Source organism: Uranotaenia lowii, chromosome 2 (assembly GCF_029784155.1).
Source record: "Uranotaenia lowii strain MFRU-FL chromosome 2, ASM2978415v1, whole genome shotgun sequence".
NCBI classification, from domain to species: Eukaryota; Metazoa; Arthropoda; class Insecta; order Diptera; family Culicidae; genus Uranotaenia; species Uranotaenia lowii.
In genome coordinates, this window is record NC_073692.1 from 265,889,117 (window position 1) to 266,962,048 (window position 1,072,932).

The following is a 1,072,932-nucleotide window of genomic DNA, read 5'->3' on the forward strand; positions in this document are numbered from 1 at the left end:
GTCCTGGCAAATGCCGCAAACGTGTATGAGGTCAAATTCATATTCCTGCCACATTTTGTTGACGTCAAAACGCAGATCATCTTCACTATCGTGCTTGGATGTGTGGTGATTCAATGCTGCATCTAATGAAACGAAACACAAGCTGCATTTGTTGCATGCAATCGAACAGTCTTCGTTTCGAGAAAATGTTTTGATTTTTGGTAAACACACGTTATAACCAGAACTATAGAATTGTTCATGCTTTTCGACATCCTCTGATTCCTCGAAATTATCTGGAGCTACTATTTCACAACTGGGCGAATCCTCGAAATGCTTTGCTAGTTCCTCAATAGATGGGTAAACACGCTTACAATTGCCACAACGGAAAAAATCCTCACGATCGAATATACGATCTATACTTTTTTCGTGAACTTCGTTGTGATCATGAAAAATCTTCAAGTTATCAGTAGTAAATTTACAATAAACGCAATCATATACAGGTTTTTTCTCCTCCGGAGATTGCTCCTCATCTGTGGCGCTTTGCGTTTTTTTTATAATTTCGTACGTTACGTACTCAATAGATTCCGAATCGAAATCTAGATTGTTTGAAACTGTTTCCAACTTCAAGTTTGGTTCTGGATCTCTGATTTCGATTATTTCATCTGAAAAAAATAAGTATGTCACCAAATAAAATAATTTGTATCATAATTTTTCACAAACCAGGACAATCCAAATCCTCTTCCAATGCCTCAAAATTTTTATCGTCATCTATTTGTTGCACTTGTGCCTCTTGTAATTCTTCTATCTCCTCAGATTCCTCGATAACATCTAAGTGATCATAGCTTTCATCGAACCCGAACGGATAGTCTTGTGCTAGACTTTCGACATCGGGAACCTTTGAACCTTCAAGTTTATAGTTGACATTTGTTTCTTCCTGATTTTTCAAGCTATCGATTTGGGTACTTTTGTTCTGGCTGTCTTTGTGCTGGAGGTTAACCTGTATTTCAGCAGACTTTTTAGTAGGTGAAACCTGAATCGATGCTTCATTAGTGATTGGTTTGGGAGCCTTCTCCAATTTGAGGAATCGGTAGAAATAGTGTTCATCGACCTCATTGATTATTATTTTCTCTGTTTGGGATGCACTTGAAGTCGTTTCCTTCCGCGGAACAACTATTTCATTGTTTGACGAAGTGTGAGATGGATCTTCAGATGGTTTTTCTACTCCGAAAATTTCGTAGAGCAAATTTTGGGAGTTATTAATCTTTTCTCGGAAGGAATAAAACTCCTTTATTTTGGATTTACAATCGAGACAGACATTCTTGGGAAAAACTTCTAATTTTGAAGGCTTTAAAATATAAACAATTAATAAATTTTACTCTTACTATAATGAATTGATTACCTACCTTAAAACCACTGACCGATTCCAATACTTTAGGAAACGGGACAATTTTGCCATCGAGAATTTCGTTGCAAAAGATGGGCTTGAGTTGGATTGGGGACAGTTGACTAAGACAGGATCGACACATTTCCTCCGCGTCCACTTGCAGTTCAAGTACGTCCGAATCTTTCATGTTTCCAATGCTTTGGATTTTTCGCTATCTTTTCAGCTTTTTCCGAGCCAAATCAGTGAAAAATTCACACACTTTGAATTTTTTTTTAATTTAGTGTTTATTTATAAACAAACAATATCAATATACACGCTCGAAATCTCGAAATGTATTAATTACACTGAACAAAATCGGACTATATAATTCAAGTGAGTGCGCAAAAATGAAAATCCAATACACGCGCGCTCCTTTATTTTAACTCAAAATTAAGTATAATCGAGGTTCAATTCGATTCTACACTCAGAATCAAAAACAACCCAAAATCGACTTTGCCAGGGCAGCAAAATCAAGTTCAGCTTGCTTTCTTAATTTTGGGGTGTTGTCGATGCACCAAAATCAAAGTTCGTAGCTCGAACTAACCACCCCAAAATAATTTCCCTTTGTTTTCTGAAAGGTCGTGTTTATTCCCCAACGAGACAGTCGTATCGAAAAAAAAGTTGGTAACTAGGTTTCAATATGATGTTCTCACGGTCCTCGTGCGTAATTTATTCTATTTTTCATCTTAGTTTTTCAGACGTTTTCAATCGAATGCAACCTCCTCCAGAGCAGACCAAAATGCTTTGTGCTTAAAAACCGTCTCCGGCGATGCAAAGGAAGAAAAATGGAACCATTGGGAAACCGGAAGAAGCGAATGGTGATCTGGGGCAAAAGCTGGATTTGCATTTTATTTCGCTGAAGACGGAAACTGCGGTAGACACTACGCTGGATGGTTCCAAGGTGGGTGTGCTGTTCAATCTGTGTCAATCTCCGAAAGATAGAAAAATAGAAATTTTCAAGACATGTTTCCTTCCTGATGTAATGATCTATTGAGAAACACGTCTTTACGTTTTCGATGATGGTTTATTACAGGACAACTTATGATACTAGACTAGTTGCTTTTATACCCTAGTCGTTGTTGTTTAGTATTTCCATAGCAACCACAACGTCTACACACTACCAAAAAAATCTGTAAAATCACATCATATATGATGTAAAGAAAAAGAAGCATCACATATGATGGAATATTCCGTGTGAGTTAAATATTACACGACTGTAAATTTGGCGAACGTGTAATATAAAAATGATGTAAACTTCAGCAGACGTGTAAAATTTCAAAGACGTGTAAAATTTAAGTCGCTCTGAAAATTCCGCCAAATGGAATGCTTCTTTTTAATTACATCATAAATGATGTAATTTTACAAATTTCTTTCGTTTTGCGCATTATTAAAAACAAGTTTAAATTTACCGTAAAATTTATTAAAATTGGTTTATTATAATTTTGTACCGAATATCGATCCACTAAGACACTCATGGCAAAAATTATCAACCAACAAATTTTTTTGCAAAAATAATGACATAAAAAACTGCATGACTATGAAGAACACTTAACTTTTACTCGTAAGTCACCGGGTCCTTGCTGATCCGGATTCCTTGACCGTAGCCTTCAACGTACATCTGCTACTGAGACGAATCTTACACTGGTCATCTGTCCTTGTTGCGGTTGCTGTGGTTCGAGTTGTCTCTGCAAAGACAAAAAAATCATATGATTTTGCTTTACCATTATGTATTTTATAACTTACCGGTCGTTGGATTGGATAGTTTCTGGCACCATGCCATACCAGGACGCATCTACACTGGCTGCGGGATTGAGCTGGCAACCACTGCGTTTTTGTTTTCCAATTCCGTCGTCCAGATCGATCGCATTCGCATCTGACGTGGATGTGTTTATCATGAACCATCGTAAGAAAGGTAGTATCACGACCACTCATCGATTACAATTCACTAACGAGTCCGGATTTTAGATGGGCTTAAATGTGTTGTAAATTTACATTTAATAAATGTTCTAAAAATATATTCTCAACAATTACCGCTGTTTGGGCCGCATCACGAAACGCCTGTTTTGCCTTTCTATCGGGGCGGCAAATTGTTCTCGATTTGCGCCGCGCGTTCGGTTTCTTGTTGTTCTTACGCTATGCTGCCTTGGATTCGTTATGCCTTTTAGCCTTCTTTTGACCATCTCCAGTGTCCAGTGTCGCAATCCTCGTACTAATTTAGAAAAAGGAAAAAAGAAATTCACAAATTACAACATACTACAAAAATTTAACAAAAATCGTTCCTTACTCACCTTTTTGGTTATTGCTGCTTTCCGTTCGTCTTGTTTACTCTTTTTCTTCCCGACTCCAGACGGAAAACATTCCGAAATACGGGCAAAATAAAAATACTGTTCCGTCAGGATTTTTCGATGTTTCTTCGCACCATTTCCGGACGACAATTTTCGAGGAACAAACCTTATTTCACGGGCTCACTGAGCAACGATTATTTGTAACATCTTCCGTACTATTGGTGTGGGCTTTTCGGATGCTCGTCAGAAGGACCGATTTTGTCAAAGTGCATCCCTATGTCCAAACCTTCGACGAAAGTCACTGTCTTAATACACAATTTTCACTTAAATTATTCTGGCTTGGAGCAAAGCTAGACTGTAACCGACCCGAACTTTTTTACGCTAGCGAACGAAAAAAAAGGAAACCTTGGAAACAAGCAAATTCCGCACCATCAAAACAACACGATAAAATTACTGAACGAAACCGGATTGTCAAAAGATCCGCAGTTTCCGTCTTTGTCACTCTGCACACAAATTTGAGGGAACGGGTGTTTTTTTTCTTTTAAAATCATATCAATTGAACTCCGATGAACATTATTAAAACGGTCGTTTTGCTTATTGAAACCATCGAATTTTCTTACTTTGAGAGCGCTTAGAAATTTTATTTCCAGTGATGTTTAGACTTCAACATTTGTTTGTTAAGAATTAAGAAAGAAAAAGAAGGATCATATATGATGAAATTTTCAGAGCGAATTAATCATTACACGTCTGTAAACTTCAACTGCCATGTAAAATTTGAAAGACATGTAAAATATTTAAGACGTGTAATATTCAATTCGCACTGAAAATGCCGTCATATGTGATGCTTCTTTTTATTTACATCATATGTGATGGAAATTCACATCAAATAATTACGTTCCGTGTCAAGTAATATTCATGTCATTAGAATTCAATGCTTTTAAGGATTCAACTTTTTTCAATCTGTAAATTCACATTGAATAATCGTGTTCAACGTCATGTAATATTAAAGGTTTCCAATTTCAGTGTTGTTAAGGATTCAGATTTTTTTTCTGTGTAGGATACTTATATACTACGTACATAGCAACTTGAGTTGCTATGCTTCTTATATACAAATAGCTGTAAATCGCTGACTGCTATGATTTCCAACACCCCCTCTCAGATATTTGAATCTATTAACCTTAAAGCTACAGCCAACGATTTTTAACTTCACTGGATAAACCGTCCGCATCTGGATGACTGTCGGATTACAGTCGCACCTCCTCTGAACACCTCATGTACTCCGTTTGGCTGGGCACCCAATTTTGAAACGACGTTTCTTTGACCGTTCAACAACTGTCCAAGTCTGATGATCCTGCAACGTCATTTGCTCGCCCTGGATCGCTTGCCGCCTTTCAACCTCGGTTGGATGACCATCGACATCGGTACAACGTTCAGGAACCTGTTTGGGATTAACAGCAGCAGAAAGAGCTCTATGTGGAAGAAAATCAGAAAACCAACCTGGTCTCCTGCACTCCCGACCACTAGACCTGGGAACTACCACGTTAGGTTCGTTCCTACCTTTTTGTGGTGGGAGTGCGGTTGCGCCTTCCTCGTTGCTGTCGTCTTCTTCAGCAGTGCTACTATCTCCGGATTCTCGACCATCTTCTTCAGTCTCTTCTTTTACGCTCTCATGTTCCCCCTCTCGCTCGGGAAATGGTGGTATTATCTCCGGAATAACCATTCTCTCGTCCGCACTTGGGGCCTTGCATACACGACTCATCCGCCAATAGAAGAGGTTGCCCTTCGCCTTAGCAACACCGATTGTGCCGCCGTCCTTCCTCAGAATTGCACGGTCAGGTTTGAACTCCACGTGCACACCCGCTTTTAGTAGTCTCGCCAACGACAGCACATTGTACTTGAGCTGCTTGACGCACAGCACATTGCCGAACGACAACTTGTACTGATTTCTCCCAACGGCCGACACGCCTTTCACGGTACCTTCCTTCGTTGCTATCAGCACCTCACCAACCTTTGCGCTGTCAATGTGAAGTGGCTCACGCACGCTGCGAATTTCGTTGAACAAGCATTCGTCACGGGCCATGTGGCAGCTCGCACCCGAATCGAGAACCCACTCGATTTCGTCTCGATTGCTGAACACCTTCGCACCAGAAACAAGTGCAAACTCCTTGTTGAATGAAGTTTTCCCCTGCGCTTCGTTCGCTCGGCTCGCCTCGGGACAAGCATGCTTCTTATGCCCGACCTTTCCACAATTGTAGCATTTTCCGGGAAAATTCGCTGACCTCTTACGTCCTTTTCCAGATTTGGCCGCAAACGCCACCTCGTCCGAACCGTTGAACGCACCCGGTCCGAATTCTCTTCCAGAACGCTTCCTCTCCTCTGCTAAAAGGCGTGCTTTTACGATATCAAGCCTTATTTGTTGATCTTCCAAATTTTCCATCGCCGTGGTTACGAGAAAAATGAGATTTTTGACCCCCTCCTCCCCCTCCGTGGACAAGCGTGGACATTTGGCAAACCCCTACCCCCCTCTCCGGATGTCCACGTGGACAGATTTGAAATAGTTTTTTTTAATACCTATGATTTGATCGTTAGAAAACACCACTTTTTGCATTTTTTTTATTGACATGGCTGATTTTGAAAAAACTTAATAATAGTTTACTGATATAAAATAATTTTAAAAATCTTAAATTTCTAATTTATCATATTTATCACTTGTAGCTACTAATTGTTCAAACTTAAACTGGAAAGCTTTGCAATTTTATGATTTTGATTTAAACATCTTAATATTTATTCACACGCAGCGAAAAGTAGTACCATTGAAATTAAAAATACACATCTTTGATTCAAAAACCTTGTGTACATTGAAACAAAATCCAATTTCCTTGATTTGAGTAAATTTTATATTGAACCGAACTATTTTTCGTTTAAAGCAAAGTTCCAAGTTTTAAAATCAAAACTTTAAATTTGAATTCAAAGAATTTATTTTTTGGCGCAGAATCAATGTAAAAATTCATTGATTTAGATGATTTGTTTTTTGAATCAAAGTATTTTTTCGTCAAATAGTCGACACAGCTTCTGTTTGGCGGAAAAGTTTTTGCAACAACCAGTCAGACCTATTTATTTCAGCGGAATCTTCCTGCCGGGCAACCCCAGACAGCACAGTGAGATCCGGCGTAGGAAAGTTTCGACAGCTATGAAAGGTCAAACGATAGTGGACTCCAAGGTAGGTCTTTCAAAATCAATTTAATTTTAAATAACAACATAACAATTTTTTTAGGGCAATCTTTCATCCAACCAATTTGAAGAGGTAACTGTACTGACTGTTCCAGTCCTCCGGCTAAGCGGTTGCAATCGGTTCCGATCCGGTCTAAGGAGACACGACGGCTGGCGCCGAAACCCTTTGGTCGAAACAACTGTCCACCAACAAATATCGTTCAGTAAGTACTATTTCCATGTTATGTATGTAAAAAAAAATTTTAATTGTTAGAATTCTTTAGCTTAATGTCGTTTTTTGTGAGCTTTTTAGCATTTTTGTCATAATTTGTATTATTATTCTACTCTTTATTTACAGATGAACCGGTTCAATAATTCAAACAAGGGAAGATCGATTATGTGAAGTGATGAAAGGTAGAACATCTACTTACAGAGAAAAAAAACTTACAGAGAAATAAAATATTTTAAAGCATAATTGATTTCTTTTTATTTCCAATAGGACGAAAATTAATAAGTAGTACTAGAATTTTTGGGAACAAAAAATAGAAATGAAGAACGATTTTTTTAAATTGAAATCCAAATGCCTTTGAATTAAAGGAAACTTACATAAAATCAAACGAAAAGGTTTTTGAATCGAAAGCATTTTGTTTTTTGGAACAAAGAAAAAGTTTTGATTCAAAGGAAAGCATTTCTTCGAAACAAAAGAAAATGCATTTGAATCAAAGGCATTTTTATTTGTCCCAAAATCAAAGGAAAAAATCCTTTGTTTTTGCGGCACTTTCCTTTGAAACTAATTTTTATTTTTCTGCGTGCACCTTTAGAAAATATTTTGAAAGTAAGTATGTCCACGTGGACATGACCCAAACCCCTACCCCCCTCTTCGTGGAAAAGCGTGGACATTTCCATACCCCCCTCCCCCCTCTAAGTTGTCCACGTGGTATGTGGACGGCCCCTGATGGCGACAAACACTAAGAGCAAACGCACCAATACGAGAGTATACGCGGTCCGATTTTGCTCATTTCAGCGAACCGATTTTGGTATACACACTCTTTCGCGCACCGGGTGGAAGCATATTATTTTTAAATTGTGCATTGCACTGAGAAAACTTTAACAGAAAATATTAAATTAAATTTACTGATCGAATAAATTTTCGGAGTCGATAGTTTTTTCGCTTCAATTTCGGTTATTATCATTTTTATTAATTATTAATTATTATTATGCATAGCGATTGTTGGAGGTTATTCGACGGGTTAACTGCTATCCGTTATGTGACGCCAAAGTCGACATGCTGGTTGAAGATGCCATACAGCAGCAACAGGGCCACGCAGTTTCGAGCGACCAGCAACCGGGTCAGGTTGCGGATGCAGCTAGAACTTAAGTGAATTCTGTGCAGTGTCAGCCGGAATCATCCGAAATTCAGCGGAACTTGCGCGAAATATGCCAGCTGCTGTGGAGTTCCACGATCAAACAGGAGGTTTTCCGCCGCCGGTCCAAGACTTTGGCTTCAGTGAGTCGGAACCGTTTTCCCTGGTGCAGCGCAGCGAGAAGGAGGATTGTATGCGTCATTGCCCCGGTTCAAACTTATCTGCTAAAGGTGCTGCTCATGGCCCCGGTCAGACAGTGAAGTTTTTTTTTCTATCTGCTGCCTATACTTTTCCAACCTGTACGGAGGGTAGAAAAAAATTTAAAAAAAATAAATTTTCGCTAAATAAACAGTTTTTTCACTTACCTGCATTGCTTACGTTGTTGTTACTCGATGCTGGTCAATTGCAAGTTCTGCACTGTTCAAAATTATGCTAATTCCGACGACCCACTCGGCTGCGAAGAACAAACCCTGGGCCACCGATTCCGAGGGCCTAAATTTTCACCTCTTTCGACCCAGCACAGAATACTTCCAAAATGGCTCTATATAATTTTCGACACATTTCCGATCCCCCCGCGAACAAAATTCCGTCCGCACGTTCGAACGAATCAAAAGAAAAGCCACAATTGCTTAATTAATCAACAAATTGTTTACCAAAATTACAAAATTTTAATAAACATCGTTTGTTGAACTTAGGTCGAATTCACAGTGAGCGCGGTGCGAAGTGCGAAGCGAATTTCCAATTCGCGCGAAAAACCGCTTCTCATTGAAACACGTTGGAAAAAACATCGACCGGCCACAGTGCAAGCGAATTTTCGTGCGAAGACCCGGCTGGATCGCGCGAATTCATCCTGTTCATCCGGACATACACTGAAAATATTCTCTCGGATATTTTTTATCGAATAATGATTTATCAATAAAATCTTTTTCAAAAGTTTATTTATAAATATTATATATTATTATATATTTTATTATTATTGCCGTTTCTGTGTTGGTAATGAAAAATGCACGGTTTTTTAGCGCGGATTTTCGAAACAAACGCGGTTTCAGTCTTTTTCTATCGAAACAAATTATAACTGGCAATAAACGACCGGTGGCATGAAAGCCCCGCAATATGTGTATAGGGTGAAGGGGCTGAACGGATAGAAGTTGGAATTTGCTATCTGACATCATCTTGAAATCCAATATGGCCCCTTCTACTCAACTTTAAAATGCTGGAAGTGACTGAAAAGCACATGAAACTCCCACAATATGGGTATTGGATGAAAGTATTCAATAAGTAGAAGTCGAATTTGGCTGTCCGACGCCATTTTGAAATACAAGATGGCGGTTTCCGCTTAATTCAAAATGCAATAAATAACTGAAAATCGTAAGGTCCATCCACAATATAAGAAATGAGTAAAAGGGATAAAAAAGTAGATGAAAAATTACTGACAAAAATTTAACAAAAATTTTGAGAGAACTGTAAAAAAGCACTGAAATGAATAAACAAAAATAAAACAAGTGTTATAAAACTAAAGTAATATTGACAAACATAAAACAAAACTGTGGGAAAATATGAATAACTCTTACTAAAATTAAAAAAAATATGACAAAAAAAATAGTGACAAATGACAAAACTTAGAATAAAACACGCCAAATGTGGTTAAATAATTAATCCAAAAATATGACAAATATTACAAAATTAGACAAAAATATGAGAAAAAAATCACAGAAATGGTAAAACTATAACAAATGAGAAAAAAAATTATGATAAAATTATAATCGAAATTTGACACTAAAATGACCTGACAGAACTAATATAAGGACCAATATTTGACAATAAATTTACAAAAATGACAAAATAATAACAACAAATTCACAATAAAATCACAAAAATCTGACAAAAAATAAGGCAAAATGGCTAGAATATGACAAAGTTCTGAAAAAAAAATATGACAAAAATTTGTCAAGAATAATGACAATAATCTAACAAAATTATGAAAAATGAGATAAAAACAAAATACTTTCAAATATATGTAAGAAAAATGACAAAATGATGACATATACGACATAAAAATCACAAAATTAAAAAAAAAAGACAAATCCGAACATATAATAATAATAATAATAATTTCTTAATGATGAATATGTAAAAAATATATCGCAAATACGACGAAAAAATGACACAATCTATACAAATCTATGGGCTTGTGATATGTGTAACTCAGTTGGCAAGTTAGTTCCCTCCTAAGCCAATGTCGAATATAATCGAACGAAAAAAGACAAAACTATAAAAAAAAACTTACAATCAAATGAACAAAAAATCTGACAGAACTATGACAAAAATATGACAAATGAAAACATGACAAAATTATGACAAACATTAAAATAAAATGACAAAAATATTACAGTACTATGACAACCTTTGTCAATTGTCATAGTTTTGTTATGTTTTATCATAGTTTTGTAACATTTTTTCATATTTTTGTTGCATATATTTTTATCACATTTGTAAGATTTTGGTCATAGTATTGCCAGATTTATGTTATTTTATTTCAAAATTTTGTCATACAGACCCCGCTTGATTTTGACAACATTCGATTTTGGCAACATCCGAGCAAAAACCGTTCGTTTTTGGCAACATCCAAAAAAGACGTTTTTTTTTGTCTTTTTTTTATTTTTTATTTTCATTTCAAATCAATAAAAATTAATGTAAAACGTAATATTATGATAGTTTTAAACAGTAAAAACATGAATTTTTCCATGATTTACTGCTTATAACTAATATAATTGAGTCAAATTGAAAAATTGTATGCTAATATAAGGTTTTACATCAATTTTGACTAATTTGAATTAAAAATAAAAAAGTGACAAAAAACCGTTCAATTTTGGCAACATTCGAATTTTGGCTACATAAAATTTTCGGGCGTGTTGCCAAAAACGAACGGGGTCTGTAATTGTAATTTTTGATTGGTTATTTTATTTGTCATATTTTTATTTCATTTTTCATATTTTCCATAATGTTGTCAAATATTTGTCAAAGTTTTTATTTCGAGTTTTGGCATTAGGCCGGAACAAATTTCAAATCCTTCTTTTGTCACTCGGAGTTGGAACATCGCGAGGGGGGGGGGGACAATAAAAAATAACGCAAAAAAACAAATAAATTAGAATAAACTGCACGAAAGCTTGTATGCAACCAAGTTGCATACAATATCTTTGCACAAAACTTAAGAAACAAGTAATTTTTTATCGAAAAATTCAATAAAACCAAGAATACAAAAGGTGAAATAACTTCCATCTTCCGAAATTCGTTTTTTTTCTTCTTGTTATCTTGTGGATTCTTGATTTTTTTTCTCGAAATTTTCATTAAATACTTGAAACTTTATTTATTTCCCCCTTCGGGTTTTTGGAAATCTCGAAGGGGGGGGGGGGGGGGGGGGTGACAAAAGAAGAAATTGATATTTGTTCCAGCCTTATTACCAATTTTTGTTATTATTTAGTCAATTTTTATTAATTTTTGACAGATTTTTTTTAAATTTGGTCATGGCTTTGCCATTTCAATGTCAAATTTATCATAGATTTGGTATATTTTTCTCATATTTTTGTAATATTTTTATCACCTTTGCCATTTTTTTATTAAAGTTTTGTCAGCGTCTCGTAATATTTGTTATTATAATATAGTATTTTTTTCAAAATTTTGTTATATTTATGTCATAGTTTTAGTAGATTTTTTTGCGATTTTCAGTCATTAAAATTATTTTAAAGTTGAGCGGAAGCCGCCGTATTGGATTTTAAGATGGCGTTTCATAGCGTCAGACTGCAAAATTCGACTGTTACTAATTGATTGAGTTTTTCGGAATTAATGCGGATTAGTTTTTTTTTGCGCGGTACGTATCCCTCGCTCACAGTTTTGTTAATTTGCAAAGATTTTTTCACGTGTGATTAATTTTTGCAACACCGAAGGTTTTTTTCAGTGTTGAACCGCTTCGCAATTCGCGTGCACTGTGGCCGGCCTTCAAAAACGAACTTGCGAAATTCATCCGGTGAATGAATATTTCGCTTCGCAGTTCGCTTCGCGCTCACTGTGTTCGTACCCTTAGCCTTAAATGGTAGATTTTTTTCAGTGCATGTTTGCTCTCACCCCTTTCTAGTGAGCAAATTTGGTGATTTTGTCGGTCCCGACGGCAACGGCCCTATTTTGCTCACCCACATACTAACCCCCGGTGCGGTTTAAAAGTGATCAAACGCGTGAGCATTTTCACTATACTCGCGATTGCTGCGGATGCCCTAACCGTTGCTGCCGATCGATTTGTGGAATGCACACTTGTGCCAATCGTCCGTGGAGGCGAAATCCTGCAATTGACGACCGAATCAGTAACCAAAACTTCACTATGCGTGGAAAACTCACTCCGAATTCGCAAAAACCACTCCGGAATAACAGTGAGCAAAAACGCGTCTACACTGGTCGAACGACTCAACTCGGAATGATTATTTTTCCTTCAAAATGGAATAAAAAACCTACTTTTTGAGTACAAAACATTTTTATATTTTCGTTTACATAGCTCCGAGACAGACCCATTTTAATGCGATGATCTATGCTTTAGTTAAGTTTGAAAAACTACTTTTAAGAAACTTTGAAATAATTTTCAAAACAAAACCTTTATAACTCTGCTTTGAAAACAAATAGAGTTTTAATGTTACAACAAAGTTTCATATTTTATCCTGTTCTGCAACTTTGTAGTATAAAATAATGCTCTATCTATTGAAACAAAAAAGTTGGAATATTCATTTTTTTTATAGTAGACTTTGACTAATTTTTCATGCTTTCAAATTATGGAGCATGTATAAAGCACAGAGAACAGACGTACAAGCTAGCCCACGAAACTTGTGTAAAAATCCCAACACCCTTTTTGAACTAATTTTTGTTTTTTGGCTACGATTACGCCTTTTCGAAAACTGGGCACTTAAAAGTTGATTTGTAACTCTTGAACGGCGCAATAGATGACACTGTTTGCAGTCAGTTTCAGAGTGCCTCCAGTAGGGTGGGTGTATACTAAGGAAAAGTAGGCAAGGGGTACTAAAAGTTTCTCATTGGTGGGGGGTGGAGACGGTGCGCTTTTTGACAGCGAATTGTTCGCCTACCATGCCTACGATTACGATTGCCTGTCACAAGGGTCACAAGATGGACGATTCCGTGCATTGGTATAAGAACACACCTAGCTTTACCCGCCTTGGTCAGTTTCTAACGTATTTTTTTGGTGATAGCATTTGAAATTTTACACACTTTTATGACGGTTTTTTGTTCGAGCTTGTACGTCTGTTTTCTGTGTTTAAAGGAGCAAATGTTCTGAAGACACTTAAGCGATAAGATAAGAGACAGAGGCGCTAGGAAAAAAGTTTCACTTTTAGCCATTTCGGGCCACTATGCAGCGTGGCGCGTGGACATAGATCAGTTTAAAAGTGTCGTACATGATTTGTTTTATGTTATCAATAATAGAGACACTATAATTTAATATAGCCTGGCAAAGAGAATGACGGAAGCCAATCGAACTGTCATTCGCGGGAGCCAATCGAGCAAACTTTCTAAATAGGGGCAGTTCACATACCGCGTGGACAACTTAGGGGAGGGGGGGGGTGTCCATGGAGAGGGGGGTAGGGGTTCGGGTCATGTCCACGCGGACATACTTACTTCCAAAATATTTTCTAAAAGTGAATAAATATTAAGATGTTTTAATAAAGCAAAATCTTAAAATTGCAAAGCTTTCCAGTTTAAGTTCAAACAACTAGTAGCCACTTAAAGGCAAGTGATAAATACGATCATTTTGAAATTTAAAAATTTTAAAATTATTTTACATACATCAGGAAATACCAATTCGTTTTTTTTTAAATCAGCCATTTCAATAACAAAAAGGCAAATAGTAGTGTTTTCTAACTGTCAAATTAAATTTAGAACAAAAAATACATTTTCAAATCTGTCCACGTGGACATCTGGGGAGGGAGCTTTGGCAAATGTCCACGCTTGTCCACGGAGGGGGAGGAGGGGGTCAAAAATCGCATTTTTCTGTCCACGCATAACTTTCACTATTTTTCACCTATAGATCATAAAATATTTTTCAAAAACGATTTCGAGTTCAATTAACAAATATAGCATTTAATTTACAAATCTAAAAAATTATTTTATAATTAGCAACTGGAGAGAGTTTATGAAGAGCTTAAACATTATCAGAGAATGCTCGATTGGCTCCGCGCGAATGACAGTTCGATTGGCTCCCGTCATTCTCTTTGCCAGACTATATGAAATTATAGTGTCTTAAATAAATAACGCCTTAACAAATGCGTTCAAATATTCCGCTTAGTTAGTTAGACATATTCAATATCGGTGGTATACATTTAGGGGCAACATAACATGCCGATTTGGACGATTTCCAGTTAATCAAATTTCTTGAAATTTGAAAAAAAAAATTAATTTCAAACCCGTTGGAGAGCACCCATTGATTACTTTAGAGAGGTATTTAGAAACATTGTTTGAGGGATTTTCCCTTAAACGTCCTCAAGTCGCGAGTAAATTCCCTCAATACCTAAACCGTAAAGATGAATGGAAACACCAAGTGACCTTTTGAGTAATTTTTATTGTCAATGATATAGTGAACATTATTTTTGCAGCTTTTCCGATTGTTTAGTAGATTACACCAACAATGTTTGTTACACTGACTGTCTTTAATTGTTGTGTATTCTCGCTTTCACGATGTGTGAAATTGATGAATCTCACGAAATCAAATAATAGATAGGCTTGTAACTGTATGATTAGGGTGCTGGCTTCCGGTAAAAAATAAAATTGCTGCTAACTACCCATTCTGGCTGGCTCAATTTTGTGACAGCAACGAGCAACGAGATACTAATTAAGATTCTCGAACAGGGCAACGAAGAATATCGTGCTTGTTTAATCTGAAGTGCAATGAATGGACTAACGACTGCGCTATAAAAGCTGTGGCATTTGTTTAACTTTAACTCATCATTCTAAAATGGCTCGAACTTTCGGTTTCGGTTTTGTGTTGTTGATGGTGACGCTAGTTTTAGTGGGAACCGTGTTAGCTGCCCCGAAGAAATCCGGCAGCAGAGTAAGAAAATTGTGTCTATTTAGTGGATGGAATGATTAATTATAATCGTTAAATCCTGGAAACAGAATCCTGGATAAAAAAATCGATTTGAACCACCCATTTAGAAATTGGATTTTCGTTCTGGATTTTATATACTATCAATTCAGTTTTAAGTTTTATAATTTCAATTCTATTAGCAGTTGTGAGAGTTAAAATCTATTATCTATATTATGGATTTTTTTTAAAGATAAAAAATGAGACTTGTGGAGTTTCATGAACTATTATATTCTTATTTTGCACCATAGGGAAAACGGAGTCCACAAATGCCGCCGATTCCACAGATTCCACCCGGCTTACCGAACCCTAGTGATCTTCCAATTCCTAGTCCAGCAATGAGAAGGGTAAGTGTTAATTTCTATATTAATTTTAATGGGTTTTTTATATTTTGTACTTTTTTGCTTTTCATTAACATGCCCTCTAGCCTAAAATTTCAACACATATCAAGCTTCCTTCTAAAGGCTCAAAAATGCCTGTCTATCCACCTTTCTTTCATATTCTATAATAATACAAATTCTCTCTAAAATTTTATTCCGCCGAACATGCCACCTTAACTTTCGAATAATTTGTACTTTTTTGTAGTTCGTAAGACATGCCACCTCCCATGTGGCCGCAGGATCCAATTCGATGCAACAGCAACAGCAACAGCATCCTCATGACTTACCAAATGGGCCTCCAACGCCGCCCACGCCGGGAATGTCAAACCAGGGTTAGGTTTAAGATTCCCGCAAGGTGCCTGCTAGCAAGTCAAGAATGATCAATCAATGGAGAGAAAACGTGTGTGGGCGTTATTGATAGACTTATTTGAATAGTGATCTAGTATCAGAATAAAATGCCAACAGTCAATCCAAATTCAACGCGTTTTTATTTATCGTGTCTTTTTTTCTCGAGACCTAATAAGTTTTGAGGTTCCATAAGAAAAACACAATTTGAATAATTGATGTACCCTTAATTATGCACTATAGTCTCCCAGAACATCTGACATATTCTATCCTGCCGTGAATACACTTCACTGCAGATTCTTGTGATTTTATTCATTCCTTAGAAAAATGAAAACGGTTTTGAAGAGAATGGCTGTAGTGTTAAACTTCCAGAAAAAATCGGTCGGAAATGAATCCAGCTTTGAAATTAATATATTTTTGCTACAGTTATAGCATCGAGATGAGTTTTGTAACGTGTGTTCATGTTAGAATTCAACGTAAAAAATCTGCATTCATCTGTACCAATTCTTCGCCAATAGAGGAGATAAGGGCAAAACGAGAACCCAAGGGAAAATTCCCAAAAATAATTTTTAATAGAAACACATTTTTAGTTCATGGAGTGTCTATCTTCAAACAGAAAAGTAATCTCCTCTTCAATCGCTCAACGAGCCTGAAGTGTGTATGGGATTTTGAGACATTTTGTTCGGGAGAAACATGAAAATCAAGGTTTTCATCAATAACTTTGGTTTCCTTCGACCGGTTTCTTTTGAAAACGAGCCCTAAATTATGACAAATATTTTATCCGAAGACTGCAAATCGATTCGAGTTAAAATAAAATAGTTATTGGGCTTCAAAAATGGGTTAACTATTTTAATTCATCACGGTTTATGCTGCCACGAAATGTTCGAACGCCCCGACTTATTAACAATGTCGTTTCGTTTTCAAAACAAATTGGCCGAAAGAAACCAAAATGATGGATGAAAAACTGGTTTTACTTGTTTTTCTAGAACAAAGTGCGTTGAGCGACCCCTTCATGTGATCCGATCTGGCCCAAATTTGGCATGAGATCTTGCACTAGGCCTAGGATCAATTTTAGCCGGCAGCCTGCATAACATTTTACAGGTTTTGTTTATTCCATCGGGGCTTATTGTGCATATAAACAAAAGTAGAAATACTATATCCTACAACGCCAAAAATAGTACATAAAGATATCGCTGACCATACTGACTGGACACTCAATTTCGTTTTTGAGGTGAGTGATCGAGTAAGGAACTCACAAATCAAGAGGCTGAGATCAGTTTTTATTCAATAGCTGTGCTGTAAACTTGTCTTTTATTGCTCCTAGAGAACATCACAGTTTCGGCGAATTGGAGAAATTTTTAGAGTCTTGTACGGCTATAAAATTCAGTGGAGAAGTGTAATCCTGGTTAAAAATTTATAACCAGTGTGATTTTATGCTGTGGTAAGAGGAATAAAGATTCAAAAACTTCATAGATTTGAGGAATTTAAGTTCAGCGAATTAAAAAGGAATTCGTCTTTCGTTTTAGGACAAAGGCGGATTGGCTTTTGTGCTTCTGATTCTGTGAAGATAAGTTTTTTTGCGGTTTTTTTCCGGTGAGAAGGTGAGGTGTTGAACAAAATTAGTGAGGACGCAAGTATAGGATCGCGCCAAAGATCAAGTGGCAGAGTATCCTCAGACAAGAACAGCTAGCTGGTAGTGCAGCTATCACGTATTAGTAGCTGGTTTGTGCTGGTTGCTAGCTTGCTAGTCGACTTGCGGGCTGGCTTGCTAGTTGTGGTTGGTTGCTGTTAATGGGGCTTGTCGGCAAACGTCTGCAAATATCGACCACTTGAAGTGAGTTTGAAGAGGTATTAAATGGAATTGAATTGAAGTGGATGTTTGTTTGGCTGGGAGAAAACATTCAGCAAATTTAATTTAATTCTGGATTGTGAAAATAATTTCAATCCTTTGCTTGGGAGAGATTGGTTAGATTTATTTTACTGCAACTGGAGAAAAAGCTTTAATGAATTTTCTGAAATTGATAAGGTGAACTCTATAGCTGAGAATACAATTCAGAAAATATGACACAAATTTAGTAGCGTTTTTAGTAAAGATTTTACTGAACCTATCATAGGGTTTGAAGGTGATTTAGTCGTAAAGAATAGTAGTCCTATTTTCAAAAAGGCTTACAATGTCCCTTTTCAATTGAAAGATAAAGTTTTGAAACATTTGGACAAACTTGAGAGAGAGAAGGTCATCACCCCAATTAAGACGGGCTGTCGTGTGTATTGTTCTCTTGATATGGAGGGTGCTTATACCCAGCTGTCGATTTCAGAAAGATCAAAGAAGTTCATGGTGAATAACACGATTAAGGGACTCTTTACGTACAATAGGCTACCACAGGGTTGTGCTTCTTCAGCAGACATTTTCCAACAAGTTATGGAACAAATTCTTTGTGGAATAGATGATGTTTTCGTCTACTTAGACGATGTGCTAATAGCAAGAAAGTCTAAAGAAGAATGTGAAAAGAAACTTCATGAAGTTTTGGAAAAAATTGTAAAAAGCTAATATGAAGGTGAACTAGGAAAGTGCCTAATACAAACTAAAAAAAATGCTAAAGTACCTGAAACAGTAACGGAGCTTAAAGCATTTTTAGGGCTCATAAATTTTTTTTGGAAGATTCCTTCCACATTTATCAGCAAATTTAAAAAGCTTCTACAAACTTTTACGTAAGGACGTAAAATACGTCTGGAGTGAAGAATGTAACATTGCATTTAATAATTGTAAAAATCTGTTAACTAAGGTTGACTTTTTGGAGTTTTATGATTCCAGAAGGCCACTGGTTGTCGTAGCTTATGCATGTTCAATGTACAGCGATGCCTTGTTTTACCTCATGCGAGAGTTTATTCGTGGGTATGAAAGTTTTTTAAGCTCCGTGACAGTTTTGGGAAAATCTTCGTGACAGTTTTCAATGCGTTGAATTTCGCATGACAGTACTACTTACTCCGTCCGACTGTAGCCGAGATTCGCTCGGGCCGAGTTAATTTCGAACGAACGTATTTTCCTTTTGCTTGAAGCTACTGCGGGTGGTGATCACCCCAATCACCCTCCCCTCCCCTTTTCGCCTAACCTGCACCGGCACCACACATCGCGTTACGCCTCGGTCGTATGTTGCTGCTCGGTGTGAATGTATGACTCGTTCGATCTATTCGAACCGAGCAGCAGCGCATACGATCGGGCATGGGTACGGTAGGGGCACGACAGTGACCCGTGACAGTCCTGCCCAAAACTGTCACGCCCTGCAACCGACAGTTGGATGAAATTATTTTCGAAACAGGAAGCATGCAGGGATGAAAACCGAACTGTCGGTTGGGTTTGCTACAGCTTAAAGCACAACATTTTCGGCAACGCATGCTTTGAGCCGTTTGTTCAGATACAGCCTGGGTTCTCGCACGTGTGCGATGTAGCCGAAGCGTTTCGATTCGTTACCGACGGTACAGCAGCGAACCGAGTGGTAAGGAAAACCGAGACAGTTTGTTTGGCAAGAAAAAAGCTGTCATAGCAAAGCTGTACTTTTCGGAAGCCTGGTCATGTCAGTGTGATCTGTGAAGATATTTTTCGGAGTGGAACACAAAATGGGGGAAATAAGTTCGTTTTTCTGTCAAAATGTCTTTCAACAACAAAAGGGTACATTTCGTAAAAATTTAAAAATGAAGAGTACGCCCACTTATTGATCGAAAAAGAGTACATAATTAAATTTTTCAAAATATCTCCTCACTAGCGGTCAAAATATTCTGTGTACGATTTGAACATCGGATTTTGTTTAATTTACCAGTGAGCAGCTTTTCTAGAAGTCAGGAATTAAGTTGGGCCTGTTTAAAAGTCAGGTAGACGAGCCAGTCAGAAAAAAAAAATCTTTTTTATCGTATCTATTATTGAAATTTTCGAATTGGGCTCACATTCATAACTTCATGGAGTCAATCATCTTAAATTTTATTCGGTCTAACAGCTGTTGACACGGCCAGAGCTACGTGAGCCATCTCCCAACTCTGTCGTAGGGGAATCAAAACAAACACGGTGATTGGAAAGGCAACGTTTGACAAGTGGCGGTTAAACGAGGCGACGAAAAGGTTTAGAATAGATAAGTGAAATTAAGACAGAAACGTGGTCAGTCAGTGAGCTCGATAAGCCAGTTATTTAAAAGGAATTAGATAGGGAATCCAGAAGTAGAAGGTTGTATACCGCAAAGTTGTGGTGATAAAATTGAGGTTACCTCAGATACTCAATCGGAATCGTTAGGACGATCAACACCTCATCTGAACCTATCGAAATAGGATCGTAAGTTAGAGCCGGATTAGAATTGTTTCCTAGTTTGTAAAAGCCCCTTTTTTATCTAGGTATGAGAGGTACCTATTCATTCGAGTGCAGGACATCAAGTGCTCAACCGACTAAGTGCACGATTGATTATTAAATCAAAAGTAAGTGGCCTCAAAAGTTTCACCTTAAACTACCTAACACCTTACTTTAAAACGATTAGGTCAATATCTATACCCGGAATTGATAAAGGGTAAAACAAAGAAAGGGGAAAAAGGTTCATCTAGTACCGAGATCAGGATCAGGAGTTATTGAAATACTAAAAATTTGTAAGTCCTTCATTATATATTTTTTAAGATCATATGTTTATAAAATGTTGAATATATTTCAGCTTGAGCTGTCTAAAACTGCTATAAGAAACAGTGTTTATAAAATAGATCCGAAGAGTTTACGTAACAAACTCAAGAAATTTTTATCGGATCAACCTCCAAAATGGAAGGTGCTAGTGGACAAGATTTCACCCTCACCCCTTGCGTGACTTGTGGTAGCGCCTCGACCCAAAACGAAGGTATGGTTTGCTGCAATGGATGCGAAGGATGGTTCCACTTTCGGTGTGTTGGGGTGACCGAATCTGTCAAGCGACAAAAGAAGTGGTTCTGCCCAGCTGAATTGTGCCAACAGATGTATTCTAAACTGTTGAGAAAACAGGAATCAGCATCGGCAGCCCGTAAAGCAGCGTCTGCGAAAAAGGTGGAAGGATCTGAAAAGTCCAATGTTGGATCCGAACAACAATCTAGTTCCTCCGACGAAGGTAAACGGAAGTCCCAGACGGAAGAACAGAAGGAGAGAACCAAAAAGCAGGAGGAAGATCGGATCCTAGAAATGGAACGGCAGGATTATGAAATTGCATTCAAGGCTCGGCAATACGCCATTGAGGCGGAACTCCGAGAAAGGGAACGTGAACTAGAAAGAAAAATGTTGGAAAAAGTTTTACTAGACAAAAAAACGGATGTTGAACGTTTACGGAAAATGCGCAGTTCCTTTCAAGAGCAAATGGATGCTGTCGATGAAGAACTCGCTCAATTAACGATCGAAGCTAAACAAACTACACCCACAAACCAACGGAGTAAGAAAACTTCTACGCCGTTGTCTAGAAATGACAGCCTGGCAACGATAAAATCGGTAATCTCACCACCTAGGAAGATTCACACTCATGAACCTGACACCACTAGTGAATCTGATAGTGGTGCCTCGGGTGAATTGTCGACAACCAGCGAGTCTGATGCCGAGAGTGACAACGTAGCTTCAACAAGTACATCACATCTTTGTAGACCAACCAGAGCTCAACTGACTGCGAGGAACGGTATCACCCGAAAACTTCCATGCTTCTCGGGAAAAGCTGAAGAATGGCCACTGTTCTTCAGTAGCTATACCTCTTCGACGGAAGCATGTGGATACAACAACGTTGAAAATCTTGTCAGGTTACAAGAAAGTCTAAGAGGAACAGCCCTGGAGAGCGTCCGCGGTCAACTTCTGTACCCTAAGTTGGTTCCAAAAATCATTAAAAAATTGCGGAAGTTGTACGGACGTCCTGAATTGCTGCTACATTGTTTCACGGATAAAGTACGGAAACTTCAACCTCCGAAAGCTGATAAGCTTTCTAGCTACATCCCCTTTGGCAATGCGGTCGAACAATTATGCAATCACCTAGAAGCGGCAGAATTACATGACCATATGAATAATCCAACGTTAATCCAGGACCTAGTCGGAAAACTGCCCGCCGGTGATTGTAACCGTTTGTTACTGCTTTTTATGTGACTCCGCCACAAAATCCTACCACTCCTGTACTCCGTTGAGAGTAATACCACAGTAGATCCAATTCCTCTTTCCTAAACGCCCTAATGCAGGCACTTTTCTCTGAGGGATATCCATGGGCGTCGGGTTTAGGCAGGGTACATGCCGGGGAAGTGTGATCACCCGGAGAGCGAACACACCCGCGTAAAAATTACATTCTCCTTCGTATGTGTGTCGGTCAAATGTAACGTAGATTTTTGCACATGCGGGGCTAGTTCTTTCTGCCTGTGACCGTTTCAGAGAACGGAAGTGCGCGTCATTAAAAGTTCGTAAAATTTGTGAAATTGTGGTGTAAATGTTTAAAAAGTTTTTTCCTATAATTACAGAAAAAAGTAGCCAAGTAAAACCGCAGCAAGGCTTACAGTGGCATACATTAGTTAAAAACCTAGTTAAAATCTTATAAGCTAAAAATTAAAAAAAATAGTACGGTTAGTAGAAGCTATGATGTAGTGTAAAAATGTTAAAACTTAATTAAATGTATATTACTTAAATAGATAAAAAGTGGTTGACAATACAAAAACCACATGCAGTGTAAAACCGCATTCGACGAAACACAACATTAAAAAGGTAAATTGTCTAAAAAGAAACAAACAAAAATGTAAACCACGTGTAAATTAAAAAACGTCACAGATATATGTTAAAACCCATTTGGCAGGTCCAAGAGGGCCTTTTTTGTGTTTCTATCCCATTTGCTTAACAGCACGGCGCAGCAGAAAAACTAAACGGGCAGAAAGGAGCGGTCGGAAAGCCAAAATCCGACTGACAAACACATCAGCACGTCCCCTCGTATGAGGCATAGTTCCTCAAGCCATAATCATCCAAACTACAACAACGTCCCCTCGTGGTGAATAACCAAACTACTGTGGTGACATCCTGCAGAGGATCGTGGGCTCTTCCGGGACGCCGGTAAAGAGCCTGTGATACCCTGGGCGGTGCTGAAACAACCAGCCGTCCAGCCCTGCTCCATAAAAATTCGACCAACATCAACCGTACGCTAAAGGGTTCAACGGAAGAAGAAACTTCAATCGGCCGGCCAAAATGTGCCTAAAGAACCGCAAGTATACCGTGTGACGTTATTGTGAAGAAACACAGTTAGGGAAACCAAGTTTATAAATAAACCCCCACAAATTATGTAAAACCCAACGTATGAGGATTTCTGTATTATAGGATAATTTTTGATTCCTTTACACCTTTTGCTCAGTAACGTTATTGGCTGAAAGCCCCCCAAAACTTCACTCTTGATTGGCCAGGTTGGGAATTGCTAGCTCCGCTTTATATTGATTTCATTAAAGATTGTGACCCGGTTGATAGCATGCGAAGTACCACCCGGTACGTCCCTGTCTAGCTTGGTTCCTTCTGGATATCCCTTCTGTGAGTTCCCCGGAGGAAAGTGTCTTGGGTTGAAAAGCATACGATCCTGAGTTCCATCATAATTTCTTTTCCCATGTTCCCCACCCACTGAGTGTAGCAGCTGTCAAGTTACATTCTGGCGCCCACATAAAAACTAGTTCAACCTTTTACATTGTCCATCCCCCGGAGAGGGAAGAAAATCAGTTCTGATTGTGCCAAAATCGTCCTCTGAACGATTCACTGGAGCATAATTTCCAAGGATTACAGATTTATGGTGTTAAAAGTTTATTTGAAGTTTATTATTACTAGTGCAAAATTTAGAAATTGTGTTTACAAATTTACAAATTATTTATATTGTTGAAAATTTATCCTTTATAGAGTTTATAAATTATATTTATATTTATTTTTTTTGTGTATTTTAGAACCTGAATAAAATTGGAAATGGATTCCGAAATTCAAAACATATATTCGAACTTTTTGGCTCATCATTTAGCACGAAATGAAATGGAATAGGAGTTAACTATTAGAGCAGTCCCATTCGCAGAAAAAGAATCCAGAGCTGCATTGCTAAGACGTCTGAAAGATCGTCTCAAGGTGGAACAAAATGAATCGAACCCTGATATCGATTATTCTCGGTGGGGAAAATCTGTTGACGAGGAAATCCAAATTATAGATTCGGAGGTGAAGAACATTGCAGATATTCTTGAGCACCGAGTGCATTTTGACGGTATTCGCGAAACCCTGAAAACGAGATTAGCACACTATTATGCCAGATGCACCCGAGCTCTGGAAGCTGCCGAGCTGGATCAAGATCTGAAAGATCTGGATCAGCTGCAGGCAATGACTATCAAATATTTTCAGTCCCACTTTTCTCCTATTGGCGTCTTGCAAAAAGTTCAATCGGAACTACTAGTTAACATAGCCAGATCGTTATCAAACCTTAATCTGTCGCAAATGCCGAATGCGAGCCCGTCGAAGAAACCTTCCGGTAGGAAAAATAAACCTGTGCTGTCGCGAAATAGTAATCGATCGGGAAGAAACGATGATATGCTAAGCAGCGAGAAATATAGCAGCGAAGAAGGCGCTGTAGCTCGAGATTTAATCGAACCGCGATTTCCGCCGCGAAAATTAAAATCGACCCAAATGTACCGCGCGCGAGTTTCAGATTCGGAAGAAGCCGAACGGTATGTGAGGCATATTCGTATCAAAAAGGGCAATCGGGGCCCATCGCGGGTCGAACGTTCGGACTCGGATGAAGATTGGGTGTTGCCATCGGACTCGGAATCTAGCGAGCCCACTCCTCGTCGTCGCGAACGCAGATCTCGTCATGATTCACATCCTCCGCGTAGGGGCCGCCCAGTTTCCGATTGGAACCTGTGGTATGACGGGAAAGACAATGGCCAAGGTTTAATGCGTTTTATCCGGGAAGTCGAGTTTACCGCGAATTCGGAAAACATGTCCCAACAAGAACTTTTTCGGTCAGCGATTAATCTCTTCCGTGGTCCAGCAAAGACCTGGTTCATGTCCGGTTTTGAGAATGAGGAATTCGCCTCATGGAAACAGCTAGTTCGCGAAATGAAGAACGAATTTTTATCGCCGGATCACGATCACGTGAGCGAGATGCGTGCGATTGCACGTAAGCAGGGCCCAAAGGAGAAATTTCAGAATTATTTGATCGAAATGCAGAAGATATTTAACGGGTTTACGAAATCGATTTCTGAGAAACGGAAATTTCAGATGATTTTTAGAAATATGCGTGCCGATTACCGCGGATATGCGATTGCGTCGAAGATAGAAAACCTTGCTGATTTGAAGACGTTCGGTCGACAGTTGGATGCCACGTTTTGGTACAAATTTCAAACTACTGAAGAAAATCCTCGCGTTCGTAGTCAGATAAACGAAATTAGGACCGGAACAAAACCGAAAACTCGGGACGGTATCGAAACGCCGAACCAAAAATCGCGGTACTTCTACGGAAGCTCGAAATCCGAACCCGGGAAAGAAACCCAGAAAAAGAAGCAACAGTATCAAGTCTCAGGAAAGTCTACCCTCGATCAATCTCGTAAGAAGAATCCTGCTCCTGATGGCCTCGAAATCTTACTATCTAATTATTCACCATTACCTGAAGGAAGATGCTACAACTGTAGACTTCCTGGTCACCACTTCAAGGAATGTAGCAAACCTGTTCATGTTTTTTGTCAAAACTGTGGGTTTATGAATTTTGAAACCAATAATTGCCCCTATTGCGAAAAAAACTTGCGACCAACTGCTTGAAAGGGCAAGTAGTTTCACAGAATCAAAATCCCTTTAAAAATTCCGATCAGACCGTAGATTTGGCCCAAATAGGGTACCAAGTCGTTAATCCATCCGATTATGTCAATCCCCATTCCCTCGAAGTCAACGAATTGTTACTTAACTTACAAAATGATGATCGTCCGTTTGCCAAAGTCAGTATTTACGATATTCCGCTTATTGGCCTCTTAGATAGTGGTGCTAATAAGAGCGTATTAGGTAAAGGAGCCGAGAATCTTATTAGAATGTGCAATCTAAAAATCCATCCCGTCGATCTAGATGTAGTTACGGCCAACGGTCAAATGTTAGAAGTTCTAGGTTACGTGAGCACGCCTGTGACTTTCAATGATGCGACAAAATTGATAGATTTGCTGGTTATCCCTTCCTTGAAACAAAAATTGGTCTTAGGATCCGATTTTTGGGTCAAGTTTGGGATTGTACCATCACTTGTTTCAATCTCTGTCGATGAAATTGATTGTTCACAGGACGTGTTCGCACTCTCACTCGACCAACAGAATCAACTGAACGAAGTCAAAGATTTGTTTAAAGTTGCCGTGGACGATAAGTTAGATGCCACCCCTCTGATCACCCATCGAATAGAATTGACCGAAGAAGCCAGAAAGAAACCTCCAGTACGCATAAACCCATTCCCCGTCTCACCAAAACGACAGGTCCAAATTAATGCTGAGTTGGACAGAATGTTAGAATGCGGAATTATAGAAAGAGCTTATAGTGAATGGTCGTTGAGATTAGTGCCCGTCGACAAAGCGGACGGAACTGTACGGCTTTGCATTGATGCCCGAAAGCTCAATGAACTGACCGTCAGAGACTCTTATCCACTCCCCCACGCCGACAGGATTCTCAGTCGTCTCGGTCCATCCAAGTACATATCCACTATCGACTTATCCAAGGCTTTCCTTCAAGTCCCCCTTCATCCTCGATCAAAAAAGTACACTGCCTTCTCAGTGTTAGGCCGAGGGTTCTTTCAGTTTCGAAGGATGCCTTACGGACTCGTAAACAGCCCGGCTACTTTAGCCCGGTTGATGGATCGCATACTTGGCGGAGGCGAGCTAGAACCTTTCGTGTTCGTTTACCTCGATGATATCATCGTGGTAAGCGACACATTCGAGGATCATCTAGCCCGTCTTCGTGAAGTTGCATCCAGACTAAGCATGGCGAATCTATCGATTAACATATCAAAATCAAAATTTTGTGTAGCTGAAGTAGGTTACTTGGGATATATCTTGAGTCAACAGGGACTACGACCCAACCCTGAACGTGTAGACTCCATAGTCAATTACGAGAGACCAACCTCACTCCGTGCCGTGAGAAGGTTCTTAGGGATGTGCAACTACTACCGAAGATTCATTGAGAACTTCAGTGCAGTTGTACAGCCCCTAACGGACCTTCTCAGAGGCAAGCCGAAAGCCGTTAAATGGAGCGACCTAGCTGAAGCAGCGTTTGTTAAAATAAAGGAGCTGTTGATCAGCACACCTATCTTAGCAAACCCTGACTTCAGCAGGCCTTTTTGCATTCACTGCGACGCAAGCGATCTCGCCATAGCTGGAGTGCTTACCCAGTTCCATGACGACGTTGAAAAACCCGTCGCTTACTTCTCGCAGAAGTTGGGAACAACCCAACAACGGTATTGTGCCACCGAGAAGGAAGCACTGGCGGTCCTCAAGTCAGTAGAAAAATTCCGTTGCTATGTGGAAGGTTCAAAATTTACTATTTATACTGACGCCTCAGCTCTTACATACATACTGCGAAGCAGCTGGCGAACCTCGTCCAGACTGTGCCGCTGGAGTATCGAGTTACAACGATACGATTTCGATATCAAACACCGACGTGGATCCGACAACATCGTGCCGGACGCGTTATCGCGAGCAGTTGAAGAGCTGAAGGTCTGCCCTGGTCAGTCAAACTGGTACCTCGCCACGGTAGCAAAAGTTAATCAAGATCCTGAAAATAATAAGGACTTAAGAGTTGAGAACGGTATCCTAAAGAAATTCTTGTCCTCCCACGAACCAAACACAGATTACCAATTCGCCTGGAAAGTTTGTGTACCACCAGATCTTCAAGAGCAAATTTTGATAGAAAATCACGACGACTCGTTGCATCTAGGTTTCGAAAAAACACTCGCGAAGATTAAAAAACTTTATTATTGGCCGAAAATGGCACGATACGTTCGATCCTACATCCAAAAATGCACGGTATGTAAAGAGTGCAAGCCCTCTAATCGATCGCAACACCCTCCGATGGGCAACCAAAGGATTGCCACGAAACCGTTCCAAATTATAGGACTAGACTTCATCCAATCACTCCCCAGGAGTAAACAAGGAAACTTGCACCTCTTGGTTGTGATGGATATTTTCTCAAAATTCTGCCTCTTATTCCCTGTTAAGAAAATTTCCACCTCACTCGTGTGTAAATTACTCGAGGAAAACTGGTTCAGGCGTTACTCCACACCAGAGTGCCTGATTTCCGATAACGCATCGACATTCCTGTCGAAGGATTTTAAAGCTTTCCTCGACCGGTTTAAAGTTCGTCATTGGACCAATTCGCGATACCATAGCCAATCTAATCCGGTAGAAAGGCTAAACCGGACAATAAACGCGTGCATCAGAACGTACGCGAGGTCTGATCAGACACGTTGGGATACGCGTGTATCCGAAATCGAGCATGCTTTGAACAGTACGCCTCACAGTGCCACAGGTTATTCCCCTTATAAAACCATATTCGGACACGAAATCGTCGATTCAGGAGAGGAACATCGTGTTGATAGGGATGTATGTGGAATTTCGGATATTGATAGGCAGACGCAACATCTCCACACAAACCAATTTATTCGCGACATCGTTTCTAAAAACATAAAGAAAAATTATGAAAAAAATGCAAAAACTTACAATCTGCGTTATAAAACTCCTGCTCCGGTTTATGATGTAGGCCAGAAGGTCTTCAAGAGGAATTTCCGTCAATCGTCAGCAATCGGCAAATATAATGCCAAACTCGGTCCGTGTTATCTCCCTTGTACGGTCCTGGCTAGGCTAGGAACCAGCTCGTACGAATTAGCAGACACCTCTGGAAAGTCGATTGGTGTCTTTTCTGCAGCAGACTTAAAACCAGGTACCTGAAAAGAAAAACAAAACAAAACAAAAAACACCAAAAGTTACCACTCTTGATTTGCAACGATACTTAAACTCACCTGTAATCGCGTTCTTTGTTATTTCCTTCCATCCCGGCCTCTGTGGGTTGTTGATGCGAAGAGCTGAAACGACAAAGAAACAACATTAATACCGTATTTGTTTTCTCCCCTCGATCAGTGGTCCACCGTACCCGACAAAAACAAACACAAACTGCCGCCAGTGTATTGCTACCTCACTCACTCACACGCTCTCTCGCAACACTGACAAAATTTTCGGGGCAACACCGCCCGATGGCAGTGCAACACCAGGTCAAAACTAGTGCAACACCGTCCGAATAAACTAACAGTTTGACAGCACCTAGTGGTGCACCAGTGCAACACTAGTGGATGCCTCGGCATAAACAAATACGGTATAAGACTCCTGGCTATAGTAGTGCAAACATTTTTCGGATGTGTTGCAGAACGTAGCAAAACAAAAAACCACCAAACAACTGAGCCTTACCTGAAGATTTTTGAAGTTTTCCACCATTTCCAGATATTTTTCCACCGCAGTTTTAGCAGGAACTGAAAAGAGATAGAAAAACGCAATTAATCAACTAAAATCTGCATTCATAGCGCTTAATGGGAACTTATTTTGTGAAAATTAGGACTTACCTTAAGGATCAACAGCCACCATCAGTTCGTTTACATCGAAAACCTTCAATATTGAAATTTTTCCTTCATTTCAACATTTCCACCTACTTGTTGTTATGATTATAGATTCTTCTTGTATTCTTCTTCGGAAATACATTCGATTTTGCAAGTGACGTTTCCCGTGAGTGACCGTCAAAAATATACACTGAGCTAAAAATCCCAGCTGTTTCTGTCACACGCTGACTTGAAAACACGCGAAGTGTGATTTAAAAAGAAAAAGTTCAAAGATTTAATCTTTATTTGGTTCAATCAAATTAAAAGATAGGTACGACGACGCATTCATCTCTCTCGAAACAAAATGAATGTATACACATTCATTTTGAAAAGGGACGATGGGGTAATGTAACCGTTTGTTACTGCTTTTTATGTGACTCCGCCACAAAATCCTACCACTCCTGTACTCCGTTGAGAGTAATACCACAGTAGATCCAATTCCTCTTTCCTAAACGCCCTAATGCAGGCACTTTTCTCTGAGGGATATCCATGGGCGTCGGGTTTAGGCAGGGTACATGCCGGGGAAGTGTGATCACCCGGAGAGCGAACACACCCGCGTAAAAATTACATTCTCCTTCGTATGTGTGTCGGTCAAATGTAACGTAGATTTTTGCACATGCGGGGCTAGTTCTTTCTGCCTGTGACCGTTTCAGAGAACGGAAGTGCGCGTCATTAAAAGTTCGTAAAATTTGTGAAATTGTGGTGTAAATGTTTAAAAAGTTTTTTCCTATAATTACAGAAAAAAGTAGCCAAGTAAAACCGCAGCAAGGCTTACAGTGGCATACATTAGTTAAAAACCTAGTTAAAATCTTATAAGCTAAAAATTAAAAAAAATAGTACGGTTAGTAGAAGCTATGATGTAGTGTAAAAATGTTAAAACTTAATTAAATGTATATTACTTAAATAGATAAAAAGTGGTTGACAATACAAAAACCACATGCAGTGTAAAACCGCATTCGACGAAACACAACATTAAAAAGGTAAATTGTCTAAAAAGAAACAAACAAAAATGTAAACCACGTGTAAATTAAAAAACGTCACAGATATATGTTAAAACCCATTTGGCAGGTCCAAGAGGGCCTTTTTTGTGTTTCTATCCCATTTGCTTAACAGCACGGCGCAGCAGAAAAACTAAACGGGCAGAAAGGAGCGGTCGGAAAGCCAAAATCCGACTGACAAACACATCAGCACGTCCCCTCGTATGAGGCATAGTTCCTCAAGCCATAATCATCCAAACTACAACAACGTCCCCTCGTGGTGAATAACCAAACTACTGTGGTGACATCCTGCAGAGGATCGTGGGCTCTTCCGGGACGCCGGTAAAGAGCCTGTGATACCCTGGGCGGTGCTGAAACAACCAGCCGTCCAGCCCTGCTCCATAAAAATTCGACCAACATCAACCGTACGCTAAAGGGTTCAACGGAAGAAGAAACTTCAATCGGCCGGCCAAAATGTGCCTAAAGAACCGCAAGTATACCGTGTGACGTTATTGTGAAGAAACACAGTTAGGGAAACCAAGTTTATAAATAAACCCCCACAAATTATGTAAAACCCAACGTATGAGGATTTCTGTATTATAGGATAATTTTTGATTCCTTTACACCTTTTGCTCAGTAACGTTATTGGCTGAAAACCCCCCAAAACTTCACTCTTGATTGGCCAGGTTGGGAATTGCTAGCTCCGCTTTATATTGATTTCATTAAAGATTGTGACCCGGTTGATAGCATGCGAAGTACCACCCGGTACGTCCCTGTCTAGCTTGGTTCCTTCTGGATATCCCTTCTGTGAGTTCCCCGGAGGAAAGTGTCTTGGGTTGAAAAGCATACGATCCTGAGTTCCATCATAATTTCTTTTCCCATGTTCCCCACCCACTGAGTGTAGCAGCTGTCAAGTTACATGATAAGCGAGAGTGGGTTCGATATAAGAAACGGAAGTCGAATGTTAACCTGCGCACACTAACCAAATTTCTTTCAAAAATCGTTGATGAAGCTTGTGAAGCCAACGTTGAAGTAGAAATCTCCGGAGAAACTAAAACCACCTCTAGATCTAAGGGGGACGAAAGGGGTTATCTATTCAATCACGATCACTTCGACAGCGAAAGACCAACAAGCCAGAGTTTTGGTTCACAAAAACCCTGTAAAGTATGCAACCGTACTGATCACAGACTACGCTTCTGTGAGGACTTTAAGAAGCTATCGGAAGTCGAACGATTCGAGATAGTAAATAAATGGAAGTTGTGCCATATTTGCTTAAATGACCATGGTCGATTACCCTGCCGGTTTAACAAAATTCGATGCGACGTTGGTCAATGCCGGGAACGACATCATTCACTACTCCATCCGTCAGGAGAGACTGTAGCACTGAATACTCATTTTCCAAAAGTCGCTAACATTATGTTCCGTATGGTCCCCGTAATACTGACATTTGGGAACAAATCAGTCGAAACAATTGCATTTTTGGACGAAGGTGCTTCAGTCGCTTTAATGGAAAAATCTCTTGCTGATAAATTATCCTTGAAAGGGGAAATGGAGCAGCTCACCATAAAATGGACAGCAGACATATCGCGGATAGAAAAAGAATCGATGCGAGCAAATGTGGAGGTATCTTCCACTTTAGATGGAGAAAAATGGTTACTACAAAATGTGCGAACCGTCACAGAGCTTCTTCTACCAGAACAGAACCTTGAAGTTGCAGATTTAATCAATCAATACAGCTTTTTGCGCGGGCTATCCGCGAAATCGTATGGAGGGAAACGCCCTGGTATTCTTATCGGTCTTAACAACCTCGATCTGATTGCCCCGATTGAAACTAAAGTTGGTAAAGCGGGTGAACCAATCGCAGTACGATCCAAGCTCGGATGGACAGTCTACGGGCCTGTCAAAGGTTACTCATCAGCCAAAGATGATGGTCATCTTCACGTTCATGTAGAACCGACAAACCAAGCACTTCATGATCTCCTTAAATTCCAATATACTTTAGAAGAATCTGTCTTCAAAAATCCCCGAGAATCGCTAGAAGACGAGAGGGCTCGGGAAATTCTCGAATCGACCACAGTTAGGATCGGCGAAAGATTTGAAACGGGCCTGATCTGGAAAACGGATGATCCACAGTTTCCTGACAGCTATTGGATGGCTTTGAGGCGACTGAGACAACTAGAATCTCGTTTCACTTCAAACCCGGAACTACATCTCAATGTCTGCAAGCAAATAGTAGATTATTTGCAAAAGGGTTATGCCCACGTTGCTACAGAAGATGAAATATCGAATACGGATCCCCATAAGGTTTGGTATTTACCTCTAAATGCAGTGTCTAGCAAAACTAAACCTGGTAAAATCCGACTAGTGTGGGATGCGGCCGCTAAGGTCCAAGGAGTATCACTAAATTCGCAACTCTTAAAGGGTCCTGACATGCTCGTATCTTTGCCGGCAGTCATTAACCGATTCCGCGAACGTCGAATAGCTTTCGGTGCAGACATTAAAGAAATGTATCACCAACTACAAATAAGAAACCAAGATAAACAGGCCCAACGATTCCTCTTTAGGAAACATCCCTCCGAACCGGTTCAGACTTATGTTATGGATGTCGCAACGTTTGGGGCAACCTGCTCCCCTTGCTCTGCCCAATACGTTAAAAATCTGAACGCCAACGAATTCGCCAAACGATATCCGGAAGCTGCATGTGCAATCATAGAAAACCACTATGTAGATGATTACTACGATAGTGTAGATTCATCCGACGAAGCCGTCGAACGAGTTGCACAAGTGCGCTATATCCACAGTAAAGGTGGGTTCGATATAAGGAATTGGGTCTCGAACTGTCAGGAGGTCCTCGATAGCATTGACGAAGTGAAAACAGACCAAAAGATCCACTTCAACCAGGACAAGCAAACAGAACATGAACGTGTATTGGGCATCATATGGAATCCTAAAGATGACGTCTTCTCATTTTCAACGGCTCATCGTCAAGACGTCCAAATGTATCTCACTGGAGAATCAAGACCGACGAAACGAATCGTAATGAGTTGCGTCATGGGATTTTTCGATCCATTGGGTCTGTTAACTCCTTTTACTGTACACGGGAAAATATTGATTCAGGACCTCTGGCGAACAGGATGCGAGTGGGACGAAAGTATAAATGATGAATCTTTCACAAAATGGAAACGATGGATTTCGCTCCTGCCTCTCGTAGAGCAAATCCAAATTAATAGATGTTACTTAGGAAATTTTCATTCAAAAAAGGTGGAATCAATTGAAATTCACGCCTTTTCGGACGCAAGCGAGCAGGCTTACGGGTGCGCTGTCTACTTTAGAGTTGCGACGTCTGATGGAGTCAAATGCTCTTTGGTGATGTCGCGAACTAAAGTCGCACCACTGAAACGAATTTCGATTCCTCGTCTGGAGCTCATGGCCGCCTTGCTAGGTGCTAAGTTAGTTAAAGTAGTTCGTCAAAATCATAGCCTAAAGGTTGAGCGCTGTATTTTCTGGACAGACTCTCAGACTGCGTTAAGCTGGATTCAGTCTGACCCTCATAAATACCAACAATTCGTTTCTTTTCGAATATCTGAGATACAAGAACTTACAAACATAGCCGATTGGCGCTGGATTGCAAGCAAACATAACATCGCAGACGTTTTGACGAAATGGGGAATGGGTCCCCCTTTAAATTCCAATAGTTCGTGGTTTAAAGGTCCCCAGTTTTTATACGAATCAGAATGTTCATGGCTTTCTGGAAATCAACAATCGCATAGTACACAAGAAGAAATGAAATCAGTGCTCGTGAATTTTCATGACGATATTACATGTAAATTCGCTATCAACGTGGAACAGTTTTCGAACTTAAGACGCTTATTACGTGTCATGGCAACTGTTTACAGGTTTATATGTAATCTACGGCGAAAACACGAACGGAAGCCCATATGGTGCACAAAGGCTGATAAGGAGCAAATCAAATTAATTCTTAAAGAACTTTCGACAGTTCTCCTTCCGATTCAACAGGAGGAGTTGCTGAAGGCGGAAACTTTTCTTTGGAAACATGTTCAGTTGGAAGCATTTCCCGACGAATCACACATCCTGTCTGAATTAAAAAATAGTAAAAACGACCACGCTAAACCCACAATTACCAAATCCAGTCTGCTTTATAAATTGACTCCTATTATGGACACCGATGGGATCATCCGTGTGGGTGGTCGCCTGGCATACGCAGAAGACATTCCTTTTGATAAACGCTTCCCGATTATTTTACCTAAAAAACATGCTGTTACAACTCTACTCATTCGAAGTTACCATGAGCGATATGGACACGCCAACCGAGAAACAGTGTTCAACGAGCTGCGGCAAAAGTTTTATATTCCGGGTATGCGCACGGCTATTCAAAATGTGACAAAAACATGTATGTGGTGCAAGGTGTATAGGTGTAACGCAGAAGTTCCCCAGATGGCTCCCCTTCCAATACAAAGGGTTACTCAACAGCTTGGTCCGTTTAGTGCAGTAGGAGTAGACTACTTAGGTCCACTAGAAGTGGCCATTGGAAGACGCAGAGAAAAACGATGGATCGCAGTTTTTACCTGTATGGCAATACGTGCCGTCCACTTAGAGCTAGTTTACAGTTTAACAACTGAATCCTGTCTCATGGCTCTGCGCAGGTTCATGTGTAAACAAGGAACTCCAACTGAATTTTTTTCAGATAACGGGACCAATTTCGTTGGGTCTTGGAATGAACTCCGTAAGAAAATTGCCTATGAATGTGCCGAAACCATCGTAGATTCTACAATCAAATGGAATTTTAACCCACCTGGCACCCCCCACATGGGTGGTATATGGGAGAGAATGGTGCGCTCTGTAAAGGAAGCATTAAAAGCCTTTGACGATGGGCGTAAACTCACGGACGAAATTTTAATAACTACATTAGCTGAGGCACAAGATATGATCAACATGCGTCCACTCACATACATGCCCCAAGGAGTGACAGAGGAGGAGGCACTTACCCCTAATCACTTTTTGCGCATCGTAAAAAGAGCCGACGGAAATCCCGTCGAGGAAACACAGCTTGCAGAGGCGCTCAGGAACATTTACAAACGTTCTCAATATTTGGCAGATAAAATGTGGCAGCGTTGGTACAAGGAATACCTGCCAACGATTAACCAGCGGACAAAATGGTACGAGGACCATCTACGAATCCGCAAAGGTGACCTAGTATGGGTCGTTAATAGTAAAGATCGGAAACAATGGGTGAGAGGTGTCGTCGAAGAACTATTTGAAGGACTTGACGGTCGCACTCGACAAGTCTTGGTACGAACAGCAAAGGGGATCAATCGCCGAGCGGTCGTGAACCTGGCCGTCTTTGAATTAGACATTGGAAGTAAGTCCGGTATTCCCGAGGCTCTACCGGAATTACAGGCGGGGGTGTTGACACGGCCAGAGCTACGTGAGCCATCTCCTAACTCTGTCGTAGGGGAATCAAAACAAACACGGTGATTGGAAAGGCAACGTTTGACAAGTGGCGGTTAAACGAGGCGACGAAAAGGTTTAGAATAGATAAGTGAAATTAAGACAGAAACGTGGTCAGTCAGTGAGCTCGATAAGCCAGTTATTTAAAAGGAATTAGATAGGGAATCCAGAAGTAGAAGGTTGTATACCGCAAAGTTGTGGTGATAAAATTGAGGTTACCTCAGATACTCAATCGGAATCGTTAGGACGATCAACACCTCATCTGAACCTATCGAAATAGGATCGTAAGTTAGAGCCGGATTAGAATTGTTTCCTAGTTTGTAAAAGCCCCTTTTTTATCTAGGTATGAGAGGTACCTATTCATTCGAGTGCAGGACATCAAGTGCTCAACCGACTAAGTGCACGATTGATTATTAAATCAAAAGTAAGTGGCCTCAAAAGTTTCACCTTAAACTACCTAACACCTTACTTTAAAACGATTAGGTCAATATCTATACCCGGAATTGATAAAGGGTAAAACAAAGAAAGGGGAAAAAGGTTCATCTAGTACCGAGATCAGGATCAGGAGTTATTGAAATACTAAAAATTTGTAAGTCCTTCATTATATTTTTTTTAAGATCATATGTTTATAAAATGTTGAATATATTTCAGCTTGAGCTGTCTAAAACTGCTATAAGAAACAGTGTTTATAAAATAGATCCGAAGAGTTTACGTAACAACAGCTATTCGGCCTAACTTGCAGACTGGCGTTAATATGTCATCGGCCTAGCTGCCATTCGGCCTGATTTCTATTCGGACTAATGACCATTCGGCTTTACGAACATTCAACCTATCGTCTAATGATTCTTCGGCCTAACATCCTTTCGGCTAACTTCCATCCGTCCAATCCATTCATCCATCCATTCATCATCTATCAAACAAAACACCAGAAACATAATGTATGAGCATGTGTTAATTCTTTGAATTCTACAAACAGACCTAGATTAATTTGTTATTGCTTTGTTTGATGAATCTACGCCTCGCCGTTTAGTGCAAAATACATCGATCATGAATGATAAATCAAAAACAAATCACCTCGACCAGGAATCGAACTCGAGTCTACTCCCCGGCAGAAAACGCCCATCTTGCCTTGATTAATGGTGCTTATACTGTCCTGGGGCGGGGAGGGGGTGGGTTCTCATTATGCCCCTACAGTGACTGGTTTTCAGCTTTCGGCAAAAAAATTTAAAATGCATTTTTAAACGTTTTTATCTTCTTTTTCAAGTTTCATCTAATTTGGGAATAGACTATTTAAGTGTCTGAACACGAAACAATGATGTGATTTACATATTATAGCTGTTCTCTATGGTTAAATAAGCGTTTTCCTTAAGGTGGCCATTATGCCCGTATCTCCCCTAAGAGCAAGTTCACTGGTGTTGGGAAAAAGTGGTAGAAATTTTGACACTTACGGCACATTTTGAAAGTTTTGCCATGCAAAAACATTTTCAAGATCTGTGTCTAGTTTTTTCACAACACGTGTTGTATTTTCGCATGCTGTGATGCAAAAATAGCAATATTTCTATCACATACGACTGAAATAGAAACAGTGTTGTAAAAAAATACAACGCCCCAAGATCTTGAAAACATTTTTGCACTTTTTCCCAACACCAGTGAACTTGCTCTAATGATGGAAAATTAAAGATTTCAAGAATTCATCGAGGGTCCCCGAAGAAATTGTTTTATTTCTATGCACCCGAATAAAGTTACAAGTCGAGAAACTTCCAATAATGTCAAGAGCAGATTAGACTTAAAAAGTGCAATTTCCAAGCATATTCTAGACTGTTATCAAAACAGTCTTGATGAAGGAAATTAACTAATGTCAATGGTAAATGCGTAAGCAAAAAAAAACCAGCAATCTGGGCAATCTGTACTAAGACTGTGATGGAAAAACCATTATCTGATTTTCTATTGCGATTCTACCTTAGGGTGTCCGTCAAACCTGACTTTCCCCTACATAGCCTTGCTCAGTTTGGAGAGTTACAAACTACGAATACAACGAAGTTTGGTTTTCAAAATGCAATAATGCTAAATAAAAAAAGACAAAAAAGATTGCAAATCAATGAATTTCTTTCCCAACAAAAAACTGTAGTCCCGTTTTCGATTTTCCATTGGTTTTTTATTTAAAACTATTTAACAGTATATACAATAGGCTTGACACTACTTTGCATGTTATTCAGATGTACTAACTTAAAATGGTAAATTATGATCATAATTGTAACAATCACCATAATGATAAGGGTAGTTGTAAAACTCAACATAACTCATCTGCCCTACGAGAGGTGTTTGTAATTGTTTTTTTTTGTTGTTGTATTATTTCAATGTGGCTGTTTGCTATATCATATGCTATTTCATTTAGTAAGCGATTTGAGTTTTTCCGTTTTTTTTTCTTATTCTTGCCTAATAGAAGCACGATTGCACGAAAATTACCGGCATGCTTTCCTGTATTTTTCACTGACTGCAAGGTTGAGTTTTTGTTTTTGTTTGTTTCTGCCTTTGGTTGCCCTTAGATACATCTGCAGTAGTAGTTGTCTTTATTGTGTTGTTGTTCTAGTCGAGAGTTTGCTTTCATTATGAAATGTAACGCATTCGTTCTACGGTTGTTTTCACTTTCTTTTTGAAAAATTTTCTACTTGAAACTAAGTTCCCTAACGTACTGTATAAAGTGAATATATAAATCATTGAATATGTTTTACCCATTCGACATTCGCTTTCCGAACATCTCCTAGCTTCGATATAATTTCGGTATAAAATTTTGTTACTTTTATCTTCGCTATAACATTCGTAAGAAATTGGTCATTTGATTATTTCTTCTGGTTTTCTTTCCGTTGTTTTTGCAGCCGAGACACTTTCCTTGTTTTTTTTTGCGTTTTTTTTAATATTTTTTTGTGTGGAGTGAGAATTGCCGTTCACTCTATCGGTCACTTGTTCGATTATGATAAATTCCTTACCTTATAAGAAGATTATCTTTACAATAATGGATTGAACTTTTTTCTTTGAGAGTATGTTTTTGGATTATATCTAGAAGTTTTTTGTTGTTTACCTAAATAAATGGAATAGACGATTTAAGGGGGGGTTAAGGGATGGGAAAGGACTTTTCCTATTAAATATCTCTAGAATAGAGGTTCTCAAAAATCGACTAACGGAAAACTGTTTCTAAAAACTAGTTCGTGACTCGGATTAACCTTCGTTTGCACGTTTTAGAATCATTTTGTATATCTTCATGGAATCAGTTATCGAAAAGTTTAAACAAGTTCTCAACATGGGTAATTTTGTATAACAAACGTTCGAACAGTATATTGGTTTTGCTAGGTAGTTGACATAATTCGTTTAGTTCAAGAGAGTAACGAGTTAGGGTTTAGTTTTGCACATTGGTTTAAAAGTATCAGCCACATCAGATTTGCTTATAATATTGAATATTTTTTGTCGTTTGTCCATTCAACATTTGTTTTGGATGTATAAATAAGTATTAAAACTTTGTGTATATGTGTGTTTTAAAATTTGAGAAATATTTAACGTACTGGCGAAAGTCACACTTTCTTCTCAATATATCGTTCAGAATCATTTTGAATTTACTGGTTTTTACTTTCTAGTTAAAAGGTTTAAGGCTACTTTATCGAATTTTTGTGTAACTCAACAGCACCTAAAATTACGATAATTTTAAGCTTCCGATTGATCTACCGAACCTATCCTTAGAACGAAATTCAACGTAACACATTATTCGATTTGGAACCCTCTTCTCTAGTTATTTTTTTAAATGTTCGATTTTTAATTTCGCCTTATGTAAGTTCTTAGAAGAGAAGGTTTTGATTTGAATTAATTGCCTAATCCTCGGAACGTTCCGATTCCATCAACTTGGTGCAGTTAACGATGCCGATTGAAGAAGGTATGCACTCTCTCGCTCTCGCTTAAGTCACTTACTAAGTTATCGTTGATATTCAATCATGGCTCCCGTTAGTAACACCTAAATGTTCAGTGAAACCATAACTGAAGCATGTTATATTTTGTTGGGTACCTCGTTTTTTTTCTCACGCTGGTATTTCGGTGCTAATCAGTAATGAGATTTTGGCAATTTGTCCGTTGAAGATTTTTGTTTTGTGTCTGATTGAACAGCTGCGGAATTTAAGTTGACGGTTAAGATCTGTGCAGTGTTTACTTTTCATTTTACTTTGTCTGGAGAAACTGTATTCCATTTTGTACCAGCTTACAATGTTTGGAATACGACTTTGATGTGATCTGCGCAAGTGATTTTTGCTTGAGTTCTTTATCGTGGCGTTTCGATTAGCTGCGGAAGCTGACTCTATGTATAGAAATCAGCATTTTTGTTTTCTATTCTTCGAAACATGTTTTGTGCACCTTACAATCTTAGAGAGACTTGCCTTATTTACTTCCTAATTTATAACTACCATTCATATGTTTTATAACTTAAACTAATCAATATCTCATCTTTTGTTTCAGGAACGACCTAGTTTTTCTTCTCCCGATTCGGCGCCCAGTGATTATGCAAATAACGGCATTATTTTTGATGAATTTCAAATCGACGAAATATTAATAACTACAAACGCTCTAAACAGAAAAAAAATAAATTTACATGAACTTTTGTCTTTATGCAAAGTTTTGCGTAGAATAAGCAATTTTCCCTTGATTTAACTTGATTTCAAATTTTCTATTTCAAACTTCAAGTTTAAAATTTACACTGCCTGTTTCCAGTTTTAATTTTTCAAATTTTCAAGTTTCAATTTTAAATTTTCAATTTTCAATTTTCAATCTACAATTTTCAATTTTCAATTTTCAATTTTCAATTTTCAATTTTCAATTTTCAATTTTCAATTTTCAATTTTCAATTTCAATTTTCAATTTTCAATTTTCAATTTCAATTTTCAATTTTCAATTTTCAATTTTCAATTTTCAATTTTCAATTTTCAATTTTCAATTTTCAATTTTCAATTTTCAATTTTCAATTTTCAATTTTCAATTTTCAATTTCAATTTTCAATTTTCAATTTTCAATTTTCAATTTTCAATTTCAATTTTCAATTTTCAATTTCAATTTTCAATTTTCAATTTTCAATTTTCAATTTTCAATTTTCAATTTTCAATTTTCAATTTTCAATTTTCAATTTTCAATTTTCAATTTTCAATTTTCAATTTTCAATTTTCAATTTCAATTTTCAATTTTCAATTTTCAATTTTCAATTTTCAATTTTCAATTTTCAATTTTCAATTTTCAATTTTCAATTTTCAATTTTCAATTTTCAATTTTCAATTTTCAATTTTAATTTTCAATTTTCAATTTTCAATTTTCAATTTTCAATTTTCAATTTTCAATTTTCAATTTTCAATTTTCAATTTTCAATTTTCAATTTTCAATTTTCAATTTTCAATTTTCAATTTCAATTTTCAATTTTCAATTTTCAATTTTCAATTTTCAATTTTCAATTTTCAATTTTCAATTTTCAATTTTCAATTTTCAATTTTCAATTTTCAATTTTCAATTTTCAATTTTCAATTTTCAATTTTCAATTTTCAATTTTCAATTTTCAATTTTCAATTTTCAATTTTCAATTTTCAATTTTCAATTTTCAATTTCAATTTTCAATTTTCAATTTTCAATTTTCAATTTTCAATTTTCAATTTTCAATTTTCAATTTTCAATTTTCAATTTTCAATTTTCAATTTTCAATTTTCAATTTTCAATTTTCAATTTTCAGTTTTCAATTTTTAATTTTCAATTTTCAATTTTCAATTTTCAATTTTCAATTTTCAATTTTTAATTTTCAACTTTCAATTTTCAATTTTCAATTTTCAATTTTCAATTTTCAATTTTCAATTTTCAATTTTCAATTTTCAATTTTCAATTTTCAATTTTCAATTTTCAATTTTCAATTTTCAATTTTCAATTTTCAATTTTCAATTTCAATTTTCAATTTTCAATTTTCAATTTTCAATTTTCAATTTTCAATTTTCAATTTTCAATTTTCAATTTTCAATTTTCAATTTTCAATTTTCAATTTTCAATTTTCAATTTTCAATTTTCAATTTTCAATTTTCAATTTTCAATTTTCAATTTTCAATTTTCAATTTTCAATTTTCAATTTTCAATTTTCAATTTTCAATTTTCAATTTTCAATTTTCAATTTTCAATTTTCAATTTTCAATTTTTCAATTTTCAATTTTCAATTTTCAATTTTCAATTTTCAATTTTCAATTTTCAATTTTCAATTTTCAATTTTCAATTTTCAATTTTCAATTTTCAATTTTCAATTTTCAATTTTCAATTTTCAATTTTCAATTTTCAATTTTCAATTTTCAATTTTCAATTTTCAATTTTCAATTTTCAATTTTCAATTTTCAATTTTCAATTTTCAATTTTCAATTTTCAATTTTCAATTTTCAATTTTCAATTTTCAATTTTCAATTTTCAATTTTCAATTTTCAATTTTCAATTTTCAATTTTCAATTTTCAATTTTCAATTTTCAATTTTCAATTTTCAATTTTCAATTTTCAATTTTCAATTTTCAATTTTCAATTTTCAATTTTCAATTTTCAATTTTCAATTTTCAATTTTCAATTTTCAATTTTCAATTTTCAATTTTCAATTTTCAATTTTCAATTTTCAATTTTCAATTTTCGATTTTCGATTTTCAATTTTCAATTTTCAATTTTCAATTTTCAATTTTCAATTTTCGGTTTTCAATTCAACGATGGTTAACTTATCTTAAGAATCAGAATTCAAAATCAAAATTATTAATCACAATTCAGAATCAAAATTCAAGATCAGAATTCAGAACCTGAATGTGTGCTTTGGATTCCTTTTTTTATTTCGTTTATCTTGGTCACTTTTATTTCTGATTTTGTGTGTGTTTTTTTTTAAATTTGGCTGAGTTTTATTTTTATTGTGATTTTTGACGTTTATATATTTTTTCGAATTTAGTTTTTTTTATCTCAACTAAATTATCGATTTTCCGTCAGCTGCATCATCACTCGAACGCATCGGGATTAGTTTCCTCAGTTACGTTATTTAAAGCAATTTTACCAAGACGTGTTTGTTCGTTTCTACTTCTCTTCTTCTTCAGCGCTTCTCGCTTCACTTACGCTATTTAAGTAGAACTGATAGATTCGACTCACTATCGAAAAAAAAATCTCATCCGACTTTCGTTCCTATACAAGGGTGATTTTGTTTAACTTTTTAGATTCCGTCTTTACACATGTTGGGAGAAGTTTTACTTTTTTTTTATTCGTTATATTTAATTACGGGTGCTTAGTGTTAAAGAAAAGTAAAAAGTAATTGCCAAATTTACATCAACTTATGAGAGTCAACACACAGGGCTGCCAAAAAAAAAAATGTTGTTACTTGCGGTGGAAACAAAAGTTGAGTACATGCTTTATGACAAGGATGTGAAAACTGTATTTTTTTTTGCTTTTCGTGAGTTAGGTTCTGATAATGATTACTTTTTTTAGGTTTAAGGTTATTTTTCTACTGTATAAGGGTTATGAGTCATTCGTTTTGAAGGTTTGAAATTGTTAACCGTAAGTTTGACGTAAGTTTGCCTATAGAAACTTGTTGTTTTGGTGCTACCGTTTTGTTTTATAATATATTCTTGTTTGTTTTGTCTCGTTTTTATGTAATATTTATTAGTAGCAGATGATGAAATCTTGTTTGGTCCGCTTTTTGTTTGTGCGGATTTTGACTCAAATTCGAACTTTGGAGCGCACTATCCTTTCCGTTTCCAGGGCAACTGGATTTCTCTAAGCCTACTCAGCTCGCACAGCCTACTATGAATTTCCAAGTTCGGGGTTTACTTTTTTTCCTATGCAGTATATTTTTTGTGGTGTGTGATGTGTTTTTGTTTGTCACAGATTCCGAAAAGCAGTGACACCGAGAATTTATGTCGTTATTGAAAAGGCAGAAACATCACCGCACATCAATCAGTTAATAAGTGAAGGAAGGTGTTGTTGATTTTTGTTTAGGTGGGTTTTTTTCGATTCAGGATACAATATCAAGGAAAAAGAAAACGTAATTTTGTTTGTTTACAAGGCACTTAAAAAGAGAATTCATATAAAATAAAAGATTCTTCTGTTTGAAGTCGGTTTGAAAGCGTATTTTGACAGTTACTTCCTAGTGGTCAGGATGCTCAAAAATTTCTCTAATGACATGTCCAATTCGATTGAATAAATAATAACCGCTTTTCCATGTTGATAAAATAATTAAAAAAAAACAAGAGCATATCTTTCAAAAATTAAAATTCGAACTGGTACTTAGAGAAAAATCCATTGATTATTGAAAAAAAAATCCAAAATGCTTCAGAGTTTCAATTTCTTATCAAATGATAAGAAAAATCACATTTTCTTATTAATTTTTAAACACTTGTCAAAATTTTCTTTCTGGGTGACCTTTTTCATAAAGTTATGAAAAACCTTATTTAGATTCTTGTGAAAAGAGGATTATGCATTTTCAGCACTTGAAGATTCGGGAATCTGTTGGCATATTTAGAATGCGAAGAAAGTGAAAGAAGATCGAAACACTATGCTGAAGGTTCATCTACGTAAGTATGCAAATATCAAAATACACTTCTAAATATCACAATGCGTGTGGTGTATCTTTTGGGCTAAACTATCTTCTATAACTGGTACTCCAGAACATCGCTCAATATCATTTGAAAATCTTATGTCTTTGGTTAGATCATTTGATTTTAAAAAAATCTTTTTTCGCTGAGCTATGAAACTTTTAAGAGATTGATTTTTTTACATTTGACAGGTGAGTTACCGTTTCCTTTTTCCATTATTTCGTTGATTTAGAAGATCTCCATAGAAGAGGATGCCTGTTATTACCCAAAGTTTGCAAAGAACATTGGGTTTCCAACATTCATGATGATCGTCAGTCTTGCACTAGTTAATAATGAATCCTGTCGCAGCGTAAGAATTTAAGAATCCTGGTTAGTCCGAATAAAATCTGAAAGGATTAGATATCTATAGATATATGTAAGCTACCTACACAGGAAACTAATTCAGAATTGATCTGTGTTAAGAATTCCGAGACTTGAAGTAAGAAATCCGAATTCTCAATCCTGAACTTATACACTCTTATATATTATGAATCTTGATTCTGAGTTCGAAATATCTGTTCTAGTTCTAAATTCTGATTCTGAATTCTGATTCTGAATTCTGATTCGGAATTCTGATTCTGAATTCTGATTCTGAATTCTGATTCTGAATTCTGATTCTGAATTCTGATTCTGAATTCTGATTCTGAATTCTGATTCTGAATTCTGATTCTGATTTCTGATTCTGAATTCTGATTCTGAATTCTGATTCTGAATTCTAATTCTGATTCTCAACTCTGATTCTGAATTTTGATTCTGAATTCTGATTCTCAACTCTGATTCTGAATTCTGCTTCTGAATTCTGATTCTGAATTCTGATTCTGAATTCTGATTCTGAATTCTGATTCTGAATTCTGATTCTGAATTCTGATTCTGAATTCTGATTCTGAATTCTGATTCTGAATTCTGATTCTGAATTCTGATTCTGAATTCTGATTCTGAATTCTGATTCTGAATTCTGATTCTGAATTCTGATTCTGAATTCTGATTCTGAATTCTGATTCTGAATTCTGATTCTGAATTCTGATTCTGAATTCTGATTCTGAATTCTGATTCTGAATTCTGATTCTGAATTCTGATTCTGAATTCTGATTCTGAATTCTGATTCTGAATTCTGATTCTGAATTCTGATTCTGAATTCTGATTCTGAATTTTGATTCTGAATTCTGATTCTGATTTCTGATTCTGAATTCCGATTCTGAATTCTGATTCTGAATTCTGATTCTGAATTCTGATTCTGAATTCTGAATTCTGATTCTGATTCTGAATTCTGATTCTGAATTCTGATGCTGAATTCTGATGCTGAATTCTAATTCTGAATTCTGATTCTAAATTCTGCTTCTGAATTCTGATTCTGAATGCTGATATTGAATTTTGATTCTGAGTTCTGATTCTGAAATCTGATTCTCAATTGTTATATTCAATTTAAATGATTCTGAATTCTGAATTTGAATTTTGATTTCGGATTCTGATTCTTAATTCTGGTTTTGATCTTTGACTTCGAGTTCGTAAATTCGGATGACTGAATTATGGGAACCGTAAATGGTGTTCTTTATTCTGAATTTCAACTCTGAGTTCCAGAATGTGAAATTTATTTTTTCCTTTGAATTCTGGAACCAAAAACTTTTGGGTATTTCACATCAAGAGGTATGCATCACAGAGAAGTGCTGTTGAAAATTAGCTTTCAGACATTTTGTCTTCGAAACAAAGATAGCAGTAGTTTAGAATGTTTTTGTTTTTATTATTTCGTATTGTTATCGCTGTCAGACTTAGGAAATTTCAATATTCTTATTGGTAAATCGAAAACAACCTGGTATTGTGTATTTATCGGTGAGTTTTCTGTGATGCAATATGATGTGTGATACCCTTAAGAATCCTGAGTGTGTAAAACAGTATTTAATGTTATGAGAATTAAAAATGCGGATCTCAAACTTTAAAGTAGGAATTCTTCAATTGACAATAATTTATGTTGGGCAATTTGATGCTAATGTGTCTTTTATGAACTTTTTGAAAGTATGTATGTTTTTTGTTGTTGTTGCTACAAATCAAACTATTGGAGCTACATTAGACAAAAAATCTGACTATTATTCATGTATGTTCAATCAAAGTCGACTACATGTTTATTGATTTTCTCCCACCGATCAGATAGTGTACGTTTTTGACGTTTAAATTTATTGTTAATTGAAAATTCGTCTTTGCTAGAAACTAAGCTAAAAGATTAAACCGAATAAATCTGAACTATAGATATTGTTCTAAGTATTTTGGTCATCTACAGGACTTAAATTTGAACTCGTAAACTAATTCGCGATATCACACGTGAAAATTTATGACGCATGCTAATTGAAAGAATTGATGCTTTTTATTCAGTTGTCTAGTATTCTATCGCTTTATCGGCATCTTATCTGGTTCGTGCTGATTTCCGTGTTGCTTTGATAGATTCTGACTATCGTTCAGACAGCTTGTCTGTTATTTCTTTTTCATTTCTCTGCTGATCGCCATGGTTTACCACACTGCGATTTGGTTTATTATCTGAATCTTTAACTTTTAAACGCTAACTGCTAGGTAGTCTTTTTCAACATGTCACACACTTACTGTGCTCCGGTGCTTAAACACTCGCATTCGTTTCCATTCGCTCGTCGTGTTCCTTTACGCGCGCATTGTGTGTTGTCTGGGGTGCTACTTGCAAACACTCTTGCATATCATGCTCACTGTTCGATCGCCTGTCTGCGATCTCCTATTCTATTGGGCTACGTGGGGCGCTATTAGAAATCTATTCACGGGGTCAACTCTGTTTGCGACGCATCTCCCATCGTTCTACATTACTCTAGGTTGTGATTGAGAGGTCATTCCTCTCGCATTTTTGGCGTCTTATTAGCCTTGCCAGTGGCTTGATTAGTTAGAGAGATAGAGAGACAGTTAGAGAAGGGATGAAGAAAGAGGGTAGGTGTGTCTTTATAGTAGGTAGTTACTGATGGTATGCTTTGTAGTAGGTATCGACGTTGCACTTGAAAACTAGAATCGCGTGGCCCGTTCTCGCTGTTTCGTGAATTTGCTACTACTAGACGTCGGTGTAGGAGTATTGTTAGAATTAGTGGTGGTGGAGTAGTTGTTGTTGTTATTGTTAGATATCGAAATGAGGGAGATAGAGCTGGTGGCGGGCTCGATTCAGCTATTTCCCCTGTACGTTGTCATTTGCGTGTCCCCGGTCGCAGACGATTGATTGCTCGCGGACAGGGACAGATTATTGACACCGAATGAGTTAGACAGCATTGACGAGGCCGTCGTTGCTGCCGGTGCCGGGATTAGCGTCTCAGGAACCAAGTGTGGCGTTCTACTGGAGATTGGCGGGAGAATGGGACTTGCGGGCCAGGGATAGGCCGGTGTCGACGACGATGGGACACTCCTAAAAGAAAAACTGGTTTACGAAAGATGATGAGAACTAAACACCGAACATCAACTCGGAAGCAGGCGGGAAGGTAGCGTACATTTTTTGTCTGTCTATACATTAGTAGTGGCGTATTTGGCTTATGATTCTATTATGGTAGGGATCATTTGGATCTTTTCGATCGGGTGTTGGTAGTAGAACTAGTAGTATAGTAGTAGCAGGTTGGTTGATTGGTTGGTCTTATTAAATGTTCACATTCAAAAATGTTTCAATAGTTGTGGTGGTTAGTATGCGGATGCAGCTTCTACGAGAACAGAAAATTATTGCGGCATGCTTCACGGTACCTGGAGTGCGGTAACATCAACGGCGACCCTAATGGTGGTGCCGGAGTTGGCAAACCGGACGACGAACCGGTTACTGCGGCATCCGGATGCAGAAAGTTCCTTCGTTGGTCCATGCGCTCCTGATGCTGAACGAGGCAGCGCGTCAGTGCTTCCGGAAGATTCTCGATTTGTGTCTAGAATGAAGTTTAACCTCCTAGATCTCCATCCCAACAAATCTTGTAACCCATTGCTACTTACCTGTAGAGCTTGCATTTTATCCTCTAGACTAGTAATTCGTTCCTCCAGGGTGTCCTGTCTTGTTGACATGTCCGAAACTATTTCGTACACGGTGTTTTGTGTCTGGTAAATGTAAAAATAAATCAAATTAAAAACTGTATTCAAATATTGTTATTCACTCGAGCTGACCTTCGCCATGTCCGTTATGGTGTTGGCGTTGTCCATTAGTTTGCGCTGATCCATTTTCACTTTTCGTAGTCTGGAATGAGGCGATTGAAATTTTTTAATATTAGAAGAGCTTTGAACCGGTAAACGGCGATATTGAAATGTTAAGAGAATGATTTAAAAAATTCTTTATATTTTCATAAAATAGTATCAGATTCAGGACAACGTTAATATGAATGAAGATCCTAACAATATGAATTGCTTTTCCATAGGTAAATATTTTTTGTTCCGATTAGAGTCGTTTTAACATTTTTATGTCATTCGCGACTTTTATCAATAATTCCGTTGGTGAAATGGTATTGGCGAACCTAGCAGGTGCAATTGTACAAGAGGTTTAGGCCGATGACATAGTAGAGTGCGATGCGATGCGAATTGGCGGGAAATTTACGGACGCAGCCTACGCGAACTCGTGCGGCGGAACAAATTGACATCTGCTTCGCCGCGTTGAGTATGTCAGGTTTAAGCGATTCACAACAATTTTCATCAAATGTGGTTCACCGCATTAAACCGCATTCGCCGCATCGCATCGCATCGTATTCACTATGTCCATCGGCCTTACTCTTGGGGCTAGAGTTCACAACCATTGAGCCACGGCATAAACTGTGCCGACAGAGCTTATTGGGCATAGCTGTATTATCCTTAAATATAAGAATATTAGAACTTTTTGCTTCATTGCTCCATAACATATCTATACGAGTTTGCTGTATGAATGTTTTTAAAGCAACACACACTCAGTCAACAATCTCGGGCCGAAGGGTGTTCGACCGAATAGGACATTCGGCTGAATGTTGTAAGAGCGAAGTTAATCGGAGAACGTTAACCATACAGCAATACGGATTTGACGTTTGAGTTTATTTATTTAATTATTTATTTTATTAAATCAACAGATCATATATTGATCACCAAATGATATTTAAAAATTAAGATACTAACTACAAATACAAATCTACACTGAACTTAGAAACACTAAGAATTCTTCTTCGGAATACAACCTTCGAAACGTCAAAAATCAAAATGCTCTGAGAAGCGGGTTAAAAGTCTTGATGACGCCAATTATTGCAGAGTTGGCCCCGTAATTGTTTAGTCTAACAGGAACGAAGAGCTGAAGATCCCGATTCCTCAAACCACGAGGTCGGACACTGAGTGGAAGAACTTCCAAAAGTGCGGGAGAGTCGATTCTTGATGAAAGCAGATCAGCGACGAAAGAAGCACGAGTGGCGGTCCTGCGGGCTTGCAGTGTGTCGATGTCGATCAGGCGGCAGCGGCTTTCGTAGCTGGGAAGTCGAAAAGGGTCTTGCCAGTTTAAGTGTCGAAGGGCATACCTCAGAAAACGTCGTTGGATGGCTTCGATGCGATCAGAACCGTTTTGATAATATGGGCACCAAACCGCAGAAGCATATCCGAGGATCGATCGAACTAGACTGCAGTAAAGACTCTTCAGGCAGTAGATGTCCTTAAAGTCCTTCGTCATGCGGAAAAGAAGACCCAGGCTTCTGGAAGCTTTGTCGACGATATAGTTGGTGTGATTCTTAAAATCCAGCCGCGCGTCGAGGATCACACCAAGATCTTTCACGTGTTGAGCTCGAGAGATTGCATCGTTTCCGAGGAAATAAACGGCTGAGAACGGGCGTCGTTTGCGGGAAAATGATATTACTACACATTTATTACGGTTTAAAGGTAGGCGATTTGGATCACACCAGGAGGCAAAGAGGTTAAACTGGTTCTGCAGGAAGTTCACATCTTCGGAGCCATTGATAGATTAGTACAGTTTCAAGTCGTCGGCATATGCCAATTTTGGTCCATCGAGGAGTTGCAGCACGTCATTGAAGTAGATTAGGAATACTAACGGCCCTAAATGACTTCCCTGAGGCACGCCTGATGAAGCTGAGAACTGCCTGGAAAAACAATTACCCGTACGAACTGTCAATTTACGTCCAGTAAGGTAACTGCGGAACCAGCCAATAAGAGATCCACAAAATCCTGAACGCGCGAGCTTTCCAATGGCAATATCATGGTTCACCTTGTCGAATGCGGCAGACAGATCGGTATAGATGGCATGAGTTTGGGATTTCTATGCAAATCTTTCATGCACATACGAGGTAAAGGTTAATAAGTTAGTTGTAGTTGAGCGTTGAGGCATAAATCCATGCTGGTCGTTGGAGAGGTTGTGCTTGCAGAACATGAAAATGGGATCTAAAACCACCAGTTCGAAAAGTTTGGCTATAGCACACAGAGCTGAAATTCCTCGGTAATTATTAACATCTTTCCTATCTCCCTTTTTATGAACCGGGAACATGTAAGCTTCTTTCCACAGTGAGGGGAAGGTGGCCTGGTCAAGCGAAGCTTGGAAGATGAGCCTGATAGGAGTCTGCAAAGAAGGCATAAAACGCTTCAGGAAGGTAGCTGGTATCCCATCCGGGCCCGTAGAGAAGGAGTTTTTGAGTTTAGTGGCTGTTTTAGAGATGGATGTGTCCTCGACTGTAATACCGTTTAAAGAAAAGCCCAGTGGTGAAACACTTCTGATGGCACAATTCAGTTGGTCGTCGGTTATTGAAGATGTATCAAAGATGCTCGAAAATTTATTGGCAAAGAGATCGCAGATTCCGGAGTCAGAGTTCGCCATGATGCCATCCAGGAACATGCAGGACGGTATTCCTGGTTCATTCCGCTGATTCTTAACGTGATTCCAGAAGGATTTAGGGCTAGACTTAAGATTTTGCTGAATTCGACTAAGATGGTTTAGATAGCTACGTTGACAGGCTTTTTTTATAGGCGGAGTTAAGTTTGCGATACTCTTCCTTGGTATGCGGAGATTTGTGCTTATTGAAATTTCGAAGGGCACGCCTTTTTGTCGCTTTTAGTTGTCGTAAAGCTGCTGTAGCCCATGGAGTCCGAGGATTGGCATTGGCGGTGCGTTTCGGCACATGACGGTCGATTACGTAGTTGAGGATGTGCGAGAAATTTTCGGCTGCAGCATTAGGGTTAGCTAGTTCGAGTTCAGATTCCCAGTCTATAGTGGCCAGTACGCGAGAAATGATATCGAAATCGGCGTTCTTATAGTCCAAGTAGAAGGGTGTGAGTTTATCAGCGGGGTTACACAATCTACAGATATTAAATTTAACCAGTAAAGCCGGGTGATGTGGGCCTACTTTAACTAACGGTGCAGGTGCTGATTCGATAGCTGGTAAACGGAACCCGTCATTGGCGAAGCAAAGTTCAAGCATCCGGCCGTTCTCGTTTACAACACTGTTGATCTGACGTAAGGTTGCTATACTCAAAGAGTCTAGAATAATGATAAAAAAAAGATAAGAATTTTCGTTCGTATAGATGTCTGACGTGAGCGCTACATGTTGCGGAGACATGCAAATGCAAATCGGGCTTTTCTGAAACGGGTTTTGATGTTTTTCTTGGTACCACCATCAGGCGTTATCTGGCTACCAAGATACTGGAAGCACTCTACTTTCTAGACCTATTGCCCAGCTATCATGAAACTGGAGGGATTTCCTGTGTTGATCTCCATTGACTTTAAGACCTGCTGCCTTAGAACTTTCGGTGAGGTCGTCGAGTTTGCTCTGCATAACATCCGGTTGTGTTTGGGCGAGCAAAACAATATAGTCTGCCAGGTCAAGGTCGTTCAGTTGCTCGATTGTTGAAGGAATCGACGGCAATCCTTGGTTCGGTGCACAGTCGATCGATCCAGTCAGAATCTCATCCATTACGATTAGAAAAAGTAGCGGTGATAAGATTCATCCCTGTCTCACTCCAGCAGTTACCGGGATTGGATCAGACAAAAAAAACGTGCAAAACATTGCACGAAAATGCTTCGTACTGTGCTTCGATGAGATAGACTAGTTTTTCTGGGACTCCTCGTCGCCTTAGAGTCGCCCATATGTTTTCATGGTTAAGTCGGTCGAATGTTTTTTTCGAAATCAACGAACACTAGCAGAAGAGAGTCCTGGAATTCGTTGATTTGTTCCAGTATGATTCGTAGCGTTGTGATGTGGTACACACATGATCGTCCGGAACGGAATCCAGTTTGTTGCCGTCGGAGTGTAGCGTTAATTTTCTCCTGGATCCTGTTAAGGATCACTTTGCAGAGTACTTTGAGGATTGTTCAGATCAACGTTATGCCTCACCAGTTACCGCACTCTGTCAGATATCCTTTCTTCGGAACCTTTACGAGGATACTCTGCATCCAGTCGGAATGTTGCATTGCAGTATCCCAGATGCCAGTGAAAAGACGGTGCAACATTTGTACTGACAAGGCAGGGTCGGCTTTCAGCAGGCTTTCAGCTTCCGTGTTGATCCCATTGATGCGACTTACTGTTGGTACTATTACTGACTCGGAAGTGTTCTTCGAAGTGCTCAGTCCATCGTTCGAGCAGATCTGTTCGATCGGTCAATAACTGACCTGCTCGGTATTTCAGCGGCTTTCTAGCATTAAACCTTGCACCACTAAGGCGGCGAGAAATGTTATAAAGTAATCGGATATTTCCATTGGCGGCGGCTCTTTCTCCTTCTTCGGCTAGGGAGTTTGTCCAGGCTCTCTTGTCTCTTCTACAAGCTCGTTCAGTTCCGCATATCGTAAGCAGGCCTTTGCTTTGGCTGACCCGGTACATGCCAGCTCAATTCCGACTTCCGCCTTTCTTCGATCATCGACCATCCTCCAAGTTTCATCCGACATCCATTCGATTCTTCTTCCACAAACTTTACCGAGAGTACAATGGCTCGTCGTGATAAAGGCATTCTTGATTTCACACCACTGTTCTTCGACTTTTTTTTCCGTCGGCAGTTCCGAGGCTGAAGATTCAAGCTGTTCAACGTATGCCCTTTTCACCTCTGGATTCTCCATGCGACTTTCTCTTCTCGCCGTTATACTCGCGCGACACTCAGTCGTATCTCACCAAGGACGAGGTGATGATGAGATGCAATGTCTGCGCTTAGTTTGTTGCGGACATCAAGAAGGATCCTCCTCCATTTTCGGCTGATGTAGAGGTCGAATGGTTTGGCAAGGAGCGGAGCCTGGATGCAGTTGATCACCGAGAGGATAACTACCCTGGTGCTACGCTGTGGCCAGCATGCGTGAACTTGCATCCAACTGCTGGAAGGAAGGAGATGCTCATTACAAGAGTTCATTCTGCGATATTGAGCTATGCTGCGGTTAACATGCAGCTGCTAATTTCCTATGGCTGCAAAAAGCTATTGGTGTTACGGAAGAGCTCGACAGTCGACGATGCTATTCAACATTCTCAATCTGCGAATTGAGGAGTGGTGTTGAAACTCACGATTAGACGATTTGGCTATTGACGTTCTTTGGTGGAACAATCAATCGCTAGTGTAGAGTGTAGTTTTGTAAGGACCTTACTGAGATATTAAATGAAAATTAACTCTGTTCCACCACTGAAATCTGCCAGGTTGTATGCCCAGATACGTCTGAAATTGGAAAAAGAGTTATATCGAAAGGGATACTCTTAAGAACTTGCAATTAGCAAGTGTGCCAGCTACCAGCTAAAGAAACCAACCAGCGGCGTAGAGACAGGCCAAGGTGGTACTGGAGATCGAGGGCGGGAAGGCGGGATCCAAGAGGGTTACTCTCGGATGCTATACATGCGCTAATGTGCCAGACATGCGTAAACACGCTTCGGAAAAAAATCGGCCAGGCTATAACGTGTCACACTGAGGTTAAAAGCGTGAGTTAGCTTGAGATGCTTTTTTTTTGGTTTCGATCTCAGTTCAGAGTCAAGGTATTGACTTTCGGAACACCTCAACTTTTCTCTACTCTAGCTTCCCAATAAAAGCTATAAAATATCTTATCTGGTAGATACTCGGCTCAATTGAAGGCAATTGTTCTTTTTAGTGATGATTTGTCTCGAGATTCATTTATTGGAAAATCGACATTAGCCTCCCAATGATCCAAGGCATATTATCTGTAAACATTTTTTCAAACGGGGAGCTGACAACAACATAAACGCATCAATTTGTCAAGAATGAAACATCTGTTCCGAGCGACAAAACGACCGATAAACTGCACTTTTCGTTTGCAATTATTCAGTTGCATACCTACGTACAAATATGTATGCCCAGCTCAATGGATCTCAGCATAGCAAATAAATGGCTATCATCACCATCATACGTATGTGCTCAATTCAGAGTGAAGTTATAAATCCAAAATGTAGACAATAAGCTTGGAGGATTGGTGATCTTTCAGTGGTTGAATTCTAGTCTCTAACAAGCAGTTGCTCCATGATAATAGGACCAGGTTTTGTGGGGTAGCACTTCTGGAATCTTGGGACTTGTCATAGAATTCCTTCCAGCCAGCTTATAGTTAGCCACATCCCAACTCCTAACAGCTCAGTCGATGGCACATCGTTATTTTGTGGTTTGGTGTCATGCAAAATTTAAAAGCAGGTTTTTCACAACACTTTGCTCGTTTATTCTGTTACGAATTTTGATCTCCTTAGGTTGCATCTATACTTTTTTTTTTTAAAGTTTAAGCTATTTAAATGTTCGTTACCAATTAAACAACTTAGTAAGAGAGAATGATTCAAATCTACTCTTCAAATAATTTAGTCATTCAGACGCTGGACTTCACTTTAAATAGTAAAAACAAGCTAAACAAACGTCATGCAGGTAATTTTATTTTATACATTCCAAAATCATAAATTTAATTTAAAATCACTCGAGCTGAGCCAGTCTAGCGAGACAGGTTGACGAAGCTCCATAAATCTCGGCAATTTAATGTGCTATAATTTACACCCGCTTTTTGATAGTTGAACTCGATGTTCGTATGTATGTCACCGTCAATGAGCGGTTGTGTGCACAGATTGATGAATTATTATGACCCGTTGTAATTTTATGAAATGTGGTTACGGGTTTGGCTTTTCACGTATCACTGCATCTGAACAGACGCAAATTACAGATGCATTGCATAGGTAAATACACTTCCGATAGGCAGTGCTTCAAATAAAAATAAATTTTCAATTGTTGGCTTTCAACGATTTAACTGTTATGGGTTATTTGTTTTTAAAGCACTTTTAATTTATTCAAATCATTGATAAATGAGAATTGGTAATCTTTGTCTGTAATAAAGCTAATCAAGGGCAGTTTGAAAAAGTTTATATAATAATTAAATTGAAATTATTTTTTAATGCTTCCAGAATATTTTTTTTTTCCTTTAAACCTTTTTTTCCTGATATATTTCGATTGCTAAAAAAACTTTAAACAGGTCTAAATGGTGTGTACATCAAGCAAAAAATACGATTTTCACCTTTTTTTTTAAATATATAGGTATAAACTGATTTTATCATTACTTTTGATGCTGTAATATCGTTGAATTACAAAATCAAACCCAGTATCTAGAGAAAAATAATCATACATAAAAACGAGTGATTTAAATACTCACGCGTAAATGGCTAGCAGGAACTTTCGTTGATGTGTTCGCACTCGGCCCGGATTGACGCGTTTCACTAGGCGGGTGTGCTTGTAGATGAGCCAGGTTTCCCGAAGAACGTTGGCAGCGGCATTTTTCAACTGGAAAACAGAGATAGAAAACATCGATTTAAAATATAACACATCTTTTTTTTTTTTCTTTAACTGAAAGTTTTTACTTCAAGTGATTATTCACTGTCTCAGACAGTGTTATTCTGCCTTTCCTAAGATTAGTATCTCTTCTATAAATAGTGGTTCTTCAATATAATTTAGAAAATTTTGCATTACTCTTACAATAAAAAAATCCTAACTACTACCATTTTTAACCGTTTTTGTTAAATAACCTCATAAATTCATTGAAATTTCATTTTTTATGTGAAGATCTTGTCTAAAACCGTCAATGAAATAAATTTTTCCAAAATGTTATTTTTGATCGATTGTTCGATCATTAACTCACAAAAATCTGCAATATTGAATGTCAGATGATCGATGCAAAAGTATGTCAGTATATTCTTATTTATAGAAATGGAGGCGTTTTCTTTGTAACACCATCACGTATGAATGGTCGGTCGGAATGAAGTGAAATTTGGTATCCGAGGGTTTTTCGGGCCAGAGATGGTTTGTATAATAGTTTCGAGATTATTACTTTTTATGGAAGGGGGCTTCATACAAAATCAACTAGAAACGCAACAAAACTCGAACAACTTGAAGACGATTTTTCATGAAAACTGATTCACGAGTACGAAGAAGGTTAAGAACTGTAAACATTTTCCAACGATTTATTAAATAATGGGTAAAACGAAGTTTACCGGGTCATCTAGTATCAGTATATAACAGTATGCAAAACAATATTTTAAGTCAGGGTGAGCAACCTTTTGAAGCAACGGGCCACTTTTAATTTGAAATTCTTTCGGCGCATTAAAATAAAATTTAGGTAATAATAGTTGGTAGAGCTTTACGTAATTTTTTCAACGACAAATTGACAACAAAACACTGTAAAAGGATCAGGCCCGTGCGAAGGACCCGTCCATTTGCTAGAAAATAAATTTTTAGCAGTCTAGTTTACAAATTTGAAATCATTTTTTCAGAAACAGCAGAAATACAGTGCGAATTAAATTTCGAATAAAACCAGAATTTAAAAGAAATCAAAACTCAATTGAAAAATAGATGTCAGACTTCCATCCATCGTTGAGAGTTTGTAGTTTGTAAAAGTTTGATAAAAGTGATTCTTTGAGTTTTCAATAAGAAACTGATAGAATTGTAAATATGGAATTCCCAGTTTTGTTAAATATTGAAAGCACGAAGCATATACTAATTTTTTTTACATTGCACATAAAAGCTTTGCTTTACAGCTGCTACTTCGAATCTTTTCCAGAACTTTGCATAAATTGTTTTAAAAAGATGATTGATTCAAGAAATATGATTAAAAATAATAAAAAAAACAGTCCTTCATTATTCATTTTTGAGAGCGATTTTTAAGCACTGAATATTTTGTCATCGTCTTTTGGCATATTGATTCTAAGGACAAAATGTAGAAATTATATTTTTCGTACAAATAATTCAGATTTATAGGATTCCAAGATGATTATCTTTTCCAAACATAAAAATTCAGGATGAGAAACCAAAGACAAACATATTATAAATAGTAACATTTTAAAAAAAGTCTGAAAAATTCGGTAAAACTAAAAAAAACGATTCTTTAAAATTTGGTAAACTTATTTGGAAATAAAATCTAAATATGAAAATGGAGCAGATTAGTTTTTAAACAATTCAGAAGAAACTTTTAAATAAATATATTTTGACATTTTAAAAACTTATTCAAAGAATTGATTACTCAAGAAAGCTGCATTTTGGAACCTACGATTTGAAAAAAATGGTAGGTAGATTTTAGCGTCCTGAACTCTAATCTTTTGTCAGATTTTGTCTGTCACTTCTAGTTTTGGAAAAATGATGTTTATGAGTTTTAAAATGAAGTTAAGTTGAATTTTGAGTGATATCAATTATTGATACTTGATGAACTTCTCTTCATAAGATCTTCATTAAATAAATCAAACTGAACCTTAATTTAGTTATTATACTTATTTAATTAGGGAATACTGTTACAGATTTTATTGCACTCAATAAATTTTTTAAATCCTGCAAAACGGTTTGATGTTTTCTTTAAAAGATTATCTAAAATTCAATCTAGTCAAACTCTTTTTTTAAAAATCGTAAAAACTCCCGTATTCTACAAAACGAAGGGAAGTAAACAAATAGTAATTATCTTTAAATTTTTCCACACAATAAGAAAGTTGATTGTTAGTGAAATACCTTTATTTTAAATTTTAAAGGTTTTGCCAAAAATTGCAGGAATTTTTCAAATGATTTACTTATTTTCAAAGGTTATTTTAAAACTAAAAGCTGATAGAAAAAAAACTTATTGAATATTTGAATTAAGGGCTCCCAAATTAATCATAATAAAAAAAGTTCTTGATTTCTTTGCATCTTGGAAAAATGTGAATTTTGTGGCTTTGTGTAATTTATCAAAACCCTTTTCAACGTGAATATTTAATTTTAGCAAAAATTTGTAACGACATAAACAATTTTTGAATAATCAACGATATTGGTAATAAAGTAATGGATGCTAGGTTTTAGATTTTATTTTTGCTTATTCTATTGATCATTGTGAGTATTCAACACCTGTCACATAGCTATAAATTTTTGATGTGTCAAATAATAATTGTTATTCGAATTTGAATTTTGAAGTTAAAATGATTGGTTACAAATTCTGAACTTATTTTTTTACACTTCTTGAAATAAGCCCATTCTTAAGGTTGGATTGTTGTGTGTCAAGATTTGAGTTTTAATACCAAAGGTTTATAAAATCGCAACTCTAAATTTACAATAGAAACATAAGTTTCAATTCATGAAGGTCATATAATGTCTTCCGCCGGAGGCGAGCCAATTTTCTGATATGTTTGTTTAAACTTATTTTTGAACACCTTTTGGGCTGAAAAAAATTCTGGATACTAAAGTAAATTCATTTTTTGACCTGAAAATTTTACTTGAAAAAATATCCATGGGGGGGGGGGTGTTAAACCCCTAAACCCCCCCCCCCCGTTCGCACGGCCTTGAAAAGAATAAATAAAACGAATCCATGTACTAGTATAAACTTTTTTTTTAATTGAAGGTGATTAAATCAGCCGAACTTTAATAGGTTCATCACTAAATCTTGATCATTATACAATAATTCAAATGTTATTATTTATCTGAAATATTTAGTGAATATTCCTTTTTTACAAAGAGGAAACGTCATTTACTTCCCTTTTGTTTATTTAAAACTAAAAATTGTGAAAGTCTGTCTATGGTTCATAAAAAGATTTGAACCATTTTCTGGGAAAAACCCTTTTTCTTTCGAACCAATGCGATGGTATTTTCCATCATCACTTCCCTTTAAAATTTTCATGGAGCTTAACCATAGCTATTTATTTCTGTGCGTATTTTCGAAAAGTTTTTCTACAATTTATTTAAATTTTGTCGTGAACCTCATTTTTGTTTCTATAAAGGCGTTTTTTTAATTTGAAGTTCCGTATGAAACTATTGCATTGAAATGTTGAGCAAGGTTTCAAAATTAAGAAAAAAGGTTACTTTGACGGACTTTTAACCAGATTTGTCAATGTTACAGTTTACATTTTCGATTCTAGAATTTTTTACAGATTTCATAAATTTTATTAATTTTATCGAGATACCTCTGGGCTAGGTTTTCTAAGGCTAAATCATGAAAATCTTATGACTTTGGTAATGCTTATTTTGAAATAAAAGGACTCAATTTGATCAGTGTTTGGTATGATTTGCTTTGAAATTTTTGAAAATAGCATCACACATAACACAATCATTCATTTTTTTATCAGTTCTAGTTTTGAAGATCACTTTAAAAAATTGGTAAAAAAAATAGTTATTCAATTTGATTACTTTTTTAACGAAACTGTAAAATACAAACACTTATATACTCAATGATCAACTTCCCATTTAACCATTAGTAATTTTGAATTCTGAGAAAAAAAGTTATGGAAGTTTTCTTTTTTTCCAAAGCTAAAAAATGGAAATTTTGAAGAAATTTTAAAGAAAAATTAAACTAAATTGAATCATTGATAGTTTTTAAACCGTTTGCCAAATCATTTCGCAGTCTTCAACAAAGTTGTTGTATGAATTAAAATATTCAATATCCAATATTCAATAACCTTCTTCAATGATGTCAGAAGAAGTTGTAATCTTATTTTTCATAAATCTATAAATTGTAGAATTTAATTTATTGGAAGCGTTGGAAGCGGTTTTGGCTGTGTGGTGGCGGCTTATAGAATACTACCACTGGGATACTGGTCCACGTCGTAAAAGGCGACTTATCCAGTACTTCCCATATGCGTTAGTCATTCTTCAAATGCGACTATCACATTGGGAGGGGGGAACCTTGGCTTGGTTTCAAGTCAAGTTTCTTCAGGGAGGATTCACCAATTGTGCTTATTGCTATTAATGCGCATGCACGAGTTGTATTCTCCTAAATTTTGTAAACACCCGCTTCAAGGTGGTTCTGTGCCTGCGGGCCCCAAAGTGGGGGTAGGAGGGTGTATAATAATCCTATCTTAAGCAGAACTTTGTTAAGGTCTGCACTATAGCCAGGCACTGGTGCAAAGGGCCGTATTTTTCCTGGCAACTCGTGGGATTCAGATTATACACACGATTTTAAAATTTTCATCCTGTATGGGATACCCCGCTTCATGCGTCGATATGAAGGTGCAGAGGTTCTTGTGTGTGATGGAAATATGTGTGGAATTCTTTGATAGAAATTCTTTCTATTAAGGTTGCACAGATAAATCTGCAGCACAAAAGAACCGCTACACTTAACTTATGTCGTTTAATCCTTAATGGAACTGCATCAATCGCCTTGGTCCAAGAACCCTATTTCCGAAATGGAACTTTTTACTTAGGGAATTTGCTCAAACCAAACTTTACTGTGTTCAGTGTAATTGGAATGACTAATGCCCGAATAATGCCTCGTGCATGTATATTGATAAACAATTCTTTAAATGCAACACTTATACCCAATCTAACAACAAGAGATATTTGCGTCGTTCAGGTTTCGCTGCCTGATAGAAAATACGTATACTGTTCAGCATACTCACCATATGAAAAATCATCCCCTACGGATGATTTAAAAAATGTCATTTCATTCTGTGAATCACAAAATATACCGCTTGTAATTGGCTGTGATGCCAATGCCCATCATTTTGTATGGGGTAGCTCAGATATCAATCTGAGAGGCTTAAATTTTATGGAATATTTAAGCAGCACTGATTTAGAAATTCTAAATGTAGGAAATAAACCAACTTTTGTTAGGTGTGACAGAGAAGAGGTGATTGACATCACACTTTGTTCTAGAACAATTTCTCAGGAAATTTCAAATTGGCATGTGCCTAACGAAGAATCGATTTCTGACCACAGGTTTATCTATTTTGAACACTCAGGTGAGTTTTTAGAAACAATTACATTCAGAAACCCAAGAACAACTGATTGGGACCTATATTTGGAGCATCTTGCTACTAAATTTCATGGATATACACCTGAAATTACTACTCCTTCTGAGTTGGATGAAGTGGTTGCAAAAACCACCGAAATTATTTTAAATTCTTATGAAGAAGCGTGTCCCTTACGAACGTTGAAATTCAACAAAAACAGTACACCATGGTGGAACTCAAATCTCAGTAAATTACGAAAAAACTGCAGACGCTCTTGGAACCGAAGGCGCACGGAAGGTTTTGATGCGTTCAAGTTGGCTCGCAGAGCTTACCGGAAAGCAACAAGAGCTGCCGAACGCTCAAGTTGGCATAGCTACTGCACAAACATTTCAGGCTTGCACGAAGCAAGTAGGTTAAATAAAGTCTTAGCCAAATCAAAAGATTATCAGGTTTCATACCTTAAAACCCTTAGTGGTGATTATACATCAAACGACGAAGAAACATTAAGTTGTCTATTCAATACTCACTTTCCAGGATGTGTTGATCAAGATTCATCGATAGAGCCTGAGTTCTTTTCTGGAAATCTAGATTCCTTGCATTTTGCTCGGAAAATAGTTACTACAGAATCGATCAAATGGGCAATCGATGGTTTTGCTCAATACAAATCTCCTGGAAGTGACGGTTTATTTCCAGTTTTGCTTCAAAAAGGTTTCGATCATTTCAAACACATATTAAGAAAAATAATGATAAGCAGTTTTGCTCATGGATATATTCCTAAACTTTGGCGGCAGATAGCCGTGAAATTTATCCCTAAAGGGGGACGATCATCATACAACGAAGGCAAAAGCTTTCGTCCTATTAGTCTAAGTTCATTTCTATTAAAAGCACTTGAACGTTTAATTGATCATCATATCAGGCAAGAATGCCTTGTCCAACATCCGCTTAATGCGACACAACATGCATACCAAACAGGAAAATCAACATTAACTCTTCTGCACAACGTAGTACATAATATTGAAAATAGTTTTTCACAGAAAGAATCATGTCTAGGAGCATTTCTAGACATAGAAGGAGCATTTGATAATGTCTCGTTTACATCAATAATGGATGCGGCACTACTTCATGAAGTGCCTAGTGTTATAACTAACTGGATTAGCGCAATGCTAAGTAACAGGAATCTTCATTCGTCTTTAAGACAGGCTTCAATAACAAAAGTTAGCACACGTGGTTGCCCACAGGGAGGTGTACTATCACCTCTTTTGTGGAACCTAGTTGCAGGCTTGTTGAGAAAACTCAATGACCGTGGAATACCAACCTATGGATTCGCAGATGATTATCTTGTGCTGGTAAGAGGTTTGTGCATAAGCACATTATTTGATATAATGCAACAAGCTCTGCGCTCTGTTGAACGATGGTGTTCTCATGTAGAACTGTCAGTAAATCCTCTAAAAACTAATATTGTATTATTTACTAAAAAACGTATCACCCGCGGGGTGCGCCCTCTGCTGTTTTATGGTTCCGAAATCACCGTGTCTAATCAAGTTAAATATTTGGGTGTCATTCTTGACTCCAAATTAAACTGGTCTGATCACATCGAATTCAGAATCAAAAAAGCATGCATGGCCTTCGGGCAATGCCGACGTGCAATCGGAAAAAACTGGGGACTCAAACCCAAACATATTAACTGGATTTACTCCACAATAGTAAGACCAATTCTGGCCTATGGGTGTCTAGTGTGGTGGCAGAAAGGAGAAGTTGCAACAGTTCGGACTAAACTAAATCACCTTCAAAGAATGTGTCTTTTGGGGATGTCCGGATCGTTCACTACAACTCCTACTGCAGCACTAGAGGCTCTGTTTTCTATCAAACCTCTACACTTGTTCCTAAAACAGGAAGCCTTCTCATGTGCTTTTCGTCTACAGGCAGTTGGTCTCTGGCTGTCAGGAAATATCGAAAGATCATCGAGTCATACAAATGTGTGGCCTGAATTAGTTAGATTAAACAAGTTTAATCTAGCGCCAAACGATTTAACACTCTCGAGTAGTTTTCCCTACATGGGGTTTAAAGTCAAATTTCCTTCTCCTCAAGAATGGTTATCAGGTTTCGTAGAGGACCAAATGTCCTCTCATATTGTATTCTATACTGACGGTTCATTATCAAACGGCCGTGCAGGTGCAGGAATTTACTGTCACGAGTTGAACATAGAATATGCTCAACCTCTAGGAAAATATTGTACAGTCTTTCAGGCTGAGCTATATGCTATTATGTATGGAGTGCAAATTGCACTTCAAAAGAAGATTATGTTCAGAACAATTTATTTCTGTTCAGATAGCCAAGCAGCTATCAAATCACTCAGTTCTTCCAGTTCTAGATCAAAACTGGTAATCGCATGCCGGAAAGCAATCGAAGAACTTGCTGAAGGCAATGGATTAAACCTTCTATGGGTACCCGGACATAAGGGAATTTTTGGAAACAAATGCGCCGACGAACTCGCTAGAGCTGGGTCGGAAAAGGAATTTTACGGACCAGAGCCGGCTGTCCCAATATCACCATGTTGGTTCAGAAACCAAATTCAAACTTGGTCCTTTAACCAGCATGAACGATACTGGGAAGAGTTGGACACTTGTCGTCAAACTAAATTATTTTTAGAAAAACCATCTCCAATCATATCGAGTTACTTATTAACTTTAAATAAATCTCATTGCAGCATCTTGATCAGAGCACTCTCCGGTCATTGTAAACTCAACTATCACATGCACAACATTCAGCGTGCTGAATCTCCAGTATGTGGTAGTTGTGAATCAGATGTGGAAGATCCCTTCCATCTTATATGTAACTGTCCCTCATTTGCCAGACTACGTTTTCGTACTCTGGGATCTTACGCTTTAAGCGAATCTGAGTTTAAGAAATTAAACTTAAAAAACATTCTATCATTCCTTACCGAATGTAGAAAAGAGCTTTAATGCTAATAATCCCTAGTGGAAAGGCTTTATGCCATCTTAAATAGATTGAATTTATTTCTTCCTTTTATAGGTTTTTCAGGTTTCTCAGGTAAATGATGAAATCTTGGATAAAAAAAAGGCTAGGCACAATTTTCCCGTATGTTTGGATAACGTGCCGCTATTAAGCCTACCCCCATTCTGATACCTGATACCTGAAGTTGTTGTATGAATTAAAATATTCAATATCCAATATTCAATAACCTTCTTCAATGATGTCAGAAGAAGTTGTAATCTTATTTTTCATAAAATCTATAAATTGTAGAATTCAATTTATTGAAAGCGTTGATACAAGAATATCTTGGCAATATTTGAGTTCATGATTGAATGAAGGGTAGTATGTAAATAGGTTGAAACCGAGCTTTTCGTTTTTATGTAGATTTATTTGTCAGTTATGAAAAATGTACGCAGTTTTAGCCGAATAGAGTAAAGTGGGGCAAGAGTACGCAGGAGGATAGAGTACGCACTAGGCTTTTACAGTAAACGACAACACTGAAACTAGCAACACTGTACCGGTTTGACAGGTCATCGAGTCAGCTGATCATACGTGTTTTTGTTTGTGGTTTGGTTCGCGCACGTCGGAGAAATGTGGTAAGTTTAAGTTTTTCCAATTTTTATGTAATTTTATGCGTATTTGGAAACATTATAACGCTTCGTGGAAATTCGCTAATCAAATCTGCATATGTGACAAAGGACACATAATTAATATAGATTAAATCTGTGGAACACTCATGCCAGGATATGATCGGAATATTTAGCACTTTTAGCTTTTTTCACAAATGGTCGTAGGGATCAAGAGTACGCAGATTTGGTGGGGCAAGAGTACGCGTTGTTTTCCTTCGTCTTTTTGATACCATTTGGAAAGCTAACCCAAAGAATAATCATGTTTTCAATAATCAGGACGTACAAATGGAAAATCAGCCGGAAGATTTGCTCTCCGGAGATGCTGGAAAACTCCAGGCAGCGGTTGAAGGACGGAGAATCGAAGCGCCGGATTGCTGAAAGCCTCGGGATTCTGGAATCAACATTGCGTAAACGCCTCAAGAAAGTAATCAACAGAAGATATTTTTGTATTGAATTGTGAATAACAATCATTTTTCTCGACCAGAGATTCGGTGCTGGATTATCAGTTTCATGAAGAAACATCGTTTGTCCTTGCGAACACCACAGCAGACAAGCCTTGCTCGAATGATGGGCTTCAACAGAGAGCAGGTTAACGTCTTTTTCAGAAACCTAGCTGAATTGATGACGAAGTACAATTTCTCGGCTAAGCGTATCATGAACATGGACGAGACACAGGCATGTCCTCTGTTTCAAATTGTGCGCCGAAGGTTGTCTCCAGTTCATCGAAAAAGGCGGTGGGCAAGGTTAGTTCAGCGGAAAGAGGTGAAATAACATTCCTCCAGAGGTGACGATTACATTCCTCCAGCCTTGATCTTCAAACGGAAGCGTGAGAAACCGGAACTGATGGACGGTGCTCCGAAAGATTCAATGATGATGGTGTCAGACAGCGGTAATATGAACGGTGAGCTATTTTTCGAATGGATTAAACATTTCCAAAAATTTGCCAAAGCATCGGTGGATAATCCAGTTCTGCTGATTCTGGATAACCACAGTTCTCATTTGAACCTGAAAGCAGTGTTTTTTTGTCGTGAAAACGGGATTCACATGCTTTCGATCCCCCTCCTCAAAGCAGCCATAAACTACAACCATTGGATCGCTGCTTCTTCAATGCTTTGAAGACTTCATTTTCGGATGAATGCAGCAATTGGTTGACCGCCCATCCAGGAAGAGTGATTACTGATTACACAATACCAAATAGCACGGCTATTCGGTTCTACATTAGGGTGTCCCAAAATTGCATTAGTTCTGGGAATCTGGGGGCTCACCCTCCAAATGGTAGATCAGGATGTGCCGAACAAACTTTTGTATGGAGCTGACTAAAAAAAATCATGTCTAGAGGTTCCGCAAGCGCGATCTTTAAAAAAAGTCCACTTTCAAAAGATTTGATTTTAAATAAATTCTGGGTCCAAAAATTTTCATAAAATTTATATATTTTATATTTTTTTAATTTTGTTTGAGTTAAAAACTACACGTAAAAAATACAAAATGAACCAAATTTGTATAAAAAGGTAAAACAAGCAAGCTATTTTCAAGAAAAAAAAAGTTTTTGGTCCAAAAATTTTGAATTCAACTGACCAAAATGTGTACCAAATGTAGAATATTTTTGATACCAATGCTATCAAAAGATGCGGATTTTTGTGCACTTAAACTTTGCTGAACAAAACATGTGGTTTGTATCAACGTGTGAACAGCTATTCATGATGTGATGCTTAACAAAAATAACAATTTAGGATATTTTTTATTTAATTTATCAAATTTGTCTTAATAAATACCTACTTTAAAATCAAAATACTTGCAAAAAAAGACTTTGATGGTTTAAAGGTGTCATCAGAAGGCCATATGCCAAATTTGAGCAGAATCGGACAACAGGAAGGGGTTGCACTGAATCTCAAGTGGGAAAGGGATTCTGAGACATAGTGTTCTAAAGAAGCATAAAAAACTGGTTTTTCATCATGCATTTTTGTCTTTACCAATCGATTGCTTGATTATAAAGGTTTTATTAAAATTTCAATTAAGACTAACATTTCACTTGAAGACTGCAACTCGATTGGACTTAAAACAAAAAAGTTATGGCTGTTCCAAGATTGTATTTTTGTGGCAAATTGTCGTTTAACACACAATGAGTACTTTTTACTCATTGAGTTTTACAGGACAATTTGTAACCAAAATACAATCTTTGAACAGCCATAACTTTTTTGTTTTAAGTCCAATCGAGTTGCAGTCTTCAGGTGAAATGTTAGTCTTAATTGAAATTTTAATAAAACCTTCATAATCAAGCAATCGATTGGTAAAGACAAAAATGTATGATGAAAAACCAGTTTTTTATGCTTCTTTAGAACACTATGTCTCAGAATCCCTTTCCCACTTGAGATTCAGTGCAACCCCTTCCTGTTGTCCGATTCTGCTCAAATTCGGCATATGGCCTTTTGATGACTCCTTTAAACCATCAAAGTCTTTTTTTGCAAGTATTTTGATTTTAAAGTAGGTATTTATTGGGACAAATTTGATAAATTAAATAAAAAATATCCTAAATTGTTATTTTTGTTAAGCATTACATCGTGAATAGCTGTTCACACGTTGATACAAACCACATGTTTTGTTCAGCAAAGTTTAAGTGCACAAAAATCCGCATCTTTTGATGGCATTGGTATCAAAAATATTCTACGCTTGGTACACATTTTGGTCAGTTGAATTCAAAACTTTTGAACCAAAAAATTTTTTTTCCTTGAAAATAGCTTGCTAGTTTTACATTTTGATAATAATTTGGTTCATTTTGTATTTTTTACGTGTAGTTTTTAACTCAAACAAAATTAAAAAAATATAAAATATATAAATTTTATGAAAATTTTTGGACCCAGAATTTATTTAAAATCAAATCTTTTGAAAGTGGACTTTTTTTAAAGATCGCGCTTGCGGAACCTCTAAACATGATTTTTTTTAGTCAGCTCCATACAAAAGTTTGTTCGGCACATCCTGATCTACCATTTGGAGGGTGAGCCCCCAGATTCCCAGAACTAATGCAATTTTGGGACACCCTATTCTACATACGAGAAATGTGACACAAAGAAAAATGCTGACAACGCTTTCGAGGTTTGCGGAATTGTACCGATGAACGCTGGAATATACACTGACAAGGATTTTGAACCAAGGACAAGGATTTCGAACTCTCTTTGAAGAAATACAATAAGTACACAACTAAGTGCTTAATCTTGCCCCACTTTACACTTAGGCTTACAGACTGAATGGACAACATAATATTAACATTTAACATCCAGTACCGAAATGGGAATAGAAACCATGCCTCAGTTGGTCCAAATTGCCGTGTCATCAAGCTAACTACACGGTCACCGAGACGTAATAGATTAATTTTACACAAAACTGATCACCGAAACTAGAAGTGATTGACAAAATCTGTGAAATGTTTTGAATTAGGGACGCCAAACTCTTACAAAATCAATTGAATCATAGGCACCAAAAACACTGTTCCGCTGTGTAATCGTTACAAACTTTTTGGTTTGAATAACAGAATCAAAGATATTGTTTTTTTTCAAGAAATCAGAATTTCGCTGAGTTTTGTCAATGAGAACACAACTTTCCTTAATTCTGTCATTAATCAAGAACAAAAACAATTCACTTTATCATACATTTTTAACTTGCTTGAAACTAAAAATAAAGATTCAATTTACTACTATAATACGTTTTTCGAATAAACTCAATAAAAAGCTGAAATCCTACAAAAAAGTCAACAATCTGGATGATTATGGGTCAAATGCAACTGCAAAAAAAAAAATGACGTGCATATCAAGTTATTGATTTCTTTTAGTTTAGTTGGGATATGTATTTCATTATAATCACCAATCTATCGTAGAAAAAAAATCATGAAATAAATTTAATTTGAGATAACCTTCGCGGGCCGCACGAACAAGTCTCGAGGGCCGCGGGTTGCTCACCCCTGTTTTAAGTTGATGTTATATAGTCCGAGATATTTGGATTTATATGTTAGAACTTTTATTCTTTATCAAAAATTTTATTTGTTGAGCATAATTCGATTATTGTTTTTACTCATTTTTTTTTAGATTTTATTTGCGGATTCAGTGCCCGATTTTGCGTTAGAAACAATGGCCAATCAGTGAAGTTTTGATTGTCTCTAAAAATTTTGTAAACTAGTGTTATTTTCTGAGCTTCCATTCTTGAAAACTCACCAACGTGTCCTCATGAAACCATTCTCAAAAAATAAAATAAAATAAATCCATGCCACACGTAAATTATCCATCCAACCCTTCCAGCACGTCAGGAAACGAACTTCGTTAGCAAAAGATATACGTGATCCCATAACCAATCCACACCTCTTTGAGGTTTGAGGTTTGCTCGGGATGAGGTTTTACTCCAGTGATTTTATGGCCGCAAACGCCATGCAAGGACGAGACGCACGAGAGCTTTTGCGGACCGATACTTCTGCACACAAAAATTAATTGGTTACGCTCCGTTAGATGCAAGTTTCAATTTAATCCTTTTTGCGGTTGATTGGTACAAATGAGCTCAACAATAATGTAGGGCGAACTCAACCACCATGATATGACTTTGGCCAGACCAAGGCTGCCGAAAAGTTTTCGAAATGGGTAGTTAGAAGCTGCCAGACGGACGGATTTGTTAGCTTTAGGTCTTATTTTGGACCATCGGAAAAAGGGTCGTGGCAGGTTTCCCAACTTTCTTTGATAGTTTGTGGGATCGACACTAAGTACCCTAACTGTTGCTGAACCAAAGCAAACAGAATGTAAACATTCTAGCTTCTAACTTTAGGTATCCGTCACCTATAAGAATTCGTGTTTTGAAGACAACATTTTCATTGATTACTCATATCGAACGAATTATTTATCGATCAAAATTGGTATCAGGCACGTTTTTTTTACGAATTTCAGAACACCCGAGCCTACTATTATCGGCTTTCACACAATCCAACAAGGTGTCAGATTTTACATCGGGGTGTAAAAAAAAGTGATTGCTGGTTGTAAACAAAATTTTCGATTCAAGTCCACAGTTAGTCCTGTAATCATCGGATGGAGGTATAGAATGTCCTGAGTGTTTACCATCCTAAATTTGTGTACCGGCTCATTCCCCACCCGTTCGTTTTTGGTAAGCCCAGTGATGAAAATCGGTTCTGAATGTGCAGACGGAAGTATTCAAGTGTGCTGATGCTTATGGTGAACGCCCCAGAGAACCAGTTTGATTGATTGTCATGCTTCACCCGGTTTGAGAGGGATGTATGCAGAAGTAGATCTAGGGATGAGATAGGTATGTACAATGTTTTTGAATCCTTTTAAAATGCCGAATTTTGCTGAATTCTGTTACATGGAAATTAAGCATTTCGAGGGGAGTACTCCTAAATCTTAGTTCATTTAGAAATGGGATACTTTCTTTTGCTGGTATCTGATTGTAGTGATCGGACATGCAAAATTTTAATAGCGTTGAATTGCCTGTAAAAAGTACTATCGTGCATAATTTGGGTGGGGTGGGGGGTGGGGGGAGGGGGGCTGTTTTAAAATTTTATTAAATCATGTTTTTATACGATTATTAATTATTAAATTCTTAACATTAACAGTTTTTTGTATTAAAACGTCCCTTTTAAAATACGTCCTTAAATCTTAAAATGTAAAGTTTAATTGATAAAATGAAGCTTTAAGTTACAAAATAAAGAAATTACTCTCATCAATGGTTGATATTTTTGGTAGATTTGACTTATTTGATTTGTGTAAAGAATATGTTTTTAACCTTCCAAAGCTGTTCGGGTCAATATGACCCGAAAACAGAAAAACAGTTTGAATTTGATAATATAAAATCAGAAGCCCCGAATGAGGTTAATCTCATTTCAAATTTATTATTCAGATTCAGAAGTTTAATTGATAAAATGAAGCCTTAAGTTGCAAAATAAAGAAATTACTCTCATCAATGGTTGATATTTTTGGTAGATTTGACTTATTTGATTTGTGTGAAGAATATGTTTTTAACCCTCCAAAGCTGTTCGGGTCAATATTCCCCGTTCCTGCGGCCATGTCTTTCGACATACATTTTTTAGAAGTAATTGAAGTTGAAAAAATGTTATTTGATGCGCCAGTTGATGGTATTCCTTAAGAATTAATTTGATCCGTGTATTTTTCATTTTTGTTTACATATTCATTTGGACTATATTTCGTATCGTTCAATAAATCGTAGGTACTGAAAAATTAATCCATCAAGCTGAGAAAATCAAATAAACTATCTTTACACTAAGTCGAGTTAGGGTCGGTTTTTAACTTTCCAGGTCCTGAGATCTAAAAACGTTTGGCTTTGGTTAAAAAATCTTCCGTTTTTTATGTCGATTTTCAAAGTTAGGTTTTTATGAGTGAATATTTACTTTTAAGTTTGTATGAGAAAACTAAAAGTTTTGTCCTGAAAACGAGTACGATTGTTCTTCCTATTCGGAACTTTGCAACTCATTATTAATTTATTCAATTTCTTTCAAATTATCAATTTATTTTCAAACATTCAAAAAAATTGTGCATAGTTCCATCTTTTTCACCAAAATATACCAAACCACCGCACAATGGGGAAAAAAGTGTACAAACCGCGAAGAAATTCAATATCTTTCGTGCTACATGACCCAAATCTATGGAAATATACTTTCCTTTTGTGAAAATTTCCGGAGAATCGATTGGACATAGTTTCAAACGCCGCACAAGCTTACGAACGGAGATATAGTGCCTTTTTAACCCCTAATTCCCCTATATTTTGTAAACATTCCAGAAAAACACTGATTCGAACCAGAGAATTTTGAACGAAAACAGACCTATCGTGTGTAATTTTTCCTGAGGAATCGAATGAAGGCTGTTCTGGCCTCCGCACGCTTCAGAAAATGGAGTTATGGCTGTTTTTACCCTCAATTCCCCTATATTTTTCAATTATTTCAGAAAAAAGCAAATTCGAACTTGAAAATTTGGAACCAAATGGGTTGTATTTTGTGTGATTTTTTCCGAGAAATCGAATGAATGCTGTTTGAGCCCCCGCACGCTTTGGAAAATGGAGTTATGGCTGTTTTACCCTAAATTCCCCTCAATTTTTCAAATTGTTAAGAAAAAGCATGTTCGGACTTGAAAATTTTGAATCTTTTGGAACTTATCTTGTGTAATTTTTTCCGAGGAATCCAATAAAGGCTGTTTGAGCCACCGCACGCTTCGGAAAATGAAGTTATGGCTGTTTTTACCCTCAATTCCCCTACATTTTTCAATAATTTAAGAAAAAAGCATGTTCGGACTTGAAAAATTTGAACCAAATGGAATGAATCCTATGTGATTTTTTCCGAGGAATCCAACGAAGCCTATTTGAGCCACCGCACGGATAAGGAACAGGAGTTATGGCTGTTTTACCCTCAATTGCCCAACATTTTTGAAATAGCTCAAAAAAAGCATGTTGAGACCAGATAATTATGAACCAAAAGTAAGGTATTTTGTGGAGTTTTTTCCGAGGAATCGAATGAAGGCTGTTTGAGCCGCCGCACGCTTCGGAAAATGAAGTTATGGCTGTTTTACCTTCAATTCCCCTACATTTTTCAAATTGTTAAGAAAACGCATGTTCGGACTTGAAAATTTGGAATCTTTTGGGACGTATCTTGTGTGATTTTTTCCGAGGAATTCAATGGAGCCTGTTTGAGCCCCCGCACGCTTTGGAAAATGGAGTTATGGCTGTTTTTACCCTCAATTCCCCTACAGTTTTCAATGGTTTCAGAAAAAATCATGTTCGGACTTGAACATTTTGAACCAAATGGGTTGTATCTTATGTAATTTTTTCCAAGGAATCCAACAAAACCTATTTGAGCCACCGCACGGATTGGACACAGAAGTTATGGCTGTTTTACCCTCAATTTCCCCACATTTTTCAAATAGCTCAGAAAAAGCACGTTCGGACTCGAAAATTTTGAACCAAATGGAACGTATCATGTGTGTTTTTTTCCGGGGAATGCAACGAAGCCTATTTGACACACCGCACACATCGGAAACAGGAGTTATGGCTGTTTTACCCTCAATTCCCTTTCATTTTTTCAAAAAGTTCAGAAAAATAATGATCGGACTTGAAAATTTTGAGCTAAATGAGACTTATCTTATGCAATTTTTTCCGAGGAATCCAATGGAGCCTGTTTGAGCCACCGCACGCTTTGAAATAGTGAGTTATGGCTGTTTTACCCTCAATTCCTCTACATTTTTCTGAAATCATTGAAAAATGTAGGGGAATCAAGGGTAAAAACAGCAATAACTCACTATTTCAAAGCGTGCAGTGGCTTAAACAGGCTTCATTGGATTCCTCGGAAAAAATTGCATAAGATAAGTCTCGTTTAGTTCAAAATTTTCAAGTCCGATCATGGTTTTTCTGAACTTTTTGAAAAAATGAAAGGGAATTGAGGGTAAAACAGCCATAACTCCTGTTTCCGATGTGTGCTGTGTGTCAAATAGGCTTCGTTGCATTCCCCGAAAAAAATCACACATGATACGTTCCATTTGGTTCAAAATTTTCTAGTCCGAACATGCTTTTTCTGAGCTATTTGAAAAATGTGGGGAAATTGAGGGTAAAACAGCCATAACTTCTGTTTCCAATCCGTGCGGTGGCTCAAATAGGTTTTGTTGGATTCCTTGGAAAAAATTACATAAGATACAACCCATTTGGTTCAAAATGTTCAAGTCCGAACATGATTTTTTCTGAAACCATTGAAAACTGTAGGGGAATTGAGGGTAAAAACAGCCATAACTCCATTTTCCAAAGCGTGCGGGGGCTCAAACAGGCTCCATTGGATTCCTCGGAAAAAATCACACAAGATACGTCCCAAAAGATTCCAAATTTTCAAGTCCGAACATGCGTTTTCTTAACAATTTGAAAAATGTAGGGGAATTGAAGGTAAAACAGCCATAACTTCATTTTCCGAAGCGTGCGGCGGCTCAAACAGCCTTCATTCGATTCCTCGGAAAAAACTCCACAAAATACCTTACTTTTGGTTCATAATTATCTGGTCTCAACATGCTTTTTTTGAGCTATTTCAAAAATGTTGGGCAATTGAGGGTAAAACAGCCATAACTCCTGTTCCTTATCCGTGCGGTGGCTCAAATAGGCTTCGTTGGATTCCTCGGAAAAAATCACATAGGATTCATTCCATTTGGTTCAAATTTTTCAAGTCCGAACATGCTTTTTTCTTAAATTATTGAAAAATGTAGGGGAATTGAGGGTAAAAACAGCCATAACTTCATTTTCCGAAGCGTGCGGTGGCTCAAACAGCCTTTATTGGATTCCTCGGAAAAAATTACACAAGATAAGTTCCAAAAGATTCAAAATTTTCAAGTCCGAACATGCTTTTTCTTAACAATTTGAAAAATTGAGGGGAATTTAGGGTAAAACAGCCATAACTCCATTTTCCAAAGCGTGCGGGGGCTCAAACAGCATTCATTCGATTTCTCGGAAAAAATCACACAAAATACAACCCATTTGGTTCCAAATTTTCAAGTTCGAATTTGCTTTTTTCTGAAATAATTGAAAAATATAGGGAAATTGAGGGTAAAAACAGCCATAACTCCATTTTCTGAAGCGTGCGGAGGCCAGAACAGCCTTCATTCGATTCCTCAGGAAAAATTACACACGATAGGTCTGTTTTCGTTCAAAATTCTCTGGTTCGAATCAGTGTTTTTCTGGAATGTTTACAAAATATAGGGGAATTAGGGGTTAAAAAGGCACTATATCTCCGTTCGTAAGCTTGTGCGGCGTTTGAAACTATGTCCAATCGATTCTCCGGAAATTTTCACAAAAGGAAAGTATATTTCCATAGATTTGGGTCATGTAGCACGAAAGATATTGAATTTCTTCGCGGTTTGTACACTTTTTTCCCCATTGTGCACCGGTAAAAATACTTCACCCAAATAAAATTTAATTTTTATAATTTTTTTCTATTTATTTGTTTATTAATATTATTTAAACAAATTTGAAATACTTCTTTTTCCAATCGTAGTTGGGCTTCAAATGGTGAGTCGACAATCTGGAAGGAAAGACAAACACAATTCTGGTCCTCACTCGCTCCTACCTCACGCCTCCACGAGTCATATGATCACAAATGACAGCCAGCTAAAAGTGTATACGCAGCTGGCGGCGAAGCCCGGGCAATGTTGTCAACCCGACAATAACCAAGTGGGGAGGTGCCCCAATCCTAAGGCACCGTGACGATAGGATGTATGGCTGGAGGGAATCTCAGTCGCTAACGGAACCTATGGGGCACCAGGGCGCACCCCACAGTATACAGCCCTTACTGTGTTAAAGCAGGGCACTGACACAGCGGACCGTTTCTTCCCTAGCTAATCGTGGGACTTAAAATGAACACAAATAAATCAAAAACCAATAATACGAGTGCCGACTGCTCGTCTCAGCCGGAAACCATGGATACGAACGAAAGTGAACTCGTAGAACAGCTCTCAAACGAGTCTTTCACAGGAGTGCCATCCATTTCCTCCTCCGCTTTAGATTCGCCCGCGGAAGGAGATGATGAGAGCAACGACGATGGGGTTAATGTCACCATCAAGGAGGTACAAACGCCGATCAAACCGAAAAACTTCGATACACGGCAACTAAGTGGTGCGGCGAAGAGACGGCTAAGAAAGCTCATCGCGAAAAACGTGCCATATGAAGAGGCAATGCGCCTAGTAACCACTGCGAAATCTACACCCCCTGCAAAAAGTGCAAAACGGGCTCGCAGTGGGGACAAGGATGGCTCATGTAGTGTGGAAAAGTCGAAGGCCAAAAGAGCTAAGGGGCCAATCGCCCAACAAAACGACAAGACCCTAAAGAGCAAAAACAAACACGGACACAAAACAACAAGTCAAATGGACGATCTCATGGGGCCAACCACCCAGTGAGATCGGGTGAAAACAAAAAAAGGCCGTCGTACAAAGAAATTACCAGTTCTGTTAGGGTAGGCATACTCGCTAAAAACTACCCGGTCACACAGTTGACGACGGAACAACTCAAAGTTATACAGCAGGCGATAAAAAAGGCAGTTCTTGGCCAAAGGCTCGAGACACTGAAGCCACAGCCACAGTAAATCCCAAGCCACAGTAAATCCCGTGCAAATCGCTTACCGGAAGGGACTAGTACGTTGAACTTGGGCCTTACCATGGAACAAGATCAACAAAAACCAGGCCCGAGTGGAAAGTGCGGTTCTAGAGATAACGATACCTCTAACAAACCTGCAAAAATTAAATTCAAAGCTGCCAAAACAGCTCCAACAACCCAAAGCACATGGAGTAAACCGATACGGGACAAACAAACATATGCAAATGGCAAAAAGCCGGTGTCTTGCCCCACTTCGTTGGGCAAAAAACCACAGAAATGAACACCTTAAAGTGTGTTCAGGCGAATCTTCACCATGCTGTAGGAGCCTCGAGTACACTACTGAGAAGATTCGTCTCCGAAAACCTGGACCTTGCCTTTATCCAGAACCTTGGGTTAACAAGGGTAAGGTACAAGGGCTCTATACCCCGAATGGTAAGATTCTCTACGACGAACGGAGCGCTCACCCAAGGGCTGCTCTACTAGTTAACAAAAGAATTAAATTTACTCCTTTTTCAGAATTTATCGACGGAGACATCACGGCTATACGGATAGAAGTACCAACACCGAAATGTAAGCACACGGTGAGTGTAGCTTCAGCGTACTTTCCCGGAGATAGCACCGATATACCCCCACCGATGGTAGTAGAATTGATGAGAAAATGCCGGGCACTTAACCAGCAGTTTCTCATATGCTGCGACGCTAACGCACATCACACGCTGTGGGGAAGTACAGATATTAACACTAGAGGTGAGTCCTTATTAGAGTTTCTTTCACAAAACAATATTGAAATTCAAAAGACATCAACATCAACAAGCAAACCTACGTTTATAACGACGAACAGACAAGAAGTCCTCGATTTAACCCTATGTACACCACTACTCCTGGGAAAAATAAAAAACTGGGAGGTATCGGATGAAGAATCACTGTCTGATCATAGACATATTACATTCGATATAGTGGGAGGGGAAATAATCAGGGACGTTTATAGAGACCCCAGGAACACCAACTGGAGTCTCTACATACACACACTTGAAGTTTGCAAACCTTTGTTGGATGTGAAAATACGAACAACAAAGCAGCTAGAGGAAGCTTCAAACTGTTTTACCAATAAAATCATATACGCTTTTGAAGCGAGCTGTCCACTGAAGGAACGTGTTTCTAATAGAAGAGTTCCCTGGTGGAACAGACAACTCGAAAAGTTAAGAAAAACAACAAGGAGACTTTTCAACAAAGCAAAAGCTGACTCAAACTGGGATGACTATCGTAAGTCCCTAACTGAGTACAACAAACACATTAGAAAAGCTAAAAGGAGTAGTTGGAGGCACATGTGTGAAAACGTTCAATCTACGCCAGAAGCTGCCAGGCTCCAGAAAGTTCTATCTAAAGAACACTCAAATGGACTAGGGCAATTGAAGAAAAACAACGGGGAGTTCACTACAGACCCGAAAGAAACCCTTCAATTACTACTGAGTACGCATTTCCCAGAATCCATCGGTTTAGAGATTAAGGACACTCCGGCTGAACAACCCAATCGGAATGTCAGACGTGATGAAGCTCTCCGCAAATCGCGCGCAATCTTTACACCGTCAATGGTTAACTGGGCAATAAGTACATTCGAGCCATTCAAAGCTGCTGGTGAAGATGGGATTATACCAATCCAAATACAGCAAGCAAAACAAATGGTAACACCTGCCTTGGTTGAGATGTTCGTAGCCAGTATGACACTTTGACATAAATCGCAGTATTTTAGCTCAAGTAAGCTGAACAATTTTCAGTTTGCTTACAAAAAAGGTATGTCAACGGTTATGGCCTTACACACTTTAACACAAAAACTAGGAAAGACTCTAGACGCAAAAGAAATATCACTCGCTTCTTTTCTAGACATTGAAGGGGCATTCGACAACGCATCTCACAGTTCAATCGAAACAGCTATGAAAAGACGAGGATGCCACTCGGCAATTGTTAACTGGACTAATAGCATGCTTATAAATAGAACCATCTATGCAAGTTTGGGAGGACTTTCAATCAAAGCCACTCCAACAAAGGGATGTCCCCAAGGTGGGGTTCTATCACCGTTGTTGTGGTCATTAATCGTGGACAACCTCCTAAACAAACTTGTATCTATGGGTTTCGAAGTTATTGGCTTTGCAGACGGCGTAGTAATAATAGTTCGGGGAAAATATGAGAATGTGTTGTCAAACAGAATGCAATCTGCACTTAACTACGCACTATTCTGGTGCAGGGAAGAGGGACTGAACATTAACCCTTCCAAAACTACTGTGATAGCATTCACTATGAGACGAAAAACTGCACTAAAACCACTAACATTAGACGGGGAAGTGCTAAACTTCGAATCACAGGTGAAATATTTAGGCATCATACTAGATTCAAAGCTATCATGGAATCCGCAGATAGAGCATGTAATAGCCAAGGCTACAATAGCTCTATGGGTTTGCCTCAAAGGAGTAGGGAAAAAATGGGGACTAAGGTCGAAAATTATCCATTGGATATTTACAGCTATAATAAGACCCAAAATCTCGTATGCTTCTTTAGTGTGGTGGACCAAAACTGTGCAAGCTACGGCCCGGAAGAAACTAGCGAAGCTTCAAAGAATAGCAACCCTAGCTATAACTGGCGCTATGCGAAGCACATCAAACGAGGCTCTGAATGCACTACTAAATAGCTAGCTAGGGAAGGATCTCAGGGCCTGTTAATTGGACCTGAACCTTTCTGCGGAGTATCGGGAGTGCCTTGAATATGGAACTCAAGAACTGGGAAAGCACCACTATTGTCTCCAATTGGAGAACAGCAGAGGGAGCAGCTCAGGCGAAAAGATTCATTGAACCAAGCGCACGACTCTCCAAAAACATGTTGAACCTAAATAAGCATGAGTTAAGTACTTACACAGGTCTCTTAACCGGACATTGTCCAACAAAACAACATCTCAAACGGATAAACATTATTCAAAATGATGACTGCCGGTTCTGCGGGCTCGAAAGAGAAACTGTAGAGCATCTTCTATGCAACTGCTGCGCCCTCCTAAATAGGAGAGAGCGTGTACTTGGGGCAAAGTTAATAAGCGCACAAGAAATATGGTTACATATCAGCCCTAAGAAGGTTATATCATACATCTTTGATATCATACCCGATTGGGATAAAATGCTTAGTCAGCAATCAACTGTTACTTCAACCCATAGTGCAGGTGAGCCTATTAACGCGGGGATTATAACCACAATAGATCAACTACTGGTCGCAGTGGGCTCTCCCCTACAAGGAAAAAAAATCGGAGTTGGAACATTGCAATGGGTTGAGATAATGAATAAAAATTCAAAAAACCAATAAATTGGAATAAATTACACGAAAGCTTGTATGCAACAAAATGATATACCATATAATATAACAAAACCTATAATTCAAGCATTTATCCATAAAAAAATCAATGAAATTTAAGATACAAAAGGTGATTAAACATCTTTCACAATTTGCTTTTCGCTCTTGTAATCTTTCGGATGATAAATTTGTAGAAATATTCATAAAGCACTTCCAATTTTACTTATTCCCTCCTTCGTGTTTTTTGGAAATTTTGGAGGGGGGCGGGGCACAAAAGAAGAAGTTGGTATTAATTTTTCGGCCTAATTAAATTAAACGAACACAAATTTTGACCATCTACTAGAATTCATTGCGTTTGAATAATAAACCGACAATACTATTTATTCAATCTTTCTGATCTCTGACGTCACTCGGAAGATCCAGTTTTGGGCAAAAATCATAACAAAAAAGGGGTAGGAATTGTTGAAAAAGCTCGGTGTCTCGTGATATAATTTTTGTTTTCCATCGGCAATTATTTAGTCTGATTTGTTGATTGTGTTAGTTATAATTTCGATTTTCATTTTGCTTTCCAAATTTTTGCATAGATTTTCAACTCTGAATCTTGGTGGTTGAAATTATTGTTTGATAATATAATTTGAATATTAGTGAATGTAAATTTTGTACAATCGATTCTATCGTAAATTTTTACCAAACGATTGTCTAAGATATTATTGCAAATATTAGAATATTTTTACATCCGATATCAATAATAAAAACAGCAAGACGTCGAACGCCTCTGGTCCAGTTTGGCATGATGACTACTTACCCTCTTGGTCAGCTGAGTGTCCATCATGAAGTTGTGCACATGTTTTTCCGCTCGTGTTAGCTCCAGCTTCCGGGAAACGACGGCCACCAGTAGGGCCGTACAGCCGGCACCCTGTATGTGGTCGACAGGACGATGCCGAAACCGATGGATTTGGAATTCGTCAAAGCAGCAGAGTAGAGGAAACCCCCGGTTGAAGGTTGTTGATTACACATCCGGGATTTTTTGTTGGCGACCGGATTGTTGCGGAAGCGGAAGTGTGGATTCCCCCACAGTAGACGGCAGTAGGTTGGTGACGATGGTTTCACGTTTTCGACACCGTAGAGATCGAGTTGATGTGTGGAATGGCAAGCGAAAGTAGCCAGCCGTCACATTCCAGGATGTCGGCCCAGGATTGTGTCCGTCGTTTGTTTTCGTTGTTGTATTGATGTGAAACGAGAAAGAAAAAAAGCAAAATATGGTGTGAATAACAAACTAGAGTTCGGCTCTCGAAAATTTACTTCATGTTTATGTTGAGCATATTTGTTTTTCTTTTGAATGGGCGTGTTTTTCTTTTGTTTTTTCTTCTATGTTGCATAGAATCAGGCGCTTATTTTTTGCTGGTGTTAGGCAAGAGGAGGTAAAAATTGTGATATCAATGTTTGCGAAAACTGCTGCAGTGCATAGTAAGGTTTAGTTTGATGTTACTGGTCTATAAAAGTTTGTGCTCATTCATGCCCGTTAAATTTCAACAATTTTTGGATTTCTGATTACTAACTGAAATAAATAATGATTATTTTCCGAAGTTTTCACTCAAGCACTTAAATATCAATGCATAATCGATCAGTTTGGATTTTACGAATCCCATGAGATCAATATAAATCTTCAAAGCAATGTCGAATGATTAAATGTTGAATGAGAAATTGTCTCATGAAAATTGATGCATATGAATGTTTTATGTTGCACTGCAAAAACACTGTAGAAAACATCAACTCATTGTTAATACAGTGGTTCCAGAGAGTAAATGAATCAACAATGAAGTTTGTTTGAAAGTGGTTAAGATTCAGATTACAAGTTTAGTTTAGATTTTCAAAGATGATTTTAAAGAATAAAGTACTTTTCTTTTTGTTCCGATAATTCTTCAAGTTTGTAAAAATAGTCAGACAGCCTGACAACAAATGATGGCTATTCATTTTTTAAAACTTTGTGTACTGTCTTAGCAGGGAAAAAATATGCAATTTTTTATTCAAACTAAAAAAATACAAAACAATCAGATCAAAAAATTTCAGATTTGAAAAGTGTAGTGAACTTTCTTTAAACTTCAAACCATGAATTATAGAGTTTTCTTCCGATTATTGAAAATACATCGTTTTGTGGCAACAAACGTCTTAAATCTGCTGTTTTATTCCCAAAGCCTCCTATGACAATGAAGAACTTATTTTTTCTCATATACTACTTTTTTTTCTCTTCTTCACTTCCTTTTATGGGCTAACAGTGCCAGCAAGTACCGATATGATTTATTGTTATCTTTTTCCTTCTTCAAACTCAAACACACTTGCAATCCACACACACTTGCTAGTACCTACCTACATTCTTTTCCTGCTTCATAATTCAAATTGTTTTGGATTAACTTTTTGCATTACGATCAAAACAAAATATTGTGATGGCCTGTATGTCGTGGTACATGAGTTAATTGGTTATTTTTATGCGTGAACAATTTTGGAAACTTTTAAGTTAGATTATAATTTTGCACTGTGGCTCCAGAGAGCGGTGAAATGGTGATTGTTTGCTTTTTGTTTGTCACTAACAATGACTTAGGGACATAAATTAAGTTTTAAGCAAGGCTGCTAAATATCAGTCAATATCGTTCCATCTGACCAACGTCTAGTAGTCAATGTTATCAAAAGAATATCAAAGTCGTCTACCAGTTGAATGACCTAGCTACAATGTCAGTCAGGCAGCAATGTCAATATTACGATCGACTTTCTATTTCATTTTCTGACTGAGTTGGGATGGATTTTACGTTAGAAGTTGCGCAACAGTTGAAAAAATGTTGTTTTAGGCTTTAAGTAGAAAAAAGTCACAGCAAGCATGTCGTTCATTCAACTTGGTCATGACATTGTGAGCTTATGTAGCTGACCAAAAATCAGTATTGCATGACATAGACATGCTAAGCAGTATCAAAGTCAGCTGACATTGCCTGTCTGACACTGATAATTTGCAGCTCTGGTTTTAAGTATTTAGTATAAAATTCAATTTTGTTGTATGTAAGCTTTTGTCCAATGAATTTTTTTTAATTAAATTTTAATATCCTCCTCTCATGGTATATCAGCTTTGAGCGACAAATACCTAATCGATTTAAAAAAATTTCCAGCCTAACAATCACCTCAGTGAGTAACGAAATATTAGTTTTTTTAAACAAGGTTCGTGTAAACCCCACGAGAAATGTACTTCAAAACGTCGTTGTTTGCTTGTACAAAAGTTGATTGTACATGGAAAGTGGTTCCAGAGAGTGATTCCTATTAACTTCTGAACTTTGAAAGTAAAAATACATAGAACAATTGTTTATTTTTGAAAGGTTATTCGTTAGAAAGCTGGAAATAAGTCTCTGAAGTCATGGATTTATGTTTTCAAATAGATAACAACTGATACAGAATTTTAAATTGTTCCTTTAAAATGTTTGAAGATCCCGAAAATTGCTGTTAACATTGTTGCCTTAGTTTAGGCATAAAAAAAAGTTTGGATTGTTATTTGCTATGCCCAGCCCATGCAAAGTGATCATTGTAACTTTGGAGGATTTATGTACATCAAATATTTTGAAATCACCATATGCCAAAAATGTTTTGAATATGTGGTTAAAATTGAGATCACAAATTAATTTTCTTCATAGGTTGACTATTTAGAGCACATAAATTAAATTAGGCTTTTCGATTTTAAAACTTCTATTTACATATGAATTTAAGGTGCTGCATTGTTAAATGAAAGTGGCTCCAGAGAGTGATTTCTTTTTTGACAAGGAATTCAACAGCAAGCTGCCATTCTTCCCAAATTTCTCCAGGAAGTTATGTTAATCTTTTAAAGAAGTGCTTTTTCCTGCATTTGAAAACTTTCGTCAACAAGCTTTTGTAAAACTTTGCTCAAATTTAATGAAATTGAAACGACTTTACCCAGTTGATGCTTTGATTTTTCTAAATTCTGCTGATTTATTCCTGAAGAAAGAAACTTGTTAGACACAAGACAAGACGTGATCAACATTTTGAATGCCTTTTTCATTTATTTATGCACTTTTCTCCAAGGTTACAAACACAAAGAAATGGATATAATCAGCTAAATTTTCATTCTAGTAAATAATTTGTCCATGTGCTTGTTTTAAAACACTTTCGATGCAAAGATACTGTGAACGTTCTAATACCAAATTAAGATCTATTTTACTGGCTAAACAATAGCTTATAATCAAAAATGTTCAAGAGATCGAACCATCAAAAGTTCTATGTAAAATCTCGTGTTAAGGTTACTTTGATTTATTAATATCAGTGGCTCTAGAGAGTAAATTTGATATTTTTTTTAAAGATGGTGTGATTAAAAAGGTCTAACTAACATCGTGTATTGAATTGCAATGAACATTAAAAAAGTTTAATTTCCATAATTTTGTTTCAAAAAGATATAAAGATATAATTGTTTTAGCGAATTTTTTGAAAATTGAAGTTCCGGGATTGTTCTAGAATAAAAAGTTCTCATTAATCTCGCATGCAATATGGTTATCATGGAGATAATTCATGAAACTATTGATTTAACTTTATCTGAATCGTTCGTTGGTTCATCATTTAACAAACGAACTGTTTTGAATTGCATTGAAAATCATTTAAAAAAGATGCACCTTCAGTGGCTCCAGACAGTTATTTATACATTTTTTTTTAAATCGAGGTTACAAATATATCTTTTGAAAATTATATCCACTTTTTCACAATGATTTTATAGTTTTATTAGAAAGAAATTTTTTTTAGAAAAAAAGGTGAATTTGGAAAATTCAAATGACTTTTTATTTCATCAATTACAGCATTTGTGCTAAAGACAGACAGATACATGGAGGATAGTAAAAATTATCCATTTTTTTAAAATAAATAGTAACAAATTAAAAAGAAGCTTGCATGCCATAAACTTGTGTAGAATCTACGTTAAACAAAATCGATAAAAAAATCGAGTGATTTTTGATCGTCAGTTTAAGTAACCTTGAATTTAAAAAGTGATTTTATTCTTATCTTCTACAGTTTGACTTTCGGTCTTTCAAATGTTTGAATTTAGGAAAGGTTTATCAATTTTTTCAATGAAATACCCTCAACTCTTTTTATTCTCGTCTTCGGGATTTCGGGAATATCGAAAGGGGGGGTTTATTTGATATATGTTTGTTCCGGCCAAATCATTTATAAATCAAATAAAAATTTTGAAAAAAAAAATTGTTAAGAAATTCCCAAAAAATTAGGAAAATTGAAAAATATTACTTGTTTTAAAATTCCGTACATTTTGCAAACCAGTGCATTTCAACCAAAAACAATTTTACCAGAGCCTCATAAACGTTTTGAAAATTGGATCAAGACCGTGCGAACGGGGCGGGGGGGGGGGGGGTTAGGGGTTTTACCCCCCCATGGAGATTTTTTCAATTCAAATTTTCAGTACAAAAAATGAATTTACCGGGAAATCAGTTGATCCCGAAAGGTGTTTAAAAATAATTGTTAACAAACATGTCAGAAAATTGGCTCGCCTCCGGCGGAATTTAGTCTTAAATCACTCTCTAGGCCTAAGACATTTCATTTTTCGACTGTATATGACGTTGACTAATCTAATCAATTGTATTTCGATTTGCGATTCAGTTATCCTTTTGTATTGAAACTCAAACTTGACACACAAAAACCTTAACTCGTGTTTGGAACGTATTTTTAATAAGAAGTGTAACTGAAATTCGAAACCAACCATTTGAACTTTGAAATTCATTTAAAGAATACAAATTCTAAGTATCACAAGTTGGTAACCATGTGACAGGTGTTGAATACTCACGATAGTCAACAGATTTAGTAAAATAAAAACAAAAACCTAGTATCGATGACTTTATAACACATGATTCTTGAAAAGGGTAAATCATCTCAAATTTTATGCTTGTATGAAATATTTCTCAAGAAACCAATTTCAGCCTCATTGTATTTCCTGTTTCTCATTCTTCTGAATCCATAACTCCATATTCAAATTAGTTTTTATGAATTACTCAAGGCCTCAAATTTCACATTTTTCCCAGGTGCAAGAAATTTAAAAGCTTTTTTTGATTGATTTGGGTTCCTTGAATCCAAATATGCAATTAGGTTTTTGTCAAACAGCTTTGGTTTTTGAAATCAACTTTGAAAATAATTAAAAATTAATTTTCAACATAATTAAAAATCTTTTAAGAAATTTCTTTTTTAACAAGAAATCTTCAAATCAATTATCAAGTTTCCCCAAGGTCGCAAGTTATTTTCGTATCGGCGGAAAAAGTTTTAGCAGTCTCCTACTTGTTCACTTAACTTCATTTATACTATTTATTAAATATTTACCACTTTTATCTAAAAACCTGGCAAAATCCGGGCATTTTATTTCAAAATTGTCGTCCGGGCAATATCCGAACAAACTTTGTGAAAACCTACTTATCAAAAATCAATAAAAAAACTTTTTAATTTTTTTTATCTTGATTAATCAGCAGATTTTGATTCTTATTTAAGGTTTTCAGAAAACCTTTCATAAGTTTATTTATGTAACTTGCTCAATTTTTTTTTTTCATAATTTTCACATAAATTTAATTATTTTAATGGCAAACCTTTTTTAATTTATCTTAAATAATTTTAAATGTTTCTCATTGTTTTTTAATTGTGAATTTTGTGTTCTGAAGAATAGAAAAACTTAGTTCTACCTTTTGAAACTTTGATAACTGGAAGAATTTGAATATACAAAATGATTTTATAACTGATTTTGACAACTGGAACTCTTGAAATAATATAGATATTTTTCTTTGTATCAAATTATATTTAATCATCAAGTAGGTAAATGTTTTGAATAAATTCTTTCAAATAAATGTTTTGTATAAATAAGTTAAAAATGATTTTTTTTCCTTAATCATGATTTTGCAATTCAAAGTTCAAAATAATACAAGGTAATTTTTAAATCATGCCTTGAGTTGAAAATGAAGAAAACGGAATGTTGATTAAGACGAATTATTATCGTTTTGATGAATAATTTCAAATCATGATTAAATTTTTACCTGCTCTGAAATTTATCTTCGAATTCGGATTTAGATTTATTTAAATCTGGGTGATTTTTTAAAATTGTATTTCTATGATTCTTTTGTCCGAAGCATTAAATTCTGGTTTTAAATCAAAATTTTAAATCGCATTCGTTTTCTGTGTTTTCGGAAAAATTGAAGTTAAATTTGAAAACTTGACTTCTTAGTATTTATTTTCAAGCAAATGTCTAGTTCACAATAAGGAACATCATTTTAAATACATTATTGATGACTTGCTTGAAAAAGGAATGATTCTTAACCTTGAAAATCTGGATTCTGAATTTTGAAACCCCACCCCCCCCCCCATGAGCGGGTCCTTCGCACGGGCCTGAATTGGATAACGTTTCAAACATAGTAGCAATTGATGAAAAACCCAAAATAATGGATTTCCTTAGATCTGTTATAAATTTACTAGAACAAATATGATCGAAGAAGACTAGAAATGTCAAACACAGCTTTGGTAATATTGATTGACAATTAACTGCTGATCCATCCTTTGCTAAACAACAGCTGAAAATCACGAAGCAGAATAATTTTCAAATCTGTGTTCAAATTGTTTACTTATCGCTAAGCTATTTTGGGTAAAACAACTAAAAAGTTCCCAAAGCCGAAAGTTTGCTTTCATTTGGCAATTAAATTAGCTGAATTTTTTATTTAAACTTTGTTCCTGATTTGGGCGAAACAATTTGTTCTAGTTTTTAGGTTTATCATTATTTTTTACATTACAGAATGGTCTCCTTCATTGAAATACTTGTTTGTGCTCAGCAAATTTATGTCTAATAAGTTGTTGTTCATATTTGTCAATATGAACTGTTATACAAACACGTAATATTCTTGCTTTGAAAAAAATTATCAACTTTGTTTACCGCTCAAAAATCAGTGCTGGCTCCAGAGAGTGATGAAATATTTTTAATTTGATTAACATTCGTATGACGAATTTTAGGGCAACACTTATGAGTAAGCCTATAAAAATCGAAATGAATAGCAGTCGTGGCTCCAGAGAGTGATTTAAGCAAAAATTCGAAGAAAAAAGTTTTTTTTCGAAAAAATTTGGCATTTTAAAAAACGTAGGATGTAGGATGTTGGTAAAATTTTATGTTTTTTGAAGAGATCTCAATGCATCTTCCCACTAAGCGTACATCTTTCAAGAAACCAAGATTCGATCTCATAACCTCTGGCTTAGAAGACTTGAACAATTTCTTCTAGGCCACGGTAATTGGCGTTAAGGGGGGGGTAGGGTCTAACACTTTCAAAAAATCGATTTTTTTATTTATTTATTTTCTTATTGTAAAACATTTCAAAAATGTTGTGTCAAATTTTCAAGTCAATTGAAGCAAAACTGAAGAAGTTATAGGCCTTTATCTCCTCCTATCTAATACTGCAAGAAAGCAAGAGCAGAAACTTCAAACGCGTTTTTCTCGAAAGCACATTTTTAAAGTCCGTGGACATCGTCATTTGAAAACTACTTATCCGATTCTTTTCAAATTTGGAACATATTTTCTACATATAAAATACCAGACCCCAACGTTTTTCTTTTTTGTTTTTTTTTACTTTGGGGAGATTTTACAGGTGAAAAATGGCGGATTTTTCCGTGAAAAATCGTAGTTTTTACTTCAAACAGCCACAAAAATTTCATAAAATTTTTTTTAAGTTAAATAAAAACGTTGGGGTCTAGAAAAACATCTATTAAAAATATTTTGCCCGGATTTTTTGATTTCAGATGATTCTGTGCTGAGATACAGTGTCCACCGCAAATCCTGTTTTCTAAAAGGCATCCTCGAAAGTGCTCCGTCACTGGCTCATTTTTCAATATTTTTCTACGAAAAAATTACTAAATGTTCTTTTAACAATGCTTTGTATAATGCAAAAAATTTGAATACATTTGTTTGAACGATAGCTCTAGAAAAAAATCGTGAAAATGTTGTTTTTTTATACCCGTTAGACCCTACCCCCCCCCTTAATTTATTTGTATTAAATATGTCACTCATTCCTCATATTACTTATTTAATTAAGTTTTGCTAATTGTATGCATAAATTCAATATTATTGACACCAAATCATTTATTTATGATTTAAAAAATATCCAGTACCTCCTATCTAAAACTTATTGCTGCCCAGTTGCCGGCAAGCATGACGAAAAACATCCACCACATTGTAAAACTTTTATTTAAATGACCTCCCGCTTCCAGAACGGAATCATACCGGTCAATGCAAACGAACCGGATGATATATGAAACATGGTTTGCCCTCCGATATTATTCAAAACCGGGTTTCGGTTTAAAACTGTGCTATTCCACTTGTTGTTTCAAGATAGCTTCGTAGGATCTGAGTACGTACATATTTGTTGAATCTGGTTTGTTGCACAGCTAAAAGCTTGGCTCGGCGGCGATTTGATTTGGAAAGGACCAAACTGGCACTGGCCACCCAGAATAGTGGCGAAGATTTATGATTTTACCGTTCGGTGGTTGCATTTTGGTGGCGTCCAATTGCAGGGTAAATGTTGAATTAGGTACCAACAAAAAATGGACGCTGTAATTGCCCACTCGGGAGTTTTTGGCTCCAGTACATCCATCACCAGTTGCAGGTGTAAAATTTACGAGCCACCGAATAAACTAGAGCAACGTGCCTAGTGTTCAGCTTTTTTGTCTAAATAGAGAAACTTTGCTTTTTTAATAAAATTATAATTTGAACATAAAGATAATAAAATTTATTTATTTATCATGGTATCTAATAAAAAATTCAGCAAAATTCAAATTAAAAAATCATCATTTATTTCTATCGTTTGAGAGGATTATTATTTACAATTTCCATGACATAGAGTTGATTTTTCTACTCAGCTCCCTCGACTCCAAATTCATTATATGTTCAGATATGTTAGCCTGTTTTGTAGCTTGACATGATAATTAAAACTCCTTAAACCCACCTTTCTGCCACACTGGGCCCAGGTTTTCGCCTAGTGCACAGAGGAACGACATACCTTTATGTACAGAACGAGCTACATTAGTGCCATCATCATTTCAGCACGAACGGTTGTTTGAAGAGAAATAATGTCACTTAATCTCGGCAGCTTTTGGCAAACTTGCTGGTCGATTGCTGCATATGAACTGGGGCTGAAACTGAGTTGGGCAATATTTCATCTCACAAATGGGTCATGTGAGCCAGACCATGGAGTTATGTATGTACATATTTAGTCCTTACATCAACAATGTCCTGTTTCAGGTTTCGATGAAGGGATGAAAGTTTACATGACTGCTTCCGAGTCGATAAGAAAATTGATTAAGACCGTGCTCCAGCAACTTTCCTCCATAGAATATCATTACAATTTTTTAATTTTCTTTTTTTCATTCTGATTTTGTAGTTTTTATTTAATATTAAAATCACAAAATGTTTGAATCATCCCAACAATAACTTCACGAGCAATAGTTCTACTTCGCTAAATGGTACAGAAGCTGCAGAAAACACGACAATAACCGTGCCCCATCAGTTCGTTCTGCAGAACGGCGTCAAGCATTGTCGGTAAAGTTTCTACCCTCAGTCTTCGCAGGCAGCTGTTGCCGAGATTGCAGTTGAGGACATTCATCTTTGCCATAGATCATCAAGATTCTTCACAACATAAATGGTGGAAATTTCTGTCCCATAAACAAGAGACACACATCATAAAATTAGAATTGTCTTAGCGCTTGTTCACCCATACTTGTAGTGAGCAAAATTTGCTGCAGATTTGTTGAATTCTTGCTGGGCTGTGAAAATCCGTATGTTGGAAACATAAAAACATATCAGAATAGACTGAGTCGATTTGAGGTCATTTTTGAATTTCTCAAACTCTGGGGTCTGAAAGGCTTCGTCTTGGTCCAAAACTCGTTCATGATTTTTAGCAGAATTTTTAAGTCACGTTAACATGAGTAAATTTGAACTGATAAATTTGTATGGGAAAGTTGAATATTTAATACTGAAAAATCAGCATCATTTTTGTTTCTTCTGTGGAATCGAGCCAGCTGATGGTTTTTGTGCAAATTTATAAATTTCCTAAGGGATATTTTCCGCTTAGCTGTTTAACCTTCCAAAACTGTACGCAAAATATCCGTTTTGGGGAAATTTGAGTTGAAGTTTGATTTCGTTCTCCTGGCTGTAAGTGTTAACCGATTTTGATGATATTATATTCATTGTGTAGGTAATTTATTCTTATTGTTCATCATTTCAAAATAAAGTCGATAGGTATTACCAGGTTATCAGAAACTGATTCAGAAAGTAAAAAGTCCGAAAAATCAATTTTATTTTCAAAATACTCATAACTTCTGATAGCTTTTCTGAATTTAAGTGTTTCATTAATGTTTGAAATCGTCAAGAGTCCATCTATCCGACAATATATAGGCATGTTGGGGATCAATGAAAGTTTTGACCGCTATCTCAGATCTTCCGGTAGAAAAAAATTTTACTTAAAAAAGACATCCAATTTTGGCTTTGCTTAGCTGAATTTCATTTCCCTATGAACCGATGTTCAAAACTCAAATTTTAATTTTTTGTCGTTAATTTGATCATTATTTTCATAGAACATACTTGGTCTGTCAAAATACCCTGTTCTTCAGTATATTGGAATGATGATAAAGTTGTTTGTCATATTGACCAGAACAGCTTTGGAGGGTTAAGAAGGGTATGTCTTTTCGCATTGATAAACAATAAATTCAATTGACATCACTGCTAGAAGCTCGCTAGTGCTCAGCAGTGATGTCAATTGAATTCATTATTTTTTAATACCAAAAGACACACTCGCATTCGAAATCACACGGTAAGGCTGAATGAATAATCTTTGGGAGGCAGTGTTGTCCAATTCTACCCTAAATAAGTCCGAAGGTTTCATGAAAAATACCAAATTATCCAGTTTTAGAAAAAAGAATCCTTTGATATTCGTTACTACGTTGAATATCTGTAAAACAAATGATCCGAAAATTTTAGAGATCTATCAGATCTGGAAAGTAAACAAAGGCCTATGACACGGTAATCCGTATATCGTATATCCGTAGTGGAACCTGTTGAAATGAGTAATTCAACGCAGGTTTCAGTGGTGGAATAGAGTTTTTTTTATTATAGAGACTTTGAGTAGGCTCACTAATTCGACTCTGTATGTGGAATAGAGTTATCTTTATTCATGTTTCGTCAGTCTAGCCATTACATAACTACACAAGTCATTAGCGATTGCTATCGTCGCACTCTCCACTTATCATATTCCCTAATCGGGGAAGTACTCATTTCTCAATGAGTACTTTGATACTCTTACCCAGAATATCTGGCAACACTGTTGTGCTACCACAAACCCAATTTGATTATTCCCGCCTAACCGTGTGATGATGTAAACATTTGTACTGCGTTTACCATCATCACCTGTCTTCAGCAATCATTGATCTATTGTTCTCGATTGCGAATTGAACATAGCAAAAGGAACCAAAACAAACAATGTTTTGGTTCTGCTCGTGGCAGCAGAAGTTTGCTGCTGTGCCGCTGTGCTGCTGCTGTTCCGGAGGAAACCGTAAGTTTCAACACAACCTTATCTCATTATTCCATTTAACCTAATAAATGAACTGTACTTTGAGAAGATTACAAAGGTTTTTGGTGGCAAAAGAAGCTATGATTAAATTGCTTTAAAATATTTCAAATTTTAGTAAACTGTTCAAGATATGTACATAGTGGATGCAGTGGAAAGAAATATTAGATTGTATTTTTTTTTTGTTTGGAAAATATGCATTTTTTTTAAATCTTGACCACAGTTTTTTTTAGAATACAGATCAAGCATATTGCATTCAAAATAAAAAATCGATCAATTTTCTATAAGAAAAATCTGAATTTTCAAGAAGTATTAAAACTCAGGAATCAAATCAGATCTCACATCCAATAAATCGTTGTTGAAATCCAGGATCAAAATCTAGCTCAGAAATACTTATTTGTATATTTTTTTTCAAAGAAAACATTTTCATTGAAGCATGCTTGGCATCGCTCCTCAGATTTGCCCGTTCAGAGTAAGAGCGTGTATTTTTTTCGCTGTGCTCTTCCCAAGCAGAGAATCTTTAAAAAATGCTCAGTTACCTCCAGAGCGACCAAGCGTCCACCCAAGTGTGGGCAAGAGATGCAAGCAAACTGATGAAGTGCGTTCTCTGTGCAGATTAATTCGTTCGCACTCGGGCGAAAGAGAAGCTTTACAGAAAACTCGGTTTGTCTTCATCGGTTGCGTCTGGATCGATGTTTGGAAGTGTGTCAGAATTTACAATGCAGAATATAAATCTAACGGAACTAAATGAATAACGCCAAAGGTAGTTAAGATAGAATGCTGGTGTTTTCGACAACATTGCTCTGTAAAATAAAGCGCATATTTTGATATGAAATATAAAGTTTAGAAGTCCACCAATAGCGAGATATAAATCATAACTTTCTTGTTTAGCATTTTAGAGCTTTAGTTTCTTCTACAAAGTTATTTATCTCAACAAAATACGCAACTTTGCTTAACATATCAAAGTTCTACAATCTTAACTCAAGGAGATACGGTTGAATTAAAACAAAAAATACTTGAAAAATGCTCTACAAAAAGTTATTGTTATTATCGCGCTATTTTTAAATCTCTCGCCTTTAAATTTTATATCAAAATATGCGAATTAACAACTTTGCCCAAAACACCTATCTTTTCATTCCTGATCGAGTTCCTCTAGATTGATGTTCTGCACCAGGACAAATGATTAGCTACGAAAGCTTTCTTCGGTCGAAAAATATCAAAAGCGTAGCGGTTAAGGAAGATAAATCCTAAATTTTACGATTTGTGAAAGTTTTGAAGTTTTATTATTAAAATTTGTCCCAGATCCCTGCGTAATGTTCACGGTTTGTTTAAAAGACAAAGATTTTTGGATAATTTTAGTAAATGTTACTTTTCGAATTGCTGCTTTTGTAAATTAATGCTTCCTACGTACGATATTAAAGTACATAAACCTAAGTATACAGCAATTTGCGGATGCCCGAATATTGTGAAAAAACCACTTGGATTTTGCCCAGTTTTATCCACATTATTTGGAAAATGAAACAAGAAAATCAAATTCAGTTTAAAATTGTTTGTCAGAAATTGAGTTTGTGAAAGTTTATTTCTTCAAAAATCAAACCAAAACTTTCCTTCGTATGCTTTAAACATAAATTTGACACTGCTGATGTGTTGCAACAAAAAAATGTAAGTCGTTTTCCTTCACTAGATGAATGTCTGGAATTTCCTCAGATTTGGCCGGATATTGCTCGGTTTATGGAATGAAGAATTTCAGATTATTTACCCGGTTTTCACCATGTTTTTCAAATAATTTGCCAGGAAGTGCCCGGCCCGGCTACGTACAGAAATAGTTCATACATAAATCTACATTGGATCTCTTCAACTGATGCACTGTTCCGCACTGCATAACGGCTTTTTTTTTGAAGAAAACATTCCTGCATTGAAATCTTTCCGGCTGGATACACTGAGCTACGCAGCAGCGTCGCTAGAGCACAATTTTCTAGCCAGCTCCTTCTCTTTTCTGTAGAGCGAGCGACGTCCACCCGACCGTCAGAGCAACCGCAATCGGGCGCACTCGGCAAAAAGATAAGTGAACGTTGATCGGCTGAGCAGTGCACTCGGAAACCGAAGTGATAAAAGTGTATTTCGTTCTCTGCTCTGTTCTGTTTGCGAGGTGTTGGACAAGCATGATTGATGACATGACATGACAATGATTGAAGCTAACAGTCTGGTTTATCACATCAGAAATGAAATTAGATATCTGGATCTTAATCCACTATCCACCGACCGTGGCCTATAGGACAGCCTAAGGGATAGTCTTCTGAACCAAAGGTCATGAAATCGAATCTCGATCACGGGATACATGGTACTCTTTTTGTAGGCTGGTGGTTTTAGCATTTGACAGATTCCACACCAAATCGACAAGAAGTTGGCATGACCCTCTCAGAATTCAATGAAACTTTGTCGGTATAAAGATCTTACTAAGTATTGCAACTTGGCATACTCAGTGTTCCTAAAGTTTATCCAGACTAAAATTTGAAAAGGGCCAAACTTATCAGTCAAAAATTTCTGAAACATTTTAAGCTCGAAATTTACAATCCCTACACAAATGTGGTTCATGAGAGAGTTTTGGAAAAATGATTGAATTTTACGAAAAAAATTGTTTTTTTTTTAAATCCTACATTAAGAAAAATGCATTTCAAAAACTAAAACTCAATTAAAAAAAAGCCATCTCAAAATTTAATGACCTCTGCTTCATCGACCTTTATTGAGCGTTTGACAAAGTCTCAATAAAAACGACCAGATGCTTTGAGTTCACATAAACATTTCATTTCCAATAATAAAATATTAACAATCTATCACCAATGCAAAAAACTGTTAGTTTTGAACTAAAACTATACACGTTACATAAAATATTTTATTTCAGTATGGACTTGAAAAAGTTTTTCTTAGAAAATCTTGTTTCCCTTTAATATGCGCAAAATTGAGTTTCAGTTTTTAAAATGCATTTTTCTCAGTGTAGGATTTTAAAATATTATTTGTCAATATTTTTTCTTTAAAATTCAATATTTTTTCTAAAACTCCCCCGTAGACCACATTTGTGTATTTAAAAAAAAATTGGCCTAAAAAGTTGCCCCTTTTCAAATGTTAGTCTTGGTCTTTATTGCAAAACTAAGTATGCCAAGTGTCTTAACTACGTGAGGACTAAACGCACACCAAGTTTCATTCAATTCTGAGAGGCTCATGCCAGAAACTGTGTCGAGTTTGCGCGAAATCCGTCATTTGTAAGATGCTAGAGATCATATCCTTGAAAGATGTACGCCTCAGTAGTAGGTAAATCTGATCTCTTGAAATAAACAGAAGATTTGGTTTGTTCGTTAAAAAAATTGAGAATTCATCAAATATATTCAATACGAATTCCAAAACTCGAAAAAACTAGATACAGACAGAGGTGCAAAGAGATCCCTTCATGTTACATGCATAAGGTTGCCATTTTTTCAGCACGTATCCGGGCCGACAGAAACCTGACAATGTTATATAAAAACCTGACAAAATCCGGGCATTTGATTTTTAACCCTTTAATGCATGACTTTTTTTAAATGAGAATATCCGCTATTGGTTCATTGAAATAATTACATTTTAATTAGAATAACACAACACAACAGGTTTGAAGTCGTTATTTTGAGTATTATAAAAGTTATGGCCCATCGAAGTTAAAAAAATAATTTTTGAAATTCTTAATTAATAACAATACGATTTTGCCATTTTCTACCAAACCTTGATCATTGGGTGCAGAAAAGTGTTTCTGATTGATTGAGATTAAAAAAATTGTTAGAACTTTCAAATCTGAAGAAATAACAACGATTTTCCAAAAACTACTTTTTAAAAAAAATAAATAAATTTGTTTTTTGCAATTTTTCCGCATACTTTGTTCGATATCTTACACATACATTAGAATATCGCAATAAAACTACCATGGACTGATTTCTTTTAATCTCTAAAATATTTTTTGTGAACACATCACTCAAAAATATCCACGTGTTTTCGAGAAATTTGGATTTTGATTAGTATTGTTTTAAAACAACACTATGCATTAAAGGGTTAAATTGACGACCAAAAATCCGGGCAATATCCGGGCAAGTTTTGTCAAAACCCAGAAATTACTCAATAAAAATCAAGATAAAAAACTAAATATGTTTTCATCAAAACTTATCGACAGATTTTTGATCGTATTTTAGGCTTCCAAAAAACTTTTCATAATTATTTTTGCAAAACTTCCAATAACAATTTGCCAAATAATGTTAAAAAATGTGGGAAAAATCCGGGCTTTTTTCACAAAATAAGGGCAACCGGGCCGGGCTGGACTGTTCCGAAATTTTGTATCAAATATCCGGGCATACCCGGATAAAACCAGATAATCTGGCAACCTTATACATGCAGCGCCGATTCTAACTGCCGGACGTCAGATACGAAAGAATCATTTTGATAAATGTCAAAATGATTCTTTTTCCCTTACGAACAGAACGTCGAACGTGTCTGCAAGTAAAAGTCTGCTGTGCGATAACATCCTTTGACTGCACGTTTCGAAAAATTCAAACGATTTTCCCAAGCTAGGGTCACTTGCAAGTCCGAAGATAAAATCACTTGAGCCGAACAGAAAGAATCATTTCCGAAGATTGCGACATTGCATGTTTCTGGCTTGCTGCGTGCAGCGATGCCATCCCAAGCAACCGAAAGTCACATATTTACATGAATGAAGGCATCGAAAGTTACATATTGGCTGACAAAGAGAATCAATTGCCCAATTCCCTTTAGTGAACTTTATGTACTCATTAATGAACTTGAAAGTTGCAAAAGTGATTAAAATGTACGTTGTATGTGACTTGTTTTGCCCAATTCCCATTAGTGAACTATATGTGCTCATTAACGAACTTGAAAGCTGCAAAAGTGATCTATACGTACGTTATACGGGACTTAAGTCACATAAAGGGCACAAAAGTGCCCAATACGGGATTTGGTAAGTCACATAAAGGGCACGAAAGTGCTCAAACGGGATTTGATAAGTCACAAAAAGAGCATTGATGTGCTTTCAAAATCAAATCATCTCTTCGAGTTTTAGTTTCAGTTAGAACAACATCTAGGCGTGGTCTCGTGGTAGCGTGTTCGATTCTCACCACGAAGGTCGGGGTTCGATCCCCAAGCCGGGTAAGTTTTTTTTCAATAAGTAGTTATGTACTTGAGTGACCATTCTGATGCGATATGTGTAGGAAATGTAGGAAAGAAGCAATTGTGCAATTTGTCCGGCGCGTGGCATCATGGCGGCACCGGTACAGAACACAGTAAATAATCAAAAGAAGGTGATATGAACCGAAGCCAACGGTTCAGTTGAGATAGAGAGAAATTTTTTTGCTCACTTTGCGATTTTTTGAAAGCTGAATTAAGAGGCCGCTGGAAGCTGAATAGAAGATCATTAAGGCTTTTTTGGAACTTGAAAGTATCAATAAGAACTTAAATTTTGAGCTGCATAGAGCGTACTTCATGTCAATGATGGGGCTGAGTAAGCGTTTTTGTACCTGTTTTATGGGACTTTTGGTTGCTTGGGATACCCTCAAACGGGGCATCATGCAACAGCGGGATTCGATGCAACATTTATATAACACTACATCGAATAAATTTTTAATTTAATGTATTGTAATAAAGTTATCTTTTAATGATAACAAAATGATTATGACATAATTTCTCGCATCTTAAGCTAGTTGTCTTAAGTTTTTTATTTTTAAGTAAAATTTGAAAAATCGAGCTATAAATGTACAAATTTTAACATTTTTTGATGCCGAAAAAAACTTTACCCAGTATGACGGATCGGCTTGATAAAATTACCTACAAACTTTTTACAGGTTTCCTCATATTATACCAACATTGTTGGTGTAAAAATATTTTTCGAAAAATCACCCAATTTTTTTAAATTAATATTTTTAATATTCAGTTAGTTGCCTGGGGTTAAATGCAACAAAATGCAAATCAAAGAAATACCTTGTAAATCTCGTTTCCAAGTGTTGGAATATGAATGTTTTGAATCACGCGTTTGTAAACATTTAAATTTCATTCATCCAAACATTTATTTTTATGATTTCAGCTTTTAGAATTTTTCGTAGTATTATTTTACCCCTAAATGTATGCAGCATACTTAATTTCAGAAAAAATGTGAAAATTTATTTTTACAGACCCCCCCCCCCCCCCTACTGCAATTGATGTTGTCATACGTAATGGTCTTTAAGAAATCACAAATATATTAAAAATTATGAATTTTCGTACGTGTTCATAAGATTTTTCATTAAAAACAAAGTTTGTTGCAAGTTACCACATTTTCTAAGAAGGGTGAAAATCGCATGTTTTTTTTAAATTAAAAATAACTGAAGAAACCAATAATTTTTTTAACTACGCCAATTTGATGTCCCAGCATCCTTAAAACTTTTGATGCATAAAGGATACGATTAACTGTGAACATAAGTTTTTTAGAAGCTATTGAAGTTGAAAATTGTTGCATGTTGCCCCAGTTGACGGTATGTACCGATTTTCGGGTACTTATATCAATTTTCGACCAAGAATCGGTAATTACCGAATACCGATGTTTGACAAAACATACAGATTTCATACCGATTTTTGGAGAATTTATTCAAAAAGAAGAATTTAAAAAATTGACTATAATTAATTTTTTTTTAATTTTTTCAATTCTTAAACATTTATATTGTTTAAGAATTGAAAAATTGGCAAGAAATTTAGCCAGCTAGCCTCAGTAACGTGGATAGCATCTTTGTCTTCTATGCCAACTGTCTTTTGATCGAATCTTTTTCATCAAAAAATATGGTATATTATAAATTATTGCAGTTTTGGACGTTAATAGATGACATCTTGAAGTTGTATGTTTATAACTGTTCCTAAGAGCAAGTTCACTCGTGTTGGGAAAAAGTGGTAGAAATTTTGACACTTCCAGCACATTTTGAAAATTTTACAATGCAAAAACATTCTCAAGATCTGCAGCCGTCAAGTTTTTTTTACAACACGTGTTCTATTTTCGCATGCTGTGATGATATAAAAGCAATATTTCTATCACATAAAGCTGAAATTGAAACAGTGCTGAACACATTTTTACATGGTAAAATTTAAAAATATGCTACAAGTGACAAAATTTCTACCACTTTTTCTCAAAACCAGTGGACTAGCTCTAATTCTACGATCGTTCCTCTATTATGTGTTGTGAGTAGGGTGGTCGGATTTACCGGTTTCTTTTAAATCCGGTATTTCGGTATTTGTAATTTATAAAACCGATAAAACCGGTAAAACCGGTATTTTTCAAAGCATATCGAATTCATGAAAAATTTTCGTCTAATTTCAGTAGTAATGGCATAAGATGCTCAGAATTTATAAAGCAAAAGATTTAACAACATTTTCAACAACAACGATTGAAAAATATGGTATTGTGTCTTTAAATTATCCGTTTGTCAGAAATCTATCAATAAAAAATCTAACTATAATACCTATTTATCATCGACATTTCGTTATTATAATTTTGCTGTGAGGTTACAGAAATTATAGAAGTTTCATATAATTTTCAACGAATTTGTGTTCTGTAATCTGTAATACAGTATTCAGATTTACGAGCAGACTTTACAAATTTAGTAAAAGTTTTAAATAGTCTTTCATGAAAATGATATACAAAATATATAGTTACGGTAGAACCCGACCAACGGTAAACCAATCAGCGATCACCTGCAGATCACCTGACGTGGAGACATGCCAGCCATCAGCAGCGCACCTGCGAGACTGCAAGCTCAGCAGTTAATCACCATAAAAGACCTTGCCGTCCACATGCTCGCTCTCTTGGACCTCGACCTTCATAGTGAAAACATCGTGTAGTGATTATTGTTAAGGTAAAAGTGTGTAAATGGACAAATAAAGCTTTTTAAAAAAAGCAAACCAGGACTCCATCCTGTAATTATATATTTTGATAAACCAAAAGATTTTCGGTTAAAAAAATAACTATATTTGATTAGGCAAAACATAAAACACTATGACAAAGTTTCTGGATGGCTCACAGAATTACAGATTTTTTTTGTCCAAAATACGAATGTTTTCCCCGCAACCTAGAACGTGATCGCATCCAGTTTTCCTTTCCAACATTAAAACGAACAAATAGGAATAAAAATCTGTTAAAAATCCAGTCAAAACTTAGCAATAAAATAGTGGTTTGGATCTGAACCATACGCTTTAATTATAATACTGTTGCAAATTTATAAAAAAAACTTTGTTACTTCTTTCTCTGGAAAAAGGAAATTCAGGAGTTCCATCAATTACCTGGAAAATATTGATAGATATATTTCTTACAAACATTTTAACACTGTTGACTCTTATTGAAGCATTTTATGTTTTAAAACAAAGATGGAATTTTCTAATCAGTTTTCAAGATTTTTGGTTTTACATTTTAAATTTGTGAAAGCCCGGCACCGCTTAGAACAATTTTGATAAACTTTTGCATTTTCGCATCTTTTGACCAAATTCCAGTTTTTCAATGAAAAATACAGTGATAATTGTGGAGCAATCTTAAATTTCTTGTAGCTGTATTTTTTCTCCAGTCATTGTACACTTGTACAATTTTTAAATGTTGTGGAGAGTTAGTTCGATAGCTGAACTGAAATGTGTAAAGTTTTATGAAAAAATATCATCTAAGAGAGTGATGGCAGCTTGTCAATGCTCTTTTGGACGCCACTATTAGCTTTAATTCAAAAAGTGACATCGATAAGTTTTAGCAATAGTTAAATCTCACATAAACATTGCAGTTCGGTTTATTGAGCTTGGATTTTGAAGCTGATTGAACAAAATTTGAGTATTTGTACTCATACATATTTGGTAGACAAAAATACATTTAGCTGTGTCAATTTCATTTCAATGCCAAAGAATTTTGAAAAATTCACCGGAAATACTGGTTTTTTACCGTCTCGATAGTCGGTATTTCCGGTATTGAAAAATGGACGGTTTTACCGGTTTTACCGGTTTCGGTAAAACCGGTTAGACCACCCTAGTTGTGAGCCTACTTGGTTGAATAGTTCTACTGAATCAAAGCAATCGAAAGATTCCCTTTAATTCAACCACGCTACGGGCGCGATAGATAGTATTCAGTATAAAGAATTGGTAGCATTAAGAACACAAAATGACAAAAGTGTTATTGTTCTAAAATAGCTGGACAATATTTCTGCTTATAAAGTTGAAGAAACTATTTTGTTAACCAATTTTTTAAAAGGCGTTTTCACATTTTTCATTTTTAATATTTGTATTTTAATTTTTTTCCTTTTGTGTATTGGTTTTATTTTGATTATTATCAAATTTTTTTAGCTCTCGTACTCTCTTGTTTTATTTTTGTTATCTCTGTTATTTTTAATTTTAGTCATTTTTGTAATTTTTGTCATTTTATACATTTTGTAATTTTTGTAATTTTTATAATTTTTGTAATTTTTGTAATTTTTGTAATTTTTGTAATTTTTGTAATTTTGGTAATTTTTGTAATTTTTGTATTTTTTGTAATTTTTGTAATTTTTGTAATTTTTGTAATTTTTGTAATTTTTGTAATTTTTGTAATTTTTGTCATTTTTGTAATTTTTGTCATTTTTGTAATTTTTGTAATTTTTGTAATTTTTGTAATTTTTGTAATTTTTATAATTTTTGTAATTTTTGTAATTTTTGTAATTTTTGTAATTTTTGTAATTTTTGTAATTTTTGTAATTTTTGTAATTTTTGTAATTTTTGTAATTTTTGTAATTTTTGTAATTTTTGTAATTTTTGTAATGTTTGTAATTTTTGTAATTTTTGTAATTTTTGTAATTTTTGTAATTTTTGTAATGTTTGTAATTTTTGTAATTTTTGTAATTTTTGTAATTTTTGTAATTTTTGTAATTTTTGTAATTTTTGTAATTTTTGTAATTTTTGTAATTTTTGTAATTTTTGTAATTTTTGTAATTTTTGTAATTTTTGTAATTTTTGTAATTTTTGTAATTTTTGTAATTTTTGTAATTTTTGTAATTTTTGTAATTTTTGTAATTTTTGTAATTTTTGTAATTTTTGTAATTTTTGTAATTTTTGTAATTTTTGTAATTTTTGTAATTTTTGTAATTTTTGTAATTTTTGTAATTTTTGTAATTTTTGTAATTTTTGTAATTTTTGTAATTTTTGTAATTTTTGTAATTTTTGTAATTTTGGTAATTTTTGTAATTTTTGTATTTTTTGTAATTTTTGTAATTTTTGTAATTTTTGTAATTTTTGTAATTTTTGTAATTTTTGTAATTTTTGTAATTTTTGTAATTTTTGTAATTTTTGTAATTTTTGTCATTTTTGTAATTTTTGTAATTTTTGTAATTTTTGTAATTTTTGTAATTTTTGTAATTTTTGTAATTTTTGTAATTTTTGTAATTTTTGTAATTTTTGTAATTTTTGTAATTTTTGTAATTTTTGTAATTTTTGTAATTTTTGTAATTTTTGTAATTTTTGTAATTTTTGTAATTTTTGTAATTTTTGTAATTTTTGTAATTTTTGTAATTTTTGTAATTTTTGTAATTTTTGTAATTTTTGTAATTTTTGTAATTTTTGTAATTTTTGTAATTTTTGTAATTTTTGTAATTTTTGTAATTTTAGTAATTTTTGTAATTTTTGTAATTTTTGTAATTTTTGTAATTTTTGTCATTTTTGTAATTTTTGTAATTTTTGTAATTTTTGTTATTCTTGTAATTTTTGTAATTTTTGTAATTTTTGTAATTTTTGTAATTTTTGTAATTTTTGTAATTTTTGTAATTTTTGTAATTTTTGTAATTTTTGTAATTTTTTTAATTTTTGTAATTTTGTCATATTTGTCATTTTTGTAATTTTTGTAATTTTTGCAATTTTTGCCATTTTTGTAATTTTTGTAATTTTTGTAATTTTTGTCAGTAATTTTTGTAATTTTTGTAACTTTTGTCATTTTTGTAATTTTTGTAATTTTTGTAATTTTTGTCATTTTTGCAATTTTTGTAATTTTTGTAATTTTTGTAATTTTTGTAATTTTTGTAATTTTTGTAATTTTTGTAATTTTTGTAATTTTTGTAATTTTTGTAATTTTTGTAATTTTTGTAATTTTTGTAATTTTTGTAATTTTTGTAATTTTTGTAATTTTTGTAATTTTTGTTATTTTTGTAATTTTTGTCATTTTTGTAATTTTTGTAATTTTTGTAATTTTTGTAATTTTTGTAATATTTGTAATTTTTGTCATATTTGTCATTTTTGTAATTTTTGTAATTTTTGCAATTTTTGCCATTTTTGTAATTTTTGTCATTTTTGTCAGTCATTTTTGTAATTTTTGTAATTTTTGTAATTTTTGTAATTTTTGTAATTTTTGTAATTTTTGTAATTTTTGTAATTTTTGTAATTTTTGTAATTTTTGTCATATTTGTCATTTTTGTCATTTTTTGTAATTTTTGCAATTTTTGCCATTTTTGTAATTTTTGTCATTTTTGTCAGTCATTTTTGTAATTTTTGTCATTTTTGTCATTTTTGTCATTTTTGTCATTTTTGTCATTTTTGTCATTTTTGTCATTTTTGTCATTTTTGTCATTTTTGTCATTTTTGTCATTTTTGTCATTTTTGTCATTTTTGTCATTTTTGTCATTTTTGTCATTTTTGTCATTTTTGTCATTTTTGTCATTTTTGTCATTTTTGTCATTTTTGTCATTTTTGTCATTTTTGTCATTTTTGTCATTTTTGTCATTTTTGTCATTTTTGTCATTTTTGTCATTTTTGTCATTTTTGTCATTTTTGTCATTTTTGTCATTTTTGTCATTTTTGTCATTTTTGTCATTTTTGTCATTTTTGTGGTAGGCGGTGACCCGATGGCATCGCACGTGTTTGTTTTTCGTTCCAGTGAAAATTATTAATTATTTCTTTATTTAAAAAGAAATTTTGTGGAAATCTATTTCAAAATGTTTTTAACGCGCAGACGGATGTGTGTACAATGATTAAAAATCGAAAGTTGCTCCTGAAAGCTTGTGGTGTTGTTTTTTTTATGCTGCATTAAATTTGCTTGGAGCGAATGTGTTGAATCCTGTTTATGCTGCTGGGCAAGAAAAATTAAAGAGTGGATCTTAAAGCCAGTTAAGCCTAGAATTGGTTTCCTATTAATTTTAGGATTTGCATTTTTAGTGATTGTGTTTTGTACGTCCAACAAATGAAATGCTTTTATTAAGTGAAGAAAGGTAGTCGTGATGATTCGGTTAAAAAGCTTGGGGCAGTGGTTATGTTTGGAAATGTTGTGGGAAGGTTAGTTTTCCGGGAAGTCCTTAACTAATAGTTCAAGGCGTGCTATGACAAAAACAATTTGTCGTTTCTGCTGGTGGGCCGCTGAAAATTGCTGAAGCCAATTAATGGCTAAATGATAAGTATCTTTTCATAATAGTTCAAATTTGAGTGATTTAAATATTTTTATATTAGTTTAATATTTAGTAGTATTTAAGGTATCTATAAAAACTTTAAAGATTAGTTTTGTTTTAAGTTAACTCAAGTTTTATTTCAATTTTGTTCTATTGCATATGAGCTAAAAGTGTACATCAACGTGGAAGTTCCACGGTGGAACTGAGAAAAGACTGAGCTAAATCTGGGGACTGAAGGAAATGTACAATTAGATACAACAAATTCTTTCTAAATGAAAAGTTATTATTTTGATTATAGAACATAAATGGTGACCCGTTGATCAATATTTATCTTCTATATGAAAGCTCACTTTATTTTCTTAAAGAAAGATTGCTATATTGATTGCTTAGAAAACCTTTCGAGTTCTAAACAGATCTCGAAAGGTTTATTTTGTACTTATTTTCTCTTTGTTCTTTTTTCTTTTCAAGAGCGAGCAAAGGCGCTTTATCCTTGGTCGATGACCAGAAATGATTGAACACAGAAATCCAAAACAGAAATTATAGCTTAGCAATTTCCAATCCTTTTATTTACTACACCAATTCTTCAAAATCTTCTATTCTAAGGTTTTGCGATTTCTGTGTACAAAATAAATCATTTCCAACCACTGAAGAATAGTCCCTGCGATTGGCGAAATCACTATAGGTACATTAAGCTTGGTTTCTTCATCAAGGAGCATTTTTCTTAGCATGCTTCCAACGATACTGCCCATTTGAAACGTATGGTACTGGTGGTCCACGTTTCTTCCTGTTCCTGTGTTCCGGATGTCTCTGCGTTCTCTGCTCCATGGTAGGCCCAACCACTTTGTGTTTTTAATTATTTTAATATTTTTATGTTAAAATGATCAAAAACATGAACTAAGGAAAGAAGAATAATAACACATTTTATTATTCTTTGGGACTCAGACATAAGTTCTGGCTATGGAAGTATGATTATGATTATTATGATTATGATTTGTCATTTTTGTCATTTTTGTCATTTTTGTCATTTTTGTCATTATTGTCATTTTTGTAATCTTTGTCATTTTTGTCATTTTTTGTAATCTTTGTCATTTTTGTCATTTATGTATTTTTTTGTAATTTTTGTTATATACATATGTCATTTTTTGTCATTTTTGTCATTTATGTATTTTTTGTAATTTTTGTCATTTTTGTTTTATATGTCATTTTTGTCATTTTTATAGATTTTGTTATTTTCGTCGGTTTTTGTCTTTTCGATATATTTTGTAATGTTCTTCTTTTTGTCTTTGTTGTCATTTTTTAAATTTTTTTAAAATTTTTATCATTTTTTATTTTTTTTTCTAGTTTTTTTGTCCTTAATAGATTTCTGAATATTCCTTGTGATATCAAAAAGATAACACTTATCAATGTTTAGATGTTGTATGAACATTCAGATGGGTTTTATAAGGTACGCATCAAGTCGTGAATCATTCAAAAAACGAATGGCATAAATAGAATAATCAACTCCGAAAAACAATCCAGGATCGCTGAAGGGTATCGTCTTCTTTCACTTTCACTGGGCAAAAAAAGCACGTGGAAAATGCTCGCCCGGAAGAAAATTCCAACGGATTCCTCTTTATTACTTGGCAGGAATGTGCAGTGCATTTGGTTTCAAGATTTATTGCCAGCACTACCCCAATATATGTCGCACTGTGTACGCTCCTTCGACGGTAGAGAATCCACATGCCAGCCGTAATGGAATACAACCAACGAGCTGGAAAACCCTACTCGGATATCCTGGCTATATCCAACACAAATAAATGGAGAGGAACACAGTCTCGTTGTCCCTTTTGCCCTGTGTCTCTTGGACCAGCGTTTTCTTTCGATTTGGCTTGGGAAAACTCATTTCCCAAGAAGCCCTCCTGGCAGCATGAATGAACGTGTGGATTGGGAGGAAACGCTTCGTTACGTCGTCGTCGAGCTCTCAAAGTTTTCACCTAATGCATTGGGATTTTTTCGCATCTATCTTTACTTGTACATGCTTGTGGAAAACCGGTAATCATTATTATCTAAAGGAAAGCTTAAAATCCTTACCTCTAAATTAAATTTATATGACAGAACAATCGGAGACGACTGGTAATAATTAAAATTAATGGTTGAGATTAACTAATAACTAGTGTTATCTTTTTGACAAGTTTCGATGATAATAAATTTTTATCGGATATAAAATGTTGAAATGGCTTCGTGCCGCAAGCCGAAATGTGCCGGGATAAGGACGGGGGTATCCTGACGGACAATCGTGAGGTGATCAAAAGGTGGAAGCAGCACTTTGATGAACACCTGAACGGCGCACATGCAGGAGATCAAGACGGTGGGGGAAGGTACATCGCCGGCGTAGCCAACGACGAAGAGGAGCCACTCCCAACGATGAGTGAAGTTAAGGAAGCCATTCGCCAGCTGAATAGAAACAAGTCGGCTGGGAAGGATGGCATCGCAGCCGAACTCATCAAAATGGGCCCGGACAGGTTGGCCGATTGCCTACACCGGTTGATAGTCCGGATCTGGGACATAGAACAGCTACCGGAGGAGTGGAAGGAGGGGGTAATATGCCCCATCTACAAGAAGGGCGACAAATTGGACTGTGAGAACTACCGAGCGATCACTGTCCTCAATGCCGCCTACAAAGTGTTGTCCCGAATCCTACTCCGCCGCCTAACGCCACAAGCAAACAGATTCGTGGGAAGTCATCAGGCCGGCTTCATGGAGGGACGGTCTACGACGGACCAGATATTCACATTACGGCAAATCCTCCAAAAATGCCGTGAACACCAAGTCCCTACGCATCATCTATTCATCGACTTCAAAGCCGCATACGACACGATCGACCGTAACGAGCTATGGAAAATCATGGACGAGAACGGCTTTTCCGGGAAGCTAATCAGACTGATCAAGGCGACGATGGATGGAACGCAGTGCTGTGTGCGGATTTCGGGTGAATTGTCGAGTTCATTCGAATCGCGCAGGGGGCTTCGACAAGGTGATGGTCTATCCTGCATGATGTTCAACGTGGCGCTAGAAGGTGTTATTCGACGAGTGGTGGGCGAAATGCGGGGCACGATTTTCAACAGATCCAGTCAACTTATCTGCTTTGCCGATGACATTGTTATAGTCGGCAGATCATCTGCGGCGGTGGAGGAGATCTACCGCAAACTGAAACGCGAAGCAGGAAGGATTGGGTTGATGATTAATACGTCCAAGACGAAGTACATGCTGGCCTGCGGATCCGAGACCGACCGAACCCGCTTGTCCAGTAATAACAAGGTCACGATCGACGGCGACGAGCTGGAGATAGTCGAAGACTTTGTCTATCTCGGCTCACTGGTGACCGCAGATAATGACACCAGCCGTGAGATCCGGAGGCGAATTATCAGCGGAAGTCGTGCCTACTATGGACTCCACAAGCAACTGCGGTCGAGAAGACTTAGCCCTCGCACGAAGTTTAACCTGTATACGACGCTTATTAGACCGGTTGTTCTCTACGGACACGAGACATGGATATTGCTCGAGGAGGACCTGCGTACACTCGGAGTATTCGAGCGACGAGTGTTAAGAACCATCTTTGGCGGCGTACAGGAGAACGGAGTGTGGAGGCGAAGGATGAACCACGAGCTCGCGCGACTCTACGGCGAACCCAGTATCCAGAAGGTGGTGAAAGCTGGCCGGATACGCTGGGCTGGACATGTTGCGAGAATGCCGGACGACTGTCCTGCAAAACAGGTGTTCGCTACGAATCCGGTAGGAACAAGACGAGCGGGGGCGCAACGAGCGAGGTGGTTAGACCAAGTGGAGCGTGATCTGGCGAACGTGGGGTGCCCGAGAAATTGGAGAACGGTTGCTATGAACCGAGTGAATTTTAGGAATTATGTTCGTCAAGTTATGTCGTGAGACGGAATACTATCTGCCCCAAAATGTTGAAATTGTCTTGAGGAAAAGACTTATGTAAAAGTTAAGAGCTCAAAATACTGTAGCTTTTAGTTTTTCAATCGCAATTAAAACTATGAAAGGCCGGTAGAACGATACCTTGTTTTTTTCAGTAAGGTTACTAGTTTTCTTGATATGATCGGATTTTTGACTTAGGGGTCGATTTTGAAGCAATGATGTAATCCCATCAGAACACTGTCCGTAAATTATATTTTTATGCTATTACGAACATGAATTTCAAAACTACAGATCGATCAAGACTGTTATGAAATTTATGGAAAGGATAAAGCTTAATTCATAGAATCAAAATAATATTCTATAATGATGCATTGAGTTTTTTTTTCCTGCAATTTCGAGGATGCTTTCAAAATTATTCATATGCTCGCAAACGCTCAAATTGACAGTAGAATGGAATTGGGAGTTGAGTTTTAACACCAAAAACCGGTCTGCATTAATTTGTTAAATGACAAAGCTATGGTTAAAATAAATTTGCATTTTTTTTATTTAAAAGTCGGGCTGTTTGGATAAAAATTATTGGAAAATGATCAAACTTAAGCTCAAGTTTTGATGAAGTTAGTCTGAAAAATATTTAAAATTAATAACCTCAAAGCAAGTAGGTAGAACTTATAAGCTTCCAAATCAGTTTACCAGATAAACAATAGATAAACAATATGTTGTTTGATAAGATATGCATGAAATGAAACTGCATGTTTTAGAAGACTTTTGGCCGCAACTCCATACTGCGGGGTGATCCTAAACTTTTGTTCGACAGCTAAAGTAGTATCCTAATAATTTTAAGTACATTGCAACTGTTGCGCTAAATTAAACAAATGTGTTGTGATAAATATGGAATAAAGATTCTGCAACTTAAATTTTGAAATTGGATCCACCCCACCATGAGATGATCGGGTTTGAATTTTAAGTGCAGTTTTTGGAAAAAGTTCCAACTTTAAGCTAAGTTTGAGTCATATAAAGTAAACATATACATTTTGTCAAATACATCCGAGGAAGGTTTTGCTCACGATCTTCCGAATGAGATCAAAAGATATGCTTTATTTTATTTATAAGATGAGATATGGCCCAAAAAATGTTTCATGCTTTTGAGAAGGTGATTCCAAACTTATGGCCGGCAGTGTATATCGTCTTTGTATCGTGCGCTCCTGTTTTAATAATTTTCGTGAAAGCGCAATAATATCGTACACAAATAGTATACCATACCCGAAATTTGCTGAGTCAGTTGACGAAAATGGAAGAAGTAGGGGGAAGAGTTACTAAATGCGCATATTGGGTAATATGCGCATACAGGCGATTGACGATATGGCTGGAGGTTCATCATATCTAATAAGTGCAGTTTGAGGGTAATACGCTTTAAACACATGGCATGAAAAAATTAAATTGTTATATACAGTCGAAAAATTTAAAAATTCAAACAAGATTTTTGTCAGTTTTGTTCTAATATATTGAACATTGATTATCGTGCGTACAACTTCTGTGAACAAAAATTTTAATGTTTTTCTTTCTTATTCATCTGGAAATCGGAAATTCAACAAATTAAAGCTTTTGGCAAAGTTGTAAATGATAAGATAAAGAAATAAGAGACAGGTTCTGAATGCCCATATCAAGGCAGGTTAAATGCCTATATCAAGAAAAATAGATTAGTCTTCTAAATATTTTACTTTTTCTCATTTAAACATAAAATCTACGCTCAAATCATGATCTTACAGCAAAAAAAAAAAGAACTTCATACTGATCCGACAAAAATACGATATGAACAAAATATGTCCATGAAATATGGCCATATGGCATACTTAACTATGTTTCATGCAAAAGAACTATTGATGTAAAAAATTTCACCTAAATGTCAGCCTTGACGCATGCTTAACATCCGTTTCTACTTTTTTCAATTAAATAATATCAAATTATTGCAAGTATTAATGAAATATAGCTAAACACATAAATATGCGCATTTAGCCCACCAGTTTCGGAAATCGACTATTTTGACTTCTTTTATTATAAAATTATTTTCACTAAAACTGTAAGAGTTTTTAACAGCAAAATTGCTCTAACGTAGGGATTCCGAGACATTGTGTTCTGAAGAAGCATGAACATCTGGTTTTCTATCAAAAAGTTTTTTCGTTACCTATCGATTGCTTAATGATTTTGGTTTTATTAAATTTTCGATTAAAACTAACATTTTTACCTGAAGACTGCAACTCGATTGGCCTTAAAACAAAAAAGTTATGGCTGTTCAAAGATTGTATGTATTTCTTGCATAACAATAATTTAATTTTATGAAAACAAACAGTCTCGAGCCTACAGGAAATTTTTTTAAACTTATTGTAATACACGGGAAAAAACCTCTTCGAATGTACAAGGAAATTTGAAAGTTGTTTTCCTGAGCTGTTTTTCTGTCCTGAAATTGTCCTGTAATTTCAGCTGTTGAAAATACAGGACGGAAGCGTCACGACCACAGGAGAAAAGATTAAGTGTGTACGAAACTTGTGTTATATATCCAACGAACGTTTTGAACAGATTTCTCGTCTTTGGCTGGGCCACCAGATGTCTCCAAACACACCAAAGAGAACTGTCTAAACCAAACTGAGAAAAAAACAAAACATTTGTCAGTTTTGAACAGGATTCATGAATTAAGATTAAATTTTCGGTGTAAATTTATGTCGAATTGTAACTAAACCATACCATTTGACGTAAAATTCCACACCATAAAGACACAAACTCTTAAAACGGTAAGTTTTCATACATATAAATTCTTAGTGAATAAGATGTAAATTTACATCATTGATGTAAATTTATGTCAAACTTGAGCATTGAGCATTGCCTTTCATCTTAAAGTTAATTGTTTCAAACTTGAAAAATAAATAGAGTTTTTTTTCAGCAAAATGATCGCAAAAATTTTTCGGCAATATATTTTTTTCTGTATTTCATATAAAGTCATGTAAAAAAAATAGCAACTTTCACTATACACACCAAAAATTCCTCAACAGGGCTTCACGATGGGGTAAAGTGTTCCGGAAAAAAAATATTTTAAATTTCCCAACCAACAATAAAATTTAAATTCAATGACGAACTTTGTATTCATATCTTGTTGAATTCCTCAGGCCTATGATAGGTTTCCACTCAGCATCAATTCTCCCATATTCCAGCAGTCGTCAACTAACAACACTTAGTTTAATCGTTTTTTTTTCAGAAAATAGTTCTCTACTAAATAACGAATGAAGTTTAGCGATTTCTAAAGAAAATGATTTCGCAAACAAAACATTGCCGCCAATTTTTACTCACTTTTATCTTTCACCATATATGTAATTGCACATAATTTGACATCATTCTAGAAATAAATTCAAATTGAGATCTAATTTTCACTTCCTCGACCTAAAGGGTGATACGGTCAAAATTTGGTCAAGGGAAACGCGTGTAAATCGGTGAAATCGTTTATTTAAAAAATCAAATTAAATTTCTTTTTCAAGTTTAATTAGTATAAAATTCAGGAAAAATATTCAGTTAGGTTTCCGCTTTTCCAAATCCGAATTGCCGGGCCTTACGCTTAACCCCTGCCTTTAGATTTTGTACAGTCACCTTGTCCACCTTCTTCGCCGCAGAAAGCCAGTTTGCCTTGAACTGCTGCTCGTCCTTAGCAGTTTTTTTTTGGTCTTCTTTAGGTTTCGCTTGACAATAGCCCAGTATTTCTCAATTGGGCGGAGCTCTGGCGTGTTGTGAGGGTTCTTGTCCTTAGGAACCACCTGCACGTTGTTGGGGACGTACAACTCCATGGCCATTTTACCGTAATGGCAAGATGCCATATCCGGCCAAAACAGTACGGAACAACCGTGTTTTTCAGGAAAGGCAGCAGACGTTTATTCAAACACTCTTTCACGTAAATTTCTTGGTTGACAGTCCCGGAAGCTATGAAAATGCTGCTTTTCGAGTCACAAGTACAGATGGCTTGCCAAACCAGATATTTATTTCTTCGCGAACTTTGACAGTTTCATGTGCTTGAAAATAACTGCTACCTCTCCCCTTCCTTTTGCCGTATAAAACTTCTGTCCCGGAAGCTGCTTGTAGTCGGCTTTGACGTAGGTTTCGTCGTCCATTACCACGCATTCAAACTTCGTCAGCATCATCGTGTACAGCCTCCGGGATCGCGCTTTGGCCGTCGTATTTTGTTTATCATCGCGATTTGGAGTCACTACCTTCTTGTTAGTCGATAGTCCGGCTCGTTTTTTTGGCCCGATGCACGGTTGTAGACGATACACCCAGCTTATTTGCGGCATCTCGGAGAGAGAGGTTAGGGTTTCGCTACCGACAACTCTTTTTGTCGTTTCAGCGGCTTCCTGTTTTCGATTTCCCCCCGATCCAGACTTCCTGGCTGTCGACAAACGTTCCCCAAACACTTTTATTACATTTGTAACGATTGATTTGCCAACTTTTAGCGATTTTGCCAGCTTTGCGTACGAGTAACTCGGATTTTCGCGATGCGCGAGCAAAATTTTGCTCCTCTTCCTTGGACGGCATTTTGACAACTGAAGATTGAATCCCAAAATCAAAGAAGGAGCAACACACACACACACACACACACACACACACACACACACACACACACACACACACACACACACACACACACACACACACACACACACACACACACACACACACACACACACACACACACACACACACACACACACACACACACACACACACACACACACACACACACACACACACACACACACACACACACACACACACACACACACACACACACACACACACACACACACACACACACACACACACACACACACACACACACACACACACACACACACACACACACACACACACACACACACACACACACACACACACACACACACACACACACACACACACACACACACACACACACACACACACACACACACACACACACACACACACACACACACACACACACACACACACACACACACACACACACACACACACACACACACACACACACACACACACACACACACACCTTCAAAATGAGGGGTGTTCAGGTTTTTTAAATGCAAAATTGAAAGAAATACGTCAAGTTGATATTGACCAAATTTTGACCGTATCACTCAATTTTTAGAACATTGCAATTTTTGCGCAAAATTAAAAAAAAATGTGTTGTGATAAATATGGAATAAAGATTCTGCAACTAATATTGATGAATTTTAAGTGCAGTTTTTGGAAAAAGTTCCAACTTTAAGCTAAGTTTGAGTCATATAAAGTAAACAGATACATTTTGTCAAATACATCCGAGGAAGGTTTTGCTCACGATCTTCCGAAGCGGTCTGAAATTCGATTCGGAAGTATGGAGAGGAAAGCAGCTTCGTGGACAAAAAAATCTGAGTGGAAACCGGGTCCGGGTGACCAAATTTTGGACCGGGAAGTAATGCGTAATGGAAGTCTTACGTCAGTAAGAAAACAGCCTTAGCTCAAGTTGTGGCTAAAAACGTGGACCTAACGTCCAAAATTGCATAATTTCTGGGAATCTTGGAGCTCAACCTTCAAATGGTAGATTAGGATGTGAAGAACAAACTTTTGTATGGGGCCGACTACAAAAAAAAATCATGTTTAGAGGTTCCGCAAGCGTCCACTTTCAAAAGATTTGATTTTAAATAAATTCGGAGTCCAAAACTTTTCACAAAATTTTTATATTTTATATTTTTTAAATTTTGTTTGGGTTAAATACTACACGTAAAAAAATAAAAATTAACCAAATTCGTATCGAAATTAAAAATAAATAAGCTATGTTAAAGAAATTTTTTTTTGGTCCAAAAAATTTGTATTTAACTGACCAAAATGTGTACCTATCGTAAAATATATTTAATACCAATACCAATGCTATTAAAAGATGCTGATTTTTGTGCACTTAAACTTTGCTGGACAAAGAATGTTGTTTGTATCATCGTGTGAGGAGCTATTCGGGGTTTAAACCTTAATAAAAAATCACAATTTTGGATATTTCTAATTTTCATTTCTCGAACTAATTTATAACTACGTGCATGAAATATAGATAGTAAAACGATGTAAAATTAGATCCTTTTTAATTTAGATCTAATAAAATTAAGTGTTTAAGGGTTTCGGACTCGTATAATTTTATACATTTTTTGGTGTGATTAATTATTTTGAAACAATTCAAACGATACTACTAATTACGGTCAAAATGCACCTCTCATAAGAACAATCTGAACGTTCAACCGCGTTTCTTCAGAATTTGATTTTCATATCTCCCGAAACACACTAAAATGTAAATTTCGTAGAGCACTTTCATAATTATTGATTTAAGAGAAAATTGTATAAATTGTATTGTGTGATGATAAATTTAAGTACTCGATGTATCATTTAGCTTTAAATTGTAATCTGTTGACGCAAAAAATGAGGGTTTTTACGCGCATATAAGACGGATTCAATCTTTTTCATATGGGTTTTTTCCCCTCCAATAAATAAATAAATAAATAAATAAATAAATAAATAAATAAATTTTTCATACCAAGTTATTTAAATTGGTTGAACGTGTTCCAAGAACGGTTAACTAAATCAGAATCTTATTGTAATGCTTAGAACATTAGAGTTATTCAGTAGTATCTTATACCTATAAACTATGAAAAATTTTGCTTATTTTGCGATAAAATACGTATGGGAGAGTGGGGAATCATGGGCCACTTTTTTTCGTTGTTCCATAACTTCTTTATTATAAAAGATAGAATAAAAATAGAAAATGGTATGGTTTTCTACATTTTCAAGGTATCATTAGGTTTTTTTTTTAAATTTTAATAAGTTATTTTCCCAGAATTCTGAATGTTTAAAAAAAAGCAATATTTTTTTGGATTTTGAAAAATGGTGGTGAATCGTGGGCCACTAAATCCAAATTGACGAAAAAACATGCAATATTTATGAGTTGACCCTAAACTGTGATTTCATTATTCATTTCGTGATTTTAAAGCAATTTCAGATTATGAAATAAAAAGAGAGATGTGTATGATCGAATTGATTCCAAAACCTGGCTCGCGAACGTTTTGGCAAAATTTCTTATATAGGATGGACAAAATATTTTTCATTACTCTTCATTTGGCATAAGAAAACTTAACATATAGTTATAACGTATTTAAAGTTCTGAATGTGTATAAAAACATAAAAATATAGGTGGTTCAAGATGTGTGGCCCACGATTCCCCACAAGCTATGATTTGCAAATTGGTTGCGTTTGTATGACTTATTGATGTTTCATCAAAAATTCCTTTTCCACGTGAAAGATCATCATAAAACTAAAATCATAAGCAAATGAGCATATTTTTTATATGAACTTTAGGGGCCCCATCGATGTAATTAGCGGTTTTTTTTTAATTATGAAAGTACATTTTTCTAACTTTTTTCAACTTGATAAATAAAAGAAACATATGATGCGTATTTAAGTCAACAACATATGGAAATATATGCTCACGCAAAGCGACGACGTTGACAGTTGGTTCGAGATTTTTATCTCAGCACACATCTGAGATATTAAAAGTGGCCCATGTTTCCCCATGGCCCACAATACTCCACTCTCCCCTACCTTAAACATGATTTTTTTTGGTTTGTTTTTGAAAATTTCGAATGTATGTAAGTAAAAATGTAATTTTAAAATCTTGAAATATCCAATTTTTCGAAGGCTCACAAACAAATACCTTCCTGATGAAATCAAAGCGTTTTGAAGCAAACAGGTTGATTTATGTGAGAGTTCAACTTTTTCTTTAGTAAATATATCTATAGTATTGGTGTAGATTTTGTTGTAGTTTGAGGTAAATTTTTGATATTTTCAAAGAGTAAGCCAGTCCAGGACAAAAGACTAGAGATCCTATCAAATGGTAAAGTATGAAGGAGAAAAAATAAAAGGGGAATAGTGCGAAGGCCTAGGGAATTGAATGAAGGCAAAACTTCATTTGCTTTTGAAGTTCAAATATTATTAGTAATGTTCAAAAATTTAGCCCCTTGATTTATGCAGTCTCATTGCCCATCTTTCGATTTGAATTGCTGCCTTAATACATTCAGGATCGCGATGTTGTTTTTTTTTACCGCGAAGAAATCTAGAGCCTCATCAATGTTACCCCAAAGCATCAAAATCTAAACAGAGACGAAATCGGTTTTTAAATCAAATTTAAAGCAGTCTAACAAATTTTTGCATCCATGTGTTACGTTCATAGGAGTCCAGTACTGATTTTAAAATATGAAACATGCCACATTACCCTTGACAGGAATATCGAAAAACATTGAAAAAAGTGATCAATCTTACCCCGGATTACGGTATTTGAAAGATTTTCTGTGTAGTACCAATGAATTCAAATGGAGACTAAAGTTTGATTTTTTCTAGTATAAATCAGTAAACTTTATAAAACGGTTTCCATAGTTGGTGATACTTACTTATTTCTGGTTCTGACTATTTCAAAATTATTTTTGGAGTATGCAGGAGCATGAATTTGCTAGTTGAACCTAAAGAGTATCAAACTAACACTCCTTCCTTTTTCCCCATTGACTACTAGGACGTGGCCGGCGCCGTTATTAATCATTTCAAAAACGGAGAGCATGAGTTTTGTACATTGAGAATGAACTGCTAATCCCAAGCACCATTCTTTTGGACTTTGTGCAAAATTGATGGCCTCGATTAATCACGGAGTAGCAACCATTGGCGACGTGGAACTTGTTCTGCTTAGCCACGCCAGCGATCATGGAATTCGAAATGCGCATTAATTGATAAAAGATAACAAAAAAAATCATCTTTTCTTTTGAAGTACGTAATTAAATAGCATTACCATCCCCTGAAACAATTAAATAGCATTTCGAGTTCAATGATTTAAGGTGGATATGAGTAGTCAAACAAGCTATAAATCAGTAAACTTTATAAAAGTTTTCCAAGAAAAAAGCGGGACATTTTAAGGAAACAGTGGGACATGTCCCGCTTTTGCGGGACGGTCGGCAACCCTAGGTTAAGTTGTTTGTCGAAATAAAAATATATGATCATGTTTGAAATTGAATGATTGTATTGAATCTCTTGATTGAATGTAACGAATTAATTGCGCAAGTTATTTCAGGAGCAAATGCTTCATTGCAAAAACAGTACCTGATAGGTTAGTATTTGTTTAACTAATTAACAATGATTATTCACCAAATCTGATAAATCTCCCTGAAACAATCGCCATAATGTGCGAAACAACCTTCAAGTTATCACATCACAGATGGTTCAATGAATGAAAAATGAACCAACTTATCGATAACATATGCCCAAAATGGAAGCTTACACAATTTTAATTTTCCGTTGAAATTTTGAAGCCTCAGTAACTTGAAGCTCGTGATTTTGATCAGCAGCCACCTAATTGGAAAACAAACCTAATTAGCGCCACTCGGGGGATCTAATTTGAAACGCACACATGTCATCAAACCGCTAAAGATTCAAAAGTCCTGAACCCTGAGGAAGGTAAGGTAAGCAAGCATGTGATTGAGTTAATTAGACGGAGCCCTAAAGATAACCGTTCGATTGATGTAAGGTTTGGATAACCATCTGCGAGACACGCAATCGAGACAATTGTCTGGATTCGCTCGGAGGAGTTTATGAAGAAAGTCAAGCGGCGGCAAAATTACAGTTCACAATTGTGCCAACTCGAGTTTAATTAACCATAACCACACACTTCAGACGGCTTCGTGAAAATGATGTCGCGGATTAACTTGCGACTTTTAACGTCTGTCAACGTCTGTTTTCTTCGAATTGTTGTGAAGGAAGTAGGTACGTGCTGATGTTGTTCGATACAACTGGAGGAAGGATGAGGGGTTTTCAAAGTAATGAAAGACGCTCCTTTTGTTTTTGTGCTTCCAATTGAATGAGTGATTAAGGCACGTGCTTTCAATGCCGAGCTTAACGAATTATCAGCATCTGGAAAACTGGATCAACGAATTATTTTCATATGAAATTTGAGCTTGCCTCTATTTTAAAAGATTTAAGAACTTCAGTCTTCAGTGTCTTAGATGAGTTTGAATTGAAAACCGCTCATACACGTTTCCAAGGCTCTCAATTGACAAAATTTGCGGGAAATGCATGTGGTAAGCGGTTTTCTGCGAAAACGTCTTCCAGTAAAGATGAAAACCAACCACCTTTTGCCAGACGACACGACGTCGGATGTGTGAATGAATGTGGGTAGGTGGGTATCGTCTACATATGTGTAGCACATAAGGAGTCGACAGATTTCGAAGGTTTATCCAAAACTCATATTCAACGATTCCACTGCTGCTGCTGAAGAAAATGCCTCAGCTTTTGGCGAACAGCAAAATTTTACGCACATAAATTTGTTAATGGGCCATCGTAAAAAGATTATAATCACATGTGAAGCCCTCTCATGGTTGGTGTAATCATAAAAAGGGTTTTATGCATCAGCGATAATAACCACGCTATTTTTGATGGGCCATTAGAATAGGGAAATCAATGAATATTTAAAGCTAACCCTGTTGGGAGGAGAGATTTATTCCGACTGATTTGCTGGAAATGATAATCTAGCAGGAAGTTGAAATATGTCTTATTCAGTTGATATCATAACGTCGAATGATTATGTGAACATGAAAAATAGAAGTTTTTTATTAATTGAATTTAACATTCAATTTCATAGATCAAGACTTTAATATTTCGATTTTAAATACTTTGTTCGAGTATAACATGAAAACGTAATTAAGTTTTGAAATGCCTGTGAATTTTTTCCATTAAAATTTATTTGACAGATCCTCTCCAGATAATCTGAATTTAAGTAGTTCTCAGTACTGTACGGTGTGGTTACTCAATATTAAAAAAAATATTACTGTTCTTTAAAAAATAATCGTAATTTCTACGATGTTTAACCTACTGCACACTGAGAAATTTCGATTAAAATAGGTAATCTCATGTAAACTTATGTAAAAATGTGAGGAATCGAATGGACTAAACGCGTTTATAGATTAGATTACTCTGAAAGTCTCATTTCACCTGTTTTCCCTACGTTTTTCATGAATAGCTAAACCAAATTGAATTTTAGATATATTTTAAGGCATAAATCGTTTTGCAAGTTCAACAAATTTGTTAAAAGAAATCATTTTTTTTTTTCAATTTCAGTAGTAATGTCAAAAACACTTGTACTGAAAATATCTTTCATTTTTTTTAAACTGTTGAAATTTACTTTATTAGATTATGCATCATCTTCAACAAAATATTATTTCTATATCGAATAAAGTATAAGAATCATATTTTTCTTAAACGTAGGTTTGTTAGTTAATCAGTTATTAATAATTGATTTTACTAAAAACTAAAACACTTTAAAACTCCATATCACCAAAACTAAATGTGATTGACCAAATTTGACGAAAAATCGAGTTCAGGACGCTAATATCTACCAAATGTATCAGTGAAACATAAGTACCAAAATGCTGTTCCCTTGAATTATCAATTAAATTCTGTAGATAAGTTTTTATAATAGTAAGACATGCATATCTTTTGAAAACAAAAAAAAATCCTTCTAAAGTGTTATAAAACTTATATTTTTCATCTTCATATTTTGTTCTAATTTTCGAATAAATTTACCGAATTTTATAACGTATGCATTAAAAAAAAGAACAAAATTTGCCGATTCCCTCACTGACAACATTTCTCATGCAGCATCAATCATGATTACCCATGGAGTGTTGAGAACAAATTTGACATCTCCATCAGTCAAAATCTTTCAGTTATGCAAAAACAGTGAAGCTACTCCGTTTTGAAACGTGCGCGTTCAAAGAACGGTAGTCCATCGCGTCGAACACGGATACCTTACCGCACTTGGTGGATGCCGAATACTTCAGATATCGGCGGCCATGGGCGACAAGAAGCCCCAATGGATGCTGAAGAGGAAGACCGAGAGAACCGGCCAAACAGTTAAAAAGTGTCTGCCGAAAATGAACAAAAATGCCAAAAAGAGGCAATCTCTTACACTGTACGGTGGTCCAGAAATGAAATTTAGCCGAAAACAATTATTTGCGTCTTTCCCATAAGTTTGATGCATTTGATATCTTAGACAAATTTCTACAACAACTAGAGGCGGTTATTTTGAATTAAATTGTATTAAAGTTTCTAACCCCCTCTCTCTTATAGTAAAGTGGGAGGGTAATAAATGTAGGTAATAAATAATCACATATTCTTGATTTATTACTCGATGAAAATTACCCTGAGCGTATTCTGGCAAATTTTGTTTCATGTTTTCTTACTTGTAAACTATAAATTATCCTAAAATTATCCTAAATTATTCTACATTTTCACAAACTTGATGAGAACTAGTTGTCAATTGATTGAATAAAGATGAATTGTATCGTATTTTCCGATTATTATGTACGGGAACGCTCCCCCCTTTAGAAGGGAGGGAATCAAAAATTCACTGGAACAATTGTTTACTCGAAAACTACTTTGTGTCGAATTTCACACTAATCGGTTAAGTAGTTTCTGAGTTCTTGAAGCACACAGTTACAAAAAATAGCTATTTTTCTAGAGATTTCATCTATTTTTACTAAACTTCAAACAACAATTAAACGCTTTAAACAAAACAAAAAACAGTTCTTGGCTTTCTTACAGAAAGGCATAGCGAACGGTCAGTCTATCATTAATTAAGGATCCAAGACCCCACTTTATATATACCATTATACCAATCGACTCAGCTCGACGAGTTACAAAGATGTCCATGGATTTGTATATTCCATTGAAATGTTCTTATCACCTTTTATCCTATTCTGGGTTTTACGATTTTGATGAATTTAGTTTCAATAAATTGTATTTTTTCCCTGTAGGTCATATCTTAAAAACAAAAAAAAACAAAATTGTTTAAAATTGTTCCATTCCATAGAACATATCATGCTTATGTTGGCTCCAAAAAAGGTAGCCATTTGCTCAGCAGCAGTAGCCAGCAATAGCTAAATTAATAACGGATGCGATCGAAAATTTGACAAAAAGTTCATCAGACAGCCGAGAATCGAACCCACGCCATCTATCATGAGAGTTTAGGAAGCTAACCCCTTGACCACTAGTGAGCGTCGAGATATGTGGCTCTCAAACTTAAACAGTTTGAAATATTTTGATAGTAAATGAACTCGTTGAATATCAGTTCGCTTATCCTCCAAAAACGTAGGGGATATAAGGGCATAACGAGCACCCAGGGCATAATGAGCACTCCTTTTTTCTACACAAGTACGTATTTTCTTAAACAAATTTTCATAAGAACTTGTTTCGTACTACCTATAGTATTAATTTTTCACCAAAAAAGAAATATCCTTTTCATATTTACAGAAATATTAAATAATAACCAGCTAGGTTCTCAAGTGACGAAAATATTATTATTTTTGAGCACCACCAAATAAGCTTTTATGACCTTTAAATCATCTTGATCTGAAATGTATGCACTGCAACATGATCTGCACATTGATTCTCAATTTTTAACATCATAAAATTTTTGATTTTTCACTTTAATCAATTTTAAAACGCGTTTTTACTTTAATTTGTTCACTAGAGGCGAACAGAGCACAATCAATGAAGGCATAATGAGCATTTTCTGCCGTATAATCTAGCAGCGAATTCAACTTGATGAAGTCAACTGAATAATAGAGCTACAGCTTGATTTGTTTCGTCTGTCGATTTGGCCTATTGGTAAGGTGTCGGAGGGGTAATCAGTAGGCTCGAGTTCGATTCCTGTTCGAGGGGATTTTTTTTGCACATACCATTCATGATTGATTGTACCATTATACGGCTAATAGCATCAAAGCATCATCCGTCAAACAAAACACCAGAAACATAATGTATGAGGATGTCCGCGAGTTCGAGCCCAAGAGCAAAACATCGAACACAGTTGTACCGGATAAGTTTTTCAATAACGGTCCGCCAACTGCACCGTTGATAAGTCGCGAATGCCATAAAGATGGTAAAACGACTATAATCGAAACAAAAAAAAAAAATAATGTATGAGCATGTGTTCATCCTTTGAATTCTATAAACAGACCTAGATTATTTTGTTATTGCTTTGTTTGATGAATCTACGCCTCACCGTTTAGTGCAATCATGATCATGAATGATAAATGTGAAAAAAAAATCCCCTCGACCAGGAATCGAACTCGGGCCTACTGATTACCTCTCCGACATCCAACCAATAAGCCAAATCGTCAGACGATACAAGTTAAGCTGTAGCTCTATTATTCAGTTGACTTCATCGAGTCAAATTCGCTGCTTGATTCCCCGGCAGAAAACGCTCATTATGCCTTCATGAATGGTGCTCATACTGCCTCGGGGGGTTTCTCATTATGCCTCTTCAGTGACTGGTTTTCAGCTTTCGGCAAAAATTTATAAAATGCATTTTTAAACGTTTTTATCTACTTTTTCAAGTTTCATCCAATTAGGCCATAGACTATTTGAGTGTCTGGACACGAACAATGATGTAATTCACATATTACAGCTGTTCTCTATGGTTAAATAAGCATTTTCCTTAAGGTGGCCATTATGCCCTCATCTCCCCTACTGGCTATCTATCTTTTTTTATATTGAGTTTAGTAATTTTTGCTTTCGATTTTCTTTAATCATAATCTTTTTTATAGATTAACCATATATAATTCAGAAATAAGTTATCCATCATTGTGTCATATGTTTCCAAAGATAATTTATACTCTGTAAGAAAGCCTCCAATCCACTAAACTTTAAATGCAGCTAAAAAAAAAAATTTTTTTCAACACAAATTGCCAACTTCAAAACAAAACAAATAATTGGTAATCCGCTTGGCACAAAAGATGCGTATGACGAATATTTAAAATCTTGCCGAACAAATATTTTTGATAAAATCACCCTGAAAAGATATAACGAGAAAACTGTTTTTTGTAGAAGCACCCTAACCTTATAAAAACAAATTGTCTTAAAACTTTTAAATTAACAGATATCTAGATGTTTTATTTCTTTGAGAAAGTTTCATGAATTATTGGGCTCTTTAATACTGTAGAATAACAAAATGACTGCCTTTAGTTGTTGTAAAAGTATGACTTTTTAAGATATCAAATGAATTAAACTTAAGGGAAAGACGCAAAAATTGTTTCCACTAAATTTAATTTTTGAACCGCTGTGCAGTGGGCTTGGAGCTGCAGGCAAAATTGGAGCGAGAGCGGCTGAATGAAATGGTCATTTTTTTGTGATAATTACTGACGAAAAATTGAATAATAAAATAAAGAAAAACTACAAAAGAGGCTTTTACGCTAAATTGTTGTCCTCCATTGCAAAAGTTTCGGTTAGATGAATTAATAGAGAAAACGAAAAAAATACGCTAAACCATGTCCACTAGAGTGCCCCAAATGACACGACATTAGAAAAAGTTATGTGCTGTTGGCTTAAATTGATCCTAGGCCTAAAACAAGGTCTCATGCCAAATTTGGGCCAGATCGGATCACGGGAAGGGGTCGCTCAACGAGCCTTAAGTTTGTACAGGATTTTGAGACATTTTGTTCGGGAGGAACATGAAAATCCAGTTTTTCATGAATAACTTTGGTCCCCTTCGGCCGATTTCTTTTGAAAACGAGTTTTCTTAATGCCTAAACTATGACAAACATTTCATCCGAAGACTGCATTTCGATTCGAGTTAAGATAAAAAAGTTATTAGACTTCAAAAATGGACTAACTTTTTCCAGGGTGATATTCATCACCAGTAAAGAGAGACAGTAGTGCTTCGAACATTTTGACGCAGCATTAACAGTGATGAATATCACCCTGAAAAAAGTTACCCCATTTTTGAAGTCCAATAACTTTTTTGTCATAAGTCTAATTGAAATGCAGTCTTCGGATGAAATATTTGTCATAGTTTAGGCTTTAAGAAAAATCGTTTTCAAAAGAAACCGGTCGAAGGGGACCAAAGCACAGAGAACAGACGTACAAGCTAGCCCACGGAACTTGTGTAAAAATTCCAACCTCCTTTTGAAACCAATTTTTGTTTTTTGGCTGGGACACCAGATGTCTCCAAACACACCAAAGAGAACTGTCAAAACAAAACTGAGAAAAAATAACAAAATTTGAATCAGTTTTAAACAGGTCGTATGAGCTACTTGCTACTAGCTGAGCATGTTTCAAGAAAATTGCTGTTGGAGCTTCATAACACATTCGTCATGTTGCATAAAAATGTATCCTAAAGTTTATTCGCTATTTTCTTCAAACTTACAAGAAGAACTAAATGTTGAACAATGGGATGCAAATGTGATACGTGAATGAAACCCGCTTTAGATGCCTAGAGTCATTACTGCTGGGTGAGAATGATCGTCAAGATTGCTCTTATTTGACTGGGCATAGCCGATGCCTCCTCTGACTTCGATAATCGGTCAAGAAATGCGAAAGCTTGATTCAAAAATTGTCAATTATTTGTGCCGCAGTAGTACTAAAATAAGAACACTCAGAAAAATAAAAATTAGTTTCAAAGGAAAGTGCCGCAAAAACAAAGGATTTTTTCCTTTGATTTTGGGACAAATAAAAATGCCTTTGATTCAAATGCATTTTCTTTTGTTTCGAAGAAATGCTTTCCTTTGAATCAAAACTTTTTCTTTGTTCCAAAAAACAAAATGCTTTCGATTCAAAAACCTTTTCGTTTGATTTTATGTAATTTTCCTTTAATTCAACGGCATTTGGATTTCAATTTTAAAAAAATCGTTCTTCAATTCTATTTTTTGTTCCCAAAAATTCTAGTACTACTTATTAATTTTCGTCCTATTGCAAATAAAAAGAAATCAATTATGCTTTAAAATATTTTATTTCTCTGTAAGTTTTTTTTCTCTGTAAGTAGATGTTCTACCTTTCACCACTTCACATAATCGATCTTCCCTTGTTTGAATTTTCCGGTTCATCTGTAAATAAAGAGTAGAACATAATACAAATTATGACAAAAATGCTAAAAAGCTTACAAAAAACGACATTAAACTAAATAATTCTAACAATTTAAAAAAAAATTACAAACATAACATGGAAATAGTACTTACTGAACGATATTTGTTGGTGGACAGTTGCTCTCGACCAAAGGGTTTCGGCGCCAGCCGTCGTGTCTCCTTAGACCGGATCGGAACCGATTGCAACCGCTTAGCCGGAGGACTCTAACAGTCAGTACAGTTACCTCTTCATATTGGTTGGACGAAAGATTGCCTTAAAAAAAATTGTTGTGTTGTTATTTAAAATTAAATTGATCTTGAAAGACGTCTCGGTGGTCGAGTGGTTAGCGTGGTAAGACGGTAATCGCTAGGTCCACTGATGGCATGGGTTCGATTCCCATCTCGGTACTGGATGTTAAATGTTAATCTTAAGTTGTCCACGTCATTATTCAGTCTGTAAAGCCTAAATCGGCTAAGACGGTGTATGTCTTTTAAAAGACCTACCTTGGAGTCCAATATCGTTTGCCCTTTCATAGCTGTCGAAACTTTCCTACGCCGGATCTCACCGTGCTGTCTGGGGTTGCCCGGCAGGAAGATTCCGCTGAAATAAATAGGTTTGACTGGTTGTTGGAAAAACTTTTCCGCCAAACAGAAGCTGTGTCGACTATTTGACGAAAAAATACTTTGATTCAAAAAAAAAATCATCTAAATCAATTAATTTTTACATTGATTCTGCGTCAAAAAATAAATTCTTTGAATTCAAATTTAATATTTTGATTTTAAAACTTGGAACTTTGCTTTAAACGAAAAATAGTTCGGTTCAATATAAAATTTACTCAAATCAAGGAAATTGGATTTTGTTTCAATGTACACAAGGTTTTTGAATCAAAGATGTGTATTTTTAATTTCAATGGTACTACTTTTCGCTGCGTGAAAGTAAAATTTTGCCAAGTTAAAAGTTTATATACGATTACGTCGTTTCGAAAAATGAGCACTTGAAAGTTGATTTGTAACTTTTGAACGGCGCAACAGATGGCACTGTTTCCAGTCAATTTTTAACGTATTTTTCTGCTGATAGCTTTTGAATTTTTACACACTTTTCTGAAGATTTTTTGTTCGAGCTTGTACGTCTGTTCTCTGTGACCAAAGTTATTCATGGAAAACTGGATTTTCATGTTCCTCCCGAACAAAATGTCTCAAAATCCCATACAACCTTTAGGCTCGTTGAGCGGCCCAATTTGGCATGAGACCTTGTTTTAGGCCTAGGATCAATTTAAGCCTGCAGCGCATAACATTCCACAAGCTTGAAATTTCCCATACAAATTTGGGGCAGTCTAATGTCCACACAAAAGTTTTAGGCCGTTATTTTGAATTTCACCGGAAAGTCACTTGAAGGGTATTGTATATTTTGTCAAATTGTCAAATTAACTCATACTATGACTTTCAATGGAAAGTATACAGAACTCTATTATCTGAATTTGTTGATTTTCAATCATCATCCGAATGAAGTCCATATTTTAATGCGTACTTTAGTACATCTTTTTTTTTTTATTTTCATATAAGTTTACCGAATTTGCACCTCTTTGACAACCAAAATTTGCGAGCTTATTTATGTTCATCCCATGTAAATTAGACTGAGTCGATTTGGGATCGTTAACTTCTCCAACCCTGGGGTCTTAAAAGGTTCGTTTGGGTTCAAAATTCATCCTTTATTTTTGCAGAATTTTAAAGTAACGTGAGTGAATTTTGGCTTTTAAGTTTGCACGGGAAAATTGGATATTCTGTGCTGAAAAAAAACTTCATTTTTGTTTTTTCTATGGAATTTTTGTGCTAATTTGTAAATTTGGAAAATTTTACGCTGAGCAACTTTGTCAAAGGTTGTAGCATCGTATCTTATCAGACAAAAAATTAATGAGCTGTTGATTAGGTGAATGTCTTTTGGCATTGAAAGCAATCAATTAAAACTGACATCACTGCTGGTGTCTAGAGAAGTATTGCTTGAAAAGAAGTCATGCAATCTCACTAGGTACTAGCAGTGATGTCAGTTGAATTGATTGGTTTTGAATGACAAAACTTAAAAGTCAAAATTTACTCTGTGAACGTTACTTAAAAATTATATGTATGTATGTTGGTTATCCACCTAGGGTGCACAGATTCACCACAGTTTAACCAAAGTATGGGCTCACATGCATTCTTAGAGTATAAGGTTCTACAAATCCCCAATGCAACGCGTACACCATAAGCGGACCTCATGGCTTCGTATGAACTGGTATGGAGTGAATATATTGTGTTTATGTAGGTTTATTTTTAGAAGAACTTGTCAATCATGTGGGCTAATTTACTAGGTAAACGTTACTTAAAAATTCTGCAAAAATTCAAGGATGAGTTTTACACAAAAAACAATGTTTTTTAATAATCCGAGGTTTGAGAAATTCAAAAATGACCCCCAATCGGCTCAGTATTATTTACATTTTTGTTAGTTCAAAAGCAGAAACCCGGAAAATAATCAACAATTCGGTATTTTTCGGTACGTTCTGCTTGTTCCGACCAAGTTTACCATGTCATTATAAATAGCGATAAAAAACGAAAGACCATTTTTGAAGCTTAATAACTTTCAAAGAGATCGAACTGGATTTTCCTGTTCTTCCCGAACAAAATATCTTAAAATTCCATACAAATTTCAGGCTCGTTGCGCGAGCTCTTCCCGTGCTCCGTCTGGCCCAAAGTTTTTAAAATCCAACAGTTCCATTGTAGTGGTCAGCCGCTAACGAAATCTTTGATGTTTGTATATTTCACTAGTTGAACTTTGTTATGTAAAACACTACAATTTTGCGTTCCTTCGGTCTGTATCGACTTATAACTAATATGACACTAAATAAGATTTCGAAATTGTCGAAACCGGCAGAAAAATGATGAAGTTATGCAACTTGTGCTAATATTCAAATCAATCATTTCCTAGTTTTCAAAAATATCGGAATCATGAAAACGATTTCATAGACTACCTCTATACCCCCAATCAGAATCTACTCCAATAAAGAACTTCCTTGGAGGTGGAACTATCGGTGCAGGATGTTATGCCGGACCGGCATAAACAAGCTTTCTATTAACTGGCATTACCGTTCCAGCGTAACCGCATTGCATATGTCTAAAAGAAACCAAATAAAACACATCTCAGATTCTCGGTCAATGCAGTTTTTTTAAGGTGGCAGAACGACTATGACAATGAACTTTCGTTTGCTTACTGACTCAGGTGGTGCTCTGGGTAAAATAAAGGACTGATAAGCCCGAATAAGATGTTGCAGTGAGCTCGATTCTCACTATTTTTTTATTTCGCTTGAATGTAGTGGAGCATAATTTTGCACGTAAGCTCGAGTCTTTATACCCGTAGTGCTTTTTCAATCATATGTTTTTTGGCACAGTACACTGTTCAGCGCATTTTCGGCACAGATATTTGCTAAACAGGAATTGGATTTTTGAAACCTCTTCTAAGGGTGTAATTCTGGTAAATGACTCAAAATTAGAAACCATATATTCGATATCATAATCCATCAATGCATATTCACCATTCTTCATATTGATCCGGTTCACTTACACGACAATATTAATAAATAGTGGAAGGATTATAAAAACGCTTTTACTAAATAGTTTTACCTGACAAATTTAGTACGATGAGTTCTCAAGATATAACGAATTTTTAATTATATTTCAATGTGCTTTCTTGATAGATTCCTCAAGGCCAATTTTTTACCAATAACTTGATAAGTTGTCATGCCGTTTGTAGTAAATTTTAAGCTTTATATCACGCTTTTCAATGAAACCGCAATTGACACCAGAAACCTTTTTTAAATGAGTTGAAGCAGTATTCAAATTTGAAATATGAGTTATAGGTAAATAGGACGGTTCAGTAAAAAACTGTAAAAATTTATAAATTAAAAAAACAGAATTGAGATAACTCGTCCCCTTCTTCTTCTTATTCAACTTCGTATACCTAAATACCCACTATCAACGAAAGGAAGTTATATAACATTCCTCCTGCATTTCTTATCAGCAGTTTGAAAATCTGCGTCTTCATCACTCACGCCCCTGATTTGTCGTCGTTTTTATTATACCTATCTACTCCTTCATTTTCGTCTATGAAATGCCCAATCAGACCCAATCGATCATCACATCGATTCGGGTTGACGAGTGTTGAGTTTTCGTTCCAGCAAATGTGCCACCATGACACACGATAAATCACATAATGTGTAGGGTTCAGTTGGTTCCTGTTCCGGACTAACTGCTTATGAGAAGGTTCACTGTATCTTTCATCCGTCTTCGCTCGGCACGGAAGCTGACGAAAGCTATATAAAAGGTCTCAAGTTTTCGTTCGCTTGGCAGCACATCAACGCCATCATGCCATAGACGAAGGCATCGGGCGCAAGGATGTGTAATACATCCTCGAAGGATTCAGTGGGATATCGCCAAAATGTGAACCCCAACCATCCGGGTTGTGACAATTCACATATAGAACATATGTTGGAGGAACCGTTTTTTTCCCGTGGGCTACATCTACTTTGGGTAGTATATCTGTAATCATCCGATAATGTTTGACACGCACCCAGAACTTTGGAAGGGTAGGCAACTTTCGCATGACTAGATAACTTTTAGTTCGGAAAGAGCTTACCCACTTTTATTGATGTACTATCTAGTGAGTGGTCAAACCACGATCCGCCTATACCATAGGTCGGCAACCTGCGGCTCGCGAGCCGCATGCGGCTCTTTTGATGTAAAGCTGCGGCTCTTTGATTCACTGCGCTAATATTAAATATATATATTTTTGAATTAAATATTTATAAAATCGTGCTGAACCGATAATTGAGTTTTGTGACCTGTTACACGTATTAACATAGGTCCAGAAGTGAATTTTGAATTTTATTCACTGTAGGAACAAGCGTAAAAAAACCAAATGGCAAAATAAAATTTTGAAGCCTAATTTTACTTTTTTTTCCTTTATAATAGGAATCAAGTCATTAATCCTCGACCAAATTTTGCTATTTTTTGCTTATCACTGTTTTTGAAGAATCAGCTGAGAGATAAAGATTTAATTTACCGATAACCAATGCGAAGAATAACTGTAGTTTTAAAGCAAAAAAAAAAAAAAATAAATGAATAAAATTATTTATTTTCAAAACTTGTGTTTATTTTTGAATCAATCGAACACCAAAGTTGTGCTGTACACCGAAAAATAAAAATTTATCATTTACAAAAAAGTAGTTCTTAGGCAGCCTCTGCGTAACCCTCATAAAATTTTATATTTTATGCACTTGCAATAACTTTTTTGCCCGCTATGAAAATTGATCAATTGAAATTTTCAAACCGTATAAGAATTCATCAACCATTTCGAGGAATAACCACAACTTTGACGCGTAACAACTTAACAACATAAAAATATTGGAAAAACCACCTCAATCCTATCTAATTAATTTGAATTCAAAGCGATAATTTTAATGTTTCTGAATATATTTAACTCATAAGCATTCCAGATTGCCCGGATTTAACCGGTCTTCCCAGATTTTCAAAGAAAAAATGGATATCGAAGAAAAAGGCCCTATTCATGTTCCAGGACTATTTACATACGAAATTTCAAATTTTTAACTCGTTCCAGCGAATGCTCATTTTGAAATTATTAATTAATTGTTATTAGGATTTTCGTGTGTTCATTTTTCAACTTTTATCTGGCCTTTTTATGGAGCATACGTAGATTTTGGCTGTATTTGCCCGGATATTATCTGGTTTTGAATTTAAAATTAAGAAACCCAATGCCAAAATCTGGAATGCTTTCTCAATTAACAACGGGTTAAAAAGTTAATAGATACCCGAAATTCAAATACAAAATAACAAAACTAAGAATTGAAAATTAAAAATTAAAGTTTGACAGCTTTTTGAACTTGTATCAGCATTGAGAATGAATGAAAACTTGAATTCTGAAAAGCTATTTGAACACTTAATCACAGGCTAAACACTTTTAATCATTAACAAAATTGACCTTTGTCTCTCGAAGCATTTTCTTTTATAATTAAATAATATTTTTTAAAGTAAAGTAAAGTGATGCCTGCAGCCAATATTTATCAAAAGCACAAAAATTTTCAATGAAGTTTCCGTAACGGATACCTTTTTTTTTTTTTTAAATTTCGATTAAGAGTTAATTGCCGTTGATTTGTTTTTATTATTTTTTGTTTTGAAACATTGAAAGAATCCTTGAACTGATTTTGTCAGGAAAAGTCACAATATTACAGATTTATACTGTTCGAACCACAAGTTTTTTTTCTATAATCTAAACTTTACCAAGCATTGCTGAATAATATACCTAAAATGTAAGAAAGAAAATGTAAGAAAACTATTTCGCTTTACTTTTTTTTAAGCTTTTCTTTGCCGAAGAAATTATAAATATTCTGCTTATGTAGTTATGTACAAATCTTTATCTTTACGTCATGCAAAGTATTCATATAAGCTTTATATGTATTTGAAATTTTCCAGTCTCGATATTTGCCAACGTATTAAAATTAATATAACATCAAACCATGTGAGCAGAGTTGATGATTCAGAAGAGAACCCATGTACTCAATTGAAATAAGAAACAGAAGAAAATTACAAGAGATTGAAAAAAGTGGTTTCAAATTATTTTCGTAAAAATAATGTTCATTGATTATTCACATATTTTGTTTTTTTTTAATTAAAAAAACCACCAATCTTTAATGTGGCTCTTTAAAACTCTGAAATTTTGAAAATTTGAAGTGTTTGGCTCTTCTGACCCAAAAGGTTGCCGACCACTGGCCTATACTGAACTGCAAATCCAGTAATCTGTCGAACCGATAGGAGTTGCAATTTTGGAAAAGGGAAAATGAATAGTACCTTAAGTAATTTAACAATTATTATGACAAAAAAACATGTTTTTTTGTTTCGGCCATAGTTATTTAAACATTTTCTCTCATACGCTACTTTCTTTTTTTAATGCAGTTGGCGGCCAGCCTTTAAATATCTGTACAGTGCAACAGTGTTTGAGATTTACTTTTGGGGCAAGAGCTGGATGGAGCCTAGTCCTCGAGTCATTACCAGAAGAGGTCGGTTCTCGAGTCGTTAGAGGAATTGTTTTGAGCAGAGATATTGCTGGTGGCTCGCCGTACCTTAGACTGCAATCCGTAAACGAGGATTTACCACCTGGGTAACCAATAAAAGAATTTCTTGGAACGTATTCGGACCGGGCAAATCTGACAATTTTTACCCAAAAACCTGGCAAAATTCGGGCATTTGATATCTTAATTGTCATTTGAAAAACAGATCCTCAATATCAATCTCAATATTTTTTTTGATAAACCGGACAAGCCCGAGTAAAACCGGGCAATCTGGAATGCTCACCTTAGCACCTTTTAAGGCTTAGTCTTAAGTTCTTTTAGGATCCGACGGCGACTTTGATCCAGCATATAAAAATCTATCGCCAATTTAGTGGTATTACGTCGAGGAATTCTCTCAGGTCGCATCTTGGTGATCTTCGACATAATAGGTGTCACCCCTGTAGCTTGACAATCCTCACAATATCGTTTTTTGGTACCGTAATCCGGGATAAGATTGGAATGTTTAATATTTTTAAAACCAGTACTGGACTCCTATGAACCTAAAACATGGTTGCAGAAATTTATCAGACTACTTTAAATTTGATTTAAACATCGATTTCGTGTCTGTTTAGAAATTGATGCTTTGATTAGTCTCTATTGATTAGTCTCTATTTTGACGGATTTAAATAGTTTTCTTGATCATGAAGGATACAAAACAAATTTCTGTGTTTCTTGGTTTAGATTTCTTGACTTACCAAAAAAAAAAATCGCGTACACAATGGCAATGATGCTGCATAAATTAAGGGGCTAAATTTTTTTTTGTATGAGCAAATCCACTGCGACCAATTTATTTGTATTATTGTGGAGTAACCCAATTTACTATTTGTCTGATTACGTCGTACTGTCATCATTAATTGAGATGTCAGTTGTAGACGAAATCAAGACATAATTCCAATTTGGGATGGTGTTTCTTATGAATCCCACCACCTTACTGGCCTTCATCTTCCAAATATCATCGGGCGTTAGGATTCGCTTGCCAAGAACTTTTAGTCGATGTGTCATAAGATATCCACAGTCACACATTAAGTGCTCTGCAGTTTCTACCTCAGGGACAATGCCCTGTTAAAAGGTCTGTAAATGTTTTCAGATCACTTTTGGACAGGCTCAAAAGGTCGCGAGTTTTCTTTGAATCGGGCTTTATGAATCTTTTTGATTGCCTAGCACCAATAGCTACAAGCCATTTGAATTTTATTTTTAAATTTTCCCAAGTTTTTAGTTCATTGTTAAGTGCACAAGTTGATACTCCATAGAAAGGTTCCGGCCCGGTCATTGGCCCTTCCGATCCTCTCCTAGCCTCCTGACCTGGAACCCAACAAAGGTTCACCTGATTTTGTATTGATAATTGATTTAAAGCATTAATACAATCCCATACTAGTTTTGAGCTGCACATTGGAGCTTTTAGAGCTTGTAACGCTGCTTGACTGTCTGAGAATATGCATATATTAGCGTGCCTATACATCCTCTTCAAACAAGTTTCCGCGCAAGAGTAAATTGCATGGACCTCTGTTTGGAAGACTGTTGGCCAACATCCCATTGGAATCGATATGTTAACCCCTGGGCCATAAATTCCGGCCCCAGCATTGTTATTCCATCAGTAAAAAAAGATACAGATCATATTCTAGTTGTAGGGCCACCCTCCTAAATTTTTTAACATTACTAATAAATTTTATGAAAGAATTTTATCGGCTATATTGGTGAAAATTTATATTCTTTGAGAAAGAATATTTAAGAATTGAAAGACTATAGACGGATAGAAGATTAGAATAAGGTGAAAGATGTTGAAAATGAGCGGAAGGGTAATTTTAATTTGAAAAACTTTTCATCATATTTCATCGTTTTGTTCCTCACGGGCCTGCTACCTTGCAGTGGTAGATACTTAATATTTAAGAATTGAAAAATTATATTCTCAAAGAATATAAAATTTCACCGATATAGCTGATAAAATAATTTCATTAAATAAATTTACGGTGATTAACTCTTCATTTAAAAAATTACTAGTAAAATTACTACCAATAACAAATGAAATTTTGCCTTCATTCTATTCCCCAGGGCCTCGCACTATTCCTCTTTTATTTTTTCATTCAAAATTTACCATTACATAGGGTTTCTAGCCTTTTGTCCTAGACTGGCTTACTCTTGGAAAATGTCCCTATTTTTTATATCTAAATTTTACCTCAAACTACAACAAAAACTACACCAAATCTATACATTTACTAAGGAAAACAGTTAAATTCTCACATGAATCAATCTGTTTGCTTCTTAACGCTTTATTTTCATCAGGAAGGGTGTTTGTTTGCGAACCTTAAAAAAATAATATTTGAAGATTTTGAAATTAAATTTTTACTTTCATTTGAAGTTTTCAAAATCAACCCCAGTTTTTCCCATTTTAAATTTCTACTTATAGGTTTTTAAACGTAGAAAAAAGTTTTGAGAAATTTTTACTTTAGACTTGGTTTTGATGATTATGTGGAAAAAAAAATCATGTTGATAAAAGTTACCCTGTTTTACGGTACTCCTGTCCTGATATCCAGTTATCTTCCATTTGCAAGGTGAAATGACAAAGTTTGCAACACGTTCATTGGACATTTCACGGAATACATATGTCTTTCTGCTGTTTCACAGCCTGCAACTAGGTAATCAAAAGCATGGTTTTCTTATTCACTTAGCGGGCCAGTTGAACCAATTTAAAAACAAAACAATAATGACAACATTGCAGAGCATATTTGATGCTTTTTAAAGATGTTGTGAAGTACATGGCAACCATGACATAGTGCTCTAAAAAAATAGTTTGCTAGCTCTACCGGGGTATATTTATAAAATTAATCATTTAAAAATATGAAAAAATATTCTGCAACTTACGAAACTGATCGTTAATTAAAAAAAAAATGCGACTCACGTTTCTCGATTGCTGGTCACTATTAGTCAACAACGATTTCTTCAAATCTACGTTTGCAACTGACGAACGATTCAATTTTCCCTCTCCATTAAGCCCTAGTTCAACCATTCGTCTTATGGTATTTGTAGGAACTGAAACGTGCCATTCGAAGTCTCGAAAGACGCTGAGCGAAGCTCATCGTTGTTGTTGTTGTTGTTGTTGTAGTGGGATAGTGGAAGTAAAATAAAAACTAGAATATCATTTCCCAGTGCTCTACGTGCTTCCCAAGGCGCTGATGGCGAGAAATTCGAAAATATTGAAACCGAGAATGTCGCGTTTTGACCTCAACCTTGGATGATTGGATACATGGTCAAAGAGAGCTTGTAAATTCTGGACCGAATTGATAGGAGCTGTTTATTTCGAAAGGGAAAACGATGGAAACAAAAACGTGTTTCGTCCTCTGGGCTCAGCAGCATCAGATGGTTCGGTTATTGGAAAACGGGTCTGAATTTCTCAAGAAAAAAACTAGTTAGTAATATTGGCAGAAATGAAAAAAAAAATAAGCGTTGTGGATTAAAGAATCTAACGATTCATCAAATTATAAACTATGAGCTACATTATTTGTAATAATAAAAGGTCTTCTTGATTCAACTATCATCGAGATCATAAATATGTACCAACGAAATTTAAAAGGAAAGAATAGGCAGTTTATGAGAAAACAAAAAGAGATCAGGGACAGAACACCGTTGAAATCTGCCCTCCTATGGAAATTTGTACGAATATTTCCTGGGATAAAAATAAAGCTGGATATAAAGTTTATCGGAAAATTGACCGTACAACAACGAGGGTTTGCAATAGAGAGAGAATTTTTGGCATTTGGAATGGTAATGAACAAAATTCCACAACTGCTTCACAAATTGCAACAATTTGCACATTTCCTCTCTCTTTGAGCACTGCTTTCTCTCATTTTAACTCAAACCTTCTCGTTTTCCCGCATAAATTGCTACAAATTACCACAATTTCAATCATTGGCTACAACAATTTGTGTGATCATTGACGTATATTTTTTCCTTCATCCCAGTCCCCGTACAACCATCGTTTTATAAATTTTATGTTATGTTAAGTGTTATTAAACCAAACAGATTAAACTCAATCAAGCACAAGACCGCTTTAGGTTAAATATAACTGAAACTTATAAAACTTGCTTCATTTAGAATTGGAACAAACTTTGGCTCTCATTGTGGCGCTCCTGGTAGACGGATTTGGAGGTTCTACGTATCGGGAATTTAGTGTAGAAAAAAAAATCTTGAGTTCAATGATAAATAACTGAAATACAGGCAATTGTTTTTGTTCCAATTCTGTCTGAAGCATGCATAAAGACGCTTGATTATTTAATAAGGTAAGTGAAAAGTTCAAAATGAATAAAAATTCACGTCCACCCCCTTAATGAAGCGTTACTGAAATGAGCGTGCTTCGATCTGTTCTGTGATGTAGTTCTGGGGATTTTTTTTATTATCAGACGGGTTTGCGCCGGAGGTCTTCAGATCTTCCATGAATTTGAAAATTTGATTCATTTTTAAGACTTGAAAACACATGTATTTTTTCAGATTTCCAACATTTTTATTTTTTGAGTTAGATTCGGTTATTTTTTTGTAAATACCATATTTTAAAGCTTCATTACTTTTTCAATAGAAATCATTGAATAGCACATCAAAACGAATTGAAATTTTATCAGTTTTCTATATAAAACTTGAAAAAAAAATTAAGTAATGGCCATTAACATGAAATATTGTAAATAAGCTTTAAATGGTGTCTGAAAGAATCGTTTACATCACCGAATATTCTGCTTTACATGGGTATTTTTTGCAAAATTTTCGGTGATGTATACGGTTCTTTTAGACACCATTTTAAGCTTATTTACAATTTTTCATGTTTAAGGTCATTACTTTTTTTTTAAATATTTTATTTAGAAATGATTTCCATTTAAAATTAACAGAGTTATGAAGCTTTGAAATATGGTTTAATTTATTTACAGAAAAATCTTATCGAATCTATCTCGAAAAGTAAAAATGTTAGAAATCTGACAATATACATGTGTTTTTAAGTCTTACAAATAAGACAAATTTTCAATTTTGGGGAAGATCCAAAGACCTCCGGCGCAAATTGTTAGCTAATAAAATAAATTCCCTTCTGTGTTATCTGGCTGGCGAATAGTGGATGATGTGCAACACGAGACCTCTTATTCACAACCACAACTCCTATATCAACCTCCCCGTGATACCGGTTGGGATGCGAGTAACCTAAGCGGAGATCGGGTACCCAACCCCGGTAGATGCTTTGATCGCATGCAGACTGAGAAGGTGGCCGCACGCGTCTGTTCTCCAGGAGTCCAAGATGGCAGCCCCTTCGCGGGATAGGGACATTAGGCTAACAACCTACTGCTCCCGATTTATTGAATTTTTACTGAAACTGGGACAAGATATAACCGAATTAGAACTTTGGGAACGACTTTTAGCATGAAAACACGGACTATAATTGGAATTTGAAATGTGTTGACCCTTGCCCAGCCAGGTAAGCTGGCTTAACTTGCTAGAGAAGCTAGCCGCCTCTAGTTAGATATATTGGGACGGAACGAAGTCCGTTGTCCTAACACTGGAGAACACAAGACACAGTCCGGGCAAGTACTGCTTTACTCTGGCATACGAGGAGAACATGCTACTCGGGAACGAGGAGTTGGTTTCCTGTTAAGCCTGCAGGCCCATGCGGCCCTCATAATATGGGAACCGATAAACGAAAGAATAGCCAGATTCAGAACACGTGTAAGAAACCTTAAAATAGTCCAGTGTTATGCGCCAACTGACGTTGCCGATTTGCTGGAGAGAGCATTTTGACAGTCAATTGAAGGCGTGGTTGAGAAAATTCCGAAAGGTGACATTCAAATCCACTCAGAGGCAACTTCAACGCAAAGATTGGCTCCGATAATCAGGACTTTGAGCGCATCATGAGGCGCATCATGGTCTTGGAGGGATAAGCGAAAACAAAGAGCTGTTTGTAGAATTTTGTGGCAACAAGATCATGGCGATTGGTTGATCGCTCTCCCCCATCGACCAGCACATAAGGTCATTTGGGTATCCCGAGATGGCCGAACAGAACAAACGAAGCACATACATTGTATCTGTCCATCACTTCGTCCTTGGCGAGATACGACTGAAAGTCGCGCGTGTCCAGCGGAGAATCCAGAGGTGAAAAGTGCATACTTTGAACAGTTTGAATCCCGAGCCTCGGAACATCTGACAAACGGAATTGTCAAAGAACAGTAGTGTAGAATCAAGAATGACTTTATCACGACGGGCCATAATACTCTCGGAAGAAGAAGTGAATGGATGTCGGATGAAACTTGGAGGATGGTCGATTATCGCAGAAAGGCGCAAGTCGGAATTGAGCAGGCCAAAAACAGCCGCGGGTCAGCCAAAGCAGGCGCCCGCTTATGATATGCGGAGCTGGAAAAGGCAGTTAAACGAGCTTGTGGACTTATTTTATTTTATTTGGTTGGATGCAGGTTATCCTCGTGAAGGTCCCGAAGAAAGGAGACCTGACCGTTTGCGGTAACTGGCGTGGCATAACTTTGATCTGTACAACTCTCAAAGTACTCTGCAAGGTGATCCTGAACAAGAACCAGGAGAAAATCGACGCTACACTCCGACGGCAACGAGCTGGATTCCGCTCCCCACGATCATGTGTGGACCACATCACAACGGTACGAATAATAATGGAACAAATCAACGAATTCCAGGACTCTCTTCTGTTGGTGTTTGTTGATTTTGAAAAAGCATTCGACCGACCATGAAAACATCTGGGCGGCTCTACTCTAAGGCGACTAGGAGTTCCAGAGAAACTAGTCCATCTCATCGAAGCACGTACGGGGCATTTTCGTGCAAGGTCCTGCACGATGGCTACGCATCGTAATGGATGAGATCTTGACTGGATCGATTGACTGTAGACCAAACCGAGGATTGCCGTGAAATCCTTCAACAATGCATCAGTTGAACGACCTTGACCTGGATGACGATATTGTTTTCCTCGCCTAAACACTAACGGATATGCAGAGCCAACTCGCCGACCTCACCGAAAGCTCCAAGGCAGCAGGTCTCAACATCAATGTCGGAAAGACCAAGTCGATGGAAATCGACACAGAGAATCGTTTCAATTTCGTGGTAGCTGGACAAAAGGTTGAGAAAGTGGAGTGCTTTCAGTAGAAAGACATCGGAACCCGGATCAGAAAAGGCCGTTTTGCGTTTGAGAGTGTCCGAAACATTTGGCGCTCACGCCAGATCTCTCCACGAACTAAAATCCGAATCTTCAACTCAAACGTCCAACCCGTATTGCTGTATGGGTGCGAAACTTGGTGCACATATGCGGTGATGACGCGAAAACTGCAAGTTTTTGTGAATTGCTGCCTGCGGAACATCATCCGCGCTTGGTGACCTAGCAGCTGGATCTCGAACGTGGAACTTCATCGCCGGTGTCATCAAAAGGTGCTAGAAATCGAGATTTGGGAACGTAAGTGGAGATGAATTGGGCACACGCTGCGAAAAGATGAGAACGAGATTTGCAGAGAGGCGCTTGAATGGAATCCAGGAGGAAATCGAAGAAGAGGCAACTACAGAAACTCGTGGCGGCGAAGCCTAGCCGCCGAAATACGAAGTGTCCACGAGAGTCTTGACTGGGAACGAGTGAAGACGCAGGCTCCGGATCGTCAACAGTGGAGGTCTTCTACCTAGGCATTATGCACCAAAGGATCGGCGCGGGAACATTAAGTAAGTAAGTAATATTTGGTGTGACAGTAGTCTTACCGTTGTGAATTAGATTGCTTTGAATCAGTAGAATTATTCAACCAAGTAGGCTCACCACAGGTGCTAGACTATTTAAAGGAAGATTGTAAGTTTGGTTTTTTTTCTCGAGCTTTTTGGTTTTTTTTAATTATAATTGTTGGAAGCCGAAAGTTATTCTTTCTTTCCTTAAAACCCTTAATATCTGTCAAAAGTTTGGTGAAATGTTAGCTGCATCCCACTTGCGCTTCCATCGCCTATTGATGTCATGATAGGAAGCTCACCCCCTCTTTTTCAAACATAGATGAATTTGATGAAATTAAATAATATCTGTTGATCCTAAAATCGAAACATATTGCTGTTTTTTTACTAAAATCGTTGCGAGCAAACGTCAAATTTCTGTTATCAGTTTTTGTTTAAAGACTTTTAATAATTTGTTCTATTTGTATGATGTTCGGCTAGGAATATATTCCTCCTGGTTTCTGTAGATATGCAGTGATATGAGAAAAGAAATATTCGTTTCGCCCTATTACACATGCAGTCCACACACTAACTGTCATCAGATATTGTCATCATATCTTTTGATGAAATGTTGTTTAATTTGTTCGGATACTACGGGTAAGCATAGCTTTTATGAACCACTATACGGTACTACTTTCTGCTAGATGAGTATATGGTATATCTGGTAATGCAAATAATCGAGATGAAAAGTAATAAGAAATGTTCAAGGACACAGCAATTCGGATGAAGGAAAACTGCATTCTTCCTAGGAAATTGTCCAATCAAAACGCTCATTCTCGTGGGGCAGTATGATGCAGATATGGTGATAGGAGATCGAGAAGAGCTGAGAAGATTTTTTTTAAATGATAGTTGTTTTAGCTAGATATCACTCACCATTATACCCGTACTGACTGCAATGCCTCGGCCGCAGTACGTATTCGGAACGATATCGCCGAAGCCAACGCTCAGAAAGGTTATCGCGATAAGCCACATGGCGTTCAAGAGATTGGCATGCTCTTCATCGTGAAACCTGCAGAACAAGATCGGTCACAACGCAAATTATGTGGATGACTGGCTGATAGGGGTTTATTTGGGCATCTATTCATGGTTTTTGCGGATTTTTTTTACTGAATGAAGGATCGCCTATTTGATTTTTTTTATCTGATAAAATGAAAAGGATAGAGTATTTCGATAAAAAGGATGTTCATTGCAGGTTACAGGTAGGACAAAGGATTTTTAACTGCGACTAGTATCGATGATACTGTATTTAATTATGTTTTTATTAGGTTTTTGTTCGACGTTTTATCGGTTTGCTTTAACTCGTAGTGGTTATGAGGAAGAGAGCTAACAAATAAGTTGTCACTTTCAGTTTAATCGCTAATAACGCTCATATTATGACTACTTATTGAGAACCAACCAACCATAGAATCGCTTTAGAGTAATAGCTTTCAGCATACAGAAACGGTTTCAAATAATACTTAATAATAACTTATAACTCGAAGTTGGCAGCAAAATTCTAAACTTTCAAATAAATGAGATAGTTGCTTTAACAGGTAATCATTTGATGGATTTGAAACCAAAACACTAATTGCAATGAAGTTATCAAAAATCAAACAAAAAAAAAAGTGTTAATATGTTGGAGAAATTTGTAAAGACAACGTTGACTGTAACATCAGAAAATTTAAAATGTCGATAAAAATAACATCATGGATAAAGTAAGGTGTTTTTGTGATTAATGGTTGCGAAAGAATTTGTGCATAGGAATTTGAATTTTGAATAATTTCACTCCGAAGTGAGAATACATGTCGATCTAAAAGTACATATCATTTTTAGTGATAAACGTAAAGGAGATTAAAAGAGACAAACGTGAAGAAATAAAGACGTAAGTATTACGTGTGTACTTGTGAGAGTGACAAAGTTCAACGGTTGCAGAAATTTAAAAGGTGTAAATCAAAAGAATATATCATCGTATCATATCCCAAACACGCACACTATTGCGTGACCAATCAATCAATCATTCGTGAGAGGGTGTTAGTAGAACAATTTGCTAGTTGTAGCTATGTATGTAGATTAGTGGACACGAACAAACATCGTGGCATCTATGTATAGGTAGATTGCCTGCAACGACGAACACAGCAGTGTGATTAATTTCACCTCCTGCAAGCAGCTTGACTTAAACCACCATCGATTGTGTTAGTAAACAGATATGCATACAGTTGTGAGTTTGGTCAAATTGCTATGAACACATTTGGTTTTGTTTTAAGTTTTATAAAGTACGCCAGTCGACACCATACACGTTACGGTTAGTCAAAGGTTAAACATGTTGATCAACACTTATTACTCGAGACAGCCTGTAAGATATTAGAGAATGTGGTCGTGTTGTTTGCTTGCGCGTAGTTTGTTGTGTTAGTGTTTTCCAGGTTAAGTAGTATGTAGTAGGTTCTGTTTTGTTGGTTGTTGTTGTTGTTGGCTATGTAGGTAGCTGTCTGTGGTGGGGCTGTCTGTGTTTTCGGTGGACTGATTCTTTGTACTTACCACCATTCCACAGGTTAGCGTAATCCCTCGGCCGCAGTAGGTATTCGGGACGATGTCGCCATAGCCGACACAGAGAAACGTAATCGCTGTTAGCCACATCGAGTTTAGCAAGTTTGCATGTTCTTCATCGTGGAATCTGTGCGTTCGAGTTTTTATGTGTGTGTGTTTTTTTAACATTATTTTATTTGTTCAATTCCATCAATTGCATTCCACGGTTGAATTCCATTTTAGAGGACAGGGTTTTCAAACATATGCACACACACATCGATAAATAGAGTCAGCGCACAGTTGTAGGTGTAGTTTTATTTGGATGCGTTGTTGTCGTTCAATGAAGGCATATATCAAGATGGCGGCATTAGTGGACAGCGGCGACGTCGACGGGGTTGGCGGTCGTATCGAGTTTTGTTTTGGTTTTGAGGTACGAGGTTTTAGGTTTGGTTTTTTTTAGGTTTGGTTTACAATAGATTTTATTTTTTTAGTTTTGTACAGTTTGTTTGCCCAGAAGAGAAGATGGTAATGGTGTTGTGTACACGATGTAAGAAAAAAGTGATATAAAACAACGAGCAATCCGTGTTAGAAAGATTGAAAAATATTCATTTGAAAATGGGTTAGAAAGGAATATAATACGCTGTTTTCCAAGTTGATCAAATGAACGGTGTTCAATGCAATTCCGAAATTTAAATTATGAATAATAATATGGATAACAGAGTTTTTAAAAAATAAGAAAAACTCGCATCATGTGCGAGTTATAGATTTAAATGCTTTTTTAAAACTCTTAACCGGATTAAAAATATTAATAAATATTTTGCTTCTCCTTTGCCACAAAAGCTTAACTCTAGGAAAGTCATGGTTGAATTAAATATTTGATTTTTTGACTAGTAAATTTGAGCTATATATACACCAACGAATCAGAATCTACTCCAATAATGAACATCCTTGGAGGTGGAATTATCGGTATAATATTCTATGCCGGATCGGCATTAACCAGCTTTCTAACAACTGGCATTGTCCTCCCAGCGCAATTGCATTGCATATGTCTGAAAGAAGCCAAATACAATATATCTCATATCCTATCACAAGACAAAGCAGGATGGAAACAATCAGCCAGCAAGGATATGGTCAAATGATCTGTATCTAAACCGGCAAAAGAAAAAATATTCTTTGTTTCCAATCGAATGCAAAAAAGCAGCAGCCAAGATTAGCTGTGCGTATGTATATAAACCGGCTGGTATTTGAAAATAGCTTTTATTTTCCCCTCCCATTCTCATCCCTTTCCCATAAAAAAACTAAGGAGGACGAATAAAAAATACAGGGCTAACGGCAGACGGGCAATGCAGTGCGTTTTTTTTTTTTGGTAATCGGCAATCGACAATGTAGGTACTTTCGTTTTCTAACTGGCACAGATATTGCACAGGTAAGATAAAAATTCCATAAAATGTTTTTCTTGTTTAGTTTGAATGTAGTAGTCATGCATCATTTTGCTTGGGAGCTTGAGTCTTTATGCCAGTAGTGCTTTTCCAATCATATCATCTTTGGTACACCATACTTTTCAGCGCATTTTCGGCACAGAGATTTGCTGAGTAGGCGTAGGATTTTTGCAACCTCTTCTATGGGTGTAGAAAGTTTAGGCTTCTCAGCCATATACTTGAAAAAAAAATAGAAACAGCACATTTTCTCAGTGTCCTACGTTTCGGCCATGATCTCTGCCATCATCATGTACATCTATACATTAAGTGCATAAAAATATTTTAGTTTTAAAATTCTTCAATTCGATTAACAGAGAGTGTACCGCTTTTTGTCAAATTGTGGTATCTTGGGTAATTCTATTGTTGCAACAACAAACCACTCTTAACTGTCTCAATCGAAACATTAACAAACGCATCGCTCACATACATTAACTCAAAAGACTAACAACACTCTAAAATCCATCTACAATTATAGTAAAACTACAGCAAACTACAATAAATAGACTCACAGCCGTAGAGATATATGTATAACTTTTAGGCAAATCCTGCATAAAGCTTTTTGTTTATCACTGGTGTACATTTGTCTCATTAGAGATTATGACTCTAAATTAAAGAGAGCACTCAGTATAGCTACTGTTGGAATGGGACGGTGCGAACAGTTGTAATAAAATCTGATAAATATTTGTACACGAAAATAAAAAGTTAACTGCCAAAATATCAATAAGGATTTCTTACGAACCAAATATCTCTCAAGTTTTGAGAAACTTAAAAAATCAAATCAATCAAATCTAAAGATAGAACTTTGCCTTTACAAAGAAAGGTTATAAATTGTATATTTTATGATTAATACTCAATTGAAAAACTAATATGATTTATTTGTCACCTATCCTTTAGAAAAGGTCAAATCGGACCAGCTTGATGAGTGATACCTACTTATAATTAGATAAAATTATAATTAGATAGACTTCTTTTACATAGTCGGTATCGCATTGGCCAAGAAAGATTGCGAGTTTAAATTCTACCTAATATAGTTGGTAATTTTTTCAACATTTTCCTAAAAATTAATTTTCAACAATTTAGCCTTTGCAAATATAACATTTCTTAAAAGATTCCGTTTTACATAAAAATGGGATTGAAGTCAAGAGAGAACTTTTACAGCAACTACCATTTTATTTTTGCTGCTAAAGACCCAAAACACGTTTTCCATGCATCAACTGAAATGTAATTCATATTCTGGAATGCATTATAAAAAAAACTTCAAAGCTATCACCTGAGAGTTTTTTTGTAATAAATCTGACTTATTGAAAAGACAGTTAATAATCACCACGTCTCACAAAAAATTACACAATTTTATAAAATAATGCAAAACCAACTCTAGATTAAATAAAAAGTTTTGTGATTTTCCCCAAAATAGCCTCATTTTTAATCAAAACTGCAGAAGGAAATGTAAATCCTGATGAAAATTTCGCATTATTGATCCGTTTGTGTCCTGAATAAGGAAAAAAATGTGTGCATACTTCTGGGCAAGGTGTGTATATACAGGAGGTGTTACCGAATATCGAATTCCCGATTCAGCCATTTTGGCTATTTAGGAGATGCTACTATGCGGAATTCATGAAGTTTGTTTACCAACAAACCACAGAAATGCTGAGCAAATAATCTTATGTTTGTAAACAAACTCATTGAGAGCCCCGCTCACTCCTCGCTTACTTACTGTGAAAGTCGGCGAACCTCGTGTATCAAAAAAACCTTGCTTGGGGGGTTTTAATCAGTCAAAACAGTAAAAGGAATAATCGAATAATCAAACAAACGGATTCATCATGTGAAATTTTCATAAGAGTGAAAATCTCATGATCTAGGGTTTTCAATTCTATCTGTCACTTTTGCTTACATAAGAGATCATCGGTAGTTTATTTTTTTTCCGATTGCCTTATCAAGTTTTTTTTTACAAAAAAGCGTTATTTTTTAACAACTATGGAATAAATTGGTACATATTATGTTGATATAAGTATAAGAAGAGCTTCGAAACTCGTTAAAAGAATAAGATCTATTTGGAGATTGTTTTCACAATTTTTTTGAAAATCTAAACTTATTTAGAGACGCAGAATTCATCTGTACATGTAGTTAGAAGATTACAGTATTTTTTGCGGTAAGTATCGGTATCTATACACATGATAATGTTGTTGGAACGTAATAAATCATCTCCTGGATATTGAAAAACCAAGAAAAATTAGGGCTTATTAAGAATTGCCCACTTGAAATATCAGATGAATTCGGACTCATTGGCATCCCTGCCTGCTCTCGAAAGCGCATCACTAATTAATGTCATTTCGACTCAAAAATATATATAAATAAAAATGGATTAGAGTAAAATATGAAAAATGTTTGAATTTACAGAAATTGCTTTGAATATATGTAGAAACTAGCCGATCCAGTGTGCTTTGCTACACTTTCCAAAAATAAATTAAATTTGTTGAAATAATTGAAATTCAGTTTTATTTCTTAGGCTGCATTTCGAACCAAATTTCATCATAATTTAGAAGCAAACAATTTAAAAAAAGAGCTTCAACTGGAGTTTAGAATTTAAGTACAAAGATGATTTAATAACATTTTCTTAAAATTGATCTCTAAATTTGTTTTTCAAGATCTGAAATTTTTACTCTGTTTTTATAAGCTTCATAGAGTTTGAAATGATGTCTTAATGAATGTTTTAAATGATTTGGACTTCCAGCCCTTTTCCCCGTCCAAATCTTTTTTAGTATCCAAATGACGTAACATTTCGTAACGTAACAAATTATGCCATAATGAATAAAGACTCTCTCTTTTGTCTTGAGAGTCCTTCCTTTTTAAGAGTTTTCAGGATTTACACTTATTTGTTCATTAACAATTGATTGAAAAGCAGATTTTCAAAAATTGAATTGATTAAAAAAAATCTGTACATGCTTTTTTACTTCAAGTCCAATCGTGTTGCAGTCTTCGGGTGAAATATTTGTCTTAACTTAGGCTTTAAGAAAATCAACCATAAAAAATAATCGGCTAGTGATGAAAAAAGTTATTAATGAAAAACCAGTATTTTTCGTTCCTCCCGGGCAAAATACCTTAAAATTTTATTCACATTTGAGACTCAAGCAACCCCTCCCTATGGTCAGATCTTCCTGAAATTTGATATGTGACCTTTTGGTAAGCTAATAATTTATTTTGACTTAAAGCGAGTGAGATTTATCATGTTTCATTCTTCCTATACTATGATAAGTGTACTGCGATTCGTTAAATTATTGAAAACTCCAAAAAACTGTTATGGTAAAGTAGCCATAACTTCTTCAATTTTCAACCGATTTTGATAAATAACCACTTGAAATCTTTGTTTTGAATTGACATTTAAGCGCAGAAGAAAATCAGATTTTTTAAATGTTACCATCGAGTCTAAACTTTCGCTGAAACAAAATTTTCTCTAAAAAAATGCATTTTTATAATTTTTTCTCTCATAAAGTCACTAATATCAACAATACTGTTGATCATACGCAAAAACAATGTTCAGATAATCGATAGATAATTTATTCACCTTCAATATGCAAAAAAGGGGATTCAAATTACTGTTATGCCGTCTGAGATATTTTGATCTAAGTACAAGAACATTTTTTATATTTCCAAAATTTCATATTTGGAGCATAACTCAAAAACGGTTCTATTGAGATTTTTTTGAATTTCATTTTCGGATTCAGCGCCTGATTTTACATTACATTCTTAACGCCCATGTGTCAGGAATTTCGTCAGTTTCACGTATGTGTTTTTGACATTCCGTAAATCGACTGTACTTGGTATCCAAGCAACATGCAAGCCGAAAGAAGTGCAGTTTTTCCAAATTCTGCACAGTTTTTTGGAAAATCCATTGTGATCTGAGTCTAGGCTAGCTAAACAGCTGAAATTGCCCATAAATATTGTATAGCGCGTTATCAAGCGATATAAATAAGCAAACAATGATGACAATTTGAAAGCCTCAAGCCAATAATCCGAGTGGAACTGTCGATAGGAAAGATGGTAAGATTTTGAAGACGATTAAGAGCATTCCAATCTGTCGGACCGTACTTTTGCCATACAATTCGAGGCTGCATATAGTACCGTGAGGAGAATACGACTCCGGGAAGGAATCAAGTCGTATCGAGCCAAATCGGACCATAAAAGAGATTATTGTGGCCAAAATCCGAGCTCGGGAGCTATACGACCAGGTGCTGACCAAAATCGAGAGTGTCTCCAAAAACGAATTTTGCCGTTCTTTCGATCCTACGACCATCCCGTAATGTTTAGGCCAGATTTGGCAAGTTGTGATCACAGCAAGGTCGTTCAAGAATGGTATGCAGAGAAAGAGGTTCAGTTTGATTCGAAAAACCTTAACCCACCCAACTGGCCCCAGTTCCGTCCTAATGAGAAATACTGCACAATCATGAAGTGGAGACTCAAGGCAAAGAGAAAGGTCTTCGAGAACATCAATCAAATGAAGACCTGGTGGAATAAGATAGCTAAAACGATAGACGAAAAAGGTGTACAGGAAAATTCGAGAATTCCTTTGAAACCGTGTTCTTGAAAATATGAAGAAAACGCTACATTTGTACAAAAAAATATCTTGAATTCAATAATAAATAACTGAAATATAGGTAATTGTTTTTGTTCCAATTCTATTTGAAGCAAGCTTATTGGATTTATTCGCGGTTCATACACTTTTCCAACCATTGTGCAACGTTATAAGATCATTAGTTGTTGATATTTTTTTCCGATTGCCTTTTCAAGTTTTTGATACAACCAATGTTGGTTTTATTTAACAACTGTTGAGTTAATTAGTACAAACTATGTTGAAGCAGAGCTTCGAAATTCCAAAGAAGAATTAGATCGAGATTGATTTCACAGAGTACCACAACAATTATCCGTCGTCTATTTTAACAATTTTTGTTGGTTGTGACTTATATTTCACCGTTTCGAAAAATTTATATGTAAATTTCAGAAATGTATGGGGCCTAACAAGTAAGTAAAATTTCTTAGTCTCAAGTATTTTGAAATATTAGTATGATTGTTTATATCTTATTTTCATGGAAACTTATTTAAAATTTCCATAAACTAATTATCATCATAAAAAATCATAAATTAGAAAACATGAATAAAACAAGTGAACTTCATGATGACTTTTTATTCGTCACGTCAAATCACATCATTTAAAACAAATTGTTTGTATTTACAAACTTACTGACACATTTTTGCATATACAGATGTGCTTTAAAGCATTTCAAACCTGGTTTGTTGTAGGTGTTACAAATGTTCTTGAGAAAAACGTAACCATTTTCCTGAACGATTCAAATTCCATCTTCCGAAACGATACACTTCCCTTTTACAATGGTGTAAAGGTATGAAAAAGGTACGCAAAAGATGAATACTCGATATCACATCCGATTGGATGCCTCTCTACTAAGCTCAATCACGGTGCCAATAATGTTAACGGCAATCGACCGGGCTCAATCTGTTGCTCTTACATATTTATGAATAACATTTTGTTGAAGGTTTTTGCTTTTCAATCGAACTGCCGGCAATCGCGTTTTCAAACAACATGATAAGGTTGGTGTAATGCTTTGTGGGTTGATGACAGTATGTAACAGAAACGGGAGTATTGGAAAAGTTTTATTTTAAATTTTGAATTTAGATGAAAATGTCAAGTATCTAATCTTATTAAAAACACAGATTCGTTAAAAGCATATAATCAATTTTAGGAAAAAAAAAACAAAACCTGTCAGGTATCATTTTAAATAATTTTATTTTTTTAGGTTTTCAAATAAAGGTATGGTTTTTTTTTAATTTTTTTTACGTTGGAATTGAAAATCACACTCTAAGAATGATGGTAACGAGTGTTACTTGTTCAAGAACCTCGTGTCATACTTTAAAGGAATTAATTTATTTTGTGATAATCATTATTGTTCTGTGGGTGTTTCACTGATAAGAAATGTTTCATTCGGGTTTTTTTTCTATATTTGATCATTTTAATCAAACAAATTCATCCAACAAAAATTTTGTGACTCAAAACAAAGAATGCGTTCATTTGATCAACTGTAGTGGAAGCCAGCGTTCACGAGATGTCATACAATGTTGAATCGAAAGATAAGTAAAAACGAACAATGAGATGATAAAATGGGAGGAACAAATTTAAAAACAAATATAGAAATGATAGAAAGATAGTGTGTGAGAGAGAGAAGGAGAGACAGAAAAAGAGAGCACTGTTGGTGGAATGAGGGGTGGTGATCGAGAAACAAATAGGGAAGAAACATTGAATCAAATGCATTTCCAAACATTCAAATGACTTAGCCTAGAACAGCGCAGAGAACATCCAGTTAGGGGAAGAAAACGTAGAAAAGTTATTGTACTGTTTATGTAGCATACCACAACGGATTGAAACTCAGAGTATTATTTTGTTTGTGATCCTTCGTTGGTGTGGATAGTTTTTTTTCTATGGTTAACATTGAACAAACTCTGTTATGTTTAGAACATGTAAAGTGTATTATGCAGCGTTTTAGGTGTGAAAATTTTGAGCCAACGAAGGAATTGGCCAATCAGTGAGCTCAAACGACATCCAACAGTCAGAGAAAGAAGTTTCGGAAGACTAGCAGAAGTCTATCTAGATTGTGTAGTTTTTAAGGGGAACAGAAACAGAACTTGTAAAACGTAAACTAGTCAACGACGACAAATCGAAAAACACATTAGGAAAGGTACAGTACAGTATCAGTATTGGAATATTAGGATTTTTGGTCCGTGGATCTATTGGGGAAATCGGATGGGAAACTATGGAACCCCAAAGTAGTGATTTAGTGAGCGGAGCGATACTTCGGAATAGTGGGTACAAAATCATCAAAAATAATAAGCATTAGCGGAATGTTTGTAGTGTTAGTATATGTTTTAATATGGCACACTCACACACGTATGGTAAAAAGGAGATGATGGATAAAAGAAAGCAAAAATGTATGACTTCAAATAACTATTTCAGAAATTTAGGATTATCTGTTACAAACCACTATATTGATGAAATGTAATCTTAGTGAAAAATTGCACAAATGATCGCATTCTTCATTATTTTTTCAATTGTGTTCTTGAAAACCTTTCTATCTTGGCACAACTTTGAACGAAATTTTAAAAGGATATCAAATGAAAAATTAACTACTCAGTTTTCTTTATATCATAGTTTAAAATAGCTTATCACACAGAAAAACATATTTTTGAGCTACGTATGAAAAATATGGTGAAGTGATTGATAAGATGACTAAAAAAAGTTATAAAAAAACTGATTTTTTATCTTTCAAAGCATGCAATTGATCATTTCAACAAACCTGAGAATTCAATAGTTTTGAATTTGACTAGGTATGTACTTTAATTTGGGTTTGATCAATCGATCGAATCGATTTTTCATAGCTAAGAAACTAGTTTTCTAGTAGTTGATTTTCAGTTACAAGCTATCGAAAATCGTTTCTTTTAAAAAATATTGAACCATGTGAAGCAATCCCAAAGTTATTGGTAAACAGAATGACGGTCTATAAGTTAAAAACATCCCTCGGAAAAATATGTATCTAAGTCCTATCCAAACAGCATGTTTTGCCGCCGACGATGTTCTGTTGTTTTTAGTTTTCGAGGGGATGCGATGTGACCTTCCTTCCTGAGCTTTTTGGGAGGATTGTTTACCAATAATGGCGCCACGAAAGGTGATGTTTACAGGTTGAAATACCCAAACAAGTTAACCCCGCAGTCGTTGATGTTATTCAATTTTGATGCCCTTCTTCGGGGTTAAATTGCTTCCCGAAACATTCCCACAACATGTATCCTCATTGTTTTGATGGTGGTTCGATGAATATTTTTAGGGATCTTCTTAGTCTGACAAACATGCTTACAACACATAAGATTAATAAAAATTGATTGCGAAACTGAATGATACTGAATGTCCGTTCCATCGTTTGAGATTATGGAAATAAAACATTACTTTTTATAACAACCTTTTCATGAATGTTTTCCAATGTCCTTAGAGGAAAGAACATCGAAAAGGTTGGTCAAGACTTCAAAGTTCAGTTAAAAATCGTGTTGAAAAGTAGATCTAATGTGATCATTTATCAGCGTTCATTTGAAAACATTCGGAAATAAAATTTGTAGAATGCCTTTGTAGGGTTTTGCAATTCCTGTATGGCGAAGTTCACATCTTAATTAGACTGGTTCGAATAATAGAAGAATAATCTTCTTTTGTCTCCCCCTTTTAATTTTTCCAAAAACGCAACAAGGAAAGTAAGTAATTAAAGTTTGTAAGCAATTGAATCATAACAATTATACACTAATTATATACAAATATTCTAATCAAATCTTATGATTGTTTTTTTGTACATTTTGTACCTGAAAATTATCAAATATTCAAGGTAATGGAAAATTTCAGAGAAACATGAGGGTCAAAGAAAAGGAAGAACATAAGCCGTAAATATCATGAATTTCTCGAAAAAGATACAACGGCTCACCGACAGGACTTGAACTTGAAATATTCGAATTTATAATTTTTTTGGGGCTTGGGATGCAGCCCTGTTGGCAAGTCAGTTGCCTTGCGAGTTCTAGCTCACCGGATAAGTCTATCAGTACCTAACTGTTCGCTAACTGCAACGTTGATATAAAGTCGCAAATGCCATGATGGCAAAACGACTATTTTCGAAACAAAAAATATATTTTTTTGGAATATTGTTTAAAGCTTTTTTCCCTGCTAGTGATTTTTAAAGTCGGAGTGAGAAAAGAAGGGTTTAAAATTTCCAGCCTTACTCCTAACAGATTTATTAGGTTTTCTCTTACAAAATCTTTGTGGAAATAGTTATTTTTTTTCAAAAAACTTCTTGGTTGGTAATTTTTTTTTTAAATTTGATTGACTGTTTTCTGATACAAATACTTTGCCTGATTTCTTTTGTTATTTTTAAAATTCATGAACAATTAAATCATAAACTCAATGAATGAAATTCATTATTTAACGACAACAGTGTAATCAAATTTATTCATTCGACCAGAAAAGTAGCAAATTTGACAAAAGATATGACTGATTAATATAGAGATAATTTGCGAAGGGTAGAAAGTTTTCAGTGATATTTTTAACTCTAGGAGTTTCAATTTCTAGAGAATTTGGTTTAATTAAATTGCAAAAAAATGTTTTTTAGGGGTTTTAATACCGGTAATACCGTAGTAAGTGTATAGCTTTTTTTGCAGAGGCTTCAAAAATATTTTCTTCTAGGTCCTCTAAGTAATTCAAGAAATTTCCAATGTTGCATCAAATTGTTTTAAAAGACGCCTCTAGGAAGCTTAGTGCAAAAACTGTTTTTAAAATTCCAAATTACAAAATACATAACAAAGTTAGGATTTTTCTTGTTCTTTTTCTTGGCATGTCAGCATCAACAAAACCCAAATATGTAAGCATCCTGGAAAACGAAAAACTTGCGTCCTTCATTTTTCTTTTCAACATTGTATCTGTTAAATATTGAATGCATTGCAGATGCAACTGCGACCAGGCCAACCATGTGATGAAAACCGCGAAAGATACGAAGTTACGGTCTTCGACAAAATTGTTCAAATAATTTATAAATTGGCACAAATCCATTAGCAGGCTCGGTTCCACATTAGGAACAAAACTGATGTTGATTTTTCAGTACAAAATATTCAATTTTCCTTCACAAATTTAAAAGTGCGAATTTACTCATGTAAACGTTATTTAAATTTTTTGAAAAAAGGACGTTTTGAACCAAAACAAAGCATTTTAGACCCCAGAGTTTGAGAAATTCAAAAATGACCCCAAATCGACCCAGTCCAATGGAGCGTGGAGTTCCCCGCCAAACGCTCCACAAGATTTTTTTTAAAAACATTTATGATTATACAGTTGGATATTAAAAGGTAAAATTAAAAAGAGAAAAAACGTTCTTTCTTCAGTTCTCACCGAAAACTACCGAAGATTGACGCAGATTCAAATTTGTTGTTCAATTGATACCATCTGGGCCTTTTTCCAGCTACGATAGCATTTCCTGAGGACTTCGGAAAATAAAGCTTCTCCGTGGGGATATTTTGACCACCGAATCCAAACAAAATCCTTCACAAAATTCCATTTCCAAGTTTTCTCAATTCTAGCTAGATTTTTCACGTTTCTTGTACCGTCAACTGGGGCAACATGCAACACTTTTCAACTTCAATGGCTTCTAAAATCTCAATGCTTACAGATAATACCTCTTGTACTTCAAAAGTTTTAAGGTTGATAGGACACCAAACTGACGTAGTCGGAAAAATTATTGGTTTTACCAATTATTTTTAAATTTACAAAAACACGCGATTTTCAGCCTACTATGAAAAAGAGGTAAGTTGCAACAAACTCTGTAATTAATGAAAAATCAGATGAAAACGTTTGAAAATTTATAGTTTTTGATACATTTGTGATGTCATAACGCATTATGCACCAATTGCAGTAGTTTTTGGTTTTGTTCGAATTAAATTTTCATTTTTTCTGTCAAAAATTTTTTTAAGAAAAAAGTGTTAATCTGCTGCATACATTTAGGGGTAAAGAATACTTCAAAATATTCTTTTAGCTTAAACCATGAAAATAATTCTTGGGATGGATGAAATTTTAATGTTAACAAACGCATAATGCAAAACAATCATATCTCAGCATATGGAAACGCGATTTATGAGATTCAGTTCTGATTTGCATTTTGTTGCATTTTGCCCCAGACAGCACACTGAATTTTTAAAATATTTATTCAAAAAATTTTTGTGATTGTCCGAAAAATATTTATATACCAACAGTATTGGTATAGAATAATGAAAGCAATATAAAGTTTGTGGGTAATATCATTAAGCCAATCCGTCATACTAGTTAAAGTTTTTTATGGCATCGAAAAATGTAAAAAATTGTACATCTATTGATAGATTTTTTAAATTTTTTATGAGAATCAAAAATTTTCAAAAACTCTTCCATGATGTTAAAAACTATGTCATCATCAATTTGTTACCATTCAATGATAACTTTATTACAGTATATTGATATAAAAATTGAATGAGTGTTGTGGTATATAAATGTTGCATCTAACCCTGCTTTTGCATGTTGCCCCGTTTGACGGTACATTCCCGACTCGTAAATTTCGCCTACACGGTTTCTTGGGAGAACTCTAAACACTTTAATTGTATTTGGTTGTTAAAAATTGTTATTATCTATTCAAATAGTATAAATTTTGCGGTGCCGAAAAAAAGCGTGATGGCAGTTTGGCATACTCCTACTTCCACTGTATTTATAGTACCTAAGTCCATGAAATTAAAATTGGATTTTTAGAAAATTTAATAAAATATGCTTTATCAACAACCATCTGGTAGCTTCAACTAGTGTCCGTAATTTGACACTTAACAAATTAGTATTCAAAACAATTTTTTTGACGAATTTAAGCAGTTCTATTAATGTATATTTGTCACAAGTTTGATGAAAAATCGCATTGCCACCGTAATTTATTCATAGGAACTGTTAATCAGAGAGAGAAAAAGGGTCGGGTAGAAAAATTCTTGCCCATATTGATAAAACATATTCTGGAAACAAGATAACAGAGGGAGTGAAAATAACTGAAAAAAAGGACAAACATCAAGACGAACCACAGTTTTTCAAAGTTATGTAGGGGAGATAAGAGTAAGCATCCCTCAACTCTACAGAAGTACGTATTTTCTTAAATAAATTTTCAAGAGGTGTTTCGTACTTATTTTAGTATTAATTTTTCAGCAAAAAAGCAGTCTTCTTTAACGCTTTAAAGAAATATTTAAAAAATTACCAACGTGATTCTCAAGTGACTAAACAATTATAATTTTTGGATCGATAAATAATCTTGATGTATAATGTACACACTGTTACATGATGTATTTAAACATTTTTCCAAAAATTTTACCTTCATTTAAGTTTTTTTTTCACTTTAATCAATTCTTAAATGCGTTTTTTACTTTAATTTGTTGAATCGAGGTGAATAGAGCACCATTAATCGGGGCACGATGAGCATTTTCTTCCGTAGAATGTAGCAGCAAATTCAATTCGATAAAGTCATCTCAACTATAGAGTTGTAGCAGCAAATTCAATTCGATAAAGTCATCTCAACTATAGAGCGACAGCTTGACTTATTTTATCTTACGATTTGGCCTAGTGGTAAAGTGTCGGAGAAGTTGCTCAGAGGACTCGAGTTCGTTTCCTGGTCGAGGCGAGTTTTTTTTTTCATTGGCCATTCATGATCGATTATTTTGTTTGCTAGTCGCGCCATTTACCAAACAAAGCACCAGAAAGAAAAATAATGGATGAGTGTATGTGAATTGTTTTCTACAACCGCACATAAACTATTGTGTTGATGCTTTGTTAGACGGATGCTGCGACTCACCGTAAGTGCAAAGTACACCGATCATGAATGGTAAATGAAAAACGCTCTGTCCAGGAATGGAAATCGAGCCCTTTGAATTGCCTCTCCGGCACCTTACCACTAGGCCAAATCGTCAGATGAATTCAGTCAAGCTGTAGCTCTATTATTGAGTTGGCTTCATCGAGTTGAATTCGCTGCTAGATTCTACGTCTGAAAACGCTCATCGTGCCCCCCGATTCATGGTGCTTATAAAGCCCCAGTGGTTTCTCAACTTGCCCCATAGAGTGATTGGTTTTCAGCTTTTGGCCTACGTTTTTAAAATCCACTTTTCAACTCTACTATCAACTTTTAACATTTGAGGATTTTTTATATTATTTGACGGATTGCGCTGGGGGTCTGCAGATCTTCCCAAAAATTTAAAATTTGTAGCTTTGAAATATGGTTTTATTTTATTCACAAAAATATCCAACTAAATCTAGCTCGAAAAATAAAAAAAGGTTACAAATTTGAAAAATACATGTGTTTTTAGGTCGTAGAAATAAACTAAATTTTCAATTTTTGGGAAGATTCAAAGACCCCCGGCGAAATTGTTTGATAGTAAAAAAATCTTCATTTCCAACCGGAAACATAATGACTTCTTAAGTGCCTGAATACGATCGAGTGATGCATCTTACTTATTCTAAGTGTTTTGTGAGCGTTTTCCACCTTAAGGTGACCATTATGCTCTTATGTCACCTATACGTCATGCAATTCGAGATAACATTCACCACATTAAAAAAAAAAATTTGGAAGGAACCTACGGTGTGAAAACGTTTGTTGTCCTTTATTTGAAACATAAAATGTACGCTTTTGTGCATTTTAATCAAAAGCTGCTCAACAACTTGTTCTTGTTGAAAAAAAAAAATGTTGCAACATGCAACATCTGTTGAAAAATTTGAGAGGTCTGTTTTTGTATAAATTAAAAAAAATATATATTCGGCCTATTCGGCCGAATACCTAGCTCAACTATTCGGTGAGCCGAATATTCAGCTTAACGGTTTTTTGGCGGTATTTGGCGCCGAATATTCGGCCGACCGAATATTTGGTAAATCTCTAGCCAAAACATTTTACTTGTCAGCACAAGTTGATGGAATGAGCAGAACCTTGGACGTGAAACTACATTAGAACTCAACAAGAAATCATTCAAAAGTCACTCCAATAAATCGCAATAGCAAATTGCACATTTAACTTTTGGACGTTTATGTGAAAGAACTCAACTCGCATAAAAGAGTGGAACAACATGACTTTGTTTTATTCCCCCCATATTAGTGTGGTACAACACTTTTAACTTCCAAATCCTTGAATGTGAAAAAAAAACCATCGAAGACTAATTCAAAAACTTGATTTTGTAACAACTTTATCCGAGGGAAAAATAAACAAAACATTACACGTTTGCGTCAGCCAGCTTTATCCCTCCAAAATCGGACGGACCAGCCCAATCTTTCAAAGTAATCATCGTTAAAACAACACTTTGTTGTTGAACAAAATAACTAAAATCGCACAACGTTTCCCGCCTGTTTCTTCTCGACAGTCACGGTTCGTATCAACTTTTAGACTATTTTTTTTTAAGTTTTTTTTATTCGGAGCCAATTCCTAACTCCATTGTTACGGTTCCGGATCCATCATCATCATCATCAACTTCATGGCCTTGCCAAGGAGGAAAAAAAAAGCGAAAACCAGCAGCAAATAACGCTAAGACCCAATTTTCGACTCGATAAACAGAAATTTTTGGGGGCAACTTTTCCACTTGGCTAAGGTTAAAGCTGCCCTGAAATTGTTTGGTCTGTAGTATAGGCTCGATCTGGAAAGGAAGGAAGAGGGTGGACGCTGCTCGTTGCGTTGATTTGGTTTGGTTCCTGATTTGGCTGCATGGATTTTGTTGCTGTTGGTGTTGGCTTTTCAGACGAGCGATGATGGTCAGCGTGCTAGTGAAGCGTGTTGAATGAATTATTTGAAATTTCAGCAGATTATTGGAATTCCTCCGTTCGGATAGAGATGGGGAGATTGTCTTATAGGTTAAACCATAAAAAAGTATCACGAGTCTTGTTGACGATAATTTATTGTTTAGAGCAACAAGTGTGCAGTGCACACTAGATCGCTCGCGCTGCAAGCTTTGTATGGAAATTTCAAATTCTTAAATTATGCTGCTAGAAATAGCAATAGAAAATTTGGAAGCGATCCATTCAGTCCTTAATTATATCGCAACGAATTTTAGTTTTGGATGGAAATTTGTATAGGAAAACAAAATTTTTCATTCAAAAATCGCCAGAGATGTATTAAAAGTTCCAAAAGATATAACACCGGATGCAAAATATTCCTTAATTTTTACAGTACAATTCATGTGAACAAAGCATTTTAGCGTTTTTGACTGCTTATTTAAAAGAATGAGTAGGATGAGAAAAAAAATCTCAAAAAACTGCCTTGCATAGCCAGGGAATTTATTGATTCATACAACCTTTGCAAAAACATTTCATGAAATTATTGAAAGTTCTAGCAAGCAAAATCTGCCATTTTAAATACTTTTCAATGGATTCAGATTTTTTTGTTTAGAAATGTTATAACTGAATAGTCATTACCAAAAATCAAAGACCAACTTTATTTCAAGCTTATTCAAATTTTCTGAATGATTTAATGTGCAAAATTTCTACTTCCATACAAATTTCCATACAAAATTAAAACGCGTTGTGACAACTCAGGAATCAACTAAATCATTTCAGACTTTACACTGATGCTTGGTGACCCAAAAGGCATCGAAATAACATATGGGAGCAAAAAGTAATTTTTTGCAGCAGTCATGTGCACACAGTGTAACTGAACATATTTCTAAACTAGATTTGAAGCTTTTTCAGGAACTTCTTCGGTACCTTTGAAGTTAAACATGTTGTTATACTTTATAAAGTTTTCAAAATTTATCTTTGACCAGTGACACAAAGCTGAAAATTTATTCTCTCAACGAGGATAGCCAACAAATCAGTTCGATACATTTCTAACGAGAGCCTCTCAGCGAAGTTTAAGTCAAACTCCGTTAATTCATAGGGGAGAGTGGGGTATCAAGGGCCACTTTTCTTCTTTGCTTCATAAATTTGTAATCATAAAAAATAAAATAAAAATGATAAAGTGCATGGTTTCTACGTTCCTAACGTATTATTTTGGCATTTTTTTTTTAATTATTTTCTCCGCTTCTGATTGTTTAAAAAAGTAATTTTTTATAGGATTTTTAAAAGTGGGGTAGGGTGGGAAAGCGAGTGCCACCAAATCCAAATTGACCAAATTACATGCAAAGTTTGCGAGTTGATCCAAAACTTACTTAACGTAAATGAATTTCCAAAAACGATCTTATTCCATTATCACAACATTCATAGTAAATTGGTAAAGTAATACTAACAAAAAAGGAGAATCACTTTGTTCATTTACAAAAATGTAATACTTTAAATATCTGCTTATGCATATTCTAAGAAGTTTGAAAGAAGTATTTACACCCTGAAAAGTAATTTTTTGAAAATACATTAATGTAACAGGAACATCAGCTAGAAAAACAAGTTAGCTTGAGGGAGATTTTAAAACATTTTTTACTTTACTATTCAACTTCCTATCATTGCCTCAACGATAGAAATAGTAGTTTACTTAGGAAACATCAAGGAGCATAGGAAGTGTGGGAAAATTCGACCGCATCATTCACCAAAATGGATCCTGATCTACAACCTCTCCCCTACTAACAAAACCCTTTCCTTGGATATTCGAATATAGATTCGCAGACGTATAGACGGTTTCCATGGTTGGTGATATTTACATATTTTTGTTTCTTTCTGAATTTAGGGACAGGGACATAAGGTTTTTGATTGAACCTAAAAAGTAACCTTCTAACATCCTTTCATGTTTCTCTCATTGACTACGGACCTGGCCAGCGTCATTATTGATCTTTTTTCAAAGAGAGAGCATGAGTTTTGTGCATTGTGAATGAAAATCCTCAGCACCATTCTGTTGGCCCTTACACAAAATTGATGGTCTCGATCAAATACGGAGTAGCAACTATTGGCGAGGTAGAACTTGTTCTGCTTAGCCACGCCAGCGATCATAGAATTCAAAATGCGTAAGTTGAACAAAGCCTGATTAACCTTTCTTTGCGGTTAAAAAAATGACAATAAGCCGGTTAGGGTCAAATAGACCCGGATTACGATTATGGCTGTATCTTCAAAACTACTGAAACGATTTCTATAAATTGTACCATTTTGAAATCGTCTATATGTTCACTATATATTTACGAAGAAAAAAATCATTATAATTTTTCAGGCATCTCAAAACTGAGCCGAAAGACAAAATAAACCTAAAAATGATGACGTTTTTGAACAAAGATCATGACCATCCTGGTTCGAAGAATGAAATTTCATTATGGCAACTGAATTGAGACTGCGATCATTTAAAGTAATAAAAGTTTTTGGTTTCTTATGTCATATGTCATGAATCGAAACATATGGAAAATTAAAAATCATTGATTTTTTTCTTCAAAACCATTGCATTTTTTTACTGAATAAATGGCTTAGATTTCTAAAATTGGGCCAATAAATTATTTCATCTATAGAAACATGAAAACTTATGGAAACTGACTAAATTTTATTTTATTTTCGTCATACTTTTATCACATTGAGAACCGCGAAAAACATACAAGGAGACATTTCAGTAATTCGCTGAGCCGTATTTCAACAGAAAATGGCTTAAATGTGCAGATATCAAATTCTTGCGTTGATTGAAATTCGTGTTTGATTTTTTTAAATTATTATCTAAAATAAAATTCACATTTCAGAATAGATATGCTCAGGGTAACAAAAAGCGTAAAGTAAAAGTCGATAATTTTGATTTCATTCGTCATTTTTGGTTGGAATGGAATGTAATTGAACAGAACGGCAATTGTTTTCATCGATATTCCTTGATTATCACAAAAAAATATGGTTGTACAATTATTGATTTTTTTTAATAAACTGTTGTATTGAACCAAGCACTTTTGTTGTTTTAATATAAGATCTTAATCTATTTAAATTTATATAGATCAAAAGTTATTCAATACGACTTCAACAAAACGAGTTATCTTTGATGCAAAACACCTATTTTGAAAATTGTTTGGTTTTAAAGTCGTTTTCTAAAGAGCATAAAAATCAAGCCTTAAATTTTTCAAGAATCATCTAATAGCAGACATTTGGACGATTCCTAAATGGTATATTTTATAAAACTCGTTGGTTTGATTTTAAAACGAAAACAATAGTCTAGGTCTATATGACCCAAACCAGCCATTTGTGCTTTTTTGGTGGGTGACTCTGGTAACCCTATTCAATAATCTAAAAATGAGAAATCGTAGAGCTTCCTATTTTAGAAAAAATCAGGAAATTTCATGTAACTAGCTTTAACCGTTCCTGAAATATCGCGTAGAATAAATACAGTTCGGGTCATATAAACCCTAACCGCAAAGGAAGGTTAAAAATGTTATTTGAAGTTACATTTTTTTTTAAATTTTTGATGAATATTTTCACAAATTTCAATTTCAATGATTGGTGGATATGAGCTATCAACTAAGCTGAGCTTATAAGCTATGAGACCTATGAAATGAGTTTGATCTTTTCACAATTTTCACGGGAGAGAATAAGGATACTTGATCCTTGGGGATACTTGATTTCTTTGCTATAGCTCGAAACCGGATTGTCTTACAAAGATCAATTGTACTAATAAATTAATAAAAATATTTATTCTATATGTCAATTGTTAGAGTGTATGTTATGTATGTTGTGGGTTCAGTTGATCCCTATAGTCCTAAAAGATATATTTTTTTCTGAATGGATCGTGAACATTGCTCAGTACGAAATTGATAACATTTGTCAAAAACAACTCCTAGTATTTATCCAGTAATGACTTTATGACGATGCGGCAACAGGGCCTGGTTCAAATTTAATTTTGCGACACAGAATCTCGGCTTTTGACTGCTTCTGTAGCATGTATTTTTTGCCGGATCATCTGTGTGATTGATCCTGTGTTGCCGATGCAAATCTGAGAAGTACCATAATTGTATGGTAAAAGAATTCAAAAAACTGTTTTTATCTAAGTACAAGAAAATTTCGCCTTAGAGTATGCAATGACAATTGGGAAGTAAAGGGTGATACGGTTAAAATTTGGTCAATATCAACTTGACGTATTTCTTTCAAGTTTGCATTTAAAAAACCTGAACACCCCTAGTTTTGAAGGTGTGTGTGTAGAATGCTGCTCCTATTTTGATTTTGGAATTCACTCTTCAGTTGTGAAAATGCCGTCCAAAAAAGAAGAGCAGCGTATCAAAATTTTGTGAAAATCCGATCTACTCGCACGCAAAGCTGGCAAAATCGCTAAAAGTTGCCAAATCAACCGTTACAAATGTAATTGAAGTGTTTGAGGAACGTTTGTCGGCAGCCAGGAAGTCTGGATCGCGGGGAACCTCTCTCTCCGAAATGCCGCAAATAAGCTGGTTGTATCGTCTACAATAGTGCATCGAGCCAAAAAACGAGCCGGACTATCGACTTACAGGAAGGTAGTGACTCCAAATCGCGATGATAAACAAAATACGATGGCCAAAGCGCGATCCCGGAGGCTGTACACGACGATGCTGACGAAGTTTGACTGCGTGGTAATGGACGACGAAACCTACGTCAACGCCGACTACAAGCAGCTTCCGGGACAGGAGTTTTATACGGCAAAAGTAAGGGGAAAGGTAGCAGATATTTTCAAGCACATGAAACTGTCAAAGTTCGCGAAGAAATATCTGTGGCTTGAAAAGCAGCATTTTCATAACTTCCGGGACTGTCAACCAAGAAATTTACGTGAAAGAGTGTTTGAATAAACGTCTGTTGCCTTTTCTGAAGAAACATGGTTGTTACGTACTGTTTTGGCCGGATTTGGCATCTTTCCATTACGGTAAAAAGGCCATGAAGTAGTACGCCGCCAACAACGTGCAGGTGTTTCCCAAGGACAAGAACCCTCCCAACACGCCAGAGCTCCTCCCAATTGAGAAATACTGGGCTATTGTCAAGCGGAACCTAAAGAAGACGAAAAAAACTGCTAAGGACGAGCAGCAGTTCAAGGCAAACTGGCTTTCTGTGGCGAAGAAGGTGGACAAGGTGGCTGTACAAAATCTGATGGCAGGGGTTAAGCGTAAGGCCCGGCAATTCGGATTTGGAAAAGCGGAAGCCTAACAGAATATTGTTCCTGAATTTTATACTAGTTAAACTTGAAAAAGAAATTTAATTTGATTTTTTAAATGAACGTTTTCACCGATTTACACGCGTTTTCCCTTGACCAAATTTTGATTGTATCACCCTTTAGATACACTTTAAGAATTTGTCTGACACTTAAAGACTGTGAAAGGAGAACCAATATGGCAAAAATAGTCAACAAGCTTTTTATCTTTGAATATTGCTTGTCACCTTGAATAAAGGATAAAATCTTCCACGAAAATGCTTCTATTTCATCAACGGGTTCATGCATCGTGCTAAATTTTGGAGCATATAAACTTTAAATTACACGCTGCCAGAAAATGCAAAAGACGGTGAGTTGCTAAGTTTATTCAAAAAGATATGGTATCAAGTATCTCCATTCTCCCCTACAGATCCGAAATTGCTCAATACCGTTGAATAAGGTATCTGGATTTATAGCTTCAATCAGGTGTTAGTCAGATATTTTATTTTGTGCCCAACGAACTTTTTAGTTAGTCAATATTTAGTTTTATTATTTTTTTCATAGCCGAAAAATGATCAAACTTCAACAAGTCCTTCATCAATCGCTTTGTCTTTGTTCATCTGTCCCCCATGATTGTGTACGTACACGTACATCACCAGATGCCCAGTGCAATCGCCAAAGAAATCAATTAGATTCGAGGTCATGAAGTTGGCTCGTGTGCGTTTACGTTCTCGGAATGTCTTGTTCTTGTTGTTACAGGGCACATACTATAAACCTATGTACATACAATTGTACACGAGCCAGCTTATCAATGTTCAGTCTTTCTGGCCGAAGTTCCTTTATTGGTCCCGAGAAGGTAGGTTTCAGAACCAAGCCATGACCAAGAATGACTGCTTCACATGCTAACATTAGTTTTTATGAACCGTAGTCGTCTCATCGTTATTGTGTGTTTTCTTGTGGGGTTGATTCTGTCTGAGCACCATCAACAAACCAACAATTGTTTTGGCTTTACCGGTCTTTTACGAGATCATGTTGGAATTGATTTTCTAGTTGACTAGGTATTGTAGGAATATTTACCGAAAAGGTGTTAACGAATATTTACAGCGCATGCATTGCAAAGAAGATGCTGTTAATAAATGTCGTTTGTTGAAACTGAAATAGTTTGTTCAATGTTGTTCATGTCGGTTTCCAGCTGAAGTTACGAAACTATCGTATTATTCATGAATGGCTGCTTAGCAATTGGACTATTTATATTGCAGTGAAAATATCTTTCCCAACAAGTCATTTGTCTTGCGGAAACTACACAAAACATCCGTTATATTAGATTCCACCAGTCAGCAGTTATAGTTTTTCTCCTCCGGGTGCAACTTAACTTCATCGATTCGTAAATTTTGATCAATATTCACAATAAAGCGCTTAACTTTCGTTCGACTCCCGCAGACAAAAGAATGCAAATACCGAGAAAAGTTGATCCTGTACTCGGCACAACAGCGCAGAACAGTGGGCTGTTTGTTTTGTTGTCTGTTCCTCCCCAAACAAGGACCAAGCAAAACACCTACAATGATATCGCCACCTACCCCCCAAGAGCTTACAGAACACCTTCATTTTCATTTCGATCCAGTCGGTGTGCTGTAAGAGGGGTTGGCTCAAATTCAATTTTTGCGACACACAATCTCGGCTTTTGACTTCTGCTTTAGGTTGTATTTTTAGCCGGAACATCTGCGATTGGTTCTGTGTTGCCAGTGTTAATCTGAGAAGTAACATTATTGTATGGTAAACTGTCACTAATAAAAGATAAGAAAAATCATTATTGTGTGTGACAGTTACAGATGAAAGCCTTCATAAAACATTTTCTATCACTCAAAACAAGGCCATGCGAATGAGGGCCCTGAAGATTTTTTTCAAATTAAATTGTCAGTTCAAGAAATGATTTTACCGTCGTAACGAGGAACTACTTGATCCCAAAAGGTGTTTGAAAATTGGTCGCCTAAGGGCGGTATTAAGACCTAAATCACTCTAGACCTAAGACATTTCATTCTACGACAATTTGGACGTTCAATAACTGAAACTTATTTATTTGTAATTGTCAATATCGATTTGCAATTTAATAAACCTTTTGTATTCAAATTCAAATCTTGACACACAAAAACCCAACCGCGTCTTTAGAATGGGTTTTCATTAAGAAGTTTAACTTAAGAAGTTACGAATATGAATCCAATCATTTAAGGTATTGACTACTCACGATAGTTAACACGTAAACAGTATTCGCCTACAAAACCTAGTATCCATTACATTCTTACCAATCATTTTATTTATCAAAAAAAGTATATATCTTTATAAATTTTCTGCAGATATAAGATACAGTGGTACCTCGACTTACAAGTGCCGAGGTACCATTGACACATTCCATGCGCTTGTGATAGTGATTTTTATCCGTTTTCGTATCAAAAAATCTTAAAATTGTCTATAATTTTGATAATTAAAACTACATAAAACCAACGGAAAAAAGGAAGAAAAAAGTTTTTTACACATGTTTTAGATGATTTTGAAAATCAGTTTTTTTGTTGAAAAAAGTGGTGTTTTTGACAACTTTTACAAAATCATTAATTTTAATATATGGATGATTTTTTTTTGGAAATATTTTTAGTATGTTCAGAAGCCAAAAAACACGGCTTCATTTTGTAGTAAAAAGAATTTGTTTATATCCAATGTAGTTGGTTTGAAAAGCGAACAAAAACAGTCGCAAATGAGTGGATTCACGTCACAAAAAAAGGGAAGTTTTTAATTTTACGTGAAAACTCTGACTTTTTTTTAAATAAAAAAATGAGATTTCCTTTGAAAATGATAAGACGATTCTAAAACTCTAAAACTTATAGAAATCGGTTGGAATCTAGCTGAGTTACAACAGCGCGAATGAGTGAATTCACGTCACAAATTTGATATTTTGTAAAATTTTACATGAAAAATGTGCTCTGAAAGCTGTTTTGACCCTCCAGATGGTCGGATTTTTACAAATCGAGCATTATTTAGTTGTTTTTTTTTTTAATATTAATTTTTTTTGTAATAAAAATATGAAGATTGAAAAAAAATATTTTTTTTTTGGTGAATCTTAAAATGAAGACAGTAGTAATTTTACGCATATGATCCCTCAATATGTTGCTATTCAAATGCCAATCAAAATAAGGAAAAAGTTAGGTGCAGATACTGAAAATTTATGATCATACAAGTCGGGACAACAAAATATCGTTTTTGAAAGTGTACATAAAATTTGAAGACTCCAAAGAATGGTTCAGTATAACCACAGTATAACTTTTTATTTCGTGACGTTAATTCAGTCAATTACCCTGTTCTGTTTGAACTGAGTGAATTCACGTCACAACTTCAAAGAAGCATAACTTCGTTCGTTGTTGTTCAATCGAGAAGCTACGTACATCAAACTATGGGTAGGGGGAAGTGTTCCTATATGCGCATATTGGGTAATATGCGCATACAGCTGATTGACGATATGGCTGGAGATTCATCATATCTAATTAGTGCAGTTTGAGGGTAATACGCTTTTAACACATGGCATAAAAAAATTAAATTATTATATAAAGTCTAAAAAATTTAAAAATTCAAACAAGATTTTTGTCAGTTTTGTTATAATATATTGAACTTTAATTATTGTGCATACAGATTCTGTGAACAAAAATTTTAGTGGTTTTTCTTTCTTATTCATCTGGAAATCGGAAATTCAACAAATCGAAGCTTTTGGCAAAGTTGTAAATGATAAGATATTGGAATAAGAGACAGGTTCTGAATGCCCATATCAAGGCAGGTTAAATGCCTATATCGAGAAAAATAGATTAGTCTAATAAATTTTTTACTTTCTATCATTTAAACATGAAATCTACGCTCAAATCACGATCTTACAGCGAAAAAAGAAGAACTTCCTACTGATTCGATAAAAATACAATATGGATAAAATATTACCCTGAAATATGGCCATATTGCATACTTAACTATGTTTCATGCAAAAGAACTAGTGATGTAAAAAATTTCACCAAAATTTCGGCCTTGACGTATGCTTAACATCCGTTTCTACCATTTTCAATTAAATAATATCAAAATATTGCAAGTGGTAACGAAATATAGCTAAAAACCTAAATATGCGCATTTAGCCCACCAGTTTCGGAAATTGGCTATTTTGACTTCTTTTATTATTAAATTATTTTCACAAAAACTGTAAGAGATTTTAACAGAAAAATTTCACTAACGTATATAAAACAGATGCCCGCTCATGTGCATATAGTTTTTAGACTCCTATCTTTTGGAGTATAGGAGAAAATGAGTGCTTTCCTTAATATGCGCATATAGCCTTCCTCTCCCCTAATTGTTTTCTTTATAACTTATTCCAAGACACCGATTTTCTATTTCCACAGAGGGAACAGGAAATCAAAGATGTATGTATTAAAGTCTGAAATGGTTAATTCTAGCGTGAATTCACGTCACAAAAGTAATCAATCACAACAAAAACAACTTAAATTTTTAAATGACCAAATTATATTCATTTTGAAGGAAATTCAATTTGCGACCGTTTGCTACAATTTTTTTCATTTTCAAGTAAATTGGTTGACTTCTAGAATGATAACAGTGCAGAAAAGTCCGGAAAAGCGATTTCACGTCACGGTGGAATGTGTCCATTGTATTTTTTAAGAAACAAATTTATCCTCAATTTCATTTTATGTATCTTGCTGAAATGCTCAAATCGTTATTCCGAAGTGTTTTGATAAATTACAGAAGGCCTCAAAAATCTCTTTTTCAGGAGTGCAGATTAATTTTGGTGCTCTTCTTCTAAACATGCTCTTAGTATTTTTTCAATAAGCTTTCATTTTTGAAAAATAAATTACTTCTGAAAATTAGTAAAAATCATTTTTAATTTCTGCACTTGCAAAACTTTTTTTTTTAGTTTTTCATATATATTTTAAAGCAAAAATTGTTTTTTAATCTTCTTCAGTGATGTCAACAATATTGGTAGTGATATCTTTTAAAATTTTCAAAAATTATCGAATTTATCAATTTAAGATCATTCATAATCATCAATTTTTTCATCATCAATCATTCATGATCTCATTACTTATTATTATTTTCATCAAATCAAATTAAATAAATAAATAAAAATATTTTTGTTACCTTAAAAAATTAACCTTTTAAACCTTTAATTTTGATAACTGATGAAATTCGAATATAGAAATTATTTTATCTCCGACTTTGATCACTGGCATTCTAGAATAAAACTAAATTATTTATTCTTTTTATCAAAAACTCAATCATAAGGAAATTCTTATAAGTTTAGATATTTTTTTCAAATTGTAATTAACTTTTTTTTAAATTTAAGATATAACAGTAATATTTTTTTCAACCGACCCTTCCATTTAAAATGAAGAAAAGAAATGTAAGTTAAAATTAGTAATAATTTACAAAAACTTTTAATTTGTTTTACAATTTTTTATCTTGGTTTATTTCTGACTCGATCTGAAATTCATCTTAGAATTTGGATTTTTTTTCTATTTCAATCTGGTGTTATATTTTATTTGTTCTATATGTGGGCATATTTATCTCTAAAGCTCTATATTCTGGTTTTATTAGAAATGTTAATTCGCGTTCATTTAATGGAGTGTCGGAAATATTGATTTCAAATTTATAATTAAGACTGCTTAAAATTTATTTTCAAGCAAATTTCTAGTTCAGAATAAGGAAAATAATTTTGAATAATTTATTAATAACTTACCGGAAAATGCATTAATTTGAAACTTTGACTTTGATTAGTTTTGAATCTTTTCAGTTATTTTATTTCGAGTTCGTGTGAAAGTCATGAGTAAGAAAATGGTATTTGAAATCAATATTCTTTTTGAAAAAAAAATATCGCTTCATTTAAATTTCGTATGGCTTTTGAAGATGTTTTTCTTCATTTTTATTGTAATAAACAAGGTTTTTCAACATTTATTACATACAAAGTTAATAAAAACGACTTTTGTTCTTAGAAACAGAAGAATTATTTCTGGAATCAACATGAAATTTTGTATTTTTATGGGTAACATATAAGGTTTCATGGTAAACCAGCCTGCGCAATCTGAAGAAACTACAGCTTATCGTTTTTCCACTCGTATGCACTTTCGGAAGACTATGAACATTTTGTTGTATTTTACTAACTTCTCACAAATTTTAAATTAAATCCATCATATCAAAATTGAGGCAGAATGCCCACAAGACCACGTGTTTTACGTTCAAATTTTGAATGCTGATAACTTTTTAGCAGTCTTCACGAAAACATGTACCGAGTTCAACTTGAGTGCGGAAATCCAGGCGCAAGTTTTCTCTGAACTTGCACACAAGCTTGTACTTGGGTTTAGCTCGAACCTAAACTCGAGCACATTTTTTGTACCCGAGTGCGCTCCCCGATGTTCGTACTCTGGTTCGTACCGAGTTTTGTACTCACAGTGGCTGGCTGAACTGAGATTGAATGTGTCTGCCTGTGTATGTCTGGGTGTTGAATGTGGTATGAATTATTTTCTTTAGTTAGTTTTTCTATCGTTTGTGCGTATGTAAATCAATTTTAATGCTGTTTTTTGAACATTTTTGGAATTATGTATGGGGTGGTAAAACCGATTCAAATATATATGGTTGGTTCTTAAAAATTGTTATGAAATTTTTTTGTCTGTTGGCGAAAAAAAAGAAGAAACAAATTTTACCGAAAATTTGTTTTTCTGGAACTAGGTTGTTTTTCAGAAAACCGGTGATTTGATAAAATGTTTGGAAATTGCCATTGCAACTCTCGCTCCGCAAATCTCATAAAACAATGTTTATATTTCTGAGGCATTAAAAAATGCAATCATAAAAAGGATAAATCATCGCATGGCGAGTAGAAAACATGTAAAATTTTGAAAAATTTGAATGAAATAAAATGAAAAAAATATCAAAATGACACAAATGGAAAAACGACCAAACAATCAATATCAAAAATAGCTAAATTGACAAAAAAAGATGAAAATTCAAAAATGGCAAAAATATCACAAATGGCATAAATAAGCAAAATATTAATTTTCCAAAGCTGTTAGCAAAACATCCGTTTCTGGGAAATTTGAGTTGCAGTTTGATGACGTTCCCCCGGCCGTAAATGTTATCCGATTTTTATAATATTATATTCATTGTGTAGATTATTTATTCAAGCTACTCAACATTTCAAAATTGAGGCGATATGTATTACAAGCTTTGAGAAAACTGGTTCAGAAAGAAAACATTAAAAAAATATATATTTTTAAAATACTCATAACTTGTGGCAGCTTTTCTGTATTTGAATGTTTAATTGATGTTTGGACTTGTCAAGAGTGTACATCTATCCGACGATGTTTAGATATGTTGGGATGCAATGAATGTTTTGACCGCCATTTAGTATCTTCCGCTTGAAAAGGTCTTACTTTAAAAAACGACATCCATTTTTGGCTTTGCTTGGCTGCATTTCATTTTTAATGAACCGATAAATTAAATTTTAGTTTTTTGTCGTTAATTTGATTATCATTTTGATAGAACATAGTTGGTCTTTAAATAATCCCAGTTTTTCAGTATATTGGCATGATGTTCATATTGACCCGAACAACTTTGGAGGGTTAAAAATGACATCAAATATTTTCACTATGAAACTGACAAAATAGGAAAATAAATAAAACTCATAATTATATAGAAGATTCGTTGGATGGATTTAATTGTGCTAACTTCCACTGGTAAGATGTTAGAAAATTGAAATACCTCATTTTATTGAATACCTACCAAATTGAGAATTACATATATTTTTTTTATTTGTTCTATAATTTATTTGTTTATGAACTTTACAGGCCCTTTTAATACAATTTTTATCAATTGGTTTTAAAGTTGTATTTCGCATCATTTATTTATTTTATTGATGTTTTACACAATTTCTTTATAGAAAAAATATGTACATCATACTCAAAAGCTCATAACAGGCCGTAATAGATAATTCGAGTGTTTGTAGACTGGATTAGTCGTACATGAAAAAATGTTTTTATCGTCCGTCTTTAAAACTTTGTTTAAGTTTTTAATCGTTTTATTAATAATTGATCATGATTCCATTTATTTTTAACTAATTCACATAAAAATGAAATCAATCATTTCAATGTGTTGATCAGTTATATGGAAGTTGAAATAAAATTATTGAAATAAACATCGAAACTATAAAAATTTTATAATCATTTTTCAAATTCATCATTTTAGCGTATGATTACCAGTAGGTGTTGATTTTTTTTTTGTAAATTTTTTATTTGAAACGGCAGGTGCTGACGATAATGATGAATTTAAGAACGAAAAAACGATAAAAATCGGATTTTATTTCATCGACAGAAATTTTATTGATGATTTTAGATTTGGATGGTAACATTATAAAATTGTTTGTTTGATACGGAACTCGAATGTTGATTTAAAAGTTTATAAAACAAAGATTTTAAGTGATTATTTATCATAATCGGTTGAAAATTGTAGAAGTTATGGCCAAGGTAGCCGAAATCACAGAATAATTTATAATTTCAGAGCATTTCGAGCATATTTTCGTCACAATGTTATAGAATACAGTATTCACAGATTTTTGAAATTTGGTATTTCTTTCCAAAAAAAAAAAAAAAATCAATCCATATTTACTTTGGGATTCTGATTCAAATTCATGAAAATGTTGTAAAGTTAACATTTTCGATATTTATTGTAAAAATAAGCATATAGGACATTTTTTCAGTGAAAATCGTATTAAAACATTACAAAATCGTATTCAAACATTACTTTACGATAATAATAATATTAGCATTTTCAAATGATTTAACAAACCACAGCGCAAATTAGAGTTACTAATCTTAGTATAGGAAGAATAAAACATGGTAAATCTAACCCGCTTCGAACTTAAATTCATCATTGGCTTACCAGAAGGTCGCTATTTTAACTAAGCAAAATCTAACCATCGGAAGGGGTTGAGATTGAGCCTCAAGCGTGAATGAGATTAAAAAATATTTTGCTCGGAAGATGCACAAAAAACAAATTTTTCATTAATAATTTTTTCCCCACTAGCCGATTGATTTTTTTAAATAATTTTCTCAAAGCCTAAATCAAGACAAATATTTTACCCGAAGACAGCATCATGATTGGAATTGAAACAAAAAAGTTACCTAAGAAAGATGGTCAAGCGCTTACACTTTCTGCATTATATTCCTTTTCCTTAATTCTGAACATGGATGCGCGCACACGGGTTCGCACCCGGGTTCGAACACGAGCTCGAACTTGTACCCTGCACTTTGAGTGCGGTGAGTTTAAATGGGTGCGTGTTGAACTTGCGCCTCGAAAGTTGTGTGCAAGTAAGTGCAAAAACTTGCGTGCACTTCGAACTCAAATTGTACCGTGAAGACTGCTTTTTAGAAAACGCGAATATCAAAACAAAATGCCATTTTCGTTGCTTACTTGTAGGCGTTTAGCAATAAGGATGTAGAAAAATGTATTTTGAAATGCGAAATTTTCGATAAGTTAAGAAATAATAGATGATTTTTTGCCAAAGTATGGTTGTTCTGCAAAAATACGATGAACATGTAACTAAACATTTGATGTTTCAATTATTACATTTCGTATAATCACTGTTCTTTTCTCACCACCCTTTCCATATGGTGCGTTCTGTCCTCTTGTTTTGGCGTTCTACCCCGCGGTTTGTTTTCTGGCTGTTTAAGTTTTTTACAAAAATATAATCAATATCGTGTTTTAATCACATTTTTTCTTCATGATAATAGCGTAATTCTGATCCATGAATAATCTTAAACTTTCAATTTGGTTCTTAGATGATTGGTATAGCTGTAAATAGCGATCATGCTTAACTGATGCGTCTTGTACAGTTTTCCCCTACGTGTTCTGTCTGATTCTCAATTTAACATACATCTTCGAAACGTTTGCTATTATTAATAGCTTTTTTACACTTCTAAATTTATAATTCCTTATTTCTTATCATTTCCTGTCATAGAACGTTTTGAATTTTCGTAGTTTCTTAGAACAATTTATGTCCTGACCTAAAAGTTTGGAATTGTCTGGAAGATATGTCAAAAGTCTGGAAGTCTGAAAAACTGAAAACATGTCTGGCAGGCAGAAGTTCAAAAAATCTGAAAGATCCAGACAAAATCTGGAAGGTTGACATCACTGATCCCAATCTATTATGACTGTCTGCGCTCTCTTAACTTCATGCAAAATGATGAGAAATTTTCTTTCGTCCGGGTTTGAGAACTTATCCTTAACGTTAAAAGAGACGATAAATTTGAATCGGAATGCACAACTTATCGAGTGCTAATATGAAGCGAGTAACAACAAAACATTCGATGTAATATGGGATCCATGCTTTAAAGAGCTGTAGCATAAAATAACATAATATATGATCATTGAACAATTTGAAAACAAAATTTGAACAAAAATTTAATTTTTGTTTGTTTGTTTGGCTCAAAAACTAAACTGTGGATTTTTAATGTTCAGTTTAGAAACTTATTTTGATTTAGAAAAGTATTCCCTAAGTATGGCTTTTCCCATCCAATGTTTTGTTCGTCTTTATTAGAGAGACTTTTAGCCTTTGGCTGGTTCGTTTCTACGTTCCAATGTTCTTTTCCTCACCTTATTTTTGTTCCAATCTCTGGCAAAGACAGCAAAACAAACCTTTCTTATTTGTAAATAATGCATTTATTGTTCTCGAATTGAGAACACCTTCGGAAAAGTTTCTAAGAGAATGTAAAGGAACCATATGAAATTTTGTGACAAATTTCAATTTGCATTGAAGTTCGGCATGGAACCAACAAGTTCATAGGAAGTTCTCCATGAAACCAAAAAGTTCGTAAGAAGTTCGTAACAAAGCACGATATGCCAAATTGATGTCTGGATTGTGTAAGGTACTTGGAATACACAAAAATGTTCTATGCTACTTGTTTGTTTCAAGCACTTAAGGAAAACGTTTTTCATTTAGCTTGAGTACCTTTTATTCAGCCAAATGTGAACTTGAAACGTACAAAATTAGGAAGCTTTGTGATTTCTGGTTACTTGGGATACTTCTTTAAAACCAAACGTCGTTCTTTTAAACAAAATTTGTGTTTTTATAATATCGTCAATCATTCAAAATATTTTTTTGGGAAGTTTCAAATTGATGCTGGTCCAGAAGTGCCATTAATTATGATTGTGAATCGCAAAAAAACTTCAGAAAATATCTTTAAATTTTTTTTCACAGGTTGGAGTGGAGCAAATGGCAGCACTGATTTTGATTGCCTCCAAACTAACCACAAACCCAGTAAAGCAGGGAGAAGGGTGTAGGGGAAAAAATCGGTTACATGTAAATTGAAAACTTTTTTTATCCTGTGGGCCTGCGTTATTGGTGTCTACTGATCTTTTTTTCGTTTTTCGTTTCATATCAAGAACAATACAGCGTTCTGGTATGTGGGACCTCAGTACCAGATATCTCGTTGAAAAAAAAAACAGACAATGGTTGCATTCCAATTTGATATGCAAATTATGGAATGAATTTGGATGTTGTTGATGTTGTTATTGTTTTTGCCGAATAAGTACCAGTAGGTTTTTTCGAGATTTCATAAGAATTGCTTTATTTATCAGCATGCTTTGTACGAATCTTTGTTAAGGCTTATATGAACCAGTTCAATTTAAACCTATATTCCTATATTCATGAATCAGTTGAACAATTTGTGTTTACTGACATAAGAAGCAAACATGTCGTGATAAGATTCAGAATAAGGCATCAACATTGTTGCAGCAACTTTGTTTAGAAACATCGAAAAAATTCCGGAATTATTGATAAACCGCGAATTCTTTAATGTCTAAAAAAAAGAACAACTAATTGACATCTTAGGGTTTGTGATAGTTTAGCTTTATCAGATGAACAATTGAGGCCCTCACAAACAGAGGAGGATAAGTGTCCAAATGATAGTTTTGCGAAAACGCGCTTTAAAGTTGTCAAAGTGCTCGATTTTTCTTTTTTTTTATTCGAGTAGTTTTTGTTCAATCCAAAAACCATTGATTTTTTTAAAATCTGTGTTTTACACCAGATGTTGATTGAGACAGTTAGAATCAATTTGTAAACTTAACTTAAAATGTATGATATTGGCACTTATCCCCCTCTGAATCTTTGGGCCTCAATCGTAATTAGACATTGCCTCTACCCTTGTTCAGAAGAACAATTCTACGTTGAATTTCGCCTTAAAAAAGAAATTAAATTCTGTGCTGCAAAGTTTTTCTGATATCTCCCTTTCTCTTCTAAACGACGGGGACAAAAATTCAAAACATGATAATCTCGTTTGATTCCAAAATTAAACACCGTCAATCTTGGCAGCGAAAGCTGTTACACAAAACATGTAAGCAGTCAGAGGGAACGAAAAAAATCCTAAAAACTCCTCTTCAACCCGACACGAGTGCGCGTAGTCCTAGAAAAAAAAAAACAAACTCCAAAGCGATGATTCGTTAATTCCGAATTCTAGTCTGTTTTTCACAATTATGTACAAATGAGAACAAGAAAGCGATTATTGTGGTGGTGGTCCTTTTTCTTGGGTCCAGGAAAAAAGGTCTGCTGAATAATAAGCGACAGCTGATGAGATGGAAGAGTGAGGACCGACCGAATTTCTGGCTGAGGAATCGTGAGAAAATCCTGAATTTAGGTAGGTACCACTGTCGGCTGGAAACCGGCAATTATTCAATGGCACTCCGCGAAATTTGTATTCATTTGCATAGTATTTTTTGTGTACTTGGATCTACAAATCATAAATGATGGTCAGTTCGTGGCACGATTTTTGCTGTGGAATGAAAGTGAATGAACCATTCCAGGAAAAGTGTACGGCTTATTGACTTTCTCCAATAGTCACAAGCTCAAAAAAAATTAATAATAGGTACCTATTTAAGTTTCAAATTTTTATCTGAAATGAAAATCAGAAATAAAAATTTGGACGCAGAACCCCAAATGTGAATTTGTGAATAATAAATCCATAATCGAACAAAAATATTCAAATATTTGAGTTACTAAATTTTAATAAACTATCGTATTGGTAAGATTTCAGTGTTTAAGATAAGGTTGACCCGGGCCGGACAAACCGGGCAATTTTATATAAATTCCTGACAAAATCCGGGCATTTGATTTCAACAGTGACCACCATAAATCCGGGCAATATCCGGGCAAATTATCCCAATACCCAGGAATTACTCAACAAAAATCAAGAAAAAAATATTATTTTTTCATCAAAATTCATCGACAGATTTTGAGTTGTATTTGGGCTTCCAAAAAGCCTTTCATGATTATTTTTATAGACTTGCTCAAAAAAAATCGTTTTGACGGCGTTCGTTGATTTTTTTTGGTTTGATTCGCCAAATAAAGTGAATAAATCTGGGCAAAATCTGGGAAACCGGGTCTAGCTGGACTGTTCCAAAATTTTGTATTAAATATACGGGCAAACCCGGCTAAAACCGTGCAACCTTAGTTTACCCGTAGGGGAGAATGAGGATACTTGATCCCTGAGGATACTTGATCTCGAAACAAAGATGTCTAACAAATATCAAATGTTCTAGAAAAATGTGCCGAATAGAGCAAAACAACAATGCTTTTATCTCAACCAATTTTAAAAATTTTATTTTTCTAGTTATTGAACTTTGTTTGAAATATTTAACGAAATGTGATTTGAAGATTTTTTTTCATCACCTTAAAATGTTTCTCACATGAAAAAATTGCGATAAATATATTTATTCCAATATATCAATCGTTAGAGGATAATATGAACGTCATAATGACATATTTTTAAAGCAATAGTAACTCTCATTTTTTTTTTATGGAGAAGTTTTCCAAAATGCATGTTATGGGTATAGTTGATCCCTAGAGTCAAAAAAGATATATTTTTCTTCTGAATGGATTGTGATCATTGGTAATCATGAAATTACTAATACGTGTTCAATAACTAATGTTTCTACACTAAATAATCTGTTAAAAAGAACTAAAAATACTATATTTATCTAAGAACTAGAAAATTGCGCCTTAAAGTATGCAATGACTCTAGGGTACCAGACAAACTTCTGGAATTCTTTTGTCTGACACTAACAAAGTGTGAAATGAGAACTAATATGGCAAAATTAGTCAATGGCCCCTTTATCTTCGAATTTTACCAGATTTTTGCTTAAGGTCAGGGTAATAATTAAGGAGTAAAGAGTAATGAATTAAGGAGTAAAGTCTCCTTTAGTAAAGGACCAAGTCTTTTGTAACTTAAAAAATATCACAATTTTTGTGGTCTCACTAATATGCTTCTAGTTCATCTACGAGTTTATGTGTCGTTCTAACTTTTGGAACAAATAAACCTGAAGTTACGTGCTATCAGAAAATGCAAAAGACGGCGAGTTGCCAAATTTTATCAAAAAGATATGATGGAAATAAGAAAAGGGAATCAAGTATCCCCATTCTCCCCTATAGCTAATTAGTAAAATTTGAACTGTTGTCATTTTGGAGTAACATTTGATTCTTAATTTTGAAATTTCAGAACTTGTGTGTTCTATCTATTTGTACATTCAAGGTCTAAATCAGATTATTAATGTTTCAATGCTTGCAGTTCATTTAAGAAATTGATTTTTGGCTAACTCTCATTCTCTCATCATATTTAAGTGGAATATACCAAGTCAAACGTAATCTGTGAAATTTTGTTTTATACTGAAATGATTTCAAAATAGAAAAATTCCGCTTTTCCATTTTGTTTATTAGAAAAGGTTCATTCTTAAGAGTTATAAGGATTCGAACATGTTTTTGATACTTTACAACTATTCATCTGTTAACGCTTAACTTAAAAAAACTTTTGCCTTTGCTTTTTGCTTCAAAAATAATAAATTAGGCGGCATCCATAAATTACGTAACGCAAAAAACGCACTTTTTTGACCCCCTCCCCCCCGTATGTCACAAATCGTAACATTTCGACGTACCCCCCTATGAAAATTACGTAACGCTGATAATAACCCCCCCCTCTTCTCATGTTTTTAAAAACGGAATTTTCGAATGTCAAAAAAAATTAAAACATAATTTTTATTAACAATCTTAGAAACGGAATTATAATCTATCCAAATCGCTTCTTAGTACTCATTGATGATAATTCTCTGGTAAAATAAATTGATTGTCTTTGATTACTAGTTGCTCTGTGCTTGTTAGCTGATGCTCTACCTTGTTAACTTTATTTTGTTCAAGGAGCATAACTTGTTACTCAAAATATACTCCACTTAGTTATAGTATATTTTTAAAATCAATTGAGAAAATATAGTAAAATTTTCGTGCTAAAGTTGAACTGAGTTCATGGGGATAAATATACCATATATTCGGTTTCCCAACGGTGTTATTCACCAATATTTAATACATATTTTAGGGAGTCAATCTCAGAATCTTTGAAAGGAAAAGGTTACAGACCAGTTTTAATCATGTTGAAACTTACAAATATTAAGTTATTTTGGTTTGCTTATCATTCTGTAAAAATTGCATGACATCAAAATGGTCCAATTAAATTGAAATTTTTAAGGAAAAAATCGTTACGTAACGCTGAGCATACCTCCCCCCCCCTCCCCTATGTCACAATTCGTAACGCTCGAGCTTACTCCCTCCCCCCCCCCCCCTAGGAGCGTTACGTAATTTATGGATACCCCCTTATATTAAATAATAATTATTATATTTTAACTTTTCAACACTCTAAAATAAGAAAAAGTAATCTCGGTCAATAAATATTTCAGAAAGTATCACGATGTTTTAGAACCATGTTGAACGGTTCTTTTTGTACATAAAGCACTAATTTATAGCAAGAATATTTAGATTCATTTATTAAATTATGGAAGGAAAAAACACAATCTCACATAAACTTAAGTATTTTCCATAAAAAGCTACGAACTGATTTTTTTTTCTAAACGGATAAACACTCGTTCTTTTTGATACAAGGGAAAACTGTCATATTCAGAAAAAATGTCGATTTTTTTAGAACTAGTTGAGTAAAAAGATGTTCTCCGATTTGAAGCGCCTAGGATCAAATTCAATCTTTTGAAATTTTGTCGGTGGGTCGCACACAAAATAATATTTATCAATAGTCAGAAAAACTTCACGTCATTTTTAAAACAACAATTTTTCAGAATTATTTAAAAAAAAAAATGCGGAAAGATTGCATTTTTTAATTCAAACAGTAAAATAATATCAGCCAGAATTGAATAGGTACATCACTAAATCTTGATAATTTTTGATTAATGAAAATTTTTAGCAAATATTTATTCTGTTTGATAAGGTTGCCAGAATTTTTTCAGCACGTATTCGGGCCGGACAAATCCGGGCTATTTTATACAAAACCGGACACAATTAGGGCATTTGATTTCAAAATTTACGATAAGAAGACCAGGCAATATCCGGAAAAATTCCGACAAAACCCAGAAATTATTTAACAAAACCAAGAAAAAAATAGAAAAAAAATTTGTTCATAAAAACTCATCGACAGTTTTTAAATAGTATTTTAGGCTTCCAAAAAACCTTTCATGATTATTTTCATAAAACTTGCTAAAACATTTGGTTTTGAAGGCATAAATAAAAAAAAATCACAACAAAATTTGTTTTTTTTTCGTTTGATTTGACAAATAAAGTAAATAAATCCGGGCGGAATCCGGGCATTTTTGAATGATTTGAATGACAGTTCGTCATTACTTCAATACAGAAGTCTAATGGAGCTAAATCACAACGATAACTCAAAGTGAGGAAAATATTTTTTGAAAATCACTGGTTTCACAGCATTGGATGTTTAACCGTTATTAAAATTCATAAACATAAATTCCTTTTTTCTGTGTGCAATTTACGATAAATTCATGCCAATTTTGTCCTCGACGATCCGATTTTTTTTTTATAAAAGAAGAACACTATTTTTTAATTTGAAGTTCCGTATAAGACGATTATACTGTAGCATGTTTAGCGAGGTTGTCAAAACCACAAAAAAAATCATAATATCACATACTCTTTTAGCAAATTTCGTCAAAATTACAGCTTTTATTCTTGATTCTAGCACAGAGATCTATTTTCTAAATTTTAAGACTGTATTCGATTAAAAAATAAAACATTTTAATTTGTGATTAACTTTTAACGGATGGATGAAAGTTTATGAAACTTTCAGTGATACTACAAAGTAATGTGCAATCTATTGAGTGATTTTAGAAATAGCGTCTCATGAATAAATTCATTGATCAAAATTTTTAGGCTGGATCGTGAAAAATCTTGAAAGGTCCCATTGAGAGACCCCAAAACTGCTGGAAATCAACTATGCGACCATAATTTATGTGATAAATCGTTCTAGAAGTTCCAGAGGATCTTAGGATGAGCTTTAATTTGAATAGAAGTGAGAATGATCAGTCCCATGAATCGATGGGAAGTGAGAGGTTGAATATAGCACAATCCGAACCTTTCAATTGAAGAAGTGGTAAAGTAGGTCAATTTTTCTGTCTGATTCGCACAATGACAAAACAAAATAGACCAAACATCGTGTCATTATGACAAAAACGCTGTCTACTGATAAAATAATCAAAAAACGATGGTGAAATGGTGCAAAATATTAGACCCGTTAGACAGGTTAAATTTTCAAAACATTTGTAAAGGAAATCGATACGAACTTTCTAGCAGGCACCTAGTGGATCTCCTATCAGAAATTTTTCACTGACAAGCTCCACCTGAATGAATTAACGGCCAAATACCAAGAAAAGCCTAAAAAATCAACCACTTTCCTTCAATAGCACTTTCAAAGATTTATCAAAGTTGAATCCATGTTTATGTTGGATCCGGAATCGTGCCATTATATGAAAACTGTGGAGGAGTGATACAACATCAATAATGCTGGTTGACTTGTCATCATAAGTTCGATAAAATAACAAAATTGAGTTATTTTGAAGATCGAGCTTCAGGAAAAGAATAACAAAAATAGCTTTGATTTAGAAAATACTAGTTCACAGTGTGCAATATAGATGGGGCATATGTTGCCTAAACATTTTAGCCAATGAATTAATTCATTGGACGCTATCTCAAAGTCCACTCAACAGATCGTCACAAAATTTTGCACATGTAAACATTAAATTACAAGGTAATATCACTGAAAATTTCATCAATTTTCATCCATCCGTTCAAAAGTTATTCACAAATTGAAAAGTGTTGCATTTTTTTTAACACAGCCCTCAATTGAGATACTACTGGGATAGGCTTTCATAAACTGATTTATGATAATCTTGTGACTTTCTTTAGTAATGTGGATTGCTTATTTGAAAGTAAAATCACTCTATTAATAATTTTTTTATGCTGACTCATGTCGATAGTAAATCTAAAATCGTTCACCCAGTCTTTATTATTTAACATTACTCGTTTCCGTCAATTAACAAGAACAAATAAATTTCACATGCCGATTGTTTTATTTGTTTTTTCATCATTTTTGTCTAGAAATAGCGTTCTTCCAAATTTGATGAAGTATTAAAGTTAAAGAAAGAAAAAAATAATAAGCATTTTTTTTCATACGACTTTATCTTTCCATAAAACGAAAAAAATAATGATCCCTTTAACGGAAGTTAATTTGCTCTTTGCTGTAGTGGCAGCCAGCCAAATCTAGCGAAAACTTAACTGGTCCTGTGTAAGGTCTTACGTAAGGAAAAAACATTTTTCAGGCACTCCTCCTTGTACATTTCGGAGTCCATGGTCTTGTTTTTCACAAAAAACCGGGGTTTTTCGTCCGCAGCTCCAAATATCTTGCCAGATCAAACACTTTTCTGCAAAGTTATTGGCAAAAACGAATTTGAAATTGATGGGGACATCACCCCGACCATTGGCTTTGTAAAATTTTTGGTCAGGAAGCCTCCCAAAATCAGATTTCGCTATTTTTGAACCAGACTACATCGGGTTTTTGACGTGGGTGTCCAAAATTAATTTTTGTTTTTGTCAGTGCGTTCAGATTTTGGATGATCCATGCTTTATCTACCTTTTTTGTAAAATAATCACGCTCAGAAAAATTTGTATTGATTTTTTCGCTTAAAAGCCAACTTACGCAGTGTCGGACTAAGGAGTGTATTCGAAAGAAAAAAATGCAACACTATGTTTTGTGAATATTTTTTGAATGCATGAATGGAAATTGATGAAATTTTATGTGTACGTGTACAAAATTTGGTGACAATCTGTCAATGTTTTTTTTTAAATACAATACACAATACTGAAGTTCATTGACAAATTTTTTTGGGCAATATCGAGAAAAATCCTTGAAAGCCCCAGTGGGAGACCCGAAAACAGCTGGATATCGACTATTCAACCAAAGTTTACAAAGAGTCCTTGAGGATCAAATAGTGAACCAAAATTTGAATAAAAGTGAAAATGATTGATTCCATAAAGTTAAGGAATGTGAGAGGTTTTTCAAGGTTTTTCATTTCCGGAAATATCAATAGAGGAAGTGATAGTAAAGATAAATTTTTTTGACTGGTTCGTCTAGTTGACTAACTTATATTCTACAAGATAGAAAGATGCCGACCGATAAAATAAACAAAATACGGTGGTCAAATCGTGCCCAAAATATTAGGACAGCAAAACGAACTTTTTTTGCGGTCACCTGGCAGGTTTCGAGCCAGCAACTTTTCGTTGACAAGTCTCGCCTGTTTTCCGGAGATAAACAAGGAAAAATATGTATTTCAAAAATTTAATATCTAGTAGTTGAGAAGACTAACGATCTGTGGAAACTGCATATCACTCAGTGTTTCATAACGATCGTGTCAATCGGATAAATATACAAAGAAAACTGCCTCCAAATGCGACTATTTTCCCTGAAAAGCATTTTAGTAGGTCCCAAAAAGTTTATACATTGCACAATGGGGAAAAAAGTGTACAAACCGCGAAGAAATTCAATATCTTTCGTGCTACATGACCCAAATCTATGAAAATATACTTTCCTTTTGTGAAAATTTCCGGAGAATCGAGTGGACATAGTTTCAAACGCCGCACAAGCTTACGAACGGAGATATAGTGGCTTTTTAACCCCTAATTCCCCTATATTTTGTAAACATTCCAGATAAACACTGATTCGAACCAAAGAATTTTGAACGAAAACAGATCTATCGTGTGTAATTTTTTCTGAGAAATCGAATGAAGGCTGTTTTGGCCACCGCACGCTTCAGAAAATGGAGTTATGGCTGTTTTTACAGTCAATTCCCCTATATTTTTCAATTATTTCAGAAAAAAAGCTTATTCGAACTTGAAAATTTTGAACGAAATAGGTTGTATCTTGTGTGATTTTTTCCGAGAAATCGAATGAATGCTGTTTGGGCCCCCGCACGCTTTGTAAAATGGAGTTATGGCTGTTTTACCCTCAATTCCCCTTAATTTTTCAAATTGTTAAGAAAATGCATGTTCGGACTTGAAAATTTTGAATCTTTTGGGACGTATCTTGTGTAACTTTTTCCGAGGAATCCAATAAAGGCGGTTTGAGCCACCGCACACTTCGGGAAATGGAGTTATGGCTGTTTTTACCCTCAATTCCCCTACATTTTTCAATGATTTAAGAAAAAAGCATGTTCGGATTTGAAAATTTTGAACCAAATGAAATGAATCCTATGTGATTTTTTCCGAGGAATCCAACGAAGCCTATTTGAGCCACCGCACGGATTAGGAACAGGAGTTATGGCTGTTTTACCCTCAATTGCCCAACATTTTTCAAATAGCTCAGAAAAAGCATGGTAAGACCAGATAATTTTGAACCAAAAGTAAAGTATTTTGTGAAGTTTTTTTCGAGGAATCGAATGAAGGCTGTTTGAGCCGCCGCACGCTTCGGAAAATGAAGTTATGGCTGTTTTACCTTCAATTCCCCTACATTTTTCAAATTGTTAAGAAAACGCTTGTTCGGACTTGAAAATTTTGAATCTTTCGGGACGTATCTTGTGTGATTTTTTCCGAGAAATCCAATAAAGGCTGTTTGAGCCACCGCACGCTTCGAAAAATGGAGTTATGGCTGTTTTTACCCTCAATTCCCCTACAGTTTGCAATGATTTAAGAAATAAGCATGTTCGGACTTGAAAATTTTGAACCAAATGGGTTGTATCTTATGTAATTTTTCCCAAGGAATCCATCGAAGCCTATTTGAGCCACCGCACGGATTAGAAACAAAAGTTATGGCTGTTTTGCCTTCAATTTCCCTACATTTTTCAAGTAGCTCATAAAAAGCATGTTCGGACTTGAAAGTTTTAAACCAAATGGAACGTATCATGTGTGATTTTTTTTGAGGAATGCAACGAAGCCGAAGAATTTTTATCTTAAAAACACAGGTTTTTTTTCAGCAACCGATCGGCATGCGATCAACAAGCCGGAGGTTTAAAGTACAACACGTAATAATTTTTACGTACAACAAGTAAAATGTACAACACAGAAGGGAAAAAGTGTGTGCCAAACATCGGTCAGACATTGGTCATTAATTTTTTTAAGTTGATCCATCAATTGACGTTTATTGACGTTCGCGGAATGACTTTTCCAATTCAAGATGATTAAAGCCTGGAAACACGTAAATTAGTAAACTTTGGAGGCTTTCTTTCAGCCAGATTGCTGATTAAAAATTTACCATGATGTTTTTTCAGCACGAAATGAGCAGTTGGGCAGAAAACGTAATTAAAAATAGTCTTGATTTGGAAAAAGGTGGTTCATAGCATGTACCGCACTTGTTGCCCAAAAATCAATCGCTGAAAATTTCATCAATTTGTATTCATGGATTGGAAAGCAATTCACAAAACAAAGTGTAGCATTTTTTCCGAATACACTTCTTGTATTCATTGGAAAGCTTATAAAATTTCCTTAATTTTGAATATAGTAAAAGTTGTTGCAAACTGTGATAACTAAACTTTTATAACTTTTTTTATTATTTGAAAGAATTACTTTCTCCACAATTTTCCAAAAATTAGCAAACTGTGATCACATTTAAGGGCATATAGTCTAAGATATCAATTTTCATTTATTTTCATGTCATCCAGAAGGATACATGATACCAAGGAATATTCAAATAGGGTAGTGCCAAGAGCCACATTTATTGTTTTTTTTTGTGACGTCACAAAAACGTTTATATCAAAAATTTATTCTAGAATGGCAGAAATTTTAAAGGAAAACACCTTTTCAAATGAAAATGAATTCCGATTTCATTTTGATTGTGTTGTAGAGCCTTCAATTTATTATGTTACGAAGGTTTTTTTTTGTCTCTTAAAGATTGCGCTATGTTTTTTCTTATTTTATTATGAAATGTAGAGTCATCTTTAAGCTAAAACATGCAAAAAGGTCTGGGTTGTTATTATTGAGTATTCAACTAATTGCCATGATATTTATCCAAGCGGTTCACCATATAAAGTTCTTATGTAGAACAATAACCATCGATAAACGTTTGTTAACTCAGTTTATCATTAAAAGATTGTGGTTTCGGTAGGAAAATTGTTTTTTGTTTACATTTTGTAATAAAGAGCTAAAACTGAACTGACTTGAACATTTTCATGGAATATTTTGAACTAATTATAAAGTTTTCCACCATTTTCTCGAGCTTCATTAGTCTATTTTATAGAAAAACTACTCGAAAATCTAACTTTTTTAGTACCGACCTTCAAGAAAAAGAATCCTTCTAGAATATAAAGCTTACACAGTGGAAAATTTCCAGTAGATTCTCTGAGTTATCTACGAAAAAGACAAGTTTCCTTGTAAATTTCAAGAATTTTCGTGATTGTGACGTCGAAGTCTGTATCAATACTAGAGCAGAGCTGCCTTGAAACTACCTTCTTTAAATATTGTTTGACATGAAACTAAAAAGAAGAAGAAGAAAAGATCACATTTAACTCTATCTAATGAAAGAGAATTATTAAATATTGTGTTTCAAATAAACTTTTTCTTTAACGCTTGAAAGATTTATTGTATCGCTGTAGTAATAGAGGGTTTCGAAATAGTGCTTTTTTAAAACAAAAATATTAAAAAACGTCGGTTTATCGAATCTTGGAAAACTCAAATTTGATGAAATTACGCAAAAAACTGAGATTAAAGCACTTGAAGAATTAAAAAAAAAAATAAATAAAAAATGTTTAGCTGATGCCCAACGATTTCCCACTGTGAGGTGAGCCGTTGATTATTTTTGACATTTTTTTCTTTGATTCCCTTGTTTCTCTTAAGTTTTCCCACCACTTTTAAAAATGTCATAGAACTAAACTTGATGCTATTGAATGAAGTGGTTGATTGGTTCTCGTTAGTATCTTCTAGTTTAATTTTAATTGTTTTGAAATTCATAAAAAATATAGCTTCCAAAATAGAAGCGTCCTATTCATTCAGAATAAAAGAAATAAAATTCCTCTGCAGACGGAAAAAAACGAATATAGCTAGCTCTCCTAGTTTGAAGTCATTCGCGAAAATTCCAGCCAAAAGCTAAGGGACTGCACGTATTTCGGTCAGTCAGTTCTTAGTTTGGCAGCAGTTTCGTCAGCTCCGGTGCCTGAATAAACGGAAATCCGAGCAAGGTTGGAACCCTTAATTAATTCGTTGACATTGTGCTGCTTTTCCTCCACGGGCAAAAGATTGGTGCAAATTAGATGGGTGGAAGGGATTGGGTCTTTAGATGGGCGAGAGGGGATAATAATACAGTCAAATAACACAGTCAAATAAAATTGAATGGAGGTGAAAACTGAAACGAAAATTTAAAGAGAAAATTGCGCTGACGACGGGTTCCGAAAGCAAATTCAAAATAGAGAAGCAAAACAAAAATGGCGACAACGTACAGTGAGGGGCAAAATAAAGTGTCCAAATTATTTTTTTTCAATTTCTTTTATTTTTCTGGTTAAAATTCAATGAAAACGCATCGTAATCATTTTTAAAATATTGTTTATTATGTTCTTTTCAATTTTTTTTAATGTTGCGCTGTTAAAAAAATAAAGTTTTTCTGATAGAAAAAAAAACAGTTAATATTCCAAAAAAAACAGGGGCAAAATAAAGTGTCCAGATCGGTACAGCTTCAAATTGATTCAAACTGAAGGCAAACAAGAACTATTTAATAATGGGTATGGCCTCCTTCGGCCTTCAACACCTCCTACAAGTGCTTCGGTATACTTTCAACAAGGTTGTGCAAGTGTTGTGGGTCGAGTTCCTCCCACGCATGCTCCATGGCATCAAAATAAGTATTTTTAATTTGTCACACCAGTCTTATCAATCACAGCATCGAGGATGGCCCACAGATTTTCGATGGGGTTCAGATCAGGACTTTGTGGGGGCCATTCAAGGGCTTTTATGCGGCAGGAACGGGAAAATGACTTCATCAGATTGGTCGTATGCTTCGGATCGTTATTCTGCTGTAAAACGAAGCGCTCTTCGAGGCCCGTCTTGATGAGGGATACCTCGAGGTTTTCCCGCAGGATATTGGAATATGACTCAGCTGTCATGATTCCGTCAATTTTTATCAAATTGCCCACCCCACCCCAAGAAAAGCACCCCCACACCATCACGTTACCTCCTCCGTGCTTGACTCTTCTTTGGATATGGTGATCTTGGAGCTCCTCACCCGACTTGCGCCACATATGATCCCGCTTCTTCCGGTTGAATAGCTCGAATTTGGATTCGTCGGCCCACAATTTCTGGTTCCATTCCGTTGTCCATCCGGAAACTGGTTGTTCGTGATGTGAAAAACGGTCAAACGCACCGGGAAGTGGTCAAGCACTACGAAATCAGCAAGACAGCGGTATCAAGAATCATGAAGAAGATGAAAACGTTCGGATCGGAGATGGATAACTCAGGAAGAGGACTGAAGCCCAAGTCAGATGCCAGAACGGACAAGAAAATCATTCTTGAAGTGAAGAAAAAAGCAATAATAACGATCCGGCAGATACAGGAAGAGCTCCAATTTTCGGTATTGCGTTGAACTGTCCGTCGCCGCATCCATGCAAAGGAGTACCATAGAAAGATCGCAGTAAGAAAGCCTTTCATCAGCCAAGTGAACAAGGCTAAGCGGCTCAAGTTCGTCAAGGAACACGCCGATAAACGGCTCGAGTACTGGAAAACATTGTTGTGGGCCGACGAATCCAAATTTGAGCTATTCAACCGGAAGAAGCGGGACCATATGTGGCGCAAGTCGGGTGAGGAGCTCCAAGATCGCCATATCCAAAGAAGAGTCAAGCACGGAGGAGGTAACGTGATGGTGTGGGGGTGCTTTTCTTGGGGTGGGGTGGGCAATTTGATAAAAATTGACGGAATCATGACAGCTGAGTCATATTCCAATATCCTGCGGGAAAACCTCGAGGTATCCCTCATCAAGACGGGCCTCGAAGAGCGCTTCGTTTTACAGCAGAATAACGATCCGAAGCATACGACCAATCTGATGAAGTCATTTTCCCGTTCCTGCCGCATAAAAGCCCTTGAATGGCCCCCACAAAGTCCTGATCTGAACCCCATCGAAAATCTGTGGGCCATCCTCGATGCTGTGATTGATAAGACTGGTGTGACAAATTAAAAATACTTATTTTGATGCCATGGAGCATGCGTGGGAGGAACTCGACCCACAACACTTGCACAACCTTGTTGAAAGTATACCGAAGCACTTGTAGGAGGTGTTGAAGGCCGAAGGAGGCCATACCCATTATTAAATAGTTCTTGTTTGCCTTCAGTTTGAATCAATTTGAAGCTGTACCGATCTGGACACTTTATTTTGCCCCTGTTTTTTTTGGAATATTAACTGTTTTTTTTTTCTATCAGAAAAACTTTATTTTTTTAACAGCGCAACATTAAAAAAAATTGAAAAGAACATAATAAACAATATTTTAAAAATGATTACGATGCGTTTTCGTTGAATTTTAACCAGAAAAATAAAAGAAATTGAAAAAAAATAATTTGGACACTTTATTTTGCCCCTCACTGTAAAACTATTCCAATTAACAAACAAATGGACACACGAGCAGCTTGCAAATGCAAAATGGATGCCGGAAGCTGGGTCTGCAAGTGGGTTGTGGAAGCAAATGAATTCAATTGACGGTCGGATTTTTTTTTGTCTTAGTTCGCGGTAGAGAAAATTAAATAACCATTCTCATGATACACCCAACCAGAGGGCAGATTCCGTTGAGTTCGATGTTGGAATGGTGGAAAAAGGGTGGAAAGTAAAAGAAAAATGATACTTTTTATTATAAAGTGAGGGTGGCATGCAAGCAAATACAAAAATGCAAAAAGCGAAAAAAGTGCAGTGCCAGTTCTATAATGACGAGCAATGTGAAGCAGCTGTACTTGAGAGGTTGCAATAAAATGCATCATGATAGGTAGGAACCTATCATGTGTAACAGTAAGGCAGACTTTGTGTGAGGTTGTGCAAGTTATGCATATGTCTGATAGATTTTAGTTGAATGGTTTCGTTTAGAAAGATTTATTTCTTTCTCTTCGGTTGAATTGAAAGGTGATGGACTGATCGATGGACTGAAGCAAACAGCTGGTGGAAGCATTTCAATGCATGAATTTTTCTCATATGAATTCATAAGGCAGTCATATTTTGGCAATTGCATCTTATCAGTAAAAACGAAGAAAAATATAGACAAGTGTTCTTATTTGAAAACTTTGGGCCGAAAGCTTCTAATAAAATTTTCTCAAAATGTGAACTACTGAATTCCCAATTCCTATCATTATTTGCTAACTGAGATTGCAAGGCTTGCAAGGCTTCCAAGCCATTCTGTCTTTTACCATCGGAAGGCTAAATTAACACAAGCAATCAGCAGCAACAGTCTTAAAAATCTGCGCTTCCTAAGCCAATTCCCTCTTTTTTCATCGGAAGGCAAAGTCAAAACAAACATTCAGCAGCAGTCTTGAAATCTGCGCTTCCTAAGCCAATTCCCTCTTTTATCAACGGAAGGCTAAATCAAAATACAATCAGAACAATGAAGAACGCTTCCGAATGCTTTGAGGTTTGAAACTATAATAAATAATATACATTATAAATATAAATAGTAAGTTTGTCAGTATACAGCATATAAATTTTCACAAAGGCAATTGTTACCTATTATTATCAAATCATGACCTCGGGAAACTGTTTAATCGAGAGATATCGAAAAATGCTTCCTTCCACATGATTATCTAATGATGCCCAAATAACTTCGGCTTCCGATCCGCGCGAATCCACTCAATTCCATCAATCAAATAAGCGAGCGGCCTCAAAAGGATGAAAGCCCATCGAAATGGCAATAAATATCCATGATTTTTTTCCCTATCAATCGAAAAGAAAACGCCTCCCTAAGTGCTTTTCGATTCGAATATGAAAAATATAGTGTCAGCGTATGTGAACTAAATCCTACCGGATGATTGTTTATTTTTGTCTGGTTCTTCAACGATACAAAAGGCGCGTATGGAAGTACTCTTCCGGAACTGTTTTTTTTGTATTTATTTAATGGACTTACTATATGTTTTCGGTTTAGGTAACCGAATTAACTATGTTCATAATGTGATTTTTTCATTATAACATAGGTTTTAACTGTTTTTTTTTCTCATTTGAAGTTCTGTATTTTGTCAATTTCACAATCCGTAGGGAAGTCCCTTGATGAAATAAAACAAACATACAAAAGTATAAGAAAACGGCAATCAATCAATCTCGTTCTTTCAATTCGCCATACATAAGAGCACTAGCAGCAAATTTACGACAAACATTGCTATCATCCCTCGAAGGAAATGAACGCAAATCCTATCTAAAATAGAGGCCCCGATAAGTGAACAGCTTCTTTCCGAATCCAGCGGAGTAGGTTTTCCGCTCGGTTGAAAGTGGCGGAAATTGGAATCCGGAAAAGTATTCGGAAGTTTTTCGTTATCTGTTTGGATTTGACATTGATAGTAGTAGGTACTTTTCTATGTTCTATGTTCTTAACAAAAAGTAAAATTTTGGAACTCCTTCTGGGTTGAAAAAAGTTGCGATCTTTTTGGAAAAATTTAGCAACTCATACCCTTTTATATTTTTTGGTAGCGTGTAACTTTAAGTTCCTATGCTCCTAAAATTAGAACGATACTTGAACCCGTAGATGAACAAGAAGCATTTTCGTGGGAGTGAAAAAATTGGGATACTTTTTTAAGTAGGGGAGAATGAGGATACTTGATCCCTGGGGATACTTGATTTCATAGCTATATCTCGAAACTAGAATGTCTTACAAAGATCAAATGTTCTAGAAAAATGTGCCAAAATGAGCAAAATAACAATGCTCGTGGTTTAAAAATTTTTCACAAAATAATTGTTTGAGTAATTGAACTTTGTTTGAAAAATTTCACAAAATGTAACTTGAAGATCTTTTTTCATCACTTTAAAATGTTCCTTACATGGGAAAATTATGAATAAAATATTTGTTCCAATGTATCAATCGTTCGAGCGTAAAATGAAGTTCATAATGCCATATTTTCAAAGCAATGGAAAACTCTCAACTTTTTTCAGAAAAAGTTTTCTAAAATGTTGATTATGGGTACAATTGATCCCCCTTCCAAACGGCAAATTCTTCTTCTGAATCGATCGTTATAATTGCTGATTACGAAATTACTAATATTTATCCAAAAACTAATATTTATCAAACAATTGTCTGAAGAAAAGAGCAAAAATAATTAATTTTCTCTTAATTATGAAAAATAGCGCGTTTAAGTATGCAATGTTAATAGCGTTGTGACAAAGTTATAGAATTTTCTTTTTATGTCTTCTATAAATTGTGAAATGAGAACAAACATGACCAAAATAGTCAATTAACATTCTATTTTGGGGTTTTGTTTGATTTTTATACAAGTAATAGGGCTTCCTGAATAAAAGATCAAGTCTCCTTCAATAGGGGATCAAGTCTCCCCTAACTTCAGAAAAATCGCAATATTTTTACTCCCACGAAAATGCTTCTAGATCATCAACGGGTTCAAGTATCGTTCTAATTTTTGGAGCATAGAAATTTGAAGTTACAAGCTGTAGGAAAATGTTAAAGACGGCGAGTTGTTAAATTTTTCCAGAAAGATATGGTGAAAATAAGAAAAGGGGAACAAGTATCTCCACTCTCCCCTAATGGGGACGTTTTCCTCTTTTTAAGGAGACTTTATCCTTTATTCAGGAAGCCTTAATCTTTGGAAAAAAAAATCAAACAAAAACCCTAAAGAGGATGTCAAGCTACTATTTTGGTCATGTTAGTTCTCATTTCACAATTTATAAGGGTCAAAAGAAGAAAATTTCATAATTTTTCTTAATCCTAGTTACATTGCATACTTAAAGGCGCGTTTTTTCTATAATGAAGAAAAAATCAATTTTTAGTCCTTTTTTCAGACAATTATTCAATAAATATTAGTAATTTCGTAATCAGTAATGATCACGATCCATTTAGAAGAAGAATATACTTTTTTGATGAACATTTTATAAAACTTTTTCTGAAAAGTTTTATAAGTTTCCATTGCATTGAAAATATGGCATTATGAAGTTCGTATTACACTCTAATGATTGATGTATTGGAATAAGTGTTTTTGTTATAATTTTTTCATGTTAAAAAACGTTTGAAAGTGATGAAAAAAGATCTTCAAGTCACATTTAGTGAATTTTTCCAAACAAAGTTCAATAACTCAAAAATTATTTTGTAAAAATTTATTTATTGTTATTTTTCTCCAATCCTAACATTTTTCTAGAACATTTGGTTTTTGTTAGACATTCTAGTTTCGAGATATAGGTAAGGAATCAAGTATCTCCAGGGATCAAGTATCCTCATTCTCCACTATTGATGAAATATTGTTTAAACAAACGAGTCATTTTCCATGGGGATGGCAACCTGGTTCTTCTTGTCAGCAAGAATCATATTCTTTTTTTTCTATCCACCGGGAGAGACGTTTATGGTGTTTTCTTCTCTAAAGTAGTAAAAAGTTGAGAGTTAAAAAAGTCAAAATTTCAACGAAAGAGGTACCAGAATGATTGTCGTGTTAGCGTGCAGTCAACCATACTTCTCAAAGATTTGACGTTTAGTTCGGATCCCTGACAGTCAAATGTCAGGTTTGTTTGGGGCCCACAAAATCGTAGGCCTTAAATATTGATGGTTGTCAAATCCAATGACAGAAGATAGAGGTGCCATTCCATATCAAATGTGCACAGCGAATTTGTTTTTCAAACTCCTAAGCTCGGCTTGTCAAGCGAAAGAAAGTGATTTTTTTTTCGTCTGCTTTTTAAATCCTCTTGAAAGAACTTTTGAATCGAATTTGCAGTTCAATGATGAAAACATCAAACAAATCTGTAATAAAAAAGTTTAACTCATTTAACCGGTGATACGATGTTTATTTAGTGTTTTCCGATATAAACTGCTGGTCAGACAAGAGGCTGTTCACTTCTGTTGCATAAATTAAGGCATTTACGGCACCTGTATTTTGCCTTCATTCATGTAATTTAAGAGAGCTGCATATATTATCCATAAATCTAGTGGTGTCCAGAAAAATTCTGATTTATTTCTTCCCGATGTCTTGATTTTGAAAAAATCACCTGACACTTCTGGCTACCTTTGACAGTTTTTTTTTTCAGGAAAAAAAAAAGAATTTTAAAACAACAATTAGTATAGTTGCCACAAGTACATACAGTTTTATCTAAAAAAGTACAATTTTTTACATTATTTACATTATAGTTGATAGAAGCTTCCGGATTTTCGAACACCTTGTAGATAGTTAATTATTTTGATTAGAAATATGTCTTTTGAAATTTTGAGAGCACGGAAATGATATCATCAGTCAAATATAATAAAAAACAGATTGTTATAAAATGTTTGCAACTGATGACCTTTTATGGTTCTTGATGCACATTTCGGTGCAGTTTGTTGACCATTTGTTCCAACGACAGTAAAGATTTTAATGTGACAACGTTGGCAGCGAGGAAGAAATTCTTGAGTTTGTTTTGATTAGGTCGCATGAACCAATATAAACAAAACTGAGTTATTTGCTGTAAACGATTGATAAGCATGTACTTTACCTTTGGTAAAAAATTGGTTTCATTTCATCATAAAATAATTTTTATACAATGATTTGAATTTAGGACGTATGTTGACTTTTTCATTTTTCAGTGCAATTTGGTTTTTGCGTGCCGTGTATTGGCCGGAATGCAAAAGGTCGCTAAAAACAATTCGTCAGGTTGGTTTTTACGACGTAATGCTTCTTCGCAAAATTTTCTTTGTCAAGTCATGAAAATTCGTGTAAATTTCAACGAAAACTGTGTCCGGGAGTGATCTTAGCTGTCCTGATAAAATAAATGACTTCAAAATTGTGTTGGGTGAGTACCATCAGCTTCACTTTTCACTGTGTGAATAGTGAGTATTATTTATTCATTACAGATGCAAACGAAATAATCATAACAGATAAGCGATGCTTTTTTACACTTCTTTAACAACCAGTAGCGCCAATGATAGTGGTCGGAATTGTTGTGGGTGGACTCCCAATGGCAAGTCCCACGATGCAATAATTACAAAAGCCATCGCTCAATGATTTCCACGTACTAATTGGCAGTGATTGAATCTTGCTGAGCATGAATTGATCAACCATCTCTCGCTCAACGCTTTACTCGGAAGCAAAGGTTGCTTTGAGGCAGCGAAAACGACAAAACCGATGATGCATACGCTCTCAACATGGCCCGCCTTCATGAAGCAATATACATTCGAGGCAGCGAATCAAAAAAACCAAACGAATGGCTCTCACTCATCTCCTGTTACATTCTTGAGGGAACCGAATTCAAAAGGCAGAGCAAACCCGAGTCTCCTCGTTTGTGCCTGGATCGAATGCGTGAGGTTTTTCTGCTATTGCTATTATTGCACAGCAACCGCACGCAGGCAGCTAGTTTTTTCATTTCTTTTTCTTCCCCCCTTTTTCAAAGTCAGCATAGACGGGGCATTGATTAATTTACATGTTTGTAACAGTGAATGATTTTGCATTCGTTTAGAATTTAGAAACAATTATTTTTTAATCTACCAAGCAGTGCATGAAAATATATTTCAGATGTTTTGAATTCACTTTGAAAATTCATTACCAAAAAATAACTTATCTTAATCCATTTAGGGACGCCCCGTAATGAATTGAAACGTTTAATTGTTGATAACTAAAAAATTCATTAAATTCAGAAATATTATAATTAGCTTTAAACGAGCAAATGTTGATCTTAGTAACGCACCTAGCATCACTGGTGAAGCCATTTGAGGTTATGGCTGCGGCCAATTTTTCGCCAATACTATCGTCCCTTTATACCCTTATAGAAATTTATTCAGTGTTGCCGAATACAACTAATATTTTGTTTTATTTTTAATGAAATTTCATTATTTTCTGCATATCCTTCATCCATTGGCTTGGAATAATATTTTATATGTTAAGCTTCACTTAAAGCATGGATCACCCAAAATCTGGACGCACTGTTTATTACACCATAGCGCTCCTAGTTGTCGGATCTGGAATTTTTTGACAGTACTTTGTTCGGAAATGTTTCCTCTATCAGTGCTGAAAATTTCATAATGGTTAGATTTGTTCCAAAAAAGTTACACGTGATGGAAGCCGCGAGACATAAATTAATTTCGGACACCCACGTCAAAAACGTGGTCGGGATCCAAAATCGCGAAATCTGTAAAAATTGTCAAATCGTCCGTGTGCAGCGTTCTCAAATGGTTACGTGACATGCGTACTATCGATAGGCAGGGTCATACCAAGCGTTAAAGTGGAACTAAGGATCGGAAACTGCATTTGAAGCAGTTGAGAACGATCAAGGTAAACCCAGGGCAGTCGGACTATGACATCGCCAAGAAATTTAATGTCGACAGGTGCACCGTCAGAAGGATTCGTCTGTGCGAAGGAAAACGATCTTATCGGGCAACCAAACCGGACATTGAAGAAGAATGTAGAAGCCAAAGAACGGGCCCGGAAGTTATACAACAAGGTTCTAACGAAGTACGACGGATGCATCCTCATGGATGACGAAACGTACGTGAAGATTGATTTTGGGAGGCTTCCTGGCCAACAATTTTACAAAGCCACTGGTTGGGGTTATGTCCCCGTCAAGTTCAAATTCGTTTTTGCCGATAAGTTTGCAAGAAAGTGTTTGATCTGGCAAGGTGTTTGCAGCTGCGGGCGAAAAACCCCGGTTTTTGTGAAAAACAAGACCATGGACTCCGAAATGTACAAGGAGGAGTGCCTGAAAAACGATTTTTTCCGTACATTAGATTTCACCAGGACCAGTAAAGTTTTGGTCAGATTTGGCAAGCTGCCACTACAGCAAAGAGGTACTACAGTGGTATCGAGACAACGAGGTGGATTTTGTCGAAAAGGACATGAACCAACCCAACTGCCCTCAATTTCACTCTATCGATAAATTTTGGGCAATTGTCAAGCAGAAGATGGAGAAGAATAGTAGGACGACTCGTTATGCAACAGAGATGAAAAGATTGTGGAACAAAATGGCCGCTGAGGCCAGCGAATAGGTTGTTCAAACTATGATGAGTGGTACTCGACGAAAAGTTCGAAATTTCATCAAAACAACATCGGAATTTTTTTTATTATTTTTCCTTTAAAGTGCAATAAAAATCCTACATTTTGAGTACAAAACATTTTTATTTTGTTTACATAGCTCCGAGATGGACCCTTTTTAATGCGTCCAGATTTTGGGTGATCCATGCTTTAGACTAAGCTTGCCAAATTACCCGGTTTAATCGAGTTTTCCCGGACTTTCAATGCAAAATGTGGGAAATGTGGGTTTGCCTGGAAATCATTGAAAAAACCCGAATTTTACCCGGATTAATTCATCTTTTCAAGCAAATCGAACAAAAATAAACAAATTGGTTGGTCATTTTTTTTTTATTTATGCGTTCAAAATGAAATTTTTTAAGCAAGTTGTAAACATCATCATGTTGAATTGATATCGAGCGAAATATTGAAAACTTCCGCTGGAAAAATAAAGTTGTGGTTATTTTTCTAGTATCTATCTTTCTGAATTTTTGTCTTGGCTACGAATGCTTGAGAAGAAAGCGAGTTGAATACGGAGCTCTGTATTCCTCTTTTTTGACTTTAATTTCTTTAATCATAACGATTTTCATTGATTTGTTTTACCCAGCATAGGCTCATAGCTCCAGATTTTGAATATTAACTCGAATCAGAAACTACAATGTGGCTCCTCTAACTAGGCAAACAGTTATATTATACACTTTGCAATTTCACTGTCGCCGAACGTTGAATGTGTTTAATCGTTTTTATGCTACATTACACTAATTAAGATGCAATCCTACATGAGCAGAGCCATGTTAGCCGAGGACACGATTCGCTCGTTGTATCAGTCCGAGTAGGACTCATATAAGCTTTCGCTTTTTGGTTTCGTTTGACTCTACGAATGTGTGTTGCGTTCCTTCCTACCTACAATTCGCGCGCACAAATGGCAAAGCGAAAGGATAGGACATCTGATTTAATGAAATTTTCAGTGGTTTGAAAATGCACCGGAGCAAGTGTCCTGTACGCTGTGGCACATTCACCAGTCCGGCCGCCATTGCATTTCTATGAAGTATGCAAATGAGACATTAGTGTTCAACATATGCGCACATTGTTGCCCGTCTATGGCTGGATGCAATTGTTTTATATTATTTTTCATATCGCACCGCCAGCAAGCAAGGAATGTCACTTTTCGTTATATTTTTGATAATTTCGTTATCATTACGGCTCGCGTTGTTACGAAAATGGAAATTGAATTCAGCTCAAATCCATGGAGTCAATTTCGTGGAAAAGTTATCGGTTGATTTTTTTTCCTTATGGTAAAAAAATATTTTACGGTTCGAAATCCAGTTGTGGTCTTTGGAGCCAAGGGGATGTATGAGTATCATCAAGATACTCAGCATAATATTTTCCCAAACAAATCGTATCAGTCGTCGATACGATATGTATCCCTGGGTGAGTAGGAATCAAATCGAGTTAACGGTTATTCCGGATGTACGTGATTGCATTTTACCTAATAAACTCGGTTTCATCTAATCACTTAAAACTTTCAAAAAAAAAATTATAAAATTCAATTAGGCGAAACTTCCTCTTGATGCATTTTCATTGGAACGTGAAGTAATTCCTGGGGTTAATTTTTCTATTCGTGTAGGGCCAATAGGCGTAACTGAGTTGACCTCAAAACCAAAACAAAAACGGCCGATCAATTGGGCGAAACTTGCAGGCGTAACTGGAATCGAAAACAAGAAAGGGCAAAACTCGACAATATCTGAAATTTAGTGAAAAAAGTATAAGTTCTCGATAACCAACGAACAATAAGTGAATATTATGACAATTTCTTGATTTTCTTGAGCAAAAAGTGGTCGATTTTTTAAATAGGCTTTGATTAGATGTTCCGAAATTTCAAACGCGATTTTCTCGTTTCGAGCTAACTGCTAGTTTCGCCCTTATGAAATGCTACGCTAGATCTCATCCTAAAAAAAGGGTGGACTAAATTGCGACAATTTCGGTCTCCTTGTACGACGAAAACGCTCCACCTTCTTAAAGGTTTTTTTTAAATAAACTAAATATAAAATATTTTTTTCTCGGCTGGCTTGAGACGTTAGTGGAAATCCAGTTCAATATAAGTTTGATAATAATTTTGCTAAAAAAATAACAAAAGAAATCGTGCAGTTTTAAAATGATGTATCGAAAGTTAATGGTGGCTATTCGATAGGCTGGTTGATTCTCTTTAGGATGTTCAATTTGTGCTAAGGACAAATCCATTAGTTTAACTAACTCACTTCGAGAAAAAAAAACCTTCGATCGAACGTTTGTCTAAGACATACAATTCACGAAATGTTGAATTATTTGATCGGAAGAAAAAGAAAATGATAAGTGTTCTCAAACCGAATGCATTCTAAGAATGAGCTATAGCAACCGTTATTGGATTAAATGCAACTATTTGCCTTTTTCGTGAACTCTAAGTTCCGCTGAAGATGCTCTACTCTGTCGCAATCTCAAAGTACATATCTAGGGTGGGGTATTGTTTCAAGAGGGGGAAAAGAGTGTGTTTTAAGGAGCTTTATTTTCTTCATTCTCAAAAACCATGAAATGATTCGCCGTCTGGCGCGCGGGCAATTCTGTAATGTGTGTGTTTGTTGGTGTCGGTGATGGTTGAAGAAAGATACGATCTGTGTGGGACAGTTAGTGAGTTGGCAAATAAAAAATAGAAAAAAAGAAGAGGGAAAAGACAACCAAACAAAACGACACTCAAAATAAAGGGAAGGAAGTTAGGGGCCCAAGAATGGGAAAATGATGACAAAAAGATGATGAGCGGAAGTGAAACTGCGATGGCGATGGCAGAGATGGTTCTCTCCTTTGCGGAGATGAGTCCCCGAGGAAGATAAAGTTGTTTAAGGGAGCTGAGCCGAAACAGTGGAGATAAAATCAAAGAGGACAATTATGTTTTATGATGCAACCAGAAAATTGCCATAATGGCACACTTGATAGTACTACTAGATAGGGATGGGCAAAATTCCGAGAAATTCGATGGGTTCTGAGACTATCGAAGCTAATCAGCAGTTTTAAATCAAACAAAATACATTTCAGAAAGTATACAAAATTTAAGAAAATTTTATCAAAAAAAAAAAATCGAAATGGTGTGAGCCGTTAAATAAAAAAAAATTATTGGTTTGTATGAATAAAAGTCACAAAAAACCTCTTCAAATTTCAGAAAATCTTTCGAAACATTGATGCAAAGATTGATAAACAAGGAAAAATAAAGGATAATTTTGGGGGCTGATTCTAAATATTCAATGAGTATTTTCTAGAAGATCTCGTATAGCTCGTATACTTAAGACTTGTAAATTGAACGGATTTTACACGGTTTCTGACACGGGGTTTTCGAAGTTAACACGGTTGTTTAACTGGACTTTTTAACTCGTAGAGAATTTCTGAAATATCGAGTTCTTGATTATGAACAGGCTCTACAAAAAGTCGAAATTTTCAATATTTTCTCCAAGAATATTGAAAGAGGGTAAAGTGCTTTACGAATAAAAGTCGAATATTGTGGTTCGAGGCCATATTGTAAACCTATATTCACTTTAGAAAACTGTAAATGACCGTAAGTTTACCAAAACTCTCAGAGTTTTGAATATTTTGTGTCTCATCTAACATTCTTACGGCTCATGTTTCATCACTTATGTATCACTTTTTCAGGTTTTACATTTCAATCTCATATTCGACGTCTCACGTCTTACGTCACACGTCTTATGTCTGACGTCTTACGTCTGACGTCTTTTGTCCGACGTCTTACGTCTTACTTTTTACGTCTGACGTCTCACATCTGATGTCTTACGTCTGACGTCTGACTTCTTAAGTCTGACGTCTGACGTCTTACGTCCGACGTCTTACGTTCGATGTCTTACGTCTTACATCTGACATCTTACATCTGTCGCTTTTCGTCTCACGTTTTACGTCTCACGTCTCACGTCTTACGTCTCACATCTTACGTCTTACTTCTTACTTCTTACGTCTTACGTCTTACGTCTTACGTTTTACGTCTTACGTCTTACGTCTTACGTCTTACGTCTTGCGTCTTACGTCTTGCTTCTCATATCTTACATCTACATGTTCCATGACGGATATTTTAAATCTTATGTTTCACCACTTACATTCAAAACGTTTTACATTACTTTCTCACGTCTTAGAGTTTTACGTTTTGCCTCTCGAATCTTGGCTGTTACGTCTTACATCTTACAGCGCATATCCCCTCATCTTCTCACCTCTTATCTTATGTTTAACGTCTCCCATCTAAAGTCTCATGCCTCATCTTTTCACATCTTACATTTTTATTTAACGCTTCGTGTCAGTGAAGGGCATAATCGTATTAAATGATTTTCTTAGAAAGTTTACAGTAAAGTTTTTTTTTGTGCGGTAATATGTACCGCGTAAAAAAAATCCGCGTAATAAAGCGTTAATTTCAGAAAACCACGTATGGAAAGCCGTTTAAGAACCGCGCAAAAAAAACACGTAAAAAACCTTACTGTAATCTGAAGATTCGCACCAGAAAAAACTATATGAGGTGCCATTAACTGAAGAATTCATAAATTTGATGAATATTTTGCCATTTTCTGCCCTTCTTTAGATAATATGTTTTCTTTTATAAACAACATTGAACACTTTTATCTATTGGAACCTTTTTTTTAAACTGCACAAAATTGTTTCTAACAAATCACGTGAATTACACTATTAGATATTGTTTTCTAACGCTATGATTTTAGAATGAAATACAACCTTTTCGCGCACAGCAAAGAAATAAAATTTCAAAGAGTCAACATGTGACTTCGAATTTTCGGATATTTAGGTACCAATTTTCCACAGGGAATACGTTTACTTTTATTAAGTTTCATCAATTTGTACCAAATTTTTATTACATTGGAATTCTCTGAAAAAAAAAACTGTCTCTTGTGAAGTTGTTTTCAACCAGCCGCAGTTTTCCAAAGACATGATGGCTTGTTTCAGAATGATCGGGGCAAAGGAAAACTTCGCAAAACTTGTTCTGGTCAAAATCGAAAATTTCCGTTTCTAACAAAATTAGATATATAACCTTCAACCTGCGCTTTGATATTGAGGTTTAGTATTGATTTTTTTTGTGAGTTTGAGTATTGATTCTATGGAATTTCATTCCAACTATCTTTGATATGTTAACTTACAAATCCGAAACAAAATTGAATTTTGAAAATTGGATTGAAAATCAATGGTTTGTTTCCTTAGCTGATTTATATTAGATCTTTCAACAAAAAATGATTTAAAGCTACATACAGAGTGGCAATAAAGTTCTCGTACTTTTAAAGAAATCTTCAATAACCCAGAAAAAATTTATAAACAATCAAATCGAATCACTCAAACACTAGTAAAATTGCTTGGAATCTTGAATATCAGATCAAATTGAAAAAAAATCATGAATAGTTTAAAACACTTCCCTCATACCTTCAAACATATATAAAATATGCAAAACTTAGCTCATTTAGAAATGGGACACTTTTTATAGCTGATAGCTTATTTCCTAGTTATCGGACATATTTACTCAATTTTTGTTGCCTGTAAAAAACTATCCGACCAATTTTTTTGAATTCTAGAACTCACGCGTTTTTTAGATACTTACGATGCAAGAGAAATAAAGAGAACATATTATGCACTGTTTTCTTCAAAATGCATCATTCCCAAATTGATAGCTGGCAAAACAGTTGATTATTGATAAAAATTCTGTGCATGAGTGCGTTGGAGTGAAGCACATGAGCAGCAACTACGGTTAAGGGACATCAAGGAAGTCAAGGCTTTGAATTTTTGACCGCTGAAATGACTTGCAATTTTTTCTCAGATAAGCTAAACGTGTTGCCTAGCTATGACTCATTAAAACCTAACCTCAAACAACACAATTTTGCTAGTTCAGAGCTTGTAAGCTGTATAGCCGGTACCGAGGCAATGAGACAGGTGATGGACGACAGAACTTATGAAAACCCCTATTTCCAACAAATTCCAGCAGCTGAATCCTACAAACTTCTGGTCGTGGCAATTTCCCTTGCAGATTGAAGCATGCTTCCGAAAATCAATCATTTTCACTGAGCCATGCTTGACTACATTCAGAGCCAAAAAATCAAAGCAGTCAAATTTTCCTTCTTCAACCAAATCATACAAACAATCATGCATGACAACGACGCTTCTGTATTTGAAACACTTTTGCGATACATGATGAGGTAAAAAAGGACGCAGACTATCAGCAACGAACGTCTCGATGCTGATTTCAAACCCCTAACGACTTTCAACCTTTAGGATCATAACTGATATCAAAGATATTATATTCTATCAAGATACCCGGCTGAATAGTTTTTCGAACAAGTAGTCTGAGACATCAACACGTTTGTTTACGGTGCTGCCACTCAACGAAAAAGTATTCAAGCTTTAAACTTGCATTCAAGCTTGCAAACGCATATCTTTTTCATTTGACCGATGAAACCACGTAAACATTAAAAATGAAACGTCATATGATCAACAAGATTTTTTTACGGAAACTCAATTTTCTTCTCACATTCTTCCGAATCCAGATTTGTATCAAAACTATATAAAATTCGCAATTACTGAGACTATTCAGATTTCAATTAATGAAGTACAATTAAGATTTGGATAATGGTAGTTTTTGTGGTTTTGGACTTGAAGGCCGCTTGAAAGGTCTGAACAAAAACAATTGAAATTGTTATGGTATAACAGCTGATTAAAATGGAATTTATGAATTATTGTACAGATTAAGAACAGGATAGGCATAAAATATCATTTATTTTCTTTTCTTAACAGGAAACTAAGAATCCAGCGCATCTTTCTCTCCCCGGACAAAGCATAATCTCTCGTGACTATGTGACTCGATGCTAATTTTATTCACTTAAACTCCTTGAATTCTGTTTTTCTCCTAACTAGCGTGGCCTGGCTTAGTACAGGTCGGTACTATTTTTTGCGATAATTTTTACGAATATCAAGGGTCTGCAACCAAATAGGGCGTTCGTATGCGCTTGTAAAGATTACAGGAACAGCAAGCAATACATTAAAACCGGACCACGCTGTTCTGGTGGCAGTAAGAAGACGACTTCGTGTGATACCTTCAAGTGTTACGACGATTTGTTGTAGAAGGTCAATTCACAATTTTGCTGATTTTCCGCTGAGAGTTTATCCTGGAAACGAAGATAGAGAATAATTATATGGTGCTTTTAAACCGATTTAAACCATCAGTCCTTCCATTATTATCCTCAGCAAATGATTCTAGGCTTTAGATTGATCTGCAATTTGGAGCGGTTTTCTTTCTAATCCACCTCACCTCTTCGAAAGTCGTCGCCATATCCAAAGTCAAGTCTTACTTCGTCAACTCTAATGCCGGCCAAAATCCTGCCATCGGGACAGAACCTTTTTTTCGAGACACTCGTAGCTGACACTGACGAATAACGGAAAAATCTCCTTCACCTTTTATAAACAAAAACATCGGCGCATACTATTTGCATTTTCGAATTTTAGGTTGAAGACTTTTTCGTCTATTATATTTTGGCGCTAGTGTTTTGTCCCTAAAATTTCTGAGAAGCCGATAGGATCTGCTGATATGTATCAGTTCTGAGCGATCTATGTAGGCTATCAGATTCTATATTATCAAGCGTGAGTTTTCAAAAGGACGTATGTAACATCAGACAAAATCTGAGAAAAAGGAGGGACAAAATTATGTTAATATAAATAAATGCTATTTAAAGCTGTTTGATCTAGAATCAAGTTTTATCATGGCAGCTGTAGGAAAAACAATAATGTTTTAATTATAGGTTTGAGCATATTGGATTTTTTGCTGTTTCCTAGTGAATTTGTTAAAAAAATATTTTACACCGTATTGTTGAGTTTTTTTTTCACATACGCCATAATGATTCGTCGTTGTGACAGTTTAATATTTACATACACCCTTTATGATTCGTCGCTTGGACAAATTGTTTTCATTAGACTAAGCCCACCAATGGTTGCTAAACCTCGATTCGAGTACATTCAGCAACATATCTATCAATCCATCATCGCACCAACAGTCGCTAACTTGATTCGAAAAATAGCATTCGAGCAGTAGGTTGTTACTGGATGCGTTTATGTAGCAACCCGGTAGCAACACAACCGTCATCGCTATGAGAAAATAAACAAACAAAAATACCAACCTGGATGGCTACAATGGGTGCGAAAATCAGTAAGTAGATAAAAAGGCAACCAATTAAACCATCTAAAATACCGACCGAAATAGGAACGCCCAGTGGGCTTGGTCTTATGCGTCAAATCAGATACGTCGGTTTTTTCACATCATTGCAGATGCGTCAGTTTTAAAATAATTAAATTTTTGGGGAAAACATTGGCAGTAAGTAAATTTTTACCTATTTTACAGAATAGGACAAGAAAAATATTATATTTTTCTAGGAATTTGATCGCCAAGTGGCACGCAAAAATGTAGATGTGGTGATCGAACAAAACAAGAAAGCAGTTAAAGCATAATAAACACTACTCAGCAGTCTTTCAAATACGCTCGAATCAATATAATGGTAGAAACATTCGTAAGAAACTCATCCGTTTGCATGCAGTCTCATCATACCACTGCAACCATATCAAACACGGGAAGCTTGTATTCTGCTCAATCTAAACGAAGTGGAACTCAGCTGAACCGATGTGGAAGTTTTCGAAATGTGCTGGTGGCGAAGATGAACAGTGGTAATCCATAAACCACGTAGACTAAATTTTGATCATTTATGACCTCTTTCCAAATTTCCGTAGACTTTCAACTGTATTTAAAGCGTATAATTTGAGCAGGCCTATTTAAAAGTCTGCGCAGTTTATGAATTACCTTTTAAGGAAAGCAGTTTTAATTGCATAAAAATCATGAAGTGTTTGCTTAGCAGTTTATTTATACGTTATAATAAACATATGGAACATTAAAACAAAAGAAGTGGTGTTCTCTGGAATTAAAACATTATCAGTAAACAGGTCAACCTTAAGGCGTTTCTTCTTCTGCTGCTTCTTCATCCATATCATCTTCGAAATCATCTTCTCTACCGGACTTGGCCTTACGTCCCCTTTTGGCAGGAACCAACTGTTTCAGAAATGTTTTATAATAATCCTTTTGGTATATATATGGAAGAAGACCCCGAAGGTCATTGAGTTTGGCGTCCGGTAAAGTCAGTGGCTCAGTGTTCAGCGGATGCAATGTTATGTCTTCAACATTAGTCGTTTGCTGCAAAACTTGAACAGTTTCAAAAAAGTCTTGCATCGGATCATACTTGTGAGAAATTGTTCCTCGAGCGTCAGTGCTGTATCTGAATACCATGATGTCTTTAAACCTTACCATTTCTCCTTTCGGTGTCTTTTTTGGAAACGCGTATCGGTCACAAAGAAGCTTGAAAGAAAGGAAGTGTTTTTGCTGCAGTTCAACTACCTTGAATGGTACAGAGCGCCTAATCGTAGGAATAAATATGGCCCAGTCATGTGGTATTTCTATGTCAACCGTTGTCCTTCGTTTCGCCCTTTCAATTGCCGCATGAACTGTGTCGACCTCCATATGAGAGTGCCCAGTTTTCATCAACTTGTGTTCAATAGTAAGCTTTCTCCCAATGGAGGCCTGCAAGTCAACGTAGTAGCAAAACATGCCTACAATTACTGTTTTGTTCAAATTTTGTCCGATACATCGATCACTGTAATATATGACATGTTCAACAGTTGAAGGCATGCTTTGCAAATCTTGTAGCAGACAAGATGCTATTTCCTGAGATCCTCTTCGTGCCTTCGTTTCGTCCCAAAGGAAGCATGCGGCGGAATGTGTTTTAAGATGCGATTGGAATACGGTTAAGTTATATGTGTATAACTGTCGGGCATAAAAAGCCTGGCCGCAAGTCAAATAAGGAGTAGGCAATTGTTTTTGCAAGTCGAAGGACGAAACGCGAACTGTTGCGTCCTCTTTGGCCCTCATTTTGTCCTTACTTTTCTCGTCATACACCGCCTTGGCAGATGCTAGATGAAGTTCGTGCTCCGCAGCCAGTACATTTTTCTCTTCATCCTTCGCCAGTTTAATCATAGTGCGGTACTTGTCACATACGCCGCAAGTATCCAACTTCGGTTTGCGAAAACCCAAATTCATGCCGTTAAATATCATCCTGTATGTACTGTAGTGCCCCGGAATCCAAGCATTCTCGGTTGAGCACTTATCTTGGTACATTTGGTACATTTTGGCAACATTCAAGTCACTCGAAAGATACCGTCGACTGGACTTATCTCGAGTACAATGACTCGAATATGCTGGGAAGCTCTTGATGTGATCTTCAATGAACTGTCGATGTTCATCGCTAATTCTTCGATGACAAGAGTTGAACTCGCGGCGATCATCTTCGGCGATACCGGCACCAGCGATCTTTTTCGATGCCAAAGTTCGGAGCTTACGATCGCTGAAATCGAAGGTACTCATGAACATTTTTTTGCATACTCGTACTGAACCGTCTACTCCTGGTAGCCGGTAGCAGCGGGAATACTGGCGACGAGAGTTGATGACCTGCACAAGGAAAAAAAATCGTTTAAAAAATTGACTTTCTAAAACTATTACCGTCATTACTTTAGGACGAGCAGTTCTTGCAACTTTAATGTGAGCAGACAAAAACTGGTTCTGGCCCGAGAGTTTCAGTCGTAGCAAATTGGCTAGCAGCTGCTTGCGGACGGAGTCTGAATATTTCTCTTGACATTTCAGCTTACAATTACAGGCCGACTTTATAGCTCTTGCTGGAACAACTGTTCCGTCGGATCGAGTGTAAGTGAGTCCCTTCTCCTTGAGATGCTTATTGCGTTTCCGAATATTGCCTTTCTTATCATGGACTTCGTGACATTCTATTTCCAGAGCTTCCGCACCGGAAACATTCAACGGACGCTTTCTGTCTTGTTTTTTATCAGTCGTTGATTCATCTAGAAGGAATCGTTAAGATAAACAATGTATTTTATGCTCAGTTACTCAAAAATGAACTTACCATCTATCAGATCGAAGATTGGTTGAGACGTAGAATTTTCAGTCAATTTTGTGATCTCACGTTTTCGCCGCAATGGCCGCTTCACTTCAGTCTCTGAATCATCCGAAGAATATTCCGAAGAGTCATCGGTTTGTTGATTCTGACATTCCTCAAAATATTCATATATGGTAAGCTCGTTCAAGAGAGTGGGGTCACCTTCGGCCTCATCGACATCATCTTCATGATGAACACCGTCTATGAAGTCTTCCATGCACTGATCAGCATCTTGAGGTGTTGATCCGTCTTCAAATTTAGGCGTGTCAATCAGCCTCGGCGACGGCCCTATAAAAATGTAGTTTTATTATAATTTGCCATGTTTAATGAAAAATAGACTACCTGGTGAAACTTTAACTCTTTTTGGAGGCGAACAACCAGCGATCGGTTCCAAAGTCTCTCGTGGCTCACATGCTTGGCTGACGTTTCCACGGAATGATTGCTCGGTTTGTTCAAATGACAATGATTGCGCATTCGAAGGTGATGAAACAATGATTGGAGCGGAAGTTCTACAATCTTGAAACGAATGTTCCACAGATTTCAAAACGCCCGCTTTTGTCTTCATCACTGGTGCTTGTTTTGATGAAAAATTTATTAAACCAAGCTCGTTTTGATCATCAAGTCGACTGATATTAATGGTTCGCAAGTCCATGGGTTCGACTGGTGAAATTGTTTTCTCGAGTGTTCGAGGAATAGCCAGATTTAGTGCTTCAGCAGTGGACTCAACGCTAGCATTCGCTCTTGTTGATAGATCAAGCGGATGCTCTTCAACGGCGGAAGCTGAAGAAAGGTCAAACGGATTGTCAAGCTCTACTCGTGGCCCCATTCGAGCTTGGATGGGAGTAGACATGTAACGTTCTGGTAAATGTCTTTCAAAAGAAGAGAATGAAACAGATGTTGCATTTCTTGAAACATTGAAACAACTCTCTGGAATGGAATAATACATAAATGTCACCTTGCTTTTCTTGACTTTAGCCCGTATCTTTCCTACGTCCGTTGAGCAAACGTTCAAGATCAAAAAAATCGTAACTCCATGGATTCTTAACCGATATTCTCCATTCATCCGTCAAAAGAACCGGAAATACTTTTTGTTTTATTACCTGAAACAAAAATTGCGATATGGTCCCGGAATTATTTCGGGGTATAGTGGGGTAGGTAGTGGACACTATGTGATTGCTTCCATAACCTGGCTTGCAACGAGTCATTGTTCTACCATTCTCAAGTCCTACCTACCCCCCCCCCCCCCTAAAGTGTCCACGTGGAATGTGGATAACCCCTTGCAGGTAATAAAACTAGAAGTATTTCCGGTTCTTTTGACGGCTAAATGAAGAATATATTTTTAATTCTTGAACGTTTGCTCAAGCGTTCAAACGTCCGTAGGAAAGATACGGGTAAACATGATGTCAAAAATACTAACCTGCTGGACGTAAATTGTTTTGAGCAATGGACCGATTCAAAACAGTTGACTGTGCACGTAGTTGTTGATAAGGCTGGAATTCATTCCGGTTTGTTTCGACTTCTTCAAAGCACCCTACGCTCGGAATCTGTGAAACAATTTCTGCAACATTTCCCGATACATTTTGCGAGAAAACTTGAAGCGGTGAGCCGTGCTGATTGGGAGCCGCGTCAAGAGCAGGGTCTGCATTCGTTTGCGTCACAATCGTTGGAATTTGCTGTGCCTCTTGTTGATGTGATAATTCAAGCTCTGTTGCTGCGTCTAGAAAAATCTCATAAGCTTTTTTTCGGTGGTATTATTACAAAAAACATACCGAGCAGCAGCTGGAATCCATCGAAATCCATTTTATCACGTTTTAGGTGTAATTAAACTATTTGTACGCGCAATATTCAATGTAAGTAAACACGACGTATCTGCCAGGCACTTTTTTACTATTTATTTTCTTCCATACGACGGTTTGCTGCGATCCTATCTGCTGTGTGTGCGATATTATTTGTTTTGACAGATGCGTCGTTTTACCAAAAAGAGGTGTAAAGAAGAATTTCGAAAACACTGAGAAAAGATGACATAGGTCGTTTGTATATTTTTTTAGCTAACGGCATATAATTTTTTTTTTTGTACAAACAGTTAATTCATACAGAAGAAAATAAAATTTACTATACCGTGCAAACAGTAACTCAATTTGTTTACTTTTGCGACATACGTCCTTTTGAAAACTCACGCTTGTTTTCGTTTTGCCTAGAAGGACAAAATCATGACTAGGTAACCGCAATGAACTGTCCAGCATGTGCTACAGCTTTTTTGAACATGTGGTCCTGGTATTTATTCAGATTTTTCCTTTTGAAACATTAATGATCGTCTATCAATAACGAGCATTATCAACAATGATGCGAGGAATCCTGTTGTTCTCTTCGTTTTGTGGGCAATCGCGTCATGATTGGAACGAAGATAAAATCAATCTGCACACAACAAGTTAAACTCGGAAAAAATCAGCCGAATGATTCTTTCCGAAGCGAGTCTACACACCGCTGGCGAGGATAGACGTTCGGGAATGATTGAGGGAGCGACGTTCAACATGTATCACCAAGTATGTCGATCACCGTCGATTAGCCACGTGACGAATAGCAACGGTAGCCTCCGGTGGGGCATGGTATATCTTCTTGTATCAAGTTAGTGTTGATTTTCGACATATATTCAATGGGTACTTTTACCACGTGCGTATCACAGCACTCGGAGGTAGCATCATTCTAGCTAGAAACCATTCCTGATTGCTTTTCTTGAGCGATTTTCCGACCACTGGATTGAAGTATGTATTTGTTGGTTGTTTTGAGGAAAATATAATGATTTACAAAGACTATGCTCCTGTGAAAAAAAATCAAAACAAAAACCTTGGTTTTTGCTGTTTTGAAAAGCTTAACAAATGTACTCTTCAACGTATAATTCGCAACGTACAATCTTAACTAACCGATTAAAGGGCTCTTCCTACACACACATACACAAGGTCTGTTACACATCAAAGGTTTTTATATGCAGAAAAAGCAAAACTTATCTAAAATGTTGTATTTTCCGGAAATGTATACGCATTTTCGCTTCAAAATAGTCAATTGGTATTTTTCAAATCATCTGCTTACAAGTGGGAATGATTATGTGGATATTTAATTGAAGATTGATCCGCAAAGAAGCAAAGCAAAAGTTAATAAACCCTGACCATTTATGAAGTGCATTTGAATAGTTCTCCCAGATACTTTGTAGGCAGATTCTGTTTTTTTTTATAGAGTTTTCAATCAGGAAGAGGAAGTCAAAAGCTCCCGTCGTGATATTTAGCAAGAAACTTTGGCACTATTTGTTTTGTTTACCTACACGGAAATTGGTGGAATCTATCACAGAATCATCATTTTTTTCAGCATACCTCATTCGAACCGGAAAACAAACTACAAACAAGTATATTAATATACTGGCTCCCTAAAAATGTGCTGTACAGCAGAAATTTTTCATTTGCATCCAAAAATTATTTCAAAAATTACTTTCTTCCTTCAAGCCGTATCCATTTACATGAAGCTGTCACTTTTGTTTGCTCAACGGCTTACTTATACCAATCCAACCTGTATACACATCCCAGGTGGCGATGGAAATACCGTGCTAAGTGTTAGTAAAAGTTTTTTTTTGTAAATATTGTAACCATGTCAATTAGTGACGTCAGTTGCATTTTCAAACAAACAACCATCATCGCTGTACCAGCGTAAACTAGAGAAAAATATCATTGCCAACTGCTGTTTACGATTCTCGCCTTGGATATATATAAACATCCTGGCAAGTGACGTAGGCTTTGTTTACCTTTTTACTTTTTAAATAACGAGTTCTGTAATAGTGTGCGTGTTTGTTCATCACCTTCTTTGAACCACATTGATACTAACCCAAGTAACACCGATTGTTTTGTAAGACTCTTGAAGACTCTTAGAGCTAGTTCACTGGTGTTGGGAAAAAGTGGTAGATGTTTTCACACTTGTAGCATATTTTGAAAATTTTACCATGTAAAAAGTTTTCAAGATCTTTGGGCGTTCTATTTTTTTTCTATTTCAACCGTATGTGATAGAAATATTGCCATTTTTGCATCACAGCAAAATAGAACACGTGTTGTATAAAAACTTGAATGCCGCAGATCTTGAAAATGTTTTTGCATGGTTAAATTGTGTCAAAATTTCTACCACGTTTTTTAGTAGCACAAAATTAAAAATCAAGTTTTGTTAGTTTCGAAACAGCTGAATCCACCAAATTGCCGTCAGTTTCTATCAAAATAGAAGTATTGGGCCAAAAGTAGCGAAAGTTGAAGGAGGAGGATGCAGCCACCTAAAATACAGGTTTGATAAGTGAAAAAAACTGACCAATAACAGGGCTGAAAACAATGGGATAATAAACTAGTAATATTTCTTACAAAAAACAATATTTTTTTTCATGAATTATAATGAAATTGCCTATATTTCCTTCATAGAAAGTATTCCGATTAATCGAATACACACATTTGTAACTGTCCCATTTCTTAATGAACTAAGCTTTAAAATATCTATTCAACGATGCTTGCTGCTGAAACTTCTTACATGGCATTTTTCACCAACGCTAAGATTTTCTGTGCCACTTTTCTACCACCATATGCTAAAGGATCAGTAGAAGAATTCTACAGCAAAAAAAAAACTGCAAAGTATTCCGGTTTTTTCATGAAGAAGTTCGAAACAGAGTCCCTGGAAGGACCTCTGTGCTGTTTTTTGTGTGTAACTTCAAGAGACCAATACTTCAAACCACTTAGCAACGGATCCTCCGTCACAAACTGAAGCTCTGCACAACGGAGCACTTTGATCCAGATGAATTCACAGGTTCAATAGGCCTCGAGTTTGACAAATTCCTCAAAATCGTCCATTATCATCTGTATAAAGCTGTTTTTTTCGCTTTTGGGGCTTAAGGGTCAAGATTACTCTCAGTTCTATAATTAAAAATACATTCCATGTAATCCATATTGTAAGAAAAACTCTCAGCTTAACGATGCGGCACCGGAGATTACCTTAAATTATAGGGTCTAGCTAAATCGCAGGAATGCATATTTTTGTTTGATGTTGTTAGGTGGTCCGATTTGATAATTTACTAAGCAGAGTTACGGATTTTAAGTATTTTAAAAAAGTACGGGAACTTTATTGTCACATGGTATATACAAAATCAGGATAATAAACCCTGTCAAAATAAGTTTTTTTTATAATATAGACATAGTGTAGAACAATGTAATCAACACTTAACTAAACATCAACTTTCCAAGCAAATGGCTTTTTTCATAAATAACATTTGAAATAAAGTTTCAGTGGATATTTTCATATTGAAAAGTATTTGCATAACATTTTTATGTATAGGTATCAAAAGAAATGAAAATCAAGTAACAAAAACCAAAAAAGAATGCATCGGAATTCCTGATTGTAATGCCCATCCCTATCCCTACCGAGAATAGCTTTAATCAGCTCAGATTAAAGTGAGTGTGGGTGGGTGTGTGTGTGGATGTCAAGTCGAAGTGATTTCTTGTGTTGTGACAGTAGAGACAGTGTTGGATACATGAACGAGCTAGCACAAAAATTTGAGAGTTTTTTTTCCTATACTTCAACCAATGGGGTTCGTTTTATTTTATTTTTTATACTTTCGGCCGGATTTCGATGGTTGCCTTCAAAATTTTCAACTAGTCTGGTGTTGCTCAGAAATAAAAACATGCGGTTGAACATGGACCTTTTCGGTGTCCGAACCAGATAGGATTGTTACTGTATTGACTAATCTCTCAATTTCAAGTGCATTCAGTTGCAAGCAGAGGAAAAAACTTAGATGATGGGGATGCTTCACAAGACAAGCAAAAGTTGTAGTAATATTTATTTTATTTTCCGAAGTGCAGGGTTCCGGGGTTGTCTATGGGAGCAAACTGAAGGGAATTTTCTCTAGGGGGAAATTCGGGAAGAACAAAAATCCAATGGATTAAAAAGGTTTTCTGTTGGAATGCCGAAGGGAGACAGACAATCATAAGGAAACTAAACATAACTGTTAAAACGTATATAGATTGAGCAAAATCACGGGATTACCATCAATGTACTAGAAAATCAGTTACTGTATGTTGGTTTACTAGAATAAGTATCTATGTGTGTAGTACAAGCGGATTGGTTAGATCGATGTAATAGTAATTACTGTTTTATTACGTACTGGGATTAAGATTATTAGACAGATTTGTATTGGTTCATTCGGTGAGGATTTGTTTTTACCATGGGAGTTTAGAGGGTTAACGGAAATGTATGATTGGGGCTGTTATATGTTGAAGGGCCATATATCGATTATATGAGAGTATACTTTTAGTTCATATCAAATGGTAAGGCAAAGAACGATATGACGAAAGAGCAGAATGACTATGAGCGGAACAGAAAATAGAACTTGATAGACAGATGAAATGAGGATAGGATAGAGAAAGAAAGAGTGAGAGTGAGATCACAGAATAAAAGATAATGATGTTTGAGAAGATAGGCAAGATAAGTTTTATATGCTGGAGGGTGACATTAAATGGTTGAACGAATCGAGATGAGCAAATCGGATAATTACCTTTCGCACTGCCGAAGCGTCCACGATGCTATTATCCATAATGAAACCATGAATACTAGTAGGACCGTTCCCGGACATATTGTCATTAGTGTTTTCAACACAAATCTGCCGATAAAAAGTAACGCAAATATCAGTTGCAATGTACTCGATGTATGTAATCAGTGGCTGGAGTGGCTTCATGTTGTGAGAGCTTACGGGTATTCGTGTTCGATAATCTTTTTTGAACGTTTCAATTTTTATAACAGGGTATACAATGTGAACATGTTCTCTCTATTTTTTACAACATGAAGGTAAAATTAAACAAAAAAAGGAAAAATCGTTACTTACCGCGTGTTAAAATTGATTCGATTCAATGCACCTATACTACGAGATGAGGCATCGGTAAATAGTTTCGAATGTAGCAGCATCACCCGGCATATCAGGTACAAACGAAGGAACATTGGCAAGGATAACGCAACGTCGTAGGGCACGAGCTCTGAGCCCATCGCTTTGTTCTTATTCGCTAGTTTGGTTGTCCATAGAAAATAATATTGACCTGGAATGGGATGCACCGCGCAGATGAGTAATTCTAAAGATATTTGGCTTATTCGCTGCCAGGTCATCGCTATCCGCCAGTCATCTGCACAATTATCTATCATAAAAAGCTGAAACAGAAGAGCAGAGTGATTTGAACAATTAGTAAATCAACTGTTGAGATGGTCAGTTTCTAGAATATTGGCGTTTACAAAACATTGGATATTGCCTTGAATAAGTACACCGCTGGTGTCTCTCTCGAATAAAAGTTTGAAAAAACATATATCTTCACTCAAAATTTGTGTTTCAGCAACTTCAGTATGCAGCTTAACCAATTTTTACCACAGTCATATTCTCCATACAACGAAAAGGCGACAGCATCAGCATCCTCTAGCCGACAAAATGGAAGCACTTATTCGAAAAATTCGTGTAACTCGTTTGTCGTGATAGCGTATATTTCGGACACGACTTAGTCAGGGATGCCAGTTTGAATAATTTTTTTATTCCTATTCCTGCACCAAAATTTTAGAAACTTCAATAAACAGAATAAGGTAAAAAATTGTAACCGTTTGTTACAAAACTCTTGTTGTTTTTAAATTGGTACATTGTAAAGTTTGAGTGAATGTTCATTTGTTTTAAAATATTGTTAGACGAAGGTTAAGTTAGGAACACAATTTGTTAACACACTAGACAACACAACATGAAGTGGGTTGAATGCAACCGGAAAATTCTGCCAATTGCAAATGGAAGGAGATTGCATGCAACTTCGTTGGCTGAGGAAAATGGCTGCGGCGTTAACGTCTTCATACTGGCGCGATTTTGCCAAGGCACAAAGGGGGTGATTTCAATTCAATTTGATCGCCAACGGTCATTAGTTAAACAGGCGTGAGTGTGATCAAACCGATATAGTGGAGCAAAGAAAGTGGTGAAAAAGTGTCACGGTGGCCATTTCGGACTACTTACAGGACACGAGCCTTATTCAGGTATGGTAAAGCCTGCCCTAGTATAAGTGGTCAATACTTACCTCCTGAATTTCCTTTCATAGGACCTTTTCCGTTTTTTTTAAAAACCCTTTCTCGCCACTCGAGCGGCAAGCCGTTTGAGTAGCCCCGATCACACTCTTCGGCCTAGTGGGCCCAGTAGCCCACTACGTCTAACCCGTAAAAGAGCGTCGAGATCCTCTGGTCTGCGGGCCATAAATTGCTAAGGAGGATTATCCCTCGGTGCACAAGTGCACAAATCCCATTCACCCACACTACACATTACAAAAATACACACTTTAAAATTGAAAAAGACCGGTTTTATTTTCCTTCAGTAGATTTCATTTTCTTTCAATAAATAATTCATTTCCTTAAAATACAGTTTTATAACTTTTATGAGACAAAACAAACGAGCCTTCCTTGTACCTTAAAACGCGTAGCCCCTCCAATTACCCTGTGGTTCGCCGACTCTGAGACTAAGTCAAAGAGTCTCGTGCCACTAACCTAGCACATTCCAAGTACTTATAAATAGCTTCATAAAGAGTTTCAAAATGTGCCATGTTTTGAAAATATTTGCCCACAAAATGTGTATCAGGGCAATTGTTTTCGATCAATTTATAAAGAGAATTGTCAACTACTAGGCATGTCCTTGGATAAAAAAACTGATCTAATATGCATAAATTTTTTTTCAAACAAACAGTTAAGAAAAATAATATTTATTTATTCTGTTGCTACATTAAACACAATATGTATCGCCACTTTTTCTTTGACAGATGGGTTATTTTAGTTGAACTAAAGTTTGTTAAACTTAATCAAAAAGCACATTGTGGGTTCACAAGGCCGTGCGAACACAAGGCCGGTTTAACCCCCGCCCCCCCCATGGAAATTTTTTCCAAGTAAAATTTTTTGTTCAACAAATGAATTTACCGTAGTAATGTGAAATTACTTGATCCCAAAAGGTGTTTAAAAATAAGTGTTAACAAACATGTCAAAAATTGGCTCGCCTCCGGCGGTATTTGTTCCTGAAATATTTGTAAATAAAGGTTTTTATCAACTTGTCCCAATACTGCACATAATTTTTACTTATGCGAAAACAGTTTTAGAAATTTTCCATTTTTTTTTCCAATTCTGAAAAATAATAGATTTTAATTTTAAGAGAATTTTAAATATTTTTTAAGCAAACATCAGACTGTTTGCATCAGTTTTTCAGATTTCAACAAATCTGATAAATGGAAAAAAAAAATCTTTTTTAAACTTGCATCATTAATGTCAGAAATACTTGTTTTAGCAAATTTTTAATAACTTTACAATTTAATTTTTTAGATCATTCATCATCATCATGACAAAATGTGACAAAAGATTCGAGTTCAGAACGTCAAAATGTACCAAATCAATAATGGTTAAAACATAGGCATCAAAATGCTGAATCTTTACTTACCATTTAAAATTCTATAAATAAGCTTTCACATTGTTAGACGTTTTTGTTGAAAAAAAATCTTTCAAGAATGTTTTTCATCTTCATGTTATATTTTAATTTGAAAAGTTATGTTCGTTTACTAAAAATATATATTGAAAATGAGCGAGAAGAATTTGATAACAAGCATTTTCATCGCATTCATTAATTTGTCTCTCATAGAACAAATTTTCATTTTCATTATCTTGAAATATTCTTACTAATGAACATAAATGTCACCGATAAGGCCGATAAAGTAAAATTAAATTCTATTTTTATTTTCAAATAAATGTTCCAAATAGTATGGTATTTTTTTTATTTATTAGTCGAACTAATAAAATATTTTTAAATATTTTTATTAAACTTTTGTTTGATTTTTAAGTTTGAATTTTTTGAGTTTTGAAAATTATTTTACAAAAAAAAACTTTGTTTGTTGCATTTGTCATTTCCAGGACCTAAAAGTTCAATTGACGACAAACAAAAATAAAACTTTATATTTCAATCTTTTGATGCGCTTGAAAATTTTCAAACGTTTCATCTTTGTATTATTTCTACTTTTCTTTTTTTTTTAATCTCTGGGAAGTTTGAAAATTGATTCGAAATAGCAACTTTAAAGCTTCATTTTCATACGCAATGATAACAATTCTTTATGTTTTGAATATTGACATCAAAACTTGGAATTTTTATTTTTATCAGCTTCGAGTTTGTTCATTGAAGAAGTCACCTATTTCCCAATCCGTATCTTATCCGTAATCCGTAATCCGTAATCTTATCTTCATTCATGTATTTTTAATAAATTCTCTCAAGTGCAAAATGGTTTTTTTTTTCACAATCGGAAATTCTTATTTATAATCATTTTGAATCATATTTCAAATTCAAAATATTACAGAATCAAGATAAGAAATGTAAATTGATATGATTAATAAATAACAGTTTTTATCTTTTTTTTAAAGCATGGTTATTTTCTGACCTGATCTGAAATTTAATTAAAAAATTCGGACTTTTTTTCAAATTGAGTGTTATATTTTATGTAGGTATTTTATAACGGTGCACTGATTTTTATGTCCGGAGCTTTAAATTTTTGTTTTGAACGAAATACTGACCTAATATTTCTAGTTAAGAATAATGGTCATCAATTTGAATAATTTATTATTATTGATTTAAAACTTTGATTCTGATTTAATTTGAATAGTATCAGTTAAATTTATTACTTGTCGAGTTTGTGTGATGGTCATGCGTAAGGAAAGGGCTTTAGAAATCAGTTTCCTACTTTAGTAGGCATTTTTGGTAAAGTTATTATTTCTAGCTAAATTTGAATTTCGAAACCCCCCCATGGACGGGTCCTTCGCACGGGCCTGGTGGTTCATAATATTTAATAATTTTAAAGGTATATGTTGATTAGAAATGTAAACAAAAAAAACTTATGAAGAAGAATTTTCTGTTGGTTAGAAATAAAATTCTGAAAAAAATATGCACTGATGCATGTTAATGTATCAAAGAATATTTGGATTTCCAATTAAGCTATTAATGGGTTTTTCGACGATTGTTTTCATTTTGTACTGTGTTTTTTTTTCTTTATACTCTTGAATTTTCAGAATTTTCAGAATTTTCAGAAATTTCAAATAAAAGTATGATGTTTGTAAGGCTATTTATCAAAGCTCTATCATACATAAAAAAGATAATACATAGCTTGTATCCAACATGGAGGGACAGTGGAAAAAATCTTTTTAATGTTCAGGTTTAAAACCTGGATTAGGTTTTAAAAATTCAATGCTTACAAATGATTCCCGAAAAAAAGACAATATGCTAACAATTTTAAATGAAGAGGCAAATTTGCATCATATTTTTTTAAAGGACGTTTTTGTTTTATAAAATTAAATAAAGGCGACTCCCAACTTACCTAAACATAAGTTCATCGATTACTATTGTTTGTGTCTTATATCAAATGAAATATGCTGAATGAATCTGTGCCATTTATAATTTTCGTGCTATCTTATGAAAATTCGAAATTCAAATATTTCTTTTATCATCGTACGTAAACATAAGTTAAAAGCAATGAAAATATATTCCGACGGCATCCTTGATCAACACTTTTTTAGATTGTCCAACAAAGGTGCCAGGTAGTTTTGTCAAAAAACAGGATTTGATTTATTTTTCTGGACATCACTAGATTCCATAAACATATCATAAACAGGTGATGTGGACGACTTAATATATGCAACAAAAGTGAGCATCTTCTTGGCTGGACCGCAGTTCATATCGAAAAACGCCATTTGAATACCATCTGGACCGAAAATTATCATCGATTAAATGGGTTCAATATTTTATTGCAGATTTGTTCGCTGTTCTCCTAAGTTGACTAGAAATTCGATCCAATTGAGTTTATTTTTTGGAAATCAAGTCAATTCAGGACATTTTAAAGACCATTTTTCAAAAATCCCGACAATTCGAGAGTTTATCAAAACGGTTAATGAAAATCAGGACAAATTCTGAAAAAAATCAGAACACCTGGCATCTCTGATCAAAGCTCCGTAAAAAAATATCATAGAGTAATACTTCCGTTTCATGGTGTATATCGGTGAACGCATTAAGAGGACTATGTCAATGGATGGAAAGCTTGTCAATGTAAATTTGGTTTCATTTTATGCCGAAATATCATGAAATCAACAGCATCGTTCTTCTGGAGTGAAACCTGATCTGTGGGTGTATTAAGTTGATGAGTGTCAAAAATACCTATGTAGCATTTGTAAGATAATGAAAATGGTTAATCTTACCTCGTACGAGGTGAAATTGGCCGGGGAAGGTTCCTATGATAGTTTGAGATCCCTCCCCCTTGCAGAAAGGGGGAGGGGGTCTTCCAAACAAAAGACAAATGTTCGCATAACTCGAGAACCGATCAAGCAAATGGTAACATATTTGGAATGGGAGGTTTTTGGGGAACAAGAAATATTTCTATGATTATTTGAGACATATTCCTCTTTCCACTGAGGAGATAAGAAAGGGGGACTCTCTTACAAATTTTTATGTAACTCGAAAACTTTTCAAACTAATGGAACCAAATTCGGCATGGGATGTTATACGGGTACAATAAATGATTCAAACCATATTTGGCACCTCTCCTTCTTCCAGTTTGGAAATAGGAAGAGAGAAGGGTGTTTCCATACAATTTTTTTTTATAATTGCAGAGCAAATCGAACAAATGGAACCAAATTTGACATGGGAGGGTATTTGGGTACGATAAATGTTTCCTTAAATCTCTCATGCACGCGGCCGTAAAATAATACCTGAGGCAATGGAATGAGAGCTTTAAAATTGAAATAAAAACTTTCGAAAAAAGCAAATTGAGGTAGAAAAAGTAACTTGTTTTTCATTTCAGATATACCGTCAACTGAGGCATAATGCAAAACTTTTCAACTTCAATGGCTTCTAAAACTACAAAGAAAAAAGGGTAAATTGCAACCAAATTGTTTTAAATGAAAAATCAAATGGAAAAGTTAAAAAAAAAAATAGTTTTTTTGTTTATTTGATACCAAATAATCTGACATATTTAGGTGTCTTAATGATCTACTTAATATTATTTGTACATTACATGACACTTTTCCTAATTTCTCAGTTGGTCAATTAAGTCAGATTCAATACGGCGTTTGAAAGTTGAAATGGAAACATTGAAGTCGAAGACAGCATAACAACGTAGAAAGCATATTTTTGCGGAACGGAGAGGGTCGTTACTGCCATATCACGTGTTTCTAGGTTCCAGGGAGAGCAAGTTTCTATTACGTAGGGTTCTTTCTGGAGCATAAATATTACAGCGAGATAATAGCCAGGAGCAGTCAATTTCGTTCCGAAGAATCTTTGCCACAAACAGCGATTGACCGATGGAACGACGATCCGACAGCGTATGAAGTCCAAGCAGAGCACAACGATGAGCGTATGGCGGTAGGTTTAAAGGATTCTCCCAAGGTAGTTCACGAAGAGCATAACGAACGAACCGACGTTGAATTGCTTCAAAACGCGCTGTCCATGAAGCTTCAAAAGGCCACCATACTAGGTTCGCAGATTCCAATGTTGATCGCACCAGGCAACAATACAGAGCTCGCAAGCAGAGTGGATCAGTGAATTCTTTACTCAAACGTATAATAAATCCAAGCATTCGGTTAGCTTTCTAGAGTACCACAGAGTAATGCAGCTTAAAAGTCATTTGACTGTCCATTAGACTAGTTCACTTTTCGGCATTTTTCGCTGATCACAACGCCACTTACAGGGTTTGATCCTAATTCATTTTCAAGAACTCTGGCCGAATTTGAGCTCATTTGAGTAAGTTTCCAGCGTGCGCTAGAAGTTTTATTGAAAAAAGTCCATTTTTCTGGAAAATTTTCGTAGATGTGTTCTAGCAAGCTGTTGTTAATATAAAATGATAATTTTATAGTGCTCGGTGATTGGTATGCCAAGCATTCGTATGGACCTGTTTTAGATAATTGACTAAATCAAACCGAAAAAATTTAAAAATTCATAAACTACCAACTTTTACAGAAAATTTACTTACAAGTTAAGAGCTTAAAATCAGTAGTAAATAGAAAAAAAATATTTTCGATATAAACTTTTCATAAAAAGATAGCCTTATTTATAACCTTTAATTTGATGTATAACACTTAATTATCGCAACAGTACAAGCAAAGATATTCAAACATTCACATCACATTCTTTGAATCATAATGTTAGCTCCATTCAAGTTTTAGCATCATGCAACCTGCAAAACGTGGCATCAAGAGGACTTGCTTACAACTTGATCAAAGCGCGCGCTTTTTTTTAACTCCTGGCCCCGTCATGGGGTACTTGATTGAATAAAATATCCTTTCTTGTGCACAAGTTGGTGTGGAGCAAACTTGAATGAAAAATATTTTATCAAATCAAATTTGTTGCATAGATAATTGAATAACTTTGCTAGCACTCTTGCGATCATTAAGTGTTATACATCAAATTAAAGGTTATAAATAAGGCTATCTTTTTATGAAAAGTTTATATCAAAAATATTTTTTTTCTATTTACTACTGATTTTAAGCTCTCAACTTGGAACTAAATTTTCTGTAAAAGTTGGTAGTTTATGAATTTTTAAATTTTTTCGGTTTGATTTAGTCAATTATCTAAAACAGGTCCATACGAATGCTTGTCATACCAATCACCGAGCACTATAAAATTACCATTTTATATTAACAACAGCTTGCTAGAACACATCTACGAAAATTTTCCAGAAAAATGGACTTTTTTCAATAAAACTTCTAGCGCACGCTGGAAACTTACTCAAATGAGCTCAAATTTGGCCAGAGTACTTGAAAATGAATGAGGATCAAACCTTGTAAGTGGCGTTGTGATCAGCGAAAGAAGCCGAAAAGTGAACTAGTCTACTGTCCATCAAAACGCCAAGATCCTTTATCTTCTCAACACGATGCAACTGCTCGCCCAGAATATCGTAATTATGAATGAATGGATTTTTTCTACGCCCAAACGTGATAATACAGCACTTCGTAACGCTCAAAACTAGTAAATTATTGGCGCACCAGTTTACAACTGTGTCCAAGAAGCGTTGTAATTCATAACACTCAGCTTTACTGTTTATGACTAAAAATATTTTTAAGTCGTCCGCGTACAGGAGAACTCCAAATCCAATGAGCAACAAGTTGATATCATTACAAAACAGCGTAAACAACAAAGGTCCCAAATTGCTGCCTTGGGGTACCCTAGACTTTGGAATGAAGTCAGAAGATTCGGCTGAACCAATTTTCACAGCCAATCGACGATCTCTTAGGTAGCTACTGATCCACGCACACAATCGTTCGGAAAATCCCAATCGATGCAATTTTTTCAGAAGAATATCGTGGTTTACAGAATCAAATGCCGCGGAAATGTCGGTATATATCGCGTCAATTTGTTTTCCGCCATCCATGTTTGATATGCAAAAGGATGTAAAAACCATCAGGTTTGAAGTTACAGAGCGTTTAGGAAAAAATCCATGCTGGTTCTCAGAGATTCAGTTCCGGCAAGCCGAAAACATGACATCGTTGACAATCCTCTCAAATACTTTCGAGCAGGCAGCTAGCGATGTGACACCACGGTAGTTAAGAACATCTTTTTGTCACCTTTTTTGTACACTGGGCTCATTAACGATTTTTTCCAGATGGTGGGAAATTTTTGCTGTTCTAGAAACTGAGTGAAAATGCTTGTCAGAGGTTTCACCAGTATAGAGCAACACTTTTTCAGTACGCACGCCGGTATGCCATCCTGTCCGGCTGTCGTGGAGTTTTTCAGATTTATTATTGCCTCTAACACCATTTCCTCGCTTACAGCAAAAACATCCAGATCCAGCACATCGATGGGTAATCGTGTTACTGCGGCGTTCAATTTTTGATATATTTGTGATGGAAAAATGCATAAAGCACCAATTGTAGTAATTTGTGGTTTTGTTTTAATAAAATTTCACATTTTTTGTCGAAAATGTTTTTAAATAAAAAGCGTAAGAGTGTTGCATAAATTTAGGGGTAAAAAATGCTACAAAAATTAACTAGATACATCATAAAACTAAATGTTTGGATGGATGAAATTTCTATTTGCATTTAGATGCATTTTAGCCCAGACTAGTAACTGAATTATAAAAATATTTATTCAAAAATGTAGTGATTGTCCGAAAATATTTTAACACCAACAGTGTTTGTACAGTACAATAAAAGCAATTTAAAGTTTGTAGATGACATCATTAAGCCAATCCGTCATACTGGGTAAAAAAATTTTCGGCATCGAAAAAGTAAAAATTTGTAAATTTATTGCACGATTTTTTGAATTCTCTTATCAAAAACTATCTTACGATGTTGGAAACTATGTGATCATAATTTTGTTATTATTACATGATAACTTAAATTAAATTTGAAAAAATGTTGTGGTATACAAATGTTGCATATAACCCTGCTGTTGCATGATGTCCCGTTTGACGGTATTTTTTTTTCGAAACGACATAAAGGAATTTGTTGATATCAAAGCTTTATCTGAAAAAGATAATAATATCTCGTTGAGATGGGTTTGTGAACTAATTTTGATTTTCTCTCCTGATCAGAAATGCTAAACGGTTGTTAATATCTTAATTATTATCTGATATCAATTTTAGATTTTTGGAATTTAAATTCATTTTTGTAGAATAGAGTTTGAGTACTTTTGATGATATACATATATGGAGAAGTAAATATTCAAAAAATTTATTCCTTTTTTTAGCAGTAGCTTCATTATATGTGCTTGAACCAACGCTTTTCTGACTGAGCGTCGCAATTAATATTTAAATTAAAAATTTAATTTACAAAAGTTTTTAAAATTTCATTTTTGAAGTTGAAAGAAAAAGCCTCAACAATTTTGTATGAGATTTAAAATTTAGATTTCCAAATTTATTTAAAAATCAGAGTTAAAATTTAAAATGTCATTTCAGAATACGGACTAATAACTCAATCCAAGAAATAATATCTTTAATTTCTATTGAGTTGTGAATTAAACAAATATTTACAGGTTTTAATTAATTTCAGTGTAGTTAAATGAATGTTTTTTCTGACGCCTTGCTTGAACTATTTTTATGCATAAATGTTGGTCTTCAATCTTTTGTTATTTTAAATGATGCCTGCATTTCAGTAAACTATCAAACCCTTTAGTAGTGGTTGCATATCAAATGAAAGTTATGAAAATTAAAGAAGAATAGAGTAGAAGATGAAAGGGCTCCAATTATCCTGATATGATAGACCAACAAAGCCGAAAAAGAAAGCACTGTAATTGGACTACGAAAATCCGCGCTTTAATCTTCCCATATATGTTTGTATGGATCAATTTTTATCTTCTTTAAATTGGCCTAGAAATGGTTTGTACGACTTTCAGGCTTATTTTTATCATCTTTAACACAATTTTTTTCAACTTTTTTCGTCTATGGTTTTCTTTAATTTCATGTGCTGTTCTTCTAATACAACATCGAAATTTATTCAATAAGAATTAACATAAAAAATTACCTCTGATAGGTAATCTGATAAAACAAATCATTCTGTTTTACGATTCAATTTCATTAATGTACCAATTTAAATTTGAAAAAAGATTGCAAATATAGACGTCCCTTCATACTACAAGCAAATTTCACCTACTTTCCAATGAACAGAAGTGCGTCTAGTGCAGATAGTGGAAGTTTTCCTTTCTAGAGCTTGACCAATGTCAACAAGCGAGCAAAATTTCTAATTTTATCTGCCCCATTGACTCATAATTTATTATCACCGACCATCAGAGGATCAATTATTTTTCTCCTTTGATGGTGGTCAACATTCTCCAGTCCGAGTTCATATTGGAAAGTTATAAATTATACTGCCATCAGACCAACGAAAAATAAAAAAATATGTTTGGCGTAGATATTGCTTCGTTTACACAAAGGTTGCAGAGATGGCTGAACGTTTAGGGGACGTCGTCGTCGTGCGAGAATTCCGGCAGTCAAATTAAGCTATCCTGAATAGCCATACCAAGCAGATGTTTGCTAGCTTCCAAAGTGCCTAATTGCTTGTTCGTATTTTACAACCCCCTGGAATAGAAAGCGAACGAAAAACAAGTCAGGATACGCAATAATCTGCTCCTTTTGAGAAACTTAATTAAACTGTCGAGGACAATATTATCGTACACTTTATTGAAGCCGGTCTTTCAAGTTTTCTTGGTGAAAGCTTACTCTATTCTTACTCTAGTTTCCAATATGCTAAGTCCTATAATAGGAGATGCAATTTTCGGAACCTGCGAGATCTGAGTTTTACTGCTTTTACTAAACCCAAATTTGCATTGATTGCAGTGCCCCCTTTGATTCTCAAATCTCGAATCTGTGCCTAGGATTAGTATGGTTTCGGACACCCTATTTTTAGGCGAGGTGGAAAAATCTGAATCGGAACCTGAAATTTTACCTGCTATTTATTTTCGGCTCTCTTCATTACCAACGCGGCTTTACGAAGTGAGACAGCTTTTGGTGTCATTGCTGGGAAAACTCATTAGGCCTTGGTAATAAAATCTAGTGACAATAGCTCAAGCTACAGCTATTCTGTGAAACAAATATTTTTTGTTTCAATTGTAACCCAAATGGGATTTATTGTTGTAGAAAATATTTAATGTCAGCCAATAAAAAAGCCTCAAAAATTCAATAGGCAAAGCTCAGCAACATCAAGTATTTAAACGATAACAAAACGATTGTTTTTTTTTAACATCTTGACGAAAATGATATAACGTTATTGCATATAATAGCTGTTTTAAGCTTTGATTGTTTCGTAAAGTTTCAAATTATCATTTGTTAGAATACAAATAAATAATTTCATTAGTTGTATAGAAACAAAATAGGTGCATGAAAACTGGAGTTGATTCAAGAAGTTTATCTAATACCCATTGTTTTGCAAACTCACAAAGTTACTTAAGAAGACTTACCTGAACTTCCAAGGCGTGGTAGGCTACAATGAGCCCGAGTAAAATCACAGTCGATACGGATATTAACGTTTTTAAAGCAGTTGAATAAAAAGATGCCTGCTGAGAAAGAAAAAAACAAGAATTAAATTCGATCGAATCAATTTGATGATATTTAACAGAACCATGAATGATGCTTGTGGTGAAATACATGAAAAAAGAAATCATAACAATTTATTCATTTTTTTTACTAGTTTTTCATAAATTCATTGAATTATTCATTAAATTATTTTATTGTCCATCAGAACACATCTGTCATATTGCGTAAAATCCGGATGCACAGATTGCGATCTTCGGGACTGATCATTATTAGTTATTTACTTGGTGTCAATTAGTCAGGTAACACTTTTTGCCTTCCGGAAATTGATTTTTTTGCATTATTTAAGGAGTATGCATTCAGTTAGCCCCAATAACCATAGACTTTTTACAATATTTAAGATCAAGGGTTGCACTCCGATGATTGGTTTGAACTTCGTGTGGATCCTAGAGTGGCTCCTTATACTTCTTAACCATTAGGTCCGAAAAAAAAATCAGAAAAAATCAACAGTTCATTAGCGCCACTTTCATATTTCAATGAAATCTACATGTAGGAGAACGAATTCTTTTCACATTCGATATACGCTACACTTCACCTACAACTCATATGAAAATAACGTGAATTCTGTTTGCTACGCGAGTTCAATTTGTTACCTGAAATTCGCGTAAATTAACCCTACTTTAAAGGTGGCAAAAATCTATGTACATTTTCACGTAGCGTTCATGTGAATAGTTTTTTTGAGTGTCAAATTCATAAAATCTTTATCGAATCCTTAACAATATTTTAACATTCGTTTCTAGAATATTTTGAATCTTTTGAAAGTCCTAATTTTTGTTCTAAGTCTATAGTTTATATTAACTATTACACTGTGCAGGATTCGAAGTTCAAAATTTTAAAATTGAAAGATCAATCTTTTTTATATTGATTTAGCCTAATTTTTGAATAATGTGTCAAATGGAAACATTACACAGGGGAACAGCATTTTTTATGCCTTTGTTTTAATAACTGATTTTGGAAGATTTTTTTTATCTATTATCTTCCACTCAATCAATTTTCCCTGGTTACTCAAGTTTCAGAGATCTGACGCTTCAAAGCAACACCGAATTAGGGCAATTTCCCAGGGCCGGGGGTCAAGGCACCGCCTCGAGGAGAAAAAAAAAATATAAGTTTTAATCCAAACCAGTATCAAAACTGTATTAAAGTTCAACATTTATGAAATTAAACTGTGAGGCCCCCCCTCCCCCTAAATTTTGATAAAATCAGGATTTGTAATCTAGCGTATGTAATACACATTCTATTGAAAAAAAAATCTCCATTGCTCGATGGTATAACTTATATTTTCAATAAAATTTTCCTCAGATGACTCCATATCATGCCAAAAAAACATACATAAATTTTCATAAGTTATAAAATATAAAGTGATAAAGCATACATCAGGAAGAACAATTCAATTCGATATTTCGCTATACAAGTGACATATGAGAACCTTAGAGCTACAGAACTATACGTGCATCAAAGCCAGGCGCGGTCCTATGGGGTGATCACCAACCCCCCCCCCCCCCCCCCCCCTCAAGCGGCAAAAACCGTTATAAAATACCCGAAAAAGCTCAAATGTCCATAAAAAGTTGGAACTTTTCTTAGTAGACGAGCTTTTTAATTTTCAAAATTTTCCACTCCGTGGGGTGATTATTCAACAAAAATTTTAATTTATCACTTGAAAGGCTGAATATTGGAAAAAGTCGGTCCACCAAACTCAAGCAGCTGTAACTTGCGATTCCCTGGACTGAATTATACCAAATAGCTTTTGTTGATGAGTAACTCAACAAAAGTGTGTTGTTGAGTGTTGATTTTGAATGTGCTTTGAATGAAATGTAGGGACAACTTTTTTAAAATTGTCACTAATTTTCCTCATATGCCTAAATTAACACGAGCCATTCGTAATAAATTTTATATTTGCTTCAAATTCAGAGCTTCTTAATTCTTGATTTTGTTTTGAATTTTAATGAAATGACAAATTTGAAAAAGTCATATGGGGGGTGAATATGGTTATAACACTGAAATACTTGAAATATTTGTTCTGTTGTCATTATACATTTATTGCCTCCAATATACAGTTTCTTTTTTATTTGCTCAGATTTAGAAGGAAACAATAAAAAAATCATTAAACTTCAAACGTACGGAATCATGTGATTTTCAATTTTCTTTATTTTTAGAAATTTCTACCATGTTTAATAGATTAACAGAGCTTGGTCGTTCTAAGAAGTAAAAAAATCTTTGGCTTTCAAGTGTTAAATTACTTTTATTGTAAGAAATTTAAATTTCAGTCAAATTATCCATCGGAGTGATCAGTTTTTCAGCAGGGGCTTAAGAAACGAATGACTTCAATTGACCATCCAACTTTCAAATATTTCTTTTTGTCTTTTAGTCACCAATATTTCACTAAACAAATTCAATCGTAATTAACAACAACTGTTGATGCCGCATTAAATTAATTTTTGATAAAGTTTTGAGCAGCGAAAAGCTTCCCATTTGTTTTTTTTGTATTTCAAAATATTTTTTAAATCGAAGGAAAATTATCAATTAAGAATCAGGAAAAATCATTCTAATAAAACTTCACTTAAAGAATAAAAAGCTAATACATATCTGAAATTTAAATTTATATTTTATTTTAAAATTTTTTTTTCTTTTGTTTACAGCTGGTTTATTGAGAATTTTTAAACTTTATAAGGTCATGTCAGATGTCAAATGCTAACCTCATTTTAAAATCTAAAGTAGTGTTATTTTCACTTGCGTTTACAAGGAATTCTAGATTTATTGCAAAATAAGAATTCAGGTTCTGAATCACTGTAGGGATTTTCTTTGGCGATTTTTTTCACCCTCAATTTTCCACCATTGAAGTATGAATTATAAACTAAAAATAAATGACCTATATTATGAAATTATAAAACAAAAATTTAAATTTCAGATCTGATTTTATTTAATTCTGTTTGAAATGTATCACATCAAACATTCATATTATGGATGACCATGAAAAAAATTCAAGTTCTGCCAAACAGAAATCGAATATAAAATATTCGTAAGAAAAGTTTAAATTTTAAAAAATCTTCTCAAGAGATTTCAGCAACAATAAATCGAAAAAAGAGATCGCATATTACGACTCACGTGCGTTCCCTATGAGTTTTAGAGCCAAAAAGAAACAAAAAAGTATTTATAAAAGCTGTTTCAATATGAAGGAATTGGGGTTGGCAATAGAGATTCAAATTCATCTCCAGAACCCAAAATCTGCATTCAAAACTTTAACACAAGGAAACAAAATCTATATTTTCCGAGGTGCATATCAGCTTTTGATTCCGGTATAAATTTTGAAAATACAAGGTTCATTGAAAAAATGTTTGCACTTTTTTTGCAAAAGTGTAAAATATCAAAAAGATTAAGAAAAAATAGGTTTAAACTCAAGGATCAATTTTCATGAAGACTGTGAGTAATTTACCATAAGAAAAAATAATAGAAGTAAATATCTTTCCCCATTTTGTAATACAAGATGATTATCTAGACGAAATATGTATTGTTTTTTTCGGTTATTTGATACTTTTTGGCATTCTTCCCTCTAATCTGTATCGTTGAATGAATAAAGGATAATGAAAAGATTTTGCATATTTTTCGTTGTTCATGTAGGTTAGATACTTCATCAATTATCATTGACCGATGTCACTCTTCTGCTAAGTTTTTAAATTAATAAATGCAGAAAATAAGAAGGGAGAGAAAAAAACTGACAATAAAATAGAGTTTGGGACGAAAAAATCTTCCAAAATCAGTTTGCCTCCGATTAATTTTTCCCTTGTGAATTAAAACTATTCCCTTATCATTCCACTTTTTTTCGGCAACTAGGCAATCTATCATGCTAAACAGTCAGAAGATCTTTTAGTGCTTTCAGCTTATCTACACAATAATATTGAAATTTTAAGTTAAAATTTAGCTTAAGGTTTGATATTCTGAATTTGAAAGCTTTCATAATTTTTTTTATAGTTCAAAGTTATTTAAAAATGAGGAGTTATGTGTAAACTGCTTTTGGTGGCCTCTTATACAATCTCACTTTGCATGTTTTCAACTGCATGTGTGTAGTTTTTTCGCTTTTCAATTTCGCACTGTTTAATTTAGTTTACCTTAAATGTTGGAAGTTCTACTAATAGCTTTTTGAAGTTATCGAAAACAAATCATTTCGAAAACACCATTTCTATATTATGAAAAAGGTTTTTTTTAGTTCTGTTTTTTTTTTCATGGGCACATACATCCCATCAATGGTAGAATCGACCACATTGGTCATCAATGATATCTCAAAAGTTAAAAATTGGTCAGTGAAATCGTATGGGATAAAACTCAAAACCTCAAATTTTATTATCTTATCAATTTTCTAATCCCCTATCAAAATTCCAATCGAAGCATTAAAATCACATGAGGAATTCCAAAAATATTATTATTTATTTACATAGTATTCCGTCTCACGACATAACTTGACGAACATAATTCCTAAAATTCACTCGGTTCATAGCAACCGTTCTCCAATTTCTCGGGCACCCCACGTTCGCCAGATCACGCTCCACTTGGTCTAACCACCTCGCTCGTTGCGCCCCCGCTCGTCTTGTTCCTACCGGATTCGTAGCGAACACCTGTTTTGCAGGACAGTCGTCCGGCATTCTCGCAACATGTCCAGCCCAGCGTATCCGGCCAGCTTTCACCACCTTCTGGATACTGGGTTCGCCGTAGAGTCGCGCGAGCTCGTGGTTCATCCTTCGCCTCCACACTCCGTTCTCCTGTACGCCGCCAAAGATGGTTCTTAACACTCGTCGCTCGAATACTCCGAGTGTACGCAGGTCCTCCTCGAGCAATATCCATGTCTCGTGCCCGTAGAGAACAACCGGTCTAATAAGCGTCATATATAGGTTACACTTCGTACGAGGGCAAAGTCTTCTCGACCGCAGTTGCTTGTGGAGTCCATAGTAGGCACGACTTCCACTGATAATTCGCCTCCGGATCTCACGGCTGGTGTCATTGTCTGCGGTCACCAGTGAGCCGAGATAGACAAAGTCTTCGACTATCTCCAGCTCGTCGCCGTCGATCATGACCTTGTTATTACTGGACAAGCGGGTTCGGTCGGTCTCGGATCCGCAGGCCAGCATGTACTTCGTCTTGGACGTATTAATCATCAACCCAATCCTTCCTGCTTCGCGTTTCAGTTTGCGGTAGATCTCCTCCACCGCCGCAGATGATCTGCCGACTATATCAATGTCATCGGCAAAGCAGATAAGTTGACTGGATCTGTTGAAAATCGTGCCCCGCATTTCGCCCACCGCTCGTCGAATAACACCTTCTAGCGCCACGTTGAACATCATGCAGGATAGACCATCACCTTGTCGAAGCCCCCTGCGCGATTCGAATGAACTCGACAATTCACCCGAAATCCGCACACAGCACTGCGTTCCATCCATCGTCGCCTTGATCAGTCTGATCAGCTTCCCGGAAAAGCCGTTCTCGTCCATGATTTTCCATAGCTCGTTACGGTCGATCGTGTCGTATGCGGCTTTGAAGTCGATGAATAGATGATGCGTAGGGACTTGGTGTTCACGGCATTTTTGGAAAAAATATAAAAATGGTTGACCTTTAAAGCCCCCAGCAGCGGTAAAGAGCACTTTGAAAGCCACTACTATTTTAGTCAATATATTCCTAACAGGCTAGTTGTATTTTTCAATCAAAATGTAGGCTTATAATTGTATCCAAATATCTCGTACCGGTAGCATGTGCTTTTAACAGTAGAAGGTACAAAAAACACCCGCCAAAATGTTCACTTTCAAATTTTTAATGCTCAGCAAGCTTCGATTTGCTATCCAGTACATGTGAGCTGTGGATGGTCGTTTCTTATAGCCAAAAAATGGGTGCCATGACTTTTGGTTCGTGGGAATAAAACCGTTGTTGTATGGACGACCCCCTTCAAAAGGGGTCATCCAAAAATCTAAAAACATTTTACATCATTCCTGATCCTAATGAGCACCCATGCCAAATTTCAGCTTTCTAGCTCTTAAGGCAGCTGAGCCTATTGAAGACAATCATACAAACGAACAAACGGAAAATACTTTTTATATATATAGATGAAAGCGCTAATATTTAGAAGCTCAGGAAAAAAATGAAGATACCTTAATTTTTTTTTCTACATTTTCATCTCTCAACAACGTGTGTATTATTTTCATTGAAAAAAATTACATTCATAACGAGAAAATGTTTAAAGAGCTCTTGCAGTGGCAATTTTAAAACACCAGATATACCTACAAATTAAAAAAAAATTATCAACATGTTTTCGCAGTGGATATTAAAGATTCGCTGGTTGTTAAAAAAAAAAGATGTCTGATTTGTGTAGAAGAATATTGAAATGAGTAAATAAAGAAACTTTGATAAAGTTTTCATTATTCATCTCTTGTTTCATACTTTTTGAATACATGTGGTTCAGTGAAATTCATGAGGAAAAGAGGAGCAGTGTGCAGCTTATATTGTAGACTAATTTGCAACTGACCATCTCCCCCCCCCCCCCTCGCAATCTCTCCCCGCTCCTTCTGCTCACTGAAATAATTGTTCTTCCACTAGATATTAACGTTCCTTTATATTGACTGATTTTTGAAAATTGAAAAATCCGCCCCCCCCCCCCCACAACCCCCCAAGAGTCAGCTCTAGGATCGCCCCTGATCAAAGCTATTTTGAAGAAAACGAACTTTAAAGCTATCTCGTTCCAACCTTCAAATTTTTGACAAAGCAATAATTTTAATGAGGCACTTATAACAAATCCTTTGACTTTGAAAGGAAAGTATTTTTTCACAAGGTACTATGTATTCACTTTTTTAAAATTCAAGTACGGAGCTGGGGGCATCCCATCTCACCCTATATACATTTGCCCTGAGCCTCCTGGCGGCTTAATGCCTAGCTTTAAAGATAATCATTTCTAAATTTTTTAAAAATTCAGCAAATAACATTATAAATATCTCTGACATCACTAAAGACTGTTTCTGAGCATTTCAGAATTAAGAGTTTTACTTTCAAATAATTTTATTCAATTGTAGCGCCTTTGACTTATTGTTTGAAAGCAAGTTATCCGTAGAATAACATTAAAGAATCCAAAAAAATCTTTTTCACATAGCAAATAAGTTTGTTTATGCATAGAATCTTGAAAAAATCATTCCATAAAATTATTGAGCACGCAAGCAAGCAAAATCCGCCATTTGAAAAAACTTTTAACTTGATTTAAGTTTTTCTTCTAAAATGATTATTTGATAAACTTTTTTCCAAGGTTAGTTTTTTTAAATAAAAAAATATTTGAAAATATTTAACCATCTTATCAAAAATGAAAACTTTGACTACAGCTGTCAAATGCAAAATTTCATTTGTAATTTGCTCAGTTACTAAATCACCAAACTCAGCGCACATTTCAAACATCCTTATCGTCATTTCAATAAACTAAAGAACTGGAATTTTTGGAGACCAAGTATGTTCTATGAAAATCATTATCATGTAATGGCAAAAACCTAAAATTAAAGTTTAGAAAATCGGTTCATTGAGAAATGAAATACAGCGAAACAAAGCCAAAACTGGATGTCTATTTTTAAAGTATTTTTTTTCTGCCGATAGATCCGATATAGTGGTCAAAACCTGGATCCTAACAAATAGATAGAAGTATTTTCGTCAGTTTAAAAAAGCAATAAAACACTTAAATACTGCAAAGATATCAGTACTTATGAATGTTCGGACTTTTTTCTTTTAAAATCTGTTTCTGATAACCTGGTTAGGCGGCATCCATTAATTTCGTAACGCAAAAAAATGGACTCTTTTGACCCCCTCCTCCTACCTACCTACCTAAGGGTCCAGCGCCGATTGACTGGCGCATAGGGCTGAGATAAAAGATCTCCATTGCTGGCGATCCGGAGCCAGCGTCTTCACTTGCTGCCAGCCAAGGTTCTCGTCAACTGTGCGGATTTCAGCGGCTAGACTTCGCCGCCACGAGCTTTTGGGCCTGCCTCTTCTTCGATGCCCATCTGGATTCCAGTCAAGCGCCTCTTTGCAAATCTCGTTTTCATCTCTTCGCAGCGTGTGCCCAATCCATCTCCACTTACGTTCCCGAATCTCGATTTCTAGCGCCTTTTGATGACACCGGCGATGAAGTTCAACGTTTGAGATCCAGTTGCCAGGCCACCAAGCGCGGATGATGTTCCGCAGGCAGCGATTCACAAAAACTTGCAGTTTTCGCGTCGTCACCGCATATGTGCACCAAGTCTCACACCCGTACAGCAATACGGATTTGACGTTTGAGTTGAAGATTCGGATCTTAGTTCGTAGAGAGATCTGGCGTGACCGCCAGATGTTTCGGAGACTCGCAAACGCAAATCGGGCTTTTCTTATCCGGGTTTCGATGTCCTTCTTGGTACCACCATCAGGCGTAATCTGGCTACCAAGATACTGGAAGCACTCCACTGTCTCAACCTGTTGTCCAGCTACCACGAAATTGGAACGATTTTCTGTATTGATTTCCATCGACTTGGTCTTTCCGACATTGATTTTGAGACCTGCTGCCTTGGAGCTTTCGGTGAGGTCGTCGAGTTTGCTCTGCATGTCTTGTTGTGTTTGAGCGAGCAAAACAATATCGTCTGCCAGGTCAAGGTCGTTCAGTTGCTCCATGGTTGAAGGATTCCACGGCAATCCTCGGTTTGGTCTACAGTCAATCGATCCAGTCAAGATCTCATCCATTACGATGAGAAAAAGCATCCTTGTCTCACTCCAGCAGTTACCGGGATTGGTTTGGACAAAACACCGTCGTGCAAGACCTTGTACGAAAATGCCTCGTACTGTTCTTTGATGAGATGGACTAGTTTCTCTCGGACCCCTCGTCGTCTAAGAGCAGCCCAGATGTTTTCGTGGTTCAGTCGGTCAAATGCTTTTTCGAAATCAACGAACACCAGCAGAAGAGAGTCCTGGAATTCGTTGATTTGTTCCAGTATTATTCGTAGCGTTGTGATGTGGTCCACACATGATCGTCCGGATCGGAATCCAGCTTGTTGCCGTCGGAGTGTAGCGTCGATTTTCTCCTGGATCCTGTTCAGGATCACTTTGCAGAGTACTTTAAGGGTTGTACAGATCAAAGTTATGCCACGCCAGTTACCGCACTCTGTTAGGTCTCCTTTCTTTGGGACCTTTACGAGGATACCCTGCATCCAGTCGGCCGGGAATGTTGCAGTATCCCAAATGTCAGCGAAAAGACGGTGCAACATTTGTGCTGACAAGGCAGGGTCGGCTTTGAGCATTTCAGCAGGAATGCAATCGATTCCAGGCGCTTTGTTGGATTTCATGTCCTTGATTGCCGCTTCTATTTCAGCCAGCGTGGGCGCTTCCGAGTTGACGCCATTAATGCGACTTACTGTGGGCGCCTCGAGCTGCGGGTTCTGTTGGCCATTGCTATTTGTAACTCGGAAAAGTTGATCAAAATGCTCAGTCCAACGCTTGAGCTGATCTGTTCGATCTGTCAGCAGCTGATCTGCTCGGTTTTTCAGCGGCATTCTTGCATTAGTCCTTGCACCACTAAGGCGGCGAGAAATATCATATAATAATCGGATATCTCCAATGGCGGCGGCTCTTTCTCCCTCTTCGGCTAGGGAGTTTGTCCAGGCTCTCTTGTCTCGTCTACAAGCTCGTTGGACACGCGCAACCCTCAGTCGTATCTCGCCAAGGACGAGGTGATGGTCGGATGCAATGTCTGCGCTTCGTTTGTTGCGGACATCAAGAAGGCTCCTTCTCCATTTTCGACTGATGCAGATGTGGTCAATTTGATTTTCTGTTCGGCCATCTCGGGATACCCAAGTGACCTTATGTGTTGGTCGATGGGTGAAGAGCGATCCACCGATCACCATGTTGTTGTTGCCACAAAATTCTACAAACAGCTCTCCGTTTTCGCTCATCTGTCCTAGACCATGGCGCCCCATGATGCGCTCAAAGTCCTGATTATCGGAGCCAATCTTTGCGTTGAAGTCGCCTAAGTGGATTTGTATGTCACCCTTCGGAATTCTCTCAACCACGCTGTTCAATTGACTGTAAAACTGCTCTTTCTCCTGCAAATCGGCAACGTCAGTTGGCGCATAACACTGGACCATTGTAAGGTTTCTAACCCGTGTTCTGAATCTGGCTACGATTATTCTTTCGTTTATCGGTTCCCATCTTATGAGGGCCGCATGGGCCTGCGGGCTTAACAGGAAACCAACTCCTCGTTCCCGAGTAGCATGTTCTCCTCGTATGCCAGAGTAAAGCAGTACTTGCCCGGACTGTGTCTTGTGTTCTCCAGTGTTAGGCCAACGGACTTCGCTCAGTCCCAATATCTCTAGCTTGAGGCGGCTAGCTTCTCTAGCAAGTTGAGCCAGCTTTCCTGGCTGGGCAAGGGTCAAAACATTCCAAGTTCCAATTCTAGTCCGTGTTTTCATGCTAAAAGTCGTTGCCAAAGTTTCAATTCGGTTATTTCTTCTCTCAGTTTCTGTAACAATACAAGGTATCAGGAGCAGTAGGTTGTTAGCCTAAAGTCCCTATCCCGCGATGGGGCTGCCATCTTGGACTTAGCTGGCGGGAGCCGCATTTCATAAATTCAGCCGCTTGCTGCAAGACAGACGCTGTTTGAGCCGCCCCTGACCTGGAGAACAGACGCTCGGTTGTTGTTGCACGCCGCCCCTGACCTGGGGAACAGACGCGTGCGGCCACCTTCTCAGTCTGCATGCGTCCAAAGCATCCACCGGGGTTGGGTACCCGATCTCCGCTTAGGTTACTCGCACCCCAGCCGGCACCGCGGGGAGGTAGAGATAGGAGTTGTGAATAAGAGGTGATATGACCACTATGGGGTCTCGTGTTGCACATTATCCACCGTTTACCAGCCAAATACCCTCACATGCCAAATATGGTTCAATTTGCTCGATCAGCTCTCCAGTTGTACTGAAAATTGTAAGGGAGACCTGTCCTCCCCCTTTTCATCCACCTTTTTGAAGGAGTGAGGAATACCAAATATTCATAGAAGCATTTCTCGTACCCAAATATCATTCCATGCCAAATTTGGTTCCATTTGTTGTTGTAGTTCTTGTGTTATGCAATAAAAATTTTATGGAACTTCCCTCCCTCTTTCCTTTCTCCCCGCTGGAAGAAGAAAGGGGTCTCAAACAATCATTAGAATATGTCACGTTCCCCAGTACCCGCCCATGCCTTAATAAGCTTAATTAGTTTTTGAGTTATGTAAAAAATTATAAAAGAGGCCCCTCCCCCCTTAATATCTCCCTACTGGAAAGAGGGACGGGTCTCAAATAATCATAGAAATATTTTTCGTATCCAAAAACCCTTCCATGCTAAATTTGGTTCCATTTGATTTATTACTTTTTGAGTAATGTAAAAAATTATGAAAGAGCCCCCCCCCCTTTCTACTGGAAAGAGGGAGGGGTCTCGAATAACCATTGAATTATTTTTCGTCTCAAAATACCTTCCCATGCCAAATTTGGTTCCAATATTTTGATTAGTTTTCGAGTTGTATGATAAATTGTAAGGTAGTTCTCCTCGTATGCCAGAGTAAAGCAGTACTTGCCCGGACTGTGTCTTGTGTTCTTCAGTGTTAGGCCAACGGACTTCGCTCAGTCCCAATATCTCTAGCTTGAGGCGGCTAGCTTCTCTAGCAAGTTGAGCCAGCTTTCCTGGCTGGGCAAGGGTCAAAACATTCCAAGTTCCAATTCTAGTCCGTGTTGTCATGCTAAAAGTCGTTGCCAAAGTTCCAATTCGGTTATTTCTTCTCTCAGTTTCTGTAACAATACAAGATATCAGGAGCAGTAGGTTGTTAGCCTAAAGTCCCTAAAGCCCCCTAAAGCCCCCCCTCCTCCCTTATGTCACAAATCGTAACGCTGCGACGTACCCCCCTATAAAATCAAGTTACGCTGATTGATACCCCCCCCCCCCCCACCCCTCTTCTCATATTTTTGAAATTTGATGTTGGAGGTTTGAAAACGAGTTTTAACATAATAGTTTGTTTTCAGCATTTTTCAAATTACATACAACAAAATAAACTGAGTTAATATCTGTCCAGATCGCTTGTTAGAACTTAAAAATGATAACTCTTTGTTAACAATTATTGATTGTCTTATTCCGAGTTTCTCTGAGCTTGTTGACTGATGATCTTCGTTTAATTAATTTTACTCAAGAAGTATTAAACTTTGCATCTTGGGGTTCTAATGAACGGTTTTCCAACGGTTATGTTATGGATATTCAACACAGATCACAAAAAATCCCTCAAAAAATCTTTATGAAAGGAAAAGATACAAACCAGAGGGATCTAAGTAAGCATCGATCGTTCAAAGATGTATTTGACAGTCGTTCCCAAAAATGTACTACATCATTGGCGATTTGCAGCTCGAAACGACGTTCAGAGGGTGCTACGATCAAAATGATGATGTTAGGGACTCAAGTGTCAAAACACGTAGTATTTTTTGAAAACATTGAAGAAAATTTACAAATTTCGGTGTTAAATGTGATATTATTAAGATAGAAATCAGTAAATCTGGTAAGAAAATGCGTATTACGTAACTATTCATAATTTTGAAATCCTCTTATGTGTTCGTATTTCGAAAATTTTAGTTTCCCGGAAAAGGTTCCTCTGCCGTTCAACAACAACTTTGCTGTCCACAATTCGAGGCTTCAAATAAACAGAACCCTGCCAGATAATATCAAAAGGAAATCTACTTGAGCGCGAACAAGCTGGGAAATTTAAAAAGAAATTTTGTAGAACAACTGGTCTTCAAAATCCAGCAGTTGACCCGCACAAACCTTACTACTCATGGATGAAACCTCGGTGCAATTTGAGCCTTATCAGATTCAATTAACGAAAGAGGTATTGCATGGACCCTCCGGCCAAACCAATTGAATCAACTGATTTCTCATCAGCTGACTGCTGTTTCCCAGGAGGATGCTGCTCAAATTTAAGTGAATTCTTGTCAATAACACATTACATTCTGTTTTTTGCTTGTTAGATAACGTGTTTGAAAGTATATCGATTAGGAAAAAAAGTTGCTAGAAGTAAATGAAGAAGATTTTAATCAATAAAGTTATTAGATATTCAGTCGACATCGATATAGAATTTTGATAAAGAAAACAATTCATCAATAACACACAAAGGGGTTAAATTTCAGTTTCCAAAAACGTTAGAATGATTTTTCAAAACATCCCATTTCTTTCAAATTAAGCTTTTACTATGCATGGATCCGATTTTCAACCTTTAAAAATAAATGTCGGTTAAGTCAAGCAATACTGTCCTTTCATTTTACTGTCTCGACTTTGTAAGTATGTACATGCCATCTTATGAGCAAACGAAGTTACGCCGTCCATTATGCCAGTCTTGCTTAAAATAGTTCCTAATTTTTTCAAATAAGATTTATCGATAAAAAAAATAGGAAACATTTATTACGCTTAACAAAAATCAATGGAACTAGTAAATTATAGATTTTCTTACATCATTCAACCTTTGGTATTGTCCGGGATGAAGTAGATTAAGCAAAAAGAATAATTTTGAAAACAACTTGTATTCACTGCCATGTTGAAAAACTGCTATCATCACCCTTTTGTTAGTTCCAATAGTGACAACCAGTTGGCGTTGCATAGGAAATAGCTTTGCTGCAAATCGCCAATAATGAAGATAAAAAAAAACTAAATGATAGTTTGAAGGAACGAGAGCTTTCGTTGAGGTTCAGTGAAAATTTTGAAGATTGGTTTACCTGTGGAACAAGCGTCAAAATGTAAAAGTTTCGAGTAAGATCAGTCTATTTTTTGTATTTTTTTTTTTTAGTTTTCAAATTAAACATTATCACTTCAAACCCGAATTCTATAGAATCATATGAAACGTTTGGCAAGGAACTCCACGCTTCATTCCCCTCTTGTTTCTATATCTTATGCGTTTTACGTCACACGGTTGGCCTGGCCGTAGTAGTATCTGCAATGCATGTTCTATGTATCAGATATCTACTATGTTGAAACGAAAAATGAGGAACGCAAGTTTATCATTTTCCAGGATGCCTACAAGTTTTGGCCATGTTGGTTTTAGAAGAAGATGAAGATGAAGAAAAGGAAAAAATACAAACCAGCTAGAATCATGTTAAATATTACAAATTTGGTTTGCACTTCCTGGAAAAATTTCATGACATCAAAATAGTTGAGATAAAAATGATTTTTTTTCGAAATAAAAAATCGTTACGTAACGATGAGCATACCTCCCCCCCTTCACCTATGTTACAATTCGTAACGCTCGAGATTACCCCCCCCCCCCCTATGAGCGTTACGTAATTTATGGATGCCCCCTTATACATATTGACTTAATTTTGAAATTTCAAGTTATTGGAATAAATTACCTACACAATGAATCTAATATTATGAAAATCGGTTAGTATTTACGGCCAGGGGAACACCAACAAACTGCAAGTTCAATTTCCCTGAAACGGATATTTTGTTAACAGCTTTGGAAATAAGACTTAATTTTCATTTCACAAATGATCGCTTGCAGAATCAATTGTCCCCTTATGGCAATTGGGCAGTAAGATTAGGATTTCAGATTTAGAATTCAAAACTAAAATAATTAAATAAAATTAAATTCATATACCATGGAAATACAGATACAGATGCAAAAGCATTCAAGAGTTTAATTAATATCTAAAATAAAATTTTATTCAGAACCACATTTTAGTTTCTCTTATAAAAATCATATTTTTTTTGTTTTTTTTTTGTTTTTTTGCTTTTTTTTTTTTAATTACATTTTCTTTATTTTAATAATTTACTAATTCAAATCAAAATTTAGATACAAATTACAAATGAAATTAAAATATAAAATTGTGAGTCAAAGTTGCAGTTAAAGCGGTTCTGCATAAACTGTGGTCGATCTTTCAGATGACCAGATTTTGCCAGGATTTGAAAAAAATTATGCCGATTTGTTCTTCCTTCATAAATGCGGGAAATTTTGCGATGCATACTCTAGGGGACTCCCCTTAACTTCTATTAAAGTGACACTATTCAAGATAATACTTTAGAGGGCCTCCTCGGCTGGTTTATTTTACTTTCTAGTAAAAGGATAGTTTTTGTGATGTTTTTATAAGACATTAAAGGATTTTCTTCAAATCATCAGTTTGTAAGGTTTATTTTGTACAGGCTTTTCATATTTTTCATATGCATTTTATAAATGTTTAATGCTGAACTAATCTACCTGGACTAAGAGAACTAATGCTACATTAGAAAAACCTCTGAACTTGTAGAAAAAAATCCGAACTTTGTTTACCTTCTTTAGTTGAAGAAAATCAAATTATTGTTGAATGAATGGTATCACATTATTCATCTTAGATGTTAAAATTTGTACGGAAATAAGTTAATGTCATCACGTGTTGTGCTTTTGTTGACTTAAGTTGAGTTTAAGGTAAATTCTTCGTACCCTCCCAAATAATATTAATGATATTCAAACTGTAACCGGTCTCCTTTTGCATCACTAACCTGAGTTTATTTTTACCAATTATGTGTACGAGCGCAGCTGTTCAAAGTTCGTATGACCCACATTTTGTACTCACAGTCAAAGAGTTCAAACAGATTGTGGGGTGGAAGAGGTCAGCCAGCACCGAGCTATCCCAACCCAACATATGTACGTACATATCCGTCGTCGTAGCTATCCAATTGCGGGCCTATTTTCCTGCATATTAACATAAAACTACAAACAAATGTTTTCATAATCCGCCCTCGCCGGTCTTCCAACGGAATAGTACCAACCTAGGCAAAAAGGATCAAGACCATATTTTCCGAAAAGACGGGCTAGTTCCCTACTCTCCCCGAAGCATGTCATCGGTTAGAAAAACACAGCATATGTTACTGTTAGCTGCTTCCGGTATCTGCAGGTTGAAGGAATGTAAATTGTATACGCAATAGTTTCGGTCGTTTTTCCAACAAATTTAAATTCTAGCTCCAGTCCCGTTATTTTTATCTTTTATTTGGAAAAATAAGCAATAGAAAGAAATATTTTAAAATCTTCGTCTACAACTTGAAGAATTTTTCGATGCAATGGGTTCGAAAAAAAGTAAGTAAAGTAAACTAACTCTTCTTATAACAACGAGCGAGACAAGCATATTCGACCCAGTGTAATGTCCACGGATAGACTACGGAACAGTACGGAAGAAGATCTTTCCAGGATACTCACCTTTTCCCGTATGTGAAACCAGATCTAGTTGGTCGTTTTTTTTACGGGTTTGTGGTTTTGAGGGAAATGGATTAGGGTGAACGTACCATGATTATTTAGTAAGGTTTGTTCTGTTAAACTAACCGCATTGTGAAAATCTTACCATAACCTGTTCGAATTTGTCTCGCTTTTATTTCAACTTTCGAATACAGGCACCATTTCAATTTATCCAAATAATTTGATGTTGTTTCGATCTCATTCGGTTCTTAACATTTTTATGTCATTTCGTAGTCATCACATATTTTGTTAATTCTGTTGGAGGCATTAAAAATTCCACCCGTTGCTACTGTGTTTGGATTTATTCATGTCGTAATGGCAATCTCAAATGTTTTATTCTTATAAAGCTTGCTTCATTTAGAATTGGAACAAAAACAATTTCCTGGAGTTAAGTTATTTATTAATGGATTCCAGATCTCAAATGTAGCATTTTATTTATACTTTTAAGAAAAAAATCGGATAAAATTATTTTTCACGGTTTCCGATGAATTCTCGAATTTTCCTGAAACACGGCTCATAAGACGACATTGTTTTAAGCTATCTTATTCCACCAGATCTTCATCTGATTGATGTCTTTGACAACCTTTCCCTTTGCCTTGAGTGTCTTCTTCATGATTGCCCAGTATTTCTCAATAAGGAAGAACTGGTGGCAGTTGGGTGGGTTAGGGTTTTTCGAAACACACTGGACCCCTTTCTTTGTATACCCTCTTGAACGTTTTTTTTTGTAATAACAGCTTGTCAAAACATCACAGGGTGATTTCGGGATCGATTGAACGGCGAAATTCATTAAATTTTCTTGCAAATTTGTCGGCAAGAACAAATTTAAATTTGGCTGGAATATCCCCCTGAGCCGTTGCAAAGTAAAATTGTTGACCTAGGATTTGCCCGAAGTCAGCCTTGACATAGGTTTCATCTTCCATCAGAAAAAAACCGTCAATCTTGGTCAGCACCTGATTAGCTTCCGAGCACGGATTTTGGCCACACTATTCGGTTTTATGGTCCGATTTGGCTGTTTTCTAGCTCGATACGACTTGATTGCTTCCCAGAGTCGAATTCTCCTTATAATTCTATGGTCAGCACCAAATTTTCTGTTTAAATCACGGTCCGACAGATTGGAATTCCTTCAATCGTCTTCACAGTTCCAATCTGACGATTGACTTGAGGCCTCCGAATCGTCATCAATGTTTTCTTATACCTACCGTTTGATGATGCGTCGTACGGTATTTCTAGGCAATTTCACGGAAAAATTGAGTTATTCATAAAATGTGTTGCAATTACACGTTCATTTTAACTAACCAGTTATTGTTCAAAATTTGTGTATTCCCAATCCAAATCTGAGTAGTTTTGGGTTGCCAGTAAGCAGATGTGAACTAAAACTAGTCTAAAGCTAAATCAGCTCTGTATAAAAAATAGCTGTTGTTGGAATTTAGTTATAAGGGATGTCGAAGCGGAAAAAGAAAAATTATTTTAACTTTTTGATCGCGGAGGAACATTTCAACAACCGAATCCGGTGACAACAGAAGCTAATTTGACTGAAAAAAGGAATTTCAAACGAAATTTCAAAAAAGGTAAAGTTGCTTGCATTATAAAGCTTTTATTTGGTGAGATTTTCCATACGTACAAAAATGTGAGTATAAGTAAAGAAAACAAGTTCCATAAAAGATAGGATAATGCATGGTATTACAAAATATATTTGAAACTTCCATGACATTTGGTCTATTATATGAAACCGAAATGCAGTTTGATCACAGTATGTTCCTTCACTTTCCAATCTTTTGAATTACATTTGATCCAACATCCTGATTCTGCTTTCAAAAAATTTATATTCATAAAGTTTTGATATTACCAACAGTAAAAATCCATCCTGCAAGCTTGAGGGAACAGGCTGTTTTATTCTGGTCAGCTTATTGGAACCTTTCTAAAAGGTATACTTAAAACCTTAAAACATAATCTTTGTTTTCAATCAGACAAACATTAAGATTCCTATATGAAAATGTTAAAAAAAATGAAATTCTACTTGAAAATAGAGCTGAAATACTTTCAATTAAGAAATAAGGGGACATCCATAAATTACGTAACGCTCCTAAGGGGGGGAGGGAGTTAGCTCGAGCGTTACGAATTGTGACATAGGGGAGGGGGGGAGGTATGCTCATCGTTACGTAACGATTTTTTCCTTAAAAATTTAAGTTAGTGTAATCGCAGCGATTTTGATGTCATGCAATTTTTGCAGAATGATAAACAAACCAAAATCAGCTTAAAATTTGTAGGCTTCAACATGATCGGAACTGGTTTGTCAGTTTTCCTCTTCTGAGATAGACTTCTTTAAATGTGTATTAAATATCCTTGAAATAACCGTTGGAAAACCGAATATTAGGAACATTTACTCCCAAGAACTCAATTAACCGGAAATTTACTATTTTTTTCTCAATTGATTTAAAAAATGAAATTTTGATTATTCCGACGTAAATTACTAAATGGAGTATATTTTGCATAACTAAGTTATGCTGCAGTAAACAAGCACAGAGCAACTCGTGACAATCAAATTATTTTATCAGATCAGAGAGGCATCATTAAGTCGGTACTAAGAAGCGATTTAGATAAATAATAATTCCGTTTTGAAGAACGTTAAAGTTTTATATTTTAAAATCTCTTTTTGATCTTTGAAAATCAGTATTCAAAAACATGAGAAGATAGGGGGGGGGAGTAATGATCAGCGTTACGTAATTTTCATAGGGGGGTACGTAGAATCGTTACGATTTGTGACATACGGGGGGGAGGGGGTCAAAAAAGTGCATATTTTGCGTTACGTAATTTATGGATGCCGCCTAAGGCTATGATCATTTAGTATCCGGGCACTTTGTATCGGTGATAGCTACGTTAATAGTGCTCGGATATGCGTTGTGTTGTGTTGGTTATAAAAAGGTCTATCTTGTCTATTTTTGGTAGATTTTTAAGTTAATGTGTGTTTGAGATATTTACGATGCAAAGTGACATAGTAAAAATAATTTTGCACAAATTTGCTCCTTTTACGCATTATGCGCCTCGAAAATTCTTCTTTGTTGACTTGAAAGCTCATGAAATGTTGATTTTTTCTATTTTTTTCGGACCAAATGGTTAAGAAGTAATAAGTGTCACTCTAGGATCCACACGAAGTTCAAACCAACCATCGGAGTGCAACTCTTGATCTTAACTATGGTAAAAAGTGTATGGTTATTGGGGATAACTGAATGCAGACTCCTTAAATAATGCAAAAAATCCATTTCCGGCAGGCAAAAAGTGTTGCCTGACTAGTAGACACCAAGTAAATAACTAATAATGATCAGTTCCAAATATCGCAATCTGTGCATCCGGTTTTTACGCAATATGACAAATGTGTTCTGATGGACAAAAAAAAATTATGTAAAAACCGGATTCAAGAGATCAAATTTTTCGAGATGCCAACTCATGAAAAGGTTCCAACCAGATTTCAATTGCTTTTCCCAGGTGAGTTTGTGTAAAATTTCATGATTTTGCAAAGGTTTTGCTTTTGTGGTTAAAAAAATAAATCAATACATGACTGAAAAAAGTGTGCAAAGTCAAAAAAAAGATTTTATGAAAAAGTTAGAGTATTTGTTGAAATCAGTGATAAATATTTTTTTTTATATTTTTACATTAAATTACACCTTCATATCCTCCATAGGAAGTTTTTCGATCAAATGAATAGTTTTTAAAATACACACGTTTGTAACTGCCCGGATTCTAAATGATCATAGCCTTATCATTTAATTTATAAATTTTCTAATTTTTAGAATAATTACTTTGTAACAGTTGTAACTGATTTGGAAACTATAACAAAAAAAAAAAAAAAACAATTATAACTCTTTTACAGATTCTTTTTTCCCTTTTGGCATTTGGGTTGGACAACATGACGTGAATCGGTACCTGTTGAAAGTTCCATGTTGAGCTATGATTGCACAGTGGTCCAGAAATGAAATTTAGCGGGAAACAATTATTTGCGCTCTTGCTTTAGGTTTAAGACATTTGGTGTCCAAGACAAAGTTATACAACATCACAAGGCGCTACTTTTGAATGAAACATTTTTAGGGTGGTTCATAAAACTCCTTAGATACGAAAATTATTTTTTTACTGTAAGAAGATAGTGCTGTATTATGTTCAGCTCAATTATGTAGAACAACATAATTGATGAAACTTTGTAGAAGACTTTGAATGTCTATCTATTAACGTTTAGGTTTTATGATGATTTTTCGTGTACAAGTTAGGGTGGTCCTACAAAAACAAGTTTTTTTGTTATAACTTTGTTGGGTATCAATTTATCAAAATCATGTGTTGGGCAAGTATTTAGCAAATCATTATGCGCATCTTTTGTAGCAAACAGATTTCTAATATCTGCTTTTGATTCGCAGTTATCATGAATTTTGTGTTCAAAAATAGCCGTTTTGTATGAGCCATAACTACAAATGGAGCAAACCCAAAAATTCAAACTTTAATTCGTTTGAAAGAACATGTTAAAATCTACATTATAACTATATAAATATATATATATATACTATATAGAAAACTGGAGAGGTGTTTTTTGTGTAAAGCTTTTTATTTACATTTGAACCCGACCAAAATTGCCATTTTTCATATAACAAAATATATCACTTTTGCTCTGCGACATGGAATTCTTCTTTGCTTTCGCATCCTTAGTCAATAATTCTAAATTTTTTACCACTACAAAAGCAGAGTTTCCTATTCATAACCTTTTGTAAAAGTTTGGAAATACTTACATAGCCAGAGGGGCACAAATGAAAAAAATAATGAGGATTCTTGATTATTAATGTAGAGAACCATAAACTGAAAACAATGAATTACTAACTACCCAACAAGAAAGTCTTGAATTGTATTTTTCTTAGAAGGAGTTATTATTCACTTATGTCCTTTCGACTGTGAAAGCTAGTTTGGTTTCTCCGGTGATCATTTTGATCAAACCCAAGTTAACCACACAGTTTTCAGTTCAAGAGTTTCGATTATTCGTGATGAACGTTCAAAGGAAAGTTATAGTCGTTCACTGGCTGAAGGGGTCTAGTGAAAAAGATGTGGTTGAAGTTCTATTAAAAATGGATCCGAAGCTTTCGAAATTTACATTGAAATAGAAATTGATTAATTAAATTAATTTGGTGGATCATACAGTGGAAAGGTTATTGAAATATTTACAATACGATTTTACATTTCCGGAAAAAATGCTTCAACTGATTTTCAAATGGGGAGCATATGGTAGCTCAAACCACAGCAGGTATAAATTCATTTTGAACGAACCTTTATCTTTTGATCTTCAAATTATTTCAATATAGATTTAATCAATCATTCATTGACAAAGATGATAAAGGAGACATGCGTGAATACAGCGATTCACACATTTTCGCGGTTTCTCTTGTTCCGTTACGTCTCGTAGATAAATCTAATGGGATACAAAACGTTATCTGGAGCAACCATTGCCCATCCTCAGTGAGTTTGTGCAGACCTATTAAGCTCATTTTTGCTAAGGAAAGTGCAGATCTAACAAGATTCGTTGGAAATGTTCATGAAGATCGCAGATCGTCTTTGTATTAGGGTGGTCTAACCGGTTTTACCGAAACCGGTAAAACCGGTAAAACCGTCCATTTTCTCAATACCGGAATACCGACTTTTGGGACGGTAAAAAACCGGTATTTCCGGTAAATTTTTCATCATCATTTGGCATTCCAAAATGGACACAGCTAAACGTTTTTCTACCAAATATTTATGAGTACAAATACTCAAATTTTGTTCAATCAGCTTCAAAATCCGAGCTCAATAAACCTTATTGCAAGGTTTATGTGAGATTTGATTATTGCTAAAACTTGTCGATGTAACTTTATGAATTAAAGTTTTTCATGAAACTTTACACATTTCAGATCAGCTATCGAACTCCACAACATTTAAAGACTGTATAAATTTACAATGACTGAAAAAAGATACAGCTACAAGAAATTTAAGTTTTCTTCACAAAAATCACTGAATTTTTCATTGAAAAGCTGGAATTTGATAAAAGTTGCAAAAATGATTTATCTATAAACAGGCCAACTTTATCAAAATCGTTCCAATCGGTTCCAGGCTCTCACAAAATTGAAATTTAAAATGAAAAATGTTGAAAACTGATTAGAAACTTCCTAGTTTGTTTCAAAACATAAAATGCTTCAGCAGAGTCAGCATTTGAACACATGTTTACATCAATTCTAACGTCAGTTCTAACGAAACTTTCAACAGAGTCAGCATTTAAACACATGTTAGACTGTTTGTATTATTTTTTTTGTCAATATTTTCAAGGTAATTGATGGAACTCTGTTGTTTTTATTTTTAACGCTGTTGAAGCATTTTCTTTTCCAGATAAAGCAGTAACAAAGTTGTAGTGATTATAGATAGCTAGTAAAGAGCTGTGGGATATATGATGCGATGAACAAGCCTAATAGCTGTCAGTGATGAATCCAGATGGATCTAATTTTATCAGACTAGTCTGTGAAAGATTTTAGCGTGTAATTTGAGAAAAAACGGTCATTCATTTAACGAATTTTCGGAGGAAAGTTGTGTGTCGGAGGAATTGTTGGTGGAATTAGTTAAGAACCATGAAGCTCAATTCCAAGCACGACAATGGCGCAGAAAGTAGGTTTTCTGATACGAAAAAAGAGAATTATTGTGAAGTGAATAAAAATATTGGTTGTAGTGCAAACTCAAGGTATTTGTGGAGTGTTTCCACTTCGAAACATCCAGTGATAGTAGTGTCATTACTAATAGTTCTTCTGCGATTGAGGTGAAAAAGTGGTTCTCTGATTTTGCTTCCCATAAGTGGTTTTTATTTATGAGTATTTTCTGATGAAAGACTCGGAAGTCTATTTTCCGATGAAAGACTCGGAAAACTGTATTGTCGATGAAAGACTCGACTACTCAATCGATTATCCGATGCAAGACTCGGATTGTTACCTATTTGATTTCTTTTATCGATGAAAGACTCGAAAACAATTGGAAATCACTAGCATAGTTCGATGAAAGACTCGAATTAAAAAAGATTATACAAGTTCACTTCGATGAAAGACTCGAATAAAAATAGACTGTACATTTCGATGAAAGACTCGAATATAAATAGACTGTTCATTTCGATGAAAGACTCGGAAAGAAATGGAATTCATTAGTAAAATTCGATGAAAGACTCGAAAAATAATAATGAAGAGTTTGAATCAAAAATTTTTAAATGCAGTTCAACAAAGATTGATTTAAAAAAATTCAATTTGAATGGTTATTTACTGTAGGTTAGAGCAAAAAAAGAAGATAAAAGAAGAAGATCTAATAATAACGATAAAAAAAACAAATAATATAAAGAGGAAATAAAGTGAAATGTGTGTTGTGAAGAGTACAAAATCACACTCCGAAACATCCAGTGATAGTAGTGTCATTACTAATAGTTCTTCTGCGATTGAGGTGAAAAAGTGGTTCTCTGATTTTGCTTCCCATAAGTGGTTTTTATTTATGAGTATTTTCTGATGAAAGACTTAGAAGTCTATTTTCCGATGAAAGACTCGGAAAACTGTATTGTCGATGAAAGACTCGACTACTCAATCGATTATCCGATGCAAGACTCGGATTGTTACCTATTTGATTTCTTTTATCGATGAAAGACTCGAAAACAATTGGAAATCACTAGCATAGTTCGATGAAAGACTCGAATTAAAAAAGATTATACAAGTTCACTTCGATGAAAGACTCGAATAAAAATAGACTGTACATTTCGATGAAAGACTCGAATATAAATAGACTGTTCATTTCGATGAAAGACTCGGAAAGAAATGGAATTCATTAGTAAAATTCGATGAAAGACTCGAAAAATAATAATGAAGAGTTTGAATCAAAAATTTTTAAATGCAGTTCAACAAAGATTGATTTAAAAAAATTCAATTTGAATGGTTATTTACTGTAGGTTAGAGCAAAAAAAGAAGATAAAAGAAGAAGATCTAATAATAACGATAAAAAAAACAAATAATATAAAGAGGAAATAAAGTGAAATGTGTGTTGTGAAGAGTACAAAATCACATAAAAGAGGCAAGGAAAGAGAGAAACGAGAGTTGTGAAATGTAAAAAAAAAACATAAGACAAAAGATTGAAAGTAATGGGAAAGGAAGCATTAGATCAGACAAAGGCGAAAAAACAAAAACAAGAAAAAGATAAAAAATAATACAAAACCATGTATTGTGGAACGGTTAAAGATTTATTCAGAATAATTAAATAAAAAAAGAATTAAAAAAAAGTAATTAATGTACAAAAAACACGTTAAAAAGCGAAAAAAAACAGAGAATAAAAGAAAACATCTAAGAGAAAAGAACAGCAAAAAAAAACAAGCGAGCATTTGAAACGAGTTGAGAGCAACAGAAAAAGAAAAGAAAATAGAAACAAAAAAAACGAAGAACAACAAGGAGTAGAGAAAAAAAATTAAAGAGACATGAAAGTGAGAAAAACGCCGACAAGTGAACAGACAGGAGAAAAATAGAAGTGAAGAAGAATGGAAAAACAACTAAATGGAAATAAAGCCCGATAAAATAGACAATGATTTAAAAATTCAAACAAAACAGACTAAAGAATTAATCAGTGAATACTGATGAAAATACTAGGAAGAAGAGAAAAGAATAGCAAAAAAAACAAGAGAGGGTGTGAAACGGGTTGAGTGCAAATAGAAAAAAAAATAGAATAGAGACATAAATAAACGGATATTAATAAGAAGAAGAGAAAACAAAAGTAAAGAGACAAGAGAATGAGAAGAAAAACAAAAGACTGAACAGTAAAAAAATAAAAAGTGAAAAAGAGTGAAAATAAAACTGAATGAAAAAAGATTCGACAAAAAAGGCAGAGAAAGAAAAACAAAGATAAATATAGAATATAGAGTGAGATGCGATAATAAACATAAAAAAAGAAAAGACGAGGGAGAAAAAAGGAAAGAAAACATAGCAGTGAAAAAAGCAGAAAAAAGAAACCAAAAAAAGTGAAAAGTATTAGTAAAAGACGAAGAGAAAATTTTGTATTAGAGAATTAAAAAAAAATTAAGCGGAAACAAATAAGGGAAATAGAAATGAACTCAAGGAGGGAGTTTTTAATATTGTTCAAAAGACAATAGAGGAAAATCAGAACAGACTAGTAAAGAACAGGAAAAATTAATAGAGGAAATATCAGAAATAAAGCGAATGATTCAGTGAATATAATTTAAGATCCCATCGATAAGGATCGGATAAAAATTATAGCTCCCCTATGTTTTTTTTGCCAGACTCGATACGGAAAATTTTTCTGTATAAGTTAAAAACCAAGAGTAGAGGCGGGTAGTAATGTAGTGATTATAGATAGCTAGTAAAGAGCTGTGGGATATATGATGCGATGAACAAGCCTAATAGCTGTCAGTGATGAATCCAGATGGATCTAATTTTATCAGACTAGTCTGTGAAAGATTTTAGCGTGTAATTTGAGAAAAAACGGTCATTCATTTAACGAATTTTCGGAGGAAAGTTGTGTGTCGGAGGAATTGTTGGTGGAATTAGTTAAGAACCATGAAGCTCAATTCCAAGCACGACAAAAGTTTTTATAAATTTGCAACAGTATTATAGCAACAAAAAGCGTATGGATCAGATCCAAACAACTAATTTTTTGAAGAATTTTGACTGGTTTTTCAAGAATTTTTATTTCGATTTGTTCGTTTTATTATTGGGAGCGCAAACTTAATGCGATCACGACCTAAGTTGCGGGGAGTGAATCAACCAAAAACTTTGTGACAGTGTTTTGAGTTTTGTTTATTTATTAGTTAAGTCGTTGTTTTGACGAAAAATCTTTTTGTATACCAATTTCATATCATTTTCATTAAAGGCTATATAAACTTTTTATAAATCTGTAAAATCTGTTCTTAAATATGAATACTGTTTTACAGAGTATTGGGATTGGGCCTGCTAAAAAGAATAAAGCCTGCTCTTTACTCTTACACAGATTTCCATAAGAATGACAGCTAATCGGAGTGAAATGGTAGTGAAGGCTATTTCTCTCTCTGTTTAACAAACGAGGAATCGTATACCGGGACTGCGAGCGCGCCCATCGCCCATAGGACAAAAATTCGTTGAAAAAAATATGAAACTTCTAGAATTTCTGCAACCTCACATCGAAATTATAATAACAAAATGAAGATGATAAATATTATGATTATTATGAGGATGATGATAGATTTATGACAAAGGAATAATTTAAAGGCACAATACCATTTTTTTTTATCGTTGCTGAAATCTTGCGTTGCTTTCTTTTAATGTTGCTGAATCTATTGCGTTATAAATTCTGAGCATTTTATGCCGTTACTACTGCAATTACATGAAAACTTTTCATGAATTCGATATACTTTGGAAAATACCGGTTTTACCGGTTTTATCGGTTTTATAAATTACAAATACCGAAATATCGGATTTGAAAAAAACCGGTTAATCCGACCACCCTACTTTGTATGGACAAACCCACTTGGAGAGTCAGGAAAACCAATATAGAAGTGAATGAACGGCGTCAAAGTCTTCGAAACATACTAAAAGAACAACTGAACTTATGTATTGATGAGCCTAGGGTCACCGGTGCGAATTCCAATACAGGAATTATTGCCAGGAAATTCTTCGAGGAACGGATTGAAGTTGCACAAATTACGGGACTAAATGTTCAGCTTTTGGAAAAGTTTTACCTACGTGATTTTAACCATTATCAACAGTAGCTCGTTTGAAGGGTATGCTGAAGAAACTCGGGTGCTTTATAACAATTTATATAGCTGGTATCCCGTTTCTCCAATCGTACACAAATTGTTAGTGCATGGAGCAGCAGTCATAAAACATCATATTTTACCCATAGGCATGTATTCGGAAGAAGCTGGTGAAACAAGAAACAGAAGTTTACGAAGATTTCGAGGAAACCACTCCAGAAAGTTCGATCGTGTGGTTAGTCTGGAGGATGTTTTTAAAAAACTCCTCCTGACATCAGATCCGTACTTCTCACTATCCAATAGAAAATGTATGAAATATTCAAAAATCAAACTTCTTGAATGCAGCCGTCATTTGATCAGTGACCCCTAAGGCGTTTTTTTAATAGTTTCATTATTGCTTGAATATAAGTGTTTTTTTTTGTTTTCTATGATTTTTTTTAATGATTTCTCAAATAAACTTTTTTTCCGTTATTCCGTTTCTGTTAACTATAATGATGATATAAATGTTACGATGTGTACGGTTATTCCTCACGAAGCCAAAAGTAGTCAAAAATAATATAGAAAGGTTATATGAAAAATGGCAATTTTGGTCGGGTTCAAATGTAAATAAAAAGCTTTAAACAAAAAACACCTCTCCAGTTTTTTGATATAATGTAGATTTTAACATGTTCTTTCAAACGAATTAAAGTTTGAATTTTTGGGTTTGCTCCATTTGAAGTTATGGCTCATACAAAACGGCCATTTTTGAACACAAAATTCATGATAACTGCGAATCAAAAGCAGATATTAGAAATCTGTTTGCTACAAAAGATGCGCATAATGATTTGCTAAATACTTGCCCAACACATGATTTTGATAAGTTGATACCCAACAAAGTTATAAACAAAAAACTTGTTTTTGTAAGACCACCCTAACTTGTACACGAAAAATCATCATAAAACCTAAATGTTAATAGATAGACATTCAAAGTCTTCTACAAAGTTTCATCAATTATGTTGTTCTACATAATTGCTCAACATAATACAGCACTATCTTCTTACAGTAAAAAAATAATTTTCGTATCTAAGGAGTTTTATGAACCACCCTAAAAATGTTTCATTCAAAAGTAGCGCCTTGTGATGTTGTACAACTTTGTCTTGGACACCAAATGTCTTAAACCTAAGGCAAGAGCGCAAATAATTGTTTCCCGCTAAATTTCATTTCTGGACCACTGTGGATTGGTTTTTAATTCCTACCGAAATAAAATTAACAAAAAATGAAAAATTGCTACGCAGAAGAAGAAATTGTTGTGTTTTTTTTTTGGAGAAATCTCATGAACTTTTACTTTTCTGAAGAAATCTTGAAAATGCATGGGCATCCCCATGTCAAAATATAGAGAATTGAGCAAGAAGAAGCAGAAGCAGAAGAAGAAATTGTTGTGTTTTTTTTGAAGAAATCTCATGAACTTTTACTTTTCTGAAGAAATCTTGAAAATGCATGGGCATCCCCATGTCAAAATATACAGAATTGAGCAACTGGGCGAAAGCTCGCAGATGAATAAAAGCTCTTTCGACATGCTCTGCATAGAACGCCCAAACTTGAAAGTGTGTGGAGACAGTTTTCTCGAAACTGTATCGAATTTTACACAGAATAGAGTAACTTTGGATACCGTGCAGACCGAAATGGATTTTCCAAATAACTGTGCACAATTTGATGACGTTGATGACGCAATGACGTATGAAGATTTATACTATGAAACACTTATATTTTTTGAAATCATTTGAACTTCAGCTGATTTACAATAGCGCAAGTAAGTGAATTCATGTCACAAAATTGCATTGATTGATTACTTGATTTAGTTCATTCTGAAGAAGTTCATTTTGTGTCCGATTGGAAATTTTGGAAATTTATAGTAACGTTGATAAATGCATACCCAGCAAACATTTAACATTATAGAATCGTATGATTCGTATGATTAATCGTAGATCGTATGAAAGTCGAAAAAACAGCATATACCTACCTAAGTGGAGGGAATATACATACCAATTTTCAACTTCTGGCTAAAGCGATAAGAGTATACGATTTCGACACCATATTCATACATGCTGAAAGAATGCAAGAGAGCACAAGTTTTTTTCTCTCAACGCATACGAACCGTGGCCAGCTACAATATTAGCTGTCTCTGTCACTGGGCAATTCTTGCAAATACAGCATCTGATTTTTAGCAATCTGGTTGCACTGCTGGTCGCAAAGAGAACAACAAAGCTGTTCTCTCTTTTGACCCACGCGGGAGAAAAAAAAGAACGAAATCGTCTTCAAATTCTGCAAACATGGCGGACTTTTTATCATATCCGATTTAAACCATTTAATCCGACTTCGAGTAACGATTTTTACGACATTTTACTTGCGTTAGTTGGAATTACGATTCGCAGTAACGTTTTTAATGACTTGAGTTATCATTTTTAATGCGATTTCATGTTTGCTGGGTATTTAAAACGTATGCCAAATGCTGAAGATCAGTTACTGTGTGATATAATAATTCTATCATTCTAGAAAAAAATGAATTTTTGAAGACATATTTTGGTGTAAATATTTCAATAGTAGTCGAGATAAGGGCATAATGGCCACCGTAAGAAGGACGCTTATTTAACTATAAAAAACAGCTATAACATGTGTGTTACATCATTGTTTCGTGTTTAAAAGGTGATGCGGTCAAAATTTGGCCAATATCAACTTGACGTATTTCTTTCAATTTTGCATTTAAAAAACTTGAACACCCCTCATTTTGAAGGTGTGTGTGTAGAATGTTGCTCCTATTTTGATTTTGGAATTCACTCTTCAGTTGTCAAAATGCCGTCCAAGGAAGAAAAGTAGAGTATCAAAATTTTGCTCGCGCATCGCGAAATTCCGAGCTACTCGCACGCAAAGCTGGCAACATCGCTAAAAGTTGGAAAATCAACCGTTACAAATGTAATAAAAGTGTTTGGGGAACGTTTGTCGACAGCCAGGAAGTCTGGATCGGGGGGAAAACGAAAACCGGAAGTCGCTAAGACGACAAAGATAGTTGCCGGTAGTTTCAAATAAGCTGGGTGTATCGTCTACAACCGTGCATCGAGCCAAAAAACGAGCCGGACTATCGACTTACAAGAAGGTAGGTAGTGACTCCAAATCGCGATGATAAACAAAATACGACGGCCAAAGCGCGATCCCGGAGGCTGTACACGACGATGCTGACGAAGTTTGACTGCGTGGTAATGGACGACGAAACCTACGTCAAAGCCGACTACAAGCAGCTTCCGGGACAGGAGTTTTATACGGCAAAAGGAAGGGGAAAGGTAGCAGATATTTTCAAGCACATGAAACTGTCAAAGTTCGCGAAGAAATATCTGGTTTGGCAAGCCATCGGTACCTGTGGCTTAAAAAGCAGCATTTTCATAGCTTCCGGGACTGTCAACCAAGAAATTTACGTGAAAGAGTGTTTGAATAAACGTCTGCTGCCGTTCCTGAAGAAACACGGTTGTTCCGAACTGTTTTGGCCGCATTTGGCATCTTGCCATTACGGTGAAAAGGCCATGGAGTTGTACGCCGCCAACAACGTGCAGGTGATTCCCAAGGACAAGAACCCTCCCAACACGCCATAGCTCCGCCCAATTGAGAAATACGGGGCTATTGTCAAGCTGAACCTAAAGAAGACCAAAAAACTGCTAAGGACAAGCAGCAGTTCAAGGCAAACTGGCTTTCTGCGGCGAAGAAGGTGGACAAGGTGGCTGTACAAAATCTGATGGCAGGGGTAAAGCGTCAGGCCCGACAATTAGGATTTGGAAAAACGGAAGCCTAACTGAATATTTTTCCTGAATTTTATAGGTACTAATTTAACTTGAAAAAGAAATTTAATTTGATTTTTTTCAAATAAACGCTTTCACCGATTTACACGCGTTTTCCCTTGACCAAATTTTGACCGTATCACCCTTTAAATAAATGTTTCTCGCTAAATTTCATTTCTGGACCACTTTGCAATGGTAGTCAAAAACATATCCTGTATAAGATTGTTATGCGAGTAGATTTAAAACCATATATTCTCGCATAACAGTCCAATAACAAATAAAATGGTGCTACGAGTTGCAATAAAATCTGCATCTCGGAAATCTCATATCCTACGATTTATTAAAACAATCCATCAAACGATTTTTGTTAAAGCTGTCAGTTGTGGACAAAGTTAAAAATTATTATCTAAAACAAAATAGCTAGTTTTCCCGCTTTTGAAAGCGAGTCGCACGACTAGCTTCATCTATTTAGCTATATATTTCACAGTCTTAAATTTCTACTTTAGAATTAATCTCTCCCCAATGCCATTCAAATATCATAGATAATCAATATTGTCCATCTGTACGTCATTCACGACTTTTTATCAACGCTTCAGTTGGCGGACAGTCATTGAAAAAAGTATCCGATACAACTGTGTTCGCCGTTTACTCTTTAGCTCGAACTCACCAACATCGGCTCAGGAAGCAACTAACTTGCCAACTGAGCTATATCACAAGTTCTGTATCAAGTCATCTGAGCAAGTTGTGAAATTTGAACGCTTGAAATGTAGTTGTACATCCGAAGAATCTTTTGAGTCATTCGCTCGTGTAAATTTCTATTCGTTTTCTAACTATTCAAGGAAATAAATATCCCGCACAACTAATACCGTGATAGCTAAGCTTTAATCTCTGGCCTACATCGAATCAACCATACTGAGGGAGGGCCAATCGGTTCAACTGAACTACTTGTTGGAGGTAAAACAAGCGAACCAACTCGCATTATTTCGTTAAACAGACCTCTGGGGCAGGAGCTTCAAAAGTGCCCTGTTGGCACTTTCTGTGCCCCCGCATGACTCGGGACTTGCACCTTCTAGTTATATACCCACACGATCTAGGATACTGTCATCGGCGAGGACAAGCCCCTATGGTTGTTAAAGTTTTACACAATACCTAGTCCTAACTGTATGGTGAGGTTGGGACACCTTTTTCCTTCATTCATGCTGACGAGAAATTCACATGCAACTTTTTCACCTTTGAAATGATGACGGTTACAATTATTTTTTATGACCGTTGGAGATTATTTTTTTGAATTTTTACTGCTGATATATAAGCTGATGGAACATGCTTCTGTCTGGTTTTTTTGTTAATTCAAGCTCTATTCTACTAATATATGTTGGAAACCTAACTTAACAATCAAATTTTATAAATTCCATTTAAAAAAAAAATAAAGATTGATTTTTGTTTGGTATATTCAATAGATACAAATTCCTTCCACTCCTTCTCTGATAATTTTTTTCTGCTTTTTAGGAAAAAAAAAACCAAAATTATGAACATTATGTAGGAACGAAAATTACGTTTCCAATCGGGTCGAGTATATTTCTTAAAGGCTCCAAAAGCAGACTCGAATATCTTGTTTTTCCCAAAGCTCTTCTGGTTGCCGGCTTTTATGAATGGTAACTGAAGCCGGATGTGAAAAGTTAAGTCAGCAAACGCGACATATGTACCGGGCTGAGAGTATCAATGTGTCGTCCGTTATCGTATGTTTGGCGCACTTCTGTTCGCTTTTCCTCCATCCTTCCCATTTTATTCATATCACTTTCCTTTTGGTTGAAACGAGGCCCATCTACCATGTGTAGGAATGTTGTGAACGACGCTGGTTGGGGAATACGACGTCGGCCTATAAAATGATGACGGCTGGCTGGCTGGCTGGTAGCAGATGATTTGAATATTTACCCGCGGTAATAAATTGACGGGAAGGGTACAGACTGTACACCATATTACACGGACCTATGGAGTTCCGCTTGTTGGTAAATTGAGGATGCCTTTTTTTCGGCTCAGTAGAAGAGGTTTTCTTAGACTGGTTCAATGAGTTTCTGGAAGTAGCATTTTAAAGTAATGTCCAACGTCTGATTGGGCTATGTTACTTTATTATTATTTGGTTGGCGAATGCTAGACAATGTGCAACGTGAGACCCTATACACCCAACCTTCGGGTAGTGGTCATATCACCTATTGTCTTACAACTCCGATTCTCTACCTCCCGTGATGCTAGGCTAGGTTGCGAGCAAGCTAAGCGGAAATCGGGTACCCAACCCCAGTGCCAGTGGAAGCTTTGGTCGCATGCAGACTGAGAGAGGGGGCTCGTCTGTTCTCCATGTCGGGGGCCGCGTACGGAGTGCAAAAACTTCCTGGTGGTGTTCGGGAGCCAAAACAGTAACATCTTGACGGTCCCCCTGCGAGATAGTGGGGTTAGCTACGGGCTTGCGAGCCCGTGACTATCAAACAACAAAAGCAACAAGTAACGAACTAGTGATTGGAAACTTGATACATGGAACTCCCGATTTCTAAATTTTATGGACAGTACCCACGTGTTCTCCAACGAATTGAAAAGCTGCAAATTCGACATTGTATCGCTGCAGGAAGTATTCTGGAAAGGTTCCACGGTACGAACGTACCAAGATAGTCATGCCATCTACCAGAGCTGCGACAACACACACGAGCTTGGAACAGTTTTTATAGTGATGGGAAAGATGCAAAAGCGCGTGATCTGGTGGTGGCCGATCAAACCACGAATGTGCCGGTTGAGGATCAACGTCAGCTTCTTCAACATCAGCAACGTACACAGCCTTCACCTAGGATTACCATGCCGACAAAGTGACAACAAAGACGATTTCTACGCGCAGCTGGAGCGTAAATACGACTGATACCCAAAACATGATATCAAGGTCATCATCGGGGACTTTAACGCTCAGGTCGTCTGAGGTTGCGTCAGACAACGCACAATCGCTCGAATCAGCGGTGCCGGTAGAGGGCGAGCTTGACGAAGCCCCTCTCGAGGACTGTTGGGATACCATCAAGACAGCAATCAACAGCGTTGCGGAGAACGTCATCGGGCATGTAGAACGAACACAGGGGAATGACTGGTTCGACAAGGAGTGTAGGAGGGTGATGAACGACGAGAAAGCTTCATCGAAACGTGGAAAATCACCAACAGCGGAAGAGGCAGCGAGTCCGAATTTTCCAAGAGAAAAAGCGACGCATAGAGGAGGAGAACCTTGAGGAGGTGGATAAGCTGCATCGTTCCCAGAAAACACGAAAGTTCTATCAGAAACTCAACGTTTTCTTCAAAGATATCGTGCCACAAAGCGAAATGTGCCGGGATGAAGACGGAGAAATCCTGACGGACAATCGTAAGGTGATCAAATGGTGGAAGCATCACTTCGAAGAACACCTGAACGGCGCACATGTCCAAGATAGTGGGGAAAGTAGGGGAAAGGTTTCCTAAATAGGCCTATCGGGTTAAATGACCCTACGGCTGTTTGATGAAATGGCTGACTAGACAGCTTATCTGACCAATGCATTTTGAGGGTGATATGCTTAGAACATAAGGCAAGAAATTTTTTTATGAATTTACAAACTCAAAAAAATTTAAAGAAATCATACAAGGTTTTGATACATTTTGATGTAATATTTCGACTCTGTTGTGGTATGAGCCTACTTGGTTGAATGATTCAACTGAATCAAAGCAATCGAAAGATTCCTTTTAATTCAACCACGGTACCGTTGTTGAATTAAAAGGAATATTTCGATTGCTTTGATTCAGTAATATTTCGACTTTTAAAAATTATACGTAGAGAAGCTTAAAAAAAAACTAGGATGGTTTTTGTTTCTTACTCAAATGAACTTAAGAAATTAAACATATTTCAGCTTTTGTGGAGGTTTAATAATGATTATATAGTGGAATAAGAGAGTGTTTTTAAATGCCCCCATCATGTTTGTAAAATGCCTCCATCCTAAAATAACAGGTTAAATAAAATAAATAAATGATTTTTATCATTGAACCTTCAAATTTAAGCTCTGAATAACATCTTAAGAGAGAATTGAAGATCTAAAAACAGATAAAGTTTTTCTCATGGATGAACTACCTCCACAATATGGCAACCCTAACTTTTGTTTCATTCCATAAAATTGTAATATACATAGATTTTTATAAAAATTTCAGCTTTGTCGTACGGAAATTATTATTTTCTAGCAGTTTCAATGAAATTATAGGGAAATATTGTCCAAAAAACAGAAATTTTGTACAAAACATAAATAGGCGCATTTAGCCCGCACAGTTTGAGGTTCGGCATTTTAGACAACACTTATGATAAAATCGTTTTCTTAGAAACAGAAGAAAATTTTAACATAAAAATTTCACCAATGTATAAAAACCAGATGCCTGCACACGTGTCTATAGTTTGTTTACAGATATTCGATGTGATATTTGATTAAATCAGTGTTCTGCTTAATAGGCGCATATAGCCCGCTCCTCCCCTACATCGCCGACCTAGCCAACGACTTAGGGGAGCGACTCCTTTCGATGAGTGAAGTTAAGAAGGTCATTTGCCAGCTGAATTGCAAAGAATCGGCTGGGAAGGATCACCTTTTCCGTATGCATTAGGAAAAAAACGACGATTGAACAAACATTAGTGATGCGACCGAGGTACCCAGTGTGGGTGCAGAGTTGTAAACAAAGCACGTAGATATTATTTTATTGATAAGTAGAGATGTACCGAATAGTGATATTCGGCGAACGGCCGAATTCGGTCGAATATTCTATTGAGTTTTTAATGAAAAAAAAAAACTTCAGCTATTATTTTATTCCCTTTATGTTTGTTAGTCGATTATTTTCAATCAGATGATAAAATCGAATGATATATTGTGAAATATTTTTTAAGTAGGGGTCTTTCAGATTTTCAAATTGTCACCAATAACTGAAAAGATATCAGATGACAAGTCGCCTATAGAGCGTTTATCCCTAAAGAGATTGCGTTCTTGTGAAATCAAAACATGTCGAAAAAGGTGCCAAGCTATTTGAATTTGCTTCTTTGATAGAATTAAATGAAGGTCGAATTTGAGCAAGATTTCTTCAAAATAGTTGTTGAAAGAAATATGATTTTTAGCTTAAAGTATACCATACTTTCAACCACACGGATCCGCACGGTCAGGCATTCAGGACGATTTTTGAAAAAAAAATATAAAAAAAGGCAAAATTTACGTTTATTTTGAAATTTTTGAAAAATTGTTGTTGAACATAAAACTTAGAAGATTTTAAAGAGAAATTTGAGTATTTTTATTTTATTTTTCGCAAATAATTTGACAAAATTCGGGAAGTTTGAAACAATATCTGGACATCCCAGCCAGAATTGCCTTATCTAAAATCTTTACTGGATTTATGGGCAAGCTTGAATATATCCATAAAATCTGGAATATACTACTGTATAATTAACATATAAAGCGAAACTTGTCAGCATTCTCCTGTACGATCTACAGTGAAAGATACGCGGATACACCTTAGATGTTTTGCTGAAACCATAAGTTTTTAATGATTTTGTAGCTTTTACAACATTTCTTTTGAATATTTTATAATTTTTCCTAAGTCATTTGAAAAATTTTACAAGTCTGTAGTAGATATTCGGCCTATTCGGCGTATTCGGCCGAATACTTAGCTCAACTATTCGGTGAGCCGAATATTCGGCTTAACGGTTTTTCGGCGGTATTCGGCGCCGAATATTCGGCCGACCGAATATTCGGTACATCTCTATTGATAAGTTATTTATCTTCTCTTTGGAAAAATCGATCAAAGAACAATCAATGAATTTAATCGTTTCTAGGGTATGCATAATAATGAACGTTTGTGTAAATGGTGTTCTGCGTATAAGCGCGTGACTGTGCGAGAATCGTTATGCCCTGACGCGAGCACAAGAATACATTATGGTCCTTATTACTTCCATAACTCTTGAAGGAGTGATTGGTTCATTTGTCTTTGGGTGAAAGTTGTAAAACTAATTCGAATAAAAAATGGTATTTTTTGTAGATTTTTTACTCCCGGTGCACATGCGTACGATAGGAGAAGAAGTCCCTATATGTGAGTGCAGTTGTATGAAAATTGTTAGTTTTTGACGTTAAAAAAGAAATTTATTGTTACTGTTTCTTTCATAATTCTTGAAGGAGTTTTATGGCCCACTTTGGTGTCTTCAAAAGAAAGTTGTGAAATTAATAGGACTATAAAATGAAATATGCTGAAACGAACATAATTTGAAATTTTGGAGAAAATCCGAAGACCCCCGGCGCAAATTGTCAGATAATAAAAGAAAATCCCCTAGTGTTGGAAAAATTATCCAGAAAACGAAATCGAGTGTCCAGTCAGTATGGTCAGTGCTAATAGTTTGTTATTTTGTTTTGTTTACATTGCACTTTCTTCTTGACAGTTCTCTCTGGTGTACTTGGAGATATTTGGTGGCTCAAACAAAAACATAAAATTGATTCAAAACGGTCGTCAAAAAAGTCGTTGGAACTTTACACACGTTTCAAGGCTTAGCTTGTACATCTGTTCACCTGTGGTATGATCACGTGAAGTATATGGTGTAGTGCAGGCATGTCAAACTCGTTTAAGTGTGCGGGCCGCATTAAAAATCATTCATTTCCAAAAATAATATTATTTCCTCTCGTAGCTAAAAAAAAAAATCTTTTTAATATTTTGTGGCAGGAAAGCCAGTGTACTTCTGTGTAGTAGGGAATTTTGTGATAATTTAAGACGGGGCTATGCAGGCCGCATTGACCAAGGCCGCGGACTGCATGCGGCCCGCGAAACCTGTAACCATTTGTTACAAAATTCTTGTTGTTTTTAATTTGGTACATTGTAAAGTTTGAGTGAATGTTTATTTGTTTTATTTCTTGTTAGGTTTAAATAAAATATTGTTAGACGTAGGTTAAGTTAGGAACATAATTTGTTAACACACTAGACAACACAACATGAAGTGGGTTGAATGCAACCGGAAAATTCTCCCAATTACAAATGGAGGATAATTGCATGCAACATCGTTGGGAAAGAAAATGGTTGAGGCGTTAACGCATTCGTACTGGCGCAATTTTGCCAGAATACAATGGGGTACTGGTGATTGAATTCGATTGCCAACGGTCACTTAGTAATCAGGCGTGAGTGTGATCAAATCGTCATAGTGGAGTAGAGAAAGTAGTGGAAAAGTGTCTCGGTGGCCATTTTGGAAATCCTGCGGGACACGAACCTTGTTCAGGTATAGTAAACCTACCCCAGTGGTCAATACTTACCATCAAATCTCCTTTCATAGGACCTTTTTCCGTTCGTTTAAAATCTTTCTCGCTGTTCGAGCGGCAATCCGTTCGAGCAGCCCCCGATCACACTCCTCGGCCTAGTGGGCCCAGTAGCCCACTACGTCTAACCCGTCAAAGATCATCGAGATCCTCTGGTCTGCGGGCCATAAATTGTTAAGGAGGATTTTCCCTCGGATCGGGGAAGACCCGATTCTAATTCCAAAGGAGGGCCCTTCTCGATTCTACCAATCAGGTTAGCCTGGGTAGGTCGATAGCGTCTAAGAAGGAAGCGCCTGTGTGAACCTCATCCCCCCACTCCACGTCAGAGTCAGTACAGTTTTTCCGAAGACTGACTCTGCAGCCACCATTTTGTTCGGCGGTTCGACCAACGCGTCACCGCTGATCGTTGTAAGCAGTACCTACCACAGAAACCAGCATCCTGCAAGCAGCAGCAGAGAAACAGCAGCGAGCGCTCGCCGGCCGACAGCAGCAGCAGAAAGATAAGTGGAAATTTTGCATTCCCCCACACATTACACTACACAATAATACACATTAAAAATCGAACAACTCTTTTATTTTCTTTCAATAAATAATTTATTCCGTTACAAAACAGTTTTATATATTTTGGTGAAACAAGACAAACGAGCCTTTGCTGTACCGTTGAACGCGTAGCCCCTCCAATTACCCTGTGGTTCGCCGACTCTGAGACTAAGTCAAAGAGTCTCGTGCCACTGAGCTAGCACATTCCTAGCACACGTTATTCTTGGTAGTTTCAACCATTAATAGTTTCATAATCAGTTTCAAACCCCAGTTTGACATGCCTGGTGTAGTGACTCCAAACACTTCTGAACGTTCACAATTTTAAAATTCACCAACGTAATGAAAACGCGACTACCATTAACATTACTCACTACATATGGAACTCACACTTGTACGGAATCTTACTTTAAAAAATCAAATTGAAGATGTTCAATCTAAATGTAATAAATATACTAAATTTCTTTTTTCTCTCATCAACAGGAAATCCAAACTGTGCCTGAGGAATAAGATGCTTATCTTCAGGCTTAAGTTTATATTATTGTGCTCTACAGGATACTCAAATAATTTATTGCTATAGCAAATTTAAATCAAATAAATCATGTTAAGAGTTTACTTAATCGAAGAGTTGAACTGATCATCATTGATCTGTAATAATTAAACTTGAATTTAACTAAAAAATAATCAGAATAGTAAGTTTTTGGTTTTTCTCTCTCTGAACCCACACTCAAATATGTCCAAGATACAAATTTATTTTAAGGGAGAAACAATGTAATGACGAATGATTATGGGGGGAGTAGGGTCTAACGGGTAAAAAAAATCACCATTTTCACGAATTTTTTTTAGAGCTATCGTTCAAACAAATGTATTCAATTTTTTGCATTTTACAAAGCATTGTTAAAAGAACATTTAGTAATTTTTTCGTATAAAAATATTGGAAAATGAGCCGGTGACGGAGCACTTTCCAGGATGCCTTTTAGAAAACAGGATTTGCGGTGGACACTGTATCTCAGCACAGAATCATCTGAAGTAAAAAAATCAGAGCAAAATATTTTTAATATATATTTTTCTGGACCCCAACGATTCAATTAAAAAATTTTTTTATGAAATTTTTGTGACTACGATTTTTACGAAAAAATCCGCCATTTTTTATCTGTAAAATCTGTAAAATCTGTAAAAAGTAAAAAAAAAAAACAAAAAAAGAAAATCGTTGGAGTTTGGTATTTTATATGTAGAAAATATGTTCCAAATTTGAATAGAATCAGTGAAGTAGTTTTCAAATGACGATGTCCATTTACTCTTAAAATGTGCTTTCGAGAAAAACACGTTTGAAGTTTCTGCTCTAGAATTCTTGCAGTATTAGATAAGAGGAGATAAAGGTCTATTATTTCTACAGTTTTGCTTCGAGTGAATTGAAAATTCGACACAACATTCTTGAAATGTTTTACAATAAGAAAATAAAAATAAATAAAAATCGATTTTTTGAAAGCGTTAAACCCTACTCCGCCCTTAAATTGCAACTTTCTTTCCTCAATTCAGAACAACATTCTGCTTTCGATAGAAATAATCATACAACTTTTTTACCAGTGTTTTTGAAATTTTTCAACAGTGTTGCCAGTTATTTTGACAGTTAACTTCTTCTCAATTTATAGTTTTTGGTCAAAATTTTCGATTAAAAATCATTTTCATTAAAATTTGTGAAATTTTAATTTATTATTGAAGATATTTTAATACATCTAATCAATTTTTTACCTGACTAGTGCAATGGTTAGGGGAGAGCACGGTGTACAATATAATAAGGTGATATCTTCCCGATAATGTCGTCATAACTATCCATCTAGTGACCTACGCGCGCAAAACTTTTTGCCTGGCACGCTATAGGCAGATAGTAATGACGTCACTAGTTTCCCAGACAACCAGAAGTCGTATTTTCTTTTACAGATTACATCGTATAGAATGTTATTTATACTCATTTTCGTATATCTGAACCTACAATGTGCGGTCCATGCATATTCTTTATCGTATTTAAAAGCATTGCATGATTTTATTACGACAAGAAGAGAGACTCGTATTTATGTACATATGAACTCGACCTTTGTGTACGACAATTCGCAAAAACTCCGTGAAACGACCGATATACGGTGATCAGCCGTGATTGAGAGATTTTGTCGTGCTATGCATAAAATAATTCGAAATAAAAAACGTATATAACTGCATTGATTCGTAATAATGTGCATGCAATCGTATACCTTTGCAAATTAATTCGCATGTCTGATTTTCGTAAAACGTATTTGCTGGCAATCGTAAAAGAATACAAACAAGTTCAAGAAAATCGTTTATGATAATGGGACATCGATGATTGGAATCGTATTAAAGGAGGCTTCAAAATGTTGGTCTATTTTTAGATCATCGATGACGTGTTCTACGATTTAAAGATTTAAGTTATAGAAATATACGATTTGCTTTTGGTTTAATGCCTTTGAAGCAAATCCCCTTGAATTTATATATTCCAGATAGCGTCGAGGAACCATCATGAGCTGCTGATCGAATCGTCAGGGGATCAAGTCCAGGCGCTAACAATAAATTAATGAACGTGGAAAAAATCAGCAATCAGGCAAATAATAAATGTGTACGATTTAAACTTGAATTTGACAGCAAAAAAACACATTTCTTTTAAACAATCTTATTTTTATTATTTTTTAAGAATGAATATTTTAAATATTTTTTTCCAACTGACGGAAAATGGGAGCCCTGCACTCAAGTCGCAAAAGACGACCAAATAAGTCGTCAAACTTTCCATATTGTTACGAAAAATGTCGTATATTACAACCTCAATCATCTATATGATGATGTGAATTGTCATAGTATATTCCAAATAGAATCAGGGTAGTCGTAAATGATGCGCATGACAAGTCGTGCAAATCGTAATTTAATACAATCCAAATCAAGAATATGTTTGCTAATGTACCTATATGGCCTCCAAAATGATACGTATATACTGGTTTTGCTACATTATATACGATATGTTTACACGTATATTTGCACGTATATTTGCGTTGCAAATTCGAAATACCCACCAAATGGTTGTCTGGGTTGCATTCAAAGAAGTTGTTTACTCGAGTTAGTAGCCTACCTTATATACTTATACTGTGGGGGAGAGTTTCCTCTTCAATATGACAAACTTTCAAGAACGCCGAATTAAATCGTTCTTAACAATTAAGGACCGAAATTCGGCACTCTATATGTCAGAAACCCTTGGATCCAATTTTATAAATTTTATATCTCTGAGTCAACGAAAATGTTGTATTCAAATTTTCTCGAATAAAATTTCATTAATAAATTTATAGCATTAGGATTTTGGTTTTTGGTCCGCAATGTGTAAAGACACTGTGAATGAAGATGATCTCTCGAAGACAGGTCCAAAATGCTTCAGGTATCAGGTATCAGAAAAGGGGTAGGTTTGATAGCGGCACGTTATCCAAACAAACGGGAAAATTGTGCCCAGCCATTTTTTTTTACAGATTTCATCATATACCTGAGAAACCTGAAAACCATAAAAGGATTAGAAAATAAATAAATATTTAGGGCATAAAGCCGATCCACGTAGGGATTTTGAAGCATTGCAGCTTATAACCACATATTATTATTATACATATTATACATATTATTAGTTTAAATTCTTAGAATTAGATACACTTATAACAGGATAGGCGAGAGTACATAAAAGCTTTCTAGCAAACGAAAAACAGGCATATATGAGCTAAAAAGAATCACACATTATTGATTCACAACTACAAAATTCAGGAGATTTGAGTTTACAATGATTGGAAAATGTTCTAACCAGGATGCTACCAGGAGGGCAAATAAACGATTTTATAATGGCAAAGTTGGCATTTAGCCTATCCACATAGGAAGCAATTAAGCTTTTTTTTTTAAATCATAATATTGAAAAAAAGGACCTTTTTTCTACTTTCTTTGTTAAATTCTGACATACATTAAAAAAATGAAGTCGGGCAAACGAGGGACATGTACACACTAAGTGGAAGGTAAATATAGGTACAATAGTACCTCTGAATCATAGCTTAACCATTCAGGAGATTCAGAGCACAAAGTTTTGATTTTATATATTTTTATTTAACTGACCAGTTTGCGCTGTGGTTAGACGACTACAATGAGTTTCTGTGACGCCAAATTTGAAATAAGCGATATTAACACTGCACGAAGCTGTAGCAGTGGTTTCCAGAACCAGGATTGACGTATGATACGAAATATCAGAGTGCGATATTAAAGGAGCTTTGACTCTTCTTAACACTATAACCATTCTAAAGCTTAGGGAACATGTGTCAATACAAGGGAAGTGACATATGTTAGGTGAAACAGATATGACTGTCGACATGCGATACAAGTTTTGATCAAAAATTGATGTAATAAGGAATATTGAAGCCTTTTGGCAACCTAAAAAAAAAAATTTTTTTTTTGAAATTTTTTTTTACGGAAACGATATTTGTACGGCCTCAATGATTGTATAACCATGACGCAATTTTAACAACTAAATATCTTTATATGAACGGACATTTACCTCCACAAAATTCTGTTACCAATCCAAAGATAAAAGGGACTGAATACTTGTCCATAATAAGGAAAATACACTAATTTTGCGCTTGACGTAACAGATATAATTGATGTAATTTAGATCATATTTTTCTATGATTTCAAATCAGTTAATATTAACAGATAGCCAAAAGCAATGGGACCGTAAGCGATGCGTTTGCGGTTCACATTTGAACAGTTGTGAAGATATTTTACTTAACGGAGTTACTAGGAGAGCAAAGAGATTAGTTAAATGAAAAATCATTAGATCATTAGTTAAATGAAAAATCAAATTCCAAATTGGTTAAATAAGAAAATATGGAAGAATACAGCTTGTGCAAATGCATGCACTACATATGCACTATTGGCATACCTAGATAAAATACGTACAAAGGTTAAAAAGTACTAGCAAGAATTTAAAACTGATTCAGATTCAAAAAATTTTCTTCCAATGTTTTGAACTTGAAAAACTTCTGAACTCTGCATGCAATAATTCACCTTGACCTATTTTCTCCCCCGCCCAGATACAGCCTCATTGAAATATGAGATAAACGTATCTGGAAAGTACTGGATAAGTCGCCTCGTACGACATGGACCAGTATTCCAGTGGCAGTATTCTTTAGGCCGCTGCCACGCAGCCATTTCATTAATAAATTTATAGCATTAGGATTTTGGTTTTTTATCCGCAATGTGTAAGACACTGTGAATGAAGATGATCTCTCGAAGACAGGTCCAAAATGCTTAGTTTTGGATAAACTAAATATTTAGTGCAGTGATGTAAATGGTCAAATTATTGTTTTGAATCAAATTTTTTAAATATTTATAATTAACTCCAGCATGTTATATTTAAGACAGCTGCCTGAACAAGTTTTATGAACCAGTCCAACAATCCGCACCTGTCCCATGTTGGCCACCACGAGTTCAACAGCTCAGAAGGAAATTTGTGATGAGTGGATTAACAGTCTCCCAACACGCATAGAACGGAATTGTTGTTCGGCAAAATAGACTGACTGAGCTGAACTGATCTGAGAGCTCTGAGCTGGTGCCGAGTTGTGGGTTGATGTTTTACCCTTTGCACCGGAAGTGAAATTCTCCGTGGACTACCGCAATCAGACCACAACAGCCGGGCAAATGGGATTAAATTATTGCGGCACAATTTGTGTTCGGTACTTCACCCACCGGGGGGCAGGTGAGAGATAAATTTGATGCGCAAAGAAGAGAAACGCCCAATTGGGAAAAAATTCTGAAAAACGGCTATTTTTTTTGTGTACAAGCTAGAATTATATCTTCAATTTTTAATTGACATTATTTATTTTGACAACAGCCAGTTGTTAAACATTTCTGACGAAAGATACATTTCTCTTTCGCTGTATTTGATAAATTTGCATATTGTTTATGTTAATCTCTTCGATTCTTGTTTTGCCGCAGGCAATTGATTTATACTAGATATATTTTTTGAACCGACATTGAATCCAGCTTTGTGGTAGTGCATCTCGCGAATGAAATATTTATGCATATTTTCAGCTCTACTGAATTTTTCCAACCATGAAATTAAATAAGAATAAAAACTAACGGAAACAGTAAATTTAAAACCACACAATAAAAGCGTTTGGTCGGATTTCATTAATTGATGTGCAGGACTGATTGGTTTTTTTTCGCTTCCAGATCGCCTACCATATAGTTTTATGGAATTGGGTGGTTATATCGAAAAAAAAAGACCGTTAATAAATTTCTTCTGAATCAAGAAAGGGTTGGGATAATTTATGGGGCCAGATTTATTTTGAAACGATTGTTTTAAACCGTGACAGTACATCAAGCGTACTGTCATTTCCTATGTTTCGGATTCATGTCATAGTCTTATGGAATTTTTTATGCAATCGATGTTTTGCAAAGTTATGACAACAAAAACTAAGATTTTAAACATTTATATTTTGTCAAGCATATGAGGAATTTGTCGAATGAAGGTCTGAAATATTATAATTTAAGGAGAATACATTTCAAGGTCCTCAACAGAATTTTAGTATAGACTACATGAATAATTTGATCAATTTTGAAAATTCAAATAATTTCAAGAATCTTTAAATATTTGAAAATTCTGACAATTTTGACAATTTTGACAATATTGACAATATTGACAATTTCGGCAATTTTGACAATTTTGTAAATTTAGCCAATTCTGACAATTTTGACAATTTTGACAATTTTGACAATTTTGACAATTTTGACAATTTTGACAATTTTGACAATTTTGACAATTTTGACAATTTTGACAATTTTGACAATTTTGACAATTTTGACAATTTTGACAATTTTGACAATTTTGACAATTTTGACAATTTTGACAATTTTGACAATTTTGACAATTTTGACAATTTTGACAATTTTGTCAATTTTGAAAATTTTGACAATTTTGACAATTTTGACAATTTTGACAATTTTGACAATTTTGACAATTTTGACAATTTTGACAATTTTGACAATTTTGACAATTTTGACAATTTTGACAATTTTGACAATTTTGACAATTTTGACAATTTTGACAATTTTGACAATTTTGACAATTTTGACAATTTTGACAATTTTGACAATTTTGACAATTTTGACAATTTTGACAATTTTGACAATTTTGACAATTTTGACAATTTTGACAATTTTGACAATTTTGACAATTTTGACAATTTTGACAATTTTGACAATTTTGACAATTTTGACAATTTTGACAATTTTGACAATTTTGACAATTTTGACAATTTTGACAATTTTGACAATTTTGACAATTTTGACAATTTTGACAATTTTGACAATTTTGACAATTTTGACAATTTAGACAATTTTGACAATTTTGACAATTTTGACAATTTTGACAATTTTGTCAATTTTGACAATTTTGACAATTTTGACAATTTTGACAATTTTGACAATTTTGGCAATTTTGACAATTTTGACAATTTTGACAATTTTGACAATTTTGGCAATTTTGACAATTTTGACAATTTTGACAATTCTGACAATTTTGACAATTTTGACAATTTTGACAATTTTGACAATTTTGACAATTTTGACAATTTTGACAATTTTGACAATTTTGACAATTTTGACAATTTTGACAATTTTGACAATTTTGACAATTTTGACAATTTTGACAATTTTGACAATTTTGACAATTTTGACAATTTTGACAATTTTGACAATTTTGACAATTTTGACAATTTTGACAATTTTGACAATTTTGACAATTTTGACAATTTTGACAATTTTGACAATTTTGACAATTTTGACAATTTTGACAATTTTGACAATTTTGACAATTTTGACAATTTTGACAATTTTGACAATTTTGACAATTTTGACAATTTTGACAATTTTGACAATTTTGACAATTTTGACAATTTTGACAATTTTGACAATTTTGACAATTTTGACAATTTTGACAATTTTGACAATTTTGACAATTTTGACAATTTTGACAATTTTGACAATTTTGACAATTTTGACAATTTTGACAATTTTGACAATTTTGACAATTTTGACAATTTTGACAATTTTGACAATTTTGTCAATTTTGACAATTTTCACAATTTTCAAAATTTTCACAATTTTCACAATTTTGACAATTTTGACAATTTTGACAATTTTGACAATTTTGACAATTTTGACAATTTTGACAATTTTGACAATTTTGACAATTTTGACAATTTTGACAGTTTTGACAATTTTGACAATTTTGACAATTTTTAAAATTTTAGTTTTTAGTTTCTCATAGATCTCAAATGATTTATTTTACAAGAAAAATGTGTCTATTCTAGTCAAGAATTGTTAGGGATTTAAGACATTTTATTATTGATGTGCAATATTATCTCCCTAGTGGTGTTAGCATAATAAACAAACATATGTCGTCGGCTGTCTGTTCAAATCCAACTGAGGCTAGTTTCGATCAAATTTAGAGGCCAAATTCCACCCCTTGTCCTTGAACTGCCCACAAAATGCGCTGATGCCTAACATATGGATTCAGAATGGTTCCGGTAAGCTTTTACTTCTCCAGAATAATGTATATGAAGCTCTGTTAGTAGTGATGCAGTAGCTTCCAGTGTTAATTTATTATATGCTGAATGGGGTGTTTTTGGTCGACCGACCGGCGCGATATTCCATTTTCGTTGTGTGTTGACCAACTATTTAGGACGACCGACAAACATTCCATCGGATCACTACCGGATCTAACGAACTGATGGGTTGGCATGGACATGGAAACAGACAAGCGCTAGACAGTCAGACACGGCACATCGTTCATCAATGTGTGTAGCTACTTTTGCTTCGAGGGAATTTCTCGAATCGGATCGAATCTTCTGCTCCTTCCTTCGCCCGACGTTTGGGACCAGTAAACAATGAATTGTTTAGTGCTTATTTCGGTCGTGATATTTCGGATGAAATTTGATGAATGCCAAAGTGTAGGTGGAGGTGGGATTCATTCTGAGATAAATTCATTTTTTTTGTTATTTACTCTACGTATGGTGTTGAGTGTTCACAGTTGCTTTCCTATTGCATTATTAATTTCGATAATTTAATAGAAATGCAAATCCTGATTCATGAGAAATGATATGATTATCGTAATATGATGGTGAGCTTATAAAGAATCTGATGTTTATGACAATGAGTGTTCATAGTTTATCAGCCTTTTCACATCACAAGTACTGGTACAGGGAAAAAATCCAACTTATTGACCAAAACAAATAGTTCACGGGCACCTAATTTTCCTCTTTTGGTCGAATTCTCATGACATAAACTAGTACAGAATCCCCTGAACTTGTCTCATATATATTTTTTTTTAGTTTTATGTGCGAATCGTCGAAAATGTAGCTACGTGTTAGCTGATTTTCATCAAAAAGCTTATCACAACGTGATGGAGCAAATATTGGCTCAAAATGCAAAGTGCCTCGCCCTTCAAATATAACTCTCTTGGGTTGGTTAGTTACATGTTGGTTACATGTTGTCGAGATTAAACAAATACAGGAAACCTATTTTGACTCTCTATAAAAATCTTCAGCATTCTTATGGAGAACGAAATTTCAACAATTGAGGAGCGTGCCGCGTACGGTGGAATCGCGAAACCGCTGAAGCTCATATAATTGGTTTAAGGTAAAAAAATTCCTAAACAAAAGGTGTGATTGACCATTATTGAATTACCTTTGCATTTGAGTTAAAAAAAATCTGTCCAGCTGATTTTGAATAACCGTTATTCTAATTTGTATTCGAACTTCTTGAACACCCTGTACATTAGACCGCTGCAAGCTTTGTATGGAAATTTCAAATTCTTAAATTTTTACACCTCCCATAACTTTTTTTGGTTATTTTTGTTGCTAGAAATAGCAATACATATTTTGGAAGCGATCCATCCAGTCCTGAATAAGCGCAACGAGTTTTAATTTTGTATGGAAATTTGTTTGGAATAACAAAATTGTTCATTCAAAAATCGCAAGAGATGTTCTGAAAGCTCCAAAAAATATAACTTTGGATGAAAAATGTTCCTTGATTCTTGCAGTACATTTCATGTTAACAAAGTACAAACCTAAATTGTACCCCAGAAAAGAAATTTTTTCATTTTGTTTTCAAATTTTTATTTTATCGTTTTTGACTGCTTATTTGAAAGCTATGAAACAGCAGGATGGAAAGAAATCTCAAAAAACTGCTTTCAACTTATTTGCAAGAGAATTTATTGATTTATATAGCCTTTGCAAAAATATTTCATGCAATTATTAACAACTCTAGCAAGCAAAGTCAGCCAATTTTGTATACTTTTCAATGGATTCAGATTTTTTTTATTTTGAAATGGTTATAACTGTTTTCATGAAATTCTTAGGGCTTGTGATATAGCTCAGTTAGCAAGTCTGTTGCCTCCTGAGCCGATGTCCGCGAGTTCAAGCCCAAGAGTAAACATCGAACACAGTTGTACCGGATAGTTTTTCAATAACGATCCGCCAACTGCAACGTTGATAAAGTCGCGAATGCCATAATGATGGTAAAACGACTATAATCGAAACAAAAAAATAATATAAATGAAATTCTTAGCTGCTTGTCATGCTAGCAAAAAATGAAGCTCAAGAATAGTCAAAACCAAAATTTAAAGACTAACTTCATTTCAAGCTTATTTGAATTTTCTGGATGATTTAATGTGCAAAATTTTTATCTTTCATACAAATTTCCATACAAAATTGAAACGCGTTGCGCTAACTCAGGAATCAACCAAATCATCTCAAATTTTACAGCGATGTTTAATGACTTTTTTTTAGAAAAAAGCTTGCTTTTCAAAAATTGTGATACAGATCTCTCGTTTTTTTTTTTCTTTTTCGCAAAGTTTGAATGTATGATGAATTAAGAGAAATTTGAGGAAACTCTATTTGTTTTTTAAATCAAAAAATTGACTTTTTTCAAAAAATGCATTTGGACCAGTTGGTTCCATTTTTGACAAAAACATTATCAATTGCTTTTTAAACATAAAAATATGCACTTTTTCAATTTTTTCCCAGACAAAATGTTATCCGCATTGTTTAATAATTTCACACATTTTTAAAATTTGTTTCACACATTAATTGCCAAAAATGGAAGCTGGCAAACTGGTGTGTGATTTTACACACTTTGCAGCTCCTTATTTTTTACATTATCTGAATTGACGGATAAAGAAAAAGTGTGTGGAATCAGCTAAGTTTAATAAGTTGTAATGTATTTTTTCCAGGTTCTGGATCTGGAAAAAAGCACTTCTTTTTTCCTCAAAAGTACGCATTTTCTTAAATAAATTTTCATGAAGAATAGTTTCGTACTTCCTATGGTGTTAATTTTCCACCAAAAAAGAAATCTCCTTATCATCTTCACAGAAATATTTAAACAAAAACATCTTGATTCTCAAGTGACGAAAACATTATAATTTTCAAGCCCCACGAAATAAGCTTTAATGATCTTTGAATCATCTTGATCTATAATGTACGCACTGCAACATGATATGCACATTGTTCCTCAATTTTCAACATAATTATGTATTTGATTTTTCACTCAAATCACTTTTAAAAAGCGTTTTTACTTTAATTTGTTGACTCGGGGCGAACAGAGCACAATTAATCGAGGCAAGATAAGCGTTTTCTGCCGTGGAATCTAGCAATGAATTCAACTTGATGTAGTCAATTGAATGATAGAGCTACAGCTTGGCTAGTTTCATCTTACATAAAAACACCAATTTTACCTTGTGTTAAAAGTTTTATTCGATCTAGAGTGTCAGTCCCAGGATTTCCCGGCCGGGAATTCCCGGGAATTTGAAAAATTCGGGAATTCCCAATTCCCGCCAATCATAGTTTAATTCCCGGGAATTCCCGACATGTATGAAATTTTTCTCTGGAAAAGCCTGACAGCCTCCGAAACCATTCATTTTGAAAATGTAGTCATACAAAACTCATTGACTCACATTCCATACCGTTTTCATAAAACGAAAACCCCCAACACTTCAAAAAATATCTGAAAAATCGCGCAGCTTGTAGGCAAATTGTGTTTTCTTGAAAGTAACTGGCTTTGAAAGCCAGAAGAATCTCAAAACTTAAAAATGAAGAAGACATCGTTTTTTTATATGAAGAGCAAATGTGAGAAGTGTTCAGAAAAAGGAAAAAAGGTTGGATTAATCGAACAAATAAAAAGATTTTTTATCAACCCCTAATTCCATGAATGAATTCTTCATTTCAAGTTATTTTATAATTCGTTTGACTGCTTATAATTTATCATTGTGGAGAACAGTTTGATTAAATTCCCATATTTCCTGGGATGCTAGGAATTCCCGGGGAACAGGCCATCAGATTTCACGATTCCCGGGAACGAGAAAATGGCCGGGAAATGGACACTCTAGTTCGAACTGAATTTCGCATTTTTTTTTTCTTTGAATAAAGCTGTTGTACAAATTCTTCTGTTGCTCGATTTTCTTAATTTTCTATGAATATCACATACTTTGGAGGTGCTGTAGTACTTTTGTGACTTTTGTACCATACAAACTGGAAAACTCGATTTTTTATTTTTCTTTCTTTTCATATTCTAAAAAAAAGTCGGATAAGGCTATATACTAAGGTTGCCAGAATTTTTTCCACTCCCATCCGGGCCTAGCAATTCCGGGCATTTTTTCAAAAAAACCTGGCAAAATCCGGGCATGGATTTAAATTTTTCAAATCCAAAAACCGGGCAAAAACCGGGCAAAATTTAGGTGTTATTATATATAAAAGCAAAGAAAAAATGCAAAAAAAATGAAATTAATATTTTATTAATGTAATTGCAGACTTACAAAAACATTTTGGAACACTTAAATATTTAAAGGTTTAATAAAGTAAATCAGCGAAATTATTTGAAACAACCGTTGAAAATATCCATACCGTAAATCGATTTTGCCGAAACTTACTCAAAAACTTTAAATTTTTTTTGGTTTCTTTGTGAAAATTGTGAAAAAATCCGGGCAATATCCGGACTTTTTTCACGATATCCGGGCAACCGGGCCGGACCGGACTTTCTCGAAATTTGGCATCAAATATCCGGGCAAACCCGGATAAAACCGGGCAATCTGGCAAGCTTACTATATACGGTCGTTAATATTGACGACAAATTGGCCTCAGTCATAACTCGAAAAAAGAATCGCTTTTGGCCTCTCCAGTTATTTTAGGCTGTAATCAGTATGATCGAAACACAAAAAAACAAAAGAAATCCATAAAAAATGTTCAATTTTACAATGCGCTCATTTTGTCAATTGAAAACAAAAAATGGTTATTTGTTTAAAATTTCCAAGCGTATAGCAATAAAACAGTTGATATTCCAAAACAAACAAAAGGGTTTTATATTATTACACGTAGGGGAGATGAGGGCATAACGAGCACCCAGGGCATAATGAGCACTCCTTTTTTCTGCATAAGTACGTATTTTCTTAAACAAATTTTCATAAGGACTTGTTTCGTACTACCCATAGTATTAATTTTTCACCAAAAATGAAATATCCTTCTCATCTTTACAGAAATAATAAATAATAACCAGCTAGGTTCTCAAGTGACGAAAATATTATAATTTTTGAGCACCACCAAATAAGCTTTTATGACCTTTAAATCATCTTGATCTGAAATGTAAGCACTGCAACATGATCTACACATTGTTTCTCAATTTTCAACATCATAAAACTTTTGATTTTTCACTTTAATCTCTTCAACTCAAACGTCAAATCCGTATTGCTGTACGGGTGCGAAACTTGGTGCACATATGCAGTGACGACGCGAAAACTGCAAGTATTTGTAAACCGCTTCCTGCGGAATATCATCCGCGCTTGGTGGCCTGGCAACTGGATCTCGAATGAGGAACTACATCGCCGGTGTCATCAAAGGGCGCTAGAAATCGAGATTCGGGAACGTAAGTGGAGATGGATTGGGCACACGCTGCGAAAAGATGAGAACGAGATTTGCAGAGAGGCGCTAGATTGGAATCCAGAAGGTCACTGAAGAAGAGGCAGGCCCAGAAACTCGTGGCGGCGAAGCCTAGCCGCTGAAATCCGAACTGTCGACGAGAATCTTGACTGGGACCAGGTGAAGACGCTGTTTCCGGATCGTCAACAGTGGAGGTCTTTTACCACGGCCCTATGCACCGGAGGATCGGCGCGGGATCATTAACTAACTAACTAACTTTAATCAATTTTAAAACGCTTTTTTACTTCAATTTGTTCACTCGAGGCGAACAGAGCACTATCAATGAAGGCATAATGAGCATTTTCTGCCGGGGAAGCTAGCAGCGAATTCAACTCGATGAAGTCAACTGAACAATAGAGCTACAGCTTGGCTTGTTTCGTCTGTCGATTTGGCCTATTTGTAAGGTGTCGGAGAGGTAATCAGTAGACTCGAGTTCGATTCCTATTCGAGGGGATATTTTTTGGATATACCATTCATGATTGATTTTTTTTATTGTTACATTATACGGCTAATAGCATCAAAGCATCATCCGTCAAACAAAACACCAGAAACATAATGTATGAGCATTCTTTGAATTCTTTGAATTCCACAATCAGACCTAGATTATTTTGTTATTGCTTTGTTTGATGAATCTATGCCTCATCGTTTAGTGCAATCATGATCATGAATGATAAATGAAAAAAAAAATCACCTCAACCTGGAATCGAACTCGAGCCTACTGATTACCTCTCCGACATCTTACCAATAGGCCCAATCGTCAGATGATACAAGTCAAACTGTAGCTCTATTGGTCAGTTGACTTCATCGAGTCGAATTTGCTGCTAGAATCCCCGGCAGAAAACGCTCATTATGCCTTCATTAATGGTGCTCATACTGCCTCGGGGGGTTTCTCATTATGCCTCTACAGTGAAGGCTTTCCAGCTTTCGGCAAAAATTTTTAAAATGCATTTTTAAACTTTTCTATCTACTTTTTCAAGTTTCATCCAATTAGGCAATAGACTATTTGAGTGTCTGAACACGAAACAATGATGTAATTCACATATTACAGCTGTTCTCTATGGTTAAATAAGCGTTTTCCTTAAGGTGGCCATTATGCCCCCATCTCCCCTAGGTACATTTTATAATTTAAACAAAACTATGCCTACTATAGACTACTCTAGTAACTGCGGTCGAACAAAGTGTAACCTTTACCTACACTTAGACCGCTGCAAAAAATTACCTTTGGCTCCCATATGTTTGTTCGTTGCCTTTTAGGTCACCAAGCAGCAGTATAAAATTAGAGAAGATTCGGTTGATTCCTGAGTTAACGCAACGCATTTCAATTTTGTAAGGAAGAAGAAATTTTTACACATTAAATCATCCAGAAAATTCAAAAATGCTTGAAATGAAGTTGATCTTTAATTTTGAGTTTTGACTATTCTCAAGCTTCATGTTTTTGCTAACATGACAAGCAGCTAAGCAATTTATGAAAAAGTTATAACCATTTCAAAATTAAGAATCTGAATCCATTAAAAGATATTTAAATTTGGCAGATTTTCTTTGCTAGAGCTTTTAATAATGTCATGAAATGTTTTTGCAAAGGTTATATAAATCAATAAATTCCCTGTCTATGCAAAGCAGTTTTTTGAGATTTTTAATTCTCATCCTACGGTTTCACAGCTTTAAAAAAAATCAAAAACGCTAAATTTAAAAAAAAAATGAACAAAACATTTTTGTATAACATCGAATATCTTTTCTGAGGCACAAGTTAAGTTTGTGCTTTGTTCACATGAACTGTTTGAGTTAAAAATATTTAGTTCGTACTATATGAATCGAGGGATATTTTTTATTCAAAGTTATATTTTTTGGATCTTTCAGTACATCGCTGGCGATATTTGAATGGAGTATTTTGTTTACCCATACAAATTTCCATACAAATTTAAAACTCGTTGCGCTAATTCAGAACTGGATGGATCGCTTTCAAAATTTGTATTGCTATTTCTGGCAGCAAAACGACCAAACACAGTTATGGGAAGTGTAAAACATAAGAACTTGAAATTTCCATACAAACCTTGCGGTGTACTGCACACAACGCTCATTAGACCGATTGTCCTCTACGAGAACGTGACGTGGATATTGCTCGAGGAGGACATGCGAACACTCGGAGTATTCGAGCTTAAAGTTTTGAAAATCTCTTTCTTAAATTTAACGTATAATCATGCGACATATTCTTTAGATACTTCTAAAATCATAAGAAATCAAAATATGAGAACCTAACTAGATATCGTTTTTGTACAAGGGAAAAATGCCGAAATGTGGTATGAAAAAGTGTCGTATAAAGGACTGAAACTTTTTGCTTAAGTGGTGTTCGTGTAGAACTTACTGGAAACATTGAAATTTGTGAAATGTTATACGCTGCAGGCTAAAATTGACCCTAGAGGTCGCACAAGGTCTCATGAAAAATTTGGGCTAAATTTCATAAGGTCCAGTATGCGAAATTTGTAATTCTGCCTGAACTAAGGCTATGATCATTTATTATCCGGGCACTTTATTTCGGTGATAGCTACGTTAATAGAGCTCGGATATGCAAAACTTTAGTAGCGTTGTGTTGGTTATGAAAAGGAATATCTTACCTATTTTTGATAGATTTTTAAGTTAATGTGTGTTTGAGATATTTAGGATGCAAAAACACACGGTAAAAATAATTTTGCACAAATTTGCTCCTTTTGCGCATTTTGCGCCTCGAAAATTCTTCATAGTTGACTTAAAAGCTCATGAATTGTTAAGAAGTGTAAGGAGCCACTCTAGGATCCACACGAAGTTCAAACCAACCATCGGAGTGCAACCCTTGATTTTAAATATGGTAAAAAGTCTATGGTGATTAGGGATAACTGAATGCAGACTTTTTAAATAATGCAAAAAAATTCATTTCCGGCGGTCAAAAAGTGTTGCCTGACTAGTAGACAGCAAGTAAATAAAACTAATAATGATCAGTTCCAAATATCGCAATCTGTGCATCCGGTTTTAACGCAATATGTCAGATGTGTTCTGATGGACAAAAAAATTTATGTTAAAACCGGATTTAAGAGATCAAATTCTTCGAGATGCCTACTCATGAAAATGTTTCAACCAGATTCCAATTGCTTTTTCCAGATGAGTTGATGTAAAATATCGTGATTTTGCAAAGGTTATGCTTCTGTGGTAAAAAAAATAAATCAATACATGACTGAAAAAAGTGTCAAATATAAAATTTTTTTTTTGAAAAAGATAGAGTATTTCTTGAAATAATTGGTAAATATTTTTTTTATATTTTTACATTAAATGTCATATTAACATCTTCATTTCCTTCATAGAAAGTTTTTCGATCAAATGAATAGTTTTTAAAATACACACGTTTGTAACTGCCCGGATTCTAAATGATCATAGTCTTACCATACTCTCCGAACCACAATGTTAATATTTCACAGAAATTAGAAAAATTAAAATACTTTCCAATCCGACGCATAAAAATGGTACATACAGTGAGCAAAACAAGAATAGTACCACTATGTGTTTTGCTTGTTAAAATATGAATGAAATTTTCTTCAACAATTTGTTTTGAATTATTCAACGGATAAATCAAGCGTAAGTTTTGGACATAGCAATTGGCGTTGAGGACAAAAAATGTGAAAAATTGTGATGTAATTCTTCACCAAACTACCTACTTTCTTCATTAAAATGACGTGAAATGATGGAACGAACATTCTGGGTTTTTTTGAGCCAGAAAAAACAGGTTGGAATTCAAAAAAATCTTTTAAAACCTTTGAAAACCTTTGGAATTCTAGAAAACTTCTTAAAATGCAGTTATCTGTTCAAATAGTTCGTAGAAGCATTATTATTCACTTTTACACTGTAAATTTTTAGAAATAATTTAGTTTTTGTTGATAAACACAAGTGGTATTATTCTCATATCGCACTTTTTTTTCATATTTTTGGTCCTCAGCGCCAATTGCTACGTCCAAAAAAAGTAAACTTATGTTTGTTTTATCCGTTAAACAATTCAAAACAAATTTTAGAAGAAAATTTTGGTGATTAAAAATCATTCATATTTTAACAAGTAAATCACATGGTGGTTGGAGATTTTTTTTTTTATATTACTGAAAATGTAGTTTTAAAGTTTTAAAATATCCGTTTTTTTTATCTAAGACTCACAAAAACACCTCTCCTCATTGAATGGTAGCGTTTAAAAGCAAATAGGGTGTACTATTTTAAAGTTAAACCATTTCCTTTGTTTAGTTATAGTTTTTGGATATTAAATATGGTCATTTTCTATGAGAAAGCTTGTAAAGAACAAATGGCTCAAAAGCCTATCAAATGGTTAAGTTTAAATAAAAAAGAAAAAAGGAACAGTGGGAGGACCTAGGGAATTACATGAAGGTAAAATTTCATTTGTTATTGAGGACAAAAAATATTTAAAATTTTTATAATTTTTGCCCCTAAATGTATGCAGCAACATTGTCCAATTTTTGAGTATATTTGTTTTTGAAAGAAAACGTTGAAAAGTTCAATTGAGTCCGAACAAGAAATTACTGTTATTGATGTTTTAAGCTTTCTGTGCTAATAATTTTGAAGATGTTGAGATACATTAAAACCCATAGTGGACTGGCTGGGCTCAGTTGGACACAAATATTGCGGAAACTGCCTCGAAGCATTTTTTTATTACTTTAAATTTGCAGTTTATGTATAGAAACACATTTTAATTGACCAACAGTTTAAAATAAATGATTCCTATTGATTTAAAACCCCTTACCTATTAATAATGGTCCAGAACGCATTATAAATTCAAACAAATTTAACTATCAACCAGATTTCAAACATTGTCAACACTCACACACTCGATTGACACCAAGCTATCATCACTATAATTGAATTATTCTGCCATCATGAGTGAGTGGCATAAATTGTATATGTAACTACTAAAAGCATCCATTTTTTTTGTCAACATTTAGCGGTGGACGAAAATTGAGCGTAAAATGATGTGCTTCGAGGGCAAACTGTGGCTGATAAAAAAAAACACACACACAATAACAACATGGTAACGATGTTATAAAATTTATGAAACTAATTAATTAAGCATCACCAACGCATGACTTGGTCGAGCTCAAAAATTGCGCCTCACCTCGCTTGCTCTCACTTCCGTTCGCATTTGTTCAGCTGTCGTCGGCTCTACTTATTGGTTGGTGAAAAATGTGGGCTCATTTATCTTTTCCCGGTCAGTTGTTGCGCTGCTCGTCGTCCTTGCCTTGGTCAACAACAGTTTGTATGTAACTACCTTTCCACCAGCATTACTTATGTACCGTCTACTAGCTATGGGAAGCATGCGAAAATTGTGAATTAAATGTCGGCGCAACGATGAAATGCTGTCAACAATATTTAGCAACGGCAAAGGACGACGCAACCCATGATATGAAAAAAAAACTTTGCTGAAAAAAAAAACGAAACGATTCATAGGGACAAAACAAGCGCGCTGACGAAAAAACTCAAGCACGTGTGAGTTTTTTTTTAGGTTTTCACCATTTTAGCGGTGGTTTTCAAGAGAGACGTGGTCTTCAACACTCGTTTGAGGACAAAGTTGTTCGAATATAAAAAATTAAATATTCTGCTCAACTAGGATAAAAGTTTGTGGTTTTCTATTTTACTAGTTTCCGTCTCAATTAAGCTTTCCACAACGTGGCGTTGAAAATTTTCCTGCAGCCTAACTTTCTGATTGTCGTTTTGGGTACCACACTGTCCACAATCTCGATTCAATCGTGGAACGAGAAGAAAATAATGTTTCCTTTTCCCAGGTGAGCATTTTGCTGCATTAAACCTGTATGGCGACCATCTGTTGCATATGTTTTGCTAGCTCGATTGTTCGATGGAATTATTCATGAGGTGGGTTGGCATACCTACTCAAATAACATTCTTAGAAAAATGATGGTGATGATGTTGATGATAATAATTTGAGTGAGTTGTTCCGTTGCGATTCGATTTTTTTCAGCACTTTATGAATATTTGAATTTTCTGCGATATGTGATTTGATAATGGAATAGGAATAAAATGGTTTAAATGATACTTATCTTATTAAGGCCCATGACAGTGTTCTCACCTGTAAAAATACATATTAGTAAAATGTTAGTTAGGATCAATTTTGTTTTATACATGGGAAAAGCCATTCCATTTTAAAGGTTCATTAAATTGTTTATAAAATTATAGATAGAACAAAAATGGAAAGATTGACAAAATTGGAAAAATTGACAAAATTGAAAAAATAGACAAACTTGACGAAAGTGACAAAATTAACAAAATTGACAAAATTGACAAAATTGACAAAATTGACAAAATTGACAAAATTGACAAAATTGACAAAATTGACAAAATTGACAAAATTGACAAAATTGACAAAATTGACAAAATTGACAAAATTGACAAAATTGACAAAATTGACAAAATTGACAAAATTGACGAAATTGACAAAATTGACAAAATTGACAAAATTGACAAAATTGACAAAATTGACAAAATTGACAAAATTGACAAAATTGACAAAATTGACAAAATTGACAAAATTGACAAAATTGACAAAATTGACAAAATTGACAAAATTGACAAAATTGACAAAATTGACAAAATTGACAAAATTGACAAAATTGACAAAATTGACAAAATTGACAAAATTGACAAAATTGACAAAATTGACAAAATTGACAAAATTGACAAAATTGACAAAATTGACAAAATTGACAAAATTGACAAAATTGACAAAATTGACAAAATTGACAAAATTGACAAAATTGACAAAATTGACAAAATTGACAAAATTGACAAAATTGACAAAATTGACAAAATTGACAAAATTGACAAAATGGACAAAATTGGCAAAATTGACAAAATTGACAAAATTGACAAAATTGACAAAATTGACAAAATTGACAAAATTGACAAAATTGTTAAAATTGTTAAAATTGTTAAAATTGTTAAAATTGACAAAATTGACAAAATTGACAAAATTGACAAAACTGATAAAATTGACAAAACTGACAAAATTGACAAAATTGACAAAATTGACAAAATTGACAAAATTGACAAAATTGATAAAATTGACAAAATTGACAAAATTGACAAAATTGACAAAATTGACAAAATTGACAAAATAGACAAAATTGACAAAATTGACAAAATTCACAAAATTGACAAAATTGACAAAATTGACAAAATTGACAAAATTGACAAAATTGACAAAATTGACAAAATTGGCAAAATTGACAAAATTGAAAAAATTGACAAAATTAACAAAATTGACAAAATTGACAAAATTGACAAAATTAACAGGAATGACAAAGTTGAAAAATTGACAAAATTGACAAAATTGACAAAATTGACAAAATTGACAAAATTGACAAAATTGAAAAAATTGACAAAATTGACAAAATTGACAAAACTGACAAAATTGACAAAATTGAAAAACAGTCTACAATGATGATATTGAACGCTTGCCAAACGCCTGTCAACCTTTCAGCCGTTTTTGAAACTTTGAACTACGAGCCATTTTTGAAGGTATCTTTTTATAATATGCTAGTTTTCGTGACTTACGATGGAATTTAAACTTTTTCAGGTTCACAAAGGCGTGTATTCCATTTTTATGTTCCTGATCAGCGCTCAACAATAATCCTCAAAACATTGGATCAATGGGAAATAACATGCGAGTTTTGAATCGATTAAAAATGTTGCCATTGATTACTTTGCGAGGTACTGCTGCTACAAAATGAAGTAAACTTTGCAATTGTTACATTTTCATATATTCAGATCAGTAACAACTGTGCGTTTAAAAATACATATCTTCTTCTCACTAAGTTACACACAATAAGCTTGTTATGCATCGTATGAATTAACAGTTTAAAATAACTTCAAAAATATATGATTCAAGCGACGGAGATTTTATTTGCATAAGAATTTTTGACCAAAACATTCTGAGCTGCATTTGTGTAAGCTCTTAGAGCGAGTTCCCTGGTTGAGATGAAGTTGGAAATTTCGAAGGTATACCCTAGTCAATTGCGTGTGCCTTTTGGCATTATATGTAGTTGGATATAGAAACTGTCTATCAGAGTTACTTAGCTCTATATTCCACTATAAAACTGATAAAAAGCAACTTTTGGCGAGTATTTCGGCTTTTATGGCTTTTTTTTCATTTAAAGTGAAATTACGGAGCCATCGGTAACATCGGAAGACACCCCTTATGAACCCCTTTCTTCCCTTTGATTACATATTTCTAACAGTTCAGTCGCCGCGTCTATCACGACCCCTTTTCGGCACAATCGGCACATTTAAACTTTGAAAAGTAAAAGGCTTGAGGCCTGGTTGTAAATAAAAAAAAAATGTACCTAGAGTGATTTTCATTTGAACTAGGGGAGATGAGGGCATAATGGCTATAATATGTGAATTTCATCATTGTTTCGTGTTCAGACATTCAAGTAGTCTATTGCCTAATTGGATGAAACTTGAAAAAGTAGATAAAAACGTATAAAAATGCATTTAAAAATTTTTGGCCGAAAGCTGAAAACCAGTCACTGTAGGGGCATAATGAGAACGATGGGCGTTTTCTGCCGGGGAATCTAGCAGCGAATTCGACTCGATGAAGTCAACTGGATAATAGAGCTACAGCTTGACTTGTTTTATCTGACTATTTGGCCTATTGGTAAGGTGTCGGAGAATTGGGGTAACTTGATCATTTTCTTTACATGATATCTTTTGGAAAAAATAGCTAGGAGAGATAAGGGCATAACGAGCACCCAGGGCATAATAAGCACTCCTTTTTTCTACCAAAGTACGTATTTTCTTAAACAAATTTTCATGTGGATTTGTTTCGTACTACTTATAGTATTAATTTTTCACCACAAAAGAAATATCCTTTTCATCTTTATAGAAATATTAAATAATAACCAGCTAGGTTCTCAAGTGACGAAAATATTATAATTTTTGAGCATCACCAAATAAGCTTTTATGACCTTTAAATCATCTTGGTCTAAAATGTACGCACTGCAACATGATTTTCACATTGTTTCTCAATTATCACCATCATAAAATTTTTTATTTTTCACTTTAATCAATTTTAAAACGCGTTTTTACTTAGATTTGTTGACCTGGGCGAAGAGAGCACAATTAATCAGGGCAAGATGAGCGTTTTCTACCGTATAATCTAGCAGCGAATTCGACTCGATGAAGTCAACTGAATAATAGAGCTACAGCTTGACTTGTTTTATCTGACGATTTGGCCTATTGGTAAGGTGTCGGAGAGGTAATCAGTAGACTCGAGTTCCATTCCTGTTCGAGGTGATTTTTTTTTCATTTATCATTCATGATCGATGTATTTTGCAGTAAACGGTGAGGCGTAGATTCATCAAACAAAGCAATAACAGAATAATCTAGGTCTAATTGTAGAATTCAAAGAATTACAACATACTCATACATTATGTTTCTGGTGTTTTGTTTGACGGATGATGCTACTAGCCATACAATCAAAAAAATCAATCATGAATAGTATGTGCAAAAAAATCCCCTCGAACAGGAATCGAACTCGAGTCTACTGATTACTTCTCCGACACCTTACCAAGAGGCCAAATCGACAGATGAAATAAGTCAAGCTGTAGCTCTATTATTCAGTGGACTTCATCGAGTCGAATTCACTGCTGGATTATACGGCAGAAAACGCTCATCTTGCCCTGATTAATTGTGCTCTCTTCGCCCAGGTCAACAAATCTGTATGTATGTATGTATGTTGGTTATCCACCATGGGTGCACGGATTCACCGCAGTTTTTGCCTAAGTATGATCTCACATGCATCTTTTAACTAAATATTTCGACAGTTCTTCAATGCAACGTGCACCATACCCGGACCCCATGGCTTCGTGTGAACTGTTATCGAGTGAATGTATTGCGTGTAGGTGTCAGTATATATTGGAAGAAAGAATCAATCAGATACACAGCCAGTTAAAAATTTACACCATTTTCAATGTTGTATATTTACCACAGGTATTCCGGCATCCGTGTATATACCTGGCCAGCTGGCACCTGACTGAACTTTCTTATTTATATAAAAGAAAATTAATTTATCGTTGTATAACATTTAACAGGAACAATCTCACCAAGTACTCGCTATCGATTCCAACTCCTCTCGCATGTTATCGCAAACACCCACAATCGTCGAACGCGAATTTAAACTTTTTCGCATTTCATCACTGATTTTCTTAAAAAAAAATGAACTATTCCTTTTCGCACTGCCCCATTCCCCACTTCAGAGAGCCTTTGAAGGGCAAACACAACTGATTTCATGTGCACATGAGAAACCCCACTTCCCTTCGCTAACTCCATTTAGATTTTTCGCTTTCAAATCCACGAAAATTCATTCACCAAAATCGAACTTTCAGCTTCTCCTTTCTTCTCTTTAACCCTCCCACTCGCGCACAATCACTTGAACCCATTCAAATGAAATAAAAGAGATGAACGATTTTTTAGAACATCGATCTCACAAACGGCCAGCGCTTGCTTTGCTCTTCGCCCAGGTCAACAAATCTAAGTAAAAACGCGTTTTAAAATTGATTAAAGTGAAAAATAAAAAATTTTATGATGGTGATAATTGAGAAACAATGTGAAAATCATGTTGCAGTGCGTACATTTTAGACCAAGATGATTTAAAGGTCATAAAAGCTTATTTGGTGGTGCTCAAAAATTATAATATTTTCGTCACTTGAGAACCTAGCTGGTTATTATTTAATATTTCTATAAAGATGAAAAGGATATTTCTTTTTTGGTGAAAAATTATTACTATAAGTAGTACGAAACAAATCCACATGAAAATTTGTTTAAGAAAATACGTACTTTGGTAGAAAAAAGGAGTGCTTATTATGCCCTGGGTGCTCGTTATGCCCTTATCTCTCCTAGCTATTTTTTCCAAAAGATATCATGTAAAGAAAATGATCAAGTTACCCCAATTCTCCCCTACATACGCAGATAATATATTTCCAAAATCATTTTCCTTTAAATGATTTCTATTTAAGTCTAAAATATTTTTATTTTTTATTGAGTTTTTGTTTTGAAAGGAAGTATCCCTTTGATTGCATATCTGGTAAAAGAAGTTAGAAGAACGTTTTAGACGTTTCAGTTGATGAAAAAATGTTGGCATTCCTAAGGTTGCTGTCGGTAAGATGCTCGGAAATTTTGTATTCCGTGGGATTTAGAGGAATGCTAAAGATTTAATTTTGATTTTAACGTCATTCATTTAGACATTCTCGCGATGAAAAGCGCCCGGCAAACAGTCCAGAACATCGCGAGAATGCAAGAATTGAAGGAAGATTTTTATTGTTCTTCTTTATCTTCCCTGTCGAACCGATAAAATGGAATAGAGCTTAAAATGAGAAATTCCTCCAAAGAGAGAGAAGTTGATTTTGACTCTGGTTACTCACCTTATTATATACACCAGCGCTACTTAACTCGTTTTCTATCACCATCACAATAATGCCGAACATGCCCATGACGAGGGCGTAATCACTGATCCGTTTCCGCTTCTCGAAGAGCGCTTTCCGCCGGCCAAGCCGATAGCCGACATTCGGTTTCTGCTTCTGACTGCCTCCGCCGGGACCTCCTGGAGCAGTGCCGGGACCTTTACAGACGCCGCCACCCAGGCCTCGCTCCTCCATGTACCTTGATGATAACATTCATTAATTTGGTTGGTATTGCGCCGAGGGAAATTTTTGGCTTCGAACACGAACACGAAGGACAACAGCTAGTTTTTTTTTGGTTTTTACGACAATAAGTTTAAAAGGGGAGGGGATATTTTGTCTTTTCTTTTTTTTTGGTTGGTAGTTGGTGGTTGGTGGTGGTTGGATTCGTGGAGTCGTTTCTGGAGCGCCTTGATTCAGATTAATAGCTTTTTGATCTGGTCAAAGTTCAATTAAAGGCTCGCCTCTAGGCGTTGGTCCACGAATTAAACCAAATCGCCTTCCGGTTTGGTCTTTCCGAAATCTTTGGGCGATTGGATCGAGGTCGGTTCAGCGTGCATGTTAGGCAGTTTGGTTTTGGTTCGGTTCTCGATTAAGTTTTTTTTTCGTTCGGGTTGGGATCACACACAAAACACACGGAAGGGGACGCACACACAGAGTGAGTGAGAGAAAGTTACAGAAGAAGAGAGAAAGAGTGTAACAACAGAGTCATGATGGGGGAACTAATTACCTGGGATACTCTGAGTGTACGCCCACGAGCGCGATTCCGGCTTCTTCTGTGCATGCAGCCGATACTGTTTCCCGATTTCCGGCGCACGGTGTTTTCATCGAACCGGGAATCGACAGTGTGGACACAGGCTTTCGGAGCTGAAATTGGAGAAGAAGAGAAAGAGGCGGGAAATAATCCCAGATTAGAATCATTGATCAAAGTTGCAACATTTTGGCGATAATAATCTTGATAAGCCAGCTTGTTCCAGTCGACGAGGCCGAGAAATGGCAGCAGAAAAGCAAAACAACTTGAGCGTTGAAACATCCTCACCCTAATTGATACTAGAGAAACCGACGGATTTCATTATTTCTTTTTTGCTCCCTTCGAAGGCCCTGTTGTGGGCGACCAAGTAAACATAATCGAATGGTACTTAAGATACCGTAAAGCCACCCCGAAGAAGCAACAAAAAAAAAGGCGGAAGGCAGTGCCAAGAAATAATCGGAAATACAAAATCCCCGGGAGATTATCGACGAACTCATTAATTTGTGGAGCGGTTTTTCCCTAAGCCCGTTATTAATTTTAGTTCCTCATGGTAGATTGATTTTTAGGAAATGGATTCCGGAAGATAATTTTTAGGTTAACTTTCGCAAATTGCCAATTCAGCCAAAATCGATTTGATGAAAGCTATCGATTTATTCGGTAAAGCGATAAGAATGTTTCTAAAATTTTTTCCATAAAAGGTTACTTAAAATGCCAAACCTCAGTGTTAAGAGTTAAACATATAAATAGCAGTTTAAGCCAATGAATATTGAATATTTGTAGATGGGCGGCAAAAAGCGCAACCCCAAGATTTTAGTAATTTTAGTAATTTAAGTAATTTTTGTAATTTTTGTAATTTCTGTATTTTTTGAAATTTCTGTAGTTTTTGTAATTTCTGTAATTTTTGTTATTTTTGTAATTTTTGTAATTTTTGTAATTTTTGTCATTTTTTTTTTTTTTGCATTTATTTAGGACCTTTTTTGGCATTCGGGTCCCTGATGTTTTAAAGTTACAAAGTAATGTTAAATTTTATCGTACAATTGGATTGATTTTAAATATTCTAACACTGTTGTTGCTCTTTCTTTGTCGTCTGCTAATGCCTCTCGAAGGTTACCCGGTACACCGTGACTGATCCGTTCCTCTTCCAATTGTGGGCACATTGCGATGATATGTTTCACGGTTAATACTTCGTTGCATCTGTGACATAATGGACGGTCAACTCTGTCCAGAAGGTACGAGTGTGTAAGTAATGTGTGTCCGATGCGTAAACGTGCTAGGATCACGTCATCTCGTCGATTCCCCAATAATGCAGCTTTGAATGGAAGCACAGTGTTTTTCACTTCGCGTAATTTATTGGTTAGGTTTGAATGCCACTGCATCTGCCATCGGTTAATGAACTGTGCCTTGATGATTTCCCGTGTTTCCTTGATGTCTATAATCTGGTTTTCATCCTCTGGCAGTTCCAAAGCCTTTTTTGTTTCAATGTCTGCTCTCTCATTTCCCGGAATCCCGATATGACTGGGGACCCAGAAAATAACTATTTCTGATCCCATCTCGATTGTAATTTTTGTAATTTTTATAATTTTTGTAATTTTTGTAATTTTTGTAATTTTTGTAATTTTTGTAATTTTTGTAATTTTTGAAATTTTTGTCATTTTTGTAATTTTTGTATTTTTTGTAACTTTTGTAATTTTTGTAATTTTTGCAATTTTTGTAATTTTTGTAATTTTTGTATTTTTTGTAATTTTTGTAATTTTTGTAATTTTTGTAATTTTTGTAATTTTTGTAATTTTTGTAATTTGTGTAATTTTTGTGATTTTTGTAATTTTTGTAATTTTTGTAATTTTTGTAATTTTTGTAATTTTTGTAATTTTTGTAATTTTTGTAATTTTTGTAATTTTTGTAATTTTTGTAATTTTTGTAATTTTTGTAATTTTTGTAACTTTTGTAATTTTTGTTATTTTTGTAATTTTTGTAATTTTTGTAATTTTTGTAATTTTTGTAATTTTTGTAATTTTTGTAATTTTTGTAATTTTTGTAATTTTTGTAATTTTTGTAATTTTTGTAATTTTTGCAATTTTTGTCAATTTTTGTAATTTTTGTCAATTTTTATATTTTTTGTCAATTTTGTAATTTCTGATATTTTTGTAATTTTTGTAATTTTTGTAATTTTTGTAATTTTTGTAATTTTTGTAATTTTTGTAATTTTTGTAATTTTTGTAATTTTTGTAATTTTTGTAATTTTTGTAATTTTTGTAATTTTTGTAATTTTTGTAATTTTTGTCAATTTTTGTAATTTTTGTCAATTTTTATATTTTTTGTCAATTTTGTAATTTCTGTTATTTTTGTAATATTTGTAATATTTGTATTTTTTGTAGTTTTGCCATTTTTTGCAATTTTTGTAATATTTGTAATATTTGAAATTTTTGTAATTTTTGTAATTTTTGTAGTTTTTGTAATTTTTGTAATTTTTGTAATTTTTGTAATTTTTGTAATTTTTGTAATTTTTGTAATTTTTGTAATTTTTGTAATTTTTGTAATTTTTGTAATTTTTGTAATTTTTGTAATTTTTGTAATTTTTGTAATTTTTGTAATTTTTGTTATTTTTATCATTTTTGTAATTTTTGTAATTTTTGTAATTTTTGTCATTTTTGTCATTTTTGTCATTTTTGTCATTTTTGTCATTTTTGTCATTTTTGTCATTTTTGTCATTTTTGTCATTTTTGTCATTTTTGTCATTTTTGTCATTTTTGTCATTTTTGTCATTTTTGTCATTTTTGTCATTTTTGTCATTTTTGTCATTTTTGTCATTTTTGTCATTTTTGTCATTTTTGTCATTTTTGTCATTTTTGTCATTTTTGACATTTTTGACATTTTTGACATTTTTGTCATTTTTGTCATTTTTGTCATTTTTGTCATTCTTGTCATTTTTGTCATTTTTGTAATTTTTGTAATTTTTGTCATTTTTGTCATTTTTGTCATTTTTGTAATTTTTGTAATTTTTGTAATTTTTGTAATTTTTGTCATTTTTGTCATTTTTGTCATTTTTGTCATTTTTGTCATTTTTGTCATTATTGTCATTTTTGTCATTTTTGTCATTTTTGTCATTTTTGTCATTTTTGTCATTTTTGTCATTTTTGTCATTTTTGACATTTTTGTCATTTTTGTCATTTTTGTCATTTTTGTCATTTATGCCATTTTTGTCATTTTTGTCATTTTTGTCATTTTTGTCATTTTTGTCATTTTTGTCATTTTTGTCATTTTTGTCATTTTTGTCATTTTTGTCATTTTTGTCATTTTTGTCATTTTTGTCATTTTTGTCATTTTTGTCATTTTTGTCATTTTTGTCATTTTTGTCATTTTTGTCAGTTTTGTCACTTTTTTTATTTTCTTTATTTAAAACTGTTTAAAAGCTGTACGATTTTGAATGCCCAAACTGAACTCAGAATGTTTTTTTTAAATCATTTGTAAGTTTATATTTGCTACCAATTTAAATGTGAAAAAAGACAGATCAACCAGATTTAAGTTTCATTTTCGCAAAATCATGGCATTCAGTAGATTTAGTTTTTGGTAACCTTATTTCATTCTTACAAATGATAGAGAATTTTATATTGATCATTTCATCAGAACATCTCAAGACTCCTAAATCAACAACTTTTTGTCAAAATTATATATCTGAAAATAGGACGGAAAATCAGTCAATGCGTGTTTTGGTATCTTTTCTTGAAAAAGAGAATGCTCAGTTTGGGACGTCATAATTTTTTCTCGCTACTCCTATCGCTTAGCCGTTTTTGGGTAAAGTTGTAGCCAGAAAATTTTCCAGCAAGCTTCATGCATTGGAATTTCATTTGCATCGCGTGAGAATAAAATATTTTAGATATCATGTAGATATTTTTTTTAAATATAATTTTAACAAGTTATCATTATATGTTGTCAAAATGATGATAACACAGTTTCTTATATCTTAAACTAGTTTTTGGAGGTTTTTCGGTTGTAATGGAAAATTCAAAAAAATATCTACAGATTAACAAATTTTAACATTTTTCGATGCCATCAAAAACTTTAACCAGTATGACTAATTGGTGTAATGACAGGATCTTATACTTTATATTGGTTTAATTTTTTTTTATCCAACACTGTTAGTTTTTAAAACACTTTTCGTACAACCTTCTAATATTTTAAAATTAATCTTTTTATAATTTGTTTTCCTGTTATGGGTAAGATTTGATCAAATGAAATTAAAACTTTTGATGCGTGTTAACATAAGTTCGTGAACATAAGTTTATTAGAAGCCATTGAAGTTTGAAAGCGTTGCATGATATTCCAGTTGACGGTATTATTGTTGGGGACCAATAACTTTAGATAGATAACAATTTCAAACCTAAGTGTAAATATAACAATTGCCGCTATATACTGCGAAAAACTAAACTCTTAAAAATTTCCCTCCGGTTTATCGTTTCTCCACGAGGCATTGCATTCAATTAGCACGGGCCGTTTCATTCATACAACAGATTCATTTTTTTTTCGTGCGCTGAAACCAAACACAAACGGAAGCGGAAATTTTGGATAATCCTGTGTAACTTTGACGCGGGTACACGAAACGCAAAAGGAAAAGCGTACAGTATCAAAAAATCGTTTCTACGACCCTGAGCTTTACGGATTTCATCCTGCAGCCCAACTACGACGAGATGGTCGGCCGGCAAAAGTCTGCCTAAACAGACATCCACATGGAATGAACAATTTATTCTTTCCCAGGCTTTGTTTTGGTTTTTTTTTCGAGCTGGGTGATTTTTTTTTGTTTGTTTCCTTGCCTGCGATGGATTTTTCATCCGCTTCGGAAAACTTTGAAACGTAACATGAAATCGGATCCTGGAAATTCGCTGCGGTTTCATTCAACGGACGCATCAATGCGTAAGAGGCAACCAGAGAAAAAAAATCAACTTTCTTTGCACAATTCAGCAGCAAACCACTAACATACCCACGAGAGAGATTTAGCAAATGCAGCCACAAGTCCGTTGTTGGAATGGTTAGGAAAGAGCAGAAATTCTAGCGCTTTATAATCCACACTGAAAGCTGTCTTAATCGGAAACAAAGCATTCAAAGTCACGAAATTACTCCAACTTGCGTCATCGGAAGACTAGTGATTCTCCAAAAGATAGGTTATCTTTTAATTTCTTTTTAAGTAGGGGAGTTGGCTGGCGATAGAAAAGTTGCGTCCTTATTTTTAATCACGGATTAACGATCATATTTTCGTCTAAATCGAATCATTGGAAGAATGACAAGTTTTTTTTAATGATCACTTTCCACCCTTATGAGATTTTATTCTGCGATCTTGAGAATTCTTATGAGAAGTACCGTCAAGCAGGCATCATGCAACAGCGGGATTGGATGTAATATTTGTATACCATAACCAATACCATTATTCCACTTTTATTCAAGTTGAATTTAATAAAGCTTTAACTGAATGAATACGAAATGATCAGAACATAGTTTTTAATAAATTAATCTTGTTTTTCAAAGTCTTAGATTCTCATAGAAAATATTAAAAATGAAGCAATAAATGAAGCAATTTTAACGTTTTTCAATTCCGTTATTACGGATTGGCTCAAGGATATCACCTACAAACTGTATATTGGTAAGTTTCTTATATACCAACACTGTTAGTGTAAAAATATTTTTTGGACTATCACAAATTTTTTTTTATTGATATTTTTATGTTATGTTAATTGGTTTGCATCACGTGTTTGTTAATATCAAAATAATTTAATTTTATATGTTCATTGACACGTGCGGCGAGATGAAACGCTAGGTAGAAGAATTTGTAAAGACATGAAGAATAGGCGGATAGGCAAGCATCAGATGAGCTTCGTAGGATAAAGTTTGGATAGGTGTTGAAACTGTAAGTCTAGAGCATTTTTTTATTGGAAAGCATGAAAGTGTGGTGGTACGCCTTTGCCGTACAACAGACTACTCTGTATAGGAAGCGTGATCGACTTTTGATCAACACATTCCTAAACACAGCAGGCCAGTTGGATTGTGTACTGTCAATACACAGTCTGGCAAATTTATCATCAACTAATATCAAAATATCATTCATCCAAACAATGTTTTATAATTTCGACAAGAAGAATTTTCTGTAGTATTTTTTACCCCTGAATGTTTGTAACCTGTGGAGCTGCACACATTTAGGTGTAAGCATTATTATCAAAATTATGCTAACTTAAAAACAAGAATTCAGACGGGTGAAATTATAATGTTAACAAACGCAAAAATGTGTTGTTACACAATTATATTTAACCATCTTTCACGGTTAGGGTCTACAGGGTCCGGCAATTGAACTCCTACATTACTTCAACAGTAATTATTTCGTTGCACTCGAATCAGTCTTGAACGATCCCTCGACGCTTTGTTTACATTAAGTCTTAGCTATCATTGGATGTAGGGGGAAGGTTTCCTAAATGGGCCTATCGGGTTAAATGCACTTATGGCCGTTTGACGAAATGGCTGACAAGACAACGTATCCAATCAATGAATTTCGAGGGTGATACGCTTTGAACATAAGGCAAAAAAGAATTTCATGAATAAACCAACTCAAAAAAATTAAAAAATTCATAAAAGATTTTGATATCTTTTGATGTAATATTTTGACTTTTAAAAATTATACGTAAAGAAGCCTAAAACAAAAAGTAGGGTGGTTTTTGCTTCTTATTCAAATGAACCTTAGAAGTAAAACAAATTTAAGCTTTTATGATGGTTTCATAAGGATGGGAAAGTGGAATAAAAGAGTGTTTTTGTTTGCCCCCATCATGTTTGTGAAAAGCCGCCCCTATAATAACAGGTTAAATAGAATATCATTTATCATTAAAACTTCAAATTTAAGCTCTTATTTACATCTTAAGAGCAAATCGAAGTTCTCAAAACAGATTTTATAAAATTTATCTTAGGAATGAAATTCCTCCATATTATGGCAACCTTAAATTTAGTTTATTATAAAATTAAATTATAATTAAATTATAAAAGACATAGATTTTTATAAAACTTCAGCTTTGTCGTAAGAAAGTTATCAGTTTCTAGCATTTCCAATAAAATTATACGAAAATATTGCCAAAAAAACAGCATTTTTACCTAAAACTTAAAAAGGCGCGTTTAGCCCGCACGTTTTGATGTTCGGCAATTTTGACAACAGTTATAATAAAATCAATTTCTCAAAAACGGAAGGAGATTTAATCATAAAAATTACTCCAATGTATAGAAAACAGATGTCTGCTCATGTGTATATAGTTTTTGTACACATATTCGATGTAATATTTGATTAAATCAGTATTCTTTTTAATAGGCGCATATAGCCCGCTCCTCCCCTAAGAGTTACTTTTGTAATCAGGTGTTACCCGAAAAAATGGATCTCGAACAGAAACGTAGCGCTGTAGATGCCTTGTTCCTAGCTGGCAAACGGCAGAAGGACATAGTTCTGAGCTGTCCGATATAAGTGTGTGCAGAAGTTTTGTATACCATACAGTTAAAAGATACCTGGAGACCGGAAGTGCCAAAAAACGGTATGGTGCGGGACGCCGATCTACTGTCTTAGTGCCACTGGCAGAGGATCTCAACATATCGGATCGAAGTCTCCGTCGGATCCTTAAAGATAAACTTCAGATCAAGCCCTACAAGATCCAAAAGGTTCAAGACCTTACGGTGAAGCAGAATCAAGAACGGGTAAAAAGCAGCGAAGGCGCTGCTGAAGAGGGCCGCGGAAGGGAGGTTGAAGAACATCGTGTTTACCGACGAGAAACTCTTCACTGTACAGCAGTTCGTGAATAAGCAGAACGACAGAGTTTGGTTGCCACACAGATCACGAAGCCGTGTCGACTTGCTGACGGCCACTTGGCGACAGAAACTTGCATCGGTGATGGTTTGGGCCGGAATCACCCGAGATGGCCGGACTCCGCTGGTTTTTGTTCCTGAAGGAGTGAAGATCAACCAAAATACATATCGAGAACTAGTTCTACAGAATGTCGTCGAACCGCGGGCACGTCGACATTTTGGTTCCAGGGATTGGGATTTGCAACAGGGCTCGGCACCGGCTTACAAAGCGAAGAAAGCGACTTTGGATTGGGCAACATTTTCCTGAGTTCATTTCGAGCTCCGAGTGGTCGACGAGTTCGCCGGACCTGAACCCTATGGACTTCGCTGTTTGGAGTATGTTGGAGGTCGAAGTCTGCTCTAAGAAACATGAAGGTGTGGAGGTCCTGAAGCGACATCTCGTGGTAGCGTGGGATAAAATACCACAAGAACACCAGCGGGTCTCATACGATGCGTTTCTCGACCGTCTGCGGCAAGTGGTTAAACTCAAGGGCGAACAAGTCGAACTTTACCAGTAAATTTTGGAAAAGTAATTTGTTTTCAAGAGAAATTGAACGAATTTGAAATAAATAGTTGTTGTTTCGATCAATTTATATGTTCATTTCAATGTAGCACTTCAATTGCCGGACTCTGTACATATATGACGCGAACTGTACCTTTTCAGAATGATATTTAAAGCATGAAATTTTTCTGATTTTTTTAAAAAATAAGATGCTCTACAGTCTCTCATTTTTCAAATTTTTAATAGGATTACCAGTAACATTCCTCAAAAAGCAAGCAATAGCAGGTTGGGTCCTATCATTTTTCAAGAAACCACGACTTTGGGTGTGAAGCAGCAGCATGATATTGACATTACTATTTTGGACACAAAATAATAACTACTGAACCAGTTTTCATCAATTTGTACAATATTGGAATCGTACATATGTCTGTTTAAAAAAATAGTTATGATTTTCATTGTCTTCCACAAGGTCAAAGGTTCCTTTTAATTGGGTATTTTCAACAAAGGTAACTAGTATTGCTGAAGTTATATGGAAAATAATCAATTGATATGATTTGCGATAATTGAGGATAGAGTGTCCATTTCTCGGCCTTTTTAGCATTCCCGGGAATCGGTAAATCTGACGATCCTTTTCTCGGGAATTCTCGGGATCCCGATAAAAATTGAAAATAAAGATTTAACACTCTAGTACATACGAAACCTTATCCATAATTTGTAACTTTTAGGTAGCAGTATTGTAAAACATTTCAAACTATTTTAATATCTCAAATATTCAATAAGCAATGATGAAACCCAGGACCCAAAAACTAAGTACTTAAACTGATAAAATTGCCTGGTTCTTCCGCCAAAAATTTGAATTAATTGAGAGAGATTTTTCACTATCATTAGAAGTTGGTTGGCTAGACTTCAGGTTGTTCATCAAATTTCGTAATTTTTCAGATATCCATCCTTTTGTTCCATGATATGTAATTTCTTTGCAGATAATTTTTCTACTTACTGTCAACAGTTGCGAAACAAAATTTCTTAATCTTAATTAGTCTTGCAAAATTGAAAATTAAGATTCTGTTCGTAGCGTTTCATCTTTGGAATTGTATGGTTTCATAGATTCTTTATCGTTTTACACTTTTACATTAAGTTTTCAAACAAAAATTATTTTTGATCAAATTCAATTGTCACTGGCAGCATTGCTCAGATTGTCAACAAGCAGCACCGTGGGTGACCATCTTTTTCTAGTTTGCATAATCATTTTGCTTTGATTGATTTTTTATGAAATCCGAACCTCCTGGATTTATAGGCAATCGATACTTTGCTAGATAGCTTGACTGTGATTCGTTAAACGTAAGTTGTCTTGATTGTTACTATACTGCCGCTACTTTCATAACAGTCCCATATGCAAAAACAAGCAAGCGAGAAAATCAGGTGTTTCTGTTTCGGAATATGTTTTCAAAATGTGACCACAATTTTCACCATAAACGAAAATCGTTTGATGGAATGAGTACTAGTTTGTCATAATAAATCGTAAGACCTGAAATTTTCGAAATTGGGCCATTGGTAAGGTCGTGAGCACCATTTCTATTCGTTATGGGACTGTTATGCGAGCATATTTAAGATCTTTTCAAATCTACTCGCATAACAGTCCCATACAGAATATGTTTTGCTAACCAAGCTACTATCTAAAACTTTAATATGATCATTTTTGAACTTCTAAATGCAGTTGTCAGAAAAAGGAACATACTTTTGGAAAAATATCGTGAATTTCACATTGTAAGTTGAATATTTTTGCGATTTTTGATTGCATCTGATAGTTTTTCACTCAGAAAGACATTCCATCCTTCTCACTGGCCTGCTTTTGAAAACTAGTGTGAATAATTCGATATCAAGTGTGTTGAATCTTTTTAAAATGATTCAAAGTAATAAACCAAAGACTATTTCTCCGAAAAAAAACATTGAAAATTAACTAAATTCGTGGTATTGCATATATGGGACTGTTATGCGGGTATATTTCATATGGGACAGCCACGAGTTGATATTTTTTCGAAATTTCTAAAACAAAATTTCTTTTTTTATTGTTTTATATTGAAGCCCTACGTTCAAAATGACGAACTGTCAGGTTAGATGGAAAATGACGAAAATTCATATGGGACTGTTTTGCGAGTAGGGGCAGTATAGATGTATGCTAATGAACGATTTTGAAACAGTGATACCGTTCCGATTCCTCTTGATTTTGGCAGCACTTGACAGAAATTCAGAGCATTGCTGACCGTAAGTTCATATTACTTTTTGACTGATAGTGAAATTCTATCTTAACAGTTCAATGTTTCAAGTTAAGTGATATCTTCATCCGGTCCGGATAGATCCGGAATCCAAAACGAGTACCTAGTTTAGCGTAGGCAACTTCTTCGCACTAAAATGTAAGTGTTATCGATTTCAAAAATGTAAACTTGTACTAAATCAAAACTGTATTTTAGCTTTGAAGCTGCGTAAATAAAATACTGCTCTCGAAATTAAGTGTCCGTGTCAGTCCCATTTGAAGTAACATTCAATGTTTTAACCATTTTTTAGAAAAAAAAAATCAAGTCTAAGTCATCAAGGTATCATTTTCTTTGCTCAATCTGATACGTTTTTTCAATTTAACATTTTTATTGACTTCGGGAATTCCCGGGATTTTTTAGAGTTTCCCGAGATTCGGGAATCCCCGATTTTTTTTTATTTCCCGCTAATTCCCGGTCTGCAAATCCAGGGTAGGAAACTTTGATTGAGGAGCTCATATTAAAACAATAAAAGTATTTTATTGCAGACCACAGCTGGTAAGCTGGTATGAAAGGCTCTTAACAAGTTTTATAACAGATAATTTCATAAGAATAATATAAATTGCAGTCTTCACGGTACAACTTGGGTGCGAAGTGCACGCAAGTTTTTGTACTTACTTGCACACAACTTTTGAGGTGCAAATTCAACACGCACCCATTTAAACTCACCGCACTCAAAGTGTAGGGTGCAAGTTCGAGCTCGTGCTCGAACTCGGGTGCGAACCCGTGTGCGCGCATCCATGTTCAGAATCCAGGATACGGAATCAAATGCAGAAAGTGTAAGCGCTTGAGCATCTGAGGTAACTTTTTTGTTTCAATTCCAATCGTGATGCTGTCTTCGGGTAAAATGTTTGTCTTGATTTAGGCTTTGAGAAAATTATTTAAAAAAAATCAATCGGCTATTGGATAAAAAAGTTATTAATGAAAAATCTCTTTTTCGTGCATCTCCCGAGAAAAATATTTCGTAATCCCATTCACGCTGGAGGCTCAATCGCAACCTCTTCCGATGGTCAGATTTTGCTTAATTAGGCTTGTGAACTTCTGGTAAGGCAATGTTTAATTTTAGCTTGGAACTGGTTAGATTTACCATGGTTTATTCTTCCTATGCTAATATTACTCACGTAAAGTAACCATAACCGGAAAAAACTGTTTGGGGGGCATCCATAAATTACGTAACGCTCCTAGGGGGGGAGGGAGTAAGCTCGAGCGTTACGAATTGTGACATAGGGGAGGGGGGAAGGTATGCTCATCGTTACGTAACGATTTTTTCCTTAAAAATTTCAGTTTACTTAATCGCAGCTATTTTGATGTCATGGCATTTTCGCAGAATGATAAACATACCAAAATTTGCTTAAAATTTGTAGGTTTCAACATGATTGAAACTGGTTTGTAACCTTTCCCCTTTAAAGATTTTGAATTAGACTCCGACAAATGCGGATTGAATATCCGTTAAGGGAGGGGTAGGGTCTAACACTTTCAAAAAATCGATTTTTTTATTTTTTTATTTTCTTATTGTAAAACATTTCAAGAATGTTGTGTCAAATTTTCAAGTCAATTGAATAAAAACTGTAGAAGTTCTAGGCCTTTATCTCCTCCTATCTAATACTGCAAGAAAGCAAGAGCAGAAACTTCAAACGCGTTTTTCTCGAAAGCACATTTTTAAAGTCCGTGGACATCGTCATTTGAAAACTACTTATCCGATTCTTTTCACATTTGGAACATATTTTCTACATATAAAATACCAGACCCCAACGTTTTTGTTTTTTGTTTTTTTTACTTTGGGGAGATTTTACAGGTGAAAAATGGAGGATTTTTTCGTGAAAAATCGTAGTTTTTACTTCAAACAGCCACAAAAATTTCAAAAAAAATATTTAAGTTAAATAAAAACGTTGGGGTCCAGAAAAACATCTATTAAAAATATTTTGCTCTAATTTTTTGACTTCAGATGATTCTGTGCTGAGATACAGTGTCCACCGCAAATCCTGTTTTCTAAAAGGCATCCTCGAAAGTGCTCCGTCAACGGCCCATTTTTCAATATTTTTCTACGAATAAATTACTTAATGTTCTTTTAACAATGCTTTGTATAATGCAAAAAATTTGAATACATTTGTTTGAACGATAGCTCTAGAAAAAAATCGTGAAAATGGTGTTTTTTTTATACCCGTTAGACCCTACCCCCCCCTTAAATAACCGGTGGAAAACCGAATATTTGGTTCAACCTTAAGACGGAAATTTTACTATTTCTATTTCAATTGAATTAAAAAATGCAATTTTGATTACTCCGACGAATAGTACTAAGTTGAGTATATTTAGCATAACAAGTTAAACTGCTTATGCCGACAAGTTATACTCCTTAAACAAACTAAAGTAAACAAGGTGGATCATCAGTGAACGAGCACAGAGCAACTCGGATTAAGACAATCAATTTATTTTATCAAAGAGTTATCATCAATGTTAGTACTCAAGCGATTTGGATAGATATAAATTCCGTTTTATAAAACGTTAAGAAAATATGTTAAATTTTTTTTTTTTGATCTTCGAAAATCTTCTTCTTCTTCTTCTTCTAACACCAACATGGCCAAAACTTGTATGCATCCTGGAAAATGAAAAACTTGCGTTTCACATTTTTCTTTTCAACATGGTATCTGATACATAGAACATGCATTGCAGATACCACTACGGCCAGGCCAACCATGTGATGAAAACGCAAAAGATACAGGAACAAGGGAGGGATGAAGCGTGGAGATCCCTGCCAAACGCTTCTTATGATTATGAAGGTTAGGTTATAAAGTGCAATGTTTGATGTATACAGTTAAAATAAGAAAAATAGGATAGATCTCACCCGAAACTTCCTAAGTTTGGCGCTTGTTCTCTATCAGTTTCTTGATTTCACATTCTACGGTCGTTATGTGCAGACGCTTGATGCTCTGATGACATAGTTCTTCGTCCTAGAAAGCTGATTTACAGAAATATAAACACCCCGCGAAAATATGTGAAAAGTGGAAATGTCTTCAATAAATAAAAATAACTCTTTCTAGAGAAATACCTTACGATTTGAACTGCAAACTTATTAAAATTTGGCACAAACTTAACAAGTTATCACTGTTTATTGAAAAAAAAAAGAAAAAAAAAAACATCAGAAAAGTATGGAAATAACAATTTGGATCTAGATACATCATCGACTTTCACATTAAAGTTCAATGTAATGAAATAAATATATACCTTCTTTTGACATCAGCATTCTTTTTTTTTTTTAATCTAAACATAGTTTTGAGCTTTAATCTTGTTAAAGTACCTGATGATTGAATGATTTAAGATCTCAAAGTTATAACCGAATTAACGCACTCAGTTTGCATTGCAATCCATCGCAAAATATCTTTCTCCAGATTATGAAAAATGAGCTATAAATTAAAAATACTTAGCTTCGGTTTTCTGCAAACAATTATTTTTTCCCGTGTAGATATTCCAGGAATAAAATCGTTGTAGAAAGCCTTTCAAAATTTCTCGAAATTGTCCAGTTGACCAGGGAAAACGCCAAACAAAGCCGAAAACTATGGACCTCCTTCAAACTCACACACATACACTTCCGGTTGTCCACTTAAAGAACTTTCTTGCACTTGTTTCTTGAGTAAAAACTATAAATTTATTTAAATTTCCAAATAGAAAATTTTCAGCTCTGAAAAAACGCGTCTGACAGTTTCAACCGACGCCTACTGTTCCTTCTTTTTTGATCTTCGAAAATCTGTATTTAAAAACATGAGAAGATGGGGGGGGGGGGGGGGGGGTAATTATCAGCGTTACGTAATTTTCGAAGGGGGGTACGTCGAAGCGTTACGATTTGTGACATACGGGGGGCAGGGGGTCAAAAAAGTGCATTCTTTGCGTTACGTAATTTATGGATGCCGCCTTGTTTAAAAAAAAAAAGTTCTATATTTCTCTGATTTGTATATGTTTTAATACGATTTTCACTGAAAAACATTTCGCATATGCTTATTTTTACAATATTACAATTACAGACCCCGTTCGTTTTTGGCAACACGCCCGTAAATTTTATGTTGCGAAAATCGAATGTTGCCAAAAACGAACGGTTTTTTTTGTCCCTTTTTTATTTTAAATTTTTATTTCAAATTAGTCAAAACTGATGTAAAACCTTAGATTAGCATGAAATTTTTCAATTTTGTTCAATTATAGGTATTAGTTATTAGAAGTAAAACATAAAAAAATCGTGTTTTTACAGTTTAAAACTATTATAAATAAGCCGAATTGAAAAATTTCATGCTAATATTACGTTTTATATTAATTTTGATTAATTTGAAATGAAAATAAAAAATAAAAAAGTGACATAAAACCGTCTTTTTTGGATGTTGCCAAAATCGAATGTTTCCAAAATCGAACGGGGTATCACTGTATCAATATACAATGTTAACTTTATAATATTTTCGTGAATTTGATTCAGAAATCCAAAGTAAGTATTGGTATGAAAATTTATTAGTTAGGTAAAGTATACAAAATTTCAAAAATCTGTGAATATTTTGTTCTATGACATAGAATCTGTGACGAAAATATGCTCAAAATTCTGTAAAATTATAAATAATTCTGTGATTTCTAAATTCAGTCTTTAAGAAAATTATTCATAAAAGCAACCGTCCAGTGAAGAAAAAAGTTATTAATGAAAAACCAGTATTTTTTGTTCCTCCTGAGCAAAATACCTCAAAATTCTATTCACGTTTGAGACTCAAGCAGCCCTCCCCATGGTCGAATCAATCTGAAATTTAGCATGTGGCCTTCTGGTATTCTAATACTTAACTTTGACTTGGAGAGAGTAAGATTTACCATGTTTTAATTATCCTATACTATGATAAGTACACCGTGGTTCGCCTAATTATTCAAAAATGCAATTCCTGTTATGGTAAAGTAACCATAAATTTTTCAATTTACAAGCGATTTTGATAAACAAGCACTTGAAATCTTTGTTATGAACTGATATTTAAGTACAAAACAAAATAGGATTTTTAACATAATACCATCGAGTGTGAAACTTAAGCTGAAACAAAATTTTCTCTTTAAAAATACGTTTTTTTTAATTTTTTTCTATCATAAAGTCACTAATACTCAAAAATAAAGTGTGCATGATCGATAGAAAATTTATTCACTTTTAATATGCAAATAAGAGAATTCGGATTCACGTCATGCATTAAGAGATATTTGAATTTCAGTGCAAGTACTTTTTAATTTGTAGGGAAATGAATCCAACTTAGATGAAATTTCAGGGACTAGATAAGAGAAAATCGATGTTGAAAAACATGCGAAAAAAATTCGCCTTGTATCCCGGTAGGACTTGAACCCACATCTTGCGCCTCTCCGGGGCCCATGTATTAACATTCTACTACAGGAGACCAACCTGGTGTATGAATATTATACTGGTTGAGTGTCGATGTCTATCGGAAAGAAGGGAATAGTTCTCCCATGTGATCATAATCATTTTTCTTGGTCTATTTCTATTCCCATCATTTCATCTTACGGTAGTTGGAATCAAGTTTGGACATTTTTAAGCACGGACAAGATTTGCATTGCCTTCTCATATCCTGTACGGGTTGTGATATGATATTTTTTCACTGATGCACAAGCAACACTTCCTTCAGCAAGGGTCCAAACCATTTTTAACAAGCGCCATCTAAATTATTTCGCAAAAAGCTCTTTCCGATGCTTAAAAAACAAATTTTGTCGAAATGGCGTCATCTGAAGACCAAATTTACAAATCTTCAACTACAAATAACTTAAAAACAATTAGAAGATTTTCCTCGATTTTGCACTATCCGCATTCACAAACACTTCATCTATCGATTTCACTTAAAATCTAGAATTCAAAATCTCTGGTAACTTAGTAAATTCACTTAAAATTTTCTTCGGAAAGGAGCTCGCCTACACAACAAAGCAGTGTTCCCGGCCATCCTCATCGCTGATTGTACCTATACCGGAAAAAGTATCATGACGACTAAGTTATTGTTTGTAGAGTGTTTAAATATTCAGACTGGTTTGGGCCGGAAATAATTTTAAATTCTTCTTTCCTGCCATTTTTTTTCTTAGAGAGTACATGTATCTTTATCAGCAAATATTTTTTGTTAAAATCAGTTGCATAATGAAAATCCGGTAGATGTTTTTAGTTTTTAACATGAAATTCAGATTTTTTATTTGATAAAACTAAATTTGCAAAAAAAATATTTCATTTATCTGATTATTTCTCATTTTTAGCTTAATTTCCTATACAAACTGACTTTGATTAAAAATAATTTAAAATTTAAAAATTGATATTACAATCCGAATCATAAGCCTACAATTTTCTGGCGATTTGAGATGCTCAGCGAAATTGTAACTTTTTTATCTTGATTTTTACACCACCGGCGATGTAGTTTGTCTCCGACTTTAAAATTGAAACCGATTAGAATCAATTTAAACAGTCTAAGTTTTGAGCATAATACAGGGCTAGTAGCGAGTCACTTTTTAGTGACTTGGTCACTTTTTTTGGGTCAGTCACTAAAAAGTCACTTTTTTCATCATTTGGTCACTAAAGTCACTATTTTCCGAAAAATTGTCACTTTTATCACCAAAAGTCACTTTTTTCTCCGAAAATAAACCAATGAAAGAGTAATTTGAATTGCGCGTGTTAATATTGACGGTAGTAACGGTTAATTACTTGATCAGCCAGTTAGAAATTTTTTTCGCCTCCGGCGGAATTTCGGCATGAATCACCCTTGGCTTGAGACATATCGATCTACAACATTATTTGACGTTCATGAATTGAAACTAACTTTGATTGTAGATTTTATTTTTTAGTTCAATCAACCTTTTGTATTGGAACCAGGCTTGAAAATTTTCATTCATTCATATGGACGGCGAAATTTATTTTGGATCACTATACCCAAGAAAATTTGATCAGTCATGGATCATGTCATGACAGAAATGTTCCTATCATGTGAATGAAAATTCCATTCATATTCACGTGAGGCAAATAAATGTCACGAATGAGAAGAGTGAGCAATGAATGAAATTTGGGAACCAAAAGGAATCTTTAAAAAAGGGGCAGCAAACACTTATCTCTATTTTAATTTTTTTAATGCTATTGCTAGTTAGCGATTGTCATAGCGCTGATGTGATGGATAGGCTGGCGCGAGTCTGGTAACCCAGGCGTATTGGGTTCGATTCCCGGTATCGGCAAGAAAAACTTTTGGGTTCGAATCCAATAAGTTGCCGACAGGTAAGATGTGTTTCATTGTATAAATAATTATATATTTCAGAGGGAATGCATCTGGGGTTAATCTGAAGAGACTATTGCAAGCGGCACGGGTAGCCGACCATTGTAGGTTTCTGAGGATTGGATGCCTTCCTTAGACGAACCATCGGACCGTGGAAGCCCTAGAAGAAATTCGAAGGCCAAGCCTCACAGCCGTAGGCAGAACCTTTCTACCGATGGGGAACCATACATACATACATACTATTGCTAGTTAGCGTTTGTCATACTACAGCATATTGTAAATGAGCTTGGCAAATGAAGCAGCCAAAAATTGCACTGGTGATCTATGTCATGACCAGTTTTAACCATCATGTCATGACCGAAATATTGTAGATCTCAATGATCAATGACAGAATGGAAAAATCTTTCTTTACCAAAATAATCATTCATAGCATGCTTTCATTTCGAAAAAATCCTAAACTAACGACATGTGAAGAAAAAAATGGGTCGCAATTTTTGGCTCATGACTATGACAGAATCCCGTCTCTGATTGGAACTCAAAACTTGATATACAAAAACCCTATCTCGTCTTTAGAATGGGTTTTTATTAAGAAGTGTAACTAAGTTTGAGATTAAAACGAACCATTTTTTTTAAATCTTTTATGTTATAACAAATGTTATGTTGATATGAAATATTCTTTAAAAAAACAATTTCATACTCAAATTTATTTCGTGTCTTTTGTTCTTCTAAATACTTAAAGAAAGGGTTTAAAAATTTACACAAGGCCACAAAATTTACATTTTTCTTAGGTACAATGAATTTAAACGGTAATTTCAACTAATTTGGGTTCTCCGAATCTAAATATGTATGCAATATTTCTATCAGCTTTTGTTATTGAAATGACTTTTGAAAATAATTAAAAATCTTTAGAGAAGTTTCTGCACTTTTTTTTTTTTTTTACAAAAACTCAAATCAAAATCATTGAATCATTTGATGAGCTTTAAATAGAATCAGGTTTTTTTACGATTTCTGCTGTGATGTCAAAAATACTTGTAATGACATTTTTCTATAGTCAGTTATCTATCAATGATAGATTTTACTAGTAATAAACTCTTTATCACCAAAACTAAATGTTTTCGGCCGAATTTGACAAAATTTCTGGTTTAGGACACTATTTACCAAATCAATAATTTAAAAAAAATCAGCACCAAAATGTTTATAGTGAAACATGTTTATTGAAAAAACTCTTCCTGAAATGATTTTAAAAACTAATCTTTTTTATTTCCATATTGTTTTTTCAATCTTCAAATAAATTTACCGAATTTTATTGTACATTTTTTTTTCAATTTTCTAATCAACTTGCCGAATTTTTTTTAATCATTTTAATCACCATCGAACATTGAATAAATTCTGTTCAAAATTTATTTCTTATTCAGTAATCGGTAATTCACATTTTAAATCGTGATTAAATATTTTTTGTTCAAATTAAAAAAAAAATACAGCGGAATTTCTCACTAAATTTCCAGTTGAAAATGAGGAAAAGAATGCCAAATTTAGATGAAAAAAATTAACAATTATTATCATTTTCCTAACATCTATTCATGGTAAGTTTTGTACATGATTGGACATTTATTTTAGAATTCAGATTTTTTTAATTTGAAATTTGCTAAGAAATTCTTTAGAAACTAATTTATTTCTTACTTTCTTGACTTATCGAAAACTTGAAACATTCATTGTAATATGTTTCCAAAATTTTGTTTATCAGTCTTTTTTTTAGTTTGTGTGTTGAACATGAGTGACAAACGGTGTAAGAAAACCTTTTCCTTTTCAATTTTTTATTTGTTGTATTGTTATTATTTTTATCTAAATTTGAATTTTGAAACCCAGAACCCCCCCAACCCCCCCCCCCCCCCCCCCACCGGACGGGTCCTTCGCACGGGCCTGATTTGGTCACATTTTTTGTAGTTCAAAGTTACTTTTTTCGTTCTACATAGTCACATTTTTCACATTTTTCGGTCCTCAAAGTCACTATTTGGTCACTTTTTTTCAAATTTTGGTCACTAAAGTCCCTACTTTTTCATTGTCTACCAGCCCTGATAATACTACAGCTTCATATTTTTAACAAATCTAAAACACTTGTGCAAACAATAATTTGTTTGCGGCTGTTGATGCTTAGTAAGTAATAACATCACAACATTCCCTCAACTATTTCAGAACCCAATTTTGTTATACTGGCTTCAACTGGTGTAACAACAATCACTCCTCATAAAACGATTGCCGTCTAACAAAATTCATGTCTGGCAGCTACAAAAAAAAACCAAATAAAAATACCACCATAGCAAAAGTGCCACTACTCTCGTAATAACTTTTACCATTTCCTTGGTAGTATTTTTTTTCAATTTGGATCTATATTCATAAAACCCTGCACTGAATAGCTCATTTGCATAAGCTTGCCAAAGGACAGACTATCTCTTGATGCTCGTAAGCTTCACATCCCCGCCAGGCCACGTGCTGTTCACTACTATCTGATGCCTGATGAACGAGATTTGCACCGTTTTCGTGAACCATAAATTGGAATTTTCCGCCTTTTGTGTAAGGGTGAATTGTTGAAGTTTTGGACCTTGCCCTTGCGTTGCACACAAGCTGCAAGTTCAACCTAGCTCAATTCACCTTACTTTCATTAAGAATGACGATGATAAGTTCCCTTAGTGCTTGAAGATTCGCTTGAGTTAATTTTTAATAAGCTCGAGTAACTATCTAGGATATCTGTAGATTATTCATAACTATAGAAAACTCGAACATTCAGGTATGCTAATGGGAAAGTAGAAATGTAAAGCTTCGCATTTCCTTCTATTAAAAATTGAAGAATGCAGCAATTTATGATTGGTTCTAATTTTAATTTTCGCCCATTTACATAACACGCAACGTAGCTTATGTACTTGTTTTCGCTGATAAGAACTCGGCTATCTGAAACCGCCAATTTTGCTTGTTATTGATTTGATTATCGGCATTACCGTTCAATATCATACATTTTCCTGCTGAAACATCCACAATAGCTAATTCAAATAAATCACCGTTTAAATAGTCACAAACTTCCTCCTTCCCCACTCGAAACAAGAGACTCCAAATTGAAGAGCAGCAAATTCCATAATTGGTGAGCTCAGCACAAAGAGACAGCGAACGAAAAAAAGTCCTACCAGTCATTTTGGGTCTCCTTTCTTTTCCTAAAGTCTTCCGAACCTGGCATGAAAGATAATCAAATTTTATGATAATTGAGAGCAGTTTTTTTCTGTGTGTCGAGGCGACAATCAGTGTTTCCTGGTTAACGTGTTGGGTGAATTTCGTCGTTGTCCCACGTTGTGTTGCTTATCTGAAGAAATGGGCCGAATCTATGCGCGGCCAATTTTGGGTTTTGCCGAGGAAGGTGTCAAAAATGTGCTGCGTTGCGTTGCTGGAACAACAGCGGAAGTGGCAATTTCCAATTATCGCTGTGGTGAGACTTACGTTTTGAGGCATGACCTTAAAGGTTTTTCAATTTCAGTTTGAGGGAATGGGTAATTTATTCACTTGGAAAAGAATATTTAATAATAGATTACCGCGAGGTTTATCGGATTTATGAAAGAAAAATTAGAAGAAATATTTACTAAAATGTTCTTTTATAACTAGGATAACCCACACTCATTTAATCAGCAAAATACAAAACAAATTATTCAACGGATAAACAAGATAAATCAAGATAAAACACCATAAAAAGATTAAACAAGCCAAACAGAACAACAAGGTGAAACATGAAAGAAAAAGATAAAACAATATAAAAATAGGTTACATTAATTTTCAAAGTGATGGAAAATTTCAAAGAAACCTCGGTTTTAAAGCAAAAATATATTCTTTCATCCCTTTCTCTTTTTCAATCCTATCACTTGTCTAGAAGGACGTGGCCGGCGCCGTTATTGATGTTTAAAGAGACAGCATCATTTTTGGGTAGAAGAAGGAATTCTTCATCGCCAACGGTTGCTACTCCGTGATTGACCTAGACTATCAGTTTTGTTCAGAGGTCAAAAGAATGGTGTATGGAATATTTTCATTCACAATACCCAAAACGGATGCTCTCTCTTGAAACATCAATAACGGCGCTGGCCACGTCCTAGTAGTCAATAGATAGATATGAAAGAAGAGAAAGGGATGGTAAAAATAATTTGTGCTTTAGGACCGAGGTCACCTCTGTAACCTAGCAAATAATTTTATTTGGGAATGGGGATAAAAGGATATGATCTGAAGACACTTTTGACAAGTGATATAATCTTTTAATGAATCCTAATTTCCTGTGCTCCTATTGTTTCCTTAAAGCTTGTTCAAAGTCCAGAAAAAATGCTATAATTTTATTTTATCTTTGATATATCTTTTTTCCAAATAAAGGTGTCACACGTCATTTTGCTCCGTCAAAGTGAGCAATTTCACAATATTCGCAACTGAAACCGCTCCTAACGAAACAAATTGAAAATTTAGATATCCAAAAGATTATCACACGTTGGATCTTAAATCATTAACGAAAAACTAATGCAAAAGAGTCAAAAAAAAAAACTTTTGTAGAATTTGCAATATAGTTCAATGTAATCTTAGAAGATAAATTACACTCATAATTTCGTTCCCTTTTTTTACTATTCATATTTTTGTGAAATATTCCCCAAGACTGAAATAACTAATTGAATTTGAAAATGCAAAAACGCGTAGAAACTCCCTAAATTGGAATGGAAAATAGCCTTCAAGATTGATCATCACGCATCCAATCCAAGACTATTGTTTATGTAAGTTATCTGGTTTTTGTTGATGATTCAGTAATTCATTTTACAAAAAGCCTTCTATCAAAATAACATTTAAGTAAAATTATTTGATAATAAATAAAAGAAAATATAATTTAGGGCAATTCATTTTACAAAAAGTCTTCTATCAAAATAACATTTAAGTTAAATTATTTAATAATAAATAAGAGAAAATATAATTTAGGGTAATTCATTTTACAAAAAGTCTTCTATCAAAATAACATTTAAGTAAAATTATTTAATAATAAATAAGAGAAAATATAATTTAGGGGTTATGAAGTGTTTTTGTTAATATGAAATTTATGAAAGGAAAACATTGCAATTTGGTATTTAGTTGAAAATGATTATCGACACATTTAGAATAAATTATAGAAAAACGATACCTATATAGATTTTTGCAATTTGTTTCACAATTGATAAGTATGTGTCCCTCATACAGTGAGCGAAATAAGAATAGCACCACTATGTGTTTTGCTTGTTGAAATATGAATGATTGAAATTTACGAAAATTTTCTTCCACAGTTTGTTCTGAATTGCTTAACGGATAAATCAAGCATAAGTTTACTTTTTTTGGACGTAGCAATTGGCGTTGAGGACCAAAAATGTGAAAAAAGGGTGCGAAATAAGAATAGAACCACTTGAGTTTTTCAACAAAAACATGATTATTTAAAAAAATTTACTGTGTAAAAGTGAATAATAATGCTTCTACGAATTATTTGAATAGATAACTGCATTTTAAGGAGTTTTCCAGAATTCCAAAGGTTTTCAAAGGTATTAAAATAAGGTTTTAAGAGATGCTCCTCTAGCGTTAAGGAATTTGATACTTGAGCTATAAAACTTTATCAAACTGCTTGCTTTCTTCATTAACATTCATAAATATGATGCACAATGATGAAACATAGATTTGAGGCTGAGTTTGAATCCAAAAAGCAGGTTGGAATTCAAAAATACTAATGTTTTTTAATAGTCAAACACTATTTCTCTAGTTTTAAGTCATAGATGGCAGCACTATCATGCCATTTAACCAAATTCATGACCATTTTCGAACATCCGGGATTAATTAGGGAGTGCTGGATGATTTTGGTCAAGAAATAAATACATGTACCGCATAAACGCTTTGGAAATTCTAAGATCACTAAATCAAAAAAAAAAAAAAATAGAATTGCATCCAGGTCACTAAAAGTGAATTCTTTGGACCGATTATCAGAATAAAGTTATACTTTGCGATGGAGCTTTATGGACCAGACGGCTAGCAGTATTATTAGTATGATTTGCAATTGAATCGGAAGTTGAGATGAGCAGAAATTTTGGCGGTTGTACATTTTTGTGCTGGTGATTCTTTTGCAAATCCGTAAAAGCTTTTTGCAGAGTGAATTTCCACAAAATTGTGATGGGAAAAAACCTCAAAATGATGGATATTGGCCTAAATAAACCCGGAAAATCAATATTGAGACTTAATTTGGTTTTAACTGCAAGACAGTGCTGCCATCTACGACTTGAAACTGGAAAAAGTGTGGTTTACTGAACAAAATCAAAAATTTTGATTTCCAACCTATTTTTTTCTGATTCAAAATTAATCGGGAATGTTCGTTTCATCATTTCACGTCATTTTAATGAAGAATGTAAGAATTTTGGTAAAGAATTACAGCTTAAATATCAAATTCCTTAACGCTAAAGGAGCATCTCTTAAATCCCTCTTTTAAAACCTTTGAAAACCTTTGGAGTTCTGGAAAACTCCTTAAAATGCAGTTATCTATTCAAATAATTCGTAGAAGCATTATTATTCACTTTTACACAGTAAATTTTTTTAAATAATCAAGTTTTTGTTGAAAAACTCAAGTGGTTCTATTCTTATTTCGCACCCTTTTTTCACATTTTTGGTCCTCAACGCCAATTGCTACGACCAAAAAAAGTAAACTTATGCTTAATTTATCCATTGAGTGATTCAGAACAAACTGTTGAAGAAAATTTTCGTAATTTTCAATCATTCATATTTTAACAAGCAAAACACATAGTGGTGCTATTCTTATTTCGCTCACTGTATAATCCTATTTGCCGCTGGTAGTGTTCGTTGGTTGTTTTACCAACACTTTCCAGTTTTGGGAAAATCAACCTCAAAAACGACCATGTTTGTCGACCGGCTGCCCGTTTTTTGTACCGAGAGTTTTTGAGGTTAATTGTCCTGTTCCATTTGTACACGCTCAGCAAGTATGGGTAAGAAATGTCAAAAACAACTCTATATTGAAATTTCTTACCCATACTTGCTTGATTATATCATTTTATATTTAAACTCAAGAGGAAAAAGTAATGGATAAATTGAAAACATAACACTTTCGCCATCTTTAATTCTCAATTTTATTATTTAATTAAAAAAAACACTGTCAAGACTGACAAGTGGCATCGGGTGAATGGTTCCAAATCGAATTCGGTTTCTGTGCTTCAGTTAGCCAACTTTTTTGAGACACGCTTCCGTTTCCCTCCTTCCTACGAGAAACAATTCCTGAAAAAACATTAACTAAATCTCTATACTGAGTGCTGGCTTACACAAACACAACAGGAAATCCAGAATTGACCGCTTCTCTTCCTCCGGAGAAATTCCGACCAGGACTTCAGTGGGCTCTCTTTACCGGTTCCGTCGCAATCGAAACAAATTTTTCGCGCGTTATTTCGAAAAAAAAAACAAAAAATCATCGACAACGCGATGGGTCGATTCACAATGACGTATGATTCCTTTTGTGGTGACAGTTCGCACGTCTTGTTTACAAAACTTTAAATTTCAACTGGCATCTATGTGCAGAAAAGCTTCCGACAGTTTTCTGGTATGCAAAATTTCATACATTTTAATTTAATGATTAATGGCATTTCGGTGAACTATACATTCTAATAGGAAGAATTTCAAATGAAAGTAATGAAAATTATAGACGGATAGATTAGATTAGGATGCATGAAAGGTGTTGAAAATGAGCCAAGAGCGTGATTAGAGAAAACTTCTTGCCGCACAAGACCATTTGTCCCACATCCAGGCGCGGTCCTATGGAGGGGGGTGATCGGGGTGATCACCCCCCCCCCAAACGGCAAAAAACCGTTACGAAATACTCGCAAACGCTGGATTTTGTATCAAAACTATAAACTTTTCATAGTAGGTGTACTTCCGAATTTTCAAATTTTTCCACTCCGTGGGGGTGTTTTTTCAATAAAAGAATTTATTATTCATTTAATAGCTTAAAACTGAAAAAAGTCGGTTCGCCAAACTAAAACAGCTGTAACTGAATTGCACCAAACTGGACCGAATTTCATCAAATAACTTTTGTTGAGGTACAGCGTTGAATTAGAATTTGCTGACCATATACGCTACCGGCCAAAAGTTTGGGATCAACCCCTCAAAAACAAAAAAAATTGTTTGATTATATTTCAGTCAACTGATGACATATTGCATTTCTTTTGAGCTCATTCTATGTTCGAAAATCAAAACCATTTTCGTATGTTTTGGCAAAATGTATATTTTAACTTAATATGACTTAAACTTAGCGTAAAGTTGGAAAATTTCCAAAAAATCGCACTTTATATTTCAACCCGATCAGTTCAGGGTAGGGTGGACCGAATTTAAAAATTCGAGTTGCATTTTAATCTTTTTTCATAAATGTCAAAATACATTTTTTTAAATTTTGTGCTAAAAAATTTGCATAGTGCTTTAAACAAATAAAATAGCTACTTAAGTTATCGATCAAAAGTTTGGGCTCACCTCCAATATGATGTATCGGAAAGTTTGGGATCATGTGAAACATGCAATTTAATTTCTTGCGTATCTCTGTCATCAAACAAGGTATCGCTTATCTGATAAGTTATATTTAATGCTCATGAGTTGTTTTCGCTTTTTGGATATTTAGTAAAAATGTTATTTCATACTATCTTCGTTAAAATTTTAGCCATAATTTGATTATTTTTTTTTGATAATGTCCACCGGTATATTCAATAAATACCTGCAAACTTGTTTCGATTCTTTTTAAAAGAAAAAAAGACTTGAGCCTTTAACTGTTAAAACCTTTGGGGCCGTCCAGATACCACGTTGACAGAAAAATGAGATTTTTACCCCCTTCTCCCTCTCTGTTCAAACGTGTGGACATTTGGTAATCCCCACCACCCTCCCCCAGTATTCACCTGGACAGATTCGATTTTTGTTGCCTACAACATTTTCATTTCTTGGTTTAATTTGTATTGCAATTTCCAATTTACAGAATACATCTCAATTAGAGATTCTTAAACGCCCATATTGTTCTCTGAATTGAAGATATCGTAACTGTCTAGACAATTTGAATTGAAAAGTAGCATTCAATTTTCAGAATATTTTTTTTAAAATAATTTCTTGTTCTGGAAAGTTTTTGAAAAAAATGAGATTTGATAGTATTCGCCTCGACGTAGCAAAAATGATCGATTTTGATTTATTGATATAAAACAGTTTTTCATAATTCAAACTATTTTCAGATATTTAGAACTTTAATCTACATACTTTTACGTTTGAAAAAAAAAATAAAAATTTTAGAGAAATAAATGGAAAATTGCCAAACACATCAAATTAAAAATGTGTTTTCTCTAAATAAGTTTCTATTTTTTAAAGTAAATCACTTATTTTTCTTCCCAAGGCTTATTTACTGTGATATTTTACGTCTTTCATCAGCTTTTATGCTTTTATACCCCTTTGGCTTGAAGCGCCTCTTTCAATTTGAGCCGTTATCACAATTAAACCATTTGAATAATGATCAATAGTTTTTATAAAAAAATCTATTATTTATTTTCAAACTTTCAAAATTAAGTTAATTAAGTAAGAAATGGTTACGATAAAATTTTTTTGAGACCACATTATGATTAAAATTATTAAAAAACATCAATTATGGGGATTTTATGGTAAAAAATAAATTACATTAAAAATGTGAAACTTTGATTATTGGTTGAAACATGATATCAGTTATGCTTCAAATTCTATACAAATCACGAAAAAAAGTGTTTTTCACCTGCTTTGATTAGTACTTTTGCTTTGCAATTCTATCATCACTTTAAAATATTACTCACAGTGGTATTTTTTTTGCAGAATATTCGGTGATGCAGACAGTACTTTTGAACACATTTAAAGCTTATTGAGAATTTTTCATGTTCAGAATATTCGTTTCCCCGAATACTTGAAAAGGGCCAATAGTTGGTATTCGGCCGTTCGCACTATTCGATACATCTCTAATGATATCTATTCAATTTTCGAAAAATACTGAAAACACTAATTCTAAAACTACAGGTAATGGACAAAATCTGAAATCGAGTTCAGAAATTAATTTCCAGAATCAATTTTTTAAACACAGGCTCCAAAAACTTACCTCTGTTTTAATTTTTACCAGATGATAAAACTATTCCGTAATTTCCGACTATTTTCTCGGGAACAAGACAATCGCTCAGGTTGAACATTTGAAAGACATTTTTTCTAATTTTTGACCAACAAGGCTGGATTTCAGGATTCACACCAATTATATCGCAGTTACTGTTTTTAGCTCATCTACACAATAATATTCAAAATTTGAAGTAGAAATCCAGCTTCATGATTTAGGTTAAAAAATCCACGCTGAATGTAAAAGTTTGGTTATTTCAATGGCAATTGATTATGGATTTTCACTGCAATTTTGAAATAGTTTTAACATTCAGAAATTGACTCTTTATGCAATATATTTTTATTTAATTCAATCATTATAGAAAAATTTTTAAAATATTGAGAACATGAAGAAAAAAATCGACTTTTCACTTTTTTCATAAATAATTCGTTACAAATTAGTTACTTTTTCTTTGGATTCAGTTCCAATAAAGCTCATAACATATCTACTAGACTTTTATAAGAGCTTGACACTCAAGAAAAAACAAATGAAAATGAAGTTTCAAAAGCTTCATACCTAAAAATATAATTTTGATTATCTTATTTTAGAATTAAATTTATATTTTTAAATTGAAGAGTTTTAATAAGAATTTATAATAATTCAATACTTTCGAATAACGATTCAGCAAAATATTTCATAAAAATAATGAAATATTCAGTTTTTAATTCATAGCAATTATTAAAAAACACTTTTTTCAAATAATTGTTTTGGAATCATTGCAAAATGAGAATCATTAAAATTTTTGGTGAGTGTCTTACCCGGATATGAAGATTCCCATTAAAATATTGTGGATTACTTGAAGATTTTTTTTTACAATTTCTTCCAAGACAATGTGTGTTTAATTTTCATTTGTGAAATGACATTTATATCGTTAAATTATTTAAAGATTTTTAAAGTTATAACTTTTTAACTGCAAAATGTTTAATTACGAAAATTATCTTTTTTTCAACACTTTTTTATGGTGAACATCTATGATTCGCAGATTGTTTTATAAAAAGATATCGAAATAAGTATAATGAGGAAATTTGTAAATAGTTTTCACTATTTTTCTTTAATTTCAAATTTTTCAAATTTCAAACCTACAAGTATACAAACCTACTAAATACAAGACTTATTTGCAACTGCAAACACCCCCCCCCCCTTCCTCCATGCACCACTATGTTTCTCAAAATTAACCTTTTTTCCGCCAGATATTTACGATCCTTCTTATTGACTGATTTTTGAAAATTTGGAAAATCACCCACCCCAAGAGCCAACTCTAGGACCGCCCCTGCCCACATCGTATTACTGTCTAGAAGAAGCAAAGTCGATAGGCTGACTTTGCATTGATCTATACAATGATACATGGATGGATCGAAGCACGTGTTTTTCGTACGTCCGATCGGGGTACGAAAAACACGTGCTTCGATCCATCCATGTATCATTGTATAGATCAATGCAAAGTCAGTCTATCGACTTTGCTTCTTCTAGACAGTAATACGATGTGGGACAAATGGTCTTGTGCGGCAAGAAGTTTTCTCAAATCACGCTCTTGGCTCATTTTCAACACCGTTCATGCTTCCTAATCTAATCTATCCGTCTATAATTTTCATTACTTTCATTTGAAATTCTTCCTATTAGAATGTATAGTTCATCGAAATGACATTAATCATTAAATTAAAATCATAAACCAGCGGTGATAAACTGTTAACACAAAATTTCATACAATAAGGTTATTTATGCATGTAATGTATGAATGAAATATTTTATTTCGTGCTGTTGCTGTCAAAAATAAAAATTCAGCTCATTTTTTTTTTATTCTCCAGAAAATGGTTTCATAAATAAATTAAAAATGAGAATCAAAACATAATAACACAGAAAAATAATAAATTATATGACTTATCTTGAAATCCGTAGCTTGAGTTTCCTACAGAAACGCCTCAGGTTGATCTCAAGGGCGTAGCACCAGACGTCTTCCTTTACCAATTTTTTTTTTCGAAACATAAATACACTTTCTAGACACTTTTTGATGCATCTTTACGTTTTACGATAGGAAACCTCCGCACACAGCAATTGAAATTAAATTCAATATTTAAAAATCCTTTTTTCAGCGAAAATAAAAAAAAAAACCACTTAAAATTTTAGAACTTCGCTCTTGCAGTGTTGCCACCCGAATCAGTAGTTAATCAAGCTAAACAAGCAAATGTTTACTATTTAATTATGGTTCTTTTGTTCATTACCTTCTGTTTTTTTCATTGGTAAACACCCACTGCCTGCTGCTGAGAGCACAGTAACTACACTTATGCAGATGTAGTTTTTCTATGTGTTTGTATATATTCACAATTATTATTCACAATCAATCATAAAAATAAAGTTGAATCAACTGTATTTATCACACATTCACATAGTACAATACACACATAGTACAATAGTACATTCACAAGTATCTAACAATCAATCTCAAAAATATATTTGAATTTACTAAAGTTGCCTATAGAATCAATAATACATTTGTGGTTGAATCAACTGGATATCTATGGTCTTTGAGTTATAGAAAATATGTTTTTGAATGTTCTTTCTTATTAGAAATACAAGCGGAAATGTATATGCACTGTTAAAAAAACAATTTGATGAGTAGGTTTACTGTTCAAAATTGACAGAAATGTGTGCCAAGACCTAGGCGAAACAGGAGTTGATCCGTTTCGCATGATAGATCAACATCAGCTACATTCTTACTACAGATTTTAAGAAACATTTCTGGGTATTCACTTTTTTAGGCATGGCTTTCCACAAAGCTTATAAGCATTGTGAAGTAGTAATATATACGGTTCATAATCTGTAACAACAAACAACTGGTTTAAATTCAATTTTCTAAGATGTGTGAGAGCTGTACCATGACAAATGTTTCAATATTCAACGGCGCCAGTCCACCAATTGTCATTTCGACCGTATTTTGACTTCTGTGTAGCATAAACTCAATACACTGTTGTTCCGGTTTTCGCAACAGGAACCAATCGGTCGCGTAGATTGTTCTCTCAATTTCTTTGTTCTGGAAAACGGAAAGTGTCTGAGCATTGGAAAATAGTTTTGTTTGCGTAAAATAATTACCTTAACTGTAAGAATTGTACCAAGGAGACAATAAATCAACAGTTGAAATGTTAGAGCAGGCACAAATACGAAGGCCGGAATATGGTTCACCATATGTAGAAGAAATAAAGCTGAACTTATACTTGCCACCGAAGCCAGCACTTGGACAAAACATGTGCTGATGTATCTGTCATCCAAATCGGTTTCGTATCTATAAAATAAAATAGCGCATCATTGAATATCACGATCAACCATCATTGTATTACTCGATCACATCCTGATGTAGCTGACAAATCTTTCGAACTTTTGCTCGAGCATCAGCATAGTTACAATCTGGTTTATTTAGCTCGTTACTCAACACGCTGAGTTCATATTTCAATGAATCTGCAAAACCATTCAGGCTGGCTACGAAAAGTATGAAAGCCGATTCAGCCGCAGATGTCCCTGCAACACCAACAAAAATGGCCAATCCCTGGCAGAAAAGTGTCACCAGATAACCGTAATGAGTTTCAGGATTCATACCGGGAATCATTACTTCAAACATCAAAACTCTCTCGTTGAAAGCAGCATAGTAGATGATCGGATACAAAATGTAAGTGGCTCCAGCAAAAAAATATGTAATGGTTAAAATTTTTGATGCAGCGTAAATTCTTTCCATCAATGTTAGAAAACAAGTGTTAAGTTCAGCGCAGTTTCGATTGTCGAAATGCAGTTCTCTAAGTTTATGGTACATTAGTTTGAAAAATTTCCTATTATAATAGGCATTGTAAAACTTGATACCACCCTAGAAAAAATACATGATAAAAAAAATTTTCCGACAACACTTATGTTATTGAACATTACCTGCCATGCAAGGCCAAAGATGATCATAACTTCGGCCATTTTGTAAATATCGGGAAAGTACATCACAAAACTGTAAACACAACTCAGCAGCGTCATTATAATTATTGAAAGCAATGTCACTGTCCGGTAGTTGTAGACATAGTCGTCGACCATCATGTCAACTCCACAAAAATCTGCCAACCATCGAATGTAATTTAGCGTGAAGTCATACATTTCGTATGCATTTTGGAACTTCGGGACAAATCGGTCGAGTTTCATCCTGATCTAGAAGTGCTGCTGAACAACGAAAGTACTGGATGCTACTGAACATTGTAGAAAGACGGGAGTTTGTATAGAATAAATATATAATATGAATTTTTAATACCGGATTAATTAAACGGCCTTAATTATGGATCTTATCATTTATTTATGGAGTTTTAAAGCAGCCATTTATCACCATTTCTCTAGGTGCGAATCGGTAATTAAATATTGAAGTGGCATTTTCCGTAGCAAAAAATTATAATCTAAATTAGGGATGAGCAACACGCGGCCCTCGAAACATTTCAACATATTTAGTTTGATTCTCGACTTTTTCGAACGATAGATCAATAGTTATCGTAAGATTCAATTCCATACTAAACCAAAAAAACTTGTATTTTGATGACATGTTCCAAAATTCAATTGATTCGTTTGATTCGTTTTTTTCTAGCATGTTAAGCATTAGCTGAGTTCTTTTAGCACAAACGAGATAAACGTAATATCTATGTCAAAAACGTTAATATTGGATTTATTTTTCATAGAGAATGCATTTTTCCCAATTTTTTAACTGCTACTTGCAAACTCAATATCTATGAAAATAAAAAAATCGCGAGGCAACAGATGCGTATAGCCATTTTTTAATTCCAGTGCACAGTGGCGCAGAAAATCAGTCTAGCTGCACGAAATTAATAGCACCCAGGGATGAAGAGATAGACATTTGATGTCTTCATCAAAATTGTTTACATGGAGCACACATTATGGTATAACAATTTTTGCCGAGGGGTCCATCGATAACGAGACAAAAATGCTAGCTTTTTTGTAATTCAAATAAGTGCTTTGATATCTTCGACAAAGTTGTTTAGCTGGTCAAAATACATAAACTTGTCCAATATGTCAAAGTCTTATTACATAACCCTCTGAAATTACAGCTAAAGTAAAAAAAATACCTTGAAAAATACAGTTTTTTTTCAATCTGACACGTTGTAGATTGGATAAAGTGGTTCCCTGTCTTCGAAACAAAGTTTTAAACTAGCCTAGATCTACAATTGTCTCATACATTATGATGGTTTTAGAAGTTGCGGAAGCTCTATAGAAAGTATTTATTGTGTTTTGTTGATCATTTTGGAAGGCTCGTCCATCAAAAAGTGCAAGTTTTCGCTACACCGCCTTTTTGTGATTATTTTCTATGATAAGCGGAATCTTTTGCATAAAAATTAACGGGGAATTAATCGGCCTTTCGGTGAAAAGCTATGTCCTTTTTATTGAGGACATCTTAAGGTTAGGAAATTTTATAGACGGATAGAAAGTTAGAAGAAATCAAAGATGGTGAAAATGAGTGGGTAGAATTTATTAGAAGCATTATAATCACATACCAAATTTTTGTTCGGCACGGGCCTACTACTACGAAGTGGAAGATACAGAGAGAGTTGCGTCAACCACTACACATTAGTAGGCCAAACGTGGTTCGCCCCTCAAGCGGAAACTTGCAGCGCGAACGAACATAAACGTGTTTTAACTGAATTGCATAAATCTATATATATAAATGAATTTCTGTCTGTCTATAGGCTCGGAAACTACTGAACCGATTTGCGTGAAACTTGGCAGGTGGGGGTATTGGAGGCAGGGGAAAGTTTCTTTTATGGTTTGAGACCCCTCCCTTTCTCATGAAGGGGGGGAGGGGCCTCCCAAGCAAAAGTCAATATTTTGAATAACTCGAGAACGCATCAAACAAATGGTATCAAATTTGGCATCGGGGGGTATTGGGAAACGAGGAATATTTCTATGAATATTAGGTACCCCTCTCTCCTCTCAATGGGGTGATAGGAATGGGGGAGGGGGGTTATCTTACAATTTTTCATATAACTCGAAAACTAATCATGATCTTGGAACCAAATTTGGCACAGGAAGGTATTATTATATAAAAAATATTTCAATGATTATTTGAGACTCCTCCCTCTTTCCAGTGAGGAGATATAAAGGGAGGATTGGGCTCTTTTAAAATTTTTTTACATAACTCCAAAACTAATCAAGCAAATGGAACCAAATTTGGCATTGGATACAAAAAATATTTCTATGATTATTGGAGACCCCACCCTCTTTCCAGTAGGGAGATATAAAGGGGGGAGGGGCCTTTTTTATATCTTTTTTATAACTCATAAACTAATAACCCGATCAGGAGAGCATATCAAAATAATAATTAAAACGTAGCTCACCAAGATATTAACATCTGATTCAGTTATAATTAAGTACTCAAACATTTCGATTTCAAGTTTCTCCAATCTGAATTATATCTTATTCTGATTGACAGATTTGAATGGGGTTGAGCTCATTTTCAATGATCAAGATTTTTTTCGGAATGTTCCAAAATAAAATGATTATATCTTATTTTGATATACGTACAACTTTTTCTGAAACACGGACATCGAAGTCAACGGCCCAAACCGTACGTTTATGAGTTTCGCTCAACAGATTCATAAAATTGAATCCAAGTTTTCGGAAACCAAAAATTGGGCATGGTTTTAGCAAATAATGTGGTTTATTGACATTCCACTAGAAAGTTTTCTCGAAGTACTCATATCTTGATAAGTTATAATTTTGATAGGTTTTGTTCTGCCCAATATCAAACTATGCTATCTGAACGAGATATAATCTTGTAAGGAGCATATCTAAAATTGATATAATTTAGCTATGATCGCATTGATTTTTTGATATAATTTTAGATATTTTAACATCCTACGAGTACTGAATAATAACTCATTTAGATAGGAAAAATATTAGTATCAAAATATCTCATCTTGATATAATTTAGTTTTTCCCTCCTGATCGGGAAAGCAAATTGATCCAAATTTGGCATGGGCGGGTATTTGGGAACGTGACATGTTTTCATGATTGTTTGAGACTTCTTCCTTCTTCCAGCAGGGAGGAAGGAAAGAGGGAGGGGAGTTTCATACAATTTTTACTGCATAACTCAAGAACTACAACAGCAAATGGAGCCAAATTTTGCATGGAAAGATATTTGAGCACGAGAAATGCTTCTATGAATATTTGGTATCCCTCACTTCTTCAAAGAGGTGGATGAAAAGGGGGAGGAGAGGTCTCCCTAACAATTTTCAGTATAACTGGAGAGTTGATCGAGGAAATTTAACCATATTTGGCATGTGAGGGTATTTGGATACGAGAAATGTTTCTATTATAAATTGAAACCCCACCTTTTTTCAGCGGAAAGATATTAAAGGGGTAAAGGTCATAGTTCAAAAAAAAATTTAAAAAATACCAAAAATCACAAAAAGTGACAAGAATGTAAAAAAAAGAACAAAAAGGTATAAACAAAAACACAAGTATGAACAAAATTTAAAAAAATTATAATACGTCGAAAACTGCAAAAATGATCGACAGTGCAAAAAATGAAGAAATGGACAAAAATTTTTCAAGTAGGTTTAGAAATGACCAAAAAATTTGAAAAATCAAGGAAGACTCAAATCACAAAACATTGGTAGCTATGCTGTTAAAATAAGGTCCTTTTATATTCGTCCCTGAAGTTATCTAAATAAAAACGTTGGGGTCCAGAAAAAACATCTATTAAAAATATTTTGGTCTGATTTTTTGAATACAGATGATTCTGTGCCGAGATACAGTGTCCAACGCAAATCCTGTTTTCTAAAAGGCATCCTCGAAAGTGCTCCGTCACCGGCTCATTTTTTAATATTTTTCTACGAAAAAATTTCTAAATGTTCATTTAACAATGCTTTGTATAATGCAAAAAAATTGAATACATTTGTTTGAACGATAGCTCATGAAAAAAAACCGTGAAAATGGTGTTTTTCTACCCGTTAGACCCTACCCCTCCCCCCCCCTTTAAGAACAGCTTGGAAACTTGACCATAGTTTTGTTAAACGGAAACCACATTTTATCCTATAAACTACCTTATTACACAAAAAATTTCCATTTGGATGCAATAAAGGTATACTTAGCTCTGATTTGTAGAATGATTCGAAGAAAGTATTAAGCATATTTTCTTCCATTTCCGGCACCGGCCCCAGTTATTTCAACAGCCAAAGCACATCGTCCACTAGAATTTCTTAAATGAACTGGGTTGTTAGACCTCAAAACACTAACAAAATTAGAACAAACGCGACGCAAACTCAAATTATCCAACTTCTGTACGAATTTTTGTCTCAAGAAACAATTCACAAGTAAAAAATACAATAATTTTTCAGGAATAAAAATCAACAGCAAAAATAACCACACGCGTCAGTTACGGTCGCCGCCTACTCGCACAGCGGGTCTGAACCGGATTCCTCGAGCAAATGAAACCAAATTTGGAACCAAAAAGTATTTGAGTACGAAAAATGCTTTTTCTATGCGAAACAATTCCTTTATTGCAGTAGGATGATAGAACTTTGAATATAGGAAGGGAAGAGTAAGCTTACATTTAACTTTTTTTTACAAAACCCGAGAAATGGACACAACTTAACATGGAAAATCTATTGGTATGATTCTATCACTATCTGACACACCATCCTCCTTTCAGTGAGTACCCGATCAGGAGGGAAAAACTAAATTATATCAAGATGAGATATTTTGATACTAATATTTTTCCTATCTAAATGAGTTATTATTCAGTACTCGTAGGATGTTAAAATATCTCAAATTATATTAAAAAATCTTTGCGATCATAGCTAAATTATATCAATTTTAGATATGCTCCTTACAAGATTATATCTCGTTCAGATAGCATAGTTTGATATAGGGCAGAACAAAACCTATCACAATTATAACTTATCAAGATATGAGTGCTTCGAGAAAACTTTCTAGTGGAATGTCAATAAACCACATTATTTGCTAAAACCATGCCCCATTTTTGGTTTCCCAAAAATTGGATTCAATTTTATGAATCTGTTGAGCGAAACTCATAAACGTACGGTTTGGGCCGTTGACTTCGATGTCCGTGTTTCAGAAAAACTTGTACGTATATCAAAATATGATATAATCATTTTATTTAAGGACTATCCGAAAAAAATCTTGATCATTGAAAATGAGCTCAAGTCTGTCAATCAGAATAAGATATAATTCAGATTGGAGACACTTAAAATCGAAAATTTGTAGTACTTTATTATAACTGAATCAGATGTAAATATCTTGGTGAGATACGTTTGAGTTATTATTTTGATATGCTCTCCTGATCGGGTAGGTACATAGGAGGAGGGAGGTGGGCCTAATACAATTTTGTTAGCATAAGTTCTCAATTTATGCTTACGAAGCCAACAAATGGAAACAAATATGGCACAGAAAGGTACTTGATTACGATTGTTATAGACCCTTATTCTTTACAGTGTAGAAAGGGGAAGAAAAGAGAAGGCTCCATATACATTTTGTTGTAAAGCTTAAAATCTTATCAAATAATGGAATTATATTTGATATAAGAGGATTTTTGGGCACGAAAAAAATGGGTAATAATCATACCCATTTTTTTCGTGCCCAAAAATCCTCTTATATCAAATATAATTCCTACATTCCTACAAATTCCTACAAATATAAGACCTACATTCAGCAGGGGGTAAAGGGAAGGACAGGGGGGCTCTCTTATTAGTTTTTTAGCATAAATCCATAACATATCAAGCTAAAACAGCCATATTTTATAAGTTAGATTGTTTCCGTACGATTAATTTCAGACCCTCCAGACAAATTAAAATTATCAGATCTTTATAACAAATTTATAAAGCAAGATTAAGAATATTATTTTAAGTTATCTTTGTGTTGCAATTCGAAACTCCAGCTGCTGCTTTGTTGACATTAAATTTTCATCCATCCAAACATTTGTCTTTATGATTTCAGTTTTAAAATTTACCCATACATTAAGCCTTTGAAACGTTGAATAAAAGTTATTCGAGTTTTTCAGAGGAAAAAAGGTTACAGTTTTTAAGTTTTTGCTGAAGATTTGGCTTGAATTGTGATGGAATGAACTTTAGTAATTGAAAGTTTTAGGGCTTAGGTTCTCATGATGCCCCTTATTTACCCTACATATATTCCTTTTTGATATTTCTTCATTCTACATTCCTTTTGAATGAAAACCTGGCAAAACGTTATTGACCATGAACCCGGTTTTATTTTCTCATTCCGTAAAAAAACGATGAATCAACTTAATGTTACATTCTATTATGACAAATCCATTCAACAACAATTCTGTCCTGGTGGTGCTTCCCCAAGCAGTAAGGATATTGGCAGGCTAGCAAAAGTCCCACAATTTTGGCGCCATTATCGAATCGTGTTTTGCTATTCGCCAATTTACCACCACCGATGGCATTCGTTTGCTTGCGAGAGCGTTTATTTATGAGGGCCATTAAGCGAGCATAATTCCGAAGGATAGTTTCTTTTTTTTTCTTCCGCTACCATTGATTGTCCTCGCCATACTAACGTTAACAAAGTGATTTGGCAACCGGCAAAACGTCACAGGTTAACTGATCTGAGTTTTGATTCGAATCGAAAAGTTTTTTTGGTTGAAATACAATTACAAACTAACGAATGCATATTCAAAAAATAAACAATTTATGTCCATTTATCTGTGATTGCACTGTGCGTGTGAATGTATGTAAATAAATCGAAAAACATTTCCATGGAATGGAACCGGGACCTACTTGTGGCACTTTCTACTACCCTTAAATTTATGCGCATAGAAGGCACAATGCAATTAGGCAAATTAAAGAAGATTAGCTGGGTTTAGGATGGCGAAGTGTAGAGGAAGAGACTGGGGAAGTATTTTACGTTTCTTTTCTGGCACCACATCTGATGTGAAATAGGTTTGTGATAAATGTTACTTGTAGCCCTTGTAGCGATGCTAGCCAATAGATCCCGTTGATTTGATGCATTCGATTTGGACCCGAAGCAATCCATTCATACAATGAGAAAACGGATGCGTCTCGAGTTCGTCTGAATGAAATTAATTATTAAAATCTATTAACACGGATTGATTCTTGTTAGTTTGTCTATAGCTGTTGGGAATATGGGGTGGTGGCGGGAGGGGGGGGGGGCTGGTTTCGGGGTTATCAACCTCCTCCCCCCAAGCGGGAAATCCCGTTAAAATTATACCAAAATACACGAACTTCATAAAAATTTAGAACTTTTCCTAGTTGGCATTCCCATGAATTTTCAAAATTTTCTACTCCGTGAAAGCGTTTCTCAAACAAAATTGCAATAATATTTTTCATTGAGGTGATCAATTTTCAATAGGCACTTCAGAAGAGTAGGCGACTTCTACTGGCAGCCTTACTTTCATACCTTTCTTTAAACATTGTAACTATTATTTAATGTTGAAACTCTTATTTTTTCGCAAAAAAAATCTAAGAAGTTTAGTTTCGATAACGTACAAATTTAGTTGGACGAATAACTTTATCGTTTAGTAAACAATTTTAACATTTTTCTCCAAAAATTTCATAGCTACATGGGCTTAATGACTTAATTTCAGTATCTACTTTTTCGGTTGAAACCATTTAACATATTTGTCATTTTTTATTCGAACCCCGCCTTAAGACGTGTTTTATATTTCTTTTTTTCAAGTTCCATTTAAGGTCCATTAAGTAACAAATCGAAAACAGACATGTTAATCATAGAAAGGCCACAATTTTTTTCAATTATTTTACCGTTGGCTGTGAAACATGATTTAATTAAAAAATTAAAAACTTTGAAATAAAGGGTATCAACTTGTTTTTTATTCCTTTTGATTACCTTTTAATAAATTTCATCAAAATCATTAAAACACACTTTTAATAGGAAATCCTGATTTTGACAGGAAGCATTATCAAGACAATTAAACTGGGTGGATAATTTCAATTAAAAAGATGCATTTAAATTTCAGAATCACACAAGCAGTTTAAAGATGTCTACAACAAAAGTCTTAGCTCACATTTTACACTAACTCTTCAATTGCTTTCCTCCTTTCATTTTCTTCTCTACCTAAGACCCATTCCACGGTGACGTTACAAATTTGTTTGAACAATGTTTCAGTAAAAAGTATAAGAAAGATAATCTAAATAGCGTACCAATTTAAATGGTATATCAAGTGATTCAGAAATTAAAGAACTACATTTTGATATTAAAAGTTTATTTCTCGAAAAAATAGTTAATGAAGTCGTTACGCGTACGCCACAACTTTTCCATTTCAGATTTTCTGGAAATTTCACATTTCCTATTTATGATTGAAAGTTATGTTTGTGAAATTACTTTTAAAAGAGTGTTTTTTATTTAAGAAAATTCAGAAAAATATGAACCGCCGAAATGCTGAGTGTTCACCTGGAATGGGTCCTAACTAGAATTATTCGATCTCCAAGATTGATTCAGATGGGCGGTCGTAAGATTGATTTACCTTAAAATCGAAGCTTGAGGATCGATCTCTAATAGATCGATCTTATCCATTTTTAACAAGAAAGAGAACATTTTTTCATAATAAGGATAAAAAAGAACACGAAGTTTCAAAGATGCGTTGAAATTCTATCTCTAGTTGAAATAAATGCATATAAACGCTTTAATTTAGATACCGTAATCCGTGGTAATATTGATCACTTTTTTCAATATTTTTCGATTATTTTTTCTGTTAAGGGGAATGTGGCATGTTTTATGTTTTTAAAACCAGTACTGACCTCCTTTGAACGCAAAACATGGTTGGAGAAATTTAACAGATTACATTAAATTTGATATAAAAATCGCTTTCGTCTCTGTTCAGAATTTGATGCTTTGGGGTGACATTGATCAGTCTCTATTCTGACGGTTTTAACGAGTATACTTGACCTTCATAATATTTACATATGCTAGTTTGTCAATTTTGAACCTTGATTTCGAACGTTTTATTTAAAAAAATTATAAACGAAAAAATTACTATGATGCTGCCTACATTTAGGGGCAAAATTTATAATAATTGATAAGTAGTTTGAGCTTCAAAATAAAAATGAAATTTTACCTTCACACATTCCCCTAGGCCCTACCACTATTTCCATTTTCATTATTTCTTCAAAGTTAACGATTTGATAAGGTTCTTTTCTTATTCATTTGTCCAATACGGGCCTACGCTTGGAAAATGTCCTAATTTTTTAAATATAGAAAAATTATCACTGAATGACTATAAAAATAGCACTATAACTATAAACATACAAAAAAAAAGTAGTTCTTTCACCTCCAACAACCCGTTTGCTTCTAAAAGCTTTTTGGTATCATCAGAAGAGCTGTTTTTTTTGCGAGCCTTTGAAAACATAGATATTTTAGGATTTTGAAACTACATTTTTAGTAACTGAAAAAAATTTCAATTACAAACCAAATTTTGCCTATTTGATACTTAATAAACTTTCAAACGTAGAAAACAATTTAAAAAAACTCATACTATAGACTGAGTTATTGACGATAATGTGGAAAAGTTTATTGTTGGTCAAATTTACCCCGGTGATCAAAGTTACCCCGTTTTACGGTACTCAATATATTGAAAAATTCCTAATAATGGTGTACCTTAAATATATTTTGAGCCAATCAAATTAAAGAATAAGTTGTTTATTTTTTTCAAAAGTTGCCTATAAGGTTTTATTTAGTTCTAAATATTTACGAGATCGAAGAAAAACCATCAATCCATAATCAAAATGAAAATATGGTAGCAAAATATTGATTTCAAAAGCGAGTGTGTGAATAAAAAAAAGGATAGAATTCTGATTTATGCATCATACCTCAGATTTTGAATTCATCATCAGTCAACATTTAAAAATTAATTATGAAACTTAAAAATGAGTAACGTCATAAATTTATATGAGTGTATTCGTTTTAAATTCAAATTTCTTAATGTCATCTGATAAACCTTATTTAAAACATCATATTTTTAATTTTGTTTCCGACTTCGGTTGAATTTTAAGATTCATACCAATCATCAATCCAAATCTTTCACACAATGATTATTTTATATTCAAAGTTATAATCCAGTTTCAGATTTCACAAAAAAAGTTTTATTATTGGAAAGAGAACAACTATTGTAGTGCATATGTTTCAATAACTGTTTCGAAAGATTTTAGCATCACGAAATATTCCGTCAGATTTTGTCAATTACCTCTAGTTTTGGTTGTATGGCTTGTATGATTCTAAAACTTAGCAGCTTTTACTGAATTGCAGTTCAATGAAATAAAAAACCTACATAAAAACAAGAAACCGATTAAAAATACATTTATTATCCTGAATTTTATGAAGGATCAAGATTTTGCCTAGATTTTCGAATTTCAGAGATTCAATGCTTTTATTAGAGGACAAATAATAATTTGAAAATTTTAAGAAAATTCAATTGAAAATGATATAATTACAGTAATTTTTCGATTTTATCACTGTTCAATTTTCCAATACTCGCTAAACTCACGCTCGATTTTGTTATGGTTATTGTTTCGATTTTATCACGTTGTTTTGGAAATCATTCAGAAATCATTTGCCATTTTCCCATTTTTGTTTAGAGTTTCGCCAAATTTACGGTTTTGCCATTATCACGGTGAATTAAGCGTGCTAAAATTGGAAAACTACTGTATTTTATTTCTGACATCACGAATGGGCGTTTTGAATTTTTTTTAATATTAATGTTTTCAATTTATTTAACATCTTTGCAGAAGACTGCAAAATGTTTTGTTTTCAACAAAATCTGAGATTTATTTTGGTTTAAAATTTTTTTGAATTTTGATCAAATTCCTGAATTTTCGTGGAAATGTAGAAAAAAATCAAAGAGAAAACTTATGTAACTTTTTATGAGAAGTCGAAATTATTCACTCATTTTATTTGCAGTCATCGAGAAAGTAGACCATTTTATCAAAACCTATATTTTCAATGTTTTTGTAGCATTTAACAGTTTTTTTCCAAAAAAAAATTTGGAATTGTCGGTCAGTTGGCTATTCATCCTGTTACTCTTTTTTAAAACGACTGAGGCAAAACTTGCAACGAAGAGTTGTTGGCTGAAAACCTGCCACGTGTCCGCTAAAAAGTTCGTTATGCTGTTCATTGCGAATTTTTACAAAATACATCCCCACTGACGGTCAAAATATTTTGAACCACCGTATTTTGATAATATTATTAAAGATGAGCCTTTCTTTTTTGAAAAAAATGATGTTCAGCTAGATGAACCAGTCAGACGAATTCATGTTTTTTTTATCACTTTCCCTATTGAATTCCGAAGATTTGATAAAACTTCTCACATTCCTTAACTTAATGGAATCAATCATATTCAATTTAATTCAAACTTTAGCTCACTGTTAATTCTTCAAGGAATTCTTAATAAACTAAACAATTTAATTTTGGTCGAATTGTTTATTTACAGCTGTTTTGGGTCTCCCACTGCGACTTTCCTGCATTTTTCTCGATCATTAACAAAACAAAGTGTTGAATTTTGTGTTCGAATACACTCGTTAATCCTTGCCTCAGTAAGTGTTTAAAGCTTTAAGGTGTTCAATAATGTTTGAAGAAAGTGATCAAAGTTACCTCAGTTTACGGTATCTGAAATTTTCAGCGTAATCGATGTAAAACTAAAATATTGTTGCTTTTGATGGTTTCCATAATTTAAAGCTGATTACGATATGTCATTTTAATATTTTTAAAGTGTATGCACAAGCAACCAAAAGTTCCATATCTACTTGAACGCGCGCCTCCAAAGCTCGAATTTCGCTGAACAAAGATTCTAGAGAGAATTGGTACCGAATTTTCTAAAGTTTTATTTATTTTATTTAAGTTTTATTAATGACACTTTACCATCTTCGAAATTTTCTCAAATGCGAGCATGAAAGTTACAAAAAGGGCCTCAAATTGCCATCTATGGACTTGAAGTTCCCAAAAGTTCCTTAAAAAGCCTTTTTTGTGACATGTCTATCGCACTTATTCAGTATAAAAGTTACAAAGTGGGTCTCAAATAGTCTTCCATGGACTTGAAGTTCCAAAAAGTTCCTTGAATAGCCTTTTTTGTGACATGTCAATCCCACCCATTCAGTATAAAAGTTACAAATTGGGTCTCACATAGCCTTCCATGGACTTGAAGTTCCAAAAAGTTCGTCAAAAAGCCTTTTTGTGACATGTCCGCCATTTCATGAATATGAAATGTGAACGAACATCACAAAAGGGCATATCATTAATGAATAATTTTTGTAGCTTGGAATATAAAATCAATATTGAAATATTGAAATGACCTCGTTGCAGCGTGTTTGGCTATCGTTTCAATAGTTCGCGATTTGAAACTGTGTAGCGCAACTGGCGTGCGTGCCGGCATATATTGAAAAAATTCAAAAACAAACAATTGAGTCAGATGAATTGTGGAGATGGGAGGAATAAAGATGGATGCCGACAAACCGGCACCACCAAGAGCTGATGGAGACTGAAGTAAGAGAGGAGAGGAGATTTTTTTTTTTTCGTTTTTGCTGATTAAATGATTACTTGTGAGCTGAACAGAAGGCCGTTCAAATATGTAATGGAACTTCAAAGTTTCAATAAGAACTTAAATTTTGGGCTGAATAAAACGAACTTCAGCTCATTGATTATGCTGATTAAGCTGAGATAGACCTGGGTGGTTTGTTTAGATTATGTTCAACTGCACAATTTAACCAACCAACCAATCGATTTTGATAAATTTTCCTGGTGAATGACCAAAAGGTTGAGCCATTAAACTGCATTCCCGCACACGATTGATATTTCAAAGAATCTTTCAAACACACAGCCATAACTCTTCCCATTCGATTGTCTGCTGGAGAATCGGAAATTAATGATGCCGATTTAAATTCAATTCCAGTATGCTGCTGGTTGTGATCATCCTGTGTTTGTGTTTGTAATGTGACCGGAAGACTTGGTCGGTTTGTTGAAACCGGAAGGACCGGCTCCGGTTTGAGATCCGAAGTTTTATCTTCTGACTCTAATCCCGTTTTCTTCATCGCTTTCGTGTGAATGGATTCGCTTTCAGAAGGCTCAAAAGAGCGGGGAAGATAGAATGATGGCCCAATCCCTTCTATATGGTTCGATAAAATGGATTTGGAAATTTTCAACTCAAATGTGTGGGAGGAAGCGGGCATCAAAAGGAGGGTAGAAAACAAACATAAAGAAAAAAGAACGATCTTCGAAATGCCTTCCATACAACTGCTTCATTCCTTAAACTTTTTTTTCTGGCCTGCCCTGGTGAACCATATTTGATGGGAAAGTTATTACAGAGGGAAGAAAAAAAGGTTCTTTATGAGCATGGATGCTCAAAAAGAGCGGTAGCTTTAAGAAATTTATGTCAAGCTCATATTCATGCTTTTTTAAGTAGATTGATTTCATGCTTATCTTTATTCAAATTACAATAATACTTTAAATTTTAAATATTTAATATTTTTATCACTGATCGAGTAAAGTGATCACGCTGTATTATGATGAGTTCTATATGTTCCTCCGGTAGAAAATTTGGTTCCAAAAGTCAACAAAAAGTTCCTTAGAAAATAAGCTCGATGGTTTTATTCTCCAGAGAAATTCCACAACTAGCCCAATTAGTAGAAACTTGAAATCTGTGCTTCACTTATAAACATATATCTATACCTCATCAATAACTACCGCATTGTTTACAAGTCCAAAGATGCCGTCCTTGTTCGAAAATCGTACAGATGCAATCCGTTTCCTAAAGCCGAAGCTGGAAGCAAACAAATCGTATCAGTTCTATCAAGTGAGTAGAAACCGACCAGGACAAAACAGCTGCTGCATCCTGAACATAATTTTTCTGTTTTCCCTTAGAACCAAGCATTTGGTATTGGGTGTGGACTCCTCGGTACCGGCTGATGAAAAAGTGGATTATTGGAAAGCAAATGGTATGAAATCTTACTTATCATTTACTTGGCATTCTTTTTTTTTTTTTTTTTTTTTTTGTTTCGATTATAGTCGTTTTACCATCTTTATGGCATTCGCGACTTTATCAACGTTACAGTTGGCGGATCGTTATTGAAAAACTTATCCGGTACAACTGTGTTCGAAGTTTGCTCTTGGGCTCGAACTCGTGGACATCGGCTCAGGAGACAACAGACTTGCCAACTGAGCTATATCACAAGCCCGTTTACTTGGCATTCGATATTGCCCTTGAGCACTTGAACTTGAAATCTTTTTCGTAGAAGACCTTGTGGTGCCGTAGTAATATCCTTGGAAAGTTATATGTACTTTTATTGTTCCATTAGTCAATTTATGGATTTTGAATATAACATTTTGAAATTTCTCCTCATTTGTACTGTGGACAGCTGCAGCTCTCTCAAATCAAGCATCCGGACGATTCGTTCGGAAATGCAACAAAGATTCGCGATGAGTGCCTCTGGTGAGTGCCACGATATAATCTGGTATAGTTGCTTGGATAGACTTCATCCCAAAGTTCAAATACTCTACTTAAGTAACAGGTAAACATTATCTATATGAAAAATCAGCACCAACACGAGAAAAGGGTCTATGTTCATTTATGACGTTTCGAGAAAAACGCGTTTGAAAATTTTGCAATCTTTTTTAAATCGCTAATTAAAATTCACGAGGAATCTCCCAAGTCTTTGTGGTCAAAACGGTGCGTTGGATCATTCTAAATAAGTTTTTATCGATACGACGGTTTTATCATGTAAAAATAGCTCGCAATTGTTTATAGACCCTAGCTGGAGTATGAAATTCGTCTAAATGTTTTATACACCCTTCGCTTTGTACTGTATGTCTCATATGTGTGAGTGAGATGGAGATAAAATTTCCCCTATTTTTTGACAAAGGCTTATGGTTCTCGCAATGGGAGTGAGTGAATAGCTTTCCGCATTCTTACCCTTTTAATGTTTTGCATCTAGACCGTTTGCTTTGTTGTGGAGTAAAGGGTGTATAAAACAATCTGTGTGAGGATAATGTCATTTTATGGCTCTAAATTTTATAGATCCTTTACTCAAACTGTTAAATAAATCTTACGAAAACTGGAAAACTAAAAACGGTTTTTGTGTTAAGTAGAGCTTATATTGGGCTATTTGAATCCACTGAAAACCGGTTTTGTTTACTTTGTCTTTTATACCCTTTTCACATGTTGCTGCTGAAATCTTCTAAAGAGTACAACTTTTCAAAATCTCGAGGAATCTGATTCAATGGAATTTCATATTCAAACCGATTCAGAAGTTATTTCGTTTAGCAAATTGGAACAATTGTAACCAAAAGACGATTATTTTTTAAATATGTGAAAGGTAGATAAGATTCAAGATCTGTTGAGTTAAAATTTCCAATTCCATTTCCATTTGAGTTAAAGTCAACCATTTGCTTTACAGTTATTCCTCTTATTAATTATTCTAATATATCTGGAGGCTTCAGCAAATCTTGAAAAAAAAAAACTTTTTGAAAAATACTAATTATTAGCAATTTTATTTATCAAAGCAAGGAAACTTTTGGGTTTTTGAGGAAATGATTTTACAATAAAAGTATGAAAGTAGCTCGAAACATCTAGTAGAAAAACGTTTTTAATTTGTAAAACTCGCCGAAAAACGTCGATAAAATTCAACAACAATAAAAGTGTTTAAAATACCTATTTTCCGAAAGCATGCGGGTTAAATGCGCATATTTATGTTTTGGGCAATATTCCAGTTCTATTTGAAATAATTTCGAAACATGATCTTCGTCATGCCCATTCTGGTAGTTTTACTAGCCAGGCCCAATTAAATTCTCGGAGCGTGAAAGAAAAGAGGGAGAATTCCAAGATTTTCAACGTGTGGCTAAACTGAGCAGGTTACTTGAGTAAGAGAGCCTCATCCGTTTTTGATGTGACGAGGCCTGCCAGAAAATACACCAGTCACTCGAATATGGGTCCTATAGCGACAAACGTGTTAAATGAATTGAAAATGGTGGAATCTGATGATAACCGAACGTCAAAGCTAAGATTTTGGCAAAATTTCTGATACCTAGCTTTTACTAAATATACTATTTAAGTTGTTTTGAAAGAGTTATGAATGCACTGTTAAAACTTTAATAGAACACTAACTTCGAAGTTTGCTCCAAGCTTTCTTTTGCACGTTTTAGAATAACACTTAGTGCTTGATTATAAAATCGCCATTAAACTTAGTGACTATTATCGATCAAGATGTCAAAACAGGACACGTTCAGGTTAGATTGTTGCACCGTCTTTTCGCTGACATTTGGGATACTGCAACATTCCCGGCCCGGACTGGATGCAGGGTATCCTCGTAAAGGTCCCGAAGAAAGGAGACCTGACAGAGTGCGGTAACTGCCGAGGCATAACGTTGATCTGTACAACCCTCAAAGTAGTCTGCAAAGTGATCCTGAACAGAATCCAGGAGAAAATCGACGCTACACTCCGACGGCAACAAGCTGGATTCCGATTCGGACGATCATGTGTTGACCACATCACAACGCTGGAACAAATAAACGAATTCCAGGACTCTCTTCTGCTGGTGTTCGTTGATTTCGAAAAAGCATTTGACCGACTTAACCATGAAAACATCTGGGCGGCTCTAAGGCGAAGAGGAGTACCAGAGAAACTAGTCCATCTCAACGAAGCACAATACGAGGCATTTTCGTGCAAGGTCTTGCACGACGGTGTCTTGTCCGATCCAATCCCGGTAACTGCTGGAGTGAGACAAGAATGTATCTTATCACCACTACTTTTTCTAATCGTAATGGATGAGATTCTGACTGGATCGATCGACTGTGCACCAAATCGAGGATTGCCGTGGAATCCTTCAACAATGGAGCAACTAAATGACCTTGACCTGGATGACGATATTGTTTTGCTCGCCCAAACACAACCGGACATGCAGAGCAAACTCGACGACCTCACCGAAAGTTCCAAGGCAGCAGGTCTCGAAGTCAATGTCGGAAAGACCAAGTCGATGGAGATCAACACAGGAAATTCCTCCAGTTTCATGGTAGCTGGGCAACAAGTTGAGAAAGTGGAGTGCTTCCAGTATCTTGGTAGCCAGATAACGCCTGATGGTAGTACCAGGAAAGACATCGAAACCCGGATCAGAAAGGCCCTTTTTGCATTTGTGAGTCTCCGAAACATCTGGCGGTCACGCCAGATCTCTTTACAAACAAAAATCAGAATCTTCAACTCAAACGTCAAATCCGTATTGCTGTACGGGTGCGAAATTTGGTGCAGATATGCGGAGACGACGCGAAAACTGCAAGTATTTGTAAACCGCTGCCTGCGGAATATCATCCGCGCTTGGTGGCCTGGCAACTGGATCTCGAATGAGGAACTACATCGCCGGTGTCATCAAAGGGCGCTAGAAATGGAGGTTCGGGAACGTAAGTGGAGATGGATTGGGCACACGCTGCGAAAAGATGAAAACGAGATTTGCAGGGACGCGCTAGACTGGAATCCAGAAGGACATCGAAGAAGAGGCAGACCCAGAAACTCGTGGCGGTGAAGTCTAGCCGCTGAAATCCGAGCTGTCGACGAGAATCTTGACAGGCACCAGGTGAAGACGCTGGCTCCGGATCGTCAACAGTGGAGGACTTTTACCACGGCCCTACGCACCAGAGGATCGGCGCGGGATCTTTAAGTAAGTAAGTAAGTTGTTGTCTTGCTGGAGGTTTGTTTGTTGTTTTATTTGGGATTTTAAGTCTCTTGGGTTTATTCATCCCATCTTATTGGAGGTTTCTGCGAACTTATTTTTATTGGTTTACGCTGGCTTGCAAAACAAATAGGTTTTCTCAACACGATCTTGGGGATCGGTGATTCGAGAGTGAGCTCTCAGGAGAGAACTCACTAGTTATCTAATCGCTTGGGGTGGCTATTGCTTTATAGCAACTAATTTATACCGTTCCACAACAGCGACTTCCGCTCAATTCGGAAATACTGTAAATGACTGGAAATCCAGAATGCCTAAAGCATAGATCATCGTAAATCTGTGGGCACTGTTTATTATACCATAGCGCTCCTGCTTATCTGGAATGTTTTGACAGTGTTTTGTTTTGTAATGTTTCCTCTATCAGTGCTGAAAATTTCAATACGATTCGTTTTGTTTCAAAAAAGTTACACGTGATCGAAGCCGCGAGACGAAAAAAATTTTGGACACCCACGTCAAAAACCCGACGAACAAGACCATGGACTCCAAGATGTACAAGGAGGAGTGCCTGAGAAAACGTATTCTTCTGTACATTAGATCACTGATTAGATCTCACAAAGAACCAATCAAGTTTTGGCCAGATTTGGCAAGCTGCCACTACAGCAAAGAAGTACTACAGTGGTAGATATCGGGACAACGAGGTAGATGTTGTTGAAAAGGACATCAACCCACTCAACTGCCCTTAATTCCGCCCTATCGAAAAATACTGGGCTATTGTCAAGCAGAAGATGAAGAAGAATAGTAGGACGATTCGGGATGCAACAGAGCTGAAGAAATGGTGGAACAAAATGGCCACTGAGGTCAACCACTGAGGGTGTTCAAACTATGATGAGTCGTATTCGACGAAATTTTCAAAATTTTATGAAAACCACGTCGGAATTATTTTTTTAAATTATTTTTCCTTTGAAATAAAAAACCTACATTTTGAGTATAAAACATTTTTATTTCGTTTACAGAGCTCCGAGATAGACCCGTTTTAATGCGTCCATATTTTGGATGATCCATGCTTTATAGGCACCAGCACTGATGTCAGTTAAATTGATTGTTTTTCAATGCCAAAAGGTTTTTTTAAAGGAATTTATCCACACAAACCCTTAAAGTAATATTTACTTATGTAAACTTTACATAAATCTACGACTCATTTTAATTACACCCCCAAAAATTGATAATATCTTTAAGTTACTTCGCTGTTCATTTTGTTGAACAAAAGTCCCGCCCTTGTTGGACAACTGAGGAAGTTTCAGTTTGAAGGTAATTTTGCTGTTGAGGACATATTGATCACTGAAAATTTTTAGACTTGAATTTAACATCGTACTTTACCTGGCTGAGTACTGCAATTTTGTAAACATACCTGCAACAAGAAGAAAAAAAAGCACATTAATTACACATTCATAACCGCAGTTTAAAATGAACAACAGAATTATTATTATTAATAATAGTTTGACTAAATTTACTCGAGTTTTCCACGATGTTGGCTTCTGTGCCATGTTTCTAAAGGCTTAAATCGTCTTTTTGGCTAATTTCGGTGTTTTTCGATAAAATTTACCTTTCCTTGGTTCAGCCGATAAATGACATAAGTAGTAAAGAGATAAGACCACAAATCCGGGAAATACAATTAGAGATTCCTCCGGATTTCGGGTTGTTGGGATAGGATCATTAAACCAATAAAAAGTTTTCTTCAAGGGTTACGACCAAAAAAACAAAACAAGTTAAAAGTTTGTAGGTGATATCATCAAGCCAATCTGTCTCACTGGGTTTTTTACGGCGTCGAAAATTGTTAAAATTTGTACATTTATTGATAAAGTTTTGAAATTTTGAATGAAAATGAAAAACTTTAAACTACTAGCTCAAGATGTGAAAAATTATGTCATCACTATTTGTATTCATTAAAAGATATCACGCTTACGTTGTATAAAATTAAAAATTATATCAGTGCTGTGGTATACAAATGTTGCATCTAACCTCGCTGTTTCATGATGCCCCGTTTGATTGTATGCTCTATCTATTTTGAATGAAATTTGATGTTGAAAATCAAAATTAACAAAAAATATTATAAATCAATATCGATCTTTTTTCAACACAGATGACGAACCACAACGTTACATCTTCAGATCCTTTATTAACAGTAACTGATAGGATCATCAATCAAATTGAGTGGGCGTTGGAGAGAACGATAATTGATTGACAAGCTCCAAGCTTGTCCTCGAGGAAAACTTTAGCCTTCTGGTTTTTCAAGCGATTAAACATCAATCAAACCATAATAAGGCGGTCAATCGGGTGTCCATCACATTTGGAGTTCATCATCTTGAGAAGGGTTGTTAATAAACCGCACGCTAATTGTCATAACATGAACTTGAAAAATGTTGCTGTTTGCTATGATACAAAATTCTTCCTCAGAATATCTAATCAATTATTGTTTTGTAGGAAAGACTGCCTTTCGAAAGAAAGCATTTCGAAAGATAATCATTTTCATTATTTTGATCTTTTTCGATTGATGTTTCTCGGTGATTTTCATGCTTTTCATTATTCAAACCACATAAACTTCTTCTCAATAGCCAGAACGATTTTCATGCGAACACGTCATTTCGGTCAATTTTTTTCAAAAAAAAAAAAACTTTTGACCAACTTTCGGCCGAACGCAACATCATCAGTACTTCCGGATAATCTTTCTCGAGAGTATGCGCCATCATAATTTCCACCCCCAAAATTGTTGAACTTCCTTGGCTTCTGTCAGTCACCGAAGGATAGAGCCGAAAAAAGAAAGCCGAAGAAGAAAATATAGAGATCAGACCACCAGTCCATTCCCAAACCGGATAACCAATAGCGACAAGTAGGTACAGGATACGTGGACCAGGCCTTGACTTGACCTGACGACATTGAAGCGATGAAAGTCAGTAAGTAGGTAGTGGTCGAGAAATGGGCACTGGGCCATGGCTCTTAATGAACTCATTAATTTTCGTCAGAATGAAAAATGACCGACAGTTTTTGGGACCAAACGGCACGTGAGCACGTTTCTTGTGGTTTTTTTTGGATGCGCTGGGACAGATGAGTGCGTTTGTTACAAGCGGTTCGCCAAGTGGGTGTGTGACTAGAACTAATCGAATCAAAATGTGACGGAAGAAAGGGTTGGTCTGTTTCTGTTCTCCTTAGTTGGTTTAGTAGGACAGACATCAATTTTTATGATTGGTTTTCTGTTACCACAATTTACTTGTCCTTGGAAAGTTGAAAATAATAATCATACAGCAAAATAAAAATACAATCATAACAAAACAATCCAAGAAGTTTACTAATTTCCCAAGAGTTTAAACGGTTTTGAAGAATTATTTGAGACTTAAATAAAGTTGTTATCTTATGTTTAGTTTATTATACTGTCTCTTTAGCTGTATATTTTAATTTTATTTTTTTCTATATGAAACTTTTATATTGTAAATCAATCATCCTTTTCTCATTTTGAAGCTTAACTTTTTTTTCTGAAGGTTGGTGGGCTGCATACATTCTCCTAAACATGCCTCGAAGATTTCACAAGTTTACACGTCTATCATACCCAGCATACCCAGCAAGAGATCGGCTGCAGAAATAGTGAAGAAGAAAAAAAAACACATTCTCAAACGACCAAACCCATATTAGAGTAATGCCGAGCCGCAAAAATCATCCATCATACTTAAGCCTTTTCTGTCGGTGGTGTTGGTCTGCATAAATGTGTGAAGCCAGTTTTTCCTCTTTCGATTTCTCGTGATCCCAAAAATATCACCGAAGGATACGATTGGATTTGGTCGAACGTTACCATTCAGTCGGTTTCCATTTTCTGACCCTTCCGAACAAAACGTGAGACCTCAATGATTTAGGGTGGTGCGAGCTGAGAAACATCTCTGCCCAAAATGTTGAATCTTTCGAAAACAATCGTCGAAGGAAAAATCACAATATCAATCGCATCTGATGTGTTATGGTTGAATACGTACACTCAGAAAAATACTATTATGTATGCCATAAGATTCTCTTATGAACTGGCGCCATAAGAAAAATTAATGAAATTTATAAGATTATCTTATGACTGAAATGAACTTTCTGGATGAACATCTTTTGAAAGAGGAAGTTTGGTTTTTCATAAGATAATCTTATGATTTTGTCAAAACATTTGGAATTTCATAAGATTGTTTTCAAAAAGCTGGAAATGTCATAAAAATTGATTTTTTTTTCCGAGACATTGATAATATGAGTCCCATTTCTTAAATTTCATCACTATTTATTAATCTTTTTTTCACAATAATGGCCACAGATGCAATTTTGTTCCGGTTGAATTGTCCAAAAAAACCAAGTAAAAAAAGATTATTTGTTCGCTATCCTCGTAATGGGACATGAAATTCTCCCACAGAATCAGCAGACACGTCAGTTGTTGGCGGATGTACGGCAAAACCTTGGGAAAATCCGCTACTGGTTCCGGTCTCTGGGCCTTTCGGTTTTGGTCAGCCAGTAAGCTAAAGTGCGGAAAAAACAAACAAAAATTCAAGGACTATGAATATTTCCAATTTTTTTTCTAAATTCACACAAATTATATAATTTGCTAAATAAACTTACCGTTGAGAAGATCAATGTCACGATTACTTTAAATGTATTATTTTTTCTTAATTGCTTCTGATGATAAACAATCTTGTGCGTTTTTCCTGCCGCTTAGAATGAATGTGCTCATTTTATTTTCACAAAGCTGTTTCTTCCGTTCTTCATAAGAACTTCTTATGAAAATGAAAGAAATTCATAAGACTCTTATGAAAAATTATTTTGGACACAAAACAGAGGTTCATAAGACGTATCTTATGAAATTCAGAATAGAATTTCTTCTGAGTGTACACTCAGAAAAATACTATTATGATTAAGATTCTCTTATGAAGTGGCGCCATAAGAAAAATCATTGAAATTCATAAGATTGTCTTATGACGCGAATGAATTTTGAAGATGAACGCCTATTGCAATGAGAGGTTGTTGCTTTTCATAAGAGGTTCTTATGAAAACAGTAAATCACTTTCTAATAAGAATAATTTTAGATATTTCATGCTGAAAACATTCCCTTTATTATTTGCCAAATTTGTTTGAAATCAAATCATTTATGGTCACCATCAGCAGTGCATCAACAGACGCTTCCATCAAAGTTTTTTTTTGCCGCATCCCAATCTTCGACCTTGTTAGATCAGATAGCTGAAAAGTAAACAAAAATGTATTTCAAATTACAAATATGTCGCTCACATCAGAAACAACAAATCGGACTTACCATTCCGGAAATGACAATAACATTTATCTTTGAAGTAAAACTAGTAACTATGAGCTGGCGATTGCTTCGTTCTGTTAGATGATGAAAAAACTGTTGAAATGAACGAATGTGTTCATTACTTTCACACAATGCCGTTTCTTCTATTTTTCATAAGAACATCGTATGAAAATTGAAAGAATTTCATAAGACTCTTATGAAAAATTATTTTACACTCTAAAAAGCGGTTCATAAGATGCATCTTATAAAAATTATAATAAGAATTTGCCTGAGTGTACGTCTCTTAAATTCAACAACAACAACAACATAGAGCTTGAATGCTTTTTATCGTTTATTTGAAAGGAACACTTGAAACATATCTGTGATATATTTTGAACAACAAGACAACTGGTTTGCGATGACGACTGCTTTGACATACTGGACTTCTAAATTCTGAACTATGTGCATTTGGGTGAGTATCAACTGTGGCTGCTCCTCATCGCTTAAGTAGGGAAGATAAGGGCATAATGGCCACCTTAAGGAAAACGCTTATTTAACCATAGAAAACAGCTAAAATATGTGAATTACATCATTGTTTCTTGTTTGAACACTAAAATAGTCTATATTCTAGTTGGTTGAAACTTGAATAACTAAATAAAATCGTTGAAAAATGTATTTTAAAATTTTTTACCAAAAGCTGAAAACCAGTCTCTGTAGGGGCATAACGAGAACCCCCTCCCCATGGGGCAGTATAAGCACCATTAATCGAGGCACGATGAGCATTTTCTGCCGGGGAATCTAGCAGCGAATTCAACTCGATGAAGTCAGGGGAGTCGTAGATTCATCAAAAATAGCAATAACAAAATAATCTAGGTTTGTAGAATACAAACAATTCACACACGCTCATACATTATGTTTCTGGTGCTTTGTTAATGGCGGATGATGCTACTAGCCGTAACAATAAAAAAAAATCGAGTATGAATTTTAAATGGAAAAAAATCCTCTCGAACAGATATCGCACTCTAGTCTTTTGATTACTTCTCCGACGCCTTACCAATAGGCCACATCGTCAGATGTAAACTAGTCAAGCTGTAGCTCTATAATTCAATTGACTACATCGAGTTGAACTCGCTGGTAGATTATACGGCAGAAAACGCTCATCGTGCCCCAATTTATTTTGCTCTGTTCGCCCCGAGTCAATAAATTAAAGTAAACACGCGTTTTAAAATTGTTTTAAGTGAAATATCCAAAAATTAATTATGGTGAAAATTAAGGAACGATGTGTATATCATGTTGCAGTGCGTATATTATAGATCAAGATGATTTAAAGATCATTAGAGCTTATTTCGTGGCGCTCAAAAGTAATAATATTTTCGTCACTTGAGAACCTATTCAAAGATTAACATATTTTAAAGCATTTTGTGAAAAAATAAGTAGAAATCTTAGTGGACCCCGTCTCTAGGAGGGTTTGGCATTAGAGGGTTAAAATTAGGATTTTCTGGATTTACTTTGGTGATATTTTTTTTTAACTTAGTTAAAAAAAAAACTTGTTGTCTTCTTATAAATCACTCTGTCTTAAACCCATAATTGAAATTTACTTGAATTTTTTACCAATTTTCAAATAATTGTTTACTTGCAGGATTTTTAGAATCTCTTTTGAGTAATGCAATTTGAGTGAAATTTGGTACACTTTCTAAATTTGATTGATGGATCAAATTTACTTAGAAGGTGGGCGCTGAAAACTTTCGGTTTTTGACAAGCTTTCTACAGTCAAGGGCCGGGTCACTCGTGTTGGGAAAAAGTGGTAGAATTTTTTACACTTGAGGCATATTTTGAAAACTTTACTATTAGGATTACCCGATCTTCAGGAAAAGATCGATCTTCAAGATCGAATCCCTAAAACGGTCATAGGATCAATCCATCTAAAAAATCGGGGCTGGAGGATCGATCTCTGATTGATCGATCATTTCCTGTGTTAGCAATGGAGAACTCCTTTGATTAACGTTCATTTTAAGTTCTCACGGTGTATTGAAATCTTCATACAAATACTTCACAAAAGCTAATCAATCTCCAATATCGAATTGATAAAGTTTGCCATAATTTTCCCCGCGAGTATCCGGGCCGTGCTATTTTATCAGAAAACCTGGCAAAGTCCGGGCATGTTATTTCACAATTCTTAACTCAAAATCCGAGGACAAATCCGGGCAGATTCATGTAAATACCAGATATTATTCAATAAAAATTCAAAAAAGAAATAAAAACTTATCAAAACCTATCAGCAGATATTTTGAATAATATTTTATTTAGGCTGCGTTTCTTGAGCGAAAAAAATAAAACAATAGAAAACTTCAATTTTTGTTTGGTTTTTAAAATAAGATGAATAGATCCGGACACAACCGAGTTTTTTTCGAAGAAATGTGCGCAACCGGACCAGACCGGATCATTTTCAAATTAGTTTAACCTAAATATTTGGGCAATAATCTAGCAAGCTTCGACTAGATGCTCAGCAGTTGGCACTGTTTGACATTAAATCGGAAATCTAGATTGGACTTAAATATCTATCTCGGTTCAATGAAAAAATGAATCCAAAAGATCGAAAGATCGAATCGAAAATAATTTTTCATGCTAAGGGGCCGTTCACTAATTACGTAAGCACATAGGGGGGTGGGGGGGTTTCACATTTGCTTACGATCTCTTACAAGGGGGGTAGAGGGGGTTTCCAAAAATCTTACGTAAGAAATGTTACATTGTTAATTCGTCTCAGCCATACGAAACCATCTTACTCAGGTTCAATGTTTTTCTTCTATTTATGGTATGGTTATGATATTATGTTATTTATCTTTAATGTTTTTGAAATAATAAAAAAATTGGTGGTTCTTCAAAATAAAAGTGAATCAATTCAAACCAACATGCCATTATTAAAAGATCTTCGCTTTTCATCATAACAATGTTTTTAATTGAGAAATTTATAGAAACAAAAAGAAAAGTGGCGCAATGTGACACGAATCCATGATATTTTGAAAATGACTTCATCAAGAAAAAATCTTAGAAAATCATTATGAGGCGCTTTAGATAATGAATTTCTATACAGTAATTTCAGTGATAGAAACTAACAACTCTAAATTTTACAAACGACTTACCAGAAAAAAAATCCTAAAACTTTTTTGCTTACCGCTGAAATGAGTCTAAGCTTTTAGGTTAATTAACGAAGTAACTGTCGTCAATAATTTTGCACCATTTTTAGTATTATAGAATGATTTCTTTTTGGATTTATATGATTTTGAGGTAAAAAACATAGCAGTTTTTTATGGTATTTTGTGCTAACCTGATCTTTCTCTCTTTTTTAATCGGAATTTAGATTTTATATTGTAGACTGTGAAAATTTATTGAAGATTTATGCTACCCCGAAAATGGTATGTCTTAAATAATGTTTCTAAAATCGTTTATGTCATTTCATCTGTGGTTTTGTATAAATTGTGCTTTTCAAATGCAATCATTAAGTTTAGGGATGAAAATCCCAGAAAAACAGTTATTAAGTTTACTTTAAAAGGGATTTGCTTTTAAGCATGGATGTCACATTTTTAATATTTTAAAGCTCTTTTTGAAAAAAAAAACGTATCAATTTCTCAAAAAAAAAAACGTAAGATCTTACTAGGGGGGAGGGGGGGTTTTGAAAAATCTTACTTTGTCTTACCAGGGGGGGAGGGAGGGTATAAGATTTGAAAAATCGAGCTTACGTAATTAGTGAACAGCCCCTAAAGAATCGATCCAAAATATCGAAAATCTGGTTGAAAAGATCGATCTTCTAAAGATCGATCCAGATCGACTTATCCTATTAACCATTCAAAAACGTTTTCAAGATTTTCGGCCATAAAGTTAAAAAAAAACGTGTTCTTTTTCATGCTGTGATGCAAAAATAGCTCGATTTCTATCACATACGGCTGAAATAGAAACAGTGTTGTAAAATAATTCAACGGTCAAAGATCTTGAAAACATTTTCGCATGGCAAAATTTTCCAGTGTCAAAATTTCTACCAGTTTTTCCCAACACGAGTGAACTTGCTCTGAGGGTACATATCGTAAACCTTTTAGAGCAAGGGTGCCCAAGAGTTTCATCGAAATAGCCTTGTTTTGAAACTGATGCATAGCAAAATTGAAAATTTCACATCGTGTGAAATTTCGCATCCGCCTGTTGGCTGTTTGCGTTCTTCGAAAGATAAAATATTTTCACACTTCCGTGGGTTTCAAACAGTCAAAAATTTTGTGGCCCGCGGCTAATGGTTTTTTTTACTATTAAATACCATTAAATTTATGCAATCATATGTTTTCTTCCAGAGAAATTTTCATGACGAAATACTTTATCTGCTGTCTGCTACCGGCTAATTTGTTGACAAGGCCATTATTAAAACGGAGACTTTAACTTCATTAAAAAAAGAAAACTTCATCATCTAGTTTCTCACTATTACAAATATGCTTCGAAATATGCTCTCACTTTTTAAACAAAATCTTAATAGTTTTGCTCTGTTATTGAAATATCTCTTTTTTTTTTTTGAATTGACAATACTTTTATTTATTTTGGTTGTTACAAAAGTGTGACAAAGCCATGAAAGCAAAATTTCCAACGGTTAACAAAATAAAGAATTTATTCAAAATTTTGTTGTTTTAGAAATTTTTGTGAAAATGTTGTTTTTTGTTGATTTAGGAATCAAGGTTGCCGAAATAACAGAAAAATCTGTATATTCACTGAATTTTGACCAAATATCATCTCAAAAATTATATGACAGAACACAGAATTTAAGAAATATTCATAGATTCCACAGATTTTTTAAATTTTGTTCGTTTTTTATGATTTTTATCTATACCTATATATAAAAAGCAATTTCTGTATGTTTGTTTGTTTGTTTGTTTGTTTGTTTGTCCTCTATAGACTCAGCCATCTTCAGAGCTAGAGGTCTGAAATTTGGCATGGATGCTCATTAGGACAAGGAAAGATGAAAAATGTTTTCATATTTTCGGATGACCCCTTCTGAAGGGGGTCGTCCATACAAGACAAATATTGTTTTCGCGATATTGACGACATTTTTCGTCGGATTGTGTTGAAAATTTGCACATGAGTGTTTTGAAAGACGAGTGATCGATTTCAGGTGTCGACTTTTGTTTAAGGGGTCGGCCAAAGGGGTCGTCCATATTAACTCTTTACTGTTAATGTGATATTGTCGTAATTATACATCGGATTCAAATGAAAATTGGTATACGATAGTTTTGAGGGACGGTCAATCGATTTCAGGTATTAAATTTAGTGTAAGAAGGCGGCAAAGGGGGTCGTCCATATAAACATTTCAATATGTTTACGATATTGTCGTTATTATACATTGGATTGGGATGAAAATTTGCACACGGTAGTTTTCAGGGACGGGCAATCGATTTCAGATGTCAAATGTTTCGCCAGGGGTCCACGAAAGGGGTTGTCCATATAAATTAATTTTTCACTGTTTTTAGCTATATTGACATTATTATGTAATAGATTGCTTTGAAAATTTGCACATGGGAGCTTTGAGGGACGGGCTATCGATTTCAGATATCAAAGATTGTGTCAGAGGCCACCAAAAGGGGTTCAACTTTTTGGCAATAATTGCGTTGATATGCAACGATCGAGTTGAAATTTATACACGGGAGGGTTTTGGACGGTCAATTGATCCCTGATTTCAAATTTAGTAGTAGACGACAGAAAAAGCGATCGACCAATATTTTTGCAATTATTACTTAACAATGAATTCGGAAGTGCATCTGGAAAATGCTTGGCAATTGACTTTCATACAAACAGTTTATGACATACAGTGAGGGGCAAAATAAAGTGTCCAAATTATTTTTTTTCTGTTTCTTTTATTTTTCTGGTTAAAATTCACCGAAAACACATCGTGATCATTTTTTAAATATTGTTTATTATGTTCTTTTCAATTTTTGTAAATGTTGCGCTGGTAAAAAAAGAAAGTTTTACTGATAGAAAAAAAACAATTAACATTCAAAAAAAAAAAAAATGGGCAAAATAAAGTGTCCAACTCAAAAATCAATATAATTTCGATAAGTTTCCATCGCGAGGCCCCTCGAATTTGTTTGTTTTGTGTATTTTGACATTTCATAAACAACTGGCTTTGCTCTGGAGTATTTAAACGGGTGTCTACATTCGAATAAGTTGTAAAATATGGAGAACGCATAAATTTCTGTTTCCATTCCGTTGTCTATCCGGAAACTGGTTGTTAGTGATGTGAATAACGGTCAAACGCACCGGGAAGTGGGCAAGCACTACGAAATCAGCAAGACAGCGGTATCAAAAATCATGAAAAAAAAAGAAAACGTTCGAATCGGAGATGGATCGCCCAGAAAAAAGACTGAAGCCCAAGACAGATGCCAGAACGGACAAGAAAATCATTTTTGAAGTGAAGAAAAACGCAATAATAAGGATCCGACAGATACAGGAAGAGCTCCAATTTTCGGTATTGCGTTGTACTGTCCGTCGCCGCATCCATGCAAAGGAGCACCTTAGCAAGATCACAGTGAGAAGGCATTTCATCAGCCAGGTGAACAAGGCTAAGCGGATCAAGTTCGTCAAGGAACACGTCGATATACGGCTCGAGTACTGGAAAACACTGTTGTGGGCCGACGAATCCAAATTCGTGCTATTCAACCAGAAGAAGCGTGATCATATTTGGCGCAAGTCGGGTGAGCAGCTCCAAGATCGCCATATCCAAGGAACAGTCAAGCACGGAGGAGGTAACGTGATGGCTTTTCTTGGGGTGGGGTGGGCAATTTGGTAAAAATTGACGGAATCATGACAGCTGAGTTATATTCCAATATTCTGCGGGAAAACCTCGAGGTATCCCTCATCAAGGCGGTCCTCGTAGAGCGCTTCGTTTTACAGCAGAATAACGATCCGAAGCATACGGCCAATTTGATGAAGTCATTTTCCCGTTCCTGCCGCATCTAACCCCTTGAATGGCCCCACAAAGTCCTGATTTGAACCCCATCGAAAATCTGTGGGCCATCCTCGATGCTCTGATTGATAAGACTGGTGTGACAAATTAAAAATACTTATTTTGATGCCATGGAGCATGCGTGGGAGGAACTCGACCCACAACACTTGCACAACCTTGTTGAAAGTATACCGAAGCACTTGCAGGAGGTGTTGAAGACCGAAGGAGGCCATACCCATTATTAAATCGTTCTTGTTTGCCTCCAGTTTGAATCAATTTGAAGTTGTACCGATCTGGACACTTTATTTTGCCCCTGTTTCTTTTTGGAATATTAACTGTTTTTTTTCTATTAGAAAAACTTTTTTTTTTTACCAGCGCAACAAAAATTGAAAAGAACATAATAAACAATATTTAAAAAATGATAACGATGTGTTTTCGTTGAATTTTAACCAGAAAAATAAAAGAAACAGAAAAAAAAATGATTTGGACACTTTATTTTGCCCCTCACTGTATTCCAAGTTGAAAGCGAAACGGAGTTCGTATGGGATCAGCTAGTTTTTACATAAATTTTAAGCTTAAAACTTTGTTTTGAGAAAAACATGATCATATTGATACCTACTGTTTATTGATTTTTCTCAGGAAAAACGTTAAAAAAACTCAATTTTTCATGACTTTTCAAAGAAATTTATGCTTATTTCATCACCGAAAACCATCAAAGAATATTTGGATAAATTCACAGAAAGTCAAAAATTTGTTTCCACCACAATACAGATTTTTTTTCCGGCAAATTTGTCAGGAACATGAAGATTTTGGATAATGGTTTTGTTAAACGGTTGGTTTTTTAAACTAACTAAATCTTTAATTTTGCATTGAGTTTTGGATTTATCATCGCGATTGTTTGTTCTTCGAAATTATCGACGTTTTTCGGTGAGATTTAATAATAATAAAACAGATTTACCAGTTGTCCATACGTTTCGAGCTACTCTGGCATTCGATCCTCCTCAGTGGACACTAAAATTATATTTTACATTTTAACATGAAAACAAGACAAAATACTGAATGATCCACGAACTATATACACTATCAAATATAAAATTATATTAATTAAAGACGAACGTTGAATTCATTTACATCACTGTTATTCTGGGGAGCTAGATGAATTTTGTTCAAGGGGTTAGCTCAAGGTTGCCAGAATTTTTTCAACGCGTATCCGAGCCTTACAAATCTGGGCTATTCTATATAAAAACCTGGCAAAATCCGGGCATTTGATTTCAAAATTGACGACCAAAATCTGGGAAATATCCATGCAAATTTTGTCAAATCTCATAAATTTATCAACAAAAATCCAGAAAAAAAGCTTGAAAATAATTTTTTCCATCAAAATTCATTGAGAGATTTTAAATCGTTTTAAAAAAAACCTTTCATGATTATTTTTTATAAAACGTGCTCAAAAATATCGTTTTGGAGGCATAAAAAAATTCCTAAAATTCTTTTGTTTTATTAGCTAAATACAGTGAATAGATCTGGGCAAAATCCGGGTAACCGGGCCAGGCCGGATTGTTTCCGAATTTTGTATTTAATATCCGGAAAAACCCGGACAAAACCGAGCAATAAAGCAACCTTAGGTTAGCTCCTTTCTCGATTTACATATCCCAGTACATACACATTTTGGCCCAAACTGATAGCGCAAACTTCCATTCTGCCAAAATTTGGACTGTAGTAAAGTCTTTCTAAAATCAGATTATCATTTTGTTCTGGAATCCTTTGGTGCTCACAGTAAATGTTTACCTTTTTTATAACTTACTCAATTTTTTTACTATTTTAATTTTTTTTATTTCACCATCCATAAAGAACTATGAGACATATTTTATCACGGAAAATCTAATTCCCATTAAGATTATGGTATGCAATATAAATCCATGAATTACATTATTCCTTGCTTTATAAACTCTAATGACCATTTTTATAAGCGTTTATCATTCTGAGCTTAGTCTGTAGAAACAAAGATAAATAGATTTATACACACAACTTTGAAATTCGTATAGGTATATGTATGTAGCTGTTCCACAAAATAATTGAAAAAAAGTAATTTTTGATTAAATTTTTAATGTTTCAAATATTCCAACGAAATAAAAATAACGGCGCCAGCGAACTGGAATATAAAAAAATTATTGTATACATTTTCACGTATTGTAAATCATATAGAGGTATTTTAACATTATTTAGATTGAAGCGTTAGTTTTTCCAAGCTCTTCCTAAATATGTCGACACAACAACAAACAAACACACAATCCTCAACAAATACCAAAATATAAACTTCCGTTGAAATCTAAATCAATGTTGTGGATACTAAACTATTACCGCCATCATTCGAACAGAATTCGTCAAGTCAAATCGGCACAAACCGCAATCTGTTCGATTGAAAACCTTTCCGCTTATTTTAATGACCGTTTTCATCTAGCAAATGAAACGATCATTGTTATTCACCAGCATCCAACATTAATTTAATTTCGTTCCCTGACAAGACGATCCTGTCAACAGTCCGGTATCATGTAATTCCACAATGGAAGTGAAGACGAATCTTCGTTTGTATTCCATCGGTGCGGTACGATTGTTCTCGAATGTTTCCGCATGTAATCACTCCATCCTCCCACGCTACACGGCTCAATGGCATCCGGTTGATACCTTCGGCGTTTGTCTTCTTTGCCCATCTGGCCCCATCCCTTTGGCCGGGAATAGTAATCATCTTGGCCAGATTTTTCCTCGGAGCAATTCCGAGCCATTCGTCGCTTCTGGAAGGCAACAACGCACAATCGGACCCCCCATTATCGGTAAGCAAAGAAGGGAAATTTATGCGATTCAATATCCTCGGCGCTACAATCGATTAGAAAGTGTGTGTTCTCGCTCCATTGTGATGGGAATTTATTATCAACGGCGAAGCGAAAACAGCGATTCCTATCGCCAAGATTGGATGTCTGACTGCGTCCTTCTGCCCTGCCTTGCTCAAATCCATGTTAAATATCTACACCGGAGTAATGCCGGATGGCGGAGAGGAAATCATTTCTTCAGAATAGACATTGAAGTTTCTTTTTCTGCTCATATCGAAAACACGAATCGGAACTGACGAGATAAGTGAGATTTTCGATGCTATTGTTTCGATAAGAACATAAAGGGTTCATATTTGATGAGAGGCAGAAAAATATTGAAATGGTTTTTTTTTCATCCGGGGAAATTACAATCATGTTTTGAATACAGATATTTTTATTTTATTTTTATTTTGAATACGGTTGCCGCAACTTGGCAAACAAAATGTGTCTTGTCAGTTCAGGTTTCGTTTGAATTAGTTTAGGTTAAAATGGCACAAAGGAGCTGATACATAGGTACCTACTTGAGATTTGAATGAGCTATGCTATAAAATATAGTTTTTGAGAAGTTTTATATTTGAATTATTGGATCACTCTAAATAGTTGGATCACCAAGCTTTGTCGAAAACATAGTTCTTGTGACTCTTAAAATCCGACTGTTGGTCGAGAGTAACAACTAGATCTTGGATATGCTACCTGCGACCCACGGGCCAAACTCTTTTTTTGTAAACTGAATCTGCTTTTCTGTGATAGGCTCTAAACAATTTTTTTTTTAAAGAAGAGATGTACTGAAATTAGGGCCGGCCCAATTCTGGCAGACGAATGCCACACAAAACCATTAAACCGAATTTTCAGTTCGCCGAATAGTTATAATCTCCTTTTCCAATTTTCATGGGATTCCAGGAATTCCCGGGAAAAGGATGATGAGATTACCTGATCCTCGGGAACTTAAAAATTGCCGGGAAATGGACACTTTATTGAGTTTCAAGTTATCTACAAAACAATTGTCTTTCATGACCTTTGGGTATGTGTTGTAAATTATTTGACAGAAAACCACTTAGCAAACGAATAGTACTTTCTAAAATTCATTTGAAAATAAAACTATCCCACAAAGAAGATTATCATTGTCCCGTGTAACCGAAACATCCATTTTATACATTTCATTCATTGGAGCGAAAAGAGCTTAAAACAACCTCGAAGAGTCAACGCGAAAAAGTTTCAGCTAGGAACTACACAAACCTAGTGTTTCAGAACACCGAGATCAGTGCGGGGCCTAAGAAGTTGCAGAAAGCCCATGTATTTTTTTTCGATTGGCAAAATCTGAAGTTCAATTTTAACGGTAATGAGCACCTCTCTCAACTCAATTTAAATGTTAACTAAATACTCCAAAAGTGCCTGTCGCTGTCTTGCCGTGTAATTTTTTTTTTTAATTTCTGTATCTGTTCGATTTTTGTACTCGTTGACCCAGTGTGCTTTGCTACACCTTCCAAAAACAAATTAAATTTGTTCAAATAATTCAAATTTAGTTTTATTTCTTAGGCAGCCTATCGAACCAAATTTCAACATAATTCAGAAGCCAACGCTTTAAAACGAGAGCTGCAACTGGAGTTTAGAATTTCAGTAAAAATATGATTTAATAGTATTTTTTTTAAATTGATCTCTAAATTTGTTTTTCAAGATCTGAAACTTTAACTCGGTTTTTATAAGCTTCATAGAATTTATAATGATGTCAAAATGTATGTTAATGATAAAAACTTCCAGCCCTTTCCCTCTTCCAATGCAAAAAGTGCTAACTACTTAAATCATTTTTAGTATTTAAAAGACGTAACGTTTCGCTTTATTTGTCTGATAAGTTTTCAATTTATGCCAAATATAATATGAATAAACACTTACCTCCTTCTTTCCGACTACACCCAGTAATAAGGGAGGGTCTCAAATTAATCGTACACTAACAACTTCTCTTCCTTTTGCTTGATAAGTTATCGATTTATGCTAACAAACTTGCATGGAAGCCCTTATTGGTTTATAAATTCTCAAGCTATACAACGTAATTTATATGGAACACCCTTGGCAATGTAGGTTTGTAACAATCATAGAAACATATCTCGTACCCAAATACCTTCCCATGTTAAACTTGCAGACATAACTCATTACAACTTGAAGTGATTCCAAACAGTCATGGTATGAAATCTGGCAACTTTTTACACTGCTAATTACTTTTTTTTGTTTTATTTACCAAAAAGTGCAAATTAAATTCTTATGGATAAGCTGTAACCCAATGAATCAAAGAAAAATAATGGTTTTTAAGGAGAAAAAATGTTTCAATTTTGTTATTCGACAGAATCACAACAATTTTCTCTTTTTTTGAGCTAAGGGTCCTTTTTAAGACTATTCAAGATTTTAACTTACTGATCTTATATGTTCATTAACAATTGATTGAAAAGAAGATTTAGTGGATCAAAAAAATCAGTTCATGCTTCGACGATGGTAAAAATTTCTAGTAAACATCACACAAAACCTTACCATATTTGAACTTCTAAGAGAAATATGTGGATCTTAAAAAGCAATAAATTTTCGATTGTTGCATAAACTAAATCAGTTCTCAACAAACTCTTGTTGAAAGTAAAATATGCAAAAATGTTTATTTGGAATTTGGTAATTAATTTTTAGGTTTTATTCGCATCAAATAAAAGTCATGGCACCCAATTTCCATTTTTTTTAATTCAAATCACCCAGAGTAGAAAGGCGTCAAAAGCAATCAAGCAATTACTGATGCTTTATGTTGGAAGTTTTGGCACCCATTTTCATAGCCAATGTTCTATTCACGTGGCACTAGTGAAATGGATACTTGGATGTGATGGTTCAGCTTCAGTATGCGGTGAAAAAAAACGCAAAAAGCCGGTAAGAAACACTTTCCAAAAATAGTCATTTTTGCTTCAGAATCAGGACAACATTTTTAAAGCTGGTTTTCCTAAAATTTGCCAAAAAATAAAAGAGCCCGATCTGACCATCCAGCTCGGTTGCCTGGATTTCGATAAAAAGCCCGTATTTTTCCTGGATTTATTGCAAAATCAATTATAAATCTTTTATTAGGTATTGTTTTTTTTTTAATTTTTGCGTATTGAGCAAGCAATTTTTGAGCAAGTTTTAGCATAATAATCATGAACGGTTTCTAGACGTTTAAAATACGATTCAAAATCTGCTGATGTGTTTTGATGAAAAAATGATTCAAGTGCTTTTTATTTTTATTCTTGTTTAGTAGTTCCTGAACCTAGCCCAAATTTGCTTGGTTTTGCCCGGATTTTGGATTGAAAATTTTGAAATAAAATGCCCGGATATTGGTAACTTTATAGATAAAATAGCCCGGATTTGCCTGGCCGGGATACGTGCGAGGAAAATTCTGATAAACTCAACTCACCCTGTAATTTGGTTTTGATAATTTTTGTCATTTATGAGAGCCATTTGAATAGTTGACGTTTCTCTCGCAAACCAACGAGCGTAGGATGAGTTCCTCACTTCTGAGTTGTTAATCATAACTACAGTAAATGAGGATAGAATAAATAAGGGATTGGTTGTTGATGTTCAGTGAAATGATGCCATGAGTTGAAGTCGAATTTCGTTGTCTTGAAATTCAAAATGATGGCTTTCGCTTTATTTTAAAATGTTCTAAAGTACCGTAAAACGGGGTAACATTGATCACCGGGGTAAATTTGATCATCATGAAATTTTTCCACATAATCATCAATAAATAAGTCTAAAGTTAAAAAATCTCCAATTATTTTCTACGTTTAAAAACGTACATGTTAAGTTTCAAATAAGAAAAACTTGGTTTGTTTTTGAAAATTTCAAATGTTAGTAAAAATGTTAATTCAAATATCTTTTTTCGAAGGCTCGCAAACAAACACCCTTTCTGATTTAATCAAAGCGTTTAGAAGCAGCAGGTTCATTTATGTGATAGTTCAATTTTTTTTCTTAGTTAATGTATAGTTTTGGTGTAGTTTTGTTGTATTTTGAGGTAAACTTTTGATATTTAAAAAATAGGAACGTTTTCCAAGAGTAAGCCAGTCTAGGACAAAAGGCTAGAAACCCTATCAAATGGTAAAGTTAGAAGGAAAATATAATAGGGGAATAGTGAGAGAGCCTAGAGAATTGAATGAAGGCAAAATTTCGTTCTTTTGTAGTTAAAATTTTATAAATAATGTCAAAAAAAATTGCCCCTGAATTTATGCAGCATCATGGTCCATTTTTGATTTTAATTGTTGTTCGGCCTCAACACACGAACTCCCGTAGTTTATCAATTACTAGCATTTGTAAATATTATGAAAGTGTTTTGTATCCTTTATGATAAAAAAACTCGTTTAAACCGTCAAAATAGAGACTAATCAATGTTACCCCAAAGCATCAAATCTTAAACAAAGACGAAGTCGATTTTTATATCAAATTTAAAGTAGTCCAATAAATTTCTGCAACCATGTTTTACGTTCATAGGATTCCAGAACTGGTTTTAAAAATATGAAACGTGGTACAAGGGGATTTAACAGAAAAAATTATCGAGAAATATTGAAAAAAATGATAAATCTTACCCCGTTTTACGGTACTTAAAATCGCATGAAACCCATACAATATGGCTATTAGATGAAAGAACTAAACCAGAAGAAGTCGAATTTCGCTATCTGACGCTATTTGAAATCCAATTTGCCAGCATCCGCTGAACTTAGAAATGCTGTAAATGACTGAAAATCGCATAAAACCCTCAAATTATGGGTATTGAGTGAAAGGACTAAATTAGTAGAAGTCGAATTTCTCTATATGGCGCTATCTTGAAATCTAAGTCATATTGAAGATTGTCGTTTTACCCAAGGCAAATAATATTCAACGAAATGACTGAAAAAAATATAAATTTAAAACACCTAAACAGATAAAAATGAAAAATTCCATTATAAAATTTTCTGTTTATTTATGGTATAACCGCAGACACCAGATACCCAGACTGACCACTGAAGGCTGATTTTGGCGCTTGTTCCGCAGCGCTATCTACGGGTTATCGTGAAACTAACGGCCACATACACAAACGGAAAAATCTTACACAAACATAACTTATTTTGTGTGCATATTGACGCTTGTTTGATGTTTGAGTTCATCAGTAAACTTTTAGGAGTTGCCATCATTTACGACTCAAACTAATGAAAAACGCATCAAGTCACCATCTACAACGAAAAATCGCTGTCAGATTTTTATTAACTTTTTTCTCGAATAAATCCTGAAACTTTCCTTTCGATGAAAAACTTTGTCACATTCGAGAAATGTCTGCTTTTCAAAATATCGAACGAATTCTGGATATTAAATGAGCCCTTTTACCGCTCACAGGACGAGGCAGTTTTTGAAACAATATTTGGACTCCGAGATGATGCATCTTGTAAACATTTTCCCGCAAATTTATAAAGTACAATTTAAAAAAAAAGTGCGTTGGTTGAAATATGATGAATATTGACAAACATTCTCAACCATTCGAGTCTGTTTAATGAAAACAGCTTAGCTTTTCCTGATCTGTTGTTCAGCTATTTTTCTTTTTAGTTAAATTTCGAACCATTTTTGAATATCGCATGTGTGTTTGGTTTTATCAATGGGTATAAAAAATGATCGTGAATTCGTCACATCATAATCAAAACATTAAATGAATTCACTCACACAGCCATACGATATTTGACATTCCATGCTACGACAAGAAAATAAAAATGATCATCGTTTGCATCAAGACAGTAATGTTCTTTTACCATTCAAAATTCGTTTTGGTGATGTGGAAAAGCATTGAATTCGATAAATAAGTTTAGTTACAGCGAAATTATTGCTATTTGCTGGGTAGCGGTTAAGGAACCTTATTCAAAATTATAATATTTTGAAGAATGGATTCATTTTGTAAACTAATTACTTTCGGTCTGCGGTTTTAACAAAACTTTGAATCAATTAAATGTTCCAAATTCAGTGGATATTTGCCCTTGTTTTACAACAGTTTTTTTTCAGAATTTAAGATTTTCAAGTTGACATTTCTCACGCACACTTGCTCTCGTGTGCGGATTTAGATGGGAAAAATAGTCAAAAAAAAATGTTCGCTTTTAAGTTAATTTTCCTCAAGTCCAGAATTATGCCAAAAAGGCCATGATTTTGACATTTCTCACGCACACTTGTTGGGTGTGTACAAATGAGCAGGAAAATAACCGGGCGACAAATACGGTCGTTTCTAAGATTATTTTTCCATAAATTTATATTTTTTAGTGAAACAATCAGTATTCTATCACGCACTTCCAGCGGCAAATAGAATTAGACAGCTTATCAATACATTCTTCACATTTATTATTCTGTTTTTTTATTTTATTTTTTTCTGAAATTGTCTAAACAAGTTCTAATCAATCCAACGGTAATGTCAATAAGTTATTTCACTCCTCAAATCTATCTATAGGTATGAGTCAAAAAACAGTTAAGAAAAATTGGAATTCAAGTTTTTCATGAAGTTATATTTAGTTGATTTTTTTGTCATAGTAAATTATAAATCAACCATTCAGATTAAGTCGAATAGTTCTGAATTCGATTAGTTATTTATTATGTACATTATAATTTTCATGCTGTCACTCTGCCGGATAAATTTCGAAATAAAACCTTATACTAAAAATTGCCTATCAACTAAGGACTGGTATAACCTAGCTGTAGTGAATAATGGATTAATATAATATTTTCGAAAAAAAAATTGAATATTTGAATGAACACTAGCGTTTGTATTTTTTCATCTAAATAAATCAACAATCATTGTTTGAACAACATTCATCTGAAAAAAAAAAAAGAGTAAACAATTTAACGTTGAAGACAAAAACCAAAATCAAAATATTTTAGATAGAATTCCAAATACTAATATGTGATTCAATCAAGGCAGTTCTCATTTGGCTTGTAAATTATCAAATGTATTTTTTTTTCTTGATGAAGCATAATGGTTTCACGATGCCCCGTCAGATGGCGTATGATTCTGGGTGATTTGTAGTTGTATGGGCTCAACCGCCACTGATCAGTCTGGGTATCTGGTGTCTGCGGTATAACACCAAGAGAAAGTCTTGTTTTCAACTCATTCGTATTAGACAACCAAAAATTGATTTACTTGGTTTATATTAAAAAATGATAGAAATGTATTGAGTAAGTTTGAGAATAAAACTAAGGAGTGTTTATTAGACTGCCCCAAATGACCCGACTTTTGAAAAAGTTATACGCTGCAGGCTAAAATTGATCCTGGGCCTAGTACAAGATCTCATGCCAAATTTGGGCCAGATCGGACCACGGGAAGGGGTCGCTCAACGAGCCTGAAGTTTGTATGGGATTTTGAGACATTTTGTTCGAGAGGAACATGAAAAACCAGTTTTTCGTCGATAACTTTTGTCTCCTTCGACCGATTTCTTTCAAAAACGGGTATTCTCAAAGCCTAAATTATGACAAATATTTCATCCCAAGGTTGCATTTCAATTAGAGTTAAGATAAAAAAGTTATTAAGCTTCAAAAATTGCCTAACTTTTTTAAGGGTGATATTCATCACTGTTTTAATGAGGCGACTAAATGTCCGACCAAAACACTCAATGTGAAATGCATGCCGTTTCGTCAAATAATGACCGAATTTAACCACTGTTATTGTGCTCGATTGCAATTTTTAATTTTTTCTAAAATTTGAGTTTGGATGATATACACTTGTTAGTTCGGAAAGAAGTAAGGGCGTAAAAATGCTTGACAATTTAAAAAAAATTGCATAACCACAGGGGCTTAGGAACATGATTGGACGATTTGTGATGCCAATAAAAAGATAAATTTTCGAAAAACAGGTCCATTTACAGTCTTTTCACGTTTTTCTATAATTATAGCTGTATTTAAAACTAAGTACATACATCATTTGGTTTAGAGTGTTTTTTATTACAAAAAATAATGAGGTTGACTCGTAAAGTTATTTCCTAGTAGGTTTTGAACTAAAAAAAAATATTATTTTTCAAAAACTTTTTTTTATTCATAGAATAACTAACAAATGCATTTTATGCACAACATTTCAGATCAAATTATTTTTCGATGTGCCTCAACTACTTTCAATAAATATTGCAGTTGTTCTTCATTTTTGGTTATTTTTCCACTAAATTCCGAAATCAATGCAACAACTCTTTCGGCACAGTCGTTCACTACGGTTACCATCTTTAAAATATCTCTGGATTTTACATAGTCTCGGTTTTGATTCCATTTTTTGGGATTTTCTTTTAAAAAGTCTTTTGATAAACCAGTGATTTAAAAAAAAAAAACTGTTCGTGTTCCTAGAAACGAAACTTGCAAGTTTAAAATCTTTGAGCAGATCAAAATTCTCGATTTTGACTTTGAGGCTTCGATCCTCATGTGTTACATTTTGTTAATTCGCTTCAACCATATCTTGTTTTTCTTCCAAGGAAACATTTTCGTTAAAAAAGCCAGAGCAACTAATATAATAAAAACGTGAGAAAAATGTAAAAGGACCTTTTTTCGAAAAAAATATCATTTTATTGGCACCATAAAGCGTTGGTCCATTTGTTTTTCGATCCAAAAAAATTGTTGGTGGTTGGGTCTGAGAGTAACAACCATTCTCAATAGATTTTTTGAGAAAAAAATGATCCTGAGTTGGGTAGATAAGATGAAACATAAACCCCGCCCAAAGGCGGAAATATGTACAATAGACTACCCCAAATTTGTATGAGAAATTCAAAACCTGTGAAATATTATGCGCTGCAGGCTAAAATTGATTCTAGTCCTAGTACAAGATCTCATGCCAAATTTGGGCCAGATCGGATCACGGGAAGGGGTCGCTCAACGAGCCTGACGTTTGTTTGGGATTTTGAGACATTTTGCTCGGAAGAAACGTGAAAAACCTGCTTTTCATCATTAACTTTGGTTCCCGTTGGCCGGTTCCTTTCAAAAACGGTTGTTCTTGAAGGATAGTATTCATCAATGTTAATGAATCGGGGCGATCGAACATATTGACGCTTCATTAACAGTATTGAATACCATTGTAAAAAAGTTAGCCCATTTTTGAAGCCTAATAACTTTTGAATCTTACCTCTTATCGAAATGCAGTCTTCGGATAAAATAATAGTCATAATTTAGGCTTTAAGAAAACCCGAAGAAAGAAATCGGCCGAAGGAAACCAAAGTTGTTGCTGAAAACTGGTTTTTTTTGGCATCATAAATCGTCCAGTCATGTTCCTAAGCCCCTGTGGTTATGCAATTTTTTTTAAATTGTCAAGCATTTTTCCGCCCTTACTTCTTTCCGAACTATCAAGTGAATATCATCCAAACTCAAATTTCAGAAAAAAACATTAAAAATTGCAATCGAGCACAACAACAATGGTTTAAATCGGTCATTATTTGACGAAACGGCATGCATTTCACATTGAGTGTTCTGGTCGGACATTTAGTCGCCTCATTAAAACAGTGATGAATATCACCCTTAAAAAAGTTAGGCAATTTTTGAAGCTTAATAACTTTTGTATCTTAACTCTAATTGAAATGCAACCTTGGGATGAAATATTTGTCATAATTTAGGCTTTGAGAATACCCGTTTTTGAAAGAAATCGGTCGAAGGAGACAAAAGTTATCGACGAAAAACTGGTTTTTCATGTTCCTCTCGAACAAAATGTCTCAAAATCCCATACAAACTTCAGGCTCGTTGAGCGACCCCTTCCCGTGATCCGATCTGTCCCAAATTTGGCATGAGATCTTGTACTAGGCCCAGGATCAATTTTGACCTGCAGCGTATAACATTTCACAGGTTTTAAATTTCCCATACAAATTTGGGGCAGTCTAGTGTTTATTTTATAAAACGGACACCTAGATGATACGAAAAAAAGTTGACGTTTAACGCAAATTTGATGAAACTGTTTTCATCGTGAATACAAGTTTGTTGACAAAGCACTGACATATTTTTTGTGAGAAAGCGACTGGATTTCGTAAAATGGGACGAATTGACAAAGAAACTCGTGTTTGAATAATTCAAAAGTACTGCTCAGATGGACTATCGTGTAGAAATATTGCAAACCTTGTGAAACGATTGAAGTCTGCGGTTTATCAAATCATCAGGAAGTTTGGAGAGCACCATACTCTCGAAGATTTGCCAAGATCCGAAACCAGAAGAGGCACAGTGAATCCACAAATCGAGAATAAATGTGTTAAGCTTTTGTTGTCACATGAACACAACTCTGTTCGAAGAATTGCCAAGAAACTTAAAATTTCCGTTGGAACCGTCCAAAACATAAAACAAAAGAACCAAATTAAGACCTACAGGAAGTTGAGACATCCTAAACGGAGCGCGGAACAGCACGAACGAGCGAAGCAGCAATGTCGGAGACTGGATACGATTTTGAAGAAGCAAAGTAACCGTTGCATTTTGATGGACGATGCAACTTATTGCAAACTGGACACAACCGCTCTTCCAGGGCCGCAATTTTTCAACACAATTATTGGTAAGGAGCTACCTTATGGTGAGCGATCCATTGAAATCGAAAAGTTTGGTTAAAAAGCTTGTTTGGAAAGCTATCTGCTCTTGCGGATAAAGAAGTTCGCCATATTTCACAACAGGTACCATCAATCGTGAAAATTATCGTAAGGAATGCATCGAAAAACGCATTGTTCCTCTTTATCGTCATCATACAAGCCCACCATTACATTATTCTGGCCTGACCTTGCTTCCGCACACTACGCTTCAGCTACTCTCAAACTACTGAAATCCTTCAAGATATGTTTTGTTGAGAAAGAGGACAGTCCGCCAAATTGTCCTGAGCTGTGTCCGGTAGAGCGTTACTGGGCCATCATCAAGCGCAATCTTCGGGAGGATGGTAGAGAAGCACATTCCATCGACGAGTTCAAGAAAATGTGGACAGAAGCCAGCCGAAAAGTCAAGCCGGAAACTGTAAAGAGGCTTATGAGGGGAGCACCAATTTTATCGTTTAAAACTTTTGGTTAAATTTCTCACTTTTTTCTTGTTTTGAAATGTTTTACAGAAAACTCTATGTAATTTGGTCAATAAATAAAAAAGATATCGTCAAAACAAAGTGTCCGTTTTATAAAATGAACACTCCTTATATAAACTTTGTGATTCCATGAGGATTTCATCAATGTAAAAATCCAACTTGAAAATAAGAAATCGTTAGATAATCTCCACTGCTTCCTTTAATGCTTAGATGCTTAAAAACTGAACGAAATTTCGGATATGAATAACGTTAACTTTGTAGATCTAATACACACAATTTGATCCAACACTTTGTAGCAGAGGTCAGCAACAGATATTTGATACAATAAGATCTTCGAACACAAAAAACTTGGAAAATCAAAATTTTAGTCTCGTGAAAAATAAATGAAATTTTTGAATTTCCTTTCTGATTTTGAATTCAAGATCACAATGTAAAAAATAAATTTCATAACCTTTTGATTTGTAGCTGCTGTGAGTAAAAATTCGAAGAATATATTTAATTTTCTTATTTTCTTGGTTCAGTGCTTAAGCATTCATTTCTTTATAAATACGTTGAAGATAAAATTGTAATAAAATGATGATCATAAAATCAGAGAAAATAATTTAATTATGTATCAAATGCCTAATAGATAAAGAAAAACAGAACGGAATTTAACAATATGCTCAAAAATTATAAAATAAACTGAATTGCAACATAAAAAATGGCGAAGTTTCAAACGATGAGAAGCGTTGTTTGGAAACACTGCAAACAGGGGTCTGCAAATTTGATATACAATGATGAACACATCTTACATAATTTATAAAATTTAATAATTTATAAAAAAATATTAAGAATAAACTAATAATAAAGAATAAAGAAGTGATGAGGAGGTTTTATGCCTTTGGGAGAAGTGGCTTGGAATTTGCTACACTTCCAAGGGGTTTTTCCCTGCTCACACAAAAAAAAAATTTGGCAAAAGAAGAAAATCAATTGATTAAAACTGCTTAAATGACGACTTATTTCAGCAAAACATTCTTTGGGCACTTATCTTGGGGTAAACAAAAATTGAAAGTATCAGTGTCTTGGATCCTCTGTTAATGAACATAATGGAAGAAAAATTTATTTTAAGTTTATCCCAGAAGATATTTGCTTTCAACTTTTGCTGGGAATCAATATTCTTCGAGAATGTTTGACCCTGGAGGTAGGCAATACCATCAACATTTCATCGAATATAATAGCCTGACCTTTATGAGTAAAATCGCTATAAAATAACGTAATATGCTAGAAGTATATTAGGTACAAAACTTCTTAAAACACTGGCTCAATTAACTCCATTTTACAAATCCAGTTCCATGAACATAGATAGTTAATTACCTTCTTTTTGCTTATCTACAAGTACATTATTTTTGCGAAATTCATAGACTCTACAAAGTTTGCCGGGTCAGCAAGTAATTTATACATTTTTTGTAAATGTTAAACGTTTGCACTTGCTCTAGTGTATCTTCTTAACTGAAAGTTGTTCCGAAAAATGCACATTACGGGCAATTGGTGTGATTTGTGTTTTCTTATTGAATAAAAACCGACTCTCATGCCAGCAGAATATTTTTAAAATAATTTCATTAGAATCGGTTGAGACATTTCGGAGGAGTAGTGCGACTAACACTGTTACACGACAATTCTATACAATAGATTTTTTTAAAACTATATTTGTTGTCAACTTCAACAAAAATATCAACAAATGCACAGCGAAAAAAAAAGACACTTTCATTTTCCTTCTACCGATAAACTTCATCGCCCTCCCATTTTGACCACAGGACACAACCGCCACAGGTTTTGCTCTCTTTCTATGTTTCCGGCTGGATGGCAAACCGCATGCCGGACCCATGTAGGGGGTCATTTTCAACCAACCAGCGCGAGGACGGACGTTGGCAAGATAACACATCGTTTTTCTTCCGCTTCGCTCCAATTATTGTACCTCCATACGGTTCTCAGCTGGTCATCTGGTGTGGTTTGGAGATCGTGTGAAAAATATTGGGCATAAAATAGTTATCCGTGAAGCGGTAGTCTGACACAGTAAATTTGTTTTTCTGTGTATGAAAAACTTACAGGATCTTTGAAGAAACTTAACAATTCTCCTAAAAAACTTATCAAAATTATTATTATTTCCACCAACTTCGATGTGATGACTTTCTAAGTCGGTCTGAATCACCGTGCAAAACCATCCATTCGGTTATCAGACAAATTTGTGTTTTTGGATAATGGTCACCCACTAGCGCGAGTGCTCGATTTTTTTTAGTAGTTTTGGTAGCACTTCCACCGTAAACGAAATTGCATAGAAGCAATCCCGTCTAGGATGAAACCATTTTTTCCTAATCATTTCACTTTGCTCTATTTTTTCGGTCATTTCCCGCAATCCAGCAGCGAACTTTGGCGAGCGCACGTTTTTGCAAGTGCGCCAAAGTTCGATCTCGATAAATTGCGAATAGCTTTTTCAAAGTCATAGGACAGAAGAAAAAAAACTGGAACTGGATGGTAAACGTGTCAAGTGGTTTTGGCATTTCGGAGCCACTTTTCCCATTCCCCAGAATCCAGCCAGACGACTGAGAAGAAGGAAAAAAGTTCAATCGGTTGAACCGCGAAATTGTTGACAGCTATCAGAGGGGTAGGAATTCGTATTTTTTGGAAGGGCACAGACAGGGAGACTAACTCGAAGCTCAGCAGAGCGATGAAGCGTTAAGAGCTAGAGGCTGGGAAAAAAGTCTGTACAATCGAGCGGAGAAAATATGTCACGTATCGCATTGAAAAATGGAAAATATGTTACTGTAGGTCATTATATGATAGGAATTGAACACTGTAAAATTGTCATTCAGTGCCCTTCTTGGGCCAGGATTTTTCCGGGCAAGTTATGTTTTCGGACCCCCGAATATTTTTATGTGAATGCCAACGGCGAACGGTTTACTTTTATGGATTTTTTTTGTGATGTGACAAGTCTGAATTTTGCTTAGGATTTTCATTGGTTTGTAACTGTACACTCTTCCAAACCATGTTATTGTTAGCACTAGTTTCAAGAAGAATTTTGAAATTTTTTGGTTTAAAACTGATATGAATCGTTAAAATGCATTTTTCATCATTGAATATCATTTAATTTTCAGGACCAATAAAGCGTACAAAAACGTTCCTAATATTAAAAAAAAATCAATTTACTACAGTATGTTTATATGTAAAAAATTGACAGACTCCTCTAGTGTGGAAAATCATTTGATAATTAACAATGTCAATGTCAAATAACAATGTCAAGGGTGTCCTCGATAAAATTGCCACACTATGATATTGCTCTAACTTTTTAACCGTTGGATAAAATTTAATGAAAGTTTGGGCGGATTCAGTTTATTCCGGTAAATTTGGATTTTGAAAAGACGTGCTTAAGTTTTGCAGCAGTTCTCAAACAGCTCAACTGAAATTTTATTATAATAATTAATAATAAAGGAAATTTTAGAGTATTCCATTCCTACTCACAAATATTTAGAAAAACCTTTCCTCCTTCAAATTTAGCTTTTATGTTTCTTAATTTTTCGACCTTTCGTTAGCGACTGCCTAAAGTTCGACCTAATATAATTGGTAAGTACATTCAGTTAACATTTCATTTCAGGTTTTCTTCAAGGTACTCACAACTCTGTTTTCTTTTACAGGTGACGATAATGTACAGTGTAACGATCCAGATTCAGCCAGCGATCTCAAATGACGAATACTACGGTTGAGAATCACTGAAGTAAGGTGGGATGAAGTACTTTACATGGGCACTTTCGAGAAGTATATTCCCGTTTAAAAGGATAAAACGCAATGAGGCCTATGCGGGTTGACCCGATTTACTTCTTCCCGTACCACCTGTATTGTAGCGTACAAAGAGATAAATTAGGATTCGTGACACTGTACTTTACCAATTTCACTAACCGTCGAACTTATATATTCTGACTGAACTTTTAACTTTGTGATAATCTTTGTAGATTTACTGGATTTGGTCGGTAACTTCTTCAACCGTAAGTCGCAAACTTTAACACATGTGGGTTGATAAGTTACTCTTCTTCTTCTCCCTAGTAAGATTACCTTGCTGATCAAGGCAGAGATTTGTCATCTGACATTTGACTGTGGGCCGCGGCAACACCCCCAACCCGTAACTCCGATAGGTCTTCGGCTTCATCGGTTTTACTTCCTTCGCCCAACTCCAACACAGCTAAATTCACCACACTACGCCGATTTACTCCGCTCGCTGTTCGGATCAACGCCTGTCGAGCTGTACCGTCCGGTCCTTCTAACACCTTGTCCACCACACCTCGAACCCATTGCTTCCGGTCTTTTCCATTGACAACGAAAACCAGATCATGTTTCTTTATGTTTCGAATTTCTTGAAACCACTTCGTGCGTCGATTTATCGTGGGGAGATATTCTTTAATCCATCGCTGCCACATCTTATCAGCTAAATATTGCGATCTCTTGAACATGCTCTTTAAAGCGTCCGCAAGTTCTGTTTCCGATTTGGGTTGAAAATCTTCTTTCTTTACCGTTTTCAGGAAATGATTTGGTGTCAAGGCTTCCTCGTAAGAGTCATCTTGAGGTTTATAAGTAAGCGGACGTAGATTTATCATCTCTTGTACCTCAGATAGAGTGGTCCATAAAATCTCATCTGTTAATTTCCTTCCGTCATTCAAAGCTTTCATCGATTCCTTAACCGACCTGACCATTCTTTCCCAGATACCCCCCATATGAGGGGTTCCCGGGGGATTAAAATGCCATTTTGTTTGAGAGGACACAAATGCTTCTGCACAGCTGTAATTTATCGTTTTACGTATTTCGTTCCAGGCTCCTGTGAAATTTGTGCCGTTGTCTGAAAAGAATTCTCCGGGAGAACCTTGTCGGCAGATAAATCTGCGTATGGCCATAAGGCACGACGGAGTTGACAGACTGTAAACTAGCTCTAAATGGATTGCCCTTACTGACAGACACGTGAAGACTGCAACCCATCTTTTCTCTGTACGACGCCCGACCGTTACTTCTAGTGGTCCCAGATAGTCCACGCCTACGGCTTGGAATGGTCCCAGCTGGGGCGTTACGCGCTGTGCTGGCAGTGGTGACATCAGCGGTGCTTGTGGGACACAACGGTTAACTTTGCACCACATACAATCTTTGGCTACGAGGCGTATTGCAGTGCGCAACCCGGGAATGCAAAATTTTTAGATTTCTTCATTGAAGATAGTCTCGCGATTAGCATGACCAAACCGTACATGATATTGGTGTAGAAGTCTAAGGGTTATAATATGGCGTCTAGGTAATATAATCGGGTACCGTTTATCAAAGGGCAGATATTCTGCTCTTTCTATGCGACCCTTTACGCGTAAGATTCCTTCTTTATCTAGTATAGGAGTAAGCTTGTACAAGGCACTGGATTTTGGTAAACGATTACTGTTAGCTTCCGAGACTTGCGATAAAAGGCGTAGCTCATCATAAAAACTATCACATTGAGCTTGTTTCCATAAAATACTCTCAGCTTTGGTTAATTCATCACTCTCAAGCGGACACAATATACAGTCAAACTTCTTCAGCAGCAATTTCTCTTGTAGTCCTTCGGCTTTAGAACAACGTATTGGTTCACCGTCCACCCTACGCTTTAAGTTGCAAACGTAACGGTAAACTGTCGCTGTGACTCGCAGGATGCGGTTCCAAGTAGAATATTTATGTACATCAAGTAACGAGTTTGACGAAATGTGCTCATGGTAGAATAAGAAACATGATTTGATTTCTTCGGCAATGTTGGTTGGTTGTTTTATTTGCTCTGGCCATTGGTTTTTAGGTTCGTACAAGAAGTCTGGCCCTCGGAACCATGGGCTGTTTGACACTAGCGGGGAACTAGGGCTCCACTTGGTGAGTATATCTGCAATGTTCTGCTTACTCGGCACCCACCGCCAGTCTGATACGTTCGTTAACTCTTGAATTTCTGCGATTCTGAATGAGACGAATTGTTGGTAATTCCGTGCTTCAGATGATATCCAGCTGAGAACCGTCCGAGAGTCAGTCCACAAGAAATAACGATCAGCTTTCAAGCTGTGGTTGTTCTGGACTATTTTCAGTATCTTGGCACCGCGTACTGCTGCCATTAGTTCTAGACGAGGGACGGATATGCGTTTTAAAGGTGCTACTTTCGCGTTGGACATGACCAAGGATACTTTAACACCACCAGTCCATATGACGCGGAAATAAACGGCACATCCGTAGGCATGTTCACTGGCGTCTGTAAATACATGTATTTCCAGGGATTTAATTTCGCTCGAACGTAGATGTCCGAGGTAACAACGATCAATGCGGAGTTTTTCGACTTGTGAAAGAACGCTGGTCCACCTTTTCCATTTGGCGAACGAATCGTCGTCCACCAGCTCATCCCACTCACACCCACTCCGCCAGAGATCCTGAATCAGGATTCTTCCGTGAACTGTAAAAGGGGAAAGTAGACCCAGAGGATCAAAAAAGCCCATGACGCAGCTTAAAACTATGCGCTTTGTGGGTCGCGAGTCACCGATTAAATAACACTGGACATTTTCACGGTGTGCAGTAGAAAACGAGAATACATCGTCGTGTGGATTCCATACAATTCCTAAAATGCGCTCATTTTCCGTCTCCTTATTCCGGTTGAAATGAATATTATGATCTGTGTCGGGTTCGCCTATTCCTTCTAGGACGATTTTTGAATTGGACACCCAGTTCCGAATATCGAAACCGCCCTTGCTGTGAATGAAACGCACTTCGGTAGCCAACTGGATCGCTTGTTCGGTAGTGTCGGTGCTATGATAGTAATCATCGACGTAATGATTTTGTATTATCGCCTTCGCTGCCTGTGGATATTTTGAAGCAAATTCGTTGGCGTTTCGATTTTTAACGAATTGTGCCGAACACGGAGAACATGCCGCACCGAATGTTGCCACGTCCATAACGTAGATCGTAGGTGGCTTAGATGAGTCTTTTCGGAACAAAAATCGCTGTGCCTGTTTATCCTCCGCTCTTATCCGAATCTGGTGGTACATTTCCCGTATGTCTGCCCCGAATGCTACTGGTCGCTCGCGAAATCGACTAATGACCATGGGCAAAGAAACTGTCATATCGGGTCCTTTCAGTAAATGGGAGTTCAACGAAATACCATTGACACTCGCGGCAGCATCCCAAACTAGACGTACTTTGCCAGGCTTTTTCGGGTTCAAAACCACGTTCAACGGTAAGTACCAGGTTTTATGAACACCTGTCGTCGATAGTTCTTCAGAGGTTGCAACATGTGCATAACCCTTTTTCACATATTCTTCTATTTGCGTGCAGACGTTGTCATACAACTTTGGAGTTTTCGTCAGTCGTTTTTCCAGCTGCTGCATACGACTAACGGCCATCCCGTAGCTTTCCGGAAACCATACGTCGCATTTGTTCCAAATCAATCCTGTTTCGAAGCGATCACCGATGCGCTTTGTCGTTCGTTCGAGAATCTCCCGAGCCCTCTGATTCTCCTTGGTTTCATTTTCCACTGTAACTGCGGATTCTTCTACGAGATACTGAAACTTGATTAAATCGTGGATCTCTTGATTAGACGGTTCTACGTGTATTCCCACGAATTCTGTAGGTGCTGTTGATGCCCGCGTATTTTTAACTGGCCCATATACCGACCAGCCTAATTTAGATCTTACGCCTATCGGATCTCCGATATCTCCTAGTTTGGTTTCCAGCGGTGCGATAACATCTATGTTGTTGAGACCAATTAGAATACCAGGCCGTGCTTCTTGATAAGACTGAACTGGTATTTCTTTTAAATATGGATACTGTTCTTTGAGGTCGTCGAAATCCAATTTTTGTATCGGTAAACGAAGTTGTGATACTGTTCTTACGCCTCGTAGAAGCCATTGTCTACCATCACTTCTTGAAGAGATATTAATATCGGCTTGCACGGAATCCTTTTCAACACGCGAAAAATTTGCCGTCCATTTGATTGTTAAATTATCTTTTACTCCAACTAAAGCAAGTTTCTTTGCAAGTGATTGTTCTATCAGCGTGGCAGATGCTCCTTCGTCGACGAAAGCCAGGGTATCCACGAATAATTTACCAAAATATAAACGCACCGGAATCACTCGGAACATAATATCGGACGACATCGGAAAGTGTGCATTCATGGCGACCGCGGATTGAAATGTTGGATGGAGTAGAGGGTGGTGGCGCTCGCGACACTCACCGATATCGCAGCGTATACGATGGAATCTACACGGGAGTCTGCCATGGTCATTAAGACAAATATGGCAGAGTTTCCATTTTTCAACGAATTCGAATCGTTGGTCTTCCGGCATGCTTTTAAACTCATCACAGAATCGAAGACGGTGGTCAGAGCGACCACAAACTTTACATGGTTTCTGTACTTTGATAGTTTCCTGATTTTCGGTAATGTGGCTGAATACTACGACTTTTTCTTTAATTTTCGCTTTCTGGGAGTCTGATGCAATGCTCACATCTACGTTAGTTTCGCAAATTTCTGTAACAATTTTAGAAAGAAATTTGGCGAAAGTACGGAGATTTACAATAGATTTTCTCTTCTTGTACCGTACCCATTCGCGCTGATTTGTAGCTGGAAGCTTGTTAAGAAGCTCTTGCATTAGCATTGGATTATTCAGGTGAGTAAGCAGTTCAGCAGCCTCTAAGTGATCGCAAAGTAGCTCTACCGCATTTCCGAAGGGGATATATGTTGCTAATCTTTCCGCTTTAGGTGAATCTAGTTTACGGACCTTCTCTACGTAATGTTGAAGCAGCAATTCAGGGCGACCATATAATTGTCGAAGCTTCGTCAGTATTTTCGAAACGCATTTTGGGAACAATAATAATCCACGGACACTCTCTAGAGCAGGTCCCTTGAGGCTCTCCTGCAATCGTACCAGGTTTTCTACATCGTTGTAGCCGCAGGCCTCAGTTGACGACGTGTAGCTACTTATGAAGAGTGGCCACTCTTCAGCCCTTCCTGAAAACAGTGGCAATCGGCGATTGATTCCATTCCGTGCCGTTAACTGTGCCTTCGACGGACCAGCACGTCGTGACCCCAACCCGTGCGAGGATATGGGGTTAGAACTGCAACACGAGGCTCTTGAGGAAGCTTGTTCCATGAACTCATCTCCGAAATCGGATTCAGAACTGGACGTCGCAGATTCAGATGAAACAGTTTCTCTTCCATCAGATCCCTTTTCCGACTCATCATCACGCTTATTTCCTGTTCGTGCCTTTTGCAAAGACCGTCGCAGCGGAGTTGATGTTTTGCCAGCGTGGCTTTCCGGTACGTTGTGCTTGGATCCCATGGTAAGTTCTGCCAGTTCTTTATCTACAGCATTCATTCGACTTTGATAGGACTCACGCATCTTTTTTAGTTGTTCCACTTGCGACTGTTTTTCTTGCAATGCCTTTTCCAGCAACTTTTGTTCCAACTGCATTTTTCGTTTCCTCAACTCTGCTTCAATTTCATATTCTCTTTCCATCAATTCCATTTCCAAATCCTGACGTTCGATAGCCAGCAGTCTTTCAGCTTCTTGCTTTTCCTTTTTGGTCAGATGATCTTCATCCTGAGTCTTCAACGTGTCGTCTCGGAACTCGTCTTGAGGACCATAACGTCGTTCGGAAGTAGCGCTGGATTTTTCAGATCCATCCGTTTTTTTAACAGCACCTTTTCGACCGGCTTCTTGTTTCTTCACGTACTTGGAGTACAATTGTTGACAAGCCTCCGCGGAACAGAACCATTTCTTTTGCTTCTTGACTTCGTCGGTCACTCCTGCACAGCGGTAGTGAAACCACCCAGAACAGCCATTGCACGCGACCATCCCTTCATCTTGCATCGAAGTTTGACCGCACTTTTCACAGGGTGTCATAGTAAATTCTTCTCTTCCACTATTAGCCATTTTTGAAGGATTATCCGTCGATCCGTAAATATTTTTGAGAATATTCCGGTAAATTTGGATTTTGAAAAGACGTGCTTAAGTTTTGCAGCAGTTCTCAAACAGCTCAACTGAAATTTTATTATAATAATTAATAATAAAGGAAATTTTAGAGTATTCCATTCCTACTCACAAATATTTAGTATAATCCTTTCCTCCTTCAAATTTAGCTTTTATGTTTCTTAATTTTTCGACCTTTCGTTAGCGACTGCCTAAAGTTCGACCTAATATAATTGGTAAGTACATTCAGTTAACATTTCATTTCAGGTTTTCTTCAAGGTACTCACAACTCTGTTTTCTTTTACAGGTGACGATAATGTACAGTGTAACGATCCAGATTCAGCCAGCGATCTCAAATGACGAATACTACGGTTGAGAATCACTGAAGTAAGGTGGGATGAAGTACTTTACATGGGCACTTTCGAGAAGTATATTCCCGTTTAAAAGGATAAAACGCAATGAGGCCTATGCGGGTTGACCCGATTTACTTCTTCCCGTACCACCTGTATTGTAGCGTACAAAGAGATAAATTAGGATTCGTGACACTGTACTTTACCAATTTCACTAACCGTCGAACTTATATATTCTGACTGAACTTTTAACTTTGTGATAATCTTTGTAGATTTACTGGATTTGGTCGGTAACTTCTTCAACCGTAAGTCGCAAACTTTAACACATGTGGGTTGATAAGTTACTCTTCTTCTTCTCCCTAGTAAGATTACCTTGCTGATCAAGGCAGAGATTTGTCATCTGACATTTGACTGTGGGCCGCGGCAACACAGTTCATAGTGCATTGTTTACATCCTACAAGTTTTAAAGTCCTGTGATCAAAACTCGCCAAAATGGAGTCGAAAGAACAGCTCTGGCGTGATAAAATCTTGCGCATTCATCACGAGAACAAGGATCTCTCGCATCGTTTCATTGCTACGTTGGGAATCACAACACCGAAAATAAGTAGTTGGGGCCTTCAACTGAAACTCGAACGTTTAAAGTACAAAAGGCCCCTAGTCGCGACGTGAAGCAGAACAAGTCCGCCAAAACCCGTGCTAGGAAGTTGTACCTCAAAATGCTGTCGAAAGTGGAATGCTGCATCATGGACGACGAATCATATGTGAAGGCTGACTTCAAACAGATCCCCGGCAACCTGTTTTCCATGGCCAAGGATAAGTTCAGCGTTCCGGAGCATGTCCACACTCAGAAGATGTCCATATTTGCGAATAAATTCCTGGATTGGCAAGCCAAGCACATGCGGGAAGCGGATTGCACCTTTCATGACCCAGGACACGATGAACGGACAAGGGTACATGAAACAGTGCCTCCAGAAGCGGCTGCTTCCTCTTCTGAATGCCTCCAACGTCTTCTGGTCGGATTTGGCCTCATGCCACTACTCCAAGGACGTGCTGAAGTGGAATGCGGACAATAAGGTCAATTTTGTGCTGAAAATGTTTAACCCTTCCAACACTCCGGAGCTCCGCCCTATCGAGAAGTACTGGGCGATTATGAGGCAGCACCTTCTTAAACGACCTAAGGTAGTGAAGACAGTCGAGAAACAAAAAACGGTTGATTCACAGGTTGTGCAGAATCTTAAGGCCGGGGTTAAGGCCAAGGTTCGGGCATTTGCGTATACGATTTCTCTGGCGATTTGAGTTTCCTCTCTGCCGATCAATGTTTACTGGGGGGTCGTTCGTTCTTTCCAAAAGAGCTGGTTCAAATAAGTAGCTCTTGGTTGCTCTCCCATCACTAAACAAGCAACATAAACTGAAGAGCAGAAAGCCGTTCGTTCGTTTTCTCGAACCAATAGAACCGTGGTGGGTGGTGGTTCAAAAAAAGTAAAAGGGCACGGCTCGAAAAAAAGCAGCGACTCGCCGGGATTTTTTTTTTGTTTAAACTAGGGGGAAGTGTTTCTATATGCGCATATTGGGTAATATTTCTAAAATTTAACCAAAATTTCTGCCTTGATGTGTGTTCAACATCCGTTTCTACCATTTTCAATTATCATATTAAAATATTGCAAATGTAAATGAAATATTGCTAAAAACATAAATATGCGCATTTAACCCACCGTTTTCGGAAATCGGCTATTTTGACTACTTTTATTATAAAATTATTTTCATAAAAAATGTAAGCGATTTCAACAGAAAAATTGATCTAACATATAGAAAACAGATGTCCGCTCATGTGCATATAGTTTTCAGATTCCTATCTATTGTAACATGGGAGAAAACGAGTCCTTTCCTTAATATGCGCATTTAGCCCACCTCTCCCCTACCATGAAGTATGGCCCCAACTATGTTTCATGCAAAAGAACTAGTGATAATTGAAATTGCGCAAAAATTTCAGCCTTGACATATGCTTAACATCCGTCTCTATAATTTCCGATTAAATGATATTAAAATATTGCAAGTGTAAATGAAATGAAGGTAAAAACATAAATATGCGCATTTAGCCCGCCGGTTTCGGAAATCGGCTATTTTGACTACTTTTATTATAAAATTATTTTCACAAAACCAGTAAGATATTTTAACTTAACAATTGCTCTAACCTATACAAAACAGAAGTCCGCCCATGTGCATATAGTTTTCGGGCTCCTATCTATTGGAATATTGGAGAAAATAAGTACTTTCCTTAATATACGCATATAGCCCGCCTCTCCCCTAATAGTCGTTCCGCATTCGGAGGCAACTGACTTTCCAACTGAGCTATATCATGAGTTTTGACATTAAATAAAGTGAAAAGCCAAAACTTGAATTAAAGTGAAACTTGAGAATCATCATATAATTGAAAAGCATACAAATTGAGTTTCAAACTAGGTTGGCATTTAAAAATTTTTGGTTTTAGAAAAAAAAAGTTTCAAACTTTTGAAATTCTTATTGGATTGAGACCCTGAATCATGATCCCGAATCTTGTATCTCGATTGCAATACCGGGATCTTATCCTGGTCCTGATCTCCGATCATGGATATTGATAATTCTGGTGACTACATCTTTATCCGGATCTCAAACCTGTATCCAGGACCCTGATCTTGTGTTACAATGTTTCATGTTTTTAAAAGGCGCATTTTTTTATTAATTTTTTTCCTGATCAATTCACCTATGAGTGGATAATTTTTATTTATTTTTTGAATTTATCATTTTATCACTATGATGTTTTCAAAAAAGTTGTAGATAATCATGAAACTATATGTCTATGAAATTTGCAAAATTGCCTTTTCTAATGTATATATTTTTGTTTCGGTATGTTAGCAAATTTCTGAGTTATTGAACAATAAAAACATACAATTTTGAAAAGAAATAACTCAAAAAATACCATTAAACTTCAAAATAGTGACTTGACACCTACAATAAAGTAGTGTCACCACTTCCGCATACATAGTTGGTCTCAAAACTCGCTTCGAAAAAAGTAAAACGAATTTTTCGTTTTTTGAGGTTGGTTTTTGAAAATTTTTATTTAAACATGTTGTTTCAGAAAATAGAGCCTTGACGTCTTCAACGAAGTTTTTTAATATATGATGATCGAAATTTTTTTTGAAGACAAATGGTGATACGGTCAAAATTTGGTCAATATCAATTAAACGTAATTCTTTCAATTTTGCATTTAAAACACCTGAACACCCCTCATTTTGAAGGTGTGTGTAGAATGTTGCTCCTATTTTGATTTTGGAATTCACTCTCCAGTTGTCAAAATGCCGTCCAAGGAAGAAGAGCAGCGTATCAAAATTTTGTTCGTGCATCGCGAATATTCTAGCTACTTGCACGCAAAGCTGGCAAAATCGCTAAAAGTTACCAAATCAACCGTTATAAATAGAATTAAAGTGTTTGGGGAACGTTTGTCGACAGCCAGGAAGTCTGGATCGGGGGGAAATCGAAAACCGGAAGCCGCTGAGACGACAAGAGACTTGCCGGTAGTTTCAAGCGAAAACCTAACCTCTCTCTCCGAGATGCCGCAAATAAGCTGGATGTATCGTCTACCACCGTGCATCGAGCCAAAAACCGAGCCGGACTATCGACTTACAAGAAGGTAGTGACTCCAAATCGCGATGATAAACAAAATACGACGGCCAAAGCGCGATCCCGGATGCTGTACACGACGATGCTGACGAAGTTTGGCTGCGTGATAATGGACGACGAAACCTACGTCAAAGCCGACTACAAGCAGCTTCCGGGACAGCTTGCCATTACGGTAAAAAGGCCATGGAGTGGTACGCCGCCAACAACGTGCAAGTGGTTCCCAAGGACGAGAACCCCCCCCCCCCCCCCAACACGCCAGAGCTCCGCCCAATTGAGAAATACTGGGCTATTGTCAAGCGGAACCTAAAGAAGAACAAAAAAAACTGCTAAGGACGAGCAGCAGTTCAAGGCAAACTGGCTTTCTGCGGCGAAGAAGGTGGACAAGGTGGCTGTACAAAATCAGATATCAGGTGTTAAGCGAAAGGCCCGGAAATTCGGATTTGAAAAGGCGGAAGCCTAACTGAATATTTTTCCTAAATTTTATACTAATTAAACTTGAAAAAGAAATTTAATTTAACTTTTTAAATAAACGATTTCACCGATTTACACGCGTTTTCCCTTGACCAAATTTTGACCGTATCACCCTTTAGTTATAAAACTGTTAATACAAAAAAAGAAAAAAATATCTCACTAATAGGTGAAATTTACTATTAAATATGCGCATTTTAAAATGATGAAACATTGTAGAACATACCATAAAGCTATTTTTACATTTCAGCCTTCAAAAAGCCCATGACCACGTTTTTCGAGTTTTGAACTACTGTGCCACGTGTCGGGAATGTTGTCAGCTTCACGTTTGTATTTTTGACATTCCGCAAATCGACTGTACTTTGCAAACAATCAGGTATCAGGTATCAGAAAAGGGGTAGGCTTGATAGCGGCACGTTATCCAAACAAACGGGAAAATTGTGCCTAGCCTTTTTTTTTACAGATTTCATCATATACCTGAGAAACCTGTAAACCATAAAGGGATTAGAAAATAAATAAATATTTAGGGCATAAAGCCGATCCACGTAGGAATTTTTGAAGCATTGAAGCTTATAACCACATTGGGTGAAAAATGACAGATTGTTATTTTAGTTTAAATTCTTAGAATGAGACACACTTATATCAGGATAGGCGAGAGTACATAAAAGCTTCTAGCAATCGAAAAACAGGCATATATGAGCTAAAAGAATCATACATTATTGATTCACAACTACAAAATTCAGGAGATTTGAGTTTACAATGATTAGAAAATGTTCTAATCAGGATGCTACAATGAGGGCAAATAAACGATTTTATAATGGCAAAATTGGCATTTAGCCTATCCACATAGGGATTTTTAAGCAGCTTTTTTTCAATCAAAATATTGGAAATAAGGACTTTTTTTTTAACTTCCTTTGTTAAATTCTGACACACATTAAAAAAAAATGAAGTCGGGCAAAAGAGGGACATGTACACACTAAGTGGAAGGTAAATATAGGTACAATAGTACCTCTGAATCATAACTTAACCATACAGGAGATTCAGAGCACAAAGTCTTGATTTTATATATTTTTATTTAACTGACCAGTTAGCGCTCTGGTTAGACGACTACAATGAGTTTCTGTGACGCCAAATTTGAAACAAGCGATACTAACACTGCACGAAGCTGTAGCAGTGGATTCCAGAACCAGGATTGGCGTATGATACGAAATATCAGAGTACGATATTAAAGGAGCTTTGACTCTTCTTAACACTATAACCATTCTAAAGCTAAGGGAACATGTGTAAGGTTGCCAGAATTTTTTCCACTCCCATCCGGGCCTAGCAATTCCGGGCATTTTTTTTTAAAAACCTGGCTAAATCCGGGCATGGATTTCAAATTTTCAAATCCAAAATCCGGGCAAAAACCGGGCAAAATTTAGGTGTTATTATATATAAAAGCAAAGAAAAAATGCAAAAAAATGAAATTAATATTTTATTTATGTAGGGGAGAGTGGGGTATCGTGGGCCATGGGGAAACGTGGGCCACTTTTAATATCTCAGCTGTGTGTTGAGATAAAAATCTCAAACCAACTGTCATCGTCGTCGCTTTGCGTGAGCATGTATTCCTATATGTTGTTGACTGAAATACGCATCATATGCTTCTTTTATTTCTCAAGTTAAAAAATGTTAGAAAAATTTAATAACATAATTAAAAAAACACCCGCTAACTTCATCGATGGGGAACCTAAAGTGCATAACAAAAATTTGCCCATACGCTTATGATCTTAGTTTTGTCATGGTCTTTCACGTGGAAAAGGATTTTTTGATGAAACATCAATAAGTCACACAAACGCAACCAATTTGCAAATCATAGCTTGTGGGGAATCGTGGGCCACACATCTTGAACCACCTATATTTTCATGTTTTTATACACATTCAGAACTTAAACTATCTGTAAAGTTTTCTTATGCCAAATGAAGAGTTATGAAAAATATTTTGTCCATCTTCTATGATAAATTTGGCCAAAACGTTCGCGAGCCACGTTTTGGAATCTATGCGATCATACACAGCTCTCTTTTTTATTTCATCATCTAAAATTGCTTTTAAATAACGGAATGAATTAGGATATCACAGTTTTGGGTCCACTCATAAACTTTGCATGTTATTTGGTCAATTTGGATTTGGTGGTCCACGATTCCCCACCATTTTTCAAAATCCAAAAAATATTGCTTTTTTTTAAACAGTCAGAATTTGGGAAAAATAAGATATTAAAAAATTTAAAAAAATACCTTATGATACCTTGAAAATGTAGAAAACCATTCCATTTTTTATTTTCATTTTATCTTTTATAATAAAGAAGTTATGGAACAACGAAAAAAAGTGGCCCGTGATTCCCCACTCTCCCATAATTGCAGACTTCCAAAAACTTTTTGGAACACTTAAATATTTAAAGGTTTATAAAAGTAAATTAGCGAAATTATTTGAAACAACCGATGAAAATTTCCATACCGTTAATCGATTTTTCTGAAAATGACTCAAAAACTTTGATTTTTTTTTTGGTTTCTTTGTGAAAATTGTGGAAAAATCCGGGCAATATCCGGACTTTTTTCACGATATCCGGGCAACCGGACCGGACCGGACTTTCTCGAAATTTTGCATCAAATATCCGGGCAAACCCGGATAAAACCGGGCAATCTGGCAAGCTTAAACATGTGTCAATACAAGAGAAGTGACATATATTAGGTGAAACAGATATGACTGTCGACATGAGATACAAGTTTTGATCAAAAACTTGATTTAATAGGGAATATTGAAGCCTTTTGGCAACCCTAAAAATATATATATATTTTTTTTTGATTTTTTTTTTCCACGGAAACGATATTTGTACGGCTTCAATGATTGAATAACCATGATGCAAATTTTTACAATTAAATATCTTTATATGAACGGACATTAACCTCCATACTGGTGTAATTTAGATCATATTCTTCTATGATTTCAAATCGGTTAATATTAACAGATAGCCAGAAGCAATGGGACCGTAAGCGATGCGTTTGCGATTCACATTTGAACACTTGTGAAGAGATTTTATTGAACGGAGTTACTAGGAGAGCAAAGAGATTTGTTAAATGAAAAATCATATTCCAAATTGGTAAAACGAGAAAATATGGAAGAATACAGCTTGTGCAAATGCATGTACTACATATGCACTATTGGCATACCCTTCTCGAGAGAAAATACGTACAAAGGTTAAAAAATACTAGCAAGAATTTAAAACTGATTCAGATTCAAAACATTTCCTTCCAATGTTTTGAACTTGAAAAACTTCTGAACTCTGCATGCAATAATTGACCTTGACCTATTTTCTCCCCCGCCCAGATACAGCCTCATTGATTTCCAATAGACAGAAATATGAGATAAACGTATCTGGGAAGTACTGGATAGGTCGCCTCGTACGACATGGACCAGTATCCCAGTGGCAGTATTCTTTAGGCCGCTGCCACACATGAACATGGCCGCTGCCATGACATTCCGCAAATCGACTGTACTTTGCAAACAATCAACATTTAAGCAGAAAGAAGGGAAAAAATTGTGCACAGTTATTTGGAAAATGCATTGTGGTCTGCATCTAGGCTAACTAAACAGTTGAAATTCTAGGCAATTTCCGCATGGCGCATTATCAAACGGTATAAGTTAACATTGATGACGATTCGGAAGCCTCAAGCCAACTGTCGGAGTAGAACTGTCGACCGGAAACCGCGAGATAAGATTTCGAAGACTATTAAGAGAACTCGATGCTGCCCATAGTACCGTGAGGAAAATTCGACTCCGGGAAGCAATCAAGTTGTATCGAGCAAGCAAACAGCCTAATCGGATCGTAAAACAGAATAGTGTGGCCAAAATCCGCGATCGGAAGCTATACAATAGGGTGTGGTGTGATGAAAAAAGTTATTGATAAAAAACCAGTATTTTTCGTTCCTTCCGGGCAAAATACCTCAAAATTTTATTCACGTTTGAGACTCAAGCAACCTCTCCCTATGGTCAGATCTTCCTAAAACTTGGCATGTGACCTTCTGGTAAGCTAATAAATAATTTTGACTTGGAGCGAGTGAGATTTATCATGTTTCATTCTTCCTATACTAATATAAGTGTACTGCGGTTCGTTAAATTATTAAAAACTACAAAAATTACTGTTATGATAAAGTAGCCATAACTTCGTCAATTTTCAACCGATTTTGATAAATAACCACTTGAAATATTTGTTTTAAATTGACATTCAAGAGCAAAAGAAAATCAGATTTTTTGAATGATACCATTGTGTCTAAAACTTTCGTTGAAACAAAATTTTCTCTAAAAAAATGTGTTTTTTATATTTTTTTCTCTCATAAAGTCATTAATACCAACAATACTGTTGGTCAAACGCAAAAACAGTGTTCAGATGATCGATAGAAAATTTATTCACCTTCAATTTGCAAAAGAGGGATTTGAAATTACTGTTGTGCCGTCCGAGATATTTTAATCTAAGTACAAGAACTTTTTTAATTTTTCAGAAATTTCATAATTGGAGCATAACTCAAAAACGGTTCTACTGAGATTTTTTTGAATTTCATTTTCTGATTCAGCGCCCGATTTTACATTAAAAATGTTGGTCAGTTAATCAAGTTCACGATTTTTTTTTAATTTTGTAAACTAGTGTTATTAATCATAGAAATTGCAAAACATTTTTGCTTTTTATATTTTTTCAATTTTATTGAGGTTACAGATTGTACGTTAAAAATATAAAAAATAATTTTGCATCACACATTTTAAATAACAGACATTTTCCTTAAAAGGAATTTTTTTCAAGAAATTTTATTTTAAACTGCCTTAAATGTGTACCCTGGGTTAATTTTTTTTACATTGATACCATCAAAAGATGCGGATTTTTGTGCTCTTTAAGTTTGCTAAACAAAGCCAATTGTTTGTTTCTATTCCCGGAGAGTTATACGTGATATACTGCTCAGCAAAACTGTGAAAAATAACAATTACGAATTAATTACATTGCCTTTTAGCGGTTCAAAAAGCACATGTATGCACTTCTCATCTGCGGACTCTCAGCCACAGATTCTCTTCTTATCAGGCTGTTCTTTGACCTTCAATACTATTGCTATGACCATTGGTTGAGAGGCTTTTGTTATCTTTCGATAAAATTTGCCGATAATAACATCCGAGAACCCGCTCTACATCCAGAAGCACACTATATCAGGATATACGCTTTCAGCTGGAATAAACCAACATCGTTTCTCTCTGTATTATTTTTTCTCGTTCTTTATTGGTTTTGAAGAAGAATACGTTAACACAATTCATTTAGAGCCTTGATCATTAGTGAAAACATCCGAATAGTTGTAGCTCTCCAATCTAATTATTACCTTCTGCCAAACTTGTCTGCGCACCACAACTGTAAGTCTTGATTTTTTAAATCTTTTAATATCTTATATTCATTAAATTTTAATTTAATGTAGGTATGAAATAAAATTTGAAGGCAATTTAAAGATACCACGAAAATGTAGAAGATTTTAATTTAAGTAGTTTTAATAATGATTCAAGATCCTTTAGAATTTTGCAATGGAATGTACGTAGTATGAATAATTTAGATAAATTTGATTGCATATTACAAACTATTGATCATTTTAATGTTTGTATCGATGTTATTGTTATTTGTGAAACTTGGCTTGGTAAAGATAACTGTTGTATTTACAACATTCCGGGATATACATCTATTTTCTCTTGCCGTGATCAACCATATGGAGGCCTAGCTATGTATATAAAAACAAATTTGAATTTTAAAACTACTGAAAATATAACTTTTGATGGCTTTCACCGAATAAGTGTCGAAATCTGTACAAGTGGTCAAGTAATTTGTGTTCATGGCGTATATAGACCCCCTGCATTTTCGTTTAACAAGTTTTGTGATCAAATTGAATCTCTTCTAACGTCTGTTGCTGATAATCACTCCTGCTTTATTGTAGGTGATTTAAACGTTCCTGTGAATCTGGTTAATTTGAATACCGTAGCAAAATATAGATCTATCTTAGAATCTTTTGGATACGCTTGTACAAACACATTTCCTACTAGGCCAACAACTCGGAATATTCTAGATCACGTAATATCGAAGCAAATTGACTTAGATCGATTGAAAAATGATACAATCTTTTCTGATGTTAGTGACCATCTACAAATACTCACGTCCTTCAATTTATTAGGTGATAAAAATGTAACAATTCTAAGAAAAGAGATAGTTGACTACGCTAAACTAAACAGCTTATTTGTGAATTATTTAAACAGTATTCAACTACCAGAAAGTGTTGATGAAGGCCTACAAGAAATCACATCAACTTACAATCGCTTTGTGAAAGTTTCTACTCGTACACTTAATAAAAGGGTAAAACTTAAAGGTAATTGCTGTCCGTGGATGACATTTGACCTGTGGACACTCATCAAAATAAAAGATAATTATTTAAAACGATCAAAAAAGCATCCTAATGATAACAATTTGAAAGAGATGTTAATTCATTTAAATAAAAAAGTGAGTGCAAAAAAACAAGAATGTAAAAGGCTCTATTACGAGCGCTTATTAAATAATTCTCCGCATTCTAAGCTCTGGAAAAACATAAATACGCTCTTAGGTAAATCTAAAACGACTTCCTCAATCAACCTTTCAGATGAAAGAGGTGTTATAACCAATAGTACACAGATTTGTGAGAAATTTAACAAACATTTTTCCACAATTGGAAAGAACCTGGCTAAAGAGATTCCAATAGACACTGAAAATGATCATTTGTCTCATATCGCACAGGTAGAAAATACAATCTTCTTACGACCCGCTAATGTAAACGAGGTTCGATTAGTTATTTTTTCACTTAAAAATAAAAAGGGTCATGGACCAGATGGCTTCCCTGTTAATGTCCTAAAAAACAACCATGAAACATTCTCGTACATACTCACACAATATTTTAACCAAATATTAGAGTCAGGAGTTTTCCCGAACTGTCTAAAAATTGCGAAAGTTATCCCTGTTTTTAAGGCTGGCGATTCGCTTGACGTCAATAACTATCGTCCTATCTCGACCTTAAGCGTTTTTAGTAAAGTGTTCGAGAAGCTTCTTGTTAATAGGATTGTAGACTTTCTAAATCAGAACAATATACTCTATAAACTGCAATATGGATTTAGATCAGGCTCGAGCACTCAAATTGCCATCTCAGAATTAGTGGAATCTATCATATGTAAAATAGAGTCAAAAAATGTTGTTGGGGCATTGTTTTTGGATCTCAAAAAAGCTTTCGACACTCTAAATCATGACATATTATTGTCCAAATTGCATAAATACGGGATAAGAGGAACAGCAAATAATATCCTTCGTAGCTACCTAGAAGATCGCAAGCAGTTTGTGGCTATTGAAAATACAAGAAGCGAATTAAGAAATATTGATATCGGTGTACCACAAGGGAGTAATATCGGGCCATTACTTTTCCTCTTATATGTAAATGATTTATGTAACCTTCAACTTAAAGGCACAGCACGTTTATTTGCCGATGATACAGCAATTTTTTATTCAGAAACTTCACCTGATATTATAATTCAGCACATTGAAGACGACCTAAAACTGCTTTCAAAATATTTCAATTCAAACCTACTTTCACTTAATTATACAAAAACCAAATACATGTTGTTTCGTTCTTCACATAAAAAACTGCCTCGTACTAATGACCCAGCTATGAATGGTAATACGATTGAGAGAGTTAGTTGTTTCAAATACTTAGGAATTTACTTAGATGAAACTCTTTCATGGAATCGTCAAATTGAACACCTGGAAAAAAAAATTACTCCTCTTTGCGGTGTTCTTTGGAAACTGAGAAATTTTGTTCCCCAACATGTTCTCTTTAAATTTTATTTTGCGTTTATTCACTCTCATTTGAACTACCTTGTTATGATATGGGGAAGAGCTTCTTTGTCTCACTTACAGAAACTTCAAACGCTCCAGAATAGATGCTTGAAAAACATCTTAAAACTCCCTTTGTTATTCCCTACCTTTCAGCTATACTCTTTAAGAACGCATAACGTTCTTCCAATATCTGAACTCTGTGATTTGCAAACTGTTATATATATCTATGATAATCTACACTCAACTGAAAATATTCAAAACCTCCATTTTACTACGGGGTTGCGAACTCATAACACTCGCCAGTCAGATTTCTTGCAACGAAGCCGATCCACAACATCATTAGGGCAAAAAAGAATTTCGTTTATTGGACCTACTAAATACAACACCTTACCAACTGATATTAAAAACATAACCAATCGTTCCATGTTCAAAACCAAAGTGATACAGCTTTTGAAAGAAAAATTGAACCATTAAAACAGTCGATCATCAACCAGTCTTTGTTTTGCTTACCTTTTGCATATTTGTGGCGTTAATTTCTAATATTATTATTCTTTAAAAAATTGTAGTTTGTATTTTTATCTTATTAAATTATTGAACATAACTTGATAAAATTAGTAAATATAATTAGTGTAATAGTAAATATAGTATAATGAATCTCTTCAAAGGAAATTATTTTCCATTGAGATTCATATTGTTGTCAATTTAGTTAAATAATACATTTCCTCGCACGACATTAAACAATTTTGTGTTCTCAGCATGATTAAAATTTGCTCGCGTTAACTTTTATTATTCATTGCTGCCAGACATGCTGAGAACAGTAGCGTCCATTACCAGGGGGCTCAATTGAGCCTTTTGGTGTGGGGGAGTGTGGTGGGCCGCTACATAAAAAAAAAAAAAAAAAAAAAAAAAAAAAAAGCTTTTTACTGGTTGACTGCACACAAATTTGGATCAGTCATGAGGCCTTTAAAATTTAATTCTGATTTAATTTGTGGTTTAGTCAGAAAAAAATTACCCAGAGATCGTTTAACAACAGTGTTTTATGTTCTGTGCTATTATAAATACAGCCGTGAGAATCACAATGTTTCGCTCACAAAACCATACAGCTTGCGACAGAGGAGGTATTGAAGATATGAAATCGAGTAGGTCTTCCACATCAGATTAAGCGAAACGTTAATATATGTACCTACGGATTACAAAAATCAAACAGCTTCAAAAAATTTATAAGAGACAGGATGCGAGATCATTATACATAATAAACTCAAATAAAATAAAAATGGAAAGTTTCTTTGACATCAGTTGCAGCTACATCGAATCCGTTTTGAGAAATGACGTGATCCGTGCTGATTTTTGGAACCAGCAATTACATCAGAAAATACCTTTGAGGTTTCCTGACAGTATTGACAATGATGCATAAACAATTTGTCAACGGTGTAACATGCAGGAAATCAATAAAATTGAGAAACCGTTTAGCTGCCCCTACATCGAGAGGATACCTTGTGATGAAAATCCCAGGTACGGAACTCGGTCTAACACAAAACTAAGACTCACAAAAGCCGTGTTTGAAAATATCGATAGCACTCAACTATCACACCGTGGAGCTGTTGGGGTCTTAGCAGCTGCTGCTGTTGCGTTTGATGTCAATCCGCGGCGATAAATTTAAGTAAGTCGTCAATCCAGAGAAAACGTAAAGCGGTAAACAATACTTGAAATTATTTCAAACTTTTCGTTAGATGTTACTTTCTTGATGTTTTTTTCTCAGGCTCGTTCAGAAATATCAGCAAGAATCAAGAACACTTTTCTTCTTCTTCTTTCTGGTTTCAGCAGGGGTCTGCTGAAGTTTTATGGACCGGTATCTCTGACCATATGTCCAAAGAACACTTTTCAAAATGAAAAGTCGTTAGTTGTTCACTTCGATTCAAAACAACTGCCTTAAAAAAGGCGAAAGCATGAAAAATTAGCTGTTGTCTTATCAGGAGTAGATTCAACTGAACAAATGATCGGATGTAAGTTTATAGGGAGCGGAACCGGAAAATCTATAGCCGAAGAAGTTCACCAGAATTTGGTCGACTGGGGTCTAGAAAAAGTAATTTGCCCAAATTGTTATGACACCACTAGCATCAACTCGGGCGAAAAAAATGGTGCAGCTCCTATTTTGGATCGACTGCTTGGAAGAAAATTGCTTGATTTGCCTTGCAGACACCATATTTATGAATAAGTTTTAATGGCAGCTTATACCACTAGTTTTCAAAACCAACAACAGCCCCAGATGATAACATATTTAAGTGTTTCAGATCCGGATCAGAATGGGATAAATTGGATAAGAATGATTATGCTGGATTCCGTGATGGTAATTAAACCATTTTATTTTAAATATAAATAACAATTTTTTTCTTTACAGGAACCATCGACAAAACTGAACGAGCTTCTCTGATAAAATATTGCAGAAATTCGTACGCGAAGACTATAACTATCCTTGATGTGTTTGATGGACGACCAGTTATTTTCCTTTAGGAGACCAGGTGCTCTACATCACGCAAGATGGATGGCAAAAGTTGTTTACGGCCTCAAAATATTTCTATTCAGGAAACAATTTAAAGTAGATGTTTTGAACCTAAAAAAGTTTGCTCAGTTCGTTGTGCGAGTGTATGTTAAAGGTTGGTATGAAGCTCCGCTAGCTACAAACGCAGCGTTAAATGATCTTAAATTTATCAATCATCTCAAAAGTTATGACAATAGAGAGATCAGCCAGAAAACTTCAATTAAGTTTGAAAGACATCTCTGGTATTTGTCAGAGCTCAACTTCTGTCTAGCATTCTTTGATGACCAAGTTGATGTTGCTTTGAAGCGGAAGATGATTAATAACCTTCGGAAAAATAGCAGCGGGGAAAATTTATTAAAGGTAAAGAAATTTTCTTACGCAAAAGGATTGGAACATTTCGTTACTAAAAATGTCTGTTGATTTTTTCAAAATTATGCAACTTGAGTGTAATTTCTTTTGGGAAGCAGATCCCATGCTTTGGGAGTCACGCAATGATTATTTAGTCGTTAAAAAAAGTGCCCAAGTTTAACTGTCATAAATGGTTTTAATTAAATAGTAGTTTTTATTAATCATTGAATCTTGAATAACTCTTCACACAATCAAAAAAAACTTTATTTTTTTCAGCCAACTTAAAGAGCACAAAAATTCGCATCTTCTTGTGGTGTTAATGTAAAAAAAATTAACCCAGGGTACACATTTAAGGCAGTTTGAAATAAAATTTTTCAAAAAAAAAAATTCTATTAGGAAAAATGTCTGTTATTTAAAATGTGTGATGCAAAATTATTTTTTTTTATTTTTAACGTATAGTTTGTAACCTCAATAAAATTAAAAAAATATAAAAAGCAAATATTTTTAGCAATTTCTATGATTTAAAATTTTTTCAAAAATAATTTTCCAAAAAGGGGACTTTTTCAAAAATCGCGCTTGCGGAATCTCTAAACAATTTTTTTTTTAGTTGCTCCCATACAAAAGTTTATTCTCCACACCCTAATGTATCACTTTTTGATTGAGCCCCCAAGTTTGCAAAAGATATGCAATTTTGACCAAGTTCGACGGTTGTGTTTCTGATGGACAATCCCCCTTATTCTGCGCCGCGCGTGAGGTGACGATAGTCGATTCGAGTCGGAGTCACGTGAGTCTTGTCACCTTATTCCAGAATCCGATGTGACAGAGCATATGATCTGTCACTCACGGTGACTACTAGATTAGGATAAGAACTCAAAAAGTTCATTCTTAAAGACGTTTCTCACCTAAATCGACTACTGGAATCAGGTGACTCGACTATCGTCACCTCACGCGCGGCGCAGAATAAGGGGGAATGAAACCTATGTCAAGGCTGACTTCTGGCAAATCCCAGGTCGCAAATTTTACTTGGCAACGGCTCGGGGGGAGTGTTTCAGCCAAATTTAAATTTGCTTTTTGCCGAAAAATTTGCACAAAAATTTATGATTTGGCGGAGCATTTGCAGCTGTAACCAAAAAACGAAAGTTTTCGTTACAAATAAGACAGTGACGTTGGAACTATACCAAAAAGAGTATCTCCAAAAACGAATTTTGCGTTCATTCGATCCCACGACCACCCCGTAATGTGTTGGCCAGATTGCGCAAGCTGTCATTACAGCATAGTCGTTCAAGAATAGTATGCAGAGAAAGGGGCCCAGTTTGTTCCGAAAAAAACCTTAACCCATCCAACTGCCCCCAGATCCGCTCTATCGAGAAATACTGGGCAATCATGAGAGGAGACTCAAGACAAAGGGAAAAATTGTCAAAGACATCAATCAGATGAAGACATGGTGGAATAAGATGAAACGATGAACTTAGAAGGTGTGCGCTGCTTAATGTGCCATGTGTAAGAAAGATCTTGAATTATATGATAATTAACTGAAATACAAGCAATTGTTTTTGTTCCAATTCTATCTGAAGCAAGCTTTATGTACTAGATTCTAGGATCAAGGTTGGAGGTAGTTATGAGTGCAATACCACTGATCACACTGTAGTATAATCCAAATTTTTCGTAATGTTCAATCAAGAGCTCTGTACAGTTTGTCTTCGGAGGGTTATAATAAACACCAATCATTAATTTAACAGATCCAACATTGAACTCAATTAGTAAAAACTCAGTTAATGAAGTTACACACAGACTCCACCACCATGGCGATTACAATCGTTACGTATAACGCTGAAACCATCGATAGCTATAAAAGAATCACTAATTGTGTCGTCCATCCAAGTTTCAGTCATACAAATGATATCTGTTTTACCGTTAATAAATATATGTTTAAGTTCCTCAAATTTACTCATCCGGCGAGCACATAAACTTTGCACGTTTATGTGACCCACATTCAATAGATTTGAATTCATAGCAGCATGTAATACAGCTCTTGCAATAATTGAGGAAGTACTGGAAGTAGGAACAGTGCTCATAGTTAATACAACGAAATTAGAATCAAAAAGAACCAACTAACTAAACTAACCTATTTAAGTTTCAAATTTAACTACAATAAAGAATCCAACTAACAAAAGTTACTTTCCTTTAACAACATTTCTAGCTAGCTGATTCGACCGATGATCACAATGGCAATGCAAAAGCAATACAAATTGACATTATAACAATATGTGCATATAGCTTTTTGTTTGTTTTTACCCAATATTAATAACAGCAGCCGGGGAATCACGATCTGACTTCGTTGTACCATGTCGTCTCGGCCAAGTTTAACAATATTGCGGTAAAAGTAATTCATCACCTCCAACCCATCCAGAAACGATCCGAGTAGCTGGAGCTCCGTAGTACCAGGGAACGTTTCACGTAGCAACGTGCGGTCCAAAACCTCGCGGGTTACGCAGTTCGAGTCAGTCACGGAATTCAGCAACAGCAGCAGCGCATGGATTGGATGATCGTGGCAGCAGCTTGAACAGCGTCGAGGGTAACTCATATCATCGTATTTACTTCTCATCGGGTATCGGCAAGTATTGCTTTGCGAGATCGTCGGCAATCGTGGAGGCCAGGAGAGAGAGAGTCGAGAGTGAGCGTCAGTTTGAGGAGGTTGAGTGAACTCAGCAATAGCAGCCGCACATGGTGTGAAGATGGAGTTTTAGTCTGCGCCCCAATCAGCAGTAATTTACGATGAGTCGACTCTATCTCTCTCTGCACATCATCGATTAGATCCTTCAGTTGAACAGCGGCGAATAATGTATGGCTCCCTCAGCAGGCAGGTCAGCGACCTCAACATCAGCGGCAACGGTTTGACTTCTAGGAAGGACAAGGATTCACGGGATAGCTCAGGAACGGAATCAAAGGATAGAGGGGAAGAAACAGATAATTAACAAGGATAGGTAAAAAAAGACTTTCAGGAGGGGTATGAGGAGTCAAAGGATTTGATGGATGGGAGTCAGGGGAAGTATTGGGAAGGAAGAGAATATTTTATTAGGAAAGGGTTTGATTACTAAGAACAAAAAGTTGTTCTAGACTTTGAATCGCGATCATGTTAGCTTGTCCGAGGAACTTTATTTGGATAACCCCATCTCGAGACGATATTTTTTCAATTCTCCCTTGCTTCTTCAGTTTAGTAGCTTCAGAACGAATGTTTCTTGCATTGAGGGAAAGATTCTCATTGATGAAAATCCGGTGATCCGAGTCAAAACCGATATTACGTAGTGCCAGCTGGCCAAAAGCAAAGTATCGGTTGAGGAATTGATTCGTTGCACTTTTTAAGGCAAACTCGCATAAGATGGGTGGCTTAGTTCCTGGAGTAATAGGTGTTCGTGATAAGCGTTTCAAGTGTAACCGTTCGTTACAAAATCTTTATGTTTTTTTTGTTGGTGCCGTTTAATTAATTGAGTGAACGTTCACATTGCTAAAAATTTGTTAGTTAGATTGTCAAAATTGTTATTAGTTTAGTTTGGGAATTGTAATTTTAATTAATCGTCAACACACCGAAAATTGTCAACACACTGTACACATAACATAAGTGGGACTTAGGAAAAATGTCGGAGTAAGGAAAAAGGTGTGGAACATGGGTGTGGGAACTATTCAACCCTGCTTCATCAATTCCCCATTTTTAATTTAAAAATTGGCGGTTTTCCCTGGCCAGATTCGGCCATTTGAATCTAGGCGGCGAGTGTGACAATACGTTAGAGTGGAGTTGTGAGTTCATTGTAGAAAGTTTGTTTGAAGGTGGAAATCTTTTGGAAGTAGCAGGCTGTCGAAGCTATCCAGGTATGACTTGCGAAAAGCAACAGTGATATGCTGCAAATTGCTGCGACGTGTACGCAATTTGGTAATTTTTTCTGTACGTCCACAGGACCTTTGGTTGTTTTTATAAAGTAAACTCACCCGTCACACTCCCACGGCCTAACGGACTTTGTTTCCGTTACGTCTAACCCGTAAAGGATCATCGACATCCTCTGGTCTGCGGGCCATAATCATTAAGGAGGATTCCCTCGGACCGAAAAAGGGTCCTAATTCTCAAGGAGGGCCTCTCTCGGCTTGACCAATCGGGCCAGCCCGGGTCAGTCGATTGCGTTTATGAGAGAAGCGCCTAGCAAAGCAGAACTCCACGCGACCAGGTCCGACCGTTACTACCGGACTGGTCATTCCCACCCATCGTTCCGGTGCATTGATTTCCGTCGGTGCACATCAGAGTGGCATAGGAGCTGACGAGCTCGCCATTTTGTACGAAGCAGAGTCATCGTAGTCGTCAGGAGCAGCGGTACGTACCAAGAAAAGTTTGCGCAAACACACCCCACACACATACACTTTACAATAAACACAGTTAAATAGAAATAGTTTTGGTCTTTTTTCATTTTCTTTAATAAAATCATAGTTTTCTTCAATAAATAGTTTTCAATTAAATGCAATAGCCCAACCTAGTAAGGTGAACATTCGAAAGTCCGCGACGTCCTCACAGTTACCCAGTAGCAGGCAGACCCTCAGACCCAGCTCGAGGGGTCACTTGTTCCTGAGATCGAAGTCGAGTAGAAGTAAAAATAAATCAAAGTAATATTTTGGCGCCCAACTATTAGTTCGCGAAAGGTAACTGGAGGGCACGTTTAGTATACAAAAAAATCTGAAGATTTTTCGCCGGGTGGAAGGAGAGTACACAATTAGAATTCTAATTGTGTAAAATCCAGACGCCAACGCTCACACTACAGACTGACACTTATGTTTGATTGATATTGAAGAAGGGATTTCATTCAAGTGCTTTCAGCTTTTGGGGTGGGAAATTGGCTTAAACTGCTACGAGAGTTGGACGTGTTTTGATAAGTAAGGACAATTTACAATTTTATGGTTTTCAAAGGTCCTGGATGTAAAATAAAAGACAGCCTGTAAAATAGTTTTATTCAAATTGATTGCTGGCAGAAGTTAATTTTTCAGTTTTTTTCAAAATTTTTATTCGTCATTGGTTTTTATTAAATTATCATTTGACAAGATCAGTAAAATGGAGTCGTTTTACCGGGAAATGAACGTAGATCACTTGTTCGACGACGAACTGGAGCATGAGTTGATGATTCGAGGAATTCCAATAGTCCACGGGGAATCTCGTGATGTAATGAAACGGAAATTAAGAAATATTTTAAAATTGCAACGTGAAAACAATGAATATTCAGTTACAAGTGTAGAAAATTCTGAGGAGGTTATTTCAGAATTTGAGATTGTTACGCAGAAAGTAGGAAAACTCAAAGAAATGTTAGAAAACAAAAGAATTAGGAAGGAAGTTCAACCGTTAGCTAGGACAAGATTGCTTCATTTGCATTTCCGGTTGCAGCGTCTGAGCGATAAAGTCGACGCGGAGGAAGTGTTGGATTGTATAGAAAGGTTGATGAAGGAGTATTTTCCACAAAAACATCAAACCAAATCATCGGAAAGGAATTTAGGTTTAGACATTAGTTCTGATGAGGAGATACAGGAGTCTGAGGAGGAAAGTAGAGCTGTAAACTCTGAGCCGGTAGACGTTCAGAGCAATCAACAGGATATCAGGAATTCGAATCCCATGATAGCAGGAATGGACGTAAAGCAGTTCATGGAGGGTTTGACGAAAATGGTTGAGGAAACAGTCACGCAGAAGCTCAAAGAATTTCAGCTGACAGCAAAAACTCAGAAGGATCAGTGGCAGGGAGAAACAGAGAAGGAAGATAGGAAGAAGGAACAGGAACTTCTAACACGTCGTAGAGAAAAGCAGCTTAAAGATGAAGAAGAGGAGAGCGAGCATTCAGAAGGAGAAATTAGAACCGGAAAAAGGCGACCACGATCAGTTGTAGAGTGGAAGTTCAGATACGATGGAAAGGACGAAGGACGTAGGTTGAACAAATTTATTGAGGAGGTGGAATTCATGGCAGAGGCAGAAGGGTTCAGTACCAGAGATCTGTATCGGGAAGCTTTTCATCTCTTTGGAGGAGACGCCCGTACTTGGTATATGAACGCCAAGAAAAACGGGGAATTCGAAGATTGGGCAGGTTTAATAGCGGAATTAAAACTAGAGTTCCAATCGCCGGATCTAGATTTTCACTACGAGCAGCAGGCCGTTTATCGCAAGCAAAGGAACAGGGAAAAATTTAACGAGTACTTCAACGCGATAAACGAGTATTTTCAGGCAATGTCGGTCCCTCTGTCTGAGCAGAGAATGTTCGATATTGTTTTCCGGAATATGCGGCCAGATCTTCGTAGCGTTTTGTTGGTGAAGGGGGTGAAAACACTCAAATCATTGAAAATCTGGGGGAGGAAATTAGATTCTGCTAATGGGAACCAGTTTCGGCAACGAGAGCTGGAGAACCAGCCGAGCAGAGCACAGGTGAACGAGATTTCGCAGGAAAGTCGCTCGTCTTACAAGCAGAACCAGAATCGGGGAAACGACAGAGCCAATTGGATACCGAATCATGTAAATCCGGAGGCACAGCGGAAACAGTGGAAGCAGCACCAGAGCCAGGTCGCCAGGGACGATCCTCAGGAAGGTAACAGCGCGGAATCGGTGCAGAGAAGGATTTCGTCGTATCGCGTTCCAGATAGCCTAACATGCTTCAACTGTAAGGGGAAGAATCATTTCTTCAAGGCATGTTTGGTTAAACCTGAAATCTTTTGCAAAGTTTGTGGATTCCATGATTTTCCCACCGAGAGATGCCCATATTGTGCAAAAAACGGAAGAAAGTCGGCGTAGGAGGGCGTCGTTCTTTCAAGCAGAATCCTCCACCTTCATCTTTTTTCAGTGAAGTCGCGCAGCTGGTTGTAGATGTCGAAGGAGATAATAGGCCTTTTGCTTTAGTTGACGTGATGGGAGTTAAAGTTAGAGGTTTGTTAGATAGCGGAGCCCAGGTTTCGGTTCTAGGTCTTGGAGCGCAGAAGTTGGTTAAGAAGCTGAGACTGAAGGTGTTCCAAACAGCAACTAAGCTTACGACTGCTGGGGGAAGGAATTTAGAAGTTCACGGTTACGTTAATTTGCTGATTACGTTTAATGGAGTTACCAGGTTGATTGTAGCGATTATTGCACCTCATCTGCAGCGGAAGTTGATATTAGGTATCAATTTTTGGAAGCAGTTCAACGTAGAAGTCAAGATAGGGGGTCGAATTCCGGAGCAGTTAGACACAGTTGGTGGAGCAGGAAAATTCGTGGAAAGCGTAGAATTTCAGCTGACGTCGACACAGAAGCAGCAAATCGAAGAAGTAAAGCGTGAATTTAAGGTTTTTGAGGAAGGACAGGAATTGGGAACCACGCCGTTGATGACCCACAAAATCGAGCTGAAGGAGGAATTTAAGGCCGCTGATCCTGTTAGACTCAACCCGTATCCATGGTCACCGGTCGTACAACAACACGTCAATAAGGAACTCGACAAGTGGATTCAGGCAGGTGTCGTGGAGAAATCCACCAGCGATTGGGCGATGCTGATTGTGCCGGTAGTTAAAACCAAACCAGACGAAGATGGGGAAGATCAAATCCAGGTGCGAATGTGTCTAGATGCGCGTAAACTCAACGAGAGGACTCGGAAGGATGCCTATCCGCTACCACATCAGGACCGGATTCTGGGAAGATTGGGTTCAGCGAAGTATTTGTCCACCATTGATCTGTCCAAAGCATTTTGGCAGATTCCGTTGCATCCTGACTCGCGTAAATATACTGCGTTCCGTGTTTTCGGTCGTGGTTTGTTCCAGTTCACTCGGGTCGTTATGGGAATGGTTAACAGCGCCGCAGCACTTGCAAATCTGATGGACCAAATCCTGGGATATGGCGAGTTAGAGCCGAACGTGTTTGCTTACTTAGACGATATCGTCATAGTAAGTGACACGTTCGAAGAACACTTGAGAAACCTCAGAGAGGTGGCTCATCGATTGAAGTCTGCGAATCTATCAATAAATTTAGAAAAATCTAAATTCTGCGTTCCAGAGCTCCCGTATCTTGGATTCATCTTGTCTGGAGAAGGTCTTCGTCCGAATCCTGAGCGTGTTGAGGCAATAGTGAACTACGAACGTCCCTCATCCGTCAGATCTCTAAGAAGGTTTTTGGGCATGGTTAATTATTACCGGCGTTTCGTGGAAAACTTTAGCGATTTAACAGGGCCATTAACAGATTTGCTCAAGGGAAAACCAAAAAGTATTAGGTGGACAGATGAGGCGGAAAACGCATTCCGGGCGCTGAAGGAAAGGTTGATAACTGCTCCAATTCTGGTTAGTCCGAATTTCAATTTGCCGTTCACAATTCAAACAGATGCGAGTGATAGTGCAATAGCGGGGATTCTTACTCAGGAAATCGAGGAAAAGGAGTGCGTCATTGCCTACTTTTCCAAAAAGCTGACCACAACTCAAAGGAAATGGAAAGCCGCCGAGAAGGAAGGTTTAGCTGCGTTGGAATCCATCGAGAAGTTTCGTCCTTACGTGGAAGGTCGTCGGTTCACCTTGATTACAGATTCGTCAGCGTTGTCTTTTATCCTAAACACCAAGTGGAAATCCTCGTCGAAACTTAGCAGGTGGGGAATGATTCTTCAGCAGTACGATATGGAGGTTCGTCACAGGAAGGGTCGGGACAACGTAGTGGCAGATGCGCTGTCGAGGTCCGTGGAGGTCGCCGCAGTAGATTCCACCGATGAATGGTACAACAGGCAATTCAAGAAGGCTCAGGAAGGGCACGAGAAAAGCGCTGATTTCAAACTTGAGGGACGAAAGCTGTACAAATTTGTGGCTTCTCGATCAGACGTTTTAGATTACCGGTTCGAGTGGAAGTTGTGCATTCCTACTGAGCAGAGAAAGAAAATCTTGGTAGAGGAGCATGAGGATGCGTTACATCCTGGTTTTGAGAAGTTACTTGCAAAACTAAAACTGAAATACTACTGGCCACGGATGTACATAGATGCTAAAAGGCATGTTAATAGTTGCAGGACATGCAAGCAATGTAAACCATCGACTACCGGAAATGCGCCGGAGATGGGGAACCAAAAGTTGACCAGTAGACCATTTCAGATTTTAGCTTTGGATTTTATTCAGAATCTTCCTCGCAGTAGAAGTGGTAAATCCCATTTATTGGTTCTATTAGACCTTTTCTCAAAATGGACCCTTCTAGTGCCAGTGAGGAAAATAGATGGCAAGGAAGTTTGCAGAATTGTTGAGGATTTGTGGATCAGGAAGTATGGAACACCGGAAATAATTATTAGCGATAATGCATCCACGTTTTTAGGAAAGGAGTTCCAGGGTTTGCTTAAACGTAAAGCAATTAAGCATTGGCCTAATTCGCGACATCACAGTCAGAATAATCCTGTAGAAAGGGTCAACAGGACGATCAATGCTTGTTTGCGCACATACATGCAGGATGATCAACGTGTTTGGGATTCGCGCGTACCGGAAGTCGAAGAGATGATCAACACCACGGTTCACTCGTCAACAAAAATGTCGCCCTTCAAAATTATCTTCGGTCATGAAGCCGTATCAAACGGAAATCAACACGGTTTGGACCATGGTGGAAATCTCTCGCTGGATGAACGGGCACTCCATATGAAGCGCATCCAGGAAAACGCGTTTGAGATTGTTCGTAAGAATTTAGGTGAGAGCTACGAAAGGGGTCGTAAAACATACAATCTTCGTCACAAGAAATTTGGACCTGAATATCGGGTAGGTCAAAAAGTGTTGAAGCGGAACTTTCGCTTATCCTCTGCAGTAGATCATTACAATTCTAAGTATGGTCCACTTTACATCCCGTGTAAGATAATTTCAAAGAAAGGCTCGAGTTCATATGAGCTTGAAGATGAAAATGGTAAGAAGATTGGTATTTTTTCAGCAGCTGATTTGCGGCCAGATGTCGAAGATGATTAAATATCAACATACCTAAAAAGTTTATAGCAGGTTATTAAATCGCATCAACATTAATACGCAACGTGATTACCTGATACGCGTGTGGTGAGTTCGTATCCGTTGATGTTTTGATAGTCGTCATCATCATCCAAAGTCCGTTGCATGAGAAATACATCCAAGAACAGAAGAAGCAGTCTTTCAGCAGTTCGTCGGTTGATCTTCGCCAAGGTGAATTGGATCCATAACATCGAACTGCGATGAGCTATTGTGTGCTGAGTAAGCATTTGGTTAGCGTAGAAGAACCAAAACAAACCGTTGATAAGCCAACCGGTTTGTGAGACATGTGCAGTCGTGCATGTCGATCGTTCACTTAGTAGTGAGAAGTGAGAAGTGAGACGTCACTATCACTATGCTTTAGGCCGCTGAGATGGTGGTTGTAGATGAGAGAACTAATCATCAAGCTGAAAGGAATCAGAGATAAGAGAGTTAGTTTTTTTTTTATAAGTAATATTAGGTAGAAAGCTTTAGGGGGCCCCAATAAAAGTAAGCTTTCATATAACAATGGCGAATTTTAGGTTTATTAAATGAACATGTGGTTTTTACTTACCGTTTTTTTTAATTTGAGTTTTAGATCACTAGGAGAAAGGACTTGTTTTTAGGATTTTTCCATGATTGGCCAAACTGATCACTTGGTCGAAACATGCTAAAAATGATAACTTTCATCAACTTAACATAATTAAGATACGTCTGTAAAATAAACTTTCCTCGTAATCATGAACTCTGCTACATTGCACTTCAGTCCGATTACACAGTAATGTAGAATAATACAAGTATGTCCGCGTTTCATGGTTATAGAAACTATTAAGATTTTATTAAATAAAACGACCGTAGTATGAAACTCGTCCACGCGCGATGATACCGGAGCAATCACTGAATAGTTTACTCGAACAATAATAAAGAGGAGCAAGATAACCGATTGGAATGGATTATCGGTTACCATAAAAAAATAAATTCACCTCGATGTGTTTAGAAACTCTGCATATTTAAGTTAGCGCACGTTTTATATTATGGCAAATTTTTAAATTCAAATTTGACCTTTAATTGTACGTCCTTTTACTTGTTGTGTAGATGTCCTTAATCGTTTGGCTAGTTTTAGTCGATAGGGGAGCAAAAGCTGATTTTGTAATTGGATGGATGAAATTTTGATACGTCAGTTAAATAATGAGGCTGTCTGGTTAACGTTAAAATAAATAATTAAACTAGTTTAATCATTTATTTTAGCCGGGGCGGTGCAAAGTGTAACCGTTCGTTACAAAATCTTTATGTTTTTTTTGTTGGTGCCGTTTAATTAATTGAGTGAACGTTCACATTGCTAAAAATTTGTTAGTTAGATTGTCAAAATTGTTATTAGTTTAGTTTGGGAATTGTAATTTTAATTAATCGTCAACACACCGAAAATTGTCAACACACTGTACACATAACATAAGTGGGACTTAGGAAAAATGTCGGAGTAAGGAAAAAGGTGTGGAACATGGGTGTGGGAACTATTCAACCCTGCTTCATCAATTCCCCATTTTTAATTTAAAAATTGGCGGTTTTCCCTGGCCAGATTCGGCCATTTGAATCTAGGCGGCGAGTGTGACAATACGTTAGAGTGGAGTTGTGAGTTCATTGTAGAAAGTTTGTTTGAAGGTGGAAATCTTTTGGAAGTAGCAGGCTGTCGAAGCTATCCAGGTATGACTTGCGAAAAGCAACAGTGATATGCTGCAAATTGCTGCGACGTGTACGCAATTTGGTAATTTTTTCTGTACGTCCACAGGACCTTTGGTTGTTTTTATAAAGTAAACTCACCCGTCACACTCCCACGGCCTAACGGACTTTGTTTCCGTTACGTCTAACCCGTAAAGGATCATCGACATCCTCTGGTCTGCGGGCCATAATCATTAAGGAGGATTCCCTCGGACCGAAAAAGGGTCCTAATTCTCAAGGAGGGCCTCTCTCGGCTTGACCAATCGGGCCAGCCCGGGTCAGTCGATTGCGTTTATGAGAGAAGCGCCTAGCAAAGCAGAACTCCACGCGACCAGGTCCGACCGTTACTACCGGACTGGTCATTCCCACCCATCGTTCCGGTGCATTGATTTCCGTCGGTGCACATCAGAGTGGCATAGGAGCTGACGAGCTCGCCATTTTGTACGAAGCAGAGTCATCGTAGTCGTCAGGAGCAGCGGTACGTACCAAGAAAAGTTTGCGCAAACACACCCCACACACATACACTTTACAATAAACACAGTTAAATAGAAATAGTTTTGGTCTTTTTTCATTTTCTTTAATAAAATCATAGTTTTCTTCAATAAATAGTTTTCAATTAAATGCAATAGCCCAACCTAGTAAGGTGAACATTCGAAAGTCCGCGACGTCCTCACAGTTACCCAGTAGCAGGCAGACCCTCAGACCCAGCTCGAGGGGTCACTTGTTCCTGAGATCGAAGTCGAGTAGAAGTAAAAATAAATCAAAGTAATACAAGTTAACAAGAGGATTGGCCTTGACACCTAACGTTGACGAGATACTTTGGAAAGTGTCTTCTAGATTTTCATTTTCGTCGTACGGAATGCCAGAAATAACGAGCTCTCGATCGGTTTTCATACGCTCAATAGCACAGGCCAACTCGTGACGAACACCGTTCAGATTACTATTAATAATCGCAATTTCGTAGTCGCAGCTAGATTTCAAAGTCGAAAATTGGGATTCCAGGGCATCAATACGGGATCCAAGTTCAGTCCGGCAGCCATCAATGCTATCTACGATGCTTTTGTGGGATAGCGAAATTTTAATCCACAAGTCGTTCAGGGATTGCACTTCAGTATCAGCATCAGGAAAACGCAGATCTTCACGAGACCGTTTATAGTTTGTTGAAACGGCACGGGTGTTCTTTGACATTTTGCTTTGTGCTTAATTATTCAGAAAGTGAAGAGCTATTCTTCTGAAGGGCAGATAAAAAATATCCACAATAGAATCACCAGTCGGATGTGATACTTGACTAAATCACTTTTTACGCGGTTGTCGCAAAAAAACTCGAGATGAATTAATATCGCACTATGTTGAAGAGTTTATCACGACGGCAATGCATTGGTTGTTACGATTTTATAGGTCGGAATACAGAGATACTTGTCGAATCAGCGTAGAGCACTTATTTAGTTCAGCTCACAACACATCCCTTCAGGAATATTTCCATAATGTCTGGTTTAATTTTCCAACCGGGCTACAACATCGATTAAAGCGCCAATGGTATCGACATTACTCGTTAATTTTTCGAGCTGACCAAAATCTAAATCGAGTGTCCCGTTAGTAAGGTCAGAAGTAATACTTCACATATTACATATTTTGACAGTAAAAATGTCATGCTTTTATAACGAAAAAAAGTTTAAAGACATATAAAAGAAATGAAATTATTTTCACGATTTTTGTGCAGCATAAAAGCAAAACACCACTCCGTCTGCTAGGGATAAAATTCCTTAGTTATATAATTATTTTACATTCAACCCAGCTTCCCGGCATGAGTGAAAATATTTTTACGACAAGCGGATCGCTGGCTGTTTAGTTTCTCGTCCATTTTTATTTTGCTTCGTCCGAACTCATCCAGCAACAGCATAGCTATTTCCACCATCATCAACGGTCCAGCAAGCTTGAAGTTCAGAAAAACAACCCCAGTTCGTCATGTCCTCGAATCGTTCGGATTCTTGGAGCGAAATGAGTGAGCTGCAGCTCACAGAGTTCGTTCAATAATAAAAGTGTTGAACTAGTTTGGTGAAGTGAAACTCGAGTGCCTCCTAACAGCTCGTCTAGCTTCTGGCATAGCGTGGTTCTCGTTTTTGAACCCTGATGGAGAAAATATGACGGTTTGTTGCAAGGGAGAAAAAAAAAGGAAAAACAAAACTGTCTGCAGCCCTACTTCAACGGACTTTTGCTTGGCTCGTTTCCGGAAACGTTGGAAAAATTAATGGACGGTTGTTGGTTGGACGACGATGTTCGTGTTAGGGGCGAAATTGCAAAGGTATTTCCCGAAATTTTGTGCACCTGTCTCGGAAGAAATAGTTCCGTGAGAAAGTTAAACATCGAAAGTTGAAATTGTTGATCACTTAGGGTGATGCTTTGAATTTAAACATGAATTCTAACATCAGTTTAGAATTAGATACAAATATTTAATTTGAATAGATAATTTGATTCGAGTACAATTTTTTTTTTAAATTCAGTTGGTGCATTTGACGATATCTTCTAAATTTTGAATCAATTGGTGTCAGTGAGTCACAAAATTTTATTCAGTCATATAATTTAGTGAAAAACTTTTGACTGAAGCAACATTGAGGTGTAATTTTCTTCTCTTTCCTGCAAATAGGAAACCATGAACTTGACAAAATTCAACTGTAATGCTCAGGCTAGCGCCGCACACAGGGGTAAATGCACCTAATAAGCGATCAAAATTATTTGCGGACGAACGGTAAACGGTAGACATTTGATGTCTACGCAACATTTTTATACTTTTAGATGATCTATCAAATTCTTGAAAGAAAAAAGTGATTTTTCCACCTGGAAGGGAGATAAAAAAATTATTTCTTGAAACAATTAGTTCAGAGACTTGATGTCTTCACAAAAGTTGTAGATCTTATTATTTTAAGCAACTTCGTTGAAAACACCATCTAGATTGCATGAAAAACATAAAAGTTACGAGCATTTTAAAAACAACGAGCATTTTAACAAGTTATTTTGAGTTTTTATTTAATATCTTTTTTAATATACGATTTACAAACTTGGTATATTTGAAAAATTTGTTCAAATTGTTGAAACACACAATTTTGTGGAACATGTCAACTACATATTTCAACTAAGAAAGGAGATATACTACAACATATCCAAAATAATGCCTTTTTTCAGTAAGTTATAACTTAAGAGTTCGGACGAGTTTGGATAGTTTTTTAAGTGGGTTTTGTAGGTCAAGTTATTGGCTTTCCATTGATATATAAATGGAAGTCTCTAAACTAATTGTTTCAAGAAACAATTTTTTTATCTCCCTTCCAGGTGGAAAATAACTTTTTTCTTTCAAGAATTTGATAGATCATCTAAAAATATAAAAATGTTGCGAAGACATCAAATGTCTACCGTTTACCGTTCGTCCGCAAATAATTTTGATCGCTCATTAGGTGCATTTACCCCTGTGTGCGCCGTGCTGATATTCTGGAAGCCGATAGCCTTCGACTGGTTTGGATTAGATTATTTATGGTGACTGAGACGTGGCAGTTCCGGAATTTGAAAGTTTTTTGGAAAATCCGCTCGCAAAATGCACCATACGAAAATTTCAGCTCATCTTGTCAACTTCAGAGTGTCATTCAACAAGCCTCAGGTTTGTAAAGGATTTTGGTATTTTTTTTATAGAAAAGGTTGCTCTTTTTTTTGTATGTACACTGTATTATTAGACTTAGTCGATTTAAGATCTTTTACGAGTTACTCAAACCCTTGGGTCTTGAAAGCTTCATTTTGGTTCAAAACAGATTCATGATTTTTTGCAGATTTTTAGATTTTTAGAACATTAGTATAATTTGACTTTTAAGTTTTTATGGGAAAATTGAATAATTTGTTCTGAAAAATAAACATCATTTTTGTTTCTTCTGTGGATGGGTTTTGTGTCAATTTATAATTTTTTTGAAAAAAAAAATACTCTGAATAACTTTGACCTAGGCCGTAACTTCGTAACTCATTAGGCAAAAAAGTTATTGGCCGTTGAACAGAAGTAGGGTTAGCTGCCCTACGTTGGACCCTTTAAGCAGTGGTTTATATAAACCGATGTTTTTTCTCATACACGGATGAGTGTTTTGTGGTTTATAGAAAACACTTTCGTAAGTCATGGTCTTATCTGCCAGTTTCATGAGAATTTTCATCCTTGGTTTTGCCGTTTTCGGTAGATTTACAAAGATATGAATGATCCAATTTTCCTAATTTGAACCTACTGTTCTTGTTTTGGTTCTGGACTTAAGACTACTGGACCTAGATCTTAAATGGCAGTGAAAAGTTAGATTTCTTGAAAAAACATCAAAAATCTAATTTAATATTTAATTTTAAATAAAAAACTCCATGAACTAATATTTGGGATTTTTAAATATTCAAATAAACCCCTTAATTTCTGTTATGAATATCTCAAACATTTTCCTCATTTGCACATTTCTCAGCAGCATAATAGTTAGAAGGTTTTTTCTCTTTACTTTTAGCTTAGTTACCTAAAGCTGACAACAATTTTGGAAATAGTCAATATTGGTTCTTAATTGTGCCCTTTTGAAAATTTGCACCTCAACTGATTGGTAAGTATTGAAAAAAATTATGTCAGGTCTAAATATGGAACAACATGTCCGAAAGTGTCCTATTATTGGACCCTTTACTTATTTTCCGGGTTTTCCAATAATTTTCTATTATTTTAGGAAAAATAGGTAGTGTAGTTCATATTCATCATAGCAATGGTATTTTTCGTCTAAAATTAGGCTTGGTCTGTTAAATAATGTGATTAATTCTTAATTTCTCTGATTTCTCGAAATGCTTCCCGCTAGTTGAGCTGTCTGTTTTACCCTAAGGGAGAAGGTACTTTTTTTTAAATGTTGTACATTTTATTAGAATTACTTTATATGGCGAATAGCGCTATGAAAGGATAAAGGAAGAATAAGAGTTCATTATTTGCAGAGGAGTGTCTTGAATCTATGCAAACGGAATGAGTGATTTCCGATTTTCGGCATACTTAAAAGTCCAAATTTATTCATGTAAACTTTACTTAATAAATGCGCAAAAAAAATCATGAATCAGTCAGTACCGAGTGTCTGATTATTCTCACTTCCTTCTTATCGGTCTGTGGTTATATAAGTGTCAGATTTCTTGAAAAAAAAAAGAAAATTGCGAGGCATTTTAAAGTTTATCAAAAACATTCAAACATTCTCTACAGTGTTGGTAGATTATTTTGGATTTATCTTCTAATTTTGTGCATTTTTCCGAAATGTAGTTATTATTATTCATTTTATGCAGTTCAGTTTTGAAAAGTGATTCAAAGGAATTTCCAAAAGAATATTAAAGGGAATTTTTCGAAATAGCATAAAATTGTACATGCATCTCGTTGCAAAACTCGATTATTTCAACACGCGACGTTATTATCCAACTGGACAAGCCTCTTTGGATAAATTTACGACTCGTACTGAAAAAATCTTTTTTTTGCAACTTGATGTATGAATAACTATTTGAAAGAATCTTAACACATTAAAGCTCAAGAGAGAAAGTATCGAGCTTTCAAGAATAACTATCAGTGAGAATTTTATGTAAAAAATAGTTCTGTTGAATTAAGTATAGGTTAGTCGTTTAAGTATCTTTTACCATTAGAGGCCCCTAAATACTAAGGTATCCCAAAATTACATGATGTCATGAGAATTTGGGTGCTCTCCATCCAAATGATAGATCAGGGTGTGGAGAATCTTTTTAAATTCAATTACATAAATCTATTTCGGAGGTTCTGATTCCATAATTCCCATAACCAAAATTGTATTTCTATTTTCGTATTTCGGATTCTGTATCCAGTTCAGGATTCTTGATTTCAGTTCAAATAATCAAAAGAAATAAGAAATGAAAAGCTGCTCCTGGTAAATTAATTTTTGCATTTCATATCAAATTTAAATCATGTTTTTCGATATCATATGCATTTTCCATATATTGATAACAGTTTTTCGAATATGAAAAAAAAATTTGTTTTAAATATATTCCAATTCGAAGTTCTTTCGTCAAATCCGTATTGCTGTACGGGTGTGAGACTTGGTGCACATATGCGGTGACGACGCGAAAACTGCAAGTTTTTGTGAATCGCTGCCTGCGGAACATCATCCGCGCTTGGTGGCCTGGCAACTGGATCTCAAACGTTGAACTTCATCGCCGGTGTCATCAAAAGGCGCTAGAAATCGAGATTCGAGAACGTAAGTGGAGATGGATTGGGCACACGCTGCGAAGAGATGAAAACGAGATTTGCAGAGAGGCGCTTGACTGGAATCCAGATGGGCATCGAAGAAGAGGCAGGCCCAAAAGCTCGTGGCGGCGAAGTCTAGCCGCTGAAATCCGCACAGTTGACGAGAACCTTGGCTGGCAGCAAGTGAAGACGCTGGCTCCGGATCGCCAGCAGTGGAGATCTTTTTTCTCAGCCCTATGCGCCGGTCAATCGGCGCTGGACCCTTAGGTAGGAAGTTCTTAAACTTAATTCTTACACAAAATTCAAACATTTAAAACATCGAAATGCCAAACCAAAAATTGAAAATTGATATTCAGATTCATCATTTGCAATTTGTATTGAAAGTATGTGAAAGTAAATTATTTAAATAGTGAATTTAGATAGAACCTGAACCTCAGAATTTAAATAATAGATTACCGAATGAAAGCTCTAAAACCATGACTCAAAAAATTGTTATCTGGAATTAAGATTCAGAAAACCTATTTTATTGTACATTTAAGAAATCGTATTGAAATTTGGATACAGATTCATAGCATTATTTTAAAATCTAGGTTCAGAATTCAAATTCAGAATGCAGATTCAGAATTATGAAAATGATTTAGCTGGTAAATAAATTTAACAAACAACATAAATAGTAGAGAAAGACAAGAGATAATGAAGATTGCTTGTCAATTCAATTTCCAGATTTCAAATTTTTGATCAAAACTTATTAGTATAAACAACTTTTTTGCTGAATGTCACAAAAAAAAAGAAAAAAAAAGTCACTCGTGAGTTTGGTTTCGTCGCGACAACACGTGTTGTTTATACGAAAAGTTCATTCACGTATATCGGGTGTTTTTCGGAGAAAAGTCTCATTCTGACATATCGGGGGTGTTTCCTAAATCGATCGCCTGTGTTTTACCGGAAAAGTGTGGTCAGTTATCGACAGGGACGCGCGTAAATTAGTACAATTGATTTGGTAAATTAGTGCGGAAAAAACGTTGCAATATAGACGCCATTGAGTCCCTTTTGTTGGGCAGTATAGTGTTAGTGAGAGATCGTCACTGATTAACCATTCCTACCTACTGAGTTGGGAGATAAGAGTTGACGAGACACTCAGAAGAGAGAGGATAGTGAGATCCAGCCAAACCTCCCGACATGGCGTCGGGGGGTTTTAACCCTCCCATCCCCATCCCCTACGGGGATCCTGGGGATCTTGGTTCTGGAACTGGTAGCAAAGTTGATGGAATCTACGCCGAATGGAGCTTTCCTGAATGGGGAGATCCCAGCGGCAACTATGGTCGAATACAAGTGCTGCGACTGGAAGGAGTGGGCAACGCTTTACCTAAGAAACCGTTCGAGATCCGGAAAGGTGTCGAGGCCTACCTCGGCGTACGTATCGAGAATTCCCGCCCTGACGCGAGAGGAGTATCCTATATGATAACATTGAGAAACCAACAGCAGGTCGAGAAGCTAAAGAAGATGACCGGACGGAACCACAATCAAAATCGCCGAACACCCCACGAGAAACCAGTGTAGATGCGTCGTGTATTGCCCTGAGTCAACTGAGTATACAACCGACGAATTGCTCAACGAACTCAACGAGCAAGGCGTCAAAAATCTTCGACGAATCGTCAGGAAAGAAGGATCTAAAGATGTACCTACCCCGACTGTAATCTTGACCATCGACGGAACTGTAGTTTCACAAAGCATTAACTTCGGGTGGATCAAGGTTCGTACCCGTCTCTACTATCCAACACCGATGTTATGCTACGGTTGTTTCGAATATGGCCACCCACGGAAGCGATGTACAGCCACAAATCTGGTCTGCGGTACATGTTGCGGAAACCACGCTAACACACCGGAGATACCATACCACGATAGGAAACGATTCTCGATTCTCTGAACTCCATGCCAAGTTCGATAAACTGCTGGTTGAGACTGGCAAGAAAGACAACCAGATTGAGATAATGCGAGTGAAAGCAGCTAAGCTTTATCGTCAAATCGAAGAACTATTCGAGATCGTGAAGAATAAAAACGAGCAGCTCGACAAAAAGAATGCCGAAATCGCAGCACTCAAGGCTGCACTGGCCGCCGCGAACACTCCTGACCGCAAAACCCAGCGCAACTGCTCCAGTCAGCACTTCGAATACAACTGGTACCATCCCGAAACAAAAATAGAAAAAACAAAAATGATGCATCGACGTCAAACCCCAGATCAAGATCACGATCTCCCAAGGGATCGACTCAACGGAACGGCAAGGACGGACGACAAAGCCGGGCCCGCTCCAGACCGAGCAAACGTGTTCTGAATGAAGTTTCTCCCAACCCAACCGACAAAAACCAAAAACTCCTGAATGACCATCCCTGCTACATATCTGATAGCGAGGAGAACACAAATTCACCGACCAGCGTCGTAGTCCAAAAGGCCATTTCATCAGATAGGTCGACCTACTTCGGCCTGCATGAGCTGGAAGATCTTCTGTAAACATCCATCGACATATCCTTTCTGATCGAAACGGCACAACAAAACAGCAAAATACATATCAATGACCTCCACAACTAACACCGTGGACAATTCCATACGATCAAACAGAGAAGACTACAATCATGCCAAATTTACCGACAATGACGAAAATAACAACACTTTCGTTGTTGGGAATGAAGAAACCGCCTCGGGTAGCCGGGGCCCTGCAGGTGCGGAAGTCTCTGGAGGACCGGAACTGGCAGACCAGCCCAGAAACCGGATGGCAAACAGCGAGACGGACAAGCGGGTCTTATCCCCGTATTCCTCGCAGGACAACGTGGGAATCATGATTCATAGCGAGACGGACAAGCGGGTTATTACCCCTTATTCCTCGTAGGACGACATGAGAAAGAAAAACCTGGACACAGCGTCGGGGTCGGGGCCCCTCTGGTGCGGAAGTCATGGATCCCCCGGGACCAGGGAATACCCCCCGGCTTCCGGTGGCAACTGCCGGCAACGAAAAATTCAAAGCTCCTTCTCGACGATCCGCTAGGATAGCGGAAAGAAATATCTCCTTTTCGGAAACAATACGAAACACCATACCAACGGAAGCCAGATCTAGCGCTCTAAAGTACGACTTGAGCCCAGTATACCAGAGAGCAATCCGAACCATATCTGGCCACTGGAACCCCAGGAATAGTTGTATGCGTTGAAGCAGGCGTACTCCCATTCAATCATTTTCAAACAAGAGCAATCTGTTACCGAACCATCGGGTTCCTGGACGAAACCGAACCGAACCGGTCGAACGAGGAGTGCTGCCTCCTAACTGAGGCTAACCGTCTCCTCATCGAAACTATCGGCCAGGTGCTCCCACCTGTGTCCGGGATCCACTGGTGCGGAGCTAGAGGCTGGAACTTACCGAAAACTAGAACAGATCTAACGATAAAAAACCAATTCAGAGTAGGTTCCAACCCAATAGCGATTCGGAAAACAGTCACTCCTTAGGACCAAATATAAAAACTACATTTGAATTTATTATAATACGGGTATTCTTCCCCACCACTTGGGAAAGCCCCTTCAGGGCCTCCCTCGTACTTTAAAATTATTACAAAGAGACGAACCAGCCCGAGGCTGAAAGTCTCTATAATAACGAAAAAAAAAATAAAAGAAAAAAAACAAAAAAAGTAGAATTTTAGTTAATTTTCTAAGTTTTATTTCATGCAAAAACCCCGAATTTCATTTTTCAAAAAATCATCCACATGATTATTATTATGGAATTGATTCTGTATGAAACATATTTGCTGTTAAAGAAACATTCACTTGATCTTCACCTAAAAAATCTGCACAAATTGTATATTTTCTCGGAGAATTGTTTAACACTATTAACACATTATGGTCATTCAATATATTTTAGAAAAAAATTAATTTATTTCCATCAAAGATTAAAATCTTTGAATTTGCAAAATAGTTTGGAAGATTGGGCCTGTTTGATTTGAGTATAGAAAAAGTATTTTAAGAAATGAAAAGCTTTCCTAAAAATCCTTATTTTATGCTCAATTCAATTATATTTTGTCTACCAGACTCTCAAACAAATTCAAAGATTTTAGCCATCGATATAAGCGCTCATCTTTTAGGTTTAGCACCAATGTTTTAAAATTGCGAATAAATATGAAAACTTTTAATGTTAAGTACTTAAAAATGAATAATGATACAATTACAATATAGTTTGTTTTATATTTTTTTGTGTTCGTGCATTGTAGGGCAAAAAAAACTCATAGATATTTAAAAGTCATTCACCAAAACCCAAGGTTCTTTCTACGGCCCTGATACCGTTACTATCATAAAAACAGTAAACAGTTAATATGGACGACCCCTTTTGCGGACCCCTAATCCAAACTTGAAACATCGATCCGACATTCGACGACATTCAATCCAATGTATAATAACGTCAATATCGACAAAACAGTGTTTGTGTTGTATGGGCGACCCCTTTTGTCGACCCCTGACCCCATATTCGATACTTGAAATCATATGCTCATCCTTCTAAACCTCCAAATACAAATTTTCATTTCAATCCAAGGCATTATAACGTCAATATAGTAAAAACACTGAGCAGTTCATATGGACGACCCCTTTGGCCGACCCCTGACACAAAATTCAATATCAAAAATCAATTGTCCGTCCCTTAAAACACCCATGTGCAAATTTTCATCTCAATCCGAAATAAAATAAAAGGTAATGTAATTGCATTTTTTTCTATAAATACTTTGAAAATGTTGCAATTTGTTGATGTCCCACATGGTTTTCCAGAGAATTTCACAGGAAAAGCGTCACAGAAAACCTTGAGAGAATGTCAGGTTGAAATTACAGAATTTGAGACATTTTTCTGTCAAAAATGCAGGTTTTTTGGCAATCTTAGCCAGAATACGTGTGGGAAAAAATTTGAAAACCTTGGTTTAAAATGAGTTATGTTGAAGAGAATCATTCAACAATGAATTTACGCGGAACGAGTATCATCAACTTAATAGAAAGTTTTCTTAGACGGCACTCCCAAAAGACGCTTCATATGCATATTTCGTGTATCACTCCCAAACGCACCAAATATGTCCGCATGGAGTATTTTTACGAACGAAATATTATCGTTTACTCACAAAATAGTTATCGCACCTATTCCCTAACGACGCATTTAACATTTTGTAGCCACGTTGTTCGTCAGGTTTTTGTGCATCGTTACCTTCTGGAAAGCATTCGGTCCTGATGGGGACCTTTTTTCGGAAGCCCCCCTAGCCATCGCCAAAGGTCCAACTGAAGCTGGTGAGTCATTTACGTTTAGCTGATTTTGTAGCTTTCACCTTTTTATGCGCTTCTAGCTAGCCCGACAGATTTCGACGGACGCTTCCAACATCCGGGGGAAACGATTGCACACAAAATGGAACGGAAAATCGGACGGCAGCTCGAAAAAAAAAATCAGAAAGAAAGCTACCTACCAATGTTGACTCGTGAGCACGAAAGCATTTTCACAAATACGACAGGCCATAAAAAGTGGTCTCGTGTGCGTTTGTGATGCGATGTTGTTGAAACGCCGTAACCCTGGAAGGGAATGAAGAAAGCAGAGCTTTCGACGACGAATGGCCGGAGGTTGGGCAACGCGTAGTTTACAATCCATAAAACCGTATTAAAGTGTCGTGTAGCGGATTTTTTCATGTTATTCGATCCGGCACTGCCAAGTGTCAAAATATTTGAAATCGCCACTCCACAGTTATCGGTGATCGTGCCGATGAGCTTAGTTTATCCGAACCGGTCGCACAGCCACAGAATGGGCGTATTTGGTCCGCAATGATTGGCACTAATTGGCAAATTTATGCTTTTATTGTACAATAACTGTCACCATGAAACTTTTACGAGCCATGAAGCACACTGATAAAATTGGTCCATTGATTACCAGGAACTACGACTATTGACAGCAAAAACTATGGGATTAATCAATATGTACTAGTTGAATACACAAATCACAAATCAAAGATGATTTTATCGACTAATGAAAAGTATTAACTCAAAACTCAAAATTCGTTTTTTTTATGAATTTTCCATCAATAATAATCATTTATATTTTTTACATATCCGTATGAGCGAATCTTGGCTTTTTGTAAATTAGTGTAACAAAGGTTTAAAAAACAACACTTCAAACCGATCAGCTAAGATTAAGAGAAATGTCGTTTTTCAAACCTTTGTAACACTAATTAACAAAAAGCCAAGGTTCTTGAACATTTTGAGGATGAGCCTCTGATAATAAAAATTTGTTTTACAAATGTTTTGAAGGACAATCTTGGTATGCTTTACAACGTTGTTCTTCAGCGCCCCACACAGGAGTGAATGCACCTAATAAGCGATCAAAATTATTTGCGGACAAACGATAAACGATAGACATCTGATGTCTTCACAACATTTTGATATTTTTTGATGATCTTTTGAATCCTTTAAAGAAAAAGTGAATTTTGCCACCTGGAAGGTTAAGAAAAAAATATTTCTTAAAATAATTAGTTTAGAGACTTTATGTTTTGATAAAAGTTGTAGATCTTGTTATTTTAAGAGACTTTGTTGAATACACCATCAAGATTGCATGAAAATCATAAAACTTACGAGAATTTAGAAAATAATAAAAGTAATTTTGAGTTTTTATTTAATATCTTTTTAGTAAACGATCTACAAACTTGGTATAGATATTTGAAAAAGTTGTTTAAATTGTTAAAACACACAATTTTGTGGAACATGTCAAATACATCTTTTAACTAAGAAAGGAGATATACAGCACCGTTCATAATTGTATAGAAATTGGAAGCAAGCGCACTGTCACTTCGACTTTGAACTTCCATAACTTTTTACTCTGATGATATTTTTTGATCAATTTTCTTGCGTTAGATAGATTAACTATCACACTATTCTACCACAAAATTCGAGCTTTCTGGAGTTTGTGTGGCATGAGATACAGTTATTCTACGAAAATCGGACTTTTTGGACTTTTCTCATTCAAACAGCAATATCTCTGAAACTACGCTACACTTTTTATTGAAATTTTGCAGGGTGATTGATGAAATATAAAGCTAGCATGTCTGAAGTTTTCGAAAAGTTCTATCGATGAGATCAAAAGTTACGCGAGGTGGAATATTTCAGGCATGAACATAGAAATGCAATTTCTATAGAATTTTGGACGATTCATGAAAACAATATCCTTTCCTACACCAATCAGACAAAAAATGTCTGGCAAAAGCAATGCAGAAAAGAAAAAATGGAATAAATGATTCATTTGTGTTTTGTAATCAGAATCCCGCGATATTGTTTTGATTTTTCGGTTGAAATAGATTTACTGTTTGTTAAACAGAGAAAATGATTTTCCTATGGAAACATTCGTCCAAAATTCTATAGAAATCACATTTCTAGATCCATGCCTGAAATATTGCACCTCGCGTAACTTTTGATCTCATCGATAGAACTTTTCGAAAACTTCAGACATGCTAGCTTTATATTTCATCAATCACCCTGCAAAATTTCAATAAAAAGTGTAGCGTAGTTTCAGAGATATTGCTGTTTGAATGAGAAAAGTCCAAAAAGTCCGATTTTCGCAGAATTACTGTATCTCATGCCACACAAACTCATGCCGAATTTTGTGGTAGAATAGTGTGATAGTTAATCTATCTAACGCAAGAAAATTGATCAAAAAATATCATCAGAGTAAAAAGTTATGGAAGTTCAAAGTCGAAGTGACAGTGCGCTTGCTTCCAATTTCTATATAATTATGAACGGTACTGTATGTACTTCAAAATATCCAAAATAATGCCTTTTTTCAGTAGGTTATAACCTTAAGAGTTCGGACCAGCTCGTATAATTTTTTGAGTGGGTTTTGTTGGTCAAGTTATTGGATTCTTATTGATGTATAAATTTAACATCAGTTTTGGATAGATTTTTGCAATTTTGCAATCAATAATGAGATTTTTTTTTCTCTAGAAACACTCAAAATTCGAAGAAAAAAACCCTCAATTTTTGCTGTTTTTAGGGGAAAAAGCTCATTATTGATTGCTAGTTTGCCAAAAATCTATCCAAAACAGATGTTAAATTTATATATCCTATGAAAATTTATAGTGTTTGACAGATTTTTGGTGTTATAAGCAAAGAGGCATAAAAGTACCACTCGAATTAGGCTAATTATCAGCTGGTATAAAATATAATAAAAAAAATACAATTTCGTAGATTCTCCAAAATAATGCCTATTTGACTAAAAGGCTTTTAAATTATAAAACTATTCTCAATAGGCCGAAGAAGCGATTCCATGTTTGAGAGTGGTTTTCCACTAGCACAAGTGAGATGCAGCTATTATTTCAACCCATATTAAGGGTTTTTCTCAAGTAGAGAATGAAAAGCTTTTCGTTTCCAAAATATATACAAAACACCTTTTTTGGAAAAAAATCTCATAAGCACACTTCATGTTTTTCTAATAAAACATCAAAAGTTATAGGTAAAAAAACATTATTTGTTACTAAAAATATTTAACCTGTGATCAGAAAAGATTAAAATATTCGGTTTGACATTGAGTCAGTAGGATTACCGTCAACTGGGACATCATGAAAACTTTTCAACTTCAATGGATTCTGAAAACTCAATCTCAACAGATAATCAATCCGCTTTTACATCAAAAGTTTAAAGGTTTATGGGGGATCAAATTGACGTAGTCAGAAAAATTATTGGTATCATAAGTTTTTTGAAATTAAAAACATGCGATTTTTACCCTTCGAAGATAAAGGCAATAAACTTTGTTTTTCATGAAAAATCAAATGAAAACGTTTGATAATGTATATTTTCTGATATTTTTGCGATTTCATAACGCCGAAAGCATGAATTTGCAGTAATTTTTGGTTTTGTTCAATTCAATTTTTACATTTCTTCTGTCCAGAATGTATTTAAATAAAAAAAAACATAAGGGTGTTGCAAAGAATTAGGGGTAAAAAAAAGGTGAATCTTTGATTTCCATTTTGAAGCATTTCAGCCCAGGCTGGTAACTGAATCATAAAAATATTTGTTTGAAAAAAAATTGATGATTGTCCCACATTGTCCGATAAATATGTTTACACCAACAGAGTTGTTATAGCATAATAAAAGCAATATGGAGTTTGTCATTAGGCCAATCTGCAATACAGGGTAAAGTTTTTATGTTATCGAAAAATTTAAAATTTGTACATATAATAGAGCATTATATGTACAAATTTTAAATTTTACGATTTTTAAATTTTCTATGAGAGTCAAAACTTTAAAACTTTAAAACTTTAAAACTTTAAAAAAACTATCTCATGCTAGCGAAACTATGCCATGATCAATTTGTTATCATTAAACGATGACTATAACATTATATAAAAATTAAAATTGAATATGTGTTGTGGTATAGAAATGTTGCATTTAACCTTGCTGTTGCATGATTCTCCGTTTGACGGTGAGTCTTATTTCCTTTTCGAAGTTGATAGGAGTTATTTGAGAAACATTAAATATCAAAGAAAGAAAAAAACATAAGCCTTAAATATAATAAATTTTTCAAAAACGATACAACGGCTCACCGGGCAGGGACTTGAACGCGCAATTTCCGCTTTAGTACAACGGCGCGTTAGCCACAGGCTACAGTATGCGTAGAGTAGGATGGGGTCAAAGTACGACCTTAGTGTTATCCTATTTTTAAAATTTTTGGCAGTTATTATCCCAAAAAATCAAGAACAGCGTCTGATCCCTTAAACTTTTTTCTCTTTTTTAAAAAATACGAAGATTATCGATACGATGTGGGGTAAAAGAACGGCCATTCAAAATTCCACTTTTTTTAATGATGTCAAGTGAAACATTATTTTATTTCAATCTTTGCTTCGAGCAATAGCATCTGCTTTCACTTCTGATACAAATCCTTTACATAGGGTGAGTGCTCCTACTTTGGACCTAGAGCCTACTTTAGTCCTAAAATGCTGAAAACTGTAAATAGTTCATTTTGCTGGCATAGAATAAAGATATTCCTATGCACACAATGAATTCTTATTCTTCCTGAATCCTACCATACCGCTTTTTGCCATTAAAAGTCTTTCTGATAAAATTTTCAACGTTTTTAAAAAATTACTTCCTCATCAGTGGTAAATCAGACAGCTCAGTTAGTGGGGCGCGTATTGAGAAATTAGAGTGTTTAAGAAAAAATCACGATTTTTTACTGTCCAAGCCAAAATTTAAGGGAAAATTACTTTCACTGTGAAGAATGTGAACCACACTTCCTATTTTTCCTAAAATTCATGAAATTCAATGGAAAACTCGGAAAATTTGCAAAGGGTCCAAATATAGGAAACATTCGACTTTGATGTTCCATGTTTAGACCTAACATCACAAGAGCCATGTATCAATGCTAACAATTCAACAAAGGTGCGAATTTATAATTGGGGCATAATTCAGAACCAATTTTGAATAGTTCTAAAAAAAATCCAGTTTTACGCAAATAAACTACAAGTTACTTAACAAGTTTCAGCTATTGTTCTGCTGATAGAGCTGACGGGGAATTAAAGTGTTTGTGATATTCATAACAGAAATATTAGTTTTTTTAATGTTAAAAAGCTGTAATACTTTTTTTTGATAATTATTGATTGAAGATTACTTTTTCAATGAATATGTTTTTTTTATTTTAGAAAATTCAAACTATTTTAAGGAATTTTAGTTCTAGGTCCAATGAAAGGAACCGGTCCAGTACCAAAATAGGAACAGTAGGTTCAAAGTTGGAAATTTTGATCATCTTTATCTATGCAAATCTTTCAATAACGGCGAAACCTATGTTGATAATTTTTATTAAAACTTGCAGATAATATCATGACCTTTAAATGACTTTCCTGAAGGATATAAATTTCCCTCTTATTTATGAGAAAAACATGATTATTTAAAAACCATCGCTTAAAAGGTCGAAAGTAGGGCAACTAACCCTACATGGGCGACCAACCTGCACGAATTCGGAGTTCCTTATAATAAAGGTGATTTTCCAATCGTTGCACAGCTAAGTACATGATTTTGGTTTTTAGGCTGTATGGTAGTCATTTTAGCCGAATGCACTCGATTATTTGGTTGATTGCACTTATACAGAATTGGTCAACAAGATCACAGAATTCAAGTGTTTGAAAAAAGTGACAAAAAAATAAAAAAAACTATTAAAAACAGCTTGTCTGTGCCCAATAGTTGCACAGGCAAATTTTATGTTGTGCCTTATGTTGTCCGATTCTTCCAATGGTTGCACATTTTAAAAACCTTCTTATGGCTCTGCCATCATGTGGTCAAAGAGGCTGACATTTGTTACGGAAGCTTATTATGAGAAATTCTAGTTCAAATGAAATCCAATTTGGAGACGGCCTCTTTTGAGGAGGGTCTTCCATATAAACCGTCCAATGCATGATAGGAATGATTTATTGAATCCTAATATAGATATATTTTCAAAAAGTTAACTGATTTAAATATTTTTTTCATGAAAGTGGGATTATTTGTAATGAATGTAACCTGTAGCATTTCATCCATCCTCGAAAACATTCATTTCACATTGAAATCTTTCCCAACAATATCCCAGCTGAAAAACTGTTTTAGTCAAATTAATTTTTTTTAATTCAATTAATTCTTTATTAGGCAGTTAACTTTTACAAGTTTTACGGGCCGAGGGTCAGTTATATAAATCAAATATGAGGGAGAGGGGTGACTGACGGTCAGGATTTGGGAGGGAAGAGGAATGAGGCTTTGTTTTTAAAAGATTTGCTGTCCGTGCGCGGGTCGATATTGTCCAGTTGTTACCAACTGTGTGTAGATTTTCATCTTGCACTTTTTCAACTGGCACGGAAGGGGTTGGCAGTGAAGTGATTCGCTTCCTAGGGGGGGAATCAGAATCAATCACGGGTGTTGTCATTTTTGCTGGTACGGTGAGGTGATCTCTCTTTGCGATTTGCTTAGCTGGTTGCTGCTGCTGCTGTTGATGGTTTTCTTCTTGGTCAAATTAAGTTTCACGACATCATGACTGTTTATTGTTCTGAATAATAAGGGCCAAATAAAGCTTCACCAAAATGTCTCCGATGGATTTGAATTTCTGAGAAAATTGCACATGATAAGTAATATTTCGGGTCTTCCAACCTTTGAATTTGAGTTTTTTGGGATATGTAGTAGTTTATAGCGTTTGGGCGTAGTTTATACAAATCTTTAAGATTTGAAGTCTCAAAATGTTTAAGATTTATAGTCTCGAAATCTCTAGATTCTTTGCATATAATTTTGAGTGAATGGTCGGGATAGAGGATTTCTAAAAAAATCTGATAAAAAGAAGACCCTCAATCATTATAATATGATATATGACCCTCATATCATATAATATATATATATATATATATATATATATATATATATATATATATATATATATATATATATATATATATATATATATATATATATATATATATATATATATATATATATATATATATATATATATATATATATATATATATATATATATATATATATATATATATATATATATATATATATATATATATATATATATATATATATATATATATATATATATATATATATTAATGGAAATAACCAAATTCAACTTTGAACTAAGGTTGAATTATTAAAAATCTACATGGGGTGCATAAGTTTCAAAATTCTGAGTGGACAGTTAGTTAGAGTAAAGAAATTACTAAAATTACTAGTCAAACGTGAATATCCGCTTATTCAGGGAAAAAAGTCATATTAAATAGACAATTTGAGTTTTTTTCAGTTTAATGTAATCAATGAACGTGTTCAATTTTTTATGGCAAATTGAATGGAAGAAAAAGATTTTGCATATGAAATGATCCAGGAAATTCACATAAGCTTGAAATGAAGTTTGTCTTTGATTAGTGATTTAACTTATTCTTAGGTTTCATGTTTTTCCAACATGAGTAGAAGCAAATAATTTCATGAAAATAGTCATTTCAAAATGAAAAATCGAAATCCATTGAAAAATATTGTGAAATTGCAAGCTTTGCTCTCTGGAGCTTTCAATAATTTCATGAAATGTTTTTGTGAAGGTTTTATTAATCAACTTTGCAAAGCAGTTCATTGAGCTTTTTTATTTGAGTCATACGGTAAACCAGCTTTCCAAAAAGCAGGTAAAAACACTAAAATTTAAAAATATATACTTAGAATTTTTTGTGTGATATCGAATATCATTTCTGGGGTACAAATTAGGTTTGGTTTTTGTTCAAAGGAAATGTATAGAAAAAAACAAAGAAATATTCCAAAAATCATACAATAAAGTTTTTCGAACTTTCATTACTTCTCTGGGGATTTTTGAATGAAAATTTTCATTTCCCGTACAAATTGCTTTCAAAAATTTGTGGTAGTTAAAAGCAACCAAACAAAGTTTTTGGAAGTAAAAAAATTTATAAATTTGAATTTTCCATACAAATCCTGTAGCGGACTTATGTACAACAATGGGGCAGGAAGAGATTGAGCGGACAAATTGTTGCACGATCCGATATTTTCTCTGGTTATGTATGGATCGTTATTTTTTTTCAAAATCATGGTGTTAAAATTGTCAAATAAACGTTTCTTAATGAAAACCGATACGGAAAATGTTTTGTTCTGGCCTAAAACCTTATTTGCCTAAAAGGAATCTTAATTAGCACAAAAACTGCGCGAAAAAACAAGAATAATTAAAACAGACGCTAGATGCATATTTTAGAGCACAAAATATCGTAAAAAGCCTAATTTCATCAGTAAACATTCCAATTAACATGTTCAGTATTATTTTCGGGAAAAAGTTGAAAACCAGCTGAAGTATTGACAATTTAAGTCATTCTGTGCAACAATGGGTACGCACGGATAAAAAACTCTACTAGTTGTTATCAAAATTCGTATGGTTGGCTCTTCCATATCACAGATTTTCGGTTGAATCCATAATTTTGCTTAATCAACATCAATTACTACGAACAAACTAGCGTTTATGTAAAGTTGTTTTGGCTGTAGGGGATTTCTCAACTGCTTATTGCTAAAATAGATCAACAGCTGGTAGATTTGGATATTTTTTCCTAATCTTCATTATAGAATCTGAGAGTTAGTTCTCAAATATCACAGATGCTTGACTAGACCTCGAATTTTTGTTCAACCAACATTGATTTCCAAAACGAACAAGTAAAACATATATTTATTTGGTTTAGGAATTCAAAAAAGTAAACGACAAAGGAGGTGTTGGAGTTTTTTTTCAGGAAAAGTTGACCGTCACCAAGTAGCGAAAAGGTAGGCCTACTAGGTAATTCCTTTTTAAAGTTGTTTTTTTGTAACATAATCTTACTTCGTTTTAGATACCTATGGGCAAAGAGCAGCAGCTCTTCTTCGGATTCCCGGACCAATAATATCGTGTAAGTTTTTGAATATTTACATTATTCTAACGGTCGGACTTTTAACGAAATCATTTTTTTTTTCTTTCAGGGCTATGGTGTTTTACTCCCCCCAGCAAGTCTCGGCAATGAGATCAACAAAATCGGATTTAATATGTGCGTGTTATGAAAATAAATAAATGTATTTTATTTGGAAAACGGAAATATCAATCGATTTTTCCTGCTTAAATTTATTCCCTACTAGGGTAGAAACACTAGTTATTGAACAGGTACCAGATATTGAACACTAGTAAAACATGTACCGATTAAAACAATAATATACAGTAGAAAAATGAATCAAAATTCGTTGCACCACTGTTGAAGCATTTTCTATCTCTGTTCAAATTTTTATCAAGAATCTCGGACTCTTAAAGCCACAATCCCCGAAACTTGAATATGTGTTTAAATTTTGGCTTGGTTTTTCGACTGGATGAAAAAAACAGTCTTTTTTTGATTGGGGGAAAAGTTGGATAAAAGACAAATAAACTTCTAAGATAATGATATGAGTGTTTTCAACTAAGTGTTTTTGAATGATTTCTGGAAGAGTAAAAGCCTTTATTATCCTTATTTTCTTAAAATTTAACAAATTAAAGTGTTCAATCATTGGATCACAGAAAACGCCAATGTTTCAATTATTAAACGTTCAATCTTGCAGTACTCTTTTCGTAAAGAAATGCATGTACCAGTTATTGAACAAACATCGGTTGGTGTTTGGAAATGTAAACAAACTGTTTCTTGGTTGTTAGCTCAACCAAAATCGCCCCTGCAAGGCATACTATCAAGCGAAATACCCCTAAATATATGCAATGATATTCAATGTTTACGTGTTCAATAATTAGAACATTGCCTGTTCAATATTTGAATCATTGTGTTTAATCATTGGGACAAAAGTAATTTTGAATAAAAAGGCTTAAATAATAATTTCCAAACATATTCCCGCGAAAAAAATATATCGATTCGAAGCTTAGAAATAAGCTTAAGCTACGCTATCAAAGTTTTATCAGAAAAACCTTTCGTTATTATTTATTGGCCTCAAATGTGTTGAATCCCAAAGATGGTGTTCAATATATAGTGCTCTTACCAAATATAGTAAAATCAATATACCTCACTCTTCAAAAAACAAGGCGACACATCAAGCACGCCATCCTATGGAGAAAGTTCTAACTACCATGTATAAACATCGACGATCTGAATTACTTCTGGCAGATTATTGACGTGTAGGTGGCGCTGTTGCTGCTAGAGGTGGTGATGGTGGTACGATCAGTGGCTTTAGTAAGAACTTTCGTCAGTAGGTGGTGCTGACATGCGTGTCCTTGATGAGATGTATGGAGAAGGCTGAGAGTGAGGTATATTTATTTTAATATATTTGCTCTTACCCTATACATATTTCAAATCTACAATTTTCTACATTCAGGAAAATAGCAATTACGGTTAAAACAGCCATCCTATTGCATTTGAAGTATCGTTAGAATAGCCATAGCCATGTTTGTGGCATCGGATATTTTGATGGTTGGCTTGATCGTATTTTCGGGTCAGAACCAAACAATCATATTTATGTTCAAGTAGACGCGTAATTTAACTGATATATCTATAGTTTTTTCTGCGTGCGGGGACAACGATTGGCAAATAAAAGTACATACATTATTTCTCAAGTTATGTAACCTTAACATATTGCTTGCGTTTCTACGCAAATTTATGGACTAATTCTATAAAACTCAGTGGTTCCTCTTGCCATAGAAAATCTGACCTCAGTAGACTTTTGATTACGTGGAAAATAACAGCGGGAGCATTAATCAAAAGCCATATTCACAGCATCAGTGCAAAAAGTGAATACCATTCATCAGAAAATTCGATTCCGGGTTCGAATAAGTAAGACGCAAGCCGTTCCAGAAAAAGAGGCCGGATTTCGTTCGCCTCTGTCCTGAATGGTTGCCCCGGTTGATCGAATGCGGTCGAGTTGAGCACAGAGCACAAAAAACAGTCACAGGTCAGGTGATAAAAAGTAATCCGATCAATTCCGAAAGACGGCTGAGGACGGTTGTTGTTTGGCTGGCCACCAAAGGATGCGCTCTCACTCCACTTCTTGTTATCTTACCAGTTAATACCCTTGAAGTTTGGCGTTAGAGGATGCTTTTCCTTTCTTGCTTTCTCCCAAGAAAATGGTGAACTTCAACTCTATTGGCCAGAAGGCAAAAACGTCGTCGTGCCTCTGAAGGTCATTGAATTTATTAAATTGGCCTCCTAGCAAAGGTGTGCCTTCGAATATTGATGAGCTTTTTCACGTTCGTGTCGTTTTCGGACTCTCTATGTAGCTCACAATCTAGCCATGAAAGCGCACAAAGCCGTTTATACGAAGGTGACGTTATTGAATTCTGATGGGAAATTATGAGCCGTGGGCCCGAGTTTGCTGACAGGGATATTAAATAAAAGTATGGAAGCTCATGATTGACACGTTCCAAGGAAAGCTATAACATTTTTCTAATGGTACCGGTACGACTGACTAAAAACATTTGATTCTTGATGTTTGAAAATCATATCTAGACGAAAACGCGAAACCAGTGACACAATATTGATTGATTGTTATGTGTACTAATATCCGGATGAAAAATGATGACCCGTCAAAATCTGTGGAAATTTCGCTACCAAACCATCGAAATAACGTTCCATGCACAACACATTGTCCTTAAAAATCATTAAAGACACGCCCTGTCATTTGGGGCCAATTATTCCGTTCAAATAAATTCATCAGTGTCATTCTGGCGTGCGCTTTTCCAATCGCAAATTCCAGAAACTGTCCCAAAAACCAGCATGGGATCTGGCAGACCATAAATCGCGCAGACCAAAAGAGAGCGCCAATAGCACGACCAAGCCAGAGCCCCAGAGCATAGCACACGAAAAATAAAGAAACCATAACGAATCTTATCGCGCGGGCACTTCTCTCGATTGGAAGCCATGAATTTTATGAAGGTTTTAGCTTCCATGAATTTATCACTCTATCACTTCTGTGGCTGACCTGCACGGAGAGATTTGATTTAAATTCTGGGAACTTATTCAAAGTAGTTCGATGCAATGTATAAGTCATGAGTATTCTTCACAGAATTTATTAATGTTACAAAAACCAACTATCCAAAAAATAATGTTAAAAGGTTTTTAAAAACTAGCTGATGCAGGTAAACTAACTAGCAATTTTATGAAGAGATTAACCACCGTAATTTTTGTTTGTTACTTTGATTTATCGGCCTAGCGGTGAAAAGTGATGTCCTTTTTAGTAGGGACATCTAAAGATTATGAAATTTTTTTTTTTTATATAGATGGATAGAAGGTTAGAAGAAATGAAAGATGGTGAAAATGAGCGGGTAGAATTTGTCTAGAAGCATTACCATCACATACCAAATTTTTGTTCCTCACGAGCCTACTACTATGAAGTGGTAGATACAGATAGAGTTGCATCTACCACCACACATTAGTAGGCTTAGCGTGGTCCGCCCCACAAGCGAGAACTTGTAGTGCGGACGAACAAAAAGATGGTATGTGATCGCTCAGATAAGCTCCCTTTAACTCAGAAACGCATCTATCGATGTTTAAGTCTTCTCAGTTTGTTATCTTCGCATTCGTTACATGCGGGGTTTGCATGCGAAACGGTACGGTCGATAGTCTGATAGTGACCAACCACCGATGCTATGATGTCGTGTTTTTTTTATTTCTTTTTGGCCAAAGTTATTTAATTTTATGAAGAGATTAACCACCGTAATTTTTGTTTGTTACTTTGATTTATCGGCCTAGCGGTGAAAAGTGATGTCCTTTTTAGTAGGGACATCTAAAGATTATGAAATTTTTTTTTTTTATATAGATGGATAGAAGGTTAGAAGAAATGAAAGATGGTGAAAATGAGCGGGTAGAATTTGTCTAGAAGCATTACCATCACATACCAAATTTTTGTTCCTCACGAGCCTACTACTATGAAGTGGTAGATACAGATAGAGTTGCATCTACCACCACACATTAGTAGGCTTAGCGTGGTCCGCCCCACAAGCGAGAACTTGTAGTGCGGACGAACATTTTCACCATCTTTCATTTCTTCTAACCTTCTATCCATCTATATATATATATATATAAAAAAAAAAAAAAAAAAAAAAAAAAAAAAAAAAAAAAAAAAAAAAAAAAAAAAAAAAAAAAAAAAAAAAAAAAAAAAAAAAAATTCATAATCTTTAGATGTCCCTACTAAAAAGGACATCACTTTTCACCGCTAGGCCGATAAATCAAAGTAACAAACAAAAATTACGGTGGTTAATCTCTTCATAAAATTAAATAACTTTGGCCAAAAAGAAATAAAAAAACACGACATCATAGCATCGGTGGTTGGTCACTATCAGACTATCGACCGTACCGTTTCGCATGCAAACCCCGCATGTAACGAATGCGAAGATAACAAACTGAGAAGACTTAAACATCGATAGATGCGTTTCTGAGTTAAAGGGAGCTTATCTGAGCGATCACATACCATCTTTTTGTTCGTCCGCACTACAAGTTCTCGCTTGTGGGGCGGACCACGCTAAGCCTACTAATGTGTGGTGGTAGATGCAACTCTATCTGTATCTACCACTTCATAGTAGTAGGCTCGTGAGGAACAAAAATTTGGTATGTGATGGTAATGCTTCTAGACAAATTCTACCCGCTCATTTTCACCATCTTTCCTTTCTTCTAACCTTCTATCCATCTATATAAAAAAAAAAATTTCATAATCTTTAGATGTCCCTACTAAAAAGGACATCACTTTTCACCGCTAGGCCGATAAATCAAAGTAACAAACAAAAATTACGGTGGTTAATCTCTTCATAAAATTAAATAACTTTGGCCAAAAAGAAATAAAAAAACACGACATCATAGCATCGGTGGTTGGTCACTATCAGACTATCGACCGTACCGTTTCGCATGCAAACCCCGCATGTAACGAATGCGAAGATAACAAACTGAGAAGACTTAAACATCGATAGATGCGTTTCTGAGTTAAAGGGAGCTTATCTGAGCGATCACATACCATCTTTTTGTTCGTCCGCACTACAAGTTCTCGCTTGTGGGGCGGACCACGCTAAGCCTACTAATGTGTGGTGGTAGATGCAACTCTATCTGTATCTACCACTTCATAGTAGTAGGCTCGTGAGGAACAAAAATTTGGTATGTGATGGTAATGCTTCTAGACAAATTCTACCCGCTCATTTTCACCATCTTTCATTTCTTCTAACCTTCTATCCATCTATATAAAAAAAAAAAATTTCATAATCTTTAGATGTCCCTACTAAAAAGGACATCACTTTTCACCGCTAGGCCGATAAATCAAAGTAACTAACTAGCAATGTTATGTTTACATGGGCAAAGTTTTTATGACGATCTGTCAAATGATTTTTGAGGTAGCGTTCCTTTATGACTTTCACGAATTGGCCCTTTTTGTTTATTGTATGTTTAGGATTGCAATTCAACAAACCTATTTTGTTTGAACTTAAATCTTGACACCACAAAAACCCTACATTAAGAATGGGTTGTTTTTTTTAACAAATATAACTGAATAAGTTCAAAATTTAAAACCAACCATTTTAACTTCAATTGTTTTTCATTATCTTCCTCAAGAAATTATGGACGATGTAGAACAAACAAATTGAAAATCGGTTATTTTGATGTGGATTTGTTGGTTATGTTGGTTGGTTATTAATGATTCATTTACTCAAAACTCAACTCAACTTTATTTTAAAACTTATAAATATCATATCACAAAAACAAGAGTCGATAGACAAAATCTTAGAAACGATTGGAGTTCAAAAAAAGTTTTTTTTTTTTTAAATAGACTTTTAAACGCTATTTCTTTTAGTAACCAATTAAATTTTTAAATATGTTTTAAAAATGGTGAGATGTTTCCATTGCAATTTTTTTTTATTAGGTAGTAGAAATTCACCTTTTTCATTAATTTTCCATGTTTTGTTTAAATTTTCTGATAAATTTAATCCTTTGTTATAGAAAGTTGTTTTTTTTGGAATGTTTCAAATAACTTTATCTTTATTTGAAAATCCTGATTTTTGGGTTTTGAAAAAATAATCTTCTTGCTAGCCTGTATAACGGAATTTTTGATAAGAAAAACATAGTTTCTAAATTTTGTCCTTTTTAGTTTTGTTTAGTTTATTTATCAAAATCGGCGTAAGAAAATTGTTTTTGCATAAACTGGGTTTCGGTCACCGTTCCTTTTATCTTCTCGATTTTCGGTTGATTTTTCTCGGTGATTTTGAAATAACTTCCATTTAGTTTACGTTTCGGTTTACTTTATTAAAAATTTTCAACCATCTTCAGAACTGTTTAAATAACGGAAAAAAAATATTAACTTATCAATTAAAAATTTTTAAAAAAAATATCTTCTTACACTAAAGCTATTATACGCCTGCTGGGGCAATCAAATTTTAATTTTCGCAGTCACTGTTGTTGCTGCTGCTGCCGCTAACTGTCGACGCTACTACTGTTTTCCGCCTGACTTCCGCGTCGTCTTTTTCTCGTAGCTTTTTCCACAGACCGTTGTAGACACTTGAGATACCTTTGGTATCCTGTTGGATGTTTACCGCTCGATTCTCTCGCATTTTGATGTGTAATTTTTCGGCTATCCGTCGGTGGGTCGTGTTGGTAATTCTCTCCAATATTCTCGTTTTAGAGAAACCAAAAACATGACCAGGACCGTTGTCTAAAGCGTGTTGCGCCAACCCCGTGGATTTTTGTTTTAGGCGTACGTTATTCTCGTGCTGCTTGATGCGTTTGAACAATGTTTGAGAAGTTTGTCCAATGTACTCGTTACCGCAAGAGCATGAGATGGCGTACACGACATTCGTTTGCTGCATTAACGGTATTGGGTCCTTGAGCTTCGTGAAGATGTTCGACTTAATTTTATCACACGGCTTGGGAGCAGCAACCAGATTGTATCTCCGCAAGATTTTGGCAACTTTTTCAGTCAAACGTGGTATGTATGGTAGTGATACGAAGCGACTGCCGTCCGGTTTATGTTCTTTGTTTTCCAAGGTGTTGAACATCAGATGTACTCTTTTTTGTATTATGTTGTCGACCATATTTTGCGGATAGTTGTTTTTCTTGAGAATCGACTTTACTGTTACTATGCTGTTTTTTCTGTTCTTAGCATCGGACAGTTTTAACGCACGATCAATAAGCGCAAATGCTGTATTGGATTTGTGCGTATATGGGCTTTCAGAAAAGAAATCTAAATAGCGCCCATCTGGTTGTTTAGGGAACCAAGACTTTTCAATCTTCTCCCCTGTTCTGTGCAAAGTCATATCAAGAAAGCGGATTTTCGCATCATTCTCCCTCTCGATGGTGAATTTCAGGCTCGTGTGTGCGGAGTTAAATGTATCGAAAATTGTGTCCACATCTTCTTCCCGTGCAACGATGAAGCAATCATCCACATAGCGCCTGTATATCGGGATGTGAACATTCTTCTTCTTTAGTTTTTCAATACATTCTTGTTCAAGTTGTTCCATTGCGATATTTGCGGCGACACAACTTATCGGTGAGCCCATCGGAACTCCATGGATCTGTTCGTAAACGTTCGTGTACGAAAAATGGCACAAACTAAAGAAATACACCGACATCCCGCTTGGCTCATTGGAACAAGCTCTTAGGGTTGTATTGGGTGCATCATTTTTCCAATACAGCTCTAAATTTTACGAACAGATCCATGGAGTTGCGATGGGCTCACCGATAAGTTGTGTCGCCGCAAATATCGCAATGGAACAACTTGAACAAGAATGTATTGAAAAACTAAAGAAGAAGAATGTTCACATCCCGATATACAGGCGCTATGTGGATGATTGCTTCATCGTTGCACGGGAAGAAGATGTGGACACAATTTTCGATACATTTAACTCCGCACACACGAGCCTGAAATTCACCATCGAGAGGGAGAATGATGCGAAAATCCGCTTTCTTGATATGACTTTGCACAGAACAGGGGAGAAGATTGAAAAGTCTTGGTTCCCTAAACAACCAGATGGGCGCTATTTAGATTTCTTTTCTGAAAGCCCATATACGCACAAATCCAATACAGCATTTGCGCTTATTGATCGTGCGTTAAAACTGTCCGATGCTAAGAACAGAAAAAACAGCATAGTAACAGTAAAGTCGATTCTCAAGAAAAACAACTATCCGCAAAATATGGTCGACAACATAATACAAAAAAGAGTACATCTGATGTTCAACACCTTGGAAAACAAAGAACATAAACCGGACGGCAGTCGCTTCGTATCACTACCATACATACCACGTTTGACTGAAAAAGTTGCCAAAATCTTGCGGAGATACAATCTGGTTGCTGCTCCCAAGCCGTGTGATAAAATTAAGTCGAACATCTTCACGAAGCTCAAGGACCCAATACCGTTAATGCAGCAAACGAATGTCGTGTACGCCATCTCATGCTCTTGCGGTAACGAGTACATTGGACAAACTTCTCAAACATTGTTCAAACGCATCAAGCAGCACGAGAATAACGTACGCCTAAAACAAAAATCCACGGGGTTGGCGCAACACGCTTTAGACAACGGTCCTGGTCATGTTTTTGGTTTCTCTAAAACGAGAATATTGGAGAGAATTACCAACACGACCCACCGACGGATAGCCGAAAAATTACACATCAAAATGCGAGAGAATCGAGCGGTAAACATCCAACAGGATACCAAAGGTATCTCAAGTGTCTACAACGGTCTGTGGAAAAAGCTACGAGAAAAATACGACGCGGAAGTCAGGCGGAAAACAGTAGTAGCGTCGACAGTTAGCGGCAGCAGCAGCAGCAACAACAGTGACTGCGAAAATTAAAATTTGATTGCCCCAGCAGGCGTATAATAGCTTTAGTGTAAGAAGATATTTTTTTTTTTAAATTTTTAATTGATAAGTTAATATTTTTTTTTCCGTTATTTAAACAGTTCTGAAGATGGTTGAAAATTTTTAATAAAGTAAACCGAAACGTAAACTAAATGGAAGTTATTTCAAAATCACCGAGAAAAATCAACCGAAAATCGAGAAGGAAAATTGTTTTTTTGTATGCCACAATCCCACAATAGCTTTAAAATATTGATGGAATGCACCATTTAATTTACAATGATTTGCTTCTCTATTTTCAAATATTCGTTGAATTTTTCTGATTGTTGTTTCATTTAACTAAATAGTATTAAACATTGCTTTTTGAATGCGCTAAAATTTAAAATATTTTTCGTTCAAGTTATAAGTGAATTCCAAAGGACTACACCTATTACTAAAAATATGCAATTATAATATGTGCTAGCATGATTGGGTATGACATAATTTCTCAGTCCCAGGTATAAAGTACATTTAGTATTGACGATTTTATGGAACATTACACATGATCTAACTTTGATAAAATTAAAAAAAGATTAACTTAGCAACTTATGTTGAAAATGAGTAACTAGATCTAAACGATTCAAGCTACAAACAAAACGGACGCATGAATTAAGTGCAATTCTCATTCTCATCTCAAAACGTAGGTAGAAGGAAAATGAATGTCTTAAAAGGTTTCAATTTGATATTCTGGTTAAGGAAACAATTTTTGAGCTTTAAATTCCTAAGTTTTCCGTAAATTTTACAACACTGATTCAAAACATGACTATCCCAATAAAATTTTTTGTTCATCACAACTCCTAAACTAGTTGCTTTTCCATTTGGAAGATCGTTTATATTTATCAGTGGTTTATATACATTGTGAACAATATTGGCCCTAAAACGGATCCTTGTGGCACTCCAGAATGTACGGCTAGAAATCTCGGCTATCACCTGTTCGATATCCATATTGATGTTCTGTTTTAGAATTGTTTGCATTTAAATATGTATTGATTCGTTTTTTTTTTTCATTATTCGTTCGAATACTTTTGATAGAGCACATAAGAAGTTCATCGGACGGAGATTTTAAGTTCGTTTTTTTACTTGAAAGGAATTATTTTTTTAAGTTTCCAAGTTTTTGGATATTGAGATGTTTCGATTATTTTGTTGAAATAAGTGATGAATGTTTTATAATAAGTGGCAGAATTTGCTTGATCATTTTTTTGGGTATTTCGTCTAGTCCTACGGCATTTGATGTTACTGCGTAAATAGCATTGATAATTTCATATTCTTGAATGTAGTTGAATTCAAACCCTGATGAATTTGCACGATAATGCTCATGAGATCCAACATGGTCTACATTAAAACTTTCATGAAACTTTTGATTGATTATCTAAATATATATAAATGAATTTCTGTCTGTCTGTCTATCTGTCTGTCTATTCCCTATAGACTCGGAAACTACTGAACCGATTTGCGTGAAACTTGGCAGGGTATTGTAGGCAGGGGAAGGTTCCTATTATGGTTTGAGACCCCTCCCTCTCTCATGAAGGGGGGAGGGGCCTCCCAAACAAAAGACATTTTTTTGCATAACTCACTCGAAAACCCATCAAGCAAATGGTATCAAATTTGGCATGGGGTGGTATTTGGAAACGAAGAATATTTCTATGAATATTAGGTACCCCTCTCTACTCCCAGTGGGGTGTTTGGAAGGGGGAGAGGGACTACCTTACAATTTTTCATATATCTCGAAAACTAATGAAGATATTGGAACCCAATTTGGCACGGGAAGGTATTTGGATACGAAAAATATTTCAATGATTATTTGAGACCCCTCCCTTTTCGCAGTATAAAGAGGGAGGGGGCCTCTTTCATATTTTTTTACATAACTCAAAAACTAATAAAGCAAGTGGAACCAAATTTGGTATGGGAGGGTATTTGGATACGGAAAATATTTCTATGATTATTTGAGACCCCTCCCTCTTTCCAGAAGGGAGATATAAGGGTAGGGGGGGGAAGGAGCTTCTTTTATAATTTTTTACATAACTCAAAAACTAATTAAGCAAATGGAACCTAACTTGGTATGGGCAGGTATTTGGGAACGTGACATGTTTTAATGACTGTTTGAGCCCCGTTCCTTCTTCCAGCGGGAAGAAAGGAAAGAGGGAGGGGAGTTTCATACAATTTTTACTGCATAATTCAAGAACTCCAACAGCTAATGGAACCAAATTTGGCATGGAACGATATTTGGGCACGAGAAATGCTTCTATGAATATTTGATATTCCTCACTTATTCAAAGAGGTGGATGAAAAGGGGGAAGAAAGGTCTCCCTTACAATTTTCAGTATAACTGGAGAGTTGATCAAGAAATTGAACCATATTTGACATGTGAGAGTATTTGGATACGAGAAATGTTTTTACTATAAATTTAAGCCCCACTTTTTTCAGCGGAAAGATATAAAGGGGGAAACGGGGGCTTCCATATAATTTTTGAGCATAACTCAAGAATTAATAGAGCAAATGAAACCAAATTTGGCATCAAAAAGTATTTGAGTACGAAAAATCTTTTTCTGTGTGAAACAATATCTTGCTTGCAGTAGCATGATAGAATTGGAAATATAGGAAGGGAAGAAGAGGCTTACATTCAACTTTATTTTTTACAAAATCCTAGAAATGGACAAATCTTAACATGGAAAATCATTTTGGTATGATTCTATGATTATCTGACACACCATCCTCCTTTCAGTGAGTAAGTACATAGGAGGAGGGAGGCTCAATACAATTTTTTTAGGCATAAGTTCTCAATTTATGCTAACGAAGCCAACAAATGGAAACAAATATGGCATGGAAAGGTACCTGGCTACGAGCTATGTTTCTACGATTGTTATAGACCCTTACGCTTTACAGTGAAGAGAGGGGAAGAAAGGTGGAGGCTCCATATACATTTTGTTGTGAAGCTTAAAAATTTATGAACTAATGGAACAATATTTTATATAAGAGGATTTTTGGGAACAAAATGGGTATGATTATTAAAGATCAAGACCTCCATTCAGCAGGGGGTGATGGGAAGAACAGGGGAGGCGGCTCTCTTATCAGATTTTTAGCATAAATTCAGAACATATCAAGCAAAACAGCCGTATTTTATAAGTTAGATTGTTTGCGTACGATTAATTTGAGACTCTCCAGACAGATTAAATTTATCAGATGTTTAGCACAAATTTATAGAGCAAGATTCAGAATATAAGTTTAAGTTATCTTTGTGTTGCAATTCGAGCTGCAGCTCTCCTTTTTAGCGGTTGCTTATCACTTATGTTATAATTTGATTTAAAATAATGCCAAGAAAACAATAAAAAATTTGAATAATTTTTGAAAATATCATTTGATTTTAAAAGGTGTAGCAAAGCACACCGGGTCAACTAGTATCTGTATAAAAATCATTTTCCGTACGGTTTTTACGCTTTATTAAGCAAATATTTTGAAGCTTATTCCAAAACTCTTTCGCTGTCACATCCTGACTGAATTCAGTATTATAGAAGTCGGGTTTAGCTTTCAAAATCTTCATGTTTGCTAGATTTCTAAGTTTTTTTTAAATAAGATTGATTTTCACTGGTTTGAGTTATTTTCCATTTAGCCTAAGTGCGTTCGCGGTCTACCAGTGCCAGTCTTTGCAAGGATCCAATAATCTAATAGTAACAACATAATATTCAGAGCTATCAATTTTAAGCGACAAAACCTGTCTTTGAAAATATAATATGTTTCACCTATTTTTTAAGAAATCATCTTTCTTGAATGGATCATACATTTTTATGTAATTTTTGAAAAGCTCGAAAATTGATTCAATGCAGTTGTAAAGCTTAATTTCAATGCGCAATGAGCAATGTTGGCTAAATTAGTAGGTACATGCTTCGTGCTTTCAATATTTACTACAAAACTGGGGATTCCTTATTTTTATTTCTATCAGTTCCTAACTGATCATTCAAGAAATCACCCATTCACCTGTTCATTGACTAGCGCTCATTACACGGAAACCATATGAACTTTGGTCGAAAAGTTGATTTCCAGCTGTTTTCGGGTTTCCAACTGAGATTTTGTTAACTAATTTCTGTATTGGACGATATCTCAAAAACGACTTTGCAGATTATCACCAAATTTTGCTCACAAATATTTATCATTGCTATGTGGCTTCGCTAAAAATATCATTAATTTTTATTTATGCATTCCATAGTTATTCACAAAATAAAGTGTTGCATTTGTGTTTTGAATAAACTCCTTAAGTCTCATTTACAGATTGAGAATATTCCGAAACTAAAAGAATTTCTATACCAATCAAATAAACCATTTTAGTGCGAAGTAAATAGAGCCCGTAAGTCATTTCACCAGTCTACCACTAGCATTTCGCCGAATCAGATAATTTGGGTAACCTTTTTTTAATTAACTTAAAAGCAACATAAAAAGCAATATCTTGGCGCTCAAAGTTTGATAGATTGATATAAAAAAATCCAGTTCGTGAAAATCAACCCATTTTTAATCAAGTGGAATCTTACGATTCTTATGTATCCATGTGATAAGGTGCTTTTTTTTAGAATTATTAATTCGTTCGAAATTTAATCTGTTCGTGGTATATGAAGTTGAATCAGATTTCTTATTTTGATTAGTTCAACGAAACTTAAGAATACCATTTCTAACGAATGATTATAATTTTAATGGCATGTGCGGCGGAATGAAAACTAGAAAGAATTTATTTTATAGAAATTTGAAAGAAAGGTGGATAGACAGGCATTAGTGCGCCAATAGGAGAAAGCTTGATAGGTGTTGAAATTTTAGACTAAAGGGCATGTTGATGAAAAGCTCCCATGAATTTCTCCCGCCTTTGCTCTACACTAGCTAGTTCTCGCATAAGGAAAGCTCTGTAGGCCCATGGGTTGCTACGTTTTTGCTCGTTTGAAGTGTGCGTAAAAACACGCTCTCAAACCACTGGGCTTGCTATACATGGGAATTCTCTTTCTGAGTTTCTCATGTATAGTTAGCTAGTGTAGAGCAAAGGCGGGAGAGATGTGCTCCATACGGTTTGTATAGCATTGCCAGGATGTGGGCGGGAGCAATTCATGGGATCTTTTCATCAACATGCCCTCTAGCCTAAAATTTCAACACCTATCAAGCTTTCTCCTATTGGCGCACTAATGCCTGTCTATCCACCTTTCTTTCAAATTTCTATAAAATAAATTCTCTCTAGTTTTCATTCCACCGCACATGCCATTAAAATTATAATCATACAAATTACGGCGATTAAAATCATATTACAAACATTTCTAACGAAATAGCTGATCAAAGAAAAAGCAAGCCTTTTATTTGTGTATTGGTGCAGTTTGGATATGATATGATATAACAATAAAATCAAATTCTGGTTTTTTTTTTAAATTGGTTGAAAAAAAGCAGATCATTTTGACTAAACGGAGAGTTGGCGGGACAGATGGAAACCCTATGTTATACCGAATTTCTGAAAGTGGCACACCACTTTTTTCCAACCACGAATTTAAAAAATACCAGTTGTTGACGCTATTGCTGTATGCAGGAAACTGAAGGAATATTTTGGATGTACATAACTTATCCCAATATTTTTTAAAAGCAGTAATTTGATACTTAAACCAACCAGCATTTTCAAATCGTAAGTTCTTAATAAATAAATGTTAAATGTATAACGCCTTAAGCTTCAAAAGAAAGCATTACCATCTTATAGTCTGATACCGTATCCAAATTCTAAAGTTTCGATATGATATTATATTATCTCAATTTCCAAAATCAAATCCCTTTCAATCAGGTTCAATAAAAACAAAACAGAGTCAAGTCGGGCCCAGAGTCAAATCGAAAATAGTTTACTGGGAACTTTTGGGAGTGGAATCGCCAACCCACTCAACCCCAGGAAATCCTTTCGCGAATCTAAAGCCATTACAATTCCCATTTTTCCGGTTGACTGAACACTTTGACTGGGGTTTCGCAAAAAAAATGAAGAAATAAGAAAAATGAGCGAACCGTTTGGGCGTTATTACTATCCCAATCGGAATTGGCCCTTTTTTTAAAGGAATGATACAGGAATTGAAAACGTACAATCTGAACCGGCGACCTTGGAGCTTTATGGGACATCATAAATCAAAACCCGGAGAACGAATTCTCCACTGATTATAAGGGTTACAGGAGAAGGAAGTGTTGACTGAAAAAATATAGCTGAACATGAACACAATTTTGAGATTCCGTTCTTTAACAATTTCCAGAAAAATGACAATGCATTGAATTTCTTAAGATATTTTTTAAAGTAGATAAGTCTTTTGAATTAAGTTTTAGGTGAGTGTACTTGTCGAAAAAAGTGTAATATCATTGGGAGGCATATTTAGGCTGTTCATGATATAACTTGGAATTATTCGATTGTATGAACGAACAGTAACCGAAACTTTCAAGAGAAAAAAATAACCGTATTGCCTAGTTGTCATCCGGCAGAAGGATTTCAGCAAAAACTCATGAATAAATGATTGCAATTTTCAAAAACTGTCAACTGTCTTTTTTGCTTGGCATTACTCAGCCCCGGCAGCCGGTTTTGGAGTAGAAACAGTCACAACAAACGCCGATCCGAGCATACAGACATTCTGTATGAATCCAAACATATGTATGTAGGATCCTTGCAGCCAGCAGCCGGGGGAGCCGGAAATGAAATTATGCACAAGTTTACGAATGTTGCCCATTTTTCCACTGTCCAATAAATGTTTCCCATCTGTGTGAGCGATCTGGCACTGAAGGGAAAACATTACACAATTCCGACTTTCTCATTGCAGCAGTGCGAAGCTGAACAATATCGGGCCAAAGTCGGAAATGTGTGTGTTTTGTGAAAATGGAGGGGGGATTTGGCGTTTCACGGTCAGGCTTATAGTAAATGAAAATTTAGAAAATGGTTTTTTTAATTAATCTAAAATCGAGTCCCGTAATGTGTAATGAGTAATGTGTAATTCTTATTTATTGTTCACGGTCTTCGACAACTTAAAATCATTCAGACTGATTTCTTAATCTATGCTTAAAACTATCTCTACTTATACTATAATGAGTATTGAGTAATGTGTTACCAAGTTTTCAATAGTATGGATTATTAGATTAACATATTTTGAAACATTCTGTGCAAAAAGTAAGTAAATGGTGTCCCACTCTATGAAATTGCTCTAACTTTTTAACCGTTGGGTAGACCTTAATAAAATTCGGGTGAATTTAGTTCATAGTGCATTTTTTATATCCTGTAACTTCTCAAGTCCTGTGTTAAAAACTTGCGGAAATGAAGTCGAAGAACAGCGCGTGCGTGATAAAACCTTGCGCATTCATCGCGAGAACAAGGATCTCTCGCATCGTTCCATCGCTAAAACGTTGGGAATTGCGAATTCCAAGGTGCCACCAGTGATTAAGCGGTTCGAGGAACGATTGACCACCGATCGGAAGCCCAGAAGGGAAGGAAAAAGTATTCCGTACAGCACTAAAAATCACACATGGTAAAAACATATGGTTAATCCCTGTAAAAATAAAGCGTACAAAAAAAAACAACCGCGTAGTTGGGGCCTTCAACCGAAACCCGAACGCCTCCGTTCGTTGCACCTAAGCCGAAGTTTTGTCCAGAAGGCCAATGCTATAGCTGGTCTTCGAACGTTCAAGGTACAAAGGGTCCTAATCACGAAGAGAAGCAGAACAAGTCCGCCAAAACTCGTGCCAGGAAGTTGTACCTCAACATACTAACGAAATTTGAATGCTGCATCATGGACGACGAAACATATGTAAAGGCCGACTTCAAACAGATCCACTTTATAGTTCCGTGAGTGAGAGCAGCCGGCTCCATCACAGGTGTCGTTTTAATCGAGAGTTTCTGTGTTATTTAAGTGATTTTAATTATTTGTTGATACTGCAAGTGGTTAATGGAACTTAGCACTATACGTGACAAAACAAGTTTGTGTGTTATGACTACAAGATATCCGAAAATATATGGATAAAAGTGAAATCATTAAACGTTCAGCGGCGCCATTGTGTCGAAACATCTTCCAAGCATCTTTCTATGGAATCTCACTCGAGTGAGAAATCAACGGTGGATTAGCGCACAACCTAATCATCGCTGACTGGGTTCACGCGGCATTGTGTCGAAATCCTTCTCCAAGCAACATGCTTAGGATCTCATGTCTAGTGAGAACGTTGGTCAGCGAGCTCCTAAAGAAAAAAAAATCTCTGGTAAGTAGAATTACATAAGTATCTTTCAAGGATGAGAACTGATGTTTGTGTGGAATGACATCTGATAGAGCCCATTTTCTCTGGTCGATTGAATATTGATTTGATACTGCAAATATTTAGAAATGTAATCCAAGTTTTGGTCAAATAACCAATGTGCATAAGTTCTTCTGGTTGCCTTTAATGACTTCAGCTTTTATAAAGATCCCGGTTCTGATTCAACAAAATGTGGATCAGGGTGTCTTAATCTAAGCACAATCATTTCGGTATCTTCAATAACTTATACTATACTTAGTTTAGTCCCTCCTGAAAAATCATAGTAGATAATGCGATACTCTGCAAGGGGTACTCTGCTCACCTATTATGGTATACTGTGGGTAACTCATCTTTTGGTGTGAGTTTTTATTGTTTCTCCTAAGGTAGTGCAATTGTTATATGAACAAATTATTTACTTTGTTCTCATACCAATCTGTTAGCTCTGCCTATTTCAATGTGACTACTGGATAGATAGCAGCTCTGAGGATACGGATAAAACCGAAAAAGTAAAAACCGCGTGTTTAAATAAAATGATCCAGCCGGCTTATGACGACTTTGAAGACTTTCTTCTTGAAAGTCCCCGCAGTGATGCTGGAAAACGTATGGCCGTTTCACCCAAGAACAATTTGGAGAAAAGACTGTGTCCAAGAAACTCGGATTTAAAATTAACTATTAAACGCCGTTGTGCAGATATTGACGATACGTACTTTGATCGTATCAACATGTTACTGGTGAAAATGCAGCAACCAATTCCTGATTCGGAACCTCAGCCAAGGTTTCTAAACTCAGGAATCCAATCAGGAAATGGTTGGTTTCATGCAGCGGATCAGCACAGCATGGATTGGCTTAAATCTTCGCTTGAAGCCATTAAAGCGAAAGGTGAGCCATCGGATTTCTGTGTAACGCCATACACACCAATTCAGCCACTACGTCGTGCCACAGCATTACTTCCTCCCATTCCATCATTGGAACGCGATGGATCGTCCACAATTCTGCGAATGATATCAAAACTCAACAGTGATATTGATACAAAATATTGGAAAGTGATTAAAATATTTCCTTGTGAAAATAAAAGACACAAGGTGGTTCTAGCTATCGATGAAGATTCTGTAGAGAAGATTCAAAGAAAGAAGAATCAAATATTTTATTCAATTTCCAGCTTATTTATTAAATTCTATCCTAAAAGAAATTTAAATATGCAATAAATAAAGCAATCCTTTCATGGCACTTAAATGTCAATTAAATAAAAGAAAATCTTTTTATTTATTCTGAAGAATCAAAACTCTTGTTTTTGTGACATGTAGTACAGTTAATGACCTTCCGCTTATTTGGTTTCCAGGTATGTGATGAAATAAAAAAAATGCGGCCAGGTACAATTTTCCCGTTTGCTTGGATAACGTGCCGCTTATGAGCCACCCCCTTTCTGATACCTGATACCTGGGGCCTTCAACCGAAACCCGAACGCCTCCGTTCGTTGGACCTAAGCCGAAGTTTTGTCCAGAAGGCCAATGCTATAGCTGGTCTTCGCACGTTCAAGGTATAGGCCCTAATCGCGACGAGAAGCAGAACAAGTCCGCCAAAACTCGTGCCAGGAAGTTGTACCTCAACATACTAACGAAATTTGAATGCTGCATCATGGACGACGAAACATATGTAAAGGCCGACTTCAAACAGATCCCCGGCAACCTGTTTTTCACGGCTAAGGATAAGTTCAGCGTTCCAAGGCATGAAAAGATTTTGAAGAATTTTGGAAAGCACTTTTATATCTTTTGACCGAATTTCAAGCGATCTCAAAATTTACCTTTTCATGGGAATATTGATTACATTTTTTCAGTCATTGTTCGTAAGTACAGTTTCCAAATTTTGCTAGGGAGCTGAACAAGAGGAAATCTATAGAAAAAATTTCACTCGAGTGAGAAATGGCAGTTTGTGAGAGTTAGTAGAGTAGAGTGTCCATCTCGGGAATTCTCGGGAATCTTAAAGTTTCGAGAATTTCCGAATCCCGGGAAATGAATGAAACATCCCGAGCTTACCTGGGATCAAAAATGGCTAATTAATCTTAAATTTACATTACCTAATTGGAAAAATGGGATGGATTCAGTAAAGATAATGGTTCTATCTTGATAAATGGCATCGACTTAAATACAGTTTTTTTTTCTAAAAATCATTAAAACACTGTATTGAAAAAAAAAAATTTTTTTTCGTCTTGAAATGTTGTTTTAACAGTGAAAAACGCCGAATTCTAATAATGGAATACGATAAAAACTAGAATGCTTTAATTTACACTTAGAACTTCCGTTTCGCGAACTGTGGACAATAGTAAAATCATTGGAAAATAAATGAAACTATTTGAAATAAAAGGGCAGTAGTCTTAAATTTCACGAGAATTGATTATAGACCTGAATTATAGCAAAGCAACTTCTTTAGGTAGTAGTGAAAAATCTTTCTTAATTTTTGCAGCATGAAGGAGTCAGTTTTGCCGTTTAAATCATTAATACTTACACTTCGTTTTTTTTCGGATTCATACTGTTCTCAATACAATGAATAACCAAAAATTCATTTTTTTTATAAATAGCGTAATAATGAACCATCATTATTTTAAACGTCTACAGCTGAGCTGATGGAAGAAATAAAAAAAAAATATCGGTGAAACTACATGTAGCTAAGAAATCTATTTTTGTTTAATAGTTTGAATGTTTTGAATATGTTTTAAAATGGGATATTTTTTGTGCTTTGCTAACCTTTCCATGGAAAAAGTTCGATAACATGATTGTAGTTATAATATACTTCCTTTTAAATTAAATTTCAATATTATTCAAAAGCAATCTATTTTTCATGGCAGCTTCCTTCTGAGCTTCCAGATAGTCTTGACTCTCCACATAACTTGAAGGTTTGAAGGTTAAAGGAGCAATCTTAAGAAAAAAAGAAGGAATCTTCAATTGTCAAAATTTACTAAAACTTATATTTATTTCGCTTGGGAAGCCCCCTTTCCCATTTAAGAATTTGGAGGAATTTGAAAGTAAATATTATTGAAACTATCCCGGTATTGAAAACGACCGAATTTCACGTTGATCGGTTCAGTTATTTCCTAAAATTATTTGAATTGTGTTCATTTTTTGTTCATTTTGTATTTAAGCTCCCCCCTTTTTGGATTTGGAGGGGTACTTTCATGTAGAAACCATTCCTGATCTTGAAAACGGCTGCACACCAAATTTCACGTCGATCGGTTCAGTCGTTTCCAGAAATTGTTCGAAATGTGTCATATTTTTATTAATTTTGAATGGGAGCCTCCCTTCCTCAAAGTCGGAGCAGTTTAAAAGTATTTTAGAAACTATCTCCACCCTCAAAGACTTTGAAATTGGGAAACTGGGTATTAAATGCGCAGAGCCGACAAGATGCGCCACCATCAGTATTTCACTAAACAAACATTTTTCAACATTTCTGATATACAATGCTAGTAAAGTGTCAAAAATAAAACCTAAAAAAAAAAATTTCTGAAATACCAGTCTGTTCTATCTATCTACACTATTGTGCATTCCTAAACATTTGTGGACCTTCTAAGTTTTCCATATTATGAAAATCACACGAAAAAGGAAAACAAAAATGTTTAGGAGTTTTTCTTGCAATTTTTCTACTTTTCTCGTACGGAATCACGACATTTAAGCAAAAAAAAATCACCTGTCATCTGTTCTTATGATGGACATTGGTCTTTATATTTATCACAAAACGAAAAATTTCCTTTTCAATTATTATTTCTGTTATTTGAACGATAAACGAAGAACGATAAAACATGTCGAGGCAGGGCAAAGCGCGCCATGTCCCTTTATCTATAAGCCTATTTCATAATTGTTTAAATTTGAAGGCAGTTTGCAACACAACACTTTTGAAGAAATTTCTATGTTGGATTGAAAAAGATAACTTGAATATCAACGGAAATATTTGAAATTCCTGAATTTCATATAGATTTATTTGACTAGTCACAAGAATGTCAGTATATCTGGCAGGACTGCGCGTAGCATTAGTTTTTCCATCTGTGAACAGAGATGCCAATGTGCCTGATTTTTTAGGATTAGTCTGATGATTTGAGGCTCAGCCTGACATCCTGATAATCCTTAGTTTTTCCTTGTTTTTTTTGAAAATTAGCCTGATACTACCTGATTTTTGTGAATGTGATAGGAAAAAGTGGTATTGAATTGCATAAGATGCCACTGAAAGAGGTCCTCACATTGACAGAGATTTCCGTTACTCTGATGTATCCTGTGGTGAAATTATGAATCCTGTTCGATTCGAGTTACCCGTTTCGAGTTGAACTCGAATCGGATTAGAATCAGTATTACGAATCTCGTTCGAGTTCTAAATTTTAACGTATTAGATTACGAGTAAATCGGGTATTAGATCATCGCAAAACGTTCCATTCGAATCGAGATCGGTAATGCCAAAGTTGGTCGAATCGAACGAAACTCGATTGTTTCGAGTTTCATAATCCCGCCCCTGATTTTTATTTCACATGTTCCTGAATTTTGGAAAAAAAATGTAGCCAATCCTGGTGAAAGCAGCCACCAGCCATTGACATGGGATTTTTGCACATAGTCGATTGCTTCGGGTTTGCCGCTACTTATCTCAACCTTCCAGATTTTGTTTGAATCTTCCAGATGTTTTGGACTTTCATCAGACATTTTTCTAGGTTTTCAGACTTCCAGACTGTTGACTTCGCAGATACTTCCAGATTTTAGAGTTTGGGGGTTAACAACCCTGTCTGTAAAGTAAAATAGAAGTATGTTATACCTGGCCAACCCTTTCGGAGGCAGAAAGCCTTTTTTTGGTGAAAAATAGTCCCTTGTTCAAAACTATTTTCGAATTTCCTGGATTACATTCTTCTTTTAGGTACAAGTTATAAAAGAACCTTCTTAACGTGTGCGTCTTACGTCCTACGACGTCTTACCAAAATGTGTGCACAAATAAGGTTTCGTTGAGTCTAGCCTAAGTTCATTAATTGATTCTAAAATAACGAGTGTTCAAGTCCGATCAGTGGACTGAAAGCTGGAGGAAGCACGCGAGATAGGAGTAGTCGTCAGCCATTAACTAAACAGCAGCCAATCCAGCGGTGGCTCCAGAGATTAAGCCAATCGAAGAGTCAAGAGTTCATCAAGATAAGCTACCGAATATAGAAAATTTAGAAGTTGGTCTATTGTGGCGATATGGCAACCAAGAATTGGCCTTCATACAGTTTTATATTCTCAGCAGGTTTCCAAAATTTATGCAAACGGCTGTCTCAAAATTATCAGCTGGCTGTCTTGGACAAAAGCAGTAGGGGAAAGACGGACACTTTTAGTATTTCGGAAATTACAATGTTTAAAAAAATATAATCATGATAATTTGTTTTCCTAAGTGTGTTAACACTTTCGAGACTCTTTGTTGATTTGCTGTAAATCAAAGTCTCATAACAGTACACAAAACAAACAAAAACTTCCAGGCTGCATCATTTGATGTAATTTTCTCTACTCAGAAAATAATCCCTAACTCGCAACATTTTCAGAAATTTAAGCGTTTTCAACGGTGGAATCTTTATTAAGCTTCGCATTGTCCATTTGGAGGAAAACCATCGAACTTTGGTTAACGAGATTGATCCACAAACGTCGCTAGGTCGGGTAAAACGGACCCATAAGTTTTTCCAGATTTCTCAAATTTTTCATCGGTTTGATCCCATACATGTTTCCAGTCGACCAAAAAGTACTCAGTATCTCAAACAGGCTAAAAACTGCTAAAAGTTAATCCCCGGTGAAAAAAGCGCCTACAAAATACGGAATTATGAAAACCACCCTACTTTGATACAGGAATTGGACCAGTTGCTTCCATTTAGGTTTAAATACATTCTCAAATGCTTAATTCACAAAAATATGAACTAGTACAGTATTTTTCCGGCAATATATCTAACTTTTCTACGCAGCTCTACGTTTTACTCAACGATTTTAAAATCCTGTAACGTGCAAGCATGTTTTAGATTGCTATAAAACAGTCTTGATGAAAGACATTTACTAATGCCAATGGAAAATGTGATAGTAAACATCCTCAACTGCCCATCTACCCGAAGGCGATGAAAAAACGAATATCTCATTTTCTATTGCGTTCTACCTTAGTTTTGCTAAGATGAGTAGGCGTGTGCTTGAACGGTGTAGTTTAGGAAAAATTGTGCTCCATAAAAATTTTCCTATAAGTTTAGTTTTGTGAGGAAATTTTAATTTTTATATCTATTTGGATAATTATTTAAACAATGTTAAGTGTCTGTCTAAGAATAAAGTAAAGAAGTGTTATTGGAATTTGACTGAGCGATGGGAAATTGTGGAATCCTGAAATGAACATTAGCAAAGCTGCCTCCGGTGAGATCAATCCAGTTTTCTTAATATTTTAACCTTACAAAATGTGTTGCGTTATCTGCGAGCATTTTTATTTGATAAAAAGAATTTTGACATTGTCCATATTTTATTTTGTTGGGCATTTTTTAAAGGTCCACCCGGTATCTTTCGGATGGAAAATAAAAGATTTTCTAGTTGAAAAAATCGAAATGATTTCTTGCTTTTGATTGTAGAATAAATCGATGAATGGACAATTCAAATGTTTATACGCATGTTTCGATGTACATTCTCTAGATGGTTATCAAATAAAATGTTCGTTTGAGATATTCTTGGAAGTCAATCAGTAGATGTGACACATAGGTTCCTTTTTTCAAAGATTGCTTAGATAAACACAAATTTCATAATAAATTGTTAATGAAGAAATATCTACAACTTGATGAATTCTTTCCATTATTATTTATTTCTTTCCTTGTAAATTCTATCGATCCTTTTTATTGATAACAAATTTGAAATATATTTACTCTTTTATTGGGGATGATAAAGGAGATGAGGTAAGATGTTAAAAATGTGTAAATTTGTATTAAATTGTACTCATATTTTCTTAATAGCTTAACTCTATTATTGGGGATTCGTGGGGGGATTGGACAGGGCATCAAACGATCGGAAAACTGATATACAATGGATTGTGGGTTCAAGCCAGCCGGAGTATCTCGACAAATATGGAATCATGTGTAAGGTACCGAGGTACATTTCCAGGATTTTTTATTTGTTTCGAACAGTTGGAAGGGAGTGAGATGAGTCAAACCTGTCCCAAGCCAGTGGTAACGGACCCCTTGGTTGTGCTGCAATTATTGTTGATGAGTTAAGCATGAACAATATTTGAATGTGCGATGGAGACTTCCCGTACCGACTCGGGTCGAAAGACTTATCAGCCACTGGTGGGTTCTCATACATACATACATACATACATACATACATACATACGTTCTACCTTAGTTTTGCTAATGGGCATTTTTTATAAATTTTTTTTTTTTTATTTTTTTAAATCATTGAATATAGAATTCGATGATTTGAAAATAAGTGAGAAGTGTTAACAGAAATAAAGAAGAAGCCGTTATAAATTAGCAACAGGTCACACAAGTCGCAACCAACTCAATGCACTGCATTTGCAATCTGCAAGATCACAACCACAACGAACAACTGTTTTTTAACGATTACTGTGGATTACATTTGGTTTTTTTTTATTTGATATGCGGTGAATTTTAATTCTTAATCACAAATCTCAAAAGCGATCCTTCCAATAAAACCCACCGTGTCCGAAAGCTCATTTTTCTTCCGACGAAAGGAATCCAGTTCCACCCACAATCATTTCACAAGGCAGCCAGCGCCTAACGATGCATGGCTGCACGGAAGGATTCCAGGCACCCAGGCACCCAGGCAGGATAGCTACAGACACTCTTTCTGATTCAAGGCATCCGTGCAGCTTAAATACATCTTATTTTTTTCGCATTTCATCGAAAATGTAGTTGGTACCTACTGTGCACTGTGGCAGAAGAAGATGCAATGAGTCTTGGGATATGGTGCTAGCTCTCTAAATTATGCTGCCAACCGGAAACGGATGACTCCGATGCGGGCGAGCCAGATCCTTGGCTGAGCTGAGAGTGTTGTTTAAACATTTCTGGGATCAGTACATACTATATTTTTGGGTTCGTGTGGGTTGGGTTATTTTGGCAAGGAAAACCCCTCGAAGACCGAAACAAGTCTGCAGGGAGAACAACTGAAAGCAGTAAATTTTATAAGATACCAATAAAGCAGGATTTGGATTGGAATCGATTAAAATCTGTTCAGGCTAAATTGGTAGTTCTTTGCAAGTGCCAATTTTTCCAATGACATCATTCACCCTCTCTTGCATTCAACTTTTCAATCACTTCAAATTGTCGCTTTTGACACAAATTGTACTGGGAATAGTTGAATAAAGGATCGAAATTAGGGATAATGGATAATTTTTTTTTACATAGGCATAGACAAGTTTTCTCTAATGGAATCTATTTATCATCTAATGACATAGTTAATTACATATCAAGTCAACTTTCAAGTTTCCTCATTAAAAATTTCAATTTCTACGAATATAAGTGTGGATGGTAGTCCGGAGTGCTAGATTTTAATCTTCCCGAATTTCCCCACCTTTAAGAACATAAAAAAACGAAAGCAAACGCCAAATATTCAGCTGGGAAGGTAGGGCTGTCATTTAGTAGTTCGTGCGAGTTTGTTTCGATCGCGTTTTTTTCATGTTTTGCCCAAATAGCTACATTGTCAGCGAATGGGAATAAAATCATCAGAAACAAAAACAAGAACAAAAAATGCGGGACACAATTATGTTGTCTTAATAGCAATGTCGCTCATAATATAATGATAACAACCGCTGTCACGAAATTCGCTCAGGTATTGCTCGCCGTTATTTGAGGATGACACCGCAACCTATTTTTTTTTATTTCCTTTCCACTCACTGAATGTAATGATAGTGTCAACGAAAGCAAGCAAAGGAAAAACACAATGAATGAAAACGGTTATTGCTTAATCAGACTCCGACCGGATGGCTTTTGATGATCCGTGCTTAGCACGATTAGCAGCGCGACTTTGGTGTGACATGCATGGATGATACTTGGTTTCTCTTTTTTCCCGACCCTTTAAAATGTTGAGACTCTTTGAGTGGTTTTAAAGTTTTCAGATCCCTTTGATTCTGATAAAAAAAAATTCAATGTAAAATTTTTTTCTTTATACATTACCGGAATAAGTTCGATGGACCAATGGAGAAAAGATTCTTACCTGAAAAGAGAAAAGAAAAGCATTAATGGAATGTTGTGTTGAAGATGTCTATCTGAAATCTACTAGTGAAGGAAGATGCGATTTTAAATCTTAGATGCTATGTGCTGGATTAGCATTTTTGTTCAAGCTAGCTATCAAGCATTCAATGCGTTAAAACATTCAACAACTACTCTTAAACATGCATTACAAACAATATTTTTAGCACTTTTTTGTATAACAGATTTATTTGAAATTCAAAATTCAGTTCACCATCCTGTATCCAATCTTCGAGTATATTTTCTCCTTCAAAAGATTCCAATCAAAAGACAAAATCTTTTCTTCAACAGATTGATCATTTATGGTTGACTTTGATACGGGATAATTTGTTGACCAGCATCATCAATCACTTTATAACGACGTGGTAAGCCTCTTTCTGACATGTCATAAACCCAGTGATTAACCCAGAGAGGGCTGCAGTAATCTACCTGTGGACAATTTTACAGCAGGCTGCCGGAAGCGCCCGAAATGATAGGCAAACAGATTATGTTCTCCAATAATGTTGACTATAACGATGGAGAAAAATCGAACATGGTTGCAATTTTTGTCCCCGAGTTGCTGCTTGTTTGGTCAGTTTCAGATTTGTGTTGTCTGTTTTCATATCCTCTCTCTGTCATCGCAGATTAAAGTGTGACACTGGAGCCAACAAATTTGCCGCAATCACGTAGAAAGATGCTGTTCGATGCTGTTTGTTGTTCAAATAAATATGTGGACATAATTTCTAGGTTCACTGCCAGGTCAAAGAGTGTAAATATTGAAATACATTGTTTTATTATTACTACCTTTACTTTTAAACTCAATATGAAAAAGCCTTTTTTTTTATATAGTCAGTAAAGTACTTCTACTGCTTTTAATAGAAAATATCGACAATATTTCAGCTCTATGTCACTATCAGGGGCGGTCCTAGAGCTGGCTCATGGGGGGGGGGGGGGGGAGGGGTGATTTTTCAAATTTTCAAAAATCAGTCAATAACGTAAATATATTGCGAAAAAAACGTTTAAATCAATTTTATTTCCGGTTAGTCTCTATGACTCACTATGGGCAACTCAAAACAAAATAGTGGCAAGAAAAAATGTTTATAGGTTTTTGAGTTTTATCGTATTACAGTAAGATAACGTAAGAGAATATTTGTTGTCAACAGTTTTCTTGGAAATTCCATCGAAACTTATGAAATGTTTTTTTTTTTCTTTTTTTAGAGACTTTTTAAACACTGAGTGCTCATTCGAGTCTTTTAAAATACTTAAAGCTAATTACATCTCAATATTCTTACTACTACAATTACAAAACTATAAACTGTAAAAAAGTTTTCATAATTTTTTAATCAAACCAAATGTTTTTTATAAAATTCAAAAATTTTCTTCTGCTTCTTCAGTATACGCCAAAATATCTCCTATTGTTGATCCAATTTCACATTCGTTCGTTTCTTGCTCGTAAATTTTGCAATCTATCAGAATATGTTTCACAGTTTTCCTTGTCCACAAACCTCACAATCTCCGCTAGTCTTGTCAATTAGGAAGTGATGAGTTTCTCATGTGTGCCCAATTTTTAATCGTCGCCATTTCTTCTCGTCTAGATTTGGTAAAGTATTTCCAGTGACTAGTCGTATTCCTTATCTCCCGTAATTTGTTTTGCGTTGTTCTAACCCATTCATCATTCCAAATTTCCTCTCTCTCAAGTTTTATTCGTACTGATGGTTGCTTTTTGCCCGTCAAAATTTTTAATAACTTGCGAGAAGTTAATGGTAAAAGAGTTATAAACATAAACATGCTTGGTGAACTAATCTGTGGTGGTAGATTCAACGATTCAACTCTATCTGTAGCTATCACTCCACAGAAGTTGAACAACGCCGAATAAAAAATTGCCATGTGATGAAAATGTTTCTAATAAAACTCAACTCGCTCATTTTCACCATCTTTCATTTCTTCAAACTTGCTATTCTTCACTTAAAAGGACATCTCTTTCACCTATAAGGCTGATGAACTTATTAACAAACATATTGAGGGATGAATCATTCTAAGTGGCCTGTCACATTCCACGTGGACAACTTAGAGGGAGGGGGATTTTGAAATGTATACGCATTTTTGTTGGGTCTTAGACATACCTTTATAAAAACCTATTATATCATCGTCGAGTTCTATCGATGTCCATTAGAGTGCCCCAAATGATCCGACTTTTGAAAAAGTTATACGCTGCAGGCTAAAATTGATCATTGGCCTAGTACAAGATCTCATGCCAAATTTGGGCCAGATCGGATCACGTTTAGGGGTCGCTCAACGAACCTGAAGTTTGAATGGGATTTTGAGACATTTTGTTCGAGAGAAACATGAAAAACCAGTTTTTCATCAATACCATCCTTAAAAAAGTTAGCCGATTTTTGAAGCCTAATAGCTTTCTTATCTTAACTCTAATTGAAATGCAGTCTTCGGATGAAATATTTTTCATAATTTAGGCTTTAAGAAAACCCGGTTTTGAAAGAAATCGGCCGACGGAAACCAAAGTTATTGATGAAAAACTGGTTTTTCATGTTTCTCCCGAACAAAATGTCTCAAAATCCCATACAAACTTCAGGCTCGTTGAGCGACCCCTAAACGTGATCCGATCTGGCCCAAATTTGGCATGAGATCTTGTACTAGGCCTAGGATCAATTTTAACCTGCAGCGCATAACATTTCACAGGTTTTGAATATCCCATACAAATTTGGGGCAGTCTAATGTTCATGTATTTGTGTGTAAATTTTTAAACTTTGCACAATTCAAATGATTTTATACTCAAACGAATGGATTTTCTTTTCTATCCAACCAATTCAAAAACGGAGAAAATACAAAATAGTTGAAACAAATATGTACATATGGCTCTTAAAAAAAGTAGCTAGTGGCGCCTCCAAGTAGCCGCACCAGCAATCATTTAATTAAAATTGCAGGTAATCGAATATATGAAAAAGAATCTGACTAGGGAATCGAACTCAATAGATTATTTAAGCACTTTGGTTATTGCAACTCATACTCGAATAAGTATGAGGCACGCCTTTCATTTACAAAAACCTATCCTAACAATAAATCTATTTAATAGTTTTGAGCCCACGAGTTTGTTATGTACTGCTACGAAAACTCCACTCAAACTGTCCCAACAGTACTATTGGTGTGGACTTATTCATTTCATCATACTCATACAGAATTAAGATTCAGAAATCAGATTCTGAATTTAGATTCAGAATTCAGATTCAGAGTTCAGATTTAGAATTCAGGTTCTTTTTTGCAAATTTATTTTTCGGCATATCGGTGAAATGCATATTCTTGAAGAAAGAATGTCAGAACTGAAAATTGATAAAGATGGATAGAGAAGTGAGGAGAAAATTTAACAGATGTTGAAAAAAGCGAAAGAGCATACATAACATACATCATACACCAACAAAAGTAGTGGGTCTATTCAATTGGGAAAATTTGTTGGAAAATTAATAAACATAATGTAGAAGAAAAAGATTTGTTTTTAGAAAGAAATTTTTTGAATAGAAACGTCTTACCATTTCCAAATATTAATTTTAAAATCTATCAGCATTTTATGTGCCTATGGTTTAATAACTGTGATTTGAAAGATTTTAGTTTCCTTAACTCGAAGCTTTTCTCAGATTTTGATTATCAAATTTAGTTTTGGTAATATATATTTATTGTTTTAAAAATTAATCAAATCTGAATGAAGTTAATCATTAATTATAACTAATAAATCAACAAAAAAAATTAAAAAAACTGATTTTGTATTTGTTTGATTTCTTCCATTTAATCAAACAATAATATTTTGCCAGACTTCAGTGGAAAAATTGATTACAAAAGTTGAAATCTACCTTTTTTAGAAATTCGAAAAAATATCATTTCTTGAGTTTTATTATATTAAACAAATTTGTTGGAGACTTATCATCGCTTTGATTTCTGTTTCATTAATATCCAAAAATCAATTTGGTTTAAAATTACTGTTAAAAATCGTTAATATTCTCGTATTTTACATAGTAGGCCAATGAAAACAAAGAGAATACTTCTATTTTCGAAGAAGTCAAAATGCTTAGTAAGCTTCTTAAAAATTTACTATTGTTTAAAGTTGTAAGGCCGAATGGATGCTAGAAGGTCGTTAGGCCGAATGCCAACTGGGCCGAATGGTTGTTAGGCTGAATGATCGTTGGGCCGAATTTCTGCTAGGCCTATTAGACATATTATCGCTTTTTTGGATGTAAGGCCGATCAGTATTTAGGCCGAATGGTCGATAGGCCGAATAGTCATCAGGCCGAATGGTCATCAGGCCGAATGAAGGCAAGGCCGGATGGACCATTTGGCTTTGAGACAATTCGGCCTATCGTCCACTCGGCCTTACGATCATTCGGTCTATTGAACATTCGACCTAATGACTATTCGGCCTTAGAACATTCTGCCTATCGTACATTCGTCCTAACAGCCATTTGGCCTAGTGACCATTCGGCATCATGACCATTCGGCCTAGCATGCATACAAGTGTAAAAGATTTCATTTTGACCCAGCAACCATTCATGACGATCATTCAGCATTATGACCATTCGGCCTAACGACCATTCGGCCTAACGACCATTCGCCCTTACGACCATTTGTCCCGATGACCATTCGGTCTAATTATTTTTCGGCCTAGCATCCATTCGGCCTTACGACATTTCGGCCTTACGACATTTCGGCCTTGCGACCATTCGGCGTTGCGACCATTCGGCCTTGCGACCATTCGGCCTACCGACTAATGGCCATTCGGCCTAATGACCATTCGGCCTTACGATGATTCGGCCTTACGACGATTCGGCCTTATGACGATTCGGCCTTACGACGATTCGGCCTTACGACGATTCGGCCTTACGACGATTCGGCCTTACGACGATTCGACCTTACGACCATTCGGCCTAGTTACCATTCAGCCTGATGACCATCCTTTCGGCCTTGCGTCCTTTCGGCCTAACAGCCTTCGGCAGAGTAGCCGTCGACCGAATAACCCATTCGGCCTAGTGGCCTATTCGGTCAGATATCCCATTCAGCCTAACGTCCATCGGCCGAATGACCTTCGGCCAAATGGCTTTCAGCCTTATGACTTTCAGCCGAATGACCCAGCCTCTTAAAAAACAAAATCTGATTGAAAAAAAAACATCAACTAATTGGGATTTTGGTTCAAAAAATTTAGCTCTAAAATTCTGTACACCTCGGAAAAGTGTTAATTTAGTGGCCTTGTGTTATTAAAATGTGGAATTGAATGTGGAATTGAACATTTACAAGGACAAAAAATACAAATCAAACACAAAGACTAAAATTTTTTTTGACGCATATTTTATATCAGCATAATATTTGTAATGGCATATTTTTTTATTTTTTATAATCAAAGTGATAAATAGTTAACTAATTAAAACTAGGTTATTTATTGCTAGTTCTGTTGAGTATCGTGAGTGGTAAGCATTTGTCACTTGGCTACTAGCTTGTTGATGTGTGAAATTAGTATTTGATGAATGTAATTTGATGTAAAAATGACTGGTTGTGGTTTTTGTTGTAGTTTAACATTTTTCAAGAGTAAGCCAGTCTAAGACAGAAGGCTAGAAACCCTATTACATGGTAAAGTTTGAAGGAAAAAATTAAAGGGGAATAGTGCGAGGTTCAAGGGAATTGTTTGAAGGCGTTTTTTTTGTAGATAAAATTTTATAAGAAATGTTAAAAAGTTTAGCCCTTTAATTTATGCAGCATCATTGTCCATCTTTCGGTTTTGATTGTTGTTCGGCCTTAACACATTAAGGACCGCGATGATGTTTTTTTTGGACCGCGAAGAAATCTAAACCAAGAAACACCCAAATTCAGTATTGAATATCTCAGAAATCACTGGACCAAAAGTTACAAATTTAGTATCTTTGATCCACCGAAAGTGTTGTGTTCAATTTTGTAGAGTTTAATCAAACATATTATAATCAACATTGGTAACTCTCAGCATGCTTCATATACTTCAGCAAGGACATGTATATCAGCACCACCTCCTGGAGAAAGTTCTTACTAGAAAGAAATTTCAAGCATTGAGGTACTGACGAAACTCTGAACATTCTTTCCATCAACCGTGGGTTCGCGTCTGAACTACAAAAGTTCCTGTTTGAACTTGCATTTCTATGACCACGCAGAAAATTTTGTTTATGTTTTATTTTCAACATAGGAATTTCAGCCTACTCCAACTTTTCTTCTTGTAGCAAAGTATGTTGCTATGGTTCTCAATTTGTGTTGTTTTCTGCCGAATGGAAAAAAGGTCCCGACTGACAGGGTATGCTAAAAAATCTACAATTTGAGATTCTAATGTCATTTGAATTGGAATAATCATTGATGAAAATTTCACTTTTTGGACAATACTGAATATTTCATAAAAGAAATCATAAGAAGGCAACAATTTACTAAGAAAATTGATCTTAAAATCTACTCTACAATATGATTAGAGATTTATTGATGCCCACATCATCATTGTTATTATTATTATCTGGAGCACGTTTGGTAAATGGAAATTAGAATTTCTCTCAAAATGAATAAATTGGTAAAGGAAAAAATTCTTCGTGTAGAATTTGCTCTTTTTAATACTTTCATTAAAGCACATCTGATTTAAAATCCAAAACATATTGAACCGATAAATCAAAATCATATTTTGAGTATGAAATTTGTTAACGAAGTCTACTTACTTATCATGAAAGATATTATGAAAAAAATAGTAGATATATTTGTGTTGTATTTAGTATAATTGTCAGATCGGGACTCAAAGTTTTCGTGATAATGAGCTAAATAGATTTCGCCAGAAGCTTCCGAAATTTAGTCTAAGGCAACTTACATAGGTCTACTCGATAGCATTTATTCATGTTCGTAAGAACTTTCCTCACATGGAGGCGCGTTTCATGTGTCCTTCAAGTTTCGGGGGAGTGAGGAATATTCCTACTATTATAATATTTGGTTTAATGATAGATTTCATATCGTTTGACTTAGCAATTGATTAACTAGCATTTATAAATATTATGAAGGTGTTTTGTATCCATTATGATCAATAAAACTCGTTAAAACCATCAAAATAGAGACTGATCAATGTTACCCCAAATCATCAAATTCTAAACAAAGACAAAATCGATTTTTAAATCAAATTCAAGGGCTTGTGATATAGCTCAGTTGGCAAGTCTGTTGTCTCCTGAGCCGATGTCCGCGAGTTCGAGCCCAAGAGTAAACATCGAACACAGTTGTACCGAATAGTTTTTCAATAACGATCCGCCAACTGTAACGTTAATAAAGTCGCGAATGCCATAAAGATGGTAAAACGACTATAATCGAAACAAAAAAAAATCAAATTCAAAGCAGTTTAATAAATTTCAGCAACCATGTTTTACGTTCAAAAGAGTCCAGCACTGGTTTTAAAAATATGAAACCTGCCACATTACCCGTAACAGAAAAAATAATTGAAAAATATTTTTGAAGAGTGATCAATCTTACCCTGGATTACGGTATTTACATTTTAACATAAACATTCGACAGAAACATTTAGATTTTTGATTCCTTTTTTGATTTGATCAAATTATTTGATTTTTGTTGATAAGAAGATGATAGCTTCCAAAGGTTTTCTTTTTCTTAAGACTCATGTTCAACACATTTTAGTCTGGCATTTAAATTGAGGAGCTTGATTTTTAAGATAATTATAAATTCTAATATTATATTACCGTCAAGTAAGTAACTGGTTCGGAAATAAAAAAAATTCATGGCTTCAAAGATAACCGTTTATAAGTTGCTGGAGATTAAGACTTCTTTCAAGAATTTGAATTTTGGTGACGCAGCCTATCGTTGAATGAGCACTTCCGCATCGACTGACTCCATCCATGATATTTGTCGTCCATTCCACATTCGTATGGAATCAAAGATGAATTCTTCTGACTTTGGCTAGTATTTGCCATGTGCTTGGTCTTCTGCAAAATTGCAAACTGATACATGGCATTTGTCCAGAGAATATTGCTGCTGAATGTTTGCCCCTGTCGGACAAAATGTGTGGACAACTAGAATTTAACCAGGACAGTTGAAAATGTGCAATTGATATGGAACAATGTGAAATTGACCGAAAAAGCTAAGACATTTCATGTACCGCAAGTGGTTATATACTTTTAATTAACATATTGTGAGGTTGCTTTAACATTAACAGTCATTTTCATCGAGTCATTTCAACATTCCACTTGGATTAGAATCTACTAATTTTAATTACATTCCTCAGTTGTGACGCTCTGTAAACAGCTGAACCAGTATGAATTTAATCACATTTCACTGTGCAAGTAGAAGAGGGAACGCGCCAACGGAAGATTTGACCATGTCGGAAGAAATTCCTTCCCCAAATGTTGTGTCATCATGTCAACAAGCTCTCGTAATTATTGTGAGTGGGATGTGTAGAATACATGTCGTGAAGTTTGGCGTTTCTACATTCTGCAAGAATAAAGTTTTCTCTTCCATTTTTTTCGTATAAGATCGAGTTACTTGAATAAAAATATATCTAACTGTGCTGAAACAAACTAATATCAACTGACATTTGTTTACCGTTCGAAGTGATTCAATTTAGATGGACATTCCGGATCTGATAGTAGTTTACTGCGGTAATAAATAATAAATCATATCGAAATGTCAAAATATCAGCATTCAATATTAAGCCGTTGCGTGTCAGCTTTGGCACTTCTTTAGCTACTATCATCATCATCAGCTCAGCTGCAGCTCTTCTGCCGCAACGAATTTCTGACGGTGCGGTGGTAAAAGTCGTGCCAAGCAATCGTTTCTAATTTTCACGCAACCGAATCATACGAATTGCTCACTTCCATATACCGAAAAAGGAGGATAGGAAGTGAGCGCAAAAAAAAATCAACCAAAATCGCGTGCTACCAGGCTAAAATATCAATTTAATTTAGAGTCCTATCCAAGAGTATCACATCCGATCAATCAACTCGGCCTTTCGTCGGCTCTTCCAGCTAATCGGCCGCACGTCCTTTCTAGAGAGCGCTTCTGCTAATGGTTTTTGTCAAATAAAAAGCTCTCGTACCAGGCAGGCAACGAAAAAAATCGCACTCCATCAGACGTGAAATCGCCAGGAAGACCAGGCGACTAGCCAATTTGGTCCGTCTATGACAACGTTTAACCATTTAGATATAACTACATCGATAGAAGAGGACCGATGTGAGACTTTTTCCCAGGGTTTCCAAAAATTTGACCAATAAGTGGTGATTGCTTTTGCACCAGGTGTACCTGTCAGTTGGTGCAGTTTGGGTGATTTAGTTTCGGCATGCACCCAAAATTGAAATGGAGTGTAGAATTTTGTACGTCATTTTTTACACATCATAAGTATTTTAAGCTGGCATTTGTTTTTCTTAATTTACACGGAAAATAATAAAAAGTAAAATTTACCGGGATAAAAAGGTGAATGCGTAAGAGATCCATTCATCCTCATAACGAGATAAAGTCTACCTAAATCGAGCAGACAAAAATGGTAGAATTCACTTAGAAAAAAGGTTAATCCAAAAAAGGTAATTCTACCTCTTTGAGGTATGGCTCGTAGTGAGGCAAAGTTGACCTGGATTCCGCTGAACAAAACGGTACGATTCACCACGAAATAAAGGTAATTACCCAAACAACCAAAAGTCAGATATTTACTTGAATGAAGTATTTGAAAGTTGCATATTGGCTGACAAAGAGAATCAACTGCCCAATTCCCTTGAGTGAACTTTATGTACTCATTAATGAACTTGAAAGTTGCAAAAGTGTATGTACGTTGTAAGTGACTAACACATAGAGAGCACAAAAGTGCTCAAAACGGGACTTATTTTGCCCAATTCTCATGTGTTGTAAGGGACTAAAGTCACACAAGAGCACAAAAATGCTCAAAACGGGATTCGTTAAGTCACAAAAAGTGCATAGAGGCGCTTTCAAAATCATATCGCCACTTCGAGTTTTAGTTTCAGTTAGAACAACATCTAAGCGTAGTCTTGTGGTAGCGCGTTCGATTCTCACCACGAAGGTCGGGGTTCGATCCCAAAGCCGGGCAAGTTTTTTTTCAATAAGTAACTCGGTACTTGTGTGACCATTCTGATGCGGTGTATGTAGAAAATGTAGGAAAGAAGCAAATGAGCAATTTGTCGAGTTCGGAATCCGGTGCGTGCTATTATAGCGACATGTACTGTAAATAGTAAATAATCCAGAAAAGGTGATATAAATCGATGCCGAGGGTGCAATTGAGATAGAGAGAGTTTTTTTTTTGCTCATTTAACGATTTTTTGGAAGCTGAGTAAAAAGGCCGCTGGAAGCTGGATAGAAGATCATTAAGACTTTATTTGGAACTTGAAAGTATCAATTAGAACTTAAATTTTGAGCTGCATAGAACGTTCTTCATATCAATGATGGGGCTGAGTAAGCTTTTTTAAACCTGTTTTATGGGACTTTTGGTTGCTTGTGTATTTTCCCAACCCGTTTATAGAGATTGATAGATAATTGTATAGATAATTGTTTTTTCATTAAGGAATAAGTTTTGTTTCGTGCACAATACGTAAAAATAGGAACAGAAAGGTAAATTTTAATCCCCCAGCTGGCCGGATGTGTCGAACGGAGTAAGTACGAAATGTGCTAATTGTAGGAGGATTGAGAGGCCATGGTGGCTTGGAAGGACACGGAAAAGGCAGCGTTCATGTTCGACAGTTCTCCGAGTCGGATCGTCGAAAGGAAGAACATTATTGAAACATAAATTCCCAAAACATAAATGAAATAGGTAATGAAAAATAAGATTAAAATCTTAAATGAATTTGTGTCTTTGTTTCATTTAATTTGGTGAATAACCATAACAGCGAAAAAAAACTCTTTAAAACAGTGAATGGGAAACCGGTAGAATGTACTTTTTTGCTCAGTAGGTCCAGAAAAGGTAAAATGTACCTCGAAAGAGGGGTTAAAAAAAACTACCCAGTTACTTGGTTAATTATACCTTTTTATTATTTTCCGTGGACCGTTTCGAGGTGAAACTCACCTCACAGTGAAGTAAAGACTACCTAAATCGAACTGGAAAAAGATACATTTCACCTTAAAAAAAGGTGAATCCTAAAAAAAGTAAATCTTATCTCGTTGCGAGGTCAAGTTCACCTGAATTGAGCAAAATAAAGAAGTACAATTCACCTAAAAAAACTAAATCCAAATAAGGTAAAACTTACCTCGTAGCAAGGTTTAGTTAATTTATTTTAAAACAATTTTAATTTGTTTTATGAATTCGTTCATTCATCTGACACTATTGACTAATGTTGCTCAAAAATGATTTTTTAACGTTTTTCATGTTAAATTCCATCAAAACTAGAGGCGATTGAAAAAAAAATTATAAAAAAAATTTAGAGTGAGAGTACTTTCAAGTTAAGTTTTCAAAGTTATTTCCTTGTATCATTTATTTATAAGCACTTGTTCGAATTAACTCTTGTTTATCTCAGTATCCAAAGAAAGCAGTCTTTCACTTTAAAAGGTAGTGATTATGCCATTGATTTGTTATGATAATCACAAGAATATGAAATGGGGATATCATTTTTCAACTAAGTGAACTGAAGATCATTTTAAATGTAGCACGAACTTCAATCTGGCCAAAAACTCTCGATAAAACTGTTTTTTCAATGAAAAATGTATTTCCTATAGATATTTTTGAAACAAATTTAAAAATATCTACAATACTGTTGATTTTACACTAAAGTGAAGTTCAGATGTTCGATTGTAAATTGATTTACCTTCAATTTGAAAAAAAAAATCAAATAAATGCCATTTACTTCGAAGTATTATGATTTATGTCCAAGCCCTTTTATTCTCTTAACAAATTTAATAATTGAAGCATGACTTGAAAAACTGTTCTACATTGATTTTTCATTAATTTGAATTTGTGATTCAACGGCCAATTTAACATAAGAAATTTGATGTTTTTGTTTTTTTAAACTAGTGTTACATAACAAAAAAAAACCAAGAAAATATTTGATGAAAGCCACTGTTTTATGCTTTCGCTTAAAACAATTTCTTGAATCCATTTTACTCTTAAGATTGTGACCCTTGGCCTTCGTCAAATATAGCTCAAATTTAACATATGGCCTTTTGATGATTCCCTTAAATTATCTTAGTTTTTTTTTGCAAGTTTTTGTTTATTTTCTAGTTGGTATCTGAAAGCTGCTGTTAATGTCTACATCATGACCAAGAAATATTTTTTAAATTTTTTTTAATGAAATGGTCACAAAAAGTTCAAAAAAGTGGTCTAAAAAACCTACTTTTCATTCGATTGCTAGTAAATACTGTTTGAGCGATGGTAGAGTTTAAAAAAAAATATGACTACAAACTTTATTAAAATTCTAACATTTTGCTGTCTTTAGATTTTTGATGCAACAAAAATTGAAATTACTGGAATTTTTCAAAGTTCACTACTTTGCGCAATTTTTTTACAAATTGAAATTTCATCTCTTTTTGTGGTCCACCGTCAGGTTGTACCCGGATTTTCAGTGCTTTCACTTTGTTTGGGCCAATCAAAAGTATATTCAGTGGAAAGCAAATTTAATCTACATTCTAGTGAAGTACAACAAATCACGCTGTGAGATTTCACAAAAATATGAAAATTATAAACGTAAAATTATTCCTGAATTTCTAGAACTACAAGCATCGCGTCCAGCAAAACGTGTTTGTTTGCTCTCCGAGTAGGTACGGTGGGTGGTGATTTGGGCAGAGAGCGAAGCCGACAGACGAAATAACGATGCGTGTCGTGCATTTCTTCTTTTTGTATTTTGAAGCTTCTGAAAAAAGTTACAAGCCTTCAAACTTGCAATGGTGTCAAAATGACACCCTAATGCGGATGAGGGTTAATGAATAAAATAAAAATATCCTGAACTTAAAAAAGTGATTTTTGATTAGGTCTAAATCGTAAAAGCTCTTCACACGATTATACAATCAATATACTTTGTTGTGCAAATTGCACAAAAATCTTCATCTTTTGATGGTAACTACATTAAAAAAATTTATAATAAGTATGGGAGAGGGAATCATGGGCCACTTTTTTTCGTTGTTCCATAACTTCTTTATTAGAAAAGATAAAATGAAAATAAAAAATGGTATGGTTTTCTACATTTTTAGGGTATCATAAGGTATTTTTTTTAAATTTTTTAATAAGTTATTTTCCTCAAATTCTGGCTGTTTGAAAAAAGCAATATTTTTTGGATTTTGAAAAATGGTGGGGAATCATGGGCCACCAAATCCAAATTGACCAAATAACATGCAAAGTTTAAAACTGTGATTTCCTAATTCATTTCGTCATTTAAAAGCAATTTCCAATGATGAAATAAAAAAGAGAGCTGTGTATTATCGCATAGATTCCAAAACCTGGCTCGCGAACGTTTTGGCGAAATTTCTTATATAGGATGGACAAAATATGTTTCTAAACTGTTCAATTGGCATAAGAAAACTTTAAAGATAGGTTGAACATATTTTAAGTCCTGAATGTGTATAAAAACATAAAAATATAGATGATTTAAGATGTGGGGTGTTTTTTTAGCTTGATAAATAAAAGAAGCATATGATGTGTATTTCAGTCAACAACATAAAGAAAAATATGCTCACACAAAGCGACGACGATGACAGTTGGTTTGAGATTTTTATCTCAACACACATCTGAGATATCAAAAGTGGCCCACGTTTCCCCATGGCCCACGATACCCCACTCTCCCCTACATATTTTAGTCAGTTGAATAATATTTAAGGACAAAATTTTTGTTTTTAAGAAAAGCTTGCTTATTTTATATTTGATACAAGATTGGATTTTTTTTTATTTGTTACGTGTAGTCTTATTTGGAATGTATTTGACGATTTTGAAAAAAATGTGTGCGTGTGTCTTAAACAATTAAAAAAAAGCACGGATGTGTTCAGATTAATGTGAAGTTTATTTATTTTAAGTTGAAATATTGAAAAAAAAAACGTATTTTTGTCGAGTACAAACGTATAACATTAAAAAATAAATTACGAATTTTCATCGTATTCGGACTTCTGGTAAACATTTTACCCCACGAGACCCTAATCTCATTCCTACTTAATCATTTAAATGGAAGTCTCAGCTATCCAACTAAACAAAAACATAGTTGCCACTTTTTGCCAATTCAAAAGTTATTCACGTTTAAGTGAAACATGTTTTTGAACAATTTTCTAACTTTTAGGATTGCTTTTGATAATGTTTTTGCTAGCAAAATATTAACTCAATCGAATTTGAAATAAAGCTAAATTATTTTTTTTCTAAATTTATTTTCTTCTTTATAATTTTTATAATGCTATTTCGGTTTTAAAAAGTTTTTTTTATCTACAGACAAGCAGATAAGATTCTTAAACATATAAACTTCTTATAACCATCTCAAATCCTTTTCGGTCAGATGCTTAGTATCTGTTAACTAACTTAACTTTTTATTCAACTTTTTTTTCTTTTATAAAATGTCTCTACAACATTCGTTCAAAAGCAAAAAAATCTTGATCTTCTAGTTTCACTCAAGCATAAGAAAAAAAAAATACACACTGAATGTTTAAAAATTATTAATAAAAAAATGCAACAATGTTGTATTGCTTCATATGATCCTGCTTATAAATATAAGGTATAAATATGAGTTTATGGCTTATTTATCTGAACTTATTTGTTTGGTTACTGAGCTCTGACATCATACACTTGTTTTTTTATTGGTTTGAAGAAAGTTTGGTTGATTTTTTCTGAAGTTTTTTTTCCGAGGTTTGGTTTAAAATGTTCCAGAGGAGAGACATTTTTGAAATGCTCAATGAGAACAGTCACAAGGCCTGGAATAAAAGAATAACCTACGTTCTGAAAAAAAACTTGAGAAATCTGTGATTACAGACTGTGAAAGAAAAAAAATCTGTGAGAAAAATAATAACAACAATGCTCCAAAATACAACAAAAAAGGAAGTGCTGTAACCGCACAGATCAAAGTTCTTCGAAATAACAGGTTATCTCATCCGCCATATTGGTTGCCAGATTCCTAGAATGATGACGTAGATGTTATAAAACTAGCAAGCATTGTACTGGATTTTTCAGTTTTTTCATAAAAATCTTTTTGCATGCCAGTAATTTGTATGCCACTGTCCCCAAATGCAAAAATTCGAATTCTTAGATTGATGAGCTTCTTAGAAAAATAGGATTTCGTTTGTGGTTCTGCTTTAAATGCGGATTTAAAATGGAAATATCTAAATTTTAATGGAATTTGTTATTATCGGTTACGATTTTCAAGCTCATTGTTAGCTTAGAATAATAAAAAATCGCAAGAAAACACATCTAACAATCCTAATGAATAATTTAATACACGAGTTTCAAGTTTGTTCATAGGCAAATGTTAAATTTAATAAACAATTTTTTCTCACATCTATTTTTATTTGAGTTTTGTAAAGATTCTTATCTTTTTATTCAATACGTTTCATACTGAAATCAATTTTTTTATCATGAATTTAAGTTCCATTACACAATAAATCTCCATGATCCGTTGTCCAATAAATAAATAAATAAATTAGTGTATCAATAATTTTTGAGTTTCTTTTCTTCGGAAGCTTCTTCTTCTGTAAGAAAATTGGACACTTGATTTAACTCGGTTTGCTTGCAGAATTCTCGAGTTATACATAAACTTTATTTTTAATTTTTATGGATGCATTGGTTTCTTAGATGGAATGAATTTTAAGCCATCATTATTAACGATCCTAATGTCAAATTTGGTTAAATTTGCTTGATTTGTTTCTTGTCAAGTCAAGTGTCAATTTTGAACCATTTCTATGGAATCTCCTCCTTCAGAAAAGAGATGGGTTTAAAACTTTAAAATAACATGCATTTCTTTCTGGACAAATTTGAATCCATTTGCATTATTTATTCAAGAGTTGTGCAGATATAAAGGTAACATTTGTATGGGAGAAACCCCCATTCTGGTGAGAGGAGAGATCTCAAAACATCGTTTAACTTCTAACGGTCTTAAAAACCCTTATATGTAAATTTTCACGCAGATCGACTGAGTACCTTCGAAGTTGATAAGGAAAATCAACTAAACAAAATTATCTAGATCGAATTTCACAACATCTAGATCAAAAAAGTTACATCAAATTAAAGATTTTAATCGGATGAACAACTTTTCAGAAGACTTCAAACCAGTAGAATTTGATTTGAAAAAGTTATGAGGTTTTGATAAGAATCTTTGGCCTTCCAACAGTCCGGATATAATCCCACGACTTTTTCATATTAGCGTACATACAAGTGAAGGCCTGTTGATCGTTTCACCCAAGTTTCGAATCTTTGAATGCTTCCATCTCTGAAGGGTGGGCTTCAATGTCAGAGGTTTATATTGCGAAGATATGCTTCCTATTTAGATCTCGCCTGGAGAGAGTAGTTGAAATCGAAAGTACACACAACGAGTGATTGTTTCTTAATATGGTTATCTACGTGTATTTTAAAAGTTTTTAAATCAAGTTAACATCAAGAAAAGTGATTTTGTATCATGATGACAGATTTTCGCATTTTTTATGGGTCATGCTGTTGAGATTTTTTTTTTGTTTGCCCCGTACACAAGTTTGTTCTCCACACCCAGTCTGTCATTTAGAGGTTGAGCCCCAGATTCCCAAACATTATGTAATTTCGGGACACCCTACTGCAGTTTCTTGGAACGTATACAAACGCATACGGTCGGTTTTCAAAATGACCAAATAAATAAATTCGGATTTTTGTGTTTGGACATATGGTCAGAGATACCGGTCCATAATACATCAGCAGACCCCTGCTGAAACCAGAAAAAAGAAGAAGAAGAAGAAGGATTTTTGTGTTCAATGTCAAACACAAGCAAAACAAAAATAGTCAATAACCTTGCATTTGGGTGTATGATCGCCAATTCGTTCAGCAGTTCGATTTTACACATTTCAAGCATCGATGAATGATTTTAATTAATTTTAAAGAGGATAATAAACAAACTTCGGTGAAACGAGACCTTCGATGATTGGCTTGCTTGAGGCGATCAAAATCAGAACCTTTGTATGTGTGCACGTGTTTATAGCTATTTCTTCGTTTGCCTTTTTTTTTCAAGTTTATTGGTTTTATTGCACAATTCGGGTTTTGGTCCCACTATTTTAAAATTGAATTGGGAATATAAATGGCAAACCTAATAAAAATCGTGTTACGAATATCGTTTTGATATTGTTTTTCAATGTTTATTAGAAACAGGAGTATGCAGTTCGACGCATATGACCAACATATATTTGTTAATTACTAGGGAATTTTAAGCTTATTTAAAGATTTTTAAACTATTTCTTGTCTACATTGCATTGGAGATGAACGCTTAAGAAACATCTGAAAGCTTGAACCTGATAGATGTTCGTCATAGGCGTCGTGTCGACTTGCATACTCGTAATTAAAAACGGGTTTTTTGGGGTTTGATTGTAACTGTGACTCCATGTGATTTTGATACATATTTTCGTCATGACTAATACTTCACTTGATTAATTATCACTTCAATTCCATCCTAGCTAATCTGCTTACTGCACCACTTTGTCATCAGTGCATTCAAGCGGAATCAGAACGAGAAGCCAAAATTAGTGAAAAGGCATTGACACTGAATCAATTACCTATCGCTGAAAGCATGATAAATTGAGAAAATAGGTGCCTCGTGTGACAATGAGCTTTTTGAGCTCTGCACATAGGAACAATCTTGTACTAAAAAAAACCCCTTTTGATCAGTTGAGTTGCCACCAAATTCCGCTCTCAATAAACTACGAACGAAGCGATAGACCTTAAAAATCGTCATTTAATCACTGCAATCAGGAAAATGAAATGACCGATGCCCAAAAGCACTTTCAGCACCGAAACGGCGCGATTCGTATTCGAAAACACAACGCCAAAAAGCAATAAATAATGCCAATCTTTGTTTCGATTTTGTTTTTCCTTTTATTTTCAATTTTATTTTGATTTATCACTCGGACGTTTCGATGCAGCGAACGGATTATTTTATTTGCTTTGAATCAATTATCGCCGAAAGCTAGGCTTTGTTTTGTTCCGCTCTCGGTGCTTTAGAATTAAAATAAATCCCATCTGATGGTGATTTGATGTTGATTAAACTGGATTTCAAGGTAGGTAATTTTTCAAAGTTGTTCATACGCTAGCATGTTGGAATTGATTTGAAGCAAGCAAAAAATGTGGAAATTTAACTTTGCAAACTCCTTGGTATTAAGGATGAAGATATAGCCAAGTTAGGTTGATGATTGTTAATAGACTTTCACAAGTACTCATATCTTGCACTACTTGTCAGTGCTATCACAAAGTTCATCGAATGTGAGCAAATTAATCAATAACGGGTTCGACATGTTGAGAATTTATCAAAATGACGAAAACAAGATCTTAAAATGACATTTTTTTCACACAAATGTACAGTATCACCCGACCCATGAAATGCGAAAATCTTTCGTCAAGGTCGAATAACACTTTTTTATGTGATTTACATGATTCGCCTGATCTACATGATTTGGAAACCTTTTTTCATTCATTCAAGTAGATACACATACATATTAAGAAACAATCCTACGTTGTGTCCACTTTTGTTCTCAACTAGGGGGAAGTGTTCATAAAAGCGCACATTGGGTAAAATACGCATATAGCCGATTGACGGAATGGCTGATAGACCAACATATACAATCAGCGCAGTTTGAGGGTAATCCGCTTTGGACACATGTGATGATTTTTTTTTATTGATTCAAAAACAGAAAAATTTGGGGTTTCTTTCTAATTCACCCGAAAATCAGAAATTCAACAAATTGAAGTTTTTTCAATGTTATAAATGAAAAGATTTTGGAATAAGAGACAGGTTTTGAATACCCATATCAGGCAGGCTAAATGCCTCTATTAGGATAAAAATAGATTTCCCTTGTAGTTTTTTTTTACTTTTTATCATTGGAACATTAAGTCTACGCTCTTATTACAATCTTATATTCAAAATACTACATAATCATTACAAAATACAAATGTTACATTCAATAGAATAAGTGATATCTAAACTCCCATATCAAATAGTCGAGAGGGTAAAATTCGAATTGCTTGGAGGCCAATGATCCTTCGTCCAAAACTTCATATTAAAGATGTACCGAATATTTACCTTTTAAACTATTCGGTCAAAAGAATATTCGGCCGAATAGGGGACATAAGGGCATAACGAGCACCCAGGGCATAAAAAGCACTCCTTTTTTCTACAAAAGTACGTGTTTTCTTAAACAAATTTTCATGAGGGTTTGTTTCGTACTACTTATAGTATTAATTTTTTACCAAAAAAGAAATATCCTTTTCATTTTTACAGAAATATTAAATAATAACCAGCTAGGTTCTCATGTGACGAAAATATTATAATTGTTGAGCACCACCAAATAAGATTTTATGACCTTTCAATCATCTTGATCCGAAAAGTACGCACTGCAACATGATTTACACATTGTTTCTCAATTTTCACCATCATGAAATTTTTGATTTTTCACTTTAATCCATTTTTAAACGCGTTTTTACTTAAATTTGTTGACCTGGGGCGGACAGCACTATCAATCAGGGCAAGATGAGCGTTTTCTGCCGTATAATCTAGCAGCGAATTCAACTCGATGAAGTCAACTGAATAATAGAGCTTCAGCTTGACTTTTTTCATCTGTCGATTCGGCCTATTGGTAAGGTGTCGGAGAGGTTATCAGTAGGCTCGAGTTCGATTCTTGTTCGAGGGAATTTTTTTTCACATACAATTCATGATTGATTTTTTCGATTGCTGAAGTATACGGCTAGTAGCATCATCCATCAAACAAAGCACCAGAAACATAATGTATGAGCATGTGTGAATTGTTTGAATTCTACAACAGACCTGGAATATTTTGTTATTGCTTTGTTTGATGGATCTACGCGTCACCGTTTAGTTCAAAATGCATCGATCATGAAAGGTAAATGAAAAAAATCACCTTGAACAGGAATCGAACTCGAGTCTACTGATTACCTCTCCGACACCTTACCAATAGGCCAAATCGACAGATGAAACAAGTAACAATTTTAGCTTTATTATGGTCAGCAAAATTTCGTTTGGACTATAGCATTAATCTTCATAAAAAGCTAAAGCGCATTCTATAACATCACCTGGACTCTAATAAAGCCATACCCTAGAAACGTCATCATGACATATCATTGTTGGTCATCAATGTTGGTCACCAAAGCTTTTAAAAAGCTATTAATAAACATGTTAAGAATTTTTGTTTTTTCGATTCTGTGAGTTCTCGAAGTTTTATTTTTATTTTTTCCAGCAACCATAATGGTTGATGAATGATGATTGCATTATTGAGATATGATCTGGTAAAATTAATAGCCAAAATATCAATGTTTTAACCATATTATGAGCCTCTTTTGTACTGCCAGTCAAGATTTTAGGTAAAATGTGTATGAAATAGTATCTTGAAATAAATGCGCCTCGTCAAATCTGATGGTCGATCATGATGAAATTGATGGAAAATAGTCCTGAAAAAATATTTTCAAATGCTTGCATTGTGAATCCATCAACATGGCGTCATTTTGTGCCCTTCGATTTTGCAACCAACATGGCGTGAGTCAATTCAAAGTTTTATTATGGTTTAATGATGACCCCAAAAAAAGCTACGATTTGACGTTTCTCTCGCAAGCCAACAAATTACACGCTTAGGATAAGTTCCTAATTTCTGAGTTGTTAATCCTTAGTACAGTAAATGAGGACAGACATTTTAAATAAAAACGGATTGGTTGTTAATCACCCGTTGAATAAATCATGAGTTGAAGTCAAATTTCGTTGTCTGATGCCATCTTGAAATCCAAGATGGCGGCTTCCACTGAACTTTAAAATGCTGTTAATCACTGAAAATCGCATGAAACTTCCACAATATGGGTATAAGTTGTAAAGGATCAACGAGTAGAATACAAATTTCGCTATCAGGCGTCATCTTGAAATCCAAGATTGCGGCTTCCACTGAACCATAAAATGATTGAAATCATCGAAAGTCAGTTGAAATTCCCACAATATGGTCATTGGGTAAAATGGCTTAATCAGTTCAAGTGGAATTTCTCTATCAGATCATCTTGAAATCCAAGATGGCGACTTTCGCTGAACCTTAAAATGCTGCAAATAGCTAAAAATAGCATGAAACCCCCACAATATGGGTATTGGCTAAAGGGCTAACCTAGAAGAAGTCAAATTTCGCTATCAGGTGCATCTCGAAATCCAAGATGGCGGCTTTCACTGAACTTTAAAATGCTGTTAAACACTGAAAATTGCATGAAACTCCCACAATATGGGCGTTGTGTGAAAGAACCAGACCCTGATTGTGTTTGGCAACCCGCTCGATCATTTTGTGTTGTCAAAACGAACGATTTTTTCCCAACTTTGTTTGTACTTAGTACTACATTTTTTATCATGTTTTTGATGCATTTAGCACTTTTCGTGTTTTGTCGATAGTTTTTTTTTTGCCATATTTGTTACTTATGTAATTGTATTATGTCTATCATGCTAATACGTTTAAATTGTATTGGTCCTATTATAACAAAAACTATAAAGTAATGTTGTTTCTGTTATTTGTTTGATTCAGGGACATGTGCCAAAATCGGATGTTGCCAAAATCGTATGTTGCCAAAAACGAACGGGGTCTGTATTGTGGTTATTTTGTGCGATTTTGAGTCACTTACAGCATTTCAGAGTAAAGCGAAAAGAGAAAATCGACTACTACTCGTTTAGCCATTTCTCACAATAGCAATATTGTTGGGGTTTCAAACGATTATAAGTCATATACAACATTTTAAAGTTCAGCGGAAACCGCCATCTTGAATTTGGATGGCGTCAAATTCGACTTTTACTGGTTCATCTCTTTCAACCAATACCCATATTGTAAGGGTTTGAGACGATTTTCAGTCATTTACAGTATTTGTTGAGTTGAGTGGTAGCCGCCATCTTGGAATTTAAGATGGCGACGGACAACGAAATTCGACTTCTTCTCGTTTATTACTTTCACCTAATAACAATATTGTGAAGGTTTCATGATATTTTTAGTTATTTACAACTTTGAAAATAAAAGCGGAAGCCGTCATCTTGTATTAATGATGGCGTCAAGCAACAAATTTTGTTCCTCCTATTTGAACCCTTTCACTCAATACTCATATTGTAGAGTTATTCATTCCTCTTCCGGTAATTCGATGTTTTCATAGATTTTTATAACTTTTATCATTTTAACTCAAAATCAACACACAGAACTTATCGAAAATGTGTAAAAATGGGAATTCCAATTCAAATATGTGCTATCTAATCAGTCCTGTTAGGAAATCTTGATCGAGAACTGTCACTAAGTTTTATGGCGGTTTAATAATCAGGCACTGAGTGCTATTATAGAACATGCAAAAGAAAGCTTGGAGCAAACTTCTAAGTTTGTGTTTTATTATAGTTTATACATAACATTCCAAACTCTTTCTAAATAACTAAAACAGTATGTTCAATGGAAGATTTATGAGCATTTTCAAAACTATCTGAAAACAGATGGTCGATTCAAGAATATAAGGATTTTGCATGACCATAATAAAACCGTCATAAAACAAGCTGCACAAAAAAGCCATAATAAAACCATAATAAAACATCGAAATGCTAGTTTGCTTGATCTGTGTTACTTGAGATATTATTCAGTTGACTTTATCGAGTTGAATTCGCTGCTAGATTCCCCGGCAGAAAAAGCTTATCGTGCCTCGATTAATGATGCTTATACTGCCCCAGGGGTTTCTCATTATGCCCCTACAGTGACTGGTTTTCAGCTTTCGGTAAAAAAATTTCAATGTAATTTTACGACTGGATTTATGCTTTTCTTTGTTTGTTGGCTTTTCAGTCTAATCTAAATAAAAATGAAACAATCCTGTTTACATTACGATCAACGTTTCGGCTTTAGGTCTGGGCCTTCTTCAAGGGAAATTATGTATCATACTGTACTGTACTAGGTGGTATCGTCTGTGCTTAAAAGTTTCTGGATGTGTTACCATCTTGATCGGTGATGAGAAATAGAATTTTTGAAAACTGCATGCACTTAAAAACTGATAATTCCTGAAAAACCTACTCTGTCCTTTTCTTTAGTAATGGCTAACTATTTGTTTGTTTACAATAGAAGTCAAAACAGGTGACAAGTAATTTTGAATTGCTTATTGGATATGGAATTAGAAGAAAGTCAAATTTGAGCAAGAATCTTCAAAAATAGCGATGATTTCTAACCTTGAACATACCATTCATTTTACCATTTTAGCATATAATAAACCCGAGCAAAATCCAGGAAGTTTTGAACAATATAAAGGCATCCTGGCCAGATTTGATTTAGCTCAAATTCTTAATTGGTTTTATAGTACAGCCTGGATGTATCCTGAAAATCTAGAATCAACGATAAACAAAGTATAGAACGTTCTACAGTGTTTAGATACGTGGATATTCATTAGATGTATTACTGAAACCATAAGTTTTTGATGATTATGTAGCTTTTAAAGCATTCTTTCAGATATTATTAGGCTGGAACAAATATCAATTTCTTCCTGTGTCACCCCCCCATCCCCCCTTCAAAATTTCCAAAAACCCGAGGGGGGAATAAATAAAGTGCTAAGTATTTCATGGAAATTTCGATAAAAAAATCAAGTATTCGAAAGATTACAAGACCAAAAAACAAATTTTCGAAGATGGAAGTTATTTTACTATGTGTGTTTTTGATTTTATTGAATTTTTCGATAAAAAATTCTTGATTTATAGGTTTTGTGCAATGATATAGTATGTTATTTTGTTGCATACAAGCTTTTGTGCAATGTTATTGTATAAATTTTGAAAATAAATATTTCATACAAGGCAATTGGGATTGAAGATTTTGGAATTTGTTTTTCTTAAATTTATTTGTTTTTTTTTCGTTTTTTTCTCATTTCCATTTTATATTACCTAGCACCTCTTGTTTGGTTGTCGCTTTCAATGATTCCTTAGTAGTTACTTGATATCCTATCGTTTTGGATGGTCTTAATCACGACTCGTAGCCAATTAAAGTATTTATTTTATTCAGAATTATTCAGTGTTCGGCACAAAAGCGCTAATCCGCTATTCGCTAGTTAGTCCGCTAACTTTTCGTTAGCGGATTAATTTTGCCGCTAAGTTTTGTGTGATCTAGCGAATTAAAAAGTTCCGCTATTTTTTGGTTCCGCTAATTGAAGATCGCTAACTCTCATTTATTTGTATCAACCTCCCGAATTATAAGTGGCAAAATAAACTTTTTGTCATTAATCAAGTTAAGGTGACATTGGGCATCAGTCTGATTGCTTAATTAGACTAGTTGGAGGATTGGATGCTCGAGTTAGAGAAAAGATGTAATTAGTGTCATTTCTCTCTCTTCTAGCACTTTTTTTTCGCAACAGAAAAAGATAACAATAAAAGGTACTAAACAATACAAAACTATTTTTAACATCCATTCATCAACATTTGTCTTCAAATGGTTAAGATATTTACTTTTCACAATACAATTTTTAAGAAATTTTACAGATCAGTTCATATAAAAATAAGATAACATAATCATTGTAGCATTCGTTTTCAGTTCAAATAAAATTGTATATATGTTTACGTTTGACAATGCTCCTACAAGTTTGAAAAAGGGGAGAACAGTTTAAAGATTTTAAATTATGAGAATGTAAAATAATTCAAAAAAACAACGAAAAGAAATGAATTGCACAAAAGATTGTTTGCAACGAAATTGCATACTATCTACTTTGCACAAAGCTGATAAATTGAGTAAATTTTTAACCTAAATTTAAATAAAAAAAGAGATATCTCCCATCTTTCTACATTCTGTTCTTTTGCTCTTGTAATTGTTCGAAAATTGGTTTTTTTTTTCAAAATAGTAGAACACAGAGTGTTGTTGAAATTCTCATCTTTGACAGTTTTTGTTTTGCTCATATAATTGTATGAAAATTCGATCAATTTATCAAATTTTAAATGAAATACTTGAAACATTATTTATTCCCCCTTAAGGAGTTTGAAAAATCGAGAATTTGATATTTGTTCCGGCCTTTATGTTGTTCAACAGTTAGCGATTAGCGCTTTAGCTTAAAGCGATAACTTTTTCGGCACATTTAGCGTATTTTATTAGCGATCGCTAACTTTGAATGAGTTAGCGATCTAATTAGCGACGCTATTTTTTCAGTTAGCGATGCCGAACACTGGAATTATTACATACAAACAACATTTCCAACTTCTTTAGCCGAATGGCATAGAATAAGGGATTTGAATCAGTTATTAAACACGCCCTTATCACTGAAAAAAAAAACACTTTTAGGTATTTTTTCTAGAAATTTGTTGAATATCATTCAAGCGTAAGATTTTAATTTTACATCTTACTGATTCAATTCGAAACTTGTTGATCGCGATTAATCGGATTAGCGGTTTTAGGACCAAACAGTATTCATCTATATTGAAAATTTTTAGGTATATATTTTGTTGTCATCATTTTTGGGTGAATTTAAATTTGTTGTGTTCGAATAATCTATTCAACAAAGGATTGCGTAGCTGCGTAGCTACAATTCCAAATTGATAGGAATTTTATTTAATTTATTCTAAACAGGATAAATAGGTATGGTTTCTTCAAACACTCTATAAAGCGAAAAAATAAAACAATCTTAATGCAAATATACTTTTCAGGTATTAATAACAATAAACTTCCGTTTCTCATTAAAAAAAAACCAATTGCAGTCTACTTCATGCAGCTAAAACTACTAACTCTAATTTCCGAAAACTAAATGATCAAGGCTAGCAATACGTAAATGCAGCAAAAATCTCTCTACTTATGGTTTTACGATACCTTCATTGACACTTCATGGTAGATGTATCGATTATGATGTCATGATTGGATTCCGAGTTGTGAGAGATTGATGATGATCGCGAATCACCACCCGATCTAATTCGGCTACTGTACTGTACAATGTATAAACATTTTCCAGGTCGAATAATTTACTGATGCTAATGTGTATCTCGAGTTTACTTCAACTAAATCACATCAAGGTTCTATATCCGTATTCACTGATCGTAGGAAATGTCTGAGTTCTAGCAAACTACCGATGAATTATAAAATTTAGACAATTTTCAGTAAATCTTAAAGTGCTAGTATTTATTTTGAAAAGAGACACCGATGAATGGGAGTTACATTACAATTACGAAAAAGTATTCTGATTTTGGAAAGCAGTCTATCATTTCGTCAGAGATTGTTGAAGTAAACTTACCTTGATGGTGGTTCGAGATCTGGTGTATAGAATTTGGGTGCCATATTTGGTGGCCATATTGGACTGATTGTGAGTCTGTGTTCTTTAGATTCTGTGATGATGTTGGCAGTGGTTGGATGGATATTTTTTTGTGGAGAAATGGTGAAGCACGGCTCGATTTTGTAGTTGATATAAATCAGCAAAGAAACACCGGAAGCGAGAAAAGCTTGAAATTGTTTAACTTTTGGGCAAAAACTTTCCTGGTTTCAAAACAAGCGAAAACTTAAACCCTAAATTGAAAATAAATAACTAATGCGCCAATCAGCGAGAAGGCAAGGAATGAGAAAAACTAAAGCTTCCAATTGAGTTTGGTTGAACTTAACGCTAGAAACACATGGCTAAAAGAAGCACTTGCAATTAAGGCATTTTTTTACAACTCATCGCACTTTCATTTTTCTTCCATTTTGTTCGAATGAATACCGTATAGAACTCGAAGATCCGATTTTTTCCCCTCTTTAGTTCGTGGTCAACACTTGGCAAGTGTTCTTGGGGGAAAAATAATCCTTCACGATATTTTGCACTAGGTTTTCTGCATCCTGTATTTGATTATACCCGCCAGTTGTTCAACAAGCTGGGATTGCACTGTAGGATGGTTGTTTGCCATTTCTGTTTTTTCTAGATATTTTTTTTTTCTAATTTATCCACTAGAAATCGCTTTGAGCAACACTTTTGATGTGTCTTTTTTGCTTCTTTTGCTGGATCACTTTAAATATCTGCATGGGTGAAGAATATTTGTTTCGATAAAACATCAGTAGCGGAGTGGAGAAAAATCGAATTGAGGTTAAGTTATCTTGCATAGTTCAGTACACATCATAACCTCAATTCGATTACGGTTCTCTTCTCGAGTGCTTTCTAGGTATTTGAAATACTAACAGTTGGTGTGATTTTCACTTTCTATTTTGAAGGTTCGACAAATTTTGCATACATTGATCACAACCATGCTCGAAAAAAAATCTTAACATAAAATCGGGAAAAACATAAAAAATGGCAGTGCTGGTGCTGCTTGTGATATTTGTGCATTTGGAGGAAAGATAAAAAAAAAAGAATAAGTAAAATGCTTTCAGCTCAATGTACAATGATGTAGTAAATTGATCATTATAAAAAAAATAAAACCAACTCTTTTACCAAAAAAGAAAAACAGTTTCATGTTTCATTCATAATCAGTTTAGTTTAACACGTTCTATAAAAAAGTTCGAGTATTCTACCCACTCAACCCAATATGTCTGCTAAAGTCAACAGTTATGAGGGACTGAATTTCAACCAGACAATTAAAAATTAACTGTAAAAATAAAGATGGAAGTCTAACACCTGAAGGTAATTAATCTTTCTTTCGTCAACTGAAAATTGTGGCTGTATCTGGGCTTGCCATGAACATTTAACAAAAATGCAAACTTTCAGGAAAGTTTGGCTGCCTGATTCTTGAGGAAATGAAGAAATTAGAGAATTTTCAAACCTTAAGGGTTGGAATTGAGCTGTCAACAATAATATGTTGAGTCAAGTTTGGGAAACTGAAGAAAAACTAACATCCCTGTTTAATTTTCCACATTCGAGCATTTTTACACTTTTTTTAACCAATGATTTTCAACGCTTAGAATTGAATGATTTTTTAATTATCAAACATTTAAATTTTAGCTTGTAAATTTAAATAAAGGTTTTAACCTTTTAATCAGATAAGCTTCATGAATGTAATGATGCAATGTTCAAATAATTCTTCAATCATGTGAAATTATATTGCCCTGGCATTTTACTTTACGGAATCTATTAGAAATTGTGGCACTTTTCAACATTCGATTACAGGTTTTTAAAGTGTTTTAAGTTACAAAAATGTTGACATGGAGAACCTAAATAAAAGTTTCTTTATTATTTTTGAGGATAAGTGGAAGCAAATTGAAATTTATAGTTTAGTTGTTGTGACGTTACATTCCCTCGTTTAAATATTTTTTTTTAGGTTCTCAGCATGATTAAATCTTGATCGCGATTTGTTATATTTCCCTTTTTGCTGCCAGACGTGCTGAGAAAAGTTAACGTCCATTACCAGGGGGCTCTAATGAGCTTCTTGGTGTGGGGGAGTGTGGTGGGCCGCTAAGAAATGACAGTGTCAAGTTCAGAGGTGATTAAAGGAGAACTAAACAAGGGTTACCATCCGTCCTGCTTTTTTGGAAAATGTCCCGCCGTCCCACTTTTTCCTCAAAATGTCCTGTTTTTTTAGTAAGAACACTTTTGTGGTAGACTCTACCTTCTCCGATTCTACCACTTCAAAAAGGTCCGTTTTTTATGAAAACGCTTCTTATTAAATTTATTGGTTAAACACAGAAAATAATTCTAATATGACGATTTTTTATGTGTTTTCATTCTCAAAATTTGCAGCATTTTTCAAAGTTTATTTAAACAAGATCACATAACTCGTTTAAGTCTTAGCATTCAAGTTTGCCAGAACATATACGGACCAGGCGAATCAAGACGATTTAATCCTAAAACCTGGCAAAATCCGGGCATCCGATTTCAAAATTTTCAACCCAAAATCCGGGCCATATCTGGGCAAATTTGGTCGAGACCACGAAATTATTCAATCAAAAATCAAAAAAATATATTTTTACACCAAAAAAATATATTTTAACATAAAAATACATTAGCAGATTTTAAATCGTGTTTGAGGCTTCCTAATAACTTTTTATGATTATTCAGGTTGAACTTGCTAAAAAAAATCGGTTTTGAACGCACAGATAAAAATTGTAATAACTCAATTGGAGTATTTTTGTTCAGTTTTGGAAATAATGTAAATAAATATGTGGCTTTTTACGACACACGGACAACCAGGCCGGACTGAACTTTTCCTAAATTTTTTGTCAAATATTCGGGCAAGGCCGGGTAAAACCGGGCAATTACAATCTGGTTCAGTTAAGCGTTCATTGAGCACGTTCTAGAGCTGTTTATATTTTTCAATTGAAGCAAATATGCTTTAAGTTGCTTCCAAATGATGATGGTTCCAGATGTTTCTCCGGAATCCTAGGATAGTCCCTTGAATGAAAGTTTAAAAAAGACAAATTTCAGAAAAAATAGAGCAGAACTATCGAGTGAAAAAAAAAAACAATTTTATATCAAACCTTGAATCAGTAGACGAGTTAAATTAAATAAACTTGGTAGATGATTAAAAACGACTGCTTGAAACGGAATGGAAGTTTTCTTGGGAATTAAATTTTTGAAACAAATTTCATCCATCCATAGTTTATAACTTTCTATGAACTGTCAAATACATAATACAAAAAGAAATACAATAAAAACATATGTATAGGATTGATCATACAAATAAGATTTAAAAGATTCTAAAATGTTTCGTTTTTTTTTTGGTATGTCCCCCTGTTTTACGTGAAATGTTTCGTTTTTTTTTTTCTAAAAGTATTTGGTAAACCTAAACTAAACCTTTATTTAATCTTGATTCAAGACTGAATATAAAAACTTATCTGTGTATGAAACTTCAAGAAGCTGCAATATTTCAGTAGGGGAGAGTGGGGATACTTGATCCCCTTTTCTTATTTTCACCATATCTTTTTGGAAAAATTTAGCAACTCGCCGTCTTTGACATTTTCTGACAGCTTGAAACTTCAAGTTTCTATGCTCCAAAAATTAGAACGATACTTGAACCCATTGATGAACTAGAAGCATTTTCGTGGGAGTAAAAAAAATGCGATTTTTCTGAAGTTAGGGGAGATTTGATCCCCTATTGAAGGAGACTAGATCTTTTATTCAGGAAGCCCTGATCCTTGTATAAAAATCAAACATAACCCCAAGATAGAATGTTAATTGACTATTTTGGTCATGTTTGTTCTCATTTTACAATTTATAGCAGACATAAGAAGAAAATTCTATAACTTTGTCTCAACGCTAATAACATTGCATACTTAAAGGCGCTATTTTTTATAATTAAGAGAAAATTAATTATTTTTGCTCTTTTCTTCAGACAATTGTTTGATAAATATTAGTTTTTGGATAAATTTTAAGTAATTTCGTAATCAGCAATCATAACGATCAATTCAGAAGAATAATATGCAGTTTGGAAGGGGGATCAATTGTACCCAACTCTAGGGGATCAATTGTACCCATAATCAACATTTTAGAAAACTTTTTCTGAAAAAAGTTGAGAGTTTTCCATTGCTTTGAAAATATGGCATTATGAAGTTCATTTTACGCTTGAACGATTGATACATCGGAACAAATATTTTTTTCATAATTTTCTCATGTAAAAAACATTATAAAATGATGAAAAAAGATCTTCAAGTTACATTTTGTGACATTTTTCAAACAAAGTTCAATTACTCAAACAATTATTTTGTTAAAAATTTTTAAACTACAAGCATTGTTATTTTGCTAATTTTGGCACATTTTTCTAGAACATTTGATCTTTGTAAGACATTCCAGTTTCGAGATATAGCTAAGGAATCAAGTATCCCCAGGGATCAAGTATCCTCATTCTCCCCTAAATTTAGTTTGCTTAGCAGGAAAAATAGAAGAAATCACAAAAAAAATTGTAATTAGAGTTTTTGAAAACATTGTCTCTACAGAATATATTTCTAGATTATTTATTTTAAGCAAAATAAACTGCCAATGTATTTGCTTTTTAAATTTGTATCTCTTTTATCTTAAAGTAGAAATGTTCGAAAATTGTGTTTGTTGAACTATCTCCTAAGTAGAAGTCCAATAACGTTGGATCATAAAACGTACATTATATTTTAGGAATTTTAAAACAATAAAATGGGGCTTAAGATATGATTTGGTTACTACGTGCTTAGTCAATTTTAAACTTTATCAACCATTTTGGACCATTTTAGAGTATAAAAGCATGAATATGATTTTTGGGAAGACACCCTGCAATGTTTTCGTGTTGTCCCTTTTTTACATTTTTTGCTTTTTTGCATACAGTTGCTGTTTTTTATTCAATCAAAAACATTATAAAGTTGAAAACATAGGTTAAATATTACGATATGAAGAATCCTTTGGAAAATTTAACTAGAAAATGATGGCTACAAACACAAAAAGGGTATAAGTGCAAAAGTTATCATTCTCTAGTTTATTTTGCCAAAGGATTCTTCATATCGTAATATTTAACCTATGTTTTCAACTTCATAATGTTCTTGATTGAAGTAAAACAGCAACTTCCCGAAAAAATGTGAAAAAGGAACAACACGAAAACTTTGCAGTGCGTCTTCATTCTTGAATGTTTAATTGATATTTCAGATCTATAAATTATGTCCTCTTAGAATAACAAAATTGTGAACACTTGACCAAAGTTCAAATTGCTAAGCTGTACAGGAACATTCATTAAAAAATGGAAGCAATACGACAAACTTATTTATTGTTTAGTCAAGTTTTTTTCAAATCAATTTTTTTTTATCGTTGTTTGAAAATGAAAGGTTTTTTTTAGATCTGTTTTCTACACAACTACAAAAAAATATTCTGAAATTTTTAATCCTATTCATGGTGTTACCAATTTAAGTGAATTTTGAGCCCTCTCCCATACACAAAAGCTAAGATATTATCTTCAGATAAAATCTTTTTTTAAATTTCAACAAGAAGTTTTTGTAGTAAAAAAAAATATTCAGAGGTGAGTGAAAGAAGTTTGAAAACCTCTGTTCTTAATTTCTAAGTTGAAATTTTTTCTCCATTTATAAAAAAAAACCCGTAAGTCGTCATGATAATATCATTCAGATGCTCTATTGATACAGTACAGATACAATTTACCGAATAATAGTTTAAGCATATTTTTTCATGGTTTTTGAGTTAAAATCAGTTCGATTAATGATACTTACTTTATTCAAAATTTACCTTTCTTACTACTTTCCTATTGAAACTTCCGGGATGCGCTTGATAATAATTCTGACATTCGTTAACTTCATGGAATCAGTCATCTCTCCACTTTTTTTTTCAATTTTTGCTAACTGTTAGATCCTCTAGAATAGGGTTAACAACTCTTTCAAGATTACATGTACTCTTTTCCGATCGACAAATGGGCGTACTCTTCTTTTTGTGAAATTTTACGAAACGTACTCTTTTTTTTTAAATGAGAGCTATTTAATCAGAAAAATTAACTTGTTTGTTTCAGTATTTGGGGTCTATTTACCACTTTTTTAAAAGAAATACAAAAGAACGACAACTTACAAAAATGTTCATTACCTTGCCCAAATATCCCGTATTTATGAAGGCATCTTCGAATCGTTATCAACAGTGAGCGCAAAAAGCGCCTTTGAGTATGCAATAAATTTCCGAACAGTTATCAAAGAGCACAAAAGCAATATACCTACTCAAATGCTTCGTAGCGCACAAATTTAACATAAACGCGCCTAAATTCTCATTTTGAAACCAAGTATCTATCGGGTTTGGTGTGGTTTGTCAGTATAACATCTAATAAAACTTTTGTTCCGAATAATCCAAATAGGAATATTCAGTCCCTAACCTTTCTCTTTTCATAAATTGGAAAAAAAATATGAGAAAATTTATAATGAAAATATACGTCATACCTAAGTTATCCAGAATATTTTCAGCAAATCCAGGCATTTCTACTTAAAAACTTAGCAAAATCCGGGCTTTGGATTTCTAAATTTTCAGTTAGAAAACCGAGTAATATCCAGACAAATCTGACCGAAATCCATGCTTTTCTCATGAAAATTCAAGAGAAAAAGTCAGTGGTATTCAGTTCAAATTTAACATTTCCAAAAAATGTTTGCCCGTGTATTTCGATGAGACAAGCTCAAAAAAACCATGCAATATGTAAAAATAGTTGTTATGGAATTTTGCTTAGATTTTGGATAAATTCGAGCATCCAAGCATCGATATCTGGAAAAACGGGCCGGACCGGGCTTTATCTTTTTTTCTTTGAAAAAGCAGGCAATCTGGAATGCATGATCTTACCTTTTACACCCATCAAATTGACAACATTTGAATGATTTTGAATAAATCAGTTTTATTTTGATTTTCCTATCGTTTAACTTAATCTTTTGGATTTTTTTTATCATTGTAATCTTTTTAGCTTTGCGGGGTATGATAACCCTACTCTAGGACGATCTTAACGATTTACCATATAAATTTTGTACGAATAGTTGAGTTCCAGCCGTTTTTGGGTCTCTCACTGGGACTTTCCAGGATTTTTCTCGATTTTGCCCAAAAATTTTCTATCTCAAAAACATTTTGACAAATTGTTACGAAATTTTGCACACGCAATCATTAAATTACTTATTAGCTCCCTTAAAATTTTTATCAATCTTATCAACTTCTAATAATCACAACTGGCAGTGATATTTTTAAGATTTTAAGTAGCATTCAGAACTATTTCTTTTTGAGATTCCTTCTATTCTTTCTTGGGGATATAAATCATGGCATTTTCTAGAAAAAAGATAAAATTAACTTCCATTATATCCTTCGAAAATGGTTAACAATTCTGAAATTCATTTTGGTAGCGTCACATATTTTTTGTCCATGTGTTTTTTTTACCTGAAAAAAAAAGGTTGGCAGCTAGGTGTACAAGTAACAACCATTATGACTTGATTTTTTTCCAAAAAAAAAATCATCCCTCCCATGTTAAATAGAGATTATAAGAGATAAAACATTAGGCTGTTCTAAAGCAGCAAATTGGCAAATTTGTTAAAACATGGACATTTCGTGTGTTGGAATATATCAGTTATTTATGGAATTGTTTAACAAAAATCATATACAAAATATAATAGCTATGAGTCAAGAAAAATGTTTAAAAAAATAGGAAAATTGGATAAAGTGTGTTACAACAATAACCGGAATAGTACTGAAAACTAGCTTCTGTGTTTATATATTTTTTGAAAAAAAAAAATAACAAAACTTGTTTGTATTTTTTATACTATATTTCTGTGAATATTTCACAAAAAAAGTTCATAGAGGTTATGAGAAATTTCAAGACCAGACTGTGGAGCTTCAAAATTAAGAAGAGACTAGTAGAGAGACATGTAATTCAGATTTTGGTTTCGAGAAACAAAGATTCCTGGAAATAAATTGCAAAGGCAATATTTTTTATGGATAATAAACGAGTAATGCAATGTGTTTAATGTACTTTAATTCATTTAAATATATCTATGAATTAATGAAAATGAATAACAACTCATTAGAATAAAATTATGATATCATATTCCTTAGGAAAGAATGAAGGATACTTGATTCCTTCCCTATACCTCGAAACAGGAATGTCTTACAAATATCAAATGTTCTATAAAAATGTGCCAAATAGAACAAAATAAGTTGAAATCTCAACAAATTTTAAAATTTTTAATTTTCGAGTTATTGAACATGGTTTGAAAAATTTAACAAAATGTAATTTGAAGATCTTTTTTAACACTTTTAAATGTTTCTCATATGAAAAATTGTAATAAAATATTTTTTTGAATATGTCAATCATTAGAGTATAATTTGAACTTTATAATGCCAAATTTTCAAAGCAATAGGAAAATCTCAATTTTTTTTAAGAAGAAGTTTTCCAAGATTGATGTTGTAAGTATAATTGATCCCGAGAGTCCAAAAAGATATATTTTTCTTCTGAATGAGTCGTGATCATTGGTTATCTTGAAATTTCTAATATCTGTCCAATAAATAATGTTTATCTAGTAATTATCTGATAAAAAGAACTAAAAATACTATATTTATCTAAGAACTAGAAAATTGTGCCTTAAAGTTTGCAATAACAAAGGCTAGTTAGTAGACAAACTTTTTGAATTCTCTTTGATACTTACAAACTGTGAATTGAGAACTAATATGAAAAAACATAGCCATCGGATCTTTACCATCGGATTTTACTAGATATTTGCCTAGGGCACCCTGAATAAAGGATCAAATCTCGTGTAACTTAAAAAATATCACAATTTTTTAAGTCTCACACAAATGCTTCTAGTTCATCTACGAGTTCATGTATCTTTCTAACTATCCTAACTTGAAATTACACGCTGTCCGAAAATTCAAAAGACGGCGAGTTGCTATTTTTTCCCAAAAAGATGCGATGCAAATAAGAAAAGTGGATCAAGAATCCTCATTTTCCCCTATATATTCAACAGAGGCGAAAACCACGGAAAACTATAGTCATATCATATGGGCATTTGATTCCAAAATTTTCAACCCAAATTATGGGCGATATCTGGTCAAATTTGAACAAAACCAAGTAATTTTGCAATAAAAATATTAAAAAAACTGTTTAATTAATGTTTTTTTTTTCATCGAAACACAAAAGCAGATTTAAATCGTATTTGAGGCCTCCAAAAATCTGTTCACACTTATTTTGGTATAACTTGCTCAAGGAAATTTGTTTTTGGATGCAAAAATAAAAAAATATAAAACCGGCCAATCTGACAAGCTAAGTTAAAACCTCAACTGAAAATGCTAAAAACAAACTCCAGACTTCATTTATGACAGATTAAGTTTCTCAGCCTGCATGTTTGCACACAAGCGTTCCGTATTTTTTTCTTTCCTTATTTATGTTAGCAAACATGTTTTCCGCCTCTACATTATATTTTCTTCTGAAGTTAATTCGAATTGTCTTCAGGAATCAAAGAAGAAATAGCTCATCTGAAATACTACTACTGGCGCTATGATAAATCCCAGCGAAAGGATTAGTCGAAACCAGAAACGGCAAGCAAAAAAAAGCCACATCCGAAACGAACTTTGCTACAACAAGAATTGTTTGTACTTGAAAGATGTGATGGGGGTGGAATGCCTGGAACTTGTTTCTGCTGTCTTTTGTCGAGTATGTGTTTTGTGTATAGTATGGATAGTAGGTACTTTTGCGATGGGTACAGAGTTTCCCGAAAACACGGAACCGGAAGACGATTTCAGGTTTACCGGGCCAAGAAATCCTCATCCTTCTAAGGATGATGAAATTGCTGGGAGGCGGAAACAGAGAGAGAGAGAAAAAAATCGGATTCGTTTTTATTGGCGAGGAAATTTATTCGAGAACGTTCGTGTGATGATTCGTAACTTTTGCAGAAGAAAGACGTCTCTCGCTATTGTTGGGGAAATTCCACATCAAACAAAGCGATGGCATTTCGAAATGGTACTCTGATTTGAAGGCTTTGGGTAAGGTTTTTCGGGGGAGAGCTCGATGTTTGTCCGTGATTGAAGTTGCAGCTCTTTTGGCTCCCGAACTTCTTTGTGCTTCTGCTGTGTATGAGTTATGTTGAAGTTCTTTCTTTTTTCGAGCCCTCCCAGACAGGGATATCAGAGACCGTTCCGAGAAATGCCACAGAGCTGTTGGTAACGGCTTGAATGATGGTGATATAAGATTAGGAGAGTGGCAAGGAAATAGTTCTCAATGGAGTATTTCGACTGTCCATCAGAGACTTATTGGGCTTTGGATTGGATTCGTTCCAATTCTGTCCTTTGTCGTTCAACCTTGACAGCTTGATTGAGTGCCGATCTCTGGCGATTGAGACTTTCAGTATTGCGGTTTCTTAGGGGAAAGGACATTTAGTCACATGATTAATTTCTGTATTGTTTTTTGTGTCATATTTGCTCAACTATAACATTGAGCTTAACAAATTTCGAAAGGATCTGTCGGTGATGCCTTCAAAAAACTCCCACCAAAAAGATGTTGTTTCAAACGGTCAGCAAACTGTACATTTTTAATGGTCCATCCAGGCAACGCTCAGTTCAGTCTCTGGCAACTTATCAACATGTTTACAACCCAGCCACCAATAATGTTCGCTTTTTAGTGTCCCGATAGCGGAATCTTTCGAAAGCACACCGGATTCGCGACGTTAGGTTCACTTTGGCGGTACATTTCAGGTCAGGTAAATACAGTCAACACAGGTACAATATGGTAAGTTTGTTTAGGATCGGTGTTGCTCAGTGTTATCGAAAATTTGCTCGTAATGGCAGATTGTGAGCGACCTTTTATGTTTAGGAAGGGAAAGTTGATGCTGTAAATTAAACCTTTGTTGAGACGTTAAACATGCAATCTCTGCAATCTTTCCTCCGAAGAAAAACATTAGTTACGAATGATATTCTAAAAAAATTTGGAAAATATTCCTGGTCATAAATAATTTAAACAGATACCATAGTAAGAATCAACCTTCATAAAAAAAATATTGAGCAAAATCAATTCAGATACCATAAAATGGACCGAAAAGGGATAAAAATAGGAAAATGTTTATGATACGAATCAAAGAAAAAAAAATACGAATAGTGTCCTTTTTCTTTCAAGAATAATAAGTTGATTGAATAATTGCGTAAACGCAAATAGCAATCCAGTTTACATTATCATTGTTGCAGGTTGCGGACAAACTTATGCGGTACAACTGTGTTCGATGTTTACTCTTGAGCTCGAACTTGAGGATATCGCCTCAGGAAGTAACTGATTTGCCCACTGAGCTACATATATCACTGTCGGAATTTTAGCATTCTTATGAATCTCAACTCAGATAAAAAGATCAATGACTGACACTGTTTCGCCTAGTTTTGTTGAAACAATAAACGTTGCCATAGAAATTAAATTTATTTTATATACCTTTAGTGTTCCACCGGAAGGCCAAATCACAACAAACAATCAGCAGCAGCAGCTTTAAATTTAGCGCTTCCTAAGTCGATTCCGTCTTTATCCACTGAAAAGCCAAATCAAAAGTAGCAGACTTTAAAATCTGGGCAAACAATCAGTAGCAGCAGCTTTAAAAATCAATGCTTCCTATGCCAATACGTCTTCTTAAACTGGAAGGCCAAATCACAACAAACAATCTGCAGCAACAAAAAATCGAATATTCTCCCCATCTCAATTCAACATTACAAACAATCAGCAGAAGCTGGCATAAAATCTGCCTTCTCCTAAGAAAATCCGTCTTTTACTTTCCAGTGGTCCAAATAAAAACAAACAATCATCTGCAGAAGCATTAAAAATCTGTGATTCATAAGCCATTTCTGTCTTTTTTCACCAGAACGCCTAATCAAAACAAACAATCAGCAGCAGCTATCTTTAAATTCAGCGCTTCCTAAGCCAATCCGTGTTTTAACACCGGGCGTTTCCTAAGCCAATTCCGTCCTTAGCCACTGGAAGGTCAAATCAAATAATCAGCAGCAGCAGCCTTAAAATTTGCACATCTTAAGCCAATTCCTTCTTTTCCAACCGGAAGGCCAAATAAAAACTAAAAAACCACAGCAATATCCTTAAAATCTGCGCTTCCTAAGCCAATTCCGTCTTTATCCACTGGAAGGCCAAATCAAAACAAACCATCAGCAGCAACAGTTTTAAAAATCTGCGCTTCTTTGGCCAATCAATCTTTTTCCACCAGAAGTTCAAATCAAAACAAACAATTCACAGCAATAGCCTTAAATTCTGCGATTCCTAAGCTGATCCATAATTCTCACTTGAAGGAAAAATCAAAACAAAAAATCAGCAGCAGCAGTCTTAAAAATCTGCGTTTCCTAAGTCAATTCCATCTTTTTCCACCGGGAGGCCCAATCAAAACAAACAATCCACAGAAACAGCCTTAAAATCTGCGCTTCCTAAACCAATTCATAACTTTCTACCGGAAGGAAAAATTAAAACAAACCATCACCAGTAGCAGTCTTAAAAATCTGTGCTTTCAGTCAATTTCGTTTTTTTTTTCACCGAAAGGCCAAATCAAGAAAACAATCTTCTTGTTCTTCCTTCTACTGCTGGACTGCCTGCTGTGGGAAGCAGTCTGCAGTCCAAGGGGTGTAAGGGCCAATGGCTAAGACTATAAGCCCCTATAGCAAACAAAGTGCAGCAAAAGTCTTAAAAATCTGCGCTTCCTAAGACAATTCCGTCTTTTTACACTGGAAGAGCTAAAAAACAATGAGAGCAGCAGCCTTAATATTTTGCGTTTTCGAATGTCTCCTTTTTATTTACCGGAGGAACAAAAAATCAAAGCAACAGCCTTAACAATCTTCTACAGCCCCTCCATCGTATTTACCGGAGCCGGAACCATTTCTAAACACCAGCCTTGCAAATCTGTGCTCATTTTACCAACTACGCCATAGTCGTGATTTTACGATTCTTAGAAATCTCAACTCAGACACGTCTATCACCCACAAGAATAGATCAATGACTGAATTTGTTTTGTTTGCCTAGTGTTGCCCAAATAACACACATTGTCATGGAAATTTATTTTATTTTATATATCTTCAGTTTGACTTAAATAAACTTTTATTTTACTCATCTCTACAGTCACCAGCACCTAAACTAAGCTTGCAGTTTTCCAGGTTGATACGGGTTTGCCCAGATATTTGGTACCGTAATCTAATTCGATTATTTTTCCTGTTGAGGGGAACATCGCATGTTTTATATTTTTAAAACCAGTACTGGACTCATATGAACGTAAAACATGTATGCAGAAATTTATTAGACTACTTAAAATTTGATTTAAAAATGTTTTTCACGTCTGTTTATAATTTGATGCTTAGGGGTAACAAATGATCATTCTCTATTGTGACGGTTTAAACGAATTTTCTTGATCATAAAGGATACAAAATACCTTCATTATATTAACATATGCTAGTTTATCAATGTAACCTTGGTTTTTAACGTTTTATTTTAAAAATATTTATAATCTAATAAAGAGCTATGGTACTGCCTACATTAAGAGGGCAAAAATAATGATAATAGCTAAATCCACAATCCACACATCTCCAATTCGGACTTACTCTTGGAAAATGTCCTTATTTTTTTAAATCAAAAATTTATCATTAAATAACCAAAACAATAGCACTATAACTGATCATATACAAATAAAAAAGTTGTTCTTTCACATTAAACAATCCGTTTTCTTCTTAATGCTTTTTGGTATCTTCAGGAGAGCTGATTTTCGCGATCCTTGGAAAAATAGATATTTTAAGATTTTTAAATAAGTTTTTTTCTAACAAAAAAAATGTCAAATACAAACCAAATTTTGCCTATTTGATACTCAATAAATAGGCTTTCAAACGTAGAAAACAGTTTTCAAAAATTCAAACTATAGACTGAGTTATTGATGATAATGTGGAAAAGTTTATTGTTGGTCAAATTTACCCATGTGATCAAAGTTACCCCGTTTTACGGTACACAATTTTGGAGAAGTCCGATACGGTCCAATTGATCGGATTTCGTTAAAAAAGCCTAGATTTTTCCCGGATTTATACAATTAATTTGGCAAATCAAACTTCAAAAGAAACACATTTTGTTGTGATTTTTTATTTATGCGTTCGAAGCAAATGTTTTCTAAACAAGACTTGTAAAAATAATCATAAAAGGTTTTCTGGAAGCCCAAACTACGATTAAAAATCTGAGGATAAATATTGATGAACAAAATAATTTTTTTTCAAGTTTTTTTCCCTGATTTTATTGAGTAATTGCTGAGTTTTGATCAAATTTGCAGGATTATTTCCCGGAGTTTTGGTAGACAATTTTGAAATCAAATGCCCGGGTTTTGCCAGAATTTTATATAAAATAGAGCGGATTTGTTCGGTACGGATACGTGCTGAAAACAATCTGGCAACCTTACCCAAAACCCTATGACAATTGTTGTTCAGGAACACTGCAAATAGTGAGGTGCAATGTTTGAAAATTCGGTACGAATACTTCTGACATGATTTTGGTGCAAATAGAATGGAAAAGATTTTATTTTGCTTCAAATGGTGACACATATTAACAAAACGTTCTTTAGAACTTTGATTTTGTGGTTGACCGGGACATTCACTTAAGAGTGTCTGGGATCCCCTCCGATCGTAGAAAATTATTCTAAGGTTAGGAAAATTTTATTTTACGTTGATTCCAGAAGATTATCCGTTTAAATTTTCACTGGAAATCTAAAAAAAATATTTTTCGGGGTATTTTTGCCCCTGGAGTTTGCCACCAACGTCTTCGAAAATAAGCCAGGCTGATGAAGATGGTCATTACTAAGGATTGAAAACAACAAAATATCTGCTAAGCTAACAAACAACGCCTTCATTAACTTTTAAAATAGTTGAAGCTTAAACCAGAGCATTTTTTAATGCTTTCTGTTCTTATGTATTACGAAATATAAAAAAGTTTTAAAAGTTTCTCGATAAGCATCTCACTCTAGGGATAAACAAATGATGATCAAATAATCAAAGTTAAAAATCCTTTCTTCTTATTTTTACTTTTTAACCCTCCAAAGCTGTTCGGGTCAATATGACCCGAAGCGCATATTTCAAACATCTTTATCATAATTCCAATATACTGAAGAACTGGAAATTTTAAAAGACTATGTATGTTCTATGAAAATAATGATCAAATTAACGACAATAAATTAAAATTTGAGTTTTGAAAATCGGTTCATTGGGAAATGAAATACAGCTAAGCAAAGACAAAATTGGATTTAGTTTTTTTAAAGTAAGATTTTTTTCTACCGAAAGATCGGATATAGCGGTCAAAACTTTCATTGGACTCCTACATATCTATACATTTTTGTAAAAATGGATTCTTGACAATTTCAAACATCAAAGAAACACTTAAATACAAGAAGGCTGTCAAAAGTTATGAGTATTTTAAAAATAAAATTGATTTTTCGGACTTTTTACATTCTGAACCAGTTTTTGATAACCTGTTAATACATATCGACTTTATTTTTAAAACTTGAGTAATAAGAATAAATTACCTTCACAATGAATATAATATTATCAATATCGGTTAACATTTACAGCCACAAGAACGAAATCAAACCTCAACTAAAATTTCCCCGAAACGGATATTTAGCGAACGGCTTTGGAAGGTTAAATAGATTTTTGCTAAGGTTAACAAAATACACTATCAAGAGCAAATTGTAGCTGAAAGAGCAGATTTTTCCACAAATGTTCCGAAAATAAAAACTTTCCCGACTCACCCAATTTCATGGTATTTTAAATGTAGATATGTATAGCTTAATAATAAATTTTTTTGACGATATTTTGACGACTATGCCGGAGTAAATAATATTAAAAAAAACTAAACGGATAAATGATAAAAAAAATAGAAGCTAATAAAATGAACGAATGGTTATTTTAATTTGAAAACTTTTCATCAGACATCAAATTTTTGTTCAAAACTGGTAAACTATTATGAATTCGAAGAGACAGAGTTAAATGTGATGAAAAGCTCCAATTTAATGTAACCTATCAATCATGTTGAACATCTCGAATCTTCTTCTAATTTCCTATCCGTCGAAATTCTTCAACTCTCAAAATATTTTTCCTCAATCAAATAATGATAAATAAAAATCAACGGTGATTATCTATGAACTAAAAAAAATAAATTTATTTATATATATAATTCTATTGATCACTTTATCACTTTATTATTTATTTTGCCATATTTTGAGCTTCATTTATCCATTTGATTTTTGTATTCACGCATTCAAAAACTTTTTGCTCGGGATCAAAGGTACCAGGTACCAGGATTAATAAGGATTTTTCCTGATTTTCGAGAGACCGACCTGATTTTTTAAAAACTCTCGCGTTGGCCTGATTTTTTAAAATGTGAAATGAAAATGTCCCGAATTGTCCTGGTTTTCATATAAAACATCTAAAATATAATCGAATTTTTAGTTTAACTTTGGGAAAATCAAATAAATCTGTAACAAAATAGTTAAACCCATTCAACAGATGGTAAGCTTCGCTTCAGATGATATTTAAATGATGTTTTTCGATATGAACTGCAGGCCAGGAAAGAAACTGCTTACTGCTATTACATAAATTAAGGCGTTAACGGCACCTGTTTTTCGCCTTTATTTATGCAATCTAAGAAGAGCTAATTGTGATCAAGGTTACAAAAATCACAGAAAAATCTGTAACTTCACAGAATTTGGAGAAAATTTTCATCACAGAATCTGTGTTACAGAACACAGAATTTCAAAATATTCACAGATTTCACAGAATTTTTGAATTCAGAATGGATTACCGTAAAACGGGGTAACATCGATCACCGGAGTAAATTTGACCAGCAATAAATTTTTCCACATTATCATCAATAACTCAGTCTATAGTTTATAAAGTGAGTATCAAATATGAAAAATTTGGTTGGTATTTGAAATTTTTTTTTCTGCTTTAAAAAATGTAATTACAAAATCTTAAAATATCTTTTTTTTCCAGGGATCGCCAACAATCAGTTCTTCTGATGATACCAAAAAGCATTTAGAAGCAAACGGGTTGTTGAATGTGATAGAACAACTTTTTTTCTTCGTATATGTACAGTTAAAGTGCTACTTTTACAGTCATTTAACGATAAATTTGTGATATTTAAAAAATAAGGACATTTTCATAGAGTAAGCCCATATTGCACCAATGGATAGGATCCCTATCAAATGGTTAACTTTGAAGAAAAAATGAAAATGGAAATAATGGGAGAGCCAAGGGGAATGTGTGAGGGTAAAATTTAATTTGTATTTTGAAGCTAATACTATTTGGCAATTGTTATAATTTTTGCCCCTCAATGTATGCAGCATAATTGTTATTTTTTCGATTATAAATGTTTTTGAAAGAAAACGATGAAAGTCAAGGGAAAATAGGTAAACTAGCATTTGTAAATATTATGAAAGTGTTTTGTATCCTTTATGATCAAGAAAACTCGTTAAAAACGTCCAAATTATTTTTTTTTTGTTTCGATTATAGTCGTTTTACCATCTTTATGGCATTCGCGACATTATCAACGTTGCAGTTAGCGGATCGTTATTGAAAAACTATCCGGTACAACTGTGTTCGATGTTTAGGGGAGAGTGGGGATACTTGATCCCCTTTTCTTATTTTCACCATATCTTTTTGGAAAAAATTAGCAAATCGCTGTCTTTGACATTTTCTGACAGCTTGTAACTTCAAGTGTCTATGCTCCAAAAATTAAAACGATACTTGAACCCGTTGATGAACTAGAAGCATTTTCGCGGGAGTAAAAAAATTGCGATTTTTCTGAAGTTAGGGGAGACTTGATCCCCTATTGAAGGAGACTTGATTTTTTATTCAGGAAGCCCTAATCCTTGTATAAAAATCAAACAAAACCCCAAGAAAGAATGTTAATTAATTATTTTGGTCATGTTTGTTCTCATTTCACAATGTATAGCAGACATAAGAAGAAAATTCTATAAGATTGTCTCAACGCTAATAATATTGCATACTTAAAGGCGCTTTTTTTATAACTAAGAAAAAATTAATTATTTTTGCTCTTTTCTTCAGACAATTGTTTAATAAATATTAGTTTTTCGATAAATATTAGTAATTTCGTAATCAGCAATCATAACGATCAATTCAGAAGAAGAATATGCCGTTTGGAAGGGGGATCAATTGTACCCAACTCTAGGGGATCAATTGTACCCATAATCAACATTTTAGAAAACTTTTTCTGATAAAAGTTGAGAGGTGGCTATTGCTTTGAAAATATGGCATTATGAAGTTCATTTTACGCTCGAACGATTGTTACATTGGAACAAATATTTTTTTCATAATTTTCCCATGTAAGGATCATTTTAAAGTGATGAAAAAAGATCTTCAAGTAACATTTTGAGAAATTTTTCAAATAAAGTTCAATTACTCAAACAATTATTTTGTTAAAAATTTTTAAACTACAAGCATTGTTATTTTGCTCTTTTTGGCACATTTTTCTAGAACATTTGATCTTTGTAAGACATTCCAGTTTCGAGATATAGCTGAGGAATCAAGTATCCCCAGGGATCAAGTATCCTCATTCTCCCCTACTCTTGGGCTCGAACTCGCGGACATTTTCTCAGGAGACAACAGACTTGCCAACTGAGCTATATCACAAGCCACAGCAAATTATGAACAGAGATAAAATAGTCTGATAAGTTTCTGCAACCATGTTTTACGTTCAAAGGAGTCCAGTACTGGTTTTAAAAATATGAATCATGCCACATTACACTTAACAGAAAAAAAAATAAAAATATTGAAAAAAGTGATCAATATTTCCCCCGATTAGGGTACCAAAATAAGTTTAGCCAATGTAAAATTTAGATTTCTTACTTTGAATTTGAAAAGTATCATGACATGGGTAATGTAAATTGATTATTCCCCACTAAATGTTAAAAAAAAATCCAATGTTTCATGAATTTTAAATGAAATAAAAGGAAATAGCATTACAGAAAACTATCACAGAATACTTGGATAAAATCACAGAATATAAGAATGTTTTTCCTCTATAACACAGAATTTTTTCGGCAACCTTGCTTGTGATTTCCATAGATCGAGTGGGGTCCTGAAAAATCCAAATTTGATCAACAGAAACATAAACAATGGAAACAAATAACTTGGCATAGCGGTGATGAAATGGTTCAGCTGAATAGTTCAACATCAGGCGTTTGAGTACGATGTCAGGGTGACCAACAGTGATGATATCAATTATATTTTTAGTTAGTTACCAGATATGAAAGTTCCGCAAATTAAAGCTTAACTAAACGCTTAATCATTACAAAATGTTTATTCGACTGTTCATCGACAATAATCATCAATTTATCATTACTCCGAATCGATAGATTTGAATTCTAAAAATAGATAAATCTTAATTTCGCTGGAACAATAAAAAGTGTTGCTGATTTTTTCAATTGTCTTCAGCTTTTGCACAATCTTGAAGCATTTAATTTTGTGATACCGATAAGCTAGAGGCCCTTTTATTTTGAGCAAGCTAATATTTAAACACATTTAAGGAGAAAAAACTAGATAATGTTAGAGCCAAGTGAAATGCTGAATTTGTTTAACCCTCCAAAGCTGTTCGAGTCAATATGACCCGAAGCGCACATTTCAAACATCTTTATCATCATTCCAATATACTGAAGAACTGGGAGTTTTGACAGACCAAGTATGTTCTTTGAATATAATGATCAAATTAACGACAAAAAATTAAAATTTGAGTTTTGAGAATCGGTTCATTGGGAAATGAAATACAGCTAAGCAAAGCCAAAATCGGATGTCGATTTTTCAAAGTGAGTTATCTTCTATCAGAAGATCTATACAACATATCTATACATTGTCGGGTAGATGGATTATCGACAATTTCAAACATAAATGAAACACTTAAATACAGAAATGCTGTCAGAAGTTATGAGTATTTTAAAAACAAAATTGATTTTTCGGACTTTTTGCTTTCTGACCCAGTTTCTGATAACCTATTACATATAGACTTAATTTTAAAATGTTGAGTAATAAGAATAAATTACCTACACAATGAATATAATATCATCCAAATCGGTAAACAGGAGCCAGGAGAACGAAATCAAACTACAACTCAAACTTCCCCTAAACGGATATTCAGCGAACGGCTTTGGAAGGCTAAAAAAGTTTTTAAAATGCTGTACAACATTGATAAGAATAAACTTATAAAGACTGGTGAAATGTTCACTTATGTACATCAAATTGCAGAGGTCAACTTTTGGTGTTAATGCTGACATATGTCAATTTTTTCGAATTCATTGAGTGAATTTGAACTACTGTGCAATGTTCAAAGTACAACACTGAAAACTAAAAAAAAAATATAGTTTCAAATAAATGAAATTAAAACAGACTTTGGATTCATGTACCAAAGTTTCTCCAGAATAAAAGAAAAGGCTGTTTTGAGCCTGAAGATTGCTGTATTTTGTTAGTGGTTCGTACATAATCAGTGACACAAAAGAACGGCTAAAAAGGCAATTCTGTTTCTGGTATAACATGAAAGCTCAAAAGAAGAATTCCGCAATCCAATCAAGCATCGCACCATAATGATCACATTGTACAAAAATGCTGCTCTATCAGAAATTTCAATCAAATCAATTCACAAGAGGAGAATAATACATATCGAATTAATTTTCTTAGTGTGATTAAAACGGTTCATCGAAAACTCAACTATATAAAACTAGCTGACCCGGTAAACTTCGTTTTACCTTCTAAAGTATAAATCGTAATAAATGTTTAATTTCATCTACACGTCCTTAACTGCATTGTGCTCGCCAATAGATTCTTATGGAAATCGTAACAAATAAAGTTTAATTTGTATTGGGACCCCCTATCATCAAAAGTGAGATCCTTGAAACTATTATACAAACCATCTCTGACCCAAAAAACCCTCGGATACCAAATTTCACTTCATTCCGACCGACCATTCATACGTGATGTTATCACAAAGAAAACGCCTCCATTTTTATATATAAGAAGATGTGAAGAAGAGATAACTTTGTATGGGGACCCCCCTTTCATAAAAAGTGAGATTCTTGAAACTATTATACAAACCATCTCTGACCCAAAAAACCCTCGGATACCAAATTTCACTTCATTCCGACCGACCATTCATACGTGATGTTATCACAAAGAATACGCCTCCATTTTTATATATAAGAAGATGAAAACTTGTCTTAATTTAGCAAAAACGAAATAGGTTTTTTTGGTTGAAACAAAAGAAATATTCCAATCTAACGTGAGGAAAATATGTTCAAAAAAATGTACCCCAATTTTCAACTGGGAGGAAACTTGCAAAAGATTTCAGAATCGCATTAAATTTTCAAACCATTCCAAGACACCAGCCAATTAAAGACAAACAACTCAATCTGGCGCCTTGTTAGATTGTTTCCGTTTTTCTTGTGTCTGACAAATTTAAGCGATTCAAACTTGGAAATCTCAGTCTCTAATCGTTAAGACAAATATTTCGATGGTTAAGATGGTTGTTCGGTGTTCACGCTTGTCTTAGAAGGAGTTCGCAAAATGGGTTCCAGGAATCCGGAAAACAAAAAAAAAAAGAGGTAAGATAACCTTCTTGCTGTGGAATCTTCTACTTCACGTTACTGAAGCATGGCAGATTTTCTCGTAATCGGAACAAATTTGCATAAACACGGGAAGCTGAGCCGAAAATGGTTCATGCTTTCGGTAAGAAGACAAAACTCGGCTGAATCCGACACTTGAAATTATGTTATCATAAAAGATAAAGCAGATTTCTTGAGGAAGGGCAGCACAGATGCAAGGATTCGCAAACTTACTGAATAATTTTTTTGAGGAGACCACAAATTGAAGAAACTTTAACAGCACTAATCTAAGCAGTTCCTAGTTCATTGAATGGCTCAAAATTTATGATACCATTACTCCGATCTTAACAAAAAAAAAATCTTATAGTTGAAATTTTATTTGAAATCTCTGCAAAACATGAATCCATCGCCCTTTTTTTGAAATTGTGAATGTGAAAAAGATATTGATGATAATATCAACCGGATTTGATTATTGGGAATTTCCCACTCCTCTATTTGGAGTATCATCATTCCCAATTCAAATTGAATACTGATTCTTTGGGCTTAATTCTTCATCTGGTGAATAATGATTTGATTCAAATCGTCTCAATTTCTTCAAAAAACCAGTAGACAATTTTGATTTGTAACTACAAATCCTTCCAGAAAGCCACAATCTGGATTGCATTATGTCGGTTTGTTGATCCCTTTTGCTCACCAATCACAAACCCGTGTTACGGCATAAGGCTTAGTTAACCTTACGAAACCAAAACAAAAAAAAAACACCTCGAATTGGACATCCTGTCACGAACTGCGTGGGCGAACGTTGCTGCTGAACTTGCCAAATCTTGGGACACGTTTGGGTCCGGATTCGGATTTGAAAAGCAAGTGGATTTCCCCTGTTTGACCCAACCGACTGATATGTGAACATTTAGGCGAAGGTCGTCCGAGATCAACAAAAAAAAAGGGTAACGCACGTTTGTTTTAATCGGTCCCCGGGGTTTAGCAGAACAAGAAACTGTTTTTAAGCCATTGCTCACTCTATTCGAATGTTACCAAGCTGAGTTTTCTATGAGATTGAAGGAAGATAACTAATCCTTGAACAAGTGATTTTAAGTTGTTTTTCTTAACAACCCGTATCCAAAACTCCGGAATTTTATTGCGTTGGAAATTTGTTTGCAATGATTTTCAAAATTAAAAGATGGAAATTATATTAATTCAATCATAAAAAAAAGTTTTCGAAAATCAACTAATATAGTTGAACTAATGTTGAATGTTCTTTTTTTCACTCTCTTGAGCCACCACTTCTATATGAAATGATGCATTTGAGTTGATGTTACCAAAAAAAAAAAACTTATGACAACCAGTTAGTTAATCAAACTTTCCGAGTAATTTGCTCCCGTAAACCACACGATGCATACCAGTTGACATGCACAAAAGTGGCAGCAGTAGCACACCATTTAGCAATTCATCGAATGTAATCTTCGACGTCCCATCAACTCATGAAAATTTAGATTGCTTCTCATCAGAAATTAACATACAACAATGATGTTCTCGGTGTTTCAGGCAAAGAGAGTGTCACTTCCGCCGAAAGGGTTTTCTAGTCTCAGCGCTCTTGTGTGATGCCAAAAAACAAGTTTCTGCAAAGAAGAAAAATCTTCCAAGGAAAGCAATCATCAGTATGCAAAAGTGCAAGTAACATCAACACCGAAATCATAGACGATATCTCTTCTTGGAAAATCTTTTCCGGCTTCGACGAGAAGAGCAAACCGTTTGCCGGAAGTGAGGATGCCGGTAAAAGCTCAACCGAACAGGCTGGCTAATCTTGATCGGTAGGCCGGTTGTTCGGGTAAGGTTAAGTTCTGAATTTTGGTGAAGAGATTTTCGATGTCACTTACACTCTACTTACAGGCACTGTAATGCTTTCCGGAGCCGGGCTTGGCCTGGCCTAGGTTCCGTTTAAGCTTTCGTGTATCGCCATCGGGAATATAAACAACGACTTGCTCATACCTTCCTTGGGCTTGTATTTGGCATAGTGAGAAAATGAACTGAACAATATTGGGTGATGGGTATTGAAGTAAAACTACTCCTAAAAATTGAAATTGGATTTAATGGTGTAATAAACGCATGTAATAAAAAAAAATCATTATGTCTAGGTATCACGTCAAAGTACGTAAAGTCACCAGGCTGGTATTACTTTTCAATGGATAAGTTAAGGCATCACTCACTGTATAATTAGAACCTAGCGCTTATTAGCTAAATCGCTCTAAGTTTCCGACCATCAATGAAAACAGCTGGATTATGTTTGAACTTTGAACAAAGAGATCTCTAATTCAAAGGGCTTATTGGAAATCAATAATCGAGAATAAAAGAAAATCAAGCAAAATGCAGTTCAAACATAATATTGATAAGCAAAATAGTGCTATAAAATAAAATGAATATAGATAGTTTACAGAATATTTTTCGGAAATTTATGTCCTACTCAGATTTGTCAGCCTACGATAAGATTAAGTTTTCAATTTAAAGTTTTAATTTCAAAAATTTAGCTCGAGTATTATGTAAAAGACAGAAGAACAGACATTTTAATAATAAAAAAAAACAAAATAAACTAGTTCGTATAACCATTTAATGGTTGACTTTGTTTTAATATTTATAACAGCTACTAAGGCAGTAAAATACTATCATTTTATTTCAAATTCGCCACTGAACAGGTTTGAAGCCGTTTTTGAGTTTGTTGCAGTTTGTAGCTGATTTATTCACAAGATTCGGATGGCACGGAGAAGCGCGTGTTGGTTTTAAACACTTTTATTATGTCTTCAAATTTCAAATAACTTTATTAGATATTCAACAATGAGCACATTGCCGCTGCTTTTGTCGTGACGTTACAATGAGACTCAGATATTAGCATGGTTCCAATTTTGCGTTAACAGAGTTCTTGAAAAGTTATCATTCGTCGGGTATGACATTTGAAAATGTGACTAATGATTTAATTTCATACAGTTTAGTAAACTTCAACGAAACTTTGATCATAAGATACTCAAAGATGTTTGTGATTGATTCAGACTTTAATATTTGATTGAGTTTCTTTGCCTGTAGAAATAATAGCAATTTAGAAAAGTAAATAAAGTTTTCAAATTATCTTTCAAATTTTTCTGATCCGAACGAAAACCTCAGTAAGAAAATAATCATGAGCCGATTTTATCCAATTCGTCAATTTAAACAAAAAAATGATTTTGTTCTGATTTCAGTACAAACTTGTGATCCGTTATCTGTCATAAATGAGGGAGACTTAAAAAACAAATAAAATTGGTCACTTGGTATCTGCTTCATCGAGAGCAGAATAAATATATTTACAAATAGTACCCTAAAGGCAATAAGGAAATAACGTTAAGATTTCCTATTCAAAATCTTAAATTAAAAAAATAAAAACATCAAATAACGATATAGGAGTTTAAGAGAAAAACTCAAAACCTGAAATAAGATTTTATTCACAACCAAAATTCAGTGTATCAAATTAATATCAGAATTTCAAATCGAGATTTAAGAAACAAACTAAAAAGTAAATTCATTTTCAAAATTAGGAATAAAAAGTTACAATCAGCCCAAAGCAAGAAATTAAAATTTTATTAATTCATAATCCATATGAGTATTTCGATTTCAATTCATAAAAATTGTCACGAAACACGTAAAAGTCGTTTTCATATAATGTGTTTAATATTTAAAAATGCAATGTGGATTATGATTTTGAATAAAGAATAAGATTTTCATCAGGTTTAATATAAAAATAAAAAACTATTGTGATTAAGTTATTTTAAATGTGACAAAAGTTTCATTTGAAATCATAAATTCAGAATGGAGATAGAATGTTCAAAACACAGAATCAGACCAATATTTTTTTAAATCAAATACGAAATAAAATCTATATGATACTTTAAACAAAGACCTCAAATTTTCACACAATGACACACAGTCATTCATTGAAATTTGCAATTCAACTATGAGAATGATTTATATATTAAGATATTGATATCTTCTTACATATATAAAAAATGAACGTTTGTCTGCCTGTCTGTCTGTTCTCTATAGACTTCAACTTAAAATTTGATATATGACCGTTAGGCGTGCAATTTCTCTAGCGAGAATCACCGAAGAGCTCGGTTTTCGATTCTCGGTAGAGATTCTCTGAAACGCTCCGCTGCAGAGATGCCAATGTGCCTGGTTTTTCAGGATTTGCCAGGTTTTCGAGGCTCAGCCTGACAACCTGTTAAGCCATTGAATTGGCCTGATTTTCAAAAATGTACCAATGCGGAAGTGAAAAAGTGGAAATGTAGCTGAATCAAATCAATCGAAACATTCCCTTGAATTTTCATTTAAAAAAGGGAATTAAAGGGAATCTTTCGATTGCTTTGATATAGTAGAATTATTCAACTAAGTAGGCTCACAACACATATTAGAGTGAAAATGAGGAGCGATGACAAAAAAAGGTTCCTATGCAAAAATTATATTATTTATGACACAATCTGATTATCATCAAATTTCCTCCACAAACATATTTTAATTGTGTTATGATTCATTATTTTGGTTGACAGGTTTTGTTATATTTGGGTGAGAAATTGTATTAAAAATCCTTTTTTTTGTAATATGGGGGTCAAAAAAATGTAACAGAGTTCGAACGATTTTTTACCGATTATGATCAAACCCACCTCCCACTCGCCCTTTATCCATAGGAATGAAAAGAGGGGATGAAGACTCTCACACAATTTTTCACATAGCTCGAGAGCTGATTAAGCAAATTTAGCAGGAGAGGGTATTTGAGTACGAGAAATATTCGTATGATGACTTGTTTTTTAGGACTGTTTGGGACGCCTCATTCTTTTTAGCGGGAAGATGATAAAGAAGTAGGGAGGGGTCCAATCCCTTTTTATTAGGATTTCTATACCTTATCAAGCAAAAGAAATAAAAAAAAATCATGAGAGGGTATTAGAAGGGTACGAAAAATATTTCTATGATAATTCGAGACCCATCCATGCGTCTCCATGAATCCATCCATCTCATATTTTTGAATTTTGATTCGTGAAGGTTAAAAACGAGTTTCAACATAAAAGTAATCAAGGAGTTTAACTTGTTATGCTAAATTTACTTCACTTAGTAATATTCGTCGGAACTATTACACTTTGCATGTTAAAATCCATAAAGTGGAATTGAGTTCTTGGGTGTCTAATATACGGTTGTCCAACGGTTGTTTCAATGATATTCAATACAAATCTTAAAAAGTCTCACTCAGAATCTTTAAAAAGATACAAACCAGAGGGATCTAAGCAAGCATCGATCGTTCGGAGACGTGTTTGAGAGACGTTCCCGAAAATGTTCTACATCATCATGAAGATAAGGAAAAATAATCTATACCACAGCTGGAAAGAACAAGAGCTTTTGTTGAGTTTCAGAGAAAATTGTGAAACGTTAACTGAGAAGAACTGCAAAAGATGAATGGTAGCAAACATTGGATTACTTGTGAAATGAGCGTCAAACTGTGAATTTCCGGGTAAGATCAATCCATTTTTTTTTAGTTTTTAACTTTGCAAATTGAACATTATCGCTTCAAACCTGGATTCTATAGAATCATATGAAGCGTTTGGCATGAAACTCCACGCTTCATTCCTCTCTCTTGTTTCTGTATCTTTTGCAATTTACGTCACAGGGTTGGCCTGGCCGTTGTAATATCTGCAATGCATGTTCTATGTATCAGATATCTACATATGTACAATGCTGAAAAGGAAAATGAGGAACGCAAGTTTATCGTTTTCCAGGATACCCAGGATACCCATCCAGGATAGTTGGTGTTTGAAGAAGAAGGAGAAGAAGAATAAGAAAAGGAAAAGATACAAACCAGCTAAAATCATCTTGAAGCTTGCAAATTTGGTTTGCATTCCCTGGAAAAATTACATGACGTCAAAATAGCTGAGATAAAAAGAATAATTTTCGAAAGAAATCCGTTACGTGACGATCAGCATACCTCCCCATCCCTTATGTCACAATGCGTAACGCTCGAACTTACTACTACTACTAGGAGCGTTGCGTAATAAATGAATCCTTCTTTATACAATTTCTCTTATAATCCTACAAGGCATACAAGGCATACATTTTTTTCTTTCGAATGGGGAGACGTGAGAAAAAGGGAGGCTTTTTATATCCTTTTTTGAAAATAAAACCAAATGATGCCTGTAGAGGCCATTTTGTTATGAAAAATGTATCAATGTTAAATCGAAACAAGCTCCAAATTGGACGAGGTTTAGCAGGGGAATCCCATACAAGTAAAACATTTATAAATTTGAGATTTTTAACGAAGATTGAACAAAAACAAATTTAATATTAAGGGTTTGAAAACACATATAAAATAATTCAAGAAAATTACAAATTTATCTTCTTAGTTTTGCAGTTCGGAGCTGAAGTGGCAGCTTATATTTCAAAGAAGAATTTTTAAGTTTGAATTTCACGTACTGATAAAAAGTTAAATAATTTTATAAGGTGTTGCAAAGAACTGTTGGTCAGCTAGTGTTGAATAAAATATATTTACTTCAGCAGAGGATTATTTCAAAAACTAATACCTCAGTTTCAACAGTTTCAAATTCTGTGTAAATCAGTTGGAAGCAGTTTTAATTCGAATTTCGAACCTTAGACTGACATTGGATTGGAAATTCTAGTTGTATAGAGAAAGTTGGTTTTGCCAATTGGCCCAATGTAAGCATCTTGAGTTGCTTTCTAATTAATTTTTTTAAATTGATTTTTGGAACACAGGTGTATACATAAATTTAGCATGATTCACACTCATACTTTTGCTAAATTAGCATTCCAAAATGCCTGTATTATTAATTTTAATTCCATTAAAGCTCGAGAAAACTCAAAATTTCAGATGGTTTTCAATGGTTTTCTTAGTATTTTTTTCTTTTATTTCAATAATAACAGGCATTTACCCGGATATTGCTCGGGTAAAATTATGGAAAGTGTATTAAATTTTTATGTTTATTTTGCAAGACGTTTGAATTTAATGAAAATGGGTGGTTTTCTTTAATCTGTAGCACTGCAGTTTTGTTTTCAAGAAACTGAAAATTATTGTTATTTATACAAACTTCGACAAAGCCATAAAAAAGTTTTCCCTGCTGCCGAAAAATCCGTAAGTTTATTTTAAAATTTGTCTTCAATTTTTTGCTTGATCTTTTTCCTTTTTTTTATGCCGCTGGATTCTGCTTTGCTATTTTAGTGTGAAGCTATTTTTTTTTATTTTTCGCTTGAACGGATTGCCGCTTGAACGGCAAGAAGTATTTTTAAACGAACGGAAAAAGCCTTACGAAAGGAGATTTGATGGTAAGTATTGTACACTGGAACTGGGCTAGGTTTACTATACTTGAACAAGGTTCGAGTCCCGCGATCTCCAAAACTAAAGTTCATTTTTGTTTGTTGGTTTATCAGTCATTTTAGATTGATTTGATTCAAAACTGAAAATTTTTAAAATTCCAAACGCATTCCTCCAATTCCAGAGGCGATGGACAAAATCCAATAAAAATTCGAATTTAAGACGTCGAATGCCTTTAAATTAAATTTATACAATTTCTTAGGCCCTCGAGCTATTCCCTTTTATTTTTTACTTCAAACTTTACCATTTCATAGGGTTTCTAGCCTTTTGAAGTAAGCCAGTCTAGGACTCTTGGAAAATGTCCCTATTTTTTAAATATCAAAAATTTACCTCAAAACACAACAAAAACTACACCAAAACTATACATTTACTTAGGAAAAAGTAAAACTCTCACATCAATCAACCTGTTTTCTTTCAAACGCTTCAGTTTCATCAGTAGGGGTGTTTGTTTGCAAGCCTTCGAAAAAACAGATATTTCAAGATTTCTAAATTACATTTTACTTGCATTTGACAATTTCAAAAACAAACCAAGTTTTTCCCAAATTTGAAATTCAACTTAAAGTTATCTAAACATTCAAAAAGTTATGAGCTATTTTAACTTTAGACATAGTTATTTGAGAAAATTTCAGCGAAAGCGTTTAAAAAGCGGACACAAAACAGTCACGCATGATTGAAATCACGTCACAACAATAGGAAACTTTTGAATTTTAAGATAAAACTTTGACATTTTTTAGCAAAAAAATCAGATCTTCTTTGAAATTGATTTAACGATTCTGAAAAATTACATTTAAAAGAAATCGGTTGGAACCCAGCTGAGTTACAACAGCGCGGATGAGTGAATTCATGTCACAAAATTTGATTTTTTTTATTTAAGAAGGGAAATATGCTCTGAATGCTGTTTTGACCATCCAGATGGTCGGATGTTTATAAATCAAATATGAATTAGTTGAATTTTGATTAAGTTCATTATTTCCGAATAATAAAAAAAATTGGAATAAAAAAATTTAAATTTTTTTGTGTGAAACTTCCAAAAAAAACTCTGGGAGAATCAGTAATAATTTTAACTTATGATTCCTAAATTAATTGCTATTCAAGTGCCAGCCAAATAAGGAAAAAGTTTGGAAAAGATACTGAAAACTTATTGTTGAAAACGAAGGTTTCAGTGGTGGAATAGAGTTATCTTTATTCATGTTTCATTACATAACCACACAATTCATTAGCGATTGCTATTGTCTCACTCTCCACTTATCATCTTCCCTAACCGGGAAAGTACTCATTTCTCAATGAGTACTTCGATACTCTTACCCAGAATTTCTGGCAACACTGTTGTGTTACCACGAACCTAATTTGAGTAGTCTAACTTAACCGTGTGATACTGTAAACATTTGTACCGCGTTTATCATCATCACCTGTCATCAGCAAACTTTAATCTATTGTTCTCGATTGCGAATTGGACAAAGCAAGAGGAACCAAAACAAACAATGTTTTGGTTCTGCTCGTGGCAGCAGAAGTTTTCTGCTGTGCCGGAGAAACCGTAAGTTTCAACATTTATGATTGTACAAATTGAAATAACAAAATATCACTTTTAAAGGTGTACAAAAAATTTGAAAGCTGGTTCAGAACATCTCGAAATTTCTTTCAAACTGAGTGAATTCACGTCACAACTTGAAAAAGGCATTAATTTGTTCTTTGTTGTTCAATTGTGAAGTTACGAACGTCAAATTGTGGGTAATTGTTTTTTATACAACTTATTTGAAGACACCGATATCCTATTTCTACAAAGAGAACAGGAAATCAAAGTGTCATGTACTGAAGTAAAAAAATGGTCAATTCTAGCTTGAATTCACGTTACAAAAGTAATCGATCACAACACAAATAATTTAATTTTTTTAAGGACCAAAAAATATTAATTTTGAAGGAAGTTAAATTTGCGACCGTTTGCTTTTTTCAATTTCAAGTAAATTGGTTGACTTCTAGAATGATAACAGTTCAGAAAAGATAGGAAAAGCGATTTAACATCACGGTGGAATGTGTCTTTTGTGACGGAAAACGTGTAAAATTTGGTTCATAAGGATAAAAGTTTACTGCATTTGATGGTTTTTTCACTACATTTTCAATTACGAAAAAAAATAGTTGAAAGTTTCCCATTTCTCTGAATAGGAATAAAAATGCATGTTTTTGAGTTAAATATTCAAAAATTCTGGAGAAACTAATAATTTTGCTGACTAGGTAGGTCAATGTGATGTCCCATAAAAGAATATTTTTTAAAAGCTGTTAAATTTAAAGAATGATGCCTGTAAACCTGTGCATTATAATTTAACATTATTTTAATTAAAGTATTGAACATTTTCCCAAATTGTCATTTGTTTACCGCTAAAAACTCACTATTCAAAACCGGGTGCTGATAGAGTCGTCTTAGCCGTTTTGCTCAAAGGGCCATCCCCTCATCTGTTCTTCCGTCCTCGTTTCTCGCCAGCATCTTCTATTTAGGGATAGTCAACCACTTTGTATCGAGGCGTTCCTATCTGCACCCAGAAAACTTCCTAGGAACCGCACATCTCGACACGCTGCTGCTGTACCCAGTGCTGCAAATTATCTTCAAGCACGAATGATACTGACTGTGATTTTCTATCAGTGTAAAAAGCTTCATCTGAAATGAACGGAATAGAAAAGTCAACAAATATAAAAGCTTCTGATCGGCTCGGTCATCCTCGTGCCTACAGAAAGCTGTGTGAGTGTGTCTATCAGTCAGTAGAAAGCTCACTCGTAAACCCGAACTAACTTGTTTCACTCGAAAGCTACGAAAGCGTCTTTCGCTTAGGCATTTCTGTCACTCACTGTTTTTGATCAGTGACTGCAGCTTAAGCATTCAATCAGTGTCAGCGAAAGTTGCTGATAATTTCAGTAAGCATTTGTTTTTGCCATTTTTGCAAATTATGAATTGGGATTCAAAAAGAAAACGCGAATTGAAAATCGCCGAGACTATACGTTTACTTGAAGGGGGACAAGAGGATGGAGGTGTATAAAAAAAATTGAATTTATGGTAATTAATTATGACAAAAATATGATAAAATGAGGTCAAAAAATGACAAAATTATTACACAATGTGATAAATATGTTGAAAACATGATAAAATTTTGACAAAAGTATTGACATATTTTTACCACGCTTGTCATAATTTTGTTATATTTGTCATATTTTTGTCAATTGCTTACGACATTTGTCATTTTTTTTTTGCCATGATTTTGTCTTTTTTGTCATATTTTTGTTAAAATATTGTCACATTTTAATCAGATTTGTCATATTTTCGACAAAGTTGTGTTAGTAAATATTTTTCCATTGTATTGTAAATTTCATTCCTATTTGTCAGATTTTTTTTTTGTCATAATTTTGTCATACTTTTACCACATTTGTCATGTTTTGTCATTTTATTGCCAACTTTTTGTCATAATTTTGTCCCCCACATACGTCTACACGCTCCCTCGCCAGCGTTCGTCTCGCCAACCCGAACACTCATTTCTAAACCTTCCCACCCACCACACCATTTGAAACAGACGTATTTTTTATCAGAATCCTTCAAAAATAGCGATCTCAGCAGTAATTCTGAAAATTGCGCATGTCTAGCGAGTCGAACAATCTTTGTCACCATTCAACTAAACTTAATGATAATAGAAGGAAGCTTTTTTCACTTTCAGCAATGTTCGCTTGAAACTGAAAATGAAGATTGGATAACCTCATGAACCTGCAAAGAGCCTGAATGTATACTAAGCACCGATGTTGCCGATTGGTGAATGAGTGTGCAGAGAGCTTTCAGGACTGAGCTTTCTGTTCATTCTCGTATGAATCTAGTTGGAATTGAACTGACCGATACACTGCAATAAAGTCAGCTGATAATTTCTCACTGACACTGAAAATTTGCAGCACTGGCTGTACCACCATAGAGGGTAGTAGTAGGATTGCCAGTCTACTATCTCTATCTTGATGAATGGTGATGCTGTTGCTAATGAGAAAGGCTTTTCGTTATTCTAAATAAAGGCTCTTCTGTACTTAGCGAATAAAGGTGTAGGCAGCAGCGCTTTCAGCCAAACAAGCAAAGCGAGCCTCCTCCATCGACGACTGCCTTAGGAATGGAGAGGACCTGAAAAGGTGCTTCGCTTGTTTAAGTTGGTTGGTTGTTGGAGACAATGGCAAACGCAAAATATACCTTGCAACTTCATAAAGCTCGTTTGTGAAAAGCTGAATCGATGTGGTGGCTGACGGTTCGCTCTAAGGAACGGCAAAGGCGGCAGTCACGGGTTGGCTCTGGGGTCAATCTTCCATAAGCCAGCCAACAACCAGAGCACCGGCACGAGGCTTAGTTTCTATGGATGGATAAGGAAGATCGTTCGGGGGTGTATTATCATTTGTATGTATGACAAATATTTAGTCTTCTGCCGGCATCAAGGTATGGATTCCCGAGAGCGAAGCTGTGACAAATTATGCTTATGGCTCACCAGTATCAAGTTAGAAGATTTTCTTTCCAAATGTTGTGCTTCAAAATTTACCTAAGCCAAACTAACTAGATGAAACTGCAATATATTAAAATTGATAGGTATATTCGAATAAAATACAAGTTGTCAATAAATTTTCATTTCCAAAGGATTTGTATCCATCCTCGATTCGGAACCGTTCTTGTCTTTCCGTTCGTTCCATATCGGCTGAAAAGGCTTGGTCTCCATTATTTCGCGCTCGAGACAGAAAGATGCGGGATGTCAAAATAGCGAACGCAAATGCCTAGCAAGCAAATTAATCATTTAGCAGAGCTCAAAAGTCAAACGAGATGATATTGTGATTCATGGATTTTCACCCGATAGGTTCATTAGCCTGCCCGTTTGCTTTTGATGGAAGTAGGAAAGTTGGGTTTGAAGTTGGTACAATGGAAAATGCCCAATCATTTGCTGGTGCTGTTACTGAAAGCTGGAGTTGTGGAAAAAGGTTTGAACAAAACTATTCAAAAATTGATTTACCTTCTTCGCATTTGTCAATTTTCATGTTTTGAAATAAGTGCAAAAACGATTGGTGCAGTTTTCTTTGATTTTTTTTCAAAATCGACATAAGAGATAACGACTGATAAATTTCCATAAAAACTTAATAATTCACTTTATTTAGATGTTCACTATCAAATTGATATTCTACATGGTTTTATTTCAAGAAAAATCTTAAAATTGCTACCTATAGTGAAAAATAATTTTAACTGAAATCAATCTTTTGTGTTTAGTAATTTTTGATAATAGCATCTTGTGTTCAAAATTCATTGATACAAAACGTTTCCACAACTGAAAACATTATAAAATATTTATTAAAAACAATAAAAATATTTTTTTTTCACTTTAATTTTTAGTTTTGCCAAATTTACGGTTTCGCCATATGCACGGTAAAATTTTTTTTGACTGTGATGAAATCGAAAAACTATAGTATTTTTAAGTCCGCAATGTGTTAAGAAAAGGCAAATCCAATCATTCAAGACAAACTTCATTTAAAGCTTACCGTCAAACGGGGCATCATGCAACAGCGGGGTTCGATGCAACATTTATATAACACTACATTGAATCAATTTTTAATTTAAAGTATTGTAATAAAGTTATCTTTTAATGATAACAAAATGATGATGGCATAATTTCTCGCATCTTAAGCTAGTTGCCTTAAGTTTTTTATTTTTATGTGAAATTTTAAAAATCGAGCAATAAATGTACAAATTTTAACATTTTTTGATGACGAAAAAAAATTTACCCAGTATGACGGATCGGCTTGATAAAATTACCTACAAACTTTTTACTGGTTTCCTCATGTTAAACCAACATTGTTGGTGTAAAAATATTTTTCGAACAATCACCCAATTTTTTTAAATGAACATTTTTAAAATACAGTTAGGTGTCTGGGGTTAAATGCAACAAAATGCAAATCAAAGAAATACCTTGTAAATCTCGTTTCCATGTGCTTGAATATGAATGTTTTGCATCACGCGTTTGTAAACATTTAAATTTCATTCATCCAAACATTTATTTTTATGATTTTAGGTTGTAGGTTTTTTCGTAGTATTATTTAACGCCTAAATGTATGCAGCATCCTAATTTTCAGAAAAAATGTGAAAATTCGTTTTTACAGACCCAAAAACTACTGCAATTGGTGTTGTCATGCGTAATGGTCTTTAAGGCATCGCAAATATATTTAAAACTATGAATTTTTTTTACGTGTTCATAAGATTTTTCATTAAAAACAAAGTTTGTTGCAAGTTACCCCATTTTCTAAGGAGTGTGAAAATCGCATGTTTTTAGAAAATTAAAAATAACTGAAGAAACCAATAATTTTTTTAACTACGCCAGTTTGATGCCCCAGCATCCTTAAAACTTTTGATGCATAAAGGATACGATTAACTGTGAACATAAGTTTTTTAGAAGCCATTGAAGTTGAAAATTGTTGCATGTTGCCCCAGTTGACGGTATTAGAAATTACTGGACGATTAAATATGAAAAAATTTCTTCTTCCATACAAAGATGAAACGCGTTGCGCTAAACCAGGAATAAAACCATCTCATATTTTACACTGATGCTTGGTGACACGGAAGGCATCAAGAAATATATGGGAGCAAAAAGTCAACTTTTGCAGTGGTTTAGTGCTGCATACATTTAGGGGTAAAATAATTCTTGCCCAAACCTTTAACACCAAAAATTCACAGGAGCCTATTTGACAAACGTATGATACGAAGAAATAATGTTTAAGTGTGAGAAAATGGGAGGAAGAGAAATTCACAAGGCGTAAAATTGCCTTTTTTGTCCCAGATAGGTATCTGCATCATGAAGACGTTTATTAAAAAAAAAATCAAAAGGAAAAATATTTAAGTCTATGCCATATATGTATATTGAACAATAATTTTTCCCGCTTCTAAGTCATTTTTTTCAATTTATGACGTGTTCATAGATCCACGGGCGGCGGTGATACCATAAATTCAGTGGAAAGGTTTTAATTTTTAACTGTTTATTTACCCGAGCTTTCTTCCTTTACTTACTCTTTTAAGTACACAGTTAACGAAAACCACTGAGTTCAGGAAATTATTTCACCATTTTCCTTACATAAGGAGTTCATTGCATGTCATGAATAATACCATAGTATTTCAGTAAATAGTAGCGGTAGCTTCGAGACCAATAAATAAAATCAAAACTTGCCTATTCACAAAAACAAGAGACCCAATACCAAAATTCAAACAAACAAATGTGGTTTAATCGACCCCGTGTGAATGCGGGAAAGAATACTGTGGCCAAACATCACAAATTCTGAAGAAGAATCTCACCTAAAGATCCAATGTAACAAACTGTAAATCAAATTTTGATGAAAGACTTAACGGATTCAAGAGTAACAATTTTTACTCATAACCTCGAAAAAATGTAAACTTTTTGATAGAAATTAAGTTCCGATTATCGAATTCCAATTACATTAGACAAAGCTTGCCAAATCGCTCAGATTTTACCCAAATTTTCGCACTTTATCTGCACAATTAAACTAACCGAAGTTTCAAACCTTATAACTGACAAAAAAAGTCTTGGAGATAAGTTCAACAGTTTTTCTCTTCAACTGGATCCGACCTTGTTAATAAAATACCTAATGAACCTGAGTTTGACGTTTTGTCCAATATAAACTATATAGGGAATTCAATCTTGCTCCAACCAACAGATGAAAATGAAGTTAATCTGATTATACTGAACCTCAATAACAAAAAAAGTTGTGGACCGGATTCCTTCCCAACAAGTTTTATAAAAAAGAACAACCTCATATTCTCATATTCTTGCAAAGTTATTCAACTCAATAATTGAAACAGGACGTTTTCCAGATTGCCTCAAAGTGACAAAAGCAACTCCAATTTATAAATCAGGTGATCCAGAAGATGTCAACAATTATCGTCCAATTTCTTCGCTGAGCGTCTTCAGCAAAGTGTTCGAGAAATTACTAGTAAACAGAATCATGAGTTTCCTCAGTAGAAATAATAGTTTATACAAAATGCAATACGGGTTTAGAGACCCGATCAGGATAGCATATCAAAATAATAATTCAAACGTATCTCACCAAGATATTTACATCTGATTCAGTTATAATTAAGTGCTCAAACATTTCGATTTCAAGTTTCTCCAATCTGAATTATATCTTATTCTGATTGACAGACTTGAATGGGGTTGAGCTCATTTTCAATGATCAAGATTTTTTCGGATTGTCCCAAAATAAAATGATTATATCTTATTTTGATATGCGTACAACTTTTTCTGAAACACGGACATCGCAGTCAACGGCCCAAACCGTACGTTTATGAGTTTCGCTCATCAGATTCATAAAATTGAATCCAAGTTTTGGGAAATCAAAAATGGGGCATGGTTTAAGCAAATAATGTGATTTATCGAAATTCAACTAGAAAATTTTCTCGAAGCACTCATATCTTGATAAGTTATAATTTTGATAGGTTTTGCTCTGCCCAATATCAAACTAGGCTATCTGAACGAGATATAATCTTGTAAGGAGCATATCTAAAATTGATGTAATTTAGCTATGATCGCATGGATTTTTTGATATAATTTGAGATATTTTAACATCCTACGAGTACTGAATAATAACTCATTTAGATAGGAAAAATATTAGTATCAAAATATCTCATCTTGATATAATTTAGTTTTTCCCTCCTGATCGGGGAAGGATCAAGCACTCTTATAACTATTTCTGAACTAGTTGACTCAATAATAACAGAAATTAATTCAAAAAAATTTGTCGGAGCTTTATTTCTTGACCCGAAAAAAGCTTTAGACACAATGAATCATGAAATTTTACTAGACAAATTGAACAAATACGGAATAAGGGGCAAAGCAAATGGCATAATTCGAAATTACTTGAACTACAGAAAACAATTTGTTGTGGTTGAAGGAATAGCTAGCGGATTGAGAAATATTAGTATAGGGGTTTCACAGGGCAGTAACATTGGTCCTTTACTTTTTCTTGTGTACATTAACGATATCTGTAATCTTCCCCTTCTTGGTACAGCACGGCTTTTTGCAGATGATACTGCTTTATTTTACACAGGAAAATCCCAAAATGTTAAAATGGAAAACCTGGAACATAATTTAAAATTGATATCTAAATTTTTCAATAGCAAGTAACTCTCTCTGAACTACGGAAAAACTAAATATATGTGATTTCATTCGTCCAGGAAAAAAATTCTCTACACAGGGATCCATATATGAATCAGTTTGCTATAGAAGAAGTGAAAACTTTCAAATACTTAGGTATTCATTTAGATTACGATAGTACCCTTTCTTGGAGTTGTCATATACAACTTTAGTAAAAGAGTTTCTCCCCTCTGTGGTGTACTCTTGAGATTGAAGAACTTTGTATTACAACATGTTCTGTTAAAATTCTATTATGCATTTATCCACTCTCTATTTCACTATCTTATAACAGTCTGGGGACGAGCATCTCAATCAAATTTGCACAAACTTCAAACTCTGCAAAATAGATGCTTAAAAATATTTACAATCTTCCTTTGCTGCATCCAACTAGACAGATTTCATTAAATCTTCCCTTTATCCGATCTTTGTGATTACAAAACTATATTGTTTGTATTTGATAACCTTTACTCATTCAAAACCTTCGTTTCACAACAGGAATAAGAACACATAACACTAGATACTTAAATCTTCTTCAACGCTGTCGATCCTTGACTTCCTTAGGACAGAAAAGGATTTCGTTTATTGTACCGACAAAATATAATTCCTTGCCCAATGAATTAAAAGAAATCAATTCTCGATCCATTTTCAAAGTCAAATTAAAAACATTTGAAGCTTTAAAGATAAAGTTCGTAAAACAAGTCGAACAAAGTAAGCCTTGAATATTTTTGTAGCATTGTAGAGTTAATTTTTGATAGTTTTTAGTCATAACTGCCAGACGTGCTGGAAACAGTAGCGTCCATTACCAGGGGGCTCAATAGAATACTGTACCTGAATTTCGCCAAAATTTCTTAAATGTACATTTTTGAAGCCCTCATGAATGAATCTTTTATTTAAATTCTGTAGTTCAGGTTTAATCTAAATTCACTTTTCAATTTATTTATTTGCAATCAGTATCAGAATAATGGATTGCATATTCCATAGCATAGCACCTTAAGCACCTATACCAACTTTTTATTGTCAACTTGTGCGTTAAAAATACACGTTTTTCTGTTTTTATTGGGGGTACACATTTATTCTAAAATTTTTGATAATTACAATTCACTTTTGAATGTATTATCAAAGGTATTACGACTCCTTCAAAATTATTCAACTAAGGAAACGTCATTGGAACCAAAATCTTTCTCCTATTTCAAATTGATCACCAAAAACAGAATATCTAACCAAATGCCCACCTAAATCTTTCATAGTGTTTTTGTAAAATCGTTTTCATTTCTCGCAAGTAAAGTGTACATTTTGAGTTACGTTATGGTACTTTAGACAATGTCAGTTCATTCTAACTAAACTAGTATTCTTTCTTTTAACATCAATAACAGCTCCGGCATCGTTCCACAGTGCGGTGACCAATGGACTTGAGTCAAAAATATTACTTTATCAAACATTAAATCCAACTTTACCAATCGATTGGAAAGAGATTGAAGTCTTATGAACGAACATGCTTTTGACATAATTTTGCTTCCTAAACGCATAATATTGGTTCAATGTTGATGCATCAAGAAAGCACGAAACATTTTTTTCGAAAACAATTTTTTTTAATGGGTGTTAACTGTTTACCTTTGACAAGTTTTGCAGCAAATTCAAATCCTTGATCTACAAATTGAAGATTTAAACTCAATGCGTGTCGTGAAGTATTTTTTTTAGCGAGAAATATTCGTTTTTGGCAGTCTTCCGAAAATCAATCAAAACAAACACTCAGGATGCGTTTCCTGTTGGAAACATTCAGATTGTATAATGGGATAGCGCCTCTCGCAACTGCTTCGCCTGGCTGGTATGCAATCTCGATCAGCGCTCCTATCAGCTATGCAAACCGAGTCGCATCATTCAGAATCATCGGTTTAGCAAACATCGCATATCGGAGATGAGTGAGATACAAACTGATCCATTCTGAATGTAGCTCACTCAGTATCTGCCTGAATTATATGAAATTCAAAATTATTTTTTGCAGGACGAGAAAAATCAAACAGTTGTGCGGGACACTAAATTCTCAGTAGTTTTAACGTGACGGACGACAGTTTAATAAGAGAACTTGTAAAATTTGTAAAACATGGCGAAAGTGAACATCTTTCCCTCACAAACACAACTTCAATTTGATTTTGATCATACTGATGTTAAAAAACGTTATAACAACAAATAAATTTATTAATTTGCTATATATCAAATCAAACAAAATACGCTAATGATCGGCTTCATGTATCACTCACTCACTGCCTGATCCATTCACTCCTGATCAAGACCAACAAGATTCGCCATATGCATTGCGCATTGGTGAGATTCCAATTTGATGATGGTGCTGCACTGTTTTGACAGCAAGCATCGTGCGAGGTGATCTGTATTTAAGCGATGAATTGAACGATCGAGGATCGGGTAGGTCCAGTAGCAATCAATAACGAAACCCGACCGCTGTACGTTCAGGTGCGAAGTGCAATCAGAAACATTCATTGAAAATGAGTGATATTCGGAACACTGGTTTTTGGTCCTTACATCTACCTCTGTATTTGCCATGAATTTTGTAAGTTTCATCAACAAATATTGCTCAACTTCAGCTAGTCAGAACAAATTTGCGTCACAAGACGTCACTACCATTTAATATTCAAATGCTGAGGAGCCCCTACTATGCATGCTGAATTGCGTTGTTTGCGCTAAAAGAGATATTTGCAATTTACCGAGGGTCATTTTTACGCCACAGGAATGAACGTTTTTCGAAAAAGAACCAACTGTAGTAAAACGAAAACCGAAATAAAGATAATTTTTCTTCTTGAACTAATCAGTATTATATTTAAAAAAAGATTTAATATAAAAAAAGAATTTTCAATATGGTTGTGAATTAAAAATCATATTAGAAAAGTTATATGATAGTTTTTTATTTGAATTTTGAAATATTTTGAGCTAAGATAAAGCATACATGGGCCAAATTCCGGGGAATTCTATGTACCCTTGAAAATGAAACTGTTATATTCAGTTATTTTGTGTTGTGATGTGTTACATTATCAGTAGCAAACATATTCGTTCATGAAAGCAAAAATTTGACAAATACAACGGATATTTCATAAGAAAGATTGAAAATCTTCAAAATTTGGAATTCGTGAGACATGATGGATTTTAATGGATTTTAGTGGTTAAAAATCAAAATTAAGCCAGTAGTTTTGGACTAAGCAAAAAAAAATTAAAGATCTTTTTAATTACCGTTTTCCCATGCATTTTGTATGGAGGTAAGGTTGACAGCCAAATGGGTCATGTCGAATTTTGCAAACCAAACATAAAATTTTGTAGATTGGCCCAAAAAATCAGGCTGTGCAAAATTTCAACTGAATCGGGCTTGCTTAAGGAGTGCCTCAATGTGACGGGTTTTAATCTAAATTAAAAAAATTTCAAATAAAGAATCTGAATCAAGTTTTAAATTTTAGATTTCCATTTCGAAGCTTTAAATGTTCAAATTTTGTGTAAAAAATAAGCATAAGAACTTCAAATTTGAATACAAAACAATTTTTTTTTCATATTCGGAAAACTATTATCGAAATATTGCAAATGCAAATGATCTCGAAATACGTCATTCAAATTTGATATGAAATGCAAAATTGAATTTGAACCAGGATTTCCAAGTCAGCTTTTTATTTCTAGATTCTTATGATTAATTATTCGAACTGAAAATCAAGAATCCTGAACTGGATACAGAATCCGAATTACGAAAATAGAAATATGAAATCAGAACCTCCGAAATGGGTTGGATTTGATGTAATATTTAATATTCAGACCTGAATTTTTTGAACAAATGAATTTTTTTTTTAAAAGTGTAGTAGAGTTTTGAACTTGGGATAGTTTTTTGAGATTTTGGCATTAGTTTTTAGTCTAGATTGTTATTCTTGATTAACTCGATTATAATAATTTGATTCAGAATTTAAAATTTTGAGAGTAGAGAAGAATACCTCGCGTGCTTTTTTGGATCCTCATGGGGGGGGGGGGGGGGGAGTTTTACCCCTAAATCCCCCACCCACCCGTTCCTACGGCTATGCTTGTTGTTAAAAATAACTAGATTACTTCTTTCTTGTTTAAGTTAATTTAATAAGTTTTCCTTGAAATGCAATCACCAGATGCCTTATTAGTTTTTTGAAATTACTTGAAAAAAAAAAAATTGCCAACTTCTTGGACTTAATTCCGAAAGTAAGCAACTTAAAAAAAACCCTTCTATTAAGGGGGGAGTAGGGTCTAACTCTTTCAAAAAATCGATTTTTTTATTTTCTTATTGTTAAACATTTCAATAATGTTGTGTCAAATTTTCAAGTCAATCGAAGCAAAACTGTAGAAATTATAGGCCTTTATCTCCTCTTATCTAATACTGCAAGAGAGAGAGAAAGAGAGAGATAGAGCAGAAACTTCAAACGCGTTTTTCTCGAAAGCACATTTTTAAAGTCCGTGGACATCGTCATTTGAAAACTACTTCCCCGATTCTTTTCAAATTTGGAACATATTTTCTACATATAAAATCCCAAACCCCAACGATTTTCTTTTTTTTTACTTTGGAGAGATTTTACAGATAAAAAATGGCGGAATTTTTTTGTGAAAAATCGTAGTTTTTACTTCAAACAGCCACAAAAATTCCAAAAAAAAATTTTTTTAGTTTAATAAAATCATGGGGAGTCCAGAAAAAACATCTATTAAAAATATTTAGCTCTGATTTTTTGACTTCAGGTGATTCTGTGCTGAGATACAGTGTCCACCGCAAATCATGTTTTCTAAAAGGCATCCTCGAAAATGCTCCATCACCGGTTCATTTTTCAATATTTTCCTATGAAAAAAAAAATACTAAATGGTCTTTTAAAAATGCTTTGTATAATGCAAAAAATTTAAATACATTTATTTGAATAAAAGCTCTAAAAAATCGTGAAAATTATGTTTTTTTTTACCCGTTAGACCCTACTCCCCCCTTAATGCAGAATAACTCAAAGCAGAATAATTATAAAAAATCTTTTTTTACTATTCCTTATGCATGCATTGTTCAAGCAAAAATATAATAGGAAAAATTTTGTCTCCACATTATTCACTTTTTTCTTGGCCTATAAATATTCCAATCTATCAAATAACTTATTTTACTCGTGTTGAACATTTTTACAATCAAAATTTTAAAATATTTACTACTTTCAGGCCACGTTTTCATGAAACTCATTATTCATGTATACGTATTGATGCGTTCATCTTTAAAATTTTATACGTAGCATACACACTTTTAATGATATTTTAGAGTTTCAAATTATCAGAATTTTTTTTAAAAAATGAAATGAACTTGTCTTTATACTCAGAGAAGTTTTAAAACACTAAATTTGATGATTTTTAAAATCATAATTTATGTACAATTGTTGCACTCATCAACAGAAGAAGTCCCTAGATGTAGACTTTTGATGTCTGTATAACAGTTGGAGGAGCTTTCAAATGAGATGTCAAATCTGGCAAACAATATGCTTCTCTTTTCACCATAGGTGAATTAAGGCTAGAAAGACAAAGGAAGAGAAAAGCTCAAACTGCTCGATTTTTCGACAGTTATAATGTGTGCAACATTTCATTTATGCACGCATCAATACGAAATTTTGTGAAAACGAGGCCTTAAATTCATAAATAAAAAATTATGTTTTGTAGTAATTTTGGCTATTTTCGATTTCGAGATTCGATCAAACAAGTAAGCTTTGAAATAACAGATAATTCCCTTGAGATAGACCATCATTGCAAAAGCTTAATTGTTTGATAGAATCCCGAGACCGAAAATAGCCAAAATTACTACAAAACATAAAAAAATTAAATGATAACCGATTTGTCTAAAAAACGCTCAAAACTAAAAAAAAGCATTTTCTGTGTTCTGAGTCCTAGACATTGAGATTCAAATTTTTTAGAAACAAAATTGAATAAGAACCTCTATAGTTGCAGACAATATATTAGTGTGCGAGACATCGGGACATTTTCAAAAAGCGACAATGTCATCAAATTGCAAAGTGATTTCAACTGTTTGGAAAATATAGCCAACGGAATGTTTTATAACGCTTCATAAAATTACACAAAAACATTTCAAATATTGCGGATTTATTGTTATTTTGTAAATTGTAGCATTCTCAAAAAATTAGAAATGAATATAAACTATTCAAAATAGTATCTCCTGTTGAAATATTTTACAAAATCCTTAATTGATAGCCTATCAAAAAAAGAAAAATTCTTTTCTTGGATGTGTAACAAAACACAAACGATTCCAGCTGTAGGTACAAGATTAGATGAGAAAGTCATGCTTTCAGGTTCAAGCATTTTACAATTTAAATATTCTCGATATAAAACCCCATTAAGCAGCTCTACTGCCATTATTATTGATTGCATGTTTTATGAAGTGAAATGTCGTAGGGGTTGTAAAGCTAACATCTTGGCAGATATTTTCCGTTCTTTGGTCGCACATTTCTCAAAATCTCGTCCATGACAACAGCACCGATTCAAGGATGGTGGTGCCTTTTCTTCTGTTTACGACTTTATCGATTGCCTGGCGGGCCATTAATCACATTATTCCTTCGGATGACAAGAACATTCCACTGTTGGCTGGTTTCTGGTGGCAATGGAGAATTTCTTTTTCGCTCGTATTTCTCATCTTTGCACTTGGTCTGCGAACATCTTAAAACCCCTTGGCTTGGATAGACAACGCGTCTTTTTTTTTTTGAATGCCCATAAAGAGGACATGCCAGTGCAAATCTTCCTCCCCGATGGAAGGTTAAAGTTTTCCATTCACAACAACGGACGTCGTGGTAGGTGAGGGTGAGAAAAACTCTTTCTGACTGACAGCGACTAACTGTCTTCTGTAGAGCTGATCCGTGGCAAGCAAATTAAACGTCTCCAATCCCAGCTCTGACTATCGTTGTGAAAAAAAGGTTGAAGCTTTTTTGTACCAAACGAAAGGTTTGCGTCAATTCCCTGATAACAACTTTCTGCGGCTATCGGGTGCTCATAAAACTCGATTGCATCAAAACAATTATGGGAAAAATCATGACAAATTTCACGATTTGAGCTTTAATTGACGGACGAAAGAGATATCCGGAATATGATGATCGAAAGTTTGACTTTACGATTCCGAGTTTGCCATTACTGGCTTACCAAACAATAGTAATAGCCATAAAAATGAACTGCAATTTCTTCACTTATGGCCACAATACACTTGAGGGGAGAAAAACATTCCCGGAAATACGAAACCAAACCAAACCGAACCGGAAATTCGAGGAAAGCATCACAGCAGAGCGCTCTGACACTTTATCCGTTGTTTTCCGGGATGCTTTCCTCCGCTAGAAGGATCGTACGACGACGACCATATCGTAAAACCCGATATAATATTAATAATCCGGTCGCCATGTCGCCGATCCAAGCTCGCGAATGGCAACAACATGACGGATGCTGGGGGAGATTTTATGACAACAACATCCTCCCGACCAGAGACGGTTTGGTTGGGAAACAAACAAGTTGCAGGGTTTGTAAGTTGAAAGTATTCAGTACGATATGCTCTAGAGGACATTAACATTGTTTTGAAGTTTTTTAATGTGATTTTGCTCTCTTTTATAAAAATAGCTTGTTTTTCGCAACTGCTACATTTTATCAATAAAATTAGTGAGAATTAAACTATAATGGTATAAAAAACTAAAATATTTTTCACTCTTTATGTAAATTCAAACAAAACAGATCAGATTACAACCACTGGATCTAAAAAATTTCAGTACGTGGAGTCCATTCTAGGAAGCGTACAAAAAACTGTCGACCGTAAATAAGCAACAATCACATAAAACAGGAAAATCGCTTATTCGCTCATATCGGAAATGGTTTTGATGCCTTAAGCTCCAACTAGTCGTAGCAAAAATGATGTTTTTTTTATAGGCACTTTTTGAACGAAACTTCATGCGATAGTTTATTGCATGCTGGTCGTTTTTATTCGGACAATTTTTTTTTGCTCATTTCAAACTTTCTGCGAATTCCTAAAATCATTATTTCTACATTGCTCCGGGGAATTTTAGTTTTCTAGACGATTTTAAGAATGAACCGATTATGATGATGTTTTGCTTTCGTGACGAACAATTTACTGCCAATTGGTGAACCTTATAAACAAGATTATTTGAGTTCTCGAAGTGCAGAGATTGACAATTAACCTAATTTAAGAAACCTCAAACAATAAAATAGTTCATCATGATTAAAGTTGGCAGAATTTTCCCACGCGTATCTAAATGCGTTATAAAATTCCCCAATGAACAATTTAGTTTTTTAAAGCACTCCAGCCCAACTACGGATTCAAGCTATAAAACCACGTTCGGTTATGTAAGAATCTATAAAACTAAGCAGTGAAATAGTTCTTCCGCATTTTCGGGCTGAGAATATCAAAATATTTGTATTGAATTTCAAAATTATGAACCCAAAATCTGGACAAAAATAATGTAAACCGAATCCGAAAAAAAGGTAAGAAATGTATGAGGAAAAATACCTTAAATTTTCTTTATTTTTAATGAGACATGTCAGTCAGGATATTCTGTACAGAACAGGTAAGATAAAGAAAAACATCGCCTCACTGTCATTACATACAAACATCTTGCATAATTATAATGATTATTTTTATGTTAAACATTTCAGAATTTTAATACCGGGTATAATTTTAACTTTTTTTTATATCATTATTACAGAAATATTTATCCGTTGGTTTATAAATTCTAAACCCTATTGCCTCCCCATTTTTGAAAATAACACAGCTATCTGACAGCTATCTGACAGCTATCTGTGAGTTATCGGACTTCGTGATGGAAAAAATAGATTCAAGGAATATTGTAGGTGGTCTTTTCCTTGACTTAAAAAAAAGCCTTCGACACATTCGATCACGAAATTTTATTGAAGAAACTAGAGTGTTATGGAGTAAGAGGTATTGCTAATACATTGATACGAAGCTATTTAACAAATAGAAAACAATTTGTTTGTTTAGGAGATGCAAGGAGCTCTCTCGAAAAATTGGAAGTCGGTGTTCCGCAGGGCAGCAATATAGGGCCTCTCCTTTTCTTACTGTACATAAATGATGTGAGTCGACTTCCCCTGCACGGCATACCACGCCTTTTTGCTGATGACACAGCCCTTTTTTATCCCGGCGTATGTCCAAACAACGTGGTTATGCATATGGAAGAAGATTTGAAAGTTTTGCATAAATACTTTTCCTCAAATCTTTTGACACTTAACCTTACTAAAATAAAGTACATGATTTTCCGCTCTTTTCGTAAAAAAATCGAGCAACATGATGATCCAAAACTCTCGGGTATTGCAATCGAAAGAGTAACGAACTTTAAATATTTGGGAATAATTCTTGATGAAACTTTATCATGGAGCAATCACATACATCATTTGCAAAAAAGGATATCATCTTATAGCGGAATTCTATGGAGGGTCAAAGCATTTGTTCCACGTCATGTCTTGCTCAAGTTTTATTTTGCCTTCATACACTCTCATCTTTATTACCTAATATCTATATGGGGAAGGGCATCATTGTCCCTTTTATCACGATTACAAACCTTACAGAACCGTTGTTTAAAAACTATTTTCAATCTCCCTTTGCTTTATTCAACCAATTTAATTTATTCCAACAGTTCACACAATATTTTACCACTCACTAAACTTTGTGACCTTCAAACTATTATCTATGTATTTGATAACTTGCATTCATTAAATAGAAATCAAAGTTTAAGGTTCACTCCAGGAATACGCATCCATAATACCCGACATTCTAATCATTTGATACGCAGCACGTCTTCCACTTCTCGTGGACAGCGACGAATTTCATTCATTGGACCAACAAAATTTAATAGTCTTCCCTCTGATATAAAAAACATAACATACAGGAACCATTTCAAGAACAAACTAATGCAATATTTCAAAGAAAATTTAATTTGATGTTCAGCCAACCACTTTTTTAGAGTTAATTAGATACCTTTTTGAAATTTTCTTAGCTGGATAAATAATTCATTTAATTTAATTTATTAATTTAATAGTTTTAATTAATCTTATCTTAAGCTCAATTTTTAATTTGTTTTTTGTTAGCTTGTACCTTTAATAATAGAAACGCATGTATCTCTTCAAAGGAAAATATCGTTCCACTGAGATTCATGTTGTAGTTCAGTTGTTGTATCGTTACATTCCCTCGTTTAAATAATTTTTTTAGGTTCTCAGCATGATTAAATCTTGATCGCGAGTTGTTTTATTTCCCTTTTGCTGCCAGACGTGCTGAGAACAGTTAGCGTCCATTACCAGGGGGCTCTAATGAGCTTCTTGGTGTGGGGGAGTGTGGTGGGCAGGCGGCGGCAACGCTATTCAAACCGTATGGAGCACATCTCTCAGATTTCCCCTTTTTTCCCCTCGTTTTGACAGATTTAAGCTTTTTTCCTCAGATTTAAGCTTTCGTCTCCTATGCTCTCAAGGCAAAAAAAGCTTAAATCTGAGGAAAAAAAGCTTATAAACGAGATTCACGACCACTTATTTAAAAGATGTTGGTCACACGATACATAGACAAATCGTGTAACGTTGCAGGGATCTGGTGGTGGGCCGCTAAGAAAAAAAATAAAAATAAAATAAAATAAAATAGAAAATAAAATAATTGCTTGAACTGGGCCAAACGACAGTTTTAATTTCCATTCCAATTTTTGTCTTAAACTTGAAATTCGTATTCAAACATTTTCAACTGATTTGACCAACATTTTTACATCTACTGAAGTAAATATCCTGAATTCAGCGTATCATTTTCCAAATAATCATTCTCAAATTATTATAAAAACGATCACTTAGTTGAGTTGCTAATATCATTGAGTGATCCTCACAACATGAATATTTCTATGTTTTTAAACTTATTATTTTCCTGATTAAATTCATTGAGATTTTGATGTCTTGTGTTGGTTCTTCAGTTACTGAACACAGCAAAAAAATTCTATAAGTACATATACGAAATCTAAAACACGGTTGATCTTTTTTTCCTGAGTATAATTACAAAAGGATATAATTTTAAACTTCTTTCGATGTGATTTTAGTCTTTTTTCCAAAATTGAATAAAAATAAACTGTTGCGATTAAATTTTACATTGCGTCATGCAAAAATCAACCACTCAATGCGATACAACGATACATGATACATCATTCAAAGACAAAACAAATACCTGAATATTTAACAAAAATATCAATATTTACGATAATAAATTTTAAAATTTACTTCCCTGTGTATTTTTACACGACGGCTTTTGTGATCCGATCTCGTGCATAGATTTCGATCTAAATTTAAACGCCTCAAAAATTACATCCTTTAGAATTTTACATCAAAATCGATGTTCCGTTTTCGTGCATCGTTTTCGACCTAAATTTACACTATTTTTTCTTGCTGTAAAGTTCAGTTTCATGATTTTTCTGAATTTCGAGAAGTCAGGATCTTTGTTTTAGGCACTAAACTCATTTTGAATCCTTTTCTGATTTTTTTTTCAATAATAACTGATTCTGTGTTTTTAAACATTTAATCTTTATTCTGAATATTTTTTTTTCTATAGATCATTTTTCCACATACACCCCTTCGGCTTTGGGGGCATCAAATGAAACTTTTGTCACATTTAGAATAACAATTTGATAACTTTTTTTTATGAGAAACATATTCATAAAAATCACATGAAAACGTGTTTTTTTTGCGTTTAAAAGATATTAAATACACATCTAGTGCAATTTTTGCTTTGGCTCTGATTGTAACTTTGAATCTCTTTTTTTAATTTAAATTTATATTTCGTTTGTCAAAAATTGATTTGAAATTATGATTGAAATTTGAGACACAGAATTGTGGTTCTGAATGTAACCTGATTTTAAGTTTTGAATTCTTGAACTCTTATTTCTGTTTCTCTATGAAATTAAATTTTATATGTTGTTCATTTTTTTTAATTTTGTATTCTTTGTTTCAAATCTTCATGATACTTCTTTATTAATATTAGGTAAATATTTCTCGATGAAGCACAAACCAGACGATCAATGATGAAATGAAAATATTTGAAAACATCAATCTGGTCATTTTTCTAAATCAATGAATTTTAGTTGGTGATAACGGTATTTAAAAAAAAAATGGGAATTACGCTTTCAAAAAGCATTAATAAGATGAGAATTACTTTCTTCAATAGAAAACTGTCGTTAAAAAATACCTTTTTATCTTTTTTTTGTTTCGATTATAGTCGTTTTAACATCTTTATGTCATTTGCGACTTATATCAACGATGCAGTTGGCGGAAAGTCGATAAAAAACTTATCCGGTAAAACTGTGATCGGTGTTTGAACTTGGGCTCGAACTCACGGACATCGACTCAGGAACTATATCACAAGTCCCATACCTTTACCATGAAAATGGTACAAAATAAACAATACAAAATATACAAAATAAACAATAGTTGTAACTGAAACCTTAAAAAACTTGTTTTCTAAAAATAACTTATACACTTTTAAATAACTTTTAAATAACTTTTTTTCCTGTTATAAAAGTGTATGGAAATTAAAATGGTAGCTTGAATGGGATTCTATAAATCTGATTTAGGCTAGATGATTTTTTTTAATCTTTCAAAGGAATCTTTTAATTTAAAACGGTCTAGAAGCCCGCTTGAAAATATTCTCAAAAGAACGTTACACATAGGTTACCTTATAAAGCTCTTCAGGTTCAAGGGATGTTAGCAGTGGAGCATTGAATTATTATCAAATGAAATTTTCAAATACTTTTTTAAAATTTTGTATAAAGTGTAACTTTATTTCACAACGCATTCACCTTCAATATAATGTAAATTTATAGATTGAAAAAGTTGAATCCTTAACAGTACTGAATTCTTATTAAAAGAATATTTTTTAAGACGGAACGTGATAATTTGATGTAAATTTTCATCACTTATGATGTAAATAAGAAGAAGCATAACATATTAATGAAATGAATGAAATGAAACAGCGAAACGGGATCCGAAATTCTCAAAATCGAACGCTGGATTTGGTTTTCGTGGATGAATCTAATCTGATCAGCCCCATCATCGAGGCTAGCAATGTCGTCGTACCTATAGACGTGTACCACCCTCCTTTGGAGTTCGAAATTACATTCCCGAGTCCTATCGCATTTGTTGAGGATTTCGATGCATCAGCTCGTGACTTTAATCGCGCGGATTTTGATGCTATGAACCGTGTTCTGTCTGAAGTCGACTGGTCCAATATCCAAAGTTGCTTTGACGTAGATGTAGCTGTTAATACATTTAACGCAATTCTGGATGACGCTTTCGATCAATCCGTACCCTTGATGCGACCTCCTCTTCGACCTCCTTGGACTAACGCTCACCTGAAACGATTGAAAAAGACACGTTCGAAATTGTGGCGGATGTTTTGTAACTCCAGATACCCATTTGCGAAAATCAACTTGAACGCTGCTACTAAACAATACCGAACATATAATCGATTGTGCTATCGCCGTTATGTGGAACGTACTCAAAGCGAGCTTTGTCGAAATCCAAAAAAGTTTTGGAAATTTGTAAACTCTAAACAAAAGGAATCCGGGCTTCCAGCTCTCCTCAAATTAAAAAATCGCATTGCCACGTCGCCCGCTGATAAATGTTGCCTTTTCGCGACGCATTTCGCCAGTGTCTTTTCAGTGGAATCGCCAACTGCCGATCAATTAAACGCCGCTGTAACACGATTACCCATCGATGTGTTGGATCTGGATCTTTTTGCTGTTCGCGAGGAAATGGTTTTAGAAGCTATCAATAATTTAAAGAACTCCACTTCAGCTGGTCAGGATGGAATACCGGCATGCGTATTGAAAAACTGTCGCACTTTGTTGGTAAAACCACTTACGCGCAATTTTCAATCAGTCTCTCCAACAGCAAAAATTTCCTACCATCTGGGAAAAATCGCTTATGAGCCCAGTACACAAAAAAAGTGACAAGCAAGATGTTCTTAACTACCGCGGAGTCACATCGCTAGCTGCCTGTTCGAAAGTATTTGAGAGGATCGTCAACGATGTCATGTTTTCAGCTTGCCGGAACTGGATCTCTGAGAATCAGCATGGATTTTTTTCTAAACGTTCGGTAACTTCAAACCTGATGGTTTTCACATCCTTCTGCATATCCAACATGGATGGCGGGAAACAAATCGACGCGATATATACCGATATTTCGGCGGCATTTGATTCTGTAAACCACGATATTCTCCTGAAAAAATTGCATCGACTTGGCTTTTCCGAACGATTGTGTGCATGGATCAGAAGCTACCTAACGGATCGTCGATTGGCTGTAAGAATTGGTTCTGTTGAATCCTCTGACTTTACTCCAAAGTCTGGGGTACCCCAAGGCAGCAATTTGGGTCCTTTATTGTTTACACTATTCTGTAACGACATTAATTTTTTGCTCACTGGATGTGGAGTTCTCCTATACGTGGACGACCTGAAAATATTTTTAGTCATAAACAACCAAGCTGATTGTTATGAATTGCAACGATTCTTGGACACAGTTGTGAACTGGTGCGCTAATAATTTACTTGTTTTGAGCGTTACGAAGTGCTGTATTATCACATTTGGGCGTATGAAAAATCCATTCATGCATCACTACAATATTCTGGGCGAGCAGTTGCATCGTGTTGACGAGATTAAGGATCTTGGCGTTTTATTGGACAACCGTATGACTTTTAAGCGTCACTATTCTGTGGTACTCGAGAAGGCAAATCGTATGCTGGGATTCATTATGCGTTTGAGCAAAGAATTCACTGATCCAATTTGCTTGCGAGCTTTGTATTGCTGTCTGGTGCGTTCAATATTGGAATCTGCGAACCTGATACGGTGGCCGTTTGAAGCTGCATGGACAGGGCGTTTTGAAGCAATTCAACGTCGGTTCGTTCGTTATGCTCTTCGTGAGCTACCTTATGAGAATCCATTAAATTTACCTCCATACGCACATCGATGTGCCCTGCTTGGACTTCATACGCTGTCGGACCGTCGTTCCATCGGTCAATCGATGTTCGTGGCAAAGATTCTTCGGAACGAAATTGACTGCTCCTGGATACTCTCTCGCTGCAATATTTATGCTCCAGAAAGAACCCTGCGCAATAGAAATTGGCTCTTTCTGGAACCAAGAAGCACGCGATATGGCAGCAATGACCCTCTCCGTTCCGCGAAATTATGCTTTTTACGTTATTTTAATGTCTTCGACTTCAATGTATCCATTTCAACTTTTAGACGCCGCATTGAATCTGACTTGAGTGACCAACTAAGAACTTAGGAATAGTATCATGTTATGTACAAATAATATTAAGTAGATCATTAAGACACCTACATGTGTCAGATGATTTTATATTAAATAAACAATAAACAATAAACAATATTATCAGTGCGAATTAAATTTATACGTTCTAAATATATTACATGTCTTTCAAATTTTACATGTCTTTTGAAGTTTACAGACGTTTAATATTCAACTCGCTCTGAAAATTTCATCATATGTGATGCTTTTTTTCGTTATATCATGTGTGATGTAATTTTACATTTTTTTTTTGGTTACACAAAGTTCTCAACAACACTGAATTAGCATTTTTTTATAGTTCACGGCATGGAATGTGATGAGGACATTGAATATAAGTTTAATCAATATTACAACACACTGAACGTGATAATGTCAAATAAAATTATCAACTCTCAAGAACAGGACCAGACAAATGTAAACAAAGTGTCATGTACACTGAAAGATTTTGTTTAAGCAATTTTCACGCGAGAAAAGTTCCCGGAGATCTACGAGAAGCAGGAATGCGATTCTGGGGAAGGCTCCACTTTACTCAACTTAGGATCTGGCACTTCGGGGAAGAAAATAAAGGTGTTTATGTCACTCCTAATAACGAGAAATGAGATAAAAAAAATCTATGTCACTAAATAAAATTAAATAGAATAATTCCAGATTAATTTTTTTTCATTAAAAGATGAGAAAATTTCATTATTGAATTATATTAATAAAAATTAAAACAAAACATATTCCAATTGAAAAGGTGTTGTTCCTTTATTCAGTGTTCTATTTATAATTTACATTATTTTTATTTTACACGTTACAAACCTTTACATCATGTTTATTTTAAGCAAACACGAATGCCACACGGATGGTAAAGTGTCGTAAATAAAATAAAATAAATAAATGTTTATTTTAAACATTGTAAAATTTTAATTGTGTGTAGTTTTTAACTATCACTGAAAATTCCGTCATATATGGTGCTTCTTTTAAGTTACATCACATGTGATGTGATTTTACAGATTTTTTCAGAGTGGCTCCAGAGAAATGACTCAGGAGCCACTTCTGCGTAAACCATAATAAACATCGGAAGTTCAAATTCGAATTAGATGTAGATATATTCCTATATCTGATTCGAATTTGAACTTCCGATATTTATGATGGTTCACGCAGAAGTGGCTGCTGAGACATTGCTCTGGAGCCACTTAGATTTGAGTTATGATTTGAAAATGTAAAGTAAAACTAAAAGGTAGTTTATATTCAAGGTCATTTTATAACGTTCGAAATCAATTCTCTAGCTGCATAGCCCTTTAGAAAGTATAACACAGGTCTGCAGAAAGTATTTTTTTTTTTTGAAGCCAGACTTGAGCTATTTTGGATGCAGAACATCACAACATAAAGTAAGGAAATCGGAAACATTTTTTCTTCTGTTACAACAATAACAATATTTTAACAACATTGAAATATCATCAGAATTTCTCATAATCTTTCTCATAAAGAAAATCCAACAAGTGCTGCAAACTGATTTGCAGTTTTTATTTGCTATTGTAAGCAATTTTAAGACATTGTTGACTAAAAAGCCGCTATGCTACTTTACTATTCCAGTAACGTCAATAAATCAGCGAAAACCTTTTTTTTTAAATATCCAAAGTATTGGTTGAAACTCTCTCCCTGCATATAAAACGTTGTTTTTTCCACAAATGGAAAATATAAAAAGTTAGTCAATTAGAAAACTATTACACCTAAGGTGATATTTTTTGAGAAAAAATCACACCACATTTCGTTTAAATTGTGCAAATTATTCTGTGGCTCCAGAGAGCACAACATGCGCCGACCGTCAAGTTACAAAGTATTGATCATAAAATTTGTTTTGAATCATTATAGTTTAATTTCGTTTTTCTTAAACTGTAAACTTTTGTTTTCTTATTGAATATTTAGCACACCATTTTAAAAAAAATATGCAAGATGAATTTGTTCTTCCTCCTGTGGTAAGCTTCCTGTTTCGAGATGATGAATATAAATTGAGTCTTTCCAAAATTATTTTCCTTCACATTTCTGCCTGTCGACGTTGTACCAACTTTGCAACCATTATTGAGTAACCAGTGCTCATGGCAAAGAAAAGTCGACGACCTGAGTGAGCAATGTGTTTTGCCTTCAATCTAACACCGTCGTCGGAGAAACAGGAGACGAAAAAAAACAGGATACCTCCATATTCTAGTCATTCACTTACCGGTGACAGTTTGAAAAATGGATTTTGGGGTGAGCAGTAATACCAAGCATGTGGGGCTTATTTTCCTTCCGAAAAACTTACATTCATCATTCCAACCGAGACGAGCGCATCAAACAGAAGGACAATTTTAGTAGAGAATATTTACATTTTGTGCTTTGAGCACTCTTTGAGTGTGTAGCAAGGGAAAAAATCTAACATTTACCAAAAAAACGTTTGCTCCGACTTTGTTGTCGTTTTACAGGTTATGCGAATCGTAGTACATAAAACATTAATATCAGAAAGTTATCTGACAGTTCATTTTACATTTTATCTGATTCCTTAAAGTGCTAGGAAAGTCTGTAAAACTCAACCGGGGCGTCTTTTCTTATCGAGCAAGGGCAGCAGCGGTTTGGTTTTCTTACGTCAATTCAAGTTGGAGCTTGCCCCAGCTTCGAATGAAATGATAAAAATTGATATCGTCAATAAATTTGACTGGCTGCTTGCTGCTAAGGACTTTGCCAAGCAAAGCTAAGGTTGCGGAAGGGCTCAAAGTTTTTTCCTGTTTTTGTGTCCTTAACAATCTTGGTTCATAAGTTTCTACCGCGCTGCTGTCTCGTCACATTAAAAGCACAAAACAGTTAGTCCCTTTTTTTGGGATTTTTTTCTCATGTTGTAAAACATTGAAACAAATTTGTGTACACGCTTTCGTTATGTTACGCCAACATTTTCAGCTCAAGAGAAGACTACGGCAGAGGAGGAAATATCTGTTCAAGTGATTTTTATATCTTGGCCCCCACATCCTGGTTTTTCTCACTTTCCCAGTGGTCTAGTTTTCAGGTGCTTGCTCATCAAAGATTAGCATGAATTTTGTGCAGCATCCTGTCTTACATCGGCGCCATAAACAAATGGAGATATATTTTGTTTGCTCAGTATTTTTGGGGCAAAAAGTAGTGGGTGAAAATTGAAAATGAAACTTTCCCCCCGACACGATGTGGGGAGAAAAGTTTTCCTGCTATCTTCTTAAGTACCGGAACAGTTTGTTTGTTATTTATTTACGGTTTTTATTCTTGGCTGAGTGTATCAAACTTGCTTTCGATGAAAGAAATTAGAAACCTATTACCAGAAAAGCTTTGCTATATTATTATTTCGTTTAACTGTTTTTAAAGTGATTAACATGACTTTTGTATTGTGAATGCAGGAGGGAGTCTAACCGGGATTATTCCGGAAATTGTTGGCAACAATTGCTGTCACCAGATTGTTTGAGGTAAAAGGATTTACCTAGCCGTTAAGTGAGAATGAGGATACTTGATTCCTTAGCTATATCTCGAATCTGGATTGTCCTACACAGATCAAATGTTCTAGAAAAATTTGCCTCATACAGCAAAATAACAAACTTGTTATCTCAATAATATTTAAAATATATATATATTTCGATTGCACTTTGTTTGATAAATATGATAAAATGTGACTTGAAGATCTTTTTTTAACACTTTAAAATGTTTCCCATACGAAAAAATATCATTAGAATATCAATTCCAATATTTCAATTTTTTTATATTAACTTATTAATGCTAGATTTTCAAAGCAATAGTAAACTGTCAACTTTTTTAAGACACAGTTTTCCAAAATTGAAGTTACGGTTTTCCTCGATCCCTCGTGTCTCAAAACATTTATTTTTCCTCTAAATGATTGTTGATCATAGCTTAACACGAATTTATTAATATATGGATATCCAATGACTAATATTAATCCAATAATTTCCTAATAAAAAGGACTCAAACGTGCGTTTCTGTAAAAATGAGGATAATGCGCCTGTGAGTATGCAATAATTTCAGGGTAATAGAACTTTTAGATTTAATTTTGTCTAACACTAACTAACAAACCGTGAAATGAAAACTAATAAGGCCAAAAAAGTCAATCACTTTTTTATCTTTAGAATTTGCATGATTTTTGCCAAAGCTTAGGGCACCCTGATTAAAGGATCAAGTCTCCTCTAACTTTTAAAATATCCCATTTTTTTTAGTCCCACAAAAACGCTTCTAGTTCATCTACGGGTTCATGTATCGATCTATTTTTTGCAGCATATAAACTTGAAATTACATGCTTTCAAAAAATGAAAAAGACGGCTATCTGCAATATTTTTTTAAAAAAGTATGATGAAAATAAGAAAACGGGATCTACTATCCCCATTTTCCCCTACTTAAAATGACGCTAATCACATTCTCCGGCACAGCTAGAAAATATGATCCTTAATTTCGTGCTTACGGTTTAATGTAACACATAACAGGAAACTAAACCATGATAATATCTGCATGGTTCAAAACAGTAAAAAAACTCATGGAGATCCACAGTTCTTTATAAAATTACAGTTTAGTAGTTCATACTTTTTATTTTTTGAGAATAAAAAAATACATTGAGAAAAAATTTTTATAATTGTAAATACAAACCGATACCATCCTTTGAAACATTCAACAGTAGACGCAAAACTGAAGTATTATGCATCGAATGCATTAAAAATTGAATCTTTTGTATTCATAAGAATAGAATCCTCATGTATCGGAAGTATTAAGGTAATTTTAATGAGAAAATTTTATTTAATTCCTTTCACCAAAAAATAGCATATTTCGTAAAATTTCACAAAAAAGAGAATACGCTCTTTTCGCAATCGAAAGTTTAAAAGAGTACGTATGGTATCCCTTAAGTAACGGATCTAGTTTTTAAAAGTGTTAACAGGTTAACATAAAAATATTTTCATTGTATTTTTTACATTTTTATCGGTCAAAAAGTTGAAAGCTGAATTTCTTGATGATGAAGCTTTTAATACGCAATTTCAGCTTTTAAAACGAAAAGATTCGTTTTCACCGCTTCATATGCAAAAAATGAAAATAAACACCTTGGTTTTGATAGAATATTTTGTGGCGTTTTGGTAGATATGTATCATGGAAAATAAGATTAAATAAAGCTTAGTTCTTTTAGAAATGGGACAGTTACGAATGCGTGTATCTCAAAAACCTTTCGTTTGATCTAAATACTTTCTATGAAGGAAATGAAGGTAATTTTATGATAATTCATGAAAAAATTTGAAAAAATTATTTATCGTTTTTTTGTAGGAATAAATTCTACTTTATCCTTGGTACCTCCCTTCGGCCAGCGCACACTTTTTTCAGTCATGATAATGATCAGTTTTTCAAACTTATACTTCGTCTTATATGTATTTTAAGTGGCTACATCCCCCTCCTTCAATTTCTGATACTTTTCGGACCAATACTTCTCTTTTAAAAGAAACTGAGGCCACTTTAGTGAATACAGCTGTTTCGAAATTAATAAACTTGATTATTTTTGAGCCACTTTTTGAGCGTTTTTAATGGAATTTCTGCTGGCAAATTCTGGCAAAAACGAAGTAAAACCTTGAGGAGATTGAACTTAAAGAATAATCAGTTAGGATAGATCGTAGGTTGCGAAGGGTACATAAAACATTACTCTTTTTAGGCTTTTAAAAAGAGTGAAAATCATAGTTTTCGTTTTGAAAATTGTTGTTTTTTTTTCCACAGGAGCAGAATTTTGGCAAATCAGCAATTTTATACAAAATAACCAGCTACTATATACCTTAATATGCTCGGAACCTTGCCACGAGCAGACGTGGCATAGGTCAAACGATGGAGTTTGGAGGATATTTCATAAGTTTTGTCGAAAATCAGAAATCATCTGTCCCATAGCCTCGGAACCAGATATACAGCTTACGAGCTCTGGAACTATCAACAACTTGTTGTTTGAGGTTAGGATTGAATGACTTATTAAGAAGCAACACTTTCAGCTTATCGGAGAAAATTTTTTTTGTAAATTTCAGCGATCTACCCTTAGTTTTTCGCTTGTGGAAAATTAAAATTGCTGGTACGAGACTTGACTTTCCTGATGACCCTTAGCCGAAGTTGCCGATCATATGCTTCACTCCAATGGTTGATTTGAACTTTGTGGACATTTTTGACAGTATTTCCACACTTTTCCACCACTTACACACAGTAGTTCTTTGAATAATCAACGGTTTTGTCGGCTATCAATTTGATAATGATGGATTTTGAATGAAACTGTGCAAAATTATTTTTTCCTTTTTCTCTTGCATCGTAAATATCTCAAAAACGCGTAAATTTTAAATTTTGAAAAAAATAGGTCGGATAGAACTTTTTACAGGCAACAAAATGCTGTCAAAATTTTGAATTTCCGATTACTAGTAAACGAGCTATTAGCAAATGAAAGTGTCCCATTTCTAAAAGAACTAAGCTTTAAGTACGTTGGGTGCAAAAAAACGACAAAATTAGGATAATTTTTAACAGTGCTGATGGAAATAATAAATCGGTTTGTTTATAACCAGTCTATCAACTTCTGATACGGTTAGAATTAGATTTTCCGGGAAAATGGTGAAGGAGAGATAGGGGGGAATTGATATCATTTTCTTTCTTTTAATATATAGTTTGGTAAAATTAAGCAACTAACTGTTATTTACAGTTTGTGAAAGAATGAAATACCACGCTTATATTAAACTAGCTGACCTGATGTGTTCTGCTACGCCTTCTTAGAATCAATAAATTGTGTAAAAATAATTTATTTACATTGTTTTTTTTTCGATATTTTTACAATGAGAGCTTTCTTGCCGTTCCTCCTCTGAAAGAAGGAGAGGTCTTGAAAAAAAAACTCTCTTGTAAAAAATGGTTCCTATCGCTTGAAAAGTTTTAAAAATTATGCGATTAGGCCTCCCCCATTCCCGGCTCTGCACTGTGTGCAATCTCTCCTTTAAAATAAATAGAAACATTTGTCGTACTTAAATACTTTTTCTTTCAAACTTGTTTCCATTTGTTGGAATCGAATCAGTGAAAGGAGGAAGAAGCCTTAAATAATCAGAGAAACAAAATTTTACTCAAATACCCTGTGCAATTAAATTTGAATAATAAATTCTCGAGTGATAAAAAAAAATTGTATGAAAATCTCCCTCCTACTTCCCCGAAAGAAAAAAAAAACATTACTCGTACTCACATGAACTTCCATGAAAAATTTGTTTCTTTTTTGTTTGATAAGTTCTTTAGTAACGCATAAAATTGTATGGGAAACTCCCTCCTACCTTCTCATCTCCCAGTGGAACATTCAGTTGCATGATTATTATCAAACGAAGCATTAAATTGTATGGAAGACCCCCTCTTCTCCTTTTTGTTTTCCCAATCGAAAAGGGTGGAGTCCCAAATAACCATAGAAACCTCTCTAGTACCCAAATAACCACCCATGTCATGTTTGGTTCCATTTGCTTGATTAGTTTTCGAATTTCGAAAAAAATTGTATGGGAGGCCCCTCCCAATTTTCTATCTCCGCATTCAAAGGAGGGAGAAGTCTCAAACCATCTGTGATATATTCTTCCTACTCATATACCCTTGCATGCCAAATTTGGTTCCGTTAGCTTGATTAGTTCTAAAATTGTGCGAAAATTTGTATGGGAACCCCCCCTCCCACGTCCTTTTTCCTTATTGAAAGGATGTAGGGATACCAAACCATTTAAGGTTGGTTCTCGACTTTTTCAAACATGCTTATTTTGTTTAAACGCGGCCCTCTCTTCAAGGAACCTTCCCCGGCCCTCAAAAACCCCTCCTGCCAAGTTTCACGCAAATCGGTTCAGTAGTTTTCGAGTCTATAGGGAACAGGCAGACAGACAGACAGACAGACAGACAAACAGACAGACAGAAATAAATTCTTATATATATACCTCCAGATGAAATTATGTATAACTTGAAGGCCGAAAAAAATGATATTTTCAAAGCTGAAGTAGACTTAATCTTTCAATAATCTTTTTAATGATAAGCAAAAATACAGTGACGAAAATAACCAACCCGAATCGGTGAATTGGCAGAGGTTGGAAACCTTCCAGCTTATTGAAACAAAAGTAGAAATGATATTGACAAAGTTAAAACAGCAGTTAGTTTGAAAAATTATGAAGAATGAAATCGTGATAATATTGTTTCGATTATTAAGTAGAGAATTTGATATTAGAAAGTGAGGGTCGGGGCATTATGCAACAGCAAGTTTGATTGGAACTTTTTTTTTAATTCAACACTTATTAAATTTTTATTTATATATGATGATGAGATATGTAGTTTCTCACATTGTGAGATAGTTTTTTTTTTAAGTTTTCGATGCTTTAAAAAACTTCACCCAGTATGACGGATTGGCTAAATGATATCACCTACAAACTTTATATTGCCATTATTAAATATCCCATACACAATGTAAAGGATGTAAAACTAAAGGGTGATAAGGTCAAAATTTGGTCAATATCAACTTGACGTATTTCTTTCAATTTTGCATTTAAAAAACCTGAACACCCCTCATTTTGAAGGTGTATGTGTGTGTGTAGAATGTTGCTCTTATTTTGATTTTGGAATTCACTCTTCACTTGTCAAAATGCCGTCCAAGGAAGAAGAGCAGCGTATCAAAATTTTGCTCGCGCATTACGAAAATCCGAGCTACTCGCACGCAAAGCTGGCAAAATCGCTAAAAGTTGCCAAATCAACCGTTACAAATGTAATTAAAGTGTTTGGGGAACGTTTGCCGATAGCCAGGAAGTCTGGATCGGGGGGAAATCGAAAACCAGAAACCGCTGAGACGACAAAGAGAGTTGCCGGTAGTTTCAAGCGAAACCCTAACCTCTCGCTCCGAGATGCCGCAAATAAGCTGGGTGTATCGTCTACAACCGTGAATCGAGCCAAAGAACGAGCCGAACTATCGACTTACAAGAAAGTAGTGACTCCAAATCGCGATGATAAACAAAATACGACGGCCAGAGCGCGATCCCGGAGGCTGTACGCGATGCTGACGAAGTTTGACTGCGTGGTAATGACGACGAAACCTACGTCAAAGCCGACTACAAGCAGCTTGCGGGACAGGAGTTTTATACGGCAAAAGGAAGGGGAAAGGTAGCAGATATTTTTAAGCACATGAAACTGTCAAAGTTCGCGGGAAATATCTGGTTTGGCAAGCCATCTGTACCTGTGGCTTGAAAAGCAGCATTTTCATAGCTTCCGGGACTGTCAACCAAGAAATTTACGTAAAAGAGTATTTGAATAAACGTCTGCTGCCTTTCCTGAAGAAACACGGTTGTTCCGTAGGGGAGAATGAGGATACTTGATTCCTTAGCTGTATCTCGAAACTGGAATGTCTTACAAAGATCAAATGTTCTTGAAAAATGTGCCAAAATGAGCAAAATAACAATGCTTGTAGTTTAAAAAATTTTAACAAAAAAATTGTTTGAGTAATTGAACTTTGTTTGAAAAATTTCACAAAATGTAACTTGAAGATCTTTTTTCATCACTTTAAAATGTTCCTTACATGGGAAAATTATGAAAAAATATTTGTTCCAATGTATCAATCGTTCGAGCGTAAAATGAACTTCATAATGCCATATTTTCAAAGCAATGGAAAACTCTCAACTTTTTTCAGAAAAAGTTTTCTAAAATATTGATTATGGGTACAATTGATCCCCTAGAGTTGGGTACAATTCATCCCCCTTCCAAACGGCATATTCTTCTTCTGAATTGATCGTTATGATTGCTGATTACGAAAAAACTAATATTTAACCAAAATCTAATATTTATCAATCAATTATCTGAAGAAAAGAGCAAAAATAATTAATTTTCTCTTAATTATAAAAAATAGCGCCTTTAAGTATGCAATGTTAATTAGCGTTGAGACAAAGTGATAGAATTTTCTTCTTATGTCTACTATAAATTGTGAAATGAGAACAAACATGACCAAAATAGTCAATTAACATTCTATCTTGGGGTTTTGTTTGATTTTTATACAAGGATTAGGGCTTCCTGAATAAAAGATCAAGTTTCCTTCAATAGGGGTGATTTCATTTCATTCTTCTAGTTCATCAACGGGTTCAAGTATCGATCTAATTTTTGAAGCATAGAAACGGGAAGTTTCAAGCTGTGAGAAAATGTTAAAGACGGCGAGTTGCTAAATTTTTCCAGAAATATATGGTGAAAATAAGAAAAGGGGATCAAGTATCCCCACTCTCCCCTACTGTTTTGGCCGGATTTGGCATCTTGCCATTACGGTAAAAAGGCCATGAAATGGTACACCACCAACAACATGCAGGTGGTTCAGGAACCATCCCAACACGCCAGAGCTCCGCTCAATTGAGAAATACAGGGCTATTGTCAAGCGGAACCTAAAGAAGACCAAAAAAAACTGCTAAGGACGAGCAGCAGTTCAAGGCAAACTGGCTTTCTGCGACGAAGAAGGTGGACAAGGTGGCTGTACAAAATCTGATGGCAGAGGTTAAGCGTAAGGCCCGGCAATTCGGATTTGGAAAATCGGAAGCCTAACTGAATATTTATGAGAATTTTATACTAATTAAACTTGAAAAAGAAATTTAATTTGATTTTTAAATAAACTATTTCACCGATTTACACGCGTTTTCCCTTGACCAAATTTTGACCGTATCACCCTTTATCATTCGAACAATCATCAAATTTTTTTAAATAAATATTTTTTAACCCAGTTACCAGTGCGGGCTAAAAGGCATCAAAATGCTTATCCATGATTCACCTTTTGAATCTCGTTTCCATATGCTGGAAAATGATTTTTTTGCATATCGCGTTTGATAAAGCTTAGTTCTTTTAGAAATGGGACAGTTACGAATGCGTGTACTTCAAAAACCTTTCGTTTGATCTAAAAACTTTTTATGAAGGAAAAGAAGGTAATCTTATGATAGTTCATGAAAAAATTTGAAAAAAATATTTATTGTTTTATTGTAAGAATAAATTCTACTTTATTCTTGGTACTTCCCATCGGCTAGCGCACACTTTTTTCAGTCATGATATTGATCAGTTTTTCAAACTAATACTTTGTCTAATCTGTATTTTAGGTGGCTACATGCTCTTCCTTCAATTTCCGCTACTTTTCAGACCAATCCTTCTCTTTTAATAGAAACTAAGGGCAATTAAGAGGATACAGATGTTTCGAAATTAACAAATTTGATTATTCTTGAGCCACTTTTTAAGCGTTTTTAATATAATTTCTGCAGGCAGAATCTGGCAATAATGAAGTAAAACCATCATGAGATTAAACTTAAAGTATAATCGGTTAGTATAGATCAGCGGTCGGGGAACCGGGGTAAATTACCCCAAATGGGGTAAAAGTGAAATTCTTGGGGGTAACAGAGATATTTTGTGAGTGAAAAGTGTATGTTTTCATTTTGCGATTTTATGAATTGGTTGATTTTATTTCGAAAGTAAAGAATTTAGCGACATATGCAGAAGTGAATATTTCCATCTGAGGCATTCAAATAACACGCTTTGAGAGCTCGCTCAGTGTTTACGGATGCAATACATATACAATCATTCATTCAAACCATTCCCTTTCATACGTATTCTTTCCGAAAAACACAATTCGTTGAACTGTGTCGGTGTATGGAGCGAACGGAGAACACTCACGTATGATGCATGGTTGCCATATGAACAGATTTTGTCTTAAAATTACAGATTTTTGAATTTTTTTTTCGGTACAGATGCTGTACGTACAGATTTCCAACTTTTATACAGATTGGTAAAGATTTTCATCATTCTCCATAAAGATGGTTAGCATTGAATTTGAAGGATGGTCAAACCGATAATATTTGATTTTAATAAGACAGAATTAATAGACGGTGTGAACAAGTATAGAATTTTCCTAATACAAAATGTTGAGAAATACAAATTTCGATATTGTTTGATAAATCATATGTGGTTTAAACACATATAATGGTTCAACATTCAGAATACACAAATGTTGTTTTACGTCCTCATAGAAAATAGCTCGTGGAATTGATGTCTATGATAAAGTGAATGAATACTTCAATGCACATAATTTAAAATGGGAAACTGTATTTCTGTATCTTTGGATTGAGCTCCAGTTATGCTAGGCCATATTGATTGTATTTCGGCTTTCGTAAAAAAAAAATAATCCTAATATTCAAGTAACTCAGTGTATGATCCATCGCCAGGCTCTTATGGTAAAATATTTAGAACCTACACTGGAAGCTGTCATGAATGATGTCATCAAAATTGTTAATTTTATCAAGGGACGTGCACTCAACCCGCGGCTATTTCGTGAACTATGTCAGTATGGAGAAGCTGAATATACGGACCTACTTTATTATACAGAAGTAAGGGGGCTCTCTCGCGGAAATGTACTAAATCGAATATGGACTCTCAAAAATGAAGTCGAAATTGTTATGATTGGTCAAAAAATATTCTTGCAGATAAGTTCAAAAACTCTTCCTTTGTTGCATATCTCGCTTATTTAACGGACATTTTTGAAAGTATAAATATATTGAACAAACAATTGCAAGGAAAAATATTGATATCATTTCAGCGGCAGAAATGATGTCGGCGTTTGTAAAGCTTAGTTCTTTTAGAAATGGGACACTTTCATTTGCTAATAGCTCAATTACTGGTTATCGGATATCCAAAATTTTGACAGCGTTTTGTTGCCTGTAAAAAGTAGGGGAGAGTGGGGTATCGTGGGCCATGGGGAAACGTGGGCCACTTTTAATAACTCAGATGTGTGTTGAGATAAAAATCTCAAACCAACTGTCATCGACGTCGCTTTGCGTGAGCATGTATTCATATATGTTGTTGACTGAAATACGCATCATATGCTTCTTTTATTTATCAAGCTAAAAAAAGGTAGAAAAATTTACTTACATAATTAAAAAAACATCCGCTAATTTCATCGATGAGGAACCTAAAGTGCATAACAAAAATATGCTCATACGCTTATGATCTTAGTTTTGTCATGATCTTTCACGTGGAAAAGGAATTTTTGATAAAACATCAATAAGTCAAACAAACGCAACCAATTTGCAAATCATAGCTTGTGGAGAATCGTGGGCCACACATCTTGAATCACCTATATTTTTATGTTTTTATACACATTCAGAACTCAAAATACGTTTTACCTATCTGTAAAGTTTTCGTATGCCAAATGAAGAGTTGTGAAAAATATTTTGTCCATCCCATATAAGAAATTTTGCCAAAACGTTCGCGAGCCAGGTTTCGGAATCCATGCGATCATACACAGCTCTCTTTTTTATTTCATCATCTGAAATTGCTTTTAAATAACAAAATGAATTAGGAAATCACAGTTTTGGGTCAATTCATAAACTTTGCATGTTATTTGGTCAATTTGGATTTGGTGGCCCACGATTCCCCACCATTTTTCAAAATCCAAAAAATATTGCTTTTTTTCAAACAGTCAGAATTTGGGAAAAATAACTTTTGAAAAAATTTACAAAAATACCTTATGATACCTTGAAAATGTAGAAAACCATACCATTTTTTATTTTCATTTTATCTTTTAAAATAAAGAAGTTATGGAACAACGAAAAAAAGTGGCCCATGATTCCCCACTCTCCCATACTATTCGACCTATTTTTTTCAAAATTTGAAACTTACGCGTTTTTTGAGATATGTACGATGCAAGAAAAAAGGGAAAAAATTATTTTGCACAGTTTCCTTTATAATAAGTCATTATCAAATTGTTAGCTGACAAAACCGTTGATTATTCAAAGAATTACTGAGTTTTTGTGGCCGATAAGTATGCAAACACTGTCAATAATGTCCACAAAGTTCAAATCAAGCATTGGAGTGAAGCACATGATCGGCAACTACGGTTGAGGGTCATTAGGGAAATCAAGTCTCATCCCAGCATTTTTAATTTTCAATAAGCGAAAAACTAAGGGTAGATTGCTGAAATGTCTTAAACAATTTTCTCCGTCAAGCTGAAAGTGTTGTCTAGTAATGACTCATTGAAACCCAACCTCAAACAACCATTTTTTGCTGGTTCAGGGCTCGTAAGCTGTAAAGCCGGTACCAAGGCTATGGGACAGATGATTTATGATGAACGACAAAACTTATGAAATACCCTATTTTAAACAAATTCCAGCGTTCGAATCCTATACCATATCTGCTCGTTGCAAGACCCCGAGTATATTAAAGTATGTATTTGCTGGTTATTTTGTATAAAATTATGATGATTTGCCAAAATTCTGCTCCTGCGAAAAAAACAAAAATTTTCAAAACGAAACTTTGGTTTTCGCTGTTTTTTAAGCCTAAGAAGAGTAATCTTGTATGTACTATCCACAACCTACGATTTATACTAACCGAATTCTCTTCAAATTCAATCTTATGATGGTTTTACTTCGTTATTGTATAATTTTGCAAGAAGAAATTCCATTAAAAACGTTCAAAAATGTGGTCCAAAATAATCAAATTTGTTCAATTCGAAACAACTGTATCCACTAAAATGCTTCCAGTTTCTTTTAAAAGAGAAGTATTAGACCGAAAAGTATCAGAAATTGAAGAAGGAAAGTTAAGCCACCTAAAATATAGATTTGACGAAGTATAAGTTGGAAAAACTAATCAATACCATGACTGAAAAAAGTGTGCGCCGGCCAATGGGAGATACCAAGAATAAAATAGATATTTCTCTAACAAAAACGGATTAATATTTTTTTTGAAATTTTTTCATGAAATATCATAACATAACTTTCATTTTCTCCATAGAAAGTATTTCGATCAAACGTTTGGTTTTTGAGATACACGCATTCGTAACTGTCCCATTTCTAAAAGAACTAAGCTTTAGAACAGAACAAGATAGCTTCTTTTTCAAGATTAGCATTGTTTTTGGAAGATGATGAAAATATTTCTATTGAAGACATCAAGGATACTGTCAGTTGGATTGCAGATCCTATTAATTGTGAAATTGCTACGCTACCAGAAGAACCTTCAGGTTTGTCTGGCAGAAGCAATTCTCGAACTTCGGTCTAATACGGAAGCACGCATTCTATTTGAGAACAAACCAAATCTGTCGACTTTTTGGATGTCAAAAGCTGCAAAGGCTTTCAAAATTCAACATGAAGAGGTGGTTAAAAAATTACTGCCCTTTGGAACAACATATTTGTGCGAACAAGGCTTTTCCACTCTAATTAACATAAAGACGAAGAACAGATATCGATTAAACGCCTAAGACTGTATTCAAATCGCCCTTACATAAAAAGATCCCAATTTTGAAGCAATTGTTTCGAACATGAAAAACATCATTTCTCCAAAACGTAGAAAATTGTTTTAATTTTTTTACCTTTTTTTAATAACATTTTTGATAATACAACCATTATTGTTATATTTATTACAATTATTATTAGAATGATATTTTTTTATTATTTGTTACAGTACCCTAAATGGTTAACCCTCAATTGATTTAAATTTGTTATATGTATGTCTTCTATTACTATTATCATCGTTATGTATTACAAGTTATTTTTTCTCAATAAACTTAATAAATGATGTTTGAATTAATTTTTTTTTATTGTTTTCTTTTCAAAATTATCATGACGGGTTATGAATAATATAGTATGAAGATACTGAAAAAAATCGATTTTGTTTTTTTTGCTCTTCGTTATGGGGTAATATCAACATAAATAAAAATGTTTTGAGGTAATGATTCAAAAAGTTCCCCGACCCCTGGTATAGATCGTAAGTTGCGAAGGGTACATAAAAGATTACTCTTTTTAGGCATTTAAAAATAGCGAAAAACCATAGGACTTATGAGTAGAAATGATCTGAAAAATTGAGTTCGTTTTCATCTTCTCTCCCGACGTGTCGTTGAATGATAGTCAAAATTAATTAACAATTAACTTGTTTGAAATACTGTTTATTCGCGTTTGTTTAAACAATTAATTGGTGTTTAGTTTAATAACATGCTGGTGTGTGGAAATGTGTGTGGAAGTGATTATATCCGGGCCCCGGGCACAGGGGGAAACCAAAGGCAATCGTTTGCCACCTTCTTTAGCTGTACCTACTAGAGTGTATTGGGATGTGCAGTGATTTGCGAACGAAAAATAGATTACAAATAACCGATAGTTTCATCTAAACAAGAGACTATCTGCTAAAGCCGGTTGATTAAATTGTGATAGTGTTTATTGAGAAAAATTGTTTTGGGAGGTGCCATATTCGGCGTTTATTTACCTACGTCGAAATGAGGTACGCAAAACATGTACGTACAAGAGGCGCGGATCATAGTAGGCGAGCGACGTCACTTTTGCAGAAGCAGAAACCGGGTGAGCCAGTTCCAATCATTCTCTCTCTTTTCTCTACTACCTCTTTCTCACTCATCATGATTCAATAATAAATGAACACCGTTCAAGTGGGTGGGGGATTTTCTTGCCAAAGACACATGAACCATTAGGGAATAATTCGTTTGAGTTTAAAGGCTTGCGATGGGAAACTCTACACGCTAGAAACTATTAAACCATTTATGTTTCAAAAATAACCATTTTTGACCTTGTCCCGGGAAATGCCATTTTATGAGTTCTCCATGAGAACTCATAAAATGACTTTTCGGGGAGAAGTAGAAATATGGTTATTTTTTAACTGTAAGAAAGATTACCGAAGAAATTGAAAAATGGTTATTTTTAAACCGTAAGAGCTGTTTTGTGCGATTTGTAAAATTGATTACAATTCTCGAAGGAATTTGGAAAAACGTCATTAGGATAATAATTTTATTTCTTGTACATAATACTTATAAACATAATACTTTTTAAGCAGCCGAATCAACTGGTAGCAAAAGTAAAATTCCCCCACGAGCGCTACCGGGATGGATGGATGGAAACGAGCTCTTGCGGGATGGCCAATACAATAATCACTAGTCTGCTATCCTTAACGGGGTGGGGGTGGAGGAGGCGGGTCTGGCGAATAATCTTTGACTCGCTGGTGATGTTTTTCATACATTCCGGCCCGTTCCAGCTCCTTCTGGATGGTGTGAAGCACAATTTCTTTTGTACTTCCATTGGCTGTGGCTGGTAACGATGGACCGGTGAGTGAGTCCTCGTCCTGTTGAATGTTGTTGGTGTATCTGCCGTGCCTAAACCGGCGTCATCCAATCGGTACCCTGAAATTTTTTTGTTTATGATATTGGGATCGACAAGTTATTAGAAGAAATAACTTACCTTTCTCCATCTCCTACAAATCCTAAGTTTCCACGACTTCCAGAACCGATTTTTCTGGAAACTGGATGCTGTTCCGCGGAAGAACAAATTTTGCTTAATGGGCGTCCGGCTGCAATTACCGCTTTCAAAATGGCGATATCAAATTATTCAACCATTTTCTGGTTTATACTCGAAAACTACTAAAATGGTTAAAATTCTTTCTAGAAAAAATGTTGAAAAATAACCATATTGGCGGTTTTGAAGTAAATATTATAAAATGGTTATTTAAAAACCGTAAATGGTTATAAAAAAATGAGCGTGTACAGTAATATGATTTTAATATCATGTCCGAGATTATGATTTTTTCTTAAGATTTTTGTTAATGTTATAGTTGCTCAGTCCGCAGTTTTTTTTCTTCTCTCTGTCGATGTTCGATACACAAAACATTAGGATGCATCACCCAATTTGCTTGTCTTTTGTCCTCTTAGATCAACTAATAACATTTCTTAGAAGAACCTGCTTCTAACCCCACTGAGTTGCGCTGTTCATTCTTACCGTCGTAGTTTTGTCAGGACGCGGGGAGGTGATTTGAGCAAGGGTTGGTGAATTTCACCACCACCACGTGCACCAGCAGATGTGTTAATGCAGTTTAAAACATGATTGGTACCCGGTAGTAGCATGTCGAAGGAGTGAAAGTTCATTTATTCCAAGCATAATTCCAAGCACAATGCAGCCGAAAAAGCCAAAAACTCATCGTGACTCAAGGGTAAAAATTTATGTACTTTACACACATTTTCGGCAAAATGGGCCGATTCACGATGACGTATTCTCCCTTTTGTGGTGACAGTTCGCATGTCCTGTTTACAAAATTTTACGAACGAGAAATGGGGTGCGGCGAAATTTTTCGTTTAGCTGCATGGTCAAAAAATTTTACTCAAAACTCAGTTTAAGGATAGCAAAAAACCAAGTTCCATTTTGTGAATTAAATTTAGCGCATTTTTTGGTTTCTGATGTTTATCTCCTTGGAAATGAACAGAAAGATGAAAATTCGTAAAAAATTGAGAAGGAGGCTTGTTTATTAAAATGTTTCAACATGTTTTTAAAACCCTTCTTCAACAAATTTGTTCTGGACCAACCCACTTTGAATTGAATATTCTGGGAAAGTGCGTCTACTTGAAACACAAAATCCAATCAAATGTCCAAATGTGGAAACTTCTAAAGAATTCGAATGTGCCGAATCGATTGTCCGGAAATTTCTTGTGTTATTTTGACCGGAAGCTGTAAAACAAATGCACATACTTATACGACAACACTATTCAGGGACAAAAGAACAAAATATGAAAAATTCTCCGGAAAACATTCCGAAAGAAAAGGCTTCACTATTATAAATTTGTACGATATGATATTATCGAGGAATAAAAATAACGTCAGTTAAACCACTAATCACACTGACATGAGACTTATAGTACTAAATTCCTCTCAGTTTTTGGCTAGAAGCCTCCTATTGTCGACATTGCGCGGCAGCAATTGGAGCATGAAAATTTTACTGGTATCGACATTTCCGTTAACTTCCGAGCAGCGCCAAAAATCGTAATCGAGTGTCCAGTCAGTGGTCAGTGGTTTAACTTTTAAGTTTAAGTTCATTTATTCCAGCTGGATTTCAGCTGGATTAACAAACAAAATGATTGGTTTTTCATTATTTGATACTTAAAACATCTAATTTTCTTTTTAATTTTATTTATCCCAAAATTGAGCTGAGAACTTTTGCTAAAAACGCGTGAATGAGAATTAAATGAGGACCAAATGTTTGCTTTGCTTCCTCAGCGCGTAGAATTGGAAAATAAGGAATCAAAACAGGAATCGCGAAATGTCAAAAACAGTGAGGCCAGGCAGTGCGTGAATCGACCTATACATTTTCATCGATCTTTTTACATAACTGCTATTTTTTCAGATCTTGAAAACTGTTCCGATCTTCTTTTTTTCAGGCTGAGTGATGAAATCGACATTTTTCTTTTTTAAGGCGCTGCGTTTTTTGAAATAGTCGAACTGATAATCAAAAAATTGTGTATAAGTTGTATCTCTTTCTTGTCGACAGTAAAATTAAACCATTTCATTCATCATGGGCTTTAGTTCGTTCAACTTTTCATGAATTCCTCAGAAACATACTTCGGCAATTCTTATGGAAATTATAGATGCAATTTTCATAGACAAGCAACTCAACTAATAAAAATAAAATTAGCCATGTGATAAGTTGATTGATGAAACTTATGAAAACTGGTTTTTGATGTACTGTATGGAGTATTCTATAAAAGTAGTGTTGCTCATCTAGACAAACTTTTAAAATGTAAATATGACTTTGAAATTATTTTTTTTTGAGTACCTTTAAAGTTTGTAATTAGGTTTTTAACAAAATTCACAAAGTATAAAATATCGACTTGATGACAAAAGACTTGATCGACAAAATTTACTGGCCTTAATATTTTTACTATTTTAACAATCAATTCAAGTCCTCACAGGGCTTTTCTAGATGCAGCGGCAAATTTAGTTTGTTTTACATACAGTATTTTAGGAACATCGATAAGGATCTTCATTTTGCAAACAAACTGGGACGCCAATTTGAGTCCCCCCGATGTGAGTTCGAGCCTGGTTTTGTATGGCTTGTTGTTGGAGTTTTTTCTTTAATTGTTCATGATGAAGTATGGTGATTTATTCAATTTCCAGCTATCGACTCGGACATCGCCTGAAATATTCACCTCTGCACCGGATTCTTTTATTTTCAGATATTCATGGAATTTACAGTTTCAGTTATTGGTATACTTGGAAATTGTGCCAATTCTCTTTCCTCGAATCTCACTGTTTACTATTTATTTATATCGCAATTAACGTCTGAATTCCATGTATTTTCTCTGCCAAAAAATTAATTCAAGTATCGTTTAATTTGGAAATTTGAAGTTAAAAGTGAAATATCTTTGTATAAGTGCTCGACAGAAGTTTGTTATGTGTTTTTGATACTGTTAACTTTATTGAAACCTCGTTGGGGAGCCTGAAGTTGTGTTTCGATCATGATAAGTTTCCTTTCGATTCAAGTGCGCACCCCGAAATGAAGAAAATCATAGAAAAGCCCATCCAAAAATGTGGTTGGCGGAGTAAAATCTAAAAAAATCAAGCTGAAACTGTTATTGATTGGGATTTTTCGTGATGAACAATAAAGCACGGCGGCCGTATCATTTGTGGAAGATACGATTGTTCTTAGAGCAAAGCTTAGCGACAGCTTTTGGGAGGGAGAGTTTTTGTGTTTGATGAATTAAATGGAGAAAAATATCATACCGTGAGCCTTGATCAAATATTTTCGAAAAATACCCAAGCATGAGTGTCAGAATCATTGCTTCCCCGGCTTGAAAATGTATTATTCGGAGAGTGAATCCTATCAATCCAGTGGCATTAATTGCGTTGAGTGTTGCATCCTGGAAAAATGAAGGGGTCTACATACGTGCAAAAAGTGACATTCCAAAAAAAGACATGTTGGCGGAGCATGAGGCGTCGTCAAACGCAAAAGCCGCTAGCCAATACAGGGCTACTAGAAGGAGGCAATCATCATCAAAGCAAAGGTTGCTTTGGTTTGCATCATTTGGTGAGGAATTTCCAATTTATTTTTTCCATATTCGCTCTTCACGTTTTTTTCTCTCAATGTCAGCAAGGTTTTATGATTTCTTAATACAACACAACTCTACAGGAAAAATTTAGGAAAACACATCAGAATGCTTACATCAGAATGAAACGAACTCAAAATACAAAACTAATAATTCCCATGATGCAAAACACCAGCATTGGCCGTATTAATTATTTCCAAATTTACCAATGTGCCTTCTTGTTCAGACACTATTACTATAGGGTAGAATACAAAAAGTTTTATGAAGGCCCATTTTATTTAAATCTACTCTACGTCACTTACATATATTTTTAGCCAATAATGGAAATTACCAGTATTTTGGCTTAACAACATTTCATAAAATAATTGAAATTGGATGCAATGATTTATTTAGGACGTGTCTGATTATTTGGCCTTGTCTGACTGTAATAATCACCTTTCAAGGTCTCAAAAGACCTTGAAAGGTTTATGTTCTACTAATTTTTTTTTTGTTCTTCTTTACTTTCAAGAGCGAGTAAAGGCGCTATATCCTTGGTCGATGACCAGAAATGATGGAACACGGAAATCTAAAACAGTTATAGAGTTAAATTTTAATGATTGAAAATGTTAATGTTTAATGCAAACTTTTGCCTTGTTTAATGATTTCTGTGTTTAAAATAACTCATTTCCAGCCGCTGAATGATGGGTCACTTCATTGGTTCAATAATCTACAAGGAGCACTTTTTAGCGTGCTTCCAACGAAATGCCCCTCGGAGCGTATGGTACTGGTGGTCCACGCTTCTTCTTTCCCCTTGTTCCTGACATCTCTGCGTTCTCTGCTCCACGGTAGGCCCGACCATTTTATGTTTTTAATTATTTTAATGTTTCTATGTTAACATAATTAAAAGCATGAACAAAGACAAGAAGAATAATAACATGTTTTTATTATTCTTCGGGACTCAGACTTAAGTTCTGGCTGTGGAAGTACGATTAGTGATTAGTGATTAGTGAATTCCATGTATTTTCTTTCCTACAGCATGTGCATCGCCAACTTAATGTAAACATTTATTATAACATATTTTTATTCATTTATTTTAACAATACAATTTCCTTGAATTATTTTTAGTAGGACATGGTCATGTTTAATGTTCTTAGTTTTTGTATTAAAAATGAATCTATCATTTTCGATATTTTGTTTCAAATATTTTACTTCGAGATTTTTTAATACTTCAAAATTGTTTATTTTAGATCGGATGGAAATAAATATGGCTATGATACTGATTAAGGTCGGTTACAGCTAAAGGTAAGCTTAGTGTGTCTTGAGGTAAGTTGGGTATAAAGGTGAGGTTATTCTGTTGTATAACTATTTCATTCATTGATTATATGATATAAGAACGTTCAATCAGTTGCCAGCTGGGCAGGTATCTACACGTATGCGGAATACCTGTCGAAGATTCATAACATTGAGAATGTTATGAATTTTATACGGTTGCGAAACTGTTTGCTCGTTCTACAAATAAGACATACACATACACGAAATTCATTCATTACATGACAGTTCACACGAAGCCATGGTGTCGGGTATGTGCTAATTTGCATTGAAGATTGGCCGAAATTATAATCTAAAGAATGCAATTTAGCGCATACGTTGGCGAAACTGCGGTGAATCCGTGCACCCATGGTGGATTATCTACATACATACATACATTTAAAAATAGCGAAAAACCATAGTTTTCGTTTTGAATATTGTAATATCTTTCTGCAGGAGCAGAATTTTGGCAAATCATAATATTTTATACAAAATAACCAGCAAATACATACTTAATATACTCGGGACCTTGCCACGAGCAGACATGGTATAGGATTCAAACGCTGGAATTTGTTTAAAATAGGGTATTTCATAAGTTTTGCCGTTCATCGGAATTCATCTGTCCCATAGCCTCGGTACCGGCTATACAGCTTACGAGCTCTGGAGCTAGCAAAAATTTATTGTTTGAGGTGGGATTTGAATGACTCATTACCAGGCAACACTTTCAACTTATCGGAAATTTTTTTTTTGGAAATTTCAGCGATCTACCCTTAGTTGCTTTTTGAAAACTAGAAATGCTGGTATGAGACTTGATTCCCTGATGACCCTTAGCCGAAGTTGCCGATCATATGCTTCACTCCCATGCTTGATTTGAACTTTGTGGACATTTTTGGCAGTATTTGCATACTTTTCCACCACTTACATACAGTAACTCTTCGAATAATCAACGGTTTTGTTAGCTATCAATTTGATTATGATGGATTTTGAATGAAACTGTGCAAAATAATTTTTTTCCTTTTTCTCTTGCATCGTAAATATCTCAAAACGCGTAATTTTTAAATTTTGATAAAAATAGTTCGGATAGTACTTTTTACAGGCAACAAAATGCTGCCAAAATTTTGAATGTCCGATTACTAGTAAACGAGCTATTAGCAAAAGAAAGTGTCCCATTTCTAAAAGAACTAAGCTTTAATTACAAAAGTTCATCTATCCAAACATTAATTTTTATGATTTCAGCTAGTTGAATTTTTGTAGTATTTTTACCCCTTGATGTATGCAGCACCTTTATGCTTTTTCTTTAAAAACTTTTTTTCCGGATTTTTTTTTCAAATTTAATTTAAAAATTAACCAAAAATTACTGCATTTGGTGCTTTATGCGATATGTCATCACAAATATATAAAAAAAATAACAAATTTCAAACGTTTTCATTTGATTTTATATTGAAAACAAAGTTTGTTGCAACTTACCCCCTTTTCTTGGTAGGGTGAAAACCGATTGTTTTTGTAAATTAAAAAAAATGGTGAAACCAATAATGTTTCTGACTTCGTAAATCAACCTTAAAACTTTTGATGAAGGTACAAGCGAAATGATTACCACTGTACGTACAGTAAGTTTTTAGGTGCCTTTGAAGTTGAAAAGTGTTGCATTATGCCCCAGTTGACGGTACATAGCTAAGAAATCAGGTCAACCCAGGAATCTAGTCACCCCACTCCCTTTTACAGTTAAGCACTATTTTCGGACATCTCTACATCAGACTGATCTCGGCGAACAGGAAAAGAACTTCATTTCATCCAAAAGTAATTCTTTGTTACTGGCATTCTTAAGCAGATAAATGCAAACGAAATGAACTAACTGAAAACTTTTCCTAAGTAATCGTTCTTCCCGGCAGCTTGCAAACCGTCAACACTTGATTGTTTCATGAAGACCGGCGCCTAATTCAACTTCATCCCGGTAATCTCAAGAGTAAAATTACTTTCAAACGGGCAAGAAGCCACAAAATTTCATTGTCAAGTACAATGACAGTTCAATTTGCTCGCTATCATCCACAGACCATTTCCTTCGGGGGCCAAAATAGATCAGCACTAGAGCAAAAAAAAAAAAGCTTCCAGCTCCTCTGGACGACAGAAGTCGAAGCCCTCGAAGGTAATCCATCCGATCCATCACAAGGCAGAATAACATAAAAATTCACTTTAAATCGAGTTTCATTTCGTGCTGATTTTTTCTTTCTTTCAGTTTTCTCATCCCTCACTAAGAAAGACGGAAAAGTTTTCTGCATTCGAAACTTAATTTTGCCAAAGCCAGATTAGAGAGAACGCAATGGCTCAAACAATAGGGCAACGCCTCTCCTCGGTCCAAAGCCAAGCTCCGAAAGTCGTTATCTTTATGGATGGGGGACATTTCGCAACAACACGCCTCCAACTCCAACTTTCGCTGAGAATGTTCTGTGTTCATTGACAGCTCAGGCCTACGTACATGCGAAGAATCCCCAAAAGCGCACTTTTGGGGTTTTGATCCAACAGTACCGTCGGGGGAAAAAATGGAGCAATATCTCCTCCTACCAACGTCCATTCGCCACTTGTCAACTGGCGTGAAATGACGACGACGGGAGGATAAAAAAAATTGTAAAAAATGTACAGTCCATACGCAAAGCTGGCTGATGAAAGGTTACTTTTTAAGACCATGTCGATGATAAGCCATGACTGAAACAGGCCCCTCCAGCTTTCTCTCTCGGCTCTCTGAAGGACTACGTGGCAATCAATTTCGAAAAAGAAAAAAAAGATTCTCAAGCACCATTGAGCCCCGCTGTGATTTGGCCTGGAATCAGAAGAAAATGAGCAGTGAAAGTTCCGGAAGTCCTAGGAGCTATTCATATACTTGGATAATTTCATCTATTTTTAGCTTAATTTTGGTCTGAGGACTGGTTTAAATTTGAAACTTTATATCAACAAAATTGAAGCCAAATAAGAGTAAAAATTATGTATCCGAGTGAAGACACATACCAGCTTGAACCGAAAAAGTAGGGCTAAGAAGGGTAATTCCGAACAAACGCCGTACGCGCCGTTAGGGTCATAGTAGGGTCTCAAAACTGATCAAACGTGATAGTCTGTCATTTTATTGATAAGTTACAGTTATAACTTGCAAACCTAACTGTATAAATTTTGTAGTTACATCTATTAACAAAATGTATGTCTCTGAGAAACGAAAATAGTTTTCAGACGCGTCTTATCAATTGACTCCCTCGTCAATGTGAAAGGAGATGAAATGTGATTTTTGAAACTCTTACGTTTGATAATTGATGGTTCATGTGGTGTGATATGACTTTATGTTGGATAAATTTCCACCCACGCACAAAGAAGTGTTCATATTTACCCCATACTTTTCAAGATGCAGGGTAAATATGAACACGTATTTTCTCAGCATTGGTTTATGATTAAAATTTACTTTTTACTTTCAAAATCACGATAATCATCCAAATCTTGAAAATAATCCTAAATCTACTTTATATATTTTTTAGAATTGTGGATCTGTGATTATATGAAAAGATGCCTCCTAGCTACGAAAAACTGAAAATAACATGTACGCAACAGTAAATTTAAAGAATCAATAAATCTCACTACAATGCACTGTTATGATGTGGTTTCAATCTAGGAATAATGGCAATATCAGAAGTCATCACAAAACAAGAATCGTTACAGTATTCATAATTATCCCATAGACAAGAGGGTGATTATGAACAAGCGTTTAACGCCCACAAGCTGGAACTTAAAAATTAGAAAAAATAATCTCAAAATGAAGGAGGAAACCATTCATTCATTTTGGTTTCTTTCCAGAATTTGTAACATTGTGAAATTTTCTATCGCGAAGTGGCGAAAAGCGAATTTAGAAAAATAACACAAGGAATCAAAATTTACATTTTTTCGAGGTACAAAGAACTTAAGAACAGATTGAGTCTAATTTGGAGGCGATGATTTAATATATACAAATAGTTTTTTTTATAGCAGCTCTTGTTTTCAAAATAACTTTGGAAAATGGGTGAAAATTCATTTAATCAATTTGTGCACTTTTTGGACTTCTCTGTAGAAAAGTACAAAGTAAGGTCGTATTAAGGAGAGAGGGGGGCAATGGGAGGCAATCGCTCCGCCCCCCCCTCCACCCCCCCGGCTCAAGGGGGCCCCTTAGGAGAGAAAATAAAGATTTTGCTCTAAACAAAATTAAGATTTTGCTGTATTCCATGCACCCGCTTTAAGGTGAAACAGATATTTTCAGTAAAAATTCTCTCAGCACCCTTCTTTTCAAATAGCTGCAAAAGCATACGTTAATTTTCAAAAGCTCTAAAATATTAAATGTTAAGCCCCTCGGCTCAGAAGGCTCTCCAAAGAATTCTTCTTCAAACTCCCAAAAAAAAATCATTCAGATAAAGGTAGTGTTGGGTTGGTTTTTGGCACCTTTTTTAAGCGAATCTGAACCGTATTTGTGGTTTAAGAAGTAGCTGAAACTATAAACTTTATTTAACATTTCTTTGTAAAGAGAAGAGACTATCATCTACTTACAATTAAGGGTGTCTTAACCTCGCAAATAAAAATCTACAATAGCGTAAGTATATGGATCGATCCGCCTAAAGGGAAGTAGAACTGTTTTGCATTTAACTAAAAGAGTAATTCTTATAAGTGACTTACTTATTTGAGGGTACAATTTGGTTTTCATGCGTAGAAACCTCCATCAATCCTAAAGCATACGTGTGCATAAATGTCACATAAAAATTATATGGATCGATATCCACCTAACAAGGAAAAGGATCGTTATGAATCTAGCCACAAGAGAAATTTTCATGATTCACTTACTATTTTGGAAATAAGTCTGAATTAAGACGCAGAAACTAGCTTAAATCCTAAAACGATCCTAAAGCACAACGTTTGCTCTCAAATGTGTGACAACGATGATAATCCAAAATTCTATCAACCGTTTTTCTTCTCTTTTTCTTTGCATAATCCTCACTAAGAAATTTCATTACTTCTACTGCAGTGTTGCGCGCTCTCAGATATTGGTGATATTTTCCGAAGTCGGACAGCTATGCTGTAACAAGTAGCTTAAAATAAATTGAGTTCAATTTGTTTTTTTAACCCGGCAAGATCTTAGTTTGTTAAAGTTATCCACTTTATTTTGAAAATCCAGGCACTTTTTAATTAATTCGGAAAATCGCCAATGCAATGGGGGGGGGGGGGGGGGGGGTGCTTGGATTTTGCTTTTTGGTGACAAAATTTTTCAAAAAACATTTTCGCTTGCTTTTGCATACATTAATAATTATAAAAATGAAAGTAATAACAAGATTATCTATTATATTTCCAGCTGAATTTCCCTGAACCTGAAGATTAAGTGCAAGTTATTTTATCAACAATAAATAATAAATCATTAATAATTTATTTCATTATTCAAAACTTATGGAATAAATTAAAATTTAGATTATTCAAAGAACGCTATTTTTAAATTGAGTGCTGGCTGATTTTGTTTTATGATTGTGAGTTTCACCTGTTTTGTGTTTTGTTTTGAGCAATTTCGAATGTAAGTTTCGATTATGAGTTCTGCATTATAATTCTGAATAAAAATTTTGAATTTCTAATTTGAAATCGATTTCTGCATTCAAATTCCAAACAAAAAATCCCATTAATTATGAATAAAACAGACAGATTTCTTAACCAGAAATCACTTATTTGAATTTTGAAGCTTTGATTTTCTACATGAATTTTTCTCTTTCATTTATTTGAATTCAACTAGTGAATCTGAATGAAAATTCCGAATGATGAAACTCTGATGTTTCAATTCTGGATTACCATTATGGATCTTTTTAAAGTTTCAATTCTGCACAAAAAATAAGAGTAAAAGTTCCAAACTTAAATCGTAAAAATGGTTTGTTATTTTAAAAATTTCTTTTAATATTTCGGAATGATAAGTTTCGAACATGAATCTAATTTTAGTTTTAAATGCAAAACCACGATTCGAATCATTATTTTGTCTCAATGCACCGAGCTGAAAATCAAGAAGAATAATCTGGATACAGATTCCACAATCCAAATACAGGCATCAATTTAGGATTTAAAAAATAAATTGGAATCAGAATATCGGAAATGATTCAAACCTACGCTTAACAAATATTTTTCCGTGTCTATCCGGATAGGTCAAATCCGGGCTGTTTTATCTAAAAATCATGCAAAATTCGGGCATTCGATTTCAAAGTTTACAGCCCAACATCTGGGCAAAATCAAGGCAAATTTAGAAATTTTTCAATTAAAATCAAGAAGATTAAAACTTGAAAAGTTGTTTTTTTTTCGAAACACATCAGCCAGTTTATTTGGATAAACTTTGAAAAAAAAATATTTTGGACGCAAAATACATAATTGTTATCACACAAATTATGTTTTTGCTTTGAATTTGCTTAAGAAGTATATCAGGTATCCATAGTGAGTGTAATCTTATTGAAAGTTCGATATTCGAGACTACGGACTGTATCCAAAGTTCATGCACCAACTTCTTTTGTGAATAACTTTTGATAGCGTTTTTCGAGTACAGTCTTTAAAATCTTTCAAAAAATGAGAAATTTTTCGAAAATTTTTAGTAGAACTGTGGACCTAGAATAAGATTTCATGGTTTTTGTCTTAGTTTTGAGTCGAGATTGTTACTCTTGATTCACTTTAGTCATTCATCAATATTTGATTGAGAATTTATAATTTTGAGTTTAGAGAAGAACATTTTGCTTGATATGTTTTGGATCCTCATGGTACAAAGATATGGAAATTAATTGTTTTAATCTAATGATCAGCTTTCCCGAAGAATAGAAGTTTTCTTATTGTAAGTTTTTCCCAATTTTGCCAAACATGGAAATTTTGAAGTTATTATTAAAAAAATGTTCAACTCAAATTGCAAGAATATTTTTAAATCAGAAGTCCAAACGTTTTGCAGTCCTATACACTATTCTTAAATGAATGAAAATCTTTCATGTCAAATTCTCGAAGACTTTCTTCAACGGTGTCAGAAAATATTGAAATGTTTTGGATTTAAATTTTCTAAAATTGTAATTTTTTTTCAAGCTATAGATATATTCCTGAATCTATGACACCTAGCTGAAATCTGAATCCTTGATTGAATGAAAGATAGTAAATAGTATCGAAAACAATGTTTGTTTATTATGTTTGTTTGTTGGTTCATTAGTTATCAATGATCTATTTTATTCAAAATCGATCATTTCGAAAATTTCCACACGCCATATCACTAAAGCAAGAGTTGATAGACGAAATCTGGCAAATGATTCGAATTTAAGAAGCCAAAATCTTCCAAAAACAGTTGTTAATACATAGGCACCAAACATGATATTCCATTGTGTTATCAATGTACGGTAGCGAAAAAAATGGTTGGAGATACTGAAAGTCAAGTTCCTTAGCGCCTGTGGTTATGCAATATTAAAAAAAATTGTCAACAAAGGAGACTGGAAAAATGTATGAAACTTGGTTCTCTGGTACACGAAAGATTTCGAGGCGACAATTAAAAGTCGCCAAAAATATCTACCACGGGAGAAAAAAGTTATGAAATGAAGAAGACGTTTTCGGTATAAAACCAGTTAAAAGTTGACTTTCAAATCATCTGCATCAAAACTAGTTGTTTCATACCTTTTACCTCCATCAAACGGTAGATTTTATTGATCCCAGAGTGACTTTTCTTGTCTTGTCGTAATCTTTCGAAACATTGTCCATTTTTGTTTTCCATCTATACAATTTTTCGTAGAACAAAATTTGTTTGTAATTATAAAACTCAGTTTCTGTGAATATTTCAGCTAGAAAAAAATTGGGTAATGGAGGGTTACCTTAAGATGCAGTTACACTAGTTATGAGTTGTAATTAATTTTAACAAATCATTTACATTCCAGACATTTACACTACCTACTTACTGCTTATGACTAGTAAAGTTTAAGTTTTTTTTATTGTATCTGTCACGATTCTATCTTGTTCTTAAATAATACTCAGTCTCAAATTTCCCCTTCAGCACACATGAATAATATTTATCTGCTTCCCTGAGAAAAAAGAATCAAAAAAAAAAAAAATATTTATCTGCTATCCAGGAAAATATTTTCTTTCTAAGTTATTTTCCACATAATGTAAACATTTCTTCCTTTACCAAGCATTTACTTTCCACGTCATGTTTGAATAACGTTTCCAACTCAATTTCACCAAAACTGGCTTGGACAGAATGGAGCCTGTGACATCTGGCTCTCGGAAATCCCTGGCCCAGCTTTTGTTGTGGCATCGATAATCCCGAACCGCATCGTCCTTATCTAACCGAGGCAGCGCCAGAATGCCACATTCGAAATCATTCATCGCATCATCGCCGACGATGGCTGACAATAACAGTGTGCCAACAGCAAAATGCCGACGACATCTTCTCACATCCCAATCGGCTCCTAGTGAATTTATCACTGGAAGCTCTACGCGCCAGAAATCTGAAACCAAGATCAAAAGACGTTTTCCTCGACCAAATGACGTGTTTTGCCCCATCGAGAGACCGAGCACAACACGCCTCCATTTTCCGGTGGGAAGTTCGAGGAACCCCAAAACGACAAGCCATAATTGACCATAGTTTGATTCTGGCCATTGCGGTTGTCCTGGGAGCAGCCGTGAGACGATTCGGCGAACCGAGTCCAATCCAACCGAAACCAGAGTCAGTGCGGAAGATACCGAAAACGGCACTAACGATGAACTTCCTCCCCTTTGCTGTCAAAATGTAGACGTCAACGACGCGTCGTGTAGGGTAGTCACACACAGTCGTTTCATTTTGGCAGAGCTTGGACACGCTTTCCGATTCTGCGATGAAGAAATCACCACGTTTGGCAATATTCATCAAAGGCCAACAAACAACAACAGTGAATGAAGGATGTAAGGACGAGGAAAGGATGCTGCCAGCCGTTATGCCAGTCCGTGCTGGTGTCAGTGGCTTGGAATTGCCGTGGTGATATTGATTTTTTTTCTTTGCGGATAAAACAATGTCATATTTTATGACACTGACTTCTGATCTACAAAAATAAATCTGTACACCATTGTATTTCTTTGGATTGATTAGGGGAGACTCCATAGCATTTTCCTGATTTCATCATTGCTTTTTGGACAAAAAATTGAAACTTGCCGTCTTTAGAATTTTCTGACAGCATGTAATTCAAAGCTAAATAAATTAGAACGATACCTTGATCCCGTATATGAAGTATTTTCATAGAGCTATTGACTATTTTTGACCGTTGATATTACGAAGTGTACTTACAACCTTTTGCATTGATTGTTTTGATCGAATGTCTTTTTGCAAATTGATGATTTCAATCTTCATATTTGATTCCATTTGTCCAATACTTCGGTATTCCATTGGAAGTAATATGAAGTAAAGTTTAAAACACTCGGAACCGTAAATATAGGACGGAGGTGCCCACTTGCATCGATTTGCGCGGTAGTGTCCATCGCAGGAATGTTTTTTTTTTGGATTATGGACTCTGCTCTACCACTTTTTACTCCGATGACCTATCAAGTAAAGGGTTAAAATAGTCCAACGCTAACGAATGTTCGGGATGCATCTGTTGTAGTGAAAAAATTTCGGCTAGTAAAAATTAACACTTATTTTACATACCCTGCACACAATTAAAGTCGGTCGTTCTTCTTAGGTAGCTTGAACACTCTGAAAACCGACTTTAATTTGATTTATTAGCGTTTTTCACAAAATTTTAACAAATTTCTAAGCTTTTCATACTTTTTAACAGCTATTTTGCGTCCTTGCATACACGGCAATTCAAAGCAACGCTTAAGATCAATAAAACCAAATTGCACTCGAAAATAAGAAAGTCATTATACGTCTAAATTCAAATAATGTTGTTGGAGTATGTAATAAACCAAATGAAACTAAATTTTAATCTAACATAGAATAAATGATTAACAATATTTTTCAGTCATAGTTCATACGACCTAATAAAAAGAAACTCTAGATTTGATCTTTGTGAGACATTCCAGTTTCGAGATATTCATAGCTAAGGAATCAAGATGCTACAAGGATCAAATCTCCTTACTCTCTTCTAATGGTATTGAGGATTATAAACTATCATATGAGAAAATTTAAACTTTGAATTTCAGTACAATTCAGTTTTTTTTTACTTGAAAAATATTTTTCAAAAATCAGTAGGGAAGAATGAGAATACTTGATCCCTGGGGATACTTGATTCCATAGCTATATCTCGAAACTGAGGGACTTACAAAGATCAAATGTTCTAGAAAATTTGAGCAAAACAACTATGAAAAAATTAAAATAGAAATATTTACATTAATATTCCAATCGTTAGGGTGTAACATGAACTTCATAATACCATATTTTTAAAGAAAAGGCAAACTTTCATCATTTTTCAGACATAGTTTTCTTAAATTTTCAATATGGGTTCAATTGATCCCTAGAGTTCAAAAAGGTTTTTTTTCTTCTAAATAGGTCGTGATCATTGCTGATTATTGCTAATATTCATCCAATAACTGATATTTATTTGAACTGAAATTTTCTCCATAAAAATTTATATCCTTAAATTTTAAAACGGTAAGTTAAATTCGTACATTGAAGCCTTCGGTAACAAATAAGGAACTTCTTTCGTTGTTGGTTAATATCTTTTTTTTGCTCATGAATCAGGGAGATTTTGGTTATTTGATTTGGGCAAATAATAAGTTTTTTTTAAGAAAATCTTAAATTCCTTTAAAATAAAATTAGATCGAAATTAAGCATTTGAAAAAATTGCAATATTAAAAAGTAACTGAATCCATCAAGAAACTACGACATTCCCTGCAGAATTTTAAAGTTTCTCAATCCGTGAATACAGCTCATGAATAATCTATTTCATGAATAAAATTTTGTGGACAGTTTAAAACAAAAAACAAAATCAGTTTTTCATTAAAAGAAACTTGCAAATAAATTCAAATATATTTATGATTTCCAGCTGAATTGTGTGAACAAACTGAATGTGAATCAACATTTGAAATTGTGATTTCGGCTTACTCGATAATCAAATCTATACGTCAACGATCTCCTGCAATTTGAATTCCTTAACGAAATAGTCATCTTGATATTTTTAAAACAAAACTCATTTCTAAGCTGAATATGAATCTGAATTTTGAATTATACATCTGAATCTAAATTTAAACTTGAATTCAAAATTTGAATTTTGATTCTGTATTCCATTTTCAATGCGATTTCTGAAATGTACAAAAAACGTTTTCTATATCAAAATTGCTGGCCTGAATTTATAAACAGTGATCCACAAAGTGAAGTTTGTTTCATGGTCCTCAAGTATGAATCTTTTATTTGGATTCTTATTTGTTTGTTTTTAATCTGAATTCATTGGTTCAATTTTTTATTTGTTATCTGACTTGTAAATCCTTTTCAAAAAATAATTTCGAATGATCTGAGTTTTTAATTCTGGATCGCCAGTTAGTAGTTTTGTTAAGTTGATATTTTTCATATCAAAAAAGTTAAAGAATATCGTATCTAAATGGTGAACAATGGTGTCAGAATGGTATCATCATTTTTTTCATATTCGGGAAACTATTATTTTTTTTGTAGGGATTTTAAACCATTTGCTTTATTCATCCTCACTATAAATATGGAAAATGCATTTCAGTTCGAAAATAATAATCGAATTTTAAACAAAATGCATAACCATATTTGAACCAAAAGAAGGATTCGAAATTTGTTCCGGCCTAATAAAATTAAAAAACATCTCTCTCTACAGCATAAGCTGCCAAACCGTGGCCCGCGAACCACATTTGCCCTGCGAATGTCAATTTGTGGCTCGCGAGCTTTCAAAAGATTCAATGTTGTGAAAAAATAATTATATCTACTTATAAAACGGCGCGAGATCATAATATTTGTAAACTTCTTATAAATTGAAAATTTCAAAAGTCCTGGAATGGATTTCATATTTCCGCTCTTCAGAAATTAAATCAAATAATTTAGTAGCTTTTGAAACAGTAAAAAGTCACTTTATTGGACTTGAAAATCCGTGCAAACTATTCAACGTATATATTCAAAAGCTTGAACTAATAGCCAAACATCACCATAATGCCAAAATACGCTGAGTTTCGGACTTGATGTTAGAATTTGACACAGATTTTGAGTATTTGGAAAGAGTTTTCTGATTTTCTGTGAATTTTGGACACAAATTTCCGTTAACGCAAGCTTATTGCCAGAGTTATTACGAATGGAACACCTCAAAATGTACTGTGATATCAATTAAATGAAAAAATATCATCAGTTTGGTCTGGAAAAGCTCCACAAAAAAAATTGGATGAGGTGAAGATATAAACTTTGTTTGTTGATGAAGGATTGCTAGCGATAACCGGTAATTTTGGGAAAATTGGAATGTCATTCTTTCACCAGGTAACCGGGAAAAACTGAGTTGAATTAGAATTTTAAATCGTCACAATTTTCCATCAAATTTTCCTGTTTTGGATCATGTTTACTTAATGTAGTTCTTATAGTATAAGCCAACATAAACGTTCATAAAAACAAAAAAAAAATACGTTCATAAAAATAGGATTGAAAGGGCTAAAAAAAGATTTCTGAGACACGCCTTAAGGAGCCTTGGGCAGCAAGAATAAATGCCGGAATAACTTTCCTTGTGGATGTTAGTAGGACTGGAGTCACTCGAAACTCGGAGGAAATCAACATATGCGCTGTTTTTGAAGGACTTGACCATTGAAAAGTACTTTTCCCTGTATTTAGTATTACAAAATTCTCTAAATGAAGGACGTAGCAGTTTGCGCAACGTGAGATGGTTTCAGCTTCCAAATCGAATACAAAATTACGCTCATGATAACAAAATCTATAGCATGATGACTCTTCACAACGCACATGCTGATGTAATCAAACTGACTAAAACAAAGAACAAATAAAAAATAGTCTAAGATGTTTTTATCATAGATGTGTTGTAACTGAGGATCAAAAGCTGAAGCCTAGAATCTGATAAATAAATAAGAACACGATTTTTGGAAGAAGTCTTTTCTTCACGTGATATATTTTTGATTATTTTTAGCAACTAACATTTAAGTACAGCTATGGAAATAATTTCAGAAGCCAAAATTTTTACTTTTGTTATTTGACTCGAAAGAAGTTTAAAATTATTGAAATTTTAAAATAGGGTTGTGGATCTCGGTTTCTAAAAACTAATAAAGTTTTTGATAAGCCATGTAACCATATTAAAATATTACATTAGGAATTAAAAACCAGGGAAATCATCATTTTAAACTGAGAAAAACCGGAAAAAATTACGTAATTGCAAAATGAATTGCTAGCATTTCTAGATATTTTGATTAAGTTTCTATTATACTCGTTTAACCATCATTTTGCCATTCGCGACTTTATATCAAAGTTGCAGTTGGCGGACAGTTATTGAAACTCTTCCGGTACAACTGTGTTTGATGTTCACTTTTAGGCTCGAACTCACGAACATCGCCTTACAAAGCAACTGACTTTACAACAAAACAATCCCCGACTCTGGATATAGCTTTTCAAATTAGTAGATCAATTTTATTGATTCACCAAAATAACATCATTTTTATTTGAATAACACAACTGAACGAGTTTAAAGCCGTTATTTTGGGTCCCATAAAAAACAATCTTTAGATTTTTAATTTATGCCCATACTATTTTGCTTATTTCTATCAAACATTGTTTATTGAGTACTGAAAGGTGTTTGTTATTCATCGAGATTTAAAAAAATTCTTATGTGTATAAATTACTTTTTTTTATGTAAATCATCTTCATAGCATACTATGAGCCAATTCCATTCAAACGCTGGAACTTTTCATTTTTTATGTGCGTTTCTCTATTTCTTCTTGATCAAATATGTTGAAAAAAAACTTTAGAAGTATAAAAGGAAAAAAAGCAGACAAGATTTTTTTTACGTAGACAAAATTCGTTTAAAACCAAGCTAAGCCTCAGTATAGATTTTTCGGGTTTATTTAGACCCAGATTCATCATTTCGAGGTAGTTTCACAAGCACCTAGTTAAACGCGTGCTTCCAAAGTTCGAATTTCGCTGAGCAAAGGCTCCAAAGGAAATTGGTACAGAATTTTCTCGAATGCGAGCATGATAGCTACAAAATGTTCATCAAATAGCCTTTCTGTGACACGTCAATCGCATCACTCTGTATTAAAGTTACAAATAGGACCTCAAAAAGCTTTCTATGGACTTGAAGTTCCAAAAAAAGGGCATATCAACAGTAAATTATTGTTGTATCTTGGAAAATCATTGAAGAGTATAATTTATATTGAAATTTCAACTCAGAACAACTTTGAGCTAACTCGCAAAGGATTGTTTTTGAAAAAAAAAATATTTTGTCATATTTGTCAGATTACTGTTTTAATTTAGTCTTCAATTAATCACATTTTTCATATTTCTAAAATGGTTAATCGGATTTTTGTCATATTTTTTAATTTATGACATATTTTTGGCATACTATGACATATTGTTAGCATATATGTCAAATTTTTTTTTCATAATTTGGTATTAATTTTTGTCCTGTTTTGTCATTGTATTCTGTATTTTTTGTCATAATTATGCCAAAATTTTGCCATATTTTTGTGATATTTGTCATATTTTATGATATTTGTCTCATCTTTGTCTTGTTTTGTCATTTTATAGTAATTTTTCAAGAAAAAATTATGATTTTTTAGAAACACATTAGTGGTACTATTCTTATTCCGCACCCTTTTGTCATATTTATGGTCCACAACACCAAATGATTCATCCAGCAAAAGTAAACTATTGCGTGATTTATCCGTTGAACAAATTAAATAAAATTGTGGAAGAAAATTTTTACAATTTTCAATCATTCATACATATTTTAACATTAATTTTTATATTTTAACAAGCAAAACACATAGAGTTAGTATGTATTCTTGTTTCACTCACTGTATATTATGTGTTCATTATTAAAAAGTTTTCACGACAAATTTTTTTTTATAATTTTTATGGAACAATATAATTGTGTGAAATTATAACTTCATATTCAAAAAATGGTGGATTCAAAAACACTGTGGAGTACAATTTCCATTCTTGAATAATTCCCGGTTATAAAGCTGATGTGTAAGGTTGCCAGAATTTTTTCAGCACGTATCCGGACAAACTGGGCAATTTTTATATAAAACCTGGCGAAATCCGGGAATTTGATTTCAAATTGACGACCATGAATCCGAGTAAATTTTGTCAAAGCTCAGAAATTCCTCAACAAAAATCACCAAAAAAAATGTAAGAAAACATTTTTTCATCAAAACTCATCGATAGATTTTGAACCGTATTTTGGGCTTCCAATAAACCTTTCATGATTATTTTTATAAAACTTGCTCGAAAATTACGTTTTGGATGTGTTTGTTGTTTTTTTTTTTTTTGTTTAATTTGTCAAATAAAGTGAATAAATCCGGGCAAAATTCGGGCATTTTTCAATAAAATTCGGGCAACCGGGCCGGGCAGGACTATTCTTAAATTTAGTATTAAATAACCGGGCAATCTGGCGACCTAAATGATGTGTTCTGATGATTTAGTATTTTTTCTGCAAAAATTGTGGAGATTTAACTTGAACTTTGACAAATTTGCCACGCCGAATAATTTAATCAAAAATTTCAAAAATAAGAGGATTTAAACCATTTGTTTGCTTTCTACTTTCTTAATTTTTAAAGTTTATTTTTTTCTTTTTTTTAAACATTAAAAATCAAGCTCTTAATAGGTCTAAGCCTGGACTCATAATTATCCAAATCATTGTTGGTTTTCTTCCTGTAGATCCGCTACTAAACAACCCTACCATTTTACTAGCAGCTGTCTTACTTAGCTATTTTAAAATGCAACTCACGCTGTCCCCCAAAAAGAAAAGAAAGGGTAAATTCACAGAAAGTTTTCAAACGTTAACCTTGAATACTGGACAGTTCTGACATTGATATTCCCTTCGAGTGGGAAAAGGTCAAATCTCAATTTTCGGTTTCCGTGCAGAAAAAACAGCCTAGACAGGAATGGGAGGGTTGCACGCGTTTTTCAGTCAGACTATTAATTTGTGTTTTTTTTCGCTTGGGCCCTCGAGTTGTCCCCTAGCAGATGGGCAATGTTAGTAGCTAAAGAAAATAAAGTTTCTAATGGCGACAGCAACCCGAACCGTTTCATGGGAACTTTCAACACTTGAGGGATTTCAGTTCTTGCTGTGTTTCTAAGTTTTATATTCTTTTTCAAGCGGAATGGTTTCGTAAGATGATTTTCATAATTGCTTGGCACTAGGACGAATCAAACTCTTGACACAACATTTTGTCGGAGTACTTTTAGTTGGGAAATGACGAGGTATGAATGTTTTTGAGTAAAACTAGACTTAACTGAATAGTGAATGAATGTTAATTTTAAATCAGGAATTTCGCATGCAATTCTTGACGTTTTGCTGGATTAAGATTGAAAAAATAGTGCATGTGATAAGGTGTCATAAATATTAAATATTTTAGGACGCTTTTTCATAATACTCAGATATAAATCTCACACATAAATTGATTAAAAAAACAGTGTTCATAAATGCGTATTGAGGTTTAAAAATTCATAAATATTTAGAGAATATGTTGTTGAGCCAAAATCATAGATAATGATACCCTCTATTTAGTATTTTTAACACGTTCTAATTTGTTATGCGCCACTTCATCCACCGATTTTGGCACTAACGAAGAAGCGGGACACGTTAAGTGTTCTCGTTATGCAAAATATGTGGTGGCATGTAAGATTCAGAGAAAAATTAAAAACAAACGAACCGAAATGAAAGAGGAAACAAAAATTAACAAGAAACCGTCTAGCTGTTTGCTCAGGGGAACGAAAATTTGGCCCTTCCACTCGGGCGGTTTTCGTTTGAGTAATGCACTGTTAATTAAAACGTTTGCCGGTTGAAAATTGCCAACCCGCACCCAGATCGGTACAGGGCTCGGTGGGAATTCTAGTTTTAAATATATGCAGTGTACCTCGTAATCGTTCCTAAAGTTCAACGACTTATGTGGTATGTATGTTTTTTTAAATAATGACTTGGAAACGATGCTCTTTTTTAAGAAAAGACTAATACGAGAGGGTTAATAATGAGTTTAAAAATGTTGAAATGTGAAGTAGAAGAATAAATTTAATAATATTTTTTTGTCTTATTTTTAATCTGTAAAAAATGAGTAAGTTGCATTCCGCAACAAAAATACCATTACGTAACAGGTGAATCATGTTAAGGTAATTCACTTTTCGAAGCACAAATGTTCAATTTTCCCAAGATATTTTTTCACGTACCATTGGGAAAGCACTGTAAAGTTCAGTTGCAGTCATTCCACGCGTTGGTTGCAGTCACGTTTTGCTCATAGGAGACTCGTTTTCGTACGTGATTTGCGTGGAATCCATTACCTCATCTTGGAGTCTGCCATTCGTTTATTCAAGGTGCCTAGAACTTAGATGATTTTTTTTTCTCTCGAGTGGGCGTTTTTGAGTACGTGTCAGCTTGAAACCTTAAAATATCTCAGTTATCAAATTAGGCAATTTATCAAATTTACCTGTCATTTTCGTGATAAAGCTGTAGCTTGTGCGGAATGAATATTTTATTCCAATGTACCCAAAACCATTTTGATAAATTCTTGAGCAGCGAACTGCCGATAGTTTCCACCTTCATTGCCACCACCATCATCATTATCATCATCACCACCACCATATCGATACATCGTAAGATTTCAGAAGCAGCATGAAACATTCAAACGAAAACGATCATCTTCGTTCCTCAACTTTGAATTTTTCTTCCCAAGAGATAGATAGAAGAGAAATTTTGAATCACGTCACGTGGCTCGTGTATCTGTATATCATAAACTGGATTCATTATCGTTTTCGGTTCGGTATGGTGGACCCAAAAATATGAAATAATTTTTAGTGCCTAGGTTTCAGCTAGACTACGTAGACTTCAATTCTACTAATCATTTAAATAGGGTACCTTAAGTTATTATTGGTTATTTGAATTTTGAAGATTCATGTCGTGCTACAGCTTTTAATGTAATAGTTTGTTAAAAAAAAAGTCTTTCGCTTCGGATAAAACATCATCCACAGTCACACATGATCGCGAACATGCGAACTGTGATGATCATTACTGGAATCATTTCTCTAAATCAGAAAAAGCGCATACATGCAATCGTTTTAACCAAAGATTCTTATTGCTTAACACAGTAGTCGCTCACTAATGAAATATTTTAGTGAACGAAAAATATACACATCGAATTGCAGACAACGTCCAATTATTTATTTTTGACAACCAAAGCAATAACTTCTATCCCTTAAACTGCCGTTCCAAGCAAATTTGTCCCTTGCGAAAAATCGTTCAAACGAGAAAAACGCGACTGAAATTTCAGTTAGATTTTTAATATTTCTCTCAAACTGAAAAATCATCAACAGTGTTTTCGTAGTAAACTGTTTAAGTTTATCATTTTACAATATTTGATGTCAAAAAATAACATTTCCTACAACAAATGGAAAATTAAATCGAAAAATGCATTGTGTGACACTTTTGCGTAGAATCTGAACGCATGCCGATGTTAATGACCAAAACTACTCATCATTCTTCAAAAACTTAGAAATTTTTCTAGTTGATGAATCTTTATATTTTTAAAAATTTTCTGCTGTAAGTTGCCATTCCTTGGGCCATATTACATCAAATAACCTTTGTTGAGTTACTTAGAGTGTCGAGTTTGAATTTGCTGACCATTTATCTACTATACACTGTCGGCCAAAAGTTTGGGATCACCCGCTAAAACATGCAAATTTTGATCGTTCATATCTCAGCCGTCTCAAAACATATTGCAAATCTTCTGATCTCATTTGAAAGATAATGAGCAATAGCTATTTCGGAGGTATTTTGCCCAGAAATAATGTTTTAGTTTTGCACCTAAAACCTAACCTAAAGTTAGAACATTTTCAAAAAATCGCACTCAATATTCAAAGCCGATTACCTCGCGATAGGGTAAACCAAATTTCAAAACTTGAGTTGCATTAGAATCCGTATTCTATACGTCTCAAAACACAATCAAAAAATTTTGTGCAAAAATTTGAAAATGTACTTTTAATTAATAAAATATACACTAAAGTTATCGTGAAAAAGTTTGGGATCACCCCTAGTATGGTGTATCGGCCAAAAGTTTGGGATCATTCTTTTAAAAACATGCAAATTTATCTCGTTTATATCTTTCTCATCTAACATCGTATTGCAGATCTGCAGGGTGCATTTGAAAGCTTAGGAATTGTTGTTTTTTTTTATAATTTCATACAAAAATTATATTTTAAAGTGATAACCATAGAAAATTTACCTTAAATTCATTGTTTTTTGAAAATTCACACTTATGATTCTGAATTTTCTATAGTTATGAATTTAAAATATAATTTTTGAATGAATTTATGAAAAATAACAATTCCTAAGCTTTCAAATGCACCCTTCAGATCTGCAATACGGTGTTAAATGAGAAAGATATGAATGAGATAAATTTGCATGTTTTTAAAAGAATGATTCCAAACTTTTGGCCGATACACCATACTAGGGGTGATCCCAAAATTTGGACGATAACTTAAGTGCCGATTTTATTAATTAAAAGTACATTCTTAAATTTTTGCACACAGTTTTTTGATTATGTTTTGAGAAGTATAGAATACGGATTCTAATGCAACTCAAATTTTAAATTTGGTTCACCCTCTCGCGAGATGATCGGCTTTGAATATTGAGTGCGATTTTTTGAAAATGTTCTAACTTTAGGTTAAGTTTCAGGTGCAAAGCTAAAACATTATTTCTGAACAAAATTCCTCCGAAATAGCTGTTGCTCATTATCTTTCAAATGAGATCAGAAGATTTTCAATATGTCCTAAGACGGCTGAGATATGAACGATCAAAATTTGCATGTTTTTTAGCGGGTGATCCCAAACTTTTAGCCGGCAGTGTACATATAAAAAATTGAGTATCTTTATGAAATAAAGAGGCAACTTTTTTTTGTCAAACTATCACTCATTTTTGCTCATATTCCTGAATTTACACGAGCAAATGGTTATGAATTTTTTATTTCCAGCAACTCTCTACTTTCTTTCAATTTTATTGGAATGACAAATTTAAAAAATCAAATTGGTATGTGAAAATTGTTGTAAGACTGAAATACTTTAATACTTTTTCTGCTGGCGACATACAATGCATTGCCTTCATCTTGTATTTTCTTTTTCATTTACTTTGAAAAAAAAAAATTACAAATCTAAGGTCATTAAGTGAGAATTGATAATGCATAAGCTTTTGTTTTTTTTTGTATTTCAAGATATTTGCAAAATCGAAGGGAATCTTGCTATCAGAATCAAAATGAAATTACTTGAACAATATTTTGCCTAGGTGTGTATTTTGTTCGTTTAAAAAAATATATTTACAAATGAGTTTCAGAACTGAAATTTTTATTCCATATTGGATTGCAAAATAAAAAATAAGATTTGGATTCTCTTGCATGTATTTTTCTGCTTCTGAAGATCAAAATTAATTACATGATGAAATTTAAAAATCATAATATGAATTTTGGAACCGATTTAATTTCATTCCGTTTCTAATCTGTCACATATTCATGTTATGGAAGACGAGAAAATACCGGTATAAACCGCAAAACAGTAATTATATGTAAAGTATTACGAAGTAAGTGTTAAAATTAGAAAATGCTTCTAAAGATTTTTAAATTAAGTTGGAGCGTTAAATCACAAAAGACAAGTGTAAAAATAAATCAAAAAAGGGATTGTCAGTATTTTAACAATGTTCAATTAGAGTTTTCAGTGCCAAGTAGATAAGTATTTATAAATGCTGTTTTAATATTAAGGAATGAGCGCTTTGGCAATATCAATTGAATTATATCCAGATCTAAAAATTATTCACAAATAAAACAAGGCAACTAAATTAATATTTTTTTTTCAAAAGTGTAAAAGATCTCTTAACTTATTTTGACTTATTATGGACGCTGAATCCAAATATTTGATAATTTTCAGTAAATAGTTTAACGTTATGACTATTTAAAATAAGTGCAATTCAATGAAAAAATTCTAGCACTTTTTTGGAAAAGTTTAGAATATTGCAAAGAATAAGAAAATACCGGAATTTTCGAAACAAAAATTAAGGAAAGAGAATCTCAAATATTTGTTAAACTATAAATTAAAACGCTTTGGCTTTGCATACTTCAACAATAATAATTAATGTATAGAAACCTTCAGTATCAAACAATTAACTACGCCAAACCTTTTTTATAGTGATGTTTGAAATAGTTATAGTTTTGTCTATTCAATTTTCTAAAAATGTAAAATTTATATTTTTCAAAGCGTTGTATCTCAAGAATATCTTGGGAAAACATGTATCATTTTTCAGAGAATGATTAAAAGATTCAAAATCATTTTTTTACATTTCAAGTAGTTGGCTAGTTCTTGAGATATAGATGGTTAATTTCACTCAAAACTGATTTATTACAAAATTCCTCAACACCATGTCTAGAGACTGGAAAACTAGTAATGATCGACAAAATATGACAAAAAAATCAAATTCACAAGGCAATCATCTTCCAAAAACAGTTTTTGAAACATAGACACCAAACATACATATACCTTGTGAATTAAAACGATCCCGTTATCAGTCGAATATTTTCTCGTCATTTTTTGTTGTTTTTGTCCAACACAGTTGGATTTTAAGACTCACACTAATATTACCGCCTATATTATACAATCGAAGGAATTCAAGCAAGGAATTCAGTGGACAAAGTTAAAGGTAGGAGATGTACTGCTTTTCGTTGTTAATGTACATGCTCCCAATCACAATCAGAGCAACTTCCTATCAAATTTATTTGAAAAAACTAAAAATAACAGAAGGAAATTATTAGTTTTGGGTGATTTCAATGCTCAAATAGGGTTAAATGATAGATCTACAGAAGATGAACGGTTTTTAGGTAAGGTCTTAGGGCATGAATTCTGTAATTCGAATGGTGAACTGTTGAAAATGTTTTTGCATACGGCAAACCTGAAAAACATTTCTTCAATTATAGGAAAGGATACTAAGCACACGTGGAGGGGTCCTGACAATCACAGCCAAACAGATCACATTTTGAAACCAGCATGTACAGACTATTATGTAAGGTACATCAGGGGATTCTGGACGTCAACTAAATCTGACCATAAATTGTTGATAGCTGGAATAGTTTTGAAAAAAGGGCTTAAAAAGGAACAGATTGAATCAAAAAAATTAAAAATTAACCTTGACTTACTGAAAATACCAAAAGTACAAGAAAAATACCATAATAAATTCAATGACAATTTATCTAACATTGAAAAGAATTATAACATAAATGACAAATATTATTCATTGGCTAAAACAATTAAAAAGGCAGCACACAGTACCCTTAAAGCAGCAAAAACGCCAAGTACTCCAGTAAGACGTAAAGCTCTAAGTCGTTTGAAGAAAGCTATGAACTGGACAAAGAAACATCCGGATATGCAGATCTACAAACACAAGCTAGTTAACAGAAGACAAGAATATTATGAGGCAATTAAAAAACATAAGGAAAGGGAAATCTTGAATTTTTTTAAAAATCTTAACGATTTTGATGCCAGTGTTCGCATTAAAAAAAACATACAATTATTTGAAAGGATACATAAAATCCAAAAAGAAAATAAATGCCAAAATAAGTTTGAAAACGTGGGAAGACATTTTACAGTCATTTAAAGGCCCAGAAGTTGAATTTTGTAGAGATCATGATTATAGACCGTTACCTAACCCTCCGAGCTGCGATGAACTTAAGTCAATCATTAAAAATTCAGCAAATGGAAAATCTCCAGGTTCCGACAAAGTCTATATGGAGTTTCTGAAGTATACAAACGATGAGACCATCCACATCCTTATAGAAATTATAAAAGAAGCCTATATCCAGAATGAACTTCCATCGGATTGGAACCAAACTGTCCAAATTCCTATCCCAAAAAAAGCAGGGGCAAAAGAAGCTGATGATTTTCGAAGAATATCTTTATGCAACGTAGTCTACAAAATTTATGCGAGATGGTTAGATAGTAAATTAAGAATTTATGCAGGCGATGTGGGTTTACATCAAGCAGCTTTCACAAACAGTAGGTCTACTTGTGATCATATTTTTATTGCTAGGAGAGTAATGGAAGAAAATTGGAATGAAGGAGAAAATTTATTTGTTTTGGCATTAGACATTAAAAAAGCTTTCGATACAATTGATTTGAAATGTTTACAGAAGGTTCTATCAGATCTTGATGTGCCATCTCGATTCATCGATAGAGTTCTTTCTTGTGTTAAGAGTGAGATGACACAAGTTTTGTGGGAGAACCAGCTATCCAGCAGCGTAAAAAGGGGTATTGGTATTAAACAAGGATGTCCATTGTCACCTCTGCTTTTCAATTATGTTATGCAGGATGTTTTATTTAAAGTACAGGATCAGGTAAAGAGTTTAAAATTAATTGGTTTAGGTCATCTTCAACTTCCCCTATTATTGGCGTTCGCAGATGATTTACTCATAATTACTTCTAACCAGGGTGAGTTAGAAGACATTCTGGGCAAATTGGAAGGAGAACTCTCTAAAGTAGGTCTTATTATAAACAGAAATAAAAGTCAAGTTCTTATTAGACATCCAACTGTAAAATTACAAACTTCTAATCATATTTTGCTGAATGGTAAAGAGTTTGAAATTTGTGACAAAATAAAATATCTTGGAGTTTGCATTACTTCAACATTAAATAGAAAAATGACGAATAGAGACAGATGTCGAAGCGCACTGCAAGTATCTAGATTTATAATCAATTTCTGTAAAGCATTTAAACCATCGTGGAATTTAGGTAAATTAATGTATAATTCTGTTATTGCACCAGCAGTTTTGTATGGAACAAAAGTAGCAGTTTTGACCAAGAAGAGCAGACTTTCAATGGCAGATTACGAGAAATTTATTCTTATTAATATTTTCAAGAACTGTGTCAAACCGGCCGGTCTCAAGTTCAACGTAAGAAGACTTTTAGAGGGGAAAACTATAAATAGGAGAGTTAGTGTAGGAAGAATATGCTACTACGGTCACATTAGAAGAAGAGAGAGAGATCATCCACTAAGTATTGCCTTCAATTTAAAAACTAGGAAAAAGAAAAGAGGAAGGCCAAGTTTTACATGGAGGAACTCTTTATTAGCAGACTTCGATAAAGTAGGATCCGAATTTGAAGAGAATTTGGATGATCTGATAGTAGATAAAGAGAAACTAAAAAGAAAAGCTGAGGAAATTTATAAGCATTCTCATAGTGAAATTTCAGATGGAATTTCCTCCGATGAAGACACGAAATCATATAAACACTGGAAAAATAAAAAGATCTAGATGTACACGTACCATGATTGATTTGAAAAACCATTAAAGCGAGTGTGAGAGTGTGTGCTGTTATCGATTATCACAATCGGTGAAAGTAATAAATGAGAGTTATATCTATACTTGAATATTAGAAGAAAAAAAAAATTAAAATTAAAATTAAAAAAAAAAGAAAAAAAAATCATTAAATGAAATTTAAATCTAATAAATTCATTCTTTTCAGGTTCACTATCAGGTAATTGATGTATTTGATCAAATGAACTAAATAAAACTTTTTTGGGGTTTTGGTGGGATCCATCTGGGCATCCAATTGAAGCGATTCTTGAGGAGAGCATTGGGCTACCTCATCTGCACTGAATCGTGAATAAAGGACGGGCTCGTCTCCCCACCCAGCGGAGCGCTCTGCTTTGTAACGGCTTGATTCAAATATTTAATATTTTTATTATGTTCTTTCGATGGAGAAAACCTAATCCTACCCTTATCTAGAGTTGTAAGCTCCTATGCTTAGATCTCTTATCCTTTGTAATAGTCCATTCAAAGACATTTGGAAATGTTTAACGGATGAATCTTGATCAAGTTACAATGCAAAAGTTGCTCGCTGCTACTGGCTGTGCCTTGCTAGCTGGGTGGTAGAAATACATACATACATACATACACACTAATATTACCGCCTAAACTGCTTGAAACTCTTCCACAAAACAATAATAAAAGTTGTAATCCAGTTACAGATTTGAAACTTTAAATCCTAAGTTCGAATATTTCTATTGAAATTTATAAGGAATCTTTTTTAGGAATAGTTTTAATGATCGGAAAATAAATCTTCATTTCATGATTTTTATTATATTTAAAAATAAGTTTGAACATTTGGAAATGACATTTAATGTACATTTAAAAACTAAATTTTTGATTATGTTGCAAATTTGTTACGATTTCTTACAGCTATTTCATAGCTTGAAATTCTAGAGCAAAATAATTAAAATAACATCGCAAAAGCTTCACATCTGGAAATCGGATTTTGATAATTCAATTAAACAATTTAACTTATAATAATAAAGTGGAGAATCTTAATCAGAATTCAAAATAATAATTGTATTTCTGAATAATTTCAAATCACGATTTAGAAAAATAATATGGTATAAGAGTTTAACAATCAGTTCTAAATTCATAGCAATTATTACACAAGGCAACTTATAACAGAATTCACGATATAATTTTGAGTATTTAAGGGGTGCTGCTTTTAAATCTGTATTAAGATTTTATGAGATTTTTTCCAAAAACAGATAAAAATATATTCAACAAATTAGAACCCTTTTTTGGTAAAAACTAGAATCCCGAAAGTATTTTAAAAATTAAGATTTTTATCCGATGGTCACCTTTTCGAAGGCCACGAGTAATTTTGATTTCGTAGAAAAAAGTTTTAGATTTTTAATTTTTTTTTTATTGATTCCAATTCTGCAAAACTTGAACTTGAATTTTTAAATATCGAAATTTCATTAATTTTTAAAACAAATTGAATCTTGGATATTTTTAAAGCCTAAATGAACACGTTTTGCAGTCTTTGAAAAAGCTGTTAATTGATAAAGTTGTTAAATGAGTTGAATTCTTTAATCGTAAATATTCAAAAATTTTTCTTGGTGATGTCAGAAATATTTGTATTTTTGTCTATAAAAAAGTAAAAAAAAATGTAGATATTTGTCTCATCGCTTATCTCAAATGTTAGCTTTTTCAAACGTACAGTTGAATGGATATCAATAAAACTTTGTTGTAAATCTTACGCTGATAAGCGAAGCCCAGATGCGCTTTATTAAAAAAAAGCATATATTGAAATAACTTTGGGAACACTATATTTAAATCTATTCTCAAAGTCAAAAAAATGTATAATTATTAATCAGAATTTAAAATTTAGGGTTTTAAGTAGATAATGGTATAGGACATAAGTTATTAAAGGAACCATCCAAAAATGCAACATCAGGGGATAATAGGCAAAATTGATCCCATTTTATTATTTTCACCAACGCTTTTTGGAAAAAAATATATGCTCCAAAAGTTAGAATGATACATGAGCCCGTAAATGAGCTAAATGCATTTTCACGGGACGATAGAATATGTAATATTTTTAAAGTTAAAAGAGACTTATTCCTTTATATCGTTGGAAAAAATAATGCTAAATCCAAAGATAACAGGTCTATTGACTATTGTTGGCCATATAAGCTTTCAATTTCCAGTTTAAAAGATTCTCACAAATAGAATTCTAAAAGATCCTCTACTACTCCACAGTCATTGCATACTTGATGACGCGATTTTCTTATTTTTAGATAATTTTTTTTAAGAACTTTTCGTCTGATTATTAGTAGTTTATGACTTACATCATTTGACTAATATTAGTATTTTCTTGAAAATTCAAAGAAAAATAAATCTTTTTGGACTATAAGGATCAATTGACTCCTAACATACATTTTGGAAAACTGTTTGCTATTGCTTTGAAAATATGGCATTAGAAGTTCAGTGTAGAAGTTCATGTTATAATTTAACGATTGACGTATTTGAATCAATACTACTGAATATATTTTTTTCCTGTAAGAAACATTCTGAAGCGAATAAAAAGATCTTCAAATCACATTTTGTTAAATTATGCAAACAAAGTTCAAAAACTCAAAAACAAATTCAAATTTGTGTAAGGTAACAGCCAATTTAAACTTTCCAATTTAAAAATTCCGTGCTCAGAAAAAATATCTTGCTTTGAATGTTTTCAAAAAAAAATTGATTGATAAACCAGAGTTGAAACACGTTGAACCAAGTAAAATAAGCTTGCATTAAGTGTTTGTTGAACAGATTTTCAAAATACATCTTTTTGTAAAATATATTTGAATTGTTGCAATACTTGCAAATACTTGAGTCTGTCAAGTTTCAGATATGGTTCACTCGAACACGTTTAATTCATTCAACCTCTTTATGCCGTCTTTATATCGCAAATCGATATTTCGTAACTGCCCCATTCAAGTTATCATCCTTCAACTTCAATCGGTTGCACACACCGATAATGAGCGAAAACTGCTCACGGAGACGTGATTTTTTGTTCTGCGGAAAATCACCTCCAACGTGATCAACGCGATAGCAAGCACCGCAGATCGAATCAAATTCTGTCATCTGGAAAATGTTTTTGTTGAAAAAGAAAAACCTCCGAAAAGAAAAACTAAACACCCATCAATACACATCGTTCTTGGCGGCATTGGCGGCCTCGATATGGCGAAATGGCCTCATCTCTTTCCAAAACGGGAAAAGGAAACGGGAGATTAAAGTGTGTACCAACCTACCGAAAAAAATCTTACAAAAAACTCAAATGATACGATTCGATTCGCACGCATGATGATGAGCCCCAGACTTGATTCAAACGTCAAACGAAAAGTTGTGCCGATAAGTGGTGGGGTAGGAGTAATAAACCAAAGTGTTTAACATTCTCCAGAGCAAAAAAAATAGTGGCTTTAAAGATGTCTGAAGGAAAGTTTGGAGTGTGATCATAAAAAACGTTTTAAAAGAGATTTTTCTACTGGCATCACGAAAATTTTAATAAAAAAAAATGAAAACACCTAAATTTTTACCAAGAATCTTTGTGAAGGAATTAAAAAAATTTATCCATTTTTTCTCAAGGGATTTTAATCCAAGTTGGTTTGTTCATCTCGATGAAAAGTTTTTTGTTGTTGAACTTTTTTCATAAAAACTAAATTTTTTAATGAAATTATAAATTATCAACACGAAAAAGCTGTTCGTTTCGTAGTTTGTGACCACGCCACTCGTTTGGCAGTAGCGAAACGGTTGAGATGGTTGCGATAAATGAAACATTTTGGAAGGGAGGAAACGGACGTAAAATATACGACCGGGGCGCAGGTATCTTGAAACGTGAGTCGAACACTGAAGAGGTTTTGAATGATTCTGACAAGGAATATGACAGGGCTCGACAATATTGTTGTGTTCATTCATCTGTGTAGTGCCAATGAATGAGAATAACGTTCAATTGGACTCTTGAAAAATAATGGAAGAAAAAATACGAAATTGCGAATGTCGATCCAGAACATCAGGTCTTGTTCAAATGGTTGGTTCTTAGAAAATTAACATTAAGGAATTACTCTTCTTAACAATTGTACCAATTAAAATTGATTTTTACTTGTTCTGAAAAAAGCTGTTGGATTGCTTGAAGGATTCATTTTTTTCATCCTAAAACTGATAGTTAAATCTAACAAGATGTTGTAATATTGGAATAAGTATCATGCCAAACTATCGATTGTACCGAAATTTTACCATTTCCACACCACCTCGGTAATGCGTGTGGAAAAATTCAAAATAGCCCGTGAAATTCACTCAATTGGTCATGGCTGAAATGAAGCATGCAAAATCTCCTGTTGATTGGCATGAAGTGGAACGAATTTATGTGCCATATCAGGTTGATTAACAAAAACCGAAGCGAACGATAGTTTAACAGAAGCGAAAAAAATAAGTTGGATGAAATAGTTGGTTAGGGACAGCATAAGGTAAGGTTATCTCATATAAGGTTATTTTTGCTATCATGAGAAAATAAGCTGTATCAATCCAATTCTGTTCTGTTTTGTTTACTGGAATCTGAAAACGATATGAGAATTTGAAAATTTTTCTATCAGCGTATTGATAATAACTTATTATTTATATTTCGTAATTGATTAATTACGGTGATTTTTAATTCAGCATCACTGAATGTTCTGAACAATATACCCTCCCACATATGACGTTGTAATTACGATAAGGATTCCCTGAGGATCTAGGATAAGTGTTCCAATATAAGAAAACAAAAAAAAATCCAATGCAGTTATTTCTCAAGCAACTTTTAAAACAAAATAAAAAAATTGTCTTAAAATAATGAACGGAATCAGTAATAATTTTTCAAAGTCACTAGGTACCGTAAACGTGTACTGAGGAGTGTATTCGAAAAATGCAACACTTTGATTTCTAAATAACTTTTGAATGCATGAATGAAAATTGATAAAAAAAATATTAGTGAAGCTACTTAGTAATGTGATGTGTACGTGTACAAAATTTGGTGCCAATCTTTCGGGTGGTTTTGGAGATAGCGACAAAAAAAGATGCTCATAGACAAATTTTTTTGGGCAGAAGCGAGAAAAATCCAGGAAAGTCCTTGGGAGCGACTCAAAAAAGCTGGAAATCTATTATTCGAGCATAATTCTTGTGTTTAATCGTTTAAGGAGTCCTAGAGGATTTAAATTAAAGTGATGATGATTGATTACATGCAGTTCAGGAATGTGAGAGGTTTTTTCCAGCGCAATCTGAAAATATCAATAAGGGAAGCTTCTTCACATAGCTGACTAATAAACAGGCCTTACTTGATTTCTATGAGGTAGAAAAGCTGCCCAATGGTAGTCAAATCGTGCGCTAAATATTTGAACCGCCTATGGGGAAATATTTTGAAAAAAAAAAAACGTGATGGGTGGAAAAACGAACCCTTTAGTGGATACCTGTCAGGTTTTCAGCCAGAAACTTTTCATTGACAAGTCTCGCCTAGATGTTTCGGAGTTGAACAAGGAGAAAAAGGTGACAAATTTGATGTCTAGTACTTGAGGAAGCTGCAAATCAATCAGTGGTTAATGACGATTGACACGGTGAATGGCTAATTATACATAGAAAATTACCTCCAATTGCAACTATTTTTCCTGCAAAGCACCTGAATAGGTCCCACAAAGTTTATATACTCTGTATTGGTTATATCCAAAATTTGTTTAGTTTGGTTGGATATCCGGGTAGGGGAACTGGGGGTAAAACGGCCACGTTAAGAAGAATCTTTTATAATTCGTAAATGAAGAATGCAATCCAGTAAATTCGACAAAATGTTTGAAAAGGGGATCTTCTTGTACCAATGATGCTATGTAATTTTGGGTGCATAATTGGTACACCCAAAATTCAGCCTCTGTGCCAATCGCGTGTAATCAATTACAACGCATCATTGGTACAAGAAGATAACGCGACCGGTGCTGATTTGATTTGCGTTTGTCTGAAATAAACAAAATTAAAACGTTTTCACGTCCCTCCCTATTGCATCACAAGACGAAGAAGGATGGAAATAAATACCAGCCAACGCCAGGCAGGCAGGTATTTGTGTTGAAATCCCTGAAAAAAAACCAAAACCATAAATATATAAACAGGAACACTTAAACCGATAATATAAGTCTTAATAGTTAAATTATGAAAGGCTTTCTAAAGTATGATTTCCATTTCGTTAGGGGCAAAGTTTGCAGATGTGTGTACTCAAATGCGCCATTTAACGTTTTTTACGTGTACATTGATTTAAGTGTCCCCAAAAGTCTTTGACAGGTAAAAGCACTTGTATTTTACTTCACAGATTGAAAAATGTATTGCATCGCGCAGTGTGCCAGATTTACTGACATTCTTGTGAAAAGTTACCTAAATCTTTATGAAATTCAGGAATTTCAAATATTTTCATTTATATTAAAGTTATGTTTTGCAATTCAACATAGAAACTTCTTTTAAAGTATTGTGATAAAAATTGTACATAAATTTAAACAAATATGAAACATGCACATAAAGATAAGCGGACATGGCGCGCTTTGCACCGCATTGACATTTTTATTTAAAATCGCAAAAAACTATAAATAATTATTGAATTAGGGTTATTTTTTGTTTTTTGTTGAATGTGAAGACCCATGTTCATCATTAAAACAGATGACAGGTGTTTTTTTTTGCTTTCAGATGCCGTAATTCCTTACGAGAAAAGTTGAAAAATTGCAAGAAAAACTCCTAAAACAATTTATTTTCGTTTTTCGTTCAATTTACGTGATATAAATAACTTAGAAGGTCCTTAAATGTTTATGAACGCATGAAATAGAACAAACTGTAAGTAGAACAAACTGGCATTTTCAGAAATTTTGAAAAATGTTTGATTAGTGAAATTCTGATGGTGGCGCATCTTGTCCGCTCTGCGCATTTTTACCAAGTTCCCCTACATACAATTTGTAGTAATTTAGCTCACATAATTGGATCGTTCTTCTAAAATATACTTATAACAACACACAACCTAACCAACCAAAAATCACATATTTATTTGAATGAAGGCTTTAAAAGTTACATTTTCGCTCACGAAGAGAATCAACTGCCCAATTCCTTTGAGTGAACTATATGTAAATACTCATTAATGACTTTGAAATATGCAAATGTGATTTATATGTACGTTCTAAAGAACTTAAGTCACATAATGGGCACAAAAGTGCTCAAAACGGGATTTACTAAGTCACAAAAAGTGCATTCAGGAGCTTTCTTCTTGGCTGGCTGAATGTCTGGTTGGGCGGATGTGCCTGCAGTCATGCTACAAAATCATATCACCACTTCGAGTTTTAATTTTAATTAGAACACCATTTTGGCGTGGTCTTGTGGTAGCGGGTTCGACTCTCACCAGGAAGATTAGGGTTCGATCCCCAAGCCCGGAAAGATTTTTTAAATAAGAAATTTGATACTTGAGTGACCATTCTTATGCGATACTTGTATGTAAGAAATTTAGAAAAAAAAAAATTCGGCAAACTTTGGAACGCGTGGTATCATGGCGGCACCATGTACTGACATTGTAAAAATCAAGAGGAGGTAAAAAAATAAAAAAAAAACCGTTAAAAAAAGGTGCAATTGGGATAGAGAGAGAATTTTTTGATCATTTTACGATTTTTTGGAAGCTGATTTAAAATGCCGATGGAAGCTGAATAGAAAGTCATTAAGATTTGTTTTGGAACTTTCAAGTATCAATAAGATCTTAAGTTTTGAGCTGCATAGAACGCACTTCACAACAATGATAGAGCTGAATAAGCTTTTTAATTATTTTGTTTCTTTTTTTGTTTCTTCATGTACTCTTTAAAAAAAAACCGTTCGATTTGATTCGACCAAAAATTTGGTTGAAAGAACTGTAATTTACCGATACAAACCAATTTATATCCGTCATTAACAAACCTGTTGATAATTTTGGAGATTTGACCTATTTGACATTCACTGGAGAGTATTTTTTCACTGTGATGAGTTCACGTTTACGTTTTTTTTTTTTTTTTTTTTTTTTTTTTTTTTTTTTTTTTTTTTTTTTTTTTTTTTTCTTTTTATTAAAATTAAGAAAAGTTAATACTACAAATATTTTAAACTTTGGCTTTTTACATTTTTCTAACTTTTTACTGCTGTTTTCTTCTCTTGCATTAGTATTTCAAAAATTATATTTGTACTTTTTATTCAACATTTGCTCATTTCATTAAAACGATCTAGATTGTTTGTATTTTTCAATCCGTTTTAAAACTACCATTAGATACAAACTATTTCCGTAACCTCATTTGTTCCATAGACGATATTGATTTAGAACAAGACTTCGACCTAATCCTAATTTCATCAACTTTAATTTGCTTCATTTTCGCTCTCGTCAAAACAGTTTGTGATACTGCACTTCCCTTCAATGCATCACGTTTCACGCCTTGGTCAGAATCTGCGGTAGAACCATCTGAAGTCTCCATGTCGCCAGCAACTTTCCGGCCGCGTTTGCGCCGTTCTTTTACGGTCTGAAATCCCTCCTCGTCAACTGTACAATCGTTTGCACAATCAGCTTTGCTATTTTTCTGATCTAGCGCAGCGTCCAAAACTTCAGCTCCTATTGGAAGCTCCGACTGCTCAGATGAGTTCGGAGCTTTCACGATTGTTGTACTTTTCGAACCTCCTGTCGATGCCACTGGAGGCTGCATCCCCTCCGTTTTCACCGGTTCCTTAGACGTACTTCGATTATTGCTTTCGCCTTTATTCCTGTTTTTCAAATCACGAGCCAACCAACGGTGAATTGGTTCGGTTTGAACATTTGCCGTTACCATGCTGTAAGATGGTCCGCCATGCTGTTGTAACCGCCCATTAACACTGACACGCTTGGGACAATTGACTTTTAAATGCTCATTACTGCCACAAATAAAACATTTATTGATCAAACCATCATAGAAAATTCGAGCTTGAAAATTTCGGACGATGATATATGACGGTATTTCCTTCTTGATCGCCATGTACACTCCGCGCACAGTAGTTCAGATGGGATATCCAGTTTCTGCCGCATATCGCTCCCGGATCATACGCTGGATAGTTCCATACTTGTTCAAAACTTCCGATATCTCGTTATCTTCAATCTCAGGCGGGAGATTGAAGATCCGAACATATTTGAACGCTGTTGTATCCGCTGATAATGTAACTTGTATTGTCTCTCCGTCGCTGTAATCGAGCTCGATCGATGATGGCAATCGAAAAAGCACAGCTTTCAATTGTTCCGAGGACTTGAATTTTACGAACACGCAATATTCTTTTGGCTCCTTGTACATAGCCAACAAAGTCTCCGATTCCAAACGCAGTTTGACCTGCATGAACCGAAACATTTCCAGCTCAGAAGGCTCTCTTTTTCCTAGTCCAAAAAGTATACGCATGGTATTTGTTCTTGCTTCCTCCATTTTATCAAACTTTTTACGATTCCGATCAAACCACTTTCTATTGTTCAAGTCAAGGTCGTCGTAGCCAAGCTACAATACGACACTGAGCTCGCGATCCAAATCGACTGTTCACTTTGACGTTTGAAATGAAACTGTTCACATTCACGTTCGCGTTCACAAGAACTGAAAACCGGACTTTAGGCAGAAACCGCGATGAATAAGTGCAACCATTTTTATAAACTTGTATGAAGATTATATGAATTGTATGCATTGAACAACCAATATAAACTGTTATTAGCTGTAGTTTTGCATGTGTGGTCAAAAAGAAGTGTAGCTTTAAAACAGTATTAAATTTAATCAAATTATTTCGAAAACGCCTACTAACTGTTATGATGCGTGAAAATGCCCGCTTAGAGAAACCTAGAATCGGTATTGCTGAATAACTGATTCCTCTGGCTAGTCCAATGTTGTAAGTATGCTATACTTGAGTAAAAATAATAAAGGTAAAATTAACCAGATAAATTTACCTACACAACCAAATTTTATAAATGTAGACCGTCAGTTCCACTACAATGTTGTTTTTATTCTGTTGAGTTCTTCCGAGGATTTGGCTTGTGTAAATGGTGTTTAAATAAAACATTTAAAATTTTACACAGGTTTCTGGAATTTTACTATCCGAGCTTTACATCTGTTGTTATTTTTGCAGTCTCTGTAAATGCCTCTGATGCTATTTTCTCGGCTTGATGTTATTCCAATGATATAGAACTATTCATCTAATTGAAGCATTAAATAAATTTTTTAAGAGTTCATATTGATTGCATCCTTTCGAAAAATTGTTGTCACTTTTAGAAGAGCTTACTAGAAACAGTGCCGTCAATTGCGCCTTTGGAAAGTTAATAATCAAGCAATAGATGGCACTGTTTTTCGTAAATTTTCAACGGCTTCTTTAAAAGAGAGCCTTTGCTATTAACACCAGTTTCAGAAGATTTTTTTTCGAGCTTGTACATCTGTTTATTTGTGATTAAAACAAATTTACTCAGGGTATATAAAATAATTCCTATTTTGTTTTCATCGTAACTTTTAATGACGATGCAAGTATATGCATCTATTTTTTCTTGCATTCGATTATTTAGACATTTTTATTAGAAACCAAAAAATATACACCCTTAGATAAAATCATGAAATTACTCAATTTTTACACTTTTTAGTGAATCGTATAAAAAATGAAAAATATTTCAAAAGGAGTGAAAATTTATGTAGCATTTCTTTCATAGGAAAAAAATGATTTGAGTATTATTGGATCTGAAGTATATTTTTCAGAATTTTCAAAGTCTGATGTCTGTGAAACAATAAGTACCGTAAACTGGGGGAACTTTGATCACTTTTTTCATTCATTTTTGAATATTTTGGAAGGGGTTGCTTTTTCGTTATACCTAAAAGCTTTTAAACCCTAACTGAGGTGAGGAGTTTTAAACATGATCATGGATTGCAGTAAATTCAAACGACATTTGTGGTTATAATTTAATGTTTTTTACAAAGCCAAACTTCGAGTTTCGGGGTAACTTTGATCACTATGGTTTTTACGTATCTCAACATCTTCAAATTTATTGTTTTGATGCCATTAAGCACAGAAGGCTCAAAACATCGATAGCAGTAATTTTTTGTTTAAACTCAATTGAATTTTTCAACGTTTTCTTTCAATAAACAAATATACTCGAAAGATGGACATATTTGCTGCATACATTAAGGGGCAAAAATTATAAACATTTTTTCAATATTGTTTGGCCTCGAAAACAAATAAAATTTCACCTTCATGCGATTCCCTAAATCCTCGTACTGTTCCCACGTTCTTTTTTTCTTCAAACTTTACCATTTGATAAGATTTTTAGCCATTTTTCCTATACAGGCTTTTTCATGGAAAATGATCGTTTTTTTTTCAATATCCTAAAATTATCATCGAATGACCATAAAAATAACACTTAAACTTAACCTAAACCAAGAAAAAAGTTGAACTTTCACATTTAACAACCCATTTGCTCCTAAATGCTTGAATTTAATCAGGAGAGATGTTTGTTTGTAAGCCTTCAAAAAACCAGATATTTTAAGATTTTAAAATTATATTTTAAGTAATATAAAACATCTCCTAATAAAAACCAAATTCAGCTTATTTTTAACTCAATTTACAGGCTTTCAAACGTAGTAAACAGTTTTCAGATATTTTAACTTTATACTTAGTTAATGATGATTATCTGCAAAAATTTCATGTTGATCAAAATTACCCTGCTGATAACAGTTCCCCCAGTTTACGGTACTGGCATATGACAAATATCATTACGATAAAGCTAATTATTGTTTTTTTGCCTCCTCAAACCCTAAAGTGCCATGGTGGAGAACCAATATACATACATACATTATGTAATCGAGATATCATTTAATCATAACAAAATGATGATGACATATTTTGTCACATCTTAAGTTAGTTTTTCAAAGGTTACGATACTCATAGAAAATTTAAAAAGACCAGTAAGAGATGTACAAATTTTTACATTTTTCGATTCCGTAAAACACTTTACCCAGTATGAGGGATTGGCTTAATGATATCACCTACAAACTTTAAATTGCATTTTCTATCCTATACCAACACTGTTTGTGTAAAAATATCTATTAAAAAATGTATGAGTTATCAGTACCACTTTTCCGTTCGTCGACAACTTTCATTTTAAAAAGTGAACACACACATATAGAATCTCAGTGAAACTTCATGTTTCTTTGAAGAGATCTAAGGATATAATGGCTAGCATCTTACTAATACCAACACCATCAGCCCACAGAAAGAGTACTATGTATGTCATGTCCGAGACTCAATCTCATTCTTCCAAGCTGTTGATTTGATTACATGTTTCCAAATAAAAAAATATTCTCATTCATTAAACCATTTAGTACTTAATAAATTCATTTTCTAGATAGTATCAGTCTATTTCCGAGAAACGTCCGCGAAAATCACTTTCCGCTTTTCCGCTCATTAATAACGGCAAAAACTTGCAAAAGCTTGAGCGACTGAAATATTCAAAACTTTTGCCCGTTCAAGTTCGGTTGCATCTCACATTTCCTGCCATGTTTACAACAGCATCCTCGTTCATTGCAAATGCAAAGTTGCATGAACTTCCTTCTTGAATGAGTTGCAAAGTGTGTCTAGTGGTAGTGCAGATATCTCCGATACAGTAGTGGCATGGAGGGCATCATCATCATACCAACCAGGGCAGAGGGATCAAAAGTGAAAATGAATGGATTGGGGTCTCGAGATGCCTTTTGGCGTTATGGTAGTTGGTTTCTGCAGTTTTTCCTTAGAACACGAGCAGGAAAACATTGTTGTTCTGAAAATGTACAGTTTAGACGGGCGCAGCAAAAACCGTCACTAAGTAAGGGTTGGAAGAAAGTAGGGTGATTGAAAGTAGTTTTTTTTACATATTTTTGTTTAGTAGCTATCTTGCTCCACTCTTCATCGGGAAAATGTAGAGCACAGGAAAAATGTAGAGCAACGTTCGTAGTGAAAATTGTCAGCATTGAAAATATTCGCAGTAACCTAAAAGATGTAGAGGAATTTCAATGGAAATGTGGGAAGTTCTGCACATTAGAAATCAGATTCAAATACCGGCAGGGTTAAGCGATTCAAACATTTCAACTGAATTTTATTTGGGAAGAAGTCAGCTCAGATATTTTTCAATTTTGAAATTTTATGTCTTTTATACATTTGAAAATGGAAGTCTTTTCAACTTTTTCTTTATGCAATGGGTAAACATCTTCCGTGGTGGCGGTCCAACTTGAATTGAACAGTCCGGATGGAGACCCACCCAAAAATATGGAAAACTTTTCCCATCATTTAACTTTCAATGCTCTTTATTGAAGACTTTTTTTTTCTGCCATTGCCGTCTGGCTTTATGAGGCTTGCCATGTCTTTCGTATTTTTTTCCTATTCTTTATCCGTGGAGACTGGAGAGTCACGTCTTTAGGTTTTTTTTTGTTATAACGGTCGCCTTCTTCTGGTCAGTCTAGAGAAGATGTCCAAGGGTCTTTCACAGACTACGAATAACTTTGTTTGAATATTTTTTTTTTAGAAAAATATATATTCTACGAACTAAATTAATACTAAATAGAAACTTCATAAAACAAAATTGAAATAGTTGACGGAATAAGTAACCTAACTTAAAGTAGATGCTATCGTTCAGTCTAGATTCCAAAAATGAAACTTTTATTGACAGCTCTGTTTTGATCTTTAAAACCCTCCAAAAAAAAAAACCTTCCCTCCGATAGCCCTACTCCGACTGAGGTCCTATTCGGTCGAACGTGTCCTGTCGCAAGGACGCAGGCCAACCAAACGTAGGCAGGCAAAGTTTTCATTCGGTGTGTCCAGATTTATGGCCCAGCTGACTATCAATCAGGACCACGTTGTGTTTTATTATGTTGTTGTTGTTCGTTTTACCCAAACCAAGACTCGGCGCTCGGCAGGACGTTCGTAAAGTTTTTAATTTGTTTGCGGTTAAATTGAATTTTTGTGTGCCACTCTCGTGAAATTACGTTGAGTATGATTGAATGATTCCGCGCCGCCAGGAGATGTTGGGGAGCTTGCGCGAATGTCATTCGATGACTATCGTTTTAAATTTAGTCATAAATTTTTGGTTTAAGAAAGACCACTGATAAAGGTTAATCCTGAATGATTTCAAAACTCATTCAAATCAAATTCAATATGTTTTCGGCAGTTTTAGTTTACTTTGTGTAAGGTATGTACTTTGCTGTAGCTTGTGTTACATTTAAAATCGTACATATTTACGATTGCCGTTTCATGTACTATTTACACCAACAACTGAAAAGTTTGAAAGTGATACATTCAGTTACGATATGTTTTACTTCTGTGTGGAAATTTATGTTGAAATGGAACACTTTCCATCCAAATATTACATAAGAACATCTAAACTAAACTTTCCTTGATTGAAAAACTTTTAATTTTTAGTGATTTCTTGGCCTAGTTTAAACAAAACAATTTTAAATTCATGCTATAAAGTAAACATTTTTTCCAAAACATTCGATAATTTTAACAAATTAGACGAACTCTTTACAAGTGAACTGTTTAATATTCATGTTGTTCATGCATTACTTGAAAAACTAAACGTTTAGAGAATATATAAGGTCATTTAAAAAATTTTTTTTGTTAGAATTAGTCAGCTTTTTATGAAGGCATTCGTCAAAGACAAAGCTAATTTGTTTAAAATCAACTGATATAAGGCATTTAATTCCATACAACACACCACATTATCTTAGACCAGTGGTTTTCAAACTTTTTTCATTCACCGTCCCCTTTTGATGAATTTTCGAGCTCCCCACCTGAGCATTTTTTTTAATCTTAAAAACAAAATGATGATTTTGACAGTAAAAAAAACAATGAGCTTTTGGCATAATGTTGTTGTAAAACTAAATTCAGAATTTATTCTGGTTTTATAATTTCCAGAAAAAAATACTTAAAATTCAAATTAATGTTTTGGAAATCCAAAATCTAAAATTTTAGTTATCAAATAATCTACAAATACAAAATATACAAATAACTAACTGCTAGGTCGGTGACAAAACGTTGAAAGTAGTATAATTTTTTATTAAAAATTTCTAAATTATATGTGAGAAACATAAAACCTTCAAATGGCTGCAATATTAACGACTCTTAAACTTTAAAATAGTTTCATGAATTGAATTTTGACAATTTATATTTATAACCAAATAATTTTAAAGTTTTTCGATGACAAATGGCACTATTAAATTTTTGAATCGATTGAATTAAAAATGGACAAAACCGAACGTAAAACGTAAAGTTCTCTTGGCTTAAAATTCAGAATTTTGTAATTTTGCTTTCCTAGAAATCTATAACAGAGTCACAGATAACGCCTTTTTACACAGGTTTCTTTCAAAAGTTGTTTTGTTCAACTTTTGACGTAGAATTACGTGTTACGGCAACACTATAGGGCATAGATCGGCAACCTGCGGCTCGCGAGCCGCATTTGGCTCTTTTGATGTAAAGCTGCGGCTCTATAGTTCACTGCAATAATATTATATATATTTTTGAACAAAATATTCATAAAATCGTTCTTAAGCGATAATTGAGTCTTTTGACCTGGCACACAGATTTACATAGGTTAAGACGAGAATCTTAATTGTCATCCGCTGTACTGCCGTTCCAAGCAAAACTGTTCCATGTGATTTTTGGGTAATTTTCACTTTTTAGCTGGAAACACTCTCTATTAGCGTTAACTAGTATACTTTGTTCTGAACTTATACGAAATTTTTTTCAAGGTGGTTGTCACTATGTTGATGTCACAGTAGAGAAAGTTCTATGAAGTATGCTAATATTATCATTATTTTTTTCTTAAAATGAATTTTGACTGTTGAATATAACGTTATTTATTTTAAATAATACTAAAATAGTGGTTGAAGGAGAAGCGAGAAGCCTTTAGTAATTTGCATAGAGCGGATTTACCAATACTTTTCAGCAGGCACTACTTACACGATCGTAACTACAAATTTTTTACGAGCAAAAAGCGTATTTCTTAAACTACGGTTCAACTGGATTGTTTGGGTAAAAAATAATGCGAGCTTTTAAAATGATAGAAAAAAATGTTTCGCTCAAATTTTATATTTGTTGTAGGAAAAGTTAGTTTATTTTTCCAGGGAACATAGTAAAATGATAAACTTTGACTGTTTACTACGAAACGGCGATGAATTTTTGGCTTAAGAAAAATACTGAAAATATAGCTGAAATTTCAATCGCGTTTTTCTTGTTTATACATTTTCCACATGGGACAATTTTGCATGGGACGGCAGAGTAGGAACAAGCAGAAAGAACGAAATGACGAAAAAGCAGTGTTTGCAGTACAATTTTACAATTTTTTGCTTTTCACTTTTTTGAAGCATCAACAACAGATAAAGATTTCATCTACCAGTACCCGTAATGGCAAAGAATGACTGTTGTTTTAAACCAACAAATACCTCAATCAAATTATTTATTTTCAAAACATGTGTATATTTTTGAATCAGTCAGTTGATAACAGGAAAAACAAAGTTTATCATCTAAAAATAGAATTTTGTTTTCAAACAACGTAACCCTCAAAAAGCTTTCAATTTTAAGCACTCGCAATTACTTTTTCGCCGTCAATGAAAATTGGTCAGTTAAGATTTCCAAAATCGTTTAAGATTTAATCAACCATTTTGAAAAATATTTACAACATTGACGCTTAACAAAATAAAAGTTTTGGAAAATACCTTCTCAATTGTATCTCATTTATTTGAATTGAGAACGATAATTTTGATGTATCTGAATATGGGTACCTCATTAGCATTTCAGACTGCCCGGTGTTTTGGGCTTTCCCAGATTTTCAAAGAAAAATTGGGAATGCCAGGTCCGGTCCGGTTTCCCGGGTATGGAAGAAAAAAGATCTGGTTTTTTAGGGTTATTCACAAATTTTTAAAAAAATTCCCAATTTTCAACTTGTTTTAGCGAAATAAATTCGCATAGGGTGAGTGCTCCTACTTTGGACCTAGAGCCTACTTTAGTCCTAAAATGCCGAAAATTGTAAATAATTCATTTTGCTAGCCAAGGATAAAGATACTGTTATGTACACAATGAACTCTTATTCATTCTGAATCCAACCATACCACTTTTGGCCATATAAAGTCTTTCTGATAAAATTTTTAACGTTTTTAAAAATGTGCTTCTTATTCAGTGGTAAATCAGACTGCTCAATTAGTGGGATGTGTTTTGAGAAGTAAGAGTGAATTAGGAAAAATCACGTTTTTTCAGGGTCCAAGCCAAAGTTTAAAAAGAAGTTACTTCCACAGTGAAGAATATGAACCATACTACCTATTTTTCCTAAAATAAATGAAAATCAATGGAAAACCCGGAAAATTTGTAAAGGGTCCAAGTATAGGAGAATTTCAACTTTGATGTTCCATTTTTAGACCTAAAATCAAAAAAGCTTTGTTTAAATACCAAACAAATCAATGAAGGTGCGAATTTTCAATTGGGCCATAATTCAGAACCAATATGGAACATTTGTAACATTTTTTGTAAGCTTTACGCATATAAACTACAAGTAAATAAACATAAAAAAGTTTCAGCTATTGTTCTGCTGATAGAGCTGGCGAGGAGTGAGATTTTTAAAATATTCATAACAGAAATGTAAGTTTTTTGATCGTTAAAAAACTGTAAAACTTTTCTATGATTATATTTAATTAAAGATTACATGTATAATGAGTTTGTATATTTATTTTCGAGAATACATACTTTTAATAAGAATTCAAATTATAGGTCCAATTAAAGGTACCAGTACAGTACCAAAATAGGAACAGTAGGTTCAAAGATGGAAATTTTGATCATCAATATCTTTGCAAATATTTCAATAATGGCGAAACCTTTGTGGAAAATTCTCATTGAAACTTGCAGATAAGATCATGAACTATAAATAAATTTCTTGAGAGATATAAACCTTCCGTTTGTATATGAGAAAAATATGATTATTGAAAAACCACCGCTTAAAGGGTCCAAAGTAGGGCAACTGACCCTACATTGTTTTAAATTGTGAGATAAGATTTTAACGCCGATGGTATGCCTTGGTACCAATCATTTTTCATGTGTTTATTTTTCAGCTTTTCGTTCATGGAAAATACGTAGATTTTGACTGAATTTGCCCCAATATTCCCAGCTTTTGAGTTAGAAATTTAGAACCAAAAGTCCGCATTTGTCCGGCCTGGATACGCAGATAAATACAAAATTCTATAACTTAAGAATTAAGAATTACAATCTAAAGTTTGACAGCTTTACAAACTCGAATCAGCATTGAGAATAAATTAAAATTTCAATTCTGAAAAAAATCTATTTGAAAATTTATTCACGGGTTAAATACTTATAATTATTAACTAAATTGACCTTTACACCCTGAAGCAGTATGTATCTATTTTTAAAAAAAGTAAATCTTTGAGCCTTTAAAAACCTTTAAAATTTTAAGTGTGATGCCTTGAGCCAAAATATAACAAAAACTCATAAATTTTGAACGAAGTTTCCGTAACGGAATTTTTTTTTTCATTTTCGATTAAGATTTAATCACCGTTGATTTGATTTTATAAATTTTTGTTTTTAAACTTCCAAAGTATCCTAGAACTGATTTTGCCAGCCTAAATCACATTATTACAGATTTATACAAGTCAAACCAAATTTTTTTTGCAAGTAATCTAAGCCTTAGCAATCATTGATGCATAATATACAACGTGTTGAATTTCATTTTTCATTCAATTTCACAATACCAAAGAATCTCTTGTGACATAATATGAGTTTTTTAAATTTTTCAGATGCATACAACTCTGAAAACACGTTTGCTTGATGTCATGAATTTTTAAAATTTTACTTGTTGTCAGGAGCATAATTTTATAAGGTTAAAATTTTCAAATCAAATTTAAGTTGAATTTTACCTCAACTTCTGGATTTTGGAAAGTATTAGCTAAATATGGGGAATGTCATTAAAAAGCATGTTAATTTAACGAAAAATTATTTCCCTTTGACGAAAAAATTATAAATATTCTGCATATGTAAATAAGTTCAAATCTTGCACTTCACATCATATGAAGTATTCATTTAAGCTTGACATGAATTTAATTTTTTTATACTGTTCTTAAAATCATTAAGAACCCATGTACTTAATGATAACCAGAAAAAGGAAAAGAAAAATCCAAGATATAGAAAAAAAAACACTAATGGGTTTAAAGTTATTTCCGTAGATTTAATGTTAGTTGATCATTCATATATTTGGATTTTTTTATTTTAAACAAAAACTATAAATCTTTAATGTGACTCTTTAAAAGTTTGAAATTTTGAAAATTTAAAGTTTTTGGCTCTTCTGACTCAAAAGGTTGCCGAACACTGCTATAGGGGGACAAATTGAAATAGCCTCATTAACGGACATCACATCTCAAGTATTAGGACGTCATCACCAAGCCAAAATAAAATAAAAAGATAAGGTGCCGTTCACTAATTATGTAAGCACATAGGAGGGAATCGGATTATGTCACATGGTCTGATTATGTTGGCTGGTCGGATTATGTCACATGGTCGATTCTGTTGCACGGTCGGATTGAGTTGCATGATCGTATTATGTCACAAGATCAATTATGTTGCATGCTCAGATTATGTTGCATGATCGGTTTATGTTACATCATTGAATTCTGACACATGGTCAGATTATGTTGCATGATCGGATAATGACGCATGGTCAGATTATGTTGCATGGTCGGATTTTGTTGCATGATCGGATTATGTCACATGATCTGATTTTGTTGCATGGTCAGATTATGTCACATGGTTAATTATGATATATGATCGGATTATGTTACATAGTCCAATTATGTTACACGATTAGATTATGTCAAACGGTTGATTATGTTGCATGATCGGATTATGTCACAAGGTCCAATTATGTTACATGATCGGATTTTGTCACGTGATCAGTTTATGTCACACGGTCGTTTATGTTACATGAACCGATTATGTCACACGAACGTTTATGTTGCTTGATCGGATTTTGTTACATGGTCGAATTTTATCACATGGTCGAATTATGTTGCATGGTAAGATTTTGTCACATGGTCTGAATATGTTGCATGGTTTGTCACATGGTTGGATTATGTTGCACAATCGAATTATGTACCATTGATCGAATTATCTCATATGGTCAGATTATGTTGCATGGTCCGCTAATGTCACATGAACTGATTTTAATGCATGCTCAGATTATGTCTCATGATTAGATTGTCACATGGTTTAATTCTGTTATATGGTTGAAATTTGTCATACAGTCAGATATTGCCATTTTGAGAATGTCAAATGTTAATCATAAGGAGAATACACCATAAGTTCACTTATTCTATTAAAGCTATACATCGACAAGAAAAAAATATTGCGTAAATTTACGTTTAGCGGCTGTAGCTAAATTACTACCTCCTCAACTTTTTTTTTGTTTTGTTTTGTTTCGATTATAGTCGTTCAAACATCTTTATGTCATTCGCGACCTATAACAACGATGCAGTTGCTCAAAATGACCTTTTTGGCTTTCTTACAGAAAGGCATAGCGAACGCTCAGTTGGGGATATCATTTATTAAGGATCCAAGACCCCACTTTATATATACCAATCGACTCAGCTCGACGAGTTACGATGATGTCCGTGAATTTGTATGTTCCATTTAAAACGTTCTTACCACATTAACTCCTATTCTAGGTTTCACGATTTTGATGAATTTAGTATCAAAAAAATGAATTTTTTTTCCTGTAGGTTATATCTCAAAACCAAAAAAAAAAAACAAAATTGTTTAAAATTATTCTTTTCCATAGTAAATATCATGCTCATGTTGGCTCCAAAAAAGGTAGCCATTTGCTCAGCAGCAGTTGCCAGCAATCGCTAAATTAATTACGGAGGCGATAGAAAATTTGACAAAAAAATCATCAATCAGCAGAGAATCGATCCCACGCCATCTATCATGAGAGTTTAGGAGGCTAACCACTAGACCACTAGTGAGCGTCGAGAAATGTGGCTCTCAAACTTGAACAGTTTGAAATATTTTGATAGTAAATGAACTCGTTGAATATCAGTTCGTTTATACTCCTAAAAACGTACTGACCACCTTTTTTTATATTGAGTTTAGTTATTTTTGCTATCGATTTCCTTCAATCAAAATCTTTTTTTTATAAATCAAACATATATAATTCAGAAATAAGGAATCCATTATTGTGTCATTTATTTCCAAAGATAATTTACACTCTGTAAGAGAGCCTCCAATCCACTGATAAGTGTATTAAATCGGGTTTTTTCTTTTTGGTCATCGCTCCACATTTTCAATCTAATATGTGTTATGAGCCTACTTGTTTGATTAACTCTACTGAATCAAAGCAATCGAAAGATTCCCTTTAATTCCTTTTTTTAAATAAGAATTAAAGGGAATCTTTCGATTGCTTTGATTCAACCAAATTTTCACTTTTTAACTTCAGCAATGGTAGCTAGTTCCTTATTATCCCATTTTTCATCAAATTCGCAAAAATCAGGCAAAATCAGGCATATTTTCAAAAATCAGGGATATTCAGTGGTTATCAGGTTGTCAGGTAGAGCATCGAAAAATCAGGTAAATCCTGAAAAATCAGGCACATTGGTGTCTCTGTTTTTACGTCCATTCTGACTCTCCCCAGCAAACAATTTTGTAGGTATATTTCTCAACAACTTTGTTATACGTTTCATATACATTATAGAATGATCGTATGAAACACGAAAAAACAGCTTTTACCTACCAAAGTGGAGGCAATCACATACATCACATAGTCAATACATACAAATGTTAAAATTCTGGCTATAGCGATAAGAGTATACGTTTTCGGCACCATATTCATACATACTGAAAGAATGCAAGAGAGCACAAGTTTTTTTTTCTCTCAACGCATGCGAACTGTTGCCAGCGACAATATTAGCTGCCTCTGTCATTGGGCAATTCTTGCAAATACACCATCTGATTTTGAGCAATCCGGTTGCACTGCTGGTCGCAAAGAGAACAACAAAGCTGTTCTCTCTTATGACCCATGCGAGAGAAAAAAAGGAACGAAATCGTCTTCAAAATCTGCAAACATGGCGGACTTTTTATCATATACGATTTAAACCATTTAATACGACTTCGAGTAACGATTTTTACGACTTTTTACTGACGTTAGTTGGAATTACGATTCTCATTAACGTTTTTAATAACTTGAGTTATCATTTTTAATGCGATTTCATGTTTGCTGGGTCCGCGCCCTTAACTCCTATCAAAATAGTGAGAAATTTTCTCTCGTCCGGGAGCGAAAACTTATCCTTAACGTTAAAATAGACGATAAATTTGAATCGAAATGCACAACTTATCGACAGCAAAATTGAAGTTAGTGTTCTTGCGGATGAAAATCTCTCACTGGTATTCTGATCGGCAAATTCTATCGGAGGATAACGATTTTTGGATTCCCTGCTCAAATGTGGAATACAATTTCAATGGATTCAGGAGTGTAGCCAAGTTGTAAAGGCTTTTTCCTTTAAGCAAATATAGGGGGAAGTGTTCCTAAATGGGCCTATGGGTTAAATGCGCCTACAGCTGTTTGGCTGTTAAGGGTTATACGCTTTGAACATAAGGCAAGAATTTTTTTTATGAATTTATCAACTCGAAAAAATTTAAAAATTCATACAAGGTTTTGATACTGTTTGATGTAATATTTTGTCTTTTAAAATGATACGTGAAGAAGCTTAAAACAAAAACTTGAGTGGTTTTTGACTCTTATTCAAAATTAGCTTCGTAAAATAAAACAAATTTAAGCTTTTATGAAGGTTTTATAATGATTAGAAAGTGAAATAAGAGAGTGTTTTTGTATGCCGCTATCTATTCTATTCTAATCTATATTTTTTTATTTATAGAGGATTTTAACCAACTTGGTAATTCGTCCTCTTAAGAAAAGTTTACATTTTTAACTTGCCCCTATCATGTTTGTAATATGCCGGTATCTTAAAATAAATATATGATTTTTATCATTAGAAATTAAAATCTAAGCTCTAATTAACAATCTAAGAGTGAATTGAAGATCTCAAAACAGATTTGTTTAAGTTTTTCTTATGGATGAATTGCCTCCTTAACCTTTTTTTTATTCCATAAAATTATAAAAGACTTAGTTTTTATAAAACTTCAGCTTTGTCGTATGAAAATTATCAGTTTCTAGCATTTGCAATGAAATTATACGATAATGTTGCCCGAAAAAAAGAAATTTTGACCAAAACATGAATAGGCGCATTTATCTCGCACGGTTCGAGTTTCGGCATTTTAGACTACAGCTATAATAAAATCATTTCTCGATCATCTCATCTCATCTCATCTCATCATCTCGAAAACTGAAAGAGATTTCAACATAAAAATTAATTAAATTTATAGGAAAGAAATGTCTACTGATGTGTATATTGTTTTTGTACACATATTCGATGTAATATTTGATTAAGGGGGGGGGGGGGTAGGGTCTAACATTTTCAAAAAATCGATTTTTTTATTTTTTTATTTTCTTATTGTAAAACATTTCCAGAATGTTGTGTCAAATTTTCAAGTCAATTGAAGCAAAACTGTAGAAGTTATAGGCCTTTATCTCCTCCTATCTAATACTGCAAGAAAGCAAGAGCAGAAACTTCAAACGCGTTTTTCTCGAAAGCACATTTTTAAAGTCCGTGGACATCGTCATTTGAAAACTACTTATCCGATTCTTTTCAAATTTGGAACATATTTTCTATATATAAAATACCAGACCCCAACGTTTTTCTTTTTTGATTTTTTTACTTTGGGGAGATTTTACAGGTAAAAAATGGCGGATTTTTAAGTGAAAAATCGTAGTTTTTACTTCAAACAGCCACAAAAATTTCATAAAAATATTTTTAAGTTAAATAAAAACGTTGGGGTCCAGAAAAACATCTATTCAAAATATTTTACTCTGATTTTTTGACTTCAGATGATTCTGTGCTGAGATACAGTGTCCACCGCAAATCCTGTTTTCTAAAAGGCATCCTCGAAAATGCTCCGTCAGCGGCTCATTTTTCAATATTTTTCTACGAAAAAATCAATAAATGTTCTTTTAACAATGCTTTGTATAATGCAAAAAATTTGAATACATTTGTTTGAACGATAGCTCCAGAAAAAAATCGTGAAAATGGTGTTTTTTTATACCCGTTAGACCCTACCCCCCCCTTAAATCAGTATTCTGCTTAATAGGCACATATAGCCCGCTTTTCCCCTTTATTTGCAAATCATCTCATATAGCATTTCTAAAAGACACTCTTTTATATGAAGATTAACCTCAAACGATAGTAATGAAAACTTGTTAAATTAATTAGCAGGAATCTTCTTACGTACGATGATGAAAGCACTGAATTGGTGCACACTCTTCCATCACAGGTCTGGTCATTTATCTCAAAGTGCATTTGAACAAGACTGTTTTTCTGAGTAGAAACCCTTTTCTCTTCTCTTTCTGTGACCCAATTCAAGTCAAAAGAAGATGCTATGCAAATCAACAATGAGTAATACTCATTCTGATGAAGCATATACATAATCCCGGTCAATGAATGGCTGTCATGTTTTTAATAACATGTAACATGACCAACTCAACCTAGATGTACTAGAATGATGGAAGTGTCAGAAAGACAAAAAAACGATTCATAGGGTCGTTACAGCAATTGTCGATTTAAAAATAATTTATCGTTTGGTCATCGTTGAATATCATTTTCTAGGGAAAGAAAATAGCCTCAACTACCATAGATAAAAACGTCAAGACATGATGGCGACGATTTTGTCTCTTTCCTAGTAGGTAAATTTTGCACTAGCCCAAGAGGAGAAAGTAATAATGACTGACAGCCAGTCGGCTAATAAGTCTTTGCGTGTGATGAAAATGCCAGAACTGTTTATTATGTGTCAGTCCCTTTTGAAATAGAATATCTATGGCATGTCGTGGTGATGTTCGCATTTTGACCGAGCTGCGTCAAACAACTTGCCTATAACGTACAAAGTCGGGATCCGGAGAGCGGTAATTGATGTCTAATACCCATTATACTTGGTAACAAGAACACATTTTCTGTCCGGCTCATGCTTCAGTAAACTAGGAAAATTCTCAGAAAACAACTTCAAATGGATTTAGGAATTTTGCTAACAGATCACACTTTTGGAAAACATGCATTCTGGAATGGGAATTTCAAAGTAGTTTAATACAATAATTTCTTCAAAGCATCCATGGAAACAAAACTTTGTCATCCCCTCTTCAAAAAGTCATCGTTTGCCTTGAATTTTTATTAAATTTAAAAATAAATTCAAGAGCCAACAACATCGAATGGCAAATCAGCATCTTAAACTCTACAGGACTGCTTACCCACCGCGAGAGATGCCAGAGGGCACTAAGCCGGGGCTGCTTGTTAGTTAGATATTCTTCCTGAAACTATTCGCCGAAGTTTCCCGGTAAATAAGGAGAGGTTCTTTTCCTCTGGTTGACCAAAAATATAACACAATCCACAACAGTCTGTAAACTTAACTAGCAAGATAGCTGCTCTGTGTTGGGGCCTGACTAGCTGTAAATTATAAAACTTTTTCCGACCCGACGATGGACTTTCTTTTTTTGCTTTTTCCGTCCGGGGGAGACAGTCTTTCGGGTTCGCTTGAAACGCACCGACACTTTCATGTTGTTCATATCTTTTTTCTTTCACTTCGAAAACAAAACGTGTGCCAAAATGGTGTGGTTGAAAGTCGGATGACTTTATTCGTTGTTTATTATCGTCACAATTACCGTTGGATGGGCAAGATTTAAGCTTGGTAGATTTATCTTAGAATAATTTTTTGGGTAGCCCTGAAAATAAGGGACGTTTTGAAGCTTTCGACAAAATTATGTTGGTATTTGAAATTTAAAAAATCCATCTGAGCTGCCACTTCACAACTCTTTAACTTGGTAAAAAATAGTTATTTTCCATAAAGAATCATTTTTGAATTTCTATTCTGTTTTTATATTCTGTTATTTGAAAAATTATTTCGACCTTTTAAAACGCGAATTGTACAAAGCGTCTTTCGAAGAAGTTTTTCGATAAAAAAAATTTGGGATTGAAGAACAATTGATAAAAAATTATTTAATAGCTTTTCAACAGAGATTAGAGTTTAAGAACATCTCAGATGACAGATGATTTTTACATAATTTTGAAATAATTTGTTTTCAGTACACAGTAGGAAAGTAGGAAAACTGTACTTTTTCAGATCGTCTTTTTTATGTTTACTAGGTAATAGCTTAATATTTGACTATGATATCCCCAGTTTTTCAACTCATTATCTTGGATTCTAAACGCACCATAGACATCAAACTTCGAAAAATTTTAAAATTTATTTGATAAAGAACTGAAGTATACTCCAGGCATAGGACTCTGCCAATGAAACATAAAGCATGGAACATCAAAAATCTGGACGCACTGTTTATTATACCATAGCGCTCCTAGTTGTCGGATCTGGAATGTGTTGACAGTACTTTGTTGTTTACGAGTTTTGATCACCGCCAGTTGTTGTTATCTTTTTAAGTTGATATTTTTCGGTGATTGTTGAGCCTAATAATAACAATTTCTTATCGTTTCGGCCTACTGGACAATTTCAGCCATCTTCAGAAAAACTGTATTCAGGTAAAAAATATTCAAAAATTTAAATCAAAAGCTTGATAGGTGTTGAAATTTTAGGCTAGGGCAAGGAATATTTAAAGAAGGTAGTGTCGAGGCAGCCCTGCTTTAGTATTAGTACACATTGCGACGTCACAATCACGAAAAATCTGTTAATTTACTAGAAAATTTGCCTTTTTCGTTGATAATTTGAAGAATTTGCTGGAAATGTTCTACTTTTAATACCTGTTATTCAAGAAGGATTCTTGTTCTTCAAGATTGGTACGAAAAAAGTTGGATTTTCGAGTAATTTTTGTATGAAATAAACCATCGAAGTTCGAAAAATGGTGGATTTTCCCTGCTCAAATTTGCAAAACTTTAAAATTAGTTAAAAGTCTTCCATGAAAATGATCAAGTCAGTGCAGTTTAAGATCGTTATTACACAAAAAAATATAAAAAAAAACAAGCTTTTATATAAAACCACAATTATTTATTCGCATTTTAGTAAATCGAGTTAACAATAATCAATTGATGTTATTGTTCTACATAATAATTGAATATGGTAAACCGATTGGTTAAAAATCATGACAAACAATTGAACACTCAATAACTACCAGCTAGACCTTTTTAAAGTAGATTTTATCTTCGTTTTTTGACGTTTTAGCTTCAAGATGACATTGAGTTCTTGTGGTGGTATTATTCCATAATTTTCAATCGATTTCGGTAAACAACCTCTTGAATCATTTGTTTTAACTGATACACAGAATCCACAGAAATTATTTTTAAATGTTTAAATCACGTCTAAAACCATCAAAAGTTGATTTTTTTTTTCTTAAAAATGCGTAACAAATACATACAAATGTGTTAAATTTACTTAAAAATGAAGTTTAGATGATCAATTGCAAATTTAACACTAAACATACCGACACTTTGTATATATCTATTCATACCGCGAGCGGTAAAATGACGACAGACACCTTTTCCGTTAAAACTCTCTTTTTTCTTGACCGATTTCTACAAATTTTATAGTTTTGGAAAGCTCGTAATATGACTCAAATACGGTTTTCAGACAGAATTGAGCTACAAGGCTTCGGGAAAAGGCTATAAATCAGTTATTAAGCACTCCAAAAGAATTTCACTTAATGCCTGAGAACACTGAAGTAAGAAGCTATATGTTACACATATGGGAATATTTTTTGAAAGTTTCTTAAGATCATGGCGACAAAAAGTGAAAAAAACTGAAAATAAAAATAGTCCTGTGATTAAATTGGCAAGAATTATTATGTTGGGCGTAACCATCATTTGAATTATTATAATTTAAATTATCAAATTGGGCGTAACCATCATTTATATTTAAAAAAAATACCGTCATATGACCGCCTCCGGTACGTTTAGTGTTAATTACCTTCCATATGAAATGAAAATAGAAATTTCAATTTGATGAAATTAAGTCGAGATATTTAATATAACACCCAAGTTCTTCTTATCTTAGCAAAATTTTATAATTGGAGCAGTTTTTAACTGTTCTACTTATGCAGAATGCTTATGGATCCATGATTCTCTATATTTTGTTCACCTTTTTTTGTAAATCCATAAATCCATTATTTTGTTATATTCCCACCCCACTAACTATTAAAACTAAGAAATCGAAAATCCGTGCTTAATTGATACGCGAGAACTGTTTGTGAAATCTTATTTTTCAACTTGGTTGTGAATTTCGGGAACGTTTCACCACATCTATCACCATGTGTATCTCCAATAATCTTGAAAAAAAATTGCATCTTACTTTCCACATAGTGCTGTAGTTTTTTTTTCTTTTTGCGATACCCGATTTTAAACGCCTTTATGTATGCCACACAGTAGCTTGTATTCAAGAATTCAGCTAGGAATATTGCATGCAAGTTCATGATTCCAGTGCTGCTGACAGTTTTGACTGTTGATCTACTATGAATGGTTTTTTTTACAGATTGCTTGAACTTTTTTCTGGTAGCATCTAGCTGAAACTAATCTTAGTAAAAATTACAAAATTATTAAATGAATTATTTAATTTTTATTAAATTATTTATTAATTATTTATTGATTATTTATTAATTTTTTATTAATAATTTTATTCAAATTATTATTAGTAAATAGTAAGAATACAGTAACCCAGTGAAGAAGTTATTTTTTGCATGAAACTCTAAATCGCTTCCCTAGCGATTATAATCTGGAAAAAAAATTCTCCACACTAATGTCCATACAAATTAAAAAACCGTTGCGCTAATTCAGGGATGAACCAAATCATCTTATATTTAACACAGATGAATGGGGAGCAAAAAGGAATCGGAAAAAACACATGGGAGCAAAAAGTCAGTTTTTGCAGCGGTCTTGTGGAAATACTAACTTCCAAAATATTTTCTTTTTCCAGTTTAAGTTTAAGCAATTAGTAGTCACTTGAGAGCAAGTGATAAATATTGTTGATAAGAAATTTAAAATTTTAAAAATTATTTCTTATCAGTAAATGCTTATTCGTTTTTTTTTCCAAAATTAGCCGTTTCAATAACAAAAAAGCAAAAATAGTGTTTTCTAACTCTCAAATTAATATAAAAAAATTATTTCAAATCTGTCCACGTGGACATACACTCTTGTTCACGGAGGGGGAGGAGGGGTTCGAAAAAACTCATTTTTCTGTCCACGTGGTATCTGAACGGCCTCGACCAAAGATTTCTGATATATTCACAAAATGCACAAAAATTTTTAATTTTTAATAAATTGGCCAATTTTTTTTTTGGCCAACATAAAATTTAGATTTCTAACTTTGAATAAGAAAAGTATAATATTTAAATTAAAGTATAATTAAAGGTATAAGATTTTTCCCAACTTAAATGTTAAAAAAGAGCCAATTTAACGAGAAACAGCATCACAGAACACCCTCACAGAAATGTTGGGTCAAATCTCAGAAAGTAAGTTTTTTGTGGCATTGATTTTCTTTTTGAAATCGGCACTGCAGTCCATTTTCGAAATGATGATTAGTTAATTTCATCCAACGTTTCGAGACTAGGTTGGTTTCATCTTCAGGGTAAACGACAAGTTTAAAAAACCACAGTTTTTTTTCGACAACCATGTTCTGTGCTCTAAGGATGAAACCAGTTCTATGAATTTGTCTCATGTGGTAAGTAAAGGGTGATAAGGTCAAAATTTGGTCAATATCAACTTGACGAATTTCTTTCAAGTTTGCATTTAAAAAACTTGAACACCCCTCGTTTTGAAGGTGTGTGTGTAGAATGTTGCTCCTATTTTGATTTTGGAATTCACTCTTCAGTTGTCAAAATGCCATCCAAGGAAGAAGAGCAGTGTATCAAAATTTTGCTCGCGCATCGCGAAAATCCGAACTATTCGCACGCAAAGCTGCCAAAATCGCTAAAAGTTGCCAAATCAACTGTTACAAATGTAATTACAGTGTTTGGGGAACGTTTGTCAACAGCCAGGAAGTCTGGATCGGGGGGAAATCGAAAACTGGACGCCGCTGAGACGACAAAGAGAGTTGCCGGTAGTTTCAAGCGAAACCCTAACCTCTCTCTCCGAGATGCCGCAAATAAGCTCGGTGTATCGTCTACAACCGTGCATCGAGCCAAAAAACGAGCCGGACTATCGACTTACAAGAAGGTAGTGACTACAAATCGCGAAGATAAACAAAATACGACGGCCAAAGCGCGATCCCGGAGGCTGTACACGACGATGCTGACGAAGTTTGACTGCGTGGTAATGGACGACGAAACCTACGTCAAAACCGACTGCAAACAGCTTCCGGGACGGGAGTTTTATACGGCAAAAGGAAAGGGAAAGGTAGCAGATATTTTCAAGCACAAAAAACTGTCAAAGTTTACGAAGAAATATCTGGTTTGGCAAGCCATCTGTACCTGTGGCTTGAAAAGCAGCATTTTCATAGCTTTCGAGACTGTCAACCAAGAAATTTACGTGAAAGAGTGTTTGAATAAATATCTGCAGCCTTTCCTGAAGAAACACGGTTGTTCCGTACTGTTTTGGCTGGATTTTGGCATCTTGCAATTACGGTAAAAAGGCCATGGAGTGGTAGGCCGCCAACAACGTGCAGGTGGTTCCCAAGGACAAGAACCCTCCCAACACGCCAGAGCTCCGCTCAATTGAGAAATACTGGGCTATTGTCAAGCGGAACCTAAAGAAGAACAAAAAAACTGCTAAGGACTGTGGTACATACCAGTCATGAGAAACGAAAAATAAGAATAAATGGATTGAAAATCCGATCAAAATGATACAAGTTTCGGCTTATATCTGCTGTATCATTCGATATTTGAGGCTAAATTTGGTTTTTAAGTAGCCTAATAGTTCAAGCTTTTCCTTTGGAAACTTTAAATAATCAAATTAAACTCTGTATCAGGATTAATTCAGAGAAAAGTTCGAAATCACATATCAAATTCCTCCAAAAAAAGTGGTTTTCGCGATGCGCTTGGTAGGATTGTCACTATCACGGACATCTCTTTCGTTTAACATAGCAGGGCGCGCCCAGGAAAGTCATTCTTGTAACAGTTGTAAAATAAAATAGTGATGGAAAAACCTAGTTCAACGAGCAAGCCTTGTTCCAGCAAGATGTCCAGCAAACAGCCGGTTTCGAGCCATTCGGGTCCCAGCCAGCCGAGGACCAGCCAGCCGAGGACCAGCCAGCCGAGGTCCAGCCAGCCGATGAAATCGATGGCGTCCCGCAAGATGTTCGAGAGGGAGCTTTAGGGAGATACCGACGACATGGACATGGAAGACGGCCCTGGTTACGACAAGGACGAGCAGCAGTTCAAGGCAAACTGGCTTTCTGCGGCGAAGAAGGTGGACAAGGTGGCTGTACAAAATCTGATGGCAGGGGTTAAGCGTAAGGCCCGGCAATTCGGATTTGGAAAAGCGGAAGCCTAACTGAATATTTTTCCTGAATTTTATACTAATTAAACTTGAAAAAGAAATTTAATTTGATTTTTTAAATAAACGATTTCACCGAATTACACGCGTTTTCCCTTGACCAAATTTTGACCGTATCACCCTTTACACATTTTTGGTCTTGAAAGCTGGTTGAAAGTTTAAACGTAAATAAGTGTAGCGGGAATGTTGTTCTACCGAAACATTAAAAGCAATGCGCGATGTTTTCTAATTGTTTGTGTTTATAACAGTAAATCTTAATTTTTTTTTCGTAATTTCAATTGGAATATATCGGTATGTATTCTATATTTACAAACACCTGACCTATCTTGGTTTCCGCTTCCGAACAAATCGTCAGCCATCGAGCTGACGAGGGTTTAATTATCAATTAAATCCACATTGTTTCCGACAGTCGGTGACGCCTACACAATTATGCGACCCCAAGAAGTATTATCATCAAACATCCGGCTTGAAACGTGTCAATGTGCGGATGATTATTATGTTTGTGGCTTTGGCACTTCCCTTCTACCTTCAGGAAATGTCCTCTCTCTATCACTCGTTCTCTCCATGTTCGAACGATATGTACTCGGTTGATAAATAAGCTTCCTCATGCATGTATTACCTGCCGGGACTGGAAGGCTTTTGTAACGCTTCTCCGATGATTGGCAATTGGTGGTCTGCACCTGGTTGTTTGGAACCTGCCCCGGAAACGTACATACATATCAGTAAATGTTGGTTGCATTTACCTATGTTTATAGCTGTCTGTCAACCTGTATAGTGGGGTAAGATTGTCGATGGAAAGGCTGAGCAGCTCAGTACTAATTAATTCACGAACGATGAATAGGAAACCGAATACCAATCAATGTGCAGCAATACTGATGGCGGAGACACGGTCTCGAAATATTGAATGGAAATCGATAAACTATTGGCGGATGGTCCTTTGAAAAGGACATTCCAAAAGAAAGGTCACAGAGAAAATCGTGATCAACTTCGTGCTGCCAATCTAGCACAAGGTTCAGGGTGTACCCGCTCATTTGACTCTGAAATTTCCTTTTCAAATGAAACAAAACAAAAAATGGAAAACTGATTTCATTGTTCTACCCGACGAATCGAAATATAATCCGGTTAAGCTGTCAATTTTGAGAGGCAAAAGGTGAAGGGAAAGAAACTTATCGGTTTCATTAAGTTAAGGAAGCCTTCCCACCAGGCCACAATTCGATAATCGAATTTTCATTTCATCCTTTCGTTAAACGCAGTTAAAAAGTTCGATGAAACCAATCACCAAGCAAGATTGTTTCCAAAACGTCTGAATCTCCTTTCGAAGTTGTTGAAGTTTGCTTTCTGTTGCCACCCTACAGAAGCGGAAGTATTTATTCAATTTTCACCTTCGCCCTTTTTGAAAAATCTTGCCGGATATCATCAAGAGCAATACTGCACCGAAAACCAGAGCGCAGAGGCCAGGGCTATTGATTAAATTATTTAGCTTTTTCAACCATCAAAGTCCACTTCGTTAGTTATCCAGCCGGACGGGGAGAGGTTTACGGATTCCGACCACCACCACCTGACCTGATGAACGGCCAACCCAACCAGTCAGTAATGCCGCTAGTGGTCTCATCTTTTCCCTACAATTTCCTTCCTCGCTGAGCATTCCTTCCCGTGAGCCAGGGCGCGCTTGTTTTGCCGTTTGGAATCTCGACAGAAGACCTGATGGTCTTCTTGGCCATGTTCAATCACTGGCCGCTGTTTTCCGCATCGATGCTGAACGAGCTCCCAAGCAGTTAGTGGTGGGAGCCGCTAATTTGAGTATGTTTGTCTTTTAACCCTCTGAAATTCAAATTTTATTTTCGCTGACAAATTCACCGAAGCTTAGTTTTTTGCAGGCTTCGGACGACTCCTGAGGTGTCACTCATAAGTGCAAGAGCAAAGCTTCACAAAGAGGAGTGGAACCCACGCTCTTGTGAGCGCTAAACCGCACTCACTCTACTCTTGCTTCCCGAAAATTAAATTTTCAACACACACTTACATGAGTGTTGTGTGCTCCGTCAGTGTAGCTCTTAGAGCGTGCTCTTAGGGAAATGAAGTGTGTTTTTAGGAAACCGTCCTTCCCATCATGTGCATAGCAAAAAAAGACGTTCATTAACGGAATTCCTCAGGCAGCGCTTTGAAAGTAAAGCGCGCAAGCGCTTGGTGCCGAGGTTCAAATTCCAATGATGGTTTAATGAAATTTTTGTAATGTAAAGTAATCGTTTACATCTATTCAATTACATATATCTATCAACATTATTATGGCAACAGATGAATGGTGAAAATATCATTACCGAAATAAAAAAAAAACTTGTACGTACATTTTGATGACTGTTTGATGCCACTTGACTTAGAAATTGCATAAAACGACTGGCACTGCCATTTTTTTCAGATCTCTGGGGGATTCATGTTTAAGACTTTCACAACTCGCATCATTCATAATGCATATTAAACACATGTTTCCACTGAGGTTCTTTTTCCATAAGCGTTTTTCCAAAATATTTAAAATATATAAACAAAATGCAACTTTAGTTCGAACGACAATTAACACGAGTTTCAAGCAAAATGGGAAATTGGCCAAAAAGATTTTGTTTTAAACTTTGTGTTTTCTACCCATCTTGTTTAATTTATGGTAAATACAGGATAAAATTTATAAAACTTGGGAAATTTTTGAGAAAGTTTAAAAAAAAAATAAGCGTGCATCTACATTAGATGAGTCTATTTGAAGTCATTTTCGAATTACCAAAACCCTTCGATCTCAAAAACTTCGTTGCAGATTTTTAAAGTAACGATTACATGAGTTTAATTTTCTTGTTTGTATGAAAAAAATTAACATTTTGTTCTAAAAAAAGAAAAAAAAAATTCTCTTCTAACTCTTGACCCGTGCCATCTAATCTTTTTTTTTTTCAATTTATAAATTTCCTAAAGGAAATTTTTCGCTGAATAACTATGTCGAAGCTCTTGAAGTGTACTCTGAAAAATTTAATAATGTATCTTATAATGGGTTCGAAAGTAGATTTTGAAATAAATTGTGTCCATATCAAACAGGTTTGAATAATTTAACACTTCACGCAATGTAAGATTTAGAAGTATGCTGCACTCAAAACTAAGCTTTTTAATCACGTTACACTATTTGGCTGGAGTGGAAATTAACCAAAAATCCGTCGTGAAAATAAGCGTCATTTTTATGAAAAAATATTTTCTACTCAAGATGAAATCTATAATGTTAATTGCTTCACAAATCTAGCATATATACATATGTACGTTAGTCAAATGGTTCATGTCAAATTTCGAAAAACGAACATTAAAATGTTGTGGATTGGCCCAAAAAACTGAGCTCTGCAAAATTTCAACCCATTCGGAGTTAATTTAGGAGTGCCTCGAAGCACCCTCAAAAATCACCACAGGGGGGACCAAAGGAAATCAGAAAAACCGAAATTTTAATTTTGATGCCAAAAGAATGAAAAATGCATAATACGTCAAAATTCTGTCGAAATGCTAAAAAAAATTTCGGTAAAAATTGACCTCAAAATTACAAAAATGCGTAAAAAGAGGACAAAGGAAATCGAGAGAATCGAAACTTTCATTTTGTACCATATGATTTTGAAATGCATGGAATTTGGTGTTATCCCGAGAAAGAATCTCGGTCAAAAATCGACTTTTTGGGACTTAGCCGTTTTTTTCTGAAAACCAGCCGTTTTTCGGAAAACCGAGAAAGTCCCAGAAAGTCGACTTTTGGCAAAAAAAAATCTTGAACTACAGTCCCCCAGTCATTAGTCCTTTTACGTTTCCTTTCACCGCTAATTGTTCGTTTATTCGAATGTTAGTAGACCAAATATCAAGCTTAGCATGAATTTAAGTCATTAAATACTTCCTCTTTAAGTTCAAGTATGTTATTATTTAAAATTTTGTTAAAAATGACATAATTTACCGAAACAATAAAGCGTTTTTTAAAAACGCATATATGGGTCAAAATTGTGCCTTTTAACAATTGTTAGTCACATAGAAATCCATGACAACACTCGAATATCAACATGGATTATAATTGTTTCGGACAAACAATTATTTTATTTCACGAATTTAAAACCATCTAAATCCAAAACAACGATATTGTAAATAACACCCTCGACACTAGCTAGCGGACTGTAAAATTAACTTTTAATGTTCCATCAGCATCACTATACTGCAGATACTTATGCTACCTTTACCACCGTGGGGGAGCAATTTAGTTTTACCGGTAAAGAGCATTCGGATCGGTTCTAAGCGTGACTCGTTTGGTTTGTTGTTTGATAGAGACTTATATTCAACCAAAGTGTATTAGATTATATTGTTCTCATCTATTCCGGATTGATGTTATTATTTTTTTTTATTCACCTTCAAAAACTACCTTCAACAGCTAGATACTAACCAAAGCGAACAGCACCATCAATTAATTACTTGGACGCACATTGTGTACACCTTAGGAGCACTCTTTAGGAGACGCACTTATAGAGTACTCATTTCAATTTTGAGTGTTTTGTGAGTGACGAAAAACGCTCCCTGTGTGTATTGACACTCTGCTCCTATCGACCACTCTTGCTCCGCTCACAACAAAATTTAAAGAGCGGAGCTGATTGTTACACCGCTCTTGTTGGGCTCTGAAAAGAGTCCGAAGCCTGGTTTTTTGATTATAAACAACTTTTGTTTTACAGAAAACTATAAATGAAGAAATTTTTTAGAAATTTTTACCGAAAATTTCATAACCACAGGCATGGATGGCAAAACTCCTCAGATCAGCTTGTCCAATGAAAGTTTGCCTTTTTTTCGACTGCTCCCCCCAAGCTGTGCGGGGAGAGATAAATCGCACTGCAGTCAAGAGTGAGATTGTCAACACATAAGAGTGAGCGAGAGCATTCACATCCGCTGAGTAAAAGAATTCCCTTCTGCGGAACAATCTAAAGCGCATTGTGTTGAAGAGAAATCTGAGAACTAATAAAGTTTTTTCTTGGTACGTTCACGAGGTGCCAGAGGTGTTCTGATTATTCAGGATTTGTCGTGATTTTCGAGAGGCCGGTTCTGGTTTTTGCAAAAACTCTGGAATTATCCTGATTTTTGATAAATAAATTTTGATTTTTATTGAATTTGTAGTTGAGAACTTCAAACGAATGTATTATAAAACAGTTTAACCTCTTAAACCGATGATAATCGGTAGAGTTCAGTTGATATTTAAACGGTGTCTTTCGATATAAACTGCAAGCCAAGTAAGAAATTGATCTCTTCTGTTGCACCTACAGCACCGTCATTTCCCTTCTAAGAAGAGCTACATTTTATCACTGATATTTTATTTTCACCAATCAACTGGTTTCCTGAAAATGTTTTTTCTTCTTCGCTATGTCCTGATTTCTTAACGAAACCACCTTTGCTCCAAGCGCCACCTTGACAGTTATTTTTAAAGAGAAATAAAATTCAAAACAGCAAACAGCAGTGGCCATAAGAGCTACAATTACAGATTTATCTTTAAAACCATATCTTAGAAACCATATCGATTGAACATTGCATTCTGAGAAAGGCAGAATTTTGATTCAATTGAATATCGTTAATTATGAGAAATAAAAACGCAGTTGAAATTAGCTTCCGGATTTGAAAACACTTTTTAGGTAATTGATTAATTTTGATTTCTGAAAAATTGATAGAACAGAAATGGTATCAACAGTCAAACAAAATTGAAAAAAAAAACTACAAATCTTCCTAATATTTTCCATTGAGGATCTTTTTGGTTGTTAGTGCACATTTCGGTGCAGATTTGTTATTGGTTTATTTTTTTTAAATACGAGTTAAGATCTGAATGTGGAAATGCTGACAGCGGGGTAGACATTGGTTTTTATTTTTTGTACAATGATGTTGCGAATCGCAATTCCAACTGCATAGTGAAAAGTTCGTATAAAATATCGTCTGAAGTCAGTTTAAATCGGATATGATAGAAAGTCCGCCATGTTTGTAAATTTTTAAATGATTATGCTCCCGCGCAGGCTTCAAGTGAGAAAATCATCGTCATGTTCTCTGCTAAATGCTGTTTTCTTCAACTTTCATGCGATCATTTCATAATTTATATGAATCGTATATCAAAACACCATAAGAATATAGCTACAAAAATGTTTGCTGGACTATCACTTGAAGTTACAGCTCGTGTTAACTCGGATAACGAGCAGAGTTGCCAACTGTTTTTCAAAAATGTCTGGAAGGGATTGAAAATATGTCTGAAACGTCTGAATAGCGATTTTCGTAGCTGGTGATCTTTTTTTTTGGTCGCCAGATTTTAATTTGGCGGATATTATTGTGCACATTACTTTACTCGAAAAATCGTAAAATATACAGATGTTTCTGTCACTATCAATTGCATGAGCCTCAACGTGCTATGCATATTGCACTGCTTTACATATATTTTCCAAAAATTTTACTCTCTAAACACCTATTTCTCTTTCTTATTCCACATTCTCAACATTGCGTACCATGACACAACTTTAAAACATTTTGAACTTCTTTTGATATGTTTAAAAATTCATGGCCTAACCCAAAAGTCTGCAATTGTCTGGAAGAAATTTCAAAAGTCTGGAAGTCTGGAAACCTAAAAGTGTCTGGTGGAAGGCCTAAAATTCTGGAAGATCCAGACAAAATCTGGAAGGTTGACATCTCTAATAACGAGTGCTGCACGATCAGCAAAAGAGAGTTATACTTGGAAGCCGAACTGAAAACAGTGTTGTTTTCTTTTGAATCTTCGTTGTTTGGGAGGAGCCGACCAACCATGACTAAAAAGTCCCCCAAAAATCACCAAAGAGAGCAAAGGAATTTTGAAAATTCGAAATTCGATTTTCATGCCAAATTATAGACACTATTGTAAAACACTGGATAGTCACTCAACGGGAAATCTCCGATTGCCGGATTATTACGACCAGAACCGGGTACGCGCTTTCTGTTGACCGTGGACGCAACTACTCGAGACGGTGAAGCTGACCGAACTGAGGACGATACGTTGTGTGCGTCAGTGCGAGGGAAATCTGAGTAGGGATGTTAGCCGTACTTTGACGTAACGAGGGGTGATCAAATGTAACTGCCGATGCACTAACAGAAGTTCATATAGAGTTGTTTTTGACATTTCTTACGCACACTTGCTGAGCGTGTGCAGATGAGACGGGACAATTAACCTCAAAAACTCTCAGTACAAAAAACGGGCAGCCGGTCGACACACATGGTCGTTTTTGAGGTTGATTGTCCCAAAACTGAAAAGTGTTGGTGAAACATCCAGCAAAAAATCACGAACACTACCAGCGGCAAATAGGACTATTGTATGGTTTATCCATTCCTCACAACTATAATTCCATATAGTCTGGCAAAGAGAATGACGGGAGCCAATCGAACTGTCATTCGCGGGAGCCAATCGCGCAAACTTTCTAAATATTGGAAAATCTCGGTTGAAGTATTGTGATTCACAAAGCTTTTTTGGCTTTTTAGTAAAATTTACTTAAGTTGTTCAGCATAATTTTCACTATTTTTTCAATTATAGATCATAATATATTTTTCAAAAGCGATTTCGAGTTGAAGTGACAAAAATAGCATGTAATTTTCGAATCTGAGAAACTATTTTTTTATCCTGCAACTGTAGAGAGCTATGAAGAGCTTGAACATTATCATAGTTTCCTCGATTGGCTCCGCGCCAATGACAGTTCGATTGGCTCCCGTCATTCTCTTTGCCAGACTATATGAAATTATAGTGTCTATAATGCCAAATGACTTAAAAATGCATAAAAATGCATTTTTTTTTGGCGAAAAAAATTTTGCCATGAATCGAGATGGTAGACAGAGAGTAGGCGACGACCGTGTCTGATGGATGTGGTTATTTTTGCTGCTGACTTTTACTCCTGAAAAATTATTATGTTTTTACTTGTGAATTGTTATTTGAAACAAAAATTCGTACAGAAGTTGGATAATTTGAGTTTGCGTCGCGTTTGTTCTAATTTTGTTAGTGTTTTGAGGTCTAACAACCCTAGTGGACGATGTGCTTGGCTGTTGAAATAGCTGGGGCCGGTGTCGGAAATGGAAAAAAATTTACAGATTTACATTCTTCAAATCATTTTACAAATCAGAGCTAAGCATACCTTTGTTGTATCCAAATTGAAATTTCTTGTTAAGTTAGTTAAGTTAAGTAGTTTATAAAATAAAATATAATTTTTGTGTTTTGCGATCTGCTGATCAAAGTACAAGTTTCCGTTAAACAAAACTATGGTCAAGTTTCCTAGCTGTTCTTAATGAAGATGTATTTGGCAGATTTTTCACGAGTCTACATAGTATTTGCGCTGAATATTTATACATATTTTAAATAGGTTGTTCGAAAAAACAGTTTTTTACGGGAATCATAAATAAACTCATAGTGTCAAGATTTTCTAATCAAATCAATTGTCAATGGCAATGATTACTATGATATAAAGGTATATTATTAAATAAAAAACTATAAAAAATGCATAATTAGAACGATCATTAAAGCAATTTTAACATCAGAACTTTCAAAACGTTCTGTTGAAATGTCGTTTTGTTTACTAATTTTAAACATCTACAAAAGCTCAACAGCTTGTAATAAGTATTATAAGCAAAAATTAGAAACACAATAAAAATTTTAAGGAACGACTTTACCTTTAATGAATGATGGAGTCTTCGAATAATTTTATTTTTAGTTTGAAAGTTTTTTCAAAGTTTTTATAATTTTTTATTCTATAAGTATTTTAATGAACTTTAAAAGTGTGGCTAATTGCTAAATTGAGAATTCTAACGATAATGATCATGCGTTGAAATCACTATACGGAAATATGGCTATTTTCCTTGATTTTGTTTGTTTTAAGATTTAAAAAAATGTATTTTAGAGTTGCCTTCTATCGATTTGAATGGCAGCATTGGCAAAAAAAACTCCATTTGACTTGTGGAATACTTAGGGACTAAAATGACTTCTTTAGGGAACTTCAGTGACGAATATCAAAGGACCTTATTTTAACAGCTTAGCTACAACTGTTTTGTGATTTAAGTTTTCCTTGATTTTTAATTTTTTAGTCCTTTCAAACCTACTTGAAAAAAAAATTTTTTTTTGTCCATTTCTTAATTTTTTGCACTGTTGATCATTTTTGTAGTTTTCGACATATTATCATTTTTAAAATATTTTGATCAAATTTTTGTTTTTTTTTTGACATTCTTGTAATTTTTTTGTGATTTTTGGTTTTTTTTTAATTTTTTGGTAGATTTTTTTTCTACGTGCAATCGTGAAATCCAACTGAGGCAAAGAGTTGATTTGCACTGATGAGTTTCAAAAAACGATCTTATTCAGTTTTCACAACCTACATAACAAATTAAAAACTAGAAGGAACAAAAAGGAGAATCACTTTATCCATTAACAAAACTTGAATAATTTAAACATTTTCTTATAAATATTCTTCGAAGTTTGATAGGAGTATCTTCAATCTTAAGGGTCGTTTTTGAAAACACATTAGTGTATCAGGAACATAAAATAGGAAAACAAATTAGTTTAAAGAAAATTCAGACATTTTTTTTACTTTACTATTAAACTTTTTTTCACTGCCTCAAATTCAGAATTAGGAGTATCCTTAGGAAAAATCTTGGAGCATAGGAGGTGTAGGAAAACTCGATCGCACCATTCACCAAAATGGATCCTGATCTATAACCTTTTCCCTACTAACATAACCTTTTCCATGGATATTTGAATATAGATTCGCAGACGTTTAGACGGTTTCTATAGTTGGTGATAATGTTGTAATGTTGTACAACTTTGTCTTTGACACCAAATGTCTTAAAGCTAAGGCGAGAGCGCAAATAATTGTTTCCCGCTAAATTTCATTTCTGGACCACTGTGCATTGTTTATTAATTTTTCAAAATTAATATTTGGAATGTAAAGAGACAAAAGGTTGTAATTGATCCTTTGAAGTATCCTACTAACAATCCTTCCTTCATTCCTCATTGACTACTAGGACGTGGCCGGCGCCGTTATTGATCATTTTCGAATGGAGAGCATGAGTTTTGTGCACTATGAATGTACTGCTAATCTCAAGAACCATTTTTTTTTTATTAAAGGTGGATATGAGTAGTCAACTAAGCTAAGCTAAGCTAAGCTAAGCTAAGCTGAGCTAAAAATTTTTGCACATGAATCGAATTTCTGGAACTGGGCCGGTTTTCAGAAAATGTTCAAGAAAGTCGATTAATATTGTTTTTTGGAGATAACCACAGATCTCGACGTTTCCTGTATTTTATGTCATTTAGCATGAAAATTATTATTTCGATTTTTTGTGCGATTATAGCTAAATAAAACAACTAACAACAACTACGTGTCAAAGATTATGTAGAATTTAGTCTGAGAGCAGAAGCAACCATCTTTAAAGTATTCTAAATTTTATGAAATCCAAAGCATAGACCAAAATAAGAAACCAAACATATTTTGGTAAAAAAAATCAATCAATAGGAAAATCAGGCATCAAAATGGTTAATTATATTTTCAAAAATAGCGTGTTTATTCCAAACGTTTTCTAGCAAATTGATATTCAGGAATCTGAATTAACAACCTTTTCTATTCAGTGTCATTTTCTTTAAAAAAAAAAAAAACTATGCAATGCAACATTATATTTTCCTTTTCCCAAAATAAAAGCCAAAGGTGCTAAATAATAAAAAAAAGTTATCAGTTAAGTGAAAATTAATATTTTGTATTTTTATAACTCACGGACGATTTTTTTAAATTGAAAAAGCTTTTTTTCACGCCTGCGAATCGATAATAAAATAACGCAGATTTTTGTTAGTTTTTGTGCATCCGCTGGCTCTATCCGCTAGACTGTCCCATATGCTTTTTCATCATTTTTCAGTTTATCTCAAAAATAGTTCTAATACAGTTAGTTCTTCAATGCAGATAAATTAAAACCTATTTTAAATTATTAATTTTGATATGTATCGAAATTCAGTTCTTGATTCACATTCGCCAATAAATTGGATTCTTTGAAAGATGTTGTTTTATTAAGATGTGTATCCAAACAAAGCCATCCTTCACTTTATAACTAAATTTGATAATGAAAAAAATATTTTTTTTTTGCTCATATGAAATATTCATTAAGGTACCAAATCAGTCTTAATATTATTGTGTTTCTTGTTCTTCTAAATGCTCAACTCCTCATTTAGCAGGGTATAATCAATTACACAAGGCCACAAAATTCCCATTTTTCTGAGGTGCAACAAATTCATGAGTTTATTTTGATTAATTTTTGGCACCGTGAAGCTTTTGAAAATAAGTATAAATTATTTTAAGGAATTCTGTGCTATAAGAACAAAATTTTAAAACATTGCCAAAATTGGAATAACGGTTTTTATCGGCTTTCCACAAGACTGCAAGTAAATTAGACATCTGCGGAAAAAAGTTTTAGAAGTTTTCTTAATGTATACTTTTCACAATTCTGTAAAAAAAATTTTAACGAATTTTTAAAGATGTATCCTCTAAATTGAATTCAAGATATTTTCTTAAGCCAAGATCAAATCGTTTTGCAGACATAAAAAAAATGTAGAATGAAACCTTTGTGTAACTTCTTTCAGTAACGTCAAAAGAATTTGTCGCTAAAAATTTTCAAAAACTTTAATTTTTATTCAACTATTTTTGATGTTCATCACCATCACCATCACCATCAAAATATTATTCTTTTATCGAACAATGCATAATACAAAATAAGATGTTTTTCTTTTATGCAGATTTTAAAGCTCGTCCGTTACTTATGAATGATTGATTTCACTCAAAACTGAAATATTTTTAAACTTTTTAACTCCGTATCACCAAAACAAGATGTGATAGACAAAGTATGACAAAAGGTTCGAGTTCAGAACGCCAAAGTTCACCAAATTCATCATAAAATCATAGACACCAAAATGCTGTTTCTTGAATTATCAATAAAATTATATGAATAAGATTTTAAAATGATTATACCTTTTTATTGAAAAAATATCTTTCAAACATGTTAAGAACTTATGTTTTTCATCATCATGTTATATTTTAATTTCTGATGAGTTTAATCACTGTTAGTTTGTTCATTGCATTTATCGACCTTATCGGTGAAAGCTATGTTCTTTTAGTTAGAGCATTTCAGAATCATGAAACTTTTAGGCGTTAGTTAATTCGAAAGTTAGTTAGGCGAAAGTTAGAAGTAATGAATAGATCGATGTCATTGGTTTTTTCCTCATGCAACAAATTTCCATTTTCATAATCTTGAAATGTTCTTATTAAAAAACATAACTTTGACCGATAATGCCGATTTATAAAACTTTTATTGTATTTTCAAATAAATTTTTAATTTATAGTTTTTTTTTAGTTTTCAAATAAATTGACCCAATTTTAAAGTCAAACTAATATAATTATTTGAAGTATTTTAACAAGTTTGTCTTTGTTTTTGCAACGATGATTTAGTGTTTTGAAAATATTAACTTCTAAGAAGCATAACTCTAAATTTTTAATTATCTTAATTTTTAATATGCGAAATTTAATCACTTGCTTTTGTCCATTTTAGATCCCAATATTTTAGTTGCTGTCGAAAAAACATTCAAAGTTTGATATTTTAAACTTTGACTGCGCTTGCAAATTTTTAATCGTTCACTTATTATATTTTATTTTTTTAATAAATGTTTTTTGAATCGATCATGTTTTTTTTTTAATTAATCTATGAAAAGATTAAAAAAAATGAATCGAAACAGCAAGCTAAATTTTTATGCGCAGTTTGCTTAAGCTTTCAATATTTACAACAAATCTTGAAATTTATTATTATTATTTTTATCAGTTTCATATTTGATCGTGTAAGAAATCACCCATCACCCTCAGAATAAGAATCATCATTTTTAATATTTTTAAAAAACTTCCGGAAATAACATTAATTTGAAACTTTGATCCTGATTAATTTAGAACCGTATCAGTGAAATTTCTTATTTTTTCAAGATTGTGTGTTAGTAATGAGTAAGAAAATGGATTTAAAAATAAACTTCCTTATTTTTTTGTGCATTTATGGTACTTTTCTTATTTCTAGCAAAATTTGATATTTTAAACCCTCAATTAATTTAGTGAATAATAAGGCGCAAAAAGAGGGAATCAAATGATCGACTGACAAAAGAATAGTCAAATCTGAGACATCTACTCGCAAGGCATCAACACATTCCAAAGCAAAAAAAAATCGAAGATATTTTTCTACAATTATCGTAATATCTTTGAAGAAAGAAATAGAAAAGGTAAAGTTTCAAGAGAAAAATCCACGAAAGTTTATAAAAATTTTTAAAGCCGTTTTTTCGATTCGTTGTTTTTACATACGGGACTGTCTTGCCTGTCTGCGGCAGTATATCTCAGTACAATTTGAAAACGGTCTATTTTATTCACTATTTCTTAAACAACGTACTTGTCATATAAATTTCAGTCAGTTGGACATAATCAACAAATGTATTTAGTGTTCATTTCTATGCGGATAGCAGAATTTTATTCAAATTGTTGTATCACTGAAAGTATTTTGGTACTTCGTTTAGCCAGATTTTTTAAGTAATTTTGAAAGCACTACAAATTCAAATTTTTATCACATTCGACACCAAAAAATGGCATCACTATTCTCTCAAAATTTATCTTAAAATTGTGGTAAAACGAGGTTCTGTGAAACCTCAACTTGGCATGATTTTGGTATTCACATATTGACTCGATATTGACTCAAATTTTGGCATTGTACCACCTTTGTACTACCTGGCCAAAATGATGTCAAATTTTACTTTTAGGGTATGATAGCAAAATAAGGCGTAATTTTAACATTAAAGTCAGCTCGGGAGTGTTTTTTTAACACTGCATGTTTTCATAAGAAAATTTTAATCAGTGATGTATTTCTAACATTAGCAGTGCCCACTACTGCCTCATCATAATTCCTCGCCAGAAACGTGATCAGCACTCAAAATTACAAAGAAAAAACCAAGATGTAAAAAAACATTGATATCCATAATTTTGGATTCAAAGTCTGACCTTTAGAGAATCAAATCGTCCTGATGACCGAAACGATTTTGCACTAACTTCCCACTGAAAAAGAAAAAGAGCCTAACTCAACTTTCGGTGTAGCTGCTCATTTCTTATTCATGGAATCTCGGACTGTAAATCGTATTTCGAACCTGCCTTGAGCAGCACCGCGTCTTGACCCAGGCGCAAATATCCCGCCAAGAATCCGGTAGACGCGGCAAAAGGCGCTCCAAATGTGTTATGGTAGTAAGGTTGTGGAGAACAAATTATGGAAAACGCACTCCCCTTGAGCCTGGCGAAGGAAATATCGATTGTGGATATAGCAATAAATATATCGTTTACCACCAGGCGCTACACCAACATCATCATTATCATCAACGACGTCATCATCATAATCATTACTACTCGATGCTATATCAATAACCTGAGTGAATGATGATGGATTAGAACAGATGCACCACTCCGATGCCGCCCAATGGGGCAGGTTATGTAATTAAGACACGCTTCATCGATTGAGGAAAGGGGGCGAATGGACGTTATGAATAAGAAAATATTTTCCATTGCATAATTGCCCTTTCAATTTGCATTCTGATATTTTGAAAAGTGTATTTTCGCTCCAAGTCGAACTGGGAAATTTTTAAATTGTTTCGGAGTTGATATTCCAGCATCATTCTATCAAACTTTCACTGCCGAAGACAGCAGCAGACACAACTTCAAATATTTACTTCAATCGTGCGGTACGCTTAAAATATTTCTGCACCCTGAGGGCTGTTGTGTGCTTGGAAAATGGTAGGTAACGCAACTTTTGCTCTCCCCCTCAGAGAAATATTCATCGACAGGTTCCGCTTGGAGTGACGGCGACGCGCAACACGCAGTAACGAACGGAAACCGAACTTTTCACAATGGAAACTTTTCAGGTCTGCTTCAGGCCACGCTTGCTTCAAGAATTGCGCGCATTTCCGTCCCCAGGAAATGGTGGCAAAATTTATGACTGCGGTTTTTCTTTGTGAGCTGAATATCTTCTGAAAAGACGACGCCGCTGACAAGCTCAGCTGTTTCTGAACCGGGAAAGACTTGTTCCGGGATGGCAAGTCGTGCGGGCACCCACATTCGGGCTGCTCCATTACTTAACACATCTTTCGAAAAGCTCAGTCATGGCGATGTTTACTGTTGTGCGTTGTATCGTCGATTTAGGCTTTAAATTAATGAACATTGACACTTACCTCGGTGATACATTTATTATCAATTACAAAATTGTTGAAGTTTAGTGTTAGAATATAACGTATGAACGTTCAAAACATGCCTATTTAAAAGGAGAACGGGCTGTAAGCACACACATGAGAAAGGGCTCATTTTTATGTGAAATTTCCTGGAAATAATCCTGAAAGTTATCTAGAAACTTAGGAAATGCATTTATAAAAATTATTCATCGCCATGAAGTGCTCAATATCAAGTAAAACCTTATGAAGGTTCATGACCATCACATAAGACGTACCTACTATTCTATAATAAAAAAAAATATTTTGAATCAAAATTCCTTGAAATACCTTGAGATGTAGAAAAAGAGGAAAACTTTGCTCTTGAATTAGGGTTGCCATCCATCCTGCAACAGTTACATATCTAGCTTTTTTCCTAAATGTCCCGCCATCTAGCTTTTTTCAGAATTTCCTGCTTTTTTGTCTCACATAGTGTCCTTTGAAAGCTTTATAAAGTTTTGCTGACTCATACTTCAATAAACCAAAATTTGTCCGAAATTTTAATTCATTTCATAAAAAAATAAAATTGTTGAAATAAGATGCTTTTTGGCTATTGTCTCAAAATCGGCAGTTTTTAGCATTCCAAATTTGTTCTGCTTTATTTAGTAAACATTTTGGCTGCACACAAGTTTTCTAGAATTTCTCATTCTTTCAAGGTAAATAAGTGTACTTTCAGTCCTGGCGCTATAGAACAAATGACAATTCAACTCTAAATTGACAAAAATAGAATGAACTTATCCAGAATTTGTGACCAATGTTCCTAAAGGGTTCTATGGCCTCCTTCAATCGTAGCAAGTAACTAAGGATAAGAAAATATTCTTTGAGATAAAGATAAAACAACCCCATGCCTGTGTTGTTTTATCTTTATCTATCTACTGAACCAAAAGGTAAACTTATCCATAAAAATTAAGTTTTAGATTTTTTTTAAATACTCTGATTTTTTCGGCTGTGTACCGCATGTTTTTTTTAAATGTCCTACTTTTTTCAAGTAGGGGAGAGTGGGGTATCGTGGGCCATGGGGAAACGTGGGCCACTTTTAATATCTCAGATGTTTGTTGAGATAAAAATCTCAAACCAACCGTCATCGTCGTCGCTTTGTGTGAGCATATATGTTTCTATATGTTGTTGGCTGAAATACGCATCATATACTTCTTTTATTTATCAAGCTTAAAAAAGTTAGAAAAATTTACTTACGTAACTAAAAAAACACTTGCTAATTTCATCGATGGGGAACCTAAAGTGCATAACAAAAATATCCTCATACGCTTATGATCTTAGTTTTGTCATGATCTTTCACGTAGAAAAGGAATTTTGGATGAAACATCAATAAGTCACACACACGAAACCAATTTGCAAATCATAGCTCGTGGGGAATCGTGGGCCACACATCTTGAACCACCTATATTTTTTTGTTTTTATACACATTCAGAACTTTAAATACGTTTTTCCTATCTGTAAATTTTTCTTATGCAAAATGAAGAGTTATGAAAAATATTTTGTCCATCCTATATAAAAATTTTGCCAAAACGTTCGCGAGCCAGATTTTGGAATCTATGCGATCATACACAGCTCTCTTTTTTATTTCATCATCTGAAATTGATTTAAAATAACGAAATGAATTAGGAAATCACAGTTTTGGGTCAACTCATAAACTTTGCATGTTATTTGATCAATTTGGATTTGGTGGCCCACGATTCCCCACCATTTTTCAAAATCCAAAAAATATTGCTTTTTTCCAAACAGTCAGAATTTAAGGAAAATAACTTATTAAAAATTATAAAAAAATACCTTATGATACCTTGAAAATGTAGAAAATCATACCATTTTTTATTTTCATTTTACCTTTTATAATAAAGAAGTTATGGAACAACGAAAAAAAGTGGCCCATGATTCCCCACTCTCCCATATCTAACAAGCCTATATTAACTTGGATCCAACACGTTGATACTTAATCTGACGTTAAAAACTGCAATACATGTTTTTGGTTAAAAATTACAATGCATATCGACACAAGTAAAAATTTTAATAGAAGACAAGTCAAAAACCAAACTTTTAAACAGATTAGCAGATTACGGATTATGTATGCAGATGAGAATTTCTTATCCTTTGAACTAGAATTAAAACTAAAGTATAAGCTTTTAATTCCTGATTATTTATGAAAAAAATAATACTATGGATAAATCGCAAATGAATTTTTTTTTTTTTTGTTTCGATTATAGTCGTTTTACCATCTTTATGGCATTCGCGACTTTATCAACGTTACAGTTGGCGGGTCGTTATTGAAAAACTATCCGGTACAACTGTGTTCGATGTTTGCTCTTGGGCTCGAACTCGCGGACATCAGCTCAGGAGACAACAGACTTGCCAACTGAGCTATATCACAAGCCCCGCAAATGAATGAAAGGAACGAAAATTAAAGCAAAAAATTTGCGTACCAGTTTTGATTCCGCTTTTCACCCGTTCCTTCCCAGGAGGTTTTCCACGTTTCAATAATATTTTTAAAATAATGATTTCTAACTAAAGTTCTAGACCAAAACATACATTATTTTACGCTTCTTGAATGATTCAGTCGATAAATTTGGTTTTTGAGGTAGATCATATATGCTTCATTGGGAAGATAACAACACAAAGGGTCCAAATAAAAAATAAGAAATAATTGAAAAGAAAATCAATGTGGCCACCTCAATTATCACAAACTCAAACGATCCTCTTTCGCAAAATATTTCTTAGGTTAATCCATCTCTTAATGGTTAGCTTGTCAATATTTTATAGCTTTTCGTTTTTGCTTTCAACGATGCACAGTGGTCCAAAAGGGCCTGAAATGGAACTTTTTTCCTGGTGCCTTTGTCTTTCATTTTAGCTATTAGATGTCTTCAGAACATTTACTAGTAAGATTGATTCCCATAACGTGAAAGTATCAAAAGTTAGCCACAGCTCGCTACGATAAAAATAAAAACACTAACTTTTTTGTTTGAAGAGATAGAGATCAAATTTGTTCTACAAAGTTGTAGATGTCATCAAATTATGAAACTTTGCTGAAGTAATAAGAGCTCTATCTCTATTCAGTGCCGAGTTATAAAGCTTTAAGTTTAAAACATACTTAAAATTTGTTTTTTGTACTTAAATATTGTAAATTTTAAACTTACATGAATATGATGTTCACAACATTTATTGCGATAATCAATACGCACATTTTACACTATATCCTAAGTCTCTACGACCTTGTCTTCAGAAGTTATCGTAATTTAAAGTTTTATTTTTCCTTAATTTCAAGAATTTCTAGGGTAAAATGGGGCAAGTGGATCCATATACTAAATACCACATTTTGAAGTATGATTCAAGTTCCACAAACTTAGCCAGAAACTACTTGTCTCCACGCGTTAAAATATAAGAATTCAACAAATTGATGCCGACCGTACTCAAAAACGGGCGCGTGGAGACAAGTAGTTTCTGGCTAAGTTTGTGGAACTTGAATCATACTTCAAAATGTGGTATTTAGTATATGGATCCACTTGCCCCATTTTACCCTGGAAATTCTTGAAATTAAGGAAAAATAAAACTTGAAATTACGATAACTTCTGAAGACAAGGCCGTAGAGACTTAGGATTTATTGCAAAATGTGCGTATTGAGTGTCGCAATAAATGTTGTGAACATCATATTCATGTAAGTTTAAAATTTACAATAGTTAAGTACAAAAAACAAATTTTAAGTATGTTTTAAACTTAAAGCTTTATAACTCGGCACTGAATAGAGATAGAGCTCTTATTATGTCAGCAAAGTTTCATATTTTGACGACATCTACAACTTTGTAGAACAAATTTGGTCTCTATCTCTTCAAACAAAAAAGTTAGTGTTTTTTTAATCGTATCAGTCTGTGACTAATATTTGATTCTTTCACGTTATGGGAAACAATCTTACTAGTAAATGTTCTGAAGACAACTTGTAGCTAAAATGATAGACAAAGCACCAGAAAAAAAGTTCAATTTCAGACCCTTTTGGACCACTGTGCGATGGTCGCATAAAACTTTGCGCCAGAAAAACAAGATATGCCGTTTTTCGAGAAAAAAACACCCTTCGTCAGAATGATTTTGATGATTTTTAGGAAAAAACTTTGCTAAAAGAAAAGTTCTCGGTGTATCACCTGTGATCCACTATACCTGTAAAAAACCTTAACCCTTTAATGCATAGGATGGTTTTGAAACAACACTAATCAAAATCTAAATATCTTGGAGACGTGTGGATATTTATTTAGTGATGTATTCACAAAAAATATTCTATAAATTAAGAGAAATTAACCTATGGTTTTTTTATAACGATATTTTATGTATGTTTGTGTAAGATATCAATCAAAATATAGAGAAAAATTGTGAAAATCAAATTTTATTTGTTTTTTTGAAAAAAGTAGTTTTTGGAAAATCACTATTATTTCTTTAAAATTGCAAATTCAATCAATTTTTTTATCTCAACCAATCACAAATACATTCCTGCATCCAGTTAACAAGGTTTGGAAGAAATTTGCAAACTCTTTTTGAAATGAATCAAGAATTTCAAAAATTATTTTTCATCTTTGAAAAATTGTTCAGTTGAGTAGTTGGAATTAAAATAATAAAATGTTAATATTTCACTGCATCAATAATTGCTGTCTCATTAAAAAAAAATCATGCATTTAAGGGTTCAGCAACGTCGTGAACGTCAGTTTTTTATATTTGAGCATATTTATGAAAACATGTCAAATTATTCAAACCACGTGATTAAAATTTCGAAAAATTCTGACTTTAAAGGCAGTTATTGACCTGCCGAGCCAAAACTGAATCGCTTTTCTTTAAATTTTGTACAACGCTTTTTTATTCAAACATGCAACACCGGTCTGAAAATGGTGTTGTTTCAAGGTGTCCAGTGCAAATGCGAGCTGTGCGAAGTTTTTGATAATCTGTGCTACCATGAGAAAGAGGGTTAAGGATTGCAAATTATGATGGCCCATTCCAAGCATTACGATTTTTATTGTTCATCTAACAAAAGTTATTTTCCATTTAAACATGTTCAGTTTTTTTTTAGAATAAAGTATGGGATCATTGGAATTCAAAATATTTAAGATGAAAATAAAATGATTACAGTACTGGCTCGTTAATCGGACCAGTTCAATAATCGGATGTTTTTAAGGGTTGATATCAGGTGCTAAATAATCAGACGTATCCTCCGGTAATTCACCTCTTTATTAGTGGCCCAGCGCTGTAATCGGACAAATGTACCTGAAATGCGACTTCTGAAAAGAAAACGTTGCGCCTGTAATGCGTCTTCAAATCGAAAATATTGATATTATAGCCTAGGGATACCATACGTACTCTTTTTACCATTAAAATGAAGGCCTATCTCTTCCAGTTTATGAAGTTCTATATTGTATAAGAATGGACTTACAATATCTCATTATAATATACCTACAGTTTTCATAAAGGCATCTTCAAGAAGTAATCAACTATAAGGCGGTAACGGCCTTTGAGTATGCAATGAACAGTAATCAATATGTAAAACGAAAGTTATGTGCTATGAGTGGAATCAAACGCATTTAAAAAAAATTATTTTTGAAATGCAGAATATAATCAATGATCATGTTTGGTGAGGTTTGTCTGCATAACAACAACTATTTCATTTAATCATCTCAAATAATTCATCAATTAATATTGATCCTTTTACTTTTCGTTCAAAACATGCACGGAAATGAACAAATACAGAAATTTTTGGTACTAATTAACATGAAATTGAAAGTGACATAACATGTGGCAAATACATATATGTTTGGAGGATATTCAACAACTAAGACATTTTAACTGATTTATTTGCCGCAGCCCGTGGCGTAGAGGATAGCCTTCACGTCTTCTAAGCCAGCTTGCATGAGATCGAATCCCGATCACGACATACATAGTACACTTTCTGTAGCTTGGTGGTTTTAGCATTTGTAAAATGCTAGCCATCATATCTTCGAAAGATGTGCGCTTAGAGTTAAGAAAAAGGGATCTCTTCGAGGAAACCTCAAGTTTCATTGAGATCTTGTATGTGTTTGTGTTCGTTTGAAAGAAATGTCTCTTTTCAGTATTGCACGATATGGTAGCCCTATTATAGCTCAACTTTGGTATTAAACGTTTTCGGTAATCGGACGCAGCCCATGGTCCCATCAGCGTTCGATTAGCGAGCAAGTGCTATATAACAGTTATTTTTTTTTATTTGAAGCGTACCTTTCTCAAAAATCTAGCTATTTCCAAACAAATTATTGCTGAAGAATGGTAAAAAAGCCACATTTCAAGCGGGGTATGAGATTACTGCTAATTTACGCTCTAGAATCGATGGTAAAGGTATCTTTGTTTAAACTTTTTGATGTCATAAAAATTCTACTGTTATTCAATTAATGATTAAAATTGACATATTGTCAAAAATCAGGGGTCTCTTTAAACTTTTTGAGGAAAATTAAATGCAGTTTTCAGAATGAAAATCGATTCAAGAGGTGTGGAGTTGCACCCAGGTAAAGATCACGTCGTTTTTTTTTAGAAGCCTTTTTTATACGGCATCACTATAATAAAATTGTATTCAGTACAAGTTTATCATAGCACAATGCGCTTCTACAGATGAGTTCATTTGAATTTTTTTTATGAAACTAAGAAACTTAATATGTTTCGCATGAACGCGATTGTTAAATACTTGCTTCGAGAATAAACAATGTATCATGCAAATGAAAGCTGTTGAATCTCAACACTATTGGTCACTCTAGTAGCGAGTGCCTCGCCAGATTGCATACAATCTTGCAAAGCGTTTGTCTAGATGTGACATGTCGAGGGTTACTAGATGGCGATTTGAATTTAAATTTCTAATGCTATTTACGCGGGAAAAAATGTAATGTTTTATGATTGTTAAATAAAAATCTCTCTTTAGTGTTAACCGTCAAAGAAAGAAGTTGGTTTTTTCCCTTCCGAATTGGTCTGACGCAACAAAAGCCTTATCGATTTTTTTTTATAATCTTTGTGAATCATAAAGCATGATTATTTCTGTGCTTTGAGTACAAATCATGAAACAAAGTTTGAGTTTTCCATATTTCAATATTAATACGAAAAACCCTCTAGTTCTAATGTTCTATTTTTGGCTATTTTTCGGTCTTGGATTTCAAGTAAACACGAAATTAGACAGTAACAACTGTTAGACAAGTGAGCTTACACACTTTAAATCAGACTCTTAACAATGCACATTTTATTTTTTGAAACTAATCAAATTCCAGTACACTTGAGGAAGACCACCAAAATTGGTCGAATCGTCAAATATAAAGTTGTTTATTTGAAATCCAAGACCAAAAAATAGCCAAAAATAGAACATTAAACATCAAAAACGGACGATAACATAAATCTCTTTTTTCCTGGCATCCCATCAAACATTTAAGAAGGTATGTCGCAAGAATAACATAATTATTGAAACAAATATAGCAGATGTAAAGATTGTATTAAACTTAAAGGGTGATACGGTCAAAATTTGGTCAAGAGAAAACCCGTGTAAATCGGTGAAATAGTTTATTTAAAAAATCAAATTCAATTTTTTTCAGGTTTAATTAGTATAAAATTCAGGAAAAATATTCAGTTAGGCTTCCCCTTTTCCAAATCCGAATTGCCGGGCCTTACGCTTAACCCCTGCCATTAGATTTTGTACACCTGATCCACCTTCTTCCCCGCAGAAAGCCAGTTTGCCTTGAACTGGTGTTCGTCCTTAGCAGTTTTTTTGGTCTTCTTTAGGTTCCGCTTGACAATAGCCCAGTATTTCTCAATTGGGCGGAGCTCTGGCGTATTGGGAGTATTCTTGTTTTATGGGAACCACCTAAACGTTGTTGGCGGCGTACCACTCCATGGCCTTTTTACCATAATGGCAAGATGCCAAATCTGGCCAAAACAGTACGGAACAACCGTGTTTCTTCAGGAAAGGCAGCAAACGTTTATTCAAACACTCTTTCACGTAAATTTCTTGGTTGACAGTCCCGGAAGCTAAGAAAATGCTACTTTTCAAGCCACAGGTACAGATGGCTTGCAAACCAGATATTTCTTCGCGAACTTTGACAGTTTGACAGTGCTTGAAAATATCTGCTACCATTCCCCTTCCTTTTGCCGTATAAAACTCCTGTCCCAGAAGCTGCTTGTAGTCGGCTTTGACGTAGGTTTCGTCGTCCATTACCACGCAGTCAAACTTCGTCAGCATCGTCGTGTACAGCCTCCGGGATCGCGCTTTGGGTATCGTATTTTGTTTATCATCGCAATTTGGAGTCACTACCTTCTTGTTAGTCGTCCGGCTCGTTTTTTGGCTCGATGCACGGTTGTAGACGATACACCGAGCTTATTTGCAGCATCTCGGAGAGAGAGGTTAGGGTTTCGCTTGAAACTACCGGCAACTCTCTTTGTCGTCTCAGCGGCTTCCGGTTTTCGATTTACCCCCAATCCAGACTTCCTGGCTGTCAACAAACGTTCCTCAAACACTTTAATTACATTTGTAACGGTTGATTTGGCAACTTTTAGCGATTCCTCCAGCTTTGCGTGCGAGTAGCTCGGATTTTCGCGATGCGCGAGCAAAATTTTGATACGCTGTTCTTCTTGCTCGGACTGCATTTTGACAAACGAAGAGTGAATTCCAAAATCAAAATAGGAGCAACATTTTACACACACACCTTCAAAATGAGGGGTGTTCAGGTTTTTCAAATGCAAAATTGAAAGAAATACGTCAAATTGATATTGACCAAATTTTTACCGTATCACCCTTTAATTGGTTGACCCGAATGACAATTGTTAAAGGATCTTTAATAAATATTAATAATAATAATAACCCTTTAATTGCAATTTTCCTAAATTTGCCACGTTCCCATTGTTGAGAACGTTATCCGCTTATATGGGCCTTTTTGGATGCAATGAAACCAATTTTTCGGAAGTAAATGGATCAAATAAATATCATCAAATCTCCCAAACTTTGATTCAGAATTATGAGTTTAGGAATAAATGTTCAGTTCGTTCTTTGCTTGATTCCATAATGTAATCCCTCTATCAGTTTAAAAATTAAAGCAGAATTCTAATGAAAATACTAAATATTCCATATCCAATAATGTTGATTAAAAATCAAGCGATTTTTGATGCACATAATTTTTATTAATTTTTAACCACAATAATCGCTTCATGGAAAAGAAAACCAGTCTTTGATCAAGCACCCTTTTGTATGAACTTGAGTCTAGCTAGATTTTCTATATTATAAAGAGCATGGACCAGAACAAAAATTGCCAGCCAGCAGCTGTTGGTATAAATCATTATGCCACTTGCATAACCTGATTACTCGAAGCCGGAGAACGTTCTTCGTTGCTTCACAAGACCGGCAGAAGAGAAGAATCGCCACAAGAACTATGACATTTTGCAACTGTACATTAACCTTTTTTTGCTACTCTGATTTCAATAAAATGGTGGGCGCGCCATCTCTAGACTGGTTGCAGTAATGAGCTTCGCATCGCGGTATGGCAGTGAAATTTTTCAACGGCTTAAGATATATGAAGAAAACGGCATTCAAAGAGTGATTTGCTGATATCTTCATAATTTTGCTGCTTCAAAATTTGTTTGACCAAAATTGCTTGCAGCAACTGCAAAATTTTGCATGGTAACCAACAAAAATTCACTAAAATTGCATTTTTCAATTATAATCTCGTTTCATTGTAGCAGCTGAAGACTGAATGCGGAAGGATTGTGAATATCAGTACAGCAGAGGAGAAAAACAAACAGTGAAATTCTTTCTTTTCTGGCATACAATAGCAACGATGGACAAAAGTTCGGCAAATACTCTCGAAAGTTTTTGCAATAGAGTAAATATCTGACGATATAACGATGTATCAGATGTTGAGGAAAACAAATGGAATTGATCAGAAGGTAACGAATATGTGACCCGAACTATATTTAAGTAGAAACAACGCCCCGAGGAGATTTATCTTTGGAACATACATAATTCAGTGATTTTTATAATTTTTTTTTAATTTTGAATCCACAAAAAAAAATTTAAATGATAAAGTTGATCAAAAAAATTTATAAAGTTTCGCAAAACTATGCTTATTTAAAAATGAAACATTAACCTATTTTCATTTTTCGAGCAACCCTAAGACTTGAACAAGCTTACACAAACTAAAAGGAAATATTAAAATGCATTTCATTCCTTCTGAATACATTTAACGGCAGACAATTGCAGCATATCGGAAGCTGTTGAGAGTTGGTGTGCTAGCTGAAAGCCTTGAGGAAAGTGGAAAAACATACATTACGAAAGATAATATTTTTTCTGCCATTCTTCTTTCAACGAACAACTCGGCAAAGTGAAAAGTTTTCCTAAGTAGAAGAGACCAGCTCAACTACGATTTCGATTCAAGTACGCTTGATGTAAACTGCTTCTGGCCCATTCAATCCCCGTTCAAAAAATAAATGTATTGGAAAGTCATCGCGATTCGAGGGTAATGAAATATCTGGTGAGCTCAACAAAAAATTAGAACAGCACCAAGAAAGATTTCAACCTGCTCGCAGCCAGCAATGTGGAGGGTAGAAATAAGTTTTATGTTTCCATGTGTTTGATGCAAAATTTATGACCGATCATTGGAGCCATTTAGCGTTCGGGGAGTAAATTTGTTTTTATTCATTTTTTTGGTACTTGGTTGTTGGTTTTGTCTGCCCCTCACAAAATTTCGTTCGGTTTTGGTTAGAAAAGAGGGTTTCTGTTTCGCCGGATGAAGCCCATAAAATTTGCTGCCAGTCAAGGCCGATCAAGTTCAGACAGAGTTTTTATTTTCAAATTAGCTCGCACTGTTAATCGCTTTGGGAAACCATTGAGAAGAGGTTGAAAATTGTCTCGAAATAGACGTAGTTATTTTCCCTTAATAGTTACTTTCTGGACTGTTTCTAATTTGTAACTTCTTAATTTTAGCTAGGCGTATAATATGGGATTTAATTTTCAATTCTTTCTGGGGCATCTAAACAGTTGGGAACAAATTTTGGAAAAGTTACAGTTTTCAATCAACGGAATCAATAGCACTCAAAAATAATCTGTCAGGTAGACATAATTTTTTACATTTTTAAGGTAAGGAAACATAGACAATTTATCAAATTTTCAATGTCATGTAGGATATGAAATGAAATGAATGCGATATTATGTAAGTAGGGGAATATGACGATACTTGATCCCTGGAAAAATTGATTCCTTTGTTAAAACTGAAAAGTCTTACGTAGATCGAATGTTCTACAAAAATGTGGCAAATAGAACAAAACAACAAATCTGTTATCTCATCAAAAAAAAATTAAACTCTTTTTGAGTAGTTGCACTTTGAATGAAAACTCTTACAAAATGTGATTTGATGATCATTTTTTATCCCTTTTAAATGTTTCTCACGTGAAGAAAAATATTATAAACATGTTTATTCCAATATGTAAGTCATATTTTCAAAACAATAGTAAACTCTCAATTTTTTCAAGTAAATGTTATGGGTTCACTTGATCCCTCGAGTTCAAAAAGATATATTTTTCTTCTGAATTTAGGTTGATCATGGCTAAGCACGAAATTATTTATTTTTATCCAATGACAAATATTTATCCAATATTTTTCTGAGAAAAAGGACTCAAAAAAGAAAAAAAAATGCGCCTTCAAGTATGCAATTAATATTAGATTTTTTTTTGTCTGACACTGATAAACTGTGAAATGAAAATTATCATAGCCAAAAAAATTAATGAGCCTTTTATCTTTCGATTTTGCATGGTTTTTGCCAACGCTTAGAGCACCATGATTGAAGGATTAAAACTCCTTTAACTTTGAAAATATCACAATTTTTTTAGTCCCTCAAAAACGCTTCCAGTACATCTACGGGTTCATCATCATGTATCGATCTAACTTTTGCAGCATATAAACTTGAAATTACACGCTGTCATTTATCGATACCGTTCAAACCAGGGATGAGCAGGCCCTCTAGACATGTATGTACGGAACGCGAAGCTTATCTCAAATCAAATTTATTTCACGATTTTTTCTACGTCGTTAATTGTCGTTAAATAGCAGTCCTCACTAAACCAGAACAAAAGATAAATGCAACATTTTCAAGCAAAGTTATAATTGTATGATGAAGTGAAATATTTTTGTTCATGATAAATGACAGAAATAAGGAGTGTTTTAGAATAAAAACTGGGTTAACGATTATAGATTTTTTATCGACTTGACTCAGCGAAATTTTGATTTCTCGACAAAAACTATTCTGTAATTCTGTGATTCACCCCAAAAATTTGTAACTATTATACAGGGAAACAACATGTGACGTGTGGAAATTTTTAAATGATCAGTTTTGAGTTGAATCGGTTTTTAACGTCTCGGTGGCCGAGTTGTTTGCTTTGCGACACGGTAATTGTATATATCACCTGAGGTAAGACGGTGTATGTCTTTTCATATCTGATAAACCAATAAACCAACATAAAATCCTAAAGCTGTGCTCTGTACAAAATATCTGGTGATTTGCATCAGTGAAAAATTAAAGATACACCGGTGTAAGAAAGAGAGGAATTGAGTTCTAGTAGAAATATGAATTCGATAGACGGTGCGCTTTTAAGTTGAGAGAAAGAAAGAGGGGTATTTAAATAGGTACATGTTAAAGAAAATTGGTATAAGAAATCATTTTGAAATAGATTGTACAAGAGATCGAATATATGGTCCGGATGATTCGCGGTTTTATAGTGGGAAATTGAATCGAATGTGATGCAGCGAGACCACCGGTTACGACAAAAAGTATGGCCTGGTTGAGTCTCCCAAATATCGAAAAAGAAGGTAAATATGAGTTGAAAGGATGTTTACAATGCAATATGATAAAACTGGATTGTTTGAAAACAGTACAGAACGGACGCCATGAAAAAATTTAGAAAATTTAAAGATTTCGTTAATATAGTTAACCGTAGACTTTATTCAGAAACGTTTCAAAATTCCTTCACGACTGTCAATAGGCGAAAATCATTTTTTAAAATGGTGTTCTTGTAAAACTTTGTTTCAGTGAAAGTAGAAAATTTCAGGAAGTAATCGGTAATCCCTGTGAGGATTAACAGCTCTGAGAACCTTCTGTTGATTTTTCATTCCTTGAGAAGAAAGTTATAAGACTGATAGTTATTCTTGTGAAATTGATAGTGAACCGTGCAAGGAATAGAACAGTCCCCGTGAAGATTAGAGCAATCCCTGTGAGGATTTCGGCAATCCCTGTGAGGATTATAGCTATCTCTGTGGGGATAACAGCAATCTCTGTGGGGATAAGAGCAATGCCTGTGAGGATTAGAGTAGGGTTACCATATCCTTCGACGCTAAAAATAGTACGTTGTCATCATATTTCAAAATATTTGGGAGAAACCAGGAAATTTATATTCAAATAGTGACAATTTGTTGCTAGTTGTGTGACATACCTGGCAATTATGACTTTCCAAAAAATTCTTTATCAAATTGAAATTATCGTTTTTAGTTTTTGTTCATTTTCTTGGAGAGTTTAGTGAAAAGTCAAAGGGTCGTTGGATTATTCGAAGAGATAGAGATAAGAACATCGCAAACATGAAAAAATGTTGCATTTTAAAAGAGTTCATATTGCTGTTGTGCTCTTTGCCAACTGCTTGGGTGCTAATTGCATATTCAAAGGCATTGATTGCATTTATTTCGACGCCTGGGAGATACTTTTTTTAAAAGCAGTTTTAAAACTTTCGAAGTTGTTGTATTATACTTATAGAAAAGTACTGCTGACTAAATTGTAACGATCACTGCTAGGTGGATGGGATTGCGGAAGGAACATACTCTGCTTAAAGCGCCAAGCAAGACAAGAAGTTGTTTTGCATGCGAAGTAGCAATGTCGTTCGATGCCCGACGAGACTCTCAAGGCGAGTTTGGTTTTTTAAAGATCGCGATTCCTTCCAACCGTAGACAGAGTTGTAAACTGGCACGATTTAAAAACAAAAACTCTAAGAAAAATCTTTATAAGGAAACATCTGATCCGAAAGTAAAAAAAAAGAAGGAACCAACCCAAAAACAACACTACCAGTTCTCCTCTCAGTTTCCAGAAGCTACTTAGTTTTATTTAAAAATTGCACAAGTTATTTTGTTTCGGTGTTTCTAATCTTCCTGGTGTTCAAATGGTAGGTCTCACGGTAAGAGTTGGAAATTGTCCCACCAAAAACTTGTGCCTGTCCAACAAGGGCTAATGGACAGAATTTACGATCGATCGATTTTATCAAAATGCGTTCATTTAATTTGATGTGGTGAAATGTGTGGGTCTGACCTTATTTTTCAGCTTTCCTTATGTTTGGTGAGTTGCTCCCACGATGACGGGTATCCTGCGGTGGTGGTGGCGATGATGGTGGAGGTGGCGGCGACGATGGTGGCGGTAGCGGTGGTTAAGTTGATGCGTGCACGTCTTACTCCAGCTTCTAACTCCAAACCAATTGGCGATGGCCCGGCTTGCTCCGAAGTTCACTGTCGAAGATGCCGGCAATTGACGACCGACAAATCTTCGGCGAAGGCCGTGGTATCCTTCGCTGGCCCACGATGCGACGGAGCTATCCCAACTCTGCAGGCGAACACTATGTCCCAGTGATTGAAATCCTCAACCATTTTCTCATCAGAGGCATTCAAAATACACACTTTGAGGCCTCGTATAGTAATACAGGAGACGATACATATACATTCATTCAAACCTCCCCCCATGAGGAGGATCTGCTCCGAGAGACACTATCCGTTCGCTGCTCAGAACGAACTCTCTCAACGTTCGGTCGCTACATGATGCATGAAGTAAACGAGGCACACATACTCATTTACGTTATTGAATTTGATGGACTCAAGCCGATAGCTGTCGTTGAGGAGAACCGAACTTATTGCATAGCATAGGCCCGCAACGTATGGAGCAAGGAGAGGGGAGAAAAAGAAACGAAAAAAATTGGTTGCCTGCGTGCGGTTGCTGTGCAATAATAGCAATAGCAGAAAAACCTCGGGTATTCGATCCAGGCACAAACGAGGAGACTCGGGTTTGCTCTGCCTTTTGAATTCGGTTCCCTCAAGAATGCAACAGGAGATGAGTGAGAGCCATTCGTTTGGTGTTTTGGATTCGCTGCCTCGAATGTATATTGCTTCTTGAAGGCGGGCCATGTGAGAGCGTATGCATCATCGGTTTTGTCGTTTTCGCTGCCTCAAAGCAACCTTTGCTTCCGAGTAAAGCGGTGAGCGAGAGATGGTTGATCAATTCATGCTCAGCAAAATTCAATCACTGCTATGTCCGAACCCCAGAGCCGTAGAATAGCTCAGGCTGAGCGACCGTAGTCACCCAAAACCCTACACCGTTGCTAACACCTTCACTTGAAGGAATGTTAGTCCTTCAAGAAAGATATACATTGATCGGGGTTCTATTGAGAAATTTAATTGACCACCAATTACCTGAACTTCGAGCGGGGAATGGCCACGGGGTCACACGATTGGCAGTGACCGATTGCAATCACTCACCACTGGAAAAATTTATCTTTATTGCCTAATTACTCCTTTATTACTTGAGGATAACCTACGTGATTGGTTCCGAAACGGCTCACACGGGCCTGGTTCACGTTCTCACCACGTTTATTTAACGATTTGTTAAATTCGTTTTCTCGATTACTGTAATTTGTAACTAACTTAATTTTTGTTTTTTTTCCTTTTCAGGTAAGTTCCGATACTTACATTAACGTATCGACGGCTTAAATTATATCGAATAACTTCGAAATGCTATGCGGGGAACCACTTAAATATTTCACTATCAGTTCCCACATGGAACGCACAAACCGTTCACTATACCAGTCGATTCGAGAAGAAACCAGTAATGTAGTCTCAGGTCGTTCCCCCCCGAAAGTATAAAAAATGTATCTCAATCCACTACTACAGGTAAGTGCCTTTTTCAAAAAATTCTCTTACTTGTTAAAAATTTGATTGGCTATCTGCCAGCATTTTATCAGCGATCAGATGTGTTCTGCTCCACGGTTGGAACGAAATGAGTGGTTCCCTAGTGACCACTAGGAGCGCTAGCAACATTAAAAGGCACTCGAATAGACCTAGCTATTTCCCCATACAAGACGGTGTCTTGGCTAAACAGGGAACTTTAGCAAAAGTATGTGTCAATGCGAGGTGATTTGGATTCTAGCAGTTTTCTATTCCATAAGCTTTCTTGTAACTTGTTACATTTCCCCCGTACTTGGGAAAAAAAATTCTAAATTTTTTTTAACGGTTTATTTTTACCGTTCAACTAATTTCGGCAATAGTTTAAATACCAAAAATAATTACTTACATATTGTTTTCATTCAACTTTTTTCGGCGGCGGCCATCTTTAATCTCGTTGGTATCGATGATTATGCTTTCCATTTACACGAATTTACTTTGAATAGTTTTAACTCCACTTCTTTTTCATCTTTTTCTCTTCTAATCTTTTAACCATGCACTTTTTCAACTCATATCGGTTATGATTTTTTTGTATTTATTAGCTTTGGACCCACCGTTCTTCATTTTTTCCTATATATTCGGCCTCCAAGACTCTCATCGAACCAGCATTTGAAATTATCTGGTTTTTTTAAATTTTTGCATCCACTCAAAATTCTTTCAAACCTGTTTTTTTTTGTTAAGGTCACCACTTAAACGGAACCGCGCGCGAATTACATTCTGCGCCTTGAAACTACCGATTTTACTGAAGCGGCCTTTTCGACTGACAGTCCGATTTTTTTTCTACCTAGGTATCCCATACATTACGTCACTAAATGAGAGTGTCCTTAAACTATGTTCCAATTTCCTACTCTTTTCGCCGGGTTTTCCATGGCTCACCTCTGTGGTGGGATTTATTTCTTATTATTCCTACCCCTCAACATAATTTTTGTATAGATCCTTATCCTACCTGCGATGTTTTCTTGTGACGTTTCGCTTTTCATCGCCAAGTTCTTCCGAGCTGCCAACCAATACCGAACAGTTTCCGTCGCGATTTTTGGAGTTCGAATTCGTACACGCGAGTGATTTTTGTTTTTTCTACGTTTAACTTCGGTAAATTAAACGGGTTTTTCCTCAAATACTGTTCGAAATATTCTTCTAGTAATCTTTATTACTTATCATCATGCGCAAAGGGGGTACGGATTGTGTCAACATCATCATTCTTCGTTTTCTTCAAAGAGCTGAGAATGAATCGCGAATCACTGTACATACCAGCAGGGTTGCCAACATATATTTTAAATAATCAGGGAACTGGTGAAATAAAAATCAGGCAAAATCAGGCTACATAAGTAACGGAAATTCTTCTAAAAGTGATGACCTTTTTTTTTTTTTTGGTCATCACTCTTCATTTTTACTGTGTTGTGGGCCTACTTGGTTGCATAATTCTACAGCCGAACGATTCCTTTTCATTCCCTTTTTAAGATATGAATTAATGGGAATCTTTCGATTGGTTTCATTCAGCCACATTTTCGCTTTTTAACTTCAGCAATGGTACCTAATTTAGTTCCTTACTACCCATTTTTCATCACATTCGCAAAAATCAGGCAAAATCAGGCATTTTTTGAAAAATCAGGGAAATTCAATGGCTTTTCAGGTTGTCAGGCAGAGCCTCGAAAAATCAGGCAATCCCTGAAAAATCAGGCATATTGGCATCTCTGCATACCAGGTATTTTTTCCATATGTGTTAGTGCTGTGTTATTTTTTCCTTTGCTTAAGTGCTTCGAATGACCTTGCCCTTGACCTTTTGTTATGCATAACGAATAGGAATCAAAACAAAACCCACATTTGCTCAACTGCATCCTAAACTCAGATGGCTGCAACGTTACACGATTTGTCTATGTATCGTGTGACCAACATCTTTTAAATAAGTGGTCGTGAATCTCGTTTTTAAGCTTTTTTTCCTCAGATTTGAGCTTTTTTTACCTTGAGAAGATAGGAGACGAAAGCTTAAATCTGAGGAAAAAAGCTTAAATCTGTCAAAACGAGGGGAAACAAAGGGGAAATCTGAGAGATGTGCTCCATACGGTTTGAATAGCGTTGCCGCCGTCTGCCTAAACTGTGTGCTAGGGTTTACAATGCAGTTTTCAACTTTTTCCATCAATAAAATTTTACCAATTTTTAATTTTTTCTTAATTAATTTTTTTTTCTTACGCTGTTCCGAGCCATACATGTTTACCATTTATGGTCTTTGCCACATTACATAATTCAATTTTTAGGCAACCATCGACCTAGTATAGCATATAGGACATGGCTGTAGATAATTGGTCATAATCTGTTGCCTCTACAGACTCGCACCTTATTCGAACCTCTACTTCCCTTTCTCGATATGTTTTGCATATCACTCCAGGTATGTTTTATTTCAGCTAGGCTTTGCCTCATATGTTATCATAGCCCGATGGGTGCCCGTTTAGGTGAACTTATTTTATTTCCGTTGTAAATCTGCTGAACGGAAAACTCCCAGTTTTTTTCCTTCCATATCTTCCAATTCGTAGCAGTGAGCTCCGCGTTTTGCTACGACTCTTGCTTCGGTGTATGCCTCAGCTAATTTTGAATTGAAACCTTTTAATTTGTTAGATAATGTGTAATTTTTCTTAAAGACTATCTCTCCTAATTTAAAATCTTGTGTATTTTTAGATGCTCTTAAATTATAATATTTCCCATACCTCTGATAGGCCTTCTTCAAATTTTCTTTCACTTCAAGGAATATGTTTTTCATATCCCCTCTAATTTTTTCAGGGTCATACTCAATTTCTGAAGCTGTTTCCCTTATTTCTCCATACTCTTCTCCCGACCGAATATAGTTTCTACCAAAATTTATGAAATATGGAGTGAAATTGGTAGATTCATGTACCGCTCTGCCGCTCATAGCAAGTCCGTCCCATTTGCATTTTCATCATTTTTGAGTTTATCCGTGGAATCACCTTAAAATTATCGGTAGTTTTAGGAGAAAAAAAAATTTTGAGTACTTTGTTCTGATGAACATTGAAAAAAACCTCAAGTAAATTTGTCCCATCGTGAAAATGATCGCAAGTCGGTCCCATCGAAAAAATCATCACAAGTCGGTCCCAAAGTCAATAATTATAGTGATAGAAGACCATGCAGTGTGCTTTGAAATATAACGTTGATACTGCAACAGTTGTGCAGCCTGCAGTTATATTGGATATGATACAGAACAACCCGATTGTTACAGCAATTTCTCGCATGTTATAAAAAAAAAGATAAATATTTTTGCTATTTTTCCTAACATTCTACATAAAATTTGAATTGTATAAAATAATAACGCAAAAAAGGTTTTTACTTACAGTTCTCTTCATACCCTACATTAAGCTTTTTAAGCTTATTTCTGAATTTATCCGGCCGGGAAAATTCGATAATTTGCACTCAAAAATAAGGCAATCTCCTGGGCAATGGATTTCTAAATTTTAAACTCAAAAACCGGGCCATAACCGGTCAAATCTGGTCAAAATCCAGGTATTTTCCTATAGAAGGCAAGAGAAAAGGTAAAAAATGGACACTTGAAAACAGATATTTTTACCAAGACACATCAACGGCGGGCATTCAAATCTTATTTTACTATTCCAAAAATGTATGCGAAGCTATTTTATTTTATATTCGAAGTAATTTGTCCCAAAATTGATACATTTCATGAATTAAATAGAGTTTTTGGTTTGTATTTTGCAAAAATTGTGAAAAAAACTAAAAAAAAAACGGGTTTTGTTCCCTCGATATCCGGGCAACCGGACCAGACCGGGTATTTCCCATTTTAAAGATCCGGTAGCCTGGTTAAAATTGGGCAATCTGGATTGCTTACCGTAGGTTGTTCAAGAAATAGGTTCCGATAGACCGGGACAAGCTCTCTTCTAGCCTTGTTTTTTTCATCAGCGTTAGCAGTTTGCTATGGAATGGGACTGACTTGCTATCATTTTTGCTAGATACCTACCATGAAAATATTCGCATATGCGTCCCAGAGCATAATTTTTATCACAAACAAACCAAATTTTGGTATTTTTGAACGAGCAATGATGCAAAAGTATTTGTTTGTCACGTAAGTAACAAATGCTGTTAATTGCCGCCATCAAAACCGTGGGAAAATTCGAAAATTCTCAAAACAAGTAACAAAATCCAATTGCTGTTTTCTCAACTCAACAAAAATGCAAATGGGACGGACTTGCTATGAGCGGCAGCGCTGTTCTTATTGCATTTGCAATCTCTTGTAAATTTTCATCCCATTTATTTTGTACTCCTCCCTTTAAAAACGCCCGAATTGCAGAGACGATAACTCGGTTCACCCTTTCTGTGGGGTTATTCGCCGGATGGTAACTTGCATTGGTCCAATGGTTAACTTTATATTTGGTCATTAACCCTTTAAACACCGCTGATTTAAATTGTGGTCCATTATCCGATATCAAAATTTCCGGCACGCCAAACATTAAAAATATCATTGATTCTAAAAAAGTTGTTAATGCAGTAGTTTTGGCTTCTCGCATCGGCTGTACAATCACAAATTTCGAGAAATGATCGGTCAACACTAGCAGCACAGTATTCCCGTTTTTTGACCGCGGAAAAGGTCCCATGAAATCAACTGAAATAACTTGCCATGGCATTTCAGCTAACTTTGGTTTCCCCATAGGTGGTATTCGGGCTGTATTTGGGTGTTTAGATTTCTTGCACGTGTCACATCCTCGACAGTATCGCTTCACCTCTCCTTCCATCCCTGGCCAATAATACTTTTCCTGTATTTTCTTCAAAGTTTTGTATGCTCCAAAGTGCGCAATATTATGTTCTGCTTCTAGTATTTTGATTTGATCTGCTTTTGATGGCATGAGCTTCCAATCATATCTTGGATCCGAGGGATTTCGGGACTTTACGTATTTGTACACATGATCCCGAATGACTCTAAAATTAGAATATTTTTCCTCATTATTCTTGATTTTAGTTTTGAGTGCTTCTAAATCTAGATCTATGGTCAATGTGTCGACTTCCGGTATCGCTCTTGACAACGCATCTGCCATAATATTGAGCTTCCCTTTCCTGTATTCTAAAGTCATTTCGTACTGTTGTAATTTTAATGCCCAACGAACTAGTCTTGCCGAATTTCCTTCAATGCTCACCTGGTTAAGCCATTTCAAAGATTGGGCGTCCGTTACTACCTTGAAGTGGGTTCCTTCCACGTAATGTCGAAATCTTTCAATTGCTAAAATGACTGCTAAGCATTCACGTTCTGTTGCTGAATATTTGCGTTGTGTAGCCGAAAACTTCTTCGAAAAGTATGCGATTGGTCGCCGTACACCCTCCTGTTGTTGTACCAGTACAGCTCCCGCGGCCACATCTGATGCATCCGACTCAATTGTGAATTGCTGGCTAAAATCTGGATTTGCTAAAATTTGATGAGAAATCAATAGACCCTTTACTTCTTGTAAAGCTTTATCTGCTTCTGCCGTCCAGATAACTTTAGATCTCGCTTTTTTTAACAAATCTGTTATCGGACTAAGAATTGTACTATAGTTTGGCACAAATTGTTTGTAGAACCCTAACATTCCCATAAGTCTTCGCACTTCCTTGACTGTTTTTGGCGCTGGATAGCTCAAAATTGGTTCTAATTTTGAACTATCTATTGACAATCCGTCTTCTGATAGATTGTATCCCAAGTAAGATATTTTTTTTTGACAAAATTTAGACTTTTCTACACTTATGGATAAATTGGCTCTTCTTAATCTTTCACTTATTGTTTTCAACAACTTCAAATGTTCTTCCATAGTCTTTGAAGTAATCACTATATCGTCCAAATATACAAAAACTCGAGGTTCTAAATCGAACCCCAGCACTTTGTTCATCAGTTTGGTTTGACTTATCGGAGCTCCAGATAGCCCAAATGGCATCACTTTAAATCGGTATAGGGATTTACCCGCTCTAAATGACGTATAATCTCGGCTTTCTTCTGCCAGTGGAATCTGCCAATAAGCTTTCGAGAGATCTATCGTCGAGAAATATTTGGCTTTTTCTATCCTCCCCAAAATCATTTGCATATCCGGAAATGGATATGCTTCTTTTTTCGTTACTTCGTTGATTCGGCGACAGTCCAAACAAAGTCTCCATTCTCCTGAAGATTTTTTTACGGGCAATAGCGGGTTACACCAATCCGACTGTGACTCCTCTATTACATCTAACTCTATCATCCTTTGTATTTCTTTCTCCATTTCGTTTTGGATTGCTGGTGACCATCTATACCTAGGAGGTTTCTTTGGTTTCTCTCCTTCCAGAATATCAATCCGATGTTCCATTAATTGAGTACGTCCCAGCTTTCCGTTGCCTTTCAACTCCTTCACTATTTGTTCTAGCTCCAATCGTTCTGCTTCTGAGAGTTCGTGCTCTGTTTGTATCCGCTGTATTTCGACATCCTTTGGAGGTTCAACCGATGGTAAGTCAAGACTCCTATCTTCCTCCTTCTCTTCTGGCTTCTGGTATTCTTTTGTTGGCTCTAAAACAAGGTTTACTTCCTTAACCTCTTCTACAAAATCATTTTCTAATAAACTGTTGGATATTTGACCATGTTCCACTTGATTTATGTCCAAAAGCGCCAGGCGACCATTTTCTTCCATCGCAGGTGAAATCTTAAACGACTCCCAAAAATCGTTTCCAAGAATCAACTTCTTCGAGATGTTAGGAACTATTAAAGTTGGAATAACCTTCGTTTTTGACCGAAAGGTGTATGGAATGTAAATAAGTTTTAGACACTCATGTGATGTCCCGTCCGCTGTTCGAATTTTCAAATTTGTGGAGCTGGTTCGAAATTGATGTTTTCCTATTAGTTTCTCATCACTTAAAATACTCACTGCAGCTCCTGAATCCAGTAAACCCTCCAACTTTGTTCCTAGTATCGTAACTTCAATATGTGGACATCGATTTTCGCGTACATGAATTGTCAACACTTGTTCAAATTTGTCGAACCTAATTGGTTTGGGAGACATCAGCTTCCTCTCCGAAGGAATGCTCCCTAATTTCCTTCCTGGTACTCGTTTTTTTGTTGCTCATTTCTACCCCTCCTGTGATTTCCTGGACATGAAGATGCTACTACGTTTTGATGACCACAAATATGGCAAAATATTTGTTTGCTTCGTTGACAATTCCTCCAATAATGCCCGAATTGCTTACAATTCCAGCATAAAATCGCATTCTCTCTTCCATCAACCGGCGTGTTAGTTTCTGGAACATTTAGTCTCATTGGTTTTCTGCTAGGTCCTCCAGCAATAGCGTTCACGTCTTCGAACCCATAATTATTTGTATCATCCTGTAGATCTACCTCTTCCAGACAATTAACGTTGAATATTCGATTCCGTTGGCTGTATGCTTTGTAGACCGATTTGTCTAGATCATAGCAAAGACTACACAACACTTCCACGTCTATGTTCGTTGTGTTTATAAATGCTAGATGTGGTCGGTACCAGTCTCTCATGTTCTCTATCAGTAGGGGAGAATGAGGATACTTGATCCCTGGGGATACTTGATTCCTTAGCTATATCTCGAAACTGGAATGTCTTACAAAGATCAAATGTTCTAGAAAAATGTGCCAAAATGAGCAAAATAACAATGCTTGTAGTTTAAAAAATTTTAACAAAATTATTGTTAGAGTAATTGAACTTTGTTTGAAAAATTTCACAAAATGTAACTTGAAGATCTTTTTTCATCACTTTAAAATGTTCCTTACATGGGAAAATTATGAAAAAAATATTTGTTCCAATGTATCAATCGTTCGAGCGTAAAATGAACTTTATAATGCCATATTTTCAAAGCAATGGAAAACCCTCAACTTTTTTCAGAAAAAGTTTTCTAAAATGTTGATTATGGGTACAATTGATCCCCTAAAGTTGGTTACAACTGATCCCCCTTCCAAACGGCATATTCTTCTTCTGAATTGATCGTTATGAATGCTGATTACGAAATTACAAATATTTATCCAAAAACTAATATTTATCGAACAATTGCCTGAAGAAAAGAGCAAAAATAATTAATTTTCTCTTAATTATAAAAAATAGCGCCTTTAAGTATGCAATGTTATTAGCGTTGAGACAAAGTTATAGAATTTTCTTCTTATGTCTGCTATAAATTGTGAAATGAGAACAAACATGACAAAAATAGTCAATTAACATTCTATCTTGGGGTTTTGTTTGATTTTTATGCAAGGGTTAGGGCTTCCTGAATAAAAGATCAAGTCTCCTTCAATAGGGGATCAAGTCTCCCCTAACTTCAGAAAAATCGCAATTTTTTTACTCCCACGAAAATGCTTCTAGTTCATCAACGGGTTCAAGTATTGTTCTAATTTTTGGAGCATAGAAACTTGAAGTTACAAGCTGTCAGAAAATGTCAAAGACGAAGAGTTGCTAAATTTTTCCAAAAAGCTATGGTGAAAATAAGAAAAGGGGATCAAGTATCCCCACTCTCCCCTATATTTATTTTCGCCTTATTGTCCAAGGGATTCGACATTTGTTGGCTTAACCGTTCGATTTCACTAACAAACGTAATGAAGGGCTCGTGAGGTAACTGTTTTCGATCCCGCATTTGTTGTTCTATGACCTTGTCCTTATTTGGAACTTCGAAACGTAAACGCAGATAATATTTAAAAAGCTGCCACGACGTGAGTTTATTACTAAATGTGTAATACCAGCTTTCAGCTTGTGATTCGGGTTTGAACAAAAAAATTGCGTTTCCCAACAGCTCGATATCCGACACCTGGTTATTTTTTGCTAACACTTCTACTCTTTTGATGAACTCTTCTACCGACATTCCTCTAGGATCACCGCTGTATTTTATTTGCCATTTATCAATTGGAATTCTAAATCTTGACTCTATAGGTATGTTGCCTGCAAATACATTTCTATTCGACGTTTGCGAGTTAAAATTTTCTGTTTCTCCCACGCGTTGCTGAGCTTGTTGTTGTCTCTGAAGTCTCTCATCGTCCCACGGCGGTATTCCATTGAAATAACTCTGGGATTGTTGGTGATTCATTCGATTTCCACTTCCGTAATTAGGTGGATTCGATTTCGGCCCACTTCCGAAATTCCTCAATGCTTCTGGTTCCATCCGAACGTCATTTTGCTGTTGATAGAACCTTCTTGTTCGGTTTAATTCTTCCACCATCTGTTGTTGCTGTCGGTCGATTTTATCCTGAAAAATTTGAAGATTTTGCATCAATTTTTCGGTCATTGTTTGCATCTGAACCGCCAGTTCTTCTTGTACTATCCGATTGATTTCTGTTACATCTCCTTTATTAACTGCTTGTCCTTTTTGCTGCTCTTGATTGCTCTCCTTTTGAACTTCCTGTCCGTTTCGATTGATTGGCTGTCCTCTTTCCTCCCCTACATCTGTCAAATCCATTAAGTCTTGAACCGGAAGTCTTACCTCGTCGTTTTCTCGTCTGCCTCCTGCGGCGCCTTGTAGCCCCGTTTGAGTTGATGTTTTTTCTTGATTATCTGCTCTGATTTCTGAAGACCTGGGTACTCTAGCTGGTGGTGGAAATCCCCAAAGTGAATCAGCTCCTGTTGTGTTGTTCCTATTGTGCCTTGAATTGATCATTCTCATTCTAGAAACTCTTTCTTCGGGAATTGCATACACATCTAAAATCAAATCTATTTCATCCAAAAATTCTTCTTTCATGTTCACTTGATGTTCATCCACTGCATTAGATCTTAACACTCTTAACCTAAGGTGACGTAATCTTGACAGAAGTGGTTCCCTTGTCCCATTACGTTCAAGTTCTTGCCGAATAGTAACTAGTTTCATCTGTATTACCGTGGAATCAGCCACAATCGTTTTTTTCGCGTGTAATAATCTCGGTTCCATTATCTCTTCCGTTTGTGCTTTTCGCAAAACTTCCCTTTGTTCTTCGATCGAAATTCTTGACGAATACAAATTTCGAATATTCAATTCATATTCGACTTCATCTGGGAGCAGGTCATAAGGGTTAATATAAGTCCCTAGACCAACTTGTTGAACAGCGTAAGCCATAATAAAATTTCTGAATTATCTCTCCAAAACCTTTTTGATAATCTAAGATTGCTGGATGTAATAAAAATTGTTATGAGAATAATTCGACTTCCTGATCAAGTCTTCAAAATCAAAATCTATGCTACAATTTATTTCAATCTTTCAAAGCTATTCTCACTCTTAATTCTTAATTCCGGTTTCTGCATAGAATCAATATGACACTGTCGTTTAATTCAGTTTTGTACCTATCTATAGTAAACCTTACTAAAATACCAAAAAAACCATTAAAAAAAACCATAACCGAATAAGTATCAAATAAAAATATTTTGTATCAATTTTCCAATACCAATTGCCGATCTTGTGCATAAAAATTCTCTTCTGCTATAAATTATGTGATATGTAAATAATTTCCTTTTGTATATGTATCTCAATCAACTCCAACAAATTTACTTTAATTCTTACTTCAATCCAACTCAAAAATGTATATTATTCCAAAAATATAAATACTACTAAAACTTAACCCAGTTGGGCGCCAATGTAACGATCACTGCTAGGTGGATGGGATTGCGGAAGGAACATACTCTGCTTAAAGCGCCAAGCAAGACAAGAAGTTGTTTTGCATGCGAAGTAGCAATGTCGTTCGATGCCCGACGAGACTCTCAAGGCGAGTTTGGTTTTTTAAAGATCGCGATTCCTTCCAACCGTAGACAGAGTTGTAAACTGGCACGATTTAAAAACAAAAACTCTAAGAAAAATCTTTATAAGGAAACATCTGATCCGAAAGTAAAAAAAAAGAAGGAACCAACCCAAAAACAACACTACCAGTTCTCCTCTCAGTTTCCAGAAGCTACTTAGTTTTATTTAAAAATTGCACAAGTTATTTTGTTTCGGTGTTTCTAATCTTCCTGGTGTTCAAATGGTAGGTCTCACGGTAAGAGTTGGAAATTGTCCCACCAAAAACTTGTGCCTGTCCAACAAGGGCTAATGGACAGAATTTACGATCGATCGATTTTATCAAAATGCGTTCATTTAATTTGATGTGGTGAAATGTGTGGGTCTGACCTTATTTTTCAGCTTTCCTTATGTTTGGTGAGTTGCTCCCACGATGACGGGTATCCTGCGGTGGTGGTGGCGATGATGGTGGAGGTGGCGGCGACGATGGTGGCGGTAGCGGTGGTTAAGTTGATGCGTGCACGTCTTACTCCAGCTTCTAACTCCAAACCAATTGGCGATGGCCCGGCTTGCTCCGAAGTTCACTGTCGAAGATGCCGGCAATTGACGACCGACAAATCTTCGGCGAAGGCCGTGGTATCCTTCGCTGGCCCACGATGCGACGGAGCTATCCCAACTCTGCAGGCGAACACTATGTCCGAACCCCAGAGCCGTAGAATAGCTCAGGCTGAGCGACCGTAGTCACCCAAAACCCTACACCGTTGCTAACACCTTCACTTGAAGGAATGTTAGTCCTTCAAGAAAGATATACATTGATCGGGGTTCTATTGAGAAATTTAATTGACCACCAATTACCTGAACTTCGAGCGGGGAATGGCCACGGGGTCACACGATTGGCAGTGACCGATTGCAATCACTCACCACTGGAAAAATTTATCTTTATTGCCTAATTACTCCTTTATTACTTGAGGATAACCTACGTGATTGGTTCCGAAACGGCTCACACGGGCCTGGTTCACGTTCTCACCACGTTTATTTAACGATTTGTTAAATTCGTTTTCTCGATTACTGTAATTTGTAACTAACTTAATTTTTGTTTTTTTTCCTTTTCAGGTAAGTTCCGATACTTACATTAACGTATCGACGGCTTAAATTATATCGAATAACTTCGAAATGCTATGCGGGGAACCACTTAAATATTTCACTATCAGTTCCCACATGGAACGCACAAACCGTTCACTATACCAGTCGATTCGAGAAGAAACCAGTAATGTAGTCTCAGGTCGTTCCCCCCCGAAAGTATAAAAAATGTATCTCAATCCACTACTACAGGTAAGTGCCTTTTTCAAAAAATTCTCTTACTTGTTAAAAATTTGATTGGCTATCTGCCAGCATTTTATCAGCGATCAGATGTGTTCTGCTCCACGGTTGGAACGGAATGAGTGGTTCCCTAGTGACCACTAGGAGCGCTAGCAACATTAAAAGGCACTCGAATAGACCTAGCTATTTCCCCATACATAAGGTTGCCAGAATTTTCTCCACTCCCATCCGGGCCTAGCAATTCCGGGCATTTTTTCAAAAAAACCTGGCAAAATCCGGGCATGGATTTCAATTTTTCAAATCCAAAAACCGGGCTAAAACCGGGCAAAATTTAGGTGTTATTATATATAAAAGCAAAGAAAAAATGCAAAAACAATGAAATTAATATTTTATTAATGTAATTGCAGACTTCCAAAAACTTTTTGGAACACTTAAATATTTAAAGGTTTATAAAAGTAAATCAGCGAAATTATTTGAAACAACCGTTGAAAATTTCCATACCGTTAATCGATTTAGCTGAAACTTACTCTAAACTTTGTTTTTTTTTTTTGGTTTCTTTGTGAAAATTGTGAAAAAATCCGGGCAATATCCGGACTTTTTTCACGATATCCGGGCAACCGGGCCGGACCGGACTTTTTCGAAATTTTGCATCAAATATCCGGGCAAACCCGGATAAAACCGGGCAATCTGGCAAGCTTACCCATACAAGACGGTGTCTTGGCTAAACAGGGAACTTTAGCAAAAGTATGTGTCAATGCGAGGTGATTTGGATTCTAGCAGTTTTCTATTCCATAAGCTTTCTTGTAACTTGTTACAAAATAACAAATTTGTTTTTAACGAAAAATTTAGACGTTAATTGATTTGTGATGCTTTTAATTTCAAATCATCGTTTGGAAAACTCAACATAGAGAAACCTGAAATACCGTGCCATGAATGCATAAAGTGTTGCATTTATTTCGTACTTCAACGGTGTCTCTGGGAGAAAACTTATTTTTTCGAAAATTAGCATCGCTAATATTTGCACCATTCAAAAGCTGGGGCTTTCCCCTTCCATTTGAGCCCAAATTTGAAATAATCCACCGGGGGGTCTAGAATCTAGAACATTTTATTTTTTTGAAGATTTTTAAACCTTTTTAACGGTTTTTTCAAAGAAAAAATGATAATTATCACTGTGAAAACGCTCGTCTTACCTTTAGCGTAAATCCAATATCATATGTCGATAACATGATTTAATAGAAAATTTTTCTGGCTACAATTCAGCGTCAAAGTGATACAAATTGGGAGAAAAGGGTTGGAATGTCACAAAGAGAGTAATTATTATTTCATTTGAAAAATCTAATAAAACTTCTCACCACTGGTTGTACTAAGACCAGAAAAAGTATTCCACGAGTTTTGTTATTCATTTTAGAATGTACAAATGTTTTAAACGGTCTATTTACTAGAGTGTCCTACCCGGGATTTCCCGGTCGGGAATTCCCGGGAATTAGAAAAAGTCGGGAATTCCCGAATCCCGGGAAACGCTTAAAAAATCCCGGGAATTCCCGAAGCCAGTAAAATGTGTTAAAATAATACAAATTTACACTATTTAAAATGGAAAAAATAATCAGATTTAGCAAGGAAAATAAGAGTTCTATCACTGACTATACTGACTGTGCAATCGATTTGGTTTGTTGGATAATTTTTCCAACAGTATACAATATCGATTCCAGAGTGCGCACCGATAGATTCGAAGAAATGTTATCCCAGTTAGAAAGCGCCAACCAACTTAAAAAGAAACAGGCAATTTCTACGATAAAACCAGGATAAACAGGTACATTTTTCCTACAGGGCATTTTTTGTCAAATTTTGCAGGTTCGCAATACCGACACCACCTACCGTCGGTATTGTGAACCTGTGAAATTTGACAAGAAAAATTAGCTAGTCAAATTTTTGTTCTAAGTGTCATGTCAGTGTGGTTCTACCTTGATGGCTTAATCTTAAAAATATTTTTTTCTCTTAAATTTGGTTTACATTGAATTTGATGAAAAAATGTTTTTCCAATCCGCTACGGAAAGAATATTAATGTTCTATTTTGCAACACTCATAATTTAGAACTTTCGTTTCAGTAGCAAAACATCAGCGAAAAAAATGACATATTGTGAAACAAATGGATAGTTATCCGAAAATTTACAATATTTGATGAATAACCTGAAGTCTAGCTAACTAACTACTATCGATAGTGAGAAATCTTTCTCAATTATTTTTTAATAATTTTTGCAGCTAGAATCAGTCCAGTTTATCGGTTAAAATACTTTGTTTTGATATGCTAATTGAATTTTTGAGGCATTAAAAAAGTTTGAAATGTTTTGCAATACTATGTACTACCTTAAATTAAAAAATACCATATTGATTAGAACTTTTACGCCGTAAAGGGTTAAGAACTTCATGCTGAAATCTTCATTTTAATTTTTTCCCGGGATCCCGGGAATTCCCGGGAAAAGGATGGTCAGATTTCTCGATTCCCGGGAACGCTAAAATGGCCGGGAAATGGACACTCTACTATTTACATTGAAAATTCAATTTTTTTTCGTAAAATTGATCAGGATTATCTGAAGCTATGAGCATTTGTAGGGTTCTGGAAAAAATGTTTCACGTCTTTCTTGAAAATTTAGTTATTTATATGTTGAGCTAAGTTAGTTTGAATACTTAATGAACAAACATTTGGGACTAGGAAACAAATTAGATTTCCTCCGACCTGGATTTCAAAATCAAATAGCTTTGTTGAAAATATTTCATCCTTTTTGATGATTTCTGAAGATTTTCATAGTTTTCACTTTTGGGGCCGTTCAGATACCACGTGGACAGAAAAATGAGGTTTTTGATCCCCTCCCCCCGCCCTGGACAAGCGTGGTCATTTGGTGAACCCCTACCCCCCTCTCCACGTGTCCACGTGGACAGATTTGAAAAAGTTTTGATTTTAAATACCTTTAATTTGACAGTTAGAAAACATCTCTTTTTACCTTTTTGTTATAGAAATGGCTGATTTTGTAAAACCGAATAAGAATTTCCTGATATAAAATAATTCAAAATTTTTAAATTTCTTAGTTATCAAGATTTATCATTTTAAGATTTTGATTTAAACATCTTAATATTTATTCACCTTAAGAAAATATTTTGAAAGTAAGTATGTCCACGTGGACATGACCTAAACCCCTACCCCCCTCTCCGTGGACAAGCGTGGATATTTCCATACCCCCCCCCCCCCCTAAGTTGTTCACGTGGTAAGTGAACGGCCCCTTCGATTGATTGTAAAAAAATATGGGGTTTTATCTGATAGTATGGAACACTGCAAATATTTGTCAGTGGATTTCTGCATTTTTAATTTCCCCTGGAATGTTATTTTCTTACTTTTATGAAAACAAAATATAACATCGTGTCATGAACAGTAGGGGATTTTTTTTTATTATCTGACAATTTTCGCCGGGGGTCTTCAGATTTTCCCCAAAATTGAAAATTTGGTTCATTTTTGCGACTTAGAAACACATATATTTTTTCAGGTTTCTAACATTTTTATTTTTTGAGTTAGCTACGGTTAGATTTTTTTGTCAATAAAAAATAACCATTTTTCAAAGCTACACAACTCTATTGTTTTTCAACGGAAATTATAAATTAGCACATGAAAATGCATTGAAATTTTATCAGCTTTCCAAATAAAATATTTGAAAAAAAAAAATAAACAAAGACTTTCATCTGAAGACACCAAAGTGGGCCTTCAACTCCTTGAAGAGTTATGAAAGAAATAATGACGATAAATTTCTTTTTTTGCGACGAAAACAAACAATGGTCGAACAACTGCACTCACATATGGAGATAGCGCGCATTTCTAACAACATGGAAATAAAAGAACTTACCAAAGCAGGTAAAAAACACTACTTTTCCGTGTTTTGTAGAGTGTTTGCAGCATAACTGACTTTAATTTTCAACCAAAGTTCTTAGTATCGTATTGTTAATGTGATATATGAAATAATGGAAATGTTGCTTTTACAACCTGGTCATATGCTATATAACTTATTAACTTTTCGATTAAAGATCATTGTGAAGCATAATCAATGCCAATAGAAGAAGGTTCAGTCCCTGTGTTTGGGATTACAAAAATGTGATTAAAAATGAAATATAGACGTGCTTTACATAGTTTTTATATCGGGAGCTAAGCACTGGACACCAAAATCCTTTCCCATTGATCAAAAACAAAGTGTAGAAATAATCAAAGAGCTCAGTATGGCCAGCCTAGGCTGTATCATTTCCATTGTAGGTAACATGACATTGAAAATATGATACTTTTACCGTATTCGTTTTCTCCATTCGCCCAGTTTTGAGGTTTACCATACTAGAACGAACATAATTCGTCGTCAGTGTTTTGCTACCTCGATCGCTCACAAATGAATCTTCAGTGTTCCACCGTCCATTTTAAATCAAATCTGGAGAATTACGGATGCAAAACTGAGCGCATAAACTTCTAAAAATGACAGCAAAATTTGCAAAACTTGTTGTGACCTGGTGCAAAACTGGGTATAAACGAATACGTTATTAGATTTTTGGATATAACATGAAGTCAGTTAAGCTGCAACAATCTACCGCCCCTACTTCCATAACAGTCCCATATGCAAAAACAAGCAAGCGAGGAAATCAGCTTTTCCTGTTTTGGAATACATTCTTAAATTGTGATCACCACTTTCGGCATAAACGAAAATCGTTTCTCCTGACCTGAAATTTTCGAAATTGGGTTATTGGTAAGGTCGAGAGCACAATTTTTATTCATTATGGGACTGTTTATCGACCATATTTGAAACCTTTTTCAAATCTACTCCCATAACAGTCCCATACAGAATATTTTTTCTCAACAAGCTACTTTCTAAGACTTAAATTTGATCATTTTTGAACTTCTAAATGCAATTTTCAGAAAAAGAAAGATACAAAATATCGTAAATTCCACATTGTAAGTTGAATCTTTTTACGATTTGTGATTACATCCGATAGTTTTTCGCTCAGGAAGTCATTCCTAAGGAAGTCAGACTTACCTTCGAAAACTCGTGTGCATCATTCGACATCAAGTGAGTTAATTTTTTTATAAATGATTCAAAGCAATAAATCAAAGACTATTTCGCCGAAAGAAGCATTGAAAAGTAACAAAATCCGTGGTATTCCACATAGGGAACTGTTATTCGGGTATATTTCATATAGGACAGCCACAAATTGATATTTTTTTCGAAATTTGTAGAACAAAACCTCTTTTTTTAGTGTTTTATTTTAAATCCCTATGTTGACCTAAAATGACGAAAATTCATATGGGACTGTTATGCGAGTAGGGGCAGTCTACAAAGCACAAAAAAATTGTGATTTTTACCTAATTTGATAAGTTCTTTTGTTTCCATGTTGTTATAAGTGCGCGCTATCTCCATATGTGAGTGCAGTTGTTCGACCATTGTTTGTTTCCGATGCAAAAAAGAGATATGTTGTCATTATTTCTTTCATAACTCTTCAAGGAGTTGATGGCCCACTTTGGTGTCTTCAGATGAAAGTTGCATCATAAATTGAGCTATTCAATGGTATTTTTTGCAAAATATTCGGTGGTGCAGACGGTACTTTTGAACGCCATTTAAAGTTTATTTACAATTTTTTATATTGAAGGTCTTTATTCTTTTTTTTCAACTATTTTATTTGGAAAGCTGTTAAAATTTCAATGCATTTTAATGTGCTATTTAATAATTTTTGTTGAAAAATATCAGAGTTATGTAGCTTTGAAAAATGGTTATTTTTTATTGACAAGAAAATCTAACCGAAGCTAACTCAAAAAATAAAAATGTTAAAAATCTGAAAAAATACATGTGTTAAAAGTCGCAAAAATTAACCAAATTTTCAATTTTGGGGAAAATCTGAAGACCGCCGGCGCAAACCCGTCAGATAATTAAAAAAATCCCCTAATCATAAAGCAGGTAGTTATCTGTGATTTGAGTCCCACTCTTGATAAAAGATCATGTGCTTCAAACATCAATTTCAATATGAAAAACCCCGCTAAATGCTTCTACATATTATTTACAGGCATAAGCCAATTTATCCATTAAATAAATGGAATGTGATTCAAGAAATTTGTGAACATGGTATATTTCATGGATAAACCTTTCTATCAAACGAATTCCTAAATCTTTCATAATTTTTTTCTCAATAATTATTTTTAAAAAACCATCCTTAAATGAAAGTTCCACCTCAAAGAATTAAATTATACAATTCAAATCAAACCCCATAATCACATAATATCCCACAAAAAAAAACTTCAAAATGAATTCTAGAATTAAGCAAATTAAAATTTGTTTTAGCGCAAGGTCCCAAGAAAAATTTGGGCCTGATCAGACTGGGAAGAGCTCGTGCAAAAAAAACTGAAATTTTAATCGGGTTGAACATGAAACACAGTTTTTCACCAATAATTTTGGTCCTTATCAACCTTTTTTTTTATTTGAATTTTTTCCGAAAGATTTTATTATGACAAAATATTATCTGAAAAACGGATTACGATAAGAGGTATGAGAAAAAAAAACAGTTATTATAATTAAAAACTGGCTTTTATACGTCGATTAGCGAACATTGTCAATTGACTCTTCAGAAGTAAATTTTTAAAACTTGCCATCTTTTTTTTTTTTATTATAACCCTAATAAAAATGGGGCTTTGGGATGAAATATTTGTCACAACTAAGCTTCGTGAACAACTATAATGAAAGGAAATCGGCCGATAGAGACTTAAGACAGAGATTTTCCGTGGTCCGAAACTTCGAGATTAAAGTAATGGTATTGAAGAGATGAGTAAATAAGGGAATCGAGTGCAAGACTATTTTTATAAATTTTCTCGGTATATTATCAATACTCACAGCAATAATTTATTTTGTGATTCAGAAGTGACAACCTCATATTCTTCAACAATTCTAGAACGAAAACCGTAGAGTTTTCGGGTACATTTATCGGTGTGTCGTTATCAGTAATGAAGTTAGAAATGAAAAAATAAATGATTTCAAATGCAGTGCGTTTAGGAATTGACGAAGATTGATTTGGTTTGTAAAAACCATTTTGATATTTGACATGAAATTTGGTAATAGTTTGGTTTGATATTTTAGCAAAGCATGTTTTTTTTTTAATAAAGTTAGTGTGTATTGTCGTGAGAGATTTTCTTATTCGACTTTCTTGAAGTTTGTTGAGCATAATTTTAAAATTAAAATCTTGAAAAAAAAAAAAACAAACAAACAGCAAGCAGCAATCGATCACTAATCTACAGCAAAACCATGAACAGAAGTTTGTTAAACTTTAAACGGTAAGTTTTTTTTGTTAATTGCTCCAAAACTTTAAACCAACAACGAAAGAAACCAACCAGAAATCAATTAACAAAGAACGAATCAACTCATCCACGCACCTGTTCGCTAAGAAACACTAGCTCGGTGTCTAAAAGCATCTAACGGGGGGAGATGAAGTAGTTGGAGATGGTGTCGGTAGTTTTGGTGATGGTGTTGGGCACTCTGGCTCGTTTGGATGTTGTTTTCTTAGTCCTGGAAGAGGTTCTTGTGCTTGTTTGAGAAGTTGCGGGAGCAGCAGGGGCAAAACCTTCTGGCAATTGCTCTGTGGTTTCTGCTTCCGGTTTCCGGTCATTTGTAGGGTGATTATTTTTTTTGGTTCTGCTGGCTGAGAGTTGTTTAAGAGTTTTAAAACTAGCTTCGCAAAAGGGTCTTTAAACAGTGCACTATTTGAGCTAACTTTCGGTTTTACCGGTGATCAAATCAAGGGAACAAATTTCATTCTCGTAATCCTAATTTCGAACGCAAACTATCGTATCAATTTTCGATTGAAATAATAAACAAACTAAACATTCTGTGAAAGCATGATAACTTATTTTTTTAATTTACATGTCATTTGAAAAAGTTTTCAATATTTACAGCCTCGTATTGAATTGGATTCAACTGAACGAGCGTAGTAATAATGGGAAATAAAAGTTGGAAAGAAAATGTATGGAAACTAAATAACGTGCACTTGGAAAACTAGCAATAAAAGGGGAAAAAGTCACCTTGAGGAATAGGGTGCGGCTAGCTCTACGTCAAGTCATTTATCTGTTCCCGGCAATTATCGAAGGTCCACCTAATGTGAGTGAGTCGCTTCGAATCTTTTTCTTTCTCGCACTCGCACAAACTCTAAAAGAAATGTCTTTTATTCTTCGGATGTTTTTTTCTGGCTTTTTTCTCTTCTCTTTTGATCCCAGAAAAACTGCAGCTCAACTGATTCACACTGCGTCGGTGTTAGTTAGTAAACTCGATCCAACGATGGGGACACTTTCGATCCGAACGGAAAAATAAAGAAAAACCAACCACCAAACGTGGACGCCACTCTATGGAGCCACCACTTTTCTGTAACTTTCTAAACTTTCAAAAGAAATTGGGTATTCTAACTTTTTCCCAACAGCAGTAGTCAGTCGTCTCGGTGGAATCACACCATCAAACCCCACGACGACTGTTTGCTCTTGTTTTATTTTGCTTTACTTTTTTACTCTACAGAAAACTTTTATCCCCCTCTCCTTATTCACTCACTTACATGCTCACTTGTCCTATTTGCACTTTCCGGAGCCACTCGTTGCGGGGCGGGGGTCTTCTTCACATAATTTCAATGCTGCGAAACTCTCCCGACTTTGGAATGAAATTGGCTGGATTTGTCTTCTTCTCAATAACACCACCCGCACTAAGATTGCAACTTATGATTGTTCAATTTTTACGAGTTTTATTCGCTTCTATATTTTTTTCAACTTTCTGTTTTCCTTCACTGGAACGATGGAACTTATCCGTTTGTTGTTTGTTGTTTGTCAGCGCGGCGAATGGCATCAGCTATTTTGGGGGAGGAGGAAGGTTAAATTGAGATCAGAGATGTTATGTGCAATCAACGGCGACAACAGCAAACAAAAACAGCACCCCAGATGATGACAACAACGGCAACGACGACGACGTCAACTTTGGAGTAGGTACGCGATGATTGCAACGAGATAGGGCAGCGCGTCTAGAACGGTTAACGCTTCAGCACTTCGGCGAGACGACTTTCAGCCGCCATCCTTTAGTTGTGTGAGAAATGAGCACTGAACGACAATGATGGAAATCTGGATGTTTTTTTCTCTGTACCAACTCATCGTACTTTCGCAGAATTGAAATCAACTTTTCATGGTGTAATTATAAGATTTTCCAACTCAATTCTGCATTTTTTTTAAATCAAATCTTTGTTCGTGCCTACGAGAGCGAATTTAGAATATTTATTTTAATTTTGCTGTTGGTTTTAATTTTCATTTTTTTTTATAAAATGTTTTCTCAATACACGAATAACTTGAAAGTATGGGATGAATCTGCTCAATCCCTCCACTAAAGTGACTCTAGTTCAAATTGGAATACTGAACTTATTTTTGAATAATTTATTATTCCTCAAGTTACATTCTTAGTGGGTAAGTCAGTAGACTTACATATAAAAATTAAGTTTTATTAGAGATTTGAAGCGTCTTAGTAAGAGCACATTTGCTGTTCATTGAGTCTATTGTATGAAGGAAATAAAAAACTTGCTTTCAAGAAACGCGAATTAAGAAAGTTGGTGTAGTTTTTATCTCCTTTTCTATTTGGATCAGAATGTTTTATATTCTACTGTATTTTCTAAACCAGTATGGAACAGTTATTGATCATTAAGCAAAACTAAGATACGTTTGGGTAAGTTGGACTTCAAATGCCTGCAGAATTGAATAGCTCAATTTAAACCAATTTTAGAGATGATGCGTGTTGTTTTGAGTAAGACGGGTACCCAATAAAAAAGAAAATTTTATCCAAAATAGTAGAAAAGAAAAATACACACCTCTAGCTGAAAAAAACAAAAAAAAAACAGACCAGCAACCCCGTAACGCAATAAAATGGAAAGGAATTGGAAGGAATGAAAAGTACTCATTTATTTTTTTAATTTACACGGTCTAAATTGGAAAAATGGATCAGATTAGACAATGAAATAAATAGTTATACCTTGATATTTGGCTTAGACCACAGATGGACAGATGTACAAGGTAAGCCTTGAAACGTATATAAAGTCCCACCAACCATTTTGTATCATTTTTATGGTTTTTGATTGAAAACTGTAAAAAAAATTCAGTGTAAACAAAAAAAAATACAAACATGAGGTAATGAGGTAATTGTTATAGTTTTTTTTACTGAGATGGGTACTTGATGAGTTTTGATAAAATTACTGATGAAATTTCGAAACACATTCATGATTCATGAAAAATATTGTTTTAAAACTTGTTCGCTATTACTTTCGAACTTGCTTGAAGTACTTAATGCTGTACAATTATAAAAACAGGAGTGACACATGAAAGTCCATGATGCTTAGAATTAGTACCGCTAGGTGAAACTGTTGGTCAGTAATGTATCTGTTGGATTGGAAATAAGCTAGGTTGGTTTTTCTAACTTCGATGACCGTTCTCTATAAGCTTAGCTTAGCTTAGCTTGGTTGACTACTCATATCCACCTTAAATCATTGAACTGGAAACGCTGTGTAGATATGTTTATACAACGAAAAAAAAGAGTATTCAGATATGACGATATATGATATGCTTAAATATGATCATTTTTAAACTTCAGATAACATATTTGATTATACTTTGCCCAACTTATACATTTCCAATTCCATGATCGCTGGCGTGGCTAGGCAGAACAAGTTCTACTTCGCCAATGGTTGCTACTCCGCGATTAACCGAGGCCATCAACTTTGTGCAAAGGCCAATAGAAAGCTGCTTGGGATTAGCAGTACATTCTCGTTGCACAAAATTCATGCTCTCTCTCTCTTTGAATATGGTTAATAGCGGCGCCGGCCACGTCCTAGTAGTCAATGGGGGAAACATGAAAGGATGTTAGTTAGTTGGATACTTTCTAGGTTCAATCAACAACCTTTTGTCCCTAAATATTCCAATTACTAGCTTTGAAAAATTTAGAAACAAAGGTAAGTCAATATCGCCAACTATGGAAACCGTCTGTACGTCTGCGAATCTATATTCAAATATCCATGGAAAGGGTTTTGTTAGTAGGGAAGGGTTTATAGATCAGGATCCATTTTGGTTAATGGTGCGATCGTTTTTCCTACACCTTCTATGCTCCTAGATATTTCCTAAGGAAACTCCTACTTATACCTATGAGGCAGTGATATAAGCTCCAAAGCTTTCTGAAAGACAGAAGTATTTCAATAATCGTTAAAACATTTTTTTAAATATAAGTCTTCTCTAAGCTAACTTGTTTTCCTAGCTAATGTTCCTATTATATTGATGTATGTATTTTCCAAAACGACCTTTCAGCCTGAAGAAGCCGATTATACTTCAAAGTATAGTTATAATAAAAATTTTGAAATTTAAAAACTTTGTTAATGAATAACATGCGCCTAGGTGATTGGGTTAGAAATTTTAAATGAGCTGTCAGTTGTGATAATTGTTGAAGGTCGTTTTTGAAAACTCATCAGTGCAATTCTACTCTTTGCCTCATGTTGATTTCTTTATTATGGAGAAAAGAAAGGCTTGAGCTTGCTATCAACTATGAACAGAAAAAATAATTCGTCTCAAATAATTTGATCTTATCCAATGAATGTCACTAAACAGTAAAGATATAAAAATCGTTACCAAATCAATATTGAACTGATACAAAATGCTAGACAAATTACTATAGGTTTTGGAGAATCTGACAAAAAAATTTTCATTTGAGCTGTAGTTTTACAATGTTTGAGAGATTTGATTATGTGCAAAGGATTTGGAAGTGAAAAAATTCAAATTGTGAAAAAAAAATTAAAGGTCATTATTCCATTAATATCGCTATCTAGGTTTCAAATTCTGATAAAATTATAATCAAGTGGAGATGTTCGCGTACTTTTATTTAATTTTTTAACCTCCTCTATTTGCCCTTCTAGCCATTTACGCGACGTTTGATGCTATTGCATTTACCCAGCTTCAACCCTTATATCGGTATACTGATTTCTACCATAATGACTCAAAAGCAGTGTATGACCTGGTTAGGTTACTTACTGATTTGATGTACTTTTCACACAATATGTCAAACTCCCCAAATTACGTTTAACCACACATCAATCTCAACCAAACCTCAACACCATCCAGACGCAACCCTTTCCAACCTATAATAGTCTTTCAAGCTTCGAACAACAATAGAAAAGTGACCAGTTATAAATATTTAAGATGATTAACTTCGACTCCCAAAATCTGTTCCTCAACCAAGTCAGAAACTCAGACTCTGTCTTCATTCACGCCAAAACCCATGCTCACCTATATGGAAACATCCGCACACTCTCATTTCCTGTCATACAAAGCAAGGAACCGTTTTGACCAGTTGTTGAGCAATGCCAAAAAGTCTGGATGGGAACCCATCCTCCCTCCCCGTCTCCCCAAAACACGGAAGAAGTGGTCCGATACCATATACCAATCTCCCAACAACACCACTCTGAATTTGGTCAACACTTCACACATAATCTTTATCACAATATCGCAAAGTCAGCAAATGATTTCTTCAAACGGATTCTGACAGGTGAGCATCTCTCATTTATTCTTGGTATCCCCATGAGCTCTAAGAATTATCCACTCCATTATAATAGTGAATCTAACTGGGCCTGACTTATCGAAAAATAAAACATTAAATTTTTTAAACATTTCTATCGTTGTGGCACTAATTTCAACGGTAAATAATCATAATGCTCTCCAAAAATTTCTCCCTTTTTGTGAAATAGTGATTGAATAATGCAAGAATGTTGTAGTAGATTTCCCTCCTCCTCACTTGAGTTATAATATATACTCCTCCTAAAGTATAGTTGTGTTTGTGTGTTTTTCTTATGTTCACCCTAACCTGATGGGTGCCAAAACGGGATTGCACACGGCACCCTTTCAAATAAATGAAAATTATTCTAACCTGTCCTGGAAAAGTCAAACCTCGTTTACTTTGCTGCTGCTTTTTTTATCCTCCGAATCTGATTTCGATATCGATTAAGATATTCATAATGTCCCGACGGTAAGATTTTTAAATCGTTCAAAACTTGATCAACATGGATTTTCATTTATTTTAGTACCGAGGTTAAATACATTTCAAACAGTACTGGTCACTGTTTTTGTCTCCTTGATATTCCTGGCGATGGAAGCTGTCTATTTGGATCTATCGCCCATCAATTATTTGGGGTTCTGCCGGTTAATCATAATTACCAGAAATATTGTGCTGAGCTTCGATATTACGCTGTGCAATCGATTCGTACAGAAATATCACTATACTACGATTATATTCTACCCTTCGCATTGGATATGTTTCCTGGTGTTTTACAAGACATTGACAAAGTCGAGGAATATTTGCGACGATTAGAGACCCCCACTTTTTGGGGTGGAGCAGAGTGTATATCTGCCCTCGCGAATTTTTACAATGTTTCCTTCGTGGTGCACCAGGACAATGCACAAATACGCTTTTCTCCTACTGAGTCCGAATCAGATGCGCAAATGTACCATCTCTACTACCATGGGGTTGCTGACCAACGTACCCATTATGATAGTGTTTTATGCATTCGTGTACCGCATCCCTTAGCGATCCCCTCTCATGCAATACAGAGTACTCCTCTTTACGACGGAACTCTCATTCGAACTTTCGTTCCGACTTCAGAAGACTCTAAGTCATTATTTTTTTGCATCTTGCACCAAATGAACAACCAATCACCTTCTACTCATGAGGTAAAACTCCTGCGCTACCTTGTCGCCGATGAGATCGATACCCAGGGGCAACCACTATTGGATTCCTGTGGAGTAGATACTAGTCAAATCACCGTTGCAGATTTTACTAAAAATTTGAAGGCCGGCAATAACGAAGCTCCTTTGGTTTCCCTGGTTATTTTATCTTCCATCTTAAAAATGACTATTTACCTCCATTCATCGGCTCACGGAAGTCAACGTTTGGATCCTACTAACTCCGATCCGTTCCTGATCATTCACCTATTAGAATTCCACGAACCAGATTCCGTGACCTTTCGAAGTGTTGTATCACTTAAGAAAAACTCACATCCGATACCGCTGGCATCCCCCTTTTTAGTAGAAGCAGACAAATCTACGGACAACTCGCAGCCAACTATACACCCTGAAGTTCATATACATTCAAAACGAGGCTTGAGGTTCGCTTCACTGAATGTGAACGGTTGTCGTACTACTTCAAAGAGGGCTCAGATAGATACTTATCTTATGAGTAAGGATGTGCATTTGTCGGTCTTACAGGAGGTTAATATGGATTGCGAACAAATAATGACGGAAAACTTCATTTGGATTATGGGTGAACCCGCCAAAAGCAGGAAACGAGGTCTTGCTACTTTACTCCGACGTGGACTCTCCATTAAAATCATTGAGAAGGAAAGCATGGGACCTTTCATCCAGTCCACTGTTCTAGCAGTTTTCGTAAGTTTTTATTGACTATTTAAAAGATATACTACTTCTAGTTATGCTAATATTTTATAAATTAAAGGTCGACACCCATTGGCTACATTACCACATCATCAATGTGCATGGGCCGAATAGTAGGGCAGACCGCTTTTTTAGTCAGCTAGGATGCTTTGTTTCAAAAGTGAAGGATATCAAACGTTTAGTCATTGCTGGAGATTTTAACAGCCATCTAACAAACATCAATCTCACATCAGAAGAGGCAACTTTGATTGGTTCGTTTGCAGGACATAATTCTTTCAACGAAAATGGCCAGCAGATGCGATGGTTTTTGGGAGTACATTCTATGGCTGTTCGTAGCACTCTTGTGAATGCGAATTCAGGCTTTATCCACACATGGACTAATGGACGTTCTAAGAGCCAGGTTGACCATTTTCTAACACATCTTCATTCATCCCTTTTTTTATCTCGTATGCAATGTACAACCCCTACTGAATTGTCGACTGATCATAAAATTTTACTGTGCGATTTGAGGGAGCGAGTTCAAAAGATGTCTAACCCTGAAGAAAAGAGGAATCTAAAGAGGAATCATCCCAATTTAGATCCTTCCTTACTGAAGCTAATACCTGTTCAAAAGAAGTACAAGGAACGCTTAATGAATTGTCCCATTCAAATTTTTCCCGGTGGTAGTGTCGAAGATGATTGGGAAAGTTTAAAAACAAGGATTCAAAGTATTGCGAAGGATGTGTTACAGAAAAAGCAACGACTACCGGCAGACCGAGATAGCCGTAGGGCTTTAGCCAATCTACAAAGATGCCTTTTTTGGGTGAAAAGATCCGCTCATCCTAAGTGGCAGTATAAACTATCTGAGGCTAGGCAAAATCTAAAATCCCAAATCTTGAAGAAAGAGGAGAGTGAGATTTTAAAATTTTTCACTGATATCTCTCAGTATCCTGTAGGAGAACGTATTAATCGTACATACAAATATTTGAAGTCCTTCAAAAAGAGAGATCAGAATAAGCGCGGTTTTTCCTCTCTCCGTCTAAACGATTGGATAGTCGATGTTTCTGACTGTGATATGCTTGACCTTCAGGAGGAGTCAACTTGTGATGTATTACCTGATCCACCGACGCTTAATGAAGTGATACAGATCCTAGGGCAAATGAAAAATGGGAAAACTCCAGGGGGAGATTTTTTGTACACCGAGTTTTTCAAATACTGCGACGAAAGGACCCTTGAACAACTACACGGATTAATCAAGCGAGTCTGGGAGGAAAATTGCTTACCGAGTGATTGGAAGCGCACTATCGTAATACCCATTCCTAAAATTAAATCGCCAAAAGCAGTCCATGATTACCGTAGAATATGCATGAGTAGTTGTGGATATAAGGCCTATGCAACTTGGCTTCTACATCAGCTTCAGCTCATCATTGGACCTATCGGACTTCATCAGGCTGCATTTCTACCAGGACGTTCGACCTTCGACCATCTACACGTACTACAGCGCTTGTTACAGGAATACTGGAATGGAGGAAAAAAACTGATTTTGATGTCATTAGACATAGAGAAAGCTTTTGATGAAGTCTCATTAAATTCCTTGCCCGCCATTCTGCGAAGTATGTTTATGAATTTTGTGTTTTTACTTTTATACTTAACTACTTTCCAATGTTTCTAGGCAAAGGTGTGAACAACAAAATAATAAACCGTGTCCTTGAATGCCTCCGTGGTGAACAACAGCAAGTGCTGTGGCAAGGACTGTTGTCAAGAGCCACTTCTCGTCACCGCGGAATTAAACAGGGGTGTCCCCTTTCACCCTATTTGTTCAACTTACTTATGGAAGCCGTTTTGGAGTCGGTTGAGGATGAGATGCCATGTTTAAGGCTTAATCAGGAAGGCATGTTAACCCTTCCGATGGTTCTCGCTTTCGCAGATGATTTAATAATCGTGGCGGAAGACCGCAATGAGCTAGAGCTTCTTTTGGGAAAGTTAAGAGAATTTTTATCCTTTGTTGGATTGAAATTGAATGAGGCTAAATGTAACATTCTTGTTAGAGATCCAACCGGGGGTGTTGTAGGGGAAGTTGAGATACTAGGCAAGAGGTATCCGGCATCAAAGCCCATAAAATACTTAGGAGTTTACCTAACGCCCCAGTTATCACGCCCTATGACCACCCGCACCCGATGTAAAAGTGCGGTTCTAATGTGTAGGAGTGTTCTTCAATTTTTAAAAAAGTATCGTCCAGCTTGGCAGGTTGGAAGACTCATCTATGAGACTGTGATTGCTCCTATAATGTTGTATGGGACCCAGGTAGCAGTGCTAACGAAATACAGCCGTAGTTCAATACGGGGTTACGAACGGCAAATAGTTTCGGCCCTTGCCAACCTATGTCGACCCGAAAATACCGTGCCTCTTCCAACCTCAGTGAATGCTTTGTTGAAGAAGAAACGCGTGACGAAGAAGATCCGCATGTATCAAATGCGGTGGTGGGGACATGTTCGTCGGCGTGAGCGGAGTCATCCAACACGCGTGGCTTTACGTTTAAAGGCTCCTCATTTAAGATCATGTCGTCCGGGGTTCACCGCAAGGAACGTGCTCCAACAAAACATGGAACGATTTGACTCCACCATGTCCTATGATGACTGGAAAGTCCTAGCCAACGACAGAGATAAGTTCCATGCTAAGTTAATGGAAATTTATAACTCTGTTGAGTCTGATGATAGTGAGTGGGGTACGTACCTATTTTATAACTTTCATGTCTCGTACTAATAGTTCTTTTTTTTGTTTAGAGACCACAGCAGAAGCAGGAGTTGATGAAGATTAACTTTAAGTTAAATTTTGTGTTTTGTGTCAACTGAGTTTATGTACGAGCCCTGGCTAGAGAGAAATATAAAACATCCTCGACAGGTACCTTTCCATTGAATGAACGAGATGAACCTGTTTTGGGTAAGTTCATATCGATGATTTCTATCGTCTATCTATTGAACTTTAATGATTTTTTTAAGGTCTGGAAACATGAACATTTTCAAATCTAAAATGTTTATTTCACGCGAGTTGGTTTGAGAATTGCTGGAGCGATGCTGTTCAATGTAGCTTGGATTTAAACAAAACTATAATGATGCAAATTCAGACAACTGTGAAACATGATTGGTTTAAATCTTCCCGGGCTCTGCTTAAACGATTACTCTACACCTAAATTTACCTTCAATTATTCTACTTACTTAATTTGCAATCCACTTTTGCTTTGATAACATACTCTTATTCTGCAAAAGTATCCTAGGATCCTAACGGTTTTACATTTTATAGAATATTCACTTCACTAGAAATACCTTGTCAGATCTGGTGAAAACAGTACTTCAAAAATAAAACTCCATTATGATTTCTAAGAATAGATTTGAATAGAAGTTGAATGAGTTTGAACTTGATTCTCTTGTGTTTATATTTGTCATTCTTATTGGATCTCGGTACAAACCAGTAAAGATGGTGTAAGCACTAAAGACGAGATTCGTCAACAGCTCAATTAAAAACTATGTACTTTCTGAGAGAATGTATGCCGTTCTACGATTTTGAGAACATAATTGTTTGGATACGAAACTACCATTAGTATGTTGAAATGTTTTAACACAGATTTTGAACAACTTGGATGATTTACTAACTTTGTTTTCTACTATCTATGACTAGGGCTCGCCCGCTATGCAGCAAAACATCGCAATTCGCCCAATATACACGTTGCTGATATTGCTGATCCACTCTTTTTTTCTATTTCTGCGATAGCTGATTTGGGCTCCCGTAGGGTACCACTGTAAAAAAAATTACAGTATTCAAGAAAAAAATGAGCATTGTTCTACATAAGGATTATTTATCGACTGAAATTAAATCGGATGAACAAGCAGAAAACATTGAAAGATGATATAATAAAAAGTTGTCAAACGAACATGTATACCAAATATTATTATCGGATTATCTATTGTTTATAAAACAAAAAATTGTGTTTGCCTTGAACTTGGTCAATCAGCGGTCAAAATCACGGAAAAATGAATAATAAAAAAACCTGTTTGCGATGGGGTCAATCAGCGGACAAATTCACAAAAAAATGAAAACCTGTAGTTGTTTAAATAAGTTTAGAGTTCGACGACACGGTAGCTATCATTCATTGAATGTTGGATTTCGTGCTATGTTTTGCAGTCGGAGTTATCCGTATAAAGTTTAACTGAAAAGCGGTTAGCGTGTAGAAAACCGTCAGATTTTATACTGATTTGACAGATCGCACAAATTTCGCAGTTATGAGTGCGCAGTCCAATTTTTTGCGATGCGAATGGTATTATTTCCTATAATAGATTATTCACCGCACACAACTCCTTTTTTTAACTTCTCATATACTTTTTTTTGTTTCGATTATATAGTCGTTTTAACAACTTTATGGCATTCACGACTTTATCAACGTTACAGTTGGCGGATCGTTATTGAAAAACTTATCCGGTACAACTGTGTTCGATGTTTACTCTTGGGCTCGAACTCGCGGACATCGGCTCAGGAGACAACAGACTTGCCAACTGAGCTATATCACAAGCCCTAAAACTTCTCATATACGATTTGTTACATTTTAACAACAGCATAATTGAATTCGACCAGCATATAAAGTATCAAAGACGCATTTATCGCATCAAAAATCTTCGTCATGCCAAATTCTTTAATTCTCAGGCTATGGAAAAATGTGTTTTCAATAATGTAGATTGTTTTTTGTTTTGTCTGGAATTTTAACGCCCGTAATTAATTCAATCTCAGATTCAATCTCAATGAATACTAAGAATAATAATATTTTATTCCGATGACTTCATGTTTTGTCCTCTCTTGCAAAATAATGATTTGAAGATTGATTCAAGAATTTACTTCTTAACTTTTCAATGAAATTAGTGAGTAAGAGTGAATTTTTTAACTGTGTTTACTACTCCGGCTAGCCTACCGCACGGAAGCCTACCGTCGCGCGATTAGAAATTTTCCCAGTAACCGCAATATTTTACCGAAAAAGTTTCAGTATGTACTCAATACTCTTTTCCGAACCGTTTTATTCGAATTTGCCGTCGCACAAAATATAGCATATTTACGAAACGACTATCATCGGTGGATTTCTAATCGGGAATATTTTATTTGATAAAAAGTTTTGCTTACCAACCACGATTATCCTTATTAATCAGTTCTCATTGTAGCTCGGCGTCAACTTCGAACTTCTTTAACTATTCCGCAAACTTCAAATACTTGATAGACATTTCAACAACGCTGAGTTTCTGAATTGAATAAATTTGTTCCCTTGCTGTTTCTGACATGTACATTTTAAAAAGGCATAGATTTAACCAATCGTTAGTTTGTCTCATCTTATTTACTTTATCTTTGATACTCGTGTGTCCAGGGTGACCACATCTTGACGCATAATCGTTACTTACGTTGATATTTTGTCACATTGATAAATTTAACTCGATGCTAATTTCCTTACCCTCTTTGCAATACATCTACAATATTCTTGAGTGGGGCCAATTTGTATCTCCTTTTGATAAAATAATGTTTACTTATAGATTTGTTTGACCATTCTGAAGTGAGCGTGTATAAGATGTCCAAAAAACATCGAACACTTTTTCGATGATTTATTAGTGTCAAAATCTAGCGAAAAACTGTCAATTCAGTTCCTTCCAGAGTCAGGGCTTCAAAAGAAAACGGCCGAAAACCTGCACCTCGCGAGAAAAAAACATCATGTCCTCCATTAACAGCAGCGCACCACAACTCCAGAGCAGAGACCACACGACCGAGCAGCACCAGCACAATCGGAAGGTGAAGGAAAAGTTAACAGTGCGATTGAGAAAGAGGCAGCTCCAGAAGACCCCGACGAATCCTGCACGATGTGAATCACCGACTCTCAGGCAACCGAATCCCCAAAAACCACATCCACCAAGAATGAGCTTCAACCCTTCCATCCCGAAAAAGTTGACCGAGCAACCGAAATGGAACAACTACCCGTCCGGAAAACTGAAAATCCGATCTCCGGTGGCAAGAGGAGCACCTTCTCAACCTCCCATTAAGGTACGGGCCTCACTTCATCCAACCTCCCGTCGCTACCATGACTCTAGTCTTCTACGTCTGCGCCCGCCGCCCAGCTCTCCGCACGACCACAACGCCCCCACACCGACCAGCCGAAATCAAAACAAACCAGCACCCGACCGCCTGAGACCGTCTTCGTCAAGAAAACCCAGGTAAGAAGCAAGACCAGATTCCACATACGACACAGCAGAACGAATTAAACAAAACCTCCCTGCCTTTGACTATCCAAAACATTAAACTGTGTACTGCCCTGCCCTTCGATTGAGGATAAAAAACACTCACATACACACACACACACACACACACACACACACACACACACACACACACACACACACACACACACACACACACACACACACACACACACACACACACACACACACACACAATTTCCTCCGGATCGTGTTACCATTCTAAATCACTTAAGTTCAATAATTCGCTTTAATTTCTTCGAGTCGGCTTCCATCGTCAATTATCCAATTGGATTCGGACCCGTCATCATGTTGACAATTATTCGCATGTGATATCGCATGCAACCACTATGATGTGTTACCACTTCGATGACACCCGTTACACACTATTGAAGCTTTTTAAACAGCTTTCAGCACAAAAGCTTCCAATTCCAGATTACATTTTCTTCTTGGATATATTTAATAACTTTTCACTTCTCAAGCTGAAACCACACTACCACAACCATAAATTTTCGTTTCGCAGCCATTTTGTATAATTCCCTTTCCCAACCCAACGGCACTTTTTAAAACAAAAAAAAAACCGTAGAAAACAGGCAACTTCTACTGCGATTTCACTTTTCCGACGCCAATCGACTTCCACGCGATGGAACAATTAAAATACGGAGACTAATTCAACCGATTTCACCGGATTTTCGTAATATCGCGACGACGAAATAAGAAAACGACTTAGGTTTGGCAATGTTGCCAGCCTCCCTTCGATGACCGTTCTCTATAAGTGTAAAAACTTATTTAAGGCTGTTCGTACAATTTTTTTCAGCTACAAGTATTTCTAATTAAATTGAACAATTCAACAATTTTTGGAAAATTGCTACTTTTAAAGAGCTATCTAGAAACAGTGCCATCTGTTGCGCCGTTGAAAAGTATGGCACTGTTTTTCGTCAATTTTTATCGGCTTCTTCAAAAGAGAGCATTTGAAAGTTTCTTAAGATTTCTTGTTCGAGCTTGTACATTAGACCGCTGCAGGCTTTGTATAGGAAATCTGAAATTTATAAGTTATCACAACTCCCATACCATTTTTTGACGGAATTTCCACACACAAAAATCTCCGTAAAGTTTGGAAGCGATACATTGAGTCCTGATTTAGCGCAACGAGTTTTAATTTTGTATGGAGAATTACATGGGGAATCAATTTTTTTTATTCAAAAATCGCTACAGATTTACAGAAACATCGGAAAAATAAAGAAAAGGCTGAATACTATTCCTCGAGTTAATATCTACAAATGATGTGAAGGTACTATGATGCTTAGTTGTAACATAACAAAGATATTTGGAATTTAGAAAAGATTTATTAAAAACTCAGACGAGTTTACTTCACTCATGGCATCGCTGACTGAAAACTTGCATGCAAGTTATTCCTTCCCAGATCGAAGAAACGGTCCCGAATCGGCCCGAAATCGGTCAGAAATTAGTCCAAAGTCAGTCCGTTTAACATGTGAAGATTTATAATGTTGAATTCTTCATAAACTAGTTTAGTAACTTTACTTTACACTATGGTGGTGTTATTTAGAGAAAAAGCACCATTTTTACAGTGAAAAAAATCATAACTTATATAATTTTCAATCGATTTCGGTAAAAAACCTCTTGAATCATTTGTTTTCACTGATTCACAGAATCCACAGGAAATGAATTTTTTTCAAATGTTAAAATCAGGTCCAAAACCATAACTAAAGTTGATTTTTCTAAAAAAAAAATGCGTTATTTATCGTGTTTTCTATCATTAATTCACAAATACTGTGTGTATTGTGTTAAATTTACCCAAAAATGAAGTTCAGATGATCAATTGCAAATTTAACACTAAACATACCGACATTTTTTTATATATATTCATACCGCGAGCAGTCATATCTTTTCCGCTAAAACTCTCTTGTTTATTTACCGATTTCTACAAAGTTTATAGTTTTGGAAAGCTCGTAATGTGACTCAAATACGGTTATTCAAAGTTGAAGAAAAAAAAAATCGAAAAAACAGGCTTCGGGAAAAAGGCTTTAAATCAGTTATTAACTACTCGAAAAAAAATTCACTTAGTGCCTGAGAACGCTGAAGTTAGAAGCTATATGTTACACATATGGAAATATTTTTTGAAATTTTCTTAAGATCATGGCCACTAAAAATGTGAAAAAGTGGTGTAAAAATCGTAATTTTTATTAAATCAACCGCCAAAGCTGTTTTCGTTACAGTAGAAAATACTAGTAAAGTAAACTGGAAATTTGACGTAATTGACATTTTGGCATCTTTAGATTTCTAAAACACAGAATTTTTGACGACTTTTCAAAGGTAGCTGTTTCTTTTTTTGCAATCTGCTTTTTCTGAGACTATTCTAGCACCTAGATTTGGCTTTGCACTGGAGCGCAGCGTTCTAAGGCACTAAGTGAAATTCTTTCCGAGTAACATCAAGACGCCATTCACCGCCCAGTTAAGCGGTTTTTCAACTTCTAACATGTGTAATAAAAAAACGACGGCAGATTTTTATTCGCTTTCTTTTTCAATACATCCCAAAACTGCTCTACTTTAAATAAAAAATTTAGTGGAATGCGAAAAATGTACGCTTTTCAAAATAATTAACTAAACTTAGGGGTGTTCAACTGGCCCTATTACCGCCCACTCGACTTTTTCGGGTATCGATAATGTTTTCTTAAGGAAAAACTATCTAAACAACACGGAAACTGTTCTTTTTAGTATTTTCCATACAACGAGCCGTCAAAACCATATTTTGGCTCTTTAGAGAATACATTTTGTGAAATTTTTTCCGCAAATTTAGTACGAATTTTAACAAAGTGCGTTGACTGACAAAATTATGATTCCCGGCAAACAACCTCAAGTAACCGGTTACTTTCAGCGATAAAACATCATTTTCTAACATAATCAAACTAAATGCTTCTTACAATTTACACATTTGACACAAAACATGCGTTAAAAAACAAAGAAATTTTGCGTGACCGGTCATTAGGAACCCACACTTTTTTTTATACACCAATTACCGCCCATCACTAAACGCTTCAAAAAACAACAACTATTGAAAAAATCGAAATTTTTTTGATGCAAATCTATTCTACGAAAATAAAACTATCGTTTCAAGTCGATTGTAGGTCCAATAGGTACTATCTAGTAAACAAAAACCCTTTTGCCCTAGGAGTACAGTAATGCTTAGTTCGCTAACAGGCGTCGAATTCAATAATTTGACCGGAAACGAAAAACAAAATATTTTATTTCTGGCTATAGTTAGCATAATTAAGTGATGTTTTTTCAGTGAAATGGTCAAACAATGATGCCGACACACAACACAGGTCTTATATTTGGAGAAAACATCCCAGTTTTTTTCAAAATACACACAAAAGGGTGATTTTGGGCGGTGAATGGCGTCTTGATGGTACTTAATAACTGATTTATAGCCTTTTTCCGAAGCCTGTTTTTCGATTTTTTTTTCTTTGACTTTGAATAACTTTGAGAAAAATAATTGTATCTAAATTTTGTTTGAAAATCGTGTGACTCAATCACATTACGAGTTTTCCAAAACTATAAACTTTGTAGAAATCGGTCGAGAAACAAGAGAGTTTTAGGGTAAAGTGTTTGCCGTCATTTGACCGCTCGCGGTATGCAAAGGTATACCACATGCGTAACTTAATCTTATTTTTCAACTTGGTTGTGAATTTCGGGATCGTTTCACCACATCTATCACCGTGTATCTCCAATAATCTCAAAAAGTTTGTATCTTACTTTCTACATAGTGCTGCAGTTTTTTTCTATCTGCGTTACCCGATTAAAAACGCCTTTGTGTATGCCACGCATTAGCTTGTATTCAAGAATTCATCTAGGAATATTGCATGCAAGTTCAGGTTTCCAGTGCTGCTGACAGTTTTGACTGTTGATCTACTATGAATGATTTTTTTTTTACAGATTGCTTTAACTTTTTTCTGGTAGCATCTAGCTGAAAGTAACCTTAGTAAAAATTGAAGTTTAAGAATACAGTAACCCATTGAAGAAGTTATTTTTTGCATAAAACCCAAAATCGCTTCCCTAGCGATTTTAATCTGAAAAAAAAACTTTCCCCATACTAATTTACATACAAATTTAAAACCGGTTGCGCTAATTCAGGGATGAACCAAATAATCTTATATTTAACAGAGATAATTGGAGAGCAAAAAGGGATCGAAAAAACACATGGGAGCAAAAAGTCAGTTTTTGCAGCGGTCTATTGTACATCTTTTCATCTGTGCTTAGACTCAAACATTTTGCTTTCTAAAACTGGTTAAAACATTGTTTTTACATTCGTTAACTTAGTGTAAAAGTGCAAAACAACGAAGAATCTATGAAACTAAACAACTCCGAAACGCTACAAAAAGCATCTGAATATACTATTTTGCTACACTCTTCATTAAGAACTTCCGTTTCCCAAACTGTTGACGGTAGAAAAATCATCGGCAAAGAAATGAAATATGTAGAAACAAAAGGATAGTTATCTGAAAATTTACGAGATTTGATGAATAACCTGAAGCCTATCTAAACAATTTCTATTGACAGTGAAAAATATTTCACAATTATTTCAAATATTTGCAGCAAAAATCAAACAAGTTTGTCTGTTAAAGTATTTACTTATTTTTTTGGTCTTGGATTTTATAATTGCTAGTGGAATTTTTGAGACATAAAAAAGTTTGAAATTCTTGGCCACAGTATTACCTAAAAATTAAAAATACCATAAAGATAAGGTTTCGTATGCAGTAGAGTGTTGAAATCTACATTTTCATTTTTCCCAGAGTTCCCGAGAATTCCTGGGAAAAGGATCGTCAGATTTCCCGATTCCCTGGAAAGCTTAAATAGTCTAGAAATGGGCAGTCCAGTATACATTAATTTGCGTTAATTTTTATCACCTTTATTGATGCAACTAATGGGATCAATTAGCGCGTGGAATCAGTTGAATTCTGGAATATTCAAAATATTTAAAAAATATCCCTTCACGCATTAAAAGCATAAGGAAGTTCAGTTAAACAAACAAGCGAAAAAAAAGTTCCACTCAAGTGCACTCCTGATTTTCAATATTGGCTGAACCAAACTTCTAAAGAGAGATTCTTCCAAATTCTTTTGAAATTCTTTGGAAGTATCCTAAACTGAACAAAAATATTTGAATATCGTCATTTAATCGTGAGCGCTGCACAAAAAATAAATAATCAGTATTATTTTGCCAACAAAGTTGCTCAAAAACAGTTTCAAATGGAATGCGTACTATAAAATTTTATTTTTAAACAGTGACCTCGGCCAAAGAAACATTCAAAGAATTATTTTTTTCAAAATGTGACACTATCCAACCAAACAGATTTAAAAAATATCGAAGATTGAAAATAAAACTGAAAATAGAGGTGTCTGAACTAAAAACCGCAATCTTTTTTTCCGGCAAAGTTGCAAAGCTGAAAAATCAATTGGACAAAATTAATAAAAACTCAATTTCTTACAATTCCATGATTCTAGAAGTCCCATTTGTCAAATATGAAAATACGATTAATGGCTTTTGCAAAATCGCTCAAAAACTTGGTGTTATCCATCATGAAAACATCATTGAGTTTGCTTGCAGATTACATTCGAACAAAAATAAAATGGTTCCCCATGTACAAATTAAAGTGATCTTCAAAAAAACCTCTACAAGGGAAGGCTTTTTAATATGCGTGGCTTTAGAATACTCGAATTCACAGCTATTGACCCTTTTTCTCCATAAATGGTAGATCTTCAAATACATAATATGTTATAATGATTCGAGATGAACTAACTCCTTTATCCACTGAACTCCGAAACTCTCAAGATTTGCTTGACATGAAATTGCGTTAAACTTGCCTGGCAAAAAATGGCGTTAAACTTTAAAAAAATATAATTCTTAATTAAATGATGTTTAAAACAGAGATGTCCATCTTTGTTTATTTAAGTTTAAGTATTTTTATAATTTTGAGAGCGGTTTTTTAATTTTTGTTTTTTTGTTTTCCGTAAAAAACTGTATTTGAAACCCATCGTATTTGTAATTCTTTAACAGATATTTTAACATGGCACATGAAAACTCATTGAATGTAGATATCTTTTCAAACATTTTTTCTAAATCTAGTAGTGTAATTCTATGTGAAAAATCATAAATAATCTGCAAAAACTGTTGAATGCTACCGTCTGCAACAATGAGTAAATTTTAAATAGGGTGAAAATCTTAAGACATCTTGTGCAAATTGTCATATGATGAATATATTTTCCCGTAATATTTACAGAAAATATTTCGTTGGTTTCTATGGAAGCAGACAAATGAAGTAAATTCTTCGCTCTAAATTGCTTGAAATACTACACTTTGACAAAAAATTGTTTAATTCGCAAATAAATGTGTTTTGATATTCGGAAGGTATAATGTCGTAATGAAGTTCATAGAATTAATATCATATTTATTCTCTCAATGATGCCTTTAAAAACCAGTCAAAATTCAAGCTAGCGACAACCATAAGATAAGATATATACAAGGATAAGATTTCCAGAATTTTTCAGCACGTATCCAAGCTAGACAAATCTGGGCTATTCTCTTTTAACTAAAAATCCGGGCAAATTTGGTCAAAACCCAAAAATTACTCATCAATAATCAACACTCAACAGCAGTTTTTGAATTGCTTTTTAGGCTTTTAAAAAACCTTTGATGTTTATTTTTATATAACTTGCTTGAAAAATTTCGTTTAGGACGCATAAATTAAATATTTTAACAACACCATTTGTTTTTTTTTTGCTTTATTTGAAAAATATAAAAAATGAATGAATCCGGACAAAATCTGGTTATTTTTTAAATAAAAGCTGGACAATCGGATCTGACTTTTCCCAAATTTTGTAATAAATATACGGACAGAACCTAGTTGGTTAAAATCTTCTTTGAATAAACGAAACGAACAAGAAAAGATTTTTAAGTTTTATTAAAGATATTACTCACAAAAATAAAATGAGGCCCTTGAAGCCAAATGAATCCTAAGTGCATTGAAGCTTCTTTCGAAAAAAAAAAATACACTTTTTGTGTTGTACTATTTTCCACCTAATTTTACAAAAATTTGTAGTTTTAATTTTCTAGTAGTTAGTTTTCTTCAAAAAATTGTAATTTTCTTTCGAACGTAAAAGTATGATAAAAATATTATGAAAATTTGAAAAAAAAACTCCAAATTCAGTTTTCAATATGAAGAAATATTTAGAATTATGAACTCAAAATTAATCACTTTTGTACTTTCACTAAGCTTGCCAAATTTCCCTGTTCAACCCAGACTTGCCCGGATATTTAGTACAAAATTCGGGAATAGACCGGATCGGCCTTGTCGCCCGGATTTCTTTGAAAATAGCCCGGTTATTGCCCGGGTATATTCACTTTGTTTGAGCAATGTGGACTGTAATTTGGGTTTGGTCTTAAAAGAAGGTGCAGAAATCAACAACCACGAATTTTGAATCATAACTGAACTCTAAGTCTGCGCAAGACGCTTTTTATAGGCGCACCGAACGTTCTGGAATGTTCCGAGCACGCAAGCTTCTGACAAATGAAGATGATTCTGGAACTTTCTGAGCGTGCAAACAACTGGAAACGTGTGGAAACTCCAGAGCATTCCTTACGCGTGGTTAAAAAATCAAAGAAAACTTCTAGAATATTCTAGAATCTTTAAATTCTTCAAGCTTATGACAATTGGCTTGAACACACTTTGTTTGCAAAATCAAAAATAAACCTTAAATCAAGTCATTATAATACAATTTTTTTGCGTTGAAAAAAATTTTTAAGCAAATTCAATTAAAATAATCATGAAAGGTTTTTTTTTAAAACGATTTAACTAGCTGATTTGATTCGATAAAAAATTGGTTTCAGGCGTTTTTTTTCTTGATTTTTGTTGAAAAATTATTTTATTTTGCACAAATTTGTCCGAATATTGCTCAGATTTTGGGTTGAAAATATTAAAAATAAATGACCGGATTTTGCTAGGTATTCAGACAAAATTGCTTGAAATTACCCGGCCCGGATACTTGCGGGCAAAACCTTAACTAAGAGTATTTCGCGGGAATATGCATCTGCTAAGAAAAATGACCGAATATGCGGAATCCATAAGCAGGAAACTCGAATACATTGCCACATTTTTTTCGCATTTCTATCTGCTTCTCATATTCTATTTAAAAAAAAAACTACTTTTTATTGTGAAAACTAAGAAAATATTCGACTTTTACATACGCTTCTCAAAGCAACCTTTGAGAACATTGGATATAAAACGCCCTAATATAGGCAAGTATTGCTCCAACATATTAGATCGAAACGGCTCGAGTACAACACAATGTTTAAAGTGAAAATTAATTAATTCTGTTAATAAGTTAGGAAAAATCTTCTGTTGGCGATTAATTAAGTAATCCGATTCGATTTTCAGTGCACGTTTTTTACTCAAACCTGATCGACAGTTACAGTTATTATACATTATTTTGATAATTTAGGACTAAGCATAAAATCGATATATCATTTTAAATATCTGTCTGTATTTATGGAATACTGTATTCCAAAATCTAGAGTAAAATACTTGGTTTTCTTTAAATCTTACCGAACAGCACCTTGGAGGAGGGCGTTTACTAGAAAAATGAATGAGGGCATTTTGATCGGTTATTTAAAGTTTAACCAACTTTCAGTTTAACATAAAACTAAAATTAACAGCAGTTTTTCATCAATTTACAATTTGAATATATTCTATGAACAACCAATAAAATCAATGGTGAGGATATTTTGGCGTAAAATCCAATTTCATTTGCTCACTTTTTACAACTTAAGGGATGAATAGCTGCCTTAAAATTTATTTTGATTGAATCAAAGCAATTGAAAGATTCCTTTTAATTCAACCACGGTAAATGAAAAGTTCATATACCAGTATTTCGATAGCAAATTACTATCTTCTCCAGTGAAAGTTTTCGATCATCAATCGGAAACGTTCACTGAAGAAGGTAGTAAGTTGCTATCGAAATACTGGTATATGAACTTGTCATTTACCGTGGTACAGCATGATGAACTATTATAATCAACACTGTGAAGCCATTGACTTTACAACATCTCGGCATAAACTCAAAGAGTATTTTAAGTCACTGACATAATTGACTCACAAACATAATTATTTTTATATTTTTGTATAGTTTTAAGCAAAACCAACAATGTATGTGTCTACTAATGATTGAGGAAATAAATAAATAAATCCTGAATTAAAAGGAATCTTTCGATTGCTTTGATTCAGTTGAATCATTCAACCAAGTAGGCTCACAACACAACAGAGTTATTTTGATTGTTATTCGCTTTTAGATTTATTACCAGGTTTTTTTAAAAATACAAATTACGTGGTATTTACACATTTGTGTGAAAAAAAATTACCAAAAAGTTCACAAATATTCAAAATCTATCAAAATATAGTCGTTGGCGTTCTGGGCGTTCGTGGCTGGGAATTCTGGGCAGAAGTATCCTACACTGGCTCGAGGGCTTCGACTGATTTTTGAAATTGATCATTTAGTTCAATACGATTGAATGAATTCCTGTCAAGAATTGTCCATAGAGTGTTTGTTATTGGTTAAGGCTGAAATGTTGGTTAAAATTTTTAGTTCCGTCGTTCAAACGCGGTTCTACAGAAACTACATTTTCTTCTTCTTCTTCTTACATCTACAAAGCCAAAACATGAAGGCATCCTGGAAAATAGAAGACTTGCATTTTTCATTTTTCTTTTCAGCGTATTGTCGGTTTCATATTCCTATGAATTGCAGGCCAACCATGGGATGAAAACCGCGTAAGATACATGATATAGGGGAGGAATGAAGCGTGGAGTTCCCTACCAAACGCTTCAAGAGATATTTTGAATATAGAAATACCTGTATATGAATTTATTTTGAAAAAATATTTAGAATTTTGAAATTTTATTTGGATATTTTCTAAATTTTCTCGTACGTAAATCCAAAATTAGACAATAACATATCATGTGTGAATTCAGATTTGTCTTGCCTATCAGCTAAAGCTGTCTATTTGTAACTTCTTATTTTCAATCAAAAATTTTCTTTTGAGTGTCAATGCATAATTGGTAAACATTCATTTTAGAAAATTTTCAATACCCATAATTTAATGTTTTCTTAACTTGAGTTTTCATCTGTTGTGAATTTCATTAAGGTGCGCTTGTTTTTTGACCGTATTACCTTCCTTATCCGTGCTTTCGCACCACGTTATCCGAGCCACCAAAATCCTTCTAAAGTTGTCATTTATCACCGCGATATATTTTTATGCTATTTAATCGGCGTTTTTGATGAGTTTAGAGTCAAAAGTTGCTGGAAAACGCCAATTTAATAGTATAACAAAATTCATATATTTACTGAGCTATGCACCTGGAGTTATGCATAACAAGTGCAAAAAAAGGGTTTGTTAAGGGGGGGGTAGGGTCTAACACTTTCAAAAAATCGATTTTTTTATTTTTTTATTTTCTTATTGTAAAACATTTCAAGAATGTTGTGTCAAATTTTCAAGTCAATTGAAGCAAAACTGTAGAAGTTATAGGCCTTTATCTCCTCTTATCTAATACTGCAAGAAAGCAAGAGCAGAAACTTCAAACGCGTTTTTCTCGAAAGCACATTTTTAAAGTCCGTGGACATCGTCATTTGAAAACTACTTATCCGATTCTTTTCAAATTTGGAACATATTTTCTACATATAAAATACCAGACCCCAACGTTTTTCTTTTTTGATTTTTTTTACTTTGGGGAGATTTTAGAGGTGAAAAATGGCGGATTTTTAAGTGAAAAATCGTAGTTTTTACTTCAAACAGCCACAAAAATTTCATCAAAATATTTTTAAGTTAAATAGAAACGTTGGGGTCCAGAAAAACATCTATTGAAAATATTTTGCTCTAATTTTTTGACTTCAGATGATTCTGTGTTGAGATACAGTGTCCACCGCAAATCCTGTTTTCTAAAAGGCATCCTCGAAAATGCTCCGTCACCGGCTCATTTTTCAATATTTTTCTACGAAAAAATTACTAAATGTTCTTTTAACAATGCTTTGTATAATGCAAAAAATTTGAATACATTTGTTTGAACGATAGCTCTAGAAAAAAAATCGTGAAAATGGTGTTTTTTTTATACCCGTTAGACCCTACCCCCCCCTTAATGTATTTTGTTTAATCAAAGGTTTCAGTTATCTGAAGTGGTCATGCTCCCAACTACCTCGGATAAGCGTGGCTCTACTGTATTTCATTTGTACTGTCATAGAGATTTCCATGCATCTTTATATTTTACAAAACAATTTCGATGGATAGAAATAAAATACAATTTTGTTGATTTTCTTTACCTAGTTTAACGAGATAAATACTAAAACTACCAATGGAGCTAAAATCTATTCCTTTAGATTTTTTAAGGCAGGCCAAATTCTCTATGGATATTCAAGGAGTTTTGTATGATATAGCTCTCAAGAAGCTGTGTACCCCGAGAAATACATAATTTTTACTAGGATAGTAATAAGCTTTGCGATTTTAATAAGACATGTTTAATGTTTATCAAACACTTTTCATGCTCTGAGGCTTGAGTTAAAATATGGAGACCCTATATCTAGTCAGTTAAGTCGATGGTAATCAACCTGTTGATAACCCTCTCTGAACATTCAAAAGCAGTATTGTGAAAAGTCCATTAGCATGAGTTAAATTCAAGATGAAGCATTAGCATCCTGCATCTTAAAAAAGTGATAATCGTTTTGTGACCTTCTTCCGTTTAACGACAACAAAATGCAATAAAAACGCATTTTCAAAGTGGTGCTCTCACGAAAAGTCAACCCGAAATCTTGCCTCACCATTGCAGTGACGATAAATTGCGATAGACAATCTCGATAAGCCAAACGATGCGATGCGATGCTTGAAAGTAGTAAATTTAGCACTGGAGCAGGAAAAACTAATTTTAAATTCTATGAGTAGATAAAAACAAGCGACTTTTACCGCCTTTCTTCTTCCTTCGATTATAGCGAAATTCACTTGTTTTCGCTGGCCAAGATCTTTTAGACAGCAATTAGACCAGATGCCACAAAGTTTTCCCACCCTTTTTCTTCTACTTGATCTTGCTCTCGGCCTGTCTAGAGCGCAGCAAATTTTCTTGTTTCTCTAGCATTTTTCCGCTCTTGGCCAAAATAAATTACTTAGCACAAGTGTATATTTATAGTCGTTCGATGCTGTTTTCTGCCTCTATACGAAATTATGCCCCATATAAAAAGCACATGGGACTATTTTTAACCGTGTTGTGTGTAAACATCAAAAACACACCCACACATGCGCACCGGGAAAGTGCGATGATGATGATGATGATCAAAAAGCAAAAGGTAGTGCAAACAGGCAGCACCAGAACGAGAAGAAAAACATAAATTGAGGAAAAACAACAACAAGCTACACAAAATATCTCCAACAACATCCATCCTGGGCGCAACTTTCCTTCCACCTTCCAACTTTAAAGCAGCATTTCGCTACCAAATGGGAAAATCGGACTCGTTCACTTCATAAGGTCAGATGAGATAATCAAATGGGGCCATTTGAATTGCGTTTTCATTAAAACCCGGGTAGCTTCCCTTTTTTTCATCCCGTGGTTGAATGGCCTGGCCAGGTTTAAATCTGAAACATATCATACGTTCCTGTTATGTTTGGGGGGCTTGAAATAAAAGCATAAGCTAGTGAAAATAAATATTTAAATCATGGATGCTAACGAGAATTTTTCGAAAATAATCAAAATATTATCGAACAATTTCTATGTCTTCTAACAATTTCACAAACCCGAGCATTATGAGGAATCAAATCAATGAAATCGAACAACTGGAACCTTTTTTACTAAAATCCGTAACACATTTTGAACATTAGATAATATATTCGTTCTAGAGTTATTAGAAGATCTCAATTAAGGTTTCTTATTTAGAGTGGTTACAGGGCCATTATTATGACTGCAATTTTAGTATATTGTTTATGCATCCAAATAATAATTTAACTAAGTGTAAAAAAGATGACAATTAAGGCCCTTGAAGCCAAAGGAGATTAAGTGCTTAAAAACGTATTTCGAAAAAACACGCTTCTAAGTTATTTTTTGGTCATTTTCCATATATTTTCTGACAATTCAAATTCAATTTTCGAACGTAGGAATATGTAAATAAAATTCTAAAAATCTGAAATATCACCAAATATAGTTTGTAATATGAAACATAGTTTAAAAAATTATTTATTCAATTTTATCAGATCTCCTAAGCTAAGAAAATTGTTTCGTCTTCATATAAGCCAAAAAGGATCCAAATCCCTGCATTACCAAGGGTTTTATTAATAGTATATCTTTTCTAGGGTGCAAAATTGATATGATTTTGAAAAAGCAAATTTCCGAAGATATTCGAAAACATTAAGCTAAAATCCGTCAAGAAGGTTAGTTTCAAAGCAAAACTGCATGAATATATGTTTCCAATGAACCAGGAACACGAATGAAAACCAAAAGGTAAGAAGACGTAGTTGTTATGCACAACAGAGAACCGAAAAAAATCTACAACCAGCAATAACAGCTGAATTTCTCGAGAAATGATTCAAAATTTATACTTCCACCATCTGAATGAGTCCTAAAAGTATTGAAAATATTTTTGGAAAATTTTGTGAGCAAAAGGGAAAAGAAATTTAAGTCCAAACAGAATAAATTTGGCCAACAAAGTCTGTTTTTTCGATATTTCGAAAGAACTCTAAAAACAGGTTATCTGAAGAAACTAAAGCAAATTTGAGCTTTTAGGTATCAAAAAATGATTTCAGATAAAGAACAATCAACCCACGTTCAAGCACCCAAAGAGCAAGATCGTGATGTGGGGCGCTTTGCTTGTTCCGGACATCGATTGTTTCTTGGAAAATAATCGGAATAATAAAATCAGCATTTTTAAAATTAATCAGGACAAGTATTTGAAGAAGCAAAGGGATTTTTAGCCACTTCTTGCATTTTGCTTTAAATTCGTGATTCAGGCTTATTTTAAACATATTTTAAAGCAATTTTGCTTTGAAACAAACCTTTCTGACGGGTTTTAGTTTGATGTTTACGAATATCTACGGACTTTATCACCATCTTATCGGATTCAATCGCACCCTAAAAAGGATAAACATATAATAAAACCCTTAGTTTCGACGGGTTTTGCAGGGAATTCAATCCATTTTATCTAATTAGAAGAAGGAACTATTTTCTGAGCAGAAAAATGGTGGTCTGTTGAAGATAGTAGGAGTAAGTACTTTTTTTGTCAATGCGAAAACTCACTTTTTGTATAACTATGCTTAAATGTGAAGAATTCATGCATTGTTTTCGTCAAAATTTTTGCACCATTCGTTGGTACTACAATTCATCAGAATATTTCGAGATGATATTATTATGCTATTATTTTACCTTTCGTTTGTGTTTTATTATTTCCTCATTGTCCCCTAAGCTGACAAAAAAGCGGTCTGTATGAATTTGTTTTATAGCTATTTGATAACGATATGAAAATTTTGCAAATCATGTTCACTTATTAAATAAATCAAACTTTTCAAAATCAATTCACAGTTAATTTCCATCTTATTCGGATTTCGACTGGTACTCTAGGTTGCCGAAAGAAATTCTGTTTTTGAGAAAAAAAATCTGAATTTCTGTGATTCTACCCAAAAATTCTGCGATGGTTTTCTTTGATGCTTTTTCCGATAATTTCATACAAAATTCATGATCAATTGGGTTTTTTTTTATATTTAAGTTTGACAAAATCAATTAAAATTACATATCTTACTATACTATTTTAATTCAAAGTAAAAAAAAATCTAAATTCCATTCAAAATTCAAAAATTCTGTGAAATCTGTGAATTTTTTAAAACTTTTGTGTTTTGTGACACAGATTCTGTTATGGAAGTTTGCTCAAAATTCTGTAAAATAACAGATTATTCTGTAATTTCGGCAACCTTGTGTATTTATTGTTGTCAAATTGATTTTTTGAAAACGATTCTTGAGTCTATTTTTGGAATCAAAGATGATCATCTAGGTCTTAAAAAATTCTCACATTTTTGTTCTTATAGTTCCAGCGCTAATTTGAATCAATGTGAGGCGCTTAATCTAAACATGCTTGCAAATCTATGAAAATATAGTTTCCATAAGTGAAAATATTCGAAAATTCTATTGAGTGAGACACAGTAATTTAGACTACAAAATTTTAAACAAAAATAGACTTATCTTGTGTGATTTTCCGTTTGAGCCACCACGCGCTTCGAAATTTGGAGCTATGGCTGGAATTATTGCTGTTTTACTCTCAATTTCTCTACATTTTAATATAGATCAGGAAAAGCGTGTTTAGATTTAAAAAAAAATTGAACCAAACGAGACTTATCTTATGTCATTTTTTTCGACGAATCGAATGAAGGTTATTTGCAGCGATGGAAAAAAATCGCTTCTAGCGATAATTGAATACATACAAACCTCGTCTACGATGCATTGACATCGTTGCCTGTCGACGACACTCACATACTCCTCTCACAATTGCAAACAGACCTCTGTGAGAAACGAGTTACGAGTATCTCAAAAGAGCACCATCCAAATACTATCCGTGTTGGTTCAGACTTTACGCTCTCCTTCCTACCATATTTCTCTTGTAGTGTGCGCTGACCACCAGTGATGCCACATTAAAATCGGTATTTTCGAGGCCAAAAAAATCGGTATTCGGAATAAAAATTCCAAAAATCGGTATAAATACCGATTTTTTTTTGAAGCTTTTTATACTATTTTTATTGAAAGAATGTTGAAAAATTACTATTTTGCTGATATCGTTATTTTTGAACATGATATTTTCTGCCCACTGCGACTTTATTGTGTTATTCACTCTAAACACTTTTATCATTTAGTATTTTTATGCTCCTTAAATCTTTACACTGAATACCACTACATTCATGAATCCAGATCTTGTCTGGATGTTCTTGTTTCAGAAATACAACGTTGAGAAAAAAATAATTTCTACAATTTTTAAAAATTGAAATACATAAGATAACAACTATTTATGACATTATTCAAGATAGTCATTGAGTATATGGGGGTTTCCGCCCGAAGAGGGATTCGGTTTCACGGGATTAACTTAGACGTGTTCACTATATAGATAATGGTCACTTTATTACTACTAACTATTTACAACTGATCGGTTATTTATAGCTATGGATTGTGTGTGTGAGTGTGCGAACGCGAGAACGCTATTGGTTGTTTGCCGGTGCTATCGTTTGTTGTTGCTATTGTTGGTTTGCCGGCTATTGTCTGCCGGCGTCAATTGCGTGGCTGTTGTTATTGTTATTACTGCATGCGTGTGTTTGGTTCGAGAAGGTTCTCGACTGGACTGACTGATGGAATGTTCAGGAACTAGTTTGTAGTGTTAGTGATGATTGGCTGATGATGATGAATGACGGTGAATAATGATGGAATGGAATGATGGTGATTAAATGATGATGTGAGGGTAAGATGGTTTACGTCGCCACAATACTCCCCCCTTAATTTACGCAATAGGGACGAGTAAATCGAACTTGTCTTCCTGACCTGGTTCGGTACTTGGGTTGTTCCTGTTCGTCCTTAGCATCAGTTGATCTTTCACCGGGATCGGCTGGTTTAACTGCTGGTTCGTTGGCTTGCATGTGTGCAGCTTTCAAACGGTCGATAGAAATTGGCTGCTTTCGACCATTGATGTCTACGATGAAAACTTTTTTCTTTCGGCGCAACACTTTGAATGGTCCATCGTAAGGCGGTGTTAGTGGCGGTTTGATAGCTCCAACTCGGACAAATACGTGGGTACATGTGGCCATTTCCTTTTGAATGAAGGTCGTTTCGAATGGTTGCTTGTTAGCGTTGGTCGCAATTTTGCCATAGTCGCTTTCAAATCGGCAACATATTCGGCGGATGGCGACTTGCTTGAGCTTGATGCGAAAAATTCCCCTGGGAGACGAAGAGTTGTCCCATACGTAAGCTCAGCGATCGATGCTTCGATATTTTCCTTCAGCGATATCCGCATGCCGAGAAGGACGATGGGCAACGATTCAGTCCAGCGGGGATTCTGATGACACATAATGGCGGCTTTGAGCTGGCGGTGTGTTCGCTCAATCTGTCCGTTAGCCTGCGGGTGGTACGGTGTCGTCCTCAGGTGAGTGATGCCCAAAAGCTTCGTTAATTCACGAAACAGCTCGGATTCGAATTGACGACCAAGATCCGTAGTGACGTTAACGGGGACGCCGAATCGTGCGATCCAGCCAGCGACAAAGGCTCGGGCGATCGTGTGTGCCGTCATGTTAGGGATGGGAATTATTTCTGGCCAACGAGTAAATTTATCGATGAGCGTTAAGCAATATACGTATCCTTCAGATGGCGGTAATGGTCCAATAATGTCCATGTGGATGTGGGCAAATCTCTCGTTCGGCGTGACGATTTGCACAAGCGGTGCTTTGTTGTGTCGAAAAATTTTCGCTCGTTGACATGGAATGCAGTTGGTGGCGAAATTCTTGCAGTCTCGACGCAGTGAAGGCCATACAAAACGATCAGAGATAAGACGAGTTGTCGCACGAATTCCAGGATGTGAAACGTTGTGGAATTTTCTCATGATCGCATCGCGAAACTGCTTCGGCACGAATGGACGGATTGCATCAGTTGACACGTCGCAATAGATAGGCGCAGACGAGAACGTGGACTTGAGCGCTTTCAGCTTGATCGTAGTGCTGGGTGGAGGATTTTCCAGATACAGCTTCAGCTCGGGATCAGTTTTCTGCTCGAGGGCCATACGATCGAAATCGATTGCATCGTTGGTGATTGACTCGATACGGCTCAACATATCAGCAACTTTGTTTGCTTCACCGGGGACATGTCGAATGTCTGTTGTGTATTCGCTGATGAAGCTGAGGTGTCGTTGTTGAGTTGGACTAGCTCGTTCCGGGCGCTGATGGAAAGCTGTGGTGAGAGGCTTGTGATCTGTGTACACGCAGAAATCACGAGCGATGAGCATGTCTTTGAAATGCTTTATCGCTTCGTAGATTGCGAATAGCTCTCGGTCATACGTGCTAGCTTTCCTTTTGCTGTCACTCAATTTCCTGGAGAAAAATCCTAATGGTTGTCGACCATTTTCGGTGATTTGATGAAGAACTGCCCCAATAGCTGTGCCAGAGGCATCCACTTCCAGGGCTAGTTTTGCTTCAGGTGCAGGATGTGCTAGAAGGACGGCATTGGCTAGGTCCTGTTTGCATTTTTCGAATGCTTGGTTGGTTGTTTCGCTCCACTGCAAAACGGTGTTGTCGTTCCTTATGTTTCCGCAGATCATCGATTGTAAGATCTGTTGATCGACGGCGGCGTGGGGGATGAAACGTCGATAAAAATTGATAGTGCCAAGAAATCGCTTGAGCTGTTTGGCTACGGTCGGACGTGGGAAATTCAAGACAGCATCAACCTTTTTTGGACTGGGTTTGATGCCATCTTTGGTGATCAAATGACCGAGAAATTCGACGACCGGTTGTCCAATTTGGCACTTGCTTGGGTTGATAATGAGACCATTTTCCCGGAGTCGCTGGAAGACGGTGCGCAGATGCAGCTTGTGTTCGTCTTCGGTAGTGGATGCTATGCACAAATCGTCCACATACGGGAATACGAAGTCCAGATCTCCGAGGATGTCGTGCAAATGACGCTGGAGAGTTTGACCGGCGTTCCGTAGGCCAAACGTCATGTATTTGAATTTGAACAATCCGAAGGGCGTGGTAATAGCGGTCTTGGGAATGTCCTCAGGTGCCACAGGAATTTGGTGGTATGCTCGTTGTAACTCGATGCACAAAAAAATTGACTTACCGTGCAGAGTTGTTGAGAAGTCCTGGATGTGGGGTATTGGATACCGATCTGGGACTGTGATCGCATTAAGATTGCGGTAGTCACCACAAGGTCTCCATTTTCCGTTCGGCTTCTTCACTAGATGCAGTGGACTGGCCCAGCAGCTTTTCGAGGGTTGACAAATGCCTTGTTCCATGAGGAATTTAAATTCCGCTTTGGCTTCGTTCAATTTGTCGATGGGCAAACGGCGGGGACGACAAAAAACGGGCTGACCAGTCGTGATGATTTGATGCATTGTTTGCGCTTTCGTAGGACGGTGGTTCATGTTCAGAACTGTAATGTCCTGAAACTCCTTCAGTAGTTGTGCAAATGGTGCGTTCACATCGAATGTGGTGATGGATGGTTCGGAGACTGCATTGATGTTGTTGATTTCCAGTTTCGTTGTGTTGTCGACGAGCTTGTTTCTCCGGAGATCCACTAGCAAGTCGTAATGCTTCAGGAAATCTGCTCCGATGATGGGTGATTTGACTTCAGCTATCGTGAAGGTCCAGGTAAACGAACGACGTAGACCAATGTCGATTGTCAATCGTTTGGTGCCGTAAGTAGCGATCGGGCTTCCGTTGGCTGCGAACAATTGATAAGAATTCGTTCGGTTCAACATTTCCTTTGGTGTTGGTGGGATCACAGAGATATCGGCTCCTGTGTCGATTAGGAAGCTTTGCGACGTTTGTTGGTCGTGGACGTGAATACGGCGAATGTTGATTGTTTGGTTCAGCTTGATGCTGGAGAGATTTGGTTTTGGTTCGAGCGGCGCTCGGCGAGGAACGTGTGACCAAAAAACTACACGTGTGTTTCTGCTTCCGGGTTTGCGATCGTAGAATATGCACTGAATTTTGAGATTGTCCTTTTTCCACTTCTCGCACTTTCTGGCTTGTGTCCCGTGCCGGTAATGAAACCAGCAAATCCACCCGCGATTGCGTTTTTGCTACACAAGTTGCTGTTTGTCGAGCGACAGATTCTTTACTCGTTCACAATTCTGGAATTTTCTCGATGTTGCCTGATCTAGACGACGCGTAAGCGCCTCGCTTTGCTGCTCCAGGATGGAGGTGGACGTGCCTTCCGAATGATCGGGAAAAATCCTTTCTTTGAGGGGATCCATTATTTCGGCACTGTAGGGAAAACTCAAGTAGTTTTTTTTTTAACTCGCGTTACACTTAAAACTCGCGGCGCGACGAAGAAAAGCGTGGAACTTTCGGGAAAAATCGAGCACTTTCCCACTGCACTCGCGATTTTTGGTTCTTGCACTCGCGAAGAAGGCTTCGAGAATTCGAACACTCGCGATAACGACAGAACTTTCGGGAACGATTCACACGCGGTTACTTCACTGAACGTACGGGGTCACCAATTTATGGGGGTTTCCGCCCGAAGAGGGATTCGGTTTCACGGGATTAACTTAGACGTGTTCACTATATAATGGTCACTTTATTACTACTAACTATTTACAACTGATCGGTTATTTATAGCTATGGATTGTGTGTGTGAGTGTGCGAACGCGAGAACGCTATTGGTTGTTTGCCGGTGCTATCGTTTGTTGTTGCTATTGTTGGTTTGCCGGCTATTGTCTGCCGGCGTCAATTGCGTGGCTGTTGTTATTGTTATTACTGCATGCGTGTGTTTGGTTCGAGAAGGTTCTCGACTGGACTGACTGATGGAATGTTCAGGAACTAGTTTGTAGTGTTAGTGATGATTGGCTGATGATGATGAATGACGGTGAATAATGATGGAATGGAATGATGGTGATTAAATGATGATGTGAGGGTAAGATGGTTTACGTCGCCACAAGTATTTGATATTAAAGATCATAACTCATTGAACAACTTTGTTGAAGACTGCGAAACGATTTGAATTTCTCTAAAATTTCGTCAATATTCCCGTTTTTTGTGGTTTAGAAAAAAAATAACGAAATGAAAACTTCCATTACTTTTTTTCTTAGAAATCAAAATTACTCGTGGTCTTCGAGAATGTTGATTATTTTGAGGATATTTTCAAAATATTTGGAATGTTTCAAAGCTTTGCCAAAAAGCGCACAAATTTTTTAAAGAATTTTTACCAGCAGTTATCACAAAAACATAGGATTTTTTTAATTTTGTGGACTGGTGCTATCAAGAGCGTGCTCTTACCTTGGTTCCTAAATTTTTAAACCCACAACTTCAAGATGTGATTTGCTTATATCTTAAACTGCTATAATCTCTAATCTACCATGTTATTTGATAATCAAAATTCGATCTCAAGAGAGTTGGCATAGGAGACAAAGATGCTATCGGATAATCTGAGACTTGCTGGCTAAATAGGCAATAGAGTTATATTGGTTCATAATTTTAATAAGGAAAAAGATAGTTTTAGTTATATTTTGAAAAAAAAAATCTGTCAACGAATTTTTCAAAAATCGGTATGAAATCGGTAGGTTTGGCCAAAAATCGGTATTCTGTGAATACCGATTCTTGGTCAAAATTTAGGTCAAAAATCGGTATGAATACCGAAAAATCGGTAGGTGTGGCATCTATGCTGACCACAAGATGTGGATCTCAAAGTGCACAACTGGGTATACCTAAAGAGTTTATCGGAAAATGTATATCTGACGAACAGAAGCGATCCTATCATAATCATTTCGTCAAAGATCATGATTTTCTTTCTTATAAGCAGGGATGCCTAGAGCGACATTCATCAGTACGAAAACGACTGTCAAAATGATCAGATTTTAACTTGCGACACATCAATAGAAAGCTCTTGCCCTGTACATGATTGATGGGAATTGATGGGAAAAGTGGTTCGGAGCCATCTGGTCCTGGCCACGGCCAATCTGGCCAGTTTCGGAATCCAAAAAATCTTAATGATCAGATTTAAACTTGCGACACATGAATAGAAAGCTCTTGAGTTTTGCATGGTTAATAACTACAGCTTAGCGTTTTTACACTCGTATGCACTTTCGGAAGACTATAAATGTTTCAATGTATTTTTTTTAACTTCCCACAAATATTAACTAGAATCAATCAAAATTGAGACAGAATGCCTGCCAGACCACGTGTTTATCGCTCAAATTTTGAATGCTGTTACCAGAGTTCCGAAAATCACTCGGAAGAAACGCTCAGGATAGGTTTCTAGTTGGAAAAATTCAAAGCCGAATGCTGCTGCCTGTAGTTCCCTGAGAGTCGGTAGAGCAACAATGCGAAGTCAATGTAAACAAGATTCAAAAGCGAGAGCGGATTCGCATCAAAGTCGATCTCTCAGGCTCACTACCTGGTGTATCAGAAGTGATTGAGACACTTACTGATACAAGATCCAATTCGAAAATCCACTCACTCACTCACTCAAACTCAATCAATCCGGCCTTACATCGCTTCATACTGTTCTGCCATAGCGGCAGATACTTATGTACATACATACTGCCTGCGTGTTTGAATGGCTATTTTGGTCCTCCCCAACAACAGCAACAACAAAGCAAGATGCATCAGGCAGACAGCATCCGATCATCGATCAGTAAATGAATGAGTGAGTGAGTGAGTGAGCAAGAAAAGTTATTGAGTGAAAAAAGAAACTGAAAATCAGGTAGCTTCTCGATCAGTTGAGATTTCCAACTGGAGAAGGAACGTTTCTCTTTCAAATTTTATTTCTTTGATTCTCGAAGTAGCGCTGTCGAACACAATCTTTGCCCCGCTGGGAGATAAACCATCCGACAATTTAGGTTTTGCTTTCGCTGTTGAAAACGTTTCAGTATCTCTCATGAAAATTGAGTGATTTTCGGAACACTGGCTGTTACTCTTTGAGAAAAGTTTCTGGTTCCCAAATTACAATAAGAATGCATAATTATATTGAATTTCGTCCTTTTCCAAGTTTAAAAGGTGCACGAATAATTGATTCGAAAAATTCAAAAAACCGGCCAGCTTGGCCGTGGCCAGGACCAGATGGCCCCGAATCACTTTTCCTATCAATTCCCATCATGTACAGGTCAAGAGCTTTCTATTCATGTGTCGCATCATGGCATTTTTCAAATTTTTCCATGACAGTCACGGAATCAAAAATTCAAAAATGTCATTCCGACAGTCAGAGGACCAACAGAATCTTCGACTGTCACAAGTCAAAAATGTTATTGACACTCATTCTCCGTGCAGCATTTCAGCTTGCGATTTGAGTACACATCGAGCAAAGAAAGTTACTCACTTGTCAGAGCTATATGTTGTCTAACAATGTATTCGGTATCTCCGAGTAACAACCGTACCAACATTTTGTTATGGATTGAGAGGAACCAAGTTTGTTCGCTACTTGTACAGATCGCGAAGTGTACAGTTCAGGATAAAACTTTTATCGCATCATATTCATTTCATTTCCATCGCTGGTTATTAGAGCGACTTCACGCATCGGAAAAAAAGAGTTATGACTTTTTGTACCCTCAATTCCCCTACTTTTTTCAATAAATACGGAAAAAGTGGACTTGAAAATTTTGAACTAAATGAGACTAACGTCATATGATTTTTTCGAGGAACAAAATGAAGACTGTTTGAACCACCACACGCTTAGAAATGAAGTTATGTCTGGTTTTACCCTCGTTTCTCTTTATTTTTCAATTCATTCAGAAAAATAGCCTGTTCGGACTTGAAACTTTCAACAAAATGATACTTGTGTGTTTTTTTTTTTCGAGAAACCGAATGACGACTATTTGAGCCATCGCACGCATTGGAAAATGGAGTTGTGGCTTTTTTTTACCCTCAATTCCCCTACATGTTTCAAATAATTAAGCCACAACTCAATTTTCTGAAGCGTGCGGTGGCTGAAACAGCCTTCATTCGATTTTTCAGAAAGAAACACACAAGATAAGTCTCAATTGATACAGAATTTTCAAGTCCAAACATACATTTCTTAAAATATTTGAAAACTGTAGGAGAATCAAGGGTAAAAAAGCCATAAGTCTTTTTTCTGATACGTGCTTTGGCTCAAAAAGCATTAATTCGATTCCTCGAAAAAAATCACACCAGAAAGTTCTCATTTGTTCCGAAATTTTTCTGTGCGAACAAGCTTATTTTCTGATTTAATTGACAAATACTGGGAAATAAAGGGTAAAACAGCCATAACTACAGTTTTAGAAGTGGGCTCAAACAGCGGACATTCAATTCCTCGGAAAACATCACACAAGATAAGTATCATTTGATTCAAAATTTTCCAGCCCGATACATTTTTTTCTGAATTTATTTGAAAATGTATGGACATTGAGGGTAAAAACCGGCATAACTCTATTTCCCAATGCGTGCGGTGGCTCAATTTGCCTTCATTCGATTTCTCGGTAAAAATCACACAAGATAGGTTTCATTTGGTTTCAACCTTCCAAGTCTGTACTTACTTTTTTCATATTTTTTTGAAAAATATAGAGAAATGGAGGATAAATTTAGCCATACTTCCTTTTTCCAAAGCGTGTAGTAACTCAAACAGCCTTCATTTGATTTCTCGATAAAATTTACACAAGAAAGGTCTATTTTTGTTCAAAATTTCTAGTCTCAACCATTGTTTTGTGCAATAATTTACTTAAAACTTAGGATTATTCATTTCAAAAAATATTTTATTAGGAAATATTTCTGGCAACACTAAAGAATATATTTAAGATGTTTGAAATGAAGATTTTAATCAGTAAATTAAGTTCGATTTCTGAGAAAAACTAAGCAAAACTAATAAGAAAAAATATTTTACAATATTTTTTACAGTACTTTTTGCTGTCTTCATTGAAGTTGTTAAAACTCAGAAGTTTTCCCCAGTTATACAAGGAATTTAGAGTTTTTGTAATCAATTTTTATATATAGTTTGATCAAAGTTTTTATAAGCACTTAAAAGCTTCTATTAGCTTCAGCTCTTATAATCGGATGACTAAGAAAAAAAGAATTCGGCTTCAGTTTATTTAAAATCAATTTTAGCTTTTGATAACGGTTTGCACGTTTATCTGTTAGCATTCATTTATTTATCTATAAAATAATTGATTTCGATTCTTCAAACTCTCTATCACGAAAACAAGATGTGATGAGCTTAATCCGTCGAATATTTCAAATTCAGGGCACCATGTAGAAAGTAAAAAATTCCTAAAAAGTTCAAAAAGAAGCCTTGTTTATTGAAATGTTTCAACATATTTTTGAAACCCTTCTTTTAACATATTTCTTCTGGACCAATACTCTTTGCATTGAATATTTGGGGGCTCTACTTCAACAAAAATCCCATTGAATGCCCAAATGTCCCTTTGAATCCCGCTTTTCGACGAGGTTTACTACAATCGGCATGAAATCCAAGTTAATACTTATTTTATCTTACTTTTTGCGCACAATGATATATTAATCTAACAATCTAAAAAATATGTTAATCTAAAAACCCATACTAAGGCAACTGCTTGACAAGCAGTTGTCAAAAGCTTTTAAACCTTGACATGAGAAAGCTGTAAAACGGATCTTTTTTTTTGAAAAATTACATAAGCCTACAACATTCACATTTTATTGAGGGCCAAGAATTTAAGAATTAATTTATAATAATTTGGGAATGCTAATTTTTTTTTCTAGCAGCTCTTTCGAGCTCTATTCCCAAAAATAAGTGAAAATTCATTCAAAAAATTATGTACGTTTTTGGCGAAAAATAGAGCAATACAAATGGTTTAAAATTTAAGATTTGAATTCAACGATCAACTTTCCCGGAGACCGCAAATAATTTTGACTTCCGAGAAAAAATAGAGGATTTATATTAGTTTATTTTTTCCCAATTTTACAAAACACGAGAAATGTGACGAAATTTCGTACAGGTTTAAGAAGAATGGAATCTTGGATATTTTTCAAAGCAAAAGTCAAATTACTTTAAAGTCTTCCACAAATTCGTTAAACAAGTTAAAACCCAATAATTTGAAATACTTTAAGAATTTCTTAAGTGTTGTAAAAAATTGTTGTAGTGTTAAAAAAAATAAATTTTTAAAAATTTTAGATTTTAATTTTTTCTAAGAATTTAGAATATTATGGCAAAATCCTTATTAAATGGGAGATGGTTGAAAAATTTCAAATCAGTTTTCGTTGTAAATTTAGGTTTGTTAGGTCATCAGCTATGAATGATTGAGTTTTATTCGAATTTGGTCAATTTTAAAAACTAGAGTTGATAAACAAAATCTGACAAATGATTGAAAATGAAAGCGCCAAAATCTTCTAAAATCAGATAGGTATTTAAAGATGGACTCCAAATTGCTGTTCCCTAGAGTTATCATTTTGGTGGCTTAAGAAATCATTTGTTTGTATATTTTTCGGTTTTAAATTCCAATTGATGACAAGTTCTTAAACTTTCCACCATTCTGGTTTTTCGTTTTGAAAAAAATGAACCTATGTTAGATAGAAAAGCAGTCTAAAGGCGGGTTTTTGGAAAAAAAAAGACTACAAATCGACAAATAGGTTTAATGGTTGTTATTAATAAAGGATTTAAAATAAGTTTTTTATCCCATGTAGTAATGCAATTTTCGGAGAAAAAAAATTTTAAAATTGCTTCCTAAGCGATGAAATTATTCGTAGAACTAAAAGTGGTATGTAATCATAACACTTAACTTTGTGACTGTTTCAGCGAAAAAATTGGTTTTAAAAGGTTTAACATTAAATAATAAGTAGTTACAGTGTTAAAAGAAAGATATGAAAGTTAGAATGTCACTAGAAGTCCTACGATTCTGAAGCGCCTGTTAGAAAAATATGTGAATGAATGAATGTATGAAGTGTTGTTTTTACACTATTTTTCACAAAAGCCACCTAAAAATGACTTTGTTTTCCTCTAAGGATGATACCAATTTGGATGATATAAAGTAATCATCAATTCGAAAATAGGCTGCAGTGCCAATTTAAAAAAGAAAATCATTTTATTTTAATTTTTTTTATTTACATAGTATTCCGTCTCACGACATAACTTGACGAACATAATTCCTAAAATTCACTCAAAAATCAATATCACGTATGACGAATTTTCTAACCATTCGGTATTAAGCCGGTTTTGGGATGAAAATTATTCAGATACTTGAAACAATTTGAAATAAATAACGGCTTTTAGCCTAAAGTCAAAAATAAGATTTTCACAAAACCAAGGACAAGATACCGAAGAACAAAAACCTAAATGTTTTTTAGAAATAATGTGTAGAGGATGTAGGAAATTGTATATATTTTTTCTCTTATATCACCAGTTATTTGAAAAACGATTAAAACAACAGAAGACAAATTTATCCACAAAACAAATAAGCACAGGTAACACTGTTTAGATACAGGAAACATTTTCAATTTTTAAAATAGTGAAATATTGAATAAAGTTACTGGATATAACGCTAGGTTAACTACACAAACGTTCTGTACAAAATTGAGAGGTGACGATAATGTCGTTAATAGGCAAAGATATTCCTTAAATTTTAAGACCGCTTACGACCCTCTAATGTTCAAATTAACACAGACGTAAACAAAACAAACTGTTCAAAACCAAAATAGTTTAGTCGATGGCCAGTCAATTGTAAGTTAAAATATAAATTTAGATTAGAAAATGTAATGTTAAAATGAACAATATAATTTTAATATCCACTGAGAAGGAGCGAATACCAGAGTAGCTCGAAACCTATGGACAACTGGTATTTTTTTTTTTTATTAAACTCACCGAAAAACGTCGATAATTTCGAAGAACAATTTAAAATTCGACCTACACGATCAATTTTTAAGTACAATTTTAAAATTATAAAAATTACAAAATAAAAAAAAGCATCACCTTGTTGAATAAAGGGCTACAAATTTTTAGTTTTGTTCTGCAGAATTTAGAGTGAGCAAAATGATCATATCATATATAAATGACAGATTACTAATGTTAATCATGTGATAATCGTCTACATTTATTCATTCATTCATTCCACTTAAGATTTTTACTCCCACAGAATCCGCGAACTGTTTGCCAAAATAGTGCCAAAAAACTGTCAGCCAATTTGTAGACCTGCAAGTTTGTTTCCACCCAAACGGGCAGTAAGAAAGAATAGTCATCCATTAGTTTTGCCTGTTTGTTGGAAAGTGAGTTACGTTAGCTGATTACTCACAAATTATTACATGATGTAGACTAACTTGCTGATAGTGGTAAGAAAATCGTTTATTGCTTTTGAAATGAAATTTAATTTTTTTTTGCATTTTTTTTGTTTGTTTTATTTAGACGAGCTAAAAATTTATTCAAAACAAAAATTGAGGACCATAATAAATAATCTTTTTCTAACTCGCATGCCGAAAAAAAAACTTCAGAAATGAATTTATTTTCAACCATTTTGTTCATGTCTGATTCCCGTTTTGAGAAAGGTAAAGAAACAACACGATTTATGTTCCCTTATGAACGCTGCTCAGGTTTCTGCCAACAGACACAATTCGGCCAAGATTGTTTGATTACAAGCTCAAATAGCATTAGAAACATTTCACACCCCTGTTGTGTTGTGTTGTTCAGCTGCCTTCAGCTTGAAAATAATACCAAACATCGAGATACAAACGTTCGTTCACTCAAGATTGTCCGGAAGAAGAACCCTCACCTTGGCATCAGGAGAAGAAAATCAGACACATTGGACCCGTTTATTAGGGAAGCATCCTGTTCCTTCGGAGTGTTGTACATTTTGCACGTCAGGAAAAGCTGTTCCCGTCCTACAGCAAAATAATGGGAAGTGTAAATTAAATTAAAAAGAGCTAAATTGTTCGAACGGAGAGTAAAAAAACCTTCCCAAGAACCTACACATAACAACAATGGATCCGTTTTCCTACTTTTCGTCACAGACAATTGTATGAGGAACAAGGATGATATCGATCAGCGTTTCCGGAAGTTTAAAAAAATCTCATACGGTTGTCTGTGATACCAGTTTGCAGAAAATGTTAGGACTCGCAACACTACCTTCTAATACACGCTAGCTGGAAGATGCTTCGGGATTTCTCCTTTTTTCGTTGTTGTTTTAGAATCCCTCCCTAGCGCGGAAGGACTGTAGAAATCACACTTAAGGTTGCAACCCATAGCCAGGATCCTAGTCAGAAGTGCCCAGGTTGATGCTGTGTGTCGGACGGAGGAAAAACAAACATTTCCTTTCCAATTCGACGCTTTTTTGCTGCTTCTCGATTTCCTTCCACGCCACGCCACAGTGATTTCGATTTTATCGGAATGTCGGAAACATTCCGGCGCCGATTTGTGTGTTGTGATTGCTTAACTGCTTCCGAACCGAAGTGTTGTAAAGTGTAGCTTCCAGGCAGACAGTATTAAGATTTTTCCAAGAAGGTATTCCGTACATCTATTTCACCACTTCTTAACGAGAACATAATTACGAATAGTAATCCTTATCCTTATATTTTTACATTTTTATCTTCTGTGCAAAGAACGTGTTGGATTTGCTGGAAATATTTAAGGTAACAATAGCATGAATAATCTAGAGAAATTAGATTATCTTGCCAAACTATTAGAGAGTATTCCTCAGACGAACGTATTCCAGGTGGATAGTGAGCTGAGACTGTCACGCATGCAAATTTAAGGCTGATCCTATCCGAATAGTTTCTGTTTTCACAGTGGTGAAATGTTAAATGTAGTACGACTTTTAACTGCTTTAGTAGCTAGATCCATTAATGGTCCAGTAACAGATACGAAAAACGTATTCGTTTATACTCTGTAAAGTTTCATATTTTAAGTTTCTTTGTGTTGGAGGCGGTGGGATTCGATCCCCAGACGTCTGGATTTTAAGCCAAACTCGTTAGCCATAAGGCCAAACGCCCGCCCCGTAGAAGAAAACAGCACCCAAAACAAATATTTGAGATTTTCAATTCAGACCACTTCAGAATTGTCAACTAGGTTGGAAATGATCAATTTAAGCTCTAAATAGCCATTTTAGTGAGGGACAGGCATGTCTGAGTGAATCTGAAAATTGAGATTCATAAGAATGGTGAAATAACGACAATGCAATGGCGTAGTTGGTAAAATTTAGCAAAGATTTGCAAGACTTATGCTTAGATTGTTGAAAATGGTTCCAGCTCCGGTAAATAAGATGGAGCGACTGAATAAGCGCAGATTGTTATGGCTGCTGCTATGATTGTTTGTTTCTCCGGTAAATATGACGAAGAGACGAGAAGGCGCATATTTGTAAAGCTGCTTATAAGGGCTGATTATTTGTTCCTCCGGTATATAAGACGAAGCAACTGAAACAGTGCAAATTTATGAAGTTACAGCTGATTGTTTATTTTGTTTTCGCCTTCCGATGGAAAAAGACGGATTGGCTTAGGAAGCACAGATTTTCTGCTGCTGTTTGGTTGTTTTGGTTTGGCCTTCTGGTGGTAAAAGACGAATAGGCTTAGGAAGCGCAGATTTTCAAGGCTAGTGCTACTGATTGTTCGTTTTGATTTGGCCTTCCGACGGAAAATGAACAAGAAGGATTGGCTTAGGAAGCGCAGATTTTTAAGTCTACTATAGCAGATTGGTTTTAAAGATTTCGCCTCCTTGAGGAAAAAGACGGATTGACTTGGGAAGCGCAGATTTTCAAGAATGCTGTTGTTGTTTGGTTATTTTGATTTGGCCTACCGGTGGTAAAAGACGGATAGGCTTAGGAAGCGCAGACTTTCAACGCTAGTGCTGCTGATTGGTGTTTTTTTTAAATTGAGCCTTTCTATGGAGAAAGATGGATTGGCTTGGGAAGCGCAGACTTTCAAGGATGCTGCTGCTGTTTGCTTAGGAAGCGCAGACTTTGAAGGCTAGTGCTACTGATTGTTTCTTTTGATTTGGCCTTCCGATGGAAAAAGACGGATTGGCTTAGGAAGCGCAGATTTTTAAGATTGATGCTGCTGTTTGTTTGTTTTGAATGGCCTTCCGGTGGTGAAAGACAGATTGGCTTGGGAAACGCAGATTTTCAAGGATGCTACTGCTGTTTGGCCTACCGGTGGTAAAATACGGATTGACATAGGAAGCGCAGACTTTCAAGGCTAGTGCTGCTGATTGTTTGTTTTGATGTGGCCTTGCGGCGGAAAACGATCGGTTGGCTTAGGAATCGTAGATTTTGAAAACTGCTACTGCTGTTTGTTGGTTTTGAATGGCCTTCCGGTGGTGAAAGACGGATTGGCTTAGGAAGCGCAGGGATTTTGCTACTGCAGATTGGTTTTATGGATTTGGCCTTCCTGTGGAAAAAGACGGATTGGCTTGGGAAGCACAGATTTTCAAGGATGCTACTTCTATTTGGTTGATTTGATTTGGCCTTCTGGCGGAAAAAGACAAATAATGGCCTTCCGGTAGTGAAAGACAGATTGGCTTAGGAAGCGCAGATTTTTTAGTCTGCTATAACAGATTGGTTTTAAAGATTTCGCCTCCTTGAGGAAAAAGACGGATTGACTTGGGAAGCGCAGATTTTCAAGAATGCTGTTGTTGTTTGATTATTTTGATTTGGCCTACCGGTGGTAAAAGACGGATAAGCTTAGGAGGCGCAGACTTTCAAGGCTAGTGCTGCAGTTTTTTTAAATTGAGCCTTTCTGTGGAAAAAGACGGATTGGCTTGGGAAGCGCAGACTTTCAAGGATGCTGCTGCTGTTTGCTTAGGAAGCGCAGACTTTGAAGGCTAGTGCTACTGATTGTTTCTTTTGATTTGGCCTTCCGATGGAAAAAGACGGATTGGCTTAGGAAGCGCAGATTTTTAAGATTGATGCTGCTGTTTGTTTGTTTTGAATGGCCTTCCGGTGGTGAAAGACAGATTGGCTTGGGAAGCGCAGATTTTCAAGGATGCTACTGCTGTTTGGCCTATCGGTGGTAAAATACGGATTGACATAGGAAGCGCAGACTTTCAAGGCTAGTGCTGCTGATTGTTTGTTTTGATGTGGCCTTGCGGCGGAAAACGATCGGTTGGCTTAGGAAGCGTAGATTTTGAAAACTGCTACTGCTGTTTGTTGGTTTTGAATGGCCTTCCGGTGGTGAAAGACGGATTGGCTTAGGAAGCGCAGGGATTTTGCTACTGCAGATTGGTTTTATGGATTTGGCCTTCCTGTGGAAAAAGACGGATTGGCTTGGGAAGCACAGATTTTCAAGGATGCTACTTCTATTTGGTTGATTTGATTTGGCCTTCTGGCGGAAAAAGATAAATAGGCTTAGGAGGTGCAGACTTTCAAGGCTAGTGCTGCTGATTGGTTTTTTTTTTTTAAATTGAGCCTTTCTGTGGAAAAACACGGATTGGCTTGGGAAGCGCAGATTTTCAAGGATGCTGCTGCTGTTTTCTTAGGAAGCGCAGACTTTCAAGGCTAGTGCTACTGATTGTTTGTTTTGATTTGGCCTTCCGGTGGAACAAGACAGATTGGCTTAGGAAGCGTAGATTTTTAAGACTGCTGCTGTTGTTTGTTTGTTTTGAATGGCCTTCCGGTAGTGAAAGACGGATTGGCTTAGGAAGCGCAGATTTTTAGGTCTGCTACTGCAGATTGGTTTTAAGGATTTAGCCTTCTTGAGAAAAAAGACGGATTGACTTGGGGAGCGCAGATTTTCAAGAATTCTGCTGGTGTTTGGTTATTTTGGTTTCACCTACCGGTGGTAAAAGACGAATACGCTTAGGAGGCGCAGACTTTCAAGGCTAGTGCTGCTGTTTTTTTTTTAAATTGAGCCTTTCTGTGGAAAAAGACGGATTGGCTTGGGAAGCGCAGATTTTCAAGGATGCTGCTGCTATTTTCTTAGGAAGCGCAGACTTTGAAGGCTAGTGCTACTGATTGTTTGTTTTGATTTGGCCTTCCGGTGGAAAAATACAGATTGGCTTAGGAAGCGCAGATTTTTAAGACTGATGCTGCTGTTTGTTTGTTTTGATTTGGCCTTCTGGTGGTGAAAGACGGATTGGCTTGGGAAGCGCAGATTTTCAAGGATGCTACTGCTGTTTGTTTGTTTAGGTTTGACCTACCGGTGCTAAAATACGGATTGACTTAGGAAGCGCAGACTTTCAAGGCAAGTGCTGCTGATTGTTTGTTTTGATTTGGCCTAATCGCGGAAATAGACGGATTGGCTTAGGAAGCGTAGATTTTGATAACTGCTACTGCTGTTTGTTAGTTTTGAATGGCCTTCCGGTAGTGAAAGGCGGATTGGCTTAGGAAGCGCAGAGATTTTGCAACTACAGATTGGTTTTATGGATTTGGCCTTCCTGTGGAAAAAGACGAATTGGCTTGAAAAGCGCATATTTTCAAAGATGATGCTGCTGTTTGGTTGTTTTGGTTTGGATTTCCGATGGTAAGAGACGAATTGGCTTAGAAAGCGCAGACTTTCAACGCTGGTGCTGCTGATTGTTTGTTTTGATTTGGCTTTGCGGTGGAAAAAGACGGATTGGCTTAGGATGCGCAGATTTTTGAGACTGCTACTGCTGTTTGTTTGTTTGTTTTGAATGGCCTTCCGGTAGTGAAAGACAGATTGGCTTAGGAAGCGCAGATTTTTTAGTCTGCTATAACAGATTGGTTTTAAAGATTTCGCCTCCTTGAGGAAAAAGACGGATTGACTTGGGAAGCGCAGATTTTCAAGAATGCTGTTGTTGTTTGATTATTTTGATTTGGCCTACCGGTGGTAAAAGACGAATAGGCTTAGGAGGCGCCGACTTTCAAGGCTAGTGCTGCTGATTGGTTTTTTTAATTGAGCCTTTCTGTGGAAAAAGACGGATTGGCTTGGGAAGCGCAGATTTTCAAGGATGCTGCTGCTGTTTTCTTAGGAAGCGCAGACTTTCAAGGCTAGTGCTACTGATTGTTTGTTTTGATTTGGCCTTCCGGTGGAAAAAGACAGATTGGCTTAGGAAGCGCAGATTTTTAAGACTGATGCTGCTGTTTGTTTGTTTTGATTTGGCCTTCCGGTGGTAAAAGACGGATTGGCTTGGGAAGCACAGATTTTCAAGGATGCTACTGCTGTTTGTTTGTTTAGGTTTGACCTACCGGTGCTAAAATACGGATTGACTTAGGAAGCGCAGACTTTCAAGGCTAGTGCTGCTGATTGTTTGTTTTGATGTGGCCTAATAGCGGAAATAGACAGATTGGCTTAGGAAGCGTAGATTTTGAAAACTGCTACTGATGTTTGTTAGTTTTGAATGGCCTTCCGGTAGTGAAAGGCGGATTGGCTTAGGAAGCGCAGAGATTTTGCAACTGCAGATTGGTTTTATGGATTTGGCTTCCTGTGGAAAAAGACGAATTGGCTTGAAAAGCGCATATTTTCAAGGATGATGCTGCTGTTTGGTTGTTTTGGTTTGGATTTTCGGTGGTGAGAGACGAATTGGCTTAGAAAGCGCAGACTTTCAACGCTGGTGCTGCTAATTGTTGCTTGGTGCTAAAATGCTTGCTAATTTGGCTTTGCGGTGGAAAAAGACGGATTGGCTTAGGATGCGCAGATTTTTGAGACTGCTACTGTTGTTTGTTTGTTTGTTTTGAATGGCCTTCCGGTAGTGAAAGACAGATTGGCTAAGGAAGCGCAGATTTTTTAGTCTGCTATAGCAGATTGGTTTTAAGGGTTTAGCCTTCTTGAGGAAAAAGACAGATTGACTTGGGAAGCGCAGATTTTCAAGGATGCTACTGCTATTTGGTTGTTTTGATTTGGCCTACCGGTGGTAAAAGACGGATAGGTTTAGGAGGCGCAGACCTGCAAGGCAAGTGCTGTTGATTGGTTCTTTTTAAATTGAGCCTTCTTGTGGAAAAAGACGGATTGGCTTGGGAAGTGCAGATTTTCAAGGATGCTGCTGCTGTTTGCTTAGAAAGCGCAGACTTTCAAGGCTAGTGCTACTGATTGTTTGTTTTGATTGGGCCTTCCGGTGGAAAAAAGACGAATTGGCTTAGAAAGCGCAGATTTTATCAAGGCTGGTGCTGCTGATTGTTTGTTTTGATTTGGCCTTGCGGGGGAAAAAGACGGATTGGCTTGGGAAGCGCAGATTTTTAAGGAAGTAGCCTTTTGGTTGTTTGTTTTGATTTGGCCTACTGGTGGAAAAAACGAACTAGATTCTAGGATTTCTGTTGAAATTTTATTTTGTATGATTCAATCCTGGTAAAAATCGTAGAAAATTCGTCGAGTTAAAAGCTTTATTGAGAATGGAGGTAAGAAGAAATGTAGTGATGATATGGATGGCCAAACCATGGCCCGCGAGCCACATGTGGCCCGTGATCAATTTTATATGGCCCGCGAAGCTCTTTTCGGAAAAGCCATGTTCTAAGAATTGATCGTTTTTTTTTGGTCTACGTATACCATTTGGAAAAATATATCTCAATCTACTCTAACTAAATTCAAAACCAAGATCTGAACATCTCTTTGAAGTGATATAAGTTTAAAAGGTAAAAGTGTATTAAAACTAATTTCGTGAAAACACGCGTTTGAATTGTTGTGTTTTGCCATTTGCCATAAATTTTTCGAACATTTGCAATTTTCTTTCGAACGTAAAAGTATGTGAATATAATTTGAAAAATCTAAAAAAATCAACATTCAAATTCGTTTGGCACTATTTACTCAAAATCGATCATTTTTGCGCTTATGTTTATTTAAGCTTGCGGGCCTCATATAATTATAAAATATCGATTTTTTCAAATTTGTTATTGTTTGCTCAGCTTTAACAGAAAAGGATATATTTCTGAAAACTAAACCAAATCCAAATATATTTTTATTGGCATCTTTCTCTGTATTTATGAACATCAATAATGACAAACTAGACAGAATTAACAGTTGGGTGGTAAAATTCAACTAGAACCGGTTAAATCTCTAAAAAAGTACGACTTTTTAAAGCAAAATTTTGACTTTAAAAAGGTTCGCTGATTAAAACAAGACTGAAATTCGTATTCTCATCCTGTTCATAGAAGGCTTTCCAAATTCACTTGTCAAATCGAGATATTGAAAAATTTGGAAAGAGTTGGATTGAGTTGAGTGTACTTTAAAAATCAATATTATTTATGATATAACTAGTAAGTCGAAAAGAATATTCTTTTAAATGTCAAAAGCTTGTGAACGCATTTTTTTTCAGTAATACTATTCTGCGTTTTTTTTATTTTGCTTATCAAATTTTTCTAAGGAAGACGATGAACTTGAAAACTTTGGAAAATAGGTGGTAATTTTTATTATATTTGGAGACCATAAAATTGACTTTATGTCCATTAGACCGCTGCAAGCTTTGTATGAAAATTTCAAATTCTTAAATATTTACACCTCCCATAACTTTTTTTGGTTGTTTTTGCTGCTAGAAATAGCAATAAAAAATTTGGAAGCGATCCATCCAGTCGTTAATTAGAGCAACGAGTTTTAATTTTGTATGGAAATTTGTATGGGAAATCAAAATTTTTCATTCAAAAATCGCCAGAGCTGTACTGAAAGTTCCAAAAAATATAACTTTGAATGAAAAATATTCCTTGATTCTTAAAGTACAATTTATGTGAACAAACCACAAACCTAACTTTTACCCCAGGAAAGATATTCGATGTTATGCAAAATGTTTGTTTTCAAAATATTTTTTTTAATTTAAGCGTTTTTGACTGCTTGTTTGAAAGCTTTGAAACCGTAGGATGAGAATAAAAAATCTCAAAAAACTGCTTTGCATAGCCAGAAAATTTATTGATTTGTATAACATTTACAAAAACATTTCATGAAACTATTAAAAGCTCTAGCAAGCAAAGTCTGCTATTTTAAATACTTTTCAATGGATTCATATTTTTTATCTTGAAATCGTTATAACTTTTTTCATGAAATTCTTAGCTGCTTGTCATGTTAGCAAAAAATGAAGCTTTAAAATAATCAAAACCAAAAATAAAAGACCGATTTCATTTCAAGCTTATTTGAATTTTCTGGAAGATTTAATGTGCAAAAATTTCTTCTTCTATACAAATTTCCATACAAAATTGAAACGCGTTGCGCTAACTCAGGAATCAACCAAATCATCTCAAATTTTACACTGATGCTTGGTGACCAAAAAGGCATCGAAAAAACATATGGGAGCAAAAAGTCATTTTTTGCAGCGCTCTAATGTCCATTGTAGTCACGTCATTTGACATTTCTGGAATGAATTAACCGACGAAATTTTAAATGCCTTGAAAAGATTGACTTGCTTACATAAGTTTGGAGGGATAATTCATTTCGTATTCCGTAATATTTATACCATTTTTTAAATGGAGCAAAATTTATAAAAATATGCAAGTATCAAAAATGACTAATTAAGATTAATCCATACAAAGGTTGCCAGATTTTTTTCAGCACATATTTGGGGCAGAAATCGGGACTATTTTTATCTAAAAACCTGGCAAAATCCGAGAATTGATTTAATAATTGTCGACCAAAACTCCAGGCAATATAATAGCAAATCAATTCCAAAAAAAAAACTTGAATAAAAGTCCATCAAAAGTAATAAGCAGATTTCATATCGTATTTTAGGCTCCCAAAAAATCTTCCATGAATCTTCTAATATATAAAGATGAGTTGGACTATATATGTTTGTATGCACCTTATACAAATCGACACCGCTCAACCGATCAGCCTGAAAATTGGTACAGAGATGTTTTTGGGCCATGGTAAGGTTTTAGTAATACTTTCGAGTCCCTCCTACCTAAGAAAAGGGACCCTCCCATACAACTTTCGGTTTTATTCCCACGAATCAAAAGTCATGGCACCCATTTTGGCAAACCGATTATTTTTCCTTTGGCGGGATTATTTTCACCGTCACCATGGTCGGGCATTAGAAACGACCATCCAGAGATCACGTGTACTGAAAGCAAATCAAAGCTTGCTGAGCATTTAAAATTTGAAAGAGAAAATTTTGGCGGGTGTTTTTATTCCTTCTTCTGTTCAAAGCACGTGGTACTGGTACGAGATATTCACATGCAATAATGAGCCTACATTTTGCATTGAAAAATACAACTATCCTGTAAAGAATATATTGACTAAAATTGTAGTGATTTTCAATGAGGCTTTGAGAGTTTACAAGGATATACAGTGAACTGAACAGTCAACAGTGAATTGGCTTCTTCAGCTGAATAACTATTTGGACTGAATGCTGAAAAACTAATGAACCGATTTTCATAAACTCCAGCTTTGAACCAACCATTTTCAAATTTTCAGGATTCCTTATAGAGAAAGAAAAAAATCATTATATTCAGAGTTACATATATGTTGAAGGCTGCAATTTCAACGCTTTGATAGCCGCCGAGGAATCTAAATGGGGGATTAGAACATGGATTAGATAATACAATCTGAGGTTTTTAGTTTTATACCATCCTATTTCATTGGCCAATTTATTTATACTTTTTGATTTATTTTTGGTCATCAATGTGTTCAATTCTACCATCCAATTTTGAAAAAAAACCGTTTGGTACTGCGAGATCAAACAAATGATTTCAAAGAATTTTAACATTGATCACTCTTCAAAGTAATTAATGGAACTCAAATAAGACCATTTCCATAACATTTAAACGGATATTTCGGTTCAGAGATGATTTCTTCTCGATAACTCCAAGAAACTTTTAGTGCAACTTTTAACATTTAAGAAAAACAGTGTTAAATTAAAAAGCGAGAAAAGCAAACATACAATTGAAAACATGCCAAATGAGTCTTAAACATGTTTCAACAAGGTTCGGTAGTGTTTTTAAAATTTTTTAATTAAATAAAACTTAAATATACCATTGCACAGGGAGATCATCCATCTTGAAAAGTGGGATAGTCTCCAAAAGAGATTAAAGTTTTTTGTGATAGAGAAGAAGGAAATTATTTTGAAATTCAATTCATAATCCTTCAAACTATAAGCTTCTTCTAAAAAATGAAATCGATAAACACAGTGATTAATCTCAATAAAAACTTTTAAAAGACTTACAAAACTTACGTGGCCAAACATGGGCCCAATTTCTTAAAATGATGAATATAAAGCTTCCAATATTTCGGAAAATCAAACGACTCATTTTGATTAATATCTTTTGTGAACCCGAGCAAGGCCGGGTAAAATCAGCTAGTATTTTTATAAAACTTACTCAAAAATTCTCGTTTTGGATGCATACATAATAAATTTTTACAATACATTTTGATTTTTTAACAATTTGGCAAAAAAGATGAATAAATCCTAACATTTTTCATTGAAATCCGGGGATTCGAGCCGGGCCAGACTTTCCTCAAATTTTGTATTAAATATCTGGGCAAACCCGGCTAGTGAACGGTAGACAATGTGCAACTCGAGACCCCATAGATCCAACCTTCGGGTAGTGGTCGTATCACCTCTTGTCTGCAACTCCGATTCTCTACCTCCCCGTGGTGCTAGCTGGGGTGCGAGCAACCTTAGCGGAGATCGGGTACCCAACCCCGGTGGATGCTTTGGTCGCATGCAGACTGAGTCAGGGGGCTTCGTGCGCGTCTGTTCTCCATGTCAGAGGCGGCGTGCGGAGTGCAACAACGTCCTGGTGGTGTTCGGGACCCAAAACAGCAACATCACGACGGTCCTCCTGCGAGATAGTGGGGTTAGCTGTGGGCCTTGCGAGCCCGTGACTACAAAAAACATAAGCAACGAACAACGAACAACAAATTTCGGATGGAAATCGGCAAAGACCCACGCGACGAAAAGGGGCTAGCGATTGGAAACTTGGAACATGGAACTGCCGATCTCTAAATTTTGTGGGCAGTACCCACGTGGTTTCCAACGAATTGAAGAGCCGCAAATTCGACATCGTAGCGCTGCAGGAGGTATGCTGGAAGGGCTCCAAGGTACGAACGTACCCAGATGGTCGTGCCATCTACCAGAGCTGCGGCAACACACACGAGCTTGGAACAGCTTTTATAGTGATGGGAAAGATGCAAAAGCGCGTGATCGGGTGGTAACCGATCAACTCACGAATGTGCCGGTTGAGAATCAAGGGCCGGTTCTTCAACATCAGCATCATCAACGTGCACAGCCCTCACCTTGGAAGTACCGGTGACGACAAAGACGAATTTTACGCGCAGCTGGAGCGGGAATACGACCGTTGCCCGAAAAATGATATCAAGATCGTCATCGGGGATTTTAACGCTCAGGTCGGCCAGGAGGAGGAATTTAAACCGACAATTGGAAGGTTCAGTGCGCACCAGCTGATCAACGAAAACGGCCTCAGACTTATTGACTTCGCCGCCTCCAAACGAATGGCCGTACGTAGTACCTTTTTCCAGCATCGCCTCCCACACAAGTACACCTGGAGATCACCGTACCAAACGGAATCACAGATCGACCACGTTTTGATCGACAGCCGGCACTTCTCGGACATCATCGACGTCAGATCCTGTCGAGGCGCCAACATCGAGTCAGACCACTATCTGGTGATGGTGAAGATGCGCCCAAAACTCTCCGTACTGAACAACACACGCAACCGGCGCCCGCCTCGGTTAAATATCGCGCGACTGAAGCAACCTGATGTCGCGGCAGACTACGCGCAATCGGTCGAAGCAGCGCTGCCGGCAGAGGGCGAGCTTGACGAAGCCCCTCTCGAGGACTGTTGGGATACCATCAAGACAGCCATCAACAGTGCTGCGGAGAACGTCATCGGTTATGTGGAGCGATCTCGATGGAACGACTGGTTCGACGAGGAGTGTAGGAGGGTGATGGACGAAGAGAATGCCGCGCGGGCGGCAGTAGTGCAAAGAGGCACCCGTCGAAATGTGGAAAATCACCGACAGCGGAAGAGGCAGCGAGTCCGAATTTTCCAGGAGAAAAAGCGCCGTCTGGAGGAGGAGGAGCTCGAGGAGCTAGAGCAGCTGCATCGTTCCCAAGAAACACGAAAGTTCTATCAGAAACTCAACGCATCCCGCAAAGGCTTCGTGCCGCAAGCCGAAATGTGCCGAGATAAGGACGGAGGCATCCTGACGGACAATCGTGAGGTGATCAAAAGGTGGAAGCAGCACTTCGATGAACACCTGAACGGCGCACATGCAGGAGATCAAGACGGTGGGGAAGGGTACATCGCCGGCGTAGCCAACGACGTAGAGGAGCCACTCCCAACGATGAGTGAGGTTAAGAAAGCCATTCGCCAGCTGAATAGAAACAAGTCGGCTGGGAAGGATGGTATCGCAGCTGAACTCATCAAAATGGGCCCGGACAAGTTGGCCGATTGCCTACACCGGTTGATAGTCCGGATCTGGGACATAGAACAGCTACCGGCGGAGTGGAAGGAGGGGGTAATATGCCCCATCTACAAGAAGGGCGACAAATTGGACTGTGAGACCTACCGAGCGATCACTGTCCTCAATGCCGCCTACAAAGTGTTGTCCCGAATCCTACTCCGCCGCCTAACGCCACAAGCAAACAGATTCGTGGGAAGTCATCAGGCCGGCTTCATGGAGGGACGGTCTACGACGGACCAGATATTCACATTACGGCAAATCCTCCAAAAATGCCGTGAACACCAAGTCCCTACGCATCATCTATTCATCGACTTCAAAGCCGCATACGACACGATCGACCGTAACGAGCTATGGAAAATCATGGACGAGAACGGCTTTTCCGGGAAGCTGATCAGACTGATCAAGGCGACGATGAATGGAACGCAGTGCTGTGTGCGAATTTCGGGTGAATTGTCGAGTTCATTCGAATCGCGCAGGGGGCTTCGACAAGGTGATGGTCTATCCTGCATGATGTTCAACGTGGCGCTAGAAGGTGTTATTCCCGCTTGTCCAGTAATAAAAAGGTCACGATCGACGGCGACGAGCTGGAGATAGTCGAAGACTTTGTCTATCTCGGCTCACTGGTGACCGCTGACAATGACATCAGCCGTGAGATCCGGAGGCGAATTATCAGCGGAAGTCGTGCCTACTATGGACTCCACAAGCAACTGCGGTCGAGAAGACTTAGCCCTCGCACGAAGTGTAACCTGTATATGACGCTCATTAGACCGGTTGTTCTCTACGGGCACGAGACATGGATATTGCTCGAGGAGGACCTGCGTACACTTGGAGTATTCGAGCGACGAGTGCTAAGAACCATCTTTGGCGGCGTACAGGAGAACGGAGTGTGGAGGCGAAGGATGAACCACGAGCTCGCGCGGCTCTACGGTGAACCCTTTATCCAGAAGGTGGTGAAAGCTGGCCGGATACGCTGGGCGGGACATGTTGCGAGAATGCCGGACGACTGTCCTGCAAAACAGGTGTTCGCTACCAATTCCGGTAGGAACAAGACGAGCGGGGGCGCAACGAGCGAGGTGGTTAAACCAAGTGGAGCGTGATCTGGCGAACGTGGGGTGCCCGAGAAATTGGAGAACGGTTGCCATGGACCGAGTGAATTATAAGAATTATGTTCGTCAAGTTATGTCGTGAGACGGTATACTATGTAAATAAATAAAATAATCTGGGCAAACCCGAAACAAACCGCGCAATCTGGCAAGCTTAATCTATTCTCGCTGACCCATGCAAATGTTTTTATAGCGTTTTCAAAAATCTGTTAATTTTTTTCGAATACTCCCGAACAATTTGTTTTTTTTTTGCCCGCCAGCCAATTTCATTTCAGTAATTTGGCCCGCCTGTTGAAAATGTTGGCCACTCATGATATAAGGTATGAAGGGAATAAAAATAAAAGTTTTTAATACATAAAAAAAACTATTTTTTCCAAATTATGGATCACGCGTTTTTAAGGTACCGTATTTTTTTTCTAATTTAATAAAAAATAACAAATTTTTGACAACCAAATACAATTTAAGTGTTCAGATTTCTCCAAAGAAACAGTTTAGGTTAAAGTTACGAGTTTGAATTGCACAAACAACTGTACTTAAAAATTTTGGAATATTTAAATTATAACGCCAACCCCTGGGAGGCGTTAGGAGCCTACAAGGGGCGGTGAAAGAGCTCAGAACCAATAATTTTTGTTTTATTCCTATATAAAATTGTTCGAAAATACTCCTAGGGGGGCGATGAGCTCCAAAATATTGAGACAGGGGGCGGTTAGTGGAAAAAGTTTAAAAATCACTGTTTTAAAGTTTATGTCAACTGTACGTCAAAAAGTTGCTATTAGTATGCATTGTTAGACTAACATATTATGATATGGTTGTCAAAGTATGATTTGAATATACATAAAAATGAATAGTATGGTTATTAATTGAACGACTTTTTTTTTTTTTTTTTTTTTTTTGTAGCGGCCCACCACACTCCCCCACACCAAAAGGCTCAATTGAGCCTCCTGGTAATGGACGCTACTGTTCTCAGCATGTCTGGCAGCAAAAGGCATTAAAAAGTTATACGCGAGCAAAATTTAATTCATGCTGAGAACGCAATAATAGGTTGTTTAATGCGGGGAAATGTGACTATACTAATTAAACTAACTGACACCATGAATCTCAATGGAAAGAGATTTCCTTTTAAGAGATTCATGTTAAAATTAAATTTTACTATTCTTTACAACAACAATAAAACAAATTTACAAAAAAAATAAAATTAATAAGATTTTAAATGTTATACTAAATTTTACATAAATTATTGCTACAAAAATTTAAAAATAGGTACTTAAGACTAACTTTGTTCGACTTTTTTTAACGACTTAATTTAGTTTTGAATATTTGGAGTAACTTGTTTTTGAACATGGAACGAGAATTGGTTTCTTTTAATTCGTTAGGTAAGGAGTTATATTTTGTAGGACCAATGAAAGAAATCCTTTTCTGACCTAAACTGGTAGATGATCGACATCGTTGTAATTGATTTAAATGGCGAGTATTATGTGTTCTTATTGCAGTCGAGAAATGAATATTTCGGATGATCGTTGTTGAGTGTAAACTATCAAAGACGTACATTATAGTTTGAAAGTCACAAATGTCTACTAGAGGTAAAATATTATGGGATGTGGTTGAGTAGATGAGTCTAGTTGGATAAAGCAAAGGAAGCTTGTAGATATTTTTTAAACACCGATTTTGTAACGTTTGAAGTTTTTGGAGATTTGATTGTGATGCGCGTCCCCAAACTAGTATAAGATAATTTAATAAAGAGTGAATGTGTGCATAGTAAAATTTGAGCAGAACATGTTGAGGTATGAAGTTTCTTAATCTCCAAAGTACACCACAGAGGGGGGAAATTTTTTTCTCTAAATTTTGTATGTGGCAATTCCAAGAAAGAGTTTCATCTAAGTGTAACCCGAGATATTTAAAGTTCTTGACCTTGAGTATCACAAACTCGTTAAGGTGTGGGACTTCAACTCTATAAGGGTATATACGGACGAAAAATTGGCCTCAGCCATAACCTCAAATTTGGATTTGCTGGTGGCCTTTCCAGTGATGCTAGGTGCGTCACAGAAATCAGTATTTCAAACTAATTACAATATTTCTGAATTGATTGAATTTTTTAACTATCAACAGCTAAACGCTTGAATTCATTACGGGGCGTTCCTAAATGGATGAAGATAAGCCAGCTTTTGCTAGAGAATTTTCAAGGTGAATTCAAAACATCTGAAATGTATTTTCATGTACTACTTTGTAGAATAAAAAAGAGTTGTTTCTAACTTCTAAACGAATGCAAAATCATTCACCGTTACAAACAAGTAAATTAATGAAAGCCCCGGCTATTTTGACTTTGAAAATAATCGCCTATATGCTCTGACCATTTTAAACATATCCACATAATTCGCTACATTATTTAAGTTTGCGATACAGTAAGTTGTTATTTCGATCAGATAAATGATGCGTTGGATTTCACATTTGAATAGAAATCTACGGGAAAGTTGTAAATTCTCAGTTCTTATGAAAAGGTTTTTCAATAACAATGCAATTAAAAAAATGTAATCATTTTCCAAATATCAATACACTTAGCAGCCTTGAACACCCAAAACATCAAAACACGAACATCTGTGTATCGCTTTTCGACAGGGCGAATTTTTCGATATTAGTACCGGAAAATCGCGTTTATCGTGCGCCATTCTCAAAAATCGATTATGTTCTCCCATGGTTTGAGGTTAGGGCTGAGGCCTCCTGCTAAGGTGGTGTTCGTGTAGAACTGTCAATATATCCTAATTGCAAAACTTTTAGATTATTATGGATACACGACAAAAAAAATTACCCATACCACAATAAATTTTAACGATATAAATCAAGACATTGAATTTTTTAACTTATCAGCAATGCTGATGTAAACGATGCAAATTTACATGTGTGTTTTTTCCTGTGTAATATTTACTAGAATACTTCCTAATCATGACCTCAAGTAAAAAGGTGTGGAATAAACGTGAAAATTTGCGTGACTCGAGGTGAGAACAGATCATACTCATAACCCAGTTGTCTTTGACCATTCTATCAGTTTTTGTAGAATTGTATTTATTTTTTTGCTTCGAAAGCTGATTCAATAGTCAACCGTTTCATTGGATTTATTTCTGAGCTGCCGACTAACTTACTAGTTAGCCGAGCACAGTGCAACTTTAAATTATACTTCAAAATTAATTTTAAATTGCACTAATTAAAAGCAAACTTTACCATACTGCCAGTAAGTGTGCATCGAGGCACAGCAAATACGCTGGCTTGGTACGTGATAATGAAATGTCACAACCTCTTTAGCAACAAACCCTCTCAGGAGAAGAGGTATCATATGTTGTTGGTGCTTCAAGGTATAAGGAAGAAGCCAGCGTCGGGGAAGGAAAAAGCTCAGCACACGCAACTTGCAACAAACATTGAAACAGAGAGCGAGAATGTGGCGCAAAAAAAAGAAACGGAGGCAAAAGATCGACTAACTAACTAGAAAAGCAATTTGCATCAGGAAGCTTTGGTAATAATTAACTTTGCTGCTATTTAATTTTCCCCAGCGTTCATTTGTTGTTGGCTGCGCGCTTCTGGTGCCTGGCTCACTTCCGTGGAAATGCAGAAGTAAACTTTTCAATCCCATCGCCAATTGGTGATTTTCTGTTTCCTTCCTTTGAAATGTTATTTTCTTCGACTTATTTTTTTCTCTGAAGCTTGATACACACCAGCTGCCAAAGTATGTTCACCAGCTAGATGTTTGCAACTCACCGGGTTGACAGCACATTTCGAAATGCTAATTAGACGCAGACTTATCGGAATCAGCGTAATTGATTAGAAAACTCAATTTACTATTTTCAGCTCGATTCGATGAGTTAGTAAAACTTAGTTTGGTAATATTCATGAACATAATTGAAGCAATATTGTTCTTTCGGTGTGATTCGAAATTCAAAGTTATTTCCTTTTTTTGCTGTGAATATGAAATGTTCAGTTCTAGAATATAATTGGTTTGTTGAAATTTAGAACTATGATGAATAGAACAAAATTATTTAGTTTTTCTACTGTAAAGATCTGTCAACTTCATAAATCAGTTTTAACAAGGTACATGAAAAATAATGAGTGGGAAGTGTGTACCGAAATGTACTCAGTTTATTATAATAGCAACATAAAATCAGTGCCCCCTACGGTAGTAAAACTGGTTCAAAATGTAAGCGGTGCTTATATGAACCGACTAAAATCTGTTCAATAAATTGTTCAAAGCCACACGTCACCATTAGAGTAATAAACTTTCTTCGAAGTAATAAAACAACACACCAGCTCTCTATCACTCTTTCGATACGCACGTTCGTATACGAGAGGCCACAAAAACGTCACCCCAAATTAGCATAGCTTCGAAATTCGTCAGCAGCCTGGCAGCCTGGTGTTTTGTGGGGAGGAACGGCCAGATTTACGAACAGCTCTCTGTCTGTCACATTCTCGAAAGCTAGAGGTAGTACGTTTGGTGCTTTAATTGTCCCTCCCCACTTCAGCCGGTTTTCCTTCATACATATCTAGAGCGTTCTACCACAAATCATCCCCCCATTCCCGTAGGAAAATTGGCAACAAACTTTCCCCTCCCCTAGCCAAGCCAGACGAGTGTGACGAAGTGTTGTTCAAACTTACACACCAAATGGTGATAGTGCTCGACTATAATTCTGGGCATCGTTGTCTGCCTGTCTATCTATCAGGGTACATAACTAGTAAGTGAGAGTCTCTAAAACCCGGACACAGACAACTATAATAAATTTCGATGTTTGTTTGGTCGTACGCGCCTGCATAATTCAGCAGTGGAGTGATGTTTATTAATAGCCTTCATGTGTGGGAATGACGTTTTCATGTCTCGTGTTTTTCCGAGAGGCAAACTTCAAGATACCCACCTAGGTGAGGGTAATTACACATTCTTCGAAGAAGACGTTTCTTCGACGTTTTACCTTCGTCATCATCAAAAACTTCAACGATGCCCAAAACTTCAGAAATCGATTGAAGCGTTTTAGCAGCTTGTCAGAGCATAACATTATGAGCTGTTAAAATAATTAACTGCCCCATCAGAACTAATTAGCGAAACACAAAACATTATACCTCAGCCAAGCAAACTAGCGGTAAAAGCAATAAAACACTTGAAATTTGTGATTGAAAAAAAAATATCATATTAAATCTGATCAAAATATCTATAGGGGGAAGTTGTCTACTACCGGACACTTAAGGTTTTTAAGCAATAACTTCATAAATATTTTTTTGTAAATATTGGTTCCTCTACTGATTTGAAGAGTATCAATATTGTGATCACTAAAACATATTAAAAAAAAAATTATTTACAACAAATTCATGTGGTAAGAAAAATCATTTTATGTTAGTTTTCACTCATTTCCAAAAGTGTCGTCTATGGCCGGACACTACGAATTTCATCCCCAAAGTTGTCACCAATGGCACATAAACGTAGCGAAATGACTGAAATCATTTGCTTAGGTCTTGTGAGTACGTGTTTTCCAATATTGAACATTCTAGGATCCATTCATAAAAGTTTTTTTGACAAACCAGAAAGTACATTTGTTTCGAAAAAAAACTAGAGTATAATTGTCTATGACCGGACAGCAAAATTTAAAGTTTATCAGAGGACCAAAATAGTTTGGTTATTGAATCCGTATCTTCAGCGAACCATTTGAGGGTGCTATAGAGATGAAAAAATGAAAGTTTCAAGTTGAAATCATCTATAATTTTGAATATTTTCTTGTCCGGTCATAGACAACAATATGGTGTCCGGTCATAGAAAAATCGCAATTTTTTTTATTTTCCTAATATTTTGTTTGAACTTCCGATTTGTTACGTTACATCTACTGAAGTCGAAAGATAACCAACCAACGATGACGTTTATGTGCAATTCACATTTGACAAGCCGTAAAAACTGATCACAATATAAATGTAAAGTTTGGGCGATCCTCGCCGAACTACTAGGCGAAAGCTTTCAAAGCCTATAATTGGATTACTTTTTCAGATAGGATTACCATATTTCTAACACCATATCAGACTTCTATTTACTTTATTTTCATGGTGTTAAAACATTGTTTGGATATTGCGTTTTCGAAAAATCAATGTTGTCCGGCCATAGGAGGTGTCCGGTCATAGACGACTTCCCCCTAAAAAAAATAGAATCTTAATCACTTGAATGCATGATTCCAAAACTCAATTTATGATAATTTTTGTAAATCATGGAATAAATACTAATAAATCAACAAAATTCTAATTCCATCAAGTGGTCCTCGATAAACTAAGCTCACATGTTTTCAAAATGATTGAATGGCGAAAACATGTTTTTGAATGTTTTTTTAAATAATATTTCTCTGTCATGACTTTTAATCAAATCATATTTTTTTTCACCGAAAACTTTCAAGATTCCAAACTAACGTTAAGCGACCCCTTTGAGTTAACCAAATGAGCTGAAATTTGACATTGCGTCTCCTGGCAGGCCAAGGAACGATTTCAACCCTCAAGGTTTTGATTACGGAACAAACGCCTTTTATGGATCTTCCTAACGAACATGTATTTTCTTCCTCAAGATGCCTTAAGCCAACTTTATTTCTTTATTAATAATTTAAAAACAATTTAAGTTAGCTGACATGAAAATTGAAAATTTAGCACAAAATTATAAAGGGTGATACGGTTAAAATTGGGTCAATATCAACTTGACGTATTTCTTTCAATTTTGCATTTAAAAAACCTGAACACCCCTCATTTTGAAGGTGTGTGTGTGTAGAATGTTGCTCCTATTTTGATTTTGGAATTCACTCTTCAGTTGTCAAAATGCCGTCCAAGGAAGAAGAGCAGCGTATCAAAATTTTGCTCGCGCATCGCGAAAATCCGAGCTACTCGCACGCAAAGCTGGCAAAACCGCTAAAAGTTGCCAAACCAACCGTTACAAATGTAATTAAAGTGTTTGAGAAACGTTTGTCGACAGCCAGGAAGTCTGGATCGGGGGGAAATCGAAAACCGGAAGCCGCTGAGACGACAAAGCGAGTTGCCGGTAGTTTCAAGCGAAACCCTAACCTCTCTCTCCGAGATGCCGCAAACAAGCTGGGTGTATCGTCTACAACCGTGCATCGAGCCAAAAAACGAGCCGGACTATCGACTTACAAGAAGGTAGTGACTCCAAATCGCGATGATAAACAAAATACGACGGCCAAAGCGCGATCCCGGAGGCTGTACACGACGATGCTGACGAAGTTTGACTGCGTGGTAATGGACGACGAAACCTGCGTCAAAGCCGACTACAAGCAGCTTCCGGGACAAGAGTTTTATACGGCAAAAGGAATGGGAAAGGTAGCAGATATTTTCAAGCACATGAAACTGTCAAAGTTCGTGAAGAAATATCTGGTTTGGCAAGCCATCTGTACCTGTGGCTTGAAAAGCAGCATTTTCATAGCTACCGAGACTGTCAATCAAGAGATTTACGTAAAAGAGTGTTTGAATAAACGTTTGCTGCCTTTCCTGAAGGAACACGGTTGTTCCGTACTGTTTTGGCGGGATTTGGCATCTTGCTATTACGGTAAAAAGGCCATGGAGTGGTACGCCGCCAACAACGTGCAGGTGGTTCCCAAGGACAAGAACCCTCCCAACACGCCAAAGCTCCGCCCAATTAAGAAATACTGGGCTTTTGTCAAGCGGAACCTTAAGAAGACCAAAAAAAACTGCTATGGATGAGCAGCAGTTTAAGGCATACTGGCTTTCTGCGGCGAAGAAGGTGGACAAGGTGGTTGTACAAAATCTGATGGCAGGGGCAATTCGGATTTGGAAAAGCGGAAGCTTTACTGAATATTTTTCTTGAATTTTATACTAATAAAACTTGAAAAAGAAATTTAATTTGGATTTTTTAACCCTCATCCGCATAAGAGTGTCATTTTGACACTATTGCAAGTTTGAAGGCTTGTAACTTTTTTCAGTAGCTTCAAAATACAAAAATTTCTTCGGGGACCCTAAATGAATTCAAAAGTTCTTTAATATTGTATCTTTACTTTTTTTTATGGACAAACCCTGGAAGCATGGACAAAAAAACTCCCTTTTCCGACTTAGAGTGTCAATCTGACACTCCAAAAGTAAAATCTATCTAAGTCGTTCAAATTATTATGAATTTCATATAAAACTTATATCAATAGAAACCTTGTAATGTTTATGTTGGAACACTGGCAACACAGTGATAGATGCTTGAGATTGAGAAGTAGAGATGAAGAAGTTGAGCGATTCTATTAGAAGAATGATGTCGTGTGAATCTGAGCTCTTAGAATAAAAACCATTTAATTAGTATATTACCGTGCGCTATTTACTAAAAGTATCGATCCGTAATATTGGCGACGAGGATTTGTGGATTTTCTCACCTGTGTGGAATCCAACGGAGATGGACGATAAACCTAAGCAGTCACAATCGTCCTCCGGAGGACTGGACGATGACTTCAAGCGCATGATGATCGAAATGATGGGTACACAACAGAAGATTCTCCAAGAGCTAGCGATGTCCCGGGTCATGGCCACTACTGCCGCTGCTGCAAGCACTTCTTCAGGCGTGTCCGCGGGGTCTTCTTCAACGGATTCTAGAATGGAATCTCTAGCCAATTCCATGACTGAGTTTCACTACGACCCAGAAAATAACCTCACTTTTGAGAACTGGTTCAATCGACACGAAGATACATTTCGTGTTGATGCTGCTAGCTTAAATGATGCTGCTAGAGTTCGTCTTCTTCTTCGCAAGCTAAGTGATCACACCCATGCAGAATACATGAATCATATTCTGCCAAGGAGCACTCGTGATCTAAAGTTCGACGAAACCGTTCAAAAACTTAAGGAACTGTTCAGCTCACACACATCTCAGTTCTCTAAAAGGTATCACTGCCTAACACTGTGCAAAAAACCGACGGATGATTACCTTTCATATGCCGGAATGGTCAACCGTAGCTGCGAAGAATTTGGTGTCCCGACTTGCTCTGTAGACGAATTCAAATGCCTCATATTCGTCTGCGGACTACACGACAAAGAAGATTCCGAAATACGAACGGCCTTGCTGGCCAAGTTGGAAGGTAACAGGCAAATGAGTTTGGACGCACTTACTGCTGAAGTTCACCGAATCATCAATCTTCGAAAAGACACTAAAATCGTTGAACATACGTTGGACTTTCCGTTAGTCAATGCTATATCACGGCCACAGTATCATCGAGACGAACCAACACCTAGTAACGATCAACCGAAACTGACTGCGGGAAACAACAAGCCGAAAACCCCCTGCTGGAAATGCGGCCAGCTGCATTATGTCCGTGAGTGCCCTTATAGAGATCACCAATGTGCTGAGTGTCATCGATTCGGCCATAAGGAAGGCTATTGCCAGTGCATACCATCCAATCCTGGACGAAAGAAGAAGTGGAGTCAACAATTCCAATCCAACGGCATCTTCGTGGTCCATCAGCTGACAGCACAGCAACGACGAAAATATATCACCGTCGGGATTAATGACGTCAGCATTCAACTACAACTGGACTGTGCTTCGGATATAACCGTGATCTCCAAAGCGAACTGGGAACAAATTGGCAGCCCCGAAACAAAACCACCATCTCAGGAGGCCCGATCAGCTTCGGGTCAGCTGTTGCAGCTTATCGGCGAATTCAACTGTGGCATTTCTCTCAGAGGAGTTCTTCGTACAGGTACTGTTTTTGTTTCGGCTACTAACAATTTGAACCTTTTAGGCCTCGACTTCATCGATGACTTCAACCTTTGGGATGTCCCCCTGAGCACGATTTGCAACCAGTTGGTGTCAACAAGCGAGACTGAACGGTTGACTGCATGCTTCCCAAATTTATTCGCTAAATCGTTAGGATGCTGTTCTAAAGCGGAAGCAAAACTTTTTTTAAAACCTGAGTCTCAACCAGTATTTCGAGCCAAGCGACCAGTCCCTTTTGCTGCTCTTGAAACTGTTAATAAGGAACTGGACCGACTTGAGCGATTGGGCATAATCTCACCAGTAGAGTTCTCTGAATGGGCAGCACCAATTGTTGTTGTAAAGAAAAAACCCATTAACGGAGAACAATCGAAAATTCGAGTGTGTGCTGACTACTCAACTGGGTTGAATGACGTCATCGAAGCAAATCAATACCCTTTGCCTGTGCCCGAGGAAATTTTCACTAAACTTTCCGGTAGCATCGTATTTTCACACATCGATTTTTCTGATGCCTACCTACAGGTCCCAGTGGAAAGAAACTCGCGTCGATATCTAACAGTAAACACCCACCGTGGTCTATTCGAATTCAACAGACTGGTTCCTGGCGTTAAGTCTGCTCCTGGATGTTTTCAAAAAATTGTAGAATCCATGGTAGCAGGGTTGGAAGGAGTCGAAGTGTACTTGGATGACCTCCTTGTTCACGGTCGAACCGCAGCAGAGCACATCAACCGCTTAGAGAAGCTTCTCGAAAGAATCCAGAACTGGGGCTTCACTCTAAGCCTAGAAAAATGTAAATTTGCCATGTCGGAAATACGATACCTGGGATTTATTGTCAATAGTCAAGGTATCAAACCAGATCCGGAAAAAACAGCTTCTATCTGCAACATGCCAGCTCCACATGATGTTAGCACCCTACGTTCTTTTTTGGGAGCCGTTAACTTTTATGCTAAATTTGTTCCTAACATGCACGATCTCAGAAGTCCACTGGATGCACTACTTCGGAAAGATGTCAAATGGAAATGGAGTCAAGAGTGTCAGGCTGCTTTCGATCAGTTCAAACAAGTGCTACGATCAGACCTTCTTCTGGCTCACTACAACCCTGAGTTGGAAACAATCGTGGCAGCTGATGCGTCTAACTACGGTGTCGGTGCCTGTCTAATGCATCGCTATGCTGATGGTAATATACGAGTTGTTTGCCATGTATCACGAACTCTGACCCCTGCGGAACGCGGATATGGACAAGTGGAAAAAGAAGCATTGGCGCTTGTTTATGGTGTTACAAAATTTCATCGTTTTATCTATGGCAGAAAATTTATACTACAAACCGACCACAAACCACTTGTGGCTGTTTTTGGATCCAAAAAAGGTATCCCGGTACATACTTCAAATCGTCTTCAACGCTGGGCCCTTACGTTGTTAACCTATGATTTCAATATCGAACATATCGCTACTCAAGAGTTCGGCTATGCGGACATGCTTTCTAGACTCATTGACCCCAAAACCAAGGTTGATGAAGATTTTGTGATAGCAGCAGTACAACTTGAAGATGATGTGAATGCTACGTTTTCTTCGGCAATGTCTGCAATTCCAGTCACTTTTAAGCATTTGCTCTCAGCGACCCAAAATGATAGAGTCCTACAAAAAGTTATACAGCAAGTTGAAAATGGATGGCCTAAGTCGTCAAGCAACTTGGATCCCGAAGTTCGTTCGTTTTTCCCAAAAAAAGATGCATTTTCGATGTCGCAAGGGTGTCTTATGGTGGGAGACCGAATAGTTGTTCCTGATTGCTTCCGTCAGCAAGTTCTTAATACGCTTCATCGAGGTCATCCTGGTCAAGAGAGGATGAAATCAATAATGCGATGTCACGTATACTGGCCAGGTATCGATTCAGATGTGGAAAACTACGTCCATTCTTGTAAATCGTGTGCAGCTGTCGCTAAAGCTCCAACAAAAACATTGTTGTCTTCATGGCCACGAGCTATTCATCCTTGGCAGCGTCTTCATATTGACTATGCGGGCCCATTTGAGGGGCACACTTTTCTCGTCATTGTGGACTCTCATAGTAAATGGCCGGAGATTATCAAAACATCCAATACGTCAGCGCAAGCAACTATAGATAATCTGTTCGAATGTTTTGCTCGCTATGGCCTGCCAGAAACTATAGTATCGGATAATGGAACCCAATTCTCCAGTGCTCTTTTCAAGAATTTTTGTGAAAGCTTTGGAATTGTTCATATCCGTACAGCTCCATATCATCCTCAATCAAACGGCCAGGCCGAACGATTTGTGGATACCCTAAAGCGCAGCCTTCGCAAAATAATGCCCAGCACAGGAAACTCGATTGCCAAATCACTGCAAATATTTTTATCAACATATCGAAGCACTCCTAACAAATCGGCACCAGAAGGTAAATCCCCAGCGGAGATCCTGATGGGGAGGAAACATAGGACAATGTTGGATCTACTGAAACCCAAGAAGTTTGATTCAGACCATCTGCATGTGGAGCAAGAAGTTCAAAACAACCAATTCAACAGGAAGCATGGGGCGCGGTTTCGAACTTTTAAAAAAGGTGATCACGTCTACGCCTCAACTATCAAGGCTGGGAAATTGGTATGGATGGAGGCTGTCATCATCGAGCGAATCGGGAACGTGATGTTCAACGTGTGGTTGAACCAACAGCGAAGACTCATCCGCTCTCATACGAACCAGTTGCGTGCTCGGGGGGACCATCAAGTCGAGGCCTTAGTACCTGAGGATCAGCGTGTATCGAGTAGGCTTCCGTTACATGTTCTACTTGGTGATTTCGGGTTGAGTAATTCTGAAGGCGAGGATGAATTACTGGTTCCAGATACACCGAAAACAGTGGAGCAGCTTCCTAAGGAAAAAAATCGTCCTGCTGTTCTTCTGAGAAGGTCAACAAGAATAAGGAGAATGCCGACTCGGTACAACCCATACTTCTATAAATAAAAGGGGAGGTGTTGGAACACTGGCAACACAGTGATAGATGCTTGAGATTGAGAAGTAGAGATGAAGAAGTTGAGCGATTCTATTAGAAGAATGATGTCGTGTGAATCTGAGCTCTTAGAATAAAAACCATTTAATTAGTATATTACCGTGCGCTATTTACTAAAAGTATCGATCCGTAATAGTTTATTTATTTATTTATTTGATCTTCGCAGATGGTTCACAGTACTTAAGGGGGGGGGGGGGGGGGGGTAGGGTCTAACACTTTCAAAAAATCGATTTTTTTATTTTTTTATTTTCTTATTGTAAAACATTTCAAGAATGTTGTGTCAAATTTTCAAGTCAATAGAAGCAAAACTGTAGAAATTATAGGCCTTTATCTCCTCCTATCTAATACTGCAAGAAAGCAAGAGCAGAAACTTCAAACGCGTTTTTCTCGAAAGCACATTTTTAAAATCCGTGGACATCGTCATTTGAAAACTACTTATCCGATTCTTTTCAAATTTGGAACATATTTTCTACATATAAAATACCAGACCCCAACGTTTTTCTTTTTTGATTTTTTTTTACTTTGGGGAGATTTTACAGGTGAAAAATGGCGGATTTTTTCGTGAAAAATCGTAGTTTTTACTTCGAACAGCCACAAAAATTTCATAAAAAAATTTTTAAGTTAAATAAAAACGTTGGGGTCCAGAAAAACATCTATTAAAAATATTTTGCTCTGATTTTTTGACTTCAGATGATTCTGTGCTGAGATACAGTGTCCACCGTAAATCCTGTTTTCTAAAAGGCATCCTCGAAAATGCTCCGTCACCGGCTCATTTTTCAATATTTTTCTACGAAAAAATTACTAAATGTTCTTTTAACAATGCTTTGTATAATGCAAAAAATTTGAATACATTTGTTTGAACGATAGCTCTAGAAAAAAAATCGTGAAAATGGTGTTTTTTTTATACCCGTTAGACCCTACCCCCCCCCCCTTAAACAATTAAAAAGCTATCCTATTCTAGATTTAAACACATTCTTGGAAATATAAAAATCGAAATCACTGACTACTTCATTAAAACGAGCACAACATGTATCTAAAGGATTGTTTTGACCATACTGGGTTCGTCGAACGGCAAGCCTGAAGAAATCCAGGGATCGAGTTGTTCTCACAGGAGCATTGAAGGGTAACAACGATAACGAAATAAAAAGCCGTTGCAGGAAGACGCGCCTTGATGCCAGCGTCGGCAAATTTAGTAGCAAGCAGCGTTGTTCATAAGGCGGGAGGTCAGATGAGTCGTTCCATGGAAGTTGTCGTAGAGCATATCTAATAAAGCATCGTCGTATCCTCTCTATCCTATTCGACTGTACCGCTTTATATGGAGCCCAAATTTGTACCCCGTACTCGATAATGCTGCGCACAAGAGCACAATACAGGGCTTTCAAACTATAAAAGTCATTAAAGAATTCCGTGTTTCGACGAATGAAGCCAAGGACCGCAAAACCTTTCGCTATCGTTGAGGAGATATGTTGTGAAAAATTGAGCTTGCTATCCAGGGTGATTCCAAGGTCCTTGACGACTAATGTGCGGCTCAAAACGATCGTTGACATTTTATATTCAAAGTTGATAGGATTTCGTTGACGAGTGAACGAGATGGTAGTGCATTTGGCAATATTCGGAGCCATACCGTTGTGATGACACCAAGCCTGAAGAAAATCGATGTCCTTTTGAAGTGCGCAGCAATCTACTAGAGATGAAATTGTACGGAAAATTTTAAGATCATCGGCGTAGAGTAAATTTTCCTACTCAAGAATGGCGCCTAAGTCGTTGATGAAAATAAGGAAGATCAATGGTCCTAAGTGGCTCCCTTGAGGAACACCAGATGTGATCTCGAATGGTGTCGAGTTCACTGCACCGAGTCGTACGAAAGCAGTTCGGCCTTTCAAATATGAATGAATCCATTTACAAATCCAACTAGGAAGACCTAGACGACGCATTTTTTCTACAGCCAATACGTGTGGCACCTTATCAAAGGCCTTGCTCAAGTCAACATACACGGCGTCGACTTGCTGACGTTTGTCCAGTCTCCTCATTAACTTAGAAACGTACGTCATGAGGTTGGTGGTCGTAGATCTGCGTTGCATAAATCCATGTTGATTTTCTGAGATAGTGTGACGTACAGATTGGTACAGTGAATCATAGACAAAGCTCTCGAACAATTTCGGAAAACAACTCAGAATCGATATCCCGCGATAGTTTTCCACCTGGTGTATGCTTCCAGATTTGTGGATTGGAATTATAGATGCAGTTTTCCATGCATCTGGAAAAATGCCCTCCATTAACGACTGGTTGAAGATAATCGAGAGAGGAATCGATAAGAAATCCGCGCATTTTTTGACCAGGAAAGGCGGAATGCCATCAGGGCCAGGTCCTTTCGTTTCATCCAAAGCAGCTATCTTACGAAGAACGTCATTCGGCGAAAAACTCAGCAGGCTAAGATTGAAATCTCGACTCTGCAAGCTACTCAGGTATGATTCAGACAAAGGTGTTGAGTTATTACTTAGCACGCTTTGAAAGAATGACGAGAATAGATTTGCAGCATCATACGGCGTCTCGGCAGTTGCGTTGTTGAATCTGATGACTTGAGGTACTCCTTGAGCACCTTTCCGTTTTCTTACGTACGACCAAAAAGATGCTGGATCAGTCCGGGCGTTGTTCTGAATACGATTCATGTAATCACAAAAACTAGATACATGTAAAGAGTTGTATGCGCTCTCTAAGTCACGTATTTCGTTCATGCGATCCATAATGTTGTGCGATATATAATGTTCTAAATATATTTTACTGACTGAGATTAGATCGGTTCAACACGCCAAAAGTTATAACGATTTTAGCTTGTAGTGTCAAATTGACACTCCTAGCGCTGAAAGGGGATGAATAACACGAGAGTGTTAAAATCCCAGAAAAACAAAAAACAAAATCCTAGTGCTGATTAGGGGAAATGAAATCTGATGCGGATGAGGGTTATAAACGATTCCACCGATTTACACGCGTTTTCCCTTGACCAAATTTTGACCGTACCACCCTTTTTTTCCTTTATTTGGTTATGACCGAAGAAGTTTATAAAAACTGTTGACGGTTCCTAGACAGAGTTACAGTTCCAGGGTTGTGTGTACTTATGTAATATGTAGGGGAGAGTGGGGTATCGTGGGCCATGGGGAATCGTGGGCCACTTTTAATATCTCCGATGTGTGTTAAGATAAAAATCTCAAACCAACTGTCTTCGGCGTCGCTTTGCGTGAGCATGTATTCCTATATGTTGTTGACTGAAATATGTATCATATGCTTCTTTTATTTATCAAGCTAAAAAAAGTTAGAAAAATTTACTTACATAATTAAAAAAGCACCCGCTAATTTCATCGATGGGGAACCTAAAGTGCATAACAAAAACATGCTCATACGCTTATGATCTTAGTTTTGTTATGATCTTTCACGTGGAAAAGGAATTTTTGATGAATCATCAATAAGTCACACAAACGCAACCAATTTGCAAATCATAGCTTGTGGGGAATCGTGGGCCACACATCTTAAATCACCTATATTTTTATGTTTTTATACACATTCAGAACTAAAAATACTTTTCACCTATCTGCAAAGTTTTCTTAGCCAAATGAAGAGTTATGAAACATATTTTGTCCATCCTATATAAAATATTTTGCCAAAACGTTCGCGAGCCAGGTTTTGGAATTTATGCGATCATACACAGCTCTCTTTTTTATTTCATCATCTGAAATTGCTTTTAAATAACGAAATGAATTAAGAAATCAAAGTTTGGGTCAACTCATAAACTTTGCATGTTATTTGGTCAATTTGGATTTGGTGGCCCACGATTCCCCACCATTTTTCAAAATCCAAAAAATATTGCTTTTCTTCAAACAGTCAGAATTTGGGGAAAATAACTTATTGAAAAATTTAAAAAATACCTTATGATACCTTGGAAATGTAGAAAACCATACCATTTTTTATGTTCATTTTATCTTTTATAATAAAGAAGTTATGGAACAACGAAAAAAAGTGGCCCATGATTCCCCACTCTCCCATACTTAAATTTAAAACACTTCCGTTGCTGCCGTAAGGATAAGAAGAAAGTCTTCAAGTTTTGTGGGGTGTTAGTTGAATAGTTGAACTGATTTTTTTGAAAATTTCATGGGAAAATACCAACCCAGACAGAGATGGCAGCTGGTCAAAGTTATAGGCGAGTGCGCTGCTTCATGGGATTTTATTCTTTTTTGAACGCAACTGTATATTGGTTTTAGTCAGGAGTTTCAAATTCTTTTAACTCATAATTGAAGAACGCAATCCAGTAAATTCGAAAAAAAAAGGAAAAGGGTACTGTTCTTCAACATAAATATATAAACTGTAACACTTAAACCAATAATATATGTTAGTCTTAATAGTTAAATTATGAAAGGCTTTCTAAAGTATGATTTCCATTTCGTTAGGGGTAAAGTGCGCATATGTGTGTACCCATACGCGTCATTAAACGTTTATTACGTGCAGGTATTGATTTATGTGCCCCCATAAGTTTCAAACAGGTAAAAACACTTTTATTTTACTTCACAGATTGAAAAGTGTATTGCTACGCGCCGTGTTGCCAGATATACTGACATTCTTGTGAAAAGTTTATTAAATCTTTATAAAATTCAGGAATATCAAATATTTTCGTTTATATTAAGGTAATGTTTTCCATTTTAACACAGAAATTTTCTTTTAAAATATTGTGATGAAAGTTGTAAATAAATTTAAACAAATATGAAACTTGCTTAAAGATAAGCGGACATGGCGCGCTTTGCCCCGTCTCGACATTTTTATTCAAAGTCGCTCAAATAATATAAAGATTTTTAAATTAGGAAATTTTTGTTTTGTGATGAATGTAAAGACCCATGTTCATCATTAAACAGATGACAGGTGTTTTTTTTTTTTGCTTTAAGATGCCGTAATTCCTTACGAGAAGTTGAAAAAGTGCAAGAAAAACTCCTAAAAAAATTTATTTTCGTTTTTCGTCAAATTTAGGTGATATAAAAAAAAAACTTAAAAGGTCCACAAATGTTTATGAACGCATAAAAATGTGAATAGAACAAACTGGAATTTTCAGAAATGTTTAAAAATCTTTGATTAGTGAAATACTGATTATGGCGCATTTTGCTCGTCCTGCCATTTTGTACCTAGTTCCTGTATATTTTTTCAGAAGCCCGAAAGACTACACTCCAATGAATTCTTTTCAATTCAAAACTTACTTCTAATTTACTGTTTGGGTACAAGATCAACGCTATTTACTAAATTGTATTCATAACTATTTCAAACGTCAACAATTTCAATTTTCTCTCATTTTACCACTAAAATAAGTAAATTGTGTTTGTCAATAAAAACGCTTAAATTTTCAAAGATGCTGTTAGTAAACAACTTCTAAAAGATGTGCCTATGTTCCACTTCGGCATAAAAAATTAATATTTTTTCCCCGACATAAATTTTGGGCATCCTTCACCGGGAAAAAATATATCACCCCATGCTCAGTTCATCATAAATCTTGTTTAATGTTCCAATTAAAACGATGAGCAAAAATCATATCAATTTTATATGCGCCCATTTTCGATGGCTGTTATCCATAAATTACCGGGACCTAGTTTATTAATCGAAAAGCAATTTTCTCACCGAAATAACTTCCAACCTTCGGTCGAGTCGAGATTGAACGCCATTCACTTGCTCGAGAAGCCATATTGCTATGCCATGCAGCCAAGGAGCATGTACCGGCACACCTAAAAAACCACTTTTCTCACAAAGATGTGAGAACATACCAGCTACTTACCCACCACAACACGTAGTGGATTTTGTGTATTATTTTTCCAATCGCCAAGGAATAGGAAACGAAAAAAATATAAGTAATCCACTCGGCTATCGACTACCACCTTTTTATCGCGCACTTTACCTTGAATTGGAGACTGCCAAAGAAACCAAAAATATAAAAAAGGGAAACTAAAACGAGAAACATCTAACCGCATGTTAGGTTCTCTGTTCTACCGATCGCTAATTGAATGCTTTATGACTCGCTGGCTGAAGCTTGGCTTCGAGAAACTTGGGCTAGGCGCTTTGAAAACATAAAAAAATGGGTATTGGCTTTTGTACATTCTCGGAAGAAACCTTCCCACAGAGCTAACTACATCATCGGAACTAGAAAATAAGGATATTGATTTTGATCGGTTTTACTACTACCCGTAAGTCGATGTGAGAGTGATTTCGTGCCTAGAAGGTGTAAGGTAATAAATACATTTGGTTTTATTTGGTACGAAAGAAACAGTTCCATTTTTTAGCGTGTAGGAAATAGCAGAGCCTTACATTGTTCTATAAAGTCGTTTGCGAACATTTCATGTTGAAAAAAATTTCACGTTAAATCTATGGATATATTATTCAAAACGATTCAAATATACAGATTGAAAAAATGAAAAATAGTAGATTTCCTTGGAGAAAAAAATTACCGATATTCAAAACTCGTGCAGCAATTATACACAGCAAAAAATTTCTAAAAGTATACGCAATCTAAAATACGAGTGATCTACTTTTTGACCAGTGTAATTCAAAACTGATGTAATTTTACACTCTTTTTGATCTATTTTTGAATCGTTGGTATAAACTTAATTTTGTTTGATGTATGTTTACACTAGGATTGGTCGATCTTGGATCGATCCTTAGAGGATCGATCTTTTCAACTCCGATTTTCGATTTTTTGGATCGATTCTTCATTCAGGAAAAGATCGATTAGATCAGTTTATTTTCGATTCGATCTTTCGATCTTTTTCTCTCATTTAGGGGAAATAAGAGCATAATGGCCACATTAAGGAGGACGCTTATTTAACCATATAAAACAGCTATAATATGTGAGTTTCATCATTGTTTCGTGTTCAGACACTAAAAAAGTCAATTTCCTAACTAAATGAAACTTGAAAAAAGTAGACATAAACGTCTCAAAATGCATTTTAAATTTTTGTACCGAAATCTGAAAATCAGTCACTGTAGGGGCACCATAGGCACCATCAATCGGGGAAAGATGAGCAATTTCTGCCGTAGAATCTAGCAGCGAATTGAATTTGATGAAGTCAATTGAATTATACACTTGGCTTATTTACATCTGACGATTTACCTATTGATAAGGTGTCAGAGAGATAATCAGAAAACTCGAGTTCGATTCCTGGTCGAGGCAATTTTTTTTTTCATTTAGCATTCATGATTTTAGAAATTTTCGATTCATTTCAATACAATTTTGCAAAGAATTAGCAAGAATTTGCTAATCTTAAGAAATAACAGCGATTTAAAAAAAATTAATTTTTTTTTCTGCATATTTTGTTTGATAACTCCTATAAACATTAGACAATCTTAATAAAAATACCTTGCAATAATTTCGTTTAATCTCTTGAATATTTCTTGTCAGTACATTTCTTAAAAGCGGTTCCGAGATTTTTGGATTTTGATTGGTGTTGATTTTTAACACTTACTCCGGTTCACATTACATAAAAGCGCCTAAAATTTTATTCTTCGCATATGTAGAAGGATTAAACAAATTTGAAATGTTGTGTCTTTTTTTGCATATTTTTTAATAAAAAGCAGTTTCCTCTTTTGTTACAAATGGAAAAGATCGATTAATCGGGGATCGATTTTTAAGCTTCGATTTTTTAGATGGATCGATCCCAGAACCGTTCATCTGAATCGATCTTGTAGATCGATCTTTTCCCGAAGATCGAACAATCCTAGTTTACACGCCCTGATCTAAAAAATATATCTCAATATAAAATTACATCGAAAATAATGTAAAACACGACAGATCCATTGTTTTCCTTTTTTTTCGAGGCATAAATTGTTCTGTTTTTATCCGAGATGGTGGTTTATTGTACGCATGGGTGGCAAAACTCCTCCGATCGGCTTGTCCAGTGAAAGAGAGTGCAATTTTTTTCGTCTGCTCCCCCAATCGGTGCGGGGAGAGATAAATCGCACTGAAATGAAGAGTGAGATTGTCAACACATAAGAGTGAGCGAGAGTATTCATATCCGCTGATGAAGAGAATTCCCTTCTCCGGAAAAATCTGTTGCGCAATGTGCTGAGGAGAATTCGAGAGCTAACTCAGTTTATTCTTGGTACGTTCACGAGAAAAGATGCTTCTTTCCTAATCAAAGCTCCCAGCGGTGTCCTGATGTTCTAGAAGCCGTCCTGATATTAATTGCAATTGATTTTGCAATGAAAACAGTTTAACCTCTTAAACCAATGGTAATCTTTGGTTCAGATTATATTTGAAGGGTGTTTTTCGGTATAAACTAAAAGCCACCTCACTTCATATCTCTTCTGCTGCATAAATTAAGGCGTATACTGCACCGCTATTTCGCCTTAATTTATGCAATCTAAGAAGAGCTGCATTTCATTTCCACCAATCTACTGGGGTCCTGAAAAATCCTGGTTTTTGTTCTTCGCGGTGTCCTAATTTTTTGATGAAACCACCTGTCACCTCTTCTTCGAACGCTACCTCTTGCAAAAAAAAAAATCAAAACAGCTAACAGCAGTAGGCATGGTAGCGGAGTAGAAATTATATATTATATTTTTTCTACGTTGTGTGGTGGGAGTCTAAATATTTTTTTCCTTCTTTACTCTGAGGTGTATGACTAAAACACAGGGCGCTCTTTGTTTAGAATTCTCTTTCTCCCACTCGGATGCAAATGCTCTCACACTTGCCGTCCGAGTCACTTACAGCTCGTGTAAACTCGGGTAACGAGTGGAGCACGATCAGCGAAAGAGGATTACACTCGGAAGCCGAACTGAAAACAGTGATGGTTACTCCCGGCTCTTTGTTGTTTGAGAAGAGCCGACCAACCCTGAGAATTACATTAAAAAATGGTAGGTTATAGTTATAGACGAAATGAAAAAAATGGAACTTAAAATTCTCTTTCGATTGCAGGAATTGCAGTTGGTTCAAGAGCCGAATCAATGTTGAATGTTTCTAATGTTTAGGGGATTCCGATTACTATGCTGTTCCGGAAGGATTCAAGAATGCTGCCTGACGCTGATCGGCAAAACATCGCCCTGCTGGGGATCATCGGACACAACCACAATTCCAGTTGCCAATGATGGTGGATGTTTTTTGAGTTTGCAGTGTATCGGCAATATATGTTAAATAAAATGACACATGTGGCGTATTTATTCATAAACAACACCCAAAATCTGATTATTTAAAAAAGATTTGTAATATTAACCGTAATATGTTTTGAAATTTACATCATTGTGTATTTTTACACAATGTCATTCGGTTGGTTTGGTTTATGTCATTCGTTTTCGTGCATTGTTTTCGATCTAAATTTACACGCCTCAAAAATTACATTGTTGAGAAAAGTACACCGTGTTAGAATTTTATATCAAAATCGATGTTCCGTTTTCGTGCATCGTTTTCGATCTAAATTTACACGATTTTTTCTTGCTGTGTAGTTCTAGGAGACCTTAAAAGACACTGTAATGATTTGAAAACATTTAAAATTTTTTTAGAAGTAATAAAAGTGAAGTTCTGAAAAGCAAAATGATAGTCAATTTTGGAACCATGAATTTTTAAAGAACTCTATTCAGAGTTTTTCTAGATAACTGATTATGCCTATACCCATGATTCATCAATAACTATCTTCGGCTCTTCAAGCCTCTTATTAATCAAGTAATCAATTAATTGGAAAGTGGTTTTGAAATTCTCTTATTGCCTTAAACTTTTTTTTGCTGAGATATGAAAATTTGAATCAAATAGGATAGAATGGAATGGGATTTAAAAATAATTAAGAATTTGGAAATTTAATTTAAACAATAATTTCATATCATCTAAAGACAGAACAAGTTTATTTTATTCTTGTATGTATGTATGTATGTATGTATGTATGTATGTATGTATGTATGTATGGTAGCCACCTTGGGTGCACGGTCGTTCCGCAGTTGTGGTCAAGGCTTCATCAACAAGTCACCGTAGGTTACCGTATATCCAGTTAATAACTGCTGGATGAGACGTTCAAGGGAATGGATTCGTTAGTAGAGTTACTTACTGTAGGGTTCTGAGTTAGTCGTGTAGGGTGGATATTATTTCAGTTTTAAACAGTTTATTAAGAGCGTGAATTTGCTACCACTGATGGGTAACCTATTTTGAGCGTGTAGGAGAAAAATCCAACGGAAGTCAGTTCCCGTTAGAGACCGAGCAGTAAAGAGGTGATTTGAAAGTGTCCACAAAATTGCGACGAGGATTCAACGAAACGGATCCAAAAAGGTAACCGAGTGAATAGTGATGAAAACCGTGATCACTAATTAAGTGAGTGAATTTCCTGGGCTGCTTATTCGCACGAGATATATGTTTTTCTGAACGCAAAGCGTACCGGTAAAATTTTAAAGATGGCTGTTCGGAAGCCATTCACTGATGAATTTTGCTTTTGAAATTGAATTGGCGTTCAAGATGGCCGCTTCGAAAAGTGTTAGAAATTTAAAAGAAAAGAAAATCGACCAACGCGGATTTTGGTAAGAGAACGTGAAAAGAAAAGTGCGATAGTTTATTTTTATTTTAATTCGACCAAAATTCAAATATTTTGGTAAGAGATCGTTGCCAGTAAGCGACGATATGTTTAGTTCGACCAAATCCAAGGGATTTGGTAAGAGATCGTTGCCTGTAAGGGACGATATTTCTATTTCGACCAAAGTTAAAGGACTTGGTAAGAGATCGTCTCCGGTAAGGGATGATATTTCACTTTCGACCAAAATGCAAGGGATTTTGGTAAGAGATCGTTGCCGGTAAGGAACGATATTTCTATTTCGACCAAATTTGAACGACTTGGTAAGAAATTGTCTCCGGTAAGGGATGGTATTTCTATTTCGGTCAAAATCCAAGGGATTTGGTAAGAGATCGTTGCCGGTAAGGGACGATAGTGCTGTTTCGACCAAAGTTGAGTCACTTGGTAAGAGATCGTCTCCGGTAAGGGATGAAATTTGCAGTGTTCGGCATCGCTAACTGAAAAATTAGCGCCGCTAAATCAATCGCTAACTCATACAAAGTTAGCGATCGCTAATTAAATACGCTAAATTTGTCAAAAAAGTTATCGCTTTAAGCTTAAAGCGCTAATCGCTAACTGTTTATTTACCAACATTAAGGCCGGAACAAATATCAAATTTTTCTTTAGTCACGCACTTCCCCCTTTCGATTTTTCCAACTCCCCAAGGAGGAATTAATGAAGTTTCAAGTATTTAATTTAAAATTAGATAAATTGATCGTATTTTCATAAAATTATATGAGCAAAACCAAAACTGTCAAAGATAGGAGTTTTAACGAGTCTCTTTGTTCTATAACAAACAAACGATTTTTGAACAATTAAAGAAAGAGCAAAAGAACAGAATGTGGAAAATTAGAGCTATATCTCTCTTTTTTTTTTAAGTTAAATTTTGGTTAAAAATTTACTCGACTTATCGGTTTTGTGCAAAGTAGATAGTATGCAATTTTGTTGCAAATATTCTTTTGTGCAATTCATTTTTTTTTGTTTTGGCATTATCTTACATAATCCTCATTTAAAATCTAAAACCTGTTTTCCCCTTTTTCAAATTTGCAGGAGCATTGTCAAACGTGAACATTTACACAATTTCTATTTGAACTTAAAACGAAGGCTACAATAGTGATTTCATCTTATTTTTATTTGAACTGATCTGTAAAATCTCTAAAAAACTATATTGTGAAAAGTAAATAGCTCAACCACTTGAAAACAAATGCTGATGAAGAGATGTTGAAAATAGTGTTATATTGTTTACCACCTTTTATTGTTATCTTCTTCTGTAAAAATTGCAAAAAAAGTGCTTAAAGAGAGAAAAATTACACTAAATACATCTTTCCTCTTACTCTAGTACGCATTCCTCCAATGAATCCAATTAAGTCATCAGAATGATGCACAATATCACTTTGACTTGATTAATGAAAAAAAGTTTATTCTATCACTAAGAATTCGAGAGATTGATACAAATATATGAGAGTTAGCGGTCTTCAATTAGCGGAACCAAAAAATAGCGGAACTTTTCAATTCGCTGAATCAATCCAAACTTAGCGGCAAAATTAAACCGCTAACAAAAAGTTAGCGGACTATCTAGCGAATAGCGGATTAGCGCTTTTGTGCCGGACACTGGAAATTTGTATTTTGACCATATTTCAATGGATTTTGGTAAGAGATCGTTGCCAGTAGGGAACAATATTGAACGACCAATGTTTTTGTGATTTGGTAGGAGATCTTTGCTAATAAGAAAGATACGTTTATTTCCACCATTATCCATAGAATTTGAAAGGTGATTTTTTTGGCATTGGTGAGCAATTCATATCAGTAGAAAAGAATAAGTTCAAGACCAAGGTTAAGTGGTACTTGCGTCAAAGAGAATGGACAGAACGAATGGAAAGTAATGTTCTTTTCTTTCCGCTATTTTTAGATGGAGTAATATCGTCCACTACCGATGTTTAAATGCGAGCAGATTGAAGGCTCAAGACTGTCCGAGGAATGGATCGAATGGAAAAGAGCGCTTCAATTCTATTTTGACGCAGCAGGAATAGTCGACCAGAAAACAATGCGAGCGAAGATGCTGCACTTCGCAGGACCTCAGCTTCTAAGAGTGTTTGGCAGCTTAGAGGGAACTGAAGAATTTTCAATGGTACTTCTTGATACACCATGGTACGATAAAGCCATAGAGTGTTTGGACGGATACTTCAGTTCATACAGACAAGATGTTCTCGAAAGACACAAGCTTCGGAAGTTGAAACAGTTGCAGAACGAACGTTTCGCTCACTTCATACTACGAGTACGAGAACAATTAAGCTATTGTGGATTTGACAAGCATCCAGCAGAAATTCGAAAGGTGCTCGAAGAGATCATGATGATAGATGTAATCGTAGAAGGATGTGCCTCTCTGGAGTTACGTCGTAAGATCTTGGCTAAGGATTACACACTAATGGAAATAGAAGCTTTAGGAGAGTCCATTGAAAGCGTTCGGATGCAGGAAAGAGAGTTAGCTGGTGCAAGCTGGAGCAAAGTGAAGTGGGAGTCAATAAGATTACCCTTGGTAAAAGGAATTACAACCGTGGTGAAATTCAACAAATGTCAGCCAGTGAAAGGCCAGCGGTTAGTAATTGTTACGCCTGTGGAAAACCAGGGCATTATGCCAATGCCGCTTAGTGTAAAGCGAAAGGAAAAGTGTGCCGTAAATGCAAAATTACTGGCCACTTTGAAAATGTATGCAGGAAGAAATCTGCCAGTAAGGGACCTCGTACATCGGCTTCCGTCAAACGGATTCGAACGGTAGAAGACGTTTCATCGCCGGGAATAGCAACAAAAGAAAACATGGTTGATGTCGAGAAAAAAGTTTACTACACTTTTTACGGTGGAGCGTTGAGCTTGACATTCTAGTTGAGTCAGGCTCGAATGCGAATCTCATTACTGGCAAAACATGGGAGGTACTCAAGGCAAACGAAGTGGTCTTGAAGAAACTACAGAAAGGCAGTAACAAGATACTCCGAGCGTATGGATCCCAGACGCCATTGGAGATTTTAGGTTCGTTTGAAGCTATTATTGAAATAGCGCATCGCTCAGCGGTAGCAGAATTCCTAGTGATCACGAATGGACAACGGGACTTGCTGGGGGACATTACATCCAAGGCCCTGGGCATACTTAAAATAGGGATAGACGTGAATGCATTCGTACAGAACGAAGTCAACCAGCCTTTCTCAAAGATTAAGGGAGTTCAGGTACGAATCCAGGTGAATCCGAAGGCAGTACCTGTGTTCCAACCAGTTCGCAGAATTCCTATTCCGTTAGAAGATGCAGTAAACAAGAAACTGGATGAACTTCTGGCAAGAGACATAATAGAGCCTAAGAAAGGATCAACCACGTAGGTTTCACCATTGGTAGTTGCTACCAAAGCAAACCAGGACATTCGTCTGTGTGTTGACTTGCTACGCGTGAATCAAGCTGTGATTCGTGAGCATCACCCGATGCCCATCATCGAGGACGTCATCGCGAAGATTGGAAGAGGGGAAGTATTTATTTCTCATCGAGGCTTGTATCACTTCAAACGTATGCCGTTTGGCTTGGTTAATGCGCCAGAGATATTCCAATGAAACATGGACGAAATACTGGCGGATTGCGAAGGGGCGTATTGGTACCTCGACGATGTAGGCGTCGTAGGTACCACCGTTGAGGAGCACGACGCACGTTTGGAAAAGGTACTCTAAAATGTATTGTTTTTTTTTTATTTTGATTATTCTCGAATAAAGTTGAATTAATGATAGAAAAAAAATGGTTTAATTGTATTTTCTGGTTTTAGATACTCCAACGATTTAAAGAAACAGGAGTAGTACTGAATATGAAGAAATGCAAGATACGAGTAACACAGTTTGATTTTCTTGGTTACCGAATAAGTATTAAGGACATTCGACCGTCAACTGCTAAACAAGAAGCGATTATGTCATTCCGTAAGCCAACTAATGACAGCGAAGTTCGAAGTTTTCTTGGCTTAGCGAACTACATGGCCAAATTCGTACCAAATTTAGCCACCATCGACGAACCACTTCGGAAGCTGTTACATAAAGAAACAAGATTCGTGTGGGGTCGAGAGCAAGAATTAGCATTCCATGAAATAAAAGCGATAATATCGTACGCGGGATGTCTAGGTTTTTACAACATTGCGGATCAAACTAGTGTAGTTGCAGACGCAAGCCCATATGCTTTAGGAGGTGTGTTTATTCAGACCAATGCTGATCAAGAATTCAGGGTCATTTGTTTTGCCTCCAAATCATTAACTGATACTGAAAAACGGTATTGCCAAACTGAGCGAGAGACTTTGGCACTTGTTTGGGTAGTCGAACGTTTTTAAATCTACTTGATTGGCAGGGAGATCGACCTCATTACCTACATCACGTCCGTGTGCTCGTATCGAACGTTGGGTTCTACGGTTACAGGGTTTCCGGTACAGGGTAGTTTTCACTAAAGGAAAAGATAATATAGCGGAGGCCCTGTCACGCCTCACGAGCGTGTCTCCTCAACCGTTTTACCCAGCTGAGGAATTGACGGTTTGTGAAATAGGTTCGGCTGCTGCAGCAATGATTGCTTTGCGATGGAGCGAGATAAAATATGCGAGTAAAGGGGACGAAGAGATACAACAGATAGTAAAGGTATTGCACTCAGAAGATACAGTCCAGCTACCTCTTCCATTCAGATTAATTGCTACAGAGCTATGTATAGTTGATGGCGTACTAATGCGAGGAGATCGAATAATAATTCCTCATAAATTACAACAGCGAGTGTTGCAGCTAGGCCATGAAGGGCAGCCTGGCGCCAGAATCATGAAAGAATATTTACGGGAAGAATCATGAAAGAATATTATGTATTCTAATGATAATTTATTACTAAGCAAAAAAGAAGATCGATGTATCATGTTGATAATCGATCTGTAATCATAGAAAATTGTACTCCAAAATCCAGAGTGAAACACGAGGTTTTGTTTACATCTTACCGAACAGCACATTAGAGGAGGGTGATTTGTCCAAAATTCGATGGGGGCATTTTGATTGGACATTTCTTTTGAATGAATTTTCAGCTTATCATAAAACAATAATTTTGAGCAGTTTTTTTTACAAATTGACTAGCTGATCCCATACGAACTCCGTTTCGCTTTCAACTTGGAATATGTCATGAACAGTTTGAATGAAAGTCAATTGCAAGGCATTTTCCAGATGCACTTCTGAATTCATTGTTAAGTAATAATTGCAAAAATATTGGACGATCACTTCGTCTGTCGTCTGCTACTAAATTTGGGGAATCAAAAACCACGTGTATGAATTTCGACTTAATCATTGCATAACAACGCAATTATTGCCAAAAAGCTGAACCCCTTTCGGTGGCTTTTTATACAACCTTCGATATCTGGAATCGATTGCCCTTCCCTCAAAAATCCCGTGTGCAAATTTTCAAATTAATCCATTGTTTTATAACGTCAATATTGCTAAAAACAGTGAAAAATTAATTTATATGGACTACCTCTTTTGTCGACCCCTTGCGAAACATCTGACATCTGAAATCTATTGCCCGTCCCTGAAAACTACCGTGTGCAAATTTTCATATCAATCCTATGTACATATAAGACCGACGATACTGCAAAAAGATTGAAAGGTTTATATGGACGACCCCTTTGCCGGCCCCTTAAACTGAATTGAATACCTGAAATCCATTGCTCGTCCCTCAAAACTTTCGTGTACCAATTTTCGTCTGAATCCAATGTATAATAACGACAATATCGTATCAACAGTGAATAGTTAACATGGACGACCCCTTTGGCCGACCCCTGATTTTAGTTTGGATAAGTGAAATCAGTTGTTTGTTTCTAATTACTCCTATGTGCACATTTTCATCCCAATCCGATGGATAAAAACGACAATATCAATAAGATACTGAAAATTTGGACGACCCCTTTAGCCGGCCCCTTACACTGAATTTGATACCTCAAAACGATTGCACGTCACTCAAAACTATCGTGTACCAATTTTCTTCTGAATACGATGTATAATAACTTCAATATCGCATTAACAGTGAACAGTTAATATGGACGACCCCTTTGGCTGTCCCCTTACACAAAATTTGACACCTGAAATCGATTGCTCGTCTTTCAACACACTCACGTGCAAATTTTCAACACAATCCGACGAAAAATAACGTCAATATCGTGAAAACAATATTTGTCTTGTATGGACGACCCCCTTCAGAAGGGTTCATCCGAAAATCTGAAAACATTTTTCATCCTTCCTGGTCCTAATGAGTATCCATGCCAAATTTCAGACCTCTAGCTCTTAAGACGACTGAGTTTATAGAGGACAAACAAACAAACAAACAAACAAACAAACAAACAAACAAACATACAGAAATTGCTTTTTATATATAGGGGAGAGTGGGGATACTTGATCCCCTTTTCTTATTTTCACCATATCTTTTTGGAAAAATTTAGCAACTCGCCATCTTTGACATTTTCTGACAGCTTGTAACTTCAAGTTTCTATGCTCCAAAAATTAGAACGATACTTGAACCCGTTGATGAACTACAAGCATTTTCGTGGGAGTAAAAAAATTGCGATTTTTCTGAAGTTAGGGGAGACTTGATCCCCTATTGAAGGAGACTTGATCTTTTATTCAGGAAGGCCTAATCCTTGTATAAAAATCAAACAAAACCCTACGATAGAATGTTAATTGACTATTTTGATCATGTTTGTTCTCATTTTCCAACTTATAGCAGACATAAGAAGAAAATTCTATAACTTTGTCTCAACGCTAATAACATTGCATACTTAAAGGCACAATTTTTTATAATTAAGAGAAAATTAATTATTTTTGCTCTTTTCTTCAGACAATTGTTTGATAAATATCAGTTTTTGGATAAATATTAGTAATTTCGTAATCAGCAATCATAACGATCAATTCAGAAGAAGAATATGCCCTTTGGAAGGGGGATCAATTGTACCCAACTCTAGGGGATCAATTGTACCCATAATCAACATTTTAGAAAACTTTTTCTGAAAAAAGGTGAGAGTTTTCCATTGCTTTGAAAATATGGCATTATAAAGTTCATTTTACGCTCGAACGATTGATACATTGGAACATATATTTTTTCATAATTTTCCCATGTAAGGAACATTTTAAAGTGATGAAAAAAGATCTTCAAGTTACATTTTGTGAAATTTTTCAAACAAAGTTCAATTACTCAAACAATTATTTTGTTAAAATTTTTTAAACTCCAAGCATTGTTATTTTGCTCATTTTGGCACATTTTTCTAGAACATTTGATCTTTGTAAGACATTCCAGTTTCGAGATATAGCTAAGGAATCAAGTATCCCCAGGGATCAAGTATCCTCATTCTCCCCTATAGATAATTTAAATACAGTTCCCCCACAATAATTAGTCACTTAACGTATCCTTTCAACACAAAATACTTGTTTATTCGAGTGTTAATTGACCAAAAATAAAGCTTTGCATGAATTTAAGTCATTAAATGCTTCCTCTTTGAGTTCAAATGTGTTTTTATTTTCAGTTTTGTTACAAAATAACATAATTTACCGAAACAGTCAGCGTTTTACAAAACCACAATTATGGGTCAAAATTGTAGACCGTAACAATTATTAGTCAAATTGCTCACAATTATTAGTCACATAGAAGTCCATGGCAACACCCGAATATCAACATGAAAATCATCGCGTTTCAGGAAAACATTCAGGGGCATTTTTTGATAGCATAAACTCAAGGGGCATTTGGGTTGAGCTATAGCAACCAAGAAATGTTTTGCTTTGCTAGCAAAACAGTGACCCATGATTGTGGGAAATTGGGTAGATGTTATAACAATTATGGGTCAATTTTATTTTGCCAATAATTTTGAAATTTCGCGTTTTTTTCGCTCAGTTTCATTTGGAAAACGTAAACTCGTCCTTTTTGCTTATATGAGACCTATTTATTTTGTTGGAATTTTTCAAATACGCGCATAAGGGGCTTAACGGTTTAAGATGTCAACCTTATAACATAGGAAATTTTTGCGATAGTTCAACAGATAATTATTAACATATGACAAAAACTATTCAAACAGCAATTTTACTGTTATCAAGCGCACCCATAATATTTTTAATGCATTTTGATGATATTATCGATAAACTAAAAATAGTAGTATGAAAAAATTTCTTTTAGTTTAGTAGATATCAGCAGTTCAAATGACCGGTGACTAATAATTGTGTGTGACCCATGATTGTGGGGGGACTGTATATTATTTGAAGAATTTAATGATTAAGATGTTTTAAGCAGTCACCTTGGCGTAAAAGCCTATTTCATTTGCTCATTGTTTACAACTCAAGTGAATAGCCACCATAAAATTTGATTTTATTGTTATTCACGTTTCATTGAATATATTTATTATTTTTATTTAAGTTATAAGATATTGATTTCCTTAATACATTCGTGTAAGAAGAATTGACATATTACTACACAAATCTTCAAAATCTTTAAAAATATTGTTTTTACCCTGCAAGGGCATTTTGGGCAGAACTACCCTATTACTGCCACAGATACATACCCATGCGCTCAATTTCTTTGTGTGATGCCCTGATGCATCCCCCCAGCCCCATGAAAACGACAATGATATACAGTGCAATTGATAAACGCAATAAATACAAGTTTATTTTATTTTTGTACCTCTCTTATTCCTAAGAAGAAAAATTAATGGCTTGCAATGGTAAACTGACTCGATATGAGGTCATTTTATATTATCTCAATCTCTGGAGTCTAAAATGCTTTGTTTTGGTTCAAAACTCATCCATGTTTTTTTTTAAGAATTTTAAGTAACGGAAAAAATCGCATGGGTTTTTCAAAAACAGCGTCATGATAATTTTACCATTTCTGCGTTATAGTATTTTCAACCACGCAAAGTATAACATCAATTTTGTCAAAGTGCGCTTGAGATATTATTGAAATTACTATGTACCTGGTAATTTTCGATAACTCTCAAACTCTCAAGGTTTGTTGTCAAAAATACTATGGTTATGATAATTCCATCATAATTTCTAATACAACTAGCGTCCGCATAGTAATTTAGACATTGTGGCTCCAATTCATATGAACAAAATACTACGCACATGGTACTTTTGAGAACAAAAAATACTTAACTCAAAAACATCAGGGCGTATGATAATTTTACCATGGTAAACATTCTTGTTGTTTATACTAATTAGGGATCATTAATCATCAAACCCGTGAGTGAACAAACAAATTTTGAGCTGTATTCAAGTTTCATAACTTTGAATAACTTTCCAGAGCCTCAGGAAAAGACACTAACATTGACCGACGTGTGTCGGAAGAATGAATTTTAATGTTAATTATGTTATAAAACATACATAGTAATTTTACTGTTTAAATCAAGTTCCTCGCGCATACCAATCTATATCATAACACATACTAGTTTCATCGTGAAACATATCAATTTTACTAACCACCAAGTAAAACAATGCATCATTTCATTGACAATTTTACTATTTAGAATGATCGTATAAAACTCGAAAAAACAGCATTTCCTACCAAAGTGGAGGCAATATACAAACATATTTTCAACTTCTGGCTAAAGCGATAAGAGTATACGATTTGGACGATATTCGACACCATATTCGTACATACTTAAAGAATGCAAGAGTGCTTAGTTTTTTTTTTCACTCAACGCATGCGAACCGTTGCCAGCGACAATATTTGCTGCTTCTGTCATTGGTAAATTCTTGCAAATACACCATCTGATTTTTAACAATCTGGTTGCACTGATGGTCGCAGAGAGAACAACAAAGCTGTTCTCTCACTTGACCCACGCGGGAGAAAAAAAGGAACGAAATCGTCTTCAAAATTTGCAAACATGGCGGACTTTTTATCATATCCAGGGTTGCCAACATATTTTTTCAATAATCAGGAAACTGGTGAAATAAAAATCAGGCTACATGAGTAACGGAAATTCCGCTCAAAGTGACGACCTTTTTTTTTTGGTACATTTTTACTGTGTTGTGAGCCTACTTGGTTGCATTATTCTACTGAATCAAAGCCGAAACATTCTGTTTCATTCCCTTTTTAAAATATGAATTAAAGGGAATCTTTCGATTGCTTTCATTCGGCCATATTTTCGCTTTTTTAATTTAAGCAATGGTACCTAATTTAGTTCCTTACTGACCATTTTTCATCACATTCGCAAAAATCAGGCAAAATCAGGCATATTTTTAAAAATCAGGGAAATTGAATGACTTTTCAGGTTGTCAGGCAGAGCCTCAAAAAATCAGGCAATCCCTGAAAAATCAGGCATATTGGCATCTCTGATCATATCCGATTTAACACGTTCGTCGCCACGCTCATTTTCGTAGTTTTGCTAGCCGGGCCCAAAGAAATTTTCAGAGAGAGAAAGCAAAGAGGGAGAACTCCCATATTTGAAACGTGTGGCGAAGCTGAGCGGTAAACTCAAGTAAGAGAGCGTCACCTGCTTTTTGATGTGACGGGGCCCCCCAGGAAATACACCCGTCTGCCGAATATGGGTGACGTGGCGACGATCGTGTTAAAGCATTTAATCCGACTTCGAGTAACGATTTTTACGACCTTTTCCTTGCGTTAGTTGGAATTACGATTTGCAGTAACGATTTTAATGACTTGAGTTATCATTTTGATTGTGATTTTATGTTTGTTGGGATACCAAGCTATCAACGATGAGATAGAAAATTTTAATATCTATCTTCGATTGCTCCAGATCTTGAAAATTGAAGTTGCTGATAGAGTAATTAAATAAATTACGAATCGAATTTTGAAATGGACATCTTTAATAAGAGTTTTCATTTTCGAATAGTTAGTTAGCATATTTAAAAAAAATGATTCGTATGGGCTTCTCAAAGAAACTGGCCTGCTTCCAAAAAAATAGTAAAATGAGTCAAAAAAATCTCTCTCTATCTCAATTGCACCCTTGGCATCGGTTCATATCACCTTCTCTTGATTATTTACTATGTTCAGTACATGGTGCCGCCATGCTGCCACGCGCCAGATTCCAAACTCGACAAATTGCTCAATCGCTTCTTTCCTACGTCCAACATGCATCGCATCAGAATGTCCCACAAGTACCAAATTATTTATTGAAAAAACTTTCTTAGCTTGGGGATCGAACCCCGACCATCGTGATGAGAATCGAGCACGGTACCACAAGACCACGCCTAGATGTTGTTTTAACTGAAACTAAAACTCGAAGTGGTGATGTGATTTCAAAAGCACCTCAATCCACTTTTTGTGACTTAGTAAATCCCGTTTTGAGCACTTTTGTGCATTATGTGACTTAAGTCTTTTACAACGTACATATAAATCACTTTTGCAACTTTCAAGTTCATTAATGAGTAATTGAATGAAATACATAAAGTTCACTCAAGAGAATTGGACAGTTGAATCTCTTTGTCAGCCATTATGTAACTATCAAAGCCATTGAAGTAAATATGTGACTATTGGTTGCTTGGGTATAAAACCTACATGTTGATAATAATTTTCACAACTGTGTACGGGCTTGTGATATAGCTCAGTTGGCAAATCTGTTGTCTCCTGAGCCGATGTCCGCGAGTTCGAGCCCAAGAGTAAACATCGAACGCAGTTGTACCGGATAAGTTTTTCAATAACGATCCGCCAACTGCAACGTTAATAAAGTCGCGAATGCCATAAAAATGGTAAAACGACTATAATCGAAACAAAAAAAAACAACTATGTAGAAGTTACTTTTATAATTGCAATGTTAAAACTTTCATTTCATTCTAACACTTACCCAAACAAATAAAAAAAAAGTAATATGTATCACGAAAACAAGGTGTCGGAGAAAAGGGAATACAAAAAAAATCTGGCCAATATAAGGCGCTCCGGTTGCACCTAATAGGATTAGCAGGAAGTGAGTGCAATCACAAAACAAGCGTTCCGTACAATGTACCCACATTCTGTTGTTGGTTCGGTTACATATGGTTGGGTGCAAGGATTTATGTTCAAGTTTTTTTTTACGGGGGAGAAGGTGGGTAAACCTTATGGCCAATATATGAACGAACAGGCAGCCGTCCGTTCATCCGGATGCATCAACCGACTGTCAGTTTCTTGTTCTTATTTTCACGTTGTTGCAAAAAGACGGCTTCAGTTGAAGTTTTCTCTCCGTTCCATCCCATCAAGTGAAGTCTTATTTGACCCAGTTTTAGAATTGTTCCATTAGTGTTTTCTACCATGGCTTTCGGTTGCGGTTTCATTTCTGCTTCCATATCACTATGCTTCCTGTCGGTTTTTTTTTTTCAAATAACAGAATTATGAGTGAGTGTTCTTCGAAAAAATCGAGCCATCATTATGATATGATTACAGATTTCCACGAACTCGGTAAAGTTCAGCATGACAATGTCTCGGTATGTCAAGTGCAGCCACATTCATTTATACATCGTTCACCAAAACTTGAACGATCAAATACGTCAAGGTGACATTAAAAATTCATAACGGTTGGAGAAAACCAAAACTAGCCAACAAACGGTCACGGCCATCTAAAATTCACTCCACAAATTCAAGTAGATCGCAGGTGGTCCTATTCTGCTGGCCAGATGCGCCGAGTCAGGGAGAAATGTGAAGATAATCATTGTTGAATTAAACATAACACATACCTACATACCACCCACAAATGGTTTGGCTCCGGGAGGGTCAAAAATTACTAGTCATTTTGGATCAAAGAAGGAAGAAAAATCAAACCCACCAACCAATGCACCCTTAAAAGTGAAGCCTTAGCCAGAAACAATCATTTCCAATTTGTCGGGTGGCATTGGCGGCGTTTTGCCTTCTCGGGCTGAATATTGTGTTTGGCATTTTCCAATCTTCTTATCCGGCCAATAAAATGTTAAGGCAAAGTCCCGGATCGATGGAATCAAGGAAATGGGCACTCGCTTCACTACTAGAAACACTACAAACCTAAAAACGGAGCCAATCAGCCTCAGTGAAATAAACACGACGAGGACGGGTAAGTTCATGGGAATCAGAAGGGGTGGGTGAGGTGGCCGTCGACTAGCTGACCAGCAGTGGGTTAAACAAATTATGGATTGGAAAAAATAATAGCATACCAACAAACCAATTTCAGATTTTAGAATCAGATATTTGTTTCCAGGTTGAATTCCAGACCTTTTTTATACCCAATATCAGAATTATCTAATTTCTATTTTTAAACTGTGACCCAGAGATTGGTCTTGACTCAAACATTCAGTCGGCAAAACTTTTTAGTAGAGAAATGAATACAACTATGTAAGTTGAAATTTCAGGGGCTAGACAAGATGAAAATTGATGTTGATAAACATGCGAAAAAAAATCGCCTTGTCTTCAGGTAGGGCTTGAACCCACATCTAGCGCCTCTCCGGAGCCCATGTATTAACATTCTACTACAGGAGACAACCTGGCGTATGAAAGTTATACTGGTCGAGTGTCGATGTCTATCGGAATGAAGGGAATTGTTTTCCCATGTGAACATCATCATTTTCTTAGTCTATTTCCTTTCCCATCATTTCAACTTACGGTAGTTGGACTCAAATTTGGATATTTTAGGCACGGCAAGATTTGCATTGCCTTCTCATATACTGCACGGGTTGTCAGTTATGATGAGAAATGATACGTTTGCCGTATTTGGATATCCAACCAAATTCGGTGTTTGGCACCGCCTTATTTTCTATTTTTAAACTGTGACCCAGAGATGGGTCTTAACTCAAACATTCAGCCAGCGAAACTTTTTTTGTAGAGAAATGAATCCAACTGTAAGTTGAAATTTCAGGGACTAGACAAGATGAAAATTAATGTTGAAAAACATGCGAAAAAATTCGCCTTGTCTCCCGGTAGGACTTGAACCCACATCTACATGGGCCCCTGAGAGGCGCAAGATGTGGATTCAAGTCCTACCGGGAGACAAGGCGATTTTTTTTTCGCATGTTTTTCAACATTAATTTTCATCTTGTCTAGTCCCTGAAATTTCAACTTACAGTTGGATTCATTGATTCAAATTTGAGTTGTAAGCAAATAAACTCCCAGATCACGAAGAAAATTGATATTCATTGGATCGTCAGGCTGAGTTTTCTAAAAAATCCGTTTATAAAACATCCTTATCATATTTCGATGCACTATCAACATGAATTTCTGTGATTTTTCAAAAGGATTAACACCCAAAACATGATTAAATTACGGTTTTTCAAATATTCTTTTGAATAACGATCAAATCATAGAACCTTTTTGCTGGTCAAAATTCATTAGAGACAATGGAAACTTAAGAATTTAGAAAATTTAATGGTTGTATGATATTATAGGATATAAAATATGAAAAAAATTAAATAAAAGTAAATATTAAAAATTTGAAGAAATCAACCAGAAAATGTTTAAAAGTTTTCATCCAAAATAAAAATTATATATTGACTTTTTAATATCTAAAAAATTATAAATGCGTTCAGCACCAGAACGTTGTCATGACAATCTGTTTTAATTGGACTTTATTTTCATCGTCATATTGAATAAATTTTAGATCCAATGAACATTCCTAGGATGTGAGATATTTTTCAGCAATCTGTTAGAAAATTTAAAAACATACAACTACTTATTAAGCTGTTAAAACTTCTTAAGTTCTTACGGTGAAAATAGAAAAAAAAAACTTTCAATTAAAATACGCAAATAATAAATTGTTTCCAGTGAAATTAGGATTATTGAACAATTTTAGTAAGTTTCAGAGAATGAAAAAATAGTTTTTGTCAGGTTTTATTGAGAATTGGACCACTGTGCGGTAGTCGAATCTTATCAGCAGCCTTGAAAATCTGCGCTCCTTGTGCTTATTTTAACAACCTTTATTTGGAACAGTACATCTCTGACGATTTTGAATGAAAAATTTGTTTATCCCATACCGATTTTCAATCAAAATTAAAACATTTTGCGCTTATTCAGGACTGAATGAACCGCTAATTTTAGAATTTTCACTGCCCCTACTCTAAGCTTGCCAGATTGCCCGGTTTTATCCGGGTTTGCCCGGATATTTGATGCAAAATTTCGAGAAAGTCCGGTCCGGCCCGGTTGCCCGGATATCGTGAAAAAAGTCCGGATATTGCCCGGATTATTTAACAATTTTCACAAAGAAACCAAAAAAAATCAAAGTTTTTGAGTACGTTTCAGCAAAATTGATTATCGGTATGGAAATTTTCAACGGTTGTTTCAAATAATTTTGCTGATTTACTTTTATAAACCTTCAAGTATTTAAGTCTTCCAAAAAGTTGTTGGAAGTCTGCAATTACATTAATAAAATATTAATTTCGATTTTTTTTGCATTTTTTCTTTGCTTTTATATACAATATCACCTAAATTTTGCCCGGTTTTTGCCCGGTTTTTAAATTTCAAAAATTGAAATCCATGCCCGGATTTTGCCAGGCTTTTTTGAAAAAATGCCCGGAATTGCTAGGCCCGGATGGTAGTGAAAAAAATTCTGGCAACCTTACCCTACTCGCATAACAGTCCCATATGAATTTTCGTAATTTTTCATCTAACCTGACAGTTCGTCATTTTCAACATAGGGCTTCAATATAAAACAATAAAAAAAGAGATTTTGTTCTAGAAATTTCGAAAAAAAATATCAACTTGTGGCTGTCCCGTATGGAATATACCCGCATAACAGTCCCATAAGTGAAATACCACGGATTTGGTTACTTTTCAATGCTTCTTTCGGCGAAATAGTCTTTGATTTATCGCTTTGAATCAAAGATTTAACTCACTTTATGTCGAATTATGCACCCTATTTTCGAAGACAGGTCAGTAAGAAGGAAGGAATGTCTTCCTAAGCGAAAAACTATCAGATGGAATCAAAAATCGTTAAAAGATTCAACTTACAAAGCGCAATTCACGATATTTTTCCAAAAGTATGTTTCTTTCAATGAAAATTGTATTTAAAGGTTCAAAAATGATCAAATTAAGGTCTAAGAAAGAAGCTTGGCGAGAAAAACATTTTCTGTATGGGACTGTTATGCGAGTAGATTTAAAAAAGGTTTGAAATATGCTCGCATAACAGTCCCATAACGAAAAAAATGGTGCTCCTGACCTTACCAATGACCCAATTTCAAAAATTTCAAGTCTAACGATTTATTATGACAACCTAGAACACATTCCATCAAATGTTTTTCGTTTATGCTGAAAGTTGTGGTCACAATTTCAAAATATATTCCAAGTTGTCGACTGGCAACTCTGTCTGTAAATGAATCTTGTTACATTTTAATGATATTGAAAACTTTGTTTTAAAGTGTTTTTCGTTACTTTTTATTATTACTGTTCATTCCTTCATAGAAATAACACAGTAGAAAACTCGGAAATTATCGAGTATCTGGTATTTCTTGAAGATATAAGTGCTAAAATCGTGTGTGAAGTGACGTGTTTTGGTCTAAGATCTGTTTACTAAGAAGACACTCAGACAATAAGTAAACACTCCTACTCGATCTTTGGCATCCGAAGCGACATCTAGTGGCGACTAGTTGAAAGTTCAGCAACTGCTTGAAAAAGTTTCAAACTCGAAATTCCTTCTGCATACCTTCTGGCGTTATGGATCAGCACTGCTCGACTTGCAAGGAGGCCATCACCGGAATCGAGCAAATACTTTGCAAGGGCGTTTGCGAAAAGCTTGGCGCGACAAATAGATACGTTTTCAAAAAACGTGTTCTGGTTTTGTGATGACTGCGCTGCGCTTATATCTAATGCAAGTTTCCGTTCAATGGCATTTAATGCCCCAACCGAAACAAATGCATTAGGGCAGCTCACGAACGCGATTAAAGAGTTGCGATCTGATATTCAACAGCTGGCCCCGAAACCCGTTCGCACCCCCCTGTGGAACAAATCGACACCCACATCTGAGCTCAGGCGTCCATTAAAGCGCACTCGGGTTCCCGATGCTGTTACAGCAGAGCCTTGCCAACTTGGCTCAAAGCTATCATCAGGGAATATTGCTTCAATTCCTCTATGCGACGATGAAAATCCCAAACTATATTGGATTTACTTATCTCGCATCAAACCTGACGTATCAGAAGATGCTGTTAAAGCAATGGTTCATGCCAACCTTGGAGTGGAAGATGTAAATGTGGTTAAGTTAGTCCCCAGAGGCAGTGACGTCACATCGTTTCGATTCATTTCCTTCAAAGTGGGCATTTCTCCAGATTTGAAAAAGAGAGCGTTGGATCCAGAATCTTGGCCAAAGGGTTTGTTCTTCCGAGAGTTCGTAGACTACAGCTCTCGTCAATTTCGTGGAATGCAATGATAATAAAAATTACCAGCATCGTCAACCTACCATCAATTACCACTGGATATCGGGACGCACTACGCATGCCACTTTGGGAGCTCTTTTCTCTGACCACCAACGACCGCATGTTCCTGTTTCAAGTCGTCCCGTTTTCCGGTCAGGTGGTTCAGAGGAAGGCTCCCAATTGCCATGCTACGGCAAGTATTTATTCCATTCGAGCACTTCACCCAGTCACACAAACATGCTTTCTAGCTCCATTACATACGCGTTGGATCAGTGGCATTCTCCTCTTACACACAACATAGCCGAAAAACCGTCGATTGGATTTCCGGGGCGCATCGAAACCAGCACAGTGGAGGCCCCCGAGCCCTTCGTCACAGTCGCGCAGTTTCCAGCCAGCGTCAACAGTCGTCCCGGCCCTGTGTTCGAAGAAGGCAACGGGGCTCTCCAGCCTGTGTCGTCAGGCAAGTATCCTTCTTTTAATTTTGATTCGTCCAGTGACTGCCCTACCCCTTCCAGACCTCTCGTAAAAGGACCTCTCGATGAATTGGATGTTCGCTCAACTGAAAATTTTGCTGTTATTTCGCTAATTGGATTACCGGGATGCAACGAACCAAGCACAAGGGAGGCCCCAGAGCCCTTCGTCACAGTCGCGCAGTTTCCAGCCAGCGTCAACAGTCGTCCCGGCCCTGTGTTCGATGTAGGCAATGGGGCTCTCCAGCCTGTGCTGTCAGGCAAGTACCCTTCTTCAGCTTCCGTTGCGTTCAGTGACTGCCTCTCAACTTCCAGAACTCGTCCCAACGATCATCGGAACACATCACGACAAATAATTGACGCATCTAATTCATCTAATGGTCTGCGGCTGTACTACCAGAACGTGCGTGGTTTGAAATCCAAAATCGCTGAATGCTTCGTTGCTTCATCAGAGCTCGGTTTCGAAATCTACTCATTCACCGAAACTTGGCTCGATTCATCCGTACCGTCAAGTCAGCTATTCAGTTCTGACTATAACGTATTTCGTTGTGACAGAAGTAGTGCCAATAGTCGTCGTAGTAGAGGTGGTGGGGTCCTCATAGCGGTTTCAAGCATGCTTAGCTCATCAATCGTAGCTTGTAATACTAATAGCATAGAAAGTTTGTGGGTGAGAGTGTCAAATGATCACGGCTCATTTTTGATCGGAACAGCTTATGTACCGCCGGAAAAAAGTTACGATTGTACAATTATCGATTTGCATGTTGATGCATTATCAGATGTTAGACTACAACACCCTGAATGTAATGTAATTCTTCTTGGTGACTTTAACCAATCGCAATTGTTCTGGATTCCGGGTCAGAGCAACAACATGGTGTTGGAATCTTCTTCCACGATAAATTCTGCTAGTGCTACACTATTGGATGGAACGACATTGAATGGAGTTAGTCAACGAAACGGGATACGAAACTCTCAAAACCGAACGCTGGATTTGGTTTTCTCAGATGATTCTATTTCGATCAGTCCCATTATCGAAGCCAGTGATTTCATTGTGCCGATAGACGTGTATCACCCTCCTTTGGAATTTGAAATTTTCTTCCCGAATCCTATCACTTTTGTTGAAGATTTCGATGTATCAGCCCGTGATTTTAATCGGGCGGATTTTGATACTATGAACCGTGTTCTATCTGAAGCTGACTGGTCTGAAATCCAAAGTTGTACTGACGTTGATGTAGCTGTTTGTATATTAAAAGCAATCCTGGATGACGCTTTTGATAAATCCGTACCCCTGGTGCGGCCTCCTCTTCGACCTCCTTGGACTAATGCTCACTTGAAGCGGTTGAAACAGACACGATCGAAATTGCTACGGAAGTTTAGTAACTCCAGGTGCCCATTCGTGAAAATCAAATTGAACGCGGCTACTAAATGTTACCGGATATACAACCGACTTTGCTATCGTCGTTATGTGCATCGTACTCAGACTGAACTTCGTCGCAATCCAAAAAAGTTCTGGAAATTTGTAAACTCCAAACGAAAAGAGTCTGGGCTACCAGCTGTACTCCAATTAAATGATCGTATTGCCATGTCAGCTGACGAAAAATGCGACCTTTTTGCGACGCAATTCGCCAGTGTTTTTTCAGTCGAATCGCCAACCGCTAGTCAATTGAACGCCGCAGTAACACGATTACCCATCGATGTGCTGGATCTGGATGTTTTTGCTGTAAGCGAGGAAATGGTGTTAGAGGCAATAATTAATCTGAAAAACTCCACGACAGCCGGACAGGATGGCATACCGGCGTGCGTACTGAAAAAGTGTTGCTCATTACTGGTGAAACCTCTGACAAGCATTTTCACCCAGTCTCTTGAACAGCAAAAATTTCCCACCATCTGGAAAAAATCGTTAATGAGCCCAGTGTACAAAAAAGGTGACAAAAAAGATGTTCTTAACTACCGTGGTGTCACATCGCTAGCTGCCTGCTCGAAAGTATTTGAGAGGATTGTCAACGATGTCATGTTTTCGGCTTGCCGGAACTGGATCTCTGAGAACCAGCATGGATTTTTTCCTAAACGCTCTGTAACTTCAAACCTGATGGTTTTTACATCCTTTTGCATATCAAACATGGATGCCGGCAAACAAATCGACGCGATATATACCGACATTTCCGCGGCATTTGATTCTGTAAACCACGATATTCTTCTGGAAAAATTGCATCGATTGGGATTTTCCGAACGATTGTGTGCGTGGATCAGAAGCTACCTAAGAGATCGTCGATTGGCTGTGAAAATTGGTTCAGCTGAATCTTCTGACTTCATTCCAAAGTGTGGGGTACCCCAAGGCAGCAATTTGGGTCCATTGTTGTTTACGCTGTTTTGTAATGATATCAACTTGTTGCTCATTGGATGTGGAGTTCTCCTGTACGCGGACGACTTAAAAATATTTTTAGTCATAAACAGTAAAGCTGACTGTTATGAATTACAACGCTTCTTGGACACAGTTGTAAACTGGTGCGCCAATAATTTACTAGTTTTGAGCGTTACGAAGTGCTGTATTATCACGTTTGGGCGTAGGAAAAATCCATTCATTCATAATTACGATATTCTGGGCGAGCAGTTGCATCGTGTTGAGGAGATAAAGGATCTTGGCGTTTTGTTGGACAGTCAAATGACTTTTAAGCGGCATTACTCTGTGGTACTCGAGAAAGCTAACCGAATGCTTGGATTTATTATACGTTTGAGTAAAGAATTCACTGATCCTCTCTGCTTGCGAGCTCTGTATTGTTGCCTGGTGCGATCAACATTGGAATCTGCGAACCTAGTATGGTGGCCTTTTGAAGCTTCATGGACAGCGCGTTTTGAAGCAATTCAACGTCGGTTCGTTCGTTATGCTCTTCGTGAACTACCTTGGGAGAATCCTTTAAACCTCCCACCTTACGCTCATCGTTGTGCTCTGCTTGGACTTCATACGCTGTCGGATCGTCGTTCCATCGGTCAATCGCTGTTTGTGGCAAAGATTCTTCGGAACGAAATTGACTGCTCCTGGCTACTATCTCGCTGTAATATTTATGCTCCAGAAAGAACCCTACGTAATAGAAACTTGCTCTCCGTGGAACGTAGAAGCACGCGATATGGCAGTAACGACCCTCTCCGTTCCGCAAAAATATGCTTTCTACGTTATTATACTGTCTTCGACTTCAATGTTTCCATTTCAACTTTCAAACGCCGTATTGAATCTGACTTAAGAGACCAACTGAGAAATTAGGAAAAGTATCATGTAATGTACAAATAATATTAAGTAGATCATTAAGACACCTAAATATGTCAGATGATTTTGTATCAAATAAACAATAAACAAATAAACAAAACAGAAAAAGCTGATTTTCTCGCCTGCTTGTTTTTGCATATGGGACTGTTATGAAAGTAGGGACAGTGCAGCGGTGTGCGATGAAAAAAAAAGTATTTATTAGATCTAAAATAATCTTCCACGTAAATACAGATACCTGTTGGTAAATTTCTTTAAATTTCAGATAATCAGTCCACAGAATCATGTCAATAAATTGTCCATACAATAGCACTTAGGCAAGTTTATTTTCCCCATTTGTCCTTAGATCGAATGAAACTGATTCCTAACGTTTATTTACAAATTCTAAAACAATGAATCCCCGATTTTGTCACCCCCTTGATGCATTTAAGGGTGACAAATCGAGGACAGTGACAAAATGGGGTAATTTTTAAAAGGCATATTTTTTAATAAATCTGCTAAATTTATCAGAAAACATAATAACTGCGTCATTTAAAACAGCGTAGGGTGTTTTTTGTGGGCTGTTAATTGATAACTAATAGGTTAAGTCTCTTTTTTCATCAAAATATTGATAAATTGATGATATTTTCAAAAAATAATTTGTACACGAAAAAGAAGATTTCTTGGCTCATTTGTTTAATGGAAAAAGTAGCGATGACACAATTTGCCACTACATGGAGGAGAGATATGTCAAATTTTGAGTATGACGTTGGATGATTAGTCAGGAATGAACGAGGACATCGAAGCCTTGGAGCAGTTAATTCTCTCAGAAGTAACATTAAACTAAGAATTAGGTGCATCGACCAACGATTCATGTACCTAATTCTTCAAGAATTATAATTGAAACTGAAGCAGTACGGATTTTTGACAACATATGGTAAATGATCTTGAACGGAACTAGTCGAAATCTGATCTTGAGCGGAACCATTTACTTTTCCTAAGATCTAGGTAATGATTATTTATGAATCTTATCGAAATGTTGAAAAAACACATTTTCCAGATCTTTTCATACAAGCTTCAGCATTTTTGCTAAAATTAACGAAATGAAATAATGTTATAAGAAGCTTTAAAAACATACGCATTTCTGCTGCAATTTTCACCAATCTATGCTGACTTTGAACGTCAATTTTTGTAACCCTTGGCCGTTATAAATTGATTCTTAATGACTAAAATGGTAGAAAAATTCTCAAAAAAAGCATTATTCGGGCTTTTGTAACAAGTTTTCCATCAAAATATCAATAAATCGCGTAGTTTTTAAAAGTAAAATATGATCTTGAGCGGAACTACTAGCTTCCAAAATATACCGCTAGGTGCGCTGCCTTATGCCTTATATCTCACACGCAAGTTTTACCCCTGAATGTCAGCAACACCTTTGTATTTTTCTTATTATATCAGCTTTAGGGATAGAAAAGATGTAAAATTAAGTTCGAATAGAACCAAAAATTAATATAATTGGTGTCATTGCGTACCAAACCTGGCACACAAAATGTTTAATTTTTTGAGGTACAAGAAATGTTTTTCGATTCTTTCTTTCAGACGGACGACGGTCATGAGAAGGAAGACTTTCTGTCACGTCCTGTGACCTTTAACTTTCACTAGGTCAACTAGGTACATATTTTTTTTACATAATTCGAGAACTATTAAGGCCAATAAACTAAAGTCATTATTTCAGAAAAAGAATAAATCTTCATTGCCATTACGATTCGAACTTTAAGAAGCAGCTTTCGTTTAAAGAGGTTGTTCTTGATGTTGAAATTCCAATTAAAAACGATATTCCAATAAGCAAAATTTCAAATTATTTTTAACACAAATTCCTTTAGTTCTACAATGTGTAGAACTTTTGAATTTCGATTTGATTTCCATATTTTTTTTTGTTCAGTATAAAATTTAGGATTTTTACTTTGAATTAGAAAAGTATGATAAGATTTTCAATGCAAACTGATTTTTCCCAACTAAAACATAGAAAAGACCCAATTTATCATGATTTTTCAACAAATTTTAAGGAGTTAGCACCACAGAGATCTATCACAGAATTGGTAAAAATCACAAAAAACAGTTTTGTTTTCTCAAAATACAACTTGATTAGGAGCAATGTACTTTTTTTTGCAAAATATTTAATTTAAGGCATCTTCTTTTGTATTACTGATTTTGTAGTTACCATCAAAAGTTCTTCGGTGCAATATGACCCTAAACACGCACATTCAAATAATCAATCAAATATATTCACAAATTTAATTTTTGCTCTTGGATTTTATCGACTTTTTTCGGCGAGTTTTAATATAAAAAACCAATTTTTACCAGTTGTCCAGACGTTTCGAGCTACTCTGGCTTTCGCTCCTCTTCAGTGGACAAAATTACTGGCCATCGTCTAAACTACTACCCCAAAATCAAAGTAGTTTAGACGATGGCCAGTAATTTTGTCCACTGAAGAGGAGCGAAAGCCAGAGTAGCTCGAAACGTCTGGACAACTGGTAAAAATTGGTTGTTTATATTAAAACTCGCCGAAAAAAGTCGATAAAATCCAAGAGCAAACATTCGCGGCGATAAATCCAAATTCAAATTTAATTTTTAGGATAAAATAACTAAAACTTGAGTCGAATCTTTCAAAATAAGATACAGTGAATCAAAGTGAAAATTGGATATCTTTTTTGAAGAAAGAATTAAATTTGAACGGATATTTTGAGATCAACTTTGTATGGCTAAGTTTTTGTTAATAACGTAAAAACGTCAATTTTCGAACTTTAAAACCTTTGAAGATGAAATATAATTGAATTGTTCACAGTTACACAAAGATTTGGAATGATAGCTATTAAAGATGCTGACAGTACAAAATGGTTCCGCTCAAGATCATATTTTAGTTCCGCTCAAGATCAGAATTCTTTCTTTAGTAAAACAGCTCTAGAGTTATTAAGATTTACTCTAAAATATTCTACAAATCATCATTAGAAAGCAGAAACCAATATCTATCCGTTGAACTAAAAAAATATTCGTTCGGATATAACCTCTATCCATGCCGCTTGGTCAACTGTTCCGAGTTGCGTCGAATTGGGCCAATTAGTTCCGCTCAAGATCATTTACCCTAGTTGATTGGGCTGATGCTTCAGATCTATCGATAAATGACGTCATCCTCTTGCGGCGAATATTAGAAATTGCTTTGAAGAAAGCTGAATTAATAAAAAAAAAACAAGCTTGTTGATCATATCAATGATTTGTTGTATCGTTTGTTTATTATTTTGATTGTATTTATCAACTTAATTTTTATTCAAATGCGATTAAAAACCACTTGTAAAAAATCGAACATCTTTTCTTTGTGTTATTCATAAGTCATCTTCACTATCACTATTGATATCATCATGTATAGATATTCTTTAAAAATGATGTTAATTAACGTCAATATCAATTAGTAATCAACCCAAAAGAAGAAGATTCGATTCAGAGTTTTTTCACATTATTTCAAATATGGTGACAAAATCGGGGGTAGAAGAACTCTAAAAGAATGTAAAAAATTGAATACTGATAAACTATATCAACCTTATTTACTTTTAAGTTGAAATTTCCAATTTGTGGATCAGTATACAAAAATAAATATATTTCAGAGTCAGTATTGAAAAGTTTGGGAGATAATGGTTGAATTGTGTTTAAACTACAATCGAGATAGTAATGAAAATAAGTTTGAATCATCAAAAAGTTCTTCACCATAACAATTAAAAAAAAACGAGAGATAGATATATCAGTATGTATCTATAACACATATGCACAGACTGTTTACTTTTTCTAGCATTTTCATCTTTTATTATGTTTTTTCAAAGCCATAGCTTCAATATTTCATGTTGGCAGAACGTAAAAATAAATGAATTTTTTTTGTTCATGTTTCATTTTTTTTTCTAATTATTTGCGTTGCCTTCAAAAAGGAATAAAATTGCTTACTCTCTTCCACCTTCTACAAGCTGCTATTTCTCTCTCAGTTGATATTTTTCCATGAAATATTCACACAATCTAGTTCAAATGTCGAACCAACAACGCTCTACAAATTTCAAATCTATTCAATGGCTGGAAAAAAGTTGATATTTGAGATTGCTGCACAAAACTCGCTACATCTTTCACAATTTTTATTGGAAATAAGAAAAATTCGGTAGAAAAATATAAAAATGTATGATCAAGTACTTGGTCAAGTTTCATCAAAACCGATCAACGCTATCAAAAATGGAGCTGTTTTGCAAATGACGCCCAACAGGCGATTTAATTCTTTTTTGGACGGATGTTTGTATGGAAATAATCATTGCATCAACGTTTTTTCTGAATTTATCTACACAAAAATGTTTTGAATTGATAAGAGTTAATGGAAAAAATTGTTTTTTTTTCAAATTTTATCACTTTTTAACAAGTTCAGCTACTCAAATACTGTCAAGAAAAAAAAACCATGAACAAGTAAAATATTTTTGTTCATGAATATTGACGAAAATGAAGAATGTTTAGTACTAAAAAAATAAGACTGGGTGAACGATTGAAGTTTTCGTATCCACAATCGACAGGACTCAGCATCAAAGTCTTCAACAAAAATTATAAACCCACAACAAAATCAATATCTGTTTTTCTGTAATTCGACCCAAGAAATTTGTGTCGATTATCTATGATGCTGTTTCCAAAAATGACATAGAATTATCATGCCAAACATAATATCACTTGGAAATTTGCAAACCATATTGCCACTGTAATAAGATTTTCATGAATCATCTTTTAAGATCCCATCCTATAATTTTGACTTAACAGATTTTTCACCGTTTGTGTGTAAATTATAAAAAAAAACGTTCAAAAATACAGGAAAAAGACTTAAAGTCAAAAAATTTCAATAACGATTCAACGTCCAACGCGGAGAAGACAGTGATTTCGTTATAATATATTCTTCACACTATTAGTTATCGCTGTTGTTTGCTTTCCGAAGATTTTTAACTGGAATCAGCGACAAATAGTAGGTTCAAACAAAAAAGGATTTTTCTCAGAAAACAATTCAAACCCTACAAATACTTTCAAAAAATGTTAATAAAAAGGGAAGCTAATGATCTTGAATTTAAATTATTTCAAAATAATAAAGTTTTGAAGATGTAGGTATTCATTTTCGGGTGCTATTATCTGCCTTGTAGTAAGAAATCGTTGTTAAATTTTTTGTTATCTTCAAACACATGAATTTATTTTATATTTGCTTTTTTAATTTTTTTTTTCGTCAAAAGTTTGTCGTTATAAATTTTTTTAAAGCTCTGTTAACAATTAATAAATGTTATTTTGAGTGCGGCCCGCCGAAAAGATTTCAAGTTCAAATTGGCCGGTTGCTTCAAAAGGTTGCTCACCCCTGGTTTAGGATATGGTCCTCAAGCTTTCAATAATGAATTGCCTTCAATTTGAAAGGTTTAGTTTAGAAAATATTTCAATTTTGTTATCATCAGAACTTTAACTAAGATTAGTAAATTAGTTTAAAAAAATATGAAGTTTTAATGCCATTTATCATACGATTTTAAGATTTATACTTTCAAATTCCATCTTATGAATAAGTTCAGGTGATACGCTTTCAAATAATCCCAAAAGATCAGCAATAACTTGTAAGATAACAAAGCTTTGGTGAAAATGAATTTGAATGTATTTATTTATCGGTTGGACTGTTAGATGAAAATTATTAGAAAATGATCAAACTTTAGCTAAAGTAATAATAAAGTAAATTTTGATTCTAATTTTAATGATTAATGGCATTTCGGTGAACTATACATTCTAATAGGATGAATTTCAAATGAAAGTAATGAAAATTATAGACGGATAGATAAGATTAGGAAGCATGAAAGGTGTTGAAAATGAGCCAAGAGCGTGATTTGAGAAAACTTCTTGCCGCACAAGACCATTTGTCCCACATCGTATTACTGTCTAGAAGAAGCAAAGTCGATAGGCTGACTTTGCATTGATCTATACAATGATACATGGATGGATCGAAGCACGTGTTTTTCGTACCCCGATTTCGTACATCCGATCGGGGTTAACATGAACATTTTGCCAAAAAAATATTTTGCTTACGATCTGTCGAATGAGGTCATCAGAAATGTCTAATGCAATAAGATGGCTGAGATATTGACGAATAAAATTTGCATGATTTTGAAGGGGTGATTCCAAACTTTTGGCCGGCAGTGTACCTTATTCAAAAATCTTTTATTCTCATAAAATTGATTACTTCTCTATGCTAAGCACTAAAAATTTGTTGAAATCAGTATTCCAAACTCTTAATTCACAGTACTTTTCTAAATTCATCACTCATAAGTTCTCATGATTAAATTTGGAAACATTTGGCAATTCTTCAACCTAGAAATCAGAACTCAAAATTTTGAGTTTAAAATTTACTGTTATTTATTATGCGTTGAGCGAGGTAAATGCTGAAATAAAAAAAAGTAAGTATTTGGGTAAAAAAATAAACTGGCCCAAATGCTGGATTAAACTGACTTTAACGGCATAAATTTTAAGAAATGTTTTCAAGTTTCAGTAGTACTTGGAATGCGGTGGTACTTGGAATTTCTAAATTCAGGAATCGGCTTAAAGTCTATTTCAGAGGGATTCAGAATTACTGAAGTCCTATGTACGGGAATGAATTAAAGTAATAAGGCCGGAACAAATATCAATTTCTTCTTCTGTCACCCCTCCTCCCCCACTTCCTTCGATTTTTCTAAAAATCCCGAAGGGGGGAAAAATAAAGTTCAAGAAATTTATTGAAGTTGAAAAATTCTCGTAAACAAATATATTGCATGCAAGCTGGAAGACATCTATCGCAAACTGAAACGCGAAGCAGGAAGGATTGGGTTGATGATTAATACGTCCAAGACGAAGAACATGCTGACCTGCGGATCCGAGACCGACCGAACCCGCTTGTCCAGTAGTAACAAGGTCACGATCGACGGCGACGAGCTGGAGATAGTCGAAGACTTTGTCTATCTCGGCTCACTGGTGACCGCAGACAATGACACCAGCCGTGAGATCCGGAGGCGAATCATCAGCGGAAGTCGTGCCTACTATGGACTCCACAAGCAACTCGAGAAGACTTAGCCCTCGCACGAAGTGTAACCTGTATATGACGCTTATTAGACCGGTTGTTCTCTACGGGCACGAGACATGGATATTGCTCGAGGAGGACCTGCGTACACTCGGAGTATTTGAGCGACGAGTGTTAAGAACCATCTTTGGCGGCGTACAGGAGAACGGAGTGTGGAGGCGAAGGATGAACCACGAGCTCGCGCGACTCTACGGCGAACCCAGTATCCAGAAGGTGGTGAAAGCTGGCCGGATACGCTGGGCGGGACATGTTGCGAGAATGCCGGACGACTGTCCTGCAAAACAGGTGTTCGCTACGAATCCGGTAGGAACAAGACGAGCGGGGGCGCAACGAGCAAGGTGGTTAGACCAAGTGGAGCCTGATCTGGCGAACGTGGGTTGCCCGAGAAATTGGAGAACGGTTGACATGGACCGAGTGAATTTTAGGAATTATGTTCGTCAATTTATGTCGTGAGACGGAATACTATGTAAATAAATAAAATAAATGCATGCAAGCTTTCGTCCAACTTGTTCCAATTAATTGATATTTTGGATTATACTTTATTATTCCCCCCTCCCCCCCCCCCCCTCCCCACCACTTCCTCGTGATGTATCAACTCCGTGTGACAAAAGAAAGATTTCAAATTTGTGTCGGCCTTAAATGTTTATTACGTGAAAATTCACCTTATGATGTAAATATTTTCAATTGTTTTTCTTTGAAGCCCCACTGTGCCTTTTTATCAGTAAACGAAAAACAATACTACGAATTGGTCGACATCATATTCCTCAAAGCTGGAACACTGCCAGAGCCGGTCATTTGGTTCAAAGTTTCCCCTCCTTCCCAGGGAACTTCTACGAGCTCCGATCGACTCACTCAACAAATCGTCTTCCGTCAAGGCCACACGAAAAAAAATTCCTAGTTGGACTGCCATTCCCCCAAGGAGCAGAAGGAAGGTGGGTCCGACTAGTTCCAGTGAATGCGCGATTTGATGACGAAGCCTGGTTTTCGTATTTATATTTGATGTACGGCCGGCGAATGGACGCTAATAATAACTACACACTAACGGGCCAATATCGATTCCGTCGGTTTTTTTTCTTCCTTTCTATATTCTGTTCCTCAGTGGCAGAACCCCACAAGAAGGAAGGTTTGCCTGCAGGCAAACGAACGCCGGAAAGTAGGCTGGCTTCCTGGACGCCGCCGCCGCCGCGCCTGAATGAATGTGATCATCATTTGTGGGTACTACTGATAACTATATGAGATTCTATGCTGTCTGATTCTGAGTTGCCCCAAGTGTAATTTGTCGTGACACATGTGATGTGAGGGCATGGCTGAATGCGGGTAATCTTTTATCTTGATTGATATGATGTATGTTATGTGCTGTTGGTTTCTTTCGCTCGAATTCGTTCGATAGCGAGGACGAATGGAAACTGTCCTCATTCGGGCTGAGACATGCGCTCGTCCTAGGTTTATAGACTTATTTTTAATGATTGTCACAATTGGTTGCTGGAGCGTTTATCAAACACGGTAATGCAGTCAATCGGAACACGATAAAGTTGCAACCAAAATGACCATTTAAAGCAGGTAAGATAAAGGATTTTTTCTCATGGGTGATAGATGAAAACTAGTAGATATGGTTCAATAATTACCTATATCGTTTAACTTTGTTATAAACCAACACTTTGTTTGGAAACTCCTTGGCAACATTTTTAAAATGCTGGTAGCTTAAGAAGAATTTTGTCCAGGAATTCTGGAGATCGAATTGGGAAACAAGTATAAATTCTTCATTTTCTGATAAAAAGAGAATTTGATTCCTTTAATTTTTTTTTTAAATGTTTATATCGATGGAATTTTACTCAGCGGCAAGTTGTGTTTGTGTTTCCTTACTTAGTCTTTTGGTTCAGTTAAAATTATGACATACATTTTTCTAAACTAATTTTCCTAGCAAAAAAATGTTTCCTTTTGTTGGATCCCATACTATGAGAGTGGAATACATAAATGGCAACTCTATATGAATGACAATCAAATAAAATATGTGATGGCTTAATTTTCAAAAGTAGAGTGTAAAAAAGCTTAGTTCATTTAGAAAAAGGACACCTTCTTTTGCTGAAAACTCATTTCCAAGTTATTGGACATAAGACTGAGTCGATTTGGAGTCATTTTTGAATTTCTCAACCCCTGGGGTCTAAAAAGCTTCGCCTTGGTCCAAAACTCATCCATGATTTTTTGTAGAATTTTTAAGTAACGTTTACATGAGTAAATTTGAACTTTTAGGTTTGTATGGGAAATTGGATATTTTGTACTGAAAAATCAACATCATTTTTGTTTCTTCTGTAGAACCAAGCGAGCTGACAGTTTTTGTGCCAAATTATAAAATTCCTAGAAGAAATTTTCCACTGAACAACTTTGTCGAAGACTGCAGCTTCGTATCTTATTAGGCAAAAAAGTTATTAGGTGTTTAACAGAGGTATGTCTTTTCGCATAGATAAACAATAAATTCAATTGACATCCCTGCAGGGTGCCTAGCGGCTACTTTTCATGCTACACTTCGAGAGGCTCCAGCGGTGATGTCAATTGAATTTATTGTTTATCAAAGCGAAAAGACATACCTCTGTTAAACACCTAATTACTTTTTTGCTTAATAAGATACGAAGTTACGGTCTTGGACAAACTTGTTCACCGGTAAATTTCCTTTATTTCATAAATTGGCACAAAAATCGTCAGCTGGCTCGGTTCTACAGAAGAAACAAAAATGATGTTGATTTTTCAATACAAAATATTCAATTTTTCCATACAAACCTAAAAGTTCAAATTTACTCATGTAAACGTTACTTAAAAATTCTACAAAAAATCATGGATGAGTTTTGGACCAAGACGAAGCTTTTTAGACCCCAGGGTTTGAGAAATTCAAAAATATCCCCAAATCGACTCAGTCTTTTGGACATATAAAATGTTGACAGCTTTTGTGTGAAATATACTATCCAGCCCCATTTTCAAATTTTTATATTAACGTGTTTTCGAGATATTTACGATGCATGAGAATAAGAGAAAATAATTTGCACAGTTTCCTTCAAAATATATCATATTTAAATCGATAGCCGGCAAAACCGTTGATTATTCCAAAATGTCTGTGCGTGACTAGTGGAAAAGTATGCAAACACTTTCAAAAATGTCCATAAAGTTCGAATCATGCGTTGGAGTGAGGCACATGATCTGCAACATCAGTTAAGGGTTATCAGAGCAGTCAAGGTAAGTCATACAAGATTTTTTTTAATTTTTCATACACGAGAAACTAAGGATAGATCGCTGAAATGTCCCGCATATTTTTATCCGATAAACTAATAGTGTTGCCTAGCTATGGCCATTAAAACTTAACCTCAATCAACAATTTTTTGCCAGCTCGTAAGTGTAGTGAATTTAGAGTTGAATTTAATCACCCAAATTGAGACGCGCTACGAACAATCATCCGAGTTGAAAGTCGTTAGCAGAATTTTTCATTTTCTTGTCATCAAGAGAGGCGAGCGTTTCTCTCTTTCGTTCAAACGCTTATTTTCATTTACGTCATCGACTCAGAAATTTAAAAAAATGAACATAGGTCGTAAATATCATGAATTTTTCAAAAAAGATTTAACGTTCACCGTGGTATAATTGGCGCGCCGTTGTACTGAAGTGGAAATAGCGGTTTTTTTTTTAAATTATTTATTTAAAGTTAAAAATCGTGTTTTTACATTACATGGTAAACTAACTAGCCTTACTCATATCTAACTGCTATACTCAAAACTTGGGTCAACATATATTTAAATACACACCAAACTCCGTTTTGAATTGCTTTCTGTTATTCCACCTCACTTCCCTCAATTCTCTTTTAAAAACATACAAACTAGGATCGGCCATCCTCAAATTGAATGAAATCGCTTTCGTTACCAACCATAATGCTGCCTTAAGTTTTTTACAATTATTTGGAATCATTTTTTGTAAAATATTTTCAATATCATTGATGTTTAATTTTAGACGATTTTTTATTATATTTTCGCACCATTTCCAAACTGCATTAGCATTTTTACATGATTTTAAACGATGCATATTATCATCTATGGACCACATTTTTCACAAATTACTGATTTCAAATTACCAACATTGTACATTCCTATTTTTCTTTTATTTGGTATCAAGTCATTTACAAAAGAATAAACTAATGAGCAGGGCCGGATTAAGCCATCGGGGGGCCCGGGGCAATTTATCTGGGGGGGCCCCTATAATTCTATTTTTTTTTTCAAATGCTACCCAGAAAGTACAAAAGCTTTTAAACGTGTTAAAAAACTGGAGATGAGTTCAGTATACTATCTTCAATTGCCATGTTGTCTGCGTAGAAAATAGCTTCTAGTATCTTCAAACAAAAATTGTTAATCTATCACGTGCAAACATTGCGGAAGAGTTTAGAAATTTCTTAGAAATGAAAACTCTAATTTAAGATGCTAAATGCTAAATTTAATTCTTATTTTTTTAAACCCTTTTCATTAATTAAAATTCTCTAATTTTAAAAAATGACCGGATAGATATTTTAAATGATTTTCATATAATCATTGATCGTTTGGTTTGTGCTAATTTGAGAAATATTTACCTAGTGACAATAAGAAAGAATCTTGAAGATTTGAAACATAGTAAACAAAATTTAAAAACAATTATACAAAATAACTAAATCCATAGTCCATAGAGATACAGATATAAGAGTTTAGGAATTCAAAACTTTAAATCACGTTATATTCAGAAGAAAAATACAGTGTCCCAAATCTAAATCATAATTTCAAATAAAGTTTTAAGAAACAAAATATGAATTAATTTTTAAAAATAGAGATACTAAGTTACTATCAGAGCGAAATCAGAAATTGCACCAAATTTGAATTTTAATTTTATGTCTTTGAATCACAAAAAAAATCTTTTCATGGTATGTTTTTGAATATGATTCTCATCAGATAAATTTTTTTTATCAAATGGTTATTTTAAATGTTTCATTCGATGCCCTCAAAGCCAAAGGGGTATTAGTGCAAAAATGATCGGTTGAAAAAAAATTGAGAATAAAGATTGAATGTTTATAAAACACACAATCAGTTATTATTGAAAGAAAAATCAGATACGGAATCCAAATGAGTTTAGTACGCTAAACTAAGGTTGCCAGAATGCCCGGTATTTTCCGGGTTTGCCCAGATATTTAACAAAAGATTTGACAAAAGTCCGGTCCCGCCCGATTGTCCGGATTTCATTCACATTATTTGCCAAAGCAAACAGAGAAAATCATATTATGTTGTGTTGTCAATCAATTAACCCAAACGGAATTTTTTGAGCAAGTTTTATAAAATTAATAATGAAAAGTTTTTTTTTTTGAAAGCTTAAATACGATTTAGAAATTGCTGATGAAAAAAAATCAAGTTTTTTTTCTCGATTTGTGCATTTCCTGGGTCGACATTTTGGTATCAAATGTCCGGATTTTCCAGGTTTTTAGCTAAAATAGCCTGGATTTGTTCGGCCCGGCTACGTGCTGAAAAAATTCTGGCAGCCTTACTCTAAACAAAAATCCAGAATTTTCAAAATTCAGAAAAATGATGAAACTGAACTTCAGTAACTGAAAAAACAACACAAGACTTGAAAATCCCAATGAATTGGATCTGGAAAAAGATCATAGAAATATTAATATTAAGAAAATCACTCAATCGTTTTTACGATAATTTGAGAATGATAATTTGAAAAATGATCTGCTGAATTCAGGATATTCACTTCAGTAGATGATAAAATTTTAGTTAAATCAGTTGAAAATGTTCCAGTACAAATTACAAGTCTAAGACAGAAATTGATATGAAAATTCAATAAAGAAACCCTGTACTGTCGATTGGGCCAATTTAAGCAACTACAAAGATTTAAAAAGATTTTACTTTCAAAAATAGAGAGGGAAAAGGGTGAAGCATTTATAAACCAATGAAAATTTCAATAATAATGATTGAAAGGTGGAAAGTTATTTTAATACGCGATATTAACCTGGATACTGCCCGGATAAAATTCTGAAATGTTTATCATAAAGCGAAATGAGCTGTTATTTAAGTGCAGAAAACCATAACTTGGAAACTTAACGTAACAACAAACATTGTTTTTGTGCAAGACGTTTGAATGTAATGAAAATGTGTAAAATTTTACCTGTTCTGTACAGAATATCGTAACTGATATGTTTCGATGAAAAAAATAAAAATTTGAGGTGTTTTGCCTCATATTCTTCTTAATTTTTTTTCGAATTCATTTTTGTCCAGAAGATTTTGATATTCTCAGCTCGCAAAATGTGGGAGAGCTAATTCACTGCTTACTCTAGGGGGCCCCTTAACTTTTTAAGACAAAAGCTAATCTAGATATTTTTTCACCTGGGCCCTTTAGTTTTTATATTTCAAGTTTTCATTCCGATTTTCTAGTTTTGATTTCTTTTCATGGATTTGTGGTAGTATGATTAAAGTAATGTTAAAACTTTTTTTCCCTCGGGGGGCCCCCCTGAGCCGGGAGGCTCGGGGCAGTTGCCCCTTTTGCGCTTTAATCCGGCCTTGCTAATGAGCGATATTGGAAAGAAGTGAGTTTATAATTCAAATTTCCCCACACATTTTTCCATTCAACTGACATTTTTTTTTCTATATCGGGTTTTATTTGCATTTTATCTAAAAAATAATTAGGTATAGAGCTTTAGTTGTCGGTAAGTCAAAATTTGTCTTTACATCTACACCTTCGTTTATCCACTCTCTTGCATTCCGCGATAGAAATGATTTCGATCTTGATTCAATGAGATAGTTTTCCAAAGCAAAACCACCGTCACCATCCTGATTGTAAAATATGTTTTTCAAAAATAATGCTTTAGCTTTAGCCTCTGGATCTGTTAGTTTCAATCCTACTTTATCAAAATCTAAGTAAAGTTGATTTCTGTTTAGTTTAAAAATGTAACCGTTCCAAATAAACTTTCCTGAAGCGGATTTTAATTCCGCTAAATGACTGTTCAGAGGAGGAAAGATTTGAGAAACATACCACAACTTTGACAAAATGTAAACGTTTAAAACAAAACATCTCTCGTAGAAGATTCAAGTCCTGTCGGTGAGCCGTTATAAATTTTTCTAAAAATAAATGATATTTACAAATTATGTTCTTTCTTTCTTTGATATCTCATGTTTCTCTAATACTTTCATTTACCTTTGAACAATTTTTTGAGCAAAGTTTATCCAAATAAACTGGCTGATGTGTTTCAATGGATATTGCCCAGATTTTGGGTTATAAGCTTAGGAATAGAATGCCTGGATTTTGTAATTTTTTCAGATAAAATAACCCAGATTTTCCCTGCCCGGATATATGCTGAAAAATATCTGGTGAGCTTAGGTTTGAATTGCTACCAATGTTCTGGTTTCAATTTTTTTTAATCCAAATTTGTTGCCTGTGACTGGATTGTTGAATCTGTATCCGGTTTATAATTCTTGATTTTCAGTTCGGTTAGGACAAAATCATGATTCGAATCTTGGTGTTTCATTTGAAACACTAATTTTCTGTGTTCGAAATCCATCAATCCGAAATATTAAAATAAAATATCTAAAATAACAAACCACTTTAAGGATTGGATTTGAAATTTTTAATCTTAGTTTTTTTGCAGAATTAAAACTTAATAAAGTTCCATAATGGTGATCCAGAATTGAGATATCAAAGTTTCAACATTCAGAACTTCCATTCAGATTCACTAATTGAATTGCGAATAAAAAAACGAAGAAAATAGAAAATCAATGACGCAAAATTCAAATAAGTCAATTCTGGTTAAGGATTCTGTAATAAAATGCAGTTTAGCGTTCATAATTATCGAGAATTTTCGTTTGGATTGAAAAGATTAAAAAATGGATAACTTGTACTTAATCTTCAGGTTCAGTAAAATTCAGCTGGAAGTATACTTTATTAGTTTGTTTTTTCAACATTATTTATAATGAAGATAGTTCAAAAACAAATATTTCAACTAGAATTTGATTGTACCCTCTCCCCGTAAAATTGTCTCCCTGGAAGAATAGATGGTAAGATATCATTGTAACATTTCTCATAATCAAATATCTTCCCATTCCAAATTTGGTTCCATTTTCTTGATGAGTTTTCCAGTTGTGCTAAAAATTGTGAAGGTGCCTCCTCCCCCTTTCTATTTTTCCACTGAAAAGAGAGAAGGGCACTAAACATTCACAGAACCATTTCTCGTTTCCAATCAAGCCCAATGTTTATCCATTTGCTCCAATAGTTCTCAAGCTACGCAATAAAAATTGTATGGAAGCCCGCTCCTCCCTCCTTCAACCCCACTGGATGAAGGGAGGGGCCTGACATAATCATAGAATCATTTTTCGTACCCAAATACCCTTCCATGCCAAATTTGATTCCATTAGCTTCATTAGTTCTCGAGTTTTGTAAAAAAAAAAATGTAAGCCAGCCCCACTCTCTACTTCCTATCTCCCCACTGGAAGGGGTACCGTCAAACGGGGCATCATGCAAAAGCAGGATTAGATGCAACATTTGTATACCACAACACTAATTCAATTTTTATTTCAATAAACTGTAATAAAGTTATCATTGAATGATAACAAATTGATAATAACAAAGTTTTTAACGTCGTGAAAGAGTTTTTTAAAGTTTTTGATTCTCATAAAAAATTTGAAAAATCGAGAGATAGATGTACAAATTTTTACATTTCTCGATGCAGTATAAAACTTTACCTCGTATGACGGATTGGCTTAATGATATCACCTACAAACTTTATATTGCTTTCATTATCCAATACCAACACTGTTTGTGTATAAATCTTTTTGGAACAATCAACAAATTTTTTTTAAATAAATATTTTTATAATTCAGTTAGCTGACTGAGGCAAAATACAACAAAATGCAAATCAGAACTAAATCTCATATATCGCGTTTCCATATGCTGGGATATGATTGTTTTGCATTATGCGTTTGTTAACATTTAAATTTCATCCATCCTAAGATTTTTTCACATGATTTAAGATTATTTTGACGTATTTTTTACCCCTTAATATATGCAGCAGATTAACATTTTTTCCTTAAAAACATTTACGACAGAAAACATGAAAAATTTAATTCGAACAAATCCAAAAATTACAGCAATTGGTGCTTTATGCGTTATGACATCACAAATGTATCAACAATTTTAAATTTTAAAACATTTTTATTTGATTTTTTATTAATTACAGAGTTTGTTGCAACTTACCCCTTTTTTGTAGGGTTAAAATAGCATGTTTTTGTTAATTTAAAAATCTGGTAAATCCAATAATTTTTCTGACTACGTCAGCTTGGTGTTCCATCAACCTTAAAACTTTTTTTGTACAAGAGAAATGATTATCTTTAAGCATTAAGATTTTAGAAGCCATTGAAGTTGAAAAATGTTGCATGTTGCCTCAGTTGACGGTACCAAATCTTCATAGAAACAAGCCTCGTACAAAAATACATGCCGAATTTGATTCCATTTGCATGATCAGTTCAAGAGTTATGAAAACTTGTACTTTTATTTGAGAAACCCTTACCTGCCTTCCAGGATGAAGGAGGGGTCCCAAACTATTATAGCAACCTTCCCAGGCCTCAGAAGCCTCCACCTGTCAAGTTTCCCATAAATCGGTTCAGTGGATTCCAAAAATTGTTCAACTCGTGTCTAATTTTTGTAATTTCGTATGAGAGCCCCCCTTCTTTTTTATTCGGAAAGATTTAAAAGTATTATTCCCGGCCTTGAAAACGGGTACACAAAAAATTTTACGTTGATCGGTTCTGTAGTTTTCGAAAATTATTCGAATTTATTTTGTATGAGAACCGCACCCCCTTCTTTAAGTCAGAGCGGTTTGAGAGTATTTTAGAAACCATCTCCGGCCCCAAAAACCCTCAGATGCCAAATTTCACATTGATCGGTTCAGTAGTTTCAGAGTCTTTAGGGAGCAGACAGACAGACAAACATTCATTTTTGTATATTAATTAGCTGACCCGGTGTGCGTTGCAAGACCTTCCAAAAATAAATTAAATTTTAAAAAAATATTTGAATTTTGTTTTTAAAGGTGTTATAAAAGCTCGGTTTATGCCAAAAATCTATAGAAGCCCCCCCTATCTCATCCCAAACGCAAGTGCTGGAAGGAGGTAGAGATCCCAGTATCCCAGAGATCCCAGTAGAGATCGTATTCAAAACCTTTCATATTAATATTGGTTGATAAGTTTTAAGCAATACATCAAAATTTATATGGAATCCCCTCCGTCCCTTCCCTCTCCAACTGCAAGACAAAAGGGTCTGTAAAATTCCATAGAAACATATATTGTATTCATATTCCCATATCAATTTTGATTTTTTTTTCTTGATTACTTCTTTACCATGAAAATTGGACCCCCTTCCCATTTCCTATGTATTCACTGGAAAAAATATGGTGTATCAAATAATCATAGAACCATTTCTCGTACCCAAATGATTTCCATGTCATATTTGGTTCCATTTGTTTGATAACTTCTTGGTTTATACAAAAAAATTTGATGTGCGCTCCCCTCTTCCCTAACTCTATCCCCAATTGAAGGAGAAAGGAGCCTCGAATAAGCATTTAACCATTTATCGTATCCAAATACCCTCCCATGTAAAATTTGTTTCCATTTGCTCGATTAGTTTTCGAGTTATGCCAAAAATTGTATCGGAGCCCCCTACTCTCCTTCCTATCATCCAGTGGAAGGAAGCAGTAGTTTCAAATGTTCATAGGAACAATACCCTACCAAGCGAAATTAGTTTTCATTTGCTGGATAGGTTCTCGAGTGATGTAAAAAATTGTATAAGTGTACCCTCCCATTTTAAAAATTTCCACTCAGAAAGAACAGAGCGTTCTCAAAATATCATAAAAACATTTCCCGTATTCAAATACTTTCCCATGCCAAATTTAGATTTATATGATTTATAAGTTTTCCAATTATGCTGGAAAATGTAAAGGAGCCCCCTCCCCCTTTTCTATAATTCCACAAAAAACGTGCAAGGGTTTAAAATATTCATAGCAACCTTACTCGTACCCAAATACTCCTCCAAGCCGAATAGTTCTCAAATTATGTAATAACAATGTAAATAAGCCCCCCCCTCTCAGCTTATACCCCCACTGAAAAAGGGAGGGGTCAAAAATAACCATAGAAACATTTCTTGTGTTCCAATACCATCTCATACCAAATTTGGTCCAATGTCTTGATTGGTTTTTGAGTTATGTGAAAAAATGTAAAGTAGCCCCCTCACCCCTTTCTATCTCCCCACTGAAAGGAAAGAGAGGTACCTAAAACAGGATCTCGAGTTATGCAAAAAATTGTCTTTTGTTTTGGAGGCCCTCCCCCCCCCCCCCTTCATGAGAGAAGGAGGGGTCTCAAACCACTATAGGAACCTTCATCTGCCTCTAATACCCCCATCAGCCAAGTTTCACGCAAATCGGTTCAGTAGTTTCCGAGTCTATAGGGAACAGACAGACAGACAGAAATCCATTTTTATAAATAAAGATGTCATGTCTTTGCTGATTTGTTTAAACTTTGACGAAACGGCCATTTCGTCAAAAGTGTATACCGTCAAACGGGGCATCATGCAACAGCGGGGTTCGATGCAACATTTATATAACACTACATTGAATCTATTTTTAATTTAATGTATTGTAATAAAGTTATCTTTTAATGATAACAAAATGATGATGACATAATTTCTCGCATCTTAAGCTAGTTGTCTTTAATTTTTTATTTTTATGTAAAATTTGAAAAATCGAGCAATAAATGTACAAATTCTAACATTTTTTTATGCTGAAAAAAACTTTACCCAGTATGACGGATCGGCTTGATAAAATTGCCTACAAACTTTTTACAGGTTTCATCATATTATATCAACATTGTTGGTGTAAAAATATTTTTCGAACAATCACCCAATTTTTTTAAATGAATATTTTTAATATTCAGTTAGGTGTCTGGGGTTAAATGCAACAAAATGCAAATCAAAGAAATACCTTGAAAATCTCGTTTCCAAGTGTTGAAATATGAATGTTTTGAATCACGCGTTTGTAAACATTTAAATTTCATTCATCCAAACATTTATTTTTATGATTTCAGCTTTTAGAATTTTTCGTAGAATTATTTAACCCCTAAATGTATGCAGCATCCTTAATTTCAGAATGAATGAAAATTTGTTTTTACAGACCCAAAAACTACTGCAATTGGTGTTGTCATGCGTAATGGTCTTTAAGACATCGCAAATATATTAAAAATTATGAATTTTCGTACGTGTTCATAAGATTTTTCATTAAAAACAAAGTTTGTTGCAAGTTACCCCATTTTCTAAGGAGGGTGAAAATCGCATGTTTTTAGAAAATTAAAAATAACTGAAGAAACCAATAATTTTTTTAACTACACCAATTTAATGTCCCAGCATCCTTAAAACTTTTGATGCATAAAGGATACGATTAACTGTGAACATAAGTTTTTTAGAAGCTATTAAAGTTGAAAATTGTTGCATGTTGCCCCAGTTGACGGTATATCACTGAACTACATAGCGGTGTCATCTGTGTTAGAGAAAACTAGCGAACATTGTAATCTGCAGACCGAAAGGGGTCATTTAATTGAAATATTCGATAACATGTGCATTTGAGAATATTATAAAGCTTCACAATTTGAAGAAATGGCTCAAATTTTCATTAAATCCGTGTACCACAAGCCTGATATAAAATTATGTTGAAGTTTCGAGTGGTAAAGTGTGAAGCAAACAATTTGCCTAAAACAGGCATGAGCGAATCATTCTGAAATGCCTGCCTTGCAATCGATATAAATCAGATTGCTCAATTATTCTGCTTGTCCTTTGAATATTTCTGATTTCCAAAACGGCAGCCTGCTAGCAGTTGTTAAACAAGCTTTTCGTTTTTCCCAAACAAGGAAAACAACATCAAATTGCTGAATGCCAAAACAGCGCTTCGGAAAACCAAACAAAACATGACAGATCATCACGGTCTACATGTAGCACACATACATGCACACGAAATCCTTCCCGTCTGAAGAGGCCGAATGTGAGAAACATTCCCATTCCACCCATCGTATCGGTTGGCGAGAGCAGAAATGGGAGGGAAAAATCCTCAACGAGAAAAATGGAAAAGCCGAATGGCCAACAAGAGCAACAAGAGAGAATCGAGAATTTGCAAATAAAAAATCACGTTAACTTGAGAAGGACGAAAGCTCCCCACACAAAGAGCGAACAAAAGCAAGATTGATGATTATTTTAGGATGAATACAGTACTACCCTACATTTAAGCAGAAATTGAACAAAATGAAGCCTGATGTGGGAAACAGTTGAAACCAGCAAAACTTTGAGGTTGAAAAATTATTAAAAAAATTTGTGTCGTCTCTCTGTAGGGGTCCGCTTAAGGGTTGAGATACGAAGAAAGCCCACCAAAAACAGGAAAACAGATGTTTCCGGAATGTTTCATAATTGAATGGAACCCAGAAGGGGTTCCTACTTTGCAGCAAGACAAATTACGTTCCAGCTTATTTGGAAAGTCATTTTTCTCTCAGCGGATAATGAAGTGGAAGGTGTGCTTTCATAATTTACTACACATTTTAATGGACTAAATAATCTGGAAGATTAATCAAAAGGAATAATGGAACTGATTCGCCAGAAAGGACCCGCTCAGGTAGCTACGAATTTCCGGCAGCTCAAGAGCGGCAATGATCCAATCATCAACTTTGAAGTGAAATATCAACAGGTTTCCCTTGGAGTTTTTTTTTTTTGCTGCTGCAAGCCACATTTCCTCTGCTTTCGGAAGGACCGGAGGCGGACGGCTTCTGGCAAACGGTTTGCAATTCCGGCAATCTGATGCCGTGATTTATTTAATTTTTTTGTCTACAAAATATTCACAGAACCATTCGAGGAAATGGAAATTTCCTCGCCTCGGTTAGACGAATGGGGCCAACGACGATGCAGAAAAGAGAAGAAGAAAAAACAAGTCACGCAAAATAATCCTGCTTCAAGGAAGGTGCGAAAAGTCATCCTTTCGTGCCTTGGCCCATGGTTTTTTTATGTTGGCTTAAGTAATTTTCCACACTTTCCTCAGAAGTGGCTTATTCATTTTGCTATGTCAAATCAGCAGTGCCTTGTTTAAAATATTAGCGCTCTTCAGCTGGGGTATGCCTAGGGAGCTGTGATCCAGGTGCCAGAAGAAAAACCCGGCTCTTTGAATCGGTTTCAATTGAACGGTGACAGCTAAATTTCCTCGCTCCCGCTTCATTGACATCGGAGACATTTTCATTATTTCCATCGGACTCCAAATTACCGGTTTCTGGGTTGTGCGGTCACTGGAAAGTGATAGCAACGACTGCGCTGCACTGACTGAAATGTCGACCGACAGCTGCAAACCATTTGGCAATAATGCATTTCATTTAAGCGAATAATGGCGGTGGAATACCTACATAGCTGGTACAAAATTGCTCTCCTCGTTATAATTTGGTCCAGAAATGACCACAGTAAGTTATTCAAGAGCATCGATTGCTCACGAGCTCAATCAGTTTCAATTGTTGGCATAATCGTCAATAATCATTGAAGGTTGAAAGTGAACTCTATTGAAAATAGATTTAGGGGACCATTTAACGAATTGAACGAAGACAACTTTCTATGGAAACGTGTCCCTTGGTAATACCCTTATCATTGAACGCAGAACACTTTTCAAAAACATACTTTTTTGTACACAAAAACATTATTTTGAAAAAAAATTAAATTTTCTTTAAAACTAGAATGTCAATTTGACATTATTGGATTGATTGCAACTTGAGGATTGATTGCAAGAGGAAAATTCCAACCGGAAGCTCTTCTGTATACATACATATATAAATAAGGTAATGTGGCAGGGCCGCGTTTTAACATAGTCTTACAACTCACCGCAGCTCGTGGCGTAGAGGATTTGAAGGCTATCCTTCTTCTTGACCAGTGGGCATGAGATCGAATCCCGGTCAAGGCATACATAGTACACTTTCTGTTGGTTGGTGGTTTCAGTATTTGTAAAATGCTACCCATCATACCTTCGAAAGATGTAGGTACGCTTAGAGTTAAGAAAAAGGAATCTCTTCGAGGAAACATCAAGCTTCATTGAGATCCTGAATATGTTTATAAATTGTATATTTTTACCGGAAGACAAATCTTATTTTTTGTTATAAGCGCTCAAGTCTTCTAAGCCGGTGGTCATGAGATCGAATATTAATAACGGCATACATAAAGGGTGATACGGTCAAAATTTGGTCAATATCAACTTGACGTATTTCTTTCAATTTTGCATTTAAAAAACCTGAACACCCCTCATTTTGAAGGTGTGTGTGTGTGTAGAATGCTGCTTCTATTTTGATTTTGGAATTCACTCTTCAGTTGTCAAAACGCCGTCCAAGGAAGAAGAGCAGCGTATCAAAATTTTGCTCGCGCATCGCGAAAATCCGAGCTACTCGCGCGCAAAGCTGGCAAAATCGCTAAAAGTTGCCAAATCAACCGTTACAAATGTAATTAAAGTGTTTGGGGAACGTTTGTCGACAGCCAGGAAGTCTGGATCGGAATTCGGAAGCCGCTGAGACGACAAAGAGAGTTGCCGGTAGTTTCAAGCGAAACCCTAACCTCTCTCTCCGAGATGCCGCAAATAAGCTGGGTGTATCGTCTACAACCGAGCATCGAGCCAAAAAACGAGCCGGACTATCGACTTACAAGAAGGTAGTGACTCCAAATCGCGATGATAAACAAAATACGACGGCCAAAGCGCGATCCCGGAGGCTGTACAGTACACGACGATGCTGACGAAGTTTGACTGCGTTGTAATGGACGACGAAACCTACGTCAAAGCCGACTACAAGCAGCTTCCGGGACAGGAGTTTTATACGACAAAAGGAAGGAGAAAGGTAGCAGATATTTTCAAGCACATCAAACTGTCAAAGTTCGCGAAGAAATATCTGGTTTGGCAAGCCATCTGTAAATCGTGGCTGTACAAAATCTGATGGCAGGGGTTAAGCGTAAGGCCCGGCAATTCTGATTTGGAAAAGCGGAAGCCTAACTGAATATTTTTCCTGAATTATTTACTAATTAAACTTGAAAAAGAAATTTAATTTGATTTTTTAAATAAACCACCGATTTACACGCGTTTTCCCTTGACCAAATTTTGACCGTATCACCCTTGTACCCCTATGTCTGGGAGCTGGTGGTTTTAGCATTCGTACGGTTTAGTGTTATGTTAAATTAAATCTCTTCAATGAAACATAACATTTCACTGAGATTCTATATAATAGCGCCAGCACTAAATTTTACTTCGGAAGTCCGGACTCCCGACTTCCGAAAGACTTCCGACAAAAAAAGTGAAGTACTAGATTGTCGGAAGTCTGTGTTTTGTTGCCAGTTCACCAGCGACGTTTCTAATTTTTTTTACTTTAATTCACAATATTATATGCATGTGAAACGTTGGCCATGTTTAAAGACAACTTGTGGTTAAATCTTACTAGAAAATTATTTTTTTTAAGATTTTTGGAATAATCGCTATAGTTATAGCTATAGCTATTTTTGAACCTAAAATCCTTCTAAATCTAAAATCTGTCGGTGAGTCCAGAACTGAAATTAAAAAAAAAATCCCTATAGAACAATTTTTGAGTTGTTCCCCAATTTAAAAATTTTGAAAAGAGAAAAATTGCTTGTACATAAATCCGATATCTCGAAGTACATAACATCAATTTGAAATGTGTTATTTGATATTAAAGCTGAATGAATTTACCATCGATAATATGAACTTCACTGTTATGTTTAGTTAACAGTATTGTGGATATTTATGGATTTATCAAACCCTCCAAAGCTGTTCGCAAAATATCCGTTTCGAGTAAAATTGACCTGTAGTATGTTAGCGTTCTTCTGGCCGCAAATGTTTACCTTTTTTGTTGATATTTGATTCACTGTGTAGATAATTTACTCTAATTTCTAAATTTTTCTATATTAAGTTGATATATTTTACCAAGTTATCTGTAGTTGGTTCCGATTGAAAAAAGTCCCGAAAATAAAATTTTAGTTTTAAATTATTCATAACTTCAGACAGCTTTGCTGTATCCGAGTGTTTTTTTGATCTTTGGAATAGTCAAGAATAAATCTATCCGACAATATATATAAGTATGTTGGAGTCCGATGAATTTTTTTTGAAGAAAATGGTGGAAAAAATCTTATTTAGAAAAAAATACATCCAATTTAGGCTTTGCTTTGCTGTATCTCATTTCTCAATGAACCGAAATTTTTAGACTCAAATTTTAGTTTTTTTCGTTGATTTTATTATCATTTTCTCTCTTCTCCCAACACACTTGGTTCCTCAAAAATCACAATTCTTCAGTATATTGAAATGAAGATTTAGATGATCTTTTTTTGCGTTCCAAGTCATATTAACCCGAACAGCTTTGGAAGGTTAACCGTATTTTTTAAAGAAAAACTCAATTCTATCGATGGTTTTGAACTAGATTTTTACAAGTTTCACATGATTTTAATAAATTCACAAATATCTTTAATACTTACTGTTAATTAAACACAAAAATGAATGATGGATGCTTAATTTATTCACCTTCTAAATGTAAAAAAAGAAATTTATAATGGATATTCTGTAGACCGATATATTCGGATTTATGTACAAGGGCTCTACTACTTAGATGGTATTGAACTTATTTTTTTAAATTGTAAACTAGTGTTATTATTAGTGAAAATTTAAAAAGAAACCCTGATAAAGGACCAAATCTCTTTCAAACTTTAAAACAGACTTTTTTTCGCTTCACGAAAATTCATCTTATTCATCTATGTGATCAAATCGGGGGACTGAGATGTAGAGAGAAGATACGCCAATGATCACGCAAGATGTACAGTAGGGTGGCCCAAAATTGCCTGATATCTGGGATTCTGGAGGCTCAACCTCCAAATGGGAGCTAAGTGTGTAAGAAACAAACTTTCACATGGCGGCGACTCAGAAAAATGATGTCAAGAAGACGCACTGGGTCGATTTTTGAAAAAAAAGTCCTTTTTTTTAATTTCGCAATAAGAAAATTTTAATTCATAGAAATTACACTAAACATATGAGTTTTATATTTTTTAATTTTATTTCGTTTTACAAACTTTACAACTTTACAACAAATTTGCCCAAGAAAGCATGTTATTGATTCAAAAGTTCTGCTAGATCATTAATGACTGATAAACTCTGGAATTAAATTTAAGCAGCTTTGTAATCACTTCTCGACTCTCAAAATTTGAGCTCAATTTCCTAAAGAAAACGGGGTTCAAGTTGCAAATTTTCAAAAAATGCCAAAGAATTCTCAGTATCGGAATCTTTCAATGAGTTTTTGAATGAAAATCTTTTAAGTCTCATAATATTTTTCTAATGCTCTTCGTCCGTACATTCTGGACCATTTTTTGCTTCAAAACGACATCAAATTGCTCATAAAAAAAGCCAGACAGTTGTTGAGCTCTGACAAAAACCATAAACGATTTTTTTCGAAGTTTCCAGACTTAACTATTCATAATTGTAATTTTTGAGGTTGTTTATAAATATAAGATCGTTCATCGGTGCACTAGTAGTAAAAGAAGCTTGATAGGATCACCCTTTTAAATGAACTGGTACTACAAACTGGACCAACTTTTCAGGTTTCAAATTATCCACTTAAAAATGTTCTCAAAAGAAGTTCTCTGAAGAAGTTCTAGATAATCTTCCGTATCTCGAAAATTGTTTTCAGGTTTTCTTTCGTTAAAAGTCCGTTAGGGTGGTTAAATTTTTTTAAGCTTCTTTGAGCCACACTGTCAACAAATTCTTGGTACACCATTGTCCACGATTTTGAGAAACCTCAAAGGTAGATTATGAATTGATTGCCGGTACCAAAAATTAGCACCATTCTTGTCATTATGCAACTTATAGTCGATGTTTTTAGTACTGATGTCAAGGAAATTCTTCAATTGATTTTTTTAATATGATTTTGGATAAAGCTTCTCACTTTGCTTTTTGAAGTTTTTTTTTAAACATCGCCAAGTTTCAATAAGTAAGAAAGAACTGCTCGATTCCACGTCATCAAAAGATTTATTGTCACAATCTTAGAACTTTCAGAGTGCTCAACATTGTGATTTTAATGGTTGAACCGATGCGAGCTTATAATATCCTTCCCTGAGGGCAAATGGTTCCTAGGAAGGTTTTTCCTAGCTACTCCACAGATCATAGGCATTCAATTTCTCGAGCTGCATAACTGGGAATTTCGTCACATTTGTGGGCTTAAAATTTACCTCAACATTTGTGTTTTGTATTGTATAATTGTTGCCATAACGCCGAGCCACCCTAGCCAAATTCCGAAAGAGTGAGTTCTCTCTCTAGAACTCACCTCGACGATACGAAAGGTACACGATCGTGCTGACAGCATCAGCTGTTGATCAAGCAATAAAAATCACTTTAGTCCAACCACCAACCGAACAACATCGCCTCTTTAATTTTAACCCCGTCGGTCGAATAAAGTTTGGGAAAAGTCAAGTTCCCCCCGGTAAATTGCTCGAGTTTTTGTTTCTAGTGGAAGAAATATTGTGTAGTGAGTTTATCACTGAAGGTATTGGTCTGTCCCACCAAGTGAAACGGGACTTGTGTGTAGAGCCTTAATTGCTCAAAATTGGACTTTGTTCCTCTGTTCGGATCGTCTAAAGGTGTTACAGTCCACTTCAAACTTTGTGTGCGACGATCCAGAACATTTTGGTCCATTCGAACCGAATAAGGACAGTGCAGCTCTAGTGACCGACGGATGGTTGATGTGTTTGGGTTGAGATTCCTTGAACTTTCTGGACTCCAAGCGATCAAGCGCCATCGCTTTTTTGTGGGTATCAAGCCGCTGCGCCATCGCTGCACGGCCATCGCGCATTCCTGCGCCATTTCGCAGCGTCACAGCGAGACCTACAAAAGGTTGGACGGCGAGCAGACGGAACAGAAGTTGGTTTTATTTGTCGGAACATCCTGGACAGCATTCGGATAATTTTGAACAAACAGGAAAGTACAAGTGTGCATGTCGTTTGTGGCGTTGATTGTGGGATAAATAAATTTCGGATATTGGAATCGATGAATTATTTCTGGGTAGTATTTGGGGTGATTTAATAAGTGCAATCCTTGATTAAATTAAGATCTATTTTCTGCTGTTGTTCTGGTTTACCTTGCCAGTCAACTTTTGTTGAATCCCCCAGTCAATCGGGCGCGCTTGGTTTGTGGAACGTTGAGTTGAGTCGAGTTATTCAATCATCCGGATTGAATTAAGTCAATTAATTAGAAAGTAAAGTGCATTTGATTCAGTTTTGTGTCTGAGGTTTTGTCTGTTTTGGTCAGTGATCGGAAAGATCAACCATTGGTAACAAATAAGCACCTAGAAGTGCAAAGCAAGTGCTAGTGCGTGTCGAAGTGGCGAATAAATTTCTTTGATTAATTTACCAGGTGTCAGATTTTGGAAGGTTTTTGAGTTTGATAGTAAGAAGTGGCATCGCCACTAAAGAGGCCGTGTCGACGTGAACAATTATTTGCAAATTTTAACAGTTTTTGGTCAGATTTTGTAATTTGTGATTTGTGTCAGATTTTGTGGTATTTGTCAGCGAGTGCAATATAAGGCATGGCCACAATGGAAGACGTTGATTTCAGCGAATTGAAGGAGCAGGACAGGCAGTTGAGGAGGACGATTAAATCCATAGCTACTTTTGTCAGCGAGTTCCAACGAGGCCAACATGAAATCGAGGTTGAAGTGCGGTTGGAAACGTTGGAAAATGCCATGCGTAAGTTTTACGAGGTGCAGAGGAGGATGAAAGTCATTCTCGATGATGAAGAAATAGAAAGGAATCCAGACACCAAGGAAACCGAAACTGAACGCAAACGTCGTATCAAAGCTCACACTTCTCGTCGTGAAGCGGAATTCGACGAAACGGCTAACGAAGTCGAAAAATTGTACTATCCTACGAAGGCTGCGTTACTGAATTTTCGACCAAACGGAAAAAACACGATGGAACCAAAAGATGGATTTGACACGACTATGTCTAGGGTCAAACTTCCTGATATTCAGCTACCGAGCTTCGGAGGAAGGTTACGAGAATGGGTGACGTTCCGCGACATGTTTGTAAGCCTCATTAACAACAACAGCCAGCTTTCTCCGATCGACAAGTTCTCGTATTTGCGATCGTCGGTAACGGATGAAGCCCTTCAGGAAATCAGTTCGATCGAAATGACCACAGCTAACTTCCAAGTCGCATGGAACGCACTCGAGAAAAGATACGAGAACAGAAAACTGATTGTAAAGGCCCACTTGGATGCACTCTTTGCAATTGAGCCGATGCGAAGAGAGAATTGCGAGTCGCTGAATCGTCTGATTAGCGACTTTGACAAAAACTTACAAATGTTGAGCAAAATTGGGGAGCAGCCGGAGAATTGGTCAACCTTGCTTGCCCACATGGTTTGTATGCGTCTGGATGCAGTGACTCTCCGCCAATGGGAGACGCATCACAACTCAAAAGAGGTTCCTTCGTACGAGAAAGTCATGGACTTCCTGCGTGATCAGTGCCTGGTTCTACAGTCCCTCCTTTCTAACAATGTGCCTGAGTCCGAGTTCCGTCGATCCAGAACAACAACGACCCATCTGTCGTCACAACCTCGAGGAGGTTGCGTATTTTGTGGCGAGCCTTTCCACAAGGTGTATCAGTGTCGAAGATTCCAGAATTGGTCAGTAAACGAGCGTTTGTCAGAAGTGAGAAAGCATCGCCTGTGTATTAACTGCTTCTCAACTGAACATTTTGTTGATTCTTGTTTAAAAGATTCGTGCCAACTCTGTCGGGATAAACATCATATTCTTTTGCACTTCGACAAGCCTAGCAATTTCGCGCGACCTTATTCCTCCTCCGTTCCACAAAGACGTCGTAGACCAAGTTATGCCAATCAATCGCGGGTGAATCAAAATAGACCGAACTCACAATACCAACCACAGCACACACCAAATCAGGCACCTCCCCAAGCATCCACTTCCTACCCAGTTGTTCAATCATCCAATCCACAGCTTAACCCACAAGTCACCACCGATACTCTTATTTCGCACACTTTTGGAACCACTCAAAGGAGTGAAAGCTTTCCTCTTCAAGTTCTGTTGTCGACAGCAGTTGTTCGTGTAGTTGATCGATTTGGAAATCACACATTTGCTAGAACCCTACTTGATTCATGTTCAGAGTTCTGTTATGTAACTAGCAGCTTTGCTAACAAACTAAACCTCGTTGAATTCAAGGAAACTTTGACAGTTCAGGGAATTGGTAATGCCTCGGTCACCTCCACAAAAGCAGTAGAAGCAATCATTGAGCCTCGTTTACCTACACTTTCTAGCTATCGCGAAAATATGCATTTCCACATTTTACCCAATATAACTCGCACATTGCCCGTAAAACCCGTTCCAATTCATCGTCAAAATTCATTGCCTGATGTTGTTTTAGCGGATCCAGATTTTTGGAAACCGGGCCCCATTGATATGATTATTGGGGCAGAGTATTTTTATGAGTTGTTGTGTGATGAAAGTCATAAAGTCGCTGATAATGGTCCAGTTTTACAAAATTCAGTATTCGGTTGGATAGTGTCCGGGAAAGTGTCAGAAAAACAGTCCGATTTAGTTGTCAGTCTAGAGGGGCCTGACCAGTGTGGATCAGGTGCGCCTCGAACGTGTCAGAGTAGTACAGCTACACTTGTCAGTTCTACGGCCCAACTTGAGGAATTAGTAGCCAGATTTTGGGAGCTCGAATCGTGCCATACTAAAAGCACCTATTCCGTAGAAGAGACGGCTTGTGAAGAGTACTTCAAGCGCACTATAAGCCGAGATTTAGAAGGGAGATTCATTGTTAGTTTGCCCAAGAAACCTGCCATTATACGGCAACTTGGAGAATCTCAAAACATAGCGATGAGGCGGTATATAAGCCTTGAAAAACGGTTGATTGCGAATCCCGAACTGAATTCAATGTACACCGAATTCATTCATGAGTATCTCTTAATGGGTCACATGAGAGAAGTGCAAGAGAGTCAGATTTCACCTCAGAGTTTGTGTCAGGGTTCAAGTCAGAATTTAGAAGGACAGAATCATGATAGCGTTGTATACTATATGCCGCACCACGCAGTGCTGAAACCGGACAGCACCACAACGAAACTACGAGTAGTTTTCGATGCATCGTGTCGCACCTCAACCGGCGTTTCGCTTAACGACGGTTTGAGGGTGGGCCCAGTTGTTCAAAACGATCTGATGTGCATCATCCTACGCTTCCGTCTGCATCGGTACGCAATCAGTGCAGACGTTGAGAAGATGTACCGGATGGTACGCGTACAGAGTCCGGATCAGCACCTCCAACGCATTTTATGGAGAGATTCGCCAAATGATCCAATTAAAATTTATGAACTTACTACAGTTACCTACGGAACGGCAAGTGCTCCATATTTAGCCACAAGGTGTCTCAGAAAGCTCGGTGAAGATAACATTACAACTTATCCAATCGGTTCCAGAGTTATCATCGAAGATTTTTATGTGGACGACTGTCTAACAGGTGCTGACAGTGTCGAAGAAGCTATGGCACTCATCCAAGAAACAACTTCTCTCACCGATTCTGCAGGTTTCAATCTACGAAAGTTCAATTCGAACTGTTCGAGCATTTTGAAGGGCCTCCCCCGGTATATGATCGATAACCAGTCAGTATTCGAACTCGATAGCTCAAGTTCAACAGTCAAAACTCTCGGAATGAAGTGGAATACAACAGCAGATGAATTCTGCTTCAGTTATCCTCAGTTGAAATTCGATAATTGTGAGATAACTAAGCGAGTTGTGCATTCCGATGTGGCGTGTTTATTTGACCCACTTGGATTAGTGGGACCTGTTGTTGTTCAGGCTAAAATATTCATCCAACATTTGTGGCGCATAAAATTGGATTGGGATGAGCCGTTGGATGAAAAAAGTCAGCAGTTCTGGATAGAATATCGGCAGAATCTCGTTGCATTGGCTCAATTATCAATTCCTCGTTGGGTCGGATTCAGAAATAGTCTTGTGTCAGTTCAGTTACACGGATTTTGCGATGCTTCAGAACGTGCATACGGGGCGTGTTTGTATTTACGATGTGTGGATTCAAACGGATCCATTTTAGCACGATTGATAACTTCGAAATCGCGAGTTGCACCACTCGAAAACCTGAAACGATCGAAACGCAAGACCTCCATTCCACGCTTGGAGCTATCATCTGCTTTAACGCTCAGCCATCTGTACGAGAAATTTACGCACGTGAATCCACACATCAACGAAGCATACTTTTAGACAGATTCGATGATCGTCAAGCATTGGCTTGCGTCTCCACCGTCACGATGGCAAATGTTTGTCGCAAATCGAGTATCTGAAATCCAGCACATTACAAAGAATGGAAAGTGGAATCATGTAGCCGGAATTGAAAATCCAGCAGATCTCATTTCGCGCGGTGAGTCTCCTGACCAGTTGATATGTCAGAGTATATGGTTTGAAGGTCCCCACTGGTTATCTCAAGAAGAGCATTCATGGCCCACCGAAAACGACCAAAGGTCAACAGAAATAGAACCGTCATTATTAGAAGAGAAACCAAGTACTGCTCTTGTCGTCCACGAAGCTCCACGAAATGAAATTTTTGATCTACATGATTCCTTTGTCAGTCTCACAAGAATTGTCGCATTGTTCAAACGCTTCCGGCACAATTCGCAGAAGGTGAATAGGGATAAGAAAATAGTCGGAAACCTCAGTCGGTTCGAATTATCGGAAGCAACGCTCACACTGGTTCGCTTATCTCAAGCTGAAAGCTTTGCAGCGGAGTTAAGTGATCTCGCAAGACACGGAGAGGTCAAACACTCGTCACGAATTGCTGGTCTTGGTCCCTACTTGGATAAAGGAGCCATTCGAGCGCGAGGGAGATTGAGGAATGCAAACATTGCATTTTCGCGCAAGCATCCATGGATCCTCGATCACCGCCATCAGCTTACCATATCCATTATGCGGGATTATCATTTTCGGCAATTCCACGCTGGTCAACAACTTCTTATCTCAAGCGTGAGGGAACAGTTTTGGCCAACAAACATAGCGAGTTTAGCCCGATCCGTGATCCATTCATGTATTCCATGCTTCAGATCAAAACCGAGGGTTGTTGAACAAGTGATGGGTGACCTACCTGCCGAGCGAGTAACCGAATCATCAGCGTTTTTAAGAGTTGGAGTGGATTATTGTGGCCCTTTTCTCGTCAGCTATCCAAATCGTAGAGCGAGTCCTGTCAAGTGCTATGTGGCCATATTCGTTTGTTTGGTAACCAAAGCAGTTCACCTAGAGCTCGTCATGGATCTGACAACTCAAGCGTTTATCGGAGCTTTACGAAGATTCGTTGGACGTCGTTCGAAACCAAAGCTGATCATGTGTGACAATTCCACTACCTTCGTCGGAGCAAGCCGAGAGTTAAAGGAACTAGTTCACCACTTCCACTCAAGTCAGTTTCAAGACACAGTTGTTAGAAATGCGTCAGACCAAGGGATCGAGTTTAAGTTTATTCCGCCACGTACGCCAAATTTCGGAGGCCTCTGGGAGGCACAAGTCAAATCATTCAAGAGCCATTTTAAAAAATCGGTTGGCTTGCGTACATTGAGCGTCGATGAAATGATAACAGCATTGGCACAGATAGAGGCTGTTCTCAATTCAAGACCCCTTACACAGCTCACAAGCGATCCGTCAGATTTTGAAGCACTAACTCCAGGGCATTTCCTTGTTCAACGCCCGATGACAGCAATTCCGGACAGAGATGTCATAGCAGTACCGACAAACCGACTTACTATGTGGCAGAGAGCTCAACAACTTACACAGCAATTTTGGAAAAAGTGGAGAACGCAATATTTGTCAGATTTGCAAAATCGTTCAAAATGGAAAAAGCAAAGTCAGAATATTAAAGTCGGAATGTTAGTAATCATAAAAGATGATAATAGTCCTCCTCAGAAATGGCAACTGGGTCGAGTTGAGAAAGTGTTTCAAGGGCAGGATGGTAACGTCCGCGTTGTAACGGTTCGTACGCAAAACGGGTCCTTTGACCGTGGCATAAGCAAGATTTGTATTCTTCCCATTCGTGAAAATGAAGTCGGCAATGTAACCGAACCTAATTCAGAACAGAATGAGTCAGAACAAATGTCGTTTGAATAAAATCAGAAATGTTTTACAATGGTAATTCGTCAAAAAATATGATAAAGATTGAGTCAGAACCAAATGTCAGTTATCGTCAGAAGACCTTATAATGGAAATTCGTCAATAAAAGTTCCAACAGGGACTTCTAAGAAATATTTTGGAAAAATGTGTCAGTTGTTAAAGTCTTCATGTGTGTCTATTTGTCTGTTTATGTCAGAATAAGTCCAGTCAGTATGTGCAATGGAGCATGTGGTCATTGCAAGTTATGTTTAAAACTACTAAAGTCCTGCGGGACATTTCTATTTTTTGGGTATCGAACATCGGAGAGCCATGAATCCACCAACAACTACAGCAAGCACCACTAAGCAAGTCACCGAGGTCCCTATCAATCTATGCATGACGTCCGGAATCCACACGTCAACAATCCATCACATCAAGCGGAAGTGGCTTGCAACGGACTCACCAGCAGCGCGTCCAGCATTAAATGGCTTATCGAAAGCTTCTGGTAGAAGAACTTCCCACGCAGCGTCAAGTTATGCTGACTGGTTGGTCACCACACCGAATTTATCGAAAGTTTTTTTTAATTCAATTTAAAAAAAAAAAAAAACTGTGAAAAAACCATTTGGCAATGAATCGACACGTACTAGTGATCAGCAGCATCAACGGGTGGATTTGTGTCCCAACAGCAGCTGATCCAAACTACGCAACAGCAGCATGAGAAGAAAAACACACCAGGAGGAATTTCCAGCCACCAGCAGCCGTATATCTCGTACGTACAAAGCTGGCAAAAGGGTTGCCTTTGTTGTACGGGATACGTTCGGTGACCACTCGGTGATATATCGGCCGTAGGCAAACGGCAATGGCATTAATCTGATCACCACACAGAGCAGCGAGCGAGAACAATCGAGAATCGAAAATTGTCGATCGGCGATACTATATAGTACGGTTTCACGGTCAAACTGTTTGACAAACCGTTAAATGAAAGTTTTGTTTGTTAAATGTTAAAGGATCTGTTTTTTTTTGTACGAAATATTGTTAGTATGTGAGAATTGATTGAATTGTTAGTATTAAGAATAATTTTTGTGAATTGGTGTTGAAACGCGGCTGGTTTCAAGGGGGGCGGCATGTTTTGTATTGTATAATTGTTGCCATAACGCCGAGCCACCCTAGCCAAATTCCGAAAGAGTGAGTTCTCTCTCTAGAACTCACCTCGACGATACGAAAGGTACACGATCGTGCTGACAGCATCAGCTGTTGATCAAGCAATAAAAATCACTTTAGTCCAACCACCAACCGAACAACATCGCCTCTTTAATTTTAACCCCGTCGGTCGAATAAAGTTTGGGAAAAGTCAAGTTCCCCCCGGTAAATTGCTCGAGTTTTTGTTTCTAGTGGAAGAAATATTGTGTAGTGAGTTTATCACTGAAGGTATTGGTCTGTCCCACCAAGTGAAACGGGACTTGTGTGTAGAGCCTTAATTGCTCAAAATTGGACTTTGTTCCTCTGTTCGGATCGTCTAAAGGTGTTACAGTCCACTTCAAACTTTGTGTGCGACGATCCAGAACAATTTGTTTTAAAATTAAATACACCAAAAGAGTGGAAACGACTTACAATTTTGGCGTCAACCTTACTTAGGCTTCCCCCAAAATAATTCTCATCTTCCGTATTTCACTATCGAAAAAAAATCGTTCTAAAGTTCTTGAAATTCTTGAAAATATTCGATTCTAACAAAGATTTGATACCTTATAGTAGATAGGTAAATAATCATAGATTTTTCTACAACGACTCATCAAATCTTTGTCTGAGCTACCTAACAAAAAACCTTTCTATCAACCGGTAGCCATAATGACAGTTTCTTAGACCTTAACACCAAGCGCAGAAAGAATTTTCCGGTTAGACGACGACGCACAATGGTCCAAAACTCAGAAAAACCTGGCCAAAAGTCTATTTTTGAAGCGCTCTTAATTATCTATTTAAATGTTTCGTCGCGTTCCGGCATTTTCAAGCTACATGAAACCATGAAAATGATGGTCATGAGTTTACCCGTTTAGGAGATCTCAAAGAAATGCTAAGACAAGTTAGAATATTTATTGAAAATTTCGCAAAGATTTGCTTACATTGAAAATCGAATAGATATTCAAATCGAGAGTATATTTTGCTTTGCAATTATTTTTGTTAGGCATATTTTACACCTTATCTAATAAAAATTTGTTTTTGGAATAATATGATTTTTTTTATAATGAATCTATTTACAAAAACGATAAATATTTTGAGTTTTATGACTTCAACTATAGATTAAGAAAAAACTCCATATAACTCCACTTTATTTTTACGTTTGATAGATTCCCACATTTCAGGACTACAAAATATTGCAAACTGGGCTGCCTTTTTTGCCATTTTTTTGAAAACAGCGTCAAAAAGTTGAACCACTTTTTTCAAATTCGACTTCTAAGCCAATAACCTTCTGGTTCACGAGAAAACTCAACCTAGGGATCCATTTAAATATCAATTTAGTAAATTTAATTGGATCTTTAGGTTGAATTTTTTTAAAAATCCATTCATAAAACATCTTTTTCAAATTTTAAAGCACTATCAGTACGAAATTCTGTGTTAATTTTTTCAATTACGAATAACTCCCAAAAGTAATTAAATAACGGTTTCTCAAATATTGTTCTTATTATTGATCAAATCATAGATCCTTTGTTGCTGGTCAAAATTCATGAGAACCAATTGAAAATTGAAAAATAGTTAAAAACATTTATGGTATTATTTAAAAAAAAGAAAATATGAAATAAAAAAAGAAAAAAAACCCAAAGTTAAATTAAAAAATTGAGAAAATATGAAACACCAAGTTTGCTTATCTCATTTAAAATGTAAATTAAGCGTTTTGTGTTAAAATAACCATTGATATAATAAATTATCATTTAAGAAAAAAAACCCTAATTTCATAATTTTGATCAGTATTAGCGACTCGATAATTAATGAAAAATTAAAAAGTGTTCGGCACCAGAGCGTTGTCATGTCAATCTGTTTTGATTTAATTCTATTTGTATAATACAAGAATTTACTATCTGAGCTGACATTTTTTTTTAAATTCCTAGAGTAAAATAATTAATTTCAAAGAAAAAATGTTATTTTTTAATTTTTTTTTTTTGTTTCGATTTTAGTCGTTTTACCATCTTTATGGCATTCGCGACTTTATCAACGGTGCAGTTGGCGGATCGTTATTGAAAAACTCATCCGGTACAACTGTGTTCGATGTTTGCTCTTGGGCTCGAACTCGCGGACATCGGCTCAGGAGACAACAGACTTGCCAACTGAGCTATATCACAAGCCCATTATTTTTTAATGAAATTATGATTATTGAACAATTTCAAAAGGTTTCAGAGAAAAAGTGTTGAAAACAGACTTTTTTGCCAGGTTTTTTTTGAGAATTGGGCCACTGTGCGACGGTTTGAAGGACGTACACTTATCAGGTATGACTTCATCAATTTTGGCGGTTCTTTGATTGAAAAGAACGGTTTTTACTTAGTTTTTTACATGTTTGTAGTCATGATTAAAAAAAAAAACAAAAAAATATATTCGTATGTGCAAAATAATTCTCACTTCAGCTATCTTGGACATTTCTGTATTTTTTCAGAAACATGTTTTTTCGGAATTTTTCAGACTTTGTTTAACGGAAAACTAAAGTGTTGTAGATGAATATTGTTTGGAAAAGATATCTGTACATAACGAGGTTTCCAAAACTATAAAATGTAAAAGTCGGTTGAGAAACAAGAGAGATATAGCGGTTTTAAGCGAGGAATGTCAAATTGACACTGAAGGTATGATAAGGGAGTTTTTTTCCTGGGCTTTCAGGGTGCGTCCATAAAAAAAATAATAATGCAAAATTGAAGATTTCAGGAATTCCTTGATGGTCCCCGAAGATATTTCTTTTATTTGGATGCACCCGAATAAAGTTGCAAGCTGAAAACTTCCAAATATATCATATTGACACACTTGCTGGAAATAAATTGTACTCTTGAAACCTTGGATATACGATCTGTTGCCATGGAGAAGATCTTATGGGTCAAAAGCTAATTGGGCTAGAACAAACATTAATTTCTTATTTTGTCACCCTCCACCCCCTTCGAAACTTCCAAATAACCAAAAGGGGGAATAAATATAGTTTTAAGTATTTATGTAAATTTTGCAAAAATCAAATACCTACCCCAAAAATTACAAACCAAAAAACTAATTTTGAAAGAAGGGAGTTATTTCACCTTTTGTTTTCTTCATTTTATTGAATTTTTCTTGATTAATCCATTGATTTTGTGCAATGATATAGTCTGCAATTTTGTTGCATACAATTTTTCATGCAATTTAATCCAATTTGTCTGTTTTATGCATTTTTTTTTTATAATCCCCTCCTCCCTATCGCAATGTTCCAACTCCGAGTGAGAAAAGAAGGATTTGAAATTTGTTCCGACCTAAATAATATAAAAAAAAAGACAAACAAAAACAAAAACTTATGAATAACACATCAGCTTGAGAATAATCCACTCAAAAACATGTTTGTAAATTTATGGAAGAAAAAGAAGGAAACTGAAATAACCGCTACAATTTTTTTTTCTTGAAAACTCGACAGAATATTTGACTGAATATTCGGAAGAAAATTCGTTTCACCGAATGGTTGAAACTGAAACGGTCAATATTCGGTATTTGGTCGTTGACCAAAAAAACTATTCGATACACAGGTTTCTAATTTCAGTTATATCAAGTTTAAATTTGTGCTAAACGTTGTTATTTACCAAACAACCCGGGTTGAAGATCGAAAAAAGTTACATTAGGCCACAAAAGTTCCGCGTAACTTTTGTGCAGCTCTATGTAAACTTCTTAGTCCGTTTCTAAAGTGAAATTCAAACTTTTGGTTACTTGGGAAGCTTAAGAATTAAAATATCTCAAATCCATCCACGGATTTATGTGAGAGTTTAATAGCTGTTATAGTTGTTTTCACCAACATATTTTTTTTTTGATCATTTGAACGTATTTTTTTAAGAGTTTAGACGAATGAACACTTTAATTAAATCCAAAGAAAATAGTATTAAATTCTTAGTCAAATCTCAAGGATACGATTTTCATCGAATCAGCAAAAAGCGTAAACAAACCAATCCCAGTCAAATAAGAAATCTTAACACAAAAATTAGAAACGGGGTCACTCTGGCAATAAAATTCCCATAATCCCGTTTACCGCTGGACGAAAAGGTGAATATTATCGGTGATTCAAAGTTGATTTGCTCTTGGATCAAGAAGGCTTATTATACACGTATTCAATGTGAATCCATGAAAATATATGGAAACTCAATAAGCAAACGGTTGAAAATAGTTTCTAAAGATTTTTGGAACTTTAAACAAGTTCTAGTTTGATTCATTTCTTCTGGGTACGCAATGTAGAGAGAAAGGTAAAGCCCAAGAAAAACCAGTAAAGAAATTACCAAAGTAATTATCATAAATTCCTGCGGCACTGCGAACACTCTCTTTCTGGTTGTGTGTGATAATGGTCGGTTAGACGGGTTTCCTTTCCATCGATGTCGTTGCTGTTGTTGGGGGTTTTTGTTATTGCTGTTGTCGAGGGTCGTTGAAGTGGTAGGGTTCTATGGAAATTTTCTTCCCACGACACCCAGAAGCACTTTCGATTTTCATTAAAGCGTTATGCTGGTAACACGATAACCTACACGAAAATGGGATTTCCTTCTTCGGTTGTTTCTTCCTTTCCAGGGTGGACTTCTGCTTTGGGTTTTGGTTACTTTTGCAGCACTTTTGATGTTAATACTTTTGATTAAGGCTCAGCTAACACACGCGCCGTTGTTTTCACTTTCTTTTCTCTCGGTTTTGATAAATGGTTTTGCGTTTTGTTATGTCGCAAAGCCAGCCCCGGTTGAGGTTCTTTCACTAATCTTGAACTGTGATCAGGAGGCCACCACTAACTATTCCACCTGTTTATTTACTGGCAGACTAAGTAAGCCGTGAATTATGGATAAACATTAGGTTGAAATATTTGCATACACTGAAACAAACTTTACAGTACAGGTTTCTTCCCCCTGATGACTCTCTTTTCTCGTGTCGACGTATGGGGGCTTATAATTCTCTCATGCTCCACTGGCGATGACAGGAAAATGTGTTTCCACTTTCTTCTCAGGACACCTTTTCACACTTTTGGGTTATTACAATCAGGGGAGTGGTAAACAGGAAACACACAGGACTTGGCGCTTTCCAGATGTCGACAGGTTTTACACTTTCGACCGAGGATTGTCCATGTCAGACGGCCTGCAATTAATTATTCGTGTGGTTGTTATGGGTTTTATTTGGGCTGTTTTTGCCAAAACATACACGAACGATGTTATTTTGCACTTGAGGTTGGTCGCGGAAGATCGTAAACTCGAACTTTTAAGGTTTCGAAAGACAGCACAGCGATACACAAATACGAAGATTTCCCCGAACGTGAGGAATCTGCCAGTCGTCGAAAAACCTCTTCAGACCGCACTTGACAGCAGTCCAGAGCTCATCAAGTCGTATGTTTTACCTCCTCGCTCGTCGTCTTTTTCTCCCCACACTCTGAGAAAACGTCTGTCGAAGCAACTTTAGATTACGGAACGCTTCTATTCCTCCTAAGCGCACTAAATTTACAAGTGGTCAATACGCCAACTCACTTTGCCGACAACGAAATCAAGCGGCCTGCCTTCATCTCACTGATGATGATTCTTCGGATGGAAGATATTTTTGAACATATTGTGACGGCTGGATGAAATTTTCTCCTGTGTCGATTCTGTCCTCGACTAAACTTGGAATATTAGCGAACGACTTAGCAAAGATCACTCTTCGCTCGGGAACATCTCGCCCGACTTCATCAGCTCGCTATTTCTGTGAACGGTAGCTTGACGGTTTCTATTTCAACTGGCACTTTCTGACACTCATTTTAAAATTCCTTCCGATCTTGAGACCAACGGAATGACAGAACCAACATCAGAATTACAACCACATCAATTCAGGACACTATTTATCAAGGCTGAAGTTGTAAAACACCGAGTAACTTTTGTACACAATTTTGGTAACACCTATTAGATTATTTTCAGAATTACAACAGTTGCACATAGACATCGGGCAAGAAAGAAACACATGGGAGATGATTAATTACATCCTTAAAATGTTGACCCATTCAATACATTCTTCATCTCTCATCAGGCCATCATCTGATCTGATTTGTGGGGAATAAGAGAGTCCGACACACCAGTTCACCGGAAGCTAAAAACAGACTGAACGAGTTTCGGTTTTTCCCATCGTCGACTCGACTTTTCCAAATTTTCCACAGAGAAGCGAAAAGCCGAATGAAAACTACCGCTCTCCCTAACTTTTCATCTCTCAGAGTTTTCGCTCTCTCACTCCCACAGAATTTCCATCTCTCACGTGTCTCGTTTATTTTTCCTTCAATCTCAGCAAGCACCTCCACCGTCTTCTAATACCCACAAAACATTTCTCTCTTACCAACACAAACGACTGCTGCTGCTTCTCTCAACGAAAGCCCCCCACTGGCTGCTGGAGGTTTCACCTATTAACTTTCAAAATATTTGCATCAAAATGTCACCTTCCGATGCTACATCTCTGGTGGAAAACAAAATCCACATTCCGGCACACCACTATTCTACACTCTTTTAACATTTCACCGAGCCTACATGCAACCGAACATATCCTTCAACGCATCAAATCACTCCAACAACGATTAATAAACCGAAGCAAAAACGTCAAATCAATGTCATGATTCACTAGTCAAAGTCCACTGCCCATTTTACGCGACAACGACGAACATGATCTGACTATCTACTGCAAGCTATCCTTAATGTGCTGCTCCGGTTTTGGGAGGAAAACTGTGGGAAGCAGCTATGTAGCTCCCTGGGTGAGAATGTTTTGAAAAAGAGGGGCCCGCCTCGCCTGGCATGTGTGGTGGGGAGCGTTCGAAAATCTCTTTACAATGTTGAAGGAATTCCACTCTGTTTGATTTTTTTTTTGCTTTCAACAAGCGTGTTTGCGATAGTGTGTGCACATACAAGGGCACGTTCAGTTAATAGGATCAGCGGCAGGGTTGAAGTTGGATTTTCTGAAAAAGGCTGCTTTTTAATTTCATTTGTAAACTAGTTTTTTTTTCATTAGATGTAGTTAAAATTGATAATAGCAAACCTGGTTAAGTAAATTGTAGAACAAAAGGAAGGAATATTTAAAAGTTACAAGCAACCTGTTTCAAAATTTAGAATAAAAACAAATTTTTGCACCTTTTTGGCAAATTTCGAGAACATTATTAATACTTTGAAAATAGAGGTTTTAACTCAATGATCAACGAATTATTTTGACTTCTGGAGAAATTTTTTTGAAGTTTTCTGTATATTATTTTTTCATTCAAAATTTGTAAAATAGAAAATTATGACTAAATTTTAAACAAAATTAATGCATCCTAGATATTTTTAAAATCGTATGTCAAATCAACAAAGTTGTTAAATGAGTTAGAATCTTCAAAATCAAATAGACGTTTATTTGTCTTTTATCCAATTTTTCCCCCAATCAAAAATAGGCTGTTTTTTTCATCCAGTCGAAAAACCAAGCCGAAATTTGAACTCATATTCAAGTTTCGGGGATTGTGGCTTTAAGAGCCAGAGATTCTTGATAAAAATTTGAACAGAGGTAGAAAATGCTTCAACAGTGGCACAACGAATTTTGATTCATTTTTCTACTGTATATTATTGTTTTAATCGGTACATGTTTTACTAATGTTCAATATCTGGTACCTGTTCAATAACTAGTGCTTCTACCCTATTTAAATATTTTTTTAATGATGTCAGAAATAGTAGAATTATAGTCGAAATAGTCTATTGGAATTCCTAAAAATGATCAAAAAATTTTAAAGCGTTGTATCAATGGATGGAGAATATCTAGGCAAGATCGAAATCCTTGATTAAATTATTACTAAACTACTAATGGATACTAAATATATTCAAATCTGCTTTTAGTTTTCATGCAGGTATAATAGTTTATTAGTTATCAAAGATCGATTTTACCAAAAACTGACAAATTTTGAATTTTTCACACGCCATATCACCAAAACTAGAGATGATTGACAAAATCAGACAAATGTTTTTGATTTGGGACGCCAAAATCTTTCAATTTCAGTTCATCTATCTGAAAATTAACAGATGATATTGAACACTAACTTATATAGAAATCTTTTAAAATCCAGCTGAGTTTCAATATGAGAGATGAGTGGATTCTCGTTACAAATGGAAAAAAAATCGGGAAAGCTGTCTTGACTCTCCCGATGGTCAATGTTCCTTTCATAATGAAAATTATTGGGAAAGTTGGTAAAATGTCTCAAATAATATGAATAATTTTTAAACTGTGACCCAGATATGGGTCTCGACTCAAACATTCAGTCAGCGAAACTTTTTTTTGTAGAGAAATGAATCCAACTGTAAGTTGAAATTTCAGGGACTAGACAAGATGAAAATTAAATGTTGAAAAACATGCGAAAAAATTCGCCTTGTCTCCCGGTAGGACTTGAACCCACATCTTGCGCCTCTCCGGGGCCCATGTATTAACATTCTACTTCAGGAGACAACCTGGCGTATGAAAGTTATACTGGTCGAGTGTCGATGTCTATCGGAATGAAGGGAATTGTTTTCCCATGTGATCATCATCATTTTCGTAGTCTATTTCTATTCCCATCATTTCAACTCACGGTAGTTGGACTAAAATTTGGACATTTTAAGCACGGCAAGATTTGCATTGCCTTCTCATATACTGAACGGGTTGTCAGTTATGATGAGAAATGATGCGTTTGCCGTATTTGGATATCCAACCAAATTCGGTGTTTGGAACCACCTTATTTTCTATTTTCAAACTGTGACCCAGAGATGGGTTTCAACTCAAACATTCAGTCAGCAAAACTGGCGTGCTTAAAATGTCCAAATTTGAGTCCAACTACCGTGAGTTGATATGATGGGAATAGAAATAGACTACGAAAATGATGATGATCACACGGGAAAACAATTCCCTTCATTCCGATAGACATCGACACTCGACCAGTATAACTTTCATACGCCAGGTTGTCTCCTGAAGTAGAATGTTAATACATGGGCCCCGGAGAGGCGCAAGATGTGGGTTCAAGTCCTACCGGGAGACAAGGCGAATTTTTTTCGCATGTTTTTCAACATTTATTTTTATCTTGTCTAGTCCCTGAAATTTCAACTTACAGTTGGATTCATTTCTCTACAAAAAAAATATAAATAATAATAATTAAAAATAAAATTTTGGTTTTGGTCATTTTGGTCTTATATAAGAAAAAAGAGGGGTAACCAGGGAATACCTCAAGTCAGTGCCGCAGGAAGAACGGCCTCGTGGGTAGAGGGTTTTGGTGACCTTTTTTTCTATGATATACACTGCCGGCCAAAAGTTTGGGATCACCCGCTAAAAAACATGCAAATTTTGATCGTTCATATCTCAGCCGTCTTAGGACATATTGCAAATCTTCTGATCTCATTTGAAAGATAATGAGCAATAGCTATTTCGGAGGTATTTGGCCCATAAATAATGTTTTAGTTTTGCACCGAAAACTTAACCTAAATTTAGAACATTTTCAAAAAATCGCATTCAATTATCAAAGCCAATCATCTCGCGATAGGGTGAACCAAATTTCAAAATTTGAATTCCATTAGAATCGTTATTCTATACTTCTCAAAACACAATCAAAAAATTTTGTGCAAAAATTTAAAAATGTACATACTTTTAATTAATAAAATAGGCACTAAAGTTATCGTGAAAAAGTTTGGGATCACCCCTAGTATGGTGTGTCGGCCAAAAGTTTGGGATCATTCTTTTAAAAACATGCAAATTTATCTAGTTTATATCTTTCTCATCTAACATCGTATTGCAGATCTGCAGGGTGCATTTGAAAGCTTAGGAATTGTTGTTTTTATATAAATTCATACAAAAATTATATTTTAAAGTGATAACCATAGAAAATTAACCTGAAATTCATTGTTTTTTGAAAATTCACACTTATGATTCTGAATTTTTTATGGTTATGAATTTAAAATATAATTTTTGAATGAATTTATGAAAAATAACAATTCCTAAGCTTTCAAATGCACCCTTCAGATCTGCAATACGGTTTTAGATGAGAAAGATATGAATGAGATAAATTTGCATGTTTTTAAAAGAATGATCCCAAACTTTTGGCCGATACACCATACTAAAGGTGATCCCAAACTTTAGGACGATAACTTAAGTGTCTATTCTATTAATCAATAGTACATTCTTAAATTTTTTCATACAATTTTTTGATTGTGTTTTGAGAAGTATAGAATAACGATTCTAATGCAACTCAAATTTTGAAATTTGGTTCACCCTATCGCGAAATGATTGGCTTTGATAATTGAATGCGATTTATTGAAAATGTTCTAAATTTAGGTTAAGTTTTCGGTGCAAAACTAAAACATTATTTATGGGCCAAATACCTCCGAAATAGCTATTGCTCATTATCTTTCAAATGAGATCAGAAGATTTGCAATATGTCCTAAGACGGCTGAGATATAAATGATCAAAATTTGCATGTTTTTTAGCGGGTGATCCCAAACTTTTGGCCGGCAGTGTATTTGCTCAAACAATTCACGAATTAAAAAAATCAAAAAAATCATTCTTATTACTTATTACTCAACCATTTTAAAGTTCTTTTACATTAAAAGTTTAATGTTTTACATAGAAAATAATAAAAATTTATTCGAAAATCTGTAAAATGGGAAACTAGGTTTGTACAAGGAATCCTTTAGTAACAAATTAGAGAACTTATGTTCATCGATGGTTATAATCTTTAAATTTGATTTAAACTCTGGTCAATTTAGCTTATTTGTTTGGACAAAAAATAGTTTTTATTAGAAAGTTGTCGATTTATTTAAAAAAAAACTTATTCCGTGCTTAAATCAAATAATCCAGATCAACAAAACTATCAGATCAAACCAATTAAAAATTTTGAAATTGAAATAACAATCAAATTATAAGTCTGCAATGTCTTGCAATTTGTTATCTTAGTTTTAATTATTAAATCTGTATTTCTATTAATTCAGGTTAAGAATTCTGATATAGCATTTATATTCAAAATTCACATTAAACTCATAAATACGAAAAAGTTATCAAGATTACTAAATATGAAATTTTGATTTTGGATCTTTTTCCGAGTTTAAACACGATTTCTGAAATGTTAAAGAAAAAATCTGAATTGAGATATCAGATCAATATTTCGATATGGGTCAAAAATTGAAGTTTGTTATAGAGGCCTCAATCATAAATCAAGTATTTTATATTTCATTTTTCGTTTAAATATGAATTTTGAATGATGAATCTCATTTTGAATTTTAAATTCTGGATCGCCCTTTTGAAATTTTGAATTCTGCAAAAGAATTAAGTTTAAGAACTTCGGATCTGAATATGAAACAAAAACTCAGGATAATTTCTAAAGCTATGAGCATTTAGAGCCCGGGAGCTTCATTTCGGTGATAATTATATTCCTGGAGTTCAGGTGTGCAAACATTTGGCAATATTAAGTTGCCATTTTTCAAATGTCAATGTTAACGTGATTTTGAAAAATGTACGATGAAAAAAAAACATGATAAAAATATTTTTACACAATCACCTCGGGAATCTTTCGTTGTTGACTCATGGACTATTGGTTTTTTTCTGTTTTTTTTTATCAAATTGATTAAAAATATTAAGAGACTCACGAGAATGCTCACGTTTTTCGATCAAACGAGTTATTTTTAAATTTCACGCGTTAGTAACTGCCAGATTCTAAATGATCATATCCTAAATGAGTTTTTTTCTTTTTCGAAAAAAAAAACTATTGTAATGCAGATGATTTTCAGAAAATTATGGATAAAATTTCGGATGAAATGCAAACCAACACCTTTTCAATTCTATTTTCTAATGATGATGCCAACTGATAATCAAGAACCCCAATATATAGTGCGAAATATGAAAACAGAAATACAATTAATATTTTTTAATAATGTTCCATATTACCTAATTACAGAGCCCTGAAATGAGTATAATCTATTAAAATTTAGTATTCATAAATTCAATGATTAAGGATTAAAAAATATGAATAAAGAGTAGAACACCTCGCTTGTTTTTCGTGGACCTTCAAGGGGAGGGGGGAGGGGGGTTACCACCGCCGAGACACCGTATGCTGCTGCAAATCTATTTTCGTCTATGTTTCAGAGCGTGTTAAGTAATAACTCACCACCTTTATCTGAATTATACTTGAGGAGTTTGTATAATCGGGATTTCAACCTGAGTACCTATGCTGAATTTTTCCCGAATGATGTTTTTCGTAAGATGGCTGCACTAGATAAACCGAAAGAAGGATGGCATTCCACCACCCTTGGTTAAGTAATGTACTGCTTCTCTTTCTACACTCATTCCGATCATCTTCAACAAATCGTTGGAGCAGGCCGATTTCCCAGGACCTGGAAAATTGCTTCGATAACCCCAATTCATGAAGTAGGAAACATAAATAGAGCAGAACATTATAGAGGAATATCGATTCTGCGCTGTTTTCCGAAAGTTTTTCAAAAGCCTCGTTTACGATGTGCTGTACCAAACTGTACAACATACCATCTCTTAAGATTAACATTGACTCATGAAACGTAGATCAACGACCACCAATATCATGACGTACGCTTCGAAATTAGTTGGCCGGCTAGATAAACGTAAACAAGTCGACGCTGTATATGTAGACCCGAGTAAAGCTTTCGATAAGGTACCGCATAATTTGGCTGTAGAAAAAGTGCGGCGATCGGGGTTTCCGGATTGGCTCTGCAACTGGATAAACTCGTACCTCGTAGGCTGAACTGCTTTCGTACGACTGGGCTCTGTTAACTCCTCTCCGTTTCAAAAAACCTCGGGAGTGGCTCACGAGAGTCATCTGGGACTTCTGATATACGCTAATGATCTCAATTTCATCCGAATATTGAAAAAAAAATTACAGTCCACATTTCATGTGTTTTTCGCTATGAGAATATAAATCATGAGAAATGGTAATTTCAACGTGATTCCTCAAAATGATGCTGTTGTAAATGCGAATCAGAACAACAAATAAGTTAGAAATAAATGCTGAAATTTTTAATTTTTGAACAGCAAACATAATTCGAAGCTTTCCGGAAAGCAGTCCGTCACTCCAAGACGCTTTGCATGATTATTATACCCGACCGCACCACAAACAATACTTAACACATTTTACCATTATTCCGAACTCCGCCACTGGAAACTGTTCCCTGTGGTAAAGTTCAATGGAGCTGCCGACCTTTAGAATCCGGATGTTGTCGACAAGCACACTACCCCTGTTGAAACGGTTCGTAAAGGTAAAAAAAACAGTATTAAAAGTGCCATCCCCGTTTTAACTAAAGGCCTACTGCAATCCGAGACATCTTCGAGGATCCACAAATTCCTAAACAGAGAGACGTACATCTGCATAACACATGCAAGTGATATGTTTAGTCCTAGTTTCCCTTAGCAATTGGCAAATGGGAAAATTTAATCTTAGTTACATCATGATTCTTGATTCCACAGCATAATTTATTTTACTGAGCCATACATACCTTGTCTTGAGTGATTGAGTGATTGGTTCTTCCTCTTTAACAAGATAAATAATTGGTCGTCCCAGTGCTCTCCAAAATCATTGAAAGCGATTCTGTGAGCTTATAAGTACCGTTTGAGCTACCTGGCCAAGTTCATAACTGTCACTAAGGAGCACTTATGCGACCATCCATATACGAGAAAAACGCGGTTTTCAATTGCTCATCAACTTGAAGCAGAGCATCTGAACACAATCGATCTTCCAATAAATTAATTATTGAATATTGAACGGCGAGGAAAATTCCATGAGTCTGCCAGGACCACTACCAACTGTGACAGTGGCAGCTCAACAGCAGAAAGTTTGGACTATTCTCTCTTGCGAAAAGAATGCCATTTTGGACATGATTTCACCTTAACAGTCTTGGTTTTTAAGTTTGCCTTGTCGAACAGCCTTGTTAAACAACTTTTGAGGGCTTCGAAAAAGACCATCAAACGTAAGTGATCTAGCGGATAGGCAGGCGCAAGTCTGGTTTTAGTATGCCCAGTTCGATTCCCGGTATCGGCAAGAAAACTTTTGGGTTCGAATCTTATAAGTGGCCGACGGGTAAGATGTGTTTCTTCATATAACTGACTATATAATAAGAATGTTCAATCTGTTGCCAGCTAGCCAGGTAAATACACGGTTGCCGGAATACCTATGAGTAAACTAGCCCACCTGATTGACTTGTTCTTGCAAAATACACCTACAGTCGAAATTCCTTCGAAACCGTGGCAAATAATTTTATCCGTATATTTTCTTAAAAGTATGAAGAAAACGCAACATTTTTATACAAAAAAAACTTGAATTCAATAATAAATAACTGAAATACAGGTAATTGTTTTTTTTCCAATTCTATCTGAAGCCAGCTTTGCTAGCGTTTTGAACTTACCAGGAGATCTCGGGAGTTAATTGCCTCTATATGCGAAAAATGACATCTATAACTTGTGCCTCTGAGAAAATGAAATGAGCCGAACTCTCACGGGAGCCGAAATCATCACTGTCTACATCGACGATATTCTAAAATTTGCAAACTATGTCGAGTATACTCAGACTGAGATGATCATCTACTTCAGCAAGAACCTTAGTAGTCGAATAGGAGTTTCTTAGAACGCTTTTAGCGGGAGATATGTTGGGGGTGTATATATGAGAATGCTCATTTAGAAACTGAATCTGGATTGTAAAATCCAGATTTAATTATTTTCATCCCCACGCTCGGGAAAATTTCAGATATGGACTAGAGTCATTGAACATTCAGTTATTTTTCATTTTGGGTTTCTAAACATTTGATTAAAAAAGTCACAAATTTCGGAGGTATTAGTATAATATAATTGCGAATTTAACTACTAAATAAAACTTTAATGATATAAACAGTGACCGAATAAGAATAGTATCACTATGCTTTCTGCTTGTTAGAATATGAATGATTGTAAATCACCAAAACTTTCTTCTACAATTTGTTTTGAATAGTTTAACAGATAAATGAAGCATAAGTTTACTTTTTTTGGATGTAGAAATTGGCGTTGAGGACCAAAAATATGAAAAAAAAGGGTACGAGATAAGAATAGTACAACTTGTGTTTTTCAACAAAACCAAGATTATTTCTAAAAATTTACTGTGTTAAAGTGGATAATAATGATTCTACAAATTAATTGAATAGATAACTGCATTTTAAGGAGTTTTCTAGAATTCCAATGGTTTTAGAATGGGCTTTTAAGAGATGTTCCTCTAGCGTTAAGGAAAGCTGAGCTATAATACTTTATCAAACTGCTTGATTTCTTCAAGAACATTCATATATATGATGCAAAATTATGAAACAAATTTGAGGCTGAATTTGAATCCAAAAAAACAGGCTTCAAATATAAAACTACTAATGTTTTTAAATAGTCAAACACTATTTCTCTAGTTTTATGTCATACATGGAAGCACTGTCTTGCAACTAAACCGAATTGATGCACCTTTTCGAATATCCGGGATTTATTAAGGTGTACTGGATGATTTTGGACATGAATTAAGTACTTGATACTCTTGGACCGATAATCAGAATAATGTTGTACTTTCCGATGAAGCTTGATTCACTCTCGACAATTATAACCCAACATCAAGTAGTAATGCCGCCAAATCGTATGAAACTGGCTCCCGACGAAAATAAGTTAGGAGGGGTTTTCCCAAACTTGAAATTTGAAGCTCTTTCTCACACACCAAAATCGAGAAAGCCATTCTGACGAGAAAACGATATTTTATCTACTTCATCATTTGAAAAGGACATATCGAAAATTGACAAAGAAACAAAAAAAAATCTATTTTTTTTAATTCCAACTTTTTTTAAGCAAATTACATACTTTATCCTAAATTCTTTCAAGAAGTTTCCGATAATCTTGCATACTGCGAACTGATGTAATCAAAAACAGCGCATGAAATGGAGAGCATAAAAAATCTCAAGAAATTTTGAAGTCCTGTTCCGGAATAGTGATCCTTGACCAGGATGTGGGAATTATTGATCGAGCACCAATAAATGGTCCATTTTTAAGCCGTTTCCGTTCAAAATCTTCCTCGTAAATTGTATAAAGATGCTTCTCGTTCTGTTGTAAGCTATTGAATATTCCATTCTACAAATCCTACAATAAATGTTAACAAAATGCAATAATAATTGTTATTTACGTAATAACAGTTTATACTAAACAATATCTTACCTTATTCTTCCAAGATGTAAAATTTGCACCTTTTTTCCCAACGAGGCAGTGCAATGCACAAACTAAAAAGTCGAAAACGAAAATAAATTGCCAACAGAAAAATGTTTCATTTTTTAGGGCATCAAGTTCAAGCTTGGAACTTTATTTTGTTTCATCATTTCATGTAATTTTAATGAAGAAAGTAAGTAGTTTGGTAAATAATTACAGCTCAAACATCAAGTTCCTTAGTTCTCTCCTTAGCATCTCTTAAAACCTCCTTTTAAAACCATTGAAAACCTTTGGAATTCTAGAAAACTCTTCTATACAAATAATTAGTAGAAGCATTATTAAATCACTTCTACACAGTAATTTTTTAGAAATAATCTTGTTTTTATTGTGGTACTATTCTTATTTCGCAACCTTTTTACATATTTTTGGTCCTCAACGCCAATTGCTACATAAAAAAAAGTAAACTTATGCTTGATTTATCCAATAACCAATTTAAAACAAATTGAAGAAGAAAATTCTGGTGATTATCAATCATTCATATTTTAACAAGCAAAACACATAGTGGTACTATTCTTGTTTCGCTCACTGTATGAGACACCCTATTATCATCCAATGATGGGTTCACAAATTTCCCTTTCACAAACAAAACGCCTCTCCCAATTCTAGTGTTATCAATGGAAAAATCTTTGAATCATGTTTCCAAAACACCCATACACAGAACTGTTTTTTAATGAATTTCCTAGAGTAGCATTCCTACGTTCAGAAAGGAAAAATTCTCTCCACCGATCTCTTGCTTGTATTACTCTGACAATACGATAACAATACAACTGTAGGAGTTTTATTTTCCACATTCCTCTACTCTCAGCCGTACAACTGTACGGAGGAAAACTCTGTTAGAAATTCTGGAGCTGGAAAAGCCGGAGACGTGGAAATTGATAAGAGAGAGCACGAGAAAAATTTGGAGCGAAATTTTCCCCTCCGTTGTGGTTTAACCGGCTTTACTGAGAATGAGTTAATTGTTTTGGTAATGTTTAGATCCTCGGAATGAGTCGGTGTTTTCATCATCTGGTTCACGTTGTGGTTGTGTCACGTTTTCATCTGATGTGACATGTGATGCTCTAACATTCGATATGGTGGGGTGTTAGAATTCTTCGATATCGAAACGACAACAATGCGTTCGATTTGAAATAGTTGTTTATTTTTAGATTTTATTTCAAAAAGAGAAAATACAAAACATGATAGGGAAACTTTCAGAGTAATACGGAGCCTATGGTGTAAAGTTCAATCAATGCTGCAGCACTTGATACCTTCAAGCATTTTCTCTCAGCCAATTTCGGTCTACCGAACAGCTCGATTTCTCCATTGTGGGGGACATGAATCGGAATGGTGGTGCTCATTCAAAATTCATGGACATCGTTAAAACCGAAAACAACTCTGTAAAGTGCATGTTTACACGCATTCTTGAGCGATTGGTCGTCTCGAGCCTAGTATATCACTCGACAAACTCTCGTTAATAACAAATGTTACGAAAATTAGATAGACCTTTCGACCTCAGGATTCATCCTGCCCCCTCATTCTTCATGGCTGCGTACGTATGAATTTCGAATGGTTTGGGAGATGTGAAAACACATATAAAATAAACAACAAACAGCAGTAATGTAGTCATGCTCCCTGACCTCTGCCAGCTAGTAGCCCTACAACAGCCCCAGAGAGATAAAGTAAAATTCGTAAAAAGCAGCAATAATATTTTTAGCTGCTGTCCCTAACCAAAAACTCGAGGAGTCCGGTCGAAGGTTCGTTTTTATTTTTCATTTCGTGGCAGATGATGATAGTTTATGAGTGCGCGTAGATATGCGAGTTTGTTTTACCGCCCTTCTTTGGACAATTGAATCCTTGACCTCTCGAAGAGTTGAGCCGCCCTCGGATTTTGCTGGAGCCAGAAAGGATGGGGCACCATTTTTCTACATTTCCCTCGAGCTTTCGAAGAATCGACCAAAGCAGGAGGAGGAGTGGCTACTTGTAGGTGGGAGGGCGATTTCACAAGTACAAATAACGGGTTGTTGGGTGATTCTTCAGCCAGCGTGTGAAAGGTTGCGTTTGGAACGGCACGCAATTCAACCTACCATTTTTAGTAGATATGAAACTATCTTTTGCAGCTGGCCATACGCAAAGTATGATTAGCATTGCTTTTTGATAACCTTTCAAATGGAACGGTATAATTTAAAGGTAACGAAAAAACAGAGTGGGTCAACCAGTTTTTGGGAAAGAATAACTATTTAATGGTTCAGATTGGTTCTTAAAATTTAAGAATTTGAAATTTAAACTCCTATCGAGAATCCAAATATAAAATATTGAGAGCTTTCAACATTATATCTTTGATAACTCTTAAAATAATATGATCTTCTACTATTTCGTAGACTTGAAGTCTTAAATTTAAAGGGCCGTATTTGACGATGTGTTACGATATCATGTGATACGCATCATCATTTTCGAGTAAAAATAAAAAAAAATAGTTTGAATTGTTCATGCCATTTAGTACACTTGTTTAGTGAGTACCAAATTCATATTAAAAAATTGAAATCTTGATTTTTCTATTTCCTTTAGGCCCACTCTAAAATGTTTTTTTTTAAATCGACAAACCGAAACTTTGAGCGCTATTTACAAACTTTACAGCTCCATTTCAAATCAAATCTTATGATTCTGCTAATCCATATAAAACTTAAATAAATACTTTGCATGGTGTTAAAGTGAAAGATTTGAACATATTCACATAAACAGAAGATTATTAATTTCTGCATCAAAGAAAAGCTTTTAAAATAACATAGTAAAGTAAAATAATTTTTCTTAAACTTATCAAGCTTTTTATTGACAATTCGCAGATTCAGCTAATCCATTCCAAAATCCAACAGTATGAGGTTAAATTCAACCAAAATTTGTGTAGTTCTAAATTTCAATCTTCAAAAATTAAGCTCCTGACAACTGGTAGAATTTTCAAAATTCATTACATCAATCGAACGTTCAGAATTTCATGCATTTGGAAAATAAAAAAATCTCATTTCATGTCACATGTGATATTTCAGTATTGTGCGTCCAATTGAATGAGGAAAGAAATTCAATACATAGTGTATTATTCTTCAAATCTTAGTTCAAATCTTTAATAATGTGATTTTGTTTCCTTCATAGAAAATTCGTGACAAATAATAAAGAAACAGTAAATTTTAACTGTAAAATGCAGTTCAAGGATTCTTTGAAAGTTTCGAAATAAAAATTGATTCAAATAAATCATCGCCGATTAACTCTTATTCAAAAATAATAAAAAAAATCCGTTTATCTAACTTCGTTCAAACTTTGTGTGGTTTTGATTAATATTGGCTGCAGGAATCATACTCAAAGGTTTACTTTTTTAAATACATACAAATAATATAATTATTAAAAAAAACTGCTTCGGGGTGTAAAGATCAATTTAGTTATTTAGCACAACTATTTAGCCCAGGGGTTTCAGATCATTTGCTTGGTGGAGCACTTTTTAAAATCAAGAGTTTTGGAGGATCACCTACATTTTTGAAAGAATGAAAAACCCTAGTTTTGACAACTTGATAGTATTTATCGTTTGAAAAAGATGTGCCTTGTCATCGTAGTCAATAAAATCAGTAATGAATGTAATGAACTCTTGAATAGTTTTGTTTTATTAACAAAATATATGTCATCAAAAATTAATGATTTCAATAGAACAAATACGCTTTCTTCGATTTTTCAAGCTGTAACAAGTTCGTTTGAATTTGTGTCAGTTGTAGCCTAACGTCTGGTTCCGCGTTTAGTCGGGATCGGTATTTTGTCTTAATTGCGATATATGTGGGAAACCTAGACTCACATAGATAAGTTGTGGAAAACGACAGAAGAAAAAGTTTTGCTTTATCGGACAAAATTTAAAATTTATTTTTCAGTTGACACCAATATTTCTCCAACGACTTTTTGGAAACGAATCTTTCATGAAGCTTGGAATCCGATGTCATATCTATCAAGCATTCAAATTCTCGCGATGTAAATGATTCTGTGTTCTTTGACATAAAAATAGGCTGTTCCACGCATTTAAAGTCTTCGATCTTTTTATTATTTTATGATATTCTTGCTGGAAGCTGTTAAAAAAAATCCTGCGGCAAAACATTGTAATTGTAATTGTAAATGACTCCATAAGACACGTGGGCCTGTTAGTTTAAGTTTACACCAAGGAATACAACAATAAATTTATCAACGAAAGGTGTAGTGATTGTCATAATTCTTGGAAATTTCTGGATGATAACTTCAAGGTTATTTCTGATTGAATGCTTCTTAAATTCGGAAAGCTGTCCAGGTTGCGCTTTTTGAGCGATTCTGCCCAAAATTTGATTTTTCTCTTGATAGTCATGATTTTGCGTTTTAATCGAAGATTATTATTCCTTCACCTTGCATTGCAAGACTGAAGTCATTCTTAATTTAACCAGGCGGGACAACGTTTTACTACGAGATAACCAGCGATCTTCGGTATGGAATAGTAGCGTGGAATGTTGCCTTACCATCTCTTCGCACAACGTCTTGAATGACCCTGATTTATTCGGTTGAGCCTTAATAAGGACGAAGGATGTAATGACTACTACCGCAAATTTTGGTCTTCTCTTTGATCTTGGCAATGACTCCAGCAGTATTTCCAACTATTCCTTTAGCTTCGTCCATACATACATCAATGCAATTTCCCCATGGAATATTGTTGTCCGTAACATAATCATCAATTATTTAGCTTGAAAATTTCAGCCCCCGACGTGGAAGTTGGCAACGGTTTGCAAAGCAACAAATCTTCTTCGAAACATTCAGAATCTTGATAGCGAACAAATATCATCAGAATTGCTGTTCTGCTACATCTGTGGATTCGTTAAGCTGCATGTGGAATTTTGAAGTTCTCAATCGTTTTCAACATCTTCAGCCATGTCACAAATTCGCCGAGAAACCGTGTTGTCGGACATGGGATAATAAAACAGTGGAATTTACACGCTCGGATGAAAATGGTTGAAATTCAACAAAAAAATGACTGAAAAAACAGTCGCCATGTTTGCAATCGTTGAAGTGATTGTTTTGTTTTTAGTTCCGCGTTGGACTCGCTAGTAAGTTAAATAAAACTGCCCTGGATTACTTGAAAATACAAATTGTAAGTATTCGGTTGATAATACCAGTGTATTAAATTAATAGAATTGAATTTCAATTCCATTTTCAGAAAAGAGTGGTTGAAGAGCAACTTTATGTTATTTGAGATCAAGAGCAGCAGCAGTTCCGCTGCAGACAGAAATTCATCGGCTGACTCAATGGAATCCTAAATTTATTTCTCTCCAGATGCCGTCACGTCTTTGGGTAAGTACGAACCATTATTGGAAATCTGAGTCTAGTGCATCCGAAACTAATAACCATGAAAATAATAACTTACAGGATGATCCGGAACTTCCTACATTTGTTGCATCAAGAGGTTTGTGTCAGTTCCGAAATGTCCGAGAAAAAAATACCAGCACTAAAATAACAGCAGATCGGAAAGCGTGCTGTAGAAACATTACGGGAAAGCAGCAGCGTACCATCCGCAACTGTGGTATCAGAGGCCGACATGAGGATAATCGACGCAGTCATTTCCTCGACCGGCTAGACTATTTTGCACCAGCTCTTTCACTTACATCAACAGTGCAGATACCGGGGAAATCAACTTAAAACATGAATGTTTTAAAATAAAACATCTGTGCATTGTATCATAGATTGATTTCTTTAAGACTTTTTCCCTATATTATCCGGTTTTATAGGTACTTGCTGGTGTCTGAATTTATTACAAGCATAATTGAATGAAATTTGAGACGATTCATATTTAAAAAGCAAATATTTCCTATTAATTTCGACCCATTTTTACTTTTTCGACCATGCTTGAAAAATAACCATTATCCTAGTTCTCTATGAAATCTCATTTTATGAGTTTTCACTGAAAACTCATAAAATGACTTGATCCACAAAACTGCCATTATGGTTAGTTTTCAAACATTAATGGTTGAACGTGGCCCAGCGTGTACCAATTCTACTGTTTTATTATCAACCATGATACGTACGACTTCTTGAATACAAGGTTTGATTAAGTTTTCAGCAATAGTATGCGCTTTTCCAGCTTTTCCAATCAGTAGCTCGCCAAGTACGGCGCAAGAACAGCCTTTTCATTGAGTGTTTTGCACACTCAGTCCTGCAACACAACGTTGTTCGATCAAAGCAGTGCACTTTGACAATCCACCATTCTTTGCCAAGATCCCTGCGATTCCTGCAGGGATTCAGTCGTCATCAAGTACAAAGTAAACAAAATTTGTTCGTTCGTAATACATGCCCTGTGAATTTTTTTCTCATGTTTCGACAAAATGAAACGATAACAAAGATCAAAGTTTTTCAAAGTTGGTTTATGATTTTCGTTGCGTACGTCGCGGAGCACTATCAAAAGCTTCGCGGAGCACCAAGTGCTCCGCGGAGCACGATCTTAAAACCTCTGATTTAGCCTATGATTAAGTTTTCAAATAGGTTTTCAGAATTTAAATATTCATTAATTTTCAATGTTGATTCGAGTTTGAAAAGCTGTCAAATTTTAGTTTGTAATAGGGGAGAGTGGGGTATCGTGGGCCATGGGGAAACGTGGGCCACTTTTCATATCTCAGATGTGTTTTGAGATAAAAATCTCAAACCAACTGTCATCGTCGTCGCTTTGCGTGAGTATATATTCCTATATGTTGTTGACTGAAATACGCATCATATGCTTCTTTTATTTATCAAGCTAAAACAAGTTAGAAAAATTTACTTACATAATTAAAAAAACACCCGCTAATTTCATCAATGGGGAACCTAAAGCGCATAACAAAAATATGCTCATACGCTTATGATCTTAGTTTTGTCATGATCTTTCACGTGGAAAAGGAATTTTGGATGAAACATCAATAAGCCACACAAACGCAACCAATTTGCAAATCATAGCTTGTGGGGAATCGTGGGCCCCACTTGAATCACCTATATTTTTATGTTTTTATACACATTCAGAACTTAAAATACGTTTATCTATCAGCAAAGTTTTCTTATGCCAAATGAAGAGTTATGAAAAGTATTTTGTCCATCCTATATAAGAAATTCTGCCAAAACGTTCGCGAGCCAGGTTTTGGAATCTATGCGATCATACACAGCTCTCCTTTTTATTTCATCATCTGAAATTGCTTTTAAATAACGAAATGAATTAGGAAATCACAGTTTTGGGTCAACTCATAAACTTTGCATGTTATATGGTCGATTTGAATTTGGTGGCCCACGATTCCCCACCATTTTTCAAAATCCAGAAAATATTGCTTTTTTTCAAACAGTCAGAATTTGGGGAAGATAACTTATTAAAAATTATAAAAAAATACCTTGAAAATGTAGAAAACCATACCATTTTTTATTTTCATTTTATCTTTTTTAATAAAGAAGTTATGCAACAACGAAAAAAAGGGGCCCATGATTCCCCATTCTCCCATACTCAATTCTAAGTTTAAGAATTTTGTATTTCAATTTCATATATCTTTTCACATTAGATATTAATTGAGGAAGCTTTCTAAAATTAAAAAAAAATAATTTTAGAATCTAAATTTATTTTCTGTACGTATTCAGGCCGGGCAAATCCGGGCATTGGGTTTCTAAATTTTGAACTCAACACCGGGTAATATCCGGACAAATCCACCATGTGCCTTGGTAAAAATAATTTTTCGTGTAGCGGCGTTCCAATCTTATCTCAAAATTTTGAAAAATATATGCCAATTTATTTCGCAAAAACGAGTTGAAAAAGTGAATTTTCGTAAAAAATAAAATGTGAATAATCCTGGATAAAACCGGGCTTAGTATATACTTTTCGAATTGGTTGATTTATTTTCATACGATTTTGGAGATTTTAACTGATCAATTTCCATAGAGGGCAAAAAAATGACTGCAAGTGCTTAAATATAAAATTTTATGAGGTTTACGTTGTTTGATAACAATTGTGTTAACACAAAGGCTTATTTTAGAACTATTTTTTTGTAAATGATGAACTTTGATTTTCCTGTTAGCTACAGCTCAACTTTTGTGTTCGATTGATTTAAACATACTGTGGAAAACTGTGGTGCCGAATGAGGAGAATCGGCTTAATTTTTTTTATAACTATAAATTAAACATGTTGAGTCATTTTGTAGGTCAAGCTTCAGTAAACAGAAAACCAAGTCGAAAATAGCCTTGATTTGGAAAAAAAGTGTGGTTCATAGTATACATTATAGATGGCGCACGTGGTGTCCAAAAATTAATATCTTCATTGAAAGCTATCTCTAAACCACTTGGAAGAACGTCACAAACATTTGCAAATGTAAACATTACATAACTGGGCAGCTTCACAAAAAATTTGATCATCTCCCATTCATACATTCAAAAATTCAAACGCAAAACAAAGTGTAGTATTTTTTCAAAAACACTCCTTATGTGGATTGAAATTTTGTATCATAGAGAAGCGTACTGCGTACGGTGGACTTAAGAAACATAATCTTGGTTTGAGGTAAACTTTTTTCAAAACAAAAAGTGTGATAGAACAGAATTTAATTGCCTTTTCATTGGAGTATTTTTTTTTATTGATTCCAGTTGATTTAAAATTATCGTGATTTGAATTTGTATTCGAAATTAATGAATAACCTGTGTATTAGGGTGTCCCAAAATTGCATAGTTTCTGGGAATCTGGTGGCTTACACTCCAAATGGTAGATTAGGATGTGGAGATCAAACTTTTGTACGGGGCCGACTAAAAAAATCATGTTTAAAGGTTCCGCAAGGGCGATCTTTGAAAAAGTCCACTTTCAAAATATTTGATTTTAAATAAATTCTGGGTCCAAAAGTTTTCACAAAATTTATATATTTTAAATTTATTAAATTTTGTTTGGGTAAAATACTACACGTAAAAACTGAAAAAAGAACCAAATTCGTATGAAAATTGAATATAAGCAAGCTTATTTTAAGAAAAAAAAAAATTTAATGTCCAAAAATTTTGTATTCAACTGACCAAAATGTGTACCTAGCGTAGAATATGTTTGATATTAATGCCATCAAAAGATGCTGATTTTTGTGCACTTAAACTTTGCTGAATAAAGCATGTTGTTTGTATCATCGTGTGAAGCGCTATTCACGGTTCAATCCTTAACAAAAAACACAATTTAGGATATTTTTTAATTTAATTTTTCCTTTCCGCTTAAAATCAAAACACTTGCAAAAAAGACTTGGATGGTTTACAGGAATCATCAAAAGGCTATATGCCAAATTTTAGCTAAATCTGACAACGGAAAAGGGTTGCACTGAATCTCAAGTGTGAAAGGGATTCTGAGACATTGTGTTCTGAAGAAGCATAAAACATACCAATCTATTGCTTAGTTATGTTGATTTCAACTAAAGTCTTTATTTTAAATAAATAAGTGGACTTTTTTCAAAGATCGCCCTTGCGGAACCTTTAAACATGATTTTTTATAGTCGGCCCCATACAAAAGTTTGTTCTCCACATCCTAATCTACTATTTGGAGGGTAAGCCACCAGATTCCCATAAATTATGCAATTTTGGGACACCCGACTGTGTATATTTAAATAAATTGTTAATATGAAAATAGTTGAATTAACAGAATTTGTTTTTTTTTATTGTTATATTCGACCGTTGCTTAAAGTTGCTACATTTGAAAATAAACAGTTCTACAAAAAAATTATTCGGAAAACTTATCCATTTATTTAAAATACACATTTTTTTTAACAACAAAAGTCATTTGAAATTCATAAAATATAATAAAATGTCTAAGAAATAAGCGGAAACTTATGAATTTTTGTATTTGTCTGTTGTTTTGAGGATGAAGTTTTTTTTCCAATAGATTTATTCTAAATAACCACTATTTAATATTTATCAACAACTTTACTGAAGAAATGGAACAAAAATATTGAAAGGTTTATGTTCTATGAACCACATAAAAATAATTTATTTGTAACATATGTAGGTACATACATTTAGTGTTGCACTGTGTATTAGGGCTACAATGGGTAAAACATTATGATTGATTTTTGAAAGCCGACTAAATACATTTTGTAGATTGGCCTCAACTGCAAAACTCAACTGTGCAAAATTTCAGTTCAATCTGATTTGATTTTTGGGATAAAAATCTCCTCAAAGCGCTTAAAGTTTCGGATTTTTCACCCTCAAAAATCACATAAGGGGGGCAAAAGAAATCGGATAATCTGAAATTATAGTTTTGATGCCAAATGGCCAAATGTTATCTCGAAAAAAAAATTATCAAGAAATCGATTATTTCGGAAAACAGATTCACAAAAAGTAGATTTTTGGCCAAGATTTTTTTTTAAACATCTCGACGTTAAAGTTATTTGGCAGCAAAACGAAAGTTTTTTTTTCCAGTTTTCTTTGGTTATTTTTGAGGGGTAAAAAATCCTAAACATTCAGCAATTTGAGGAACCCCTATATCAAATCAGCTTGAGCTGAAATTTTGCACAGGTCAGTTTTTGAGCCAATCTGCAAAATGTATAAGTTCGGTTTTCGAAATTTGATATGACCCATTAAGCTGTCACCCTACTGTGTATTCAATGTTTTTGGGAGCCATTCAGTCGCAATACTCTGAAGCTCTGAATGAAGTTATGAGAATTTTCCTTAGATTTCAAGAAAAAGTGTTAAAAATTTGAAACATTTGTAATGCAATCCATTAAAATTCCTTACAGAAAAGAACCGTAAACTGGGACATTGGGTCTTCGGGGTAATTTTGATCAACATGAAATTTTTGCAGATAATCATCATTAACTAAGTCGGAAGTAAAAATATCTGAAAACTGTTTTCTACGTTTGAAAGCCTAAAAATTGAGTTTCAAATAGGTTTAATTTGGTTTGTAATTGGATAATTTATATATTGCTTAAAATTTAATTTTAAATTTTTCAAATATCTGTTTTTTCGAAGACTCACAAACAAACACCTTTCCTGAAAAAAATTATAGCATTTAGGAGCAAATGGGTTGCTTTATGTGGAAGTTAATTTTTTTTCCTTAGTATAGGTATATTTCTAGTGTTATTTTCAGGGTCATTCTGTGATAATTTTTAGATATTTGAACAAACGCATATTTTCTTTGAGAAAGCCTGTATAGAAAAATTGGCTAAAAGTCCTATCATACGGTTAAGTTTGAAGAAAAAAAGAACATGAGAACAGTGGAAGGACCTGGGGAATTGCATGTAGGTAAAATTTCTTTCGTTTTCGAGGCCAAAAATATTAAGAAATGTTTATAATTTTCCCCCCTAAATGTATGCAGCAAGATTGCCCATCTTTTGAGTATACTTGTTTTTGAAAGAAATCGCTGAAAAATTCAATTGAGTCAAAACAAATAATTACGGTTATTTGTGTTTTCAGCCTTCTGTGCTAATTGGCATCAAATCAATAATATTGAAGATGTTGGGATACGTTAAAACCATAGTGATCAAAGTTATCCCGAAACATGAAATCTGGTATGTATTGTAACAAACATTTAGTTATAGCCACAAATGTCGTTTGAATATTCTGCTATCAATGATCTTGCTTTATACTCCTTACCTCAGTAAGTAATTCAATACTTTTAAGTGTTACAAAATAACAACCCTTTCCAATACATTCGAAAATGAATGAAAAATGTTATCAACGTTCTCCCAGTTTGCGGTAGTTTGATTATTTCAACTCATACGTACAGAATAAATTTAAAATATTCCGACCTACCACATCCTTCTTCAAATTGAATTAACAGGCTCCAGAAATCAGTGATGTTTCTTACGTTAAAATTCATGTTTCCTCTATCAAAATTACAATGATTGTCCAGTAAACCACCATAGCTGCATTGCATCAACAGTTCCATCGTTTTTCCAAAGCAAATGCATTTCCCGACAAAATGCTGGCAAATGTGCTAAACGAAATCCGCGGACAGTCGAAAGACAGTCTTCAATAAATTGTCCTTTTCCACAGCGTCAGTTACAAAGTGCAAATGAGATGTCTTTTGCGAAACGATTTTCTCTCCGCTAGAAGGTGGCTGTAGAGAAGCTGGAATTAAATTTATGGGCCAGCTTCCATCATTGGGATCCCATTGCATCATGTGACCGAACAACAAATCGTTCGCCCCACCCGCTCGTTGACTTTCGATCTTCGCTCTGACGGACGCGGGAATACAGTTGCTCTAAAATTGCATATTTTTGCATGGTAATCACTCCCTTAATGACGCCACATCAGCCGATTAATCTCGCCAGAGAAGAGAAACTTAGTAGCCAGAAGAAATCCACAAAGTGCAAGGCAATTGGTTTTTCCCAAACCAATGTTTTTTTTCATGACAAATTCATCGAAAACCCTTTCGAATTTGGGGAATCTCTACACCACTCTCGTGGAAACTTCGAGACTCTTGATCTGGGAAAAAGGTCACGTAAGTGAAAGATTCGATTTAATCTTCTGGAACGATGATATGGGTTAGGGTTACCAGCACACATGAGGGACGGTTTTTCAAGACGAGTCATTTCAGAGTGCGGCCAAAAACTTCAAACCGAAAAATTTTGAAGTCAGATTTCTGAAAGTAAAAGATTTATACTGAAGTGGTATTATCACCGTCATTCAAAAATGGTTCTCTCTTTATTTTATGACTTCTACAATTTTGCTCTGATTTTTAATAAGGCTCTGGATTTTTATGGTCAACCCTATCGAAGCGCATAAAATTTGTCAAAGCTTCACCAATTTCCCAGTGGAATCGATTGCAAATTTAATGAGCGACACTTTCCAAACAAAAATCCTTTTCGACAAACGAAAAAACATTACCCAGTGACAGTGCTTTCTGCAACATTTTTCGCATCTCTTGGCAGAAAATATGCAGTTGGTTTCTTTTTATCTCATCCCACTGGCTGACTGTAAGAAAGATTGGAATTAGTTTCTGAAGTGTTTTTCTTTGCCTTTTGTACACGGTTTTTATAGCTAGAGCTTTGGCGCACTTCTTGAGCTGAAAGAATTAACGTCAATCAAGTGACGCTAGCTTGTCGTTGCTATATTGAATTTTAAACTTTTTCCCTCTCCCTCTGCGTTTAACAAAGTCACGTGGTGAGATGCTTCTACATGCAAGATTGATTTGCGTTTGGGAACATGCAGATTTATGGTTATTTTACCAATTCAAACCCCAAGAAAAAAAACACGCTTTGAGCAATCAACATGAAATAAACATAGTTTTCAATAACAAGTAGCTTTCCGTCATAAACTACAATCAACCGGCATCAGATCCACTTACTAGAGGCGGCTTATTAGTGTTTTGTTGTTCTGGTGACAGCTTTCGGTTTCAATAAAACTCCCATTGCTACCAAATGTGCTATCGAGCATTACGATCATTACCATCGGCCTCATAATCATCATGCCGAGGCATCATGGCATTTTACCATAAAAACAACGCTCTCCTTTAACAAAACAAACAACCCCACAATGTGTGCTGTTCTCAGAAACCAATCAATGACGCCGAGAAAATGAACCCCCTAAAACCAATCGAAGTGAATTTCGGATTATGGGTAGGTATTTATATATAGCCTTACGGGAAAGGTGAAAAAGAATCCTTCGAAGGAATCCGGATGTGACATGCACCATCAGGTGCTAGGGCGTGTCGTTTTATGGAGAATATTTAATCGTAATTGAAGCATTAAACAAATCAAATGAATGAAAGATAAACAGAAAAGTTTCGTTATTTTGATGGTTTATGGACTCAGAACGGCACATCGTTTAAATGTCACTTATCACGTGGACACCCACGTTGTACTTACCCCGTACGATGCGGGTGTCCACGACATCGAGCTTGTAACGAACGAGGAACTTTTGACTATCGCTAAGAATAAGGCCTCTAGTCCGGACGGAATCCCAAATACAGTGCTGAAGGTAGCGGTACAGACCATTCCGGATACCTTCAGTATGGTACCACAAAAGTGTCTCGACGAGGAATCTTTTCCCAATTCGAGGAAAACCCAGAAAAACTCATTTGTCTGCTGTACACCCTTGGTAAGCTACTGCAGAGGATAATATTCAACAGACTTATTATCAACACAGAAGGCGAAAGAGGAATGTCGGACAGACAGTTCGGTTATCGGAAAGGGAGATCTACGGTGGACGCCATCCGAATGGGGACAGAATACGCGAAGCGCGCATATAAAAAGAAGCGAACGTGTTCGTCACTGCGCCATTGTGATGTTAAGAATGCTTTCAACAATGCCAGCTGGGAAACGATTGCCAAAGCGTGTTCCCAATATCCTCTGCAGGATAAAAGGAAGCTTCTTCGAAAATCGAGTCCTGACGTACGAAACCGAAACTGGGTTACGATCTACTGCCATAATAGCAATGTAGCGAATGAGACTCTCAACAGAAAGTGGCGCAATTTGTGGCCAAGAAAAAAAAGGCTTAGACTTCCGGCCCAATGCCGGGCACCCTAGCGTAAGACAATGTGCGTGTCACTCACCTTCTGATTTCGGCAGCAGCAGCGGGCATCGTGGTGATATTCGCGCTACCAGATTTCACGTGAGCGCGGCACCTCCTCCGAGCGTCGCAATTTCTTCGCACACTGCCCTGGCTCTCTCTTCCTTCGCGTTGCTTGCACAATCGAATCTCGATTCCACCGCTACCGACGGTTCCTCTGACCTCACGCACGATCGGAACAGTTCCCTTGCGAGGTCAAGCTCTCTCTCTTCTGTTGAATATTGCCGACCCCTTTCCGGAAAACACGCTCAGGAAGAACATTCGACGTGATTTTGGCCGAGTGCTTCGCTTTCCGGGAGCTAAAATTCCCTCTGCTCTCGAGGAATCGGTGCTCTGCAATGGGGCTTATTCGGGAAATAAGATGGCGCACACGAGGTGAGGATTCTTCCCTATTCCCACAAAACGTGTTTCACTGTTTCGTCTCCGAAACGGATCGCAGGCTCACTTTCGATGCTCAATTGAGCGGGTCACACCGGGCTTAGCACGAGTGAACTGCCGTTTTTTCCGATTTTCCCGGCAAAAAAGACGTTAAAAATCGACGGAAAATCTACAAACGCCGGCACTTTTCTTCCCGCACCAGTAAAAGCTGGATTCAGCCGCGTCGCGTCGGCACACCTTCCACCGTCGAGATCAGAAACAGAAATCTCCGAAACAGCAGATGAAATACCTTGGAGTAATGGTCGGCAATCGCTTAAGCTTTGATTTGCATGTAAAATACAGCTGTGAAAGTGTATCGAAAGTCATCGATTCATTGGCCTGGATTATGCCGAACTGCCATGGTCCAAAGAGTAGCAAGAGACGTCTCCTTGCGAGCGTAGCACTATCGAAACTATGATACCGCGGAGCGGCCTGGAGCTCCGTCATAGAGGTAGAGCGCAACAGATCCAAATTACGAAGCACACATCGGCTGATAGCCATGCGAGCTTCCTGTGCATACCAGACATAACTCTGGTGGAGGGTATAGAGTGTCAACGAGCAGCGTCAATGCTCAAGTGGCAGGAGCAATAGGACGCATCAAACAACGCAAGATGGATACATAGGCTAATCCCGCGACTTTCAGACTGGGTAAATCGGAAGTATGGAGAGGTCAACTTCTACCTGAAGCAGTTCCTTTCGAGTCATGGGCATAGGTGCTTTAAGCAATACCTTCATCGATGAAAGATGATGAACGGAGAGAGCGAGATAGTCTACCAAGCTTGTCAAGCTAATGGAAGGTCTTGGGCCTCATATGACACCACAATCCAAAAGCAACGCGATCTTAGGGCGTGGTACAACCCTAATGTGGACTAATACGTGTCGTGGGACTCACGTACTCAGCTACGATCTTTCCTGTAGCAAAAGGAAGTGGAGGACCATTCAAGGTGGTCGTGACGGGATTCTAGCCTGGTAGTTTCTCAATCGGCCATGCCTTGGTGATTAGAATTCCTGTGGGAAAGGATGCTGTGACGGACGCGAGTTACGAAAGCGTTACCTTACCGACACACGTCTTCCGTACCAGTCTGAAGTTGGTGAAAGAGGAAAAGGAAAACGAGTAAAAGGAGAAGGAGGAAAATGGAGAAAAAGGATAAAGTAGAAAGAAGTTAAAGGAGAAAGACCAAAAATGAGAACTAGAAAAAGGAAAAGGGTAAGATGTTTAAATGCATGAGCACAGCCTACTTCTTGATGTAGTATCATAGGGTGAAACCAAGGGGCGCATCTGGCACACGAAGCCCAAGGTGGATTTTGTAGGACGAACCCACTTACGGCAGCAAACACCCGGCTGTTATGATTTGAAGTCAAATTTCCATCTTTTAAAAAAATGTCACATCAAATGAAGGTTCTTGCACAGACTTTCGAAATATGCATTTGTATGTATCCTGAATTCGCAATAGAATACCATTATCCTGGTCTTGTGAAAATCCCCTTTATGTATGCAATTACTTAGATGTCTAAGATATTCCTAAAGCCCAGGCATATTATACGGCCTTGTGTATCAAATGTTATTATTTTGGATAAGAAAATAAAGGTTTTTGCGATACCCAAGTGATTCAGCAGTCTTTTCCATTACTGTTTTATAACGATTTATGTACCGTAAAATGAGGCAAAAAGCAATTAATAAAATTATCAGAATCCGAGTTTCAAGCAATCTACAACTAATTTTTGCTTCTTTTCATGATCTATACTCTCCTTGATTTATAGCGTAAAATACAGAATGAAGTGAATTGACATTCTGTGGCTTGAATATATAAACAAAATATTTATTTGAAGCTTAAAATAATCAATAAATGTTATAACATGATAAAAGTTGTTAGAAAAACTACAGAAAGTGATTTGTCGTTTCTGCAAGTTTCATATTTGGTGAAGGATACTTTCAACAAAGTTTTGGCAAGAAAACAATATAGAAAATTACGTACATACAAAACACAAACTCAGACAACTCAACAAAACATTCTTTGGCACACTCATCGTGGGGTTATTCGGGACACGGGCGTAGCTATGTCTAGGATCCCTTATATCTTTGCAAATTTCTGCTCCTGAAGTTAAGCTCCATATTTCAAACTTATCGGGCGATTGTAAAAACCGAAAAATATCTGGATATCGAAAACACACTTTCATTTACGTTCATAATGGCAAAGAAGCATAACTGAGCCCTTTTTTTGTTTAACGGTTCTCAAATTCCATGAGTTTTCACAATTAAAAGGTCACTATCACTGTTTTCTAGACTAAGTCGATATGGAGTCATTTTCGAGTTACGAAACCCCTAAGGTCTAAACAGCTTCGTTTTGGATCAAAGGTCATCTCTGATTTTTTGTAGAATTTTAAAGTACCGTTTACATGGGTTAGTTTTACCTTTCAGATTTGTTTTGGATAGTTTTACAAATTTATAAATTCTCCAAAGGAAATTTTCTGCTGAACAACTCTTCAAATAAAGGAGTTATAAGCTTGTTAATGGAGATATTTAACTTTAATTTTAATTTAAAATTTAATTTTAAATTTATGTTTTCGACCGTTATTGGTGTTTTATTGTAATATTGGTTATTTTTCGGTCTAGGGATTCAATCAAACAACTTAGTTTTTGAAATGAAAAACTAAGTTGTTTGATTGAATCCCTAGACCGAAAAATAGCCAATATTACAATAATTTAATTTTAATTTAAATTTTTTAAAATGCAGTTCAGTTGAATCCACAACACTAAAATTTGAAGCAAAATCGTCAAGCAATGTCTTGTTTGTACCTGGAATTGTATCAAAATGTCCCATCTTAGTCAGGCATAAGTTTTACTTGAAGAAGGTGTCATGAAGTCAGATTTTATAAACTATTTTTAAAAAAGTTTCGTAAACCGATTTTCTAGACTTCTAACTATCTACTTGTTCGATTGAGCGGTTAGTAAGTTTGAACTTGCATTGAATTCTTGTCTCCTACTTGTCTAACATGATTAGCAGGATAAAAAGTTTTTTTCTTACTTAAACCACGATCAGATCCTTTTTTTGTATGCTTTTATTAGTAATAAATGTAAATATAAATTCGTAATTGTAAAATGAGCAGTAGAGTGCCACAAATGACCCGACATTTGAAAAAATTATTCGCTGCAGTCTAAATTTAATCCTTGGCCTAGTACATGACATCATGCCAAATTGGAACCATATCGGATAACGGGAAAAGGTCGATCAACAAGCCTGAAGTTTGTGTGGGATTTTGAGACATTTTGTTCGGGAAAAAAATGAAAAACCAGTTTTTTCTCATTAACTTTAGTTCTCTTCATTCGATTTCTATTCGTATTCAAAGGTTTTTTCTTAAAGCCTAAAATATGACAAATATTTCTTCCCAAGAACTGTATGAAAAACTGTATTCAAAAGAAATCTACCGAAAGGAATCAAAGTTATTGATGAAAAACTGGTGTTTCCCGTTTATCCCGAACAAAATGTCTCAAAATGTCAATAAGGGTAATTTTGTAGAGCAGATTAAAAATCATCGAATGAAAAGTTCACTTTGTCAAAAATTGAACTAATCGTTGTGAGCATAAAAAAAATAATCTAAAAAGTTACGAACTAATTTCCCATCCAAATGCTAATTTTAGGAAAATTTTATAAAAACGTTGATACCATATTTTTCCAGGAATCAGAACCTCTACACGTCCCAGCTTATTTTTACACATTCTCCAAAGGAAGAAAATCCAAAACAACAACAGCAAAAGCCACCGCTCAAGGGAGGTTTCCCGATTCTTTCGATCGCATGTTTTCCATTTGTGGAAGCCCGCTTTCAATCAAACACGCCAGCCTGGAAGTTCTTTTTTTCTGTCCTTTCTTTTCTCTTTTTGGAAACCGCTGGGCATTATCATAATAATTATTTCATCGATTGATTCCGTTTGAATATAAATTTGACAACCGCAGGTCAGCTCATTCGAGACTACCTTCCTACTATATCTACTTACATACTACTTCGGTGCTGTTCAATATCAAATGCAGTGCGGTAGTCTAACTAGAAAGATGTCGTATGTAAATGGAAGTCGTTAAACTTTTAAGTGGTTTGACCCATTTTTTTATGAAACATAAGTCCTTAACTAGAACAGTCATGATTGAAACCGGAAATCAGAATTCATATTTACCCAGTATGCCGGATTGGCTTACCGATATCACCTACAAACGTTATATTGCTTTTTTTAATCCTATATCAACACTGTTGGTGTAAAAATAAATATTTAATTTAAAAAAATTAATAAATATTTTTTAAATCTGTTTCTTGTCTGGGATAAAATGCATCAAAATGCAAATCAAAGAAACATCTTGTAAATCTCGTTTCCATATGCTGGAGTATTATTTTTATGATTTCAGCTAGTAGAATTTATAACCAGAATTTTTGACTCCTAAATGTATGCCGTAACGTTGTTTTAGGAAAAAAAAAATGAAAAAAAATTTAATGAAAATTAGTTTTTTACAGAGAAAATATTACTGCCATTGATATTTTGATGCGTAATGAACTGTAAGGCATCGCAAATTTATCAAAAACTATAAATCTTCATACGTTTTCTTAAGATATTTCGTTAAAACAAGTCTGTTTCAAGTTACCCCATTATCTGAGCAGGGTAAAAATCGTATATTTTTAGAAAATTAAAAATAACTAAAGAAACCAATATATTTTTGACTATGCCAATTTGAGGTATGATTAACTGTGAACATAAGCTTTTAGAAGCCATTGAAATTGAAAAGTGTTGCATGTCGTCCCAGTTGACGTAAAATGATTTTATATTTCAAATAACGGCAAACATGTTTCAGCAATATAAATTTTTGTTTTCAATGCAAGTTTTAATGTGTCTTTTTAACTGGTGTCAACCACTATCAAATGCAGAAGAGAAAATTTCGTTCATGGGTCTCTGCTTTGCAAAATAAACTGTGAATCACAAAAAATCTTGAAAGGGTAAAATTACGAATGATATATGTAAATCTGAAGGGCATAGTCTCCAATTTTCATTCAATCATATGAAACTGGACTGCTTTGGAAGTTCACAATCGAATAACTTTTTTTGCCGCCAAAAGAAAACTTGTAGGTTTCAGGTTGCTATGAAAGTCAGTAAATAAAACTTTCAGCCCGGTCCACATTACAGTCAAATGAAAGAAAAAATTTTCGATTGAAAATTATTGCTTTCATTTTCATGTCTTGTTGAAAATCATCAAATTAGTAGATAAATTTTAATTTTAAGATCGTTTTTTACAGAATCAAGCTGTCAAAATAAAAAAAAATTCTATTATAGAATTTTTTGTTGGTTGTAAAATCGATTCCTCTAACTTGAATCAAAAATAATATAAATAGAATGAATTTCAAGTTTGTTGGCTTAGTTCCTCTCTGAAATAGTTTATAATCCCAAAAAAATAGACTTGAAAAAAAATCACATTAAAATAACAATTTTCATTTTCGTTTGAAATTGAATGTCTTGATTTTCATTTGAAAATCATCAGGTGCACTTTGAAAATCATTAACGTCATCATCATTTGAAGCACCGTCGAATTTCAACTGAAAACATCGAAAACAAACTTACAGTAGTAAGCCTTTGCCTTTCATTTGACAAACTTTTGTGTTGTGAATGTGAAAATTGGAGACGCTGCTGAAGGGTTTTTTTTTTTCATTAAGAAAAAACTTTGAAGATATTTTTGCTTCTACAAATACCTGCTTGCGCAAAAAGTTGCTAAAACTCTATCAAGTTTGGATATCGTAAACCTGTAGAATATTAATGCACAAAAAGAGAAGAACTCTGAATTTACAAAAGTTGTTCGCCAATACACTATCGGCCAAAAGTTTGGGATCACCCGCTAAAAAACGTGTTCATTTTGATCGTTCATATCTCAGCCGTCTTAGGACATATTGAAAATCTTCTGATCTTATTTGCAAGACAATGAGCAGTAGCTATTTTGAAGGTATTTTGTCCAGAAATAGTGTTTTAGTTTAGTACCTTAAACGTAACCTGAAGTTAGAACATTTTCAAAAAATCGCACTCAATAGTCAATATTCAAAACCTACCATATCGGGATAGGGTGGACCAAATTTCAAAATTTGAGTTGCATTAGAAACCTTATCCTTTACTTCTCAAAAAAAAATAAAAAAAATGTACAAAAGTTTAAGAATGAACTTTTAAATAATAAAATAAACACTTAAGTTATCGCCCAAAAGTTTGGGATCACCCCTTGATATGGTGTATCGGCCAAAAGTTTGGGATCATTCTTTTAAAAACATACAAATTTATCTCATTCATATCTTTTTCATCCAACATCGTATTGCAGATCTGAAGGGTTCAAGCTTAGGAATGGTTGTTTTGTTTGTTTAAAAAATTCAGAGTCATAAGTGGGAAATTGAACAATTATTTTCAGGTAATTTTTTATGATTATTTATTTATTTATTTATTTATTTATTAATACTTGAAAAGTAAGAAAATTTCTTATAAATTTTTGATATCGGGTTTGAATGAGCTTACAAAATAGTCAAGAACCAATTTACTTTTTTACTTTTAAAACTAGAAACTACATACTATTAATTTTCTCTATTGAACCATAACAGACAATTTTCGCGAAAAGTTTTATAAGAATTAGTTGATTTCAAATCGTTAGGTAAAGCATTCCTAATATCAATTCCTCGCACAAAAAAGCTATTTCCATAATGTGACGTATTATGGGTAGGGATTACAAAATTAAACAAGCGTCTACTGCGGCAAGGAGTTATTTTATCGAATAAGTACCGTGGTTCAGTAAAACGTATTATCTTAAACAAGGCTATGCATGATAGTACTTTTAGAAATATATGAATTTACATTCTTATAATTTTTTCTGAAGATGTGTCACACTCGAGTATCTCCCTAAGTTGTAGATCCATCGAACACAGCTGTTGAGAGCAATTTTAAGACGATAGAGATGGGGAAAAATTAAAGTTTTGAATAGCCGAAGTTTGATACTACTGGTTAACGGACTAGCTGAGACTCACAAAGTGCGCAGGCAGACATATATTTTTCCACATTGCGAATTAATTTGTGCATCCCATTCAAGGTTGTTCTGGATAATTACTCCTAAACTTTTAATAGATCGTACAAAACTAGATGGTATCGAATTGCTATCAATTATCACTTTGAAATATAATTTTTGAATGAATTTATGGAAAAACAACAATTCCAAAAACTTCCAAATGAACTTTTCAGATTTGCAATACGATTTTGGATGAGAAATGAATGAGATAAATTTGCATGTTTTTAAAAAGAATTATCCCAAACTTTTGGCCGATACCCCATACTCAGGGGTGATCCGAAACTTTTGGACGTTATCTTAAGTGTCTATTTTATTAATTAAATGAACATTCTTAAATTGTTGCACATTTTTTATTGTGTTTTGAGAAGTAAAGAATATGGTTTCAAATGCAACTTAAATTGTAAAATTTGGTCCACACTATCCCGAGATGATCGGTTTTGAATATTGAGTGCGATTTTTTTTGAATGTTCTACCTTTAGGTTACGTTTAAGATACAAAACTAAGACATTATTTCTGGGATAAATACCTCCGAAATAGGTATTACTCATTATCTTACTGTTTACTGTTCGAATTGTTTTGATTCCACCGTGCATTTCAACAGTATATTCCGGACGTTTTAAAAGTCTTGTCGTTCAAGTTCTGCACTAATCGATTGCATTCGTGATCGCGCACAAGGACCTTGCGGAGTGTAGTGACACCAGTGTACCGGTCAAGTTATTTTAACCTTCGCAAATACGGTATATCCGTGGTATCGTTGTTTGTTATTGTTCTGCCGAACCACTGCTCGAATTTTGACGTACAACATTCGTGCAGTTTAGAGAAGACTCCCACCGTGAATACATCGTCGCCATCTGCCGCTGAAATCCAACATCACTTCATTGTCGCCATCTGCCTTCTCAGCTGAGTAACGCACTCCGTACAGTAGGTTGCAGCCATAATGAAACCCCGATGTGGAAAATGCGAAAAAGATATTTTGAATATCGAACCCGTGCAATGCTCTTGCTGTGAAAAATATTTTCACGTACAGCAGGAGTGTTGTCACGCCAACCGAAGCAGCATACAACAGCTGTTCAGCACCCATAAGGCACTTTGGCTTTGTGTTGATTGCAGAAAGCTGTTTGCAAATCGAACTTTGCATGCATTCTTGGATGATACTATTCGGCGCCCCCCTAATGAGGTTATCGAGCTGCGAGCTTCGCAAGAAAGTCGAAGAATTATCCGATCTCGTGAATGCATTGCAAAAGCAAATAGGGGAAAATCATGAAGCTATTATGGCCAAATTTGATCGCCCCCCAAACGTAACCTGGCCTCAGCTATCTGGTGAGACTCCTTCGAACCCTGATAAACGGAACCGCGCAATTCGTTCTCGTAAAAGACGTTGCGGTCCTAATGGCGAGCCTGTTGAAGTAGACCTTGTTCCGCGATCATCTACTTCCAACGGGACCAGTGACATAGATCTGAGCGATTTGCTTCTGACATGCCCCATTGCTGCTGCGTTACCACCACCTCGATTTTGGATTTATCTTAGTGGATTCAATCCAAAAATCACCGACGATGATGTTGTGAAAATAACGAAACGGTGTTTAAACACAACAAACGATATCGAAGCTTTCCGACTTGTCCCAAGAAATGTCGACGACTCTAGATATTCGTTTGTTTCTTACAAAATCGGTGTGGATATTGAGTTGAAGGATAAGGCTCTTCTGCTTTCATCGTGGCCGCAAAGTGTGAAGGTCCGTGAGTTTGTGAGCCTACCAAAAAACGATTTTCGCAACTCTGGAAGGAACGTGCCCAACAAACCTTGGAATCCTCTGAGCATCGAAACCCCCGATCAAAGGAACGGATTGACGGATCGACAATTGAATATGAATCATCGTTTTTCTGCAACTTCTGATCCCGAGCGCATCTTTTACGGCATTTTGGAAGGTCCCCGATCTGTTACCACAGGCGAGCCGGTATCCAGAGAATGTCGTAGCCATCGTAGTCGCTTGGGCCCTGTGTGTAACACTAGAGAAGGGGCCTTCCAACCTGCCACTGCAGGTATGTTTTTATGCTCTAATGATCAGGCATCTTCGCCTTTTGATTGTTGTCCACATTCCAGCTCAACTCTGCGGTTGTACTACCAGAATGTTAGAGGTTTACGCACCAAAATTGAGGAACTGTTTTTGGCAGTTTCGGATTCCGAATATGATGTCATCGTGCTCACTGAAACGTGGTTGAACGACGAGATTACTTCGGTCCAGCTGTTTGGTCATCAATACAACGTTTATCGTCGCGATCGTGATCCTGTCAGCACTGGTCTAAGAAGAGGTGGTGGTGTTCTTGTTGCTGTGTCCAACCGTCTTATGTCTTCCCCTCTCACTGATCTCACTGGGATTGACCAAAGCATTGAACATCTGTGGGTGACTATCGAGACGGGCGAGCAGAAAATGTACATAGGCGTTGTTTATATCAGTCCAAATGATGCTGTCAATCCGTCGATTTTTGATGCTCATCTCAACTCAGCGGCCGCTGTAGCTGATTGTTTACGTCCCAACTATCGACACATCTTGCTTGGTGATTATAATCAGCCGCTTCTGAACTGGTTAAATGCCTCTGCAAATTTTGCATACCCTGACCCGGCAACTTCGGCATTCAGCACCTGTTCTTCGGCTCTCCTAGATGCGATGGATCTTCTGGCTAATCGACAGATGAATCTAGTCACCAACTCTCGTGGTCGCACACTCGACTTAGTTTTCGTGAACGAGCTGGATGGAGATAGTTGCATTGTTTCAACCCCAATGGAACCGCTAATTGAAGTGGATCATCATCACCCACCCCTACTCGTCACCCTGACCTACCCTGGTTTCACTCCGTTTGAAAGCACAACTGATATATGCTCACTAAATTTTCACAAAGCTGATTTCACGCAAATATCCGAAATATTGCTGCACACAAACTGGTCGTATATTGAAAATGCTACTGATGTTGATCTTGCTGTGGACTTCTTTACCACTACATTGCACGAGTCGTTTGGAGAACACGTACCGATGTAGCGACCTGTTCGTAAACCACCCTGGTCTGATGCCCATTTGCGTATGCTGAAACGCATAAGAGCAGCCGCAATAAGACGCTTGTCACGTGCTAAAAATATGGTTAATAAACGCAGATTCAATATTGCAAGCAGCAACTACAAGCGCTACAATCGTTTCCGGTATGCTCAGCACGTCGAGCGCATGCAAAATACGTTAAAGCACAACCCGAAACGTTTTTGGTCCTTCGTCAATGAGAAGCGAAAAGAAACTGGGTTTCCATCGGAGATGTATCTGGGCGAGCATAAATCGTCCAACTTAGAGCAGACTTGTAACCTTTTTGCTGAACATTTTGCCAGCGTATTCAGTTCATCGCACGCCTCGTCACCTGCCATCGTTGAAGCCCTTCAGAACGTTCCCAGCAATATGTTCAATTTAATTACCATTGACTTCTCGGAAGACGAAATTAAAGCTGCTATATCAAAGCTTAAATCGTCAACTACTGTTGGTCCTGATGGAATTCCGTCCAACGTTCTGAAAAAAAATGCCTTGATGCCCAGTGGAAGCCTCTCTTGACAATCTTCAACCTGTCTATTCACTCTGATAAATTTCCAAGTGCATGGAAAAGGTCATATATGTTTCCAGTTTACAAGAAAGGCAACAAGCATGACATACTGAATTACAGAGGAATCACTTCCCTTTGTTCCTGTTCAAAGGTATTGGAAATTTTGATGTCACAGAGACTTTTCACCGCTGCCAAGTCGTACATTTCTTTCGATCAACACGGCTTTTACCCTGGACGTTCGACAAATACAAATTTACTGGAGTTTGCTTCATTTTGCATCCGTACCATGGACAAAGGAGGTCAAGTCGACACAATATATACTGACCTCAAGGCTGCCTTTGATCGCATTGACCACCGTTTACTCCTAGCGAAATCAAAAAAGCTTGGGCTTGGAGACGGACTCGTGATTTGGTTCGAATCATTTCTCACGAATCGTTTTCTTACTGTGCGACTGGGAAATGCTGAGTCTTTTGTGTTCCAGAATAGCTCCGGAGTACCTCAAGGTAGCAATATCGGACCTCTCTTATTCTGTATCTATTACAATGACGTTACATACGCCCTCCAGTCGGGCTGCAGAATGCTGTATGCTGATGACCTCAAAATTTATCGGAAGATTGAAAATTATACCGACTGTTTTTAGTTGCAACAAATTTTGAACAAATTTATGGAGTGGTGCGATCTGAATTGCTTAACGGTCAGTGTGGTGAAATGCAATATCATCAGCTTTACGCGGAAAAAGAGTCCGTTGGTTTGGAATTACACTTTGAAGAATTCCACGCTTGAACGAGTTTCCGTTATAAAAGATTTAGGTGTACTGTTGGACTCAAAAATGACGTTTGAATATCATCTGAATCATGTCATTGCCAAGGCGAACCACAATTTAGGTTTTATTCTGCGAACGACCAGAGAATTTACGAACCTACGCTGCCTACGGACTTTGTACTGTGCATTAGTTCGATCGCACCTTGAATCGGCGGCTATCATCTGGTGCCCTAGTCATGACAATTGGGTTATTAGAATCGAATCCGTACAAGCGAAATTCACCCGCTCAGTGCTTCGGATTTGCCCCTGGCCAGTACCTGATGAATCTCCCTCATATACGCAACGATGCTCCTGGCTGAAACTGGATACTCTTGCTGATCGACGAGAATACCTCAAAGCGGCGTTCGTCGGGAAATTGCTGCTCGGATGCATTGATGCTCCAAACATTCTTGCGAGGATAGACTTCAACGTAACTCCCAGACAACTGAGAAGCCGAGAATTTCTTCGGCTTGGATTCCATCGAACGCTCTACGGCCAGAAAGAGCCTATTAGTGCAATGTGCGCAGTGTTTAATCATAGATGCAGTGAATTTGACTTTCATTTGACCGTAGATACTTTGTTGAACCGCTTACGAACTTCAATGTTAAGATGATTTTAATTTGTATTCTGTATCTCATGTTAGATCTTTGTATTATTTTATTTTATAATCTCTGTATTTCAATTTTTAATTCCTGACAAACTATTGTAATGCTAATGTATTGTTCTTGCCATTGATGGGTTTTTATGCCTAGTGCTTTTCCCATCTCATCCATTTAGACTTTTAGTTCGATGGATTAATAAATAAATAAATAAATAAATCTTTCAGAGAAGATATGCAATATGTCATAAGACGGCTGAGATATGAATGATCAAAATTTGCATGTTTGTTAGCGGGTGATACCAAACTTTTGGTCGGCAGTGTATATAAGATGTGTATCAGAAGCAATCACAGAAGCTGCTGCCGAAGACAAAGTGTTTGTAACCAAACCTAGAATTCAATTATTTGTTAAATGTTAAATTTCTTTAAATTATTTGTATTAATGTTAAAACTTAAAATATTGAACCAGTCTAGTATAAGAAACAACATACCAGTGAGTTACCGAATGAACTGTTTGGAAACGGTAACTCACCAACCAGCTGACCAAAGCAACAAAAAAGTCAGCATAAATCAGTTAAAATAAATTCTCGTAGTGGCAACATCAGCTCCGTGCTCGCGTGTTGTTTGTTTTGTCGGTCGAGTAATAGTAGAATAAAGTGGTGTTTTATTTGTTGTAAATCGGTCGTCTTTTGTGTTCTAAAGCACATCCGAAACCCGGAACAGCGAAATTAGTGCTGTGTGTAGTGTGCGGACTAATTCAGTGCAGCGAAATTGTCCGACTCCCGACCTGTTAGCAGAGAAGCAGCAAGCAACGAAACCACTGCTGGTGGAGTGGATGAAATTGATCGTCCCCCGTTCTTGGTGCTACTTTTCCGTCCCGTTGGCAGAGCAACGGAAAGTAAACCCTCCGATTCGAACACAAGCGGTAAACTACCCCCTGAATCCTCAACATTGGTCCTTCGGCCGGATCGGAGGAATTCTCCACACGGAAGGTAGCGGTGAGTACACCATTTTCTTTACTCGACGCGCTGGCTGCATCAAGTTGGGCCATTTTGCTTGCCTTTTGTACTGCTGTACATTGTTTTTCGAGCCAAGAAAGCGCAAAGTGAAGCCAAGCCAACAGCACAAAGCCACCAACAGCTGCTAATTTTGACCTGCTGCTATGTGGATGTTTTACACCGGTCAGCAAAAATTGGGAAAGTGGATTTGATTGATTTTTGGCGAAAAAGTTTTGGACTTGGAATTCTTCTGGCAAATTCAGTCCTTATGCACCTGAGGCTTATATATTGGCAATATTGATTAATATTATATGCGATTGGGTGTGAGTGGGTGGCAGTCTTCGCGAAAGAATTGTGTGTCGCGTCGGGAAGGATTTTTTCGTCGATTTTAACACACAATTCTCGGATTCGTTTCGTGTTAAGATTGATACACCGCGACGGGAAGGATTGAATCGTACGATTTGTATCATTCTTCGTCGCGTAGAAGTGTAAATCCGCGACGGGAAGGATTTAATCGTTCGATTGGTTTACACTTCCGCCGTCGTGTTAAAAACCAGTACATCGGTTCGGGAAGGATTTCGTTTGCGTTTTTTGTGCTGTGTTTTCGTTATCGTACAGTGGTGGTAGCAAGTGTCAGTGAATTTCAACATGCCGAAAACCAAGTCAGACGAAAGAGTGGAGGATGCCATCGTTCGTCGGAAGGCCATTCTGACAAATCTATCGGATGTTGAAAGATTTACGAGGGAATTCAACGTGGATCGAGATGTTGGGCGCCTTCAAGTTCGACAAGATCTAGTTGATCGGATCTACGACCAGTTCCAGAAAACGCAAACCGTCATCGAGAAGTGGGATGGACCGGATCGGCTTGAAATGCGTTTGGCTGAGAGATCGACCATCGAGGAAAGGTTTTGTGAGGTGAAGGCATTCCTGTTGAACAACATCCCGGAAAGGTTGAGCAGTTCTACATCAATCGAGCCGACTGTTCCAGCCAGCACAGCTATGTTTCACCTACGCCTGCCCAAAATAGATTTGCCGAGGTTCGATGGTGATTTTTCGCGATGGTTGTCGTTCCGAGACACGTTCAAGTCCATGGTGCACTCGAACCCAGATGTTCCAGCGGTTGCAAAGCTGCAGTACCTGCTTCAGAGTTTGGAAGGCGAAGCCAAGAAACCTTTCGAGTCCGTGAACGTTGAGGCTGACAACTATCTTATAACTTGGGACGCGTTGATGAAGCGGTATGATAACCAGCGGTACCTGAAACGACAGCTCTTCAGGGCAATGTACGACATCCAGCCTTTAAGGAAAGAGTCTTCAAAGGATCTTCATACGTTGACTGATGATTTTGACCGCCATGTGAAGGCCATGGCTAAACTGGGTGAGCCGGTAGGTTACTGGGATACTCCGCTAGTGAACCTACTGTGCTACAAATTGGATCCAACGACTCTGCGAGCCTGGGAGGAGAAAACAAGCGACCTGAGAGACATCACTTACCAAGAGTTGATCGATTTCTTGTATTCTCGAGCGATGATGCTGAAGACGATCGTTTCAGAAGAGCAGCGCAACCTGCAAGCGATTCCAGCTAGGATGACGGGATCCCAACCGAAGAAGGCGTTCCGATTAGTGGCCAATCCTGTTGCGTCTGATCCAAAACCCGATTTACCCGTGTGTGTAGTTTGTTCGGAACGACACCATCTATTTCGCTGTAAGAAATTCGCAAGTTTTTCTCCCTACAACCGACGGCAAGTTGTCACATCCCATCGTTTGTGTTGGAATTGTTTCAATTCCGGCCATTTATCACGATCCTGTTCCTCCAGACACACTTGTCGTTTCTGCAATGGAAAGCATCATTCTCTCCTCCATGATGCGATCAAAACCACCAACATCAATTCGGTTCCGAAACCAACTTCGCTTTCGTCGAATCCACCACTCCCAGCTCCACAACGCAGCACCGCTCCTCCAGATTCAGATCCGCAACCATCTACTTCGAGCCAACAAGTTTGTATGACTGTTCAGGCAACGAACAGTACAGTTTTGCTAGAAACGGTGATGCTTTTGGTGGTTGACAGTACAGGGAAGGAAATTCCGGCGCGCGCGCTGCTTGATTCCGCTAGCATGTGCAGCTTCATGACGAAGAAGTTGGCCAACACTCTCGATCTCCGCCGTTCTACCGTTGACATTGCCGTTTCAGGGATTGGTGAATCATCCAAGCAGATCAAGCGCCAGTTAACAGCGAAGATTCGCTCAACCGTAACAAAGTACGCCACGAAGCTAGATTTCCTTATCCTCAAAAGGCCAACAGTTTGCCTACCGACAGTGAGAATTGATGTTGCTGCTTGGAAAATTCCCGACGTTGACCTGGCTGATCCACATTTTTTCATTCCTGCGGACATTGACCTCATCGTTGGCGGAGAAGTGTACCATGAACTTCACGGCGGCAGCAAGATTTCCCTCGGCAATGAGATGCCGACTTTAGTGGAGACTGTTTTTGGATGGGCTGTATCCGGATCGGCTCCGATAAATTCCTCCGTAACACCCCGGTTATGCCATCTTACGACCATCGATCGAGACCTAGAACAATCCATCGAAAGGTTCTGGGAACTCGAATCTCTGTTGCCGTCCCAAGCTCTGTCAGCTGAAGAAATAAAGTGTGAAGAAGTGTTCAGTGCTACCACCACTCGCGATTCGTCCGGTCGTTTCGTAGTTAGATTGCCACTCACTAGTGACCCCCTTGTACGTGTTGGTGAATCAAGATCCATCGCCGAGCGCCGCTTCCAAAGTCTAGAGAGGAGACTTAAGCGAGATCCTGCCACTCGAGAAGCCTACGTTTGTTTCATGGCCGACTACGAACGTTTGGGCCACATGATCAAGTTGACTGATCCAGTAGACGACTCTGTCCCCCACTGCTATCTACCACATCATCCAGTCTTCAAGGAGTCAAGCACAAGCACCAAGGTCCGTGTTGTTTTTGACGCTTCGTGCAAGACATCAACCGGCTACTCCATCAACGATATGCAGTTGGTGGGACCTACTATCCAGGACGATCTACTGTCGATCATTATGCGCTTCCGAACCCACCCAATCGCACTCGTAGCCGACATTGAAAAGATGTACCGCCAAATACAACTGCACCTAGACGACTGTACGTTCCAACGAATTCTCTGGCGCCAAAGTCCCGAAGAGCCTCTCGCAACGTTTGAGCTGCAGACTGTTACGTACGGTTTCGCTTCTGCACCATTTTTGGCCACTCGTACGTTAAAACGCCTCGCTGAGAATGAAGTCAGTCGTTTTCCTGTTGCCACCCCAGTTTTCAAGAGTGACTTCTACGTCGACGTCTGTTTGACTGGTGCCGAAGATGTCGATTCTGCCGTTCAACTCCGCCGAAAGGCATCTGCTCTAGTTGTTTCTGCCGGTTTACCACTCAAGAAATGGGCATCCAATGTTCCTGAAGCGCTTCGTGGTATTCCTCCAGAAGATTTGGCTGTATCCGCAATCCACAGCCTGCAGGACGATCAGGATGTCTCCACGTTCGGACTTGTTTGGGAAACGACGTTGCACCGTTTTCGTATCCAATTCCCACTACCAGCGTCGTACCAAGCTGATTGGAAGGATTTTCACAGCACGCAAGATACAACCGTTACGATCCAAGTTCCTCGCTACGTGTCTTCCGCCAATGCCACTTTTTACCATTTGCATTTCATCTCGGAAGCGTCGGAGAAGTCCCATGGAAGTTGCTGCATGCGGTACTTCCGCTTGTTGAAAGCTGCTGCACGGAAGTCGGAAAAGGACCCATTCATGATGCTAACCACCGCCGATCTGAAAGAAGCAGCCTTCGTTCTGTATCGTCTTGCCCAGAAACAGGATTTTCCTGAGAAGTTAGTCACCCTTGCATCGACCAGTCGCCTTCCATCTTCATCGCAGTTGAAACACACCCGCATCAAACTGAATTCAAATGGAATTATTCGAATTGTTCTGCTCGTGAAACTCCTGCTATTAAATCTGTTGGCGAAGTATTATCATGGGAATTTACTTCACCTCGGCCCACAACTAATGCTCCCCACGATCCTTCAAAAACATTGGATCATTGGAGGACGCAATCTAGTGCGCCGCACATTCCATGAACGCCACAAGTGTTTCCGAAGCAGACCGAAGATGATCCTGCTGATGAACGTGGTCAACAATTGGAGAACCGGTCACCGCAGTTCCTGGAAATCCGCAATGAGTAAAGTTGCACTCTAAGACAGCTCCTGCACAGAATTTTTTGGATCAGGTGATTGCGGTTCCAATAGTTTTACATTTCGTTTGTTGGTCTACTGGGTTCCCTTTTGCTTCCCAGAAACAAATCCCAGATGGTGTCACTTGTCGTCGTTTCCGCCTGTATATTGCGGACCTCCCAGAACCAGTAGTCGCAGATTGCAGCCTGAATGAGTAGAGCTACACTCTAAGCTAGCTCCTGTACATCAATTTTGAAAATCAGGTGATTGCGATTCCAATATCCCCATATTTTGTTTGTTGGGCTACTGGGTTCCTTCTTGTTCCGCAGAAATCAACGCTCCGAGTGAGGTCGCACTTTATCGTTTCCGGCTCCATGTGGTGGACATCCTTTCCCATCGGTTTCCTAGCAATGGCTGATTGAAGGCAGTAGTCGGTGGTCGCAGCTTCAATGAGTAGAGCTACACTCTAAGTTAGCTCCTGTATGACAACCTTAAGCACCAGGTGATTGCGGTTCCAATCCTTCTATTGTATGTTTGTTGGTCTACTGGGTTCCTCTTTGTTCCAGAAAGCAAAGCTCCAGATGGTGTCCGTACCGCCCAGTACCAATCACTCCTCCTGCTCACCTGGTTCCGTGCTGCGTCCTGTTGGTCCACGTATTTAGTCGAAGATGAAGGCAACCGATGAAGGCTCCCCAATGATACCGAAGCGAGTGTTGAAATGTCCGTGCCATTTCAAGGTGGCCGGAATGTTTGTAACCAAACCTAGAATTCAATTATTTGTTAAATGTTAAATTTCTTTAAATTATTTGTATTAATGTTAAAACTTAAAATATTGAACCAGTCTAGTATAAGAAACAACATACCAGTGAGTTACCGAATGAACTGTTTGGAAACGGTAACTCACCAACCAGCTGACCAAAGCAACAAAAAAGTCAGCATAAATCAGTTAAAATAAATTCTCGTAGTGGCAACATCAGCTCCGTGCTCGCGTGTTGTTTGTTTTGTCGGTCGAGTAATAGTAGAATAAAGTGGTGTTTTATTTGTTGTAAATCGGTCGTCTTTTGTGTTCTAAAGCACATCCGAAACCCGGAACAGCGAAATTAGTGCTGTGTGTAGTGTGCGGACTAATTCAGTGCAGCGAAATTGTCCGACTCCCGACCTGTTAGCAGAGAAGCAGCAAGCAACGAAACCACTGCTGGTGGAGTGGATGAAATTGATCGTCCCCCGTTCTTGGTGCTACTTTTCCGTCCCGTTGGCAGAGCAACGGAAAGTAAACCCTCCGATTCGAACACAAGCGGTAAACTACCCCCTGAATCCTCAACACAAAGATTGATATAAAATAATTGTCCACTTGACTTCTTGTTCAAATGTGTAATTATGAATCGTCGTACTTCTACCCCGCATCATTCGAACTTTTGGGGATTGTGATGTAGCTCAGTTAGCAAGTCAGTTTCTTTTAAAGATTGTTTGGTAAAACAACACCCAAAAGTAACTACTACGAAAACATAAAAAAAAGTTTTTCCAAATGATGTGACGCATCGCTTGAATGGTCTTATTCATTTTCCTATTCTGATATCCAGAAATAGCATACTCTAAGGCGTTCAGTGTCATCATTCCCTTGCAGAAAAATTTTACAACACCTGTGATAGATTTTATTAAAAATGAAAGATAGGCCATGAAACATTAACACCCTAACTCAGTAACGATATCAATGGAAAGGTACATTCATGTTTGATTGATTTCAAACGATTAATAATTCAAAGGACGATAGATCAATATATAAATGAATTGAACCAAGCCATTCTTCATTTCTCATCTTGGAAAGAAATACGAAGAGTTTTGTTGGCACAAACCAATCATGTTACGGCTAGAATTGTTACCAAAGGTCAAATTTTCTTACGAACTGTTTGACTACAATTTACTGTTTATCCGGTGGATGGCGGATATCTGTGGACTGGACATGATGGTTGATAATTACAAATTCAACTACCGCACATTCCGAAGTGCTGCTGCTATATTTCTTTCTTTCGTGAGCGCTGCTTATTCTGCAATAGTGTATTATCCTGATATTTATAAAATTACTGAACTGCTGTTGGCATTCGGTATCGGTCTTCAAGTGAGTAAAGATGTTTTATAAACGGCTTTCATTGACAAAAGATTTCTTGAATTTGATGTTAATAAGGCTATTAATTTTATGCTAACTTTTGATGAAAAAAGATTAATAAATTTTGTACATTAAATTTTTGACATTTAATCAGCATTATGACATTGAGGTAATCAAATGCATTTATTAATTTGTTTATCAAAGATCCTTTTCAGAAAAAAAGAATTCAAATTCTAGGACGCTTTTGATGTTTTTTGCATAACTTTTTTTGCACAATATCAGTAATAATTTTTTTTCTCAAAATGAACAGTCAGCTGCCAAGTTTTATATTGGCATAGCTCATTGGCCCTTCTACAAGATGATGTACAATAATATCAGGCACCTTCACTACATCAACCGCAATCATAGGCGCAATGCCAGTACTTTACTATTGTTAATTAAACGCATCCATCTGGTTTCGAAGGCAATATTTGCCCTTTACTCGATTGCGTTTACCGTTTTATTATTGTATCCCGTTTTCTGGTTTTGGGTTAAGAACGAGAAAGTTTTAACCATTCATCTTTTGATTCCTGGACTGAATCCTGAGACGTCCTATGGATACGGACAAACGTTGATTGTACATGCTATCATGGTTTTCTTAGCAGGAGCCGGAATGATCGCTGCTGATACTGTTATACTGTTATTCGTCTCAAGCGTAAGTGGATTTGCGGATGTACTGAGAAATGAACTCGATGATCTGAACGAATTGCTTGATGCAACCCATCGTGACGAGAAAATCATTAAGGAAAAAGTACGAATAATCTGTCATTTGCATCAGGAAGTTGTTCAGTAAGTTTTCAACCGTTTTTCACTCTAGCAATGCTTTACGGTGTTTCTCTTTTTTATGACAGGTATGAGTCCGACCTAGACGAACGATACGTCAACACTTGTTTCGTACAAGTTGTAACATCTGTTACTCTCATGAGTGGGGCTCTGTTTCTAATTTACACAAAAAACCACATCCCTTCATATGGTTTGCTGCCCGCAAGCTTTTTCCAGCTTCTGGAGTTTTGTCTTCTAGGGACGGTGCTAACCGTTAAGGTAAGCTAACAAAATCTTGAGAAAAATGTTTGAATGTTATGCGAATATCTACACACAATGATGCTTTATCGGTATAGCGCACGGCACCCTTCCAAATAAACGAATTTCAAATCAAATCTAATCAACTCATTCTACGGAATACAGAGTTTATTATACTGAATTATTTATTAAAACACTTCATGAAAGCTTTTCGGTTTTATCTCCATCTATTCTTTCCTCGAAGGAACAGCAGTATTGTTTAACACGTTAAACACGTTAAAATCAGCAATGATTGACTAGTTGGACTTCAGACCGCATTGATAGTATTATAACATAGCCTACTCAAAGGCGCTTAGTTCGTTGATAATCGTAGTGTGTCATGTTATTTTTGAATTGTAGCCCCATGATTAACACGAGAAAGACCGCAAATTGAATATACCTATTCAGACCGTGACAAGTCAAAGTGAGTGGTAAGGGGGACATTTTGTATGTATGTAGGTATGTATGTTGGTTATCCACCAAGAGTGCACGGATTCACCGCAGTTTCTACCAAAGTATGTGCTCACATGCATTCTTAGATTATCGAGTTCGACAAATCTCCAATGCAACGCGTACAACATACCCGGACCCCATGGCTTCATATGAACTGTTATGTAATGAATGTTTTGTGTTGATGTAGGTTTATTTTGGAAGAATGAGTCAATCAGGTGGGCTAGTTTACTTACAGGTATTCCGGCATCCGTATATATACCCGGCCAGCTGTCAACTGATTGAACATTCTTAATATATATTCAATTTTATGAGAAAACACATCTTAAGTGGCCGACAAACTTATGGGATTCGAACCCAAAAGTTTTCTTGCCGATACCAGGAATCGAACCCAGTGCGCCTGGCATACCAATACCAGACTCGCGCCAGCCTATTCGCTAGACCACATCAGCGCTTTAAACTGGTAAAGGGGAAATTTCGTATAACATAATATTTTTAACATTTTTCTTTTGATATTATTTTGTTAATTTTTCGGAAATATTTTCGTAATAAAATGGAAATATTTTCCTACAATGGGTAAGATGAGATTCCTCCTATAACTCACTTTACAATAAGAATGTTCAATCAGTTGCCAGCTGGCCAGGTATATAAATACATGGATGCCGGAATACCTGTAAGTAAACTAGTCCACCTTATTGGCTCGTTCTTCCGTAATGTACTAACATCAACACACGCAATACATACACTCCATAACAGTCCATACGAAGCTATGGGGTCCGGGTATGGTGGCACACTACATTGTAGATTTGTCGAACTTAATAATCTAAAGAATGCATGTGAACACATACTTTGACAGAACTGCGGTGGATCCGTGCACCCATGGTGGATAACCAACAACAACAAAATAAACTAACAATCCATACTAATGACTAATTTTTGACGTACAGCTGTCGAGAGATACAGCTAAGAGAAGCTCGAAAACATGAGAAAAATAGAAATGTATTTTTTCGAAATGTTATGGGCAGCCTCAGAAGAATGATAATGGCTGGCAGCCTCAGAAATCATTCTTCGATCTAAAAACTGGCAGTTAGGTCTATGAGGAACAACCATTCTGGATTGATTTTTGTCATTTTCCTTCACGTTTTCGGTTGAACTAAAGTTGTGAATCATCGTATAGCTAAACTTATATGAATTATATGTATGTGAATTTTTTTTATAGTTTCCTAGTATAAGGCACATTGTTTTGAAACAATCACTTGAGCATTTGCATTATTCTGTGCTCCAATTGTTAGGTCCCAAAATTCAAATCAAATATCAAGTGGTTAAGAGTGAATTTGGTTTCAGTTTTATGAATGTTGTTACTGCAAAGAAAGGTCAAAACAGTTGACTCTTGACAGATTTGTTTGTTTAGATCTTCTTTAACAAATGTCTCTTTATAGAATCAGGAGATAATGGAAAGTATTTACGGCGCCCATTGGTACAAACTGCAAAAACCAGAACAGCGTTGTTTCGAACTGATGCTGCACAAAAGCCAAAACGCTATTGAAATGACCATCGGTGGCCTGGCGCCGCTGAATATTGAAACATTCGTTGGGGTAAGTAACCATTAGCTTCAAAAGAAACTGGATATTCAAAAAAATTCACTACCGTTTTAGATAATCAACCGCATATATTCATTCTTCATGATGCTCATCAATTTTATTGAAGGATAAAAAGTTTTTGAATAAAAAGTTCAGGAGGTAGTAACTAAGCTACGACCGATAAACGTAGAATTACGCCTTTTTTACAGAATAACCGAACTTATGGTGTATTCACTTAATGATGTGACAGCGTCATAACGTAATCCCATGACCATGCAACATAATCGACCATAAGTCATATTCCGATCATGCAACATAATCGGACCATGCAACATAATCAACCATGTGGCATCATCAGACGATGCAACATAATCGGCCTTGTGTCATAATCTGACCATGCAACATAATCAGACAATGTGACAAAATCTGATCATGTGAAATTATCAGACCATGGAACATAAACGACCATGTGATATAATCTGATCATGCAATATAATCGACCATGTGACATAATCCAATCATTTAACGTAATCGACCATGTGACATAATCCCATCATGCAACATAATCCGGCCATGCAACATAACCGGACCATGTGACATATTCCGTCCATGCAACATAATCGGAACATATGACATAATCTGAATATGCAACATAATCGGACCATGTTACATAATCCGAACATGCAACATAAACATTTTTTATCTTTATTGGAGGGGGCAAAGCCCCATATGCGCGTAAAAACCGTCATCATTTGCATCAAGAGCAGGGGGCCAGGTGGTTTCGTCAAAAATCAGGACAACGTGAAGCTAAAAATTCGGATTTTTTAGGACACTTCATGATTCATGAAAATAATAAGCAGCTCTGCTTGGATAGCAAAATAAACGCGCAATACAAGTGATGTAAACGCCTTGATTTATGCAACAACAGTACGCAGCTTCTTGGATGGTCTGCAGTTATATATCGAAAAACACAATTTAAATACCACCTGAACCGGAAATTACCATCTGTTAAATGGGTTTAACTAGTTTTTACGGATTTTTAGATTTTTTCATAGTTTTACTACAAATTTGATTATATTTGAGACAGGCTTGGCATCAGCCATCGTCATTAGCAGAGTTCGGCATCGCTAACTGAAAAATTAGCGCCGCTAATTGAATCGCCAACTCCTTAATAATAAAATACGCTAAATGTGCCGAAAAAGTTATCGCTTTTAGCTTAAAGCGTTATCGCTAATCGCTAACTGTTGCCGGAACAAATATCTGCCGGAACAAATGTTCGAATTTTCATACTGTAATCACTTGGGTTCGTGGGCTTGGCTTCAAACAGAAATTTGATTCACACTCGATCTAACAGCGATGTTATGAATGTCGCTACGATGATTAAACCGTTCCTAGCAAAGCTGTGCAAGAACGTTAGGCTCTATGGTCAGGGAAGGTAGGTTCTAAGGTTGAACTTCGAGAGGCGATTACTCCGCACCAGAACTTCGGAATCGCACAATTTTAAGCTGGGTCCACTCAGCAAACCGTCGCACACCATTTCCAATAGTTTTTCTTCCGATCCGTTCCAAAAATCAAATTCACTTTAGTTAGAGTTTGCACAAAAACATATTTTTATTAGCGAGCACAAGTTTCGCATAAATGATTGACTCTTTATTGAAGAATAGTAGGCGCTAGACTGGTATGTGGAGAGTACTTTCTGCTACTACAAACTACTCTAATCTACTCAGATTGAACTCTCCTACGCTCTTATCACTGAACTGTTAATCTCTTATATCAATCTGCTCTTAGGGCTGTCCCAACAGTAGATGCAAAACACGGTTTTCGACCACGCTAAACCAGTCCGGCTGGCACCGGTGGCGTAAAACGCTGTTTTAGCACAGTTATCGATTTCAAAATTCCCAACAGTTATACGCCTTTGTTCCAAATTCATGCAAATTTGGAACAGGATTTCAAAATATACGACAGACCGATTTAGTTCACGGTGAGAAAATTTCAGCCAACAATGATTTCTTTCACACATGTTTGGGTAGCATTGGGTGTGATAATAGTTTCTTTTTGAGATATTATTTGAATGTTTTTTTTTGCTAAACTGAGAAAAGATGTTAATAAAAACCATATCAAGTATAAATAATAGATATCACATTATTCTCGATTTAATATAATTAAATTAAAAGCTTTTCATTTGGGCTCGACGAATTAGTGAATCCAGTCAGCGTTCTAAAATTTGAAAAAAATAAACGAAAAGAAAAATTTAATACTTTTTCGATGAGGTAAATTAAATATTTAATTGTTGATGTTTATTGTTTGTTCTATAATTTTTGTTTTATTTGAGATATTGAGAGATTTTAAGTTTCGTATAGATTGCTCGGAGTTTTCGTCAGCAGCATATTTTTCTGTATCCATACATAAATTTACAAAGTGAAACAAGTTTTTGTCAAACAAAAATGTCGACAAATCAAAAGAAAATTTACTTTGACTTTGGGATAAACATTTCTCTTTTCCTTCATCAATGTCAGCAATAACTTGAAAAAAAATTGCTTTTTCATTTCATTTTAACAAAACCTTATTGCATTGATTCAAAGCAATTTGATTGAATTAATTGAAGAATTGTTTCAATTGACCTTTTTTCCTCGTTGTGAAGTCATTTTTGCTTTTAAATTAATGTTATCCTGGTAGAATAGATGAAATCATTGTTCTGTCAAAAAGAATATTCGTAGAATTTATTTTAAGACAATTAACCGTGAAACTCAAAACATATGAAATTTTCTAATTAAATGGTTTTTTTCTTCTCAATTATTCAGTGTCTGCAATGAAAGTGATTCCGTTTCAAATTTGCTCCTACACCGGTGGGGAGTGGGTGTTTTAGCAGATTCTAAAATTTCAAATTGTGCTTAAACTGGTATACTTAAAACCAATATTTACGCCTGAACCGTTGCAGGTGCTCTTAGTGAATTCACAGGGATGTTCAATATATCGGATTAGAACAGTTAATGAGAAGTGAGATAGGCAACGGCTAACACATACTATTATATGAACGAGACCAAAACTGTCAAAGATGGTAATTTTATCACCTCTCTGTATTGACCTAATAGAAAAATTACGGAACTTTCGAGCAATTACAAGAGCAAATGGAAAAAATGTGGATGATGATTAGCTAAATCTCTTTTTTTATTTGAATTTTGGTAAAAAAATTACTTGATTATTGGTTTTGTGCAGAGTAGAGAGTATGCAATTTCGTTGCAGACAAGTTTACGTGCAATTAATTCCATTTTGTTGAATAATACAAAAATTATTTTAAATTATCCTCATTTAAAATCTTTAACATGTTTTCCCCCCTTTTTCAAATTTGTAGCAGTATTTTCAAACGTGAACACTTATATTATTTCTATTTGAACCTAAAAAGAAGGCTACCATGAATTATGATCATCTAATCATTCTATGGTGATTCTGATTCTATTTTAATATGCGCTGATCTGTAAAATCTGTAAAAACTGTATTGTGGAAAGTTAACATCTCAACCACCTTAAAACAAATGTTGATTAAGGGATGTTAAAATAGTTTTATGATGAACACCTTTTATTGTTATCATCTTCTGTAGATGTTGCGAAAAAAATGTGCTAAAGAAAGAAAGATGACACTAAATACATCTTTCCTCTAACTCGGGTACATATTCCTGCAATAAATCCAATCAAGCAATCAAAACGTGCCCAATGTCGTCTTAACTTGATTAATGACAAAAAGTTCATTCTATTACTAATAATTCGAGAGATTGATACAAATATATGGAAGTTAGCAGTCTTCAATTAGCGAAACCAAAAAATAGCGCAACTTTTTAATTCGCTAGAATAATCAATTGACTGTTGCTTATACGCCAGTCACTTCGTTTGCCTGTCACTCATCCTCCAGTCGATTGAAGCTAAAAGAATTTCCTAGTCAAACAATCGCATTCAAACGACCGGAGACGAACAAGAAACGCATTTATCATGATTGTTGCTCCTGCCAGCATGCCCGTTTTAATTTTTTTTATTGCTATTGTTGCTCTCTGCCAGCAAGTCGTTCAATTAGTTGTACCCGCCGTCAGCAGCCGATCGAAAATCAGAGCTTTGCCAGTCACTCTCAGGAGAAATTTGACCATGAGCTTCGCAAGTAGCATGACGGAGAAATGTTTCACTTGACGTGCTTATCCGTCATGCGAGTAGTGAGGCTCCGTCACTTGAGTACGGTGCCGTTCGTTTGATGAAACAAAACGAGTCGGGTCAAGCGTGATGGACGAAATTTACCTACCCTGATTTGAGAGGTTTTTATGAAAATCAGGACAATTCAGGATCCACCTTTTAAAATCAGGACAACCCGAGAGTTTAAAAACAATCAGAATGGTCTCTCGAAAATCAGGACAAATCCTGATAAATCAGGACACCAGGCACCTCTGATCAACTGATAACAATTTAAATCAAAATCATGCATCGCGTCTGGGGAACTGTAATCACTTTTAAATTCATTTTCGAATATTTTGCAAGGGGTTGCATATTTGTAACACTAAAAAGTTTCAAAATACTAACTGAGGTAAGGAGTATAAAGCGTGATCATTGATAGCAGAATTTTCAATCGACAATAGTGGCTATAACTAAATGTTTGTTACAAAACCAGTTTTCATGTTTCGGAGTAACCTTCATCACTATGGTTTTAGCGTATCTTAACATCTTAACATTGTTTTGAAACCATCAGCACAGAAGGCTTAAAACATCAATAACAGTATTTTTTTGTATGGACTCAATTTAATTTTTCAACGTTTTCTTTCAAAAACAAATATAGGGGAGAGTGGGGATACTTGATCCTTTTTTCTGATTTCCACCATTGTAACGTGGTTACATTTCTGTATATATAAAAAATAAATAAAATCGAAAATAAGACATTTCTGTTCATATAATTAGATAAGTTCACGTTAATTATTTATTGTTATTGTTTATCAATATTGTGCCGTTCTAATGAAACGATCAGTCGACATGCTTTCCGTCATATGTTCTATGCCATACAATCGTTGGTACAAGATTTCATGCAACTTTTATTCTGCTTTCGCATACAACATCCGCTTCCATGACTCAAGTGATGGAGTGTCACCTCTCGAGATTCTTCTCAGAGATCCGAATAGGTTCGGTAATGAAAGGGGGAGATGGCTTGTTGTGGAAGACACAAGGAGATTCCCAATGTCATGCCGAGAGCATAGCTGGAGTACACGAACTCAGGTTCGAAAGTTCGTTGACCGGATTCGTAGGTCATCGGATTTCCCCTCCAAAGGTCAAAGGATTTTCCTACTTGCGACCTAACTGAGGATCCACGGAACGAAGCTCGATCACTTTGATCCAGACCGTGGTTTAGGCGTAGCGAGGTTTCCTTTTTCTATTGATTCGCGAATTAAGTCCTCAAGTAAAGTCCACGTGAAGTGTCTTTAGAATTGAATGTAATTGTTCTTGTTCCCTTTTCCATTTAGAGCTAAACCAAAAAGCTAGGAGGAAATAGTTGTGCGTGTTGAATTCCGTTGTGCGAACGTTAACCTTCAAAAAGGTAAAAATTCTTATGAATTCTGTGTGTGTGAACTGTGTGTGTTAATATTTGTCGAAATTCGTCCGACGTTTTCCTATATAGGGAGTCAGCACCACAACCGGTCTAGCGATTGCTAACCCTAACCGGAACCTCGTTAATCCAGCCACGGGAGGCTTCAAAGATTGCCCGACAAGGCCACGTCGGAAGCGGAACCGTCCGTCACCACACGGTTTTCGTCAGCCGGTTCGCCAAACATCCCGGCCAATTGATATTCGCCACCTGATTCATCGAATCAGCACCATCTCCACCATGTAAGGTCACGCAGCTCCAACAACAACAACAACAGTAAGCTATCAGACAACGAGCCAGACAGCTCTGCTCCATCGGCATTGAGCCCAAGAATACGGTACCGTAAGTAGAGCAAATCCGAATCATAAATGCGCATTTAAAGAATATTCTGGCCCCTTGAAACATTAATAATACACACACAGTTGGGAACTTAGCTAATAACAGTTCCCCAGTTGAGAAGCTTCACCACTAAAAGCCATTCTCAGACAAAACCGCACAACTTAGGGAAAGCAAATAAAAGGAACAAACAGAAACAAACATGTAATCTAAAATAAGGAATCAACAACAAAATCTACAATTACATTTATATAGACAAACCTAATAAAACGATGTAGTCTATAAATAAAAGTAAGCAGACTGTAAATAGTTTCTATCTAAATAAATGTTATTTATTTGTTCCGTAGTCTAATATGATGTTGTTGTAATTCGAATCAGCTTTCCCCTGAACAATTGCGTCTGGTTCGAAAAGGTATTTCACGTGTTTTGTCCGCTTAGTATCTAGAGTTTTCTTTATTGTTTTCTCTATTTTCTTTATTTTACTCCGGGTTGAACTGCTCGGGAAAACAGTTCCCTCGCTTACGCCTCTATTATGGAAAGGAAAAAGGTAGGAAAGTGAGTTCCACCCATGACGAGATGCGCAAGCGAGTGCTTTTCGAGCGGATAGAACAACGGTTTGCGTCCCAGCTATCCTTTTGGCACGACGGTGCAACTGCTGGTCTATTTTCCTGGCATCCCCATTCCCCTAATTATTCCGTGTCCTTTTTCGGATCCATTTGGACAACCCGCCCTGTGGTCGGGGGTCTAGCCGGGCAATCAACCTCGACGAGTGGTCCTCATATGAGGTGGCGCGTAAATCACTCGTTTGATGAAAGCGGAAGTTGTAAGGGAGAGGCTGAATCCTCACGCGCGAAATCGCACGTGTTACACCATATCTCGCACCCTTTTACATTTTCCGACAGCGTGTAACTTCAAGTTTCTATGCTCCTAAAATTAGAACGATACTTGAATCCGTAGATGAACTAGATGCCTTTTCATGGGAGTTAAAAAAATGTGATATTTTTAAAGTTAAGGGAGACTTGACCCTCTATTGGAGGAGACTTGATCCTTTATTCAGGAAGCTCGAATCCTTGGAAAAAAAATCAATCAAAACCCCAAGAAAGAAGGTCAATTGACTATTTTGGTCATGTTTGTTCCCATTTCTCAATTTTAAACTGTCTGAAGAAGAAAATTCTATAACTTTATCTCAACCCTAATGACATTACATACTTAAAGGCGCTATTTTCTAAAATTAAGAGAAAAATTAATTATTTCAGCCCTTTTCTTCAGACAGTGTTGGATAAATATAAGTTATTGGATAAATATCAGTTATCTCATAATCAGCAATGATCACGATCCATTCAGAATAAGAATATACCGTTTTGAGCTCAAGGGATCAAATAATGTACCCATAATCAATATTTTAGAAAACTTTTTCTGAAAAAAAGTTGAGAGTTTTCCATTGCTTTAAAAATATGGTATAATGAATTTCAAATTATACTCTAACAATTGATATATTGGAATAGATATTTTTTTATAATTTTTTCATGTAAAGAACATTTTATAATGATGAAAAAAGATCTTCAAGTCACATTTTCCGAAATTTTTAAAACAAAGTTCAATAACTCAAACAGTTAATTTGTTAAATTTTTCTTGAGTTTTAAGTATTGTTGTTTTGCTCCATTTGGCACATCTTTCTAGAACGTTTGATCTTTGTGAGACATTCCAGTTACGAAATATAGCTTAGGAATCAAGTTTCCCCAGGGAACATGTATACTCATTCTCCCCTAGTCTAAAGATGGACGAAGTTGCCGCATAGATTTAGGGGCAAAAATTATAATCATTTCTCAATATTTGTTGGCCTCAAAATCCAATGAAATTTTACCTTCATGCAATTCCCTAGGCCCTCTCACTGTTCCTATTTTCTATTTTAATTCAAACTAGGCCATTTGATAGAGTTTTTAGCCATTTGTTCTATATGTACGTACATATATGCTTTCTCATAGAAAATGTCCGTTTTAAAAATATCCAAAAATTTTGACCATAAAAATACCTCCATAACTATAGCTTTAAAAATAAAAACAGTTAAACTTTCTTATAAAACAATCCATTTTCTTCGAAATGCTATCATTTTATCAGGAGAGGTGTTTGTTTGAGAATCTTCGAAAAAAAGATATTTTAATTTTTTAAAACTACATTTTAAGAGATATACAAATATCTCCAACTACAAACCAAATTTATCTTAAATCATACATTTTATTGTGTTTTGGGATATCACAAGGATTTACTTACAGCTTAAACAATGTGTTCAACATCATAACAACTAAATTCTTATAGGTTTGAGTCAGCCCTGTCTAAAGACGGGCTTGGGTTAATCAAAGAACGGACTTGAAAAATTAACACCTCAACGCAATAAACAGCTCGTGGGAAAAGCAATTTGATTTATATCTTACGATCAATAATTCAATGAGCAAAAAATGAATATATAAATGAATGTAACCTACACATGTACCTTCATTTATCATCTTGAAAAGACAACGCATAAGACTACTCAAGCCAATCATGGCGCGGCTAAAATTACTACCGGAAGTTAAATATTCCTACGAGCTGTATGACTACAATTTGTTATTCATTCGCTGGATGGCCGATTTTTGCGGAATGGACATGATGGTTGAAAACTACAAAATCAACTACCGCACAGTCAGAACTGTCGTTGTCTTGTTATTTGCTATTGCGAGCACCGTCTATTCGGCGATCATCTATTTTCCTAACTTTTATAAAATAGTTGAGTTACTGATGGCATTCGGCATAACCGTGCAAGTGAGTAAAATATTTCTATTAAAGCTAACAAGCCAACATGTCTTTCAAATCCCACAGTCAGCTGCCAAGTTTTCTATTGGATACTTTCATTGGCCTTTCTACAAAATGATGTACAACAAGTTAAGGCTCCTTCACTTCATCAACCGCGATCATGCACGTAACAGCCAAACTTTACTGTTGTTGATTCAACGAATTCATCTGGCCTCGAAGGCAATAGCAGCAATTTATTCGATGGCTTTTGTTGTTTTTAATATGTACCCTTTATTATGGTTCTGGATTATGCATGAAAAAGTTCTAAGTCTTGCTTTTATAATTCCTGGGCTGAGCACTGAGGCATCTTATGGTTACGGAATAACGTTGATTGTGCATGCTTTCTTGATTTTCTTAGCAGTTACAGGATTGGTTGCTGCTGATACCGTCATACTGTTGTTCGTGACAAGCGTGAGTGGATATGCAGATTTGCTGCGAAATGAGCTTGATGATCTGAACGAATTGCTGGATTCAGCTGATTATGATAGGAAAATCATAAGCGAAAAAGTTCGAAGAATCTGTTGTATGCACCAGGAAGTAATTCAGTTAGTTTATTTTCCGATTATTTCTTCTCAAACAATGCTTCAATGTGATTCCCTTTCTAACGACAGATACGAGTCCGACCTAGACGACCGATACATTAACACCTGTTTCGTACAAGTGGTAACGTCTGTTACAAGCATCAGTGCGGCACTATTTCTGATTTACACCAAAAACCATATTCCTTCATATGGTTTGCTTCCTGCAAGCCTATTTCAGCTGCTAGAGTTTTGCCTCCTAGGAACAGTGCTTACTGTTAAGGTAAGTCAACTATATATTATAGTTTAACCTAGGGTTACCATATCCTGCAACGACAAAAAGAGTACATTGCAAAAAATATGTAGAGACCAACGCCATTTATTCAAAAACCATGATGTTTAAGGTTATTCAAAATCCGCCAATTTGTTGCAAGGTTCATAACTTTTATGATAAATGCTCAGAATTTTAAGTTGCATTATTCAAAGTTAACGATTTTATGCTGAGAAAGCTCACCAAAGTTGATAAAAAACTGTAATTTAAAAATTTTTTTTTTATTATAGGCGAATTTTGTGATTCATTAAAAATATTATTGCTGATTCGTGTTGTTGTTGTTATGCATATTGTCTACTGTCGGGGAGTTTATTGCATACTCAAAAGCGCTTATTTTGAACGAAAAATCCCGATTGAAATTGTTAATGCACTAGTGATTCCTTCCATTGGTATTTGCCCCTTGAAACATTCAACGAAAGAAGCAAAACTGAAGTGTTGTGCAACGAATGCATAAAAAGTTGGATCTTTAGTATTTGTAAGGATAAAATACTTATGTATTTGAAGAATTTAGATAATTTGTATAAGAAAGTTCTATTTAATTTCTTTCGAACAAAAAAAGAGTACTTTTCGTAAAATTTCACAAAAAGAAGAGTACGCTTATTTTTCGATCGAAAAAGAGTACATGTAATCTTAAAAGATTACGTACGGTAACCCTAGTTGAGCCCAAATGGGTGACGTTTAGGCAATGTTAAAATGAGATTTTATCGAAATCATTTGACTTTTTCCAGTATAATTTCAACTTCAAGGTTTTACAAATTTTATAGCCAAATTCCATATCTTACTTACTTAATGGTCCCGCGTCGATTATTCGGCGCAAAGGGCCGTGCAAATTCCATATCCGTTAACTTCAAATAAATTTATCTATAATTATCCAGAAAGATCATAGTTTCAAGAAATAATTTAGAGGTATGGACGAGGTAAACGATACGTATAGGAAGTTGTACCGGTAGATAATGAATTTCTTCGAGATATTTATCTGATCCTCGAGGAACTAGTGGTTTAGTGGTTCTGCACATACATATGTGGACGACTTGATAACAGGAAACATTTTGAAGAATATGTCCAATATTTTTTTGAGATTCCAAACCCGGATCAGTCGATTCATATAAATCTTTTTGCCTACCACTCGCCTTTGATAAAAGCCACGACTTAGGATAAATACTAAACAATGTGGACAAGATAACACAAATACAAAGTATAACAAGTCTGATGGTTTTTTCTCCCCTTTTTTTGTTGTTGTGTTCCATTGGGTGGGCTTCATCGAAATTCATAGAATAAGACACTTTTAGCAATTGAAAAGCCTTCGTTGACAAGAATAGATGGTACTGTATAACACATACTTAAAGACGTTTGAACTAAATGTGTCCGGAAGTACATAATCTTTTACGTCTCAATGGCCGAGCGGTTTGCGTGTGGTGAGGCGGTAATCGCTGGTCCGCTGATGGCATAGGTTTGTTTCCCATCTCGGTACTGAGAGTAAAATGTAAATGTTAAGTTGTCCAGTCTTCAATGCATAGATCGGCTAGTCTTTCAAATAGGAGAAATACCCAACCTCGGTAAATGCTTTGGTCGCATGCACACTAAGAAGGTGGCCGATTTAGAAAATTGTTACGGAATCCGAAAGAAATGACCGAACTGGAACTTTGATCACAACTTTTATCATGAAAATACGGACACGAGTTGGAACTTGACACGTTTTAACCCTTGCCCAACAAGGCAAGCTGGATCAACTTGCTAGATAAGCTAAACGCATCAAGCTTGAAATTCTGGGACTGAACGAAGTCCGTTGACCTAACACTTGGACACAAGACAAAGTCCGGGCAAGTACTGCTTTACTCTGGCATACGAGGAGAACACGCTACTCGGGAACGATGAGTTGGTTTCCTATTAAGCCCGCAGGTCCATGCGGCCCTCGTAAGATGGAAACCGATAAACGAAAAAATAATCGTAGCCAGATTCAATGGTCCAGTGTTAAGCGCCAACTGACGTTGCTGATTTGCAAGAGAAAGAGCATTTTTAAAGTCAATTGAACAGCGTGGTTGAGAAAATTCCGAAGGGTGACATTCAAATCAATTTGGGCGACTTCAACGCAAGGATTGGATCTGACAATCAGGACTATGAGTACATCATGGGGCGCCATGGCCTAGGAAGGACAGATGAACTAAAACGGAGAGCTGTTTGTAGATTTTTGTGGCAACAACAACGTGGTGATCGGTGGATCGCTCTTCCCCCATCGACCAGCACATAAGGTCACTTGGGTACCCCGAGATCGCAGAACAAAAAATCAAATTGACCACATCTGCACCAGCCGGAAATGTAGAACGAGCTATCTTGATGCCTTCAACAAACGTAGTGCAGACATTGCATCTGATCATCACCCCGTCCTTGGCGAGATATGACTAAGAGTTGCGAGTGTCCAACGGCATGAGAAGAAAGTCGGGTGTCGATAAGACGTTCGCCGGTTGGAGAATCCAGAGGTGAAAAGGGCATACGTTGAACAGCCATGGTTATTTTATTTATTTACATAGTATTCCGTCTTACGACATAACTTGACGAACATAATTCCTAAAATTCACTCGGTTCATAGCAACCGTTCTCCAATTTCTAGGGCACCCCACGTTCGCCAAATCACGCTCTTCTTGGTCTAACCACCTCGCTCGTTGCGCCCCCGCTCGTCTTGTTCCTACCGGATTCGTAGCGAACACCTGTTTTGCAGGACAGTCGTCCGGCATTCTCGCAACATGTCCCGCCCAGCGTATCCGGCCAGCCTTAACCACCTTCTGGATACTGGATTCGCCGTAGAGTCGCGCGAGCTCGTGGTTCATCCTTCGCCTCCACACTCCGTTCTATTGTACGCCTCCAAAGATGGTTCTTAACACTCGTCGCTCGAATACTCCGAGTGTACGCAGGTCCTCCTCGAGCAATATCCATGTCTCGTGCCCGTAGAGAACATTTATTTTATTTTTATTTACATAGTATTCCGTCTTACGACATAACTTGACGAACATAATTCCTAAAATTCACTCGGTCCATGGCAACCGTTCTCCAATTTCTCAGGCACCCCACGTTCGCCAGATCACGCTCCACTTGGTCTCACCACCTCGCTCGTTGCGCCCCTGCTCGTCTTGTTCCTACCGGATTCGTGGCGAACACCTGTTTTGCAGGACAGTCATCCGGCATTCTCGCAACATGTCCCGCCCAGCGTATCCGGCCAGCCTTCACCACCTTCTGGATACTGGGTTCGCCGTAGAGTCGCGCGAGCTCGTGGTTCATTAAGAGAGAGAGAACAATCGGGTGGAAGGCCCTGCCGAAAAGGCAGATGAGCCGACGAGCGCGAATACCGGGTGGCAGACGGTATCGCGCAAAAGGGGAAGGCCCAAAGGTACGGAGACGGGAAAAACCAAACCCCAACCCCAGATGTCTTGCGACAGATGCGTACGAACGAAGATCTCGCCGATCTAGGCGAGAAAGTTCGGAGGATCCATCGGACACGCACTGGCGAGATGATCCTCGAACTAAAACGTGGTGCGGGAAACTTACGGCTAAGGCAGCCGAAGCTTTTGGCGACAAGGCTGCGGTGCGTGCCCTCTGTAAGGAGGTGACCATCCGGGTTAAAAACCTGGATGAAGTCACAACGGAAGACGAACTGCGGGTGGCACTGGTCGAGCAATGCAAAATCTGCTCTGACCAGATGACGGTTCGTCTGCGGAATGGCCCCCCCAAATCTGGTATGCAGATTGGGCTGGTCAAACTTCCGGTTGCAGCAGCAAACGCCGCACTTAGGTGTGGGCGGCTAAAGGTGGGATGGTCTATCTGTAAGATATCCATCCCCCAGCAACCGGACCGGTGCTTCAAGTGCCTGTTGAACGGCCACAAGTCGTTCGACTGCACTGGGGCAGACAGAAGTGGCATATGCTGGCGCTGCAGCGAAACCGGCCACAAGTCGGCTAACTGCAAAAAGCCTGCCTAAATGCCCTGTCTGCGCTGGAGACCACGCTGTTGGCAACCCTAGGTGCCCCGCCTACGCAAAGGCGCAGGCGGTACTACAACCACTGCTACACGGCACACCAGCTGTTGCGGCAGATGACAGTTGAGGAAAAGTTGGAAATCGCGCTAGTGGCAGACCCATATCGCAGAGCTGCGAATGGCATTAATTGGGCGACTGATGATGCCAAACTGGCCGCGATATGGGTTACAGGTAGTTTCCCCATACAAGAAGTTGTGGCGACGGAAAACGAAGGCATGGTGGTGGCCAAAGTTAACGGGATCTACTTCTGTAGCTGCTATGTTCCCCCAAGATGGTCTTTGGAGAGGTTTGGCACTATGGTTGACAAGATGGTAGATGTGCTAATGGGGAAAAGCCCCATCGTTATTGCTGGCGACTTTAACGCGTGGGCCGATGAATGGGGTAGCCGTCTCACAAACCCAAGAGGTCAAATTCTCTTAGAAGTCCTGGCGAGGCTTAATGTGGATCTGGCCAACGTAGGGAATACCAGTACCTACCAAGGTTGGAACGGGAGCAAGTCAACCATAGATCTCACCTTCGGTAGCCCGGGGTTGGTAAGCGATTGGATGGTGAGCGAGGCCTACACGAATAGCGATCACTTCGCGATTCGCTATCGGCTAGGCTCAAGTACGCGGACAGGTAGACGCGAGTCTCGTACAGGAGAACGCCTCTGGAAGACAACGCAGTTCGACCAGAACGTCTTTTTCGAAGCGTTGCACTGGGAGAGGAACCTGGAAAACCTGTCCGCGGAAGAACTGACGTGGCCGAGAAGGGCCAAGCATAAAGGCACTAGGCCACCCGTCTATTGGTGGACGGAGGAAATTGCGGGTCTGCGTGTCGACTGCCATAGGGCAAGGCGCAGGATGCAGAACGCAAGGACCCAAGAAGAGCGAACGGAGCGTAGGCCACTCTTCACAAGTGCGAGATCGGCCCTCCGCAGGGCCATCAACGCAAGCAAGAGGGCACGTTTCAAACAGATATGCCGTGACGCCAACGACTGTACATGGTGTGATGCCTATCGGATAGTCATGGGCAGAACTAAAAGTGGGGGTGCACCACCTGAAACGTGCCCCGATAAACTGAGAGTCATCATCAATGAGCTGTTCCCACAGCACGATGTTACCCGCTGGCCAACAGTCCCGTATGACTGGGACACCAGCGCTGAAGAGAGGATAACGGTGGAAGAACTTCGCGAGATCGCCAAGTCTCTCCAACCGAGGAAGGCCCCCGGACCGGACGGCTTCTTCTGCCAAAGCCGGGTAAGCGTCCAGGAGACCCATCGGCATATCGGCCAATCTGTCTACTGGATACAGCGGGTAAGGTCCTGGAGAAGGTGATTCAGAACCGACTTCAGAGATACACGGAAAGTGAGGGCGGACTCTCGGTGAAACAGTTTGGTTTCCGTCGAGGTCGAAGCACCGTAGATGCCATCCGCTCGGTCATCGAGGTAGCGGACAGAGCCAGGCTGACCAAGAGGAGAGGGCTCCGCTTTTGCGCGGTTGTCACTCTGGATGTGAAGAACGCCTTCAACAGTGTCAGTTGGACAGCGATTGCATCGTCGCTCATCCAAATGAGGATCCCGGCATATCTGTATAGGCTTGTGGAAAGTTACTTCCACAATCGCCAACTGCAGTATATGACCGGCGAGGGTTTGCGAACACAAGAGGTTTCGGCGGGTGTTCCACAGGGGTCAATACTCGGCCCGGTTCTGTGGAACATCACTTACGACGAACTCCTACGAACGAGCCTCCCATCGGGAGCCGAACTCGTAGGATTTGCAGATGATGTAGTCCTCTTGGCGAGGGGCTCCTCAACAGCGGAGGTTGAGCTACTGGCCACGATAGCTATCCAGGAAGTGGAACGCTGGATGCACTCCAAGTGCCTGCGTCTAGCCCACCACAAAACCGAGATGGTGCTTTTCACCAACCTGAAATCACCCTAAACAGGTACCATTGCCGTTGGACCGTGCAATATCGTGTCCAAACGCGCAATCAAGTACCTAGGAGTGATGATTGACGACAGGCTCAGCTTTACGAGCCATGTCGATTACGTGTGCAAGAGAGCGGCAATGGCCACGGCCGCACTCACACGAATGATGCCGAACTCCTCGGCCATCCAAAGCAGCAAAAGGCGGATCCTGGCAAGTGTGACCACATCGATCTTGCGGTACGGAGCAGCGGCCTGGAGGCAGGCCTTGGGAGGAAGCTGTAACCTGCAGCGACTTAGCAGCGTTCAGCGGCTGATGAACCTGCGGGTTATCAGCGGATACCTGACCATGTCGTCCGAAGCCGCCTGTGTAGTAGCGGGTGTTATGCCCATCTCGGTTTTGCTTGAGGAGGATGTCTATTGCTACGACAACAAAGACACGCCCAACGTACGAGATCTCGCCAATGAGGACTCGATGTCCAACTGGCAGCAGCTGTGGGACAGCATAACGTTGATCTGTACAACCCTCAAAGTACTCTACAAAGTGACCCTAAACAGGATCCAGGAGAATATCGACACTACACTCCGACGGCAACAAGCTGGATTCCGATCCGGACGATCATGTGTGGACCACATCACAACATCATACTGGAACAAATCAAAGAATTCCAGGACTCTCTTATGCTGGTGTTCATTGATTTCGAAAAAGCATTCGACCGACTTGTGACCCAGGGCTCTAAGGCGACGAGGAGTCCCAGAGAAACTAGTCCATCTCATCGAAGCCAAATACGCAGCATTTTCGGTAATCCCGGTAACTGCTGGAATGAGACAGGGATGTACATCGCTACATTTTCTAATCGTATTAGCAGAGATTCTGACTGGATCGATCGACTGTGCACCGAACCGAGGATTGCCATGGAATCCTTCAACAATGGAGCAACTGAACGACCGTTTTGATCGCCCAAACACAACCGGAAATACATAGCAAACTCGACGACCTCGCCGTAAGCTCCAAGGCAGCAGGTTGCAAAGTCAATGTCGGAAAGACCAAGTCGATGGAGATCAAAATAGAAAATTGCTCTAGTTTCATGGTAGCTGGGCAACAGGTTGAGAAAGTGGAGTGCTACCAGTATCTTGGTAGCCAGATAACGCCTGATGATGGTACCAAGAAAGACATTGAAACTCGAATCAGAAAAGCCCGATTTGCATTTGCGAGTCTCCGGAACATCTGGCGCTCATGTCAGATATGTATATCTACGAACGAAAAAGCGAATCTTTAACTCAAACGTCAAATCCGTATTACTGTCAGACGGCAGCAACGCTATTCTAACCGTATGGAGCACATCTCTCAGATTTCCCCTTTTTTTGACAGATTTAAGCTTTTTTCTTCAGATTTGAGCTTTCATATCCTATGCTCTCAAGACAAAAAAAAAAGCTTAAATCTGAGGAAAAAAGCTTAAAAACGAGATTCACGACCACTTGTTTAAAAGATGTTGGTCACACGATACATAGACAAAACGTGTAACGTTGCCGGGTCCTGGTTGCGAAGAGATGAGAACGAGATTTGCAGAGAGGCGCTGGAATGGAATCCAGAAGGACATCGAAGAAGGAAGAGGCAGACCCCAAAACTCGTGGCGGCGATGCCTAGCCGCTGAAATACGAACTGTCGATGAGAGTCTTGACTGGGACCAAGTCAAGACGCTGGCTCCGGATCGTCAACAGAGGAGGTCTTTTACCACGGCCCTATGCACCGGAGGATCGGCGCGCGAACATTAAGTAAACTAGTAAGGTGAAAACCCCATTTGTGGGTAATTTAAAATTACTGAAGAATAGTCTTTCTGATTACGTCAATGAAATTTCTCACCAAACTTAAACTTTTGAGGCATTATCTGTATGCTCTACATAGAGTTTTAGAAACTATTGAATTCGAAAAGTGTATTTATTATCTGTTAGTTTAAGTTTTTAAACATTTTCGAAGGCGTTTCGGTGGAAGTTAAATGATAATTCTGAAAGGGGGAATTAAAAATTTAAATGAGATAACGGATTGATAAACCAGCTTTGAAGAAAATTGATAGGTGTTGAAAACAATATCTCTTTACAGAATCAAGAGATCATGGAAAGTATATACGACGCCCATTGGTACAAATTGCCGAAAGAAGAACAACGTTGTTTCGAGTTGATGCTGCATAAAAGCCAAAACACCATTGAGATGACCATCGGTGGACTGGCGCCGCTTAATATCGAAACATTTGTCGGGGTAAGTATAAGTTTTACTTTGAACAACTAGATACCTGCTAAAAACTTTTCAAAATTTTCTTATTTTAATTATCGTTGCAGATAATCAATCGCATTTACTCATATTTCATGATGCTCATCAATTTTATTGAGGATTGAGCAGTTTAGTTTGATTAAGAACCAATGTTTAAAATAAAGATGTCTACCATCTTTAAAAATGAATCAATTCTTCATTTAAACTGTAATTTCGATTCAGGCCTATGCAACGCTATATGAATCCCGTGTGTGCGTCAAACATATTTTTGCCAGAAGTGAAATCCAGTTTTAAACCTTTTTTGTTACACAAAATCCCGATGCAAAGTGTAATGCTTAAAGATAAATTTGCACTTCGGCTGAACAGTAAACCGGAACCCTCCATTGGCACCCAATGCAGTTAACGCCATTTTTTTTTTAAAGTTTAGATTCTCAAACAATTTCAACAGGTAACGTTAATTGCATTGGGCAAGTGTCAGACGTTGTGCATATTGTGCAAATATGCTGACCATGCAACGAAGGGTCATTGCACCGTTCTGCCGAGGTGCCAATGGCGATTTTGAAACTCATCTGCCGCGGAGAAATGAGAATTCAAGTGAAATTACTATAATTTGCGAACTTTATGGTGGCAATGCACGCAAAGCTACCATCCAACCAAAGTCCTTCTATGGCATGGCGTGGTGAGGAAAATTGCGACAACTAAAATACACGCACGAAAGCTGGCCACGAAGACGCCTGGAGGATTATCGCATATGGATGACTTTTTGATACGCGTTCTCCTTTTCCTTGGATTCGCGCTTCGGCTTTATTGGAAGGCAGATTATTAAAGCAGCAAAAACGGGCAACCGATTACGAAAGGATCGCCTCACGGAGAACTACTAGGAGAAGGCAAGGAGTCATAAAATTTAATCGTCAGCGAGAGGGTTCTTGTCTTCACATGATTGCTTAAATATGGTCATTAGTGGATCAACTTGTTACCATGATTAGGATGTAGCACATCGTTAAACGTCGTGACTGTACGAAATGAATGCGGGCACTTCTGCAGGAGGTGTAATTGAATTAAATTTCACTGGAGTAAGCGTCGTGAGGCGATTTTGAATAGTAAATGCCTTGATCCATGGGAGGAAAATTGGAAGGTTTTTTTACAGAAACAGCATTCGCATCAAAGTATTACATTACATCACATGGAGCACATCTCAACGCTTTGAAGTGCAATCATTAGAAGAAGAAAAATTTAAGCATGTCGATGTAGAAAATAGAATCGTAGTAATATATTTTTTCAGAAATCGACGATATTATATATGATTAAAGATCATTTTGAAAAAATTACTTGTGCCTTATAATGTTCGAGCATGTGAGCTTTGTTAAATAACCCCATAGATATTTGATAGACATTTGATAAATACCGTCAAACGGGACATCATATAAAAGCAGGGTTAGACGCAAAATTTGTATACCACAACACCCATTCAATTTCTATTTCAACATTCTGTAAAAAAAACTTATCATTTAACGATAACGAATTGATGATGACATAGTTTTTAATATCGTTAAAGATTTTTTTAAAGTTTTTGATTCTCATAAAAATTTAAAAAAATCGAGCAATAAATGTTGTTGGAACGTATTCGGACTCTTTTCAGCAAAACCCGGTTTTTACAGGATGTAGCTAAAAGCTAAAATAATTTCATTTTAATTAAGCGGAATATAAACTATAAAACTAAGACTTACATCGAGTGTCCTACTGTCTTGCAGCGTTCCGAAAGATCTCGAGTCCGCGCAACTGCCTACTCAAACTAAATACTATTTTGATCAACTACTATCTGCAAGAAAACCGATTTAAATACTCACAACCAACTATAGTCACGGCTAGCGATATCCTTAACGTCACGACCTATTGTCCAACAGTAGAAACGGCCTAAAAAAGTTGCACACCTGTTTCTATTAATTTGTACCGTGTGAGTATTCTGATAATACCTACGATTTAGTAAATGATGCTGAACTGAACGTCGGGTTGATATTAATTTAATTTAAAAAAACACCAAGTTTAATATCGAACGCAACTCAACTTCACAATCTTAGGATGACGAATCAACTTCCAATTTCAGTCTTCTTTTTCTCATTTGCCACTTATTTCTTCATACTCATCTGTTGTCATTCTGACAGCGGGTTCCGTGGAGTCAGCCACTGTGGGCTGTCGAAGTCGCAACAACATCCCCCCTTCCGTAAGGCGAGTCTGCTTCCGGAGCCTTACAACCAACCACATTCAGTAGCGCAATCTTCGACGCAGGCCTTGTTATCGGACCCGATGACGTTTGCACCACTGCTCGGCGAACGCGTCCATCAGCACCCTCGATCGTCTTCATGATTCGGCCTCGTAACCATCCGTTCCGAACCGACTCATAGACGATTACCACCAAGTCTACGCTGTCTTGACTGACCTAACTAGCCGCTCCCAGGCTCCTCCTATGTGAGGCGCCGAAGGCGGATTGAACTTCCACTGCGTAGCGGCATTGGTGAATATTGTTCCCAGATTTCGGTTGATGTCCTCGATTTCCCGAACTAATTCGTTCCTGGCGTCCCAGAAGTTCGTCCCATTGTCCGAGTAGATTTCGATCGGAGATCCTCGTCGACCGATAAACGCCGCACTGCCATCTGGCAGGAAACCGTTGTAAGCGAGTGTACTACCTCCAGATGAACCGCTCGCACAGTCAAGCATGTGAAAAAAACACCAAGTTTAATATCGAACGCCCCATCTCTTCACGGTGCTGCGACCCACTCGAATAAGTATCGGCCCGAAATAATCGAGTCTAACGTAGGAAAAAAGGGCGACAAAACGATTTGAGTCTCGCCGCAGGAAGAGGACTCATCCGAGGGAAGACTGGTTTGGCATTGTAGACTCTACAATGCGCGCATTCCTTCGCAATCCGACGCACGACCGATTTCAGTTGCGATACGTGGTATTTCTGTCGCAGTTCGTTGACCACAGTGCTAAAATTACGGTGTAAATATTTCTCGTGGTACCGCTGTACCAGGAGTTCCGAGTGATTTCCAAAGAATGGTCCTTGATGATGTTGTCGATCAAGCGACTCCCGATCAGTGCCGCCATCAGTTCCGCCCGTGGTATCGTCAGTGTCTTCAACGGTGTCACTTTTGCCTTCGCTGATATCAGCGCACACTCGACTCTTCCATCTACTTCTGCCCTCAAACATATGGCGCACGCGTAGGCGGATTCGCTGGCGTATACAAATGCGTGTAATTGTAACGCTCCAAGATCACGGGAAGTCCAGCTCGGAAAATATGCACGGGGTACGCGAATCTCGTTCAGTTGCGGAAATAAAGCGATCCATTTCTCCCAACGTTTGTGTATGTCCTCTGGAACTAGCTCATCCCAGGACTTTCCACTTCTCCAAATGTCCTGGATGAGGATCTTTCCATGGATGGTAAAGTGGGACAGGAGACCTAAGGGATCGTAAACGCTCATGACAATGCGCAAAACCTCTCGCTTTGTGGGCCAAACTGGTACATGCCCAAGGCTGGAAGAGAATGTGAATGCATCTTCCGCCCGGACCCAAAACATGCCCAAAATTCTTTCGGTAGAAACGGACTCAGATGTATCGAAAAACTTCACAGAGGAAGGGTCGGATTCTCCAACAGCTCGCAAAACTTCATCGTTGTTCGAAGACCAAGAATAAATTTCGAACCCTGCTTGGGAATGCACGAATCGGACTTGTAAAGCAGTCTCCGCTGCTTCTTCTGGACTATCAAAACTCTGGAGATAGTCGTGCATGTAATGATGATGAATGATCGACTCTGCTGCTCGTGGGAATCTTTCTTCATGCTCTCGAGCGTTCGCGTTTTTGACGTACTGTGCGGAGCACGGAGAGCAAGAAGCACCAAAGGTGGCCACTTTCATCAAAAGTATCTCAGGCTGTTGCTCGGGATGCGATCTCCAGAAAATCCTTTGCGCGTGGATGTCTTCGTCGCGGATGAGCACTCGGTGAAACATCTCGCGGATATCGGCACACACCGCGATCCGCTTTTCTCGGAACCCGCACAATACTTTCGGCAGCGACACCAACAGATCTGGACTTTTCATCAGCATAGTGTTCAAACAAATGCCGTCTACCTTGGCTGCCGCGTCGCAGAAGATTCTCACCTTGCCGGGCTTTTTGGGATTGACGACAACGCCCAGTGGCAAGTACCACGCCCGCCGAGGATCCGCCGCTTCAATCTCCGCCTTCGTCGCTCTGATCAGGTACCCCTTTTCCTGGTATTCCGCAATCTGCTTCCTGACACTCTCGCCGATTATGGAATCTGCTGCCATGCGTCGCTCTAAGCAAGACAAATGTTTCACCGCCATCGCAAAGTTATCCGGGAATTCAAAGTAATCGTGTTTCCATAGAAGGCCTGTCTCGTAACGTCCAGCTACTCGCTTGGTGGTCTCTATCAGGATTAGGCGCGCTCTTCTGTCTTCGTCGGATTCTGGACTCGGGCACACGGCGATTCCTAAGTTGTCCACGGCAAACGATTGCTTCACTATCTCGTGCAGGCTACTCAACTGGGAAGAACAGTCACATATATGGAAACTGTAGTTGACGAGAGTTTCTGCAGGTTTCGATAAAGATCCGTGGATGGACCATCCACGAGATTTCGTTGCAATCGTAGAATGAGGCTCGCCTTCGCGCTCCCGAAGAGCCACCGACAAATGAGCATTGTCGTTTCCAATAAGGATCCGGGGAACAGCACCTTCGTAGTCGCATATCGGTAGACCAGACAAATGGGGAAAACGGGACGATAATCGGCGATATACGAGTGATTGCACCGGCAAAGAAAGTTTCTCCCCCGTTCGAATGTTCGTTAGGGGGAAACACCTGGAGCTGCCTTGTCCCGAAACATCCAGCGACACCCATTTCGAATTGGGCTCTTCTCTGGTGACGTCCGCTGTCCAAGACATGCACAACACTTCGCTTTTTCCTTCGAGTTCCAGTTGTTCCGCTATGCCATTCTCCATCAACGTGATAGACGACCCATCGTCCAGAAAAGCAAACACGTCGATTGAGCGTCCGCGGCTGTGCAGGGTTACTGGTAAAATACGGAACAAAGCTTTCGGGTTTTCGTTCCGATGACTGTTCACACTTGCAGAAACATTCGGTGGATTTTTCTGCGGGTTATGCAGTAGCGGATGATGCCGCTAACGTGGATAGCGGATAACGTGCCGCTATTAAGCCTACCCCCATTCTGATGGTCGCACTTCGGAATGAGCATGAACAAAATTCCGCTCACTGCTCCTTCCAGCCTTAGCGCCACTCTGATCGGGCTTGACCCGCATGGGCAAGGTGACGTCTGAAGCGGCTTTCACTAGCACTGACATGAATCGAGCAAATGTTCGCAGGTTCACCTCCACGAACTGATCCTTGAACATGGACCAATCCATTTGCATCTGGGTTTGGCAATTAGCTCGAATAGCAACGTCGGATTATTCAGGTGCGCTTCTTGTTGTCCAGCTTCCAGATGATCGCAAAGATTTCCAACCACTGTGCGAACGTTATCAGCGTTTCCAATTTGTCCGGCTTTGGAGCGGGAGTATCCTTCACCTTCCTCAGCAACGAAAAAATCATGATTTCCGGCCTTCCGTACATCTGCTTCAGCGTCTCGATGATTATCGGTACGGCAGACGGTATCAGCAGCTTGCTTCGCAACGCATCCAACGCCTCCCCACGTAGACTTCGTTGCAGTCGGGTTAAATTTTCGACGTCCGAATAACCGCAAGCATGTGAGGTGTTATTATAGATCCCGAAAAATAACGGCCAGTCTTCAGGGTTGCCGGAAAATGTCGGTAAATCCTGTCCCATAAGTTGCCGGGCTGCGATTTGTTCCGACGATAGGCCCCTGAACAGCTGCTGCAAATTGGTAGTCGACACTGTTTCATTTCGGTTCACGCACTCCGGGTTTGCACTGTACGCACTGTGATGGTTCACATTCCAGGGTGAAGAGGGATTCACGGGCAGTAGGGGGAATGACGGGGTAGGATAGGGACCACGCTGAGAATTCACGCACTGCTCACTCGGTTGTCCTGACACCACAGCACCTGCGGCGGGATTTGATACAGAATTATGATAAACCGAATTAAACTGGTTGACTGGAACAGAAAACGTAGTTGGCTCCCGAGCTTGCATTTGCTGATTGACGATAAAGGGCAACATTCTACTGGGCAATTGTCCAAAGCTTGAAAGCGGGATCGAGGACGGTTGAGGCACTGAACAGAAAGAAGTGCCAATCGCAAAGCCCGAATTTGGAACTGTTGTCTGTGTAGTCGAATAACTTTCCTCAGCCGGTAAACTATTATGAATCAAGTTGTGCATCGGTCCTACTTCCGGAAATTTGCTCAAAGATGGTGGAAAACGTTCTGTTATTTCCGGAATCGCGCCCGTGTATACCAAAGGTTTACTAATAGTATCCAAAACAAGAGTATTTGCCATATTTCGATTCGCTTCAACAGTAGTTTGCAAACCGCGAGGGACTATCACCTGTCGGTCAGGTAAAGAAATATGTGACGTACCTGTATGTGCAGGGCAAGTGGTGGGGGTGGAGCTTGTAGAAGGCTCTATACTAAGTTTCGGAATAGCGGAAATTAGATCACTGGGATTATATCCGACGACGCCAGATCTTGTATCAGTCGTTGCTGCAGACACCGGGGTAGACGCTGTTTCAGGGGCAATAAACACGGTCGTTGTGTCCGTAGTTTTTCCCAGCAAAAAGCAACAATTGTAGCAATTTTTGTTTCTGTTCGAATTCAATTTTACATTTCTTTTTCTGCCAAATATGTTTTCAAAGAAAAAGCATGGGGTGCTGCATACATTTAGGGGTGAAAAAAACTGCAACAAAAAAAAAATAAACAAATAACTGAAATTAGAAAACTTAATCCTTGGATGCAAAAAAATTTGAAATTTTAAAACGCGTGATACAAAACTTTCATATTCCAGTACTGTAAAACGAGGTAACTTTGATCACTTGGGAAAAATTGATCAACAATAAATTTTCCCACATTATCGTCAATTATTTAGTTCATAGTTTGAATTTTTGAAAACTATATTTCTACGTTTGAAGGCCTATTAATTGAGTATCAAACAGGGAAAATTTAGTTTGTATTTGAATTTTCGTTTTGTTAGAAAAAGTTCAATTTCAAATCGTCAAAATATCTATTTATTCCAAGGCTCGCAAACAAACAGCTCTCCTGATGATACCAAAAAGCATTTAGAAGCAAACGGGTTGTTTAATGTGAAAGAACAACTTTTTTTCCCTGTGTATGAACAGATATAGTGCTATTTTTTAGTTAATAAATGATAAATTTTCGATATTTAAAAAAAATAAGGACATTTTCCAAGAGTAAGCCCGTATTGGACGAATAGATACGAACCTTATCAAATCGTTAACTTTGAAGAAACAATAAAAATGGAAATAGTGGGCCTAGAAGAATGCGTGAAAGTAAAATATCATTTGTATTTTGAAGCTCAAACTATTCAGCAATTATTAAAGTTTTTGCTCCTAAATGTGGGCAGCATCATTGTTCTTTTTTCGATTATAAATATGTTTAAAATAAAACGTTCAAAATCAAAGTTAAATTGATGAACCAGCATATGTAAACATTATGAAGGTGTTTTGCATCCTTTATAATCAAAAAAACTTGTTCAAACCGTAAGAATAGAGACTGCATGATCAATGTCACCCCAAAGCATCAAATTCTGAACAGAGATATGGAAACGGGATTTAACCTAAATCTTTGATTTGAAAAATATTAATATCAAAAATTTGGTGATTGGTCGAAAAATAAGTTTACACCAACAGTGTAGGTATAGGATATTAAAAGCAATATAAAGCTTGTAGGTGATATCATTAAGCCAATCCGCCATACTGGGTAATTTTTTACGGTATCGAAAAATATAAAAATAAGTACATCTATCGCTCGATTTTAAAAACTTTCTATAAGAATAAAAAAAAATTAAAATAAACTATCTCACGATGCATGAAATAGTTTAATTCACAACATAACTTTAAAATAAAAAAAATGAATAAGCGTTTTGGTGTACAAATGTTGCATCTAACCCTGCTGTTGCATGATGCCCCATTTTACGGTTTGTTTGCCTTGTAATTTGTGATGAAGAAAAGATAGAATCCTAGACGCCAAGAACGCTTTATCAATGAGGAAATTGGCTTATTACTTAGTTAACGCTTCCAAACACTATAAAAAAGAACCCTGGAATGGGAATGATATGCAAAAAGCAGGCGCCAAATGATTTAAAGTTCATCATAGAAACACACAGTTCTACAATGTGTGTTTATCGCGTACCAGATCTGGCTTGGAAACGTTGCTAATTTCGCTCTTATCATTTTAATATGGATAATCAATATAGCAAATTCAAGGAAAGCACTTATAACTTAGCATTGTTGTTCAATTAAAATAATTACAGTAATTGTGAATCTGGGAATTAACCTAAGTTAATATAGAAAAGGTGTATTCAAGAATCAAGGCCAGGTTATGTCAGTTTTCCGTGAGAAGTATTTGTTCAAAGTTTAGCAGAAATGGAAATGTGTAAAAAATTTAAGACATTCAAACGTACTCGCTCAACGTTAAGAAATCCGGTGATACATTTTGAGGAAAACTATAGATCATTGAACAATGCAGGAATCCATCTTCTCGGAATGGATGTGTTGGATATGAACTTCTCGCTCGTCAATCCTTGTTTCATAATTCTTTTTTTCGTGATGTCTACTTTTGTGTATGCCGATATAGAATCAGCTTTTCGAGCTAATAATTTTGGAGAACTTACCTACAACTTGGCCGTACTTGGTTTCGGTCTGCAAGGCTTCGCAAAATTCGATTCTTACATTTTCAAAAAGAAATACTGCAACGAGCTCCTCTATCAAATCCACAGCAACATTAAAGAGCTACAATCAAACGAAAGATTACGAGAAATCTTCCTAGATGCAATAGCATTTTCGATTGTTTTTAAAAAGTTCTACATTTTTCTCTATGCAAGCGTCGGTGCTATTTGTTGCAGTTTTGGTTTGGCTCTCTACATTTTAACTGGCAACCGAGAGTTGTCTTTCGGGTTTCAATTTTCCTTCATAAATTCATCTGAATTGTTCGGTTATATTGTAACATACTTGTATCAAACGGCTGGAGTTTTCGCGGTTATAGTGAGTTCATTCCTGAATGATAATTTCATTGTATTGATATTGGTCTGCATATTCGCCATGCACGATTGCATAATTTCTGAATTGAAAGAAATTGATAGATTATCCCAGTTGGAAGAAATGGATGATGAGAAATCCTCTATAAAACACCAATTGAATTCTATCATCCAGCAACATCAGAAAATTTTCAGGTACCAGATCGAATTTAAATTATTTACACAGGTTTTTTGTTTTAATTCTTCTGTGCTTTAGATTTCTGGAGCTGTTCAACCATCTTTTTAGTCTATATTTCCTACTTAGTTTGATATGTTTAACCGCTATTATGATTATTTCCTTAATTTCACTTATTTGGGTAAGAATCTCATTTTAAATAATTATATAATTATGCCCACGGAGGTTTATTATGGAGGTATGTGTTTTAGATTCGATGGTATCCGGCAATCGGTATTTGTGTGGTTGCATCATTTCAGATATTTTCGCTTTGTTTATTGGGAACTTTTCTTTCTATAAAGGTGAAAAGCGCTTTTTACTACTTGAATCTAGAAAGTCAATTTTTAATTTCTTTTTTAGAGTGAAGAGGTAATTGAGGAAGCTTATAAAGTATCGTGGTACAATTTAGACTTGCAATCGCAAAAGTCCATCAAATTGTTCTTGAAAAGAGCCCAGAACTACAAAGAAATATCGTTTAAATTCGGAAAAATGAATATGAAAACTTTTATCCAGGCAAGCTTTAAATATTAAAATTAAAATAACATTTAAACTCAAACTGTACCGTTTTCATTGCAGAGCCATCGAACAGTTTACAGTTTCCTCACCATGGCTATAACAATGGATAAATAACTCAAACAGTTCTAATATCGATCAGTAATGGGGTTGTAAACCATGTCAAAGGAGTATACAAAAAATGTGACAGAAAGTCAACACTGCATAGTAAATGTTCAACATAAAATATAATAACAATCATACTCAACACCTAGAATTATTTACTGTAGAAACACAAAGTTTGAAAAGGTTGCGATAACAGCACAAATTTAAAGAAATAAAGTTTACTGTACACAAATAAACTTGATACAAAATCGAGCTCTACTTAGTTTAATGACACGTGTTCAATTAAAGGTTTGGGAGAAGCATGCGATTATTTCAGCACTTCGATGCTCTAGCGTATAGGTTGGCGCGAGTTAGGTTTTTGGTAGCCAGGCGTAGTGGGTTCGATTCTCGGTATCAGCGAGAATACTTTTGGGTTCGAACCCCGTAAGTTGCCGACAGGTTAGATGTGTCCTTTTACTTAACTGGTCGCAAGTTGAAATTGGAGCTAAACTAATTTTTACGGGTACTAAAACAAGAAATCTGTACTAGTTAACTCGTGTCACTAATTTTCGTCGGGTTGACTTCCCATTTCACTTGATTTGTCACACGTAAAAATCGGATCTAAACTATTTTTTACCGGTGCTAACACTAGCAGCTTATACTAGCTAACTCGCGACACTAATTTCGATGATTCTTTTTAGCATTATGCGATTAAAAAAATAGAATACGAACATCTTGAACTTAGTCTAACATTCATTGATTGAATGAGAGCATTCTATATTATTAGTTAATTAGATTTTAAGAATCTTCTTGATAACTTTATTCAAGGTGCTTTTTGGCGAAATCGAAAATTTCTTAGTTTATAAAGTTGATTTATTTGCTTGGCAAAAATTTATTTGGATTTTATATGGATAAAACGCTTACCAAGCGCATACCTATCATTTGTTCAACTGACTCTTGACCAATATCTGCAAAATTTATTGCTATAAACACAACGCTATAACCTGGAGTGACGTGGATTTTGTTTAAACTTGGTGCAGCTTATCGTTACGGACTTTCAAGAGGCAAGAGCTCTGTTTAGCGTTTGAGCTCGTTTGTTTTTTTTTGTAATTTCACAGAATAAGTCAAAATTGAAGTTCCACATAGTGAATGTTTGGCTTGTTATCTACTGGTAAAAAACTACCTAAATTAGTACATTTTATACAAAGTATAGTGATAGATGGGAAAATTGATGTTCAGGACCTGGAAAAAGGCCTACGAATTTTGATTTTAAGGTATGTCCGAGAAACATGACTGCTGTTTCTATAGAATGAAATTCTATAGAAATATTTCTTTTATTTTTTGTAGATTCAAATACTGGAACAAACTTCACAGAATAAGGGATAGATGGAAAAAAGGCGTTTTGGTTCAGTAAATTTACAAGTAAAGATGGATTATAGAAATTCGAATTCCATAGGACGCCCAAAAACTGATTTCAAGAATGCTAGTGATCGAGCCAAAATAAGGATAACCAAACACCTCAGTGATAAATTCACTGCCGAAAAGCTAGGTTGACCATGAGATGGGATGTAGGAATGTGTGGCAAAAGGTAAAATCGCTAACAAAATCACAAGGCACATCTTTACAAGCATAAGCAGAACCAGCGGTAGAGGAACGGAATGCCAGAGGAAGGTTTGGCTTGACTTTGTCGGAAAAGTTTGACATACGCCCAATATTTGGAACACCGATTTATGAATTTGGGAAAACGAATCAACATTTTTCCACTGTACAGTTTTATTTTGGAAGCTTAGAAGCTTTGCTATCCAGAAGACAAGTATAAACTTTTAAACTTAGGGATCGCAACCCAATTTTCGATCAGTTTCAAACACACCAATCAGCGAGCAGCGCGCGACGAGTCGACAGTGTTACCACATCTAAAACTGTTCATTCGAGCAAAAAAAAACCTTTATCATCTGTACTTTTTTGACAAAAATCTGTACCGAAGATATATGAAAACTCAGTGCAATTAACACATTTTTTTCAGTTTAACAACTCCCTTGTTTGTAACAGACAAGATTTAGAATATTTTTACCCTTTATAGTCTAGAAACTTTTTTTCTCTGGGAATTTAACAGCTAGCTGTCATCCATCTCAATGTCCTCTAGTCTCTGTAACCAATCTCTCTTATAAACTATAAATATTTCATTAAGTCAGTATCACTTACATGATTTGTTTAAAGCCGCACTACTATACATTACACCGAATGCCAAAAATCTGCACCAAATTTAAAAAAAAAATCTGTCATCTGCATGTACATAATCTGCACCAAAACTGAGTCCAAAAATCTGTACTTTTCTAGATAAATCTTTGGCATGTGGCAACCATGCGAGTCGAGGCTATAAAAATCGCGGTTCCGTTGGTCGAGCTTGTTTAGTTTACATTCACTCGTGGAACCGAAAACATCCCGAAGGAGCAAAGCGAGAGAGAAGCCGAAACAGCAGCCACAGAGAGAAGCAGCTAGTGTTAAAAGCTATTCACCATCACCGAGCTCGGACGGAGCCAGTTAAAATGAGGAAAAGGAAACCTAGAGAAACAGCGATGGGAATAAACAACAAAATGAAATTATGCCCAGCGTTCTAAATTGCAACCGCCCAAACGGCTCTTTTAAGGGTCATTCAAAGCATTTAGTGAGTTTTGGTGATTTGGTGATCAACGATGAGTTTCAGCATTCCAGGCAGCGTCCTCCAATGACCTGCCACCCCAACCACAAGGGTCCGGCCAAACCCCACAAAAGAGGAGCGAGCAACCAGTGGTCGTTGTCAATGCCCCCTAAGTACAGTCTACGAGTCGAGTCCCAAGAATTTTCTTTTATCTCTCACACATTTAAAGCTACCAGATTTAATTATTTTCATATTAAAATACTTGATAAATCCTGTCCTTTCCGAACAGGCATTGAAACAAACCCATCATCAGTCTAGGTTCCTTTGCAAAATGTAATCGATCTATAAAAAGACACATGCTCTTTTTAGAAAGGTTAACGGATTTAGACAATTTATCCGAGTCAACGGTCATCTTCAAGTGGAGTTGCGAAGAAAGCTCGAACCACTCGAGGTTCAAGCAAGTGACTTTGGATAGCAACGCTGATTGTGAGCGCGGATTGTAGAGTATGATGATTGTCATACATTTGCTTGATTTTTGGTGCTATACATGTAAGGAACGAAATTTGTACAATTTGGAACAATGATTATCCATTATCAACAACATCGTGTCGACCAGTTAAGCTAATATTTGAAAAAGAAACTCGTGCGCTCACGGAAAACGAAGTTGGCAGAATTGAAGCTGAGATAAAATCGCTGCGACCATCTCGCTGCATTTTTAAAAACCAGTCCGTCAAAATACACAGCGAACTCCTTTTAACCATGGCTGACACCAAAATCATCAACGATTTGACAGGAACGTGCTCCCGAAAATGCTATATAAATATGCCAATTACATATTTGGAGGAAAACTCAAAAACCGCAACCGATCGACGAAGAAAATCCAGCAAATATGAAACAAGTTGAGCACCACTGACTTTCAGTGTGTGCTGCACGGCTAACTAAGTCCCAAAACACAAACACTCAAAACCCAAAACTTGTAGCAATTTACATTTTTACTTATACGACACATTAAAAACCTAGGCTAGCTTAACATAATTTCTACTCACGGGCCCGTTTCCTACCATAACATCCAAACAATAACAACAATCATATCACAGCTCGGACGGCACAGGTGTATCACAGCTTAATATCTCGGATTTTCTGGCAACCCTGCCTGGTTGCACTGCTCCACGGGCACGCACCACTGCCCGGAGCACTTCCGCTGTCTGCTTCCAGCTGGTTCTGTTGCGACTTGGCCAAACGAGCACTAATAGTGCGTTGTGCTCCCGAACAATGACACTCGGCTCTGCAACAACGGCCCTGTAGAAAACAAACATTGTTTCTTCTATTCTCAAAGGTTTCCTTTCCTATTTTATCACTCACCCTGTTGGGGCCGTTTGCAATGATAAACCGGTTCTACCAGCACCGTCTGCATCTTTCGGCTCTGTTTGGCTTGACGTGTTCATCTTCGGGGCTGGATGTTGTAGCGTGATGTTCAGCACGTTGCCTGGGTGTTAAGATAATGGATGTTTATCCGATCTGCTTTTAACCAAATTGTTTTCGCTCACCTTCCGCCGATGCGGACCTACCCGGTCCTTTAAAGGTTACGGTTTCGGTATGCAACGGCTTACGCCACACCAAAAGAAACGGTGAATTGTTTTGCTGTGCAATGTTGTTTTGTTTTTTCTTTGTTCACGTGCACATGTGTTTTCGTTTGACAGGTTACACTCTTAATACTAAACAGTTAATTTTGGCTCGAATTAATACAATTACTGCACGCTCATTACTTAATAATCACAAATACTTAATTATAACGCTACATACACTACCGCAACGGAAGAATTTTTCATGAATCGGAGACAGCCGATTCATGAAAAATTCAAAAACCTCTATCCTAGGCAACGATCAGAGACATCGGTCTGGTCACCCTAAGGTGACCTCGGTACTACACAAGCCACAGCAATGCTTGCCAGATCTTAACACAAATCCTCAAATCCAAAAAAAATAACTCCAGCGACTCCTGGAAAACTTGACCGAACGCCAACGAGTCTTGGCAAAGCGTCTCTGAACCGTTCCTGACTGGCTTCTAAATTCTTGCCTCCGCTACGGTTACATACACAAAACAGTAGCTTAACGACTAAAACATTTGCTCAAAACACTAAACATTGAACAAATATTAAAATTAAAGAGGTTAAAATTTTGGTGATTTAAAAACAAGCACGGAAAAGCAGCAAATCCTTGGAAAGGGAGAATTTAGTTCCCTGATCGCCAAGAGCCCGAATAGAGGTTTTACCGCGCCTCCAGATCGCGTTGCTTTGGTATGGAGGGTTTTCTTGGCGACCCCATTTATGCTACTTCCCTTAATAATGACGACAAGTTCAGCATGTCTTCTCGAAATGGTTTCGCTTAAAGAAGCGATTGGCTGGTTTGTCACGTTCCAGTAACGGCGTGTTTGCATAATGCATGAACACGGTCAGTTTCTCCCGCCCTGACTAACGGCCGACCCGCAGGAGGTCTTACGGGTGCTAAGTGACATCTATCGGTGCTGTATTGGGATACCTAGCTTTGGCATTCCAATACTGTCTCTTGTCGGAATTCCCTGTGAGCTGCGTCCAGTACACAGAGTACGATTTCTCTCGGTTCGTGAACGGCAAGCGCTTCAGCGCTTAAGAGTCGTTTCCAGGTGTTCTTCGGTCTGCATGGTCCTGTTTGTGACCTCCATTTATAAAGGAGCCTGTCCAGACGGCAACCTGCACACTTCGTACTGCTTCAATATGCGTTGTCAATTTTAGGAGGTTACTGCTGTCGCTCAGGGAGCAGATTTGCAGCGTGAGTTCCGCACTGTCGCTGCGGAGGAGCTCAATCCGCTTGCGATGGCGTTATCTAGTGCTCTGGTTGGGCATATTGTCACGTTCGGTGTGGTATAGTAACGCTGTGCGTGTTTTGTACGGTCGATGACGTTCTCGTTGTTGATCACCCTTGGTGATGGACATAGCTTAATGGTTATCAAGCGAGGAGGTAGTGGAGTATGTTGTTGCTCACTGCGCTAGACAAATGCTCGAATTTACCCGTTCGGCTTACGGTGTTTCTGGATCGATGACGATGTAGTACACAGACAGGGTTCTGTGGTCATAGCTTTAACAATATCTCACAAAAATGTCGGTCATGAGATGATTTTACATTGATCATTTTTTGAAAAGCCTCTCAAAGAGATTTTCTGATCAAAAAAAATTATTAGATTGTATGCTGAACTTTAAAAAAATTATGCTAAGATTACAAAAGTAAATAAATGTGGGTATCGATAAGAATAAACTATTATCAAATCCACAAAACTATAAAACTTAGCATTAATCACCAAAACACAACATTAATCTCGAATTCAAAACATAAATCACAAATTCAAGACATATTTTAACTTTTGCGGTAGCATAATTTAGTGGGTTTTTGTGTTGGGCGCCAATGAAACAAGTTGAGCACCACTGACTTTCAGTGTGTGCTGCACGGCTAACTAAGTCCCAAAACACAAACACTCAAAACCCAAAACTTGTAGCAATTTACATTTTTACTTATACGACACATTAAAAACCTAGGCTAGCTTAACATAATTTCTACTCACGGGCCCGTTTCCTACCATAACATCCAAACAATAACAACAATCATATCACAGCTCGGACGGCACAGGTGTATCACAGCTTAATATCTCGGATTTTCTGGCAACCCTGCCTGGTTGCACTGCTCCACGGGCACGCACCACTGCCCGGAGCACTTCCGCTGTCTGCTTCCAGCTGGTTCTGTTGCGACTTGGCCAAACGAGCACTAATAGTGCGTTGTGCTCCCGAACAATGACACTCGGCTCTGCAACAACGGCCCTGTAGAAAACAAACATTGTTTCTTCTATTCTCAAAGGTTTCCTTTCCTATTTTATCACTCACCCTGTTGGGGCCGTTTGCAATGATAAACCGGTTCTACCAGCACCGTCTGCATCTTTCGGCTCTGTTTGGCTTGACGTGTTCATCTTCGGGGCTGGATGTTGTAGCGTGATGTTCAGCACGTTGCCTGGGTGTTAAGATAATGGATGTTTATCCGATCTGCTTTTAACCAAATTGTTTTCGCTCACCTTCCGCCGATGCGGACCTACCCGGTCCTTTAAAGGTTACGGTTTCGGTATGCAACGGCTTACGCCACACCAAAAGAAACGGTGAATTGTTTTGCTGTGCAATGTTGTTTTGTTTTTTCTTTGTTCACGTGCACATGTGTTTTCGTTTGACAGGTTACACTCTTAATACTAAACAGTTAATTTTGGCTCGAATTAATACAATTACTGCACGCTCATTACTTAATAATCACAAATACTTAATTATAACGCTACAAATATTTATACAATATAAAAACCAAATTTTCCTGAAGTTCTCGAGAGTGCATCCACAAGGAGTGGATCCCAATGGGGCTTATTCTGCGACTCGAGTGACGTGACTTGACGATTTTCATATCATTTGCTGGCCTTTCTAACCTCGAAATTTTCGTTCAGATGAGCTGCTATTAGTCTTCAGAGCACATCTATAATCAAATTTCTTTCCTAAAGCATTTTGTGGAGTTGGGACGAAGAAGTGAAATTTCGTGAGTCACGTCACTCGAGTCGCAGAATAAGCCACATTGCGCCCCATAATCCGTTATCATTTAGCCGCGCTTTAATTTTAAATCGCCGAGAAATTTTCAGCCGACCGAGGTTGCTCGTCGTTTGTTCCCTGTCGCTGGTAGTTCGAAAAATAGAAAGATGTGTAGCCATAGTACTTTGAAATATCTATGTTTTCTAAAGCTCGCAAACAAACAGTTCTCCTGATGCCATCAAAAAGCATTTAGAAGGAAATGGGTTGTTAAAAGTGAAAGAACTCCTTTGTATAGTCATTTTGTGAAAAAATTTCTAGATTTAAAATATAAGGACAGCAGAGCAAGCTTGTATTGGACAAATAGATTGAAACCATATAAAATGATTAACTTCGAAGAAAAATTGAATATGTAAATAGTGGGAGGGCCTACAGGAATGTGTGAATGTAAAACTTCATTTGTATTTTGTAGCTCAAATATTTAGCAATAAGAATAATTTTTGCTCCTAAATGTATGCTAATTGCTGTAATGCTTCTTTTTTTTCGATTTCAAATGTTTTAAAAGAAAATGTTAAAAAGCAAGGTAAAATTTATAAAGTTGCATTTGTTATAATTATGGCGTTTTGTATCCTTAATGATCAAGAAAACTCGTTAAAACCTTCCAAATAGAGACTGACCAAAGTTACCCCAAAACATCAAATTCTAAAAAAAGACGAAATCAATTTTAAAATACAAAACACCTTCATTATATTTAAAAATGCTAATTTATCAATTTTACCTTGCTGTTTAACGTTTTCTTTTACATTTACATTTATAATCGATAAAATTTCAATGATTCTGCATACATTTAGGGCAAAAATTATAACAAATGCTTAACCCATCGTTTCATAAAGTAACAAATTTGCAACAATTAATGTATGCAAAAAGTGAAAAATCGTATTTTATTTTATGAAATGAATTTGCGGCTTCATCGGTGAGGGTTAAAGAGTTGAAATGAAAGACGGATAGAAGAACAGAAGAAAATTCTAAGGTGGTGAAAAGAGCGAAGAGCATTTGAAATAGAAGCTTGACCACATGCTAAATTCTTTGTCCCGCATCAATTAACTGTATTGAAGAAGTAGTACCCAATAGAGAAGGCACTACATTTTTCGATACAGTTAATTATGGATGGTTCCGTTCGGCACATGTGCACACTCACATGGCGGTCGAACCATCCATAATTAACTGTATCGAAAAATGTAGTGCCTTCTCTATTGGGTACTACTTCTTCAATACAGTTAATTGATGCGGGACAAAGAATTTAGCATGTGGTCAAGCTTCTATTTCAAATGCTCTTCGCTCTTTTCACCACCTTAGAATTTTCTTCTGTTCTTCTATCCGTCTTTCATTTCAACTCTTTAACCCTCACCGATGAAGCCGCAAATTCATTTCATAAAACAAATTCACGGTGATTTCTCCTCTTAAAATCGTATTTTATTTTAATTTTTTTTTAGTGTACACAAAATTTCCGACAATTTAAAATGAGTTTGAAGGAAAAATAAAAAATCATGAAAGTAAGGGTTAATAGTTTAAGCTACAAAATACAAATGAAATTTTACCTTCAAACATTCCCCTAGGCCAGTGGTCTGCAACCTTTTGGGTCGGAAGAGCCAAAAACTTCAAATTTTTAAAATTTTAGAGTTTTAAAGAGCCACATCAAAGCTTTATTGTTTTTGTTTTCAATTTAAAAAAAATCTAAATATATGAGAGATCAATAAACATAAGTTCTACGATAAAACTTTAAACCCATTTGAGTTTTTCTAACTCTTGGACGTAAATCTTAACTTTAGCTTAAATAAATACTTTGAATGGTGTTAAAGTGAAAGATTTGAACATATTAATAAAATCAGAATATTTTTAATTTCTTCGACAAAGAAATGCTTTTAAAATAATAAAGTAGAGAGAAATAATTTTTCTTCAAATTATCCTTATATTGAGCTGATCCTTTCAAATATGTAGAAGTATGACGAAAAATTCAACTTAAATTTATGTAGTCGAAAATCTTAATCTTCAAAAATTTTTCTCCCGACAACTAACTGGTAGAATTTCAAAATTCTTGACATCAAGCGGACGTGTCTTCGGATTTTTAAGCATGAATTTAAAATTCTCATTTTGTGTCACATGCGTTTCTGCAGTATTGTGCGATCAATGGAATGAAAAATGAATACAATAAACTGTAGATTATTCATCCATCAATGCTTACTAAAGCTTAGATTACTGGAAGAAAAAAAATTGTGGTTTGGCCAGTAAAAATCTGTAATAATGTGATTTGGTAGCCTCGATAGAAAATTTGTGACAAATAATAAAGAAACAGTACATTTCAACTGGCAATATCAGTTCATGGATACTTTTTAATTTCCAAAATAAAAATTGTTCAAAATAAATCATCAATGATTAACTCTGAAATTAACTGAAATAAATAAAAACTTATGTCCGTTACTGAAATTTTGTTCAAAGTTTGTGTGTTTTTGGTTAAAATTGACTGCACCTTCTAATTTAAAATGTGTTCAAAGACCCAAAGCCGGGACAAAACGGGAATTGAAAATGGGACCGGGAAAACCGGGAAAAAAACCTAAAATTTCATAACAAAATCGTAAAAATTCCTTATGGATCATTTTTCCTCTAAATAAACTTATTGAATTCTAAATTTCATAAGGATCTAAATTCCATGGAGAAAAGGTAGGCAAAAGTCAAGAATTTCTTGAAAAATCGAGAATACCATTTAGTGCTCTGAAGTGTAAGAATTCAAAAAAATATTGAGATTTTTTTTTGTTAATTTATTTCTTTTTGACATTTATAAATTTAACAAATTTTTAACTTGCGAAGAACTTATCTCTCATATGTTTGATTTTTTTTCACGAATGATTTCAATTTTTAACCTTTGAGAGTCGAGAATTCATTACATTTTCGAGGAAAAATGCGAAAAACAGAAAAAATAAAAAATAAGTGGCTACCATGTTACATGCTTCTTTCATAAAGTATTCAAGACGAGAATAAAAAAAATTTTAAAAATAGAAGGAATGGAATTTAGCTGTTCCCAAAATTGTAGAAAATAAAAATTTAAATAAGAATACCAATAAATATCAATCAGTTGAAATTCGAATCATGAATCCAAACATAAAATTGTTTGGTTTTGATTTATAGATCCTTAATTCATCCGAATTTCCGATATTTCAAATTTCCGATATTTCAATTTCATCCAAATTTCTGACATTTGAAATTTCAGAATTCAGAAACAAGGGCTCAATAGTGTGACAGTCTTGACAAAATTATCAAAAAAAAAAACATAGATTTTCAGCATACATAAGAAGAGATATGAAGAATCGATTGGTATAAGTTACTTAATCCAAAATTATTCATTTTGGCACCTCATCCCTCTGATTCTTTTCTTCATCTCTTTCATTTAAACCGGTTTCAACTGTTTTCTGTAGAAATTCCAACAAACATCAGCGAATATGAATATGAATTACCTTAAGTTATAAAATAAAAAATATTAATTTGCTTAAAAAATACTGATAATCATATTTATTATTTATTTATTTATTTTATTTACATAGTATTCCGTCTTACGACATAACTTGACGAACATAATTCCTAAAATTCACTCGGTTCATAGCAACTGTTCTCCAATTTCTCGGGCACCCCACGTTCGCCAGATCACGCTCCACTTGGTCTAACCACCTCGCTCGTTGCGCCCCCGCTCGTCTTGTTCCTACCGGATTCGTAGCGAACACCTGTTTTGCAGGACAGTCGTCCGGCATTCTCGCAACATGTCCCGCTCAGCGTATCCGGCCAGCCTTCACCACCTTCTGGATACTGGGTTCGCCGTAGAGTCGCGCGAGCTCGTGGTTCATCCTTCGCCTCCACACTCCGTTCTCCTGTACGCCGCCAAAGATGGTTCTTAACACTCGTCGCTCGAATACTCCGAGTGTACGCAGGTCCTCCTCGAGCAATATCCATGTCTCGTGCCCGTAGAGAACAACCGTTCTAATGAGCGTCGTATACAGGTTACACTTCGTGCGAGGGCTAAGTCTTCTCGACCGCAGTTGCTTGTGGAGTCCATAGTAGGCACGACTTCCGCTGAAAATTCGCCTCCGGATCTCACGGCTGGTGTCATTGTCTGCGGTCACCAGTGAGCCGAGATAGACAAAGTCTTCGACTATCTCCAGCTCGTCGCCGTCAATCGTGACCTTGTTATTACTGGATGTGGTGATATCATAAACTTGAGGCACACTGTAGGTTGAACCTGTTATCGCTATACTTATGTACGCCTCCGCTGCAAGCTATCTCGTGTAGCACAGTTGTGCTGCTTGCGAGCGCTGATACGGCATTCGTGTGTGGGACACCAAACGTACCACTTCGGCTCGCTGTCACAAGTGGCGACGAGTAAAAAAAAAATGGAACGCGTGCGGGAAGAAATTCATTTTGTGCTCGAAGTAGATTTCGTGAAAATCGTTACGATAGTGGTCAGCGCGAGTGGAAACAGAAATGTATATACAAAAATTGGCAATCGGTTGGCTTTAAGAGCGCACATAAAAGCAAATGAAAATGGTTGGTCTGAAAGTGACATCAAAGTGAAATGGAGTTGTGGATAAATGATTTCTAAAAATCTCCTCGATTGTTTATAGAAAGTAAAAAGAAAATTGAAGAAAATGTGGTGCCATTAGGTGGAAAAAAAATTCAAAGGTTTTCAGTGAAAAAATGGGTATAAGTGATGCTGATGGTATTTTGAAACAAAATAAAAAAATGGTTATATTGGGAATAATTCTAAAAAAAGTGGAAAAAGCAAATTGGTAACTCCTTTGTCAAAAGGTTGGATTTTGTCTGTATAAGAAATTATGGATCAGGTATGTACATTGTGAATTGAATATTGGAACGTGTGAGCCATAGGCACGTCATTTTTGTAGCAGATAGATGTAGGTAACGGTAAGTTATCGCCGCATGGTCGTATGATCGTGGCCACCGATGCACTGGCTGTGTTGCGGTATAGAAGAGAGAGACAGCTATTGAAGTAGCGGCAATAGCCGTTTTCGGTTATTGTGTGCACATACGTAGTTGAGGGTGCTCGATTAGCCTGAGCTTTATATCTTTCCAGCGAGGGTGCCGGCCAAAATAGTGGAAGAAGAAGCTTTATGCCACCTAGGTTGTTGTTTTCTTGTTTTTATTTGATTGCGACTGATGACGATATGCACATACAGTGGAGTGCATATTTCTGGAAAAATAGCACTATTCTTCGCATTGAGGAGAATTATATATTAAAATTATGTTATTGAACGATTTTGTTCTAAAATTTCGATAGAGGGAAAGTATGTCGTGAAACTCGAAAGAAATGCGATAGATTGAGAAATCAAGGTTTGGAAATTTCAATGATTCAAGTTCATTGGAAGGTGTAGCGGGACCAAGAGTCTGAGAATTGAATAAACAGTACCTTTGACGTAAAAGAAAAGGGTTCTAGGTGTCGTGTTGGTTTGATTGAATAGTATTGATGTTAATTGACGTGATTATATTTGATTATTATAAAGAATGTAATGGTTGAAGTAAGGTCGACAAACAAAACTATCAGTTTTCGGTAAGTTAAAGGTTGATGTCATTAAATGAAGTGATAACGATGCTTGCAGATATGTAGCTGCAGAAGAAAAACGATGTACTAAAAAAAATGACTAAAAATATTCATTTTCATCAGACTGTTGTATCTGACACTGAAGGCGGGAATCCTACACGGAAAATAAAAAAAAGGTAAAATTTACCTTTTTGCGAGGTGAATTTTTTCCACCCCTCTTTCGAGGTAAATTTTACCTTTTTTTCATTCACCTAGCAAAAAGGTAAATTTTACCTTTTTTCAATTCACCTAGAAAAATGGTAAATTTTACCTTTTTCGCATTCACCTAGCAAAATAGTAAATAATATCGTTTTCCCATTCACTGATTTGAAAGGTAAATGCTAGTTGGTTTGGTTGGTTTCTTCAATAAAAATGAAAACAAAATTCATTCAAAAATTTATATTTATTTTAAAAATAAATAGGGACAATTCATTATATTATTTTTTTAAATATATCACCTTGTTTAAAAAAAATATTGAGGTAAGTCCTTTTTTCGCCAGGCTCGTGGCAATTTGGCTTCGCGTTCTTCCGCGCCATAATGGCGACTTATCCAGTCAGGTTCGGCTTTTCCGGAATGATATCTGGAGGATGACGTGGAATACACCTCGAAGCTGAAATAAAAAGAAATTATTATGATGAGAACCAGCACAACTAAATAATAGCTAAGAAAACACTTACAATTCTGTTCCGATTTTTCCATATTGGCACGAAACAAAACTTCCCTTCTGAACGACAAAACAGCTTAACCTCAATTAACGGATTCGGCAAATAGTTCTTTTGTTCGAGATGATTGTACCGTTTTGTTTAGCTCAATCCAGGTCAATTCCACCTCGCTAAGAGGTAAGTTTTATCTTATTTGGATTTACCTTTTTTTCTAGGTGAATTATACTTTTTTATTGAGCTCAATTCAGATAAACTTCACCTCGCTACGAGGTAAGATTTACCTTTTTTGGATTCACCTTTTTTCTCGGTGAATTGTACCTTTTTTCCAACCTCGATTCAGGTAAATTTTACCTCGCTGTGAGGTGAGTTTCACCTCGAAGAGGTAGAAGTTACCTTTTTGGCTTTCACGAGCGTTCACCTTTGCTAACTCGGTAAATTTTACCTTTTTATTATTTTCCGTGTAAAGATGATGAGAATTAATGGGAAATTGAACCATGATTGAAAAAGAAAGAAAAAACCTCGATTACTTGAAGAATTGAAAACTATAGATGCAGAGTCATGGATTGTGGAAAATTCAGAAGTGTTAAAGAACATATTTGAAGAGAGGCTCGAGATGATTGAATTTGATTGCTAAGAAATGGTTCTGAGCAACGCTGGAAAAAAAAGTTTGCTCAGAAGTTGCTTTGAGTGAAAAACAAAGACATACAATTTAACCTTAATCGGTTTATAGAGAGAAAAGCGAACTGGAAGCTCAATGTACTGAAAGGCGCTTTCAATCAATTTGAAAGTATGGGCAAATGAGAACTGTGAACTTTAAAACTTGGACTGCGACATTTGTGCGGCCTGTCAAATTTGCTACGCGCTAACTGAATTTGTGTAAGCTTTGTGCGAATATAAGCGATTTTAAAACATTGAACGGAATCCATCTAACAGCACAACGGATAATATGTATTTCAGAAATTAAGTTCACTTTAAAACGGTTTTAAGTCAAATTTGAGAGGAAGAGGGCGTTCACCGAACGCCATCGAGCGTGATCTTTTCATATGTTTGAATGATTTCAGTTTTATCATTTGGAATTTCTAAATGATGTATGTTTTGAAAATGGTAATCAATGAATACAATATTGTCATATATAAATTTCAGAATCGACGAGAGTAATGTCGACGTATTTTTCGTTCTCAAACGCGATGGTGACAGCTTAATTTCTAGAGGTTATAAAATTAGTCATAGGTAATTCCTCGAAATTGAAAGGTCGAATGTTACAATTAATTGATTTTTAAAATAATTGTACAATATTACGGAGTGTCATTGGTAAAAAAAATGGATACAGAATTGCACGCACATAATATGATATTTGAAAAAAAATTGTCAAATCTCAAATGAAACTAACTGTTTGAAGTAAGAACGAAATCTTATAGAGAAAAATGTTATGGCGCTAGTAAAAGAAGAGTCACTTTAGTTTTAGGAAAGTTCTGTTTCATTGAGATGGTTCAAATGATAAAAACCTTTGATAACCTGAAAGTGAAATGAAGAAAATATTTATTTATTTTATTTCTGTTCAAGTTTTGGAAACCAATATCTTAACTGTAGTAGATACTGGATATTTCCTGAAGAAATCAAACGTTTTGATCACGTCTTTGGTTCAGTTTTGTACCTAAAACTTGTTAACAACAATTGTAACAAGATGTGAAATTTAGAAAATGTTGTGATATTTATCACTTTCAATCTGTTTTGATAGAAAAGATCACTTTTCAAAGTTTTAGTATGTCTCAAAGTGTTTATTCGGCAGCTTAACGCTTTGAAGGTTGGTGAACCAATCGATTCAGCAATAAATCTCATCATGTTGTAAAGTTTAATCCATATTCCAACAGAAAATTCCTCAGTATCGTATGGTGCTATCTATTCTGATGTGTTTGCTTGTTTTGCTCCATGCTGGGCTCAATATGTTGTGTCAACGTTTCTGTAGCAGTATTTTAATATACAGACCATAGCCAAAATGATAACATGCATTTGTTGCTTTTTCTTCTTAAGAAAAATGTTCCTGTGGATGTATGATAAGTCATGGATGGAAACTAATAGTTTACTCAGAAAAAGTTTTGAGTGAAATGGTTGATTTGAGTTTTCTCAGAAATAGTTTTGAGAGAAAAAGAATCATCGATGGAAAGAACAGACGGCTTATGGAGATAATAGAAAGAATTGCGTTAGCATTGGTTGGGAAGTTTTCTCAAAATGAGTTTTGAGTTAATCAACCAAATGAAGATTACTCAGAAACGGCTTTGAGTGATTCAAAGGAGAAATAAACAACAGTTCAATCAAACAGAGTTTTGATTAAAATGAAGAGAGCAGAGAACATTTTATGGCATTTTGTTCAAAAGTTTTCAAAATTGACTGAGAATTAAGTTTGGTAAGAAAACATTTTGAGAGCATAAGAAGAATTCAGTTCTTACGTCAACTGATACTGAAAGTTATGGTTTAGAAAACCTGTAGAATACCTCTACTAAAATAGTAAAAACAAAAATCGCGAATTATGACTATTATTGTCAACCTGATGATATCGTCACAGCAACATGAACGTGAGCTGATAATAACAGCTCGTTGGATTTCGAATCTGTTATGGAATAGGTTAATTGTTCATCATTTTATTTATTTGGCTCTGAAATCATCTCACTGAGATTTCTCATGACTAGCTGAATATTAGTTTCACAGGAATGACACCTAATGGGTTTTTTTTCTCATTTCTTTGTGGGTAACTTAAATCGGATTCAATCCGACGTTAAAAGGTTGAAGTGAATATATTGAAGTCAAAGGTTTTAAAATAACGTATAAAACGTCTCAGAGTTGTTTTTATTACATATTTTTGAAGAGATCGATTTCATGACATTTGGCACATTTTTTTTGTCATGTGGGGTCGATCTTGTCGCTAAAACGAATCTAATAGACTCCCTCTGTGCCCGAGGAAAACCAATGTTCCAGCGAGAGATAAATGCTTGGACTACATGTTCGAAACCTAACTTCCTTCCCTCTCCTCGTAAATCGACTAATACCCTAAAGTGTAAGCCGTTAATAAAATCAGTTTGAGTAATTATTGTGTTAGCTGCAAAAGGTCTAAAGAAAACAATCATATAAGTACCAATGTTTCCAGTCATGAAATCTGAAAAAAGTGTTAAATACGATTACGGGCTACATGGCGTATTCATTCCAATAATTTCAACCAGGGCAAAATTTGATGTTTCTTGAAACTGCTCGGAAATGTCATTAAAGTTTTAGAAAAAAAGATGGATAACAGTGCAGACTTTTGATCATGATCATATAAAATTGATCCCGAAATTTAATGATATGACAACAACAGATCCGCTACCCTATGTTGAGGCAAAGGCTTTAATTTCGGAAACCACACTGACGTTCGTGTAAAACATGATGCATTTACAAGTGGTTTGACAGCAGATTCCGTCCTCTGGAATATTGTTCATCAGGTGTGTTCAAACAACACTTCTCAGAAACGGTTTTGAGTAAAATAATAAAGTTTATGTGTATTCAGAATTAGTGTTGGGTGAAACTAATAAGCAAGTTGCTCAGAAAAAGTTTTGAGTGAAATTAATCAGGATGGAACTGGTTTTGAGTGGAAAATAGAAAGTTTACTCAGAAACAGTTTTGAGTGAAAGTTGACTGGAATCATCAGTGTCAGTTTAAGTAAATTGTTTAATTGTATATTTTCATTGGTAGTTTAGATAAAAGAAATAATATTGGTTATAAATATAAAAGCCATACATGAAGTCACAGGCTACAGCATTTTTTTCAATGGAAACGTTAACGTTACCAAAATACTGGAAAAAGGAAGTTTGGATACATGACATGAAGAAAAAAACAAAATTTTACAGAGGCGTCATACCAGCTCGGTCGTTACGCTTAAATAAAAAAGAAAGGATGAGAGATGAGTGAGTTGATCATTGACCGAAAGTTTCTTCTTTAAAAAAAAAAGAGATATTGTGATGAATTACTCATTCGTAATTGTTTTTAAAATAAAGATGTTTCACATTACCATTGTAAGCGTTTGATAGAATCAGTTTAGTCCTTCGATAGTTTAACGTGGTTTCTAATTTGGTTCGAGACTCGAAATTTAACAATACGGAACTGAAAGATCAAACAAAATACAATCATGAAATGTATGCCATATCATGAATGAAAAGATCCTAATGCATGATATAATTATACCTTCGAACTAAATCACAATGACAATAATATATTTGTTGACACGGCCCACAGCCACCGAACGTCAGAATAGCAGGCAAAAGAGAAAGCGAATGACAGGTTTCTGGTTTAGGAGAAAAAAAGATAGATTAAATAGGGAGAAGAAAAAGATTTGTCAAAACTAAAACCACCTGTTTGAAGATAGCAATTTCGGGAAAATTCTCAAACTAAAGTTTAAACGAAATACGGTTGTATAACCCAAAATTCCGTGAAAAGAGAGCGATCTGAGAAACTCAAATGAAGGTACTGCGAGGTTAAGTAATTCGTTTAACAACCTGCATAATCCAACTTCTAGCTCCAGAGCTATTAAACCAAACTGTTTCATCAAGAAACGTAAGTCGAAAGATGTTTAGGATTGATAATTAGTTTCTAACACCAAGATTCTTCTAGAACGGAGAAACCGAAGTTGAGATAACCACATTCCAGTGATTCTCAGAACTCCTCTCTCAATTGAAACAAGTCATAATTATAATTGGAACCAAATCGGTAAACTGCACACAATCGACATCTGTGAAAAGAAAACGGAATCGTGAGTACAAAAATTAGAACCTGAAACAAAATTAAATCATACTTACCTGAAATTTATAAATTAGGTCGGCTGTAAGGCAGCTTTATTGTAAGGCCATAGAAATCAAAAGGGCTAAATTTGAAGGAAAATAAGTCACTAAAATTTGTGAGTATGAATCAAAAATCAAAATATTAATTTAACTAACAACAGAAATAAATTTTAGTTGAGCTGTTTAAGAACTGCTGCAAAAAAGGTGAACGACTTTCAGTCATCCAAAATTTACCGTAACAATCTCAAAAATTTTAACGGATCGACGGATAATCCTTCAATGGCCACAGGCGGAAGACATGAGTTCACCGCGACGCCCTGTGATGCGTGCGGTGAAACATCAATGCAGGACGAAGGGATGGTCGGGTGCAATGGATGCGCCGGATGGTTCCATTATCGCTGCGTAGGAGTAACTGACGAAGTGAAGAAGCAAAAAAAATGGTTCTGTCCATCTGAAGCGTGTCAGCAACTATACTCTAAGTACCTGAAGAAGCAAGAGGCCAGACGGAAGGGTGCTGTGAAACGAACGGATGGTTCCGAAAAATCCAGCGCTACTTCCGAGCAACGGTGTAATCCTCTAGATGACGTCAAAGACGATACGCTGAAGACGCAGGAAGGAGATCAATTAACCAGTGAAGAAAAACAGGAAGCTGAACGATTGCTAGCCATAAAACAGCAGGATCGTGAATTGGAATTGCTCGCAAGACAATATGAAATTGAAGCGGAATTACGAAACCGAAAAATGCAGTTGGAAAAAGCAATGCTAGAAAAGGCGCTGAAGGAAAAGCAATCGCAAGTGGAACAAATAAAAAAGATGCGTGAGTCTTACCGAACTCGAATGGAAGCTATAGATGAGCAATTAGCAGAACTTAGCGTAGGAGCCAAGCCGGAAAGCCAAGTCGGTAAGACGTCGACTCCGTTGCAACGGTCTAAGCAAAAACAACAACCACAGCAGAGGAATCGATGCGATAATCTGGAGGAAATAGGATCCAATGGAGAAGAAACGAGCTCATCTGAATCAAATACCTCTGAATCAAATACTTCTGATTCACAATCGGAAATGGAAAAGGAGTCTGTGGAAGAGATTTCTTCGAAGGTTTCGTGTCGCAGTTCACGAACAATATCTTTACAAGGGTTGAGGACACGCCGTGTAGGCCCTTCCAAGGCGCAGTTGTCTGCGAGGCATGGAATCAATCGCAAATTACCATCGTTTTCCGGAAAGGCAGAGGAATGGCCTCTTTTTATTAGCAGCTATACCTCTTCTACTGAGGCTTGTGGCTACAACGACGTGGAGAATTTGGTTCGCCTGCAAGAAAGCCTGACGGGACCAGCTTTAGATAGTGTTCGTGGACTGTTGCTATTTCCGAAATGCGTTTCGAAAGTGATAATAAAACTTCGTCGCTTATATGGTCGCCCTGAGTTGTTACTTCAACACTACGTGGAGAAAATTCGCAAGCTAGAGTCGCCTAAAGCCGACAGGTTAGCTTCATATATTCCTTTCGGAAATGCGGTGGAGCTGCTCTGCGACCACCTAGAAGCTGCTGAGCTGCAGAATCACCTAAACAATCCGACGTTAATCCAAGACCTATTGAGCAAACTACCTGCTGTCAACCAACGCGAATGGGTACGATACAAGAAACGAAAAACGATTGTGAATCTCCGTACGTTCGCTAATTTTCTCTCTAAAGTAGTAGCAGAAATTTGCGAAACGAACGTTGACGTAAGGGTTGCGCCAGATACTCAAAGATTGAAACCCAAAGAGAAAGCTGTTGTTTTCAGTCACAACACTGATTATCAGGAAACATCCAATGCCCAAAAACCTTGTAAAGCTTGTGGTCGCACTGACCACCGTCTGCGGTTCTGTGATGTGTTCAAGGGAATGCCTAAAGAAGAACGTTTCGAACTTGCCGAAAAGTGGAAACTCTGCCATGTTTGTCTAAATGATCATGGCAGACTTCCCTGTAGATTCCATCGTATACGTTGCGATGTTGGCGAATGTCGTGAGCGCCACCACCCCCTGCTCCATTCGACCCAAGTCGTCATGAATACCCACTTTCCAACGTCGTTCGGAATTATGTTTCGGGTGGTTCCAGTACGTTTATATTTCGGGAAATCAGTTGTGGAAACCCTGGCCTTTCTTGACGACGGTGCTTCTGTGACCCTTTTGGAAAAGTCGCTTGCGAAAAGACTAGAATTAGTAGGTGAAAAGGATGAGCTAACCATCAAATGGACAGCTGATGTTTCGCGAATCGAAAAGGAATCCATACGAGCCGATATGCACATCTCTTCGCGAAGTGGTGATGAAAAATTGCTGCTCCGGCACGTACGAACGGTATCAGATCTTCGTCTGCCGAAACAAAACTTGAATCCCGAAAAACTTAAGGAACAGTACCCTTTTTTAAAAGACGTTCCAGTAGAATCGTATCTAGAAGCCCGACCTGGTATTCTAATTGGTCTAAACAACTTAGAAGTTATTGCACCGCTGGAGACGAAGATAGGGAATATTGGCGATCCGGTTGCCGTACGGTCTAAACTAGGCTGGTCTATTTATGGCCCAATTCAGAATTTACAAGTAGCGCAACCAAACGCCTACGTTGGAATCCATGCCGAACCTACCAATCAAGAGATTTATGATTTGATCAAAGTCCAATACGTCGTTGAAGAATCCGCAGTGACTGTGACCAAGGAATCAAAGGAAGACCAACGCGCACGTGACTTACTGGAGAAAACAACTGTGCGCATCGGTAATCGTTTTGAAACGGGGCTGCTTTGGAACAAAGACGATATCTGGTTCCCGGATAGCTATGGTATGGCGTTTAACCGTATGCAGCAACTTGAAAAGCGTTTAGCGAAAACACCAGAATTGTATGTCAACGTTTGCAAGCAATTTGAAGAATACCATCAAACGGGGCATCATGCAACAGCGGGGTTCGATGCAACATTTATATAACACTACATTGAATCAATTTTTAATTTAATGTATTGTAATAAAGTTATCTTTTAATGATAACAAAATGATGATGACATAATTTTTCGCATCTTAAGCTAGTTGTTTTAAGTTTTTCATTTTTATGTAAAATTTGAAAAATCGAGCAATAAATGTACAAATTTTAACATGTTTTGAAGCCGAAAAAAACTTTACCCAGTATGACGGATCGGCTTGATAAAATTGCCTACAAACTTTTTACAGGTTTCCTCATGTTATACCAACATTGTTGGTGTAAAAATATTTTTCGAACAATCACCCAATTTTTTTAAATGAATATTTTCAAAATTCAGTTAGGTGTCTGGGGTTAAATGCAACAAAATGCAAATCAAAGAAATACCTTGTAAATCTCGTTTCCATGTGTTGGAATATGAATGTTTTGCATCACGCGTTTGTAAATATTTAAATTTCATTCATCCAAACATTTATTTTTATGATTTCAGCTTGTAGAATTTTTCGTAGTATTATTTAGCCCCTAAATGTATGCAGCATCCTTATTTTCAGAAAAAATGTGAAAATTTGTTTTTACAGACCCAAAAACTACTGCAATTGGTATTGTCATGCGTAATGGTCTTTAAGGCATCGCAAATATATTAAAAACTATGAATTTTCGTACGTGTTCATAAGATTTTTCATTAAAAACAAAGTTTGTTGCAAGTTACCCCATTTTCTAAGGAGGGTGAAAATCGCATGTTTTTAGAAAATTAAAAATAACTGAAGAAACCAATAATTTTTTTAACTACGCCAATTTGATGCCCCAGCATCCTTAAAACTTTTGATGCATAAAGGATACGATTACCTGTGAACATAAGTTTTTTAGAAGCCATTGAAGTTGAAAATTGTTGCATGTTGCCCCAGTTGACGGTATTTAAAGAAAGGCTACGCTCATGAAATAACCCCCGATGAACTCACGAAAACTGAAAAGCATAAAGTTTGGTACCTTCCTTTGAATGTGGTCCTGAACCCAAAAAAGCCGAGTAAGGTACGCCTAGTGTGGGACGCTGCCGCGACCGTTAACGGTGTTTCTTTGAACTCCCAATTATTGAAAGGGCCCGATACGATGGTTTCTCTTCCTGCTGTAATCAGTCGTTTTCGTGAGCGACCAGTGGCTTTCGGTGCGGATATAAAAGAGATGTACCACCAAATTCGGATAAGAACTGACGACAGACAGGCGCAACGGTTTTTGTTCCGGAAAGACCCGTGCAGGCCACCCACGACCTACGTCATGGATGTAGCGACCTTTGGAGCGGCATGCTCTCCGTGTTCAGCTCAATTCGTGAAAAACCGTAACGCGAGCGAATTTGCCACAGAATACCCAGAGGCAGCTGATGCGATTCTATATAATCATTATGTTGATGATTATTACCATAGCACCGACACCCCGGAAGAAGCAATCCATCTGGCTACCGAAGTGCGACAGATTCATAGTAAAGGCGGATTTGATATTAGAAATTGGGTGTCTAACTCCAACCTTGTATTAGAAGGAATAGGTGAGCCCAATTCGGATAATAATGTCCATTTCAATAAGAACAAGGAAACGGAAACAGAACGTGTCCTGGGAATTATTTGGAATCCTCACGATGATGTTTTTTTCATTTTCTACTGCACATCGAGACTATGTTCAATGCTATCTAAAAGGGGATTCGCGACCAACAAAGCGCATAGTTCTAAGTTGCGTGATGGGGTTCTTTGATCCCCTGGGGCTGCTCTCACCGTTTACAGTCCATGGGAGAATTTTAATCCAGGATCTTTGGCGAAGCGGTTGTGGGTGGTGTGGCATCCTACAATTAGAGTATTATTTACACCAACTAAATTAGGTTCAGCTAAGCGTGAAAGCATGAGAAAGTCTACAAAGAGTGAGAGCGATTTGACTACTGGGTAACTAGCCAAGCTATACGGAGCCAGTCTGGATTGGACCACTTCGTGGACAAGTCGAGGATTTCACATTGGCGATTTTCTGCCAGGTTGAGTGGTGATAATAATTAGTCAAGCAGTTGTTTTTTTTCCATTCAGAGAGAAATGAACACGAAAAGAAACGGAAATATGGACACAAATTTGGAGCTTCGGAGGAATCGGCAAAGAGGATATCGGGTCCCTGGATCCAGGGACAGTTACGAAATCATTTATACTGGATTCTTTTACCAAATCGTATATTCCGGGAGGCATCGGTAAGAGAGGGAAGATGGAGGCATCTTCGCCATCATTATTTGGTTGCTGCTGCCATCTTCGGTGTTTGGTACACTTTTAATTAAATAACACTGTACGCGTGTTTTTTGTTATTCACGCTAACAAAATTGATTTCATATTCAGCGTGAATATTAACTGAAAAAAAAACACTAACAAATTATCGAATATTTTGGAAATTGAGTTTTATCATAACACTTATTTTGAAAAAAAAATTAAATAAAATTTAAGGAAAATATAATAATAAAAAAAAAAACATGTAACAAAAATAAAATAATATAAAAAAAAATCAATTAAAATTAAATTTAAAATTAAATTAAAATTAAATTAAAATTAAATTAAAATTAAATTAAAATTAAATTAAAATTAAATTAAAATTAAATTAAAATTAAATTAAAATTAAATTAAAATTAAATTAAAATTAAATTAAAATTAAATTAAAATTAAATTAAAATTAAATTAAAATTAAATTAAAATTAAATTAAAATTAAATTAAAATTAAATTAAAATTAAATTAAAATTAAATTAAAATAAATTAAAATTAAATTAAAATTAAATTAAAATTAAATTAAAATTAAATTAAAATTAAATTAAAATTAAATTAAATTAAAATTAAATTAAAATTAAATTAAAATTAAATTAAAATTAAATTAAAATTAAATTAAAATTAAATTAAAATTAAATTAAAATTAAATTAAAATTAAATTAAAATTAAATTAAAATTAAATTAAAATTAAATTAAAATTAAATTAAAATTAAATTAAAATTAAATTAAAATTAAATTAAAATTAAATTAAAATTAAATTAAAATTAAATTAAAATTAAAATTAAATTAAAATTAAATTAAAATTAAATTAAAATTAAATTAAAATTAAATTAAAATTAAATTAAAATTAAATTAAAATTAAATTAAAATTAAATTAAAATTAAATTAAAATTAAATTAAAATTAAATTAAAATTAAATTAAAATTAAATTAAAATTAAATTAAAATTAAATTAAAATTAAATTAAAATTAAATTAAAATTAAATTAAAATTAAATTAAAATTAAATTAAAATTAAATTAAAATTAAATTAAAATTAAATTAAAATTAAATTAAAATTAAATTAAAATTAAATTAAAATTAAATTAAAATTAAATTAAAATTAAATTAAAATTAAATTAAAATTAAATTAAAATTAAATTAAAATTAAATTAAAATTAAATTAAAATTAAATTAAAATTAAATTAATATTAAATTAAAATTAAATTAAAATTAAATTAAAATTAAATTAAAATTAAATTTAAACTAAATTAAAATTAAATTAAAATTGAATTAAAATTTATTAAAATTAAATTAAAATTAAATTAAAATTAAATTAAAATTAAATTAAAATTAAATTAAAATTAAATTAAAATTAAATTAAAATTAAATTAAAATTAAATTAAAATTAAATTAAATTAAAATTAAATTAAAATAAAATTTTATTAATATTAAAATTAAATTAAATTAAAAATAATTTAAGATTAAATTAAATTAAAATTAAATAAAAAAAAACACAACAGCCGAGTTTCAGCTCATGGCAGTGTTTGAATGAAATTTAAAAAAAAAACGAACACATCAGCCGAGTTTCAGCTCATGGCAGTGTTCCGGTGAATGAAAAAAAATCAAACACTTCAGCCGATTTTCAGATCATGGCGGTGTTTCATTAAAAAAAGAAAAAAAAAACACAACAGCCGAGTTTCAGCTCATGGCAGTGTTGAAATAAAATTAAAAACAAACAACGAACACATCAGCCGAGTTTCAGCTCATGGCAGTGTTCCGGTAAATGAAAAAAAAAGAAAAAAAAATCAAGCACTTCAGCCGATTTTCAGATCATGGCAGTGTCACGTAATAAGAAAAAAAAAAAACAAACACAATAGCCGAGTTTCAGCTCATGGCAGTGTTGAAATAAAATTAAATAAAAAAGCAACGAACACATCAGCCGAGTTTAAGCTCATGGCAGTGTTCCGGTAAATGAAAAAAAGAAAAGAAAATCAAACACTTAAGCCGATGGCAGTGTCTCGTAATAAGAAAAAAAAAAACACAACAGCCGAGTTTCAGCTCATGGCAGTGTTCCTATATACATAAAAATAAAAATAAGTAAGAATAGCAGTGTTTGGATAGCAAGAATCTTAGTAAACCAAATGATAAAACTAAAAATTTAGAAAACGATATCAAGCGCTGAACCCCAAATGAGTTTAAATGTTAATAAAAGCATTTCGAATCACTTTTTTGTAAGCGGAGGATGAAGGATGATGCTACATTTAATGAGATGATGTACAATTCTCAGAGAGATTAAGTGTTTCGTTTAAGTAAACAACGGAACTATTACAATAGAAATACATACACTTTAAATACGGAATGTACATTGAAAAAAAATAAGGTTCAAAATAAAGATGTTCTAAAAAACATAAGAAACACTGTTGAAAAAGTATAGCTAAATTTTATAGAAGATTTTAGATGCAGAAAGCATTGTATGTCATTGGAAAAAAAAAACAAAACAATATCGTTACCGTTATTATTATTATCACCGTTATCGTATTTACTAGCAGCAAAATGAAACACTGACCCAAAATGTTAAATCAGTTATTCTTACTTCTTAATCATGTGGCATGGGGAGGATGTGGCATCCTACAATTAGAGTATTATTTACACCAACTAAATTAGGTTCAGCTAAGCGTGAAAGCATGAGAAAGTCTACAAAGAGTGAGAGCGATTTGACTACTGGGTAACTAGCCAAGCTATACGGAGCCAGTCTGGATTGGACCACTTCGTGGACAAGTCGAGGATTTCACAGGTGGGACGAGCTCATAGATGATGATTCGTTCGCAAAATGGAAAAGATGGACCGGCGTTCTTTCTCTTGTTGAAGACCTACGTATAGAGCGCTGTTACACTGGAAGTCTGCGTTCAAGTGAAATTCAATCTTTGGAAGTACACGCGTTCACCGATGCCAGTGAAAACGCTTATGGATGTGCCATCTACTTTCGTGTGAAATGGAGTGATGGTATCAAGGTTTCGTTGGTCATGTCCAGTGCAAAGGTAGCGCCTTTAAAACGAATATCAATTCCTCGTCTCGAGCTAATGGCAGCTGTTCGTGGTGCAAAAATTATGAAAATAGTTCAGAAAAACCATAGTTTGTAAATCGACCGATGTTTCTTATGGACTGACTCTCGGACAGTCCTTAGCTGGATAACGTCGGAACCACGAAATTACCAACAATTTGTTTCGTTTAGAATCGCGGAGATACAAGAGTTGACAAATGTATCGGATTGGCGATGGGTTCCGAGTAAGCAAAATATTGCGGATGTACTCACTAAGTGGAACCCATGTTTACCTCTTGACTCAAACGGCCCATGGTTCCATGGCCCAGCCTTTTTGCATGATTCCGAAAATCTTTGGCCAGAACAAATTAAACAACCTTCCAACATTGCAGAAGAGATCAAATCATGTTATATTTTACATCATGAAGGTGTTTCTACTATCATTAACGTAGAAAAATACTCATCATGGAATCGAGTCCTTCGAGTCACAGCTACAGTGTACCGATATATTTCGAATTTGAAGCGCCAAGTAGATGGGATACCAATACTTTGCTCAAAGGTAGAAGGAAAACAAGAACAACTTTTGATGAAGAAGATGAACTGTGTACTACGTCCGCTTGGCGGCGACGAATTGAGCAAGGCAGAGGTATATTTGTGGAAAATGGCCCAGATAGATAGCTACCCGGATGAAATAAGGTTTTTATTGAATCTTTCGAACAGCAAACGGGACAGTTCGGAACATCATCTTAAAAAATCTAGTAAATTATATAAGCTTACTCCTACGCTCGATAACGAAGGTATCATGCGTGTGAAAGGACGCACAGAAAGAGCGGAATACTTGTCATTTGACAAAAGGTTTCCCATCATACTACCTAGAGACCATAACATAACACTCAAACTCCTGCAACACTATCATGAGCGTTTCGGTCACGGTAACCACGAAACCATTTTCAATGAGGTAAATCAAAAGTTTTACATTCCAGGACTTTGTTATCTTATTTTGATCGCCGCTGGGATATATTCTTATCTAAGTTTGTGGCATATCGGCGAATTGAAAATCTAATTAGAGAGCAATTAAGACAGATATGAAAATTGATAGGTGGAAAGGTCAAAGCTAGAGCGCTTTGGGTAGAAGAAACGAATAGATGGTGAAACTGTGAGCTAGGGTATTGTTTCTTATCGACAGCATGACTGCTTGTGTGATTCTTTACCCAGCACCTGCTGGCTGTTTGTAGTAAGTGACGAAGAAGCCACATTGCTACCCACAACCAGCTCAGATGGGTCGAACACATGAGGTTGCGTTCGACCGGGCAATGTGGCTTCTTCGTCACTTACTACAAACAGCCAGCAGGTGCTGGGTAAAGAATCACACAAGCAGTCATGCTGTCGATAAGAAACAATGCCCTAGCTCACAGTTTCACCATCTATTCGTTTCTTCTACCCAAAGCGCTCTAGCTTTGACCTTTCCACCTATCAATTTTCATATCTGTCTTAATTGCTCTCTAATTAGATTTTCAATTCGCCGATATGCCACAAACTTAGATAAGAATATATCCCAGCGGCGATCAAAATAAGATAACAAAATCAAATGGCTAAAAGAAGGGGGAAATGGGAAAACAAATAACAACACGATTCAACACGAGGCACTTGGCGAAAAAGTAAGGCACCGGATGGATAACATGCGAAAAAACAATAAGTAGCAACCATCTGATGTACCTGAACAAGTAGCACGCATCGATAGAATTGGTTCAGCAATCAAAACAGCACTTGTGAGCGCTGCTTGTGTGATTTTTTGCCCGGTCGAACGCAACCTCATGTGTTCGACCCATCTGAGCTGGTTGTGGGTAGCAATGTGGCTTCTTCGTCACTTACTACAAACAGCCAGCAGGTGCTGGGTAAAGAATCACACAAGCAGTCATGCTGTCGATAAGAAACAATGCCCTAGCTCACAGTTTCACCATCTATTCGTTTCTTCTACCCAAAGCGCTCTAGCTTTGACCTTTCCACCTATCAATTTTCATATCTGTCTTAATTGCTCTCTAATTAGATTTTCAATTCGCCGATATGCCACAAACTTAGATAAGAACATATCCCAGCGGCGATCAAAATAAGATAACAAAATCAAATGGCTAAAAGAAGGGGGAAATGGGAAAACAAATAACAACACGATTCAACACGAGGCACTTGGCGAAAAAGTAAGGCACCGGATGGATAACATGCGAAAAAACAATAAGTAGCAACCATCTGATGTACCTGAACAAGTAGCACGCATCGATAGAATTGGTTCAGCAATCAAAACAGCACTTGTGAGCGCTGCTTGTGTGATTTTTTGCCCGGTCGAACGCAACCTCATGTGTTCGACCCATCTGAGCTGGTTGTGGGTAGCAATGTGGCTTCTTCGTCACTTACTACAAACAGCCAGCAGGTGCTGGGTAAAGAATCACACAAGCAGTCATGCTGTCGATAAGAAACAATGCCCTAGCTCACAGTTTCACCATCTATTCGTTTCTTCTACCCAAAGCGCTCTAGCTTTGACCTTTCCACCTATCAATTTTCATATCTGTCTTAATTGCTCTCTAATTAGATTTTCAATTCGCCGATATGCCACAAACTTAGATAAGGACATTCCAGGACTGCGTCGCGCTATCCGTATTGTGGCTAGAGACTGTATGTGGTGCAAGGTGCACCGTTGCGTGCCACATGCGCCGTTGATGTCACCCCTGCCGATGCAGCGTATAACACCCCAGCTTGGACCCTTCCAAGCCACTGGTGTGGATTATCTGGGCCCGCTAGAAGTCACCGTAGGGCGTCGTACGGAGAAACGATGGGTAGCAGTTTTTACGTGCCTGTCTGTAAGGGCAATTCATTTGGAAGTGGTATACAGTCTGTCAACGCAGTCGTGCCTTATGGCTCGCAGATTCATCTGCAGGCAAGGAACTCCTCAAGAATTTTTTTCGGACAATGGTACGAACTTCACTGGAGCTTGGAACGAAATATGCAGATCGATCAACTACAAGTGTGCTGAAGCGATTGTATCTCCCCAAATTAAATGGCATTTCAATCCTCCGGCGACCCCTCACATGGGGGGTATTTGGGAACGAATGGTTAGATCCGTTAAGGAATCGATGAAGGCTCTTGATGATGGGAAAAAGTTAACGGATGAAATCTTATGGACTACCTTGTCAGAAGTGCAGGAGATGATAAACTTGCGTCCACTAACTTATAAACCACAGGACGACTCTTCTGAAGAAGCGCTTACCCCAAACCACTTTTTAAGGACGGTTCAAAAAGAAGATTTTCAACCAAAAACAGAAACAGAGCTCGCGGATGCTTTAAGGAGTATTTTTCACAGATCGCAATATTTAGCAGATAAGATGTGGCAGCGATGGGTTAAAGAATATCTCCCAACTATAAACCGACGCACGAAGTGGTTCCAGGAAATAAGGAAGATTAACAAGGATGATCTAGTTTTCGTCGTGAACGGAAAGGACCGGAAGCAGTGGGTTCGAGGTGTCGTTGATGAAGTTGTCGTAGGACCGGACGGTACAGTTCGTCAAGCGCTGATCCGAACTGCTAATGGAGTACATCGCCGTAGTGTTGTCAACTTAGCTGTGTTAGAGTTAGGAGAAGGAAGTAAAACCGATGAAACCTTAGGTTTATCGGAGTTACGGGTTGGGGGTGTTGACACGGCCCACAGCCACCGAACGTCAGAATCGCAGGCAAAAGAGAAAGCGAATGACAGGTTTCTGGTTTAGGAGAAAAAAAGATAGATTAAATAGGGAGAAGAAAAAGAATTGTCAAAACTAAAACCACCTGTTTGAAGATAGCAATTTCGGGAAAATTCTCAAACTAAAGTTTAAACGAAATACGGTTGTATAACCCAAAATTCCGTGAAAAGAGAGCGATCTGAGAAACTCAAATGAAGGTACTGCGAGGTTAAGTAATTCGTTTAACAACCTGCATAATCCAACTTCTAGCTCCAGAGCTATTAAACCAAACTGTTTCATCAAGAAACGTAAGTCGAAAGATGTTTAGGATTGATAATTAGTTTCTAACACCAAGATTCTTCTAGAACGGAGAAACCGAAGTTGAGATAACCACATTCCAGTGATTCTCAGAACTCCTCTCTCAATTGAAACAAGTCATAATTATAATTGGAACCAAATCGGTAAACTGCACACAATCGACATCTGTGAAAAGAAAACGGAATCGTGAGTACAAAAATTAGAACCTGAAACAAAATTAAATCATACTTACCTGAAATTTATAAATTAGGTCGGCTGTAAGGCAGCTTTATTGTAAGGCCATAGAAATCAAAAGGGCTAAATTTGAAGGAAAATAAGTCACTAAAATTTGTGAGTATGAATCAAAAATCAAAATATTAATTTAACTAACAACAGAAATAAATTTTAGTTGAGCTGTTTAAGAACTGCTGCAAAAAAGGTGAACGACTTTCAATCATCCAAAATTTACCGTAACAATATTATTTATAAAAACAGGGAGATGTGGTGATATCATAAACTTGAGGCACACTGTAGGTTGAACCTGTTATCGCTATACTTATGTACGCCTCCGCTGCAAGCTATCTCGTGTAGCACAGTTGTGCTGCTTGCGAGCGCTGATACGGCATTCGTGTGTGGGACACCAAACGTACCACTTCGGCTCGCTGTCACACTGGACAAGCGGGTCGGTCTCGGATCCGCAGGCCAGCATATACTTCGTCTTGGACGTATTTATCATCAACCCAATCCTTCCTGCTTTGCGTTTCAGTTTGCGGTAGATCTCCTCCACCGCCGCAGATTATCTGCCGACTATATCAATGTCATCGGCAAAGCAGATAAGTTGACTGGATCTGTTGAAAATCGTGCCCCGCATTTCGCCCACCGCTCGTCGAATAACACCTTCTAGCGCCACGTTGAACATCATGCAGGATAGACCATCACCTTGTCGAAGCCCCCTGCGCGATTCGAATGAACTCGACAATTCACCCGAAATCCGCACACAGCACTGCGTTCCATCCATTGTCGCCTTGATCAGTCTGATCAGCTTCCCGGAAAAGTCGTTCTCGACAATGATTTTCCATAGCTCGTTACGGTCGATCGTGTCGTATGCGGCTTTGAAGTCCATGAATAGATGGTGCGTAGGAACTTGTTGTTCCCGGCAGTTTTGGAAGATTTGCCGTAATGTTAATATCTGGTCCGTCGTTGACCGTCCCTCCATGAAGCCGGCCTGATGACTTCCCACGAATCTGTTTGCTTGTGGCGTTAGGCGGCGGAGTAGGATTCGGGACAACACTTTGTAGGCGGCATTGAGGACAGTGATCGCTCGGTAGTTCTCACAGTCCAATTTGTCGCCCTTCTTGTAGATGGGGCATATTACCCCCTCCTTCCACTCCTCCGGTAGCTGTTCTATGTCCCAGATTCGGATTATCAACCGGTGTAGGCAATCGGCCAACCTGTCCGGGCCCATTTTGATGAGTTCAGCTGCGATGCCATCCTTCCCATAATCATAATCATATTCACGAATTTCAAAACTGGGAGGATCATAAAATCTCGATGGATAAAACTCAGAATTTGAAAAAAGAAACTCGCTGGCCACCCTGATTACAATTGAACTATAAAAAAAACTGCTTCGGGGTGAAAAGGTCAATTCAGTTATTGATGAATAACAAGTATTTAGCCTGTGATTGATCTTTCAAATAAATTTTCAGAACTGAAATTTCCGTTCATACTCAATGCTTATTCGACTTTGAAAAATTGTCAAACTTTTATTTATTATTCTCAATTCCTAGTTTTGGAATTTCGGTAAAACCAGATGAAATATGGAATCTCGTGCCAATTGTTAATAATCTTAAAAGAAAACCGGGCCTTTTTCTTCGATATCTGGTCAACCGGTCCGATCTTCCAATTTTTTCAGGCAATCTGGAATGTTGATGGTATATCAATATATTCCGATACATTCAAATTTTCGACTTCAATTAAAATAAATGTGATAGGATTGGTGGTTTATCCTACCTAACCTACCTAAGGGTCCAGCGCCGATTGACCGACGCAGAGGGCTGAGATAAAAGATCTCCACTGCTGGCGATCTGGAGCCAGCGTCTTCACTTGCTGCCAGCCGAGGTTCTCGTCAACTGTGCGGATTTCAGCGGCTAGACTACGCCGCCACGAGCTTCTGGGTCTGCCTCTTCTTCGATGACCTTCTGGACTCCAATCTAGTGCCTCTCTGCAAATCTCGTTTTAATCTCTTCGCAACGTGTGCCCAATCCATCTCCACTTACCTACGTTCCCGAATCTCGATTTCTAGCGCCTTTTGATGGCACCGGCGATGAAGTTCAACGTTTGAGATCCAGTTGCCAGGCCACCAAGCGATTCACAAAAACTTGCAGTTTTCGCGTCGTCACCGCATATGTGCACCAAGTTTCACACCCGTACAGCAATACGGATTTGACGTTTGAGTTGAAGATTCGGATCTTAGTTCGTAGAGAGATCAGGCGTGAGTGCTAGATGTTTCGGAGACTCGCAAACGCAAAGCGGGCTTTTCTGATCCGGGCTTTTCTGATCTTGGTACCACCATCAGGCGTAATCTGGCTACCAAGATACTGGAAGCACTCCACTGTCTCAACCTGTTTTCCACCTACCACGAAATTGGAACGATTTTCTGTGTTTCATGCTAAAAGTCGTTGCCAAAGTTCCAATTCGGTTATTTCTTCTCTCAGTTTCCGTAACAATACAAGAAATCAGGAGCAGTAGGTTGTTAGCCTAAAGTCCAACATTTTTATATTTTTTCGCGATAAAGTTGAGAGTATTTTTCGAAATGTTTGATTAATTCTGATAAGATTTTGGAAGTTTCAACTGATCACTTTTCAAAGAGAGCAAAAAAGCGAGTCTCAAAAATATAAAAGTTTATAAGGGTTACGTTGTATGTTGACAAAACATTATTTGAATTTATGGTAAATGATAAATTAAATCTTGATCTCTATGCTAATGCTTCGAAAACAGTGAAAAGCAAGAAATTGTAATATTAGGCTTCTTAAAAGTAATATTTTGCCATTTGGTCCTTGCGGCATGTTCCTACAGCGGAGGCAGTATCAAAAATCTCTTCTGAACCTATGAAAATCCGTGTGCCAGGTCATAAGACTAAAACATCGCTTTTGCACGATTTTATCAATATTTGATTCAAAACTATATAGGACATAAGAACGGTGACCTAAAGAGCCGCAGTTTTACATCAAAAGAGCCGCATGCGGCTCGCGAGCCGCAGGTTGCCGACCTATGCCCTAGGCCTTCCCACTATTCCCATTTTAATTTTGTCTTCAAAGTTAACCATTTGATAGGGTTCCTATCCATTTATACAATACGGGTTTACTCTTGAAAAATGTCCTTATTTTATAAATACAATGAGTTGTTCTTTCACTTTAAACAACTTGTTTGCTTCTAAATGCTTCGATTTCTTTAGGATTGCGAGCCTTGGAAAAAAAAATATTTTTAGGTTTTGAAATAACATGATGTTGCGTCAGACCATTTCGGATAGGGAATAAGAAAAGTTGTTGTTCCGGGAACAGTGAAAACCAAAGAGAGTTTTTATTTCATCTTTTGCCCTAATTACAATTTTTTCCGCTAAAATAATGATGAACCAAATTACAAAAAAATGAACAACTGGCATCATTATAGTGGTGGATAAATTGTTTGCCTGCTAGTATACTTTACGGCGTTACCATCATCTCAGGGTGACCAGTAGTGTAGAGCTTCATCACATGATTACTAATAGAAGTTTTCGAATACAAACCATAATTCGCCTATTTGAAGCTCAATTGATAGGCTTTCAAACGTAGAAAACAGTTTTCAACAATTCCAACTAGGGGAACATGCCCTATTATGCGCCACCTAAGCGAGTCGCTGATTTTCTATGTATTCCACGTACAAATTGTGTTAAAAATGGGTGTAATCGTTGAAGAAAAGTGTTTTCTACAAATGCCTATGATTTTTCATTACTCAAATTGCTATAGTTTCTTTAAAATCATAATTTTTAAAAACCATATTCAAAGCCACAGAACAAAACTGTGTTGCGAATACGCGCCGCTGTGTATTCAATACGCGCCTAGCAGCCGAACACACCCGAGAGCAGCCGAAGACCGAAAACACACCAATACTTACAGACACTTTGACTGAAAAGAAAATCAAAATGGACTAATAGAAATTTAACCAAAAATGAAAAATTGGTTTTTTGGGCTGTATTTACGCTCAAAATATGGTTTTAGACTTAATGTTCATTTTCAATGAAAATTGGCCTTTTTGAAAAATTAATGCTATTTTCAGCCTACTACGATTGGCGCGTTATAACGAGCGCATGGGCCGTGATAGAACATACCCATAAAAAGCATACCTTAGCGAGTTCAGTATGATTTTTTAGGATTAAATCAGAGTTTAGGTTTTCCTCTATCGATGTGTCATAAAATATTGTCTTATTCGTTTTTCTCTGCATGGTGACACCTTATTAAAAGTGTTTTAAAATTTAGATCGAAATGAAGAAAAACCTAAATTGTGAAATTATCACGACACAGGGGCATTTTAAGGAAAAATTAATACTTGCCATGACCAATCACAGCATTTAAAACAAATTGGTAATATTTTGCAGGCTTAAAATGTTTCAGATTCTTCAAAACAAGAGTGGCGCGTATTAGCCACATGGGGCGTTATATGAACTTTTCCCCTATAGACTGAGTTATTGATGATAATGTGGAAAAATTTAATGTTGGTCAAAGTTACCCCGATGATCAAAGTGACCCCATTTTACGGTACTCTTTTTATCGGTTATTCTTACATGGTATTTATTTCATCATATAAAACAAAGTTACTCATGTTTTTTTTTCGTACAAATGCAATAGCATTAAACAAAAAAATAGTTTTATTTAACTTATTATTAAATGTACCCCCTCGTTTATTAATGCATAGAGAAGTCAATTGTTCAAGTATTTGAGATTGTGGATAAAATTGTGTAATATTTTGCAAAATAGTCGCGTGAGTACGCATTTCATTGTGATTTAATCCATTTTTGAATGTCATCTTATTGTCATCAGTGTTGATATCCGTCATCAAAAATATCTCCTCAAATGACTTACCTCGTATATCGTCCATCCAAACGAATCTCGGGGCTGGTTCTGTGATCACCAATACACAATTTCTTTCAGAACTCGCTTAAAGGTAAAAATATGCTCATTATACAATGAAAATACTCAATTCAACAAACTGTTCAAACAACCAATCAATGCTTCGTTGGTAGGACACAATGCTCAGTGCGAATATTTTTTTTGTTGTTGTGAAAGTACAATTCGCATAACCTGAACGAACGTTCATTGCACCTGAAAATCGAACTAAGTAACACGTGTGGATGGGTTAGTGGGGGAAATGGTGCGCATTTTTCTTTAGGTTCATATCATCAACAGTAACTAGGTATATGCTCAGCGATCGGTGGAAAAACCTTTTCAAGGGGTTTCTACTATGACGTCACAAACGTAAAGCGGAAGCACAACTTGGAGGAACTACACATTTGCTGGTCAAATGTCAAAAACTTTTTACTTCGACCAACGACGGTGCTAACGAAACGTTACTTTTTTCAAGTGGGAAGATCAAAGCAAAGGTTTCATTTTACTAGGAAATGCAGAGGTACAAGTTTTTACAATCAGCTGAAAGAGTTGATCTTTGAGGGATGTGACTTGGGTTTTCCCAATTTGGGAGCAAAAGGGATATTCTAACAGGGTAATCAAGCCGTGAAACGGGTTAGTGAAATGAATAACTCCCTAAGTTATTTGTTTTCTAGAGGGAATAGTGTTCGTATGTAACAATCTACAGCACACTACTATGAAGGCTACATTTGGTTAACGGTGTTTGAACAAATCTAACTTCAATCAGCGCTCAACGTGAATTTTGCTCTGGAGTGATCAAACGGTTAACAGGAACTTCGGCTCAACTACGGTAATGGGAAAGTTTGGCTTGGGATACAGAAGAGTACAGCGATAGAGTTTACTTCTAAGTAGGCAGTAAATGTGAGTGGGTGTTTAGCGGGTTATCAACAGGCTCAAAAGAACATTTCAACACTATAGGGATAGCTCTAGAGTAGGAACAGTGAATGAATGCTATTTTTTTCTGTTAAACTGTTCTATAGTCTGAAGAGACAGATCGATTGGTTGCATTGAATAAACAGTAGTAGAGCAAGAAGCTAACGAGCGAGATAGATATAGGCAGTAGTAGTTAATTGTTAGTAGAATGTCTCAAATACCGTTCTAGCGTAATTGACAGTGTCGTTCGTTGCCTCGGTGAAAGCTCTCCTCAGGCGAGTTCTCCTACTTTGCGACAGAGTCTGTGGGCAGAGTAGCACACCCTTGTGAGCGTGGGGGAGGTTTTTTGTTTGATATTGTTTGATTTTCGATTTGGGCGATGAAATTTCGATTTTTCGATCCCGATCGCAAGTTTTCGGTCGAGGTAGTAGAAGAGGGAGCAGTAGCAATAGTCACGTATTTTTTATCGGGTTGTTGGATTTTTTAAGGTTTTAGTAGTTGGTGTTATTATGGTGAGTACAATTCATTTATACCGTTGTAGGTCGGAAAGATATTTAGGTTTTTGTTAACGTTTTTCATCACGCAGAACATGAGCAGTGGTAGCAGTAGTAGGGTGATTACGGTAGTCGTTAAGATCGTAGAGGAGAGATGCAAAAGAGAAAAAGAGAGAAAAAACAGAGAAGAGGAAACGTTGGTTGAATTTTTCATATTATACACTCAAAAAAATCAACGATCTTGGCTATGTCTGGATGAGTTTTTACTAGCAGGTAGGCTAATTTTTTCGTTACCAGAGCCTGTGAACCCACAAGAAAAACACATTTATTTGACATTTATGCATCCAACCAGGCCACTTGTTATATTCAAAGCATCTTCATACAAATACAGTTGATAAGCAAAATAACATAACAAAATCATTCAGCATAAATATCAGCAATATAAAATGATCTATTGTATCCAAAATTGTAAGCAAAGTGATGTGTTATATTTTACATAAGTGCCCAATGGGACTAGCTCTGCAAGTCACGTGATGTGACTAGTAAAATTGCACCTCCAAACACTGATTCCTGTAACTCTTTCAGCCTAGATATGTTAGCTTAAATTAACTGCGATCGATTGGCTTCAGAGTTGATGAGAACATACTTTTCCTGGAATCATGACGAAGAAGTGGAATTTTCTGAGTCTTGTCACGTGACTTGCAGTATTTGTCCCTTTTTTGTTGCTTTGGTTGTTACAAAAATTGTGGAAAAATCGCCTTAGAGTAGATTTTGATATAAAATCTTGACTAAAATGTAAACTTTCGCAATCTTTCTTGTATAGTTTTTTAAATACACTAGACTGTTTTCTTTCCGATTGATACCATCAACTCAAGCTAAGAAGCTTACACTACATCCTGAAAAACATAACTTTTGAAAATAATGTACAATACTTAGTTACTAGGTATTATTATTCTTTTTAACGAATAGTCACCGTTGATTAATTTATTATATACTAGTTTTAATGGCATTGCGGTGCACTTTATGAAGAAAATTCTTGAAACAAAAATTAAATATTGAAATGATGTGACGTATAGTTAAGGGGGGGGTAGGGTCTAACGGGTAGAAAAAAACACCATTTTCACATTTTTTTTTCTGGAGCTATCGTTCAAACAAATGTATTCAAATTTTTTGCATTATACAAAGCATTTTTAAAAGAACATTTAGTAATTTTTTCGTAGAAAAATATTGTAAAATGAGCCGGTGGCGGAGCATATTCGAGGATGCCTTTTAGAAAACAGGATTTGCGGTGGACACTGTATCTCAGCACAGAATCATCTGAAGTCAAAAAATCAGAGCAAAATATTTTTAATAGATGTTTTTCTGGACCCCAACGTTTTTATTTAACTTAAAAATATTTTTATGAAATTTTTGTGGCTGTTTGAAGTAAAAACTACGATTTTTCACTTAAAAATCCGCCATTTTTCACCTGTAAAATCTCCCCAAAATAAAAAAAATCAAAAAAGAAAAACGTTGGGGTCTGGTATTTTATATGTAGAGAATATGTTCCAAATTTGAAAAGAATCGGATAAGTAGTTTTCAAATGACGATGTCCACGGATTTTAAAAATGTGCTTTCGAGAAAAACGCGTTTGAAGTTTCTGCTCTTGCTTTCTTGCAATATTAGATAGAAGGAGATAAAGGCCTATAACTTCTACAGTTTTGGTTCAATTGACTTGAAAATTTGACACAACATTCTTGAAATGTTTTACAATAAGAAAATAAAAAAATAAAAAAATCGATTTTTTGAAAATGTTAGACCCTACCCCCCCCTTAAAGCAGATGCTTAGAAGAAAAAAATTTATAAGTGTTGAAATTGAGCCAAGAGCATATATGTTTGTTCAAATTTCGACAAGTCAATGTTTTTTCCGGATGACAAATGGTGGAAAATGTGCAACACGAGACCCCATAGTGGTCATATCACCTCTTATTCACAACTCCTATCTCAACCTCCCCGCGGTGTCGTCTGCGAGTAACCTAAGCGGAGATCGGGTACCCAAACCCGGCAGATGCTTTGATCGCATGCAGACTGAGAAGGTGGCCGAATGCCTCTGTTCTCCAGGAAAGGGGCGGCTCAAACAGCGTCTGTCTCACAGCGAGCGGCTGAATTTATGAAATGCGGCTCCCGCCAGCTAGGTCCAAGATGGCAGCCCCATCACGGGATAGGGACTAGAATTGGAACTTAGAATGTTTTGACCCTTGCCCATCCAGATAAGCTGGCTCAACTTGCTAGAGGAGCTAGCCGCCTCAAGCTAGATATATTGGGACTAAGCGAAGTCCGTTGGCCTAACACTGGAGAACACAAGACACAGTCTGGGCAAGTACTGCTTTACTCTGGCATACGAGGAGAAAACGCTACTCGGGAACGAGGATTTGGTTTCCTATTAAGCCCGCAGGCCCATGCGGCCCTTATAAGAAGGGAACCGATCAACGAAAGAATAATCGTAGCCAGATTCAGAACACGGGTTAGAAACCTTACAATGGTCCAGTGTTATGCGCCAACTGACGTTGCCGATTTGCAGGAGGAAGAGCAGTTTTACAGTCAAGTGAACAGCGTGGTTTAGAAAATGCCGAAGGGTGACATTCAAATCCACTTAGGCGACTTCAACACAAAGATTGGCTCCGATAATCAGGTTTTTTAACGCATCATGTGGCGCCATGGCCTAGGACAAATGAGCGAAAACGGAGAGCTGTTTGTTGAAATTTGTGGCAACAACAACATGGTGATCGGTGGATCGCTCTTCCCCCATCGTCCAGCACATAAGGTCACTTGAGTATCCCGAGATGGCCGAACAGAAAATCAAATTGACCACATCTGCATCAGCCGGAAATGGAGAGAGAGCCTTCTTGATGTCCGCAACAAACGAAGCGCAGACATTGCATCTGACCATCACCTTGTCTTTGGCGAGATACGACTGAGAGTTGCGCGTGTCCAACGGCGCGAGGAGAAAGTCGGGTGTCGATACGACGTCCGCCGGTTGGAGAATCCAGAGGTGGAAAGGGCATATGTTGAAAAGCTAGAATCCCGAGCCTCGGAATTGCCGACAGACGGAACAGTCGAAGAACAGTGGTGTGGAATCAAGAATGCCTTTATCACGACGAGCCATGGTACTCTCGGTAAAGTTTGTGGAAGAAGAAGTGAATGGATGTCGGATGCCGCTGCTCCCATTGATCGACCATGGGCTCTGCAATTTCACCGTTACTGTTGTAACTGACGTCTCTACCTGTGTGGTGGGTCTCACCAAGCTCAAACTGCTGCTGATGACGCCGATGTACCAGCGGTTCTGAAGAGAGTTGGCGCTGCGCTCTTGGTACTTGTTGGAAAAACTTGTTGATGCACCATGGGTTCCGAGAATCCTTGCCGATACTCCATCGAAGCAAAAATTCTGGCTGTTGCCGGAGCTGTTTCGTAGCACATTGAGAAGGTCCGCACATTTTGTCCACGTGTAACAATTGGATTTGAGGGTCTTTGTCCGGGCTATCCACCATCGTCCACCATGCAACATTGTGCAGTTCCTGCACAATGGGTTGGCCTTGGTAGAGTACGCCACCTTGAACGCAACACTCGTCGTCGAACCTCCCGAAGTTCTTGGTGTCGCAGATTTTTTTTTCAAGCCACAGCTTTCCCGGACGAACTGGACTGGACGGACGCTTGTGTCGCGGATCCAGCGGTTGTTACTTAAATGAATGTCGCTTCCTCGACCCGAGACCGACCGAACCCGCTTGTCCAGTAATAACAAGGTTACGATCGACGGTGACGAGCTGGAGATAGTCGAAGACTTTGTCTATCTCGGCTCACTGGTGACATTCAAATCCATTTGGGCGACTTCAACGCAAAGATAGGCTCCGACAATCAGGACCTTGAGCGCATCATGGGGCGCCATGGTCTAGGACAGATGAGCGAAAACGGAGAGCTGTTTGTAGAATTTTGTGGCAACAACAACATGGTGATCGGTGGATCGCTCTTCCCCCATCGACCAGCACATAAGGTCACTTGGGTATCCCGAGATGGCCGAACAGAAAATCAAATTGACCACATCTGCATCAGCCGAAAATGGAGAAGGAGCCTTCTTGATGTCCGCAACAAGCGAAGCGCAGACATTGCATCTGACCATCACCTCGTCCTTGGCGAGATACGACTGAGAGTTGCACGTGTCCAACGGCGCGAGGAGAAAGTCGGGTGTCGATACGACGTCCGCCGATTGGAGAATCCAGAGGTGAAAAGGGCATACGTTGAACAGCTAGAATCCCGAGCCTCGGAGCTGCCGACAGACGGAACAGTCGAAGAACAGTGGTGTGGAATCAAGAATGCCTTTATCACGACGAGCCATGGTACTCTCGGTAAAGTTTGTGGAAGAAGGAGTGAATGGATGTCGGATGAAACTTGGAGGATGGTCGATGATCGGAGAAAGGCGAAAGTCGGAATTGAGCAGGCATGTACCGGGTCAGCCAAAGCAGCCGCCCGCTTACGATATGCGGAGCTGGAAAAGGCAGTTAAACGAGCTTGTAGACGAGACAAGAGAGCCTGGACAAACTCCCTAGCCGAAGAGGGAGAAAGAGCCGCCGCCAATGGAGATATCCGATTACTTTATGACATTTCTCGCCGCCTCAGTGGTGCAAGGACTAATGCAAGAATGCCGCTAAAAGACCGAGCAGGTCAGTTATTGACCGATCGAACAGATCAGCTCAAACGATGGACTGAGCACTTCGAACAACTCTTCCGAGTCACGAATAGCGATGGCCAACAGAATCTGCAGCTCGAAGCGCCAACAGTAAGTCGCATAAATGGGGTCAACTCGGAAGCGCCTTCGCTGGCTGAAATAGAAGCGGCAATCAAAAACATGAAATCCAACAAAGCACCTGGGATCGATTGCATCCCTGCTGAAATGCTGAAAGCCGACCCTGCCCTGTCAGCATAAATGTTGCACCGTCTTTTCGCTGACATCTAGGATACTGCAACATTCCCGGCCGACTGGATGCAGGGTATCCTTGTAAAGGTCCCGAAGAAAGGAGACCTGACAGAGTGCGGTAACTGGCGAGGCATAACGTTGATCTGTACAACCCTCAAAGTACCCTGCAAAGTGATTCTGAACAGGATCCAGGAGAAAATAGACGCTACACTCCGACGGCAACAAGCTGGATTCCGATCTCGACGATCATGTGTGGACCACATCACAACGCTACGAATCATACTGGAACAAATCAACGAATTCCAGGACTCTCTTCTGCTGGTGTTCGTTGATTTCGAAAAAGCATTCGACCGACTTAACCATGACAACATCTGGGCGGCTCTAAGGCGACGAGGGGTCCCAGAGAAACTAGTCCATCTCATCGAAGCACAGTATGAGGCATTTTCGTGCAAGGTCTTGCACGACGGTGTCTTGTCCGAACCAATCCCGGTAACTGCTGGAGTGAGACAAGGATGTATTCTATCACCACTACTTTTTCTAACCGTAATGGATGAGATTCTGATTGGATCGATTGACTGTGCACCGAACCGAGGTTTGCCGTGGAATCCTTCAACAATGGAGCAACTGAACGACCTTGACCTGGCTGACGATATTGTTTTGCTCGCCCAAACACAACCAGATATGCAGAGCAAACTCGACGACCTCACCGAAAGTTCCAAGGCAGCAGGTCTCAAAGTCAATGTCGGAAAGACCAAGTCGATGAAGATCAACACAGGAAATCCCTCCAGTTTCATGGTAGCTGGGCAACAAGTTGAGAAAGTGGAGTGCTTCCAGTATCTTGGTAGCCAGATTACGCCTGATGGTGGTACCAGAAAAGACATCGAAACACGGATCAGAAAGGCCCAATTTGCGTTTGCGAGTCTCCGAAACATATGGCGGTCACGCCAGATCTCTCTACGAACAAAAATCCGAATCTTCAACTCAAACGTCAAATCCGTATTGCTGTACGGGTGCGAAACTTGGTGCACATATGCGGTAACGACGTGAAAACTGCAAGTATTTGTAAACCGCTGCCTGCGGAATATCATCCGCGCTTGGTGGCCTGGCAACTGGATCTCGAATGAGGAACTACATCGCCGGTGTCATCAAAGGGCGCTGGAAATCGAGATTAGGGAACGTAAGTGGAGATGGATTGGGCACACGCTGCGAAGAGATGAAAACGAGATTTGCAGAGAGGCGCTAGATTGGAATCCAGAAGGTCATCGAAGAAGAGGCAGACCCAGAAATTCGTGGCGGCGAAGCCTAGCCGCTGAAATCCGAACTGTCAACGAGAATCTTGACTGGGACCAGGTGAAGACGCTGGCTCCGGATCGTCAACAGTGGAGGTCTTTTACCACGGCCCTATGCACCGGAGGATCGGCGCGGGATCATTAAGTAAGTAAGTAAGCTCACTGGTGACCGCTAAAAATGACACCAGCCGTAAGATCCGGAGACGAATTATCAGCGGAAGTCGTGCCTAATATGGACTCCACAAGCAACTGTGGTTGAGAAGACTCAGCCCTCGCACGAAGTGTAATCTGTATATGACGCTCATTAGACCGGTTGTTCTCTACAGGCACGAGACATGGATATAGCTCGAGGAGGACCTACGGACACTCGGAGTATTATGCGACGAGTGTTAAGAATCATCTTTGGTGGCGTACAGGAGAACAGAGTGTGGAGACGAAGGATGAACCACGAGCTCGCGCGACTCTACGGCAAACCCAGTATCCGGAAGGTGGTGAAGGCTGGCCGGATACGCTGAGCGGGACATGTTGCGAGAATGCCGGACGACTGTCCTGCAAAACAGCTGTTCGTGGTTAGACCAAGTGGAGCGTGATCTGGCGAACGTAGGGTGCCCGAGAAATTGGAGAACGGTTGCAATGGACCGAGTGAATTTTAGGAATTATGTTCGTCAAGATATGTCGTGAGACGGAATACTATGTAAATCTATTATATAAAATTCTCTTGTAACGGTGTTTGTAGTACTACTCCTCCGAAACTACCCAAACGATTCAAATGAAATTATTTTTAGAATATTCTGTAGGCATGCGAATCGGTTTATATCGAATAAAAACAACAAAAAGTTGCATCAATTGTCCGTAATCATTAAATTTGTAATAAATTGAATCAAATTAAAGTCATGGCCTTCGATTTTTTCGAGATTTTCTTTACTTTGGGCGCCAGGCGGGCTGTTTGTTTTTCGTCTCTATGGTAGAGGCGTCGCCAGCAAACGTCGTGAGAGGATAGTAACCAGGGCATAGCATACTGCTTAGTGGGAATATTTGGGCGCCTATTTCTCAACCAAACATAATTTCAACGCACGTGGCGGCGATATGAAGCCTAGATGTGTTTTATTTTCCACTTGATTCCTAGCTTATTTGTACAGCACATATGAATAAATGAAGCCTAGATGTGACCCAGATTGATATTTTACAGATCAAATCAAAACCATTAAAACGATTTTAAATATTAAAACTGTTTTGATTTCATGTTAATTGAACCAGCAATGTTTGTCTAAGAAACATGAATTTGATACTGATGCATATGAAAAAATGGTATGACTCTTTGCGGACGTATTTACGTACGATTGAATAATCCAATACGCCTGGAAACATTTTTCGAACATGTACAAATGTGCTCAACTGAAGATAAATAAAAGTGTGTTTTTGTTTAACATATTTCGGCTACATAGAAAAGACTTTAAAAACCTTTTTTTTTTGTTTTTGATATTCCAGAAGCAGAATTTTTTGATAAGAATTTATTATTTCATTTTTATTTATAGTTTACGGTCTTCGACAACTTAATACGATTTAGACTGTTTTCTTAATCTATGCTTAAAACTATCTTTACCAATATTATAATTATGACCTAAAAATGTTGAGAATTATATAAACTCCTGTCATTTCACACGGTGAAACAAGTGGCAACGCGCCTTTAAGCCATGAAACATATACCTTTAAGGATTGTTTTTCTTTAAAATGATCAGAAAGGGTATCCCGAAGCGGATATTAATAATTGTTCAATGTCTTTGTAAATGTAGGTCTTATGATAAAACAGTGTTCAGTGAAATTGAAGTACCAATCATTATTTTATTCTAGAGATAAACTGCAGATGTATCATTGAAAGTTGATAAAAAAGACAAACAGGAACAAGTATTAAACTCATTTTAAAGTCTTCACACTGACGCATCTGAAAAAGAGCAATGTGATTTCACTTCCATCAATAAATGAGACAAATCTATACTTAGATATTTTGTTTTGAAAGAATATGAAAGTTGAACTGTGATGATATCCGTTCGCTCTTGCCCCGATGTTTGTTTATTGAATATTACAATTTGAAATAAAAATAAGACACTTAAATGTTTTTTGAGATTTTATGGTATATTTACATGAATTCATGAAATCGCCGTAGCCTTAACAGATTAGTTCTTTTCGATCTATTTGATTTTTCTTGCATTGCAATTAAAATGTTATTGAATTTTGAAAACATTACATAATCTTAAATAAAATCGCAGATCACCTCCAACACTGTTCAGAACACCCCAATGCTTCGGTTAGAATCTTTAGAACCAATGGTTCAAATTGGCAGAATTGTACTTAAGGATAAAAAAGAAAATAAAAATGCTGCAATTCGGTTGAATAACAAACTGTTTAGATTGATTGATATTTTGCTCCTTTCTAAACAAATCATTTTCTTGATTAATTGGGTTAGTGTTCAATGGAATTTAATTTGCATGTTTTGCTCGAACAAATTAAAAAACGTCGAACTTTTTATTTTGGACATGATTTTGATGAAAATATGGATATTATTTAATAACCAATTCTTCCAAGGGTAAGGATAGTGAACAAAAAGCTGCTTGAAAATGGTTAGTAAAAAACCTTCCCTAATGTTTTTTATTTCTTCGGTTCTAAAAAATATACGATCCGAAGCTACTCGGGAGCTGAAAGTGCTGCGTTAGACAGAATATTGGGCAAATACTTTTTCCATAAATTTTTAATGCAATTAATTCCAATTAATGAGAAACTTTTGAATTCGATTTCAACCTTAAAGTAAACTCGAGCAAAGCGGAGTAAATCAACTAAATGGTATTCAATAAATGAAACAGAGATATTATCAGTTTATATGTTGTTATTTATGGAACAACTTACAAAGAGTGGTTACGTTGAGTGTTGAAAAAATGTTTTTGCAACGGAAAGCTGATACCTGATACCATTCGGCAATATTCAAAGCATCCGAATCCCAGAAAAGTAAATGAAAAGTATTCATATAGATGTAAGATGCATGTAAGATTGATTGAAAGTATGTATTTCTTTGATTATTTATGTGAAGACCCGTAGAATTTAGTTAAAATTCTTAGGTTTGATTCCGATAGAATTAAGAGGGACAATTCGAGTAAACGGAAAGGAAGGATATGTAAAAAAACTAGGACATGTTTACGAAAGAGCGAAAATGGACATGGTAAGACGAAGTTTACCGGGTCTGCTAGTAAATAAATAAATTCTTCGACCCGACCGACTCTCAGAGATGCCATTCTCTACCGAGAAAAACGGAGAACGGAGAAAAAAACACCCCCGTGCGATAGTTGCAAATCACCCGGGTGAGATTTTTCGATCCTCTCCACACATTATTCGCACCCCGGTTTCGAAAGCCACACACACTTAAGTTCAATAGCTCCGGCGTGCGACGATTTGTCACTGTAGAGCACCCCGGTGAAAACACAGAACCAGTGTTCTGAATATCACTCATTTTCAATGAATGTTTCTGATTGCACTTCGCACCTGAACGTACAGCGGTCGGGTTTCGTTATTGATTGCTACTGGACCTACCCGATCATCGATCGTTCAATTCATCGCTAAAATACAGATCACCTCGCACGATGCTTGCTGTCAAAACAGTGCAGCACCATCATCAAATTGGAATATCACCAATGCGCAATGCATATGGCGAATCTTGTTGGTCTTCGATCAGGAGTGAATGGATCAGGCAGTGAGTGAATGATACATGAAGCCGATCATTAGCGTATTTTGTTTGATTTGATATAAAGCAAATTAATAAATTTATTTGTTGTTATAACGTTTTTTAACATCAGTATGATCAAAATCAAATTGCAGTTGTGTTTGTGAGGGAAAGATGTTCACTTTCACTTGTTCACTTGTTATTCAATTTTTACAAGTTCTCTTATTAAAATGTCGTACGTCACGTTAAAACTACTGAGAATTTATGGTGTCCCGCACAACTGTTTGATTTTTCTCGTCCTGCAAAAAATAATTTTGAATTTCATATAATTCAGGCAGATACTGAGTGAGCTACATTCAGAATGGATCAGTTTGTATCTCACTCATCTCCGATATGCGATGTTTGCTGAACCGATGATTCTGAATGATGCGACTCGGTTTGCATAGCTGATAGGAGCGCTGATCGAGATTGCATACCAGCCAGGCGAAGCAGTAGCGAGAGGCGCTATCCCATTATACAATCGGAATGTTTCCAACAGGAAACGCATCCTGAGTGTTTGTTTTGATTGATTTTCGGACCATTGCACAGAACCGACTAGTTGAAGCCACCAAAAAGCAAAGACAAAAACAAACACGACGGTGGGCATAATAATAGCATCAACAAACGATGAATGTTTCGGGCGAGTGGTTCAGCTTCGTATGTGTTTGTAAACGCAACAAGCCAAGCCAGCTGCCGTCGCTGTCGCTCTCCTTGGTGAAAACATTTTTTCACTGTAGTGTGTGTTAGCTCTGTCGTGTTGATTTACAGATTCTCTACAGAGGTTTGGCTAAAAATCTCTGCGGTGCGTTTCAGAGAATCTCTACCGAGAATCGAAAACCGAGCACATCGGTGATTCTCGTTAGAGAAATTGCAAGCCTGCCGACTCTGCCGCAAAACGTTTCCCTGCTGCTGCTCGGCGGATGTCGCCGAAACGCTTTCCCGCTAGGAGTGTTGTCCGATATTTTACGAAATTTGACCATTTCGACCAGTTATCGGCTTGATTTTGCCCCGTGATTTTTGGACTCGGATGTTGTCATTTCTCGGTTCACGTTGAGGTTAAATTAATGAAAAGTTGGATTTTTTCTAACAAAAAGGTTGCCAATTTTGCTCAAATCATATCGAATTAATAAAACCAAATGTAACAAACTTGGAGGATGGCCGATAATCGGAGAAAGGCGAAAGTCGGGATTAAGCTGGCATGTACCGGGTCAGCCAAAGCAGTCTCCCGTTAACGATATGCGGAGCTGGAAAAGGCAATTAAACGAGCTGGTTGACGAGACAAGAGAGCCTGGTTAAACTCTCTAGCCGAAGAGGGAGAAAGAGCCGCTGCCAATAGAGATATCCGATTACTTTGTGATATTTCTCAACGTCTAAGCGCTGAAAGACCGAGCAAGTCAGTTATTGACCGATCGGACAGATCAGCTCTAACGATGGACTGAGCACTTCATACATCTCTTCCGAATCACGAATAGCGATGCCAACAGAACCCGCAGCTCGAAGCGCCAACAGTAAATTGCATTAATGGCGTCAACTCGGAAGTGCCCTCGCTGGCTGAAATAGAAGCGACAATCAAAGCCATTAAATCCAACAAAGAGCTTGGGATCGATTGCATCCCTGCTGAAATGCTGAAAGCCGACCTGCCTTGTCTTGCACGACGGTGTCTTGTCCGAACCAATCCCGGTAACTGATGGAGTGAGACAAAGATGTATTTTATCACCGCTGCTTTTTCTTCTTCTTGATTGACTATAAACCAAACCGAGGATTGCCGTTTAACCCTTCGAACATGGAGCAACTGAACGACCTTGACCTGGCTGACGATATTGTTTTGCTCGCCCAAAAACAACAAGACATGCAAAGCAAACTCGACTACCTCACCGTAAGCTATAAAGCAGCAGGTCTTAAAATCAATGTCGGATAGACCAAGTCGATGGAAATCAACACTGTAAATCCTTCCAATTTCGTAGTAGCTGGGCAACAGGTTGAGAAAGTGGAGTGCTTCCAGTATCTTGGTAGCCAGATAACGCCTGAAAGGACCAGACCAGAAAGGACATCGAAATCTGGATCATAAAGTCCCGATTTGCGTTTACAAGCAAAAATCCGAATCTTCAATTCAAACGTCAAATCCGCATTGATCGGGTGTGAAACTTGGTGCACATATGCGTTAACCTTCCTAGGCCGTTCGCAAAATTTTGAACAAATTATTTTTCGCTTGTTTTGACTAGTAAATTGATTTCGTTCCACTGGTCACATATCTTGACCGATATTTATGAATTTAGATTCATTGTTTAGGTAATTTATTCAAGATTTTAAATATATAAAATTTAAATCGATTTGACTTAGCAGATGACCTATAGAACGCTTTGAACAGAAAGAAGACATCATTTTAAAATTCTTATATCTCCAGTATAGGTTGGTGTAATAATTTTTTTTTATATGTTTTGAAATTGTGAAAAATAAATCTTTTTAAACATATATAAAAAATTTAGAGTCCCATGGGAATTTTGGTCACGATCTTGGAATTACCAGAAAAAAAAATTCTCACTTTTTAAAAGAGGTAACATTTTTTCTTGGCAGCGCTGTATCTCATTCATAATTGGACCGATTTTCAAAATTTAAAATTTTAGTTTTATTTTGATAACATGATAATCATTTTCACTGAATACACTTAGTATCTCAAATATTACTGTTATTCGTAATACGAGAATGAAAACAAGAAAAAAATCGTGATTTTCGAACCCGTCTGTTATGATGCGCACATTTTTCATTTTGTAATCGTGATTTCTTAAAACTTTTCATCAAACCTGCCCATTTTTTATATACCCAATGATAGATTTTAATCTCTACAATCGATTGATATGCTGTTTATGTGGTTTTTCAAAAATTTGTAGCAACGTTTTCCGAATTTACTAAAAGATATCGTAATTTGTCCAGATTTTCAAAAGTTTTGTAGCAAGCAAGCACAACCCCCCGGGAGAGCGTAAATCGAACAAAATCCATGGCTCTCTCAGTCGTGCTCTCGAAATCTGCCGTAATATGGAAGACTGAAGGAATCGCCCGCATGGTTACGTAGGGTGGTTTGTGCTGATACGTATGAATATTTTTACGTACCTAATTCATAGCTTAGTCATTGTCTTCATGATTTTGATTGTTTTTCAGCTTTTCAAAGTTACAGAGACCTAGTTCAGAAATGTTTTTAGAATTCTGATTTGGCAAAATAATTTCGGTGGCATCTTCTTTGATTTTTATTTGTAACATAAAATTTACATACATACATAAGACTTTTACACAAGTGTGAATGATTTCGGTGTTAATTTTTGAATTATTTCAAAACAATACGTATTAAAATTATATTTGCTGTTTATATTTCAGATTACAAATCTGCACTTCAAATCCGAATGAAGAATAAAATTTTAGAATAAATAATTCAATATTCATGATTCATTTATCTATGTTCACAATTTATTTTTTCTGAATTCAAAACTCTTAAATCGAAATTATAAAATTGTTCACAATACTAAGCTTCCAATAGTGAATTTTGAATTAAAAGTCCACAATTTTCTATTCTTTTTTAAAACCTTATTTAAAGAATAAAACAAACTCACGATTGAAAACTCGTACTCAAAAATTGTAAGTTTCATATTTATGATACTTAAATCGAAACTATCAAATTTAAATTTGAATTCTGATTTTTGTTGGGTTATGAATTTGAAATTAAGAATAAGCAATTCTTTTGTCTTAGTTTTCAATTACTAAATTATTCATTATAAATTCCAATTCTGAACTCTTAGAAAAATGTTAATTTGAATTGCAAAATTCATATTTGGAAATTTAAAAACTAGTTTAGATCTCACAACTCGAAGCACAGCATTATGAATCCATAAAACTATTTCTGAAGTTTTAATCATAAATTATTTATAATTTATTTAGAGTTTTTTTTAAATTTTTTTTAATCCTGATAGGGTAGATACTCTAGATTTCGACAGGAGCTAGTTTTCGACAAAATTTTAATGAAAGGCTTATCTTTCTGTTTGGTGACTCAAGCTATCTATCTTCATATTTTTTCTATTTTTGCTCTCCCACTTTAGTATACCTTGAATATAAAAATTCTTCCAAATAAGTTATTGAAGAGTTGTAAATAAATAACTTAAAAGTAATATTCTAAATCACCTGTGAAATTCAATTCCAACGACCAAATAAGAATAATTTTGAATCACGTAAAACCCCCCTTTTATTTGATTAAAAGCAACATAAAAGGAATCAATGGAAAGGTTAAGGTTCTGAGATCAATCTTTTCGGTAATTTATTGAATATTTTTGCTAACATTTAATTAAATTTCAACTGTTTTTTGAGCTGTCGAAAACTAGCGCTGGAAATTCTCCCAATAATCTATTTTTCGACACCCATCTTCTTCTGTATGTTTATACTGTTTCCATGGTGTAAAAAACGCCGTGAAGTAGACAAGAAATTCCAATACGCAAATATTCATATTGCTGAGCTTACAAAGGAGGTGGAAATATGCTTGTCGAAAACTAAAACTTTTTGTGTCGAAAACTAAAATTGTATGTCGAAAACTAGATCATCGAGAGGTTTTAGTAAAAGGCTAATAAAAACGTTGTTTTGAAACTTTTCATCAAAAAAAAGGTAGAGAATGAAGAAAAAAATCTGATTCATAAAACCAATCACATTTGAAATGAAAAACTTTAGTCAAATAGTTTGTATGCATGGTTTTTCTGACAAATCAAGCCAAAACTGTCGAAATCTAGGTATTTTACCCTAATAAGTTCAAATTATGATTTAAATTACTTTTATGCATATTTTGTCTTATATTTCACATGTTAATCAAAACTCGATATTTATAGTATTATAAACTTAAAGATTTAAATCGTTGTAATATTGGCTGTGGGGGTCGTTCAGATACCACGTGGACAGAAAAATGAGATTTTTTACACCCCCTCCCCCTCCGTGGACAAGCGTGGACATTTGGAAAACCCCTACCCCCCTCCCCGGATGTCCACGTGGACAGATTTGAAATTGTGTTTTTTTTTTCAAAACCCCATTTGACAGTTAGAAAACACTACTTTTAGCCTATTTGTTATTGGAGTGGCTGATTTAAAAAAAAAAAAGAAATAGCATTACCTGATATTAAATAATTTTTTTTTATTTCTTAATTATCATATTTATTACTCACTTTCAAGTGGTTTCTAATTGTTTGAACTTCAACTGGAAAGCTCAAAAAATTCAAACAGTAAGTATGTCCACGTGGACATGACCCAAACCCCTACCCCCCTCTCCGTGGACAAGCGTGGACATTTCCATACACCCCCCCCCCTCCCCCTAAGTTGTCCACGTGGTATGTAACGGCCCCTTTGAGAACCGGAGGGATACTTTTCGTCACATTTTTTCACCTCTTCTCAGAAACGGTATCAGAGCGATAAGAGCTATGAACCACCATAACACTTTTTCATGAGAATGAACTTCATACATGGGAGAGCGGTTCTCTCGCTCATTTGAGTTCATCCTTACGATGATTCAAATTATCATGGTAGCACTGTAGCATGCGTCGAATATCTTGGGAATAATATAATACTATATTCCTTTCAAAAGAACACAACTTTTAAACCTACGTTATGTGCAACTTAAACTGCGATTTCGGCTGCTGAAACTGTTTACATATTGAACTAAACGAAGAGATCCATGTCTCAAGTCTCCCGAAAAGTATGGGAGATATTCAGCAACCAATATGTAAACATAAACAAGTCTCGTCAAACGAAATCGCACTTCAAGTTGCCGAGTGTGGACGAAGCTTTAAAATCCCAGAAAAATTAAACGTTATGTTTAAAAAGAACATTATTCACTTCCTTTAACCTATTGAATGGGCATAGCACAGACAAACAGACAGGACACTCTATTTTTATTCTTCGCAAAACGGCTTTTGAGCTAGGCAATGTCGCCACCAGGTAGCGTTGCTTAAATTTGAGAGAAATCCAAATTTTCCATCATGGTAGCCCTTGCGGTTTTGTTTGTTTACTTTGACAACCCGAAACCTAGAAAATTGCTAAGAAAAAAGTGGATGTGAATTCTAAATTCCTTTGTAAATTGTATGGCGATATCCAGTTATTTGAACTTCTGATGGTGCCTGGACAGTGATTCTACTTGGCGGAAAGCTAAGATTGATTATGGATTGCAGAAGCTGTTTAAAAGAAACAGTTGATTTTTTAGTAAAAAATGCAGGTATGTGTATCTTGGGTAGTATTTGACCCTGAAAATCTGACCATCTGCAACATTATTTCAGAAGACATGAATCCAGCCTGTGAATCCAACTTACTCAAGTGGATTTCGGAGTACGATCACGGAGGTTGACACGGCAAATTATTCGGAACATAACAAACATCGTGCAGTTTATCTTGGACCTAGAAGTATCTCTCTGTTCCCAACATGAAGCACAGTTCAGAGTTTTTTTCCCTGTGTTAAGCGCACAGGATTCTCGAAGTGTATGTGTTATAAATTTGTGTGAATGTTATAAATTTATGTATAATATCTTACTTAATAAATGTCAGAAAAAATTGTTGGGTGAAAATGTTGCGGTTCCAACTTCCTTGGGAAATTTATATATTGAATAAATATATAGGTACCTACAATATATTTCTCATCATAATCTTTAAATATTAGAATACAATTTAGGCTATCTAGAGGACTTGAAATGAGAACAAAGTAATGTAGTGCAGTTTTGATCTTCGTTACAAATTGTCAACACTCTTCACTCTCGACAGATCAACATAACATAATTGTGGCAGGAACATGGCAGAGTGAGTTACTATACTGGTACTGGTTATCAGGTGATTTCAGGAGACCAAGTTGGAATTCCACAGAGCTGTTTTCGAAAAATCTTGATAAAAACGTATAACAATAATTTTTGAATTATGAATCATCCTCATCAAAATCCATCTGAGAATATCCATCAAGAATGAGCTGGTATTCTACTCTTCAGAAAAGAAGGGTTTCACTTCATACAGATTGAATAACAATATGCTGTTCTGAAAATGATAAAACGGTTGTTTACTTTTCAAAACGAAACGCCGAATTGTCAAAGGTAACCATGATCATTTCTATTATCGAAATTGATTGGTAGGCAATGTCAGCACCAGATGGCAGTGTGGTAGCTTTGCGAAAAATTTACCGGATTTTCTTCAGAGTGTCTTGTCTGTTTGTCTGTGGGCATAGTATAATACGTCGACACGATGTTACACTGATCGTTATAACGAGGACACAACTCCGCCAAGCTTTCAAAACGAACCATAACTTGCCTTCACACTGATCAAATTTATTTTGATTCAGGAAAGTTAAATTGAGCGGTACCGCACGCGCTCTTTCTCTTCACGGACAGCCGACAGAACGAAGCACCGGACCGGAACAAAACATTCTCTATTTAGGACATTTAGGATGGGTGGGCTCGCAATCTCGGTATACAATTTTACATGTGTTAAACAGAGAAAGCAATAACCTCTGCACTCCGATTATCTGTCACCATCATTAGCTGTCACTCTCTCAGTCAACAACAAACCAACCAAGGAGATACAAAGAAAGGTGACGAGCAAACACGTACACTATTCGCAGTGCTCATTATCCTGAAAGTAAAAAGGTAAACAAAGCCTACGTCACTTGCCAGGATGTTTATGTATCCTAGGCGAGAATCGTAAACAGCAGTTGGCAATTATTTTTTTCTCTAGTTTTCGCTGTTGGTTGTTTGTATGAAAATGCAATTGACGTCTCGAATTGTCATGGTTACAATGTTTACAAAAAAAAACTCTTACAAACACCTACAGTAAAATGGTTATTCTCTATTGAAACAACTTTTGACTGTTAGATTGAACCTCCACGGTGACAGTCTGCCGCACTTGTACTATAGGGCTTTAAGTTGTAATCGTTTAAGATAAATAACTCGTGCCGGAGCTAAACAAGATTAACAAAACTATTGTTTTAGAGATGAGGCATTCTCAGTTTGCTGAAATTTTCAAACCTCAGTACAAAACTCTCTTTAAGACTTAAAAAAAGTTCTGATGATGATCATTCTATAATGAAACAAAAATTGTTACCTGGTGGTCGGTGATTTCAACAGACCTATTTGACGTTTGAGCGTTTTTTTTCTGTTTTTCAGCCCTGGTACTGGATCACTGAAATTTCTCATGGAGAAATGTTTCAAATGTCTAAAAAATAATTTTGAGATGCTTATTTTTTATGTGACTGAACTCACTAAAAAATAAACTCATCACTCAAGGGGCCGTTCAGATACCACGTGGACAGAAAAATGAGATTTTTGACCCCCTCCTCCCCCTCCGTGGACAAGCGTGGATATTTGGCAAACCCCTACCCCCCTCCCATGATGTCCACGTGGACAGATTTGAAAAAGTTTTTATTTTAAATACCTATAATTTGACAGTTAGAAAACACCACTTTATGCCTTTTGTTATAGAAATGGCTTAATTTGTAAAACCGAATAAAAATTGTCTGATATAATTTTTTTTTTAATTTCTTAATCATCATATTTATCACTTGCTTTCAAGTAGCTACTTATTGTTTAAACTTAAACTGGAAAGGTATATGCCATTTTAAGATTTTGATTTAAACATCTTAATTTTTATTCACCTTTAGAAAATAGTTTGAAAATAAGTATGTCCACGTGGACATGACCCAAACCCCTACCCCCCTCTCCGTGGACAAGCGTGGACATTTCCATACCCCCTCCCCCCCCCCCCCTAAGTTGTCCACGTGGTATGTGAACGGCCCCGTGATTGTTTTTCTAATAACAATATCCACGCGCTTCCGAAATAATTTAAATTAAGTGTCGTTTTGAAACCACGCTATGCATTAAAGATAAAATAAATTCTGAACTAGGTCTCTGTAACTTTGAAAAGCTGAAAAACAATCAAAATGATGAAGACAATGACTAAGCTATGAATTAGGTACGTAAAAATATTCATACGTATCAGCACAAACCACCCTACGTAACCATGCGGGCGATTCCTTCAGTCTGCCATAGGACGGCAGATTTCGAGAGCACGACTGGGAGAGCCATGGATTTTGTTCGATTTACGCTCTCCCGGGGGGTTGTGCTTGCTTGCTACAAAACTTTTGAAAATCTGGACGAATTCCGATATCTTTTAGTAAATTCGGAAAACGTTGCTACAAATTTTTGAAAAACCACATAAACAGCATATCAATCGATTGTAGAGATTAAAATCTATCATTGGGTATATAAAAAATGGGCAGGTTTGATGAAAAGTTATAAGAAATCACGATAACAAAATGAGAAATGTGCACATCATAACAGACGGGTTCGAAAATCACGATTTTTTTCTTGTTTTCATTCTCGTATTACGAATAACGGTAATATTTGAGATACTAAGTGTGTTCAGTGAAAATGATTATTATGTTATCAAAATAAAACTAAAATTTGAATTTTGGAAATCGGTTCAGTTAAGAATGAGATACAACACTGCAAAGCAAAAGTTCATAAAAAGAAGCTTTTTTCAGAAATTCCACGCTAGCGACCAAAAATTCCATATGACCATCAATTTTTATATATGTTTAAAAAGATTTATTTTTCACAATTTCAAAACTTATTAAATAATTTCAATACGTCAAAGCAATTAGAAGATATGGGAATTCTGAGAAGACATTATTTTCGGGGGTTTTTTCCATTCGGAGCAGAATCCAGACGTTCGGATAAGTTACATCAACTGAAATTTTATACATTCAGAAACTAGAATAAATTTCCTAACTAATGAATGTAAAATCATGAAAATCGGTTAACATATATCATCAGGGGAACGCGCGCAAACTCTCGGGTCATATTGACCCGAACGGCTTTTGTGTAACTTTTTTTTCGGCTTGCCAGTTGTGGCATATCCGGTGGTCACAGGAAGTTGCTTTTTCTACAGGTTATGTATCTCGTGGTTTTAGTAATACACTGAGGTTTTTTTTACGCGGTTTTTTTTTACACGGTTTTTTTTACGCGGCTTTTTTTACGCGGATTTTCGAATTAACGCGGTTTTTTTTACGCGGATTTTCGAATTAACGCGGTTTTTGAGAGAAAACATTCTAAGACTTTTTCAAAGGAAAACACTTAGAATCTTTTTGTAGTTGGGAATATCTTAGCTCTGAGACTAAGAACGTGATACATGATATCTGAGACCTGAGACCTGAGACTTGAGATCTGAGACCTGAGATCTGAGACATGGGACATGAGACCAAAGACATGAAACATGAGACCTGAGACATGAGACATGAGACCTGAGATATGAGACCTGAGACATGAGACCTGTGACATGAGACATGAGACCTGAGACATGAGACCTGAGACATGAGACATGAGACATGAGACCTGTGACATGAGACATGAGACCTGAGACATGAGACCTGAGACATGAGACCTGAGACATGAGACCTGAGACATGAGACCTGAGACATGAGACATGAGACCTGAGATATGAGACCTGAGACATGAGACCTGTGACATGAGACATGAGACCTGAGACATGAGACCTGAGACACGAGACATGAGACCTGAGACATGAGACATGAGACCTGAGATATGAGACATGAGACATGAGACATGAGACATGAGACATGAGACCTGAGACATGAGACATGAGACCTGAGACTTGAGACCTGAGACCTGAGACATGAAACATGAGACATGAGACCTGAGACCTGAGACCTGAGACCTGAGACCTGAGACATGAGACATGAGACATGAGACCTTAGACATGAGACATGAGTCATGAGACCTGAGACATGAGACATGAGACATGAGACATGAGACCTGAGACATGAGACATGAGACATGAGACCTGAGACATGAGACATGAGACCTGAGACATGAGACATGAGACATGAGACATGAGACATGAGACCTGAGACATGAGACATGAGACATGAGACATGAGACATGAGACATGAGACATGAGACATGAGACCTGAGACATGAGACATGAGACATGAGACATGAGACCTGGGATCTGGGATATGAGACCTAAGACATGAGACATGAGACCTGAGACATGGAACATGAGACCTGAGACATGACATCAGACGATCTGAATTCCACACTGTCAAATAAGCCTCACTATATTCTACTATTCCATTAATCTAATTGATTTTGTTTTTTATCTTAAAAATAAACTATCATTGTACGCAAATTCTTAAATAATCATGGTTCTTACGCGTTTTTTTAGTAACGTGCTTTTTCGCGCGAATTTTTTAATTAAAATGGTTGTTTTACGCGGATGTTCGTATTAACGAGGTTTTTTTTTACGCGGATTTTCGAATTAACGCGGTTTTTTTTACGTGGATTTTCGAATTAACGCGGTTTTTTTTTACGCGGATTTTCGAATTAACGCGGGTTTTTTTTTACGCGGGACGAAATACCGCGTAAAAAAAAACCTGAGTGTATGTTCCAAATTTCATATTTTTCCGATTTTTTTCAAAAGAGTTATGACGATTTTAAAGTTTGCTTCGGGTCATATTGACCCGAACGGCCTAGGAAGGTTAACGACGCGAAAACTGCAAGTATTTTTGAATCGCTGCCTGCCGAATATCATCCGCGCTTGGTGGCCTGGCAACTGGATCTCGAATGAGGAACTACATCGCCGGTGTCGGAGAGGCAGGCCCAGAAATTCCTGGCGGCGAAGCCTAGCCTTCGAAATCCGAACTGTCGACGAAAATTTTGACTGAGACCAAGTGAAGACGCTGGCTCCGGATCATCAACAGTGTAGGTCTTTCACCACGGCCCTATGCGCCGGAGAGCCGACGCGGAACCAAGTAAGTAAGTAATGTTTTTTTTTTTTCAGATATCTCTGCCACCTTTCCCTACATGTCGCCAATTAGAATTCTTGAATTTCAGCATAAAGAGTGTCCCATTATATCTTAGCACCATTTCGATACAACCATCCTGATCCCGGTTGACGTTACTAATTCTAATTTCGTCTCGATTTTTTTCTTCATGGTAGGCTGATTTTTGACAAAAACCAACTGGCATCCCTGGCCACTCGCTTTCTACCTTCCAGATTACGAATAGTATTTATTCATACTTTGTGTTACTCATTATTTTTATTGAGTGGGTGTGATGAATTTAATATTACATTGCATTGATAACTAAGAATTGATAAATGTCGAATCAATAATATATCACACGTTTGTATTTAAAAATTTAAAAGCCGAAAATGTTTTTTATTATAATTAAGTTTTCTTTTGTTTTCAAAAGAAACCTTGACAAAAACAAATGATTTTGAACTCTTAGAAATTTACTTTTTTTACAATATCTCACTATAAACAGTAAAAAGTTTTCAATGGCAATTTATATTTACAATTTAAATACAGCTTTGGGTAATGGTACCATCTAAAAATATAATATCATAGTGACATTAAAGCTAAAGTGCACACAACAAGGAGTTTAACGATATCCCGTTTCTAGACTTTGATCGTTCGGATTCTCACTTTTATAAAGTGCATAAGTCGTTACTTTTCTAAGTCAACAGGTGCAAGCTTACTGGTAAGGTGTTTCATTAAGTTTAATACTACTCAAATATTTACAGCACTCGATTTTTTTTCATCGTAAGAAGAACACAATATCACACACCTTTTCGTTTTCTTTTTCCCTTTTGCGTGCTATCAGCTGCATGAGCGCCCCAAAAGTTCAGAGATAGTAGTTCAGATTCAGAAAACGTTCAGGACAGCAGAAGAAGATAGACCGGAATCGGAATCGATATTAGTAGGTTGCGTAATAGGAAAAAGAAAAGATAGTTAGAAGAAATGAAAACTGTTAGAAGGAATTGAAACCTGATTAATCTGTAGAAAATGTCTTAGCGTAGAAGTGTTAAAGGGAATAATTTAATTAGGTACCTACTTAAAAATGAAAAAGGTTGGCGTTCAAAGTTGATTGATTGAAAACTTTGATGAAATTTGAACCACAGTAAATTGACAGTAAATTTAACATGGATGTTTAATAAACACGGAGAAATCTTCTCATTCACGGAATCGGAAAGAAAAATCAATCTCAAATGTAAATCATGAGAAGAAAATTGATCTGTAAATCGGGAGAGTGTGTTTGCTTTAAACAAATGCTCAAACGTGACTCTGATCGATAGAATGTGATAGGGGAACATGCCCTATTATGCGCCACCTAAGCGAATCGCTGATTTTCTATGTATTCCACGTACAAATTGTGTTAAAAATGGGTGCAATCGTTGGAGAAAATTGTTTTCTACAAATGCGTATGATTTTTTATTACTCAAATTGCTATAGTTGCTTCAAAAACTTGATTTTTTAAAACCTTATTCAAAGCCACAGAACAAAACTGTGTTGCAAATACGCGCCGCTGTGTATTCAATACGCGCCTAGCAGCCGAACACAGCCGAAAGCAGCCGAAGACCGAAAACACACCAATACTTACAGACACTTTGACTGAAAAGAAAATCAAAATGGACTAATCAAAATTTAAAAAAAAAATAAAAGTAGATTTTTTTGGCTGAATTAACGCTCAAAATATGGTTTTAGCCTTTTTTATCGTTTTCAATGAAAATTGGCCTTTTTGAAAAAATAATGCTATTTTCAGCCTACTGCGATTGGCGCGTTATAACGAGCGCATGGACCATGATAGAACATACCCATAAAAAGCATACCTTAGCGAGTTTAGTATGATTTTTTAGCATTAAATCATAGTTTAGATTCTCCTCTATCGATGAGTCAGAAAATATTGTCTTATTCGTTTTTCTCTGCTTGGTGACACCTTATTGAAAGTGTTTTAAAATTTAGATCAAAAAGAAGAAGAACCTAAATTGTGGAATTATCACGACACAGGAGCATTTTAAGGAAAAATTCATACTTGCCATGACCAATAACAGCATTTAAAACAAATTGGTAATATTTTGCAGGCTTAAAATGTTTCAGATTCTTCAAAACAAGGGTGGCGCGCATTAGCCACATGGGGCGTTATATGAACTTTTCCCCTAAACATTTTCGTCGTTGCGAAATTGTATGTTGTCTGGCGGTTTTGGTTTACAAACAAATAATTGAAAATAAAACACGTACGACGACCAATTTGTTGTAGTTATTCCTTTATCAGACAGGAAAAAAACGATTATTCGAAATTCTGACATGATGGTTGCATGGTGTTTTTTTTGTTTCTAAGCCATTTCAACCTAAACAGATATATCGCTTCTGATATTTGCATAATAAATTCTTCCCAAACGTAAGTTCAAAACTTCGTTTGATCGTAGTGTTATTGGTTACAATTATGCAGTGCTGGAATAGAACACTGTAAAGTTGTTGTTTATATATAACCGTGAATAAGAAGGAAAAAAATGGTTTCATCGCTCCCAACAGCAGCAGCAAGTGAGAAACCAAAAATAGCGCCAAGTACAAGAAAACACAGAACGAACGGGCAGGCGAATGAGTGTTAATGTTCAAGTAGGGGAACATGCCCTATTATGCGCCACCTAAGCGAATCGCTGATTTCCTATGAATTCCACGTACAAATTGTGGTAAAAATGGGTGTATTCGTTGAAGAAAAGTGTTTTCTACAAATGCCTATGATTTTTTATAACTCAAATTGCTATAGTTGCTTCAAAAACTTGATTTTTAAAAAGCATATTAAAACCCACAGAACAAAACTGTGTTGCAAATACGCGCCGCTGTGTATCCAATACGCGCCTAGCAGCCGAACACACCCGAAAGCAGCCGAAGACCGAAAACACACCAATACTTACAGACACTTTGACTGAAAAGAAAATCAAAATGGACTAATCAAAATTATAATAAAAAAGAAAAGTAGAATTTTTGGGCAGAATTAACGCTCAAAATATGGTTTTAGACTGTTTGTTCATTTTTAATGAAAATTGGCCTGTTTGAAAAATTAATGCTATTTTCAGCCTACTACGATTGGCGCGTTATAACCATGCGGCGGCAACGCTATTCAAACCGTATGGAGCACATCTCTCAGATTTCTCCTTTTTTCCCCTCGTTTTGACAGATTTAAGCTTTTTTTCTCAGATTAAAGCTTTCGTCTCCTATGCTCTCAAGGCAAAAAAAGCTTAAATCTGAGGAAAAAAAGCTTAAAAACGAGATTCACGACCACTTATTTAAAAGATGTTGGTCACACGATACATAGACAAATCGTGTAACGTTGCAGCCATCTGGTTATAACGAGCGCATGTGCCGTGATAGAACATAGGGGAACATGCCCTATTATGCGCCACCTAAGCGAATCGCTGATTTCCTATGTATTCCACGTACAAATTGTGTTAAAAATGGGTGTAATCGTTGAAGAAAAGTGTTTTCTACAAATGCCTATTATTTTTTATTACTGAAATTGCTGTAGTTGCTTCAAAAACTTGATTTTTAAAAACCATATCCAAAGCCACAGAACAAAACTGTGTTGCAAATACGCGCCGCTGTGTATTCAATACGCACCTAGCAGCCGAACACACCCGAAAGTAGCCGAAGACCGAAAACACACCAATACTTACAGACACTTTGACTAAAAAGAAAATCAAAATGGACTATTCAAAATTTAAAAAAAAATGAAAAGTAGATTTTTTGGGCTGAATGAACGCTCAAAATATGGTTTAAGACTATTTGTTCATTTTCATTGAAAATTGGCCTTTTTGAAAAATTCATGCTATTATCAGCCTACTACGATTGGCGCGTTATAACGAGCGCATGGGCCGTGATAGAACATACCCATGAAGAGCATACCTAAGCGAGTCCAGTATGATTTTTTAGCATAAAATCATAGTTTAGATTCTCCTCTATCGATGTGTCAGAAAATATTGTCTTATTCGTTTTTCTCTACTTGGTGACACCTTATTGAAAGTGTTAGAAAATTTAGATCGAAATGAAGAAAAACCTAAATTGAGAAATTATCACGACACAGGGGAATTTTAAGGAACAATTCATACTTGCCATGACCAATCACAGCATTTAAAATAAATTGGTAATATTTTGCAAGCTTAAAATGTTTCAGATTCTTCAAAACAAGTGTGGCGCGTATTAGCCACATGGGGCGTTATATGAACTTTTCCCCTACTCATAAAAAGTATACCATAGCGAGTTTAGTATGATTTTTTAGCATAAAATCATAGTTTAGGTTCTCCTCTATCGATGTGTCAGAAAATATTGTCTTATTCGTTTTTCTCTGCTTGGTGACACCTTATTGAAAATGTTTTAAAATTTAGATCGAAATGAAGAAAAACCTAAATTGTGAAGTTATCACGACACAGGGGCTTTTTAAGGAAAAATTCATACTTGCCATGACCAATCACAGCATTTAAAACCAATTGGTAATATTTTGCAGACTTAAAATGTTTCAGATTCTTCAAAACAAGGGTGGCGCGTATTAGCCACATGGGGCGTTATATGAACTTTTCCCCTACTTGAAACTCTAATCCAAAGATTTACTGTTCACACGATCGGATGCGCTGGGCATCATAACATTATACCGATGCTGATCGTGATATTTGTGATCAAATGAGTAAAGCGGTGTAAGAGTTTATTCGTTTAGGATATTTTAATTTGTTGTACAATATCAGCACATAGTTTTTTGCACCGTCTTAGCTGAACGATTCTCTTGGCCTCGTCAAATATATTGCATTGCTGTTTTAACCGATCTAATATGGTGGTTAATCTTCACTGCTTAAGAAGCTACAACTACTCGAGTGCTTAGTATGGTTTCGATTACAACACGCAGTACGCATTGGATCTTCTATGAGATCAGTCCCGACCAATGAGATATTTCAAGGAGAGAAAATAAGAGATGATTTTGTTCCATGAATAATTCGTTTTATTTTCTTTCCTAAATTTAAAAAAAATTACAGACGACACATTCCAACGTGACGTTAAATCGCTATTCTGGACTTTTCGGTACTGTTATCATTCTAGAATTTACTTGAAAATGAAAAAAATTGTAGCAAACGGTCGAAAATTGAATTCCCTTTAAAATGAATATAACTTGGTCATTAAAAAAATTTAACTTGTTTGTGTTGTGATCGATTACTTTTGTGACGTGAATTCGCGCTAGAATAGACAATTTTAGACTTCAGTACATAGCACTTCGATTTCCTGTTCTCTCTGTGGAGAAAGGATATTGGTGTCTTCAAATAAGCTGTAGAGAAAACAATAACCCACAATTTGATGTTCAAAGCTTCTCAATTGAACGATAACCAACAAAGTTATGTCTCTTTAAAGTTGTGACGTGAATTCACTCAGTTAAAACATAGCAGAGTAGTGTACTGAATTCACGTCACGAAATTTCAAGTAATTCGGATAAATTCTTTAGAGCCTTCAAATTTTATGTACACTTTTAAAAGTGATATTTTGTTTTTTCGACTTGTACAATGATAAATTTTCAGAATCATTACTTAACATTTTCTTCATTTTTGACTGGCACATGAATAACTACATTTTGAGAAATCATACGTTAAAAAAACTCTTTCTCACAGTTTTTATTTAAAGATTCACCAAAAACAAAATTCAATTTTATTGCAACATTTTTGTTTTTTATGTGAAATTATCGATGAAATTAAAAAATCAACTAAATAACGTTCGATTTGTAAAAATCCGACCATCTTGAGGGTCAAAACAGCTTTGAGAGCATATTTCATTAACAAAATTTTACAAAAAACAAAATTTTGTGACGTGAATTCACTCATTCACGCTGGATTCCAACCGATTTCTATAAGTTATAGTGTTTAAAGATCCTCTCGTCATTTTTAAAGAAGATATTTTTTTATGCTTTACAATTTTAAAGTTTTCTCGTAAAATTAAAAAGTTTCCTATTTTTGTGACGTGAATTCACTCATTTGCGAATGTTTTTGTTCGCTTTTTAAAACATCCCTTTTGGATGTAAAAAAAATCTCTTTTTTATACTTCAAAACGTATTGAAAAAATCAATCCATATATTTTAATTAACTTTTTTGTAAAAGTAATGTTAATGTTGACACCACTTTTTCCAAAAAAAAAAATATATATTTTCAAAATTGTATAAAACATGCAAAACAAATTTTTATTCTCTCTTTTTCTTGGTTTGGTGTTATTTGAATTATCAAAATTATTGACAAGTTTGAGATTTTTTGATAAGCTAACGGATAAAAGTCACATGTGAAAAGTACAAGCGCGTGGAATGTGTCAAATGGGTAATTTTTTCCCATCGCTGAGTATAAATTCAACAAAATTGTAGCTGTTTTGTCAAGAATATGTTTTTCGCATGATTTATCAATAATTTTACATATTTTGCTCTTGAGTTTTGTTAAATTTATTGATAATATTTATCATTTAATTATCAATTAGTCGAATAAACGGATTTGAATAGAAATAAAAAGTGAAGTTGAAAATAACACCAATCATTTTGCATTATAAGTTGTTTTTAAACAATTTTTGTATAAAAGTATATAAAATAATTCAAAATTTAATTTTTTTTTGCAAAATGATCAACACTTACAAAAGAGTCCCAAACACCAAATAATACTTTTATCGCCTCATTGTAAGGAGCTGCCCAAAGTCCACTGTAAAAGTTCAATACCGTAAAAGGAAGTAACTTTGATCACCGGGATAATTTTGACCAACAATAAATGTTTGTAAATTATCATCAATAACTCAGTCTAGTTTGAATTTTCGAAAACCGTTTTCAACGTTTGAAAGCCTATAAGTTGAGTATCAAATAGGCAAAATTTGGTTTGTATTTGATTTTTTTTCTGTTAATTGTTTCAAAATCATGAAATAGGGCCTAGGGGAACGGGTGAAGGTAAAATTTCATTAGTATTTTGTAGCTCAAACTATTTAGCAATTATTTTAATTTTTGCCCCTAAATGTATGCACCATAGTAGTTCTTTTTTCAATTAGAAATGTTTTTAAAAGAAAATGTGAAAAAACAAGGTAAAATTGATAACCTAGCATTTGTAGCATTTGTAGAAAACTCGTTAAAACCGTCAAAATAGAGTCTGATCAATGTCACCCCAAAGCATTAAATTCAAAATAGAGTCGAAGTCGATTTTTAAATCAAATTTAATGTAGTCTAGTAAATTTCTACAACCATGTTCTACGTTCATAGGAGTCCAGTACTAGTTTTAACAATATGAAACATGCCACATTCCCCGTTACAGAAAAAATTAATCGAAAAATATTGAAAAAAAGTGATCAATATTAAGCCGGATTACGGTAGCTTTAAAAATTTAAAAACTACACATATAAATACATTCATCTGCAAAGTAACACTTTCTGAAATTAGCACCTTTCAATCTGATGCTGGTAATACATCTCAACGTATGAAATTCTTTTTAAATGGTCGAACATGATAATTTTTTCAACAGATACCCAAGAGTATAAACCAGTGTAAAAAACATTCCAATTTTAAATTGATACCTTCAAGTAAATTTAAAAAAATAAAGCTATCCACATATTTAAAAAAATGCTTCAGGTCTACTAATGAAATTTAGAGAAAATGACATTCCTCCAGCATTTTACGGATAATTAGAGGATATCGAGTATTTTTCCTAAAAATAGTAATTTCCAGTTTCCGGCACAAAAACGCTAATCTGCTTATCGCTAATTAGTCCGCTAACTTTCGGTTAGCTAATCTATTTTCTCGCTAAATTTTGTTCAGCAAGTGGATAAGAAAGTTTTGCTAATTTTTAGTTCCGCTAACTGAAGAGCGCTACCTCATTGAAGTGTCAATTTGGCCATACACATATAGATCATAAATTCGGCTTATTCAGATTGAACATTTTGAGTTCGATCAGGTATTTAAATTTTCGTTCAAGTTTGATTTCAGAAGCTCTTCGATCTCGATTTTGACTGGAATCATAGGTTGATTTATTTAGAGAGGATTTTAACAGTAGCTGTCATTCGTCCCTGGAATCATAGGAATAAGCGTCTTTTTGAAATGTCTTCACTTGAATTTATGTCTGAAGCATAAGCCTTCTTTGAATATAAAAGAGATGAAAAAGTTGCGAAAAATTGAAATTTCCAGAACAAAATAAGTCAATAAATCGATAAATCTTTTGAGTATAAATGTCAAAAAAGATGAAAAACTTTTTCGGGCAAAAAAAAACATCTGCCTTAAAAGAATCTTTGCATTAATGGATGTTAAAAAATTGATCGGGTAAATATATTAAAAAATTTGATTCGAAAGTTTTTGCTTTTACTTTCCACCAAATACGCTAACTAAAACTAAAAGTTGTGTATTTTAACGATATCTTTTCAGGCCGAGCTTATTCAAGCAAGATATGTTTGAAGAAGTGTTGAGTAACTTAAAATCGATCAGTTTTGTGGAACAAACTTAATAAAAATATTCAGACTGAAACGAGTAAGATCGAAAAAAATGAAAAAAATAGCTGTTTTCGAACAACTGTATTTTTCTAGTTCGGTTGAGTTCGGTTCTTTTTTTGGTTGCATTAGAATCAGGCAGGTTTCAACGTTATAAAAACATCGAGTTTAAAACGTTAAATTGTTTATTTTGTAGCTTTATACATGATTAAAGTTAGCTATTCAAGGAATCTAGAGGACAAATTCCATGTTTATTTAAACTGACAATTAGCAACCGTTTTTATTTTGGTTAAACTTTAGTCAAATCATTCTCTCGCTCGCATATGACGTTTTCAAGCCTCCATTGACGAACCTTACCATCTATTTTTTCCGCTTAGAATACAATATACTTGACGAGTTTGTTTTTCGGTTAGCTAATTTTAAATGCAAAAAAAAATCCTCTAGATTTCTTGAAAATAGCTAAAGTTAATAATTTATAAAGCTACAATATAATCAACTTAACATTGTAAACTCAATGTTTTTATAGCGTTGAATTCTGCCTGATTCTAATGCAACCAAAAAATGAACCGAGCTCAACCGAACTAGAAAGATACAGGTGTTCGAAAACAACTGTTTTTTCTAAGTTTTTCCAATCTAACTCGTTTTAGTTTGAATATTTTTATTAAATTTGTTCCACAAAACTGATCGATTTTAAGTGACTCAAAACTTCTTCAAACATATCTTGCTTGCATAAGCTCGGTCTGAAAAGATATCGTTAAAATACTGAAAATTTTGATTTTTTTTAAACCCTTATAAATTTATTTGGTTAAGCTTCTACGATGTTGACGTCTTTAACAAAATTGCTACATTTTTTACAATCTAAAAACTTGCCAAAGACATTAGTGCTCTAAAATGAAAAATACAAAAAATTATGTTTCTATCTCACTGCTAGGTGATTTAATCATTTTTATCAAAAGCGTGTTTTGAGGTGCTTTAAATGTAGGTAAAATGTCTCGAAGACACTATGGGTCAAAAATGCTCCGTTTCGACGTGAACAATTTGGATTACCTTTTTACATCGTTTTCCCCTGTGTGCAGAGTCCAAAAAGATATATTTTTCTTCTGAATGGATCGTGATCAGCACAAAATTACTAATATTTGTCCAAAAACTATTAAGTGTCCAGTAATTACCTGGACTCGAAAAACTGTTTTTTATCTAAAAATAAGAAAATTGCGCCTTCAAGTATGCAATGACTTTAGGGTAGAAGACAAACTTTCAGAACTATGACGCTTATAAACCATGAAAAGAGAACTAACCTGGCAAAACTAGTCAACGGACCTTTTCTATTTAGTTTTGTATGATTTTGACCAAGACTAAGGGCTCCATGAATAAAGGATCAAGTCTCATTTAACCCTTCATTTCATGATTTTTTTATTTTTTCTCGAAAAAATTCTCAATAGTGCGCAATGATGAATACATGAAGGGAAAAACAATGAAAAAATATTATTTTCACATATTTCGGTTATTTAGCAAAAATTTTAATTGTTGCAAATTTGCAACAACACGAAACGGTTACACCTTTTTTTCTTCACACTCGACAACTGGAAATAAATGCTTATTCTTAATTTCTTTTGCACTAATCATAGTTTTCGCTCAGGATCTTCGCAAATCTAGATTTCTGGACACCGAGAAAGTTGAGAATTTAGCTGGGAGTAGTTATGTATGTTGGTTATCCACCATGGGTGCACGGATTCACCGCAGTTTTTGCCTAAGTATGTGCTCACATGCATTCTTGGACCGACCCCATGGCTTCGTATGAACTGTTATGGAGTAATGTTTTGTGTTGATGTAGGTATATTTTGGAAGAACGAGTCAATCAGGTGGACTAGTTTACTTACAGGTATTCCGGCATCCGTGTATATACCTGGCCAGCTGGCAGCTGGTTAAACATTCATATAATCAGTTATAAGAGGAAACATATCTTACCAGTCGGCTTCTTATGGGATTCGAACCCAAAAGTTGTCTCGCCAATACTGGGAATCGAACCCAGCCTGGCACATCGGAACCAGACTCGCACCAGCTTATCCACTAGACCACAAGGGCTCTCGAGAAATTAGCTGGGAGTAGTTATGCGATAATATTCCTTATTCCTTACGTTTGCTTGAAGGTGCTAAATGGAAAGCTGCTTACCTTTAAAACTTTTCTGAACATAACCTTGAAAAAATTAACACAAATCAATTCCAAAAACGTATTTAAATTGGTTCTGATAAAGATTCTAAATCTTAAATCATACCATAACTATATGCCAGTTTTAATAAACAAACTTGAGTATTGAAGAGCTGTTCGCTACGAAAGTTGCCAGCAGCAGCGAGCGATTCCCAACACGCGACGCCGATGTCCAGCAACGACGCCCGGAGCACTCACGAGAGAAGAAGAGTGCCACACAGACGCGAGAGTACCGTGCCAAGAGAGCGAGAAGGCAGCTCTCGCTGAAAGATTATGCGCGACGCGCCTAGCAGATTCTAGGCGTTTCCATCTGGCGCAAGCACGTGGTTCTGTGCTTGCGTGACTGCCTATTTAAGGGCGCATTCTCAATGCGCCTTGAGTTAGTTCCATTTAGTAAGCAGTGTAGTTAAGTTGTGTATAAATAGAGTTGTGAAGAGAAATAAACGTGATTAGAGACAAAGTTGGAATTTTATTGGTGTTCCTGCCTTTCTCGTCCAGGAGTTTGTTCTCTGCTCTATTCCACTGCTTGGATCTCCGGTAGTGATTGGTGACGCAATCCCGGTTCTTGTCAGAACCAAACCCAAAGAGTTTAGTCTTCTCGCGTCCAGACCAATACTACCGATCCAGTCTGCCGTGTCTAGTGAAGAGAAGGCTCTCTTCAGACACGTGTATCCTTGTGCGTTGTTCGCACATCGCTTGCCAGTCCGGAAACAATCAGTCCACTAGCAGATCCACCCCGTGTGAGTCACACGTTAAAAAACATTTGGTCCTTCGAGCCGGATCGGGACTGGTGAAGAAGCGTTCCGCGTGGCTGACAACGCGAACCGAGCGTGTCACGTGGCTCTGACAACGTGACATTCGCGATTTCCCCGCCGTCGTTGGAGAGAACCACGTCGCGGTGCGAAAGTTTTTAGTTACGGTTTTCGTCGCGATCACCGATTAGTATACGCGTGATATCGTGCGCCGGCGAAAGCTTACGTGTTCTACTGTGACGAACATAGAACAAATTCGTGATTTATTGGAAAGGAGTCTGCGGTTACGGAGATGCTACCTCGCACTCCCAACCAGAAAATGGAAATGTCTGAAGAAATTTCGAAGCTCAACATCCGACGTGGCCGGGTCAAGGCAAAGGTGACCCGATTACTGAATATTTTGGAATCGGATGAAGGAACACTTACCTTGCCAGCTCTGAGGGTTCATGCCAGAAATCTTCAAGCCATGTACGAGGAATACAACGACATTCACAATTCCATTATTGAAGCCGTACCCGAAGATGCCGAAGCACAGGAGGAGAAATTTATTGAGTTTGAAGAAGCCTACAACGAGGCCTCAATAAAGATAGAGATCCTGATGGATGTGCTGAAGAGGGACAATCAGCGAGCCCCAGTCCCAGTGCCAGGTCAAGTGGTAGTTAACACACTATCTTACCGTGTGCCGTTACCAACATTTGATGGTCGTTATGAAGCATGGCCACGCTTCAAGGCCATGTTTCAGGACCTTATAGAGCGAACTAACGATTCAGATGCTGTTAAGTTATACCATCTGGAAAATTCGCTCAAGGGAGAAGCTGCAGGGGTTATAGACATTGAGACGCTACAAAACAACCACTACGAGCGAGCGTGGGAAATATTGGAGCAACGTTTTGGAAACAAGCGCCTCATATTAGAAAGTCACATTCTGGGCCTCCTGAACATGACGAAGGTTCAAAGGAAAAGTTCCAAAGAACTGCGGAATCTGGTGGACGAGTGTACTCGACATATCGACAACCTAATCAAGCTAGACCAACCTCTGACTGGTATGTCGCAAATGTTCGTGGTGACATTGCTGACACGTGCACTGGATGATCAAACCCGCGAGTTGTGGGAAGCCTCATTTGATCAAACGGAGTTACCACAATATGAAGACATGATAGAGTTCTTGAGACAGCGAGTTGTGATATTGGAGCGCTGCGAGACCGCCACAACAGCTGGAACGTCCAAGACTTCAAAGTTTGCACCGTTCAAAGGAGGAGCCTCGAAATCATCGCATGCAGCAATAGCAACATCGGAAAATGCATGCGACTTCTGTAACGGCCGGCATAGAAACGACAAATGCCCAATATTCGTAGGAATGAATGTTCAGAAGCGGCGAAGAAAGCTCAGAGAGATGAAGCTGTGCTACAACTGTCTTCAGAATGGGCATCAAATAACTACTTGTCCCAGCAAAGGTGTTTGTGGAAAGTGTTTCAGAAGACATCACACTCTTATTCATTTTGTTCGAGATAAAACTCCAGCGAAGAAGAACGAACCATCAAAGTCAGTCGAGAAGCGACAGGGGTCTGACGTAACAGAGCGACAGGGGTCTGACGTAACAGAACGACCTGTCAACGCGTCGTGTTCCAGCGTTAATCGTCAGCCTAGCAAGCAGATCTTCCTGATGACTGCATTGGTTAATCTTCAATCGAAAGGAGGTCAATTTTATAAGGTGCGAGCGTTATTGGACTCTGGCTCGCAGATCAATCTGCTGACGGAATCCTTGGTGCGGAAGCTGAACCTACCCAAGTACCCGACGAATATTCCTGTGGTCGGCGTAGGAGGAGTTCGATCCCAGATACGTCATCGAGTTGCAGTCCGAATGTCTTCGAACTACAACGATTTTAACGCCATTGTGGACTGTCTTGTCACACCACGAGTGACGGGAACTATACCCTCCACCAAGGTCAATGTGGATGCTTGGCATTTACCAGCCGGTATGGTGCTGGCTGACCCGAGATTCAACGAGCCCAACGATGTTGAGATGTTGATTGGAGCTGAACACTTCCATGCCATTATGTTGCGAAGAAAGATGCAACTCGCCGAAAAACTGCCAATCTTACTAGAGACTCAGCTTGGATGGGTTGTTACTGGTTCTTACGAAGAGGACGACGGAGGTGGTGCACTATGCGCTAACTTTGCTGTGGCTGACAGCTTGGAGGTCTGCCTCAAGCGCTTTTTCCACCAGGAGGAGTTAGCTGAACCAGAGACGGTTACAACTGAGAAGGAAAGCTTCGAAGAACACTTCAAACGAACCTATCGTCGCAACGAAGATGGACGATTTGTGGTTCAACTGCTATTTCGTGGATCAGTGAGCCATTTAGAAAGCTCCAGATCTCTACCACCGAAACGATACTTCATGCTGGAGAAAAAACTTTTACGAAATCCCGAGCTGAGGGCTCAATACACGGCATTCCCAGAGGAATATCAAGCACTGGGTCACTGCCGTGAAGTGAAAAAGGATGACGATTCCCCTGGTCTCCAAGCATATATCTTACCGCATCACTGTATCTTGGAGCCATCCAGCAGCAGTACGAAGTTCCGTGTTGGAGCAATTCCAGACGCCGATCGAGAGACTTTGGTGCCAATTCAAGACTTCAGTGCCAATGAAGTTATGAAAGCCTTAGGACTCCTGTGGGACCCGAAAAGAGACTTGTTTCTGTTCCACAAATCCCCTGAACAAACGAAGGATGATTCCCAGCCAACAAAACGAAAGGTGCTATCCCAAATAGCGAAGTTGTTCGACCCATTGGGCCTTGTGTCACCGGTGATCGTAGAAGCGAAGATGATTATGCAGTCGCTGTGGGCCGCCAACATCGGTTGGGATGATCCGGTGAACGGTGACTTGCTGCATCGATGGGAGGAGTTTCAAACGTGGTTAACTCAGCTTGGCAAGTTTGATATTCCAAGATGTGTCGTAGTTTCCGAGACCAAAAGAATGGAGATACATGGGTTCGTGGATGTCTCGAAACATGTGTATGGTGCTTGTGTTTATCTCCGCAGCATTGGAAGGGAGGGATCAATAGCACATCTCCTATGTAGTAAATCGAAAGTAGCACTGTTCGAAGAAAGCACTGTTCCAAAAATAGAACTGTGTGCTGCTGAACTGTTGGTTGAATTGGTGAAAAAGGTCATACCAACGCTGAAGCTGAACATTGAGATTGTCAAGCAATGGTCCGATAGCCAAATTGTGTTGGTTTGGTTGAAGAAACCCATGGAACGTCTACCAGTGTATGATCGAAATCGAGTGGCTGAAATCGTTCGGCTTACCGAAGATTACCAATGGGGATACATTAACACAGCGCACAATCCGGCGGATATCATGTCCCGAGGCGATTCGTCCTTCCAAGACGGCAAGAGCTCAACGTCCACCTGCAGCCTCAGCAGTGATTCTTCGCCGCAGCGTGGAGAACATCAAATGAGTTGGAAAGGAATTCCAACGGGGGGAGTATGTTCGCTACGAAAGTTGCCAGCAGCAGCGAGCGATTCCCAACACGCGACGCCGATGTCCAGCAACGACGCCCGGAGCACTCACGAGAGAAGAAGAGTGCCACACAGACGCGAGAGTACCGTGCCAAGAGAGCGAGAAGGCAGCTCTCGCTGAAAGATTATGCGCGACGCGCCTAGCAGATTCTAGGCGTTTCCATCTGGCGCAAGCACGTGGTTCTGTGCTTGCGTGACTGCCTATTTAAGGGCGCATTCTCAATGCGCCTTGAGTTAGTTCCGTTTAGCAAGCAGTGTAATTAAGTTGTGAATAGTAGTGAAGAGAAAATAAACGTGACAAGAGACAAAGCTGGATATTTTTATTGGTGTTCCTGCCTTTCTCGTCTTGGAGTTTTATTCTCTGCCCTGTTCCACTGCTTGGATCTCTGGTAGTGATTGGTGACGCAAACCCGGTTCTTGTCAGAACCAAACCAAGAGTTTAGTCTTACCGCGTCCAGACCAATACTACCGATCCAGTCTGCCGTGTCTAGTGAAGAAAAGGCTCTCTTCAGACACGTGCATCTCGGTGCGCTGTTCGCACATCGCTTGCCAGCCCGGAAACTATCAGTCCACTAGCAGATCCACCCCGTGTGAGTCACACGTTAAAAAACAAGAGCAAAGTCTCAATTTAGTTTTGAAGGAATGATCCAATTACAAATTACATTAAACTATTAAATATCATTTGTTGGTTAAATTAAAAGAACAATAAAGATTTCTTCGGAATGAGCATTAGAATTTGGAACATGATTTTAAAATTAGAACTCAAACTTGAAATCAGTTTAAGAATAAAAAATAAACAAAAATAATACTAAATTCAATAACAAAAAGTTTCAAATTGAAATCCACTTCCAGAACTTCCAGGAAAAGGTTAAATAGTATAATAAATAAAGAGCATTTTTCGTCGATTTATTATAAGAAACGGCTCATACTTTAGTAAAAAATAATGAGCATTGTAATTTTCAATCAAATCATTCATTCATCTCTAAGAAAAAAAAAGCAAAACAATACTTCAAACGTCGGTTATCGAATGTTGGCAGATAGTACTGAATTTTCAAGTGGAAAAATTAAAAAAATTTATTCGTTGTTTGTTATTAGATTTTTAAACTCTCTGGATAAAGCCCCGCACTTGAACTTGAAACACGTTCAATAATATAGAACTTTTGAAAATTGGTGTATGCTTATTTTGCAAGTTATGAAGGCATCCGACAATTTTTTTTATTCAAAATATGTATTTGTTATACCAACGGGCCGTGGAAAAAAATCAAAATAATGTGTTTTACATACGCTGAATTACAAATCCCAAATAAGTTAATTATTCGGACCCGTCCTAGTTTAAAAATTGATAAATTTTGATCTTTTAATAATATTTTTCTAGTTTTGATAAAGGTTTAGAGCAAAACTTTTATTTTTTTTCACCTCAGGGGCCCTCTTTATTCAGGGGGGGGGGGGGCACAATTTTCATTACCCCCCCCCCCCCCCCACCCTCTTAATACGGCCTTAACATGATAATAAATCATTAATAACAAAAACACTTTCATCGGGAAACAAATACACTGTTTAACGATATAAGTTTCGAAAACACACTATGGAACCCACTAGCTAGGGTACTACCGTTGCATGGTGTTGCAAATTTGCAACAGTTATTGAAAACTCATTATATCAGAGAAAAAACAACAAAAATTTCTCAAATTTTGTTTATTATGTAAATTACTTTAGTGGGAATACGACAATATTTTTTTTGAGTCGAAAAAAAAATTCTCAATATGAATTACACTAGGCCAAAAATTTAAAAAATACGGCTTTTTCCACATTCCATATTTTTCAGCTTCAAGTTGGTTTTTTTGGTACCTTTGAACACTGAAAGTATTTTTTTTAATTGAACGTGATCTTGAAGTTAGAAATATTATTCCCATCGAAATAAAAATTTACTGTTTAGCTAAATGTGAAGTTTAGAACAGTTTTAATTAATTATTGCAAATTTGTAACTTTATGAAACGAAAGGTTAACTTAAAAAATATCACAATTTTTTTCGTTCTAGCTTTTGGAGAATACAAACTTGAAATTACAAGCTGTCAGAAAATGCATAAGACGGCGAGTTGTAAAAATTTTCCACGAAGATAAGATGAAAATAATAAAAGGGGAGATATCCCCATTCACCCCTACATGATGCCGTGAATGAATAGTAATTATTCTGGTGGGCCTTAAAAAATAGTAAAGGGAGACTTGATTCTTTATTGAAAGGGACTTTATCTTTTATTCAGGAAGCCCACAAAAAAAAATCGGAACAATCAAAATCAGGAAATAATCAAACAAAATTGAAAGATGAAATGGCCATTGACTGCTTTGGGCCTTATAAGTTCTCATTTTACGATTTACAAGTGTCAGAAAAAAAATGTAACATAATCTATTTTATTAGTCCTTTGTACGAAGCTATTAACTCGGTATCGATTTTCGACTGTTTAATAAGGTTTTTGGGGCTTAATTATTCGGCTATCAGTCTCCATCAGTCTAGTCTAGGCTGGTGCCGAAAAATGTACCCCCCAAAGAAGCTATTATCGAAAAAATATTGATTTTAGAATAAAAATTAGTAATATCGTACTTATTATTGCTTGCGCGATGTATTCAGAAGAAAAATGTACCTTTTTGAACTGAACCCGTTATATACATTGAAAATTTTTTTTTTTTTAAGTAGAGAATTAACCATTGCTTCGAAAATATGGCACTATAAAGTTCAAACTTTAGGGGAGAATGGGGATACTTGATCTCCTTTTCTTATTTTCATCATATCTTTAAAAAAAAAAATTGCAACTCACCGACTTTTGGATTTTCTGACAGCAAGGAATTTCAAGTTTATATTTTCCAAAAAAAGAACGATAGATGAACTCGTAGATAAACTAGAAGCATTTTCGTGAGACTAAAATGTGATCATTTTCAAGTTACAGGAGACTTGATCCTTAACTAAAGGAGACTTGATCCTTAATGCAAGGTGCCCTGACCCTAGGCAAAACTGTAGCAAAATCCGAAGATAAAAGGTTCGTCAATTATTTTTGCCATATTAGTCCTCATTTCACTGTTTATAAGTATCAAAGAGAATTTCAAAAGTTTGTCTACAACCTAATCGTTATTGCATACCTAAAGGCGCAATTTTGTGGTTTTAAGATAAATACAGTATTTTTAGTCCTTTTTAAAAGATAATTTCAGGATAAACATGAGTTATTGGACAAATATTAGTATTTCCATGTAACCAATGATCAAACCAATGGAACAAAACAGCAATGGTTGAAGCTCAAAAAAATTTAACAAAATTAGTTTATGGGTTATTGAACTTTGTTTGAAAAATTTCACAAAAAGTGACTTGAAGATCTTTTTTCATCATTTTAAAATGTTCCTAACATGGAAATATTATAACAACAATTTTTATTCCAATACATCAATCTTTCGAGTGTAAAATGAACTTCAAAATACAATATTTTCAAAGCGATGGAAAACTTCCAACTTTTTTCAGAAAAAGTTTTCTAAAATGTTGATTTTGGGTACAATTGATCCCTAATATATGGGTACAAATGATTGCTGATTACGAGATTCCTAATATTTATCCAATAGATAATATTCATCCATCAATTTTCTGAAGAAAAGTGCTAAAATAATTGATTTTCTCTTGTTTATAAAAAATTGCGCCCGTAGGTATGCAATGTCATAATGGTTGAGAATAAGCTATAGAATTTTTTTTCTGACAATAATAGATTGTGAAATGAGAACAAACATGACCAAACCAGTCAATTAACATTCTATCTTGGGGTTTTGTTTGATTTTTTCCATGGATTAGGGCTTCGTGAATAAAGGATCAAGTCTCCCCTAACTTCAAAAATATCGCAATTTTTTTACTCCCACGAAAATGCTTCTAGTTCATCTACGGGTTCAAGTATCGTTCTAATTTTTGGAGCATAGAAACTTGAAGTTACACGCTGTCAGAAAATGTAAAAGAGTGCGAGTTGCTAATTTTTTCCAAAAAGATATGGTGAACATAAGAAAAGGGGATCAAGTATCCCCACTCTCCCCTACCCATAACATACATTTTGGAAAACTTCTTCTTTATTAAATTGAGGGTTTCCTATTTCTTTGAAAATATTGCAGAAGAAAATTTCATATTATACTCTAACGACTGACATTTTGGAATAAATATTTTGAGTGTTTTTATTCCATTTGAAAAACATTTTAAAGTGATAAAAAAAGATCTTCAAATCCCATTTTGATAAATTTTTCAAACAAAGCTCAATAACTCGAAAAATAAAACTTTTGAAAATTGTTGAAATAACAGCATTCTTGTTTTGTTCAGTTTGGCACATTTTTCTAGAACATTTGATATTTGTAAGACATTCCTGATTCGAGTTATAGCGAAGGAATCAAATATCCTCACACTCACCTACTAATATGATTGACATATTAATATAAGTATTTTTGTTATAATATTTTCATTTGCGAAACTTGTGCAAAATTTTTCCAACAAAGTGCAATACCTCAAGAAATAAATTTGTGAAAAACTTTTAGCTTAAACATAGTTGTTTTGTTCGATTTGGTATATTTGGCGATTTGGGAATCAAGTATCCCTAGGGATCAAGTGACTAACTTCTCCCGTAGACATGTTAAAGAGTTCTTTTCCAAGCGCTTAAAAGCATTTAATAAGCAAAAGGTTTGCCACACTTTTAATACAAGGATAGCAATTGGCATCTCGATTGCTACTTGCTATCTTTCTTAGTGATCTTTATTCATTATCGATGATTGACAACGAATTGCAAAAATTGAGGATTTTAGCAATTTGCTATCAAGTTAAAGTACTTGAAAGTTTCAGAAATACGAAAACGTTGAAAAAATTGATAACTTTAACCAAGAGTATGAAACTAAGTTTGAGAAAAAATCCAATCTAATTTTTTAGATTTCGATGATTTTTTTGTATATATTGATAAAAAAATTGCATAGTTTCAACTAAATAATACTACACCGGATTGAGAAAATCTGAAGATAAAATTGAAAAAAAAACGTTATTAAGTCGAAACATCAACACGGAGATATTGTTTAAATTGAAAATGAAAAATATCTCGGGTTATTATATAAAATATGACTATTTTCTAGCCGGTATTCGAAGCTCAAACGATACCTCCAGTTGATGTTTCGGCTTTCCGAAGTTTGACTTAGGTATTTTGTATTGGATGACGCTGGGCGACGATCATGATAATAGCAAGTTTAGAGAAATTGTGAAGCTAATACATCGGTATAAGATAATAAGTACAACCGGCACCATGAAAAATATTGATAAAAATGAATTATTGTCTAATCCACACTAGACTATTTTGAAAGCTGCAGCTGCAATATTTTGCATTCCGATTGAGCATTTTTACCGCAGACCTGCTGCTCTTTATTATGAAACACCAAGCGTCCGCTTGATTTTTCCTGGCTGAAAGGCGAAAAGCTTACAACTATTCAGTATTTCTAGATGTATTCTAATATAGGTAAGTAACAAAATGTAGGTAACGCATCTCTCTAAAGCACTGGAAAGCTTAAAACATGCCACGCCGGAAAGCTCTCAACATACCTGCTTGAACTGGCGCATGCCACCATTGATCCGGAGCGAATCGGCCGCAATGTCCGCGATGCCGTCGCCAGGTTCGCGTAATTGCCGCAAGGAGGAGCTCGGGTTGGCACAGACATGCGCACAGGCACTCCCACAGCAGATATGCGAACTGGCCTCGGGCTGAGAGCTCTGGCGGATGATTCGCCCTCCGGATCCGGACGTCGGCGAGGAGGTGATGAGCACCGGTGGAATAGTCGAGTGTTGAACCTGAAGGCGACTGTGCAGGGCGGCGCTGCGGACACTCTCTTTGGAGACGGAGCGGGTCAGCTGCAGCGAAGACACGGGCGTAGTCGAGGCACGTCGATCACAGTTACGACAGGCGCGACATCTATTGTACGGGACGAGCTGATATCCGGCACCGAGCGATGTTCCTCCACCTGCGATGTGGATTCCATGAATGGAAAAGCGAGAAAAAACAAAAGCGGGAAGTGAATAATGATTTAATAATGATTGAAGGTCTACAATGGGAGGCTTTGATGTTCATATCGTTTGCATATTGTGGAAATTAATCATTACCTAGAAATCGATGCACATGAATGAAATCGTAGATTACCATTTTTATTTCACCGATAACAAATGAATTGTACTCAATTGGTTATTATTCTTTTAGCGTGGTTTTGTTGAATTTTTTGCAATCTTGCAATCGTTATTTGAGAAACTTGCTAAGCTTTACTCTCTTAAACATATTTTTGCCGAAAAGTTTACAGAAGTTGAGTACATATTATGATTACAAACAACTTTTGCTCCATGATTTTTCATTTTTAACCATTGAGGAAGAAAATTTCAATTTTTTGTAATGAATTGCATATCTACAGGGGCGAAATAATTTATTTTCTGTACTTTTTCGGTTGTAATTTTCACACTTCAATCATTAGCTCCTAATTTTCGAAATTCATAAAGACTGACTAATAGATAGCTTTATTCTAATATTGTTAATACTGTTCCACTTATAAATGAGTTAGTTCAACTTATTTGAAAAGTAAATGTTACACTATTCATCGATTCGTTGTCGTTTTTTCCCAGTCTCGCCTTTAGACGGGGTTTGTATTTCATCTCTTTTGAATAATTTAAGAGGTTCTTTTTTTCTCAAAAAACCAATTCAGAATGGTTGGAGCTCCCGGAAATAACTATCAATAATTTTTATAGATCGAAAAACACATAGGCCAGGGATTTCTGGGGCCAAAAAGAATATTTTTGAAATATAGATCAATTTCTAGTACCGTAATCAGGGGTAGGATTGATCACTTTTTTTCAATATTTTTCGATTATTTTTTCTGTTAAGGAGAATGTGGCATGTTTTTTAAACCAGTATTGGACTCCTAGGAACTTAAAACATGGTTGCATAAATTTATTAGACTACGTTAAATTTGATTTAAAAATCGATTTCGACTCTGTTCAGAATTTGTTGCTTTGAGGTAACATTGATCAATCTCATTTTTGAGAGGTTTCAACGAGTTTTCTCGATCATTTAGGATACAAAACACCATCAAAATATTAACAAATGCTAGTTTATCAATTTTACTTTGCTTTTTAACCTTTTAAAAACAATTAAAATCGAAAAAAGAACAATGATGCTGCATACATTTAGGGGCAAAAATTATAGCAATTACTAAATAGTTTTAGCTTAAAAATACAAATGAAATTTTACCTTCACACATTCCCCCAGGCTCTCCCATTATTCCCATTTTGTTTTTTCTTTAAAGTTAATCATTTGATAGGGTTCCTTCCCATTTGTCCAAAACGGCCTTACTCTTGGGCTACAAAGAAAAAAAAGTAGTTCTTTCACATTCAACAAACCGTTTGCTTCTAAACGCTTGTTTGGTATCATCAGGAGAACTGTTTGTTTTCAAACCTTGGAAATACAGATATTTTTAGATTTTGACATTACATTTTTACTCACAGAAAAAAAATTTCTAACTACAGTCCCCCCACAATCATGGGTCACACACAATAATTAGTCACCGATCATTTGAACTGCTGATATCTACTGAACTGAAAGAAATTATTTCATACTATCAATTTCACTTAATCTCTAACATCATCAAAATGCATAAAAAACATTATGTGTGCGCTTGAAAACAGTAAAATTGCCGTTTGAATAGTTTTTATCATACCGCAACTATTATCTGTTCAACTATCACATTAAATTTCAATTTTATAAGGTTGACATCTTAAACCGTTAAGCCCCTTATGCGGATATTTCAAAGGTTCAAACGAAATAAGTTGGCCTCATATAAGCACAAAGGACGAGTTTATATTTCCCAAATGAAACTGAACGAATAAAACACAAAAATTCAATACTATTTGGCAAAATAAAAATGACCAATAATTGTTACAGAATCCACCAAATTCCACACAATCATGGGTCACTTTTTTGCAAGCAAAGCAAAACATTTCTTGGTTGCTATAGCTCAACCCAATTGCCCCTTGAATGTATACTAGCAAAGAATGCCCCCGAATGTTTGTTGGAAACTTGTTGATTTCTATGTTGATATTCGGGTGTTGACATGGGCTTCTACGTGACTAATAATTGTGGGCATTTTGACTTATAATAATAATTGGGGCTACAATTTTGACCCATAATTGTGGTTTTGAAAAACGTTGATTGTTTCGGTAAATTATGTTATTTCTGAACAAAATCGAAAATAAAAACATATTTGAATTCAAAGAGGAAGTATTAAATGACTGAAATTCATGCAAAGCTTGATATTTGGTCAACTAACATCCGAATAAACTACCATTTTGTGGTGAAAGGATACCTTAAGTGACTAATGATTGTGGGGGAACTGTAATTCTAATTCTAAAAATTCTAACTAAATTTTGTCTGTTCGATACTCAATTAATAGGCTTCCAAACGTAGAAAACAGTTTTCAAAAATTCAAACTATAGACGGAGTGAAAAATTGGTCAAAGTTACCCCGGTGATCAAAGTTACCACGTTTTACGGTATTTCATATTATTATACTTCTCTTAGCTATAGCTTTTGACAACAGCTAGTCAAACATTTGTCGTGAGTTTGAATTGTTAGATTAACATTCTTTGCAGATCAAATTTTCCAGAAAAATATACCAAATGGAGCAATGTCACCAGGTAAAATGAAATTTATGTTCTGATTTTCAATGAATCTGAAAAGTTTATTTAATGGATCTTTAATTTTATGATTATTGATTGGTGGAGGTGGAATATAAATTGATATTAGTAGGTAATATTGGTCCTGTGGTTTGAATAAGTTTGAATAACCATTGGTTCTGGTTACTCTGGGGAATTTATATCCTGGTAAGCTGTAAATTTCCTGATTTTTTAATTAAACTTCGGATAGAAAGGCTACACAGCAAAAAAAAATTAACGTAGGCCGATGTAATTTCAGTTGATGTAAGCCAAACAAAGTATTTTTAATGTTTTTGGATGTAATAATACACATCTTTCGGCTTCAATGCATTAACATTAAAAACTTAAAATATTCCATATGTTGGATTAATTTTATTGCATCCAAACGATGTGAGAAATCTGAACACCTCGTAAAGTGTTAGAGCATCTGTATTTGTGGTCTGTTCTTGGGTCTAATTTAAACAAGAATTGAACCAAATAAATAAGGTTCGATCCAATGAAAAAACTGCACAGAAAAGAATATGGACTATTACGTGTCATTGAAAATGGTTACCTTTTAAATAGTTCAACCTGTAATTCAGCAATCACGTAATTTTCAATTGATTGGTTGAAAATTAAATGTTAAATCATTTGATATTACAGCAAATGTCCTGTAACAAAAAGGAGCAGGACATGTACTGTAGTTTTACAGGTCGAAGCATTATTTTTAAGTGAGAGCATTATAGAGCATTATTCACAGCAGGCGCTTCCGTTTGTCATCGAGTCCAGTCCTTTAAAGTTTGGGATGAAGAATTTGTGCTTCTTTGTGTCGAATATATGTACCTTTTTCAGGCACCTTTGTTGAGAGTGAATGAAAATCTTGTGAATTGTGTGAATTGATTACCTGAAATCTTGCCACAAATTAGCCGTAGCGAAAATATATCGAAAAAGCTATAGGAAATCCAGCATCAGGTAACTTTGTATCATTAAATTAGAAAATTCGAAAATTGTGACTGTAATCAATTTTGTATATTGAAACAGTTATAGTAGGGTAAGAACACTATATATTGAACACCATCTTTGGGATTCAACACATTTGTGGCCAATAAATAATAACGAAAGGTTTTTCTGATAAAATTTTGATAGCGTAGCTTAAGCTTATTTCTCTGCTTCGAATCGATATATTTTTTTCGTGGAAATTTGTTTTGAAATTATTATTTAAGCCTTTTTATTCAAAATTACTTTTGTCCCAATGATTAAACACAATGATTCAAATATTGAACAGGCAATGTTCTAATTATTGAACACGTGAACATTGAATATCATTGCATATATTCAGGGGTATTTCGCTTGATAGTATGCCTTGCAGGGGCGATTTTGGTTGAGCTAGCAACCAAGAAACAGTTTGTTTACATTTCCAAACACCAACCGATGTTTGTTCAATAACTGGTACATGCATTTCTTTACGAAACGAGTACTGCAAGATTGAACGTTCAATAATTGAAACATTGGCGTTTTCTGTGATCCAATGGTTGAACACTTTAATTTGTTAAATTTTAAGAAAATAAGGATAATAAAGGCTGCCACTCTTCCAGAAATCATTCAAAAAGACTTAGTTTAAAACACTCATATCATTATCTTAGACGTTTATTTGTCTTTTATCCAATTTTTCCCCCAATTAAAAAAAGGCTGTTTTCTTCATCCAGTCGAAAAACCAAGCTAAAATTTGAACACATATTCTAGTTTCGGGGATTGTGGCTTTAAGAGTCCGAGATTCTTGATAAAAATTTGAACAGAGGTAGAAAATGCTTCAACAGTGGCACAACGAATTTTGATTCATTTTTCTACTGTATATTATTGTTTTAATTGGTAAATGTTTTACTAGTGTTCAATATCTGGTACCTGTTCAATAACTAGTGCTTCTACCCTATGTGTCATAATTTTAATGTTAAAATCTCATTGTTTCTAGGGACAGTTTTGGAAACACAATACCTCAAGTCAACGAGGATGAAGGAAAGAGGTTCATAGGTGGCATAACCCACAAGGCAAGCACAAGGAACATTTCAAGAATAAAATAAATTTTTCACGCTTTTCTTCAAACACGTTCCTATCACAATTTTAAACAGAAAACCCCTTCAACTCAGTGATGCAGTTCTGCATCAGCTTTAGCAATTACTATTTCGAAGTTTCATTTTATTTTCCATTTTCTCGAGGTGAAATCCTACTTACAGAATTCCTAAGTCCGATAAAACCTCCTCTGTCGATTAACAAGCCGATGTACTTTGAGCAACAGACGATTTCCAAGCAGGGAAGTCCAGGTTGGGACTGCATGTAAGGTGCATAATCTCTGGAAATTATGTGAACTTTTGAAATTATTCTCAATATTTCCGATATTCACCTAAAATACTCTACCCACTCGACAATTTCCTTAAAGAACATAAACAATAAGCCATTTCAAAAGGGCGATTCGTAAAGATAAAAAAAAAATAGGAGGTTCCATGGATGCATGATATATATTTGCACTTTGATGAAATCAATTTTTATCCGATTAATCCAAACTTAATTTCACAAGTCCAAATTAAAATCTATGAATTTTGGATGTGACTCAAAGATTTATTTGTTTGCAGACAACGTGTAGAAAAAGTTCCCTTCAAAATCTATTTGTAGACGAGTCGAATGCCGTCCCATTCAAAATTCAGTGATGATCAAGGTGTATACATATACCTAGTTTTCCTATATTCAAGTACCTTGGTTTGGTGTCGGCAATATCTCTCCCATTAAATGTACGGGTCTTGAATGCAATCATTTGAGTATCATGCACTTTCAAATTGTCGTGTTCTCAATTTCCGAATAAATTGTGAGAATTTAAATTACAATCACAGTGGTATATATTTTTTTTATTAGTTACTTATTGTAGTTGATTTTAAAATTTATATAATTGAATTTTAATGGAATTAAAATCGATATATTTCTATATTTATCAATACATAACTGCCAATCGCCCTTTTAATAAATTTCAATGTTTACTTTTTGTCGTGTTAAAATTTGTTTTTATTTGTGTGTGGTTGACGAATTCTGATCAAAATTGGATGAGACTGCTGCAAGAAAACAAAATTACTAGAAGATCCAGAGTTCCAGCAATTATGTGCTCATGGTGCAGTTTCGTGAATGTTGGGAAAAGAAACCTGGATAACAGAGATGATAATACTCTGGCTGGAAACTGCATGTTGCCAACCGCTGAGCGAGTTTTCGATAACGGAATCCTATGCTATATTCGTTTTCATCCTGATGGTGCACCAAGTGCTGTCAAAGCGTTTTTTTTTATATGAAGATGACAGCAGTTGGTGCACAACCATCTTTCCACCAGATGAAAACGAATATGGCATTAGTTCGCCTTCGAACCAGAATTCTGTCAGTTGTATTGGGTAATGTGTCCAGCCGAATATAAGAACTGTCTGAAAACAAAAAGCTAACTGTTCTGGGTCATGTATATAGATATTGGATTGCAAAAGTAGAACTGCTAAAAGCTGATAGAAATGTTGAAAAATTGAGAATTTGATTTATATTAAACTGACGTTATTTGTAAAAAAAAGTTGAGCATATATTCCGTTTTTTAATTGAAATCCTCTACAGATGCAACCAAATGTGGACGCTTTGTGACAATCAAATTAACCACCGAAAAACAACACATTAGTAATGGCACAGAAACCCAGGTAACAGAAATATTTTGTGATTAAGAAGCTTATGTTTAAAAATCTTGTTTTTCCCACTTGTAGACTGCCTTCGGAATCGAACGTACTCATAAGTATGAGCACATCACATCAGTTTAACCCCAGCTTCAGACTATTATTATTAACAGTTCCGCCTGTAACACGACCAACAAAAATGAAGAAGGAGAAGGTGCGACTTTGAAGATCTGGGAATTCAGTAAATCGTTGAGGTACCATTGAATAAGGTTTTTTGTAGCAGGAAAAAAATGTGTGATCAGGAAAAGACGAAAATGATTAGGACGATGAATGTTATTTTCATCAATGCAGTGCTCCGATTGCTGCTGGCTGCGTAGGGTGACAAGCAATCGATTCCGGTCGGGAGTTTGCTTGCGTTTTTTTTTCGGTATTCAAGGCAATTGCAAAACCTGGATTTAGGCCAAAGTCGTTGTTATATTGTGTTTGTGTTGAATCTTTTGAGTGTTTAAACTGTTTTGCTTTCGTGAGTAATTAATAAAGTTTTTTTTTTAAATAAATATCAGTGTTTTTCAATTGAATCTAATGCCCACAAACATTCATGAACAGCGATGGAAAAAAATCGCTTCTAGCGATAATTGAATACATACAAACCTCGCCTACGATGCATTGACCAGATCCCTGCAACGTTACACGATTTGTCTATGAATCATGTGACCAACATCTTTTAAATATGTGCGAAATGATCAGATTCTAACTAGCGACACATCAATAGAAAGCTCTTGCCCTGTACATGATGGGAATTTATGGGAAAAGTGGTTTGGAGCCATCTCGTCCTGGCCACGGCCAATCTGGCCAGTTCCGGAATCCAGAAAACCTCAATGATCAGATTTTAACTTGCGACACATGAATAGAAAGCTCTTGAGTTTTGCATGGTTAATATATACATGGTAATATATGGTAAACCTGCCTGCGAAGTCTGATGAAATTACAGCTTAGCGTTTTTACACTCGTATGCACTTTCGGAAGACTATAAATGTTTCAATGTATTTTATTAACTTCCCACAAATTTTAACTAAAATCAATCAAAATTGAGGCAGAATGCCTGCCAGACCACGTGTTTTTCGCTCAAATTTAAAATGCTGTTACCCTTTGATAAAAGTTTCTGGTTCCCAAATTACAATAAGAATGCATAATTATATTGAATTTCGTCCTTTTCCAAGTTTAAAAGGTGCACCAATAGTTGATTCGAAAAATTCAAGAAATTGAATTTCATTGCCTACATGAAGGCGTTTTACCTAAAAGGATACAAAAAAGTGTATTTTGAAAAGCTAAATTTTCGATATTTAGTTTATTAAAACACAATGAACATGTAATAAAACATTTGATGTTTCAATTTTAACTTTCCATATAATCATTGTTCCATTTCTATTCATGTGCCGCAAGTGAAAATCTGATCATTTTGATTTTCCGATTCCGGAACTGGCCAGGACCAGATGGCCCCTAACCACTTTCGCTATCAATTCCCATCATGTACAGGTTAAGAGCTTTCTATTGATGTGCCGCAAGTTAAAATCTGATCATTTTGATTTTTCGGATTCCGGAACCGGCCAGATTGGCCGTGGCCAGGACCAGATGGCCCAAACCACTTTTCCTATCAATTCCCATCATGTACAGAACAAGAGCTTTCCATTCATGTGTCGCAAGTTAAAATCTGATCATTTTGATTCTTCGGATTCCGGAACTGGCCAGATTGGCCATGGCCAGGACCAGATGGTCCCGAACCACTTTTTCTATCAATTCCCATCATGTACAGGTCAAGAGCTTTCTATTCATATGTCGAATCATGACATTTTTTAAATTTTTCCATGACATTCACGGAACAAAGAATTCAAAAATGTCATCCCGACAGTCAGAGGACCAACAGAATCTTCGACTGTTACAAGTCAAAAATGTTATCGACACTCATTCTCCGTGCAGTATTTCAGCTAGGGATCATTCAAATATTACGTAACGCTTTTAGGGGTGGGAGGGGGTATAGCAGTTTGTTACGCTATGTGGATTTTGCTTAGAAATTTTGAGACGAATGTGTTACGTAGGGGGGAGGGGGGGTTAAAAATGCTCGAAAATCGCGTTACGTAATATTTGAACGGCCCCCTAGCGATTTGAGTACACATCGAGCAAAGAAAGTTACTCACTTATCAGAGCTATATGTTGTCTAACAATGTATTCGTTATCTCCGAGTGACAACCGTACTAACATTTTGTTATGGATTGAGAGGAACCAAGTTTGTTCGCTACTTGTACAGATCGCGAAGTTTACAGTTCAGGATAAAACCTTTATCGCATCATATTCATTTCATTTCCATCGCTGCTCGGAACCATATTATGAGCTTGTTTAGGGTTTGAAATTGTAGGTAAGATGGAGAAATCTGTTTGTAAATCTATTCGGAGTCAAAGATGTTACCAAGGATGCCAATGTGCCTGATTTTTCAAGCATTGCCCGATTTTTTTAGGCTCTGCCTGACAACCTGAAAAGCCATTGATTTTCCCTGATTTTTGAAAATATGCCTGATTTTTTTCGAATGTCATAAAAATGGGTAGTAAGGAACTGGAGTTGGCACCAAAGCTGAAGTGGAAAATGAAAATGTGGCTGAATCAAAGCAATCGAAAGATTACCGTTAATTGTTTTTTTTTTTTTTTTTTTTGAAAAAAGGGAATTAACCTTCCCGCGCCGTTCGGGTCAATATGACCCGAAGCGTACATTCAATTCATCATAACTCGTGACAAAAAAATCGGAAAAATCTGAAATTTGGAACAATTATGCAGAGCCGCAGAAGACACAATCTGTAGTGCCAGATAACTTCCGGTGACCACCGGAAATGGCCCCATGAAAAAAACCGATAATATGCCGTTCGGGTCATATTGACCCGAGCTCTTGCGCTCGTTCCCCTGGCCATAAATAATAACCGATTTTGATGATATTATATTCGTTGTTTAGGAAATTTAATCTAGTTTCTCAATATTATGAAATAAAGTCAATATGTTCTAGGAAATTACCGGTAATCGATTCCGAATGAAAAAAGTCCAAAAAAAGAGCTCTTTTTGAAATGCTTATAACTTTTGAATGATCTATTGTTTTGATCTAACTTAACGATTCGAAATTGTTAAGAATTTACCTTTCTATAGATGTACAAATATGTAGGGGTCCAGTGGAAGGTTTGGCCGCTATTCCGGAACTTCCGGTAGAAAAAATTCTTACTTCAAAAAAGTCACCCAATTTTGGCTTTGCATTGCTGTATCTCGCTTACCAATGGACCGATTCTCTAAATTCAAATTTTAGTTTTTTTTCGATAAATTTATTATTATTTTCGTACAACATAGTTGGTTCCTCAAAAATCTCAGTTGTTCAGTATATGGTAATGAAACTCACATCTTTTTTGTCATTTTTTCAAATTCCCCTCGTGTCGGTGGGTTTACGGGATTTTGTTAGCGTGATTTCTCTAAAATTTGAACTCAAAGTGGTCACTTTTTATATATCTAGAGATTCATTAGAATCTCCTCTTACGATTGACATACATTTTGTGTGGTGTTTTGAAAATTTGTAGCAACGTTTTCGAATTTACTGGAAGCTGCCAGATTTCAATCAGTTTTGCCCACGTTTTCAGCAGGTTGGTGTACAAATCTCGCACCCCTCACGTAGCCGCGGGAGAAACAAATCCTTTAGCTCTCTTTTTATCGCTCACCAAATCTGCCACCCAACCCAGCAGCAGGAGGAACTGCCGTCTCGCCGCGTGGTTTATTGATTGATTGTGCTGATGCTGATAACGAAATGAATGTTATATTATTGTAGGTATCTTTTGAATCTTTTTTGATATTTTATATTATATATATATGTACCTATATGTTTATGGATGGTATTATACATTATTCCATTATATTCAAGCACAATTTTATTTTATTATAGTCGTTTTAACATCTTTATGTGATTCGCGACTTATATAAACGATGAAGTTTGTAGACAGTCATGGAAAAACTTATCAGGTAAAACTGTGGTCGATGTTTACTCTTGGCCTCAAACTCACGGATTTCAGATTTCAGATTCAGATTTCAGATTTCAGATTCAGATTTCAGATTCAGATTCCAGATTCAGATTTCAGATTCAAATTTAAGATTTCAGATTCCAGATTCAAATTTCAGATTCAGATTTCAGATTGAGATTTCAGATTCAGATTTCAGATTTCAGATTCATATTTCAGATTCTTTGATAGAAGTTAACCACCGTTAATTAATTTTGTAAATGTATTTTTCGGCATATCGGTGAAAAGAAGTTCTGAAATTGATAAATATGGATAGAGAAGTGAGAAGAAAATTTACAGATGTTGAAAAGAGCGAAAGAGCATTTTTGCGAGGAAACTTATTAACGTACACCATACTTTACCCTGCAACATTTCATTATTTAGGAGAAGTAGTACCGGGATGGAGGTGGCACTACCTTAACCTATAGGGGAGAATGAGGATACTTGATCCCTGGGGATACTTGATTCCTTAGCTATATCTCGAAACTGGAATGTCTTACAAAGATCAAACGTTCTAGAAAAATGTGCCAAAATGAGCAAAATAACATTTCTTGTAGTTTTAAAAATTTTAACAAAATAATTGTTTGAGTAATTGAACTTTGTTTGAAAAATTTCACAAAATGTAACTTGAAGATCTTTTTTCATCACTTTAAAATGTTCCTTACATGGGAGAATTATGAAAAAAATATTTGTTCCAATATATCAATCGTTCGAGCGTAAAATGAACTTCATAATGCCATATTTTCAAAGCAATGGAAAACTCTCAACTTTTTTCAGAAAAAGTTTTCTAAAATGTTGATTATGGGTACAATTGATCCCCTAGAGTTGGGTACAATTGATCCCCCCTTCCAAACGGCGTATTCTTCTTCTGAATTGATCGATATGATTGCTGATTACGAAATTAATAATATTTATCCAAAAACTAATATTTATCAAACAATTGTCTGAAGAAAAGAGCATAAATAGATAATTTTCTCTTAATTATAAAAAATAGCGCCTTTAAGTATGCAATGTTATTAGCGTTGAGACAAAGTTATAGAATTTTCTTCTCATGTCTGCTATAAATTGTGAAATGAGAACAAACATGACCAAAATAGTCAATTAACATTCTATCTTGGGGTTTTGTTTGATTTTTATACAAGGATTAGGGCTTCCTGAATAAAAGATCAAGTACGTATGTATGAATCCACCTTGGGTTTGCGGCAGCGCCGCGGTTATGGCCAAAAAAATAACCCACGCGTCCATCTTGCTTACCACACAATACAGCTATAGCCGCCCAATGAGACTTTCAAAGGAATAGAATCGTAAGCAGAGGCACTTACGGTATCCAGGGTTATAAGAGGGAGAAGTCTCGAGAAGCCATAACCATAATGCTGACTAACCAAGATAGCATGCAAGCTATAATCCCGCCCCCAAGGCTTCCGAAAAAAGAGTGCGTCCTTATTTTACAAAAAGTAATCAAATACTATGTTTTCCTCAACCATGCCAAATTCCCTTGACATCAATTGAGGAATGTCCGGTATTCGAAACGGGTAACAAGCACATACAGCTACCCGCTCCTTTTGCAAAACGAGGATACCCTGATGCCCCAACCCTAGTTGTTTGAATATTTTTTATAATACAATGTAAAATACTATAATAAAATATAATATAAAACAATGTAATAAATTGCAATATAATATGTATAATATAATATAATAAAACAAGATTATTTAGTAAACTATAACACAAAGTAATATTTTTTAATGTTATGAAATAAAATTTACAAAGAATCGATAAAAACATATAAAATATGTCATCCACCGCCTCTGAAAAAATAAATAAGTCACAGGTTAATTTATAGTTTTCATTGTATGTGTTACCATTTCTGAAAGGAAAAGATTATTTTTCGACTTTACAACCTATAAAACTAAATAAATTAATGACATAATATCAAGAATAAAAAGCTCTAACCTTAAGTATAATCCTGATTAATACTAACAGTACCGAAAAACAATGTTACTAAAACTTACAAAATACAGAAAAGGTTTTTTTTATGACGAATGACTCAATATTCGAGTGAATAAAACTTTGAACAAACGCTTTTAATATGATAAAATATTTTAATCATTTGGAATAATATTATCTTAGTTATTCCGAATTATGATGATTAAAATTTTCTAATGAATCAAACAACAACGAAACTGTGATTCTGTGAAGTGTATGTTCTCTCATGGTTTGTATATATCAACCCTTTATTTCATTCGATTTTTCCGTTTTAAATGAATTAAACTTTTTCAATTCATTTACCATACTTTTTTGCCATGCCAGAACGCATACATATGACTAAATTTTTTTTTTATCATTTAAAAAAAACCTCATAATTATTCAAAAACATTGATTGTTCTTTTAAATCGATGTTTGATTTCATTTCATGCTGCGAGTGCGAGGATTCGAGTCGAGTCATTCTCGCGTGACTTGAGTTACTTCCAGAGGATATCGAAGCTTTCGAATGATCTATGAAATAAAGCGTTGATGCACAAAATTTGAAAGATAAAATTAAATATTTAAAGCATTCAATAAAATCAAACAATACGAAATGAAATGTATAACAAAAAAAAAGGAAAATTCATAATCAATATACATTTATCGGTTCAAAAAACTCAGGTTTCATGCTGTGGGAATGAAGTCTATTGTTAATACACAATTATATATTCATTTTTAACATATTCAGATCAGCATCTAAACATTTATGCTACATAATTTAATTTTTTGTTACTATCCAATAAAAATTAGAGATGATTTTGAGCTATCTGAAAATGACAAAAATTTATCAATTTTGAAATAAAATTAAAAAGAAACCCGCACAACGATTACAAAGCCTAATAATTACAAAAGTTATTAAGAAATTACTTCAAAACTGTCATGTTGTTAAAATGTACTAGAGTTCATTTTTCTGCCTAACTTCAATCAGAAAAATTACAATCAGTCGGTATTATTGCGAGACATCTGAAATAAAAGAGTATAACAAGCTAATAGACACGTTTATGGTTTACATCGACGATGATTGATGGTTTTACATTAGAAGAGAAAAAAAATCCATATCATGTGCTATGCAAAAAAATTTACGAACGCCCTGTTAATATTTGTAATCAGAACTTCTGCTACTTGCCGCCAACGCGTCTTAGCAGCATCGGCAGTGAAACGAAACCGCACAGCTGAAAATGTGTATGTAGAATAAAATGAAAAAAGTTACAAAAGAAGGAAGAAGAAGTAGTAAAAGATGGAACGCGCTCACCGATGTTTCCTATCTCGTGTGTGACCGACGTTCTCCGCTTGCTGCGATCCAAACGAACATGTACCGACATGTTCCGGCGTCATCTTTCAAATTTGCCACAACTTAGATTTTCGCACCAACCTCACTTAAAAGGACACAAATTTTCTCAATTGTTCCGTTCCGCGTAAATTTATCAATTAATGTACATCATGGAAATATTTGAACTACTGTTCACAATTTTTAGACACATTAAAACCTGTAAACCCAGCATTAGCAGACAATTGAAACAAATTCACTGCATTTTTGCATTTTTCTTCATTTGATAATCGTTCTGAACGTTTGAGGGAACTTTTTCTTTATGCTAACAAACACTCTCGCGCTCTCTTCATATATTTTCACGCTCTCCATCCAGCAGAACCTAACTTACGCACGCACACACCCACACGCATTCATTTGATTGAAAAGCACACCACATTCGTTCTTAAAAAGATTAAACAAAATATTAAAAACGCCTGCTACTTAGCTGAACTGATGATCCATCCTGTTTTTCCTGTTAAACATGCACTAGCTTACACAAATTTTCCAGATAGCTTCATCCCTCTCTCCCTCGTTGATCCGAGGTCAGACCCCTCCACTGATCAACCGGCTTCCTGAATAAAAGATCAAGTCTCCTTAAAAAGGGATCAAGTCTCCCCTAACTTCAGAAAAATCGCATTTTTTTTACTCCCACGAAAATGCTTCTAGTTCATCAACGGGTTCAAGTATCGATCTAATTTTTGGAGCATAGAAACTTGAAGTTACAAGCTGTCAGAAAATGTCAAAGACGGCGAGTTGCTAAATTTTTCCAAAAAGATATGGTGGAAATAAGAAAAGGGGATCAAGTATCCCCACTCTCCCCTACAATGAAATCTGGTTGGTACTCCGTCCGGAGTATACGTGTTCACCACATGTAGACTTCGGACCAACCAGATTTCATTGTATAGGTTAAGGTAGTGCCACCTCTATCCCGGTACTACTTCTCCTAAATAATGAAATGTTGCAGGGTAAAGTATGGTGTACGTTAATAAGTTTCCTCGCAAAAATGCTCTTTCGCTCTTTTAAACATCTGTAAATTTTCTTCTCACTTCTCCATCCATCTTTATCAATTTCAGAACTACTTTTCACCGATATGCCGAAAAATAAATTTACAATATTTCAGATTCAGATTCCAGATTCAGGTTTCAGATTCAGACTTCCTATTCAGAATTCAGATTCAGATTTCAGTTTAAAATTTCAGATTCAGATTTTTGATTAGGGTTTCTGATTAAGGTTTAATTTAGAATTTAGAATTCGTATTTAGAACTTTGAGTTAAAAATTATGAATACAGAAATGAGATTTTGAAATGTAAAATTAAGAATTTAAAATTTTTGAATGAAAATACAGAACTTTTACAAAAATTGTCAAAAATCGTAGAAATTTCATTTTTTTTCCTCATAATGTTTTGTCCTAAACGCTTAATTCCTCAATTAAATTCTTTATTATGAACTAAAAATTTTCAATTAATTATTCCACATTTTAAATTTTAAAATTTGAGTTCTTAATTCTAAATTCAAGATTGAATTATTAATCTCAATTCATTTCGATTGAGGTTTCAGATTCTGAATTTTGGAATTCGGAATGCTTAATTCTGCATTTTGATTTCTGATACAGAATTCAGAAACATATGAATGTATAATATAATACGAAATTTTCAGTTCTGAATACTGTCTTGTGAACCAAGGATTATGTATTCTGGACTTTTAATTATGAGTTCAGAGTTCTAAATTCTAAAAAAAAATATAATATAAGATATGTATGATCTTCCCCAATTTTCAAGTTTCACTTGTATTTTAGATTTTTAGAGGAATTGAGTTAAATAAATAAAACTTTTCAAAAATATTCGAATAAGACAAGTAGATGATACAACTGAAAGAAAGATTAAAGCACTACATTAGTTATGATAAATATTTATAAGCAATTCATTGACCTTCCAACAATAAAACATTTATTACGTAAGTATCGGCATGAGCAAAATCAAACAAAATTCAATCTACAAACCACGCGGCACGGCGATTCCTCCTGTTTGCTGCTGGGAGGTAGGTTTGGTGAGCGACAGGAGAGCTAAAGGATTTCGTTTCTCTTGAGACTACACGGAGGGGTGCTTATTTAGTACGCCAACCGTCTGAAAATGTGTGCTGGACTGGTTGAAATCTGACAGCTTTTAGTATATTGGAAAAACTTTGTTACAAATTTTTGAAAAACTTCACAAAAAGTATACCATTCGAAAGGGCAGATTTCAATGAATCTCTGGGTATATAAAAAGTGGACAGTTTTAGTGAAAATATCCGAGAAATCACGATGACAAAACCCCGAGAACCCATCAACCCAAGGGAGAGTACAAAAATTTCAAAAAAGTTTTTAAGTTTCATTCAGAGATACTGAAAAACTAAATTGTTTTAGAAACAAAATTTGTTCTATGAATATAATAAAAAAAATATCGAAAAAAAACTAAAATTTGAATTTAGAAAATCGGTCCATTGGTAAGCGAGATACAGCAATGCAAAGCCAAAATTGGGTGACTTTTTTGAAGTAAGAATTTTTTCTACCGGAAGTTCCGGAATAGCGGCCAAACCTTCCACTGGACCCCTACATATTTGTACATCTATAGAAAGGTAAATTCTTAACAATTTCGAAAATCGTTAAGTTAGATCAAAACAATAGATCATTCAAAAGTTATAAGCATTTCAAAAAGAGCTCTTTTTTTGGACTTTTTTCATTCGGAATCGATTACCGGTAATTTCCTAGAACATATTGACTTTATTTCATAATATTGAGAAACTCGATTAAATTTCCTAAACAACGAATATAATATCATCAAAATCGGTTATTATTTATGGCCAGGGGAACGATAACAAACTGCAGGTTGAATAGACCCGAAAAAATTTTAACAGATATTTTGCGAACAGCATGGGAAGGTTAAAGGAAATCTTTCGATTGCTTTGATGCAGTAGAATAATTCAACCAAGTAGGCTCATAACACATATAATAGTGAAAATGTGGAGCGATGACCAAAAAAAAAGGTCATCACTTTGAGCGAAATTTCCGTTACCTAAACGTAGCCTGATTTTTATTTCACCAGTTCCCTGATTTTTGAAAAAAAATGTTGGCAACCCTGGTTGTTACGATTGTTATAAATATATGATACGATTTTAAAGTTTCTGTGAAAGTTAATTTTTAAGTGCTCGTAATGTAAATAATGATTTGTTTTCAAATGCGCTTGAGGCATAATCTGAAATTTGCCTCATGTCCGAGGGGTCCACCGATTGCGAGATAAAAATTCTATTTTTTTTGTTATTGTAATGAGGGCTTTGATATCTTGGATAAAGTTGTTTATCTGATCAAAATACATAAATTTGTCCTGTATGTCAAAGTCCTCCTACATCACTCTCTGGAGTTACAGTCAAAGTAAAAAATATACCTTGAAAAAAACAATTTTTTGTAAGCTGACACATTGTAGTTTGGATAAAATGGTTCGCTGTCTCATACATTATGCTGGTAATGTTTTCTATGGAAAGCACCACTGTGCAATGTATTCAATCTTGTTCTACCGAATCAAAGTCTTTAATGTTGTGCTCTTGGGAAAAATTTCCTACATTTGGCTTTTTTAGATTTACAAGATTTAATCTAAGTGTGGGAATAAGTCCCCAATTGGTTTACCATTTTCGAACTATTTTCTCTACGCTTTCAATTCTTTTAGAACTCTCGAGTCGGGAGGAATAAACTCACTTGGTTAAAAATCCCTGAGAAAAAAGGACAAAAAATTAGAAATCAATACTGATGTTATGAAATCGCTTGGTACATCTTTGTACCTGAAAATGATCACATTTTCATATGTGATGAAAGAAATTAGGGAAACATGAACTATCAAAGAACGAAAGAACATAAGCCGTAAATATCATGAAAATTTCGAAAAAGATACAACGGCTCACCGACAGGACTTGAACCTGCAATCTCCGCTTCGGTACAACGGCGCGTTAGCCAATTCCACCACGGTGAACGTGATGGAACCGGCGAACACGCCGGTTTCCGTGTTCGCCGGTTCCATCACGTTCACCGTGGTGGAATTGGCTAACGCGCCGTTGTACCGAAGCGGAGATTGCAGGTTCAAGTCCTGTCGGTGAGCCGTTGTATCTTTTTCGAAATTTTCATGATATTTACGGCTTATGTTCTTTCGTTCTTTGATAGTTCATGTTTCCCTAATTTCTTTCATCACATATGAAAATGTGATCATTTTCAGGTACAAAGATGTACCAAGCGATTTCATAACATCAGTATTGATTTCAACAGAGCAACACCTCCCTGTGTAACTGGTCTGCTCGGAACCTTGAGCGGCACTGATTGCTTCTTCATCTGACCGTAAGTTGCGGCAAACCCGAAGCAATCGACCATGTGCTCGCTCGGCTAAAATCCCGAGTCGATGGGTGGGGTTAGAGAAACAAGAGAGATCAATAGAGGGAAAGATCACATGCGGGATATACATGGTGTTTCGATAGAAGGTCCAGCAGTTGATCGGCAGAGCTCGATTGCTCGTGTTCGCCGGTTCCATCACGTTCACCGTGGTGGAATTGGCTAACGCGCCGTTGTACCGAAGCGGAGATTGCAGGTTCAAGTCCTGTCGGTGAGCCGTTGTATCTTTTTCGAAATTTTCATGATATTTACGGCTTATGTTCTTTCGTTCTTTGATAGTTCATGTTTCCCTAATTTCTTTCATCACATATGAAAATGTGAAAAAATTAGAACTCTCGATGTTCTTAAGTATTTCTTTGTCTTAAAGTGAAAGTGTACACTTTATAATGAAACGTTTCCCTTAGATTTTTTTTATTTATGAGTTGTTCGGCTTGGGTGGGTTTATCGAAAGTTAAGTTCTTTGTAATTTTTCTTTTCGATGTTTCCTAGCATCATAACAACTTCCATGACGTTAATGAAATCAGGTATACCTGGTTGGTTTTTGAATTTTGGACATATCATAATCTTGTTCACTAAAGAAAGTTTTATAAGTTGGATTTTTTTCAACCATACAGAGGGTTTGTTGCTTTTTTTGAGATTTTTTCTTCTTTCGTTTAATTCTGTTTTCGTCAAGTTTATTTGTATCTGTCGATATATCATCTGGACCGTGTTGTTGTTTCTGAATCGCTATTTTGTCTTTTTAATTTTGATGTTTGTCGTCGATTAATGTATAGTTTGCGTCAGAGTCGTTGGAATCGACTCTTCCGACAGGGTCATCCTCTGTTCTTCATCGTGGCGTCACGCCAACCCTAACCTAATTTCTTTTACTTTTTCTTATTTTAACATATGCGCGCACGCATATGTTGCCTGTTCCAATCACTGCTCACAATGGCCGCGCACTTCTTAATTAGGGTTTAAATAGTGAATAAGGTATCCAAATAGCTTAAAATGTTGCTAACATGGCTCTCAGGCTCTTTGTGAATATTCCCAGGTAAGTTTTTTTTTGTTTCGATTTTAGTCGTTTTACCATCTTTATGGCATTCGCGACTTTATCAACGATACAGTTGGCGGATCGTTATTGAAAAACTATCCGGTACAACTGTGTTCGATGTTTACTCTTGGGCTCGAACTCGCGGACATCGGCTCAGGAGACAGCAGACTTGCCAACTGAGCTATATCACAAGCCCGCATTTTCCCAGGTAAGGATTTTTATGATTCACACATCAAACACCGATTTGTCTCCATTATTTGTTAAACTAGTCTGGTGCTGAATTAATATGAGACGCCATTTTTACAAAGCATTTTGTTGCTGGAAGATATTTTGATGTCCTGATTTCGATAAATGATGTGATGTCGGACCCGATTTCGATAAATCATGACACATTAGGCGAGCTGTCAGAAAATTCACGATGAAATTGACCAACTTAAACTAAACAGATCCGGCTTTCTAACACTTAGTAGCAATATTAATCGTTTCATCTGATATTGTTTCTAAAAATAATGTTTTTTCAGTCAGTTTTATGATGGAAAATAATAATTGGAAAGCCTGCCTGTTACTATTATCATAAGAGTCTTATGTAACCTTAGTGAACTTCTCGAAGAACTTCTCTACGTTTAACCATATCTGCTGAAAAACACTAGAAGGCTGCTCCGATACTTAGCGTAGGTATCTGAAAATGCGAAACATAGAAATTTTTGTTGTTGAATTTCAGAGAAAATAAAGATTGAAGTTGAAAGTGCGCGGCCATTGGTGCTTTCACGGTATCAGCTTTTAAGCACATCATTTTCAAGTGAGTTGTCTCTTTTTATTGTTTCAAGTATAGATGTTCGCACCAAAAGTTAATTCACTTCAACGTCGATACTCAGTTTGAAAAGTGAACTTTTAACGCATATTCTATCGGATGCTTAACATCTTTCACTACATCTCAACTAAAAAAAGAACAGCGAAACCTTACACTTAGTAATCCTCTGTGTAATGTTAACAGATATTTAATTGTCTCTTTTTTGATAATACGAACCTCCAATGAAAGAGTAAATTGAGTTATATGTGGAACTCAACGGTTTTCCTGTCAATGCCAACTCAGTGGCCTTTTCTTTGTGTTTTGATGTGAAATTTCTTCTAGAGTTTAACTTTGTTCCACTATTTTCTTTCTTCATTCTCTTTCGATTTGACCACGATCACGATCGATACCCGCGGCTTTCTTCAGAAGGGAATCGATTTTCGTTCAATTCATTGCCCAGTAAAGTAGCCAAATGTCCTCCACATTGGTCCCAGCAGGATTTGCATTCCCTTCGACTCTGAAAACACATTTGGAAGCGCATGAGTGGCGGAATAATGCAGCAATCCCAACTCGAAAGTTTCAATATCCATTTCTATCGTTATTTTTTTTAAACCTTTCCTTTTTTCATTGCTCTCGTTACAACTTGCGTTTTAACGCGTTGCCGCGTTCTAACATGGCGAATAAAGTTCGTCAAAACTAAATTCCCTCTTTGGACGTAGTTGCAATTAGTTTCAGCAATGCAACGATGATGTGCAGACATCGGATCGCCGGTCCCGGTGCTTTCCACCATAGTGGTCATGCTTCTCTTTTTCTTTTTAAGTCCATTTCTAAAGATTTTAAAACCGTCTAAAACACCGAAAGCACATCGAACAACTGAACGAATAATTCAAGAGAATGAACCTGAAACAGTGTTGCCATATCACAATCTGTATTTAAAAGGCCGAACATGTTTTTGATCTGTATGAAATTTCGAAAGTCGGTATCGAATTCTAAATCTCAAAATTTATTTCCGTATCGTCAAATGGGGCATCATGTACACACAAAAAAAAAGCATAGTAAAATTACTGAATCCGTGGTTTAAACGAACAACAGGCGACCATATTTTTGAGTCAAATATGTTTTGTTGTTTATAATACCTTACGCATAGCTATTTTACCATGTGCTCAATTTGGCTGCGCATAGTAAATTCGACTGCGTTTTAGTAAAATTGTCAATGAAATGATGCATTGTTTTACTTCGTCCCTAGTAAAATTAATAGGTTTCATGATGAAACTAGTGTAAACCAACGGCCAAGATTGTACCAACAACGTGGGGGATTTCTCAGAAAGACGACTGTTCTCAACACTGTTCAGATTCTAACTAACTTTATTTCCTCTTCATTTTATGCATGTATTGGTTTCCACATTTCACATTCGGACACCCAGTAAACTCCGATGTCCTCATCGGACGCCTCTGGATGGTTTCATTCGCTGTCTGAGTCTCCATCTTCTTCGTCAAGCATTTCCAGATCCGGTAAAATACACCACGGTTTCATCCGATCAGCTGAGTATACCGTGGTGAATCGACGACTTCCTTGTTCCGGCAAACTTTCAAGTTGGTAACGATCATTTTCAAAACAAGCTGTTATAATAAATGGTCCCTTGAAACGCGGCTCAAGTTTGTGACTGCCGCCCGGCTGCCATTGATCTCTTTCCACAAGCACCATATCTCCTTCTTGATACCGATGAGCTACTCGCCTTCTCTTGTCGTAGTAATGTTTTTGTATCAGTTGTTTAGCTGCAGTATTCTCAGCTGCCTTCGTTCTTAGGTGCTCAGCGTTAGTGATTCGATTATCCGATTCATCATGTAATGCTAATACCAGAGCGTTCTGATGAATATCTCTTGGACGGTACGATAACAGTAGGGAACTTGGAGAGAAATTCGTTGTCGAGCTCGGGGTATTATTAATCGCCCATTGGATTGATGCCAGCTTATCATCCCACCCACGGTCGTTCGCATCCACCATGGCCCGCAGAGAGTCCAAAATTGTGCGATTGAATCGCTCGACTTGGCCATTTCCACGAGGAGTTCCGACCGCCACCTTGATGTGTTGAATTTCCAATCTAGAACACATCTCTTCAAAGGCTCGACTTGTGAAGGCTGTGCCCCTGTCGCTGATGATGCGCGCGGGTGATCCAAAAATAGTCATCGCATCGGTCAACATCAACAAAACTGGTCCTGTTTTTGTATTTCTTACTGGCTTAATTAATGTATATTTAGAAAATGCACACGTTACGACTAGAATGTGTATATTTCCTCGAGAAGATCTTGGAAACGGTCCTAAATGATCAATGTGAATCGTTTGGAACGGGACAGCCACCTTTGGTATGGGATTCAGCTCGCCCTCAGCTCTGCCTCCCTTTGTTTTTGCAAAAGCGCAACCTGGACAAGCTTTTATATAATTCCGAACATACTTCCTCATTTTCGGAAACCAAAACTTTTGCACTAATGTTTGCAACACCTTTTCTTCTCCAAAATGACCATTATCATCGTGATAATGTTTCAGCAATCTCCAGCGAATGTTAGCCGGAACCACCCAGCATTTCCTTCCACCTACTTGACGAAACAACCGGTAATTGTCTAGTGAATAATTTTGCTGTATTTGCCTTTGTTCGTCCGAGGCGGGTACACCTTCCATTTGTTCAATAATATTCACCACACGAGGGTCTTGTCGCTGCATCGTTACTAGAGCGTCTGCATTAGCAACGTCGATGGTCAAAATCTTCGCAGCCACCGACTCTACTTGCTCCACTGGATCAACAGGATTTCTACTTAAGGCATCCACATGAGCCATTGCAGCACCTGGACGATATTGCAGATCAAAATCATATTCGAGTAATTTTAGAAAATATCGAGCCACTCGATTATTCATATCTTTTTTCTTATATGCGTCGCGAACCGCACTGCAATCTGTTTGAATCACGAACTTTCGGCCTAGTAAATAATAACGAAAACGCTCTACACCTACCACTACAGCTAGCAATTCGAGTTCGTAGCTATGATAGCGTCGCTCAACATCACTGGTTTTCCTACTGTAGTAACTGAGAGGCTTAAGCCCAGCTTCAGTTCGCATCAGCAGAACGGCTGCTAATCCAATTGCGGATGCATCAGTATGCACTTCCAATTCCTTGGTCGGATCGAACAGGGACAACAACGGTCTCGAGCAAAGAACTTCCTTAATGTCGGTGAAAGCTTTTTGCTGATTCTTACCCCATACGAACACGGCATCTTTCCTCAGCAAATCATAAAGGGGAGCTGCCTTTAAGCTGTAGTTTTTCACGAACTTTCGGAAAAACCCAGAAAGACCAATGAACTGCTGGACTTGTCCTACCGAGGTGGGGGTTGGGAATTGTCGCACAGCTTCCGTTTTCACTGTACCCGGTTTGACCCCCTCTTGATTGACCTCGAAGCCCAGAAAGATCACTGTTGTCTTCAAAAATTGACTCTTCTTAAGGTTAATGGTGAATCCTGATTTCTCAATCACGATTAAAAGGCGCTGGAACTTTTCGATCACATCCGCATCATCTTTTCCCACTATGATAAGGTCATCAATGTATCCTATGACCCCATCATTTTTGCACTGATCGATGATCTTATTTATTTCCCGCTGAAACACAGCACAGCCATTCACCAATCCGAACGGCAGCCTCCGGAAACGGTAATGTCCAGACTTCGTTGAAAATGCTGTGCAATCACGGCTCTCCATTGCCAATGGTATTTGATAGTAACCACTATACAGGTCAATCGAAATAAACACACTTCCCCCGGCAAGTCGATTCAGACAATCCTCGATATCTGGCATAGGAAAACGATCTTTGATTGTTTTTAAGTTCAATTGCCTGTAATCAACTGCCATCCGGAATTGATTGTCTTTCTTTGGCACTAACACTACCGGACTGTTATATGGGGATTCACTTTCTTCTATAATTTTAGCACTTATCAACTCTTCGACAATGTCGTTCAGCGCTGCTTCTCTCGTATACTCCAATTTTCTCGGTTTCACGTACACTGGTTCGTTATCTTTTAGCACTATTTTTATTTCCACTCCTCTCACCTCTCCGAGTTCCATCATAGATTTGGCAAAGCACTTTCTGTATTTGTTCATAATTACTAACAAATACTCCTGCATCTCGAATCGCCCATCACACTGGATATCAGACGCCGTAATTGGATTCTTTTCCTCAACTATATCGATTTTGAAGAGCCTCGCCGTATCCAGATTCTCGGTACCAAATTGATCTCCAGCTTCAATTTTTCCAAAGGGTGTATTTGGGACGTTTACATCCCACTGGAATCGCACTTCATTCCCCCTTTTCATCATTACCAGGCCATCTCGATCAATAACATCTTCACCCAATATCAAAGGCATCTCTTGCACACAATCAGGAACCACAAAGAACTTAACGGCCAATTCCAGCTGATCGATATGGATGGTAGCTTCGCAAAAAGCCTCAACCAACACTTGATTTTGTCCGAAACCTTGCAGAACCTTTTTACACGGCTCCAAAGCTCCTACACGAAGAGCACAACTATGTTGAATCGTTGACACTTTTGCGCCCGTATCCACCAATGCATCAACCGGAATGCTGTGCAACATGACAGGCTTTATAAACACACTCTTCCTTTGGATAACTTGGATCTTAGCGTCGTTAGATGTGCTTGTGAGCAATGGGCAATCACGCTTCCAATGGCCATCACCACCACACTTGAAGCATTTTCTTGCTCTCTCGTTTCCCTGGTGCTCCACGAATACCTGGACAGGTGCTGCTCCTGAGGCTGGCTTCTCTCTACGGAACTCAGTATTGTGAGTTGCCAGTGATTGAAGATGTTCTATCCACTTGAGCTCGGCTAATAGATTTTGCACAGTATCAGACCGACTCACACTAACCTTGGACCTCGATAGAAATTGAGCGAGTCCGTTTACTATGTATGTTACGATCGTAGGTTCGTTGAACCCACCACGTCTACCCATCGCTTTCATCCCGTACACATACTCCTCCACGGTTTCACTAGGCAACTTTTTCCGGTTTTGCATTAAGTTGTGGTAGTAAATGGGCCCCTTTGCAGACGGAAAACCTTCTATCAACAACTCACAAAAGGTCTCCCAATCAGCAACTTCGTCACGTACACTATCGAACCATAGTCGAGCAGCTCCTTGCAGCTGTAAACGCGCACAATATAGCTTGCCATCCACTGTCCATTTGTAAGCTTTCGCGGCACTATCAATCGATTTTATCCACTCTTCTGCATCCATGCTTGTTGGATCTTTCGGATCAAATTTAGATATGAGACCCTGCATTTCACTTAGATCCGGCATTTTTTCCGTTCCCTTCAATCTGTTGAGGGCTGATTGAAGATGTTGCTGGGTTCTAAGCAATTCAATATGCGCCTTCAACCGTTCATTTTCTCGTTCCAATGCCTCGTGTTCAGCCATCTTGTTGGAATTAATAGGCCCAGTCGAACCGCATGGTACATTTGCACTACCGTTATTTTCTCCGGATTTTTCAGGATGACTCATGATCACCTATCGCTGCCAACTATTCCGGTTTTCAACGAACTAACCGCGAATTTACTTCGGCACAGCGAAAATCACTGATCCTGTCTACAGATTTGTAAACCAACGGCCAAGATTGTACCAACAACGTGGGGGATTTCTCAGAAAGACGACTGTTCTCAACACTGTTCAGATTCTAACTAACTTTATTTCCTCTTCATTTTATGCATGTATTGGTTTCCACATTTCACACTAGTATGTGTTATGATAAAGATTAGGAGGAGTGAGGAGCTTGATTTAAATAGTAAAATTACTATGTTTGTTTTTTTGTTTATTTGCATGCATGCATTATGACATTATTTGAAACATGAAAATTCACACTTCCGACACACGTCGGTCAATGTTAGTGTGTTCTCCCGATGCTCTGGAATGATTTTCAAAGTTATGTAACTACATATAAAGCAGCTCAAAATTAGTATTTTTACAAACGGGTTTGATGATTAATGATCCTGAATTAGTGTAAACAACAAGAATGTTTACCATAATAAAATTATCATACGCACTTATGTTTTTGAGTCAAACATGTTTTGTTCTCAAAAGTACGATGTGCGCAGTATTTTGTTGATATGAATTGGTACCACAATGTCAAAATTACTATGCGGACGGTAGTTTTGATAGAAATTATGATGAAATTATCATGATCATAGTATTTTCGACAACAAACATTGAGAGTTATCGAAAATTACCAGGTACATAGTAATTTCAATATTGTTTCATGCGCACTTTCACAAAATCGATGTTAAACTTTTCATGGTTGAAAATACTATAGCGCTGAAATGGTAAAATTATCATGACAGCGTCTTTGGGATGACCACTCAATTTTTTTCCGTGTAACAGCATTCAACATTTGTATACCACAACACTTATTCAAATTGATTGGATAATGATAACATAATGATCATGACATAGCTTCTCACATCATGGGACATATTTTTGAAGTTTTGATTCTCAAAGAAAATTTAAAAAAATATTCGGTACCGTGATAACGGATTGGCATAATGATATCACCTACAAACTTTAAATTGCTTTTAATATCCTATACCAACACTGTTGGTGTAAATATATTTATCTGACAATCAACATTTTTTTAACAAGGGGAGAGTGGGGATACTTGATCCCCTTTTCTTATTTTCCCGATATCATTTTGGAAAAAAATTAGAAACTCGCACCCTTTTTCATTTTCCGACAGCGTGTAACTTCAAGTTTTTATTCTCCAAAAGTTAAAACGATACTTGAATCCGTAGATGAACTAGAAGCATTTTCGTGGGAGTAAAAGAATTGCGATATTTTGAAGTTAAGGGAAACATGATCCTCTATTGAAGGAGACTTGATCCTTTATTCAGGAAGCTCTAATCCTTGGAAAAAAAATCAAACAAAACCCCAAGATAAAATGTCAATGGACTATTTTGTTCATTTTTGTTCTCTTTTATCAATTTATAACTGTCAGAAGAAGAAAATTCTATAAGGTAACCTAACCCTATTAACATGCATACTTAAAGGCGCTATTTTCTATAATTAAGAGAAAACGTAGTGGAGAGTAAGGATACTTGATCCTCTTTTCTTATTTTCACCATAGCCGTTTGGAAAAATTTAACAACTCGCCGTCTTTAACATTTTCTGACAGCTTGTAACTTCAAGTTTCTATGCTCCGAAAATTAGAACGATACCTGAACTCGTTGATGAACTAGAAGCATTTTCGTGGGAGTAAAAAAATTGCGATTTTTCTGAAGTTAGGGGAGACTTGATCCCCTATTGAAGAAGACTTGATCTTTTATTCAGGAAGCCCTAATATTTGTATAAAAATCAAACAAAACCCCAAGATATTGACTATTTTGGTTATGTTTGTTCTCATTTCACAATTTATAGCAGAAATAAGAAGAAAATTCTATAACGTTGTCTCAACGCTAATAACATTGCATACTTAAAGGCGCTTTTTTATAATTAAGAGTAAATTAATTATTTTTGCTCTTTTGTTTAGACAATTGTTTGATAAATATTAGTTTTTGGATAAATATTAGTAATTTCGTAATCAGCAATCATAACGATCAATTCAGAAGCAGAATATGCCTTTTGGAAGGGGGATCAATTGTACCCAACTCTAGGGGATCAATTGTACCCATATTCAACATTTTAGAAAACTTTTTCTGAAAAAAGTTGAGAGTTTTCCATTGCTTTGAAAATATGGCATTATGAAGTTCATTTTACGCTCAAACGATTGATACATTGGAACAAATATTTTTTTCAAAATTTTCCCATGTAAGGAACATTTTAAAGTGATGAAAAAAGATCTTCAAGTTACAGTTTGTGAAATTTTTCAAACAAAGTTCAATTACTCAAACAATTATTTTGTTAAAATTTTTTAAACTACAAGCATTGTTATTTTGCTCATTTTGGCACATTTTTCTAGAACATTTGATCTTTGTAAGACATTCCAGTTTCGAGATATAGCTAAGGAATCAAGTAACCCCAGGGATCAAGTATCCTCATTCTCCCCTAATGATTTCAGCCCTTTTCTTCAGGCAGTGTAGTTTAAATATAAGTTATTAGATAAATATTAGTAATCTCGCAATCAGCAATGATCACGATCCATTCAGAAGAATAATATATAGTTTCGAACTCTAGGGATCATATGTACCAAAAATCAACATTTTTGAAAACTTTTTCTGAAAAAAAGTTGAGAGATTCCCATTGCTTCGAAAATATGGTATAATGAAGTTCATATTATACTCTAACGATTGATATATTGGAATCAATATTTTTGTTATAATTTTGTCATGTAAGGAGCATTTTAAAGTGATGAAAATAGATCTTCTAGTCACATTTTCTGAAATTTTTCAAACAAAGTTCAATAACTCAAACAGTTATTTTGTTAAAATTTTTTGAGCTTTAAGCATTCTTGTTTTGTTCCATTTGGCACATTTTTCTAGAACATTTGATCTTTGTAAGACATTCCAGTTACGAGACATAGCTATAAGGAATCTTCCCTAAATATTCTTATAATTCAGTTACCAGTCTGAGCTAAAAGGCATCAAAATACAAATAAAAAATTCACCTTATAAATATCGTTTCCATAAGCTCAAATATGATTGTTATGCATCACGCGTTTGTTTATTTCAAAATCATTCATTCGTTCAAACATAAATTTTTATGATTTCAGCTAAAAAGAGTTTTCAGTAATATTTTTTACCCCTATATGTATGCAGTACCATGCGTTCTGACATCACAAATATATCAAAAACGATAAATTTTTAATCATTTTTATTTGATTTTTAATATAAAAAAACAAAGTTTATTGCTACTTACCACTTTTTTATTAGTGGGGTGGAAATAGAAGGTTTTTGTAAAATTCAAAATAACTAGTGGAATTAATCATTTTTCTGACTACGTTAATTTGATGTCCAATTAACCATAAAACTTCCAAGGGAAAAGTCATGAGGATCCAAAAAAGCAAGCGAGTTTTTCTACTTTACACTTAAAATTTTAAATTCAAGATCATGATGATAGAGTGAGGTTATTCAAGATTAACAATCTAGACTAAAAAAAATACATGGCAAAACCTCAAAAACCCATCCCAAGTTCAAAATTCTGCTACAGTTTTTCACAATTTTCTCACTTTTTCATAGAAATTCAAGTCTAAATTTAAAATTAAATTGAAGGAGGTTCGGAGGTTCTGATCCGTTATTCACATAGCCGAAATTGTATTTCTTTTTTTGTAATTTGGGTTTTGTATCCAATAAATGATTCTTGATTTTCAGTTCGAATAATCATAAGAAATATGAAATGAAAAGCTACTTTGAAATCCTGGTTCAAATTTGGATTTGCATTTCATATCAAATATGAATCTTGTTTTTCGAGATTATATTCATTTTAAATCTATATATATAAAAATGGATTTCTGTCTGTCTGTCTGTCTGTTCCCTATAGACTCGGAAACTACTGGACCGATTTGCGTGAAACTTGTCGGGTGGGGGTATAAAAGTTGTACACTAAAAATTAAATGTCACGTAGTCATGTTTTCGACCTGTAAAATTACGGTAAATGTCCTGCTCCTTTTTGAAACAGAACATTTGCGTAATTTTACAGGAAATAATTTTTGCTGTGTAAGAAATTTTGAGAACCCTCTGTTCTTCCTGTGCGGAAATTTTAAGGTGGGAGGGTGCACTCATACATTTTTTTACATAGTTCAATAACTTATCCAGCAAATTGAACCAAATTTCGCTTGGTAGAGTTTTTGAGTAGTTACGAGGAATGTTTCTATGAATATTTGGTAGGGGAAAGTCGGGTAAGATGGACACCCTAAGGTAGAATCGTAATAGAAAATCAGTTATTGCCTTTTCCATCGCAGTCTTCGCTCAGATGGGGAGTTTAGGTAGTTTGCTATCACATTAACCAATGGCATTAGTCAATTTCTTTCATTAAGACTGTTTTTATAGCAATCTAAAACATGCTTGCAATTTACACTTTTTAAAAATGGTCGGATAAAACGGACACTGCGGTAGATATTGCCAAAAATTGCTTACCAGTACATATTTTTGTGAAATAAGCATTTGAGAATGTTTTTAAACAAAAATGGATCCAACTGTTCTGAATCCGGTACCGGAACAGTGGGGGTTTCGTTATTCCGTCATTAATAGGGCTGTTTTCACCTGGGATCAACATTTAGCAGTTTGAGGTACTGAGTACTTTTTGACAGACAATTGCACTTGCCAAGGTCTTCTGAAAGCATATGGAGAATTAAACCGAAGAAAAGTTTGACATATTTTGAGAAACTTATGTGTCCGTTTTACCCGAACTTGCAAATTTTTTTTCAAGACGTTTGTTGCTCAAGCCCGTCCACCCAAATTCGATGGTTTTCCTCCAGATGGTCAATGAGAAGCCTGATTAAGATTCCACCGTTGAAAACGCTTGAAATTTCCGAAAATATTGCGAGTTGTGGACTATATTCTAAGTTGAGAAAATTACATCGAATGGTGCAGCCTGTAAGTTTTTGTTTGTTTTTTTTTTACTATTATGAGACCTTGCTTGCTGTAAAACAGCAGAGGATCTCGAAAGTGTTAATACACCTTGGAAAACGTATTCTCATCATTAGATTTTTTCCAAACATTATAACCTCCGAAATACTGCAAGTGTCCATTTTACCCGCTGTGTCCGTCTTACCCGACTTTCCCCTACTATTGCCACCATCCAGTGGGGTTATTTGAAGGAGAATAGGGGGCTCCGTTACGATTTTTCACATAACTCGAACTTATCGAGAAAATGGAAACAAATTTGATATGGGAGGGCATTTGGAATCGATGGATGGTAATATGCTTATTCGAGACTCCTTTCTCCTTCAATTGGGGAAAAAGTTAGGGAAAGGGGAGCTCACATAAAATTGTTTTGCACGAATCAAGAACTTATCAAACAAATGGAACCAAATATGACTTGAGAAATCAATCGGGTACGAGAAATGGATCTATGAATTTTTGAAACAACATATTTTTTCCAGTGAGTACATAAGAAATGAGGAGGGGGTCCAATACAATTTTCTTGGTATAGAAGTAATCATTCAAAAAAAAATCAAATTTGACCTGGGAAGGTATTTGAGTACAAGATATATGTTAATGGAATATACAGACCCCTCTGCTTTGCAGTGTGGAGAGGTGAGGAACGAAGGGGGTTCCATATAAATATTGATGTATTGCTTAAAACTTATCAACCAATATAATCAAATTTGGTATGAGAATTTTTGATTACGAAAAAAATGGATCTCTTCCTTCCTTCCAGCTTTTGCGGATGGGAAGGAGAAAAGAGGGCTTCATTTTTTTGGCATGACTCGAGCACTTATGATACATACAAAATTTTTTTTAAATAATTTGTTAAAAGGCGTCGTACACAAATTACGTAACGCATGTAGGGGGGGGGAGAGGGATGAGTCTGCGTTACTTGCTGTTACATAGGGGGGAGGGGGGGTACTTGGTTCAGTTACGTGACAAATTAATGGAAAGAATCATAAAGAAAAGAATTGATTTTTTTTTTGCGAGCAAATCTTCGCACTCCTTGTTCGAAAGCTTCATTGGTGGTTAAGTATTTTGGAAAAAAAAGTTTGATTCAGAAAAACCGTTTATGTATTTGTGTGCGCACTGCGCGAATGAATCGAAGTGAGCTTTGCAGGTTTGTTTATTTTACTGTCACGTCATCGACTGCAGCTCATTCAGTGTTTATGTGCAGTGTAACTGACTGTGTGCAATTTCCTCAAATAGAAAGAAGTGAGTTTCATTGTTATAATATTATCGCGTCATTAACTGCATCTCATTCAATGTTAGTTTCCTGAAGACCGCAAAATGGATAAAAGCGACCTGTTTCAACGCCTCTACAACGCTACAGTTAAAGCCAATCCAGAGCGCAGCAAGAAGAAGTGTCTGGATGAGGCGGTGCTTATCTAGAACAAATCAAAAGAAAATCCGGATACGCAGCAACAAGTGATTTCTGAACAACTCGCCGAAATTGGACCGATGCTGTTTTTAATTTTTTTTCTTTTGATATTTTTCACTGCAGTATAAGAACGTTTCAGAATAAAAATGCATCAAATAAACTTTTGTGTACTTTTACTTTTAATTTCAAAATTGATTATGGGGGGGGGGGGGTGGTATTTTGCGTTACGTAACTATAGAAGGGGGGTCTTATCAAACGTTACTTATTGTTACAAAGGGGGGGGAGGGGGTCTAAATTCTAGATTTTTTGCGTTACGTAACTTGTGTACGACGCCAAATTTAATTTCTTTTCGGAAGGTGTTGCAACGCACACCGGGTCAGCTAGTATTTAAATAATAATTTTCCGAAAAGGAAAAAAAAAATATATTCAAATTCGAAGTTCTTAAACATAATCCTGAGACGTTATTTCTGACATAAAATTCATGTTTTAATTCACATTCACAATACAAAAAATATATAATAGGTGAGAATGGGGATACTTGATCCCCTTTTCTTATTTTCATCATACCTTTTAGGAAAACTTCGCAACTCACCGTTTTTTTTCTGACAGCGTGTTTTCTGACATCGTGTCTTTTCAAGTTTATATGCTCCTAAAGTGAAAACGATACATGAACTCGTAGATAAACTAGAAGCAATTTCGTGAGACTAACAAAATTGTGACATTTTTTAAGTTACAGGAGACTTGATCCTTTACTAAAGGAGACTTGATCCTCAGTGCAGGGTGCCCTGACCCTAGGAAAAATCTAGTAAAATCCGAAAGTAAAATGCCCGTCAACTATTTTTTGCCATATTAGTTCATACTTCACAGTTTGTAAGTATCAACCAAAGAGAATTCCAAAAGTTTGTCTACTACCCCAATGTCGTTGCATACTTAAAGGCGCAATTATCTGGTTTTTAGATGAATAAGAGTATTTCTAGTCTCTTTTGAACAGAAAATTACTGGATAAACATTATAGCTAATGGACAACTATTAGTAATTTTATTATAACCAATAATTAAGATCCATTCAGAAGAAAATATATTGTTATGGACTCTAGGGATCAATTATACCCATAACAGAAATTCGGATACAGATTCAAAGCTCAATTTTTGTATTCAGGTTCAGAATTCAAAATCAGAATGCAGTCTCAATATTCATAAAAAGATTTAGCTTGTGAATAAATTTTACAATCAGCATAAATTGTTGAGGAGTTCAACAGATCATGAACATAAGATTGCTGGTCAATTGAATTTTCAGAATTAAGATTTTTATCAGAATTAGTTTATGTACGTTATTTAACTGAATATCACAAATAATAAGTAATATTTGAGTGAATTTGTTTTGTTAAATGCGAAAAACTCAAATTTTAATTTCAAAAATCATCCACAGGATTAACATTATGGCATTGATTCTATATGAGAAATATTTGCTGTTAAAGAAACATATGATATCCACCTAAAAAATCTGTACAAACTTCTATTCTTTCTCGGTCTATTCTTTGACATTATTAACACTTTAAGGGCCGCAAGAAAATCTAACCCGACAGGCACCAAAATTCGGCATTTTGTATTTCAGAAGCCAATAGACAAAATTCTTTTAATTTAATATATTTGAGTAACGGGAAGTGTCGTGTTAAATTTTGTAAAATGAGAACATTTGAATTATACTTTTTAATGAAGAATACTAGTGGCGTGCGAAGAATCGAGATATCTTGTGTGTAGACCGCAATGTGTTAATATTGCAGTTTTTTTTAGCCAAATTTCAAACTAAAATCATTAACTTTGTTCACGTTTGCATCAAGCATGAATTGCGCAATCTTTTTGGTGTCTCGGGGAATATTTTAAAGGAACAGTCTCTTTATGATACTGATTTACGTGAGAAGTCTTTAAAATGTTCTGAACTGATTTTCAAAAAAATCTTAATTGTAATCGCATTTAAAGATCAATTTTCAGGATACCGTCAAACGGGGCATGCTAAAGCAGGGTTAGATGCAACATTTGTATACCACAACACTCATTCAATTTTTATTTCAATATACTGTAATAAAGTTATCATTGAATGATAACAAACTGATGATAACATAGTTTTCAACATCGTGAAAGAGTTTTTTAACGTTTTTGATGCTCAAAAAATTAAAAAAATCGAGCAATAGATGTACAAATTTTCACATCTTTCGATGCCGTCAAAAACTTTACCTAGTATGACGGATTGGCTTAATGATATCATCTACAAACTTTATATTGCTTTTAATATCCTATACTAACACTGTTGGTGTAAAAATATTTTTCGGACAATCACCAATTTTTTATAATAAGTATTTTTACAATTCACTTACCAGTCTGGGGCAAATGCAACAAAGTGAAAATAAGAACTAAACATCATAAATCTCGATTTCATATGCTGGGATATGATGGTTTTGCATTATGCGTTTGTAAATATTAAAATTTCATTCATTTCATTTAAGCTAAAAGAATATTTGTAGTATTTTTTTACCCCTAAATGTATGCAGCAAATTTACACTTTTTTCTTAAATTCTTTTTGATAGAAAAATATAAAATTCAAGTCGAACAAAACCAAAAATTATGCTTTATGCAATTTTCCGTGTGAATTTTCAAACGTTTTCATCTGATTTTTCATTAATAACAGAGTTTGTTGCAACTTACCTCTTTTTCTTAGTAGGGTGAAAATCGCATGTTTTTGAAAATTTAAATATAACTGGTAAAACCAATATTTTATCTGACTGCGTCAATTTGGTGTCCCATCAACCTTAAAGTTTTTGATACACAAGAGGTATGATTATCTGTAGGCATTAAGATTTTAGAAGCCATTGAGGTTGAAAAGCGTTGCATGTTGCCCCAGTTGACGGTATTTAAGAAATCTGTAATAAAATAGATTAACCGATGCATATCTTCGGTTCAGATGATATTAAGGGGGGGGTAGGGTCTAACACTTTCAAAAAATCGATTTTTTTATTTTTTTATTTTCTTATTGTAAAACATTTCAAGAATGTTGTGTCAAATTTTCAAGTCAATTGAAGCAAAACTGTAAAAGTTATAGGCCTTTATCTCCTCCTATCTTATACTGCAAGAAAACAAGAGCAGAAACTTCAAACGCGTTTTTCTCGAAAGCACATTTTTAAAGTCCGTGGACAACGCCGTTTGAAAACTACTTATCCGATTCTTTTCAAATTTGGAACATATTTTCTACATATAAAATACCAGACCCCAACGTTTTTCTTTTTTGATTTTTTTACTTTGGGGAGATTTAAGAGGTGAAAAATGGCGGATTTTTAAGTGAAAAATCGTAGTTTTTACTTCAAACAGCCACAAAAATTTCATAAAAATATTTTTAAGTTAAATAAAAACGTTGGGGTCCAGAAAAACATCTATTAAAAATATTTTGCTCTGATTTTTTGAATTCAGATGATTCTGTGCTGAGATACAGTGTCCACCGCAAATCTTGTTTTCTAAAAGGCATCCTCGAAAATGCTCCGTCACCGGCTCATTTTTCAATATTTTTCTACGAAAAAATTACTAAATGTTCTTTTAACAATGCTTTGTATAATGCAAAAAATTTGAAAACATTTGTTTGAACGATAGCTCTAGAAAAAAATCGAGAAAATGGTGTTTTTTTATACCCGTTAGACCCTACCCCCCCCTTAAAATTGTGTTTTCCATATAAATAACAGACCGAGAATCTTCTCTTCTTTGTTGCCTAAATTGAGGCGTCTACAGTACTTGTATCTCGCCTTCATTTATGCAAACCAGCTAAGCCTTTGCATAACCAACCTCAAAAATTTCAGTCCGTCTCAGAAAAAAAGGCATGATTCACTAGATAACTGGATATCGATGGCGTGACTCTTAAAAATGGCTAATAAATATCCGATCATATTTCAACCGATCGGACAAAATCTCATAACTTTTTCCACTCTCGGACACAATCGATCCGTCCGTGTTTCAATGTACGTAGGAATACGATGAATTTCTTCATCGCTTCCTAGCTCACATTTCACCATTTATTCACTGCTATCACTGCTTTCATTTCTTTCTGATAACTCTACTTGGAATTTCACAACTCGACGGAATGCCTAAAATTAAACAAGAATATATCCCAACGGGATCGAAATAAGATAACAGTATCAGATTTTTGCACTTCTGAAATGTTTGAATTCTGAAGAAACAATTTTAGATCTCTAAAATTCGTGTAATTTACTGAGACGTCAACAGTAAGTTTTTTCAATGTTACTATGTACTTTACCAGCTCAAGTTATTAATTTAGTTTTCCCAAGAAAGAGTTTTCAAATATCCTCCCCATTATCGTAAATGAACATCACGAATGACATGGCGAAGGAAATAATTGGTGCTAGGATGAGTTACAGGAAGAAACTAAGCATCACTCGATAAATCTCTGCTGTTGTCAGTGGGACCAACATGGACGTTGTGTTGAAAACACAGATAGTCCTAGCTGCTAAAAGATAGCAAACGGCTCCATTTCAAGTATAAATGAATTAACTGTAGGTAACTAGGAAAGGACCTACCTGCACCGACGCGTGTCCCGGAATCGCTATGGCACGAGTTGGAAACGGCAATGGATGGCGCATCAAGCCGGCAGTGCATCTCGATGTCTGGAACGGAACGAGCATTGTTGCCGTCGTCCTCGCCTTGTGCACTTTCCTCCGATCCACCGAATCCCGTCGATGAAAGCTGCGGGCTGGCCAGATACGTGCGGTCTTGCCGTATCAGAATTGGTTTGTTGTTGTTGCTGCTGTTGTTGGCACTGGGGGGAAGGATACTTCCGGCCGATAGGGATCCGGATGCTGCGGCCATTGCCATCAGTGAGCTCGCTCCTAGTCCTAGTCCATCGGTCGATTGGTTTGTTGGGCCATTGAAGGAACTGTGCTGCTGGGACGATGGTAATGATGTTGCCATTCTGGCCGACGGAGGTTTTCCGATCGTCGACACGATGCTGCCCGATCCCGTTGTGGTCGTTGTGCTGCTGCTGTTGGCCGAGGACATCACGAGAAGCGATGCCGTCTCATCGGAACTGCCATAGCCCGAATTACTGGCCGGATCGGTATCGTTCTGGAGAGACATTTTTTACGTCGTTAGCCGTTTTTGGTACACTCTGCCTCCAAAATGTAGAAATGTAAAATTGATTGTTTTTCGTTTATAAATTCTGAAACGAAAGAAAGAAATAACGTGCTTAATTAAATTTTCTGGTTTTTGTAGTGGGGAATGAGCTGAGGTTAATCTTAATCGGTTTATTTTTGAATGAATAAAATGTAACAAATCAAAACTGTAAAGTGGTTTAATTTCTGTCGTTTACACTGATATTTTGGGAAGTAAAATGTAAAAGGCAGGATTAAAGTCTGTTTCACATAGAATCTGGTCGCATCTTTTCATTTACTGCAGCGTCCCTAGTTGTCACATCGCGAATCTATTGACAGTGTTTTGATCCGGATGGTTTGTTTACTAAGTGGTGAAAATTCCATCAAGATTGAAGCAGTTAGTCAAAAGTTATCGACGATGGAACGTGAAAGGCGAGAGAAAATTCTTCACACTAACGTTGAGAAACCGCCCAAGCAACCAAAAGTTCGAATATCACTTAAGGAACGAACTAATAAGTTCATATATAGCTGTACAAAAGTTCTGTGGAACTTTTTTGCTGTTCAAAATGCTTTTTCGAGGTCCATGGAACTTCATTCTTTATCAAGTTCAGCCAATACTCAAAAAAAGCTTTAAAGTACTGTTTTGGTTTCTGTTTCTACTTTTTTGGAACTTTAAAGTTTGTATGAAGAAAAACAATCTACTTGTTACGTACTTCTCATTTTTTTCAAAATCAAGTAGCTATCAAAGGGTTGCAAGTCTTTTTGTACAGCTAAATAGTTCGTAAAAATTCTCTGTTGTACTATTTTGTAAACTTGAAAGTTTTTAATTAGTTCCAACGGGCGTTTAAAAGCAACTTCGTATTATAGAAACTTTGAAGTAGATTTAAAGACTAAAATCTACTTTTTTCGAACTTCAACACGTGTTTGCATAAATAAACACATCGTTACTTGGGAAACAACTATATGAAGTACACATTAAGTTCCGGAAGAACTTTTTAACAGCTTGAAAGTGGGAATGAAGTAGAAATAAAGAACCTGAAAGTCATTTTAAAGAAAATCATCACATCGAGTAAAATCGTTGCCTACTCATAATGTTCATATAGGGCAACAAATATGAATCTCAACTTTCAAGCGGTGAGCTCGGGTTCGAGGCTTGGTAAGAACATGTTGTTTAAAATGTAATGTGAGTTAGTAACAAATATAGTTGATTAATACGAATCAAAATAGCAGACTTGAGAAGGCAATTGAAGGAGCGGAAGAGTAATTTTTTCGATTTTTTATGCTGCTTATAAAGTGGATTTTGAAGCTGGTTAGAAGTTGTTTGACGATTTATGCGAACTTTTTGTCAACTTTAAAGTTCGTTTAACTACTTAAAAATTGAGCTGAAAAGAAGTTGTATTAGCATACTCGATTAAGCTGATTAAACCTGATAGAGGAATGTTATCCGAACTTTTGGTTGCTTGGGCGACGTGGTCAGGGGTAAAGATCGCAAAATTCCTGAAATATCCAAAATCGACTGTAAATTCGGTGCTGCAACGTTACCGGGAGACCCTTACGATGGATCGAGCAAAACAAACCAGGCGTAAAAGTGGAACAGATGACCGGAAGCTGCGGGCAAAGGTAATTCGATCAGTTCACAATAATCCTGGAATCTCCTTGCGTGATTTGGCGAAAAAGTTCAAGACGAACTACAGTACAGGTCGACGAATTTGTTTGCGAGAAGGCTTGCGGTCGTATCATGCAAGCAAACACCCCAACAGAACGCTGAAACGAGACCTGGTTGCCAAATCCAGGGCAAGGAAGTTGTACGAGAAAGTGTTGAAAAAGTACAACGGATGCATTTTGATGGACGACGAAACATACGTCAAAATGGATTTTGGACAAATACCCGGTAACAAATTTTACCTTGCGAAGCGTAAAAAGAATGTTGCGGGTAGATTCAAGTTTGTTTTCGCAGATAAATTTGCTCGTAAGTTAATGATTTGGCAAGGGATCTGTAGTTGTGGGAAGAAGACTAAGATTTTCATCACTGGGGACACAATGAATGGAAATGTTTACAAAGAAGAATGTCTCCAGAAGAGGCTTTTGCCATTCATTCGGTCCCACAAAGGTCCAGTGAAATTTTAGCCGGACGTGGCAAGCTGCCACTACAGCCAGGATGTCGTTAAGTGGCAGAACAAGATCGATTTTGTCGAAAAAAGTATCAATCCATCAAACAATCCGGATTTTCGTCCCATCGAGAAATATTGGGCAATAGTTAAGGGTAAACTGAAGAAATGTGACAGAACCATGAGAAAACCCGCTCAAATGGAAAAGTGGTGGAACAAGATGGCGAATGAGGTTACCAGCAGTACTGTGCAGAAAATGATGGGTGGTCTCACAAAAAAAGTTCGAGAATTCATCCGAAAAGCTGACGATTGATTTTCATGTTTTTTTACTTAAAGTGCAATAAAGACCCTACAAAATGACATTTTTACTTTTGTTGTAAGTTATTTCTTTGCGGAGAAATGATCTATTTTATCCGACCAGATTCTTTGTGAAACAGACTTCAAATTTGGCACCGCTGTTCGAAACTACATGAATTACTACCCGAGTTTTTTTCTTTGCAGTCCATTTCCCCGTACTAAAGAGTTCGTTTGAGCCCACTGGTATTGGACGCTAACTGTACTCAGCAAGTCTTGCAGCAAACAAGAAAAAATACTTTAAAAATTAAAACGCAGACAAACTTTAATCATGCTGAAAACGTAAAAAATATAATTTACTTCTAGGAATTATAAAGATGCAATTCAATATGCTTACTCAATGAATCTCAGTGGAAGAAGATTCCTTTGAAGAGATCCATTTTCATTTTACAAACTAGTTATGTTGCACTTAAGTTTCTACATACATAATTAGTCCTAAAAAGAAAAAAATACGATACGACCAAATGGCATTTGTAACACATTAAACCCATTTCCATACTGATTAAAATTAGCGTCTTGCTAAATTGAAACCAAAATAGGTTAAAATGTGCCAAGCGTGCAGTTTCGAGTTAAAAGCATCCAGCTCTGAGAAAACCAAACGGAGCGTGTATGAAAGCTGTCAAAACCAAAGGACTGAAGCAACTGTCAAATCACATACAAACGGACCGTACTGACTTTTTGGAACCAGAACGTCAGTTTCCCTTTGATTTCAATGGCATTTTGGTACCAAAACGTCAGAGCGGTACTGAAATGTCAGTTCGGAAATTTGCTTCTCTTTCAGCCCTTTGGTCAAAACCGTCCACGCGGAAAAGAAACGCCATTTTCTTGCAAGTGTTGGCGTGGCGCTGTCGCGGAAATTTAACGTAACCGGAAATTGGCCACAATTGGCCATTTTTAACACCGTTCCGAACCCTCGGCCCGATAAGCCGACCAAGGAACGACCAAACGAGCTTAGTTCCGCAGAGGGAGAAGAGGTTCGCCGAAAGGAACTTCCGAGAAAGCCGCACACGTGCTTAAGTAACATAAGAAGCCACGCTTGAGCAAACAAATGTTAATGTGTTATGGTTTAATTAAGATATTCTTGAATAATTGAGAGATGAAATCCAAAAATAAGTTTAATTAACACAGTTCTTCAACACAAAGTAAAATGCAAAGTTTTGTTTAACTATGTATAGTTATTTTTTTCTGGTTAAAATGTTCTTCAAATGGAACCTATCTCTGTCGAGACCGACCGAACATTTTTCCTAAACTGGCGTATTCCAAAGACGCCTCGACGGCGTTCAAGAAACAAACCTCTGTTTGTGAATTTAGTCTGTACAGAAATCCGTTCTTCTCATTCCAATTTCGTGCATCATTCTTTTTCTCTCCAACAGATTTCTTCTCCTTTTAACGGCAGATCCTGTCAATAAATGTGCTCTTCCAATAGTGTTGCTATGCATTTGATTCATTTTATTTCAACTGGATTATATTTTCTCATCTTATTCTCTATAATCCCAAAAAAAAGGAAAAAGAACGAGCTCACCAAAGCATTATCAAACGTCCGTCTCTGATGTTCAAGGGATCTAGAACTGCATCGCTGATCTTCGGCAGGCCACTGGGAAGCATAGCTCTTCTAATTAAGGGGGAAGTAAACCGTGGTATTGGTCTATTCCAAACAACAATCACTTTATCACTTATAAAAATATCTTTAGCACTTCATAAAGTTTAAAGAATAATTCCAATTTTTGAGATATTAAAATTTTTCGCTGACAGAAAAAAATGCGTCAGCTTTGAACAATCATAGCCTACCGAGTCCCTCACCGGAGCGACTGATAGTAATTGATAGTAAAAAGTTTAAGTTAACGAAGTGAAAAATATACCTAGGAATCTTTCTCCATAGTATGAAGTAATATTTTACAAAATGCATAAAAAATCAAATTGTGATATTTTTTTTGGTTAGTCATATGTTTTTTATGAACCCATGTACTGCTACAACGTTCAAAAACCACAGATGTTGCTTATCTTCACCATAGAGAATTTCAATATCTTTGATACAGATTTTTGTCCAAATGGCACTGTTGAAAAAGATTTTTTTGATTGAAAGTACAGATTTGAACGTGACTACGCAGTCTGATGGTACGTTCAGAAATGTCGGGCCAGCCTGTATGGAACTAAAATGACACAAATGACGAATACATTCGTAACTCTAGGATTACGGTCGTGTAAAACAGAACCTCTTTAAATTTTGATCTCGCTGACGACGTTCGCTGGATTTAAACTCGGTATCCTTCTCTCTTGCCTATAGGTGTCTTTTTCTGTTACCACTGAAATTCTTGTTTTTCTTCATATTCCAACCTTATATTTTGGAATAGAACTGACCAATATTGCTTAAAAAGTCAAGCATGCACAAATTGATCGCTGTTTTATCAATGCAGTACAGATAGATTGTTGTTTTCGCCCTTTGTATAATGATTGCATCGATATTAACGGAAAATTAACTATCAGTTAGTTGTATTCATTGTATTTGATCTTTCAACCACTTTTTCTTTCTCTTTGAAATTTTTTTTACAGAGTGTGCATAAAAAGCCAATTTCTCCACTGAGAACATTATTACCATCACAAGCGGAATGGACAAGTCTTCTACAAATATCACACTGTCCGGAATTCAACATATTCATTTTACCACAAAATGCGCAAGCAACCATGTTGACAAAAAGTTTGCCCACAATTAAATTTAAAAGATCTTTTCTTTTTTCAGAAGGCTCCAAGAAGTAATACTCTTGGTTTTTCTGTTTTGCAAAAATGTCCTCAGTGCAAATGGCAAATGACATAAATTCCACAACTAAAAGAATCGTTTTGATGTACACATTTCGATTCCCCTATCGCCCAAATAGCTGGTGACAAAACCCCAATATCAACACCATTTTCTAAATAGTATTGCATGTATTGAATAATGAAAAAGTTTTGTGTCCACTCGGGGTAAAAAGAATATCCTTTTTTATATCCAGTATAACCAATAAAAAGTGGCTTTTTTAAAAACTGGAAGAAGAACAAATGATTTATTTAAGACTTTTTTAATAAAACCATGTAATTTTGAACATACATACCCAGCAAACCATTAAGCACTGTTATAAGCCTCAGAAGAGACGAATAACAGCATTCTAGTGCCAATTAGCTGTAAATAATGTTTACAAATGCTAATAGGCCATGTCACACTCGAACGTCAAACAAGCCTGATATAAGCTAAGAAAGCCGGTGAGAATGCCTTTAACGGGCTTTGTGGGTGACATTTCCAAAAAAATGTAAACAAAAAATCTTGAATGCAACAAAAATAACAATCTTCTATCCAGCTGTCTATTCAGTCATGTAATAAGTTTGTGCCGGTGAAAATTATTTTCGAAGAACGAAGGAAAAAAATGCCTTATAATCAACGGTTTGAGATGACTTCGAGCTCCTCTATCTGCTGCCTTCGGCGGACAACCAGTGAATCGCCCTTGAAGTTGTGGAAAATCCGGAGGGACCGTGAAGCAAGCACATGGAAGGTACAATTGGATCCGCCCGAAAAAAATTTGCAGTGTTTGGACCCTTCACCCTGTCTACCGCGCAATTTACCCTGAAGAAGCTGCCTTAGTGATTTTGTGTTTTCAAAGAGAAATTTTCGTAATGACCATAGTTGAATTGTGATTATTTTAAGCTTTAAAATGCATGTTCTGTGTAAACCAGTGAGAAGAACAAAATGAATAAAATAATGAAAATTTAAAAACAAAAACTATGCCGGGTTTTTTCTTTTTCTGTTAGCATCAAGCCTAAGCTTCAGCTTAAGTATGGTAATTTTTTCAAGTTGGATGCATGGCTGGGATGGTTTATGAAGCAAAGACGTTGACAAAATCGATATCAGGAGTTCGATTCCCCGTTCCAGCAGCAAGTATTTTGTTCTAAAAAAAATCAGCTGAGAAGGGAAAGGAGGGAAAGATAAAAAATGAAAATAGTTCAAGGCGGGAAAAAGACAGAAGATGTAAACAACTTTTTTTTTGTTCTTTTTTATTCAGTGGGTTGTACCCACTAGCAAAATATTTTGACATTTCCTCATAGGCCGTAAATCGGTCGAATTGCAGGCCAAAAGTGGCTTTTAATCAGCCCTTGAGTGGAATTCAGAGCAGTTTAGCTCTGTCAGGCCTATTCTATATCCAGCTATAATGCTAACTAAGAGCAATTTATCAGAGCTTATTGGTTACTTGGGTAGTTTATAATGTTTATTTTGAAAATTTTTATCGTATAAAATGCTGATACAACAAAAGTGTCTAAAACCCCAAACCTTTTAAAAACTAAATTCAGGCAGTCATCTAAAACACTTGATGGTAGCTAGTTATTACCATCGAGTGTTTTCAAGTCTGCCACGTACAGTGAATCTAATCTACTATGGTTTACAACAAATTGATTTTTTTTTGTCAAATGCTTAATAGTAATAAGCTATATTAACGGCATTATTTGGACCTATTATGTTTAAAAGAATAGTTTCACTGATACAATTCTCTATATTAGAGGTTATATTCCCCACTTTTGAAGCTGGAGTGTTTGAGCATTTCAATTTAGGAAGCTTCAAGTCAAAGAAAGTTTTTGGTTTAAGCTTTGAATCTGGAATCATCGCCAAAGCTGTTTTCCTTCTTCGTTTCAAAGTATCCACTTCATACAAATAGTCGTGGATGTGGTCATAATTTTCATCTTCAAGTTTCCTTTTCTTAATAAATTGATTTCTTCTAAAAATTTCACTTGGCTTTTTAATTATATCGGCCTTGTAAATTCGACATTGGAATTGATTTTCTATGACTCGCACAACTTGAAAGCGATTATTTTCTAATTCATTTACAGCCCTTATTATTTTTTTCGACCTTGTCCAAGTTTCAAGCTCTTGGTTTCCGAATACTGCTTATACTCTGAAAATTTTCCCTCAACAGTTGCATTGCTTTTTCTTAGATCATGTTTAAAATCAATAGATTCGTTAGAGTGCAAAAGAGGAATCCATAGAACAAGCAAGTTCATATATCTTTTAAAAAATATATTTGCAAAATCTAATAGTTCACTGTAAAATTAATTTGGGTGGGTTATTATATATGGAGGACAGTCGGTTATTCAAAGAATTTATTTCATTATATATCATCTGTTATATTATATCATCTGTTATATTATTAATTGCAAAAAAAAATGTAAGTAAGATTTGTTCAAATCGCAGCCATCCGCAGAAAGAAGAAGTATCTAGAACTATCTAAAATTCTTCCAGTATACTTTTAAGTGTTCATAGCTGGTTAAATAATACATTCCAACAACAATGACCTTAGAATAAAAGCCTATTTTTTTTTATTTAATATACCCACTTTCTTATCGATTAGTGCGTAGTGCTTATTTGTTAAATGAGCATCGCATAAATAAATTCTACAAATGTTGTTCAACTTTTCATTTTTCAATTCTTCAGAAAATTAAATCCATGAATATGAATTATTGATATAATCAACTAAACTCATTCTACTGAATGTCATAAAAAGAGCATAAATGTTTGATTTAGCATTGTCTGTTACAATGCCTCCGAAAGAACCCAAAATTTCGAAAAAAATTTGTTGAAGGAATTCATATACAAGCTTAAGCTATTTTGTAAAGATATTGCGTGCAAATCAGAAGTTATCTGTCAGTAATCTGGTATGTAAACTTTATTTTGATCTGTATCGTGTGAGTCATATTTTACTCTAACTAAAAGAACAATATTTAAATCAGAGTTTTTAAAATCTAATAAACATTCAAACATTCCAGCAGTCCCATCAAAATATGCTAATGGCTTAATGTTATTACCCCAAAAGGTTGCATACTGACTTGATGAATAAATTGAATTTGGGTTTTACTATTAATAGTGTCAGCATATCTTTTTGGCTTTCTTACAGAAAGGCATAGGGAACGGTCAGTTGGGGATATCATTAATTAAGGGTCCAAGACCCCACTTTATAGGTACCAATCGACTCAGCTCGACGAGTTACGATGATGTCCGGGAATTTGTATGTTCCATAAAAACGTTCTTAACACATTAACTCCTATTCTAGGTTTCACGATTTTGATGAATTTAGTATCAAAAAATTGCATTTTTTTTCCTGTAGGACCTATCTCAAAACCAAAAAAAAACAAAATTGTTTAAAATTTTTCTATTCCATAGAACATATCATGCTTACGTTGGCTCCAAAAAAGGTAGCCATTTGCTCAGCAGCAGTAGCCAGCAATCGCTAAATTAATTACAAAGGCGATCAAAAATTTGACAAAAATTTCATAAAACAGCAGAGAATCGATCCCACGCCATCTAGCATGAGAGTTTAGGAGGTTAACCCCTTGACCACTAGTGAGCGTCGAGATATGTGGCTCTCAAACTTTAACAGTTTGAATTATTTGGATTATAAATGAACTCGTTGAATATAAGTTCGTTTATCCTCCAAAAAACGTACTGGGCACCTTTTTGGCTTTCTTACAGAAAGGCATAGGGAACGGTCAGTTGGGGATATCATTAATTAAGGGTCCAAGACCCCACTTTATAGGTACCAATCGACTCAGCTCGACGAGTTACGATGATGTCCGGGAATTTGTATGTTCCATAAAAACGTTCTTAACACATTAACTCCTATTCTAGGTTTCACGATTTTGATGAATTTAGTATCAAAAAATTGCATTTTTTTTCCTGTAGGACTTATTTCAAAACCAAAAAAAAACAAAATTGTTTAAAATTTTTCTATTCCATAGAACATATCATGCTTACGTTGGCTCCAAAAAAGGTAGCCATTTGCTCAGCAGCAGTAGCCAGCAATCGCTAAATTAATTACAAAGGCGATCAAAAATTTGACAAAAATTTCATAAAACAGCAGAGAATCGTTCCCACGCCATCTAGCATGAGAGTTTAGGAGGTTAACCCCTTGACCACTAGTGAGCGTCGAGATATGTGGCTCTCAAACTTTAACAGTTTGAATTATTTGGATTATAAATGAACTCGTTGAATATAAGTTCGTTTATCCTCCAAAAAACGTACTGGGCACCTTTTTTTATATTGAGTTTAGTAATTTTTGCTATCGATTTTCTTTAATCATAATCTTTTTTATAGATTAATAATAAATAATTCAGAAATAAGGAATCCATTATTGTGTCATTTATTTCCAAAGATAATTGACACTCTGTAAGAAAGCCTCCAATCCACTGATAAGTGTATTAAATCGGGTTTTTACAAATGGCTTCGATAGAATCTTTATTTCTATCATTTTCGGCCAAGGCAGTGTGTCTTGCTCATCTTACTAAGCTTGAAGATTGAGCAGGTACGCAATTTGTGGTCTCGTCAACGTTTTCTTAAACTTTTTTATGACGATTTTGAAAAATTTGTCTAGGCTGTAGATGCAAGGTATCATTTCTTAATCTTTGCACCGCAAGTCGTTTACACGGTTCTGTCATTTTTTTAAAATGATTTACCGGCGTTTGGTTCACAAACACTTCAAATTTTATTCCTTGATCTTGAGGCAAGGATGCAATGTGTTTGAAAAGTCGGCATGACTTTTCAGGGCTGTAATAACCATAAATTGTAAATTTATTTTCACTATGTGTTTGATTAGAAACACAATAAATACATTGTGGAAATCTAAAGATTATGGAATTTTATAGGATAGAAGGTTAGATGAAATGAAAGATGGCGAAAATGAGCGGGTAGAATTTACCATCTTCCATTTCATCTAACCTTCTATCCATCTATAAAATTCCATAATCTTTAGATGTTCCTACTAAAAAGGACATCTCTTTTCACCGATAAGGCCGATAAATTAAAGAAATAAACGTAAATTACGGTGATTAATCCCTTCCCTTCCCTTTAAAACATTTCAGATTTCTTTTTAAAACGAGGCATCAACGGGCAATGAATATAACGTAGATTCCACAATTAAATCAATCTAATTGTCCAGTTAATGCCGTTGCAATCATCATAATTTAAATAAACATTCATAGCCACTTCAACTGCTCTAACATTCAACCAGCTGTCGCCATAGAGTGACTTAAAATCAGCCCCCATCAATTCCACATTGGTTATTTTTTGTGACTTATTTAAACAAAATGAAGTCGTCGATATTCTTGAAATCATCAATATTTCTCTTTAAAACAGAATTGTTTGACCCCATGTTTTATACACTCACTCAAATTCCTCTCAAACCATATTTTTATTTTTTATACCCTATTTCACAAAATTTTCATCTCCAGTACTCTCATCCAGCACATCATCAATCACATCATGTTCTTTCATGTCATTAAACACACATTCATCCACAACATCTAAATCCATCGAATCTTTAACTACAATATTCTGATTTTGATACAAAATTACCTCATCATCAACGTTGCTCCGATTTAAAATTCTATTTCTCAACATACCATTTTCTTTCGCCTCATCCGAAATCGTCTGCTCCGTTCGCAAACTCGTCGGCTCCACCTCATCCTGTAGCAGTTCTTCCTTAGCGGGACATTCAAACGGCAGCAGACACTTGTCATTCTCCAACGTTGGATAACCCGACATCTTGGATGACTTGAAGGTGCGAATGGTCGAGTATGCTTTCGAAATGATGAATTTTAGTCTTTCCTTTTCTCTAGGATAAACCAAGGATACTAAGCACTTCTCTATCCTTGTAAGCATCGTTTTCTCCATCCACGAATCTTCAAACAGCGCTCGGCAGAATTGGACCAATTTTCCAAAGTCCACGGTTCCAAAAAACTTTTGTTTGACTATCCTGTTTTCTCGAATTCTCCTTTTAATCACTGTACAAAGTTTATAAACAACAATCATTTATTAATCCAGACGTTCTCGTTGGGAAAACCTCTCTAAGAAGTAATTTTCAAGTCCTTCCTTCTTCATTCGTGTCGCACGACACGGTTGCAAGTCATTCGAAAACCCATAAAAATGACAAACAATAAGGGCTACATCACCTCGGTATGCTTAGATTACTAGGTAAATGTTAGTAATTTACAATCTAGTTAATAAGAGATTTGCCCAAACGAACATTATTTATTTTTATTTTCATAGTATTCCGTCTCACGACATAACTTGACGAACAATTCATTGCAAAACAAATAATGATCATTGTACAGTTTAGACGAAAAATTTAATTTTGGGTAGAAAAATCTTGAAACTTTGGTTGGTTTTGCAAGAGCTCGATCTTGTGGCTCATATCATGGACATTCCTTTTGATTGTATATGTCTGGGCGTTACAGATCCTCAAAATCTATTCGGAAAATTAATAAGGAACGAGAACTCTAGAGACAAACTCTATGATCTCCAATTCAAATCGGATTAAGCCTTCAGTGCATATGCTTCTTAACAAATGTAAAAGTAATTGCGACGTTTGATGCTGAGCTCTTTATTTCAAAAGATCGACCTATTTTTGTGGAGAAGTTTTCTGTCGTTAATGAAACTCGTGCATTATAAGAAATAAGTGCGGCAATAAGATACAGTATATTGGCTATCTGATTATCAGTTCCCTTGGGGAAAGCCAATCATCCTGATTGAAAGTGTGAATATTTTACCAAACCAAAAACTTCTAAAATTCAATATTCTTCCTGTTATTTTCATCCACCATGATAAGACCATGCCCCCTTCACTAAATGTTTATACAAACATACCATCGATAAACAAAGAAATTGACGAAGAATATATAAGTGGGTGATGAATCTGCGAGGACCAAACAAATGTATGCAGGGAACACCTTTCGAAATGCCAACTTTTGAATCAATTCTAATGGAACTAAATGGAGCGCAATATTTTTCTACAATTGATTAGCAAAACGCTTCCTTCCATATTGTTCTGGACGAATCTTGTAGGCAGCTTACAACTTTTTTTCACGGGTGAAACACTTTTCCGTTGTTGCCGTATATCTTCCAAGAAGTATTACAAACAATTTTGCTGCAAGGCTGCAAAGGAACTGTAAACAATTTACATGACATATTGGTGCATGGGAAAATAAAGTCAGAACATTGCAAAGATCTTAAAATAGTAATGAATCCCTTCTTAAAGTTTTTCATACGGTTCAACCCTCCTCATATATTTTTTGATTTGATCAACTAAAGCTATTATAATTTATCATCTCTAAGCACACAAACACAGAGGTCACTGATACCATCTGGTAATGAACCATGAAAGAAGGTAGCACCGTGTTATTTTTTTTTTTTGGGTTCTTCCGTTTCTTGGCTTAGTTTTCAGAAGACACACAGCAACAAGTCAAGCAAATACACCGCCAAGTTTGTCTCTTTTTTTTCTTCTGAAAATGCCTGAAGCCTGAAAATTCAAGACATGTTTTGGTAGTTCCAAACTACACCTACGTATGTACATATGTATATTTTGGACGAAAATGGAGCAGGGATCTGGCTAAGGATCTGTGTCACGCACCTTCTGACTTACATGGCAGTGCCCCCGAAAGGTGGTCCCTTGTCTGCCATCTGAAAGTTTTTGGCATTGGAAGGGATCCAGAAAGGGTCTGTTTATTTGTTGATCAACTTAAAGCAAGATTATTCGAGCGAGCGTACCTGACAGTGTGCTTCAACCGTTCCGGGTCCATTTTACAAGAGACCAATTCAAAACCAGAAGTATAGTGATAGTAGAGACATCATTAAGTAATATTAGTTAATTCTCAAAAAAAGATTGATAAATTAGGAGAAGGATATCTTCGCTGCTTTCAAAAGAATGGAAAAGTAAAACACCTCAACTAAAAGTTGGGAAGCTCCATCATATGCATCAGCGAACATAATGAGGGATGGTTTTGGTAGATGGTGTTTTTTTTTTCCTCTGCCATCACGTTGTTTGTTTTATGAGTCCCAGTAGACGTTTTAGACGACAAAGGAAAAGGTGACGCAGTCAAGTGTAGGATATTTGTGGCTGGGTCATGTTGGCTGAGCGAAAAAACAAATCTTTACACTTCTCGGAAAATAGCATTAATTTTCGATGTTTACACAGGCTTCGCGAAGCATGGGAGCAATCAAAGTTCAACTTTTTAGTAATAAACAAAAGATCATTAATTGTGGTATCAAAAAATGTCCCAGGAAGAATCCACGTATACTCCTCTAAGATGTTAAATCTCCAAGCGAGAATGTAAGTAGCAAGTGGTAGTGATAGTGATGAAATAGTTTTCGAAAGAAAAATAAATAAGAAAAAAATCTAACTATGTTATTCTGAACAGTGAAAGTAAGAGAGAATTTTATGATGGAAATCCGGATACTGATAATGATAGTGAAATTTAGAAGCACCAAGAAGTCAGCGATGCTTGGAAAGATGACAATATAGTAAAATTAAAAATTGGTTTCGCGGGAAAACCAGGCCTACGAACTCGACAAAAGGAGGTGATCGAAGCGATTTTTCTGAACTGCTTTTCGATGTTTTTTCATCCTTTGTTGGAGAAACAAATATGGATGAATTCATCTGGAAGAAAACTGGGAAGATGTATCAATTCCCGAGTTCAAAACATGTGTAAACTTGATGTTACATATGGGAACCAGTCTGGTAAGTGACGACCTATCGTTGCCCAGCCAACCTGCTCGTGATCTCCAGTTGCCACCCGAGTCTGGAGCCGATTGGTTTGAGCGCGAATGCCGTTCTGGCTAGTTTTTTTTTTTGTATAGAGATTTGCTATTTGTAAAGTTGAGTGAAAATTAGATAATTAGTCGTTTGAAGTTGCATGCTGTTTTTGATACTAAGTATCGAAAAAAACCCCCGGGAATTCAACAAAATTTAATTCGGGAAATAATTCCGATATCGTGCGGTGGTAAACAACTTGGAACCAGGCCTAGGAATCGTCGAAACAAATAATCGAAAGAGAGATTTTTTCTTATTCGTCTCATCTCATCGTTAGTCGATTTCGAGCACATTATTCTCTTCCATCAGATCGAAGAGAGCCTTCTTCTACTCGCTACTCATATGAAACAAAAGTGCTTCGTATTCATTCGCTCCACTTTTCATCTCATTGCGATATGAACAGTCGAGAATTTCAAAGACGATAGAAATTACTCGATAGAAACTGATGGGTTGATAGATATGTTGCTGAATGTACTCGATTCGAGGTTTAGCAACCATTGGTGGGCCTGGTCTTAGAGCAAATAACAAATTGATTGCCCCTGTTTGTCGTAGGTAAATGTTATTGTCATTGTCTTTCTTGCCGGGATGAATAAGCCATAAATATGCTTAAAATCCCTCGAGAAAAAAAAATTGTCTTTCTTGTCATAATTGTTATTTTTGACATATTGTCATTTTTGTAATTTCTGTCAGTTTTATCATTTTTGTCATTTTTATTTTGTTATTGTTCTTTATGTCATGTTTTCTTTATTTTTGTCAATTTGAAAAATCAACATCAGTTTTCTTCCTTCTTCTGTGAAACCAAAACTTTAAATTGTTTTGTTCCAATATATAGGTTTTCTTGAAAAGATTTTTTCTTCTGAGCGAAAATGATACTTTTTAGACATCGAGTCAGTCTATGTGTAGGTATGTCTTTTTTAAATTTCATAACAGGGGTACCTTGTCGATACCTGGAACCGTATCCAACAACTGAGGTCCCCAGCACCAGCCCCCTTAGAATCTCAACAAAGTTCGTTAAAAGAGGAGAATGAAAATGATTCCTTCCTTTCTGATTTTTTGGGCGGAAACATAAAAACGAATATTGCCAATGATCATAATTTCAACCAACAGCTCAAAGCGATCGAAGTTGAGCAACGAAAGAGCTGTAGTTTCGACGTTTGGGATTTCTGGCTAAACAGGAAAACCAGTCCTCCCGAACTAAGCTGCATTGCTGCAGTTATTCTCCCGACGCCATCAAACCAGGTGTCGGTAGAACGAGCGTTCAGTACTTTAGCACTGGTACTTACAAGTTCAAGGTCAACACTTAGGGAAGATACTCTTTTCAATATCCTCATAGTTAAACTGGACAAATTTTTGTTTGAAAAGGTTGTGCAATGTGCAAAAATTATGCAATCTTTCGAATTTCACGTATTTATAACTAGTTCATATCGATTATCGTTACATGTTGTACTAGTTTCATACGTATCTAAGTTGATGACCTTACTTTGTTTTTTTTTTGTAAATAATAAATGATTCCGTACGAACTCAGTTTCGCTTTTAACTTCTAATATGTAATGTAGAGCTTGTGTTTGAATGAATAAAATGGTAAAGGGTGATATAATCAAAATTTGGTCAATAATCTACTTTACAATATCTATTTCTATCAATTTTGCATTTAAAAAACCTGACACCCCTCATTTTGAAGGTGTGTATGTGTAGAATGATGCTCCTATTTTGATTTTGGAATTCACTCTTCAGTTGTCAAAATGCCGTACAAGGAAGAAGAGCAGCGTATCAAAATATTGCTCGCGCATCGCGAAAATCCGAGTTACTCGCACTCAAAGCTGGAAAAATCGCTAAAAGTTGCTAAATCAACCGCTACAAATGTAATTAAAGTGTTTGGGGAACGTTTTTCAACATCCAGGAAGTCTGGATTTGGGGGGAAATCGAAAACCGGAAGCCGCTGAGACGACAAAGAGAGTTGCCGGTAGTTTCAAGCGAAACCCTATCCTATCTCTCCGAGATGCCGCAAATAAGCTGGGTATACTCAACAAACTTTTTTTGCTGAACAACCGCTGAAACATTGTTTAGTTCTAATTTTAAATCAGCTATCTTACTGAAAGAAGGCAATCCAAATTCAGAGAGAAGCTGCTGTTCAGCCCTTAAACATCGAGATCTGGAGAAATTAATCAGCGAAGATGACATGAAACCACATGAAACGTCAATTGACGGAGCAACAAAAAAAAAACAAAAAGAATGTTGACCGATGTCCGATGTTTGTCAGCTAATTTTTCCCTCCCGTGTTATTTTTTCTTCATTTGAACTTGTCTCGAACTTTGAACCTACGACTTGTTGGTCTCATGCCGCAGAAGGCAGAACCAACCATGCATTCTGCGAAGGAACAGAAAAGTGCCGCTCTTAAGCGACCAAAATATTTCTCAACCAAGGTCAATTTCATATGAAGAAATTGAAATTGCTACGAGAATTAAAATGTAAATTTCCCGGCAAAGCCATTTTATCATGCAAAATGAGAAATTTCGAATCATTAGACGATTCACAAGATAATTATTTTGATTCGTCATGAATAACAAAAAGTTTGATATTGCTGAAAGACGCTTTCGAAGCTACCCTTGTACAGCTGACGGCTGTCAAATTTGAAGGTGTCAAAAATGGTTGGACAAAGGCTGAACGAGTTATTCTTCAGCCAATTTTCCCCTACTTTCTATTGGCTGAAATAAAACTTCCTTATACGCTGAAACAGCGCTGAAATATTTCTTTCTTCAGAAAGAAAGCTGAAACAGCAATCAGCACTTCAAAACAGCATACGATCGGAGAATTGGCGTTTTTAATCAGGAAAAATGTTTGTTGGGTATCGTCTACAACCGTGCATCGAGTCAAAAAACGAGCCGGACTATCGACTTACAAGAAGGTAGTGACTCCAAATCGCGATGATAAACAAAGCGCGATCCCGGAGGCTGTACACGACGATACTGACGAAGTTTGACTGCGTGGTAATGGACGACGTAACCTACGTCAAATCCGACTACAAGCTGCTTCCGGGACAGGAGTTTTATACGGCAAAAGGAAGGGGAAAGGTAGCAGATATTTTCGGGAAAGGTAGCAGATATTTTCAAGCACATGAAACTGTCAAAGTTCGCGAAAAAATATCTGGTTTGGCAAGCCATCTGTACCTGTGGCTTGAAAAACAGCATTTTCATAGCTTCCGGGACTGTCAACCAAGAAATTTACGTGAAAGAGTGTTTGAATAAACGTCTGCTGCCTTTCCTGAAGAAACACGGTTATTCCGTACTGTTTTGGCCGGATTTGGCATCTTGCCATTACGGTAAAAAGGCCATGGAGTGGTACGCCGCCAACAACGTGCAGGTTGTTCCCAAGGACAAGAACCCTCCCAATACGCCAGAGCTCCGCCCAATTGAGAAATACTGGGCTATTGCTAAGCGGAACCTAAAGAAGACCAAAAAAAACTGCTAAGGACGAGCAGCAGTTCAAGGCGGCGAAGAAGGTGGACAAGGTGGCTGTACAAAATCTGATGGCAGGGGTTAAGCGTAAGGCCCGGCAATTCGGATTTGGAGAAGCGGAAGCCTAACTGAATGTTTTTCCTGAATTTTATACTAATTAAACTTGAAAAAGAAACTTAATTTGATTTTTTAAATAAACGATTCACGCGTTTTCCCTTGACCAAATTTTGACCGTATCACCCTTTAGGGACACCATTCGTACTCTTTTTCGATCGAGAATAGTGCGCCCACTATTCTTTTTGTTTAATTTCGCCACATGTATTATTTTTCTGTTAAAACACATTTGATCAGATAAACTAAACCAACGTTTTTTTTTTTCATTATATGAAGATGTTACACATTTTATGCAAAAACTTCGAAAGGAATACAGCTTACAACAAATTAAATTCACATTTTATTTTAATGAACGCCTTTCAGTATGCAAATAGTTATCAATATGCACAAAATTAAGGTATAGTACAAGAATATTTTAAAAGAAAATTTATAATTGTCATGTAAGTCACATGACCTCCAAGACATTAACAGAATTTGATTAAATTGAAATATCTCGGTGCCACCCCAGAGAGCACGAAATATATTCAGTAGAGCCCCCCCGCTTATCCGAGCTTCGATTATCCTAGCTTCCGCGTTATCCGAGTCATCATTCTATTCCAAAATCCATGTAAAAAAGTGTTTTATCATCGCGATATACTATTTTGCTACTAATTGACGTCTCTGGCAAGTTTAAAATCTAAACTTACCAGGAACGTCGATTAAATAGAAAAATAAAATTCATGTAAGTACCGAACAATGCGCCTGGATGATATGCAATACCAGAGCCAAAGGGTTTGTCAATGTATTTCGTTTAATCCGAGGTTTCACTTATCCGAGGCAGTCCCTCCAAAACGACTACCTCGAGAGAGCGGAGTTCTACTGTACACTCTTTTGCATACCATCCGGGCGCAGATCTCGATACATATGTATACAGACCCTGTGTCAACCTGATGGCTGGGAAAACGCGGGAGCTCAGAAAACTGGAGTTCGGATAAGTGGGGTTCTGTTTGACGTTTCTTCTGACCTTTTGGATAAATGATCTCAATGTACTCTTTTTGCTTTCGTGGGATATGGTAACCCTAATCTTACCCCGCTGTTACATGATACCTCGTTCGAAGGTATCGAAGATTGATTTTACTCAAATCTAATTGTTGTGGCCATGAAAAGCCATTGGACTGTACTCGGGAGGGCACTTGGCAAAACTATCACTGCTTGCCCTTCCTCCTCAGAGATTAAGCTTTGACAACCCCAGGTGGTTGCCAAACAGTGGAGGCAGGTCCGCAGACTGTCTGCCTGGAGGCCAAGGCCGGGTCGATGTGAGCGCTTGGGAAAACTACCACTGATGGTCCGCTCCTCTCGTGGGATTGGACCTTAAGAGACAACCACGCATTGTTGTCCCATCAGTGGAGACAGGTCCTCATGACGCTGCCTCGCGGTCAAGGCTCGGGGGGATCTCGATCGCCTGGTTGACCGAGATCCAAACTCTTTCGTTCGGGGGGCTCTGAAAAGAACCGATTGTGGCAGCTGGACCCGGAAGCAAGGCGACGGAACGAAACAGCGAAGAAGTACAAGACACTCTTTTCTCGGCTTACTATCTATTTATTTTCTCTAATTTATTTCTACTATTAACACTTTTCACTTCCGACCCATCTCGACGGTCAGGCGGTTTGATTAAGAATGACTCCTAGGCGCTTTTTTTTTTTTTTTTTTTTTTTCCGGGAATTTAACACCACGGTCATTCTTCCCAATTCCTGTTGTGTCCGTGTGGTATGTTTTGTTTTGTTTTTTTTTTTTTTTTTTTTTTTTGGTTTTTTTTTTTTTTTTTCAATACATACATAGAGAAAGAGAAATGATAGTTTCAAAAAGAGAATATTTGACAGTTTGGTAGGTACTGTGGGTTTTTTTTTTCTTATATTATATTTTTTTTTTTTCTTATATTATATTTTTTTTTTTCAAGATAGGAAAGGGAAAAATAGAACACAAAAATGCTGTCTGGTGAGGTTTTACTGTAGAGAGTGGACAAGCAAGACCAGAGGTATAGGTTAAAGGGGCTGTTGAGAATATAAGCAGGGGTTTTTTTATTTTTATTTTTTTTTTTTTTTTTTTTTTTTTTTTTCAATACAAACACAGAGAAAGAGAAATGATAGTACCGAAAGGGAAAGTATTGCACGTTCTTTTTTTTTTTTTTTTTTTTATAACTATTATCAAATATTTATAGGAAAGAGAAAGATAGCATGAGCACAAGTGTGGCGGAGAAACGACCCAAAGAACTCCTAGGCGCATAAAGAATGCGCCCTTAAATAGGCTGACGAGCAAGCACACAAGCACGTGCTTGCACCAGATGGAACCGCCTAGAATTTTCTAGGCGCTTTCAGCGAGAGCAGCCGTCTTGCTCTCTCAGTGCGGTACACTCGCGTATTTAGCGTTGCTCTCTCCAGCTTCAGTCGACTGGTCGGACTGAACATACTCGCCACCAGAAAGAATGCTCGCGGGAAGTGCCTCGGCTGCTGGAAGGATTATCGTCTACCTTGGCGGCCCTCGGGAATGCGCCGCTGCTGGATGAGGCTTTCATGGAAGCACCACTCTTTGATGGCTTCCTCTGTTGACGATTATGCTCTTGAAGAAGATTACTCTTGGCTGGATCTTCTTCCCTCTGGTTTGTGTCGGTTTCTCGACCTCGACCTCGGTGTGGAATTTTGGTAGATCGTTCTCGAAGATTTTAATCTCAACTTGCTCGTTCTCGATGCATGCTTCCTTCCTGCTCCGCTCGCCTACATCTGCCCGATCCACTCCACACACACATGACGGAGTTATTCCTTCGGAAGGTACCGGCTTCTATATCCGACTCGAAGAACCACTAATCGATTTTAAAATTTTCACACGTCATATCACCAAAACAAGAAGTTATAGAGATCATTTGACGAATGATTTGAATTCAGTACGCTAAAATCTTATAAAATCTAGGCATCAAAAATGCTATTCCATTGAGTTCTTTTATGCATGCATGTGATCCTTCGAATATAACGATTGAACGATGTGACTTTGAATAAAAATTGCGTTGAATCTACAAAATAAACTGCTCAAACAAAATCTCGAACGTCATGTAGATGATAAAACGACTATAATCGAATCATTACTCATATCTCATGGCGGTCTTTCAACACGCTAAGAAAAAATATCGAGAAAAATCAGGTCACTTGGCAATTTTTATAATGCCATGCAGCTATCAGCATCACCGCTAACTGATATTGACACTCCCGCCAAAACAATTTGCGTTCAACGGAAAATTTGCTCAAAAACCCGATCAACAGCACCGGAATGATGCGGCCGATCTAACTGACTTAGCTCGGTTAAGCTCATCCATTACCAATAATTTTCTCCTTGCTCGTCTACCAGAAGCTCTGATGCAAAAGAATCCGCGCAAAGCGTGCTCGGTGAGACGATATTTCCACTCCATTTAAATAATTTTCCACCCATTTGCGCTGCAAATTTATGATGCCAATGCCCGAACTCAGCAGCAGCGTCGCAGTGCTAATGATCGGTGATATTTCCCCCTGAGAGCTAGAGAGAGGTGTGTAAAAATTAGGCCAGCCGCCACGAGAATGTCAGTCTGTTTGTCTATCTGTCTGTCTGGACTGTCTGTCGGCTTGTCTGTTATATTTCCCACCCGCGCCCCTAGGAAAAATTAGTTGAGCAATTATGTCATATCGCTTACATCGCTCAGTCAGTCAGCGGCACACCTTTAGGAGGATGAAACTTTCCACCGAAACGCGTCACGCATAAAAAAACACAACAACGAGGTGCTAACAACAGACAAAGCGCAAAATTTGCAAATGTTATCCCAAGGGGAAAACGTGATGATGGTTTTCCTCAGCTTAGCTTGCTATCTTATCGTTGGGCAGCGTTGATAAAAGTGAGTAGTACGAAAATGCTGGTTCAACTAGGAATATACCAAAAAAGGGGATTCATTAGAGGTGTTACTTGATGTATTGCTGACAGATAAATGAACTCTACGCCAAATAAAATCCGGACTAAGCTTGTCGGTTGAAATGTTTATGACTTGTAAGGCTTGTAAGAAATAGAACAATACTTATACGGAATGTAATTCAATTATTACTATTTGTTAATGTTAAATTATATGTTAATCGTATTTTCATAAACTAAACATACTTTGGCAAAAAATAATTAGTTATTGATTAACTTATGAAAATAATTTTACGATTCAAAATACATTTTTTAACATCCTAATTAGTAAAACGCCTTTAAGTAGGCAACGAAATTCAATTTTTCGTGTCCAATATTGGTGCACTTTTTTAACTCGAACAAGGACGAAATTTGTTATACTAATGCATTGTTATCGCAATTTGGGAGTCAGCAAATAAAAACTAATGGCATTTTATTTTGAAATGCGGGTTTTCTCAAAAACTAACAACATTCAACATTTGAGTATGAGTGTAAAACACGAGGTCTTGTGGGCATTCCAATTTTGATATCATTTATTTCAGTCAAAATTTGTGGGAAGTTGGTAGAATAAATTTTTTTTTATAGTTTTCAGAAAGTGCATGCGAGTGGAAAAACGATAAGCTGTAGTTTCATCAGATTGCGTAGGCTGGTTTGCCATAAAACCTTATATGATTCCCATGAAAAATAACAAGTTTCACGCTGATTCCATCAATTCTTCTGTTTCTAAGAACTTAAGTCGTTTTTGTGAACTTTTCATCTAATAATTTATGAAAAAGCTTGTTTGCAACATAAAAAATTCAATAAATCATTATTCGAAGCCATGGATTAATGTATTTTTGAGAAAGAATGAACTATTAAAAAAACAGTAGAAAAAACTGTACAGAACGCACCGGTTAAGCATTAACGCTATTTAAAGCGCTTCTAATCAATTAAGAACCAAATCTAACGTTTACGTCAGCTCAGGGAGCTGATTTACGTCTTACTAAATAGAACAACAAAATATAAAATCTTGATTTTCATAATATTTAATAGCTGAAAATAGCTGAAAAGCGACGATCACAACTTACAATAATTGTTACCGAAGGGGTTGAAGAGATGATTTATTTAGGACTTCTGAGGTTTCGGAATTGTTTTTGAGATAAGCTGGTTACCTTTGCTGTTTTCACTAACTTGATTTATTTTGAACTGATGCATTACATTTCATTTTCTGGCCTTTTATATTCATTTTCGTCCAGACTCTACGTTCTAGGTCTCAGTTCGGTCGTCCAGACTCTAAAAGTGCTGGGTCTCCTTTCTTTTGAAACTATAGGGTCTGATGAGATCCCCTTTCTACCTATTCAATCTCGAAGCTTCGCGACGCTTACTTCACCGCGTGAAAAGTGAGTGGAGCTGAGATCCCACTTTCCCGTTTTATTGGCACCCCGGATTTCCCTACTGTGAGCACGTTCTTTCTTATGCTGTCAGATTGGAATGAATATGAACGTGCCCCAACATGTAAACAAATCGCTTAATGTTTTGGAATCACCGGTAAGTCTAACAATTTTTCATTCCTAAATTCTTGTGTTTAACATGTTTTTTTTGTTTATTTTAGCTTACATGACTATGCTTAATGCTAGGGTGGGCCTACCTAGAAGGAATAGGCAAAAAATGCAAAAAAAAGGTAGGTTTTGGTGCTATTTTGATGTGTGGTGGTATCACGGTTTGCAGCCTCCCCAAGGTATGCTTTCAGAGGCTGGTGCGGCACGATATGGTGCCCCGGCAGTGGGTTGAGGCCGCAACATTCCGCCCACCAAAATTCTTCATGAATTTTCCCGTTCGGTTGTTGGAAGCTTACTTATGTTGTGTATGGTTTGAGTTATTTCTCCGGACTGGACCCTTACTGTTGCTAACCTGGGATGACCATCCGGACTATCATGCAACTTCAGCACCCAACCTAATCTCCACTGGGTTGAAAGTAAATTTTTGGATCTGATGAGAACTAGATCCCCGGGAATAATCTCGTTCGAAGGTTTTTGCCATTTTCCTTTGATTTGGAGTTCGGGAATATATTCCCTGTGCCAACGTTCCCAGAAATGGTTCTTCAGCTCCATTATGTACCGGAATCTTAAGTCGTAGGGGACATCTGGATTGGGAAGATAATTTCCGTTTTCATTCTGCTCCTTGATGGGTCGTCCAATTAGCAAATGACCCGGTGTCAAGGCTTGAAGATCGTTTGGATCATTTGAGCATGGAGAAATTGGTCTTGAGTTCATGATTGCCTCAATTTCGATCAACAAAGTGGTAAATTCTTCGAAGGTTAAGCGCGCGTTTCCGGTCACGATGTTGAGGTGGTGTTTTGCGGTTTTTATCGCCGCTTCCCACAGGCCGCCTAGATGAGGGACTCCGGGAACGTTGAAATGCCACTGTGTGCCTCCAGCCGACAGGAAATTAGCGACTCGCTGATTGTGATCATCCGATTGGATTTTTTTGTACCATGCCCGCATTTCTCGCGATGCTCCTTGGAAATTTGTACCATTGTCGCTATAGAGATGTCCAACTGCTCCTCTACGCCCGATGAAACGCCTCAACGCTGCGAGACACGCGGTAGTTGTGAGTTTCGTAACCGCTTCGATGTGAACGGCTCTTGTTGCGTAGCATACAAATATAGCGATGTACCCTTTCGTTGATGTTGCGCCTCTGCCGCGACGATCGACCAATGTGATGGGGCCACCGTAATCGACTCCGCTGATGAAAAATGGGGGGGCCTGATTCACTCGTTCTGGTGGAAGCTGTCCCATGATTGGCTGAGTCAAACCACGCTCTGGGCTCTTTCGATAGCACGGAATGCAGCTCCAAACAGTATTGCGTGCCAAATTCCTTCCGTTTGGAACCCAAAATCGTCGCCGAGTGAACGCCAGTAGTGCTTGTGCTCCGATGTGATGATTCTTCACGTGTTCTTGATGAAACAAAACCTTCGCTAAACGACAACCTGCGGGTAGGATCCAAGGGTGTTTCGACTCGTAGATCATATCCGCCCTCGCCAACCTGCCGCCCACCCTGAGGAGTCCGCCATCCAGAAATGGTGTTAATGGCCACAGTTTACTCTTATGCGGCAAGGGTTCGCCTTGTTGAAGTGCCGTGATTTCAGCGTCGAACGCCTGATGTTGTGAATACCGGACGAGCATTCTTTCACCTGCCTCATAGTCACCCACTGATAAAGGACCTGTGTTTCGGTGTTCTCGGGGGAGTTGAATGTTGACGACGAAACGGATCATCCAGGATGTAACTCTGACCATAGTTCGATAAGATGAATACCTCGCTATGATGTCATCTAGAAGATCGCTAGCTACCATGTAGTAAGAAGCCACCTCTGCTGACCTGCGCTTCTCTTTGTCCATCGCCTCCTTCTCCTTTGGCGCAAGATGAACTTCTTGCGGCTCTCGTAAACTTTCAGGTTCCCAGTCCGGACCCGACCACCACAGATGATTTTCAGCAAGTGACACGGGAGCTGCACCTCGACTTAAGAGATCGGCTGGATTCTGATGGGTGCGTACGTGCCTCCAGTTGATTGCAGGAAGAATCTCGTTGATCTGCACCACGCGATTTGCTACGAACGTCTTCCATCTTGATGGGTCACCCGCTATCCACGCTAAAGTCGTCATCGAATCACTGAAGGCTAAGGTTTGGTTGATCTCTAGGCGAAGATTCTGCTTGACCGTCTTTATCAATTCTGCTAATAGTGCGGCAGCGCACAATTCGCTGCGAGGAATCGTTGGGCGATTGATCGGACAAACCTTTGACTTCGAGCACAGAAGGCGCGAACTGGTGTTACCATACTTGTCAATGGCGCGTAAGTAGATTACCGCCCCATATGCGAGCTCCGACGCGTCACAGAAACCGTGTAGATAGATGCGTGTGGGTTTGTCGATCGAGATGCTTCTCCTAGGCACCTTAATTCTCCAGACTTCTCGTAGATGGGTCAGGTACGTCCTCCATCGTTGGTTGAAAGAGGCCGGTAGCGGGTCTGACCAGTCACTGGCAATCTTCCATATCTCCTGCATGAAGACCTTTGCAATAGTTACGACGGGTCCGATCAATCCTAGAGGATCAAATATCTTCGCTATCGTTGAGAGCACTTGTCGTTTGGTGAATACGGCTTGGAAGGGATCACAATTCGCCACAAACACGAACAAATCACTGCGACACTGCCATTTTAGCCCAAGCGTCTTGATTGTTGGGTCGGGTTCGAGGTCTAAGGCCAACTCACTTGCTCGGTCGTTGGGTGGAACAGCTCGCAGCACTGAAAATTCATTTGAGGCCCACTTGCGAATGGGAAATCCGCCTTTCTGTAGGAGTCTAGTCAGTTGCATCCGTTTCTCGATGGCTTCCTCGACGGTGTCAGCACCGGTCAAGCAGTCGTCGACGTAGATGTCATTTTCCGATTCCTTCGCTATCGGAAACTCGTTGCCCTCATCGATGAAAAGTTGTTTAAGGGTGCGTGTTGCCAGAAAAGGTGCGCATGCTAAACCAAACGTGACTGTGTTCATCCGGTACTCAGCCACCTTTCGACCCGGCTCTTGCCAGATCATACGAATCCGATCGCTATCCTCTGGTGACACTCTAACCTGCAGATACATTTTCTCGATATCTCCGGTTAATGCAACTCGATGGGTTCGGAAATTGAGAAGAATGCAGTAAAGAGACTTCTGCACGACCGGCCCTGTCATCAGCAAGTCGTTGAGCGTCACTCCGTTGCTGGATTTCATCGACCCGTTGAAAACCACTCGAAGCTTCGTCGTAGTGCTGTCCTCCTTCAGCACGCAATGGTGAGGCAGGAATATCGTGCGTTGCTGTTTCGTAGATGGCTCTGCTCTGCTTATGTGACCCGCTATGATAAAATTGTTGATGTATTCTTCGTACATCTTCTGACGTTCTGGATCCTTGTTCAGCAGTGTTTTCAGAAGATCAAACTGCTTTAATGCCTGGTACCCGGTCTCCGCAATCTCGACTGGATCTCGCTTGAACGGGAGTTTTACGACGTACCGCCCAGTATGGTCCCTGGTGGTGTGCTGTCTGTAGTGGTCCTCACACAACCGCTCTTCCACTGAGAGGTGGCGCTGCGGCACGAGGGTTTCCAGTTCCCAGAATCGAGAGACAAGTTGGTTCACTGTTGGTTCAGGTTCTGCTTCGTCATCAGACAGAGAAGTCATGAGACACAACGAGGGCTTGTTGCTGGCAGCTTCGGTGCGGCATTCTCCTGCGACGACCCAACCTAGAACTGTCTGCTGCAACACTGGCTTGCTTGGACCCAACGAAATGCGCCCGCCTTCCAAAAGCTGATAAAACACCCCGGCACCGATGAGCAGGTCAATAGAGGCTGGTTTGTTGAAATGCTCGTCTGCCAATGGTATGCTGGTATTCAACTTCCAACTGTCGATGTCGAACTGACGATGGGGTAACTGATCGGAGATCTTGTCCAGAATGGCACACTCCAGAGTCATCTGCAGGTTGGAATGCCTAGATCCGATGTTTACGAACGCTGCTTTCCTCAATTTGGTTGACATTCCCGATATTCCCTTCAACGGTATGTCGATACGGTGTGTCTCGGGCTGTAGTTGCTCAACAAGCTTGGTGGTGACAAAGGATGCTTGAGATCCCGAATCAAGAAGAGCTCGTGCCGAAATACGTTCACCTGATGCACTAGTCACCCAGATGATAGCCGTGGCCAGAAAAACAGACGAAAACGAATCCGAAGCTACATGGTTCACCGTTCCAAATGACAGATGTACCTGCGCTGGAACCAGGCTATCATGGAGCAATGTGTGATGAGCTTCGTTGCACTTCCTGCACCTTCCGGCATCGCAAGTTGCTACACCATGCTTAACGCGCAGACAGTTGGTGCAGAGATCCATACGATGTACTGTTTGTAAGCGTTCAGCAGACGACATCGATCTGAACTTCTGACAAAACAGTAGATAGCGGGGTTTTCGTTGACATACGTTGCACTTCGCACTGGCGCCTATGCCCGTGCTGATGAAGCTTTGGCTTCGCTGCTGACTGCGATCAAATCTTCCGGACGATGGACGATGCGGAGGATTTCCCGATGGACGATGCGGAGCGTTTCGACATCCACCTTCATTAGTAAGAGGTGGATCAACCAACAATCCCGTTCCTCCCGTCGAAGGGCTGCTAAGGCTCGAGTTACATCATCCGCTGTGTCGTGCAGTCTCTGGAGCAAGAGGCCGGTTGCTACACACTACCAAAAAAATCTGTAAAATTACATCACATATGATGTAAATAAAAAGAAGCATCATATATGACGGAATATTCAGTGCTAGTTGGAAATTACACGCCAGTAAAGTTTTGCAACGTGTAAAATAAAAAATGATGTAAAATTTAGCAACGTGTAAAATAAAAATGATGTAAATTCTAAAATCACTGAATGTTGGAAGAAAAATTTTCCAATTGGAATTTGTTTTGTTTTATTCATTGTTAATATGATTCAATACTGGAATTTTCACGTCTCTTAATAAAAATAAAACTCATCTATAATTAATATGATTCATTTTATTAAGCGGCAAAATTTTTTTTAACACACATTATATTTTATTTCTTTTATTTTTTCCGCGAAGTACCGGATCCAATGTTGAACACCGTGGATCCGCTTCCAGAACCGCATCCCTGTTTTTCGGATATCTCCGGGAACCATCAACACCGATTAACTTACTCGCGCGCAGGGAAAATACTTTGGCGCACGACTTGACTTAAAGTTTTTGTCACATTTGTCTGGTCTTGTTCTTCACAGTTTATAATTTTACATGACATTATCACGTTCAGTGTATTGTAATATTTCATGTCGTGTAATTTTGAGAAATTTCCAATTCAGTGTTGTTGAGAATTTCGTGTGACCAAAAAAAAATTGTAAAATTACATCACATATGATGTAACGAAAAAGAAGCATCGCATATGATGGAATTTTCTGTGCGAGTTGAATATTACACGTCTGCAATCTTCAACAGACGTGTAAAATTTAAAAGACATGTAAAATATTAAGACGTGTAATATTTAATTCGCACTGAAAATTCCGTCGTATGTGATGCTACATTTTATTTACATCATATGTGATGTAAATTTACATCAAATAATCGCGTTCCGTGTCAAGTAATATTTGTGTCATTAGAATTCAGTGCTGTTAAGGATTCAACTGTTTTTATTTTGTAAATTTACATCAATAAATCGCGTTCCATGTCATGTAATAATAAAGGTTTTCAATTTCAGTGTCGTTAAGGATTCAGATTTTTTTTCTGTGTACTGTAAACGACGGAATTTCAATGAATCGCTGAACGTGGTGAGCGACGATAAGATCCTTTCGATCGAACCGTCTTTTTAGAGCTTCGAGAGCGCCATCATAAGCGCTATCTTCCACCCTGACATGCTTAATAACTGCTGCTGCCTTACCGATGTATACGTCTTGAGGTAGAACAGCTTCTGTGCCTTCGACAAATTCTCGTTTTTGTCGACTGCGCTGAGAAACAAATCGAAAAACGACGACCATTCACTGTATTCGCCGGTGAAAGTTGGTAGTATCCCTTTCGGCAAGTGAAGCTCCGGAGCAGTGAGCCGTACATGGGACCGGATTTGGGTTGCGCCTCCACCATCCGAGCTCTCCTGGATGAAATTCGCACCGACTGCTGGTGCTTCCGGAGCTAGTATCGATGAGTCTCGGCCTTCCTCTTCGGTTCCAAATGATTCGGCATCGTTGCTTCCGCTGTCTTCCTGCTTCGTGTCCTTCGGTTGCTCCATTGGTGCTAGAAGCTTGGAGATTCCGCCGTTCAACTTCGCTTTCGACGCGTTGAATCGCTTGATGATTGATTCCTCCTCATCCAAATGCTCCTCGATGTCGTCAACGGCAATGCATTGGTCGAGAATGTGGTTTTGAATTGCACGAAAATCCACCAAGAGGTCTTGGAGGCATTCGAGCTCCGCTTTCAGGTGCTCCAGGGCAGTTCCCTCAGGATTGAGGGCCTCGATGCGCTGCTCTGCTCGCCTGAGCCTTCCTTCGATGGCTGTCCGCTTCCTCAGAAGTGATTCCATGTTGTTCATCCTATCTACAGCGCCAAATGTTACCGAAGGGGTTGAAGAGATGATTTATTTAGGACTTCTGAGGTTTCGGAATTGTTTTTGAGATAAGCTGGTTACCTTTGCTGTTTTCACTAACTTGATTTATTTTGAACTGATGCATTACATTTCATTTTCTGGCCTTTTATATTCATTTTCGTCCAGACTCTACGTTCTAGGTCTCAGTTCGGTCGTCCAGACTCTAAAAGTGCTGGGTCTCCTTTCTTTTGAAACTATAGGGTCTGATGAGATCCCCTTTCTACCTATTCAATCTCGAAGCTTCGCGACGCTTACTTCACCGCGTGAAAAGTGAGTGGAGCTGAGATCCCACTTTCCGTTTTATTGGCACCCCGGATTTCCCTACTGTGAGCACGTTCTTTCTTATGCTGTCAGATTGGAATGAATATGAACGTGCCCCAACATGTAAACAAATCGCTTAATGTTTTGGAATCACCGGTAAGTCTAACAATTTTTCATTCCTAAATTCTTGTGTTTAACATGTTTTTTTTGTTTATTTTAGCTTACATGACTATGCTTAATGCTAGGGTGGGCCTACCTAGAAGGAATAGGCAAAAAATGCAAAAAAAGGTAGGTTTTGGTGCTATTTTGATGTGTGGTGGTATCACGAATTGCAGCCTCCCCAAGGTATGCTTTCAGAGGCTGGTGCGGCACGATATGGTGCCCCGGCAGTGGGTTGAGGCCGCAACAATAATATTGGAAAAATGTAGCACTGGATGCAAAAAAAATGCTAACTGTTGGTTGGAAAGGATGACCGGATAAAAAACCAAGATCAGTGTTGGCAAAAATACACGGTTGGACAATCGAATTCCAAACAAGAAACTAACCACAAAAACATTCGAAAATTTTACTTTTACGAATTTGATTTTACTACCAGGATGGGTACACACGTTCATCTGTTTGCCGGAAGTTCTATATGAATACTCTCGGATACGGTCAATCTTGTGAGTAAATAAGTATGTATAGTAATCCAAACAACAGTTTCGCAAGGTTCAATTTATGATAATTTAAGGAACATTGAGTATCGATGTTTGAAAGAGTCACCAATGCTTATTTCAACTTGGAAAACACATTAGATCGTCAAGAACATCCACGAGGGATTCATCCTACCCGAAAAATTAATTTACTGAGCATTATTCTTCCACTGATCGCGGCCGAGAAAAAACCTGTTGATACTTACGGTTTCGGATAGGTCCAGAACCAGAGTTGCAAGATTTCAGATAATCATTTGAAATTGATACTCACCGTGATGAGTATCAATTAAGCAGCACAATGAATTTCGTTGTGATGCTCGAAGCTTTCGATGTCAAACGAAATTCACTGAGCATCACATCTAGAAAAAAATCAGAAATCCAGAATCCCATTACAGAAATCTTCAGCTATATTCCCCACTTTTTCCCCTACTATTTTTTGACGACAGTTAAATTTGTAACGAATCTATGGAATATTTGAATGTAGCTTTTCACACTAGCGACAAGCCAAGTTGAACGACTCCAAACGCTTTGATATAAAAAAAATAAGAGCGCTTTAATGATTGGAGTTTATTGAAACTTTTTATTAACGAAAGTGTTAAAGCTCGTGGTACCTATGTTTTAAAAAGTGTCTATGTACACAACACACTACCTAATGTTGAGAACAACACTTTAATTTTATAATATTATTTGCAAATACGGCGCTTTGGTACTTAACAATTTATAACATAATTTCATAGTCAAGACGACTTAAATAAAAAAAATATAAAATTCAGTTGTTGACGTTTTGTTGGTTTTCAAAATTAAAAGCAACAACATAATATGGGATTAAAAGCAACATTTCTAATCGATTTTCTGGCTATTTGAAATCAGTAAAATATGCTTAGTAAGCTAAGCATAGAATACATTAATAGAAAAATCGATATTTGTTTTAACTCTCAAAGGCTGAAATTTTTACAAAAAAAGGTCAAAACTCAGATTTTTTTAGGTTTTTTTTTGTATTTTCTCGGCTGTTGACATACAAAAAAAAACATATGTTGAAGTGTAATATGATCACAGTCATCAAATTTCATGCGGTCCCTTCTTCAGAGCATGTTGTGTACGAGTGAAGGATATCTTAATTTGGAAATATTAATAAAGATCATGTATTCTAACAAATATGCATCTATACATTCAGAATTAAAACCTACTTTTTTCTATCAACTAAATGAAAAAATAAAAGCCGTGATGTCAGTGATAATCTGTCTTTTGTTTCAACTTTTATTTAAATCTCTTTTCAAACGATCCTTTTTTAAACGTCCTTGGTTCTTGACATCCCTTTTCTGTTCCCCACTACTCATTGGTAGTGCAATTTTCTGCCGAATTTTTGACAGTAATAGTCACTTAGATACTGTAAAAGATCCGGAACAACCGTAGAGAAAACCAATTTTCGAGACCAATATTAACATTCCCGATTTCACAAAAACCACTTCAAAATGATGTACTAGGCTGTGAATGATCAATTAACAGTCTAAACTAGCCATTTTAATAAAATTGAACAGTGTTTTTTTCCAAGGGTTTCACGAATTTCTTTTAAATGGCATTTTTAAACGTACTCAAAAATCGTTAAAAAAAATCCAGCTATGATCATTAAAGAACAATTCATTTCTGATGCATGTGTCTAAAAGCTCATAAGATAATAATAATCAAAAAATTAGAAGTAGGGCCGCTTAACAAAAGAAGCGAAGAAGCAAATTACTCCAAATGGTAGTACAATAATATTTGATCAATCTAAATATTCAATGGCACATTATTATTTCTGTCATATTCTTTTTTCTATTTAGAATTCTATAAATCTACTGGTAACGCTCCTAACAAAATAAGTGAATTTATCGGACATTAGATAGGCTGGTATGAATCATATCCTACTTTTTGGTGCAACGATCATGTTTTCTACTTCAGAAATTTCCCACAGGGAATTTCAAACATCACGCGAGTCGAGATAATATTTGAAAAAGATCTGTGAGCCGGTGAAAATAAAACCGGCTTTCCTTCTCTTGAAAAATAAAATCGTTAAAATGCATAAAAAATCATTAAAATGTATGTTTTAAAATGAAATAAAAAAGATCAACCGTTGGGATAGAAGCTACAAACCGCCGCTTTCATTTGAAAGGGAAAATTTTGATATTTCTTTATTACTTTTTATTTGGTTCATAAATGCTTTTCATATGTGGTCGATTCCAGCCGGTTGCATAAGCTGGGATGCCATGCGTTTTAATTGGAATGGTTTTTCGTTGGTAACAATCTTTTTTTAATTTTTATATTATAGAATTTAATTTGTTTGGAAGATTAAGAAACTATTTTCTTCATTCATATTAAAACTCTACATAGCTACCTATAAATTTCAACTTCGTTTTTAAGGTTGCCGCTACAAGTAAAAGCAAAGCATAGCTCGAATGCAATAAATAAAATCATAAAACTTTTTTCTGAAAATTGACAAAAAAACTTTCGGTAATTCAAAGATACTAAATTTGTAAAATTAGGCCAGGCGGATCCTTATAATTTTAATTCTGAAATCAGTGTTTTCCAGCTCAGTTGTCTTTGCGGTACTTTTTGTGTTAATATTTATAATAATCAAATATTTAGCTATTCAGATTTTGCTATATTTTTTTATAGTTTCTTCTAATATCCAGAAGATTTGAGATGTTTTTTTCTGGCAAGCACATTAAGCCATTGGGGTTTTTTTAAAAGAATTTTGAGCTTGGGCACTTCAATGTTTGCGGTTCTTTTCCATGATTGCAAAACTTTGCATCAACGTTTTTAAGAGATTTAAAAGTACATTACTGTAGGAAATACAATTTCATAACTTGCATGTCTTAAATCCCTGAATACGAGCGAGACTCATCAACATATTTGGTCATAAAAACTTTTTGCTCAATCTGTAAAACTTTCATTAAACTAAGACATAAATTTTATACTCAGATTCTTACAAGTCATGATAATACATTCTTCAGAAAGATGTTTTAAAATCAAAACTTTCATTCACAATCAACGTTAACGTTTCGCACTGAGATTCAAAAAGGAAGAACCTCACTCGATAAAATATTAACTGAACGAGATTTCGCAACTTTACTTAAGATATATATGTATATATGTAAGGTTCCCCCATCGGTAGCAAGGTCCAGCCTATGTCTGTGTGGCTTGGCCTTCGAATTGCTTCTCAGGCTTCCACGGCCGATGGTTCGTCGAGGAAAGGCATCCAACCTTCAGAGACCTACAATGGTTGGCAATCCACTCCGCTTGCAATAGTCCCTTCTGATTAACCCCAGATGCATTCCCTCTGAAATATATAATTATTTATATAATGAAAAACATCTTACCTGTCTGCAACTTATAGGATTCGAACCCAAAAGTTTTTCTTGCCGATACCGGGAATCGAACCCAGTACGCCTGGGTTACCAGACTCGCGCCAGCCTATCCACTAGACCACATCAGCGCTCCTTTCGCAACTTTACTTAAGATATGAAAAAAAAAACAAATTCTTATCATCAACCTGATTGTACTGAGCTTTTAATAGTATGTTCTCTATAAAAATGTTAAAAAAAAAGTATAACTGGCCTTTAACATTCATCAAGTATAACTGATAGTTTTTAAAAAGTCGTGGTATGTTCAGCTTTTTCTGAACTATAAAACTTGTTTCATTGTTCAAGAGCTTGCACAAATATTATTCCATGGCATCTCTGCCTTCCAAAAAGTAGTTTTTCTGCTCGTGATTCTCAGTCTGAGCAAGCGTTGACATTCAAGACTAGAACCGTTTGTGATACTCACGATGAGATTACCTAGCATCACACTGAGATTCAAAAAGGGAAAATCTCACTCAAAAAAATCTCAATCTCATGAGATTTCGCAACCTTGTCCAGAACACTCCTCCATGCTGTTCCTCGAGAACCAATTGGTTCGATTGTTTTTATTCAATTCGCTATAGACACTATAATTTCATATAGTCTGGCAAAGAGAATGACGGGAGCCAATCGAACTGTCATTCGCGGGAGCCAATCGAGCAAACTTTCTAAATATTGGAAAATCATGGTTGAAGTATTGTAATTCACTAAGCTTTTTTGGCTTTTTAGTGACATTAACAAAAGTTTTTTAGCAGAATTTGTAACCATGTGAAAGTTACTGTTCAAGATTACTAGGATTCGTCGCGGTAAATATAATTAAAGACTAATAGTTAAATGTCGAGGAAGTGCTAGTGATGCAGTGGAGAGTGAAACGGACCAGCCTTTAGACCTCAAACATCCCGGACGCAGCCCAGCAGCATAAAAGTGACAGGCAGGAGCTAGCATGCAACAGAGGGCAGCATGAGCGTGCTATAATGGAGCAGGGCCGCAGTAAGGATGAAAGGATCACGGAGCAGGATGCGAGAGAAAGGGTCAGCAACGCAGGGAGGGGCGGTCATCGGTCGGGTATGAGGGGCATTGTACTGGTCCAAAATGGCCATTTCATGGTGCAACGCGGAGAAAGAAAGGTTGAATGCCAATAGTTTTCTCTCAGCAAATAATACCATCGCTGACGCTGTTCCAAAAATTAAAGTTAAGGCGCATTAAGCCAAACAGCAGTTCGCACCGTGAAAACCGAATTTAAGTGTGCGTGAAAAACCGGCCAGGTAACCTCATAACCCCGTGGATACCTATATACCCGACCTGACGCCATTTTGCTTCCTTCCACTGTTCACCAGGACCCCGAGGTTTTAATTCGGAGTTTGCACCGCTCGTGTTCCTCCAAACTCCTCTAGAGGCCTACCAGAAGTGCCTCCGAGGAACCCTAGCAGCCCGCCGTAGCTACTTGGTAAGCTCCACCCCACCGTGCCGGAGTCTGGCGCTACGAACCCACCTAAGCCACGAGTACCTCCTTCAACAACTACGAGGAGACACGGGACATCCGACGGCGTGAGAAGGGGTAAACCAAAGACGAAGGGCCCGAAGCAGAAGAGTAAGGTAGGAGCGTTTATGCACAGTCACTTGGGGATAGTTGGAAAATTTGTCGACAAGTCGGAATAAAGGTTGGCGAGCGAAGCTCGAAATTGTATTGCTAGCGTTTTCTTGCAGTTGTTAATTTGCGAAAAGCCGACCCTGGGGCTCATTGAAGGGGGGGTCTTAGTAGTGCTGGGCAGTACACACAACGAAAAAAATCTGTAAAATCACATCACATGTGATGTAAATAAAAAGAAGCATCATATATGCCGGAGTTTTCAGTGCTAGTTGGAAATTACACGCCAGTGAAATGTTGCAACGTGTAAAATAAAAAATGATGTAAAATATGGCAACATGTAAAATAAAAATGATGTAAATTATAAAACCACTGAATATTGGAAGAAAAACTTTCCAATTGGAATCTGTTTTGTTTTATTTATCGGTATTTATGATTCAATAATGGAATTATCTCATGTCATAATAAAAATAAAACCTTTTTGTTATTAATTTAATTTATTTCATTTGGTGACAATGATTTTTTTAATCTCACAATTTGTTATATAAGTAGTCACATTCACACTTTTATTTTTTCTCGAAGACCGGATCCAAAGTTGAATAACTTGGAGCTGCTCCCAGAACCGCTTCCTGCTTCACGAAGATCTCTGGGAACTTTAATCGCGTGAAAACTGCTTAAAACAATACTTTTTGGTGCACGACTTTGACTTGACATTTTGTTTAAATTTGTCTGATCCTAATAAATTGAAATTCAATGTCCTCATCACATTCCATGTCGTGTAATTTTAAGAAATTTCTATTTCTATTACATCACATATGATGTAACAAAAACGCAGCATCACATATGATGGGATTTTCAGTGCGAGTTGAATATTCCACGTCTGTAAACTTCAAAAGACGTGTAAAATTTAATGACATGTAAAATATTAAAGACGTGTAATATTTAATTCGCACTGAAAATTCCGTCGTATGTGATGCTTCTTTTTATTTACATCATATGTGATGTAAATTTACATCAAATAATCGCGTTCCGTGTCAAGTAATATTTGTGTCATACGAATTCAGTGCTGTTAAGGATTCAACTTTTTTTAATTTGTAAATTTACATCAATAAATCGTGTTCCACGTCATGTAATGATACAGGTTTTCAATTTCAGTGTTGTTAAGGATTCAGATTTTTTTTCTGTGTAGCCGACCCTTGGTTACAAATTTTCACTACTTTTTTCACCTATACATCATAATATATTTTTAAAAGGGATTTCGGGTTCAACTGACAAACATAGCAGGTAATTTAAGAATCTGAGAAACTATTTTTTATTTTGCAACTGGAGAGAGCTATGAAGAGCTTGAACATTTTCGTAGAATGCTCGATTGGCTCCGCGCGAATGACAGTTCGATTGGCTCCCGTCATTCTCTTTGCCAGACTATATGAAATTACAGTGTCTATACCGAGGGATTGCAGTGGAGAGAGAATTCTTTGCATTTGGAATGGTAATGATCAAAATTCAACAACTGCTTAACAAATCGCAACAATTTGCAACCATTAGCACATTTTCACTCTCCCGAGCACCGGTTTCTCTCATTATAACTTAAACCCTCTAATTCTCTCTAACAAATTGCCACAAATTATAACAAATTCAATCATTGGCTGCCAAAATTGTTTGATCATTGACGATGATTCTCCGTTTATCTCAGTTCCCTGGTCTATACCCATGAGCTAGATGTACACACTACCAAAAAAATTTGTAAAATTACATCACATATGATGTAAATAAAAAGAAGCATCATATATGACGGAATATTCAGTGCTAGTTGGAAATTACACGCCAGTAAAATTTTGCAACGTGTAAAATAAAAAATGATGTAAAATTTAGCGACGTGTAAAATAAAAATGATGTAAATTATAAAATCACTGAATGTTGGATGAAAAACTTTCCAATTGGAATTTGTTTTGTTTTATTTATTGTTAATATGATTCAATACTGGAATTTTCACGTCTCTTAATAAAACTAAAACTCATCTATAATTAATATGATTCATTTTATTAAGCGGCAAAAATTTTTTTAACACACATTATATTTTATTTCTTTTATTTTTTCCGCGAAGTACCGGATCCAATGTTGAACACCGTGGATCCGCTTCCAGAACCGCATCCCTGTTTTTCGGATATCTCCGGGAACCATCAACACCGATTAACTTACTCGCGCGCGGGGAAAATACTTTGGCGCACGACTTGACTTAACAGTTTTTGTAACATTTGTCTGGTCTTGTTCTCCACAGTTTATAAATTTACATGACATTATCACGTTAAGTGTATTGTAATATTTCATGTCGTGTAATTTTGAGAAATTTCCAATTCAGTGTTGTTGAGAATTTCGTGTGACCAAAAAAAAATTGTAAAATTACATCACATATGATGTAACGAAAAAGAAGCATCGCATATGATGGAATTTTCAGTGCGAGTTGAATATTACACGTCTGCAATCTTCAACAGACGTGTAAAATTTGAAAGACATGTAAAATATTAAGACGTGTAATATTTAATTCGCACTGAAAATTCCGTCATATGTGATGCTTCTTTTTATTTACATCATATGTGATGTAAATTAACATCAAATAATCGCGTTCCGTGTCATTAGAATTCAGTGCTGTTAAGGATTCAACTGTTTTTATTTTGTAAATTTACATCAATAAATCGCGTTCCATGTCATGTAATAATAAAGGTTTTCAATTTCAGTGTCGTTAAGGATTCAGATTTTTTTTCTGTGTAGAGGTGTGGATGAACTCGGTTTGCCGTGGTATAGGTGATCGAAAAAACGTAAACATTGTGTGTATTACAGTGATGACGTCATAACATCATCGGGGCTGCAGTGCGTAATACAGTTCACTAGAAAAGTTGTCAAATTAACATGATTAAAGTACTATAATACTAATAATAATAGTTCAAATACCTCGCTGTTTCCATCGTACGCAGGATTTAGATTTGGAATAACTTCTTCCGGCCAATCAGAGTTGGTTTTCAACGGATCGCTTGTCGCCTCACAAATCATCAGTTTGGTCTGGTAGCTCTTGGTCCTTGACGTTAGTGCTGTTCTGTAGAGACTCGATTGAACTGTTGTTTCCCACCCTGGACAAGTTTGCATTTCTCTGTAGAAGTTCTTTTCTTTTCTGCTTCCGGTTCCTCACTTTAGCTCTGATGGATCGAGCAGACTCAGTTGGAGGGCAACGAATGGATGGCAAAGCTGAGAGAAAAAAACGAAAAAAAAAGAATATTGCGATAATGGCCTAAGTTAGAAATACTTACCAGATTTTATAAGAACCCTCCTTGCGTTTTCCATAAAAACATTGTCAAACTCCGTCAATTCGAAATGCTGGGAGCACACGTATATGCCGGATCCGTCCTTACGGCCACAGAACGCGAGCCATTTTTTGCGTACCGCGGGTTCCTTCGTTAACTGATGAAAACTCACTGCTCTATTTTGCTTCTTAGCGTCGACCTGCAAAATTTTGCAGGATTTTATTCAGCACTTGGTCATTTTTTCACTAAACAAAAGTTATCTAAATCAAAAAGTCTTCCGTAATTGCAACCCAAACAACTCTTATGACGTCATTGATGCGAATCAGACCGCATTGCATGCACACCAGTCTGAAGATACTGATGTATTTGTGACAGCATCAAAATATCTCCGCACCTTATGTAAAGGTGTAAAGCTCATGGGGTCTATACAGGTCTATACAATTCGCTATTGATAATAAAAGCGGTGATGATGGATAATGACAGCTTATGATGTTCACATCATCAACCTGTAAAACCAAATAACTCAATTTGGGTTCGTGTAACTCTCTAGTGTTGCCAGATATTCTGAGTGGATGGCTCAGAATATCACACAAAAATGAGAAAACTAAAAAGTAAGAATATCACACTAGTGAGTAATGTAAATAGCTATCGCTCATGTTATAAGTAGTTATTTGACGACATGACAAAGAAAGGGACGAAGCTTTTAAGACCCCAGGGTTTGAGAAATTCTAAAATGACTCCAAATTGACTCAGTCTACTACTGCAATTGGTGTTTTTATTACTCGTCGGGAAATGAACACTCTAGGCTTAACGATATCACCTACAAACTTAATATTGCTTTTATTATTCTATACCAACACTGCTGTTTTTCGGAAAATCACCAAATTTCATCCATCCAAACATTAATTTTTATTATTGCAGCTAGTAAATTTTTTGTAGTATTTTTTACCCCTAAATGTATGCAATAATCTTATGCTATTTCTTTAAAAGCATTTTTGACAGAATAAAAATGTAAAATTTAATTCGAACAAAACCAAAAATTACTGCAACTGGTGCTTTTTGCGTTATTACATCACAAAAAAAAATTAAAAACTATAAATTTTCAAACGTTTTCATTTGATTTTTATTAAAAACAAAGTTTGTTGCAACTTACCCCTTTTTCCTAGTAGGGTGTCGCATGTTTTTGTAAATTTGAAAGTAACTGGTGAAACCAATATTTTTTCTTACTACGTCAATTTGATGGCTCATAAACTTAAGAAAATTCGGAGTAAAAGCGGTATGATAATCTGTGGAAATTAAGTTTTTTGAAGCCATTGAAGTTAAAAAGTGTTGCATGACGTCCAGTTGACGGTACTATTTATGCCATGACTGATATTCGATCTCATGACCTCTGGTTAAGAATACATACGCTCTAACCTCCAAGCCAAGGCCGCTGGCGATACTGAAACTTGCTGATCTATAAAATCCATCCACTGTTAACAAACGGATAATTTAAAACAAATATAATTCAGCTTGTGGAAATGGCACGACAGCAAATTCATAAAGCGTCAAAATTAGATGTTCAAATCCAAAAATATTTCCAATTCGTAGGTGTTTTTGAGCTATCTTAGGTGCATATTCATCATTGTTTTATATTAAACATCGTTCATCCAGAAACTCTTTGTTTACCTGGTGGCTCCAGAGAGTAACTTGCTTAAAAGGCTCAGATTTAAAGTACCTACAAATTCAAACAAAAATAATAGCAAAGGTGACAGTAATAATATTGGCAAGTTTTTAATTGATTTTTAAAGGCGTGTCTGTGGTGCAGCTCCGGGAAGCATTTTTGCGGTAACATTTTGTCGGTTCACAACCAATTACCCTCTCCGACACATGAAGTGGTTAACAGTGAGTGATGACAGCCCGATAAACACCCGGGAAGAACTTGACATCTCTGGGGGAGGGGCAGGGCTGTATCAACATTTTGCATTAGTTTGATGAGGCGTGTGATGAAACACAACAAACGACTTGATGCGACTGTCACCAAATTTCCCAGGGGGAAAATGAAGGTTGGAATGCTTCTCTCGATATCAGCCTTTGTAATGTGGAGTAATGATAGTTGTATGAGCTTAAGCAAAAAATTTTGGTAGATTTGTAAAATTATTATTTTCTACTGGATCATTTTTTTTTTATATCCATAGCTTAGCATAAATATGTTCCAAAAATTTGTCAATATATAAAAAATCTAATGATATGAGAATAATACCACAGAGATGATAATACGTCGTTTTATGACATTTTCCAAACACTGCTTGGCATTATGAGCTCGATTTAGGGACCGCTATCAACATGTGGGTGGGAAAAGGGGTTGAGTTTGGCACTGCCACATGACACTACGCTCGTTTAAGCTGTCCCTCGATTTTCATTTTTTTTTTTCGTAGGATGGTTGAACAGGTTCCATAAAATGGATGAGTAGATTCCCATTTTTTTTTTCTACTTTAAAGCTACCCCGAGCAGACTTTTATGGCAAAATTATGACAAATTTTGCTATCACGCCTTGAGAGCCAAACTTGCTCTCATTTTGCTTGACATAAGGTGGTACACAGCAAAAATGAGAGCAAAGATTTCCATACTTGGTTAGCAAAGTGATACCAAATTTTGCTAAAAGTGAGACCTTAACTACACCTCATTTTTCGAGAGCTTGGAAAGCACAATGATGCCAATATAAGGCATCCCATAATTTTCAATGAAAGCAAAATTTGGCCTCAATAAACCCTCAAAAAACGAGGAATTGTTTGGTTCTCGATAAAAAAGATAAAATTGGCATCACCTTGCTTACCTTGTATGATAATTTTTGCTCTCATTTTTGCTGTTTATCATCTTATGTCAAGCAAAATGAGAGAAAATTTGACATTTAGGGCGTGATAGCAATATATGCTATAGTTTTGCAGAAAAGAATCTCAAGTTATAGTTAGTATCGTTAATTCGCAAGTAAACTAATCGCCTGAAAGTATATAAAAAAATCATAAAATTCAAAAAAAAGAAAAAGAACAGAATTTGCTAGCAATAATGTTTCTTTATGCGTCCTACAATGCGTGAGAAACAGATAATCTACCAAATTATGTTATTATTATAATTGCAGATATTAAGGCGTATTGACTACGGTCCATTACTTCAGGCGCTTAAAACATGTCCGTAAAACACTTTTTTTTGGGATTTTGGGACCAATTTTCCGTCCGTCTGCCCATTTTTCCGTCTGTACAATACAATTTGAATAAAGTTTAAAGAAGATGATAATTATTTTCAAAAGTCTCATTACATACTAAAAGGTACTCCTAGATTCAACTGAAACGATGTTGATGAAAAAAAAAATTTACATTTTGAAACTAGACCGTTACTACTATTAAATGTGGTAAGCAAATTTCTAAATGAATTACTTGAAAGCACCAAACTCTTACTATGCCAAATTTTGCCAGGGTTCCAAATTTTCTTACGCCATCACTTATCACTAAATCATTTTTTTCGGGTTTTGTAAAGTGTGCAATATAACGACACGAAAAAAAAAATTAGGAATACTGGTAAAATTAAAAGCACTTACCCTGTATTGCATTGGTTTTTTTTTTAAATTTCATTCCATCGGAATACATTTGCAAAGTGCTCAATCGCGAAACAGCTTCACGAGCAAACTTTTACGACTTATGGTTTCAAATCTAGAATTTTAAAACAATTTTTTTAAATATTCTTCAGTGTCAAAGTAAACAGGTTCAACTTGTTTGAATTCAATTATTTGGATACATAGATGGCGATAAAATTTGTTTTTTTTTGTAAGCCTGTTTAAATTTATGTTCTGCTTTTTTCCAATAAAATAAACTTTTAAAAAAATCTACCATTGAATATAGAAAACATTTTTAATCCATGGAATATATTCATCCGTTTTTCCATTTTCAAATTTCAATCATATCTTTCGTTTAGCATCTCATGATTTTATTTTGAGTGAAAACAAAAAAAAATCAGAGAAGCATTTATAAAAGTAGTATGCATACATTAGGGCGTTACATAGGCAAAGTGTTATACATGACAACAAATAAACAGAAGTATTAAAAAATTCTGTTATTTCGTTGTCATGTATAACACTTTGCCTATGTAACGCCCTGATGTATGCAAGCTACTTTTATAAATGCTTTTCTGATTTTTTTTTGTCTGTATAATCCGCAATATTAATCCACCAAGTAGAACAATCTGCTTTATCAATGTACAAATTCACTACTCGTGTATGTTTTTGAATTATTTAAAGCCATTTTGATTACCAATAAAATTGTTTCAATAAATTTTAAGCTTGCCTCAGGTATTTACCTGTTTTTCACCCACACGAGTGCACAATCTCGTATATGTATTTTTCAGAAAATATGAGACATGTCTGAAGTCTCTTCTACATTATTATAGACCTAAGACTCACTCAACCAACCAGAATAAGTTTTTACATATTGTTTCCGGATAGGTCTGATTAAAAGAGATAAGGAAAAGGGTACTTACATGGCTTGATTTCCCATTTTCGATTTAGGCATTCAACATTGTACTCCCGGATGCAGCGACCCGGGACTGACAGTTCTCCTGGAAGCAACAACTGGACGATTGGCTGAATATATTGTGAATATTGATCATTGAGCCAACCGGGAGGCCTCGCCAACAATCCGCCCGAAGGTGTCGATAAGCTTTTCATTGAGTCCATCGCTTTTGACGAGATTCCAACTTCCGGATGTAGATGCCTAAAAATTTAGAAGATGCCTTAGGTGGTGTAGCTCTAATATACACTTCTTACAAAAATATTCGGTTATGTTCTAGCCGTTGAGTGCTTTTCGATCTCAGCTGTTGAGGTCACTGAATTCATGCGGATTGACCCGTGCGCTGCTAGTTGTGTCTGCTATACCAAGACCAGCAGCGGGACCAGCAGCCAGGTTGCTCCATTTTGACTTGTCGGAGGCTGATACAGTTGCCGGAGAAAGAACAGTATAAAGCTTCCGCTGATTACGTCTACCGTGCAGAAACATTATGCAGGTTTCCTGGCGTAGAATGTTTAGTAAACAGGAGCCTTGTTGTTGTTTGTTGTTGACTAATTCTTCAAGCGCCTTTCCGGATTCGCTCGAAAAATGGTTATCGGAATCTGCCCCATCTGAAATGTTGTCATATGCGATTAGTTAATTAAGAAACTATTAATTATTTGACACAATCTTACCAGCAAAAGAAAAACATCTTTGAACACTGAGTGTAGACCGATAAATAGCAGATTGGAACCGGTAAACTCACTGAAACGGAATACAAATTTATACCGCGCAGTCGCGCACCGACTACAGTTTGTAAATATTTTGTTTACACTTGGTTCAGTAACTTCGAAGATATGTCCAATGGTATTATTTGTTAAGTGGTTTTATTTTTGAAAGTTTTGTTGGTTACTGATATTGGTTGACACATTCGAATTGCAATAAAGATTAACTTTCAAATTATATTTTATTTAACAATGAAAAGAGAAAAATGTATTAAATACAACATAGAAAATAAAACTTTGTATATTGTTCAAACATGATGATTTTTTTCTATTCTGATTAAAGCGATTTTAAGGAAGTCTTTGTGTATGTATCAAAATTATGTTGGTTATCCACTATGGGTGCACGGATTCGCCGCAGTTTCTGCCTAAGGATGTGTTCACATGCATTTTTAGATCATTAAATTGGACAAATCTCCAATGCAACGCGTACACCATACCCGGCAACTTTTTTTTTTTCAAAGAATTCAACAGCAAGCTGCCATTCTTCCAAAAGAACAGCTGGTAACTGATTGATCATTCTTATTAGGCCGGAACAAATTTAAAATCCTTCTTTTGTCACTCGGAGTTGGAACATCGCGAGAGGGGGGACAATAAAAAATAATGCGAAAAACAAATAAATCGGAATAAATTGCACGGAAACTTGTATGCAACACAATTGCATACTATATTGTTTCACAAAAATATAAATCAAATAATATTTTATCAAATAATTCAATGACATTAAGAAAACAAAAGGTGAAATAACTCCCATCTTCTTTTATTTGGTTTTTTGTCTTGTTATTTTTCAGATAATGGATTTTTTATATAAAAATTAACTTAAATTACTTCAAACTTTATTTATTTCCCCCTTCGGGTTTTTGGAAATTTCGAAAGGGGGGGGGGGGGGGGGTGCCAAAAGAAGAAATTGATATTTGTTTCAGTTCCAGTCAGTTATCCGCCAGCCTATCCGCTAGACCTCATCGGCCCTTGCGATTCTTAGAAAGTATTTATTGTAATTTATAATTATAATGCATTTCGTAATAGAGTTTCAAAAATGAATTTTACGTTCTAGTAAACATATTATTTATCACATTTAAGCGATTTTTCAAGCTGCAGACTTGTTTTCAAAAGTTAAACTATTGAATACATAAAATAAATCAGATTTGCAGATGAAAAAAAAATCTTGAATTAATAAGGAACTTTTTAAATCATACCATAAATTTCCAAATGTTACTTTATGTTGCTAGAGAATTCAATTCAATAACCAAAGCCGACTTTTATGGCAAAATTATAGAAAATTTTGCTCTCACGCCTTGCACATATTAGTTATACAAAAAATTTTTGTACTAAAAATATTTAAAAAAAAAAATTTAAATTTATTTATTTCAACAAACCCGTTTGACAGTATATAATGGAGCTTCGCTCAAAAAATTAAAAAACGACGGTTTTTGATTGATTTTTGTTAAATATTTTAAGAAGTAACTTTTTTTGTGTTTTATTTTGGAACAAAAAAGATTCTTTATTAAAATAATAGAGAATAATTTTATAAAGAAAACATTTTCCAAAATGACCAACAATTTTAAAACGCTTTTGAACATAAAATTAAATTTGGCGAGGAAAAAATATTTTCTTTATTAAATTAAAGAAACTTTCATGATGTTAAGATTTTTTCTCGGTACAATTCAGTGCCAGATGATGTTTCCAATTTAATCTCACCTTATACTAGTTAAAGATACCTTAATTTTTAATTTTAACATCTCACCAAAGTTTTGTGATTCGGGTCGAAAGATACCTGAATGATACCTAAATGTACTATCGAATGAAATTTAAATCAAATTTTGCTAACAGCTTGCTGTTGATAGCTTGTTTTGGTATCTACGTGCTATCAAGTAATACAATTTGAGACCATAATGATGCCTAATTTTACTATCATAGAAAATTTTACAGCAAATGAAGGCCTCATTGAGCTGTTAACACCTCGTTTTGATCTCAATTTGCTATCGATTTAGGCATCAAAGTCTGCTCGGGACCCACTCGAAAAAGGTCATTGGTACAGTTTTTCCTCTGATGTCTTTCTTTGTTCGCTGATGCTACTACAAGTTTATGGCAAATTTTTGTGGTAAAGGTATTATGACCATTTGACATTATTTTAAAAATTTTGTTTTAAATCTATTGATTCTCTCGGTTAAAAAATGATATTAAATGGTAATGTAAAATATAACCGACTAAAATAATCATCCACCGTATCAAAAGTAATATTCGTTTCCATCTGGTCACTAAAAAGGCTCCTGTTTAAAATTCTTCGCTAGTTCCATATTCAAAACGAGTGAAAATGTGCGTTACAAATGTAATTCCAAAATATTATAGGCCCAGAAACAAATTCAGCCTGTTTGATGTTGAATTCAATTCGATTTGTTTCCCAAGGAAGAGAAACTTAAAACAATATCAACAGTGTGTGTTTTGCAACAGCGTAAACATTCACGTCTCTGAGCCAAGTCAAGTCGAAGCATCGGAATAAAAAAAATCGCTCTCCGTTAAGGTTTCTTCGAGAAAGTAAGACATAAAAGTGAAATATCGCCAAAAGGTTCTTCGTGTTTGCGATGAGTGACGGATAAGTTATTTATAAACCAGTCACTCCACCGTTTTGGGGCATAGCGTAGCGAGGTAAAGAAATGCTTCAGCTAGGAAATTGATGTGGGCAATTCCATGAGGGATGAGCAGATTTAAATCTCGTTAGGATAATACACATGTGTGTGTTCGAAGCAAAAGGTTCGGTGGCGTTTGAGAATTCTTTCTTCATTTTCTGCTGCCGGGCGGAGGCGGCAAATAACAAATTGATGGATGAAACAGCTCAATTTCAAGATTATCAGGATCTTATGATTAAAAATTAATTTGAAAGACCCACAAGGGGAAATTTAGTCAATGAAATAAATGAACTGGCAGTTAGAAATATTTGTAAGAAGAATGGATATATAACATTCTAAATAAACACAAACACACGCATTCAGGATCTCAGTGAAACACCTTGTTCCTTTGAATAGATCTTAATTCTACTTAAGACTAAAACGTACATCTTTCAAGGATAAAATAGCTAGCATTTTACAAATGCTAACAACACTAGCCCACAGAAAGATTACTATGTATGCCATGACCGAGACTCGATCTCATGACCTCTGGCTTAAGAGATTAAAACGCTATCCTCTAGGCTAAGGTTGCCAGATTTTTTTCAGCACGTATCCGGGCCGGAAAAAAACCGAACAATTATTATATAAAAACATAGCAAAATCCGGGCATTCGATTTCCAATTGACGATCATAAATCCGGGCAATATCCGGGTAAATTTTGTCAAAAACTCCTCATCAAAAATCAATAAAAAAAAAATGAAAAAAAAATTTTTCATCAAAACTCATCAATAGATTTTGAACCGTATTTTAGGCCGTATTAAACCTTTCATGATTATTTTTTATAAAAATTTGCTCAAAAAATTTCGTTTTGGAGGTGTTTGTTATTTTTTTTTGTTTAGTTTGCCAAATAAAGTGAATAAATCCAGGCCAAATCCGGGAATTTTTCAATGAAATCCGGGAACCCGGGCCAGGCCGGACTGTTCTCAAATTTAGTATTTAATATCCGGGAAAACCCGGATAAAACCGGACAATCTGGAAACCTTACTCTAGGCCAAATTTGAATAGAATTATCGTTATTGTTTATTATTTGGCTGGTAAATGGTAGATAATGTGCAACACGAGACCCCATAGTGGTCATTTCACCTCTTATTCAAAACTCCTATCTCTTCCTCTCCGTGGTGCCGGCTGGGATGCGAGTAACCTAAGCTGAGATCGGGTACCCAACCCCGGTGGATGCTTTGGTCGCATGCAGACTGAGAAGGTGGCCGCACGCGTTTGTTCTCTAAGTCAGGGGCGGCTCAAATAGCGTCTGTCTTGCAGCGAGCGGCTTAATTTATGAAATGCGGCTCCCTACAGCTAAGTCCAAGATGGCAGCCCCATCACGGGATAGGGACTTTAGGCTAACAACCTACTGCTCCCGATTCACAAAATTGTTACGGAATCCGAAAGAAATGACCGACCTGGAACTTTGGCGACGTCTTTTAGCATGAAAACTTGCTAGAGAAGCTAGCCGCCTCAAGCTTGAAATTCTGGAACTGAGCGAAGTCCGTTGGCCTAACACTGGAGAACACAAGACACAGTCTGGGTAAGTCCTGCTTTACTCTGGCATACGAGGAGAATATGCTACTCGGGAACGAGGAGTTAGTTTCCTGTTAAGTCCGCAAGCCTACGCAACCCTCATTAGATGGGAACCGATAAACGAAAGAATAATCGTAGCCAGATTTAGAACACGGGTTAGAAACCTTACGATAGTCCAGTGTTATGCGCCAATTGACGTTGGCGATTTGCAGGAGAAAGAGCTGTTTTACAGTCAACTGAACAGCGTGGTAGAGAAAATTCCGAAGGGTAACATTCAAATCCATTTGGGCGACTTCAACACAAAGATTGGCTCCGACAATCAGGTCCTTGAGCGCATCATGGGGCGCCATGGCCTAGGACAGATGAGCGAAAACGGAGAGCTGTTTTTAGAATTTTGTGGCAACAACAACATGGTGATCGGAGGATCGCTCTTCCCCCATCGACAAGCACATAAGGTCACTTGGGTATCTCGAGATGGCCGAACAGAAAATCAAATTGACCACATCTGCATCAGCCGAAAATGGAGAAGGAGCCTTCTTGATGTCCGCAACAAACAAAGCGCAGACATTGCATCTGACCATCACCTCGTCCTTGGCGAGATACGCCTGAGAGTTGCGCGTGTCCAACGGCGCGAGGAGAAAGTCGGGTGTCGAAACGACGTCCGCCGTTTGGAAAATCCAGAGGTGAAAAGGGCATAGAATCCCGCGCCTCAGAATTGCCGACAGACGGAACAGTCGAAGAACAGTGGTGTGGAATTAAGAATGCCTTTATCACGACGAGCCATGGTACTCTCGGTAAAGTTTATGGAAGAAGAAGTGAATGGATGTCGGATGAAACTTGGAGGATGCTCGATGATCGGAGAAAAGCGAATGTCGGAATTGAGCAGGCATGTACTGGGTCAGCCAAAGCAGCCGCCCGCTTACGATATGCGGAGCTGGAAAAGGCAGTTAAACGAGCTTGTAGACGAGACAAACTCCCTAGCCGAAGAGGGAGAAAGAGCCGCCGCCAATGGAGATATCCGATTACTTTATGACATTTCTCGCCGCCTCAGTGGTTCAAGGACTAATGCAAGAATGCCGCTGAAAGACCGAACAGATCAGTTTTGACCGATCTAACAGATCAGCTCAAACGATTAACTGAGCACTTCGAAAAACTCTTCCGAGTCACGAATATCGATGGCCAACGGAACCCGCAGCTCGAAGCGCCAGCAGTAAGTCGCATAAATGGCGTCAACTCGGAAGCGCCTTCGATGACTGAAATAGAAGCGGAAATCAAAAACTTGAAATCCAACAAAGCACCTGGGATCGATTGCATCCCTGCTGAAATGCTGATAGCCGACATCTACTGGGATACTGCAATATGTCCGGCCGACTGGATGCAGGGTATCCTCGTAAAGGTCCCGAAGAAAGTAGACCTGACAGAGTGCGGTAACTGGCGAGGCATAATGTTGATCTGTACAACCCTCAAAATACTCTGCAAAGTGATCCTGATCCAGGAGAAAATCGATGCTGCACTCCGACGGCAACAAGCTGGATTCCGATCCGGATGATCATGTGTGGACCACATCACAACGCTACGAATCATACTGGAACAAATCAACGAATTCCAGGACTTTCTTCTGCTGGTGTTCGTTGATTTCGAAAAAGCATTCGACCGACTTAACCATGAAAACATCTGGGCGGCTCTAAGGCGACGAGGGGTCCCAGAGAAACTAGTCCATCTCATCGAAGCACAGTACGAGGCATTTTCGTACAAGGTCTTGCACGATGGTGTCTTGTCCGAACCAATCCCGGTAACTGCTGGAGTGAGACAAGGATGTATCTTATCACCGCTACTTTGTCTCATCGTAATGGATGAGATTCTGACTGGATCGATCGACTGTGCACCGAACCGAGGATTGCCGTGGAATCCTTCGACAATGTAGCAACTGAACGACCATGACCTAGCTGACGATATTGTTTTGCTCGCCCAAACACAACCGGATATGCAGTCTTAAAGTCAATGTCGGAAAGACCAAGTCGGTGGAGATCAACACAGCAAATCCCTCCAGTTTCATGGTAGCTGGGAAACAAGTTGAGAAAGTGGAGTGCTTCCAGTATCTGGGTAGCCAGATAATGCCTGATGGTGGTACCAGGAAAGACATCGAAATCCGGATCAGAAAGGCCCGATTTGCGTTTGCGAGTCTCCGAAACATCTGGCGGTCACGCCAGATCTCTCTACGAACAAAAATCCGAATCTTCAACTCAAACGTCAAATCCGTATTGCTGTACGGGTGCGAAACTTGGTGCACATATGCGGTAACGACGCGAAAACTGCAAGTATTTGTAAACCGCTGCCTGCAGAATATCATCCGCGCTTGGTGGCCTGGCAATTGGATCTCAAACGTGGAACTCCATCGCCGATGCCATCAAAAGGCGCTGGACATCGAGATTCGGGAACGTAAGTGGAGATGGATTGGGCACACGCTGCGAAAAGATGAAAACGAGATTTGCAGAGAGGCGCTAGATTGGAATCCAGAAGGTCATCTTAGAAGAGGCAGACCCAGAAACTCGTGGCGGCGAAGCCTAGCCGCTGAAATCCGAACTGTCGACGAGAATCTTGACTGGGACCAGGTGAAGATGCTGGCTCCGGATCGTCAACAGTGGAGGTCTTTTACCACGGCCCTATGCACAGGTGGATCGGAAAACTCTAGGTTTTGTTACGTCTTACCCATAGAGGATCAACGACATCCTCTGTTCTGCGGGCCATAAATATTAAGGAGGATTCCCTCGGACCGAAATAGGTCCTAATTATAAAGGAGGGTCTCTCTCGGCTTGACCAATCGGGCCTTGTCTGGGTCAGTCGATCCCGTCTACGAGAGAAGCGCATAGTGAGCCGCAATTCCACGCGACCAGATCCAAAAGTTATTACTTGACTTGTCATACAAGACCCTTAATTCCGTGGGTCAACAGAAGCGACGGTACGTACCGAAAAAGAAAAGTTTGCGCAAACACACCACACACAAATACACTCAACAATAAACATAAAATAAACGAAATAGTTCTGGTTTCTCTCTAAAAAAGTTATTTTCATTCAATTCCCTTCGTTCGTTGAATACAATAGCCCAATTTAGCAAGGTGAACCTTCGAAAGTCCGCAACGTCCTCACAGTTACCCTGTAGCAGGCAGACCCTCAGATCCAGCTCGAGGGGTTGCTCGTTCCTGAGATCGAAGTCGAGAAGAAGAAAAATAAATCCAGGGAATAAAATCCCCAAGAAGTTTACCAAAATAACGAGAAAAACTAACCTCTAATATCTCCAAACTTAATAATTTTAAAATCTGCAAATAATGAAGTAATTTTATGTCCGAAACAAGAACCATAAGACAATCCAACGTTCGGAATATCGCTCAAGAAAAGCAATCAGGAATGGTTTCTAGCTAGAATGATGCTTCCTCCGAGTGCTGTGATACGCACGTGGTAAAAGTATCCATTGAACATATGTCGAAAATCAACACTAAATTGATACAAGAAGATATACCATGCCCCATCGGAGGCTACCGTTGCTATTCGTCACGTGGCTTATCGACGGTGATCGACATACTTGGTGATACATTTTGAACGTCGCTCCCTCAATCATTCCCGAACGTCTATCCTCGCATCTTTGTTGATAATGCTCGTTATTGATAGACGATCATTAATGTTTCAAAAGGAAAAATCTGAATAAATACCAGGACCACATGTTCAAAAAAGCTGTAGCACATGCTGGACAGTTCATTGCGATTACCCAGTCATGATTTTGTCCTTCTAGGCAAAGCGAAAAATAAAAAATCATCTGATAGCCTACATAGATCGCTCAGAACTGATACATATCAGTTATGATCCTAAAGGTTGAAAATCGTCAAGGGAAGGAAATCAGCATCGAGACGTTCGTTGCTGATAGTCTGCGTCCTTTTTTACCTCATCATGTATCGCAAAAGTGTTTCAAATACGGAAGCGTCGTTGTCATGCATGATTGTTTGCATGATTTGGTTGAAGAAGGAAAATTTGACTGCTTTGATTTTTTGGCTCTGAATGTAGTCAAGCATGGCTCGGTGAAAATGATTGATATTGGGAACATTGAGACAATCCACATTACATAAAATTAAAATCTTAAAAGATTATGAATGAAAACCAACAAGACTAAAAGTTTGAAGCAAGATACATTTTAAAAAATCAAAATACCTACTGTTTTAGATAAAATTGTTTCTATTAAATTTTCATGTTTATATTTATGTTTGTAATCACAGAGCTAATATAAAAATTCTGATAAGGCAGTCATGGAAATTGAACAAAGAATAAAAAATAACAAAGAATACTTTTCTGTATTTTTCCCTTTTCAATTCAAATTCATTTCGTTTGGAAAACAGCAGCAATGCAGTTAATGGAAGAATTTTGAAAAGTTATTTTCTCATAAACCAACGATTTTACGATACCACATACCTAGTGCTGTACAGCAACCAAACAATTTGATTAGCCTAACCACATTTGAAAACTTTCTTCTATTGATCATCAGACCAGACTTAATTGAAAATTCTCTCTTCACATCAAAAGCACGCCAAGCTCCTCCTCATGGGGCACGTATCCTCGGTCCAAATCAGAATGAATTCTTCATGCATTGTGAAATTTCAGCAGCCTACCCAAAACGACGACAACGATGCTACGATAATAGTGACATATGCTTTCCTTGGAGAGCAACCTTTTTCTAGGTAGGGTTGGGCTTAGAGAAATATAGCCGAGAAAAAAAGGAAAAAAGCTCCAGAATACCATGTCTTGTAATTGGTGTTTAAATATTAAATTATGATTAACCTTGACAGAGACAACCTCAGCCAAGAGTGAAGCGACTCCGGTACGTTTACGATCAGGTTTGCCTAACCAGAGGGGGTGGAATGGGTTGAATAATTCAAAACGCGCTGTTTCGCCCAAATGTCTGCTATCCGCCCACGTTTGATGGCAGGCTGTTGGATGTCTGGCCCGGCCTTAATATCTGTCGAGTGAGAGAGGAAAATGTCAGTTATGATGGAAGCTGACTATGGAGACCTAATCCGAGATTATGATTACGAGTTTGGGTTGTCACTTCTGGGCGACGTTAATTGAGGACTAACGACACGCTTCTGATGCCACATTATGATGGGACATTGAAGAAAGGAAATCCGATCACATCCATTTATCTTATTTGAAACCGTGCTTAAATTTCATCTCACTCATGGTTTAATAAAAAAAAAAGGGGACAACATTTAAAATATATTTCATTTCAAAGCTTAATTATGAACCATAAAGATGAGATTAGAATACTGGTCAGAGTGATTAAAACTCTGGTGAAGCACCTGATGGAGCGATAATAATTAAACGAAAATCTCTCGTTCCATGAATTTTATAATTTTCTTTCTACTGCAGTAGCTAATTGGGGAAGCAAGCGTACAGCTAATGCGTTTACCGTGTAGCAGTGATTTATGAACTTCATTGTTGCACCGGTCTAGGAGTCTACTGAAAGTATTTATTCTTTTATAAAAAGTTTGTATACTGGAGAATTTTTTGATTGTGATAACACTTTTAAAACTTGTTCAAAGAAAACAGTTCATAATTTAATAAACAATAGTAAATGACTAAACATTTGTCATTCAACAAAATTTGAATGGAACAATACAGAAAAGAAAACCTTCAATCCAATTTTTTTTGTTGAACTTTTTTCCCTAACTTTCGCAAAGCAGCTAATTCCAACAAACAAAAACCCTTCATTCAATCCGACTCATGCTGCCATAAATTAAATCCACATCCTCGCTTGGGACGAAAGAATGAGGCAAAGCCCGGAGAATTTTTTTTTGTGTGTGCTCATTGGATTTAATTATCACTAACCGAGCCTCGCCAACCAACCTGAGTAAACTACACCGGTGCGATGTGGCTCAACGAAGCGAACGGAAGTTGGCGATTAGCAAGCATTTCAGGAGGAAAACATGAACGAGAAAACGCCTTTTAGATTCAATTAAGGGGCGGACAAACATCGGTTCAGCCAGTCTAGCACCTTAATAGCTTCATGTATTTTTTAACGTCAGGCTGAATCCCAAGACAAATGAAAAAGAAATAAAAGGTGTGCTTCTGTTATATGATTGACTGACTGATCCACTAGCTAAAGCTTTTTAGCTGTTGAAAAAAATAGGTAAAGAGTGATACGGTCAAAATTTGGTCAATATCAACTTGACGTATTTCTTTCAATTTTGCATTCAAAAAACCTGAACACCCCTCATTTTGAAGTTGTGTGTGTGTGAGTATAGAATGTTGCTCGTATTTTGATTTTGGAATTCACTCTTCAGTTGTCAAAATGCCGTCCAAGGAAGAAGAGCAGCGTATCAAAATTTTGCTCGCGCATCGTGAAAATCCGAGCTACTCGCACGCAAAGCTGGCAAAATCGCAAAAAGTTGCCAAATCAACCGTTACAAATATAATTAAAGTGTTTGGGGAACGTTTGTCGACAGCCCGGAAGTCTGGATCGGGGGGAAATCGAAAACCGGAAACCGCTGAGACGACAAAGAGAGTTGCCGGTAGTTTCACGCGAAACCCTAGTTTCTCTCTCCGGTAGTTTCTCTCTCCGAGATGCCGCAAACAAGCTGGGTGTATCGTCTTCAACCGCGCATCGAGCCAAAAAACGAGACGGACTATCGACTTACAAGAAGGAAGTGACTCTAAATTGCGATGATAAACAAAATACGACGGCCAAAGCGCGATCCCGAAGGCTGTACACGACGATGCTGACGAAGTTTGACTGCGTGGTAATGGACGACGAAACCTACGTCAAAGCCGACTACAAGCAGCTTCCGGGACAGGAGTTTTCTACGGCAAAAGGAAGGTGAAAGGTAGCAGATATTTTCAAGCACATGAAACTGTCAAAGATCGCGAAGAAATATCTGGTTTGGCAAGCCATCTGTACCTGTGGTTTGAAAAGCAGCATTTTCATAGCTTCCAGGACTGTCAACAAAGAAATTTACGTGAAAGAATGTTTGAATAAACGTCTACTGCCTTTCCTGAAGAAACACGGTTGTTCCGTACTGCTTTGGCCAGATTTGGCATCTTGCCATTACGGTAAAAAGGCCATGGAGTGGTACGCCGCCAACAACGTGCAGGTGGTTCCCAAGAACAAGAACCCTCCCAACACGCCAGAGCTCCGCCCAGCTGAGAAATACTGGGCTATTGTCAAGCGGAACCTAAAGAAGACCAAAAAAACTGCTAAGGGCGAGCAGCAGTTTAGGGCAAACTGGCTTTCTGCGGCGAAGAAGGTAGACAAGGTGGCTGTACAGTAGGGTGTCCCAAAATTGCATTACTTCTGGGAATCTGGGGGCTCACCCTCCAAATGGTAGATTAGGATGTGCAGAACAAACTTTTGTATGGGGCCGACTAAAAAAAATCATGTTTAGAGGTTCCGCAAGCGCGATCTTTAAAAAAAGTCCACTTTCAATAGATTTGATTTTAAATAAATTCTGGGTCCAAAAATTTTCATAAAATTTATATATTTTATATTTTTTTAATTTTGCTTGAGTTAAAAACTACACGTAAAAAATACAAAATGAATCAAATTTGTATCAAAATGTGAAACTAGCAAGCTATTTTCAAGAAAAAAAAATTTTTTGGTCCAAAAATTTTGAATTCAACTGACCAAAATGTGTACCAAGCGTAGAATATTTTTAATACCACTGCCATCAAAAGATGCGGATTTCTGTGCACTTAAACTTTGCTGAACAAAACATGTGGTTTGTATCAACGTGTGAACAGCTATTCACGATTTAATGCTTAACAAAAATCACAATTTAGGATATTTTTTATTTAATTTATCAAATTTGTCTTAATAAATACCTACTTTAAAATCAAAATACTTGCAAAAAAGGACTTTGATGGTTTAAAGGAGTCATCAGAAGGCCATATGCCGAATTTGAGCAGAATCGGTCAACAAAAAGGGGTTGCACTGAATCTCAAGTGTGAAAGGGATTCTGAGACATAGTGTTCTGAAGAAGCATAAAAAACTGGTTTTTCATCATACATTTTTGTCTTTATCATTCGATTGCTTGGTTATGTAAGTTTTATTAAAATTTCAATTAAGACTAACATTTCACCTCAAGACTGCAACTCGATTGGACTTAAAACAAAAAAGTTATGGCTGGTCAAAGATTGTATTTTGGTTACAAATTGTCCTGTAAAACTCAATGAGTAAAAAGTACTCATTGTGTGTTAAACGACAATTTGCCACAAAAATACAATCTTGGAACAGCCATAACTTTTTTGTTTTAAGTCCAATCGAGTAGCAGTCTTCAAGTGAAATGTTAGTCTTAATTGAAATTTAATAAAACCTTCAAGCAATCAATTGGTAAAGACAAAAATGCATGATGAAAAACCAGTTTTTTATGCTTCTTTAGAACACTATTTCTCAGAATCCCTTTCACACTTTAGATTCAGTGCAACCCCTTCCTGTTGTCCGATTCTGCTCAAATTCGGCATATGGCCTTCTAATGACTCCTTTAAACCACCCAAGTCTTTTTTTGCAAGCATTTTGATTTTAAAGTAGATATTTATTAAGACAAATTTGATAAATTTAATAAAAAATATCCTAAATTGTGATTTTTGTTAAGGATTAAACCGTGAATAGCTCTTCACAGGATGATACAAAAAACATATTTTGTTCAGCAAAGTTTAAGTGCATAAAAATCCGCATCTTTTGTTGGTATTGGTATCAAAAATATTTTACGCTTGGTACACATTTTGGTCAGTCGAATCCATAATTTTTGGACCAAAAAAATTTTTTTTCTTGGAAATAGCCTGCATGTTTAACATTTTGATACAAATTTGGTTCATTTTTCATTTTTAACGTGTAGTATTTAATTCAAACAAAATTAAAAAAATATAAAATATATAAATTTTATGAAAATTTTTGGACCCAGAATTTATTTAAAATCAAATCTATTGAAAGTGGACTTTTTTTAAAGATCGCGCTTGCGGAACCTCTAAACATGTTTTTTTTAGTCGGCCCCATACAAAAGTTTGTTCTGCACATCCTAATCTACCATTTGGAGGGTGAGCCCCCAGATTCCCAGAAGTTATGCAATTTTGGGACACCCTACTGTACAGGTTAAGCGTAAGGCCCGGCAATTCGGATTTGGAAAAGCGGAAGCCTTACTGAATATTTTTCCTGAATTTTATACTAATCAAACTTGAAAAAGAAATTTTATTTGATTTTTTAAATAAACGATTTCACCGATTTACACGCGTTTTCCCTTGACCAAATTTTGACCGTATCACCCTTTACACTGTTTGATGGTAGTAAGGAAATGGATAACTTTTCCCCTAGATGTAAATACGTAGCACCTTTATGCTTGTTCTTATACAGACCCCATACATTTTGTGTTGCAAAAATCGAGCCGTGCCAAAATCAAACGGGGTCTGTATCTTATTTAGCAACCAAAAATGTGTTGAAAAAATGTGTGAAATTTTTTAAATAAAACAACCGCATGCCGTGTAAACCAGACTTTTTTGCATATAAATTTTAAAAAGTCTTTTTTTATATAAAAGCATTTAAAATTTTACACATTTTTCTGAAGATTTTTTGTTCGAGCTAGTTCGTCTGTTCTCTGTGATCCAAATTCTGATTTTTCATAATATTGACCTGTTCCACAGTGTTGGATAATCAGATTTCAATTAACACGATTTCAATTAACACTCCATTTAAGACATCAGTCACAATTGCCCTCAAGAAGAAAGAAAATTATGTACGTCCAAATAAGAGCATGGTAAATAATGAAATAAAAATCGTGGCCCAAGGTTTATCAACGATGTTTGTGACGTTGAAGATTCTGCTCATTTGCGCTAAGATTTCTCAATCCGAGGAACCCCTAATAGCTTCATAAAAACTAAACAGCGACTTGGGCATGTTGACTTGAGCACGTGATGTCATGACATTTTCCTCTTGCTTCATTCTTCGCTCGGAGTCCTCCACCGGTTTGGTCCATCAATTTTTATATCCTACCCAGCAATGTGGGAAGCACTTTTTCCATTTGGAACGAACATGTGGTGTTGATAAGAGGAGGATGTAGGGCTTCCGAAAAAAAAAGTTCAACCATCATCACAAGAATCGTCATTTTGCACAGGCAGACTCTCATTCTGTGTGTGGCTCTTGAGCACGGAGCTCACAAATTTCAAGTCAAATGGCAACCCTGAGACTGGAAGCGAAGATGATGATAAAAAGCCATGCAACAATGCCATTTCTGCTTGGATGTTTTTTGGTCGCTCAGACTTGAAAAATCCTATGTTTGGTTAGCATCTAAGCGTAGGAAAAATAACTCTTCATTTCTACCGTGACAACTTGGAAGGCATGAGAGGATGTGACCTTTACTTAACTACAGCCATGCATCCTGTTGATTTCGTTAGGTCGCCTCGCCATTGCCATTGCCGGGAGAGGCCAACCGGATCGTTCTTCTCTGACCGTGACGGGTGGCTTTCCATGAATTTTTTTTTCTAGTCCTTTTTTTCGACCACAAAGCTAAAATGAATGAAATTTTATCACCACTCTGAGCGGTTGCCATCTGATTGTCGTCTGGCGGCCCCAGGGGATGATCCGGAGATGAACGACTGACCGGTCGAAGTTTGATTTAGGAAAAAAAATAAAACAATGATGGGTTGGTACCTTTTTTCTCCGAAGGATCTAACGATACCAATCAGGTATCGTGAACGTTTATTTGATTAATCAAAGATGAGGCAGAATTTTTGACCTTTTGTTGGACTTGGACATTTTTATTCGGAAAAGCAGAACACAAGACCTTATTAGCTTAGCTTAGCTTGTTTGACCACTCACATCCACCTTGAACCATTGGAGTCGAAATGCTTAGTAAACTTTCTGAAAACAGTTAAAGCTTGCTTCAGAATTGGAACAAAAACAATTACCTGCATTTCAGTTAATTATCTTTGAATTCAAGATTTTTTTTATTAAAAAGGAAACGTTTTCTTCATACTTTTAATAACAAATACGGATAAAATTAATCCTTACGATTTCGAAGGAATTCGCGATTTTTTCCTGTAACACGGCTCATTAGCCGGCTCACACCTTCTCCGTCCATTGTTTTAGCTATCTTAATCCACCAGTTCTTCATCTGATTGATGTCTTCGACACCCTTTCTCTTTGCCTTAAATCTTCTCTTCATGATTGGCCGGTATTTCTAAATAGGACGGAACTGTGGGCAGTTGGGTGGGCTAGGGGTTTTCGCAACCAACTGCAGTTTTTCCATGGACCCCTTTCTCTGCATACCATTCTTGAAAGACTTGGCTGTGATGACAGCTTACCAAATTTGACCAAAACATTATGGGCTGGTCGTGGGATCGAATTAACGGCAAAATTCGTTTTTGGAGACCCTATTTCGGTACAGTTCCGACGTCATTGTCTTATTTGTAACGGAATTTCCTTTTTTGTCACAGCTACAAATGCCCTTCTAAATCATAAATATTCTGGAACATGACTGGAACATCCTCTTCAGACGTTGTCTAGTGATATTTTTGACCTGGGATTTTCCCGAATTCAGCCTTGCAATAGGTTTCGTCGTCCATCAAAAGATACCCGTCGAACTAGGTCAGCACCTAGTCGTATAGCTTCTGACCACAGATTTTTTCAGCACTATTCTGTTTTATGGTCCGATTTGGCTGTTTTCTAACCTGAAGATGAATAAACTACCCCGCAAACATTTAAGAAGGTATATCGCAGGAATAACAGAATTATTCAAACAAGTATACCAGATGGAAAGGTTGTATAAAACTTACCAAAATAGCATACAGCTACAAAAGTGGAGGCGATATATCTACAATGACTAGATTCCAAGGATTTGATTTCCCCACAAAAAGCGCAAAATAAACGATTTCAGGTAATTTGAATAAAACGAAAATAAAATCCGTGACCGAGATTTGAACCCCAGCCCTCCGAGTTTGCTCTCCGGTATCTTACCACGATGCCAACTCATCTGTTGAATCTAACTCTCTATAAGAGAATTTTTTTTAACGAACCGGTCAAAGGAAGGGAGAGACCGGAAAGAATGTTAAGGGCCGCCGATTTATCGTAAATCAGCTCACTCAAATCGTAAATGTCGAATTAGCATATTCTCAACCTTTTGGAGACATATTTACGAATTGACTAAACTGCTATACGATTCAACTTTTTGTTGGCAAAGCTTGTTGTAAATGAATGATAGAAAATCAATCAATACCATCTTGTTTACGATGTTTATTGATAATGTCTAAATATTCGATTTGGATTATCATTTCTATTACGATTTCATGTTAGCTGGGTAATTGGTCCAAAATCAAAAAAATTAGCGGTTGGCTAGCTCAATACCACTTGATTCCTTCCCGGAGTCAAATTCTCCTCAAGGTTCTATAGGCAGCACCGAATTTTCAGATCAAATCACGGTCCGACAGATTGGAATTCCTCTTAATACTCTTAATGGCTTGAGGCTTCCGAATCGGCGTTAATGTTTTCTTTATTATACCGTTTGAAAACACGCCATACGGTATTTCTGCAAGAAATTTTCTGGGCAATTTCAGCTTTTTAGCTAGCCTAGATTCAGAAGATGCAATGGATTTTCCAAATAACTGTGTCCAAATTTCCCCCTTCCTCGGCTTCCATGTTGATTGTTTACAAAGTACAGTCGATTTACGGAATGTCAAAATTACATCACGTATGTATTTTTGACGTTTCGCTGACAAAATTTCCGACACGTGGGTGCCAAGTACTTCAAAATCCGTCCACCAGGAGCGGCACAATATGAGCAAAAGTTTGTTCCAATTCTGTATGAGGCAAGTTTTATTTATGCATCAAGTTGCAAAAAGTGGATTTTTTTCAGCACGAGTCGTAAGTTTAAATAGTTTTAAAATGGATAATAACATTGGGTGGTGAATAAATCGAGTTTTGCAACGAGTTGCATACACAATTTTATGCTTCGCTTTGCTTTGTTGAAGTTGATTTGAAATGTTTGCATTGAACAATCAATATGTAGGTACACTATTTTCAGCCAGGGAATGTTTGAAGAAGGTAGTGCCAAGGCAGCCCTGATCTAGTATTGGTACAGACAGCGACGTCACAATCACGAAAAATTAGTAATTTACTAGGAAACTTTCGTTTTCGTTGATAATTCGAAGAATCTGCTGGAAATTTTCTACTTTGCCGGCATGTTATTCGAAGAGGAATCTTGTTTGTCAAGATTGGTACTAAAAAGTTGGTTTTTCAAGATTCTTTTTTCTATAAAATAGACTATCGAAGATCGAAAAAATAGTGTATTTACCCAACTTAAACTTGCAAACCTTTAGAATGTGTTCAAAACCTACCATGAAAATATTCAAGTCAGTTCAGTTTAGGCTTCTTATTACCATAAAGTAATCAAAAACAGTTAATATGCGCAATCAAGAAAAAATAGATTACCCATGTGAATTTTTAACTTTTTTTTCATGTAAACATTAAATCAAGAAGAGCCTAATATTGATTTTATAAGAATATGATATAAACAAAATATTACAGTCGCAAATTTTCTCGGGTTGAAAGTTTTAAATTTATTTGCTAAGAAAAGTTTCTTATTTCGCGTTGTGTTGAAAAAGTATTTTTCGTTCATTGAGATTTCTGTGAAAGCTAAATTTTTTAATGGAATGAGTGTTAAACTTAAGAAATTGAATCATTCAATGTGGCTGACTTGGAGGGGCTGGCACTGCGCCCTCCGGAACAACGCAGACAAATTGTTCGTTCTACCGAAGGTTGAAATGGAGGGGAATGTACCAAATGATGTTAAAGATAAGTTGACTTGTTTCATTACTTATGTTTTACTAAGAATATTTAAATTTTAAATCATAAAAGCCATCAGAGCTAAAATTTTCTACTTTTGACATACAAAATTTCAGAAATGAGTGAAATATTTCAAGCATATCTATTTCATATCTATCTATTTCAAGCTTGCATACAAGTTTTAAAGATTTTCTTTGAAACGGTAATCTATGTTGCATATATGCAGGCGTTTTTCCCAACGCAAGTGAAACAAACAAACCTTTTTTCAACATTGGAAATTATCAACTTTCTGATCGGATAGCTGTCTTTAAAAAAAAATTTTTTTTCCTTTTTCCTTGATAAAATGATATCAACACAAATTTTTCAATATTATGAAAGTTTAAAGCACATCGAGGAATACATGTAAGGCTACTATTTGTGAACGGGATGAGGCTTATCGTGCGTGACAGATTGAGGAGCCCGGGTTCAAAATGCAGATTCATTAACAACCTTCACGCAACCCAGCCAAATCTACTGTGTTCATAGGTAATGTGTTCAATGATGTCCTTTTCTAGTTGATTCGATTCAAAGTTTATAATAATATTCTGTTAAACAGTTATAGTTTCAAACTTTTCATACATTAAGTGCAGAACGGTTACTTTTGGTGCTTATTTAAATAATACAATGCTTCTGAAAATCCTAACGAAATTTGACCATTTCAGATCTGTATCCTTTTATAAATTTTGAAGAAATATTGTTTTCATAGTTTAATTAAATTATATTTTATATGTACATATATAACTATATTTCATACATTATTATTTCATATATTACAGCTTTATTTTGTAATTTTCCTTACTAACATCAAACCATTTCATATAATTTAGAAGGAATGCATCTGCGGGTTAATCCGAAGAAACTTCTGCAAGCGGAGTGGGTTGCCAACCATTGTAGGTTTCTGAGGGTTGGATGCCTTCCTTCGACGAACCATCGGTCGTGGAAACCTTAGAAGAAATTCGAAGGCCAAGCCACACAGACATAGGCAGGACCTTGCTACCGATGGGGGAACCATACATACATACATACATACATATGATATAAACAAAATATTACTATGAAATATGACCATTAGACCGCTGCAAAAAAAAACTTTTTGCATTCTTATGTTTTTTCGATGCCTGTGAGATCACCAAAAATCAGTGTAAAATTTAGCATGATTTGGTTGATTCCTGAGTTATCGCAACGCGATTCTATTTTGTATGGAAATTAGTATGGAAGAAGAAATTTTTGCACATTCAATCATCCCGAAAGTTCAAATAAGCTTGAAATGAAATTGGTCTTAAATTTTTGATTTTGACTATTCTTAAGCTTCATTTTCTGCTAACACGACAAGCAGCTACGCATTTCACGCCAAAAATTAAAATTTAAAAAGTTAGGTATATGCTTTGTTGGCATAAATTGTACAGCAAGAATAAAAAAATATGGTTCATCCAAAGTTATATTTTTGGGATTTTCATTACATCTCTGAAGATAATTGAATGAAAAATTCTGATTTCCCATATGAATTTCCATACAAAACTCGTTGCGCTAATTCAGGACTGGATGAATCGCTTCCAAAATTTGTATTGCTATTTCTGGCGGAAAAACAACCAACAAAAGTTACGGGAGGTGTAAAAATTTAAAAATTTGAAATTTCCATACAAAGCTTGCAGCGGTCTAATGATCATATTAGCATTCTTAACTATGTATTATGCAAAAGAACTAGTGATAACGAAAATCTCACAAAAATTTCAGCTTTCACGTATGCTTTACATCAGTTTCTAACATTTTCAATCGAATTATACGAATATATTGCAAATGGAACTAAAAAATAGCTTATAACATTAATATGCGCATTTAGCGTGCACGGTTTCGACAGACAGACAGACAGACAGACAGACAGACAGACAGACAGACAGAACTGTCTGTCTGTCTGTCTGTCTGTCTGTCTGTCTGTCTGTCTGTCTGTCTGTCTGTCTGTCTGTCTGTCTGTCTGTCTGTCTGTCTGTCTGTCTGTCTGTCTGTCTGTCTGTCTGTCTGTCTGTCTGTCTGTCTGTCTGTCTGTCTGTCTGTCTGTCTGTCTGTCTGTCTGTCTGTCTGTCTGTCTGTCTGTCTGTCTGTCTGTCTGTCTGTCTGTCTGTCTGTCTGTCTGTCTGTCTGTCTGTCTGTCTGTCTGTCTGTCTGTCTGTCTGTCTGTCTGTCTGTCTGTCTGTCTGTCTGTCTGTCTGTCTGTCTGTCTGTCTGTCTGTCTGTCTGTCTGTCTGTCTGTCTGTCTGTCTGTCTGTCTGTCTGTCTGTCTGTCTGTCTGTCTGTCTGTCTGTCTGTCTGTCTGTCTGTCTGTCTGTCTGTCTGTCTGTCTGTCTGTCTGTCTGTCTGTCTGTCTGTCTGTCTGTCTGTCTGTCTGTCTGTCTGTCTGTCTGTCTGTCTGTCTGTCTGTCTGTCTGTCTGTCTGTCTGTCTGTCTGTCTGTCTGTCTGTCTGTCTGTCTGTCTGTCTGTCTGTCTGTCTGTCTGTCTGTCTGTCTGTCTGTCTGTCTGTCTGTCTGTCTGTCTGTCTGTCTGTCTGTCTGTCTGTCTGTCTGTCTGTCTGTCTGTCTGTCTGTCTGTCTGTCTGTCTGTCTGTCTGTCTGTCTGTCTGTCTGTCTGTCTGTCTGTCTGTCTGTCTGTCTGTCTGTCTGTCTGTCTGTCTGTCTGTCTGTCTGTCTGTCTGTCTGTCTGTCTGTCTGTCTGTCTGTCTGTCTGTCTGTCTGTCTGTCTGTCTGTCTGTCTGTCTGTCTGTCTGTCTGTCTGTCTGTCTGTCTGTCTGTCTGTCTGTCTGTCTGTCTGTCTGTCTGTCTGTCTGTCTGTCTGTCTGTCTGTCTGTCTGTCTGTCTGTCTGTCTGTCTGTCTGTCTGTCTGTCTGTCTGTCTGTCTGTCTGTCTGTCTGTCTGTCTGTCTGTCTGTCTGTCTGTCTGTCTGTCTGTCTGTCTGTCTGTCTGTCTGTCTGTCTGTCTGTCTGTCTGTCTGTCTGTCTGTCTGTCTGTCTGTCTGTCTGTCTGTCTGTCTGTCTGTCTGTCTGTCTGTCTGTCTGTCTGTCTGTCTGTCTGTCTGTCTGTCTGTCTGTCTGTCTGTCTGTCTGTCTGTCTGTCTGTCTGTCTGTCTGTCTGTCTGTCTGTCTGTCTGTCTGTCTGTCTGTCTGTCTGTCTGTCTGTCTGTCTGTCTGTCTGTCTGTCTGTCTGTCTGTCTGTCTGTCTGTCTGTCTGTCTGTCTGTCTGTCTGTCTGTCTGTCTGTCTGTCTGTCTGTCTGTCTGTCTGTCTGTCTGTCTGTCTGTCTGTCTGTCTGTCTGTCTGTCTGTCTGTCTGTCTGTCTGTCTGTCTGTCTGTCTGTCTGTCTGTCTGTCTGTCTGTCTGTCTGTCTGTCTGTCTGTCTGTCTGTCTGTCTGTCTGTCTGTCTGTCTGTCTGTCTGTCTGTCTGTCTGTCTGTCTGTCTGTCTGTCTGTCTGTCTGTCTGTCTGTCTGTCTGTCTGTCTGTCTGTCTGTCTGTCTGTCTGTCTGTCTGTCTGTCTGTCTGTCTGTCTGTCTGTCTGTCTGTCTGTCTGTCTGTCTGTCTGTCTGTCTGTCTGTCTGTCTGTCTGTCTGTCTGTCTGTCTGTCTGTCTGTCTGTCTGTCTGTCTGTCTGTCTGTCTGTCTGTCTGTCTGTCTGTCTGTCTGTCTGTCTGTCTGTCTGTCTGTCTGTCTGTCTGTCTGTCTGTCTGTCTGTCTGTCTGTCTGTCTGTCTGTCTGTCTGTCTGTCTGTCTGTCTGTCTGTCTGTCTGTCTGTCTGTCTGTCTGTCTGTCTGTCTGTCTGTCTGTCTGTCTGTCTGTCTGTCTGTCTGTCTGTCTGTCTGTCTGTCTGTCTGTCTGTCTGTCTGTCTGTCTGTCTGTCTGTCTGTCTGTCTGTCTGTCTGTCTGTCTGTCTGTCTGTCTGTCTGTCTGTCTGTCTGTCTGTCTGTCTGTCTGTCTGTCTGTCTGTCTGTCTGTCTGTCTGTCTGTCTGTCTGTCTGTCTGTCTGTCTGTCTGTCTGTCTGTCTGTCTGTCTGTCTGTCTGTCTGTCTGTCTGTCTGTCTGTCTGTCTGTCTGTCTGTCTGTCTGTCTGTCTGTCTGTCTGTCTGTCTGTCTGTCTGTCTGTCTGTCTGTCTGTCTGTCTGTCTGTCTGTCTGTCTGTCTGTCTGTCTGTCTGTCTGTCTGTCTGTCTGTCTGTCTGTCTGTCTGTCTGTCTGTCTGTCTGTCTGTCTGTCTGTCTGTCTGTCTGTCTGTCTGTCTGTCTGTCTGTCTGTCTGTCTGTCTGTCTGTCTGTCTGTCTGTCTGTCTGTCTGTCTGTCTGTCTGTCTGTCTGTCTGTCTGTCTGTCTGTCTGTCTGTCTGTCTGTCTGTCTGTCTGTCTGTCTGTCTGTCTGTCTGTCTGTCTGTCTGTCTGTCTGTCTGTCTGTCTGTCTGTCTGTCTGTCTGTCTGTCTGTCTGTCTGTCTGTCTGTCTGTCTGTCTGTCTGTCTGTCTGTCTGTCTGTCTGTCTGTCTGTCTGTCTGTCTGTCTGTCTGTCTGTCTGTCTGTCTGTCTGTCTGTCTGTCTGTCTGTCTGTCTGTCTGTCTGTCTGTCTGTCTGTCTGTCTGTCTGTCTGTCTGTCTGTCTGTCTGTCTGTCTGTCTGTCTGTCTGTCTGTCTGTCTGTCTGTCTGTCTGTCTGTCTGTCTGTCTGTCTGTCTGTCTGTCTGTCTGTCTGTCTGTCTGTCTGTCTGTCTGTCTGTCTGTCTGTCTGTCTGTCTGTCTGTCTGTCTGTCTGTCTGTCTGTCTGTCTGTCTGTCTGTCTGTCTGTCTGTCTGTCTGTCTGTCTGTCTGTCTGTCTGTCTGTCTGTCTGTCTGTCTGTCTGTCTGTCTGTCTGTCTGTCTGTCTGTCTGTCTGTCTGTCTGTCTGTCTGTCTGTCTGTCTGTCTGTCTGTCTGTCTGTCTGTCTGTCTGTCTGTCTGTCTGTCTGTCTGTCTGTCTGTCTGTCTGTCTGTCTGTCTGTCTGTCTGTCTGTCTGTCTGTCTGTCTGTCTGTCTGTCTGTCTGTCTGTCTGTCTGTCTGTCTGTCTGTCTGTCTGTCTGTCTGTCTGTCTGTCTGTCTGTCTGTCTGTCTGTCTGTCTGTCTGTCTGTCTGTCTGTCTGTCTGTCTGTCTGTCTGTCTGTCTGTCTGTCTGTCTGTCTGTCTGTCTGTCTGTCTGTCTGTCTGTCTGTCTGTCTGTCTGTCTGTCTGTCTGTCTGTCTGTCTGTCTGTCTGTCTGTCTGTCTGTCTGTCTGTCTGTCTGTCTGTCTGTCTGTCTGTCTGTCTGTCTGTCTGTCTGTCTGTCTGTCTGTCTGTCTGTCTGTCTGTCTGTCTGTCTGTCTGTCTGTCTGTCTGTCTGTCTGTCTGTCTGTCTGTCTGTCTGTCTGTCTGTCTGTCTGTCTGTCTGTCTGTCTGTCTGTCTGTCTGTCTGTCTGTCTGTCTGTCTGTCTGTCTGTCTGTCTGTCTGTCTGTCTGTCTGTCTGTCTGTCTGTCTGTCTGTCTGTCTGTCTGTCTGTCTGTCTGTCTGTCTGTCTGTCTGTCTGTCTGTCTGTCTGTCTGTCTGTCTGTCTGTCTGTCTGTCTGTCTGTCTGTCTGTCTGTCTGTCTGTCTGTCTGTCTGTCTGTCTGTCTGTCTGTCTGTCTGTCTGTCTGTCTGTCTGTCTGTCTGTCTGTCTGTCTGTCTGTCTGTCTGTCTGTCTGTCTGTCTGTCTGTCTGTCTGTCTGTCTGTCTGTCTGTCTGTCTGTCTGTCTGTCTGTCTGTCTGTCTGTCTGTCTGTCTGTCTGTCTGTCTGTCTGTCTGTCTGTCTGTCTGTCTGTCTGTCTGTCTGTCTGTCTGTCTGTCTGTCTGTCTGTCTGTCTGTCTGTCTGTCTGTCTGTCTGTCTGTCTGTCTGTCTGTCTGTCTGTCTGTCTGTCTGTCTGTCTGTCTGTCTGTCTGTCTGTCTGTCTGTCTGTCTGTCTGTCTGTCTGTCTGTCTGTCTGTCTGTCTGTCTGTCTGTCTGTCTGTCTGTCTGTCTGTCTGTCTGTCTGTCTGTCTGTCTGTCTGTCTGTCTGTCTGTCTGTCTGTCTGTCTGTCTGTCTGTCTGTCTGTCTGTCTGTCTGTCTGTCTGTCTGTCTGTCTGTCTGTCTGTCTGTCTGTCTGTCTGTCTGTCTGTCTGTCTGTCTGTCTGTCTGTCTGTCTGTCTGTCTGTCTGTCTGTCTGTCTGTCTGTCTGTCTGTCTGTCTGTCTGTCTGTCTGTCTGTCTGTCTGTCTGTCTGTCTGTCTGTCTGTCTGTCTGTCTGTCTGTCTGTCTGTCTGTCTGTCTGTCTGTCTGTCTGTCTGTCTGTCTGTCTGTCTGTCTGTCTGTCTGTCTGTCTGTCTGTCTGTCTGTCTGTCTGTCTGTCTGTCTGTCTGTCTGTCTGTCTGTCTGTCTGTCTGTCTGTCTGTCTGTCTGTCTGTCTGTCTGTCTGTCTGTCTGTCTGTCTGTCTGTCTGTCTGTCTGTCTGTCTGTCTGTCTGTCTGTCTGTCTGTCTGTCTGTCTGTCTGTCTGTCTGTCTGTCTGTCTGTCTGTCTGTCTGTCTGTCTGTCTGTCTGTCTGTCTGTCTGTCTGTCTGTCTGTCTGTCTGTCTGTCTGTCTGTCTGTCTGTCTGTCTGTCTGTCTGTCTGTCTGTCTGTCTGTCTGTCTGTCTGTCTGTCTGTCTGTCTGTCTGTCTGTCTGTCTGTCTGTCTGTCTGTCTGTCTGTCTGTCTGTCTGTCTGTCTGTCTGTCTGTCTGTCTGTCTGTCTGTCTGTCTGTCTGTCTGTCTGTCTGTCTGTCTGTCTGTCTGTCTGTCTGTCTGTCTGTCTGTCTGTCTGTCTGTCTGTCTGTCTGTCTGTCTGTCTGTCTGTCTGTCTGTCTGTCTGTCTGTCTGTCTGTCTGTCTGTCTGTCTGTCTGTCTGTCTGTCTGTCTGTCTGTCTGTCTGTCTGTCTGTCTGTCTGTCTGTCTGTCTGTCTGTCTGTCTGTCTGTCTGTCTGTCTGTCTGTCTGTCTGTCTGTCTGTCTGTCTGTCTGTCTGTCTGTCTGTCTGTCTGTCTGTCTGTCTGTCTGTCTGTCTGTCTGTCTGTCTGTCTGTCTGTCTGTCTGTCTGTCTGTCTGTCTGTCTGTCTGTCTGTCTGTCTGTCTGTCTGTCTGTCTGTCTGTCTGTCTGTCTGTCTGTCTGTCTGTCTGTCTGTCTGTCTGTCTGTCTGTCTGTCTGTCTGTCTGTCTGTCTGTCTGTCTGTCTGTCTGTCTGTCTGTCTGTCTGTCTGTCTGTCTGTCTGTCTGTCTGTCTGTCTGTCTGTCTGTCTGTCTGTCTGTCTGTCTGTCTGTCTGTCTGTCTGTCTGTCTGTCTGTCTGTCTGTCTGTCTGTCTGTCTGTCTGTCTGTCTGTCTGTCTGTCTGTCTGTCTGTCTGTCTGTCTGTCTGTCTGTCTGTCTGTCTGTCTGTCTGTCTGTCTGTCTGTCTGTCTGTCTGTCTGTCTGTCTGTCTGTCTGTCTGTCTGTCTGTCTGTCTGTCTGTCTGTCTGTCTGTCTGTCTGTCTGTCTGTCTGTCTGTCTGTCTGTCTGTCTGTCTGTCTGTCTGTCTGTCTGTCTGTCTGTCTGTCTGTCTGTCTGTCTGTCTGTCTGTCTGTCTGTCTGTCTGTCTGTCTGTCTGTCTGTCTGTCTGTCTGTCTGTCTGTCTGTCTGTCTGTCTGTCTGTCTGTCTGTCTGTCTGTCTGTCTGTCTGTCTGTCTGTCTGTCTGTCTGTCTGTCTGTCTGTCTGTCTGTCTGTCTGTCTGTCTGTCTGTCTGTCTGTCTGTCTGTCTGTCTGTCTGTCTGTCTGTCTGTCTGTCTGTCTGTCTGTCTGTCTGTCTGTCTGTCTGTCTGTCTGTCTGTCTGTCTGTCTGTCTGTCTGTCTGTCTGTCTGTCTGTCTGTCTGTCTGTCTGTCTGTCTGTCTGTCTGTCTGTCTGTCTGTCTGTCTGTCTGTCTGTCTGTCTGTCTGTCTGTCTGTCTGTCTGTCTGTCTGTCTGTCTGTCTGTCTGTCTGTCTGTCTGTCTGTCTGTCTGTCTGTCTGTCTGTCTGTCTGTCTGTCTGTCTGTCTGTCTGTCTGTCTGTCTGTCTGTCTGTCTGTCTGTCTGTCTGTCTGTCTGTCTGTCTGTCTGTCTGTCTGTCTGTCTGTCTGTCTGTCTGTCTGTCTGTCTGTCTGTCTGTCTGTCTGTCTGTCTGTCTGTCTGTCTGTCTGTCTGTCTGTCTGTCTGTCTGTCTGTCTGTCTGTCTGTCTGTCTGTCTGTCTGTCTGTCTGTCTGTCTGTCTGTCTGTCTGTCTGTCTGTCTGTCTGTCTGTCTGTCTGTCTGTCTGTCTGTCTGTCTGTCTGTCTGTCTGTCTGTCTGTCTGTCTGTCTGTCTGTCTGTCTGTCTGTCTGTCTGTCTGTCTGTCTGTCTGTCTGTCTGTCTGTCTGTCTGTCTGTCTGTCTGTCTGTCTGTCTGTCTGTCTGTCTGTCTGTCTGTCTGTCTGTCTGTCTGTCTGTCTGTCTGTCTGTCTGTCTGTCTGTCTGTCTGTCTGTCTGTCTGTCTGTCTGTCTGTCTGTCTGTCTGTCTGTCTGTCTGTCTGTCTGTCTGTCTGTCTGTCTGTCTGTCTGTCTGTCTGTCTGTCTGTCTGTCTGTCTGTCTGTCTGTCTGTCTGTCTGTCTGTCTGTCTGTCTGTCTGTCTGTCTGTCTGTCTGTCTGTCTGTCTGTCTGTCTGTCTGTCTGTCTGTCTGTCTGTCTGTCTGTCTGTCTGTCTGTCTGTCTGTCTGTCTGTCTGTCTGTCTGTCTGTCTGTCTGTCTGTCTGTCTGTCTGTCTGTCTGTCTGTCTGTCTGTCTGTCTGTCTGTCTGTCTGTCTGTCTGTCTGTCTGTCTGTCTGTCTGTCTGTCTGTCTGTCTGTCTGTCTGTCTGTCTGTCTGTCTGTCTGTCTGTCTGTCTGTCTGTCTGTCTGTCTGTCTGTCTGTCTGTCTGTCTGTCTGTCTGTCTGTCTGTCTGTCTGTCTGTCTGTCTGTCTGTCTGTCTGTCTGTCTGTCTGTCTGTCTGTCTGTCTGTCTGTCTGTCTGTCTGTCTGTCTGTCTGTCTGTCTGTCTGTCTGTCTGTCTGTCTGTCTGTCTGTCTGTCTGTCTGTCTGTCTGTCTGTCTGTCTGTCTGTCTGTCTGTCTGTCTGTCTGTCTGTCTGTCTGTCTGTCTGTCTGTCTGTCTGTCTGTCTGTCTGTCTGTCTGTCTGTCTGTCTGTCTGTCTGTCTGTCTGTCTGTCTGTCTGTCTGTCTGTCTGTCTGTCTGTCTGTCTGTCTGTCTGTCTGTCTGTCTGTCTGTCTGTCTGTCTGTCTGTCTGTCTGTCTGTCTGTCTGTCTGTCTGTCTGTCTGTCTGTCTGTCTGTCTGTCTGTCTGTCTGTCTGTCTGTCTGTCTGTCTGTCTGTCTGTCTGTCTGTCTGTCTGTCTGTCTGTCTGTCTGTCTGTCTGTCTGTCTGTCTGTCTGTCTGTCTGTCTGTCTGTCTGTCTGTCTGTCTGTCTGTCTGTCTGTCTGTCTGTCTGTCTGTCTGTCTGTCTGTCTGTCTGTCTGTCTGTCTGTCTGTCTGTCTGTCTGTCTGTCTGTCTGTCTGTCTGTCTGTCTGTCTGTCTGTCTGTCTGTCTGTCTGTCTGTCTGTCTGTCTGTCTGTCTGTCTGTCTGTCTGTCTGTCTGTCTGTCTGTCTGTCTGTCTGTCTGTCTGTCTGTCTGTCTGTCTGTCTGTCTGTCTGTCTGTCTGTCTGTCTGTCTGTCTGTCTGTCTGTCTGTCTGTCTGTCTGTCTGTCTGTCTGTCTGTCTGTCTGTCTGTCTGTCTGTCTGTCTGTCTGTCTGTCTGTCTGTCTGTCTGTCTGTCTGTCTGTCTGTCTGTCTGTCTGTCTGTCTGTCTGTCTGTCTGTCTGTCTGTCTGTCTGTCTGTCTGTCTGTCTGTCTGTCTGTCTGTCTGTCTGTCTGTCTGTCTGTCTGTCTGTCTGTCTGTCTGTCTGTCTGTCTGTCTGTCTGTCTGTCTGTCTGTCTGTCTGTCTGTCTGTCTGTCTGTCTGTCTGTCTGTCTGTCTGTCTGTCTGTCTGTCTGTCTGTCTGTCTGTCTGTCTGTCTGTCTGTCTGTCTGTCTGTCTGTCTGTCTGTCTGTCTGTCTGTCTGTCTGTCTGTCTGTCTGTCTGTCTGTCTGTCTGTCTGTCTGTCTGTCTGTCTGTCTGTCTGTCTGTCTGTCTGTCTGTCTGTCTGTCTGTCTGTCTGTCTGTCTGTCTGTCTGTCTGTCTGTCTGTCTGTCTGTCTGTCTGTCTGTCTGTCTGTCTGTCTGTCTGTCTGTCTGTCTGTCTGTCTGTCTGTCTGTCTGTCTGTCTGTCTGTCTGTCTGTCTGTCTGTCTGTCTGTCTGTCTGTCTGTCTGTCTGTCTGTCTGTCTGTCTGTCTGTCTGTCTGTCTGTCTGTCTGTCTGTCTGTCTGTCTGTCTGTCTGTCTGTCTGTCTGTCTGTCTGTCTGTCTGTCTGTCTGTCTGTCTGTCTGTCTGTCTGTCTGTCTGTCTGTCTGTCTGTCTGTCTGTCTGTCCTGTCTGTCTGTCTGTCTGTCTGTCTGTCTGTCTGTCTGTCTGTCTGTCTGTCTGTCTGTCTGTCTGTCTGTCTGTCTGTCTGTCTGTCTGTCTGTCTGTCTGTCTGTCTGTCTGTCTGTCTGTCTGTCTGTCTGTCTGTCTGTCTGTCTGTCTGTCTGTCTGTCTGTCTGTCTGTCTGTCTGTCTGTCTGTCTGTCTGTCTGTCTGTCTGTCTGTCTGTCTGTCTGTCTGTCTGTCTGTCTGTCTGTCTGTCTGTCTGTCCTGTCTGTCTGTCTGTCTGTCTGTCTGTCTGTCTGTCTGTCTGTCTGTCTGTCTGTCTGTCTGTCTGTCTGTCTGTCTGTCTGTCTGTCTGTCTGTCTGTCTGTCTGTCTGTCTGTCTGTCTGTCTGTCTGTCTGTCTGTCTGTCTGTCTGTCTGTCTGTCTGTCTGTCTGTCTGTCTGTCTGTCTGTCTGTCTGTCTGTCTGTCTGTCTGTCTGTCTGTCTGTCTGTCTGTCTGTCTGTCTGTCTGTCTGTCTGTCTGTCTGTCTGTCTGTCTGTCTGTCTGTCTGTCTGTCTGTCTGTCTGTCTGTCTGTCTGTCTGTCTGTCTGTCTGTCTGTCTGTCTGTCTGTCTGTCTGTCTGTCTGTCTGTTGTCTGTCTGTCTGTCTGTCTGTCTGTCTGTCTGTCTGTCTGTCTGTCTGTCTGTCTGTCTGTCTGTCTGTCTGTCTGTCTGTCTGTCTGTCTGTCTGTCTGTCTGTCTGTCTGTCTGTCCTGTCTGTCTGTCTGTCTGTCTGTCTGTCTGTCTGTCTGTCTGTCTGTCTGTCTGTCTGTCTGTCTGTCTGTCTGTCTGTCTGTCTGTCTGTCTGTCTGTCTGTCTGTCTGTCTGTCTGTCTGTCTGTCTGTCTGTCTGTCTGTCTGTCTGTCTGTCTGTCTGTCTGTCTGTCTGTCTGTCTGTCTGTCTGTCTGTCTGTCTGTCTGTCTGTCCTGTCTGTCTGTCTGTCTGTCTGTCTGTCTGTCTGTCTGTCTGTCTGTCTGTCTGTCTGTCTGTCTGTCTGTCTGTCTGTCTGTCTGTCTGTCTGTCTGTCTGTCTGTCTGTCTGTCTGTCTGTCTGTCTGTCTGTCTGTCTGTCTGTCTGTCTGTCTGTCTGTCTGTCTGTCTGTCTGTCTGTCTGTCTGTCTGTCTGTCTGTCTGTCTGTCTGTCTGTCTGTCTGTCTGTCTGTCTGTCTGTCTGTCTGTCTGTCTGTCTGTCTGTCTGTCTGTCTGTCTGTCTGTCTGTCTGTCTGTCTGTCTGTCTGTCTGTCTGTCTGTCTGTCTGTCTGTCTGTCTGTCTGTCTGTCTGTCTGTCTGTCTGTCTGTCTGTCTGTCTGTCTGTCTGTCTGTCTGTCTGTCTGTCTGTCTGTCTGTCTGTCTGTCTGTCTGTCTGTCTGTCTGTCTGTCTGTCTGTCTGTCTGTCTGTCTGTCTGTCTGTCTGTCTGTCTGTCTGTCTGTCTGTCTGTCTGTCTGTCTGTCTGTCTGTCTGTCTGTCTGTCTGTCTGTCTGTCTGTCTGTCTGTCTGTCTGTCTGTCTGTCTGTCTGTCTGTCTGTCTGTCTGTCTGTCTGTCTGTCTGTCTGTCTGTCTGTCTGTCTGTCTGTCTGTCTGTCTGTCTGTCTGTCTGTCTGTCTGTCTGTCTGTCTGTCTGTCTGTCTGTCTGTCTGTCTGTCTGTCTGTCTGTCTGTCTGTCTGTCTGTCTGTCTGTCTGTCTGTCTGTCTGTCTGTCTGTCTGTCTGTCTGTCTGTCTGTCTGTCTGTCTGTCTGTCTGTCTGTCTGTCTGTCTGTCTGTCTGTCCTGTCTGTCTGTCTGTCTGTCTGTCTGTCTGTCTGTCTGTCTGTCTGTCTGTCTGTCTGTCTGTCTGTCTGTCTGTCTGTCTGTCTGTCTGTCTGTCTGTCTGTCTGTCTGTCTGTCTGTCTGTCTGTCTGTCTGTCTGTCTGTCTGTCTGTCTGTCTGGTCTGTCTGTCTGTCTGTCTGTCTGTCTGTCTGTCTGTCTGTCTGTCCTGTCTGTCTGTCTGTCTGTCTGTCTGTCTGTCTGTCTGTCTGTCTGTCTGTCTGTCTGTCTGTCTGTCTGTCTGTCTGTCTGTCTGTCTGTCTGTCTGTCTGTCTGTCTGTCTGTCTGTCTGTCTGTCTGTCTGTCTGTCTGTCTGTCTGTCTGTCTGTCTGTCTGTCTGTCTGTCTGTCTGTCTGTCTGTCTGTCTGTCTGTCTGTCTGTCTGTCTGTCTGTCTGTCTGTCTGTCTGTCTGTCTGTCTGTCTGTCTGTCTGTCTGTCTGTCTGTCTGTCTGTCTGTCTGTCTGTCTGTCTGTCTGTCTGTCTGTCTGTCTGTCTGTCTGTCTGTCCTGTCTGTCTGTCTGTCTGTCTGTCTGTCTGTCTGTCTGTCTGTCTGTCTGTCTGTCTGTCTGTCTGTCTGTCTGTCTGTCTGTCTGTCTGTCTGTCTGTCTGTCTGTCTGTCTGTCTGTCTGTCTGTCTGTCTGTCTGTCTGTCTGTCTGTCTGTCTGTCTGTCTGTCTGTCTGTCTGTCTGTCTGTCTGTCTGTCTGTCTGTCTGTCTGTCTGTCTGTCTGTCTGTCTGTCTGTCTGTCTGTCTGTCTGTCTGTCTGTCTGTCTGTCTGTCTGTCTGTCTGTCTGTCTGTCTGTCTGTCTGTCTGTCTGTCTGTCTGTCTGTCTGTCTGTCTGTCTGTCTGTCTGTCTGTCTGTCTGTCTGTCTGTCTGTCTGTCTGTCTGTCTGTCTGTCTGTCTGTCTGTCTGTCTGTCTGTCTGTCTGTCTGTCTGTCTGTCTGTCTGTCTGTCTGTCTGTCTGTCTGTCTGTCTGTCTGTCTGTCTGTCTGTCTGTCTGTCTGTCTGTCTGTCTGTCTGTCTGTCTGTCTGTCTGTCTGTCTGTCTGTCTGTCTGTCTGTCTGTCTGTCTGTCTGTCTGTCTGTCTGTCTGTCTGTCTGTCTGTCTGTCTGTCTGTCTGTCTGTCTGTCTGTCTGTCTGTCTGTCTGTCTGTCTGTCTGTCTGTCTGTCTGTCTGTCTGTCTGTCTGTCTGTCTGTCTGTCTGTCTGTCTGTCTGTCTGTCTGTCTGTCTGTCTGTCTGTCTGTCTGTCTGTCTGTCTGTCTGTCTGTCTGTCTGTCTGTCTGTCTGTCTGTCTGTCTGTCTGTCTGTCTGTCTGTCTGTCTGTCTGTCTGTCTGTCTGTCTGTCTGTCTGTCTGTCTGTCTGTCTGTCTGTCTGTCTGTCTGTCTGTCTGTCTGTCTGTCTGTCTGTCTGTCTGTCTGTCTGTCTGTCTGTCTGTCTGTCTGTCTGTCTGTCTGTCTGTCTGTCTGTCTGTCTGTCTGTCTGTCTGTCTGTCTGTCTGTCTGTCTGTCTGTCTGTCTGTCTGTCTGTCTGTCTGTCTGTCTGTCTGTCTGTCTGTCTGTCTGTCTGTCTGTCTGTCTGTCTGTCTGTCTGTCTGTCTGTCTGTCTGTCTGTCTGTCTGTCTGTCTGTCTGTCTGTCTGTCTGTCTGTCTGTCTGTCTGTCTGTCTGTCTGTCTGTCTGTCTGTCTGTCTGTCTGTCTGTCTGTCTGTCTGTCTGTCTGTCTGTCTGTCTGTCTGTCTGTCTGTCTGTCTGTCTGTCTGTCTGTCTGTCTGTCTGTCTGTCTGTCTGTCTGTCTGTCTGTCTGTCTGTCTGTCTGTCTGTCTGTCTGTCTGTCTGTCTGTCTGTCTGTCTGTCTGTCTGTCTGTCTGTCTGTCTGTCTGTCTGTCTGTCTGTCTGTCTGTCTGTCTGTCTGTCTGTCTGTCTGTCTGTCTGTCTGTCTGTCTGTCTGTCTGTCTGTCTGTCTGTCTGTCTGTCTGTCTGTCTGTCTGTCTGTCTGTCTGTCTGTCTGTCTGTCTGTCTGTCTGTCTGTCTGTCTGTCTGTCTGTCTGTCTGTCTGTCTGTCTGTCTGTCTGTCTGTCTGTCTGTCTGTCTGTCTGTCTGTCTGTCTGTCTGTCTGTCTGTCTGTCTGTCTGTCTGTCTGTCTGTCTGTCTGTCTGTCTGTCTGTCTGTCTGTCTGTCTGTCTGTCTGTCTGTCTGTCTGTCTGTCTGTCTGTCTGTCTGTCTGTCTGTCTGTCTGTCTGTCTGTCTGTCTGTCTGTCTGTCTGTCTGTCTGTCTGTCTGTCTGTCTGTCTGTCTGTCTGTCTGTCTGTCTGTCTGTCTGTCTGTCTGTCTGTCTGTCTGTCTGTCTGTCTGTCTGTCTGTCTGTCTGTCTGTCTGTCTGTCTGTCTGTCTGTCTGTCTGTCTGTCTGTCTGTCTGTCTGTCTGTCTGTCTGTCTGTCTGTCTGTCTGTCTGTCTGTCTGTCTGTCTGTCTGTCTGTCTGTCTGTCTGTCTGTCTGTCTGTCTGTCTGTCTGTCTGTCTGTCTGTCTGTCTGTCTGTCTGTCTGTCTGTCTGTCTGTCTGTCTGTCTGTCTGTCTGTCTGTCTGTCTGTCTGTCTGTCTGTCTGTCTGTCTGTCTGTCTGTCTGTCTGTCTGTCTGTCTGTCTGTCTGTCTGTCTGTCTGTCTGTCTGTCTGTCTGTCTGTCTGTCTGTCTGTCTGTCTGTCTGTCTGTCTGTCTGTCTGTCTGTCTGTCTGTCTGTCTGTCTGTCTGTCTGTCTGTCTTGTCTGTCTGTCTGTCTGTCTGTCTGTCTGTCTGTCTGTCTGTCTGTCTGTCTGTCTGTCTGTCTGTCTGTCTGTCTGTCTGTCTGTCTGTCTGTCTGTCTGTCTGTCTGTCTGTCTGTCTGTCTGTCTGTCTGTCTGTCTGTCTGTCTGTCTGTCTGTCTGTCTGTCTGTCTGTCTGTCTGTCTGTCTGTCTGTCTGTCTGTCTGTCTGTCTGTCTGTCTGTCTGTCTGTCTGTCTGTCTGTCTGTCTGTCTGTCTGTCTGTCTGTCTGTCTGTCTGTCTGTCTGTCTGTCTGTCTGTCTGTCTGTCTGTCTGTCTGTCTGTCTGTCTGTCTGTCTGTCTGTCTGTCTGTCTGTCTGTCTGTCTGTCTGTCTGTCTGTCTGTCTGTCTGTCTGTCTGTCTGTCTGTCTGTCTGTCTGTCTGTCTGTCTGTCTGTCTGTCTGTCTGTCTGTCTGTCTGTCTGTCTGTCTGTCTGTCTGTCTGTCTGTCTGTCTGTCTGTCTGTCTGTCTGTCTGTCTGTCTGTCTGTCTGTCTGTCTGTCTGTCTGTCTGTCTGTCTGTCTGTCTGTCTGTCTGTCTGTCTGTCTGTCTGTCTGTCTGTCTGTCTGTCTGTCTGTCTGTCTGTCTGTCTGTCTGTCTGTCTGTCTGTCTGTCTGTCTGTCTGTCTGTCTGTCTGTCTGTCTGTCTGGTCTGTCTGTCTGTCTGTCTGTCTGTCTGTCTGTCTGTCTGTCTGTCTGTCTGTCTGTCTGTCTGTCTGTCTGTCTGTCTGTCTGTCTGTCTGTCTGTCTGTCTGTCTGTCTGTCTGTCTGTCTGTCTGTCTGTCTGTCTGTCTGTCTGTCTGTCTGTCTGTCTGTCTGTCTGTCTGTCTGTCTGTCTGTCTGTCTGTCTGTCTGTCTGTCTGTCTGTCTGTCTGTCTGTCTGTCTGTC

General features: G+C 36.0%; 7 protein-coding genes and 6 long non-coding RNA genes across 28 annotated transcripts in view; 6 read left to right on the plus strand and 7 right to left on the minus strand.

The window, feature by feature from the left end:
* Positions 1-2,942: 2,942 nt before the first annotated feature.
* Positions 2,943-4,414, minus strand: LOC129749900 (uncharacterized). The gene is made up of 4 exons (XR_008738209.1): positions 3,691-4,414; positions 3,434-3,611; positions 3,146-3,372; positions 2,943-3,087 (listed from the first exon to the last, which is right to left on the minus strand). It is a non-coding gene; the product is annotated as an uncharacterized LOC129749900 (long non-coding RNA).
* Positions 4,415-6,784: 2,370 nt separating this feature from the next.
* On the plus strand, positions 6,785-7,310 carry LOC129746256 (uncharacterized). Its single transcript, XR_008737276.1, has 3 exons — positions 6,785-6,907; positions 6,962-7,121; positions 7,256-7,310. It is a non-coding gene; the product is annotated as an uncharacterized LOC129746256 (long non-coding RNA).
* A 764-nt stretch (positions 7,311-8,074) lies between these two features.
* On the minus strand, positions 8,075-9,041 carry LOC129749192 (uncharacterized). Its single transcript, XR_008737948.1, has 2 exons — positions 8,627-9,041; positions 8,075-8,558 (listed from the first exon to the last, which is right to left on the minus strand). It is a non-coding gene; the product is annotated as an uncharacterized LOC129749192 (long non-coding RNA).
* A 6,162-nt stretch (positions 9,042-15,203) lies between these two features.
* LOC129749226 (uncharacterized) lies at positions 15,204-16,248 on the plus strand. Its single transcript, XM_055744165.1, has 3 exons — positions 15,204-15,360; positions 15,645-15,740; positions 15,979-16,248. The coding sequence occupies exons 1-3, from the start codon at positions 15,265-15,267 to the stop codon at positions 16,108-16,110; spliced, it is 324 nt and encodes a 107-aa protein (XP_055600140.1). The 5' UTR covers positions 15,204-15,264; the 3' UTR covers positions 16,111-16,248.
* A 12,498-nt stretch (positions 16,249-28,746) lies between these two features.
* Positions 28,747-29,957, minus strand: LOC129748555 (uncharacterized). The gene is made up of 3 exons (XR_008737766.1): positions 29,708-29,957; positions 29,556-29,617; positions 28,747-29,176 (listed from the first exon to the last, which is right to left on the minus strand). It is a non-coding gene; the product is annotated as an uncharacterized LOC129748555 (long non-coding RNA).
* A 12,931-nt stretch (positions 29,958-42,888) lies between these two features.
* LOC129749058 (small conductance calcium-activated potassium channel protein) lies at positions 42,889-802,639 on the minus strand. Of its 16 annotated transcripts, XM_055743894.1 has the most exons (16): positions 802,393-802,639; positions 800,586-801,965; positions 662,501-663,308; positions 661,856-662,245; positions 293,009-293,145; positions 292,243-292,480; positions 227,960-228,058; positions 215,879-216,195; positions 215,552-215,656; positions 141,669-141,804; positions 80,786-80,896; positions 56,398-56,525; positions 48,960-49,029; positions 48,792-48,893; positions 48,555-48,727; positions 46,010-48,240 (listed from the first exon to the last, which is right to left on the minus strand). In XM_055743894.1, exons 4-16 carry the CDS (start codon positions 661,892-661,894, stop codon positions 47,991-47,993), a joined length of 1,905 nt encoding a protein of 634 aa, XP_055599869.1. In that variant the 5' UTR covers positions 661,895-662,245; positions 662,501-663,308; positions 800,586-801,965; positions 802,393-802,639; the 3' UTR covers positions 46,010-47,990. The 16 variants fall into 16 exon arrangements, with proteins under 16 accessions (XP_055599876.1, XP_055599861.1, XP_055599863.1 ...); XM_055743897.1 differs by lacking the exon at positions 802,393-802,639 and having other exon boundaries at positions 661,856-662,121; positions 800,586-802,141; XM_055743895.1 differs by lacking the exon at positions 802,393-802,639 and having other exon boundaries at positions 661,856-662,165; positions 800,586-802,141.
* LOC129749060 (uncharacterized) lies at positions 210,538-210,976 on the minus strand. The gene is made up of 2 exons (XR_008737913.1): positions 210,756-210,976; positions 210,538-210,703 (listed from the first exon to the last, which is right to left on the minus strand). It is a non-coding gene; the product is annotated as an uncharacterized LOC129749060 (long non-coding RNA).
* A 14,638-nt stretch (positions 802,640-817,277) lies between the features above and the next one.
* Positions 817,278-817,817, plus strand: LOC129746594 (uncharacterized). The gene is made up of 3 exons (XR_008737322.1): positions 817,278-817,417; positions 817,484-817,617; positions 817,693-817,817. It is a non-coding gene; the product is annotated as an uncharacterized LOC129746594 (long non-coding RNA).
* Positions 817,818-840,899: 23,082 nt separating this feature from the next.
* On the plus strand, positions 840,900-844,487 carry LOC129742612 (uncharacterized). Its single transcript, XM_055734539.1, has one exon. The coding sequence runs from the start codon at positions 840,900-840,902 to the stop codon at positions 844,485-844,487; it is 3,588 nt and encodes a 1,195-aa protein (XP_055590514.1).
* A 1,833-nt stretch (positions 844,488-846,320) lies between these two features.
* LOC129742613 (odorant receptor 67d-like) lies at positions 846,321-849,909 on the plus strand. The gene is made up of 5 exons (XM_055734540.1): positions 846,321-846,578; positions 846,877-847,394; positions 847,457-847,646; positions 849,554-849,709; positions 849,770-849,909. Exons 1-5 carry the CDS (start codon positions 846,321-846,323, stop codon positions 849,824-849,826), a joined length of 1,179 nt encoding a protein of 392 aa, XP_055590515.1. The 3' UTR covers positions 849,827-849,909.
* An 8,272-nt stretch (positions 849,910-858,181) lies between these two features.
* On the plus strand, positions 858,182-867,664 carry LOC129742614 (odorant receptor 67d-like). Its single transcript, XM_055734541.1, has 5 exons — positions 858,182-858,439; positions 858,497-859,014; positions 859,081-859,270; positions 867,352-867,507; positions 867,588-867,664. Exons 1-5 carry the CDS (start codon positions 858,182-858,184, stop codon positions 867,642-867,644), a joined length of 1,179 nt encoding a protein of 392 aa, XP_055590516.1. The 3' UTR covers positions 867,645-867,664.
* A 46,675-nt stretch (positions 867,665-914,339) lies between these two features.
* LOC129742615 (small conductance calcium-activated potassium channel protein-like) overlaps positions 914,340-1,072,932 on the minus strand; it is a 466,288-nt gene continuing 307,695 nt past the window's right edge. The window contains exons 2-5 of the mRNA XM_055734542.1: positions 994,035-994,672; positions 957,004-957,419; positions 937,256-937,291; positions 914,340-914,441 (exon numbers count right to left, since the gene is read on the minus strand). Coding sequence (XP_055590517.1) covers positions 914,340-914,441; positions 937,256-937,291; positions 957,004-957,419; positions 994,035-994,590 — 1,110 coding nt within the window. The 5' untranslated portion in view covers positions 994,591-994,672. The remainder of the gene's footprint in view (positions 914,442-937,255; positions 937,292-957,003; positions 957,420-994,034; positions 994,673-1,072,932) is intronic.
* LOC129742616 (uncharacterized) lies at positions 1,017,970-1,022,097 on the minus strand. The gene has a single exon (XM_055734543.1). It carries the CDS (start codon positions 1,022,095-1,022,097, stop codon positions 1,017,970-1,017,972), a length of 4,128 nt encoding a protein of 1,375 aa, XP_055590518.1.

Excerpts from the sequence above, each read along its gene's own strand:
- LOC129749226 (XM_055744165.1), top strand. The coding sequence starts at position 15,265 with ATGGCTCGAACTTTCGGTTTCGGTTTTGTGTTGTTGATGGTGACGCTA. Across the intron at positions 15,361-15,644 it reads CGAAGAAATCCGGCAGCAGA|GGAAAACGGAGTCCACAAAT; the intron begins GTAAGAAAATTG and ends TTTGCACCATAG. Across the intron at positions 15,741-15,978 it reads CTAGTCCAGCAATGAGAAGG|TTCGTAAGACATGCCACCTC; the intron begins GTAAGTGTTAAT and ends ACTTTTTTGTAG.
- LOC129749058 (XM_055743886.1), bottom strand. The coding sequence starts at position 479,303 with ATGGCCACCAAATATGGCACCCAAATTCTATACACCAGATCTCGAACC. Across the intron at positions 80,897-143,309 it reads CGCTAACCTGTGGAATGGTG|GGTGCCGGCTGTACGGCCCT; the intron begins GTAAGTACAAAG and ends GACCACATACAG. Across the intron at positions 48,241-48,554 it reads TTGATGTTACCGCACTCCAG|TTTTTCTTTTAGGAGTGTCC; the intron begins GTACCGTGAAGC and ends TTCGTAAACCAG.
- LOC129742612 (XM_055734539.1), top strand. The coding sequence starts at position 840,900 with ATGCCGAAAACCAAGTCAGACGAAAGAGTGGAGGATGCCATCGTTCGT.
- LOC129742613 (XM_055734540.1), top strand. The coding sequence starts at position 846,321 with ATGTTACGGCTAGAATTGTTACCAAAGGTCAAATTTTCTTACGAACTG. Across the intron at positions 847,395-847,456 it reads TTGCATCAGGAAGTTGTTCA|GTATGAGTCCGACCTAGACG; the intron begins GTAAGTTTTCAA and ends TTTTTATGACAG. Across the intron at positions 847,647-849,553 it reads GGACGGTGCTAACCGTTAAG|AATCAGGAGATAATGGAAAG; the intron begins GTAAGCTAACAA and ends GTCTCTTTATAG.
- LOC129742614 (XM_055734541.1), top strand. The coding sequence starts at position 858,182 with ATGGCGCGGCTAAAATTACTACCGGAAGTTAAATATTCCTACGAGCTG. Across the intron at positions 858,440-858,496 it reads CATTCGGCATAACCGTGCAA|TCAGCTGCCAAGTTTTCTAT; the intron begins GTGAGTAAAATA and ends CAAATCCCACAG. Across the intron at positions 867,508-867,587 it reads ATATCGAAACATTTGTCGGG|ATAATCAATCGCATTTACTC; the intron begins GTAAGTATAAGT and ends TTATCGTTGCAG.
- LOC129742616 (XM_055734543.1), bottom strand. The coding sequence starts at position 1,022,097 with ATGTCGTCTGCTGAACGCTTACAAACAGTACATCGTATGGATCTCTGC.